Source organism: Uranotaenia lowii, chromosome 2, assembly GCF_029784155.1.
Source record: "Uranotaenia lowii strain MFRU-FL chromosome 2, ASM2978415v1, whole genome shotgun sequence".
NCBI lineage: Eukaryota > Metazoa > Arthropoda > Insecta > Diptera > Culicidae > Uranotaenia > Uranotaenia lowii.
In genome coordinates this window covers 401,962,615-402,862,216 of record NC_073692.1, presented here as the reverse complement: position 1 = coordinate 402,862,216, position 899,602 = coordinate 401,962,615, and the positions used below count along the sequence as shown (strand labels likewise).

At 32.8% G+C, this 899,602-nt stretch overlaps 9 protein-coding genes across 16 annotated transcripts in view; 7 read left to right on the top strand and 2 right to left on the bottom strand.

Moving 5' to 3' along the window:
- The first annotated feature begins 31,101 nt into the window (after positions 1–31,101).
- LOC129744475 (msx2-interacting protein-like) lies at positions 31,102–554,828 on the top strand. Of its 8 annotated transcripts, none has more exons than XM_055737003.1 (11): positions 31,102–31,224; positions 31,945–32,207; positions 391,844–391,889; positions 425,759–425,777; positions 459,237–459,651; positions 535,171–535,377; positions 535,461–536,480; positions 536,634–537,156; positions 544,643–544,669; positions 545,086–545,773; positions 551,615–554,828. In XM_055737003.1, the coding sequence occupies exons 5-11, from the start codon at positions 459,609–459,611 to the stop codon at positions 552,806–552,808; spliced, it is 3,702 nt and encodes a 1,233-aa protein (XP_055592978.1). In that variant the 5' UTR covers positions 31,102–31,224; positions 31,945–32,207; positions 391,844–391,889; positions 425,759–425,777; positions 459,237–459,608; the 3' UTR covers positions 552,809–554,828. The 8 variants fall into 8 exon arrangements, with proteins under 8 accessions (XP_055592978.1, XP_055592974.1, XP_055592976.1 ...); XM_055736999.1 differs by adding an exon at positions 316,865–316,924 and having other exon boundaries at positions 535,461–537,156; XM_055737001.1 differs by having other exon boundaries at positions 535,461–537,156; positions 545,224–545,773.
- Positions 201,775–202,062, top strand: LOC129743342 (male-specific sperm protein Mst84Db-like). The gene has a single exon (XM_055735325.1). It carries the CDS (start codon positions 201,775–201,777, stop codon positions 202,060–202,062), a length of 288 nt encoding a protein of 95 aa, XP_055591300.1.
- On the top strand, positions 276,027–279,968 carry LOC129743341 (uncharacterized). Its single transcript, XM_055735324.1, has one exon. The coding sequence runs from the start codon at positions 276,027–276,029 to the stop codon at positions 279,966–279,968; it is 3,942 nt and encodes a 1,313-aa protein (XP_055591299.1).
- On the top strand, positions 280,124–281,302 carry LOC129743340 (uncharacterized). The gene has a single exon (XM_055735323.1). The coding sequence runs from the start codon at positions 280,124–280,126 to the stop codon at positions 281,300–281,302; it is 1,179 nt and encodes a 392-aa protein (XP_055591298.1).
- LOC129744477 (perlucin-like) lies at positions 322,330–323,014 on the bottom strand. The gene has a single exon (XM_055737005.1). It carries the CDS (start codon positions 323,004–323,006, stop codon positions 322,512–322,514), a length of 495 nt encoding a protein of 164 aa, XP_055592980.1. The 5' UTR covers positions 323,007–323,014; the 3' UTR covers positions 322,330–322,511.
- On the top strand, positions 338,896–339,384 carry LOC129743339 (C-type lectin BfL-1-like). The gene has a single exon (XM_055735322.1). It carries the CDS (start codon positions 338,896–338,898, stop codon positions 339,382–339,384), a length of 489 nt encoding a protein of 162 aa, XP_055591297.1.
- Positions 339,707–340,168, bottom strand: LOC129743338 (C-type lectin mannose-binding isoform-like). Its single transcript, XM_055735321.1, has one exon. The coding sequence runs from the start codon at positions 340,166–340,168 to the stop codon at positions 339,707–339,709; it is 462 nt and encodes a 153-aa protein (XP_055591296.1).
- Positions 554,829–587,648: 32,820 nt separating the features above from the next.
- Positions 587,649–745,833, top strand: LOC129747356 (tetraspanin-2A). The gene is made up of 6 exons (XM_055741509.1): positions 587,649–587,783; positions 587,926–588,111; positions 685,058–685,255; positions 720,222–720,398; positions 737,903–738,088; positions 745,544–745,833. Exons 2-6 carry the CDS (start codon positions 588,013–588,015, stop codon positions 745,616–745,618), a joined length of 735 nt encoding a protein of 244 aa, XP_055597484.1. The 5' UTR covers positions 587,649–587,783; positions 587,926–588,012; the 3' UTR covers positions 745,619–745,833.
- A 79,308-nt stretch (positions 745,834–825,141) lies between these two features.
- LOC129743537 (protein O-mannosyl-transferase Tmtc3) overlaps positions 825,142–899,602 on the top strand; it is a 604,084-nt gene continuing 529,623 nt past the window's right edge. The window contains exons 1-2 of the mRNA XM_055735575.1: positions 825,142–826,873; positions 887,886–888,655. Coding sequence (XP_055591550.1) covers positions 888,470–888,655 — 186 coding nt within the window. The 5' untranslated portion in view covers positions 825,142–826,873; positions 887,886–888,469. The remainder of the gene's footprint in view (positions 826,874–887,885; positions 888,656–899,602) is intronic.

Sequence of the window (899,602 nt, the reverse complement as noted above, 5' to 3'; positions counted from 1 at the left end):
TTTGTCATTTTTTGTCATTTTTGTCATTTTTGTCATTTTTGTCATGTTTTGTCATTTTTGTCATTTTTTGTCATTTTTGTCATTTTTTGTCATTTTTGTCATTTTTGTCATTTTTGTCATTTTTGTCATTTTTGTCATTTTGTTGTCATTTTTGTCATTTTTGTCATTTTTGTCATTTTTTGTCATTTTTGTCATTTTTGTCATTTTTGTCATTTTTGTCATTTTTGTCATTTTTGTCATTTTTGTCATTTTTGTCATTTTTTGTCATTTTTGTCATTTTTGTCATTTTTGTCATTTTTGTCATTTTTGTCATTTTTGTCATTTTTGTCATTTTTGTCATTTTGTCATTTTTGTCATTTTTGTCATTTTTTGTCATTTTGTCATTTTTGTCATTTTTTCATTTTTTGTCATTTTTGTCATTTTTGTCTGTTTTGGTCAATTTCTGTCATTTTTGTCATTTTTGTCATTTTTGCATTTTTGTCATTTTTGTCATTTTTGTCATTTTTGTCATTTTTGTCATTTTTGTCATTTTTGTCATTTTTGTCATTTTTGTCATTTTGTCATTTTTGTCATTTTTGTCATTTTTGTCATTTTGTCATTTTTGTCATTTTTGTCATTTTTGTCATTTTTGTCATTTTTGTCATTTTTGTCATTTTTGTCATTTTTTTCATTTTTGTCATTTTTGTCATTTTTGTCATTTTTGTCATTTTTGTCATTTTTGTCATTTTTGTCATTTTTGTCATTTTTGTCATTTTTGTCATTTTTGTCATTTTTGTCATTTTTTGTCATTTTTGTCATTTTTGTCATTTTTGTCATTTTTGTCATTTTTGTCATTTTTGTCATTTTTGTCATTTTTGTCATTTTTGTCATTTTTGTCATTTTTTGTCATTTTTGTCATTTTTGTCATTTTTGTCATTTTTTTCTTTTTTGTTAATTTTTTCGTTTTTGTCATTTTTGTCATTTTTGTTCATTTTTGTCATTTTTGTCATTTTTGTCATTTTTGTCATTTTTGTCATTTTTGTCATTTTTGTCATTTTGTCATTTTTGTCCATTTTTGTCATTTTTGTCATTTTTGTCATTTTGTCATTTTTGTCATTTTTGTCATTTTTGTCATTTTTGTCATTTTTGTCATTTTTGTCATTTTTGTCATTTTTGTCATTTTTGTCATTTTTGTCATTTTTGTCATTTTTGTCATTTTTGTCATTTTTGTCATTTTTGTCATTTTTGTCATTTTTGTCATTTTTGTCATTTTGTCATTTTTGTCATTTTTGTCATTTTTGTCATTTTTTGTCATTTTTGTCATTTTTGTCATTTTTGTCATTTTTGTCATTTTTGTCATTTTTGTCATTTTTGTCATTTTTGTCATTTTTGTCATTTTTGTCATTTTTGTCATTTTTGTCATTTTTTGTCATTTTTGTCATTTTTGTCATTTTTGTCATTTTTGTCATTTTTGTCATTTTTGTCATTTTTGTCATTTTTGTCATTTTTGTCATTTTTGTCATTTTTGTCATTTTTGTCATTTTGTCATTTTTGTCATTTTTGTCATTTTTGTCTTTGTCATTTTTGTCATTTTTGTCATTTTTGTCATTTTGTCATTTTTGTCATTTTTGTCATTTTTGTCATTTTTGTCATTTTTGTCATTTTTGTCATTTTTGTCATTTTTGTCATTTTTGTCATTTTTGTCATTTTTGTCATTTTTGTCATTTTTGTCATTTTTGTCATTTTTGTCATTTTTGTCATTTTTGTCATTTTTGTCATTTTTGTCATTTTTGTCATTTTTGTCATTTTTGTCATTTTTGTCATTGTTTGTCATTTTTGTCATTTTTGTCATTTTTGTCATTTTTGTCATTTTTGTCATTTTTGTCATTTTGTCATTTTTGTCATTTTTGTCATTTTTGTCATTTTTGTCATTTTTGTCATTTTTGTCATTTTTGTCATTTTGTCATTTTTGGTCATTTTTGTCATTTTTGTCATTTTTGTCATTTTTGTCATTTTTTGTCATTTTTGTCATTTTTGTCATTTTTGTCATTTTTGTCATTTTTGTCATTTTTGTCATTTTTGTCATTTTTGTCATTTTTGTCATTTTTGTCATTTTTGTCATTTTTGTCATTTTTGTCATTTTTGTCATTTTTGGTCATTTTTGTCATTTTTGTCATTTTTGTCATTTTTGTCATTTTTGTCATTTTTGTCATTTTGTCATTTTTGTCATTTTTGTCATTTTTTGTCATTTTTGTCATTTTTGTCATTTTTTGTCATTTTTGTCATTTTTGTCATTTTTGTCATTTTTGTCATTTTTGTCATTTTTGTCATTTTTGTCATTTTTTGTCATTTTTGTCATTTTTGTCATTTTTGTCATTTTTGTCATTTTTGTCATTTTTGTCTTTTTGTCATTTTTGTCATTTTTGTCATTTTTGTCATTTTTGTCATTTTTGTCATTTTTGTCATTTTTGTCATTTTTGTCATTTTTGTCATTTTGTCATTTTTGTCATTTTTGTCATTTTGTCATTTTTGTCATTTTTGTCATTTTTGTCATTTTTGTCATTTTTGTCATTTTTGTCATTTTTGTCATTTTTGTCATTTTTGTCATTTTTGTCATTTTTGTCATTTTTGTCATTTTTGTCATTTTTGGTCATTTTTGTCATTTTTGTCATTTTTGTCATTTTTTGTCATTTTTGTCATTTTTGTCATTTTTGTCATTTTTGTCATTTTTGTCATTTTTGTCATTTTTGTCATTTTTGTCATTTTTGTCATTTTTGTCATTTTTGTCATTTTTGTCATTTTTGTCATTTTGTCATTTTTGTCATTTTTGTCATTTTTGTCATTTTTGTCATTTTTGTCATTTTTGTCATTTTTGTCATTTTTGTCATTTTTGTCATTTTTGTCATTTTTGTCATTTTTGTCATTTTTGTCATTTTTGTCATTTTTGTCATTTTTGTCATTTTTGTCATTTTTGTCATTTTTGTCATTTTTGTCATTTTTGTCATTTTTGTCATTTTTGTCATTTTTGTCATTTTTGTCATTTTTGTCATTTTTGTCATTTTTGTCATTTTTGTCATTTTTGTCATTTTTGTCATTTTTGTCATTTTTGTCATTTTTTGTCATTTTTGTCATTTTGTCATTTTTTCATTTTGTCATTTTTGTCATTTTTGTCATTTTTGTCATTTTGTCATTTTTGTCATTTTTGTCATTTTTGTCATTTTTGTCATTTTTGTCATTTTTGTCATTTTTGTCATTTTTGTCATTTTTGTGTCATTTTTGTCATTTTTGTCATTTTTGTCATTTTTGTCATTTTTGTCATTTTTGTCATTTTTGTCATTTTTGTCATTTTTGTCATTTTTGTCATTTTTGTCATTTTTGTCATTTTTGTCATTTTTGTCATTTTTGTCATTTTTGTCATTTTTGTCATTTTTTGTCATTTTTGTCATTTTTGTCATTTTTGTCATTTTTGTCATTTTTGTCATTTTTGTCATTTTTGTCATTTTTGTCATTTTTGTCATTTTTGTCATTTTTGTCATTTTTGTCATTTTTGTCATTTTTGTCATTTTTGTCATTTTTGTCATTTTTGTCATTTTTGTCCATTTTTGTCATTTTTGTCATTTTTGTCATTTTTGTCATTTTTGTCATTTTGTCATTTTTTGTCATTTTTGTCATTTTTGTCATTTTTGTCATTTTTGTCATTTTTGTCATTTTTGTCATTTTTTTGTCATTTTTGTCATTTTTGTCATTTTTGTCATTTTTGTCATTTTTGTCATTTTTGTCATTTTTGTCATTTTTGTCATTTTTTGTCATTTTTGTCATTTTTGTCATTTTTGTCATTTTTGTCATTTTTGTCATTTTTGTCATTTTTGTCATTTTTGTCATTTTTGTCATTTTTGTCATTTTTGTCATTTTTGTCATTTTTGTCATTTTTGTCATTTTTGTCATTTTTGTCATTTTTGGTCATTTTTGTCATTTTTGTCATTTTTTGTCATTTTTGTCATTTTTGTCATTTTTGTCATTTTTGTCATTTTTGTCATTTTTGTCATTTTTGTCATTTTTGTCATTTTTGTCATTTTTGTCATTTTTGTCATTTTTGTCATTTTTGTCATTTTTGTCATTTTTGTCATTTTTGTCATTTTTGTCATTTTTGTCATTTTTGTCATTTTTGTCATTTTTGTCATTTTTGTCATTTTTGTCATTTTTGTCATTTTTGTCATTTTTGTCATTTTTGTCATTTTTGTCATTTTTTGTCATTTTTGTCATTTTTTGTCATTTTTGTCATTTTTGTCATTTTTGTCATTTTTGTCATTTTTGTCATTTTTGTCATTTTTGTCATTTTTGTCATTTTTGTCATTTTTGTCATTTTTGTCATTTTTGTCATTTTTGTCATTTTTGTCATTTTTGTCATTTTTGTCATTTTTGTCATTTTTGTCATTTTTGTCATTTTTGTCATTTTTGTCATTTTTGTCATTTTTGTCATTTTTGTCATTTTTGTCATTTTTGTCATTTTTGTCATTTTTGTCCATTTTTGTCATTTTTGTCATTTTTGTCATTTTTGTCATTTTTGTCATTTTTGTCATTTTTGTCATTTTTGTCATTTTTGTCATTTTTGTCATTTTTGTCATTTTTGTCATTTTTGTCATTTTTGTCATTTTTGTCATTTTTTGTCATTTTTGTCATTTTTGTCATTTTTGTCATTTTTGTCATTTTTGTCATTTTTGTCATTTTTGTCATTTTTGTCATTTTTGTCATTTTTGTCATTTTTGTCATTTTTGTCATTTTTGTCATTTTTGTCATTTTTGTCATTTTTGTCATTTTTGTCATTTTTGTCATTTTTGTCATTTTTGTCATTTTTGTCATTTTTGTCATTTTTGTCATTTTTGTCATTTTTGGTCATTTTTGTCATTTTTGTCATTTTTGTCATTTTTGTCATTTTTGTCATTTTTGTCATTTTTGTCATTTTTGTCATTTTTGTCATTTTTGTCATTTTTGTCATTTTTGTCATTTTTGTCATTTTTGTCATTTTTGTCATTTTTGTCATTTTTGTCATTTTTTGTCATTTTTTGTCATTTTTGTCATTTTTGTCATTTTTGTCATTTTTGTCATTTTGTCATTTTTGGTCATTTTTGTCATTTTTGTCATTTTTGTCATTTTTGTCATTTTTGTCATTTTTGTCATTTGTCATTTTTGTCATTTTTTGTCATTTTTGTCATTTTTGTCATTTTTGTCATTTTTGTCATTTTTGTCATTTTTGTCATTTTTGTCATTTTTGTCATTTTTGTCATTTTTGTCATTTTTGTCATTTTTGTTATTTCGTCATTTTTGTCATTTTTGTCATTTTTGTCATTTTTGTCATTTTTGTCATTTTTGTCATTTTTGTCATTTTTGTCATTTTTGTCATTTTTGTCATTTTTGTCATTTTTGTCATTTTTGTCATTTTTGTCATTTTTGTCATTTTTGTCATTTTTGTCATTTTTGTCATTTTTGTCATTTTTGTCATTTTTGTCATTTTTGTCATTTTTGTCATTTTTGTCATTTTTGTCATTTTTGTCATTTTTGTCATTTTTGTCATTTTTGTCATTTTTGTCATTTTTGTCATTTTTGTCATTTTTGTCATTTTTGTCATTTTTGTCATTTTTGTCATTTTTGTCATTTTTGTCATTTTTGTCATTTTTGTCATTTTTGTCATTTTTGTCATTTTTGTCATTTTTGTCATTTTTGTCATTTTTGTCATTTTTGTCATTTTTGTCATTTTTGTCATTTTTGTCATTTTTGTCATTTTTGTCATTTTTGTCATTTTTGTCATTTTTGTCATTTTTGTCATTTTTGTCATTTTTGTCATTTTTGTCATTTTTGTCATTTTTGTCATTTTTGTCATTTTTGTCATTTTTGTCATTTTTGTCATTTTTGTCATTTTTGTCATTTTTGTCATTTTTGTCATTTTTGTCATTTTTGTCATTTTTGTCATTTTTGTCATTTTTGTCATTTTTGTCATTTTTGTCATTTTTGTCATTTTTGTCATTTTTGTCATTTTTGTCATTTTTGTCATTTTTGTCATTTTTGTCATTTTTGTCATTTTTGTCATTTTTGTCATTTTTGTCATTTTTGTCATTTTTGTCATTTTTGTCATTTTTGTCATTTTTGTCATTTTTGTCATTTTTGTCATTTTTGTCATTTTTGTCATTTTTGTCATTTTTGTCATTTTTGTCATTTTTGTTATTTACGCCATTTATGTCATTTTTGTCTTTTTGGTCTTTTGTGTTTTGAATGATTGATTCAACCATACACAATGGCTGATTTAATATTCTTGGAAGTGAATATTTTCATTCATTTAAAATTCTTTCTTAAGGTGTTTTGAGACAGGGATTCGAGGGTTGAGCTTTGGTCCCTTCTGGATTAAAAAGTTGAACAGTTAAAAAATAATCTAAATATAAAACTACTTTGATGTGTTGTTAATTAAAATGTTTCTGGAGACACTCCTGAATAAGAAATGCCTGATTTTCTACGCATCAGCACACGTTCCACTAACGGACGTCATAAACAATAAGTCATCAATTACAAAGTTCTCTCGTGCAACCCGCCGACAGCATCTCTACTCTTTGAAACTGTATCGATATTTTATGCCACACCATCACCTTTCTAGAACGAACAAACTAAGGTAGAAACTTGCAATTAAACCCGTGCGCCGGTTCATTCCGTTCTGAAAGTGCGCTTTGTGAATGGCACACCGACGCCGGCAGTAGATCGATGGATAGATCGTGAAAAGCAGTTTAGTTATTGCTGCACCCTCAAACAGAAATGCCATCATCAATACCGATGTAAGACTAGCGCTAGAGTAGGTATTCCTAACTTGAAGCACTTTGAGAGGTCCCTACGATTGTGATGGCCGTCGTATAGCTGTCAAAGTTCTCGAATTCCGCAACAAACCACGAGAGTTCAAGCGAAAATGGACGTGAGTTTATTCCGATCCGATGCAGCGCAGGTTTAGGAAAACCCTGAACCGAGTGAAGGTTTCAGTTTGAGCCACAAGGTTCTAACTCTTAACCAGGAAATTGTAACAAGAGGCACACGATTTGCTCTGAGTCACAGCTGAGGGGGAATACAAATGGGTGCCTGTTTGCGAACTCGGTTTTGATCGATTTTCGTTTCCCCGAGCTGCGATTGATCCCCATAAATCTGCCTCTGCCAATTGACCCGGTATAATCCGGTTATGTTCAATGTTGATGTACGACTGTCATTGCTTCTCGAAAATTTCCGAGAACCCTCGGCCCAAAATAAGGAAAACAAACCAAACACAACTAAATGTGATGCAATAAAATTGGTTAACACAAGGCTTCGAGTGTCACAGGTCACTCGTTAAGAGTGCGACCGGGTGCCGGTGCTAAGATTCAGAAATGGTGAGTCAAGAAGCTCTTGAAGGAATCCATCCTACTTCAAAAAGTCGAGAGCTGCTCGGAAGATATTTTCAATTGAATTGGAGGGGACAGCTGCGAATGTGTTTCCTTGAGTTAAGTGATTCTCGTTTGAATTGATTGATGAGCACGAAACATATCCTTTTTGAAATATGACATCAAAACGAGATCAAAATTATCACAATTTCTCAAAGAAACCTTAACTATGAGGATTTATCTAAGATCAAGTTCTGATGCTGCTTTAATTTATAGAAATCTAGGAAAGTTAATCGAAATTAATACGTAAAATATAACGTGTTGTATTTGTATTTATCGCCGTGAATGTTTGCTCTTAGATTTTATCGACTTTTCTCGCCGAAAGAAGTCGAAAAAATCTAAGAGTAAAATATAACAGCTAAGGGGGCCCCGTGAATTATTCAATAATATAAATGGTGTCACTCAATCTTTTGTAATGGGTGCTCTCCTAAAGTAAGCATTGCAGAATTTTTCTGCATTTATTAGGGCTTAGCAAATCAGAGTAAATTTTGTTCAAAACTTGGCAAAATTTGGGAATTTTATTTGAAATTATTCTACACAAAATCTGGATTAATCAAAGCAGAATCAGAATCAGAGAAGACAATTCAAACTCCCAAAAAAATACAGTTAAAGAAACGAGCCCGCTTTGAGTTTCCTGTTTTTTTTCTTTTTTTTTTAATAAGACCGGAACAGGTATCAAATCCTTCTTTTGTTACCCTCCCCTCTACGACTTAAAAAAAAAGATTTATTACTTACATTCATTGAATTTATCGAAAATTGCAACAATTACCAGAAAAAAAGACAAACTGTGAAAGATGAGAATATTATAACCTTCGAACATTCCATATTATTGCATATTTTCGAACATAAAAAGCTCAATTTTTTTTAATTTTTCATACAGATTTAACGGCGGCTGAAATAGCTTTTTCTTAGCGTTGTCGAAATTTGAAAAAAAAAATACAGTTACTATCACATTAAGGACCGAGAAGAAATCTATGTAGAGATTCACCTTAATTCGGCATTCTGTATCTCAAAACTCGCTGTATCACTTTCAATAAATTCAATAACTTGGAGTAACAGAGAGTGTTGTTTTCAATTTTGCAGACGAGAGTTTCATTATTTTATCACATTTTAATAGCACATTCACGACCTGCGAATAAACGAGAATTCTCGTATTTGGTCCGCTTTGCGTGGGCTTGCATTTATTAAGGGAGGAGTAGGGTCTAACACTTTCAAAAAATCGATTTTTTTATTTTTTTTATTTTCTTATTGTAAAACATTTCAAGAATGTTGTGTCAAATTTTCAAGTTAATCGAAGCAAAACTGTAGAAATTATAGGCCTTTATCTCCTCTTATCTAATACTGCATCATTTTTAGAGCAGAAACTTCAAACGCGTTTTTCTCGAAAGCACATTTTTAAAGACAGTGGACATCGTAATTTCAAAACCACTCCACCGATTCTTTTCAATTTGGAACATATTTTCTACATATAAAATACCAAACCCCAACGATTTTCTTTTTTTTTACTTTGGGGAGATTTTACAAATAAAAAATGGCGGATTTTTTCGTGAAAAATTGTAGTTTTTACTTCAAAAAGCCACAAAAATTTCATAAATTGTTTTTTAAATTAAATAAAATCATTGGGGTCCAGAAAAACATCCAATAAAAATTTTTTGCTCTGATTTTTTGACTTCAGATGATTCTGTGCTGAGATACAGTGTCCACCGCAAATCCTGTTTTCTAAAAGGCATCCTCGAAAGTGCTCCGTCACCGGCTCATTTTTCAATTTTTTTCTACGAAAAAATTACTTAATGTTCTTTAAACAATGCTTTGTATAATGCAAAAAATTTGAATACATTTGTTTGAACGATAGCTCTAAAAAAAATCGTGAAAATGGTGTTTTTTTTACCCGTTAGACCCTACTTCCCCCTTAAAGAGTTTGTAATAAAAATTTCGGGTCATATCTGCATAACATTTTTAAATTTGCGACAGGTTTTGAATCTTACTGTCGAGAAATTATATCTGTATCTGCATTTAATTTGATTCTAATTATTTTGTTTAATTTTTTTTTATTTTGGCTTCAAACTAATATTATTTAATATCTCTCTTTGATTTTTTTTTTCTGAGCCAGAGAATGTCAGTAAGAGATAAATTGCAGATTGAATTTCGCATTCAACGGCTCCAATTATTGATAAACCCTTTCGCAATGATTACACGTGATGTTTAACAACTATTTTTTGAAGATACCAGAAAATACCTTCTACGCAGACATAATGGGTATTTGAAGCTAAATACTGAATTCATATACGGTTTCTTTGTATGTTTAAAAAAAATTATTCTCTGGATAAAAATTTGCAAAAAAATCGATTCATAGGGGCCTCCCGAGAAAAATTTCCCCGGGCCACCAGTTAGCTTAATCCGACCATCCTGAGCTTAAATTTTTAAATGAGTCTACTTGTGCCTTAAGAGCTTATGTTCTTCTAGAAAACCGTTTCAAGTTTTTAAAGTTTTAATGAGTTGGATTTAAGAGAGCACTCCTCCAAAGTTGCAACCGGTATCAACAAAATTTCAAGTAAATAAAAAAACATAACAAGAAGTTCCAAAAATGACAAAAATGACAAAAATGACAAAAATGACAAAAATGACAAAAATGACAAAAATGACAAAAATGACAAAAATGACAAAAATGACAAAAATGACAAAAATGACAAAAATGACAAAAATGACAAAAATGACAAAAATGACAAAAATGACAAAAATGACAAAAATGACAAAAATGACAAAAATGACAAAAATGACAAAAATGACAAAAATGACAAAAATGACAAAAATGACAAAAATGACAAAAATGACAAAAATGACAAAAATGACAAAAATGACAAAAATGACAAAAATGACAAAAATGACAAAAATGACAAAAATGACAAAAATGACAAAAATGACAAAAATGACAAAAATGACAAAAATGACAAAAATGACAAAAATGACAAAAATGACAAAAATGACAAAAATGACAAAAATGACAAAAATGACAAAAATGACAAAAATGACAAAAATGACAAAAATGACAAAAATGACAAAAATGACAAAAATGACAAAAATGACAAAAATGACAAAAATGACAAAAATGACAAAAATGACAAAAATGACAAAAATGACAAAAATGACAAAAATGACAAAAATGACAAAAATGACAAAAATGACAAAAATGACAAAAATGACAAAAATGACAAAAATGACAAAAATGACAAAAATGACAAAAATGACAAAAATGACAAAAATGACAAAAATGACAAAAATGACAAAAATGACAAAAATGACAAAAATGACAAAAATGACAAAAATGACAAAAATGACAAAAATGACAAAAATGACAAAAATGACAAAAATGACAAAAATGACAAAAATGACAAAAATGACAAAAATGACAAAAATGACAAAAATGACAAAAATGACAAAAATGACAAAAATGACAAAAATGACAAAAATGACAAAAATGACAAAAATGACAAAAATGACATAAATGACAAAAATGACAAAAATGACAAAACAGACAAAAATGACAAAAATGACAACAATGACAAAAATGACAAAAACGACAAACATGACAACAATGATATAAATGATAAATTTAATTTTTTAATAATTAATTTTGCACAAAACATTTATTATCAAAAAGGTAACAGAATTGAAATTTATTAAATTTAATACTAGAACCAAAGTCTTCTGAAAATAAATTCATAAAATCAGAATAAGATACATAAATCAAACACATAACTTTTTTTTAAATATATTTACAGTTGAATTATCAATGATATTTGAAGCAAGAATAGTTAAAAGCCTTTGTTTTAAAAAATAAATTTTGAATTGTCTTTTTACTAGAGATTTTGTTAACAGCTATAAAAAACAAAGGAACGTTTTTTATCAGTTTACACAAATGTGAATATCACATTCAACTTAAACACACTTAGAAAACGATTTTAACTAAATTCAAGACAGATTATAAAATTCGTAATTTATTGTTTGAGTTGAATAAAAATTTTTAAATTAGATTTAAGAAATTTTTGTTTCAAACAATATTTTCGTCATGAGATTCCATTTTTATGTTTGCTCTTGAGTTTGAAAAAAAAAATCCTTTTTTACAAAAAATTAAATTTCATTCTTTAATTTTTTAATTTTTTTTTCTTCATTTTCCAATTTTTGATACAGTTGGTTCTTAAATTTTCGTTTAAATCATGAGGAATATCACCATTCAAGTTTCCAGGTATGTTCGCAAAATAAGGTATAATTTTGCATTAAAGTTCGCTCGGGATTTGGCGTCTATTTCACTGGTTATCACGTCATTACTAATATTCATCCAATAACTGATAATTATTCAGCAATTATCTGTTGAATAATACTTAAAATACTCTATTCATTTTTAAACAAGAAAAGTGCGCCTTATAGTATGTAATGAAATAGGTTAGTAAAAAGTTTTAAAGTTCTTTTTGTCTCACAATTATAAACTGTAAAATAAATACTAATGAGTGTGTAGATATTGATAAAATTTTAGTTGAAAATTGTAGGATTAACTGTTAACTTTCATATTGAATTTTGCTATGTAAAATCCATTTCAGGAAATAATTTACAGAATAATTTACATTCAAATGATTTAACAATTTTTGCACGAAAACGTTTTGCAAAGTTGTTCAGATAAATGGATTATTCATGTGATTTAGTTATTTTTAAAAGTCATCGTGTTGCATAAAAACAACTTAATACATGTAAACATGTTCAAATATTGAACGATCACGAAACTCTACTTTATGTGGTTCATTATTCTTTACAAGCTATCATTTGCAATTTTTTGGCGTTTGATTTTTCAATAATATTTTATGGAATTTCCGTTTCCATGCAAAAGAGCAAGACAAAACTGTTATTATAAGTATATCGACATATTTTTATGAAAAACTTCAAGATATGACGTCTGACCAAATCAGTAGATACATACTGGACCATGTATTTCCAAAATGAATCAAATCTTTAAATTAAAAAAAAATATTAAAAGATTATGTTTCTTTTCTGCATCGCTCTTTTTTTTCTATAATTTTAAGCAAAACTGCAACTTTCCAGATACCAACTTCAACCGAGCTCTCCAAGCTACAAGCTTTTCCAGCTATTAAGCCTCTCGACCGGAGTTCAGTTGCCTGGAAAAAATAATCCTCTTTATAGGCTCACGAAATGTCCTCCGATGGCCGGAAGGCAAAAGATGGCCTCGTCCAGAGGATTCTGTCGAAGGACTAGAAAAAATAAAACTGTCATCCAAAGTGATACAATTTGCATGTCGACACTGGCTCATGCTTTTCGTTTTTATCCGGGGCCAAAGTCATTCGGGTAGCAACCCATCAATGGGGAAGCAAAATTTTTCGGAATCCTTTCCGCTCGATGGAATAGAAAAGCATCGGCCTTTTGTAACCTAGGGGAGGACCAGTTACTTGAAACATTTTTTTTTCTTTTAACTTCTTTTATTTCTTTTAAACTCTTTTGATCAGACGGCAAGTTTCCTTCTCAATTATTTGAGCGTTTGAATTCTGTTTAAAATATTTAAATGCAAATAAAAAAAAATTCAAACTCAAGGAACGCCCTACTGTGCATAATACCTCCTCTTTTGAATGTTGTCCATCATTTTTGGCACTTGTCTAGGTCATACTCAGCCAATTTTTAGAATGACTTCGATAGGCGGGACAAATTAAGGCTCTTTTAAACTACAACTCAGTGAAAGGAAAAAAAAAAAAAATATAAATTTTTACTTCTCAACATTCTCATTTTTTTTAAATGAAAAATTATCGTTTCTTCTTTAAAAATTGGATCTCTGGGGGGACGAACTGCCCTAGTCGGCTACTGTTGACAGGGCATTGAAACAACATTGTTGTCAGAAAAGGTTCGCTGGAGATCATAAAACGAAAAGTGAAGGATTCTATCACATAGACTTAACTGTTGGCATGAGTCAAACCATTCCAACGGCGTTGTCGTCAAATATAAGAAGATCGAAGCAGCAGCAGCAAAGTCAATCGGCTTGACCTTTGGCGGTGGAATGATGTAGATTTTTGAGAAGCCAACATTTTCGTTCCGGGATTTTCGAGGCTACTTGGCATAAAACAGTCCAACAATGAACAGTTCCAACGATGGGGATTCACAGATTTAGCTTGAGAAGCTTTGACATCGAGATGGCAAAATAAAGTTCAGCTCTGTGTTGCCAGGATTAATCAAGTGAAGCGCATCGACTTAGGCGATTAAGAGGGATGAATGAATTGTTTTGTTCTCGGAATGGTTTCGAGGAATTTTGAATCCAGACTTTCCATCGAAGAATGAAATTTCTACCAGTTTTGTCATTTTTGTCATTTTTGTCATTTTTGTCATTTTTGTCATTTTTGTCATTTTTGTCATTTTTGTCATTTCTGTCATTTTTGTCATTTTTGTCATTTTTGTCATTTCTGTCATTTTTGTCATTTTTGTCATTTTTGTCATTTTTGTCATTTTTGTCATTTTTGTCATTTTTGTCATTTTTGTCATTTTTGTCATTTTTGTCATTTTTGTCATTTTTGTCATTTTTGTCATTTTTGTCATTTTTGTCATTTTTGTCATTTTTGTCATTTTTGTCATTTTTGTCATTTTTGTCATTTTTGTCATTTTTGTCATTTTTGTCATTTTTGTCATTTTTGTCATTTTTGTCATTTTTGTCATTTTTGTCATTTTTGTCATTTTTGTCATTTTTGTCATTTTTGTCATTTTTGTCATTTTTGTCATTTTTGTCATTTTTGTCATTTTTGTCATTTTTGTCATTTTTGTCATTTTTGTCATTTTTGTCATTTTTGTCATTTTTGTCATTTTTGTCATTTTTGTCATTTTTGTCATTTTTGTCATTTTTGTCATTTTTGTCATTTTTGTCATTTTTGTCATTTTTGTCATTTTTGTCATTTTTGTCATTTTTGTCATTTTTGTCATTTTTGTCATTTTTGTCATTTTTGTCATTTTTGTCATTTTTGTCATTTTTGTCATTTTTGTCATTTTTGTCATTTTTGTCATTTTTGTCATTTTTGTCATTTTTGTCATTTTTGTCATTTTTGTCATTTTTGTCATTTTTGTCATTTTTGTCATTTTTGTCATTTTTGTCATTTTTGTCATTTTTGTCATTTTTGTCATTTTTGTCATTTTTGTCACTTTTGTCACTTTTGTCATTTTTGCCATTTTTGTCATTTTTGTCATTTTTGTCATTTTTGTCATTTTTGTCATTTTTGTCATTTTTGTCATTTTTGTCATTTTTGTCATTTTTGTCACTTTTGTCATTTTTGTCATTTTTGTCATTTTTGTCATTTTTGTCATTTTTGTCATTTTTGTCATTTTTGTCATTTTTGTCATTTTTGTCATTTTTGTCATTTTTGTCATTTTTGTCATTTTTGTCATTTTTGTCATTTTTGTCATTTTTGTCATTTTTGTCATTTTTGTCATTTTTGTCATTTTTGTCATTTTTGTCATTTTTGTCATTTTTGTCATTTTTGTCATTTTTGTCATTTTTGTCATTTTTGTCATTTTTGTCATTTTTGTCATTTTTGTCATTTTTGTCATTTTTGTCATTTTTGTCATTTTTGTCATTTTTGTCATTTTTGTCATTTTTGTCATTTTTGTCATTTTTGTCATTTTTGTCATTTTTTGTCATTTTTGTCATTTTTGTCATTTTTGTCATTTTTGTCATTTTTGTCATTTTTGTCATTTTTGTCATTTTTGTCATTTTTGTCATTTTTGTCATTTTTGTCATTTTTGTCATTTTTGTCATTTTTGTCATTTTTGTCATTTTTGTCATTTTTGTCATTTTTGTCATTTTTGTCATTTTTGTCATTTTTGTCATTTTTGTCATTTTTGTCATTTTTGTCATTTTTGTCATTTTTGTCATTTTTGTCATTTTTGTGATTTTTGTCATTTTTGTCATTTTTGTCATTTTTGTCATTTTTGTCATTTTTGTCATTTTTGTCATTTTTGTCATTTTTGTCATTTTTGTCATTTTTGTCATTTTTGTCATTTTTGTCATTTTTGTCATTTTTGTCATTTTTGTCATTTTTGTCATTTTTGTCATTTTTGTCATTTTTGTCATTTTTGTCATTTTTGTCATTTTTGTCATTTTTGTCATTTTTGTCATTTTTGTCATTGTTGTCATTTTTGTCATTTTTGTCATTTTTGTCATTTTTGTCATTTTTGTCATTTTTGTCATTTTTGTCATTTTTGTCATTTTTGTCATTTTTGTCATTTTTGTCATTTTTGTCATTTTTGTCATTTTTTTTTGGTCATTTTTGTCATTTTTGTCATTTTTGTCATTGTTGTCATTTTTGTCATTTTTGTCATTTTTGTCATTGTTGTCATTGTTGTCATTTTTGTCATTTTTGTCATTGTTGTCATTTTTGTCATTTTTGTCATTTTTGTCATTTTTGTCATTTTTGTCATTTTTGTCATTTTTGTCATTTTTGTCATTTTTGTCATTTTTGTCATTTTTGTCATTTTTGTCATTTTTGTCATTTTTGTCATTTTTGTCATTTTTGTCATTTTTGTCATTTTTGTCATTTTTGTCATTTTTGTCATTTTTGTCATTTTTGTCATTTTTGTCATTTTTGTCATTTTTGTCATTTTTGTCATTTTTGTCATTTTTGTCATTTTTGTCATTTTTGTCATTTTTGTCATTTTTGTCATTTTTGTCATTTTTTTTAATTTTTTTTCATTTTTTTGTTTTTTTTTCATTTTTTTTCATTTTTGTCATTTTTTTCATCAATTTGCAATCAATTTGATAGAAATTTTTCTCATTGGTTTTTCTTATTTTAATTCTTATCACTAATCGTACTTTATTCGAGGAAATTTAAACAATGAAATGAAATTTATCAGCCTATTGTGCGAAGTTTCAAATTTTCGAAGAACTTTATAAGCTTGGATGTCAAATTCAATACAAATTACCTCACCTCGATAAATAATGTTGCATCCCGGATCAGGCTGATGAGTTCCAAGAATTCTCAAATTCAATTTGCGTGCATTCAACTCATTCAGCAGGAAAATCCCCTGCAGTGCCCGGAGAAGATTTGAATTGAACTTTGAGGATTGCTGTACAAGAAATTGTTCAATTGAGACTCCCTGCCAGGGCCACGCAAGGATGATTCATTTGCAGGAAAAGAAGATAAAACTGCATTGCTGCAAGTCACTTCCATGGAACTTGAACGAAACATAATTAATGAGAAAGCCGGGTTTATAGAGTGAATTTGTTCGTAATTTTGTTCAGCATTATTCCTTTTTCTTGCTGTGTCACTCTCGTCTGGTTGGCTGCTTTTGTGGCATCTCTTTGAGGCTGAATTACATGGAAAATTTGCATGATGCTAGTGTCGATTGTAAAAACTGAAAATAAATTTTAAAATCGTTATATAATATTAATGAAGCTAATATGAACCCATAACGAGTTTTTTTTTCGAAGTCAATCGTAACCATCTTGTATTCAAATAAGCTTAGACTATCGTTAAAATTTACGCAAAAACTTGAACTTCAAAGTTGGTTTAGCACTGTCCCAAGTTACATGAAGGACAGCACGAAAAACATGTATTAAATTTAACGACTATGTTCTTGTGTCTTCTTTTTTCGACTTTTTTTTACTTCCACTGTCGAAGCTCTTTCAAAGAGCAGCTCGGGTTGGTAGTTTTAAGAGATAATTTACGAATTGTGCATATTTTACGAGCCAGAGGAAACGTGACACTGAGAATCATGATTTATCTTCATGAGGTAGCTTGAGGTGTGCTAATGTAACTGTACTTGGTTGAATCGAAACGCCATTGATGAATGATTCTTCAAATTAACACTAACTAATTGGGCATTTTTCGCTTAAGAACTTTACACCATCGAAAAAGTTCCGGGATTTTCCGTCATAAATCATTCGAAAATCTCAATTAGACTACCACTTCAAAGCCGATGTAAGCGAATTCCGCCCGAAGAAATCAATAAAATAGTCGAAAATTTACGATACTCCCTCGAAGATTTACGTGTGACATCAACGCTGTCCAGTCATTAGCGAGCGACGAACCCTAGACTTCAAAAATCGTCACCTCACGATCGTCTTCGACAAGCTGTCTGAAAAAAAAAAACAAGCAGAATTAAAAACATAACATGCTCATCCGATCGATGACCCCTCAGTTCGCGATCGAGACATCTTGGAAAAAAGTAAACACCACGCAATAAAAATCTGAGAAAAAAGGCAAACAAAATATGGTTTAAAGAACAGAGCAAAATAAAATAAAAGTAAAAAAAAAAATCGCGCTTCTTCACCGCCACCGATCGTCGTCGCGGGATTTCGTAACCGAGCCTCAGAAGAAGAGCGGCCGCATCGATTAAATGTTATTTAATGGTTTTATCTTTTGGGAGCCAGATGTGGGGAAGCAAGTGGAATAAAAAATAAAAGCAGCACCCGGCCCGAGAATGAATCGTGGAAAGTTGTGGTCCCGGCTAGTGTGCAGTCGAAAGAGCGCATTCTTGATTTTTGCACTGTCTGAAAATCTGACACGGTTTGCATGTCTAATGAACGTTTCGCAAATTTTTTCAAGATGGGTTGGAATTTTTCATCGATTTTTTTTGCTGCCAAATTGACGATTGATTACATGTTGTCAGGTAAATTGCTTGATATGATATTGGTGATGGATTTTTTTGTTTTCACTAACAGAAGTTTTTTTTTGTTTATTTATAACTTGCAATTTGTATATAACTTGACTAAAATCCTGGTACTTATGCCTGTATAGATAAACACTTTTTCAATAATTATATTGAAATTTGAGAGTTTGTAATTTTATGGAAAAAAAATATTTGAAAACAATTTATTTTTTATTTGTTTAATATATTGCAGCCGTTAATTGAACATGAAATCATAAAACTGAAAATCAAAAGTTAGACCATATGAGCAAATAATGGTGGAATTCTTTAGTTTTTCAAATAAGTTTTGGTCAGTAAGGATATAAATGAGACTTTTACTGTTCGCAATGTATTCGTTTCGGGAAAATTTTACGTGCAGTTTACCTAGACGCAAATGTTAATATATTTTCATGATAATATATCCAATGTGATGGTTATTTATTCTTGTTTCTAAATACTCCAAAATTTAGTAGATATGTTCTAATATGTTATGTAGTTGATTCCGAAAAAATAGAAGAAGTCCCAAAAACTATTTTATTTTTCAATTTTGTATAACTTCTGTCAGCTTTGCTGGATCGTAATAATTTCTTGAACTTTGGAATTGTCATAAATAAATCTATTCGAAGATATGTGAATACGTTGGGTTTCGATAAAAACTTTGTCCGCTATCTCGGAATTTTCGGTAGAAAAAAATCTCACAGAAAACAAAAATTATATTAAATTTTGCTATTGCTTCGCTGAATTTCTCATGATTGAGAAATTCATTTCTCAAATCGATTTCTCAAATTAAAATTTTAGTTTTTTCTCGTGAATTTGATTTTCATTTACATAAAAATACTTCATCTTTCAAAAACCTCAGTTTCTTAGTATATTGTAATGAAGACTAAGAGGATATGTATGTATGTGCATTTTGAGTAATTTTGATCCAAACAGCTTTGTAAGGTTAAAATGGTTTTAGAATCCAAAATGTATGAAGACTTACTGGGTTCGAGCCTTGTCTTGAAGCCACCGATCGCATAGACATGTATCTTAAGAATGAAGAAGCGTTTCATGTTGTTTTTTTTTTAAATTTTACACTGAATAATATTGAACACATAACACATTTGGTGGTTGCAGCCAATGCTGCAAATTTTGCAGTAATATTACTAAGAAAAAATTTCAGATCAATTGCCTCAGAAAGTAGAAGAAAACATTAAACATAAGACAAGGTATTTAAACAGTGTGATTAAAATAGTCAAGAATAAAAAACTTGACACTCAGAAAGACGATATGATATGATTACTCTTAATAATGCCAATTTGTTTAAATCTTCTGGTCTAGCTTATTTTTCGATAAGCAAACGAATACTCGTCTAAGATAATTAGGAAAGTCATTCTACACCTTACAGGTCAAAAGAATTCCAAATGGGCCTTCCTGGAAAAAATGTCGTTCTTTTAATTTGTCAACAGTGGTACAGTCTGCAAGTTTCAAAACAAATTTTAAAACTGGATGCCTGGGATTATAGACAAAGTTTGCAACAAATGATCTATAAAATAATTCAATTTTGGGTATGGATTCAATTTGAATCTTGTTAATTTCTACTAAAGAGCAAACTAAACAGTGATCGTAAGTTTTTCGAACAGCTGTTACACATACACTTATGGCTTTCTTGTATCCTAGTTTGAAATGTGAATACATTCTTGAATTATAATCAATTACAGGAATATCATCGATTTAAAAAAAAACTTATGGAAAATTGTGACAATTTTTTTTATTTTTTTTTATTATAACTCGTGATTCATTTTAATGGCAAACAATGTCTGATGAATCCTCTTAATGGTTTTTTTTCCCAAAATTCATCGAGCATTCCTGATATTATTATAACATAAAAAAGATCAAATTGCAAGCTAAAATAAAATTAAAAAAAAGTCCATTCAAACATTACGAAACGCGTTTAAAAAGGGGGGGGGGGGGGGGGGGGGTGTTTAACAACTTGTTCCGGTTTGTAGATTTTGGGTAAAAACCTGTGAAGAATGTGTGACTTAAGCGATAGGGGAGGATCTAGAATGGTCGGAATTGCGTTACAAAATATTTGAACGGCCTGTGTCAAAATCGAACGGTTTTTAGGGACCAAATTTCTTTGTAGTTTTCACAATATAATTGAAACAAACACCACAAATATGTTTTTATGTTCTCAATGATGATTAAATACAATAACAAAAACAAGAATTTGACAAAAAACAAACAATTCACTAAACATAACAAAAAATTACTTAAAAATGATGGAAAAAGACAAAAAAAGCCAATATGCTAAAAAAACATTATGAACAAACTAAGAAAAGTGCTAAATGAATCTAAGACATGATAAAAAAAATTAGAAATGACTAAAAATGGTCAAAAATTTACTTAATTCACGTTAATGATCATTAAGCATTTTAATTATGTAAGCAAAGCAAAAGAAAGTGTGAATTTCAATTTCATGGAGGCAAAGATGTTAGATGAATAAATTCTTACATCAATAAAGATTTTAAAAAGTTTTTTTTGTTGCAACAAGTGAAAAAAGTAGAAAAAAATCAATCGATTTTGGAAACACAAAATTCTCGGGCGTGTTTTAAAAATAGAATGGTGTCTGTACTGATATTTTTGTTTTAAGTAAAATGGCATATTATTAATCTAATAGGACATTTCCAATTATCTATGCAGTTCGAATGCCTGTTTCTTAATCTCGATTTTTGATGCCCGATGATTTTTTTAGTTCAATTGAGTTTTTGTCGTTTTGAAAATTGTTTGAATAAGCAATTTTGTGAAAAAAAGCATATTGTTGTTCAGTTTCAATCAACAACATTCTCAACATAATAAACTGATCAATTTTCTGCGCATAAAGTTGTTTAAATGTCCTACGGGCGCTAGAAAAATGTTCGAAATAATTTTGAGTACCTGCTGGTTATGAAATAATTTTTTCAAGCTTATATGAAAACAAATCCCTTTGGAAACTTTTAAGACTCGTTGTTTTACAACGAAGTCAGTTATTTTAATTTAATGTTTAGTTATTATGACAGCTTCGTAGAGCCATTAAATTTTTATCAAAAAATTTCCAATAAAATGAATAAAGTTAGCATGAGGAACCTTAACTGAGAAAGTTATGAGCTTTTTTTAATATTTAATGGATTCAAATAAAAATAAAAATAGAATTAAAAAAAAGAAACAATTTTTTTCGGACACAGTGGATTTTGATTAAGAAAATTAAATTTCATAAAACTTGAAATCTAGTATTGCATTCATAAGAAAAAAAATCAAATTCATATTCGGGCCTCGCGTTAAACATGAGACTTAATGGCAGAAAGTGCGATATTTTTCAGATTTTTCAAGAAACAATGATTAATACAAAATGTACAAAATACAGTAGATCCCCGCTCATTCATAGCAGTCAAGGGAAGGACTACCACGGATAAATATTGTTAAATTTTTAACGTGGTTATCTGTGTTTGTAAGTAAGAAGAAATCTTTTTCAGAATTTCATATTTTTGAAATTCTTACAGAGGAGTTCTTCTTCTTCTTCTTTCTGGTATCATGTCTCCTTCGGATGACATGAAAATAGATGAGGGCCAGTATCTCAGATTATATGCCCTACAGAGGAGTTCATAAAATTTTTCAGGAGTAATTTAATTTTATCTACAATTTTGAACTAGGTTTTAACTTTTGGCTTCGGTTAAATTAAGAGGTAGATTTGAGTTTCTGAGTAAACTTCACGTATGGTAAATGCTATTCCAGACACTCAAACCGGCGACTTTGTGTGTTTTTTTTTTGATTTTGGGTCCGAATATCCCAATTATGCATTGGGCGGTTTATATGGAGAACCACAGCTTCAATGCATCAGCCGCGAAGTTGGATAAGCCCAACTCATCTGCACAACTCTCAGGGGAAAAACTCCTAAAGTACAAAGGCACTGGCTGTTAGAACCTCGAACCTGCACGAAGATAGGAAGTTAACATACCGATGGAGTAAGTCTTTGACTGATGTACAGATCCGATTAATTCTCCTGATTTTTGCGAATAATTTTTCAGCATTGTAAATTTCTTCTATTTAAACCGGGAATCAAAACTTTGCTGAAAAAAAAAAAACAAACGGAAATAAACATACTGTAAACACCATGGTGATAAATATATCATCATTATCATAGCTACCAGGATGAAAACCCAGATTTGCTTCTTAGTAATCCTAGCGCACTCTTGTGGCGAGATTGACTAGCTTTGGAACAGGTTTGCGAAAAATGAAAATCGAGTGTCCCGTCTCTTGGTCTGTGATAGTGTTGTTTTTTTTTATCAATATTGAAAAACATTCGTAGCGTTCAGTAAAGTTACAAAAAGGACAAGTAAAAAGTAATAAATGTTAATAATCGCTCTACGCTAAAATTGATCATTGGATTACCAGAAGGTTACATGTCAAGTTTAATCAAGGTATGACTAAAGGAAAAGGTTGTATTAAGTCTTCAGAGTTAGGGAAATTTCGAGATATTTTGCACATACAAACCAAGATCGTGCTCACGGGAAATGGGGCGGTGGTTTTTAGGGGTTAGGTGGACACTCAAAAATCCTACCTCGTTTTAAGAATGGAGTTTTTTTTTATTTAGAAGTGTGACTAAACAATTAAAGAATTTGAAACTTACCGTTAAACTTCTAACTCATTCATTAAAAACTAATTTAACTCTTCAACTAGTTGGTAAACATGTGACAAGTATTTACTACTCGAGAATTGGCAAAAATAAACTTAAACCAAGTATCCATCTATTTATTACAAATCACTACTTTGCCTATTTTTTGCTGATATACTTTTGATAAAATCCTACTAAATTTATTAAAAATTGTAAAATTTAACTTTTCTAGATCGTTGTAATTTGAAATTAGAATATCGAGGCAAAAATTATTCGTTAATTAAATTTTGAAACAGTTTTTATTTTTCATGTAGGTTTGTCAAATTACCAGTTGTTTATGGTTGATTTCACTCAAATTCTTTTCATCTTATGTCTGAAGCTTTAAATTTGAAATTTTAATTCGTATTCGTATTATTGTGTTCCAGAAATAGTGATTTCCAATTTGCAAACTAGACTTACAAAAAAAAAAATTCAAGTAACATTTTTAATCCTATAAGAAAAATTTATTACTTATTCGAGTTTGTGTGGCGATCAGATTTCTTTAAAAAAATCCATAAATCTTTGAAACTTCTTAACCTTTTTACCTATTTTTTTTGAAAAGCAACTTCTACTTTAAAAAATGGAAAAAATCAACCAATCAGCGAATGATCCACAAGCTCCGATTTTTTTAACTATATTAATCCTAGGACCGTTTATCTAAATCAATTTATTACATAAAAAGCAATTATCTGTATGTTTGTTTGTTTGTTTGTCCTCTATAGACTCAGCCGTCTTAAGAGCTAGAGATCTGAAATTTGACATGGACTCTCATTTGGACCAGGAATGATGAAAAATGTTTTTAGATTTTTGAACGACCCCTTCTGAAGGGGGTTGTCCATACAAGAAAAAAATTTTGTTTTCACGTTATTGACGTCATTTTCCGTCGGATTGTGATGAAAATTTGCACATGAGTGTTTTGAGAGACGAGCAATCGATTACAGTTATCAAATTTAGGGTCAGGGGTCGGCCAAAGGGGTCGTCCATATCAACTGATTAATGTTTTTGCGATATTGGCGTTATTATACACCGGATTGTGATGAAAATTTGCACATGAGTGTTTTGAAAGACGAGCAATCGGCTGAAGGAGTTGTCCATATCCAACTTTAATGTTTTTGAGATTTTGACGTTATTCTACATTGGATTGAGATGAAAATTTCCGCATAGGAGTTTTGAGGGACCGTAAAACGGGGTAACTTTGATCACCGGGGTAAATTTGACCAACAATAAACTTTTCCACATTATCATCAATATCTCAGTCTATAGTTTGAATTTTTGAAAACTGTTTTCTACGTTTGAAAGCCTATAGGTTGATTTTCAAATAGGCAAAATTTGGTTTGAATTTGAAATTTTTTTCTGGTTGTAAAAATCTAATTTCAAAATCATAAAATATTTACTTTTTCCAAGGCTCGCAAACAAACAGCTCTCCTGATGATATCAAAAAGCATTTAGAAGCAAACGGGTTGATAGATGTGAAAGATCTTTTTTTTTTCTTTGTCTATAAACAAATATAGTGCTATTTTTATTCTCATTTAATGATAAATTTTAGATATTTAAAAAAATAAGGATATTTTTCAAGAGTAAGCCCGAATTGAATAAATGGATAGAATCCCTATCAAATCGTTCACTTTGAAGAAAATATCAAAATTAAAATAGTAGGAGGGCCTAGGGGAGTGTGTGAATGTAAAATTTCATTTGTATTTTGCAGCTGAAACTTTTAAGCAATTATTATAATTTTTGCCCCTAAATGTAGGCAGCATCATAGCTATTTGTTCGATTATTAATATTTTTAAAATAAAACGCTAAAAACCAAGGTTAAATTGATAAATTGACATAAATAAATATTATGAAGGTGTTTTGAATTCTTTATGATCAAGAAAATTCGTTAAAACCGTCAGAATAGAGACTGATCAATGTCACCCCTAAGCATCATATTCTGAACTGAGACGAAAACGATTTTTTAATCAAATTTAAAGTAGTCTAATAAACTTCGGCATCGATGTTTTACGTTCATAGGAGTCCAGTACTGGTTTTGAAAATATAAAACATGCCACACTCTACTTCAGAGAAAAAATAATCGAAATATATTGAAAAAAGTGATCAATCTTACCCCGGATTACGGGACGCTCTTTTGCTTTCAGGTTTCAAATCTTGACTCAGGGGTCGGCAAAAGGGGTTATTATCTGTTCACTGTTTTTACGATATTCTCTTGATTGAGCATAGAATTGTAATGAAAATTGGCACATGGGAGTTTAACAGAAAAGATAATTGATTTCAGGTGTCAAGTTTTGAATCGTGGTAAAAAAGGCCGTCCATGTTAGTTGCTCACTGTTTTCGTGATATTGTCGTGATCATGCATCGGATTGAGATGAAAATGTTCAGATGAGGATTATAAACTATGAGCAATTGACTCCAGGTAGCATGTTCCGTGTCAAGGGTCGGCGAAAGGGGCGTCTATATTCACTGATCACTGTTTTCAAGTTCCTGACGTTATTTTACATTTAATTTGATAAGAAAAAATGGCACAAGGGAGTTTTGAAGAACGTAAAATTGGTTTCAATTATCGAATTTCGGGTCATGGGACAGAAAAAGAGGGTTTTATTGAAAGTTCAGTGTTATGTGCAATAATTTTGTAGGAGGCAGTTAATTGATAGCAATTTAAGTGTGAAGGTCAAGCAAAAGAGTCGTGCACACAAACAAATAGTACATGTTTCTGCCATAATGTCTAGATTTTGCAACCGATCGAGAAGAAAATGAAGAAAACACTCTCACATAAATTTAAATAAAAAGCCAAACAACAGTTTAATTTGAATTTCAAGTAATAGTAATAGTAGCGACTTTAAACTCTGTTGAATTTTTTCCCCAAAATTGTCGAAAAAATGTTTCGAATTCATTTTCTAAACTCATTTTGACGTACCAATGATTTAAAGCGAAACGAAGTTCGTACGGGATCAGCTAGTTTGTAATAAAAATCATGATCATGATTTATCAGAGAGCAAGACCCAAGTAACCAAAAGTTCCATAAAACAGTCTCGTAAAAGGTTACTCAGCCCTGCTCGAGCGCTGTATAGAATTCTATTCAGCTGAAAATTTAAGTTCATATCCACACTTTTAAGTTCTATAATCAAAGCTGAGTAGAAGGCTATTCAGCCTTTGCAGGAAACCATGAATAAAACAGAAAGGAAAAAAAATAACGCATTCATGTATTTTTACTTCATTTGGAATCTACCATGTTCTCAAATCTGTGTAGGACTATTACATACCTCCTTTTTAAATGAATTTCATACTAACTTTTACAATGTGTATGCTTGTGGATTTGAACCTGGACCTTCGTGGTGAGAACTGAACACGCTACATCCGTACCATGGGGATTTTAAACATCTATTTAAAGTTGGTTCATGTTATCACCTTTTCAAAGAAGGCTAAATATAAAAAATGTAAACATTTGTATTCATTAATGATCAATCAATTTCTTCCAAACCAGACTCGCACGGTTCGAAAACAAACGTAAGTTTTTCAAAGTTTTGTTTTGTTTTTTTGTGATATGTATGCCTTACTTTTTCTTTTAAATTCTAATTGAGAAAAAAAAAACTTCAAGTGGTGAATCAACAAGTTCTTTTGAGAATCATCCGACAATGAAGTGCTGCGGAATCTTCAACAGGAGAAAATGAAGGCCAAATTGAGCTAGTGAAAAAGTACGATTTTTTGAAGAAGTTTTATTTTGTATTGCTTCACTAACGATAATTTTGTAAATTTTAGATTCTTGATGGGAGAAAACAATCGCAATTCTTCAAAATGTATCAGGAACAAAACTTTAAGGACGTATTATTTTCGGTTGCTCTTAGCGGAAACACAAATGCACGAAGAGATTGATGATTTAAGTGCTTCCGGTAGCAAGAAACTACCTTCGGTGCCAACTAGTGACGACCTTACTCTAGGTTCTGGGGAAGCCTCTCTGTTTCTACTGTGTCAGCTTTTCGTCCAAGGAGAAAATCAAAAACAGAATTGTACGCTTTTCACGGCAAAAAATTTTCGCATCAAATATTGGGAAAAATATTAATTTAATCAGACCACATTTCCACAGTGTCCATCGATGAGTTCCCCTTTGATAACAGCTGTTTGTTGTATTTAATATTTTAGTTGCTGTATGTGTTGTGCGGTTGATGTTGCTTTCATCGAGGAGGAAAATACGAAGAGTCGGAATCGTTGTGGAAAACGTGAAATCTTTGAAATGTAGTAAAATTGTGAATATAATTTAAATTTAAAAGTTATGAATATTGCTGATAGTATACATATCCTAAATTATTTTTTACTGTTTTATGTTCCTCCCTTCACCCATTTTTGTCATATTCACCATTGACAGAGAAAAAAGCCTTGTTTTAGTGAAATATCTAGATAAAAATGATTGATTGAACTGTTACTTATTTATTTATTTATTCGTCAACCGTAACGTAGACTAGTTTGATACATGTGCATTTCCTTAAGAATAGGTTTAAGCAGTGTCTGCTTTACAATTTCTCCTTAAGAGTTTAGATTTCTTCGATTAAAATATTGTTTGAGTTTTTGCCGAGACATTGTAAAGTCAATGGTTTCGCAGTGTTGATTGTAAGAGGCCATCATGCGATTTATTGGCCCGTTTTTCGCGTAGTTTGTGCGATTGTGATTAATGAAAAATAAATTTCGATTTCGGAGTTGCCGAGAAGGGGCATAAAAGTTTAATCTTGATAGAATTTCTTTTGAGTCAATACGCTGCGAAACAATATCGTTTACAAATGAAACCATTGCATATTCACGGCGTTCTTTTAGTGTTTGTATGTCAATGATTGAACTCCCAAGTAACCAAAAGTTCCATAAAACAGGCTCTTAGAAGCTTACTCAGCTTTGTTTAACGAATGAATAGCATTCTACTCAGCCTTAAATTTAAGTTCTTATCGATACTTTCAAAGTCCATAGTTGAAGCTGAGTAGAAGACTATTCAGCCTCCACACGAGACCTCGAAAAATAAAAAATAATAAAAAAAAAGAATCATACTTTTCCTTGCTTTAGATTGTTATACCTATTTATTCTAATTTAATGTTGCTGTAACTGTGAATGAGTTTTATACTTACTTGAAAAATTTGCATGCTTGAAGATTTGAACCTGAACCAACGAGGTGAGAACTGAACACGCTACCTCTGTACCATGGCCAATACTTAAATTGCTGTTATTTTAAACATCAATATAAAAGAAACTTAGAATTATCGCTTTTTCAAAGCAGGCGATATTAAAAAATGTAAACATTCGTATCTATTCACCAAAGGATGTATACATTTTTTTCCAAAACAAACTAGGAGGAATCGAAATTAAACGAAAGTAATTTTATTTTTTAATATTTTTTTTGATTAATTTTCTAACTATCTGTTTCCAATTTTAGTTTAAAAATGGAGAGCGCTTTCATGTGATTTCTCATCAAGGTGTTTCCCAATCATGACAATCAAGATTTGAGGAACTGTTTCAAATATAGAAAAGGAATAGAGAAAGTTAGAGTCAAGTTCATCCTTTTGAAGAATATTGCTAACAGCTGCAAAAAGCTACCGTCGATACTAGCTGGTAATAAATTTGCTCTAGGTGCTGGAGGTTTTTCAGCTTCAGCTGTTTTTTTTTCAGTTTGTTAGACATGAATATTGTGAAAATAAAATTAAAGTGAAATATATGTTAGATTTATGCCGTCTATCCATTTTGATTTCAACAGTGGATTCATTTGAGGGTTTAATTCGTTGTTCGTATATTCGTAGCTCTGATATTTTGTTATTCACTCTTGGAAAAACCTTAACGCTAACGTTTGCATTGAAGTTCTATAGAAGTTCCTCATGGAACCAAAAACTTCGTATCAAGTTCTGCATGGATCCAAAAAGTACGCAAGAAGTTCTGTATGGAACCAAAAAATTCGTTAAAAGTTCGTAACGAAGCACGCTAAGCCAAATTGAATCCTGGATTTTTTAAGGTACTTACAACGCACAAAAATGTTCTATGCTACTTGTTTAGACTTTTTATGTTCGTTCAGAATCCCAAAACCAGCACTTATTTTCATTTCTCTCGAGTACCTTTTATCCAGCCAAATGTGAACTTTTGATGCACAAAATTAAGTATCTATGCGACTTTTGGTTACTTGGGCTGTTACTAGTTGGGAACGATTTTGAAAAACAATCCAAGCCATGTGAAAAAATCAAATGGAAAACTTTGAAAAACCTCCATGAAGAAAATTAAGTAAAATGAGGAAGCATAGCAATAATGTAAATGAGAAAATATGATTCGGTGTGAATATATACTATCATTGAAAACAATTTGAAAGCAAAATTTGAAAACAAAATTTGATTTTTTTTTGTTTGTTTGGCTCAAAAACTAAACTATGGATTATAATTGTTCAAAACTATAGAATTTGTGGAAAGTTGGTGAAGAAACTTATTTTGGATTCTTTTCCTAACATCATTTTTGTTCAATCGCCGACGGAGACAGTAAAACAAATCATTCCTTTTATTTTTTGTTAATAATTTATACGTTTGCATTGAAGTTCTTTAGAAGTTCCTCATGGAACCAAAACGTTCGTAACAAGTTCTGCATGGAACCGAAAAGTTCGTAAGAAGCTCTTCATGGAACCAAAAAATTCGTAAGAAGTTCGTAACGAAACACGATGGTCCAAATTGAATCCTGGATTTTTAAAGGTACTTGGAACGCACAAAAATGTTCTATGCCTCATTTTTAGACTTTTTATGTTCGTTCAGAAGTCCGATTCAAGCACTTATATTCAATTCTCTCGAGGACCTTTTACTCAGCCAAATGTGAACTTTTAATGCACAAGATTAAATATCTATGCGACTTTTGGTTCCTTGGGGACTAAGTTTTAAAATTGTTAATTTAATTTTTGATGTATAAAATTGTTTGATTCCTTATACAGCACGGAATTATGCTAAAAAATACATCGAGGACATATACATAGCTATGGGCTCGTATGGAATAGAGGGTTAACATCCTTGTGTCATTCGCGACTTTATATCAAAGGTGCAGTTGGCGAACAGTTATTCAAAAACTTATCCCGAATTCCTGTGATCGATGTTAACTATTGGACTCGAATCCATGGACATTGGGTCAGGAGGCAAGCGACTGCTCAACTGAGCAATTTCACAGGCCTCAAAGTTAGTGAAATGTCAAAATTATGAGTGACAACTTATAACTTTTTGGGCATTTTTGAAATTTTGAGACACTAGCTAGACACTAGAAACTTAATTGAATTCACTGAAATAAGTCTGTTCTTCATTTTTCTTATGGCTACCTTTATCTATAATTCTGCACGTTGGTACATAAAAATATCAAAATAGTGCTCATGATAAAAAAAGTATCCCACCTCATATAAGTGAAAGATAAAGCATCAATCAAACAGCATCCCTCAACGCGTATCAGCGAAGCGATAATGGTATCCCATCAAGATCAAAACATTCCTCGTATTGCATACCAAGCTGTTGTTAAACGGACCGACTGGCTGACTGACTGACTAAGTGACTCACTGACACACCGCACCGACTAAGTAGAAAGCCTGCGGTAAGAAGTCGAAAACAGTCGGTAGGAAACTCACATGTTTCCGTTTGTTTTGTTCAATTTATTTCTTTAATCAGTACATTGCTGTCGATCAAATGGATGATTTTTACTTTTTTTTTAGATCCTTTAAAGGAAACACAAGTTGTATTAAAAATTTTTTAAACATTTAAATGCATTTGTAAAAAATTATTCAGCATTGTTAATCTTCCAAACAGTTTTTTTTTATTCGAATCAAGAAAACTCTGAAGTCAGTCACTCTTCAGCAAACTTTGTCAGCTCAGCAAAAGGAGTGCTTGCAAACTCTGTTCAAGAAAAGGAACTCACTCTCGGCTAGGCTGATACTTTCCGAAACTCACCACCCGACTTGAAAAGAGAGAACGATCGCAAGATCGGCGCCCACCACCCCATGCGGTGGCTCCCATGTGGTGAATATGGCTCGCGCGTCTACCGGCGTATTGCGGCATTGTGTTGTGCATCATACCCACATGGACGGAATGCGCCTCCGATTTTGAGGCGCTTGCTCCGGTATCCGCGTGGTGTGCAATTTGTTTGCAGCTGCAGTTTTTTTTCCATCTGTTTTGTTGAGGAACTTACTTTCCCTGGCGTGAGTGCCTTGACTCCGGGGGTCTCTCGGTGCTGAGCAACCCCCCCGTTTGAACTTCATCGCCCGCTGGCTGGTGAAGGGGGTGGGAGCACGCAAAACGCAACCCAAACGCGGCCCGATTCGACCCGCGCGGATCGCGATGTTATTTCGATGTTGGCGCGCGCGCGTTCAGTTGACTTAGTCGCGGTCTTGGCGCAGGTTGTTTTCTTCTGACCTCCTCCACTGTGAAGCGATTCGATTCCGGATACTCGAAGCCATCGGTGACTACTCCTGTGGACTCTGGAGTTTTTCGGGTTGGTTTTAGTTTTTCTTTCTAGAGTTGAAGAGACAGAAGTTCTAGGCGATTACGACCGGGTGAAGTACGATTATTTTCGTTTTCTCCTTCCCAAAGGTTTTTGGGCTAGGAGGAGCGGTAAACAACCGATCGTGATCGTGACTAGAATCGTGATCGCGGATTGACATTTTGGAGAGAACCTTTATTGCATTGGTTTAAGCTTACACTTAAGCAACTTTTCTGTAAACGCTGCGCATGGATTCCATCCAGCTGATCATCATCGTTGTTGGATAATCGATAGACCCTGCGCCATTACAGCTATTGGTGTTGGTCATCCAAAAGAGAAATCACATCTAGTTCCGTCCGGTGTCCATTATAGGCACACGTTTCAGTGTTGGGTGCTTGGTCTTTCTCCTTCACTCTCTCGCGGTGGTGATGCTTTCTCCATCATATGGAGAGGTGTGCTTATAGGTAAATAACTTCATCTTTGCTTCGGCTCTTGCAGCAATTCGAAAAAAAGGTGTGTGTTTGTTTATCTTCGAAACGACTCAACCATCGCGTGGAATTCAGTGTAAAATTTGTTCCAGTGTTTTTGCCCTAAGTGGTTATTTATGTTCACCTCAAGTGATTAAGTGACATCATATTACTCTTAACGTTGAACGAGAAAAAAAATTGAAGAAATTTTTTCAAAGTGTTCTCAAAATCGGTAATTTGTGAGTTAAAATTAGTATTTTTTTAGCAATTTCAGTTAGAATCTCTAGCAAAAAATCTATGGGAAATTGAACCCGATTTGAAATTGAAAATCGTGATTAGATTGTTGGTTCTTTAAACCGAAAGTGGATTTAATCGTGTGCCATTGTTGATCTTTTTTGTTATTATTGTGTTGAGACAAGACCCCAGGAAAAAAAACCCAAACAACATAGGGGGAGGCTTGACGAAAAATCACGACGACGAAGACACCGAGTGGTTGGCGAAAATCATCTGGAAAGGCAAAACAAAAAGGTATGTTGTGTCTTTATGCTTTCCCTTTCGGTTTTCTTCCTCTCCACCAAGTTGGATTGTTGGGATTAATTCGATGATTAGATAATTGAGAGATGAAATAAGCAGTATCGCAAGCGAAGGAACAGAGAAAAAAAACTCGTGATCTCAAGTAGAAGTGATTAATCGTGATTGCGCTTTCGATTAGCGCTGGTTGAGTAATACACATGAAAACAATCGCACCCTATGTTTAGTTATATATTTTGGACGAGCCCCGCTAATTTGGAAACGTTTAACAGCTCGATTGCTCTTGGATGTAGGTATCCAATCTAGAGAGGTATTGTTAAAAAAGTAGATAAACGGTTCGGATCATTTTTGTAATTTCTAAAAATTGGACGATCAAAATTTTCTGGAAGTGAACTAAGCTTTTAACTCATTTTTCTTTATTAAATTTAAAGTTTCTTGAGCAATGTTCGATTTAAGCAATATGTACACAAAATACAATAAAAAAATATAAATTATTACACAGCGTGTTCTATTAATCTTCTTTACAAATAATATTTTTAAATTTATGATAAATGTTATACTGACTCCGTTCGATTGTTGGCAATATCGAATGTTGCTTAAATCGAACGGTTTTTTCCTCAAATTTTTTTTCACTTATTTTTACAAAAAAAAAAAAAAAACGATTATTTTTGTCATCAACGTTATGTTTAGTTAATTTTCGACCGTTTATGGTATCAATACTGATGTTATGGAATTGCTTTGGTACATCTTTGTATCTGAAAATAATCACATTTTCGTAGGTGATGGAAAGAATTATAGAAACATAAGCTATTAAAGAACGAAAGAACAGAAGCCGTCAATATCATGAATTTTTTGAAAAAGATACAACGGCCGGTGACCCAGCTAACATGAAATCGTAATAGAAATGATAATCCAAATCGAATATTTAGACATTTTCAATAACCATCGTAAACAAGTTGGTATTGAGTGATTTTCTATCATTCAATTACGACAAGCTTTGCCCAAAAAAAGTTGAATCGGATAGCAGTTTAGTCAATTCGTAAATATGTCTCCAAATAGTTGAGAATATGCTAATTCGACATTTACGATTTGAGTGAACTGATTTACGATAAATGGGCGATCCTTCCTTCTTTCTTCCTTTGACCGGTTCGTGAACAGAAAATCTTACATATAGAGCTATAGCGCGAATCATTTCAACTGATGAGTTGGCATCGTGGTAAGATACCCGACAGACAACTCGGAGGCTGGAGTTCAAATCTCGGTCGGGGAAATTTTTTTTTTTTCGTTTTATTCAAATTACTTCAAATCGTATATTTTGCTTTTTGAGGGGAAATCGAATCGTTAAAATCTTGTCATTGTAGATATATCGCCTCCACTTTTATAGCTAAATGCTATTTTGGTAAGTTTAATACAATCTTTTCATCTGGTATATTCGTTTGATTAATTCTGTTGTTCCTGCGATATACCCTCTTAAATGTTTGCTGGGGAGCCGTTTTTTTTATCATGGTTTTGATACAATTATCACTTTTCTTGTTTGATTTATGATGTTTTTTTTTGTCATATTTGCTATTTTTATCATTCTCTATTAGGCCGGAACAAATTTCAAATCCTTCTTTTGTCACTCGGAGTTGGAACATCGCAAGGGGGGGGGGGGGGGGGGGACAATAAAAAATAATGCGAAAAACAAATAAATTGGAATAAATTGTACGAAAGCTTGTATGCCACAAAGTTGCACAGAATATCATTGCACAAAACCTGAAAAACATGTAATTTTTTATCGAAAAAATCAATAAAATCAAGAATACAAAAGATGGAATAACTTCCATCTTCCAAAATTTGGTTTGCTCGTCTTGTAATCTTTTGGATTCTTGAATTTTTTTTTCGAAATTTACATTAAATACTTCAATTTTATTTATTTCCCCCTTCGAGTTTTTGAAAATTTCGAAGGGGGGGGTGACAAAAGAAGAAATTAATATTTGTTCCAGCCTTATTTTTTTTTTGTCATTTTTAGCCTTTTTGCCTTTGTATTTGTTTTTAATTTTATGAATTTTTTAAAAAAAATTTTTGTTGTAGTTCATCATTATTAAAGAACGTAAAATCATATTTATGATGGTTTTCTGAATTATTTTGGTCATTTTATAGCAAATTCTATAAGGTTTTGTCGTTTAAAAAATCGTTCGAAATCGGCACATGTTCCAATCAAGGTTTACGAAATCACAGAAAAATTTGTATTATCACAGAATTTTTTGGCAAAATTTCATTACAGAATCTGTGTCACAGATCACAGAATTCTTAAAATTTTCATAGAATTCATAGAATTCAGAAATTTTCATAGATTTTCTAAATATTGTACAGATTTCAAGAATTCTAATTTTTTTTTTATAATTTTAAACTTTTTATTTTTGACTCTTATTCATGAAAACATAAAAACAAGGTAATGTAAATTGATTTTCTTTTCCAATTTGTTGATGTTTGTTATGATATCCTTATGAACTTCATAGAAATAGCATCACAAAAACTGTCACAGAATTTTAGATTCAAATCACAGAATTCGAGAATTGTTTTTTTGTCAAAATCACAGATTTTTTTTCGGCAACCCTGGTTCCAATATTGAATGTTTCTAAAATTAAGTGTTGAAAAAATCGAACGGGGTCTGTATTTACTTCTATTTAAAGGAAATTCCATAATATTGTTATTGAACAGTTTAGATTAGTGAAAATGAATGTATACATTTTTGGATATTACAAAAAGAAAATAACTTTATAAGCTTAAAAAACAACTGTTGTGCTGAGCTTATCTTGAATAGTTTTAACAAATCCAACAGCAAAAATAGTAATTTTAAGCGAATCATTTTGAAATTGTAAAAATTTTCCAAAATATTAAATTTTCCTCAACAAATCTTTATTTTTTAATCAATCGATGTTTTATCTGTATTTTGTTTTCAGAATTATCGTTAGCATTTTTTCTTTTTAAGTGTGCTGGAATTTAGCAATTTTTGAAAAGTTCCTTCATTAATCGTTAAATAAATTTAAAACTCTAGTAATGATGAGAAAATCTAAGGAAAATTAAAGAGGTTCCAATGAATTTATGAATAAATGTTTTCGTTTTAAAAAATTAAAAATTTATAATATCTTCTTTGGACCTGGATTTAAAGTAATTTTTTTTTTTCAATTATTATCTCAGTTTCAAAATAAATTGAATTTTATTATTTATTTTTTTGAGAGATATTTGAAGAACGTTTAATGAAAAAACTTTTTCTGATTTATAAAAGTTAAAACTTTTTCAAAATATTTTTGATATTGATTTGGGATTGTTTTTGATTATGAATTACAAATAATCCTTAAACTTCAAAATTTTTTAATTGGTTGCCCTGATACCAATTTTTTTTATAAGCTTAGAATTTTTTCAGTAACATTATTTCACCTTTAAAATTTTATCATTACTTTGGTTTTAAAAAAAATTCCTTGTAGGGTTGAGCTTTTTTAATTTACTTTTGGCTTTTTGAATTTTGTGTCAGAATAATAGAAGTCCGTGAACTGAAATATGAAAATGTGAACAACATTTTTTGTAATTCGTTTCGATGATTGTTGCATTAAAAAACATTATTTTTCAAACGATCTTCCTCTTCAAATTTATTTTTTGTGATAACTCCAAGATTTTTTTTAAATTTTCCAACGTTTTGATTTTTGCAGGCAAAAATTCTTAATTTAATTGATTTTTTTATATCTCTAATTTTGGCAGCTATTTTATTTTCAATCACCAGCTAGTTTTTGTACAAAACAAACTACAATATGTCAGAGTGGTCAAGGTGAGCAAAATTTTTTTAATGAAACCTTCATAAACAAAAAATTATATTCGCTTTCAAAGATAGCAAAAATCTTTTCATGGGTCTATTAGATCAAACTGTTTTTAATTGAGCATAAAAAAATTTAACTTTCATTAAAAAATACTTATTCAGTATTTAAATAAAACATGCCCAATCTTCAAGCTCTTTTGGAAATTCAAAAATTTGAGACTTTTAAGAAAATAAATCTTATTTAAAAAAGCAAGGGTTCAAAATTTTTGGGTCAAATTAGCTTGATGCAAACTTGAACCAAATTCATGATTTTTGTTTGAAATTCGGCTTTTAAAATGCAAAATTTAAAATGTTAATCAATACACCGAGAAAATATAAAATTTTGTGCAGATTTTTAAGTTGACGATCGTTGTTTCAGATTGAAGATCATGTACATGTTGACTGCAAATATTTTCCTTAAAACAATCAATTCCATAACGAAAATTCTGTGATTTTTTTAAAATTAAATTTAGGTTTTTTCTCAAAAAAACGAAACCTAAAAAATCAACTCAAATTCTACATTTTATTTATGATTTTCAGCTGAATTGTGTGTACTTACTAATTTTAATTTAAAATTTGAAATCTGAAAATTGAATCTACAAGCAAATTTTTAGGTTTGTAGTCTCTTGAGTTTCTTAACAATTTCATGTTGATTGTAAAGCTCATTTACAAGCTTAATTTCTTGAATTTTGAATCTACTTTCTGATTTTGAATTCAAAAATTGTACTGTGAATCATTTTTGCATTTTTATACGATTTCTTAAATTTACGAAAAAATAATACGATTTCTGAAACTTAACTCCAGATCAGATTTTTCGAAGCAAAGTTTTAGAGCCCCCATTCGTAAACTATTTATTTAAATTCTTTAGTTCTGGTTTAATCTAAATTCATTATTTAAATTTTTTAAATTTTAAATTTTTTAATTATTTATTTTTGATCTGTATGGTGAATCTGGATAAAAACATGAATTTGAAATGATGAACCTGAGTTTTAATTAATACTAATTTTTTCCCATTTTTGGAAAACTTTTATCAAATTTATGAAAATGCATATGATCTAGAAAAACATAATTCAAATTTTATATGAAAAGCAAAACTGAACCAGTTATTTCAAAGCAGCTTTTCATTTCTAATTTCTTATGATTATTCGAACTGAAAGTCAAGATACTATACATACAGATGCAGAATTCGAAATACAAAAACAGAAATTCCACTTTGGTTTTGGGAATAAAGAACCGAAACCCCTGAAAATGGTTTATTTTAATTTAAAATTTTATATTCAGACCTGAATTTCTATGAATCATTTTGATTTTTTTAACTGTAGCAGAATTTTGAACTTAGAATGGTTGGTCTAGGTATTAGTGTTTAGTCTAGATTGATACTCTTGAATAAACTTGATTGATAATCTTGAAAACCCCCCAGAAATCATGCTAAAGTCTCGAGAGAACTAAACACTAATTCAGAATTATGTTTCAATTTTTCAAAATTTTCTTGCTTGTTGATACAAACTCTGAATTTTAAATTTTAAAGGAGATTAAACTTATTCCAGCGATTTTAATCCATTTTATAAAAATCTGAATTGTATTTCTGTTTCATATTCCAGATTCTGTATCCAGTTTTAGATCCTTTTTTCGGTTCAAACTATCATTAAAAAATAGAAATAAAAGCTGTTCGAAATCGTTGAAATTTGGTTTTGCATTTTATTCACAATTTTATTAATATTTTAAAAAAAAGTTGAAAAGAAATATATTAGGAACCATCCACTTTTGTTTGATATTTATTCGAAGTTCTCAAACTCTAATCTTCAAAAACCCGTTTAAAAATAAGTTAAAAATTAGTTCTTAAGCAGAATTAAAACATTATTAAGCTTCGAATTGGTGATCCAGAATTAGTCGGATAAAAAGTTATATTTAAAAATGATACCTTCAGATCGAATCCCAAAACGTAAGAAATTAAATTATTGATTCAAGGTTGAAAGTCTGACACATATTTCCTTTGTTGACTCGCAATGAAAAATGCTGATTTGGAATCTAAATTCAGGATTCTTTTTTTTTTTTGTATATTAAAGAAATCGTCTTGGAATTCGGGAACAGATTCAAAATACGAATACTGAGTTTAGGTGCAAAATTAAAATTTCAATCTATTCTGCGATTTTGCGATTCAAGTGGCGATTCTTGTGGCGATTTTTGCGATTCTGCGATTCGAGTGGCGTGACTTGTTAAAATTCAACTTGAAATCTTGACTCCATTAAGCGCTTTAGGAGAGAAATATCAGCTCGGATTACCTTCGATGGACTATCGAAGATCATTTGTACTAAAATTTCTAGCCTGGAAGGCTTACTGCAGTAAGAATTTTTAGATAAAATCTGTCGAGCCACTTCATTCGGCTTGCAGAAAAAACCCCTTTAATATGTATTCAAAATTCAGATTGCAGATTTAAGTACGGTGTACGTTAATAAGTTTTCCTCGCGAAATGCTTTTTTGCCTTTTTCAACATCTATAAATATTTCTTCTAACTTTTATATTCATCTTAATAATTTTCAATCCTAATACTCTTCTTCCAAGAATATACTTTCACCAAAATTCCGGAACAAAAATTTACAGAATCAACTACATAAACGGTGATTAACTTATCTTATGATTGATTTTTCAACAAAAAAACTAAAATTTTATCAAATTTAAGCTCATTAATTCGTTTCTTAGTTTTTTATGTTATAATAATAATAAAATATTATTAAAAAAATAAAACGTTAGATTTATTAAAAGTTTTGGTTTTTTTTAGAAGAAATGTTTGCTGAATTTGGAAAGAATAAAAGTCTTGCAAATGCTTGGTCATTTCGGGCAGGTTCTTGAATCAAATGCTTTGAATTATATTAGTTATTTCTAGTTTGCCCTTTTTAATTTATTTAAATGAAGTGAGGTGGATGTTTGTTAAATTATTTTTTAAGATTTAATTCAGTTGGAAACAAATTTTGAAAAAAGTTCATACCTTCGTTTTTAATGCGTACAGTTTAAAAAAAAACTCTGATTCAGTTTTCAATGTGCATAAACATATTTAATTCATGTTTAATTCTTTCTTGACTTTTAATTTTTAACCAGTTGAAGCTTTATTCGGTTTTATTTTCAATATTTGAACAGATATTGGCCCACATTTGAATATTCAGTTTGACTCTATTTTGCAGCAGTTGATATGCAATGGGAATCCCGGATCTTTTTCCTATAAACGTACTGCTCATCCATCAACAGGGCAAACAAAAATGCTTGCGAATCCATTACAGTGGTCAACACATCTAAGTTAGCAAAACATCCTTGTTCCATCAATCTATTTTCGGTTTCAGGAACGATTTTGCACCTTTTGATATGCAGATTAGTTGATGAAAATGATATCGATTCGAATCTCGAAAATTCGAACTTTAATTCGTAATGGGAAATTTTTAATTTTGAACTTCATTTTTTGAAGAAAAAAAAATTATCAAATATTAGCTCGTTAGTCATCAAAATCATTGGGAAGTCGAAGTCTTAACAACAACTCAAACTCAGGTGGATTCAATTCTTCCAATTCAATAATTCAACCAAATTAAACCGGCGTAGAGTAGAAAAATGTGAAATAAAATTCCAAAGACCCTGACCGTGGTCTTGATAGACCAGCTATACAAGACGGTCTTTGCAATTGTGAATCAAACCTTAAGCCCGAGAAGAGAGAGTGCAAGTTCACTTCACATTTTTGAAGGGGCGGTCTGTGTAGCTCAAGGTAGAAAGTTAACCTAAAGCCGATCGACCTTCCCGTGCACCAACATACCTCAGAATCGACAGCAGCGAATTTTTTCGACCTCGTTTTGCAGGTCGTTGTTAAACTGGTTCGCTTTTATTTGCTGGGTCTTTTGACCATTTGCTGACGACGTTGAACGCAGTTCATGTGATCATTATATGTCTGGTCGATTTGATTTTGAATTGACAACCGCTTTTCGTTTTCGTTTGAAATTTTCAACTTTCCAATCATGGAATTGATTTCATATAGAAATTCTAGACAAATATAAGTACCAATAGCCAGAGTACTAGGTCGAACAGCACGGTTCTACTTCTCATATCACTAGTTTAGAAATAAATAAAAAGGATTGACACAACCACATTTGTTTTTTCAATCTTAGGAAATATGCGTATGTGTCCTAAAAAAATTTAGGTTTTTTGATTGAATCTGATGTTCTGACAATCAGATAAATTCAAAAGTAACAATAAAATGCTTCAAAAAACTTTTGCTTCCAGGTCACCGGTAAAGTTAAAAATTTAATAAACCGCGAAATAAACTGTATAGAAACTATGCTTTTAACGAGTGCCTATATTAAGGTTGCCAGATTTTTTTTTCAACTCGTATCCGGGCCAGACAAATCTGGGCAATTTAATATAAAAACCTGGCCAAATCCAGGCATTTGATTTCAAAATTGTTGACCAAAAATCCAGGCAATATCCGGATTAATGCTTTCGAAACCCAAATGTTACTTAACAAGAATCAAGAAGAAAAAAATTGAAAATACAATTCGTTAAAACTCATCTAAAGAATTTAAATCGTACTTTTGGTTCCCAAAAAACCTTTCATGATTGTTTTTTTTTTTAAATAAAATTTGATCAAAAAATTTCGTTTTGGAGGCATAAATAAAAATTAAACTAAACATATTGTTTTTATGTTCGATTTGTCAAAAGTGATTGAATCCGGGTAAAATCCAGGATGTTTTCAATAAAGTCAGGGCAACCGGGCAGGTCCGGACTGTTCCCAAGTTATGTTTTAAACATCCAAACAAACCCGGATAAAACCGGACCATCTGGCAACCTTAGCCTTATTTTATCAAAAATGTATAAAACAGTATGATGTTTTTTGTCCTTTTTTTGTATTTTAGTTAGGTTGTAAGAATTTTAAAAATGTGTTTGATTTCACTTGTTATATTTTCTGTTAAAACACCTATTTGTCAAAATTTGTAACCACAAATTTTCATGGTTAACAATATTCATTTATTTGATATTTTATTTCAAAAAGTTATTTTTTTCAATGATTTTGTGGTTATAAAAATTTTGTAGATATTTTTTTTTCTTTTTTCGATTTTTCGTAATCGTAAGTACACATGTTTGTCCTTACCATAATAAAAAATTTATTTGTTTATCATGTTTGATAACCCTCTAGTGCTCAACCCCATCTTGAGGTGGGGTGTACTATTAAAATATTCATAAAATCGCTAAATGATTAAAATATTTTAATCCATCAACCTGGCAATGAAAACTGTTCGACTACCAGTTTTCAGAAGTAACAGCTAAGAAAAAATTAAAAATTTCAAAAAATGATCATTTAAGTAGCCTCGGAAATCCTTGATCAATGTGTTTTTCGATATTAAAAATGATTTACAGTTGGTTCAAAGAGTTACCACAATTCTGGATTGATTTTTTATTATAAAAAAATCTAAGTTTGAAAGGAGAGATGAAACATAAACCCCGAAATTGAAAAATCTCAGTGATTTGTGGTTTAATTGAAAACAAAACTGCAAGAAATGTTTAAAGTGTGTTTTAACTAAAAATTGTCAAATATTTTGTCTCATTTTTCAAATAATGATTTTTGGCTTTTTACGGTCTGAGATTTTAATCAAACAACTTTTTATTTGAAATACCCGACAGATACAGCTTGATTAAGTGCAAAAATCCGTTAAATCCGAACAACCAACCAGCAATAGCAATAGTATAAATAATACACAAAACTCACACATAACACTGATTCTAATCCCATTTACCTACTCAGAATGCTCAACCCTCAACAAAACTTTCGTTATCCACATTACACAATATCCATAGTTTAAAAAGTACCGTAAACTGGGGGAACTTTGATCTGCGGGGTAACTTTGATCAACATGAATTTTTTGCAGATAATCATCATTAACTAAGTGTAAAGTTAAAATATCTGAAAACTGTTTACTACGTTTGAAAGCCTGTAGATTGAGGTACAAACGAGCTTAATTTGGTTTTTATTAGAAGATTTTTTATATTACTTAAAATTTAATTGTAAATTCTTAAAATATCTGGTTTTTTGAAGGCTCACAAACAAACATCTCTCCTGATCAAATTTAAGCATTTAGGAGCAAATGGGCTGTTTAATGTGAAATTTCAACTCTTTTCTTAGTTTAGGTTAAGTTTAAGTGTGATTTTTATGGTCATTTGATGATAATTTTTGGATATTAAAAAAATGGTCATTTTTTCAAATTGTTAAATTTGAAGAAAAAAAGAACATGGGAACAGTACGAGGACTTAGGGAATTGCATGAAGGTAAAATTTTATTGGTTTTTGAGGCCAAAAAATTGAGAAATGTTCATAATTTTTGCCCCTAAATGTATGCAGCAACATTGTCCATCTTTCGAGTATATTTGATTTTAATAGAAAACGTTGAAAAATTCAATTGAGTCCAAACAAAAAATTACTGTTATCGATGTTTTGAGCATTCTGTGCTAAATGGCATCAAAACAATAAATTTGAAGATGATAAGATACGAAAAAACCAGAGTGATCAAAGTTTCCCCGAAACTCGAAATCTGGTTTTGTAACAAACATTTAATTATAACCTCCAATGTCGTTTGAATTTACTGCAATCAATGATCATGTTTAATACTCCTCACCTCAGTAAGGGTTTTAAAGCTTTTAGGTATTACGAAAAAGCAATCCCTTCCAATATATTCAAAGATGAATGAAAAAAGTGATCAAAGTTCCCCCAGTTTACGGTACGTTAAAGTGCGACCATAGGAAATCGAGAGAAAATAACAACAATGAAATTGTAAGATTATATATTTAAAAATTTTATTGAAAATGTACAATACTAACAATGCTCAAAATTCATAATTCTCAAATAAACTTTCAATATCCTTGAGAAAGCCCACAAAAAATCGTCGAAACGTCGGGTGTTTCAAATTAATAGCTGTTTGATTAAAATTTCAGATCGTTAAAATCCAAAAATAATAATTTTAAATCATCTTCCCGGTCGAAAACATCAATCTAAACTTAAACTTTTTCTCATCAATGAAGTTTTAGAGGAAAAAAAAGTTCATTGTAATCATAAAACTACGTTTCTGTTCATTTGTCAGCATTAAAATGGTTTCTGATGGTTAAGACGGATTTGTGAATAAAGTGAAGCCAATGATATCTTTTTATCTGTGAGATCCCATGAGTTAATCAAATGAACTGGAATTTGGCATAAAGTCTTCTGGTAGGTAGACCAATTTCAGTATGCATAATTTAATTCCAGAGCATTTCTATATTTTTTATCCACCCTTTTCTTTAATCTTTAATCTTTAGTCAAGAATCAGAATTTGTTTAAAAAAACAAATTCAAAACTTATCCACTGTTACTTTTTGTTTTTCTGTATACATTTTATTAAAAAAAAAAGATATATTGTGCAAAGTATTTTCTCGAAGTATGTAGATCCCATTTTTTTTAATTACAATTTTTGGCTGTTCACATTCTATAGCAAAAAAATGAATTGATCATTTTTTTGTTCCAATCTAATTGTAGATAAAAAAAATCCCACTAATGATCTTCTCCGCTTACTTAAGAACACTCAATCTATCAAGTTTTTAATTTGATTATCGTTTATCTTTTATCCGGTTAAGTATTTAAAAAATACTATGGAGGTTGATTTCAAAATAGTAATTGCTCATATTTTTTTTTTAGGAATCGTCAAAAATAGTGCAGCTTTTTAGCAGTTTGTCCACCCCTGCATTTAAATACATTGAAGTCTTAAAAACATGGACGTCGGAAAAACTGAAACAATTAAATTAATTAAGTTTAAATGATTTGAAATTGCTTTTTTTTAAGTTTCCATAAAAAAACAATAATAAAACTTTAACGTGAATTGACTGAGCTGAACTGGACAGATATATAACAATTCAGAAATAGTTACAATCCATCCTACAACAACTCTATTTTTTCAATATAGGGTCATCGAAATTTGTGTTTTCGTTATCTTGTTTAATTTGATGTTTCTTGTTGATGTATTGTGTTTGATAAGATATTAGCACTGTGAAAATTTTACAAAAAGGAATTTCAAAATTTTGATTCCTAAGAAGAATTCCATCACTGTTTGTGATCAATGAACTCACGTTTAATAAAAAATGGGTTTAATTAAATTTATTGTTTTTAATCCATTTTTGAGAGTAATTTTTTTTCGCATTTGAAATCCTGAATTGAAGCAAATTTATCTGAACGTTTGTAAATTAAATTCGTTAAAAGGAACTTAATACAAAATGGACAGTTTTTATTTTCATTTTTATCGTTTTTAAAATCAATTTTCTAAATCTGTCGTTATGAATTTGGAATTGAATCTTTTTTTGAACATTGATTTTAAAGCGGAGTTTTTATCAATCTTGGTATTTTTTTCTGATCGATTGAATTGTTTATATTTTAAAAAAAGGTTGCCAGATTACCCGGCTTGGTCCGAATATTTAAAACCCGGCTGCCTGGATTTCATTGAAAAATGCCCGGATTTTTCCCCAATTAATTCACTCTATTTGGCAAATTAAACGAAAAAAAAATACAAATTGTGTTATGAATTGTTTTATTTATGCCTCCAAAACTAAATAGTTCGAGCAAGTTTTATAAAAATAATCATTGTAGGTTTTTTGGAAGCCTTAAATACGATTTAAAATCTGTCGAAAAGTTTTGATGGTAATTTTTTTCTTGATTTTTGTTGAGTAATTTCTGAGTTTTAACAAAATTTCGCAGGATATTGCCCGAATTATTGGTAGTCAAGTAGTCACTTTTGAAATCAAATGCCCGAATATATCCAGGTTTTTGTATTCAATTGCCCAGATTTGTCCGGCTCGGACACGTGTTAGAAAAATTCTGGCAACCTTATTTTGAAATATCCATGTGCTTGACGAATGGTTTCTGAGATCTGCTACCCGATGCGAAGGTCTCTTTTCATTTTTTGTGACGTGGTTCAGATTTTTCTCGAGACAAAAATGTTTGATAATTATATCATAATGCTCAATGATTCTGTTGAATATGATCCATGCATCTGACGTCTGAAACTGAGTGTATTTGAAAACGAAATTGAGGGCCAAAATTTCCTACATAAAGATGAACATCAGTAGGCCTTGACTGCTTTTGGCGCCTTCATACTCGTGCGATTTGAACGGAAAAAAAATTAAAAAAATTGGGTGCCATGACTGTTATTTGATACGAATAAAATTTTTATTTAAAAATAAAATCGATTCTTATTGAAGCGGGAGGAGTATTAAATATAGCCAAATTTGTTCATAATCAAAAATGTGTCAAATGTCAATGTCACAGAACAAAATGACATTGGTATTGTTTATAATATGTTAGCTGATCTCGTACGAACTTCGTTTCGCTAACTACAGTAAAAAAGTGATCAAATAAGATGTTATTGTTTGAATAAAATTAAATCTCCATACTCCCAACACTTTAGAGGATAAAACTCTTACAGCGCTTTGGAGGATCACGGAAATGTTGCAAAAACGGTGGCTGGTTCAAAAGAATTATCCCTTTTCGTTGAACAATTATCCAAAATTCAACACATAAAATCACATTGATTTTATTACTACATTTCTGTGCACAAATTTCCAAATCGAGTCTTTGTTTTGGATGCAATTTTTAGCAGTCAATATTTATGACACATTATCCTGAACTTTAAACTTTTAAGTCGTCTCTTTTAACCCCAGTATGCAAATATTCAATTCGATCGACATTATCGGAAGCAATTTATATGGACGACCCAGTTTGCCTATTTTCGATTATAAACTTGTGTTGTTGTATATTTTTAAAACCAGTACTGGGCTGCTATGAACGTAAAACATGGTTGCAGAAATTTAATAAACTACTATATATTTGTTTTAAAAATCGATTTCGTCATTGTTTAGAATTTGATACTTTGGAGTAACATTGATCAGTCTCTATTTTGATGGTTTGTATGAGTTTTCTTGATCATAAAGGATACAAAACACCTTCATAATATTCACAAATGCTAGTAATTGATAAGCTAAGGTAGTTCGTGTGTTAAGGCCGAAAAACAATTAAAATCGAATGATGGACAATGTTGCTGCATACATTAAGGGGCAAAATTTTTTAACATTGCTTATCAAATTTTAACTACAAAAAAAATGAAATTTTGCTTTCATTCAATTCTCTAGGCCCTCGCACCTATCACCGTTTAATTTTTTTCCTTCAAACTTTACCATTTGATAGGGTTGCTAGTCTTTTGTCCTTGACTGGCTTACTCTTGGAAAATGCCCCTTAAATTTACCTCAAAATACAACAAAAACTATACAAAAACTATTAATTTACTATGAAAAAAAGTTGGACTGTCACATAAATCAACCTGCTGCTTCTAAACGCTTTGATTGCATCAAGAAGAGTGTAAATAACATTTTTACTTACATTAGAAAATTTCAAAAACAAACCAAGTTTTATCCAATTTAAGATATTTGAGCTAAAGGCTTAGTTATTGATGATTATGTTGATCAAAGCTACCCCGGTGATCAATGTTACCCCGTTTTACGGTACCTGAAAATGATAGCTCTTTTATTATGGGTAAATATAAATCTGCATTACAACGTAAATATTAAATAAAAAGAGATCAGAGACGACTCCTTTCTCCGACCTTAGATCTAAAATTTCATACCCGAAATGAACTTTCCGTCTCTCAAAACTCCCATGTTCACTGTTCTATCTCAATCCAATGCATGATTACGACAATGTCGCGAAAACCAATAACAATCAATATGGACGACCCTTTTCCAACTCCGATCTAAAATTCTTCAGCATCCACGCAGTTTTTTTTATTTCTGCTTGACGACCCTTTAGCCTAATGACGGTAGAGCTAAACGTACATAAGGCTCAACAATCATTCGGCCTACTGATCATTTTTCGTAATGACCATTCGGCATAACATCCATTTGGCCTTAAATTCTTTTAGCCAAACAATTGCCGGTGTTCCAGCCATATGACCCATTTTCTCTTATGATCTATTTGGCATAACTTCCATCGGTTGAATGGCCTTCTATTTAACCACTCTTGGGAGAATGACCCAGCCTCTGTATTATCAGGAATTGCTCTGAAAAGTTTTACTTAACAATTGAATTTCATTATTTGCGATATCACTAAATTTTTTTTCTAATTTGGCCTTTAAAATAGACATATTTTGATATTTATTCGTTTGTTTTGTTTATTTTTATAGAGACTTTAAATTAAATATTTTAAATATTCAAATTTAATAATAACAATCACATAACCGCTGTCTGGTCCATTCGCCTTGCAGAATGACGCTGGTGGTTTAGCACTTAACCCCGAAAAACTTTCACTCTCACTTCGAAGTCATGGTGTCGGTTCCAAGACTCGAAAAGATGTAGATCTGCTGGCACCTTTCTTCGACCATGTGCCCGGGGTTTGATCACGTTTTAGATCGCCTCGGCTACAGTTATGCTTGAACTGGATGCCGGCAGGGTATTATGTTGGACTACCAGTTTTTTTCTTCTTTCAACTTTTTCTCTGGGGCCGGTCCATTGATTTAAGACACCCGGTTTTTCGGAATGAATAATGGACTCGTTTGGCGGTGGCTCTTTCGGTTGATTGAACGTCACCACGCCCGGTCTGACATCCGTTTTTTTTTTCTTTTGAAGAAACGAACCTGTTTTAATTCCAATGATTAAAGACACACAGAGCGCCAACAAATCTGTTACGTTGTTTTGTTTGAATTTTAATTAAATCAAATTTCTTCCGAGAGCGGAAATCCCACTGCAGGTACCTTAACCTCAATCTTCCATTTACTTCTTTCTCGCTTGAGTTTACTGGGTCCAAGAAGTTCAACTTTTACTTTCCGATCTTTCGCGGTACATACTTTACTGTGCCATTGAACTTCGCTTTCGATCGGAAGCTGCCGGCGAGCTCTCTCAGATCATGTCAGGTGGGTGAATATCACTTTCAAAATTTGGTGACCATTTTTTCGATTGTTTTTTCTCCAACAAAAAAACAACTAACCGGCTTTCGGAACAGGATGTCGGGAATGAAACTTGTATCGATCTTTTTCGGCTATTTTCTGGATATCAATTTCCTTTCTCCCTTAGAAAGTAACCAAATCAACAACAAAAAACCGCAATCACTCACTTTTACTACCCGTATTAAAACAAATCTTTATGGTTTTGATTTACCACCACCATCGAGGTGAGATCGGAGTTCAAATACCTTTCTTTCTCCATCTGCCATAAATTGTTGACAAACTTGTTCAATTTGTTTTTTCCGCTGTTTATTTTTTTGTGTGTGAAAAGACGAAAAACATTCCGACCGGTGATTATGTTAACAGCCAAGCGCAGAGTTGTTATGCCATACAACTGCCAATCTCTACACAAACTACCATCAGACGGATCAGGTAATTGATTCCGCCTGGATTTGGTGGGGCCATTCATTTCGAGTGTGTCGTCTCACCTCACCTCAGCTGGTCATTCATTATGTGCCACCCCTTCTCAATCAGCAGGTGCTGCATAGGGTAGCAATATAGGACCCATGCGATTCGCGATTGCCATTCGCTCCGATTTTATTGCACTTGTTTGATTGCTGGTGCTAATTGATAGGGAAGTTGCTGATTTAAGGTATCAATTTGTTGGTTTCTTATAATTATTCCGACGGATTGATTTCTCCTTGTTAGTGGAATGATACCGACGCCGGTAGGTTCAAGTGAAATATTGCAATTTCTAATATCATGCCTTCAAGAAAAGTATCTGAAAATTAAAAATTCTAAGCAATCCTATAAAGTATTGCAAAAAAATGTGTTATTTTTTTCGAATAAAAAAAAAGAGAAGACCTTATATTTTGGTCATTTATAATTCTAGCACGACAACTTTCAAAATCTGGCATAATCCGGGCATTTACATTCATATTGTAGATCAAAAATCTAGGCGATATCGGGTAAAATTTTATTATAACCCAGAAATTACTCATCAAAAATTAAGAAGAAAACTTAAAAAAAATTCAGAAGATTTTAAATCGTATTTCTTGCTTCCAAAAAACCTTTCCTAATTATTTTTTGAAACTTGCTAAAAAAATCGTTTCTTACGTATAGACAAAAAATTTTGCTACACAATATGTTATTTTTGACGGTATAAACGATTTTTTTATACCTCATTTCACAAAACGGTCCATAAAATATATTAAAATGAGATTTTCGTACAATTAAGAGTATTTGCAATTTTTTCGTTACTTCTGCTAGTTTTATTTTTGAACAAAAATTGAATGTTTTTGAAATTTGAAAGTTTTGATTAAATTTAAAATTATGATTATAGAAAAACCACTTTGCCATGGTTTCTGAACATGGATGAAAATTTTTAACCAATTTATGCAAGAAATATATGACTCACGAATACTTAAAATCAACAAGAGAATTTATAATTGTTATGTAAAGAAATTTCATTATTTTTCCTTAAATCACTACATTTCAAAAACCTTACCTATTTTAGATTGCTGGGTATTTTTTTTTATCTAAAAATGCCACCTGAATTTCCTTTCTTATCTCTTTTAGAAATTGATTTAAACTTGTTGACACCATTTTTATAATTTTTTGAATGTTCCAATTAAATAAGACAAATGCAAATTTATATAGTTTATCTCGCTGGAACCTATTGATTCATTCAAGTTGATTTTTTTGTGGCCATCAAACCCCCAAAAAAACTACGAATAAATTGTTAAAACATGGCTGCAAAACTTAATGTTTTTCGTTTATCTTCTTAAAATATCAAAAGTTTTTCGATAATCTATTTTGGTTTAAAAAAAAATCAACTGTTTATTATAGCACCTCATTTCAATTTGTTTCTAAATATTTTTTATAATAGAAATTTAATCAGTAAAAATACTTTAGAATCGGTTCAAAACCATCACACGTCCTTTTTAACTGTAATTTAATCTTTTGAATTAAACAATTTAACTTTTTTTCTTGAACCTGAACTCAGATCCAGAACATTGAAAATTAATATAAGACAAAACATTTCTATTCATAATTGATCATATGTTCATCGAGTTGTGAAAATTAAAAATGTGTATGGAATACAAGTGTTTAAAATAGTTTACACAAATATCAGATTATCAAAATTTTAGAGTGGAGTTTTTTTTAATTTTTTCATACATTTTGAGACATATTGAATAAAGCTGAGTTATGATCAAGATTTCACTAAGTTTTATCAAAATATGAGTTTAAAAATAAATCTATCAAAATAAACCTGAAAAATAAAAAACTCAATTTATATTCCAACCAAAAATCTTAAATCAAAAATCCAGGTTTGAGATTTTTAGATAACCAACCATTCAAAAAATGTGATTCGAACATTCAGATTTTGGATTTCTGAATTAATCAACAAGCATTGTATTCAAAGTACAGAAGAACTTGAACCTGACTCTAGAAATCAATTCCAGATCAAATTTGTATTTGGAATACAAATACCTATTTGACTCAAATTGCCAGTTTGCTCAGTTTCATCCGGGTTTGCCCGGATATTTAAAATACAATTTAGGAGAAGTCCCGCCCGGATTTCTAAGCCCAGTTTTTACCCAGACTTATTTTTATTTTCATTCTCAAATCAAACTAAAAAAAACAAATTGTGTAGTAAAAATTGTTTGTTTTTTGTCCTATTTGATTTTCATCAAAATAATCAGGAAAGATTTTTGAAAGCCTCAAATACAATTTTTAATCTTCTGTTAAATTTTGATAAACAGCTTTTTCGATTTTTTCTCAATATTTGATGAGTTATTTCTAGGTTTAGACCAAATTTGCCTGGATATTGCCTGGATTTTGGTCAAAAAAAATTTGAAATCAAATGCTTGGATTTTGTCAGGTTCTTAGATAATCTATCCTGGATTTGTCTGGCCCAGAGATGTGCTGTATAAATTCTGGTTACCTTATATTAGATGTAATAAATTCAAATTTTTGAAATCCACTTACTTGCAAAGATAATGAGATTGATTATTGGAATCTCAAATATTTAGTAGAAATTAGCTTAGAGCAAAGTTTTGTAATCAGATGACTCGTTCTTTTTATTTTCATCAAAAGTTTTGGTTTCAATATTTAATCTATATAAAGAATGGTTCGGTTAATAACGGATTCAAATTCAGAAAACAAAAGTTTTTTTAATTTTGATTTTAGAAAAAACATAACAGCTTAATGATAAATAGAACTGCAAAAATACAGAAAATCTATATCAAGGGTTTTTTTTAATCCGAAATAAAACTTATGGAACCTGGATGAGTGAGAAACCTCTGTAAGTGAACTTGTCTAGTCCCGTGATTTTTATTCAATAAATCTTCTATAAGCGGGAGTCAAGAGCTTTTTCCTTTCATTTTTTGATCTTAGAAATAATCAATTCCAAACTGAAGATTAGACATCAAACTGATTTTCGATACCAAACTGGTGATGAATCAAGCGAAACTGATTTTGTGGTATTAACGAACTGTTTTACATTAAGGTTGTCAGACGTACCAGGACATGACAAATTTGGGCAATTTTGTCTCAAATCCTTGCAAAATCCGAGCATTTGATTTTAAAATGTTCAACCCAAAATACGGCCAATATCTTGGCAAATTAGATGAAAACTACGGAAATTTTCAAAAAAAACTTGAACCACATCAGCAGATTTTAAATCGTATATTTGGTTTTCAAAACTAAAGTCAAGATTTCTTGGATAAATCTTGCCACAAAAAAAATTCTTTTTCAGATATAAAAATGAAACATTGCACAATGGGGAAGAAAGTGTATAAACCGCGAAGAAATTCAATATCTTTCGTCCTACATGACCGAAATCTATAAAATTATACTTTCTATTTGTGAAAATTTCCGGGAAATTGATTGAACATAGTTTCAAATGCCGCACAAGCTTACGAACGGAGATATAGGGCCTTTTAACCCCTTATTCCCCTATATTTTGTAAACATTCCAGAAAAACACTGATTTGAACCAGAGAATTTTAAATGAAAATAGACTTATTGTGTGTATTTTTTTCTGAGGAATCGAATGAAGGCTTTTTTGGCCACCGCACGCTTCAGAAAATGGAGTTATGGCTGTTTTTACCCTCAATTCCCCTACATTTTTCAATGATTTCAGGAAAAAGCATAATCGGACTTGAAAATTTTGAACCAAATGGGTTGTATCCTATGTGATTTTTTTCCGAGAAATTCAACGAAGGCTATTTGAGCCACCGCACGCATTGGGAACAGGAGTTATGGCTGTTTTACCCTCAATTGCCCAACATTTTTCAAACAGCTCAGAAAAAGCATGTTGGGACTTGAACCAAATGGGTTGTATCCTTTTTTTTCCAATAAATCCAACGAAACCTATTTGAGCGATTGCACGGATTGGAAACAGAAGTTATGGCTGTTTTACCCTCAATTTCCCTTCATAGCTCAGAAAAAGCATGTTCGGACTTGATAATTTTGAACCAAATGAAACGTATCATGTGTTTTTTTTTTTTTTTGTTTCGATTATAGTCGTTTTACCATCTTTATGGCATTCGCGACTTTATCAACGTTACAGTTGGCGGATCGTTATTGAAAAACTTATCCGGTACAACTGTGTTCGATGTTTACTCTTGGGCTCGAACTCGCGGACATCGGCTCAGGAGACAACAGACTTGCCAACTGAGCTATATCACAAGCCCTGTATCATGTGTGATTTTTTTCGAGGAATGCAACGAAGCCTATTTGACACACTGCACGCGTCGGAAATAGGAGTGATGGCTGTTTTACCCTCAATTCTTATTAATTTTTCAAAAAGTTCTGAAAAACTATGATCGGACTTGAAAATTTTGAAGAAAATGAGACTTATCTTATGCAATTTTTTCCGAGGAATCCAATGAAGGTTGTTTGAGCCACCGCACGCTTTGAAATGTGGAGTTATGGCTGTTTTTACCATCAATTTTCCTACATTTGTTCTGATATCATAAAAAAATGTTGGAGAATTGAGGGTAAAAACAGCCAAAACTCCACATTTCAAAGCGTGCGGTGGCTCAAACAGCTTTCATTGGGTTCTTCGTAAAAAATTGCATAATATAAGTCTCGATTGGTTCAAAATTATCAAGTCCGATCATGGTTTTTCTGAACTTTTTGAAAAATTAAAGAGAATTGAGGGTAAAACATCCATAACTCCAGTTTTCGATGCGTGCGGTGTGTCAAATAGGCTTCGTTGCATTCCTTGAAAAAAATCACACATGATACGTTCCATTTGGTTCAAAATTTTCAAGTCCGAACATGAGCTATTTCGAAAATGTAGGGAAATTGAGGAAAAAACAGCCATAACTTCTGTTTCCAATCCGGCGGCTCAAACAGCATTCGTTGGATTCATCGGAGAAAATTACATAGGATACAGCCCATTTGGTTCAAAATTATCAAGTCCCAACATGCTTTTTTTGAGCTATTTGAAAAATGTTGGGCAATTGAGGGTAAAACAGCCATAATTCCTGTTCCCAATGCGTGCGGTGGCTCAAATAGCCTTCGTTGAATTCCTCGGAAAAAATCACAGGATACAACCCATTTGGTTCAAAATTTTCAAGTCCGAATATGCTTTTTTCCTGAAATCATTGAAAAATGTAGGGGAATTGAGGGTAAAAACAGCCATAACTCCATTTTCCGAAACGTGCGGTGGCTCAAATAGCCTTCATTGGATTCTTCGAAAAAAATCACACAAGATACGTCCCAAAAGACTCAAAATTTTCAAGTCTGAACATGCTTTTTCTTAACAATTTGAAAAATTGAGGGGAATTGAGGGTAAAACAGCCATAACTTCATTTTCTGAAGCGTGCGGGGGCTCAAACAGCCTTCATTCGATTCACCGGAAAAAATTCCACAAGAGACAACCCATTTGGTTCAAAATTTTCAAGTCCGAACAATCTTTTTTCTGAAATAATTGAAAAATATAGGGGAATTTAGGGTAAAAACAGCCATAACTCCATTTTCTGAAGCGTGCGGTGGCCAAAAAAGCCTTCATTCGATTCCTCAGAAAAAAATACACACAATAAGTCTATTTTCATTTAAAATTCTCTGGTTCAAATCAGTGTTTTTCTGGAATGTTTACAAAATATAGGGGAATAAGGGGTTAAAAAGGCCCTATATTTCCGTTCGTAAGCTTGTGCGGCATTTGAAACTATGTCCAATCGATTTTCCGGAAATTTTCACAAAAGGAATGTATAATTTTATAGATTTGGGTCATGTAGGACGAAAGATATTGAATTTCTTCGCGGTTTGTACACTTTTTTCCCCATTGTGCATTGTAATAACTCAAAATGATTTTCTATCAATTTTAACAAATAAGGTTATAAATCCGGACAAAATCCGGACCTTTTCCATAAAAATCCGGACAACCGGGCCGGATAGCACTTTCCTCAAATTTTGTGTCATATATCCAAGCTTGTCCAGATAATGCCTGCAATCTGGCAATCTTATTTATAGCAGTGAAAACAACAATCTTGGCATGAAATTTACATAGAGTTTATGTTTTTAATTGTTGATTTAATATATTTTTCTTGAACAATAACATAACAATAATCTAGAGAAAGTGTTTTGGGATGAGTCATTCAAATGAACAACTACCTTGCTTTACATTTGCTGAAAATAAAAAATTAAAAGTGATGCATCTTCCATAATTTAATGCGATATTTTATCATAAGCAGAAAAGACTATGGCATTCGTTCGTGTCTGAATTTTACTAGGTTATCATTTAAGAAATTATTATGATCTTACATACTGCGTTCAGTCAAAATTTTCTGGATTTGAGAAAACCTCTATAATGAAAAAGGAGGGTTTCAGAATCTTTTTGAACATAAACCTGGATAAGTGGAAGACCTCATTAAGTGAGGAAAAAAAAGGTTTGGTCCCCTGGGCTCTCGCTTATCCAGATTCTGCTGTATTTGGAATCTCTAGAAATCATGATGTGACGTGATTCTTGAACATTTGAGTTTAGTTTTTATAAAATTAAATGTATTTATTTTTAATTTAATTGTAAAATGTGGTGAATCGGGACCCTTTTCGGGCTTTTTCCGTAATATTTCTGTTGAATGCTGCTCTTTTAGAACCCGATTTGTTTTGGATGGTATGCTCTATTGACCTGAATAAAACTTAATTGGAGAAAAAAAAAAAGTTGCAAAGGTGTCTTGTTTTGATTTTTTAATAATAATTTAGTATGCTTAGAAACTGATCTTAAGAAAAAATACTTTGGTTTTAGCTTCCATCATTTAAAACGCATATTATTGCATGGTTTTTGCTTTGCAAATATTTTTTTTAATTTTTCTATTCCTTAGTAATCACCTTTTTTATCACCCACACTTATATTCAAAAAATTATTGTGATAGTGCCTAATTTCTGGATCAAAAATTGTCTAGAATATTTAATGCCTTTGAAATAAACTTAACAGTAATTTTTTTTTGTTAAGAATTGAATCTTCCTTTTTAAGTTTTCATGGACTAGATAAGATGAAAATTTATGTTAAAAAACATGCGAAATGGATTTTATTTTTCAATTCACTACAAAAATATTTCGCTGACTGAATATTTGAATATTCAAACCTAACTATGGGTCGCAGTTTAAAAATACTTAACAGTTAATGTTCTACTATTTTACACTATTTTCAACGATTCAAGGGAAATATAGATACTTTTTTCTACATGTCCCGATTAACCCTCCAATAGGTGATTATTTTGTTATAACATGTAACGATTTGCAGCTTTTCAAATTAATTGTCTTGCTTTCACTGGAATCAAGTTGAAAGAATTCCTTATCATAGACAAAACTTGCAGACATGGAGCATCGCAATTTGGAGTGTTTACAAACAACAATTGTGAACATCATATTTTCTATGCTTTTAGTAAACTTTTTTTGTTCTTTCTTTCTTTGATATCTCATGTTTCTCCAATACTTTCCATCACCTTTGAAAATGTAACATGTTTTTTTTTATTTTTTTTTCGGCAACACAGAGAAAATTTAAATTTTACTTGCTTTTACGCAATAAATTAAGGACCGTTTTTGTCCTGGAAAGAAATAAAAATTATGAGAAGATTGCTTGATCGAAACAATTTTCCAAATTTGTATCCCGATTCACCTTCATATCCCTAATAACCCTATTTTACGTTATGCATTTTAGAACAAAACTCAAGAACTTCAGGCCCGCTTTCTCAATTATGATAAATTAAGATCAGTTATCATCATTATTATGATATTGAATTTTAAAAAATCGATTCGATTTCTAGTCAATAATTCTTATCACAACTGTATAAGAAAAATGTTGGGTGTTCCAATTATATTCTGATTTCAAAAAGGTATACTTGAACGAAAACTTAAATTTTTTTTTTCATTTGAATTTGTTAACAATAATAAAGCATAAACAAATATTAAATTAATTGTTTATCACTGTTTCACCTTTTCAAAATTATTGGGAAACCCGAAAGGGGGAAATAAATAAAGTTTAAAAAAAGTTTTGATGTCTAAACTTCATGACAAAAAGGAGGATTTTTGATTTGCAACGGCCTGTAAACATCACCTAGTTATTTCATTGTCAAAATTTTGGATAACAAAAAAAAACATTTCAATACAAATGCTGTGCAACATTTTACTTTATCAGATTTTTAAACAATTCTCATGATATGGTTGACAATTTCAACTTTAGCGTGCTCGTTTTACTCCAAAAATGATTGCAAAAATTGTTATTGTAAAGAAGTTGCAGAATTTGTAATATATCTATCTGAAAAGTACCTAAAATAATTTTTATTGTTTAGTTTGACTATCCCTTTCAAAATTAATTTGCATCTTTCCTCTTTGATTCAATCCGATCAAAACAGGCCCATTAAGTTTTTGCAGGGTGGCCAGCGAGTTTCCATTTTCAAATTCCCGGTTTTTTCCCGGTTTTCCCTTGTGAGATTTTACGTTTTCACGGTAACTGTTACAAGATTTATTGACCGAACGAATAGACATTTTATGATATTTGTATGTGAAAGTGTGTGAAAACTGAAAATTTTCCGTGAATCAATTTTGTAATTCGAAAGTTATTAACTACTGCAAAAAAAGCGGCGAAACTTGTTGGATTTCGCAACGATAATAAAGTATTTAAATGTTGAAATGTAAATGAGTAAGAACATAATTTCAGAAAAATGTCACCTTCATCTTAGTCTTTGACAACAACTTTTTACAACTTTGATAACTTCATTTTGGAATCTTGAAGCACCGCATTGTATCATTTTAAAACCACATTATGATATCATGTGGTACATCTAAGTTTACGTTCCGGATCTCAAATTCTCTGGGCTATTTCAAAGATCCTTCAACTATTTAGAACCGAAACTGCCACTTGTCAATAAAACAACTTTGGTTTTCAAAGGTTTCAAAAAAATTTCAAACTATTGTGACTAAAATATATTTTCCGAGACATTTAAGGTTAATTTTTTTTCGTGAAAAATATTAAACAATATTTGAAATGCAAATATTTTGTCATGTTTAAACTGCGGGGAGAATCAATAAAGTTTAAAGTATATTATTGAATAATCTTATGAATTCTTCGAAAAATCATGTTAGATTTGTATGAATTGGACGCAAAAAAAGAGATTTATTATCATCATTTCCTCCATACCATAACTCTAAAAAGAACGAAAAGCCCATGCCTTAGAATGAAATCTGTAATCATAGTACTGTGTACTGGTTACTAAATTATGGATTTAGATTATTAGTTTCATGGTTTTGGTTTTATTTTTGTTCTAAAATGAGTATGTTAAATCCAGATAATGAGTCTAAATTTAGAATCTTAAGTTTAGTTATATTTTTACATTTTGAAATTTCATTTTGAATCCGATTTCAAAGCTTGAAACTTCAAACTTATACCAGAACCTTTTAAAACTTCATCTGAATTTAAGGTCCACCTTCTGACTGAATGCATGATTGAAGTCTTAGCCACAGAACTTTATTCGACATTCTTCATTCTGAGTTATGAATGAAATCTTTGTTAAGAATCTAAATTTGAAATATCATACTGAGTCTGAATTTTTAATCAAATTTTTCTAAATCAATTCTGAATACAAAATTTGGATTCTGAAATAAGAATTGCGAAAAATTCTGGCTTTAATTTCTAACCTTCGTTGGAAAAGCGATCATTGAAGAATGGAAACAGGCATAAACTTTTCCCATTTCGTATTTCATCAAAGAACTACAATTAACATCTTTATCAATTTTTTGATAGAAAATTACTCTTGATTAACTTCAACCTTTCAATACGAAGAATTTATATGGACAATGTGATTTGCGCTGCATACGGTTTTTCCCGGTTTTGATGTCAAATTCCCGGTTATTTCCCGGTTTTCCCGGTGCTATTTTCAATTCCCGGTTTTTTCCCGGTTTTCCCGGTTTTCCCGGTTCGCTGGCCACCCTGTTTTTGGCAACCTACTCGAAAACTAAGTGTTGCCAAAATCGAACGGCTTTTTCATTAACTATTGTATCTCTTATTACTCAAATTATACTATTGTTTTCACTATTTACGTAATTTAATCAGTTTTAAATAATTTTTAGTTTTTTTGTAATTTTTTACATGTTTTTAGAACTATTTTTTGCTGTGTTCAGCATGTTTCTTATTTTCATAAAATTTGTTATTTTGTCTATTCACATCCTTTTTAAGTTTTTTTGCCATTTCTAGTTTATTGTTCGAATTTGTTTTTAAGTTAAAAGACATTTTTATGTTTTTCGTTATATTTGAATACCTACTTTAAAATTTAATTTATCTCTAATATCTATGTGTTGTGAGTCAACTCGGTTGACTAATTCTACTGAATCAAAGTAATTGAATTATTCTTTTTGATTTAACCACGGTACTTAAAAAAAGTTCAGATACCCCTTTTTTTCATGACAACATACATCTGCAACAGCAAGTGATTTGATTGAAAATCAAAAATGCTCTTAAAAGAAGAAAGTATGTTGTTATAGAAATACTGGTTATGGCGCATGTGCCAAAATTGAATGTTGTCAAAACTGAATGTTATTAATATCTAACGGAGTCTGTTTATACGTTTTTAAAAGGGTTGAGCTCGATGATGATAAAATTAAATTTTTAGATTTTTTTTAACATAAAATCCATTATTTCCTTGATTTTACAATCAAAGTTCAACTTTTTACTTACATTTTTTTGTACATTACTTAACACTTTTATGACAGTTGACATCGTTCTACCATTTTTTCTGAAAGTATTCAATTAAAAAAGCCATTCACCAGATCAATGAATGCGAAGCCAACTAAACGCAAGTTCAATTCAAGAAGTTAGGCAGTAAAAACCGGTGATAGTTAAATCATAGCCTATAACTCACAACTCAATCAATCTGAAGCCTCTTGACGAAGGCTTCATTTTGGGGTCTTAGGATCGCCTCCATTCACTCTCTTCGACCTACACTCGATGGAGTACCCAAAGGTGATGATGGGCAATAAGGAAGCAATCGTACAGGTCGAGTGCTCACACATGTTGATCGCACTTGCGATCGTCTGTATGCTCAACTCAAAGTCTCAAAGTCTCGGATCGGCGCCCATAAGTGACCATCTGAAGAAAATAAAAGCGCGCGGGCCAAACCAAATTGAAAAAAAAAACATTCAAGAAAACAGATGCGCGAATTGTTTTTTTTTTCCTCCATTTTTCTGAGTTTTTCGATGGAAAGATTGAAATTGATCACGAACACTCCATCAAATCACTTCACTCTAGACAGCATCAGCGGACGTGATCAAATCGAATCAGCACCTTTTTCGATACTTTTTGTAACGAACCTCGCGAATCTACGCTCCAAGTTTTTTGCCCTCTTCTTCAAACATATTCAAAAGAAAAAATCCTAACCAAAAGCATCACCACGCATAAAGCATCCATTCAACTTTGAGAGGGTTTGATTCACACCAGAAGAGGTCGATTGATCTTTTCCTTTTGTAAATTAAACCCTAGCTTCGTCGTTTGCGCCGGTGAAGAGTTTATCTCGCTTGAGATGTCATTGGTTCGATGAGCTGCCGCTGAGAGAACTACATTTCCGACTTCCAATCCATTCAACCAACAATCAACCCAACAATAACAGCATTGAAGTCACGATCAGTTTGGCCCGTTCAAAGGAAGAGACTGCTTTTTGGACGCTTGGGGGTCTGCTGCAATTGAGCGATGTCGTAAAACGTGGATTGGGTGATAAGCATCAATTTACACTTTATAGTAATGTAAGTTGCGGCATCGTTTTTATGTCATTCGACCAGCAGATTTTTGGATGGTCAGTATTAAAAAAAATCAACTCTTCTTAAACTTGAATAAAATATTGAAATTAGATTCCAGTTTAAGGAGAAAAATATATTTTTTAGAATAAGTAGAATTAAAAAAAAACCAGACAACCAGAGCTCGTATTTTATGTCACAGATTATAATCTGTAAAATAAAATGATTAATTTTATTAAAACCTAAGTTAATACAAACATTTCACTCCAAGACTGTAACACGATTGGACTTGAAACAAAAAAGTTATAGCGGTTCAAAGGCCGCAAATTCTGTCTAACACGCAATGAGTACTTTTTACGCATCGCGATTTATACGGGAATTTCCGGCCGATATACAATCTTTGAGCCGCAATAACTTTTTCGCAATAACTTGGCTTTAATAAACTAATCAGATAAAAAAAAGGGCTAGTGGAGAAATAATTTATTAATGAAAACCCAATATTTTTTTTGCTTCTCCCAAGCATAATACCTTAAAATCCTATTCACGTTTGAGACTCAAGCATTTTTCTGAAATTTGGCATGTGACCTTCTGGAAAGCTAATAAATTATTTTGACTAAGAACGAGTGAGATGCAAAAAATTTTTTTTCGTAGAGTAACCGCAACTTCTTCAATTTTCAACCAATTTTGGTTAGTTACCCCTTGAAATCTTTGTTTTGAATTCACATTGAGGGCCAATAGAAAATCAGATTTTTTAAATGTTTCAATCGAGTATAAAACTTTCGCTAAAATAAAATTTTCTCTAGATATAATGCGTTTTTTTACATTTTGTTTTTATCATAAAGTCACTATTATCAACATCACTGTTGATCAGATGCAAAAATGATATTCAAATGATCGATAGAATATTTGTTCACCTTTAATATGCAAAAAAAAGATTTCAATTTACTGTAGCCGAGATAATTTAATCAAAGTACAAGTACTTTTTTTATTTTTCCGAAATTTTATATTTGGAGCTTAACTCAAAAACTGTTCTACTGAGATTGTTTCAAATATCATTTTCGGTTTCAGCGCTAGATTTCACAAAAGAAATGACCTTCAGTTTACAAAGTTCAAAAATGCAGTAAACTAGTGTTATCAGCTGTGATTGACAGATTTTGTCGTGCTATGCATAAAATAAATCGAAATTAGGATTTTTTTTAAACATGATATTCGATTTATATTATCATAACAACCAGGTGTTAGATCTTAACATTTTTCTATCAAACAAGATTGCTAAAATTAGAGATTATATTTAAAAAAGCAAAAATATGAAATATCGGAAGAGTGGTACCTACAGCCCAGCGAACATGAAATCGCATTAAAACTGATAACTCAAGTCATTAAAAACTTTACTGCGAATCGTAAATCCAACTAACGCAAGTAAAAGGTCGTAAAAATCGTTACCCTGCACTCAAGTTGCAGAAGACGACCAAATAAGTCGTCAAACTTTCCATATTGCAGCAAAAAATGTCGTATATAAAGATATTCCCAATCACATATTGAGCGAAGATCTACAAGATTACAATCTCATTCATCTATATGATAATGTAAATTGCCATAGTATATTCCAAAAAGAATTAGGGTAGCCGTAAGTTATTCGCATGAAAAATCGTGCAAATCGTTATTCAATACAATTCAAATCAAGAATATATGTGATAATGTACCTATATGGCCTCCAAAATGATACGTATATACTGGTTTTGCTGCATTATATACGATATGTTTACACGTATATTTGCACGTATATTTGCACGTATATTTGCACGTATATTTGCACGTATATTTGCACGTATATTTCTGTTGCAAATTAAAAACACCCACCAAATGGTTGTCTGGGAACCTTTGGAGATATAAAAGTCTTTAAACAAAATTTGGGAACAGTCCGGCTCGGCCTGGTTGCCTGGATTACAATGAAAAATGCAGGGATTTTGCCCGGATTTATTCACTTTATTAGCCAAAACAATCGAAAAAAAATACAACGAACGCCTCCAAAATGAAATTTTACTAGCAAGTTACAAAAATAATTTAATAAGGTTTAGGCTTTTGGAAGCCTAAAATACGATTCATAATCTTTTTATAAATTTCGATGAAAACAACTTTTTTTTAATTTTTTTTCTTGATATTTTGTTGACTATTTTCTGGGTTTTGCGAAAATTTGCCCGGATATTGAACGAATTGATGGTCGTCACTTCTGCAATAAAATGCCCAGCTTTTGCCAGGTTTTGTTTGTATGTATGTCTGTTGATAATCCACCATGGGTGTACGGATTCACCGCAGTTTCTGCCTAAGTATGTGCTCAGATGCGTTCTTTAGATTGATTATTAAATTCGACAAATCTCCAATGCAGATCGCCCCCATACCTGGACCCCATGGCTTCGTATGAACTGTTATGCAGTGAATGTAGAGCGTGTGTTGATTTAGGTATATTTTTGAAGAACGAGTCAATCAGGCTAGTTTACTTACAGGTATTCCGTCATCCATGTATATACCTGGCCAGCTGGCAGCTGATTGAACATTCCTATTATATAGTCAGTTATTGAATGAAACACATCTTACCTATCGGCCCACTTAAGGGAATCGAACCCAAAAGTTTATCTTGCCGATACCGGGAATCAAACCCAGTACGCCTGGCATACCAATACCAGACTCGCGTCAGCCTATCCGCTAGACCACATCAGCGCTTCAAATGCCCGGATTGAACCAGAATTATATATAAAATTGCCGGTTAAGGTACGCGCTTAAAAAAATTTGGCAACCACAATTTAAAACCGAGTGATCGAATTTTTTTTTGTTAATTGTTGAAAATGACAAAAGTTGGAATAGAAATAACTACAAAGATAATTTCAAACATTCGCTTTTTAAAAACTTCAAATTCTCTTTATGACTGCTACACCCATAGAAGAGGCTTCAAAAATTCAATGTCAATATAGGAAATCTCTGTGCCAAAAATGCACTGAAATGTGTACTATGGTAAAGATGATATGTTTGAAAAAGTTCTACTGGCATAAGAACTCGAGCTCCCAAGCTAAATGGTGTTGGCCAGTAGTTATTTCCATCCTCATTCGTCTTATGCTGCGATAGGGAGGGACGTGAAAACGTTTTTATTTTGTATCTTTCAGTCATACGAAATGCGTTTGTGCTAGGAGGTTAATGCCGGCGATTGCAAATCGAATTGTTTCCGGTCGCGCTCTTTTCTTATACCATAACGGTATTTATTGATTTTTCATGATTGACATAGAAGCTGAATTTTGTGTGTTTTTATTTTAAAAATTTTATCGAGAAATATTAAAACCAGATTATTGTAAAATCCGTAACGCAAAAAATTATTTTGATTTTTTTTCCACGATAACATATGCTCTTTGCAACATTTTTACTTCTTAAGTCATTTTAATAAGCATTCAATTGGGATTTAAATAGATCGCAAAGACCATAGACAAAATATTTTTTTCATGGCGCCGTGGTTTTGAAATATTTTTTTCAACCCAAACATGCAATTAAATCTCCTTACTAGCTTACTTTAAAAAGAATGATGTTTTAAGAAGAACTGTAAGATAGGATTCACGATTTAAGATTTTAAATCTATGCATATAAAAATGAATTTCTGTCTTTCTGTCTGACTGTCTGTCAGTCTGTCAGTCTGGCAGTCTGTCAGTCTGTCAGTCTATCAGTCTGTCAGTCTGTCAGTCTGTCAGTCTATCAGCCTATCAGCCTGTCAGTCTGTCAGTCTGTCAGTCTGTCAGTCTGTCAGTCTGTCAGTCTGTCAGTCTGTCAGTCTATCAGTCTGTCAGTCTGTCAGTCTGTCAGTCTGTCAGTCTGTCAGTCTGTCAGTCTGTCAGTCTGTCAGTCTGTCAGTCTGTCAGTCTGTCAGTCTGTCAGTCTGTCAGTCTGTCAGTCTGTCAGTCTGTCAGTCTGTCAGTCTGTCAGTCTGTCAGTCTGTCAGTCTGTCAGTCTGCCAGTCTGTCAGTCTATCAGTCTGTCAGTCTGTCAGTCTGTCAGTCTGTCAGTCTGTCAGTCTGTCAGTCTGTCAGTCTGTCAGTCTGTCAGTCTGTCAGTCTGTCAGTCTGTCAGTCTGTCAGTCTGTCAGTCTATAAGTCTGTCAGTCTGTCAGTCTGTCAGTCTGGCAGTCTGGCAGTTTTTCAGTCTGTCAGTCTGTCACTCTGTCAGTCTGTCAGTCTGTCAGTCTATCAGTCTGTCAGTCTATCAGTCTGTCACTCTGTCAGTCTGTCAGTCTGTCAGTCTGTCAGTCTGTCAGTCTGTCAGTCTGTCAGTCTATCAGTCTGTCAGTCTATCAGTCTGTCAGTCTGTCAGTCTGTCAGTCTGTCAGTCTGTCAGTCTGTCAGTCTGTCAGTCTGTCAGTCTGCAGTCTGTCAGTCTGTCAGTCTGTCAGTCTGTCAGTCTGTCAGTCTGTCAGTCTGTCAGTCTGTCAGTCTATAAGTCTGTCAGTCTGTCAGTCTGTCAGTCTGGCAGTCTGGCAGTTTTTCAGTCTGTCAGTCTGTCACTCTGTCAGTCTGTCAGTCTGTCAGTCTATCAGTCTGTCAGTCTATCAGTCTGTCACTCTGTCAGTCTGTCAGTCTGTCAGTCTGTCAGTCTGTCAGTCTGTCAGTCTGTCAGTCTGTCAGTCTGTCAGTCTGTCAGTCTATCAGTCTGTCAGTCTATCAGTCTGTCACTCTGTCAGTCTGTCAGTCTGTCAGTCTATCAGTCTGTCAGTCTGTCAGTCTGTCAGTCTGTCAGTCTGTCAGTCTGTCAGTCTGTCAGTCTGTCAGTCTGTCAGTCTGTCAGTCTGTCAGTATGTCAGTCTGTCAGTCTGTCAGTCTGTCAGTCTGTCAGTCTGTCAGTCTGTCAGTCTGTCAGTCTGTCAGTATGTCAGTCTGTCAGTCTGTCAGTCTGTCACTCTGTCAGTCTGTCAGTCTGTCAGTCTATCAGTCTGTCATTCTGTCAGTCTGTCACTCTGTCAGTCTGTCAGTCTGTCAGTCTGTCAGTCTGTCAGTCTGTCAGTCTGTCAGTCTGTCACTCTGTCAGTCTGTCAGTCTGTCAGTCTGTCAGTCTGTCACTCTGTCAGTCTGTCAGTCTGTCAGTCTATCAGTCTGTCAGTCTATCAGTCTGTCACTCTGTCAGTCTGTCAGTCTGTCAGTCTGTCAGTCTGTCAGTCTGTCAGTCTGTCAGTCTGTCAGTCTATCAGTCTGTCAGTCTATCAGTCTGTCACTCTGTCAGTCTGTCAGTCTGTCAGTCTGTCAGTCTATCAGTCTGTCAGTCTATCAGTCTGTCAGTCTGTCAGTCTGTCAGTCTGTCAGTCTGTCAGTCTGTCAGTCTGTCAGTCTGTCAGTCTGTCAGTATGTCAGTCTGTCAGTCTGTCAGTCTGTCAGTCTGTCAGTCTGTCAGTCTGTCAGTCTGTCAGTCTGTCAGTCTGTCAGTCTGTCAGTCTGTCAGTCTGTCACTCTGTCAGTCTGTCAGTCTGTCAGTCTATCAGTCTGTCAGTCTATCAGTCTGTCAGTCTGTCAGTCTGTCAGTCTGTCAGTCTGTCAGTCTGTCAGTCTGTCAGTCTGTCAGTCTGTCAGTCTGTCAGTCTGTCAGTCTGTCAGTCTGTCAGTCTGTCAGTCTGTCAGTCTGTCAGTCTGTCAGTCTGTCAGTCTATAAGTCTGTCAGTCTGTCAGTCTGTCAGTCTGGCAGTCTGGCAGTTTTTCAGTCTGTCAGTCTGTCACTCTGTCAGTCTGTCAGTCTGTCAGTCTATCAGTCTGTCAGTCTATCAGTCTGTCACTCTGTCAGTCTGTCAGTCTGTCAGTCTGTCAGTCTGTCAGTCTGTCAGTCTGTCAGTCTGTCAGTCTGTCAGTCTGTCAGTCTATCAGTCTGTCAGTCTATCAGTCTGTCAGTCTGTCAGTCTGTCAGTCTGTCAGTCTGTCAGTCTATCAGTCTGTCAGTCTGTCAGTCTGTCAGTCTGTCAGTCTGTCAGTCTGTCAGTCTGTCAGTCTGTCAGTCTGTCAGTCTGTCAGTCTGTCAGTCTGTCAGTCTGTCAGTCTGTCAGTATGTCAGTCTGTCAGTCTGTCAGTCTGTCAGTCTGTCAGTCTGTCACTCTGTCAGTCTGTCAGTCTGTCAGTATGTCAGTCTGTCAGTCTGTCAGTCTGTCACTCTGTCAGTCTGTCAGTCTGTCAGTCTATCAGTCTGTCAGTCTGTCAGTCTGTCAGTCTGTCAGTCTGTCACTCTGTCAGTCTGTCAGTCTGTCAGTCTGTCAGTCTGTCAGTCTGTCAGTCTGTCAGTCTGTCAGTCTGTCAGTCTGTCAGTCTATAAGTCTGTCAGTCTGTCAGTCTGTCAGTCTGGCAGTCTGGCAGTTTTTCAGTCTGTCAGTCTGTCACTCTGTCAGTCTGTCAGTCTGTCAGTCTATCAGTCTGTCAGTCTATCAGTCTGTCACTCTGTCAGTCTGTCAGTCTATCAGTCTGTCACTCTGTCAGTCTGTCAGTCTGTCAGTCTGTCAGTCTATCAGTCTGTCAGTCTATCAGTCTGTCAGTCTGTCAGTCTGTCAGTCTGTCAGTCTGTCAGTCTGTCAGTCTGTCAGTCTGTCAGTCTGTCAGTATGTCAGTCTGTCAGTCTGTCAGTCTGTCAGTCTGTCAGTCTGTCAGTCTGTCAGTCTGTCAGTCTGTCAGTCTGTCAGTCTGTCACTCTGTCAGTCTGTCAGTCTATCAGTCTGTCAGTCTGTCAGTCTGTCAGTCTGTCACTCTGTCAGTCTGTCAGTCTGTCAGTCTGTCAGTCTGTCAGTCTGTCAGTCTGTCACTCTGTCAGTCTGTCAGTCTGTCAGTCTGTCACTCTGTCAGTCTGTCAGTCTGTCAGTCTATCAGTCTGTCAGTCTGTCAGTCTGTCAGTCTGTCAGTCTGTCAGTCTGTCAGTATGTCAGTCTGTCAGTCTGTCAGTCTGTCAGTCTGTCAGTCTGTCTGTCTGTCAGTCTGTCAGTCTGTCAGTCTGTCAGTCTGTCAGTCTGTCAGTCTGTCAGTCTATCAGTCTGTCAGTCTGTCAGTCTGTCAGTCTGTCAGTCTGTCAGTCTGTCAGTCTGTCACAGAGGTGCCAGGTGTCAGATAGTTCCCGGATTTTTGGATGGTTATCGGATATCGGATGGTTTTCGTTAAAGTTTGAGACCCTCGACCCTATAACTCGAGAAGCGATCAAGCAAATGGAACAAAATAAGCATGGTAGGGTATTTGGGTGCAAGAAATGATTCTATGATTAATTAAGACCCCTGCTTCCACCCAGCGGACGGATAGAAAGGGAGGAGGGAGGCTTTTTATAACTCGGATACTTATCGAACAAATGGAAACACATTTTGCTATGAATATTTGCATCGGTGCTCCGTCCAATGGTAAGGTACAAAAAGGGAAGAGAGCTGTTTTACAAATTTTTGGATAGTTGGAGAACTGAAAACTGCAAACTGCAAACAAGATCTGAGAGTTTTTTTTGCATAACTCGAGAACAACCAAATGGAAAACATCTGATATAGGAGGGTAATTAAAGACGAGAAATATTTCTGGCATTATTTGAGGTCCCTTTTTTACAGTGGGAGGATAGGATTTTTTTACATATTTAACTTGAGAAATATTCAAGCAAATAAATTTCGATTTGATATATGAAAGCATTTAGGTACAAAAAATTGTTATACAATTATATGTGACACCTCTCTCCTTGCTAGGAGGTTATAGGAAGAGATGTTGCAGTCTCCCATACATTTTTACATTTTACAAACAACAGGTCAGCTTGTAATAAATAAATAATTAAAATCCCGAATTAATCAAGACATATTAATTTGATTGAGGCTCTCAGCCATACGTGGGAAAGCAGATGGCCAAAAATCGGAAAAGCGATTGTCACCAGTATTTTTTTTGGAATATTCTGTATGGAGAGAAGATACTTTGATTGAGATAAGTTCAACATTTTGGAGCTGTAGAATGTATAATGATCCAGATACTGATAAATTAAGCTGAACAATGGCAAAAAATGGTGATTATTCGGAAGTAATAAAATTCTAAAATATATTTTTCCAAAACATATTATTTTGCAATACTTTGATGATACGGTTGAGGTTTAGTAAACAAATTCATCTCTGGATTCATTTCGTACTCACTGTTTCACCTTTAAGATCTTTAAATCTATCGTAACTAGTCGCTTCCGTACTATTTGGTTTGAGAAATACCTATTTCTATTAGGCTTAGGAAATACTTGTTTGTAATTATAAACGCTCTGTACTACGCACGCTACAAATTTTCCACTATCTCCCGCTTGATTGGGTCAATCTCGCTCGCACTTTGCTACAAGGGCTGTGAAGTCGCGCAGTTGATACACTCTCAACAGGGATTATGTTGCTAACGTTTCGTTCTGATGACTTGTATCTAAAAATTTGTTCACGGTTGTCAAAGTTCCTAATTTTTCTTCAGAACCATGATGCTTGGAGTAATTTTTGACTTCATTTGAATTTTGAGAGGTTTATATTGTGGTAAACAAAGAGTATAATTTTCCTATATGCTTAATTGATGAAATCATACAAATTTTGTTGTTGAAGTTTGAATAATCTGCTTGATTTATGGTCCATTTAAATAGTTTAGCCTAAATATTCCCATGAACAAATTTGTGTTTCCTGTAGAGTTTTTGTAAATATTCCAACATTTCGGTAAGCTAGCCACACCGTTGCAATCAAACCGCAAATCTCAATTATAAAACCACAATTAGAAAAGTGGAGAAAAAAAACCATCGAGCTGTTTAAAATCGCCCAATTAACCCAGATCCCCCGGTGTTGTTGGCCTGGGTGGGTGTTGTAAAATTCAGCCCATTCAACCAAACGACGACCGCATACAGAACCAACCGCAACAGAATCAAATGTTCCAATTTCCGCCAAAATCAATCACCCGAAATCAACCACCACCCAAAGTCAAACAACAGTCGCCATCGAATAGCTGTCGGAGGCCAGTAATGATGCAAATATGGCACCCTCTCGAACTTGGCAAATATCAAATACCTACTTCAGCCACACCAATTGGCCACCCTCTTCTGAATATGAGTTTCACGAATGTCTAACTAGAAGTGGGATCCGCTCGAAACCATCCCCGTGTTTTTGAAAGGGTGGGTTTTTTTTCTGTTACTATTTTGGTGGGTGTGTTGCCAACATTTGTAGATTTGTTTCTGATTTTTTCGCCTCCGAAATTTCGAATTTCTGAATGGCGGCAATTAGTAACCTATACTAAGAGAAGTGACCAAATAAGCAAGGAGGAGCCGCTTCAAAATTACATCCCCCATCCACACAGTCTTTAGCCTGGTTTAAGTTACATCACTCGGCCCGGCCAAGTGGAGCCAGCCGGCAATGAATGGATGGATGGATGAAACTAATGAAACTAATTGAAATTGAAGAAATCTAAAAAAAAAAAACTAAACCGACACAACTTTAAACCGGTGAGAGGAGTTTTGTTTGGGTTTGAAAGTGACCGGCTGAAATCATAACCGTGAACAAGTCCGATAAACTTGGTAATAAATCAAGCGCGGGTTTGAGCATTGTTCAACAGCCAGTATTGATGATATGTTTTGCGAGTTGAATGGATGAGTTGGGTGAAGTAGTGGTAATGTGAAATGATGCTGAGAATTGATCCACAAGTGGAAGGTAAGGAGCGGAAAATAATGTGCTTCAATAGAAAAGGCATAAGAAACTGACTTTGTCTAACAATTATCATTTATTTATTTGTTCGCCAATCTTATGTTTGCGACAATATTTTGAGTTTCTTTTTTAAATGGCAAAACAAGTTCCAGGTATCAAGAACCTTTGTTTCATAAAAAAATGAATAATCGTGGGCTGAAGGTACTCCCTTGTGGTACTCCAGAAGGAACGTTGAAGATATCAGACCGTTTTCGCCTCTCAGAAACAATTCAAGTCGCATATAAAATATTTTCAATGAGAAAACCTAGTCTCATCCTGGGTACAAGTTTGTGGTAGCTTGAAAAAAAAATCAGAAAAGCTTAGCAAAACTCCTTTTCTCATTCGACTTATTAGTGCCTCAAAGCGCTCAAAACTTCAGGTTTTTGACCCAAAAAAATAACAAAAGGGGGGAACGAAAGATCGGACAAAATAGAAATTTTAAATTATATGCCAAATGTCTTAAACATGCTTCAAAAGGTCAAAATGAGGTGTTATCTCGAAAATATTTTTTTTTGTCAAAAATCTACTTTCTGGGGTATAAGCGTTTTTCAAAAAATCGACTAAGTTCCGAAAAGTGGATTATAGATTACAGAAATTTTTTATCGAGATAGCAGAAGATTTCGACGTTTTATGCATAAGTCATTTGGTATAAAAATTATAATGACGATCATCCGGATTTCCATTGGTCCCCTCTTTGGTGATTTTTTAGGGTAAAAATTTCAAAACTTTGAGCGCTTTGAGGCACGCCTAAATCAAGACTGATTGGACTAAAGTTTTTTACAGGTCAGTTTCTTCTGCCAATCTACAAAATGTTCATGGTCGGTTTTTTTTTTTTTAAATCGGTCCCTCCCCGGTTTTTCCCTTACATCCATTGTCACTCCAATTTCTATTTAAGGGGGGGGGGGTAGGGTCTAACACTTTCAAAAAATCGATTTTTTTATTTTTTTATTTTCTTATTGTAAAACATTTCAAGAATGTTGTGTCAAATTTTCAAGTCAATTGAAGCAAAACTGTAGAAGTTATAGGCCTTTATCTCCTCCTATCTAATACTGCAAGAAAGCAAGAGCAGAAACTTCGAACGCGTTTTTCTCGAAAGCACATTTTTAAAGTCCGTGGACATCGTCATTTGAAAACTACTTATCCGATTCTTTTCAAATTTGGAACATATTTTCTACATATAAAATACCAGACCCCAACGTTTTTCTTTTTTGATTTTTTTACTTTGGGGAGATTTTACAGGTCAAAAATGGCGGATTTTTTCGTGAAAAATCGTAGTTTTTACTTCAAACAGCCACAAAAATTTCATAAAATTTTTTTTAAGTTAAATAAAAACGTTGGGGTCCAGAAAAACATCTATTAAAAATATTTTGCCTTGATTTTTTGACTTCAGATGATTCTGTGCTGAGATACAGTGTCCACCGCAAATCCTGTTTTCTAAAAGGCATCCTCGAAAATGCTCCGTCACCGGCTCATTTTTCAATATTTTTCTACGAAAAAATTACTAAATGTTCTTTTAACAATGCTTTGTATAATGTAAAAAATTTGAATACATTTGTTTGAACGATAGCTCTAGAAAAATATCGTGAAATTGGTGTTTTTTTTATACCCGTTAGACCCTACCCCCCCCTTAAAGGTTCTACCATCAGGTTTTATTTGCCTGAAAGTTTTTTTTAATGCATCTTAATTGTAGAATGTATGGTGCATGTTTTTTCGTTAATTTTAATTAGACATAAAAAAAATGTTGATTCAACTGAATCTTGAGTACAGTAATTTTGCATAAAAAAAGTTTTTGCTTTAAGAGTGCGTCTCTAAAAATATAACTAATTTAAGATTTAATTAATTTCTAAGGAAGATTGACTGAAACAATCTTCTTTGACAGCTCTGGAAAAAAGTTTCAACCGAACAAACTAACAATATCTTAAAATTAACACTGTATGTAGTAAGTTTATTCTTATATAAACCTCCAATCGAATTTAATTTACAAAAAGTTTAATAAAAATTTGGAATAACTGAATATCATTTAAACTGGTTATAGAGTAGAAACTAAAGCAAGTTAAGTGAGTAAAAGTTTTTTGTTATAAATTTTTGGGTTTTGAATGAACGTTTTATTGAAATATCATACCAACAAAACAGTTTTTCCCTCAAAAACATTCACAAGATTAGAAATGAAAAATGGTTATTTGAACATATTTACGACATTTTTTCACCACAAAGGTAATTTAATATCCTTTTTTTAAAATTTCACAATTGATGTTTTCACAAACCAGGTTAGCAAAAGGAAGTGTTAGCATCGGTATAAAAAATGAAATTGAATTTTGGCCAACACGACTTACAAAAAAAATAACGTTACCATGGGAAATTATTCTGCAAAAAAATCATACAGATTTGTGAAAATTTCCTAATTATCTTTAAACAAGAAAATAAAAACAAACGACCACTTCCACCAGAAATTTTCATATTGAGTATTGTAGTTTAAAGAGATAATGTTAAGCTAATGAGAATAAGGTTATAAAAATATTCAATAATGATTTATACTACAAAAAGAGCGTTGAAAAAAAGCTTAAAGCTTTCAATTTTAACCGATTCCATAATTAACTGATTTTTTTTAAATCTTTTATAAATTTTAAGTTAAAAATATTTTGTAAACGTTTGTTATCATCAAACCCTTTCATGATCGAAAACTGGATATAATTGCTCTGCCTTCAAATGAAAGATTTTGAATTTTCTCTTTTGGAATTTCTGAAAACTTTACCAATCAACAATTTTCAGTTAAAATATTTGAAAATCCCATAAACCTATCTTGTTAACCTTCTGCTACATGCGAGAACGTGTATGTCCTAGACTAAGGTTGCCAGAATTTTTCAGAACGTAACCGGGCCGGAAAAATCCGGGCTATTATATCTGAAAACCTGGTTTAATCCGGGCATTTGATTTTAAAGTTTTCGACGAAAATCCCGGCATTATCCGGGTAAATTGGATCAAAACCTAGGAATTAATCATGAAATATCAAGAAAAAAATTTTTTTACAAAATTTATCTGCAGATTTTAAATTGTATTTTAGTCTAACAAAAACCCTTTCATGATCATTGTTGTGATAGTTGCTCAAAAAATTTCGTTTTGGACGACAAATGAAAAATTTTCATAACACAATTTGTTTTAAGTTTGATATGAGAATTAGAGTAATCTCGAGTAAAATCCGGACAACCGGGCCAGACTAGACTTTTTCAAAATTTTGTACTAAATATCCGGGCAATCAAAATGCCTTAACTTGGATGTTTTTATTTTTTTCATATTTTTAAGTCAATTCAGTACTGTTAATGATTTCAACCAAATGTAATGCATCAAAAAATCAACTAGCAATTTTTTAACATATAAAAATTAAAAAAAAAATTTTGTTTGAATAAATTAAAACTATTCAAACACATTTTTTTACATAAATTTCTTAGCTAGAGGTCCATTAGAAATTCTCGTTGAACTTTTTTTTTTCAACGAATTCATGATTCATGCGTAAAGAGATGCTGATTTTGAGCATTCCATAAAATAAAGTACAGCTTGTAGCATTGTCAAACATTTCTTGATTTTTCAAAGCAATTGTTTATTCTGATAGAATGGTTTCGTTAAAGATCAAAAATCATTTTGGATATAGAAAACAAGGAAATGATGTTAAAAGCATAGATCTCTGTTCTTTTTTATGTAAATTTTATGTTGTCTTTAACTAAGTTTTAGTTTTCATTTTTGAAAGTTTTCTCTTTGGAATTTTGATAAAGATGGTGAGTGCTATAATTGAAAAATTGTCATCATCAACTTAGATTTGCAACTTCGGTTTTTGAATTTACCTTTTGTTCTGTTTGAGTTTTTATTAAGATTATTTTATTTTTGTTTTCAAATATTGACAATATATAAAAAAATGGATAGCCTTTTCTTAAACCACTTTTCAACCTGAGCACAAAATTGTGTTTTTAAAAAATTATAATTTGATCTTAACACAAAAAAATTAAGTAAATTTTTAAACAATCTTAAAATTTTCAACATTTATAAAAAAATCAATTCAAACCATTAAATTGAATTATGTATAGCTTTTACATTTTTAATGGAATATTCTGATAAGACCATCAAAACAGAGTAATTTTTCTGTTATTTGATCGATGTTGTAAAAGTAAAAATTACATTTATATTCAATTCCAAAATACAGCAATCTCAACTTTTGAAAGTTTGTTCCAGAGCTGAATTCTGAGTTATTTTATGTTTTGAACACAAACCAAACAATAATTAAACTTCAAATTAGATTGATTGAGTATTGATTGAGTGATCTTTTATATGAACTTTTGTTTAGTGTTTCATAATTTGACTCCCATAATTTTTATTTATAGTAATCTTTATACAGTACCGTTCATAATTGTATAGAAATGGGAAGCACGCGCATATCTATAGAAATAGCATTTTAGGTCCATGCTTAAAATATTGTGCCTCATGTAACTTTTGATCCCATCACTAAAACTTTTCAGAAACTTTAGTCATGCTAGTATTCAAATTCAACAATCATTCTGCAATGTTTCAATAATAGGCGTTGCATATTTTCTGAGATATTGCAGATTTGAAGAATTACTTAATATCTACTCAACCTACCACATAAACTTCAGAAAACTCAAATTAAGTAAAATAATAGTGTTGGTCTATCTTAAGAAAATTGGATCAGCAAATATCATCAGAGTATAAAGTTATGGAAGTTTGAAATCGAAGTGAAAGTGTACGTGCTTCCTTTTTCTATGCAATTACTAGTTTTTTTTTTAAATACATCAACAGAAACATTTCAATGTATGATAAAAATGTTCGGAACAATTTATACAGTGATATTCACTTGAATCCTCGCAATTCAACTTCTAAAATCAAAAATCCGAAAAAACATCCTTTACTAAAACAACCGTAAGTCACATATGGTTTACTCAAAACAATGTTGCTTCAGAGTTCATGAAAGCTGAAGTTGAAGCTATACGATGGAACATCGAAACAATTTTTCACAAGTAGTACCCTCTTGTAAAAACAGTATAAGAGTTGGAAAAGTGGTTTTAAAAATACGGCTACAAAATTCATGTAATTTACAAAATTTTGAGATCATTAGATTTTGGTTTCGTAGGGAATTAAATCTTCTGCTATTTTTCAAACTTGGCCTTTTTTCGGTAATTATTTGGATTTTGAAATGTTTCCAGTGAGTTTTTATTATTTAGACCAATTGAAAGTATATTCAATAAGAATTTTTTTTAAATAAATAAAAGTCCGCTGTGATGTGTCACCAAAATAACTTAAAATCATTCCATAATTTTTAGTATCGTCATCATAGCGCATGCGATTGTTAGTTTGTTTGCTATCCGAGAATGATGTGTGGATATGTGGGGTGGGAGAGCAACACGGAACGAATGAAATTCACAGTAAAGCGTGTCATTACTTCGAACCAGTGATGTCAACTTTCCAGATTTTGTCTGGATCTTCTAGACTTTTTGGAATTTTGCCAGACATTTTATTAGGTTTCCAGCATTCCAGACTTTTGTCATTTCTTCCAGGCATTTCCAGATTTTTGAGCTTCGACATAAATTTTTTGACAAAACAGTTAAAATGCAAAACTTTGTTGCAAAACGGAAGGAAATGATTTGAATGAGTAATTGAAAGGTGAGGAATGCCACGAAAAAGGTTGTAAAATAACAAGTTAAGCATTGGTGTATAGAATGTATGATTTTAGAATGTATGTTGTATAGAATATATGATTATTATCAAGTAATGAATGTTATTTCCTACACTTCAATATTGCGATCTATCGACCAAAAAAAAAGTCGTCACCTATAAAGTTTGCCATCCAGACTTCTTCAGAATCTTCCAGACATTTCTGAAAAACAGTTGGCATCTCTGCTTCGAACATGAATATTGTTTGTTGCGAGAGTGAATGTGATCTTAGTAGCGCAAAGTAAAACGTTTTAACAAGTTCTTATATTTGGGGGTTGTACTCCATTTACCCGAAAACCATTGCCCAGAATGAAAAATTCCCAGAATTTCAATCGCCAGAAAGAACCATTCCCCAGAATTTTTTTCCCCAGACGAACCATTCCCCAGAAAATTTTTCGCCAGAATGTACCATTTCCCAGAAATTTTTTTACCAGAATGAACCATTTACCAGAAATTTTTTCGCCAGAAAAACCATTTCCAAGAAAATTGCGTGCATTTATCCTTACTAGAAATTAATAAAAAAAAAGGAATTGTTACGAAAAAATTGGGTTTCATAACTTTATTCTTTTGCGGCAAAGCCGCAACCAACGAGGATGAAGGGGCCGAGGCGGCACAAAGCCGCCGAAGCTCCCAAATCCGAGGTGGCCGCCGACCCGTCGTGGGAAGCGGCGGCCCCATTACATTGGTCTAGGTCTGCCGGGGCTTCCTAGGTCTGCGTGAAAGCTAGGGGTGATCCCTTTGCCCCGTCCGCCACGCGACAGCGTGAAGGACAAATCGTCTTTAAAGTTCGAACGAGTAGCGTGAGGAGTCGGATACTAAAACGGGTTTTTAAAGAACCATGGTAAGCATTGAATCAATTAAAGTACCATAAACCATAAACAAAGCACAATATTGGTTCTAAAATAAATTTAGTTGGAAAATTTCAAAGTTGTAGTTTCATTTAAAAAAAATCATTTTGAAAAAATGAATTTCGAATCATATGAAATTTAAAAGAATTCATTAGAAAAAAAAAACAACAAATAAAAATACAAGAGGAAAAAATATGGGATTTGTGCCATTCTGGGAAATGTTCTATTCTGGGGAAAAAATATCTGGGAAATGATCCATTCTGGGAAAAAAATTTCTGGTAAATGGTGCATTCTGGGGAATTTTTTTCTGGGAAATGGTTCATTCTGGGGTTTGATTTCGGGTATTTGTCATTCTGGGAAAAATTCATTCTGGGCAATGGTTTTCGGGTAAATGGGATACAATCATATTTGGGTGACGGGTGTATTTTCTGGGAGGCCCCGTCACATCAAAAACGTTCTCTTACTCGAGTTAGCCGCTCAGTTTATCCACACGCTGCAAAGTAGGAGTTCTCCCTCTTTTCTTTCACGCTCCAAGAATTTCTATGGGCCCGGCTACAAAAACTGCAAAAATGAGCGTGGCGACGAACGTTTTACACGTTTGGTTGTTTTACTTGCCGAGCCCAAAGAAAATCTCGGAGCAAGAAAGCAACCAGGGAGAACTCCACTATTTGTAACGTTTGGGTAAACTGAGTGGCTAACTTAAGTGAGGGAGCGTCACATGCTTTTTGATGTGACGGGGCCTCCCAGGAAATACACCCGTAACCCGAATATGGGTGCCATGGCGACGAACGTGTTAAATAAGGAGTGTCAATTGACAAATGGACTATAACGGGTATGAAAATCAGGGACGGATGAGGGATAAAGTAAGGGAGCTAGTTTTTGAATGGTTATTGGGGCACATTTTTACGAAATAAATTGCTTTTAATATCAAACAGTATTTATAAGCGACCTATTTGCTTGTCTACTAAACTGAAATTCAAAATAAGAAATTTATTTACCGTCGAAAAGAACACCCGTGTATGAATTTGTGTCTTTTTCGGATGCATAATTATCAAACTGTTTTTAAACCATATAAAAATTAATATAAACGGCCTCTTTTTTGTAGTTTGATAAAAAATTTGAACTCAGAAATAGATTGTTCGACCTGCAAAACACCCGTATAAGGATTTTCGTCTGAATTCCATGCATAACAAACCAATTATAGCAAAAACAATAAACCGTTAATACGAACGACCGCTTTTTGCCGTCATTTAGAAAGTTTGAAATCAGAAATCGTTTTCTTGGCCTGTTAAACTCTTGAATATGAATTTTTACCTCAATTTGAATTCTGAAAGCATTACAGCATTCCTCAAAATCCTTTGAGAAAATTTTCATCTCAATCCAATGTTTAATAAGGTTTATACCGCAAGTACTTTAAACAGGTGAAATAGACGACATCTTTTACCGACTCCAAATCGTTAATTCGACTCCTGAAATCAATTATTCGTTCCTTAAAACTTCCGTGTTCAAACTTCCTTCTCAATCCAATGTATGTATGCGTTAATATCACTAGAACAGTGAATAATTAATATGGACTACAATTGCAATTTTTCTTCGCTATCCGATTTAGAATAACGCCAATATCGTTAAAACAATATTTGTCTTGTATGGACGACCCCCTGCAAAAGGGGGCATTTGAAAAAACTAATTTTGTTTCATCAGCATCAGCATCCCAACGAGTTTCAAACACCTCCCTCCTACTGAGAGGAGTGAGGGGGTCTCTTAATCAAAAACAAATGCTTGCATATCTCGAAAACCGACCAATCACGCAAATGATACCAAATCTAGCATGGTAGGGTATTTGGGTACGCGGAATATTTCTATAAATATGAGATAAATATCCCTCGTTCCTTTCAGTATGGAGAAATGTGGCTTCCATACAATTTCTTACAGTTTTGAGAACTTGTCAAACGAATGGAACCTAATATGCCATGGGAGGGTGATTTAATGCATAAAAATATGTCTATGGCCAAGTGAGACACCTCACTTTTTCCAGTGAGGAGAAAAGAACGGGAAGGGGGCTTCCATACAATTTTAATTGCATGACTTGAAAACTTATCGAGCAAATGGGACAAATCTTGGCATGGAAGGGTATTTGGGTAAGATAAAAGTTTCTATGAATCTTTGGTATCCCTCTTTCCTTTCAGTGGGTTGATAGCAAGAAGGAAAGGGGGTTTTCATTAAATTTTTAGCATAGTTGGAGAACTTATCAATCAAATGGAACCAAATTGGTCATGTCACATTCGAATGCGAGAAATGTTTCTATGGCTTTTGAAGACACATGATTTTTTTCCAGCGGGGAAAAGGCCTTTTATACTGTTTTTTGCATAACTCGAGAACTATTTCAGCAAATGGAACCAATTTTGTGATGGTAGATTATTTGAGTATGTGAAATATTTCTATAATTATTTTGAATCCCTCCTTCCTTCTATCCTCCCTTTCTGAGGAAAATGGAAGGGAAGAGTGTTCCTCCTTTACGATTTATTTTTCACAATTCCACAATTCCTTCTAGTGAGTACATAAGAAGGGGAGAAGGGGACCAAGTATAATTTTGTAGGCATAAGTTCAGAATAAATCGAGCAAAGGTATATAATATGACATGGTAAGGTATTTGGGAACAAGATTCTTCCACTTTGCAGTGGGAAGAGGATAGGAAGGTGGGGATTTCATATATGATTTTTAGTATATCCTAAGAACTTATCAATCAATGAAATTTTATATGAGAGGGTTTTTGAGTACGAAAGAATGGGTATTATAATTTGAAACCTCCACCTATCTCCAGCTTTGGGAGATGGAAAAAGAAAAGGGAAGCGAGTTTTTTTTTTGGAAAAATTGTGGAACTTATCAAGCTTATCAATTTGAATAATTTTGACAAATTTAATTTGTTTTTGGAAGGTGTAAGCCAGTATAACATAAGAAATTGTCAAGTGTTACACAAAAGTCAATCACTTGAATAACAAATCAGTGCAAATTCCAACCTAGTTTACAGAACAAATTGAAATTTATGTACATTCTTATTGTTGACGTACATTTTCTGAATGACAAACTTCTCAAACTTTATACAGTTCATACAGTGGTACAAGTGGTACAAGATCCACGTCATTCATTATGGACAACTCTGCGGAGGTAGATCCAAATCGAGAACTCCGTCGAAACTGATGTAACCACATCATAATTCACCGTTTATGGTGGTTCACATTCAGCAGCTCGATGTTACCAGCAAGTAACCATAAGTGGCGACAAAGATCATCAAACTCTTCTTCAGCCATTCAATGCCGAGACCTCGCTACTTAACATAACTCATACATTGCCTCAACTTTACCGATCATATCGATCGGTAAAGTCGTACTAACATCTTTCGAGTGAAGATGCTCCGTCTATCATAAACCAATGAGTGGATAAGCATACTTAGCTTAACAGTTCATTAGAAAACGATCGTTGACGTTAAATGGAATGAATATTGTGAGCGATTCAACCATTCCTATCTACTTTACAAAGACTGTTTGTCAACAGCTATAATAGCGACAAGATTTACTGCAATAGCAAAAGTCGAAGACCTCGATGGATCCTCACTAAGTCATACCCGGTAATGATCGTTTGATACCAGGCTGCATGCAGGTGCATCATTTGTGAACCTGTCTAAACTTATCTAGATGAATTTCATGTTTTTTCAGCTGATTATTGTTTGGAAAATATTCCAGTGAACTATGAAATTCTTCCGAAGTGGTTCATATAAGAAAGTATGTATATCTTCACATAATTTTCCACATCTTGTATCTTTCTGTCAATATTATAAATGAAAATTTCCATGGTACATTTCCATGGTAAAATGCATGCGTTACACACATTTTAAACGTCTCGAGTAATTTGCAGCAATTTTTTCTCTCTCTCTCTGCATCGTGACTCAAAACTGTTGCAATAAGGAAGCCCATCTGTACAAATGCGCCTGCCATTACTGAGGCCTGTGGTGGGCTGTAGGACTTTGGCTTAGTTCTGTTGATAAACACGCATGTTTCAAACACCGCGAGATATTAACGGTGACTGGTCAGCTATTAGTTGGACATTAGATTGACGCAGGTTCTATTCATTTCAAGATACAAACATTTTTTGAACAATCAGTTTTGAAAAAACTAACAATCTTTCAAAACAATTTTTCTTAAAAAAAACCTGAAAACAATAAACATATGATTTGAACCATTCTAATTGTCGAATTCTGGTCAAGCGTCAATAACACCTAATAGTAATGTTTATCGATGGGGGAAATAAATACCTGCACCTTGCGCCTCGGAAATCGCCATCTGGGCCAAACCGCCAAACCGGTTCCCCGATATTGGTTGCATGCCTTCGAGAAGCTATGTTTGCCTACTCGAGAGATGGAGAAAGACCGCGGTTTGGGATTGCGTATTACATACTGCGCTATCTACTCAAGCAGTCAATAACACTTGCACTTTCTTCCGCGAAACAAGATAAAAAGGTCAGCTACCGGTTACGTGGAGTATTGTTGGGCAAGCTTGGAGAAGTTTATTGATTTTGTTAATTTTTAACCACATTAATTGCTTGGAAATTTATTTATTATTTTAATATTTCATCACTCTGGTAGCAACTGTGACAAAATGTAATACTATGAGATTCTTAGAGAGGTTAAAATTTCCGTGTTCAGCACTTCATATTATATAGTCCCAAAACTAAAAATGATTTTAAATAGTTTTAATTGTAAGGGAGAATGGGGTATCGTGGGCCACTCTTAATGTCTCGAATATTTGTTGAGATAAAAATCTCAATCCAACTGTCATAGTCGTCGCTTTGCGTGAGCATATTTTTCTATATGTTGTTAACTGATGTGCGCATCATATAAAACTATCTTACAAAAATTCACTCACGTAATTATACAAGCACCCGCAAATCTCATCGTTGGGAAACCTAAAGCCCATAACAAAAAACATGCTCGTATGCTTATGATCTTAATTTTGTTATGTTCTTCCACATCGAAATTTTTTTTTTCATGAATTATGAATAAGTGAAATTCAAAGATTGTGGGGAATAATGGGCCACATTTTGTTGAATATCTTTTCCTTAATAGGTGAAAATTCGTTTTTCCTATGTGAAAAGTTTTCTTATGCCAAATGAAAAAATATGAAAAATATTCTGTCAATTTTATTCAATTCGATAGAGTCGAACACCAATCCTTTATTAGCATTTTTTCCAATACTTTCGCAAGCCAGGTTTGGGTAACTTTATGACTATACACATCTTTCTTATTTATTTTGTTTATTGAAATGGCTTTAAAATAACTAAATCTATTATGAAATTACAGTTTTGAGTCAACTCATAAACTTTGCATGTTATGTGGTCATTTTGGATTTGGTGGCCAACTATTCTCCATCATTTTTCAAAATCTAGAAACTATTTTTCTAAACAGTCTGAACGCGAGGAAAAAAATTTATTTAAAAAAAATAGAAAAAAAATGACTTCTGATATGTTAGAAAAGTAGAAAACCATTCCATTTATCTTTTTCATTTTATCTTCTATAATAAAGAAGCTATGGAGCAAAAAAAAAGTGGACTATGATAACCCACTCTTCCCTTTAAATTATTTTAAACAAACTCTTAAATTTTCCACTTTAAAAACAAAATTTTCGATGGATTTCATTTTTGTGGCAACAAATGTATGTATGTGCAAAAAAAAAAACAAATTGAAGCTTGGAGAAAAGAAAGGTAAAAAAATGAATAAAATGTTATATGTTACATCTCACCGAAAAAGCATTGAGTTTTTAAAAATATTGCTTAAGAACAATAATGTGGGCAGGACGTATTCATACTAATATTACGTTTTTAGGGGATTTCATTAAGCAAAGCCGGCACACTAGAGGCTGTTCCGAAAATTATAAATGACTCGTTTCAAGCACTCCTCAATTGGAGAACCGATTTTTATTTTTTACTTGCTGACCCGATATGCGTTGCCACACCTTCAAAAAATCAATATATTGCGTTAATAAATTTTCAAAATCTTTACAATGAGAGCTTTGACATCAAATTATTATTGGAATAGAATAAAGATTGGATTCTTTTTAATGATTTTATTTTTAACTTGTTCTGAAATTGTATTTCTATAATAGTTTAAAATCTGATATAAGAACTCGTTTTTATTTGCCTTTCTCCCTTGCATTGTGAGGAGGGTCCCCGAACAGCCTTAACAGCATTTTTTGTTATCAAATATCATCACATTTCACATATGGCTTCACCTGCTTGATAAGTTATTCGAGCTATACATACTTTCCTTCTTCCCGTTCCTCATCGGAAAGAAGGAGGGGTCTTGAATCTTTAAAAAAGTATTCTACGAAATATGGTTTCTTATGCTAGAAAAGTTTAAAAAAAACTATGAGATATAACCTCCCTTATTCTCGGCTCTATGCTGCTTGGAATCTCTCCTTAAAAAAAGAAAAAAAATTCGTACTTGAATAATTTTTCTTTCAAATTTGGTTCCATTTGTTGGATAAGTTCTTTAATAATACAAAAAAATGTACGGAACTGGAACTGGAATAGGTTTGTTTAATAAACATAGAATCATTTATCGTGTACTCATACTCTCCCATGAATAAATTTGCTTTAATATATTTGTTGAGCTCTTGAATTTATCAGAACAAACGTATGGCATCTCTCTGTTCGTTTCTATCCCGTGAGAGGAACCAAATCATCTTAGAATGATTTCTTGTATTTAAGTTCTCTTCCTTATTTGTTACCATCTGTTATGTTAGCACTCGAGTGATTAGAAAAATGTATGGGAGCTCCCCTTCCCCCTTATCAGTGAAAGGGGGAAGAAGCCTTAAACGATCGTAGAAAAAAATCTACTCAAATGACCTCTGCTGTTAAATTTGATAATGAGTTCTCGAGTCATCATAAAATGTTGTATGAAAACTTTCGTCCTCCTTCTCCTCTTCACGTTAAAGAGAGGCAGGGGTCTCGAAACATGAAAAAAAATATTTCTCGTACTCCAATATATGTACTTCCATGTAAATTTGTTTTTTTTTTGTTAGATTGTAATTCATAAAACTGTATGGAAGATCCCCTCCCCCTTCTTATCCACTCAGTCACCCAGTGGAAGGACAGATGTGTTTCAAACATCGTTGAAACTTGACTCGTAGCCTTATTTACCTTCCTTTGTGAAATTTGGATTCATCTGCATGATTAGTTGTCGAAAAATAAAATGTTTTTTTTTACGAGGCCCCCTTCCTCCTTCCAGAAATTTTGCCTTTATTCAATTCCCTAGGCCCTGGCACTATCCCCCTTTTATTTTTTTCCTTCAAATTTTATCATTTAATACAGTTTATAGCCTTTTGTCCTAGATTGGCTCACTCTTGGAAAATGTCCCTATTTTTTAAATACCAAAAATTTACCTCAAACAACAACAAAAACTATAAATTTACTAAGGAAAAAAGTTGAACTGTTACATTAATCAACCTGCTACTTCTAAAAGCTTTGATTGCATCAGAAAGGGTGTTTGTTTTCGAGCCTTCGAAGAAATTAATATATGGAAATTTTCAAATTTAATTCTTACTAACATTTTAAACTAGAAAAAAAAACAAGTTTTCCCCAATTTGAAACTCGACTTATTGGATATTAAACGTAGAAAATAGTTCTGAGATATTTTAAATTTAGACTTTATTATATTGATGATTATCTGGATAAATTTCATGGTGATTAAAATTACCCAGGTGATCAATGTTAATCCGTTTTACGTTATTAGAATTTTTTTTTTAAATTGACATCTTGACATTTTTATCTCAATTTTAAGCACTCATTTACGTGCTAAACCCGAACCTGGATTTTAAATAGTAATTCTGAATTTGAGTTCCGAACCTGCATCTAAAATTTGAATGTTGAATGTGTTTCCGAATCTCAATACGATTTCTGAATCAAAATTTCAGACCAGAGTTATAAAATATGAAATTCGTTTCAGAACCTGAACCTAGAATCTTTGATTCAAATTTAGAAGATTTGGGGCTCAATCTGTATTGAACTCAAATATAAATTTCGAACGATGAATCTGGTTTTGAGTTTTCAATTCTGGAAGTTCAAGAGTTTTGAATCAGAATATGGAACAAAAACTCAGGATGGTTTCTGCGTTTCGAGAATTATAAATCGAATTTAGTTTGAAATGCGAAAGCAAATATGGAGGAAGCTTTTCATTTCTTATAATGATTCGAATTGTAAATCGAAAATCCTTTACTGGACACAGAACCCAGAAGATGAAATCAGAAATACGGTTATTTGTAATTAAATATTCTTTACTGAATTTCAATCAACGTGTTTAATTTTTTTGAAAAATTGTAGCAGGCTTCTGAAGCTGAGGTTAGTTTTTGAAGTATTGGTATCAGTTCTGAGCCAAGATTGTAACTCGAAGTTGAGAATTTCGAATTTTAAGTGTAGACAAGAATCTCGCATACTCTAAACTCCACTCCTTTTCCTGTTCCTACGGCCGTGTGGCTAAATTTTTAGCTTTTGTTACATGGACCAAGAATGTGTTGAACATTGAAATAACAATTAAAACAGATATACACATCTACACATGTATCTTAAATGAAATCAAGGAAACTGAGAAAAAAGAAAAGAAGAAAGATGTGAGATCAGATAATAAAGAGACACGAAACAAGGTGCATTAAAAAGAGAAAAAAAAGTATGTTGTGAAAAGAGAATGCGAATAAAATGGAATGAGTAGAGAACAGAAAATTGAAGTTTGCAAAGAAATTGATAAAAACAAGAGAAAACAATAAAAAAAACGGAAAAAGAGCGGACATTAAAATTTAGAATAGAGAAGTTGAAAAGAAAAAAAATAAAATAAAGAATTGAGAAATAAAATTAAATTCAGATAACAATGGAGGAATGTTTAAAAGAACATGAGTTGGAAAAACGGTAAAAAAACAGAGCATAAGAATAGAAAAGTGTGAAAGGTTCATAAAAAGGAGGAGGGAAACAAGAGTCTACACACAGTTTTTTATCATAGAACTTACTGCGCTTGATGTTTTCAATGAATATTCAGAAAGTTAAAAAAAAAATGGCATCCAACATAAAAATGGAAAAACTTCGAGAAAAATTACTTGCTTGGAGGAAGACCGTCTAGCTGTTCTTCGTCACCGCTGCAACATCAATTATAATTGTTGAGTCAAGATTGCTGAAAGGAAAAACATTGCTCAAATAACCTCCTGCAAGTCCGGCTTTTTAGCTTCACGGTGGCCAATCGCGCCATGACTTGGTTGGCCCAGCCAGACAAGTGCCGATTCGATTAGTCGACCGCGCAGTTCGCGGATTGCAACACCAACAACAACAAACGGTTTTGCTGCTAGTCGGTCCCACTAAATGGTGTTTAGTGAAATTTAAAAAATTCCTCCCCCTTACCGGTGATCGACAAAACCTTGCCACGGTTGATTAACCAAAGAGGGTAGCCAATTTTTTCCTAACTCTGTCGAACTTTCACGTGATTTAAGCTTTGTCTGACAGTTGCAAACTTGACTCTTTGACAGTTCGCCCGTTACCTACTGGTTGTCTGTGGTTCAATTGCTAGGAAGTATGAAAGCAAATCCACCCTGATTAGGCTTGTGATTGATTGGATTTGAGCCAGTTCGATTGCAATCGCAAAAATGACAACTTCACGGATGGAGTCATTTCAAAATGATTTGAAATCAATTTACAGTTGGTCGGAAAATCGCAAACTTTTCCTGAACTCCAAAGAACTGGTTAAAATTAAGAAGGAGCGATTAATTTATAATGCCTCTAGACATTTTCAGATTTTAATCAAATAAAACAAAATATCGAAAATGAATAGCCTAAGGAATATTTTTTGTAAATTTTGCGATTTTTGTCATTTTTGCGATTTTTGTCGTTTTTGTCATTTTTGTCATTCTTGTCATTTTTGTCATTTTTGTCATTTTTGTCAATATTGTCATTTTTGTCATTTTTGTCATTTTTGTCATTTTTGTCATTTTTGTCATTTTTGTCATTTTTGTCATTTTTGTCATTTTTGTCATTTTTGTCATTTATGTCATTTTTATCATTTTTGTTTGGAATTTTATCATCGTTTTGTTGAATCAGTTAAGGATATTTAGATTCTAGTTTATAGCCCAGAAATAAGGTCATATGAATTGCTGATCAGCTATCTAGCTCTCCATCCTGTTATTTGTTATCCTCGGCTGTTGAAAATTGTTGACAGGGGCAAGCAAAAACTAGCCATTCTCAAGAGGTTGAAAATACTAACAGAAGTTGACTAGACTTTGTGAAATGGTTATAATAAATTTTACAACAGTTGTCCGGATCAGCCTCTCAACTCAACTCAACCATGGGAGTATTCCACCCAAAACATTTTTTCTTACAAGAATTGATTGAATGGCGCTCGCGATCGCGCTCAACTTTAGTCTATTATTGCTTTTGGACCAAAGCGCGACGTCTCGAATTGATTTGTGTGTGGTTAGGTGATCTACTTTCCAGTAGAAGACAGCCGGTTGCCGAAACGTTTATTAGCTTTCTGACTCTCTATCTTTCCGATGGGTTTCGCGGTTCATTCGATTGGGTAATAGCTCGGTGGCTATTGGTTTATAATGAGGACTATTGTTGGTTGGCAGCTGTTTTTCCGTCTCATTTTTCGGTTCACCTTTCGAAAGGTGTCGATCCATCAATTCACAATATTTCATTGCTTTCCTTTTTACTGTTTTTTTTCAACAGGTAAATATCTACTCTACGCTGAAACTGGAGGGTCGTAAAAGATATCCATACAGGAGTCTCATTAGGATTTTTAAAACTCCATTCATTAGCGAAATGAGTGGTTCTGGTAAGTTAATTTGAAATATGTCTTCGTGTAACTTTCCAATTTGCAACTGTCTTACTTGAAATACTACTATGAAATTTGAGTAAGTATACACTGATCATGATACGTGAAAATTTTAGTTTCATGTTACTTTAATTTGTCGGCCTTAGCGGTGAAAAGTGATGTCCTTTTTAGTAGGGACATCTAAAGCTTATGAAATTTTTTTTTTATAGATGGATAGTAAGTTAGATGAAAATGAAAGATGTTGAAAATGAGCGGGTAGAATTTATTTAGAAGCATATCATCACATATCAAATTTTTGTTCCTCACGGGCCTACTACTATGAAGCAGTAGATAGGGGAAAGGTTTCCTAAATGGGCCTATCGGGTTAAATGACCCTACGGCTGTTTGGCGAAATGGCTGACTAGACAGCTTATCTGACCAATGCATTTTGAGGGTGCTACGCTTAGAACATAAGGCAAGAAAGAATTTTATGAATTTATAAACTTAAAAAAAATTAAAAAATCATACAATGTTTTGATACATTTTGATGTAATATTTCGACTTTTAAAAATTATACGTAAAGAAGTTTATAACAAAATTTAGGATGGTTTTTGTTTCTTACTCAAATGAACTTAAGAAATTCAACATATTTCAGCTTTTGTGGAGGTTAAATAATGATTATATATGGGAATAATAGAGTGTTTTTGTATGCCCCCATCATGTTTGTAAAATGCCTCCATCCTAAAATAACAGGTTAAATAGAATAAATAAATGATTTTTATCACTGAACCTTCAAATCTAAGCTCTGAATAACATCTTAAGGAAGAATTGAAGATCTAAAGACAGATTTGATAAAGTTTTTCTCATGGATGAACTGCCTCCATAGTATGACAACCCTAACTTTTGTTTTATTCCATAAAATTATAATATACATAGATTTTTATAAAACTTCAGCTTTGTCGTACGGAAATTATAAATTTCTAGCAGTTTCAATGAAATTATATGGAAATATTGCCAAAAAACAGAAATTTTGTTCAAAACATAAATAGGCGCATTTAGCCCGCACGGTTTGAGGTTCGGCATTTTAGACAACATTTACAATAAAATCGTTTTCTTGGAAACAGAAGAAAATTTTAACATAAAAATTACTCCATTGTATAGAAATCAGATGCCTGCACAGGTGTATATAGTTTTTGTACACATATTCGACGTGATATTTGAGAAAATCAGCGTTCTGCTTAATAGGCGCATATAGCCCGCTCCTCCCCTACAGATAGAGTTGCATCTACCACCACACATTAGTAGGCCAAGCGTGGTCCGCCCCACAAGGGAAAACTTGCAGTGCGGACGAACAAAAAGATGATATCACTTTTCACCGCTAAGGCCGACAAATTAAAGTAACATACAAACATTACGGTGGTTAATCTCTTCATTAAAATTTTAGTTTCATTTTAACTTGGTTTAAGAAGTGTTTCTGAATGATCAATGAGATTTTAATCAATTTATACAGTTGAGTGCCCCAAATGACCCGACATACAGGTTAGGGGTTGAAAAATTCAATTTCGACACTTTAGAAACTGGAAAAAAGTTATTTGGTGAAATTCTGTACAGAAAAACGAAAGTTCGCTGTTCGAGTTCTCAAGATTAGATTTTTTTCAACCAAGGCCGACTAGCTTTTTAAGTGTTACACAATACTATTTTAGTTCCTGTTTTAAAATGAATTTCTTTTAACAGCAGCTTCATCTAATAAATATATAAATTTAATAAAAAATAATTTAGTCAGAACAGTCTAGGAATTTTTTCAAGATTTATCTCATTTGTATGAAACTAAAAATATATATATTAAAGAAAAAGATTTTGAAAAGAAATACTGAAATATCTTTGAACAAACTGGTCTACTATAAAGAATCTCATATACTTCATATAGCTTTTACAGAATTTTAATAAGGCTTAGAGTTGTATAAAAAGTCATATTTTTCTTGTTTTAAAACCGCTTAGGAGTGTTAAATAATCTTTGCAAAATAGATCACCGTTTGCTTATATTTTTTTTAAGATCAAATTGTTACTTCATAGAACAATGCCTTCAATTATGCATCTTATAAGCATTTTTGATGCGAAGAATTCCTCGTTTTATTAATGAAATCTTCAATTTGACAACACTAAATCCAATCAAAAGCTGTTCATAACTATTGATAAATATCAGCCTTATTTTTGCAAACTTAATAGTTTGAAAATTCCCTCCTAACAACACTTACTTGACATCAATTTTTGAAGATTGCTTTGAAAATTTCCCGATGTTAAACATATGGTGGGGTAAACTAGGCGGGACACAGAGAGATATTTTATAAATTTTTTAAAGAATTAATTTTTAAAGCGAAATCAATACATTGACCTTCAGCCGAAGTTGCTCAAAGAATGTTATAAAAGCTGAATACAGACCCCGTTCAATTTTGGCAACACGCTCGTACATTTTGTGTTGCCAAAATCGAATGTTCATTTTTCTCAACTTTTTTTCTTATATTTCTACGAAAAACTAAGCATCATTAACGTCATTTTTATTCAATTTTCAACCATTTCCAGTACTTTTTAAACAAGTTTTACCATGTTTTTGATGCGTAAACATTTTTCTTGTTCTGTTTACAATGTTTTCCTAGTTGAATTCTACTGGCATTAATGAACGATTAAACAAATTTATGGTGCTCATCTAAATTATATTGTGATAGCAAAAACTATATAGTAAGGTTATTTCTAAAAACCATTCTTTCTTAAAAAACATGTGCAAAAATCGGATGTTGCCAAAATCGAATGTTGCCAAAAACGAACGGGCTCTTTGTATGAAATTTGTTTGAAAGTTTGAATAACGTAAACTGGGGTAACTTTGTTAATTGTTTATCAACATTTTTTCAAATATTCTCGAAAGGCTTTTTAAAGTTACAAAAAACAATCTGTGATAAGACTTGTTAAACCTGATCGTAAATTGCAAAATTTACGATTTCGTGTTTTGGGGTAACTCTGATCACACTTCTTATTATAGGTAAAATCTTTGCCATATTGAGGCAAATTTATGATGCAGTTTAACTTTCGGAGCCCGAAAGTAGTTTAAGTGATAATGTGTGTTGAACCAATCAGTTCAAATTGAGGCTGATTTAGGTTTTTTGAAACTTGATATTCAATACTGATGTTATGAAATCGCATGGTACATCTTTGCACCTGAAAATAATCACATTTTCGTAGGTGATGGAAAGAATAAGAGAAACATGAGCTACCAAAGAAGGAAAGAACATAAGCCGTAAATATCATGAATTTTTCGAAAAAGATACAACGGCTCACTGGCAGGACTTGAAGCGGAGATTGCAGGTTCAAGTCCTGCCGGTGAGCCGTTGTATCTTTTTCGAAAAATTCATGATATTTACGGCTTATGTTCTTTCGTTCTTTGGTAGCTCATGTTTCTCTTATTCTTTCCATCAGCTACGAAAATGTGAAACTTGATATTATTTTCTTAGAAAAAAAACCGGACAATTCGCAAAAAAACCGAGACATGTCCCGCATTTGCTCTATATTTGTAAATGAGAGTGGACTAATTGGGTTTCAGACAAGGCTGGTAAAATTCAGTCAATTTTGTTTGATCCTGACCAAACTCTAGTAGTCAGTCGAGTTGAAAGACTAAGCTATAATGTAAGTCAGGAAGCAATGTCAATATTGAACGACAGTTTTGTACTCCACTCGCATCACACATACGGTCATTTTTCTGTTTTATTTTCTGGCTGTATTGGGAGAGATTAAATGCTTTAAGTTGCATCAGTTGAAAAATTGTAGTTATTGGCTGTAAAACTAGTACAACTTCTTAATTTTTTTGTCTCCTAGGGTAGATTTTTTTGGTCCATTTTCAATTTGATTTCAGACTCAGCCAGCCATGTTTCTTGTAACACAGATAATGCCAACTAGCATTGGAAAGTTTAATTATGGTTTTATTACAGCATTTTGTATGCAGCTGGTTTTATAATGGTCATGAAAAATGCTTAGATTCTGGATTCTTCCATTTGTTGTCCTGTAGTTCTGAAAATGCTTACAAAACTCATACTAATAATACAGTTTAAACTGTTTAGAAGAGTTCTGAATGCTCTATCAAAATTCCAATATAACATAAACTCAAAAGTTTGTTCCAAATTTTTTTCGCTTATGTTATAAAGGCACTCAGTGCTTGGTTTTGAAACCGTAATAAAATAAGGTGACTGTTCTTGACTTGTTTCTCGCGAAATATTTTGTTTTTAATTTTTTTCCTAACTAGCTGACCCGGTGTGTTTTGCTACACCTTCTAAAAATCAATAAATTGCGTTTAAATAATTTTGATATAAATAAATTTTCGATATTGTAAAATCACACATCTCCACATCAATTTATTATTGGAATACAGAGAAGATTAGATTCTCTGAAATGATTTTTTTAGGTTGGTCTGAAATTGTTTTTCAATAAAGGTTTAAATTTGATAAACTCGTTTTTATTTTCTTTTCCCCCCTGCAATATCGGAAGGGTACACGAACTGCTAGAACAACATTTTAACATATGGCTCCATTTGTTTGATAAGTTTTTGACCTATGCTTACTTTCCTATACTTGCTCCTTTCTCATTCCCAGCTCTGTAATGTATGGAATTTATCCTTTAAAAAAATAGAAATATTTTTCGTACTCAAATACTTTTGCTTTCTAGTTTGATTCCATTTGTTGGATATGTTCTAAAGTTATACAAAAATTTTGTGAAACTCCTCTTACCTTCTCTTAGCTCCCACTGGAAGGTGAAAAGGGTTTTTTTAAAACCATATAATCATTTCGCGTACCCTAATACTCTCCCCTTTAAAATTTGGTTAAATTTATTTGATGAGATCTTGAATTTATCAAAACATTACTTGATTGGTTTTCGAATTTGCACTGGAAAGGAGGAGGAGTCTCAAACTATCTATAAAATATTCTTCCTACCCATATACCCTCGCGTGCCAAATTTGGTTGCGTTTGCTTGATTAATTCTCGAATTGTGCAAAAAATTGTAGAAGAGCCCCCCTTCCCGCTTCGTATTTCCCCATAGGAAGGAATAATGCTGTATCTCTAACTAAGTTGTGCTGACCATAAAAAGCTAAAATTGTTACTTGGGACCATATACACTGGAAAAAAATTTCATACATATATTTTTGCCATTCTTCTTTGATGATGCTTCACAAACACTTAAGACAGTCATATACCTACAGCAAAAAAAAATACTCACGTGAACTTGCATGTGTATTTGGAAAACATAATTACAAATACACACGCTTCTGAACCATTTTTGTTTCAAAATAGTTTGAATTTGAATCGTTATATCTATCGAAACAATATTAAAAAAACTTCTTTGTTTGAGGATTTGCATCATTGAAATTTACCTCTAATTAAAGATACATATGAGGCATGAAAATTTGAGTTTTTTTTTCGCACATGCCTTTTCTTCAATTCATGCTGATGAATCTTCTTAAAGGGTAATACGGTCAAAATTTGGTCAAGAGAAATCGCGTGTAAATCAGTGATATCGTTTATTTAAAATATCAAATTAAATTTCATTTTCTAGTTTAATTAGTATAAAATTCAGGAAAAATATTCAGTTAGGCTTCCGCTTTTCCAAATCCGAATTGCCGGGCCTTACGCTTAACCCCTGCCATCAAATTTTGTACAGCCACCTTGTACACCTTCTTCGCCGCAGAAAGCCAGTTTGCCTTGAACTGCTGCTCGTCCTTAGCAGTTTTTTTGGTCTTCTTTAGGTTCCGCTTGACAATAGCCCAGTATTTCTCAATTGGGCAGAGCTCTGGCGTGTTGGGAGGGTTCTTGTCCTTGGGAACCACCTGCACGTTGTTGGCGGCGTACCACTCCATGGCATTTTTACCGTAATGGCAAGATGAAAAATCCGGCCGAAACAATACGGAACAACCGTGTTTCTACAGGTAAGGCAGCAGACGTTTATTCAAAGACTCTTTCACGTAAATTTCTTGGTTGACAGTCCTGGAAGCTATGAAAATGCTGCTTTTCAAGCCACAGGTACAGATGGCTTGCCAAACCAGATATTTCTTCGCGAACTTTGACAGTTTCATGTGCTTGAAAATATCTGCTACCTTTCCCCTTCCTTTTGCCGTATAAAACCCCTGTCCCGGAAGCTACTTGTAGTCGGCTTTGACGTAGGTTTCGTCGTCCATTACCACGCAGTCAAACTTCGTCAGCATCGTCGTGTACAGCCTCCGGGATCGCGCTTTGGCCGTCGTATTTTGTTTATCATCACGATTTGGAGTCACTACCTTCTTATAAGTCGGTAGTCCGGTTCGTTTTTTGGCTCGATGCACGGTTGTAGACGATACACCCAGCTTATTTGCGGCATCTCGGAGAGAGGGGTTAGGGTTTCGCTTGAAACTACCGGCAACTCTTTTTGTCGTCTCAGTGGCTTCCGGTTTTCGATTTCCCCTCGATCCAGACTTCCTGGCTGTCGACAAACGTTCCCCAAACACTTTAATTACATTTGTAACGGTTGATTTGGTAACTTTTAGCGATTTTGCCAGGAAGGCATTTTGACAACTGAAGAGTGAATTCCAAAATCAAAATAGGAGCAACATTCTACACAAACACACCTTCAAAATGAGGGGTGTTCAGGTTTTTTAAATGCAAAATTGAAAGAAATACGTCAAGTTGATATTGACCAAATTTTGACCATATCACTCTTACACTTGAACATTCAAAAAAAAAAAAAAAAACAAATTTACCTTGAAAACTGAGGAGCTTGATATCTTTTTATTTTTACTAATTTGGATCGTTAGTTGATTTAAAATTTTGGAACTAATAAACTCTACAGCTAGTTAAATGTTTCATTGATCATTAAGCTCATCCTAACTATAAAGAACGTTAATTAGTCGAATGCCCACATTTGACAACCAGCCATCAACATTAGCCTCAAGTTCAGCAAGCAAATCGACTTGTGAAGTTATAACATTTGAGCTACTTTGCTAAATCAGTCTGTGACTCTTCGAGATTAAATGTGCACCATAGAAAAGTTTCATTGTTGTTACTTAGTCATTCATTGGTAGGTTGGAAACCTACATTGAGGTAGGAATAACACTTTGAACTTTAAGCCAGCCCTTCCAAATACAATTTAGTGTTAGTTCTGGCTTTGGCACAGTTCGGTTTGGCGGATCGCGAGTTTGTTGTTTATTTATATTTCACCAAGTCGTTACCGACTTGGGAGCTTTGTTAAAAACTCAGCGGGCGATGCTCGGCTAACCAAATTAAGACTGCAGGAGACTGTTGGAGCTGGAAACTTCAACAATTCAAACGAGACAAACACGGCTAGCTGCGCCTACTTCGATTATTGCAATATGGAACCCTAGCTCGGCGAGACATGGCAGTGGATTTATTCCTTCTTTAGAACCATGGCATCATGGGTGTAAATGTCAGAAAAGTTCAAAATAAGGCCGTAGACAAACGCGATCGGTCTAAGCAATTTGCAACACACTTACTGCGCCAGAAGGTAGTCGTTACTATGGGCCGGTAATGTGCTTAAAGGTCGTACTAAGTGATTTTGAAGGTTATAGGGCGGATTTTGAAACTTTGAGTTGATTCAAGAGTTTTGGTCCGGGAAAAAGAGCTGTCAAGATTTTCTCTCACTTATCAAGAGTGGCAGCCAGCCTCCCGGTTCAATCAGTTTAATGGATTTAGCAGCGTTATTTTTTATTTTGTTACCTGACGCCCACCCAAAGTGTAACAACATAGCAACTGTTCGGTACTTTGAAGGGATTCCGGATGGGTTTTCTTTTATTTTGCCACCTTCAACCTTAAGAATGGAGTGATGCGCCTTGGTTCCTCCGCTTTTACTGCACTGTTGCAGAAGCTAATCTAATCAAATGTGTCCCAAGTGGGCTACAAACTTTTCCGAACGGAAGGAAGGAAGGACGTATCCGTTTCTTTTACGGTGTTTTGGTTGTCCCAAAATTTGCGGGAGTGTGAGAGATAAAGTTTGTTCCCAGATTGACCGTTTTCCGGGCACAGTTGTCTCTGAAAAATTTTACAAAACAATTTTAGTGCCATCTTCCAATTGTGAAATTTAAGTTAAATTTCTATACTCAATTTTTTTTACTTAATGTGTTTCAGGAAATTTTCCCTCTAAAATTCTACAGGGAAGCCACGTTGTGTCCATAAACTCAGTTGACTTTTCTCAACTTGCATCGGAGCAGATGTCTTTTTTTCTCGAGGAAGTTAATATCGAGATTTCTGATGGTGGTTTAAGAAGTCACTCTATAGTTGGATCTGTATTTTGACCGGGGGCTCACAAGTCTGTGCCTTTTTCCCTACACTCGAAAGCATCTCTCGGAAGGGTGGTGTTCATGTTTTATGCACATGACGTTGACTGTTTTTTTTTTCTTTTTCGCTCTAAGTAGTAAATGGTTCAGAGTTGGGCCGATTTTTGTCTGTGGTCGCTGCCGCCACTTGCATGCCTGAAAATGTTTTTTCAGTTTCAGCTAAAGTTCATCCAAGTTTTGCGGTTTTGACATTGATAGTCCGAGACAGTTCCAAGAAGTTACAGCTGATGCCAGTTCATTGATTTTTAAAGATGATCACTGTTTTAAAATTTCGGCCATAAAAGATGCAACGGTTGTGTGTCACTTTATAAGAAATTTGAAGCACGTGCTTCGAATCGAATATGCCAAACTGTGTTTATTTATGTGAATTGTTTTAGATTAGAAAAATGAAAAAAAAAATCATTTTTAACTAAATATTACAGTAAAGGTTTAATGTTTTTATACCAATTGTTTGAACAAACTCTAAGAAAACGATCAAATTATGTAAAGTTTGTTTGCAGAACACGTTTGTAGTGTCGATTTTAGAATGGAGAGGTAATCGACATAGCTCGAATATCACTTTATTTAATCTATTCCTGAACACAGGCAATACAATATATAAAAGTGCAGCCAGGCTTCCCTAAGTTCTCTTAAAATATAAAACTGTCGGAACTAACGAAAACATTAAAATAGAACTAATGAGGCATACTTGCGAGAAATTGCACCCATTAAAGTATGCACTCAGGTCAGTATGTACTGAGCTTCACGGATTTCGCCAAGGTACAGTGCGTTGCTCTTGATTTTTGCTGCAATTTTTTCTCTCTATTTTTCAAACACTTTCCACTTCTTTGAAGCTGACTCGGCCCAAGGTAGACCGCAGAAGGTTAACTGACCATCTGATTGAAGGGGGTGGAACTGTTTATTCAATAGTCAAGACGTTTGAAAAAATATTGAATTTCAAGAGCATTTGGAAATATAATTTTTAATCAAAAAAAAAAAAGAAAAAATATGACGCTTTTTGTTTGAAAGAATCAAAGTTCAAGTCGTTTTTAGCTAATTGATTGATAAAATCAAGCATCAAACGAGCCTTTTAAACAAACTTTAATTGTCCGATTTCCACGGAATCAATTTCATTTTCAGTTTAAATGATTGAATTTCAATAAGAGTGGAGCGAATTTGACGGAAAATAACTTGTGGCTTTTCAGTTCCATTGACCATTGACCTACCGACCTTGATTGTTTAGCTACGAAAAATTTGAAGCTCAATTCACTGATCCGTGGAAAATTATTGCGGCGGAACAATCACGCGCGCTCGATACCGATAACAACCCAGGCCATAATCCTTTCACTTTTAATGCGATTGACTGCGTTCGACAATGGTGACATAAAATTTATACAATTTTATTGATGACATATTTTTAACTAAATGATTCTGACAGGTTATTTTCAGTGACTTTTAGTTGAATTTTGGTCAATTTTGAAAATTTTGACAATTTTGACAATTTTGACAATTTTGACAATTTTGACAATTTTGACAATTTTGACAATTTTGACAATTTTGACAATTTTGAAAATTTTAACAATTTCGACAATTTTGACAATTTTGTCAATTTTGACAATTTTGACAATTTTGACTATTTTGACTATTTTGACAATTTGACAATTTTGACAATTTTGACAATTTTGACAATTTTGACAATTTTGACAATTTTGACAATTTTGACAATTTTGACAATTTGGACAATTTGGACAATTTTGACAATTTTGACAATTTTGACAATTTTGACAATTTTGACAATTTTGACAATTTGGACAATTTTGACAATTTTGACAATTTTGACAAATTTGACAATTTTGACAATTTTGACAATTTTGACGATTTTGACGATTTTGACAATTTTGACAATTTTGACAATTTTGACAATTTTGACAATTTTGACAATTTTGACAATTTTGACAATTTTGACAATTTTGACAATTTTGACAATTTTGACAATTTTGACAATTTTGACAATTTTGACAATTTTGACAATTTTGACAATTTTGACAATTTTGACAATTTTGACAATTTTGACAATTTTGACAATTTTGAAAATTTTGACAATTTTGACAATTTTGACAATTTTGACAATTTTGACAATTTTGACAATTTTGACAATTTTGACAATTTTGACAATTTTGACAATTTTGACAATTTTGAGAATTTTGAGAATTTTGACAATTTTGACAATTTTGACAATTTTGACAATTTTGACAATTTTGAAAATTTTGAAAATTTTGACAATTTTAACAATTTTAACAATTTTGACAATTTTGACAATTTTGACAATTTTGACAATTTTGACAATTTTGACAATTTTGACAATTTTGACAATTTTGACAATTTTGACAATTTTGACAATTTTGACAATTTTGAAAATTTTGACAATTTTAACAATTTTGACAATTTTGACAATTTTGACAATTTTGACAATTTTGACAATTTTGACAATTTTGACAATTTTGACAATTTTGACAATTTTGACAATTTTGACAATTTTGACAATTTTGACAATTTTGACAATTTTGACAATTTTGACAATTTTGACAATTTTGACAATTTTGACAATTTTGACAATTTTGACAATTTTGACAATTTTGACAATTTTGACAATTTTGACAATATTGACAATTTTGACAATTTTGACAATTTTGACAATTTTGACAATTTTGACAATTTTGACAATTTTGACAATTTTGACAATTTTGACAATTTTGACAATTTTGACAATTTTGACAATTTTGACAATTTTGACAATTTTGACAATTTTGACAATTTTGACAATTTTTGACAATTTTTGACAATTTTGACAATTTTGTCAATTTTGTAAATTTTGACAATTTTGACAATTTTGACAATTTTGACAATTTTGACAATTTTGACAATTTTGACAATTTTGACAATTTTGACAATTTTGACAATTTTGACAATTTTGACAATTTTGATAATTTTGACAATTTTGACAATTTTGACAATTTTGACAATTTTGATAATTTTGACAATTTTGACAATTTTGACAATTTAGACAATTTTGACAATTTTGAAAATTTTGACAATTTTGACAATTTTGACAATTTTGACAATTTTGACAATTTTGACAATTTTGACAATTTTGACAATTTTGACAATTTTGACAATTTTGACAATTTTGACAATTTTGACAATTTTGACAATTTTGACAATTTTGACAATTTTGACAATTTTGACAATTCTGACAATTTTGACAATTTTGACAATTTTGACAATTTTGACAATTTTGACAATTTTGACAATTTTGACAATTTTGACAATTTTGACAATTTTGACAATTTTGACAACTTTGACCATTTTGACAATTTTGACAATTTTGACAATTTTAACAATTTTGACAATTTTGACAATTTTGACAATTTTGACAATTTTGACAATTTTGACAATTTTGACAATTTTGACAATTTTGACAATTTTGACAATTTTGACAATTTTGACAATTTTGACAATTTTGACAATTTTGACAATTTTGACAATTTTGACAATTTTGACAATTTTGACCATTTTGACAATTTTGACAATTTTGACAATTTTGACAATTTTGACAATTTTGACAATTTTGACAATTTTGACAATTTTGACAATTTTGACAATTTTGACAATTTTGACAATTTTGACAATTTTGACAATTTTGACAATTTTGACAATTTTGACAATTTTGACAATTTTGACAATTTTGACAATTTTGACAATTTTGACAATTTTGACAATTTTGACAATTTCGACAATTTTGACCATTTTGACAATTTTGACAATTTTGACAATTTTGACAATTTTGAAAATTTTGAAAATTTTGACAATTTTGACAATTTTAACAATTTTTTTTGACAATTTTGACAATTTTGACTATTTTGACTATTTTGACAATTTTGACAATTTTGACAATTTTGACAATTTTGACAATTTCAACAATTTTGATTACTTTGCATTTTTGATCAATTTAAAAAAAAATGAGATTTTTTTTAGTCTACAGAAAACGAATCTGTTTTTGCAATTGTTATGACACTTTTTTTCAATTTTCAAGCGTGATTCAAAATCAATCGGAAGTAGGTGACTGTTTCATGAATCAAATATTCAGCACCCCACCATGTAATGTGCGGTTTGGTGTGTCGAGTTATGAAATCACTGGCAAACAAAATGCATGAAAAAACCCAAAAAAAAAAGTCAGAAAAAATTGCTCCCAGCAGAAGTGGCTCTCTTCAATCACGTTTCGTTTGCCAATCACAGCTTCGCGTCGCCATCCCGCCGATAGAGATGCATTTTAACGATTTGAGGTGATTTTGGTGAACCGGAAAACTGAACTCTGGTTAACCACTTGATGGATAAAATACTGGAGTACAAAAAAGATGCCATAACATAACGACTGGCTTGCCGCATCAATCGTGAGAGTAACTACCAGTGCGATAACGTTCGAGGTTGATTGACAATTAAGTTTTAATAGCTTTTCTTTTTTTTCAGTGATGTCTAGTCAATTAAGAATTTTTAAGAAAATAAATTCATATTATAATTTGCAGAAACTTTCAGATTATTGCCTTTTTTTAAACAAATGTTCCCCTATTTGCTTAAATAATCATAAGCAAACTGCAGCACGAAACATAAAACGCAATCGTAGCCTTACGCTAGTAGAATGATTTGAATCGTGAGACTGATGACGATTTATGCATTTGTGCTAGAATTGTTTTTGCAATGGTGCACCACGAAGAACTTCATTAATTCGCAACATCATTGAGGGGTGGCATGCCAAATTTTCAGGCACGCGTTTAAATCAGATTTATGCAACGAGCAAAACAGTTCCAGTCGAAACCATTTTTTACGAAATTTTCAGAGTCAAAGGGTTGGCTGTGTTAAATTAATAATGCCACATCTCACTAATCGGTTTTGTTGTATTCAGCTGAAATGTCTCAAAATTTTCGAATTTTGGATTGGAACTGTAGATGAATTTGAAACTCATGAAAAATTCTTACATTTGCAGTGGGACTTGAGTTTGTCACGAAAATCAGAACTTGAAAATGAATGATGACTCTTTTGGCGGTTTTGCTAGACAAAGGCATGTTTCTGACACTCCAATGCTGCAAGGTTTATGCACGTTAATCATAATGCGCTTTTGTAGGTTTTCTGAGACAACAATGTTTAGCCATGTTTTTGTTTTGCTCAATGATGAAGCATATTTTCAATTAATTTGTGCTTTTTCCCTTTGAACTTTAATTTCAAGTTATGGTCATTCGCCCTACTTCATAAATCTTAAGTATCCCCTGATTGCGCCATTTTCGAGACACTTGTAAATGACGGACGGTGAAAAATTTGATCATTGGATCTTCTGTTTCTCCTCCTTAATTTAACAATATGTAACGCTTGATTTTTCTCCTCCACTCAATAAACGTAAGGTAACTTTTGGATGCTCTCTAGCTACATATTATCATTTTTAAAGTACTAATTCAAGTAAAATATTCGTGAGGTATTGATATTTTTCGTATCGTTTTTCATGTGGAATAATAAATCTATGTATATATATATAAAACAGGGAGAGAGACAGCCCATACAGAAATGTGCGAACACGCAAAACTCTTCACTGGATCATCCGATTTGCATGAGATTTTTTTTGTTGTGTTCGTCTTCACGCGAAGAATAACACAACGGAGAGATAATTTCGAAAATGTTTTTGTGGAATTTGAAAATTAATTTTTAGTTTTTATTCGTATCAAATAAAAGTCATGGCACCCAATTTTTATTTTTTTCATTCGAATCACCCAGAGTAGGAAGGCGCCAAAAGCAATCAAGGCTTACTGATGTTAATCCATCTCTCTATAGGCAGTTTTGGCGCCCATTTTCGTTGCAACCCAAGTAACACAGATTATGCCAACTAGCATTAGGAAGTTTTATTATGGTTTAATTATGGCATTTTTTTGTGCAGCTCGTTTTATGGCGGTTTTATTATGGTCATGCAGAATGCTTATATTTTTTTTTCGACCATATGTTTTCAGATGGTTTTGAAAACGCTAATAAAACTTTTATTAAACATGCTGTTTTAGTTATTTTGAAAGAGTTGAGAATGCTTTTTTTAAACTATAATAAAACACAAACCTAGAAGTTTGCTCCAAGCTTTCTTTTGCATGTTCTATAATAGCACTCAGTGCATGATTATTAAACCGCCATAAAACTTAGTGACAGTTCTCGATCAAGATGTCAAAACAGGACACGCTCAGATTAGATAGCACATATTTGAATTGGAACTCCCATTTTTACACATTTTTGGTAAGTTATGCGTGTTGGTTTTGAGTTAAAATTAAAAAAATACATCTTTGAAAACTTGAAATCACCGAAAGTGGTATGAATATCTTTACAATATGAGTATTGAGTGAAAGGGCCCAAATAGTAGGAAAAAAATTGTTGCTTGACGCCATCATTAATTCAAGATGGCGGCTTCCGCTTTTATTTTCAAAGCTGTAAATTACTGAAAATATCGTGAAACCTTCACAATATGGTTATAAGGTGAAAGTAATAAGAGAGTAGAATAAGAGTAGAAGTCAAATTTCGTTGCCCGTCGCCATCCTAAATCCAAGATGGCGGCTACCACTCAACTTGAAAATACTGTAAATGACTGAAAATCGCATAAAACCTATATTATAGGGGTATAAGTTGAAAGAAATCAACCGGTAGAAGTTGAATTTCGCTATCTGACGCCATCTTGAAATCCAAGATGGCGGCTTCCGCTAAACTTTAAAATGTAGTAAATGACTTACAATGACATGAAACCCAGGTGGTAGTGGGTGGAAGGGCTTAACGAGTAGAAGTCGAACATTGCTATCTTATGCCATCTTGAAATCCAAGATGGCAGCTTTCTATAAACTTTAAAAATGCTCTAAATCATTGAATATCGCATGAAACCTCCAAAATATGGGTGTTTGTCAATTGGGATAAGCTATAAAAAGTTTATTTTTGCATTCTGACGCTATCTTGAAATCCAAGATGGTGGTTTCAGCTGAACTTAAAAATACTGTAAATGAATGAAAATAGCATGAAACTCCCAAATATATTGTATTGGGTGCTAAGGCTAAATGATAGAAGTCAAATATCTGTTTTCGCGTTTCTCTGAAAATCTGTAAGTGACTGAAAATCCCACAAAAACCACCACAATACAGACCCCGTTCGTTTTTGGCAACATTCGATTTTGGCAACATCGAATTTGGCTAATGTGCCTAAATCAGACGGTTAACAGAAACAACATAACCTTATAGTTTTCGCAAGAATAAGACCAATACAATTTAAACATAATAGCATGAAAAAAAAAGAAAAAAAAGAAAAAAAAATCAACCAAAAAAACGAGAAGATAACAACAACGGTGACTTAAACATTTAAAAATAGCATGATAGGAATAATAGCATTACATAAATGGCAAAAAAAAACAAAAACTATAAACAAAACAAGAAAAGTGCTAATTGCATTAGAAACATAATGAAAAAATAATAAAAGTGATTTAAAATGATCTAAATTGTCTTAAAATAGTAGTTTTAATGTAGTATTACGTGAAAAAAGTTGTGTTCAAGCGATTTTCATTGATTAACAGTATTTTAAATTCAGTGGAAGCTGCCATCTTGGATTTCAAGATGGCGTTGGAAAGAAAAAAATCGACTTCTAGTTTAGCCCTTTCACCCAATACCCGTATAGTGGTGGTTTAATGCGACTTTTTGTCAGCATTAAGCATTAAAAGTTGAGCGGATGCCGCCATCTTGGATTTCAAGATTGCGTCTGATAGCGAAATTCAACTTCTACTCGTTTAGCCCTTTCACCCGATACCCATTTTGTTGGGGTTTCATGCGATTTCAAGTCATTTACACCATTTTAAAGTTCAGCGGAAGCCGCCATCTTGGATTTCAAGATGGCGTCAGACAACGAAATTTGACTTCAACTCATGATTTATTCCACGGGTCATTCAAAACCAATCCCTTTTCATTCAAAAAGTCTGTCCTCATTTACTGTACAAATGATTAACAACTCAGAAATGAGGAACTCAACCTTAGCGTGTAATTGGTTGGCTTGCGAGAGAAACGTCAAATCGTAGCTTTTTTTGGGGTCATCATTAAACCATAATAAAACTATGAATTGACTCACGCCATGTTGGTTGCAAAATCGAAGGGCACAAAATGACGCCATGTTGATGGATTCACAATGCAAGCATTGGAAAAAAATTTTTCAGGCCTTTTTCCATCAATTCCATCATGATTGACCATCAGATTTGACGAGGCGCATTTATTTTAAGATACTATTTCATATACATTTTACCTAAAATCTTGACTGGCAGTAGAAAAGAAGCTCAATATATGGTTAAAACATTGGTTTTTTTAGCTATTAATTTTACCAGATCATATCTGAATAATGCAATCATCATTCATCAACCATTATGGTTGCTGGAAAAAATAAAAAAAAAAACTCCGAGAACTGACAGAACCGAAAAAAACAAAAATTTCTAACATGTTTTATAATAGCTTTTTAAAAGCTTTGGTGACCAACATTGATGACCAACAATTATATGTCTTGATGACGTTTCTAGGGTAGGGCCAAATAGCCTGATTTTGGCTTTATTAGAGTCCAGGTGATGTTATAGAATGCGCTTTAGCTTTTTATGAAGATTAATGCGATAGTCCAAACGATATTTTGCTGACCATAATAAAGCTAAAATTGTTACTTGGGAAGTGTACTTTTCACGTGGCACCAGTAAAATGGATACTTGGATGTAATTGTTCACCTTCCGTATGGGGTGAAAAAAAGAAGGTAATAAGCCGGCATGGAGTATATCTATTTTCGAAAATTGTCATTTTTGCTTCAGCATCAAGGCAACTTTAACATTTTTAAAGCTGATTTATCCAAAGCTAGCCGTATTGCCCGGTTTAACCCGGACTTGACCGGGTAATTGATAAAACAAAATTTAAAGGGCCCGGTTAAGTCGTCCAGCCCGGTTGTCCGGATTTTGAAAAAAAAACCCGAATTTTCCAGATTTAGTCATTTCATTTGCCAAATAAAAAAAAATCTATTATTAAGTTATTATTTTTAAAAATTTTGCGTACTAAAACGGAATTTTTTGAGCAACTTTTAACATAATAATCATGCACGGTTACTGGATGCTTAAAGTATGATTCAAAGTTTCTGATGTGTTTCGAAGAAAAAAAAATATTGAAGTGCTTTTAGTTTTAATTTTTTTTTTTGAGTAGTTTCTGAATTTAGCCCAAATTTGCTTGGTATTGCCCGAATTTTGGATTGACAATTTTGAAATCAAATGCTAAGATATTGTTAGGTTTTCAGATCAAATAAATTTGCCTGACCAGGATACGCGCAGGAAAAATACTGATCTCTTTTATTTACTCCGTTATTTTGTTTTGTTAATTTTCCGGTTAAATGAAAGACTGGCATATTATTCAAGAAAAATAATATTCTACGTATGACTGTGGAAGTTTTGAAATATCCAAAACAACTGAACAGATAACAATGAAATATTTATGGTAGAACACCAAGAGAACGTCTTATTTTTAATTATTAGAATAAGACGACCATAAATTGATTTACTTGGTTTTTGTAAACGTCAAGAATGTAATAAATTAGTTCGAGAATAGAATGAAATTAACTTTGTAATTCTATGTGAATTTCATCAGAGAACCAGGGAAATGTTAGATACTATCCACTTCTTCCTTTTATACTAAAGTGCTAAAAAACTGAACAAAATTAAGGATATAAATAGGGTTGACTTTGTAAAAATAAAGTTCATAATTTGATCCAACACTCAGTATCAGAAATCAGGAACAGATAATTGGTTCAATAACATCTTCAAATACAAGCAGCTTGGAAAACAAAAATTTAAGTCTCGACGAAAATATGATTCAAGATCCAAAACAGAGATAATGAAAACTGAATTAGATTTGCAAAGACTTTTTTGAATTTCATTTCTGATTTTGAATTCAAGATCTCAAAGTAAAAAAAAGATTTCATAACCGTTTGATTTGAAATTGCTGTGAATAAAAATTTCATGTACATACACATATATTGAATGTTCTAATTTTCTTTGTTCAGTGCTTAAGCATCCATTTCTCGATAAATATGATAAAGTTAAAGGCGATATGAAAAAGATGATTTTAAAAATAAAGAGGAGATTATCTAATACAGAGAACATATCAAATGCATGATAGATAACGAAAAACAGAATGGTATATGGAAATTTGTTGATATTTATATATTTGCAGCATAAAAAAATCGCGAAATTTCATACCATGAAAAGTGTTGCGCCATTTCTACTAATTTGGTACCTATACGATAAAGAAAATTTCAAACATGGTTTTGGCGAAAAAGGAAAGACAGTTGATCAAAACTGCTTAAAATGACGACACATTTCAACAAAACATTTTTGGCACTTATCTTCTGGTTAATAGAAATTGAAACTATCGGTGTCAAGGATCCTCTGTAAATGAAGATATTCGCTTTCCAGTTTTTGTTGGAAGTCAATCTTCTTCGAAAATTTTTGCCCCTGGAGGTAGGCACTACCATAATATGACAGAAGTATTACGAAAATATTCAAAAAACAGTTTCATGAGCGTAAATAATTACTAACCTATTTATTTATTTACATAGTATTCCGTCTCACGACATAACTTGACGAACATAATTCCTAAAATTCACTCGGTTCATAGCAACCGTTCTCCAATTTCTCGGGCACCCCACGTTCGCCAGATCACGCTCCACTTGGTCTAACCACCTCGCTCGTTGCGCCCCTGCTCGTCTTGTTCCTACCGGATTCGTAGCGAACACCTGTTTTGCAGGACAGTCGTCCGGCATTCTCGCAACATGTCCCGCCCAGCGTATCCGGCCAGCCTTCACCACCTTCTGGATACTGGGTTCGCCGTAGAGGCGCGCGAGCTCGTGGTTCATCCTTCGCCTCCACACTCCGGATGTCTTGATGTTATTTATCATTTAATGATCAATTAGTTCAAAACCCGGTTTTCAAAAGAAATAAAAAGTAGGGTCAAAAATAACACCAAGCATCGTACTTTAAAAGTTATTTAAACATAATTTTTGTTATAATTTATTTTAAGTTAGTTAAAATAGAAATTTTCAAACAAATTTTTCAAAAATAACAAAATAGTCTAAAACACCTAATCGTACTTTTTGCCGCCTCATTGTATGGAACTGCCCCATAGTGCAGTGAGGGCTTATAAAAGATCTGATTTAAGTTGGCATTTAGGCTATCCTGGGCTTGCAGATCGTTTAAGAAAAAAGCGGGACATTTAAAGAAAAAAAAGTGGGACACAGTTAAAAAAAGCGGGACATTTGAGAAACTCCTCAAAAAAGCTTAATAGTATAGCCAAACTCATTCGTATACCATCAGCCAAAGTTGATTTTGCTCAGTTTTTTCTTACTTCTGTTTACACGGGATTTTGTCAAAAGAACGTTTATTTTCCATGGTTCTCACGAACTAACAAGTTATTTGAGAGAAAATATTTCAAGTCCTTCATGTAAACAGCGGATTTGATACCACATATAAAACCTTTGTGTTGAAACAAATATATTTCAAATTGGTTTTAAAAATTTGAAAACTCAAGAAAACACTTGAAACAATTGAGTCTAAAAAGGTGCTGTATTGTTTAAGGAAATTTTATTAAGATTCCGACGATAAATAAAGATCTTTAATCATTTGGAAGCAACCCCAACCACATTGTCTTCATTCCAAAGTTATTTACATCGAATTGATGGAACGTGCTATCAGAACGGTTAACTGAATCAGAATCTTACTGTTATGCCAATAACATTAGAGTTATTCAGTAGGTGTTGACTTATATAAACTATGGAAAAAGCTGCTTATTTTGAGAAAAATCACGTATTTTAAAGATTTTTCTGTAGAATTAATGAATTCAAATTGAGGCTAAAGTTTGATTTTTTCTAGTGTAAGTCAGCGAACTTTGTAAAATTTTTTCAAGAATAAAAGCGGGACAGCGGGACATTTGACAAAAAAGCGGGACATATCCCGCTTTTGCGGGACGGATGGCAACCCTAGCCTATCCACATAGGGATTTCAAGCATTTGCGCTTCTTAAAATTACATTTGCAATGATTTTTTCTTTATAACTTTCTTACTTAAATTCAGACATATAAATGAAATGTAGTCAGATAAAAAAAGGGCAATCACACACTAGGTGGAAAGAAAATTTAGGTAGTACTTACTATCTCGGAATCATAGTTAAACCAAACAGAAAATTCATTATACAAAGTTTTTTTTACAGACCAGTTAGTGCTCTAGTCAGATAACTACTATAAGTTTCTTTGAAGTGAAATTTAAAATGCAGCTTTGAAGAGTGCATAAGCAGGTGAATTTTGATACATAGCAATCCTATGTTACAGCAAGGTTTTTTTTTCATTACCTTGCGATATATCTATAAACTGGACGTGAGAAATGATTTTAATGCCCTTTGGCTATCTGTACAGTAACAAGTAATTTTGAACATTATTTTTAATTTGAGCGATATTTACGAAAGCACATGCGATTGCACGAAATTAGTGTAGTGAATTCCAGAATCAGGACTGGCGTATGACAACGAAATATCTGAAAATGAAATGAGAAATTCAACTCTTCTAAACCATACATATTTAACCATTCTAAAGCTGAAGTGAACTTGTCACATGTTGCAATATATGAAAAGTTATACATATTGGGTTAAACAGGAATAACTGTCGACATGCGATATTATTTTTGACTTCCAACTAGATACAATGAGAAATTTGAAAGCCTTTCGACTACCTAATATATTTTTGAACATTTGTTCCTTGAAAGCAAAGAGATTTGTTGAATATAAGATCATTTTCCAAATTGGCAAAACAAGAAATTAAATATGGAAGAAAACAGCTTGTGCAAATGCATGTTTGGCAATACGCACTATTGCCATATCCTCCCCGAGAGAAAATAGGTCAAACGGTTCAAAAATATCAGCAACATTTCAAAACCGATTCCGATACAAAACATTGGCTTGCACAATTCCGAACTGAAAACAATTCTGAAATCTGCATGATATAATTGACCTTGACCTATTTCCTCCCCCTCCCAGATACAACCTCATTGATTTCCAATAGACAGAAATATGAGATAAACATATCTGGGAAGTACTGGATAAGTCGCCTTGTGCGACATGGACCAGTAGACTGAGTCGATTTGGGGTCACTTTTGAATTTCTCAAACCTTGGGGTATTAAAAACTTTGTCTTGATCCAAAACTCATCCATGACTTTTTGTAGAATTTTTAAGTAACGTTTACATAAGTAAATTTGAAATTTTAGGTTTGTATGGGAAAATTGGATATTTTGTACTGAAAAATCAACATCATTTTTGTTTCTTCTATGGAACCAAGCCAGCTGACAGTTTTTGTGTCAATTTATAAAATTCCCAATGGAAATTTTCCGCTGAACAACTTTGTCGAAGATCGTAACCTCGTATCTTATAAGACAAAAAATTATTAGGTGATGAATGGGGATATGTCTTTTTGCATTGATAAACAATAAATTCAATTGACATCCCTGCAGGGTGCCAGGCGAGGTATTGCATTACTACGTTTCATGCAATACTTCCCGAGACTCCCGCAGGGATGTCAATTGAATTTATTGTTTATCAATGCGAAAAGACATATCTCTGTTAAACAGCTAATAACTTTTTTGTCATTACCAATCGATTGCTTGATTATGTAGATTTTATTAAAATTTCATTTAAGACTAATATTTCACCTGAAGACTGCAGCTCGATTGGACTTAAAACAAAAAAAGTTATGGCTGTTCCTAGATTGTATTTTTGTGGCAAATTGTCGTTTAACACACAATGAGTAAATTTTTTTCTTTGAATTAGCTTGCTTGTTTTACATTTTGATACAAATTTGGTTCATTTTTCGTTTATCACGTATACCTAGCATTAGCTTAGCTTAGCTTAGCTTAGCTTGATTGGCTACTCACATCCATCTTAAATCGTCAAATCCAAAATGCTTTTCAACTATAAAAATATTTGAATGAAAAAAAACACTGTTTGATATTTTAAACTTTGTATTTTTAGTTGAGTTGAGTATTGCACGGAATGCTTAGTGGGACAGTTCTAAAAACAATAAATTATAGCATTTTGAACTCAACGATCGCTAATGTGGCTTTGTAGAACGAATTCCACATCGCCAATGGTTGCTACTCCGTGATTGACCGAGGCCATCAATTTTGCGTAAAGGTCAAAAGAATGACGCTTGGGACTAGCAACTCATTCTCAATGCACAAAACTGATGCTCTCTCTTTAAACGTCAATAACGGCGCCGGCCACGTCCTAGTAGTCAATAGATAGGTAGGAAAAATAGAGAAAAGGATGAAAGAAATAAATTTGTGCTTTAGGACAGAGGTTACCTCTGCATTCTAGCAAAAAAGGTTTGTTTAGGAGTGTGGGTTCAGGGATATCATCTGGAAACACTTTTGACAAGTGCATGATTCTGAATGTCCAACCTATCCAACTAATTTCTACACAGTTCATTGCATTCTTAAATCATGCTGTAAAATGTTTTCACGTGATTCAATAATTTACTTTGTTCTTGATCATAAATAGTGTTCTAGTTTGGTTTTAACTTTTTTTTTCGAATTTACGGAACCTATGACCAACCCTTTACGTTAAATTTTCAATGGCAGGTTTGTTTTTTTGTATTATGAATATAGTTTGATTGTCGGATAAACTAAGGTTTTCTTAAGCTATGTTCACAAACAAAAGTCGTTAGCACATTTTGTAATCAACTTTGTCTTCTCATTGTTTAATTCATAAAATACTGTCAAAAACATGCATAACTTAAAATACTATTACGAATCAAGTTGCTTCTAAACTAAGGTTGCCAGAATTTTTTCCACTCCCATCCGGGCCTAGCATAGGGTTACCCAAGTAACATTTAAAGTTTTATAGCAGGATACCAGATAAAGTTTTGGTTTTATAGGGGGCTTGAACAGTCTAATAAAACTATCTGTGTTACTTGGGTTACCATATCCTTCAACGCCAAAAAGAGTACGTTGAAATCATATTTATTTCAAAATATTTGGAAGAAAACAGGAAATTTAAAGTGACAATAACTTGTTAGTCATGTGAATTACGTGGCAATTATGTCTTTTCAAAAAATATTTTTTCAAATTGAAAGCTTTCGTTTTTAGTTTTTTTTTCCTACAGATTTTTAGTGAAAAGTCAAACGGTCGTTGGATTATTCGAAGAAATAGAGATAAGATCATCGAAAATGATGCATTTGCTTACTGCTTGGGTGCTAATTGCATATTCAAAGGCGCTGATTGCCTGCACAGTTTATTTCGACACCTGGGAGAAGCTTTTCTTAAAAGCGGTATTAAAACTTTCGAAGCTGTTGTATTTTACTTATAAAAAAGTACTACTGATGAAATAGAAAACTTGTTTGTAACGAAAAATTTAGATTTTAATCGATTTGTGATGCTTTTCATTTTAATTCATCCTTTGGAAAACTCAGCAAAGTAGAGAAACCTGAATTACCATGCCATGAATGCATAAAGTGTTGCATTTCTTTCGGACTTCATGTACATATAGGAACACAAACTTAAGAACTGGAAGAAAAAAGCTCGTTTCTCTGATAAGAAGTCTTTCAAAAAAAAAAAAGAGTACATTCTACAAGATTTTACAAAAAGAAGAGTACGCTCATTTCTCGATCGAAAAAGAGTACATGTACTCTTAAAAGAGTACGTATGGTAACCCTAGCCTAGCAATTCCGGGCATTTTTTCAAAAAAACCTGGCAAAATCCGGGCATGGATTTCAATTTTTACAATCCAAAAACCGGGCAAAAGCCTGGCAAAATTTAGGTGTTATTATATATAAAAGCAAAGAAAAATGCAAAAAAAAAATGAAATTATTATTTTTTTTAATGTTATTGCAGACTTCTAAAATCTTTTTGGAACACTTAAATATTGAAAGGTTTATAAAAGTTAATCAGCGAAATTATTTAAGGGGAAGGGGTAGGGTCTAACACTTTCAAAAAATCGATTTTTTAATTTTTTTATTTTCTTATTGTAAAACATTTCAAGAATGTTGTGTCAAATTTTCAAGTCAATTGAAGCAAAACTGAAGAAATTATAGGCCTTTATCTCCTCCTATCTAGTACTGCAAGAAAGCAAGAGCAGAAACTTCAAACGCGTTTTTCTCGAAAGCACATTTTTAAAGTCCGTGGACATCGTCATTTGAAAACTACTTATCCGATTCTTTCCAAATTTGGAACATATTTTCTACATATAAAATACAAGACCCCAACGTTTTTCTTTTTTGTTTTTTTTTTACTTTGGGGAGATTTTACAGGTGAAAAATGGCGGATTGTTTCGTAAAAAATCGTAGTTTTTACTTCAAACAGCCTCAAAAATTTCATAAAAATTTTTTTAAGTTAAATAAAAACGTTGGGGTCCAGAAAAACATCCGTTTAAAATATTTTGCTCTGATTTTTTGACTTCAGATGATTCTGTGCTGAGATACAGTGTCCACCGCAAATCCTGTTTTCTAAAAGGTATCCTCGAAAGTGCTCCGTCACCGGCTCATTTTCCAATATTTTTCTACGAAAAAATTTCTAAATGTTCTTTTAACAACGCTTTGTATAATGCAAAAAATTTGAATACATTTGTTTGAACGATAGCTCTAGAAAAAAATCGTGAAAATGGTGTTTTTTTTATACCCGTTAGACCCCCCCCCTTAAAACAACCGTTGAAAATTTCCATACCGTAATCGATTTTGCTGAAACTTACTCAAAAACTTTGATTTTTTTTTGGTTTCTTTGTGAAAATTGTGAAAAAAACCGGGCAATATCCGGACTTTTTTCACGATATTCGGCCAACCGGGCCGGACCGCACTTTCCCGAAATTTTGCATCAAATATCCGGGCAAACCCGGATAAAACCGGGTAATCTGGCAAGCTTATTCTAAACCCTTTAATAAATATGAAAAAGTGTTATCTCCTAAATAAAATAAAACTTTTTTCAAAATACTTAAACATGGTTTGAACCGTAAATTTATTGGTTCAATAAGCTACGCACTGTTTATTTAAAAAAAAATTAAAACAATGTAAGTGATGAAAACTATCAGAGAAGTACAGAAATAACAATTTTGATCTAGTTTCATCTTCGACATTGGAAATTTGGAAATCATTTTAAAATTCAATGTATTTCGTAATTCTCTAGGTGAATATAATGTTTATGTCCGTTAGTAAAATAAAGACCTACAAATCAATGAATTCTAAAAAAGCAAAAAAAACTTCTATAAAATCATATTTCGCTGTTTGTGCCAAACACATATCTAAAGTTCTAAAGTTTACTCTTATCATTTTTAAGTTTTGGTTGTGTTGTCGGTTTTTCACTGGGTATGATATTTTGAATTTTTTAGAATAAATTATGTTTAAAACAAATTGATAAATAACAAATTTTTTGAGCAAGGAAAAAATATATAATTTTTTTTAAGAAAATCTAGCGTTTGTGTGAATAAATCCAAAAAAATATTTCCCAAAAAAGTCCCGCGCGCATCATATTTCTTCATGTTGTTAATGTTACTCAATTAGGTAGTTTTCTCACAATTTAAATACAGCTTCTGTAAAAAAAAAGATTGCTGTCCTACGTCTTGGGAACCTCCACAAAATCTAATCACACGCACAATCATTAACAATCTAGAAAAGTGGTTCAAAACAACACTTATAATAACGGCTTGCGTCAACAATCCAATTTAAAAAAAATAATCACGTATCGAATTAAAGTTGATGTTAGATTATTAAAATACCCTTTCATGTGATCAACTTCTATAGCGTTCTAAAAGCTCTAAGATGTGAATTTTACTAACACTTTGAAACAGTCTGTTTAGAAAAACCTTAATATTGATAAAATTGGCACCTACTATCAGACACAACTAAAATGATTTTTTGTTAGTGTCTTGATTTAACTACCAACGCTGACAGATAACTTAAAGATACTTAGCTTAGTTTGGTTGTTTCCTTTCCCGAATCTTTCCGAAATCCTTTCGATGTTCACAGCTATCACTCAGTACCAAATTTATGATGTTTGTTTTGCAGGCGCGGTCCGTTGGGTTGTTTTGGTTTTGCGTTCTTCTCATTCTTCTGACATCGGATACGAATCTAACCGAGGCGTTACTTCCACTTTCCGTTCTTCTTTTGAAACAAATTGATAAATTTTCGAAAAAGTTGAGGAGCTTGAAAATTTTGCGTCAGTTGTTGACAATGATTACTTTGGTTCATTTTTCATTTATCACGTATAGCATTTAACTCAAACAAAATAAAAAAAAAAATTAAATATATAAATTTTATGAAAAGTTTTGAACCCCGAATTCATTTAAAATCAAATCTTTTGAAAGTGGATTTTTTTTTCAAAGATCGCGCTTGCGGAACCTCTAAAATTGATTTTTTTTAGTCGGCCCCATACAAAAGTTTGTTTCTGCACATCCTTATCTACTATATGAAGGGTAAGCTCCCAGATTCCCAGAAGTTATGCAATTTTGAGAAACCCTAGTGTGTAGTTTTCCACGTTATGACTGTTCGCAGATTTGTGAATTGTTTTTATAGCGGCCGTTTTACAAATTCTAGGGAAAATATCTTCGTTAAGCGACCGATAGGAGATGATTCGCAGTGGTTTCGGAAGAGATTCCGTAATTCCCAGTATAAGACACAAGATGCCATCAGGGCCTGGTCCTTTCGAAGGATCGATCGCTTTCAGAGCTGGCAAGACTTCATGCTGGGTTAGATGTGGCTGAGGAACGTTGATGTGAAAGGCAGGCAGCATTTTGAAGTTTTCGTTCGAACTTTTAAAAATCTTTAATAAAATTAGCAGACTAAAAGGTGGTTACAGAAGATTTTTTTCATATAAGCTATATCTATAGGTTTAAAATTAAACTTAGTGCCCATCAACCAGGTTGAAAAAAAATTAAAAGTTTTAGATTGATACTTGAAATAAAATGTATTTGTTCATACTAATTTATGTCTTTTCTTTTATTTTCAGGTAATTTCTTCACTACTAAATAACGGTAAGAATTCATTAATTTAATTCGAAATTGTTTTTTAATAATTGGAAACTATTTTACTTAGAGTTTTTTCAACAATGATTGTATCGTATTGAATTAGATATATTGCGACCAAACATAAAAATGCTCCATTAAGTCTTCCGAAATTTGACTATTAGGCAAATTAGCAACAGATTCTCCCCTTTAAGGTTGTTATTCCATACTGTGATGTGTTCATCGTTTGTCCACATTCAACGTCACGAGTAGAACTCTTAATTAGCCATTTAAAAGTAAGCCCATAATGTTTGTCCAGGAGATGGTTGTATAATTAACTTCAATGTTCTTCATTGTTGTTACTGATGAACCTCAGCAGCTCTATTCCGATCGTTAAATACAGTTTTAGAATTGATACTTTGTTTGCCATCATTGGCTAGAACCCTCTACTGAATGGACCATTCTAAACCTCGTCGCGATAGTCCCCTTCTAAGACGTTTTCTATTAAACTGCATCTTCAAAGGAGATTCACCTGGGGGTCCACAGCTTCACAGAATGATGCAGCCAATCACATTGTTGTTCTGAGAGCGATTGGTTGTTGTGGGTGTCCTCTCCAAGGGCCATTCAAAATTCAATCGAAGGGAGCATAATTTTCAATCTGAGACGTTTTCCGCTCCAAACCGTTTTTGACATTTAATGAAGATCATGGCTTTGTGAGAAGGCAGCCTAATTGCGGCCGAATACTTTTTGCCCTGATTGGAAGAATGGCTCAACCACATCCGCTTACTGATGGTCATGGTTTCAATTTTTGAGAACAAACTTTAATTGCCTTGGAAATGATGGCATCGATTTTCTAGGGAGACCCTTGACAATTTTTTGAAGGAAGTGTGGGAATTAAATTTTGTTGAAATATCATTCATGTTAACGTAGAAAACTTGCAAATAAATCAAAATTTTGAACTTAATAATCTGGGACTAAAACAAAAAGTTATATACAAAGTGATAAGTTCGACAGTCAGGCACATTTCTTTTTCACTTGAAGCGTTTCAATGATATGGCAGCACAATTGATTTAAATATTCAGTGCATGTAAATATCAACAAATTATTTTTTTATTTAATTCCATCCATTTGATCGATTCCAACTACAGGTAGCACTTTTTCCTTAATTTCCACGTGTCCAATCCAGCTCTCATCAATCACTCTTTGATGTTCCGCAGGCTCCATTCAAAAAGTGGACTCGGCACAAAACCTTTATGCAAATCGACATCCATCCTCGGGTCCAGTTCGGAGAAAAAAAAAACAAAAACCACTCCAACCTCAACTAATGAGCCCCAATCACCATCATCCAATCCAAGAGCAAAAGCAGCAGCAGCACCAGTTATTAGCCATTCATATGTAAACGTGCAATTGTTTAAATGTTTCAACCCGATTGATCGCTCCTGGAGTCGGGGCACTGCAACATTTATTATGTTAAACGAATTTCTCGAACCATCATTCGGACAAATTGCATTTATACCACTCGCGTGTCGAATTCGTGCGGTTAAATTTAAATTCCTGCAGGGTTGTTGCCATTCTGAGGTTCGCGGGGAAAAGTCCCGGAGGTAAAAAATTGTTTCGTTTTGGGAGTTTTTCGTAAAGTCAATGGAAAGTGGCTGGGAGAAGAGAGCGGACACATGAGGAGATCCCTTTCGAGTTGTTTTTTTTTTTCACTATTTTCCATCCTCCGGCCATGACGAATCCTGTGAGCTTGGGAGCTTGATCAAATTTGTTGCCAGAAATGGCAGTCCAAATTGGATGTTACCTCATGCCCGGGCAGAGCCATTTAGTAGTAATTTCATTTGGTTGGCTCATTACTCGATGGATCGCTTTATGGAAATTGAACGCTATCAGTTTGCTTGTTTTGTATACTAATAGTACCAACATTTTACGTTACATCATTGGAATAACATGCATTGCTGGTTTCTGAGTTTTTTTTTTCTCTAACTGAAACAAATAATTTTTGTTTTTCCTATTTGAACTTTTTTTTGGGAATACACTTAGAAATTATTTGACAATTTTTATAATTTTGACAATTTTGACAATTTTGATAACTTTCACAATTTTTAAATTCTGTCAATTTTGACAGTTTTGACAATTTTGACAATTTTGAAAATTTTGACAATTTTGACAATTTTGACAATTTTGACAGTTTTGACAGTTTTGACAATTTTCACAATTTGGGCGATTTCGACAATTTTGACAATTTTGACAATTTTGACAATTTTGACAATTTTGACAATTTTGACAATTTTGACAATTTTGACAATTTTGACAATTTTGACAATTTTGACAATTTTGACAATTTTGACAATTTTGACAATTTTGACAATTTTGACAATTTTGAAAATTTTGACAATTTTGACAATTTTCACAATTTTGACAATTTTGACAATTTTGACAATTTTGACAATTTTGACAATTTTGACAATTTTGACAATTTTGACAATTTTGACAATTTTGACAATTTTGACAATTTTGACAATTTTGACAATTTTGACAATTTTGACAATTTTGACAATTTTGACAATTTTGACAATTTTGACAATTTTGACAATTTTGACAATTTTGACAATTTTGACAATTTTGACAATTTTGACAATTTTGACAATTTTGACAATTTTGACAATTTTGACAATTTTGACAATTTTGACAATTTTGACAATTTTGACAATTTTGACAATTTTGACGATTTTGACAATTTTGACAATTTTGACAATTTTGACAATTTTGACAATTTTGACAATTTTGACAATTTTGACAATTTTGACAATTTTGACAATTTTGACAATTTTGACAATTTTGACAATTTTGACAATTTTGACAATTTTGACAATTTTGACAATTTTGAAAATTTTGAAAATTTTTAAAATTTTGACAATTTTGACAATTCTGACAATTTTGACAATTTTGACAATTTTGACAATTTTGACAATTTTGACAATTCTGACAATTTTGAAAATTTTGACAATTTTGACAATTTTGACAATTTTGACAATTTTGACAATTTTGACAATTTTGACAATTTTGACAATTTTGACAATTTTGACAATTTTGACAATTTTGACAATTTTGACAATTTTGACAATTTTGACAATACTAACAATTTTGACAATTTTGACAATTTTGACAATTTTGACAATTTTGACAATTTTGACAATTCTGACAATTTTGACAATTTTGACAATTTTGACAATTTTGACAATTTTGACAATTTTGACAATTTTGACAATTTTGACAATTTTGACAATTTTGACAATTTTGACAATTTTGACAATTTTGACAATTTTGACAATTTTGACAATTTTGACAATTTTGACAATTTTGACAATTTTGACAATTTTGACAATTTTGACAATTTTGACAATTTTGACAATTTTGACAATTTTGACAATTTTGACAATTTTGACAATTTTGACAATTTTGACAATTTTGACAATTTTGACAATTTTGACAATTTTGACAATTTTGACAATTTTGAAAATTTTGACAATTTTGAAAATTTTGAAAATTTTGACAATTTTGACAATTCTGACAATTTTGACAATTTTGACAATTTTGACAATTTTGACAATTTTGACAATTATGACAATTTTGACAATTTTGACAATTTGACAATTTTGACAATTTTGACAATTTTGACAATTTTGACAATTTTGACAATTTTGACAATTTTGACAATTTTGACAATTTTGACAATTTTGACAATTTTGACAATTTTGACAATTTTGACAATTTTGACAATTTTGACAATTTTGACAATTTTGACAATTTTGACAATTTTGACAATTTTGACAATTTTGACAATTTTGACAATTTTGACAATTTTGACAATTTTGACAATTTTGACAATTTTGACAATTTTGACAATTTTGACAATTTTGACAATTTTGACAATTTTGACAATTTTGACAATTTTGACAATTTTGACAATTTTGGCAATTTTGACAATTTTGACAATTTTGACAATTTTGACAATTTTGACAATTTTGACAATTTTGACAATTTTGACAATTTTGACAATTTTGACAATTTTGACAATTTTGACAATTTTGACAATTTTGACAATTTTAACAATTTTGACAATTTTGACAGTTTTGACAATTTTGACAATTTTGACAATTTTGACAATTTTGAGAATTTTAATAATTTTGAAAATTTTGACAATTTTGACAATTTTGACAATTTTGACAATTTTGACAATTTTGACAATTTTGACAATTTTGACAATTTTGACAATTTTGATAATTTTGACAATTTTGACAATTTTGACAATTTTGACAATTTTGACAATTTTGACAATTTTGACAATTTTGACAATTTTGATAATTTTGACAATTTTGACAATTTTGACAATTTTGACAATTTTGACAATTTTGACAATTTTGACAATTTTGACAATTTTGACAATTTTGACAATTTTGACAATTTTGACAATTTTGACAATTTTGATAATTTTGACAATTTTGACAATTTTAACAATTTTGACAATTTTGACAATTTTGACAATTTTGACAATTTTGACAATTTTGACAATTTTGACAATTTTGACAATTTTGACAATTTTGACAATTTTGACAATTTTAACAATTTTGACAATTTTGACAATTTTGACAATTTTGACAATTTTGACAATTTTGACAATTTTGACAATTTTGACAATTTGTTCAATTTTGACAATTTTGACAATTTGACAATTTTGACAATTTTGACAATTTTGACAATTTTGACAAATTTGACAATTTTAACAATTTTGACAATTTTGACAATTTTGACAATTTTGACAATTTTGACAATTTAAACAATTTTGACAATTTTGACAATTTTGACAATTTTGACAATTTTGACAATTTTGACAATTTTCACAATTTTGACAATTTTGACAATTTTGACAATTTTGACAATTTTGACAATTTTGACAATTTTGACAATTTTGACAATTTTGACAATTTTGACAATTTTGACAATTTTGACAATTTTGACAATTTTGACAATTTTGATAATTTTGACAATTTTGACAATTTTGACAATTTTGACAATTTTGACAATTTTGACAATTTTGACAATTTGTTCAATTTTGACAATTTTGACAATTTGACAATTTTGACAATTTTGACAATTTTGACAATTTTGACAAATTTGACAATTTTAACAATTTTGACAATTTTGACAATTTTGACAATTTTGACAATTTTGACAATTTAAACAATTTTGACAATTTTGACAATTTTGACAATTTTGACAATTTTGACAATTTTGACAATTTTGACAATTTTGACAATTTTGACAATTTTGACAATTTTGATAATTTTGACAATTTTGACAATTTTAACAATTTTGACAATTTTGACAATTTTGACAATTTTGACAATTTTGACAATTTTGACAATTTTGACAATTTTGACAATTTTGACAATTTTGACAATTTTGACAATTTTGACAATTTTGACAATTTTGACAATTTTGACAATTTTGACAATTTTGACAATTTTGACAATTTTGAAAATTTTGACAATTTTGACAATTTTGACAATTTTGACAATTTTGACAATTTTGACAATTTTGACAATTTGTTCAATTTTGACAATTTTGACAATTTGACAATTTTGACAATTTTGACAATTTTGACAATTTTGACAAATTTGACAATTTTAACAATTTTGACAATTTTGACAATTTTGACAATTTTGACAATTTTGACAATTTAAACAATTTTGACAATTTTGACAATTTTGACAATTTTGACAATTTTGACAATTTTCACAATTTTGACAATTTTGACAATTTTGACAATTTTGACAATTTTGACAATTTTGACAATTTTGACAATTTTGACAATTTTGACAATTTTGACAATTTTGACAATTTTGACAATTTTGACAATTTTGACAATTTTGACAATTTTGACAATTTTGACAATTTTGACAATTTTGACAATTTTGACAATTTTGACAATTTTGACAATTTTGACAATTTTGACAATTTTGACAATTTTGACAATTTTGACAATTTTGACAATTTTGACAATTTTGACAATTTTGACAATTTTGACAATTTTGACAATTTTGACAATTTTGACAATTTTGAAAATTTTGACAATTTTGACAATTTTGACAATTTTGACAATTTTGACAATTTTGACAATTTTGACAATTTTGACAATTTTGACAATTTTGACAATTTTGACAATTTTGACAATTTTGACAATTTTGACAATTTTGACAATTTTGACAATTTTGACAATTTTGACAATTTTGACAATTTTGACAATTTTGACAATTTTGACAATTTTGACAATTTTGACAATTTTGACAATTTTGACAATTTTGACGTTTTTGACAATTTTGACAATTTTGACAATTTTGACAATTTTGACAATTTTGACAATTTTGACAATTTTGACAATTTTGACAATTTTGACAATTTTGACAATTTTGACAATTTTGACAATTTTGACAATTTTGACAATTTTGACAATTTTGACAATTTTGACAATTTTGACAATTTTGACAATTTTGACAATTTTGACAATTTTGACAATTTTGATTTATACATTTTCATTTGCTGGGTTTAACAAGTATCCGAAATGTATTTTATTTAGAAAGAATTAATTTTTTTTATCTTATTGCAGTTTGAGTATTTCATATGCATTCCAATGGCGAACGAATTTTTTCAATTATATTTACCTAAATCTTTGTTAGAAAAAAAAATGCTAGAAATCTGAACAAATACATTTGTTTTCTCGTTGTAGAAATCAATCAAGTTTTCAATTTCTATGAAGATCAGAAGTTTCCCGACGCAAACCTGATAGAAAATACAAAAAAATCTCCAAACAATTTTTTTTTCAAGTGTTTTCTGAGAAAATCTTATTTTATTAAGAAAATAAAGTTATGTAGAAAATTGGAATTAAGTATCAACTTATATGTGCCATATTTTACAGCATTACATTCAGCAAACATACAGTTTTAAGTATATTTTTAAATGATTTAAATCAATAGGATCGTATCTCCGAAAAACTTAAGCATTTTCTTTTGTCCTGATATTTTATACAGAGTTTGTGAAATTTTCCTCGGGAATTGTAAAAAAGCGCGTTTAATTTCCATTAAAAAAAAAAGCTTCACAAATAAGAATTTTATGAGAAGCAAAGAATTTATAAGCTGGTTTTGACGTATTCGCGGGCTTTTTTTTTAAAAAAAAAATGCAGTTTTATATTAAAGTCAGCTCTGTTAACGGGATAATTTTTGAAAATTGGCCAAAATAAATTAAACATATTATATCACTGTTATGTCAAAACTGACAAATATTTCAGTGATTTAAAAAAGTGATTGATCAAAATCAATGGCCAAATTACTCCAGACTGGCCAGTTGTTTTCATTTAGAAGAGGAACGTCAGGGCTATTAGCCTTATATTGTCCGATTTGTAAAATACGGGATTTCCAACGAAGATGTTTGAAAAATGATGAACCAAAACGAGTCAAAATGTTGTAGAAGCATTATAGAAGCGTTTTGCTGCCTGCTTGAAATTTATTCATTATAATTCCGAACTTTCTCATCAAAAGCTCAGAAACTTTCTTCAGTGATATTAGCAAAAGTTATAATGTTATCTTTTCAGATTTCTGAATGTTGTAGAATTTTATAAATGCGTTTCTCTGTTATATAAATATTTAGACAGAATCTTTATGCTTGAGCAAATAAATATGATTTTAATTTTAATTTTATTTTAAGTGATTCTTATATTTCAGTTTCACCTCCATTTAAAAAAATTATAATAAAGATTTAAAACGAATAGCTCGAAACAATCAATAAAGCAACTAAACTAAAGCTTTTTCAATAATTCAGGTCATTTGACCAAATAAACATGTAGCTATAATCTTTAGCAAGGCAAATATTGGCATTCTAGTGAAATATAAAAATCCACCAATTGACTGGCAGTCATGCCGGTACAAGTCCGATAAAGATTTATTAAAAAAAAACAAATATTAGAATGTATTCATCCTGCATTGTATAAAAAATGTATTCTTCCCTTTTATTTGTAATGGGTGGTTTCTTCAATTGTTCCCTGCATTGAGTAAAGAAATCTGGATTAGCTTTTCGGTAAACATTCCATAGAAAAAAGGCCACCCAATATACGTGGTTTCCCGTATGGCGTTTGTCGTACCCTGACTGCATAAGTCGTGTGCTCTTCTCAAACACGATTAGTTCAAATGTCAACGGAGGATTTTCAATTTTTTTTTAAACGAAACCTTTGCAACCACCACCCCGTTACGCTGATTCGATGATAAAGGTGCACATTTGCTCAGTGAAAAATAAAGGCACAGTAGTAAAATTAAGAAAAAAATTAAAATTTTCGGAGAAAAAAAGAAACGGTAGCTGATGATTGATATTTTCAAGAATAGACTCCCAGAAATAAATCTTGTCATAAAAATAAATCTTCCAACCTCATTCAAAAAATTTCAAATCATTGTTCGATTCTTCCAAATTGCATCAGAACGCCCCCACGAAATGGCACAAGGTTTCATTCAGCCTTCCAGCCATCGGAATTCTTCGATAGACGGAACGAAAGCCCGATTAAAAATGCATGCTTCAATTATGGTGCAATTCCAGCAGCAGCAGCCTGTCAGAGTTTTGTGGTTTCAGTCAGCCAGATTTAAGGTTTTTTTTTATTCTTTCTGGAATTCAAACTGGCGTTGATTTGGAAGAAGAAGCAAGGAAAACGCCCATCTAACTATACATAGAATCGACTTGGCAGCCGGAGGGTTTTAACATTTGTCCGAATTGACCGTTTGGATTGATTGTAACCTATGAATGGTGGGAGCTTTTTTTTCTACCCCTATAGGTATTTGATTCATCTAGCCGCTGACGGGGGAAATTGATTTAATTTCGAATGGCGTGAATGAATTTTTTATGCGCGGTGAAATTGAGACCGGCTGACGTTTGCGCTTGTTTGCGAAAGGTCAACTTCATTACAACTCGAAATTGCTTTATCGTTTGTAGAATGTTTCGGTTTACTTTTCATTTTCCTGTTTCATCGGCTTAGAAGAATGTGTAGAATCAAATCTAAGCTTCCCAAGCAAATAACTAAAATTGAAACTCACGAGTGGGTGACAAATGTATGTAGCCTCATACATTGCTGAATCATGTACTCGTTCATTGACGCCCAACTTCCCTCCTATTTCTAATTCCTCCGCCGGCAATTTGTACTTGAACTTGAAATGAAGCGTGAATATATTAGCGGGAATGCGTTGCCACGCTTTATTGAACCATCAATCCCCATCCAGTGCTGTTTGGGTGAACAATTACCCAAAACTCCCACCGGGCCTTGGCTCTATAAAATGTAAATCTTGTCACGATTGCGGCTCGATTTGGAATTTGCGCAAATACCCACATTGGTAAACCGTCGTCGAAGTCGTCGTCGTTGTCGCTCCAGTCATCAAATGTTTTGGGTTTAACCATCTTGTCTTCGATTCATGAGGTAAGTGTTTTGCAATTGCTTGATGTGTAAAGATGGTATCCTTCCTCTTCCCACGTGTTTATTCGGTGCCCGAGAATAAAGCATTCAACCCAAGCAAATTGTGTGGTCATCTTTCATTCAATGGAACGTTCGTCATTCTGAGTTTCGGGAAATCGAAAAGAGATGATTTTTTTTAGTAAATAAAATAAAAAAGGAATGAAAACATTCAAATCGAGATTTATTCAATGTCTTCAAAGTATTTGTGTAAAGATCTCTACGAAGAATTCCAAAAATCGTCGTGCAAATCAATGTGCAATGATTCATCACTTAGATCGGTTAACAATCTCATAAAAATAACTGTAAAAAAAGCAAAAATATTTCAATTAATGGGCATATTAATTCTGCTTTCTGCAAGACTTTTGAAGTTTTGACTCCTTAAAAAAAATAACAAACAAAACAAATAAATATAAGTTTTTTTTTAAATCAAAATGTTTCACAGTCTTCAACATAGTTGTAAATTCATTTCAATATCTAGTATATCCTGAAAAAATATCTTTTTTTCTGTTTTATTTCAAAAAATTTGTGTAATTCGTTATCATGCAAGCATTATGTCTCTTAAATTATAAGATTGCTTATGCTTATGTTTATGATACACACACAGCCAGATATTATCAGCATACCCGGTGAGTAGTAAAGGTAAATTTTCTACCCATCTTTATTCGGTTGGGCCAACTATGCAGTATTTATCGCAGAGACAACTGGAACACAGGGAGGAAGGGAAGGTGGACAACGGTACGGAACGTTTCCATAGTTAAATCAAAATGTCAACGTTGGGAGCCCATCTGCTAATTTTGTTTCACTCTCAGATGGTGATCCTTAAGAATATCGTCCTGTAATGGACGAAAATAAGGTCTTTTTGCAAGGAAATGCTAATAATAAGTGCCCTCACGAAAACTTTCTGTAACAACTCCTTTAAAAGATTTCGTGATATAACCGTTGAAGTTTTAGCAAAATTGAAACGTGTCGTCAAAACTTATTTTATGATTTCCCTCCGGCCTCCTCCTTTTTCCCTCCGGCCTCATTTGCAGGGTGGCTACTCAATTTCAATTTTTTCTTTCCATAATTTTTCCGACATTTTGCCGCATGGTCTCACAAAATTTACCTTTTTTTCAGAAACAAAAAAAAAAATCAAAAGCTCAATCCATCGATTTTATTCTTTTGATAAGTGATTTAACTTCAACAAAAATTTCAACGCTATCAAGAACACCAATTTAAAAGTCAATAAGAAGCTTGAAAAGAAATTGATTTTTATGGAATTTAAAGCAAAGTCGAAAGGTTTTGTTTTGTCCGAAATTCTCTAATAAGAGTTTTTCATGAACTCTGTAAAACCATATGCTTTTCATTACATTACTTACCCTTAATATTTCATCTAAATATATTTGAAAAGTTTTTCTTTGAAACCGGAGGACACATTGTCTAAATTTTGAAATCGAAACGAATTGAACCTTAGAATTTTTTCGGGAGATTTCAGTTTAATGTACAAACCACTCCTACAAGAAACAAAGTTTATGAATTATAAGAACCAGAAGCGGAAGTTTTTAATTCAAAAAATTAATGGTCGTCAATCATATAAGCTTTTTCGGTTTTGTCAATAAGATTTAAATTCTGTTGTTTAAACATTTTCTCAGGGCGTTGGAGTTAAGTTTGTCCTGATCAAATCAAACCAAATATTCGTTAACAAGTTCACTAATGGGTAAAAAAAATGAATCCTTTCATAAATAAGAAGATAAACACCAAAACTCGTTACTTTTCTACGCATTTTTTCATTTAAAGTGATTTTTTTTTCTTGAATCGTTTTAATATTCAAAAGTTCGTTGATTCTATGGTAAAAAAAAACGATTCTCTGACTACACCAAATGGATCCGTAATCGAAGTTTTAGTTTTAATCACATACATTTGTGTTATTTATGATTAAAGCAATGCGATTAATAAATTTATGTTTAGAATTTAAGTTAAGACATTTCGTTACTTATACAAGAAAGAAGATGAATGTCAAACAGGAGTTGACATATTGAAAACCACAAAGAAATACAAATGGAAAAGTTTCATACTTTTCAAGCTAATTCTCGATAACAACTGGACTTCATAATTTTATAAGTTTTGAGTTGTTAGAAATTTCTAGTTGGTTTTTTTTTAAAAATAATTCAGCTATCCTTGAGCATTAGAGGCAGTGCAATAAATTCACTGAGCAGCTGAGCCTAAAATGCCCGATTTCTTGTAAGAATTTCTGACTCTGTCCCGCATATTCCCAATGGATGTAAATCCTTGCTATATCCGACATTTCACGACTTTCCCGAATGAGTAGACACCCTACATTTGGTGCCATTTCCTAAGGCCACATTAGATATTCCTCCTTTCAATGTGTTTCCATAGTCACATCAACTTGATGCAAAACCGCGCGTGCCTCAATGTTTTTCAATCATAATAATCACCAAATTAACTCTATGTTGAATATTTTAAATTTTCTTTTAATATTTTAAACCATTAATTTGAAGCTTTGTTTGACTGTTTAACTGTATAACTGAGGTCCATATGCCCGTCAATCGCCAAGGTTTTCCGGCCTAAGACATAACCCGATGTACATCCAACTCACTCGGTCCAAGACAACCAATCTTCAGCTTCTCGAGCATCCTACCTACGCCAGATAACGCTTGGTCTAACCATCTCGCTCGTTACGTCCCTGCTCGTCTCGTTCCTACCGGTTTGGCAGCGAACACCTGTTTTGCATTTGTCCGGCATTCTCGCAACATGTCTTGCCCAGCGTATCCGTACCGTCTTCGCTACCTTGTGGATGATGAGTTCGCCGTAGAGTCGCTCGAGCAAACGGTTCATCCTTCGCCTCTACAATCCGCTTTCCTGCACGCCACTAAATATGGCTCTTAGCACTCTTAACAGAACGGGAAAGTCGCCTTACAAACACCAAGAGCCAACTCTTACTGGAAGCCCTGGAACGGCTCAACGTAGAGCAAATCCATTATTGACGTCACTTTCTGTGATTGGTTCCGCTATGCTGTGGGCACAAGTACGCGGACAGGTAGAAGAGGTACGACAACAGTAGCACGCCTCTGGAAGACAACAAAATTTCACCGGGGCATCTTCGTCGAAGTATTAAAATGGGAGCCGAACTTAAAAAACCTGTCCACGGAAAACCTGATCGGATCGCACGTGCATGTGACGCTGCGAGGACGAGGAGGGCCAAGCGGAAAGACACTCGGCAATACGTCTACTGGTGGACGACGAAAATCGCGGCCTGCGTACTAGCTGTCTACGGGCTAGGCGATAAATGCAGATAGCGAGGATCCAGTCAGCGAGAGAGAAGCGAAGAGTGCCATACGCATGGTCAATTAAGGCGAGCTAAATGGCACGTTTCAGGAAACTCTGCGAGGACGCCAACGGCAACTCCTGGGCGACGCTTACAGGATAGTAAACTGCGTGAACAAACTGCGTGAAATCGCCAACGAGCTGTTCCCACAGCATTAGGAAGTCACATGACCGAGGGTCCCATATGACTGCGACACGCGTGAGGAGAAGCAGATTTCGCTGGAAAAACTATGGGACATTGCTAAATCCCTCCAGTTGACAAAGTTCCGGGTTCGGATGGCATCCCTGACCAGGTGACTCATCAGCATATTGTCCGATATGTCTCCTAGATACTGCTGGCAAGGTGCTGGAGAAGGTGGTCTAGAGACTATGTGGTTTATCTATAGGTGCGGACAATCAAAAAGTTTAGTATTAGTTCGTTGTATCCATACAGTTGTTTATGAACGATTGTGACGTAACGCGACGCCATCAAAGACGCAAGTACAACGCGTCCAAATGTAGCCATAGAAACTTTTTAGGAGGAATGTTTGGGACGCAAATAAAGTTGTTTATTATTTAGAACAGTGGTTTTCAAACTTTTTTCACTCACCGCCCCCTTTTGCAAAACTTTCGAGCTCAACGCCCCCCTGTGAAAATTGTAAGAAAATCTTCAAAAAAATAATTCATTGGCCCTCAGAGTCAAAGGAGTAAGGGGTATTATAAGTGTAGAAATGGTCTATTTTAATTTAATAATGTCAAACGATTATTTATATTTCAAACTAAATTTCGTGAGTTTCAGATTTTCAAAACACTATTTAATTACATACTATTTCGTTCGAAAGGAAAATGCAAATGTTCGAAATGGAAAATGGCCAAACATATCAACTTAAATGCGTGTTTTCTCGAATTAAGCATTGATGCACTTATACTACAGTTGCCAGAATTTTTTTCGGACATATTCCAACCAGACAAATCCAAGCATTTGATTTCAAAATGTTTAACCCAAAATCTGGGCAACATCCGAGCAAATTTGGTCAAAATCACGGAATAATTTAGTAAAAAACAACAAAACACTTGCAATATTTTTTTCTCATCAAACCACATCGGAAAATTTTAAATCATATTTCAGGCTCCAAAACACAAGTCATAATTATTTGGATACAACTTGCCATAAAAAACTTTTTATTGGATGTTAAAAATTAGAAATCTTAATAATTGAATTTGAGGTTTTTCAAGACTTGACAAATACAATGAATAGTTCCGGACCAAATCCGGGCAGCCGGTCCAGACCGGACTTTTCTCAAATATTTTGTTAAATATCCGGGCAATCTGGCAACCTTAACTAATGCCCTTTTGGCCCCAAGGGCCTATTATTGATTAAATCCTCCAGTAAACACTTAATTCTATGTATAGTTTTCTGGATAGTTATATCAAATCATAAATTTCATAAATTTCGGTAATCCAAAATTCTTTGTTCCCATCGATTTGGATTAAAGGCCTTAAAGTTAAATAAGATTCTAATAACTCTTAAAAAACGAGATCAACATGTAGAGCGTATACAAAACTTTCGATAATTTTAAAAGAATCTCTTAGATCAATTTTAAAGGAAAAAAAATTTAGATACTGAATCAAAAATTTTCTTGCAGATTTGTTAAATTACAGATATTTTAGTCCTCAACCTGATGTTTAGATCTGTGACTTAATTTTATTGTTTTGCATCGGACTTACTCGTTGATATTTCAAAGCTACGTTGTTTCGTGATTTGTGAAAATGGGAGACACTATCTCACCGCCCCCCTGAGCCGTTCCAACGCCCCCCAAATTCCAAAATTGAGCTCACCGCCCCCTTGAAAGCTCTCAACGCCCCCAAGGGGGCGGTAGGGACCACTTTGAAAACCACTGATTTAGAACTCAAAGCGTCTTCGTGCTGCGTCAGGAAGAAGCGTTTATAACAGGGTGCTTTGATTGTGATTTAGCCAATAATATGAAACGTTGCATGTCGTCAATGAATGGCGACTTCAACGTCGAGACGCTCATTAACGTGTGTGACGTAGCAATCAAAACATTGAAAACACTGATTCTCACACTCGTGCAAGGGTAGTCTTGTCCCTACCTATAGATAAACCACATAGGTCCAGAGCAGCTCCATCCGACTAGTCTTCAAAGGGGCAGACGAAGCCTTGACGTGAAGAACGCCTTCAACAGCGCCAGTTGGGCAGCGATTGCGTCGTCGCTCATTCGTACGAGAATTCTGGCATATATCTGCAGGCTGGTGGAGTGTTAAGGCGCCCGCACAATACCACGTCACACGTCGCGTCGCGTCACCTATCAACGCTGTCGTTAAGTACTAAAACACTGACGTGACGCTCCCAACGTTTTTTGCATCACAATGCAGCGTCGAAAGACATAGCAACCGAAAGTTTGTTTTGGTTTGCTGCTTTCGTCCCATCTTTTGATTTGAAAACAAGACCGAATTCAATTTCTCCTGAATTTGCGCTGGTTGAAGGACAGCTACTGCCACGGAAGGGAGGCCTTGTGAAATTTATTCAAAATAAGGGATACAGCAGAAATTACAAACATATGGTTTCTTTTAGGTTTTCCATTAAATCGGCCGTCGAATTGAAGCATATTCTGTAGCCGATCAGTTGTGGGAAGGTTCTGAATCGATCGAAAGTTGAAGCTGTTGCACGGACCTAATAAATTAAAGCCAGCCTTGTGTTAAGGTGAGCTAGTGAGGATCAAAACCAACCAACCTCAACGGAAGAGTATGCTCATACGGCTCCCCAACTCCTCAATTTTACGGTGTTAATTTAACACAGAAGAAGAGGAAGATTGAGAAAATTTGTATAAATAAATAAATTTAATTGATTAAATTAGTAATAAATGTATCCTTTTCAATAAGTATTTTGAGAAAAACTATTAATCCGAAAATCCATTTGTATTCATTTATAATTACACAACATTATGATTTTTGATTGATGAAAATTACCGAAAAAAAAGAATGATTTTCTCAACGTGTCAAAGCACATTGAAATTTTCATTCAATTCGAAAAATGTTAAAATCAAAAAGAAAATATGGACGATTATGAGAGATTCGAGTCTCTTAGTTTTAAACTTTAACATAAAACACAAAGCCAGAACATTCATAACGCTGCTGACGCGAGACAATTTTTATTATTTTTCAAAAACAGAGCGTCGACGTTGAAGAATGCTGCTGTTTAGAACTAGTTTTGCGTTTTAGTACAATGCCTTCATTAACGCGACGCACCATTGTGATGGCTCAAACGGAAAATGGTATCCCCAAAATGAAATGTCAACGCGACGCTGACGCGACGCGACGTCCGACGGGCTATTGTGCGGGCGCCTTTACTTTCGTAACCGTCTACTACGGTATATAACCAGCGAGCGACTGGATACAGTGAGTGTCTCTGCATGGGTTCCACGAGGATTGAAACTTGGCCCGGTATTGTGGAACATTGACAAACTGCTTAGACTGCGTCTCTCCATGGAAGTGAGACTTGTGGGGCTCACGTGGGGTCGACGTGGTTCTCATGGCATCGAACCTATCGACCGAAGAGGTCCAGCTATTCACCACAGTAGCGATCGAGAAGGTGGAAAGTTTGATGCGAAAGCTTGCGTCTGGCTCCCCACAAGACCGAGATGGTCCTAATCACAAACCTGATTTCAGCACAAAAAGGGACGATTGCAGCTGGATCGTGCGCAATGGAATCCAAGCGTGCGATGAAGTACTTGGGGATGATTATCGACGATCAGCTGAGTTTTACGGCCCAAGATGACTACGCTTGTTAGCAGTGATTCGCTGAAGCAGAAGAAAGGACTGGCGAGCGTGACCTCGTCCATTTTGTGGTACGGAGTGTCAGCCTGGAAGGCAGCCTTGAGCTGATGTTGTGATAGGGGTCATCTCGGTCATTTAAGAGGAAGATATCTTCCGCTACGACACAGTTCTTGACTGGTTATGGATGCTTCATGCAGTACCACCATTGGTTTGGACATGTAGCTTCGCCATTCTATCCAACCTGCGGTGACACAGTTCAGACACCAGAGCACGTAGTGTTCAACTGTCCGAGATTTGAAGAGATACTCATTACCTAACATGCTTGCCGCCTGTAGACCCGACTAGGCAGCCGACAACATCGTGCGGAAATTGTGTAAGGATGCCATTCCAAGGTTTTAGCATTCAGTCTTACATCCTACTAGAGTGAAGTAGTTTTTCAAAAACCGTCTGGATGACACCTAAACGTAATTTGTATAAAATGTAACGACTCGATTTCCTTCGAAAGTCGAAGCTGAAACAAGACAACAAAACTCTCAAAAACCAACAGCCACTGATTTTAATCAGGACTGAATCCCACTTCGTGCTAAAGGAAAGTTAAAATTTTATTAGCAAAATTGCGTAGCTCAACTTAACAGCACATAAGTGCCAACAACTAAAAAAGTTGATGTGCTGAAGTCTCTTTAAACCCGGACTTTCTTTCCAGGGCACAGTGGTTTAAAAATCGAAAAACGTGATCATGGGCTTTTTGATGCCTTAGATGTCAAAATAGCTTAATGACATGTTCTACAAAGTTTCATTATTTTTAATAGTGCATATTTTGCCATTATTATTTTTCTGATCGATTCACCTTAAAGTGAGATATTTTTTCTATTTTTTGAATTTGTCATCCAATCAAAATGATGTGTTCAGAAAACTTGTAGACAATACAATTTTAAAAACTTTGTAAAAGACTTTGAAGTTCTAACTCCCAAAACAACAGATTTATGGACATTTTTCTAAAAACTAATCTCAAAAAACGAAATTTTCGTTTAACTTTTTTCAAAGCGACTTTCGAGTCTTACTTTATATGAGAGAGTTGTAACAATTGTAAAAGTGCACAACTTCATTGAAGGTGTCAAGTTTCTATCTTGACGTTAAATGGTACTTTTTGTGTAATAACGTTTTGAAATTGCATATTTTCATTGATCCATATCTCTAAAAGTTGCAAACTTATGAAAACATAATTATATGCATTTGAAAGGCACATTCTTGAGCTTTAATAAACATATAAGTTCATTTGTATGTATCAGGTTTTACCACTAAAATCATTTACCTGAAAGATGGTTGTTTTGAAGTTTTTGTTAAGCTAGCCTGGCAATCTCTTGCTGTTTAGCAAAAGGAAGGATGATATCTTCTTTTTTTTCTATTCCTACCGTTGACAAGTGAAGACGATAGTTCTTAATTTGTTAAGATTGAAGAGTTGGCCCTGTCTAGAAGCGTTAGTTCCATTATAGTTAGTAAATCATTTATCTGAAAGAAGGTAGTTTTGAAATAATGGGCATTTTGCGTATTTTATCGACACACATCTTTAAAAATGGTGCCCTTTTAACACGAAAGTGGCATAGGTGCATGATTTTGTCACCTTTAATTTTCATGGTTTTATTTAAAGTTTTTTTCTTAATTTATAAAGTTTTATTTTTGGTTAAATAGTTGTGTAAGAGAGTAAATTAGAATGAAATATTAAAATTAATATTCATGATCGTCTTCCTCTGATTGTTCTAAATCAAGCATTTAGTTTGCATCGGCAACAAAGGAAAAATGTGGTCTTGGTTTAAATTTTCTTAGGCTTGTTATAAGAGGGTCCGAAGATTCGAGCATCCGATGCATAAGGTCGATGTTTTTTGCTTGCCTTAAAAATTTTCGAGTGTGATGTTCTCTAAAATTTCGAATATCCTTATTCCTAGACTCTTGAACGTCTTCGGATAATTGCCCAATGGGTATTGAAAAGTGTTTCAAGATTTGAGCCCCATGAAATAAAATTTTGTGAACTGCTGCGGGTATATATGTAATACCACGGATACAAATTGATTAGTTTCATGGCCGTTTCCTTAGAAAACTTATCGAATTTTTCCACATTTATTTTCTGGCCAGAAGCAAAAACTTGCAGAATAACACCGCATCGTTGGATGACTTCCAAATCTATACCCTAAATATTAAAAGTCAATACAGAAAAAAAACAAATCGTACTCTATAATTACCAGTGATTTCTGCAGACTTTTCAGATTCTTGAAAAAAAAACCCTTGCTGTATTGCCATAAGTTCTTTCAGATAAATGATTTACTAACTATTATGGAACTAACGCTTCTAGGCAGGGCCAACTCTTTAATCTTAACAAATTAAGAACTGTCGTCTTCACTTGTCAACGGTAGGAATAGAAAAAAAAGAAGATTTCATCCTTCCTTTTGCTAAACAGCAAGAGATTGCCAGGCTAGCTTAACAAAAACTTCAAAATTACCATCTTTCAGGTAAATGATTTTAGTGGTAAAACCTGATACATACAAATGAACTTATATGTTTATTAAAGCTCAAGAATGTGCCTTTCAAATGCATATAATTTTGTTTGCATAAGTTTCCAACTTTTAGAGATATGGATCAATGAAAATATGCAATTTCAAAACGTTATTACACAAAAAGTACCATTTAACGTCAAGATAGAAACTTGACACCTTCAATGAAGTTGTGCACTTTCACAATTGTTACAACTCTCTCATATAAAGTAAGACTCGAAAGTCACTTTGGAAAAAGTTAAACGAAAATTTCGTTTTTTGAGGTTAGTTTTTAGAAAAATGTCTATAAATCTGTTGTTTTGAAAGATAGAGCTTCAAAGTCTTTTACAAAGTTTTTTAAAATTGTGTTGTCTACAAGTTTTCTGAACACATCATTTTGATTGGATGACAAATTCAAAAAATAGAAAAAATATCTCACTTTAAGGTGAATCGATCAGAAAAATAATAATGGCAAAATATGCACTATTAAAAATAATGAAACTTTGTAGAACATGTCATTAAGCTATTTTGACATCTAAGGCATCAAAAAGCCCATGATCACGTTTTTCGATTTTTAAACCACTGTGCAGGGGTGGGCTTCCAAAGAAGACTAAACAAAATGGTGTTGGCGAAATGAGGAAATTTTGTGTAGGCTCACGAACTTAGTCGCCGTGGAATAGCCGTAGTTCTCCGCAGCATAAAATGACCAAACACAATGCTTAAGAAGAGTTTCATAAAGGTAACTAAAATGCAAACTTACCGATAAAATCGTCCTTGTACCTGCACACCAGCTACCGCCAGAGAACTTCCCGGGCTGGGTTTGGATGCCAAAACGTATAGCTAGGCCGTTAACTCCCGAGATCGTCGTAGGCTCGAATCACAACTTGCGCGGCACGTACTATAAGAGCAGATTTATTAGGGAAAATACTTGAAGGCAGTAGGGTAATAACCGCCTAACTCAAATTTACTCAAAGCGCAGCTTATTTTACAAACCGACCGAACAACTCCAGGATCAAAATGCTAAGACCCCCGTTTTCTGGATTTTGGTCCCAAGAAAACTCCAGTTCCAACTACCCATAGAAAAGTCCCCGTTGGTAACTCATGATGACTGTCAGAATAACGATTAGCTATTCCGTAGTCCTTATGGGTGGGATTTCCATTTCACCGAAATTTCACATTTCAGCACACAAAGATCCACTCCAAATAAGACTGACATGATACAGTTGCGTTCAAAAAAGAATGAAATCGCGTGAAGCTGCGCACCCACTTCCAACTTTGACAAGCTGCCATTTCTCTCTCGGTTTATATTTTTTCATGAAAATTTCACACAATCTAGTTTACCTATTCAACTAACACTCTACGAAATTTGAAGACTTTTCAATGACGGGAATCAGAGATAGAGCTATTTTCGTAAAAAAGGGAAATTAGGAGTTGCTTCACTAAACTTGCTGTATCTTCGACAATTTTCATTGAAAAATCTTGAAATTTGGTCCAAAGATGTAAAAAAGTTTGATCAAATACCAGGCCAAGTTTCGTCAAAATCAATGAACGTGATCAAAAATGGTGGCGGGTAGAAAATTACGTTCATTATCACCCAGCAGACGATTTCATTCTTTTTTGGACGGATGTTTGTATGGAAAACATCGTAATCCATGTATTCTTGGTTTTTTCTTTCACAAAATCAAAATTTATTACAAAGAAGGTTGTATATTGATACAAACTTCATTCCTGCTTTGTTTAGAAACACATATTGTTCCAACAGAGCTGGTATTGAAAGACAAGAGCGAATTGAATACTCGCTTTAATTGTGTATCAAATTTGTAAATCGGAATAATTAGCAGATCATTTCTGAATATCTGTTCTTCTTATTTCGAACTCTGTTGAAACATTTTCTCTTCCGAAACAAAGCACGAATGAATTTTTTATCAATATACTACATTCTTTGTGATAAATTTTGATTTTGTTAAAGAAAAAACCAAGAATTCATGAATTACGATGTTTTCCATACAAATATCCGTCCAAAAAAGAATGAAATCGTCTGCTGGGCGATAATGAACCTCATTTTCTACCCGGAATTATTTTTTATCACGTTCATCGATTTTGACAAAACTTGGCCTGGTATTAGATCAAACACTTTTACATCTTTGGACCAAATTTCAAGATTTTTCAATGAAAATTGTCGAAGATACAGCAAGTTTAGTGAAGCAACTCCTAATTTCCCTTTTTACGGAAATAGCTATATCTTTGTTTCCCCTCATTGAAAAGACTTCAAATTTCGTAGAGTGTAAGTTGAATAGTTGAACTAGATTGTGTGAAATTTTCATGAAAAAATAACAACCGAGAGAGAAATGGCAGCTTGTCAAAGTTGGAAGTGGGTGCGCAGCTTCACGCGATTTCATTCTTTTTTGAACGCAACTGTACATGTTCAAATTATGCATTGGAGATACTACGGATATTAACACTTTGCCTACTACGGGCCGTTACAACCTATTGATTGACCTAAAAAAATTATCCAAGATAATCAGTTTTTCACGGTCCTCTCGAGCAAAATGCCTCAAAATTCCATACAAACTTTAGGCTGATAGCTCAACCCTTTCCATTTTATTCAAACTTTGAATATGACTTCCTGTATATAGTGGATATTAATTTTGGCTTGAGAATTCCAACAGTCGACTGATTTGGGTGACTCTACAGTAAATGATGACCAAGTGTTTTCTGAACAACTAAAATCGGCAGGAACAGTTTTTCAAAACTAGGTTTAACCTTCCTAGTTGAATGCGAAACTGAATGATACAAACGAAAAGACTTCAGTATACCCTAAGGTTGTCTGAATTTTTTCAGCACATATCCGGGCTGAACAAATCCTGGTAATTTTATTCAAAAACCTGGTGAAATCCGGGTATATAGTTTCAAAATTTACGATTACAAAAAATCTGGGCAATGTCCGGGTAAATTTTATCAAAACCCAAAATTTACTAAACAAAAATCAAGAAAAATCATGGAAAATAAATTTATTTATTAGTAAAACTAGATTAGTAAAACAGATTTTAAATCGTATTTTAGGCTTCTTTTTAAGTTGTTTTTATGAAACAAGCTTGTTCGTTTTGGAGGAATTAATAAAAAAAATTACAACACAATTTGTTTTTTTTTGTTTGATTTGCCAAATAAAGGGAATAGAACCGGGCACATTCCAGACTTTTTTGAAATCCTGGCAATTGGGCTGGCCGGACTGCTCCCAATTTTTTTATTAAAAATCCGGGCAATCTAGCAAACTTAGTATAAAAGGAATGATGATTATTTCACATACTACTACCACTTATTATTCATATAACATATGACATTTGCTGGTATGAGATCATTATCTATTTTCTTCACAAAGCTCACTCAACATTCCTTTGACTAATTTCGTTACCAAGTTTCAACGCCGCCCTCACATGCATTGAAGTCACGAATTGCCAAAATTGCAACTTCTTTTCACACATCCAAAAGTGTTTGTGGTTGTTACAGAATGCGGAAGGATTTTTCGGCACTTTGCTCACCTCTCTCCCATTCGGTTGCTCTTTGCCAGCCAAGTAGGCGATGCACAGTTTCGGTCATTAAAAATTTGCTTCTCACCCAAAAATGGGGTGGTCGGAAGACTCAAATGAAAAATCACTTCAAGATGATGAGCTGCGGAAATGTGTGATTTCAGCTTCTGGTTACGTGAATCTTTATTTTTGGTGTTGGTGTTTGGTGATAAAATGTTGGCGATAATGAGTTTATATGGCTGGGAAAATGACGGTGGTGCACTTATTATTTTTTTCACTTTAAAGGAGGTCTCGCGGTTATGAACGGACTGTAAACAAAATTATGACCAAAAGTAATTTAGTGTTACTCAAAGAGGCACATTTTCGTGTGATTTGATTTGAAAGTTTCCCACTTGGAGTATGTTTAATTTAAATTTGAAGTGCTTTATATAAGAAATCGCTTGGTTTTCTAGATGTTTAAAACTTCTTTTTGTTTTTTTGCAGGTAACCTTTATCTTCACATCAAGCAGATACCCTCCGAAGGTAATCATCAAATGTTATTAACTTAAGGATATAGCAAGAGAGAATGTAACATGTTTATTCAATTTCATACCGACCTGGATCTGTTCTAATGGTAAACAATTAAGCTATCGTACGAATCAGCAACCTCCATTTGATTAACTTGAAATCCGAGAGCAAACCCCACCAAAAGCTTTCAATTGATGGTTGTGGTTCGGGAAGAAAAACACTGGATGCTGAAAACCATTCCCGTCACTTCCGACTTCGCCATTTTGTTAGCCATGGTTTGAAATCCGTCTCGGTATGGACAAACATTTGTAGACCGGAAATTAGATTAAATACCACAAAAAAGGCAAGCCACCTGCCTGGATGTGCAAAGTGATTTTCGGGAGCAGCTTTGGATGGTACCTTTCTGGGATGCTGCTGTTGGAGTTGGCCAAACCACATTTTGGTTTCTAAATTTGGCAGGAAATTCGACCAAAACGAGGGAAATAGTTGCAGCCGGAAGAAACATGCAAGGCTGGGATAAAACGAAATAACCCAATTAGTCGGATGGATCTTCTCTGGGATGCTGATATTAAACGCCTTGAATGCGACTCGGAGCTTTCGGAAATTATTCACTGGGAATAATTTAATCCGAATCAAATGTTGGCTAAATCCAATTAAGGTTGATCACCTTTTAACAATTTCATGAAGTTACCTGCAAAGATGATTCTCAAATTCATTAGACATTGTTCGCGTTAACTCGAATCTGAATCTTATTACAAACTGTAATGATCTTCCCAAGCATAAAAGTAATTGTAAGCCAGTTAAATGCAACTTTTTAATGATTTTCCGTCCTTTTTTTTCCAAGAAAAGGTACAGGAAACGGTCTATCCCTCGCAAGATATGTCACTTGGCCCCGGCAAAAGGAAAAACAAACACGCGAACACAATCTTGTCTAATGGAAGCAATCAACTTTCATGTTTTTCACTGCACCTTCTTAAGACCTAAGGAGTTATACAGCCATAGCTGTTAACTTCATCCCAGAGCCTAGAGAGAATAGTTTGTTGGTAGCTAAATACTTCACAAGATGCAATCAAATGCAGGTTCTTCGGGGGAAATTCAAGTGCAGCAGCCATAAGCCAGCAGATAGGCAAACAAACAAGCAAGGCCCATCTCATCATCATCATCGGAGTTGTACTTAACAGAAGGCGTAAGGCTATTTGCATCTTGGAAGCAATTTAGTGTAGAGCACAAACGACACTCTTTAAACTGCACGCTTGAGATAAACAGCTCGCAAAGCAACATCGGCTGAATTGTTTTCAGCAGTGCGATTCCTGCAATTTAATATCGTAACGTGTTTTTTCAGCGGTTTGTTTTGTCACTTGTGTACATTTACCAGCATCCATTTAACCGTTTTGCCGTTCAACTGACTTAAACGGCAAGATCTGTCTTAGAGATGACTAAACGGATGTTGTCCTGTCTTCAGCAGTTGACATTTGACTTGTCAAATGCAACACTGATTTTTTCAATTTTTCCGTTACAGAACAGTCTCATTATTTGATTTTTTTAATTCATACAAAACTACCTGAATAGGGCGTACAGCATTAATCTGACATATATGTATATGTTATTTTCCGTTCAGCAGCTGTTTCTGTATAGTTTTTTTTTGGCTTCCCGAGCATATCAAAATTGTATTATTATATTCAGATGTACGTATCTTTGACTTCAAGATCTTTGTGTCTGTCGTTTGAAAAAAATATTATATGGGGATTCTTGTTATTTTCTGACAAATTGCGCCAGGGGTCTTAAGATCTTCTCCAAAATTGAAAATTGTCACGACTGTATTTTACAGATTTCTAAAACTTTTTTTTTCGAGTTACATTCGGTTAGAATTTGAACCATAGTTCAAAAATTCATTACTCTGTCATTTTTCAACAGAATCATAAAATAGCACATCAAAATGCATTGAAATTTTATCAGCTTTTATCAGATTTATTGTTATTAACTTTTTCTTCCATAACTCTTAAAGAAGTTGTTGGCTCACTTTAATGTCTTCAGATGTAAGTTGCATCGGGAATTGATTTGCAGAATATTCGATGGTGCAGACGGTTCTTTTGGACTCCATTTAAAGTTCATTTATAATCCGTCATGTTATTCCTTTATGTAACTTAATAATTTTGAAATATTTTATTTGAAAATCTGATAAAATTTCAATGCGTTTAAATGTTCCTCTTTATGATTTCCATTATTGAGCCTTTGAGCTTCGCAAAAATAATGTGCATGTAGGTAAACAAAAAGGCGGTAAATGATTATCTAAGTTCATCAAATGGATTGGTATCGTAAATGGGATGAATTGAGAAAATTTTTGAAATATTTTTGCAATATTTCCGTCATATAATGTTAAGAGGACCTCAACCACATCATCTTGAACAGTGGATCAGGCGTTGTTTTCGGCTTCGCAAATATTTCATAGCAGTTTAACCCAGGGGTGAGCAACCCGCGGCCCGCAGGCCGCATGCGGCCCTCGAGACATGTTTGTGCGGCCCGCGGAGCTAATCTCAAATTGAATTTATTTCACGATTATTTTCTACGAAAGATTGTTAATTATCATGAAAAGCAGTCCCTACTATACCAAAAACATGATATATCATTAACTTGATATGCACGTCGCTTGTTTGCAGTTGCATTTTTCTCATAATCATCCGTATTGTTGACTTTAGGATTTAAGCTTTTTACTGAGTTCTTGTTACTTATCGGAAATACGTTATATAGGAGGTAGTTAAGACTTTTTTTTTCGTTTCAAACAAAGTTCAAATTGTATAATAAAGTGAAATAATTTTGTTCTTGATTAATGACAGAAATGAGCAAAATTAAATAATAAAAACTGGGCTTACGATTATAGATTTCCCATCTATAGAACTCAGCGAAATTCTGATATCTCGACAAAAAAAATATCTGTAATTCTGTGATTCAAACCAAAAAGTTTGTAACGATCACACAGTGAAACAGCATTTTTGGTGCCTATGTTTCAACTGATTGTGTAAGTATTTGGCGTCCTTTATTCAAAACATTTCACAAATTTTTAAATTGATCTATTTTGGGTAAAACCGATCTTTCATAACTGATAAACCAATAAACCAACATAACAATAAAAAGCTGATTTTCAATCAAAAAGGGTAGTATTTTTTCGATCAAGGACTCAGATATTGTCAAGATATTCTTGTTTCACAGTTTCACGCTTTTAAAAATTGAATTCTACAATTTATAGAAATTCAAAAAATAAGATCACAACTTCTTCTGACCTCATTAAACAATGTTCTTGAATTGATGATTTTAATTTTTTCTTTAAGTTTGATGAAGACTGCGAAATGATTTGACTTACGGTTTTAAAAATATCAAAGATTCAATTTAGTTTGATTTTTCTATAAAATTTCGTATAAATTCCCAGTTTTTGCAGGTTTGGATAGCAAAAAGAAAACTTCCATATCTTTTTTTCTCAGAATTCAAAATTACTCGTGGTTTTTTTGAAAGTTGATCATTGAGCCAATAAGTATTTGTATTTAACAGTTTTGTCAAAAAAGGACATAAATTGAAACTAATTTTTTACCTATTTTTTAAAGTTATCTCGAAAACTAGAGCTGATAAAAAAAGCAATAGAATACATGTTTGGATTCAGCGCCCCTGAATAAATCAAAATCAGTTCTGAGATTCCTTGAAGCTCGGAAAAATGTGAATTTTGTTAGTGTTATGTGTGATGCTATTTTCAGAAATTTCATAGGCATACTTTATGCAAAACATTAATTAAAATGAGTCATTTAACTTAAAAATGAGACAGACCAGAAAGCCTGTCCCAGGTGTCTAAATTTAATTTTAAATTTATGAAATCTGTAAATATTTTCTAGAATCAAAAATGTAAACTGTAACATTGACAAATCTGGTTAAAAATTTTTTAACAATAATTTTGAAACCTTGCTCAACATCTCTTATGATATAATTTTTAAATTTTATTTTGATGAGGCCCGTCGAAAGAATTTCAATTTAAAAGTGGCCCGTTGCTTCAAAAGGTTGCTCACCCCTGGTTTAACCCATTAAGGTCAGGCTTCCTCGTTTTTAATATTTATTCCAATTCTCCGTATTAACTTTTATCGTCATCCAACTCTATTCAAAGAAATTGTAATGGAAGTGTCTAGCTCTAGGAGTAAAAATTATCGAAAAGATTGATTTTCAGCAAAAGTTGAAAACGATTTTCTTCTACGATAAACTTTAAAATGAATTTTCTTGCGGTAACATTATTTTCTTCATGACAGAGGGTCTTAGAAACTGATATGTTTATTTCTATTAACCCCAATATAAGTGCCCAAAAAATGTTTCGTTGAAATATGTCCTCATTTAAAAAGTTTCAATCAATTGTACATTACTTTTTGCAGTGTTTCCAAAAAACACTTCTTAAGGTATGAAATAAAACAGTTTTTATTTCCCTTTTATTTGAGCAATTTTCAATATTCCAATCTGTTTTCCTTATCTATTACTAGCTGATTCTACCCGGCCTTGCTCGGGTTCACATAACATATAAATCAAAATGAGTCGTATAAATTGTTGAATTTGAATTTTGGAAGTTTTATATTCATCATTCTGAGAAATTTGTTTGTATTTTTAAAGTTTTTATATGAGATCATTCACTGTGTTTATCGTTTTCACTGCGTTTATTCGTTTCATTTCGTCTTATGATTTTTATTTTCAATTTTCGAATGATAAAATTTTTATAATTTTTTCCTACCTCCCATCTAATGAAAATCTCTTAATTTTCGAGATGGTTCCATGTGCTATGGTATAGGTTCAAGTTTTATTTGAAAGAAAAACATTTTTTTTGGCCCGCCACACTCCCCCATACCAAAAAACTCATCTGAGTCCCCTGTTAATGGACACTCCAGTTCTCAACATGTCTGGCAACAAAAAGTTTACAATTGAACGCGAGCAAAAATTTAAAAATGTTGAGAACACAAATATATTTAATGCTAGGAAATGTTTATGAAGATTACAGTATTATTCTAAAGAAGGGTCTCAGTTGTAAATATGTTTCCTTTTAAGAGATCCTGATAGCTTAAAAACAACAAATTAGAAAAAAAAATATATTTAAAACAACATTACACAATTGCTTTTCTATTTACGTTCAACCAATGACAAATTAAAAAAAAGAAATACAAATTAAAAATATTACAAATAAAAAAAAACTGGCATGATGATTTCTCATTATAAGTTCAGTGTTTCCTTAAGATGTTGTATTAGTTTCGTAGTTGTACATGTAGAAATTCCAAAATTAACTTCCAAATCTTCTTGAACCATGTAGACACTCACTTTTTATGTTTTTAGTTTTATCGCTTTTTTTATTTCACAATGGTTTTTGAGTACTTATTCTTAAAAGTTGAAAGATCCACTAATAGTTTTTTGAAATTATCGAAAACGAATCATCTTAACCGAAGTTACCATTATAAAATTATGAAAAACGTTTATTTTGAGTTTTATTTCAATGTTCCCATTCTTGGACACAATCATCCCATTAATTATTGTGACGAGTGATCAATGTTGAAATTTGAAGATGTCATTTGTTTGAATTCGCAGTACCAAACGGTTCTACAATAAGTCTTCACAAAAGTGGATGGTAGAATTGAACACGTTGATAACGGAATTCAACTCTGAAATAATCAATTTACCAATGAATTTTGAATGTATAAAATTAAAAATCTCAGATTCAATTATCCTACCAACTTTGAACTATGTATCTTATTATTATTTCTTTCTCTATGAGGGATTCTAAAAATATAAAAATAGTTCGTTCTCAAAACCTGGAATTTATGAAAATCTGTACAATAGTTTTTCAGCACTCAGTCCAAATAGTTATTCAGCTGTAGAAGTCAATTCATTGTATATTCTTGTAGACTCTCGAAGCCCCCCAGCACATTAAAAACCACTGCAATTCTAGTCAATAAATACTTAACAGGCTAGTTGTATTTTTCAATCCAATTTGTAAGCTCATTGTTGCATCCAAAAATCTCGTACCAGTACCACGTGCCTTCAGCAGTAGAATGTACAAAAAACACCCGCCAAAATTTTCCCTTTGAAATCTTTAATGCTCAGCAAGCTTTGATTTGCTTTCCAGTACATGTGAACTCTGGACGGTCGTTTCTAATGCCCGGCCCATGGTGATCGTGAAAACAACTCGCCAAGGGGAAAAAGTCGGTTGACAAAATGGGTGCCATGACTTTTGGTTTGTGTGAAAAAAAAAACCGAAAATTGTTAAATTGTGATAGCATATATTCCAAAACCTGGCTTGCGAACGTTTTGGCAAAATTTCTTATTTTGGATGGACAAAATATTTTTCATAACTCTTAAAACTTTACAGGTAGGAAAAACGTATTTTAAGTTCTAAATGTGTATAAAAACATAAAAATATAGGTGATTCAAGATGTGTGGCCCACGATTCCCCACAAGCTATGATTTGCAAATTGGTTGCGTTTTTGTGACTTATTGATGTTTCATCAAAAATTCCTTTTCCACGTGAAAGATCAGGACTAAAATCATAAGCGTATGAGCATATTTTTGTTATGCAATTTAAGTTCCCAATCGATGAAATTAGAGGGTGTTTTTTTAATTATGTAAGTAAATTTTTCTAACTATTTTTAGCTTGATAAACAAAAGAAGCATATGATGCGTATTTTAGTCAACAACATATAGAAATATATGCTCACGCAAAGCGACGAAGATGACAGTTGGTTTGAGATTTTTATCTCAACACACATCTGAGATATTTTTAGTGGCCCACGTTTCCCCATGGCCCACGATACCCCACTCTCCCCTACATTAATTAATAAATTTTTACTCCCAGCAACTTCAAATCAAATGGTTATGAAATTTTTAACATTATGATCTTATATTTGAAATCAGAAATGAAATTCGAAAAAAATACTTCGCAAGTCTTAATCATTTTTCATTCTCTTTGTTGTGAATCTTGAATCATATTTTTCTCGAGATTAAAATTTTTATTTTCCAAGCTGTTTGTGTTCAAAGATGATATTGTCAAGTTACGTGTTTTTGTTTAGTAAAGTTATTCTTAATTTTATTCTAAATTTTGTTTAGTTTTTTAGCATCTACGCATGAAAAAAAAGAGGTGGAGATTGTCAAACGTTTTCTTATTTTCCAATTGGTTTTTTACATAGATGAAATTTTTATGGACTCACAAAGATAGTATTATTCTATTGTCAAACTTACTCAATACATTCTTAACGTTTGAAAAAAGCAAATAAATCAATGTATGGTGGTCTTATACAAATGCCGGAGCAAATATCCAACTTTACTGTTGTCTCCCCTCCTTCGGTTTTTCTGAAATTCCCGAAGGGGAAATAAATCAAGTTTAAGGTATTTTAATGAAAAATTTGATAAAAGCCTTGAAAATTCCAACAGTTGAACAAGAGATAGTCAAACTGATGAAGATGAGAATTATATCACCTTTAGTTTTAAAGATATTTTCAAATTTCCGATCCCAAAATACTTGATTTTATCATGTTAATCTATGTAGATTCTATGCCAATTTGTTGCATACAAGCTTTTGTCTAAATTGTTCAAAATAATTGAAAATTTGCATTTTTTTTACATCCCTTCCGAGTGGTTATGTTTCAACTCCAAGTGACAAAAAAAAAAAAAAAAATTCAAATTTGATCCGGAATAATCAGTTAAAAATTAAACGTTCTCTTGGTGTTTCCCTAAATATGAAAACGAGATTTCATAATTGAATATTTCATTTTTATCTGTTAAGTTGTTTTGGATATGTCAAAACTTGTACAGTTTAAGCAAACAAGCTTAGCTTAGCTTAGCTTAGTTGACTACTCATATCCACCTTAAATCATTGAACTTGAAGTGCTTAGATATGATAATTCATTTAAAACTTCAGATAACATATTGGATTAGACTTTGTTCAACTTACGCACTTCAAATTCCATGATCGCTGGCGTGGCTAAGCAGAACAAGTTCTACCTCGCCAATGGTTGCTACTCCGTGATTGATCGAGGCCATCAACTTTGTGCAAGGGCCAAAAGAATGGTGCTTGGGACTAACAGTTCATTCACAATGCACAAAACTCATGCTCTCCCTTTGAAAATGATCAATAACGGCGCCGGCCACGTCCTAGTAGTCAATGAGGGATGAAGGAGGGATTGTTAGTAGGATACTTCAAAGGATCAATTAACAACTCTTGTTCCCTTTGTATTCCAAGGATTAATTTCGAAAAATTCAGAAACAAATGTAAGTCAATATCACCAACTATAGAAACCGTCTATACGTCTGCGAATCTATATTTAAATATCCAAGGGAAGGGTTTTGTTAGTAGGGGAAAGGATATAGATCAGGATCCATTTTGGTGAATGGTGCGATCAAGTTTCCTACACCTTCTATTCTCCTAGATTTTTCATAAGGAAACTCCTATTTCTATCTTTGAGGCAGTGATAAAAAGTTAAAAGTAAAGCAAAAGATGTGTGTAGAAATGTTTTATTTAACTAACTTGTTTTCCTAATTCTTGTTCCTAATACACTAATGTGTTTTCAAAAACGATCCTTTAAAATGAAGATGCTTCTATCAAACTTCGAAGAATATATTTAAAACAATATGTTTAAATTATTAAAGTTTTGCTAATGGGTAAAGTAATTCTCCTTTCCGTTCCTTATAATTTTTGATTTTTAATGTAGATTGTGATGACTAATTGAGATCGTTTTTGGAAACTCATCGGTGCAATTCAACTCTTTGCCTCAGTTTGACTTCGTAATTGCACGGAGAAAACAAATCAACCAAAAAAGTTGGTTATTCATAGTACACAAGTGAGTTATTCAAGTAGCGATTAAGGTTTATTTTGAAAGAATTCGTAAAACAACATAAAGGCGAGAAAGTTTTTTGAAAAGGTTTTGAACGAGGATTCAGAATCTTGATATCTACTATCAACCGTTTGATAAAAAAAGTTAAATTTTTAGAACCTAATGTATTCCATAAATTTCTGTAGTTGAATCGAATTGAAGGTTTTTAAAAATTAATCAGTAAAATCCAAATGATTGACAATTTTTTACAGGTTATTATCAATTGACATAGTTTCTTTTTTATGAGTGTGTTCCAAGCTTTTTTATGTAATCATGAAAATGAAGTATGTAAATTCTATGTAAAATTGAATAAAATAATAGACATGTACTTAGCTTTATTGATATAAGTTGAAGTTCCCTTTCGTAAAGCCCACGCTGCTCGTTCTGTCGAGTTGTCAGCAAGAGAAAACGTCTCGCGCCCTGTCGGGTGATGGATTTCATTTTGCTCTTTGTATTAGATAGTGGTCTCACAATTTCACTTATTCAGAATGTCTGATTCTGCAACCATTTTTCATGTCACTTAAGATTTTTAAACCCCTCTTCACGGAAACAATGGATTTTCATTTAACATTTCCGAGTTTCCAAAATGGAACCAATTGAATCACTCCTCATGTGAAATTCAATTGAGGGCAGATATGCGTATCAATAATCAGTTAAAAATTAAACGTTCTCTTGGTGTTTCCCTAAATATGAAAACGAGATTTCATAATTGAATATTTCATTTTTATCTGTTAAGTTGTTTTGGATATGTCAAAACTTGTACAGTTTAAGCAAACAAAGTGATTAAATCCGGGAAAAGCCAGAGCGATAATTTTTCAAATAAAATTATTTCAGTTTCTCAGCTGTAGAAAATCAGATCAGATTTTTTTCTCATTCGAGCACACCTTCATATGAGATGAAAGGTAAATTTTCTTGAACTTTCTAAAGAACGAATAATCTGCATTCATTATAACCGTTTGCCACCAAGAATAACTTCGTCATCGTTGCTCGTATCATTCTCTTTATCCAAATTTGTAGAAAAATTCATTCATGCTAACTTAAACTAGCTACCAATGTTTGGAATGGTTGGAACCTACTGGAATTTTTTTGTTCGTAGACATTCAAATAAAAAAACCTCACTCGAATTGGCCAGGTTCGATTTTGATGAATGTACCAAAATTAATCGGTTTTTTGAAACAATGTTTTCTGAATATTTTTGAATCAACTCGTCTTATATCATTTTAAAAAAATAATACAACAAATAATTGTTTAAAGTACTTCAAAATTGTCCAAACTGACAACAATCACAAAATTAATGAAAAAGGTACAAGTAAATCCAAAAAATCAAATTAATAAAAAAAATCAATAAATGAAAAAACAAACCAACAAAAACAAAAGACTAAAAAACTAAAAAAAATTTCAAAAGTTCTCAAATAACAAAGAATAATAATTTTACCAAAACACAAAGAAAAACACTAAATAAAAATCTGAGTTTTAAAGAAACAACTAAAAACTTGAAAAAACTACTTAAAAAAACAAGGAAGATTGTGGCAAAATACACACATTTCCCAGGAAGTCTATCTCCTACACCTGGTTCAGTGATGCCATATAAAAATCGGGTTGAAAGCTTGGTAATCGGTATTAAAAATTGGTAAAATGAAAAAAAAATCTTTTGGGACCTTAAATGAATTCTTAAACTCTTTAATTTACACAAAATTACTTTTTTTATGAACGCACTCTGGAGTGTGAATTTGACACTTCTCGCTTAAAATCTCTTTTGTTTCTCAACCGATTTGTGCAAAACTTATAGTTTTAGAAATCTCGTAATATAACCCAAATATAATTTGCAGACATAATTCATCTCCAAATCTTCAGTTTCAAAGTTTTTCCAAGTCTGAGAGAAAAAAAATTCGGAAAAACACTGTAGATCAGCCAAAAAATGCTCAAAATATTTCTTTAACTGTCCAAGGAAGGCGAAGTTGAAAGCTTTACCACAGAACAGACTTACAAGCTAGCCCACGAAACTTGTGTAAGAATCCCAACACTCTTTTTTAACCAATTATTGTTTTTTGGCTGGGCCACCAGATGTCTTCAAACACACCAAAGAATTGTCAAAACAAAGCTGAGAAAAAATGACTAAGTTTCAGTCAGTTTCAATAGATTGTATAAGCTGTACATTCATCATGTTGCATGATAAAAAATATTTTAAAAGTTATAGGCTTTTTCCTTCAAATTTGTTAAAATTACAAAGTTCTAAACAGCGGGATGGTAAAGCGATATGTAAAAGTAACCCGCTTTGAGTTGCCTAGATTCAGTACTGCTGAATGAGACTTATCGTCAAGACTGTTTTTATATTTGACTGGACACAGATGATGCGTTTTCTAACATAAATTACTATTCGAGAAGTGCGAAAATGTATTTCAAAGCTATTAGTTATTTTTACTGTCGTTGGAGTGCAAAAATAAAAAAGTGAAATTTCGTCCAGTCAAAAGTAGCTCTGATTTCATTTTCCCGGCAATCGATAAAAACCGTGCATTCTTCGATATATTGGATTGTTTTTTTGAGAGTTCATATACAATTACACCTTTTCGAAAACTGGGCACTTCAAAGTTGATTTGTAACTTTTGAACGGTGCAATAGATGGCACTGTTTGTATTAAATTTCTAACGTAGCATTTGAAATTTTACACACTTTTTTGACGATTTTTTGTTCGAGCTTGTACGTCTGTTCTCTGTGACTTTTCGTTGCGCACAAGAATTTATATATTTTTTTAAATTGTTTAAGATCAAAATGCCAGAAATGCAAAAAAAAGTAGTGTGAAAACCGTACTTTTCAAAATTGTTGAAGTCACACCAGATAAATTTTGAAAAGAGGATTGGACATAATTTGGCAAATTTTCGCATCTTTAGATTTTAAAAATACGAAACACAGTACTTCGGTCGAATTTTAAATGGTAGCAGTTTTTCGAACGTGTTATCAAATTGCAATTTCTTAAATTTTCTTACACATCAATTCAACTTTGCACGGGATTTTGAGTCTATAATCTAAATTAATCTAAAAGGCAATTTCAAACCAATTATATTGGTGTTATTATATTGGCACAGCAATACCTTACATGAATATGATTTTTGTAAGATATCGCAGCGCTTAAGTGTTACTACACCACCTTAATCGATATGAAATTTCCTTTCTGATGAATTCACTTTTATTGCGGAAATCTTGCGTGAAAATACTTAAAATTCAGTTTAAATTTGAATTCAAAATCAAGAAAATCTGACAAAAAATGGCAAATCGACAAAAAGTTTAAAAACAGCTAATTTCGTCAAAAACTCTGTGTTTTGTATTTTGACAATATGTCAAACGCTCTGTGTTTTGTATTTTGATAATCTTAAAATACAAAAAATATACCAAATCACGTAAATTTTCAAATGCTTTTTTAAACATTTATCTGATGTTACTTGATTAATTTTAACGGTTCGTAGATTGAAAAGTACGGTTTTTACACCACTTTTTTAAATTTTTTGTCGTTATGATATTTAAAGAAATAAAATATGTATATCATTATGTGCAACGTATAGTTTTTTTCCAACTTTGTTTTGACATAAAGTGAAATAATATTTTTTTTTTTTTTTGTAGAGAAATGAATCCAACTTAGATGAAATTTCAGGGACTAGATAAGAGAAAATCGATGTTGAAAAACATGCGAAAAAAAAATTCGCCTTGTCTCCCGGTGAGACTTGAACCAGGCGAATTTTTTTCGCATGTTTTTCAACATCGATTTTCTCTTATCTAGTCCCTGAAATTTGATCTAAGTTGGATTCATTTCTCTACAAAAAAAAAGTTTCGCTGACTGAATGTTTGAGTCAAGACCCATCTCTGGGTCGCAATTTAAAAAGTGAAATAATATTTTTTGAGCATTCCGTAGCTGATATACAATCTTTTTAAGAAGCTTGTTATCACGGATTTTTTTCTAAAACTTTGAAATTACGGAAAACTGATGTGTTGTATGTGATAAATTTCTGAGAAAAATATTTCAACTAAAAAACAAGGTTACCAAAACTATTAATTTTTAAAAAATAAGTTTCGATACTAGATAGTTATAGCGGTTTTTTGAAGGGAGTGTCAAATTGACACTCAAGGTCTGATTAGGGAGTTTGTTTTCTGGGTGTTAAATAGTAGGGGAGAATGAGGATACTTGATCCCTGGGGATACTTGATTCCTTAGCTATATCTCTAAACTGGATTGTCTTACAAAGATCAAATGTTCTAGAAAAATGTGCCAAAATGAGCAAAACAACAATGCTTGTAGTTGAAAAAATTTTAACAAAATAATTGTTTGAATAATTGAACTTTGTTTGAAAAATTTCACAAAATGTAACTTGAAGATCTTTTTTCATCACTTTAAAATGTTCCTAACATGGTAAAATTATGAAAAAAATATTTGTTCCAATATATCAATCGTTCGAGCGTAAAATGAACTTCATAATGCCATATTTTCAAAGCAATGGAAAACTCTCAACTTTTTTCAGAAAAAGTTTTCTAAAATGTTGATTATGAGTACAATTGATCCCCTAGAGTTGGGTACAATTGATCCCCCTTCCAAACGGCATATTCATCTTCTGAATTGATCGTTATGATTGCTGATTACGAAATTACTAATATTTATCCAAAAACTAATATTTATCAAACAATTGTCTGAAGAAAAGAGTAAAAATAATAATTTTTCTCTTAATTATAAAAATAGCGCCTTTAAGTATGCAATGTTATTAGCGTTGAGACAAAGTTATAGAATTTTCTTCTTATTTCTGCTATAAATTGTGAAATGAGAACAAACATGACCAAAATAGTCAACTAACATTCTATCTTGGGGTTTTGTTTGATTTTTATACAAGGATTAGGGCTTCCTGAATAAAAGATCAAGTCTCCTTCAATAGGGGATCAAGTCTCCCCTAACTTCAGAAAAATCGCAATTTTTATACTCCCACGAAAATGTTTCTAGTTCATCAACGGGTTTAAGTATCGTTCTAATTTTTGGAGCATAGAAACTTGAAGTTACAAGCTGTCAGAAAATGTAAAAGACGGCGAGTTGCTAAACTTTTCCAAAAAGATATGGTGAAATTAAGAAAAGGGGATCAAGTATCCCCACTTTCCCCTATATACACTTATTAATTGTGAAATAAGAATAGTCAGGCAAAAAATAGTCAATGACATTTTATCTTCGTATTTTGCTAGGTTTTTCCCTGGGGTCAGGACACCCTGAATTAAGGATCAAGTCTTTAGTAAAGGATCAAGTCTCCTGTAACTTAAACAATATAAGTTTTTTTTTGTCCCACAAAAATTCTTCTAGTTTATCTAAGAGTTCATATATCGTTCTAATTTTTTAAACATATTAACTTGATACTTCGTGCTGTCAGAGAATATAACAGAAGGCGAGTTGCTAGATTTTCCTAAAAAGATATGATAAAAAAAAGAAAAGGGGGTCAAGTATTCCTATTTCCTCTTCTAGTAAATAGAGAACTAGAAGAACCCCAATAGAACCCCAATAAAATTTCAAGATAATGATTTTGACTATTGAAAAAAATTAAAACTCCTATTTCTGAACAATTTTTAAAAGCATTCATGAAAATCCTTTCAAGGTTCAACATAATAAGCCCTCTTCAAAGACCAGACTCGCACGCATCGTCTTTCATACCATCCTCCAAGGTATGAGTAGTGTGCTACATATTACCGTGCCGTATGATGTGTGGTTTGGTTTAGTGAATGAATGCACTAAAGCGCCTCAGACCGAAACATCAAAGCAGGAGGATGACGCAAAAACTATGACGCGGATACGATAGTAAAAAGAGAAAAGTGCTATTTATATCTTCAATGGAACATATAAAAAGATGACAGTATTTTTTTCGTTTGTCGGAGGATGACGCTGTTTTCAAAAAAGAATCTTCTGTCTATCCATTTACTTATCCAACGTTGCCCTAGCTAGACTGGCTTAAGGTGTGACGTAAAGTTGATAGGGTGTCTGTTTTGCTGATAGGAGGGATATGAGGGGTACGAATGAAAATGTATGTTTATGGTCGGTTTTCTCGTCTACGACTAGCCAGACGTGATGGTTTCCAGTTTGCGGATAGATGGCTGAGGTACCTATTCCAGCTCCTAGGCTCTTCTAGATGAGAGAGGATTTCTGTCTTCCCGTCCTGAAGAAGATGGGTCCTCTAATGCAACAAGATTCACACTCCCGGAGACATGTGTGTGAAGCTGAAGGCAGCACCGGGCGAGATTATGATTATTATTTTGAATGTCCTCGTTTATGGCTGTCGTTTACGTGTCCTGCAGGAGAAGAACACCGGGCTCCATTATCGGGATACCGTATCTCTCTCTGGGCTCTGGGACATGCCAACAAACAGAAGCAGCAGCATCCAATAGGTATCTCGGAAGATGACACTCTTTCAGTGCAGCGAGATTGGCATCGCACTTTCAAGGATGGTCCATTCAAGGACCAAGGCATGTGTGGACGTGTCAGTGTGTCTTGTGTTGTATTTTAATGAAAAGCTTCTTCGGTCAGAGAGCCCCAGAGCTTGATTTTGGGGACGGGCGGAGTTCTTCAATGGATATAAATAAAAGCCACCGCCAAGACTGTAAAACCAAACTCTCAAGAGTTCCGATGCAAGGAAATCTTACTCTAAAAGACGAGAACTTTATGATGAGTAATGGACGTTTATTCTTCTTGGCAAACCTTAAAACCTTCACGCCAGAGGGACACACAAGAGACAAGCAGCAGCAGCAGCATATAGAAGGAATACTAATTTCAAACATTTTGCAGCTCGTAAATTGTCAGGCTTGAGGAAAGGGCCGAGAGAGAATTTAGTTGTAAGGTAAGCTGTGACTAACTATCCATTCAAAATTCCGAGTAAATCACTCAAATCGTTTGCTCTTGCATCGTTACATCACACACTAATCACCAACACACTGAGAAGTGGGCAAACAACAAAGAACTTATGTAAATATCGGTCTTTGTCGGTCGCATTTATAAGTAACAATTTATCGGTGCCCTGCAAACGTTTGTTTGTTGAAGTCTTTTGGTCTGAAGCTGAAATAAATTCCCTTTCTGGAGGGTTGTAATATTTTTGTTAAAAGACGGCAACGAGCGCCAATTTCTATGCAGAGATGAGATCAGAAATCGTTTTAAGTACAGGTCCCGTTCGTTTTTGGCAACATTCGATATTGGTAACATTCGATTATGACTACAACTAATTTTGGCACATGAGCCAAAATAGAACGGTATTTTTCAAGCGACATTAGCTTATGGTTTTCGATATAACAGGACCAATAGAATTTGGACAAACTCCATAAATAGGTTTTAACGTTCTTTAATGTTGATAGAATATAACGATAAAAATTAAAATTGAAAAAAATTAAAAAGTACTTAAAATGTCAAAAATAATGAAAATCACATAGAATTAAAAAATCAAAAACAAACAAAATACTAAAAATGACAAAAAATTAACTAAAAATGATGGAGAATGACAAAAAAGTAAATATGACAAAAAACCAAACATTGAAAACATATCAAGAAAAGTGCTCAGTGCACCAAAAACATGATAAGAAAAAAAAATACTTAAATTATAAAAAAGTTACTTAAATTATGTTAAAACTTTAAGAAATTAATGAAAAAAATACATAATTGAGTACAACAATTCATAACAAAAATTTCATAGAGAACAATAAAATTGAAACCTGAGAAAAATACCTGAAACTAAACCAAGAGATATATATTTTAGAATTTTGAATGACAAAACTCCAAGCAAAAAAAAAATGTTTTCATAAATTTAAATTTTAGCTTAGCTTTTTATTCAGTTTTATTCGATCAATGGCATTTTCAAGACTTAGTTTGTTTGTTCATTTGATCGTAATTGATCGTAATTGAATAAGCCCTAATTGAATAAGACTAAAAACTGAAGACTAAAGACTAGTTCTGAAGGGGTTATTGAAACAATCGTTGTTACTTGGGAAGTTTGTTGAAGACATAAAAAAAAATGTCATAGGCTTTTGGTGTAAGGACTTCAATAAAGTTATAGTTTTTTACGATTTTTTTTTTTCAAAAATGCGTCGATTCAAACCACTGAACGACTCACGATTATTTTTTTAAATGATTTATATGGTCATAAGCTAGCTGAGGAGCATTTGTATTTAAGTTTGTTTGTTCTGTGTTGCCTTTTTTAGTCAAATTTATATATATATTTACGATACTAACTTGACAATTAAAAAAAAAAATCCAAAGTTTAAGGATCTTTGCAGATAACTGAGTTTTTTTTCGGCAATTTTCAATAAAATCATTATTTGAGAATGGAAAAACAAAAAAAAATAGTTTTTGCTTTTGTGCAACTAAATTTGAAAGCCTCTTTCCCCCATAAGAACCTCGATCAAAATTCGAATAACAAATAAGAAGTCGGCTGCCATATTTGAAAATAAAAAAAAAAAAAGTTTTTGAGAATGGAAAATTACCATTACTTTATGTATATCAGATATTTGAGCTTGAATTCAGTGTTTATGATTTCAAGACATAATATCGAAACTTTAAAAGTTTTCAAGAGTGAAAATTTTCACTTAGACATTCAAATGGTACATTTTTGATCCCTGAAAACTATCAATCACCGAAACTTACATGCACTTTTCATAATTATTTTTGGTACAACAGATGAAAAAATGAGACAGCAGATGAAATTATTCAGTTTTAACTTATTATTTAAAAATGAACATGTGAGAATGAAATATGAAGTCTATAAAATTTTATAAATAATAAATTTGCATTCTATGGAACAAGCATCACTGAATGAAAAAAAAAAACAGAAAAACCCACCGAATTCGCTATATCTCTAAATTTAAATCTCTAACAATGATCCAAAAAGCAAGAAATATTTTACAAATAAAGCAAAACAACTTAGCTAGCCTCTCTTTTTTTATCGAACAATGTAACTATCATAAGATTTTTTAATTTTAAGCACTCGCAAACACTTTTTTCTCTCTATTTTAATCGATCAGTTAAAATTTGCAAAATCGTATTAAAAAACAACAAATTCGAAAAATATTTGAAACTTTGACGCGCATTAATATAAAAATATTGGAAAAAAAACCTAAATCCTATCCAATTTATTTGAATTGAAAACGATCATTTTAATGTATCTGGCTCATTGGCATTCCAGATTGCCCAGCATTAAACGGACAAGGAAAAAATTTGGGAAACGCCTGGTTTGAGCCAGCTATCAAGAAAAAAGTCCCGTTTTTTCCAGATTGTTTACAATTTTTACGAAATCCCTTATTTTTTGAATTGTTTTTGCAAAATTAATTCGCATATTTTTTTTGGATTATTATGAGATAAGATTTGAACGCTGCTTCTGTGCTTTTATGCATTTAAGTTTTCGTGAGTTTGTTTTTAGCTATACCTTTGCCTTTTTATGAATAATGACTCGATTTTGACTGGATTTGCCCGGGTACTACCCGGTTTGGAGTTAAAAATTTAGAAACCCAATGCCCGGATTTGCCCAGCCTAGACACGTACAGAAGTAAAAATCTGGAAAACTTCGTTATCAAATGGCGGATTAAAACGTGAATAGATAAATGAAATTCAAATACGAAATTCCAAAACTAAGTACTAGATTTACAAATTAAAATTTTACAGCTTTTCAAACAGCATTGAGAAAGGATGAAAATTTCAATTCTGAAAATCTATTTGAAAACTTAATCATAGGCTAGATACTTGAAATCAATTACTTAAATAATCATTATACCCCAAAGAATTTTGTTTATAGTTAAACTGTTTGTATTAAAAAAAATAGTAAACCTTTGTATATTTGAACACACTTAAAATTTCAAGTGTGATGCCGGTAGCCAATATTTACGAAGTTTAAGTTACGGGCATAATTTTTTTTCCGTTTTTGAATAAGGGTGAATCACCGATGTTTTATTTTCATTAATTTTTGTTTCTGAACTTTAAAAGGGGCCTGTAACATTATCTTAAGAAACAGTTTTCAAAGAAATATCTTAAAATCCTACCCTTGAGGGTTTTAATTTTAATTTCGTAAAGTAAATGTTCATGTTTTTAACTGTGGCTCCTATAAACTCAGAAATCTTAAACCGATCCTTTAAAATTTTAAGACATTGAAATAAAACTCATAAGTAAGGTTTAGACATATTGATTTCCTTCAAATTATATACCATATTTTTAAATCGTAATTTTAGTCTAATATCAGTCGATAATTTTTGTACAAAGTTTTGTTGCAACTTTTCCTGTACAGAATTCTACTTTTTCTTCATTACTTTTTAAGGGTTGAACTCCTCATGATATTTCCATAGTGTTTACTTTAAAATAACCCAGTATTTTTCACTGTTGATAGCAGTTAGTTTGCGTTACTTTAAGTTATTCATCATTGTAATGGTGGCTATTGCAAAATAGGATATTCCATTTCTTTCTTCTCGTAGCGTTTCTTTATGGGAATTCTTTGATTTTACAGATTATTTGTCGTATTTTTTTTAATTTTTACTCTCTATTGTAGATTTTTTTTTTATAAAATAAAAAATAATTTTATCTTCATTACAATACTTTCTATTCAAAATAATGTTTGATAACAAAACTCGCCGTTAACGCCACGATTTTAATAAATTCTGCAACGTTCCGAGAAAAAGTTGAGGATTGATCTGAATGTTACAAAATAAATTTGGATCATCGGTCTTTGTTGGGTTACGAGAATCCTTATTACAACTCTGTGTTCGAATGCTCGGAGTTCAGGAAGACAGAGAAGGACGAAACTGTTAACATCTCCAGAAGCTACAGCTGATCGATGCAACAAGCTGTTGAAACTGAGCCATAATGAACTGTTTATTGTTACAAATCTAGCCAAAATCACCATTTTGAATTATATACAGACCCCGTTCGTTTTTGGCAACATTCGATTTTGGCAACATTCGATTTTGGCAACATCCGATTTTGGCACATGTGCCAAAATCGAACGGTTTTTAGAAACAACATTACAATTTAGTTTTCGTTATAACAGGACCATTTTTAATCAGACAAATACCACAAATACGTTTTTGTGTTCTGAAATGGTGATAAAATGCAACAATAAAAACAAAAGTTGTTTAAAAAATTTATTAAGTACTGAAAAATGACAAAAAGATGAAAAATTCAAAAAGTTAAAAAACAAATTCAAACAAAAGACTGAAAATGACTAAAAACAACTAAAAAATGATGAAGAACGAAAAAAACAGCAAATATGACAAATGAAAACAAACATTATAAACAAAACAAGATAAGTGCAAAATGCATCAAAAACATGATGAAAGAAAATCAAAAATTACTAGAAATGGTAGGAAATTGACTAAAAATAACGTTTTTGTTAATAATATTAGTTATTTTGTAAAAATAACTGATAAAAAAGTGGAGAAAAAAAACCGTTCGATTTTGGCAACATTCGATTTTGGCAACACAAAATGTACGAGCGTGTTGCCAAAATCGAACGGGGTCTGTACATTAATTTTAGTATTAAGTCGAATAGCCATTGGTGCAGAAGATAAATTGTTTTGCTCGTTAAATATTATGTTGTAGTTTTCGTAATAAATGTTAAATTATAGTGTTGCATTTCCTTAAAGAACGTTATGTTTAATAAATTGTGCTTAAACCTTAATCGTGTTGTGAAATAAACTTTGTAACTTACCAAAATAAGTGTTTAACTGGAATCTGGAACCCACAAGGAACGCCGAGAAACACCACCATACTCCAACCAAGGAACCCAACCCCACCTAAGGAACCCCAAACAACGGAAATTGGTCATACAGTCCATCCAAGGTACCCCAGCCCCCCAACAGTCTTTGAGTGACGCTATTTTTACCAACTTTCAAAAATCGACTATCAAAAACAAAAAAATCAACGTCAATAATACATTTCAAACTATCTATATGCAAATTTTCAACATGACTTTTCCCGTGATACAGTTTCAGTAGGGAAAGGACTGAATGATTTAAGTTGCATGTCGCAATAGTTTTAGAGCAATTTTGTACTCTTCGTTTTCATAAGAACTAGTTTCTGAAAAGTTTTCAATGCATTCAACTTATCTCTAGATTTCGAAAAAAATTTTTTTGTTGAAACGGAGGTTTCAATGGTGGAATAGAGTTATCTTTATTCAGTTTCGTCAGTGAGGTCATTAGAATACAACCATATTAATTAGCGATAGCTTATTGTCACTTTCCACTTCTTATATTCCCTAGCCGGGAAAGTACTCATTTCTCAATTCTTACCCAGAATATCTGGAAACACTGTTGTGTTACAGCTAACACAATATGAGTTAGCATCTGGTTGCGTGTACGATGATGACATTTGTACCGTGTACATCATCATCAACCTATTGTTCTCAGCAATCATCAATTGCGAATAGCCAAACGCATGTAAAGAACCAAAACAAATACTGTTTTGGTTCTGCTGCAATCGGCAGCAATATTGGAGCGGCGTCCGGAACAACAGCAGACTGACCGTAAGTTTCAACGTCTTTATTTGGCCCGTTTATCACGATATAACTCATAATGTTATTTTTCACTAATTCTACATTTCTCCTGGAACAGAAATCTAAAAAGCTTGATTGTGTTTAAAATAAAATGCCTGAAAATTTTGAACAATACGATTGAAATTAATTGTTTTTGCTTTACTTAATTACTTAAATGATTCTAATTGATCAAAGACATCATATTAGAGTGGTCGATTTTACCAGCTTATTGGAAATCTGGAATTTCGGTTTTTTGGGCTTGTGATATAGCTCAGTTGGCAAGTCAGTTGCTTCCTGAGCCGATGTTCGTGAGCCCTAGAGTAAACATCGATCACAGTTGTACCGGATAAGTTTTTCAATGACTATCCGCCAACTGAATCGTTTATATAAGTCACGGATGACATAAATATACTAAAACGACTATAGATAATCAAAATAAAAAAGATATTCCCTATTTTTTTTACATAAGAGACCCGATAAATCCTGTATTTTTTCCAAAAATGTTAATGAAAATGATTCGGGGCCTCCCGGGTCTACCTACCGAATTGCATTATGCATGTTACGTTTAAATAGGTTTTTTCGGCAATGTTGTATAACTCACTCACACACCAAATTTTCCGAAAAATGTGATAACATCAATATAATAGGATCAAGTATTACTTTTCAAAACTCCACTCCAAACTTACTAAACTGGGCCACATCAGTCAGGAAAAATCGAACCAAATCAATCCCAAATTGGCACCTGCTAGACGGTCACGACTCGAATCGATTACTTAAAATGTGCCAATTGCCATTGACAGTTTTGCAATAGATTTATTGAGAGTCAAAAAAAGCTAACGCGGAAAACATATTTTTCTTTCCTACTGCTAATTGAGTGGAAAACTGGACCAGTTCTCCAGCAGCGTTGCAAGTGCACTCGTTTGACGGTCACTTTCGAAAAGCTAACCGTGCGTGACTTTGGGCCACACATGATGGATAAAGTCGTTCAATCCTTCTGCGGATTTCATTCAAAGATCGTTGCAAAGGGTTGCTAATGAAATCGCTGACTCGGGAGTAAGCAATGCATGGGGGAGTTGGAAAATTAGCAAGGGTGTCCGTCCAATTTTGCTCAGGAGGTTGACCGTTTTAAACGGTTGATTGATTGATTGGTGAAGTTGGTTGATTGGTAAGAAAAGGCGGCATGAGCCACGAACTGCTCGTGAGTTCTGGAAATTAGAAAAGCGATCGATTAGAGCCCCGCTGCTAATGAGGAACCTTTCTTGGTAAGCTTTTTTGCTGGTCTTTACTCGAACTAGAACGGAGTAATTGGACCTATTAGGGACCATTTATGGTTTCATTTTCATTCACCAATTTCAGATTATTTTTTGCACCGTGTATACTGATTAATTCGTGTATTGAGTAACTGAGTTCTTGTATATTCAAAACAATAAGAAAATTGGGAACACAAATGTCTACCTAGAACTGAAAAATTACAGTTTATAAAAATAATAGATAATTGTTTACGACTGTTGAAATTGTATAACGGGAAGGTTTTCGGCTTTTTCAGTCAGTTCACGGATCCAAAACACCTTCTTTTCTTATTCCGACGTTTCGTTCTTTATTTGAACTTTTTCACAGGAATCTACAACAAACATATAGTGAAACTAATTGACAACTAAAAGGTAGTTAATTATAAACTTACAGAGAATTGTGTTTCTTTGTCTGGAGGATCATTAGAGATTAAATTTACATACACTAATTGGACACTTTTTACCATCAAAACGCTAGAAATATTAAAAAGAAACACTTAGATAAGGAATCTTTTTTAAAAAAAGGTATAAAAAATATTAAAAAAGGGGAATTTTACTGTCTAGAGAAAACTCCAAACACGAAAATCAAAACTTCGAAAAAACAAAAAAAAAAAAAAAAACACTCCGATCACTAGTTTGTAGCACTACCAAATGATGTTGTTGATGTGGCGATTTCGCTCTCCTTCGGTGTGTTGATCTTAGGTCTATTTCCTTTTTTAATAGTGTTGAGGATCCCGGAATATGTGGAACTGAGATGGTCAACATCGGATCTCTTGTTAACTGTTTCATCTGTGTTAATAATGTGACAAACTTCCAATATGGGTAGCGCTGATTCTCGACGGCTTTCATCAAGAATAACAGCACCCTTCAAATTGAAGCGATGTTCCGTTTCTATGCAGTGTTGTAGTAGAGCTGTTTTCCCTTTGAGATCCGAGATTTCTTGTTGTTTCCTTGGGCTATTATTGATGGCATATTCATTCAAAAGTTGGTTCAATTTGTTTACATTACTGGCGTGTCCTCCTATGCGCGTTTTCAGGGAGTTGGTGCTGTATCCCACATATTTCGCAGGGCACTCGTTACAAGAAATGCAGTAAACAATATTGTTCTTCATGTCTGGTGGAATTGGGTCTTTGGTTTTACTGAAAAAACGGTTTGTAGTTTTTTCGTAACGTGCTGCCAATTTAATGTTGGGAAAATCACTTTTAATAGTTTTTTGCAACTTATTCGTTAAACCGCTGACGAATGGAATGGCCCTGTATCGTATGGGTAATGGGGTAGTAGAATCATCACTTTGTGTTGAGTTTTTCGGTGCTGAATTATTCCTGATTCTGTGATGAAATGAAACTGGGTAATGATTAATTCTCAGGTGTTCATCGATTATATGATCGATTTCTTCTCTGGTGAGATTGGTGCTAAAATTCTGCACTCTTCGAATGAAGTTGTTGATCATGTTTATTTTCATGTGTAACGGGTGATACGAATAACGAACAAATTGAACCAACTTTTGAATGAATATGCCATCAATAATAGCCCAAGGAAACAACAATAAATCTCGGATCTCAAAGGAAAAACAGCTCTACTACAACACTGCATAGAAACGGAACATCGCTTCAATTTGAAGGGTGCTGTTATTCTTGATGAAAGCCGTCGAGAATCAGCGCTACCCATATTGGAAGTTTGTCACATTATTAACACAGATGAAACAGTTAACAAGAGATCCGATGTTGACCATCTCAGTTCCACATATTCCGGGATCCTCAACACTATTAAAAAAGGAAATAGACCTAAGATCAACACACCGAAGGAGAGCGAAATCGCCACATCAACAACATCATTTGGTAGTGCTACAAACTAGTGATCGGAGTGTTTTTTTTTTTTTTTTGTTTTTTCGAAGTTTTGATTTTCGTGTTTGGAGTTTTCTCTAGACAGTAAAATTCCCCTTTTTTAATATTTTTTATACCTTTTTTTAAAAAAGATTCCTTATCTAAGTGTTTCTTTTTAATATTTCTAGCGTTTTGATGGTAAAAAGTGTCCAATTAGTGTATGTAAATTTAATCTCTAATGATCCTCCAGACAAAGAAACACAATTCTCTGTAAGTTTATAATTAACTACCTTTTAGTTGTCAATTAGTTTCACTATATGTTTGTTGTAGATTCCTGTGAAAAAGTTCAAATAAAGAACGAAACGTCGGAATAAGAAAAGAAGGTGTTTTGGATCCGTGAACTGACTGAAAAAGCCGAAAACCTTCCCGTTATATAAAAATAATATAATTTAAATCGGGTAAAACATTTTGCCATGATTCATCCGTTTTAGGAAAATAAAGCTGAAAAAAGAAAACTTTTGAAGATTTCATTAATAGTAAATTGATCACTGATTTAGAAATATTTTTGGGAATAAATTTGAACAATCTTTATAATGATAAGTTTTATTTGATTTCTCGAAATTTGAGCATAAAAAAGCCGACTTATAAAGTTTGTTGAATGGACGCAGCATATAGGATATGGTTACATAAGCGAATTTGTGGAAAAAAGGAAACTGATTAATAAATTCGAGGAACACATGGCTATAGCTAGATCTGATTCAAGGATGAAAACCTTCCTTAACAGAATCCTGGATCTGCAGTTGCATTACACATGTGTGAATCTGGTCACTCTATTGATCGAGAAAATTTTTTGCTGAGTTGGTCTTTGAATAGTAATTCGCTTAATTGGATGTTGCTGAAAGCATTGACACATTCAATCAAAAAATTCAGTTAATCTATTAAACGGGTACACTGGACCACGTTCCTTGACAATCCCCAAAACTTGGATAATTTAACGGAGGGAAATGATGCACATTTATCAATCAAAAACACTCACTGAAGAAGAAAGTCAGTTGCTATTAAAATATCGGTATCTGAAATTTTCGTGGTTGAATTGAGAGAATCTATCGATTGTTTTGATTCAGTGTTAAAAGTCATTTGTGATGAGAAATTTATATTCATTATATTTCATTCATAAAATTGGTTAAAAGGAGGTATTAAAAGTTGAACATCTGTTTGATTTCGTCCTGTTCGATTCAAATTAACATTATAAAAATTAAGAATTTTGAGGAAAATTATTCATGAGCAGAATTGAATATCCTGAACAAATTGAATTGGAATTAGGACAGCTGTTAATCTCGTATTTCTTCGCTACAATTTTTAAGCCTGTGAGTCGTTGTAAACTTATATATAGACGTATACGAACTACTCTTGAAGGGTTCATCCAATTTGCATGCATTTTTTTTTAGTTGTGATCGTTTTTCGGACTTTTCCAGGATTTATTCACATTATTTGCAAAATAAAAAAAAACTTTAATTGAGTTAATACATTTATTTTCTTTTTTGCGTATTAAAACGAAATTTTTAAAGCAAGTTAGAATATATTAATTAATAATTAATTAATCATGAACAGCTTCTGGATGCTTAAAATACTGTAAGGTTTATAAATAAAACTAACCCGGATTTTCCTGGACCGGATACGTGCGGGAAAAACACTAATAACCCTGTTTTTTTTATAATGTTAATTTTCCGGCCATAATCAAGAATGTCAAATTAATCTAGGAGAATAACCTTCAACGATATGAGTGCAAAAGTTTTGACATATCCAAAACAACTAAACAGATACCAATGAGAGAATTCGTTACAAAATCTTCCATTCATTTTCATGGTATAATAAGGTCGCCAGCATTATTTCATCACGTATCCCGCCGACAAATTTGGGCTTTTTTTTATTTAAAAACCTTTCAAAATTCGGGCTTTTGATTTCAAAATGGTTGACCAGAATCCGTGCAATATCCGGGCAAATTTGGTCAAAACCTAGAAGATACTCATCAGAAAGAAAGAAAAAAACTTGAATAATTGTTTTCTTTAAAATGTATCAGCAGTTTTTAAATCGTATTTTGCTTTTAAAAAAACCTTTCGCGATTATTTTAAATGAAACTTGCCCAAACATTTAGTTCTGGGCGCATAAGTGGAAAAAATTCACAAAGAATTTTTTTTTTTGTTTGATTTTAGAATTAGAATGCATTTGAACAAAATCCAGACTTTTTCAATGAAATTCGGAAAACCGGGTCAGACCGGACTTTTCCCAAATTTTTTATTCAATATTCGGGTAATCTTTCAACAACAAGAGAACGTCTTATTTTTTAAATAATAAGGCTTTAAAAAATTTGAAATCCACAACAAAACAAAAAAAAAGGGAAGGGAGGGTTATAATGGAAAGTTTTTCAAAATATCAATCAATTATAACAAATTGGACAAAAGCTTGCATGCAACAAATTTTCATACATTCTAAATTGATTGAATTTGAAGAATCGATTTATTTGGGATCGAAAATTTGAAAAAATCTCCAATACAAAAGTGAAACAATTCTCATTTTCTCCAGTTTAACTTTCTCTCTTTCAACTGTTTGAGTCATCGTTTTTGAAAGTGTACATAAAATTTGAAGACTCCAAAGAATGGTTCAGTATAACCACAGTATAACTTTATATTTCGTGACGTGAATTCAGTCAACTACCCTGTTCTGTTTGAACTGAGTGAATTCACGTCACAACTTAAAATAAGCATAAATTCGTTCGTTGTTGTTCAATTGAGAAGTTTCGAACATCAAATTGTGGGTAATTGTTTTCTTTACAACTCATTCGAAGACACCGATATTCTATTTCCACAGAGAGAACAGGAAATTAAAGATGTATGTACTAAAGTCCAAAATGGTTAATTCTAGCGTGAATTCACGTCACAAAAGTAATTAAACACAACAAAAACAACTTAAATTTTAAAATGACCAAATTTTATTCATTTTGAAGGAAATTCAATTTGCGACCGTTTGCTACAATTTTTTTCAATTTCAAGAAAATTGGTTGACTTCTAGAATGATAACAGTGCAGAAAAGTCTACTGCTGTCAGAAAGTGTCTACTGCTCATAAATAAAATAATTTTAAATTTTGACAAATTTGACACTTTGTTTAGAACAAAATGAAATAATTTTAGACCTCAGGTTTTTTGAAATTTCAATATTTTTTATATTAATAAAATTAAAAGACTAAAAAATGTACAAATGATTACATTTTTCAATGTCGTAAAAAATTCAACCCAGAATGACGGATTGACTTAATGATATCACCCACAAACTTTCAATTGTATTGATCATCCTTTATCTACGCTGCTGGTGTAAAAATATTTTTCGGAAAATCCTCAACATTTTATTAATAATCATTTTTATAATTCTGTTACAAGTCTGGGCTTAAATGCATCAAATTTGAAATCAAAGATTCTCCTTTCTTATATCGTTTCCATATGCTGGAATATAACTTTTTTTGCATCACGCGTTTATTTATTTAAAAATTTCATCCATACAATCATTAATTTTTATGATTTCAGCTAGTGGAATTTCTTGTATTACTTTTTACCCCTAAATGTATGCAACACTTTAAAGATTTTTCTTAAAAAAAATGTTTGACAGAAAAAATGTAAAATTTTCTGTGCAATTACTGTTTTATGTGAAATGGCATCACAAAAATATCAAAAACTATAAATTTTCAAACGTTTTCATTAGATTTTTAAATTAAAACAACGTTTGTGAAGCTTACCCTTTTTTCTTAGTAGGGTGAAAATCTTATGTTTTTGTAAATTTAAAAATAACTGGTTAAGCCAATAATTTTTCTGACTACGTCAATTTGATGTCCCATCAACTTTTGAACTTATGATGTACAAGCGTTATGATTATCTATGGACATAAAGTTTTTAGAAGTCATTGAATTTGAAAAAATTAGCATGATGCCCCAGTTGATGGTATTTTCCTATTTAATTTTTAAAGAAGGTAGAAATTCTATAATATTACATTTCGAGAAGTAAGTTTATACTCATACTAAAATTACTTGCAAAGGTTAAAGAAAATTTTTAATGAGTGCATTCATATTAGTAGAAAATTCTAAATAGTGTGAGCTATTTCAAAATCTTGTTATCATATAAAAATTCTCGTTAGCACCTTCAAGACAAGGGCTTTCCCATCTCACAAAATGTGTAGCTGATACTAGAGCTAGCAAAGCTGTGTTTGCTGAAGTGGCAAAACGTGTTCCTTGTGCTGTCAGATTTGCAAATGCTCGTTTTAAGGAGATCCTTTTCCACGGTTGCAATTTTCTTCCTTCTTAAGGAGTAGTTTTCTGTTTATGATGCTGATGATGGCGAATCATAACGATGCCAAACATGGTGCAAAACCTGGAGAAGTAGATAATGATTTTTCTCTATTCAATCTTGGAAGTATGCTTCACGTTTAAGATAAAATGTAAAGTTAAATTTTTTTTTTACCTTCTAATATCTGAAATTTTTACCGTTTTAAAATTTTTGGATTCAATTTTTTTTCTGAGAATTCGTCTCAAGATGACTAGCTCGGGAAATACTTCTGAAAAACAAAAAAAAATATTTTAAAATTTATTGAATTACAACAAAAAAAAGTTTATTTTTTCATTACATCATTCGATTTTTCGTCAGTCCTTCCATTATTTAATGCCCATTCGTCAGGGTGAGACGATGTTCATTTCGCCATTAATTGTAACCCACTAGCCAACATAAATAATGCCACCACTGCACTGTTTTGTGACGGCTTATGCTCTCGATTGCGAAACAAATGCACTTCAATTCCTAGTAGGTAACCACCTACCTTACTCATTGCCGATGAAATGCAAAGTCAACTGACTGAGCCCTACCTCATTTTGTTTTGCTTCATCTTTGGTGGCTGGAAAAACAAAACCGCTGAAAATCGTCACACTTATGCTAATCTTTTGGAGCAGCTCTAGCTGTTACTGAACAGAATAGTTAGATCTCACCTGTTTTGTTTTTCTTTTTTCTTGTTTCAAGTGCAGCTGAAAATTATTTTTCCCACCAATGGTTTTGCCCATATTTTCTGACATTTTTCTTCTTTTTCTGTTTTTTTTCACAGGTATGTTTTGTCGCTTGATTACCGGAGGCACCTTAGAGTAATATAAGATGGAGTCAGGTGAGGTGAGGGGGTGGCTTAAGTTCATGAATCTGACAAGTTGAGCTTAACCTGGTAACCTGGTTGAGCCGCGGATTGTTGTGAATGGTTGAGCTGATCTCAGATTGCAGGCAGACAGACGGACTGGAGGGTTGGTTTCGTTTATCACGAAACATTGTTTTTCCCACACCGCCCCCACCTCAGACTGACAGATTCATCGGGAAACTATCGTGGTTGGAAATCGTTTTGTCGGTAAACTTGCCAACTCTTAGCGAGCTTGTACCGAAACATGCATCTTGCGTCATATTTAAGATACTTTAAGATACTTTACACTTCATCTGTGAGATATTTAATTTGAATTTTATAGAATCAGGCATTTTTAGTTTTGGGAACAAAATTTGAAAAAAATCAGTTCCGTTTTTTTATGATTGTCTTATGAGTCTTGATTTACGAAACCACTCTAACCATGCTAGAATACCTTTTTTGAGTAGAACAGTTATTATAAGAACTTTTTTGGGTCTAAAAATTTTGAATATATCACCTGACCTGGTAAACTTTCTTGTATGTATGTATGTATGATCCATCCAACGACCCCCTGAGCTGGCAGGTATGTTATGCAAAAGAGCCAATGTTAATCTGTTTGATTAAAATTGTCCAATCGCGGGTGCTGGTGGTGTTAGCTCTATTGAAATTCCAGTAACCCATTTCAGAATGGCATCCCGAGGCTACTTTCATTGCCAATAAGCCCCGCCCAATCATAGCTGCATGACCAATTGGATCATGTAATTAGGATTTGACTTTCCATCTTTTATTGTTGACATATCCAGATACAAATTAAATATAATTGTCTGACTATATAGAATTGGCACCCTAATATGTCCAATAAAAGATAGACACGTATTTAGTTTATGGTTTTGATTCAGTTATAATTTTCATTCTGTTATTGGTTGATATAAAGGTATAAAACTATTGAAAAATTAGTTTACGAAGAAAATATGTGAGTGCTGATCAGACCTGTAAAGAAGTATCGATATTTATTTTAAAAATAGTTGAAAGTAAAGTATTGATTGCGAAGTCCATCCATGCTCCGACACTACCTGTATGGAGTTAAAGGTAAATTTTCATGTTCGACCATGTTCTACGGTTTCTACGTTTTGTTTATTAGAAAATTTGACTCCGTCATTCACCTTTTTTAACATTTTATACTACCTCTACTAAAGTACAAAACCTATTACTCAGGCTACGATAAAAAAATAGTAAGTTGGATTGCTACAGTTTAATGTAACAAGTGAACATGAGTATACTTTTCCAATAACAAAAAATCCTAACTAAACAGTAATTTTAAACAGTAATATAATTTGAATTTAAAATAATACCATATTTTAAATTCAAATTTCTAGGATAACTGGTGTTTGATACAATACCGAAAAATATTGTTTTATGTATGTATGGTAGCCACCTTGGGTGCACGGTTGTCCCGCAGTTGTGGCTAAGAAACTATGCTATCAGTATGAAAAACACTTTGTATGAAAAAAAAGATTGAAATTTCCCGATGCTGGAATTTCAAATGATTTTATTTTATTAGTACAAAATGATATTTAAAATATGCAATGTAATTTATTTAACAAGCTGAGCGATTAATTTTTACGACCTTGAAGTAACGTTGATTTGATGCTAAAATTAACAGATTTATAAATAATAAATCGGGTGTGAAAAAAATGATCAGTTGAAACCTAATATAAAAGATTTGATAATTGCTAATTTTGTTATATTACAGCATTTGAAGTTGATTTGAAAACCTGGAAAAAATCTAAATAGTTAGTATCATGCAAAGCTGAAAGTAAAATGTTACTACTAGATGAAAAGCATTATCTACTATTATAGAAGAGAAACCAATTGTGAGCTGTTGATTATGTAACCAAGAACATAGCCATTAATTAAATTCGAAATAATGTTAGGTTAGTTGCTTAAATAAAAATGAATACGATAATAAGTTCGAATGTACACAATTGTAACGATTAGATAATAATATGAAAACAATGCAACATCACACGATCCGTAGACGTTTGTCTTTCTGGTGGTATGCTGAAATGAAATATTCAATAAACAATAATAAAAAAGATTCAGTATGCCTGTTGAGCTTCGGGCATTGGTTATCCGCAGCAACAAAGAAATCCGCAGAGGAGAAAATGATTTGATAGCGTAAAAAAATATAATGTGTGGTTTGATCATACCATCTATCAAACTTTGAAATAACTATCTTTAATACATTTTGTGGCACCTTCCGAAAAAAAACAGCTTTCCAGTTTGTTTATATCATTTAATTTCCGTTGAACCTTTAAAAACATTAAAATCAACCATGCTACTGCAGCGAAAATTTATTATCATTTGATTTTTATATTGACGTATTAAATAAAACATGATGATTTGGGATGTTTCTTTTATCTAGAAATAAACTGTCATCTTAAATAAAATCTGTTTCTGTACGTTGACTTGTACACAATATTGCATGGAAGAAAATCTTTATCGTTGAAATATTTCTTCGTGAAATTTTGCTTACGGTTCTGCCAAAAATTAAACTGCCATAGAGTTGTTTTTGACATTTCTTACGCACACTTGCTGAGCGTGTACAGATGAGACGGGACAATTAACCTCAAAAACTCTCGGTACAAAAATCGGACAGCTGGTCGACACACATGGTCGTTTTTGAGGTTAATTGTCCCAAAATTGAAGAGTGGTGGTGCAACAACCAGCATAATATCACGAACACTACCAGTGGCAAATAGGACTATTGCCATGTCATATGAATGGAAATTTTCTATCTCTTTCTACACAACGATAGTTCATTTCACTTAACTCATTGAGGGCGAGGGGCGACAGGTTTGGCACTTTCCGACACTAATGGGTGTGTCAGGGTTTCTAAAACAAAGTTAAGAAGCTTTTATAAACTTTTTATTTGGGTTAGGTTGCGGCTAGCATTTAAAAGCGATTTTAATCTTTGAAATCCAGCTAACATTTAAAATACAAATATACCTTGTACATTTACATATAACTTCTGTATATTGCATCCATCAAGCAAGTGTATTTAGCTAAATTTGAATAGAAAAAAAAAACTTTGAAATATTCTCGATATCGAACTTAATTTAAATTAAAATAATAACATTAAAATTAAGATACAAAAAATACAAACTTAAAAAATTGTCATCTTGTGTTTGAGAACTACTGTATTTATTCTATAAACCAGAATGATAGTATCAAGTGGAGTAGAAGAAGCAGTTAGATTAGACGTGAATGTGAAACATGACCTCACAGAATGAGTAAACGAGCTGGCAAGTTATAGTATGTTTCACTTTCCCATGCCGAAAAATTCAGATGTATTTTTTAACTACGAAACAGCTGTTATTGGAGCAAAATCGAAGGAAAAATATGTTGAAATACTTAACTGCGGGGTGAATTTGTAGCTTTTGATTCTCGATGCAGGAAAAGTTTGGTCCAATCCATTCTTCATACACTATTTGGACTTTTCAGACAGGTTTTGGTGCTTCGTATGAACGAGACGCAATACATAACACAACGATTGATCGACGCTGCTGATGATTTTCGTTTTCGGGAACACAGCAGCGGGATATAATAATCAAGAGGAAAAAAAGAGACAACATACTCGCGTCGTCAACCGGGAGAAAAGAATGAATGGAAAAATCGAAATTTGATTTTCTTTTTTATTAAATTTTCAACACCGGCGGTATTTTTCACATGGAAATTAACACTTTTTCAGCGAAGAATAATGAACTGCTCAGCACAATATCAATTAACAGGAAAAAGCACTACGAATACATAGCTAAATGCCGATTAAACGGGACACCAGAAAAACGCGTGTAAGGCCAACAAGGTTGCCAGTTCGAACCCCGACCTGGTAAACTTTCTTGTACCCCAAAATAAAATAAAATAAGCTGTTAAAGATTTGGAAAAAAGGAAAGATGTTTGAATGCAATATTTTTTTCATTATGATGAAACTGAGGATAAGGTTCTAAGTTTCATGAAAATCATAGGAAAATTGATTAAGCATTTTAATATTGATTTTATGGAGGCTCTCATTTTGAGAGTGGGAGTGTCCTTTTATACGTGGTGTAATCATCAAGTAAACGCCTCTATGTTTATGTAAAAGATACGACTTTTTTAATTGAACTTATTACGCCTTCATTTCCATGTGTCTATGAGATATACGCTTTTTCGTATCGAAATCCCCGTCATAAAAGAGGGAAATGTCACACAATACTACAAATCGCTTGATATTCAATAATTTGCATGTTAATCAAATTTCAAAAACTTTGCTTCCAAATTGTATTAACTAGATTTTTAGGTTTTTTGCAAATTTCGTATAAGTGCTTCTCGTTTTCAAAGCCATAAGAGCATTCTGCAAAATAAATCAACTTTTTGTGTCAAATCATGCTTTTGATCCTGTTTTTATGAAACTCACGTGAAATATTTGAATTTGTATGTAAGCCGCTCTTCCATAAAATGTGAGTCGAGAAAGAATGACCTTAACGGGTTAAACTCCTATCAAAAAGAATAAAAATGAAAGAAATAAAATTTAAGAGTCTTGAACCCAAACAACAAAACCCCATCTTAAGCCTAAAACAAAGCCCTCGGGAAGAAAATTTCTTGTTATTCTGACAAATTTATTATTAAATCTAAGCACATCAACAAATTTTATGCGATTTTTTTTCACATACAACTAATACTAATTTTGTTTAACCTTCTCAGAAAATGTGGATGTTAGACACAAAAATATTAATTCCGTCAACTTGGGCATCATGCAATATTTTTCAACTTCAAAGGCTTCTAAACACTTTGTCCGCAGATAATCATAACGCTTACACATCGAAAGTTTTAAGGTTGATGGGACATCAAATTGCTGTAGTGAGAAAAAAAAATTGGTTTCACTAGTTATTTAATTTTACAAAAAAACATGCGATTTTCACCCTATTTAAAAAAAGAGTTTAGTGGAAACAAATTTTGTTTTAATGAAACATCAAATGAGAATGTTTGAAAATAATTGATTTTGTTATCAAAATAATTATGATGTCATAACGCATATAGCACCAATTACAGCAATTTTTGGTTTTGTTCGAATTAAATTTTACATTTTTTCAGTCAAAAATGTTTAGCAAAAGAGCGCTGCATAAAAATAGGGATAAAAAACACTACAAAAAATCCTACTTGCTGAAAATATAAAAAAAAAATAGTTAGAATGGATGAAATTTTGAAATAAACAAACGCGCGATGCAAAACAATTATAATCCAGCAAATGTAAACGAAATTTAAAAGGTGAAAATTTGATTTGCATTTTCACGCATTATAGCCCAGACGAGAAGCTGAATTAAAAAAATATTTATTTGAAAAAAACTTTGAAAATATTTTAAAACCAACAGTGTTGGTATAGAAAAATAAAAGCAAGGTAATTAAGCCATTCCGTCATGCAGGGTAAAGTTTTTACGACATCGAATAATGTAAAAATTTGTACATCTGTTGCTCGATTTTTCTCAGTTTACTGGGAGAATCAAAACTCTAAAAAACTATCTCACAATGTGACAAACTCTGTCGTTTTCATTTTGTTGTCATTAAATGATAATTTCATAACATTTTATTCATTTAAAAATTAAAAAAATTTGAAAAAAATCATTTATTCTTGATTTGAAATCAAAATTTTGACTAGAAAAAAAAAAATCACTAAAGATAATGTATTCGAATCACTTAGTTGTTTTAAAATTTAATTCAATAAAACGAAAAAAACATTTGATTGTGTTAAAAAAGTGCCAGGAAGACAGTAAGTCATTTTTATAATCAATAACTACCAATAATTTAATAATAATAACTACATGAATTTATTATACAAGAAGCTTAAACTGACAAAATAGAGATTGGGAAATTTAATGTCTTGTATTTGAAGCGACGGGTTTTTTAATTTCAAACTCTGGATTTTTGGTCTCTTTAAATTGAAATACTGGCCCTGGAAAACAAAAATTACAAAAAATAATGTTTTAATTATAAATTAAAATTTAGAAATTTCAAGGAATTTAAGTTTTCAAAAAAATTAATAAAATCGAAAAACAAAGACATAGGTGAGAATGATGATACTTGATCTTCTTATTTTTATCTTATTTTTTTTTGGAAAAAATAGGCAACTCACAATCTTTTGCATTTTCTTAAAACATGTGATTTAAAGTTAATATGCTCCGAAAGTTGAAACGATAGATGAACCCGTAGATGAACTAGAAGCATAGTCGTGCAAGTAAAAAAAAAATGCATTATTTTTTTAAGTTATTTGAGACTTGATCCTTCATTCCGGGGCCCTAGTTCTTTGAAAAAATCAAGCAAAATTCCAAAAAGAATGTCAATTGACAATTTTGGTCATATTTTTTCTAATTTCACAGTTTATAAATGTCAGAAGAAGAAAATTCCAAAACAATGTCTCAACCCTAATGTCATTGCATACTTTTAGGCGCTATTTTCTGAATTCAAGAAAAAATAAAGTTTGTCAGTTCTTTTTTCAAGTTTGCATCAAGCAAATTTGCCCTTACTTTTATTTTTGAAAATTTGATTAATAACCATCGATGGTTGAAACCTTTGCAGAGAGTTTGAAAGATTTGGCTTGTTTGATTTGAGCAGTGGATTAGTTTATTTTAAGGAATTGAAGGCTCGCTTTAATAAAAACTTATTTAATGTTCAAATCAAATAAGTTTGATCTACCAAACTCTTATAAAAAATCAGATATTTTAACCATCGATGAAAGCGAATTCCATATTATTTTTTTTATAAGGTTTAATTATAAAAATTTGGTTCACCTTTTAGGTTAAGGACCAATTTTCTAAAATTACTTTTCAAAACAAAAATGTATGTTAAAATACTTAAACAAGATTAGTCTTGTAGTTTTTTTTTTATTTTTGCATCGTTTGGTAAAAACTCAAAAATAAAAAGTTAGTCAAAAAACCGCAATTCCTTCCACCTCCTCTTCTATAAGTGAGTTCTTCTTACGGTCCTGGCTGACACTCATTTTTTGGAAACTATGTTAAATGCGAAAGTTTTAAAAATTCTTTGTGAGTATTTTGATTGATTTTGGACACCATGGCAATAAGTCCGGGAAAAATCCTAACTTTTTAACACAATTTTCCATCAACCGGACAGTTTCAATTTTTAATAAAATGTTTTACATTCCTTCAATAAAAAGAGGATTTTCATTGAAAAATTTAATCAGTAATTAACATTGTGGATGATTTAAAACGTTCTAATTAGTGATTTTGCCTTCATTAAAATCTAAAAATGATCTCAAAATCTAATTATGAAGTTTTTTTTTTTTAATCTCGATCGAAATAAAATTCTGATACAATTTCTAAATTGTATGAGCACGATCTCGAGTTTTATTTCCTTTTAAATTTTCAATGGGCCACTTTTTTCGTGACTTAATCAATCTAAACTACAAGCTGCATCTTGATCCTGTATTTGAATATGAATCCCTTATTTTAATTTTGAATTAATCAATGGATCGATGGAGAAGCTATTTTACAGAGAGATGTCGCCACCAGCGTTCAGAGCTGTCAAACCTCATGTCAAAGAAAACGACATGCGCAACATTTCATATGGGCGAAATCAGCAGTTGGCTCCAATCGAGAAAAACGTATTTGATATTTCCAAACATTTAAGAAATACCTATTAAAAAATCAAGCACTATTTGTTTAAAAATTTATACTAATTATTCGATTATTGTTCGTTGAATATCAAAAATAGTGCATTTTTTCAGTAAGTTTTTGATATTTGAAAGTTTTGCTCTATCTTTTTTTTTTTATTTCAGTTGTATTTTGAGGATTTCCTGATATGATCGGACGCTTTTTATCGATTTTGCAAATGCATACTTGCATACTTCATTTGTTCCTACTCGAAAAACTAATAATACGCCATTTTACCGTGAGGTGATGTAGGGTAAAAAAAGAATTCTCATCTTATGTGTTTATGTTATAAATTATTAATTTGGAATAAAAAAATCTTAGTGCTCATAATCTAATTAACTAGCCCTTTATGACCATAATGACTAAAATTTTCATTTCAAGATTCTAATATTTTGTTAACTATATACATAATTCCAATACGACCAACCCAAAAATCTGACTTTTAATTGTACCGCCATCTGTTAACAGCAATCAGTTTGTTTGAAAATGCGACAGATGGCATTGCTTTTTTCCTCTATCGGTAGAATAATTCAGAATTCAATCTTGTTTTTCATTTTCAATTCTGAATAAGAATTTTGAATCTCTGTTTTGAATTTTGAACCAGAATTCTGAAATTTGAATTTTTAAATTTTACTCTGAAGCGGAATACTCATTCTTGTTTTCTTATTTTTTTCGATTATAGTCGTTTTCTCATCTTAATGACATTCTTGACTTCATATCAAAGATAAAGTTAGCGGAAGATCATTGAAAAACTTATCCGGTTCAGCTGTATTCAATGTTTCCTCTTGGTCTCGAACTAACAGAAATCGGCTTAGGAGGCAAATGACTTGCCAACTACGCTACATAACAAGCCTACATGTTTAATTATTATCCTAAATAAATACTTAAACAAAATCCTGTAAAATCACTGAATAATAAAACAAAAAAAAACTTATTTCAAAATAAACCATAAACCAGAATCGTCAATGTCGATTTGATTAATTTCAGTTCAAAATTTGAAAAGTATTTTCTATCTGAACATTATTTCAATACTCAGAAACTTGTATCTCAATTTTGATTGTATTTTTGAGTTTTAATTATGAATCATTTTCCTAATATGAATTTGAAATGCAAAAAAACTATTTTTGATCCTGAGTTAAAAAATAGTGTAAGTTTTTTTTTTCATTTTGGAACAGCTGAAGTTTAGGCTTTCTCATGTTATACGGGAGATAAGGGCATAACGAGCATCCAGGGCATAAAAAGCACTCCTCGTACTACCTCTTGTATTAATTTTTCATCAAAAAAGAAATATCCTTTTCATCTTTACAGAAATATTAAATAATGCCAGGTTCTCAAGTGACAAAAATATTATAATTTTTGAGCACCACCAAATAAGCTTTTATGACCTTTAAATCATCTTGATCTGAAATGTACGCACTGCAACATGATTTTCACATTGTTTTTCAATTTTCCCCATCATGAAATTTTTGATTTTTCCCTTCAATCCATTTTAAAACGCGTTTTTACTTAAATTTGTTGACCTGGGGTGAACAGAACACTATTAATCTGGGCAAGATGAGCGTTTTCTGCCGTACATTCGAGCAGCAAATTCAACTCGATGAAGTCAACGAATAAAAGAGCTACAGCTTGACTTGTTTCATCTGTTCGATTCCTGATCGAGGGGATTTTTTTTCTACTTTTTCAAGTTTCATCCAATTAGGCAATAGACTATTTGAGTGTCTGACCACCCTTATCTCCCCTATGTTTATATTCAATTCCATTCAATTTACACCTGCAATAAATAAAGTATTTTTATCTTTGCAATGATCAAAGTTTCATGTTGTAGTATGTTTCTATTACAAAGGAAAATTTTAAACAAAATTTAAAACAAAAATGAACTAACTAGTTTCAAAAAAGGTCGTCAAAAATGGAAAAAAAACATGAAATTCACAGAAAAAATAATTTCAAAGTTATGAGCTTATCATTGTCATAGGAGTTGTGTCATACTTAGCAAGATGTTTTAACTTCTTTTTGCTCATTTTAGAAATTTCTTTCCTATTTCAACCAAACTAAAACTCTTACCCTTTTGCTGTATTAAATAGTTTTATCAAATCTTTCATTTAAAAAATGCATTTCTTGTTTGCATACATTTTTCCAAGAATCGACGGCATGGAATTAAAACACAAATTATAATTGTCCTCAGATTCAGATCAGATTTTTCTAATTTTTAAACAAAATTATTGGAAAGGACCAAAAGTCTCATAAAACTGGTACAAAAACGCTAACTCAGCCCATAATTGTTATGAAGTACGTTCTATGCAGCTCAAACTTTAAGATTTCATTGATACTTTCAAGTTCCAAAACAATTCTTAATGATCTGTTATTCAGCTTCTAGCGGCCTTTTAATTCAGCTTCCAAAAAATCGCTTATGGAGCAAAAAATCTCTTTCTATCTCAACTGCACCCTTGGCATCGGTTCATATCACCTTCTCTTGACTCTAGATTATTTACTATGTGCTGTACATGGCTCAATTTCTTCTTTTCTAAATTTCCTACATATACCGCATCAGAATGGCCACTCAATTACCAAATTACTTATTGAAAAAAAAAACTTGCTCGGCTTGGGGATTGAATCCCGACCTTCGGAATGAGAATCGAACACGCTACCACGAGACCACGCATAGATGATGTTCTAACCGAAATTAACACTCGAAGTGCTGATTTGATTTTAAAAACACCTCAATGCACTTTTTGTGACTTACCAAATCCCGTTTCCAGCACTTTTGTGCCCTTTTTGTGACTTAGGTCCCGAACATCGTACTTATAATCACTTTTGCAACTTTTAAGATCATTAATGAGTACATAAAGTTCATTAAAGGGAATTGGGTAGTTGATTCTCTTTGTCAGCCAATATGTAACTTTCAATGCCTTCATTTAAGTAAATATGTGCGTTTTGGGTGCTTGGGAACTTTTTTTTTACTTTTTCAAATATTTTATTTAGTAGCATTGTATGACTTCGCTATCTTATACATATGTACTTGATATTAACTTTTTTTTTTTCTATTTAAGAAACTCAGACGTTTTGGCAGGCCTCATATCCTTGACCCTGATCAAAAAAATCTATTTAAATTAGAACACTAAAATAATCTTAATAATCTTTTTTGATTTCCTATCTAAAAACTATAAATATAATACGTGTCTAAATAAATGGAAGCTTAATGTTTCAAAAATAATCTACTTTTGTTTAGTCCGTTCTTCTCCTTATTTCAAATAAGTTTTTTCCCTTTCTGAAATGATAAAATCAAATATGGAAAAATTGCTCTAAAAACATACTCTTAACGCCGTTAACATCAAAAATAAAAAACCGAAAATGATTCGATAGTGAAAATATCTTCTCATTTTATGGAACTCTTTCGCAGGAGTAATCCTCCAGAAAATAACCTCAAAAAGGCAGCAAATTGAACCTCTCAGTCCCAGGAATGTGCATCGTCTAACTGAAGAAGATCTCCGCCCGGGGTGGAATGTAATCCAAGTCACGTTACACACACGTTCTCAGTCGGTAATGGAAAAGGGAAAAAATGTTCTTTGGGTAAAACGAATTCCTCCCTCCCTTCGGCTGTTTCGGTAAGCTTCGAGAAAATGAAATAATAACAAACATATGTTTATGATCTTTTGGTTTCTCTACCGAAGCACTAGGGGAGAGTTCGAAGGCTCCAGACAACTTTTTGGGGGTCGGTGAAAAATCTGCTTTTTTGGAATCTTTGAATGTGATTTTTGGCAGATTTTTTTTTTAAAGTCGTGACTTTTTCAGATCATTGTCAGATGAAGTTTGAAGTAGGATGTATGTAATAGTACCGACATCATATTTCCAAAAACGTTGGTTCATATTTTGTTTATTTTAATGACATCTTTACACTTTTCGTTTTTCTGTTTCACTGTTCTCACTGTCCACTAAAATATGCAATCAAGTTTGACATTCATCTTGGAATGTTGCTTATTATCATGCAAATTTGCAGCCAGAAATGACCACACTCATTCGTATGTCAGATGACGCCAATTTTAACCAAATGAACCTCTCTCGATGGTCAAAAGTAAGCCGATTTTAATAATTCGAACACGTAAATTCACTAGGTATGAAATCACAAGTGCTCTCTCACAAGGTGGAACTTTTGGCATTTTTGAACCCATTCGTTGATATGTCAAGCACGTATCATCACTGCCCTACAATCGAACAGACCGACTGACTGACTGACTGGCTGAGACAGTCTGACATAAGGACAGATAATGTAGAAAGACCTCAAGCAATGGACATATTGTGACTGTACACTAGTTTCGTAATCGAAAGGTTGTATTATGGAACAGTGAATAATAACCGATTCGTTAACTTTTCTTGTGGAACTTTTCCCCATCAGAAAGCCTGTAAACTGAACATGATTTTGTCAACAAGTTACAGATATTATTTAATAATCAAAATGACACCTGATTTTTCAACAATGAAAATTGCAAACATTGGTGAAAATTGTCAAAGTTGTCCAAATTGTCCAAATTGTCAAAATTGTCAAAATTGTCTAAATTGTCAAAATTGTCAAAATTGTCAAAATTGTCAAAATTGTCAAAATTGTCAAAATTGTCAAAATTGTCAAAATTTTCAAAATTGTCAAAATTGTCAAAATTGTCAAAATTGTCAAAATTGTCAAAATTGTCAAAATTGTCAAAATTGTCAAAATTGTCAAAATTGACAAAATTGTCAAAATTGTCAAAACTGACAAAATTGTCAAATTTTTCAAATTTGTCAAATTTGTCAAATTTGTAAAATTTGTCAAAATTGTCAAAATTGTCCTGGAAATTGGATTCTTCCATAAGTTTTAGGAAATATTCCTCCTTTTTCTGTGGTTGTTGGGCTTATTTTGAAATTTCTTAATATCCATATTTTTTTGAAAAAATCCCTTGCCATGTAATACAATTGACATTCAATCCAATTTTAGAGTTCGTTTATATTAAATTTTACAACATCCTTTATTCCATTCCGCTGTGGCATCTTCCAACTTACGCCTAGATTGCTGCAATCTTGGAGGGGCGCTAAAAGCAATGACTTAATTACAGGCATCGATTGTTCGTTTTATTGTTCCATTCCACTCTTCTTGTCCTCCACCTCAACTTGAAAAACGAAGCGAAGCAACAATTAAATCGGCTCAACCTCCCCACTCAAGTAAATGCCAAAATCCCTTATTCGGGGTGCCATTTTCGTTTGCTTTTTTTCCCTCACAGACGACAAAGAAGACGACAAAGTGGCAGGAAACGGCACCATGTTTATGCAAATTATGAACATCCGCTCGTTTCACAAAGAAAGCTAATTAAATTCGGTTATGATTGGGCTTGTAAAACAGTGTACCTCGTAGAATACCTTTTGGAAATTATATTTTCCGGAACCCTCTGCTTCGCACGATTTTTCCCGCAAATTGATTGGAGCTCGGGTATCGGTTGAAGGACAATAGTTAAGTTTTTAGGGGGCCTTGAGATAAACCAGCTTGAGCTAATAAAATGGAGGAAATTGCCATCCTGATTAGCAATGCAAGATGTAGAGGAAGTAAAAAAAACACAATAAAATAAACTGAGAAAAGAAGACTTCCATCCATTTGAACGAATTCTGATAAAAGTGCGGAAAATCTACCCCCAGGAGATAAGATTGGAAGGTGTAATCAATCTGTTTGAAAGTTTTTATTTGTTTGCACTTTGCAGCAGTCGTAAGAAGAGGATGGTACTAAATTTAAGTACCGTTCGAGATAAATTTTACTAATAAAGATTTTCAGTGTTAATAAACAAAACGTGCCATAATTAAAAAATCGATTCTGCCCCCTAAAAGCCTTTCGCAAAAAAATTCAGAGAAGTAAATAATGATTACAAATTTTGTTGACAATTTAGACAATTTTAAAAATTTGACAATTTTAACAATTTTGACAATTTTGTCAAATTTGACAATTTCAACCTTTTTGACAATTTTGACAATTTTGACAATTTTGAAAATTTTGAAAATTTTGATAATTTTGACAATTTTGACAATTTTGACAATTTTGACAATTTTGACAATTTTGACAATTTTGACAATTTTGACAATTTTGACAATTTTGACAATTTTGACAATTTTGACAATTTTGACAATTTTGACAATTTTGACAATTTTGACAATTTTGACAATTTTGACAATTTTGACAATTTTGACAATTTTGACAATTTTGACAATTTTGACAATTTTGACAATTTTGACAATTTTGACAATTTTGACAATTTTGACAATTTTGACAATTTTGACAATTTTGACAATTTTGACAATTTTGACAATTTTGACAATTTTGACAATTTTTTAAAATTTTGACAATTTTGACAATTTTGACAATTTTGACAATTTTGACAATTTTGACAATTTTGACAATTTTGACAATTTTGACAATTTTGACAATTTTGACAATTTTGACAATTTTGACAATTTTGACAATTTTGACAATTTTGACAATTTTGACAATTTTGACAATTTTGACAATTTTGACAATTTTGACAATTTTGACAATTTTGACAATTTTGACAATTTTGACAATTTTGACAATTTTGACAATTTTGACAATTTTGACAATTTTGACAATTTTGACAATTTTGACAATTTTGACAATTTTGACAATTTTGACAATTTTGACAATTTTGACAATTTTGACAATTTTGACAATTTTGACAATTTTGACATTTTTGACATTTTTGACAATTTTGACAATTTTGACAATTTTGACAATTTTGACAATTTTGACAATTTTGACAATTTTGACAATTTTGACAATTTTGACAATTTTGACAGTTTTGACAGTTTTGACAGTTTTGACAATTTTGTCAATTTTGTCAATTTTGTCAATTTTGTCAATTTTGTCAATTTTGTCAATTTTGTCAATTTTGTCAATTTTGTCAATTTTGTCAATTTTGTCAATTTTGTCAATTTTGTCAATTTTGTCAATTTTGTCAATTTTGTCAATTTTATCAATTTTGTCAATTTTGTCAATTTTGTCAATTTTGTCAATTTTGTCAATTTTGACAATTTTAACAATTTTGTCAATTTTGTCAATTTTGTTAATTTTGACAATTTTGACAATTTTGATAATTTTGACAATTTTGACAATTTTGACAATTTTGACAATTTTGACAATTTTGACAATTTTGACAATTTTGACAATTTTGACAATTTTGACAATTTTGACAATTTTGACAATTTTGACAATTTTGACAATTTTGACAATTTTGACAATTTTGACAATTTTGACAATTTTGACAATTTTGACAATTTTGACAATTTTGACAATTTTGACAATTTTGACAATTTTGACAATTTTGACAATTTTGACGATTTTGACAATTTTGACAATTTTGACAATTTTGACAATTTTGACAATTTTGACAATTTTGACAATTTTGACAATTTTGACAATTTTGACAACTTTGACAATTTTGACAATTTTTACAATTTTGACAATTTTGACAATTTTAACAATTTTGACAATTTGGACAATTTTTGACAATTTTGACAATTTTGACAATTTTGACAATTTTGACAATTTTGACAATTTTGACAATTTTGACAATTTTGACAATTTTGACAATTTTATCAATTTTGTCAATTTTGTCAATTTTGTCAATTATGTCAATTTTGTCAATTTTGTCAATTATGGCAATTTTGTCAATTTTGTCAATTATGTCAATTATGTCAATTTTGTCAATTTTGTCAATTTTGTCAATTTTGTCAATTTTGTCAATTTTGTCAATTTTGTCAATTTTGTCAATTTTGTCAATTTTGTCAATTTTGTCAATTTTGTCAATTTTGTCAATTTTGTCAATTTTGTCAATTTTGTCAATTTTGTCAATTTTGTCAATTTTGTCAATTTTGTAAATTTTGTCAATTTTGTCAATTTTGTCAATTTTGTCAATTTTGTCAATTTTGTCAATTTTGTCAATTTTGTCAATTTTGTCAATTTTGTCAATTTTGTCAATTTTGTCAATTTTGTCAGTTTTGTCAATTTTGTCAATTTTGTCAATTTTGTGAATTTTGTTAATTTTGTTTATTTTGTTTATTTTGACATTTTTTTCAATTTTGTCAATTTTGTCAATTTTGTCAATTTTGTCAATTTTGTCAATTTTGTCAATTTTGTCAATTTTGTCAATTTTGTCAATTTTGTCAATTTTGTCAATTTTGTCAATTTTGTCAATTTTGTCAATTTTGTCAATTTTGTCAATTTTGTCAATTTTGTCAATTTTGTCAATTTTGTCAATTTTGTCAATTTTGTCAATTTTGTCAATTTTAACAATTTTAACAATTTTGTCAATTTTGTCAATTTTGTCAATTTTGTCGATTTTTCAATTGTGTTGAGAAATTTGTCAGTCATTCACATATTATATTTGAAATTTTAAGAGTCAGACTAGTCAAACTGCTGTTAAACCAGCACGAATCCTGGACAAAATCTTGATTAAAATTTTACCCCGATTTTAGCTGTTCCATTATCCCATGACCGATTCTGCCAATAAAAGCAACGAATTAGTCCAATTAATTTTCAAAGTTCAGCCATACCCTTGGATCGGGGGAGACAAAAACCCTTCAACGATAACAATACCAGTCGATTGGGTATAATTTTGTCGGCTCAGCCAAGGACCATTGATTGATTTTAACTTTAACAATCGAGTGGGAGTTGAAAATTTAAAGAAAAAGTGAAAGAACCCCAACAACGTTGGATGAATATTGATGAATAAGATGGAAATGGAAATTGATGAGCCTCGGGTGGAATGTTTTGACAAGGCTTTGATGTTTTGGTAAGTGTCCTCGACTTTAAGGATTGAAACCATTTTAAAATGGCAACGTCTCGGTTCAATTTACAAGATTTTAATGCCGATGATTACTCATCCAATTTTCCTTCCCATCCCAGGGGCAACTTTCAATTTAACGGTGGTTGAGAAAATGAAAAATTAAGTCTGTTACGTACTTTTGCAACTTCGGTCGCAAATCACACGAGCAATAACTTCATCTCGCATCCCGTCAGCCTCACTTCTTCTTAATACCTTCCTCGCAACAATCATACAAATGAAATATGTGCTACACTTTTTCATTTCGAGTAGCTTTATTGCTAGGATTCAGTGGCAAGAATCCATTAAAAGCGATCCACCTTTCGAGGGGGGGGGGCGGAGAAAAATTACCGGCAATAACCATAAAAACTCACATTAGAAATCTTTACTGTTGTTGTTTTCGTTTTTCCTGTTTTTTTTCTTTCTCTCTCATGGAAATACAAAAACCAAACCAGTCCATCCATTCAGGGATTGGTTTCCCGGAAGTGCTCTCCGTATTTTATGTTTTTGGTACGTGAAAAGACAAGAAAACCTAACCCACACACTTATGCGTCCAAACGCTTACATTTCCTTGTAAATCTTTTCTCAACCCATAAACTTTTTTCCGTGGGAGTTTGTGAGAACAGCTCATAAAATTAATACAGAAAACTCATTTTCCTAGACCCATTTTTCCTCGAGCAGCCACTGATTTCCGCTGAAAGTCGTCAAATGGTTCACCTTCCGCTTTCCTAAAATTGTAACCGTGTAAGGCCTGAAGAGGTTAGATTTCAATGGAAGACTTTTTCTTTCCCCCATTCCTCAGGGAAGGTGATTTATACATATTTTGGGCTGACTTGGTCGAAGGCGTTGTTGGTTGAATTTTGTCGAATAAATCAAGCGCAAATGATTGTTTCCAAGATCCGTGCCACTCGCTGTTAAATGGTGGAAGATATTATTATGGATATTGGTTACATAAGAGGTTCGGGAAAATTGATGAGCCTTCTCATCTTCGAAGTCTGTGCACTAAGATAAATGATGAACGGGAACGATTTTTAATATTTTGTTTTGCGACTGTGAAAAACTTTTTTTTTCTATTCATATATTTTATTTAAAGTTTTTCCTAATTAACCTAGTGCTTGACTCAGGTAAGCTTAGAAAAGAGAATTTCGAACAACTAGTTTTGATTTATAAAATATACCTTAGTTCTGTCATGTTCTTTCTCGTGGAAAAGGAATTTTTGATGAAACATCAATAAGTCACACAAACGCAACCAATTTGCAAATCATTGCTTGTGGGGAATCGTGGGCCACCTATATTTTCATTGTTTTATACACATTCAGAACTTAAAATACGTTTTTACTATCTGTAAGGATTTCTTATGCCCAATTAAACGTTATAAAAAATGTTTTATCCATCATTTCTATTTCTAATGCGATAGAGACGAACATAAATCTTATATAAGGAATTTTGCCGAAACGTTCGTGTGCCAGGTTTAAGGAACTATTCGATCATACACAACTCTCTTTTTTATTTCCTTATCTGAAGTTGCTTTGAAATAACTAAATTAATTATAAAATTTCAGTTTTTAATCAACTTATAATCTTTGAACGTTATCCAGTCCTTTTGGATTCGGTGGCCCACGTTTTTCCACAGTTTTTCAAAATCCAAAAAAAATACTATTATTAAAACAGTCAGACAGTTATGAAGCAAAGAAAAAAAGTGGCCCATGATACCCAACTCTCCTCTATGTTTTCGGATGATTCATTCCATTTTGATAGTTTTCTAGATTTTTATAATCATAAGCTTCGATTTTCAGATTTCAATCTAAGATTGAAAGGTATGAGTTTAGGTTGCCAGAAAGCCCAGTTTTATCCGGGTTAGTCCGGATGTTGAATATAAAATTTGGAAAAAGTCCAGTTCGGCCCGGTTGCCTAAATATCATTGAAAAAAGCTTGGATTTTGCCAAGATTTATTAAATTTGCCTGCATTTTGCTCGGATTTTTGGTCGATAAATATGAAATCAAATGTCCTCTCCGGATACGTGCCATAAAAGTTCTGGCAACCTAAGTATAAGTGCAATAAGCTTTTTAGACTTTTCTCCTACGTATCCAAGCCGGACGAATACGAATTACTCTTTTTAAACCTGATAAAATCCAAGCATATGTTTCCGAAATTTTGAAATAAGAAAAAGAAATTAAAGTGTTTTTGACATTTCGCTTGCTGGCGTGTACGCATAAGACAGGGAAAAAATATCTCTAAAATTTTTTGAGGTTGTTTTCATCAAACTAAACTTTTTTAGAGAATCACCCAGCATCATATCACGAACACAACTAGGAAGAAATAGAACCAATACTCGGACAAATTTGGACCAAACTCAGGAGTTATTCAATAAAAATCAAGAATATTTTAAACATAATTTAAGTATCCCTGAAAATTGATAAATTTAGATAAAACTATTTCTAAAAGTGTCTGCTTTGGACGCAAAAAAATACTATTCATCTTAATTTGAGGTTTTTGTTGGTTTTTATTCAATTATGTCAATAATCAAACACAATCCGGGTAACAGGATCGTACCGACCTTTCCCGAATTTTAAAGCACATACCCAGTCCATTCCAGATAAAAACGGGCAATTGGAATATACAAACTATATATACCAATTGGCTGCCACAAATGATTTACCATATTGGTACATTAAATCTGCTTTCGTTTCCAAATAATGGCACTTATATAATGTAAAGATTTTTTTTGCTTAAATATTGGATAAATCTGGATTGGTTCTTCAAACACCCACAAATCAGGATCTTTTTCAATAGTGAGCGATATGAGGATATTGAGATTCTGCACCAAATAATATTTTCAAATTCAAATTATAATTTCTACAAATTGAATTGAGTGATAAGAAATCCAAGTCACAGTGATACTTTGACAAAATTAAAGTGTCAATATTGAGATCATTTAATTTGAATGAAACATTTTATGGAGACGAAATCAGTCAATTTAATTTGAATAAATCAACAATCCATTTCCACAATCAGATAAAACAATTTTTTTTAAGATTTAAGCAATTCAAATTGAGATACAAACAGTGTTCATTTTCTAAAGTAAGGTTTTAATTTGAGCGGATTTCTCTATCAAAGGCTCAATTCAAGGTAAAAGGTGTCCATTTTTGTAATTTCTATAATTTTTGTCATTTTTGTCATTTTTGTCATTTTTGTCATTTTTGTCATTTTTGTCATTTTTGTCATTTTTGTCATTTTTGTCATTTTTGTCATTTTTGTCATTTTTGTCATTTTTGTCATTTTTGTCATTTTTGTCATTTTTGTCATTTTTGTCATTTTTGTCATTTTTGTCATTTTTGTCATTTTTGTCATTTTTGTCATTTTTGTCATTTTTGTCATTTTTGTCATCATTTTTGTCATTTTTGTCATTTTTGTCATTTTTGTCATTTTTGTCATTTTTGTCATTTTTGTCATTTTTGTCATTTTTGTCATTTTTATCATTTTTGTCATTTTTGTCATTTTTGTCATTTTTGTCATTTTTGTCATTTTTGTCATTTTTGTCATTTTTGTCATTTTTGTCATTTTTGTCATTTTTGTCATTTTTGTCATTTTTGTCATTTTTGTCATTTTTGTCATTTTTGTCATTTTTGTCATTTTTGTCATTTTTGTCATTTTTGTCATTTTTGTCATTTTTGTCATTTTTGTCATTTTTGTCATTTTTGTCATTTTTGTCTTTTTGTCATTTTTGTCATTTTTGTCATTTTTGTCATTTTTGTCATTTTTGTCATTTTTGTCATTTTTGTCATTTTTGTCATTTTTGTCATTTTTGTCATTTTTGTCATTTTTGTCATTTTTGTCATTTTTGTCATTTTTGTCATTTTTGTCATTTTTAAATAGATTCAATTTTTAAATCATTTTGTGATGAAATGGGTTCCAAATAACCAAAGAACAGTTAGCGTCCATTACCAGGGGGCTCTAATGAGCTTCTTGGTGTGGGGGAGTGTGGTGGGCCGCTATGAAATAAAAAAAAGAAAAAAATGAAAAATAAAATAATGGTTCTTTTTCTTCACAGATATAAAATATTGATTTAAAAAATCCGATTTCTCATTTTCAAAATTAAAATTTAAGCTGTGTAAGACAATAAGTTTCTCATTATAAAAGGTGAAAAATCAAAAATCATCTTGTTTTTTTATTGTGATTTTTCCAACCTTCGAATAAAAATAAACCATCTTTATTTGAAAACAGTTTAAACAGTTTCTTACTTGTTCGAAAATCCTAAAAGAATGTTAAAACTGATGTGTAAATAAGCTTTCAATAAATTCCACCTCTGGTTTAAGTCTTCGAATTTTGTTTTGTTTATTCAATGCAGCGAATGAATTTTAGGATTGAAACATCGACTAAACTTCTTCTCAAAAATTTAACTCCATTTTTCAAATCTGGTTGTTGAGTGAAATGATTTTCTTTTCTTATTTTAGTTGCTTTCACTGGATTCATTTTGAATTTTTATTCCCTAAATATTTATCTGTTTTTTTTTTCAATTTATTTTTTTATGTTTTTCACTGTTTCTAAACACATATTTTAGAAATATTTATTGAATCTATGAAACTCAAATCAATTTTAAATTTATCTTTGTTTTCAGAATCTTCAGCTCTTATCTTAATTAGGATTGATTTTTTTCTTAAATTTATGTAACAAAGTTTTTTTTCTGTTCCCAAAATGAATTTTGATTGAGACTGGCCTTTGTCAACATGCTGATTATGAATTTTGAAAAAAATAATTATCATTTTTTCGCCATTCCATGTTTCAAATCAATTACCCGGCAATTTCAACATTCCCGGGTATCGGGAACTCGGAGAATAATTTGCTGTGAATTCCTTGGATCCTTGAAAAAATTAAAAGAAAAGATTCCAAAACTTTACTGTAACCGAAACTTTTGCTTTATGGTAGTTAAAAACTTTTAGGTAGTTGTATTGTGAAATATTTCAAACTTTTTTAATGTTTGAATATTTTTATAAGCAACATCCAAAACAAAATTCATTAAATATTTCAAATTAAATCGTTTTTTTTTTCATGAATCAGCTTCAGCTTCCTGTCTATTTCACTGAAATGTTTTTTAACTTCTTTCAAATTTCATGCAGAACACTGTTAAAAAATAATAATCAATATTTTCATGGAAACACATTAAATTAATCATTGTTGGTACTATGAAATAGAATAGAATATGGATTCAAAAAAAAAAGCACAAGTAGGTTCTTTAACCGACAAAATTAACTGCTTCTTATTCTGTTGTGTTGTGTGCCTATGCTTCTTGTTGCGTCAATTTGAAATAATTGAAAAAGATGTTTCAATGTCGATAGAAGTTGGTTTGCTGTACTTCTGGTTATCTATAAAATTTCGTTAATTTTAGATAACTATCCATTTGCTTTAAAAAATTTCATTTCTTTGCCAATTATTTTGCTACTGTCAACAATTTGCGGAACGAAAGCTCCAAATGCTGAGTATTCCAAAAAAAAAGTAAACATTCCAATACTACTCGAAGCGTTTCGCTTTTGGAGTTATTTGGTTTTACATTTGTATGTCGAACTTCATTCTAAGTTTTCGAACGAAAAAAACGTTTTTATCAAAAACAATGAATTATCCAGTTTTTAGAAAAAAAAAATGTTAACGTCTAAGCTGCAGGATGAAATGCAAGATGTCAGTAAATTACTCTAAATTCGAAGCTTGTATGAGTAACATCACCCACTTTTGAAGAAAGGTTCCCCCAAGAAGGTTTTCCCCGAAGGTTTCCCCGAGGAAGGTTTCCCCGAAGAAGGTTTTCCAGAAAAAGGTTCCCGGTTCTCCGAATAAAACATTGAGCGGTTTTCCGAGGAAGGTTTCCACGAAGAAGGTATCCCTGAGGAAAGTTTCCCGAAAAAGGTTTCCCCGTGGTAGGTTTTCCCCGAGGAAGGTTCCCCGAAGCAAGTTTCCCCGAAGAAGGTTTTCCCCGAAGTAGTTTCCACGAAGAAGATTTTCCCGAAGAAGGTTTCCCTGAAGAAAGTTTTCCCCAAAGAAGGTTTCATCCGAAGAAGGTTTTCCCCTAAGAAGGTTTCTCTGAAGAATGTTTTCCCCGAAGAAGATTTTTCCCCGACTAGGTTTTCCCGAGAAAGGTTTCCCCGAAAGAGGTTCTTCTTCCCTAAAAAGATTCCCCGAAGAAGGTTTTCCCGAAGAAGGTTTTCCCGGTTCCCCGAATAATGAGCCTAAGCTTGAGCACAACGGAAATCGGATCAGCAGAATCGCTGATTTCAGGCAATCCGTTGCAGCAAAAGAAAGCTCAAATCTCGACATTCTCCATTTCGGTCAGGAAAATTTTAGGAATTAAGCTTAATTTATAGGGTTCGGAAATTTTCGGGATTTTTCAGCGTATATCGGGATTCCAGAATTTCAGATTATTTATGATTCTCGTGAGCTCCTGGTCGGAAAATCCCGGGATAGCACACTCTAGTCAAAATTGTGCAATAATTTCCAATTAGTGCTATCAAGTAATTAAAAAAAATCTTGACCAGATATTACCCAGATTTTTAATGGTCAATTAAGAGATCGAATTTTGCCAGGTTTTTATATAAAGTTACCCGGATTTGTCCTGCCGGGATAAGTGCTAAATAAATTCAGGCAACCTTAGAGTAATCACCCAACATAACCTTAAGCAAAGTGCATTTTTTTAAACTTATCGATCAGTCAGAAGGGATTATCGATAGGGTTGCCATCTGTCCCGCAAAAGCGGAACATGTCCCGCTTTTTTGTTGAATGTTTCGCCGTCCCGCTTTTTTCTCAAAATGTCCCGCTTTTTTTCTTGGAAAACTTTTACATAGATTACTGACTTACACAAGAAAATATCAAACTTTAGCCTCAATTTGAATTCATTGGTTCAAAATAGAAAATCTTTCATACGAGAAATAAGCATTTTTCTCAAAATAAGTGAAGAAAAGTGTTTAAGTTGCTTCCAAATGATCTTCCTTTTTCACCGGTATTTCTCATTTCGCCTTTTTATTCTCATTTGCGCAAGGATAAAATTATGGAAGTTTTCAAATTTTTTAAACATATTTGGAGTTTTTGTTATTACAAAAAGTTTTTTACGCGATATCAAATCTGTCGTTTACATGTAGGGCTTGAAATATTTCAAATAACGTATTAATTTGCGAGAACTGGGAAAACAAAACTTGTATACAAACTTATATAGAAGACATGAAAAGAACTGAGCAAAATTAATCAGCGTAGAATAACCTCAGTGCGCAGAACAACTTTGGCTGAAGGTTAAGCAGTTAAATATATAATATATAAGTTTCGCTTTACAATTAAGCTTTTACAAAGAGTCTTTCAAATGTCCCGCTTTTTTCGGCTATGTCCAGCTTTTTTTAGTAAAATGTCCCGTGCAAGCCGCAAGCCGAGATTATCCTGTGAATCGAGTGGCATGACTCGCAAAATTTTCACACGTAATCCTGACGTAGTCAAGAACCCATCGAAGTTCATCCACAAATGTGTTTCTTGGGCAAATCGCTTTATCGGGACAAGCAAAAAAAAGAGATCTTTGTTTATATGCGCAAACGTTTATTTTCTTAAAAACTGGCAAGATATAAAGAGCATCAGTTTTAATTTAACTATAGCATAACTATAGTATTATTAAATAGCTAAGTAATAGCTACCTTTTAATATTTTGCCAGATTTTTTTTCTCATGAAAATATACAAAGATATCTATAAAATCTATATTAATCTTGCAATATTGCCTGGTCTTATCCGGATTTTACCGGATAATTGATAAGTACACAATTTGGAAAAATTCCGGTCCAGCCCGGTTGTCCGAATATTATGAAAAAATCCCGGATTTTGGTAAAATTTTTCACTGTATTTGCCAAATCAAACAAAAAAATAAGAAATTGTGATATTCTATTGTACAACCAGGATTTAAGAAAAGTAATACGACTAATGTATAATTTATTTTTTTCATTTCAGGTAAACCCCTTCATCTTTGAAAAAATAAAGGTAACCCATGATTCTATTTTGTTTAAAAAAAAGAACAAAATGATGTTGTTCTAAGCATGAGTCGTGAGAAATTCATAAATTAAAAAAAAAACAATCTATATAATCGGAAACTTCAATCAAATGTCCACCCCTAGAGCTGATACTAAATCTGCAAGTTCATAAATCACCAGGCGTCCCACTATTTCCTCACCATCAATTAAAAATAATGAATAACGACGAACCCCAAAAACTAGTTCAATCGAGCAGGTAATCACAACAACCCGAATTCGTTTGATCCATCCGATCACAGATTAGGCTGAGTTGCACAATTTAAATTGCGTAGTCTCGAATCGTTGCTCCGAGAAAGAGAGAAAAAAAAATAAACGACGAAAATAATTAAATCGAAAAACTACCCCCTCATCGCCCCTCGATTTCACATAATTCACGTTCGCGCGTTCTCAATCAAGCTGACCCGATCTTCGGTCCGGCTGCCTGCCTAGCTTTTGCTGATCCGTCTCTTGAATGGCAAATTCAAATTCACGATGACCCCCAGAAGCTGGCTGCCGGAGATGACCTCTTCAATCTCCGGATTCGTTACTTACCTCTATTATGATGACTGACTGCTGGTTGCTGTTGAGTTATGCACAAGCCAAGAAGACTACGTATAGCTCAGAGTCATTACTCGCAGTGATTGTTGGGGGTGGAACATTATGTCAAATTTTCCGATTTGCTTGTGGTGTGAGAAAAAGAACTGTGCTAATTAGCAGAAACAATGTGAAAATGTTTTGATGTTGGCACATTGAAAAATGGATCAAGTGGTTTTTCTTTTGTTGGGGTTCTAAATCGTTTCAAGTTCAAATGTGATGCGCTGAATTCGCTGAAAAATTGCTAACTCAATGCAGAGAACAGCTCAGTAGTGAAGAATCTAAGGTTGGCAGCCAAAATTGCCATGTAAAATTAAAAAAATTGGACAAAACTGTCAAAGTTGTCAAAATTGTTAAAATTTTCAAAATTGTCAAAATTGTCAAAATTGTCAAAATTGTCAAAATTGTCAAAATTGTCAAAATTGTCAAAATTGTCAAAATTGTCAAAATTTTCTAAATTGTCAAAATTGTCAAAATTTTTAAAATTGTCAAAATTGTCAAAATTGCTAAAATAGTCAAAATTGTCAAAATTGTCAAAATTGTCAAAATTGTCAAAATTGTCAAAATTGTCAAAATTGTCAAAATTGTCAAAATTGTCAAAATTGTCAAAATTGTCAAAATTGTCAAAATTGTCAAAATTGTCAAAATTGTCAAAATTGTCAAAATTGTCAAAATTGTCAAAATTGTCAAAATTGTCAAAATTGTCAAAATTGTCAAAATTGTCAAAATTGTCAAAATTGTCAAAATTGTCAAAATTGTCAAAATTGTCAAAATTGTCAAAATTGTCAAAATTGTCAAAATTGTCAAAATTGTCAAAATTGTCAAAATTGTCAAAATTGTCAAAATTGTCAAAATTGTCAAATTGTCAAAATTGTCAAAATTGTCAAAATTGTCAAAATTGTCAAAATTGTCAAAATTGTCAAAATTGTCAAAATTGTCAAAATTGTCAAAATTGTCAAAATTGTCAAAATTGTCAAAATTGTCAAAATTGTCAAAATTGTCAAAATTGTCAAAATTGTCAAAATTGTCAAAATTGTCAAAATTGTCAAAATTGTCAAAATTGTCAAAATTGTCAAAATTGTCAAAATTGTCAAAATTGTCAAAATTGTCAAAATTGTCAAAATTGTCAAAATTGTCAAAATTGTCAAAATTGTCAAAATTGTCAAAATTGTCAAAATTGTCAAAATTGTCAAAATTGTCAAAATTGTCAAAATTGTCAAAATTGTCAAAATTTTCAAAATTGTCAAAATTGTCAAAATTGTCAAAATTGTCAAAATTGTCAAAATTGTCAAAATTGTCAAAATTGTCAAAATTGTCAAAATTGTCAAAATTGTCAAAATTGTCAAAATTGTCAAAATTGTCAAAATTGTCAAAATTGTCAAAATTGTCAAAATTTTCAAAATTGTCAAAATTGTCAAAATTGTCAAAATTGTCAAAATTGTCAAAATTGTCAAAATTGTCAAAATTGTCAAAATTGTCAAAATTGTCAAAATTGTCAAAATTGTCAAAATTGTCAAAATTGTCAAAATTGTCAAAATTGTTAAAATTGTCAAAATTGTTAAAATTGTCAAAATTGTCAAAATTGTCAAATTGTTAAAATTGTCAAAATTATCGAAATTGTCAAAATTGTCAAAATTGTCAAAATTGTCAAAATTGTCCAATTGTCAAAATTGTCAAAATTGTCAAAATTGTCAAAATTGTCAAAATTGTCAAAATTGTCAAAATTGTCAAAATTGTCAAAATTGTCAAAATTGTCAAAATTGTCAAAATTGTCAAAATTGTCAAAATTGTCAAAATTGTCAAAATTGTCAAAATTGTCAAAATTGTCAAAATTGTCAAAATTGTCAAAATTGTCAAAATTGTCAAAATTGTCAAAATTGTCAAAATTGTCAAAATTGTCAAAATTGTCAAAATTGTCAAAATTGTCAAAATTGTCAAAATTGTCAAAATTGTCAAAATTGTCAAAATTGTCAAAATTGTCAAAATTGTCAAAATTGTCAAAATTGTCAAAATTGTCAAAATTGTCAAAATTGTCAAAATTGTCAAAATTGTCAAAATTGTCAAAATTGTCAAAATTGTCAAAATTGTCAAAATTGTCAAAATTGTCAAAATTGTCAAAATTGTCAAAATTGTCAAAATTGTCAAAATTGTCAAAATTGTCAAAATTGTCAAAATTGTCAAAATTATCAAAATTGTCAAAATTGTCAAAATTGTCAAAATTGTCAAAATTGTTAAAATTGTCAAAATTTTTAAAATTGTCAAAATTGTCAAAATTGTCAAATTGTTAAAATTGTCAAAATTATCGAAATTGTCAAAATTGTCAAAATTGTCAAAATTGTCAAAATTGTCCAATTGTCAAAATTGTCAAAATTGTCAAAATTGTCAAAATTGTCAAAATTGTCAAAATTGTCAAAATTGTCAAAATTGTCAAAATTGTCAAAATTGTCAAAATTGTCAAAATTGTCAAAATTGTCAAAATTGTCAAAATTGTCAAAATTGTCAAAATTGTCAAAATTGTCAAAATTGTCAAAATTGTCAAAATTGTTAAAATTGTCAAAATTGTCAAAATTGTCAAAATTGTCAAAATTGTCAAATTGTTAAAATTGTCAAAATTATCGAAATTGTCAAAATTGTCAAAATTGTCAAAATTGTCCAATTGTCAAAATTGTCAAAATTGTCAAAATTGTCAAAATTGTCAAAATTGTCAAAATTGTCAAAATTGTCAAAATTGTCAAAATTGTCAAAATTGTCAAAATTGTCAAAATTGTCAAAATTGTCAAAATTGTCAAAATTGTCAAAATTGTCAAAATTGTCAAAATTGTCAAAATTGTCAAAATTGTCAAAATTGTCAAAATTGTCAAAATTGTCAAAATTGTCAAAATTGTCAAAATTGTCAGAATTGCCAAAATTGTCAAAATTGTCAAAATTGTCAAAATTGTCAAAATTGTCAAAATTGTCAAAATTGTCAAAATTGTCAAAATTGTCAAAATTGTCAAAATTGTCAAAATTGTCAAAATTGTCAAAATTGTCAAAATTGTCAAAATTGTCAAAATTGTTAAAATTGTCAAAATTGTTAAAATTGTCAAAATTGTCAAAATTGTCAAATTGTTAAAATTGTCAAAATTATCGAAATTGTCAAAATTGTCAAAATTGTCAAAATTGTCAAAATTGTCAAAATTGTCCAATTGTCAAAATTGTCAAAATTGTCAAAATTGTCAAAATTGTCAAAATTGTCAAAATTGTCAAAATTGTCAAAATTGTCAAAATTGTCAAAATTGTCAAAATTGTCAAAATTGTCAAAATTGTCAAAATTGTCAAAATTGTCAAAATTGTCAAAATTGTCAAAATTGTCAAAATTGTCAAAATTGTCAAAATTGTCAAAATTGTCAAAATTGTCAAAATTGTCAAAATTGTCAAAATTGTCAAAATTGTCAAAATTGTCAAAATTGTCAAAATTGTCAAAATTGTCAAAATTGTCAAAATTGTCAAAATTGTCAAAATTGTCAAAATTGTCAAAATTGTCAAAATTGTCAAAATTGTCAAAATTGTCAAAATTGTCAAAATTGTCAAAATTGTCAAAATTGTCAAATTGTCAAAATTGTCAAAATTGTCAAAATTGTCAAAATTGTCAAAATAATCAAAATTGTCAAAATTGTCAAAAAAGTCAAAATTATCAAAATTGTCAAAATTGTCAAAATGATAAAATTGTCAAAATTGTCAAAATTGTCAAAATTGTCAAAATTGTCAAAATTGTCAAAATTGTTAAAATTGTCAAAATTGTCAAAATTGTCAAAATTGTCAAAATTGTCAAAATTGTCAAAATTGTCAAAATTGTCAAAATTGTCAAAATTGTCAAAATTGTCAAAATTGTCAAAATTGTCAAAATTGTCAAAATTGTCAAAATTGTCAAAATTGTCAAAATTGTCAAAATTGTCAAAATTGTCAAAATTGTCAAAATTGTCAAAATTGTCAAAATTGTCAAAATTGTTAAAATTGTCAAAATTGTCAAAATTGTCAAAATTGTCAAAATTGTCAAAATTGTCAAAATTGTCAAAATTGTCAAAATTGTCAAAATTGTCAAAATTGTCAAAATTGTCAAAATTGTCAAAATTGTCAAAATTGTCAAAATTGTCAAAATTGTCAAAATTGTCAAAATTGTCAAAATTGTCAAAATTGTCAAAATTGTCAAAATTGTCAAAATTGTCAAAATTGTCAAAATTGTCAAAATTGTCAAAATTGTCAAAATTGTCAAAATTGTCAAAATTGTCAAAATTGTCAAAATTGTCAAAATTGTCAAAATTCTCAAAATTGTCAAAATTGTCAAAATTGTCAAAATTGTCAAAATTGTCAAAATTGTCAAAATTGTCAAAATTGTCAAAATTGTCAAAATTGTCAAAATTGTCAAAATTGTCAAAATTGTCAAAATTGTCAAAATTGTCAAAATTGTCAAAATTGTCAAAATTGTCAAAATTGTTAAAATTGTCAAAATTGTCAAAATTGTCAAAATTGTCAAAATTGTCAAAATTGTCAAAATTGTCAAAATTGTCAAAATTGTCAAAATTGTCAAAATTGTCAAAATTGTCAAAATTGTCAAAATTGTCAAAATTGTCAAAATTGTCAAAATTGTCAAAATTGTCAAAATTGTCAAAATTGTCAAAATTGTCAAAATTGTCAAAATTGTCAAAATTGTCAAAATTGTCAAAATTTTCAAAATTGTCAAAATTGTCAAAATTGTCAAAATTGTCAAAATTGACAAAATTGTCAAAATTGTCAAAATTGTCAAAATTGTCAAAATTGTCAAAATTGTCAAAATTGTCAAAATTGTCAAAATTGTCAAAATTGTCAAAATTGTCAAAATTGTTAAAATTGTCAAAATTGTTAAAATTGTCAAAATTGTCAAAATTGTCAAATTGTGAAAATTGTCAAAATTATCGAAATTGTCAAAATTGTCAAAATTGTCAAAATTGTCAAAATTGTCAAAATTGTCAAAATTGTCAAAATTGTCAAAATTGTCAAAATTGTCAAAATTGTCAAAATTGTCAAAATTGTCAAAATTGTCAAAATTGTCAAAATTGTCAAAATTGTCAAAATTGTCAAAATTGTCAAAATTGTCAAAATTGTCAAAATTGTCAAAATTGTCAAAATTGTCAAAATTGTCAAAATTGTCAAAATTGTCAAAATTGTCAAAATTGTCAAAATTGTCAAAATTGTCAAAATTGTCAAAATTGTCAAAATTGTCAAAATTGTCAAAATTGTCAAAATTGTCAAAATTGTCAAAATTGTCAAAATTGTCAAAATTGTCAAAATTGTCAAAATTGTCAAAATTGTCAAAATTGTCAAAATTGTCAAAATTGTCAAAATTGTCAAAATTGTCAAAATTGTCAAAATTGTCAAAATTGTCAAAATTGTCAAAATTGTCAAAATTGTCAAAATTGTCAAAATTGTCAAAATTGTCAAAATTGTCAAAATTGTCAAAATTGTCAAAATTGTCAAAATTGTCAAAATTGTCAAAATTGTCAAAATTGTCAAAATTGTCAAAATTGTCAAAATTGTCAAAATTGTCAAAATTGTCAAAATTGTCAAAATTGTCAAAATTGTCAAAATTGTCAAAATTGTCAAAATTGTTAAAATTGTCAAAATTGTTAAAATTGTCAAAATTGTCAAAATTGTCAAATTGTTAAAATTGTCAAAATTATCGAAATTGTCAAAATTGTCAAAATAGCCAAAATTGTCAAAATTGTCAAAATTGTCAAAATTGTCAAAATTGTCAAAATTGTCAAAATTGTCAAAATTGTCAAAATTGTCAAAATTGTCAAAATTGTCAAAATTGTCAAAATTGTCAAAATTGTCAAAATTGTCAAAATTGTCAAAATTGTCAAAATTGTCAAAATTGTCAAAATTGTCAAATTGTCAAAATTGTCAAAATTGTCAAAATTGTCAAAATTGTCAAAATTGTCAAAATTGTCAAAATTGTCAAAATTGTCAAAATTGTTAAAATTGTCAAAATTGTCAAAATTGTCAAAATTGTCAAAATTGTCAAAATTGTCAAAATTGTCAAATTGTTAAAATTGTCAAAATTATCGAAATTGTCAAAATTGTCAAAATTGTCAAAATTGTCAAAATTGTCCAATTGTCAAAATTGTCAAAATTGTCAAAATTGTCAAAATTGTCAAAATTGTCAAAATTGTCAAAATTGTCAAAATTGTCAAAATTGTCAAAATTGTCAAAATTGTCAAAATTGTCAAAATTGTCAAAATTGTCAAAATTGTCAAAATTGTCAAAATTGTCAAAATTGTCAAAATTGTCAAAATTGTCAAAATTGTCAAAATTGTCAAAATTGTCAAAATTGTCAGAATTGTCAAAATTGTCAAAATTGTCAAAATTGTCAAAATTGTCAAAATTGTCAAAATTGTCAAAATTGTCAAAATTGTCAAAATTGTCAAAATTGTCAAAATTGTCAAAATTGTCAAAATTGTCAAAATTGTCAAAATTGTCAAAATTGTCAAAATTGTCAAAATTGTCAAAATTGTCAAAATTGTCAAAATTGTCAAAATTGTCAAAGTTGTCAAAATTGTCAAAATTGTCAAAATTGTCAAAATTGTCAAAATTGTCAAAATTGTCAAAATTGTCAAAATTGTCAAAATTGTCAAAATTGTCAAAATTGTCAAAATTGTCAAAATTGTCAAAATTGTCAAAATTGTCAAAATTGTCAAAATTGTCAAAATTGTCAAAATTGTCAAAATTGTCAAAATTGTCAAAATTGTCAAAATTGTTAAAATTGTCAAAATTGTTAAAATTGTCAAAATTGTCAAAATTGTCAAATTGTTAAAATTGTCAAAATTATCGAAATTGTCAAAATTGTCAAAATTGTCAAAATTGTCAAAATTGTCAAAATTGTCCAATTGTCAAAATTGTCAAAATTGTCAAAATTGTCAAAATTGTCAAAATTGTCAAAATTGTCAAAATTGTCAAAATTGTCAAAATTGTCAAAATTGTCAAAATTGTCAAAATTGTCAAAATTGTCAAAATTGTCAAAATTGTCAAAATTGTCAAAATTGTCAAAATTGTCAAAATTGTCAAAATTGTCAAAATTGTCAAAATTGTCAAAATTGTCAAAATTGTCAAAATTGTCAAAATTGTCAAAATTGTCAAAATTGTCAAAATTGTCAAAATTGTCAAAATTGTCAAAATTGTCAAAATTGTCAAAATTGTCAAAATTGTCAAAATTGTCAAAATTGTCAAAATTGTCAAAATTGTCAAAATTGTCAAAATTGTCAAAATTGTCAAAATTGTCAAAATTGTCAAATTGTCAAAATTGTCAAAATTGTCAAAATTGTCAAAATTGTCAAAATAATCAAAATTGTCAAAATTGTCAAAAAAGTCAAAATTATCAAAATTGTCAAAATTGTCAAAATGATAAAATTGTCAAAATTGTCAAAATTGTCAAAATTGTCAAAATTGTCAAAATTGTCAAAATTGTTAAAATTGTCAAAATTGTAAAAATTGTCAAAATTGTCAAAATTGTCAAAATTGTCAAAATTGTCAAAATTGTCAAAATTGTCAAAATTGTCAAAATTGTCAAAATTGTCAAAATTGTCAAAATTGTCAAAATTGTCAAAATTGTCAAAATTGTCAAAATTGTCAAAATTGTCAAAATTGTCAAAATTGTCAAAATTGTTAAAATTGTCAAAATTGTCAAAATTGTCAAAATTGTCAAAATTGTCAAAATTGTCAAAATTGTCAAAATTGTCAAAATTGTCAAAATTGTCAAAATTGTCAAAATTGTCAAAATTGTCAAAATTGTCAAAATTGTCAAAATTGTCAAAATTGTCAAAATTGTCAAAATTGTCAAAATTGTCAAAATTGTCAAAATTGTCAAAATTGTCAAAATTGTCAAAATTGTCAAAATTGTCAAAATTGTCAAAATTGTCAAAATTGTCAAAATTGTCAAAATTGTCAAAATTGTCAAAATTGTCAAAATTGTCAAAATTGTCAAAATTGTCAAAATTTGTTCCAAAAATGGTTGCTATGGTCGAAATTTGGGTCTTCTCCGACTGTTTCCTGTTTCCTGTTTCCTGATTTTTTTTTCTATAAGAGGACCTTTAACCGATGTTCTAGTTATAGGTCCTCTTATAGAAAAAAATCAGGAAACTTTTTAAATTACTCAGCCAACACTCGAAAATCTCCCATTCATCCATATTGACCGAAAAGCTCTAACAGAGCTACTTCAACTTAGCCGCATCTAATCTTTCCAGATGCAGCAAGAGTTGGTAGTACATGAGCAAAACTGCAACAGGCACTCCGGAAAACAAAGATTGCAAACAAAAAGAAACTACCCAGCCAGGGCTAGTGCCCTTACTTTAGCCATCATCAACACAGTTCACCAAACCGAATTTAATCCATTCGGCAAACACATCTGGTTCAGGAAAGTGTAACCGTAACGTCAGGCACTGGAGCCAACATTGATGAAGTTGGAAAAAAGAGAGGGAAAAACAACGAAGTATAAAATCCCCCTTGGCGAAAGCGTAAGAAATCGGTCAATATTTACAATCGACTTATGATTTGCAAACAACTTCGTTTTGGATTTTTTTTTCTATATTTAAGTCCAATGTTGACAAAGTTGGATGCAAGAGAAAAGGATTTTGCTTTAAAGTTATGTAGGAAGAGCTAATTGCCAACAACTGGTTGAGTACCCTATGAAAAACGTTCACCCAACACCAGTGAACTTGTGAGTTACCCCACGAATTTGAAAAAAGTTAAAGTATGCCATGGATAAAAATTTTCAAGGGATTCAAATATCATCAACATTTCGACTGGTGAAGGCGCAAAATTTCAAGCTCCAATAAAAATCAAAAATCCTTCGGGAGGTAGCTGAGAGAAACATCAAAACTAGAATTTCCGGAACTCCGAAGTTCAACCAAGTTAATCAAAAAAACCCTCAAAATGTGTGATCCGTGCAACGTTCCCTGTGACTTCATCTGCTGCCCAGCTATCTGCCCACCGTGTGGCCCGTGTGGACCCTGTGGCCCCTGCGGTCCTTGCGGCCCGTGTGGTCCATGTGGTCCATGTGGACCTTGTGGGCCTTCCTGCGGCCCTTGCGGACCTTGTGGTCCTTGCGGTCCCTGTGGTCCCTGTGGTCCCTGTGGTCCTTGTGGCCCTTGTGGACCTTGTGGACCTTGTGGCCCTTGCTGTGGTCCTTGCGGTCCATGTGGTCCCTGTGGACCTTGCTGATTCTTCGACCTCCGGTCGTACATGTCGTCGCTAAGGTTACAAGCGCAAACTTTGGAAAATTGCTGGGTCTGAACAATTTTTGTTTTCTATCAAAGCAGGTCCTGCCAGCAAACGGATCAACAACACATCATTCAAACTTCAAACTTGGCTGGAAGCGGAAGCAAAATTTAGGGCCCCCGAAAGCTCCTTGAATCTTAAAAAAAAACTTTAAAAGCAATAACAAACCAGGTAACTTTGAAAGTTTTTTTTTTCTAGCAAGTGAACCCTACATATTTCCTTACCCCCCATTTAGATACGAAATGCCCTGCGGACCTTGTGCCCCCTGCGGACCTTGTGGTCCGTGTGCTCCTTGTGGACCTTGCGGTCCATGTGGGCCTTGTGGGCCATGTGGACCCTGCGGACCCTGTGGACCCTGTGGACCTTGCAGTCCATGCGGCCCTTGCGGTCCTTGTGGTTCCTGCCCCCGGCCTCCGGTCAGCATGTGTGAATGTATGGCCCGGCAGTACAGCCCTTACGGATCTTTCTAGAGAGCCCCGAACGGATTGAATCGTGTTTCGTGTTTATGTGGAGTGATCTAAAAAAAATATCAGCTTTTCCAAAAAGTAATGAATAAATGTTGGGAGCCTTAGTGAATTAATTATGGTGTTTTTTTCCTCGCAGATTTGAATCAGCCTGAAAATCAAATTAAATGTAAGAGGTTTGTCTCTAGGTTTGATAAAGTCAGAAAGCAATTTGATTATTTTAAAAGCATTTCGATAATTTTGGCTACATTTTACAATTTTTTCAAGACTTCAATATTCCAGTAGAAATTTTTATTCATGATTGTCAAGACGAGTACAGGAAGATATCAGTTGCAAACTAAAAAAAGGGGTTCAAGATTTTCACTTCAAGATTTTCAGCTTAGGATTTATGAGAAGATTTTTACCTCAAGAATTTTTCTTGAAGATTTTTCTTCAAGATTTTCATTTCAAGATTTTGACTTCAACATTTTCAAATTAACATTTCTACTTCAATATTTTTATTTGAAGATTTTACCTTCACAATTTTTAATTCTCAATTTTTAGTTCATAATTTACAGCAAGATTTTTGCTTCAAGACTTTTGCTGCAAGATTTTCACTGCACGATTTTCCTTGCATGATTTTCACTGCAAGACTTCAACTGCAAGATTTTCCCTGTAAGTTTTTTTCCAGCAAGATTTTCGCTTCAAGATTTTTTTGTGCAAGATTTTCACTGTAAGATTTTCCCTACAAGATTTTCACAGCAAGATAATCACTCAAGATTAACACTGCAAGATTTTAACTGCAATCACCCTTATTCTCGTTTTCGATCGAATGACATTCGTTCGAAAGTTAAGCAATTTCGCATTCTTGTTTTCGTTCGAACGAATCATAGCAGTTCGATCTTTCGAACATAGCTCGTTCGAACGAAATGTTGCATTCTCGTTTTCGATCGAACGTATTTTTACTATCGGTCGTCAAACGCGAGTCTAATGCTGCGAACGAAATTCGTTTAAAAGGCCAAAAATGAAAAAACATAGAGGAAATATGAAAAATTAAGAGAATATCATACTGAAAAAATCTGAGAACACATCAGTTTTATATCCAGGCTGATATGCAAAATTACGAACCTTTTCGCTGAAGAAAGTTTTTTTGACTAATGTTATTTTTGCCACCGGCTAACAAACGCAAGCCTAATGGTGCGAACTAAATGCATTTGTGAATTTTAGGACGGTTGTGGTTCGAAAAAATAAAATTTATGTGACTTAACTGCGTATTGGTTGAGAGTTCAAATAAATTTTTATTCAAAATTTTGAAAAACTTTTAATTTTTTATTGAAACTTGTAGCCGGATTCCAATTTTTCACTCCGGGTGAGGGAGATTTACAGCAGCAGTAACAGAGCAGCAGCACCGTCCCCACTACCGTCTGGTATTGATACGACACCTTCTTGATACCGGAAACACTTGGGGGGACACCGGGAACACAGCTTCTCTAGGGCACAATTGAAAAGCTATCGGCAGGCGTTTGTTTCTGCTGCTGACGATGTCGGAATCAGCCCCGGCGACTGCTGATGTTCTCTTTCTAACAATTTTTTTTCCGAAACTCACCGGATGATCGCGACTAGATCCACAAGACATAAAAGAACTAATTTTTATCCCAATATTTACATTGGAAACTGTCATTTTCAACCAGGTTGCTGCCCAACAATTTCGAAGTTCATCAGGCAACACCAAAATTGAACGTATCGCGTTCGTACGAAAACAAGAATACCTTTTTCGAATTCGTTCGAAAGTATCCGTTCGAACGAAAGCCAGATACGCCGTAAACGAGAATAAGGGTGAATATTTTGTTTCCTAAAATTTAACGGCAAAATACTCTCAACACGCTTTACACTGCAAGATTTTTACTGCAAGGTTTTCTGTGCAGGATTTTAACTGCAGGATTTTAACTTCAAGATTTTCACTTAACAATTTTTATTTCAAGATTTTTACTGCAAGATTTTTATATCAAGATTTCCCATGCAAGCACCCTTATTCTGGTTTACGGCGTATCTGCCTTTCGTTCGAACGGATACTTTCGATCGAATTCGAAAAAGCTATTCTTGTTTTCGTTCGAATGCGATACGTTCGATGTTGGTGTTACCTGATGAACTTCGAAATTTTTCAGCTGCGTTGCCACAATATAATATGTATGGTCTGTGTGTCTCATTCTTGTTCATAAGACTCCCTATGTAACAGACAGAGATACACTGATAGATAGATATGTTTTGTAGCATCACTGCACTGAAGTGTCAAAAACATTTGGTTGTTTTTATCAAAATTTAATGAAGAAAAATGTTTTTTTTTAAGATTCGCTTTACTATCTGCGTGGCTTTTGCGTCTAAATATGAAGTACCTAATGATGTTTTCGTGTTTGCATGGTTTCCTGCAGATTGAGTGGAAGTATCGCGATATTTTGTACAACTCGTCCGAAACACTCAGTACCGCGCAAGTGAAAAGTTTCCCCCATCGTAGGAAATTTGTATTTATGGGGCAATTTATGATAATTCTTTAGTGCGGTGGTTAGTATTCTGAAAACGTTAAACATTTAATGAGGAGAATAGTGATTACGAACTACCACCGATCGATATCGGTGGCAGGGAAAAAAATCAAACCCATCGATAAATTGGATGCTTCCGGTCACCAAAATGTGCTATTGGACGAGCTGCCCTGCTGAACGGAAAGGAAGGTGTCGAATATTTCAAGAAAGTTTACGTGTTGACAATGATAAATAAAAGCATAATGCAAAATTGAATTTTTTTTTAAATAGCTTATCAATCCCAACAACTCTACATTTTCTTACACTAAGATTTGGCTATTTCAACCGAAAACTGCCTCAACCAGCCTGATACTCAACGTTTCATTCACTTAAATCCCATTCGAACCTACATCAAATGTTTTGAACCTGTATCATAAGCATTAAACGCTCAATGGGTTTTTTTTCTTCTAGCCATCCAAAATATTCTCAGCAAGTCTTGCATTCAATAATAAAAAAATCAAACACCCACGATTCGCAGGATTTTACTCGCGTTTGTCATCCAATGGCAGAAATACGATCGAACGAAAACGGGAATGCAGTCCAGTGAAAGAATGACAACTGAGGATTTAGATTAAAAAGGAATTTAAAACTTGGAATAAAAATTTCTTTGGCCTTAAAATTTCGTTATTTTGAAGAACATTCAGTTTCGTGGTTAAAACTTACCATAATTTCGTTATTATGAACACCCCAATCGGAAATAAATTTCATTCTTTGCTTTAAACGGTGATGATTCGCAGCATCAGACTCGCGTTTGTCGGCCCATAGAAGAAATACGTTCGAACGAAAACGGGAATGCAAAGTTTCGTTCGTACGAACGATGTTCGAAAGATCGAACTGTTCTCATTCGTTCGAACGAAAACAAGAATACGAAATTGCAATACTTTCGAACGAATGTCATTCGATCGAAAACAAGAATAAGGGTGAAGATTTTTACTGCAAGATTTTCACTTCCAGATTTTCACTGCAAGATTTTAACTGCAAGATATTCACTGCAAGATTACCCTTATTCTTGTTTACGGCGTATCTGTCGTTCGTTCGAACGGATACTTTCGATCGAATTCGAAAAGGCTATTCTTGTTTTCGTTCGAATGCGATACGTTCGAAGTTGGTGTTACCAGATCGAGTTCGAACAATCAAAGCACCCTGCATGTCAAAATTTTCAGAAAAATTACTATAAACAATTGTTTTTTCTCATTCAGAAGTTGATTGACCGGGACCATCGGGACACGGTCGTGGATTGATCGTCATTAACAAAACGGAAGAAGGAACGGCGCGGGTTTTTGTTCGGTCTAATTTAAGTCACTATAGTCATCTGAAGGGTGTCAGGAAAGCTGGAGCCAAAGAAGCTGATTCCGACAACGAATCTTTACTGCCATCCTTATCAGCAGCGGCGGGCACAGGTTCCTGGCCGGGTGGCCGATAAATAATGGAAAATAAGGCAAAGGTCGAAAGCCGCAGTCGCGAGAGCTGATTCCAGAATCGAATCCGGATTGGAAAAACTGGCAATCGACACCGGAGCGGTCTAAGCTGTTCATTACATGGTCCACTGAGAAGCCGCTGGTGGTTGTGAATGTGCTACCGCAGTTGATGCTTAAAATTTGACCCGCTGAGAGGAAGAGGGAACATTTGAAATAAAGCTCGAAATAAAAATATGCTTAAAAATTCTTGATCAAAAGTATGTTTTTTCAGTTCCCAAAAAAAACTATTCTGAACCACTCATTTCTCAACCGTCTAGCTTCACAATCATTTTCTGTAATTGCCCGTGTTTGTCAGTTGATAGAAGGAATTCGATCGAAAAAAAAACGAGAATGCCAAATGCCCGTCCATTCAGTTTGTGTTTTAAATCACAACAATTTATGTACAACAAAGTTTTTCTCCCAACAATTCAGTTATTTTGAAATAATTTTTGTTTTCTACAACCGGCATTAAGCTTCACTAATTGCTTTAAACGATGCTGGTTCGCAGCATCAGGCTCGCGTTTCACAGTCCATAGAAAAAATACGTTCGATCGAAAACGAGAATGCAATGTTTTGTTCGTACGAACGATGTTCGAAAGATCGAACTGTTCTCATTCGTTCGAACGAAAACAAGAATACGAAACTGCCTAACTTTCGAACGAATGCCATTCGATCGAAAACAAGAATAAGGGTGTTTAACTGCAAGATTTTCAATGCAAGGTTTTCAGTTCAGGATTTTTAATGCAACATTTTCTCTGTGAAACTTTCACAGCAAGATTTTCGCTTAAAGATTTTAATTTCAAGATTTTTATATCAAGATTTTCTCTGCATGATTTTCATATCATGATTTCAACTGCACAAATTCATTTTAAGATTTTAATTGCAAGATTTTACTGCAAGATTTCACGCAAGTTTTTTCGGATTCTCACTGCAAGATTTTCACTTCAAAATTTAAATTTCAAGATTCTTATATCAAGATTTTTACTGCAAAATTTTCACTGCAACAATTTCATTGCAAGATTTTCACTGAAAGATTTCACTGCAGTTACTTGAAGATTTTAACTCAAATATTTTTATATTAAGATTTCCACTGCAAGATTTTTACTTCACACTTTTCACTGCAAGATTTTTGCTACACAATTCTCACTGCAAGCTGTTTACTAAAAGATTTCAAATTGAAGATTTAAACTTGAAGATTTTAACTTGAAAATTATTACATCAAGATTTCTTAGGAGGAAGATTTTAAATGCAACATTTTACTGCAAGATTTTCACAGCAAGATTTTTACTGCAAGAACTCACTCTAAGATTTCTATTGCAAGATTTCATGCAGAAATTTTCAGATTCTCACTGCAAGATTTTCACTGCAAAATTTTAACTGCAAGATTTTTGCTTCGAAAATGTTTAAAACAAGATTTTCACAAAACGATTTTCGTTCCAAAATTTTCACTGCAAGATTTTAATTTCAAAATTTCCACTTAAAAATTTTTATTTAAAGTTTTTATTTCAAGATTTTAACTACAAGATTTTGACTGAAAAATTTTAATGCAAGATTTTCACAGCAAGATTTTCACCTCAAGATTTTCACTGCAAGTTATTCACTGCAAGAATTCATAGCAAGATTTTTACTTAAAGGTTTTAAATTGAAGATTTTTACTTGAAGATTTTAACTCCAATATTTTTATATGAAGAAGCCCGCTGTAGGATTCTCACTGAAAGATTTTCACTGCAAAATTTTTACTTAACTATTTGAACTGCAAGATTTTCACTATAAGATTTTAAATGAAAGATTTTACTGCAAGCTTTTCACAGTAAGATATTTACAGCAAGATTTTCACTGCAAGATTTCCACTGCTAGATTTTCACTTAAAGATTTTCATTCCAAGATTTTTGTATCAAAATTTCCACTGCAAGATTTTCGCCAAAAGATTTAAACTTGAAAATACTTACCTTAACATTTTCATTTCAAGATTCTTATTTCAAGATTTTTACTTCCAAATTCAAATTCAAGATATTTTCTTCAAGATTTTTACTTAAAGTTTTTCATTTCAAGATTTTCACAGCAAGATTTTCACTGCAAGATTTTCACTACAAGATTTTTACTTAAAGATTTGAAATTGAAGATTTTAATTTGAAGATTTTTACTCAAATATTCAAATATTAAGATTTCCACTGCAAGATTTTCACAGCAACACTTTAATTCCACAATTTTTACTGTAAGATTTTCACTGCACGATTAAATACCTCACAATTTTCACTGCTTGATTTTTACTGCAAGATTTTCGCTGCAAGGTTTTCACTGCAATCAAGCTTTTTACTTGAAGTTTTTCATTTCAAGATTTTAACATCAAGATTTTCACTGTAAGATTTTCAATGCAAGGTTTTCACTGCAAGATTACACTACAGAATTTCCATTGCAAGATTTTTACTGCAAGATTTTTACTGTAAGATTTTCACTGCAAGATTTTGACTGCAAGATTTTCACTGCCAGATTTTTAATGCATGATTTGAATGTTACGATTTTAATTTAGAATTTTCCCTCAGAATTTTCACTTCAAGATTCTCATTTACAAATGTACATAGACAATTTCACTTAAAGGGTATCCCTTAAACAATTTTTAAATCATGAGATTATCTCGAAAATATTCTGTCTGATCAGAGATTCACTCAAGATATTCTGGGGCCAAGTTTTTCTTGAAAATATTTTCAATATTTCATTATTATTCAAAATTATCAGAGACAACTTCAGTGTAAGCACGTAGGTATAAGTTTTCAGTGCTAGATTTTTTGTCCAGGATTCTTTGGCCAAGATTTCCCGTGTTATTATTCAAAATGTAGGGTCCACAATTTTCAGGTCATATTTTCCCGAACAATCTGTTTATTTCAAGTATTTCAGTGCAAGTTTTCCAGTCGAAAATAGACAATGCAAGATTGTCTGTTCAAAATTCTCAACCCAAAATATTCAGTACTAGGATTCAAAGTCCAAAACTTTTCGACCAAGTTTTTCTGATCAAAATTTACACTCCAAGATTTTTGATAAAATACATACATGGTTATTTTCTGGCACCAAATTTGTGTCAAAATATTTTGTGCGAGATTTTCTTGAACTTTTTGGCTCAGATTTCCTGGAAAGAATTCGTAGTCCAAGATTTTTAGTGTAAGATATTCAGATTCAAGATTTCCAAAACAGAATTTTCAGGCCAATAATTTTCAGTCTAAGAATTTTCAGTCCAAGATTGTTAGCACAAGATGTTCAAGTTAACATTCTGAGACTAAATTCAATGCATGATTTTCAGTCCAAGATTATCAATCCAAGGTTGAAAGCCCAGATTTTAATTTATGTAATCCTTAATTTTTGACGCTTAATTTTTGATGATCAAAAAAATCTTCGTTTGGGAATCTTTGTCTTAAAGCAATTTTCAATCCTTCATTTTCAATTCCAGATATTCAACCCTTAATTTCTAACCCATATCAAGATATGGTTTCTCTCCAAGATTTAAGATTTTCAGATTCAGTTTTTTTTTCCTACATATCTTATATTAAAGTTGCCAGATTTTTTTCAGCAAGTTTTTTGGCTGGACAAATCCGTTCAATTTTATATAAAATCTGGCAAAATCCAGGCATTTGATTTCAATGTTGACAACCAAAAATCCGGGCAAAATCCGTCAATATTTGCTAAATTCTAGAAATTTTTTAACAAAAATCAAGAAAAAAATTAAAAAAGTTCCACAAAAACTCATTGACAGATTTTAAACCATGGTTTCAACTTCCAAAATACCATTCATGATTATTTTTATAAAACCTGCTTAAAAAAAATCCGTTTAAGAGGCAGAAATTAAAATAAAATTTAAAACAAATTTTGTTTTTTATATTTGTCAAATTAAGTAAATAGATCTGGTCAAAATCCGTGCATTTTTCATTGAAACTCGGCAGATGATTCTTATTCCAGATAAAGGATGCCAGAATTTTTTTCAGCACGTATCTTCGCTGGACAAATCCGGGCATTTTAATATAAAATCCTGGAAAAAAACCGGGCATTTGATTTCAACATTGAAGACCAAAAATCCGGGCCTGGTTAAAATTTGCAAAATCCTTGAAACTATTTAACAAAAATTAAAAAAAAAATGGAAACAAAAATTTCATAAAAACTCATCGACAGGTTTTAAATCCTTGTTGTGGCTTCCAAAAAACCTTTAATAATAATTTAGAACATGATAAAAACTTTATTTTTGAGGCAAAAAAAAACAAAATTGGTTTTCTTTTTTTTATGATTTGCCAAATACAGTGAATAGAATTGGGCGAAATCCGAGATTTTTCATTGACATCCGGGAAACTGGGCCGTGCTGGACTTTTTTTTTTACAAATTTTGTATTAAATATCCGGGCACAACCGGATAAAACCGGCCAATCTGGCAATCCTAATCTAGATGGAAATCCTGAACACCCAAAGTTACTCATGATTTTTCATTAATTTTTTTTTCAATTTGATTATCAGGCGAAAACATGTGGTCCAAGACTTTATAATCTCTTGACAGAAACCAAAAACGTTGATATCAGATATCCTAAATATTTGTAGTTTTTCCAGATATTGTCAGTTAATGATTTGCAATCCTAAATTCGTCATTTTTGATCATAGATAAACGGTCAGATCAAGATTTCTAGTTCTAGATATAGATATTTGGACCAAGGTTTCGATCTTATGCCTGATACCTGAGAATTCAATCTTAGTTCTCAGTCAAAATTTTCAGCCCAAGATTTAACGATTCAAGTTTTCAGACAAAAAAATCTCGATTCTTAGATATTTGGATCTGAGTTCTTGATACTAGATTTGGCTTCTAAATCGCCATCTAAGATTGCAGTCTAGGACTTGCATTCAAGATTGGTGTCCAACGTTTTTTCTCAATCATTTCAGTAGTTCCGGATTGAAATCATTAATGAAAAAATTCCAATGAAATTACAGATTCTTGATCGTTTTCCAGGAATTGCTTGAATTGAAATTGAAACTTAAATTGAAATTTCGCTCATTTTTGAGGGTTAATTTTTAAATTATTGTTTTCATTGGATTTGAACTTTGTGAAGTGAATAACTTGAACTCAAGACTCAAGACTGATAATACTGAGTTTTTGGTAAAGAAAAAATTATAGGTTGAAATCTTTGATGAATATGAGACCTTAGAACAAAGATTTCTAAAAATCTGGGAAAAAGATTTTTGTTTTACTATAAAACTGAAAGCCACAAACTCAAATTGGTTTCAATGTAAAACACAAAGTTTATTGATAAGATTTATTGTTGAAAAATATCCATTGAACTGTATTGAAGGTAAAACATTTTAAATATATTTTAGATAAAAGCTGTCAAATTACATTTTTTTGACGTCTGATATCTGTGCAACTTAAATGCTATGTTCAAAACACTTCCGTCAAAAGTTAAGTCAAAGAAACTGTTCTAGGTTTTTTTTTTGTTTTTTTTTTTTTCAATTTAGTTTGATAGAATCTTGGACTTTAGTTCAGAATTTAAAGCACACGATTTTCAATCCAGTATCCAAGGCCATTTTCTTTTTAAAAATAATCCAAGATTCCAGCCCAATAATAAAGCTTTTGATTTCTGTGAAAGATTTTCAGTTCCAAAATGAAATCGAAATGTTATTCCAACTCGGTTTCGACTTCAGCTTAAGATTCCTTATTTTGAGACTTTGAATTTAATTCATGAATCCAGTTACAGATTAAGATAAAAGTTTTGGATCTAAATGTCAATTCAATATTCAAGTTTCAAATTCTAGTCCTGAATTCCAGTTCAAAATTTTTTATTTAAGAGTCCGTTTCTTGATTCTGTTCCTATTTCCAGCCATGGAATTAAGGTCAAGATTTTTTTTACCTAATTTTATCCACATATTTTGGCGAAGGTTTAAAATTTCGATTTTATGATTTATTTGCAGTCCAAGAAAATTTTAATAAAAAATCACTTTGGCTGAGGCTTTTGGACGAGAAATTTTCTTGAGAAATCTAATTGTCGGGAACTTAAAATTTAAGTCGACAAGACAAAGAATTTAGTCGCGAAATTTAGTCGAGAATTTTAGTTAAGGACTTAGGTCGAGGACTTAAGTCGAGGACTTGAGTCGAGGACTTTGGTCCAGGACTTCAGTCGTGAACTTAAGGCGAGGACTTTAGTCAAAAACTTTATTCGAGGACTTAAGTCGACGATTTTGGTCCAGTCGTGAACTCTAGTTGAGGACTTTAGTCGAGGACTTGAGTCGAGGACTTTAGTCGAGGACTTTGGTCGAGGACTTTAGTCGAGAACTTTAGTCGAGGACTTTAGTCGAGGACTTTAGTCGAGGGCTTGAGTCGAGGACTTGAGTCGAGGACTTCAGTTGAAGATTTCAGTCAAGGACTTCAGTCGAGGACTTTAGTCGAGAACTTGAGTCGAAGACTTCAGTCGAGGTTTTTAGTCGAGGACTGTATTCGCGGACTTTAGTCGTGAGCATGAGTCGAGGACATGAGTCGAGGACATTAGTCGAGGACTTAAGGCGATGATTTTAGTCTGGGATTTTTGTCGAAGACATTCGTCGTCAAAACGATTTGTTGAAAAGTTTGGTTATGGTCTGTTGTGGAGAACTTCGGTTGAGAGCATTAGCTGGAATCTTCCGTTCAGTGATTGCCGCGGATTTTGTGTTTAGGGGATTGGACTTGCTTTGGTCAAGGACTTTGATCGAAAACTAAAATACCAAAATTTTATCACAAAACACAAAAATGATTTAAAAAAGTTGGAAAAATAACCTATTAATGGTAATTTGAGGAATTTTTCTCCCATGGAATGTTTGTGAAGTTTCTCTTAAGTTAACAGCATTCATAATATTCAAGTCGTCCTCCAATTCCGGTGTCCCCATCATCATCAGAATGCCAGAGAGAGCATCGGTTTTATTTATTTCCGATTGGCACCGGTGTTATTTACGACACTTCTTCCGCCACGCGTTTTCACCGTCGCAAAATTGAATGGTTCGAAAAGTGAAATTCTTGTGGCCATACCTATTGTGGTGTGGGAGGAGAGCTTCATAAATTGTCGCGTGCCGGGTAATCATTTGTTTTTATTCAATAACGATTATTATTGGTTTTCCGTGTCTCTCGTTTTTTCCGCCCTGTTAGGTTGTGAATCATACTTGAGTCAAAAAGGCGCGTATGAGACTTGAAACATTGAAGCAGTGAATATGGCACCATACAATGAAGAGTGATATATTGTTATTTAATTCAAGATTTTTGGGGGTAATTGTCTCATGATTAAAAGTAGGGTAAACATATTTATACGAACAATTGGGTTTGGATCTTTCAAAGATCAAATTTAAAAAATGAGTAAGAATTAAAAAAAAATGCAATCAACAATGGAATTTTTCCGCAAGGATAACGATTAAGGTCACACGGCAAGTTCAGTTTCGCTGAGCCGAATGACCCGAGTAACGAGACTCGCTCTAAATCATCGCCTGATTAATGAAGCCTTTAGTTTAGTGGAGACACCCGCTATTTCTACCTTCGACCTCAGACAACTTCGTGTGGCACGGAGAGAAACAGCAGCAGCAAACAAGAAGTAATTAATAGCTCCCGATGACAGTTATGTTTTGTTTTGTTGCCGCGCCCTGCCGCGTCTTGGACAGGGTTCTCAGATCTTCGGAAATACGGAAAGCCAACGGATTATGTCTTCGAGCTACGGGTCGGGACATGTTTTCATTTCGCCAACCATTTCGTCGTAGGTATTGTGTTGTATTGAAGCTGCCGACTGACAACAGGAGACGTGAAAATGTGCACATAAATCGGTAGGGGTTCTTGACAGTCGTAAAATTTTATTTTAATGGTCGTTTCTCTGCTCGGTAGAATCGGAAGGAAGGCACTGTAAAAATTCATTGATACTATTAAATGTTGTTGGCAACAACAACTTGTTGCACAAGAATTAAAACGAAAGTTTTTTGTTATAATTTTGAATTTGGTTAGATCTTGTAAAAAATAATTATTTATTCAAATTATCAACATTTGCGAACTCGAATAAAATCCTCGACTAAAGCCCTCGACTAAAGTCCTCGAATAAATTCCTAGATTAAAGCTCTCCTCTAAAGTCCTCGAATATACAGTCCTGGACTAAAGTCCTCAACTGAAGTCCTCGACTGAAATCCTCGACTGAGGTTCTGGATTATAAAGCTTGAACAATATTTCTTTGAAGAACGTATGTTTCTGGATGCTTGTAGTGGAGTACATTTAAAAGTTATTCATCTGTTCTGGAAAAAAATGGTATTAACTTTTAGAAAGACTTGGTAACAAAAAAATGTTCGAATGACATAAACTTTTGTAAATAATTTTTTTTTTTGTTTTGAGTCTTGGCGATTTTTGTTGGCATTCGCGACTTTATGCGGCAATGTTATTGGAAAACTTATCCGATTCAATTACGTTCTATGTTTATTCTCCGGCTCGAACTCATAGACATCGGCTCAGAAGGTGCTTGGCTCGCCAACTGAACAATATCTCAAGCCCAGATAAAAGTAATGATATCACCACGTCCTTCTATGTATAAGTGAGAATTTTCGAAGGAAGAAATTTTGAATATGAAAAATCACTCATATGAATCAAGTTCATCAAGGTCGAAATCACAGAAAAATCTATAATTTCAAAAGATTTTGGAAATTTTCGAAAAAACACAGACTTTTACTTTGAATTGGAAAAATAAGATAAGATTGTAAATGTTTATTGATTTTTCTAGTGCTAAATTTAAAAAAAAAACCAAATGTGTTATGACTTTTCATAGAAATTAATAAATATCGCATCACAGAGAACCATCACAGATTTTTCGGGTAAAATCACAAAAAGTCAGAATCTTGATGTTAATTTGTGTTGTTTTTGTGGCAAATAATAACTATCTAGTTCTTTCCATTTTCGTGTTTTTTAAGCTTTAGTTCACACCATAATCTATGTAAAGTAAAAACATTAGGTGGTATGAAAAACCCCTAGCAATTGCTTTTGCTAAACTAAATCGAGCATTCGAGCAGTCGCAGAAAGCAATTGCTTCGGTTGGTATGAATAAAGTTTTTTCTGACAGCTGTTTTCTCAGTCAGGAGCTTTTACTTTTAGAACAAGCTAGTTCGGTATGAATAAAGCCCAAATCTGAAGCAATCGCTCGAGAAATCTCCTAGCAATTACTTTATTTTCTAAGCATGCTTGGTAGCAGACTTTTCCAATAAACAAATTCTTCAACAACGTCATGAATTTATAAAATTAGCAATATTACACTGCAATACAATTTAAAAAGGCATTTTCAATATATGTAGATAAAGAACAGTCGAAGTGATAACCCAACTTTTTTTATATTCCTGTTGTTGTATGAAATGATTCGTCTAAGATGAAACAAAACAAATCAATTAGTAAATATTTCAAATAAAAAAAAATCCGGCTACAGTGGAAGAAGTCCCAATCGGCTTGAAGTTGGAAGAAAGTTGTAATAATTTTAAACATAATTCCGATGTGGAATCTTGAATATCGAACCAATCGGCTCACGTGTTGTGCTGCTTCGTCGTTTGTTTATATTCGACGTCATATCCGGGAATATAGATAGTGCCAGTCTCATCGAAAGGATACCGTGTCCCATCTCGTTCCCTAAGAAATTTCGAGCCGCTAAGATTAAACAATTATGGAAGAAATGAATTTTATAATCCATTTGACATCTCTTGTAGATTGTTCAACCAAGTGTTTGTGTATTTTGATTTTAATATAAGTAAGGATAGTTTTAAGCGTAGTTTAAGTAACCAGTCTGTATGATATTAAGTTATCGAAGACAGTGAACAATACATAAATAAATAAATAAAATTCAGATCTCCCAAATTTATATGATTTTTTATAATTCAAAGATTAAAAAAAAACATCTAAGTTAAGGTGCGCGCCTATTGCCTATTTTTTTTATATATCGGATTATCCCGATCCGAAAACGTGTGGGAGAGCTTATGATAAATGTTAAAAAGCTAGGCCAATTTTTGTTTGACAATATTCAATTTTCTTTAAACATCAACATGCGAGCATGTATTGACTTAAATTTTTCGGATCGTTCTTACACCCACCACCCGCACCGTCGATTACATGGCTATTTTAGCCGTACTTTTCAATTTTTTGATCGTCTTCTTTCATTTTACTTTAGAAAATTTTAGATTCTGCTGGTTGGATAGCTCTTTTTTTCGAAGCAAAAGCTATGTTCCAAGACTTTAGTACACATCTGCTAAGCAAACGTTTATTCATACCAAACTAAGCAAATGCTTTGGGCTTTTGCTTTGCTTGATTTCGAGCAAAGTAAAAGCTACCGAAGCAATTGCTAAACCTTATTCATACCACTAATTGTTCCATTTTACATCATCTTTATATAAATACGTTGGTTGTTTTAATTTTTTTTGCAGCTCAGAGTCTTATATATGTTTTTTTTTCTAATAGAAAAAAAGGTAAACTAAAATTGCCATATTGTCAGGATATTCGATACAAAATTTGGAAAAGGTTGGCTCAACCCGATTGGTCCAGATTTTTCCCAGATTCAATAACTTTTTTGCATACTCTAGCAATTGCACTGACGAATATTGCACGGACTTCGGGAAATTTTGTAATTAAATGCCTGTTTTTTTTCTGGTTTTTAGATTAAATGTCACGTATTTGCCCGGTCCGAATACGTCCGGAAAGCAAAACCTTTCAGTAGCAATTCCAGATTCATAATCAGCACCGTTGATTACCAAACAAATAATGGGAATCACAAGTTATAAGCAATGCTATCAATGAAGTAAGGCATAAATTGAATTGATTGATACAATAAGAAAACCCGCTAATCCGAGCTTCGTTCGGTGAGATTAAGTATTAACTTCTGAAAAAACAACGATTAAATTTCATTTCAAAATACATGTATTTATCGAGCTATGCGCCTGGATGTATGCAGAACCTTAGAAAGCGGACAGAGTTTTCGATTCATGTATTTCGTGTAAGCCAAAGTTTCACTTATCCGAGGTGGTACTTTCCCCCGAATATTTCGGATAAGCAAAGTTTTACTGTATTTTGATGTATATTTTTTTAAATTGATTTATACGAACTTTTAAATTGTTAAAAAAAGGAATAAAAAATACCCGCTGGAAGCACAAAATCAGTTATGTTTTCAAGAGAATCGTGATATGTTAAAAGAAAATGACTTTAAATCTATCAATCCTCTTTCCTTCAGAAAAATTTCGATTAACTAAATTTGGATTAAAATCTATATGGATTGGAAATCAGTCTAATATGTGTTGTGAGCCTACTTGGTTGAATAATTCTACTGAATCAAAGAAATCGAAAGATTCTCTTTAACACTAAAACGTACCGGAGGCGGTCAAATGACGGGTTTTGAATTTTGAATGATGATTACGCCTTATGTAATTTTTTTTTCGCCAATTTAACGACAGGACTATTTTTTTTAAATGCAAGTATTTTTGCATTTTTAAAAATTTTCTAAGTGTTGTGATTTTCGAAAAACGCATGTGGTATACCTATTCATACCGCGAGCGTTACACTGTTTTCGCTAAAACTCTCTTGTTCCTCAACCGATTTCTTTTAAATTTATACTTTTGAAAAGCCAATAATGTGGCTTAAATATGTTTTTCAGACAATTTTCAGCTACAGTCAATTATTTTAAAGTTATTTAAAGTCCAAGAATTTTTTTATGGAAAAACATGCTTCAGGAACAAGGCTGTAAATCAGTTATGAATTGCTCGAAAAATATTTCACTTAGTGCCTGAGAAAGCTGAAGTTAGAAGCTATATGTTGCATATAAGGAAATTTTTTTCAATTTTTTTTTAAGATCATGCCCACAAGAAATGTAAAAAAGTTGGGTTTAACCCGTACTTTTCAATCAATCAACCGCCAAAGCTGTTCCTATAACAGTAAAAAAAATTTAAAAAGTGAATTGGAAAGTTGACGTTATTTGTCACATTTTGGCATCTTTAGATTTTTGAAATACAAAATACATAATTTATGACGACTTTTCAAAGGTAGCTGTTTTTAGAACTTTTCATCGATTCGTATTTTCTGAGACAATTCCTTCACCTAAATTTAGCTTTGCACTTGATTTTGAGCACGTTAATGTAAGGTTAAGGCAATAAAACTATATGCAAAAGAAAGATTTTTCATGCCGGTTTTAGTGATGTAACTGCATTGGCGGTGCAATGCTTGATATGATAAATGAAACAGTGAAGTAGTTTCTGAATTTAAAAAAAAACAGCACAAATTCTTGCTTGGCAGACGGGCGCAGTGGGTGGTAATATCTCAAAGCTATTTTGCACACGAAGACGGATGAAAGGAAACGAAAAAACAAACGAGCATTCGCTCAAATTTTCTGGTTTTACTTTCAGAAATATATTTATTATATTTTAGTCAAGCATCGCACTGCCAATGGAGTTACATCACTAAAACCGGTATGAAATTTGATTTTTTTGCGTTATAGTTTTATTGCCTTAACCTTACAATAAAATACTCAAAATCCAGTGCAAAGCTGAATTTAGGTGTAGGAATTGTATTGAAAATCCGAATTGATAAAAAGTTCGAAAAACAGCTACCTTTGGAAATTCGTTATGTTATTCGTATTTCAAAAATCTAAAGATGCCAAAATGTGACAAAAAACGTCAACTTTCCAATTCACTTTTTAATTTTTTTCTACTGTAACAGGAACAGCATTGCTGGTTGATTGATTAAAAAGTACGGGTTTTAAACATTTTTTTACATTTTTTATGGCCATGATCTTAAAAAAAATTAAAAAAAAATTTTCGTATGTGCAGCATATAGCTTCTTACTTCAGCTTTCTCAGGCACTAAGTGAAATATTTTTCGAGCACTTCATAACTGATTTTTAGCCTTGTTCCTGAAGCATGTTTTTTCATAAAAAAAATCTTGGACTTAAAATAACTTAAAAAAATATAGATTGTAGCTGAAAATTGTCTGAGAAACAAATTTAAGTCACATTATTGGCTTTTCAAAACTATAAGTTTTAAATAAATCGGTTTAGAAACAAGAGAATTTTAGTGAATACAGTGTTAGCCGTCATTTGACCGCTCGCGGTATGAATTGGTATATACATGAAATATATGAAAAATATGAAATTTATTCCAAATATTTAATTTTTCGCATTATTTTTTTTATCCTCCTCTCGCCATTTTCCAACTCCGAGTGACAAAAGAAGGATTTGAAATTTGTTCCAGCTTAATGGGTAGCGTGGGTGTTCGTAATTTGGCATGTGTGCCTAATGTTACCATACCGTTCGATTTGGGCTGTTTTTTAAGTTTTTTTTTTCACTTCTCACGATTAAAAAAAAATGATAATTTACGGATCATGTGAACTTTCGTTTTACAAACAATTTTTTTTTTAATTCACAGGATTTTTTTTTAAATTTGGATTGTTTCAAGGTATGTCTATATTAAATGGAATTGTTAGCATATTTCTTAAAAAAATACTTTTTAAGAAATGGAGGATAAAAGCTGCATTTGTCAACCGATTTTTTTTTAATTTTTCGTAGGATTGTTTTTTAATCATGATTCTAGTAATTATTTAGTATGTTAGAACCATGTTTTTTTCGTGTAAAAGCTAAAAAAAGGGTTATGTCCACAATTCTCAACACTATTTTCAATGTGTTCCTAATTATGAACATAGTCAAAGTTTTCCAAACTATATCAAAGGCATAGAATGTATTTGAAATAAATTTGATAGACGTTAAGTTTTTAATCAAATTGTGGTTTAACCTAATTTCAACGATCAAGGATCTGTTAAAATAAACTGTTTTTAGTTAATAAAACAACAAACAACATTTTTAAACACTAACACTTATCAACTCACAAAACATGAAGTGAAAATATGTAAATATTGCAGAAAAATGTAAACAATTCAAAATGAAAAATTATTGTTCAGAATATTGAAATGCTGTCTAATTGTAACGGTTACAAAGCTATTGGTCATAGTTTATGACCAAAACTCAAACATTGTTATAATTTTCATGTTGTGATTTGCATGTTTACTATTGAAAAATATATGCAATTCAAGTTTGCACTTGTTGAGTTTATTTCAAGGACATGAAAAAAACAGTATTGATAAGTGCTTCTTTTCAGCACTGCATTCAATATCGAAAATTAAAATCCACGACCTACTTGGTCATATATTTTCAGTCGTTGACAAGGTCGTCCACATGTTGTTATTTGTTGACGCATCTTATAATTTATTTGATACAACTGTATGCAACTCGTTGCACAATTCGATTTTGTCAGCACTCGACGTTATTATGCAAATCGGCAAGCCTTGCTAGATAAATTTACGACTCATGCTAAAAAATCCACTTTTTGCAACTTGATGCATAAATAACAGTTTCCACATAAAGCTTAGTTTATTTAGAAATGATTTGCTGATAGCTCATTTACCAGTGATCGGACATTCAAAATTAGCTATTTTGCTGCCTGTAAAAAGTATTATCAGACCTATTTTTTTCAAAATTTTAGATTTATGGGCTTCTGAAATATATACGATGCTAGAGAAAAAAATTAAAAATATTTTGCAATGTTTCCTTCAAAATCCATTATTTTCCAATTGATAGCTGACAAAACCATTGATTATGAAAAGAATTACTGTGTATTAGTGATGGAAAAGTAAGCAAACACTGTTAAAATGTCTACAAAGTTCAAATCAAGCATTGGAGTGAAGCACATGATCGGCAACTACGGTTGAGGGTCATCAGGCCCTGATGATCAGGGAAGTCAAGTCTCATATCAGAATTTTTAATTTTTAATAAGCAAAAAAACTAAGTGTAGATCACTGAAATGTCAAAAAAAAAAAATACTCCGATAACCCGAAATTGTTGCCTAGTTACGAGTCATTTAACCCTAATTTCAAACAAAAAGTTTTTACTAGTTCCAGAGCTCGTTAGCTGTTTAGCCGGCACCGAGGCGATGAGACGGGTGATTTTTGATGGACGACAAAACTTATGAAAACCCTATTTCAAACAAATTCCAGCTATAACATGTCTGCTAGTGGCAAGGTCTCTTGCAGATTAAAGTTTGTATTTGCTGGTTGTTTTGTATAAAATTAAATTTGCCAAAATTCTGCTCCTGTGGAAAAGTACAACAGTTTTTAAAAGCCAAAAAAGAGTAATTTTGTATGTACCCTTCACAACCTATGATCTTAAATAACCAAATGTATTTTAAGTTCAATCTCATGATGGTTTTACTTCGTTATTCACAGATTTTTTCTGTAGAAATTCCATTAAAAACGCTTTTAAGTAGCTCAAAAATAATCAAGATTTGATAATTTCGAGACAGCTTAAACTAGTCGAAATAAAAGGAGGAGGATGCAGACACCTAAAATACAGATAAGACGAAGTAGGAGTTCAAGAAACTGGTCAATATCATGACTGAAAAAAGTGTGCGCCGGCCGATGGGAGAAACTTAGAATAAAGTAGAAATTTTTTTAACAAAAACTATAAATACATTTTTTTTTTCATGAATTCTCAAAAGATCACCATTATTTCCTTCACAGAAAGTATTTCGATCAAAGGAATGGTTTTGAGAGACACGCATTCGTAACTGTCCAATTTCTAAATGCACTAAGCTTTATGGTATGAAAAGAAAATATTTTTTTTTACTGTGCTTCTTAATAAGAACGTGTCAGAGTCCTGGCGTTCGGCAACAAGTAAGCAACCCGCTAAACGAGGACATCTGTACGAATGGAAACTGTGCTCCAAAGCTGTCTGGAATAGCGCTTGCGGAAATCGGCATAAAAATTCAATTCCGTACACATTTCATGTAACGAGATTCCCATCTCCACGGCTCGGATCAGGCACCGAGTTGAGGTTTTGTGTGTTATGGCTTCTTTCTTCCTTCTGGATTGAAGTTCTCCTAAATTAATCGACCCGCGCGTATCGTTGGGACTGTTAATTATCGCCATTCTTGTAGCAACGCGCGTGCCACCTCTGCCTGCTAGAAAGAGTCAAACGTTTAGCTTTTACAATGCATAGTTGTTTCGACTTCTTGAGGTTAAGAAATAACAGTTCAAGGGGGGGAAACAGAATTAATCCCCGTGGAAGTCATTAAACAATCGACACATGGGTTTCGTTTTACCGACATCAGACATCGACATCAACGCCTCGCCCAGGGAGGTCTTATTTTATTTGAATTTCCCTTCGTTCTCGGGATTTTTCTTTATTTGGTAGGTATGCCTTCTTACTTACACTCTTTGGGCGAGTTGACAAGGATGACATGTTGTGCTACGCAGGCGGCGTGCTGGTTGAGAAATGATTCGGGAAGGATTTAAAAGCTTAATGAAGAAAGTGATAAGTGCGATTGCTTTATGGGGGTATTTCATTTCTTCCGGGTTGCAGCGATGATCATGGTCATGTTTGGACAAAATGGATTATGTTTGACTCGACATTGACTTTATTTTATCCACAGTCTTTTAAAATAACTATTTTTTCGTTTGGTTTATGTTGAATAACGGTGGCGCTCAGTTGTAGACGATATTTCAACATTGGGTTTTTTTTCAATAAGTGAGTTTTATTTAAGTTTTAAATTGTTCAACAAGTTGAATATTCGGGCTAAATATCACTTAAAACTAAAGATGTCCGACACATTCCAATGTATGAAATAATAAAAATAAAATAAACAAAATACGGTGGTCAAATCGTGCGCAAAATAATTGGAAGCGGGGATCATATTTTGAAAAAAAAAAAAAAAAAAATTGTAATGAACAGCAAAACAAAGTCTTCAGTGGGCATATAGCTAGTTTCCAGTCAAAAACTTTTCATTGACAAGTCTCTTCTAAATGTTTTTTTTTTTTTTTTTTTTTTTTTTTTTTTTTTTTTTTTTCACTATTCACTATTTAACTATTTATTAAAGCTCATTTCTTAAAATCTAGATACAATTAACAGATATTCAAACTATTTCCAAAATGTCTCTCAAACACTGTCTTATTGTTCCATCTAATCTCTCTAATACTTTTTTTGAAAACGAACAGGCTACAACAAGGAAATCTTTCTAAAACAAAAGCTATATAATGAATAACTAACCATAGTAACGCTTTGCTTTCATTTGTTGATTTTACAGGTTCAAAAATTATGTCTTCAATATTCACGAAATCTACTCCCATACGCGACCTGATAATGTTTTCTGTCCATTCCTTGATATCAAGAATCGAAGAGCACGATTGTATTCGATGAAAGTTGCTGTCTACCTGATTACAAATTTCGCACATTTCGTCAATGGAATTCCTTACGCCATACTGCAACAGTTTTCTCTTATTTGGTATGAGATCATTCAACAGCTCGAATATTTTTGAGCGATCTCTTGTTTGCAGGAATGTGCAACTTATATTTTTCCGCACATGGTTCCACTCTATTTCTGGGTATAATTCCTCTACTTTTGGAGTCCAGTTTTGATTTTTAAGAAAATATCCATATAACATCGGGCACGTTTTCAAGTCTAATTCCTCTGGTATTTGATTTCCTTCTAACAGCCATTCTCTGCCATTTCTCGTTATACTTGAACTTCTTCCAAGCTCAATCAAATATTTCTCAGCGCCATTTTTCACTACGCTTTTCAGAAAGAGGGCTTTGCATTTTGATTCTGGATCATGAAAATTCATTCCACCTTTTTCATATGGTAAAAATAGTTGACGTCTATCCACTCTGAAAACATTATTCTTCCATATGAAAGCTCCAACAGCTGCTTTAATTTTCGCCAAATGAACATTTCTAGGAGGGAAAATTTGTGCTGTATACCAAAGTTTTGCTTGAACAAAGGTATTGACAAACCAGATTCTTTCCAACAAACTCATTTTTCTGAAGTTGTTCAATGATAATCTGTGTTTAATATCCGTTACAAGTTTTCCATAGCTTTTATCGATGCTTTGACTCCATTTAGCTTTGAATGTTATGCCAAGTATTTGAAGTTCTTCCGTCTCTCGAATCAGGTTAGGTCCACTAAAGCATCCATTTATTCTCAAATAGGAAGATTTCTTCATGTTAAGATTCAAACCCGTAAAACTGGCGACAGAATTAATGATTTGAATAACCAAATCAAATTCTTCACAGCTACGTACGAACACGTTCAGATCATCTGCATATGCAATAACTTTCAGATTCTTATCGTAAGCAACAATTCCACATGTACTACTGTCAATTTTCCTGATCAATGGTTCCAAATACAAAACGAACAACAACATGCTCAAAGGGCAGCCTTGCCTTACTGATGCTTGTATTTTTATTTCTCTCTACAGAAATCCATTGAACAATACACGTGATGAAGCTAACGAATAAATTCTTCTCAAGCACAATATCATTTGCTCTGGAATTTCAAATTTTTGTAGGACGTTCCAAAGCAAATCATGCTGCACTCGATCAAAAGCTTTTTCGAGGTCTAAACTAAGTAAAAAACCTTTTACTCTTTTATTTTCCATCGATTTTGTCAGAATCCTTCGAATATCTTGCAGATTATTTAAACAAGAACTGTTAGTGATGCAAGCCGTTTGACCCGGTCCCAATAGTTTTTCTGTTTGGTTTTGCAATCGCACAGCTAATATTTTAGCGAACAGTTTGTAGTCTGTATTTAGCATAGTTATGGGTCGCCAGTTATCCAGATTTTCTCGATCTCCTTTTTTCGGAATTAGGGTTATAATTCCCTCCGAAAATTCTTTAGGTGCCAGATATTCACCTGTAAAATATCCATTGTAAATATCCACCAAATCATCCTTCATAATTTCAAAAAACTTCAAATAAAACTCAAAAGTCAGCCCATCAGGCCCTGGAGATTTATTTTTACTGCACATATTAAGAACATTAGAAATTTCTGCAGCAGTTATTGGCGAGCACAATTCATTCCTATCATCGTCTCCCAATCTGTTTGAAATACTTTCCATATAAGTGCCTGCATTATCAACTTGGAAACCATTTTCATTAGTTTTGAATCGATTTGAGAAATGTTCATGAATCAATATTCCCAGCTGTTCATTGTTCAAAACAAGTCCTTCAGTATTTTTGATTCGCATTGCATGACTTGTGGCTCCTCTATGAATTTGTTTGGAAACTTGGAAAACGCTCAATTTTTCACCCTGCACAAAGGAACATTCTGGTAATTTTCTAACATAATTTTCGATTCTAGAATTCTCAATCTCCATCAATTTAGACTTGACAATGTTGATATCTTCAGATAAATTTTCGCCTGCTTTCTGCCTCTCAAAAAACTGGAACAGTTTTTGTAATTGACTTCCTTTCTGTTCTCTTATTCTGCTATTCAGAACCCAACTTTCGTTTTTGAAAAATTGTTTAACTTTTTTCTTGAAGCAATTGTGCCACCAAGTTTTACGATCGGTCATGTATAAATTCTGTTGTTTAAGTCTTTGGTATTCGAGTCTGAATCTCGAAACAATATCTGTTGAGTCTAACAGGGATGGATTAAGTTTCCAATAACCCCTGCCACTAGGTATAAGTTCATCCTGTACAGCTTTTACTTTCATCAACACTGCACAATGATCCGAAAATGGAACTGGAACTGTGCGAATATCTACAATATCTTTGAGAATGGAATCAGGTGCATAAAACCTATCAAGTCTAGAAGCAGAATCGCCACGGAAGAATGTAAATTCATTTTTTTTCATCACTTTTGCTACATCTCTCATTTCAAACAAATCTACCAAATATTGCAGGCCAGCACAAAAAGTTTTTGCTCGGCCTTTCGTGTCACATTCATTCAGCACACAGTTGAAATCTCCGCCTATAAGCGTACCTTTAGTGTTAGATTTATGCATGTGTAAAGATAAACGGTTTGTAAAAAGATCATTCCTCTCTCTTCGAAAATTTGTTCCTGAATATGCGTAAACATTTACAAAATTTACCTTGTTTACTACTACTGATACTATTCTTCCATCTAAATCAAGTAAAGCGTTTGAAATTTCAAAGGATTTCCTTATAAGTATCGCTGTACCAGTACCTTCAACACAGTTTACCAATGCATAGTGAGACGGTATAAAACTAAAATTATCATATGCCACCTCCTGCAACATAACTATGTCAACGTCGTTATCCAAAATAAAATCCCTCAACAAATTCTGATTTATTTTAGTGGTGGTACTATTCAAATTGATAGTACTTACTTTGTATGAGTAATTTACCATGACTCACCTAACCTCAATTCTTACACGTGTTTGGAATCTAAGCTTATACTCTCGCCTTGCGGTCGACTCGATGCCGTGTTCCTCGTTGTCATCGAACGAGACCTTCTCGCTTGCAGCTTCAGCAGACTTGTAGATTCTGGTATAACCATGGACCTCTTCGCCTCCCCTGCTTCTGATCTTCCCGATTCCGTCTTGGACACACGATTTCGCTTGGCTTTACCAGTTGGCTCGGTACGCGCGAGCAACTGCTTCACTCCACTCGATCCGGGCTCTGGGATGTTTTCAGCTCCACTCGTTAATGCCGGGAAAGCGGCATCATCTACTGGCGCGGGAACTTGTTGTTGGTTTACTCTTCCACTCTCGATACCTGTTACGGGATGAGCATACGATGCCAACCTCGCATTAACCGTTGTCCGGGCTGGACAGTTCGCCTTCAAATGCTCGTTGGACCCGCATTTGAAGCATTTGTTCACCATGCCCTCATGGTACACCCTCGCTTTAATATGTTGAACGTACACCTGTGCCGGGATCTCCTCACGCAGCTCCATGTGCAAACCACGGACGCCATTCCAGATTGGGAACCCCAACTCTGCCGGATAGCGTTCTCTCACCATCTGTTGAATGTTGCCGTATCGGGAAAATACAGCCGACACCAGCTTGTCGTCCAGTTCTGGAGGCAACCCAAAAACACGGACATATTTGAAGGTTCCATTTGCCTCTGAAGTTCCCACCGTAATTTTGGTTCCATCCGAATAAACGAATTCAACGCATGGTCCTAGCTTCAGTAAGGCGTCCTTCATTAACTTGTCTGTTTTAAACTTCACAAACAGACAATAATCCTCACGGTACATCGCTGAGAGGTCATCGGGCTTCCACCCTTGTTGTTTAAAAAGTTCAAAAATTTCTTCGTTCGAAGGATTTCTTGTATTTGGTCCGAAACGCAACTTCAAAGTGTTTTCTCGCATAACCTTCTTTTCCATTTTGATAAAAATAGCACGTGTTCCTCAGAAAAACAAGTGTCTCGCACACAATGAACGACCTTGAAAACGATTTCACAATCCAAAATATGCACAAAGGAGAAATACGTCTGCACAGTATCAAGTCTGAAAATGAACTCCTTCAATAAATTTTTCACGTCGATTGGATCATTGACAAGTCTCTTCTAAATGTTTCGGAGATAAAAGAGAGAAAAAAAATGAAAAATTCGATATCTATTACTTGAGGAAGCTGATGATCTGTTGAAGCTGAAATTCAGCCGATGTTTCATAACGATTGACACGATGAATGGCTAAACGTCCGAAGAAGACTGCCTAAAAATGCGACAGTTTTCCCTGCATAAAATTTAAATAGGTCATAAATAGGTTTATATTCTCTTCCGGCTGGATCTAGAATCACTCCATTACGCAAAAATTGTGGTCACAGAAATGTATAAATTGCATTACCAAACAAGCAGCTAAGCTGAAAATTGTATCAAAGTTTTTTTTTTTCTTTTTCATGGGAATTTAACCCATTAAGGTGATTCTTCCACAAATTTCCATCAATGCATTCGAAGGTTATTAACAAAACAAAATGTTACTTTTTTTGGAATACACAACTAAATTACTCGTGTCGATTTTATTCTTTTGGGTTGAGGTAATATTTTTAATAAGAGAAAAAAAATATGAACATGATTTCATTCAGCACATCTTGTGTGTGCTTCGCAAAACTGATACCTACCTTTTGACAGGCGTAAAAAAATCACCGTAACTAAATGAGCGCGATCTTATCACGTAACACGAACATGAAATCGCTGCGAAATCTCTCGTGTTACAACAGCAACCAGCAACAACAAATTCGCTACAGGGCGCCACCGCCACGATTATTTCAATTTTCGGCCCAATTATCGCCCCCGGGAGGATGGGGAATTGCAAAAAAAAAAACGCCGATATACCGATAAATTATCGTTTTAATATTTTTCGTCTTTGTCGGTTCTTTCGCTGATTTTTTTAATGTTTTTTTGTCGCTTGTTGGAATCTGTCAGCCAAATGCAACAGCGAATGATGTGAAAATTATTTTTCTACGGAACGTCATTTTTCGGTTGATTTCTTAGTCTTTGTATGCTTCAATTTTTGAGCCGACGAAAATTTGTCCGTCCCTGGGAAAATATGTTGGTCTTTTTTGATGACTGGGCTCATAATACATTTTTTTTTTATCTCATTTGATTCGCGACATGACATGCAATTTCTGACGATTACGTTGAGGACCACATAGTTCCTCTTTGCAGAAGAATTTGAAGAGAAAAAAACATATCATCGATTTGGTGAAACAGTAATTGCTGTGCTTCAATAAATTGCAGTTATCAATGCCCACCACGAAATTTAGACTTTTTGTGGTACTTAAGTTCTTGCCTAGTGAGAAGCTGTTGGATGTGAATTTGTTTAAATTTGGCTGACGACATGACTTGTTGAATTCGGAGGCGCCTCTGTTTGTGACACCTTCAATGGCCCAGAAAAATTGATTCACGTGAAATCAGTCGCATCAGATTGCATCGATACGGACGGAAAAAGAACTAGCATCAATCGCGGGAAATGTTGAACGAAGTTAGAGAGGAAAACTATACACAAGAATAACGCAAAACATATGAAAAATATATAACAAAAATCAAAACACGCTTTAAATTATGTTTGAATCGCTACAGTTAAAAATGTAAACCATACGAATATGATTGAATTTATAGAATCGCTCCATTCAAGCATTTCATACCAATTATTAAAATTGGTGGGATTAGTTAAATTACAAATACATTGAATTTAAAATATATAAAAATATGAAGTTTGAACCGAATAATTAGAAACAAATCTGAATAATGTTCCTAATATTTAAAAATCTAGTACACAAACAAACACTTCAAGCGTTTTATGATCTCAAATAAGGTTCTTTCGCAATCTTATACTATCAAACAAAGTTCGTATGGATACTATTTCAACTTTTCACACATAGAAGACAGAGGAACGTGTATTCTATCCCTTATTTCCAACATTCCCAAAAAAAATTATTTGTTTACACTTTATATTCGATTTTTTTCTCTTGCCTCAATTGACTCAATTTGATATTTAATTGGTTCTCGGAGTAATCTCTTCATTGATATTAAAACTTCAATTTATGATTATTGAAAAAAAATTCCCTGTTTAAATAAAAAAAAAATCTATAAATTTCATCCTTGTTTTTCCGAAACAAACCTTTGTGTCCCTAAATGCTGAGATGTCATGTATGTAGTCGAATAGTTTTTTTTTAGATTTAATGATCTTGGTTAATTATTTTTAAATATTCAATAAAGAGTTGTTTTGTAGATCGTTTAGAAGTGAAGCTAAAGACAGTGAATAATAATTATTTTGTCACTCGAAGTGATGAAATTGATATTGATGCTGGTAGCAGTCTTTAATCGATATTTTAATTTTTTTAATTTGTTTATTGATTTGTCTTTGGTGAATGGACCTTACAGACTTTGTATCTTATGATTAAGGAACACTACTTATAGCTATTTTAAAACTACGTTTACATATGTTAAAATCAAACAGATGGTATACAGAATTGAAACGTTCACAACATTTATCCAACGGGTGATTTCGGCCATATGCAGTACGGTGATAGGGGATCCAGAGAAACTGGCGTTGTCGAAGTGTTCGGGTCGAGACGTACATGTTGACACGTTGGAGAATTTTCAATCAATTCTATTTCAGTCCCATTACAGCGAATGCGGTGGTCTCCAGATTTCATATATTTCCATTCATCCATTAATTAAATTTACATTTAATTTACGCTAAAGTGATATTCATTTTTTTCACCCTTTACTTATATGGAACGCTTATCAGCTATCCATACGATTACGGATATTTTTTCATAAAAATCACAGAAATATGAAATTATATTGAAATTTAAATTTTATTCATTGAGTAAATCATCCACACGAATCTGTATCTTGATTAATCTTCATTCCAGCATGCGATTGAGGCAAATTCTTTTTTATTTTGATATTGTGAAAACCATAACCGTTTCGCCAAAATTCTCGATTATCGATACTTTAAAATATAAATCACTCTAAACCTAACAATATATTGAAAGATATTATCAACTATTTTTATCACCAACAAGAATATATTTGTAACCAGCGTTTGGAAAAGCCGTAAAAACTAAGCAATCACGATGCAATGTGTGCAATAAATTGACATGTGAAAATTTTTGTTTCAGGTTCAAAGAGACAACAATAAGTAGATGAGTGATAGGAAACATTCATTGCAAACATTTTATTTAACATTGTAAAATACACAATTTTAACGAGCATGTTTTTGTCGAAGTGAAGGTCCACACTTAACCACAGTGTTGAATTTTTATCACATTTCTGGCATAATATTTCATTAGGGCTAAACTTGCAGGTAGCTCGAAACGAGAAAAACAGTTTGCCCTCATGAAATGTTACGCTAGATTTATTTTTTTTTCAAAATGTTACGCTAGATTTATCCTTTTTCAAAATGTTTGTAAAAAACTGCGTACGTCACAACGTCGAATACAGTAAATCACTTCAATGTTTTCCTTTCAGCTGATCGTATTGATGAACAATAATTGAATAACACATACTTATTTTTGAGACAATTTGAAATATTTTGTTGGACACTAACTCCTTATTTGTACCCTTTATTGTTAATTTTCATTTTCAGCAATAGAAAAATAGATCAGCATGTGAACATCAATATTTTATACATTCTTTTTGTTTCTTAAATTTGGTCAGGATTTGACCAGATCGAACTTGACTCTATTCGCATTTCAGTTCCATTAATATTTGTTTTCAAGGGTTTGAAAAAGGATTTCTGCGGTTTGATCTCTTCAACATGCATCCAAACTAATACATTGTCATTATTTTTTATGTTTTTAATTTTCAGGCTAGGTTGCAGAATTCTTCATTTAATCAAAATTGTACAACCTATTCACACATAGATTTTTTCATACCTTCTATATTATATTGCATTTTTGTGTCAATAGTTTTATTCGTTTATATAAAATTATATTTTGTATTACTTTGTTTCATTGTAGTATTTATTTAATTATATATTTTTTCAAATATATTGCGTTATATTATATTATTTCGTTTGATTCATTTTATCGATGATATATTTTAACAACAAGGGCAGGGGCATCTGGGTATCCTCTTTTTACAAAAAGATCGGGTTACCGTATATGCTAGTACCGTATTGAATACTAGACGTTCCTCAATTTGTGTCAAGGGAATTTGGCATGGTTGAGGAAAAGAAAGTGTTTGATTACTTTTTGTAAAATAAGGACGCACTCTTTTTTCGGAAGCCTTGGCGACGGGATTATAATTTGCATGCTATCTTGATTAGTCAACAACATGGTTATAGTTTCTCGAGACTTTTCCCCTTTTTCACCCTGGTGCCTCTGCTTACGATTCCATTCCCTTAGAAGTCCCATTGAGTGGTTATTATTGTGTTGCATGGTAGCCAAGATGGACGTGCGGGTTTTTTTTTTGCCACAACCGCGGCGCTGCCGTAAACCCAAGGTAGATAAAATACATACATGCACATACGTTTAGAAGTGAAGCTAAAGTGTGAGAGTATCACAAAATTCACAAAATAGATTCTATAGGTAAAAAAACACTTTTTTTTGTTTCGATTTTAGTCGTTTTATAATCTGTGTGGCATTCACGACTTTATCAACGTTGCAGTTGGCGAAAGTTATTGAAAAGTTTATCTGTTACAACTTTGTTCGATGTTCACTCTTGGGCTCAAATTCACGGACATCTGCTCAGGAAGCATTTAACTTGTCTACTGAGCTTCATATATCTCAAGCCCTTAAAAAACTGATATATGTTATTTTGATATCGATATTTCAATGTATGTGTGAGATATCGAAGAAAATATACAAAAAAAATATGTCAAAATGGTTTTGAAATAATTGAATCATTTCAAAAAGTATTTTCTAACTTTTATGGGCCAGAACTTTTATAAAACTCAAAATGACGGCTTCAAAATTACTCAGTTGTGTAATTCGAGTTAAAGTTTTATTATTTCACAAAATCAATTATTGCTATACCTAAAAAAAAAGTCATGCATCAAAGGGCTAACATACCAATCTTTTAAAAAGCTATATTTTAAGGCACTACATTTTTTTAATTTTTGTGTTCTTACGCGAAAATTTGCACTTTAAAACATCTGTTTTCGAATCTACTAGTTTCAGTTTTTGAAATTTTTTTTGAAAATTGCTGTCTCAATGTTATAATTTTAAAAGGTTTTGATTACCGTCTTAAGGATTCTTATCAAAAAATCATTGATCATGTTATCTTATTGACCAATGATTTTTTTTTATAACATTTCAAAAATCACAATCGTGTTATAGCCACCTTAAGTCTTGTTTTTCTAAAAAAAACTGATACATCATTCTGGTTGTTTTTTTACCACTTTAGATTGCCGAAGAATGCCTTAGTGTATTTCTGCAATGCACAAATTTCTGTAAAGCACAAAAGAGATCAAAATAAGGCAAAAATACTAACAACGATTGGGGCAAGTGAACGAATATTATGGAGGTTGTACCAATGGAAATATGAATGGAAAGTTTTGATCATTTTTCATAGATACACAATAGGATGGCCCTTGATTATAATAAGTTTTTTAAAGCCAAAATTTTACTGATCTCACCTCCGTATAAAAATTCTTTTATCAAGATGACAAAATTTGCAAAATTTTATTTCGATTGGACCACTCTAAGACGACCCTCAAACGCCTTGATGTTGAAAATATTTTGAAAACAAATTAAAAATTTCCATTGAACAACCTGTAATTATTTCTGGCAACACTGTAAACATCTTAAAAAAAAAATCACAATCTAAGCTTTAAAATAATGTTTAAGAAGACAAGAAATGTTTTTGGACTGAGCCAAAAAGTTTTTCAATACCTTTTCTTTGTGGATATGTGAGAAATTAAAAATTAAACAAAAGTATCTGCTAGTTTTTTAAGTTTTAACTTGTTTTTTTTTTTCAACTTCGAATAACTTTCTCCTGAACTAAAAGTTTTGAAAATGAAACGTTCAGAAAAGTGTAAAGTGTTTCGATGAATATTCATGTGATTTTAATAAGAATCTTAACTCAGTTCTAGAAAATTTCGAAAAAAATACATTGTCAATGAATTCAGTAATGGCTAACTACTGCATTCTAATGTTTTCTCCAAGAAGGAGCCATTGTTATTAGAACAAAGGAAACTCTTTCAAATGCCTAAATTTTTCAACGATTAAAAGTTAAATTCTGAAAGAGTTGAGATGGTTAGTTTTGCTCTGTTGCAGCGTTTTGAATTTTCCCCACGATCTGGGTACTGTTTTTTCTGTGATTTTTTTTGAAAGATTCATATCTATTTAACTGAATAAATTTAGATCCTGTTTGTGATTATTTGCTCAAAACTTTATTTTTCAAAAGCATTAGTCGTTTCTGGAACCAATGTTTTTCTCCAAATTGTTAGATATATTTTTTCAGCAATCAAATCCAAAAAAAAAAATACAAAAAAAAAATTGTGACGTTACGAATTATGTAAAATCGTTGTTGTTTAGGATAAAAAATTCCGTTGATGCTTCCTCTTTTATTGATTTTCCGTTTGTCAATAGGTACTTAGTTTTAGCTTTCTAATCTTAATTTGGTCTTTCATTTCAATTGTAGATGTGGTTGGAACATTATCAACTTATAACCATTTCAAGAAAGGAACCAAATGTTCGATGTTATAAAAGGGCTTCTCCAAGAGCAGATTTACTATTTTTTGGGGCGGGAAACCCTAATGAGCTTTTGACGTCAGAAGCCGCCTAGCTAGTTTGCTTGTACCCCGTTCGTTTTAGGCAACATTCGATTGTGGCAACATTCGATTTTGGCAACATGGTTTTTAGAAGCGACATTACCTTTAAGTTTTCTCTATAACAGAACCAATATAATTTAGACCAACATAAAAAAAAACGTTTTTACGTTCAGAAATGGTGATAGAATACAACAACAAAAACAAAAGTTTTTTATAAAATTTAAAAAGTACTCAAAGATTACAAAAAGATGAAAAAATTTAAAGAAAATTTAAACAAATACAACAAAAGACTAAAAATGTCAAAATCATCTTAAAAATGATGAAGAATGACAAAAACAGCAAAACTGACAAAAAAAAACAAAGTTTTTTAACAAAACAAAAGTAGTGCAAAATGCATTAAAAACCTGAGAAAAAAAAACTATAAAAAAAACTAAAAATGGTCGGAAATTGACTTAAAATAACGTTAATGATAATAAAAATTGTTATTTTGTAAAAATAAGAGAAAAAAGTTTCAGAAAAAAAAACCGTTCGATTTTGGCAACATTCGATTTCGGTAACACAAAATGTTCGAGCATGTTGCAAAAACGAACGGGGTCTGTATTTCATTTATTTATAGTATTTTGAGCTATCACGTGTTGTGGGTACTAAGTTATGATCAACATTGCAATATTGTTGAAATGTTTGTGATTTATTGAAAATCTTTTCTTTTAATATGTAATTTAACAGCAACATTCAATATCTGGCAGTACCTAAGAATTGTTGTTTTTATTTTAAAAAGGTTTACAAATATCATGAAAAAAAAAATTGAAAATACCATACGATTGAGAAATGTGGTGAATTAATTCCCGGCATTAGGATTTTGTCGTTACTTTTCCTTTGATTTTATTCGAAAAAGTATGAAAAAGTAAAAGCTTATTTTAAAACCCTGTAACTTTTTTCACGTGAAAATGTTTGCAATTTTTTCCTCATGTTATAATCATTGCGTCACAAAATTTGTGTCGTTCTGCAGTTTTGTCAAATTTGATTGAGGTTCGCCTTAGAGTTATCAGAATGAGTTTTTTCTTTGCCAGTAGGAGAGAGTGAGGATACTTGATTGCTTAGCTTTATCTCTTTTCCTGGGAAATTCTGGCTTGCAGTCTATTTTAAAGCAAAAACGATTTTAGTTTTATTGATATTAAAATCCCCTTTCTATTTTTTTTTGGTTTGGTTCAGGTCAAGAAAATGCAGCACCTTTTTCAAACAAACAAATAACAATCTATTTGAAAACAAGTCGACTGAGACCTTCAAAAAAGTTTTGATTTCTAGTGAAGAAGCAACAGCAGCATCCATCAATATTTTCTCATATATTTCTTCTATTCATAGTTAATCTAAAATTGAAATTATTTCACATTCACTTTATAGCTGTTTGACTGTTTAACCAATTGATTATTTTTTTTTTAAATCGGTCATCATTAACATAATAATTGCAAAAGATTCAACACCTCTTTATCTATTTATAATGAATCTTGTAAGTTTTGAGATTTTTTAACAAGTGAAATGCTGTTTCAGCAATTTTTCCGATTACATTTCCCATTAAGTTTTCAAAAATTAATCAAAATTTCTTAAATGGCCTGAGAAATGAATTGAATGGCAAAAACATTGTTTTCAATTTTTTCTCCTAGAGTCAAAAGCAGACCTAACAGACCATCCTGAATATAACCTGTGAAATGGTTTAATGATATAATTGATTGATGAATTGATTTGACATATCCCGACAACAAATGTCGAGTTCAAATTTCTTTACCGATAAAATTTCCAATAAACGCCCATAATTACTGAAACAGGGGTTAACACATTGTCCGACTCATAAATCATCATCAATACAAATTCGAAATCACACTCCATACAAAAAGTGTCCATCCGATCCAATAGTAGCTTTAGCAGCAATGCAATGCGGTGTGAAAAATCAGCTCAATTTGTTTCAGCTCACCAACAACTAACAACTGCTGGTAGCTACAAATGGCTTACCCCATACCGAAGTCCATAGTCCTATCGATTGCATCAAATTCATCAAAGCTGTCGAACAACCAGCCTTACATGAGAAATTGTGTTTACCTATTACCATTTATAGGTGTTTCTATTTTGTTTTTTTTAGCATTTTTTGCTGTCTGTTCACACACTCTTCCATTGACGGACTTTGCTGGGCCACACGAACTAACACTGGTCAGACAAAATACCAAAAGACCGACCGATTGCCTCAGTGATCGATTTCCAACAATCCTCCCCTTGGAGGAGCTGGCCTCCGTTTGGATCCTACCTTTTTTTCTGGTGAAGAAGCGAGGTTGCTCTTCGGAAAAGTTAGACGAAAAAAATGTCGAACCAATTCATGAATATCGAACAGTTGTTGCTTAAACGCCCAACCAACTACTAATGAATAATACCGACAACAAAAAACAAAGTGCAACAGTACTTACTGCAAGCTGTAAACTAAATATTCAATCAACTACCAGTCAAGTTTATGGGCTGGTGGACTTTCTAGTGAAGCAAAACCGAGAAAACTGCCCCCTGAAGCTCTCCTATAAAGTATCGAGTACTGACTACAGACAAGGTACTTACTGGTGTAATTTGGGTTTTCGTTCGTGGTCGCGTGCCATCTTTCTTATTTGGAGTAGGTAGCCCATTTTTCAAGCCATTCAGCCAGACACGCCGTATATTTAAGTAACTATAATATCTTAGCATTCATTGAGCCATCAACAACGGTGAGCATCACGCTCAGCGATATTTTTTTGGCCCAGTAACCTTAAACTGTATTTCGTTTCCCAGGGCTTTGGAGGTGTGGAAGATTGTTATGCAAGAAGCCGTTTCACGCCACAAGTAATTATTCGTTGTCTGTTGAAAATGCAAATTGAATTTGAAGGATTCTGACCTACATAATAAATAAGTCAAATTTAACATTAAAGAACTGATTATCTTGATATAACTTGAACTGTTTATTTTTAATTCTAAGTAATTCGAGCTTTGAATGTTGAAGTTATAAATTTAACATTACTGTCAAAGTTTTCTTCGTCAACGTTCAAATAACAAAATGACAAAAATGATTAAAATGACAAAAATGACAAAAATGACAAAAATGACAAAAATGACAAAAATGACAAAAATGACAAAAATGACAAAAATGACAAAAATGACAAAAATGACAAAAATGACAAAAATGACAAAAATGACAAAAATGACAAAAATGACAAAAATGACAAAAATGACAAAAATGACAAAAATGACAAAAATGACAAAAATGACAAAAATGGCAAAAATGACAAAAATTACAAAAGTTACAAAAATTACAAAAGTTTCAAAAGTTACAAAAATTACAAAAATTACAAAATTACAAAAATTACAAAAAATATAAAATAACAAAAATTTCAAAAATTACAAAAAATATAAAAATAACAAAAATTAAAAAAATTAAAAAAATTACAAAAAATCAAATTCAAATGTATTCAAATAATGAAAATTAATAAAAATTAAAAAATAAGAAAAATACTTCATCTTTTACACAAATTGACAAAAAATGACAAAAATGACAAGACATAAGTTTGTCCTTTTTATCCTTTTTTTTCTTCCTTAATATTTTTTTTTTGTTTCGATTAAAGTCGTTTTAACATTATTATGTCATTCGCGACTTATATCAACGATGTTGTTGGCGGACAAGTCATTGAAAAACTTATCCGGTACAACTGTGATCGATGTTTACTCTTGGGCTCGAACTCACGGACATCGGCTCAGGAAGCAATCGACTTGCCAACTGAGCTATATCACAAGCCCCTTCCTTAAAATAAATTACTTAAAACGTTTGCATATTTTTATGCTTTGAATTCGATTGTAATTTTTACCCTTAATTAACATTTCTTAGTGTGGAATTCATGAATATGTCATTTGATCATGATTCATTTCGTTTTGATGAATACAAGTACACTGAATCGATTTGAGGTCATTTCTTTATTTTTCAAACCTTGGGGTCTTAAAAGCTTCGTTTTGGTTAAAAATTCATCCATGATTTTTTCAAATTTTTAAATGAGCAAATTTCAACTCTCATTTTAGTAAGGTTGTGCTAACTTAAGTTATTTTAGTAGCAAATTTTAATTTTAAGGTTTGTATGGAAAAAATGAATATTTTGTTTTGAAAAAAAAATCAACATCATTTGTTTTTCTTTGGAACTGAACTCTCGGGTTTTGAGCCAAATCATGAATTTTCAAACGAAATTTTTCGCTAAACAACATTGTCAAAAATAGTAACTTTGTATCGATAAGAAAAATAAGTTCTTAGGGGTTGAATAAGGGTTTGTCTTCTGGCATTGAATAACAATAAATATTTCTGACATCACAGCTGACGCCTTATGTGGTATTGCACAAATATTTTTCAAGCAATACTCTGCTAGAAACCAGCAGGGATGTCAGTTGAATTGATTGATTTTCAATGCCAAAAGACATAACACTATTAAACAACTAGTAAGTTTTTTTTTGTCCGATATGATACGAAGTTACTGTCTTCGACAAAGTTGTTCAGAAGGAAATTTTATTTGAAAATTTGATAAAGTGGCACAAATTTCTTTTGCAGGATTAGTTCCAGAGAAGATACATAACTTATTTTAACTTTTCAGAACAAAATTTAATTTTCCGCACTTAGGTTTAGCGTAAGAATTTACTCATGCAAACGTAGCTTCAAAATTCTGCAAAAAATTATGGATGAGTTTTAAACCAAAATGAAGCTTTTAGGAACCCAGGTTGAAAAAAATTCAAAAATGAACCCAAATCGATTCAGTCTGGTTTTGAAATCTCTATGCATTCGTTTACTTTTTAAAAAAGTTGCTAGAAACCTATGATTATTAATTTCAACATATGAAATGTAAAATTTTAAATGAAGGGATTATGCTAAATCATATAATCAAGAAACTAGAGAAATGTGTTAGATTCAATTTTTCCGCAAGTGAAAAATAAAACTGTAGGTTTTCAACGCCTCATACCCTTGCTTGATCAGCTGTTAAGACACTTTTCTTCTTAGCAATGCCTTTTGTACAAGTGAAACTTATTCATTTCCTTTTTCATTTTTATTTGCAGGTGAGATCCGACGTATGGACTTCATTACGAAATGAATGTATTTCTTCAATATTCTACAATCACTATTTGTAACCTTTTATTGCACGTTGCTGCTGCGTTCGGTCTGTACGTCTGCTTCGTCCGGAAATCGTGGAAAAAGTGATTTCGCGGCGTCGCCTTCGTTGACAGTTGGCCCGACCGTAGCAGATTGCAGTAGTAGATCAATATATACACTTAGCAAAATTCAACGATGATAATTACATGAATCATACTCAACATGCTCCCCCCGCCAGTATTGCCTTCAAACGGTAGAAGACATAACTTAGCTAAGGATCTTTTGATTTCGCCTTTTGAAGTCAAAAGCGTCGCAACCCGAACTCGTCCATCTGGTCCTGGATGAACTTGAGTAACACAACCGGTGATCCAAGTGTACGGAGGTAGATTATGTTCCTTTATGAGGCACAGTTGACCAACCAATAAGTCCGGTGAACTGCAAGACATTCTTTTTGTTCGTTGTTGCACATTGATAAGGTATTCCACTCTCCAGCGTTCCCAAAATTGCTGCAAGGATTTCTGGATGGCTTCGTATCTCGTCAATCTACGAGACTGGGGTTGACTGTGGTTCCGGTCGGGAAGACCGTTGATTGGGCCTCCGGCTATAAAATGACCAGAGGTCAGCGGATTTGGATCGCGAGGGTCAGATGACATGGGAGATATTGGTCTTGAATGCAGGCGATCGAGGTGGTATGAACTTCCAGTCTACTCCTTGCGTTTTAGACAACTTTTCGACGTCGGGGGCTACGTCAAAGTTGCTGTCTGTCCGCGAGTAATTTAATTTCGTTTTTAGATCCAACGAAGTTAGTGGCGTTGTCGCAATAAATAGTTTTACTCCATCCTCGTTGTCCCGCAAATCTTCTTAGGGCTCCAATGAAATCAGCTGCTGACTACCCAGACACCAACTCTAAGTGGACTGCTCTAGTTCGCAAGCAAACAAACAGAGCTACGTACACTTTTTTTGTTTTAGTAGTCCTTGCGAACATTTCTTTAGCGAGAAAGGGGCCTCCAAAGTCTACCCCGACTGTTTCAAATGGCCTGCTTGGGTGTACTCGATCGTTTAGCAACTGACCCATAATTTGTTGTAGAGTTTTCGGATTCGTTCGATAGCATTGTAGGCACTGATGCACCACTCTGCGTGTCAGACTGCGACCATGAATAGGTCAATACCTTAATCGCATCGCGTAAAGCAGTTTTTGAGCTCCGACGTGTAAATTGTCTTGGTGATACTTGATCGCTATTAGATATGCCAGTTTGCACTTGGGGGGAAGAATGATCGGGTGCCGTTGGTTAAAATCTACTCCTGAGGCTTGGAGTCGCCCACCAACTCGAAGAATTTTTTGGTGATCCAGAAATGACTGGAAAGTTATAAGTGAACTAGAGTTAGGTAACGGTTTGTTTTTTAATAATAATTGTCTCTCCACGGCAAAAAATCTCTGTTGTGCTATTCTTATAAGGAAAAAATGGGCTTCGTCTAACTCTTGAAGCGATATTGAACCTATTTCTTTCTCGCCTGGTTTACTTCGGCAGTTTCTTTTGAATCGTAAACAATAAACCACTACTCTCTATAGTCTTCCTAAACTCGAGTAACGATTTAGAAGAATGAAGTCTTCGTCGGCTCGATTAATGATAGCATGTTGCTCTTTAGCTACAAATACCTTTTTCATTTCCCGACTCCATGTACGATCGTGTTCTTTTAATAAAATTGGCCCATCCCACCAAATCAAATGTCTCGAAAGTTTTTGGATGGATGTACCCCTTGAAATAACATATGCAGGGTTGTCCTTTGATCCCACGTGGTTCCAATTTTCGATTGATGAATTCTCAATAATCCTTTTCACACGATTGCTCACAAAGGTGGGTCTTTTTTTCGTTGGGTTGGATATCCAGTCCAAGGGAACCATCGAATTTGTCCAATAATACTTTCCATGGACTTCAACTCCTATAGCGTAATAAACCTTTGCCATGAGATCTACTAATAACGTTGCAGCCCTTAGCTCCAAACGAGGGATGGTGTTGTCTTCTTTGTTAGCCTTTTCACTGTTTGGAGCTATTCTAGACTTCGAGCACAAAAGGCTGACATGAACTCAACCATATTAATTTTCAGAAGTCGTTCATTGAAAGCTTACTCACGTTTTTTGTCTGCATGAAATTTGCGGTCATAGTGAGCACTGCTTGTTGCGGCCGGATTTCGAGTACGATGTCTTCGTTTACATATCTCGCAGGCTCTGCTTCTACATACATCGGCTGTGTGACGAGCTTTCGAACAATTGTAGCACAAAGAGTAGCGTTTGATAAGCTTAATTTGCTCGTCGATCGATTTCGCATTGAATCGGTTGCAGTTAGTCAAAGCATGATCACTGCCACAAGCGACACATCCTTGCTTCTCAAATAGCTGGTTAACCGTAAGAGCACGTATTTCCGGTTTGAACCGTTTGGTTGGCAGTGGTTCAAATGTTGCAGATTTGGTTGGTATCGCATCCAACACCTGACATCTGTCGCTCACGAATCTTTCTAGCTGCTCTTACTTGGGCGGCGTTGCCCCCGATGCAGCCGATTCCCACTCTCTGCGTGTTGCTGAATCGAGTTTGTTGGCCATTAAGTGTACAAGTATTGCATCCCAGGAATCGACGGGTTGCTCTAAGATGAGAAGACATCTCAGGTGTTTGCGGGACGAATCAAGTCGCGTAAAGCAGCAGAAGATTCCATCTTCACTGGCTTCAGTTCGAAAAGCTCTTGCGTATGTTTTTGTATCAGTAGCTTCGAGTTACTATACCGTTGAACCAGAAGGTCGTACGCAATGGCATAGTTCGCTTCGGTGGTCGGTAACGAATCCACGAGACCCAGTGCCGTTCCACGGAGCGAAAGTTTCAGGTATTCAAATTTCTGGATCGTGGGTAGAGATGTTCTGCGATGAATTAGTGCGTTGTACTTATCGATCCACTCTAGCCAGTATTCTCCGCCACCGCTGAAGATCGGCAGGTCGACTGTAGGAATCCTCACAGAATCTCTGCTAAAAGATGTGGCCCTTTCATTCGATTTCTTTGCTTTAATAGTCTTCTCGAACATAGCGAGGCCACAGATGTATTTGAGCTCAACTTCGGTACGGTTCGCTGCTTTGTCAGGTATCCATTGCTCAAGCATGCTTTGGGTTGTGTCGTAGGTTCTGTAGCAGTCTTTTAGCATATCCCTTCTGGTTTCCAAAAGGGTAATGTCGTGCTCAAAGGCTGCTACTGTCTCTATAATTTGCGTGATTCTTGTCACAGCATTGTTCCGTTGCATCACCGTCCGGTCGAGATCCGTTTGAAGAACTGCGTATACAGGCTGCTCGGTTGTCGTCTCTACTCCATCTTGTTCATGGATGGGCACGGGTTCTACCTCTTCTGGATCCATTTCTGTCAGAGAAGAAACAACATTTACCATCGCTTAGTTTTCTCTGGGTCTGGAAATCTAATCTCACTATCAACTTTTCATTGGAATGAAAACCCACCGCAGGTTTTCCATAACCTCTGAAATCCAACCCGGGTGTTGGACAACTTGGCAGCAAAAATCCTTGCTTTTATCGAATCTTCATCGATCCAAGTGTTGAGCATTAAAAAAAGATCAAGGTACATATTGTGTGGCCCGAGCGTCACTAACCGCAACCCATGTGCTGGAGTGGATTATCTTCACTTGTATTCACACTCCAACCCGCTTGTTGGAGATTTTTTTTACTATCACGACCCCCGTGTCGTTTCTTTCATTCCGCCGCCATATTATCAAAAAAACGCAATAATTTTCCGCCGATTCCAACCCGCTTGTTGGAATCTTTGGAATTACTAACGACCCACGTGTCGTCCCTTTTTAATCCACTGCCATATTGAAGAAAACAAAATAGTATTTTCACTAATTCCAACCCTCGTGTGGCTTTCCAAGCTTTATGGAACAAAATATGACCCATGCGTCGTTCTTTCTTTCAACCCTTGTGTTGAAGAGTTTTTCACAAACTTTTTATCTGAAATTTAGCAAATCTTACTTTCGATAGCTCTCCAAATCCGGTTCGATTAGGACCAGAAAATGTAACCTTTTATTGCACGTTGCTGCTGCGTTCGGTCTGTACGTCTGATTCGTCTGGAAATCGTGGAAAAAGTGATTTCGCGGCGTCTCCTTCGTTGACAGTTGGCCCGATCGTAGCAGATTGCAGTACTAGATTAATATATACACTTAGCAAAATTCAACGATGAGAATTACATGAAATTTGGTTATTTACATTTATGTAATCCATAACACTATTCGTGTCTCAACATCCTACATGTAACCTAAAATAAAATGTTTAAGAACGGTTTTGTTGCAGTTGAAAAAGTACAAAAAGTAACTACTAATCGGTCATCTCATTAACCCCATCGGTCAGTTGTTTATTGACAACTAATGTCTCAATTTTCAGTTTACCAACTGATGCCCGGCTCTCTTAATCACCATCCTTTCAGCCTTTGAATAACCTATTGGGAAGTTTTTTTTTGGGACCCAAGTTCATCAAACGACAGCCGAAAGCACCCACTCTCAATGAATCACCGCCATTCATCCAGTCTGTGCCGGCTAAATTAAGCATTTGGACTTGACCACCGAACTATGTATGCATGGCCAGCCAGATGCACTACTCTCGCTCGACAAGTCTCGATTTCCCCTTGATGGAGGAGCTCTTGAAGAATACACTCTGAAATAACAAAAAAAAAGCAAAAACTAAGATGCCAACACACAGCCAAATCCGACCGGGTCGACCCTTAATTTAATGTTTCAAATTTAAAAAGCCATAAATCAACGTGATTAATGGCGGCGCGCACACAAACATGGCTGAAAGCGAGCGTATATCGCGTCAAGCGGCAACGAACTGTGGCATCGGAAAACCCTTTCCGGCTGTGATCCTCAAGACAGAGGGAAGAAGGAGGAAGTTTTTCCTTCCTAAGTTAACGCGCCCAATAGAAAACGATTGGTGTTGGTGGGGGGGGGTTGTGGTGGCATCTTCGAAACTATCTACAAACCCACCACAACAGTCAGTTGCCAGTTGGAAGTTTGTCTGAAAAAAGTAAACACATAGTTTTCTCTCGAGCACAAGTGCAGCGACCAAAAGATGCGATATGAATTAATGCATTCGGAGTAATTTAGACATAGCTTATTGGAGGAAAGGGCTTATAACTTACTCACGTTATAAACTAAGTAGATGTACCTACATTAACTTTCCATAAAATCAAAAATTATTTTTTTTTTTATAATGTATTTCAACTAAGCATATATTCTGACCTTTTTTTTTAATTTGAAAATCAGAGAAACAACTCATATGTTTCCTGCACCCACAAAAATGTGGGCTCTGAAAATTTTCCACATTATAGTGGAATAGGGGGAGCCCAACGCACTTTTCACAAAAAATCGATTGTAGGGTTTAGAACAAATTTTTTTATGATAACAATATGTAAGAGAAAATCTTTTCAAATTTCACTAATTATATTATTATTCATTAAAATTTCCAATATAAATTTTCAAGCTTGAATGTAATTATTTTCATTCAAAAAAATAGTTTTCCCAAAAAAATTTAATCAGAATGATTTAAATAAAAAATTATAGCAAAAAATTTCTAAGAATGTTTTAAAAATTTCAGTATAAAAAAATTCAGAATTGGCTTTAAAAATAACTGGTAACACTGTTTTAATTTAATAAACAAATTGCAATAAAGGTGTTTTCTTTTTGATAATTTTTATCGAAGGCGGAGCGAAGATTTTGTTGAGAGGAACAATTAACTTTTAATAATGAAACCTTATGTTGTTAATCATTCTTAAAATATCTCAAATTTAATGTTCACATTTGATTTCCACATGTTTAAGAAATGGGATGAGACTCTTCTGATTTGCAAATTAGTTTTAAAGAATTAAAAAAATACTATTCCTACTTATAATTCCCACTGCCTTTTTGCCGATCTGAATACAGCGTATTTTTAGATTTTTAGAATAAGTTCTGGTCCCGTGTGCGTTTTAAATTCGAAATCCATAATGAAATGAGAATAAAAAAGAATGTTACGAGTCTTTTAAAAAATTGTGACATCTAACGGCGATCTTAATAAAGAAATAAAATGCTTAAAACAGTCTAAACCAGTGTTTTGCCAAGTTTGTTTACTCATCGCCCCCCTTTTGCAGTATTTACGAGCTCACCGCCAAAGGGATTTTTTTAAATACTAGCCACTTCCTGTTGAAATTGTTAAAAAAAATTTAACTCTGAAGAATTTTTTTTGTGTGAACATGGTTAAAAACTCACTCGAACTCATATTATTAAACTTATGATTTCCAAGAGATTTGAGAACACATTTTGCAGTTATTTGTAAAATTATGAACATCTTGAAATTTTCAGCTTTGATTGATTTATAATAAAAATTACAAAAAAAAATTAAAAGTGTTGTTTCAATTACTTCAAGAAAAAAAAACAGCTAGCAAACTAAACTCGAATAATAACTAAAAAAAAATTTGTTGATGGAAGTGCAAGGATTATATTTTTTTCTAAATAAAAGTTTTAAAATTTGAACTCATATTCCTACACAACTTAGCAATTGAAATCATGTTCAAGTATTTTCAATTTTGTTATTTTAGAGGACAACATTTTTAGGTCAGAAATATAAATAAAACATTCAAACATGGACTTCTGTTATTTCATTGATAATAAAATGTGGTGTTGGTAGCCAAAGGGATAGATATAAGTCAAAAGTCATCAATTTCAAATAAAGTATACCAAAAGATTCTTCATATCGTTATCTTTAAGTGATATTTTTAACTTCTAATTATTTTTATTGAAGGAAAACTGTAACTTTTCGAAAAGTGTATGGGAAAAGCATCGGAAAACGCTGAGGTGCGCTTCATATTTCAAAGTTGTGAGAATATTATTTTTGATTTTTTTTTACAAAAGAATGCATACGAGTTCTAGGTTACAAATAAGTACAGCACAATATTTCAATCATTTTGATGATGCTTTCAAATGACAAAAGACCAATTTAGACCAATCTTCCATTTTTAAAAGAGAAAATCTTTAAAAACTGAAATTACAAATTTTCTACGATTTCTTAAATCTGGGCTGCTAAGCGATCGATATTTTAATACATCATTGAAACATTCTGAACATTAATATGAAGATTAGTTTTGATATTCATTCTTTACTTGCTCCTCCATAAATCATTTGGATTGTCAGTTTCAATTTGGATTTGTTGCAAAATTTAAACAAAAATCAAAATACTTTAGGAAAAATATTCTTATGCTAAACGACGGCGATGACAGTTGGATTGAGATTTGTATCTCAACACACATCTGAGATAATCAGAGTGGCCCACGTTATTTATTTTATTGAAATAGATACTTAAATGAGAAATTCTTATGGAAAACTTATTCGTTTTGCAGATTTTTTCTTTCACATATAATCACAGAAAATAAGGTAAAATTAATTTTTTTTTTCAAATTAAAATAACCTTAGTCGCAGTTTGGCAAACCTTATTTTACGAGGGGTGACAGTTGTGATTATAATCTAAATGCATGTGAAAAATGTCGGTGGGTTCCTTGCGAAATCACTTAATGAAGGTTGCGTCCAATGCGATGCTAAATTTAGCGATTGAGTACATCTGGTTATTGAAAAAATAGAACATAACTTAAAACTTTTAATTTTTTATTTATTTTAATTTGAATTGTTACAAGTTTGATCAAAAGAGCGAAAAATGTCTCGCATCGTCAGTGTCTCGCAAACTTAGTCATTTCATAGGGCTTCTAGCCATTTGTTCTACACAGGCTTTCTCATTTAAAATGTCAGTTTTTTTCTAAACATCCAAAAATTAAACAGATGTTTTAAACTTTAAAACTACATTTTTAATAATTTTACAAAATCTCCAACTACAATCCCAATTCAGTCTATTTAAATCTCAGTTTAAAGACTTTCAAACGTAGAAAACAGTTTTCAGATATTTTAATTTCAGAGTTAGCTAATGATGATTATCTGAAAAAAATATCATGTGGTTTCGACTAAACCCGATGATCAAATTTCCCCAGTTTACGGTACTATCGAACCTGGAAGTTATATATAGCTTAAAATGAAAAGAAGTATATAAAAAACATTTTTTCATGTTTTTATTATAATTATTGTTTTTACTAGGAATGCAAACAAAATAGAGCTCAATAATATCCTACAAAATTGAGGTAAAAAGTATAATTAAGAACTTTGTAGAAAAAATCATGCCTGTATCTTTCTTCTGTAAAAAGCTAGATTTTGGCACCACCTTGCGGAGCAAAAGGGAACTAATCAAAATCAATCAATAAATAGCTCAAAGAAAGTCGAGTAACTTTTTCGAAGACACCGATGAGCTACAACCAACCCTGTGGCCTGCAGTCAATTTTGACCACACATGTGTGATTTCTGGCCCTCTCTGGGACGTTCGAAAGTTACTCTGAATCGTGCTGCGACTTTAAGTTTTATGATTAAACGATATTACGCACATAGTGCTGCAAATCAAAAGAAGAAGATAAGGGGTCTGGATCGTTATCTTATTAGTATAAAGCTGCCAGATTGCCCGGTTTTATCAGAGTTTCCTCGGATATTACATACATCATTTTATTTAAAAAAGCCCGGATTTTATCTGGTTTCATTCAACTTATTTACCAAGTCAACCATTAAAAAACCGTTTATATTATTTTTTTATACATATATGCGACCAAAATGTAATTTTTGAGACAATTTCATAAAAATAATCATGAAACGGTTTTTAGAAGCCGAAAATACAATTTCAAATTTGCTGACAAATTTTGAAGAATTTTTTTTATGGTTGATGAGTATTTCCTGGGTTTTGACCAAGTTTACCCGAATATTGCCTGGGTTTTCAAATCAAACAATTTTGAAATTAAACGCCAATGATGGTAAATTTCGCCCGTCACGCTTGACCCGACTAGTTTTGTGTCATCAAACGACTGGCACTGTTCTCAATTGACGGAGCCTCACAACTCGCCTGACGGATAAGGCACGACAACAATCAGCATTTCTCCATCAACGACTGGTGAACCTCCTGCACATGGTCAAAATTTCTCCTGAGAGTGACTGGCAAATCTCTTCGCACTTCGATCTCTTCGCACTTCGAACTAATTGAACGACTTGCTGGCAGAATAAAATAAAAAACTGAAAACGAGCTTGCTGGCAGGAGCAACAATAATAATAAATGCTTTTCTTGTTCGTCTTCGGTCGTCTTCGGCTTGCTGGCAGGAGCAACAATAATAATAAATGTTTTTCTTTTTCGTCATCGGTCGTTTGAACGCGATTGCTTGACTAGGTTATTATTTTAGCTTCAAATGACTGGGGAATGAATGACTGGCAAACGAAGTGACTGGTCGTTAAGGAACAGTCCATTGAGTTTGACGGACCAAGAGGCTTCACAGCCACAGCTTCACGCCTCATGACGATGACTTTTGCCAAGCCTGTTAAACGCCCGGATTTCTCCAGGATTAAAGATAAAATAACCCGGATTTGTCCGGCATCCAGGCCGATAAAAATCTGGCAAGGTTATATTAGTAGTTAGGATTTACAAGCAAGTGAGTGAAGTTTCACGTGGAATCTCTATAATTTCTTCAGGAATTCTCACTATTGATCTTTGGAATATCATTGGAAATATTTGGAAAATGCAATCCAAAACTATCGTTTATTATTGTTATTGTCAAATTTCGAAAAAAAAACTGAGGCTAGTTATAAGCTAGAAAGCCTCAGCTTAGTGGATAACAACTTTGTAGTAAAAAAAAAGTATATTAGAGATTATAGCAGTTTCAGACGTTAAAAGATCATATACTTAAGTTGAATGTTACAAAATAAGGAACTAGGATAAGTGTGCGCTCTTTATGAATAGTATTCAGTATAAAGAATTCAATAGCATATAAATACTAATTGATAATAGTGTTTAAAGTGAACAACACAATATGACTGCAGAGGACTGTCTCCTGTGTATGTATGTATGTATGTTGGTTATCCACCATGGGTGCACGGATTCACTGCAGTTTCTGCCAAAGTATGCGCTCCCATGCATTCTTTAGATTATTAAGTTCTACAAATCTCCAATGCAACGCGTACACCATACCCGGACCCCATGGCTTCGTATGAATTGTTGGGGAGTGAATGTATTGTGTTGATGATGGTATTTTTTTGGAAGAACGAGTCAATCAGTTGGCCTAGTTTACTCACAGGTATTCCGGCATCCGTGAATATACCTGACCAGCTGGCAACTGATTGAACATTCTTATTGTATAGTCAAGTTATATGAGGAAACACATTTTACCTGTCGGCCGCTTATGGGATTCGAACCCCAAAGTACGCCTGGCATACCAAAACCAGACTCGCGCCAGCCTATCCGCTAGACCACATCGGCGCTGACTGCAGAGGACTGTCTCCTTAACACAAATTATAATGTTTTATGTCGCAATACTAAGTGAATGTCAAATTACTAATTAGAATTTGCCTTAAACCTGACAAGTGATTAATGACTAATGAAGATCAAAAACAGATGCTTAAATTTCTTTTGGAAATGTGATTACAAAAAAAAATTGTTGAATCCTTTGAAAAATTTCACAAATAATTTCTATGTACAGACTTTCAAGCAAATAGAAAACAACTAAACTTCAATTACCAAACAGTTAAAGAAACCAGCATATTGAAAATGTTTTTAAAGTGGTTGATCATTTAATTGCAAAAAATAATTTGAAACAGAAGAAAAGCTCAACATGGATCTGTATGTATGTATGTATGTATGTAGATAATCCACCATGGGTGCACGGATTCACCGCAGCTTCGCCAACGCATGGGTTAACTTGCATTCTTTAGATTATTAGTTCGGCCTATCTTCAATGCAAATCACCAAACACCCGACACTATGGCTTCGTGTGAACTGTCATGTAATGAAAATGTTTCGTGTGGGTGTTTGTCTTATTTGTAGAACGAACAAACAGTTTCGCAACCGTATACAATCCATAACTCATTTAGAGTTAAGAATCTACGACAGGTATTCTACATTCGTGTAGATACCTGCCCAGCTGGCAACTGTTTGTACGTTCTTATTTTATAAATTCAATCAATGAAATAGTTGTATGATAAATTAATCTTACATTTTTACCTATCTTACCTCTAGACACTCTCAGCTTAACTATATTCAATTAATGAAATAGTTGAATGGTAAAATTATCTTACCTTTTTACCAATCCTACCTCTTGACACTCTCAGCTTACCTGTAGCTGTACGACCTTATTCAATTTCATAACGATTTCAATTTCCATCTTATCCTATTACGCATAATGCTTTAGGGAATCCGCGGAACTCCACGTATGAACTTTTTACTGCTTCACAAACCTACCGTTATATACATATATACTCAAAATAGTGATCACATCCATACACTTTTACCATGTTGACCTTTGAGTAGCATTTCTAATCTTTTTCAATTAAATCTCCGGGAAGAATATTCGCGACAATTTTATCGGTTTTCTTTTTTTGTTCTTCTTCTTATTATCATAAGGGAACCAAACATTATTCTCACGAACTTATCACCCATTACACTTATTAAAAATAAGATTCGTTTCCAAATTTTAGCTGGCTTCAAACTCGTACTTCAATATTGCCCATGAGGTTTCTCCGATGGAAACTCTTGCCTTTTTTCGAGATAATTCTACTGCCCTTCAACGTGCACTCCTTAGTAGGTTGTTCACTAGACAGCAAACGCAAAACGAAACCATCACTGAATCTAATGTTCGTTCACAATGCCACGGCTTGTATCAGAACGTGAATTTTCGAATCTTGTGGTCAGCCATTGAACAATCTTTAACTACTTTCTCTTTTTTTCATCCTCTCTATTCATCGTCACACTTAAGCTTTTTTTTAACATTCTATCAACTAAGAGCAACTAAGAACCACCCACCCCTGGGGATGGACAAGGCATAGGATTTGAATTATTTCTGAGACCAATGCCCCGGCACAGCTCTTCCGCCCTCTTTGAAGCAACCCGAACGCCGAACACCTTAAAACTTAAACATTCATCGAATACACATTACACAAATTATGCTTTAAATAGGTCTTCAAAACACATTTTAATTGAAGAAAAATAAAACCCATTCATTGGCTTAGACACTTTCAGGCAGCTTTTTGAATTACCGAGTACACTTCTTTTTTGAGAAGAAAAGCTCAACTTGGATCTAAACATAAATTGGTTATTGAAACTGTTTTCTGGTGTTTCAGCATTTTATACAAATTGAATAGGGAAAAAGCTAATTAATTTTTTAAAAAGAAATTTTACTACGCAGGGTAATTTGTACATATTGGATGATCTTAACAACTAAATGTCGAATTAATTTTTTCAATTGATCTTTTTTCATGAAATTTTTGACAAAAATAGCTATTTTTTCAATATTTTTTCAATATTTTTTTAAAATGCTTCAAAAAAAAAATCGGTTATAATACCGATTTTTGAAATTTTTACTCCAAAAACCGATTTTTTCAGGCTAGAAAATACCGATTTTAATATGGCATCGCTGCTTGGGAGTGGGAAAGATCACGTGCGATGTTTCGAACTTAGACCCATTGAAAAATACTGTGTTATTTTGAAATAAGCACTCAGTGAGCATCTCCAAGCGATTAATTTTGAAGGAGAAATGACGAAAACGAAGGTTTCTGAATAGTAAAGGCTGCTATTAGATGTCATGCAAAATATTTTTATAAAAGTAGGGTAAAATCTTCGATCATACGAATATGGTAGTGAACTGGAATAAATTAAATGTACCAAAAGATCACAAGTGGATTGCCTGAAAGTTTATATAGAATCAGTCAAATATGTAATTTTTAGAGAGTTTTTACTGTGATGTAATTTGATCTGCAATTTCTGCAACATTTTTGAGAAATAGTTTTTTTTTAACTGAGAACAACTGTTTTGAAATTGACAACACTTCACTATTTTTGTGCCACTTAAACAAGTTTTTTTTCTAGAATTTCAGCTGACAAAATATTACTGAAACATTGCAGAATTGTCTGGAAATTCCATACAAAATGAAATCGGTTGGTTCAAGTCGTAGTTTGCAAAGTATTTGAACAAGAGGCTTTTTAAATGCAGCGAAAAAGTTTTTGTCTAGAAAATTGTTGTTTTTTTTCACAGGAGTACAGTTTAAGTAAGCCTTGAAATTTTTTAACAAGTGAATTATAACTTGAATGTTTTAAGCCAAAACATATTTCCCTGAGTTGTCTCATTCAATTACTCAATACAGGTTTTATTACCCCATTATCAAGTGCTCAACCTGCACAGATGCCATAATATTCCATGCACACCGGTAAATATTGCACTTCAATCAAACTAACCGTCAACCTTTTCTTCGCGATTTCTCAATTCCAGGTAAGATTGATCCAGCAGACGATAAAAACACTTCAACAAACAGGCAAAACAAGCAATCAGCAAGCAGCCTAACTAAATAATCGAAAGAAGGCATCAAACCTGCTACTAGCTAGAGTAAGTCAGTCAATCGCCGACATAATTTTACAAAACGCTAATAGCAGCTTCATGAGCCAGTAGGTACATTTTCTTAGTAAATAGTAGCTTCTTCGTCTTATTCTTCTCTCTTCAAACGGTGCACGATAAGAAGAAGTAAAGTATGTAGTGGGGGAAAATATTATAAATATAGTTTACTGGTAGCAGATAGACCCGTTTGCTAACCAACAACATCATCATTCCGCCAAGCCTCTGCCCTTCTGCCTCTCTGGTGGAGCAAAACGGTTCTTCGCCATCTTCGGATGCTGGGCTGGCTGATGATGATGCCATCCATATTGCATTCCGGGATGAAGGCGAGACGCGAAATGGTTTGCTCGAGGAGGCCCTATCGGAATGCAAGCAAGCAAGCAATCTGCACACCGAGATGCACCAACTAGTTGTTCACAGCCAGCCAGCCAGCCAAGCAGCAATAACACAACATTGCATAACTACTCAATTTTGCCTAGCCAAGTCCAGGAGCATCTTCCACGGATGGCGTGGGTATTAATCTTGGTGGAGCTGGACCTGAGAGAGGACGAAGGAAAGAGGACCAGAGTCCAACAGAGCCTCATTTCTACCCGTGGGACAAGTTGATATCAGGAAAGTGCAGTTGTGTTCAGCACATAACTCGAAGCTTTTTAATGTTATAAAGCTTGGAACAAGTTCTTCGTGACGCATGATCACTTCTTTTTTGCCCGGTTATCAACGACATGGTTGGGATGATGATGGTTCTCAAGATTGGGAAGATTTTTTTTATTAAAATTTATTTGCTGCACTTTTAAGGCATTTTTTATGGAACATATTAGAGATTTAAGAACTATCTTTATTGTAAAAATTCAAAAATGCATTTTTAACAAAAAATATAATTTATTACACTCAAGATATACTAAACTGAAACTGAACTGAAACTGAGATAAAACTAAAGTGGAAGCGATTTTTTATTTCGAAAAGAAAATTAAGTGGTGAAAAACCACAAAAGAAAATGAAAACAAATAAAAGAAACCAACACCCAGAAATTGCACCAAATTTTTTTAAAACAGTTGTAATATTCTAGGAATGATGAGTTAAACAATGAAACCACTTAATTGTTAACCAAATGAAAATTGCTGACGCCTCGAGCTAAACATTCTGTACATAACACAAGGCAACAAAAGGCTTAAGATCGCAAGTAATTTGACTTATCAGAAAAATGTAAATGAAGTTGTTTTTGTATTTTTCTCCAATTCTGGAAAGAATATGAATTTTAATGAAATTTTAAAGAATTTCAAACTTTCAAACTGAGATTTTTTTCAAAGTTTTTCAAAAATGTAGAATTTTTTGGGGTGTTTATCTTTGAAACTTTGATATCTAGCAATTCTAAATTCTTGATTGAAAGGTGGATTGCACAAGAGAACAGCAATTTTGACGCCTATCTTTTATTTACTGATTTTGGAAGATTTTGGCGTTCTGCATGTGGGTTTTTGGGGTTTCACTACACCCCCCGACCCCCTGAAGATTTTTTCCAAGTGAACTTTTCAGTTCAAGAAATTAATTTACCATAGTAACACGAAATAATTTTGATCCTATAAGGTGTTTAAAAATAAGACTTAACAAACATGTCAGAAAATTGGTAATTATTTCTTTTATGTTCATTTCAATTTAAAATTAATATTTTATATTGAAACCCAAATCTTGACACACAATAACCTTATCTCGTCTTTAAACTTGATTCTTATTAAGAAGTGTCGGATATATCATGACAAATTTCATGCTAATGTGAAATATTCTTCAAGAAACCAATTTCAGCCTCAATTTATATTTAGTGTTACTTGTTATTGGAAATGCTCCACTCGCCATTCAAAAGAGTGTTGACACAAGGCCAAAAAATTGTACATTTTTTCTGAAATGCAATGAATTAAAGAGCTTAATTTGATAAGTTTTGTTCTCTGTTTTTTTTTTTAAATAAAAAAATCAAACCATTTTCCAGATTTCAAAAAAATCATTTAATGAAACAAAACTTTCAACTTGTTTCAGTAATGTTTGAAATTTCTGTATTTCCATGTCATTTTTAGATTTAACAGTTTTAGAATATTCATCATCATCATCATCAAAATTTCATATAAAATTAATTTAGTATAAAAAAAAATTCATAATAATTTTTTTTTATCCCTGTAGATTGGTGGATCGGTTATCAATTAATTGTTTCACGAAAAATTTATTCATTTTTAAACTTATAAATTCTATACCACCAAAACGGGAGGTAATAGATACAATCTGATAAAAGATTCGAGTCCAGAATGCTACAATCTACTGAGTCAATTATTTATACATTAACACAAATATGCTGAATCTCGAACTATCATTTAAATTTCCAAAAGTTAGAAAAAAATCTACTATTGTTAGACATATTTATTTGTTTTTTATTCTAGATTGTTCAAAAACTATCATTTTCATCTTCATATTTTATTTTCATTTGGAAAGTTCTGCTCTTTTAGTAGGAATGTTTAAATATTTCAGAAATTATAGGCGGATAGAAAGTTTGAAGAAATGAATTGATATAGAAAAAGAGTGAGTAGAATTCGATTAAGAGCATTTTCATTTCATATCATAAATTTGTCCCTTATGGAACAAATTTTTTTTTTCAGTTCTTATTAAAGAACATAACTTTTTCCTAAAAGGCCGATGAAATGAATGAACATTCTATTTTAATTATCAAATAATTTTCTTAATACTCATTGTAATTTTTTTAAATTTTCAAATAAATAGACTCCATCTAATAAATTTTTTTTAAAAATGTTTCTAAAAACTAAGTCTTTCTTTTCAATTCTGAATTTATGTGTTCACAAAACACAATCTTCTGGGAACATAAACTTCTAAAAATGAAAAACTTTGTTTCTTGATTTTGCATTTCAAGGAACTAATAGTTCAATCGGCGGCGACAAAAAATTATTCAGAACTAGAAACTTGAAACTTTTTAAACGATTTAAAATACAAAAAAACATTTCAATAATTTTTTTTATTTTTTATCATCTTTTTTCAATCGAATGAACTTTTCATTGTTTTATGATAAGATGACCAGTACTTTTTCAGCAGATGTCTGGGCCTGATAAATGTGGGCTATTTTATCTGAAAAACTGGCAAAATCCAGGCATTAGATTAAAAAATTTTGCACCGAAAATCCGGACAAATTTGTCAAAACCCAGGATCAATTGAACGAAAATCAAGAAAAAAAACTTGCTTATAAAATTTTGGTTTTGGACGTATGTATAAATTAAAAAAACATTTTGTTATTTTTTTCTGTTTGGTTTGGCAAAAAGTGAGAATAAATTCGGACAAAATCCGGGCATTTTCATTCAAAATCCGAGCAACCGGGCCGGACCGGACTTTTCCCAAATTTTTTTATAAAATATTCAGGCAATCTGGCAACCGTAGCCTATGAAAAGTTTGAAAAATGATACGATATAGCAACTTAACAGCTTCATTTTCTTGCGCAATATTTACCTAAAATGGTATTTGCTTTGTGCTTTTAATATAAACATCATAACTTGGAATTTATTATTTTTATTTTTATTAGCTTTGAAATCGATTTAGATTCTTTCTAGGAATCACTCATTTCCCAACCTGTACTTTTTCAGTGACGATGAATTGATCATATTTCATTTTCAATATTCAAAGTTATTATTGTGAACTTCAAGAAAAATAATCTAATTATTCTTTTCATTTTGATAGCTGAAAGAATTTGAATCTAAATAAGAATTCTTTTTCTGACTTTGGTCACTGGCACTGAATAAAAATTAAATGTTTTCTTTTTTTTCAAATTAAACTCAATTATCATCTTTGTGTTTTGAACAAATTCTCTTATGTTCAAGTTGGATTTCATTTTCCTTATCAAAAATACCCATTTTAAATTGTTACTAAACACTACTTCAAATTAAAGATATTACAGAAGAGTGTTTCAATCAACCCTTTAATTGATCATGAAGGAATGAAATATTGATAAATCTGATTAGAAATAAAATTCATAAAATTTAACACTTTACTTAAAAAGAAATTTAATCCGAATTTTAAAATAAATTTCAGATCAGATGTTTAAAAATGTTTACCAAATTGATTATAATAGCATTCTATATTATAATCATTTTGCTTAACATTTTTCAAGCATCTGATCTGAAATTTATTTAAACTTTGGATTTTTTTTTTAAATGTAGTTTTATATTTTTTAATTCTATTCCTGTGCACTGAATCTTATGAGCGAAGCTTTAATTTGCATTTATTTTCTAGTGTTTTCTTAGACTTTTTTTGTTCAAAATCAACATTAAGAATAATTTATTTAAAACTTACCAGAAATAACATTGATTTAAAACTTTTATTCTGATAATTATTGAATCATTTCAGTATATTTTTTTTCTTCGAGTTTGTGTGATGTTCATGAGTAAGAAAATGGCAAAAAATCAGTTTCCTACTTAAGTATGCATATTCTCTAATGTAATTTTTAAGTCAAATTTGGAAAACACCTCCCCCCCTCTCCGCCTAATTGACGGGGCCATGGAACAAGCCTTATTTGAATTATGGTGATATGGCGTGTTGAAATTTTAAAAATTGATCAGTTTTCAATATATCCCTGAATTGAAACTAAAAACAGATTGTAAATCTATTAGTTTTCCTTCATCCAATCAAGGAATAAGATCTTGTCTTTTATTTGAGTAAAAGAAAGATAGTGGATAAGAAAATAAAACCCCTCAATTTTTCGAAATTGAGATAGATAAAACAACAATTTTTTAAACAAGATCAGAACAACCATTTTTAAGATTTCAGGAGCCACAATCCAGAAATGCATTTAAGTTTTCAATTTAAAATAGCGAAAAACTTATTTTATAAAATTTTTGAATTCTGCAAACGCTTTGAACCATGCATTTAGAAATATGATAAGTCCCCGTTTCCTTAAAATCTTTTGTGATATTTCGTAAAAATTCTTGTTCTTTGCAGAAATGAAAAAAAATTACAGAACGAAAACTTCTACCAACAATTTTCATCTCAGAACTTGAAATTATGCGCGGTATACGGGAAAGTTGATATTTGAATAAAAACCTTGATTTCTAAAATTACTGCTACGTTCCATATTTTCAAAAAACAAAAAACATATTTTCAAAATTTGTCTCGAAATTTGGAGCTGCTAGGAAAATAATAATTGTTTATTTATTCTAGTTTAGCTTCAAAGTTTCTTAACTATGATAAAAGACATATTTTTTTTTAAATTTTCAGATCTAAAAATAGAAAATTTATTTAGAAAAGAATGTAATAAACAAAACAGTTGAAAAGATAATGAAACATCGAAATAATCAAAAAAACAAGAGAATGTTCAAAATGAAAATAAAAACATCATCAGTCATCAATTCAAATGGGAAGAAATTGGTTCATAAGAATTTAGAGTGATGAAAAAAAGCATACAAGATTTAAAGAGGAAAAAGTCATTAAGAATGGACAAAAACAATAAGCATTTTTTAATTTAATTTGGCATTACTCTCGAATACAGACCTCGTTTGATTTTGGCAACACGGCCGAACGTTTTGTGTCGCCAAAATCGAATGTTGCCAAAATCGAAGGTTATCAAAATTGAATGTTGCAAAAATTGATTTTTGCCAAAATCAAACGGCTTTTTTTCTTTAGGTTTTTTGTCAAATTTAAAAAAATATATAATTTTTATTATCATTCACGTTATTTTCTGTCATTTTCCGACCATTTTTAGTCATTTTTTATAAGGTTTTTGATACATTTTTCATAATTCTTGTTTTTTTTATAGTGTTTGTTTTTTTTTTTGTAATATTTGCTGATTTAATTCATTCTTCATCATTTTTTAGTAGGTGTTTTTTGTCATTTTTAATCTTAGGATAGTATTTGTTTTTGAACTTTTTGAGATTTTTTATTTTTTTGTCAGTTTTGAGTAACTTAGAATTTTTTTTTGAAAAACTTTTGTTTTTGTTGTATTTTGGTCCTGAATGGAAATGTTGATTCTAAAGTACGTTCGATCTATGCACATCCGCCAAAATTGGATGTTGCCAAATTCGAATGTTGCCAAAAAAAATGAAACATGGGGGCTGCATATATGTAACAAGTATCTCGAGTATTGAAAACCATTTAAAATGCAATGTTCAAATACACAAGAATTTAAGTGAATACTAAGAGATAAGAATGAAAAAGAAACAAAATGAAATTATCGAATAATCGAATTGTTAACAAGCTACACAGAGCTAACAATTTGAATTCAGAGTATTTTAAACCAAATATAATGTTCTGAGTTCGGCTTTGTTTAAAAAAAATTAACAAATTAAGGCAATGGAAAGTTTTAGAGAAACATCAAAGAAAGGAAGAACTGATGCGGAATTTTGGGTTCAAATCCCATCAGTGATCAGTTGTTTCTTTTTCGAAAAATTTATAATATTTACGGTTTAACTATTTTAATTTTTTTCTTTGAAATTTTTATGTTTCTCTAAAATTTTCTTTCATAAAGTTGCCAGATTTGCCGTTTTAATCCGGGTTTGCTTGGATGTTTAATAAAAAAATTTGAAACAGTTCGGCCTGGCCCGGTAACTCGGATTTTATTGGAAAACGCCCAAATTTTGACCGGATTTTTCACTTTTTTTTTGCAAATCGAACAAAAAAAAAAATCAAATTTTGATGTTTTTTTATTGATGCGTCTTAAACGAATTTTTATGAGCAAGTTTTAAAAAATTAATCGTAAATGGTTTTTTGGAAACCTTAAGTACAATATAAAATATGTCCGAAAGTTGAAATGAAAAAAAAAATTTTCTTGATTTTTGGGGTTTAACAAAATTTGACCGGACTAATAGTCATCAATCTTGAAGTCAAATTCCCGGATTTTGTCCGGTTTTATATAAATCTGCCCGGATTTGTCCGGCTAGGATACGATCTGAAAAAATTGTGGCAACTTTGTTCTATAACCTTCGAAAATTTGTGAAAAGTTATCATTGAATAAATATATTCGGAATCAAACATCTAATATATTTCTGCTGCATTTCTTATTCGATTTTGAACGAAGCCGCTAAAAACAAAATTTTCGAGGCCCAAAAAAATTATTCAAAATGTTTAAATTCTCAAATGTCTCCAAATATTCCTATTAACGTAATTTACAAAAAAAAAGTGAAATGTGATGTTTTTTTTTATAATCTATCTTACTACGTGCATTTAAATGAACCTTGTTTAATAGAATCCGTTTTATTTAACATTTTTAATCTTTTCATTTTATAATGTTTTTTTACACGACCTTAAAGTTTTTATTTTAAATTCGGTAAGTCGATCATTTCTCATTAAATTTCTTGTTTATGTGAAAGTTTTCACTTTTTGACGCAAATTTTTTTTTATCGCATATCAATTTAATCACAGTTTTGATTGCACCTTTATTATCGATTTTTCTTTTAATAATCGCGAGGTTTGTAGGTTTTTTTTTAAACGCATTTGCTTCGTGTTGGATTCTTTTTTGATGTTCCAATTCTTCGTTTGTTTTCATGCTTAAATTCTTTAATTTTCCATTTTTTTCTTCTATGATCTATTATTGCTTTTTTTAAATTTTCGAGTAGGTATGCCCTATTTTTAAGAAAATTATCGATTTAGTATCTATTTGCTTTTTATTTTGTGATTATAAACTTATTCCAGTGTTCTAAAATTTTATTTGTTATCAAAATTAAAATTTAACTGAAGAAATGAATATTTCTTGTTAAACATGAAATTATTCCGCATAATCATCAATAACTAAGTCTAAAGTTAAAGTATCTTATAACATTTTTCTACGTTTAAAAACCTTTAAATTGAGTTTCAAATTGAAAAAACTTGGTTTGTTTTTTGAAAATTTCTAATGTAAGTAAAAATGTTATTTCAAAATCTTGAAATATATGTTTTTTTTTCGAATGCTCGCAAACAAAACACTCTTCCTTACGAAATCAAAGCATTCAGAAGCAGCAGGTTGATTTATGTGACAGTTTAACATTCTTCTTTAGTAAATTTATAGTTTTGGTGTAGTTCTTGTTGTATTTTGAGGTTAATTTTTGATATTTGAAAAATAGGGACGATTTCCAAAAGTAAGCCATTCTAAGACAAAAGGCTAGAAACCCTATCAAATGGTAAAGATTTAGGGAAAAAAATTAAATGGAGATAGAGCGAGAGCCTAGAGAATTGAATGAATGCAAAATTTAATTAATTTTTTGGAGTTAAAATTCTAAAGTAATGAAAAAAAAAGTTAGCCCCATAATTTATGCAGCAGCATTGTCCATCTTTCGATTTTAATAGTTGTTCGGCTTTAACACACGAACTGCCTTAGTTTATCAATGACTAGCATTTGCAAATATTATGAAGGTGATTAGTATCTTTTTTTTTTTCAAGAAATCTTGTGAAAATCGTCAAAATAGTGATTGATCACTGTTACCCCAACGCATCAAATTCTAAACAAATACAAAATCGATTTTTAAATCGAATCTAAAGTAGTCTAATAAATTTCTGCAATCATGTTTTACGTTCATAGGTGTCCCGTACTGGTTTAATAAATATAAAACATGCCACATTCTCCTTAACAGAAAAAAAAATATTGAAAAAAATGATCAATGTTTCCCCGGATTAGGGTATCCCAAAATGAAAACTTAAAAACAGATTGTAAATCTATCAATTGTTCATACAATCAAGGATCCATCTGTTGTCTTTTATTGGAGTATAAGAGATACAGTGCCATGAGAAATTTAGACACACAAAAATATCAACAATTTCAAACATCTTAAGAAACAGAAAAAGTATTAAGGAATTTCCTTAAGTGTTAAATATTGAAGAACTTAACTTATTTAACAAATTTGTTGAAGACCGCAAATGATTTTAACCAAGCTTTTATAAATATCATAGGTTCCCTAATCTTTAATCTTTTTTTTAAGTTTGTCAAAATTCTAGTATTCTGCAGAAACGAAAAAAAAATTACGAATCAATACTTTCATAACTTTTTTCTGTATTCTTCCATATTTTCTCGTTTTACCAATTTGGAATATGATTTTTCATTTAACAAATCTCTTTGCTCTCCGAGTAACTCCGTTCAATAAAATCTCTTCACAAGTGTTCAAATGTGAATCGCAAACGCATCGCTTACGGTCCCATTGCTTCTGAAATCATAGAAGAATATGATCTAAATTACATCAGTTATATCTGTAACGTCAAGCGCAAAAGTAGTGTATTTTCCTTATAATGGACAAGTATTCAGTCCCTTCTATCTTTGGATTGGTAACAGAATTTTGTGGAGGTAAATGTCCGTTCATATAAAGATATTTAATTTTTAAAATTGCGTCATGGTTATTCAATCATTGAAGCCGTACAAATATCGTTTCCGTGGAAAAAAAAAATTTCTTTTAGGTTGCCAAAAGGCCTCAATATTCCCTATTAAATCAAGTTTTTGATCAAAACTTGTATCGCATGTCGACAGTCATATCTGTTTCACCTAATATATGTCACTTCTCTCGTATTGACACATGTCCCCTTAGCTTTAGAATGGTTATAGTGTAAAGAAGAGTCAAAGCTCCTTTAATATCGTACTCTGATATTTCGTATCATACGTCAATCCTGGTTCTGGAATCCACTGCTACAGCTTCGTGCAGTGTTAATATCGCTTCTTTCAAATTTGGCGTCACAGAAGCTCGTTGTAGTCGTCTAACCAGAGCGCTAACTGGTCAGTTAAATAAAAATATATAAAATCAAGACTTTGTGTTCTGAATCTCCTGTATGGTTAAGCTATGATTCAGAGGTACTATTGTACCTATATTTACCTTCCACTTAGTGTGTACATGTCCCTCTTTTGCCCGACTTCATTTTTTTTTTAAATGTATGTCAGAATTTAACAAAGGAAGTTAAAAAAAAGTCCTTATTTCCAATATTTTGATTGAAAAAAAGCTTCATTGCTTAAAAATCCCTATGTGGACAGGCTAAATGCCAACTTTGCCATTATAAAATCGTTTATTTGCCCTCATTGTAGCATCCTGGTTAGAACATTTTCTGATCATTGTAAACTCAAATCTCCTGAGTTTTGTAGTTGTGAATCAATAATGTGTGATTCTTTTAGCTCTTATATGCCTGTTTTTCGATTGCTAGAAAACTTTTATGTACTCCCGCCTATCCTGATATAAGTGTATCTCATTCTAAGAATTTAAACTAAAATAACAATCTGTCATTTTTCACCCAATGTGGTTATAAGCTTCAATGCTTCAAAATTCCTACGGGGATCGGCTTCATGCCCTAAATATTTATTTATTTTCTAATCCTTTTATGGTTTTCAGGTTTCTCAGGTATATGATGAAATCTGTAAAAAAAAGGCTAGGCACAATTTTCCCGTTTGTTTGGATAACGTGCCGCTATCAAGCCTACCCCTTTTCTGATACCTGATAACTTTTTTCTGAGAACTCAGGAAAATCAATAATAGAATTAAAACATTGATTTTTTGAAACTTTTGTAAAGTACAAGTTTAAAAAAAAGTCATATTTTCATAATTATTCTGGAAAACTAGAGCTAATCCAAAAATAATAATTGAATATTCATTTCAGTTAAACTTCAAAATTTCAAAACTTTGTTTACAAAAAAAATTTTTTTATAAGTGTCTGAAATAAAAATAAAGAATGTATTGTGAAAAGAAGATTTGAAACGAAACTGATAAAAAGGATATGAAACAAGAAAAAATTAAAAAATAATTAAAAAAGGCATCGATACAAAAAGAAAACATTCGTTCATAAGATTTAAGAGTAAATCAAGTTTTTTTTTTATTAAATGCCATGATGGTAAGAAATTTAAAGAAAAAAAAGTCAATAAGGATGGACAGTAAAAGGACACGATCAATGAATTTTTAGTTTAATTTTATATGAAATAACCCTAAAATAAAAAGTAATTTTCACGAGTACTAAAAAAAATTAAATTCAATGTTCAAGATGTTTAAATACACAAGAATTTAAGTAAACACGTGAAGACTGTAATGCAAAATGGAAACAAAATGAATTCATTGAACAATCAAAATGTCAAAATGCTGCACAGAGCTAAACTCTTTGAATTCTGACTGTTTTAAACCAAATCTTATGTTCTGAGTTCGTCTTGGTTTGAGAAAATTATGATGGAAAGTTTAAGAGAAACATTGATATCAAATAAAGAAAAAAAACTAAAACGAAAATTGTGTGTTCAAGTCCCGTCAGTGAGCCTCTGTTTCTATTTTGTAAAAATTCATGGTATTTACGGTATTTATTCTTTTAAGCTTTGAAATTTCATGTTTCATTTATACTTTCAATCACTTTTATGTTTTGTTTTCTTTGCTTTCTATGTTTTTTTTCACTGGACTTTGAAGTATTTATTATCAAATCGATTAGTCAAGCATTTCTCAACATAGTGCTCTTACTGAAATTTTCACTTTTTGACGCAAATATTTTTCATCGCATATCAATTTAATCATATTTTTGATTGCACCTTCATAATTGATTTTGTTTTCATTGATCGTGAAGTGTGAAAGTTTTTTTAACGTTCTTTTTTCGTGTTAGGTTCAATTTAATTGTTCCAATTGTTCGTTCATTCTCTTGCTTGAATTCATTTATTTTCCATTTGTTTCTATTATAATCTCGTTTCGCCTCTGCTTTTCCAGTAGGTATGTTCAATTTTAATGTAAAATTTTCGATATAGTACCTATTCGTTTCAATTTTTTTCGATTTGAAACATTTTCCAATATTCGAGAAAAATTTTCGTAATCAAAATTAAAATTTATGTGAAGAAATGAATATAACTATGTTAGTTCAAATTTCAGGGAGTTTTGTTATTCGCATGTATTTCAAAACAAAATTTCAAATTTCACAAATGAATTCATTTCTTAAATAAAAACAGTTTCACTGACTGAATGTTTGAGACAAAAATAATCTCTGGGTCACAGTTTATAAAATTTAAATTTATTTATAAGAATTTGGACTCTGATTCTGATTCTTGATCTTGATCTGAAATCCTAACCCGAGAGATCTGGGTTTTTAGTTTTTAAATTTTGATCCTTGACTCCAATCTTGAAACTGATCTTAGATTTTTATTCGTTATCTTGACTTCGGCATCTGACTACTAATCATTCTTGTGCCGACCCTGATCAGGATTTCTGGGCATTATTTTTTACTTGTCCGAAAAATCAAAAATCTTATAAGAATTAGTCACAATGAAAAAAATTTCCTTTACATTGAAGAAACAAGCAATAATTTATGTAACTTTAAAGATTTTTATGTGACATAGAAATGTTTTTAAAGGTGCTCTTCAAACTGCTTTCTCATCCATTCTTAATTTTACCATTCACCAAACTCTGATGAAAAGACCCTGATTCATTTTTTTTTTTTCATTTATAGCTCGATAAAGATTAAACAAAATAGAAACCCTTCAGATGAACATGAATTGACACTCGCTGTTCTGCCATCCAACAATGAGTTGATAACACGATGAGAAAATTCAATAAAACCGATCCACTGCATGCGTGGAAGTTGTCCTCTGATGCTTTTGAATATCCTACTTGAGGGTACTACAAGCAGATGGCTGGAAAAAAGGATTTCCAACAGTATATTGCTCCTGGATTGCTCTTGGGAAAGAGATGTAAAAGTAGAAAAACATCCAGACAGAGATATGGTGCTGGAGGAAAAGTAAAAAGGAGAAAGAAGCGATTTGCATTTTAATATCAGCAACATGTGTGCGAAGCCCGAGTTCAATACGTGCTTCTAATTTCTGCGATTGAACTGTCTATTTAAAGATTCTCGTGAGAAACGTCATATTTTTAGTTTTTTTTTGTAAAGATTAGATAAAAATGATGTCACAACTGTACAACGAAGAAAACCACTTTCTAGTTCCATAGTTCAAGTGAGAGTTTCCGTTTTCATTTTTCGGCATCAGCCTTAAGAAAAGAGAGACAAAAAGCTAGCGAATCATTCAACTGAATCCTGCCAAAAAATAAAATCAAACCGGTTCGTTACACAAACCCTCTTGGAAATGTAAAGCGAAAATTTCGCGATGAATTTCACGAAACTATGCAATCATTACTAGCAGCAAACCAAAAACGGATCCACGATCCTGTGGTTTTCATACCGGTTTTGCGCGGCTCCATATTTGAATAATTTTCATATCAAAGTTCAATGATCTGCTAAGCTGCGCCCGGTTTCGATCTTCGATGTCGTCCAATTTGTTGTTGTTGTTGTGACGACATCTTTTTCACTCTGTTATGCGATAATGTGACAAGATTCCGTTAGCCTGCCGTTATCTTCCATGGAGGTGTGTTGGAAGTTTAATAAATATTCATACCCCTACTCTATGATTATCGCGGGTGTGTTTTTATTTTGCCGAACGAGACATATACGGATCAAATTGGTTCCAGGCATGCGAAATGGGAAAAACTGGAACCATAAAGACGGTATTGATAAAAACCACTTTGATGATGTTTGTCTCGTGGGATTTTTTTGTTTTGAATATTTCGTGGAAAAAAAACAAGATTTAGTTTCAAAACTCTCGAAAAATTTTGAGTTTTGATACAAAAATCATAATTTTTTAAAGCGTGGTCAAACTTGAAACAATTGTGGTTAAAAAAAATCGTCTTGCTGAGATTTACCTTCTTTTTTCTTCAAATATTTCTTATCAAAAAAGTTGAAATAAAGAAATTTCTGTATCAATTTTTTTCAAAAATCAGAGGAAAGTGAATCGACCGGCTTTCACTTTCGACTGCGAGCTCCGAGCATAAAAGGAGTAATAATTCATCTACACATGATCTCAAAACCGAAAGTGAACCTGAATTCTGAACCAGACGTGTCAATCTTTCTCAACATAAACATCGCCAAAAAAAATCGAAACATCCCCAAGAAACGGAAGAAACGAGAAACCAAAACACAACCGCCAATTCCAGTCATCGACCGCTGCTAGGCCCAGAGCCAGTTCAAGATTACGTAAAGATCTCGAGACTGACTGGCTGAACCTCGACTGTGACTTCGACGAAACGGTTTCTCTCAAGAGTAGATATAGTGGTTTGTGCAAAATCCGGCCTTAAACTTGGTCATGGCAATCAACCGCTGAGAGTCGCCCAATGCAAGTCAAGCAACGGGAAGAGATTTTATTTCTTTCATTTTCTTCTTCGACTTGGACTCAACGAGATTTGATCAAATGGGTATGTTTGGAGGCAGATCTGGTTTCTGTTACTGAGTCCCTCGAGTCAGATCTAGATCTTGATCCAGCAACAGCTGGTTTTGAACTCCCCAAGTGATTGAACAAACTTGAGACAAGATCAAAGTTGTAGTTCGATATGTATGTTGCAGTTGCAATTTGTTGAGGCTGAGTCGATTTCTTAATAATGTGTGAACTTAGAGTTTTAAAAGGAAATTAAAATTTTAGATTCCTGTTTAAACTCAAATATAAAATCCTTGTTTCCAAACAATTTGTGATCCTGGATTTTAAAATTAAAAATACTGTGAAAAAACTGGAACTCCCAATTAAGGAAGGAAACAATGAATTAATGTAAAGTTTGATAAAAAAAAGTCCATTGAAGGTGTACAAAGGAGACTAGGCAAAAATGTATGGAACTTGCCCAAGCAACCAAAGTCACATATTCACTTAACTGAGGGCTTTAAAAGTTACATAGCGTCTTACAAAGAGAAACATCTGCCCAATTCCCTTGAGTTAATTATATGTACTCGTTGATGAACCTGAAAGTATGCGAAAGAGTTTTATATGTACGTTGTAGGGGACTTAAGTCACATAAAGGGCACAAAAGTGCGCAAATTTTCCCTAAACAGGATTTACTAATTCACAAAAAGTGCATTGAGGTTCTTTCTTCCTGGCTGCAGGTGCGCCTGCAGGTATGCTACAAAATTTTATCACCACTTCGAGATTGCGTTTCAGCAAGAACAACATTTAGGCGTGGCCTCGTGGCAGCGTGATCGATTGGCACCACAAAGGTTGGGGTTCAATCCCCAAGCCGGGCATGTTTTTTTTCAATAAGTAATCTGATCACTTGAGTGGCCATTCTGGTGCGATATATGAAGCAAATGTAGAAAAAAAGCAGTAGCAGTAATGAGTAGCAAATTGAAAAAATCTCGGCCAACAGCAATTTGTCAAATCATGGCGGCAACGTGTAGAATATAGTAAATTATCAAGGGAAGGTGATATGAACTGATCAATTGGGTGAAATTGAAATAAAAAAAGATTTTTGTTTTGCTCATTTAATTTTTTTTTTTAAGCTGAATAAATAACCTGAGGAAGCTGAATAAAAGGTTATTATGACTTGTTTTGGAAATTGAAAGTATCTAAAAAGAACTAAAAATTAGAGCTGCAAAGAACGAACTTCAGATCATTGATGGGACTTAGTAAGCTTTATCGAACCTGTTTTTGTTTATACTTTTGGTTGCTTGGGTGATTGTCTCACAAACACGGAAGTGAAATGTACGGATCGATAGATCTTGACAAAAACGGGTTGAGATAACTATGAGGCAAAAAAAGTTATAGTGGAAGAATAAAGATGTAAAACAAAGAAAGTGTTTTCAGTATAAAATCAGCAAAATCTGCCAGAATGGACAATTCTTTTTTGAATGAACACGGATGAGCAATATTTCGTTCGCAAGATCTTGAAGAGACAAAAGTTAATAAGGGGTCAAAAAACTGCTGAAACTGAAAAAAAGTTATTGATTTAAAGAGTGGAAATTAAAAAAAATTTAAAAAAAAATCCTACCTGAACAATTTTGTCACGCTTATCTTAGGTACAATACAACTTCTTCAATTCATAACTTTTTTCACCATGGTACATTTTTTTTACCCCACAAAAACTTATTCTGGTCTTGTCAAGATCTTTCGAACCATGTTTTGCTCATCCGAGTACATCCGAAAACCAAATTGCCCATTTTCTTAACATAAAATTTTCTCAAATTTTCTCCATTCACTAAGAGCACCTTCAACGGTTCAGGCTTAAATATTGGTTTAAGGTATATCAGCACAATTTTAAATTTTGGAATCGGCTAAAACACGCGCTCCCCACTGGTGTGAAATTTAAAACTGGTACACTTTTATTGCAGACACTCAAAAAATGAGAAGAAAATACTAATTTTTATAGAAAAATTTGTCAAGTTTTGAGTTTTACACCGTCATTATTCTACCAGGATTTCATCAACTTAAAGTCTTTTAAATGAAATTTGTTCGAAACAAGTAGAAATGGATTGACGATTGAATATCTTTCTTTTTCCAATTGACTTCGACCGATTTCTTCTGGGCCGTAAAGAAACCCTCTGTCGAGCTGGATCGGTTTTGACCATTTTGACTAGTTTCAACTTGCTTCACTGACAACGACCTGACTAGTTCTGACCAAAACTTTGGCTCATTGAACGACTACCAGTTTTCAGAATTCAGTTGAAACCGATTTTCATCTTTGAATGAGCGAAGCTTTAAAAAAAGTCAAAATGACTATACGCAGCGAGAAAAAATGCTTAATTGAAACAAAAAAAAATCATTTTGAAAACAATTTTAATATAAAAACTGTGAAATATGATATATAGTTCGTATGGATTATAAATATTGTTAACAATTTTTGACAAAAATCGGTCATTACACTGATATTCAATTTTTTTAAAAAAGTTTATTGTTGTTTTGCGATAATTTCATTAGGATGCTTCTGTTATTTTATTTTATCTTATTCGTATAACGTTTGAACTTCAAAAACGCTGACTTGGCTCACTAATTCGTTGAGGTCAAAAGCTATTTATTAAAATATGAAGTCAAGAATAGTGTGACATACATTTTTTATACTTAATTCGGTTTTTGTTAACATGTTTTCTCAATTTATGTTAAGTATTGACTGGTTCTGGCGGGAAAAAACATTCAAATAATTTCTCAAAAAGAAACAATTATTACAATCAATGCTACCCAAACATGTGTGAAAATAATCATCATTGGCTAAAATTTTCTCATCGTGAACCCCAAACGTCTAAATCAGAAGGCTTATATTTTGAAATCCTGTTCCAAAATTGGCGTATAACTGTTGGGAATTTCGAAATCGATAACTGTGCTTAAACAGCAATTTACGCCACCGGCGCCAGACGGACTGTTTTAGCGAGGTCGAAAACCGTGTTTTGCATACACCGTTGGGACAGTCCTTAAAGATCTTTCAAATCACTCAAAATAATTCATCGAAAAAAAAAAAATACATAAAGTCATTAAAAATGTGTGCTTAAACACCTACACTGGAATAAGTTGAAAGCAGCTTGGAATAGCTTTCAAGAACGCAAATAATGATTTAAAATAGATTTAAGCACAAGCAAAAAAACACCAGTAAGCATCTGAAAACACGCTATCAAACCCCATTTTATTAGTTTACTATCTTGTATAAGAAATATCCCCGAAAAAAGATTTTATTTACTTTAAAGAATAAAAAAAACAAGAGTCATGGACTGATGATTTAAAAAAGGTTTTAAATGTCTTTTTCCTATGAAATTAGTTTTATTTATGCTTAATCACGAAATAAGTTGAAAACACTTTTTCAACAACATTTATACTAAGAAAATCAAAGTAAAAAAAGTAGCATGAAATAAGATTTTTTTTACACTAACCAGGTACAAATGCGCTCGATGTTTACTTTATGACTCGAGCTCTAGGACATCGGCTTAGGAGGCAACTGCTTTGTCAACTGAGCTACATCACCAGCCCTATGAAATATTTTGAATTCGTAATATATTCAAGGCATAAATTCAAAAAAAAATTATAAACGAATAAATTGATTTTCGGCAATTTCAGTCACGAAAAAATCATAAAACGATTTTTATTTCTTCATCCGACGTTTCGGCATTTATTATGCCTTTTTCAAGGAGTCTATTGATATAACATGATTAATGATGTGTTTTAAAAGGTGTTACAATATATGGTGTACTTACTGAAATTTCTCGTTTTAATTGTCCAAAAAGTTTTTTGAATCTGCTAAACTGTCTAATTGGGAAATGTAAGTCCAGTTGTCTGTGGTGTATAACAGAAATATTAAAAGTTGAGCTTTCTACTTGCATGCAATCTTCCTTGGAATCTGTTCTACTTACTATTGATCTGGTTGAGATGGATATAACACTTTTGAAAGTTTTGAAAACGAAAACGGATATAAAAATACTTTTCACTGTTTTGGATGTTGTTTTTCACCTAGCCACTACTGATGTTTGTTGTATTTTGTGTGTTTGTTGTATTTTGTGTGTTTGATGTATTATTATGTGTATTGGTGTGTTTTTGTTTGTTTTTGATGGAGTTGAAAATGCCGGCATAGATGACACTGAGCCCTTCAGTATCAGTCTTCTTATTTACCGTGTTGCCATTCCTCGCGATGTGACACATTTCTAAAGTTTGTAGACCGGAAGTATAATTGTGACGATCAATTATTCTCGTGCTGTTCAAATCAAAGGAGTGATCGCGTTTAATGCTGTGATGAAGTAATGCAGTTTGTCCATTCAAATTTGCCATTCGCGGGTCGTCTTTATCCACTCCTTCGCTTCGCAGTTTGTCCAATGCCTTTTTGTTCGATTTGTGTCCGCCAATCCTCACCTTAAGTGTGTTTGTTGTCATTCCAATATATTGAGAATCGCAGTCATTGCAAGGTATCGAGTAAACGACGTTCGAAAAATCGTCCTTGTGTACCGGATCTTTTACTTTCGTAAAAATCTGCTTTATTTTAGAAATCGTTTTCGTTGCTAACTTTATCGATGAATAGTCTGTTCTTAGAAATTTTCCGATTTTGTCGGTTAATCCAGGAATGTATGAGATGGATTTGTATTTGCATTGCTCAGTTTCAATCAAATCCACTGTCTTTTTACATTTTCGACTGTTAATTAACCTATGTCGCAGTGAAACAGGATAATTGTTTAGTTTGAGATGAGAATTCATTAGTTCGATTTTGGTTTTCTCATCTACTTTCGGAGATAGTCGATCAACACGACTGATGAAGTTTTTCGCGACGTTAATTTTCTGGTGAAGTGGATGAATTGACAAAAAATCCAAAAAGCGGCCACTAGCGATCGGTTTTTGATACCAGCTTGTTATTATTGTCTGATCTTCTTGTCGTGTGAGAAGCATGTCGAGAAACGGTATCTTCCTGTTCATTTCCTTTTCACACGTGTTCTTCAAAATACCATATTTATAGAAAATATTTGGATTATAAACAAAATCTTTCAAAATTATCATGGCCGCAGGAACGAGGAGGATTTTGAGGGCCCGGATTTGCCCTGACCGGACAAGTGCTGAAAATATCTGGTAAGCTTAGTTTTGAAACATTTCCGATGTTCTGGTTCCAATTATTTTTTTTATAAAGACCAAAATTTGTTGCCTCTGATCGGATTGTGGAATATGTAAATAATTTATTATATTTAAACAATTTATTATTATTCAAACTAAAATTTGTTTTTTTTCATGTTCGAAATTCATCATTCCGGAAATAAAAAAAAAACATTAATAAATTACAAACCAATTATTACAAGGGTTTGAAATTCTTACTCTTGATTGGAAAACAATATTGAAACTTTTCAAAGTTTCATAATGGTGATCCAAAATTGAAATATATGAGAGTTTAATCATTCGGAATTTTCATTCAGATTCACAAGTTGAATTACAAATAAATAATTAAAGAAATAAATCATAAACAAAATCAAAGATTCAAACACACAAATATGAGATTTTTGTGTCCCGTTTATGTTATAAAATGAATTAAAACATAATAATTGGGAATTTTTGTTCTTGTTTCAGACAAATCAATTTTTGAATGGGTAACAAGGAATTCAATTCAAAAATTCGGAATTAAAATTAAAAGTTGCCCAAGAACAAAGCACAAAATAGGTGAAAACCGCTATTGTAAAAGATATTCGAAGTCATTTTTAAGATGATAATCTTTAAAAAATCTTAAGTTTAACTTTAGAGAATTTTCACAGGATTTCAATGATGAAATAAATTAAAAAAGATAATTTTTGGTTGATAAAATAACTTGTTCTGAATCTTCGGGCTTAGGAAAATCAAGCTGGAAAAAGTTTTTATAGGTTGTTGTTTAACATTATTTTCATAGTAGATACTTCAAAACCAAAGTTCTAAACAAAAATCTAAAAACATCGATTTGAACCTCAAACTATTCACTTTCTTATATTCCTTAATATTTGATACATTTTCAGTTGTTTTGAAACCCTTTTTTGAATTCAGCTATGCAGCATTCAAACAAAAAAAAAAACTTTAAAATAGCGATCCGGAATTGAAAGATCTTATTCATATTTTGAAATTTATGTCTTAATTTCCATTCAGAAGTCGGATTGAAATTTGATAGAAATAAAAAGTTCAGAAATAAAAGGTTCAAAATACAAAAACTTTCATAACTCAATTTTTATATTGAAGATTTGACACTAGAATTTTTAATCCAGGTTCAGAGTTCAGATCCAGAATTAGAATTCAAAATTAAGATGAACAGCTCGTAAATTAATTTGAAAATCGTGATAAAATTATTAAATTGACTTTTATTCGATAAAGAAATCAAAGACTTATAATTAGATTGTATGAAATCAAAATTTCAAAATTTGAATCAAAACACACATTCAAAATTTACAAATATACTTAACCAATATTTATCACAGTCGTTTTTTCCATACAATGAATATCTCCATACGTGAAACGCGTGTTTTCCGGAAACGACTTAGTCAGGGAAGCCGATTATAATAAATACTTTTTTTTTTCCTGTTTTTTCACCATGAAAATTTGAGAAACTTGAATAAATAGAATGATAAATAATATATTTTAAGAAAAAATGCCTATGCCTATGAAAACACATAATGTGTATCAGGGCAATTAATTGTTTTAGATTTATTTCTTAACCCTCATCCGCATTAGATTTCATTACCCTAATCAGCACTAGGAGTGTCAATTTGACACCACAAACTCAAATCGTTATAACTTTTGGCGTGTTAAACCGATTTAAACAAAACTTACATAAAAAGAAACCTTGTAATGTCAGTAAAATATGTTTAGAACATTACATACAGCTAAAGTTACAAGTTTTCTCGTTATTCAGCATGAAAGAAAAAAAATCCGAAAAAACATGCCTCACGAAAACTGCTGTAGTTCATATGTTACACGTTTAAAAAAATATTTGCTTGATGCATATGAAAGCTAAAGTTAATGCCTACATGATGAAGACAAGAAATATTTTTTTAAATTTTTTTTTAATGAAATGGTCACAAACAGTTAAAAAAAAGTGGTCTAAAAAACCTACTTTTCATTCGATTGCTAGTAAATACTGTTTGAGCGATGGTAGAGTGTTTTTTTAAAAATATGAAAACAAACTTAATTGAAATTCTAACATTTTGCTGTCTTTAGATTTTCGATGCAACAAAAATTGAATTTAGGGGAAAGTCGGGTAAGACGGACACAGCGGGTAAACCGGACACTTTCGATATTTCGAAAATTACAATGTTTGGCAAAAATCTAATGATGGGGATATGTTCGCCTAAGTGTATTAACACTTTCGAGACCCTTTGTTTATTTATAGCAAGCCAGGTTCCAGAATAGTAAACAAAACAAAAAAAAATTTCGAGGATCCATTATTTGATGTAATTTTCTCTCGTCATTTAATAGTTCAGAACTCGCAAAATTTTCAAAAATTTCAACCGTTTTCAAAGGTAGAGTGTTTATTAGGCTTTTTTTTAACCATCTGGAGGAAAATCATAGAATTTCCGTCAAAAGGCTTGGACAACAAACGTTTTTGTTAACGCTGAATCACCCTAAAAGTACTGTTTTGAAAATCGATGTTATACTGTAGTAGTTTTATAGCAGCATTGAATATGAGCTTTTTGTATTGTACTATCAATTGCATTGTTTAGTAAATAAGCGATAGGAGAGAGTCTCCACAATTAAGGCTCTCTTAGGTAGATTTGAAGTTGAATTGAATAAATCTGCCTCTTGGCTCTTAACCACCGCACGAGACGGTCGTTTTACTGCAGCCCGCGTGTTACAGTTTTTTTATATCCGAGCCCGTACTAAGTCCGTGAACGTCGCAAGTGTCCGTAGTGCCTTTTCTGTGGCCACCTCACTAGCCCCTCGAGCTAGTCGAGGATTTGAACAATTCATAGTGGTCCTTCGAGCCGGATTTGGTCTAGTTTTCCGGAAATACAGTGCGCTAGTGAAGTGACCTCAGAAAACGCGGAACTTGGACGTTCACCCGCGAAAGAGCATCGGAACGATTGTCCGATCACAAAATGGTGGACTTTGTGAACAACGTGTTCTGAACAATGGAACATTGTGTCTGCGGAACAATTGTGGCTTGTTCCTGGAAATTATAAGTTTTGTGCGATCAATGAGATCCAAATTAAATGGAACAATAAGTGAAAAAAAACAAAACCCGATCCAAGTGCATGAACTTTGAGCGATCGGTACAATTCAGTGCAAATGGGAATTTGGAACTTCACCCTCGATCACAAGTGCATGAAGGATCGAGTTGTTCGGAGCAGTTCCTAAGAAAAAGTGCTACAAAAGAACGAAAGCGGTTTGCATGGTGCAGTAGAGTGGATGACGTACTGTGCAGGTCGAAAGAGCTCGAGAGAATTCGCCATTTTGATGCCAGTTTGATCCCCCACGAGGCTGGATTGCTGGATATGTATGTATGATATGCCAGCATGATTTGATGTTTTCAGGGTCGGTCATAAAACGGTGGAATCGTTGATTGGAAGTCAGGTAAGATCGTGCAAGTGGGTGCGTTGTTTCCGGAAGTATTTTGTTAAATTACAAGTTTTGAGCATTTTTCCTTTTCGCAATGGCGGCTGAAAAGAAGATCCAGGTGATGTCTTATTACCGTATGATAGACTCCATTGAGTCACGAGCGGAAAAATTGCTTTTATTTGTGCGTTCTTTTGATACCGAGAAGCAAGAAAGTTCACTTCTCGAAGACAAGCTTGAGTCGATTGACCAGATGCGTTCTTTATTGCATGAAACTGAGGTAAAATTATATGGGGTAATTAAGGAGGATGAGGTTGGGTCCCTGCAGATGACGATTGAGAAGATAGAAGATTTGTTTGATGACATCCGTCACCGAGTTCGAAAGATTATCCGAGAAATCGATCCTCCCAAGCCGATAAGTGCCCCAGCAGCGGTCAATTCAACACAACACCCCCATACAAAATTGCCAGATATTCCTCTTCCCCGATTCAATGGCCAATTGGAAGAATGGCTGACATTTAAATCCCAATTCAATTCGTTGATTAAGCGTCGTGAGAGTTTGTCAGAAAGTGAGAAGCTATTTTACCTGAAGGCTGCCATCCAAGATGGTTCAGCCCGTCATGTCCAGTCCTCCGAAGACAATTTTTCATCACTCTGGAAGGCATTATGTTCAGAGTTTGAAAATAAGCGATTGTTGGTAGATAGGCATATTGCTCAGCTGTTTCATTTGAAACCTTTAGTTCGCGAGTCTGGATCCGCATTACGAACTTTGCTGAGTGACGTTACTCGTAATATTAGAGCTTTGGCTAATCTTGAGCTAAAATTAGAACCTTTATCTGAACAGTTCTTGGTTTTTCTGGTATGCGCGCGATTGGACACCCGCACCAGAAAGGATTTCGAGCTTCAGTTTACTGATCATTCCTTGCCATCTTGGGAGAAACTTCTCGAGTACCTACAGTCTAGATGTAGATGCCTAGAGAGCATAGACCAGGATAAACAAGAGGTTCAAAGCTCAAGCTTTCGAGGAAGATTCGGGCACAATGAGCGAAGTGGGTCACACTCATCTAAGGTTTTAGCAATCAATACCGGCAGGTCATATGGTAACCCTGTTTGTTTTGCATGTAAGGGGAATCATTATTTGAGCAACTGCGAAGACTATCTGAAGCTACAATTACGCGATCGTATCTCGAAGGTGCGCAGTCTTGGATTGTGCATGAACTGTTTTAGTAACCGACACCATGTTAGAGACTGCAAGGGGAGCTCCTGCAAGAAATGTGGAGGCCGTCACCACACTACGTTGCATGAAAACAATGCTAACCAGCCAACTCAACCAACACCTACCCCGCGTAGGACCCCTGAGATGCCTACAACTTCCTCAAATGCGCTAGTAGCTTCCGTTGCATGTACTAATTCGCAGCCAAAACAGTACATTCTCTATACCGCAGTTTGCATGATAGAAGACGAGTTTGGAAATTTGATCAGTTGTCGTGTTTTGCTCGACAGTGGGTCGATGCATAATTTAATATCCACGCGTGTGGTAAACGCGTTGCGCTTGCGAAAGACGAAGGTGAACATGTCCGTTGAAGGTATTTCCGGTGCACCTAAGATGATTTCAAGTCAGGTCAGAGTAAAGATCCATTCCACCTACAAGTCAGACTTCACCTACAGCACAGAGTGTTTGGTCATGAGCAAAATTACAGGAAACTTGCCAATCAATTCGTTCAATATTGATCCTGGGCAAATTCCGTCAGAGATAGTACTCGCAGATCCGTGGTTTAGTCAATCACGAAGAATTGATATGCTTCTTGGAATACAAGTGTTCCATGAAATGTTTACTGGGCAAACCCATACCATAATTGAAAATCCTCCTTGTTGGTGCGAAGAAACCGTCTTTGGTTGGGTAGTAGGTGGTGCTATTGAAAGACCAGAAGTTGATCGAACGATCTCTAATGTCTGTAAGATCGTTACGAATGAGGCGTTGAGCGAGCAAATTAGCAGATTTTGGGAAGCCGAGTCCATTCATGAGCCTCGAATGTTGACTCACGACGAAAGAGCCGCAGAGCAAAGTTTTTCCGATACTTGCTGCCGATTGGAAAATGGTCGCTATGAAGTAGGTCTGCCATTGAGACCCAGTATAAAGGAATTAGGTGACAGTCAAACGATAGCTTTGCGTAGATTTCTACAGACAGAAAAACGACTGATTCACGACCAAGATCTTTACGACCAGTACCGAGAATTCATGCATGATTATGAAACCCAGGGCCATATGATTAGGTGTGACACCAATTGCTCAGAAGGATATTTTCTGCCACACCATGCGGTGCTTAACTTGGCAAGCACCACGACGAAGACGCGTGTCGTTTTTGATGCGTCTGCAGCAGCTTCGAGGGGAGGTTCCCTGAATGATCACCTTTACGTTGGCCCTACCATTCAGCCCAAGCTCGCCGAAATCGTGCTACGATTTCGGGTGCCCAAGATTGTATTTACGGCAGATATTACGCAGATGTTCAGGCAAATTAGAATCCGAGCAGAAGATCAGAAGTACCAACAGATATTTTGGCGTCGCCAGCCGAACGAAGCTTTAGAGGTGTTCCACTTGACGACAGTAACGTATGGGACAGCCTGTGCGCCTTTTCTGGCTACAAGAACGCTCGAGCAGCTTTGCACGGATGAAAAAGAGCGTTTCCCCTTAGCGTCGAAGGCGGGAACCGAAGATGTCTACATGGATGACATCTTGAGTGGAGCGGACACGTTAGAAGATGCCCTGAACCTGCAGACTCAATTCGTCGAAATGACCCAGGCCGGTGGGTTCAATCTCCATGAATGGGCGTCGAATCATCCCGAATTAATGAGGCAAATTGATAATACTGAGCATGAAAGAGCGTTTTTCGAAGATGAGAAAACCACAAGAACTTTGGGTTTAACCTGGCAACCCAGAAAGGACGTATTTTTGACCAGATTGCACGAAATTGAATTTCACCTGGGACAGACGACAAAAAGAACCATATATTCTGACATCGCCAAGCTTTACGACCCACTGGGACTGCTGGGTCCGTTGATTTTCGCTGCGAAAGTACGAATGCAGAAAATATGGCAACTGAACGTAGACTGGGATGAAATATTGACACGAAACGACGCTGAAATCTGGGAGGTTTTCCGCAACCAGTTGAAAGAGATGGGTGAAATAGTTGTTCCTCGTTGTGTTTTTCCCCATTCGAAGCCGCAATCTGTTGAATTGCATGGATTTTGTGACGCCTCCAGTCTGGGATATGGAGCTTGCGTCTATGTTAGATCTTGTGATATGACCAACTGTAAAATTTCCCTCCTTACCTCAAAATCTCGAATCGCACCCTTAAAGAACGCTAAACTCACGATACCGCGATTAGAGCTAAGCGGTGCGCTTGTACTTGCACGATTGATTTCCAATATAACGCACAACCTTAAGATTTCATTTTCCAGAATCATTCTCTGGTCCGATCCCACCACAGCACTTTCCTGGATCAAGACCGACCCAAGCCGACTTAAAACCTACGTAAGCAACCGAGTCATCGAGATACAAGAGTTGGCTAAAGGCATTGAGTGGAGATACGTGGGGACGCATGACAATCCAGCAGATATTATATCTCGAGGATTGTTACCTTCCGAGATACGAGATTGCGAAATCTGGTGGTCAGGCCCGAACTTTCTGTACCACGACGAAGAAGATTGGCCTCAAAGATTCCAGCACATCCCGACCGAGCAACTTCCGGAAACGAAAAACCCAACCATTAGCCTCACAGTTACTGACCCTCCTGCCATGTTTTACCTGTTTGCGACGGAGAACAACTTTAGAAAAATGCAACGAATAATGGGATTAGTTCTACGATACATCGACCACATACGACCCAAGAAAGACAGACAGCATCGGTACGGCGTTCTACGTATTCCAGAGCTACAACGAGCGACGGTTGCATTGGCCAGTATTGCGCAACAAGAGACATTCCCCAAGGAATTCAGCTGCCTCGACGCCGGAAAGGTAATTCACAGTAAAAGTAACTAATCAGCTTATCTGTGTTTTTAGATCGATCAGAATATGTTCTGCGAGTGGGGGGTCGGATTCGTCACGCACAACTGCCCGAAAGTCAGAAGCATCCTATTATTCTGCCAGCCACGCACTGTTTCACTCACGCCGTGATTCGTGCGTATCACGTTGAGATGTTGCATGCTGCTCAACAGCTTCTACTTTGCGGATTACGCCATCAATTTTGGATTCTGCATGGCCGCAGTACGGTGCGAAGGGTTATTCGCCGGTGTGTCACTTGCATGAAAGCAAAACCGGTAGGAATGCAGCAGAAAATGGGTGACCTACCCTTTGCGCGATTGGAAGGTGTGCATGCATTCTACAACACTGGGGTAGATTTTGCCGGACCGATCTACCTGCGACAGCATAACAAGCGTGGGACTGTTTTGTACAAAGCATATGTGGCCGTCTTTGTATGCTTTGCTACACGTGCGATACATCTAGAGCTAGTGGGCGATTTGACAGCGGATTCCTTCATCGCCGCACTACACCGATTTGTGTCCCGTCGGAGCAAGTGTGCCAGATTGTTCTCCGACAACGGTCTCAACTTTGTGGGCAGCCGCTCAAAGTTACGAGAGATGTACGACCTGTTTCAGTCCCAGCTCCTGAAAAATAAATTGAACGACTTTTGCTCCAAGTCAGCCATCGAATGGAACATGATCCCACCAAATGCCCCACACTTTGGCGGGTTGTGGGAGGCCGGTGTGCGCTCTGCCAAGTACCACCTTAAGCGCATCACTGGAACAGCGAATATGAACTTCGAAGAATACACGACAGTGTTGGCCCGCATCGAAGCGCTGCTCAACTCGCGGCCTATCACTCCGCTGTCCGAGGACCCACGAGATTTGCGACCTCTGACTCCTGGTCATTTCTTGGTCGGCCGCCCTCTGACAGACATCGCAGAACCGAGACTGGTCGAACGCAAGGAATCAACACTATCCCGCTGGCAACGTTATTCGAAAATGGTCCAACATTTCTGGGATCGTTGGTCTCATGATTACATCACGACGCTACAGAACCGCAACAAGTGGCATGTGCGGTACCCCGTGAAAGCTGGTCAGCTGGTCATCATTCGAGAAGACAACGTGCCGACAACAGCGTGGCGCCTCGGCAGAATTGAAACGGCTATTCCTGGTCCCGATGGTTTGGTGCGCGTCGCAGATGTGCGTGTTGCTGATGGGTCCAAAGGCACCAAGGTATTCCGACGTCCGATAGCCAAACTGTGCCTGCTGCCAATCGAGGACAACGAGGTAGAACCTGAATACGACTTCGAAGACGGCAACGAGAATTCCGAAGATAAAAAAAGTGATTGAAATTTTCTATTTCAATGGGGGCAGCATGTTAACGCTGAATCACCCTAAAAGTACTGTTTTGAAAATCGATGTTATACTGTAGTAGTTTTATAGCAGCATTGAATATGAGCTTTTTGTATTGTACTATCAATTGCATTGTTTAGTAAATAAGCGATAGGAGAGAGTCTCCACAATTAAGGCTCTCTTAGGTAGATTTGAAGTTGAATTGAATAAATCTGCCTCTTGGCTCTTAACCACCGCACGAGACGGTCGTTTTACTGCAGCCCGCGTGTTACAGTTTTTTTATATCCGAGCCCGTACTAAGTCCGTGAACGTCGCAAGTGTCCGTAGTGCCTTTTCTGTGGCCACCTCACTAGCCCCTCGAGCTAGTCGAGGATTTGAACAATTCAGTTTTGAAAAAAAAAAGTTGCTAAGGCGTGTAAGACGGACACCTCAAGGTCGGGTAAAACGGACACACAAGTTTCTCCAAGTATTTTAAAATTTTCATCGGTTTGATCCTCCATATGCCTTCGAAAGACCTTGGCAAGAGCAATTGTCGGTCGAAAAGCACTCGGCATGTCAAACAGGCCATAAAAACTGCAAAAATCGGATCTCCAGTTAAGAAAGCACCTATTAAATACGGAATTCCGAAACCAAACTGTTTCGCTGCTGGACTTGGACCAGTTGGTTCCATTTTGGTTTTAAAACGTTTTCAAATACTAAACTCACAAAAATACCTACTTTATCAGCAATTTTTGCGACATAATGTACCTTTTCTGAGCAGTGTCCGTTTTACCCGACCATTTTTGAAAAGTGTAATTTGCAAGCATGTTTTAGATTGCTATTAAAACAGTCTTGATGAAAGAAATTTACCAATGCCAATGATTAATGCGATAGCAAACAACCTAAACTGCCCATCTGCACGAAAACTGCGATGAAAAAAGCAACATCCGGTTTTTTATAGTGATTCTACCTTAGGGTGTCCGTCTTACCCGACTTTCCCCTACTGGAATTTTTCAAAGTTGGCTACTTTGCGCGATTTTTTCACTAATTGAAATTTCATCTGTTTTTGTGGTCCTCCGTTAGGTTGTACCCGGATATTCAGTGCTTTCTCGCCGTTTGAAGCAGTCAAAACTATATCCATTGAAAAGGGAATTTAATCTACATTCTAGTGAGGTGCAACAATTCACGCTGTGAGATTTTACAAAAATATGAAAATTATAAACGTAAAATCATTCCTGAATTTCTAGAACCACAAGCAGCGCGTCCAGCAAAACGTGTTTGTTTGCTCTCCGAGTAGGTACGGTGGGTGGTGATTCGGGCAGAGAGCGAAGCCGACAGACGAAATAGTGATGCGTGTCGTACGTTTCTTGGTTGGAAATTTTCTATTGATAGTAGTTCACATTTGCTTGTCACGACACGCATCATTATTTCGTCTGTCGGCTTCAATTAGTGAAAATTAGTGAAATTTCTTTCAATTAGTGAAAAAATCGCGCTAAGTAGTCAACTTTGAAAAATTCCAGTAAATTCAATTTTTGTTGCATCGAAAATCTAAAGACAGCAAAATGTTAGAATTTCAATAAAGTTTGTAGTCATATTTTTTAAAACACTCTATCATCGCTCAAACAGTATTTACTAGCAATCGAATGAAAAGTAGGTTTTTTAGACCACTTTTTTGAACTTTTTGTGACCATTTCATTAAAAAAAAATTAAAAAAATATTTCTTGTCTTCATGATGTAGACATTAACTTCAGCTTTCATATGCATAAGGCAAATATTTTTTTGGACGTGTAACATATGAACTACAGCAGTTTTCGTGAGGCATGTTTTTCGGATTTTTTTTCTTTCATTCTGAATAACGAGAAAACTTGTAACTTTAGCTGTATATAATGTTCTAAACATATTTCACTGACATTACAAGGTTTCTATTAATATAAGTTTTATTGTATGAAGTTCATAATAATTCTAACGACTTAAATAGATTTTACTTTTGTGGTGTCAAAATGACACCCAAAGTCGGAAAAGGGAGTTTTTTTGTCCAGGCTTCCAGGGTTCGTCCATAAAAAAGTAAAGATGCAATATTGAAGAACTTTTGAATTCATTTAGGATCCCCGAAGAAATTTGTATTTTGAAGCTTCTGAAAAAAGTTACAAGCTTAGCTTAGCTTAGCTTGGTTGACTACTCATATCCACCTTAAATCATGGAACTTGAAATGCTGTGTAGATATGATCGTTCATTAAAAATTAAAAAAACAAAAGTTAAACTTCAGATAACATATTTTATTGGGCTTTGCTCAACTTACGCATTTCGAATTCCATAATCGCTGGCGTGGCTAAGCAGAACAAGTTCTACCTCGCCAATGGTTGCTACTCAGTGATTGATCGAGGCCATCAATTTTGTGCAAGGGCCAACAGAATGGTGCTTGGGATTAGCATTTCATTCAAAATGCACAAAACTCATGCTCTCCCTTTGAATAAGATCAATAACGGCGCCGGCCTTGTCCTAGTAATCAATGGGGGAAACATGAAAGGATGTTAGTAGGATATTTTTTAGGTTCAATCAACAACCTTTTGTCCCTATATATTCCAAAGACTAGCTTTAAAAAATTCAGAAACAAAGGTAGGTCAATATCACCAACCATGGAAACCGTCTGTACGTCTGCGAATCTATATTCAAATATCCATGGAAAGGGTTTTTGTTAGTAGGGGAGAGGTTATAGATCAGGATCCATTTTGGTGAATGGTGTGATCGAGTTTTCCTACACCTCCTATGCTCCTAGATATCCCTAAGGAAACTCCTATTTCTATCTTTGAGGCATTAATAAGAAGTTTAATAGAAAAGCTACTTACTTACTTACTTAATGATCCCGCGCCGATCCTCCGGTGCATAGGGCCGTGGTAAAAGACCTCCACTGTTGACGATCCGGAGCCAGCGTCTTCACCTGGTCCCAGTCAAGATTCTCGTCGACAGTTCGGATTTCAGCGGCTAGGCTTCGCCGCCACGAATTTCTGGGTCTGCCTCTTCTTCGATGACCTTCTGGATTCCAATCTAGCGCCTCTCTGCAAATCTCGTTTTCATCTCTTCGCAGCGTGTGCCCAATCCATCTCCACTTACGTTCCCGAATCTCGATTTCTAGCGCCTTTTGATGACACCGGCGATGTAGTTCCTCATTCGAGATCCAGTTGCCAGGCCACCAAGCGCGGATGATATTCCGCAGGCAGCGGTTTACAAATACTTGCAGTTTTCGCGTCGTTACCGCATATGTGCCCCAAGTTTCGCACCCGTACAGCAATACGGATTTGACGTTTGAGTTGAAGATTCGGATTTTTGTTCGTAGAGAGATCTGGCGTGACCGACAGATGTTTCGGAGACTCGCAAACGCAAATCGGGCCTTTCTGATCCGTGTTTCGATGTCTTTTCTGGTACCACCATCAGGCGTAATCTGGCTACCAAGATACTGGAAGCACTCCACTTTCTCAACTTGTTGCCCAGCTACCATGAAACTGGAGGGATTTCCTGTGTTGATCTCCATCGACTTGGTCTTTCCGACATTGACTTTGAGACCTGCTGCCTTGGAACTTTCGGTGAGGTCGTCGAGTTTGCTCTGCATGTCCGGTTGTGTTTGGGCGAGCAAAACAATATCGTCAGCCAGGTCAAGGTCGTTCAGTTGCTCCATTGTTGAAGGATTCCACGGCAATCCTCGGTTCGGTGCACAGTCAATCGATCCAATCAGAATCTCATCCATTACGATTAGAAAAAGTAGCGGTGATAGAATACATCCTTGTCTCACTCCAGCAGTTACCGGGATTGGTTCGGACAAGACACCGTCGTGCAAGACCTTGCACGAAAATGCCTCATACTGTGCTTCGATGAGATGGACTATTTTCTCTGGGACCCCTCGTCGCCTTAGAGCCGCCCAGATGTTTTCATGGTTAAGTCGGTCGAATGCTTTTTCGAAATCAACGAACACCAGCAGAAGAGAGTCCTGGAATTCGTTGATTTGTTCCAGTATGATTCGTAGCGTTGTGATGTGGTCCACACATGATCGTCGAGATCGGAATCCAGCTTGTTGCCGTCGGAGTGTAGCGTCGATTTTCTCCTGGATCCTGTTCAGAATCACTTTGCAAAGTACTTTGAGGGTTGTACAGATCAACGTTATGCCTCGCCAGTTACCGCACTCTGTCAGGTCTCCTTTCTTCGGGACCTTTACGAGGATACCCTGCATCCAGTCGGCCGGGAGTGTTGCAGTATCCCAGATGTCAGCGAAAAGACGGTGCAACATTTGTGCTGATAGGGAAGAGTCGGCTTTCAGCATTTCAGCAGGGATGCAATCGATCCCAGGTGCTTTTTTGGATTTCATGTTTTTGATTGCCGCTTCTATTTCAGCCAGCGAAGGCGCTTCCGAGTTGACGCCATTTATGCGACTTACTGTTGGCGCTTCGAGCTGCAGATTCTGTTGGCCATCGCTATTCGTGACTCGGAAGAGTTGTTCGAAGTGCTCAGTCCATCGTTTGAGCTGATCTGTTCGATCGGTCAATAACTGACCTGCTCGGTCTTTTAGCGGCATTCTTGCATTAGTCCTTGCACCACTGAGGCGGCGAGAAATGTCATAAAGTAATCGGATATCTCCATTGGCGGCGGCTCTTTCTCCCTCTTCGGCTAGGGAGTTTGTCCAGGCTCTCTTGTCTCGTCTTCAAGCTCGTTTAACTGCCTTTTCCAGCTCCGCATATCGTAAGCGGGCGGCTGCTTTGGCTGACCCGGTACATGCCTGCTCAACTCCGACTTTCGCCTTTCTCCGATCGTCGACCATCCTCCAAGTTTCATCCGACATCCATTCACTCCTTCTTCCACAAACTTTACCGAGAGTACCATGGCTCGTCGTGATAAAGGCATTCTTGATTCCACACCACTGTTCTTCGACTGTTCCGTCTGTCGGCAGCTCCGAGGCTCGGGATTCTAGCTGTTCAACGTATGCCCTTTTCACCTCTGGATTCTCCAACCGGCGGACGTCGTATCGTCACCCGACTTTCTCCTCGCGCCGTTGGACACGCGCAACTCTCAGTCGTATCTCGCCAAGGACGAGGTGATGGTCAGATGCAATGTCTGCGCTTCGCTTGTTGCGGACATCAAGAAGGCTCCTTCTCCATTTTCGGCTGATGCAGATGTGGTCAATTTGATTTTCTGTTCGGCCGTCTCGGGATACCCAAGTGACCTTATGTGCTGGTCGATGGGGGAAGAGCGATCCTCCGATCATCATGTTGTTGTTGCCACAAAATTCTACAAACAGCTCTCCGTTTTCGCTCATCTGTCCTAAGCCATGGCGCCCCATGATGCGCTCAAGGTCTTGATTGTCGGAGCCAATCTTTGCGTTGAAGTCGCCCAAATGGATTTGAATGTCACCCTTCGGAATTCTCTCAACCACGCTGTTCAGTTGACTGTAAAACTGCTCTTTCTCCTGCAAGTCGGCAACGTCAGTTGGCGCATAACACTGGACCATTGTAAGGTTTCTAACCCGTGTTCTAAATCTGGCTACGATTATTCTTTCGTTTATCGGTTCCCATCTAATGAGGGCCGCGTAGGCCTGCGGGCTTAACAGGAAACCAACTCCTCGTTCCCGAGTTGCATGTTCTCCTCGTATGCCAGAGTAAAGCAGGACTTGCCCGGATTGTGTCTTGTGTTCTCCAGTATTAGGCCAACGGACTTCGCTCAGTCCCAGAATTTCGAGCTTGAGGCGGCTAGCCTCTCTAGCAAGTTGTTCCAGTTTGCCTTGTTGGGCAAGGGTTAAAACATTCCAAGTTCCAATTCGTGTCCGTGTTTTCATGCTAAAAGTCGTCGCCGAAGTTCCAGGTCGGTCATTTCTTTCGGATTCCGTAACAATTTCAAATCGGGAGCAGTAGGTTGTTAGCCTAAAGTCCCTATCCCGCGATGGGGCTGCCATCTTGGACTTAGCTGGCGGGAGCCGCATTTCATTAATTCAGCCGCTTGCTGCAAGACAGACGCTGTTTGAGCCGCCCCTGACCTGGAGAACAGACGCTCGGTTGTTGTTGCACGCCGCCCCTGACCTGGGGAACAGACGCGTGCGGCCACCTTCTCAGTCTGCATGCGACCAAAGCATCCACCGGGGTTGGGTACCCGATCTCTGCTTAGGTTACTCGCATCCCAGCCGGCACCGCGGGGAGGTAGAGATAGGAGTTGTGAATAAGAGGTGATATGACCACTATGGGGTCTCGTGTTGCACATTATCCACCGTTTACCAGCCAAAAAATAGAAAAGCTAGAATGTGTTTAAATTATGTTTGAACTAACTTGTTTTCCTAATCCTTGTTCCTGATACACTAATGTGTTTTCAAAAACGACCTTTTAGAGTAAAGTTACTTTTATTATACTTCGCGGAATATTATCAGGAGATATTTAAAATATTAAAATTTTTTCGATTTATGAAGTAAAGCCCCTATTTTTTATTTTCAATTTTTAACTTTTATGTAGGTTGTGATAACCGAATAAGGTCGTTTTTGGAAACTCATTAGTGCAAATCAACTTTTTGCCTCATATTGATTTCACAATTACACGGAGAAAATTCATTAACCAAAAAAAAATGGTTATTAATAAGATTGACTTAACAAGATTGAGATTGCAAAAATCAACAGAATAAAAATCCAAACCTTAACTGATTAAGACAAAAAAGGCCTTTTAATAATGACATCTCATTGCACGTGCAACAAAATTTCAAAGCTGCGTTTGCCGTAGTAGATCAAACATTTATCAGTTCCTAAACTTAACAAATATCATATAATATACATACATGTACACACGTTTGACAAACTATCTCAAAGTATGAATGGACTACGTTTAAAAAAGATTATGTCTAAAATACAAAAGTTTATTCTAATCCTGATTTTATCATATTTATTACGCTTAAAGCATTTTAATACTCATTTCTATGAATCATTCAACCCTATTCTCAATCAAAATTAACTCATTCTTCATCCGTTCAGTATATCAAATTCGAGAATACGAAGAGATTTGAATCGTCCAAGTAGTGTGCCCTATCAAAAGCCCTGATTATGAAAAAAAATAAACAATTTCTAAATGAAATACGATTTGGAGACGAACTCTACATTATATTGAGTCGGTCCGGGCCCACTCCCGAACCTTCCAAACCCTGGGGTCCAAAAAGTCTCGTCCCGGCTCATAACTCCTCGCAGAATCCCCAAATTGAATATTTTGCACCGATAAACCAACACCAATTCTGCCTTCTCCGTGAAACCGAGCCCGCCAACGGCTCCTGCGCCAACCCATAGATCCCCTAAAGGAAACCTTTCTCCGAACAACCCTGTCGAAAACCGCAACCCCGTATCCAACTAGGCAAAAAAAGTTATTAGCCAACAGGGGCATGTCCTTTGGCCTTGAAAAACAATAAACTCAATCGAGATCACTGCTGGGTGCCCAGCGAAGTATTGCATGGAAATAAGTCATGCAATAACTCGGCACCCAATAGCGATGCAAACCGAATCCACTGCTGTTCAATGCCAAAAGACATGCTCCGATTCAACACCCAATAACTTTCTTGTCCAACGAAACACGAAATTACGGTCCTCGACCAAGCTGTTCAGCGGAAAATCGTCCCCAAAAAACCCATAAGTACGCAAAAAAAACCATCAGCAGGCCCGGCTCCACAGAAGAAACAAAAACCATGGTGATCCCTCACTCAACAAGACACTCAAATTCCCCACATAAACCTGTAGGGATCAGGACAGAATAAGACATGTAAAATAAATTGAGCCCATAGTCGAAGTAAGTTGAAACGGTTAGAATATGCCCTTAGACATAAACGTGAGCGTTACGCGTCGTTACCCTTTAGAAAATGAGATTAAGAGAGCCTAGCTTTAGCATGTTTGTGATTCCTTCTGTACTGAGAATACGTTCGTATGTACAGTACCGTTCATAATTGTATAGAAATTGGAAGCACGCGCACTGTCACTTCGACTTTGAACTTCCATAACTCATGACTCTGATGATACTTTTTGATCAAATTTTTTGCGTTAGATAGATCAACTATCACACTATTATATCACAAAATTTGAGCTTTCTGGAGTTTGTGTGGCCTAAGATACAGTCATTCTACGAAAATCGGACTTTTTGGACTTTTCTCATTCAAACTGTAATATCTCAGAAACTACGCTACATTTTTTGTTGAAATTTTGCAGAGTGATTGTTGAAATGTAAAGCTATCATGTCTGAAGTTTTTGAAAAGTTTTATCGACGGGAACAAAAGTTACACGAGCTACAATTTTTCAGGCATGAACCCAAAAATGCGATTTCTATAGAATTATGGACGATTGTTTTCATAGGAAACTCCTATTTTATGTTTAACAACCAGTAAATCTATTTCAACCAAAAAATCAAAACAATATTGCGAGATTCTGATTTCAAAACACAAATAGTTATTTAATTTCATTTTTTCATTTCATCATTGCTTTTGCCAGACATTTTTTGACTGATTTGTGGATGGAAATGATTATGTTCTCATGAATCGTCCAAAATTCTATAGAAATCGCATTTTTAGGTTCATGCCTTAAAAATTGTACCTCCCGTAACTTTTGATCCCATCAATAAAACTTTCCAAAAACTTCAGAAATGCTTACTTTATATTTCAACAATCACTCTGCAAAATTTTAACAAAAAAAGTAGTTTAGTTCCTGAGATATTGCAGTTTGAATGAGAAAAGTCCAAAAAGTCCGATTTTCGTAGAATTACTTTATCTCAAGCCATACAAACTCCAGAAAGCTCAAATTTTGTGGTATAACAGTGTGATAGTTGATCTATCTAGCTCAGAAAATTTGATCAACAAATATCATCTGAGTAAAAAGTTATGGAAGTTCAAATTCGAAGTGGCAGTGCGCGTGCTTCCAATTTCTATACAATTATGAACGGTACTGTATGTATGGTGAAAGCGAATGATAGAGTTAGACTGTTGCATGCGTTGAGATTGTGTTGGTGAACTAATTGTATGCGGGCTTCGTGTCATGTGTTATGCTGAGCAGAAAACAGTAAAGAGAACAGATTCGACAAGAACGGACGGTTCGGGAATTTCTTGGCTCCGAAAAGCGGACCAGGAATAATGGCGTCGGACGTGGAGCATCCTGATGCGTAAGCACGCGTTTTGTAATGACGTCCGGTCACTACAAAACCCAAAAGTCCAAATTTACCGATGCAAACGCCAGTGAAATAATACTGAAGTCAAATTGAGCTTAGCTTAGAATCAAAACCCTTTTTCAGAGTAGTATGTGCTTCTTAAAGTGCATAGAAAATCGTACAGCTCCACTTGTTATTATAACTGAAATAAAGTTCAATGACTTTGATTGATTACGGATAATCTTTGAAGTAAGTGGGGTGATCTGAAAAAATACCGAGCAATCAGTTACATTCAAAAGTATTGGCACCATGTTTTAAGTGTATGTGTGACGCGCACACACACACACACACACATACACACACACACACACACACACACACACACACACACACACACACACACACACACACACACACACACACACACACACACACACACACACACACACACACACACACACACACACACACACACACACACACACACACACAACCTTTACCTAAGCAACAATAGCGGTAAGAAAAACAAATTCGTTCTTTTAAAAACTATTCAATCCTTGCTGTCCTAATCCTAAACCGACAATATCTTACCTCGCTTAAGCATGGAATAGAAATTTGATTCAAAAACTCCAGATTTATCTTCACAATTTTTAGCTTTCTATTCATATAAGAAAATAGCTGCACTGAACAGTCAGAACTTTCAGAGCTTTTACTTGTACCACAACTTGCATTCAAGTTTCCGTAATACCAAAACGTAGTGAAATGTTTCTGAAATATTTCCGGCTGGGTAGCGAAACCCAGCTGGAGAAAAAAACAAAATGACATGAATGTGTTCCCAATCTAAAAGCATTAAATTTTACTAATTTTAAACAATTTGAAACTAAAATAAAAGTACAAAAAGTCTACTTATCTTTGAGTACACTCGGGCTCATCTCGTGCAGGAAGGATCATGCTATCCCGGGCGGAAAAAACTGCTGGGCTAACCGGGTGGCGTAGCACTAGCTTTATTGAATCACCACTTGCAAAAAACACATATTATGGATATCTGCCAAATTTATTCCATAACACTTCACTTCCCCGCGTTTAAGGACTTGATAAGGAATGATTATCACTCAACGCTAGTAATTTAAGACACTTTTATTCGGATAATATTACTAAAATTGTTTCCCTTAGCACTTTTTGAAACTCCACATTGGCAGGGTTCCCAAACCTCTCTTCTGAAGCTTCTGAAAAAAGTTACAAGCCTTCAAACTTGCAATGGTGTCAAAATGACACCCTAATGCGGATGAGGGTTGATAGGTTGTATTGGTAATCACTTGCGACGATATTTGTTTTCGAATCAATTGATTTTAAATTTTATCGCATTGGATCAAACAAAACTTTTAAATTTTGCATAAATTTCGTGCAAACCAACAGTTACGATAAATTAGATTTATTTCTTTGCTTCTACATCCAAACACGGAGGAACGTAAGCATGAATTTCCTTCGAATATTCATGATTACCAGGTAAAAAATTCAAAATGCTTACAATTCTACATTAAAGAGGCAAATTTGCATCATTATTTTTGAAAGGATGTAAACAAGTTTTCAAGTGAGGCCATGTGAATCGAATTTTCTGTAATTTTCCGTGTATGCATTATGATTATGAGTTCATGAAACTTGTATGTAGATTTGAGATATTTCCTGGAATAGTAAATTAAAAAACACTCAAATACGTACTATGAATCGAATATTGAGTGGTCATGATTACTCTCCCTACTGGCTCGGAATAATGAAAGTTCGTGAAACAACTTATTGTGATCTTTGTGAACAGCCATTCACAACCGAACATATTATTCTGAATTGTATAAAGTTTAACCATCTCCGCAACTACCACGATTGGGATAGGTTTACAAACCTTCTCGAAATATTCCGAGATTTCGATGAAAACCGGATGAAAGAGGTACTATCTTTCTTGGATAGAACGAAACTAAAAATTTAAAAATAATTGGCAACACTTAAATCGCGCTAAAAGCAGTCAAGTCAAGTTAGTGGTGTTATAGAGTACCATTCTCTGGCCATATCGTCAAAACGAAGAAGAAGAAGAAGAGATATTTCAGTCAGTTTTTTTAAATAGATGATTTACACGCCTCAATATATGCTACGAATGTGAGCATCTTCTTGGCTGGACTGCAGCTCATATCGTTAAACTCCATTTAAATATCATCTGAACCGAAGATTACCATCGGTTTAATGGTTTTAACTATTTTATTTCAGGTTTGTTCGATGTTATCATAACTTAATTATAAATTCAATAATAGAGATTTTTTTTTGAAAATCTGGACAACTCAGGACAATTGGTGTATATCGGTTAATGATTATCTGCAGCTAAGCTAAACATTTCAAATATGAAGTGGAATTTGTGTTTATTTTTTACGTTTAATTTGATGAAAACCCAGTTTTTCTTCAATAACAATCCACAAGACTTTTATTATGGAATAGTTTCTAGTGAATCAATATTTGCTGATAATCCAACTTGTAATCCTTACGTACAAAAAAATGCCAGGAATTTCATTATTTTCTCGGTGAATTGATTGACATTATATTACAAAACTCTTTACAGTCAAATATCAAACCAAAACTATGAACTTAGATCGTTTAAGCAAGAATCAAATGGAAGCGCTAAATACAAGTCCCTTTTAAATATTGAATTATATTCTTCAATGGTTGAAATTTTTGAATTTTCTTTAGTTTTTTTTTGTAAGTTGAAGGTTCAAAAATAATCAAATCACAAAATCAAACACTCTCACGATCGGAAAGATTCTTTTGAGCGAATTCAAAGATTTTCACCATCTCTGAAAATATCTTCCCTTTTGAGTTACTTAAGGCTTTGATGTACAAATTTAGCTTAACATTTGAAAGATTTCGGGATGTATTTTTAAAAGTTATGTCAAGGCTGATAAATTTCAGTCAATATCGTTTCATCCTGACCAACGTCTAAAAGTCAATGTTAACGAAGGAATATCAAAGTCGTCTACCAGTTGAAAGACCAAGGAACAATGTCAGTCAGCCAGCAATGTCAATATTGAATGACATTTTTGCACTTAACTTGCATCACACTTACGATCATCTTTCTTTTTCAACAGTTGAAAAAATGTAGTCGTTGGCTGTAAGAAAAAAAATTCATAGTAAGCTTGATGTCGTTCATTCACCATGATTATGACATTGGAAGCTTTTGTCAATGACCAAAAATCAGTATCGCAAGGCATAGACATGCTAGCAATATCAAAGTCGGCTGATATGGGCTGTCTGATACTGATAATTTGCAGCTCTGGTTATGATTAAATACGGAAATTTATAAAAAAAACCAAAAAAAAATTAAATAATATCCAAAATAATGTAATTTAAAGTTTGTTTTTATTGATAGTTTGAGCAAAAATATTAAACAAAACAATTTGTCACCAAAATCCATGAAGTGGTTCTGCCCCCGACCTTGCTTTTATCCATTCTATCCATTATTCCATTTGATAATCTATCTTTATTTGATTTGGTCCAAAGTTTTGATATGCAATAGTTTTTCGAACTTTTCTGAGATATAATTATTTTGAGCTTTGAGCTACTTATATTTATTTTAATTTTCCTTTAGTATGTATTATTAGGCCTCTTTCTGAACATCAAATCACTGAAACTTCATCATTGACGATTTTTTTGCACGGTTTTAGGAAGCAATACGGAATTAACGGAAAAGAAAAAATCGGCCAAGGAAAAGAATTTAAATTTTAAATTACAAGAGTTTAATAAGCCAAAGTGTACTATGTAAGCCGTGGCCGGGATTCGATCTCATACCCGATGGCTTAGAAGACTTGAACGCTATCCTCTACGCCACGGGCTGCGGCAGTTCTCAGGTCTAAACGGTTTGGATCCTAAAGCCGACTTTTTTTTCCAAAAAAATTAAAAAGTTAAATAAAATAGGATGCTGAGGTGACCCTGGTCCTAAACCAAGGGATTGATACATGGGAAAACATTTAATATTCTTTCAACCCCTTCTCTTATTTTCTTCTGTTTTGACTATTAGGACGTGACTGGCGCCATGATAGATGTATACAGAGAGAACATCAGTTTTGTTCATTGTGAATGTGCTGTCAATCTCGGATACTATTCATATCCTTGGATAAAATTGATGGCCTCAGTCAATCACGAAGTAGCCACCATTAGCGATGTGGAATAATTTCTAATGAGCAACGCTTGCGATCAAGGTTTTCGAAATGCTGTTATTGAAGAAAATGAGAGACACACAATGATACTATTGATTGTTAATTTAATAAACACCTTTAAAAAAATCATTTAAAAAAACAATAATGCAGCATTTCGTGGTCAACGATTCAGGCAGATGTGATTAGTTAATCAAGCTTAGCAAAGCTAAAAGTTTATAAACAAAAAAAAGTATATATTCATAGATTTTTGGAAGTTCTTACACTTAATTTTTCAAATATTTATTGATTCTTTCAAACTCATAATTTTTTGAAGTATCCTCTCTCTTTTAAAGTGTACTCTAGTAAAGATTCGATTAGTCTTCTTTCACGGAAAGAAGTTTCACCCAGAAACCTACATCTATTTCCATCCGGTCGTCCCAATCGGGTGCTAATTGTTGCCATAAAAATAGGGGAGAGTGGGGTATCGTGGGCCATGGGGAAACGTGGACCACTTTTAATATTTCAGATGTGTGTTGAGATAAAAATCTCAAACCAACTGTCATCGTCGTCGCTTTGCGTGAGCATATATTCCTATATGTTTTAGACTGAAATACGCATCATATGCTTCTTTTATTTATCAAGCTAAAAAAAGTAAGAAAAATTTACTTACATAATTAGAAAAACATCCGCTAATTTCATCGATGGGGAACCTAAAGTGCATTACAAAAATATGCTCATACGCTCATAATCTTAGTTTTGTCATGATCTTTCACGTGGAAAAGGAATTTTTGATGAAACATCAATAAGTCACACAAACGCAACCAATTTGCAAATCATAGCTTGTGGGGAATCGTGGGCCACACATCCTAAATCACCTATATTTTTATGTTTTTATACACATTCAGAACTTAAAATACGTTTTTCCTATCTGTAAGTTTTTCATATGCCAAATGAAGAGTTATGAAAAATATTTTGTCCATCCTATATAAGAAATTTTGCCAAAACGTTCGCGAGCCAGGTTTTGGAATTTATGCGATCATACACAGCTCTCTTTTTTATTTCATCATCTGAAATCGCTTTAAAATAACGAAATGGATTAGGAAAACACAGTTTTGGGTCAACTCATAAACTTTGCATGTTATTTGGTCAATTTGGATTTGGTGGCCCACGATTCCCCACCATTTTTCAAAATCCAAAAAATATTGCTTTTTTTTAAACAGTTAGAATTTGGGGAAACTAACTTGTTTAAAATTTAAAAAAATACTTTATGATATCTTGAAAATGTAGAAAACCATACCATTTTTTATTTTCATTTTAGCTTTTATAATAGAGAAGTTATGGAACAACGAAAAAAAGTGGCCCATGATTCCCCACTCTCCCATACTTATTACCTCATAGCTGTATCATAAAGTTATTTTAAGCCGGCCGTTCGTCACTGTTCCGTATGGTTAGATAACGGAATGACCGCCTGCGCCTGAGGGGTTCTCGCTTTTTTTTTTGCTTTATGGTTCCTAGATTTCTCGGAAGCTTCTTTCTTTCTTGGCCCAGTCACCATATTTAGATAACCGCGTCGCGTAAACTCGTCCTCTGCCGCTTTGCGCAGGTTTTCTTGTTTTGATCCGCGTTTTCGTTTCTTGGCCGATGGCGGTGTAGCCGATTGCCTACAAAGTCTTGGAACAGGTTCTTCGTTGCCTTAGCCCAGGTATATGGTGAGTGATTAAGTGGACAAGTTTCTCTCCGTGATCAGGGTGATTCATTACAAGTATTGATTATATGATAGCCTTATCAATGCATAGTTTGTTCCAAGCCTGTGCATAATGTTGAATGAATATTTCAACTAATAATTCTTTAAGTCACTGTTGAACCCACTTATTTTTTTCCGTTCACAAGAAATCCGGTAGTCATTCAACTTTGGATACACTTTTCACGACAGGTCCATCAAAACCGATTCCATCAAGCCGGGAGCGCGAATTGGTCGAAACTTTAAATCTTCACACCGGTCGTTCGTCTTAAAGTAGTCAGTAATAGTATATCGTGAGATCTCTTCATTGCTGGAACATGATCAACTATGGCTAAATATCATGTAGGGAAATGCCTCCACGAATAGGTATTATGCCATTATGCGATAACGATCGCAGCGCGGAGATGAAGGTTTTTCACACTTTCCGTGGATCCGACAAGAAAGGCCATCTCTAGCAAGCGATCTCCGTATAAGAGAAAATGGGCTTTTAATTTACATTTAAATTGATTAGCGCCTTGTGTTTGAAGGAAAAAAAATAATTAAGGGGAACATTTTGTTTTGATTAAGCTGAGAGGGATCATTAGAGTTGTTCATTATTAGAAATGCTCATAGCAACAGGTCATTTGCTTCATTGAAATTGAATTCATTAATACTTAAAATTATCAGAATGATTAGTCAGTTCCTAATCTAACTTTTTCACTCATAAGAATTTTGCTATTTTCAAGTTAGAGATGATCTGTTTTTCTAGATTTTTTTTAAAAATAAATTCAATTAATAGGTATGCTGTTGGATGATATGAAGTTTGTGTAAATTTTGACCATACTGTTGTCATTAAGTTGGTATTGTAAACTGGGAAGAATAGTCCACTAAATTAGTAAAACTAATCAACTTAATTGTTGGCGAGATTAGGCTTGGTCATAAACAGTCGTAAACAGCATTGATGATAGGTCATTTTTGTCATTTTTGTCATTTTTGAAATTTTTAGCATTTTTAGCATTTTTGTCATTTTTGTCATTTTTGTCATTTTTGTCATTTTCGTCAAATTTGTCATTTTCGTCATTTTCGTCATTTTTGTCATTTTTGTCATTTTTGTCATTTTTGTCATTTTTGTCATTTTTGTCATTTTTGTCATTTTTGTCATTTTTGTCATTTTTGTCATTTTTGTCATTTTTGTCATTTTTGTCATTTTTGTCATTTTTGTCATTTTTGTCATTTTTGTCATTTTTGTCATTTTTGTCATTTTTGTCATTTTTGTCATTTTTGTCATTTTTGTCATTTTTGTCATTTTTGTCATTTTTGTCATTTTTGTCATTTTTGTCATTTTTGTCATTTTTGTCATTTTTGTCATTTTTGTCATTTTTGTCATTTTTGTCATTTTTGTCATTTTTGTCATTTTTGTCATTTTTGTCATTTTTGTCATTTTTGTCATTTTTGTCATTTTTGTCATTTTTGTCATTTTTGTCATTTTTGTCATTTTTGTCATTTTTGTCATTTTTGTCATTTTTGTCATTTTTGTCATTTTTGTCATTTTTGTCATTTTTGTCATTTTTGTCATTTTTGTCATTTTTGTCATTTTTGTCATTTTTGTCATTTTGTCATTTTTGTCATTTTTGTCATTTTTGTCATTTTTGTCATTTTTGTCATTTTTGTCATTTTTGTCATTTTTGTCATTTTTGTCATTTTTGTCATTTTTGTCATTTTTGTCATTTTTGTCATTTTTGTCATTTTTGTCATTTTTGTCATTTTGTCATTTTTGTCATTTTTGTCATTTTTGTCATTTTTGTCATTTTTGTCATTTTTGTCATTTTTGTCATTTTGTCATTTTTGTCATTTTTGTCATTTTTGTCATTTTTGTCATTTTTGTCATTTTTGTCATTTTTGTCATTTTTGTCATTTTTGTCATTTTTGTCATTTTTTGTCATTTTTGTCATTTTTGTCATTTTTGTCATTTTTGTCATTTTTGTCATTTTTGTCATTTTTGTCATTTTTGTCATTTTTGTCATTTTTGTCATTTTTGTCATTTTTGTCATTTTGTCATTTTTGTCATTTTTGTCATTTTTGTCATTTTTGTCATTTTTGTCATTTTTGTCATTTTTGTCATTTTTGTCATTTTTGTCATATTTGTCATATTTGTCATTTTTGTCATTTTTGTAATTTTTGTCATTTTTGTCATTTTTGTCATTTTTGTCATTTTTGTCATTTTTGTCATTTTTGTCATTTTTGTCATTATTGTCATTTTTGTCATTTTTGTCATTTTTGTCATTTTTGTCATTTTTGTCATTTTGTCATTTTTGTCATTTTTGTCATTTTTGTCATTTTTGTCATTTTTGTCATTTTTGTCATTTTTGTCATTTTTGTCATTTTTGTCATTTTTTGTCATTTTTGTCATTTTTGTCATTTTTGTCATTTTGTCATTTTTGTCATTTTTGTCATTTTTGTCATTTTTGTCATTTTTGTCATTTTTGTCATTTTTGTCATTTTTGTCATTTTTGTCATTTTTGTCATTTTTGTCATTTTTGTCATTTTTGTCATTTTTGTCATTTTTGTCATTTTTGTCATTTTTGTCATTTTTGTCATTTTTGTCATTTTTGTCATTTTTGTCATTTTTGTCATTTTTGTCATTTTTGTCATTTTTGTCATTTTTGTCATTTTTGTCATTTTTGTCATTTTTGTCATTTTTGTCATTTTTGTCATTTTTGTCATTTTTGTCATTTTTGTCATTTTTGTCATTTTTGTCATTTTTGTCATTTTTGTCATTTTGTCATTTTGTCATTTTTGTCATTTTTGTCATTTTTGTCATTTTTGTCATTTTTGTCATTTTTGTCATTTTTGTCATTTTTGTCATTTTTGTCATTTTTGTCATTTTTGTCATTTTTGTCATTTTTGTCATTTTTGTCATTTTGTCATTTTTGTCATTTTGTCATTTTTGTCATTTTGTCATTTTTGTCATTTTTGTCATTTTTGTCATTTTTTGTCATTTTTGTCATTTTTGTCATTTCATTTTGTCATTTTGTCATTTTTGTCATTTTTGTCATTTTTGTCATTTTTGTCATTTTTGTCATTTTTGTCATTTTTGTCATTTTTGTCATTTTTGTCATTTTTGTCATTTTTGTCATTTTGTCATTTTTGTCATTTTTGTCATTTTTGTCATTTTTGTCATTTTTGTCATTTTTGTCATTTTTGTCATTTTTGTCATTTTTGTCATTTTTGTCATTTTTGTCATTTTGTCATTTTTGTCATTTTTGTCATTTTTGTCATTTTTGTCATTTTTGTCATTTTTGTCATTTTTGTCATTTTGTCATTTTTGTCATTTTTGTCATTTTTGTCATTTTTGTCATTTTTGTCATTTTTGTCATTTTGTCATTTTTGTCATTTTTGTCATTTTTGTCATTTTTGTCATTTTTGTCATTTTTGTCATTTTTGTCATTTTTGTCATTTTTGTCATTTTTGTCATTCTTGTCATTTTTGTCATTTTTGTCATTTTTATCATTTTTATCATTTTTGTCATTTTTGTCATTTTTGTCATTTTTGTCATTTTTGTCATTTTTGTCATTTTTGTCATTTTTGTCATTTTTGTCATTTTTTGTCATTTTTGTCATTTTTGTCATTTTTGTCATTTTTGTCATTTTGTCATTTTTGTCATTTTTGTCATTTTTGTCATTTTTGTCATTTTTGTCATTTTTGTCATTTTTGTCATTTTTGTCATTTTTGTCATTTTTGTCATTTTTGTCATTTTGTCATTTTTGTCATTTTTGTCATTTTTGTCTTTTTTGTCTTTTTGTAATTTTTGTCTTTATTTTTTTTAAATTTGGTTTAAAATGAGAATTTTTGTTATTGCAATTGTCTATGATATTTTCTAACTAATTATTCATTTAAACTTGGATTCAAAATTTTTTTTACACTTTGTTTGAATCTAAATTTTCAGATTAAAATAAAATTTAATTTTGATTTTTTTTATTCTGAGTCGAAACTGGTTAGTTCAATTCTGTGTTTTAAACCAATCATTCGTAGTACAAAATTTAGGAATGTTCCATTTTCCATTAGTTGAAATAAAAATGGTCATTATTTTCATTTGGCAAAGAATAAAAATAAAAGGATTTCAATTTTTTGGCTTTGTGGCGATCGTATAAGTTATTATTTGTTTACTGACTCTGAGGGTAAATTTATTCATTGGAATTGAAAAATTGAATATAAAATCATTGCAACCATATCGATACAAAATTTTTCTTCATGTACATTTTTCAACCTATAATAAATCAAAATATATCAGTAATAGAGATTATTCAAAGAAAAACTTGAAATTTATTTAAAAAACATCATCATTATTTTCAAAGATTTCATATCTGTAAAATGTCGATTTTCTTATGCAGGGATGAATTTCATTTCTCGTTCACAAAATTCTATTACTCAAGCAGTTCAGCCTTTTCAATGAAACTAAAATTAATTCCTGAAGAAAAATATCAGTGTAGCTCGATTAATAAAGACGGTGTATGCATACCTAGAAACTATCAATGAAAACCCTCCCGGAGCGTCCGTTGACGACAGCCTGTCAAGCAAGGGAGCGGTAGAGAGATTCTTCCGGCCGATCAAATTCCAAAACTTAATGAGTTTTTGGGCTTCCTTCCGATGACTGGCTCACTGGCTAGCTTGGTTGCTTACTCGCTTGCGGTTCATAAATTTTAATGAGGAAATTTGAGCTGGCTCAGCTGAAGGACCTCAAGATGGATCGCCGCTTAATGATGAAGGCCCTTTGATAGGGGAAGGATCCTCAATATCGAGCACTAATCGATTTTGGGTTCGTTTGATGCATCTCAAGCAATTGAATCTCTAATGGGTTTCTGCTGAAATTGAAATTGATTCTTGTGAATCGAGTTATATCTTATATTTTCAATACCCTGGTTTATTACCGTAAACATTAAAAAGGGATAGTTGATGCCGCGAATCATCCTTTATTTTCACAGTTTCTTCTCTGTTTTCTTGCCAATTGAATAATCTTTAAAAATATTCATATCATCTTTAATAATTTCAATATTTCAAAAAAAAAAAAAATCCACAAAAACACTTTTTCAATCCACTAAATTATTGCTCGTTTAAAAATTAATAATCTGCTTATCACTGGATGAATCACGCCAGGATCTCAACCAACACTCGAAAAACTTCACAGCACTGTTGCTGCTGCTTAAAACCATCAATGGACATTACCGAAGACATAAGTTGAACATTGAAACTTAAATTACGACCCCAAAGCGTTCGCCATTATTGCTCGATGCTAAAACCCTACCGGGAGTCTCACTAAATATGCCCCATCAGGGTCAATCTGGTAGTGTCGTTAAAATTTTACGACACCTTCAGAACGAAATTGACACACGATAAGAGGAGGCAAGAGTGGAGAAGAAAGAAGCAAGGCAGCTTAAGATCCCGTGAAAAATTACCACCAATGCGTTTTATTGAGGAAGGTCTCGAAAACACTATGCTGTGTGGGGTGCACTTCATTTAAGTAAGATAATTTGTTTATGCGCGCGATTTTTATGGTGTCAATTTAGGGTCTCAATGCGATTTTTTGTGGCCACTATCCAGCTGCGTTCGGAAAGATTTTCAATAAACGGCTCAATGGACTCAGAGTTATGTTATGAATGACTTTGTCGCTTTTGTACGTTCGTTTTGAGGAAACTCGATGAGTTATCTACTTAATGTGTGCATTAATAAATTAGAATTTTCAGGCTCTATGCATGAGGACTTTTTCTGTCGATTAACGCTAAGAGCTGCAATATAATTAATTTCATAATCTTTCAAGGATGTAGAATTTATGTGAAGTTTGAAAGACTACACTGTATTTATGCTTTGACGATGAGATGAAAAGAGTAAGAAGATTATACAAATGACAATAGCAACAAGTGTAAAAAAAGCCTAAAATAATCACAATGATAAAAATATAAACAGCAAAAAAAGCAAATATTTCACAAAAATTAATATTTATATAGCAGTCAAACGTTTGCTTTTTATTTTGGAGGATCTTGAAAGTTGTTTGAATAAGGTTATAAATTGAATGCTAATAAGAGATTAGTACAGGATTCAGTTTTCAAATTTCACATTCAGTAAAACTTTTGGTTATTGAAATGTCGAAATATAGAAACAAGAAAGTTTTCGACGAGAGGAGTTTAAACCTTTTGTATCATAATGTAACAAATTATCAACATTTTATGTATGAAAAATGTTAAAATTGTGTTGTGTAATATTGATTACATCATTTCAAACTGTTAAATTTTTTTTATAAAAAAAATCATAATATAAGTGATTTTATTCATCCCTATCATGTTAGTTCAAAATTCATCTGGCTTCAATTTTCATCGATGTTGTTTTAGATCTCTTATTATTTCTAGTTGTTAACATAAGTGGTAAACTTTTTTAGTAATTTTTTTAGCATATACTAAAAATTTTGCTTTGATCCATCAAATCTTGAGATCGTCAGGATTTTACATTTAAACTTTTCTGCTTACTGATTCATCGGGTCTTCATCGACTCCTAAAATCGACAGGGTTTCATGCCATCAAGCTTTCAAGCAAATATAACAAAAAAAAATCTCTCACTAAATAGGACACATAAAACGCGCCTCCATGCGAGGAAAGTTCTTACTAAAGAAAATAAAGTAAAAATAAAGAGGCGCGATCTGATCCATTGGAAAAAAATACGTATATAGCAACCCTGCGGTCAAATCTGTGAGATGCCAGCAAAACTGTCACATTCGTTACACATTTCTTGCGTAACAGTTCATAAGGACGAGTCTTCCAAATGTAAACAAATCGAGCTAACGATTATTCTGTACGTGGTAAAGTGCATATAAGCGGTTTCATCTTAAAATGACTTAAGGCAATCAAAAAATTTATTGAAAGTATCTTATTGGATTAAACTATTTGTAGATGCCTTTTGTTTAGAACGTGAAGTTAAGCCTATTTGAAGTGGTTTTTTTTTCAATTTTCGTAAATTCAATGGACGTGTCATGTATCGTAAACCTTAAGTCATGATTTCGAACACGAAACAAAAACGTTCGATCAATTGGGCAAAACTTCCAGGCGAAACTTGCGTCAGAAACGAAGAAGGGCAAAACTCACCAATTTATAGAATTAGTTAAAATATGTTGAATTCTTGGATAAGCAAAAAAAAGTGGAAAAACGGAAAACTTAAATGTTGATGCTGAATACTGTTTGGAAATCATATTCGAGTTACATTACATTTTGCTACACATGACTAATCAAAAATGTGTCAAAATGTTCCAATTTAAATATGTGCAGTCTAGCCTGAACTTGTCCTATTTGGACATCTTGATCACGAACTGTCACCTAGTTTTATCACGATTTTAAAGTCAAGAACAGCGTGCCTATGTCTTCAAACATGCAAAGCAAGCTTAAAGGGTTAAACGGTCAAAATTTGGTCAATATCAACTTGACGTATTTCTTTCAATTTTGTATTTAAAAAACCTGAACACCCCTCAGAATGGGGGTAGGCTTACTAGCGGCACGTTATCCAAACATACGGGAAAATTGTGAAGGTGTATGTGTGTCGAATGTTGCTCCTATTTTGATTTTAGAATTCACTCTACAGTTGTCAAAATGCCGTCCAAGAAAGAAGAGCAGCGTATCAAAATTTTGCTCGCGCATCGCGACAATCCGAGCTACTCGCACGCAAAGCTGGCAAAATCGCTAAAAGTTTCCAAATCAACCGTAACAAATGTAATTAAAGTGTTTTGGGAACGTTTGTCGACAGCCAGGAAGTCTGGATCGAGGGGAAATCGAAAACCGGAAGCCGTTGAGACGACAAAGAGAGTTGCCGGTAGTTTCAAGCGAAACCCTTACCTCTCTCTCCGAGATGCCGCAAATAAGCTAGGTGTATCGTCTACAACCGTGCTTCGAGCCAAAAAACGAGCCGGACTATTGACGTACAAGAAGGTAGTGACTCCAAATCACGATGATAAACAAAATACGATGGCCAAAGCGCGATCCCGGAGGCTGTACACGACGATGCTGACGAAGTTTGACTGCGTGGTAATGGACGACGAAACCTACGTCAAAGCCGACTACAAGCAGCTTCCGGGACAGGAGTTTTATACGGCAAAAGGAAGGGGAAAGGTAGCAGATATTTTCAAGCACATGAAACTGTCAAAGTTCGCGAAGAAATATCTGGTTTGGCAAGCCATCTGTACCTGTAGCTTGAAAAGCAGCATTTTCATAGCTTTCGGGACTGTCAACCAAGAAATTTACGTGAAAGAGTGTTTGTAGAAACGTTTGCTGCCTTTCCTGAAGAAACACGGTTGTTCCGTACTGTTTTGGCCGGATTTGGCATTTTGCCATTACGGTAAAAAGGCCATGGAGTGGTACGCCGCCAACAACGTGCAGGTGGTTCCCAAGGACAAGAACCCTCCCAACACGCCAGAGCTCCGCCCAATTGAGAAATACTGGGCTATTGTCAAGCGGAACCTAAAGAAGACCAAAAAAACTGCTAAGGACGAGCAGCAGTTCTAGGCAAACTGCCTTTCTGCGGCGAAGAAGGTGGACAAGGTGGCTGTACAAATTCTGATGGCAGGGGTTAAGCGTAAGGCCCGGCTATTCGGATTTGGAAAAGTGGAAGCCTAACTGAATATTTTTCCTGAATTTTATACTACAGATTTCATGTCAGCAGATTGTAAGTTCAGAAGAACTTGTGGGCTTAAGATATTTCGGATTTTAAATCATAGAGCTTGAATTATTTCAGATCATCATGAATTTAGGTCATTTAAATCGGTTGATATTGAAAAGGTTTAAACTTGGGGTGTAAAAGCCTTAAAGTTAATTGAGATCATTAGGGTCTAAATAAGGTCTTCCGGAAGCTTTTAAGTCATTAGATAATCTGTTCATAGATTGTCATAAGCCCTCAAGTCTTAAAGTCGTCTGTTCATAAGGTAAGGAACCTATGTTTATCAAACTTTAAAGATTTTCGGTTTACAAAGTCCTTAGGTACGGAATTGGAGTCTTAAAGCTTTCAAGTCTTCAGGTTATCAGCGTGTCTTTGGAGGTTCTCTTTGATTTTATCAGTGTGGTCATCAAGTTTTCGAGCCGATCGGTATTGAGATCGTCGGAACTTCATTACGTCCAAATTTTAAAGTCTCACCATTGAATAGCCAGGAATTAAAGTGTTGAAGGTGTAAAAGGCTTTTGAGTTGACAGGTCTCGAAATTGTTCGAATTTCAGGATGTTTGCTCGTTAGAAGTTTTATGCATCTTACTCGTAGTCTAATTTAGCTCAAATTATAAACTCACAATGTACAAATGAAGCTACTCAATGACTTATAAACTTGAGATTTCGGTACGATAGGTGCATTCTTAAGCTTATTTCTTGTCAATTAATGTTTCGAAATTTCTTTCACGATGCTTCTGGAAAAACACGTAAACTATGGAAGATTCAAACTGTCAACCAGATATATCAAAACCCTTTCTTAAGTTACGATTTTATTTTTATAAGAAATCGCATGACTAACCACACAATCCAAATGACTCGATTTTTTTTTAAAGTTATGCACTGCAGGCTATAATTAATCCTAGGCCTAGTACAAGATCTCATGTCGAATTTTGGGCCAGATCGAATCACGGGAAGGAGTCGCTCAATAAGCCTGAAGTTTGTATAGGATTTCGAGTCATTTTGTTCGGGAGGAGCATGAAAAATCAGTTTTTTTTATCAATAACTGTTGTCCCCTTTGTCCAATTTCTTTTAAAATAGTTAGCCCATAATTGCAGCTGAATAACTTTTTTATCTCAACTCTAATTGAAATACAGTCTTGGGAAGAAATATTTGTCATAATTGAGGCTTTATGAAAAATCGTATTCAAAGGAAATAGGTCAAAGGGGACAAAAGTTGTTGATCAAAAACTGATTTTTCATGTTTCTCAAAACTTCTAAAAAATCCATAGAAACTTCAGGCTCGTTGAACGATTCCTTCCCGGGATTTGATCCGGCCCAAATTTGGCATGATATCTTGTACTAGGCTTAGAATCAATTTCAGCCGGCAGCGCATATTATTTCACAATCTTGAAATTTCCCATACCAATTTGGGGCAGACTAGATCGATAATACAAACGTCATTAAAAACATCGTTATTTAGCAGAGAGTTTTCCAGTTAATATTAAAAGAAACTTATACAAGTATAAGGGTATATACGGACGATAGTATTGGCGAAAAATTGTCCTCAGCCATAACCTCAAATTTTGAGTTGCTGGCGGCCTCACCAGTGATGCTAGGTGCGTAACTAAAATCAGTATTACGGGGCGTCACCAAATGGATGAAGATAAGCCATCTTGTGCTAATGAATTTTCAAGGTGAATTCAAACATCTGAAATATATTTTAATGTAAGCTGGGTAAATTAAAAAAGAGTTGTTTCTAACTTCTAAACGAATGCAAAATCATTCACTGTTACTCAAATTAATGAAAACCCCGTCTATGTTGCCTTATTTCGTCCAGATAAATGATGCGTTTAATTTCACATTCGAATAGAAATCAAGGGAAAAGTTGCAAATTCTCAGCACTCATGAAAAGGGTTTTCAATAACAATGCAATTAACAAAAAAAAATTATTTTCCAAATATCAATGCACTTGACACCCCTGAACACCCAAAAAAATCAAAACACGAACATCTGTGTATCGCTTTTGGACAGGGTGAATTTCTCGATATTTGTACTGGAAATTGCGTTCATCATGCGCCCTTCTCAAAAATCGATTCTGTTCTACCATGGTTTGAGGTTAGGGCTGAGGCCTCCTGCTAAGGTAGTGTTCGTGTAGAACTGTCAATATATCTTAATAGGGTTTAAAAAAATTCTATTTAGAACCAATTTCAGACAACTTATATCGTAGCAGGCAAATTCCTAGTATAGACCCCGTTCGATTTTGGCAACATGCCCGTACATTTTGTGTTGCCAAAATCGAATGTTTTGCGTTTTTGTTATTTTTATAAAATAACTATGATTATTATCAAAAACGTTGTTTTCAGTAAATTTTTGACCATTTGTAGTAATTTTTAATTTTTTTCATCATGTTTTTGATGCATTTTGTACTTTTCTTGTTTTGTTTAAAATATTTGTTTTCTTCTGTCATCATGCTTCCGAAAATCAATCATTTTCACTGAGCCATGCTTGACTACATTCAGAGCCAAAAAATCAAAGCAGTCAAATTTTCCTTCTTCAACCAAATCATACAAACAATCATGCATGACAACGACGCTTCTGTATTTGAAACACTTTTGCGATACATGATGAGGTAAAAAAGGACGCAGACTATCAGCAACGAGCGTCTCGATGCTGATTTCTTTCCCCTAACGACTTTCAACCTTTAGGATCATAACTGATATGTATCAGTTCTGAGCGATCTATGTAGGCTATCAGATGATTTTTTATTTTTCGTTTTGCCTAGAAGGACAAAATCATGACTAGGTAACCGCAATGAACTGTCCAGCATGTGCTACAGCTTTTTTGAACATGTGGTCCTGGTATTTATTCAGATTTTTCCTTTTGAAACATTAATGATCGTCTATCAATAACGAGCATTATCAACAATGATGCGAGGATAGACGTTCGGGAATGATTGAGGGAGCGACGTTCAAAATGTATCACCAAGTATGTCGATCACCGTCGATTAGCCACGTGACGAATAGCAACGGTAGCCTCCGGTGGGGCATGGTATATCTTCTTGTATCGAGTTAGTGTTGATTTTCGACATATATTCAATGGGTACTTTTACCACGTGCGTATCACAGCACTCGGAGGTAGCATCATTCTAGCTAGAAACCATTCCTGCTTGCTTTTCTTGAGCGATTTTCCGACCACTGTCTGTCATATTTGCTGTTTTTGTCATTCTTCATCATTTTTCAGTTGATTTTTGTCATATTCAGTCTTTAACTTGAATTTGTTTTTTAACTTTTTGAATTTTTCATCTTTTTGTCATTTTTGAGTTCTTTATACATTTTTTAAAAATCTTTGGTTTTTATTGTTGAATATTATCACCATTTAAGAGCATAAAAACGTATTTATGAATTTTGTCTGAATTAAATTGGTCCTGTTATAACGAAAACTAAAAGGTAATGTTGTTTCTAAAAAACGTTCGATTTTGCACATGTGCCAAAATCGGATGTTGCCAAAATCGAATGTTGCCAAAAACGAACGGGATCTGTATTTGTGAAGTGGTTTCCAAAATACTTTTATCAAAATGATATTTTGTAATCGAACTGCAGAATAAATTGATTGTTTTAAGTTCAGCTGAAGATTCCGAAAACGTGATAAAAGTTTTTTTTTAATATGTTCATGCCACAGATAACGCTTCAAATTAAAAAAGCGACTTCCAGATTTGCACTGGATCGTTTCGTTAAAAGCATTTTGTTTTTAAATCATCTTCGGCAGCCTAGAGTAGGATGATTACTAGCAATAATACATAGTTTAAAGGCACTGTAAATAAACTAAAAAAAAGTAAAAAAAAATCTAACAGTTTGTTATTTTTGTTTTTTGAAGAATGCTTTAAAGATATTTTTTAAAGATTAATTAACATTTTTATAAAGATGGACGATAGACGTGAGCAAGTATTAACGCTTCTGAAAGGTGTTTTGGCAGCCAACTTATGTTCCGTTTAGGCAATTTCAACAAATCAAAGTTAAATTAAATTAAATGTTTTGAAATAATTTTATAAAGGTTTAGACTATATAAATATCTTCAAAACTTTTAACAAACTAAACCTGAAAAGCATTAAAAAAATGTTCTTATCAAGCTCCAACGTTTGCTAATGAATACTTTAGGACTGCAAATTATTGCTTAGATTTAGCACTTCAATATTCAGTAACAGCAGTTAAATGGCTATAGCTGTAGATTATGTCGGTTTGGGATTAGTTTAGAATCCCTTTGAAGTTTTGGCTCAAAACTAAATCATGATCTTTTGCATAATTTCTCCTAATGTTTACATGAGTAAACTTAAACTTTTATGTTTTTAGGTATGAGGAAATTTAATATTTTATCCTGAAAAATTCACAAGGTTTCTCTTTTAACTCTGAATTCGGGTCGTCTTATCGATTTTTTGCTGATTCATAAATTCTCTAAATGAAATTTTCGGTTGAACATATTAGTTGAAAACAGTAACTTAAATAGTATCTCTTCAGATAACCGACTGAAGAACTTGGCGAATTCAGTCATAGGAGTTTTATCTCAAACTTCAGTGTTGTGGGTTTGATTGAGTCGTAAACACTCCTCGTTGTTCCATATTGAACGGGAGTATAGCATAATCTTGAGAGTGAACACCCAATTGATCTGAAATTTTTCATAAAAAGTTCTGGTTAGCTAAGAAACGATTTTAGTTTCCAAAATTTTGATTCCGGAAAAAAACCTATTTTTTGGACCACTCTAATATACATACGAAATATATCCAAACTTCAACAAACATGCATAATATTTGATCCTTTGATCTGTTCTGTGGGTGTTATTGTAATTATGAGTATATTTGTAAAGTTCATAAGGCCCTAACCCAAAAATTCTGAACATCTGAACAACACGTACCCAACATGACATGCGATTGTCACTCCTCTTCTGCCAACTGGGTTAACACGTTCAAGGACCACAATTTGTTGCAAATCATTTTCAGCTTAGCTCAGCTCGACATCGCGCACTCGCTGTTCTCATACGCAAATCGATTAATCGTTTCTACCAACGCAGCTTCAAGCCATTCTATCATTGCACCTTTGGAGCTCCGTTTTGATCTATGAAGTACCAACCAACATCATCCGACCCCAAGTAACACAGATTATGCCAACTAGCATTAGGAAGTTTTATCATGGTTTAATTATGGCATTTTTTTGTGCAGCTCGCTTTATGGCGGTTTTATTATGGTCATGCAGAATGCTTATAATTTTTTTTCGACCATATGTTTTCAGATGGTTTTGAAAACGCTAATAAAACTTTTATTAAACATGCTGTTTTAGTTATTTTGAAAGAGTTGTGAATGCTTTTTTTAAACTATAATAAAACACAAACCTAGAAGTTTGCTCCAAACTTTTTTTTGCATGTTTTATAATAGCACTCAGTGCATGATTATTAAACCGCCATAAAACTTAGTGACAGTTCTCGATCAAGATGTCAAAACAGGACACGCTCAGATTAGATAGCACATATTTGAATTGGAACTCCCATTTTTACACATTTTTGGTAAGTTATGCGTGTTGGTTTTGAGTTAAAATTAAAAAAATACATCTTTGAAAACTTGAAATCACCGAAAGTGGTATGAATATCTTTACAATATGAGTATTGAGTGAAAGAGTAGGAAAAAAATTGTTGCTTGACGCCATCATTAATTCAAGATGGCGGCTTCCGCTTTTATTTTCAAAGCTGTAAATTACTGAAAATATCGTGAAACCTTCACAATATGGTTATTAGGTGAAAGTAATAAGAGAGTAGAATAAGAGTAGAAGTCAAATTTCGTTGCCCGTCGCCATCTTAAATCCAAGATGGCGGCTACCACTCAACTTGAAAATCTGTAAATGACTGAAAATCGCATTAAACCTATATTATAGGGGTATAAGTTGAAAGAAATTAACCGGTAGAAGTTGAATTTCGCTATCTGACGCCATCTTGAAATCCAAGATGGCGGCTTCCGCTAAACTTTAAAATGTAGTAAATGACTTAAAATGACATGAAACCCAGGTGGTAGTGGGTGGAAGGGCTTATCGAGTAGAAGTCGAATATTGCTATCTTACGCCATCTTGAAATCCAAGATGGCAGCTTTCTATAAACTTTAAAAATGCTCTAAATCATTGAATATCGCATGAAACCTCCAAAATATGGGTGTTTGTCAATTGGGATAAGCTATAAAAAGTTTTTTTTTGCATTCTGACGCTATCTTGAAATCCAAGATGGTGGCTTCAGCTGAACTTAAAAATACTGTAAATGAATGAAAATAGCATGAAACTCCAAAATATTTTGTATTGGGTGCTAAGGCTAAATGATAGAAGTCAAATATCTGTTTTCGCGTTTCTCTGAAAATCTGTAAGTGACTGAAAATCCCACAAAAACCACCACAATACAGACCCCGTTCGTTTTTGGCAACATTCGATTTTGACAACATCGAATTTGGCACATGTGCCTAAATCAGACGGTTAACAGAAACAACATAACCCTATAGTTTTCGCAAGAATAAGACCAATACAATTTAAACATAATAGCATGATAGGAATAATAGAATTACATAAATGGCAAAAAAAAAACAAAAACTATAAACAAAACAAGAAAAGTGCTAAATGCATTAGAAACATAATGAAAAAATAATAAAAGTGATTTAAAATGATCTAAATTGTCTTGAAATAGTAGTTTTAATGTAGTATTACGTGAAAAAAGTAGTATTCAAGCGATTTTCATTGATTAACAGTATTTTAAATTCAGTGGAAGCTGCCATCTTGGATTTCAAGATGGTGTCGGATAGAAAAAAAATCGACTTCTAGTTTAGCCCTTTCACCCAATACCCGTATAGTGGTGGTTTAATGCGACTTTTTGTCAGCATTAAGCATTAAAAGTTGAGCGGATGCCGCCATCTTGGATTTCAAGATGGCGTCTGATAGCAAAATTCAACTTCTACTCGTTAAGCCCTTTCACCCGATACCCATTTTGTTGGGGTTTCATGCGATTTCAAGTCATTTACACCATTTCAAAGTTCAGCGGAAGCCGCCATCTTGGATTTCAAGATGGCGTCAGACAACGAAATTTGACTTCAACTCATGATTTATTCCACGGGTCATTCAAAACCAATCCCTTTTCATTCAAAAAGTCTGTCCTCATTTACTGTACTAATGATTAACAACTCAGAAATGAGGAACTCAACCTTAGCGTGTAATTCGTTGGCTTCCGAGAGAAACGTCAAATCGTAGCTTTTTTTGGGGTCATCATTAAACCATAATAAAACTATGAATTGACTCACGCCATGTTGGTTGCAAAATCGAAGGGCACAAAATGACGCCATGTTGATGGATTCACAATGCAAGCATTGGAAAAATTTTTTTCAGGCCTTTTTCCATCAATTCCATCATGATTGACCATCAGATTTGACGAGGCGCATTTATTTTAAGATACTATTTCATATACATTTTACCTAAAATCTTGACTGGCAGTAGAAAAGAAGCTCAATATATGGTTAAAACATTGGTTTTTTTAGCTATTAATTTTACCAGATCATATCTGAATAATGCAATCATCATTCATCAACCATTATGGTTGCTGGGAAAAATAAAAAAAAACTCCGAGAACTGACAGAACCGAAAAAACAAAAATTTCTAACATGTTTTATAATAGCTTTTTAAAAGCTTTGGTGACCAACATTGATGACCAACAATTATATGTCTTGATGACGTTTCTAGGGTAGGGCCAAATAGCCTGATTTTGGCTTTATTAGAGTCCAGGTGATGTTATAGAATGCGCTTTAGCTTTTTATGAAGATTAATGCGATAGTCCAAACGATATTTTGCTGACCATAATAAAGCTAAAATTGTTACTTGGGACGTCTCTGTTATTATTGTAACGATGCTAAATAATCACGCCTTTTTATTTCTCTCTCTTTGCAGGTAATTTATAACACAGCTTGAGGGATCTCTCGGTTGTCCTAGAAATTTTTCACCTCATGCCGTTATGCTGCGGTTCAACTAAGTAAGTAAGTATCGGAAATTCCTGCCACTAGATCGAAGCCTTATTCTAGTACTAGAGCCATATTAAAAAGGGATTTACATTGCTGATTAATGATAGACCAACAGCGTTTCAGCCCGAAATAACAGTCTTCAAAGGGTAGCAATTAAAGCGTGTAAGTTTAATTGTTCCGCACGCCGAAAATGAATGACTTGTTTAATCTGCTTGTTAGACGACTTATTATAATAATTTAATATCCTAGCCGGGTCGCTCTCACCGGCTGAAAAAGCGTAGTGCGTACCCCTCCTAGCTGCAAATTTTCAAATGCACCCATAAAAAGTTGCAGTAACACGAGAGATGTATAAAGGGTTGGGGACAAGATTCGAGCTAATTCGATTTTAGCCATGCTGTTAAGTTGTGAGGTGTTCATGCCTGTCTCAATTATGGCTGGTGCCGAACCTTATTTTGTTCATTTACATTTATTCTAGAATTGAGGAAAAGTATTGCAATTTTTCTATCCAAATTCTCGATCAATTTCTAATATCATTGAACACACCTTTTATCAGTTCGAAAAACTTCGTTCCAAAAAAGTCAAGATTTTCTCAAGACACCAAACAACACTACGCAGTGGATTACTCCAGGACACCTATCCATAAGTTAGTGCTGTTGGTGTTTTGTTTTTAATTTTCATCACTTTCAACTCAGGGCGGCAGTCATAAATCCTGTTCAAATGAGGAAATGCAAATTATCACATTAAAGGTAGGCCCATACATTTGATGCATATGCTGGGCTTGGTCGGGTGCGGTGCTTGATCTCACAACATGGTCCTATAACACTACATTGCGCTTTAGTAGATCGCCATGGTCTCTAATGGGTGATAAATATTTCTGTAAACACACCTTGGCGACATTGACGGGCTGCTATGATGACTTATATCGGTACATACTTTTTTTGCTCGTGATCATGCTTTAGAACTTGCTATTTGAATCTGATAATTGAAACCTTAATTTCTATTGATTCAAATTTCAAGCAATTTTTATTTTACTGTTTCCGAGTTAATAGGCGATGGAATCGAATAGTTATTCTTTCTCTAATTAAGAAAAACCCGTAAGATCTGTCAAAAGTTGGGTGAAATTTTAGCTGCATCCCACTTGCACTAATGCAAAACCATCACCAAATTTCGGCAGCGCCCCCATCGCCTATTGCTGATCAGAGTTTTGGGTATAGTTTCGTGCATTTGAACACAGATTAAACATTCAATTATACATTTCTGCTAAGAATGTTAAACTAGTGATTGAAATAAGAACTTAAAAAAAGTACTAGGTTTTTCAATTATTCTTTCATTACTTTGAACTAATTCCTTAAGCTTAAGGCAGAAACACAATACAGCGTCGGTCGTCGCGTCACGTCAGCGGTCAACGCTGTCGATAAGTACTAAAACGCGGACGCGACGCACCCGACGATTTTTGCATCACAATTCAGCGTCAAGAGACATCTTAGATGTCTCTTGACGCTGAATTGTGATGCAAAAATCGTCGGATGCGTCGCGTCCGCGTTTTAGTACTTATCGACAGCGTTGACCGCTGACGTGACGCGACGACCGACGCTGTATTGTGTTTCTGCCTTTACTCTTATCGTATGTGGACAGTTTTGAAGCTCCTGAGATGGGGTACGATGACTTTTAAAAGTTATGGGAGACGCCGATCGTGGCCTAAAGGACAGCATCAAGTCTTCTAAGATTGATTCTCGGTCACGACATACATAGAACTCTTTGTGTGGGCTGGTAGTTGCATTTATATGATTCTTGCCATAATATTTTAAGCCCGAATCAATTTTCGTTATTCATAAACGATCTCTTCTTGGTTCAGAAGTTTACTCAGGTAATCTTTTTGCTGATGATGTTCAGATATGCGTAAGTACTGATGGTTGTTCTTCCTGACAGCAGTTATGAGCTCAAATGAACCACAAACTTTTAAAAAATTGACGCTGTGAGTGGGCTGTTGATAACCTTCTGCCTTTATATTCAGAAAAAAACAAAAGCACTTTTCATCAACAAGTCAACTCTTCTGTTTAAACTTCCAAACTTTAATATGATGGAAATGAAACTCTAAGATCTTATCTAAGATATCTTCTTGTACCGCTACGTTGTTCTCGAGCAGGACGTTTTGTGATTCCCCCACAAAATTCTGTTTACTATAGCAAATCGTTTTTCGTGAGAGGTTTCGTTAACTAGAACGTTTTTTTTTCCATGTAAAATCTATTAGATCTAGGTTAGAATTCAAAAGAGATTCATTTGCAGGACGTGCAAATTAAGATCGACATACTCTTTAAAAAACGAACTAACGAAAATTTTGTTAGGGATACACATCAGGATAACACATTTAAACAATTTATAAGACTGTACCTTACGTTACAAAATGGCAATAAATAAATAATTAAAAATAATTTATAAATATCATTGATAGAAGTATGCCTAGTGTGAAGTACATAAAATCTCTACAAAGGAACATTAAGTTTCATTAGGGGCCTATATATTCCAAGTATCACAGGTTAATCGAACTAGCATTAGGAAGTTTAATTATGATTTAATTATGGCATTTTTTGTGCAGCTCGTTTTATGACGGTTTAATCAAATTAACAATAATAAAAGTCAAATCATGATAAGAAATCCTAACGAAACACAAGAAGCACCGAAGTTTATGATATTAAATAATAAAAGGTTTGAAGTGTGTAAATCTATTAAATATCTAGGTGTCACGCTTACCAGCAGCTTGAATAGGCCAGAAACTGTTAGACAACGTTGTGTAAATGTTTTTAAAATTGCGAAAATGATAGTAAATTTCTGCAAAAAGTTTAACCCCCCTCTAGAAATAGGATTACTAATATACAAAACTGTGATAGCTCCCTCGATGATATACGGTACAAAAGCTTCAACATTAACGAAGCGCAGCAGAAAGCAAATGGACAAATATGAGAAAATTTTCTTAAAAGAAATTTGGACTTATTGTAGAAAAGGTTCCAACGATAAATTTAAGGTCCGAAAGCTTTTAAGGGGTAAATCTATTAATAGAAGAGTTAGGGCAGCTCGACTGAAATACTTTGGGCATATTATGCGAAGAGATGAAAAACACCCATTAAGAATGGCGAAAAATCTGTTTTTTATAAAAGAAAAAAAGGGAGGCCTAGCTTCACATGGAACGATTCCTTGAAACAAGACATGTTGAAATATAGGTTAACGATAAACGAATGGGAAGAGTTAAGTTCGGATAGGGATTCATTTAAGAAAAAGGTAGATGAAATTTTTGATAATGCTGATAGTGAATTCTTGGAGGGGGGGGAAGAAGAATAATGTATTTAGAAATCATTTGTTGTAAGTTTTTATAGTGAACGTATTGTTTGTTTATTCAAGAGCTGTTATATTTTGATATTAGTTTTTTCAATCTTCCGTTTTTTTTTTTTATTTTATAATTGTAATTTTTTTTTTATTATTTTTTTTTTCATTATTTTTTATTTTTATTAATTTTTTTTTTTTGTATGTTTATATATATATTTTTGTGTATTTGTTTTTTTTGCGATTATATTATTTTTTTTATTATAATATTTTATTGTTATTTTAAGTGTTTATTTTTTTTTCTAAATATATTTCATAAATATAATAAAGAGGTGTAAAGAATTTGATCCGAATATTAATTTAAATTTTGGATACTGTCATTTAGTTTGAGAAAATATGTTTTTTTTTTTTTAGTGGTTTACAATTATTCAATTCTCGAAGAAATGTATGAATACCATAACTTAGTGATGGTGAAAAAAAAAAAATTTTTTTTTCTTTGTTTTTGTTTTTGTTTTTTGGCAATTTAATTGTATTGTTTTCTTTTCCAGTTCCAATTACTCTGGGGCAGTAGTAGTCGTGAATCCATGTTTGGGGATAAGTACGTTGAGGTAAGGAAGGTGCAGTTGATTACAAGGTAAGGTGAACATAAATTTACCATTTTTATTATACATTCAAAATAGCTTAACTCTATTATGGGGTTTAGTGGGGGGATTGGACAGGACATCAAACGATCGGAAGACTGATATACAATGGATTGTGGGTTCAAGCCAGCCGGAGTATCTCGGCAAATTTGGAATCATGAGTAGGTTACTTAGGTACCTTTTCAGGATTCTTCATTTGCTTCGAACAGTTTGAAGGGAGTAAGATGAGTCAAAACTGTCCCAAGCCAGTGGTAACGGACCCCTTGGTTGTGCTGCAATTATTGTTGATGAGTTTAGTATGAACAGTATTTGAATGTGCGATCGAGACTTCCCGTACCGCCTCGGGTCGAAAGACCTATCAGCCACTGGTGGGTCAAACATACATACATACATACATAGCTCGTTTTATGACGGTTTAATTATGGTCAACCAAAATACTTATATTTTTGTTTTCGACCATATGCTTTCAGATAGTTTTGAAAACGCTAATAAAACTTTTATTAAACATACTGTTTAGTTATTTTGAAAGAGTTATGAATGCTCTGTTTAAACTATAATAAAACACAAACTTGAAAGTTTGCTCCAAGCTTTCTACAATAGCTTTCAGTGCATGATTATTAAACCGCCATAAAACTTAGTGATAGTTCTCGATCAGGATGTGAAAACAGGACACGCTCAGGTTAGATAACACATATTTTAATTGGAACTTTCATTTTTACACATTTTTGATAAGTTATGTGTGTTGGTTTTGAGTTAAAATAAAAAAAAAATATATAAAAATATAAGGTGAAAGTGACAAAGAGTAGAAGTCGAATTTCGTTGTCCGTCGCCATATTAAATTCCAAGATGGCGGCTACCAGTCAACTTGAAAATACTGTAAATGACTGAAAACCGCATAAAACCCTTCCAATACGGGTATAACTTGAAAGAGATCAACCGGAAGAAGTCGAATTTCGTTATCAGACGCCATCTTAAAATCCAAGATGGCAGCATCCGCTGAACTTAAAAATTAAAAAATGCTTTAAATCATTGAATATCGCATGAAATCTCCGAAATATGGGTATTTGGTAATTGGAATAAGCTATAAGAAGTTGATTTTCGCATTCTGACGCTATCTTGAAATTCAAGATGGTGGCTTCAGCTGAACTTAAAAATGCTGTAAATGAATGAAAATATCATGAAGCCCCAAAATATATTGTATTGGCTGAAAAGGCTAAGATAGAAGCCGAATATCTCTTTTCGTGTTTCTCTGAAATGCTGTTAGTGACTGAATATCCCATTAAAACACCACAATACTGACCCCGTTCGTTTTTGGCAACATTCGATATTGCAACGTCCAATTTGGCACATGTGCCTAAATCAAACGGTTAACTGAATCAACATTACTTTATAGTTTACGCTAGAATAAGACCAATTCAATTTAGACATAATAGCACGATAGGCAGAAAAAAATGACATGAAAAGCACAAATAGCAAAAAATAAAAACAAAAACTATAAACAAAACAAGAAAAGTGCTAAATGCATCAGAAACATAGTAAAAAAATAATAAAAGTGATATAAATTATTGCAAATTGTCTGAAAATTAAAAATAGTAGTTTTAATGTAGTATTAAGTAAAAACAAAGTTGAGATAAAAAAACGTTCGATTTTGACAACATTCTATTTTGACAACAAAAATAGTTCAGGCGTGTTGCCAAAAACAAACGAGGTCTGGTTCTTTTAGTTTAGCCCTTTCACCCAATATCATTATTGTAAAGCTTTCGAGCGATTTTAAGTCATTTACAGTTCAGTGGAAGCTGCCATCTTGAATTTCAAGATAAAGTAAGAAAGAGAAATTCAACTTCTACTGGATTTGCTTTTGAACCCAATAAAAGTTTTTAATGTGTTTAATGCGATTTTTAGCGATTAACAGTATTTTACAGCTAAGCAATTCCCCAATATTGATGGTGTTTCATGCAATTTTAAGTCATTTAACAATATTTTAAAGTTCGATTACAAGATGGCGTTAGACAGCGAAATTCGACTTCAACTCATGATTTATTCCAAGGGTCATTCACAACCAATCCCTTTTCATTCAAAAAGTCTGTCCTCATAATTAACAACTCAGAAATAAGAAACTCATCCTAAGCGTGTAATTGGTTGGCTTGCGAGAGAAACGTCAAATCGTCATCATTGAACGTAATCAAACTAATTAGCTTATTTTCTGCCCATAAAAAGGCTATTAGGCATTGAATTGACTAACGCCATGTTGGTTGCAAAATGTCGTGAAACTATGTCATTCACAGTGTACCTAAAATATTAACTGACAGTGGAAAAGATGCTCATAATATGGTTAAAACATTGGTGTTTTGGCTTTTTATTTCACCAGAACATATCTCAATAATGCAATTATCATTCATCAACCATTATAGTTGCTGGAAAAAATAAAAAAAAAAACTTCGAGAACTCACAGAATCGAAAAAAAAACAAAAATTGCTAACATGTTAAATAATAGTTTTTTAAAAGCTATGGTGACCAACTTTGATGACTAACGATGATTGGTCATGATGACATTTCTAGGATGTATGTGTTCGTTTGAAAAATAAAATTGATCAATAAACATAAGCGATCACAGCTCTATCGATGATGTTTTGATAAATTGAGACATCAAAACTGAAAAAAAACTGTTAGGGGGCTGCCATGCTTAAGCAACAAATCGTTACTTTGGTTTGCTTCCTCTAATGCGACATAACTGCTCTTATTTCCTCTCCATTGAAAACGCTCAAACTTGACACACTACACTACACTACAAAAATTATGCCGAGAAGTTTTTCGCGCGACAAATTGGAATCTAGTAGGAATATTGGTTTTTAAAGTTTTTAACTAGTTATTTCGAATTTTATGCTCAGTAATTGCAACATCCATTCCTATTTATGATAATAAACTTTTTGTAAAATTCTTTAAAATTTACCAGTTTGTAGTTACTATTTCATAGGTACTATTATTAACAACTATAAAAAGAATATAACATTTTCAAGTTTAATTTTTTTTTTAATTTTGTGTAAAAACTATGTTCAGGAATTTCGAATTTGAATATAAAACAAAATATCTCTTTTTTCATATTTGGAAAACTATTGTCAAAATATTGAAAACGCATATCACCTCGAAAAACATGATTCAAATTGGACATGAAATGTTAAACCAAATTTGAACCAGTATTTCAAAGCAGCTTTTCATTTCTAATTTCTTATGATTATTTGAACTTAAAATCAAAATCCTGAACTGGATACATAATCTCAAATTCTAAAAACTTTACGACAAATACACTTTTGGTTATGAGAATTATGGAATCAAACCCTCCGAAATTAGTTTGAGTGAATTAGAAATTCAATGTCCAGACCTGAATTTCGATGAAAAAGTGAGAAAATTTTGAAAAAATGTAGCAGAATTTTGGACTTGGGTTGGGGTTTTGAGGTTTTGGCATTAGTTTTTAGTCTTGATTGTTACTGTTGATTAACCTTACTCTATTATCAAAATTTGATTCGTTCGAAATTTAAAATTTTGAGAGAGAGCGAGAGTAGAATCTCTCGCTTGCTGTTTTGGATCCTTATGGGGGGGTCTAACCCCAAAAACCCCTCCCCCCCCGTTCCTATGGCCATGGATCTTCTTATATTTCATGGAGCATCATCGAAAGCACATCTACATATGTCATATTAAACTTTTATTGACTTTTAATGTTAGTTCAAAAGTCGAAATTAAGTACTCGAGTGACATGTTTTTTATTTTCCCGAGTACCTCTTATTAAGCCAAATGTGAACTTTAAATGTTCAACATTAAGTAAACAGGTGACTTTTGGACCACTTGGGTTTTGTTACTTGGGAATTCTTAAATTATCAGAAAAAAATCATGAAATGGTAACTATTCAATAACTAGTGTTTCCATCGTATATTCTTAAGTTTGATTTGTTTGAGCCTTTCGATGCCGCCGAGCTAATGCTCGCTAACCTAGATTTGTTAATATTGATCAGGACAAGAACAAGGCTGAACTGTACCAATGCCGTGTAAAAATTGTATAATAAAATATTCCAAGGAGTATTCTAATATCTTTCGACCTAGGTATGATTTATCGATTTAAAACTGTTATAAGTAATTCCATTATAGAAAAATGTCTTCTAAGAAGAATCGCTCACGCTTGAAGTAAATAAAAACCCTGGTTTTCAACCCAAGATTTCACATATGAATCTACTGACAAGGCACATGATACGGTTTACCAACAATACACCCACAGGTCAAACGCTACTCCAATCATGACATCATTGGGACGTTGAAAAAATGGCACACGCTGATGTGCCAAATTGGTGATAACAACCCCTTTGTGCTCAAGCCTTGTCCTCTAAGAGACAAAAAAAATCGCATATGTGTGAAAGAAATCAAAAAAAAAACTTTTGCTCATTTCCCTATGCCAATCACCGGCCATTTTCGAATAAATAGACCGAGAGCTGTGCGTGTATATGTAAGCTGGCATAAGAAACTGCGAAGCAAAAACCATGGATGAAAGATACCTCTGAAAATGCGCCAGGAAGCAAGCGTAAAAAATCGAATCAATAAACTGAGCATTGTGCGTTTTTTTTTGGTAGGATTGGCCGTGACATAAATGCAAATGCTATCGTGTCATCATTGGCGCAATGCACGTTTAAACACATTCTCGACATACATCTGATTGTAACGACATGTATAATAAGGTGTTTACACTGAATCTACCAGCACTCAAGAGTGAAGTCTCACTGAGTTGTAATCAAGAGTATCTTCCAACCTCATTGAAAATTTCCCAATTGTTTTACAAGATTCCGGATTTCCTCAAGTTTCAAACGAATACCCAAAACCCACAAGGATATTCAAGCAACCACCCTTTATCAGCGCCACATTTCGTTAGTTTTTCCCATCTGTCTAACAACTAACTCGATTAAGGAACCGGGAGCGGGCTTTACGCTTACTTCGAACCTTGTCCATCAAACGACAGTAATGTATGTAAATTGACTGGCAACTTAGCCAAGCCTAATTAACTTTCTGCATTAAATCATTTTATCGATTGCCTGGAGCCGATTGGTTGCATAGAACAGCTACCCTTAAACTATTATATCGGTTAGGATACAGGCTCGCTGTTCGATCCGGGGAGTGCTACCGATTTTATTTTTACAGCTTTAGCTTGTAAACAGCTATTGAGTTGTAGAGAGGATAGAAAAAACTGTACCGATCGAGAAGGCAATTAAACTATTAGCACCCGCAGGGCGCTAACAGTGGGTTAAGTTTGTATGAAAAAAATTAAACCCTTTTTTCCACAACTCAAAAGGTGTATGATATGATATTTCTCCACGAAAAAATCATAAAACCGGATTCAATACCAAGAAGCTCATGAAAACCATAAGTATATTTTTATTTCATATTTAGGTATATGTATATGTTTTTTTTTCAAGTCAAATTTTAACTTATGATAGATAACTTGTTTCAAATATGTAAAAAACTACTAACTCTTGAGAATGATTTTTCAGAGATTTTCTTGCCGATCGATGTTCATCTTACGTTCTCTGAAATTTGCAACTGCAACTACACTCGTCATCTGAATGACGTTCACAAATATAACCGATTTGCCCAGTGCACTGCCAATCATTCCAGGTTACGGAACCATATCGTCCCACTTCAATACAGTTTTCAGTTCCCTTATTTTTATTATTATCAGGTTGGTCCGGAGCGAAGTTGGTGTATCCCTCAAGTGCTTGGTTGGTTGAAATCCACGTGTAGTTGAAAGGCGAATTTCCTAGATCAGTTGCAGCAATCCACCATGGTGCTTTGGTTTTGGATGCTGCTATTGCTTCCGCCAAACTATCGCTGTCCTGAGCCGAATTAACGGTGGCCAATCGAAGTCCCAATTCACGGCACCTTTCCCAGGCTTGAAAGAAATTGGCCGCATCTGACCGAACGACGTATCGATTCTCCTGGGGGCAGGATGTTGTGTTTTGGCAGGAAATAATTCCTACCAGACCCACTAGCGCAATTAATGACTTTGAGAACATTTTGCTGACTTGTGATCTCGACAAGCAGTAGGGGACTTTTTATACCAAATTTATCCAGCAGCTATCAGGCGTCTTTCGCAAAAAAAGCAAATAAAGCTTATCATTAGAAGGTCACCACATGCAGTTTGATCCAGATTTTCAGACATTTATCAAATATGGGGACGATAAAAATCGCAAAAAGCGCATCACTTGTTTAACCTGTAAATATTTTTTCTGAAATAAAAATGCAAAAAAGTGAGTGCACAATAAACAGCATACATACAATCACTGAGTGTAGCTATGGCTTACAGTTTCTTATCGTTTTTCTAAGAATTCTGAAATAAAAAATTGTGGAATTTTCATATAGATACATGCATCTAAATTTCTAGCACAAATCTTCAGCTATAAACCATGTTTATGACCTGCCGGTTTAATCTTATCAATCCTGGCGAACTTCATAATAATAAGCAATGACCTTCACAACAGTGATTTGAGTAACAAATATAAAAAAATCATAAATTAAATCTTAACAAATTTCAATGGTTGCCATTCTGCAACTATACGTTTGAAAAATCTATCATTTGAGATGATTGTTTGTTAATTATTTCCAGAAATTCTACACTGATTGTGAAACGCTGATAGTTTAATATTTTTCTGAAGTATTTCACTTTTCATAGGTCGATTAACTAATTAACTAATTATTCTTCATTGGAGTATTAGGCGGAGTCGATTTGGGGTCATTTTTGAATTTCTCAAATCCTGGGATCTAAAAACCTTCTTTTTAGTCCAAAACTCATCCATGATTTTTTGTAGAATTTTCAAGTAACTTTTACATGAGTCGATTTGAACTTTTAGGTTTGTTTGGGAAAATTGAAAGTTTTGTACTGAAAAATCAACTTCATTTTTGTTTCTTCTGAGGAACCGAGCCAGCTGATGGTTCTTGTGCCAATTTATGAATTTCCTAAAGGTAATTTATAAATTGAATAAATTAATTTAACATCACTGAGGGTGCCTTGCGAGGTATTGCATGACTACTTTTCATGCAAAACTTTGCGAGGCTCAAGCAGTGATGTCAATTAAACCTGTTGTTAATCAATACGAAAAGATATACCCCTTTTAAACAGCTTATAACTTTTTTCCCCGATAAAATATAAAGCTATGGTCTTCGACAAAGTTGTTCAGCTAGAAATTTCATTTGAGAATTTATAAATTGGCACAAAAACCATCTGCGGGCTAGGTTTCACAGAAGAAACAAAAATGATGTTGATTTTGCAGTACAAAATATAAAGTTTTCCCATACAAACTTAAAAGTTCAAATTTACTCATGTAAACGTTACTTGAAAATTCTGCAAAAAATCATAGATGAGTTTTTGGACCAAAACAAAACTTTTAAGACCCCAAGATTTGAGAAATTCAAAAATGACCCCAAATCGACTCAGCCTATTGGAGTATTTGCCCCTGAATTCCAAGTAATTATTTAAAATTTCCAATTTTCGTTGTACTTATACAAATGAAGTGGTTACAAATTTACATTAAATAATGAAAAAATAAATGTTAGTACATACACATAATTCCAATTTTTTAAATTATTTCGAACTATAATAAAAACCATGGATAAAGAGTTAATTTTTATAGTTAATAATACTAATCTTTAGTGAAAAGTATGAATCAATAGCATTTGAAATAGTAAAACGTTCAGATCCAGAGAACTAAACCTTAAACTAGATTCTATTTTAAAATTTCAATATTTTTTTATGCAGAACCCGTTTCAGCGATATAATTGGTGTAGACCTTGAAATTCAGTAGTGTTAGTCATAAATCACTATAAGTTCTTTCGAAAAGCTTGATAGATTACCTTGTTGTCGAAAAATAGTCGACTGATAACGGGATAGTTTTAACTTACAAGGAAAAAACTGTTTTTGGAAGATTTTTGCATCCTTAACTAGATTTTTTTCGTCAAAAACTGTCTATCACTTCGAGTTTTGTGGCGTTAAGTAATTTGAAAACTAATCATGCAACTCTAAGAATCGCTCAATGATAACTGATAAATTAACTAATCTACATGAATAACAAGAAATATGTTGAAACTATTTATTATACTTTATTCATTCAACGATACAGATTAGGCTGGAACAAATTTCAAATCCTTCTTTTGTCACTTGGAGTTGGAACATCGCGAGGGGGGGACAATAAAAAATAACGCGAAAACAAATTAATTGGAATAAATTGCACGGAAGCTTGTATGCAACCAAATTGCATACTATATCGTTGCACAAAACTTATAAATCAAGTAATTTCTTTATCGAATAATTCAATCAAATCAAGAAAATAAAAGGTGTAATAACTCCCATAATCTTAAATTTGTTTTTTGGTCTTGTAATCTTTCAGATATTGTATTTTTTTTTCGAGATTTACACAAATTTCTTCAAACTTTATTTTTTTGGAATTTTCGAAGGGGGGGGGGGGGGTCATTTTTTGTCATTTTTGTCATGTTTGTCATTTTTGTAATTTTTGTCATTTTTGTCATTTTTGTCATTTTTGTCATTTTTGTCATTTTTGTCATTTTTGTCATTTTTGTCATTTTTGTCATTTTTGTCATTTTTGTCATTTTTGTCATTTTTGTCATTTTTGTCATTTTTGTCATTTTTGTCATTTTTGTCATTTTTGTCATTTTTGTCATTTTTGTCATTTTTGTCATTTTTGTCATTTTTGTCATTTTTGTCATTTTTGTCATTTTTGTCATTTTTGTCATTTTTGTCATTTTTGTCATTTTTGTCATTTTTGTCATTTTTGTCATTTTTGTCATTTTTGTCATTTTTGTCATTTTTTTCATTTTTTTCATTTTTGTCATTTTTGTCATTTTTGTCATTTTTGTCATTTTTGTCATTTTTGTCATTTTTTGTCTTTTTTGTCTTTTTTGTCATTTTTGTCATTTTTGTCATTTTTGTCATTTTTGTCATTTTTGTCATTTTTGTCATTTTTGTCATTTTTGTCATTTTTGTCATTTTTGTCATTTTTGTCATTTTTGTCATTTTTGTCATTTTTGTCATTTTTGTCATTTTTGTCATTTTTGTCATTTTTATCATTTTTGTCATTTTTGTCATTTTTGTCATTTTTGTCATTTTTGTCATTTTTGTCATTTTTGTCATTTTTGTCATTTTTGTCATTTTTGTCATTTTTGTCATTTTTGTCATTTTTGTCATTTTTGTCATTTTTGTCATTTTTGTCATTTTTGTCATTTCTGTCATTTTTGTCATTTTTGTCATTTTTGTCATTTTTGTCATTTTTGTCATTTTTGTCATTTTTGTCATTTTTGTCATTTTTGTCATTTTTGTCATTTTTGTCATTTTTGTCATTTTGGTCATTTTTGTCATTTTTGTCATTTTTGTCATTTTTGTCATTTTTGTCATTTTTGTCATTTTTGTCATTTTTGTCATTTTTGTCATTTTTGTCATTTTTGTCATTTTTGTCTTTTTTGTAATTTTTGTAATTTTTGTAATTTTTGTAATTTTTGTAATTTTTGTCATCTTTGTCATTTTTGTAATTTTTGTCATTTTTGTAATATTTGTCATTTTTGAAATTTTTATAATTTTTGTAATTTATGTAATTTTTGTAATTTTTGTAATTTTCGTTATTTTTGTAATTTTTGTAATTTTTGTAATTTTTGTAATTTTTGTCATTTTTTTAATTTTTGTAATTTTTGTTATTTTTGTGATGTTTGATTATTTTTGTAATTTTTGTAAATTTTTGTAATTTTTGTAATTTTTGTCATTTTTGTAATTTTTGTCATTTTTGTCATTTTTGTCATTTTTGTCATTTTTGTCAATTTTGTCATTTTTGTCATTCTTGCATTTTTGTCATTTTTGTCATTCTTGTCATTTTGTCATTTTTGTCATTTTTGTCATTTTTGTCATTTTTGTCATTTTTGTCATTTTTGTCATTTTTGTCATTTTTGTCATTTTTGTCATTTTTGTCATTTTTGTCATTTTTGTCATTTTTGTAATTTTTGTCATTTTTGTCATTTTTGTCATTTTTGTCATTTTTGTCATTTTTGTCATTTTGTCATTTTTGTCATTTTTGTCATTTTTGTCATTTTTGTCATTTTTGTCATTTTTGTCATTTTTGTCATTTTTGTCATTTTTGTCATTTTTGTCATTTTTGTCATTTTTGTCATTTTTGTCATTTTTGTCCTTTTTGTCATTTTTGTCATTTTTCTCATTTTTGTCATTTTTGTCATTTTTGTCATTTTTGTCATTTATGTCATTTTTGTCATTTTTGTCATTTTTGTCATTTTTGTCATTTTTGTCATTTTTGTCTTTTTTGTCATTTTTGTCATTTTTGTCATTTTTGTCATTTTTGTCATTTTTGTCATTTTTGTCATTTTTGTCATTTTTGTCATTTTTGTCATTTTTGTCATTTTTGTCATTTTTGTCATTTTTGTCATTTTTGTCATTTTTGTCATTTTTGTCATTTTTGTCATTTTTGTCATTTTTGTCATTTTTGTCATTTTTGTCATTTTTGTCATTTTTGTCATTTTTGTCATTTTTGTCATTTTTGTCATTTTTGTCATTTTTGTCATTTTTGTCATTTTTGTCATTTTTGTCATTTTTGTCATTTTTGTCATTTTTGTCATTTTTGTCATTTTTGTCATTTTTGTCATTTTTGTCATTTTTGTCATTTTTGTCATTTTTGTCATTTTTGTCATTTTTGTCATTTTTGTCATTTTTGTCATTTTTGTCATTTTTGTCATTTTTGTCATTTTTGTCATTTTTGTCATTTTTGTCATTTTTGTCATTTTTGTCATTTTTGTCATTTTTGTCATTTTTGTCATTTTTGTCATTTTTGTCATTTTTGTCATTTTTGTCATTTTTGTCATTTTTGTCATTTTTGTCATTTTTGTCATTTTTGTCATTTTTGTCATTTTTGTCATTTTTGTCATTTTTGTCATTTTTGTCATTTTTGTCATTTTTGTCATTTTTGTCATTTTTGTCATTTTTGTCATTTTTGTCATTTTTGTCATTTTTGTCATTTTTGTCATTTTTGTCATTTTTGTCATTTTTGTCATTTTTGTCATTTTTGTCATTTTTGACATTTTTGTCATTTTTGTCATTTTTGTCATTTTTGTCATTTTTGTCATTTTTGTCATTTTTGTCATTTTTGTCATTTTTGTCATTTTTGTCATTTTTGTCATTTTTGTCATTTTTGTCATTTTTGTCATTTTTGTCATTTTTGTCATTTTTGTCATTTTTGTCATTTTTGTCATTTTTGTCATTTTTGTCATTTTTGTCATTTTTGTCATTTTTGTCATTTTTGTCATTTTTGTCATTTTTGTCATTTTTGTCATTTTTGTCATTTTTGTCATTTTTGTCATTTTTGTCATTTTTGTCATTTTTGTCATTTTTGTCATTTTTGTCATTTTTGTCATTTTTGTCATTTTTGTCATTTTTGTCATTTTTGTCATTTTTGTCATTTTTGTCATTTTTGTCATTTTTGTCATTTTTGTCATTTTTGTCATTTTTGTCATTTTTGTCATTTTTGTCATTTTTGTCATTTTTGTCATTTTTGTCATTTTTGTCATTTTTGTCATTTTTGTCATTTTTGTCATTTTTGTCATTTTTGTCATTTTTGTCATTTTTGTCATTTTTGTCATTTTTGTCATTTTTGTCATTTTTGTCATTTTTGTCATTTTTGTCATTTTTGTCATTTTTGTCATTTTTGTCATTTTTGTCATTTTTGTCATTTTTGTCATTTTTGTCATTTTTGTCATTTTTGTCATTTTTGTCATTTTTGTCATTTTTGTCATTTTTGTCATTTTTGTCATTTTTGTCATTTTTGTCATTTTTGTCATTTTTGTCATTTTTGTCATTTTTGTCATTTTTGTCATTTTTGTCATTTTTGTCATTTTTGTCATTTTTGTCATTTTTGTCATTTTTGTCATTTTTGTCATTTTTGTCATTTTTGTCATTTTTGTCATTTTTGTCATTTTTGTCATTTTTGTCATTTTTGTCATTTTTGTCATTTTTGTCATTTTTGTCATTTTTGTCATTTTTGTCATTTTTGTCATTTTTGTCATTTTTGTCATTTTTGTCATTTTTGTCATTTTTGTCATTTTTGTCATTTTTGTCATTTTTGTCATTTTTGTCATTTTTGTCATTTTTGTCATTTTTGTCATTTTTGTCATTTTTGTCATTTTTGTCATTTTTGTCATTTTTGTCATTTTTGTCATTTTTGTCATTTTTGTCATTTTTGTCATTTTTGTCATTTTTGTCATTTTTGTCATTTTTGTCATTTTTGTCATTTTTGTCATTTTTGTCATTTTTGTCATTTTTGTCATTTTTGTCATTTTTGTCATTTTTGTCATTTTTGTCATTTTTGTCATTTTTGTCATTTTTGTCATTTTTGTCATTTTTGTCATTTTTGTCATTTTTGTCATTTTTGTCATTTTTGTCATTTTTGTCATTTTTGTCATTTTTGTCATTTTTGTCATTTTTGTCATTTTTGTCATTTTTGTCATTTTTGTCATTTTTGTCATTTTTGTCATTTTTGTCATTTTTGTCATTTTTGTCATTTTTGTCATTTTTGTCATTTTTGTCATTTTTGTCATTTTTGTCATTTTTGTCATTTTTGTCATTTTTGTCATTTTTGTCATTTTTGTCATTTTTGTCATTTTTGTCATTTTTGTCATTTTTGTCATTTTTGTCATTTTTGTCATTTTTGTCATTTTTGTCATTTTTGTCATTTTTGTCATTTTTGTCATTTTTGTCATTTTTGTCATTTTTGTCATTTTTGTCATTTTTGTCATTTTTGTCATTTTTGTCATTTTTGTCATTTTTGTCATTTTTGTCATTTTTGTCATTTTTGTCATTTTTGTCATTTTTGTCATTTTTGTCATTTTTGTCATTTTTGTCATTTTTGTCATTTTTGTCATTTTTGTCATTTTTGTCATTTTTGTCATTTTTGTCATTTTTGTCATTTTTGTCATTTTTGTCATTTTTGTCATTTTTGTCATTTTTGTCATTTTTGTCATTTTTGTCATTTTTGTCATTTTTGTCATTTTTGTCATTTTTGTCATTTTTGTCATTTTTGTCATTTTTGTCATTTTTGTCATTTTTGTCATTTTTGTCATTTTTGTCATTTTTGTCATTTTTGTCATTTTTGTCATTTTTGTCATTTTTGTCATTTTTGTCATTTTTGTCATTTTTGTCATTTTTGTCATTTTTGTCATTTTTGTCATTTTTGTCATTTTTGTCATTTTTGTCATTTTTGTCATTTTTGTCATTTTTGTCATTTTTGTCATTTTTGTCATTTTTGTCATTTTTGTCATTTTTGTCATTTTTGTCATTTTTGTCATTTTTGTCATTTTTGTCATTTTTGTCATTTTTGTCATTTTTGTCATTTTTGTCATTTTTGTCATTTTTGTCATTTTTGTCATTTTTGTCATTTTTGTCATTTTTGTCATTTTTGTCATTTTTGTCATTTTTGTCATTTTTGTCATTTTTGTCATTTTTGTCATTTTTGTCATTTTTGTCATTTTTGTCATTTTTGTCATTTTTGTCATTTTTGTCATTTTTGTCATTTTTGTCATTTTTGTCATTTTTGTCATTTTTGTCATTTTTGTCATTTTTGTCATTTTTGTCATTTTTGTCATTTTTGTCATTTTTGTCATTTTTGTCATTTTTGTCATTTTTGTCATTTTTGTCATTTTTGTCATTTTTGTCATTTTTGTCATTTTTGTCATTTTTGTCATTTTTGTCATTTTTGTCATTTTTGTCATTTTTGTCATTTTTGTCATTTTTGTCATTTTTGTCATTTTTGTCATTTTTGTCATTTTTGTCATTTTTGTCATTTTTGTCATTTTTGTCATTTTTGTCATTTTTGTCATTTTTGTCATTTTTGTCATTTTTGTCATTTTTGTCATTTTTGTCATTTTTGTCATTTTTGTCATTTTTGTCATTTTTGTCATTTTTGTCATTTTTGTCATTTTTGTCATTTTTGTCATTTTTGTCATTTTTGTCATTTTTGTCATTTTTGTCATTTTTGTCATTTTTGTCATTTTTGTCATTTTTGTCATTTTTGTCATTTTTGTCATTTTTGTCATTTTTGTCATTTTTGTCATTTTTGTCATTTTTGTCATTTTTGTCATTTTTGTCATTTTTGTCATTTTTGTCATTTTTGTCATTTTTGTCATTTTTGTCATTTTTGTCATTTTTGTCATTTTTGTCATTTTTGTCATTTTTGTCATTTTTGTCATTTTTGTCATTTTTGTCATTTTTGTCATTTTTGTCATTTTTGTCATTTTTGTCATTTTTGTCATTTTTGTCATTTTTGTCATTTTTGTCATTTTTGTCATTTTTGTCATTTTTGTCATTTTTGTCATTTTTGTCATTTTTGTCATTTTTGTCATTTTTGTCATTTTTGTCATTTTTGTCATTTTTGTCATTTTTGTCATTTTTGTCATTTTTGTCATTTTTGTCATTTTTGTCATTTTTGTCATTTTTGTCATTTTTGTCATTTTTGTCATTTTTGTCATTTTTGTCATTTTTGTCATTTTTGTCATTTTTGTCATTTTTGTCATTTTTGTCATTTTTGTCATTTTTGTCATTTTTGTCATTTTTGTCATTTTTGTCATTTTTGTCATTTTTGTCATTTTTGTCATTTTTGTCATTTTTGTCATTTTTGTCATTTTTGTCATTTTTGTCATTTTTGTCATTTTTGTCATTTTTGTCATTTTTGTCATTTTTGTCATTTTTGTCATTTTTGTCATTTTTGTCATTTTTGTCATTTTTGTCATTTTTGTCATTTTTGTCATTTTTGTCATTTTTGTCATTTTTGTCATTTTTGTCATTTTTGTCATTTTTGTCATTTTTGTCATTTTTGTCATTTTTGTCATTTTTGTCATTTTTGTCATTTTTGTCATTTTTGTCATTTTTGTCATTTTTGTCATTTTTGTCATTTTTGTCATTTTTGTCATTTTTGTCATTTTTGTCATTTTTGTCATTTTTGTCATTTTTGTCATTTTTGTCATTTTTGTCATTTTTGTCATTTTTGTCATTTTTGTCATTTTTGTCATTTTTGTCATTTTTGTCATTTTTGTCATTTTTGTCATTTTTGTCATTTTTGTCATTTTTGTCATTTTTGTCATTTTTGTCATTTTTGTCATTTTTGTCATTTTTGTCATTTTTGTCATTTTTGTCATTTTTGTCATTTTTGTCATTTTTGTCATTTTTGTCATTTTTGTCATTTTTGTCATTTTTGTCATTTTTGTCATTTTTGTCATTTTTGTCATTTTTGTCATTTTTGTCATTTTTGTCATTTTTGTCATTTTTGTCATTTTTGTCATTTTTGTCATTTTTGTCATTTTTGTCATTTTTGTCATTTTTGTCATTTTTGTCATTTTTGTCATTTTTGTCATTTTTGTCATTTTTGTCATTTTTGTCATTTTTGTCATTTTTGTCATTTTTGTCATTTTTGTCATTTTTGTCATTTTTGTCATTTTTGTCATTTTTGTCATTTTTGTCATTTTTGTCATTTTTGTCATTTTTGTCATTTTTGTCATTTTTGTCATTTTTGTCATTTTTGTCATTTTTGTCATTTTTGTCATTTTTGTCATTTTTGTCATTTTTGTCATTTTTGTCATTTTTGTCATTTTTGTCATTTTTGTCATTTTTGTCATTTTTGTCATTTTTGTCATTTTTGTCATTTTTGTCATTTTTGTCATTTTTGTCATTTTTGTCATTTTTGTCATTTTTGTCATTTTTGTCATTTTTGTCATTTTTGTCATTTTTGTCATTTTTGTCATTTTTGTCATTTTTGTCATTTTTGTCATTTTTGTCATTTTTGTCATTTTTGTCATTTTTGTCATTTTTGTCATTTTTGTCATTTTTGTCATTTTTGTCATTTTTGTCATTTTTGTCATTTTTGTCATTTTTGTCATTTTTGTAATTTTTGTCATTTTTGTCATTTTTGTCATTTTTGTCATTTTTGTCATTTTTGTCATTTTTGTCATTTTTGTCATTTTTGTCATTTTTGTCATTTTTGTCATTTTTGTCATTTTTGTCATTTTTGTCATTTTTGTCATTTTTGTCATTTTTGTCATTTTTGTCATTTTTGTCATTTTTGTCATTTTTGTCATTTTTGTCATTTTTGTCATTTTTGTAATTTTTGTCATTTTTGTCATTTTTGTCATTTTTGTCATTTTTGTCATTTTTGTCATTTTTGTCATTTTTGTCATTTTTGTCATTTTTGTCATTTTTGTCATTTTTGTCATTTTTGTCTTTTTGGTCATTTTGGAATTCAAACAAACGACGAAATTGGTGAGGCCGTTCCCGGTAATTTAACTCTACGGTCATGCTTCCTCAAAAAAATTTATTTCATTTTACTGATTTATTTATGTTTTATTAAACACACTTATTAGGATTATTATTATTTCCAAGTGTATCCAAAAACCAAAGCCGTTAAAAGTTCAAAAAGTTCACTCCAATTCTATAGTTGCAACTATTTGTAGGAATTGTATTTGCCTTTAACAGGATAATTAAACATTTTTGCATTGCATGCACAATTCCAAAATATTCGCTTTAAAATTCCCACTGTGCCTCAAAATTCCCTCACCAAACGAGGAAGAAAGCCATCAGATGCCCCGAAGCGAAGATGCAAATGCATCACATCCAAGCGCTGCTTCCTGCACCCTGATTTGCATATGGCCGCAAAAAAAAAATCACAATCTGTCTGCTCCCAGCTGTTTATAAATATACTATCGATAGATTACATTTCAGATAACTTTTTTTCCTCCAACGTATTACGCTTGATTCACTCAAGCCGTATGATTGAATATGCTGATCAACCACGGGCTCACATACGCGTTTTCCTCTAAGATAATTTCGATTTGGAAGCGACGTTGCTTAAAAGTTCCTTGAATGCATTCTCGGGGCTGAGATGCTTTTAATACGTCGAGTCTTGGCCAAAGGGTTCCTTGAAATTTATGACCCAGTTAGTAGTGGCTCTTGGGACCTTTTGGATGATGTCGAAGGCGATGCTGCCCGGCAATAAGGAGTGCTTCCTCAAGAACATAAAAATATATGGGTCACTCGGAGTAGAATAGTAATTAAAATTTTAACTCAGCAGCACACAGCTTGGTCATGTGTGGGACCAATTATATACGATGCCAGCCTCTGATTTATGGAAGAACAAATGGAGGCTGTACGGTTGAAGGTTGTTTACTCTACTTAGTCATTTTCTGTCCGATGAAGACATTCATAAACAAATCCAACCAATTGTTAGCCCGTTTTAGAAATAATTTATGAAAAAAAAAAACACTTGACATTTTCGGTCAAATATTGGTCACTCAATCACTTCATAAATCACCTTTTGTGGCATAGAGAGAAAAAACCAATTACCCATGTTGGACTTCCTCGATGGAAAAAACCTAACTAAGGGACAAGAAAGAAACCCGGCAATGAATGGTTCGCGGTAACCGAAATTATGCTACAATTGTACAACATTTATCATCCGAACCACCGACCGAAGACAGAAAGCTGGCCCTCAACGAGCCGGGGGAAAAATGATCGGCCATTCATCGTTCCTTGTCCGCTTCGGTTTTTCTTTTGGCGGGGGGCTTCTTGAAATTCGGTTAGTTACCTTTCAGGGATTGTCCACCATTTTTTTTGGCTTCTTTGTTTTTTTTTTTGTTCTATGTACCTTTTGTGTTGATGGAGGTGCAAATCGCGTGACGATTGCTGAAGATTTGCAAACCCTCCCGACTGCTAGGAACGCGATTTGTTTAAGATATTAACCGAAGCAATAGTGTGGTGGCTTGCTGCTGGTAATGTGTCGCCATTTGTCATCTTTTTATCAGTGACGGTACAAATTTTGTTGGTGGAACAGACAAACGGATTTTTGTTTCCTTGACAAAAAAATGTCGGAAGATGGAAGAGGGGGGCAATATGCCAAAAAAATATTTGGTTTTTTACAAACGCTTCTTAAAGCAACCTTTTAAATCATTGGATGTAAAACGCCCTAGTGTAGGCAAGTGCTGCTCCAAAAAATTGGATTAAAACGAATCAAAAACAACACAATGTTCATAGTGAAAATTTTTCAATTACACTAGTTTACAGCATTTTTTACCTTAGTAAACTGAAGGTCATTTCTAATGTAAAATCGGGCGCTGAATCCGAAAAAAAAATTCAAAAAAATCTCAGTAGAATCGTTTTTGAGTTATGCTCCAAATATGAAATTTCGGAAAAATTAAAAAAAGTTCTTGTACTTAGATTGAAATATCTCGGATGGCATAACAGTAATTTGAAATCCCTCTTTTGTATATTAAAGGTGAATAAATTTTCTATCGATTATCTTTACATTGTTTTTGCGTTTGACCAACAGTATTGTTGATATTAGTGACTTTATGAGAAAAAAATTTATAAAAAATGCATTTTTGCAGAGAAAATTTTGTTTCAACGAAAGTTTTAGACTCGATGGTAGCATTTAAAAAATCTGATTTTCTTTTGTGCTTAAATTTCAATTCAAAACAAAGATTTCAAGTGGTTATTTATCAAAATTAGTTGAAAATTGAAGAAGTTATGGCTACTTTACCAAAATAGTATTTTTTATAGTTTTTCATAATTTAACGAACCGCAGTACGCTTATGATAGTATAGGAAGAATGAAACATGATAAATTTCACTCGCCCCTAGTCAAAATTATTTATTAGCTTACCAGAAGGTCACATGCCAAGTTTCAGGAAGATCTGACCATAGGGAGGGGTTGCTTGAGTTTAAAACGTGAATTAAATTTTGAGGTATTTTGCCCGGAAGGAACGAAAAATACTGGTTTTTCAGCAATAACTTCTTTCTATTTCACCTGAAGACTGCAACACGATTGGACTTGAAGTAAAAAAGTTATTGCAGTGATGAAAGAAGTTATTGATGAAAAACCAGTATTTTTCGTTCCTTCCGGGCAAAATACCTCAAAATTTTATTCACGTTTTAAACTCAAGCAACCCCTCCCTATAGTCAGATCTTCCTGAAACTTGGCATGTGACCTTTTGGTAAGCTAATAAATAATTTTGACTAGGAGCGAGTGAGATTTATCATGTTTCATTCTTTCTATACTATGATAAGGGTACTGCGGTTCGTTAAATTATGAAAAACTATAAAAAATACTATTTTGGTAAAGTAGCCATAACTTCTTCAATTTTCAACCGATTTTGATAAATAACCACTTTAAATCTTTGTTTTAAATTGACATTTAAGTGCAAAAGAAAATCAGATTTTTTAAATGCTACCATCGAGTCTAAAACTTTCGTTGAAACAAAATTCACTTTAAAAAATGCGTTTTTATAAATTTTTTCTCTCATAAAGTCACTAATATCAACAATACTGTTGGTCAAACGCAAAAACAGTGTTCAAATGATCGATAGAAAATTTATTCACCTTCAATAAACAAAAGAGGGATTTCAAATTACTGTTATGCCATCCGAGATATTTCAATCTAAGTACAAGAACTTTTTTTAATTTTTCCGAAATTTCATATTTGGAGCATAACTCAAAAACGATTCTACTAAGATATTTTTGAATTTTATTTTCGGATTCAGCGCACGATTTTACATTAAAAATGTTGGTCAGTTAATCAAGTTCACGATTTCTTTTAAATCTTGTAAACTAGTGTTATTTAACCAAATTCTACCACTCTTACACTTACTGTAATCTAAGGTAAAATTGGCTTATGACCTTTTACTCTTGAAAAATATCCCTATTTTTGAAATATCAAAAATATACCTCAAACTACAATAATAACTATACAAAAACTATAGATTTGATAAGGAAAAAAGTTAAACATTCAAATAAATCAACCTGTTTGCTTCTCAACCCTTTGATTTCATTAGGAAGGGTGTTTGTTCGCGAGCCTTGCACCTTGCAAACAATAGATATTTCAAGATTTTTAAAATTATATTTTACCTACATTTAAAATTTTCAAAAGCCAAACAAGTTTTTCCCAAATCGATACTTAGGTTTAACCTCTTTCCCTTATTCTAATCCTTTCATAACCCAGCATTGAGTGTCTTATCCTACTTCTGATTGTTTTTTCTTGGGTAAACTTTTGAAAAATAAAGATAAAATTAAAAGAAAAAGGCACGTTTATTTCTGAAATTAAGTTGAATAAAAGTTGTTTTTTTGAGACTACGCTATCACATTAAAGTTATTAAATTTCTTCCTTGTTTTTTTTTTTGAGGCTTTGTTGCTTAAAGATACAGCGGATAGTGGAAGGAATTCGTAGATTTTTAATTTTACCGTATATTATTGGAAATTATACCAAGCTTAAATGAAAGAAAGACAAGACGCATTTCTTTCATGTTATCTCTTGTTTTCTATTTAAGTTAATTTGATCTTCAGTTTTTAATCGATGACAATTGACATTCTCAAATCATTGATTCTAAAAAAAATTCATTTATTTTGTAACATTATTTGAGAAATATTTTTTAAATAGGGTTTAAATTGAAATATGAGAAATATGAGATTGAGTTATTATTTCATGGATTTTTGCTATTGCAAAAAACATAACTGCTATAATATACCCCTTGAGGCGTAAAATCATAAAATAAAAAATACAAACTATGAAAAACTAAAATTTTATAATTTCTCAAATGATGTTTGACTTTGAGACAATTTTTTTTATGTGTCTTGAAGCGCTTTCCAAATTTGTCCAATGTCAAATTAAAAAAAAAATTTATCAGTTGATGAAAACTAAAATCATCAATATACTTGTTGAAAACACTTCATTTATACGTGGGACTGGGAGTTTTTTTATTTTAACAACTGCATGTAAGTTTCTGCTCATCTCAACTTTCTAGTCAATTGCAAATCATACCAATAATACTGCTAGCCATCTGGTCTAACAAGTTCCTTCGGAAAGGACAACATCATTCCGATTATCGGACCAAGAAATTCACTGTTTACTTTAGAATCAATTCTAACTGTTTGATTAAGTCATCTCAGATTTTCCAAGGGTTTCACGCTGTTCCAAGTACGTATTTCTTGACCTAAGTCATTCAGCACACCTGATTTAATCTCGGATAGTCAAAAATGGGTCTCGATTCCGATTAATGCTGCCATCTAAGACTTCAATTGAAAAAAAGTGTTTCATTCATTAAAAAATTAATAATATTAGAAGCCTATTTTTTGAATTCAAATTCAGCCTAGAATCTATAAGTCATTATTTCACATCATGTAAATAAAAAAAAATTAAGCAATTTGATAACACAGTTTAGCTGAGATGTCAGATTCCTTAGTGATAAAGGAAAATCTCTTTAAAAACCCATTTTAAACCTGTTGGAATACTAAAAAACGCTTCAAAGTGCAGTATCTATTCAAATAGTTTGTAGAAGCATAATTATACACTTTTACACAATAAATCTAAAAAAAATGGTTTATTGGATATGAGTCCATTAGGAAAGGTTAGATTGACAGAGAAGTTGAAGAAAATAAAAAAAAATATTGTGAAAATGTCGAAAAATTACTTACTGCACTCTACAGGATTTGAACCACCAATCTCCGGGTTTCTAGGCCATCTTCATCCGAAAAAAAAATTTTTATCCTTTTATCCTGTTTCTCCTTTGAACAATGTAAATCAAATGGTTGTAAATATTTTGATGATTTTCAAGCATTCATATTTTAACAAGCGAAACACATAGTGCTACTATTCTTGACGCGATGAAGTCGATGCCTTGTCCACTTGACATGTCCACCTTCTATGAAATTGAAGAATATGAAAATGTATGACATCATTGCCTCTCGCGTTAAAGAAAATAGATAACTGCACTATATTATGCAATATTGATAAGCTGTCATGATAAAGATGCCTCATAGTGGATGCTTTTAATATAAATACCCGCCCACTGTTAATCCAGATTACAAATCAGAATGTTCCTAAGAGTGTCAATAGTGCTAGCAAGCCTATTAGGTGCAGCTTTCAGTGATACGATAGAATCCAGTGAAACATTTTATCCACAAGTAAAAGTTGCTAATCGATACGTGGTGCGATCGGATCCGGTTGATTTTTTTCAAGCATGGCAAAGATGCCGTGAATCGGGACTTCGATTGGCCACCGTAAAATCCAAACTTGATAGCGTGAAACTGGCCGAAGCTATTGAAACGTCCCAAAGTAAACCGAAAGGACCATGGTGGATTGCTGCAACCGATCTAGGAAATTCACCTTTCAAATATACATGGATTTCGACAAACCAAGTTCTTGGAGGCTACACCAACTTTGCTCCAAAGCAACCGGACAACGCTAACGGACAGGAGAACTGTATTGAAGTAGGGCGATTTGGAGCCGTGACCTGGAATGATTGGCATTGCACTGGAAGAATACCTTACATTTGTGAACGATATTCCGGTGATGAGTGCTAGATTTATATTTCGGAAAGCATTCATCAAAGGTGTTAAAATAAAATTATTTCTTTCTTTTGACAGGTCGAGAAAAAATTAAATATTACAGTGCAAGCAAGACTAGAAAAAGGATTTTTTTGTAATAAAATTTCAAAGTGGAAAAATAATCATATCATAAAAAAAATAAAACACAAAAATAATTTTGATTTGATTTATTTAGTTCTTTCTGACATTTTGACACACAGCAATCCTAATTTAGTTCGTTTGTTGAATAAAATCTTTGCCTTATTTTGGAATTCAATTTTCACTTCCATATTTTACATTATTTATCTGCGTTTGATCACTAGCACCCATTACCCGAGAACCTCTCACAAATAAACGAAATTTTTTTGGTGCAAGGCCCATCGTTCCATTTCACACCACCGTATCTTCCTACTTCTAGGCAATTTTCATTATTTTCATTGTTGTCGGGTTGGTGATCAGCAAAGTCTGTGTAGCCCACTACTTTATTGGTCGATATCCAGGTGTAGTTGAATGATGGGTTTCCAAGATCAGTGGCAGCAATCCACCATGCTCCATTAAAAGGTTTGATTCCCGACGTTTCTATTACTTCCGCTAATTCAACGCTATCAGGCTTAGATTGCACGGTGGCCAATCGAAGTCCAAAATCTCTGCACTGTTGCCATGCTTCGAAGAAAGTTGCCGGTCCCGGATGGACTACGTATCGATTCCCAGCCAATTGCAACTCCTGACAGAAAATAAATCCTACCAGGCTCACTAGCACGAATAATAGTTTTGAGGACATCTTGCTACTTAATGATCTAGATGCGCTGTGGGTGGTCTTTTAAATTCAAAAATTGTGTCCATTATCTGCTTATCAGTATTTGTTTCAAACAAAAAGAAATCCATGTTTTCTTTGATTGCAAATGATAAGTAGTAAGCGAACGCTTTTCATAACTTATCAATTTAACAATCACTCAGCACATACCCACCTCCCGAATAAATCCTCGAGGATTATTGTTGCTGTTGAGTCCACTCGTTCAATTACATTTGGATTGCTTTCAATCTATGACTCATTAATTACACTTACTATGAACCGGATCAACCCGACAATAATTACGGAGCAGATGACTTGCAACCCTAATTTTATGTTGTTAGAAAACTTCTTTAAATTTTGATGCATTTCAATATTCTCAATTCAATCAAAATAACCTAACTTCAGGTAAGGAAAAAAAAAACTGTTTTTAGAAAAACTCTTCCAAATACAGCTGATCATGTAATTTTCTTGCGGAAATTAAAGGTACATACCCACATAAGGTTACGGACCTAATTTGGACCAGGTTCATATTTTGAGCTTTTGGCAACTTTTTTTTTCAATATTATGCTCAATCATAAAAAAACGAAAAAAAGTTAATCATGAAAAATTTCAAAAATATAGATAAAGGTCTTTCCTATGATTTTAATCATATCCAACACTCCATTCAAATGAGCTGATAAGAGATAGAAAATTGAGATCTAACTTTTAATTTTTAAACTGTAGACCAGATATGGGTCTTGACTAAAACATTCAGACAACGATACTTTTTTGTGAAGATAGAAAGTTTCAATTTTTCACAGTCCAGCCCATTTCAGGGGGACGAGCCATTATTGGAGTCAACTTTCAAGAGGTTTTCTGCATAACAATTCAACATCTACAAATATATTCACAGCTATTTTAAAACACGTTCAAACTTGTTTGCAAGCTGGAAGAATCAAAAACATCTTGTCTTAATAGCAATTCGACCCATGTCGAAAATATGTCCTGTTTTATTTCTTGGGGAATATTTTTGGACCCCTTGCCCAAACCAGGACGTTAAATGATCATGAATGTTATAAGAAGTGGTACGACCCACAAATTATGGTATGTGTGTATTTTATTAACCCTTTAAAATAATAGGCATAAATACCAAGCCAATCGTTATTATAACTAATTTTTTTGCGCAGAATGTATCAAAACATGTTGATCTTACAATCCATTCTAAAAGTAGTTGTTTCTCAAGCAGTTCACAAAAGCTACATCTAAGAGAAATTTTAAAAAAATATGAGACAACTGAAAACGGTCATGTTTAACTGAAAATATGAAATAGGAATCCAGTTTAAAGGCGGGGTTGGCAAAAAAACGCCAACAAATGGTCATAAATGAATTTAGTATGAATTTTTTATAAGTTGAATTATCTCAGTTATTTGTGGTGTAATTAGCCCTCAAGTTATGGAATTCTCTCAACTGAGAGATTTTCGCAAAACAAAAATTTCTGTGTAACTGAAAAAAAAAAATTTTAAGAAGAATGCAAGGTTTTGCATTATTTGTGGAGACACAGTAAGCCGTGCTCGAGAACGGACGCATTTGTTTGTTTTTTCGCGAGTTAAAAATTGAATCATTTCATCTGTTTTGGAACTTTGGTTTCGGTCGATACATTTAAGAAATGACAAAAATGCATCCAAATCACTAGCATTAAAATTTTAAAGAAACTCTCTAAATCTTTTTTTTGCTGTTCGGATCGTGCAAAATGGAAACCATCTGTTTATTATGGAAAAATGTATTCAATTGGTGAAAATATAAAAGTGAAAAAATCGAAGACAACGGAGTGGGTTTTACTAAGCTTTCATGAATATGGTAGTTACATCTTCATACAAAAGGCCGTTGATCCTATGTTGGAAAAAATGGGCAGTGTTCGCGTGTGAATGAATTTTCTTGTCACCATTTTCTAGCTAAATATCAAATAAGTTTAGTTCCGATTGAGGGATATCAATGATCTTAAAGTTTTATTTTGTGTGCAGAGTTGAAATGTGAATAAATGTTGTGTTTCAAATAGAATGCCCATTCGGATGGCCCCGGTTATAAAAAAGGAAAAAAAACAAGTTAAATTCTGGAATGACATTTTTTCGGCTAGTTCCTCCCTCATGTATGTTTTTGTTCATGACAAAGCCTACTAATCAAGTTCTAAATATAACCGTATCAATTTCTCCTTGATCCAAAATATATAGGAGAAAGTCGGGTAAGACGCACACCCTAAGGTAGAATCGCAATATAAAACCAGATATTGCCTTTTTCATTGCAGTTTTCGTGCAGATGGGCAGTTTAGGTTGTTTGCTATCGCATTAACCATTGGGATTAGTGAATTTCCTTCATCAAGACTGTTTTTATGGCTATCTAAAACATGTTTGCAAATTATACTTTTCAATAATGGTCGGGTTAAACGGACACTGCTCAAAAAAGCTACAATTTGCCGCAAAAATTTCTCTAAAACTCGATATTTTTGAGAGTTAAGTATTTGAAAACGTTCTTAAACCAAAATGGAACCAACTGGTCCGAGTCCAGAAGCGAAACAGTGTGGTTTCGGAATTTCGTATTTTATAGCCGCTTTCATCACCGAAAAAACTGTTTTTACAGCTTTTATGGCCTGTTAGTACTTTTTGACCGACAATTGATCTTGCCAAGGTCTTTAAAAGGCATATGGAGGATCAAGCCGTTGAAAAATTTAAAATACCTGGAAAAACTTATGTGTCCGTTTTACCCGACCTTGAGGTGTCCGTCTTACCCGCTTAGCAACTTTTTTTTTCCAAAACGTTTTTTGTTCAAGCCCTTTGGCCGAAATTCGCTGATTTTCCTCCAAATGGTCAAAAAGAAGCCTAATAAACACTCTACCTTTTAAACGGTTGAAATTTTCGAAAATGTTGCGACTTATGCACTATTTTATGAAGAGAGAATATTACATCAAATAATGGATCCTCTAAATTTTTGTTTGTTTTGTTTATTGTTATGGAACTTTGCTTGCTATAAATAAACATAGGGTCTCGAAAGTGTTGATACACCTAGGCGAACATATTCCCATCATTAGATTTGTGCCAAACATTGTAATTATCGAAATATTGAAAGTGTCCGTTTTACCCGCTGTGTCCGTCTTACCCGACTTTCCCCTAAATGGAAAAAGCATAATGCAAGTGGTCCGATGCTGATGAAATAAGATTATATATGTTCAGGTTTTGCGGTTTCTAAGAAGAGAAAGTGAAAAGTTTTAAGTTTACTTGAATACAAAGATTTCCACGATGACCGGAAGTTCTGGTCGTCAATTTTATAGCCACTGTGCTTTTGTCGCGCAAATTTGGTAACAGGGTTTAATTTAAAACTGTGATACTATTTTGAGGATAAATCTTTCATCTTTGAGTGTGATCGTCAAGAGTGTCTCTTGGCGGATGGAATGAATTTTTTGAGCCTCATTCCGCTTAGGTGAAATTTTCGGGAGCAGACTGGAGAGAGAAAATTACCATCAACTAACAGAGGCCAGTTATTAGTTTTTTATTTGGGGAGTTTGTTCCATATTGTTTATTTTACTTATATTTCGTTAAAATATAGTTTGAAGTCAGGGTGTTTTCACTCTAAACTCTCTAGATTTTGTAAACTCTGTTCAGCAATTTCCAGAAAGTTATCCATTAGAACAACTGAACTGATTGAAAGCTTCGAATTATAAGGATAACATTTTTGAAAAAATCTTTCGAGTTCTAAAGTACCTCGAAGGGTTATTTGTTCTTTTAATATTTTCCGATTCTCTTTTTATTTTCAAGAGCGAGTAAAGGCGCTTTATCCTTGGTCGATGACTAGAAATGATTGTACATTGAAATCCAAATCAATTAACGAATCATAATAATCTTAGAAGTTTAAAACTTTAAACATCACCTTCTAAAATATGCCACTTTTCTAAGGTTTTGTGATTTCTGTGTACAAAATAAATCGTTTCCAGCCACTGAAGAATGGTCCTTGTGAATAGTTTTTTTTTTGTTTCGATTATAGTCATTTTACCATCTTTATGGCATTCGCGACTTTATCAACGTTACAGTTGGCGGATCGTTATTGAAAAACTTATCCGGTACAACTGTGTTCGATGTTTACTCTTGGGCTCGAACTCGCGGACATCGGCTCAGTAGACAACAGACTTGCCAACTGAGCTATATCACAAGCCCCCTTGTGAATAGTGATATTACTTTACATAATGTGTGGTTTCCTCATCAAGGAGTATTTTTCTTAGCATGCTTCCAACGATACTGCCCCTTCGAAACGTATGGTACTGGTGGTCCACGTTTCTTCTTGTTCCTGTGTTCCAGATTTCTCTGCGTTCTCTGCTCCATGGTAGGCCCAACCGGTTTATGTTTTTGGATATTTTAATGTTTTTATGTTAAAACAGTTGAAAATATGAAAAAAGAAGACAAGAAGAATAATAAAACACTTTTATTGTTCTTTGGGACTCAGACATAAGTTCTGGCTGTGGAAGTACGATTAGTGATTAGTGATTAGTGAATGAAAGTTTTTGCATTATTTGCGTTAAGGGTAAAAACTTGTGTTACATACCCTAGTTGAATAAATGTACAAACAAACAAATATTTTCGCTCAATTTTAAATTGCTTGGATCTTTGTTAGTACTTTACAGTACTAAATCCAAACCAAATTCGCTCAGATTTGAGAAGTTAAAACAAATCAATTAATGTCGCGGAGCGGATAATGAAGAAATTTTTAAACATATTGCGCACCATATACGAAATATATCGTAGCTTGCTTTCCGCGTATGTGCTACATTAGAAGTTTATTTCTAAAATTGTAAATTCAACTATGAAACCATGTTCTATAAAATCATAAGAGATGCATAAATAAACTTGAAGATTTAAATTTTGTGAAATTGTGTGTCAACAAGTGATTGTTGAGATACAAGACTCCGATTTTCGACGTTTTTCCCATTTTCCTCCGTGGTTCTTAATGTGTTGGCTTAAAAATTGGGTCGCCTGAAGGTAAGTTGTGTTGCATTTTAAAATTTGATCCTGAAGCTAAACCAACTGGCTACAGAAAACAGACCAGTATTTTGCACTGCACAGCAAATTGGAATTATGGAATTTCTTACCCGAGCAGACTTTGATGCCTGAATTGATAGCAAACAGTAACCAATATGAGCTTTCAATGCCAAAATGATAGCATGATTTAGTATCGCATTTTTCCCGATGACATAATTAGGTTTCATTGAAGCATCAATATGTCGAAATATGATGCCAAATCAATACCTAAATAAGGCATTGAGACCAAAATGAAAGCACTATTTGGTTTTGCATTTTCCAAGATAATAAAACGAGGCATCATTAAGGTTTCATTAATTTCGATAGAGCAGAAAAGTGAAATCAAAATGGTAGCATGAATGGATATTCAATTTTCTGTGATGAAAAAATAGATTTATTGAGATGTTCAAAATTAAATCGAACAGAACACAAACAGCAAATTTGTTCATTACCGGCATATTTCGCGCATTTTGAGTGTTGATTTTCTAGTGAGCAAAAATAGGCATCATTAAGGTATCATTATTCTGAAAACTTAACTTACACCAATATAAACCTCCTTCCTTCTATTTGACTATTTCTAACATTTGAGTTGCAATGACTGTTACGGCCCTCTCCTTACTCGGAACAAAAAAATGTAATACTTAGCAAAACTTTTACTAAAATTTACCTCTAAATCGAAAAAAAGATATGAACAAAATTGTTTTCTGGAGGAAATGAAGTTTGTTTATTTTGACACAATTTCATTTTGTTACCCTTAAATGTAATGTTCAATTTATATTAATTCAAATTTCATGCATTAAAAATAATAACCAACTAAAACGACTTTTTATGGTTTGTTTTAGATATTTCCTAAAAATGAATTATAACTTGTTGGAAAAGTTTCCTCAAAATCAGTAATTTGTCTAATTAAAAATAAAAGTTATTTATTTATTCCCATAAATATTGATTTGAAATAAAATGTTCCTTATTTTTAATCAATAGCGTTTTTCTTTATACAATGAAACTTGAACATTCGAAATGGATAAATGTTTTCGAAAGTTTTAAATGTTACTGATTTTTTTTATCACTTTTGTAGCACTTTAGCACGGATGTTATGAAATTGCATACGATGGACTAATGTTTAAATTAAAAAATATGAGCAAAAATATTAAAATATAATTCAAGTCTTCCACAGACACGAATGCTATAAGAATGGTGAAAAGTCTTTAATAAAGATATAATAATAATTCAAGTCTGGATAAAAAATATGGAAACTAATCTATTTAGTCATGAATTAGGCCGATGACATAGTGAGAGCGATGCGATGCGAATTGGCGAACGCGGCCAATGCGAACTCGAGCGGCGGAACAAATTGACATCTGCTTCGCCGCGTTGAGTATGTCAGGTTTAAGCGATTCACATACATTTTCATCAAATGTGGTTCGCCGCATTGAATCGCATTCGCCGTTTCGCATCGCATCGCACTCACTATGTCATCGGCCTTACCCAAGCTGAGCTCATTTTCAAAATATATGTATAATTAAAACTTCTTCATACACACATGTATCCTTCTAAGATACGTAGAAATATCCTTCAGGTAAACCTGAACAGCAATCGTTCTGTTTTATTCAAAAATCTTTTTTTTTTAAAGTTGAGTAAAATAAATTAGACTTACAATTTCAAAAAAACATAAAATGATTTAACGATGTTCCCTCTTCTCAATTGTATCATAAGGCATATATTCAATGTTACCGAGCCAATTGGGGTCTCGAAAAAAAACAAAATATTTTTGTTTACGATTGGAGTCGGCGAGTCAGCCGCTGCAGTTGCAGCACGGAGTTTGAAAAAACATCAATCCACAGTCTGATTCCGGTCAATTTTCGCTACGTTTTGTGGTCGGTATAGTGGAAGCCACACGTCTGTATTTACCACCGTGGAAATGTTCTTGTCCCGTCGTTTAAATCGATGCCGAGATTTAGGATCAGGTATGTTATTTGAGGAATGACAATTTTTCGGAACTCAACCTTTTTTTTTGTTCACATTTGCAGGCCTAAGCCGGGAACCAAACTCAAAAGTATGCGACTGTTCTTCGCTGGACACGACAGCAGTTTGCTGCGTTTTACATTGAAGTGACCATTTCAACGAGAAATAAGTTTAAAATGACTGCAACTTTGCAGATTCGCGGACAATTAGTTGAGCACTCTGAATGAGATATCCAGATTGATTCTAATTTGAAGTATCCGGATATTATTCGTCTTTATCTTGTGACGATTTCGTTTCGGAATCTTGCTTTCTCCAGACGGTAACTGTGTGGCGCTATATTTAGATAATCATTGAGATGTGTTAATCATTCACGCACTTATATAACCCCTCGTACGTCAGGCAATCAAGCATACCCTCTCTCGCTCCCGCACCGGCAGTGAACACACACAACACGCGGCAAGTATGATCGTGGGAAAGTGGCCGGCGCAATATACGGATATTTGCCCAGGTAAGAACCGCTTAACCTAGCCGGAAACCCTCGGTATTCCCAAGTGAGTCACACAGTAACTATGCTATTACCGGCTCGTAAGACAAGATACTGTGGCTGTGGGATTTGCCTCTTGGAAAGCAAGATTTCTTCTTTTTCCGTAGATTATACCAAGGAGAAGCTGTTGGTAGTTTCCCTGTGGACAGTCGTCAGTTCGTGTCTGGAACCCGAGACAAGACTTTCAAGCTGTGGAGCACTTTGGCCGAGGGCAAATACCCTGTTCAAAAGCATGGTCATACTGATTGGGTATCTACTTATAGTACTAATCTCATCATCAGGGTCTGGAGCTTGGTCAACTGCAAGCTAAAGAGTGGAGTACAAAAAAACCCCAGCAAGGCTTCATCTCTAGAAACGTAAAGGGGAGCCAAATATACCGAAATGGTGTGCGCAAAGAATGCGTTTTTGAATTGTTGCCAGTTTTTGGTTTTGGTAAGTCAACTTTTGATTCATTATATTGAATCTCGAAATTATTCTTAAATATTAATTTTAATTTTAGGTTTCTAGACATCTATGGAGCTCAAGATTCGATTGCATCGGTTTACCGGAACTACTCAACGTGCCTGCGCTTTCCAGTGGCTCGAATAGCTTGTTCCGACAATTTTAAAATTTATTTTCTGGCGAGGTCCGAAATGATCGTAGTACATGCCAATTGCATTTGCAGTTGAAGTTTTTTTCATGAATGCTTAAAGCCGATGGGTACACTAAGGTTTTTTTACGCGGTATAAAATCCGTCGTTAACGTATACGTTAACGTGTTGATTCGCGAGAGCCGTGCTGAAGAACCGAACCCATGGCAGAAAACCGTGTGAAAAGAAGCCGTGTTAGAAAAATGGAGCAAAATCAAACCGCGTAAAAAAAATCTTAGTGTATTTGGGTAGTTTAGTTGGATCATTTTGAATCCTGACCATAATAACTTATGCTGAAATCCCTTCTAAATGTTTTACTAGGTTGGCATTAGATAAAAATACATACTAAAATTCCGAAAAAAATACAACAAAACGCCAGACGTTGTTCTTACTAATTGTGCATAGTGTCAAAAAATTCTTTTGATCGTTTTTAATATAAGACTAAATTTTAAAAATATATATCATTATCAATGTCTATATTCCGCTGGATAAAATGTCGACTTCAATCAGAAATACCTTCAAGTCAGCATATACCTCCCTCGCTTAACTGATTGTTGAACTCAAATAATTTTTAATGAACAATCGATGGAAAATTTTAATTAACTCTCAATAACAGTGTCTCTTAAAAATGTTCTTTATTAAAAACAAAATTTAATGGATATTGACAAACGTAATTATTTTGGATAATATACTAACCCTGACCCTGATTCCTATTCCTTTTTATGTCTTGCCATAATGGGCAGCTATCAAAATTGTACTTTGATAAACTCTGCCCATGTTAGGATGCATTAAATGTTAAATGATATTCGTCTCGGATTCTTTAAACAAGACACTACACATGCGAAATGTCGCCATAATTTATACAACCATAAGTGCAGCCGATATTTATAACACAAGGCGATGTTTATTTCTGGAGTCGCGTTTGAAAAGACGATATTCATATACCTACAGCTAATTGTAACGCCTGAGTGTATGCAATACAACGTTATTTTGCTTTTGTTGGAGTCAATCATTCAATGGTTTAAAGTTCTTTTGCTGTCATGCCTTTTTAGCGAAATTCGGTGTAATTGTTCCGAATAATAGTGCTAAAATGCCAAAATACGATGCTTGTTTTCTTTATACGGATAGCACAGTTCTGTCTAATTTTAGTTTCACTGAATGTATTTTGATACCTCGTTTAGCCACCCTTTATCAATAAAATTTTGAAAGCACGGCGATGCCAAATTTAGGCATTAAATTATACCTTATAGTGGCATCATTATGCCTTCCAAATTCATTTTGAAGCATTGGCTAAACAAGGCATCATTAAGGTTTCAATGAAACCTACACTTGGTATAATCGAGGTATCCGTATATGAAAAGTGAGACCCAAATTTTGGCATTGTACCACCTTTATTCGGGCAAAATGATACCTCATTGTACTTTCAAGGCATGATAGCAAAATTAGGTATAATTTAGCCATAAAAGTCTGCTCGGGTAATCATTAGAAACAAACTTTATAAATAGAGGAGATTTCAGTTAGTTCAATTGGTTCACCAATTCTCGTTTAAAAGCTTAGTTGTACAGAAAAATAACAAATCGTTGTATCTATTACTAATAAATTTCCTCAATAATTGAAGAAAGAGACTGAGAAAAGATTAAAAAAGTTTTAACGAAACGTGAATAAAAATTGACTACGAGAATAAAATTGAATTGGCTTTCCATAGTTTTTGGCGCATCCATGAATCGCTGTCAAAACTGAAACAAAATTTGAAAAAAAAAATCTTATTTGGTTTGAGGATGGTCCAATAGAGGTTCCATGGGTGGTCCAAAATACTGACCAGAGTAACTCTAGTATAAATGAGCTTAACCATATAGGTACTTTGAAGGAAAGTGTTTTCTTAATCCTATTTTTCCAAGATCTAATATCAACTGTACCACACAATAAGTAAATTTTAAGTAAAATTAAGTAAAACTCGGATGATTGATAGGAAAGTTCCAACGAATTTAGCAGGCAAATGTTTTTTGTGCAGATCAGTAGCTTTTTGATAAAGTAAATTATCCGGTTTCATTCATTTCATGAGCTTAATTCACAAGAAACCGACGAATTCATACACCCAATATTCAGCCTTTACTCCAATAATGAGCTTTTAATATTTTAACGTCATGAACGTAAGATGTGAATGCCAGTAACGATGATTCGATTTGAGACCGTCGGCATCAACCTGTTTTTTCTTGATTCAAATTTATAAAACATGAGAATTGGATAAAAAATTTTCATGGAAATATTCCAATTAATTCAGTTTGAATATTAAGTAATCAATACAATATAATTCAAATGAGGCAACAATTTTGGCATTTAGTAAACAGACTAAACAGTGATTTATTAATGTTAATTGTTCAACAGAATTGTAAAGCTATGATCGTGTAGTATCCGGGCACTTCGTTTCGGTGATAGCTACGTGAATAGAGTTTGCAAATGCATAAATTTAGCAGCGTTGTGTTGGTTAATTAAAAGGACTTTCTTGCCTATTTTTTGCCAGTTTTAAATAGATGTATGATTGAGATATTTATGATACAAAAAGACATGATAAAAATAATTGTGTACAGTAACCTTGGAAATTCTTCACTGTCGGTTTGAAAAATCATGAAATATTGATTTTTTCTGATTTTTTTTCTGACCAAAATGATTGAGAAGTATAAGAAGCCACTTTAGGATGCTCACGAAGTTAAAACCGAGCATCGTAGTGGAACCCTTGATCTTAACTATGGAAAAAAGTCTATTGTTATTGGAGATAACTTGATGCAGACTCCTTAACTATGCAGGTAATCCGTTTCCGGCAAGCAAAAAACGTTACCTGTCTATAGACACCCAGCAAATAACTAAAAATGAGCAGTTTCATGAATTGCAATCTGTGCTATCGATTTTACGCAATATGACAGAGGTGTTCTGATGGATAAAGAAATTTATATGAAAACCGAATTTAAAAGATCAAATTCTTAGAAATGTCTACTCATTAAAAGATTCCAACCAGACTCCAATTGGGTTTCCCAGGTAAATTTGTGTTAAACATCATGATTTTGCAAAGGTTTTGCTTCTGCAGTAAAAAAAAATAGATCAAAACATGACTGAAAAATGTGTGCAAAGATAAAAAAGAGGTTTAATGATAAAGTAAGAGTATTTCTTGTAAGCAATGATGAAAAGTTTTTTTTATATATTTTCAAATTAAATATCATATTAACACCTTCATTTCCTCCATACAAAGTTTTTCGATCAAACGAATAGTTTTTAAATACACACACGTTTGTAAATGTCCGGATTCAAAATTATCATAGCCTTAATAGATAAACCGATTTAAGTTGTTATTTTGTTCATTTTTGAACGTTTTAGATTAAAGATGGCAACCAATTTGTCAAATGAATCAAATATATTTTGCAATCATCTATAGTCCAATGGGGCTTGCGATACAGCTCAGTTGGCAAGTCAGCCGACGTCCGTGTGTTCGAGCCCAAGAATAAACTCGTTCCGGATTGCATATTTCTCGCCATTTTATTTAGTATTAATCTTCGGTAACTTCGTGATTATGACGTTGCAAAAAAATCCAACATGGCTCTCGACACTATTTCCTTTGAATATTCCTTGCAGTGTTGTACAAAAATTTACACTTATCATGGGGTTATTGTCCGTCCATGATCTCTTCCAATCAATGTAAGTTAAAATGAACTAAAGAAAATTCACCTTAAACTTGACTCCATGTCAGTTTTCAACTGGTTCTGACCATGTCAGAACTCCATGTCAGAACTGGAAATTGGTTCTGACTGATTTTTATGATAATGGTCTCCAACAATAATTTTAAATTAAATACATTATCATATCATAATCGATGTTTTAATGAAAAAAAAAATGCAAAATTGATTACGAACTACTTAAAACACAGGTTTCAATTACAGATAAGATAAAATTTATTTCGAGTGGTTTAAGTCACTTCCTCAGCAAATCCGTTTCAACCGAACAAGACGAAACAGCTTAAATCGAATTTGTCCCTTCAACTGTATTTCCTGTCTGCTTTGTTATCGAGTGTATACATCTTCAGATGATTGCATCATTTTACACAATACTGATAAGCATTTGTCTGACATGTTGAAGAGGTCAATTTTTGTATAAAAACCGTTTCACCGCTCGTGTATCTTGTCAATTGAGCTTGTGAGTCTGGTGGAAGTGATTTCTGTCAGATATTCTTCAGTTTCATGGAAAACAAGTAACTCCACATGAATTGTTTTCAGTAACCTTGTAATTATGTTTTCCAAAAGTCTTATGAAAGTGATATTTTGTTAAGTTGGTGCAAACTCAAAGAAAAATTTGAACTTTTCTGGTATCATTTTTCAGTCATAGAGTAAGCTCAAAACTTAACTGAACAGCTTAATCTATAAAACCGTCTGAAAAGGTAATCTCTTGACTAAATTCATGCTGATTATTGGTTTGAGACTGTATAAATTATTAACTTGAAAGATTCGAAGCTCGCTTGACCTATCATCATGCAGATACCAGACACCAAACGAATGTCTGGCACCAATTGTCTACTCGTTACTTGATCGTTTTTTGCACATTGTTCAAGTACCGAGAAAGAAAAATGAAATCGTGAATGGATAAAGAATCTTGATTTGACAGTGTCAATTTTCGAAAGAAGGGCACCCAACCCTATGACTCTTGTATGGTTGTCGCATAATCTTATTTGCAATTTTTCTGTTGTTGTTGCTGTTGTTATTGTTGTCTTTCTCTACGTCCCTCTGCTGTTTTTTCAACGATGGGGGCCTATGATTTATTCATGAGAATTCAGTTTTTTTCTCTCTATTCCTTTGATTCACTTGACTGGATGGAAAATCATTTGCGCTCCACTGCGGATGCTTTTGAGATAACTTGCCGGGACACTAACCAACATAGTTGATGCGGTTCTTTGACATTTGAAAGGGAAAAAATGATTGATAAGGTTGTAAAAAGTCGATTTGGTGAGCAGAAAGACGCCAGTGAGCTGTTGTTGTAGATTTGTGTCCATACTATTTTTAAGAACATTCATATTACTTTATAACCATCTTTCTACATTTACCATTCTATGATTCTTAAGGACGAACTTTACATATCATTACTAATTCATATTATGTTTTTTTTTTCTTTACAGGTAGATATTTGTTCTAAAATCAAATCTTATTCATCACTATATAAAAGTAAAGGTAGGTTCAGAATCAATGAATATTCGAAAAACCGTTAAAATCAATAATAGAGTTTTTTTTTATACATCACTTCTAGTTTCAATTGAAGTACGTGTGGAAACTCTAAAATTAGTAAGTTTTGGAGTAAAATTAATCTTTGATAACTCATGAACTAATAATCCAACATGAAAACCAATTTTATTTTTTAACAAATTTATTACCCTCCATCCTGTAAGTATTCAGATCTTGTCTTAATAGTCTTGTTTCAAAGAAACAACGTTTTTTAAAAAAAAATCTACGATTTTTGAAAATTCCAATAGAATACAGCTATTTCTGATCATTTCTGAGCATTTCTCTCATTTAAAACAGTCATTGGATGTCATTGTCATCAAGAGTGAAAATTCTATCAAAGTAGATTTTCAAGTTTGACGCTGAACTGCTTCAGAAATTACTAAACTCGACATGGTTTTAAGCTAAAGTTATTTGAATGCATCCTATGAAACTAAGCATAGTCGCTAGGACTTCAATAAAAGTTATATTATGTTTGACGCTATTTTTGTGGTTGGCAAGGTACGCAACTATATCGTTAATTGATTTTAAACATATTGTTGGACGAAGGCTCACAACGCGTCAACAATTTTGGTTGTTGCCTTTTTATTGCTGATGCAAATGAACATATTCTCGTAGGAAATCAATCTTCAAACTTCCACTCAGCTGAATTATTTGTAGGAAGCTTCATCAATGTCATTAGCAATTTTTTCTATTTTGCTCATTATTTTCTCTGTCATTTGATTCATTTCCCCAGCTTATTAGCGATGCGTATACTGCCTCAATAATGATGGTGATAGACCATTGATTCGATATAATTAGACAGCCTTCGACAGACTCATTGCCACCAGCTAGGGGCGCGCAAATCAATCGAAGGCCCGCGCTTGTTATTGGCAATGTTTCTCAACTGTTTCTTCTAAGTAAACTGACATGTACAGTAAGGTTTTCCTTAAACATCTCAACCAACTTGAGCACTAACAAGGGTGTAGGGAAAAAAAATCGGCACTCGTTCAGTTCGTATTTACCCCCTTCAGTGATGGATATCGATAGCTCTTCAGAGCGAATGAGCCTCCAAACAAACAATCGAATACTTTAGCTGCTGAGAAATCAATTACTTGATTAGCTGGTACACAGCTCGAGTTGGAGTGTGTTTTCAATGAACTTTATTTTCAGTCACGAAACAAGACACGGAAAGGGCTTGGTGGGAGGATGCTAATCAAGCTGAATCACGTCGTTCGATCTAGTTTATGGTTAACATCGGTGGAAAACTCTTTGGGTGCCTTTTGAGCCAAATAAATTTAGTTTTATTTTTATTGATAAGCTTTCAAATTTTTAACAATTATTGAAAATAGTATAATTTTGGAGCAAATAAAACACATTTCACAGTTTACTTTTTTGTTTAAAAAACTGGCTACAAATATTTTTTTCAAGCACGTAACGGTTCTGAGTCGAAGGACACACGTGGACCAAGACCGGTGAACCGGATTGTTGCGGTAGGTGCGGTCGTTATTGATTCTTAACCTAATAAAAGAGCAATCATACATAGCTCCATACCCAACTGAATCTAGGTGGGAGTGTTCATTGAGAACACCGGTGCGCTGCCAGGCCAGGGTAGTTATGAATCGCGAGAGCAAATTGTAACATTGAATCATGACGACGACGATGGCTATGCTGATGATGATGGGTTTCGAAAGGTGTATCGGTGTGGTTTTTGCGGTTTCTACCAAAATGGGCCTTGCTGCCTTAGTAGATAGAAATTAGAAACAAAACCTTATGGCAGCTGAACCAATCAGGAAACTAAGCAACTGAATTCATCGTAAACCTTTTTGGGTAATTAATATTTACTGCTAGAGCTAATAAAATCAATTGATCTGTCTTGGAACAATATTTAAATCCTTATAAATATCTTCTCGAAACATTTCCCAGTGAACATTCTGGTCTGTAGATGTCAACCAAAATTCTAAGCTAATCACGATTTCAAATGATAATTCACTAAAAAACTAACCCTGAAAATGGACTCATGTGTGTGTGGGATGGGGCTACACCCCAAAATGTCCCTTTTCCCAGATGATCCCTGTTCTTAAGTTGAAAAATTTGTAGCAGCAAAAGAAACAGCAAAAAAAGCAATAAATAAAAAAAAAAGGCAATGATGGACGTACATGGGAACAAATCCAGTAAGATTCAACGAATCAATTGATCAAAAACTACATGAGACAATTTATAAAAAATATCTATTAAGATAATCCAGCCCAATTTCCCATGTACGGGGGATAGTGGAGGGCCATCATCATCATCATCATCATTTACTAAAGGGAAAACAAATATCAATATTGGATTTTAGAAAAATCATTCGAAACTCAAAGTAAATGACTAAACTTAAATTAAAAAGAAAATTTGTTTCAAGATTGCCAGTGATCATTTTTGAAGATCACAATATTAACTTTATGTAATAACAAAGAACATTACATGTCTATTTTATCATTGCATTGCCATCTAAGAAACTTTGGCTGTGATCTGGGGAAAAATAAGAATATTAAGACACTTTAAACTTCAGTGAACTGACAATTTTTTGGCATTTCCTGTCTTGATGTTGAATATTCGAGAAATCTAATGATCCAGTATATTTAAAACTAAAGTGCTTAAGGATATAAAAAAGAACCTTTTTTCACACTTTATTAAGATATTATAGTCCCACTATTGAGAGATAAAGTACATTTCAAGAATATTTAGGTGCCGAAATAAGTGCTGTACGCACAATTTTTCAACCGAAGCAATTCACCCCGTTCTTTAAGAATGTTAGAATTGAGAACAGCAGAGGTGGTGATATTAACCGGACAGAAGTACAAAACACGTGTGTACAGTTTGACGTTACGCGAGAAGTGATTTATTACACGTTAAATACAAAGTAATCAGAAGCTCAAGGTATTTATACATTCAGGGTAAAGCAAATACACGAATAGTTGTAAGTGATCAGATGGATCCTAACACCCCTCCTCAAGCTTATCACTTTAGTATCCCCAATCTAGCACAGTGCTTGGAAAACGTTGCAGGAACTAAACCTTTTGTCAGCATATCTGCCGGCTGCTCACCGCTTGGCAAATACTGGATGGTCACCTTTCGATTCGAAACACACTCCTTGATGAACTGCAACTTAACGTCGGTATGTTTCAGTTTCTTGGACGGTGCTTCGGATTCAGCTATTGCTATAGCGGACTGGTTGTCTTCGAAGATGACGACGTTTTCCTTGTCCAAGATGTTCAGTTCCTTAAACAGATTCAAGATCCACAGTGATTCACAGATACTGTCAGCCAAAGCACTGCATTCTGATTCGGTGGACGAGAGGGCAATAGTCCGTTGCTTGCGAGTACTCCATGACGTGGTTGCTCCGTAAGTTTGGAACACGTAGCCGGAGACGGAGTGGCGATCGTTGGGGTCAGTGGCCCAGTTTGCATCTGCGAAGCCAATGATTTGCCTTGCCGATTCCTCTCTTCTGTAGACCAGTCCATGGTGAGTTGTACCTCTCAAAAATCGTAGTATTCTCTTGGCGTGCGACCAATGCTCTTCGGATGGGTTACACTGATATTGGCTGAAGTACGATACAGCCGCACTGATATCTGGTCGCGTCGTTACCATAAGGTAGGTGGGGCACCCTATTAACTCACGATAAGGTTTCTCAAGGTTCTCCTTCTTCGACGACTTCTTTAGCTGCAAGTTGGCGATCATAGGCGTGGATGCCGGTTTGCAAGATTCCATGCCAAAACGCTTGAGAACTGCTTCGGTGTAGCCAGGCTGACTCAGCTTCATAGTCCCATTCTTTGAATCCCGGTCGATTTGGATACCCAGAAACATCCGAGCTTCACCGAGATCCTCCATGCAGAACTCTCGTAGTAGCAGCCGCTTGACTGCTTCGACTTCTTGCAGATTCTTCGACATAATGAGTGCATCATCGACGTATAGCACCAGGTAGACTGGACCGGACTTTCCTTGGCGGACATAAAGACAACTATCTTCCACACAACGTCGGAATCCAATCTGCTTCACGAATTCGTCGAATCTGTCGTTCCAGGTCTTCGAAGATTGCTTCAGCCCATAGATTGATTTGTGAAGCTTACACACTTTCTCCCCCTTCTCAAATCCTTCGGGCTGGCGCATGTAGATGTCCTCGGTGAGGACGCCGTTGAGGAACGCTGCCTTAACGTCCATTTGGTGGACAACGAAGCCATGATGGTTTGCTATTGCCAACATCATTCGGACGGTTGACATCTTCACAACTGGTGCGTAAGTTTCGTGGAAGTCGTAACCGTAACGCTGGGTAAATCCCTTGGCCACCAATCTCGCGTTTCTCTTGTAGATTGTGCCATCCGGGTTGGTTTTGAGGCGAAATACCCACTTGCAATCGACAGGCTTCCTTCCTTCAGGCAGGTCTACTAGCTGCCAAGTCTTGTTGTCGGTCAAAGATTTGAGCTCTTCGTTGACCGCTATCTTCCACTCGGGCCAGTCATCCCGCTTCCGCAGTTCCTCAATAGTCGATGGGAGGTTGTCTACATAACTTTCCGCGTTGAGCGCGAAAGCTATGCAAGAATAATCTTTCAATCTCGTTGGGGGATTACGAGTTCTTTCACTTCGCCGAAATTCTAGGGGATCTCTTTCTTCCAGGTTGTCTTCGCAGTCGCTGTATCGTTCATCATCGCTGGTTTCGTCCGGTTCAACAACCGGCACAGGGACAAAATTCGGTTCTATTGCTGGATCTTCCGGATTCACAGGAGCTTCAACGATTTCGGGCGTAGGCGACAACGACGGTCCGGCCAGCTCAACTGTTTCATTCTCTTGACTATCAATAGCCGATGCCCCTCCTTCGGCAAACCACTTAGCGGACTCATCAACAACAACATCCCTGGCAATCAAAATCTTCCGTCCATCCCACAAGCGGTACCCGTTAGGACCATATCCGACAAAAATACAAGGCTTACTACGCGACTCCAGCTTGCTGCGCTTCTCTTTGGGTACGAAACTAAAGGCCCTACTCCCGAAAATCCGGAACTTGGAGACATCGGGTTTGTGGCCGTACCACATCTCGTACGGGGTCTTACCGCTCGGCAACGCTGCTGTCGGACTTCGGTTGATAATGAACACAGCTGTCAAGACTGCTTCGCACCACATGGCCTTGTCCATCTCTGCGTCCTCAATCATTGCCCTTGCCTTGTCCATTATGGTTCTGTTAAGCCGCTCGCTCACGCCATTTTGCTTGGGCGTGTATGGAACGGTGTACTCCAGTTGGATTCCCTTTCGGCGGCAGAAATCGCGAAATTTGTTTCCTACGTACTCTCCCCCATTGTCGCACCTGAGGCGCGAAATACTGCTGTCGAAATGCGATTCTGCCATGGCCACGTACGTTTCGAAAGCATCGAAGACTTCATCTTTAGTGTGCAAGATATACACCGCCGAGAAATGGGTGTAATCATCAGTGAAAGATACATAATGTCGCTTACCGTTCCATGCTGCTGGCTTCATACCTCCACACACATCGCTGTGTATCAGCTCCAATGGACGTGCACTCCTAGGCAAGGGCATCTCGATGAACGGCAGCCGTGTCTGCTTTCCCTTCAAGCATGGCTCACACAGCTCGCCTCCTGATAACTCGCCTTTCTTCAGCACTAAGCCTTTCACTAGATCTTCACTCACTAATTTCTTGAGTCCACTTTTGCCTATGTGGCCGTATCGTCTGTGCCACAATTCTTCATCACTCATCGTCTTTTCACTCACTAGAGCCTTCTGGCTCATCACTTTCCACAGTGTGGCGTCCATTTCGTACAGACAGTCCATCCGTTTGGCCGTGCAAATAACCTCGCCTTTCCGCTTAATCACTGCACTTTTCTCCGCAAACACAACCTCTATCCCGAGTAAACCCACTCGCCGTATGGAGAACAAGTTGTATCGCAGTCCCGGGACATACAGAACATCTTTTACAACACACTTTCGTTGCTTCTTGCCGATATTCACTGTCATGTCGACCGTCCCCGAGTGATTACACTTTAACACTTGCCCAGACGCGACTCTGATCGAAACCGGATCACTAAGTTGCTTCACATCACGCAACCAATAGGGCTCCCCCACCATGTGGTCAGACGCCCCCGAGTCTAGAATCCACGTCGCTGCACTGGCTTGCGAGTAATTTGCACTGCCAACGGAATGGCCACCAACTAAACTGCACACGAAAGTCGTCTCTTCTCCGACGTGAGCTTTCCCCTTGTGCACATTCTTCTTCTTTTCGTGCGTTGACTTTTCTTCTTTTCGATCGGGACACACCGCTTGTTTATGCCCGATTTTCCCACACGAAAAACACTTCAGTTTGCCACTTTTTCTGAACGATTTCCCAGCGAACGCGGCGGATTCACTTTCCAGCCCCACATCATCGCTGTTCGCTCTCTTCACGCTTTCGTTTAGCAACCGTGCCCTAACGAAATCAAGCGTACACTGCTCGTCCGACAGAGTCTCGAGTACCGTCACGAGCTGACTGTAAGATCGCGGCATCGTTTGGAGCAAATAAAAGACTATCAAACGTTCATCCAAATTTATGCCCGCTGATTGCAAATCGCGCACTATTCGATCAAACACTAGCAGGTGCTCCTGCATCGCACTCCCTTCTTCAAACTTCATCCTCGACAGTTTCTTGAGCAAGAAAAACTGGCCCGAAACACCTTTTCTAGCAAATGCATTTTGCAACGCCCTCCAGATTTCAACCGGCGTACGCTTCTGCTTGACGTATTCAAGCTGCGAATCCGCGATGTTCCGGATCAAGACCGATTTGCACTTCACATCATTCGCTCTTCTTTCGGCCAACTTCCGCTCCTTCTCCAACTTCACTGGAGCAAGATCTGACTCGAGAACTTGAAGTTCCGGCACTTCTTCCGCCGGCTGCTGAATGCACGAAAGCAGTCCCAACTCTTCCAAATGAACTTCCATTCGGAAGCTCCAGTTGGCGAAATTATTCCCGTCAAAGAGGTACACTTTTCTGTCCACTTCCATCGCGAAAATACTTTTTCTCGACCGATAAACTAAACTTTTACTATCGACCGAAAACACGTGGAAATTTTCACTCGCGAGATTTGCAGGTTGGGGCGTAGCGCTGGGCCCATAACCTGAGAACAGCAGAGGTGGTGATATTAACCGGACAGAAGTACAAAACACGTGTGTACAGTTTGACGTTACGCGAGAAGTGATTTATTACACGTTAAATACAAAGTAATCAGAAGCTCAAGGTATTTATACATTCAGGGTAAAGCAAATACACGAATAGTTGTAAGTGATCAGATGGATCCTAACAAGAATAAGGTGGAACTCATGGCAGATATCAGTGAATCATACTTTTAAGGGCTTTTAAGTAGTAAACAAAAAGGAATCCTTTGTTATAATATTTTTCAAGCTTTTGCTTTTGCCAAGATCCTTTTAATTGTGTGTCACGCAATTGAATTTTGCTACTTCGAGTCTGGTGAAAATTAATAAATCAGTTACAAAAACATTTTCTTAATTCAAAATAACATTTTAAAAACAAGTTTGACATAAGCAAACTAACTCACCATTTTTCTACACGGCGAAATTTGTGGCTTTTCAATAAATTAAAAATATTTTCAACAAGATTTTAGTTTTGGTTATGCTTGTGGAAAACTGCTATAAAAAATAATCCACTGAATCTTTTGCACTAAAATGGATTCAATTGAAGATTGGTTTATAAATTTATGTTATTTTGAAATGTTCTCAATTATAAAACGGAATTTATGTGGCTTCAACTGTAATCAACTGATACATAAAATATTCTTGATAATAAATAAAACGCAAATGAGAGCTTGAACCAAGCACATCCATGAGCAAATATGATAAAAATCTAAATCCTATGTAACTTGAAATTTTTCATAAACAAAAATCGCTTGCAATGCTGATAATTTTTCATCAATGCTTTCCTTTTTTTTTTTTTTTTTCAATCAAAGTAGGTAGGTAGAATTAGTGAAAAAACTGAGTTTAAAAACGTGGACGTTGAACCGGAAAGCTGGTGTTCTATCAACTGAGTCAGTGTTAAAAATTTTATATTCAAAGATAAAAGCAATGCACTTTTTCAGCTATAGTATCTACCGAAAATACAAAAACTTACATATTGTTCAGTCCGACCAGTAGACTGAAGTTGGAGAGAGCGACGAAGAAAATACGCGAGAGTACCGCACTGAGAGAGCAAGACGGCTGCTCTCGCTGAAAGCGCCTAGAAGGTTCGATGCGGTTCCATCTGATGCAAACAAGTGCTTGTGTGCTTGTTCGTCAGCCTATTTAAGGGCGCATTCTTTGATGCGCCTCGAGTCAGTCGTAATCAAACCCCCAAACCTTTAAGGTGGGCACGGAAGAAAAGTGTATATATAAAGTGTTTATAGTAGTAACAAGTAAACAGAGAATAAATAGAAAGTAAATAGAAAGAGTGTCTTGTGCTTTCTTCCGCTGCTTCGCTCCGACGCCTTGCTTCCGGGTCCAGCTGCCACAATCGGCTCTTTTCAGAGCCCCGCAATCCAGAAAGAGTTTTGGATCTCGGTCAACCGTGCGATCGAGCGAGATCCCCCCCGAGCCTTGGCCGCCAGGCAGCGTCAAGAGAACCTGCCTCCACTGATGGGACAACCATGCGTGGTTGCCTCTTAAGGTTCAATCCCACTAGGGGAGCGGACCATCAGTGGTAGTTTCCCAAGCGCTCACATCGACCCGGCCTTGGCCCCCAGGCAGACTGTCTGCGGACCTGCCTCCACTGTTTGGCAACCACCAGGGGTTGTCAAAGGGGAAAGGGCAAGCAGTGGTAGTTTTACCAAGCGCCGCAACCACAGTCCACCAATGGCCACAACACATATCATGACATTTTATAAAACATTTTAAAATGTCTAGCTTTTGTAGGCTGTGTTCCATTTTTTTCCCAAAATGTTACACTTGTGACATAAAAAGCAAATATGGCAAAAATAATACAAAAACTATAAACAAAACAAGAAAAGTGCTGAATGCATCTTGAATTTCAAGATGGCGTCAGATAGAAGAAATTCGACTTTATCTCAATAGTGCAATCATCATTTATCAGCCATCATGGTTCCTGAAAAAAAAAAAAATAAAACTCGAAGAACTAACAGAATAAAAAAAAAACAAAACTTGCTGACATGTGTAAAAGCTTTGGAGACCAAAATTTGAAAGCAAAATTATTTTATGAAGGTTTAAAAAATTGATCATGATGACTTTTCGCCAAATTAAAGCTTTATTGGAGTTCTGGAGAATGCGCTTAAGCTTTTTATGAAGATTAATGCTATAGTCCTAACGAAGTTTTGCTAACCATAATAAAGGTTAAATTGTTACTTGGGTTTGTATTTTACGCCTTAAGCATTTCACTTTTCTCCCTACTTTTGTTTTTCCTTCGTACTCACAACTTTTTGTACTCTTTATTATTACTGATCCCTGTTGGCTCTATATCTTTTTATATTTTTTGTTCATTTCAACACCTCAGGTATCAGATCAGGTATCAGAATGAGGGTAGGCTCAATAGCGGCACGTTATCCAAACATACGGGAAAATTGTGCCTAGCCTTTTTTTATCCAAGATTTCATCATTTACCTGAGAAACCTGAAAAACCTATAAAAGGAAGAAATAAATTCAATCTATTTAAGATGGCATAAAGCCTTTCCACTAGGGATTATTAGCATTAAAGCTCTTTTCTACATTCGGTAAGGAATGATAGAATGTTTTTTAAGTTTTATTTCATAAACTCAGATTCGCTTAAAGCGTAAGATCCCAGAGTACGAAAACGTAGTCTGGCAAATGAGGGACAGTTACATATAAGATGGAAGGGATCTTCCACATCTGATTCACAACTACCACATACTGGAGATTCAGCACGCTGAATGTTGTGCATGTGATACTTGAGTTTACAATGTCCGGAGAGTGCTCTGATCAAGATGCTGCAATGAGATTTATTTAAAGTTAATAAGTAACTCGATATGATTGGAGATGGTTTTTCTAAAAATAATTTAGTTTGACGACAAGTGTCCAACTCTTCCCAGTATCGTTCATGCTGGTTAGAGGACCAAGTTTGAATTTGGTTTCTGAACCAACATGGTGATATTGGGACAGCCGGCTCTGGTCCGTAAAATTCCTTTTCCGACCCAGCTCTAGCGAGTTCGTCGGCGCATTCGTTTCCAAAAATTCCCTTATGTCCGGGTACCCATAGAAGGTTTAATCCATTGCCTTCAGCAAGTTCTTCGATTGCTTTCCGGCATGCGATTACCAGTTTTGATCTAGAACTGGAAGCACTGAATGATTTGATAGCTGCTTGGATATCTGAACAGAAATAAATTGTTCTGAACATAATCTTCTTTTGAAGTGCAATTTGCACTCCATACATAATAGCATATAGCTCAGCCTGAAAGACTGTACAATATTTTCCTAGAGGTTGAGCATATTCTATGTTCAACTCGTGACAGTAAATTCCTGCACCTGCACGGCCGTTTGATTATGAACCGTCAGTATAGAATACAATATGAGAGGACATTTGGTCCTCTACGAAACCTGATAACCATTCTTGAGGAGAAGGAAATTTGACTTTAAACCCCATGTAGGGAAAACTACTCGAGAATGTTAAATCGTTTGGCGCTAGATTAAACTTGTTTAATCTAACTAATTCAGGCCACACATTTGTATGACTCGATGATCTTTCGATATTTCCTGACAGCCAGAGACCAACTGCCTGTAGACGAAAAGCACATGAGAAGGCTTCCTGTTTTAGGAACAAGTGTAGAGGTTTGATAGAAAACAGAGCCTCTAGTGCTGCAGTAGGAGTTGTAGTGAACGATCCGGACATCCCCAAAAGACACATTCTTTGAAGGTGATTTAGTTTAGTCCGAACTGTTGCAACTTCTCCTTTCTGCCACCACACTAGACACCCATAGGCCAGAATTGGTCTTACTATTGTGGAGTAAATCCAGTGAATATGTTTGGGTTTGAGTCCCCAGTTTTTCCCGATTGCACGTCGGCATTGTCCGAAAGCCATGCATGCTTTTTTGATTCTGAATTCGATGTGATCAGACCAGTTTAATTTGGAGTCAAGAATGACACCCAAATATTTAACTTGATTAGACACGGTGATTTCGGAACCATAAACAGCAGAGGGCGCACCCCGCGGGTGATACGTTTTTTAGTAAATAAAACAATATTAGTTTTTAGAGGATTAACTGAAAGTTCTACATGAGAACACCATCGTTCAACAGAGCGCAGAGCTTGTTGCATTATATCAAATAATGTGCTTATGCACAAACCTCTTACCAGCAGAAGATAATCATCTGCGAATCCATAGGTTGTTATTCCACGGTCATTGAGTTTTCTCAACAAGCCGTCTGCAACTAGGTTCCACAAAAGAGGTGATAGTACACCTCCCTGTGGGCAACCACGTGTGCTAACTTTTGTTATTGAAGCCTGTCTTAAAGACGAATGAAGATTCCTGTTACTTAGCATTGCGCTAATCCAGTTAGTTATAACACTAGGCACTCCATGAAGTAGTGCCGCATCCATTATGGATGTAAAGTTTTTTACGGCATCGAAGAACTGTTAAAATTTGTATCTACTGCTCGATTTTTTAAATATTTTTTTGAAAAACAAAAACTTATAAAAATTATCTTGCGATATGAGAAACTATGCCATCATCATTTTATTATCATTGAATGATAACTATACTACATTATATTGAAATAAAAATTGAATAAGTGTTGTGGTACGCAAATGTTGCATCTAACCCAGCTGTTTCATGATTCCCTGCTTGACGGTATCAATTTTTTAAACAAGAGATTGAAATAACAATACAAAATTTCAAAAAATCTTCTTAAGTATTTAAAAAAAAAGCTTAGAAGATTTTCGGTATTGCAAAAGATTAAAGAATTTTTTATAATCTACACGAAGTTAAAGGGCAGTTGAAAATCTCAGCTCGAACAGAACCAAGTTGCATGATTGATAAAGATCATCCTGTGTGAACTACTGGAGTGGTGAATGGCATCACTTTGTTTGCACACAAACTCTCGAGGTACCGTCGTCAGGGGCTCAATAAACCGATGAATCTTCACAAAAGTCAACTACGTCGTCGTGTCGAGTTGAGGTGTTCATCTTCCTTTGCTGCCTTCCCCGCAATAATCTCATCCAACTTCTTAGAAGCCGAAGAAGGTGGTCCATCTTCAACGGGGAAAAAAGGGAAGACCCGAAATCGCGATGACAGCTCTCGCGGGCGAACGAATCTCTCAAAGACGCCCACCAGCTAGCAGCAGCTCCACCATTCGATTCACAGCTGACGACGACACGATGTTGATACGCTGCTAGGATTTATGGAGTAATTGTTTTATTGCCGGCAAGACGTGAGCTGAATGTGCTCATTGAGAATTGCTGCGCGGCGAACTGATGACAGTCGAATGGTTTGAGGTTTGAGGGTTAGAAAAAAAAAGAACTTTACCTAGTTTGGTTTTTTTTTATCTTGTATCAACGAATGATTTTTTTCCACTGCTGAACAGTTGAGAGTAGTTGAATTACACAATACTAACACGATCAAATGTGGGTTAAGTAATGGTTCTAAAGAGAATTAATCGTGCACACCGCAGAATGAATTTTTCATCATTCCGATATTGGTTAGAAGTGAATTATCAAAGATGCCTTAATGACTGGAGAGCTATTGAAACAGTGATAGTAAATTACACCTGTCATTTGTTGCCCTTGGGGAACCAGGAAAACATTTACTACCTTTTACTTACTATCACTTTCGATGGAACGAAATCCCCCCGTTAGTGGATTGTAACTTGAGAGAGCATTTTGCGATTGAATGGCATGGAACTGAACTGACAGGCCCGCGGGATAAGGACCGAACCTTTTTTTTCGCGGTCTTGTACCCTGAGGCGATTTAACGCACCGTTTTACGATCGAGATTTTCCAGCTTGCTCCGGCACGCTGCATTGGATTCTTATCTTTGATCTTAAAATTTGATCTTTGATAGTGTCCCACGTATGGGTAATTTTCTCGTTTCCTGATCGAAACTTTATGCAATTAAGATACAAATTGATGTAATTGATAAATTATTACTTGAAAAAGTAATTAAATTTTTTCCCTGCTGATATTTTAAGGATACTAGTAGAATGAAGGTCGATGAATGATATTCAATGAACAGATATCCGGAATTCGTTGTTGATAGATAAAGTATACCTACGCAGACTTGATTATACGTGTATTGAAAAATGCACGTTTCCTTTTTCTTAAGAGAAAGTGTTCCTATATGGGCCTATCGGGATAAATGCATTTTGAGGGTGCTACGCTTTGAACATTAGGCACGGATGAATTTCATGAATTTACCAGCTCACACAAATTTAAAAATCATGCAAGGTTTTGATATCTTTTGATGTAATATTTTGACTTATAAAATTTTAGGGGAGAGTGGGGTAACGTGGGCCACTTTGAATATCTCAAATGTATATTGGGATAAAAATCTCAATCCAACTGTCATCGTCGTCGCTTTGCGTAAGCATATTTTTCTATATGTTGTTGACGAATGTACGCATCATATGCTTCTTTTATTTTTCTAGCTTAAAAAAAATTACTCACATAATTAAACTAGCACCCGAAAATTGCATCGATGGGGAATCTAAAGTTCATAACAAAAATATGCTCATACGCTTACGATCTTAGTTTTGCCATGTTCTTTCACATGGAAATGGATTTTTTGATGAAACATCATTAAGTCAGACAAATGTAACCTATTTGTACATCATAGCTTGTGGAGAATCGTAAGCCTCATTTTGTGGGGTATCTTGGGCCACCTATATTTTGTCGCTTTTATACACATTCACAAATTAAAATACGCTTTTCCTATCTGTAAAGTTTTCTTATTTCAAATGAACAGTTATGGAAAATATATTGTCACTTTTTTTCAAAATGGTTGAAATATTATACTTTTTTAGCACAAGGAATTAAGTCTTTGTGATAGACTGAATAGCTGAACCCGAACGAATTCCGTTTCGCTTTTACTTTGATTATGTAGGTATTTTTTCCCTCAATATAAAATTTTCGCTTAAGCAATGCAAACACAAAGAAAAGTAAAAAGAGTGTAGATACTATTTAAATATCCAGGTTAACGTTATTTCACTTTAAAAGTTATTAGTTTCAAATTATAACTTTTGAAAAAGAAAATATAGTCTGGGGACTTGTGGAATTATTCAGTTGGCATGTCTGTTGTTCCTGAGCTGATGTTTGTGAGTTTGAACCCACGGGTTAACGTCGGACACAGTTGTGCCGGATAATGTTTTTATAACTGTCCAACAATTGCATCGTTGATAAAAATTAGGAATGCCACAAAGATGTTAAACGACTATAATCGAAACAAAAAATTAAAAAAATAAAAAGAAAAACTTCTTGAATTTACTTTAAGATAGGGGTATTCTTTTGAACCACAAGCATAACCATTTTCAGTATTCGTAAAAATGAATCAAATATTCAAATAAGAGTTATAAATTAAATTTGCGGTTCAAATAATGATAATTTTGTACTCCTTAAAACTCCAACTTAATTTTGGTTTTTTTTTAAGAATATGCAATGTAAATAATGTTAAGGGGGGAGTAGGGTCTAACACTTTCAAAAAATCGTTTTTTTATTTTTTTATTTTCTTATTGTAAAACATTTCAAGAATGTTGTGTCAAATTTTCAAGTTAATTGAAGCAAAACTGTAGAAATTATAGGCCTTTATCTCCTCCTATCTAATACTGCAAGAAAGCAAGAGCAGAAACTTCAAACGCGTTTTTCTCGAAAGCACATTTTTAAAGTCCGTGGACATCGTCATTTGAAAACTACTTATCCGATTATTTTCAAATTTGGAACATATTTTCTACATATAAAATACCAGACCCCAACGTTTTTCTTTTTTATTTTTTTTTACTTTGGGGAGATTTTACAGATTAAAAAATCGCGGATTTTTAAGTGAAAAATCGTAGTTTTTACTTCAAACAGCCACAAAAATTTCATAAAAATATTTTTAAGTTAAATAAAAACGTTGGGGTCTAGAAAAACATCTATTAAAAATATTTTGCTCTGAGTTTTTGCCTTGAGATGATTCTGTGCTGAGATACAGTATCCACCGCAAATCCTGTTTTCTAAAAGGCATCCTCGAAAGTGCTCCGTCACTGGCTCATTTTTCAATATTATTCTACGAAAAAAATACTAAATGTTCTTTTAACAATGCTTTGTATAATGCATAAAATTTGAATACATTTATTCAAACGATAGCTCTAGAAAAAAATCATGAAAATGGTGTTTTTTTTTACCCGTTAGACCCTACCCCCCCTTTAAATGTTAAATAAAATTCCCATCCGAATTGAACCTGATTATTATACAAGTTATTTTATCAACAAAAATTATCAATAATAATTTGTAAATTCATAAATTAACCCCAGTAAATAAGTTTTTTTAACAACAAATTCTTTGAAATGAATCTATTTATGTTATTTTTAGCAGGTTTGTGATTCTAATCTGATTCTGATTGCATTTGAAAATTCAATTTTGAATCGAGAATCAATGTAGTGAAAGTGCGATCTCCTTCAATTCGAATTATAGATGTAATTTTCATATAGATATTTTGATTTTGATAATGAAACTTGAATTCGAGCTGAATCTGAATACGAATTTTAAATTTTAATTTGAGTTTTAATCCAAATTCCAGATAAGATTTCCTATGAATTTAAAACCAAAAACCGAAATTTGATCAGAACCCTCAACTAGAAATCGCTTTCTTTATTCTGAATTGATGGGTTTCAATAAAAATTTGTGTTTAAATTAGGCCGGAACAAATTTGAAATCCATTTTTTGTCTCTTGGAGACAAAACATCGGAGGCGGGGTAGGGGGGGAGGGGTGTTGAGTGCAAAAAACAAATAAATTGGAATATATAGCACGAAAGCTTGTAAGCAAAACTCCCAAATTCCACAATTTGTTTTTCTGCTTCTTTCAAGGTTTTGTGAATTTCGGGAGGGTTCAGTGTTCAAAAGAAGAAACAAATATTTGGTTTGGCCTTATGTTAAACGTTGAAAAAAAAATCTCGAACTGAATTTCACCTGATCATTATATATTAGTTATTTCATAAACAAAAATTATCAATAATAATTTTATAATTTATCATTGAACCCCTGTGATTTTTTTTTCAAAAACAAATACTTTTAAATGAACCTATTGTTTTTACTGTTTTTGTGATTTTCAGCAGGTTTGTGTTTCTAAACTGACTCTGATTGCATTTTAAAATTCAATTTTGATTCAAGAATCAAATGTATGAAAGTGCAATCTCCTTCAATTTGAATTATAGTAGTAATTCTCATTTTAATATTTAAATCTTGATTAAAAAACTAAAAACCTATAAGATCAAAATTTTATAAATACGAGTAAACACGAGTATGCATCAGATTTTGGATTCAGATTTTAAATTGAGGCTCAAAATGCAGACATATTGAGCCTCATTTCCAAATTCCTAAGAATTTAAAACTTTAAAAATTAAAAAATTTCGAATGATGAAATTGTTTCATATTTTTTAATTTTGGACTCATTAAACTTTCTCAAATTTGAGTTCTGCGTATGAATTAAGAATAAACATTTCAGGCACAATTCATGAAAATGGTTTGATTTAAAATATTTTCATTTCACATTTCGAAATGATCAGTTGTGAATATGAAAAATCATTTTGTTTTAGTTTGATATGAAAAACCAAGAATCGAATCAGGATTCTATCCTAATGATGATTCAATCTGACAATCAAGAACAATAAACTGGGTACTTCCTAGAGTTTTTTCCGCAAATATCTGCGCCTAGCAAATCCGAGCTATTTTATGTTAAAACTTTGTGAAAACCAGGCATATTGTTCCAAATTTTTTTCTGAAATCCTGCCAATATTTGGGGATATTTTGGAATTATTGCATTAAAATTGTGAAGAAAAAAAACTTGAAATAAATTGATATTTTTATCGAATCAAATCAACCGATTAAGAATCGTGTTGAAGGCTTTCAAATATTAGTTCTTGTTCATTTTAACAAAATTTGTTTAAACAATTTTTTTAACGCAAAAAACATCATTCTCAGGACTCAATTTAAAATTTTGTTTCATTTTGCAAGTAATGTGAAAAATTTGCGCAAAATCTGGGCAATCTGAAAAGTTAAGTCTAACTTCTTGGAGATTTTTTTTAGTCCAACATTTGGAATTCAATATTCGGGACTGAATTATTATCAACAAGTGAGAAATTTGTTTTTAAAAAATTTTGACCAGAGATGGAATATTGAGAATTCAGAACGAAGTTCTGGTTCGAGATTGTTACTCGTAACTAATTTTAGTATTTGAAAAAAAATTTGATTAATTATTTAAAAAATTTAGTTTATCGAAAAGCTGGGCTTGTGATATAGCTCAGTTGGTAAGTCTGTTGTCTCCTGAGCCGATGTCCGCGAGTTCGAGCCCCAAATGTAAACATCAAACACAGTTGTACCGGATAAGTTTTTTAATATCTAACTGTCCGCCAACTGTAACGTTGATAAAGTCGCTATAAAGATGGTAAAACGACTATAATCAAACCAAAAAAAAAAATAGTTTATCGAAAAACATATCACTTGGCATTTTTTGACCCTCATGGACCCGCATTTTTTTCACCCTCGACGAAAGTTTTGAGAGTCCAAAGTACATATTCTGAATAGTTTATTTTTTACATAACGTAAAATAAAAGAAAGAATAAAAAATTTAATTCTTAGGTTCACTTTAAATTAAAGGAAAAATTAAAAATGAATGTACCTTTTACGACGGAAGTTTAAAGGTTATTTGAGAAGCGAAAATAGAAATAACTCTTCCAACAGAAGGTAAGAGAATAAAAAGTACACATTTTGAATGATTGTTTTTAAAAAATTTAAAGTGAATGAAACTCTGCCAACGAAAGCCATACAGACTATTAATAAAGAAAAAATGAATAAACTTTTACTGACGGAAGGTAAAAAGTGATTTGGGAAGCAAAAAGAAAACAAATTCTACCGACAAAAAGTTAGAAATTTAAAATGCATTTTTTCAATGTATTTTTTTTTTTGAAAAACGTAATTGTCGACAAAAGGCCAGAAAGAGTAAGAACGTAACATATTTTGGATGGACTTTAGATAAGAAGAGAACGAAAGATTTCTGAACTTTCACCGACGAAAGGTCAAAGGTGATTCCAGAAGCGAAAATGAAAAAAACTCTACCGACGAAAGGTTAGAGAGTATAAAGTAAACACTTTGAATGATTGTTTTTGGAAAGCGTAAAGTGTATGAAACTCTGCCAAGAGACGGCCAGAGAAACTTAAATAAGTTAGTTTTTGATGAACTATCAATTGGAAAACGAAAATGTTAAAGGTTAGAGAGAAATAAATACACATTTTTAAAGTATTGTTTTTGTAAACGTAAAGCGAATGAAAAGAAGGAAAAATATATATAAATCTTTGATGGACATTTAATTATAAAAAAAGGAAAAATGAATGATCTTTATACGGAAGGTTGAATGTGATTTGAGGAGCGGAAATAAAAATTAAAACTCTACCGACAAAGGGTAAGGGAGTAAAAAGTACACATTTTAGTGGTTGTTTTTAGAATGTTTGAAATCAATGAAACTCTGCCAACGAAAAGCCAGATAGACTATCAATTTAAAAAAAAAACTTCAACTGATGGAAGGTGAAAAGTGATTTGAGAAGCGAAAATAAAAGAAATTCTTCCGACGGAAAGTGAGAGAGCTAAAAATGCATTTTTTTGAATGTAAAGCGAATAACACTATGTCCATTAAAAGCCAGAAAGAGTAAAACATAAAATATATTTGATGGATTTTTGATTAGAAAAAAACGAAAGATCTCTGAACTTTAACCGACGAAAGGTTATTTGAGAAGCGAAAATAAAATAATCTTTACTGACGAAAGGCCACAGAGAATTGGACCTGAGTCGGGATTTTATTAAAACACTTTCCCGTCTCATGTCCAATCTTTGTTCCTTAGACGCGTTACTCTTTCGTGTGAATCTCGCTAGCAGCAATTTATGTCTTTGTTGCCAAGGTTACCATGACATTGAGCATATTGTTTGGTCGTGTGAGGACCACCTTGTCGCCAGAACGAACTTCATAGATTCCCTTCGGACCCGAGGTAAACCACCCAATGTTCCAGTGATGGATGTGTTGGCTGCGGTAGACCTAGATTACATGTTCAAATATACCTTTATCTCAAACCTATCAATCTTAACGTTTAAACATCTTTTTCCTCTTCTCCTTCTTATTCTATCCAACAATGAATCGTGAACACAAAAACTTGACTCCAAATCAAAAATCTGAGCCGTTTCAAGTGGATAACAATGTGAAAAAAAACATATTAACTGCTTGATATTAGCAATTTTTGAATTATGAAAACGGAATCTCGGCTCCGTAGAATTAAAAAGTATGAGCCGTTTCAAATTAACGAATTAAAAAAAGGCCACAGAGTATGAACATTATTTGATTATTCGTGATAGATTTTTTATTAGAAAAACAAAAATGAATCAAACTCTAGACTCAAAATTTAGAAAGGGATTTAGAAAAAAAGATAAATTTTGAATGGATTCTGAATTCCTTAAAAATTGATAGGTATGTAAACTTTATTTAGTTGAAGATTTAGTTGGAGTTAATGTTACTGAAAGGTCAAAAATAAACAAAACATCGAATCGAAGAAAAAATATCGTACTTGTCAAAACTTCAGACGTTACGTAAACCCACATGTTATATTTTGATGGAAATCTACGAAATATGAAAATCATCACGTATCACGTATGAATGGTCGGTCGGAATTAAGTGAAATTTGGTATCCGAAGGTTTTTCGGGCCAGAGATGCTTTGTATAATAGTTTTAAGAATTTCACTTTTTATGGAAGGGGGGCTCCTATACAAAATCAACTAGAAACGGGACAAAACTGGAACAACTTGAAGACGATTTTCACGAAAACTGATTCACGAGCACGAAGTTGTGAAAGAGCTGTAAACATTTTCCAACGATTTAATAAGGAACTGGTAAAACGAAGATTACCGGGTCAGCTAGTATAGTTGAAAAATAGTAATGAAATTCCAAATCGAGGTAAAATAAAAATGTATAATTTGTATGAAATTGAATAAAATTGCGAATAAAGCATGGATCACTACAAATCTGGACGCACTATTTATTTTACCATAGTGCACCTAGTTGTCGGATCTGAAATGTTTTGGCAGCACTTTGTAGATGAATGTTTCTTCTACCAGTGCTGAAAATTTCATTACGATTCGTTTTGTTTCAAAAAAGTTACACGTGATGGAAGCCGCGAGATGAAAATAAATTTTGAACACCCACGTCAAAAACCCGACGTGGTCGGGTTCAAAAATCGCGAAATCGTTAAAAATTGTCAAATCAACCGTGTGTAGCGTTCTCAAACGTTTCCGTGAGATGCGTACTATAGATCGGCAGGTTCATACCAAGCGTTATAGTGGACCTAAGAATCAGAAACTGCATTTGAAGGTGTTGAGAACGATCAAGGAAAACACAGGGTAGTCGGACTATGACATTGCCAAGAAATTCAACGCCGACCGGTGCACCGTCAGCAGAATTCGTCTACGCGAAGGAATACGATCCTATCGGACCAGTAAGCAACTAAACCGGACATTGAAGCAGAATTTAGTAGCCAGAGGACGTGCCCGCAAGTTATACAAGAAGATTCCAACGAAGTTCGACGGATGCATCCTCATGGATGACGAAACGTACGTGAAGATGGATTTTGGGCAGCTTTCTGGCCAAAAATTATGTAAAGCCACTGCAGTGGTGCACTGCACTGGTCACGGTGATGTCCCCGGCAACTTCAAATTCGTTTTTGCTGATAAGTTTGCAAGAAAGTGTTTGATCTGGCAAGGTATTTGCAGCTGCGGACGAAAAATTCCGGTTTTTGTGAAAAACAAGACCATGGACTCCGAAATTAACAAGGAGGAATGCCTGAAAAACTTTTTTTTTCGTACATTAAATCTCACAAAGGACTAGTTAAGTTTTCGCCAGATTTGGCAAGCTGCCACTACAGCTAGGAGGTTCTACAGTGGTATTGGGCCAACGGGTGGATTTTGTCGAAAAGGACATCAACCCACCCAACTGCCCTCAATTCCGCCCTATCGAAAAATGTTGGGCAATTGTCAAGCAGAAGATGAAAAAGAATGGTAGAACGACTCGGGAAGCAACAGAGATGAAGAGATTGTGGAACAAAATGGCCGCTGAGGTCAGCGAATAGGGTGTTCAAACTATAATGAGTGATACTCAACCAAAAGTTCGAAAATTCATCAAAATAACATCGGAATATTTTTTTCCTTATTTTTCCTTTAAAGTGAAATAAAAACCCTACATTTCAAGTACAACACATTTTTATTTCATTTATATAGCTCCGAGATAGACCCGTTTTAATGCGTCCAGATTTGTAGTGATCCATGCTTTAGTTAAAAATGTATAAATTAAATTATAAAAAACATTTTCAAAGTTTTTTTCCCTTTTTTCGAGATGTTTACGATTTGGATGTTTTGTGAACAATAACGAAGACGTAGGAAAGAATATTTAAAAAATTATATTGGTAATCGATCATTAAAAACAATCGAAAGCAAATGATATCATCTATTCATGTATTAAAAATTTACTGAGACTGGGATATGATGGAATGTTGTTTGTTTTTCAAAAGATTTGTCATAACTAGTTCAATAATTGATTTATTTATTTCTTATTAGTTTATAAATTAATTAATAATTAATTGATTAATTAGTTAATAATTAATAAATTAATTTATTTATAATTAATAAATTAATGAATGTTGACAAATCCTGAATTTTGATTATTAAGAATAGTTTTCAAAAAATGTATCCAGAAAATGATAGAAAATTGCAAGCTTTTCCATACAAATGCAAACATTTGTTCAAGAAAAAAGGTGACTGCAGCTTATAATGCCAAGTCAGCCTGACTTCGTTAACGTAAATGATAAAATTCAAGGAAACAAACCTAACATATCAATCAATATTCAAACAGATCACAAATTGGTCCCCCTCAACATGTGGGGCAAGCAACCTGCAATCAACATAAATCAAGCTGAAAATCAAGAAGCGTTTCGCTAAAGTTAACGGTCCCCCTTCTTCTAATCTTTACATATATTTTTGTCATGATTGAAAACCCGCCAAGAAAATCCCACTCACATCCTCGAGTAAATAGGCCTAGGTAATTGTTGATCATCAATTTGTTAAACCTTTCGTTACTTGGGTTCGCGCCCGAGATTGAATGAGATGCTTCTTAAAGATTTGCTGATACACATCTCCTGTTTAGAGTCTCCTAGGCATGTGTCGTTCACAAAACTACAACCTTCACAGTTAGGCCCTTTTCCATCGATTGCTATACGATGGCTTCAGGGACCTAAGCCATGCTTCTTTTTAGACCCAAATACATACATAGACAAGTGTTGAGAGGCAGTCTAGGATTACCTACCAGATGAAAATCGTTATTTTTTGTTTGGGTGATGAATTTTGTTGCCGACGTGCGACGTTCAAGTGAGATTGACAAATTGTGGACCGCCGCCGCCAGTCAGAGCTCGGTGGGTGACTTGTGATTATTTTGCTCCATCTTTTAACGGAGGCTTGATGGCCTCCAACGGTGGAAAATCTATCATGATGAAAAGCGATTGTAAACGTTTATAAGTACACCGGCACCTGATTATTGGAAGAATAAACTGAGGACTTTGAAGGGATCTAAACGACTAGCAGGTGAATGGAATTACAGGTACGCGTGATGTGTTATTCAATGTGACGGAAAATAATTTTGTACAATTTTCAAAGATCGTCACCGAAAACCAATGTTTTTTCAACATTTTTGGTTCACAAGTTTTTTCAATCAACAAAATTTTTAAAAAATGTTTAGATATATATTTTTTATTTTTAAATTGTTTGATTCAGGTTAGATATTCTTCTTGAGCAATTTCGATTTGATAATCTGTTTACATTTTTGATAAGATGGCGGATAGGTTTACACCCTTCAATTTTTAAAGAGCAAATCGGTATCAATGCATCTTTTGCTCAGCGCATTGATTTCTATGTATCGATTCAACAGTCGAAGGAATTTTAGTGTCAACTTATCACAAAGACCAGAGAAAGGTTACCAGAAATGTGCCGAAAGTTAAAAAACTGTATCTTTAGATTTTAAACATTTTATATTCTTCGGTTCTTAAAGGTCATTTAAGGTGAACAAGCCACGAACCACAAACTTTACTTTTACCCCAGAAAAAATATTCAATGTTACTTCAATGGCTTCTAAAAACATTGTTTCCACAGATAATCATACAGCTGACATATCAAAAGTTTTTAGGTTGATGAACTTATGATATCAATCTTACTCAAAAAATCGGGTAACTTGTAACAAATTTAGTTTTTTACGTCGAATCAAATGAAAACGTATGAAAATTGATAGTGTTTGATACATTTGTGATGCCATCAAGACCATATCACATAAAACACACACATTGCAGTTTTTTTTGGGTTCGTTTGGACTAAATTTCTCATTTTCCATTTTTTCGTTCCATGAAGCTGTTACGTTGTGTTGCATACATTAAGGGGTAAAAAATATTATTGAAAAATTTCTATGTTAAAATTTCGACTGGTATTAATAGTTGTAAAATAAGTTTTAAATTTCGGCTCTTCAATCTGTTGGTGGATTGGATAATTAATTTATTTTATCCAATGTTCCAAGGCTTGGTTGGACAGACCTTGAGGGAAAAAATTGGTCATCTTTTGCATGCTTTTGTTAAGACTAATTGATGGCATTATTGTAGATTTTACGTTCAATTTGTACACTCACATTTTGTAAAATTTCACCGTGATTTTAAACAAGTTTTTTTAAACAACGGTTATATCAAAATTAATCTTTTCAAAATCATCGTCGGTGCAAAGCTGTAACTGTAAAAAAAATTAATATAAAGTTTGTAAAAGATACCATTAAACCAATCATCATACTTGGTACAGTTTTTACGGCATCGAAATATGTAAAATTTTGTACATCTGTTACTCCATTTTTAAAATTTTCTATAAGAATCAAAAACCTTGAAAAACTAGCTTTAGATGCGAGAAACCAAGTCATCATCTTTGATTTATCATAAAATGTTAACTCGATTACATTATTTTAAAATGAAGATTCAGTAAGGGCTGTGGTATAAAAATGTTGCATCCAGGGCAAGATAAAGCCTTCGGGGCGCCCGGGGCAATTTCTTCAGAGGGCCCCCCTATTTTGTTCTTTTTTCATTAATGATATTGTTTAACAGATTTGAAATTAGCTTTCATTCACAAAATTCTGAAACGGAGTGAAAAATAACTACAGACCCCGTTCGATTTTGGCAACATGCCCGAACATTTTGTGTTGCCAAAATCGAATGTTGCCAAAATCGAACGGTTTTTTTCTTTAATTTTTTTTTCTTTCATTTTTATAAAATAACTATTTATATTATCGTTAATGTAACTATTAGTCAATTTCTGAAAATTTTTAATAATTTTTTCTCATGTTTTGATGCATTTTGCACTACTCTTGTTTTATTCATAAACTTGGTTGTTTTTGTCATATTTGCTGTTTTTGTCATTTTTCATCATTTTTTAGTTGTTTTTGTCATTTTTAGTCTTTTGTTTGTTTATTTGTTTTTGATTATTTTAAATTTTTCATCTTTTTGTCATTTTTGAGTACTTTATAATTTTGTTTAAAAACTTTTGTTTTTCTTATTGTTTTTTATCGACATTTCAGAACATAAAATCTTATTTAGGGCGTTTGTTTCAATTATATTGGTCCTGTTATAGAGAAAACTAAAAGGTAATGTCGCTTCTAAAAACCGTTCGTGTGCCAAAATCGGAAAGTGGCCAAAATCGAATGTTGCCAAAAACGAACGGGGTCTGTATTGAGATGAGAAAGATTTTCATTGTGATCTTCCATCCATTTCAAATCTATTTTAAATTCACACTGGAAATCTTGAATATTTGACAAAAATTTAAAGTACAAGGTCGATGCTTTTATTCTCACATTAGAACTCAAAGTCATCATACAGCACATGAATAGAAAGAAAAGATTGATTAAGAAACATGATAAACAAGACCAGAAGATAATTAACGTTTAAAAATTATAAGTTTTTCTTGAAAATCCAGATATCAGAAACTTATTTTTTTCTTCGGGGGTGGGGGGGGGGCTCTTTGAGCTGAGGGGCCCGGGGCATTTGCTCCCATTGCTCCCCTCTCTCCCTTCTTGCCAGGTCTTAGTTGCATCTAATCTCGCTGTTGCATGATGCCTCGTTTAACTGTATCACTTACATCTTGTGGACCAAGTAGGAGATATTTCGTTTTTTTTTTCGATGGACGCGAGATCGCTTCATTGATAAGTATAACTCAAATTAGATGCATTTCATAAAGAAACTTTATTCTACCTTATTGTATACAACACTTTCGATAACTCAGAGGCTCTAAATTTGTAAAATTTTGTCCAGTTGTTTCTGAGATAGAAAATGCCAAATTTTGGTGTTTTCGGGCTCAGAATTCTCAATGTGTTAATTTTATAAAGGCTTTCAGAATCAAACATTATGTGCTTCAAAACCATGCAAAAAAGGTAGGAGCGAACTTAAAAGGTTTTGTTTGATTGGAGGTAAAATTGAGCATTCCGAAGTCATTAAAAATAATTAAAATAAAGTGTATGGTTAAAGCTTTTCATAACCGTGGAAGCTCACGACTTCTCACCTTGAAAGTTGAATATCTCCACGACGACGCCAATTGTTTGGGAAGAATAAATGATTCTTCTGTAAAATTTCATGCTGAACGCGTTGGCGCCATGAAATTGAGGAGAAAAAATGGAGGGTTTTTTTTAAAATAATCGCAATTTAAGTTTCAAAATACAAAAAAAAAATGCGTAACACTGCAACTAAAATTTTATCATGCCATTCGATAGCCAAAATATTATTAAAAAAATGAAGGTCTTACCTAGGGTTGCTATCCGTCCCACAAAAGCGGGACATGTCTTGTTTTTTTTAGAAAATGTCCCGCCGTCCCACTTTTTCTTAAAATGTACCACTTTTTTGAGAAAATTTTTGTGGTAGACCTAACCCTCTCCGATTCTACCACTTAAAAATAGTTGAGTTTTTTTTCTAATCTTGTTTTATTCATCTTCTTCTACATTGAGCTTGTGATATAGCTCAGTTGGCAAGCCAGTTGCTTCCGGAGCCGATTTCCATGAGTTTGAGCCCAAGAGTAATTTTCGAACACAACTGTACCGAATATTTTTTCTAATAACTGCATAATTGATATAAGTCGCGACACTCTCGTTAAAACGAAGTTTTTTGGAAATTTTCTCTCTTTTCAATTTTGCTGCTGAGAAAAACGCACCCGTCATCACCGTCGCAAAGACAACTCTTTTAATTTTTTTTATTTTATCTTTATTTTCAAAACCAGATATGTTCTGACATTCATCGATAAGGCTTTAAAAATTAAATAACACTAAGTTCCACTGACTTACACAGGAAAATCCAAAATTAAGCCTCAATTTTAATTTATTGGTTTAATACAGAGAATCATTCAAATTCAATTTTCTTGTTGTGTTTTTTTTTTCTCAAAATCAGCAGCTTTTCTCAAATTGTCTTTTAAGACAAGAATCAAGAAATCGTTTATTTTTTAGCATTTAAGGTTGCCAGAATATTTTCCAGACACATTCGCACCGGGCGAATCCAGGCAATTTTATCTGAAAACCTTGCAAAATCCGGGCATCTGATTTCAAATCCGATCAATATCCGGGCAAATTTGGTCAAAACCACGTTCTTATTCAATTAAATCAAAAGAAATACAATTGTTAATATATTTTTTTATTCAAAAAGCTTCCGACAAACTTTCCATGAATATTGAGATATAACTTAGATTTTTGGTTTTATCACCGCGATTGTTTTAACTTCGAAGTTATCGACGTTTTTTTGGTTAGACCGCAAAACCGAAAAACTTCAATAGCTTCGAAGTAAAAAAAAATAATAAGATAAACACAAAACACCCCCTCCTCATGAAGGTCCAAAATTGCAAAGTGATTTTTCTTCTTCCAGGACCACAATTCTACAACAGTTTTTCAAAAAAAAATTTCATTTTTTGAAAGTAATTGAGTCCCAAATATTGAATCCCAATAAAGTTAGACTAAGCTTACCAGAATTTTCCGGATTTTGACGAGATTTTTTCACTCTATTTGCAAAATCAAACCAGATTTTAACATGGGTCTTTAGAATTATGTTTCTCGCGTCCAAATATTTTTTTTTAACAAATTTTGTTAAAATAAACGTAACTGATATTTTGGAAGCCTTAAATATGATTCTGAATCAGCTGATGTGTTTCGATAAAAAAAAACAGCTTTTCACGTGTTTTTGGTTTAAATCATGGGTGGCCAAACCATGGCCCGCGGGCCACATGTGGCCCGCGAAGCTCATTTTGGAGAAACCATGGTCAAAGAATTTAATGTTTTTCTTGGTCTGAATCTACACTAACTAAATTCAAATCAGAGATCTGAAAATCTTTTTGAAGTGATATAAACCCAAAGGTTAAAAGTGTATAAAAACTAAGTCCTAGAAAACATTCTTTTAAATTGTTGTGTTTGGCCATTTTCCAAACTTTTTTTCGGACATTTGTAGGTAATTTTCTTTCGAACGTACAAGTATGATAATTATAAAAATCTAATTAGTTCACCAAATATTTGCACTTATACCTCTTTGGCTCTAAGGGCCTCATATAATTTTACCAGAAAGTATACCGCCACTGAAAAAAAGAAATTTAAATTACAATTTTCAAGATATCAAATTTGTATTTGACACATTATCTGTGAATTCCTTTACTAGTTTTTCTATGTTTTCCGATTGAGATTTGTTAATTTCATATCATTGGTATAAAGAACATTGAAGCTGATTCTTGTTTTTATATTGTTGAGTTTGGATAGCCTCAGAAAGGTAGTTAGATGGTATCAAAATCATTTAAAAATCGTAAAAAGAACCACCGAATCATATCAACATCGCTATTAAAATAATACTTTTACAACAACTTCAACCATTCGTAACTTGAATTATATTTCATCCATCCAAATTTAATAACTTTTGCAAATATTGTAAAATATCGAAAGTTATGATTATCAAAGAATCAAATTCGTATTCATCCTGTTTATAGAAGCTTTTCCCAATACACCTGACAAATCGAAATACTGGAAAATTTGAAAAGAGTTGAATTGAGTTGAGGTTGAGGTCCGTTCTTTGAAAAATCAATATTTTTTATGATAAAACTAGAGTTCGTTGAAAAAGTGATCTTTTAAATGTCAAAAGCATGTGAACATTACTTTATTTCAACAATTCCAAATTTGCCTATCAAATTTTTTAAAAAGAACGGTGATCTTGAAACTTTGAAAAATCGGCGGTAATTTTTTATATTTGGAGACCATAAAATTGACTTAATGTCCATTGTAGTCACGCCATTTGACATGACATTTGGGATGAATAAACCAAGGAGGTTTCAATTGCCTTGGAAAGATTGACCTACATACATAAGTAGGGAGGGATGCTTCCGGATAACTTGCTCAAAAAAATCTCGTTTTGGACGCATAAATAAAACAAAATTTAAATACAATTTGTTTTTATTTTGGTTCGATTCAGCAAAGAGAAGAAAAAATCCGAGCATAATCCGGGCATTTTTCATTGAAATCCGGGCAACCGACCGGACCGGACTTTTCCCAAATTTTGTATTAAATATCCGGGCAAACCCGGATAAAATCGGGTAATCTGGAAAGCTTTATCTATACTAGATGCGACGACCAAGGCAAATGTTTTTTAAGGGTTTTCAAAAATCTCTTATTTTCTTTATTTCGATTCTAATGTCCAATTTGTTTTTTTTTTCGCCAGCCAATCTCATTTCTGAAATTTGGCCCGCCTGTGGAAAATGTTGGCCACCCATGGTTTAAATGAAATGATTTCTAAATTGTCCTCCATATTAACCAGATTTTTTAAACAAATTTGAAACAATATGCACTTATTTAGCAAGGTTTTAGGATAAAATTATCTGGATTTGCCGAGCACGGATACTTGCGGAAAAATATTTAGTAAGTATCCAGTTTATTATTTTTGATTTTCAGTTCAATAATACCAAATCCTGCTTCGAACCTTGGTGTTACGTTTCAATCTAAAATATTATGAATTTTCCATATTTTAAACTCATAATTTCAGAATATGAAAGGAAATATTTGTAATTAAAAACATTTCAAATATTTTGATCCTAAATTTTTATCCTCAATTTAAATGCAAAGATGAAACATTTCATGAGTCCAGAAATGAAAAATGTGAATCAATTTAATAATTTACAATTAATTTAAAATGACAAGTTCAATTACGAATAAATAACTGAAAATAAAAAACTGAAACCATAAATTAAGAATCAAATATAGTATTGTATTGCTGATTACGAGTTCTGATACAAATTTCGCTTTTTTGTTTTCAAATTCCTTATCTTCCTTATTTCCTTATTTCTTATTTGTTTTTTTTGTGATTCAGGTTTTGAATTTGAGTAAATAATGCAAAATTCAAAATCTATTCACATTCAGCTCAAATTTAAGTTTATTAATCAAAATTAAAATATCAATGTTAAAATTTCAACAAAGATTAAAATTGTAGAAAATCTCAGTTTCCTTACTATGATTCTTTATTTAAATAATAATTTCAAATTCAATTTAGTAAGTTTGAAAACACAAACCTGGTGAAATTCACATATTAAAAACTGAATTTTTTTTTAACATTATTTAAATATATTGCAGATATTTCAAAATCAAAGGCTTAAATAGAAATCTTAAATTTAAATCGATTTAACAAGAGAAGAAAATAAACCTTATGTGTAATTTAACTTTTATTTTTGAATATTAGATACATTTTCACCCATGCCTAAAAAAGTAATGCCCTTGGGTAAAAAAAGAATAGGTTGCTTTTTTAAGTTAGTAAAAAAAATTTTTATTAATAAAGCGTCCAAAATCCTGTTTACTCTTGGGCTCGAGTTCACGGACATCATCTTAGATGGTAACTGATTAACCAACAGAGCTATATCACAAGTCCTCATATTTTTTACAGCTTCATGAAAAAAATTGTCAACTTCAAGGACTTATTTTCAAAGATAAATAACTTTGATTGCAGAATAAATTTAACCTGAATAGTTGGTACTTAGGACATGTACATTTTTTCACTTGTTCAAGTAAAAAAGTTATAGGAAAAAATTGATATCAAACCCCCCCCTCCTCTCCCCATGAGTCGGTTCTTCCGACGGCTCTGGTTCGCAGTAAACAAAAATCAAAGAATTTAATGTTCTCAAAAAAAAAAATCATATTCCATATTTTTTTACTTTCTATGAACTATTTTAGCAGATGTAACATATACATATGAATTGGAATGCTCATAAAATTTGGTTTGTAAAAGTTTTTTTCTAAATGTCCCGCTTTTTTTCAGAAAGTATCTGGAAAAACTAGACTAACCTTGAAAACAAAAATTACTGTTTATCGAAAAAAAAATCCTAATTTTATTTACATTTAAATCAGTAATGCTGCTGATTTTGGGCCAAATCGGAGAAGATCGTTGCATTTCCACTCCATATAATTTATGATTCTTTGTTCAACGCTTGATGCGTTATCTCTGAAATTGAATGTTTAATGGTGACAATATTGATTTTAAACAACTCTGATGGCTTTTTAAAATATACAGGAAATAAACTAAGCGACGTAGTTTTTTTGGCAAATTTCAATAAAACTTATCTTTGTTTGCAGTATGCCTTTGACTTTGCTTATTCATGAATACCGATTTTTATTTCTATACTTTTCTCACTGTAAATTAAACAGAGCTCTTAGATTTGGTATAAAAAAACTGAAAATATATAATTAATGAGGACTCATAAAAAACTGTAAAACTGTATTAAGATACAGTGGAGGCTATATACTTAACTAGGTTTGCAAAATAAAAAATATCCTGTAGTTTCTGCACAACAGCAACACCATTTTGATCTATCAATACACCTAAAGTGCTTAACTTAAGTAGACAAAAAAACATTAAAATAAGGTTGCCAGATTACCCGTTTTTTTCGGATTCACCCGGATATTTGATATAAAATTTTAAAACAGTTCGGCCTGGATTTCGCCCGGATTTTTGCACTTTATTTAGCTTATACAACAAAAAAGAAAATTAAATTATGTTGTATTTTTTTATTTGGTCTCCAAACAAAAAAAATTCTAGCAGATTTCAAAAAAATAATCATGAAATAATTTTTCGAAGAGTAAAATACGATTTCAAATTTGGTTTTTTTTAATTTTTTTTTTTAATTCTCTTATCTTGATTTCTGTTGAGTAATTTCTGGGTCTTGACAAAATTTGCTTGAATATTGCCAGGATCTTTGGTCTCGATTGAGAAATGAAATGCCCGGATTTTTCCAGGTTTTTTTTTTTTTAAAATGGCCCAGATACGTGCTGGAAAAATTCTGGAAACCATACATTAAAACGAAAATCGATGTAAATCTCTTTAAAGCCTCAATCATAATTTCTTTTTAAAAGTTTCAAAACAACTTATTATTTCAAGCGTTTTGAAATTGTTTCGGAACGTGCCCATCATTAGCTCTCGTCTTATCATTCTCTCAAAAATGTCCCTCCATCAATTGACACTTTTCACGTTCTTATTTCGATAATAAAACAGCAACAGCTCATAAAGTACCGCAAGCTATCTGCCTGAAATTCTTAGATTGTTTTTTTTTATCAGAGAAAAGCTTGTTGTTCCAACTTGTTTTTTACTCAAGTCAAAAGTTCTGTTTTTCCCCGTCCCGCTCCAAAACTCGATAGTTTACGACAGTTCTGTCTTGTAAGTTTTTCCCTATTTTCACCATTTCTTCCTGTCGTCATCGTCTTCTCCGTCGATGGGCGAGAGTTTTGATGTCTTAAAAAGTGCCGTCCTGGAGTTTTTTTTCTTCTTCTTCTACACTACCCAGAACGAGAGAAAGTCATGGGTGGGTGGTAAATTTTTCCCCCGGTTAATGGCTTTTGTTTTCTCCCGATAACAATACGGTCGTTCACACCGACAGACAGACAAACACATTCATGCATACATTCAGGCGTTCGAGAGAGTCTTCTTGCCCAAGCCGGGGTCTGCCTTGGCCATGATAATTCACCTACTGAACGTCATCGCGCGCTTGACTTATGGGAAAAGTTTAGCTTCGAAAGTGTTGATTCGGGAAAAGCGAAATGATTTCGGTTTGAGAGGGTGTAGGATGTGTTCGGGGGAAGAAAATTTATTGGGCGGCTGCACGACGCCATTTGTTGACTGTTGCCCAGAAATCATAAAATATAGAAAGAAATACTTTATTGTTGTCGAAAGAGGAGAGAAAATATTTAAATACTAAATAACGCTGAAAACATAACTTTTCTAAGCATAAAAGTATTTCCTCCTACATTTCGATTCATTCTAGAACTCTTTCAAGGTGTATTGATTTAGTTTAATTTACACAATCAACTCATGTTTGTTTTTTTATAAAGTCGTTCAAGATGCTCCCAATGAGATGCCTTCACAAAAGAACATCTAACGCTAAAAGCTTCTCGAATTTCTGATTCTTATCGTCGAAGGCAAATCTCAAAATTACAGATTCGAACAATTTTAATGAACAGATGAATTTATTTTAAAATTTCTTAATTACTCACCTAAGTTGCAACAATTTGTTATCAAACCTTCAACCTTCTCGAAGATCAATTTGGCAAAATTTCCCCACAAGATTTCAAAGAATCAAACGAGCAATCAACTCCGTTCCATTTCAACCAAATGCATAAAAATAAATTGAGCTTAATGAAATTCATCCCCCCTTACACGTTAGAAGGCACGATAATTCGCTCCCCGATTTTAAAGGACAGCGGCAAAAGTCCAGAAGTCGGTCAGGAGCGTCTTCAGACATGGCCGTTGTGGCCTGGAATGGTTAATAAAAATTCTCAATGAGCACCCTGGATGAGGAAAAAAATCCTCTAAAGGATTTCCTTCATTGCTGCGAATGTTTGCTTCCAGCTTTCAGATAGGCAGGATTACGTACGGAATGAAGTTGGGAAGTTTAACGAGGGTGAACTCTTACAGGTTGACTTCCGATGAACGAACAACAACAGGGCAAAGAATCCGGAAACTGGACCGGGAAGATGGTAAAAATTAAATTAAAACTCATAATATCAAGTGAATGACAGTTTCCGGCCAGTCAGGCTTAGAGGAGGTCAACGCTTTTTGGCAAATCCTAATGAATATTTTGCTCAAATGTTAAAAAAAGGACGAGCGATAATCCTTTGATGAGAAGCATGTTTCACAATGCTGATAATTTTTTTTAATTTGTCATTCTTAACTAATTTTGAATCTAATACATATTCTCTATAAAAGTGATAAATACAGAAAAAAAACAATAGGAAGAAAAACCTCCAACATCTTCGAAACTGCAACAAGAATGATGAATCGCTATCGTTGTTGATTTTTTATCCTTTTATTCAATTTTGTCCTCATTTCTGTTGGTGTGATCGTAGATTCATCCCCCCTTTCCCTCTAGAGGTATCATCGTAAAAAAAAAAACATAAGAAACATTACCAAACAAATGCTTGCTGTCAAAATGGTTCAACTGATTCCTGTTTTCGTTTGTTTTTATTTAATTTTTTGTGCGATTCAAACTACACCAACTCCCATCAGCTTTTAGCAAGATTCTGGTTGACTGCAATGGAGGCGAGCGACAAAAAGTGTCATTTCATATTTCTATTTTCAACATTCGAGAAGACGGGTTTTTTCCTTTTCTATTCGAAGTGACTTTTAAGCAGTCGGTTTTTACTGCTGTTAGTATTCCGCCAGGGATTTGTCGAACGGAAAATGGAACAACAACCATTTCGTTCTGCGATTTTATGTTGGAGAAACAAATTCCTGAAGGGGTATGGCATCGATTACAATATCTATTTAGAGGTTGCAACGATTTGTACTGTCACCATTTTGTCGATTTTGTTCAAATGTGACGAAGACTGGTTATAAAGAACACAGCAACAAATTTGTGTGTTCAAATAAATCAACAGAAGGGCTTCATTAGATAATGAAAATAAAAATTAAAAGTTATTATTTTTGTAATTTTTGTAATTTTTGTAATTTTTGTAATTTTTGTAATTTTTGTCATTTTTGTCATTTTTGTCATTTTTGTCATTTTTGTCATTTTTGTCATTTTTGTCATTTTTGTCCTTTTTGTCATTTTTGTCAGTTTTGTCATTTTTGTCATTTTTGTCATTTTTGTCATTTTTGTCATTTTTGTCATTTTTGTCATTTTTGTCATTTTTGTCATTTTTGTCATTTTTGTCATTTTTGTCATTTTTGTCATTTTTGTCATTTTTATCCTTTTTGTCATTTTTGTCATTTTTGTCATTTTTGTCATTTTTGTCATTTTTGTCATTTTTGTCATTTTTGTCATTTTTGTCATTTTTGTCATTTTTGTCATTTTTGTCATTTTTGTCATTTTTGTCATTTTTGTCATTTTTGTCATTTTTGTCATTTTTGTCATTTTTGTCATTTTTGTCATTTTTGTCATTTTTGTCATTTTTGTCATTTTTGTCATTTTTGTCATTTTTGTCATTTTTGTCATTTTTGTCATTTTTGTCATTTTTGTCATTTTTGTCATTTTTGTCATTTTTGTCATTTTTGTCATTTTTGTCATTTTTGTCATTTTTGTCATTTTTGTCATTTTTGTCATTTTTGTCATTTTTGTCATTTTTGTCATTTTTGTCATTTTTGTCATTTTTGTCATTTTTGTCATTTTTGTCATTTTTGTCATTTTTGTCATTTTTGTAATTTTTGTAATTTTTGTCATTTTTGTCATTTTTGTCATTTTTGTCATTTTTGTCATTTTTGTCATTTTTGTCATTTTTGTCATTTTTGTCATTTTTGTCATTTTTGTCATTTTTGTCATTTTTGTCATTTTGTCATTTTTGTCATTTTTGTCATTTTTGTCATTTTTGTCATTTTTGTCATTTTTGTCATTTTTGTCATTTTTGTCATTTTTGTCAGTTTTGTCATTTTTGTCATTTTTGTCATTTTTGTCATTTTTGTCATTTTTGTCATTTTTGTCATTTTTGTCATTTTTGTCATTTTTGTCATTTTTGTCATTTTTGTCATTTTTGTCATTTTTGTCATTTTTGTCATTTTTGTCATTTTTGTCATTTTTGTCATTTTTGTCATTTTTGTCATTTTTGTCATTTTTGTCATTTTTGTCATTTTTGTCATTTTTGTCATTTTTGTCATTTTTGTCATTTTTGTCATTTTTGTCATTTTGTCATTTTTGTCATTTTTGTCATTTTTGTCATTTTTGTCATTTTTGTCATTTTTGTCATTTTTGTCATTTTTGTCATTTTTGTCATTTTTGTCATTTTTGTCATTTTTGTCATTTTTGTCATTTTTGTCATTTTTGTCATTTTTGTCATTTTTGTCATTTTTGTCATTTTTGTCATTTTTGTCATTTTTGTCATTTTTGTCATTTTTGTCATTTTTGTCATTTTTGTCATTTTTGTCATTTTTGTCATTTTTGTCATTTTTGTCATTTTTGTCATTTTTGTCATTTTTGTCATTTTTGTAATTTTTGTCATTTTTGTCATTTTTGTCGTTTTTGTCATTTTTGTCATTTTTGTCATTTTTGTCATTTTTGTCATTTTTGTCATTTTTGTCATTTTTGTCATTTTTGTCATTTTTGTCATTTTTGTCATTTTTGTCATTTTTGTCATTTTTGTCATTTTTGTCATTTTTGTCATTTTTGTCATTTTTGTCATTTTTGTCATTTTTGTCATTTTTGTCATTTTTGTCATTTTTGTCAGTTTTGTCATTTTTGTCATTTTTGTCATTTTTGTCATTTTTGTCAGTTTTGTCATTTTTGTCATTTTTGTAATTTTTGTCATTTTTGTCATTTTTGTCATTTTTGTCATTTTTGTCATTTTTGTCATTTTTGTCATTTTTGTCATTTTTGTCATTTTTGTCATTTTTGTCATTTTTGTCATTTTTGTCATTTTTGTCATTTTTGTCATTTTTGTCATTTTTGTCATTTTTGTCATTTTTGTCATTTTTGTCATTTTTGTCATTTTTGTCATTTTTGTCATTTTTGTCATTTTTGTCATTTTTGTCATTTTTGTCATTTTTGTCATTTTTGTCATTTTTGTCATTTTTGTCATTTTTGTCATTTTTGTCATTTTTGTCATTTTTGTCATTTTTGTCATTTTTGTCATTTTTTGTCATTTTTGTCATTTTTGTCATTTTTGTCATTTTTGTCATTTTTGTCATTTTTTTCATTTTTGTCATTTTTGTCATTTTTGTCATTTTTGTCATTTTTGTCATTTTTGTCATTTTTGTCATTTTTGTCATTTTTGTCATTTTTGTCATTTTTGTCATTTTTGTCATTTTTGTCATTTTGTCATTTTTGTCATTTTTGTCATTTTTGTCATTTTTGTCATTTTTGTCATTTTTGTCATTTTTGTCATTTTTGTCATTTTTGTCATTTTGTCATTTTTGTCATTTTTGTCATTTTTGTCATTTTTGTCATTTTTGTCATTTTTGTCATTTTTGTCATTTTTGTCATTTTTGTCATTTTGTCATTTTTGCCATTTTTGTCATTTTTGTCATTTTTGTCATTTTTGTCATTTTTGTCATTTTTGTCATTTTTGTCATTTTTGTCATTTTTGTCATTTTTGTCATTTTTGTCATTTTTGTCATTTTTGTCATTTTTGTCATTTTTGTCATTTTTGTCATTTTTGTCATTTTTGTCATTTTTGTCATTTTTTTGTCATTTTTGTCATTTTTGTCATTTTTGTCATTTTTGTCATTTTTGTCATTTTTGTCATTTTTGTCATTTTTGTCATTTTTGTCATTTTTGTCATTTTTGTCATTTTTGTCATTTTTGTCATTTTTGTCATTTTTGTCATTTTTGTCATTTTTGTCATTTTTGTCATTATTGTCATTTTTGTCATTTTTGTCATTTTTGTCATTTTTGTCATTTTTGTCATTTTTGTCATTTTTGTCATTTTTGTCATTTTTGTCATTTTTGTCATTTTTGTCATTTTTGTCATTTTTGTCATTTTTGTCATTTTTGTCATTTTTGTCATTTTTGTCATTTTTTTCATTTTTGTCATTTTTGTCATTTTTGTCATTTTTGTCATTTTTGTCATTTTTGTCATTTTTGTCATTTTTGTCATTTTTGTCATTTTTGTCATTTTTGTCATTTTTGTCATTTTTGTCATTTTTGTCATTTTTGTCATTTTTGTCATTTTTGTCATTTTTGTCATTTTGTCATTTTTGTCATTTTTGTCATTTTTGTCATTTTTGTCATTTTTGTCATTTTTGTCATTTTTGTCATTTTTGTCATTTTTGTCATTTTTGTCATTTTTGTCATTTTTGTCATTTTTGTCATGTTTGTCATTTTTGTCATTTTTGTCATTTTTGTCATTTTTGTCATTTTTGTCATTTTTGTCATTTTTGTCATTTTTGTCATTTTTGTCATTTTTGTCATTTTTGTCATTTTTGTCATTTTTGTCATTTTTGTCATTTTTGTCATTTTTGTCATTTTTGTCATTTTTGTCATTTTTGTCATTTTTGTCATTTTTGTCATTTTTGTCATTTTTGTCATTTTTGTCATTTTTGTCATTTTTGTCATTTTTGTCATTTTTGTCATTTTTGTCATTTTTGTCATTTTTGTCATTTTTGTCATTTTTGTCATTTTTGTCATTTTTGTCATTTTTGTCATTTTTGTCATTTTTGTCATTTTTGTCATTTTTGTCTTTTTTGTCATTTTTGTCATTTTTGTCATTTTTGTCATTTTTGTCATTTTTGTCATTTTTGTCATTTTTGTCATTTTTGTCATTTTTGTCATTTTTGTCATTTTTGTCATTTTTGTCATTTTTGTCATTTTTGTCATTTTTGTCATTTTTGTCATTTTTGTCATTTTTGTCATTTTTGTCATTTTTGTCATTTTTGTCATTTTTGTCATTTTTGTCATTTTTGTCATTTTTGTCATTTTTGTCATTTTTGTCATTTTTGTCATTTTTGTCATTTTTGTCATTTTTGTCATTTTTGTCATTTTGGTCAATTTTTAATTTTTATGTTTTTCTTTTTCTCTTTTCAGTAATAATTAAAAACTTAATAAGCTGATTAAAGAATTGTGAACCTTGGTAAGTATTTCTCAGTCTCTTCATATTCGTCATGATTTTTTTTTATCTTTAACCTAAGTTTTTGTATATTTCTAGTTTTTTTTTATAGAAATACCTTAAATAAAAGTTTTTGTTTTTTTAACTAAACTTATTGTTTGGTTGCTTTGGATAATTTCAAATCACCTTAAGAGCTAGAATAAATCTGATTTGGCTTGAAGTTTAAGCTCAAAATAGTTTTATTTTTCAAACGTTTTATATTCTATGGTTGTAATCTCATAAATGACCGAGCATCTTTAAAATTAAGTAGCTCATTTGAACCCTATTACTTTTGTCAAATATTTATGTAAAGGTTGTTATTTTTTAATAAAAATATCAGAAAATTTGTTATTTGCTCGTATTTTTGTACTATCGTTTTATGTTTCTTTGAATCACTTTTTCTTTTAAGTGCTTCTACGCGTTAAGGTCTCATTAACCTGAGTCTTTCTTCCAAGCAGGTAAAGATGTTTCATTAAATTTCATATTTCCATTACAGTTGCCCATTTAGCGAAACAGCAAGCCCTCCATTCCAGCTAATCGCTCTGTTCCATCAAAATTAACCGTTTTCGAAACCCGTTTTTCCTTTCTCGGTAGATTAACAAAGTTTTCAAAATTACCTCCCATCATTTTCGATAATACACTTTTCCAAACCCTCAAGAACCATCGCATCGAAGCGGCATCCTGCCGACACATATCCAATCCACGCAGGAAAGGAGTTTAGAATTTGCACGTGGCAAACTAGTCGGCAAAACGTTTGCGGGGCAGCAAAAACTGATGGAAAGCAAATTAAATGCGGGTTCCGGGGGATGTTTTCCACAGCCGTTTCAATCCTTTCCCTCGGACTAAACGATAATAACCTTCCCCCGAAGCGTTCGACGGCCGAAACAATTTGGGAAAGTTTTATCGAACCCCGTTTTTGTTATCTGTTCTGCTAGAGGAAAGGTACCCCTACCTTGTTACTGTGAGTTTTCGATGAGCATCAAGGCCGGTTCCGTCCACTTTCAGAAAAGGTTCACGCTGGCTTTTTTGGTTGAGGAAAATGGTGATGGGAAGACATTTTCCAGTACAAACTGCCAAGGTGAACTGGCCCCAGTAAGTGGATGGAATTGTTTAAGGGGAAATTTTAATAGTTAAAATTTTGAAATATTAGTGGCTTTTAACCAGAAAAATAAAAGTGTCTATAAGCAGACTTGGAATAGTAAAAATGTTCTGATGAATTCGGTTCAGCTTGAAGTTCGAGAACGTTTTTACCTTATTTCTCAAATTTCTAAAGTTTCTCCTTAAATTCAACCGATTTTGAATTTTCGATAACAATCGGACACGTTCCGGCCTCATATGGGCCCCCGGAAGGGGTTAAACAGCAAGAGATCGAGTTTTTGTTTCCAAAATGAAACCGAACGTATTGACTAGGGTAAAAACACGAACTTGTAATAGCTCTCGAATAAGCTCTAGGGCACCTTTGCTTCCAATATGCTTCCTTTGACCAACACCAACAATAACAACAATCTGATACCTACATCGATGATTGGTGACCGAGCTTAATCCTTGTTTTAAATCCCGTCCATTTTGAAGCCAGACACGTTTCGAAGTAGTAACGCTGCACGTGTTGGGCAGGTTTATAATGTTTTGATGTCAACGTCACAAAAAACCGTCATTTTAAAAATCGTGTAGTGTTCAACCAAATTTCGGCTGCGTACTGTTGTTTACATCAAAGTAAAGTACGCGTTGTCGTTTTTCGCAAAGAAATTTGCAAATGCGTGGCCTTACTCCCAAGCAAAGCAATCAGATTGTGCACAAATGAGGTCTTTCAATAAGAAAACTAGCTATGCAAGAAGGAGTGAGTGTCGGAGCAGTTTAAACCGCGTTGAGAAAGTATGGAAAACAGGATAGTTTCACAGATTACCAGAGCCGCGGTAGGAAACCTGGCATTGCAGACCGTATAATGGACAAGAAAATCAAGGATTACTTCAAACGTCATCCATCGGGATCAGTACAGAGGACTGTACCAGCTGTCAAATTGCATACAAACGCACCGTACCAAATTTTTGGTACCAGAACGTCAGTGTGGTTCCCGAAATTAAACACTTCACCCCATAACAGACTCGAAATATGGTAACATTTTGGTTGTTAAACGCATCTGTTGTTGGCATACTGCAGATTTAGAATCTATTTTAACAAGGATTATGCTGAAAACTCTGCATTTTGTGCCCAACCATAATTTATTATTGTTTCCAAAGATCCCTTTGATTGACATTCCCGAGCCGCAGATAACATTTTAAGGATTATTAAAAAATTGCCTCTGGTTGAAATTGTTGCAATGAAGACGGCCATGTTGCCCATATACGTGTTTCACTCGTTTCAAATTTCTTCTTCCTGCGGGTTTCTTGACTGAAAACTTGGTACGGAAATGTTTGCTTTCTTCAGCCCCTTGGATCAGTACGGGTTGTGGCTTGGAAACTAGATACCTCATCGACTAAATAACGTTATGCGTGAGAGAGAATATGCCTTCAGTCCCAACGGAAGCAAAAGCAGCCGGAAAAGGAGTACCAAACAGGCTGAATCCGTGAAACCGAGGGCTCGAAAACTCTATGACAAATTTCTGACCAAGAAATCGGGTTGTATTATCATGGATGATGAATGACTAAAAACTGTGCCTGACCACAATTTTATACCTCACAGAAGAAAAAGGATGCCTGCATCAGTGAAAGCCATGCAAACTAAAAAAAAATTGAAAAAGGGTTATGGTGAGGCAAGTCTTATGTGAAAGCAATAAAATGTCACACCCGCTCATAACCACAGATACTTCGAATGGCAAACATTACGTGAAAAAATATGTTGAATTTAATGGTTTGGTAACGATATTTTTGGTTTGGAAATGAGATACCGTTTATTCATTTCAGTTCGTCAAGTCCTAATGAGCTAACTACGAGCTTTAGTGATTACAATCTTGTCGCTTATTCTATGTGATTGTCAAACTCTGAATCATTCCCAAAATACTATTAGTTTCTGGGTTAACTACCCAGAATAAACTGCCAACACTGCAGGGAAACTCATAACCACAAGCTGTGTTGACTGAGTTTAGCGTGTATGATGGCAACATTTGTAGTTGAACTGTCAACTACAATTTTTCTCGATAAGTGAATTGACGAAAAGGAACGAAACCAAAACAATCTGATTTGATTTTACAGTACGTGAATTCCTTCAACAGGATCCGAAAAGAAACCGTGAGTATTTATCAACAGGATGTTTACAAAAAAGTTTTTTGCCCTTAATCAAACAGAATAACAATCCTACAATTTTTTCCTGATCCCGCTTCGTCTCACTACTCTAAGGATGCATCAAAGTGGTTTGAAATAAACAAGAACACATGATTATTGAACGACAAGAACCCACCGAACTGTCCAGAGATTCGTCTAATCAAAACTTTTTGGGCTTTGACGAAAGAAAATCTGAGGAAATACTAGAAACCAGCAGAAAGGGTTGAAAAATTCAATAAATATTGGCCTATGACAGTGGTTGGCAACCAGCGGCTCTTTGGATGGCAAGTTGTTTGTGGCTCTTTAGCTTCATGTGCAAATATTATTTATCTCAGTCAAATGTATACATACTTTTAACTGGGCTGAAGCATGGAAAAAGCCTTGCCATGTGGAAAACCTGGTACAAATTGCCTTCTTTGTCAGAAAATTTTATTTAGGTATGAATACCAAATCTAGATGCAAATCGTAAAAAACCTCACTATCTTTTACGAGAAGCTATATTTTTGTATTAAATTAAAATAACTAGTATGTAGATAAATTTGTTATTTGTAAACAAATATCTAGACAAGAAAAAAAAACATGAGTTCAACCACAAGAAAAATACTATTTCAAATTGAGAAAAGTCTCTTATGGAACTTCTTTGAGAATCTCTTTAGAGTCTTCGAGATTTGTTTGACACTCTTTTGAGCCCCTATAATATTTTTAGATGTATTCGAGATCTCTCGTAGACTGTTCTCAAAAGGGCCTTAAATTCTCTTTTTGCAGTCATTTGAAGTTCTTTCAAGACTCTTTTGAAACTTTTTTGAAACTCATCAAAGGCATTTTAAAGACTTTTGAGATTGATCTGAGACTGGTTTTGAACTGGGTTAAAACATTTTTTAGACTTTTTGAGACTCTCTGAGGGATTTTCATAGTTCTCTTGAGCAAGGTTGCCAAAAAAAAAATCTGTTACTCAATTTTTATGAAGTGCATTGAAAAATCATGTAAAACATCAACAAATTGGAAACTTTTACAGTTTTAATAGAAAAAAATTATTTCACATTACCTTGTTTTCATATTTTTTTGAGTTTCAGTCATTCGAAAGTGACATAAAAATTTATAATTTTGGAAATCTGCACTAAATTTAGAAATGTTGTGAATTACTTGAAAGTTTTAAAAGTTCTGTGACGAAACTTTTCTCAGAAATCTGTGAAAGAAAAATTTCTGTGATTTTTGCAGCATTGCTCTTAAGCCCTTTTTGAGATAATTTGAGTTTCTTTAGACTTTCTTTTGACACTTTAGTGCTTGTTACAAAGCTGTGTTCAGACTAATTAGAGACTCTCTTAAATTTTTTAATAATTATTTTCAGATTTTTCTGTTATAAGGCTCTTACAATGCTCTAGTCAGTCCCTTAAAACTCTTTAAGTGTTTTCCTGGGACTTTTTGGTAACTGTTACGAGGCGCTTTTGAAACTGTTCTGAGACTTTTTAAAGTTCTTTAAGGACTCTTGAGACTCCTTCAGGACTTAGACACTTGAAAGAATGTTTGAGATTCTATGGACTATTCTGAGACTCTTTTAGGAATTTTTGATACATTCTCAGATAAGAATGAAACTCATTTTATCCCATTTTATTCCACTTCGAGATTCTTTGAAGATTCTATCAACTTTCTTTTTAATCTTTTGAGGTTGTTCAGAAACCATCTTCAGACTTTTTGAAGACATGTTTCTAAACTCTTTTGAAACCCTTTTACAGCAATCTTAATGTGAAGCAATTTTGAATCAGAAATGAATATTAGTTGAAAATTTCAGTTCACAACTCTTTCGTGATTATTACGAGGCTGTTCTCAAACTGTTCAGGGACTCTTTTTAAGTTCTTTTAGGACTCTTCAGACTTTTTCAGGACAGTTTTGAGACCCTTTTACGATTTTTTGAGCCTCTTTAATTTTTTGAGACTCTTGACTTGTGCCCATTTTGTGATTTTTTTGGAGTTTCTGTTTTATTTTTTTTTTTTTTGTCTCTTTTGGAAATGTTCTGTCTTCTGACTCATTAGAGACATCTCCAAAACTCATTTGAGACTCCTTTAAGACTGTTTTGAGACTTCTGTAGGGTTCTATCAAGACTCTTCTGAAAATTTAAAGACTTTTTTGCAGCAATCAAAATGTGAAAAATTGAGAATAAGAAAACAATAGTTGAGAATTCAAATTTACAGCCAAAAAAGACACATGAGTATCTAACACCTGATTTTTGTTGGTTTTTTTAAAGAGATCCCCAAATTTTACGAAAAGAAGCCTAAGTTCATGAAAATTTTCTGAAACAAAATTAAGAAAAGTATTGTAAAATGTTTTTTTTATGCAGAAATTCTCAAACGACTTTTTTTTCAATATTACTTAGTATTTTGATTTCAGAGTAAATATCCCACAAATTTTAGAATTTTATCAAATTTTCATGTCCAACAAATGGAGGACAAAAACATGTAAAGGTCAACAAAGTCGAAATAAATTATGACTTCTTGATATGAAATCATCAGTTTGAGGAACAGCTTGAATTTTTACAGTATGGCAAAAACTGCCCGTTTACAAAAGATTTACAAAATTTCCTTTTAAATCCACTCTTGGTTTTCAGAAGCTAGAGCTGCTGGATACAAATTGTTTGGATATTTAGATTCAGGGCTAATAAATCATTCAAAATCAGATTTAGAATCTTTGTATTATTAAGGATTCTTTCAAAATCGAATCTTAAAACCAAAATATAAATAAAACAATTACAAATCACATTCTAGTTAGATAGAAATAGAAATTATTGAAAATGTTTCAGAATGTTGCTCGAAGCTTCAGTTTTGACCTGGTGAATAAAACAATTTGGATACGGCATTGCAGAGTTTTAAATTCTAGATAAACATTGCATAGCAACCAATAAATGTGACTTTTTCAAACTTTGAAATTTTTTAAAATTGTCATTTTTGACACTTTTGACTGAAAAGGTCGATTAAGTCGATTTGGGATTATTTTTGAATTTTTCAAACCCTAGGGCCTAAAAAGCTTCGTTTTAGTTCAAAATTTATCCATGATTTTTGCAAAAAAAATATCGTTTACCTACATGAGTAAATTTGGACTTTTTTGTTGGTATGGAAAAATTCAATAATTTGGTTTGTTTCTGACAGTGAGAAATGCAATTCCGAAAATTGAAAATCGTAGGCGAAAAAAAAAAGAAAAGTGATGAGCAAATCATGATATTATCCAGGGATTATGAACAGTTTCTTCTGTTACACTACAAGAATAACAATGTTTTTGTTGAAAAAGGTTAAAAAATTTCATTTTTCATAATATTGCAAATAATAGCAATGATTTCTAAAATTTTAAAAATTAGTTTAAACAAATCTTTAGTTAAGATGAAAGGCAGAGGGTGATTAGTTTTAATTGATAAAATATTAAAAAAAAAAAAAAAGATTTCGTGCGTTTTACACGAACAGTAGGAGTACAGGAATATGTGAGGTTTATTCTTCAAGATCACAACACAGTCAAAAGTGTCTCCAGATCAAATCCTTTCACCCAATCTCCCAAACAAAATTATTTGCTAGGATGCAGAGGTGACCTCGGTCCTAATGCACAATTTTTTTTCTTTCATCCCTTTCTCTTTTTTCATGCCTATCTTTTGACTACTAGGACGTGGCCGGCGCTGTTATTGATGTTAAAAGAGAGAGCATCAGTTTTGGACATTGTGAACGTTTTGTCAATCCCAGACACCATTCTTTTGACCTCTGATCAAAATAGATGGCCTCGGTCAATCACGGAGTAGCAAGCATTGGCGATGTGGAATTCATTCTACTGAGCCACGCCTGCGATTATGGATTTCGAAATGCGTTAGTTAAGCTAAAACAATTAATTAAAAAAAATAAGCATTTTCGGGTTCCATAATTTAAGGTGGATGTGAGTAGTCAATCAAGCTAAGCTGTATGGAAAAATTCAATAATTTGTACTGAAAAAATCAATATCATTTTTATTTCTTCTGTGGAAAAGAGTAATAGCATATGGTTTTTGTTACAATTTTTAAATTCTTCAAAGGAAATTTTTCACTAAACAACTTTGTCGAAGGCTTCAACTTTGTATCTCATTAGGCTAAAAAGTTATTTGCTGTTTACCAGGAGTACTTATGTCTTTTGGCATCGAAAAACAATAAATTCAATTGACATCACTGCTTGTAAGGCAAAACATTGCATGAAAAGTAGTCATGCAATACCTCGTTAGGCACCCAGTCTCAGTCTCATGTAGTGGGTAATACTTTAAAACTTTTTTAAATATCGCTTAGGACAAAGCGCCCTAGCCAATTTTTGTTGATTTTGCTTGATCATCCACACCGGTCGGTTAAGAGTAAGGTTGCCAGATTTTTTTCTGCACTTATCCGGGTCGGATAAATCCGGGCTTTTTTATCTTTAAACCTGGCCAAAACCGGGTATTTGATTTCAAAATCAAATTGAAACTCCGGGCAATATCCGGTTAAAACCCAGGCAAATTTGGTCCAAACCCAGAAATTATTCAACAAAACTACCTTGGAAAAAAAATTTTTCATAAAAAGTCGTCAGCCTATTCCAAATTGTATTTAAGGTTTCAAAAAAGGTTTATTTACTTAATTTTTTTTATGAAACTTGCTTATATAATTTATTTTTAGACGTCACCATATTTGTTTGAAATCTGGTTTGAGAATGAGAATAATTCCGGGCAAAATTTGAACATTTTCAATAAAATCCGGGCAGCCGGACTGAACTTTTCCCAAATTTTATATTAAATATTCGTGCAAACCCGTTTAAAACCGGGCAATCTGGCAACCTCAGTCTAGAGAGATTTTGCTCTCTTGTATGTTTTTCATTTTTCGAGAAACAGCTAAACGTAGCAAAACGCAAAAGACCAAGAAGCAGCAGATAATCCAATTTTCGGTAAACACATCTTGATGATGTTTCCGATCTATTTTCATTTCCGCATTAAGAGGTTTTGTCCATGAAACAGGTTGGCACGGCTCGATTGCGTTCCTCCCGTCATCATGGATATTGTTTCGAAAGGATTAACCGAGCAATTAAATTAACGGAGCCACGTTAAGAAGAATGGATTCGGGATGCAAAGGCTTAAAAAAATTGTTTTGCATTCTTTTGCTTTTAAAAGAGATGACTTAAGTCGGGAAATTAATTCAATAACAGAGCTGTAGGAAATTTTAAGAAAGCTTCATTCAACGTATTTTTTTCAAAATTTTAATTTTTCCACTAAAACAAAAGAATCAAGAAGATCTGTGACAGTGAATGGTTCTTCTATTTTCACACAAAAAAAAATCTAACGTCAACGTAAGAACTAGTGACAAAAATTGCCAATAATGACGATAATAAAAATCCCATCATCACACGCAGTTAGCCACAATGCCGGGATCTGGTCTACCGGAAGGCAAAAGACAACCCGGAAGCTATCGACTACAAAAGAGTTGCTTCAAGCTAGACGGATAAGCCCGGTAATAAGAATAGGAATGGGCAAAAAAAAAGCATCTATATCCGCCGTCTCGGTCCGAGGGGAAGCTCCGGGAAAATGACGTCCAAAGGAAATTTATGTCGTGTCATTTATTCGCTCGATTGTCGTAGATTTTTTTATCCCGTTCATGTAGTTGTTTTCCCATCCAGCAGCAGCTCTTATCGTTAAGCCCCGGAGCAAGGGTAGAAATGACTGTTTTATTATCATTGATTTTACAAATCCAATTGAGATGTCGGTCGATGAGGAAGGGAATAAGCTAAGATGTGCAGCAATCGTTCTTCGGTCTTAACGCAATCAATTGTGTAAATGGATGTTTCCAAGCGAAAAACTGATTGCTTATTCGATAACAAATTTTTATTCAGATGGTTGAAAAAATTTTCAAATAAAAAAAATCTTAGCAATTTGATTTTAAATTTTTTTTAATACGTACAAAATTATGAATCTTCTTTAAATAAGTTAAAGATTGTTGTCATTTTGGTCATTTTTGTCATTTTTGTCATTTTTGTCATTTTTGTCATTTTTGTCATTTTTGTCATTTTTGTCATTTTTGTCATTTTTGTCATTTTTGTTATTGTTGTCAATTTTGTCATTTTTGTCATTTTTGTCGAAAATTGGACCAAAATATTTACATGCGAAAAATTCCATTTCAGTTGTCTTTTTCAAACTTTTTCTAACGGTCGCCATGTGAAAATATAACAGATCTCACTTTCTTAAAATCAAACTCGTATATCAATTATCTTTCAATCAATTTGAAAATCTCAAACTTTTTTTGACTCTTTCTCGACAGACAATTTTCTTATGAATTGGGGAAATATTGAACTCCTTTTTCCTTAGAATATGAACTCACTCACTCGCACAGCAGCTGCTCGTCAGCCGTCGTGAAACTTTGTTCATCTTAGCTCAATCATCAAATCCGTCAAAGTTTCCGGCGTCAACAGAAAGCACAAACATTCATCAGGTGTGTTTGTCTATCTATCTACTGTGTGTGACTTTGAAAGGCAGCGGGACCAGGAAAATTCAATTTAGAGACAAGTTGAGACAATTTGGCAGAAATTACCATTCAACTTTCGGGTTTTGATTGTTTGACGAAGAAAGTTAACTGTTTGATTTGATTTTTTTTTTGTATAAACGTATGAAGAATATGAAAAGTATGACAAAAAATCTAGACGAGTGAATCAAATCTGTCAGAAAAAAACACAATTTAAGTACAAAAGAAAATGAAAGAATTAAGAAAGTCAGGAACGAACTGAACAAGTTTAAATGAAAATGTAAAGTCATGTAAGAAAATTGTTGAAAGCTACCGATGAAAACCCAAACACGATTCTAAACAGTGCGCAGCCAAACATATGCCGAAAAAGGTTATCATCATTCATCCGATATATTTTACGAAACATATTTTTTCGCTCTCACCGGTAGGGTTCCAAACAAACATTGGAAACACTCGCAGATTTTTTACAAACATACATCCACACCGAGGCGTGTGGCGTAATATCATTTGCATTTTGATTGGAATCGAAATTTACCGAAATCCAATCAATTCTCCATACATCGTGTGGCGTGGCGTGGCGCAAAGATTTGCTCCACGAAACTCTCCCAGGCGTATTCGGCGCGCGAGTTATGTACAAATATGTTATTTTTTAGATTTTTATTCAAAACTGAAAAACACTTCCATCGAACAGACGATGGCGACGACTCGCGAAAACCTTCACTCCACCCACTACAGACCGAAATTTCTGGGTGGAAAGTCGTTCTGGTTTTAAATCAATTTTATTGCCAATCAGGAGGAGGTAAATCGCGGTTTTCACTGAAAATATGGGTTGGGCGATGAAGGTCGAAGAATAAATTTCCACATCTCGAAACATATGCAGTAAGTTGGATGCGAACCAGGATTTGTGCAACCGAATGCAATTCAAGTTGTTATAGGAAGTTTGATCCATTTCTTATCCAGTTTTTCGTAACACACCTGAATTCATGGAAAACAACAATAATACAACAATTCCCTCATACAACAATTCCCTCATTCAAAAATTCCCAATCTCCAAAAAGCTTTCGAGAATGTCCAGCCGATTCAAGCCGGAGGTCAAGGATCCAATTTGTCTGGTCTACTAAATCATAACACAAACATTGAATTGCTTTCATTTCCGTTCGATTTTCGAACAGCCGCGCTCGAATCGTAATTGACGCGAATTCATCAGCCACCGCATCGCATCACAGCTATGCGCAAATTGAAAGGCGGTTGTTGATGCGTTTGGAATTTTGGCGCGCTTCGGCCTCGTGTACGCTTTTCCCCTTTGCTCGTGGGCCTTGACTTTAAAATTTGGCCACGCGGGTTTTCGAGAACGCATGAATTGAACGCGATTTTGCTTTCATTGGCATTCGATTGAAAAAAGTTCATAGTTTCAAGATTTAAATTTGAATTTTGCTCTTTGAATAAAGTGTTTTTTGTTCTTTGAAAAAAAAAAACCAAACAGCCTCGTTTCAGTGTATATTTTTTTATATTGCTTCGTGAAAATATTAATATAAATCAGGTAAGAACAAGACTAATCATAAAACTGATGATAAGAAAAATAAATAAGATCAATAAAATTCATGCATACCAGAAAAATAAACGAGATAAAATTTCCTGTTTAAGGTACTCTTGAATAACAATAAAACCACTTGCGTTAGCTTGAAAAGAAATAAGGTTCAACCATGTTTATTTGATCAGCAACGTTCGTTGACTTTTCAATCACATGGCGACCGTCAAAAATATTTATACAGCAATAGCAGATATTTATTCATTTGATGCTAAGAAACCAAAAAATGAATGACAAAAATGACAAAAATGACAAAAATGACAAAAATGACAAAAATGACAAAAATGACAAAAATGACAAAAATGACAAAAATGACAAAAATGACAAAAATGACAAAAATGACAAAAATGACAAAAATGACAAAAATGACAAAAATGACAAAAATGACAAAAATGACAAAAATGACAAAAATGACAAAAATGACAAAAATGACAAAAATGACAAAAATGACAAAAATGACAAAAATGACAAAAATGACAAAAATGACAAAAATGACAAAAATGACAAAAATGACAAAAATGACAAAAAAGACAAAAATGACAAAAATGACAAAAATGACAAAAATGACAAAAATGACAAAAATGACAAAAATGACAAAAATGACAAAAATGACAAAAATGACAAAAATGACAAAAATGACAAAAATGACAAAAATGACAAAAATGACAAAAATGACAAAAATGACAAAAATGACAAAAATGACAAAAATGACAAAAATGACAAAAATGACAAAAATGACAAAAATGACAAAAATGACAAAAATGACAAAAATGACAAAAATGACAAAAATGACAAAAATGACAAAAATGACAAAAATGACAAAAATGACAAAAATGACAAAAATGACAAAAATGACAAAAATGACAAAAATGACAAAAATGACAAAAATGACAAAAATGACAAAAATGACAAAAATGACAAAAATGACAAAAATGACAAAAATGACAAAAATGACAAAAATGACAAAAATGACAAAAATGACAAAAATGACAAAAATGACAAAAATGACAAAAATGACAAAAATGACAAAAATGACAAAAATGACAAAAATGACAAAAATGACAAAAATGACAAAAATGACAAAAATGACAAAAATGACAAAAATGACAAAAATGACAAAAATGACAAAAATGACAAAAATGACAAAAATGACAAAAATGACAAAAATGACAAAAATGACAAAAATGACAAAAATGACAAAAATGACAAAAATGACAAAAATGACAAAAATGACAAAAATGACAAAAATGACAAAAATGACAAAAATGACAAAAATGACAAAAATGACAAAAATGACAAAAATGACAAAAATGACAAAAATGACAAAAATGACAAAAATGACAAAAATGACAAAAATGACAAAAATGACAAAAATGACAAAAATGACAAAAATGACAAAAATGACAAAAATGACAAAAATGACAAAAATGACAAAAATGACAAAAATGACAAAAATGACAAAAATGACAAAAATGACAAAAATGACAAAAATGACAAAAATGACAAAAATGACAAAAATGACAAAAATGACAAAAATGACAAAAATGACAAAAATGACAAAAATGACAAAAATGACAAAAATGACAAAAATGACAAAAATGACAAAAATGACAAAAATGACAAAAATGACAAAAATGACAAAAATGACAAAAATGACAAAAATGACAAAAATGACAAAAATGACAAAAATGACAAAAATGACAAAAATGACAAAAATGACAAAAATGACAAAAATGACAAAAATGACAAAAATGACAAAAATGACAAAAATGACAAAAATGACAAAAATGACAAAAATGACAAAAATGACAAAAATGACAAAAATGACAAAAATGACAAAAATGACAAAAATGACAAAAATGAAAAAAATGACAAAAATGACAGAAATGACAAAAATGACAAAACTTACAAAATTTTCAAATTTCACAAAATTTACAAAATTTACAAAATTTACAAAATTTACAAAATTTACAAAATTTACAAAATTTACAAAATTTAAAAAATTTACAAAATTTACAAAATTTAAAAAATTTACAAAATTTTCAAAATTTACAAAATTTACAAAATTTACAAAATTTACAAAATTTACAAAATTTACAAAATTTACAAAATTTACAAAATTTACAAAATTTACAAAATTTACAAAATTTACAAAATTTACAAAATTTACAAAATTTACAAAATTTACAAAATTTACAAAATTTACAAAATTTACAAAATTTACAAAATTTACAAAATTTACAAAATTTACAAAATTTACAAAATTTACAAAATTTACAAAATTTACAAAATTTACAAAATTTACAAAATTTACAAAATTTACAAAATTTACAAAATTTACAAAATTTACAAAATTTACAAAATTTACAAAATTTACAAAATTTACAAAATTTACAAAATTTACAAAATTTACAAAATTTACAAAATTTACAAAATTTACAAAATTTACAAAATTTACAAAATTTACAAAATTTACAAAATTTACAAAATTTACAAAATTTACAAAATTTACAAAATTTACAAAATTTACAAAATTTACAAAATTTACAAAATTTACAAAATTTACAAAATTTACAAAATTTACAAAATTTACAAAATTTACAAAATTTACAAAATTTACAAAATTTACAAAATTTACAAAATTTACAAAATTTACAAAATTTACAAAATTTACAAAATTTACAAAATTTACAAAATTTACAAAATTTACAAAATTTACAAAATTTACAAAATTTACAAAATTTACAAAATTTACAAAATTTACAAAATTTACAAAATTTACAAAATTTACAAAATTTACAAAATTTACAAAATTTACAAAATTTACAAAATTTACAAAATTTACAAAATTTACAAAATTTACAAAATTTACAAAATTTACAAAATTTACAAAATTTACAAAATTTACAAAATTTACAAAATTTACAAAATTTACAAAATTTACAAAATTTACAAAATTTACAAAATTTACAAAATTTACAAAATTTACAAAATTTACAAAATTTACAAAATTTACAAAATTTACAAAATTTACAAAATTTACAAAATTTACAAAATTTACAAAATTTACAAAATTTACAAAATTTACAAAATTTACAAAATTTACAAAATTTACAAAATTTACAAAATTTACAAAATTTACAAAATTTACAAAATTTACAAAATTTACAAGATTTACAAAATTTACAAAATTTACAATATTTACAAAATTTACAAAATTTACAAAATTTACAAAATTACAAAATTTACAAAATTTACAAAATTTACAAAATTTACAAAATTTACAAAATTTACAAAATTTACAAAATTTACAAAATTTACAAAATTTACAAAATTTACAAAATTTACAAAATTTACAAAATTTACAAAATTTACAAAATTTACAAAATTTACAAAATTTACAAAATTTACAAAATTTACAAAATTTACAAAATTTACAAAATTTACAAAATTTACAAAATTTACAAAATTTACAAAATTTACAAAATTTACAAAATTTACAAAATTTACAAAATTTACAAAATTTACAAAATTTACAAAATTTACGAAATTTACAAAAATTTACAAAAATTTAAAAAATTTTAAAAATTCAAAAATTTTCCAAAATTTACAAAATTTACAAAATTTACAAAATTTACAAAATTTACAAAATTTACAAAATTTGCAAAATTTACAAAATTAAAAATTTACAAAATTTACAAAATTTACAAAAATTAACAAAATTTACAAAATTTACAAAAATTACAAAATTTACAAAATTAAAAATCTTGCAAAATTCACGAAAATTTCAAAAGTTACATAAATTACAAAAAAAGATGTAGAAAAGTGCTTAAAAATAAATTTGAAGCAATCTCGGTTTTAAATTTGAATTCAATTCTTCCAAGTCCTCAGAAATTAAATCCTTATTCACATTTAAAGAATTCCATTAATATCCCTTTTCATTAACATTTTCAATTGATGAGCTGATGGAAAATGTTTGCACCTCGAATTTACAAAAAATCCCGATTTGAAATAAGAATTCTAGATAAGGAAATTAAATTATGTTTCGAAGTTGAAAAACTCATTTAAACTCAAAGTTCATGATTGAATTTAATTTGATGAAAAAAAAATTATTGAATTGTTTGTGCCAGTAATCAAAATAAGAAATAGTTTTTTAGAAAAAATCAAAAAAAAAATTATTTTGATTGTCTAAAATCATTTTTATTATTTTCAAATTCTTCAAGTTATCTAAATTAATTGCTATTTAAGTTCATTATTAAAGTTCGCAATAAAAAAAGTGAAATGTTAATGAATTTTCGAGCCTGGACTACAAATTTTAAAATTTTTAGCTATGAAAATTGTGTCGCTGTCCATTAAAATATTGGATCCTGGGAAGGACAAAACAAAGAAAGTATGTTTTTCTTATTAAAAATTGCGATTCATGGGCTTCCGAGAAGATTATGTTATCAGAACAAAACAAATCAGAATTTAAGAATAATATAATAATATTATTGAAGAATGATGAATTTGAAAGTTTAAACAAAATGCAGAAAGATGTAAATAAATGAAGAAAAGTATTTTTTAAACATTTTTGAAGGTATTTTTTTTATTTAAACGTCTCACCATTCTAAAAACAAATTTAAAGATTTCATAGACAAATCAATGAAACTGCATTTTGATGCCTATGTATTAGATAATGATTGATTTGGTAGGTTTTGGCGTCTTTAACTCGAATTTTTCGTCATTTTTTGTCTGACACCTCTAGTTTTGTTGCTATGAAGTTTATAAGTTTAGAAATGAGTCAGTTTTGATTGAAATCAATCATTGATAACTGATGGACTAACAAATCTGAACGATAGGAAAACATAGATTCTGAATTTGATTGTTATACTTCATGAATACAATAACGGAAAAATATTTTGAAGATGATGATGATTGATCTAAGAAAAATCAAATTCAGTTATTTTAAGCTCACAACACGATTTGATTCCTGCTTCAAAAAATATCTAGAATTCAATTTATAAAAATTTGTTCAAATTTCCGTATGTTATGAAAAGGAAAAAAACTAAGATAGAGATTTTCTTTTTTTCGCAGAAGTCAAAATTAAGTGTGGTCTTTGGGAAAACTGATACATAGTTGAAATCTTACCTTCATTTTGAAAATTTTTTTAATGTTCAAAAGTTTTGTTAAAAAAATCAGAAATAAGTTAAAAGAATTCTAATTATTTTCATTTTTTTTAAACTAAAGCTGGTAAAAAAATGCATATTAAGATTCAGGGGACCCAAGTTAATCAATAAAATCTCTTTAATAAATCCTACTCATCGAAAAAAATGTGAATTTTGAATGTGGGGTTGAGCAATCAGGAAAATTAAAATTGAATTGAGCCTGAAAATGGTTTCTTGAAGAATGTTTCATATCAGCTTTGAATCTGCAGTGACGTAAACGATTTTATTTATAATCAAAGTGATTAGTAATGAAAAAATGGATACTAAGTATAAGATATTATTTGCAAAATCTGTAGGCTAACGTAAAACCTGGTACACGGCTACCAACTTGTTGATGTAAAAAATTAGAACTCGATGAATAAATTTTGAAGTGGAAAAGGTTTTTTTCATCTTCTGAACTTGTTTAGTCACACCTTTAAATAAAAATCCATTCTAAAGACGAGATAGGGTTTTAGTGCGTCAAGATTTGAGTTCAAAACAACAGTTTTATTGAATTGAAAGTCAAAATTTTAAATTTAATTAGTTTAACGTCATACGAATATGAAATGTCTTAAGCCTAGAGTGTTTCAGGAGTAACTTCCACCGGAGGCGAGAGCCAATTTTCAAGAGTGAGCAACTTTTTGAACCTACGGACCAATTTGAATTTGAAATTTTTGCGGTGGGTCGCACTCAAAATAAAATTTATTATGAACCTATAAACAATTTTTGACAAAATTACATCTGAAAATGGAAACATTAAACGATGAGGTTTAAGAAAACTTAAATTCCACACCTTTTTTTGACATGGCGGACAATACCAGCCAAAATTGAATAGATACATCACTTAGTATATCTTGGTCATTTAAATTTAATCTTAATTTTCATATTGATTTTCACTTCTTCGGCACATTAATTCTTCCAAATACAGTCATCATTTGCACTCCTGTGATATTTAAAGAAAAATTATTGAATTTTTATATGGTTCAAAAATAAAGTTCGAACCATTTTTGACCAAAATCCTTGATTTCTTAAACCGTTGTTATTATTTTTAATCACTTTTATTTAAAAGTTTTCTGGAATCATACCACAGCGATTGCTTATAGTAAGTACGATTGGTTTCTTTTTTTTTCTGTGACTATTTTCGAGAAATTCTTCCGCAATATAAATTTGTCTTCGATGTCCCAATCCTTTCACTAACAAACGGTGATAAAACTGTGTTTTTAAATACGAATGTTTGTATAAGATGATGCATTGAGATGTTGTGGAAAGTTGTCAAAATTATAGAAAAATGCTTAATTTTTCAGGATTTTAAGAAAATTTCGTCGTTATAACAGATAGCATTCTAGATTCCAGATTTTTTTTTTTTACAGGTTTTGTTGATTTCTTCAAAGCAGTTTAAAAATCTTTGTGATAGGATTTATCAAGCTGATTAATGAAAGTCCTATTGATTTGGTAATGAAAATTTTTAATTTTCAATTAAAATGACTAAACTGATCAAATTTTTGCAAGTTTATTTTATTCATTTTTTGAAACAATATCACAAAAATGATTACAGAATTTTTTGGTAGAATCGCAAAATTACTGATTTGTTTTGTCAAAAACCTTGAATTTTGAGAAAAGTTTAATAATAAAGCCTAGATGAACAATTTAAGGTTTCTTATCGGCATGACCCAGCATATAGGTCATGCCGATAAGAAATCTTAAATTGTTCATCCAGGCTTTATTATTAAACTTTTCTCAAAACCGTCATTAGTCAAGAATAAAAATAACTCATTTGTTATTCTTTTGCCTGTAATTGAGTGATAACAAAACTTACCTTTTTACGAAATTTGTTTCATAACTCAAATAAAAAAAAATCTACTGAACACTTCTTTGGTAAAACTTTATCATTGCTTGTAATGAAAAAAAAAATTACCAACAAATATTAAGATGCCTGTGATCATCTGTAGTTCTCAAATATTTTATTTAAAAGCGCTTTTTGAGATTTTAATTTTGAAAGTGGCTGTATTAATTTTATTTCGCAAGTTTAAATATTATTATACTTATGCTTTAAAAGAACACAAAAAATGCAGCTTCAAAAATTGAAGTGTATATTTGATCAAATCACTGACACACATATTTTTTTGGTTTAGTACCTACATATATGGACTATTATTTCATACTTTTTAACAATCTATCGTAGAAAAAGTAAATTTCAAAAAAGAAAAAAAAAAGAAATAAATTTTCTCTGAGAAAAGCATCGCGAGCCGCACAAAATGGTCTCGAGGGCAGCATTTTGCTCATCCCTGTTTTAACATATTTGTTGATGCTTTTTTTAAACTCCATTAAGGATCACTTGGAAAAAATCTCCATGGGGGGGGGGGGTTAAATAATTTAATCCCCCTTCCCCCTTTTGCATGGCCTTGCTGCTCATAACGGATTAAGTCCGCATCTTTTTTTACAAGACTCGAAGCATAGCGAACAATTTTGTTAAAACTTTCTTACCTGATATTTATGCTTTTTAAAGACTAACAGTATCAAGACAAAAACATAAAAACATTCTTAAGTTTTTGAATTGTTGATAAAAAACAATAATGAAATCATGAAAAAATAGTAGGAAAATTCAAAAATTAAGAACTTAATGCAAATTTCGAAGAATGTAAAAATCATTAGATGTCTTGATGACAAAAATGATCAAAATTTAAAACAAAACCAAGACAGTGACATTCAAATCCAAAAAATGTTAAAAATAATATAAAATGCCTTGTTAAACTTGTTAAAAACAAACGAAAAATAACATTAGTACCAAAACAATGGTTTTATTTACAATAAAAAAAAGAAAAAAAAACTTTCGATTTCGGCAGAGTGCTGAGTTGCAAGCTGCGATGATCTTAACTTTGACGATTACGAAAGACTCTTTTGAAAGTTTGACGAAATTCATTGTGATTTATATGGAAAATCTTTGGAGCAAATTCTAAAATTTTCATCGACTGAGTCACTTCAAGTGCAGTGTTTGATTTTGTTGAATTTTACTTGTTATAAAAATTTAAATAGTAAAAAAAAAGTAAAATAGTAAATAGTAAATGATTTCTTATACCGTTGTTATTATTTGTCATAACTTTTTTTAAAAACTTTTCTGGGACGATATCGCACCTTTTGCTTATAGTCAGAATGATATATTTCAAGGAAGTTACTGTTTTCTTAGTGTTGGAAGTTGAATTGTTATTGAACATTTATTCCTTTTTTTTTCTGTGAGTATTTTCGAGAAATTATTCCACAATAGAAATTTCTCTGCGACGTCCCGATCTTTTAACTAACAAACGGTGAAAAAACTGTGTTTTTAAATAAAAATATTTGTGAAAGGTCATGCATTGAGATGTTGAACAAGGTTGCCAAAATAAAAAAAAAAGTTTAATCTACAATGTTTTAAAGCAAATTTCGTCGTAATAACAGATAGCATTCTAGATTCCAGACACTCAAGACAACATTTTTTTTAAAGATTTCGTGGATTTTTTCAATACAATTTTAAAACCTTTGATATGGATTTATAAGGCTGATTAATGAAAGTCTTATGATTCTGGTAATGTGGATTTCAAATTTTCAATCAAAATGACTAAATTGATCGAATTTCGGGCAGTATTTTTCTATTTATTTATTTCAAACAACATCACAAAAATGATCACAGACTTTTCAGGTAGAATTACAAGATTTCAGATTTGTTCTGTAAAGAACCCAGATTTTTTATGCTGAGTCATGCCAAAAATAAATCTAAAATTGCTCAACCAGGCTTTCTGAAACTTTTCTCATTACCGTCAGTATTCAAGAATAAAAATAACTCAATGGATCTTTTTTTTTGCTAGTTTTTGAGTGCTACCAGATCTAACTTTTTACAAACTTTGTGTAATAATTCAAATTTAAAAATTCTGTTGAACACTTCTATAGTAAAACTTAATCATTGTTTGAAATGAAAATAAGTAATGACTTTACCAAAACATTTTTCTATCAGAGCGCAATCTTGTATCTGGAAGTCATATCTCGGATTTGTCAATTGTCATATGTCGGATTTGTTAAAAAAAAAACTTTTGTATGACGGCATTATTTAGATCAAATATCAAAAATTGAATTGTTAAATTTAGGAGATGGTTTTTTTCAAACTCGAGAATAAAAAATCGAAAATTTTATTTATTTGAAGACCCTGTGAACGAAAACATCTCCATTTCTCTTTAAAAAAAATTACTTCTCATCGTTTTGTTATTGTCTGAATCTATTAAGATGCTTAAATAACCGATCTAGTACATTTTTCTCGCTTTTAATCAAATTCGCAAAAATTCAAAAATTTCAAAAATTATATAAATAATATAAATAGTTATTTTCAAATTTTTGTTATGTTTGACTTATTATGCCAAATCGTTTATTAAGCATCGCAATGGACTCAGACAATAACAAAATAATGAAAATTTAATTTCTGCACGAGAAACGGAGACGTTTTCTTTCACAGGGTCTTCAAATGTTTGAATTTGTTTTGAAAAATAACTACTTTGGAATTTCTTTCCTTGAGTTTAAAAAATATTCTTTCTCTTATAATTTCAAAATCAAATATTTGATATTTGTACTGAATGAACACAATAAACACAATAAAAATAATTTTTTGGTTTGCATAAATCCGGGATATGACAATTTAAAAAGTACAAGATTTTTTCTAAAATATTCCTTAAAACTAACGAACGCTTCTGAATACAAGTTTTCGCTCTGAGAGAAAAATTTGCGAATTTTTATTTCAAACAATTGCCTAAAATACATGAGTTAATTCACAAAAGTTAGAGCCAGAATACTGTTTTTTCGACCCATTCCAACATTTCGAAAAATCATAACTCGCTTACGAAATGTCAGTTTGGCTCTATCTGTGTACTGAAAAAAGTTTTTGTGTTTAAATCATGCAAAAATGACACATCCTAATATTTGATTTAAGATTATTAAAACACATGGATTGATGAGCATTTTTGCTGATGACTCTATTTGTCTATCTCTTATAGTATCTTCGTAATTAATTTTGTCACGTTAAAGTTCCGCTCTGGACTACTGTGGACTGTTATTAAAAAAAGACTCCACACATAGCGAACTTTTTTTTTTCACTATATGACCAGATCTTTTCTGCTTTTTAAAGACTTATATTATCAAGACAAACAACATAAAAATGTTTGAAAGTTTTTATTGTTGATAAAAAAAAAACAATATCGACAATAAAAACATAAAAAAATAGAAAAATTCCAAATTGACGATTTAAATAAAACATTTCAAAAATGTAAATTTTTTTGCAAAAGTAAAAAAAATACCTTCAAATTCATCCTTTGCAATTTCCAATGACAAAAATTAGTTATCTATATGACAAAAAGAATAAACATTAAAAACAAAACCTAGCCAGTGACTTGTTGAAAGTCAACGAAAAATTACGTTAACACCACACAAAAATGGTTTTTTGGTTACAAGAAAAAAAAGTAAAGAAAAATTCTTCGATTTTGGCAGAGTAGTGAGTTGAGATAATTAACATTGACGACTGCTAAAGACTTTTTAAAAGGTTTAACGAAATTCATCGTGATTTTATCAGGAAAATCTTTGGAGCAAAGTCCAAAAATTTCGTAGTTTGAGTCACTTTAAGTGCAATGTGGTTTTGTAAAAATTAACATGTCATAAAAAATTTCAATATTTTTTAAATTTTTCTTTCCACAATAGCAAAAATGCAAAATGTGACAATGAGACATGTAAATTTTTATATTTAAAATGTTCAAGCTACCAGTTCAATACTTGGATATTTCATCACTGCAAACTCAATAAAAACAGTTTAAAAATTGGAAACACAATTTACGATTTTAAATACATGGAAAACTTACTAGACTAGACTTTAAAAATGGTTGAATTCGGTTCCAATACGACATGTTTTACAGATTTAGAAGTTGTCGAAAAACCAAAAAAGTGGCAGATTCGAGTATTTAGGGAAAATTTTCATCTTGAAGGATATCTCCTGAATGTATTGTTCGACACCAGACCTTACATGTAATAATTAACACTTATCTACAGTTTAAAATTGAAAATGGATGCAACAAATTATCTTCAATAAATCAAAAACAGTGGAAAATAGCGAAAGCTTAAGTGAAGTAAAATAAAAAAATGCAATTCTTAAGTGATATTCAAACTACTTATCCCCCTGATCCTCTTCTATTGCAAAGAAGCTTCAGAGAGCAGTCAACCAATCAAGGTAAAAGGTGACTGCCTTCCAAGAGAAAAAGAAAAAATCCTAACATAAAAAAACACGAAGCGGATTGCAAACTTTTACAATAAAATTGATGTCTTTCGATTTCCTTCCTCGGAGCCATTATCCTCGACGAGTTTGCCCTCTGTTTCTCATTTGCAATTGGAAAACTATAGCCCCGGAAAAAAATCAAGAAGATGAAATCGAAAATCAAGAACACAAGGTCGAGATTGAAAAATTCTCAATTGCAGTCCCAATGAGTTTGCTTTGAGCTAAGAAAGCTGAAAGTGGGTGGAGAGATAACTTTTTTTTCTCCATCTCAGTTGTTTTTTCTATAGATTTCTTCACAAATGGGCCAAAAGTTCGGGGGAAAACTTTCCGGGCAAAGTACTTCCAATTGTTGATTGGTTTCGTGCTGTTGTACTTTTCCGGGACGATCTTTCGCTCACAATGGCGGGAAATTGTTGGAGATTTGTTTAGAGAGAGAAAGAACGAAGTGGAATCTGCTTTCCGCCGCCTGATTTGAAACTTACTCAAACTCGTGACCGATGAATCTTTACGACATGTAAAGTTTCTTGGAGGGTTTTTTTCTTCTTATTTCGCTCCGGATCTTGGGAAATGCAAATAGGTACCCTCAACTTGTTCCGGGAAAACAATTTTCATGTCCCGGCTCTTCGGAATTGTTCCAACCGACAATCGAATGTTTGATTCCTCGATGCGGGACTGAATGTCTGCGAGCGAAAATATTTCTTCCAAAAACTCCCCAAGGATCAATCATTCAAGTAGAGGTCCGTGTCCGAACGAGCTCTATTGAATTTTTTTTTCCCGAATCAGCTTTTCCGATTTCCGATAAGACAGTTTCCGGGGAAAGAAAGAGCGTTGAGCGTCCACGAGAGAAAAAAAATGGAAGGAAAAAACAACCACTGGAAAAAAGTCGTTTCTTTTATTACTTCGATAATCATCGGCCATTGTGTATGTCATCATCATAATCATCATTTTCAGCAAGCCATCCGCCCACCAGAAATGGAGGCTGAGATGTTTTTGTCATTTTCTGTTTTAGGGGAAGGAGAATTGTGGAAAAAAGAAAGGAGGAAAATTTTGTCACGTTTGACAAGTTTTCCGATCGGCTGGAAGCTTTCCAAGAGGAATGAGGAATGCCTTAACAGAACTTAGTTAAGTAATCTGTTTTCAGTTGTTTTGTTAGTCGAAGTTTCCGAACACAAATCTTCCAAACAATTCGAGATGTCTTCACAAACCAATTTTAATGTAACAAATTAACTTTAGAATACTCTTCAATCACAATTTGTCAACTACTTACTCTTAAACGCCTGAAAGTAGGCAAATAAAAAATATGCACGAAAAATCTACCGCAGTAATTTCTGAACTGCTTTTAACTTTTGCCGTCTCAAGAATGGAACACTAGAGATGATTTCCGTTTTCCATTATATTTTATTCAAATGCAAGCATTTTTTTCAGCTTTCAGTCGCCATCGGGTTAACATAAATGGAAATCTACTTCATTTTTATTCTTTTACAGACTCACCAAAAGTGCAGAAAAACAAAAGGTGTAGGCTGCAATTTAAAATAATTGCTCTTGAAAATAAAACCCAGTCCTTCTATGCATTTTATGCTGGATTCACGAGAAATCAACTTTGAAGTTAGAGCAACGCTTTTTGAAGTCTTCCGTTGAGCACTGAGCAGTATTAGAATATTGTCCCGATGCCTTGAAGCGTTTTTAAGTTCCTTTTTTCCCGAGATTTAACTTCATTTGCCTCCAGAAGAAAAGTCATTAGTCCATCACGCAAAAAGCCCTTTTCCTATACACAAAAAACACACCCACAAACAGAGACATCAACCTAGGAACGAATCTCGTTAATTTGCATATTTTTGCATACATTTAGCGGAAGCGAAGCGTAAAATTTACGCCTTTTTCCTCCCGCACAACAGATTGGATAAGAAGGGGATCCATCAACCAACAACTATGGCAATCACCAGCATCATCCGACTTTTTAGCTGCTCCCAAAGAAAACGTGCGCCATCGCTCATTAGCATTAGGGCTCAATAAGCAGAAGTAGGAAGTGGCTTGCCATTTGATTCCTTCCCATTCCACCCACAACAAATCCTGGGTAGGGAGGGCCATTTTCCGACACTCAGCATTATTGCTAATTGATGAATGATATCCGACACAGCTTGGGTGAGTCATTTGGTTTGGTCTGCGGAAAGGGTTATTTCGAAGGAAAGAAGCTGTTTTTTTTTCTTTCTTTGAAGGGAAAGCAACTCATAATGCTCGGCAAACTTCATTAAATATACACAGATTGAAATCAATGCTAATATTAAGGTACATTATGCGGCGCATATTTTCGGGAAGACATCTTTCAGCAGAAACAATTACTTTAAATCTGATTGATAATCAGTTGCTTTAATTTGAGAGGAAGTTTTAGATTTGTATGAAACTAGGCAGGGTGGGGTATTGAAGTCCGAGGAAGGTTACTATTATGATGTGAGACCCCTCCCTCTTACAGTTAAGGGGAAGAGGCCTCCCAAACAATAGACAAATGTTCGCATAACTCGAGAACCGATCGAGCAAATGGTACCAAATTTGACATGGGAGGGTATTTGGGTACGGATCTCTTACAATTCTTTACATAACTCAAAAACTAATCAAGCAAATGGAACCAAATTTGGCATAGGATTTGTACGAGAAATGTTTCAATCAATATTTGGCACTCCTCCCTTCTTCCAATGGAGAAATAGGAAAGGGGTAGGGGAAAGTTCCATACAATTTTTGAATAACTGGAGAACAAATCGAGTGAATGGAAACAAAATTTGGCATGGGAGGATATGAGAGCACGATGAATGATTTCCTGAATGTTTGGTATCCCTCCTCCCTTTCAGTAAGAAGAAAGGAAGAGGCAGGGGGTTCCTTTACAATTTGTTACACAACTCGAAAAATCTTCATGTAAATGGAATTAAATTGGGCATGGAAGAGTATCTGAATTCGAAAAATATTTCTGTGATTGTTTCAAACCCCTCCCTTCTTCCATTGGGAAGATTGAAAAGGAGGAGGATCCATAAATATTTAATTGTTTATCTCAAGAACAATTTGAGCGAATTTGCCGTGGGAGGGTATTTGTAAACAAAACAGGTTTCTATTGATATTTGGTTGGGCGATATAAAAAGAGATATTTGGCATTGGAGAACATGTGATACGAGGAATGGTTATATTATTTTTCCATTTTTTTTACTAGAGATATTAGAAGGGAGATTATATTTTTTTTGCATAAATTGAGAAGTTATCTAAGAAATGGAACCAAACTTCACATGGAAAATAATAAGGGCAAAGAAGATTGTTCTTGTGTTATATGAGACACCACTTTTCTTCCAGTGAGTACATATTAAGGGGAGGGAGGGCTTAATACAATTTTGTCGGCCTAACTTGAGAATTAATTGAGTGAATAGAATCAAATTTGGCATGCGAAGGTATAGGAGTACGAAATATGTTTCTATGACTGTTCTAAACCCCTTCACATTGCAGGGAAAAGATGGGTAGGATGGGAGGGGTTTCATATAACTTTGTTGTATCGCTAAAGAACTTATCAACTAATGGATTCAAATTTTTTTTGTTTGGGTTCGAAAAATTGGTATAATAATTAGAAACGCCTAACTCTTTCAAGTAATGGTGATGAAAAAGGGAAAAGGTGGGAAGAGGGGGGGAGGGGGGATGAAGGATGTTTCCATACAACTTTGTTGAGTATAAGTCGAGCACTTATCAATCAAAAGGAACCATCTTTTATGAGAGAGGTTGTTTGCGTACAAGTAATTTTAAAACCTCCCTTTTTTCAGGGTGAAGAAGGAAGGGAGATATGTGTTTATTCGTATTTAACTATGCATAACTCAAAAACTTATCAAACAGATAGAGCCAAATGTAGTATGTGACGTTATTTATATGCTAACATTGTTTTATGGTACTTCGTGAGCCCTCCCAACTTTGAAAGAGGGGAAGGGTGGAGAGTTCATACCGATAAAACATACATTTTGGCTTAAAAAAGAATTTATAAAATTAAAAAAAAAAAACACTGTGAAATATCAAGGTATACTTGTTTTAACATCTTTATGTCATTCTCAAAAGCTGAAATTGATTAAAAATAATGCAACCAACAAAAATCTAAATTTCAATAATGTTTGCAATGTTCAATTATTTTCAGAAGGTCTAGCGAAGCACATCAGGTCAGCTAGTTTTCAATTTAAGTTGCTCTACATTTTGAATGTCTTATGTTGCAATGTCAAATCCAGTTAGTTTTGTGTTTCTTCAACCCTCTTTTATGAAATTGGAATTGCAATTAGTGTCTCAAATTTCATTACGTGCCTTTCATTTGTTCATTCCGAACATGCATTCTTCATCCATTGCATGAATTTTCATGCAATTTTGCCGTAGAAGCGATTCGATTTTTGTATCTTCAGTTAGGAAAAAAATATAATTTTTTTTTAAGACCAGACAAGTAACTTTTTTGTGTAAACACTAAAGCATATTTAGTTTTCACACCTTAAGTTTCAAATTCGTACTTTGACCCTTTTGGAAGCTCAATAATGCCAATAGGTACTATAAAATGTAACAACGAAACAAATGAGCTCTGGTTTAGCACATTATAGCATAGAAACTGGTCATATTTTTGATTTTGAAAACACCAAAATTTAAGAAAGAGTAGCAGGATACAACGCAAAAATAACTTCAGAAACCTTTTACATAGAACTAAGAGGGAACAACAATGTTGTAAACAGACAACGAGATTCATGTAATTTTAAAACAGCATACGACCCCGTCATTTCCAAATTAACACAGACACTGACACACAAATGAAAACGAAAAACAAAACAAACTGAGCCAGAACAAATTAGTATGGACGAAAGCTAGTAATTTGTAAGTTTGAAATCAAAACTTGTTATTGTAGTATTCAATTGTAATTTAAAATATATTTCAGTGTCCACTGAAGAGGAGCAAACGCCAAAGTAGCTCGAAACGTCTGGATAACTGGTAAAAAACAGTTTTCAATTTGTAAAACTCGCCGAAAAACGTCGATTAAATTCAACAACAATACATCGCGGCCATTAACCAACATCCATCAAAACTATAAAATGAAATTAATTCTAATCCAAATTTGACATAAAAATGCTTTCATTTGGAAAAAGGCATCGTTTGAATCTCAAAACAAGCAAAAAAAGGCAAAGCTTCCACAACCATGTTTGAAAATTATTTAAAAAAAAAATAGAAAAAATGAGAAGTGTAAATTTTAACAATTTTAATGAAATAATTAATAACAAATAAATTCATTGATTGTATCGCAATTTTCATAATACATTTTGAAACCAACATATGCTGCTTTATAGTGTAGAAAAAGAGCATTTCTTTATATTCAATGGAATTGTTTTAAACAGCGATCAAAGCAAATAAGTGAATTCACGTCACAAAAGAGGAAACTTTTTTTAGTTTTACGAGGAAATTTTCACAATTTTTGAATTTAAAGTAAAAAGATCTTCTTTGAAAATTTTCAAATTTTGCTTCACACGCTTGCCCATCTAGTAGGCCTTGATTTTTTCCATAGTCGAAAGCAAACACGCAGCAACATGTTCGGCTATACAGTTCGCAGTAGCAAACCAATTGATTTGAAAAAATATTTATTTTATCATCTTCACTTTCCACTACCCTCGAAATTTCAACGAATTTAACGCCGATGATTTATCCATCCTTCAAGATTCAACTTTTTGAAGATCTGGTTAATATCAAGACTTAATGGATTTCCGAAAAAAGCATAGATGAAGCACGATTTCTTTGAACATAACCATTTTAGGATTTTTAGTATTTTACTTGATCTTCTCAATAAAATTTTCTTTAAATTCTCTATTTTCACTCATTTTCACCAATCCAAAGTTTTCTAATATGACAATCTCTTCAAGTACCATCCAACATCTTCTGACGCATCAAAAGTCGGAATAACGAAAAAGTCAACCGCACGCAACGAGAGCACTATGTCAACTGAACAAACTACGATCTTAAGTCATACTCCAAAAAAGATATTAGATGTTGTTCAACAATATTTTTAAAATAATTTTTCAATTTATAATGTCTTGAATTGCTCATTTTCAAGCCCGTCAACCACAGGATGAAAATTTAAAAAAAACACGAATGGCTTCTTAGCATAGCCAATGAATTCGTTTGTTCATAGAAATTTAGTAAAAGTTATACTATTCCATAAAGTTATACTGATGGCTTTTCAACTTAACTTAGGCTTGCCATACTTTTAGATAAAACGGAATATCGCCGAAAAAAGCGGGACATTTAAGAAACTCTTGAAATCCCAATTTTATCCAACGCTAAGCTAGGAAACGTTCGATAAGTGTAATATCTTCTAAGAAAATGTCGAGAAAATAAAATACTTTGAACTTAACGTTCAATTATAGAGTTCTAACTGGAGTTGGCCTCAGGCCCAAAAATGCACGATAACCGAGCGTGTTCGATTTGAAAACCGTCCGAATAACGAACGAGTACTGTACATGTTCTTTCAGCTAAATTACTTCACAGTAAGTAATAAAATGAAAAGATAATTGTAATTTTCTTGTAAAAATTGCTTTGTCAAAAAAATGTCCATCTTTGTATACTTTGGAAACTTGAGTAGAAAACGTTGTAAGGCTATGACCATTTAGTATCCGGGCACTTTATTTCGGTGATAACTACGTTAATGGAGCTCGGATATGCAAAACTTTAGTAGTGTTGTGTTGGTTATAAAAAGGACTATCTTGCCTGTTTTTGATAGATTTTTATGTTGACAAGTGTTTGAGACATTAACGATGCAAAAATACATGGTAAAAAATATTTTGTACAAATTTGCTCCTTTTACGCATTTTGTGCCTCGAAAATTCTTCATTGTTGACTTGAAAGCACATGAACTGTTAATTTTTTCTTACTTTTTTTCGGACTAAATGATTGAGAAGTATAAGGAACCACTCTAGGATCCACACGAAGTTCAAACCAACCATCGAAGTGCAACCCTTGATCTTAAATATGGTAAAATGTCTGTGGTTATTGGGGATAACTGAATACAGACTCCTTAAATAATGCAAAAAATCCATTTCCGGTAGGCAAAAAGTGTCGCCTGACTAGTAGACACCAAGTAAATAACTAATTATAATCAGTTCCAAAGATCGCAATCTGTACATCCGGTTTTTACGCAATATGACAGATGTGTTCTGATGGACAACAAAATTTATGTTAAAACCGGATTTAAGAAATCAAATTCTTCGAGATGCCTACTCATAAAAAGGTTCCTACCAGATTCCAATTGCTTTTTCCAGGTAAGTTTGTGTAAAACATCATGATTTTGCAAAGGTTTTGCTTCTGTGGTAAAAAAAAATAAATCAATACATGACTGAAAAAAGTGTGCAAAGATAAAAATGAGATTTTATGAAAAAGATAGAATATTTCTTGAAATCATTGATAATTTTTTTTATATATTTTAACATTAAATGTCATATTAACACCTTCATATCCACCATAGAAAGTTTTTCGATGAAATGAATAATTTTTAAAATACACACGTTTGTAACTGCCCGGATACTAAATGATCATAGCCTTAGCTGAGAGTAATCTAAAACAAAATTTTGAAGGAAGTGTATGATTTTTCCGAACAATTTTTTAACAGCCGTTCAAGTTCTACATTTAAATAAAAATACGCATTATTCAAACTTTCACCTCTTAAAACATATGTTTATTATTTGATTGAAATTAGTTTTCTTTAGCTTGCAAGTCTTGTTCTATTTTATTCAGAATGTGACTTTTCTTTATCATTTATTCACGAAAATCTAAACGTGGTGTTTAAACTTAAGGGATGCGGCTAGGATTCTGGAGAAAAATCTGGAGCCATAATCATTTGGAAACAACTTAAAGAATATTTTCTTCATTCAAATAATATCAACATCGCAGAAATGGCGCGAAGAACGCTCTACTATCAGAATCATATTGGGATGCATAAAACTACACGAGTAACCTTATCTTGTATTATATAAGCTCTGGACAATGCCAATCATTTTAAGAAAAATGACATAAAAAGAACATATTATTTTCATTATTTAAATGATTTCCAGTGTTGAACCAACGAATTTTAAATGAACCTGGATTAAGGTTTTTTTAGTGTAATCAGGGAATCTTCTTAATAATATCAATTAACATTTAAAGCTTTATAGATGAATGTTATGTTATTTTAGTAAGAACAATTCAAGATAAGAACGTCATAAATAGATAAAGAAAATTTAAAGAAAATCAACAGGTGTTCAAAATGATCGAGGAGAGATTTTATAAAAAGCATTTTCATGAAGCATGGACCAACTATTTTGAAGTGGTTCAATCTGAGAGGGTTGATTCTACCACAAAAGTTTCCGCATGAAATGACAGCGGGACGGTGGGAGATTTTCTAAAAAAGCAGGACATGTCAATTTTTTTAAGCTTATCTGAATATTCTGGATGAATTTAAATGCCGAAAATTCTTTTCCATAGAAATATCCACCATACAAAATTAAACCCAAATCGGTAATTAAGGATTCTACTAAATCGTCTCATATTTTACTCTGATACTTGGTGATCCAAAACGTTTTCAAAAGCCAAAAGTCAATTTTTGGAGCAGTTTTAAACCACTATCTCATTTTAAAACCATCTCTCTGTGAAATCCTCATAAGCTCTGGAGTGTCAATATTGGAAGTTTGAAGGCTTACTGATCTTTTTAGGGATTATGAATTTACGAAATCATTAATTTGGACGCTTATTTAAAGTAAAACTTAAAGCTCAGACTATTCAAAGTCTAAGAAAAAAAACTAAAAACTTTTTTCGAAACAGCCTGGAGATTGGTTATCGAGTGCTCAATAAAAATTATTTAGTGCACGAGTAAGCTCTATTTAAAAGCAAGATGGTGATGTTATATTTATTTTTTCAAATCATGAACAAAAAAATATTCAAAAACAAGTGATGTAAAAGCCAATCAATCATTCAAACAGCCTTCCAAGTTGTTTCAGTTACATTAAAAAATATATAAATTGAAAAGAGATTAAAAACGTTGCGTAATTTCAGAATCATAAGATTAACAAAATCAGAAACCAAGTATTTTAGACGATTTTTTGAAGTTTGTTATGTTTCAGTACTTTTATCAATCTGAAATTTCTAAACGATTTTAAACACTTTTCTTCCAATTGCACCCAGATTTTCAACACATTGACTAACGATTTTTGCAGCAAAACTATAATCCCTGGAATGCAAAGTTTTATCCGATTTAAGTGAAGTTTTCACTTTACAAAAAAATATGAAAAATATAAATGTAAATATCTTCCAGTATTTTTTATAAATAAGCCGAAGCTTCTAATGAATGAGCATTCCTGAAAATACTTCACATTTATATTTAGCCTTTTTATGTTGAACAAAGTAGCGCTTATGTGAAATAGTAAATATATAGAATAAAGTAGGTATAGTTGTGATTCGTAGATTTGATCATAATTTGGGTGCAATTCGATAAATGATGTAGAATAGGATTGGATAAATCAGGCTGACAAAAAAGTCTAATGATAACGAACTTTAAAAAATCCTAAAAAGTTTTAAGTTTCTCATTTCGCCACATTTAAAAATACTTTCCTTTTTTTGCTGTGACAACTTGAACAGTGTTGATTGAATGAAAAGTAATGTAATGTACATAATATATGTGAAGCTTCTTACATGTTATTTAAAAAAAAATTTAGACATTGAATAACGTAAAATTGAATGCTTGCAGCCAAATATTGTTTTGTTTCATTTTCAACTGGTGATTTCCTAGCTGAAAGTTTTAAACATACCACATGCCCCTTGCGATTTTGGCGTCTTAACATTTTGTGTTACCTTAAATTGAACCTTTCTAAGCAGAACCGGCCAAAATCGAGAGGGATCTGTATTTTGAAGTTCAGTTTAAATTGAATATGTATGGCTATCAATCATTTTTAAGCTTTAATATACTTTAATTTTCCTGAGTTTCTAGTAAGAAATCCATTTTTCAATTAAATAGTGCCTTCAAAAAAAAATCTGAATGTACTTTCATTTAACATTGATTGTTTACAACATTGATAAAATATTCAACAAGTTAATGACAACAATCTGTAAGTAGTATATTTTCATTTATTTTAATGAAAAATGCGGAAAATTACTAAAGGTAAAACAATTGTAAAAGTTCAACCTTCAAATTACGAGAACTTGGAAAAAGTGGAAAATCGCATTTTATATTTATTTTTGTTCTTGTATTTGTTAATTTCCGACTGTTCAAGATGATTTTTACGGAAAAATCGAAAACATGAAACAAAGGGGGAAGTCTACCTAGCTATGAACTTTGGTAAAATTCAAGTTGATTTCAGATGAAATATACACAGTTACTGTTTCAAAAAGTATCAGAGGTAATCCGATAAGGATTATAAGAAAAGATTTGTTGATCAACAAATTTCGGAAGATTTCGGCACCGGGATTTCGGTCGGTTCCACTTCTTAATATTTGTTTGTTTCGTCATAACGTCTCTTAAGAACAAGGATTAAGAAAAAAGAATTCCATAATTCCGTCTTCCCATTCGGAGAATGCTGATTAACTAATCATATCGCGTCCATTCCTCCCAAACATGGGACACGGGATTGTCCCTCCTTGCTTAAGTCAAACTCGACACAATCGAGGATTTTAGTCTTAACAACAATCGATTACCGTTCAAGCATATCATCCGATTTCGATGCTTAATTTTTTCCCCCAACTAGCTTCCGTATCCGATGGCTTGCTCTCTAGAAAACCAACTGCTGCGGTCGAAACGTGACCGGAAAAATGGCAACGAGTCGTTCCCTTTTTCTTGCCCTGCGATGAATGACGAAGGGATTAGTGAAAATCCTATCAATTTTCCATTGGTGGTAATCCTTTTTCTGGAAATGAATGCTTCCTCGACGAACCGATCCGACGAAGACCATCGGAATCGAGAAGCTGGGCTGTCGCCCATTGATACGATAAACACATTTCTTTTTCTTTTTTTGCTGTCCTTGTACAAAAGAATTAACATCGAACTTTTCTTCTTCTCGTTTTTATCTCTTTTCAGATTTATTTCCTTGGATTTGGTAAGTTGAGGACAGTCTTTGTTTGTGTGTTTTATTCGGCCGGATAAATCTTTTTATTTGTTCTACATATTGGATTCGATTTCATGCAGAGTTGAAGTGAAGATTGAAATATCGAAGATTTTTATATCCAAGTTTTATTCTAATAACATAATACAGGGCCCTGCAATTGAACTGGTACAGAACATTAAGATTGATTATTACGAAGCATACAAACTCGAGTTAGATGTTGTTCACTTTGTTAACATTCTGTCTAAACTGTTAGAGGATAAATTTGATTATTCTATAATTAATTTTTATTTTTGGAAAATAGGCGTCGAACCTTCACGTAATGATTTGATTGTCTTTTTTTAAACGAACACACACATATAGCATCTTGGTAAAACAATCTCTTCAGAGAAAATTTTTTTGTTTTTTTTTAATAACTTTATTTATAGGGGAGAGTTGGGAGACGTGGGCCACTCTGAATATCTCAGATGTGTGTTGTGATAAAATCTCAATCCCACTGTCATCGTTTTTAGCTTTGCGAAAGCATATTTTCCCTATGTTGTTGACTTATATATGCATCATTTGCTTCTTTTATTTATCAAGCGTAAAAAAATCACTTTCACACATAATTAAACAAGTACCCGCACATTGCACCTTAAGTTCATTACATGCTTTTATGATCTAAGTTTCCAATTTGCATATCATAGCTTTTAGGGAATCGTAGGCCACATTTTGTGGGGTATTTTTGGCCACCAATATTTTGATGTTTTTAAACACAATTTAAAAAACGTTTTTTGTATCTGTAAAGTTTTCTTATGCCAAATGAAGAGTTATGAAAAATATTTTGTCCATTTTTTAAAATGCGATAGAGACAAACTTAACTCCTACATAAGGATACCCAACACTCACCTTTTAATTCATCATTACCTTATATTAATAATATTATTTTATTTAATTATTCAAATAATGTGTTCAGTGCAATAATGAACTGTTAAGAGCCCCATAGTTCACTTAAAACTAAAAATTATTTATTTTATCTAAATTTGCCCAGCACAATAAAGTATTTTAATATAAAAAAGCATCCTGTAATGTCAAAAATAAAATAAACCTCAAACTAAAACTATCCTAAAATTAAAATATTGGTAAAGATAGCGAACCTCTGTGATGTAAGACTGAAGTAAGAGGCCATTTCGGTACTGTGCCAAGGTGGAGCCCCAAAATACTTTTAAAAACCTTGTTCTGAATCCTCTTATCCGTCGCGTAGCAGCTAGACCAAATCGGAACTGCAAACATTATCGCTGGGTGCGACACCAGTTTGTAGCTGAGCATCTTTTTTCTAAGACACAAACTTAATTCCTGTTGATGAGAGAATATCGAGATTTTGTTTATTTGTAACATTCAGATTGACTTTCAAAAACAGTAAAATTCCTAGAATTTTTTAACACGGTACCACGGTGCCCCCCTGGACCGTTATTATGAAAAAAAGTGACCATCAAAACCAAGTATAGGGCTCAATTCCTTAGATAATTCTACACATCTGGGCAAATTTTTAAAAAAATCCCTAGTCGAATTTTCGAGAAATCTTGATTTGAAGTTTTTAGGTCAAAGAAACGAATATAAAGCATGAATCACCAAAAATCTGGACGCATTAAAAAGGGTCTATCTCGGAGCTATGTAAACGAAATAAAAATGTTTTGTACTCAAAATGTAGGGTTTTCATTGCACTTTTAAAAGAAAATAATAAAAGAAAATATTCCGATGTTTTTTTTTATGAAATTTCGAACTTTTCATCGAGTACTGCTCATCATAGTTTGGACACCCTATTCACTGCCCTCAGCGGCCATTTGGTTCCACAATCTCTTCATCTCTGTTGCATCTCGAGTCGTCTTACCATTCTTCTTCATCTTCTGCTTGACAATTGCCTACAATTTTTCGATAGGGTGGAATTGAGGGCAGTTGGGTGGGTTGATGTCCTTTTCGACAAAATCCACCCGTTGGTCCGATACCACTGTAGTACCTCTTAGCTGTAGTGGCAGCTTGCCAAATCTGGCGAAAACTTTACTGGTCCTTTGTGTGATTTAATGTACGGAGAAAACGTTTTTCAGGCACTCCTCCTTGTACATTTCGGAGTCCATGGTCTTGTTTTTCACAAAAACCGGGGTTTTTCGTCCGCAGCTGCAAATACCTTGCCAGATAAAACACTTTCTTGCAAACTTATCGGCAATAACGAATTTGAACCTCGCGGGGACATCACCCCGACCACTGGCTTGTAAATTTTTTGGCCAGGAAGCCGCCCAAAATCCATCTTCACGAACGTTTCGTCATCCATAAGGATGCATCCGTCGTACTTCGTTAGAAACTTTTTTTATAACTTTCGGGCCCGTTCGTTGGCTACTACATTCTGCTTCAATGTTCGTATTGGTTGCTTACTGGCCCGATAAGATCGTATTCCTTCGCGCAGACGAATCCTTCAAACGGTACACCGTCTTGTCTTGAATTTCTTGGCGATGTCATAGTCTGACTGCCCTGAGTTTACCTTGATCGTTCTCAACACCTTCAAATGCAGTTTCCGATCCTCAGGTCCTGTAAAACGCAATGAGTAAAATGTACTCATTGTGTGTTAAACGACAATTTGCCACAAAAATACAATCTTTGAACAGCCATAGCTTTTTTGTTTCAAGTCTAATCGAGTTGTAGTCTTCAGGTGAAATGTTAGTCTTAATTGAAATTTTAATAAAATCTACATAATAAAGCAATCGATTGGTAAAGAAAAAAATGTATGATGAAAAACCAGTTTTTTATGCTTCTTTAGAACACTATATCTCAGAATCCCTTTCACACTTGAGATTCAGTGCATCCCCTTCCTGTTGTCCGATTCCACTCAAATTAAGCATATGGCCTTCTGATGACTCCCTTAAACCATTCAAGTGTTTTTTGCAAGTATTTTGATTTTAAAGTAGGTATTTACTAAGACAAATTTGATAAATTAAATAAAAAATATCCTAAATTGTGATTTTTATCAGGGATTAAACCGTGAATAGCTCTTCATACGATGATACAAACAACATATTATGTTCAGCAAAGTTTAAGTGCACAAAAAACCGCATCTTTTGATGGCATTGGTATCAAAAATATTTTACGCCTGGTACACATTTTGGTCAGTTGAATACAAAAATTTTTACCAAAAAAAAATTTTTTTTTCTTGGAAATAGCTTGCTTGTTTTACATTTTGATACAAATTTGGTTTATTTTTCTTTTTTTACGTGTAGTATTTAACTCAAACAAAATTACATAAATATAAAATATATAAATTTTATGAAAAGTGTTGGACCCAGAATTTATTTAAAATCCAATCTTTTGAAAGTGGACTTTTTTCAAAGATCGCGCTTGCGGAACCTCTAGACATGATTTTTTTTTAGTCGGTCCCATACAAATGTTTGTCCTGCACATCCTAATCTACCATTTGGAGGGTGAGCCCCCAGATTCCCAAAAGTTATGCAATTTTGGGACACAGTAATGTACAGTGATATCGGGCCAACGGGTGTATTTTGTCGGAAAGGACATCAACCCACCCAACTGCGGTAATCGATGAAAAGTTCGAAAATTCATAAAAAAACATCGGAATATTTTTTATTATTTTCCTTTAAAGTGCAATAAAAACCCTACATTTTGAGTACAAAACATTTTTATTTCGATTACATAGCTCCGAGACCCTTTTTAATGCGTCCAGATTTTTGATGATCCATGCTTTATATTCGTTTTTTGACCTAAAAACTTCAAACCAAGATTTCTCGAAAATTCGACTAGGAATTTTTTTAAAATTCGCCCAGAGGTGTAGAATTACCTAAGGAATCGAGCCCTATATTTGGTTTTGATGGTCACTTTTTTTTTATAATAACGGTACAGGGGGGCACCGTGACGGTCTATTCAGGAGACGGGTGTATTCCCTGAGAGGCCTCGTCACATAATAAACGTGTGACGCTCTCTTACTCAAGTCAGCCGCTCAGTTTAGCCACACGTTGCAAATGTTGAAGTTCTCCCTCTTTTTTATTTCTCCGAGAATTTGTTTGAGCCCGACTTATAAAATTACCGACATGAGCGTGGTTGCGAACGGATGTATTTCCTGGAGGGCCCCTTCCGTCAAAAAACGTGTTACGCTCTCTTACTCAAGTCAGCCGCTCAGTTTTGCAACGATGTTAAAATATTGACTCCTCTCTATTTGTTTTCACTCTCCGAGAATTTCTACGAGTCTGGCTGGTAAAACTACCAGCATCTCAAAAATCCTGAAAAAATGAGGACCTCTGGCTCGGAGAGCAGCTTCTTTCCACGTCAATGTACCAAGAAAAAACGGTATTAGCTCTCATATTTTGCTTCAACACAATGTGCAATAGATTTTTCCGAAGAAGGGAATTCTCTTAGTCAGCGAAGGCTCTCACTTACTTTTATTTGTTGACAATCTCAATCTTGATTGCAGCTCGATTAATCTCTCCTAGCAAAGATTGGGACGAGCAGACGAGAAAATTTGCACTCTCTTCCAATAGATAATTCGATCTGAGGAGTTTTGCCATCCATGATTCTGAAAAATAGTTTTGGTTACTATAACGCACTTCTTTTAAAATTTGAATTATCTTTTTTGAAATTAATTAATAATAAATTGGCTGAATTACCCTTGTTAATCCTCATCATTCCTCAAATATTTCTTAAATATTGTTGCCCGAAGGAGTTCCTGAAGTGTCAATTTGACACTCCTGATTAAAACTTCTACATTTCTCTTGTTTTTCAACCCCTTTTTTCCTTTTTTTTGGAAATTTTGTATAGTATCTCAAATATGATTTTTAGTCAAAAATAAAAAAAATGCTTCGTAAAAGAGACAGTATAACAGCAACGGAATGCCAAAAAAATCACTTTGTGTCCAATAAACCTGAAGTTAAAAATTAAAGGTTCGTTACGTAGAAAGACATTTTTTTTTTCAAGATCATGACCGCAAAAAAAATGCAAAAAAAGTGATGTTAAAAACGTCCTTCTCAATCAATGTACCGTTAAAATTATTTAAGCCACACCAGATAATATTTGAAAAGAGGATTGGAAAATTGACGTAGTATAAGAAAATTTCAAACATTTGGATTTTCGAAATACGTAACACAGTATTTTTAAGTAATTTTCAATGGTAGCTGTTTATCAAAATTTTTGTCAATCTTCAATTTCTCAGACTTTTTTTCACTTAAATTCAAATTTGCACTGGATTTTCAGTGTAAAAACGCAAGATTTCCCCTATAAATTTATATTCACTCGAAGATTAACGGACTAATAAAGCTACTAGTAAAGCAACTAATCTTTAAATTTTCAACAAATATAGTTGTTGCCCGGGCACTTAATGTAATGTACTATTTTATCATTATTAGTTGCTTCATAAGAGAGCTGGAAAAGGTGGCCAAAATTGGTTCCATGGTTCAAAATAAGTCCGTTATCCTATAGCTTCTAACTCTATTGGACACAAATTGAATTTTTTTTAGCAATTTCGTAGCTGATTTTCAGTATGACCCATAAAAATATGCGAAAATCTGTCATCAATATTAAAAAACACTATTACTGATGATGACATAATTTAAAAACCTTTTTGTTCAATAAGGAATAGTTGTGTCCAAGCGATGTGCCCACTTTCTTTCTCAACTACCCTGTTCAGGCGAGATTTGAATCGGTAGTATACTTCCGCAAATATGTAGATGGAAGCTTACAACAAATCGACACTTGGGAGAGAGGATCCACAGGCCTTCGCTTGAACATACGCCCTCATCAACTGAATAGTTGAGTGGGTTCAAATCTGGAGGCTAAAGATCCTTCACTAAAATTTGCCCGAATCCACAGAAGTTTCTTCTCTGAGAACACGATTATGTGTAATAGCTTTTCCTTCAACTTAGACAGCAATCACTTCGAGCGCTCAAGTTCCAGTGCTTTAATACGTTCTGTTACAAAATGACGCTTCGCTCTTGCCTTTGATAATGTATTTAAGCCATCTTAGACCAAACGTCGCATGGAAAAATTCGATATATTTGTTTTCCTAGCCAGCCGCCTGGATTGATCATACATACAGTGCGTGAACTCCGTGGCCTTCTACTTCCCGGCTTTCGTGGATATGGTCCATCAAGAAGAGAACGTTTCACACGGTAAATAATCACTGGATAGCAAGTTCCAGCCTCCGTAATTTGCATGGAAGATTTTTGGGGAAGAAGCAAACTGGCCATTATCTCCTTTGTGTACATTTAGCCGATAATCGATTGCTCGTCTCGTACTACACCTACTCTAGCGAAGACCTGTTTTACAGGACAGTCGCCCGGACTCTCTCGCAATATGTCCAGCCCAGCGTATCCGTCCAGCTTTCGCCACCTTCTGGATACTGGGTTCACCGTAGTGTCGCGCGAGCTCATGGTTCATTCTTCGCCTCCATACTCCGTTCTTCTGAATGCCGCCAAAGATGGTTCTTAACACTTGTCGCTGAAATACTCCGAGTGTGCTCAGGTCCTTCTCGAGCAATGCCCACGTCTCGTGCCCGTGGAGGACAACCGATCTTATGAGCGTTATGTACAGGTTACAAGTCTTCTCTACCGCAGTTGCTTGTGGAGTCTGCGGTCACCAGTGAGCCGAGATAGACAAAGTCTTCGACTAGCTCCAGCTCGTCGCCGTCGATCGTGATCTTGTAATTACTGGACAAGCGGGTTCGGTCGGTCTCGAATCCGCAGGCTAGCTTGTACTTCGTCTTGGACGTATTAATAACTTATCCGATCCTTCCTGCTTCACGTTTCAGTTTGCGGTAGATCTCCTCCACCGCCGCAGATGATTCGCCGACTATATTAATGTCATCAGCAAAGCAGATAAGTTGACTGAATCTGATGAAAATCGTGCCCCGCATGTCGCCCACTGCTCGTGGAATAACACCTTCTAGCGCCACGTTGAACATCATGCAGGATAGAACATCGCCTTGTCAAAGCCCTCAGCACGAATCGAATGAACTCGACAATTCATCTGAGATCCGCATACAGTACTGCATTCCACCCATCGTTGCATCGTCCGGATCAGTTTGGTACGAAGAAGCGTTTTCGTCCATGATATTCGATAGCTCGTCACGGTTGATCGTGTCGTATGCGGCTTTGAAGTCGATGAATAGATGGTGCAGGGACTCGGTGTACACGGCATTTTTGGTGGATTTGCCGTAATGTGAAGATCTGGTCAGTCGTAGACCATCCCTCCATGAAGCCGGCCTGATGACTTCCCACGAATCTGTTTGCCTGTGGCGTTAGACGGCGGAGTAGGATTCGGGACTTCACTATGTAGGCGGCATTGAGGACAGTGATCGCTCGGTAGTTCTCACAGTCCAATTTATCGCCATTCTTGTCGATGGGGCATATTACTCCCTCCATTTACTCCTCCGGTAGCTGTTCTGTGTCCCAGATCCGGACCATCAATCAGTGTAGGCAATCGGCCAACTTCTCCGGGCCCATTTTTATAAGTTCACCAGCGATGCCGTCTTTCCCAGCCGATTTGTTGCTTTTCAGCTGACGAATGGCTTCCTTAACTTCACTCATCGTTGGGAGTGGCTTCCCTTCGTCGTTGGCTACGCCTTCTATGTGGCTCTTCCCACCGTCTTGGTCTCCAGCATATGCGCTGTTCAGGTGTTCATCGAGGTGTTGCTTCCATCTTTTGATCACCTCACGATTGTCCGTCAGGATGCCCCCGTCCTTATCCCGGCACATTCCGGCTTGCGGCATGAATCCTTTGCGGAATGCGTTGAATTTCTGATAGAACTATTGTGTTTCTTGGGAACTATGCTGTACAGTAGACTGAGTCGATTTGAGGTCATTTTTGAATTTCTCAAACCCTGGGGTTTTAAAAGCTTCGTTTTGGTTCAAAACTCATCCATGATTTTTTGCAGTTTACATGAGTAAATTTGGACTTATAAGTTTGCATGGGAAAATTGAATATTTTGTACTGAAAAATCATCCTCATTTTTTATTCTTCTGTGCAACAGAGCCTGCTAATGGTTTTTGTGTCAATTTATAAATTCTTCAAAGGAAATTTTCTGCTAAACAACTTTGTCGAAACCGTAACTTCTTATCTTATTATACAAAAAAGTTATTAGCTGTTCAACAGGGGTATATCTTTTGGCATTGATAAACAATAAATTCAATTGACATTGGGGATGGAGTTCCCTTGAAAAGAACTCAGATTGCACTTGGAGATACTAGATATGTGTGTGTTCGTAGTGCTACTGGTAAACAACTGCAACTACAACCAATAGTGCAGAGGTGTCAATAAGCACAGCAAAGTGAAAAAAGTAAAGCGGGGTAATACAATAATAGATCAACTAAATTGTCGTAGTGGACTCTCCCCCCAACAGGAAAAAAAATTGTTTTATTTGGATGCACCTGAATAAACTTACATGCCGCTAAAATTCCAATAGTGTCATTTTATCACTCGGAAAGCGGTTAAGATTGAAGGAACATTTTATATGAAAATGTTAAAAATAAAACAAATTGAATTTCAAAACACAATACCACAGAGAACTTATCTTTTATGTACGAATAGGTTCCACGAATTATAATTCAGAGTAGTATTTGAGTTTGATGGACGTTGCTCGTATACAAAACAATCGACACCAGCTAGAAGAAAATTTAACTTCAGCATGAAAAAACTCTCAGTGCATAAAAATCTCACATGTTGAAAAGAGGCTCTGATACAGATTTAATGAAAAAAATTAAAACGAATAAATCGGAGCCATTTTGAAAAGCATAAAGAAAAGACCAAATTTTAAAAATCTAATCAAACTTGAACTGTTACTTGGACGAGAAAGGTTTAAACTATTTTCTGTCTTTTTTATCTGAAAATAGAATTTTCCAATCAGTTAGAGTTTTGCTGGTCGCTTATCTTCATCATGATTTTTACCCATTTTCCGTGTATCAAAGCACAATCCAGCTTACAGGATGATTGTAAAACGGTCGATTGCCCATCAACCGTCTTTCCTCGTTTAATGATGATGCAGCTGATTATGTCATTCTAACAATGCACCTTGTCCACACAATTGACACATACTACCCCTTCTCTTTTCGTTTCGTTTCGTTTCGTTTGGACGGAAATCTTTGAGGAAAATTGTGCCGGGGACTGGATGTGGTTTTTCCTTCAATCACCATTATCATCAAACTCGGGTTCCGTTGAAACGAGAGAGAGATATAACCCTGGTCTTCCGGCTGCTGTTGGCTGGTGGTGATTGTGGTTTTAGTAGCACTGTTGGAAACTCACCTTTTTCCACGCCAATTGAGACACTTCAATCATTCACCTGACCAAACCAACCAGGAGGGGGGAGGCCTCATTCCAGACCCAGGCCGGAAGTACCATGGCTGAAAGCTGCCCATATAGACCACACTAGCTCAGGCCAAGCCATAAGAATACCGGGGACAGAATGATGGTAATTACGGTTGACAAGTTAGAGCTATTGTGGTCCGCACCACCAGCCTGTCCTGGACCGGAATTTCCTGTCCCGGTCACCCAATGACAGGTTGATTGAAGGCGGAAAAATGCTGCATCGAATGAATGAATGAATGGACGTGAATGTGATGTGTTGTAAAGTTTGAATTGTTGTTGCCGATGACAGCAGCTTTCGGTTGAAATGCCTTACCTTAGGTGGTGGTGGTTTGGTCGTCATAATCAGGGAACGTTTTGCGACGGAAACGGTTTCATTGAATAGTGACCGCATTATTGTAGCTATACTTCAATGATGACAAACAAAAAACACCTATCTACTTGCATCTTAACCAGCTTTAAACGAGAAATGGAATGGTTTTTGCATTCAAAAACCTAGGAATTAGATTAACCCTAAACCGCTCTTGAGAATCAATATGACACTTCTGGAAGTTTGGTGTATCCAAATAAAAAACAAATCTTCGGGGATCCTCAATTATTTCTTAGAGGCTTTTATTTGGCATCATTAGATTTTTTAGTGGACGCACTCTGAAAGCCCAGTAAAATACTCCCTAATCAGACCTAAACTCTACTCCCGAACAACAAACAAACGCAAATCAATTAATTTGACTCTTTATTCAACATACAAAACATAGTTGCAAATGAATGCGAGCTTATAACTAAAGCTAAAAATAAAAAAAAATAGAAAGGGTGCATAAACAGATTAGACAAAATATTTCATGAGCTAGGTTCTATCTACAATAGTGCGTTGTTTTTTTTTTATGACAATTGATATTCCTATATTCTAACATACAGAGGATGCTTCTAAAAATCATTTGTCTTTCAAAAATAGCAAAAATTCCAAGTGATTTTTAATTAGCAATTTAAAATAGGTTGTATTTTTTCAAACGCGTTTTTCTCGATTCGCCATACATCGAGATAGATCCTTTTCATGAGTTGGTACAGATATCTCTCTTGTTTCCCAACCGATTTTCATAAAATTTATAGTTTTGTAAGCCTCGTAATTGTAAATCAAATGTGATTGCCAAATGTTATTCACCTAAACACTTGAGCTTTCCGTTATTCAAAGTCTAAGAATACAAATCCGAAAAAATGCTTCGGAAAAATTACTGTAGATCAGCTTCGGAATGCTAAAAGAAATTCACTTTATGTTCAATAATGCTTTAGTTAGAAACTAAACGTGAAAATGGCCGTAGAAACCGGAGTTTCGGGGGTTAAACAGCCCCCTTCCCTCTATGAGGGTTCTGAAATGCAAGTGATGAATTCTACTCTACACTCGAAATTTGAAATTTTCAATCAAATTTTGACCGTTGAGGAAGGTTATTCACGAGTAGCAATCTTAACTCAAAGATAATGCGAAAACCTCGAAAATAAATTACAGATTCAGAAATTTTGCTTTTTTTTTTTTAATTGTCTTGCTTGTTGATAGAATCCGTTTCTTAACATCGAATTTTGAAAAAAGTTTAAACTCATTTCAGAGGTTTTGGTTCCATATTATCAAAATCTTTATTGTATCTGTTTTCATATTTTAGAGTTGGTATTCAGTTTGGAATTTAAGATTTTCGTTTTGAATCATTTAAAAAAAATATAGAAATGAAAAGCTTGATTGAAATCGTTCAAATTTGGTTTGCATTTCATTCACAGTTTAAAACATCGCACCTTCTATCTGGCATAAAGCTTGAGTGAAACTCTCATTGCACATCTAAATTCTCAAATTTGGCGAAAGTGTTCAGCGCACCTCAAAATCATCATCGTTGTTGGCGGAAGTCCTTTTTGCGCCTAAAAGTTTACAACAAATTTGGAGGAAATCCAAACCGCGACTCGAAATACTCACCGATTTCAGCGGAAGTCCTAATCACGCCTCGAAATTCATAACATACTTGGCGGAAGCCTCATCTCGCCTCGAAATTCACGTTGATCTTGGCGGAAGTCCTCATCGCGTCTCAAAATTCACGTCGAAGTTGGCGGAAGTCCTCATCACGCTTCGAAATTCATAACAATCTTAGCGAAAATCCCTACCGCGCCTCAAAACTACCGTCGATCTTGGCGGAAGTCCTCATTGCGCCTCAAAATTAATGTTGATTTTGCCGGAAGTCCTCATCACGCTTCGAAATTCATGACAATCTTGGCGGAAGTCCTCATCGTGCCTCAAAACTAACGTCAATCTTGGCGGAAGTCATCATCACGCCTAGAAATTCGTAACAAACTTGCAGAAGTCCTCATCGCGCCTCAAAGTTCACATCGGCTTTGGCAGAAGTCCTCATCGCGCCTCGGAATTCATGTCGATCTCGATGGAAATCTTCATCACGCCTGAAAATTCATGTCAATCTTGGCGGAAGTCCTCATCACGCCTAGAAATTCGTAACAAACTTGGCGAAAGTACGGGGGGATAGTCGATTGGAAATATGGTAACATCGTGTAATTGCTTACATAATTAGAATGCACTTAATAAAGTTAAAAATAAGTTCTTATGCTGAATTCGAATATTACTTACCTTCCAAATGGTGATCCAGAATTGAAAAATCATAATTAGGTTCATCACTTTAGAGATTTTATTCACATTTTCATTCAAATTCGAAGTATGTTATAAGTCGGACTTTAATAATTTTTAAGTTATAATAATAATAAAAAAAAAATTAGATTGAAGTCCAGAATGTCAAATTTATAATTTCAGATTCATGGTTGAGAGTCTGAAACAAATTTCCATTCAAGGCTCGTAATAGAAACGCTGATTTGGAATCTTAGTTAAGGATTTATTTTTTTTTGTAGGGAAAATGAGGATACTTAATCCCTGGGGATACTTGACTCCTTCGCATTATCTCAAAACAAGAATGTCATACAAATACCAAATGTTGTAGAAAAATGTGCCAAATAGAACAAAATAACAATGCTGTTATCTCAACAAATTAAAAAAAATAATTTTTCGAGTTTTTGAACTTTGTTTGAAAAATTTAACAAAATGTGATTTGAAGATATTTTTATATCATTCATCATATTCATTCCAACATGCCAATCGTTGGAGTATAATATGAACTTCATAATGCCATATTTTCAAAGCAATAGTAAACTTTTCTTAAGAAGAAGTTTTCCAAAATGTATATTATGGGTATAATTGATCCCCAGAGCCCAAAAGGATATATTTTTCTTCTGAATGGATCGTTATCATTGGTCATCATGAAATTATCTGTCCAATAACTAATGTCTATCCAATAATTATCTGTAAAAAGGACTAAAAATACTGTATTCATCTAAAAACTGGAAAATTGCGCCTTAAAGTATGCAATTAATTTCGGGTAGAAGACAAACTTTTAGAATTCTCTTTGTCTTACATTCACAAACTGTGAAATGAGAACTTATATGCATACATAAAGAACATAAAAAAATGAAAGTATCACATTTTTCGGGTCAAGTTATTTTATTTTAATTGTTAATAATTTGAAATCTTTAGGTACTTTCGAAAATATCTCCTAAAAGTTTTCATTTTTTTTAATCTAAAAAAAATAAATCATGATCTTGAAGGCTTTATTTGGTAGAAAACTTTGATGTAAATGTATCAAATATTAAGGAATAAAAGTTAAAGAATATATTTGGGATTCAAATCAGATTCATTTTCAACTCTTGGAAACTCGATATATTTGGATTTTATTTTAGATCTTTGGTTATGAAGTTTTTAAAATTTAAATGATGTTAAACAACAAATCAATGAAATATATTTTCGGCTGAATTTTTCCAAACCTGGAAATTAAGCACAAGTTAATTTATCAACCAAAAATTATCATAAATAGTTAGTTTCATTATAAAAATCCTATAAAAAAAAATTTTAATCGAAATCTGTATTTTTTTTTTTTTAGAGACTATTCTTGAAAATTAATTCAGATCTCAGTTTCTTATAGTAGGAATCACCTGTTTGATGTTTTTTTCTTGGGCAATCTTGAATTTTAATTTCGTTTCCGAATTATTCACATTGAGTCTGGATGAAAATTCTGAATATTAATTAAAGACAAAAATTCTCAATATTTATAAACCACAAAGGCCATTTCATAACAGAATCTTGAACTAGAAATCTCTAATTTGAGTTTGAGTCTTATTTATTTATAAATTCCGGAATATATGGAAAAAATAGAATCCAATTTTAGTTTCAAATGAAAAACCAAGATTCGAATCAGGAATTTGACCCAATGATGAACCGAACTGAAAATCAATAACAATAAACTGGATACAAACTCCACAATCCAATCAAAGGCAACAAATTTTGATTTTTATGAAAAGTTGAAACCAGAATATCGGAAATGATTCGAAGCTAAGCTAACCAGTATTTTTTTCCACACTTTTTCGGGCAGGGCAAATTCGGGATATTTTTTTTCTAAACCATGTAAAATCCGGGCATTTGATTTCAAAGTTGACAACCCAGAATCTAAGCAATATCCAGCCAAATTCAAGAATTATACAAAATCAAGAAGTAAAAAACTTTTAAAATCGTTTTTATTTTTCTTTGGATTACACGAGCCAGTTTATTTGGATAAAATTTGCAAAAAAAAATTTTCGATGAAAAATACATAATTGTGATCAAACAATTTGAATTCTTCTTTGAATTTGCAAATAAAGTGAAAACATTTTGACAAAAACCGGGCAATCAGGCAACCACAGTGGGTCTAATTTTATTGAAAATTTTGATATTCGAGACTAAGAATTGTACACGAATTTCACCCACCAACTTCTTTTGTGAATAACTTTTTATAGCGATTTTTGAATAAAATCTTAAAATATCTTTCAACAAGTAAGGAATTTTTTGAAAAGCTTTAGTAGAATTGTGGACGAGGGATAAGGTTTCGAGGTTTTGGCAAGTTTTGAGTCAAGATTGTTCCTTTTGATTCGCTTCAGTCGTTCATCAAAATTTGTATAAGAATTTAAAATTTAGAAAAGAACATTTTGCTTTACATTTTTTGACTTTCATAGGAGGTGGTTTAACCCCAGAACCCTCTCCCCCCTCCCCATGCCTTCGGCTACGGCTTTAACAATAAATTTTTAAACTATAATTTTTGTTCTCTCCCAAGTTACGTGACTGTTGCTTGTTTATTGAGAAAGTCCTGAGCCTAGAAACTGCGCTATATTAAAAATTTCATTTTTTTTCCGCTTCTATCATTTAGAAAGTAAATTAGGACATAGTTTTTCGCTTTGCAGATATTTTTTTCATTTTTGCAAGCCACAGTTATCAGTTTTTTTTATCAACCACACTAATATTCCTAGAAATGTTGAATGTGGTGCCTAACTCAAGGGGCAAAAAAAAACCATAAATTTAGATTTTTGTTTCTAGACTTCCAGCGAAAGCTCGATGCTCTTTTTTTTCCTAGGACCATCTTTTTTTTCCTAGGATCATTGTAAATTTTCTTCTGTTGTACATTTTTTCTGTTATCTTGGCGGATTTAAAACACTTTTATGTGTATATTCCAATTAACCCCACGATTAGTGAGCCAAAGAATGTTTTGATAAAATTTATCACCGTTCGAAGCAATTTAAATTATGTTTTTTCCCCAGTTTTCGCAAAAATCATGTTGGAAGAATTCTATTCTATATACCAAACTTGTAGAAATGTCACATCACTTTTGGAAGTGATGTCATGGCTTGAAATTTGGCGATTCTATTGAACTTATATTTGTTATTACGCAATAAATCAAGGAACTTTTATTTTTTCCTGAAAGTAGAAAAAACGATGTGTAGATTGCTTGATATTCGGATCACATCAATCTTTTCCATTTGCGTCCCTATTTATTCAATTTACGGTACACAATAAAGCTGAAAATTACAACTTTAACGTAGAATTAAAGTTGATTTTGTCATCTTTTTGATGAAAAACACAGGTTTTATTCTTTCTCTTTTTAAATCAGCAACAGGATTTTAAGTATTTTTTGAAATAAAAATATAGTTTTTGTAATTTTCCTGCAAATCAAATTGCAGGGGAATCCATATTTTTTTGTATTTTGTTTAAAATTGTTAATATTGCAGTTTTTTTTTTCAAAAACATAATTTCAAACTAAAATCTAGAATTTAAGTTAGGTTGCTAGAATCAGATTTGAACCGTATTTGAATCGCTATGCTCGAATCAAATAAAGTAAATCTACCAAATTTTTGAGCAAATTCAAAGATTTAATGTTACCTATTTTGTTACTGAAGGAATCCTTATATAAATTTAGACAAGCTTTTAAGAAAAACAATGGTGTATTTTCAAAAGTTTCTATTCAATACTAAATACTTTTTTTTTTAAAGATCTTCAAAAAATGTAATAAAAAATGAAATCTTTAGAATTTGTATTATTCAGGCTTTGTTTGAGCAAAAATATTAAAATAAAAAAATTGTAAATCACAAACTGTAAAAACTATCAATATAATTTAAAATATGTTAAACATCAAGATGCTTTTTAACGGATCTGAAAAAAAAAATCTTGATGAATTCATGACAAACTTATCAATCTCTTCGTTTAGTTTTAATGCCATGATCTAAGCAATAAAAAATAATTTCTAGTTAGCAAGTAATGATGTTTCTAGAAAACTTTACAACTTGAAATGTCAAAAATATTAAAAATTTCTGGTAACAAATTTTTATGAAAAAATCTATTAACCAAGTTGCTCCAAAACGAAATTTTCGAAAATTGTTCTCCCTGCGTTTGCCACCTTTCTCTCTCACTAACTTCTACCGGATAATTTCAAACCACAGATCAATCCGCGAGAAACGAACGGAGAAAAAAAAGAATCCCATCAAAAGTAATCACAAACTAAAAACTTTGAAATTTCTTTTTAATTATATCAATTTTGAATCTACTGTGGCCAACCGGAAGGGAAACACTCCAATCAAAAAGCCCCCTCCAGCCGTCCGGGAAAACCGATTTGGCAAATTTCAGTTGCATTCTGCTGCCCCCGGGAGAGTTTTCCAACTTTTCGACTGGCTCCCACTTACCCGCACCCTTTGCGAGGGCCTTTCGCCCCGAGGACCGAAGGGATTTGCACGTGTATCTCGGAATGACGTTTAATTTCCGATTCCACCTCTCCAGAGTCGCTACTCTTTGTGGTAGTTAGTACTGGAAAAAAATATGGCGAAATTTGAGTTCGAGGCTGTTCCAGCCTCGAGATTTCTCCAACAAAATCGAAACTGACAGTCCTGACTTTTCTTGGTCGGACCGTTTTCTTCCCGTTATTTTTTGAGAAAAGAAACTTCAAGTCTCCAATTCTGGTTTTGTTACATTGCTCAAGACGATGCTCGATCAAGTACATGAGAACAGAAACAGGGAGCGGGAGGAACAATTTTCTGGTTTTGAGGTACGAGGAATGTGTTGTTAATTACAAACTTGGATTTAATTGGTTGGCTGAAGGGAAGTTTCTCTTCGATATCAGTACCTCGAGATCTTTAAATCCTTGGACTTCTCCCATAAGTTTTCTCGAGTGTGGGTGTGTAGGGATGATTGCAGTTGGATTCTAAAGCTGTGCTGTCTTTTTCGAGGGAAAACTTTGTTTGAGATGGATCAACATGGATTGCTTGGATCGGTTCTCCAGTAATTAACTTTCATCAGTTGCTTATTTTTTTGATATTCTCTTTAAAAAATAAAAAAAATTCGGAAAGTTATCATATCTCCTTAGAGCAAGTTCACTTGGGTTGGGAAAACGTGGTAGAAATTTTGACACCTTAAGCACATTTTGAAAATTTTACCATGTAAAAACATTTTGAAGATCTTCGCCCTTCAGGTTTTTTTACAACACGTGTTCTATTTTCGCATGCTGTGATGCAAAAATAGCTCGATTTCTACCGCATACGGCTGGAATAAAAACAGTGCTGCAAGAAAAAATATAAAGCCTAAAGATCTTGAAAACATTTTTGCATGGTAAAATTTTTAAAATGAGCTTCAACTGTCAACATTTCTACCACTTTTTCCCAACACGAGTGAACTTGCTCTGAAAAATAATAATATCCAAAAATGCTTGTGATAAACAGCACGCGACAATGTAAAGTACGTATGCTATCGAAATTTTCGAATCTCTGTTTCTATTTTCACATAATGAATTTCTTTTCAAAATATTTCGATGAATTGTAATTTTTTAATACCCTAACTAACGACTGGTGAAAAAAATTTGTCAAAAAATTCAATTCGTACACCAGACTTAAGCGTAGTTCTAGTTAAAGTCAGTTTTCGTATGCACAAAATAAAGTACGCAGATCGCTATTTCTTCGTAAGGAAATTGTTGTGCATTTTATTTCTTATCCATGCAACTGGCTCATTTTAAACGTATTTTCAAGTAATTTTTCTTTAAAAAAAAATTTTTTTTCAAAGGGTTTCAGCTTGAAGTTTACAAATATCTTCTGAAACTTGTATTTTCACCATCTTACCATGCTTTGAAAAGAATGGACATACATTAAAAACCTTAATACCGACAGAATTTGCAGGGAATTGAATCAGTTTTGGCTTATAAATCTTATAAATAGACGAAATATGCAGAGAAAAAGCGATCTGTTAAAGTTACTGAGAGTGCGTACTTTATTTTGACCATGCAAAAACTGCCATTGACTACAAATATGAAAAAAGTTTCGATTTTTCTGACCAAATTTTATCAAGTTGATGGTGTATTAAAAAAAAAACTACAATTCATCACAGTATATTGAATTGGAATTCCTTTTTTAAAATAGATACACCAATTTAAAATTTTGGTAGCAAGTGCATACTTTATTTTATCGCTTACTGTAGCTCAGTTGGCAAAGCAGTTGCCTCATGATTCGATGTCTGAATCAAATAATCAAAATGGACCAAATGGATCTAAATTTGACGATAAAAAAAAGTTCGAGCTACTTTGTTTATTTTCCAAAAGCAAAAATATAGCTTGCGCTGCCATTCGCCTTGGTTAATTATATACCGTTGGATAGGTGGAAACCTCAACAAAAACATACCCTAAAATCAGCTGCTATTTTTTGCTATATTTTGAATAGGGGAGATAAGGGCATAATGGCCACCTTAAGGAAAACACTTATTTAACCATAAAGAACAGCTATAATATGTGAATTACATTATTGTTTCGTGTTCAGACACTCAAATAGTCTATTGCCTAATTGGATGAAACTTGAAAAAGTAAATAAAAACGTTTAAAAATGCATTTTAAATTTTTTTGCCGAAAGCTGAAAACCAGTCACTGCGAGGTGTACTATTCCAAACTCTAAATTTGAATTTTTTATCAAATTCTTCTGATATCGAGTAAGGTTATTCAAGAGTAACAATCTAGACTCGAAACTAATGCCAAAACCTCGAAAACACATCCCAAGTACCACATCGTGCTACAATTTTTCAAAATTGGAATTCAGTTCTGAATATTTTTTTTTAAATAACATTAAACTGATTTCAGAGGTTCTGATTCGATAATCATATGAAACTTGATTCAAGGTTTTTGAAAATCAAATGCATTTTCAATATTTAGATAATATTTTTTCGAATATGAGAAAAAGAAAGTTCATGTTTCATTTTCAGATTCGAAATACTTAAACATAATTCTTATGCAAAATTTCATAATAAATCTCAAAAATGAAGATACAAAATTGAGTTTCTTAAAACAGAAACAGATTTTTTTTTATTTTGGTTTATATTTACAACTCAGATTTAAATTGATAAATCATTTTGTTTGTTTCGATTATTGTCGTTTTTTCATCGTTAAGGAATTCGAGACTTTATATCAATGTTGACGAACAGTTATTGAAAGACTTATTCGGTTCGATGATTACTCTTGAGCTCGAACTCGCGAACATCTGCTCTATTGAAAATAATTATCCACTTTTTTACTTAATTCATGGATAATGTTAATGCGCTTTTAATTTTATCGATGTATTTTTCACAGATTTATTAAGTAAAACCACGCCTCCATATACACGAAACAATGATGTAATTCACATATTAAAGCTGTTCTCTATGGTTAAATAAGCGTTTTGCTTAAGGTGGCCATTATGCCCCCATCTCCCCTAGTAAAGCTTAATTGTTGTAATATATATATATTTTTTTTTATTTATTGCACTTTACCACATTGTGGCATTCGTGTCTGTATTTTAATATTATGATTAGTCCAATCAATATCAGCGTGCGTATTGAAGTACTCTATTGTATTTTTTTATAAAATATTCGGTGGGGATAGACAAAGATGCGATTATTGGAAATACTTGTCATAAATCATAATATCCATTGGAAAAATGTTTGTGAATTTCCATTATTCAATTCATGAAATGGTGATGTATTCAAATACCTATGTCACATTTATAATACTTTTATAAATCCAATTTTTCTGTAAGAATGCATTTTAGTGTAGAGATAAGATAATTTAATAGAAACAAAATAAAATAATAACACATGGCAAATCAAACAAATCAAAGACAGTCATTGATCTATTCTTGTAAGCTATAGACGTGTCTGATTAAATCTTTGAGTTAAGATTCATAAGAATCGTAAAAATCACGACAGTGGCGTAGTTGGTGAGATGAGCACAGATTTGCAAGGCTGATGCTCAGATTGTTTCGAAATTATTTCGGCTCCGGTAAATAAGGCGGAGAGGATGGAAAAGCACAGATTGTTAAAGCAGCCGCTATAAATGTTTGTTTTGATTTGGTCATCCGATGAATAAAGACGGATTGGCTTAGGAAGCGCAGATTTTTAAGGGTGCTGCAGATGATCGTTTGTTTTTGTTTTGCCTTCCGGGTAAAAAAACGTAGTTGTCTTAGAAAGAACAGATTTTAAGGACTGTTGCGGCTGATTGTTTGCTTTGATTTGGCCTTCCAGTGGAAAAAGATGGAAGTGGCTAAGGAAGCACAGATTTTTAAGACTGTTGCTGCTGATAGTTTGTTTTGGTTTGGATTTCCGGAGGAAAAAAAGAAATTGGCTATAGAAGCGCTGAACTTTTTTGATTTAATCTCCGGTGGAAAATGACGAATTGACTAAGGAAGCGCAGATTTTTTAGGCTGCTGCTTCTGGTTGGGAAGGCTGTTTCTAAGAATACTTTCAAATTTTTCCGGGTCTGGCAAACAGAGACCGAGCGACAAGAAAAGCACAGTTTGGGTAGGCAGTTGCTAAGAATGTTTTCGGATTGAATGAAGAATATGCAGAAAAAAGTTTGAAAAGATTTTGGTAAAATGGAATGTAGAAATGAGATGGAAGATATTTGAAATAAAACATTTTTTTATTACAGGGTGACAGAAAAGTTCGGTAACACTTTGTTGGGGTCGCCTGTAGCCTACACGTATCTCTGGGGCCATCTATATGTCAAATGAAAGGGCTAACTTTGCTGCCCAAAGTGGCAGAGATTCGTTTCTGTTCAGTTTGTTTACATCGAGTTGTGAGCCATGGCAGGGAAGAGCAGCTGTTATCGCTAAATGTGTGAGAGGATAAAAACCCGGACACATATTCAAACACCAAAAACCGCTCGAAATCAACCGGAGATTCGTGTACCGGACCATAAATCGGTACCTAGAGACCGGAGGCACCGAGGACAAGGCACGATCTGGACGACCAAGGTCTGTGAGGACTCCGAGGCTGAAAAAGATTATACGAGACCGGATTCGCCGGAATTCCGCCCAATCTGCACGGAAACTGGCCAGGAACCTTAAAATGAACCGAGAATCAATCCGCCTGCTTCTACGCAAGGATTTAAAACTTACACCGTACAAAAAAAGGTGGCTCATGGGGTTACCAAAGCTACAAAGGACAAGAGGTGCCAACGGTTGCGGGAGTTGCTCGGTTGGCGCGCAGATGACGAGATTATTTTTTCGGACGAGAAGCTGTGCGTTTTGGAGCAAACAGTCAATCGCCAAAATGATCGAGTTTGAAGTGTGAGCCTTTAGCAAGCTCCTGCGGACAAGCTGAACGTTTGGCCTCCGTTGTCTCTGGATCTGAATCCACTGGCGCTTACATAATTAAACAAGCACCCGCAAAATTGCATCCGTGGGAGGCCTAATGTACATATCAAAAATATGCTCATACGCTTATGATCTTAATTTTTTCATGTTCTTTCACGTGGAAAAGAAATTTTAGATGAAACATCAATAAGTCACACAAACGCAACCAATTTGCAAATCATTGCTTATGGGGAATCATAGGCCACATTTTGTGGGATATCTTGGGTCGCCTTTATTTCGGGCTTTTTATACACATTCAGAACTTTAAATACGTTATTACTTTCTGTAAAGTATTCTTATGCCAAATGAAGAGTTATGAAAAATGTTTAGTCCATCTTTTCTAATGCGATAGAGACGAACATAAATCCTTTATAAGGGATTTTCCCGAAACGTTCGCGAGCCAGGTTTTAGGAACTATTCGATCATACACAACTCTCTTTTTAATTTCCTCATCTAAAATTGCTTTAAAATAACCAAATGAATTATGAAATTTCAATTTTGGTTCGACTCATAAACTTTGCACGCTATCTAGTCGATTTAGATTAGGTGGCCAAGGTTTTCCCATCAGGATGTGGTGAATAAATTCAAGAGCAGAGATGCCAATGAGACTGATATTTCAGGATCTACCTGATTTTTCGAGGCTCAGCCGGACAATCTGATGAGCCATTGCATTGGATTTTACTGATTTTCGAAAATGAGCCTGATTATACCTGATTTTTGCAAATGTGATGAAAAAAGGGTAGTAAGGAAATGCATTAGATACCATTGCTGTAGTGAAAATGTGGATAGACGAACAAAAAAATAAAGGTCAGAACTTGGAGCGAAATTTTCCTTACTTTGACCTATTATGATTTTTATTTCACCAATCCCTGATTTAAAAAAAAATATTGTCAACCCTGCTCAAGAGTAAGATTGTGTAATTGTGATTCATAAAGATCGATTCGACGGAAAATTGACACTTCAGTTTTATTGTCGGGTTTAGATATATGTTGGCGAAGTAAATTCCTGAAATTTTAAGGCATCGCTAATTAATGATTTTTGTAAGGTCAATGTCGACTATCTTTGCAGAAAAATTGCTACCGCTACTTTGGCCACGAAAGCTCAATCCCTGTCTAACGCCTACTACCTGCAAGTTTTTCGCGATTTTATCAACTTTCACCACTTCGTTCGATACCCGCACTGAGTGCAAACGATTCGGAATATGTGTGGGAACCTTTAGAAGTTTTAAAAAAGTGTGCCAGTTATGTTCAAAAAATTTAAAAAAGCTAACTTTTAATTTTTCCATACAAATTTTTGTCCAAATGAACCATTTTGATAAGTGCCATCTTTTAATGGGAACACATATTGAAAACGCATATTGTAAACACATATTGAAAGATAAAAGTAAACTCCAATTCGGATGATGTTTTATAATAAGGTTATCAAGGGGTTGTGAAGCTATCCTGAAGATCGTTTGTATAATGATCTTCTGGAAATACGGTTTAGTTTCGGGTAGTTTTCTCCTGAATCCACCTGGGTTCAGAAAAACGATGAAATACCCAGAAAGCCGGTTCCCTGCCATTTTTTTTTCTACATAATACCATATTTCGACGTTCCATGCGTTTTACCATCATCAGCCAGCAATATTGAAACTTCAATTTCTCGGATTTCCTTTGGTCTCCCTTTTGATGATATTTAAGTGCTTTGAATCTTCAAGTCCGATCAAGTCCTTTGAGCTGCAGGAATTTTGCACAACGCAGCCATGCCTACTATTAGTCTGTCTTTTAAGACAAAAAGACCCAGGAGCTCAAACGATCTTGGGATCAAACAGAACCAGAGTTCTAGATCCAGGATAAGTATCGGAATCTGGAGTCAAGATCAGAATCGAGCATTGAAATCGGGTTTCATCCCTTCATCCCATCCGAACCTGGTTTGAAATCTGTACCAGGATCAGGATGAGGATCCGTAATCAAGTCCTAGGATCAGGATCAAAATCTGAATAAGGATATACATATGTATATATACATCAATTGGTGAAATAAATAAAATACTACTTTCTAGCACTGATTTCTGTGTCGAAAATTACATTCCACAACCTACTTGACCATTAATTTGCAGTCGTTTGCATGGTCGTCTACATGTTGTTATTTGTTGACATGAGCTTTCTGTAGGTTAATCAATAAATTTTCAAGGCAATTTTTCAAATTTGCATAAAATTGTGTATGCATTTTTTTTTTTGCAAAAATTGATTTTTTCATCACTCGACGATATTATCCAATTTTCCACTTGATACACTGATAATAACCGTCTATCGTTTTGCTTTTTCATAGCTGGTTAGCAAATCCTTTCAAATCATGTCATTACTTAATTCGAGCTAAGTAAAAAAAGGCACACAATTGCTTGTTTCATCATGTCATTTTAAATCTTAATCTTGTGAATCAGAATCAGGATGAAGTTTGAATTTAAATTCAAGCTTAAGCTTAAGGGTTTTCCTTGGATCTTAATTTTTAAAATGAATCATTTATGTTTTTCCGAAGGCTCGTTTGCTGTGAGGCCTTAGGAGTCCAGTTATATTTTTCGATTTCCGGAAGAGAATCTTTTTTTCTGGAAAACGGTTTCCACGAAATTCGGCGAATAAAAAAAAATTAACCCTTACTTATTTATTACTTATTAATCATTACTTTTTCACAAGTAAGGGTTTATCAGTAAATTGTTAATTTTCAAAACAGGAGAGTTCATCAAATGCAATTAATAATTCATCTTTTTTTTGTCAAAACTAGGTAGACATTCGATTGAAAATAAAGTGAAGTTTAGTAGTATTCTGTGAAATAATTTTATGTTGTTTTTTATCGTCATCATAAACTATATTTCCCTATCGTGTTGAATTTAATTAAAATGATTTTTTTTTCCTAAGAAAAACGTGAGACTGTAAATATGTGATGTAAATTTCCATACAAAAACATAATTTCCTTCAGAAAACAAATTCCCGATGAAAGTTTTACTCCAACATTATCAGCAAAATTTCGGACTGAAGCGCAACAACTTTTAATGGCGTCCATAATCCACCCCACAAAATTGGTTAACGGACGCATTAGTGAAATCTGCCGCAGTATGCAAATAAAAATCATTTTCCGCCAACAACCAACAGCCAGCCGGAATGGAGCACCCAGCTCAACTGGTGGACCGGAGCAAAGCTTCATGAAAATTTCCGAAAACCAAATGAAATAACCACCAATTCCGAGGTTTCGAAACCAAAACTGCAAACACCAAACCAAACTGACGTGGCCGGATGTGGTGTAACTTTAGTTAGTGGGATTTTTTTTATGTAAGGTCTGGTGATGGGGTCCGGTTGATTTTTTGATCCTAAGGAAAGAAAATGGAGTCCTGAAGGTGGTTCTGTAGCGGGGATTGTGGAAAAATCTAGAGTTTTTTTTTGCTCATCTTCGTGAGTTCCAGGACTATTCTATCGGACGGACCTTTCTGAGGTTTTCGCGGAGCAGTTCTACTTTACGGTTATCGTTACGACCAGTTAGTGGTTTCTGGTGGATTTGGTACTGCGGATTTGTGTTAATTAAAACATTGCTGTTAATGGATATTATATTTTACAGTTGATTTCAAAGTTGGTTTGAGGGTTATTGGCTTGGAAATATTTTTAAAATTCACTTCATTCAGTGGAAAAGTATTCCAAAAATGCTGTTTGATTTTTAAAAACTGAAACTAGAGCTAAGGCAGCTTAAAAATCAATTTTCGCAATATTTTTACGTTATGAAGCGCCAAGCATTTAAAAAATCACTTGAAAAATTATGAAAAAAAATCTTAAGTTTTCTATTCAAGATATAATTCGTTGACATTTTTGTAATTTTTGTCATTTTTGAAACTTTTTACAATTTTTACACTTTTGACATTTTTGACATTTTTGACATTTTTGACATTTTTGACATTTTTGACATTTTTGACATTTTTGACATTTTTGACATTTTTGACATTTTTGACATTTTTGAAATTTTTGAAATTTTTGAAATTTTTGACATTTTTGACATTTTTGACATTTTTGACATTTTTGACATTTTTGACATTTTTGACATTTTTGACATTTTTGACATTTTTGACATTTTTGACATTTTTGACATTTTTTACATTTTTGACATTTTTGACATTTTTGACATTTTTGACATTTTTGACATTTTTGACATTTTTGACATTTTTGACATTTTTGACATTTTTGACATTTTTGACATTTTTGACATTTTTGACATTTTTGACATTTTTGACATTTTTGACATTTTTGACATTTTTGACATTTTTGACATTTTTGACATTTTTGACATTTTTGACATTTTTGACATTTTTAAAATTTCTGACATTTTTGACATTTTTGACATTTTTGACATTTTTGACATTTTTGACATTTTTGACATTTTTGACATTTTTGACATTTTTGACATTTTTGACATTTTTGACATTTTTGACATTTTTGACATTTTTGACATTTTTGACATTTTTGACATTTTTGACATTTTTGACATTTTTGACATTTTTGACATTTTTGACATTTTTGACATTTTTGACATTTTTGACATTTTTGACATTTTTGACATTTTTGACATTTTTGACATTTTTGACATTTTTGACATTTTTGACATTTTTGACATTTTTGACATTTTTGACATTTTTGACATTTTTGACATTTTTGACATTTTTGACATTTTTGACATTTTTGACATTTTTGACATTTTTGACATTTTTGACATTTTTGACATTTTTGACATTTTTGACATTTTTGACATTTTTGACATTTTTGACATTTTTGACATTTTTGACATTTTTGACATTTTTGACATTTTTGACATTTTTGACATTTTTGACATTTTTGACATTTTTGACATTTTTGACATTTTTGACATTTTTGACATTTTTGACATTTTTGACATTTTTGACATTTTTGACATTTTTGACATTTTTGACATTTTTGACATTTTTGACATTTTTGACATTTTTGACATTTTTGACATTTTTGACATTTTTGACATTTTTGACATTTTTGACATTTTTGACATTTTTGACGTTTTTGACATTTTTGACATTTTTGACATTTTTGACATTTTTGACATTTTTGACATTTTTGACATTTTTAACATTTTTGACATTTTTGACATTTTTGACATTTTTGACATTTTTGACATTTTTGACATTTTTGACATTTTTGACATTTTTGACATTTTTGACATTTTTGACATTTTTGACATTTTTGACATTTTTGACATTTTTGACATTTTTGACATTTTTGACATTTTTGACATTTTTGACATTTTTGACATTTTTGACATTTTTGACATTTTTGACATTTTTGACATTTTTGACATTTTTGACATTTTTGACATTTTTGACATTTTTGACATTTTTGACATTTTTGACATTTTTGACATTTTTGACATTTTTGACATTTTTGACATTTTTGACATTTTTGACATTTTTGACATTTTTGACATTTTTGACATTTTTGACATTTTTGACATTTTTGACATTTTTGACATTTTTGACATTTTTGACATTTTTGACATTTTTGACATTTTTGACATTTTTGACATTTTTGACATTTTTGACATTTTTGACATTTTTGACATTTTTGACATTTTTGACATTTTTGACATTTTTGACATTTTTGACATTTTTGACATTTTTGACATTTTTGACATTTTTGACATTTTTGACATTTTTGACATTTTTGACATTTTTGACATTTTTGACATTTTTGACATTTTTGACATTTTTGACATTTTTGACATTTTTGACATTTTTGACATTTTTGACATTTTTGACATTTTTGACATTTTTGACATTTTTGACATTTTTGACATTTTTGACATTTTTGACATTTTTGACATTTTTGACATTTTTGACATTTTTGACATTTTTGACATTTTTGACATTTTTGACATTTTTGACATTTTTGACATTTTTGACATTTTAGACATTTTTGACATTTTTGACATTTTTGACATTTTTGACATTTTTGACATTTTTGACATTTTTGACATTTTTGACATTTTTGACATTTTTGACATTTTTGACATTTTTGACATTTTTGACATTTTTGACATTTTTGACATTTTTGACATTTTTGACATTTTTGACATTTTTGACATTTTTGACATTTTTGACATTTTTGACATTTTTGACATTTTTGACATTTTTGACATTTTTGACATTTTTGACATTTTTGACATTTTTGACATTTTTGACATTTTTGACATTTTTGACATTTTTGACATTTTTGACATTTTTGACATTTTTGACATTTTTGACATTTTTGACATTTTTGACATTTTTGACATTTTTGACATTTTTGACATTTTTGACATTTTTGACATTTTTGACATTTTTGACATTTTTGACATTTTTGACATTTTTGACATTTTTGACATTTTTGACATTTTTGACATTTTAGACATTTTTGACATTTTTGACATTTTTGACATTTTTGACATTTTTGACATTTTTGACATTTTTGACATTTTTGACATTTTTGACATTTTTGACATTTTTGACATTTTTGACACTTTTGACATTTTTGACATTTTTGACATTTTTGACATTTTTGACATTTTTGACATTTTTGACATTTTTGACATTTTTGACATTTTTGACATTTTTGACATTTTTGACATTTTTGACATTTTTGACATTTTTGACATTTTTGACATTTTTGACATTTTTGACATTTTTGACATTTTTGACATTTTTGACATTTTTAACATTTTTGGCGTTTTTGATATTTTTTACATTTATTTTTTTTTATGTGATTATTTTCAGCAAAATTTGTTTTCAAAAGTTTTTTATAATTGTTCATGTTTAATTGTTTGCGTCGATAGGGTTTCTTTTAGTACCTGTTTAACTTAAAAAGCAAACATGATTGAATTCCAGCCGTGTTAGATTGAAAATTTACAGTTCAGATTAAAATGGAAACACGTTAGTTCCATCAAAGGGAAATCGGATTAGTATTCGACCTTCCTAAAAGGAAAATCTTCAATCCCTAATGTATACGAAAACGTATGAAACTCTGTTCTGATCTCCTGAGTTCATTCAAAGGTAAGGGTGCAAATTGAATAATCAGATCTTGGACTATCGCTTTTGCTGGAAGGTAGCTACATAAACATATGACCATGGGCAGCTCTACCGAAATAGATTCTACCCACCACCAGCAGCTTCGGAAAGCTTAATCAATTTTTGGTGTTCTCGTCACGTTTTCCGAAAGCCCTGAAAAGCTCATTTGCCATCGTGCCCCCATACTGGGCTTTGAGTTTTTCGAGCAAATGCAAGCGATGGAAATAGTTTTCCCAACGCCATTACCCCTATAAGTCAGGAGAAGCGAAGTGTGTCCAGGGATGAGCAGAAACAGCAGAAGCAAAATGATCGAAAATCCTTTTTCATCTTCTCGAGAAAAAAAAGGAGAATGGGGCGTTGAAAAAGCTTGGGGGAGGGAGACTTCAAAATGTTGGACGCTTTGACTGGTTGTCGAAAGGTCACACCAGGAAAACAAAAATAGAAAGAAAAAAAAACCTGGTAGCACATCAGCGAGTCAAACGTCGAGCGGATGGTTTCTGATATTTGCTGTTAATGGATGTCTCCATAATCGGAATTCATAGAGCGTCCTCCCCGTTTGATTGCCGACCTTCTAGATTCGACTTTTTTCGCTCTTCCGTTGACGAACAGCAGTCGATGGTGCAAATGACCTAGCGCCGAAAAGTGGCCATCGGGGATCAGCGTCCTCGTCGTCATCGTCAATGAGCGCAAATTTACTGCCACAGTTGGGAGTCGTTATGGCGAAAGGATTCGAATTCGAAAGCAACGATTCATGGACCATGTTTTATTTAATAACTTTTAGACAACTGCTATTTTTAGATTCGCTTGATTGGCTTCGATAAAGTAAAGCCTTTACTGTAAAGGTTCTATTAAGTATTGTAAGTATTTTTTGATTTATATGCATGAAATCATCTTGAGCACTGTGCTTTGAAAACGCCCTGAAAGACGACTACAAAACCTTACTAAAACTATGTGTGCTCTAAGAGCCTACAAAAAGCTATAAAGAAATTTCCACAAAAATCGTTTTCAACTACAGGGTGACAAAAAAGTCCGGTCACACTTTTTTGGGGTCGCCTACACGTTGCTTCTATCTGGTGTCTTCTATATGTCAAATGAAAGGGCTAACCTTGCTGCCCAAAGTGGCAGAGTTTCGTGTCTGTGCAATTTGTTAACATTGAGTTGTGAGCCATGGAAGAGTTAAGGGCAGCTGTTATCGCTGGTCGGTTTGGCGCGCAGATGACGAGCTTATTTTTTCGGACGAGAAGCTGTTCGTTTTGGAGCAAACAGTAAATCGCCAAAATTATCGAGTTTAGAGTGTGAGCCTCCAGTAAGCTCCTGCGGACAAGCTGAACGTATCCCGGTTCCAAAATAAGACGTCTTGCTTCCTGACAGATGGCGCAACATCCCACACCGCAAAGGTTGTTCAGGCGTGGTGTGAAAAAAACTTTACCGATTTCATTTCGAAGAATAAATGACCTCCGTCATCTCCGGATCTGAATCCACTGGATTGTTTCGTGTGGGGATACATAATGTCGAAGTTGAATGACTATAAAATAGCAAATTTGGAGCAATTCAAGCGAGTTATCATGAAAATCTGGGACGAGATGCCGATGGAGCAGGTGCGCGCCGCTTTCGACGACTTTCCGAGATGTCTGAAGCTGGTTCGATCAGATGAAGGTGGTGTAATTCCGAGATATCATCTGTAAAGTATCTTTATGAGTTACTGAATAAAGCTATGAAAGTCAGATTCAGATTTTTCTTCTTATTCTTTGAGATATTATGCTTTTCCTGTGTGACCGAACTTTTTTGTCACCCTGTATATATTTTATTGTTATATAGACTCTTGAAAGGTGTACCACAACTTTTTTTCAATTTCTAAAACTAGACAGTCAAAAGTAACGATATCGATAAACCTCTAAGTCCAAAACCTCGAAAACTCATCGCAGCTTCACAATTCTACTGTAGTTTTTCAAAAAAATTCTTACTTTTTTTTGTAAATCTTGATTTGAAACGGTTCATACTTTGAGGTTTTAAAGAGCCAAACTCATTTTTGTTTTTACAATTATTTCCTTAGCTAAACACTTTTATTTTAAAGAAAAAGAAGATAAGAAAGGGAAACATGAAAATGAAAAGAATTATAGACGAAGATCGATAGATTTTAGAAAAAGGTAGATTTCGAGGAATATTCCTCACTCCCCAGAAACTTGAAGGACCATGAAACGCGCCTCCATGTGAGGAAAGTTCTTACGAACATGAATAAATGCTATTGAGAAAATCTAAGTTGCCTTAGACTAAATTTCGAAAGTTTCTGGCGAAAACTGTTAAGCTCATTATCACCTATTTTTTGCATAATATCTTTCATGATAAGTAATCAAAAATCTATCAAAAATCGTGAGTTTATAAATCTGTGCATTTTTCAATAAATGATTTAAAATGGGAAACTGGAAATCGGAACCAAAATTAAAATTTTGATTGTTTAATTCAAACGAACATACACACATGTATTTTATGATATTATTCATTTCAAAGTTTCATTACTTATACAAGGGTGTCCGTGTGATTGTAGTTGATATTGGAAAATGAAGGCGTTCTGATGTCAAATTTTTTATCAAGTTTCGTCTATCACCTCTAGATTTGGGGATGTGACGCCTAAAATTTATAAAATTATCAATTAAGAATAGAATTAATCTTTAATAACTGATAAGTAAACAAACCTACACAAATTTTGTTTGCAGAATAAAGTCAGTTGGCATCGACATTAAAATTTTGATTTTCCTGATTTCCTGATTGGTTAATGCCCTAGAACTACAAAAATGGTTAAAATTTATGAAGGAAAAATTCTTAGAAAATAACCATATTGGCAGTTTTCGGGCCAAAGCCATAAAATGGTTATTTTTGAACCAAAAATGGTTAAACAAAAACGAGCGTGTATAGAAACAAACGTGTGACTAAGTTTGAAACCACTACAACCCAACTTGCTTGCATAGAGTTATAAAATATCTATTTGAGTTTTTCATAGTTCGCAATTTTTTGAATAATTGTCGCTTAGCTAGTCGATGAACAAATAGAGATTTAATTTCATCGAAGTGTTTAGGATGATTTCGTTCAACGGAAATTGAAAGAGAGGTGGAAATGAGATATGAAAGCATCGGCCATGAATTGTAGCGCAAGTTGTTTGTACCTACTTCACATCAGTCCATCTATGCATCCTGGCAAATGCCAAGTAGACGAGTTTTCTAAAACAAAAACAAACTTATTGTCGTTTTGCATTTTTTTTATTAATAAAAAAAACGATTTCAAAACAGTTTCTTTTTAATTATATTAAATCATTTTGTTTGGGATAGGAGGGGGATGTGTGAATGGATTAACCCGATACCAGTCAGTCGGCCAGCAAGCGTATTAGCCGAGTAGCGCACAGTTTCCTCGGCAGTTCGAGATCGGGTTGCTCACCGGTGTTGCTTCCGGGTTGCAGACCTCCGGATAGGTCTGCACACTTTTGGTCCCCACTAAGGTGATTTTTTAAGGGTAAAAAATCGAATGATTTAACTTTTTGTGTCACCTCTAGATTGAGTCCTGTTTAGGGGAAATTTGTCTCAGTTCCGATTTTTGAATCAGTTTACAAATCGTACAAGGTTCTTTTTCGAAGTTTGACTTTCGACATGATCTTTTTCGCTGCCATCCTCATGTTCATGTCAAAAAATACATTTGAGGGTTCATTTAAAACCCAAACAGTTTTGTAGAGGACTACGTGTCTTTTAGTTAGTAAACTCATTTTTCTAATGTTTGTGGATTTTCACACAACAAAAACTTAAAACACATAAATTAATCTGTGATTTGAAGGTTTTTTCTTGTTTTTCTACGTCTATTCCATGATCATTATTCTTACAAGAAAGAAAAAAATATTAAAAATTTGCTCCACGCAATTCATAACTTACCAGGATTAGAATAAGAATCAAAATAGTGTTCCAAAAGCACCCAAGTTTTAAAAGTTGCCTTCAAACAAGGTGGTCTTATCAAATTTTCGTGACTTGACGTCATAGTGTTTCCACGAAGTTCTTCGTCAGGAAAGTTGGAGAGACAAATGTACACTTCTTAAATCGTTAATTATAACCAATTTTTTTGAGAAAAACGGATGAAAGAATTCACTAGTTCATCAAATTTTGGAAATATTTTAATTTTTTTCTCTCATTTCTAATTTTTGTCTACTTTTGTGAAATTATTCATATTTTTTACTGCCCTATTGAACCCTTTTACCAATCGCTTAAAAAGCAGTACGATTACTCCACTCCCTTGAACAGCTAAGCTTACTCATGGGGCATTTGTCGATCTCCCACTGGTTAATAAATTCCTGCGAAATTGTAACCTACATACCACTCAAAAACGGCGCAATTCCCAGGAATGCATAAAATCAATCAACAGTCCTACATATCACTTTCTACAACATTTTTTCTTCAAGTCCCATTTGTTTTTCAATCCGGATTCCAACAGGGTGGGCACCCAGATTGGATCATTTTCCAGCGCGTGCCCAACTGCTGTTAAATATGTCGGTTAATCAAAAATCAGTCAACAATTATCCGCGTTAAGTAATTGATATCTACTGGGCTGACTACTGGGCGCTAAATCGAATGCAATCTTAACCAATCTGTATCACTTTTCTCTGGTTCATTCAGAAGATTTCAAGCGCCCCCAGTTTGTCCCCCAAGAAAGGTGCGGCTTCAATAGTTCGAATCAAATGGCAAGCAAGCGAGATTAAGCAAACGGTTAAGCCAACCGTTAAATGAGAGACACCATAAACGTTTATCGTCACAAATTATCGCAAGCGTGATTGAAAAGTGGTTTTCTGCACATTTTCCCTGCCCCCCAGTTGTTGAGCTTCGATGAAACGTGACAATTTCCACAACCGTTTCATAGACACCTTCTTTCTTAGCGAGCCGATTGGCATTGGATTAACCTTAATGTTGTGATTTCGCTTCAAGAAACATATCGATTTCAATTTTTTCTAATGATTTTATTTATTTTTTCCTTCCCTTCTTTCAGATTCAATGCAACACATCACGATTCGTCTTTAGCAAGCCACGCGAAACTTGTTTGTTGCGCAACACAAGTCCGCAACACTCGCATGTTGCAGATTTGAGCAGCAGAAGATTGACTGAGGAAATTAAACGCCTGAAAGACGCAACCAGCGGAACCACAGCTACTTCGTCTCATCTAAGTAAAGCAAACCTCTTGTCTCGCCGATAGTGTGCTCCAGTTTGAATTGGAAATTTGGTCATCGAACAATGTGCTAATAGTGATTTGCATTTTAAGTGGAATTATTTTACATTGGTTTTTAAAAAATCGAATTCGTAGAGAAATTTGTTGTGGAAATTATTTGCTGAGAAGATTCTTCTACTGAATATTGCCTGCAAAATGGAGCTCCGTTGGGAGATATTGTTCGGCGTATTTGTAAACGGTAAGTTTGATACATTTTTTTCCTTTATTTTTTGTTTATGAAAACAAATTGGTTTATCTTCATAACACATTGAAGACCAAATACGAGATATCTTGTTTTTGTGCTGGACGTGAGTGCGTTTCACTAAGAAAAATAACTCAAATGTGATACATTTTATAAAAAAAAACTTTATTCTACTGTGGAATAAAATATTTTTCAATAGTGTGATTTTATTTGACTCTCAAAGATGAAGGCAAAGAAGGCAAGAATGTAAACCAAATTTTTCAAAAACATTTTAACACATTAAGGACCGCAAAGAAACCTTAGCCCAAAAACACCAAAATTTGGCATTCTCAATCTCTGAAACGAATGGACTAGATTTTACAAAATTTGTATCTTTTAAATATCGCAATTGATGAACACAATTATGTAAAATTTCTTTCAGAGATTTTCGTTTCGTTTCAGAGATTGAGAAGGCCAAAATTTGGTATTTCGGGCTTAGGTTTCTTCGCGGTCCTCAATTTGTTATTATCGAAATTGTTTCGAAAAATTTAATTTTAACTTTAGCCTGAATGGTTTGTCTTAACGAGTCAAATAAAAATAACATGACTGCGAAAGTTCTTTTAAAAAAGTTGTGACAGTTTTCACATTTGTTGGAAGCAAGAACAAACTTTTCCGAACGTAAACAACTCTATTTTTGCTCTAAGCTGAGTACTTGAAAAGAATAGACTAACGACAAACAAAAAAACTAAACTTTTTTCCTGTCCCCAGTTTTCCAACTCCCTCTTAACGACCCCTAGACTCTAAAACCATCTCCTGTGAGTGTGTGTTGTTTAAACAAAACTAAAAAATCAACAAAAAAAAACGTAAAGTAACGGCAGCAAGGAAAAATTTGTTTCCTGCTGCACAAACAGTGAAAAATAAGTCGATGTCTTCGTCGTGGTCGTTGTCCTTCTTTAGGGGGGCCGCAAATTTATTCCCGATGCAGGTGAGCGAAAGTTTGGTCTTAATGGACTAACTCCTGATGGAGAAAGGTTTTTTGCTTTAGCTTTTTTTTCTCGCTTATGGAGTTAAAAAATTGGACAGGATATGGTAGCTGCTAATGGAAAGAAGAGCAGGAAATTATTCACCAGTGGACTTGGCGGAAATACTTTCACCGAGACAATAACTGACCATAACAGCTAATCTGGCTCAGAAGTTTTCGAAAGGGTAGTTCAACTATTCAGTTTTTTTTCGAAGACTAATAAATAAATAAATGAGTTTTTATAAAAAAAAAATTTCAAATAGTGACAACAACAGCATTAAAACTTTATCAAATCCTTGTAGAGACCATCTGTTTTGGAAAAAATATAGTTGTACTATTTTCATTGATCAAGTGTTGTAAAAAAATAAATTTGCCCAAAAAAATTTCAAAGATTTTAATAAAAACATGTTGACTTTAGTTTCTGCCTGGTAAGAAACGACATTCAAACCAAAAAATATTATTGAATAATTTAGAACAAGCTTCAATGTTCAAGTTATCGATGTTTATGAATACAAATGCATTCAAAACTTATTCTTGTAAGCAGTTTGGTGTCTGATTTAAAATTATTAAGGAATTGCTGAAATTTTACAAAACGTATCAGCTTTCCGCGATAAATTCTGTTCAAACTATTAAAACACTATTTAACCTTAATTTTGATTTGGTCTGAAATTTGTTTTACCCATTTTCTGTCACCAAAGCTTATAAAGGAAAAAGATTGATTATGCAGCAAACTGTTCACTAACTAATTTTCGTAATTTTTCAAATGAGGAAAAGAATTGATCCCGGATAGGTAACTCAATTTAAAAATAACATTTATTCAAAAAATTCCGTGATGTTTCAAGCTTTTCTAGACATTTTCGAAGTCTTATGATTCCGTAATCGTTAGAATAGAAGAGGATTTAAGACAGAATGGCTTGACAACTTACATGCATATTAGAGTCGAGAAATTGATCAGACTAGTGAAATCGAACCAAAATGGTACAATTAATTCATTCTAACTGAGAGGCTGGCCTGTAGATAACAAATAACCCTTGAGACTTAGCAAAGTCTGAAGTTGTTAAATTGCTGGACGTGTATTCCTGTCCTTAAATCCAAATTTGGAAGATAAACTTCTAGCTTTAATCACAGAGAACCAGAGTTCGGGCTGGAGCTCCAAACGTGTGTAAGAACCAACCAAGATTTTAAATGATTCAACGCCATTTTTTTTTACTTAGCTAAGAGCCAATAGGTGTCGTTACCTAAGAAAATAGAACTCTCTACTAATGACAAAAGCATTCAAAACCAAATCAATTTTTGTTAGTTTCAATCATGAGTGTGAAAAAATTATAATTTTTAGGTATTTTCAGTACGAAAAAAGTATAATTTTTATAATATACAAATTCAACAAATGGTTTAGTGATAATTTTTCCCCAAAAAATGTATACCGGTAGCATTGGTAAAAAAAATGGAGGTGTTATGTTGTTTCTGTGATGAGTAAAACAGAAGAATAGAATATAAAATTATTAAAGTTTGATGATCCTATAAAAAATCTCAAGGATTAAATAATATTATATAGGCACGAAGTTAATCCCCAAATTTAAAATTTTCTCATGAACTGTCTGGATAATTCCGATGCAATTACTTTTGTGTGATGAAGGACCCATATTCGATATTTAGAATTCAATTTTAGAATATTTCTGGAAGTACTGAAGTCCTGTCCAGGAAGTAGGAATGACCCACAGCTCAGGTAATAGCATTTTGCAAAAATCAAACGACAATGGGTGGCAAGTTTTCAAATAAGTTTAGGTTTTAAATGCTTCGTTTTGACTGAAATAGGCAAAAAAGTTTGCTTATAATCGAAAAATTGAGCACATCCATCCATCCATCTCTTTGCGTCATACAAATGTTAATGAAGTTCTTTTTGAAATTATTATTCAAATTAAACCATGGTATGTATATTCATAATTAAACTTTCTCTTCTAACAAATAAATAATTTTTGCTCCTTTTCCCAAACAAAGCCAGCGGCTCAATGCAAAACAAGTACTAAACGAGACAACATTGTCAATAGAACAAGATTTCGTTTTACGAGCGTATTTATGAAATTCCCAATTTTATTTAGCTGCTTTTTCTACACCCCAAAAATTAGAAAACTAGCTGAACATTTTTTTATGCGTTCTGGAAGCCAATTTTCGGTTGTTTATTTTCTGAGTGTACTCAAATGTTGACAATCCAAATCGCTGAGTTACTTAGCAAAGGGCCACTATATGGTGCTGACTCAAGGCGAATTTTAATGATTTTAAAATGACCTACCATTTGAATTCGTACACATGGATTCATTCCATTTTTGTTCGGGCCCGTTTTCTGGTTCTCTGTGCTTTAAGTTTGCCCGAAACAATCTTACTGATAACTTCGAGGCTAGATTGAAGCTAACAGATGCAGAAACAGAATCGGAAAGTGAATTGCCGCTTTTTTGTAATATGATTTCATTAAAATATATGTTGTATGGAAGTGATTTTTTTCTAGCAGCTTACCCATTTGTTGAAAATTTAATTTTTGTATCCAAAATACATAATACCTAAAAGATGTTAAATTTAATTAATAAATATACCTAACAGTCATCAATATTCAAGAATCTTAATAAGTAGGAACTAATTTAAGATGATTATTTCCATCATATAAATTGGAAGTTTGGTCAGTTGATAAATCGTCAAAACAAAAAGTGTATAACTTTCATTGTACTTTGGAGGCTCGTGAACTTATTCATTTATTAAAATGTTAATTTAGATCAACTCAAATTCATCGATTGAAAAATATAACTCAGATCGCAAAGTGATGACTTTTTCTATTCTAAAATACAGTTTATTCACAACTTTAATTTCCCTTCCCGTAACTCGCAGAAATAATCACACACAGGTTGATAAAAGTTTCGTTCTGCCAGTCCAGGATATTCGGATGGAAAGAAAATGAATGCAAATAACAACGCCAACTCTAATCCTGGTAGGGGAAGATCAGCAGATATCTCATTTGAACCTGAAATAAACAAAAACTTGATTAAGATCAAGGTGGGTATATAAAGGAGGTGTAACGATATGAGAAACTCCTGATTCAACCATTTTGATTTGGCTACTATGGAGTTCGTGGAATTTCTTTACTAACAAAGCCCTCAGCTCGAACAAATTTTCCGATGTTTACAAACAAACTCACTGAACCTCACCGCGCTCTGCCTACTTACTGACAAAGTCAGAGAACCTTGTGATCTAGTAACCTTGATTAAGATAAAAAAAATACACAATAACTCCGAGCAAACGATGAATCAAATGTTTACAATCGGGATTGAAGCGCCAAATTTTCATGTTTGACCTAGAGTGCCCCAAATGACCTGACTTTTGAAAAAGTTATGCGCTGCAGGCTAAAATTGATCCTAGGCCTAGTACAAGATCTCATGCCAAATTTGGGCCAGATCGGATCACGGGAAGGGGTCGCTCAACGAGCCTGAAGTTTGTATGGGATTTTGAGACATTTTGTTCGGGAGAAACATGAAAAACCAGTTTTTCATCAATAACTTTGGTTCCCGTCGGCCGATTTCTTTCAAAAACGGGTTTTCTTAAAGCCTAAATTATGAAAAACATTTCATCCGAAGACTGCATATCGATAAGAGTTAAGACAAAAAAGTTATTGGACTTCTAAAATGGGCTAACTTTTTTTACGGTGGTATTCATCACTGCTAATGAGGCGTCAATAAGTTCGACCGCCCCGACTCATTTACAGTGATGAATACCATCCTTAAAAAAGTTAGCCCATTTTGGAAGCCTAATAACTTTTTTGTCTTAACTCTTATCGATATGCAGTCTTCGGATGAAATGTTTTTCATAATTTAGGCTTTAAGAAAACCCGTTTTTGAAAGAAATCGGCCGACGGGAACCAAAGTTATTGATGAAAAACTGGTTTTTCATGTTTCTCCCGAACAAAATGTCTCAAAATCCCATACAAACTTCAGGCTCGTTGAGCGACCCCTTCCCGTGATCCGATCTGGCCCAAATATGGCATGAGATCTTGTACTAGGCCTAGGATCAATTTTAGCCTGCAGCGCATAACATTTCACAGGTTTTGAATTTCCCATACAAATTTGGGGCAGTCTATGACCATGATTCATTTCTAAAATTGAAATTGATTGGTAGGCAATGTCGGCAAAGGATGGCAGTGTAATCGATTTGCGAAAAATTTATCAGATGATCTTCAAATTATCTGTGATGTTCTCATTGTCCTCTGCCCCATGGTTGCACAAGATGAATAAAACAGTCGATATTTCATCCATTTTTCAAATTTTTCCTAAAAAAATAATCTTGTATCAAGTTATTGCGGATGTTTACTTATGTGAAACAAGGCAATAAATATACGATATTTTATGGTGTAAAATATGCATCTGACATAAGTTTTACTTTCCCTCGATTTTTTACGCAATTTTGTGCTTATCGTCCTAGGGACCATTCAAATATTACGTAACGCTCTTAGAGCAAGTTCACTGGTGTTGGGAAAGGGTAGTATAAATTTTGTCACTTTTAGCTCATTTTGAAAATTTTGCCATGCAAAAAGATTTTCAAAAAAAAATTGTGACCTTCAAGTTTTTTTAATAAACGTGTTGTAGTTTCGCATGCTGTGATGCAAAAATAGCAATATTTCTATCACAAACAGCTGAAATAGAAACTACAGCAACTACAGCAGAAAAATACAACACCCAAAGATCTTGAAAACATTTTTGAATGGTAAAATTTTCAAATGTCAAAATTTCAACCACTTTTTCTCAACACCAGCGAACTTGCTATTAGGGGGGAGGAGGTTTACTTAGCAGCTTGTTACGCTCAATGAATTTTGCTTAGAAATTCTGAGTCGAATGTGTTAGGTAGGGGGGAGGGATGTTCGAAAATGCTAGATAATTGTGTTACTTAATGTTTGAACGGCCCCCCAGCAAAACTTTATTTGAATGGGCTTTCTTTATGAATAGTATGTTAAAAAATTTTAACTCCTTCATTTAAAAAAAATGGATTCTATCTACACTACTCACAAGTGCTATAGGATCGTTAAACAGTTGGTCAGTGTGGTAACGTGACGCCTGACAACTTTTAAAGTCATAGTAGATTAATGATAAGATGCCTTACACACTACCCTACAGTGAATCTTAATTTTCTATCTGACCTCATAACATATAGATGACAAGATGTGATAATTCATTTCATCTTGTATTGCATGGACTATGAATTCGTTGAGAAAAAAATCGTCAACGAGAATAACATTATAGATCAACATTATAGATGTAAACATTGTGGACCATATTCGATTTTTCTGCTCGTGGTGAAAGAGCTGATGCTCAAAGCATCAAGTTTTTTTTTCATTTAACAATGGAACTCTATTCTACGAAATTAAATACAACATTTTCAGTCACTAAAAGATACAAATTTTACAGAATTTGATACAGTGGTGTCTGAGACATAAAATGCCGAATTTTGGTGTTTCCCGGCTGTGAAAACAACATTAAGGATATACATGGGTGGAGTAGAAGGTTAACTGACAGAATCAAAAATTGACTTTTTATATGGTATCTTTTTTTCCACGGAAAAGCTTGAAATTTTTGTTTTATTTTTATGCACTATTCAACTATTCAACTATTCTTTTTTTCCTATTATCTGCTTCCAACATTGATCCTCCAGCTCTCAATGAAAATTCATGAACTTTAAATCTATCAAAACACATCTCATACTTTAATTTTTCATTAGTTCAATATTGGGATTTTTTTTAACCTTTATAAATTCTGATTTAATGTTTTGTGTTTTCTTCAACATCTTTGTAAAAAATATTTTTTGGAAATCGTTATTTATAACACCATATTGTTTTTTTAACAGCTCAAGTTGTTTAAATAGTGTAACAAATAAGTGTAACAACATTGGGAGTGTGGCGGCTTGTATCTTTGTTCAGGCGCATTAAAATGAAAAAATGATTCTTGGACCCTCAATAAATTTTTGAAATCCTTAATTTTGCATCATTTTTTTTTGTTTTTACTCCTTAATCAGACTTTGAGTGTATGTTCGACAATCCTCGCTAAAAATCGCTTCATTTACCCAGTTTTTCTACCGATTCTTACAAAGTTTATTGTTTTGGAAATTTCTTAATGTAACTCAAATATGTTTTTAACACAATCTTCAGCTACAACAATTTTTTTACGTTATTCAAAGTCTAAGAAAAAAAAAACCGAAAAAACATGCTTCGGAAAAATACTATAGACCAGGCATGTCAAACTGGGGATTCGCGGGCCGCATGCGCCTTAGTCAATGCAGCCCGCGTAGCCCCGTCTTAAATTACACTAGTTTACAGCATTTTTGAACTTAGTAAACTGAAGGTCATTTTTTATGTAAAATCGGGCGCAGTATCCGAAAATGAAATTCAAAAAAATCTCAGTAGAACCGTTTTTGAGTTATGCTCCAAATATGAAATTTTGGAAAAATAAAAATAGTTCTTGTACTTAGATGAAAATATCTCGGACGGCATAACAGTAATTTGAAATCCCTTTTTTGCATATTGAAGGTGGATAAATTTTCTATCGATCATCTCAACACTGTTTTTGCGTATGATCAACAGTATTGTTGATATTAGTGACTTTATGATAAAAAAAATTATAAAAAACGCACTTTTTTAGAGAAAATTTTGTTTCAGCGAAAGTTTTAGACTCGATGAAAACATTTAAAAAAATCTGATTTTCTTCTGCGCTTGAATGTCAATTTAAAACAAAGATTTCAAGCGGTTATTTATCATAATTGGTTGAAAATTGAAGAAGTTATGGCTACTTTACCATAACCGTATTTTTTGTAGTTTTTAAATAATTTAACGAACCGCAGTACACTTATCATAGTATAGGAAGAATGAAACATGATAAATCTCACTCGCTCCAAGTCAAAATTATTTATTAGCTTACCAAAAGGTCACATGCCAAATTTCAGGAAGATCTGACCAAAGAGAGGGGTTGCTTGAGTCTCAAACGTGAATAGAATTTTAAGGTATTTTGCCCGGAAGGAACGAAAAATACTGGTTTTTCATCAATAACTTTTTTCATCACAAGCCGATTGTTTTTTATGGTTGATTTTCTTAAAGTCTAGATTGAGACAAATATTTCATCCGAAGACTGTAACTCGATTGGGTATGAAACAGGAAAGTTATTGTGGTTCCAAAATTGTATTTTGGTCGAAAATTCTCGTATAAAACGCAATGCGTAAAAAGTACTCATTGAGTGTTGGACAAAATGTGCGGCCTTTGAATTGCAATAACTTTTTTACTTCAAATCCAGTCGTGTTGCAGTCTTCAGGTGAAATATTTGTCTCAATCTAGGCTTTAAGAAAATCAACCTTAAAAAACAATTGGTTTGTGATGAAAAAAAGTTATTGATGAAAAACCAGTATTTTTCGTTCCTTCCGGGCAAAATACCTTATAACTTTATTCACGTTTGAGACTCAAGCAACCCCTCTCTTTGGTCAGATCTTCCTGAAATTTGGCATGTGACCTTTTGGTAAGCTAATAAATAATTTTGACTTGGAGCGAGTGAGATTTATCATGTTTCATTTTTCCTATACTATGATAAGTGTACTGCGGTTCGTTAAATTATTTAAAAACTACAAAAAATACGGTTATGGTAAAGTAGCCATAACTTCTTCAATTTTCAACCAATTATGATAAATAACCGCTTGAAATCTTTGTTTTAAATTGACATTCAAGCGCAGAAGAAAATCAGATTTTTTTAAATGTTTTCATCGAGTCTAAAACTTTCGCTGAAACAAAATTTTCTCTAAAAAAGTGCGTTTTTTATAATTTTTTCTATCATAAAGTCACTAATATCAACAATACTGTTGATCATACGCAAAAACAGTGTTGAGATGATCGATAGAAAATTTATCCACCTTCAATATGCAAAAAAGGGATTTCAAATTACTGTTATGCCGTCCGAGATATTTTCATCTAAGTACAAGAACTTTTTTTATTTTTCCAAAATTTCATATTTGGAGCATAACTCAAAAACGGTTCTACTGAGATTTTTTTGAATTTCATTTTCGGATTCAGCGCCCGATTTTACATAAAAAATATTGGTCAATCAATCAAGTTCACGATTTTTTTCAAATTTTGTAAACTAGTGTTATCATAAAATTCCTACAACACAGAAGTACGCTGGCTTTCCTGCCATAAAATATTAAAAACAGTTTTTTTTGCTACGATAGGAAATAATATTATTTTTGGAAATGAAAGTTTTTTAATGCGGCCCGCACACTTAAACGAATTTGATATCTAGGAAAAACTACAAATTGAAAAAAGTTTGAAAAACAGCCAAATTTGTTCAATATTCTGTGTTTCATATTTGTAAAATCTCAACATGCGAAAGTAAGCCAAGTAACGTCCACTTTCCAATTTATCCTTTCAAAATTTATATGGTGTGACTTAAAAAATATTGATTGAAAGTACAGTTTTTTTACAACTTTGAACACTTCTTGTGGTCATGACCATTAAAAAAATCAAAAATAAATATCCTTGTGTGCAACGTATAGCTTCTAGCTACACTAAGTAAATTTTTTGAGCATTCCGTTGCTGAGCAACAATTTTTTTTCGAATCTTATTTTGCGGATAATTTTTTTGGACTTTGAATAAAAGAAAATTGAAGTGGAGTAGCTGTATATGGTCTGAAAAAAATATTTGAGTTGGATTCACAAACTATAAATTTGGTTAAAATCAGTTGAGTTACAAGAGAGATAAAGCGTTTTGAGTCAGGAGTGTCAAATTGACACTCCAGGAACTTTAACGGGTAAAATTTTTTGGGACGTATGAGGGTTGAATTTTCGATGAATTGATATTGTTGGAAACCTTTCACACTGCCTTTTCAACTGAAGTATTTGAAAAAAAAACTTCAAGGACATACATATATGGAATCGTGTGCAGTAAAAATTTTCGTGACTTGAAACAGAGATAAAAATAAATTTAAATGCACAGTTAATTCCCAGCTATGCTTATTTGCAGTGTCTCGCATTTACACTTCTCTATGTTAAAACGGCTAACGGCTAATTGCTACTAAGGCCACCAACTTTTGATTAGCGAAATAATTTCTTCGCTAAATTTTAAGTGAGCTAGAAGAGGAAAATTCCGCTTACTGAAAAACACTAAATATTTTAAGAGTTGAGTTGATCATAGACAAAAAAGGTCATCATTAAAATCAAAAACTTAACCTATATCTGATAAAGTAGTGTAGATTTTTTTTTTGTAGCCTTCCTTAAGCTTGGATATGAGATAGGATGGATAAAAGATCAAATTGGAAGAGTATAACCAGCTGAGTTTAAAACTGAATAATAATTGTTTATGAAGAAAAATAATATATTCGTGGGTTCATAGTACATGTTTGTTTTTCCTCTCGCTTAAAGTAGGTTTTCTTTTATCCAGATTAACTTTTATGTAGCTTCAGGAAAACATTCTAGAGTGATAATGTATAACATTTGTTCGAGAAAGTAAGTTACAGAGTAATGTAACACATATGTGAATAAATTTTATAAGAAAATGCAAAATGTTCACATAAAATACAAATCTTTCCAATATGTTTGTGTTTTGATTAAAATTCACTCATAAATATAGAAGTTCCCATATTTGAATTTTTATCAAAAGTGTTCCTTTCTGGATCTATGAAGATGCATAAAAATCTAACGTGTATTACTCCTTATCGATATAGCTTCAATCTTCTTCAACAAACATTCACATTGAATTCAATTAATTTAAAAATTAGTTTGTGGATCAATCAAAACGAAACATTCAATGAAAACGACATGTCAAGTGTTGCTATTCACAGTGCTTGAAGAGTAGTAAAAGAAGAATTTCACTGACGAACATTGTCCAGGTTTAACAAATTCTTGTAGGAACGATACTGGACTAATATTTTGGTTCCATAACGTAAATTTTTCTTGGATCCACAATGCAAAGTTTATTGCAGAAAGTCAGTTTCCTAAGGTTTTCCAGAGAAAATGTCTAGTTTTTGCTTATTCAATTTTTAATGTTTTGAGACTTCTAAGGACTTAAATATATTAAAGAAGAAAAAACGCACATATTTCAATGCAAAATATTATTTGGAAAAACCACCAGGTGATTCAGAAATCTTCATGAAAACTGTTTCCAGTTTGTATTGGTTTTTTAATATAAGTAAATTTCATACTGAGCAATGTTTTTACCTGATTATTGCAATAGAATGATTCAACAATTTGCAACCAAATCCAACTACTGTAATGGACCTTTCAACTTTCGATGAAGACAAGAACTGTTTCTCATTCAAAGATTGCATGTAACAATGATGAAAGGATCCCTAAATCAACAGCTCTATGTATTAGAATCTACATCTTCTTTGTTCCAACAATTTTACCTTTCAGAACCCACCTTTTCAAAGATCGTTCCGATAAAACTAATGAGAATGAATTTCCATGACTCGTCTAGAGGTCAAATATTTGCTCTTTATTAGTCAATCTCGCGCAAATTTGTTAACCCATCGAGAGAAAGAGAGGGGTTCGCGAACAAATTGATTAGATTGTTCAAACAAAAGTTTCCGCACCCTTCAGTACAAGAATGGTTTGAATTTGTTCCATTCTATTCCACATCAACTTTAACTCCTAACCCCCTCTTAGCCGTTGATGACGAGACGATGACGTTCCTCTGCCTGGGGTGAAAAGAGCGGAAAATTCAGTCAGAGTACCCAACAACTAACCTTCACACAAAAGAAAGAACCACCATATTGAACAGAGTGGCGTCATGCCACTTTTCCTTTAGCATGTTCTGCCCTGCCAAGTGCCAACAATCGACCTTATTAGCGATTCAGCGGAAGAACAACGCAACGACGACGACGACGATGACGATGATGAAACACGAGAGGACTTTGGAGGAACAACTTTGGCCGCAAACAGCCACCCACCAAGTTGCAATATGGGTATTAGGTAGCGACCAGCTTTCTGGCGCATAAACTCGCTGCTTCGAAACCTGTAAGGAGGAAATTGATTTTTGCTACCTCCGGGAGCTGCTTCCTATCGATCCGAGGCTACAGGTTAGCTGGGCATGTGATGGAGATTTTTTTTTCATGTAGGGAGTTGCATTTTTTTTCTTAACTTTGACGTGGTTTATATGGAGTAGGTACCAACAAAATGTATGAGACATTTCAAACTAGAAATGTGCCAAATAGTGGTATTCGGCCAACGGCTGAATATCGATTATTGGTCTTTTCAAATATTCGGCCTAACAAATATTCGTTTGAGTTGATTATTTTCAATTAGATGATATTACCAGATGATGTATTATAATGTATTATCAGCAACGACATTCGGTTCCTGTGAAACCTGGGACAAAATATGTCACCCCAGGATCCAAACAATTTGAAATTTCCTTTTTGATTTCAAATTGCAGTATGACCCATAAAAAATGCGAAAATTTGTCAGCAAAGTTCAAAAATATTTTTCTTGGTGTTGATAAGGCTATGATCATTTAGTATCCGGGCACTTTATTTTGGTGATAGCTGCGTTAATAGAGCTCGGATATGAAAAACTTTAGTAGCGTTGTGTTGGTTATGAAAAGGACTATCTTGCCTATTTTTGATAGATTTTTTAGTTAACGTGTGTATGAGATATTTACTATGCAAAAAGACATGATAAAAATAATTTTGCACAAATTTGCTCCTTTTGCGCATTTTGCGCCTCGAAAATTCTTCATTGTTGACTCGAAAGCTCATGAACTGTTGATTTTTTTCTGATTTTTTTTCGTACCAAATGGTTATTAAGTATAAGGAGCCACTCTAGGATCCACACGAAGTTCAAATCAACCATCGGAGTGCAACTCTTAATCTTAAATATGGTAAAAAGTTTATGGTTATTTGGGATAACTGAATGAAGACTCCCTAAATAATGCAAAAAATCCATTTCCGGCAGAGGCAAAAAGTGTTGCATGACAAGTAGACACCAAGTTAATAACTAATAATGATCAGATCCAAAGATCGCAATCTGTGCATCCGGTTTTTATGCAATATGACAGATGTGTTCTGATGGACAAAAAAATTTATGTTAAAACCGGATTCAAGAGATCAATTTCTTCGAGATACCAACTCATAAAAAGGTTCCAACCAGATTCCAATTGCTTTTTCCAGGTGAGTTTGTGTAAAATATCATGATTTGGCAAAGGTTTTGGTTCTGTGGTAAAAAAAATAAATGAAAACATGATTGAAAAAAGTGTGCAAAGATAAAAAAGAGATTTTATGAAAAAGTTAGAGTATTTCTTGAAATCATTGATAAATTTTTTTTTTTAAATTTTTAGTTCAAATGTCATATTAACACCTTCGTTTCCTCCATAGAAAGTTTTTCGATCAAATGAATAGTTTTTAAAATACACACGTTTGTAACTGCCCGGATACTAAATGATCATAGCCTTATGATTTGAAAACCTTTTTATTCACTCAGACACGTAGATAAACTTGTTGGAAAAAAATCTACCATGTGTTTACTTTCGTTCTCAAATATTCTCTACAAGCGAGATCTGAATTGGGAGCATACCTACGAAATATAAGTCTCTGAATTTGAAACCCACCTTCAGAGATGGAATCCTACAGAGAATCGACACTTGGGTAAGAGAATTCATAGACCCAAAGGTCTATTCTCGGGTTTGCACATACGCCAATATCGAAAAGTCGAGGGGGTTCAAATCCGAACTGCTGGGAGGCCAAAATTTCATAATCTCCTCAAGAAAGGTTTGGGTCTGTTTCGAGGTATGGCAAGGCTTCCATCTTGTTGGAAAACAATATTCTCGGGTTCACCGAAGTTTGCTCGAATCAACGAAAGCACCTGATTCATCAAAATGTCCGTGCATACTTCAGTATTAACTGTAACTGTAACAGCTTTTATGAAGGCAAGAGGCTTCTTCAATCCATTAGAAGAAACTGCTCCAAATAAAATGACTCCATTGGGATGCTTTGTAGTTAACTTAAATTTCACATTTGCTGGAACATCCTTAGCCTTCATAGATGAAATATACCAATCCGTAGGTGAAATGGACACTACATTAATCAAAATATATGCTTTAAGGGGGGGGAAATTTTTGATTTTTTCGAACCGCTACTCAAATTCCCCCCTTTACTCGCTACACATAACTCACGACGTATTACAAGAGACATGGGCTTGTGATATAGCTCAGTTGGCAAGTCAGTTGCTTCCTGAGCCGGTGTCCGTCAGTTCGAGCCCAAGAGTAAACATCGATCACAGTTGTACCGGATAAGTTTTTTGATGCCAACTGCATCGTTAATATAAGTCGCGAATGACATAACTATGTTAAACGCCTCTAATCGAAACAAAAAAAAGCATAACTATCTTACTTCACGGAAAATTTTAAATTGCTTTTTTGTGGAACGGTTTCAAGCTCGATGCTTACCATCTACAGGACGATGTCCGACTAATTACACAAAAGATAGTTCGTCGTTCGTAATTAGCATTATTCCGATTTATGGTTGATCAGGTTGATTAGTAGTGAAATGATCGACTAATCGTCTTTGTTCATCAACAGTTTTTCGGCAGCGCTGATGAACATCGACTCCAAAGCATTCAGATGTGATGGTTTTCGTAAAAACATCCTAAATTAAACCTTTTTCCAATTGATAGAATGGTCAAGTTCTGCTGTGTGAGCCGCCCTCAATTCATTAATCCTCTCAATCTCAACGTCATTTTCATATTCTTCTCGACGAACTTTGAGTTTACGGCAAGTTTGACCAATATTAATATCCGGGCAATTGCTGCATGGAATTCAGAAAATTCTCAATTTATCCTTCTCAGGAACATTATCTTTAAGCGAGACTAAACGATCGTTGAGGGTGTTTTCACTCTTATATGCACATTTTAAACCATGCTGCAGAAGAATCTAGCTGATTCCGTTAGTCAATCTGGGATAAAACGGTAGACTCACTCTTTGAGATGCAAACTGGTAACTATCTCCTTTGGATGTTGCTGATACACCGTACACAATACTACTGCATTTTTAAACTTCAATTGACAGATGAAGGTTAGATCTATTGCACACACATTTTTTTTTACAAAAATCGTTTATTTCAACCGGAAACAGACTGCAAAATATTTTCGCATTTTTAATGCGTCATTTAGATGCAGGTCGAATTTGAGCAAGAAATCTTCAAAATAGTTGTGAAAAAAAAGATCTTCAACCCAAAGAATACTTTCTAGTTTCTATCAAACGTATCCACACGGTCGGGTAATTCAGACGCTATCGGAAAATGCAAAAGACGGCGAGTCGCTAATTTTTTTCCAAAAATATAAAATGAAAATAAGAAATGGGAATCAAGTATCCCCATTCTCCCCTACTGTTCACTGGGAGGATATTTCGTTGCTTTGTAACATCGATCAGTTCGATAAATTTTTAGAAAATAATCACCTTACCATTAATATGAATGAATATAATGTTCTTGTGAACATTTTAGCACCAAGATATGAAAAGGGTATTAAAGAAAAAGTTTACAAACCCCGTTTTCAGTGGATTCAAGTAGCATGTAGATATATAGCTATAATATGAGATTTTCCCCACAAAAAAATGGTTTTTATCCCTTTACTCTACAACAATGCAAACGGTATAGACGCAAAACATTAGTAGGTGAAAAGAGTAAAGATATATTCACTCACACTTTAAGAGAGAACCATAAGTAATTGTCAAAAAATAGTAGAAATTCCATCGCCATCTCACTTATACATATTTCCCACAAACAGCACACATCGAATGGTGTATAATCTATTTAGATGAAATTCTTACTTAAACTAGTTTCTATAAACAATTTCGAATGATCCTAAGCTCCGTTTGGGCCATAGAGACTGGGAAACATAGACCCATTAATGTGTTGGTACTGATCTTTAAATTCCTCGATGGGTCGACATTCGGCAGTGGAATGGATTTATATTATTATCGATAAAAAAAAACATTATTTAAGTGATACCACTGGATAAATTCCCTATTAGCACACTCCACGCATTTGTACCACTCAAAAAAGATTTTTATTCGTTCGCGTATCAAAAAATTTCAAACTTGTCTACAATTTTAAATATTCAAATCACAAACCAACGAAAAAAAAAAGAATTTTTTAAACATGTTTTATATCATTTTAAAAATCAATTTGTATGTTGAAAAAAGTGGTCATTTTGACAACTTTTCCAAAGTAATTTATTAAAATATGTGGATAAATTTGTTTTGGAATTTTTTTTAATGCGTTTAAAAGCCAAAAAGCAGAAAAAAAAGAATTTGTTTATATCCAATGTAGTTGTTTTGAAAAGCGAACAAAAACAGTCGCAAATGAGTGAATTCAGGTCACAAAAAAGAGAACTTTTTAATTTTATGAGAAAACTTTTTTTTATATAAAAAAATGAGATATTCTTTGAAAATGATAGGACAATTCTAAAACACTAAATTTTATATAAATCGGTTGGAATCTAGCTGAGTTACAACAGCGCGAATGAGTGAATTCACGTCACAAAATTTAATTTTTTGTAAAATTTCATAAGGGGAATATGCTCTAAAAGCTGGTCAAAACAGATAATCCAGATAATCGGATTTTTACAAATCAAGCATAGTTCAGTTAATTTTTCAGAAGATTCGTTATTTTCAAATAAAAATACAAAAAAATTGAAAAAAAAATTTTTTTTTTGTTAAATCTTCAAATGAAGACTGTGAGAAACAGTAGCAATTTTAACGTATGATCCCTCAATATCCCTCAATAGGTGCCATTCAAAAAAAGGAAAAAGTTAGGTAGAAATACTGAAAATTTATGATTTTGAAAGTCGTAACAACAAAATATCGTTTTTAAAAAAGCACATATAATTTGAAGGCTCTGAAGAATGGTTCAGAATAACTTGATGTTTCGTGACGAGAATTCGGTTTAATATCCTGTTCTTTGATGTTGTTTTCTTTTTTCCGGGATTTTCATCCTCGCGGATGATTCATCTCTTAAATATCCTGTTCTGTTCCAACCGAGTGAATTCACGTTACAACTTCAAATAAGCATAACTTCGTTCGTTGTTATTCAATCGAGAAGTTAGGCACATCAAACTGTGGGCTATTATTTTTTCTACAACTTATTTGAAGACACCGATATTCTATTTTCACAGAGAGAACAGGAAATCAAAGTTGTGTCTACTGAAGTCAAAAATGGTCAACTTTAGCGTGAATTCATGTCACAAAAGTAATCTATCATAACAAAAAAAAACTTAAATTTTTAATGAACAAGTGATATTCATTTTAAAGGAAATTCAATTTGCGATTGTTTGCTAGATTTTTTTTTGCATTTCAAAATAAATTGGTTGACTTCTAGAATGATAACAGTTTAGAAAAGTTCGGAAAAGCGGTTTCACGTCACGGTGGAATGTGTCTGCTGTAAAACTTAGTTTATTTAGAAATGAGATATTTTCTTTTGCCAATAGCCAATTTTCTAGTTATCGGACATACACAATTATGACAGAATTTGTTTCCTATTTTTTGCAAATTTGGAAAGTTACGCGTTTGAGAGATATTTACGATGCAAGAGATAAAGTAATAAAATATTTTGCACAGTTTCTTTTAAAATCCATTATTATCAAGTCAATAGCTAGCAAAACTGTTGATAATTCAAAAAAAATTTGTTCGTGAGTATTGGAAAAATATGCTAAGTATGTCCATAAAATTCATATTATTCGTTGAAGAGAAGCACGTTATCGACAACCACAATTAAGGATCATCATGGAAGTGAAGGCTCAAGCCTGATTTTTTTAAATTTTGAATAAGCAAAATACTAAGTGTAGAACGCTGAAATGTCCCGCAATTTTTTGTCAAATAAGCTATAAGTTGTACCTAGCTATGATTCATTGAAACCTAACCACAAAAAAGCAAACTGTTCGTAAGCTGTGAGCCAGTAGGGGAAAGGTTTCCTAAATGGGCCTATCGGGTTAAATGACCCTACGGCCGTTTGACGAAATGGCTGACAACACAACATATCCAATGAATGCATTTTGAGGGAAATACGCTTTGAACATAAGGCAAGAAAGAATTTTATAAATAAAGCAACTCAAAAAAATTTAAAAATTCATACAAAGTTTTGAAAACTTTTGATGTTATATATTGACTTTAAAAAACTATACGTAAAGAAGCTCTAAACAAAAAGTTGGGTGGTTTTTGTTTTTAGTTCAAATGAACCTTAGAAGTAAAACAAATTTAAGCTTTTTTGATGGTCGCATAATGATGGGAAAGTGGAATAAGAGAGTGTTTTTGTATGCCCCCATAATGTTTGTAAAATGCCACTATCCCAAAATAACAAGTTTAAAGAATAAATATATGATTTTTGTCATTGAAACTTCAAATTTAAGCTCGAATTATCAACTTTAGAGAGAATTGAAGATCTCAAAACAGATTTGATACAGTTTTTCTTATGGATGAATTGCCTCCATAATATGGCAACCCTATCTTTTGTTTTATTCTATAAAATAATAAAAAAAAATAGATTTTTATAAAACTTCAGCTTTGTCGTATGGAAGTTATCAGTTTCTAACATTCCCAATGAAATTAGACGGAAATATTGCCAAAAAACAGAATTTTTGCCTTAAACTTAAATAGGCGCATTTAGCCCACACATTTCAAGGTTCGTCAATTTTGACAACTGTCATAATAAAATCAATTTCTCAAAAACTGAAGAAGATTTCAATATAAAAATTACCCCAATGTATAGAAAACAGATGTCTGCTAATGTGTATATAGTTTTTGTACACATATTCGATGAAATATTTGATAAAAACAGTTTTCTGCTTAATAGACGCATAAAGCCCGCTCCTCCCCTACCAAGGCAATGAGAAGGATGGTTCTGATGAACGACAAAACTTTTGAACAACCCTATTTCAAACAAATTCTAGCTGTTTAATCCTTACATTTCTGCTCGTGGAAAAACGCAGATTAAGGTATGTATTTGCTAGTTGTTTTGTAAAAAAATACATTGATCTGTCAAAGCTGTGCTCCTGTAGAAAAATTACACAGTTCCTTAAACAAACACTTGGGTTTTCTTTGTTTTAAAAAGAACTCTTATGTATATTTAGCAACCTACGATCTTAGCTAACAGATTATACTTCAAGTTCATTCTCATGATAGTTTTGCTTCGTTTTGCCGGATTTTGTCAGCAGATATTCCAGTCAAAACGTCTTTTAGTAGCACAAAAAATAATCAAGTTTTTTTTTAAATTTAAAACAGCTGAATCCATCAAGTTGCCCTCAGTTTCTTTCAAAAGATAAGTTTTAGGCCAAAAAGAGCAGACTTTGAAGGAAGAGAATGCAGCCTAGACTTCTGCAAGAAATAACTTTTTGCTCAAATATGTATGTTTTTTCGATGCTTTTTGAGTCACCAAAAAGCGCAACGCGTTTCAATTTTGTATGAAAATTTGTTTGGATGCAGAAATTATTACACATTTATTCATCCAAAAAAATCATATATGCTTGAAATGAAATTGGTCTCTGATTTTGTTATGGACTATTCTTAAGTTTCATTTTTTGCCAGCTTCACAAGCAGATAAGCATTTAATGAAAAAAGTTATAACAATTTCAAAATTAAAAACCTGAATCCATTGAAAAATTATTTCAAAATGGTAGATTTGATTCACTAGAGCTTTTAACATGAAATAATTTTGCAATGGTTTTTTTATCAATAAATTCCCTGGCTATACAAAGTATTTTTTCAAAATTTTTTACTCTCATCCTACGGTTACATAGTTTTCAAATAAGCAGTCAAAAACGTTTAAATTGAACAAACTTATTTTGAAATAAAAATATATAAAACATAAAATATATTTTTTGGGGTACAGGTTAGGTTATATTGGTAAAGTTGAATTGATCTGCAAGAATCAAGAATTTTTATCCAAAGTTTTGTTGGTTGGAACTTTCAGTACATCTCTGGCGTTTTTTAAATGAAAAATTTTGTTTTCCAATACAAATTTCCATACAAAATTAAAACTTGTTGCGCTAATTCAGGAATGGATAGACCTCTTTCAAAATTTTTATTGCTATTTCCGGGACCAAAACAACTTCAAAAAGTTATGGGAGTTTTCATGAGTAATCATAAGATTACCTTTGTTTCCTTCATGGAAAATATTTCGATAAAACCAATGTTTTTTAGATACACACATTCGTAATCATCCTATTTCTAAGTGAACTAAGCCTTAAATTCCTTATGTATACTAGTTGAAAATTAAAAAGCAACGTACTCTTAATGAATAACATAAAAAGGGATATTTTGAATAAAAATCCTAAAAATGGTCGTGACTTTCAATCGAAGCCAACATTAGAAAATTTTCATCATAAAGCAGCTACAGCAGTGGCTCGAAACAATGCATTCATCCCCCCTTTGCTGGTATCATTAATTTCTCATTCCTCGCTGAAAATGGCCGATGATGAAAAGAAAAAAAATCAGTCAAGCAAAGCATAAATGAAAAAAAATATCCTCCCCTTACGGGATGCAAAACAAGTCAGAAAGAGTACCTAATTTGCTCTTGATTAAATGTTTGCTTGCTGCTTTTCCTCCTTTCTTCAAAACAGGAAGATGGCAAGTTGCTTTGCTTTTGTTGTTCGGTTGCAAGAAAATGATTTTTTACTTTTTCTTATCTTGAATCATATTTTTGTCATTAACTCAGCAGTTAAGAAAAACAAAATCTCACTGAACTTGTATAAATATGAACAAATTAACTTTTTATTTGAAGTTAGCAGGGTGCAGATTACCTTAAACAATATTCGTTTAAAATCCTTTTTTTATCGTTTTCAGGATCCCTTTCCGTATTGATTCACAATAGTCCATCTGAAAGGGAAAATATCTCCAAGGGATTGTTACAATGGGAAAAATAAAACTCCGCACCAAAAAACCGTAAAACCGCGAGAAAATAAGTTAATTAGCGAAGCGGGGCACATTTTTGCCGCGCTGCAAGACTCATTAAATTTGATACGTCCATCCGAAGAAAGGGAAAATCCCGAATTTCTTTATCTGCTCCCTTACTCTCTACGGGTTCAAATTTTCGGGACACCCGAGGGGGTCGAAAATTTTCCACCGGGAAATCACCCGAAAGAGTGGATGGAAATATTAAAATCATTAACCGTTGCTAACGCGCCGTGTGCTGTCGTTCGTTGAAAAGGTAAATTAAACTGATAAGCAAACTTTTCCCCGGTCTATCAACGAGAATGAAATCGATGCCAATCATTACTTTTTATTGCAAGCTGCTCAGCCGTTCAATTTGAGGGAATTCAATGACGGTAAGCTTTTGGTTGGGTAAAGGTACTTTGAAGCGGCTTTGATGATTTTCTTCTGAAATTTAGGTTAGATGGAAAAAAGTTTTAGAACAATGATTTTGTCAGCGGGAGTTTCAAATTTTGTAATTTTTAAAAGTCGAGTGCAGAAAATTCATGTTTGCAACTTGTTTCTTAAAAAAATATCATTTCAATATCCCATCGTTCTTAGGACATCAAGAGCCAACATTCGTTTTTAAGAGGTTGTTCGTTTTTTTTTTAAGTTTAACGCTACCATTTTGTCAGATTAACAAACCTCAATCCCATCATCGTATCCTTTTGCATTAGCTGGTTATCAAACCGAAAGAGACGTGTAGAAAACAGGCTTATGCAAATAAAAATTGAAATAAATCTGCCCTCCTCTCTGACACATTCAAAGGATCAAATTTTCGACTCTCCATCTTACCTTCTCCAAAACAGAGTCAAAGTGCTCTCAATTAGCCCGAGTGCCGCCAACTGGCACTGTGGTAGATTTCTGGGAGTGCTTTTTTACGAGGGACCTTAAAATGTTTGTCACTCATCCAACCATTCATCCTGGGACATTACCGAAACATACAGAGACCCATAAAAAAAACCTTGCTTCGTTTATTTGTGAGCAAAGTTTGTACTTTTTTTTCGGTACTTTTATCTTCTTCGCTTTGCCCTGGGGTTAGAATGGATTTAAAAATACATATCATACCTACATGTGCATAAAGTGATCCACCAAAGGCGCACCAAATATTCAAATAAAATCCGCTTTACGATTGTTGCGCTCGGATGAATGTAACGCGGAAGGTGTGGGTGGATGTTGTTCGTACTTTGATTCGGTTGTTTTATTTTGATGAAATTGGAACCGGAATCAGCCCTGAGTGGAGGAGAAGTTGAAAGGTGGAGTATTCGAATGAAGTGGAATGTCACCATGGGGAGATGAAATGTTATATTTCAAGAGTAGGTTAATCAGATTTTTCCTTCTGATTTTTTAGATACCTATCTCCTTTTTTTCTTTTAGAAAACATTAGAATTCCCTTCCTTATTAAATTCGCTATTCGCGAAAAAAATCCATTGAAAGCCTTGATTTATGTTAAAAAAAATTTAATTTAAAAAACACTTTTTTAATCCCATCTCATAGCCTATAAATCCGAAAAGAGGTTGCAAAATTTCAATACCTCTCGGGGCCAACTCAATGCCAAAAAATGCGCTTAAAAGGGTTCTGTACCAAAGTTGACATGATTGGAAAAGCCCTACTGGCATAAGCACTTCAGATCCCAAGCAAAATGATGCATAACCACTACATTAAAGCGAACAAGAAAAACATTTTATGGGATTCTCTTCCTATTGGATAATTTTGAAAAAAGTAAGAATAGAACCCGCCGCAGACTGGCAAATCCTATTTCGATTTGCCAGTCTGAAAATTTAACCAATACACCAAGAACGTAAACGAAGATAAACGAGCACTCTTCGAAAATATTCAAAAATCAAGCATGTTTCAATACAAAAAAAATCAAATTGACAAAAATGACAAAACTGACAAAAATGACAAAAATGACAAAAATGACAAAAATGACAAAAATGACAAAAAGGTCAAAAATGACAAAATTGACAAAAATGACAAGCCACATCCAACAAACATGAAGGGCAGAGGCAGCACAAAGCCGCCGCCGAATTTACTTAACAAAAATCCGGGATTTTTGCCATTTTAGGAAACTTCTCATTCTGGGGAACAATTTCTGGAAAATGTTCAAAACTGGGAGAAAATTCTGGAAATGGGTGCATTTTGAGGAATTTTCTTCTGAGAATTGGTAAAATTTGGTGTTTAATTTCGGGTTTTATTACAAATGAAATCTTAATACAAAAAAAAAAAATTAAAATCCAAGTTACAATCAAAGGAAAGCAAAAACTGCAAAATTAAAAATTCAAATCCAATTGTATTTTTCACTTTCATATCTTTAAAGCACAAAATAAAAATCGTGTTCATGCGATGTGTTGGAATTTTTAAAATGCATTACGCAGATTATAACGTGAAACCAAAATCAATCATTTATTTTAAGAAATTTTTTTTCATATGTTCTGAATTTGGTTAAAGTTAATTTCAAAGACAATTATTGAGAATGGAAATTAAATTTTTCAGACACAGACAAGGCCGGATTAAGGGGGGGGGCAAAAGGGGCAATTGCCCCGTGCCTCCCGGCTCAAGGGGGCCCCCCGAGGAAGAAAAAAAAATATAACATTAATTTAATCATTCCGCTTTAAGCTCTAGAAATCTAGTCAAATAAGGATTGAAACGAGAAAATTTGAATTAATACGTAAAATATAACAAGTAAGGAGGCCCCAGTAAAATAGTATCTTTTATAGTTTCACTGTAATATACGTTAAGGGGGCCCCCAAGAATTAAAATTGCAGAATTTTTCCCATATTTTTATTAGTTGGGTAAATCAGAAAAACTTTTTTCAAAACCGGGCAAAATCTGGGCATTTGGTTTTGATCTTTTTTTAAACAAAAAACGAACAAATCAAATCCAGCGATTACTCGAAAAAAAAACAACAAAGTGATTAATATCAAACATTTTAAATTTTCATTTTTTTATCGAAACCTGTCAACAACGTTCAAATCGTTTTTAAAACTCATATAAAAAAATAGCTGATAAAAATTGAGACCGATTTGAGTTTTGTTTGAGCCAGATCATAGTTTGCTTCACTCGTCCGGTGAAAACTTTTGAAAATCAAGAAAATCTAGAAAATATTCCAAGAGCAACTAGCGAATCAATCATTATTGTTTGAATGAGAGCCACCGACCGTGGCCTAGAGTAGCGTTTCAATCTTCTAAGCTAGCAGAGGTCATGAGATCGAGTCTCGGTCACGGCATACATAGTACTCTTTCTGTGGGCTGGTGGTGTTAGCATTTGCTAGCCATTACATCCTTGAAAGATGTACGCTTTAGTATTAAGTAGAATTTAGATCTCTTCAAAGGAACATGAAGTTTCACTGAGAGTGTGTGTGTTCGTTTGAAAAAAAATATATTTTATATTTTTTTTTAACATTTAAAAAAGGAATGATTTTAACGACTGCTAACGAGGGCTAGAATAAAAATAAAACCGATCAATCTAGAATACTTACTTCAAAAGCATGCAAAAGTGTTAGTATGAAAAATGCTAAATTATTGTTAGCTTATCGATCATTATTAGAATTAGTACTTTTATTTTAAAACTATTCTTTACTTAAGCAAATAATCGGAAACCATTTTATTTCATTATTTTTCAGTTTTCATTGCATGAAAACGATTTTTTAAGATATGAAATTAAAATAAAACATTTGGATTTAAATTATAAATTTTGCAATTCCTGCTTTGGCCCTGAATGCAGCTTTGTTTCTTAATTTTGAATTAAAAATTCATTTGTTATATATTTCCTAAATCCATTATTTATTGTGGTTCTCTATGAAATCCGATTTTAGGTTTAAATTTTTCTCTTGAACTCTTTTATCTGTATCTCTATGGATTCGAATTTATTTTCATTATTTTTTTCTAATTTTTATTTCTAAATCTAAGATCTGAATGTTTGTTCTCTATTATCATGATGCTTTCTTATCTGCTTTCGATGATTTGCAAATAATAATGAAAAGAAAAAAATGGTACTATTTGTCTTTGATGTCTTTTAAATTATAGAATTTTGGAAAAAGATAGTTATTAAATAATTTGGAATGAATTTAAGCTTCTATCAGAATTTTAAGAAAGCTTAACTCCTATGCAACATTTGCAAGTGATGTATTAATAATTATTGCTTGAAGACACCACATAATTGTTGACAATGCTTAGCTTACCAGATTTCCGTTTGACAAAAATAATTTTAATAACTCAACTCAAGGTTTTGTTTTGCTAGTAATTGATATACATCTGGCAAAACTGGGCTTTTTTTCTAATATTTTCAGCTTACTGGGCCGAACTGCAACTTTCCTAAATTTCCAAACTGAATAATTGATCATGCCCATATTAAACCGGATAATCTGGAAATACACTGAACTCGTTTCTGAGATGGCATATGAAAAAAAAAAATTATTCACAGGGGCCCCCCGAGAATAATTGCCCCGGGCCCCCCGAAGGCTTAATCCGGCCCTGGACACAGAATCATAGATTTGGAATAAGATGAGATTGAAAATATATAAATATTCATGTTTAGAGAATCGCTCATCCGAATGCACAATTGCTCTTTGAGAAAGTTTTCTGTTTATTTCATAATTTGTGATCGGTCATTTAGAGAACGATATGCTGAATTAAGCGTATTTTCTTTAAGAAGAAAATAATTTAAAAAAAATTTATCAGAATCAAAAGTTGGAAAATTGGAAAAGTGTCAATTAGAATATCAAATATTTGATTCAAATTGGAATAACAGTTGAATAGCGAAACTCAGATTTGTCGATTGATTCTATCAAGGCAACTACAGTTATACTTTGCATCATTCATGGTCATACTTATGCTTAAAAAGTGACCATCCCAGAATTTCTTGTTTTATTAATTTTATTTCCAAGAAAGCTTGAGAAAAATCACCCTTTTAAAGGTTTTTTTTTGTTTCTCTTCACTTTCTTTACTTTCTTAAAATTTCTGCAAATTTTTGTTAAAAAAACTGATAATTTCTGTATTTTTTAAATTTCGTCAAATCTTAGTAATATGTATCTTTTCCCCGTAAAAGTCCTAAAATTACGTTTTTAATGAGGAGAACATACTTGCTTGTCATAAAACAATGCTTTATTCGCTGCAAAGTCCTGGAATATTTTCTTTAATCAATAAATAAGAGAAAATGATGTATTGTTTATTGTGTGGTATGCATTCCAGATTCCCCAGATTAATTCGGATATCCCGGATTTTCAAAGAGAGGTAGACAAATAAAGAAAATTAAGATCTTTATTAGGCTAAAAATTTCTGTGCCTGTGTTATCCGAAATTGTTTTTTTTTTTTTTGAGTTTGAAAAGAGATTTAAATTTGAAAATTTTAAGGGTTAAATTTTTTTTTGGTTTTTTATTTCGAGTTATCATGGAATTCTGCTATTTATGTTGAAAAATTCAAGATGAAGTGCCGCACAGATATTGCCAGGTATTGTAAAAATTTGTTCAACCAAAAATTGCGGGAAAAAAATCTGTAATGCTCACTCTAAATGTCACCTTAACTTATAGTAGAGTGAAACTATTCGAGAAATTATTTTAATCGGGGTCCCTTACTTGTCATATTAAACATTTCAATTCTGATTTTCATTTTCTTCCTGAGTTTACTAGAACTTAAAGCAGTATGATTTAAGTAATGTTTAAATTTTTAAATAAATTGATTTTCGGCGATTTCAGTCACGAAAAAATCATAAAACGATTTTTATTTCTTCATCCGACGTTTCGGTATTTATTATGCCTTTTTCAAGGAGTTGAAATTTCTCGTTTTAATTGTCCAAAAAGTTTTTTGAATCTGCTAAACTGTCTAATTGGGAAATGTAAGTCCAGTTGTTATTGATCTGGTTGAGATGGATATAACACTTTTGAAAGTTTTGAAAATTTCCCAATTAGACAGTTTAGCAGATTCAAAAAACTTTTTGGACAATTAAAACGAGAAATTTCAACTCCTTGAAAAAGGCATAATAAATGCCGAAACGTCGGATGAAGAAATAAAAATCGTTTTATGATTTTTTCGTGACTGAAATCGCCGAAAATCAATTTATTCATTACCCATCCAGTCGATAGAATTTTAATGTTTCAATTTTTATTTTCCTGGGAGAGCCCATATAACCCCGTTGTCCCACCCCCTTTAATATTGCCTTGACAATCATACAAAAAGGTAAAAAAAAAAATTATGCAATATATGAATACATCACCGAGATATGAATAAGCTAACAAAAACGTTAAAAAAAATCTTCAAGCTTGAAATAATTTTTATTTATTTCAAAGAACCGTCATTTCAGTAATGAATTATATTCATTCGACAGGATCATTTTGTACAAAATGAACCGTAAGAAATTAGATGCTGATTAAGAATTTGGACCATTGATTTTTATTCAGAATGGCCAGATAAAGAACAATTTTAATATCAAAACCTTAAATTCAACGTATCTAAAAAAAATATCAACCATAATGTGTACTGAATCTGAATACTTGTACTTATTTTGATTTTCAACCCAATGTCATCAAAAGCGATAAAAATTTAAAGCCAGAGCAACAGAAAAAACCTACAGGTCATATAAAGGCGACAAAAACTTGATCGTAATGAATATATTCAATTGTTATCCTCAAGGTATGTTTATATTTTATAACAGTTCAAAGTTTGTGCATGCTTCTGCAGCAAGTTACGAAGAAGGCCTAAGAAAGAATCATTATTAAAAAAAATATCTGTTACATCATACAGTATAAGCAACTGGTGTAAATATTTTCAATATCATGTATTATAATATACATTGAACTTTGAGTCCCGAATTAAATTATACAGCCCCAGGTAGTGGTATCAAATATTATAATTTTTAAACTTTGATTACTGTTTTAAGCAACATCTTAAATATTTTTGTCGCCTCGGGGGCAAGGTTGCCAAAATCACAGAAAAATCTATAGTTTCACAGAAATTTCATCACAGAATTTAGGGAAAAATCACAGAGGGATTGTTTAAATTATATTCGTTTTTCCAAAATTTTAATTTTTCAAAGTCAATTTAAATTTCGGATTCCTAAGTTAAGATTGAAAAGATTTAAAACGATAAGTTGATTGATTTTGTTCAAACAAAATGTAAAAAGACCCAATTTTGCATAAATTTTCAACAAAACGTAAGGAAAATCGTCACAGAAAACCATCACAGAATTTTTGAGTGAAATTAAAAATGACGGAATTTTTATTCGCCAAAACACTTTTTTTTTTGGCAAACTTGCTTGGAGGATCCCCTTGAGCCGGAAGCCCAGGAAAATTGCCCTCCGCCCTTAACCCGGCCTTGATTTTTATTAGAAAAAATGCCTAGAGAATTGGAATGTCAAATATTTTTCCTTACATCAAGAAAAAAATGAATTGTTATACGTTTATTTAATTACTGGAAAAGCACTGCTAAACATTTTGCTCTAAAAAATATCAAAGATTTTTAAAAAAATTACTTTATTTTCGTAGAACTGAAAAACATTACCAAAAAAAACTCTTGTTACTTTCTCCTCGAAAATCAAACATACTCGTGATGCACAACTTAATTTTGATTTTTTTTTATAAATTTTACAGTCTACAGTCCAAAACTAAACCAATTTTTCGGATAAATTTACACCGATCTTCAAAAATCATCGCTTGAATCTCAGAAACGAGAGTTTGCTAAAAATCCTTATTCAAATCTGTTACGCCTTAGAAAAACATGATTTTTTTTTGTCTTCTGAATTATTTGCCCAGAACTCGAGTTTTAAGCCTTCTGGAAGATCGCAATCAGGATTTCAGTTTCGATACTTGTCATTAAACCTAAATTTGGGCTGAATTTGAATCTGAATTTCGAATTTAAATTCTAAATCTTAAGGAAATTTTAACCTGAATTCAAAGTACGTATACTGAATTTGAAAACAAAATTCTGATTCTGAACCTCCATCCAGAGATCTATTTTCGGCAACTGTAGATGAGAACATTTTAGAATTCTGGAGCACCATAATGAAACTTTCTAAAGTTTCGATTCTTCATAAGAAAAAATAGTAAAAATTTGAAATGCGAATCCCAAAAATGATTAGTAATATTTTTTTCGAGTTAGAATTTTGGCTTTATAACTATTAAAACTGAAAATAAAGAACAATAAACTGGAAACATTACCCAAAATCAGAACACAAACCTCGATTATATTAAACCACAACAACTGGAATGATTCAAACCTTAGCTTAACAGATATTTTTCCAGAACTAACCGGTCCGTTCAAATCCGGGCTATTTTATCTTGCAATATTCTTGCCAACTTTTATACCTTGCAAAATTCGCGCATTTCATTTCAAAATTTTCCCCAAAATTCGGTCGATATCCTGACAAATTTGGGAATAATCCAGTAAAAAATCCAAGAAAAACTAAGCTATTTCATCTTGCAAAATTCTTGCAAAAGTTTAGTTATACTTTGTAAAATTCGTGCATTTCATTGCCAAAAATTTCCCAGAACCCAGCCAATATTCTGTCAAATTTAGGAATTATTCAGTATTAATCAATAAGAATAACTGGGGTATTTCATCTTGCAAAATTCCTGCCAACTTTTATACCTTGCAAAATTCGGACAATTCAATGAAAAATTTCCAGAAAATCCGGCCAATATCTTGTCAAATTTTGGAATTATTCAGTAAAAATCCACATAAAAGGATGGGTTATTTCATTTTGCAAAATTTTTGTCAACTTTATTACCTTGCAAAAATCGGACATTTTATTTCAAAAAAAAAATTCTTCAAAATCCGGTCAATATCCTGTTGAATTAGGAAATTATTCAGTTAAAATCAACCAGGATAACTGGGCTATTTCATCCTGCAAAATTCTTGCCAATTTTTATTCCTTGCAAAATTCAGGCATTTCAATTAAATTTTTTTTCCATAAATCCGGCCAATATCCTGTAAAATTAGGAAATTATTCAGTAAAAATCAACAAGAAAACCTGGGCTATTTCATCTTGCAAAATTTCTGCTAATTTTTATACCTTTCGAAATTCGGGCATTTCATTTAAAAAAATTCCCCAAAATCCGGCCAATATCCTGTCAAATTGGGGAATCAAGCAGAAAAACTAGGCAATTTTATCGTGCAAACTTCCTGCCAACTTTTATACCTTGCAAAATTCGGGAAATTCGTTCAAATATTTCTCCCAAAACCCGGCCAATTTCTTTTCAAATTTTGGTATTATTCACTTAAAATTAATCAGAAAAACAGGGCTATTTCATTTGGCAAAATTCTTGCCATCTTTTAAACCTTGCAAATTTGGGCATTTTATTTCAAAAATTTTCCCAATATCCTGTCAAATTTAGGAATCATTCAATAAAAATCAACAACAAAAAATGGGCTATTCTATCCTGGAAAACTCCTGCATACCTTTCAAAATTCGGGCATTTCATTCCAAAATTTTTCACAACATCCGGCCAATATCGTGTCAAATTTGAAATATATTCAGTAATAATCAACAAGAAAAACTGGGGTATTTCATTTTGGAAAATTCTTGCCAACTTTAATACCTGCAAAATTCAGGCATTTCATTATGAAATTTTCCCCAAAATTTAGCCAGTGTCCTGTCAAAATAGGGAAGAATGATTTGGTAAAAATCAACAAGAAAAACATTGGTAATTTTTATTATACATTATAATTTATTATACACATCAGCTGCTTTTAATCACATTTTGAACATTCAAAAATTCGTTTATGTATTTTTGATAACACGACGTGAAATAACTTAACCTTATTCTAATGATACAATTTAAATTTATGAGCAATCTGGCAACTTAGTTTCATCTTATTGAAATTCGATATGCGGGACTAAATTTTTATCAACTATTGATTATTATTTAAACTGTAGTAGAATTGAAGACCTGGATTAAAGTTTCAAGGTTTTGGCCTAAGTTCTGAATCTTTTAGACCCTCATGGGGGGATGGGAGTTTGACAATAAAAAACATGTGTTTTTAAAAGCCCTACTCAAAAGATGTTTTTGACCCCAACTGAATTTTTTACGAGCAGTTGGTTTAAAGGAAGAGAGTCCTTTCTGTTACGTCGCGTATTTTCAGAGATTTCAATTTTTTCAATTTTTTTGTTTAATGTTGTTCTTGCAAGACACCTTGTGTCAGACAGAAATAAGAGAGAATCAAAACAGAATTAAACATAACACCTGTTCCCCATGTGATTCTATGAATTCGACGAAAATCAACCTGGAATCTTCTGCAGAACCATCCCTTATCATAAGAATCGTACCAAAACTCTCCGAAACAGGATATTATCGGAAATTGGCTAACAAACCACATTAACTGGTCCAGCTAGACGCTAGAAATTGAACACCTGTTCCCGACTGGTTACAAATAAACAAGCAAACCGAACCCAATATCAACTCCAAGTAAGTAGACTCGTTAGGATCAGATAGCAACTTTGTTGCTACATATACATAGATCCCAATGAGTTTGAATCTTCCCGAAGGATAACCGGGGGATTTGGTTTTGGTCAGAAACATCGAACATGGTCGGCCATTTCGTTTTCTGTCCTGGGTTGGGACAGTTCGAAAAACCTCAAATTTGCCACAGCTGGACGGAGGACGAAGAAATTCCTATCCAGGAATATGAGGAGCGGTTTGTCGTCTAGTCTGGGGGTCATTATCGTTATCATCGGCATCCTTTCCAGTGGAGCTGGCACAACATCGTTACAAACCAAAACAAGCAAAAGTGGACAACGTCCTCACCAGATGGGACCAGATGGGTTTCGATGGTTTTTTAGGATATGTCAAATGGAAAATTGAAATAAAAAAATTTTTCTTTGAATTTCATTCCTTTTTTAATTCGAATTTTCAATCACAATGAAACAAATTCCAACAGGAATTCATTGAAAAAAAAAATGTCGCCCGTTTCTAAATTCCAAGATTAGAAGAAACATGTCGAGTTTGGTGCTAATCGATACCGCATTTGCAGTTCCGACTCAATGGAGATGATCCAGAAATTTATTGAAACACAAATCCATCTTCAAATGCAACCTAGTTTGTGTTGTTTTTGTTAGCTTGTCTCGGTTCCAAAGAAAATAGATGAAGTCCTGAAGTTGGAAACTGGAAGTGAGGAAATTGTTGTGCTATTTTGCTCAATGGTCCAAGATGCTGCTGCTGCTGCCATGACACGGCTGAGCTCTGCTTTGCTAAAACGTGATAATACGTGAGATTTGCAGCTTTCCAGCCGGAATCTAAGAGATTGAGTGTTAGGAAGTCTGGGGTAGCTCGGGCCACGTGCCTGTCGAATCATTAATTGATGATTTGCGTTATAATCCTTCGATAAATCTGGCCATCGATATGCCGGGAACAACACGTCAATGCTTCGGTATTGGATTTAATTTCAAACAATTTCGAAAGTGGACGCTGGAATGAGTGCTTTTAATGCTATTTTTCAACAAAAATATGTTCGATTTGATTTGAAATTGAATGTTTACCTGAAAATACCCTGACGCAAATCCAAGAATTGAATGAATGTACAAACTATTTTATTCCAACATTTTATTTCAAAATTGTTATTTATAAAATTCTTAAATGTTGATTTCTTGGAAAGTCAATATTGACACAAAAAACCATCATCATTATCAAAGTTGAATCCAAAATAACACTTGAATTGTCGGAGTTTAACAAAATCTTAAATGAAGAGTGATTTTCCAAGCAAAAGATCCATTAATGTCCTGAAGCTCGTCCAATTCGGACTAAGACTATAGTATATTTTGGCTTATTTCTTGTCCCTACTCATAAAAAATAATTGCATTCGCAAAATTAAAGATAGCTCAAGTGATTTCTCATTTCCTATGACTTTTAACATATCATCATTATGAAAAAATATAAAAACAGAAAGCTTAAACATTTAAAAGCCTTAAAGTTGGGTCAACAAAAAATGGTAAGCTAAGTATAGTCAGCATTTCATTTTTGTCATTTATCATTCATATAAGAGTGGATTTCAACATAAGGAATAAAGAAAACTTCAATTTAACAAATACATACACGTCATGTTGCAAAAAATGTATTTAAAATTGTCAGTAAGAGTCATTAAATCGAATTTTGGTGTCTTTTTTTAATGAATAACTGTTTACGGATTCGGGAGACCGGCCCGCTTGAAAGATCCATCCAGGTAAGTTCATAAATTCAAATTTAGTTTGAAGTAGAATCAATTCCATAAATGCACAATAAATCCAGTAAGTTATTAAAAAATCTTCAATGTAACATGACTCCATGTTTTGTTGTTTACCAAAAATAAGAAAATTGATCTCTAAAACCATTTTCTTACTCATACCCATCACACGAACTCGATAGACTAATAAATTTTACTGATACTATTAAAAAAAATTAAAATCAATGATTTTCCATGAAGTTATTAGAAAATTATACAAAATGATAGTCTTTATTCTGATCAGAAAGTTTTAAATCGATAATTTGTAAATTCATGATAAAGATTTTAAAACTTCGGACATAAAATTCAATGCACAGTAAAAGAATAGGTACACAAAACAAAGTATAAGATTTAAAAATAAATCAAATCTGAATTTAAAAACAAATTTGAAATTAGGTCAGAAATGATCCATGATTGAAACATACTAAATGAAGATTTGAAATGTGAATTTTTGATAAGGAAAAAAAAAGTATTACAACTTGAGAGATATTATTCAAAACTCGTAGATGGAGTTAACGATTAAATTTTATCTGATAAAAATTAAAATATTAGTCAGTGATCAAAGTCAGGGATAAAATCCAATTTAAAATTTAAATTTTTACAGATATCGTATTAAATGGCGTAAAAAGTTCATGTTTGATTGAATATTACGATAATAACTTTGTCAATTTAAAATACAACATATTAATTTCATCATCACTGACAAATTACAGGTTGAGAAATGGAGCTTTCTTGAATAATCAAAAACGAATTTGATAAAAAAAAAAGGATAAAAATAATCCTTGTTGCGTTGTAAATATTAAGAGCTTATCTTTAAACGAAAATATCTCTTAAAGTTGCTATAAATAATCGTTTCTCGTACTATTCATAGAATAATTGAAAAGTCACGATCGATTTTAAAAAGATGATTTTAAAGAATAAAAATAAATGGAACGTTTATAAAACTAAAGGACTAACAAATCTACATAACAGTAAAAACTGATTTTGAATTTATTCATTTATTACACTTTATTAAATCAAGAAAAAATATTTTAATGATGATGATAATGATAACGATAAATTATTTAAAAAAGTAAAATTCTTAATTTTTTAATATTTAGAAAAACAAGTATTATTGAAATGACTGAAGAAAGTTTAAAAAAAGCTTTTTCTTCATTTTACAAGTTTGTTGAAGTCTGCAAAACGATTTAATTTTTGCTTTAAAAAGTATCTCAAATTCAATAACTGAAAAATTCTCGATAATTCTATTATATTACAAATTTTTTCTTGTTAATTTTTTTACAGTTTTGTCAAGATAGCGCTGAATTTTCTTAAATAATCTTTACCCATTTTTTCATAATTTTTAAACAAAAAAATCAATAAAAATTAGCGCTTAAATTTTTTGCACCTTAGAAAAATGTGATTTTGGTTACCTTGTGTAATTTTTTAAAACCATTTTGAATGAGGAGTGAAGTATTTGGAATAACAAGAAAAACAAAATAAAATTGAGCTAGAAAATGGTTTCTTGAATTTTTCTTAACAGCAGTAAATTTGTAATGATTTTATTCAGTTTTTTCTATCAAATTGATAAATAACAAAGTTAAGGACGAACTTGTGAAGATACTCTTCTTAATAGATACCAATTTTAAAAACGAAGTAGGGTTTTCGTGTGACAGGATTGCTAATCGAAATTGTTAATTGAAAATAAGTTCCAATTGCTAAACGTCATATAGTGTTGTAGAATTGATTGTCTAAGGACTAGAGTGATACTAAATAGACGATAGATACGAAATAGACTAAATACCTACCGTGATATTTTCTTGATATGTTAATAATAACTTATTTTTAAACAGCTTTTGGGATCAAGTAATTTCACGATTCTAGGGGAAATTCCTTTTTTGAACAGATAATTTTACTTGGAAAAAATCTCCAGGGGGGAGGAAGGTTTAAACCCTAACCCTACTTTAAGGTTTCCAGATTGCCCGGTTTTATCCGGGTTTGTCGGGATATTCAACACCAAATTTTACAATATTGCAGATTGCAGTTAATAATGCCCGGATTTTGTCCAGATTTATTCACTTTATTTGCCAAAACCAACAAAAAAAAAACAAACATAGTGTTGCAAAAATTTTTATTTATGCATCTCAAACGAAATTTTTCAAACAATTTCTATAAAAATAACTATGAGAAGTTTTTTGAAAGCGTAAAACACGATTTAAAAACTGCTGATGAAAAAATTTTATTTCTCGTTTTTTTTCTTGATTTGTGTTGAATAATTCCTGGATATGGACCAAATTTGCCCGGATAATGCCCGGATTTTAAGTCCACATTTTGGAATCAAATGCCCGGATTTTGCCAGGTTTTTAGATGAATATAGCCCGAATTTTCCGGCCCGGGTACGTCCTATAATATTTCTGGCAACCTTACCCTACCCCCATTTGCACGGCCTTGGTGCCTATGTTTATTTGGTATACTTCTTATATTCCCAAAATTTCCTGATCACGAATCTCTACACGGATTCTGTCTATCGCCTCCAGTTTTTGTGATATACCGTTAATAAGTTTAAAAATTTATAAGCTTTGGGTGAAATAAATCATTGATAACTGATGCACTAACAAATCTACGTGAAAGAAAGAAACTGATAATGAGTTTGTTTAGTATACATTTTTTGACTTAGAAGAAATATATTTTGATCACGATGATAATGAACAATCTTATCAAATCTTATCTTATTAACAAATTCTGCAGTTTGAAAAAATTGAATAGTTATCATAACAATTAATGCTGACGTCACTGAACAAAGTTTTCAATTTTTTTAAATTAAACTATACCTATTTGTTGAAGCCTGCAAAATTATTGAATTTTTGCATTTAAAAATATCTTAAATCAATTTTGGTTCAATTTTTTTTTTTGATAACTGTTGAAATTTTTCTTCTTTAACAGAATGGGGAAAAGTAATCAAATAGAAAACTTGTCAAATGTGTTTCGCAGACGTAAACTAACTGAAAACCTTTATTTGGATTTTATTTGTAATGTATTAGAGTTTTATCAAAAAAGTTCCGAATTGTCCTAAATGACTATTACATATTTTTTTAAAGCTACTATTTGACCCCGAGTGCTTTGCCACACCTTCTAGGATTGATGGAAATTTAATAAAAGAGATGATTTCTTGTTTTCTTAAATATTCTTTTCAGTTTTCAAAACCTGTTCTAAAATTTCATTTCCAATCACTTTTTTTATCTAACATTAAGATTCTGTATTTATTTATTCATAAGTTCCTTATTTCTGCCAAAGTAAATGTTTTACTTGTGTAGAATTCCTCTCCCAAGCCAAATTTTGCTTCATTTGCTCAATCACTTTCCAAGTCATAAAAAAAATAAAATTATGAGACTTCCTCTGTTTAATGGTCGAGAAAACATTTCTCGAACATCAATCCCTTCTATGCAAAATCTGCTCAATAATTTCTCGCTTCAAGCTCCACAAGAAAAGAAGGATCTTAAATTAATATTTCCATGTTCTTCCCTACCCAAGTAACACAGATTAAGCCGATTGGCTTTTTTAAGGTTTAATAATGTTTTATTAAGACTTTTCCATGGCATCCAATTTTCGAAACAGTTTTATTGTAACATTGGAAATGCTTCATTTATCGTGTGTTTAATAAGAGCACTGAAAGTTTCGCTAAATCTTGAATAAAACACAATCTTAAGAATGTTGCAAAAAAGTTGCAAAAGTTTGGTAAAGCTTCTATAAGATACATACTTTAAATAAAATACATACTTACTGATGACAGAAAATTCTATTCCAAAACAGTCTGTGGTTATTAAAAAACAAAACCTACTTTTTATTTAAAGATAATTGACCATCCTCATAATTAAAAGAAAAAAAAACAAAAAGTTGCATGAATACCTTTTGCCAAGCAATAAATCGAAATGTTCTCATTACCTACGACAAACTTCTCTTACTCAAAAATGAATAAATTCATCATGAGCGTGTATTCCATTTAGAGAAACGTCAAACGAAGCTGTGATTCAAGGTCTCTTAAAACTATTTCAAAACTGTTTATTGAAATTGTTTAGTTACAATCTTTTTCTAACTGGCATAAACCCATTTTAAAACTGTTGTACAGCTGCTTTAAGACCATCAATATTAACTTACTAAACGCCATGTTGATTGTGAAATTCTATCGAAATTATTGAAGCCATCTTGGGGGAAATAATATTAAAATACTGAAAACTTAACATTTTAAATATTTTTAACCATGTTTTCGGAACTATTTGTTGAATAGGTTATGAATTTCAATGCAAAAAAAATTGCATAATTTGAGAAAACTTATATGTTCCTTAAATTATTATGTTTTAATTAGAAATATTCTTAAAATGCAATCAACCTTGATTTTCTTTGAGACGCGCGTATGTTAAGGTCGAATAAAACTATTCTGTGGAATATTTTATAATAGCTTATAGAATAAGCTTAAAAGACGATTACAAAACAGGGCCAACTAGTGCATATGTAAGCTTTTAAGTAGTTTTGCTAAAGCATAGAATGTGCTTTGGCTTATAAAGTAGTATTAGGAAATAGTGTTATGCGAGCTGTGGAGGTTGGCATAAAACTTAAATTGGTACTTGGGAATTACTCTCACATGCCAAATCTGGTTCCCTTTCATTGACCAATTCTCGAGTTAGTCAAATTAATCAAGTTAGTCGAGTAAGTGTTAAAAATTATAAGAGAGCCCTTCTCCACCTTCTTATTCCCATCTGGAAAAAGGAGTGGTACCAAACCTTCAAAGTAATATTTTTCGTAGCCAAATTACCTCCCATGCCGAGTTTGGTATTATTTGCTTCAAAGTTTCTCAAGTTGTGCAATATTTCGATTTTGCTTTGGAGACCCCCTCCTCCCCTTCCAGTAACAGGGAGGGGTCTCAAACTGTAATTTTATCCTTCCCTGGCCTCAAAAGCACCCACCTGCCAAGTTTCAAGACAAACTGACTGACAGAAATCCATTTTTATACGTAGGTATAGATTAAAAAAAAACTAAAAACAAATAGAAAAAAAACATATTTGGAGTTAATGAATTCAATGAAAATTAGCTCCTAAAGCCCCCCTTGGAAAAATGTGAATTTTATGGCTTTGTGTGATTTATAAAAACCCTTTTGAATGTGGAGTTTAGTATTTAGGAGAACAAGAAATACTAAACAAAACTGATGCTTAAATTTGATTCTTGAAGAAAATTTAAAATTAGCAAAAAAATTTAAAGAACTAGTTTTAATAATCAAAGTGATAAATAATCAAACTGAGGTTTTAGTTTTTTTTGGCTAATTCTCCATTTGATTACGTGAAATATACATGGATTCTGAATTTGAAGTGCTTAGCATTTTAAATACAATCCAAACTGAAATTTACAATTCAAAATTAGTATCCATTTGGAAACGCCTTAAAATGAAATGTCTTAGGGCTTGAGTGGTTTAAGATTAAATTCTGCCGGAGCAGAGCTTATTTTCTGACATGTACGGTAAATTCCTTTTGATAACATTAAATTTTACTTGAAAAAAATCTCTTTGGGGGTGGAGGGGTTAAATCCCTTAGACCCTCCGATCACACGAGCTTGTCTCGAGATAATCTTCATTTGTCAGAAAAAAAAATGAAAAATTTATTAATGATAACGATTTTCCGACTTTTTATCCCGTCCTCTTGACACGTTCGTCACCAACCGTCACCCACAAAAAATGTCTTTTTTTGAAAAACCAAAACATCAACAGAAAAAAGTGTTACGGAATAAAATTTCAACCATGAACAGTTAAGAATATAGTTAAAATCCGAGATAATTTTGAATAAAAAAAATATCTCAAAATTGAAGTTTTGATTATCCCACTTTAGACGTTTTACGCGTCACCCAATTCTTTTCGAATTTGTTACCTTCAAAAAACTTATAAAAAACCATATAAAATCCTTTCTTAGATGCGTTTGGGTTCGAGACTGCAAAAAAAATGGGAAAATGAAAAGGCGAAATTCCAGAGGTGAACCAGAATGTGGCTGAAAACCTCTTAAATAAAGAAAAAAATGCGAAGATAACTCTTTAAATCAGCCAGGAGATAAGCAAATCATAACTGAATCATCAAAATTTTTTTGAAAACCTCCCATCAATTTCCACCCAATTACCGCTCATTAAATAGTTTATCACTTTGAAGGCTTCCGTGATGATAAACAGATATTTTTACATATAGCTCATCCGAGCAAGCCCCTTACCCAATTACATGCAAATTAAGTTTAAAAAGTCTAATTAAACTTAAATTCCAACCCATTTTCTTTTTCAATCAACTCTCCGTCCCCTCAAAGCACCGAATAAGTCTTCAAGTGTGATGGCGTGACCCAGCAGCTGCTTGAATCGGTCCGTCGCTTGGCCGTTTGAAGTTTTTGCCCTTCCCAGGAACTGTGTATTAAGTTAAAGTTTTCTTTATCTTTTACCAATCTTCCCCCATCGGCAGGTTCCACCCTCACATCTCCCTTCTTCTAGGGATCCCGGTGGCAATTAGCGAATTGTTTTAGGGGAGCAATTTCCAACAAATTTGTTTTCCATCATCACATCGTGATCAAACAGCTCGATGAACTTTCGAGCCCGCAATCTGAATTGGAAATGCACCGAAAGTTTTCCTCGGGGAACAAATCATCCCCCCTTACTCGGCGGGAAGTTGAATGATTCGTCGTCCTTCGATTTTCGTCCAACGTTCGAGTATTATTGTTGGGAGAGATTTGCAATCAAAGCTCAACCGAGGCGGGGTCCAAACATTCATGGGATAGTTGCTCGAAACTGCATTGTAGCAAAAAGAGTAAGGAAGGAAGAACGGAAGGAAAAAACACACACCGAAAATTTCCCCGGCAACAAAAGTGCAAGTAACTGGCAATTTACTTTTCGTTTGCATAAATCAACAAAATTGTGCTCGCAAACAATTGATGAGAATTTGCTAATCAATCTTGTCTTGCCCCCCCTTTTCTGGGGATGTAGTGGGGGATGAGAAGAAATCGGAATTTGGGAAGGAAAAAGGGATTTGGATGCAGAAGTTTTGTCTCCGTTCGTTGCTCTTCTTTTGGGGAAATCCAACTCAACACCCGACACGAGTGGCAACTTTGTCCTTTGAGAGCAGATCGAGGTGAGATGAATGCCGAAAGTACTAAAGTGTTGTGTAAAAATATCAACATTAAAGCTGAAAAATAAATATTTCCCGAAGGTTAGATGTGGAATCCACATTCCGAATTTAAGTAGTAAAAACAAATATTCAATTTTGAACCTTAGCTTTTAAAATAAATACTAACTTTGTTCCAGGCTTACAATTTATGGTAAGCCATTTCTTTTCTCTGGATGATGAGTTCTCGTATCAAATGTTGAATATCAATTTCTGGAATTAGCTAATAGTTTCTTATGTTTTTGCCTAAATACTAAACGTAACTAGCTCAAAACAGCATTCTGTTTATGTCAATTACATTCTTATGCTATTTCGGCTTAAAAAAGGTTGCTTTTTAAAGCTCAAATCATTGAATTTTCAACATTAAAATTCGCTTATGATTCTGGTATTCATTAAATCTATAGTATTTTAAGTTCTTGACATACTTAAATGTAATGATTACAAAACAAATAGCTTTCTCTAGGAAATCTAATCGTAAACATATTTGATACAACTGTCAATCATTATACAAAGTAATTTCTGTATTCAATTTCATGATTGAGGAGATTAAAAATTACTTTGACTTACAGAACTCAAAATAATTTTTTTTTTCGAGTAAGAGTGACCTTAATGGGTTGAACTCCTATCAAAAAAAATAATTTTTTATGCCACGGTGTCCTTTTTTACCTTTAAAAAGAAAAGTCGAAATATTTGAAAATATGCCACATTATAGAGGAGATTCTTCCCTGAACAATGCACTATTCGGGAAATAAAATCTGTCGGTGAGCTAGAGCAACAAGGACAATTTTATTTTTGGAGATTTACGAACAAAATTCACGAACAAAATTTTCATACTTTCACTAATTCCTTTTTCTTTTCCTTAAGTTACTTATATGTTTAAACTCCTCCCCCATGAGGTTTCAATCGAAATGTTCTTCTCTAAATTCTTAATTTCAAATTATTAATCAAATAAACGACTAAAATGATTCAAGAGTATCAATCTCGACTCAGAACTAGAGCCAAATCCTCGAAATTTTATTCCAGGTCCACATATCAATGACAGTTTTTCAAATATTCAGATAGAAGATATTTAAGACTAAGCTTGTCAGATTGCCTAGATGTTGCCCGATTTTATTCATTTTATTTGCAATACCAAACGAAAACTATAATTGATTCAATAGAAATAAAATAATATTTTTTGTGCCTACATTTTTAAAGCAAATTTCATCAAAATTCACATGAACGATTTTTAAGAAACACAAAATATGATTTAAAATGAATGATGTGTTTTGATATTAAAAAACTGTTTTTAAAGTGATTTTCTTCATGATTTTTATAAAATAGTTTTAATATTGGCCAATATTGAAAAAAAAAACTCAAAATTAGACGGCCACTTATATAAGCGGAAAAATGTCAGGAATGCTTAGTTTAGAATAATTCTGGATTTTGTAGATCCAAATATGCTTATTTACATCAAAATTCGATCAGAGTCAGTTTCGAAATACAAACTTGTAGAAACCACAAATATTAAATTCTTTTTTTATTGATTTTGAAGATTTTGTTCTTTGAAAAATATAGATTTTATTTTTTTTTTCAAATATTCACAATTTTAGTTATAAAATAAATAATCCATGAATTTTATTGGTCCAAGAACTTGTACTTATTTTTAAACAAAAAGAAAGATGTAAATATATTATTTGGTTTTCATATTGCAAATAAGAGACATTCACCGCCTTTATCGATTGAGGCTTTGCGGACTACAAATTAATCAAACTGCTTTCTTATTCAAAAATCAAGTTTGTGAATGAAATTTGAAATTAAAATCAAGTTAGCAATGGAAAATATTTGATCTGATTTGAACTGCTTACTTAATCTCTTACATTTTTTCTCAATGTTTTTTGGTTGAAAAGAATTGGTTATTTTTTTCTAATTTAATTAGATACAAAAAGTTTTTCTCTAAAATAAAACCTTCAAATCCATTCAGTAATTTTTTAATCTTTATTAAAAATCTAGGGCTTATATTATTTCAAAAGCTAGGATTGAAAATAAATACCTTTTTTTGATAGTTGAAAAACTCAAAGCTTAATAATTCTACAGAACTTACACATTTTTTTATCCTTTTTAAGTATGACTTATTCAAACCAAATTTTCTCCAAAACTCCACCCCATGAGCCGATTTTTCCTACGGTTCTGGTTCAAATTTTTCACAGTGAAAATATTTTCCCTTCAAACTTTGGCTTGTTAAGTGAAAAAATGTTATTTTTCCTTATTCACATCAATTTCTCAAAACGCGCCCCACTTATTGAGCTGTCTGATTTACCACTGCAAAAGAGTTACATTTTTTTAAAAAATTCTCAGATAAACTTTTTATGGTAAAAAGGGGTATGGTAGAATTCTTGAAGAACAAGAGTTCATTGTGTGCATAGGAGTATCGTAAGATCCAATGCTAGCAAAATGAATTATTTAAAATTTCGGCATTTTAGGACTAAAGTTGGCTCTAGGTCCATAGTAGGAGTACTCATCCCATTTTTTTATCAATGCACTTCAAATCAATGAATGTAATTATCGTGAAAAAAATTTCACAAATGTCCCTTCTTCGACTGTTATGAAGTTCATTGATTGAAAAAAAAAATATAGGGCGAGTGCTCATACTCAATGCATTTTTAGGTTAATTTACTGCTGTTAAACGTGTCAAAATATTTTGATGTATCAGAAATATTTTGAAACGTTTATCGCCTTATTGCATCTATAATTGGCGATTTGCAGTTCAAAATAACTCGCAGAGGGTACTGCGATTGAAATGATGATGTTATAGATTCAAATGTCATAACGCATAGTATTTTTTTAAAACACAAGAGGAATTAAAAAAAAAAAAAAGGAATTTAGAGGGCTTGTGATATAGCTCAGTTGGCAAGTCTGATGTCTCCTGAGCCGATGTCCGCGAGTTCGAGCCCAAGAGCAAACATCGAACACAGTTGTACCGGATAAGTTTTTCAATAACGATCCGCCAACTGCACCGTTGATAAAGTCGCGAATGCCATAAAGATGGTAAAACGACTATAATCGAAACAAAAAAAAAAAAAAACAAGAGGAATTTGAAGAATTGAGTTATTTAAAGAAATATTAGCTGAGAATGGATTAGTGGGCAAGGTAAGAAAAAGTGATTTACGTAATCCTTCAATATTTTTAAAGCCAGTTTATTCCTCTATCATTAATAATTTTTAGTTTTCTGGAAATAAACTGCGCTGTGCCAATTTAAATAACCCGAAGTTCCCATGCAATCATTTTTCCAGTACCACCTTCAGAATCAAGAATTGTTATGGATGGAGAAAGTTTTTTGAAGGTCTGGAAACCGTTTCTAACGAAGATGGCAGTTTTATTGCAAGTAAGTTTTACCATCATTTTCCATATTGATCGACTCTGAAAATTTATCAATTTCTAAAATATAATATATGTTAGATACTCGAAAAAGAAGAAATCAATTCGTTCAAGAAAAAAAACTGCCATCGCTAAAATTTCGGAACAGATTGTATAGAGAACGCTTGTTCGGAGAAAATTATTCTTCTGATTCAAAATCAAATATCGTCAATCTACCAGCTTGGTATGTTGAAATATCGTACGCCATTTCAATAAACTTGAAATTTTCTCATTATTCTGTGTTTTATTACATCATGCTTGAGCAGTAACCTTCCCAGTCAAAATCTCTTTTCTTTGAAACCTGAAAAACAATTTTGTTTAGGAAACCATTCATTGATGGGCTCTAAAATCATCATACCAAAACAAAATATTCAAAAATTGTTCCGAATTATTGAGATCCAAAATTAGATTATTAGCTGAGTACTCCAGTCCATTTTTATCGTTTTTCTACGGTAGCTGGTACGGCAACATATTTTGCTTCCGAGACTGAACCATTCTCGAATCTTCCGAATAGAATCACCAACGAAGCCTTGCACATTCATCAAACTTTATTCTAACAAAATGGCCCGTTCTTGATCGCAAAAAATAAAAAATGAATGAATTTCCTCATACAAAAACCATGTAAGCTACTAAATTGAAGATTTTCTAAATTGATTTAGCCATTTTTATTGCTTGTTATTAGACAGGTTCTGTAAAAAGCTCAATTTTCAAAACAATTCGTATACTCTCCCATGTTAAAAAACAGCTATCATCACCCTTTTCTTAGTACCATAAGTGAAAATCAGTTGGCGCTGTATGCCAAAAAGTTTTGCTGCAAATCGCCAATAAAGTTGCCGGGTTTGCCCGGATATTTAGTACAAATTTTAGGAACAGTCCAGCTCGGCCTGGTTGCACGGATTTCATCAAAAATCGCTCGGATTTTTGCCGGATTTATTAACTTTATTTGGAAATTCAAACAGAAAAAATCAACAACCGCCTCTAAAACAAAAGTTTGGAGCTAGTTTTATAAAAATAATCATGAAAGGTATCAAGAAAGGAAGCCGAAAATATGATTCCAAATCCGTCGATAAGTTTTTTGGAAACAATTTTTTTCGATTTTTTTTCTTGATTTTTGTTAAGTCATTTCTGAGTTTTGAGAAAATTTGTCTGGATTTATGATGGTCGATTTTGAAATCAAATGCCCGGATTTTGCCAGATTTTTAAATAAAATTTCCCGGTTTCTCTGGCCCGGATACGTGTTGAAGCAAAATTGGCAACCTTAATCTATAATAACATTTGTTTGTTTCTGGTATTTTAAACTTTAAACCAATTTAGCTATTTAACAAAATGTTTTTGGCATAAATTTCTTAGTTAAAGGTATCTTAAATTATTCCATTAGACAAAAGCAATTAAGCTCTCAGAACTAGAGGGAGGTATGTCAGTGTCCAAATGATAATTTCGAAAAAACGCGCTTCAAAGTTGTCAAGGTACTTGATTTTTCATATATTTTTAAAATAATCTGAGTTTAATACCAAATGTAAATTAAGATCAGAAAAAAACGATCGGTAATCTTAACTCACAATTAATGATTTTGGCAATAATCTCCCTCTGATTCACAGGGCCTCAATTCATTTCTACTTTTTCAAAATTATCCACTAAACAAAAAAAAAGGGTGATAGAAGTTGAAGCATGTAAAATTATTGTTCTTCTCTTACAAATTGAAGATAAAAAATAGAAACATGAAAAATTAAGTGATTAATCACGTTAAGCGTAAGATGATATTTTGTGATACATTATGTTTCCATTCAAGTTTATAACTTAAAATTTTCTTTAAGTGAAACATTTGATATCAAGCAAAACTATATTTATCATCACTATTTCTCCTAGTTTTCATTTGTTAAATATTGAAAAAAAAAGACTGACAAAAGCTTAAAAGTTCTTACAATTCGCATTTGGTAGAATACCATGGCATGATGTAATTCGACTTTTATCATATGCACTTAGGAAGATAGCCAATTTGAATAATTGACGTGTTTCCAAGAAATATAACATTGTATTTGAAAACACCATTCATGGTGATAACAGCTGATAAGACCAGAAAGATTTCTTGAAAGATTATCCACTGCTTTTGATTTCGATTTCAATCGATATCATTTTTGTTGAACAATTGTCGAAAAGACAGAAAGAATAAATTGGAAGTTCCTCGAGACAGTGTCTAAGGACCAATTTTGGTTATTCTATACATTTCGATTTGAAAATGGGTTTGCAAAACAGTTCATCAGTGATTCGGTCATCCTAAATGGTCGCAGATGATTCAGTGTAGTAATGGACCGGTTAAAATTTGGACCTCTTGATGAAAAAAGCAACTAATGGTTTCACTGAGTTCTTGAAACAAAAGAATATGTGTCTGATTTTACTGATTGATTAATGTGTAGTAAGACAAAATATTTTGGAATTCAAGACGGTAAGAAACTAAATTTTTGTTGATCATGTAGGGGAAAGTCGGGTAAGACGGACACCCTTAGGTAGAATCGCAATAGAAAATCAGATATTGCTTTATTCATCGCAGTTTTCATGCAGATGGGCAGTTTAAGTTGTTTGCTATCGTATAAATAATTGGAATTAGTAAATTTCCTTCATCAAGACTGTTTTTATAGCTATTTCAAACATGCTTGCAAATTCCACTTTTCAAAAATGGTCGGGTTAAACGGACACTGCTCAGAAAAGTTACATTTTGCCGCAAAAATTGCTGTAAAAGTATATTAGTTTGTGAGTAAAGTATTTAAAAAATGTTTTTCAACCAAAACGGATCCAACTGGTCCGAGTCCAGAAGCGAAGCATTGTGGTTTCGGAATTTTGTATTTTATAGGCGCTTTCTTCGCCGGAGATCCTGTTTTTACAGTTTTGATGGCCTGTTTGAGATGGTGAGTGCTTTTCGACCGACAATTGTTCTTTCCGAGGTCTATTGAAGGCGTATGAAGGATTTAACCGATTTAATTACCTGTAGAAACTTGTGTGTCCGTTTTACCCGACTTTGAGGTGTCCATCTTACCCGCCTTAGCAATTTTTTTTTAAAAACGTTTTTTGTTCAAGCTCTTTAATCGAAATTCGCTGATTTTCCTCCAGGGGGCCGTTCAGATACCACGTGGACAGAAAAATGAGATTTTTGACCCCCTCCTCCCCCTCCGTGGACAAGCGTGGACATTTGGCAAACCCCTACCCTCCTCCCCGGATGTCCACGTGGACACAGCTAAAAAAGTTTTATTTCAAATACCTTTAATTTGACAGTTAGAAAACACCACTTTTTGTTATAGATTGTTTGATTAAGTAAAACCGAATAAGAATTTCCTGATATAAAAAAATTTAAAAGTTTTAAATTTCTTAATTATCATTCACTTGCTTTCAAGTAGCTACTTATAGTTTAAACTTAAACTGGAAAGGTATGCAATTTTAAGATTTTGATTTAAATATCTTAATATTTATTCACCTTTAGAAAATATTTTGAAAGTAAGTATGTCCACGTGGACGTGACCCAAACCCCTACCCCCCTCTCCGTCGACAAGCGTGGACATTTCCATACCCACCTCCCCCCCCCCCTAAGTTGTCCACGTGGTATGTGGACGGCCCCCAGATGGTTCAAAAGAAGCCTAATAAACACTCTACCTTTGAAAACGGTTGAAAGTTTCGAAAATTTTGCGAGTTATGAACTATTTCATGAGGAGAAAAAATTACATCTGATACTGGATCCTCAAAGTTTTCGTTTGTTTTGTTTACTTTTGAGGGACCTTGCTTGCTATAAACAAACAAAGGGTCTCGAATGTGTTGATACACTTAGACCAAGCCCACCCAATGGTTGCTAAACCTCGAATCGAGTACATTCAGCAACATATCTATCAATCCATCATCGCACCAACAGTTGCACACTTGATTCGAGAAATAGCATTCGAGCAGTAGGTTGTTACAAGTTGCGTTTATGTAGCAACCCGGTAGCAACGCAGCTGGTCGTCGCTATCAGAAAATAAACAAACACAAATACCAACCTGGATGGCAACAATGGGTGCGAAAATTAACCAGAAGATAAAAACGCATCCAATTTAAACATCTGAAATACCGATCGAAATAGCAACACCCAGTGGGCTTGGTGTTAGGTGTTAGTAGGGATAAAAACGCCCAGGCGTTAAAATCCCAAAAAATCATGCGTGGTGTGCAATTTCAAATCTATTATGATCTCCGAATATGGATGACTGAATTTTTCAAAAGTTCACACACACGAGTAAGTAAATGGAGTGACTTTTTTCGACAGTCAATCACAGATTACTATTTTGACTGATTGGGCGCAATGATGGAAACGTGAAACGTGGACATTGAAAGGAAAATTATTTCACTTTCATCCAAGCATGTCAACAGTTTTGAGCACTGCGCGATAGAAAAAGATAGAAAAAAAGGATATGACAAGAAATGCGCGATAGCTGATGAGCTCCACGTGAAACAGGTCATATATGTTTCGAATTCAGGACGATTGGTCAAGTAACTGTGCACTTGTAGAAATTTGATCCTATTACAGGAGTAATGAAGTGTCACGATTTTCGGGACGACTACCATTTTAATTTACAAGAAAATTAAAAAATTTAAATTATTCTTAATTAATAAATTTAAAAAAAAAACTTTCATCGAATATATCAAATTTTTAAAAAGATTTTTAATCTTAAGTTTTGTGATTTCTGTGTACCAAATAAATCATTTCCAGCCGATGAAGAATGGCTCTAGTGATTGGTCAAGTTACTTAACATTTAGCATGTCAGTTTCATCACGGATCATTTTTCTTAGCATGCTTCCCCTTTGAAACGTATGGTACTGGTGGTCCACGTTTCTTCTTGTTCCTGTGTTCCAGACGTCTTTGCGTTCTCTGCTCCATGGTAGGCCCAACCATTTTATGTTTTTGATCATTTTGATGTTTTTTATGTTAAAATTATCAAAAACATGAACAAAGACAAGAAGAATAATAATACACGCCTATTATTCTTTGGGACTCAGACATAAGTTCTGGCTATGGAAGTACGATTAGTGATTAGTGATTATGTTAAAAATTATATATGTGAATTCAGTTATTGGGTCGCAGTTTTTTAAGGTGCACAATATTGAAGCAATTAAGACTTACAAGTATTGGGCATAACGTTTGCACCAATTTGCAATGACATTTTGGAGTTTACCTTTTGGTGTAAGAGTCTGATCATATTTTCCACAACGTTAAAAAGTAGAGACTTTAAATGTGTCAAGAATTCAGAATTCAGGTCCTAAATTACTCAGTCAGAAAATTTGCTCAACACTGTTCCACCCACGCCAACAAAACTACTGGAAATCTGTCAACCAATGACGACGAGATGCTATTAGTCGATAAATCCGGCTGGCTACATTTAGGAAAATTGACCCTTCCTCTGAGAGGTTCCCCCTGATTCATTTACCTCTATTTCCACCAAGACCCAAAACATTTCAAGTTTTCAAAAAAAAAAAAAAAAAACGACCAGCAGCGATAATAGTGGTGTAGTATAGTTGCTCGACAAAGTTTATCTTTCTCCGGGTGCTCTCCATAAGCAGGACTCAGAAGCACGACGAAGACCAGGATGGATGATGCCCCTCGAAATCGGCGCCAATCTGAGGCAAACGTTCAACAATTTGGCAACTGAAGCATCCTTCCACGATCCCATTTTCCCCGCCCCAAAAAAGTGGAGTTTGTTGACTCAACTCTACTCTTGTTGATATCAGTAGTTGGTGCAACAATACTCATCGTCGTCGTCGTCGTCGTCGTCATCGGGGGAATTTCTGGATTTGGCATTTTTCCGACGAGTTTAGTTCACAGTTTAATCCCGGTGTGGTGGGTGATTTTGGGGCAATTGATCAGAGAATGATGGCCACGGAAAAACGCTCTAGAGGTGGGAGGTGTCGAAAATTGGTACACTCGTACCTACTACTCGAATCTCAAAGTTTGTTGAACCAATATATTTCTGCTGAAGTTGAACTAAACGGAATAGATTACGCTGCTGGTGTCGTTGAACTTAGTTTGTTGATGAGCTCGGTCGACAAGAAGCAAACGAAGGAGTATGGAGAACTAAATTTTCTAGTTTCTTTTAACGTTTAAGATTGAAAAACTACTTTTAAAATATTTGACAAAAAGAAAATCTCCTTCTGTCACCACCGCTCTTCTGAGATTCAGGAGACTACTAGAGAGGTTAAAGAATTGACTTTAAATTTTGTTCAGGAAACCAGTAAGATCAATAATAATTGAACTTTTACTTGATCAAAGTTAAAAAAGACTGTAAAAACATTAATATTGCAAGTACAACCAGTACAACTTCTAGAAATGAAAACACATCACAAAAACAGTCCACTTATAGTGTCCGTTTCCTGACCATTTTGACATTCCCGAGTATTGGAAAATCTAACTATCCTTTTCCCCGAGAATTTCCGGGATCCTGGTTAAATTTGAAAAGTGAAACACCGTATTGTTAACGAATCCTTAACTGCATGGAATTTATATGTTTTAAAAACGATGTATTGCAAAACAGTTCAATCTCTTTTATTGTATTTAAATTTAAATTAGCAAATATTGATAAACAAAAATTTTTTTTTTGCACAATTCACACAGTTTAAACTAGGTAATGATAAGATTTTTGTCATAAAATTCTAACTAACAAAACATTCAAATTTTTCTCCTAGTGTATCATTGAAGAAATTGCTTGGCTTCATTATCGTTTTTCATTTTCACACTTAAGGTTTTCGCAAGTCTTAACAAATTTTCAAAGCCGAAAAACCAATTTCATTGCAGATTCTGATACAGTTTTATAAAAAAAATGGTCTTGATGATTTCCGTTTACTTGGTGCTGGAAGTCCTGGGAATTTCCAGCGTTCCGGGATTTTACATTTAATTTCCATCAACGTAACTTTTCAAAGAGAAACAAACAAATTAGGCAAATGACAAAAATGACAAAAATGACAAAAATGATAAAAATGACAAAAATGACAAAAATGACAAAAATGACAAAAATGACAAAAATGACAAAAATGACAAAAATGACAAAAATGACAAAAATGACAAAAATGACAAAAATGACAAAAATGACAAAAATGACAAAAATGACAAAAATGACAAAAATGACAAAAATGACAAAAATGACAAAAATGACAAAAATGACAAAAATGACAAAAATGACAAAAATGACAAAAATGACAAAAATGACAAAAATGACAAAAATGACAAAAATGACAAAAATGACAAAAATGACAAAAATGACAAAAATGACAAAAATGACAAAAATGACAAAAATGACAAAAATGACAAAAATGACAAAAATGACAAAAATGACAAAAATGACAAAAATGACAAAAATGACAAAAATGACAAAAATGACAAAAATGACAAAAATGACAAAAATGACAAAAATGACAAAAATGACAAAAATGACAAAATTGACAAAATTGACAAAAATGACAAAAATGACAAAAATGACAAAAATGACAAAAATGACAAAAATGACAAAAATGACAAAAATGACAAAAATGACAAAAATGACAAAAATAACAAAAATGACAAAAATGACAAAAATGACAAAAATGACAAAAATGACAAAAATGACAAAAATGACAAAAATGACAAAAATGACAAAAATGACAAAAATGACAAAAATATCAAAAATGACAAAAATGACAAAAATGACAAAAATGACAAAAATGACAAAAATGACAAAAATGACAAAAATGACAAAAATGACAAAAATGACAAAAATGACAAAAATGACAAAAATGACAAAAATGACAAAAATGACAAAAATGACAAAAATGACAAAAATGACAAAAATGACAAAAATGACAAAAATGACAAAAATGACAAAAATGACAAAAATGACAAAAATGACAAAAATGACAAAAATGACAAAAATGACAAAAATGACAAAAATGACAAAAATGATAAAAATGACAAAAATGACAAAAATGACAAAAATGACAAAAATGACAAAAATGAAAAAAATGACAAAAATGACAAAAATGACAAAAATGACAAAAATGACAAAAATGACAAAAATGACAAAAATGACAAAAATGACAAAAATGACAAAAATGACAAAAATGACAAAAATGACAAAAATGACAAAAATGACAAAAATGACAAAAATGACAAAAATGACAAAAATGACAAAAATGACAAAAATGACAAAAATGACAAAAATGACAAAAATGACAAAAATGACAAAAATGACAAAAATGACAAAAATGACAAAAATGACAAAAATGACAAAAATGACAAAAATGACAAAAATGACAAAAATGACAAAAATGACAAAAATGACAAAAATGACAAAAATGACAAAAATGACAAAAATGACAAAAATGACAAAAATGACAAAAATGACAAAAATGACAAAAATGACAAAAATGACAAAAATGACAAAAATGACAAAAATGACAAAAAAGACAAAAATGACAAAAAATGACATAAATGACAAAAGTGACATAAATGGCATAAATGGCAAAAATGACAAAAATTACAAAAATGACAAAAATGACAAAAATGACAAAAATGACAAAAATGACAAAAATGACAAAAATGACAAAAATGACAAAAATGACAAAAATGACAAAAATGACAAAAATGACAAAAATGACAAAAATGACAAAAATGACAAAAATGACAAAAATGACAAAAATGACAAAAATGACAAAAATGACAAAAATGACAAAAATGACAAAAATGACAAAAATGACAAAAATGACAAAAATGACAAAAATGACAAAAATGACAAAAATGACGAAAATAACAAAAAATACAAAAATAACAAAAATGAAAAAAATTTTAAAAGATTAAAAAAAATTACAAAAATTACAAAAATTACAAAAAATACAAAAATTACAAAAATTACAAAAATTACAAAAATGACAAAAATGACAAAAATGACAAAAATGACAAAAATGACAAAAATGACAAAAATGACAAAAATGACAAAAATGACAAAAATGACAAAAATGACAAAAATGACAAAAATGACAAAAATGACAAAAATGACAAAAATGACAAAAATGACAAAAATGACAAAAATGACAAAAATGACAAAAATGACAAAAATGACAAAAATGACAAAAATGACAAAAATGACAAAAATGACAAAAATGACAAAAATGACAAAAATGACAAAAATGACAAAAATGACAAAAATGACAAAAATGACAAAAATGACAAAAATGACAAAAATGACAAAAATGACAAAAATGACAAAAATGACAAAAATGACAAAAATGACAAAAATGACAAAAATGACAAAAATGACAAAAATGACAAAAATGACAAAAATGACAAAAATGACAAAAATGACAAAAATGACAAAAATGACAAAAATGACAAAAATGACATAAATGACAAAAATGACATAAATGACATAAATGGCAAAAATGACAAAAAATACAAAAATTACAAAAATTACAAAAATGACAAAAATGACAAAAATGACAAAAAATACAAAAATGACAAAAAGGAAAAAAATTAAAAAAAGGAAAAAAATTACAAAAATTACAAAAATGACAAAAATGAGTAAAATTACAAAAATTACAGAAATTACAAAAATAACAAAAATTACAAAAATTACAAAAATTACAAAAATTACAAAAATTACAAAAAATACAAAAATTACAAAAATTACAAAACTTACAAATATTACAAAAATTACAAAATAATAAAATTGACAAAAACAACTTTTTGTCATTTTGAAAATTTTTGAAATTTTTAATTTTTGTTTATTTTGTCAATTTTGTCAACTTAGTCAATTTTATCAGTTTTGTTCATTTCATGAATTTTGTCAATTTTGTCAATTTTGTCAATTTTTCTAATTTTGTTAATTTTGTCAATTTTGTCAATTTTGTCAATTTTGTCAATTTTGTCAATTTTGTCAATTTTGTCAATTTTGTCAATTTTGTCAATTTTGTCAATTTTGTCAATTTTGTCAATTTTGTCAATTTTGTCAATTTTGTCAATTTTGTCAATTTTGTCAATTTTGTCAATTTTGTCAATTTTGTCAATTTTGTCAATTTTGTCAATTTTGTCAATTTTGTCAATTTTGTCAATTTTGTCAATTTTGTCAATTTTGTCAATTTTGTCAATTTTGTCAATTTTGTCAATTTTGTCAATTTTGTCAATTTTGTCAATTTTGTCAATTTTGTCAATTTTGTCAATTTTGTCAATTTTGTCAATTTTGTCAATTTTGTCAATTTTGTCAATTTTGTCAATTTTGTCAATTTTGTCAATTTTGTCAATTTTGTCAATTTTGTCAATTTTGTCAATTTTGTCAATTTTGTCAATTTTGTCAATTTTGTCAATTTTGTCAATTTTGTCAATTTTGTCAATTTTGTCAATTTTGTCAATTTTGTCAATTTTGTCAATTTTGTCAATTTTGTCAATTTTGTCAATTTTGTCAATTTTGTCAATTTTGTCAATTTTGTCAATTTTGTCAATTTTGTCAATTTTGTCAATTTTGTCAATTTTGTCAATTTTGTCAATTTTGTCAATTTTGTCAATTTTGTCAATTTTGTCAATTTTGTCAATTTTGTCAATTTTGTCAATTTTGTCAATTTTGTCAATTTTGTCAATTTTGTCAATTTTGTCAATTTTGTCAATTTTGTCAATTTTGTCAATTTTGTCAATTTTGTCAATTTTGTCAATTTTGTCAATTTTGTCAATTTTGTCAATTTTGTCAATTTTGTCAATTTTGTCAATTTTGTCAATTTTGTCAATTTTGTCAATTTTGTCAATTTTGTCAATTTTGTCAATTTTGTCAATTTTGTCAATTTTGTCAATTTTGTCAATTTTGTCAATTTTGTCAATTTTGTCAATTTTGTCAATTTTGTCAATTTTGTCAATTTTGTCAATTTTGTCAATTTTGTCAATTTTGTCAATTTTGTCAATTTTGTTAATTTTGTCAATTTTGTCAATTTTTGTCAATTTTGTCAATTTTTGTCAATTTTTGTCAATTTTGTCAATTTTGTCAATTTTTGTCAATTTCGTCAATTTTGTCAATTTTGTCAATTTTGTCAATTTTGTCAATTTTGTCAATTTTGTCAATTTTGTCAATTTTGTCAATTTTGTCAATTTTGTCAATTTTGTCAATTTTGTCAATTTTGTCAATTTTGTCAATTTTGTCAATTTTGTCAATTTTGTCAATTTTGTCAATTTTGTCAATTTTGTCAATTTTGTCAATTTTGTCAATTTTGTCAATTTTGTCAATTTTGTCAATTTTGTCAATTTTGTCAATTTTGTCTGTTTTGTCAATTTTGTCAATTTTGTCTATTTTGTCAATTTTGTCTATTTTGTCAATTTTGTCAATTTTGTCAATTTTGTCAATTTTGTCAATTTTGTCAATTTTGTCAATTTTGTCAATTTTGTCAATTTTGTCAATTTTGTCAATTTTGTTAATTTTGTCAATTTTGTCAATTTTGTCAATTTTGTCAATTTTTGTCAATTTTTGTCAATTTTGTCAGTTTTGTCAGTTTTGTCAATTTTGTCAATTTTGTCAATTTTGTCAATTTTGTCAATTTTGTCAATTTTGTCAATTTTGTCAATTTTGTCAATTTTGTCAATTTTGTCAATTTTGTCAATTTTGTCAATTTTGTCAATTTTGTCAATTTTGTCAATTTTGTCAATTTTGTCAATTTTGTCAATTTTGTCAATTTTGTCAATTTTGTCAATTTTGTCAATTTTGTCTATTTTGTCAATTTTGTCAATTTTGTCAATTTTGTCTATTTTGTCAATTTTGTCAATTTTGTCAATTTTGTCAATTTTGTCAATTTTGTCAATTTTGTCAATTTTGTCAATTTTGTCAATTTTGTCAATTTTGTCAATTTTGTCAATTTTGTCAATTTTGTTAATTTTGGTCAATTTTGTCAATTTTGTCAATTTTGTCAATTTTTGTCAATTTTTGTCAATTTTGTCAGTTTTGTCAGTTTTGTCAATTTTGTCAATTTTGTCAATTTTGTCAATTTTGTCAATTTTGTCAATTTTGTCAATTTTGTCAATTTTGTCAATTTTGTCAATTTTGTCAATTTTGTCAATTTTGTCAATTTTGTCAATTTTGTCAATTTTGTCAATTTTGTCTATTTTGTCAATTTTGTCAATTTTGTCTATTTTGTCAATTTTGTCAATTTTGTCAATTTTGTCAATTTTGTCAATTTTGTCAATTTTGTCAATTTTGTCAATTTTGTCATTTTTGTCATTTTTGTCAATTTTGTCAATTTTGTCAATTTTGTCAATTTTGTCAATTTTGTCAATTTTGTCAATTTTGTCAATTTTGTCAATTTTGTCAATTTCGTAAATTTTGTCAATTTTGTCAATTTTGTCAATTTTGTCAATTTTGTCAATTTTGTCAATTTTGTCAATTTTGTCAATTTTGTCAATTTTGTCAATTTTGTCAATTTTGTCAATTTTGTGAATTTTGTCATTTTTGTCATTTTTGTCAATTTTGTCAATTTTGTCAATTTTGTCAATTTTGTCAATTTTGTCAATTTTGTCAATTTTGTCAATTTTGTCAATTTTGTCAATTTTGTCAATTTTGTCATTTTTGTCAATTTTGTCAATTTTGTCAATTTTGTCAATTTTGTCAATTTTGTCAATTTTGTCAATTTTGTCAATTTTGTCAATATTGTCAATTTTGTGAATTTTGTAAATTTTGTCAATTTTGTCAATTTAGTCAATTTTGTCAGTTTTTTCAATTTTGTCAATTTTGTCAATTTTGTCAATTTTGTCAATTTTGTCATTTTAGTCAATTTTGTCAATTTTGTCAATTTTGTCAATTTTGTCAATTTTGTCAATTTTGTCAATTTTGTCAATTTTGTCAATTTTGTCAATTTTGTCAATTTTGTCAATTTTGTCAATTTTGTCAATTTTGTCAATTTTGTCAATTTTGTCAATTTTGTCAATTTTGTCAATTTTGTCAATTTTGTCAATTTTGTCAATTTTGTCAATTTTGTCAATTTTGTCAATTTTGTCAATTTTGTCAATTTTGTCAATTTTGTCAATTTTGTCAATTTTGTCAATTTTGTCAATTTTGTCAATTTTGTCAATTTTGTCAATTTTGTCAATTTTGTCAATTTTGTCAATTTTGTCAATTTTGTCAATTTTGTCAATTTTGTCAATTTTGTCAATTTTGTCAATTTTGTCAATTTTGTCAATTTTGTCAATTTTGTCAATTTTGTCAATTTTGTCAATTTTGTCAATTTTGTCAATTTTGTCAATTTTGTCAATTTTGTCAATTTTGTCAATTTTGTCAATTTTGTCAATTTTGTCAATTTTGTCAATTTTGTCAATTTTGTCAATTTTGTCAATTTTGTCAATTTTGTCAATTTTGTCAATTTTGTCAATTTTGTCAATTTTGTCAATTTTGTCAATTTTGTCAATTTTGTCAATTTTGTCAATTTTGTCAATTTTGTCAATTTTGTCAATTTTGTCAATTTTGTCAATTTTGTCAATTTTGTCAATTTTGTCAATTTTGTCAATTTTGTCAATTTTGTCAATTTTGTCAATTTTGTCAATTTTGTCAATTTTGTCAATTTTGTCAATTTTGTCAATTTTGTCAATTTTGTCAATTTTGTCAATTTTGTCAATTTTGTCAATTTTGTCAATTTTGTCAATTTTGTCAATTTTGTCAATTTTGTCAATTTTGTCAATTTCGTAAATTTTGTCAATTTTGTCAATTTTGTCAATTTTGTCAATTTTGTCAATTTTGTCAATTTTGTCAATTTTGTCAATTTTGTCAATTTTGTCAATTTTGTCAATTTTGTCAATTTTGTCAATTTTGTCAATTTTGTCAATTTTGTCAATTTTGTCAATTTTGTCAATTTTGTCAATTTTGTCAATTTTGTCAATTTTGTCAATTTTGTGAATTTTGTCATTTTTGTCATTTTTGTCAATTTTGTCAATTTTGTCAATTTTGTCAATTTTGTCAATTTTGTCAATTTTGTCAATTTTGTCAATTTTGTCAATTTTGTCAATTTTGTCAATTTTGTCAATTTTGTCATTTTTGTCAATTTTGTCAATTTTGTCAATTTTGTCAATTTTGTCAATTTTGTCAATTTTGTCAATTTTGTCAATTTTGTCAATTTTGTCAATATTGTCAATTTTGTGAATTTTGTAAATTTTGTCAATTTTGTCAATTTAGTCAATTTTGTCAGTTTTTTCAATTTTGTCAATTTTGTCAATTTTGTAAATTTTGTCAATTTTGTCATTTTAGTCAATTTTGTCAATTTTGTCAATTTTGTCAATTTTGTCAATTTTGTCAATTTTGTCAATTTTGTCAATTTTGTCAATTTTGTCAATTTTGTCAATTTTGTCAATTTTGTCAATTTTGTCAATTTTGTCAATTTTGTCAATTTTGTCAATTTTGTCAATTTTGTCAATTTTGTCAATTTTGTCAATTTTGTCAATTTTGTCAATTTTGTCAATTTTGTCAATTTTGTCAATTTTGTCAATTTTGTCAATTTTGTCAATTTTGTCAATTTTGTCAATTTTGTCAATTTTGTCAATTTTGTCAATTTTGTCAATTTTGTCAATTTTGTCAATTTTGTCAATTTTGTCAATTTTGTCAATTTTGTCAATTTTGTCAATTTTGTCAATTTTGTCAATTTTGTCAATTTTGTCAATTTTGTCAATTTTGTCAATTTTGTCAATTTTGTCAATTTTGTCAATTTTGTCAATTTTGTCAATTTTGTCAATTTTGTCAATTTTGTCAATTTTGTCAATTTTGTCAATTTTGTCAATTTTGTCAATTTTGTCAATTTTGTCAATTTTGTCAATTTTGTCAATTTTGTCAATTTTGTCAATTTTGTCAATTTTGTCAATTTTGTCAATTTTGTCAATTTTGTCAATTTTGTCAATTTTGTCAATTTTGTCAATTTTGTCAATTTTGTCAATTTTGTCAATTTTGTCAATTTTGTCAATTTTGTCAATTTTGTCAATTTTGTCAATTTTGTCAATTTTGTCAATTTTGTCAATTTTGTCAATTTTGTCAATTTTGTCAATTTTGTCAATTTTGTCAATTTTGTCAATTTTGTCAATTTTGTCAATTTTGTCAATTTTGTCAATTTTGTCAATTTTGTCAATTTTGTCAATTTTTTCAATTTTGTCAATTTTGTCAATTTTGTCAATTTTGTCAATTTTGTCAATTTTGTCAATTTTGTCAATTTTGTCAATTTTGTCAATTTTGTCAATTTTGTCAATTTTGTCAATTTTGTCAATTTTGTCAATTTTGTCAATTTTGTCAATTTTGTCAATTTTGTCAATTTTGTCAATTTTGTAAATTTTGTAAATTTTGTTAATTTTGTCAATTTTGTCAATTTTTGTCAATTTTGTCAATTTTTGTCAATTTTTGTCAATTTTGTCAATTTTTGTCAATTTTTGTCAATTTTGTCAATTTTGTCAATTTTGTCAATTTTGTCAATTTTGTCAATTTTGTCAATTTTGTCAATTTTGTCAATTTTGTCAATTTTGTCAATTTTGTCAATTTTGTCAATTTTGTCAATTTTGTCAATTTTGTCAATTTTGTCAATTTTGTCAATTTTGTCAATTTTGTCTATTTTGTCAATTTTGTCAATTTTGTCAATTTTGTCAATTTTGTCAATTTTGTCAATTTTGTCAATTTTGTCAATTTTGTCAATTTTGTCAATTTTGTCAATTTTGTCAATTTTGTTAATTTTGTCAATTTTGTCAATTTTGTCAATTTTGTCAATTTTTGTCAATTTTTGTCAATTTTGTCAGTTTTGTCAGTTTTGTCAATTTTGTCAATTTTGTCAATTTTGTCAATTTTGTCAATTTTGTCAATTTTGTCAATTTTGTCAATTTTGTCAATTTTGTCAATTTTGTCAATTTTGTCAATTTTGTCAACTTTGTCAATTTTGTCAATTTTGTCAATTTTGTCAATTTTGTCAATTTTGTCAATTTTGTCAATTTCGTAAATTTTGTCAATTTTGTCAATTTTGTTAATTTTGTCAATTTTGTCAATTTTGTCAATTTTGTAAATTTTGTCAATTTTGTCAATTTTGTCAATTTTGTCAATTTTGTCAATTTTGTCAATTTTGTCAATTTTGTCAATTTTGTCAATTTTGTAAATTTTGTAAATTTTGTTAATTTTGTCAATTTTGTCAATTTTTGTCAATTTTGTCAATTTTTGTCAATTTTTGTCAATTTTGTCAATTTTTGTCAATTTTTGTCAATTTTGTCAATTTTGTCAATTTTGTCAATTTTGTCAATTTTGTCAATTTTGTCAATTTTGTCAATTTTGTCAATTTTGTCAATTTTGTCAATTTTGTCAATTTTGTCAATTTTGTCAATTTTGTCAATTTTGTCAATTTTGTCAATTTTGTTAATTTTGTCAATTTTGTCTATTTTGTCAATTTTGTCAATTTTGTCAATTTTGTCAATTTTGTCAATTTTGTCAATTTTGTCAATTTTGTCAATTTTGTCAATTTTGTCAATTTTGTCAATTTTGTCAATTTTGTTAATTTTGTCAATTTTGTCAATTTTGTCAATTTTGTCAATTTTTGTCAATTTTTGTCAATTTTGTCAGTTTTGTCAGTTTTGTCAATTTTGTCAATTTTGTCAATTTTGTCAATTTTGTCAATTTTGTCAATTTTGTCAATTTTGTCAATTTTGTCAATTTTGTCAATTTTGTCAATTTTGTCAATTTTGTCAATTTTGTCAACTTTGTCAATTTTGTCAATTTTGTCAATTTTGTCAATTTTGTCAATTTTGTCAATTTTGTCAATTTCGTAAATTTTGTCAATTTTGTCAATTTTGTTAATTTTGTCAATTTTGTCAATTTTGTCAATTTTGTAAATTTTGTCAATTTTGTCAATTTTGTCAATTTTGTCAATTTTGTCAATTTTGTCAATTTTGTCAATTTTGTCAATTTTGTCAATTTTGTATCATCGAAAATTGACGAAAATCAATCTTCACTTTGTCAATTTTGTATCATCGAAAATTGACGAAAATCAATCTTCACTGCTAGCTGTTTCCCCAAGATGGTTCAAAACCTGGCTGAAGATTGACAGTATCAATTACGATTCTTATCCGATGTTGATTCTGTTTATGAGTTATCTTGCCATCCCCAATTCCAGTCTCGTGTAACGTATGTTTTCAGTAGTAAATTGGCGTAAACATCTGCTTGTTTATGGATGATGGGCTTGTCGGTAGGAATGTGATCTGACAGCGGTAATTCATTTGCATCAGCAACAGTGATGATAGGTATTGAAAGTTCACACAAATTGTACAAGGTGGGAGGCAGCTGCCTGCTCTAGGATTGTTGTTGATACCTCCTAAATCCGGGAAATTGAACCAGGGAAAAGGCTCATCCCACACTGCGACCTGGCCATGTTTTTGGTAGGATATCATTTCGGCACAGACGTTTTCTCAGATGTCACTATCCTGGCAAGGAGCTGTCGTCCTTATTAGCGAATGTGTTGTAGAGCTGCCAATTTGTTGGTTGCGTTCCCAGGCTGTTTGCAAATAACACACAGAGCCTGGAAACAACGATTCGTGGCATCATTAGCCCATTCGCCGATAAGGTTTTTGTGAGTAGAGTGAGGGTGGCAGTCAGAACAACAAAGTGGCAGCAGCAACTTCCCCGTACAATTCGGATGTCGATGATGACAATGGCGTTGAAACTGAACCGAACCGAACCGAACCGAAATCTTGTTTATTTATTATTATTATTGTAGACGACGAACGAGTTTTGCCAGGGTGCTGTTTTGCTTTTGCTGCCGCTTGTTCTCCACCCAAGCGAAAATCGAAAGCTAGAGGCTTATGAGAAATTGACAGAACCGAAAATCAGACGACGTAAGAAGGGAAACATTGGGAAGGTGGGAAAAGGGCGCGTAGGTGTTCTGCCATTTTCTAACAAACGAGCATATCCTGAACTTTGTTGTTCCAATTTCCGCTCCCGGAGCATACATTCGCACAAACATACATCCGGTAAGGTCGGCCAATCGTTCGGCTGTTGGAGGCAGAAAGTCGAGAGACTTGGGAAAACCGGAAACCAGAACGTTGCTGTTGCTGGGTAGAATGATGAATGTGTTTTGCAGGAGGGCGAAGCTCGATGCAAATTGTCAGCGTCAATATTTGAGCAAATAATTACGGAAGCCATGGTTGCGAAACCTTAGGCGAACATTCGGCACCCAAATCAGGCAACGTGGGGAAATTTAGGAAGCTAGAGCAGGGTAAAGGTTGGAGGCGAGGGCGTTTGATCATTATTGTACTAGCCAAGGCGGGAAGCAAACAGTCGAATGCTCCGTTTGTAATGTTTACGATTTTGATGTAGAAACACCTTTTGAACATTGGCCCTCGTGCACAATTTATATTGATAACATTTAAAAATAACCGTTTTCTGAACAAATTTTAATGAATTTAGAGCTTAATACGGAAGGATAAAAAAAAATAACATGACCATTGTATTTTTAGAGGGCTGGAAAATAAACAAAATTTGTTGTACTTGAACTAAACACAAATTTGTTTCTGTTGTTACCTTAGTTCGAGGGCTGAGTGGGTTTCTCAACTGGCAAGATTTCGTAGTGTTGTCAGATCCACGATATTCGTTCAGCATGCATTGAACCACCAAGCTCAAATACGGAACATCTCATAGTCCAGTATTGTAGGATGAAAGGTCGGACACACTCCACGTTTCCTAGCGAATGTATTCCAGTGGATATTTCTTCAGTACGTTGTAAAAATTAAATTACTTTAGTTAGTTTGAGCAAAAATAACAACTAAATTTTCTTAAATGAAGCTTCATTTTGAGCCGAAGTTTATTTATCAGTAGCGCGCTTAAGACTAATTCAGAAAAAAAAATCTCAGTATCCGAACTATCTTCGGTTATCAAACTCCTCTTCCCTACGCTCTTTCTTATAACTCGGCTCTCTGTTATCAGTGGACTGAGAGGTTTAGAACAGGGATGTTCAGTTAAGTTACAACTAAAACAGTTTTGAGGAGTTATTAAAATCAACGATAACAGTTACTAACCATGTTTTAGAAATGGTGATCGAACATGCAATTTCATTTAAGGGTTAAAATTTCGCACTACATTCAGATTGTCGAACTGGAATTTGAATATCGCAGCATAATTACTCGATTACAAAAATCAGCTGACTTTGAAAATTCTTTAAAAAAAATCTGATTTTCGAATTTAGGGCATCAAATGATGCTAAAATGTGAGAAATACTCTAATTTCAAATCCTCTGTTCAAAGTTTTTCTACAATGACTGAAACAATTTAAAAAAATTATAATATAAATTTGCAACATAAAGCTTTTAATATTATCTTTTTCAGCCACCAAGTGAATTTTTTAGCTACTGTTGGCTGATAGAAAAAAAATTACTGTGGATGAATATTGTCTGAAAATCATTTATGAGCTACTTTACAAGGTTTGCAAAACTTAAAATTTTGTACAAATTGTACAATTTGTACGGTTGAGAAACAAGCGTCCTTATAGCGCATTGAAACAGTGAGTGTTAAACGATTATTGAAAGATAATTTTTTTTCGAACAAATTAAAAACACAAGCAAAAATAGGGGTTTATCAGGTTATGAGGATGAATAAAAAAAAATCAGGCACATTGGCAACAAAGTCTAACATGGCTAAAATACACTCTGACTGAGTTGAAGAAAAGTGGAAAAATTCCTGACCTGGTCGTGCTCCCATTCTCGCCGGTTCCACCGTTAAGAAAAGTCAGGACTACTGTACCGGGTTGCCCACAGTTGGAAAAAGAAGGTGAGAAGGTCTTCCTCCGAACCATTGCAAGGCAAAACAGCTCCTTGGATATCCATTTCTGGAAAGTGCATAAAATTTTCCATGGATGAAAAATCTGTAATGCAATTGAAGGAACAGAAATCGAAAATTTTCTACTTTCTTTCAACAATTTATATATTTGTATTGGAAAAACGGTCAACACAATTTTATCTTATTATTTTTTTTTCTCGAAATAAAGTCTTAGCCTATTTGTGCATTTTATAATAATAATTAAAAAATACATACACCTATATGTATATATTTTTTTTATTATTATTATTTTTATATTTCGAACAAACCAGATACCTACATTTGTTGTAGTTGGGACTCTTGGGTTTCTTCATGTCATTCATACTTTTGCATCGGGGGTAAAAAAAAATTAAAATAATTTTTTTACCTCAAAAGCCTAGCCTTTTTTTCATCAAAAAAAAAAAAAAAAAAGGCTAGACACAATGTTTCCAAATATAAGGAGATACGTGTCGCTTTAAAGCCAACTTTATACTGATACCTGATAAACGATTATTGAAAGATAATTTTTTTTCGAACAAATTAAAAACTCAAGCAAAAATAGGGGTTTATCAGGTTATGAGGATGAATAAAAAAAATCAGGCACATTGGCAACCGTGTCAACGATGCAGTTGGCAGTAGGCTTCGGACGCATCTCAGAGCCCAACAAGAGCGGTGTATCTTTCAGCTCCGCTCTATAAAAGTTGTTGTGAACTGAGCAAGAGTTGTCGATTGGATCACAGTGACGATACACGCAATTAAAGAGCTTTTTTTATCCTTCACACGACACTTAAAATTGAAATGAGTGCTCTATAAGTGCGTGTAACAAAGAATACTCTGAAACAGGATGATTCTCCATCGGTAACAAGGTCCAACCTATGTCTGTGTGGCTTCCAACCTTCAGAGACCTACAATGGTTGGCAATCCACTTCGCTTGAAATTGTCTCTTCAGGCTATCCCCATATGCAATCCATCCGAAATATTTATTCAGATTCAATGAAACACACTTTACCTGACGGCAACTTATGGGATTCGAACCAAAAAGTTTTTTTTGCTGATACCGAGAATAGAACCCAGTACGCCTGGGTTACCAGACTTGCGTCAGCCTATCTGCAAGACCACATCAGCGCTCCCGAAGAGTACTCTGAAACAGTGAAGATAAAATCGCGAGTCTACATACTCGCACTTTGCCGTCTTTGCAGAACGATTCTATTTCGTTAAACTCAAATTGGAAATCCAAAAAATCGGTAATTTACACAAATTTTTTTTCGGTAGTGATTCTGAAATCTTTTATTTAATTTTGTTTAGTAAATGCCTTATAGTATCTTGTGTGCTTGCTTTTTTTCTGTTGTTTATACATTTTTGATACGGATTCTTGGTCGAAAATTTGCTCAAAAATCGGTATAAATACCGATAAATCAGTACATGTGGCATTGCTGCTCGGAAAACGATGTAGCTTCGAGTAAACTAGGTATGAGTTTGCTGCAATCAGGAGCGGTGATGCCACTCATACTGGTTATCCGGTATTTATACCGATTTAAGACAAAAATTTTAACCAAGATTACCGATTTCTTATCGATTTTCGAATCAATTGTTCGGACAGACAAAAATATTTCAAAGACATAACTAAAACTATCGTTTTTTGAAAATTACGAACGAATGTAATTCTGGCTTATAAAGTCTCAGCGCAGCCGAGAACATTTTTGTCTTCTATGCAGATTGTTTGCATGATTGAATCTTGATTATCGAGTGACATGGTAGACAAGATATTTTAGTACTTAAAGATGTTAAAAGCTTTTATCTTGAATGCACAAAACAGGAACTAAGATGGGTGTATGCTTGTGATAAATAGGAAAAGTCAACAAAATTTAACAAGAAAAAATATGAGGTTTAAAGACTTTTAAATTTTGATATATTTTGGGGTGCTTTTTCCAAAAATTCATTTTGTTTTTTTGTCTGCTTTTGTGTTCAAGATAGTTTTTGAAAATAGGGTTAAATTCATCGAATAAATTTTTACACTTTTTAAAGAAATTAGCAAGTGATTTTTATTTTTGGGAGAAAAGCTATTGAGGTATTATTTTCGTATTTTTTTCTATATCCGCAAAAAAACGAGAGTTTTGGCGAAATTAATCTAAATTGTATTTTTTATGTCATTAAATCCATCAATCAAATCGTTTCGCATTCTTCAACAAAGTTGTTGAATGAGTTAAAATCCTGAATATCAAAAACTCAATGCTTTTTTGAATTCGGTCAGAAATTGTTTTAATCTTATCTGTTCCAATCACTTAAAATTGTAGAATGTTTTTTTCCAAACATTGTATCTCTGAAACAAGAAAATCTAGGCACCAAAATTTCTCCTGTGTAGTTTACAGTATAAACTGTCACCTTAAATATGATGTTTTAAAATTGCCATTCTACTTTTTTAGTAAAATCCGTATTCATACCGATTTTTGGCATTTTTATACCGAATACCGATTTTTTTGGGCTTGAATACACCGTTTTGAATGTGGCATCAGTGATAGGGGGAACATCAGTTAGCAAAGTGAACGTACAGTTCTGTTAAATCAAAGTTCATGCTCGTTTTTGTTCGGCAGCCGAACACATAAATCGGACAACGCATCGGGCGTGGCTAAAAGTGATAAAGTCCAGTGATGCCAACCGTTTTTCAAAAATGTGTGGATTATTTTGAAAAAAATATTTGGAAAAGTCTGGATGGCAAACTTTATATGTGACGACCTTTTTTTTTTTTGTCGCCAGGTAGCAATACTGCAGTCTAAGGAATAACACTCATTACTTGACAATAATCATACATTTTATATACACTATTAATGCCTGAGGAAATTGTGGTGGTTTCGGCGCGCCGAAAGTTTTATTCATTGATATGACGAAGTCGCGCTGATTCAACGATTTGTAGTAAAATTTTATCTCATAGAAATACTAAAGTTTCGACAGCTGCAACAGCTTATCAACAAATCAGATGTCAAAAAACTGACCGGTACATGGTGCTAAATTTATTCAAGAATCAAATAAACATTGACATAAAAGCAGGGGCGGTCCTAGAGCCGGCTCTTGGGGGGGGGGGGGGGGGGGGGGAGAGTGTGCAGTTTCAAATGAGACTTAAATATTTGCTTCACTCCAGACCCGTGCGAAGGACACGTCCATGGGTGGGAGGTTTCGAATTTAAAATTATGTTTGAATTATAACAATACCAAAAAGAGGACAATAAATAAGCAAGTTAATTTCTCAAACCATATTTGAACCCGTAATCATCACACAAACTCGAAAAAAAAATTACAAATACGAATCAAAATTTCAAATCAATTTTATTTCTGGTTAGTTATTAATAAATTATTCGAAATGTTGGTTCTTATTCTGCATTTAAAAAAAAACAGGTAGGTATTTTCAAAATATTAGAAACGAAATGCGAATTAAAATTTGGAATAAAGCCAGAATTTGAGCAAGAAGAGAAATAATCAAATATAACACCAGATTTGATAAGAAATTAAACTTGAATTCTAACAAAAATCAGATCAGGTCAGAATAATTGACAATAAAGTTAATTATTAACCATATTAACTTAATTGTATAATATTTTGATCCATGAGGAGAGAATTGATGACATGTGATTAAATGCTTTTTACAAAATTCTAATCTCTCATTTTCAATATCCATACATTTCTTCCAACTTTCTATTTGCCAAGAATTTTCACAATGTTGAAATGTTCTTCGTTATGTTCTTTTAATTTTCACCGATAAGTTCGATTAATTAAATTAACAAAAAAAACACGTTGAAAAACACACTCTTCATAAACTAAAATAAAATATGAAGATAAAAAAGATAAGTTTTTATCATTTGAGAAAGATTTTTTTCCAATAAAAACGTCTTACCAAAATAAATCAAGAGATAGCATTTTAGTGTCTATGTTTTAATGATTGATTTAGAAGATTTTCTTGCGCTGAACTCGAATTTTTAACTTGATTTTGTTTATCACTTTTCGTTTTAGTGATATGAAGTTTATAATTTTTTAAATGAATCAGTTTTGAGTGAAGTGAATCATTTATAACTGATGAACTTACAAGTTAACATGAATAAAAAACTGATTTTGAACAATCTACAGTTTTTAATAATTTGGAAAGACAAGTATTTCTGACATTACTAAAGAAAGTTTTTAAAAACAAAGATTTTATTCCATTTATAAAAATTTTCTTCAGTCTGAAAAACGATTGGTTTCTGCTTTGAGAAATATCTTAAATTCAATGTAGTCATTACTTCTTTAAACATTCGTTAAAAGGCTATTTTTTTACAGAATTGGGAACAGTAAACAAACAGAAAACTTCAATTTGTTTTTTTTTTCACAGAAGTCAAAATTACTTGCGTTCTTGAGGAAAGAAATGTGGTATGAAGCCATATTTCAAATTTTTATTGTAATGTTTAAAAGTTTTGTCGGAAAAGTGCAGAATTTACTTAAATAATGTTTAACTTTTATAAACTTCGGGGCTTATTCTGCGACTCGAGTGACGTGACTCACGAAATTTCACTTTTTCGTACTGACTCCAGAAAAAGCTCCAGAAAAGAAATTTGTGTATCGATGAGCTCTGAAGACCTATAACAGCTCATCCGAACGAAAATTTCGAGGCTAGAGAGGCTATTTAAGCCAGCAAAACGATTTGAAATTTCGTGAGTCACGTCACTCGAGTCGCAGAATAAGCCCCTTCTTAAAAAAAACTATATTACATGACCATGATGCACAATGCTTCTCCTCTTCCTTTTAAATTTCATTGAACTAAATTAGAAGCTTGTTTAAAAAAAAAAAAAAATCAGAAAAGTTTAACAAACTTTCTCTACATACATATTTTGATATCCTTTTGAACAATTTATATATCATTTTATAAAAAAAAATTGCGAATCTTTAATATTCACTGCGAACAATTATTGATAAAAAATGATCATTTTCGTCATTTGTATATTGAGCAGTTTAACAATTATCAATTTAAGAACTCTTTAAAGAATCTTTCGATATAAATGTAATTTTACAAATAAAAGACAACACACATTTTTATAAAAGAAAATGTGAAAAAATTCTCAAGTTATCTACAATATTTTTCTTGAGTATCTATATATCACCGCAAAACTCTCACCAAAATTTAAGTGATTCTCGTTTAGCATCAATACTTTTGGAAATCAAAACATTTATTTGAGAAAATGTTGACAATTGCTATGGATTTAAAACTGGATATTTTATTATTTTTCTGAAGTGTCTGGCTGAATCGAAATACGAACTCTTGTTTCGATTCTTCAATTTATAAATCTATATATATAAAAATGAATTTCTGTCTGTCTGTCTGTCTGTCTGTCTGTCTGTCTGTCTGTCTGTTCCCTATAGACTCGGAAACTACTGAACCGATTTGCGTGAAACTTGGCAGGTGGGGGTATTGGAGGTAGGGGAAGGTTCCTATTATGGTTTGAGACCCCTCCCTCTCTCATGAAGGGGGGGAGGGGCCTCCCAAACAAAAGACAATTTTTTGCATAATTCGAGAACCCATCAAGCAAATGGTATCGAATTTGGCATGGGGTGGTATTTGGGAACGAGGAATATTTCTATGAATATCAGGTATCCCTCCCTCCTCTCAGAGGGGTGATAAGAAGGGGGAGGGGGGCTATCTTACAATTTTTCATATAACTCGAAAACTAATCAAGATATTGGAACCAAATTTGGCACGGGAAGGTATTTGGATACGAAAAATACTTCAATGATTATTTGAGACCCCTCCCTCTTTCCAGTATAAAGAGGGAGGGTCCTCTTTCATATTTTTTCACATAACTCAAAAACTATTAAAGCAAATGGAACCAAATTTTGCATGGGAGGGTATTTGGATACGAAAAATATTTCTAAGATTATTTGAGACTCCTCCCTCTTTCCAGTAGGGAGATATAAAGGGGGGAGGGGGCCTTTTTTATAATTTTTTACATAACTCAAAAACTAATTAAGCAAATTGAACCAAATTTGGCATGGGCGGGTATTTGGGGACGTGACATGTTCTAATGATTGTTTGAGACCCCTTCCTTCTTCCAGAGGGGAGAAAAGAAAGAAGGAGTGGAGTTTCATACAATTTTTACTGCATAACTCAAGAACTACAACAGCAAATGGAACCAAATTTGGCATGGAACGAAATTTGGGTACGAGAAATGCTTCTATGAATATTTGGAATCCCTCACTCCTTCAAAGATGTGGATGAAAAGGGGGAGGAGAGGTCTCTACTTCAGTTTTCAGTATAACTGGAGAGTTGATCGAGCAAATTGAACCATATTTGGCATTTGAGGGTTTTTGGATACGAGAAATGTTTCTATTATAAATTTAAGCCCCAACTTTTTTTCAGCGGAAAGATATATAGGGGGGCTTCCATACAATTTTTTTGCATAATTCAAGAATTAATTGAGCAAATGAAACTAAATTTGGCATCAAAAAGAATTTGAGTACGAGAAATACTTTTTCTTTGTGAAGCAATACCTTTCTTGCAGTAGGATGATAAAATTGGGAATATGGGAAGGGAAGAGAAGGCTTTCATTTAACTTTTTTTTATTAAATCCGAGAAATGGACAAAACATAACATGGAAAATCATTTTGCTATGATTCTTTGAATATCTGACACACCATCCTCCTTTCAGTGGGTAGGTACCTACACACTACCAAAAAAATCTGGAAAATTATATCACATATGATGTAAATAAAAAGAAGCATCATATATGACGGAATTTTCAGTGCCAGTTATACATTACACGCCTGTAATATTATGCAGCGTGTAATATGAAAGTGATGTAAATTTCAAAGCCACTGAATTCTGGAAAAATCCTATTGGAATTTGTTTTATTTATTTTTTTATTGACCAGATTCAATGGAGTTTTTTCATCTTTTTACAAGAAACAACCTTTTAATAATAAATTTCAATTATTTTATTAATCTACAAACAAATTTTAATGATTCATTAATTTTAAAAGGCACTTGCACCACCTTTCACTTTCTTTCGAAGTACCGGATCTAAGCAGAGTAGTGTGGGCCGCTTCCAGAACCACTTCCGCTGCCGCTGCTTTTCGGAGATATCCGGAAACAACGATATCGATGGTCTGAGAAGCTAACTGCTTTAAAAAAATACTTCGGTTCAAGACTTGACTAAACACTCTGTTTACATTTGTGTTCCTGTTTTTGACAGTTTTCATTTTTACATGACATAGCGTTCAGTGTAATGTAATATTAAATAAACTCCATGGCTCCATTTGTTAAATTACAGCATATATGATGTAACGAAAAAAAAATCATCACATATGATGGAATTTTCAGAGCGAGTTGAATATAACACGTCTTTGAATTTCAACAGACGTGTAAAATTTGAAAGACATGTAAATATTTAAGACGTGTAATATTTAATTCGCACTGAAAATTCCGTCATTTGTGATGCTTCTTTTTATTTACATCATATGTGATGGAAATTTACATAAAATAATCGCGTTCCGTGTCAAGTAATATTCATGTCATTAAAATTCAGTGCTATTATGAATTCAACTTTTTTCAATCCATAAATTTACATCAACAAATCGCGTTCGACGTCATGTAATATTAAAGGTTTTTCAATTTCAGTGTTGTTAAGGATTCAGATTTTTTTTCTGTGTAGGAGGAGGGAGTTGAGGCCAATACACTTTTGTTAGCATAAGTTCTCAATTTATGCAAACAAAACCAACACATGGAAATAAATATGGCATGGAAAGGTACCTGGTTACGAGATATGTTTCTACGAATGTTAAAGACCCTTACGCTTTACAGTGTAGAGAGAGGAAGAAAGAAGGCTCCTTTTAAATTATGTTGTAAAGCTTAAAAACATATCAACCAATAAAGTTATAATTTGATATAAGAGGATTTTTGGACACGAAAAAATGGGTATGATTATTAAAGACCACGACCTCCATTCAGCAGGGGGTGAAGGGAAGGAGAGGGGAGGCTCTCTTATCAGTTTTTAGCATAAATCCAGAGAATATCAAGCAAAAACAATCATATTTTATAAGTTAGATTGTTTGGGTACGAATAATTTGAGACCCTCCAGACAGATCAAAATTATCAGATCTTTTACACAAACTAATAGAGCAAGATTCAGAATATTAGTTTAAGTTATCTTTGTGTTGCAATTCGAAACTCCAGCTGCAGCTCCCATTTTATAGCGGTTGCTTATGAATTGTGTTATAATGCCAATAAAACAATAAAAATTTGAATAATTTTTGAAAAAAATCATTTGATTTTGGAAGGTGTAGCAAAGCACACCGGGTCAGCTAGTACAAATATAATTCTAAAACAAAATCATTAAAATCAAATTCCTTAGTATGCAGCTTTCCTTACTTTATTTTTATTTGTTTTCTCTTAAATTTCAAGCTGTCATAGATTTTAAAATTTATTGTAACTGGAAATAGTTACAAATTTGAAACAAATGATTTTCTAAAAAAGTGAAAAAAAATTCGTATTTTTGCTTCAAACACTCAATATGTATATTATCATTTACTCAATATTTTCAAACTTATTGTACAATTTAATATTTAAAAAAAATAATAAAGGGTTCATTTCTTAAAGCCTATACCATTTTTCAAAGAAAAGTCCTAATCAATTGAAATTGAATTAACAAAACTTTCTGATTCAGGGTGGATTTGCAACTTAAATTATTAAGCTAGATTCCTTCTAAAAATTTTAAATATTATGGGCTGCAGTATCGGCGATATATTTGGTGTGAATTTGGAACTCCAGCCGTGTTGGTCAAAAATTAGAAAAATATCTCGAGCGATTACTTTGTTCCCGAGAAAACAGTCGAATGATGACGGGATATTGTCATCACTGGTTTTATCTCATCTGGGAAATATTAATACATAGGCATGTTTTTGAAGCCTATGTTTTAAAAACTCTTTTTGGAGGTTTATTCTTGGATTCAATTTTTATCAGATTTTGTTCATAACCTCTAATTTTAGAAGTAGAATTTTTGATATTTTTGGAAAATTGAATAGATATGAATGTATAAAAATGTATAAAAGAAACATATATGGTCAGCGAATTAGATTAAACACTGTAAGACTATACAGTGTAAGTGCCCTAACAAAAGTAATTTGGCGAAAATCAGTCTAGGGAATTGCAAGGTACAGTTAGTTTGGCGGACCCAATTTTTGCAATTTTAAGAATTCAAGAAATTAATAAATTCTTTTATTTAAAAATCACCCCCACGGAGTGGAAAATTTTGAAAATTTGAAAGAACACCCACTAGGAAAAGTTCGAAGTTTTTATATAAATTCCAGCATTTGCGAGTATTTTGTTACGGTTTTTTGCCGCTTGGGGGGGGGGGGGGTGATCACCCCGATCAACCCCGCCCCCCCATAGGACCGCGCCTGCATAAAAGTAACCAATGAAATTTAAATTTTGAGTTTTGGCCAGGTTTTTGGGTGAAATACTCCTGTGTGCGGCGGTACTACGATTTATGCTAAACATTCTGTTTTATAACCTTTTCGTGGCATTTATTACTCTTCAATTACTAATTCAAATCATTTCCTGCCATTCTGCAACGAAAAATCTGAATTTTTACTAATTTGTCAAAAACAAAATTGCAAATGTCTGGAAGAAATGACAAAAATCTGGAAGAATGGAAACTTAAAAAAGTCTGGCAACAGTCCAAAAAATCTGGAAGATCCAGACAAAATCTGTAAGGTTGACATCACTGATAGGTCAAGGAAAAGAGAAACGAGCGAATTTTCGCTCGGTTTGTCGGGAAACGAACGCATGTGTGCATCCGTGTACGTTAAGCTTCGTTCTGTTGATTCTGTGTCTTTTTTTTCCTTACTTGGATGGAAAACACCAATGCTGAACTGTTTTTTTTTCCGTTTTTTGTACATCGATGTTATGCTTAGAAGAAATATAAACTAAATCTGCACATAATATGATCACATGATCTGCAGTTCCATGTTCCAAGTTTCCAATCGCTGGTCCCTTTTCGTCGCGTGGGTCTTTGCCGATTTCCATCCGAATGTTTCTGTACACTGTTATTCTCAGAAATTTGAATTTTGGTCAACACCAGACCTCAACATTTAATGTATTTCTCAGTCATTTGGTTTAAAAACTAAAATTTCGATTTTTTCGATTTCCTTTGGTCCCATATGATTATTCTTGAGGGTCAAAATCCAGTTTTTCATCAAGCACATTGGTCTTCTTTGGTGAATTTCTTCTGCCGATGAATATGCTTTTTCTAAAAGGTTACACTATGACAAATATTTTATTCAAAGACCGTATTTCGAATATACTGCCGCTGCCGGCAAGTCTGTCCCATATGCAAAAACAACGAACCGAGAAAAACGGTTTTAAAGATTTTTATGAACTTTCGTGGATTTTTCGGTTGAAACTTTACCTTTTCTGCTTCTTTCTTCACAGATATTAAGATAATTGTTGTAGAATTTCTTCCAATGTGTTTTTGATTTGGAAGTTGTTGATGCGGAGGAGAAAATAATGATGGGACAGCCTTGCGAGTATATTTCGCATGCGGATTAAATATACCCGCGAAGCTGTCCCATATTTGGCTTTTCTTTTGTCAGTTGATCATTTAATTCTCTTTATCTGCGCTGTATTATTCACTTTACTGGTTGTTTACTGATAAAAATAAGTTTGAAATGATGTTTATGACATGATTAGATAGTCAAAGATAAAGAAAGTTTATCGTAAGAATTGAGTGGGTCTAAAATAAAAGGAATAACAACGTTCCATGAATAAAACAACCTGTACCATCATATTTTGGAAAGTTTTTCGGTCGATTATCTTTTTAGATAGACTATAAATACCTTCAAATTAAATTAATGCTGAATCAGAAACAGCAAAGTATCTTGGCTGCAAATATTTGATGAGAAAAATCAATTCAATATGACTTAAGCGTGTGCTACCAGGTACGCGTATTTTTGTTCATAGATTTTAAATAAGTCCAAGAAGCAAGTAACAGCATGACAAAAACCTAAAAAATATGGCATTGTATGAATATTTGTAGAATTAACGTAAATTAGAGGAGCAATTTTGAAGCATTCAGTATAAATAGACATATGGGACAACTTTGCGGATATATTTCATATGGGACAGACATGACTTGGTATTTTTTTCATATATGTTCAGAACAAAGTTATGAAAGTTTTTAGTCTAAATTGAAGAACTAACTGTATTTGAACGATTTTTGAGATAAACTGAGAAATGACGAAAATGCATATGGGACAGTCTTGCGAATAGCGGCAGTATAGTAAAGATAAAAAAAAAGTTCTTAAATATCAAAAAAGGGTTTACACTCTTTAGGGGAATATTCATCACTGTTAAAGGGACTTCAAAATTTTCGACCACCCCGATCGGAACACTCAATTTGAAATGCATGCTATTTCGTCGAGTAATGTCCAATTTCAACCCCAAATCAATATTCGGCCAAATGAGAAACACTTTATTGATGAAAAACAGGTTTTTCATATTACTCCGAACAAAGCGTCCTAAAATCCTATACAAATTTTAGGTTCTTGAGCAACCCTTTCACGTGGTCCTATGTGACCCAACTTTTCACCGTATCTTGTACCAACTAGGCCGAGGAATACATAAAGCCTGCAGTGCATAACATTTAACGGATTTTTAAATTTCCCATACGGATTTAGAGCGCTCTAATGTAGGTTTGCGCAGTCCGTGGCGTAGAGAAGCCTTCAAGTCTTCTAAGCCAGCGGGCATGAGATCAATTCCCTGTCATGGCATTCATAGTACACTTTCTGAGCGTTGGTGGTTTTAGCATTTGTAAGGCGCTAGCCATCGTATCCCCGAAAGATGTACGCTTAGAGTTAATAAAAAGGAATCTCTTCGAGAAAACATCAAGTTTCATTGAGGTCCTGTTTGTTTTTGTGTTCGTAAGTTGTCTTTAGTCTTAAAAGTATTCTAAGTTTAAAGGTTTTGAAAAACCAGATGTTAGATAATTAAATAATAATCTAATTTTTTTTCCTACTTCCAGTCCTTCTCGCACAAGCCGCTGTCTACACCCCTGGCAATGCTCCGGTCTACAATCCGAACGAGGGCGTCCAGGCCGTCGTCCCAACACAGGTCAACAACCCCGGCTATTTGGTAACCCAAACCGTCTACGGCTTCCTGGATTTCACCACCACCATCGGCAACACGGTAATGATTTTCTCACCGCAGAGTGCATCCGCAGCCGTAACTGGTAAGTAATGGAGGTTTTTCTATTCTTAAAACACATTTTGGTGCTTGTGGTTGCTTTCCTATAACTTTTGTGCCGCCTTGCAGAGCCCCCGAAAACGACACAGGCCCCGCCCCCGGTGATCGAAACTTCCCCGCTGCCAGTTACGACGACCCCGAATGTTCCGCCACAGGCAGCCGCCCTTGTCCTGCCGGAAGAAATCAAACCGAGCAAGACGGTGATCTTGCCGAGTCAACCGCAGGAAAAGGTCAGCATCGTTCAGGTCATTGCCGAAACGGCGAAACCCTACGTGGTAAAGCCTCAGGCTGCGGTGAAGTTCGTGCAGAAATCCGTTAAGCCGATTAAACCGATTGGAAAGCCAAAGGTTTCTATCGTTGAGGTTTCTCCGGTAAAGATTGTGGAGGTCGAAGAGAAGAGGGTGGAACTTTTGGCCGACAAGAAGGTTCAGGTCGTGAAACCGGCTCATCCACCGATTATCAAGGTTGTGGCGTCACGAGTCGTTGAAGTTACCACTGAGAAGGAGATTGTTACACCGGAACCTCAACCGGAACAAGAAGATGAAGAAGAGGAAGAGGTTGAGGAAGAAGTTGAGGAAGAACCTGAACACGAGGAAGAAGAAGAGGAAGAGGTAGAAGAAACCGAAGCTCAGGAACAAGAAGTTGAGGAAGAGAAGGTAGAAGAGATCAAAGAAGAGGAATCTGCCAAGGAACCAGAACAAGCTGAAGAGGAGAAAATCGAAGAAAAGAAACCACTAACTGTGGAAGTTTCCAAGGTTAAGAAAGTGAACGAGCCAACGATCGAAGCTGTTCAGAAAGAACACTCTCCAATTGACTTCTCGACAATAACCGAAGAAAGTGAGTCGGAACAAACCGAAGGACAGGACGAAACCCAAGAAGAACACCACGAGGAAGAGGAACCGGCACCAGTGCTGCAGATCGGAAACAACATCGCTCCAGAGCCGGAATACGACTTCCTCTCTCGGCAGCCATCGGAATACGTCGAGGAAACGTTCCGCGTAGTCAACCTGAAGCCATCTGCTTCGGTAGCTCCAGCTGCTGCTGCTGCTGCCCCAAGTCCAAAGCAGGGCAAGGCAAAGCGCGGACAAGGTAATAAAATCCGCCCGACCGGGTTGGTCACCAAGCTCGGTGGAACCGTAATCCGAGATGGAGCCACAACGGTCCACGAAACGAGCGTCATCGGCACCTACATTTCAGGAAAGTATGCCCAGGTCCTACAAAGCACTTCTCATGTATTTCAAGGTAATTCTGCTGCTGCTGCTGCTGCCCCGGCAGGAAATCAACAGAAGGCTCCGGGTCCTAAAGTGACCGCAACTCCAACGCTCCGAATCCTTAAGACCGCTGCCCCCAATCTACCCGGAAAGGGTCCCCGTTACAATCCGGAAGCGGCCTCGATCATCACGCCATCCCCTTCATCTCAGCAAGCGTTGGAGGACACCGGTCTACCACTGGAAAATCTTTTCGCTAACCAACCCAGCTCGAATCTTGTAAGGCCATCGCGCCGTCTCAGTGGACCCGGAGCCGCCAACGTTGCCGCCGGAAGTTTCAAGAACCGTCTGAAGAGCCGCATCGGCGGCAAGGACGATAGTAACGATTTGCTGCAGGAACGGTCCGACAATCTGGGCCTGGATGAACCCGTGGGACCTCCTGCCCAGCAGCAGCAGCAACAACAACAACAACAGCAGCAAGCTAGCTTTGGTAATGGCAAAAAAACTAACCGCTACCGTAACACGCAAACTGTTAAGCCTGCTGCCGCCGGCAAGAAGTAAGTAACGTCACGATTTGAGGTTATGTTTCCGCCATCCTATGACTTGGGTTCGTAACTTCATACACTATATATTCGTTTTTTTTTTCGACGAATTAACCAGCATGTGCAGTGGTCGCCCTGAGATTTTTTTGGTTGGATGGGGAGTGATGAGAATTGATACTTGGACATTATCATTAAGTTCTTTAAAATTTACAACAATTCATTAGGATTGCATTCCGATACTTGCAAACTCTTAAACGATCATGAGAGCATCGAATGCACTTACATCTACCTCAAAGATACTAAATTGGTAGAATTTCGTCTAGTCGGTTTTGAGATGAAATACTACTGGAAATACAGAAATTGTATACAGAGCACATATTTCAACATCTATCAAATCTTTAAAAAAAACTAAAAAAAATAATACCCACCAATATTCAGATTTCTTAAAAAAATCATGTAAGAATGTTCCATGTTTCCTTAATAAATCTGAATCTCATATTGAAAAATATTATTTAATGATAATTTTGGCAGGGATGTTAATTTGTTTTTTTTTTTAATACGAATGTTTCTATGAAAAATTATCTAATTTGTCAAAACTGGTAAAATTGTCAAATTTTGACAAAATTGTCAAAATTGTCAAAATTATCCAAATTGTCAAAATTGTCAAAATTGTCAAAATTGTCAAAATTGTCAAAATTGTCAAAATTGTCAAAATTGTCAAAATTGTCAAAATTGTCAAAATTGTCAAAATTGTCAAAATTGTCAAAATTGTCAAAATTGTCAAAATTGTCAAAATTGTCAAAATTGTCAAAATTGTCAAAATTGTCAAAATTGTCAAAATTGTCAAAATTGTCAAAATTGTCAAAATTGTCAAAATTGTCAAAATTGTCAAAATTGTCAAAATTGTCAAAATTGTCCAAATTGTCACAAATGTCAAAATTGTCAGAATTGTCAAAATTGTCAAAATTGTCAAAATTGTCAAATTTGACAATTGGACAATTTTGACAATTTTGACAATTTTGACAATTTTGACAATTTTGACAATCATTTTTTTCAATTTTGACAATTTTGACAATTTCGACAATTTTGTCAATTTTGACAATTTTGACAATTTTGACAATTTTGACAATTTTGACAATTTTGACAATTTTGACAGTTTTGACAATTTTGACAATTTTGACAATTTTGACAATTTTGACAATTTTGACAATTTTGACAATTTTGACAATTTTGACAATTTTGACAATTTTGACAATTTTGACAATTTTGACAATTTGACAATTTTGACATCTTTGACAATTTCGACAATTTTGACAATTTTGACAATTTTGACAATTTTGACAATTTTGACAATTTTGACAATTTGGACAATTTTGACAATTTTGACAATTTTGACAATTTTGACATCTTTGACAATTTTGACAATTTTGACAATTTTGACAATTTTGACAATTTTGACAATTTTGACAATTTTGACAATTTTGACAATTTTGACAATTTTGACAATTTTGACAATTTTGACAATTTTGACAATTTTGACAATTTTGACAATTTTGACAATTTTGACAATTTTGACAATTTTGACAATTTTGACAATTTTGACAATTTTGACAATTTTGACAATTTTGACAATTTTGGCAATTTTGACAATTTGGACAATTTTAACAATTTTGACAATTTTGACAATTTTGACAATTTTGACAATTTTGGCAATTTTGACAATTTGGACAATTTTGACAATTTTGACAATTTTGACAATTTTGACAATTTTGACAATTTTGACAATTTTGACAATTTTGACAATTTTGACAATTTTGACAATTTTGACAATTTTGACAATTTTGACAATTTTGACAATTTTGACAATTTTGACAATTTTGACAATTTTGACAATTTTGACAATTTTGACAATTTTGACAATTTTGACAATTTTGACAATTTTGACAATTTTGACAATTTTGACAATTTTGACAATTTTGACAATTTTGACAATTTTGACAATTTTGACAATTTTGACAATTTTGACAATTTTGACAATTTTGACAATTTTGACAATTTTGACAATTTTGACAATTTTGACAATTTTGACAATTTTGACAATTTTGACAATTTTGACAATTTTGACAATTTTGACAATTTTGACAATTTTGACAATTTTGACAATTTTGACAATTTTGACAATTTTGACAATTTTGACAATTTTGACAATTTTGACAATTTTGACAATTTTGACAATTTTGACAATTTTGACAATTTTGACAATTTTGACAATTTTGACAATTTTGACAATTTTGACAATTTTGACAATTTTGACAATTTTGACAATTTTGACAATTTTGACAATTTTGACAATTTTGACAATTTTGACAATTTTGACAATTTTGGCAATTTTGACAATTTTGACAATTTTGACATTTTGACAATTTTGACAATTTTGACAATTTTGACAATTTTGACAATTTTGACAATTTTGACAATTTTGACAATTTTGACAATTTTGACAATTTTGACAATTTTGACAATTTTGACAATTTTGACAATTTTGACAATTTTGACAATTTTGACAATTTTGACAATTTTGACAATTTTGACAATTTTGACAATTTTGACAATTTTGACAATTTTGACAATTTTGACAATTTTGACAATTTTGACAATTTTGACAATTTTGACAATTTTGACAATTTTGACAATTTTGACAATTTTGACAATTTTGACAATTTTGACAATTTTGACAATTTTGACAATTTTGACAATTTTGACAATTTTGACAATTTTGACAATTTTGACAATTTTGACAATTTTGACAATTTTGACAATTTTGACAATTTTGACAATTTTGACAATTTTGACAATTTTGACAATTTTGACAATTTTGACAATTTTGACAATTTTGACAATTTTGACATTTTCAACGATTTTGACAATTTGTACAATTTTGACAATTTTGACAATTTTGACAATTTTTTCAACTTCTACAACTTTTCAATTTAAACAATTTCAACAATTTTGACAATTTTTGCAATTTTTACAATTTCAGAAATTTTAACGATTAACAATTTTTAAAACTTTGACAATTTTAACAATTTAAATAATTTTTACAATTTTTACCATTTTTAAAATTTTTAAAATTTTTAAAATTTTTAATATTTTAAAAATTTTTAAAATTTTTAAAATTTTTAAAATTTTTAAAATTTTTAAAATTTTTAAAATTTTAAAAATTTTAAAATTTCTTAAATTTTACAATTTTTACAATTTTAACAATTTTACAATTTTGACAATTTTGACGATTTTTACAATTTTTACAATTTTTAGAATTTTTACAATTTTTACAATTTTTACAATTTTTTCAATTTTTTCAATTTTTACAATTTTTACAATTTTAACAATTTTTACAATTTTTACAATTTTTACAATTTTTACAATTTTTACAATTTTTACAATTTTTACAATTTTTACAATTTTTACAATTTTTACAATTTTGACAATTATTATAGTTTTTACAATTTCTACAATTTTTACAGTTTCGATTTTTTTTTACAATTTTGACAATTTTGACAATTTTTACAATTTTGACAATTTTTACAATTTGTACAATTTCTTTATTTTTGACAATTTTTACATTTTTTTAAAATTTTAAAAATTTTTAAAATTTTTAAATTTTTTAAAATTTTTAAAATTTTTAAAATTTTTAAAATTTTTAAAATTTTTAAAATTTTTAAAATTTTTAAAATTTTTAAAATTTTTAAAATTTTTAAAATTTTTAAAGTTTTTACAATTTTCACAATTTTTACAATTTTTACAGTTTTTACAATTTTGACAATTTCTTAAATTTTACAATTTTTACAATTTTAACAATTTTGACAATTTTGACAATTTTGACAATTTTGACGATTTTTACAATTTTGACGATTTTTACAATTTTTACAATTTTTACAATTTTTACAATTTTTACAATTTTTACAATTTTTTCAATTTTTACAATTTTTTCAATTTTTACAATTTTTACAATTTTTACAATTTTTACAATTTTTACAATTTTGACAATTATTACAATTTTTACCATTTTTACAATTTTTACAATTTTTACAATTTTTACAATTTTTACAATTTTTAAATTTTTTAAATATTTACAATTTATACAACTTTTACAATTTTTACAATTTTTACAATTTTTACAATTTTTACAATTTTTACAATTTTTACAATTTTTACAATTTTTACAATTTTTACAATTTTTAAAATTTTAACAATTTTGACAATTTTTACAATTTTTACAATTTTCACAATTTTTACATATTTTACAATTTTTACAATTTTTACAATTTTTACAATTTTTACAATTCTTACAATTTTTACATTATAACAATTTTAACAATTTTTACAATTTTCACAATTTTTACAATTTTTACAATTTTTACAATTTTTACAATTTTTACAACTTCTACAATTTTTTCAAATTTTACAATTTTTAACAATTTTGTCAATTTTTTATCATATTTACAATTTTTAAAATATGACAATTTTTCAATTTTGTCAATTTTCACAAATTTGGCCATTTCTACATTTTTTGCATTTTTTAAAATTTTTACAATTTATATTTTTCATTTGAAACAATTTTGCGAAATGTTTGCTCTTTCATTCATCGTTTTGTTTTCAATTCTTTAATTTGAATGTTCATTCAAATGAACTTGAATTTTTTTTATAAAAGCCTAGAATATAAAATTGTTAACTGAATCTTATACTGTTATACTGTTATTTTGGGGGAAAAAAATCAATTTCCCATTTATTGGTCAGCAAAAGATAGCACTCTTTTTCAAGATTTTTTTTATTTGATGTCTGGTTTATTTTTTTCCAAAATTTTTAAATTTCAACAAAGATTTTGTATAAACTTATTTAAAAAATTTTTGAATTAGAAGAAATGAAAGTTTATTGAAATTTTACATATAAAGCAGGATCTCTGAATTAATTAAAACGATTTATTTTACTTAAAATGAGCAGCTTTTGGAAAAATTTAGGTAAGAACATAACCCAATTTCAAACGAAATTAGGTACATTAAAAAAGACCAATTCAGTGCTTCATTCTTCATGATCGCTATTTTGTGTCAATTTCGATTAAAATGAAATTCGAATCAGACTGTTAAAGCGTTGCTATAAACTCTTAAATTGTTCTTACAAATTTGAAAAGTGTTTTTTTTTAATTATAGCACGTTGAATCTTTAAATTCTATTTTCATTAAAATCTGGAAAACGAAAATATACTTAAAGCTTAATACTTCAAATACTATGTCAAACCTCAATCTTGAGCAACTGTTTGAAATCAAGAGGTTCAAATTTATTAAAGAATCTTCAAAGACACTTTTTTTTGTAAATTTAGAAGAATAAATTTTAAACAAATCAAGTGTATTTTTCTTGGAATCATGCATTTTTTTTTATTTTTATGTTTCAGCCAAATTGAAAAGATACTCCAATTATGGCACCTTTTTTTCGTATGTACAACTCCCATTCTGAAAGTATAAAAAATACGTTGTTTTTTTATCGAAATTTTAAATTCTAAACTCTTTAAAGCTATAGGAAATCTTGTTTAAAACATCTTCTTTCAAAGTGATTTTGGAAGAAAAAAAAATTACCCAAGCTGAATTTTAATTTAATAACTTAGTCACCGAATGACTTATTTGGAACTGCTTTTTTAACAAAATTTAGTTTTAAGAAATCTTTGCACTTTTTTGTCGAAATTCCATGAGGTATGTTTATTGAAATCCTGTACACGTAATGTTATATTAAATGGCATGAGATAACTTTGTTACTCTTTCCAGTAGATGCACTTCTAATTGAAAAAAAAAATGATAAAAAAAACGAAAAAAGTATTTGTAATACCTGATATTTCATTTTTTTTTCTATTTTGAATGGTTGTAATTTAAATTTGAGCCAAAAAGGGTACTCGGCATGTTAAGGAAAAACTAATTTCAGGTATTGTTTAATCAGTTCCTTTTTATAAGTAGAAATCAGGTAAAAAAATTTTTTACACATTAAAAAAGTAGAATTTGTACCTGTGCAATCTTTATTTTGATTTTTAATTTAATCGATATGTTTTAGAAAAACATGAAAACATAATGTGGTCTAAATTGTCGCGACTGATGATCAGAATCTTTAGGGTAACATTTAAATTCACTTGAATAATAAACAAGTTTTATTTGAATTGGTTTCATTCAACTTTTAGTTACGAAAGCCATCTTTTTATAGATAACTTGAGGGCAGCGATGCCACACAGACCATTTTTTCGGTAATAAAGCTGATTACTGGGCAAAATTTTGACCAAGAATCTGTTCAAACCGATTGTAGATTTAAGATTAGATTTTAGAGATCTTTATATAAAAATAAAAAAATTGCAATCTCATGTTCCCTTGAAGTACCTGACCCGAGTTGCGTCAACCATAATTGTATATCACGGAGGCACTGCTTCTCAATCTCCTCAAAAGTTTACTTAATATCTGAAGAATTCTAAAGACAAATTTTCAAGATTAATTGTTTTTAAATCTGCTGGAAGTTAGTTTTTTCAGTCTTCAGAAAAAAATTCTTCAATTATAGTAACCAATTCTTTCTACAGTTTAGCACCTCTGTTACCCAAATTACTTCCAATTGCGTCTCCTAGTATAAGGAATCTTCATCACTCCTCAGTCCAGTCTAAGAATTTTTTTTCACGAATATATATCCTTTTTATAAACAACTTTTCTTCGTTTTTCGAGTGCACGAATGGTTGAAGCGGTTTGATTGTATATGTGTGATCTCAAAACAAAGCTCAACTTACACGTTTTATGCACGAATTACCTAACACACAAAAAGACACCACTTAAATAGATAAGACTTTCACCTTACATAACTGCATCATAGTCACGTGGCAGGTTTAGTACAAATCCATCTCCATGATAGGGAATCGACAATAATCTTTGAAGATTCACTACGCAACTCGAGTCGAGAAACATTCTCATATACGTCCAACGTGACTAAACAACTGTTTATTTAATTGAAACTTTCAAAACGAACTAACAGTATAGTAAGAAGCATGCTCTCCGATGTCCACATGTATCACAAAACACATTTATAAGTAATTCAATGTAAAACCAAAGCATTAAGTATTCTCCAAGACTCGAAGGTTTTTAACATGCGCAGTTTTACATATTCAGTACAATATATCGAACAGTTATGAAACCAATATGTCATTTTGCATAAAAAATACCAAATCTAAAAATAGATATACCCCCGTTTTATTAAATAGAACTTTTCATTATAATTTTTTTTTACAATCGTATTTATCCTAAAGTAAAAAAATTTATATCAAATGCATTGATTTTGTTTTCAGTTATAGGATGTTTCATTTCTACAAATTATTCAATAGTTTGTATTTTCAAAAAAGTCATAATTCCACATATAAACAGACATCTCGACACTAAGACACTAGCAGAATACAATAGGCAGATCGACTAATGTTTCTCTACTTTCAGTACACAAGAAAACGACGATTTGAGTGCGTAAGTATGCAAGCGTTACATTGCACGTGTTTTGAGTTTTTGCGTTTTTTTTTTTTGCTCCCTTTGCCCTTTTCCCAAAGAACTCTTAAGAGTTTTACCGCTGCGATCGGCATTCGATCACACCCCAAGCATGCCTGTATATAGTGTTGTTTTACGATTTGCAAGTGCATTTATGTGTGTGTGTCCGTGTGTGCGCATTGTAATAGGAGCTTTGCTATGCCCCGCATTCACTCACACATATCGATTCCGTTAGTTACGATAAAAAAAACACACCAACATTTACACCCACACGGTGAACTGTACATATGTTCTTTTTTCGATTTTTTTTTCTTTTTTCCCTTGTTTTCCACCTTCCCCCACCCCTCCACAAAACACCCACCCACAACACACACAAAAAAACCTAACCCCGTTTGCAGCACCCGCTATAACCGATTTTCTGCATCTAGTGTGGAACTGGCGACGGTGTCCGTTTTTAGTGAACCTTCCATCACCACCCCCGCCTACAGGCGTAACAAAGCCTCTCGTAACAGTTTCAAGCCTAGCTCTTCCTCCAGTAGTTCTTCAGGATCAGCAGCATCAAGCAATCAGCAGCAGCAACAGCGCAAGCAGGCATCCTACAGCTCCAGCGCCAACTCCCGGGACGATTCGGATGACGCCAACCGACGATCCTACAAGCCGAACCTTCGTCCGACTCCTCCGGAAGCCGAACACTCCAGCAGCAGCACCAGCCTGTACAAGTTCAAGCTGAACCGATCCCCAGGTCGTTGGCAGTACAAGAGCCCCCCCAAACCGCAGGTCAATATCCGAAAGCAGAAACCGGCCAAGGATGCGGTAGAGAACCTAACGACGGCACCGAACTCGGACACCTCGGTCCAATACAACGACATCTCGCTCAATCCGGAACACTCCGAAAAGGTCGATACCGATGCCGATTTGGACCAGTCTGGATCGGTCAACGGAAATGTGCTGAACGACGCCGAACAGGATAACCAGATCGAGAGACGTTACCCGATCGAGACCATTAAGGTGGAGATTTCGACCCCGGCCGACTTCAAGGACACGTACTACGAGATTGCTACCATCAAGTCGCCCTACACCTTCCAGGTGAGTTATTTTAAGTTTTTTCCAAATTCGATTTGTGGTCCCATGTAACCCATTATTCGATATCAAGAATGTTTGTTTGATCATCCCCTGTAATACTTTTGTATAAATTTTTCCCATGAGCGACGTGTTGTAAAAAACACAAACAGTTTATTTATTTATCAGCAGCATCATAATTTTAAGGCCTTGGCAGTGCTTATCCTCCAAGCTGTCAGTGTGCAATACGCAGCTCAAATGAGACCCTCGTAGCAAATGGGCTTCTAAGTGCATAATAGCTGTTGTGGAGTATTTCAGCAGCACTTGGGTAGTGTAAACTCTTGGGTTTGTACCTCACAATTTCATTAATTGTACTGCCCCTCTCAAGTGTATGCACCCTATCTTCTCTTGAATTGTACTACCCCTCTGAGGGGTTTGCACCGTACACTTCCATCGTTTGTACTGCCCCTCTTAGGGGTTTGTACATTAAATCATCTGCTGTACTACCCCTCTCAGGGGTTTGTACTTTAATTCATCAGCATTACTGCCCCTCTCAGGGGTTTATACATTATCACTTCAAAAATAGTACTGACCCTCTCAGTGATTTGTACCTCACAACTTCATTAATTGCACTGCGCCTCTCAGAGGTTTGTACCGTACACTTCCATCGTCTATACTGCCCCTCTCAAGGGTTTGTACTTTGAGTCATTAGCTGTACTGCCCCTCTCGGGGTTTGTACTTTGAATCATCAGCTGTACTGCCCCTCTCTGGGATTTGAACATTATCACTTCAAAAATTTGAATTGCCCCTCTCAGGGGTTTATACCTTACCACTCCAATAATAGTACTGCCACTCTCAGGGGTGTGCACCCTATCTCTTCTTGAATTGTATTGCCCCTCTCAAGGGTTTGTACAGTAAACTTTCATCATTCATACTGCCCCTCTCAGTGGATTGTACTTTAAGTCATCAGCTGTACTGCCCCTCTCAATGGTTTGTACACTATCACTTCAGAAATGGTACTGCCCTTCTCAGGGGTTTGTACCTCACAACTTAATCAATTGTACTGCCCCTCTCAAAGGTGTACACCCTATCTCTTCTTGAATTGTACTGCCCCTCTCGGGGGTTTGTACCGTCCTCTTTTCTCGTCTGTACTGCAACTCTCAGGGGTTTGTAGGGGTTTGTGGGTCGTCAGTTGTACTCCAATCAGGGGTTGGCACCTTATCACCCAAAATTGTACCGACCCTCTCAGGAGTTTATTCTTCCATTCTCTTTTCCGAATTTTTCATTCACGCATCCCGCAGTCGTCTAACTGCCTACGGTGGCTCTTCTTGAAGGCTGAAGATAGGAATGCTCCTCTTCAACTCATGCACCGGAGCTCAATCGTCGCTTTCATTTGCCGGACGCTCTCGCCCCTTATGCAGCTCCCCGACCCTCCATAGCATCAGTTCGAAAATCTCCACTGGGATCTGGCACCAAGACCTACGATGGTACCGGTCCGATGACCATCCAATGGCTCTTTTTTTACTAGTTGATCACCCAGGTGGTAAATCCTTTTTAAGGATTGCATTCCAAAGCACGACGAATCCACGAGTTCCCCCTACTCTATTACTCTGGGTCCATGGGTATAGGAAAATTCGTGATATACTTCGCGTATATTCTATCTCCTAAACTCTCCTCGGGCCGCAGACCTAGTTCCCACCTCGAACTGTTTAACACACCATCCTTCAATAGATGGGGTTTTACGTCAGTCATCATTACGAAGCCTGAGCTCTCATCTCACGACTTGAGAACCACCAACTTTTCGCAATGACTCAGAATCCCATAAAAACCTCTTCTCTTCGAGACTTGAGGTCTAATCAACTCGAGATCCTCTTCGCATCGACTCGAGGTTGACATACGCATACCTCTCCTTTGTACGACTCAAGGCCCGATCTCTTCTCTAGCGACCTGAGATTAGACCTCTCATCGTAATGACTAGAGGTAACCACTTTTACCCCCCCCCCCCCCCCTCTAGTTGATTAAAGATCTGATCTCACTTTTTGCGATTCGAGATCCGACACGCGCGGGAATTAACGCAACGACTCGGATGATTTCCAACGAAGATTTCATCCTACTCTGACTTGAATGGCTCACCCGACGTCGAGAGCCACTTAACCCGTGGATATTCCCCGATCGTGGAATAATTCTTTCTCGACAATTTTCACTGCGAAGAAGATAAAGTCTTATCCCCGCAGCTTCGATCGATGGGAACCGCACTACTCAGATACTCCCCGAAGGTGGCGCATCCTACACATGGTCGCAGCCTACCCACGGAATCCGCTACGCAGATGTTTCCTTAGCTTTGTAGCTTGAAACCGTAGGATCGGACGCATTCGACGGGGTCTGTCTACTCCAACCGTTATCCAGTCTTCTTGTATCTCTTTGGCAGGCAACCCTAGGCTTTTTAATCCGCGGCTTTTCTACCCGATGCCGTCTGCCAGATCGAGAGCATCTTGTCCTAAACTCACTTCTGTCACAGCACGCGTTCGGGACTTTAAACGCTACGACTCGGGTGTTTTCCGACAATGACGACATCCTACACCGACTCGAGAGGCTCGCCCGGCATCGAGAACCTCTCTACCCGTGGGTATCCCCCGACATTGGTTTATCCCCTTCCTACGAGTTCCGCTACAATGAAGGAATGGTCTTATCCCCGCATTTTCCCCCGTAGGAAGTGAAACTCCCCGGATATTCCCCGGCGTTGGGGTATCCTATTTACACCCTTTCGCAGTACACCGTTGGCCTCTACTACGCAGAAGATGTGGCCTTAGCTTTGTAGCTTCAAGGGACCGGACGTACACTACTCAGATACTTCCCGTCGATGGAGTCATCGTACACTGTTCGTATATTAGCGCTGACTACAGCCCTTCTTAAACAGGGCAGTCATGATTCGGGTGAACCCATCGCTGACCGCATGCCAAGTTTTGGAATCTGTACACATCCTCTGCACAACGTTGTCTACTGTCGTGTTGGGCCTATAGACGGCCAGTGTGTTGGGACGTTGGTACGTTTCGATCCAGCTCCTGATGTGCGGAATCAGACGATGGGTCCACCTTTCTGACGCTGAGCTGTATCACAGCTACTGCCAGTTGGACATTGAGTCCTCATTGACGAGATTTCGTACATTGGGCGTGTCTTTATTGTCGCAACAATAGACATCCTCCTCTAACGAAATCGTTGTCGATCATCACCATAGGTACTTAATTGCGCAATTGGGCACGATATCACATGGTCCGACAGCAATGGTACCTGCTTGGGGTGAGATCAGGTTGGTGATCAGCCTTTACTCGTAACTCTAGGCTTACATGGTTTCCACGATTATCGTGCGTTCCACCTCTGTTCAAGGCCACCGCTAGAGATCAATGACCTCTCGTCTAACGACTCGAGATCTTGGCTCCTGGTCCACTCTTCTTTGCCCGTCCGTATGCCGAATCGAGAGCAGCTTATCCTGAACATTCGCCTGTCACAGCACATGTCCGGGGCTTTACGAAACTACTCGGATGATTCCCGGCGAAGACGTCATCATACGCCGAATCGAGTCATGCCGAAGTCACTCTACCCGAGAGTATTCCGCGGCGTGAATACTTTTCCCCCAACGAGTTCGACTGCGAAGAAGATAAAGTCTTACGCAGCTTCTGTCGCGCGTTCTACTCGGATGCTCAGCGACGTAACGGTGGAGATATCCTAAACACGCACGCGACGTACCAGGCAGCTCGGCATACGCAGAAGGTAAAGTCTTATATTTGTAGCTTTACTGCTAGATTCGGACGCACACTACTCAGATGCTCCCCGACGAAGGAGTCACCCTAAGCCGACCGGTCGCGGACTGGTGCTGGTTCCAACTTCTATGCATGGCAGTCATGATCCGGGTGAACCCATCGCTGACCACGTGCCAACAGTTGACATCCTCACACATCCTCCGCACGATGTTGTCGGCTGCCGTTTCTGGGCCGCAGGAGGCAAGCAGGTTATCACGTACCCCTTCGAACCTCGGACAGTTGAACAATACGTGCTCTGGTGTCTCTATTGGACCACTATTGGCCACGTGTCCAAACCGATGGTGGGACTGCATGAAACATCCGTGACCAGTCAAGAACTGTGTCATGCAGAAATCCACCTCTCCATGTCTCCGGTCCATCCAGGATTCGATGTTAGGGATCAAGCGATGGGTTCACCGGCTACGTTCCGAGCTGTCCCACTGGTGCTGTCAATTGTATATCGAGGCCTCTCTGGCATGTTTTAGCACATCGGGCATATGCCTGTGCTCGTAGCAGAAGATGTCTTTCTCTAGCAAGACCGAGATGGGCATGACCCCCGTCACAACATCAGCAGCTACCGAGGACTCCGTTCGGTATGCGCTAATAACTCGCAGGTTCATCAGCTACTGCACGCTGCGGAGCTTCTGCATATTACACTGTCTGCTCAAGGCTACCTTCCAGGCTGCCGCTTCGTACCGCAGAATGGACGAGGTCCTTCTGCTGCAGCAGATCGCCAAGTTGCTCGTTATGGCTCGCGAGAGGGCTGCTGTCGTCATTGCCGCTCTTTTGCAGGCGTAGTCGACGTGGCCCGAAAAACTCAGCCGGTCGTCGATCATCACTCCCAAGTATTCGATCGCACGCTTGGATTCGATTGCGCACGGTCCAGCTGCAATCGTTCCTGATTATGTTGAAATCAGGTTGGTGATCAGCACCATCTCGGTCTTGTAGTAAGCCTTGGCAGCAAGCTCTTGGAGCGCATCCAACTTTCCACCTTCTGGATCGCCACTTTCGCGAGTAGCTGGACCTCTTCAGTTGATGGGCCCAATGCCAGGAGAACCACATTGTCGGCGAATCCCATGGGGAAACGCATTCTCAGCAGTTCGTCGTAAACGATGTTCCACAATACCGAGCCAAGTTTCGAACCTTGTGGAAGCCTGAGACACTCACTGTTTCCAGTCCCTCACTGGTCATATAATGTAGTTAGCGATTATGGAAGTAGCACTCCATCGTACAGATAAATGCCGGAATCTTCATACGAATGAGCGAAGTCGCAATCGCTGCCCAACTGAAGCTGTTGAGGCGTTCTTCACGTCAAGAGTGACCACTGCGCAAAACTGGTCTTCTCTCCTCTTCTTCAGCCAGGCTTCGTCTGCCCCTCCGGTGGATGGCGCTCCCCCTTCGCACCTTCGGTGAAGAGCTGTATCCAGCTCTGGACCACCTTCTCTAGCAACTTTTCAGCAGTATCCAGGAGACAAATCGGGCGGTATGTCTGGGAGACCTTCTCATCCACATACTGTTGCAGTGATGACCGGAACATTTCAGGGTGTTCCATTAGCGCGGCCTTCACTACCACGTTAAGGATACCATCCGGACCCGAAACTTTGTTCAATTTGAGAGACTTAGCAATGCTTGAAGTCACTGTACTGTGCACTCATCTGGTCCATAACAGAACATGCCGCGAACGTCTGGGCCCCCCACCAGCTTTGTTGGATCTTAAGAATTGAGCGCATTCAAAAGCGTTTTTTTTTAAGATTCGCCCTGCAACATCTACCATGGCACCATCCTGAGGATCTTCCCGCTTATTTAACCTTTGTGTTTGTGCAGAGCTGTTTGAACAACTTCTGACCAAAGTTTGCTTTATTCATTGCTTTTTATTAAGGATTGCTAATAAATTCTTAAAAAAATGCGTTAACTTTTTACAGAAGATATGTAAAACCCGAGTTTTTGGATAAACTGGTCACCCATCGTTACAAAGAAAACGCCTTCATTTTTATGCATAAGAAGATTGTTTATTTAATCGATTGAATATATGAATAATAATAATGATAATAATTCTTCTCCATCTTTCCAGGTTGGCACCGTCAAGAACACCCGCTACATCACGGTAACATCGACGTTCGAAAAGACTCTGGAACAGGAAACGGCCACCATTACTCCATCCCTTACGGAACCACTTACCGAGAACATCTTGGCCACGACCAGCCACATCGACAAGGAGAGCAATTTGCTGGACTCATCGATTGCCACATTGCCGCCAATTGCCCTGTCCGGGGACACCGAAACTCCACCATTGGAAACGCTGACGGAGACTTTCAGCACTACCCAGGAGATGTTGAAGACTCACATTTTGCCGGTTATTCGGGATGGTACGGATACTACGAGTTATACGCTGATTCAGACTTATCACGTTACGAGGTTGGTGACGGCTACGAAGACTTTGCCACCGATGGAGATCTATCAGTTTGTACCGTCGAAGACCTTGAACGAGTTTAACAGTCGGTTGGATGAAGCTGGGTCTGAGTTGCATTTGGAGTTGGAGTTTGGAGATGAGAATGAAGATGATGAAGACAAGCCGAAACGGGAGAGGTTGCCTTCGGATTTGGACATCTCGAGCATTGGATCTGAGTTTGATCCGTTGGAGGTGGATAAGACTAAGATTCCGGAGATTGTGAAACCGAAGAAGAAGGTTGTTAACAAGGAGTTGGCTAAGGTGACTACTGAAGCTCCGGTGACTACGCCGAATTTGACTCCGGATCAGCTGCAGCAATTGGCTTTGTTGAGACTGTTGAATCCAGCGGCAGCTGCCCAGATTCCTTCGGTTATTACTTCGTCTAAGCCTGTGGTCAAGTTGGAAACTGTTTATGAGTCGCATGTGCTGCCAATTATCAACGGGGATAGGACTATCTTCAGCACTTTGTCGCGGGCCATCGGAACGTTGACGAAGACCAGCTTCGAAGTTGTGACGACTACCCTGCCGACCCTGCCGATTCCTCCAATCATCCCAACGATTAATCCCTTCCAGCAGCAACAGGTTACTCTGCAATCTACACCGGTTGTTACCCAGACCATCGTCACGGAAACCAACAGCAAAGTTCTGAAACTAACCTTCGGTGCTAAGACGGCCTACACAACTCTGTACTCGACCACTGTTGTGCCCACACAGCTGACAACTTACGTGACCCAATCGGTGCCGGTTCAAGCGACGGCCGCCGCCTTCCCCGGATACTTCCCGGCGCCTTATGCACCGTTTCCGTATGTAGGCTAATCTCCACCTTCTTCAAGAAGCCGCCATCGAGCGCTAATGATAGGTTAGAATAATGAATTTCTGCCGCCGCCTCCGGGAAGACAAACTGTCTCGAACCTCCTCAACTTTCATCCCTCCTTCCTCAACTTCATTTCCCGAGGAGGCGCCGGCAAACATTTGACCCGTTTTTCCATTGCTTGGCTGCCTTTTGTCGACAAATTATTCATGGATTTTCCACCATCGACCAACCGACGTCGTAGGACAAAATATTTTAATTATTCTTCCTTCCTTCGCAATGCGATGCGATTCCGAAGCCGGTTGTTAGAGAGCTACCCACACTCACACGAGTGGACTTTCCTAGCCTAGCCTTGCCTTATCTGGGTTCCGCTTCGAAGGCGTCGCTGGAAAGCGATATTTTCCGTAAGGTGGATCGATTTCGGCAACGCAGAAGATTTTTTATTAAATTTTCCGTTGATATCAGACTTCGTAACAGTTTTTCTTATGGATATAAATCTTCAAATTTCGAATTTAGGACCGCTTAAAAATTTAAAATAATGACTCACCCTTAAAACCGCAAGTCTCCAACGGAACTCGACCAGATACCAATCAGTAGGACTAGAAACAAAGAACCCTCCTGCCTTAGAGAGTGGGGTAGCAAATTACTGGCGTCGGGTTTGCCTTTCGGAAATTGCAGCACTTCTCAAATCAAGAGGGAGGTCTCTTCCTGCGTCAGAAAACCACAATCACCCTAGAAAAAAAAAGAACGATTTTCCCACGTGAAGTAATGAACACCCCTCTTGCTTTTTTTTTGCTTCTGCTTTGAGGGTGCAACTTTTTAACCGTGTGATTATCACAAGCAACTTCTTTGCGTGCATCGATGGCCCAGATTGCGGCTAAACTGTGTGCGATAGAATGCGCGTAAAAAGTATAATTTCGCAGGGTTCCCACCTCTTTGGGGTTCCCTCGCAAATTAGTGGTGTCTGATAAGCTGCAGTGTAGTCCGGAGGTTTATGAACTTCTGAAGTTATGAGGGACTATGGAAGCAATTTTTCCTTAATTTTACTCCTAAAGAAAAGCTCAAATAAAAAATTTAAAGCGTCCAGAACTCATATTGTGAAAAAAGTATCAAAACCGTTTAAGTTGATTATCAATACAAGAATATGAGTCAAATCCATCAATTACTGGAAAAAATCTACAAAATATGAAATATTATCATGCTTTGCACGAATAGCAAAAATCATTCATTGGTTTCTATAATTTTTGAAAATAATAATAAGTAAGTTTTTAATCATTTTGTAAATAGACAAATTTTCATATATTTTTACAGTATCGTTTCGTGATTTGAATGTTCTAAATCGATCAAAAAGTAAATCTTGATCGATCCTCGCGTTACATTTTTATTTCATTTTCTAAAGTCCTATAAAAGTTATTCGTTTTCTCAGTTTTTTATAAAAATATTTTTTTAGATACTTTTCCATCCTATTGGTATTCCTTCAATAATTTCCGTTCAATAACTTTCTTGAGCCATCGAAAAAAGGAAAGGCTTCATCGAATTTATTTACCCCCCACCCATATGGAATCGCAATACTCATTTAAGTTAACGTAGCTCAACTTCAAAACATTCTGCACTACGGAAATCACTGCTCAACACGTTGAGATTCATTTTTATAGTAAGGTTTACAACATTCACATTAAAATATACATTTTTTTAACAAATCAGAAAAAACGAAAAACATAACATAATATCATTCCGAGCAATAGATGTAAGTCGAGCTTTTATACGAAATCAAACAGAAAATCAAGAAAAAAGCAAAAAACTGCCGATGTAAATATTACCTGCCGTATCTTTAAGGTCAAATCATTTGAATTTGTTAGGGATGAGTGATATTTGAATGATAAAAGATGAGTGAATTGAATGTGAACATATTCTTTAGTTAAACATAAAAAAATATATAAACAAAAATCGATATATATGGAAGTAGATTACTAGAAACAGGTTATTGTGCTAAATAATCGTCCGACGCGTTCGACATGTTTTAATAAAACGATAATAAAATGAACGGTTTGCGATTTAATTGAAAGAAATTCCTGGAACAGTTCTTCGTTTTTTTTTTGTGAACAGAGTGGACTTTGCACAGGATAGCGTGCGCTTTTTTTGTTTTTGTTTACATAAAAACAGGATCTCAATGAAACATGATGTTTCCTCGAAGAGATTCCTTTTTCTAAACTCTAAGCGTACATCTTTCGCGGATATGATGGCAAGCATCTTACAAATGCTAAAACCACCAACCCACAGAAAGTGTACTAAAGGATGATACGGCCAAATTTGGTCAATATCAACTTGACGTATTTCTTCCAATGTTGCATTTAAAAAACCTGAACACCCCTCATTTTGAAGGTGTGTGTGTGCGTAGAATGTTGCTCCCATTTCGATTTTGGAATTCACTCTTCAGTTGTCAAAATGCCGTCCAAGGAAGACGAGCAGCGTATCTAAATTTTGCTCGCGCATCGCGTAAATCCGAGCTACTCGCACGCAAAGCTGGCAAAATCGCTAAAAGTTGCCAAATTAACTTTTACAAATGTAATTAAAGTGTTTGGGGAACGTTTGTCGACAGCCAGGAAGTCTGGATCGGGGGGAAATCGAAAACCGGAAGCCGCTGAGACGACAAAGAGAGTTGCCGGTAGTTTCAAGCGAAACCCTAACCTCTCTCTCCAAAATGCCGCAAATAAGCTGGGTGTATCGTCTACAATCGTGCATCGAGCCAAAAAAACGAGCCGGACTATCGACTTACAAGAAGGTAGTGACTCCAAATCGCGATGATAAACAAAATACGACGGCCAAAGCGCGATCCCGAAGGCTGTACACGACGATGCTGATGAAGTTTGACTGCGTGGTAATGGACGACGAAACCTACGTCAAAGCCGACTAAAAGCAGCTTCTGGGACAGGAGTTTTATATGGCAAAAGGAAGGGGAAAGGTAGCAGATATTTTCAAGCACATGAAACTGTCGAAGTTCGCAAAGAAATATTTGGTTTGGCAAGCCATCTGTACCTGTGGCTTGAAAAGCAGCATTTTCATAGCTTCCAGGACTGTGGACTTTGGAAAAGCGGAAGCCTAACTTAATATTTTTCCTGAATTTTATACTAAATAAACTTGGGAAAGAAATTTAATTTGATTGACGTCCGGTCTCGTATAATCTTTTTCAACCTTGGAGTTCTCACAGACCTTGGTCGCCCAGATCGTGTCTCCTCGATGCCTCTGGTCTCTAGGTATCGATTTATGGACTTTCCGGTTGACAGGCTTCGGACGCATCCTGAGGCGCGACTCATAAGAGGCAGAGCAGTACCACTCATTGAGGAGGAACTCCCAAACTCCTGGCAGTCGAAAACCACTCTTTCTCGCTTCTCTTACCGCCAGAATCGCTAGGAGCGCCAGTCACTCTTTGCTCCCTCGGAGGCTCTACGCTCCTCCCAAAGAGGCCTCCCTGGGAGAAATAACTTTGCGTGTGACGATTCAGAATTGCTTCGAGTTAGGTACATATTTGATTGCTTCAAGTAGCTCACAGCCAGGGTTGTCAACTATTTTTCAGAAAAGTCTGGAAGATTTCAAAAAAATGTCTGGAAATGTGTGGAAATGTCTGGACACCTTAACTTTGAAGGTGACGACCTTTTTTTTTGGTCCCCAGATCTCAATGTTGCAATACTATTTTTCTGTCACCATATCAGTCACATGTTATGTCTTGTATGTATGTATGTATGTATGTATGTAGGTAATCCCCAAACCATTTCAGTCACGTATTATGTCTTAATCTCAATTTGACATATATCTTCAAAGCAATTGCCAATATTAATAGGTTTCGATCACTTATGAATTTAAAATTCATACATTCTAATCAGTTCCTGTCATATTACACCATGACCAAATTGAATTTTCATAGTTTCTTAGAACAATTTATGTAAAAACCCAAAAGTCTGGAATTGTCTGGAAGAATTGCCAAAAGTCGGGAAGTCGGGAAACCTGAAAAAATGTCTGGCAAAAGTCCAAAAAGTCTGGAAGATCCAGACAAAATCTGGAAGGTTGACATCACTGCTCACAGCTGCTGACTGGCTGCTGGGAGTGGCTGTGCGACGAATTTTAGACTATTTTTGTACCTAAACAACGTTAACATTATTACTCTAATTTACATTAAATGTTCATGTAAAACGATTGTCGAAGTTAAAGCTTTCAGATAATATGAAAGAAATCGGCCGGCGTTGAAAGAAGTATTGTAAACAAGAACATCCTGCACACTTATCAACCTAAATGGCTTTTAAAAACTTAACATCCACAGATAATCATTCTGCTTTTAAATCAAAAGGCTTAAGGTTGATGGGACATCAAAATTACGTAGTCAGAAAAATTATTGCTTCCCCAGCTATTTTCAAATCTGCAAAAACATACGATTTTCACCTTTCTAAAAAAGGTCTAGATAAGTGGCAACAATGAATGAAAAAATCAAATGAAAACGTTTAAAAATTTATAGTTTAAGATATATTTCTGATTTCATAACGCATAAAGCACCAAATGCAGTAAGTTTTTGTTTTGTTCGAATGAAATTTTACAATTTTCTGTCAAAATGATTTTAAAACTATTAAGCTGCTGCATACATTTAGGGGTAAAAAATCATCTAGCTGAAATCATAAAAGTTTATGTTATGTTTTTTCTGTCAAAAATGAGAACCATAAAGGTGCTGCATACATTTAGGGGTAAAAAATTATCTAGTTTGAATCATAAAAGTTTATGTTATATTTTTCTGTCAAAAATGATTTTAAAACCATAATTTTGTTATCATTAAATGATAACTTCACTACATTCTATACAAATAAAAAATAACACCTCTTGATGTGGTATACAAATGTAGCATCTAACACGGCTGTTGCATAATGCCCCGTTTGACGGTTATTGATGAAATAATAGCTACCCGAAGATAATATTTCAAATTTCTTTACAACCTAGAGGCCCTTCTTGTGCTATTTGACTAAAATTTTGCATGTAAGCTTCACATAACAATCTGCTTATTTGAGCCACTCTACTCAACAAAATAATCAGCGGGGACACGTCCTGCCTTTCGTTATTCATATTAAATCATTTCCAAATGACACCGCCGGCGCAAACCAAAACAAACGAACACGAACCAGCCAGATTCCCAGCTCATAACGTTAGTCTTAAAGCGTTCTCCTAGGGAGCGCTCCCGAAGAGCGCTCATTTATCTTTTAACCTTCCAAAGTCGTTCGGGTCAATATGACCCGAAGCGCACATTCAAATCATCATAACTCTTCGTGAAAAAATCGCAAAAATTTGATTTTAAAAACCTCCCTGGGGAATCACAAAATACACAATCTGTAGTACCAGGCAACTTCCTGTGACCACCGGAAGTGCTCCCTCAAAAAAATCCGTAATTAGGCTGTTCGGGTCTATATGACCCGAGAGTTTGCGTAAGTTCCCCTGGACGCAAATATTGACCGATTTCGATGAATTTTTATTCATTGTATAGATAATTTATTCTAGTTTCTCAATATTGAAAAATAAAGTCGAAATATTTTACGAAATCACCAGTAGCTGATTCCGAATGAAAAAAGTCCCGAAAAAGAGCTCTTTTTAGAATGCCTATAACTTGAGACAGGTTCCAAATATTGCGCTGATTTTATAATATTTGGAATTGTCAAGAATAAATCTATCCATGGATGTATAAATTTTTGTTGGTCCAAAGGAAGTTTTGGCCGCTATCCCGGAACTTCCGGTAGAAAAAATTCTTACTTCAAAAAAGTCACCCAATTTTGGCTTTGCATTGCTGTATCTCGGTTACCAATGGATCGATTCTCTAAATTCAAATTTTAGTTTTTTTTCGTTAACTTTATTATTATTTTCGTAGAACATAGTTGGTTCCTCAAAATTCTCAGTTGTTCAGTATATGGTAATGAAACTCACATCTTTTTTGTCATTTTTCAAACTCCCCCTCGTGTCGGTGGGTTTACGCGATTTTGTAAGCGTGATTTCTCTAAAATTTGAACTCAAATTGGTCACTTTTTATATACCTAGAGATTCATTAGAATCTCCTCTTTCGATTGACATACATTTTGTGGTGTGTTTTGAAAATTTGTAGCAACGTTTTTCGAATTCACTGAAAGCTGCCAGATTTCAACCAGTTTGGTCCACGTTTTCAACAGGTTGGTGTACAAATCTCGCACCCCTCATGTAGCTGCGGGAGAAACAAATCCTGTAGCTCTCTTTTTGTCGCTCACCAAATCTTCCACCCAACCCAGCAGCAGGAGGAACTGCCGTCTCGCCGCGTGGTTTGTTGATTGATTGTGCTGATGCTGGTGCCTCTTTGCGTAGTAGAAGTTTTGATTTTAAAATAGAGAAAGATTATTTTTCCAAATTGAAATAAGCTTCTTGAATCTTTTTAGATATTTTATCATTAGAATTCTTCAGTGATACATTTGTTTTGAATGTTATCATGATTCTTTTCTGAATTTTCTGAATTTTAAAATTCTTCAGTGATACATTTGTTTTGAATGTTATCATGATTCTTTTCTTTTATTTCAAGCAGTGTCTACTGCAGGAGACACAAAATCTATGACTAAAGTAACAAATATTCTGAAATTTTAATCAGAAACTTTAATTAGAAATCGAAATTTGAATCGGAATCTGAAATTTGAAATTGAATCTGAAACTGAAATCGAAATCTGAATCTGAAATCTGAATCTGAAATCTGAATCTGAAATCTGAATCTGAAATCTGAATCTGAAATCTGAATCTGAAATCTGAATCTGAAATCTGAATCTGAAATCTGAATCTGAAATCTGAATCTGAAATCTGAATCTGAAATCTGAATCTGAAATCTGAATCTGAAATCTGAATCTGAAATCTGAATCTGAAATCTGAATCTGAAATCTGAATCTGAAATTTGAATCTGAAATCTGAATCTGAAATCTGAATCTGAAATCTGAATCTGAAATCTGAATCTGAAATCTGAATCTGAAATCTGAATCTGAAATCTGAATCTGAAATCTGAATCTGAAATCTGAATCTGAAATCTGAATCTGAAATCTGAATCTGAAATCTGAATCTGAAATCTGAATCTGAAATCTGAATCTGAAATCTGAATCTGAAATCTGAATCTGAAATCTGAATCTGAAATCTGAATCTGAAATCTGAATCTGAATTCTGAAATCTGAATTTGAGATCTAAATCTGCATCTGAAATCTGAATCTGATATCGGATCTTGAAATTTAAATCTGATATCTGAATCTGAAATCTGAAATCTGCAATCTGAAATCTGTAATCTGAATCTGAAATCATGGACGTGAACTTTTGAAATGTTGCCCATCCATTAAAATATTAAATATAAAAAGATTCAAGCAATTCCTACAACAATAAAGCATTCATTTCGTTATCAGCATCAGCACAATCAATCAACAAACCACGCGGCGAGACGGCAGTTCCTCCTGCTGCTGGGTTGGGTGGTAGATTTGGTGAGCGACAAAAAGAGAGCTACAGGATTTGTTTCTCCCGCAGCTACATGAGGGGTGCGAGATTTGTACACCAACCTGTTGAAAACGTGGACCAAACTGGTTGAAATCTGGCAGCTTTCAGTGAATTCGAAAAACGTTGCTACAAATTTTCAAAACACACCACAAAATGTATGTCAATCGAAAGAGGAGATTCTAATGAATCTCTAGGTATATAAAAAGTGACCAATTTGAGTTCAAATTTTAGAGAAATCACGCTAACAAAATCGCGTAAACCCACCGACACGAGGGGGAGTTTGAAAAATGACAAAAAAGATGTGAGTTTCATTACCATATACTGAACAACTGAGAATTTTGAGGAACCAACTATGTTCTACGAAAATAATAATAAAGTTAACGAAAAAAAACTAAAATTTGAATTTAGAGAATCGATCCATTGGTAACCGAGATACAGCAATGCAAAGATAAAATTGGGTGACTTTTTTGAAGTAAGAATTTTTTCTACCGAAAGTTCCGGGATAGCGGCCAAAACTTCCTTTGGACCAACAAAAATTTATACATCCATGGATAGATTTATTCTTGACAATTCCAAATATTATAAAATCAGCGCAATATTTGGAACCTGTCTTAAGTTATAGGCATTCTAAAAAGAGCTCTTTTTCGGGACTTTTTTAATTCGGAATCAGCTACTGGTGATTTCGTAAAATATTTCGACTTTGTTTTTCAATATTGAGAAACTAGAATAAATTATCTATACAATGAGTTAAAATTCATCGAAATCGGTCAATATTTGCGGCCAGGAGAACGTACGTAAACTGCAGATCAAATTTATCAAAAATAGTTTTGTACGGAAATTTTGCGAACGGCTTTGGAAGGTTAAGAGCGGAGCGAGAGGTAAAAAGAACTCCCTAGGAGCATGACATCTTCGAGGCAGATGGTCACTCCTTCTCATTCCTTCACGCCGCTTAAAGAGTGAGAGTAGATTTTAGCTCCGTGGGTGTTTGCTCTCAAATGAATCCGAAGCCTGCCGGTTGATTACGAGCGGTTTTAGGTGTTTGAATATGTTGAATATGTGTCCGGGTTTGTAACCTCTCACATATTCAGCGATAACAGCTGCTCTCACTCAACTCTTCCACTCACAACTTAATGTACACAAACTGCACATAAACGAAACTCTGCTACTATGGGCAGCAAAGTTAGCCCTTTCATTTGACATAAAGATGGAACCAGAGAGATGCAACGTATAGGCTACAGGCGACCCCAAAAAAAATGTGACAGGACTTTTTTGTCACCCTGTAGAAAACTTGAAAGCTATCCTCTACGCCACGGGCTGCGGCATGCGGAGTTGGAATACGCGTCCAGCTTTTTCTCACCTCCACCGTGTTTCAACTATTTTAACTGCCAGTGTTTGGCGGACTTCAAGTACCGTATCACTCGTTTAGCTATAGCTTGCGGTCTGATATTCCAACACTTGTAGTAATATTGGACCTAGCGCACACCGCAATTTTGCACCCACAACGCTTCTGTACAAAGTGCAATTCTCTTCAGTATTCAGGATATACTTGAGATAGCCTTGGTCATCGGTGTCCTAGCGCTTTTCGATTCCTGCATACCCTGCCTCGCAATCAGCTTTTCGATGAACATCTTTACAATGAGGCTGTACACACCTTCGCTCTCACGAGCAATCTCTATGCCCAGGAAGTTTAGTTGATTGTAAAAAACTGAAGATCTCCTCCTTGCTCAAATACCCTACGAGGAAATCGTCGACATTTACCAGTAAATATATCTTCGTACCATTTCGTTCGGCTACAAACGAACACGAATCGGCAGATTTGGCTACCAAACCGATATTCTTCACTTCGAAAAGCTTATTATTCCAGCATCGGGCGTATTGGCGTAATCCGTAGATGATTCGACGACGATGCTTCAAAAACATTTTCTCCTTTCCAACCAATGCAAGCAATAAAAACCTCGTCAAAATCTTCTCCGTATCGCTTAAATCTCTTTGGCCTTGAACACCCACCTACTACCAACAACTTTCTTCCCAGTTGGAAGGTCGGTCATTTTTCAGGTACCGTTCTTCATGTGAGACTGAAATTCGTCATTCATTACCATTTTCCAGAATTTGTATTCTTCACTGTTTCACTGAAGGTAGCTGGTTCCCGCACTGATTGCACTCCAACTCCCACTACATAATCCGATATGCGTGTTGAGGTTTCCCTTCTGCTCTACTACAGATTCGCTGCCCAACAGTTCTTCTTTCGGGACCAAGAGATCAGAATTCGTTGGAGTACTGTCAAAGGCAAAATACTGTTCAAGTTCACTTTGGTCACTGCCCTCGGAACAAACATCTTCATCTCGAGGTGGTTCTTCTATCGGTTTCTCATTTCCCGAAGACGCTCTGCTCGGAAAAATCAAAACATCGGTGCCTTGCTCCACAACAATTTCTTCGGGAGCACTCGTCGGAACCACCTCCTCCTGGATCTCGAGGAATCTCACATCTCGACCTCTATTCTCCAGACCAGTTGGCAAATTCAAGAATCGATAGGCTTTCTGTTGTTCCGCATAGCCGATGAAAATAATCTTTTCGATTGTACTATAAAGCTGACTGCTGCCTTGGAGCTTTCGGTAAGGTCTTGAGTTTACTCTGCATATTCGAAAGTCTTTGAGCGAGCAGGGAGATCGCCGTCGTTTAGCTGCTCCATTGTCAAAGGATTTCACGGCAATCCTCGGTTTTATCTAAAGTCAATCGGTATAATCTTGATTTCATCCATTATGATGAGAAAGAGTAGCAGTTATCAGATACATCCTTGTCTCACTCCAGCAGCAGAATTGACTCCGTCGTGCAAGACCTTGCACGAAAATGCCTCGTACTGTGCCTCAATGAGATGTTCCAGGCTTGCTGGGACTCCTCGTCGTCTATGAGCGGCCTAGATTTTTTCGTGGTTCAATCGGTCGAATGTGTAACCTACTTTTTTCCTCCGCTTTCGGTGCGAGTTCGCTCTTTTTACCGTCAACGACTTAAGCGCCACTCCCGACCGTTGACGTGCTTGATGCTCTAGGCTAGCTAGTCCTCAAGGCGGGTTTTTAGCAAACACGGCTAAAGGGCGAATTCCCCTGAAGCGGAAACGGATGGAAGAATACCGATCCCCAGAGAACCGCACAGTCCATCGCAGACAGCATGGGTATATAGTGGGCAAGATAGTTGGGTTTTACTTGGAAGCTTTTGGGAGCTTGTACTGGATTTTCTTATTAATGGCTACATATGGCTTGTGAAAGGGCTTTAAAATCAACTCCGCACAAGTAAAAAGGCTGGCCACAACTAGATTATTTAGGATTTTCATTTTGCATGTATTTAGTGGATCATAGCAAAGGAAAAACTCTCATGTTCGGTCATCATTTGACGCACGCCGCACCCGGTGTTATTCTTTCTCTTGACGGTTCCACTTCTTCCCCGCCTTTATCCGTCCACTGCCGGGTTGTTGTTTGTGATAGTGTGTTGATGTTTACCAGCAGGCTCGGGCACCGAACATCCAAAACCTCGGTTGCGTACGCACGGAGTTCTGTATACTTTGAATGGTCCGTCAACCCAAGTTTCACATCGCCTCGTTTGAATCCATCACTTAAATAGTTCCAGTCATTGCCTGCAATGATGTTGACATCCGCTCCTATGAGAAACTCAATAGGATTGTAATTTTCAACGCAACATTTAACGAGCACATCCGAGAGGGAAAGCGCAAATACCTGGAGTGATGTGATAGCATTATTTTTAAAAGAAGGAAACAAAATATAGTTAAGTATATCAGCAAGAGTATTTCTGATTTAAATATCTAATAGGCATTATACCTGGCGTTCATTTTTTTTGTAGGTTCTTCATTTTCGTCGCTTTGGATACCGTTTGCTTCCCGTTTTATTTGCATATTTCAGCATAATGGCCTGCAATGTTGCATTTAAGACAATTGCGACTAAGAGCCGGACACACTCGGTTTCGATGTTTTTCGATAGCCTTGTTCTCGAAGCACGATTGATAGCAAAGGCACTAGAAGGGTTCACTGCAATGTTCACTGCCTCAACGCGGGTGGCTGCTTGAACAATTGCGTTAGTACCTGTTCCGACTTCCGGATTCAATAGGCAATTCAACAGCTTTGCTCCGTGCACCTTCTTGCTGCGATATGGTCTGGCCGCCAACAAAGGATGTGGTTGAAGTGAGCCCGTGTTCTCGAGACACAACAGGCTTCGCAGGATGCTGAATGCACTGTGCTGGAGACCGTGTGGATGACCAATGAAGCCGCAGAGGCGCCCCTTATCCGGGTAGCCCACTTCCTTTCTGCTGTTGAGAGATTTCGCCTGCGCGCTGACTCCTGGAATCCTGGAATCCTGGATTCCCGAACGGTTTTCCTCGTCTGATGTTTTCGCTTTGAACCGGTCTAATGCTTTCCGCCAATACCACCAGTGGAAGCTGAGAAAAAAGCAGAGAAGCAAAAAAGCCCTGAGGACATAACCTCCAACATTTCGAGTTCTTGATTTGCTTGCTGTGCGCTTTTGGCTAACCCGTTGCAGGGGCTGTTGTACACACCGAATCCTGCCTTTTCCAAGGTGTGAGGCTGGCGATATTGGGAGTCTAAATTATAAGGGCGCAACATGTACTTGCTGTGCATAATCTCATTGCTTATTTGAGGTTAACTCACCGCTCATGCTTTCGTTGCTTGTGCCCCGTATGCGACACTCGCTTCTTGTCCTTTTCTCGCTAGTTGGATTTCGACGCGATGAGTTCTTGCTTCGATTTTGTAGAGCTTCCGTTTGAACACGGCGGGACAACCTGACAAAGGTACGGGAGCAAATTAACGCGTTGTTGCAAAAAAGGTATTTTTTCACTTACCAGCAGCCCCTGTGATACGGTTCTTGAGTAGTTCTGTAGATCTGGTACCGCTTCAGCAATTTTTGCTGTTTCCGACAAACCACGCCGATCTTTTCGAGTTCCGGTTCTGGTCCCACTTATGCCGTGTTTCGCACCACCAACTTAATCCGCGACCAAAAAAGCGCGAGTCACGCCACTCTTTTCCGTTTTTTTCCACTTAATGAAATTTAATTTAAATTTTCTTATATTTTCCTTTTAACATGTAAGTCGAACGAGGGGTTTCACGAACTTATTGGAAACCGCCCACACTGAGGCTAAAAGTGTGGTAAAGCATGGATCATCAGAAATCTGGACACACTGTTTATTATACCATAGCGCTCTTAGTTGTCGGATCTGGAATTTTTTGACAGTACTTTGTTTAGAAATATTTCCTCTATCAGTGCTGAAAATTTCATTACGATTCGTTTTGTTTCAAAAAAGTTACACGTGATAGAAGCCGCGAGACAAAAATTAATTTTGGACACCCACGTTCAAAAACCCGATGTGGTCTGGTTCAAAAATCGCGAAATCTGATTTGAAGAGGCTTCCTGACCAAAAATTTTACAAAACACCTGGTCGGAGTGATGTCCACATCAAGTTCAAATTCGTTTTAGCCAATACCTTTGCAGATAAGTGTTTGATCTGGCAAGATATTTGGAGCTGCGGCCGAAAAACCCCGGTTTTTTGTGAAAAATAAGACCATGGACTCCGAAATGTACAAGGAGGAGTGCCTGAAAAATGTTTTTTTCCTTTTGTTAGATCTCACAAAGAACCAGTAAAGTTTTTGCTAGATTTAGCTAGCTGCCACTACAGCGGAGAGGTATTATAGTGGTATCGGGCCAACTGGTGGGTTTTGTCTAAAAGGACGTCAACCCAACCAACTGCCCTCAATTCCGCCCTATCGAAAATTTTTGTGCAATTGTCAAGCAGAAGATGAAAAAGAATGGTAGAATGACTCGGGATGCAACAGAGATGAAGAGATTGTGGAACAAAATGGCCGCTGAGGTCAGTGAATAGGGTGTCCAAACTTAGATGAGTGGTTCTCGACGAAAAGTACGAAATTCCATCAAAACAACATCGGAATAATTTTTTTATTATTTTTCCTTAAAAGTGCAGTAAAAACCCTACAATTTGAGCAAAAAACATTTTTATTTCGTTTACATAGCTCCGAGATAGACCCTTTTTAATGCGTCCAGATTTTTAGTGATCCATGCTTTAGGTGCTTTTGCTGATCGAAATTCATACTTAAATACATGCATCATAATATATAACGGTTACAAGCTCACTGCTTCGGCTGGTGAAAATGGCGTCAGGAACCGTTCTCGCAGGACAATGGCCAACCGCTTAAGTTGGAGTTCGGTGTGGTCCTGCCGGCCACGGGCTTCGGCGACGGTCAGCTTTGTTTGATGACGGGGGTCCGGTGGGTATAGATGTCCGTCACGGTTGAAGCCTTCCGTCGCTGACTTCTCTGGCGGTTCAGACTTTACTAGTAAAATTGAGACCCTGGATTTACTCCCACGTTGATGGGAGTTTACTGTGGACGTGCACCAGTGAGAATCTTGCCTCACTTAACCATTGAGTCTGCTTTCTAATTTGTTGCCACAAAAATCACTTAGAATAGCTCTCCTTTAACAATTGATTCAAAAACGCACGAACTTAAGCTGTAATATTTAAACTATTAGAAACAGAGTTTGGATACATTATAAACCTACTTACTTCCTACTTATCAGAGCGTAAACCTTACCCGAGACTAAACATTTCCGTTTAACCAAGTAGTCTTCAACCAATAGACTGAGTTTAGAGTTTCCCACTACGATTCCTTCAAATTGTTTAAGCTTGTCTGGAAAAAAGCTATGTGATTTTCACCTCTGTAGATTATCCGCTAAAGTGCGACGCAAAAACGTGAAATGTTTCCGATAGAAGTTTTTGCTACTCACCACTAGGTGGCGCCTCAATCTTATCTTGGTTCTAGCGATGAATAATGACTTTGCTTTTTCGAAATCAACGAACACCAGCAGAAGAGAATCCTAGAATATTTGTTCAAGTAGTTCTATTGATAGCGTTGTGATGTGGTCCATGTAGAGATAGGCGATTAATAATAAAGAAAATAAAACTGAAATTAAACATAGCACAATAAGACGATGAAGTAGAAGTCTTTGGAAAACCCACTAAAATCATACAGATTTATGGCTATATCTCCTTCGTTTGCTTGAATAACTATGTAAATGTTAGTAATTCACAACCCTGTTAGTAAGGGATTTACCTAAACGAACAATTTATCACTAAACAAACATTGATTTAAGTGTGATTTTGAAGAAAAGTTTAATTTTGGGTATAAAATTCTTCAAAAGTTGGTTGGTTTCGCAAGAGCTCTGAGATGGTGTTCACTATCACGGACATCTCTTCGATAGTTCATGTCAGAGCACACCTTGGAAGATATTCTTGTGACTGTTGTTTATAACCAGTGATAAATTGAATAAAGATGGAGACGCAGACGAAGAAGGAAGCCCCGGGTCCCTCTGCCAAATGGGATAATCCAAATACCATCACCACAACCAAGAAGAAGGAAGCGCCGGGTCGAAGCAGCGGTTCGAAAATCGAACCAAAACCGACAGCTTTGAAGACGGTGGTCGCCCGCAAGCTGGTCGAGGTCACCTTGTTCGGACACTAGAACGAAGCAGAACGTTGCGATAATGGTTCAGCAGTTTTCACTGTTGCCATTAAATCAAACAAAGAGATTTATCTTGAATTGGCTAAGCAATTGTTACTAAAACGAAATCACCAGGTTACGACAGTCCACACATGATCTTTCGGATCGGACTGTAGAATTTTCTCATGGGTTCTGTTCAGGATTACTTTGCAGAGTACTTTGAGGGTTGTACAGATCAACGTTATGCCTCGCCAATGGATTAATTTATGGGCCTTCTGAATTATTCTACCGATAGAGGGAAAAAGCAATGCCATCTGTCGCATTTTCAAACAAACTGATTGCTGCTAACAGATGGCGGTATAATAATTGGCTTGATTTTTTAAAAGGTATTTCTAAAATGTTCGGAAATCTCAAATACTTTTTTTTTCGATTAGAGCCAACTGCTGATTTCACCCATATGAAATGTTACGCAGGTCGTTTTCTTTGACATGAGGTTTGACAGCTCTAAGCGCTGGTGGCGACATCTCTCTGTAAAATAGCTTCATCCATCGATCCATTACCGCACTCTGTCAGGTCTCCTTTCTTCGGGACCTTTACGAGGATACCCTGCATTGAGTCGGCCGGGAATGTTGCAGTATCCTAGATGTCAGTGAAAAGACGGTGCAACATTTGTGCTGACAGGGCAGGGTCGACTTTCAGCATACCAGCAGAAATGCAATCGGTTCCAGGCACTTTGTTGGATTTCATGTCTTTGATTACGGGCTTGTGATATAGGTCAGTTGGCAAGTCTGTTGTCTCCTGAGCAGATGTCCGCGAGTTCGAGCCCAAGAGTAAACATCGAACACAGTTGTACCGGATAAGTTTTTCAATAACGATCCGCCAACTGTAACGTTGATAAAGTCGCGAATGCCATAATGATGGTAAAACGACTATAATCGAAACAAAAAAAAAATGTCTTTGATTGCCGCTTCTATCTCAGCCAGCTAGGACGCTTCCGATTCGATTCCTAATGACCATCGCTATTCGTGACTCGGAAGTGTTGTTCGAAGTGCTCAATCCAGCGATTGAGCTGATCTGTTCTATCTATCAACAGCTGACCTGCTTGATATATCTGCATTCTAGTGTTAGTTCTTGCACTACTAAGGCGGCGAGAAATGTCATAAGTAATCATATATCTCCAATGGCGGCGGCTTTTTCTGTCTCTCTCCGGCTAGGAAGTTTGTCCAGGCTCTTTTGTCTCGTCTACAAGCTCGTTTAACTGCCTTTTCCAACTCCGCATATCGTAAGCGGACGGCTGCTAGGGCTGCGCTACATGCGTGCTCAATTCCGACTTTCGCCTTTCTCCGTTCATCGACCATCAGGTTTCACCCGACATCTAATCACTTCTTCTCCCGCACACTTTACAGAGAGTACCATAGCTTACTGTGATCAAGGCATTCTTGATTCCACACCGTTGTTCTTCGACTGTTCCTTCTGTTGGCAATTCCGAGGCTGGGGATTCTAGCTGTTTAACGTATGTTCTTTTCACCTCAGGATTCTCTAACCAGCTGTATTTGTACCGACATCCGATTTTCTCTTCGCAAACCAACAAACCAACAAAGAAGGGGAAAAATATACATCGTTTTTTTTTTAAATTCCATTGTGTTCTGCATATAGGCTAGCAAAAAAGTTGAAATTGCTCAGAAATATCGTATGGCACGTTATCAAACGGTATAAGGAAAAATTGACGACGATTCAAAAGCCTCAAGTCAATCGATGGAGTGGAACAGTCGACAGTAAACTGCGTGGTAAGATTTTGAAGACAATTTAGAGGAACTCCAATCTGTCGGTCCGTGATTAGGACACCAAATCCGGTGTTGCTCATTGTACAGTGAGGAGAGTTCAACTTTGGGAAGGAATCAAGTCGTATCGAGCTAGCAAACAGCCAAATTGGACCATAAAACAGAATAGTGTGTCTAAAGGTTGCTGGTCCACTGATGGCATGGGTTCAATTCCCATCTCGGTACTGGGTGTTAAATGTTAATCTTAAGTTGTGTATGTCTTTTAAAATTCGTGCTGGGAAGCTACTCGACCAGGTGCTGACCAAGTTCAACGAGTGGGTTCTAATGGACGATGAAACCTATGTCAAGGCTGACTTCGAACAGATCCCAGGTCAAAAATTTACTTGGCAACAGCTCGGGGGAATGTTCCAGCCAATTTTAAATTTGTTTTTGCTGACAAATTTGCACGAAAATTTATGATTTGACAGGGAATTTGCAGCTGAAGCAAAAGAGAGTTTTTCGTTACAAATAAGCTAATGGCGTCGGAACTATACCAAAGGAGGGTCTCCAAAAATGAATTTCGCCGTTCATTCAATTCCACGACCATTTCGTGATGTTTTGATCAGATTTGGCAAGCTGTCATTCTGGAAAAAAAAATTCTGAGCAATTGTTTTTGGGTTAATGAGATACAATTCTTTGTTTTTAGTAAGTTTTTATAATTTTCGTTGATTTAACCAATTTTTAAAGGGTTTTCTCATGTCAATATTTCTTCCTCACCAATTGTTCTACAATAAAATCGAGCGAAGTAAGTTAACCAAGAAACGTCAACTGAGAAAGACAACGGCGCCATTACGGGAAAAGTTTTCATTATCCGCTGCTGGTCCAAAACTTCCCGGACAAAATAGGTAGCTGCACAAGGTAAAGTAGAACAACTTCGCCCGAAGAAAAGTGACAACTCCCGTTTCGTTTCGGTCCATTCGGCAACTCATCGAGAACAATGGCGGCGACCGGCGAATGAACGAATGTTAGCCGTAAAAATAAAACAAAATGAGCCAAAGTTTCTACTCGAGTTGAAGTTGCTTGGCTTTTTTTGCATGTTTTTGTATAGGGTATTTTGCCGGTGACGGGAAACTACTGCCAGTTGCAAGCTTAACAATTACTGGGGAAAAAGGATTCCCCAGATAGTGACAGGATATCTGAAGCCATTGAAAAAGTGCCTCCATTCAGGCTCCCAATCGACTGAGCCACCCACACCTCAACCGACCACGTGTAGTACTTATGTGCCGGGTTTCTGTTTCTGGGCAAATGTTTCGGTTCTGAAGCTGCTGCTGCTTCCCAGTTTCACACTCTTCCGACTGGCAATAATGACCAGCTATGCTCAATGGATTTTCAACTATGCTGGTGGATCATTAACTCGCTAAGGGGGGAAAGCTGAATGAGCACCTGAGAACTTTTCCTCCTTCTGGGACAAGTACATTGGTCATGTTGGGCGACTGTCAGGGTGTTTCCTTGAATTGGGAGCTTATGGATTAACTGCCTCCGGAAAATGACAGCAATGAAAAACAAAAACTAAATTTTATGACAGATTTTTACTCTTTAGTGGGATTGTTTTTTTTTCGTTTTCAATTTTACAGAAATGAAAGGCACCATCAACCCCGAGATGAGACTCGTTTTTCGCACCATTTGAGCCTCAGAAGTAGCCGGAAGCAGTGCTAATTGGCTCCTTTTCTGAGGGGCCAGTGTCCTAAGTATTGTGTTCCGAAGGACTTCCAATTGCTCACTCAGTTAGTTACCTACTTGTTCTTGTTCTTCTCCAAGTAGGTGATTTCCTACTGTTTCTATTCTCGTCACGGTGATTTTCACCATATCCATTTGGAGTTTCCATCTTCAGCAGCATTTGATGGGGCAGTTGTTTTTGATTGGATACACTTCCATTGAGGCGAAACGCTCGCTGTTGTAACGGAAAACTTGAGAGCGCCTCAGCTGGGTTCATCATTTGTTCGGTTCGAAGCAATGGCTGCCGCTTCCATTTCTACGATTATTGCGAGTATTTCTCTCAACATCACTGTTATTTTACAAAAATGATCTTTAAGGCCCTGAAAACTATTCTCGATGAAATGAAATATGAAACGTTTCTAGAAAATTGAATTGTCAAGAATCAGATTATTTTTCGAAATTGAAACCACGAATTTAGAAGGTATTCAAGCGAATCAAGAAAAACCATAATGTTAAGAATGACAAAAATGACAAAAATGACAAAAATGACAAAAATGACAAAAATGACAAAAATGACAAAAATGACAAAAATGACAAAAATGACAAAAATGACAAAAATGACAAAAATGACAAAAATGACAAAAATGACAAAAATGACAAAAATGACAAAAATGACAAAAATGACAAAAATGACAAAAATAACAAAAATGACAAAAATGACAAAAATGACAAAAATGACAAAAATGACAAAAATGACAAAAATGACAAAAATGACAAAAATGACAAAAATGACAAAAATGACAAAAATGACAAAAATGACAAAAATGACAAAAATGACAAAAATGACAAAAATGACAAAAATGACAAAAATGACAAAAATGACAAAAATGACAAAAATGACAAAAATGACAAAAATGACAAAAATGACAAAAATGACAAAAATGACAAAAATGACAAAAATGACAAAAATGACAAAAATGACAAAAATGACAAAAATGACAAAAATGACAAAAATGACAAAAATGACAAAAATGACAAAAATGACAAAAATGACAAAAATGACAAAAATGACAAAAATGACAAAAATGACAAAAATGACAAAAATGACAAAAATGACAAAAATGACAAAAATGACAAAAATGACAAAAACGACAAAAATGACAAAAATGACAAAAATGACAAAAATGACAAAAATGACAAAAATGACAAAAATGACAAAAATGACAAAAATGACAAAAATGACAAAAATGACAAAAATGACAAAAATGACAAAAATGACAAAAATGACAAAAATGACAAAAATGACAAAAATGACAAAAATGACAAAAAAGACAAAAATGACAAAAATGACAAAAATGACAAAAATGACAAAAATGACAAAAATGACAAAAATGACAAAAATTACAAAAATGACAAAAATGACAAAAATGACAAAAATGACAAAAATGACAAAAAATGACAAAAATGACAAAAATGACAAAAATGACAAAAATGACAAAAATGACAAAATGACAAAAATGACAAAAATGACAAAAATGACAAAAATGACAAAAATGACAAAAATGACAAAAATGACAAAAATGACAAAAATGACAAAAATGACAAAAATGACAAAAATGACAAAAATGACAAAAATGACAAAAATGACAAAAATGACAAAAATGACAAAAATGACAAAAATGACAAAAATGACAAAAATGACAAAAATGACAAAAATGACAAAAATGACAAAAATGACAAAAATGACAAAAATGACAAAAATGACAAAAATGACAAAAATGACAAAAATGACAAAAATGACAAAAATGACAAAAATGACAAAAATGACAAAAATGACAAAAATGACAAAAATGACAAAAATGACAAAAATGACAAAAATGACAAAAATGACAAAAATGACAAAAATGACAAAAATGACAAAAATGACAAAAATGACAAAAATGACAAAAATGACAAAAATGACAAAAATGACAAAAATGACAAAAATGACAAAAATTACAAAAATGACAAAAATGACAAAAATGACAAAAATGACAAAAATGACAAAAATGACAAAAATGACAAAAATGACAAAAATGACAAAAATGACAAAAATGACAAAAATGACAAAAATGACAAAAATGACAAAAATGACAAAAATGACAAAAATGACAAAAATGACAAAAATGACAAAAATGACAAAAATGACAAAAATGACAAAAATGACAAAAATGACAAAAATGACAAAAATGACAAAAATGACAAAAATGACAGAAATGACAAAAATGACAAAAGTTTTTTATTTCATTTTCAAATAAAGCCGGAACAAATTTCAATTCCTGTTTTTTGTCACTCGGAGTTGGAACATCGTGAGAAGGGGGGTGGGGGGGGGGGGTGGGGAAGGGCAATTTATAATAATGCGAAAAACAAATAAATTGTAACAAATTGCACGCAATCTTGTATGCAACAAAAATTCATACTATCATTGCACAATGCTTACAAATCAAGTAATTTTTTATCTCAAAACTCAATAAAATCAAGAATGCAAAACTGAAACAACTCTTTTTCCTCCATAGTATAGTTCATTGGTATTGTTATCTTTGGGATACTTTAATTTTTTTCGAAATTAACATAATATATCTGAAACTTTATTTATTCCACCCTTTTCGTTTTTTGAAAATTTTGAAGGGGGGCGGGGGGGGGGGGTGTAAACAAATGCAAAAATTGAATTTGTTCCAGTCTAAATGAGTTTGCTTCTAGAAGTATAACAGTTCAGAAAATCCGGAAAAGCGATTTCACATGACGCTGGAATTTGGCTGAAGAGTTCTTCTGGGAATGTTTAACAAATAGTTTAACGGAAATCCTTAAAACGTTTCGATAGTCTCTCATAAGTGAATTGAAGAGATCCAAAAGAGTTTGAAAACAAAACTCAAACTCTTAAAAAAACCTCAAAAGACCCTGAAGAGTGTCTCCCGGAATTTTTTTTTCCTGAATCTAAATTTAAACCTTTGAAAACTAATACCGTTTAAAGGCGTTTTTTTTTTTAAATTGGCTTAAAACCCAAACCAATATTTTTTTTAATCTTTAGCGAAAAACTAGAGTTTTAGAAGATAAATAGCTTAGAACATGGGTGGCCAAACCATAGACCGTGGGCCACATGTGGCCCGCGAAGCTTATTTTGGAAAAGCTATGTTCTAAGAATTGATCGATTTTCTTGGTCTGCGTATATCATTTGGAAAAATATATCTTATTATACTCTATCTAAATTCAAAACAATGATATGAAAATCCTTTTAGTGATATAAGTCAAAAGGGTAAATGTTGTGTTTGGCCTTTTGCCGTACATTTTTCGAACATTGGCAATTTTCTTTCAAAAGTAAAAGAATGCGAATATAATTTTAAAAATTTTAAAAATTCAATGTGGAGAATCGTTTGGCATTATTTACTCAAAATTGATTATTTTTTAACTGCTTTTGGCTCTGTGGGCCTCATATAATTTTACGAAAAAGGTTACCATCACTGTATAAAAAAAAAATACAATCACAATTTTTAAATTATCACATTATCTGTAAATTCCATCACACATCCATCACGGCAATGGTATAAAGAGCATTCAAGCGAACTCTAGTTTTGATATTGAGGAGTTTAGATAGCCTCTGAAAAATGGTAAGATCGTATCAAAATCGTTTAAAAATCGTAAAAATAAACCACCGAAGCATATCACCATCATAATTAACATTATACATTTACAACAATTTCAACCATTCGTAATATGAATTCTATTTCAACAACATCGTTCATCAATCCAAATTTAATAACTTTTGCAAATTATGTAAAACATCGTTAGTTTGCTATGTAAATTGCTGAGCTTTAACAGAAAAGGGTATATTTATGGAAATTTAACCAAATCCAAATATATTTTAATTGGCATCTTGCTCTGTATTTATGAACATCAATAATGAAAAACTAGTCAGAATTTACAGTTGTGTAGTAAAATTCAACTAGAACCGGTTTGGTACTGACAAATCTCTCAGAAGAACGACTTTTTTAACCAAAATTTACGATTGAAAAATGTGCAATGATTAAAAAAGACTCAAATTCGTATCCATTCTGTTCATAGAAGGCTTTCCAAATTCACTTTTAAAACCGAGACATTGAAAAATTTGGATAGAGTTGGATTGAGTTGAGGTTGAGGTCCGTACTTTGAAAAATATATATTTAAGATATAACTAGAGTTCGTCGATTAAATTTTTCTTTTAAACGTCAAAAGCTTGTAAACGCATCTTTTTTTCAACAATATGATTTTGCGTTTTTCATTTATCTATCAAATTTTTCTAAGGAGAACGGTAAACTTCAAAACTTTGGAAAATGTGCGTTAATTTTAATTTTTTTTTTGGTAGACCATAAAATTGACTTTTTATCCATTGCAGTTACGCCATTAGACATTTCTGGAATTGTTAAACCGATAAGATTTTAAATGCCTTGAAAAGATTGACATACATACAAAAGTTGAGAGGGAAAATTCATTTCGTATTGCGTAATATTTATACTATTTTTCAAATAAAGCAAAATTTGTATAAATATGCAAGTAACAAAAACAACTTATTAAGATGAATCTATACTAAAGTTGTACAAAATCTACTAAAGAATTTTCCGGGCCGGAAAATTCGGGGCTATTTTCATCTAAAAACCTGATGAAATCCGAGCATTTGATTTTTAAATTGTCGACCAAAACTCAAGGTAAGATCAAAAGTAAATCAATAAAAATAAAAATTTGAAAAAAGTCTATCAAACGCAGCAGATTTTAAATCGTATTTCAGGCTTCTACAAAACCTTTCATGATATTTTTCAGTTCGATTTGGCAAAAAAGAAGAATAAATCTGAGCATTTTTCAATAAAATCCGGGTAACCAAGCCAGACCGGACTTTTCGTAAATTTTGTTTTAAATATCCGGGCAAACCCGGATAAAACCGGGCAATCTGGCAAGCTTAATCTTTACTTTACTGTGACCTAAGCAAGTTTTTTTTATAGCGCTTTCAAAAATCTGTTTTTCAATACTCCAGAACAATTGTTTTTTGGCCCGCCAGCAAATCTCATTTCTAAAATTTGGCCCGCCTGTTGAAAATGTTGGCCACCCATGGCTTAGAAACTGACCTTTTTTTTTCTTCACTTCCATTGATGGTGATAATTAAAAATTGCTCATTTCAGAAAAAAAACTCATAACTTCAACAATCTTCTCGAAAAAAAAATCAAATACCTACCTTTTATAATTTACAAATATGTAGTTTCCAATAAAATTTAAGGTAAACTCATCTGCTCTTTTACCAGCATCAAAACATACATTCAGACGGAAAACTCTGGTGCCAGGGAAAACTAACCCCACACAGCTTTTCACAAGTTCGCTCAACTCGCTCCGACCGAATTCCGACCGAAAAGTGAAAGCTCCAGGGTGTAAAAACACATGTTGGCTTTTAATTCGTCTTGTTTGGTGTTGTTTAACACACTTTCCAACTTAGAAAGAAACGTGGCAGCTAACAAGTGGCAAGGGTGAATGACGGAATTACCACCTTCTCCTCTTGGTTTTCTCATCATCATCCCCGACTCTTCCGGTTTTGCTCCGGTTTTATCTTCCACCGTTAGATATCTACTATTTAGGTACCAACCAAGGGTAAAAGTAGAGTCGAGAGCAAAAAACACATCCGAACAGCTAGCACCTGACTGACGGAAAGCAAAAGTTGGCAATCAGCAACATCAGTTTGGGAAGCCTTCGGGGGGTCCTAGGATCGCAGTTTTTTTTTGCCATTTTTGCTTCAGCAGCAAACACCCCAAGACCAGGACGAGACGAAAGATTGCGAAAGTTGGATTGGATTTTCTTGTTAGCTCTCCGGGTGTAATGTGTTGTGATGGTTTTCTTTTTTTATTTGTTTTTATTCGGTGCATTTATGTTGCCAAAAGGACGTTTGCTTGTTTTCTTTGCCATCTACAGGCGTCTCGTCCTTGTCGTCGAGTGGAACTTGTTGATTCATAGATGACGGATTGAAGGGATCCTGGCAAGTGTTCCGAGAGGATAACGTAAATCTCGGGCAGCTCCGGGAAGAAATCTGTGATTTGTGAGGGATGAGTCATGCCTTGCCTTCTAAGGAAGTGCCATTTTATGTTGCTTAATGCAAAGCTTTTGCTTCCTTTGAGGCAAGCATATTGCAACAATGTAAATAAGCAATTGAGACTTCTGCAGGAAAAGTAACCAAATGATTTTAATCCCTAAAAATAAATTTGATTTTTTAATTTTTTTTTATCATTTTTGTCATTTTTGTCATTTTTGTCATTTTTGTCATTTTTGTCATTTTTGTCATTTTTGTCATTTTTGTCATTTTTGTCATTTTTGTCATTTTTGTCATTTTTGTCAATTTTGTCATTTATGTTATTTTTGTCATTTTTGTTATTTTTGTCATTTTTGTCATTTTTGTCATTTTTGTCATTTTTGTCATTTTTGTCATTTTTGTCATTTTTGTCATTTTTGTCATTTTTGTCATTTTTGTCATTTTTGTCATTTTTGTCATTTTTGTCATTTTTGTCATTTTTGTCATTTTTGTCATTTTGTCATTTTTGTCATTTTTAACGTTTTTGTCATTTTTGTCATTTTTGTCATTTTTGTCATTTTTGTCATTTTTGTCATTTTTGTCATTTTTGTCATTTTTGTCATTTTTGTCATTTTTGTCATTTTTGTCATTTTTGTCATTTTTGTCATTTTTGTCATTTTTGTCATTTTTGTCATTTTTGTCATTTTTGTCATTTTTGTCATTTTTGTCATTTTTGTCATTTTTGTCATTTTTGTCATTTTTGTCATTTTTGTCATTTTTGTCATTTTTGTCATTTTTGTCATTTTTGTCATTTTTGTCATTTTTGTCATTTTTGTCATTTTTGTAATTTTTTTCCATTTTGTTATTTTTGCCGTGTCAGTCAACTTATAATAAATTATACTAGGAAACTTCAAGAACATGGTTTTCCATTAAAGTCAAAGATTTTTTCATCCAAAATAGAAAACAGAAAAATTCATATTTTCAATAGTTTTATGGTTTTCGATGTGCATTTGAAAAAATTGACACCCAATAAATTAAAATGTTAGAGTTATTATTACATTTAACACTCGTGTGCCTCAAAAAACCGTATAATGATATTTTTATTTCATATTCAGCCGTAAAGATTGTGTAGCTCCCCTCTACATTTTCCCAGGATCATTAAAAATCGTGAGGACGTAGAGGGGAAGTTTAACCTCACAAACGGTCTAGAAATTGGCGTTAATGGGGGAGGGCGGCCGAGTTCAAGGGGGAGCTGCTGGGGCCAAATGGCGAAATATTGTATGCAACTTTATTCGCACGGGAAGTCACCCGGTTAAAAGGAAAATTTTCCCTTTATGGCAGCAACAGCAGCAGCTGTGCGAGGGTGTGACATTTGACGTCTAGGGAAAATCCACTCTCTGCTGATGTGAGGGCAGCTGAAAGCAAGAAAAAAAAACCCCAGGTCGGTGAAAATTGCGAGGTTAGGGTGCAATAAGCTTCATGCTTGACATCCTTTTTCCTTGAGGTTTTGGAGCACTTTTCAAGAGTGTATGTGTGTGTGTGAGGTGAGGGTTGCGTGCGTATTTTCCCTTTGATGTGACATCGAGCCAAAGTCTTGGTTGGCTCTTTGTCACACTTCACTTCCGGACAAAATTCCTGGGAAAGAAAAGCTCTAAGGGTTCAATCCTTGTAAAATACTTGGATTGAATTTTGGCTCAAACGCTAAAACGATTTTATCGAAGATTACAGCATTCATATGAGCTGATTAAATTGAAGAGGTAGAAAAAAAAATCAGAACTGCCTTTTCTCAGTTGCTCCACGAGTGCTCTCCTCAACGAAAGGGTTCAAACAAAAGCTCCCCTTCGGGGAAAGGAACAGCTGTCAATTAACTTATGAGCGGTGTCACGAGTGTTCATTCTGGTGCCTCCAAGGACCAAGAAAGGTGCGTGCAGGGGCCCTTTTTAACACTCAGACCCAACCCGGGTGAATAGAGTCAAGTGTCATTATCATCACCCCTCGGAGAGTTAGCAAACTGCGGGGAGAACAGAAAGTGGGGGTTCGAAAAGGTCTTTCCGTGATCCCTCGTCTTCTTCTCGTTGGTAAGTCACTAGTAACATGAACAAAAACATAAAAACAAGGGGTCGCAAAACGCATTCAGATTTTCCCCCAAACTAACTGTGTGGGTGTAGAATTTATGATAAGGGAAGCTTCCTCAGCTGGACTCATTCTTGTCATGGTGTTGAAACATTAGTAAGCTTCTCGCACGGAACGACAAAAACAACCTTTTGTTTTTACCAATTCACTCCCTCGGGGTTATTTGTTGCCATTCACAGTTATTTTTTTCACATGAAAACACACTCCAGTACCTACATCAGATGATGCTTCTTTCTCGCTCCTCTTGGATAACAAATGACACTCCTGTTACAAGGAGCAAATTGTGCTCCCCCGGGATTGCAACTTGATTTAAAAACATAACATCACATGGGGGAATTTTGGTTGTGAAACAAGGTAAAAGATTTATCTGCTTATTAGTACTATGCACTTCTTTCATAAAGCTTCACAGGAATAGACTTTGAATTCTTTTTTTTTATTTTCAAACTCAAATATTTCATGTAAAAAACGGCAATAACTGCATTAATATGAGCTTATTACATATTGAAGACGTAGAAAAATAAACCTAAACTGCATTTTCACTAGAAAAATGAGTTCATGCCAATATATGTCCCATGCATTAATTTATGTTATTTGAGCAGGATTTGAATTTAGGAAACAGTTAAAGCAGTTAATTTTTAACACGTCACAGGGGTCAAAGGCCTCAAGTGGTCTGACTTCTTTCGTGAAATGGCTGTTACAGATGACAAACGAGTGGTAAATAATGTGATGGAGTTAATTTTGATCCCATGAAAGTTATTCCAGATACGCGAAATGCATAGTCCAAACGTCGAACAGAGGTCAAATTCTTAAGAAACCTGGCCTGTTCTGTTTTGAAAATGTTTTGCTCTGAAACTTACTTAAATTGTTCGATAATCATAATTTTACTGAAAATAACTTATTTTTTTATATATTATTTGATTTTTTTTATCGTTGAAATTTGAAAAAAATATCATAAATCTGTAAGTAGTTCGGTGTATTAGAATTTCCTAACAGATTACTGCATGATCTCTCACATCCTAGAAAAGTTAATTGAATCTTAAACCATACATTAAATAAATAAAATTAAATAAAACAGATTGACTTGACAACGCTCTGCTGCTGATCACTTTTTAATTTTTCATTAATTAATACGTCAATGTAGGAATTTTATGGTACATGAGAATTTTCCTTCAATTTCGCAAATACTGATTGAAATTTTAAAATTTATATTTTTCAGCTTTTTCTCAATGCTTTCATTTTCATATTTTGCAATTTGACTTTTGGATTTGATTTTTGATTTTTTTTTCATATTTCCTATCTATAAAATAATTCCATAGAAGTTTCAAACATTTTTTTAAGGTCATGTTTAATTTTTTTTTCAAATGCTATACCAGAGAATACAAAACATTGTGAACATGTAAAATAACAGGAGATTAATCCAGTCTTCAAATAGCCATGTTGTCTGCGTAAAAGATAGTCTCTGGTATTTTCAAATAAAAATTATTGGTTTCTCATGTGCAAACATTGTGGAGGAGTTTAAAAATTTCTCAAAAGTGAAACCTGTGATTTGAGCTGCAAAATGCAAAATTAAATTCTTATTTTTTAATACCCTTATCACCAACTAAATTCTCTGATTAAAATAATGACCGGATAGATATTTTGAGTGTTTTTCATTTCGTCATTGATTGTCTGGTTTGTACTTTATCGAGAAATATTTACCTACCTAATTATGAAGTACGTTGAAGATTTGAAACATAGAATAGAAAATTCAAATAAAAAAACAGTTAAGTTCAAATTTTATAGATATACAGATATAAGAGTTCAATAATTCAAAACTTTAAATCAAGTTATATTCAGAACTTCAATTCAGGATCTCACATCTTAATTATAATATCAAATCATGTTTTGAGGAACAAAATTTAAATTAAATAAAAAAAAAGGGTTCAAAGCTACAATTAGAGCCAAAGCAGAAATTGCACCCTATGCGTATTTCAGTTTTATATCTTTGAAGCACAAACAAACCTTTTAATGTGATGGTTATATGATTCCCATCAGATAGAAAAAAATGATTTTTATTTGTTTTTCTAAATATGACTAAAATTTCATTCGATGCCCTCAAAGCCGAAAGGGTATCAGTGATAAAAAGATGTATTGATAAAACAAAAACAGAATAGAGATTAAATGTCTAAAACACAGATTCAGTTTTCATTGAAAAAAAAAAAGCCAGATAAGGAATCCAAATGAGTACCTAAAACAAAGATCCCGAGTTTTCAAAATTCAGAAAACCTATAAAACTGAACTTCAGTAACTGAAAAAACTACACAAGACTTGAAAATCTCAATACATTGAATCTGGAAAAAGATAAGATTAAAAACATGGAAATATTCATGTTAAGAGAATCACTCAATGATATTAGTAACTCAACTATAGGATCGTTTTAATGAAAAATTGAGAATGATTATCTAAAAAATGATCTGCTGAATTCAGGATGTTTACTTCAGAAAATGTTAAAATTTAAGTCAAATCAGTTTGAATGATTAATACGAATTTCAAGTCTAAGCCAGAAATAAGGAAGGAAATTCAATGAAGTAATTCAGTTTTGTCAATTGGTCCAATTTAAACAACTACAGTTTTTTTTTATAGATTTTATTTTCAAAACTTGGGAGGAGAAAGGGTTTAGAATTTATAAACCAACGTATATTTCAGTAAAAATGGTATAATAGTGAAAAGTAATAATAATAGGCCCGGTATTAACCCGGATACTGCCTGGGTAATTCTTGAATGTTTATCATAGCCAACTATGAGCCAGCCCCCCCTCCTTATTCCGGCCTTGATTCTCATGAGTTTTAACCAGCAAAAAGGTTCTATGATTAGTTGAATAATCAGAAGAATATTTTAGAAACCGTAATTTAATCACGGTCAGGAAATCATTCCTTATTATAAAAAATTACTGATAGTGCATCTAAATATGATAAGAATGTTTTATGATAATTTTTGAAAAAAAATTGAACCTTAAGATCCAATTAAATATCAATTGTGTTCGTGATCTGGGAGGTTATTTGCTTTGAAGTCACATTTGAAAAAAAAAGTAGTTGATCTCTCTTCGAAATAGTCCTACAAAAATGGCGAAAAAGGCTACCCAATTTGCAATATGTTGTAGTTTAGATATGTGACAATCTCTCCAACTTTAAATTAAAGTGAAGGTATGTTAATTTTTTTTTTAATCTCCAGTTGAAGTTTTAAAATCTAAAATATTTATCGTGTTTTGCATCTATTTTCCATATTTAATATTTCAGCTTCAACCCAAAACACAATTTTTTATTGAATTAGGTTTTAAAAATGCCTTACCAAAATTTTAAAAAATATTGCAAAACAAAATATGTTCACGATTTCGTTATCTATTCATCATTCAATGTGAGCAAATACTTGGAAATTTAAAAAAAAAATTCAACTTTTCTTAGTATTTCTTTGAAAACTCCAAAACGGGTAAACTTTTGACAGTATTTTCAATGGTTTTTTGTAGCCTGAAAATGCCGATACATGAGGAAATATTAAGAAAGATGATTCTAAGCACTTCAACATCGACATTCTGCCACCCTTTTCTAGGTTTTGAACCACTGTGCGTCTTTTGAACCACTGTGTGGCATCAAAGTTTATGAAAGCAATTTTCAATTTTTTGTTTGTTTTATTTCAACTGAGAAATCAACATAACCGCTTGTTCAATGTTATTACCTCAATCAAATTTTGAAAGTTAAAATTTTATTATACTTTATGAAGAGATAAATCACCGTAATTGATGTTTGTTACTTTATTTGTCGGCCTTATCGGTTAAAAATTATGTCCTTTTTAGTAAAAACATCTTGGGAGTATAACATTGTTATAGACAGATAGGAAGTAAGAAGAAATTAAAGATGGTAAAAAAGCCGTAAATCATCATATAATCTTCAAAAAATATGAAAATTTTGTGAAGACAACAAATGTCTATCGTTTACCGTTTGTCCGCAAATAGTTTTGATCGCTTATTAACTGCATTTACCCCTGTGTGTGGCGTTTAAATCATTTTTTAAACTTAAAAAAACGTATATGACCCATTCCAGCGTGACGTCACAACGTTCGCAAAACTTTTTTTTGGTATATTGTATGTAAGTTTTACAGGTCATATCGCACATTGAAAAAAATTATACCTTCTATGGTCAAAATTTAATTCTCTGCAAGTTGAAACCATAAGTATTTTTATAGAGCAAATAGTTAACAAAATACAAGCAAAAGGAATCGTGACGTCACAGCGCCTATTTTTCCATTTTTAAGTATTTTACCACATCGCATTTTTCTGCTCTTCTATTCGATGAAATTTTATGAAAATTTCAGGAAAGTATCGATTCATTACAACTAACAAATCGCAGTTTTTAATTTTTTTAAATTTCGATTTCAATTTATTTTAGAGCGATTCAGTTTCGTTACGTCACAACGCCATTTTTTTTTTTTGAAGGAGGGTTTTGCAAAGCGTTGGGACGTCACGAAATTTTATGGTCAGCTTCATGAAATAAATCAAAGTATAATCTTAAATTTAATGCTTAATTTACTTAAAATACTTAAAAACTCAATTAATAATGTGATTTGATGATGAAATCGATCCTTTTATTCCCAAAAAATAAGGGGAATTAAATCTCAAAGGCCCATATGAGCAGATAAGGTTTGCAACACTGCTCACATCAATTTTATCTAATTTTTTGTGCGATCGTGTGAATATTATTTAGAAAAAAACTAATGCTAGGAAATATTTATTCGTAAAAGCCTTGAAATGTGTTTTTGAATCTTTTTAATCTTTAATTGCAAAGGAAAGTAAAAATAAATGATAATTTCAAAAGACTTCGATCTTTTAAAAGTTAGTTTATGGAAACTAGAGTGCCTAAATCAGCCGACTTATGAAAATCTTTAAAGTTGCAAGCTAAAATAGATTTTAGGTCTAGCACAAAGCCCAGTGCCAAATTTGGGGAAATTGATGGCACAATGAACCTAAAATGTGTATAGAATTATGAGAAATTTGGTTTTGGAAGGAACATAAAAACCATGTTTTGCACCAATTTCTGAAGTCCCTATCGGCTGATTTGTTTAATTTATAGTAATTCACAAAACTTTCGTTATGACCAAGGACAAAATTTTGCATGGGACCTTGTGCAAGTACAAATTTGAATTTATTTATTTTTGTAATTCAGTTTAAAGTCTCTTTTGTGAGATTTTATGTGAAAACGTGTTTCGATTAGGATTTTCTAGTGACATTATTTGAGGTGGAAATTTCAATTAAGGACAGTTTTTTATTAGAATAATTTTAATAAATTTATTAATTAATTTTTCATAAAAGTCTTGTGAATTTGTTTGATTCTAAAGTTACTCTATTAAGTTAACCATGTTCAAAGATGAAGAACTTGATCTTTAGCAAGATTGTTGTTCAAATCACATATAACTACCTGCTTTATGATTCATAAATATTCTTTTACAAAATCGATAAGGATTAAATTTGTTTGATAGTTTATTTATTCTGGAATCAAGTGGTCTCAAGCACGATTTTTTATGTTTTACTAGAAATGTTTAAAAACAACCGAGTTGATGCAAAAAAAAAATAGTTTCTTAAAAAAAAGATAAAAGGAATTCGTTAATTGAAGCGCATTGTTGTGTTGAACTTATATTGAAGAAATACTATAATAGTGTTGATGTAAAAAATTTTGAATGTTTTCGAAAAAAAAAGTAAACAAATTTTCTTGACGTCACAACGCATTCCTTACCAGGGTGCAACTCACAACCTTCTAATCCGATTTTCAATCTTAAAATTGCATTAAATTCCACTCAAAAAAATTTGAAGAGACTTCCAATATTCGACGATATGTGAAATTTCAGTAAATCATAAATTGAAAAACAGTAGAATTTTCGTGACGTCACAACGCTTAAAAATAGATACCTTTATCAACGATTCCAGAGCGTAAACTTGCAGTGACTGTTATTTATCTTATATCATGCTTAAACGATGGCTTTTCTACCATCATTTTTCAACAATTTTTTTTTACATAGCTAGATTTTTGACAAAGTTATGTTATAAATAAAGAATAATTGCAAAAATCTATTTAATTTCATATTAAAATTTTTAAATTTCAATGATAACATACTCAATTCAAAACAACGGTGATTGGAAATCTTTTTACGGCAAATGACACTCAAGAAATAGCCTTTCTAACGCTTAGCAATTTATTTTTGAACAATGAAAAAGAAAAATCGGTTCTTCAGTTGAGGGGTGCTTGGAATGGGTCATATAGAGAAAGCTAGTTTAATAAGCTGATCTTTGAATGCTATATTTGTATTTTTAAACGAATCTGAATCGTATTTTTTTTTTATTTAATGCAAATGATTGTATTCTGCAGATTTGAACACATGGTGATTTTATTTCTTTGAATGCTATATTTGTATTTTTAAACGAATCTGAATTCTAATTTTTTTTATTTAATGCAAATGATTGTATTCTGCAGATTTGAACACATGGTCATTTTATTTCGGTTACTTAAATGCGTCTTTGAAATAATAAAAATGTTTCATTTATTCAAGCTCAATAAGAATTTAAATTTTTTTTTTCAAAATATGTAAAAAAATCAGCCAAATTCGTATTTTTTACAATATTTTTGCATCGAGCCAGACTGTGGTTCACTTTACTTGTCCACTTTTTATTTTTTTTTAAAGTCCGAGCAAGTTCGAGAAAAAAATGCAATAATTAGCCACCAGCAAAATATAAATGATTCCGGGATACTTCTGTAATAAATTCATTCTCTGCTGATGTCAAGATCTTTCTAGTGATCTTCTTCTTCCAATTTTGAATCCATTTCAAATATTATTAGTTGAAGACAATACTTCAATTCCAAATACTTCCCAAATATGGATTATCAGTTTTAAGTACAACTATATCTGAAAAATACATTAAAGCATTCCAAAGAGGAAATTCATATAAGCTTTTTTAAGGAACCACGCTTCAAAGTTCAGCCCGTTTTCCATATGTTTATTTTCCGACAATTTTAGATTTCATTCAATTAAAAAAAATGAAAAGATAAACTACAACCAAAACCTAAAATTAACAACAGGTGCAGAAAAAGATGAAAATAAACGGTTGGGATTGCTAACTCAAATTTTTAATTTTTTTTATACCCCCTTTTTTCTCAGAGGGTCTCACATGCAAATCATGAATGGTAGACGAAATATTAACCATCATTGTACTAAATTTATGAAATGAATTTGCGGCTTTATCGGTGAGGGTTAAAGAGTTGAAATGAAAGACGGATAGAAATTCAGAAGAAAATTCTAAGGTGGTGAAAAGAGCGAAGAGCATTTGAAATAGAAGCTTGACCACATGCTAAATTCTTTGTCCCACATCAATTAACTGTATTGAAGAAGTAGTACCCAATAGAGAAGGCACTACATTTTTCGATACAGTTAATTATGGATGGTTCGACCGCCATGTGAGTGTGCACATGTGCCGAACGGACTCGTCCGCACTTGTCCGGTACAGTTAATTGATGTGGGACAAAGAATTTAGCATGTGGTCAAGCTTCTATTTCAAATGCTCTTCGCTCTTTTCACCACCTTAGAATTTTCTTCTGAATTTCTATCCGTCTTTCATTTCAACTCTTTAACCCTCACCGATAAAGCCGCAAATTCATTTCATAAACAAATTCACGGTGATTTCTCCTCTTAAATAATTGTACTAAATGTTAGAAAGCCTTTAGATACTTTCGAAAAACTGGAGGACGCCATCTAGGTGTCAAATCAAATGTGAGCACTTGCATGCTACAAACTCAAACATTAAAGATAAGTCCTTATCTGTAAAACTTGTACAAACACTCTGCGAGCTGGTGGGGACAAGGTGTGCGTTCATTTGGCTGATTCTCGCCTAACGGTCTACAACCTTACGAAATATCTAACATACGAAACATACAGGTGAATGAAATATTTTATCAAATACCCCCTCAATGACTTTAGGCGTTTTCTCGATTCAGTAGAAAATCACACAAACACGTCCATGTTGAGGCTCCATACGCAATACGCAACACCAACAGTACCTTCCCTAAGTAAACCAACAAACTGATAAGCGGTCCCTTCTTATCTTTTCGCGCATCGACATTTCGGAAAGTGTCTATCGGTGTCTTGAAGTTCCACACCTGTAGGAGCTGGCCCAGTTTCGTTTCGACTTTTGGATCCGCCGGTTTTTTTTTTGGTTCGGGTTGTTCCGTTACGGCCCTCGGGGGAGAAAAAGCGTGAGTGATTAAGTGATTCGGTTCAAAGTTTTGATGGCCCCGATAAGGAGATTGTGAAACATTCTGAATTCTTTGGGAAAAAGCATTTTGGGAGGGGTTTTGGAAGTGTTTTTGTGATCTAAAAATTGTTCTCTTCTTACAGCCCATTGATCGGAATAGTTTCAATTGGTGATTATTTTAAACCTCTCAGGGATTAGTGGGCGTGTTGTGACATCAGTGCTGCCCAACCATGGCTAAAGGTGAAGGAAAAGGTTCAAATGTGGCCAAACTGGCCAATCAAATTGCCGCCATCAAGTACACGTTGTTCTGTTTCAACATTGTGGCATGGGTGAGTAATATCATATCATAATTTCCACTTCAATAAGATGAATCGATTGTTTCACCAAGCAAAATGACGTCATGGGCGTGAATGTTCCAAGAAATGGAAATTTGTTACAACGATTCAACCGTAACGACAGGAAAGGCTCAGTGATTCACTACTTATCCGCTTATCAATTCCAGCAAACATTCACTAGCCAGCATATCTGAGCAGCTTGGTATTGGTTGTTGTGAAAGTTTTTGTCTAAAAAAACGTTGTGTTAGTTGTACATTCTTATCAGCGATAAAATAAGCACAGGTTGATAAAGAAAACCGCGCGTTGGTCAGAAATTGTTGGGTGATTAATCAATAATCTGTCTACACTTTTACAATATCCGAGTTCTAGAAAGCTCAATATGTTAATTTAACGGAAAAATTAAATTTGTTTTAAATTCCCTTTCGATGACGTTTTTCCTCGACTAAACTGCTTTGCCTAACAATAAATGGAGCCCTTTTCCAACTGAGAGCAATGCATATTTTCCAAACTAATAACCAGAAACATTTTAATTATAATTTAAAAAAATACACATAAAAGAAAATATTTAGGGTAATCTTCAATTTTCTCTAATTCGGAGGTCTGAAAAATCAAAGTTTGAGGCTCTAAATTTATCCATGGTAATCCAGCAAAATTTAAAATTTAACATAAAGATTCATCTCCTAGGTGAGCAAATTATGAATTTTGTTTGTTTTTTTTTTTCTTCAAAGAATTTGAATATGATCCCAGATTTACATAACAAATTTACAATTTAAAAATATTTAAAAAATAATTCTTTAATATTTTCACTCGCCAATCTTCTTAACAAATAAGCCAGTAAAAGAGGCATGAACTAAAATCAGTTTTAAATTAGTAATATTTTATCAAATGATGGCATCTAAGATGGTGTAATTTAAACTTTATATGCTTTTCAAAAACAATTTTCAATATAAAATTTGCATCTTTCTCAAATAGGAAATGCATGTGAAGAAACTTGACTACATGAATTTGAATCAATTGATTTCAAGTTTAAACAAAATAAAATGCCTTCGAGTCCTTAAAATTTTTATTGAGTTATAAGTTTTGAAGAATGTAGAAAAACAAGGGTGAATAAGGCTCAGATATGCAGAGAGATAAGTGATGAGATCTTTTCATTCACAAACTTTATCGAATGCAAGCGTAATATTTAGTAGGGGAGTCTTGCTCTTCCACATGGATACGAAATTTTTAATAAAATAATATAGGGTGCCTTGAGCCAGTGTCATGAGTGCAATCATAAGTAAGCGAGGTCTACACAACACTCTACATAAAAAATTTAAATTCTAAAAAAAAATCGATGATGGAGTAAGAATATTTTAAAGTAGCAATCTTAGCTCGGAAATGATTTCGAAACATCGAAAACTAGGTTCAGAACTGACCTTTTGCTTTTCAAAATTTTCTCACTTATTGATAGTTTTTCATTTCAGGACATTCAATTTCAAATAAGATTTAACTCATTTTAGAGGTTCTGGTTCCATATCACTAAAATCGAGATTATATTTGTTGTTCCATAATCCGGATTCTGTATTCAGTTTAGAATTTTTGATTTTTGGCTCGAATCATCATTATAAATTGAAAGCTTTATTTGAAATCTTGTTTAAATTTCGATTTTCGTTTCATTTAACCCTCATCCGCATTAGGGTGTCATTTTGACACCATTGCAAGTTTGAAGGCTTGTAACTTTTTTCAGAAGCTTCAAAATACAAAAATTTCTTCGGGGACCCTAAATGAATTCAAAAGTTCTTCAATATTGCATCTTTACTTTTTTTATGGACGAACCCTGGAAGCCTGGACAAAAAAACTCCCTTTTCCGACTTTTGGTGTCATTTTGACACCACAGAAGAAAAATCTATTTAAGTCGTTTGAATTATTATGAACTTCATATAAAACTTATATCAATAGAAACCTTGTAATGTCAGTAAAATATGATTGGAACATTATATACAGCTAAAGTTACAAGTTTTCTCGTTATTCAGCATGAAAGAAAAAAAATCTGAAAAAACATGCCTCACGAAAACTGCTGTAGTTTATATCTAACACGTCCAAAAAAATATTTGCCTTATGCATATGAAAGCTGAAGTTAATGCCTACATCATGAAGACAAGAAATATTTTTTTAAATTTTTTTTAATGAAATGGTCACAAAAAGTTAAAAAAAGTGGTCTAAAAAACCTACTTTTCATTCGATTGCTAGTAAATACTGTTTGAGCGATGGTAGAGTTTTGAAAAAAATATGACTACAAAATGTATTAAAATTCCAACATTTTGCTGTCTTTAGATTTTTGATGCAACAAAAATTGAATTTACTGGAATTTTTCAAAGTTCACTACTTTGCGCGATTTTTTTACAAATTAAAATTTCATCTGTTTTTGTGGTCCACCGTCAGATTGTACCCGGATTATCAGTGCTTTTACTTTGTTTGGACCAACCAAGAGTATATTCATTGGAAAGCACATTTTATCTTCATTCTAGTGATATGTAACAAATCACGCTGTGAGATTTCACAAAAATATGAAAATTATAAACGTAAAATCATTCCTGAATTTCTAGAACTACAAGCACCGCGTCCAGCAAATCGTGTTTGTTTGCTCTCCGAGTAGGTACGGTGGGTGGTGATTCGGGCAGAGAGCGAAGCCGACAAACGAAATAATGATGCGTGTCGTACATTTCTTGGTTGAAAATATTCTATTGCGAGTAGTTTGCATTTGCAAGTCACGACACGCATCATTATTTCGTCTTTCGGCTTCGCTCTCTGCCCAAATCACCACCCACCGTACCTACTCGGAGAGCAAACAAACACGATTTGCTGGACGCGGTGCTTGTAGTTCTAGAAATTCAGGAATGATTTTACGTTTATAATTTTTATATTTTTGTGAAATCTCACAGCGTGATTTGTTACATATCACTAGAATGAAGATAAAATGTGCTTTCCAATGAATATACTCTTGGTTGGTCCAAACAAAGTAAAAGCACTGATAATCCGGGTACAATCTGACGGTGGACCACAAAAACAGATGAAATTTTAATTTGTAAAAAAATCGCGCAAAGTAGTGAACTTTGAAAAATTCCAGTAAATTCAATTTTTGTTGCATCAAAAATCTAAAGACAGCAAAATGTTGGAATTTTAATACATTTTGTAGTCATATTTTTTTCAAAACTCTACCATCGCTCAAACAGTATTTACTAGCAATCGAATGAAAAGTAGGTTTTTTAGACCACTTTTTTTAACTTTTTGTGACCATTTCATTAAAAAAAATTTAAAAAAATATTTCTTGTCTTCATGATGTAGGCATTAACTTCAGCTTTCATATGCATAAGGCAAATATTTTTTTGGACGTGTTAGATATAAACTACAGCAGTTTTCGTGAGGCATGTTTTTTCAGATTTTTTTTCTTTCATGCTGAATAACGAGAAAACTTGTAACTTTAGCTATATATAATGTTCCAAACATATTTTACTGACATTACAAGGTTTCTTTTGATGTAAGTTTTGTTTAAATCGGTCTAACACGCCAAAAGTTATAACGATTTGAGCTTGTGGTGTCAAATTGACACCACAAGTGCTGATTAGGGTAATGAAATCTAATGCGGATGAGGGTTAAAAAAATAACTTAAGATTTTCGAAACTAATACGCGATTTCAATATTTTGATAATAATTTTCCGAATATGCAAAATAAAAACTAAAAGTTCTATACTAACGAATCTGTATATAAAATAAACACTCAGGAAGGTTAGAGTTTTGGTTTAAAATTCAGATTCGTAAATCTTAAATTTTTTTTTTTTCATATGGAGAATTTTAACAAAGCTTCAAAATGGCAATACAAAATCATCATTTTTAATTTAGATTTACAAGTTGGGAAAGAAATATATAAATGAAATAAAGAATCAACATTGAAACCTAAAACATCATAATTATAATAATGAATTCATGATTGAGGGCTCTGAACCAAGCTTCAATCCTTGAAAATCTAATCTGAAATCTTAGTCCGGAAACCGATTTGAGATTTAAAGAAAACGTATTGAAATTTCGAAACAGATTTAGAATTCATATTTTTTATTCTGGTTCGAAATTAAGATTCAGAATTACTATTAAAAATTTATATTCTGATTCAGCTCGTAAATGAGTTCCATAATCAAAATAAAATAATCATGATGACTATTTCGGTAAGTAATTCAAAATGAAAGAGATCGCATGCTTATAATTCTGATTGTTAGTTCGTTTTGAAAACATTTTAAACCAAAGTCGTTTACACAATTCTCCCAGCTCGAGTTTATTTTGCAAATTTTGTCTTATGAAAATCTCTTGTTTTTATTTGGAAAAGAAGCATCCGCGGGAATTGATTTATAGTGAAATGTATTTGATGATAATAACATGTATTTTTTGTTAAAGAAATTGCAGAAAAGTTACATTTCATATGTTTTACCCGTATTGTTCAACATTATAAAGCAGTTTTTTCAAGTACTTAAACTTTTTATAATAAGATTTTTTTCATTGATAGTTAAAATCTTTTTATTTGTTCAAGAGTTTCTTAAATTTAGTTATTTTGATTTAAGCAAAGTATAAGTTTTTCCCTAAAATTTTAAGCTCTCTTAAATAACATTATTGTACGTTCAAATCAAATATTCAAAATAAGACTTGCCAGATAACCCGGTGTTAACCGGACTTACCCGGATATGTTAATTAAAAAATGGGAAAGAATTGACCCGGCCGTGTTTCCAAAATTTTGTTAAAAGTCCTGATTTTGCCCAGATTTATTCAAATCCAAACAAAAGAGTCAAATTGCTTTTTTATAATTTCAAATTTGTTCGCACAAAAATAAAAAAGTTTTAGCCGGTTCAATAAAAAAAAAAACATCGATGGTTTTTTCAAGCCTTTTTTCGATGAAAAATAAATATTTTTCTTCTTGTTTGTTGTTGAATAGTTCCTGGTTTTTTGTTAAATTTGCCCGGATATTGCCCGGATTTTTGTTTGAAAATTTGGGAATAGAATCTTCGAATTTTGCCAGGTTTAAATTAAAACGTATCCCAGATACGTGCGGAAGTTTACCAGATTTTTATACAAATTTTATCATTTCAACCATCGATGAGAGTAAGTTTCCTTTTTTGTTACTAACGAATTCTTTATTCAAATATAAATCGCCGTTCCAAGATTTTAGAACGTATTTTCAAAAATTTCTATTTATCACGAAAAACTATTTATGTAAAAGAACTTAAAAGTGAATAATCAATTAGGGTAACGGACTTATTTCAGAGTCTAAAATTTAGACCAGGGAACTTACTTGGGGCCACCTTATCTTGCTCTCCCATAAGGCAACTTTTTTTTTTCAAATATAGCTGAAGCCCGCGCACCAAGTATATTGCACTGAATTATTTAAAGAATAGTTGCTTTATAAGAGAGCTTGACATGGTGGCCTTTTGGGTCACTAAGCATCAGTGTAAAATTTTAAATGATTTGGCTGATTCCTGAATTAGCGCAACGCGTTTCAATTTTTTATGGAAGAAAAATTTTTTGCGCAGTAAATCACCCAGAAAATTTTAATATGCTTGAAATGAAGTTGGTCATTGATTTTTGGTTTTGACTATTCTTAAGCTTCATTTTCTGCAATCTTGACAAGCAACTGAGCATTCCATGAAAAAAACTATAACTATGTATTTCAAAAAAAATCTTAATCCATTGAAAAGCATTCTGAAATGGCAGACTTTGCTCGCAAGAGCTTTCAATAATTTCTTGAAATGTTTTAGAAAAGGTTATATAAATTAAAAAAAATCCTTGTCTACGCAAAGAAGGTTTATGAGATTTGTTTCTTTCATCATACGGTTACAAAACTTTCAAATAAGCTGTCAAAAACGCTAAAATTAAAAAAACAATTTTTAAGATAAGTTAACCACCGTTAATTAATTTTGTAAATTTATTTTTCGGCATATCGGTGAAAAGTAGTTATGAAATTGATAAAGATGGATAGAGAAGTGAGAAGAAAATTTACAGATGTTGAAAAGAGCGAAAGAGCATTTTTGCGAGGAAACTTATTAACGTACACCATACTTTACCCTGCAACATTTCATTATTTAGGAGAGGTAGTACCGGGATAGAGGTGGCACTACCTTAACCTATACAATGAAATCTGGTTGGTCCGAAGCCTACATGTGGTGAACACGTATACTCCGGACGGGCCCGTCCGGAGTATACGTGTTCACCACATGTAGGCTTCGGACCAACCAGATTTCATTGTATAGGTTAAGGTAGTGCCACCTCTATCCCGGTACTACCTCTCCTAAATAATGAAATGTTGCAGGGTAAAGTATGGTGTACGTTAATAAGTTTCCTCGCAAAAATGCTCTTTCGCTCTTTTCAACATCTGTAAATTTTCTTCTCACTTCTCTATCCATCTTTATCAATTTCATAACTACTTTTCACCGATATGCCGAAAAATAAATTTACAAAATTAAAAAAAAATATTTTTGAAAACAAAAACTTTTTATTACATCTATATCGAATATTTTTTCTGGGTGTGCTTCATTCACATAAGTTTCACAACAAGAATCAAAGAATATTATTCACCCAAAGTTATATTGTTTTTGGAACTTTCAGTACATATCTGGCGATTTTTGAATGAAAAATTTTGTTTTCCCGTACAAATTTCCATACAATATTAAAACTCGTTGCGCTAATTCAGGACTGGATGGATCACTTCCAAAATTTTTATTACTATTTCTGGCAGCAAAAATAAACAAACGAAGAAGGTGATAGGAGGTGTAAAAATTTAGAATTAGAAATGTCCATACAAAGATGAGATGTGATTCTTAGGTTATATTGAGTTACAATCAATTATTTTAAAGTTATTCAAAGTCTAAGAAACTATTTAAAAAAACCATGCTTCAAAAGCAGTAATTATTCGCTAAAAATTGTTTAACAAAAAGCGCCTGGGTGAGTTGAAGATAGAAGCTGTATGCAGAGATGCCAATGTGCCTGATTTTTCAGGGATTGCCTGATTTTTCGAGGCTCAGCCTGACAACCTGATAAGCCATTGAATTTCCCTGATTTTTGAAAATATGCCTGAATTTGCCTGATTTTAGTGAATGTGATAAAAAATGGGTAGTGAGGAACTGGATTAAGTACGATTGCTGAAGTTAAAAAGTGAAAATGTGGCTGAATCAAAGCAATCGAAAGATTCCCTTCAATTCCTAATTAAAAAAGAGCATTAAAGGGAATCTTTCGACTGATTTGACTCTGTAAATGATGGAACCCTAGTAGGCTCACAACACATATTAGAGTATAAATGTGGAGCGATGACCAAAAGACCAAAAAAAGGTCATCACTTTGAGCTCAATTTCCGTTACTTCAACGTGCCTGATTTAGCCTGATTTTTATTTCACCAGTTCCCTGACTTTTGAGAAAAAATGTTGGCAACCCTGGCTGTATGTAATTTTTTTTTAAATATTTTTTTAGTCACAGTAGAAAAACTTTAGAAAATGAATTCGACAAATGAAGTTATTTGTTACATTTGGGAATCTTAAGATTTAAAAAAATAAGAAACACAGAATTTTTGACGACTATTCAAATGTAGCTGTTTTTTTTTTTATCTTTCTGGCTCTTTGACAAAAGATTTTGACAATAAAATAATATGCACAAGAAAGGCAATTTCAAACCCAAGTGACGTTATTTTAGTGACGTTGCAATGCTTGACAAAAATATGATAAATAAAAGAGTAAAGTGCTTCCTGAATTTTAAAGAGAAGCACAAATGTTTGCTAAGCAAACGGGCCTGATTCAAAATATGAAAAAAAGTAGGAAAAAATTATAAAACGGATTTTTTTTTATTAAAGATTGCACGTGGAAAGTTGATAAAAATAAGTAATTGACATTATTTTTAGATTTTTTGCAATTTTCTCTATCTATCTATATATATAAAAATGAATTTCTGTCTGTCTGTCTGTCTGTCTGTCTTTCTGTCTGTCTGTCTGTCTGTCTGTCTGTCTGTCTGTTCCCTATAGACTCAGAAACTACTGAACCGATTTGCGTGAAACTTGGCAGGTGGGGGTATTGGAGGCAGGGGAAGGTTCCTATTATGGTTTGAGACCCCTCCCTCTAACAGGAAGGGGGGGAGGGGCCTCCCAAACAATAGTCAATTTTTTGCATAACTCGAGAACCAATCAAGCAAATGGTATCAAATTTGGCATGGGGTGGTATTTGGGGACGGGGAATATTTCTATGAATATAAGGTACCCCTCCCTCCTCTCAGTGGGGTGATAGGAAAGGGGGAGGGGGCTACCTTAGAATTTTTCATATAACTCGAAAACTAATCAAGATATTGGAACCAAATTTGGCATGGATAGGTATTTTGATACGAAAAATATTTCAATGATTATTTGAGACCCCTCCCTCTTTCCAGTAGAAAGATGGAGGGGCCCTCTTTCATATTTTTATGCATAACTCAAAAACTAATAAAGCAAATGGAACCAAATTTGGCATGGGAGGGTATTTAGATACGACAAATATTACTATGATTATCTGGGACCCCTCCCTCTTTCCAGTAGGGAGATATAAAGGGGGGAGGGGGCCTCTTTTATAATTTTTACATAACTCAATAACTAATTAAGCAAATGGAACGAAATTTGGCATGGGCGGTTATTTGGGAACGTGACATATTCTTATGATTATTTAAGACCCCTTCCTTTTTCCAGCGGGAGAAAGGAAAGAGGGAGGGAAGTTTCATACAGTTATTACTGCATTTCTCAAGAACTACAAAAGCAAATGGAGCCAAATTTGGCATGGAACGATATTTGGGTACGAGAAATTCTTCTATGAATATTTGGTATCCCTCACTCCTTCAAAGAGGTGGATGAAAAGGGGGAGTAGAGGTCTCCCTTACAATTTTCAGTATAACTAGAGAGTTGATCGATCAAATTGAACCATATTTGGCATGTGAGTATATTTGGATACGAGAAATGTTTCTATTATAAATTGAGGCCCCATCTTTTTTAGCGGAAAGATATTAAGGAGGAAAGAGGGGCTTCCATACAATGTTTTTGCATAACTCGAGAATTAATCGAGCAAATGAAACCAAATTTGGCATCAAAAAGCATTTGAGTACGAATAATACACTTTTTCTATGTGAAACAATTCCTTTCTTGCAATAGGATGATAGAATTAGGAATATAGGAGGGGAAGAGGAGGCTTTTAACTTTTTTTTTTTACAAAATCCGAGAAATGGACAAAACTCAACATGAAAATCATTTTGGTATGATTCTATGATTATATGACACACTTTCAGTGAGTAGGTACAAAGGAGGAGGGAGGTGAGCCCAATACAATTTTATTAGCATAAGTTCTCAACGAATAAGTTCTAACGAAGCCAACAAATGGACACAAATGTGACATGGAAAAGTACTTGGTTACGAGATATGTTTCTACGATTGTTTTAGACCCTTACGCATTACAGTGTAGAGAGGGGAAGAAAGGAGAAGGCTCCATGTACATTTCGTTGTAAAGCTTAAAAACTTATCAACCAATCAATGGAACTATATTTGATATAAGAGGATTTTCGGGAACGAAAAAATGGGTATGATTATTAAAAATCACGACCTCCATTCAGCAGGAGTTGAAAGAAAGAACAGGGGAGGGGGCTCTCTTATCAGTTTTTAGCATAAATCTAGAACATATCAAGCAAAAACAACCATATTTTATAAGTTAGATTGTTTGCGTACGATTAATTTGGGCCCTCCCAGCTCAGGGTGAAGTTTAAAGAAACAGATTAAAATTATCAGATCTTTAACACAAATTTATAGCTCAAGATTCAAAAAATTAGTTTCAGTCATTTTTGTACTGCAATTCAAAACTCCAGCTGCAGCTCTCATTTTATAGCGGTTGCTTTAGAATTATGTTATAATTTGATTTAAAATAATGCCAACAAAACAATAAAAATTTGAATAATTTCTGAAAATACTATTTGTTTTTGAAAGGTGTAGCAAAGCACACCGGGTCAACTAGTAACTAATAAATTGCACGACTGTTTGTATGCAAAAAAATGCATACTACATCATTAGGAATAAGATCAAACCATTATAATTTCGAAACTCAAATCTTCTGCAATTTGATGATCCACTTAAATTTATTCAAAATTATTTTGGATTTTTGTTTAAACAAAATTTGATTTTTAGTAGGGAGTTAATTATGCGAAAACTTGTAATGGTTACTCTTATGATATCTAATTAAATGTTATTTATGTAGTTATTAAAAATCATCTGAATTGAAGAGTTTTAATACGAAATTACCGGAGCTTAGGAGAATAGGATTTTAACCCAAATTACATAACACTAGTCAAAAGTGTTTCCTGATAATATCCTTTACCCAATCCACACAAAAAATTGATTTGCTAGGATGCAGAGGTGACCTCGGTCCTAAAGCGTGAATTATTATTCTTTCAATCCTTTTTCTCTATTTTCCTTCTATCCATTGACTACTAGGACGTGGCCGGCGCCGTTATTGATGTTTATAGAGAGAGCATCAGTTTTGTTCATTGTGAATGTGCTGTCAATTCCAGACACCATTCTTTTGACCTTTGGACAAAATTGATGGCCTCGGTCAATCACGGAGTAGCAACCATTGGCGATGTGGAACTTGTTCTACTGAGCCACGCCTGCGATCGTGGGATTTGAAATGCATAGTTTATAATGATGATTTCATTTAAGGAATCTACTTTTAAACGAGCAAAGTTTTGAAAAGACGGAGAAAAAACATGCATTATTATTTGAGTCTTGTTGATAAAGCATTTCAGGTACAATGATTTAAGGTGGATGTGAGTAGTCAATCAAGCTAAGCTAAGCTAAGCTAAGCTAAGTTAAAAAAATGCATACTACATCATTGCAAAAAACCAATATATCAAGTAATTTTTATCGAAAAATTTAATAAAACCAAAAATATAAAAGGTGATAAAACTCTAATCTTCCAAAATTTGTTTTTAGCTCTTCTAATTTTTCAAAAATTTGATAAATTTTTCGAAACTTCCATAAATACTTAAAAACCCTTCTGGTTTTCGTGAACTTTCGAAGGGAGGGGAGGGGTGACAAAAGAAGAATGCCTAATGGAGTTATGCGAATAGATTTCTTTGAGAGCCTCCTCCCTCTCCCATCTGTTCACTAGCAGGAAAAATGATTATCGTGGAAACCATACTCGTACTCAAAAATCTTTCCCTAAACATTTGATTCCATTAGTTTGGTATGTTCCGGAGTGATGGCATAAAATATAGGTCAACCTTCCTCTCTTCTTATTCACCCACTTAAAGCTAGAAGAGTTTTTAAACCATCATTGAATTATTTCTCGTACCCAAAAACTCTATAATGTCATTCATTCATGTGCTCGATAAGTTTTCGAGTTACGCGAAAAACTGTATGGAAGCCCCCTCCCTCATTCTCATCTCCCCTCTGAAGAAGGTGGTAGTACGTTTCTCGTACCCAAATACTCTCCCATGCAAACTATGGTTTGTTCTTCTTAATTGTTTCTCGAGTTATGCAATTACTAGTAAAGAATTTCTTCTTCTTTTCTATCACCTTACTGGAAGGGTGGGAGTCTCAAACCATCATTGATACATTCCTCTTACCCAAATAATCTTTTCCGCCAAATTTGGTTTCATTTTCTTGATGAATACCTAGTTATGCAAAAAAAAATCTTGACAGTTCCCCTTCCCCTTCTCCATTCGATTGCTGCACTGAGATCATAAAACCTTTCTCGTATCCAAATCTCCTCCCATGCCAAATTTGGTTCCATTTGCTCTATCAGTTCTTTAGTTATTGATGCATGTTTTTTTTTTGTTTGGGAGGCCCCTCCTCCCTTCCAGAGAGAATGAGGGGTCTCAAAACATTATTGGAACATTACACGGCCATTCAAGATCTCTTCGGCCAAGTTTCATGCAATCGGAACAGTATTTTTCAAGTCTAGAATATATAGAATCAAAAAATCATGAACATTTTAAACCTTTTTTAAGGATTTCAGGTAATTTCAGGTTTAATACAAAATTTACAGTCCAGCCCAGCCCTGTTGCCCGGATTGGATTGAAATATGTCCGGATTTTGGCAATCTACACAAATACAAATTTTGTTGGAATTTTTTTACCTCTCAAACGAATTTTTTTGAGCAGGTTTAATAAGAATAATTACAAAAGGTTTTTTGAAAGCTTTGAAAACAATTTATAATATTTCGATGAAATTTGATGAAATTTTTTTTTGATTATGATTTTTTGTTGAGTAAAACCTGAATTCAAACAAAATTTTCCGGGATATTGTCCCGATTTCTGGCCGTTAATTTTGAAATCAAATTCTCGGATATTGCCAGGTGTTTTTTTTTTATAAAATTGACTATATTGGTTGGGCCGTAAATATGCAGAAACAAATTCAGACAACATTATTTCAAGGTAGACAGATTGGCCGAGTTCACACAGACTTGCCTTCATGTTAAAACCAAAATTTAGAAAATGTCCGATCTGTTTGAAAAAACTTGAAAAAAAGTTTTAATTAAGTAATAATATATTTTTTAGTTTTGCGTCCAAACACGACTTTTTTGACCACTTTTTTTCTAAATTAACAAAAACTATTTTTCAAAGTTTAAATATCCATACCAATTAAAATATAACGATTTTTAGTTTTTTTCTTGAAACTGTTTAGTTCTGATAAAAAATAACAACAAAAACAAACACTATTAAATTTTTTTATATAAACTAAGCAAGAAAAGTGTTAAATACATCAACATGAAAAAAAAAATACTAAAATGAGAAAAAAATGGTCGGAAATTGAATCAATCTTACGTCGATGATAATAACAATAGTTTTTTTGGTAATAATAAGAGAAAAAAAGATGAGAAAAAAACCAATGGATTTCGACAACAATCTATTTTGGCAATACAAAATGTTCGGGAATGTTGCCAAATCGATCAGGGTCTGTACTTAAAACCAAAAGAAAACTTTTTTAAAGACTGCGAATAATTTTATTTTTTTGAAACATTTGCAATCTTCTTTCAGATAAATTTTCGCCATTACCGATTTTAAGTGAAATATTTAAAAACAAATGGTTTTGTTGTAATTTTGAAAAGCAACTAGGCCCTAAATTTTTTCCAGTCTTAATATTTTCGCTTATTTGGTATCAATCCTAAATATAAAAATGTCAAAAATGATCGTTAAAAATAGATTCATTTAGATAATTTATATTTAAAAATGGAAAACATCGCCAGACATGTGAACCCTATCTTTAGTCAGCATAATGAGCTGATTCAAAATTAGTTATACAGTATATTTTATAGCTCTCGAAAGTTATCGACTTATTCTTTTCATAAATGTAGACTTTTTTTATCTTCGAAACAACGAAGCACCAAAAAAGTGCTCAGAGACATAAGTTTAAGGAACAACCAAATGGAGAGCCAATCATTCTTTCAAATAAATTTTCAAATAATTGGCAACAAACTATTCTTCGCCAACATTATCAAAGCCATTGTAATTTTTTTTTGTTTCGATTATAGTCGTTTTACCATCTTTATGGCATTCGCGACTTTATCAACGTTACAGTTGGCGGATCGTTATTGAAAAACTTATCCGGTACAACTGCGTTCGATGTTTGCTCTTGGGCTCGAACGTGGACATCGGCTCGGGGACAACAGACTTGCCAACTGAGCTATATCACAAGCTCTAAAACTATTGTAAATGGAACAATTATTTTGTTTGATTTTTTTAAATCAATTATGCTGAAAAAGATATCAAATTCTTCTTTTGCCACCCCTTTCCTTTTGAAAATTTAAACTGTTGAAACATTAGATTCCCTGAATTTTCCTGATTTTCTTTTTAAATGTCATCATCTGGGCCTTAAGATGATACTAAGGACAAAGTTTGGACTTTTGTTACACCTAACCAAAAAAGCAATCGGTGAGTGAATTTGATTCCAAGTTTTTCCAAAAGCACTTCTGAAATGATAGTTCGTGAGCAGAAATCACACAGAGAGTAGAAAAAAAAAACTAGCAGCAATTCTCGTGGGTGCCGAAAAGTTTGAGGATTTTTATTACACCCATAGTTTTCCGCCTGTTTCAACATTTTATATCTCTTTGGTGTTCGCCAGTTTCAGTCTTTTTTTTGCTTCGATACAGAGTTTTGTCTTTACATCTCTGTTTTTTTTTGGCTTGTAGCTCTATCTTCTCGACCAACCGAAAGCAACTAAAAGTTGAGCTTTGTTCTCCACCGGTTGGGGGTTGTAAACGAACCTCGGTGGATCCTTAACCAAAAAAAAAAAAAAGGCGCGAGAAAAAAATTAAACTTACACTTTGGTGAAGTAGTTTTATGATGGCAACTAAAGTAGAAGGTTGAGTTCGGAAAGATCGAAAAAAGTAGTTCCTTTTAAAGTAACTGTTGCCAGTCTCAACTTCCTTTGAACCCTTCTTCCGATAACGGTTGCCCTGCTACAATTTATGGAGGGTGAGAATTTATCATTGAAACGTGATAATTGCAACACTTTGATGGAACAAATTCAATTTACGCGTACTCGGAAAGGAGCAGCAGAAACGAACCGATTACACGGGATATAATTGATTAAATTTTTAACTCTCCGTACGCGCGATAATCGAGAATCGGTATGATATTATTATCCTTTTTGATTGAATGGGAGTTTTCCAGTCAGTGGCTCTGCTTTTTTAATTTATTCGATTGTTTCTTGTGAGCACACATTTTTGAGGCAATATTTCATTAATAACTTTGCTTAAATTTAACGGATCTCGAATTACTCAAAATAAGTTGAAGCTTCAAATGCATACATTTAAGTTCAGAAACAATCGACACAGTACAAAATTTCCGAGTAATATCATTGGGATGAGTTCACCACATACGAGCGACTATAGCTCCAGGCTCCATGCAATATCCGGCAAAACCCCAATGTCACTCCCCGTTCATAAAGCATCTCAAATCCACTGGCCCGGATCACTCATTTAAATTCAAGGAAACTCATCGCCCAACCACTTTCCCGCCACCAGCCATTTTCGGTCGGAAACTTCCGAAATGACACTAATAATTCATCATTTCCACAAAAGCATGATTCAGAGGAGCGGAAAAAGCTTTTAAAAACTACATCTCGGGACTCATTATTATATCGCCGGGGCCATCTTACCCGGAAGCAGTTGCTCATCATCGTCATCCAGCAGCAGCTTTTGGGAGCAAGGTTTGTTCTTCGAGTATGTAGTCACATACATACATACATTATATGTGATGACTGCGAATGGCCACACCGAATATTTCTAGTTGTGCTAACAGAAACGCACAAACTCACACATACAGTCACACATACACGAGGAACATTCGGGATCATAAAGCATGGCCCACGGGGCATTACCCTTAAAAATGGCTCCTAATTAAAACTGAGAGATTCGTCCATATATGAGGAGGGCACTGATGCTGGAATTGTAGAAGGTATATGATAACCATGGGGCGAATATGTGGTACATGAGTTAGCTGGAAACTGAAATGAGTTGCAGTATTTTGATCATCGAAGTGACAATTTTCAGTTGAACTGAAAGTATTCATATATGAATATAAATATTCAAAATCCTCGTTTTGAAAGATATTTGATAATTATAATTTCTGTGCAACAATGAATATAAATTTAAATGTTTTAAAAATTAAAGCTGAAGCGACACGAAAAGCTTTCATTAGGCTAAATTAGATATGAGCAGCCCCTAAAAGCATGTTTGTGCAGCCTACGAAGCTTTGACAATTTTGACAATTTTGACAATTTTGACAATTTTGACAATTTTGACAATTTTGACAATTTTGACAATTTTGACAATTTTGACAATTTTGACAATTTTGACAATTTTGACAATTTTGACAATTTTGACAATTTTGACAATTTTGACAATTTTGACAATTTTGACAATTTTGACAATTTTGACAATTTTGACAATTTTGACAATTTTGACAATTTTGACAATTTTGACAATTTTGACAATTTTGACAATTTTGACAATTTTGACAATTTTGACAATTTTGACAATTTTGACAATTTTGACAATTTTGACAATTTTGACAATTTTGACAATTTTGACAATTTTGACAATTTTGACAATTTTGACAATTTTGACAATTTTGACAATTTTGACAATTTTGACAATTTTGACAATTTTGACAATTTTGACAATTTTGACAATTTTGACAATTTTGACAATTTTGACAATTTTGACAATTTTGACAATTTTGACAATTTTGACAATTTTGACAATTTTGACAATTTTGACAATTTTGACAATTTTGACAATTTTGACAATTTTGACAATTTTGACAATTGTGACAATTTTGACAATTTTGACAATTTTGACAATTTTGACAATTTTGACAATTTTGACAATTTTGACAATTATGACAATTTTGACAATTTTGACAATTTTGACAATTTTGACAATTTTGACAATTTTGACAATTTTGACAATTTTGACAATTTTGACAATTTTGACAATTTTGACAATTTTGACAATTTTGACAATTTTGACAATTTTGACAATTTTGACAATTTTGACAATTTTGACAATTTTGACAATTTTGACAATTTTGACAATTTTGACAATTTTGACAATTTTGACAATTTTGACAATTTGAACAATTTTGACAATTTTGACAATTTTGACAATTTTGACAATTTTGACAATTTTGACAATTTTGACAATTTTGACAATTTTGACAATTTTGACAATTTTGACAATTTTGACAATTTTGACAATTTTGACAGTTTTGACAATTTTGACAATTTTGACATTTTTGACAATTTTGACAATTTTGACAATTTTGACAATTTTGAAAATTTTGACAATTTTGACAATTTTGACAATTTTGACAATTTTGACAATTTTTACAATTTTTACAATTTTGACAATTTTGACAATTTTGACAATTTTGACAATTTTGACAATTTTGACAATTTTGACAATTTTGACAACTTTGACAATTTTGACAATTTTTACAAAACTGTCGGAACAAATTTGAAATCCTTCTTTTGTCACATGTTAATGAAACTTCACAAGGATGGGGGAATAATAAAAAATAATCAAAATTTTCAGTAAATTGAAACAAATCGAACAAAAACATGCATAAAATCTTCATGGCTCATAAAATAAAAAAGAATTTTTTTTTCCTAAGTTATCGGATTCATCTGATGATAAAATCATCCACTTAAACAGCTGTTTTTTTCGCTCTTTCAACTGTATGCATTTTTGAAAAAATGTCATTTACTTTTTTTTATTTCCTTCTTTAAGATTTTCGGAAAATATCAGGGGTTAACGGATGATAACAGAAGAATTTGAAATGTTTTACAATAGAGTATGGTGGGGTAAAAGTACGACCTTAGTGCTATCCTATTTTTAGAAAATTTTGCCAGTTGTTTTCCAAAAAAACAAGAACAGCATTTGATTATTTAGACTTTTATCTCTCTTCTACAAAATTACAAAGATAATTGATCAACGCATTTGATAGGAGTATTGAAAATGCCTAGCTGCTATCGAATCGTACTTTTACCCCACCTCTGGGGCAAAAGTTCGAATGATGTGGGGTAAAAGTACGACCATTAAAAATTCCACAATTCTGCATGAAGTCAACAAGAAAATTATGTTGTATTAATCTCTGCTTACTGCAGCAGCTTCTTTGTTCGCTTCTGATACAATTCCGATACATGGGCAAATAACCTGCGTGAATTTGGAGTTCTCCATTAACTGTCCATATTCAGCACGTTTTCGAAATCCAGTTCTCATAATATTTGAGCAATTTTTCGCGCGAGCAAGTCTTGTAGAAACAAAAATATGCGCTGATGTTTCCAGAGCATTTAAAACAGAAGTTTAAATTTTCCGTTCAGATTTACTTCAGCAGACCCTTCGTACTTTTGCCCCTTCAAGGTTTCTTTTGATTCACAGTTTATTGTGCAGAACAGAGACATAGTAATTAAATTCTTTCTTCGGCATTTGATAGTGATTGAAAACAACTTAAAAGACACATCTAAATTTTCATTGAAAGCCAGACTTTTGATTGCACAAACATGTTTGCCGTTATTTGAAAAATTACATCATTCAAGCAAAAAAGCTACTTTACCTCATTTCTCGGAGTATTTTCAATTTCTACTAAATCAAATTACGGCTGGTTCTTGGCAGTCCAAATCACTATCAATCCACGTCAGAGTTTTGAATTTTACTGTTCTCGGTTTGTGATAATCCCAAAACGTACTTTTACCCGACTGGTACTTTTACCCCACCTTACTCTACTTTGTAAATTGGAAAATACCATAAAGATAGAGTTTCGTTTGCTGTAGAGTTTAGATTTTTTTTTTAATTTGTTACCAGAACCCTCAATCAAACATTGATTTTAATTCCCATCGCGACGAGCGCTTTCTATTAAAGTAAGCCTATTCTGCTGATGTAATAATCGATTCAGTCGGTTTACTTCAGTGTGAGCATTTTGAAATTTTTTCATCTGTTGGTGGAGAAAAAAATATTTGTAGCGAGTTATCTTGATCGTCAACGGAAACAAAAGAGAAGTGATTCTCATATTTATCGCTAAGTGTAACACAAGGGATAAATCAGTTATCAGTATCAGATCAGCTCGATTTTCTTCCCTGGTTGTTTCTGAGTCTTTTTTAAACACCATCTCAGCAAAACCTGAGCAAGTAGATTGAATGTGACAAGTGATTTAAATTTAGGATGCAAATATTTAAAAGAAAAAAACAAATTTTAGAACGTATGCTCCTTAAATGCTGTTCCGATGTGTTATTTCTGAAAAAATAATCTTTTTTTTTTCAATGGAAATAAAACGTAAATTTATTTCGCAATGATAAAATAGCACACTGAATCATTTAAAGGACCTTTGAAATTTTAAAATTAAAAAAATCAGAAAATTCTTAATGTTAAAAGTCCGCTACCGTCTGTTGATGTCTTCTGAAGATTTCCCTGAACTTTATTAATATGTTTTATTTGAATTTATCGCTGCGAAGGTTTGCTCTTGTTGTCCAGACGTTTTAAACTACTCTGGCATTCACTCCTCTTCAGTGGACACTTAAATTTTTTTTTTAAAATTTAAAAATTCAATCCTAATTTGATATTTTAGTTAGAACTTACAAATTATTGGTCATCGTCTAACACTTTGATTTTGGACAGTTTGTTTGATTTTTCGTTTAAATGAAAAACTATCTGTAATTTATAAGTTCTATCTAAAAATAAAAATTAAAATGGAATGTTTAAAGAAAAAAAAAATAATTTTAGTATCCACTGAAGAGGAGCGAAAGCCAGAGTAGTTTAAAACGTCTGGACAACTGGTAAATTTTGGTTTTTTGATGTTAAAACTTGCCGAAAAAAGTTGATAAATTCAAGAGCACTTAATTAATATTGCAATCTACTTATTTATTCTGATTGCGTTACGTTCATTTCGTAGAGAAATGGAATATTTTTGAGCATAAACCTCTTGTTATAAAACACTTCAGCAGAGCTTTGTAATCCAAATATTATAGTATATTCAACCCAATGTTTTATACTCTAAATTCTGACACAGAGCTCGCATTCACTTACTTAAAAGTTTGAAGCCCAGATAAAATTCCTAAATCGGTCAAAATCAGTGATCTCAAATTAAAACCATCAGATGTTGTGTAACAGCGAGCGATGTCTGATTCAAAAGCTAACTAAAAATTAAAGAATTTAGATGAACCAAACATGTTTAAAACATTTTGATACATTGCACTGATTGTAGTTATGCTATTAAATGAGATGAATTTCTTTTGTAACATTTCTGTCCAATTATGCTCCGAAAGTGAACGATTAGATTAAATATGAGTTTAAATTGGAATGAGCGAAGAAAAAATAGTTTCATCCGGGTTTGTTCGGACATTTAATACAAAATTAAGGAATTAAATTAATTGAAAAGTCCGGATTTTGCCCAGATTTATCCACTGTATTTTTCAAATCAAACAAAAAATATCTAAACGTGTTGTAAATTTTGTTAATGTCTTCAAAACAAAACTTTTTTGAGTAAGTTTTATAAAAATATTCATGAAATGTTTTTTTGAAATCCATAAATACAATTTAAAATCTGTCGATGAGTTTTGATGAAATATTTTTTTTTTGTTTTTTTTTATCTTTGTAAAATAATTTCTGGATTTTGACCAAATTTGTCTGGATATTCTTCAAATTCTACCGGTTTTTTTTTTTATAAAATTGTTCGGATTTGTCCAGCCCGAATACGTGCTGAAAAAATTCTGAAAACCGTCTTTCATTTCAACTCCTTCACCCTCACCGATAAAGCCGCAAATTAATTTCAGGAAACCTTATGCAAGATACTATTATCATAAAAATGTTCAGTTTTAAATAGCTTTATAGCGATTTCTTTCAAGATAATTTTTTTTATATAAATTTTTGTTTTTTCCGCTGGTCCAAGTAATGCTTAAGAAAAACCTGATATTATTTTTTTTTTTGTTCATTTCAATGCCAACAGCTTAAACCTTCTTATTAGAATTATGATTGCTAGGTTATGTTCGAAAAAATATATTTTTTTTTGGATATAAACTCACGAGTTTAAATTGTCGATAATATTATTAAATAGCTATTACTAGCAATCCAGCAAAATAGTAAGTAAAAGCAGTTGTTGAACCTTAGGAAGAAGTGTTTCTGAAGCAATATAAAATATAAACATCAAATGAGATTTTATTAAACATATTATGGTATACTAGTTATGGGATAATTAGTTGGCTTCTGGGAAGTGATTTCGGATAACCAGAAATTTAAGACCGATTGATTTGGGTGTCTGAATTTAACTTAAACTATATTTTAAAGGTTGGGTCTATGCTACATCTTGGATTTATGTGTTTGTTGTTAGGTTGATAACTATTGTAGTAAGAGAGAAATTTATTTTGTGTTTTACATTAAATAGAGTTGTGTGAAGTAATACTTGTATTATGGTTACGTCACAATATTGATGTTCTTTTTTTATTGTTGAAATTCATGCATACAGAAGCTTAGAAAAAAATCAGGTGGGGTTTATCCGATTTAATTAAATTCCAAACTGTAAAAATTTAACTTTTCTGGTAATGAATAAAATTAAAGTGTGGTTTTTATTAGAAACAGATTATTTTAATTCAAAAATTGTTACTTAAACTGAGACTATTCTTAAACGAGTATGAGTGAGTAAGGGTCATCCAGTTGGAAATTCGGCAATTTTGACTATTTTTATTAAACAAAAAGATTTCAAATACTGTCAGGTATCTCAACATATAAATTGCTGCAATGTATAAAAAACAGATATCCGTTCTTGTAGATATATTTTTTTAAATCTTTATTTGGTTTAAGAAGCTCCTAAGAACTGTTCAACTTTCCATATCTGACCTGTGGCTTACATTCAAATTATCAATCTTATCTATCCAATATACTGAAGAACTAAGATATTTGAGACTCCAAATATATTAATTTAGTTGAACCAAGCAAAGCCAGCAAATGTTTATATGTTTTTAAATAAAAATGATCAGCTTAATTTTTTTTCCATTCGGAAACAGCTGCTGATAACTTTATAAAACAAATCGATTCAATTTAAAAAAGATTGAAAAACTTTACAATTAATCTTATATCTTCTAAATCGGGTAGAATTTTGTGGCCAAGGGAACAACAACAAACTACTGGTCATAAATCCCCGAAACAAATATTTGGCAATGAATTTTGGATGATTTAAAAAAATCTGTATTAGGTATGTGACTTGAAACCAGGGGGATGGCAACTTAGTTCTTCTTGATAGCAAGAATCATTTTTTTTCGTTTCTATCCATTGGGACACATCGGGAGAGACATTTATGTTGTTTTCCTTTCGAAGAAGAACAGAGTTGAAAAAGTCGAAACTTCAACCAATGAGAAACCAGAATGATTTGTTGTGTTAGTGTGCAATCAACCTTGCTTTTCTAAGTTTTGAAATTTAGTTCAGGTCCTTTAGAGTCAACTGTTAGCTTTGTTTGGGGCCCCAAAAATCGTGGGAAATCGTTTATGAAATCTCCCTATTTCATAATTATAATACCAAAACGATCCAAGTGCATCGGGTATAAAAACAATTGTACTTATGATTTCTTAAATCATTTAAGCTCTTTTCCATGTCTTCGAAACATGTACATAAATTTAAACTCGTTTACTCCGCCTATTCCTTTCAAACAAGGGCATAGGTTTTATTCTCCAAAAATTTGTCACATTCCATCCATCCTGACGGTCAAATCATCCAGCAACCAACGAAAGTTAGCTGCTATCAAAAAATTCTGATGTCAAGATTCTTGTTCATTCTGTCGCTTCCCTCCGGGTCAAAGTTTCGCCGTCTTGTCTGTTAGTCTAGGATTTCTTTCCGTCCCAAAAAATCATATACCTCCATTTCTAAAAAAAAAATTGGGGGAGACGAGGCGGCAACAATTTTGGTGGAAAGCAAAAGGACGAGTGACAAGTGAACCGCACATTTCTTATGCAGTGAAAACCGATGAAATGCTTGAACCCGACCGAAAGATGATGGGAAGACATCAACGTCGTCCTAGTTGTTTTCATTTTTTTTCCTAACATTTTCGCAAGTCGAGAGCAGTTGACGAAAGAAGGGATTTTTAGCATCCCAAGTCCTTTGACTTTTGCCCCGTTCTGAGATTTTTGCATTCGATGATGTTGTTGAACCGAGAGAATCCGGTGGAATATATTTCTTCAATTTTCCCCATGTTTTCTTATTTATTTCATGCTTCATATATTGCAGTAAAAAGATGTAAGTCGAGTTGAATGGAGGGGTTATTGGTATGTATGGGGGTTTGATTCAGTAAAGTGAGAAAATTGATGTCCTGGCATGACTGAATTGAATATGGTTGGGTTTTTGCGAGTGAAAACCGTAATAAAAAGTATGTACAAAATTTGAATGTTTGAAAAGTTGAACTTTTCACAAAAAAACATGTGAAAAAATGCGATTGATTTGATTTCTAAAATTTTTCTACCACTTCTTCCGCTTCAAACTTGTGTTCATTGAGGTTGTGGTTTCATATTTATGTAAAACCACTTTGCCACTAGTGTTTCTGGTTTATCTCAAGATTACTCAACCTTAACGTTTCGATGTCCATCGGAAGGGAAACACCAAACCTGGAAAACCCTCGGAAGCATAAAACCAGCCAGAACGGTTTAAGTGGATTTCCAAGTTTCCTCATCACCATCGTCATCATTGAGAAGATTCTGATGGAAACCTCAAAGAGCATAAAATATCCACAAACAAAGAAAGGAAAAACGCGACAATGCGGATCACTGCATTTGTGTTTCTGAAACAGAACGTTTTCGTGTGACACAAGTGGAAACAACACCGAGTAGGGGGGGATGAATGCTGCTCTCTAAAGTACTTGTTTGCAGTTTTGTTCGCGCGGTGCTGTAATGATTTTCCCTTCCGTTTCGGTAAATTGCATAAACCGCATCGTGAAGCTTTTGCCGTGCAGTTGACTTGTAAGCTTCCCAGATAACGAAATGTTTCCTCGATTGAACCCTTGACGATAATTTGAACGATTTGTTTCAACTTTATGCAAAATTTGATTCTCACTTCAGAGATTTATTGTTCTACATCCTTTCTTCCAGACTACAAAAAAAAACTCAAAAAGGATTCAATTAAATCAGAATTCATAAGTCGTCAAAAATGTCTCTGACTTTCCTACCCCACAAAAAACGGTTGATTGATTGACGTTTGGATTGAGCATAGGTAGTAATAAAAAATCTCGTTCTCGACTAACTATCCTTCATCAATCACACCGATATGGTCGAAACTTTCACCGGGGCTTTTGGTCGTTTGGATACAGATTCGCAAGGTACCTTACCTAGTAACGTTTCTGAAATTTCGATAAACCACCCGCCACTCACTTGGGATTTGGTCTGTGCCCAGTTGGAAGCCTCTAATATGGTAGAGCTTGTCGACAATAATGAAACAGATAAAAAAATCATTTTTCTTTCAAATAAAACTTTCAGAGCCAGTTAGAAAATCAATTGAAATGTTTAAAATTGATATATAATTTTTAATATCGAATAAATTGGCAAAACCTGGGCTTTTGAACAAAATCCGACCGGGCCAGACTTTTCCCAAATTTTGTTTTCAATATACGGTCAAACACGGATAAAATCTCGCAGTCCTTATTCTAGAGGGTGGTGAGCGCAATTTCAAAACAAGGGGAGCTAGGCTTTTTAGGTGAAAATTTCAGTAAAATGACTAAAATTGGTAAAAACAGAATGATAAATCGAATCTGAGCGAAACTTATAATTTTTCAAGATTAACATTTAAGGATTTATTGCAAATCAGACTGCGCAGACTGATTAAATCTTAGTTTTCCTTTTTTTCCAATCAATGCCCCTTCGAATGACTATTAGACCCATTCCAGCGTGACGTAACAACGTTTGCAATAGAAAATTTTGGTATATTGTATGTAAGTTTTACACAGATTGAAAAAAAAACATAACTTCTGAGGTCAAAATTTAATTCTCTATAATTTGAAATCAAAAGTATTTTCATAGAACAAATAGTTAACAAAATAAAAGCAAAACGAATCTTGACGTCACAACGAGCCACTTTTTCAACTTTTCATTTTTTTTTTCACAATACCGCACTTTTCTGCTCTTCTTTTCGATCAAATTTTACGAAAATTTTAATCTCATTATAACTAACAAATTGCTGTTCTAGATTTTTTGAAATGTTGATTTCAATTTATTTTAGAGCGAATCAGTTTCGTGACGACACAACGCACCATTTTTTTAAGCAGGGTTTTGCACGAAATTTTATGGTGAGCTACATAAAGCAATTCACAGTATTATCTTAAAATTAATGCTTAATTGACTTAAAATGCTTCAAAACTCAATAAATAATGTGATTTGGTGATTAAATCGATCCATATATTCCAGAAAAATAAGGAGAATTAAATCTAAAAGGCCAATGTAAGCAGATAAGGTTTGCAATGCTGCTAACATCAATTTTATTCCAAATTTTTTTGTGCGATCATGTGCAGTGATGGTTTGAATCATTTGACTTATTTTTGAATCATTTGGTTATAACTTCTTTTGAAAACATTTTTCCATGAAATGATGTTCTAAACTTTAGTAGATACAGATCTAAGCTACAACTTTCTTGTATGTCATAAATATGTATCTTCAATGTGGTATGAATTGTAGGATTTAATCCAACCCGCTAATCCAAATGATTGTGATTACGATCATTGCTCAAAAATTTAAACTTTTCGATTTCTCATTCATAAGGCATAAGAGATACAGGTTTGTGTTGGTCACAAAAGTTGCAGCTAAGATCTAGTTCTACTAAAGTTTAGAACATCATTTCTGGGAAAAATGTTTTCAAAAGAAGTTATAAGCAAATGATTCAAAATTAAGTCAAATGATTCAAACCATCACTGATCATGTGTATATTATTTTGAAAAAAAAAACCAAAACTAGGAAATATTTATTCGTAAAATCTTTGAAAAATGTTTCTAAACTTTTTAAATCTTTATTTGCAAAGGAAAGGAAAATTAAATGATAATTTCAAAAGTCTTCGATCTTTTAAAAGTTATTAAATGGACACAAGAGTGCCTAAATCAATCGACTTATGAAAATCTTGCAAGCTAAAATAGATACTAGGCCTAGAACAAAGTTCAGTGCCAAATTTGGGGATTGGACCACGGAAACAGAGGACACAATGAGCCTAAAATTTATATGGAATTATGAGAAATTGGGTATGGAACGAACATGAAAACCAAGTTTTGCACCAATTTCTGAAATCCCTATCGGCTGATTTGTTTGCTTCATAGTCATTCACAAAACTTTCGTTATGACAAATAGTTTATCTCAAGGGCCGATTTCAACAATGATTTGGTAAAAAAGATATTGAGTTTTGATCTTTAATCGGCACTTATTCACCTGTTTTTAGCGTTATAGTTTTTTTTATGATAATTCTAATCGAAATCCGTTCTTCAGATGAAATGTTGTCCTAATTAAAGCTTTAAAACACTCATATTAAAAGAAAAATTGGTTGATGAAGACCTTAATTATTGGCAAATAACAGTTTTTTTGTTCATGTCGAACAAAATCCATATAATTCCATACAAACTTTGACGCGTTGTGCGACTCCTTTACATAGTATAATCTGGCCCAAATTTTGCCTAAGACCTTGTGCTAGAACAGATTTGAATTTATTTAATTCTGTTATTCCGTTAAAAGTCTCTTTTGTGAGATTTGAGGGTTTGATTTGGATTTTCTAGTAACATTCTTTGAGGTGGATATTTTAATTAAGGACAGTTTTTTTTTAAATAATTCAATTAATTTCATTTATTAATTTTCTATGAATGTCTTACGAATTTTTTTGGTATAAAAAGTTAATATATTAAGTTTACCATGTTCAAAGATTGTTTTAATCTCATTACATTTATTTCATGGAACTAATTTTGTTTGAACATGATGCCAGAAAGTAATAGAAGCTACTAGCGATGTTTTTCATTCTAACAAAGATATGTGGAAAAATTGATCTTTTTGCAAGATTTTCATTTAAATGACTGATAATTAATTAACTGCTTTATGATTCGCAAATATTTTTTACAAAATCGATGAGGATTTCATTTTTTTGATAGCGTTTTTATTCTCGAACCAAGTGTTTTTAAACGCGATTTTATATGTTTTCTTAAAGATGTTTAAAATGAACCGCGTTAATGCGAAAAATTTTTTCTCTTAGTTTCATTAAAAATTTGAAAATAGAATTCGTTAATCGAAGCGCATTGTTATGTTAAACTTGTATTGAAGAAATACTATCATAGTGTTCAAGAAAAAGTCTTGAACATTTTCGAAAAAAAGTAAATAAATTTTCGTGACGTCACAACGAATTCTTTACCTGGGTGCAACTTACAACCATCTGAACCGATTTGTTATCTAAAAATTTTATTAAATATCTTTCAAAAACTATAAAGAGACCTCCAATTTTCGACAATATGTCAAATTTCAGTAAATCATGAATAAAAATTTTCGTGACGTTACAACGCTTAAAAATGGATAGATACCTTTATCAACGTTGCTAGAGCGTAAACTTGCAGTGACTTTTTTTTTTATCTAATATCATGCTTAAAAGATGTCTTTTCTACCATTATTTTGCAATAATTTTTTTGACACAGCTAGATTTTCGACAAAGTTATGTTTTGAATAAAAAACAATTTCAAAAATCAATTATATTTCATACTAAAATTTTTAAATTTCAACGATATCATATTCAATTCTTTAAAAGGTAACTGAAAATCTTTTGATGAAAATGACGCTCAAGAAAAAACTTTTCTAACGCTGTGCAATTTATTTTTGCATCATGAAAACAAAAATCGGTTCCCCGGTTGAGGGGGGCTTGGAATGGGTCATGTAGATTTTATACTCTTTATGCTCTTTGGATGATCTCAGTACTTTTTTGTGAATATTTTTTTCAAATTTAAAGGATAAACAATTTTGAACCAAACTTTTCTAAACTGCAATTTTTCAAAAGCAATTTTTTTTTGTTTTGTCCTGGTATTTTCCCTTTGGGTTTTTGAGGTTCAAATCAATCGTCCTTCTACCAACTTTGATGTTTTGTGTTAGCTTTTAATTATATCTGTTTATTGTTAGATTCATTGAAAACTTCGAATTTCGAAAGCGGTATATCGAAGTTGGAAGCAATATGTAGCACATATGGAATTTTTATTTTTGAATTTTTACAAATCATGGTCAAGAAAAATATAAAAAATATCGCTTTAAAATGAATTAATCGACAAAACTGTTCCAGTCACAAAAGAAAATATTTGAAAAGTGAATTTGAAAGTTAACTTTACGAAACATAGAAATTTGCAGAAAAAGTGATTGATAAAAAAAATCGAAAAACAGCTCTTTTTGAACAGCTGTTTTCCTATTTTCTATTCTGACTTGAACAGCTTTGGCGGCTGATTCATTAAGAAGTGTGTTTTTCACACTACTTTTTTCACATCACACCATTTTGAAAAAAAAATTATTTTAGCTGAATATTGTCTGGAAGTTATATTTCAGGCACGTTAAAAGATTTTCAAAACTATAAATTTTGTGAAAATCGGTTGAGAAACAAGAGATTTTTGGTGGAAAAGGTGTAAAGGGTCATTAGACCCCCAGCGCACTGTGGGGCAGAACCTATAAAAGCTTGGACTAAATCTCATTTTTCATTTTTTTGGATTGAAAATTTGATATTTGTATTTTAGAAAACAAGATTGAAAGCGCATCTCAATTCTATCAAATTTTTTGAAAGCGCAGCAACTGAGCAACTTTCTGAATAGGAGAAGATGAGGTATTGAGCGATATTGTAAAAAATATATAAAAAAAAATTAAAATATACTTCCAGCTATGTAAAATACATTTTTTTCAAGATAATCCTTAACCAAATATATTAAATTCATGAAGTTTGTTCAATTTTCACAAATTTTCTAGATTTGATATCTAGTAAATGCCTTGTCGTAGTTTAACCAAAAATAGTAGTGGAAAGTCGGGAAAGACGGACACTATCAATATTTCGATAATTACAATGTTTGGCATAAATATTATGATGGGAATATGTTTGCCTAGCTGTATCAACAATTTCGAAACCATATGTTTATTTATAGCAAGCAAGGTTCCATAATAGTAAACCAAACAAATACAAATTTAGAGGATCCATTGTTTGATGTAATATTCTCTCCTCAAAAATAGTTCATAACTCGCAAAATTTTCGAAAATGTTATCCATTTTCAAAGGTAGAGTGTTCATTAGGCTTCTTTTTGACCATCTGAAAGAAAATCAGCGAATTTCGGCCAAAGGGCTTGAACAAAAAACGTTTTGAAAAAAAGTTGCTAAGGCGGGTAAGATGGACACCTCAAGGTCGGGTTTGGTGTTTATCATTAAGTTTTGATAATTTCACTCAGTATCTCGTTCTTCTAATAGGAGCCTACTGTATAGTTTGAGGTCCCAGTGAGACAAATAATACTTTTAATTTTTTCTTCAATAACTCAAGAAGTGATGTTAAATTTTTATAAAATTTTTTAACTTGAACTTTTCTGTAGAAACTTAGCAGTTAGCCATGTATGTATATCTAGAGAAGATTCATGGAAAATTTCAATAGCGTTCATACAATAACTATTCTATGATTGATTTAAAATTATCAATTCGAAACACATAGTTTCGACCTCGAAATATGTTCGGATGATATTGGTTAAGCAGATTTACAAAAGTAAGCTTAGCTTAAAAAATCTTTTGAACTGAATAACGGCTAATGAAAGGTCTACAAATATTTTTTTTTCAAGAAATAATTGAAAAAAAAAACTGTTCAAAATTCTTTTCAAACAAATGAAATTTTAAAATTAAAAAAAAATTGAGAAATTTATTGAAATGTCACTTATTTTTAAATTTAAACATCCATTATATTGAAGAAGATACGAAAATACTAAAAAAATCAGAACTTTCATCACTGAACTGAACTGAACATTGCAGCTTATTCCCGATTCAAACATATTTAGAAAAAAACATCTTTATTACTAAGCTTTTGTTAATATTTCAAGTGTTGCCGAAAGCATTGATGGATATTACCATTAGTTTTTTATAAAATTACGATACTCTATTCAAATTCTGAAATCCTTGAATTTAAAGTTTTGTCGATAAATTGTTTCATCTTTTTTATTTCTGTTTTTTAGAAATTGATAACAGTTATTTAAAAAAAAATTAATTCGATATTTTACGAAAAAATTAAGACAAAAAGGTGAACGAAAAAAAACTTCAAGAAAATTTTTTTTGGAGCTACCCGACGGATTTTTCTTGTGAGTTATGCGTGGATAGGCCAGTGTTCCATCTTTAATGGATACAAATTTAAAACATGCAATTTAATTTCGTTTTGAAGTTATCGTTATCAAGGTAAGATTAACTTTACCGACGAGTCTTTTCAATTTTGTAACTTTAAAAATTTAATTTAAATATTGAGCTAGAATATCATCAACAACCGATGAGATAGCTTTTATCACCGAGAATATCTCAGCCCCAGACATGAAACCTCTAGAAGTTGATTTAAAAAGTAATGAGGTTTTGTCCAGCACAAAGTAGGTTCTGCGCCACTGTGCGGCGGTAGGAATAGGCATACCACATATATTTTTGGAAATTTGCAAACTTTATTTAAAAATTTATACAGACAAATGCGTGTATTTAGGAAATAAAAATAGTCGTGTTGAAAAATTAAAAAAAAAATTTTTAACACTAGTTTACAAAATATGAAACCCGATTTAATACACTTAACAGTGGATTTGAGCCTTTCTTTCAGATTCATAACATATTTGTTTTGCGTGTTTTAATCCATAACGGTAGAATGTTTACAAAAATCACTTTTGTAAATGATTTTCGTTAAATGAAGCTCTCAAACGGAATAAACTATAGGGGATGAAAAAAAACTATAGGAGATAAAATTTGTCAAATTTGCCAAATTTGTCAAATTTGTCAAATTTGTCAAATTTGTCAAATTTGTCAAAAATGTCAAATTTGCCAATTTTGTCGATTTAATCAATATTGTCAATTTTATGGATTTTGCTAGTTTTGATAATTTTGTCGATTTTATAAGTTTTGTAATTTTTGTTTATTTGATTCAGTTTTGTCAATTTGTTCAATCTTGTCAATTTTGTCAATTCTGTAAATTTTGTCAAATTTGTCAATTTGATAAATTTTGTCAATTTTGTCAATTATAATAATTTTGTAAAATTTGTCAATCTTGTCAATTTTGTCAATTTTGTCAGTTTTGTCAATTTGGTCAATTTTTTCAATTTCGTCGATTCAATCAATATTGTGATTTTGAGATTTCTGTAAATTTTGACGATTTTGTCGATTTAATCAATTTTGTCATTTTTGTCAATTTTAACAATTTCTTCAAATTTGTTCAGATTTGTCAATTTTGTCAATGTTTACAATTTTCTAAATTTTGTCAATTTGGTCAATTTTGTCAATCTTCTCAATTGTGACAAACTTGTCAATTTTGTCAATATTGGCAATTTTGTCAGTTTTGTAAATTTTGTCAATTGTGTCAATATTGTCGATTTTGTCGAAATAGTCAATCTTGTCAATTTTGTCAGTCTTTTAATCTTGTTAGTTTTGTCTATTTTGTGAATTTTGTCAATCTTGTCAATTTTGGCAATTTGGTCATTTTGTCAGTTTTGTCAATTTGGTGAATTTTGTCAGTTTTGCCAATTTGGTCAATTTTCTAAATCTTGTCTTTTTTGTCAAATTGGTGAATGTTGTCAGTTTTCACATATTGGTCAATTTTGTCAATTTTGTTAATTTTATCACTTTTTTCAATCTTGTCAATTTTGTAAGTTTGTCAATTAAGTCAATCTTGTGAATGTTGTCAATTATGTCAATTGTGTCAATATTGTCGATTTTGTCGAAATTGTCGATATTGTCAATTTTGTCAGTTTTGTCAATTTGGTGAAGTTTGTCAGTTTTGTCAGTTTTGTTAATTTGGGCAATTTTGTCATTTTGTCGGTTTTGTCAATTTTGTTAATCTTGTCAATTTTGTCAATCTCATCAATTTTGTCAACTTTTTCAGTTTTGGCGATTTTGTCAATCTTGTCAATTTTGTCAGTTTTGTTAATTTTGTCAATTCAAATAATTCGTATTTATGTGCCTTTTCCAAAAAAAAAAATCCGAAATGCTTCAAACACTACTATGGAGAACTTGGTGGCGCCACTGTTTGGATTGACTCCCAAGCCGTTTTCGTCAGACACCAACCCCAACAACAAAACGCAACAATTGCACAGGTTTTTCTATGCGAACGAAAAACTTTCATTGCGCAACGTTAGATCTGAAGAGAAAAGGGAACGAAAAGGGAATTTGCCCGAGAGCTTAAAGCTCGAGAGGATTGAGTAGCATTTGTCTAATTAGATTTGCTTCCACTAGGCGAAATTCTCTCCTGTCGTTCGTGCCTAGGAAGAAGCTTCCTGAGCACGAACGGCACGTGAGAAGATGAGAGGATGTGCATTAGAGTGCCCCAAATGACCCGACTTTTGAAAAAGTTATGCGCTGCAGGCTAAAATTGATCCTTGGCCTAGTACAAGATCTCATGCCAAATTTGGGCGGGATCGGATCGCGGGAAGGGGTCGCTCAACGAGTTTGAAGTTTGTATGGGATTTTGAAACATTTTGTTCGGGAGAAACATGAAAAACCAGTTTTTCATCAATATCTTTGGTTTTCGTCGGCCGATTTCTTTCAAAAACGGGTTTTCTTAAAGCCTAAATTATGAAAAATATTTCATCCGAAGACTGCATCCGATCTCGCTCAAATTTGGCATGAGATCTTGTACTAAGACTAGGATCAATTTCAGCTTGCAGCGCATAACATTTCACAGGTTTTGAAATTCCCATACAAATTTGGGGCAGTCTAATGTGCATACATCGTCCGCGTACCCGTGTTGTTTTCCCCTTCTCAGAGCAATCTGTTTCTGAATATAATGTTGGCCGAAGTTACTATCGCTTTCGTACCATGCAGTGTGGGCATGACCTACTCATCAACGACTTCATTACTTTCGGGGTCGTACCCCCTGGTGAAAACCATCTTTATGTTTAATAATTCGGAGCTTCGGTTCCGAAATTTTTTGAAATGGTTCGGTTTCGATCTGAACCATTAAAATGAAAACAATACAAAATTGACCCGAAAAATTTAAATGGTCGTCATCCTCCCACACGGTTTCTGTCACGATGACATCAAACCTGAGTGGGAGTGAAGCCTATCTGTTCTCCCTTCCACACATCGACAGGCCCATAGTTTTAGCTAGCAAGCGCGTATCTATGACGTCACGTATAATTTGACGTCATATATACGATAATCTTGATTTTAGTGATTGCTGGTTGTGGCTAGCAAGGCCAATTGACACGTTTTTTGGAGTGATGATTTGATGATAATTACTATGAAAATTTAATTTTCAAACTATTTTGTTATTTTTTCTTTCTTTTATAGACCGAAGAAGAAAAAAAAACAGATTTTTTAAGATAAAAATCATTTTTATTGTACTGCCCAGTTTCGCAAAAACATGCAAAAAAGTTTACAAAAAATCACACCAATACACACAAATACACATACATCGTCTGAACTCGACGAGCTGATTCGATAGGTACCTATAAAGGTATATCTAAGACCCATAATTAATGATCTCCCAAATCGACCGATAACTATACCTTTCTGAAAGAAAGGCAAAAAACGTAAACTTCATCGACTGACCCACATTTTTAATGTGAAATCGCGTACTGAATCCGAAGATGAAATTCAAAAAAATCTCAGAAGAACGGTTTTTGAGTAATGCTTAAAATATGAAATTTTTGAAAACTAAAAAAAGTACTTGTGCCTATATATCTCGGACAATATAACATAATTTTGAATCTTTTATTTTTTCTATATTAAAGGTGAATAAATAAGCTTTTGTTCATCTGAACTTCATTTTTGCGTAAGATCAACAGTATTGTTGATATTAGTGAAAAACACGTAATGAGTACATACTTTGAGAAAAATGTTTGCAAAACACAATCAGTGAATACAGAAAAAAGGTAATTAATGAAAAAACCAGTATTTTTTGCTGCAGAATACCTTAAAATCCCATGCACACTTGAGACTAAAAGAACTCCTTCCCATGGTCTGATTTTACTGAAATTTCGCATGTGACCTTCTGATAAGTTTGATAGATTTTGATAAATAAACACTTGAAATTTTTGTTTTAAATATTTACTTACGATTCTTAAAAAAAAGATTTTTTAATGATACCATTGAGTCTAAAACTGTCGATAAAACTAATTTTTTTCTAAAAAAAAAATCATTTTTAATTATTTTTTCTATTCCAACTACACTTATATCAACAATACTGTTGATTATACGCAAAAATGAAGTTCAGATGATCAAGAACTTATATATTCACCTTCAATACGCGAACAAAAATTTGAATTAATGTTATATAGTCCGAGATATTTTAATATAGGTACTATATAATTTTTTTTTCCGAAAATTTTATATTTAAAGCATGACTCAAACACTGTTCTATCGAGATTTTTTTTAATTTTATTTTTGGATTCTGCGCCCAATTTAAGATTAAAATCTATGTTCAGCTTACTTAGTTCAAAAATGCTATAAACTAGTGTAATAGTCACTTGAAGTTCCAAAAATTTTATTTGTTCCCCTCCGGTACGTTTGATGTTAAAAATTTCTTTTCAAATCTCTTATTGAAGAAGGTAGCTTTGAAATTTGAATTTCAAATAGGGTTTGAATCAGGGGACTGAGATAAACGGAGAATCATCGTCAGTAATCGAACAAATTTTGCTGCCAATGATTGAATTTGTGGTAAAAATAAAATTTTAATAATATTATCAACCAATTGAAACATGAATTATGTTTAAAGCTATGTAGGATCCATTGTTTGTTTTTAAACATATTCAAGAAAAGGGAATAACTGTGTTTCTTCGAATCAAAGTTTATGATTATATATGCTTTAATTGAAAAACATAAAACTCATATTCTTTTTAACATAAACAAGCTAACAAAAATCTCTTAAAGACTTCTATTGGTCTTCAATTCATTCGCAAACATTTGTCTGATAACTATCAATTCTTCTTTTGGAATACTTACGTTTGAAATCTGGTTTCTAATGGTTTGATTCTCTAATGTTAAGTTTAGTCAACTTACTTCAGTTTTTTGTTAATATAGGTTTCGAAAATAAAAATATTTGTGTGAAAGCCTTTACCAATACAAGAATTTGGTTTCACTGTTAAACAATGTTATTTTGTTTATGATATTTTCAAATATCTAACCATAAAACCATCTGTTATTTTTTCCGAAGAAAAAAAATATGCCAACCATTTTTAGAAGAATCAAATCATGCCTGCTCATACTTAATAGAAAAAAGTCATATAAGTAAGTGATTTTTTGTGTAAAATGACTGGTTGCAAAAAGTTTGATTTATAAAAGAACTAATTTCCATTTCAATGTTTCCGATAATTCAACATTGAAAAATCTTCGACACGCCCAACAAGCTTGTGATTGCTGGTGTGGTTTTGACTGCTCAATAAAAACCGTTTCAACCAATCCACAACCAGAAGGGGGACAGATTTGATAAAGGTTGAGATTTACCAATTGTTTCCTAGTTTTGGCTTTTTTTCGGATGGCGTCTCTTTGTTTCGGTAGCCCTCGATTTGATTTCCGATGAAAACCGAAAGATATTTTCATCGGGGCAACGGATGGATACAAAGTTACCGCAGCTCTTCTGAATGAAACCGGAAGGCATCCTACCCCTTGCTTTTCGGAGTTGGGTAAGATAAATTGAAAGACAATGATAAATGAGTTATTTGGAGGTTTTTGCCTAGCTTCAGGCGTTATGGTCATTCTCGATGTGTGGGAAAAAAGGTTGAATTTTAACGGGTTTTAAAAAATTAACGAAGAATTTACATATTCAAAAATCCTTGATGATTCAAAAGGGAAAAGAACTCAAGTAGCTGGTACTTACAGCAGAAATCGATTACCCGCAGAGTCTTTGCCGAGGCTGTCGCCTCCAAACGTCCACCCGACAAAGTCCATTCGAAAGCTCATTTCAATTAGCAGTTTCTCCGATTCCAATTTCGATTCCATCTGTGTTTCACCAAATGGGGTCATCCATGCATAGCTTAATTAATTCAGCAGCCACTTTCCGTCGATCGTTGAAAGTCTGTGCTGGCTGGCTCGATTCTTGGCCCCAGTCCTCGACTACGACACACGATGGGATGGAAAGTGGAGTGTCTCAAGTTTTCGAAAGTCTAGACGATTCGGTTCTTGAAAATCACCAATGGGCTGCCACAGTCCTCGTCGACTTTCGACCGTTTGACTCAACTCAAACTCGAACCCATCTGGGGCCAAACGCATCATAAAAATTCGGGTGGGTACGAAAAGGTTCGTCGTTTTGCATGCGCTCTGCTGTGGGGGCTTCCAGAAGAATTTCTCATTAGGGAATACTGTAGGTGAGCCAAAGCCACATCACATCGAGATTCCTACCTTCGTCCAGGCGGGGGAGATTTTGGTTGAACACATCACACCGAGTTTTCTGCTGGAGCCCATCTGGAAAGGAATTTAATATATTTCTCTCTGGAGCCACCGATTTTTTTACCGAAAAGAAGTTTGGAAACGAAACTCATTCTACTGAAAGATGAGTTGACCACAATCTGTTTAATGATACTTCGTGGTGGTTCAAAAGTTTTAAACTTTCTGATTGGCGTTTTCAAGGATTTTTTACTATCGTACTCAAAGATCTCAGAACTCACATTTTTAAAAAACGAATGTAACATTGGATAGGTTATAAGTTGTGTGTGCCTTCCTTCATTTTATCTCAGACTTCCAATGATGTTCGATATTTGAATTTTATTCTCGGTTCTTGGAAAAAATGTTTTCAAGGGTATTGAAAAACGTTTCCATCCCTTTTTAAAATTCTGATCTCATGAATTCAAAAATTCTATATTGGAAACAAAACCAATACCTTAATGTTCAATAACTTTTATTTCTTCTACTTAACACTAGAAGGACCGGCAAATTGAATATACCTATTCGGACCGTGACCAGTCAAAATGACTGGTAAAGGGGAAATTTTTTCTATCATAATATTTTAAACTTTTTTCTTTTGAAATTGTTTTGTTATTTATTCGATATCATTTTTGTTATAAAATGGAAATAATTTTTCACCATGGGTGCACGGAATCACCTCATTTTGGCATAGTTGACGAAAGCGTGTATGTCATAAAATGAATATTTCAAATAATAACCAAAAAATTAAAACACATTATCAATCAAATTATAAAATCATGTTAGACGGCTATGGATATTGACCATGGGTGCACGGTTTCACTTCAATTTTGTTTTAGTAGATGTTTTCTAGCATCCATCGCTCTGAAATTTTTCAACACATTGCCTATAAATTATACCTGATATTGTAGATTTTGAAGCATATTTTTTCTATAAATAGAGCAATTTACCATGGGTGCACGGATTCACCGCTATTCATCCAAAATCAATTTTTTTAGCATGCTAATGGTAAAGAATAAAGACTTTTGTAGATTCAAATAAAAATTTGTGTTATATACATGGTTTTTCACTATGGGTGCACGGATTCACCGCGTTTTAATCATATATTGACTTTTGGCAAATTTTTTAAAAGCATTTTTATAAATCTTAACTAAACCAAAGTCGAAACCATGTCTTTCATGTTCAGACATAATGATTTAAGTAACGATTTTTATTTAAAGTTCCGTTTTTTCATTCCTGGAAAAGAAATATTTCAATTATATCTTGAAATAATAAATTTATATATTTTTATTACAAAACAGGTTTTTGCAATCGTACATTTATCTGATAAGATCTGATCAACATCCAAGAAATTGGAAAACGCTTACCATGGACCGAGTGAGTTTTAGGGATTATATGCATCAAGTCATGTCGTGCGACGGAAAACAGTAAAAATAAAAATAATGAATCAACATTGTCGAATGTACACGTTGATTTGTTTATCCTTAAAAGTTTTTAAATTGACGAATATTGCACTTCAAATACCTATCATGTCTAACTCAAAAATATGATGTGTTCTGAAGCAAGTTGAAGACTATTTCACTCTATATAATTTACAACGGTGAATTTGCAGCCATTCCGGGCACCCATGTTGAAATATCCGCATCCGATGTGGTCTATCAGATAGGCTGGCGCGAGTCTGGAATAGGTATGCCAGGCGTACTGGGTTCGATTCCTTGTATCGGCAAGAAAATTCTTGGGTTCAAACCCCATAAGTTGCCGACAGGTAAGATGTGTTTCCTCTTATAAGAAGATTGTTCAATCAGTTGCCAGCTGGCCAGGTATATACACGGGTGCCGGAATACCTGTAAGTGAACTTGCATTGGAATTTGTCGAGCCTAATAATCTAAGAATGCAAGTGAATACATACTTGGCAGAAACTGCGGCGAATCCGTGCACCCATAGTGGATAACCAAAATATAAGAATATATCGCACCCATGTTGAATTATCATTTTAATTATTCAGTTTCATAGCTGACGTCTTCAAATTTGAATAAATAAGTACTCAATTCATAATAATTTTACTCATTCTAGTTTAGTATAAAACATATTTATCACCTAAAACTACTCGATTACTCGAATGGACATGTATTAAATCTAACATAACTTTTACAAATCTTGATGAAATTTCGCCAAATTTTGACAGAAAGTTCGATTATAGTTGAGCAACAAAACAGACCAAAAAAATTGGGAGTCAAGTGCTTGAAGCGCCACACAGCAGCCAATCCGATAACTTTTTCTTCAAATCTTCACGACTTCGCATCGAAAGTCAATAATTTCATAACGAATGACACACTTCTGCCCACCATAAATCAATTAGGACTCATTGTCTTGAATGTAGCTTGCTAATGAAACCAAAAGCAAGCGAAAATGTTTTATCTTGTTTGAGTTATAGGGTTGTGAATTGTCACGGTCCGAGTGTCCATGGCGAAATTTTTCTCGCTTACTAAAAGAGCTAGTGAAATAAAAAATACACAGTTTTGTAGAGATTCAAAATTCATGAAAAGTCGTATTTTTTGCGAATTTTTAAAGCGAAGTATGCAAAAGATATTCAACAAACAAAGTGTCCGACCAGTCATTTTGACTGGTGCGGTCTTTCTAGTGTTAAACACTTACCTGGTAATTGTACCTAAATTCGCTGTTTTCTTGCAATGCATTGCACAATGGGAAAAAAGTGGGTAAACGTGTAGAAATTCAATATCTTTCCGCCTACTCGAACCAAATCTTTGAAAATATACTTTTCTTACGGCGTAGTTTCAGACTCAGCACGAGCTAACGAACAAAGATATAGTCCTTTTTAAACCCCTGATTCCCCTATATTTTCTAAATAATCCAGAAAAACATTGGTTGGGTCTTTAAAATTTTGAACTAAAACAGACGTATCTTGTGTTATATTTTTCGAGGAAGACTGAAAACTATTTTAACTATCACAGGCTACGGAAAATGGAGTTCAGACTGATTTTACCCTCGGTTTCACAATATTCTTCAATTAATTATGAAAAAAGTAAGTTCAGACTTGAAAATTTTGAACCAAACGAAAGCCAAATCCAATGGGATTTTCGAGAAATAAAATGATGATTATTTGAGCCACCGCACGCATCGGAAAATGGTGTTATGGCTGTTTTAACACTTCATTCCCCTATATTTTTTCAAAAAGTTAAGCTATAGCTCCATTCTAAGGAGCGTGCAGTGGCTCAAACAGCCATCATTCGATTTCTCAAAAAATAAAAAAGAAAAAAACATACACTAAATACTTCTCATTTGTTGCTAAAGTTTTTGAGCGAACAATTTTTTTTTAATAAAAGATAAATGTTTGAAATAGAGGGTAAAACAGCGATAACTCCAGTTTGAGATGCGCGTGGTGGATCAAATTGAGTTTGTTTGATTCCTCAAAAAACATTTACATAACATTTTCAGCATTATTCAAAAAATGTCGTGGAACTGAGAGTTAAACAGTCAAAACTTCATATTCTGTTACGTGCGGTGGCTCAAACAGCCTTCATTCGATACCTTGGAAAAATCACAAAATATAAGTCTCATAGGTTTTTCTGAAATTATTGAAAAATCTAGGGTAATTAAGGGTTAAATGGCCATAATTTCATTTACGATGCGATAACTATCATTCACTTTCTTGGAAAAAATCACTTATTTATTTATTTTCATAAAACTCAGTCTCTCGCCATAACTTGACGAACATATTTAATTCTTAAAATTCACTCGGTCTATGACACGGTTCTTAAATTTCTCCGACATCCCACATTTGCCAGGTCGTACTCCACTTGATGAAAATTATATTTTTTTAGTAAAAACATCTCAAAATAATTAAAATTAAATGCGAAAAGAAAGTTATCATAACTTTAAACCCCAAAAAATATAATAGGTTAGATTCTTTAAGAACCCTTACCGAGGATATCAAATGCACAATCGAAAATGTTTGAGTTAAAGAAATGCGTTGGCGTGGAGGATTTTTAAAAATTAAAAAAACAGACAGTTATTAAGAATTTTTAATACGAATAAAAAAGAGAAGGAAATGGTTTGTGGGATCAATAAACCCAAGAAACTTAAAATCCCAAATAAAACAACAAAACAAACAAACAAGGAAATGGTTTGGTGGAACCCTCCTCCTTATAGAATCTCCTTGAATTTTATTAAACAAATTCAGAGTCATTTTGGAAAATTTGGAAGTCAATGGAGAATAGAAAACTTTTATATTCCTATAAGTGCCAACAAAATTCATGGAGACCCCTCTTTTGAACTTAAAATGCAAAATGTGGTTTTAAAGAAACACTTATTTAAATCCACATACTTTTCTCGGAAAGGTAGGAAATATGTTGGTTTTGGAAAATAACTGTTATATGTACCCTTTAGGAAAATAAAAAGTAATCTCTTTGAACTTAAATTTTCCGAATATCGCTCGGATTTGCCAAAATAAACAAAAAAAATCAAATTGTGTTGTAAAATTTGTTTACACGTCCAAAATTAATTTTTTTAAGAAAGTTTATTGAAAATAATTATAAAGAAGGTTTTTTGGAAGCCTAAAATACGGTTAAAATCTGCTGATGATATGATAAAAAAATTCATGTTTTTTTCTTGACTTTTGTTGTGTAATTTCTTACATTTTACTAAATTCTGCCGATAAATTCCCGGATTTTTGGTCAACAATTTTGATAACAAATGCCCGGGTTTTACCATATTTTCAGATAAAATAGTTTGGATTTGTCCGGCCAGGATACGTGCTGGAAAAATTATGGCAACCTTACTCTACAACAAAAATGAGTCAATAAAGTGTATCCGAGTTGGTATATTTTTACTAATGATAACAATGTAGGTACCGTAAAACGAGGTAACATTTATCACCGGGGTAGCTTTGATCAACATGAAATTTTTCCACACAATCATCAATAACTTAGTGTATTGTAAAAATATCTTTAAAAAATGTCTATGTTTAAAACCTACATGTTGAGTTTCAAATGGGAAAAAACTTGGTTTGATTTTGAAAATTTCAAATGCAAGTAAAAAATGTAATTTCAAAACCTTGAAATATCTATTTTTTCGAAGCCTCGCTGACAAACATTATGAAATCAAAGCGTTTAGAAGCAGCAGGTTGATTGATGCGACAGTTCCACTTTTTTTCCTAGTAAATGTATGGTTTTGGTGTAGTTTTTGTTGTACTTTGTGATAAATTTTTGATATTTGAAAAATAGGGACGTTATCCAAGAGTATGTCAGTCTAGGACAAAAGACAAGAAGCCCTATCAATTGGTAAAGTTTGAAGGAAAAAATTAAAGGGGAACTGCGAGGGCATAGATAATTTATTGAAGGCAAAATTTAATTTTATTTGTAATTTGAATTTAATAAGCAACACAGCAAAAATTGAATAGTGTAATTTTCTATCTTTTACGATGCAAATTTTGGGACCATCGCTTAAGATATAAATTTATGTGCTTGTTTCGAATTACATCGTCACATGTAAATCCTTTAGCATCGCGTGATGTAAATTTGAATAAGACGATGTATTCTTTTTTACATCGTTTGAAATGTAATGTTTCCTGCGTGACAATGTTGTTTTTGGTGTAAGCTAAAGAGGTTAGGATTTGGTGTTTTCAACATAAGAAAAATAATTGAAATACATTTTCATTGTATTTTTATTTCTGTTCATTACTTAAATACACAAACACATTATAAACTCTCATTAGAAGTATGACCAGCAATATTTGATTCACTTTCTACTTGCTTTGCACAACTTGCTAGTTACAAATTCGGATTTTATGTTAAATTATCATTTTTAGTGAAAAAATGCTAAAATAAAAGAACCTACACTATGCTTCCTCTCCACTTCAGTGCTATGAATAAGAAGCTGCGGAATGCATCGATACCAACCCCCTGGCAACTTGACAGTTCTGGCGAGTTTCGTGTGCCTGATTAAAATTCGCAGATGTCGCATGTGTACCGCTTGTTTACATACTTTTCGAGCCATGCGTATGGAAAGGGCACATCATCAAATGTGGTGCGAATCATAAAATTCGATTGAATGGAAAAATGTTCCAACCGAAATTATTATTCTCATTCAATATTCGACCTATTTATTTATTGTATAGGAACAGTTTTCCATAAACCGAGAAATGTTCTGCTATAATTTGAAAGTTTTGTCATACTAAAATTTTCATATGTATCGCAGTTTATGAAAATCACTCGATGGTTGTTGTGGTAATGTTTTGTTTTACATTTATTGTGTCAATCGTCATTAATAGTTTTGGTGGAAGGGGTTCTTTCCCAAAAAATCTGCCGTATATCAGTCAATTTTTTTGATCAGTCCAGAAGTTTTAAACCTAATAAAGGACACACAGATTTACGTCTGTGTGCCGTTTGCTTCGACTGAACTTTTGAAAACAGATTCACTTTACGTATGACTGAGCAAATTTTCAATTCGAATCGTTTTTTCATTTGTTGAATCGATTAAAAGATAACATATTTCCATATGCGTCCTTCCGACATGTTAAGTCGCTTGATTTTCGATTTGACAGAACCAGAGAACCAGAAAAAACTGGCACACGCGATTTGTATGGGAAACGTCAAGTTGCCAGGGGGTTGATCGATACCCGACCGGCTGTTTCTCTCTGGTTTGCAGGTGAAAAAAGCTCAATCAAATGTGTTGGCTAATTTAGGTTTCATTTCGTCCTGGATGCTTGTCTCCGCTGGGTATCAGCTCCAACAGCAGGCCGTGTTCCGCGCCTCAGAACTGGTCCAATAGCATCTCCACGGCAAATTAATTTCCGGATGCTACGCTTGTTCTTAAAGATCTCGGCAGCAGTGACGACGGACATGGTTTCAGGCATCCGGAATAATTGACAAAAGATCGACCGGAAGCCAACAAAACCGATCACAACGTAGACGAAACTGGAGCAAAAGAAATAATCAGATACCAGCTGGCAACGCAACAAACTAACGGGTAACTTACCGGAGCCAAAACTTTCTGATAATTTTTTTATCTCTCGTTTTCCGTGGATAATAAATAAGCACAATACGGATTTTAGGAATCACAGTACTTTTAACAAAGTATAAATGAATTCACGGAACAAACTAAATAATCTCGAATATAAACCAGAAATTCAAACGCGACCGACGACCATGACGAGAGAATTTTTTATTTGACATTTGGTGCAATGAAGCCGTTGATTGTGTGTTGGGATGTGCGAATTTATGTCGCGCGATGTAAATTTAGGTCTGTTCACTGCCATATATTGTAGTGGCATGTAAAAATGGATTTAAAACTATTTAAAATTTGCAAACATTTGATTTTAGGCCTCAATCGATGTAAATTTATGTCTAGAATGAATTGTGACTTTAAATTTTTGCATCGTTTATTAAATTAAGTTTAGTGTGAAATTAATTATTTTTTTGCTGTGAATGTTAAAAACAAAATTGCCCTTGAATGTTTGTAGCATCTTGGTCCATCTTTTGGTGTTTATTGTTGTTCGGCCTTATCACACGAACTGCGTTAATTTATCAATTACTAGCATTTGTTCACATTTTGAAGGTGTGTTGTATCCTTTTTGATCAAGAAAGCTCGTTAAAACCGTCAAAATAGCACCTGATCAATGTTATCACTTATCATCAAACCCTTAACAAAGACGAAATCGATTTTTGAATCAAATTTAAAGTAGTCTAATAATTTTCTGCAACCATATTTTACGATCATAGGAGTTCAGCACTGCATTAAAAAATATGAAACATGCCACATTTCCCTCATCAGAAAAAATAATCCAGAAATATTGAAAAAAGTGATCAACCTTACCCCGTTTTACGGTACTTTTTGTTCAAGAGTAGAAAAATCAAAAACAATATTGTGATGATTGTTAATTTATTTATTTATTGTTAATATATCAACAGATCACGTATTGATCCTAATGATTCGACTTAAAAGTAACATTGATATAAAATTAACAAAAAAAAAGTATATACTACAGACTACACAGTTCTTAACATAGCTAGGATTCTTCTTTTGAACATATTTCTAGAGGTATTAAAATCGAAGAGCTCTGAGAGACGGTTGAATGTCCGTGTAATACCAATCAGGGCACTATTAGCTCCATAGTTGTTCTGGCGAAGAGGAATGTGAAGCTGAAGGTTCCGATCTCTTAGTCCTGGAGGTCGAACGCACAAATTGATAGTTTCCAGCAGCATGGGGCAGTCTATATTCGAAATGTATTGTAATAAAGTTATCTTTTAATGATAACAAAATTATGATGACATAATTTCTCGCTTTTTAAGCTAGTTGTCTTAAGTTTTTTATTTTTATGTAAAATTTGAAAAATCGAGCAATAAATGTACAAATTTTAACATTATTTGATGCCGAAAAAAACTTTACCCAGTATGACGGATCGGCTTGATAAAATTACCTACAAACTTTTTACAGGTTTCCTCATGTTATACCAACATTGTTGGTGTAAAAATATTTTTCGAACAATCACCCAATTTTTTTTAAATGAATATTTTTAAAATTCAGTTAGGTGTCTGGGGTTAAACGCAACACAATGGAAATCAAAGTAATACCTTGTAAATCTCGTTTTCATGTGCTGGAATATGAATGTTTTGCATTACGCGTTTGTAAACATTTAAATTTCATTCATCCAAACATTTATTTTTATGATTTCAGCTTGTAGACTTTTTCGTAGTATTATTTAACCCCTAAATGTATGCAGCATCCTTATTTTCAGAAAAAAAATGTGAAAATTTGTTTTTACAGACCCAAAAACTACTGAAATTGGTATTGTCATGCGTAATGGTCTTTAAGGCATCGCAAATATATTAAAAACTATGAATTTTCGTACGTGTTCATAAGATTTTTCATTAAAAACAAAGTTTGTTGCAAGTTACCCCATTTCCTAAGGAGTGGGAAAATCGTATGTTTTTAGAAAATTAAAAATAACTGAAAAAACCAATAATTTTTTTAACTACGCCAATTTGATGCCTCAGCATCCTTAAAACTTTTGATGCATAAAGGATACGATTTACTGTGAACATAAGTTTTTAAGAAGCCATTGAAGTTGAAAATTGTTGCATGTTGCCACAGTTGACGGTACCTCAAAAATTTGATTAACTGTTATGAAACTCAAAAAAAAATTTGAAAAAAATACCACTATTAACACTATAAAACAAGTTAACAATATTAAAACAAAATCATTTATGGCATGAATTTCTTTGCTACCAGTAAACAATGTAAAGTCTATCAAAATATTTTTTTTGTTTCTTTTAATTGCCTGCAGTAAACGCAAAAAAAAACAATAATGTTTAATATCATGAAAATAAATTGAATCTATCAATAGCTGATATGAATAAAGCTCTATGATTTGCTTTTGCAATTTTCGTGCAGTTTTGTGAGTCAAATACTTCGAATGATATGCATATTTGTAATCCGGAGCTGTTTGAAAGTATGAAATTTTGCTTTTTCATATCTAGTTGAGAAAGTGCTTTCAAATTTAGCCATTTTATAGTTCGAGCTAAGTGAAAGCTATCGAAGCAATTGCTATTTTCTTATTCATACCACCTGATGTACGAACTTGGAAATGGAATAGGATGTGAATTCCAAAACTAAGTGTTTTAGTACTTCAACCGACTAAATTGACTGAATCTTGCTGCAAAAATTTGAAATCATTGAAAAAGAATTGTACTATCGATAGAAATTGGTATCTAGACTTCAGGTTGTCGGTATATCTCGTGAGTTATCAGATAACCAGGGCCACCTTAGGGGGAAAGGGGTTTTGTTGACCAATTTTGAACTAAATAATACATAAATTTTTCTACAATATAATGAATTATACAAATTTAAAAAAATCCATTACATATTTATTCTTCACATATTCGTTTTTTTACATAAACAATTTTTCGTACCTGAATTCATTTTGAAAATACATCATTAACTCTTTAGAAAGGTAAGCTATATTTATATAAGGATTCCTTTAGTAACAAAATAGGTTTTTTTTAAATCATTGAGATTGCTCAAAAATCTATTCGGTTTAACTTAAGGTTGCCAGGTTTTTTCAGCCCCTCTCTGGGCCGGATAAATCCGGGCGATTTTATATTAAAACCTGGCAAAATCCAAGCATTTTAATAAAAATTTGACGACCATAAGTCTGGGTAAATTTGGGTTAAAACCCAGAAATCACTCAACAAAATCAAATCATCACAACTTATCGCCAGATTTTAAACCATATATTAGGCTCCAAAAAACATTGGGGGCACAAATCAAAAAAATTTACATCACAATTGGTTTTTTTTATTTGCCAAAAAAGTGAAAAAAAACCCTGGCAAAATTCGTGCATTTTTCAATGCAGGCTGGGCCGGACTGTTCCCAAATTTTGTATTAAATATCCGGGCAAACACGGATTAAACCAGACAATCTGGCAACCTTAGTTTTGCTTATTTGAAATTTGGCTTTTAAAAAAACTGCAATATTGACAATGTTCAACAATACATAAAAATATGAAGGGGTTGAGGGGGGGGGGGGGGTGCATGTCCATAAAAGTGTTTGAAATATTCCAAGATTTTGGAAAATAATGCAAAATATAAGAAAATTTACTTTCAAGATAATCCTAGAAGAGTAGGGCTTCCAGCTCTCGCAGGAAGTCTAGAGTTCTATAGTTTATTTGATTTTTTTTGTCCCTGGAGTTAGGCACCACCCTTCACATTTCTTCAAACATAAGTGTGGGTGATAAAAGAAATGTGATTACTGGGGCTTGCAAAAATCAAAAATATATCTTCCAAGCGAAAAACTATGCGTTTATTCGCCTTCTCAATTATGGAAGCTCAAATGAAAGAATTTTTAATGCTGAGCAGTTTCTAAAAACACGAGTTGCTCAATTATCAAACAACTGTCCCTACTCACCCCAAAAATATTTTTTTTAAATTGATAGTGAAAACCCCAACTGTTATTTTGATTAAGTTTGGTTTCGGGCCTCAAAATACACCATCTTAAATGAATCGGGTGCTAAAAGAGAATAATTTGACAGAAATATTACGGAAATAGTCCAAAAATTATCCCGTTTACCCTTTTTTAAAATACATATTTATAATGATTGAAATTGAACTTTTAACCGAAATTATAATATGCGATCTCATGCAATTTGAATTCCCCAACGTAATAGTCATCTTGATAATTTTATCTTGATTATGAAACTCATGTACGAGCTGAATTTTGAATACATATTTGTTTGTGCACCTAAACTCAGTATTCGAATTTTGGATCTGTTTGCGAATTTCAAAACAATTTCAGATATAAATAGAAAAAAAACGATTCCTGAATTAAAATTCTTAATCAGCATTTCCATTACAAGCCAAGAATATAATTTATTTCAGACTTTCAACCCATAATCTATCATTTTAATTCTGACGTTTAAGGTTCTGATCTGAATTTATTATTCTTATTATAACTTCTATCCGACTTGCAAATTTGAATAAAAATATGAACAACAAAAAAAATTATGAACCTGATTCTGAGATTTCAATTCTGGAAAAACATTTCGAAGCTTAATAATCTTTTATTTCTTCATAAGTATGTACTATTTTTTCAACTTAAAAAAAAAAATTTTAAGAATTGAGTTTAAGAACTTTGAATAAGTATCAAAGAAATACTCAGGATGGTTTCTCATTTTTTCATGTTTAGAAAACTTTTAATTGAATATTTAAACTGATTTTCATTTCTATTAATAAAAGATTTAAAGTTTAAACATATAGGGGAGAATAAGGATACTAGATCCTTGTGGATTCTTGATTCCTTCGCTATGTCTCGAAACAGGAATGTCTTAAAAATATCAAATTTTGAAGAAAGTTGTGACAAATGGAATAAAATAGCAATGTTTTTATCTCAACAAATTTTTAAAAATATGTATTTTTCAATTTATTGAACTTTGTTTGTAAAATTAAACAAAATGTGATTTGAAGATCTTTTTTTCTATCACTTTAAAATGTTTCACACAAGAAAAAATTATATTAAAATTATTTATTCCAATACGTCAGTCATTAGAGTCATCATTTTCAAAGCAATAGTCAACTCTCAATTTTTTTTAAAAGAAGAAGGAATCCAAAATGTATGCTATGGGTATCTATGGATGTAGAATTAAAAATAGGGGAGAATGAGGATACTTGATCCCTGGGGATATTTGATTCCTTAGCTATATCTCGAAACTGGAATGTCCTTCAAAGATCAAATGTTCTAGAAAAATGTTCCAAAATGAGCAAAATAACAATGCGTGTAGTTTAAAAATTTTTAACAAAATAATTGTTTGAGTCATTGAACTTTGTTTGAAAAATTTCACAAAATGTAACTTGAAGATCTTTTTTCATCACTTTAAAATGTTCCTTACAAGGGAAAATTATGAAAAAAATATTTGTTCCAATGAATCAATCGTTCGAGCCTGGAATGAACTTCATAATGCCATATTCTCAAAGCAATGGAAAACTCTCAACTTTTTTCAGAAAAAGTTTTCTAACATATTGATTATGGGTATAATTGATCCCCCTTCCAAACGGCGTATTCTTCTTCTGAATTGATCGTTATTTTTGCTGATTACGAAATTACTAATATTTATCCAAAAACTAATATTTATCAAACAATTGTCTGAAGAAAAGACCCAAAATAATTAATTTTCTCTTAATTATTAAAAATTGCGCCTTTAAGTATGCAATGTTATTAGCGTTGAGACAAAGTTATAGAATTTTCTTCTTATGTCTGCTATAAATTGTGAAATGAGAACAAACATGACCAAAATAGTAAATTTACATTCTATCTTGGGGTTTTGTTTGATTTTTATGCAAGGATTAGGGCTTCCTGAATGAAAGATCAAGTCTCCTTCAATAGGGGATCAAGTCTCCCCTAACTTCAGAAAAATCGCAACTTTTTTACTCCCACGAAAATGCTTTCAATTCATCAACAGGTTCAAGTATCGTTCTAATTTTTGGAGCATAGAAACTTGAAGTTACAAGCTGTTAGAAAATGTCAAAGACGGCGAGTTGCTAAGTTTTTTCCAAAAAGATATGGTGAAAATAAGAAAAGGGGATCAAGTATCCCCACTCTCCCCTACTGTATTTATCTAAAAACTAGATTATTGCGCCTTAAAATATGCAATAACTCTTGAGTAGTAGCCAAACTTTTAGAATTCTCTTTGTCTGATTCTTACAAACTGTGCAATGAGAATTTAATATGGCAAAACATAGTTAACGAACCTTTAATCTTCGGAAAATAGCTTGTGAAACGGAAGTTCTTAATGATAACTGTCGCAAAATAGAACATTCCAATTCTTCTCGCAGCGTTTCTTTATTGCAATTGTTTGATTTAACAGATTCGTTGGAGTGTTTCATTTGTACGCTCCACAGGTTTCGAACAAGAAAAAATATTTTTTTGTCAAATTCATTGAATTATCCATTTTTAGAAAAGAAAAAGTTTTAGTATATACCTTCTTTTATGTAAGTTCAACCATTTTCCCTGTTGAATCTGATTTTTCGTGTAAATTTTATACAATTGAGCTCTATTTACTAGGTTTAGGTATTCATGCGATTTTTCAGCGTTCTCGGTCGAGAGACCCCGGGTGTGAAATCGTCACCAGCTTCGTGTTTTAACGAAATGGATTCTTGATTTTCACTTAGGCGGAGTTCTTTCGAAATAATAATCAGCTCTGCTTTTCGGAAAATGATCATGATGATTTATTCAACAATTTCTTAAATACTATTTCCCCCACCACTCGTCTTATTCTAATTCCCGATAAACCTGTAAGAGAAAACTTCTCATTATGGCATCATTACTAGTGAGAAGAGGCAGCGCATACCGAATTTGCCGTTTCTGTGGGACAAAAAGGGACGACTTTATTCACCTACAGGACCTCTTATCTATTTCCTACTTCTTATGTTTCATCGGTTTGACTTTCTCGGTAACTCTAAATATATCTCGAAAAGTTTGACACAAATTTTATTGCTCGATCTCGGTTTCTACATCAATAAACAACACTATCTATCGTTTAAGGATAATCGTGTGGTACAAAAGAAGTGTAAAAGCTAATAAAATAATCTCGACTGCGTATCTTTAGGACATGTCGTCATCGGGAATGGACATTTTAGTTTTCAATTCCTTATGGTTAGCAATTTTGGTAAAAATTGAAAAATAAATGACCTCAACCAAGGCCGTGCAAACGGGAGGAGTTTTAGGGGTTTAAACACCCCTCCCCCCTATGGAGATTTTTTCCAAGTAAAATTTTCAGTTCAAGAAAGGAATTTACCGTACATGTTAAAAAAAATTTCTTTACCTCCGGCGGAATTTAATCCTTAATCAGGCAAGGCCTGAAACATTTCATTTTAAGACGTTTCCAAATTGATACTAATTTTTAATTGTAAATTTCTGTTTGTAATTCAATAGACCATCTGTATTGAAACTCAAATCTTGACACAAAAAATGGGTTATATTTAGAATGGGTTTTCCATTTAGAAGCATCACAAACCAAATCCAGGATTTGAACTTAACTTAAAATTTATTTTGGATCACTTTGATAATAAAAAAAACCTCATCACATTTTTTCTGCTATCTATAAATGTTCTTCAAGAAAAAAGTTTTAACTTCAATTTTGTTTTGTTTTTCTTGTTTTTCTAATACTCAACTCCACATTTGAAGGGTTTTTTTAAATGAATTACGAAGTGCAAAGAACTTTATAACTAATTTCCTTTAAATTAATTAAATCCAAATATGCTGTTATGCAGCTGAAAGTCATATAAGAATAATCGGAATCTTTTAGACGAAATTTTAAAATTTTACAAAAAACCAATAAATAAGGTTTAAATTTTTAAACTTTTTCTAAGACCACAAGTTATTTTGACTTCTGCGAAAAAAGTTCGACAAGTTTCCTGTTTAATAAAGGAATTTTAACAAATTTTGAAAAAAATTCATTAAAAACAAAATTTAAGATATTTTTTTGGCTCAAATAAAATGATTTTGCAGGCTTCAACAAAAAGGTTTAATAATATGAAACCATTGTTTTGTTTTGATATCTGTCCAATTTTAAAAAACTGTTCAATTTATTATTTTTAGATTATTCATCATCATCATGATCAAAATATTTTTCTGTCTTAGTCAAATGAAGTAAACGAATTCAGAGTCAGTTTTTGTTCTTTAATGTACATTTGCTAGTTAAACAGTTATCAATAATTGATATCACTCAACACTTATTCATTTTTTAACTTATGGACCTTATATCTCCAAAACTAGAGACGATTGACAAAATCATGTAAAGATTCAGGAAATTCAGTAAATTTTGCTGAAATTCACTGAATTTAAGGATAATTTGAAAACTACCAAATTAACAAAGGCATAAAGTGCTGTTTTCTTTAGCTCTCAATTGAATTCTATAAAAAAAAATCGAAATCATAAGAAGTTTTTATTAAAAAAAAATTTTTTCGTGAAAGCATCTGTTTGTTTTTATATTTTTTAGTATTTTTAAATGTGTTCACCAAATTTTATTGCATAGTTTTTTTTAAATTTTAATATGAGTTGTGAGGGAACGATTTTAATTTTTTGAAACATTGAATGATAAGTTTGTCTTTATTTTTAATCCCGAATTTTTGTTTTCTGAACACAAAATATTCATTAATTTTTATTAAAAAAACACAATTTCGACCTTTTTTCTTGTCAGGACTCAGTTTTTTAATTGGCAGCGAAAAAATATTAAGAGCTTGAAATTTAAAACTATGTTATAGTTCCAAGTTCCACATTCCACGTTCCACGTATTTTTATCGTGATTTTTAGTTTATCTATAAAAAAGTTTCAAAAATAATTAAAAGTAGCAACTTTGAAGCAAAATTTCAATGTTTTTTAAGTACTTTTTTAATATTTACTACAAAGCATGGAATTGCATACATAATTTTGAATATTTGTATATTTACTTACCGGATTTATTGTGTACTTTCGGTGTTGTTATTGTTTCTAGCTAAATTTGAATTTCGAAAAGTATTTTACCGTACCGTAGTAAAGTAAAAGTTACCGCAGCTCGTGGCGTAGAGGATAGCCTTCAAGTCTTCTAAGCCAGCGGGCATGAGATCGAATCCCGGTCACGGCACACATAGTACACTTTCTGTGGGTTGGTGGTTTTAGCATTTGTAAGATGCTAGCCATCATATCCTCGAAAGATGTACGCTTAGAATTAAGAAAAGGGTATCTCTTCGAGGAAACATCAAGTTTCATTGAGATCCTGTATGTGTTTGTGTTCGTTTTTTAAAAAAAAAGTATTGGAGGCATCACAGATTCTGTAAACAATTGTCATTTAACAAATTGATTGTGACATTCTTAATGTGTCATCAACCTTGCACTCTTTTAATTCAAGATAGCTGCCCATGGATGTTTCTCATGTAAATATTCGTTTTAACGCCGTACAACCTCGTTCAATTTTAAATAAATTTTTGACGGTCGCCATGCGTGAAGAATGGTCTCAATTCCTCAGTGCCTCAACGCGTAGGGTAAAATTTTCAATACATTTTCAGGTTTCTTGGGTATGTTAAATTTTCTCTGAGTTAAAAGAATTTAAAATGTAGAGAAAAGTTTTTCCAATTTAAAAAAAATTATATATGTAGAGTATTTACTAGATATTGGCTTTCGGTTTGAGTATTTTTATGCTATATCAATAAAACGCATAAGCATTGCTCTTTGTTCCCAGACAATCGATGCGGTAGGGTGGAAGAACTTGTTGTTATAATTATCAGCGCACGTCAACAAAGAACCATTACACACATTCATATGACGATGTTGGCAAAAGTTATGAAGCAGCATGGTTTCTCTCGCTGTTGAATTTCGCACAACGCACTGCACTGAATTGACAGTGTACAAGCAGATGTGAAAACTGAACCCCGGTAAGTGATATCGTGTTGCCATTCGTTTGGGGGGCATCGCTGATGCTATTTGGGATGCTGCTTCAATGTGGGCACTCAAAATCGGATTAGTATGTATGAATTTGGTAGAATATTTTAATTTAAATTATATCGAATTGTCAATTTTTGCAACTTACTGAAAAGTGCCTTGAATAATGTTTCATATAAAAATGGATTTTGTCGGTTTCAAGAAAATGTTTTTGGGGTGCACAATTATCATCGGCAGCAGCAAGTGACAGCAGCAGGTGAGTGTGGGGGAGTGTGAATGTTTTCGAACCCATCCAGATGTGTGCTGCTTTGCTAGCTGCTACCAGTATTAAGTTACCGATCCAAATGGATGCCAGGGACAAAGTGCACCCCTACAGTCTTTGAGAAGACACACCATGATACCAACTTCTGCTGCTGCTGCTGCGTGAGAATGAGAAATGAAATTGTCTAGTAATGTGACACCTTTTACTACTTTGCGCTATCGCAACTGGAAGCTAGAAGAAATTGTCATTGTATTGCATTTGGGTAGCTTCTCACTCAAACGAGTGACATCCGCAAATGCGATCCATTTGTAATCTTTCGCGGATGATCTGTGAGAAAGAGTTCAGCGCAAAAAAAATGTCTTCAATTTTGGATGAAATAAAAACTTTTCTAACAGTTACAGCTCCACTTTAATCTCTGGCTCAAGTGTTCTCCTAGATTTGCTCTTCCAAGAATTTTGGAGCAATAAATCCTTGCCTTTCAAGTTCTTGTCTCGTAAAATCTTCGACTGCCACCATAAATTATCCGAAACGACCCTTCTGATGCAATCACACACATTCACCCCAGCAGCCCAGCCAGTCACTCTCTGGAGCCACCCCACAAACCATGCAACACAACATACCTCACTTGAAGAAACAAAACAAAAGAATGGAAAAAAACTTCTCCCAATTGTCTATGTTGCGTCTTTTGGACAACATTAGAATCGTTAATGTTAGCACAAATGGCTTTCATGGCTCCTCATGGAACCCGGAAAGGGGGGATGAATGAAGTGGGAGCGAAAAGGTTCTCTCAGACTGGAAGATAAGAAACCTTGAGAATTGAGGTTAGGAGAAAAAAAACTAAGCTTCACATTTCATCTAATTACCTTTTTGTATATTTTGGTCTCAAAAAATGGAAAGAGGGGAAAAAGTTTGCGGAAAAAATCCAACCGTTTATTCGTTTACGTTTCTCGCAGATTAGGCCCTCCAATCACCCGACAAATATAAAAAATGCCCAGGCCAAGTTTAAGCAAACGCGAAAAAAAAACCTGAAACAGGGCGGCACCACTTGGACTGACTATTTCCACCCCGGGGCCTGAGAATCGCACACAGCACTCGTAAACCATTAACTCGGTGTTTTATGGCTCAATTTTGCAATTCCGGCCACCGTTTACCTTCAGCCTATCCTCTCATGTTGCTGAATGAGATTATTTACGGAAACGGGTGTGCGGAAATAAAATACACCTGGCTGAGACGAGGGAATGTTCATGACCAGTGGGTCCAGAGAGACGAGGGAAATGGAATATCAAGCGCGCCATGCCATTGCATGATTCACTCTGAATGGGCTCCAGTAATGCGGAAATTGCATGATGTCAACAGTATTAATTTTAATTTGTTGCCAACTTGAAGAGCCGGCTTACCTATGTACTTATTTGTGGCTGAGGCAATAAATCCCGGTTGAATTTAATAACCTTCAAAAGGTTAGCAGAACTGGAACAATTCAAATCAGACTGTGCAAACTTCTTGAAAAAATCATAACGTTTTTGTACATTTGGGAACGTTCAACTGTTAGATTAATTTAATTCAACTCGTTTCAATTTATTCAATTTTAATTGAATCTTCTGCGTTTGAAAAGACTTTCTTTTAATTTGAACAATATAGGGTTAATTATAAAATAAATATGTTTAGGAGTGTACAATAACTGTTTCAGGATGTTTATTTTAAAATGAATTTTATCAATAGTTATAAGACTAAGGTTTACCTATACAGTGAAAACATAATAACTGCGTCATTTAGAACAGTGTTGGGTTTTTTTGCTATTAGTTGATATGTAATGGATTAAGTCTCTCTTTTCATCAGAATATCATTAAACTTTGTTGCTATGCTTTTTAAAACACAACTTTTTCATCGGTGTTATCAAGAAGAATGAATGATCCTCAGCAATTAAAATCTCATTTTCCAAAGAAAAAAATACTATCGTATAATAGGTATTTAGATTTCAAAATATATTATTTTAAACTTTCAACCAATAAAAAATCAAAACTGACAACTAAAGGAACATAACTTCTGCATATTTGGATTTAAGATGATGTAGAAGTTAACTGCGCGCGTTGCATTCATTGGATTTTTGTCCCTCTACTTTGTGTGAGCCTCAGGCCAACCTACGATATGAAAAATTTGCTATGATTTAACCTATAGATCAGAACGTTATACAGAACTATAAACTAGAATATCGTCAACAACTTTTGCTGCATGTCGTGGCTCGTGAAACTGATTTATCAACATTGGTCAGAGCTTGATTAAAACTTTTGGAAGTTACATTAGACTCAGAATCAGCAGCATCGACCCCAAATGATTCGTGTGATTCTCCAGAAATTATGAATGATATTGAAGCTGTAAGGATTTTGGACAAGCTAATAGATTAGGTTCGGACATAATTTCCTTAAGTCATTCATAAATAATCTTCACTATTACTGTCGATGTCATCATGTATTGCAATGTTCCTTAAGAATAATGAATTATTAATGCGATATCCATTTACAATCAACCCAAAATGAGAAGGTGTAAATCAGAGTACTTTTTTTTTAACATTGAATAAAAAATGGTGACAAAATCGGGTAAAAAAAGTGACAAAATCGGGGATTTACTGTATTAGACTAAGGTTACAAAAAAAATTTCAGCCCATATCTGGGCCAAACAAATCCGTGCTATTTTAACTACAAATCCCGGCATTTGGTTTTAAAATTGTCGATCGAAAATAAGGGCAATATCCGGGCAAATTTCTTCTAAGTCCGAGAGTTTCTCAAAAAAAAAATCAAAAAAAAACCTCGAAGAATTTTTTTCTATCAATACCTATCAGCAGATTTTAAATAGAAGTTTAGGCATTAATATAAGTTTTCATGAAAATAATTCAAATTTACAACACAATTTATTATTTTAGTTCGAATCGGCCAATAAGATAAATAAAGCCGGGCAAAATCAGGGCTTTTTATAATTGATGCTCAACAATCCCCCCCCCCTCAAAACGGAAAAACCCGTTTAAAATACACAATGACTTCGTTAAAAATAAGGAACTTTTCGTAGTCGATAGACTCTTGAGTTTTCAAAATTTTCAACTCCGTGGGAATGTTTCCCAAACGAAAGAGGTTAAATTTTCAAATAGGCACTTCGAAAGCGTAGAACTTCTACTGGCAGTATCACTTTCTATTCTTTCTTTTAACATTTTGATCATTTCACAATATTATCCTTCTTCGCAGAAAAACTCACGGAACTGTATTTTTATGATTACATACCACATCAGCTTTTTTTAAAACTTTATTGTCCAAGTAACATTTTTTACATTTTATTTTTCTTAAATTTTTTACCACTTAGGCTAAATAACTTAATTTCGGTTCTTTTTTGGGTGCAAATATAGAACATATTCGTCGATTTGTTGCTCTACCATAAGAAGGGGTTCAAATTTCAAATTTCTTTCCTACCTTACATAGAATCATTTTTTTCAAAAAAAAAAGAATAACTCCAGAATGGTGGATAGTTGTCGACCCAACTGTCAATAGCTATTTCAGATAAAAAAACACATGAACTAAGGATTTGCGTAGATGCATTTTGTAGCTTTTAAAAACTGCTTGTCAAATAGTTGTTTATTTGTATGGACTGTTAAATTAACCTATTTTGAAACATTCTGCGCAAAAAAATTATAAAAATAACGATAAGATTTCAAGATGGTTAATAAAATTAAATAATTGATTAATTTTTTAATAAACCCACAAATTACAGACATGTCTAACATAGAGAGGCAAAAGCAAATTTTTTAATTATTTCTTCGTTGGAGTTTATCATTGCCTGTTAAACATGATTTAAAAATTTAAAACTTCGAAAGGACGGGTCTTTTTTCATGATTACCTTTAAATTAAATTCAATTCTTAATTTATTGATACACTTTTGATTGCAAGCCCTGATATTGAAAAAGAGTATCTCAAAACCCCTTTATAATTCTTAAGACAATAAAAGTAACTAGACAATGTCAAAGGAAGATGCAATTCAAATAATTCGAGAATAACAGAAATCGGAAAATGGCCCACATCACAATAGACCTAGCTCACATACTATTGGATTAATCAAAGTTAGTTCAGTATGGTTTTAAAATCTGGTATAAGATACTTCGACGAACTTGCAAATCCAGAAGTGAGCGCGAACAAGGCCATTTTCCTACCGCACACAAAATATATCTTTCCTGGTGTAGATGTTTATTTTGCAACTTTTTTTTAATATAATTTGAGCTAATCAAAACAAAAAATATATCAACCATTTTTTTAATCAAAGACCTTATAAGGTTTTTTTGTTGTTTAAAATATTTAAAATCGAAGAAAAATTTCAAAGTTTTCAAAATTATCTAAATTTTCATAATTTTCAAAATTTTTAAAATTTTTAAAATTTTCTAAATTTTCAAAATTTTTCAAAATTTTTCAAATTTTCAAAAGTTTTGAAAATTTTAAAATTTTCAAAACTTAAAATTTTTTCAAAAATTTCAAAATTTTTAAAATTGTCAAAATTGTCAAAATTGTCAAAATTGTCAAAATTGTCAAAATTGTCAAAATTGTCAAAATTGTCAAAACTGTCAAAATTGTCAAAATTGTCAAAATTGTCAAAATTGTCAAAATTGTCAAAATTGTCAAAATTGTCAAAATTGTCAAAATTGTCAAAATTGTCAAAATTGTCAAAATTGTCAAAATTGTCAAAATTGTCAAAATTGTCAAAATTGTCAAAATTGTCAAAATTGTCAAAATTGTCAAAATTGTCAAAATTGTTAAAATTGTCAAAATTGTCAAAATTGTCAAAATTGTCAAAATTGTCAAAATTGTCTAAATTGTAAAAGTTGTCAAAATTGTCGAAATTGTCAAAATTGTCAAAATTGTCAAAATTGTCAAAATTGTCAAAATTGTCAAAATTGTCAAAATTGTCAAAATTGTCAAAATTGTCAAAATTGTCAAAATTGTCAAAATTGTCAAAATTGTCAAAATTGTCAAAATTGTCAAAATTGTCAAAATTGTCAACAAAATTGTCAAAATTGTCAAAATTGTCAAAATTGTCAAAATTGTCAAAATTGTCAAAATTGTCAAAATTGTCAAAATTGTCAAAATTGTCAAAATTGTCAAAATTGTCAAAATTGTCAAAATTGTCAAAATTGTCAAAATTGTCAAAATTGTCAAAATTGTCAAAATTGTCAAAATTGTCAAAATTGTCAAAATTGTCAAAATTGTCAAAATTGTCAAAATTGTCAAAATTGTCAAAATTGTCAAAATTGTCAAAATTGTCAAAATTGTCAAAATTGTCAAAATTGTCAAAATTGTCAAAATTGTCAAAATTGTCAAAATTGTCAAAATTGTCAAAATTGTCAAAATTGTCAAAATTGTCAAAATTGTCAAAATTGTCAAAATTGTCAAAATTGTCAAAATTGTCAAAATTGTCAAAATTGTCAAAATTGTCAAAATTGTCAAAATTGTCAAAATTGTCAAAATTGTCAAAATTGTCAAAATTGTCAAAATTGTCAAAATTGTCAAAATTGTCAAAATTGTCAAAATTGTCAAAATTGTCAAAATTGTCAAAATTGTCAAAATTGTCAAAATTGTCAAAATTGTCAAAATTGTCAAAATTGTCAAAATTGTCAAAATTGTCAAAATTGCCAAAATTGTTAAAATTGTCAAAATTGTCAAAATTGTCAAAATTGTCAAAATTGTCAAAATTGTCAAAATTATCAAAATTGTCAAAATTGTCAAAATTGTCAAAATTGTCAAAATTGTCAAAATTGTCAAAATTGTCAAAATTGTCAAAATTGTCAAAATTGTCAAAATTGTCAAAATTGTCAAAATTGTCAAAATTGTCAAAATTGTCAAAATTGTCAAAATTGTCAAAATTGTCAAAATTGTCAAAATTGTCAAAATTGTCAAAATTGTCAAAATTGTCAAAATTGTCAAAATTGTCAAAATTGTCAAAATTGTCAAAATTGTCAAAATTGTCAAAATTGTCAAAATTGTAAAAATTGTCAAAATTGTCAAAATTGTCAAAATTGTCAAAATTGTCAAAATTGTCAAAATTGTCAAAATTGTCAAAATTGTCAAAATTGTCAAAATTGTCAAAATTGTCAAAATTGTCAAAATTGTCAAAATTGTCAAAATTGTCAAAATTGTCAAAATTGTCAAAATTGTCAAAATTGTCAAAATTGTCAAAATTGTCAAAATTGTCAAAATTGTCAAAATTGTCAAAATTGTCAAAATTGTCAAAATTGTCAAAATTGTCAAAATTGTCAAAATTGTCAAAATTGTCAAAATTGTCAAAATTGTCAAAATTGTCAAAATTGTCAAAATTGTCAAAATTGTCAAAATTGTCAAAATTGTCAAAATTGTCAAAATTGTCAAAATTGTCAAAATTGTCAAAATTGTCAAAATTGTCAAAATTGTCAAAATTGTCAAAATTGTCAAAATTGTCGAAATTGTCAAAATTGTCAAAATTGTCAAAATTGTCAAACTTGTCAAAATTGTCAAAATTGTTGAAATTGTTGAAATTGTCAAAATTGTCAAAATTGTCAAAATTGTCAAAATTGTCAAAATTGTCAAATTTCTCAAAATTGTCAAAATTGTCAAAATTGTCAAAATTGTCAAAATTGTCAAAATTGTCAAAATTGTCAAAATTGTCAAAATTGTCAAAATTGTCAAAATTGTCAAAATTGTCAAAATTGTCAAAATTGTCAAAATTGTCAAAATTGTAAAAGTTGTCAAAATTGTCGAAATTGTCAAAATTGTCAAAATTGTCAAAATTGTCAAAATTGTCAAAATTGTCAAAATTGTCAAAATTGTCAAAATTGTCAAAATTGTCAAAATTGTCAAAATTGTCAAAATTGTCAAAATTGTCAAAATTGTCAAAATTGTCAAAATTGTCAAAATTGTCAAAATTGTCAAAATTGTCAAAATTGTCAAAATTGTCAAAATTGTCAAAATTGTCAAAATTGTCAAAATTGTCAAAATTGTCAAAATTGTCAAAATTGTCAAAATTGTCAAAATTGTCAAAATTGTCAAAATTGTCAAAATTGTCAAAATTGTCAAAATTGTCAAAATTGTCAAAATTGTCAAAATTGTCAAAATTGTCAAAATTGTCAAAATTGTCAAAATTGTCAAAATTGTCAAAATTGTCAAAATTGTCAAAATTGTCAAAATTGTCAAAATTGTCAAAATTGTCAAAATTGTCAAAATTGTCAAAATTGTCAAAATTGTCAAAATTGTCAAAATTGTCAAAATTGTCAAAATTGTCAAAATTGTCAAAATTGTCAAAATTGTCAAAATTGTCAAAATTGTCAAAATTGTCAAAATTGTCAAAATTGTCAAAATTGTCAAAATTGTCAAAATTGTCAAAATTGTCAAAATTGTCAAAATTGTCAAAATTGTCAAAATTGTCAAAATTGTCAAAATTGTCAAAATTGTCAAAATTGTCAAAATTGTCAAAATTGTCAAAATTGTCAAAATTGTCAAAATTGTCAAAATTGTCAAAATTGTCAAAATTGTCAAAATTGTCAAAATTGTCAAAATTGTCAAAATTGTCAAAATTGTCAAAATTGTCAAAATTGTCAAAATTGTCAAAATTGTCAAAATTGTCAAAATTGTCAAAATTGTCAAAATTGTCAAAATTGTCAAAATTGTCAAAATTGTCAAAATTGTCAAAATTGTCAAAATTGTCAAAATTGTCAAAATTGTCAAAATTGTCAAAATTGTTAAAATTGTCAAAATTGTCAAAATTGTCAAAATTGTCAAAATTGTCAAAATTATCAAAATTGTCAAAATTGTCAAAATTGTCAAAATTGTCAAAATTGTCAAAATTGTCAAAATTGTCAAAATTGTCAAAATTGTCAAAATTGTCAAAATTGTCAAAATTGTCAAAATTGTCAAAATTGTCAAAATTGTCAAAATTGTCAAAATTGTCAAAATTGTCAAAATTGTCAAAATTGTCAAAATTGTCAAAATTGTCAAAATTGTCAAAATTGTCAAAATTGTCAAAATTGTAAAAATTGTCAAAATTGTCAAAATTGTAAAAATTGTCAAAATTGTCAAAATTGTCAAAATTGTCGAAATTGTCAAAATTGTCAAAATTGTCAAAATTGTCAAAATTGTCAAAATTGTCAAAATTGTCAAAATTGTCAAAATTGTCAAAATTGTCAAAATTGTCAAAATTGTCAAAATTGTCAAAATTGTCAAAATTGTCAAAATTGTCAAAATTTTCAAAATTGTCAAAATTGTCAAAATTGTCAAAATTGTCAAAATTGTCAAAATTGTCAAAATTGTCAAAATTGTCAAAATTGTCAAAATTGTCAAAATTGTCAAAATTGTCAAAATTGTCAAAATTGTCAAAATTGTCAAAATTGTCAAAATTGTCAAAATTGTCAAAATTGTCAAAATTGTCAAAATTGTCAAAATTGTCAAAATTGTCAAAATTGTCAAAATTGTCAAAATTGTCAAAATTGTCAAAATTGTCAAAATTGTCAAAATTGTCAAAATTGTCAAAATTGTCAAAATTGTCAAAATTGTCAAAATTGTCAAAATTGTCAAAATTGTCAAAATTGTCAAAATTGTCAAAATTGTCAAAATTGTCAAAATTGTCAAAATTGTCAAAATTGTCAAAATTGTCAAAATTGTCAAAATTGTCAAAATTGTCAAAATTGTCAAAATTGTCAAAATTGTCAAAATTGTCAAAATTGTCAAAATTGTCAAAATTGTCAAAATTGTCAAAATTGTCAAAATTGTCAAAATTGTCAAAATTGTCAAAATTGTGAAAATTGTCAAAATTGTCAAAATTGTCAAAATTGTCAAAATTGTCAAAATTGTCAAAATTGTCAAAATTGTTAAAATTGTCAAAATTGTCAAAATTGTCAAAATTGTCAAAATTGTCAAAATTGTCAAAATTGTCAAAATCATCAAAATTGTCAAAATTGTCAAAATTGTCAAAATTGTCAAAATTGTCAAAATTGTCAAAATTGTCAAAATTGTCAAAATTGTCAAAATTGTCAAAATTGTCAAAATTGTCAAAATTGTCAAAATTGTCAAAATTGTCAAAATTGTCAAAATTGTCAAAATTGTCAAAATTGTCAAAATTGTCAAAATTGTCAAAATTGTCAAAATTGTCAAAATTGTCAAAATTGTCAAAATTGTCAAAATTGTCAAAATTGTCAAAATTGTCAAAATTGTCAAAATTGTAAAAATTGTCAAAATTGTCAAAATTGTCAAAATTGTCAAAATTGTCAAAATTGTCAAAATTGTCAAAATTGTCAAAATTGTCAAAATTGTCAAAATTGTCAAAATTGTCAAAATTGTCAAAATTGTCAAAATTGTCAAAATTGTCAAAATTGTCAAAATTGTCAAAATTGTCAAAATTGTCAAAATTGTCAAAATTGTCAAAATTGTCAAAATTGTCAAAATTGTCAAAATTGTCAAAATTGTCAAAATTGTCAAAATTGTCAAAATTGTCAAAATTGTCAAAATTGTCAAAATTGTCAAAATTGTCAAAATTGTCAAAATTGTCAAAATTGTCAAAATTGTCAAAATTGTCAAAATTGTCAAAATTGTCAAAATTGTCAAAATTGTCAAAATTGTCAAAATTGTCAAAATTGTCAAAATTGTCAAAATTGTCAAAATTGTCAAAATTGTCAAAATTGTCAAAATTGTCAAAATTGTCAAAATTGTCAAAATTGTCAAAATTGTCAAAATTGTCAAAATTGTCAAAATTGTCAAAATTGTCAAAATTGTCGAAATTGTCAAAATTGTCAAAATTGTCAAAATTGTCAAACTTGTCAAAATTGTCAAAATTGTCGAAATTGTCAAAATTGTCAAAATTGTCAAAATTGTCAAAATTGTCAAAATTGTCAAAATTGTCAAAATTGTCAAAATTGTCAAATTTCTCAAAATTGTCAAAATTGTCAAAATTGTCAAAATTGTCAAAATTGTCAAAATTGTCAAAATTGTCAAAATTGTCAAAACTGTCAAAATTGTCAAAATTGTCAAAATTGTCAAAATTGTCAAAATTGTCAAAATTGTCAAAATTGTCAAAATTGTCAAAATTGTCAAAATTGTCAAAATTGTCAAAATTGTCAAAATTGTCAAAATTGTCAAAATTGTCAAAATTGTCAAAATTGTCAAAATTGTCAAAATTGTCAAAATTGTCAAAATTGTCAAAATTGTCAAAATTGTCAAAATTGTCAAAATTGTCAAAATTGTCAAAATTGTCAAAATTGTCAAAATTGTCAAAATTGTCAAAATTGTAAAAGTTGTCAAAATTGTCGAAATTGTCACAATTGTCAAAATTGTCAAAATTGTCAAAATTGTCAAAATTGTCAAAATTGTCAAAATTGTCAAAATTGTCAAAATTGTCAAAATTGTCAAAATTGTCAAAATTGTCAAAATTGTCAACAAAATTGTCAAAATTGTCAAAATTGTCAAAATTGTCAAAATTGTCAAAATTGTCAAAATTGTCAAAATTGTCAAAATTGTCAAAATTGTCAAAATTGTCAAAATTGTCAAAATTGTCAAAATTGTCAAAATTGTCAAAATTGTCAAAATTGTCAAAATTGTCAAAATTGTCAAAATTGTCAAAATTGTCAAAATTGTCAAAATTGTCAAAATTGTCAAAATTGTCAAAATTGTCAAAATTGTCAAAATTGTCAAAATTGTTAAAATTGTCAAAATTGTCAAAATTGTCAAAATTGTCAAAATTGTCAAAATTGTCCAAATTATCAAAATTGTCAAAATTGTCAAAATTGTCAAAATTGTCAAAATTGTCAAAATTGTCAAAATTGTCAAAATTGTCAAAATTGTCAAAATTGTCAAAATTGTCAAAATTGTCAAAATTGTCAAAATTGTCAAAATTGTCAAAATTGTCAAAATTGTCAAAATTGTCAAAATTGTCAAAATTGTCAAAATTGTCAAAATTGTCAAAATTGTCAAAATTGTCAAAATTGTCAAAATTGTCAAAATTGTTAAAATTGTCAAAATTGTCAAAATTGTCAAAATTGTCAAAATTGTCAAAATTGTCAAAATTGTCAAAATTATCAAAATTGTCAAAATTGTCAAAATTGTCAAAATTGTCAAAATTGTCAAAATTGTCAAAATTGTCAAAATTGTCAAAATTGTCAAAATTGTCAAAATTGTCAAAATTGTCAAAATTGTCAAAATTGTCAAAATTGTCAAAATTGTCAAAATTGTCAAAATTGTCAAAATTGTCAAAATTGTCAAAATTGTCAAAATTGTCAAAATTGTCAAAATTGTCAAAATTGTCAAAATTGTCAAAATTGTCAAAATTGTCAAAATTGTCAAAATTGTCAAAATTGTCAAAATTGTCAAAATTGTCAAAATTGTCAAAATTGTCAAAATTGTCAAAATTGTCAAAATTGTCAAAATTGTCAAAATTGTCAAAATTGTCAAAATTGTCAAAATTGTCAAAATTGTCAAAATTGTCAAAATTGTCAAAATTGTCAAAATTGTCAAAATTGTCAAAATTGTCAAAATTGTCAAAATTGTCAAAATTGTCAAAATTGTCAAAATTGTCAAAATTGTCAAAATTGTCAAAATTGTCAAAATTGTCAAAATTGTCAAAATTGTAAAAATTGTAAAAATTGTCAAAATTGTCAAAATTGTCAAAATTGTCAAAATTGTCTAAATTATAAAAATTGTCAAAATTGTCAAAATTGTCAAAATTGTCAAAATTGTCAAAATTGTCAAAATTGTCAAAATTGTCAAAATTGTCAAAATTGTCAAAATTGTCAAAATTGTCAAAATTGTCAAAATTGTCAAAATTGTCAAAATTGTCAAAATTGTCAAAATTGTCAAAATTGTCAAAATTGTCAAAATTGTCAAAATTGTCAAAATTGTCAAAATTGTCAAAATTGTCAAAATTGTCAAAATTGTCAAAATTGTCAAAATTGTCAAAATTGTCAAAATTGTCAAAATTGTCAAAATTGTCAAAATTGTCAAAATTGTCAAAATTGTCAAAATTGTCAAAATCGTCAAAATTGTCAAAATTGTCAAAATTGTCAAAATTGTCAAAAATGTCAAAATTGTCAAAATTGTCAAAATTGTCAAAATTGTCAAAATTGTCAAAATTGTCAAAATTGTCAAAATTGTCAAAATTGTCAAAATTGTCAAAATTGTCAAAATTGTCAAAATTGTCAAAATTGTCAAAATTGTCAAAATTGTCAAAATTGTTTAAATTGTCAAAATTGTTAAAATTGTCAAAATTGTCAAAATTGTCAAAATTGTGAAAATTGTCAAAATTGTCAAAATTGTCAAAATTGTCAAAATTGTCAAAATTGTCAAAATTGTCAAAATTGTCAAAATTGTCAAAATTGTCGAAATTGTCAAAATTGTCAAAATTGTCAAAATTGTCAAAATTGTCAAAATTGTCAAAATTGTCAAAATTATCAAAATTGTCAAAATGGTCAAAATTGTCAAAATTGTCAAAATTATCAAAATTGTCAAAATTGTCAAAATTGTCAAAATTGTCAAAATTGTCAAAATTGTCAAAATTGTCAAAATTGTCGAAATTGTCAAAATTGTCAAAATTGTCAAAATTGTCAAAATTGTCAAAATTGTCAAAATTGTCAAAATTGTCAAAATTGTCAAAATTGTCAAAATTGTCAAAATTGTCAAAATTGTCAAAATTGTCAAAATTTTCAAAATTGTCAAAATTGTCAAAATTGTCAAAATTGTCAAAATTGTCAAAATTGTCAAAATTGTCAAAATTGTCAAAATTGTCAAAATTGTCAAAATTGTCAAAATTGTTTAAATTGTCAAAATTGTTAAAATTGTCAAAATTGTCAAAATTGTCAAAATTGTCAAAATTGTGAAAATTGTCAAAATTGTCAAAATTGTCAAAATTGTCAAAATTGTCAAAATTGTCAAAATTGTCAAAATTGTCGAAATTGTCAAAATTGTCAAAATTGTCAAAATTGTCAAAATTGTCAAAATTGTCAAAATTGTCAAAATTATCAAAATTGTCAAAATGGTCAAAATTGTCAAAATTGTCAAAATTATCAAAATTGTCAAAATTGTCAAAATTGTCAAAATTGTCAAAATTGTCAAAATTGTCAAAATTGTCAAAATTGTCAAAATTGTCAAAATTGTCAAAATTGTCAAAATTGTCTAAATTATAAAAATTGTCAAAATTGTCAAAATTGTCAAAATTGTCAAAATTGTCAAAATTGTCAAAATTGTCAAAATTGTCAAAATTGTCAAAATTGTCAAAATTGTCAAAATTGTCAAAATTGTCAAAATTGTCAAAATTGTCAAAATTGTCAAAATTGTCAAAATTGTCAAAATTGTCAAAATTGTCAAAATTGTCAAAATTATCAAAATTGTCAAAATTGTCAAAATTGTCAAAATTGTCTAAATTATAAAAATTGTCAAAATTGTCAAAATTGTCAAAATTGTCAAAATTGTCAAAATTGTCAAAATTGTCAAAATTGTCAAAATTGTCAAAATTGTCAAAATTGTCAAAATTGTCAAAATTGTCAAAATTGTCAAAATTGTCAAAATTGTCAAAATTGTCAAAATTGTCAAAATTGTCAAAATTGTCAAAATTGTCAAAATTGTCAAAATTGTCAAAATTGTCAATATTGTCAAAATTGTCAAAATTGTCAAAATTGTCAAAATTGTCAAAATTGTCAAAATTGTCAAAATTGTCAAAAATGTCAAAATTGTCAAAATTGTCAAAATTGTCAAAATTGTCAAAATTGTCAAAATTGTCAAAATTGTCAAAATTGTCAAAATTGTCAAAATTGTCAAAATTGTCAAAATTGTCAAAATTGTCAAAATTGTCAAAATTGTCAAAATTGTCAAAATTGTCAAAATTGTCAAAATTGTCAAAATTGTTTAAATTGTCAAAATTGTTAAAATTGTCAAAATTGTCAAAATTGTCAAAATTGTGAAAATTGTCAAAATTGTCAAAATTGTCAAAATTGTCAAAATTGTCAAAATTGTCAAAATTGTCAAAATTGTCGAAATTGTCAAAATTGTCAAAATTGTCAAAATTGTCAAAATTGTCAAAATTGTCAAAATTGTCAAAATTGTCAAAATTATCAAAATTGTCAAAATGGTCAAAATTGTCAAAATTGTCAAAATTGTCAAAATTGTCAAAATTGTCAAAATTGTCAAAATTGTCAAAATTGTCAAAATTGTCAAAATTGTCAAAATTGTCAAAATTTCTGTACACTAATGACATGGAATAACCCATTTTTATAGTGAAACTACTTGAAATCTTATTGTATTTGAAAATGATGTGAAAAATCATTTTTAAGTTGAGAATCAATTGTATTATAAAATTAGAAGAAAATTAATGCATGAAAAAGGAATTTCACACTTTTCAAGGCGACCAAAGATTAATCCACTTTGAGGTTTACGATATGACCGCAAAAAAAACATCAAAACTCACATGGCGTCAATCGTGTGTATTTTATTCATGTTTGTCGGAATAAATTTCCCCGTCCAATTTTCCATCCCAGTTGAACAAAAATAAACCTCCCGAAACATCAACTAACCGAAATCAGATTTGCGCCTCATCCTCGGGGTTTTCCTTCGAAATGAATCGGCAGCGGAAGCAAATGTGTGTTAAATGTATGTTCGGGCAGAAAGTCGGTTCAATTTTCTTATAACCGGAATTCTTTTTATTTTACTGCCGGAACTGCTGTATGTATTTTGTTTTCGCACAACTTTGCCTTTGCGTTTCATAGTAAGGATAAAATGGAGTTTAGGTTGCTTTCTTTGTTTCCACGCTCAATCGTTTCGGGAAAATCTTGTGTTTTCTGGAAGAAAGTTTTAACGACCCAACCATTCGGTCTGTTAACCATTTCTGTTGCTACATTCTGTTATAATATGGTTCGATTTTTATTACTCGAAAGGGTTTGTATTCTTTCCGAGGAACATCGGTTGGAAACTGTTTTCAACTTTTTACTACATTTTTTGGTACATAAAAATAAGACTTCTTGGGGAATTAAAAAAAAAAACAGTTTAGGGAATGTTTGAGTAATGAGATACTCACAAAGACCACACATTGACCAATCCATCATCAATCGAGAAAAAAAAGATGATAGAAAACAAATTTTGCTGCGAAGCAGCCAGAATCAAAACTGGGTGAGTTCAATTAAATTTTTTAGTTTCCATCATCCGGAAACCATCTGGATTTTGAACCGGAGAGAGCAAGAAATTTTCGGGCAACAAACGTCACATGGTTGTTGGAGCTTTGTTTTATTATAGACTCAAATGGTGATGTGGTGTGTCCCTTGATCTGCTGAATTGGCTTCGGTGTTGTGGCCATTCATCCAGCAGTCCGGGCGGCTGTTCCGGGAGCCATATTGACCATAGGCCGCCACTTTTGACCATTCAGAATGTAATAAAAGCCCATAAATTACTCTTTTTGTGTACCGGGACTTGGATGCGTGATCGGTTTAAAAAAAAACTAGTCCAGCGGCCTACGGCAGGGATGTAATATACTCTCGAAAAAATTTTCAAAAAATATATATATTTGGAAAAAGGTTTGCAAAGTACATCGTTACGCAGAATTTTAGAAAAAAATATTCGAAAAAATATTCTAGATTTTTTCACCTTTTAGAGTTACAATCCTGGTTCACGGAATTTAACAATTCCCCATCATCAGTCAGTCAGATTTTTTTTCTCTTCTCAAACACAGAACCGCTACAAATTCGATCCAACAAATTCCTGGTGGATGAAATATGACTACAGCGTCATCTGTTTGATAAGTGAACGGCTGTTGGTTGAGGTCGAAACTTTGGCTCTGAGAAGGATGATGTGTTTCAAGTAGACGAAGGAAAAAAAACTGCTACCCCAACTAGAACATTCAAATGCGACGGTCCCCGGATGGAAATTGTTATATTTATCGATGCCTCCGTTGAAAGTACTCATCAGCGATTTTTCCGCTGAATTTGCGTTTTGTTCAGAAATCACAGAGTGATTGCAGTTTTCGGCAGTGATTTCAGTCACCGTAACAAGACATTTGTTCTTGGCTTTGTGAAAGGAAAATTGACTTCCAGATGCAATCCTCTGTCGGAATCTTTCCCGGAAGATTGAAGCTTGAGAGGTGGAAAAGTGATTCAAACATCTTTCGAAAACGTTGACACAGGATATATTGGAATTTTGAATGGGTAGAAGCCGGATTGAAACATTGAAAAAACGAAGGATAAAAAAATATTTATTTTTATTCAATAACCGTTTGGAGAATGTCACTATGGATGATGTAAATATTTTACATTTCAAAAACGGTTCCATTATTCTCAGTACCAGAAAAAAAAAACGCTCGCTAGGAACATTGAAACTATTTGATCAACGTTTTTCTTCTCCCCGAGTACCGGAAACGCATATATACCTCAACAATGCCATTCGTCACCACTTTCCCCCGCCAATTCGGATTCATACTGTGACGATATCATTCTTGGAGCATCGTTTTCCATCACATTCGGAATCGACGGATTTCCATGGAAACCTCCTTCGCTATTCCCGGCTTGAAGCGAGAAAAACGCGAATCAACCTTTGCCGGAGACAAACTTGTCGCGCGTTTCTCTCGATGTTTTTCAAAGTGGCTGGCTGGCTCTTCCATTCTGTTTGCGTGGTATCTTTATGACTTCGTTCAGGCGAGGGCGGGTTTAGGGTGATTCAGCTAAATTGTTTTGGATTATTTTTAAATAAATTGTGAGGATAACTTTTTATTTGAATTTTATCTTCAATCTATCACCAAAATAGGTAGAAAAATACCGTGAACATAAATAAGACAAACGACTAAGAGTTTCCTGTGGATTAGAGTTTATATGACATGAACTGTACATTGTTGATGCGATATCGCAGGAATGGTTAAAGCTAAATGAGGCCCTTCAAACCACAGGTAAAAACAAGGTTACCAGAGTTTTTTCATCACGTATCCAGGCCGGACACATGAAAAAAAAAATTGATAAAAAAATGTCATCAAAACTCATCGACAGATTTTGAATTATATTACAGGCTACCAAAAAACCTTTCAAAACCTTGCTCAAAAAATTTCGTTTTAACAACGTCCATTGTGTAGTGACTTTCTCTAAATATTTATTTCGGCTTAAAAGACGCGCTACCTTGCTTTCCAAATTTCGTTAACTGAATGATCTGATCTGACTAAAGGCGTACATCGCGTTCGACAATCCGAAACCTCTTTTTCATTTTCACCTAAAAATAATCACGACAACAAGCGAGTGTGTAAGTGAGATGCAGATTACATTATACTTTCTGCTCGGCTTTCAACTTTCTTTCTCTCTTTTATTTCTCTTTTACACACTCAATCTCAACTTTTCATTCATTGAAATATCAGAACTCATTTTCGGGATTGATCCAACTCTTGCATACTACACATTGTTTTTATTTGGTTTGATTTGCCAAATAAAGTGAATAAAATCGACATTTTCCGGACCGGACTGTTCCCAAATTTTCATCAAATATCCGGGCATATTCGGATAAAACCAGGCAATCTGGCAACCTTAGGTATAAATGACCAAATCGTAAAAATGAGATAACCATCTAAAACGAATCCTTGAATGTCAAACTTCAAATGCTATTTTATTAATAATTTTTTTTCCACTATTTTCTTATGTTTTGATCTCGTTGAAAAAATCTTCCAACTGAAGTGGTGACATTTTTGGAGCCAAAGGGGTGAAAATGCAGCACTTAAACCCGTTTTCCAACAAGTAACTTACATTTACCCCAACATATTTACATATATGTATCATCCACCCAAATGTCATTTCCAGAAGTAGTGTTTCTTTTCATCGGGACCCAAAATGTATAAAAAGTGGAATTAAATTTTCATTTGAAATGTAAATTATGTTCGAAAATTTATCATAAACAGTTAAACATTTCATTGCATTTAGTGATAAAATGGACAGAAAGTGGACAAAATTTAATCAAACTTTGTAACTTTTTCCAATCTAACCGCCCACAAACTCTTGATTTCTGGTTATAATTATATGAAAAGTGTCACAAATTTAGGACGAGGCTCAATATGTTTTTGTATGAGATGATTGGGTTAACGTTGAAGTGCTAAAGGTAGAACTACTGTTAAACATCAACTCATAACGAGTGGAAGCCAATGTCCAATTAGTCAGAAAAAGGTGCACGAAACATGCAATGATTGAAAATCAATAGAGAAATGCCTTTCACGAATTATTCCATTGATCTGGCAAAATGCGCAACCATCAGTATTTCACTAAACATTTATTTTTCAATATTTCTAAAAATGCCAGTCTATGCTATATACACTTCTATGCTTTCATGAATATTTATGGACCTTCTAAGATTTCTATAGCTTAGCTTAGCTTAGCCTGGTTGACTATTCATATCCACCTTAAATCATTGAACTGGAAATGCTGTGCAAATATGTTTATACAACAACACTTTTAAAGACTTCAAATAGCAAATTTTATTAGACTTTGCTCAACTTACGCATTTCCAATTCCATGATCGCTGGCGTGGCTAGGCAGAACAAGTTCTACTTCGCCAATGGTTGCTACTCCGTGATTGATCGAGGCCATCAATTTTGTGCAAGGACCAAAAGAATGGTGCTTGGGACTAGCAGTTCATTCGCAATGCACAAAACTCATGCTCTCCCTTTGAAAATGATCGATAACGGCGCCGGCCACGTCCGAGTAGTCAATGAGGGATGCAGGAAGGATTGTTAGTAGGATACTTCATAGGATCAATTAACAACCTTTCGCCCCTTTATATTTCAAAGATAAATTTTGAAAAATTTAGAAACAAAGGTAAATCAATATATCCAACAATAGAAACCGTCTATACGTCTGCGAATCTATATTTGAATATCCAAGGAAAGGGTTTTGTTAGTTGAGGAAGGTATAAGATCAGGATCCATTTTGGCAAATGGTGCGGTCAAGTTTTCCTACAACTCCTATGCTCCTAGATATTTCCTAAGGAAACTCCTACTTCTATCTATGAGGCAGCGACGAAAAGGCAAAAATTTTACCATAATGCAGTTATAGTGAATAAAGCATATTTTTAAAATCTTCTTGAAGCTAATTTATTTTTCTAGCTATTATTCCTGTTATATTGATGTATTTCAAAAAACGACCCTTCAAAATGAAGAGATAGGTCATACATCAAAGTATAATTATAATTAAATTTTTGATATCTTATGCTTTTTAAATAAATACCTCTTTTTTAAGTAAAAAAAAATTAAATGGAATTTCTGTTTTGATAACTGATAAAGGTTGTTTTTGGAAACTCATCAATTCGATTCTACTTTTTGCCCCATATTGCATTTGCTATTACTGAGAAGAAAAAGTACGAGCTTGCTATGAACTTTAAACAAAACGACGAAAAATAATTCGTCTCAAACGATTCGGTCTTATCAATTCAAAACAATTTGAATCAATGATGAAAAAAATCATTGTCTAAAAAATATTCCGATAGTCATTCTATGCTTTTTAAACAGTTTCGTGAGGCCTTAGAAAACATATTTGTACTTCACCTAATAATCACTGGTATAATTTATTTTTCCTTACACGGGTTAATAAGCCTCTGTGTATTAGAATCTGAGAAAAGATTATTTTAGATGATGATTTTTTTAAGTTACTGAAAAGAGACAATATGCACGTATAACGAAAGACCTTGTCATTTGAGCTCAAGATTGGCTTATGAGACAAGACTAAATATTAACCGTTAAATTGAATATTGGAAAATTCAACAAGATTATTTTATTAGGGCGGAGACAACAGATTTCGACAGATCGCACAAAAGGTTTTTTTTAAAAAGGCAATTGAAACTTCATTTCTTGACCAATGAACAAAAACGTGGTTGAAATTGTAAAAAACTACAATTTCATGAGAATAATTCCGCTCAAGCTAGAAAAATCAGTATAAAAAATATTTTTACATATTTATGAGTTGAAACTAAAAGATACAGTTGTAAACTACATTCAGATTAAGAAATATATTTTAAAAAACTTCTGAAATTCCGTTGAAACCTTCCAAACATGAATTTTTTTTCCAATGATACTCAACAATACTAGGTCCTTTATTGGTTCCCCAACGAGACATTAAAACTCTCTAAGTTCTTCCCGGTTCGCTAACAATCCGCGACGCAAATATAATAACGTATAAATTTTCGACAAATCTCTATTTTTTTTACTCTTCTTTGAAACACCTTTCTTTTAAAAATGAGAAGATCTGGAATGATTTCCTTCTTGCCTTTCAATCAGCAGGACATGAAAACAACATCCATTGAAAAACGGTATAAATTCTCAAATGAAAAAAAAAATCATTTTTCTAAATTAAAAAAAGGATATTTAAAATTAATATTTGAAAAAAGGAGCTAAAGAACTACAGGCGATACCTGCTGTTGGAGGGCTACGAAAAAACGATATTAAAAGTTGCTCTTCAAAATGCTAAAAAACACCATAGAAAATACGATGAAAAATCAAATTTTCTAGGAGTTTTTTTATATTGTATTTTAAAATTGAAAAATAATATGACTACATCAAACATAAAAAAAAACGTTAAGTTTAGCCCATTCGAGACGGAGGCCTTTTCACGATATTCGTACTCATAGTACTTTACTCTTAGATAACTTTTACGTCGTTTGATTTTCATCAAAACCATTTCCCAATACATTTTGACGAACATTTGCAGATTCCATTGGTATAAGGATATTATTTTTCCGAGCAATAGCTAACTCACAATGAAAGATTGTTCTGACAGAGGCACAAAAATTCCATTGCACACACGGTGTGCAATTGGTCTCGAACGGGTTAATCTGCCATATGGTGAAATATGTAAGATTTAATTACTTTGTGGTTAAATTGACGATTACGGAACCTTATTATACTTCCGAGCACTTATCGATCCAAGCTACAAATGCAGGATTTGTTGAAACAAAAGTATAGAGGTCGAAATTTTTCAAAACTTTCTTTTTGTAACGTTTAAAAAGCTGTGGGAAACCAAAACCTCAAAGAAAATATAGGGGGAAAAAAACAAAATACAAAAAAACAAGGAAAATTACCAGTTTAGAGTAAATTTTGAAAACCTAATAAAAATAAATACTTAGCTTGGGTACTTTTCACTGCTTGAACTTTTGCTTGTTATCCTTTATGGTCCACTTGCGGCTCCTTCTGGCCAATGGCATAATGGTTGCACTGCGTTTCCTAAAATCCGGAGGGACCATTTTTCTCCCTGATCGTTCGTTCCATTTTTGGTGTGTAATGTCTACAACTGGGGGCTTCCGTCCCGAACTCATGGTTAACACTTGATTTAAAATGATTTTTGGATTTTTTTTTCACTAGCTTGAAATGAAGAGCTCAAAAAAAAAACACGTCAGTTTCTTGTCACAGACTACTTAGATCTCCTCTATGGTCCTTCTAAGTTTTCTATACCACAAAAACAAAAAGCTTTGAGGTGTTTTTTTTTTCAATTTCTCAACTCTCTTCTTAAGGAATTACGGCATCTAAAATTAATAAAAAATCATCTGTCAAATCGAATGATGAACATAGGTTTTTACATTCATCAAAAAAAGAATTTTCTCTTTTAATTATTATTTCTGTTATTTGAATGATTTTGATAAACATGCTGATGCAGGGCAAAGCGTGCCATGTCCGTTTATCTATTCGCATGTTTCATATTTGTTTAAATTTATGTGTTTTCATCAAAACACTTTAAAAGAAATGTCTATGAAGAATTGGAAACCATAACTTTAGGAAACCTTTAAAACTTTCTCAAATATAATTTATATTAAAGTTTAAGTGTTCCGGTTTTAAAAATTCTGGTGAAAAACTGTTCCCTTTTCAAACTTTTGTCGAATTTTCTGGATAGCATTCTTCATTTTTTAGTTATAAAATATTCTCTTTAACGTGTGCGTATTACCCCTATTAATTTAATATATCCAGCGAATTCAATTTACAATTTTCTTCAAATAATTCCTTTTCCAGGTTTGCTCTGTTCATTTTTTTATTTCACTGTACCTCAAACTTATTCAAAAGTTTCTTATGCAATACCAACTCGTAGCATTCACTCAAACGGTTCCTTATAAGAACTCTTACACTTTAATTGAATATGTTGAAAATTCGTAATTTTCCATGACATTAGTTTAAAATTTGCGGAGTCTCAACAAACACGTAATGCAAGTTGGCTTACGCCTACTTCTTCTAAACAGTCAATATCAAATGTAACGCCAGACTTTGGGTTTAATCCAGCGATGCCAAAAGTACCGATTTTTCGATGTTTATACCGATTTTTAAGGAAATTATCGACCAAGAAAACGATTTTTGGAAGAACATACCGATTTTATGACGGTTTGAGAAATTTTCTTTTAATAGAAAATTGTTTTCAAAAATATAAGAAAAACTACTGTTTTCATTTTTTAAAGCTTTGAACCAATGTAAATCCAGTGTTTTTCAAGCCAGCAAGGCTCAGCGTTTTGGAAGTAGCGCCGATGTGGTCTAGTGGATAGGCTGGCGCGAGTCTGGTATTGGTACGCCAGGCGTACTGGGTTCGATTCCCGGTATCGGCAAGAAAAACTTTTGGGTTCAAATCCCATAAGCGGGCCGACAGGTAAGATGTGTTTCATTATATAACTGACTATATAATTGGAATGTTCAATCAGTTGCCAGCTGGCCAGGTATATACACGGATGCCGGAATACCTGTAAGTAAACTAGCCCACCTGATTGATTCGTTCTTCCAAAATATACCTACATCAACACACGCAATACATTCACCACATAACAGTTCATACGAAGCCATGGGGTCCGGGTATGGTGGCGCACTGCATTGGAGATTTGTCGAACCTAATAATCTAAAGAATGTATGTGAACCCATACTTTGGCAGAAACTGCGGTGAATCCGTGCACCCATGGTGGATTACCAACATACAACATACATACAGCAAGGCTCAGCGTTTTGGATATTTGTCTTGAGATCGAGTCAAGAGCATCAAATAAAATGGTAGGTGAGAAATTTTTGGAAATATTAAACGTTTAAAAATCTTATTTTGAAGTTGAGCTAAGTACAACTCCATAGCAACTTCTTTAGTTTACTTTTATATAAGTGCGAAAAACCTCGGTTATGCTTGTATAAATTTCGATTCATTTGGTACAAGTTTCGGATTTATTTCAATTTGTTTTTTTTTTTCATTTGTTTAAATAATTTAACAAGACTGACAAAAAAATATCTATACCTATTCGGCCAGATGATAATAAAAAATACATTTTTTGGGTATAATGACGAGTGAAACGTGCCTGTTTGTTCCCACTTTTTGGTTCAGCTTAGAGGTTGACTATTTCCATTTTGATTTCTTGAAAAAGTTGTTTCTGGTGACATTTTATATCGAAGGTCTGTGGATGGTTTGAAACTTTATGAAGATGGCACTAGAAGAAAGCAAAAGGGAAAATTTCGTTAGCGTTATCATTAAACGAGCTGTTCATTCTACAGTATACTTTGAGTCACATTCGGGACACAGGAACTTTAAAAAATTGTGGTTTAGATCAGAAAACCAAAATAATTGATATTTTATAAATGTTATTTATTCAAAACTCAAGTTTAAGGATAGCACAAAACCAAGTTCCATTTTATGAATTAAATTTAACGTATTTTTTGGTATCTCGTGTTCATTTCTTTGGAAATGAACAGAAAGTTGAAAATTCGTAAATTTTCGAAAATGAGGTTTGTTTATTAAAATGTTTCAACATGTTTTCAAAACCCTTCTTCAACACATTTGTTCTGGACCAACCACCTTTGCATTGAATATTCTGGGAAAGCGCGTCTGTTTGAAACAAAAAATCCCATCGAATGTCCAAATATGGAAACTTCTTAAGAATTCGAATGTGCCGAATCGATTGTACGGAAATTTCAATTGTTATTTTGACCGGAAACTGTAAACAAATGCCCATACTTGTACGACAACACTATTCAGGGACAGAAGAATCCAATATAGGAAAACTCTCCGGTAAACATTCCGAAAGGAAAGGCTGAACTAGAGTTAGTTGCCCTACTTTGGACCTTTTAAGCGGTGATTTTTAAATAATCATTTCTCATAAAAGAACGGGAGGTTAAATCTATCAAGAAGATTCATTGAGAATTTTCAACATAGATTTCGCCGTAATTGAAAGATTTGTAAAGATATGGATGATCAAAATTTCCATCTTTGAACCTGCTGTTCCTATTTTGGAACTGTACTGGTGCCTTTCGTTGGACCTATAGCTAAGATTCCCATAAAAAGTATAATTTTTCTAAAATTTGTAAACAAATTCATTAAAAATGTACTCTTTAATATAATATTATCATAAAAAGTATATCAGCTTTTAAACTATTGAATAATTTTTTTTTGCTGCTATGAATATTTTAAACACTTTCACTCCCAGCCAGCTCTCTCAGCAGAACAATAACTGAAACTTTTTTGTGTTCACTGTCTTGTAATTTATTTGCGTAAAGCTGACAAAAAATGTCAATTTTCAAAATTGATTCTAAATTACGCCCCAATTAAAAATCCGCACCTTTGTCAATTTGTTTGGTATTGAAACTGAGTTTTGGTGATGACAGGTCTAAAAATGGAACATCAATATCGAAAGTGGCCTATATTTAGACCCTTTACTCATTTTCCAGGTTTTCCATTGATTTTTATTTATTTTTGGAAAAATAGGAAGTTTGGTTCATATTCTTCACAGTTGAAGTTATTTTTCCTTAAACTCTGGCTTGCACAGTAGAAAAGCGTGAATTTTCCTTATTACGCGCTCCACTAATTGAGCTGCCTGATTTGCCACTGATTAGGAGTTACATTATTAAAAATGTTGAAAATTTTATCAGCAAGACTTTTTATGGCAAAAAAAACGATATGGTAGTATTTAGGAAGAATAAGAATTCATTGTGTATATAAAACTATCTTTATCCAATGCTAGCAAAATTAATTATTATCAATTTTTAGCGTTTTAGGACTTAAGTAGGCTCTAGGTCCAAAGTAGGAGCACTCACCCTATTATAAATGTGTACGATATGATATTTTCGAGGAATAAAATAACGTCTGATAGTTTAACCACTAATCACACTGACATGAGACTTAGAACCAAATTCATCTCAATTTTTGGCTAGAAGCCTCCTATCGTCGACATTGCGCGGCAGCAATTCGAGCATAAATATTTCTGGTATCGACATTTTCGTTAATTTTCGAGCAGCGCCAAAAATCGAAATCGAGTGTCCCAGTCAGTGTAGTCAGTGGTTTAACTTTTAAGTTAAAGTCGATTTATTTCAGCTGGATTTCAGCTGGATTTACAAACAAAATGATTGGTTTTTCCTTATTTGATACTTAGGGGAGATGAGGGCATAACGAGCACCCAGGGCATAATGAGCACTACGCATTTCTACGAAAGTACGTATTTTATTAAATAAATTTTCATGAGGATTTGTTTCGTACTTCCTATAGTATTATTTTTTTACAAAAAAAGGAATCTCCTTATCATCTTTACAGAGATATTTAAAAAAAACTAGCTTGGTTCTCAAGTTGCGAAAATATTATAATTTTTGAGCACCACGAAATAAGCTCTTGTGATCTTAAAACAACCTTGATCTATAATGTACGCACTGCAACATGATGTACACATTGTTTCTCAATTTTTACCATCATAAAATTTTTGATTTTTCACTTTTATCAATTTTAAAACACGTTTTTACTTAAATTAGTTGACTGGAGGCATATAGAGCACCATATTATCGAGGCATAATGAGCATTTTCTGCCGTAGAATCTAGCAGCGAATTAAAATTGAATGAATTGTTTGTATTCTACAAACAGACCTAGATTATTTTGTTATTGCTTTGTTTGATGAATCTCTACTCACCATCTACGACCGAATTGAATGCGCTGCTAGATTCCCCGGCAAAAACGCACATCTTGCTCTGATTAATGGTGCTCATACTGCCTCAGGTTCTCATTATGCCTCCACAGTGGCTGGTTTTCAGCTTTTGGCAAAATTTTTTAAAATGCATTTTATAACGTTTTCATCTAGTTTTTCACGTTTCTGCCCGTTAGGGAATATGCTTTTCAAGTGTCTGAACACGAAACAATAATGTAACCTCCATATTATAGCTTTTTTCTATGGTTAAATAACCGTTTTCCTTAAGGTGGCCATTATGCCCCCATCTCCCCTAAAACATCTAATTTTCTGAAGAATTGGAAAATGAAGAATTAAAACAGGAATCGCGAAATGTCAAAAACAGTAAGGCCAGGCAGTGCGTGAATCGACCTATATGTGTAGCCTGAACGACATATTTCATATGTGAAATAGGTACATATTTTAAAGTTGTTTTAATAACTTTTGCAACAGCTTTCTATGAATTTATAGAATGTTCCATATGACTTGATGAAAGCTCATGCGAGAATTTTCTTTTCAAATATTCTATTCAGGATAGGATACTTCAACCAAAACCGATCATTTTTTTTTAAATAAAAACGTTTGTATTGCACGGATATTGAATAGGTTGTTCATATTGAAATTTCAAAGGGCCGATTTGAAGTTTATAGTAGTAAAGCTAAACGTTCACGCATCATTTAAAATTGAAGAAATTGGATTAAACTTTTTGAACTGTCAAGTATCCTTAAAAATAATCTTGAAACAATTAATCTTATTTATTCGAGAATCAACTAATTCTGATACATGCTATGCCAATCAAAGAAGGGAATACATTCAATTCTTCATAAGAATGAAGTTTTAATAAATTAAAACTCTTCTTCAAGATACCTATAGAAAAAAGTTAAAAAAAACAGGAAAATCAAATGAGAAAAACGTTAAGGAATTCATGAAACGGTTATACCACTTCACTACACAACGTATTGATTACTGATCTTTTCAGTGGAAGTTTCATAAATATTAACTTTTATTGAATGATAAAAAAACATCGATAGAATGGAATCTTTCGTCATAATATTCTTATTTTTAATCTTAGCTGAAATTACCTGTAGTTTTTCCATTCGTCTGTTGATAAAGTTCCAATTTATGATCTTAAAAAGACAAATAAAAAAACAGAAACTGTGAAGGATGTGTATTGGACTAAACTAAAAGGATTTGGAAAAGAGTGAAATATTACAGGAATTTGTCTGCCAGAAGCAAACGGGATCGATAACAATATACTGTTAAGAGGTAGTTTTTACAGAGCCTTCCCTAGGGTTCACATTTAAGCCCTCTTTTCTAAGTAAGTTACATCGACAGTTGTCTCGCTTAAGGCTGTAAATCGAGTCAATTTGCAGATGACGGCGTAGTCTCAGTAAAAGGAGCTACTGAGTTTCATCTTTACAGGCCATTACAAGATTTCTTTAGACTCCACAGAAAACGGAGATGGTTGTTTTCTCTAATAAACATGAACCTGCATCTACGGATGACACCTTCGTAGCTCTGAAGTTTTATATTTTGTGAAAAACGAGTTTTTTCGAAACCGAATATCGAGTTCTTGAATATGAGCTCTGAATATTGAATGAATGAATCTTGAATCTTAAATAAGATTTAAAAAAGTAACATGAATCCTAAATCATTATTCCTGAATCCTGAAATTCCGATTATTGAATCCTATATGCTGAACTTGCACTTCATTAGTGAATATTGAAACGATTTAGTTATGAGGCATTTCTTCTGAAACTTAACACACAGTTTGAATAAAAATATCGCACTGAATCCAATCTAACATCTGAACTAACTTAAAAGAGTGATCCGCCTTAGCGTTGTTCCGTTGAAGAATGTATCCTTTTCCGATATTTCGATGTCGCCCTGTGCCAACATTTTTCAGATATGTAGCAGCGAGCGCGTCTTCCGGTCGATCAGCGCTTCCCTAGGAAGGTATGCCGGTTTTTGTTGATATGAAATGGAGCCATCGCCAATTCTACTGGCTCGAGAGTTCGACGAGTTGCTCCGCGAAAGTGACTCACTGCTACATTCTACGTTCCTCCCTTCCGGGATATGAATGGATGGTAAACATAAATCAGCATCTCAATCACTTGAACGATTTTTATTTCATTGCTGCTGAAGGGGAAATGTAAATTGACAAACACAGGTCCTCCGCGAAGTATTCGAAGTCGTTGGCGGTGGAAAAATTCTCCCCAAAAAAATGGCCCCGTTCTATGCTCATACACCTACCTAACGCAGATGGGTATCAATTTCGTTTGAATTCGAAATTAAATATTTGTCCCGCGTTGATTTATGAGCTCTTAAGGATATATTATTCGGATAATTCACGGTAATATGATACATGGTGATTGCGATGGTTTTTTTATTGGTAAGAGAGATTCAACGACTGCCAGAAGGAAAAGAGATAAATAGCTTCAAACGACTTTTTAAATTTTGGCAATGGTTTCTGATTTATGTTTATTGTCATCGTAAAAAAGACTTTTTAACAGCATGAAACTCGACATTAACCTGAAATATTTCATCTCATATGAAACTTTTCAAACTGAACGATACATATCCGTCTAAATTTCTTGAGCCGCAATAAACATTTTTCATCATGAGTGAAACGTTAGATTCAACTGTTCCATGAAAAATGTCCGATTTCAGCGATAACCGCAAAGAAAGAATCGAGTTGGTTCCTTTTCAAGAGGCAAAAAACACTTCCTTCCAAAACTGTGCAAGTTTGAAAGAACGTGAACAAAGCTGATGTAATTTGTCTCCTCTTCAAATGCTACTTGTTTGTGGAATGATTTCGCCAGAATGAAAAATAGTGAAAAATTTCAAAGCCAAGGGTGAATTTAGTAAGGTTTGAATCAAAAAGAAAAAAAATCGTCTCAAAACACCCACACGTAATTCCCTAGCTAAATTTCATGGGATTCATGATGAAATATTGAAGAAATATTAATGGAAAAAAGAAAAAACCAATCTTAGTTCTGATATTCACTAATCTGACTCTGCCAAAACATTTTTGTAATTTTTGTCATTTTTGTCATTTTTGTCATTTTTGTAATTTTTATCATTTTTGCCATTTTTGTCATTTTTGTCATTTTTGTCATTTTTTGTCATTTTTGTCATTTTTGTCATTTTTGTCATTTTTGTCATTTTTGTCATTTTTGTCATTTTTGTTATTTTAGTCATTTTTGTCATTTTTGTCATTTTTGTCATTTTTGTCATTTTTGTCATTTTTGTCATTTTTGTCATTTTTGTCATTTTTGTCATTTTTGTCATTTTTGTCATTTTTGTCATTTTTGTAATTTTTGTAATTTTTGTAATTTTTGTAATTTTTGTAATTTTTGTAATTTTTGTAATTTTTGTAATTTTTGTAATTTTTGTAATTTTTGTCATTTTTGTCATTTTTGTCATTTTTGTCATTTTTGTCATTTTTGTCATTTTTGTCATTTTTGTCATTTTTGTCATTTTTGTCATTTTTGTCATTTTTGTCATTTTTGTCATTTTTGTCATTTTTGTCATTTTTGTCATTTTTGTCATTTTTGTCATTTTTGTCATTTTTGTCATTTTTGTCATTTTTGTCATTTTTGTCATTTTTGTCATTTTTGTCATTTTTGTCATTTTTGTCATTTTTGTCATTTTTGTCATTTTTGTCATTTTTGTCATTTTTGTCATTTTTGTCATTTTTGTCATTTTTGTCATTTTTGTCATTTTTGTCATTTTTGTCATTTTTGTCATTTTTGTCATTTTTGTCATTTTTGTCATTTTTGTCATTTTTGTCATTTTTGTCATTTTTGTCATTTTTGTCATTTTTGTCATTTTTGTCATTTTTGTCATTTTTGTCATTTTTGTCATTTTTGTCATTTTTGTCATTTTTGTCATTTTTGTCATTTTTGTCATTTTTGTCATTTTTGTCATTTTTGTCATTTTTGTCATTTTTGTCATTTTTGTCATTTTTGTCATTTTTGTCATTTTTGTCATTTTTGTCATTTTTGTCATTTTTGTCGTTTTTGTCATTTTTGTCATTTTTGTCATTTTTGTCATTTTTGTCATTTTTGTCATTTTTGTCATTTTTGTCATTTTTGTCATTTTTGTCATTTTTGTCATTTTTGTCATTTTTGTCATTTTTGTCATTTTTGTCATTTTTGTCATTTTTGTCATTTTTGTCATTTTTGTCATTTTTGTCATTTTTGTCATTTTTGTCATTTTTGTCATTTTTGTCATTTTTGTCATTTTTGTCATTTTTGTCATTTTTGTCATTTTTGTCATTTTTGTTATTTTTGTCATTTTTGTCATTTTTGTCATTTTTGTCATTTTTGTCATTTTTGTCATTTTTGTCATTTTTGTCATTTTTGTCATTTTTGTCATTTTTGTCATTTTTGTCATTTTTGTCATTTTTGTCATTTTTGTCATTTTTGTCATTTTTGTCATTTTTGTCATTTTTGTCATTTTTGTCATTTTTGTCATTTTTGTCATTTTTGTCATTTTTGTCATTTTTGTCATTTTTGTCATTTTTACCATTTTGGTCATTTTTGTCATTTTTGTCATTTTTGTCATTTTTGTCATTTTTGTCATTTTTGTCATTTTTGTCATTTTTGTCATTTTTGTCATTTTTGTCATTTTTGTCATTTTTGTCATTTTTGTCATTTTTGTCATTTTTGTCATTTTTGTCATTTTTGTCATTTTTGTCATTTTTGTCATTTTTGTCATTTTTGTCATTTTTGTCATTTTTGTCATTTTTGTCATTTTTGTCATTTTTGTCATTTTTGTCATTTTTGTCATTTTTGTCATTTTTGTCATTTTTGTCATTTTTGTCATTTTTGTCATTTTTGTCATTTTTGTAATTTTTGTCATTTTTGTCATTTTTGTCATTTTTGTCATTTTTGTCATTTTTGTCATTTTTGTCATTTTTGTCATTTTTGTCATTTTTGTCATTTTTGTCATTTTTGTCATTTTTGTCATTTTTGTCATTTTTGTCATTTTTGTCATTTTTGTCATTTTTGTCATTTTTGTCATTTTTGTCATTTTTGTCATTTTTGTCATTTTTGTCATTTTTGTCATTTTTGTCATTTTTGTCATTTTTGTCATTTTTGTCATTTTTGTCATTTTTGTCATTTTTGTCATTTTTGTCATTTTTGTCATTTTTGTCATTTTTGTCATTTTTGTCATTTTTGTCATTTTTGTCATTTTTGTCATTTTTGTCATTTTTGTCATTTTTGTCATTTTTGTCATTTTTGTCATTTTTGTCATTTTTGTCATTTTTGTCATTTTTGTCATTTTTTTCATTTTTGCTATTTTTGTCATATTTGTCATTTTTGTCATTTTTGTCATTTTTGTCATTTTTGTCATTTTTGTCATTTTTGTCATTTTTGTCATTTTTGTCATTTTTGTCATTTTTGTCATTTTTGTCATTTTTGTCATTTTTGTCATTTTTGTCATTTTTGTCATTTTTGTCATTTTTGTCATTTTTGTCATTTTTGTCATTTTTGTCATTTTTGTCATTTTTGTCATTTTTGTCATTTTTGTCATTTTTGTCATTTTTGTCGTTTTTGTCATTTTTGTCATTTTTGTCATTTTTGTCATTCTTGTCATTTTTGTCATTTTTGTCATTTTTGTCATTTTTGTCATTTTTGTCATTTTTGTCATTTTTGTCATTTTTGTCATTTTTGTCATTTTTGTCATTTATGTCATTTTTGTCATTTTTGTAATTTTTGTCATTTTTGTCATTTTTGTCATTTTTGTCATTTTTGTCATTTTTGTCATTTTTGTCATTTTTGTCATTTTTGTCATTTTTGTCATTTTTGTCATTTTTGTCATTTTTGTCATTTTTGTCATTTTTGTCATTTTTGTCATTTTTGTCATTTTTGTCATTTTTGTCATTTTTGTCATTTTTGTCATTTTTGTCATTTTTGTCATTTTTGTCATTTTTGTCATTTTTGTCATTTTTGTCATTTTTGTCATTTTTGTCATTTTTGTCATTTTTGTCATTTTTGTCATTTTTGTCATTTTTGTCATTTTTGTCATTTTTGTCATTTTTGTCATTTTTGTCATTTTTGTCATTTTTGTCATTTTTGTCATTTTTGTCATTTTTGTCATTTTTGTCATTTTTGTCATTTTTGTCATTTTTGTCATTTTTGTCATTTTTGTCATTTTTGTCATTTTTGTCATTTTTGTCATTTTTGTCATTTTTGTCATTTTTGTCATTTTTGTCATTTTTGTCATTTTTGTCATTTTTGTCATTTTTGTCATTTTTGTCATTTTTGTCATTTTTGTCATTTTTGTCATTTTTGTCATTTTTGTCATTTTTGTCATTTTTGTCATTTTTGTCATGTTTGTCATTTTTGTCATTTTTGTCATTTTTGTCATTTTTGTCATTTTTGTCATTTTTGTCATTTTTGTCATTTTTGTCATTTTTGTCATTTTTGTCATTTTTGTCATTTTTGTCATTTTTGTCATTTTTGTCATTTTTGTCATTTTTGTCATTTTTGTCATTCTTGTCATTTTTGTCATTTTTGTCATTTTTGTCATTTTTGTCATTTTTGTCATTTTTGTCATTTTTGTCATTTTTGTCATTTTTGTCATTTTTGTCATTTTTGTCATTTTTGTCATTTTTGTCATTTTTTTTTTTGTCATTTTTTGTCATTTTCGTCGAAAATTGGTTCAAAAACTCACAAAAATTTACAAAAATGTACAAAAATTTACAAAATTTTTAAAAATTTACAAAAATTTACAAAAAATTACAAAAATTTACAAAAATTTACAAACATTTACAAAAATTTACAAAAATTTACAAAAATTTACAAAAATTCACAAAAATTTACAAAAATTTACAAAAATTTACAAAAATTTACAAAAATTTACAAAAATTTACAAAAATTTACAAAAATTTACAAAAATTTACAAAAATTTACAAAAATTTACAAAAATTTACAAAAATTTACAAAAATTTACAAAAATTTACAAAAATTTACAAAAATTTACAAAAATTTACAAAAATTTACAAAAATTTACAAAAATTTACAAAAATTTACAAAAATTTACAAAAATTTACAAAAATTTACAAAAATTTACAAAAATTTACAAAAATTTACAAAAATTTACAAAAATTTACAAAAATTTACAAACATTTACAAACATTTACAAAAATTTACAAAAATTTACAAAGATTTACAAAAATTTACAAAAATTTACAAAAATTTACAAAAATTTACAAAAATTTACAAAAATTTACAAAAATTTACAAAAATTTACAAAAATTTACAAAAATTTACAAAAATTTACAAAAATTTACAAAAATTTACAAAAATTTACAAAAATTTACAAAAATTTACAAAAATTTACAAAAATTTACAAAAATTTACAAAAATTTACAAAAATTTACAAAAATTTACAAAAATTTACAAAAATTTACAAAAATTTACAAAAATTTACAAAAATTTACAAAAATTTACAAAAATTTACTAAAATTTACTTAAATTTACAAATAATTACCAAATCTTTCAAAAATAATTTAAAATTTACAAAAATTGGACAAAAATTTACTAAAAATTACAAAACATTTTCAAAAGTATACAAAAATTTACAAAAATAAACAAAAATTTACCAAAATTTACAAAAATTTACAAAACATTTTCAAAAGTATACAAAAATTTACAAAAATTTACAAAATTTTACAAACATTTACAAAAATTTACAAAAATTTAAAAATTTATCAAATATTTACAAAAACTTACAAAATAATCAAATATTTATAAAAATTTACAAAAATTTACAAAAATTTACAAAAATTTACAAAAATTTACAAAAATTTACAAAAATTTACAAAAATTTACAAAAATTTACAAAAATTTACAAAAATTTACAAAAATTTACAAAAAATTACAAAAATTAAAAAAAAAATACAAAAATTTTCAAAAATTAACAAAAATTTGCAGATATTAACAAAATTTAACAAAAATTTATATAACTTTGAAAGAATTTAAAAAAATTACAAAAAATTATAAAAATTTCAAAAACTTACAAGAACTTACAAAAATTAACAAAAGTTTACAAAAGTTTACTAAAATTTACGAAAATTTACAAAAATTTACAAAAAAAATCACAAAATTAATAAAAAATTTCAAAAAATTTCAGAAATTTACAGAAATTTACTTTTTTTTTCTTAAACTTGAAATTTTTTTGAAAATTTACAAAAATTCACAAAAAGTTTTTAAAAAAATGGCAGAAATTTTTAAATTGCGACCCAGAGATGGGTCTTAACTCAAACATTCAGTCAGCGAAACTTTTTTTGTAGAGAAATGAATCCAACTTAGATAAAATTTCAGGGACTAGATAAGAGAAAACATGGGCCCCGGAGAGGCGCAAGATGTGGGTTCAAGTCTCACCGGGAGACAAGGCGAATTTTTTTCGCATGTTTTTCAACATCGATTTTCTCTTATCTAGTCCCTGAAATTTCATCTAAGTTGGATTCATTTCTCTACAAAATGGCAGAAAGTTACAAAAATTAACAAAAATTTTATTTTGGATAGAATGATATCTGACTTCAAGACTGAAATTGTTATTTATACAATAAGAATTGTTGAATCTAATGTCCTTTTTGTGACTTCAGATTTTTGAAACTTCTTTTAATTTTTTTTTAAATTTTGTTTTCAAGAAATAGGACTCACTTGAAATCACATAACTTTCCCTGCTGCAACGAGCAATCCTGGCTTACTCTACCATTCAAAAAAAGAGTTTAAGCCCACGTTGAGGATTCTTCGAATCGTAAAGTCACAGGAAATCAACTCTCGAGAAAATTGCAGAACCGGAAACGTCTGTGAAGCAGAAAAAAAATCCAAGAATGGTGGAGGCACGGAATCCCAACCAGTCAGCCAGAAGATGATGGTGGTGTGGTTGCAAACCGAATTGTGCATCATTTGTTTAAAAGCAAGAAAATGCTCACTTCACGCTGATTTGCATAACATTACGGAGTTCGCTCTCATTCGCAAAGACCGCCTTTACTTTTCAAGGGTTGGGTGTTGTGATTTTGCCCCATTTTTTTGCTCTCGGTGCTGCTATTTTGGTTTTTTTTTCTGCTGCCGTTTTTACCACTCGTAATTTTACTCCTTCGTTTGGCATTTTATTCAATCTAAGATCTTGAGAAACGTCCACCCGTCCCCGAATGGTTGGCTGGCGTCGAGACGCCCGGAGCAGGGATCTTTGAGGTGATGCAACGAATCGAGGAAACGGAAAGAAAAGAGTTGCATGAGAAAACTGATTTCTTTTCCAGATTGAGTTGGACGTTCCCTGGCTTGGCCGTTCGTTTCTTAGGAAGAACCAGCATATTGGGGCGCCTTGGATTGTATATTAGGATGCAGCCTTGTTCCTGAGGCTACGGTTTGCGCGCTATCGACGCCATCGCCATGTGCGGCAGTTCGCCAAAACACCACACCAGATAAAACTTGGTAGTGTTGGTGTGTATGTGTGCCATTTTGAAGCGCGTTGTTCATGATGGAGATTCATGGGTGAGATTGGCGATGGCCAAGAGAGTAAACCAGAAAAAAAAACTGCATCAGGACCCAATTGGCTGCCCTAGGGTGCATAGTAGAAGGTGCACTTGCATTTTTCTGGGTTCTTAAGTTTATTAAAACAATTAAGTCTATAATTATTTCGTAATATTTGTTACTAATTTGGCACTCTTTCAGGTATATCTTTTAAATCATTCGGATAACTTCAAATTGGATGGATATAGAAAAATCGTACAAACGTTTCAGTTAAACATAAACGCTTTATACTGCGTTACCAAGCATTTAAGAAGAAAATTTAATGTCTTCGGCGATACATGTATCTGATTTACGTCTTGTTAAGAAGAGAAAAAAAATGATTCCAACACTATTTTGATAATATTTTTGTTAAAACTCAAAAAGCCTGGAAACATACCATAGGATAAATCGTCAAAACTATAGTGATCAGAACCCACCATACCGAAAGAGTGGTCAAAAATTGAAGGTCACTTTTTGACATCCTCAAAGGTAAAACACCTTCAAGTAGGCAACAAAATTGATTTTCTTGGCTGATATCGCAGCAAATATGGAGGCAGATGATTTTTTCAAATCGAATTTTGTTTCCATGGATGGTAAAACTCTTCAGATTAGCTTGTACAGTTAAATAAAGTGCAATTTGTTCTGTCTACTCACCGCTGCCCCTCCCTCCCCCAGCTGTGCGGGAAAGATAAATCACACTGCCATCAAGAGTGAGATTTTCAACACATAAGAGTGAGAAGTAGTATTTTTATGCTATATACGGAATTCTTTAAACTTAGCATCCCAGAATTATTTTCGCACGCAGCTGGGCCGGGCAGAGTTATTTTTAAACCTGCCAAAACCGAGCTATTGATTTAAAAATTTACATTTTAAAAACCTGGCTATATGAAAAAATTTAAGTAAATTTCAGGAAATAATCCGAAAAAAAATAGAAAGTTAAGAAAAATTATTTGAAATTTTTATTTTTGTCGAAGCGCATGAGCAGTTGAGTGCCCCAAATGACTATTTGAAAAAGTTATGCGCTGCAGGCTTGAATTGATCCTAGGCCTAGTACAAGGTCTCATTTTGTTCGGGAGGAACACAAAAATCAATTAAAATTTGGTCCCGTTCGGCCGATTTCTTTTGAAAACGGAAAAGCCTAAACTATGACAAATATTTCATCCGAAGACTACATCTCGATTCAAGTTTGAACACAAAAGTTATTAAGCTTCAAAAAATAGTTATCCTTTTTCAAGGGTGATATTCACCACTATTAATGAGAGACACTGCTTCGAACATTTTGACGCAGCATTAACAGTGATGAATATCACCCTGAAAAAAGTTATCCAATTTTTGAAGTTTATTAACTTTTTTATCATAAGTCAAATTGAAATGCAGTCTTCGGATAGAATACTTGTGATACTTTAGGCTTTTAGGCAAATCGTTTTCAAATGAAATCGGCCGAAGGGGACCAAAGTTATTTCAGAGAAACTGGATTTTTATGTTCCTCCCAAAAAAAATGTCTCAAAATCCCATACAAACTTTAGGCTCGTTGAGCGATCTCTTCCCGTGATTCGATCTGGCCTAAATTTGGCATGAGACCTTGTACTAGGCCTAGGATCCGTTGAAGCCTGCAGCGCATAACATTTCATAAGCTTGAAGTTTCTCATGCAAAGTTGGGGCAGTCTATTGAGCAGCTTTTAATTCGTGTTAAAACATGAAAAAAGCTTATTTTAATGGAACAAGGTTTTCAAAATCCGTTTTTGGATGTAAAAATCAAAATTAAATTTTGGATAATTGTTAAATTTTCTAAAAAATGTGTATAAAACCGAACAAATCGAGCTAAATCCAGGCAGTATTCTCCAATATCTAGGCATCAGGGTTGGACCGGACATGTCTCAAAAATTTCATCGGAAAGCTGGGCAATCTGGAATGTTTACTTAATACTGAATGCTACAAACGAAAATAGCGTATTTGGTGACTATATTTAAAAACTGATTTTGGAAAATTTTGGTATCCTGCATTCAAAACATTTGCCAGATATTGTTTTTACCTTTCCGATCAGAAGAGAAAAACAGAATTATTTCAAGATGAGACATTTTGACAGTCAAATTTTTCAATCAAAATGAGATTTAATTTAGAACTCGGAGGATGTTAAAATATCTCTAATTTTAACAATAAGTCCATGCTTGCATAACTAAATTTTATCACCCCTTGATAGCATTACGTCAAGATTATATCTCAATCAGATAGGATTTAAACCACCCAAAATGCTAAAATATGAGTCTTGTATACAAGATTGTTTGCAATTTTGTCTTACACGCATTACTTGTATGCAATATTTTGGACTACCTCCTGACTTGTGCTCAAATTTTTATGCATTTTTTCCACTTCTACAATTCTTGAAAAGTTCGTGTACCAGCCAGGAGATTCAAACCTCGACCTGCAGGTTAAGAGGTGAGCACGCTACCACTGAACCATGCCTGGTACATTGGAGTGAGATCTTAAAACTTGCAATAAAAGGTTTTGACGCATTTGCTTGTCCGGCAAAAAAAATCAACTGATTGTATGAAAAGAGATATAATACTTTTTTTGAAACGACCAAAAGGAAGATTATGATATCAATTTACATATATGTATCTGTATAAGTTAATAATATCTCGTTGAGATGAGTTTGTGTAACAATTTTTATATGCTTTCCTGATCGGTAATACACGAGCGTTTGAGTGCAAAGAAAAAGACAATAAAAACTTGCATACAAGTACTTGAGTCCAACACAAACATTACACGAAAGCTTATATGCAAGATTTTATTGTTGGTATTTTTTGGTGATCAATATCATATCTCATTGAGTTATAATCTTGATATACTGTTATCACGGGGCATTTTATTTTTTATATGCTTGCATGAACATTTTGTTATATATTTAAGATATTTTAACATCCTACGAATACTCAAATGTATCTCATTTTGATATGAAAAAATTGAATGTCGAAATATCTCATCTTGATATAATTTTGTTTTTCCCTTCTGATCGGGTGCATACAAGTACTTAAATCCAAAGCTAACATTGTATGAAAGCATGTATGAATGACTAAAATTTTTATCCTTTTTGGTGATCAGTATCCAAACTGATTTAGATAGAATTTTGATATGATGCTAACAAAGGGCGATATAATTTAGCTGTCATTGTATAGATTTTTTGATATAATTTGAGATATTTTAACATCCTACGAGTACTTAATTGTTTCTCATTTTGATATGAAAAAAAATGAACATTAGAATATCTCATATTAATATAATTTTGTTTTTCTTTTCTGATCGGGATGAAAATTAAAAATCCGAAATTCTAAATCAAAACTTTTGGGGGAGGGGGGTAATACAAAATATGTATTTCGAATCAGATAACGTTGTCGATATTTTCATCTTCTAAATCTATTTTTCTGATTGCATATGTTATAAAAACTTAAATTTCAACATATTTATGGCTTCAAACGAACGGGTTTTCAATATAATAAATAGCATTGGAAGCTCTTCTTTGATGTCAGCAGACATTCTTCAGGACTGTATTCATTATCTTTTTGTTGATTTGATTACATTTTGTTGAAAATAATTACAAATAACGAAAATCATACCACTTGTTCATCCAAAGTGTTAAGGTTGATGGGATTCCAAATTGACGTTCGTCTGAAAAACAATTGGTTTTATCGAATATTTTTAAATGCACAAAACATGTGATTAACACCCTGCTAATGAAAAGGGGTAAGTTGCAACGAACTTTGTTTTTATTAAAAAAAAAACAATTGAAATGTTTGAAAATTTATAGCTTTTGATGTTTTTGTGGTGTTATTACGCAAAAAACACCCATTGCAGTAATTTTTGCTTTTGTTTGAATTAAATTTTACAATTTTTTTTCTGTCAAAAATATTTATAAAGAAAAAAACATAAATTATAAAAATATTTATTTAAAAATACTTTTTGATTGTCCGAAAATTATTTTTATATATTAATTCATGATATAGGATTAAAAAACCAATATAAAGTTTGAAGATGATATCATTAAGTCAATCCGTCACACTAGGTAATGTTTTCACGGCATCGAAAATTCTAAGATATTTTTTCGTTCATATTTTGAAATTTTCTGTATGCACACAAAACTTTAAAAAAAACTATCTCAGGATGTTAGAAACTATGTCATCATCAATTTGTTATCATTAAATGAAACCTTTATTTCATTACTAGCTGACCCGGTGTGCTTTGCAACACCTTCCAAAAATTATTGAAATTTGTGGTCCCTAGTTATTTAACTTTTCATTTATTTGCACAAAATTCAAAATTCAATTTCAATATCATGAAAATGTTTTTTTTTTCAAAATGAAGTTGCATCGTTTTTTTTTTTTAATCTTAATTCATTTATTTTTGAATCCGTTTTCAAGAATTTATGACTCTGGATTTCTTTGCCTCATAAGTTCATAGCTTAAGCCATTTTTTTGGAATCTTTGCTGTCTCTTTTTTTGTAGAGAGTCTCAAACTTTCCTAGAAAAGTTTTTTGTAACAAAATTACATCACAGGTTACTCATTTTACCTATTCGTTCTCGAGTTATTATACAAATAGTGAGAGTGACCCCCTCCATCATTCCTTCAACCCTCATGGAAGGAATGGGGTCTCATAACATCAGAAAAACACATCTTGTATACAAATACTATTCCATGTCATATATGGCGTCATTCTTGATAAGCTCTCGAGCTATTCAAAAAATGGGTGACCCTCTCCCCACTTTATATCTCCCCTCTGGCAGTAGAAATGAATCTCAAATCATCGAAACAACATTACCCGTACACAAATATGCATCCATGAAAATTTGGTTCCATTTTCTCGATTAATTATCAAAATATATAAAAAAATGTATGAGTGGCCCTCTTCCCATTATATCGTTCCACTGAATGGAAAGAGGGGTGCTAAACCACCGAAAAATCATTTCTCGTACTCGACTGCCCTCCCATACAAAATTTTGTTTCGTTTGCTTTATTAGTTGTCGAGTTGTGCCATAACATTTGTATCGGAGCCCCTCTTGCTGCCTATCATTCCGTACCTGGAAGGAGGGGATCAAGATCAAACATTCCGTGTATTCAAATACATTCCCATGCCTAATTCTAATCCATTTGCTCGATTGTTAGATTGTTCCCATGCCATATTTGGTTCCATTTGCTAGTTAAGTGCTTGGTTTATGCAACATAATCGTATATGAGCTCCCGTCTTCTCTAACTGTGTCCCCAATTGAAGGAGAAAGATGTCTCAAATAAGCTAATAACCTTTTTACGTTTCCAAATGCTTTCCCATGCCAAAGTTGTTTATATTTGCTCAAGTTATGCGAAAAGTTGTAAAGGAGCCCCCTCTCTCCTCCCTATCACGCAGCAGGAGGCAGTAGTACCAAATATTCACAGAACCTTTCCATGTGCTCAATTACTCTTACAAACCAAATTTCGTTTTGATTTACTGGGTAAGTTCCCGAGTGATTTAAAAATTGTATGGAAGCACCCTCCTCCCTAAAGATTTTAAAACTTGAAGAACGGAGGTTTCTCAAAATAACATAGAAACATTTCTACTAATCAATTACCTTTCCACACCAAATTTGGTTCCATTTGCTTGATTAGCTATCCAATTATGCTGAAAATTGTAAAGGAGCCCCCCCCCCCCACTTTTTATGTCCTCACTGGAAGGAGGGAAGGGTAGCAAATATTCAAAGAACTATTTATCGTACCCAAATGAACTTCCAAGCCAAATTTGGTTTCATTTGATAGAATAGTTTTCTAGTTATGCGATCAAAAAGGTATGAAAGCCCCCTTCTTCTTTCCTGTATCTTCACTGGAATGAGGGAGGGTCTGAACTAATCATAGAACCATTCCTTGTATTCCCCATGCCAAATTTGATTCCATTAGCTTGATTAGTTCTCCAGTTATGTTAAAAATTATAAGGTAGGCCCCCTCCCTCCTTCGTATCTCCTCACTGGAAGGAGAGAGGGGCACCAAATATTCTTAGAAACATTCCTCGTAACCATTTCTCCCATGCCTAGTTTGGTTTGATGTGCTTGATCAGTTCTCGAGTTATGAAGACTTATTACTTTTATATGAAAGACCCCCTCCCCCCTTCCTATTAGAGGCAGGGGTCTCAAACTATAATAGGAACCTTTCCCGGCCTCCAATACCCCCACCTGCCAAGTTTCATGTAAATCGGTTCTGTAGTTTTCGAGTCTATGATGGTTACAAAAATTTGCAAATTAAAGGATTCAATTCAATAATGAACTTTTTCGAAGATCACGAATAATTATGACTTCTGAGAAAAAAGTTATAAAAGTTTTCTTTCTGTTTTCTTTTCCCAATTTTGCAAAATACGGCAAATATGATGATTTTTACTATAAATTTTATCCTAATTTGATTCTTGGATATTTCTTAATAAGTTCAATCATTTTGAAGTTTTAATAAAAGTTGTTAAATGAGTAAAAATCTTTATAATCAAATGCTAGAAGGCTTCGTTTTATGGTGTCGGAAATAGTTTTAATGTTATCTATTTAAATTTCTAAAAATTGTTGAACATATTTTTTTTCAATACTATACTTGTACCTCTGTAAATCTGAATCCTTGGTTAAATGAAGGACAATGTTATTTTTTTGCATGTAGGTTTGTTCGTTTATCAGTTATGAATGATAGATTTTACCCAAAATCAATCAATTTCAAAATGCCACGCCATAACACAAAAACAAGAGCTGATAGACTAAATCGGGCAAATGAATTCACGACGCCATATTCTTCCAAAAATAGTGCCTAATACTTATGCACTAATAATTCTGTTGCCTAGTGTTGATGTTTAAAAAAGCTATTAAACTTTTAAATTGTAATTCTTAACTCATATTATTGGAACTCAGAATTTAAACTTTAAGCACAAAAGAATTTTTCAGCTCTTTGGGTCGTGAAGTATATTAAATTCTGCACCTCAAAAATTATCACGTTATTGAAAATTAGAAATTATCGTTTTCAATTAGAAAAAAGAAGTGGATAGAGGTGAGGTCATTTTTCTAGTTTTTTTTTTAAATTATAACTCAATATTATTACTCTGGTTTTGGGCTTCTTTACGTATATTTTTAAAAAGACAAAATATTACATCAAAAGGTTTTAAAACCTTGCATGAATTTTTAAGTTTTTTTGCGTATATAAATTTATAAAATTCTTTTATGCCTTATGTTCAAAGCGCATTTAGTAGCACTATCCCCTTCCTGAGTTCTATAATCAACTTTGTTTTTATCCATCGTTGTGTTCAAGCTCCTACGTGACACCTGAAAATCAAGAGAAGTACAGCCAGGTATAGAGTTTGTAATTTTTACTACCAAAAGTTAAAAAAATAAAATAAAATTTTTACTTTTTGATTGATTCATTCATAACAACAACTTTTATTCATACAGTTTTGTGTGTTAACTCAACCTTTTTTAACATCTATAGATTTTGAAAATAAAAAATTTAATTGAATGATTAATGACATTTCGGTAAACTATACATTCTAATAGGAAGAATATCAAATGAAAGTAATGAAAATTATAGACGGATAGATTAGATAAGGAAGCATGAAAGGTGTTGAAAATGAGCCAAGAGCGTGATTTGAGAAATCTTCTTGCCGCACAAGACCATTTGTCCCACACCGTATTTTTGTCTAAAAGAAGCAAAGTCGATAGGCTGACTTTGCATTGATCTATACAATGATACATGGACGTGTTTTTCGTACCTCGATCGGACACAACACAACACAACACAAAATAAAAAAATTGATTGTGATGGTAACTCATATTAAGGGTGAAAGTAAAAAAATTATTTACTCACAAAAGTTAAGAAATTCAAATGCTAAAAACCAATGAGTCTCCTCATTAAAGACCAACCCTCGTGTGCCAGCAAAGCAGCAACCTCGAGCAAATCGGTGTGTTCTGGATGTGTCTGCCTGCCCTCGGGAACAGCGGGCACGAGCAGTTAGACAAGAAAAAAAAAAAAGAAATGTAAATTGTTTCCTGTTTTTCATTACGTTCGGCCATTCATTTTCCCGTTCACCGTTTCCGGTCTATGATGAAGCTCACTGCACATTGCAACATAAGTTTTTTTTTCCTAGTTGGCTTTTCATTTCTGGCTTGGGGAGCCATCATGCTCCCATGAATTTGTAGTATGTTTCTAACCGGACAACTTTCTTGGTCACCTCGTTTTTTCTTTCAGATTCTTGGAGCGGGACTGTTTGCCTTCACGATCTACATCCGTGCCGAGCCCGGTTTCGACGAATGGATCCGGCTGCTGGACATCTACGAGTACTATATCGGCGTTTACATCCTGATCGGTGCGGGGGCGTTGGTCATGATTTTCTCCTTCCTTGGATGCTGTAGCGCCCTCATGGAACATTCGGTGGCCCTCTATGGGGTAAGTTATTTGTTTTCAGCTAGGATTGAGACAGCTTGAAAATTAAGCAGTGTTTAGCTTATGAAAGATGACAAAATATCAAAACAAACAAATATAAACAAGATTTCAAAGTGTGATAAGGTCAAAGTAAGTCAAAGTATATAGGCCTCTAAATAGAACCTGATCCGCTAAACTTTTTCCCCGAAATTCAATAAATTGTTTTAAATGTTTATCTTCATCTGAACCTGCATAACTTTTTAGCAAAGCAAATTGATGGAAAAATTCAATGTCTATGACTGTTGAATAACGTTATGGTTCTGGAAAACGGATACTTTTGTCAAATAATTTAATCTTTTCAAAATCAAATCTTTTATATCTTTGAAGAAAAAATCAACAAAATGAAGATAAATTTTGTTCAATTTGCAGATCTGTAATCTCGCTGAGTCAAAATTCTTTTAAAAAAATCATTAAAAATAAATCAAAGTTTTTTTCTATTTGTGTTACAATATTTGTCAATTTTTAAAGGCCAACTCCTGTTTTGAAAGTAGGAAATACCTTTCATCACACTAATTCAAAGCATTATCATAAAAAAATAATATTGCGTACCAATTTCTGCCACCAGCTCTTTAGGAGTGAAAAAGGTCTATCAATATCATACATTCCTTCGATATGATGAAACTTGCTTATGAACCGAATTTCGTGAAATTCACTCGCAAAATTAATGAGTTTAAATCAATTTTAGCTTCGACTTTATAAGAAGACTCTTAAACACTTTAAAGATAGGAGTAGTCATAAATACAAAAAAAAACTTTTAAATTAAGTTCACGCCTGCTTGCGACCCCAATTTCATGAAAATCTTTGAAAAATATTTAAATTATTTTGAACTTAATATTCGTTTTACTTTCAAAAGGAACTGTTTTATTAAACTTTCATGAACACTACTTGCTAATTGCTCAAAACGGGTTTAGTTTTATATTGATTTGGCATGGCTCCAGTTTAGAAAAAAAGTAAGGAGTCTTGTTTTGCCTAAATTAAACTGTTTCGTTTGTGTTCCATAAATTATGAAAATCACTTGAAATTTGCTCATATTGTATCTTATTTCACATTTATTCCGAATCAAATCCTTCGTATCGAAAGTGGAAGGAGTTATTTATTGAAATAAATCGATTCATGTTAAATTAAACTTGTTTCCCAAATTTGCATGAATAATAGTTTTATATGAGAGTTTTGAACTTTCACAAAATTAATGTTCATTTAAGAAGACGATAAATCATTATTAATGTTCCTAGAACTGCATTGGTATCGTAACCTGGAGTGAATCATGTTACGGACTATTTTCGTATTATTTCTGTCAAATAATATTAAGCGGACCTTTACAAAACTGAGTAGAAGATAGAAGTTCGTATTGGTTACTAGCAAATGAAAAAGTTTTTTTTTACCAATAAAATGGAGAGAATATTATTACACCTTCCATCATATTGAACGTGGATCAGTGCATTGTATTTCGCTTCTCAGATATTTTTTGATTCTTCCTTTTTCCTGTAATCATCGTTACTTATATTCGAAGAAATGTCACATGTAGTGCTTACCTCCGGGGGCAAAAATTGTCGTAATAATATATTTCTTTTAAGTTTTTGATTTCCAGTTAAAGCTGATATCGAATATCTTCTGGGTTGAACTTAACACTGAATGTTTTTTGGTCTATGTATTTTTTTTTTCGTTTATAGAGGATCCCAGATACTGTTTTTTTCTATTTAGATTAACCCTATATTAAATCTATTTTCTCCAAAATCATTTTAAAAGTATTTTTTGAATTTTGATTGACAGCAAATTGAAATCTATTTTTTACAAAAAATTAAAAACTACAAATTACGTGAGAACTATAGCATTTTTATATCTTTTTTTGACATATTTTTTAAACTAAAGCACGTGTTTTCAGAGTCTGTATATAAATTTGGGAACTTCTATATTTTTTTCTTGATTTCTTCTTTAATTTTCTCTCTAAGTTTTTGAGTATCAAGAGTGAAACGAATATTTTTTAACTTTTTAAATTGAAAATTTTTAAATAAAAAATAATTAAAACACCTGGTTTGATGATAATAGAATAAGAAATAAAATTCAAAATTGTGGAATTTTATCCTGAATGATCATGCTTTTTCTCATCAATGTTCAAAATCTGTTCAAGGAATATGTTATTTTTTAACTTTGATTCAATAATTTGATTTTGATTGTAATGTTGGATAGAAAATTAGAAATGAAACTCAATTTTTTTTTTCGCAAATCTTTATCCTTTTTCATGATTTGTAACATTTGAGTATAAACTATTCTTTGTGGTACATGTCATAAAAATTTTATTTTGTTGTTTTTTTCTGGTTTTAAACTCTTTTTATTAATTTAGATATAGGTACTAAAATAAAAATACTAAAGTTTTTATTTTCAAACCTTCATGTGTTTTAAGATGTTTTTTAATCAACACCTGTTCTGACTTCTCGTACTGAGTGTTGGATCGAATTTTGAGTTTAAGTTCTACAAAGTTAACCTTTTCTTTGATAATATTATATAATATAATAATAATATAATAATCAATATCAAAGGTATTTGTGAATACTGATAAAAAGGTGCATTTATTACACATTTATTCTTTTTTTTTTGTAAACTTAAACACATTGTGGATCAAATCTCGTTTTTTCGCTTTTCGCGAGTGCACTCCACTGAGAAGCACAGCTCAAATGTGACCTTTTTTTTGAAAGAAACTTTATTCAAAATTATTGTATACATTACTTTGAATAACTCAAAAATACTATATTTGTAAAGTTTGGTACAGTTATTTCTGTGGTTGAGATTCCCAAATGTTTGTGTTTTCGGGCTAAGATTTCTAAGCGGTCCTTAATGTGTTAAGTAACCGATTTATTTAGGAGAAAAATGAAACTCATGAAGTTTGTTTATCTGAATACACAAATAAATCCATAGAACACAAATAAAACATTACAAAATAGCTTTTAAACATTTTTGGTTGAGACGTTTACAGCTTGTTTGCTACAAATTTCAATTGGAACTTGATAACTAAATCAACTGTATAGTATACTTTTATTTAAATTTTTAAAATTTATGAATATGCAATTATGCCCTACGCCCGGGGCAATTTTTCTCGGAAGCCCCTATGAATCGCTTTTAAAAACAGCGAAAAGCATAGTGTTCGTTTTGAAAACTGTTGTTTTTTTTTTCACAAGAGCAGAATTTTGGCAAATCATTATATTTTATGCAAAATAACCAGCAAATACATATTTTTATTAAAAAAAATTGGAAATTTCAGCGATCTACCCTTAGTTTTTCGCTTATGGAAAATAATAAATGCTGGTATGAGACTTGACTTCCCTGATGACCCTTAGCCGAAGTTGCCGATCAGATGCTTCACTTCAATGCTTGATTTGAACTTTGTAGACATTTTTGACAGTATAAGCATACTTTTCCACCACTCACACACAGTAATTCTTCAAATAATCAACGGATTTGTCAGCTTTCAATTCGATAATGATGGATTTTGTAGTAACTTTTCCATTTTTGGTGTTTTTCTCAAATTTGATTATCTTTTTTTTTAAGGGTTTATTAATGACACTTTACCATCCTTGTGGCATTCGTGTCTTGATAAACTTGATTATCGAAAAGGGGGTGTTACATAAATTTTGCATTATTTTTATGTATATGCTTCTCAAGTAAGCATTCTTAATTGCCTTTATTTTTTTCCAAAAAAACTCTAGGAAACTCATAATTTAAAATGATTTTCAATTTATTTTTCACAATTTTTTATTTTTCTTAAATTTTGATGCTAACTGATTTTTACCCAGATATTTCCCAGGTTAAATTTTGAAGTGTTTGTAAGTTTAAAGTTATCTTGTAATTTTTCTCTATTGTCATTTTTGTCAATTTTGCCATTTTTGTCATTTCTGCAATTTTTTTATTTTTGTCCTTTTTTGTCCTTTTTTCGTCATTTTCGTCATTTTTGTCATTTTTGTCATTTTTGTCATTTTTGTCATTTTTGTCATTTTTGTCATTTTTGTCATTTTTGTCATTTTTGTCATTTTTGTCATTTTTGTCATTTTTGTCATTTTTGTCATTTTTGTCATTTTTGTCATTTTTGTCATTTTTGTCATTTTTGTCATTTTTGTCATTTTTGTCATTTTTGTCATTTTTGTCATTTTTGTCATTTTTGTCATTTTTGTCATTTTTGTCATTTTTGTCATTTTTGTCATTTTTGTCATTTTTGTCATTTTTGTCACTTTTGTCATTTTTGTCATTTTTTTCATTTTTGTCATTTTTGTCATTTTTGTCATTTTTGTCATTTTTGTCATTTTTGTCATTTTTGTCATTTTTGTCATTTTTGTCATTTTTGTCATTTTTGTCATTTTTGTCATTTTTGTCATTTTTGTCATTTTTGTCATTTTTGTCATTTTTGTCATTTTTGTCATTTTTGTCATTTTTGTCATTTTTGTCATTTTTGTCATTTTTGTCATTTTTGTCATTTTTGTCATTTTTGTCATTTTTGTCATTTTTGTCATCTTGGTCATTTTTGTCATTTTTGTCATTTTTGTCATTTTTGTCATTTTTGTCATTTTTGTCATTTTTGTCATTTTTGTCATTTTTGTCATTTTTGTCATTTTTGTCATTTTTGTCATTTTTGTCATTTTTGTCATTTTTGTCATTTTTGTCATTTTGGTCATTTTTGTCATTTTTGTCATTTTTGTCATTTTTGTCATTTTTGTCATTTTTGTCATTTTTGTCATTTTTGTCATTTTTGTCATTTTTGTCATTTTTGTCATTTTTGTCATTTTTGTCATTTTTGTCATTTTTGTCATTTTTGTCATTTTTGTCATTTTTGTCATTTTTGTCATTTTTGTCATTTTTGTCATTTTTGTCATTTTTGTCATTTTTGTCATTTTTGTCATTTTTGTCATTTTTGTCATTTTTGTCATTTTTGTCATTTTTGTCATTTTTGTCATTTTTGTCATTTTTGTCATTTTTGTCATTTTTGTCATTTTTGTCATTTTTGTCATTTTTGTCATTTTTGTCATTTTTGTCATTTTTGTCATTTTTGTCATTTTTGTCATTATTGTCATTTTTGTCATTTTTGTCATTTTTGTCATTTTTGTCATTTTTGTCATTTTTGTCATTTTTGTCATTTTTGTCATTTTTGTCATTTTTGTCATTTTTGTCATTTTTGTCATTTTTGTCATTTTTGTCATTTTTGTCATTTTTGTCATTTTTGTCATTTTTGTCATTTTTGTCATTTTTGTCATTTTTGTCATTTTTGTCATTTTTGTCATTTTTGTCATTTTTGTCATTTTTGTCAATTTTGTTAATTTTCAGCCAAATGCCAAATTTCAGAACGATCTGATCATGGGGAGGGGTTGCTTGAGTCTGAAACGTGAATAGGATTTTAAATTATTTTGCTCGGGAGGAACAAAAAATACTGGTTTTTCATTATTATCTTTTTTTCTTCACCAGCCGATTGCATTTTATGAATAGTTTTATTAAAGCCTAAATTTAGAAAAATATTTTACCCAAAGACTGCAACCCGATTGGACTTGAAATAAAAAAAGTGATTCCGGTTAAAAATTGTATTGTGGACGAAAATTGTCGTCTAACACGCAATGAGTACTTTTTACGCATTGTTTTTATACGAGAATTTTCAGATAAAATACAATCTTTGAACCGCAATAACATTTTTGTTTCAATTCCAATCGTGTTGCAGTCTTTGAGGGAAATATTTGTCTGAATTTAGGTTTTGAGAAAATTGTTCATAAAAAGCATTTGGCCGGCGAAAAAAAAAGTCATCATTTGTAATTTTTGTATTGATTTTTTTTTTTTACATATTTTTCAAGAAATCAGGTGTAATGCAAGGTAAAGTTGATACAAATTTGAACCAAACGGCTCAGTAACTTTTGGTTTCTTTTTCCCATTTCTCATTCTCCGATACCTGATGGAAGGACTCGCCATTTTTTTCCCAACCAGAACCCGGCGGACATTTATTGGAAACATTTCGTCTCGCCGTTTGTCCCAAAGTCATTTATCTGACCCGTGTCGTTGTACAGTCATTCCTGTTAGTACTTTTATCGCCACCAAGTCACATCCCAGACCAGAATCGGTATCATATCGGCGAAAGAAACTGAACCTCACCAGAACAGAAATAACACCAGCATGCCAACTTCCGCTCCGTTACGGAAAACAAATGTACAAATCAATATTAATTGAACGCATTTTTCATCACTTCCTCCTCGTCTCAGAGAGTCGGTAAGTTCGTCCTGGTCCAGTGTTTATTTTTCACTCTAGGGAAGCAACCTTTTCAGCTAGCTTCCATATACCGTAGTTAGTTCCATTCCATTTCAATGGAGCTGATGAGCTGGTGAAAGAACTAGTGTTACGCAACAATTCACATCCCAACGCAGGCTGACCGGAATAGATGAATGAGATGATCTTGTTCTGTGCCGGTGTGGTGCCTTCGACAGGTCGTAAATAAAAGTGGGACGGTAATCGATTGAATGACCTATGGGTTGTTGTTGTTTTGAGATAAAAATTTTTAATTGTCCTTTAGAGTTTGAATTACAAATTAGAATTTTCGAAACCACGAAACAATTTCCAGGATTTCTTTCAACATAATTGGAAAAGTCAAATGCAATTAAATGACTGTTAAAGTCTTATTGAATGAAATTTGACCTGCTGCTTCTTGAAACTTTGAACTTGGAGGTCATTCAAAGGAACTCCATCTCCGATTCCGGAAATCTAGATGCTTAGATCGAACCGAGCAAACCTCGTAAGACATTTTCACCTCTTATCAATGAGTCAACCTGCCTGAACACGCCATAGCATCGGCCCATGGTGAGTCAATTCCAATGAAATTGTTCTTCGTTCTTCTTCGATTTCGTTCTGGAAGTCATGTCTTAGAGGCAAAAAGGTTATCCTAGACTAGTTGTTAGCTGGTAGATGGTGGTGCTATATCCGGACTGGTAAAATAAATGACGGAAAATGCTAATGTGGTGAATCGGAAGAGAGGAGGGCGGAAAAAAGCAAGAATGGGGGGTTGTTTTCCATCATCGACATCATTATTTCTTGAAGCTCGGATTTCGCCGTACTCGAACCGCACTAAAAGCAACCGGCGGCGGCCACGCTTGTTCTCTCTAATTAATCTTCAGCTCAAATGAACGAAGTCGAGAGTCCTGCCTTCCTTGGCCCTGGCTGTTTGTTGCCGGAACTACACCTAACTTGTGCCTTCCTATTCCCCAATGGGCAGGTGTAATCCCGACTGCGCTGTTTTACATGACTGCCCTTTTTTCCCCGACGACGATGCCCATTATTCACCCGAGCTTGGTGCTTTTTTTTCCTTTGCGTTCTTCCTCCTCGCTGCTACATCAGCTCTCATTTCATCCTTTGGGGGCCAGGAGAAAATTATCTTTTTGCATGAGAGGTTAGCCCCGGTCGGTAATCAATCTTCAGTCACTACACTTTTGTAAGAAAAGGTAATTGAAGAATGGCAATTGCTAGATTTGAATCTGATAAATGATGATAAAAACAACTTCCGAGATGAGTTCATCCATATAGCCGTTGCCTCTCTGCCAGCATTAATCTTCGCTTATTAACCCATGCATAAAGATAACGGTGCACAAGAAAAAAAAAATTAGACGTTGCAGAAAAAATAATTTCAAATCACAAAGCACAAAAAAACTTGTTCTTGGAAAAAAATTCAGGAATATAATGAAGTTCCAAAACGTCCCAGAGCGTATTCAAGTCTTAACTTCAAGTAACACTGACAGTTTTATTGGACTTCTCAAACCCCTTATAAAACCAAAACTTTATCTAAGGATATGATCATTTAGTAACCGGGCACTTTATTTCGGTGATAGCTACGTTACTAAAGCTCGGATATGCAGGATTTAGTAGCTTTGTGTTTGTTATGAAAAGGACTATTTTGCCTATTTTTGATCGATTTTTAAGTTAACGTGTTTGAGATATTTACGATGCAAAAAGACAAGGTAGAAAAATTTGCACAAATTTGCTCCTTTTACGCATTTTGCGCCTCGAAAATTCTTCATTGTCGAGTTGAAAGCTCATGAAGTGTTAATTTTTTCTGATTTTTTTTTCGAATCAAATAGTTCTGGTGGACAATAAAAAATATTATGAAAAACAAATAAATTTGAATAAATTTCATGAAAGCTTGTATGCAACAAAGTTGCAAACAATATCATTGCACAAAACCAAAAAAACAAGTGCTATTTTATCGAAAAATTCAACAAAATTAAGAATACAAATTACAAAATTTGTTTTTTTCCGTCTTGTTATCTTTTGAATTCTTGATTTTTTTTTCGAAATTTGTATTAAATACTTCAAACTTTATTTATTTCCCCCTTCGGGTTTTTTGAAATTTCAAAGAGGGGGGGGGGGGGGGGGGGGGGGAGAGTGGTTGACAAAAGAAGAAATTGTTTTTTGTTCCAGCCTTATTAGCTTACATTTAAATAAAAACTAGGCTGAAAATTTATTTTGTTAATAAAAACATCAAAACCAATTAAATATAACGAAATTTTTATTTTTTGTAATTTTGTATCACATAAAACCACAAAAAACACACAATGAGAGATTTTTGGAGTTCGTCATGCCATATTTCAACATTAAGTGGATCCAATATGCAGATTTCATATTCTTGAAATAATCAAAGGGTTGTTTTTCGTTTCTAATAATATCATTTAATAAACAATTTTAAAATTTTGGACTACAGTGAATCCCGAATTTTGTCACGCACCGATTATGTCTGCCCCCGATTTTGTTACCGTTTTTGACCCGATTTTGTCACTATATTTGATTTAATGTAAAAATAGTCAGATGCAAACCTTCTTCTTTTAAGATTATTATTTAAATTGATATCTTGTCAATTGACAACATTGTTTTACAACATGATAACATCGATAGCAATAGTGAAAATGACTTTTGAATCACACAAATAAAGGATGTCCGATTTTTTACAAGCGTATTTATTCACATTTGAACAGTTATAAATTTGATAAATACATTAAAAATAATAAATTTAACGATACAGCAAACCATTGATATGATCAACATGCTTTTTTACCCTAAGAGCTGAAGGCTTATTGCGTAAAAACTAATCTCGAGAAAACACGCTTTCAAGATGTGTAATTCCCATTTTCATATATTTTTAGAAATATGTATTTTCTCTCGAACGCAAAAGTAGGTAAATAAATATCTAAAAATCTGAAAAAAAAATCACCTAAATAAAGTTTCAATAATGAAAAATTGCTTGGCATTAAAAACTTAAAATCGACCATTTATGCTCTTATACCCCTTTGGCTCTGAGAGCCTCAATTAAGCTTCCTTCAAAGCGATTTCCCAAATAAGTCGCAAGAGGATGGCGTCATTTATCGAGAGATCTTTAGCATCATCCCAATCATTTATGTTGTTCAACATCCGTACATCTCCATTCGAAACGAGCAAAATTAATTTTACTTCATTTGTCAGTTTTGATTTTTTTTTATTTATAGCTGTTTGGTACAATACATTTTTTATGTTTTTTAAAACCTTGTTTTTTTCAAACCCCACGGAGAATCATTGATTCTTCTTGATAATAACAGTCGAAATAGAGTGTTTTAAAAAAGATAGCAACAAAATTTATTGTCTTTTTGATAAAAAAAATCAAAATCAATTACAGTAGTTTTTCGATTTTATCATGCTTAATTCACCGTGATAATGGCAAAACCGTAAATTTGGCGAAACTTGAAATAAAAATGGAAAAATGGCAAATGATTTCTGAATGATTTCCAAAAACAACATGATAAAATCGAAACAAAAACCGTGATCATATCGAGCGTGAATTTAGCGAGTATTGAAAAATCGAACAGTGATAAAATCGAAAAACTACTGTATTAACAACTAATAAGACACAAAAAAACTTCCCACACTGTTTTAAATGAAACATTCATTATGATTTCTGATGGTTTTCAACACAGTTATTCTAAAAGACTGGTCACTGTCCTTAATTTGTCACCCTTAAAATACATCATGGGGGTGACAAAATCGGGGATTCACTGTAGTTGTGCGCATTGTAACGAAAAGCATGAAGAAAAAATCGATATACCTCACATTTGGCCCTTAACATGTTCAATTCTATGATAAAGATCGCAAATTGAGCACCCTATCAGTATTTTTTATAATAAATTGCAAAAAAAATTCTCATGAAGTTATTATAAAATCAAAATTTTTTAAACATTTCAGAAACGTTTCGAATAACCTGTGCTGAGGTCTGTGAAATCGAGAAATTTTATCATTTGAGTATAAGCTCTTAATCCATCAGAAATCATATAAATCAAAAGTTTTTCAATGCCAGTTCAGCTAAACTATTTACATATGTTTGTTGCAAAACTCCCATTTTTAGGGACTTTTTCTTACTTTTAAGTCGGTCACAAGAAACATAACCGAAATTTTCAAAAACCAAGTGATAGCAGACATTTGGACGGGTAAAGTTTATGAAAATTGGTTTAGTACATTATTTTTTAGATATAAGTTATCCGAGTTTATATATCCCTAGCCGGCTAATTGTCCTTTTTTTGGGAGACTCTGGTAAGCTTTTTAAAAAAATTTTGAATTAGAAGTTAAAGAACTTTTTATTAAAGCAAAAGTCAGGAAATTTCATGTATCTAGCTTCTACCGTTCCTGAGATATCGCATTAGGAAGGTCATATACACCTTTATTTAAAGTTGCCAGAATTTTTTCAACATGTATCCCGGCCGGAAAATTCCGATCAGTTTTATCTATAAATCTGGCAAAGTCCAGGCATTTGATTGCGAAGTTGTCGATCAAAACTCTGAGCAATATCCGGGCATATTTGGCAAAAGCTCAAGAATTTCCAAATACCAAGAAAAAAAACACGAAACAAAAATTTTTTTTTATCATAAAAACTCATCAGCAGATTCTAAATAGTATCCAAGGCTTCCAAAAAATTTTTTATGATTATTTAAAAAAACCTTTGTGAACGCATAAAAAAAAGCAACAAATTCTCTTTTATTTTTGTATGATTTGGCAAACAAAGTGAATAAATCTGGGCAAAACCCGAGCTTCTTTCAATGAAATTCAGGCAATCGAGCCGGATCGAGCCAAATAATGTATTTAATATAAAGGCAAATCCAGGCAATCTGGCAAGCTTACCCCAATCGCAAAGAAGGATTGAACACATTTAGTACTTCTGGTTGTTATTTGTTGAATGTTTGTTTATTTATCATATTTGTTATCTTTGTCATTACAAATTTTTTGGATATAAGCATGTTGTCATTCCGGTTTTTATTTGTTTTTGTTTTTTGGTTTGATGATTTATTTATTTTTTGGTTCTCGCCATTTATATTTTTCGCCGTTGAACGTTTTCGATACTTGTATTCATAGTTCCGTTTTAATAATTTTTCTAGTTGTAAAACTAACTTTTCAAAGGAAGATAATTCGATATTGTTTTGATCAACAGTCATGAAAAAAGGTGCTATAAAAAATAGAACTAAAATTATATTGGTTAACTTTAAGTGAGTTATAACATTTAAAGTGCCTAAGTTTATAAGTTTTTTCTAGTTGTCATTTTAAATCAAGTTCAGTTTTCAAATCAGAAACAACTATTCTAAAATGAGACCTACATATTATGTAGTGTAACTTGATCTTCAATTTTTTTTAAGATCTGAAATTTTAACTTTGCGTTTCTAAGTTTCATGAGTTCTCTAATTATGACAAAATGTAGCGTAAACTGGAAGAACTTTGATCACATTTTATATTCATTATTGAAAATTCTGGAAGGGGTTGCTTTTTCGTAATACTTAAAAGTTGATCATTGATTGCAGTAAATGCAAACGACATTGGTGGTTATAATTAAATGTTTGCTACAAACCAGATTTCGATTTGCGGGGTAACTTTGATCACTTTGGTTTTTATGTACTTCAAAACTGTTGTTATGGTACCATCCAGCACAGAAAGCCTAAACATTAATAACAGTTATTTTTGTACGGACTAAACTAATTTTTTAACGATTTTTCTTCAACAACATTTAAAATCAAATGATTGCTGCATAAATCTAGGGGTTAAAATTATAAACATTTCTTGAAATTTTTGGCCGCAAAAACAAATGAAATTATGCCTTCATGCAATTCCCTAGGTCCTCGCACTGTTCCCATCTATTTTTCTTCGAACTTAATCATTTGATAGGGTTTAAGCCATTTTTATCCATGCGGGCTTTTTCATGGAAAATTACCGTTATTTTTAATATCCAAAAATTATCACCAAATGACCATAAAAATAGCACTCAAACTAAACCTAAACAAACAAAAAAGTTGAACTTTCACATAAAACAACCCATTTGCTCCCAAATGCTTGAATTGGATCAGGAGAGATGTTTGATTGTAAGCCATCGAAAAAACAGATATTTTAAGATTTTTAAATTCCATTTTAAGTTATATAAAAAATCTTCTAATAAAAACTTATTTGTAACTCAATTTATAAGCTTTCATACGTTTTAAACAGTTTTCAGATGCTTTTAATTTATACTTAGTTAATGAAGATTATTTGCAAAAATTTCATGTTGATCAAAGTTACCCCAGTTTACGGAACGTTTTATTGGTATGGATTTCCCACCTTCTATGCTTCCAAAGTGGGGAGGGCTCACGAACTTTCATTTTGGTATCTAAATTACGCCACTTACCGCATGTGGTTCCATTTGTTTGAAAATAATATGAAAAAAAAACTTCTCTCCTTTCCTTTTTTGCCTTGAACAAACGGAGGGTCTCAATTTATTCGTATGCAAACAGCCTCTCTCATGCAAAATAATCCCTTTTGATGGATAAGTGCTCGATTAATGCTAAAAAGTGACCTTCCTTTTTCCAACCCCACTACTTGAAGGAGGCAAGTGTTTCTTATAATAATACTCTTTTTGTCGTTCCCAAAATCCCTCTTAAATAAAATTTGGTTCCTTTGGAGGGTAAGTTCTTAGGCGTTACATCAAAATTTTATGGAACCCCCTCCTTCTGTATCTAAATATCTGCAAGGCGGATGGTTTTATAACAATCTAAGAACCATACATATGTCGTACCCAAACACCCTTGCCAATTTTGATTCCATTTGCTTGATCAATTTTTAAGTTATGCCAACAAAACTGTTTTGGGGCCCCTCCCACCATCGTACTCATTGGAAGAAGGGTAGTTCCTCAAATAATAATAGAACCATTTTTTGTGCCCTTATCCTTTTCTATGTGAAATATGATTCAGTTTCTTAAATAAGATTCAAGATATTTAGATCAAACATTTTCACATCCTTTGGTATAATTTCAAGTATTTAAATGAAAATTGTCTAAAATCCAGCGAATTTAGTAGAATAATCTCAAATTTTTATTTCACACGAGAATACCTTTTTTTGACGTAGAATTACGTCTTATGGCAACACTATAGGGGGGTAAATTGAAATCCGCGAACGGATCTCGCGTCACGAAAAACGCCTCTTTGAGAGACATCTTTCTTAAAAGACATACCAAGCCTGCTTAACGTTGATTGGCTATTCGAAAATGGAAAAAAAACTTGAAAGCCCCGCCCCTTCATGATTTTTGTTGTTTCCAGCCAACGAAAGTTATAAAAGAAGGAGTCGACTGACGGTTTGTTTCATTTGTGAAAAGAAACTCAAACTTGTCACATGTGCAGCATCAGAGATGGCCAACAGCGCGCCGGAAAAAAATTGTGACAGCTAAGATGACATCACACAACACACACACACACACACACACACACACACACACACACACACACACACACACACACACACACACACACACACACACACACACACACACACACACACACACACACACACACACACACACACACACACACACACACACACACACACACACACACACACACACACACACACACCTCCCATCACAAAAAAAACCTCTCATGGAACATCACCCGCCAACCGCCACCCTCTTCCCTCATCACTCTTCATACTTCCCATCAGCATCTGTCGCTCACAATCCACCCATCACACACAACCCACCCATCGCTAATTACCACCTACCAAAGCTCACCACCGATCGCGCTGTACCACTCACCCACCCAACCTCACCACCCATCGCACACCTCCACACATCCATCTCACACCGCCCAGCCGTTACATGCCACCCACCCAACACACACCACCCACCCACTCAACGCACACTACCACCCACCCATCGCACACCACCACCCACCCATCGCATACCAACACCCACCCATCGCACACCACCAACTACCCATCGCATACCACCACCCACCCAACGCACACCACCACCCACCCATCGCACACCACCACCTACCCATCGCACACCACCACCTACCCATCCATACCGCCCACTCAACGCACACGACTTCCAAAATTTTAAAAAGATCAAGAACAACTCTCTGAAAATTTTTGGTCCTGAAAAGGACCGTTTATAATTCTTTGATGGAACGAAAACATGGTAAATATATTTTTTTTTTTTTTTTTTGCCAGGAATTTACCACTAGGTGGCATTCTTCCCTAGTCCTGTCGTTTCTTGTTTTATTTTGAAATTGTTTCCAGGGACGGCACGCAGGTCCGGATGGTGGGACAAATTGTTTCAACGGTAATAAAGACCAGATGTGTCAGGAAACTGATTGTTCTAACGGTAATCAGGTCCGTCTCTATAGGGAAACAAAAAGTCCTGGTGGCATAAAAGACCGAATTTAAGGAAACATTTTGTCCGAACGCATGTGCGGTTTTGTTGAGAAACAAATTCGGGTGACGGACGGGTCGGGTGTGGTATTATCGATCCTCACGACCAACGCAGCATCGCTCTACCGACACAATGCTCTGTTTTCAGCGCCGAGGCCTATGCTTTACTCAACGCCTTACTAAACATTACTAACCTTTCCCCTCCCACAACTATTTTCACAGATTCCGCCAGCGTACTGAAAGCAGTTCAATCCGGTAACATCAAACATCCGTGGATATCCTCGATTGCCAACGAAGCCCTGAACAAGAAAGCTACCCTCGTCTGGATACCTGGTCATGCAGGCATACCAGGCAACGAGGCCGCCGACCGACTCGCCTCGATTGCTACAAATCTCGATCCCCTACCTACTCTTATCCCGCAACAAGACGCATATCGCTATATTAGTAATAGACTGTCCCTCGCCTGGGAAGAAAACTGGGCAATAAACCGAACAGCCAAGCTAAGGGAAGTCAAAAACACCACTCAAAAATGGGCCGACAGACCCAACCCCAAAGAAAGGACCGCACTCACCCGGCTCCGTATCGGGCATACCCGAATTACCCAATCTTACCTTCTCGATAGAGAGGACCCCCCTATTTGCCCCGCGTGCAACTGTCCAGTTACAGTTAAACACATTTTGGTTAACTGCCAAATTTATGAAAATCAAAGATCTCTTTGCGAGTTGGCTGACAACTTGCGCGAAATTTTATCTAATTGCCCTGACGAAGAGAATAAGTTAATTACCTTTCTCAAAAATACCAAACTTCTATCCCAAATCTAGTCGTTGTCCGATCCGGACCTGCGTACCGTCACCCGAATGGTAAATATAACGCTTGCTCCGAAATCCTAGGTAAAATCAACATTTTAAGTTAGCGATTGCAATGTGATCTGAAGGGAAATGAAAACATACTGATTCCAACGAGACGCATGAGGCGAAACAGTTCGAGAACTTTTGCACTGAGTCAAGCGTTTAGATCAAAGCAGTCATTGAAAGCTATTCTCGCAAGCGTTTGATACAAAGCTCGTGTGTTGATAACATTATTTGCATAACTGCCGGGCGCAATCATTTCGACGACATCGGCTTTGTTTCTGCTTATACTTATATTTAATTCGCCTTTCGTTATGCAGTTCAGCAAGCTGCATTATATCTATATGGGTCGTTTTAGACCATTAATAGATATTAAAACGACAATTTAAGGAAGACTGATTTTTCTTGAAGATCATTTCCTTTAAAAAAAATCGACATACTTTATTCTAGAATGCTAATTTAAGACGAAAAACACTTTGACAAAGGACAGGCTGTCGTAATTCTACGTGAACTTATCGGTCGTTTCTTATATACAACCTCTGTAACTTTTTCAATCAAAGTACAGTTTTAAAATTTTGTGAAATGTTAGTTAGATAGTAGAACAAGATTTTGTAGATGTTTTATGACAAAATATCAACTCGGGTAGAAATGGCAGCTGGTCAAAGTTGGAAGCAATCCAGTGCGGTGCTTCACGCGATTTCATTCTTTTTTGAAAGCAACTGTATGATTGTTACCTAAATTATTTTAAATGCTTCAGTTTTTCTCTAGCTTTATTTAATCAAAATAAAAGAGTTCTTCTTTGAATACATTTTAACACGTCGAAAGAATGCCAAACATGTTCAAGTGGACGAAAAACATTCTTCGAGGAAATGATGATGCGTAAGGATTAGGCAAATGAAATTCGACAGACTACTGCCTGTAGGTTCCTTCTCTCAAGCCCAAGCGCATTGGAAGTGAGAAAAAAAAACAAACAGGAAACAGCTTAGCTTCCGAAAAAGGCGAAAGGGAAAAAATTAAATAACCAACAGCTTTGAAGTGGCTGGTTCCATGGGAGCACCTTTACTATGCATTCACTAGGGTTGATATTTTGTAGGAATATTTTTAAATGAAGAAAATAGTTGGAATAGCAAAATATCAAACTCACACCATATTTAGAATAATGGCATTAAGTGAGTTTTTTTACATATGTCAGATTTTGAACATTTGAAGGAAATAATCTCGTATTCAAGAGTCTCCCTGAGAAACAAACGGATCAAGAAAATGTAAGTAGATCTATTCAGAGTCTGGCGTGGGAGCGAGCTCGCTTCATGGCTTTTATATTCTAACGGATCAGGATTCATTTCGGTAATTCGGTCTCTCAATGGGAAAGGATAGATTTCTTTTGCCGAGGAGTCTTTCCTAGGAACGCGCATCGACTTTTCTGCTACCATTCTCAGCATAATGAAGTTAAGCACCCGGGCGGGTGTATTTAGGTTAAATTTTTCATCAGGTAGATTTCCCTATTCATGGAAATCGTCGGCAGGGGAAAAGCGCGTCGATTGTGTTTTTGAGATGATTGAAAAAATCCCAAGTTAAGTTCTATCCCCTCCGATGGGGAAGTCTGATTTACCTAGAATGATAAAATGGATTTTGAAAATTTCAACAATTTTGACAATTTTGACAATTTTGACAATTTTGACAAATTTGACAATTTCGATAATTTTGACAATTTTGACAATTTTGATAATTTTGACAATTTTGACAATTTTGACAATTTTGATAATTTTGACAATTTTGACAATTTTGACAATTTTGACAATTTTGACAATTTTGACAATTTTGACAATTTTGACAATTTCGCCAATTTTGACAATTTTGACAATTTGGACAATTTTGACAATTTTGACAATTTTGACAATTTTGACAATTTTGACAATTTTGACAATTTTGACAATTTTGACAATTTTGACAATTTTGACAATTTTGTCAATTTTGACAATTTTGACAATTTTGACAATTTTGACAATTTTGACAATTTTGACAATTTTGACAATTTTGACAATTTTGACAATTTTGACTATTTTGACAATTTTGACTATTTTGACAATTTTGACAATTTTGACAATTTTGACAATTTTGACAATTTTGACAATTTTGACAATTTTGACAATTTTGACAATTTTGACAATTTTGACAATTTTGACAATTTTGACAATTTTGACAATTTTGACAATTTTGACAATTTTGACAATTTTGACAATTTTGACAATTTTGACAATTTTGACAATTTTGACAATTTTGACAATTTTGACAATTTTGACAATTTTGACAATTTTGACAATTTTGACAATTTTGACAATTTTGACAATTTTGACAATTTTGACAATTTTGACAATTTTGACAATTTTGACAATTTTGACAATTTTGACAATTTTGACAATTTTGACAATTTTGACAATTTTGACAATTTTGACAATTTTGACAATTTTGACAATTTTGACAATTTTGACAATTTTGACAATTTTGACAATTTTGACAATTTTGACAATTTTGACAATTTTGACAATTTTGACAATTTTGACAATTTTGACAATTTTGACAATTTTGACAATTTTGACAATTTTGACAATTTTGACAATTTTGACCATTTTGACAATTTTGACAATTTTGACAATTTTGACAATTTTGACAATTTTGACAATTTTGACAATTTTGACAATTTTGACAATTTTGACAATTTTGACAATTTTGACAATTTTGACAATTTTGACAATTTTGACAATTTTGACAATTTTGACAATTTTGACAATTTTGACAATTTTGACAATTTTGACAATTTTGACAATTTTGACAATTTTGACAATTTTGACAATTTTGACAATTTTGACAATTTTGACAATTTTGACAATTTTGACAATTTTGACAATTTTGACAATTTTGACAATTTTGACAATTTTGACAATTTTGACAATTTTGACAATTTTGACAATTTTGACAATTTTGACAATTTTGACAATTTTGACAATTTTGACAATTTTGACAATTTTGACAATTTTGACAATTTTGACAATTTTGACAATTTTGACAATTTTGACAATTTTGACAATTTTGACAATTTTGACAATTTTGACAATTTTGACAATTTTGACAATTTTGACAATTTTGTCAATATTGACAATTTTGAAAATTTTTACTATTTTGATAATTTTAACAAATCTGACAATTCTGACATTTTTTATAAATTTTAGTTTGACAATGAATTTTTTTCGTGTTCCATTCTTTTTTATGTGAAGCTGATTAAGCAGAAACTTACACAAATTGCCTGAAGTCTTCATAATTATTCCATAGTTGGAAACATTGAACCGCTTAATGACCAGTCATGTTGTTCTGAATTCGGAAAAATGTCAGTGGCAGCTGAATGGCTCCAACCCCAGAATCAACTTTGTTGCCGAATCACAGCATCTGTCGGCTGTTGCCTGGTATCATAAATTATGAAACCTCTTCTTTCGGGGGATCCAACCATGATCAGGGTCATCAGATTGTTTGTTTTTTTTTTGGCTCTGGCTTTCTGGCTTGTACTCCGTTTCTGCATACATTCATTGGGGAACTGATGGGGGTGCTGCAATCATTTTTCAACAAGCATTTCCGGGGATGGGAAGATAATTAATTTTCCATTTGTTTTTATATTTGCCGCGTAACAGCTTGGTGTGAGATGCACCCCGATTTTTTGTTTCGTTTGTTTTCATATGTCATCGGAAAGCAACGCAACGGAAAATTTGAATTGGAAATATGGAAAGCTTCGGCTTTGGCATTTTCGGTTCAATAAGTCAAAATATTTTCTTCGATTGATTTTTCAAAATTATTAAATTGAGGAATCATTTTGGAGTGGAAATTTTCGATGGTTATAAAACAAACGGTCTTAACCGGATTGAAGCCGATGAGATTTTCAATGGGGTTCTCAATGAACCATCGATATTACTGCTGGTTGGGAAAACTAATTCAACTTCACCTGCTGCTCTTGAGTTTACGTCAAGAGGTCAAAAGTGGCTCCTATCGGAGAAGTTCTTTTGATAAACCGCAAGCCAATCGAGGATCCAATCTTTGCAGCCGATGATGATGGCTTTGAGTACATGCATTGCCATTGGTGGAGGCACGCTAGAGATTTTCAGTCGATTTTTTTAAATGTTTTATAATTTTTCAATTTTTCATTCACAATTCACAGTTCCAATTTTCACTTCTTCATTCCCAATTGTTAATTCTCAATAATCAATTATCAATTCTTAATACTCAATTCTCAATTCTAAATTCTCAATTCTCAATTCTCAATTCTCAATTCTCAATTCTCAATTCTCAATTCTCAATTCTCAATTCTCAATTCTCAATTCTCAATTCTCAATTCTCAATTCTCAATTCTCAATTCTCAATTCTCAATTCTCAATTCTCAATTCTCAATTCTCAATTCTCAATTCTCAATTCTCAATTCTCAATTCTCAATTCTCAATTCTCAATTCTCAATTCCCAATTCTCAATTCTCAATTCTTAATTCTCAATTCTCAATTCTCAATTCTCAATTCTCAATTCCCAATTCCCAATTCCCAATTCAAAATTCTAAATTCTCAATTCTCAATTCTCCATTCTCAATTCTCAATTCTCAATTCTCAATTCTCAATTCCCAATTCCCAATTCTCAATTCTCAATTCTAAATTCTCAATTCTCAATTCTGAATTCTCAATTCTCAATTCTCAATTCTCAATTCTCAATTCTCAATTCTCAATTCTCAATTCTCATTTCTCAATTCTCAATTCTCAATTCTCAATTTTCAATTCTCAATTCTCAATTCTCAATTCTCAATTCTCAATTCTCAATTCTCAATTCTCAATTCTTAATTCTCAATTCTCAATTCTCAATTCTCAATTCTCAATTCTCAATTCTCAATTCTCAATGCTCAATTCCCAATTCCCAATTCTAAATTCCTAATTCTTAATACTCAATTCTCAATTCTCAATACTCAATTCTCCATTCTCCATTCTCCATTCGCCATTCTCCATTCTCAATTCTCAATTATCAATGCTCAATTCTGTCTCTTTTGTCTCTTCTGTCTCTTTTTTATCTCCTGTCTCTCCTGTTTCTTCTGTCTCTTCTGTCTCTTCTGTCTCTTCTGCATCTTCTGTCTCTTCTGTCTCTTCTGTCTCTCCTGTCTTTTCTGTCTCTTTTGTCTCTTCTGTCTTTTCTCTCTCTGCTGTCTCTTCTGTCTCTTCTGTCTTTTGTCTCTTCTGTCTCTTTATTCTTTCCTGTCCCTCCTGTCGCTCTTGTCTCTTCTGTCTGTTTTGTTTCTTCTGTCTCTTCTGTCTCTTTGTCTCTTCTGTCTCTTCTGTCTCTTCTGTCTCTTCTGGTTCTTCTGGCTCTTCTGTCTCTTCTTTTTCTTGTCTCTGTTATCTCTTCTGTCCCTCCTGTCGCTCTTGTCTCTTCTGTCTCTTTTGTTTCTTCTGTCTCTTCTGTCTCTTTTGTCTCTTTTGTCTCTTCTGTCTCTTCTGTCTCTTCTGGTTCTTCTGGCTCTTCTGTCTCTTCTTTCTCTTTTCTCTGTTATTTTTCTGTGTCTTCTGTCTCTTATGTCTCTTCTGTCTCTTCTGTCTCTTCTGTCACTTCTGTCTCTTCTGTCTCTTCTGTCTCTTCTGTCTCTTCTGTCTCTTCTGTCTCTTCTGTCTCTTCTGTCTCTTCTGTCTCTTCTGTCTCTTCTGTCTCTTCTGTCTCTTCTGTCTCTTCTGTCTCTTCTGTCTCTTCTGTCTCTTCTGTCTCTTCTGTCTCTTCTGTATCTTCTATCTCTTCTGTCTCTTCTGTCTCTTCTGTCTCTTCTGTCTGTTCTGTCTCTTCTGTCTCTTCTGTCTCTTCTGTCTATTCTGTCTTTTTTGTCTCTTCTGTCTCTTATGACTCTTTAATCTTTTATGTCTTCTGTCTTCTGTCTTCTGTTTTCTGTCTTCTGTCTTCTGTCTTCTGTCTTCTGTCTCTTCTGTCTCTTCTGTCTCTTCTGTCTCTTCTGTCTTCTGTCTTCTGTCTTTTGTCTTCTGTCTTCTGTCTTCTGTCTTCTGTCTTCTGTCTTCTGTCTTCTGTCTTCTGTCTTCTGTCTTCTGTCTTCTGTCTTCTGTCTTCTGTCTTCTGTCTTCTGTCTTCTGTCTTCTGTCTTCTGTCTTCTGTCTTCTGTCTTCTGTCTTTTGTCTTCTGTCTTCTGTCTTCTGTCTTCTGTCATCTGTCTTCTGTCTTCTGTCTTCTGTCTTCTGTCTTCTGTCTTCTGTCTTCTGTCTTCTGTCTTCTGTCTTCTGTCTTCTGTCTTCTGTCTTCTGTCTTCTGTCTTCTGTCTTCTGTCTTCTGTCTTCTGTCTTCTGTCTTCTGTCTTCTGTCTTCTGTCTTCTGTCTTCTGTCTTCTGTCTTCTGTCTTCTGTCTTCTGTCTTCTGTCTTCTGTCTTCTGTCTTCTGTCTTCTGTCTTCTGTCTTCTGTCTTCTGTCTTCTGTCTTCTGTCTTCTGTCTTCTGTCTTCTGTCTTCTGTCTTCTGTCTTCTGTCTTCTGTTTCTGCTTTTTATTTCAAACGCCGGCACTGAATTTTTATTCCAGCCTGGTTAACCTCTCTGGTCGTCGAAGTCGAGGAGTGAAATTCAATTTTAAGCCCTCTTTCGCTTCCAAATCAATTCTATTCATCATTTTTCCCAGCCAAAAGGCAATCAGGTTGTGTGTTTCTTACCCTACTCTATCGTCTGCCATCCCATAGAGAAAGGGGGATTGAAGTCCTGTAACGAGAAATCGGGGAGCGAGCTCATCTACTCGAGTGCATTGGAGCTGCCCCGGTTCAAGTGTATCCTACTCTGGTATATAATCAACCGGGGCGAAATGAAAAATGGTAATATTTACCGGACCGTAGCGTGAACCATGGGGCAAATAATCACCCAGCTGAAAAGTGCAATATCGTCCTGGAGAGTCGGAATATGAAAAGCTAGGTAGCCGGAGGGGCTCATTTTGCGAAGGCATCCGCAAAGCACCGATCGAGCACGAGATTTTTATGACTGCTTCTTGAGAGTATGTATTGAGGAAAATCCATTACAAAAAAATCGGGGAAAAATGATGCTTTCCCATGAATGGGTATTCGTTATTCTTAATTTTCATCATCAACGTCAACAACATCGTCATCGGTTCGACATTCGACTAGGAGTGAGCGCTATCGGTGAGCTAAAAGTGCTCGTAATCGTGATCGGAAGCTATCGATAGTGCTAGCAGCAGTGTGGATGAAATTACTTTTAAATGATGCATATTAAGGACCGAATATCGCCTTTTGGGATCCTTGAGCAGCACAGAAGCTCGCTAAATGCTGCTGTGGGAAAATGAGTTGAATAAGCTTCATCGTACCCATAATGGTGGAAGCAGCAAAACGATTTTCAATTAGATTGGGAAAAGCATCATATTATGGTCGGTTTGTTTGGTTTGAGGAGCCAGAAGTATCCTTATTGCGTTTAATGGATACCTCATTAAATTTTCCTTCCTTTCATTGGAAATCTCCCATTTAAGGTGTTTGAGAAGCGAAAGCAGTGATTTGCAGTAATTTGAGTTCCTGGATAAACAATGTCGGAATGATTTTTTTAAGTATAAATATCAAAGTTTGAGATTTAGGCTTTCACAAAAACGTTGAAAAACCAATGCAAAAAAAATCTTTTAGAAATCATCTCAAACATACCAATACGCAGTAAAACACTGGAGTGTTTTTAATCATTTTGTGGCAAATATTTTTATCGCTTTCGGATTCTCCTAAGATCTGTAATTTAAACGATTTAAAAAAAATTGCAGTTTTTTTGAAAACCATAAATATTATCTAAGCTTAAAGATTTTCATGACTCACGCTCATCATCCTGAAAGTTGACCCTGAACCTCACTCATTGATTCTGTTGATGATTTAGATTCCTGATTTTAAATTCAAGTTTGAATACAGGATTCCAGATCCTGATATTCAATCTGAACTGATAAGAATCTTGGTTTTTGATACTGATATTTATTTCTCATCTTTGATATTATCCCGCAATTTGAGTACTTGGTCCTGATCTCTAATTTTGGGTCATGATCCTTATCTATGTTCTCGAATCAAAATTGGACATGATTATCCCTTGTCCTAATCATGGATTCAAATCTTAAATTATCAGTTTGAATCCTGCTCCCAGAGTCTTATTCTGATCCTTAACTCATCTATAGACTTGATCCTGAGTCCTAATTCCAGTTCTGTATTTTAAATCTTGACCTTATCTCCTGATCCCGGATCCTATTCACGAACACTCAGGACCCATATGCTGATTCTAACAATCTGAATACTTAATCCTGAATCCAGGAACTTATATCCTAGCTCTTTTATCCTCGATCTTAAATCATAGGTACTGATCGTGGATCCAATCTTCAGATTCTGATTCCGTATTCTGATGATCATCTTGTATTCCATATTTAGATTTTAATCTTGGGACATAAATACTGATTCTTGTATCGGTTCCCCGATTTTGTTTCTGATCCTGATTGTGAAGCCCTTATAAGTCCTAGTCTAAGATTCCGATTCCGAATTTTGATTCCCTGGTTTTGATTAGCTTTTCTCCTTATCCGGGATTTTGATCCCCGAACCTGATATGGGGGGGGGGGGGGGGGGGGGGGCGATCTTAGATCCTTATCCTGATCAGCAGAGAAATCTTCAAGAACAGATTGTTTCAATCTATATTTTTCCACCTTTGTTACAAAAAAAAAATGCAACGGGCATAGAATCGTGCTTTAAACTTGTCCGCATTTGAGAAAAAAAACGATTGAGTGCTCTTCAGAAGGTTGCCGAAACCACAGAAAAATTTAATACTTCATAAAATTTTGAGCGAATTTTCATCACAGATTTTGTGTCACAGGACATAGAATTTTGAAAAAAAAATCGTAGATATTACAAATTTTTTATGTTTTGTAAATTTTTTCAAAGTTTTAATTCATGTATCAACATTAATTTTGGAAATTTAACTTTGTTCTGAAAAAAAAACTTTATAAGATTGATAATGTTATAAATTTTTCTCTAGTAAGATGCAAAAAGAAATTCATCAGATCACATGCGGGATATAAATGGTGTTTTCGATAGAAGGTCCAGCAGTTGATCGGCAGAGCTCGATTGCTTGTGTTGGCCGGTTTCATTATGTTCACAGCACAGTGGTGAAATTGGCTAACGCGCCGTTGAACTGAAGCGGAGATTGCAGGTTCAAGTCCTGCCGGTGAGCCGTTGTATCTTTTTCGAAAAATTCGTGATATGTACGGCTTATGTTCTTTCGTTCTTTGATAGCTCATGTTTCTCTTATTCTTTCCATCACCTACGAAAATGAAAAATAAATAAATTTTTCATTACTTTTCAAAGAAATTCAAGCTCTTTCCATCACAGAAAACTATCATAGAATATTTGGGTAAAATCACTGAAAGTTCGATTTTTTACACAAAAATACAAATTTTTTTCGGCAACTTAGGCCCAAGCAAAAGGATGCCAAAATGTTCCCCACATTTTTCTGGACCGGGCAAAATCCGGGCAAATTTGGTCAAAGCTCAGTATATAATATAAGAACAAAAATCTAGAAGAAGACGCTTGAATATTTTTGTTTGCGTCAACACATATCTGCAGATTTTAGATCGTGTTTTAGGGTACAAGAAATTCGTTTATAATTCTTTTGGAAAACTTGTTAAAAAATCTACGTTTTTGAATCGAAAACCCAAAATTTAAAGAATTCCATTAAAGTTTTTTGTTTAATTTCGCATCAATCTGAGTAAAATCTGAATTTTATTTTCATAGAAATTCGGACAAAAGGCCCGCACTGGAGCTCTCACAAATTCTATATCAAATTTCCGGACAATTCCTTTTAAATCGGACAATCTGGCAAGCTTATTCTAGCAAACCAATTTTTTTCATTTTTAGCTCGAACTACTGTAAAATTGAATATTTTCTGATTCTTTTCAGCCGTCCGCTTCTATGCAATCTGCTGAAGTTGAAAGCTTAGTTTAGTCCACTAATTAATCTCTCATATCTCTGCTTAGATAAGAATAAGGATCTTAGTAAGAATCAAAATAGTGTTTCATAAATATCTGTACAAACTAGTTGTTTGAATATAATGTGATGACTTGATTTGTTGACCGATTATTCAACAGATGTGTTTAAAAGGTCCTCCAAATAAATGTTTTGAAGATTTCAAGTTGCCAAAAACAACAAAAACATAAACAAAACATTCAGTTTTAAATTGTAAGTTAAAGAAAAAAGGAATATTTGCCGATTTGCTAGAAAAAATTCAGGCAAATTCCCATAAGATTTTGTTGGGTGACCTCTTAGAGTTGGCGATTGAGCCAAATATTGGCATGAGTCCTGAGTCAAGAAAAATTTGGACCTCCAAGGTTTGAAATCGAAAACATATCCCGTGTTCGAACCACCCTACTCCATAGCGTTATAACAAAGAATAATATGTTTTCGTGTGTGACTGAATTGGAAACCAGAAAATTTTTGGTTTTACTCAGGCGGCGGCAACGCTATTCCAACCGTATGGAGCACATCTCTCAGAATTCCCCTTTTTTGACAGATTTAAGCTTTTTTCCTCAGATTTAAGCTTTCGTCTCTTATGCTCTCAAGGCAAAAAAAAGCTTGAATCGGAGGAAAAAAGACTTGTTTAAAAGATGTTGGTCACACGATACATTGACAAATCGTGTAACGTTGCCGCCGCCTGGTTTTACTGTATCCAAATATATATTTAAAATGTTTGTTGTAGCGACTTATCTCTCATTTATCTGCTGCCTTTGCGCATTGGATTCCTACCCAACAGCGTTGCCAGATTGCAAACCGTTCAAATCCTTAGGTTTGACATAAAACGAGAAATGTACTGATTATGGAAAAGGGAAACTTGATGAAATCTTTTTTTTTCGGTCATCAAGTAGAATTCTCGTTTATCCGTAGAATCCCTATATCTTTTTCAATGATCCGAATAAAATCGGTAAGAAATGCTGAAAATCTGTAGATTTCGAGCATCGATCCGTAGATACCTAGAAGTGCTCAAAATCCGTATATCTAGGGAGAAATCTGTAGATCTGGCAATTCTGCTGCACATCCTGGTCTGACGTTTAGTTTCACCCGATTTATGAAAGCTCCAACTACTACGAACAATTCGGTATCGACTTTTGAATACGGCGAATGCACCAACATCACTGTCTCGAGAAAAACGCTTTCAAAATATGACAGCTGCATAAGCCCTCATAAAAAATATTAGTTTTTTTTCTTTATTTCTCGAGAACCAAATATCCTTCACATTACGTTGTACTATCGAAATGTAGGTGCCCGAACGTACTTTTTCACTCAGTTGATAACTCCATTTTTTTTTACATTTGGCACATTCGTCCTTTTCAAGATTCATTACGAATTCTGCGCTTCACCTTTCTGTGTACGTACACTTGCACCTTTGTGATTCTTCTGTGAGCTCTGATAATCGAAGATGCTTCTTCAAAAATTATAAAGCCGGGAAGAAACAGCACTGTTTTCAGTTCGTTTACTACTGTTCGTTCAGTACTGTTTTTTTTTCAATATTCTGGGACGTGAGAGATAAAAATCAGGATATACGTTTAAACGGAAATTTAGGTTGAAGTGTTGACCTTTTTTTATGATCGTCGAACTACATTTTGACCTCCACCAATGTCTTTAATGCAGTTTCATACCACTAATTTTCATCATACTTACAGAAATTAGGAATATCAGGCTTATCCTAAAAAAATCAGGGAAAGTCGGAGGCTTATCAGGTTATCAGGTTGGGCCTACAAAACTCAGGAAAATCCTGAAAAATCAGGCACATTGGCAACCCTGGCTGTAAGCGACTAGGATAGCTAGTGAGAGCTCTCGCATCTCGGTGAGAAAAAGAGAATTGTAGTCAAGAGTGCCCAACTGCCATGATATAGCGAATTGACGCATATCCATTTATTCGATTTTGACTTTTTGACGCTATTTTGTGCGTTTTTCTATGAGCTTTCCAATAATGCTTTCAACAAATCTAGAAAATATCAAACAGTTATTGAGAAAATTGAGAAAAACGAATCGCTAAAAGTGCAATTTATACGCCGAAGTGACGCATATCCATGTGTTTTTGTAAGTGATACAGAACAATCTCAATATCCCGTAAAATTTCCAAGAGACATTCCACAGATTTGGAATAAAATCTAATTTTAACATGACAAATTGTTTAAAATAAAAAAGAGAAGCCCCCTCCCACACTTAAACAGAAAAAGGGGTCTCAAACAAAGAAGTTGTCAAGGCTGTTTGGTAAATAAAATTTGAAAGCAAACGACAGCTTCTGCGTAAATTTATAAACTTGAGAAATTATTTTACATTTGTAACTTATGAAACTTATTTTTCATGAATTTTACGTTGTTTTTTATTGCAAATAAATTTGTTGGTGTGGTGAAATCAACGGTGTTATTTTTTTTTAAAGCTGTACACTCGAATTTCATTAACGACCGGAAATTGTTTTTAATGAACAAAGAAATACATACTTTGAGAAGTTTCCGATCAAATACAATTTAAGGAGATCCAACGCAGCACTGGCTAATTTAACTGAAGATTGAAATTTGTTCCAATTGCACGACAAGACGTTTATACGCCGAACTGACGCATATCCATTTGAAGCAATTGTAGGAATTTTATGCAAAATGAAGAGTTGTTTTTCAAGAGACTGCATTTGTCATCTACCTTTGCATAAACTCTACAGATCACATTTTATAAAAAGTCCCAGATAAACGAAAAAAGACGAAAAAGAGAAAATCGCTTTTATTCGCTAAAAACAAAAAGGGTTTATGCATCACTTCGGCGTAACACAGCAGCCAAGTGTTTGTATTATACACGAAGGGCTGAGATAAAGAGAAAAGATACGTCAAAAGAGAGTGATCGATCTCGATCGTATGGTCACCTTAATTTGACTTAATTGTGATTTTATCGGAACCCCTCGTATCGTTCGCCATAAATTTGAATTCTAAATGTTGCTAACTCGTTATTGTTTTCTGTATTTGTATGAGCCAAAAAGCGCCAAAAACTGTAATTTTAAGAAGAAATAAAAGGAACGCTCTCTTTCGTTTTACTAGTCGACTAGATAACAAGTTATCCGATTCGCATCCGAAACCTATCCAAAATGGTCTGCCCAAACAGAGAGAGAGAGAGAGAAAATTGTTTCCATTTTTTAGCAAATTGTGAAGCAGTTGTGGAATTTGAAGCATTACCATTCCAAATGCAAATAATTCTCTCTCTATTACAATTACACTATAATCCGTACATTTGATAAAAATATGAAAAGCCTACCAATTTAGGCTAAATGAGATTGGAATATCTCTTTTTTTTTGGATGTCCGTTCGAGTTTTCTTTAATCAGTAGAAATTCCGTAAGGAATGCTGAACATGATTTCGAGCATCGAACCGTAGGTCCGTTGGAATGCTCAAAATCCGTAGATCTACGGAGAAATTCGTTGATCTGGCCACGCTGCATCTCTGTGAATGTGTCGATTAATGGGATGCCTCACCTCACTGTTTTTGACACATCGCAGTTCCTGTTTTGATTCCTTAAGCCTCGTCCACACTCAGCAACTTGAAGTGCGATTTCGGTTGATGAGACTTTTTAATGTTTACATTTTGGTTGCTGAAAGTCGTCGGGACTTGAGACATGGATATTTTCGTCTAGTTCAAAATGTAAACATAAATAAGTTTTAGCAACAGTAATCACAATTCATGTTGCCAAGAGTGGGCTAGGCTTTATTTTCCAATTCTACGCGCTGAGGAAACAAAGCAAACATTAGGGTCCTCATTAAATTTCACACGTTTTGAGCATTAGTTATCAGCTCAATTTTGAGATAACAAAAATTTTTTAAGGAAGTTTGTTGTTAAGTAATTAAATGATTTTAGTTGGTATAAACAAATTAATCATTTTGTTTGTAAATCCAGTTAAAAACTGAAATAATGGAATAAATGGATTTAAACAAAGGAGTTTAAACGCGTGTAAATCGGTGAAATCGTTCATTTAAAAAATCGAATTAAATTTCTTTTTCAAGTTTAATTAGTATAAAATTCAGGAAAAATATTCAGTTAGGCTTCCACTTTTACAAATCAGAATTGCCCGGCCTTACCCTTAACCCCTGCCATCAGATTTTGTACAGCCACCTTGTCCACCTTCTTCGCCGCAGAAAGCCAGTTTGCCTTGAACTGCTGCTCGTCCTTTGCCGTTTTTTTTTGTCTTCTTTAGGTTCCGCTTGACAATAGCCAAGTATTGCTCCATTGGGCGGAGCTCTGGCGTGATGGGAGGGTTCTTGTCCTTGGGAACCACCTGCACGTTGTTGGCGGCGTACCACTCCATGGCCTTTTTACCGTAATGGCAAGATGCCAAATCCGGCCAAAACAGTACGGAACAACCGTGTTTCTTCAGGAAAAGCAGCAGACGTTTATTCAAACACTCTTTCACGTAAATTTCTTGGTTGACAATCCCGGAGGCTATGAAAATGCTGCTTTTCAAGCCACAGGTACAGGTGGCTTGCCAAACCAGATATTTCTTCGCGAACTTTGACAGTTTCATGTGCTTGGAAATATCTGCTACCTTTCCCCTTCCGTTTGACGTATAAAACTCTTGTCCCGAAAGCTGCTTGTAGTCGGCTTTGATGTAGGTTTCGTCGTCCATTACCACGCAGTTAAACTTCGTCAGCACCGTCGTGTACAGCCTCCGGGATCGCGCTTTGGCCGTCGTATTTTGTTTATCATTGCGATTTGGAGTCACTACCTTCTTGTAAGACGATAGTCTGGCTCGTTTTTTGGCTCGATGCACGGTTGAAGACGATACACCCAGCTTATTTGTGGCATCTCGGAGGGAGAGGTTAGGGTTTCGCTTGAAACTACCGGCAAATCTTTTTGTCGTTTCAGCGGCTTCCCGTTTTCGATTTTCCCCCGATCCAGACTTCCTGGCTGTCGACAAACGTTCCCCAAACACATTAATTACATTCGTAACGGTTGATTTGGCAACTTTTAGCGATTTTACCAGCTTTGAGTGCGAGAAGCTCGGATTTTCGCGATGCGTGAGCAAAATTTTGATACGCTGCTCTTCATCCTTGGACGGCATTTTGACAATTGAAGAGTGAATTCCAAAATCAAAATAGGAGCAACATTCTGCACATACACTTTCAAAATGAGGGGTGTTCAGGATTTTTAAATGCAAAATTGAAAGAAATACGTCAAGTTGATGTTAACCAAATTATGACCGTATCACCCTTTATTCGGAATAAATAAATTTTTGTGTAAAACATTGTATTTATGCTGAAGATTATCAAAAAAAAAAATTTAAATAAAAACCCGCCTGAAAACTAACTTAATTATTAGGCATCTGGAGATAAGAATGCTATTGAGCGCAAATCTTAACCAAACTATTTAGTGCCTTATAAACACGCAGGAAGAAAGAAAGAAAATCTTGGCTAGGCATGAATATGCAATCATAAAATTAGATTTCTCATTTCTTGTGAAGGCTCGACCCGGTCAATTGTTGGTTCGATTTTTTTTACTCATTAACCGAAGCAACATTGTAGCTCATTAGCATCAAGATGAGAAAAGAAAAAAAAACTCATTTTCCCCCTGGAGCACCCGATCAAGCAACAGGAAGTTTCCCTTAATAGCTTATAGCGGGCTCCTGCCTACTAAACCGATAGTAGGAAGGAGGTGAAAAAAGTCCTTATTTCCCCCCAACCAACATCCTTCTCGAAGTAAGGGTAGGGAAAAGTGCGAAGTGAATGAACAGAAACATCATCAGCATAAACAGCAACAGCAGCATCGGGTGCAGCTTCGGTTGTCTAAGCTCATAAATAATGGGAACTAATAAAATATTTATTGCGTTAGAGCTCCGTTATTTCCATATTTAAAGCTAATTTATGACCCAGCTGTAATAGTTTTCTGTTTGCGCGTTGTTTCAGTTTTTTTTGTCCTCCAGTCACTGTTACACAAGGTATGAATTTTCAGCTTGTTGTTGTTTAGACATCGACTAGGAATTGCCTCATATACCATATTTGGATTGTTCGAACTATTTTGAATGGAAAATCTTTTTTTTTTATTTAAGAACTCAAAAATTGTGATTAGATTTTGTGAAATATTTTGTCTAAATCAAATGGAAACTTTTCGAACCTTTCCATGTTTTTTCTAAAATACAGTTAATGATCATAATTAATTTTTAATTTACTTCACCACCCATTTAACCGAACTGTTTGCTTCTACCGTTGTTGTAGTTGAAGTAATTAGTGCTTCATTTTTTCTGGACACAACAAACGGTCCCACTTGTGCTATTTGTCGGTGTCTCACTTACGCTCTTGTGACTAGTGCTATGTAAATATACGTTTTGAAAATTTATACTACGGTGGCTAAAATATTTTCTAATTGCATCTGTTGATTTTGTTTTTCTAGATCGAACATTATATCGTTAACTGGCAGCACTGTTGCTAAATAGAATTTTTAGGTCAGTTTTTCTATGTAAAAAAGTCAAAGATTACAGAAAAGGTACCAAATTTAATAGAAAATTTATCGTATGAAAATTATGAGGAAAATGCCAGAGAATCATTAAAAAAACACTCAAAAAAAATTGAAAAAAAATTTGGCCACCTTAGTCAGCATATTGAACCACAGAAAGCCCAACCTCGAGCTATGACTTCTGGTTTCCAGTGCCCGCGATTTTACTACAGCGCGTTCCTGAATGGGCTAATTTACTTCCGCGACTGGAAACCCCAACCTGTACGGAGCAAATTTGCTAGTTCTAGTAAAGTTGCTTGCAATTGGCCTTCGAAGTTTCGCCCATGTGCCTCGATGAGATGTGTTGTGGGTGGCTGGGTGGGTGGAACATTTGTTGTCCTGTGCTTAACTTTGGTTGACCTCGGAATTTGCAACACACCGGAAACGGCACCAATGCATTTTTCTGGCACCGCACTTTGGGGAAATTTATTCACCATTCTGACGACGACAACGACACGAGCTGTTAGGTCCGGATGCTTCCATTATGCCTCCTGGACCAAGTTGGAACTATGTTTTTGGGGATGGCCAGCGAGAAAGTTATCCTGATATGATGATCATGGTTGCTCCAGGGAAATTGAACAACGACCTTGGGCGAAATTGCAGTGACTAAAGGTAATCTGGGAAATAATTTGCAAAGTTTTCCACGGAAATTTCCCTCATATGTTTGTCCAACACATAGAGGAGACTTCATGTTAATTGAGTGCATCGTTACTGCAAAAATCTTTGCAGACACTAAAATTGTCAAAATTGTCAAAATTTTAAACACTGTCAAAATTGACAAAATTGTCAAATAGTCAATATTTTCAAAATTGTCTTAATTGTTCAAATTGTCAAAACTGTCAAAATTGTCAAAGCTGTCCAAATTGTCAAAATTGTCAAAATTGTCAAAATTGTGAAAATTGTCAAAATTGTCAAAATTGTCAAAATTGTCAAAATTGTCAAAATTGTCAAAATTGTCAAAATTGTCAAAATTGTCAAAATTGTCAAAATTGTCAAAATTGTCAAAATTGTCAAAATTGTCAAAATTGTCAAAATTGTCAAAATTGTCAAAATTGTCAAAATTGTCAAAATTGTCAAAATTGTCAAAATTGTCAAAATTGTCAAAATTGTCAAAATTGTCAAAATTGTCAAAATTGTCAAAATTGTCAAAATTGTCAAAATTGTCAAAATTGTCAAAATTGTCAAAATTGTCAAAATTGTCAAAATTGTCAAAATTGTCAAAATTGTCAAAATTGTCAAAATTGTCAAAATTGTCAAAATTGTCAAAATTGTCAAAATTGTCAAAATTGTCAAACTTGTCAAAATTGTCAAAATTGTCAAAATTGTCAAAATTGTCAAAATTGTCAAAATTGTCGAAATTGTCAAAATTGTCAAAATTGTCAAAATTGTCGAAATTGTCAAAATTGTCAAAATTGTCAAAATTGTCAAAATTGTCAAAATTGTCAAAATTGTCAAAATTGTCAAAATTGTCAAAATTGTCAAAATTGTCAAAATTGTCAAAATTGTCAAAATTGTCAAAATTGTCAAAATTGTCAAAATTGTCAAAATTGTCAAAATTGTCAAAATTGTCAAAATTGTCAAAATTGTCAAAATTGTCAAAATTGTCAAAATTGTCAAAATTGTCAAAATTGTCAAAATTGTCAAAATTGTCAAAGTTGTCAATATTGTCAAAATTGTCAAAATTGTCAAAATTGTCAAAATTGTCAAAATTGTCAAAATTGTCAAAATTGTCAAAATTGTCAAAATTGTCAAAATTGTCAAAATTGTCAAAATTGTCAAAATTGTCAAAATTGTCAAAATTGTCAAAATTGTCAAAATTGTCAAAATTGTCAAAATTGTCAAAATTGTCAAAATTGTCAAAATTGTCAAAATTGTCAAAATTGTCAAAATTGTCAAAATTGTCAAAATTGTCAAAATTGTCAAAATTGTCAAAATTGTCAAAATTGTCAAAATTGTCAAAATTGTCAAAATTGTCAAAATTGTCAAAATTGTCAAAATTGTCAAAATTGTCAAAATTGTCAAAATTGTCAAAATTGTCAAAATTGTCAAAATTGTCAAAATTGTCAAAATTGTCAAAATTGTCAAAATTGTCAAAATTGTCAAAATTGTCAAAATTGTCAAAATTGTCAAAATTGTCAAAATTGTCAAAATTGTCAAAATTGTCAAAATTGTCAAAATTGTCAAAATTGTCAAAATTGTCAAAATTGTCAAAATTGTCAAAATTGTCAAAATTGTCAAAATTGTCAAAATTGTCAAAATTGTCAAAATTGTCAAAATTGTCAAAATTGTCAAAATTGTCAAAATTGTCAAAATTGTCAAAATTGTCAAAATTGTCAAAATTGTCAAAATTGTCAAAATTGTCAAAATTGTCAAAATTGTCAAAATTGTCAAAATTGTCAAAATTGTCAAAATTGTCAAAATTGTCAAAATTGTCAAAACTGTCAAAATTGTCAAATTGTCAAAATTGTCAAAATTGTCAAAATTGTCAAAATTGTCAAATTGTCAAAATTGTCAAGTTGTCAAAGTTGTCAAAATTGTCAAAATTGCCAAAATTGTCAAAATAGCCATCTGAAGTTTTCAAACAAAAATTCTCATTTTTAAATCATCAAAATTTTCAACCCATGTTTTCTGATTTCTTCAAGCGGCAGAAATATTTCACAACAGAGACAACGATGCGGTTATATGTTTTACCTTGGAAGGTCTCTGGTCCAAGCTTGTTCGAAACCAAAAAAAAAGTATTTTCAGTGAAAAATTCACCGAACAGCTTTAAAACTAATCATCTGAAAGCACCCTATTTTCAATAATTTAAAATGTTTTTTTTTTCTCTTATCTCCAACAGTTCATCGCTTCGCAAATTTTCCTCTTTCTGGTGACCGTCGTTGGGTCGGCCATCATTTTGGACTTTTCCACGGTTAATTCCAGTATCGAGCCGCTGATCCGCCAAACGATGCTGCGCTTCATCGCTACCTCGGAACACCCACACTCGTCCGCTTCTCTGAAGCTGATCCAAGAAAGTGTAAGTACCTACTTATTCTCTAAATTGAAGACTCAAATGAATTATGAGGCTTCCTTTGCAATGAAAGGACATTCAATCAGAAGTGCTACCTTAGACGAAATACTAATTTTCATCAATCTTTTATAAAACAAAGCTTCCACCCTCTAGAACACGTGTCCTTTGAGACATGAATTTCTCTTGATTAATCCATCCGTGGAACTATTTTTGCTTCTCGAAGCTTGCTCAAATCTTTTTATTCTGGTTGATTGCTAAATTGGTTCATGGAAATGTTTCGAAGCTCATGCAGTTCGTCTATAAGTATTGGAAAAGTTAATTTGGATTTCTCAAGATCAGATTGAATAAAACCTCTATGGATTGAAATGATAGCTCATCTTTTTCATGTTTTCAATTTGTTTTTGAAACTCTCGATATCGAATGTACTATTTTCAAACCTATTTTTTACCCTTCACTTGAGCTTGCAAACTTTTGAATACCCCTCTAATCAAATTTAATTTCCTAACATGAACAATTCGGTTTGCATTTGAACATGACTGAGTTGATGTGGTTTACGGAACATGTTTGACGATAAAATAAATACACAAAGCTCCTTGACTTATGATTTTCTGAATATTCGTTCCTCTTTTTCCCATACATTGCATTGGAATCATCTGACCACTGAGTATAAATACCAATAAGTGTGTTTGTTCCTTTGAATCGGTTCAATTGTTTCAAAATTCGAGATATGTTTGCTCACTTATGGTTTATGCTCTATTCCAACATGTTTGGAAGCCGTTTGAAGTTCGACTGAGTGAAAAAAACAGTTGTCAGCTTTAAATTAAGGGACGTGTCACTTTTTAAACTTTCAAAATAAAAATTGAAATAAAATCTTTAACTTTGAAGTAGAAATTTTATGGATATATATTTTATAGCATCAGAAACTACTTAACACTTTTCGAAAAAGCAGTGAAATATGATGGATATTCATTAAAGTGTCTATCTACATAGATATATTTTTTCCATGAGTTTTATTTTTCATATTTAAATAGGCATAGGATAATGTCAAAATTGGCATTGAATAGCTGTAAACGTTCCTGCATACACATTTTGATATATTTAGCCAAGTCCATAGGGTTCAGGTCAGGTAAATTAATCGGCCACTCCTAGCTCAAAATAAACCCCTAGAAAAACGGGGGGCATATCCACAGCTCGAGTACATGTCGTACATCTATTTTTGATACGTAAATTGATTGATCCGCATCCTTTCAGGGTGATCGATTGATCTTCACCAGGGAAGTACGGATGATTCCGACTCAAACCTTCAATCATGCAGGTTTCTGTCACCGGGTGGCTTTAAATAGGTCTACATGGGTTCGGGATCTTTCTGACAACCAAAATCTGTAAATCTATTATTTTACGGATCGTTGAACGGTGGTGACAAATTCATTGGTAGGAAACACGATATTCTAAAAAATTTTCATGCGTGCCCCGCGTAAGCTAACGATCCGGCGATTTTGATCCGGTATATTAAAATTTATCGCCAATTTAGTGAAACTATGCCGAGGAAACTCTCAGGGTGCTATCTTGATGAACTTCACTATGAAACAAAGAGCAAAAAACAAAGCGCCGGTAGAAAAAAGCACTGTTTCAGTTCGGCTTCCGAGTGCAGTCCTCTTTTGCTGACCAAACTTCAATCGTTATCAGTGTAAATGAAGAAAACAATATTTTGACTCCCCTACGCTTGCAAATAAGCCAATCCGATCTGTAATCACTTGTAAGACAACTAAGTTATGGTCCAAACAAATTTGCATGTTTTTTAACGGTCGGAATATTTGGTGAAAATTATCAAAAAATGATCAAGCTAGGCCAAAGTTTTAATGATGTTAGTCTTCAGAAAGATTTCATAAACATATTCATAAAGCAAGTTCAGCTCGTAGGCTTCCAAATCAGCTTACCAGATAAACATTACGTTGTTTGATAACAAAGATACGCGTGTAATGAAAATGCATGTTTAAGAAGATTGATCCCAAACTTTTGACCGTTAGACAATGCTACGGAGTGATCCCAGATTTTTTTGATGATGACTTGAGTAGCTATTCTATATATTTAAAGTACTTGGAAAATTTTTTACACGAAATTGAACAAATATGTTTTGATCAGTATGAAAAAGGATTCGAATACAACTCGAATTTTTAAATTTGGTTCACCCCACCCTAAGGTGATCAGGTTTTGTCCCAACTTTAGCTTAATTTTTGTCATATAAACTCAATATAAAAATTTTCTCAAAAACTTACAAAGAAGGTTTGGCTCACAATCTCTTGAATGAGATCAAAGGAATTCCAATATTTAAATGGTGTCCACGATGAAGTTGCCACACTATGAAATTTTTCTGACTTCTTGACCGTTGGATAGAATTTAATGAAAATTTGGGTGGATTTAATTCATAGTGCATTGTTTACATCCTGCAATTTTTAAAGTCTTGTGATGAAAACTTGCGGCATTGGAGTCGAAGGAACAGCTCGTGCGTGATAAAATCTTGCGCATTCGTCATGAGATCAAGGATCTCTCGCATCGTTCCATCGCTTAAACGTTGGGAATCACGAATTTCACGGTGTCGCGAGTGGTTAAGCGGTTCGAGGAACGATTGACCACGCACCGATCGGAAGCCCAGAAGTGATGGAAAAAGTATTCCGTACAACACCAAAAATCACAATCGCGTAGTCGGGGCCTTCAACCGTAACCCGAATGCCTCCTTACGGGATGTGGCTAAGAAGCTGCACCTAAGCCGAAGTTTTGTCCAGAATGTCGAGAGTCGAGAGCAAACTAGTTCAAATCGTATGATCGTATGTGTGTAGTGCAAGCAGACATGCTCTCGCTTTCCGAACAAAAACGACAAATAAAGTCAGTTGATAAAGTATAATTGAAGAAGAAAAAACTGAAAAAAGTTAAGTAACAAATCCACCAGACACGACAGCCACTACTCCAAGGACTTGCTGAAGTGGTATGCGGAAAATAATATCCAACATTCCGGAGCTCTGGGCGATTATGAAGCGGCACCTTTTTAAACGACCTAAGGTAGTGAAGATAGTCGAGGAACTGAAAAAGTATGGGATTACATGTAAAAAACGGTTGATTCACAGGTTGCGCAGAATCTTATGACCGGGGTTAAAGCCAAGGTGCATTTGAGTATGGACTGTAAATTAAAATACGAGTAAAATGTTAAAATGAAGATTAAAAGTTATTTTTCAATCCCTGAAAATTTGATAGCAATCGGATGAAAACTCGAATTTTGTGAATCAATTTTGAGTGTGGCAATTTCATCGTGGACACCCTTTATGTCATCCATGAGCAATGAGCACAGGTCGTTTTATGAGGTTAAGGATATTAAAGAAATATCCCTTTCGATCCAAAACATTTAGATATTCATTAAAACTGGGAGGAGCTTAGCTCTGAGGCTTCAATGCTAGGACCTGAGACCGTAGACCTGAGACATGTGACCTGAGTCATGAACCTGAGGCATGAGACATATACTTGAGATCTGGGATTTGACATTTGTGACAGAGATAGATCAGAGAGATCCATAGTGAGCAAAGAACACATACATGGAGTGTATCGATGGAAGATCCAGCAGTCGACCGCTGGAGGTCGACATGGACGCATGCTGAAGCCTATTTCGTCACCTTCTACGTGGTGTGATTGGCTATCGCGCCGTTATACTGAAACGGAATTTGCGGGTTCAAGTTCCGTAGGTGAGCCTTTGTATCTTTTTCGAAAAATTCATGATATCTCAGGCTTATATTCTTTCTTTCGTTGACATCGACCTGGCGCAAAGGACTTGAAATTTATATGAAGATTTTTGGTAAAATGTATGAAAAATCGACATACTTTCACTTTTTGTTTTGTAAAATGTGAAGCTAAGAATTTCAGAAATTGTAGTTCAAACAATGATAAACAAGTTTGTAGAAAATTGTGATGCAATACGAGTTGGCTGTGATGAGTTATCCGCAATTGAATGTGTGTTTTTTTTCGCATTTCTTTGATATGTCGTGAACGGTGTATGGGCTTATAATCGGACTAACTTGATCGCATCGTTACACAATGAGAATAACAAATTAAAAGTTTGTGTCCTCTGAAAAGTTGCGAAAAAAGCTCTGACAAACATTATTGTGGGGCATTTAGGCTGATGTCATGCTGAGGCGACAAGAAGCGTGTTAATGTGCAACACGTTCACGCGACATAGCTGCTCTCATTGATTCTCCATGGAAAAAGCGCAGACCTGACATACTGAGCGCTTTAGAAAGCGCGACAAAGCTGATGCCACGGTGCTTTGTAGCGCGACAAGTAGGAAATCGAATGGGAATATTGTTTTTTCTCGGTTTGAAGCAGTGATTCCGGGTTTTGAGCATAATAGTTTGAAGAATCGCCGAAATTGTAATAATAAACTAAAAAAATGTCTAATCAGCGAGAAATTTTTCATAAATTCTTAGTTCCGGCAAAAAAACAAGAAATATTGTCGGTTCAAATTTCGGCATTCTTGCAATCCGTGTCATGATCTGATGAGTTTTTAATGGCTCCCGAATGAAAGGAGACGATTCCAAGCATTATCTGATGTAAAGAAGTGATGATTTGTAGTGAATTTCAAAGCGACATGACGCGCCAGTATGACCAATGCGTTCCATTGCTTTCTTATTAGCACTTAGAGAACGCAAAGCGATGCTTGTCGCCTCAGCATGGCATTAATGTTAGACTTTGCCGAGGATACAAACTTTATATCTGTTATTCTCATTGTGTGACGATGCGATCAAGTTAGTAGGGGAGAGTGGGGTATCGTGGGCCATGGGGAAACGTGGGCCACTTCTAATATCTCAGATGTGTGTTGAGATAAAAGTCTTAAACCAACTGTCATTGTCGTCACTTTGCGTGAGCATATATTTCTATATGTTGTTGACTTAAAAACACATCATATGCTTCTTTTATTTATCAAGCTAAAAACAGTTAGAAAAATTTACTTTCATTATTTAAAAAACACCCGCTAATTTCATCGATTGGGAACCTAAAGTGCATAATAAAAATATGCTCATACGCTTAGGATCTTAGTTTTTTCATGATCTTTCACGTGAAAAAGGAATTTTTGATGAAACATTAATAAGTCACACAAACGCAACCAATTTGCAAATCATAGCTTGTGGGGAATCGTGGGCCACACATCTTGAACCACCTATATTTTCATGTTTTTATACACATTCAGAACTTAAAATACGTTATTCCTATCTGTAAAGTTTTCTTATGCCAAATGAAGAATTATGAGATTTATTTATAAATATTTATAAGGAATTTTGCCAAAACGTTCGCGAGCCAGGTTTTGGAATCTTTTCGATCATACACAGCTCTCTTTTTTATTGCATCATCTGAAATTGCTTTAAAATAACGAAATGAATTAGGAAATATCAGTTTTGGGTCAACTCATAAACTTTGCATGTTATTTGGTCAATTTGGATTTGATGGCCCACGATTCCCCACCATTTTTCAAAATCCAAAAAATATTGCTTTTTTTCAAACAGGCAGAATTTGGGGAAAATAACTTATTAAAAATTTAAAAAAAAATCTGATGACCTTGAAAATGTAGAAAACCATACCATTTTTTATTTTCATTTTATCTTTTACAGTAACACTGAGAAACTAGAATTAATTATCTATACAATGAATTAAAATTCAACGAAATCGGTCAATATTTGCAGCCAGGGGAACGCACGGAAATTACAGGTTAAATATAAATAAATACAAAGTGCCGGTAATTGAAGTACGATATTGGAACAAACAAATAATTTGACCAAATCAAAAAATTTTCTTTCAAATTGAATGAGATTGACTTCAAAACATATCATATTTTCTAAATCCATTGGCGCAGTTCGAATTTTTGTCCTTGAGCTTACCAACGCGCTGCAGAAGCTCAAGGCGCATATTCTAAAAAGCCTGCAGGTGGTTTTTGCGATATTTTATCCCAGGCTTCACCTAGATGATGCTTCAGAATTTTCAAACTGTTCTATTTTGTAGAGTAGACAGCCAAGTCCATTGGGGTCAGGTCAGGTGGACTCACCGGTTACTCCAAGTTCAAAATCAACCCACCGACCGTGGCCTAGAGGATAGCGATTAAGTCTTCTAAGCCAGAGGTCATAAGGTCGAGTTCTGGCCACGGCATACATTTTACTTTTCCTGTGGGCTGGTGGTGTTAGAGTGAGTGAGATGCTATCCTTGGAAGATTTACGCTTTAGTCTTAAGTAGAATTTAGAACTCTTCAAAGAAACATGAAGTTTCACTGAGATCCTATATGTGTGTGTTCGTTCAAAAAAAACCCTGAAAAAAAAAAACGGGGACGTATACACAGTTCAAGGACATGTCGTAGATCTATTCACGATACGTAAAATGACACCTTTTCAGGTTGTTCGGCTGATCTAAACCAGGAAGTACGGGTGATTACGACCCAGACCTTCAAAAATGCAATAATACGGTAGTAACGAATTCATCGGTAGAAAACGTGATATTCTCCAAATTGTTCATGTGTGGCCTGTACCATTGCCGTAGGAACGGGGGGGGTTTTGGGGGTTAAACCCCCCCCATGAGGATCCAAAACAGCAAGCGAGATATTCTACTCTACACTCAAAATTTCAAATTCACAACCAAATTATGATAAAAGAGTAAGGTTAATCAAGAGTAAAAATCTAGACTAAAAAATAATGCCAAAACCAACCCACCCTCAAGTCCAAAATTCTGCTACACTTTTTCAAAGTTTTCTTACTTGGTCATCGAAATTCAGGTCGGAATATAAAATTTCGAATTCAATTAAACCCATTTCGGAGGTTCTGATACCGTACATCCCATAATCAAAATTGTATTCCTATTTTCGTATTTAAATAAGAATATAGAAATGAAAAGCTGCTTTGGAATGCTGGTTCAAATGTGGTTTTTTCATTTCATATCAAATTTTAATCATGTTTTTCGAGATCATATGCATTTTCAATATTTTAATAATAGTTTTCCGAATATATAACAAAGAGAAATTTTATTTTATATTCAAATTTGAATTTTTTGAACTTAATTCTTACAAAAAATTAAAAAATTAAAGCTTTGAAATGGCAATTGAAAAGTAAGATTAAGATCTTTGTAAATTTATATTTTATTTTGATTCACAATACAGATAAAAAATAAATAATGTTAATAGTGAATTTAGATTAAATCTGAAATACAGAATTTTAATAAAAAGCCTCATGAATGAGGGTTCTATAACTTGGCTCATGAAATTCTGATCTGGAAAAAGCTCCGCAAAACATTTTTTTTGTATATTTCAGAAATAGTATGGAAATTTGTATACAATTTTAAAGCGCAACCGCTTACCAACAGTGTGCTTAACTTCTAATGGACTGAATTTGAGTGCTAAACTTTATTCGACAAAATTGAACACAACATTTTCCGTTACTTGAAAATGCTAAAATTGTGAAATTTATTTCATGTGGTGTCCGAGATATAGAATGCGAATTTCGGTGTTTCGTGTCATAGGTTTCTTCGCGGTCCTTCATGTGTTAAAATTGTTTATCAATTAAACATACAGATTCCAATTTTTAAAACAAAATTAGTTTGTAAACAAAATTCAGTTGAAAATCACAAATAAAAGGTAAAATTTAAGTTGTTTGTATTATCTGCAAAAAAAAAACAAATTTCATTGAATTAAATTTATCCACAGGATTTTTTTTATGGAATTGATTCTTTATGACAAAAAAAAAACTTTTCAAGAAAAATCTTCGCCTAAAAAATCTGCACATAATTTTATATTTTCCTAGTGTATTGTCATTATTAATACATTAAGAACACCAAAATTTGGCATTTTAAAAACAATTCATAACATTTGAACTTCGCTTTTTGCAAACTAGCAGCTTGCAAAAAAAAAAATAACTCGTATTTGTTTCGCAATGCAGTTTTTTAAAAGCCAAATTTCATACTTAATCATTGTTTTGGTACAAATTGGCACCAAAAAAAAAATTTGATCCGAAAAACTGACGATTTTTATCTTTTACATTTTTTTTGAAAATTTGTTATATTTTCATCAAAGGTTAAAATCTTTAAATTTGAAAAATAGTTTGGAAGATTGGGCTTTTTTAATTTGAGTATAGAATAAGTTTTTCTTAAGAAATTGAATTCTCTTTAAAAAGCCAATTTTATGCCAAATCAACTCAGTTTGGTCTATTAGACTCTTTAACAAATTCAAAGATTTTTACCATCGATGAAAGAAAATTTTGCTCACATTTGAGATTTAGGACCAATTTCCTAAAGTTACGATTTAATACGAAAACTCTTAATGTCAAAGTACTTAAACATAATAATTATATAGTAACAAACATAATTAGTTTTAATTTTTTTTGGTATTCGTGCAATGTTGGGCAAAAAATCATAGGTAAAATTCAATCTCCAAAACCCCCCCCATGAGTCGGTTCTTCCTACGGCCCTGGCCTGTACCTTATCTTTTTATCCGTTCTTGCTTTTGTTCTTCCAGAAGGTTTTAAAACTTTGAGATCTTATAAGACTTTAGGCAGAAACACAATACAGCGTCGGTCGTCGCGTCACGTCAGCGGTCAACGCTGTCGATAAGTACTAAAACGCGGACGCGACGCACCCGACGATTTTTGCATCACAATTCAGCGTCAAGAGACATCTTAGATGTCTCTTGACGCTGAATTGTGATGCAAAAATCGTCGAGTGCGTCGCGTCCGCGTTTTAGTACTTATCGACAGCGTTGACCGCTGACGTGACGCGACGACCGACGCTGTATTGTGTTTCTGCCTTTTGTCTAAAAATCATTTTTCAAAATCCGACAGCTATCTAGTAGACCCGGTTTATTAGAATCTATCGCCAATTTAGAGATACTATGTCGAGCAATTCTCTCAGGGCGCATCTTGATAACTTTCACCACGGTACAAAGAGCAAAAAACAAAGTGCCCCGGTAGAAAACAACACTGTTTTCAGTTCAGCTTCCAAGTGCAGTCCACTTTCGCTGATAATGCTCCACTCGTTATCCGAGTCTACAGGAGCTGTAAGGGAGTTTGACTCACACCACAAAGCGTGCATAAAAAACAACTATTGCTTCCACGCTGTCAGCGTTGCCATGTTCAAACGATGGATTTAATTAGAAAAAAATAACAATAATAAAATTCTACACCGAATTTAGTACCACAACAAAAGGGTCACTAGAAAATTACTAGAAAAATCAATTTTTTTTATCAATTTTGTTTAGTTCAATGATGGTCCCACATCGATTTTCCGGCGCATCGGGCCGTGGTAAAAGACCTCCACTGTTGACGATTCGGAGTCAGCGTCTTCACTTGGTCTCAATCAAGATTCTCGTCTACAGTTCGCATTTTGGCGGCTAGACTTTTTGTCGCCACGAGTTTCTGGGTATGCCTCTCCTTCGATGTCCTTCTAGATTCCATTCAAGCGCCTCTCTGCAAATCTCGTTCTCATCTTTTCGCAGCGTGTGCCCAATCCATTTTTACAGACGTTCCCGATTCGAGATTCAATTGCCGGGCCACCAAGCGCGGATGATACTCCACAGGCAGCGATTCACAAATACTTGTGCACCAAGTTTCGCACCCGTACAGCAATATGGTTATGACGTTTGAGTTGAAGATTCGGATTTTCGTTCGTAGAGAGATCTAACGTGACCGCCAGATGTTTCAGAGACTAGCAAACGCAAATCGGGCTTTTCTGATCCGGGTTTCGATGTCCTTCTTGGCAGGGCCGTAGGAAGAACCGACTCATGGGGGGGGTTTTGGTGACAAATTTTGACCTATGATTTTTTGTCTAACAACACACGAATAAAAAAATTAAAACAAATAATGTTTGTAACTAATGATTATTCATTTTTAAGTGCTCATTAATAGTTTTCGTATGAAACTGTAAGTTGAGAGAAGACACGAATGCCACAAGGATTGTAAAGTGTCATTAATAAAACCTTAAAAAAGTAACTTTAGAAAAGTTGTCTTTAGCCTAAAGGAGGTGCTGAATTTTTTAAATGAAATAAAATTTGCTTTCATCGATGGTTTAAATTTTTGGATTTGTTTAAAAGTCTGGTTAAAGTTATTTGATTTGAGCATGAAATAAGTTCTTTATAGGGTAGCCTTCAATTATTTAAAAAAAACATATTCTATACTAAAATCAAACAAGCTCAATCTTCTAAGCTTTTTAGCAAATTCCAAGATTCAAAGCTTTGATGAAAATAAAAAAAATTTTCCCAAAAAACAGTAAAAGATAAAAAAAAATCGAATTAAATTTGCTTGATGCAAACTTGAACTGAATTTATGAATTTAGTTTGAAACTCGGCTTAAAAGCTGCAATATTAATAATGTTAAACAATACTCCGAAAAAATAAATCAGGAAATATTTTTCATAAAGATTCAATTCCATACTAAAAATCACGTGAATGATTTTTTTTAAATATAATTTGGGATATTTTGCATGAATCAACACCTAGAAAATTAACTCAAATTCTACTTTATATTTGTGATTTTCAGCTGAATTGTGTGAACAAACTTATTCTGATTAAAAACTTTATGTTCTCTTGAATTTCTCAACAATTTTATGTTGATTGAGAAACTTATTCACAAGCTAAATCCTTTTCTGAATTTTAAATCTGATTTCTAAACCTGAATTCAAAAATTGAACTTTGAATCTGTTTCCGAATTTCTATACGATTTCCGAAATGCACAAAAAATACGATTTCCGAATCTTAATTCCAGATCAGAATTTCATGAGACAAATCTTAGAGCACTCATTCATGAATCTATTATTTAAATTCTGTATGGATGGTTTAACCTTAATTCATTATTTCAATTATTTATTTTTAATATATTTTGGGAATCTGATTTAAAATGCGAATTTCGAATGACGAATCAAAATCTGGTTTTCAATTTTGGATCCCACTTAGAAGCTTTAAATGTTTAAATTTTGTGTTAGAATAATTTGATACAAAATCAGAAATACGAAAATATGTAGAAATACAATTTTGGTTTTAGGAATATGGAGCCAGTTCCTTCAAAATGGGTTTAATTTAAAATTCCATATTCAGACCAGAATTTCTATGATAAGGTTGTCAAATTGCCCGGTTTTAACCGGATTAGCTCGGATATTTAATATAAAATTTGGGAAAAGTCCGGTCCGACCTGGTGGCCAAGATTGCATTGGAAAAGCGCGGATTTTGCCCGGTTTGTTCAAATTCTCATTCAAAAATCAAACTAAAAAAAACAAATTGTGTTGTAATTTTTTTAATTTATCTATGCGTCAAAAGCTTTAGCAGCCAGTTTCAAAAAATTCTCATGAAAGGTTTTTTTAAGTTGTTTTTCTCTAGATTTTTGATGAGGTTCCAAGGTTTTAACCAAAATTGCCCGGTTTTGCTTGGATTTGGTCGACAATTTTAACCTTCCAAAGCCGTTCGCTAAATATTCGTTTCGAGGAAATTTGTGTTGTAGTTTGTTTTCGTTCCCCTGGCTGTAAATGTTAACCGATTTTGATGATATTATATTCAATGTGTAGGTATTTTATTCTAATTACTCATCATTAAAAAACAAAGTCGATATGTAGTACCAGGTAATCAGAAACTGGTTCAGATAGTAAAAAGACCGAAAAACCAATTTTATTTTTAAAATACTCATAACTTCTTACAGCTTTCCTGCATTTAACTTTTTCATTGATGTTTGAAATCGTCAAGAATCCATCTATCCGACAATGTATAGATATGTTGGGGCCCAATGAAAGTTTTGACCGCTATGTTAGATCTTCCGGTGTAAAAAAAATCTTACTTTAAAAAACGTCATCCAATTTTGGCTTTGCTAAGCTGTATTTCATTTCCCAATAAACCGATTTTCAAAACTCAAATTTTAATTTTTTGGCGTTAACTTGATCATTATTTTCATAGAACATATTTGGTCTGTCAAAATAACCAGTTCATCAGTATATTGGAATGATGACAAGGATGTTTGAAATGTGCGCTTCGGGTCATATTGACCCGAACAGCTTTGGAGGGTTAAAATAAAACTAAACCTGAATTTGGCCAGGTTTTTATACAAAACAGCCCGGATTTGTCCGGCCCGGATACGTGCTGAAAACAATCTGACAATCTTATTCTATGAACAAGTAAGAAATTTTTGAAAAACTGTAGTAGAATTTTTAACCTAAATTGGGTTTTTGAGGTTTTTGTATTAGTGTTTAGTTCAGATAGTTGCTCTTGAATATGTTTGCTCTATTATCATTATTTGATTATGAATTTAAAATTTTGAGTGTAGAGTAGAATACCTCGCTTGCGTTTTTGGACCCTCATGGGGGGGGTTTAACCCCCAAAACCCCCCCCGTTCCTACGGCCATGCTTCTTGGTACCACTATCAGGCGTTTTCTGGTTACCAAGATACTGGAAGCACTCCACTTTCTCAACATGTTGCCCAGCTACCATGAAAGGGAGGGGGGATTTTCTTTGTTGATCTCCATCGACTTGGTCTTTCCGACATTGACTTTGAGATCTGATGCCTTGGAACTTTCGGTGAGGTCGTGGAGGTCTGCTTTCTTCGGGACCTTTACGAGGATACCCTGCATCCAGTCGGCCGGGAATGTTGCAGTATCCCGGATGTCAGCAAAAAGACGGTGCAACATTTGTGCTGACAGGGCAGGATTGGCTCTCAGCATTTCAGTAGGGATGCAATCGATCCCAGGTGCTTTGTTGAATTTCATGTTTTTAATTGCCGCTTCTTTTTCAACCAGCGAGGGCGCTTCCGAGTTGACACCATTTATGCGGCTTACTGTTGGAGTTTCGAGTTGTTCGAAGTGCTCAGTCCATCGTTTGAGCTGATCTGTTCGATCGGTTAATAACTGACCTGCTCGGTCTTTCAGCGGCATTCTTGCATTAGGCCTTGCACCACTGAGGCGGCGAGAAATGTCATAAAGTTATCGGATATCTCCATTGGCGGCGGCTCTTTCCCCCTCTTCGGCTAGGGAGTTTGTCCAGGCTCTCTTGTCTCGTCTACAAGCTCGTTTAACTGCCTTTTCCAGCTCCGCATATCGTAAGCGGGCGGCTGCTTTGGCTGACCCGGTACATGCCTGCTCAATTCCGACTTTCGCCTTTCTCCGATCATCGACCATCCTCCAAGTTTCATCCGACATCCATTCACTTCTTCTTCCACAAACTTTACCGAGAGTGGCTCGTCGTGATAAAGGCATTCTTGATTCCACACCACTATTCCTCGACTGTTCCGTCAGTCGGCAATCCCGAGACTCGGGATTCTAGCTGTTCAACGTATGCCCTTTTCACCTCTGGATTCTCCAACCGACGGACGTCGTAACGACACCCGACTTTCTCTTCACGCCGTTTGACACGCGCAACTCTCAGTCGTATCTCGCAAAGGACGAGATGATGATCAGATGCGCTTTGTTTGTTGCGGACGTCAAGAAGGCTCCTTCTCCAATTTCGGCTGATGCAGATGTGGCCAATTTGATTTTTGTTCGGCCATCTCGTGATACCCAAGTGACCTTTATGTGCTGGTTGATGGGGGAAGAGTTACAAATAGCAATGGCCAACAGAACCCGCAGCTCAAGGCGCCCAAAGTAAGTCGCATTAATGGCGTCAACTCGGAAGCGCCCTCGCTGGCTGAAATAGAAGCGGCAATCAAGGACATGAAATCCAACAAAGCGCCTGGAATCAAGCAACCCAAAGCCGACCCTGTCTTGTCAGCACAAATGTTGCACCGTCTTTTCGCTGACATTTGGGATACTGCAACATTCCCGGCCGACTGGATGCAGGGTATCCTCGTAAAGGTCCCGAAGAAAGGAGACCTGACAGAATGCTGTAACTGGTTTGGCATAACTTTGATCTGTACAACTCTCAAAGTAATCTGCAAAGTGATCCTGAACAGGATCCAGGAGAAAATCGACGCTACACTCCGACGGCAGCAAGCTGGATTCCGATCCGGACGATCATGTGTGGACCACATCACAACGCTACGAATCATACTGGAACAAATCAACGAATTCCAGGACTCTCTTCTGCTGGTGTTCGTTGATTTCGAAAAAGCATTTGACCGACTGAACCACGAAAACATCTGGGCTGCTCTTAGACGACGAGGGGTCCCAGAGAAACTAGTCCATCTCATCGAAGCACAGTACGAGGCATTTTCGTGCAAGGTCTTGCACGACGGTGTCTTGTCCGAACCAATCCCGGTAACTGCTGGAGTGAGACAGGGATGTATTTTGTCACCGCTGCTTTTTCTCATCGTAATGGATGAGATCTTGACTGGATCGATTGACTGTAGACCAAACCGAGGATTGCCGTGGAATCCTTCAGCAGTTGAGCAACTGAACGACCTTGACCTGGCAGACGATATTGTTTTGCTCGCCCAAACAAAACCGGACATGCAGAGCAAACTCGACGACCTTACCGAAAGCTCCAAGGCAGCAGCTGGACAACAGGTTGAGGCAGTGGAGTGCTTCCAGTATCTTGGTAGCCAGATTACGCCTGATGGTGTTACCAAGAAGGACATCGAGACCCGTTTCAGAAAAGCCCGATTTGCGTTCACGAGTCTCCGAAACATCTGGCGCTCACGCCAGATCTCTCTACGAACTAAAATCCAAATCTTCAACTCAAACGTCAAATCCGTATTGCTGTATGGGTGTAAAACTTGGCGCACATATGCGGTGACGACGCGAAAACTGCAAGTTTTTGTGAATCGCTGCCTGCGGAACACCATCCGCGCTTGGTGGCCTGGCAACTGGATCTCAAACGTTGAACTTCATCACCGGTGTCATCAAAAGGCGCTAGAAATCGAGATTCGGGAACGTAAGTGGAGATGGATTGGGCACACGCAGCGAAGAGATGAAAACGAGATTCGCAGAGAGGCGCTTGACTGGAATCCAGATGGACATCGAAGAAGAGGCAGGCACAAAAGCTCGTGGCTGCGAAGTCTAGCCGCTGAAATCCGCACAGTTGACGAGAGCTTTGGCTGGCAGCAAGTGAAGACGCTGGCTCCGGATCGCCAGCAGTGGAGATCTTAAATCTCAGCCCTATGCGTCGGTCAATCGGCGCCGGACCCTTAGGTAGGTAGGTAGGTGATGGGGGATGAGCGTACAACCGATCACCATTTTGTTGTTGCCACAAAATTCTACAAAAAGCTATCCATTTACGCTCATTTGTCTGAGACCAATCCGCCCCATGATGCGCTCTAAGTCCTGATAATCAGAGCCAATTTTTGCGTTGAACTCACCTAAATCGATTTAAAAGTCTTCGGAATTTTCTCAACAAATTGTAAGGTTTCTAACCCGTGTTCTGAATCTGGCTACTATTATTCTTTCGTTTATCGGTTCCCATCTAATGAGGGTCCCATGGGCCTTATCTTATAAAATACCAAAGTTATTAAGCAGTGAAAAAACCTTTCCCTAAATAACCTTTTCTACCCTAACTATTTGTTTAAAATTGAATTGTTTTTTTTTTGTAAACTTTTTTATTTATTGGTCATGTCTGAAAAGTCAGTTTTAAAACTTGATAAGTGATTAAAAAATAAACCAAAAAAATTGTTTAAACTTCTTTCACATTTTTGTTTCGATTGGACAAAATCTTTTCTATTATCTTTATCAAGACTTTATGTTTCCTCAGCTGCCTATTCTTGTTCGGTGATGAGTGATCAAATTCAATTACCTCTGCAAATGTCTACGTATTTGTTCTGTTTCTATCTCGAAAAAGAAACAGAAAAAATGCGACATCTCCAAGTGGTCAACCTTCCTAAAGGGAGCAAAAGCCAATCCTTTTAACAACCACTTGCAGGGACATTCTCTCAGTGGTGTTGGCAGTTTTCTGGAAATTTTCAAAGTGCCGGCTGGCCCAAAAGACCATCTATGTAGAGGATTCTGATGATGATGGTGGCCAATAACAGGGTAAATAGTTCAACATTTACGATGAAGCTTTCATTATATTGAACTTTGTCAAACAGAGGGATAGGAAGCTGGTTGGCAGGAAATCGTTTTTCTTTGTTTTTCGGAAAAATCTCTCTCGAAGGTTTAGCTAGAATGTCTACCTACTTCAATCCCTTCCATCATTCCGAAGAACGAACTGCCAATGGGGCAAAACTCTTTTATCAGCCTCGATTCGGTTCAGTGAAGTTCAAAAGCACATCTCGAGAACCCACATGTGAATGGAAAGGCGACGTTTGACTAGAGGTGGTCGGTACACGTGGGAAATTTTTCACAATTCATCATCCTTTCGGCATTCGGATGGTGGACACACAATCGAAATTGAAATGATTTTGGGTGTTTTGTAAAAGCTTCTGGTTAACTCTAGCGAGTCAAAGAGTGAGGGAGGGTTCACATTTTTCGGTCCAGGCAATTGGAACAATATCGTTGAAAGGTTTAAGGTTGTGGGCGTTAGTGATGGGGATTTGTTGTTTCTTCTTGTTTCTGTAGAACCCTTACTCAAAAATTACCTTTCAAGAAGAGAAGTCCCGATGGAAGTTTCGAAGGGAGTTTATTCTGTTTCATTTGAAGTTGTTAAACGTTCTGCACCGTTTAGTGATAAAGAGGATCATTGAATAATGATTTCCATTTGCAGACATTGTGAAGAACTAAAAGGATGTTTCGAGGAATCGAAACAAAAGCAATACTCTCAATGGGCAAATATTTGGTCAGGAGTCGAAGATAACAGTTTTTCTTTGTTTATAACTCCTTGATGTGCTTTTGTCCTTGATCATTGAACCGGAAGAGCTTTTAAAAAGTGACACAGTATTATTTTATTTATTTATTACAGATTTCAGATTTCAGATTTCAGATTTCAGATTTCAGATTTCAGACTTCAGATTTCAGATTTCAGATTTCAGATTTCAGATTTCAGATTTCAGATTTCAGATTTCAGATTTCAGATTTCAGATTTCAGATTTCAGATTTCAGGTTTCAGATTTCAGGTTTCAGATTTCAGATTTCAGATTTCAGATTTTAGATTTCAGATTTTAGATTTCAGAATTCAGATTTCAGGTCTCAGATTTCAGATTTCAGATTTCCGATTTCAGATTTCAGATTTCACATTTCAGATTTCAGATTTCAGATTTCAGATTTCAGATTTCAGATTTCAGATTTCAGATTTCAGATTTCAGATTTCAGATTTCAGATTTCAGATTTCAGATTTCAGATTTCAGATTTCAGATTTCAGATTTCAGATTTCAGATTTCAGATTTCAGATTTCAGATTTCAGATTTCAGATTTCAGATTTCAGATTTCAGATTTCAGATTTCAGATTTCAGATTTCAGATTTCAGATTTCAGATTTCAGATTTCAGATTTCAGATTTCAGATTTCAGATTTCAGATTTCAGATTTCAGATTTCAGATTTCAGATTTCAGATTTCAGATTTCAGATTTCAGATTTCAGATTTCAGATTTCAGATTTCAGACTTCAGATTTCAGACTTCAAACATTCCAACATTTCAAAAACAAATTCCTAAATATCAATTTCATTTCGCAGATCGGATGCTGCGGGGCAGATGGCCCGAATGACTATATGGTCCTCCGACAGCCACTGCCCATCGAGTGCCGAGACACCGTCACCGGAAACGCTTTCTTCCATGGCTGCGTCAACGAGCTGACCTGGTTCCTGGAGGACAAATCCGTCTGGGCCGCCGTCATGGCCATGATCCTTGGTGCCATCCACGTAAGTATTCTGTTCTCGAAATTCACGTTCAAAAATATTTTAATCATATCTTCACCTGGATATGCGAGTTTCCCCCAATTTGAGGGAACATTACTTCCGTCAAATTCCGCTCCACCACGAAACACGATTTTTCCTTTACGCTTAAAATCTGTTGGAGAAATGGAACTGAAATAAAAGTAAAATTATCCTTAACTAACGTTAAGGTAGTTATTACACCCACCCACACGCTCTCAGAAGCGCGAAATTATGTTTTTTTTCTGTGCACATTGGTGTTACTAAAAATTTTGATCTTCAATTTCTTCAAAATTTTTAACACTTATGTTTCGATGATTTGAAGAGAAATTTAGAATAAAAAAACAATTGAAAAAAATGTCAGACAATTTCAAAACATTTGTTTAAGCGTCTCACTATCCAGGATGCAAGGATGCGTGAAATATGAGAATGATATTTCACTCGCAAACGCACAGCTACCATAAAAAAGAAAACTTTTTAATGCACGCTCGCTCGTTCGCCCCGTGTTTTCCCAAAACCGCAAGTATGTGGAAAACCAAACGTTCGTAAAGCAGACAAAATAAAAATGGAAGCCAATGGAACACATAAAAGTAAAGCGAAAAAAAAATCTCATTCACCAACGAATGGAACCGGAAAATTCATTTTCATAAAGTCAGACATGTAATCGGTACGCATGGACGCGTAACTGATTTCGCTCAAGCACTACAATGTATCATAATTTGTTCTTGATTTGGTCCGATTATTTCAACTGTGAAACTGTCTAAAGTGTCAAAATTGTCAAAATTGTCAAAATTGTCAAAATTGTCAAAATTGTCAAAATTGTCAAAATTGTCAAAATTGTCAAAATTGTGAAAATTGTGAAAATTGTCAAAATTGTCAAAATTGTCGAAATTGTCAAAATTGTCAAAATTGTCAAAATTGTCAAAATTGTCAAAATTGTCAAAATTGTCAAAATTGTCAAAATTGTCAAAATTGTCAAAATTGTCAAAATTGTCAAAATTGTCAAAATTGTCAAAATTGTCAAAATTGTCAAAATTGTCAAAATTGTCAAAATTGTCAAAATTGTCAAAATTGTCAAAATTGTCAAAATTGTCAAAATTGTCAAAATTGTCAAAATTGTCAAAATTGTCAAAATTGTCAAAATTGTCAAAATTGTCAAAATTGTCAAAATTGTCAAAATTGTCAAAATTGTCAAAATTGTCAAAATTGTCAAAATTGTCAAAATTATCAAAATTGTCAAAATTGTCAAAATTGTCAAAATTGTCAAAATTGTCAAAATTGTCAAAATTGTCAAAATTGTCAAAATTGTCAAAATTGTCGAAATTGTCAAAATTGTCAAAATTGTCAAAATTGTCAAAATTGTCAAAATTGTCAAAATTGTCAAAATTGTCAAAATTGTCAAAATTGTCAAAATTGTCAAAATTGTCAAAATTGTCAAAATTGTCAAAATTGTCAAAATTGTCAAAATTGTCAAAATTGTCAAAATTGTCAAAATTGTCAAAATTGTCAAAATTGTCAAAATTGTCAAAATTGTCAAAATTGTCAAAATTGTCAAAATTGTCAAAATTGTCAAAATTGTCAAAATTGTCAAAATTGTCAAAATTGTCAAAATTGTCAAAATTGTCAAAATTGTCAAAATTGTCAAAATTGTCAAAATTGTCAAAATTGTCAAAATTGTCAAAATTGTCAAAATTGTCAAAATTGTCAAAATTGTCAAAATTGTCAAAATTGTCAAAATTGTCAAAATTGTCAAAATTGTCAAAATTGTCAAAATTGTCAAAATTGTCAAAATTGTCAAAATTGTCAAAATTGTCAAAATTGTCAAATTTGTCAAAATTGTCAAAATTGTCAAAATTGTCAAAATTGTCAAAATTGTCAAAATTGTCAAAATTGTCAAAATTGTCAAAATTGTCAAAATTGTCAAAATTGTCAAAATTGTCAAAATTGTCAAAATTGTCAAAATTGTCAAAATTGTCAAAATTGTCAAAATTGTCAAAATTGTCAAAATTGTCAAAATTGTCAAAATTGTCAAAATTGTCAAAATTGTCAAAATTGTCAAAATTGTCAAAATTGTCAAAATTGTCAAAATTGTCAAAATTGTCAAAATTGTCAAAATTGTCAAAATTGTCAAAATTGTCAAAATTGTCAAAATTGTCAAAATTGTCAAAATTGTCAAAATTGTCAAAATTGTCAAAATTGTCAAAATTGTCAAAATTGTCAAAATTGTCAAAATTGTCAAAATTGTCAAAATTGTCAAAATTGTCAAAATTGTCAAAATTGTCAAAATTGTCAAAATTGTCAAAATTGTCAAAATTGTCAAAATTGTCAAAATTGTCAAAATTGTCAAAATTGTCAAAATTGTCAAAATTGTCAAAATTGTCAAAATTGTCAAAATTGTCAAAATTGTCAAAATTGTCAAAATTGTCAAAATTGTCAAAATTGTCAAAATTGTCAAAATTGTCAAAATTGTCAAAATTGTCAAAATTGTCAAAATTGTCAAAATTGTCAAAATTGTCAAAATTGTCAAAATTGTCAAAATTGTCAAAATTGTCAAAATTGTCAAAATTGTCAAAATTGTCAAAATTGTCAAAATTGTCAAAATTGTCAAAATTGTCAAAATTGTCAAAATTGTCAAAATTGTCAAAATTGTCAAAATTGTCAAAATTGTCAAAATTGTCAAAATTGTCAAAATTGTCAAAATTGTCAAAATTGTCAAAATTGTCAAAATTGTCAAAATTGTCAAAATTGTCAAAATTGTCAAAATTGTCAAAATTGTCAAAATTGTCAAAATTGTCAAAATTGTCAAAATTGTCAAAATTGTCAAAATTGTCAAAATTGTCAAAATTGTCAAAATTGTCAAAATTGTCAAAATTGTCAAAATTGTCAAAATTGTCAAAATTGTCAAAATTGTCAAAATTGTCAAAATTGTCAAAATTGTCAAAATTGTCAAAATTGTCAAAATTGTCAAAATTGTCAAAATTGTCAAAATTGTCAAAATTGTCAAAATTGTCAAAATTGTCAAAATTGTCAAAATTGTCAAAATTGTCAAAATTGTCAAAATTGTCAAAATTGTCAAAATTGTCAAAATTGTCAAAATTGTCAAAATTGTCAAAATTGTCAAAATTGTCAAAATTGTCAAAATTGTCAAAATTGTCAAAATTGTCAAAATTGTCAAAATTGTCAAAATTGTCAAAATTGTCAAAATTGTCAAAATTGTCAAAATTGTCAAAATTGTCAAAATTGTCAAAATTGTCAAAATTGTCAAAATTGTCAAAATTGTCAAAATTGTCAAAATTGTCAAAATTGTCAAAATTGTCAAAATTGTCAAAATTGTCAAAATTGTCAAAATTGTCAAAATTGTCAAAATTGTCAAAATTGTCAAAATTGTCAAAATTGTCAAAATTGTCAAAATTGTCAAAATTGTCAAAATTGTCAAAATTGTCAAAATTGTCAAAATTGTCAAAATTGTCAAAATTGTCAAAATTGTCAAAATTGTCAAAATTGTCAAAATTGTCAAAATTGTCAAAATTGTCAAAATTGTCAAAATTGTCAAAATTGTCAAAATTGTCAAAATTGTCAAAATTGTCAAAATTGTCAAAATTGTCAAAATTGTCAAAATTGTCAAAATTGTCAAAATTGTCAAAATTGTCAAAATTGTCAAAATTGTCAAAATTGTCAAAATTGTCAAAATTGTCAAAATTGTCAAAATTGTCAAAATTGTCAAAATTGTCAAAATTGTCAAAATTGTCAAAATTGTCAAAATTGTCAAAATTGTCAAAATTGTCAAAATTGTCAAAATTGTCAAAATTGTCAAAATTGTCAAAATTGTCAAAATTGTCAAAATTGTCAAAATTGTCAAAATTGTCAAAATTGTCAAAATTGTCAAAATTGTCAAAATTGTCAAAATTGTCAAAATTGTCAAAATTGTCAAAATTGTCAAAATTGTCAAAATTGTCAAAATTGTCAAAATTGTCAAAATTGTCAAAATTGTCAAAATTGTCAAAATTGTCAAAATTGTCAAAATTGTCAAAATTGTCAAAATTGTCAAAATTGTCAAAATTGTCAAAATTGTCAAAATTGTCAAAATTGTCAAAATTGTCAAAATTGTCAAAATTGTCAAAATTGTCAAAATTGTCAAAATTGTCAAAATTGTCAAAATTGTCAAAATTGTCAAAATTGTCAAAATTGTCAAAATTGTCAAAATTGTCAAAATTGTCAAAATTGTCAAAATTGTCAAAATTGTCAAAATTGTCAAAATTGTCAAAATTGTCAAAATTGTCAAAATTGTCAAAATTGTCAAAATTGTCAAAATTGTCAAAATTGTCAAAATTGTCAAAATTGTCAAAATTGTCAAAATTGTCAAAATTGTCAAAATTGTCAAAATTGTCAAAATTGTCAAAATTGTCAAAATTGTCAAAATTGTCAAAATTGTCAAAATTGTCAAAATTGTCAAAATTGTCAAAATTGTCAAAATTGTCAAAATTGTCAAAATTGTCAAAATTGTCAAAATTGTCAAAATTGTCAAAATTGTCAAAATTGTCAAAATTGTCAAAATTGTCAAAATTGTCAAAATTGTCAAAATTGTCAAAATTGTCAAAATTGTCAAAATTGTCAAAATTGTCAAAATTGTCAAAATTGTCAAAATTGTCAAAATTGTCAAAATTGTCAAAATTGTCAAAATTGTCAAAATTGTCAAAATTGTCAAAATTGTCAAAATTGTCAAAATTGTCAAAATTGTCAAAATTGTCAAAATTGTCAAAATTGTCAAAATTGTCAAAATTGTCAAAATTGTCAAAATTGTCAAAATTGTCAAAATTGTCAAAATTGTCAAAATTGTCAAAATTGTCAAAATTGTCAAAATTGTCAAAATTGTCAAAATTGTCAAAATTGTCAAAATTGTCAAAATTGTCAAAATTGTCAAAATTGTCAAAATTGTCAAAATTGTCAAAATTGTCAAAATTGTCAAAATTGTCAAAATTGTCAAAATTGTCAAAATTGTCAAAATTGTCAAAATTGTCAAAATTGTCAAAATTGTCAAAATTGTCAAAATTGTCAAAATTGTCAAAATTGTCAAAATTGTCAAAATTGTCAAAATTGTCAAAATTGTCAAAATTGTCAAAATTGTCAAAATTGTCAAAATTGTCAAAATTGTCAAAATTGTCAAAATTGTCAAAATTGTCAAAATTGTCAAAATTGTCAAAATTGTCAAAATTGTCAAAATTGTCAAAATTGTCAAAATTGTCAAAATTGTCAAAATTGTCAAAATTGTCAAAATTGTCAAAATTGTCAAAATTGTCAAAATTGTCAAAATTGTCAAAATTGTCAAAATTGTCAAAATTGTCAAAATTGTCAAAATTGTCAAAATTGTCAAAATTGTCAAAATTGTCAAAATTGTCAAAATTGTCAAAATTGTCAAAATTGTCAAAATTGTCAAAATTGTCAAAATTGTCAAAATTGTCAAAATTGTCAAAACTGTCAAAATTGTCAAAATTTTCAAAATTGTCAAAATTGTCAAAATTGTCAAAATTGTCAAAATTGTCAAAATTGTCAAAATTGTCAAAATTGTCAAAATTGTCAAAATTGTCAAAATTGTCAAAATTGTCAAAATTGTCAAAATTGTCAAAATTGTCAAAATTGTCAAAATTGTCAAAATTGTCAAAATTGTCAAAATTGTCAAAATTGTCAAAATTGTCAAAATTGTCAAAATTGTCAAAATTGTCAAAATTGTCAAAATTGTCAAAATTGTCAAAATTGTCAAAATTGTCAAAATTGTTAAAATTGTTAAAATTGTCAAAATTGTCAAAATTGTCAAAATTGTCAAAATTGTCAAAATTGTCAAAATTGTCAAAATTGTCAAAATTGTCAAAATTGTCAAAATTGTCAAAATTGTCAAAATTGTCAAAATTGTCAAAATTGTCAAAATTGTCAAAATTGTCAAAATTGTCAAAATTGTCAAAATTGTCAAAATTGTCAAAATTGTCAATATTGTCAAAATTGTCAAAATTGTCAAAATTGTCAAAATTGTCAAAATTGTCAAAATTGTCAAAATTGTCAAAATTGTCAAAATTGTCAAAATTGTCAAAATTGTCAAAATTGTCAAAATTGTCAAAATTGTCAAAATTGTCAAAATTGTCAAAATTGTCAAAATTGTCAAAATTGTCAAAATTGTCAAAATTGTCAAAATAGTCAAAATTGTCAAAATTGTCAAAATTGTCAAAATTGTCAAAATTGTCAAAATTGTCAAAATTGTCAAATTGTCAAAATTGTCAAAATTGTCAAAATTGTCAAAATTGTCAAAATTGTCAAAATTGTCAAAATTGTCAAAATTGTCAAAATTGTCAAAATTGTCAAAATTGTCAAAATTGTCAAAATTGTCAAAATTGTCAAAATTGTCAAAATTGTCAAAATTGTCAAAATTGTCAAAATTGTCAAAATTGTCAAAATTGTCAAAATTGTCAAAATTGTCAAAATTGTCAAAATTGTCAAAATTGTCAAAATTGTCAAAATTGTCAAAATTGTCAAAATTGTCAAAATTGTCAAAATTGTCAAAATTGTCAAAATTGTCAAAATTGTCAAAATTGTCAAAATTGTCAAAATTGTCCAAATTGTCAAAATTGTCCAAATTGTCAAAATTGTCAAAATTGTCAAAATTGTCAAAATTGTCAAAATTGTCAAAATTGTCAAAATTGTCAAAATTGTCAAAATTGTCAAAATTGTCAAAATTGTCAAAATTGTCAAAATTGTCAAAATTGTCAAAATTGTCAAAATTGTCAAAATTGTCAAAATTGTCAAAATTGTCAAAATTGTCAAAATTGTCAAAATTGTCAAAATTGTCAAAATTGTCAAAATTGTCAAAATTGTCAAAATTGTCAAAATTGTCAAAATTGTCAAAATTGTCAAAATTGTCAAAATTGTCAAAATTGTCGAAATTGTCAAAATTGTCAAAATTGTCAAAATTGTCAAAATTGTCAAAATTGTCAAAATTGTCAAAATTGTCAAAATTGTCAAAATTGTCAAAATTGTCAAAATTGTCAAAATTGTCAAAATTGTCAAAATTGTCAAAATTGTCAAAATTGTCAAAATTGTCAAAATTGTCAAAATTGTCAAAATTGTCAAAATTGTCAAAATTGTCAAAATTGTCAAAATTGTCAAAATTGTCAAAATTGTCAAAATTGTCAAAATAATTGATTGTTGAAATTGTCAAAATTGTGAGAATTATCAAAATTGTCAACATTTTGTTAAAAATGTGTCAAAAATGTCGAAATTATCTAAATTTTTGCTTTTTTTTTAATTTTCTTCAAATTTTCATCTTTCTATTTTTACAAATTTTTTATGAAACTTGGAAAATTTGTTAAAAACCTTACATGAAAATTTTTTAATACCTCATTTTTTCAAAACCTTTTCAAAAGTATGCTTAGTAATAAAAAATTCCTTTAATTTCAGACTGCCAACACAGTTCTTGGAATCGTTCTGGTTCAGGCCCTTAAACGTGAAGAAGAAGCCACGTATAGACGTTAAACGGAAACAAATGCTCTTCGGAGAAGTTTTAACATCTTTTCAACAGTTTCCCTGTATTTGATACCTGTGGGCTCATGAATTCCACCCATAAAATTTTTCAATCGATGACAGTTTTCCCTCTTTAGAGTTAAGAACTATTAAGACAATTCGTTATACGTAAGCTAGCATTGTAAGTTCCTAGGAAAAGCTTCACTGAAATAATAGCATTAGGAAAGACTGGATATTTTAAAACGGTTTTACTACGAAAGAAGTTGAGAAAAAAAAATCCGGTCTGTTATGGTCCCCAAAGAAAACTTTCCACCAGAACTGTCACCAGTCCAATTAAAATTCTCCCCCATTCAATTTGCAGTTTTCAATTATGCTCCATTATTATTTCACCCCTCGCGTCACGCTGCTTTGCTCTGCGCTTTCAGACGTTCTCGTCTAGCCGATTACTCGACAAATTGACTTTCTTCTGTGATGGTCAGCCCTGTCAAATGTTCGCAAAAGTGACACAGTTAATTTGTTTGTGAAAGCGGAAATATTTTCAGAAACAGGTTCAGAACGTCGATGTTTGAAAATTTCACCTGAGAAATGATTCATTTGTTTTTGGATGATTTCACCTGAGTACCAAAGGGTAACGATTTGGGAACCCTTATATTTTACACTTTTATGAACACAAATTTAAAAAGTAAAAAAAATACAAAAAATATCTTTCAAGCTTTTCACTTACCATAAAAATGCCGGATAGTCATTAAGACAAACTCTGAGTGGTGCAAATTAAAAAAAAAGACGAGAAGGACGACGCATCCGTTTTTCTTCGACGCTCAGCGAGCTTTTCCAACATCATCCAGCAAGCAGTTTGCGGCTGAAGGGAAACAAATTTAATAATGTCATCTAATTAACTGCAGCTGCTGGGAAGAATGGAAGCAAACAACGACGCTTTATGGCAGTGTGCTCAAGCATGCTGATGGTGAGTTGAAAAAAACCAAACTCAAAACATCAACAGAGAATGACAAACCCGATGCTGACGCAGCGAAGTAGAAGTGCTTCAACCAAGCAGAAGCAACGGACGTAGAGTTTCAATAGATGCAAACACTGAATGAAACCAAAGCGGGTGGACCACATCATTGGACGAATGGTCATTTCATGCTTTTTTCTTGGGTTAAGAAGAAAGGGGGGATGATTTCTAATGAACAAGCTGTGTGAGTACTAAATTCTTGATAAATAAAAGTAAAAGTTCAATTCCTTCCTTCAATAAAAAAAAAATGACATTCAACAGAGCCAAAATAAGAAAATAAGAAACAAACTTTACAAACTTTATAAATTTACAATAAGATGATATAACAATTTATGTCTAGCAAAATCAAAACCATGGAAGCAAAAATTTATCATTGACCTACTCTTAGAATTCTTAACAGTCGCTACATAGCTCTCAATATTGTAAAAGATCTTGACACTGTTTGTTCTTTCAATTGTATGAAAACCCCATTTTTCGGGAAATAATTTATATGGGTTTGTTTGAATTTATGCATGTACATGTATAAAGGAAAATATGAAATATGTGAAAAAGGTCAAAGAGTACCTGAGGCTACTACTTAAAATATTTTATTTTGGTAACACGAAAAAGTAAATCTCTCATGATAAACTGAGCAAAATAAAGCGGCTTCTTAGAGCAAATCGACAAAGCTGAAAATATTGTGCCTGACTTAGCTTTTAAAGTCCTGATGCATTTTTAAAGAAACCCCTGAAATTATTATTCTTAAGGTTCAACAGTATTGAAAAAACAAACAAGACACATTTAGTTGAAATAAATTCTACGAAGAAAATGGTCTCAGAGGAAAAAAAATAATAAATTCGATTCCAGAATTAAAACACGGAATAAGTTCAAAACAATAAAATTAAACTCAACCAAAAATTAAACTGGAAATAACAATTAAAATTTGAAAAAGCAACCAAAAAAATCTGTACATCAATAAGGTCCAACTCTAAAATTGAAACAAAAACGATTTTGGAAACACAAATGTTTATATGATTTTTTTTTATAGAGAGCTCTTATTCCAATTAAGGAATGGAATTTTTGAGCTACTTTTTCCAATATATATTTGAAATTTGACCGACAGGATAGGAAAACACGACTTGAAAATGGAATCAATGTTGATGCTCAAATCAGCAATCAAGTTTAAATTAAAAGAAATTTTTTAATTGAAAATTCATTTATTCCATAACTCATTGCATAAGAAAAACAGGAATCTGATATTATTTTTATTTTTTCATAAATAGATACAGACTCCAGTCACCAGCGCCGATGTGGTCTAGTGGATAGGCTGGCGCGAGTCTGGTATTGGTACGCCAGGCGTACTAGGTTCGATTCCCGGTATCGGCAAGAAAAACTTTTGGGTTCGAATCCCATAAGCGGGCCGACAGGTAAGATGTGTTTCATTATATAACTGACTATATAATTGGAATGTTCAATCAGTTGCCAGCTGGCCAGGTATATACACGGATGCCGGAATACCTGTAAGTAAACTAGCCCACCTGATTGATTCGTTCTTCCAAAATATACCTACATCAACACACGCAATACATTCACCACATAACAGTTCATACGAAGCCATGGGGTCCGGGTATGGTGGCGCGCTGCATTGGAGATTTGTCGAACCTAATAATCTAAGGAATGTATGTGGACCCATACTTTGGCAGAAACTGCGGTGAATCCGTGCACCCATGGTGGATTACCAACATACATACATACATACATAAATAGATACAGACTCCAGTCGATTTTCGCAAACACGCCGAAAAGTTTTGGGTTGTTTGAATCAAACCTTGTCAAAGCTAAATGGTAGTTTTTCATCATTTTTTTAATTTTCATTAAAAGTAAATCATGTTTATTGTCGCTAATGCTATTTTTTCTTAAACTTCTTTGTTTTAGTTTAGGATTGTTAAATCTTCGGTAAACGATCGATCTCCCGAATCGATTCATATAAGCGGTCTTAAGATCGAACCATTAGAAAAATCGGAGCAAAATAATCGATCTTTTCCATGATTTTTACCGGAAGAGCTACATTTGAAAGAAAAAAAAAACATTAACATGAAAAATTTCGAATATGATTAACGATATCGACTAGATGGCAAACAAATGGCAGAATTTAGCCTAAAAAGTACTACAAAATCGATTCTAAGAATCTTTGGTATACGGAAAAAAATTAAGAAAACAAAGGAAATAATCTGATCGAATCAGTTTATTCGAGGCAATAAATTATTCGAAGAACCAAAAAATATCAATTAAAAATAGCAAAGATCGATCAAAGAACGATCTATTCTATATCAAAATGATCCATCACATTAAGCTATTCTCTTCGTTAAGTTCAAAGTGTCCTCATCATTTTCTTGTTTTTTTTAATTTGTCGTTTTAACGTTTTTTTTTTCATTTTTTGAAAATTCGAAATTAATATTTTTTTGAATTAATGTATTTTTTATGTAATTTATGCCATTTTATTTTCTTTGTCATTCTTAAAAATCATCAATCAACTTCTTATTACGTGGTCCAGTTAATGTGAATATTATTAAACATGAGGAAACATGATCTCATATCTTGGAACTGGAATGTCTTATACATAGATCAAATATAGAAAAATTTGTCAAATAACAAAACAAACAACAAAACAAAACTTTTAACCCGTTATCTAAAAAAAATTGGATTTTTATTAGTTATTGCATTTTATTTGGAAAATCCATCTTTTTTATCACTTTTAAATGTTCCCCACATAAAAATAAATAATAAACATATTGTTTCCAATATGTCGATCGTGAAAGTATGATAAAAACTTCATAATGTCATTGATTCAAACGTTAGAAAACTCAATTTTTTTTTAAGATTTCTAGAATGAATGTTGTGGGTTCACTTTGATCCCTCAAGATCAAAAAGACATATTTTCCTTCTGAATAGATGTCGATCATTCATTCTGTTTCGAGGCGCTGAGTTGTAAACACGTGTTTTTTCTTTCGATCCGAAAAGTTTTTAACGTGATTGTTGGAAGTGTCTGGAACGTGTTGGTTACTGCTTGCAGCCTGATATTTCCGGCCTTGATTGCCATTAAGGAGGCTGGGGCAGTAAAACCGGTTAATCTGGATTTTGTCTACCGCTACTGGGTAACCGAAGAAAGGCGTTCTCCAAATCAGGAACAGCCAGTGAAAGTGGACAATTGATAAAAGTGAATCAGTGGACAGTACACAAGTGTGCAGCAATAATCTGCTTATTTAAACACCAACAGCAAGGAATATTGTGTTGTGACCCTCTACATCAAATCGATCATCTTCAAAGCTACAGCCATTGTTGTGGATCGAACTGCAACGAAGGTTATCATCATCAGCTATTGTGATCGATCGTGCTGCCTGACCACATCACCGGTGGCGTAACTGGAGCCCCAATAAAAAGCAGATAAGGAAGACTGAATAAAATTGAGTGTTTGTTTTTAATTATATATTCATTATTTATTGTACTCTTTTTTTTTTTAATTTTTTCACCTATTCTATAAATCTATCTTTTATTTTTGAACATTTGTAGCTTCGTGCATATTTTATAACGGCAGACTCTTTGGCCTCCGTTATAAAATATGGACGAAGGCGGGGGGTCAACTCCAGCAGCCTTGATGGATGTTTCTGAAAACTCCTCCAAGGCTGCTGGCAAGGCACCTCGACTCAAGGTCTATTCAGAAGGCCCATCTTTTTCTGGACCGTGTGTGGTTTACTTCCGGCCCCGGCCGAGCGGTAAACAGCTCAACGTAATTCAGATTATGAAAGATCTGGCAAGATGGTCCTCCGTAAGAGAGGTCACTCGAGTAAGACCAAACAAGCTGAGAGTTGTCGTGGCTAACTCAAAAGCCGCAAATGAAATTGTTGCAAGCGATTTTTTCAGGCTAGAGTATCACGTTTTCATCCCGTCTCGAAACGTAGAGATTGAGGGCGTGATCACTGAAATGAGCCTGACGGATGAATATATTTTGTCTAAAGGGGTGGGCAAATTCAAGAGCCTTGATTCGACCTCGGTCAAAATCCTGGACTGCCGCCAACTCTCGATTGCTACCACCGAAAATGGAGACAAAACATATTCACCATCAGCCTCATTTCGAGTGACCTTCGAGGGTACCGCCCTCCCTCACTACGTCTGGATTGACGGGATTTTAAGGCTTCCTGTGCGGCTCTTTGTGCCTCGTCCAATGGAATGCAAAAACTGCATTAAATTGGGGCACACAGCGTCCCACTGTAGTCACAAGACGCGTTGTCCCAAGTGTGGGGAGAGTCATGGGGTTGGAGCGTGCTCAGCAATAGAACAGAAATGTATCTATTGCGGGGGCTCACCTCATGATATCTCCTCATGCGAGGCATTCAAGAGCTGCTGGGATAAGCAGAGGCGTTCTTTAAAAGAACGCTCCAGTCGTTCTTACGCGGCCATTTTAAAGAGCGCTTCTCCCCCGACCCGTTCTCAATCTAACAATATTTTTGCTGCTCTGCCAGTTGACGTAGTGGAATCAGATTCGGCTGATGAAGGACATCCGTTTGTTCTATCAGGGGATTCCAGGAAGCGTACCAAAGCGCCTTCTGCTAAAATCCCGAGAAAAATTCCTCCGGTCCCCCCCGCATTCAGTTTTGGCAATAAACCAACTGGGACAAATAAACAAGGAGAAATTCCTCCTGGATTCCGTACGAAAATTTCATCACCGAACGACCCAGCCACCGCCGGAACATCTAAAACTCCAATATCGAACGTGGTTTCGCCAGCAACAACTAATCAATCAGGAATTTTTAAGTTTTTTGACATTATCAACGGATTATTCTCGTCCTTTAATGTTTCTGATTCCGTCAGAAGCATTGTTACTTCAATGCTTCCCATTGTAAAGACCTTTTTTCAGCAATTGATGCAAACTTGGCCCCTTCTTTCAGTGTTTATCTCTCTCGATGGCTAATCAAGTCCGAGAGGTCAGAGATATCACTGTTCTACAGTGGAATTGTCGTAGTCTTATTCCAAAAATGGATGCGTTCAATTACTTACTTCACCAAACTAGTTGCGATATTTTTGCGTTGTCCGAAACTTGGCTTTCTTCTCGATCTAACATCTCATTCCACGATTTTAATATTATCCGTCTGGATCGTGACGATTCTTATGGAAGGTGCTTTTGGGGATCAATAAGCACCACTCCTTTTATAGAATTAACCTTCCTTTATCTGGCGGAATTGAAGCTGTTGCATGTCATACAACTATAAGAGGTAAGGACTTATGTGTTGTCAGTTTGTACTGGCCTCAGAGAGTTGCAGTGGATCGCAATCACCTAGAGGACCTATGCTCAGTATTGCCTGAGCCAAGGTTGATCCTGGGTGATTTCAATTCGCATGGAACTGTCTGGGGAGAACAAGTTGATGATAGTCGTTCTACTCTTATCTATGGCACTTGCGACTGTTTCAATTTAACAATATTGAACACGGGTGAAAAAACACGAGTGCCTAAACCTCCTGCAAGACAAAGTGCAATTGACCTCTCACTCTGCTCAAATTCATTATCATTGGATTGCCAGTGGAAGGTAATCCCTGATCCCAATGGTAGTGATCATTTGCCTATCGAAATAACAATCACCAATGGGGTCAACACTTTAAACACAATAAATATGACGTATGACCTTACAAGACATATCGACTGAAAGAAATATGCGGATGCGATTACGACAGCCCTGGATCTCGTCATTGGCTTACCACCCATAGAGGAATATAACTTCCTTGCTCGCTTGATCTTTGAGAGTGCGATTCAATCTCAAACGAAACCCATCCTAAACTCATCAATTCGTCGAACTCCTCCCAATGCTTGGTGGGACAACCAGTGTTCCAAATTGCATGCCGATAAATCTAAAGCATTTAAAGCCTTCCGAAAGCATGGTACACTTGACAACTTCCAGTTGTATTCTTCCCTTGAAAATCAATTCAAAAAATTGATCAAAGCAAAAAAAAAAAAACAAGGATATTGGCGTAATTTTGTGGGAGGTTTGTCACAAGAAACTTCCTTAAGTACATTGTGGAAAGTGGCACGACGCATGCGTAACCGTACTTCAATTAATGAAAGCGAAGAATATAGCCATAGTTGGATATTTAACTTTGCACGAAAAGTTTGTCCAGATTCCGCTCCTGTGCAAAAAATCATTCGGAATGTGCCACCAAGTAGGAGTGAACTGGATTCAAATTTTTCGATGATAGAATTCTCACTTGCTCTTCTCTCTTGTAACAATTCGGCTCCGGGAATTGATCAAATCAAGTTTAACTTGTTGAAAAACCTCCCGGACATTGCAAAATTCCGCTTGTTAAATTTATTTAATCAATTCTTGGAGCATAACATTGTTCCTGAAGATTGGAGATAAGTAAGAGTAATTGCTATACAAAAGCCTGGTAAACCTGCGTCCGATTTTAATTCGTACCGTCCAATAGCGATGTTGTCTTGCATTCGGAAATTGATGGAGAAAATGATTTTGTTCCGGTTGGATAAATGGGTGGAAACAAATGGTCTGCTTTCAGATACTCAATTTGGGTTTCGAAGGGGCAAAGGGACGAACGATTGTCTTGCTTTGCTGTCTTCAGAGATACAAATGGCGTACGCAAAACGTGAGCAAATGGCTTCAGTGTTTCTAGACATAAAGGGAGCTTTTGATGCAGTCTCAATAGAGGTTTTGTCAGACAAGTTGCACTCCCGGGGTCTGCCTCCTCTATTGAACAACATCTTATACAGCTTGCTTTGTGAGAAACATCTGAACTTTGCTCGCGGAGATATTGCAGTTAGAAGAACCTCTTACATGGGCCTCCCGCAGGGTTCATGTTTGAGTCCACTTTTGTACAACTTATACGTAAGTGACATCGACAGTTGTCTCTCTGAAGGCTGTACCCTAAGACAACTTGCAGATGATGGCGTAGTGTCTGTCACAGGATCTACAGAGTATCATCTGCACAGACCTTTACAAGATACTTTAGACAGATTGTCAACCTGGGCTTTGGGGCTTGGGATTGAGTTTTCTCCACAGAAAACGGAGATGGTTGTTTTCTCTAAGAAACATAGACCTGCTCAGCCTAAACTTCAACTCTTAGGCAGGACGATCATTCAATCGAGGTGTTTCAAGTATCTTGGGGTTTGGTTTGATTCCAAGTGTACCTGGAGAGCCCATATTGAGTATCTGAAAGGAAAATGCCAACAAAGAATCAATTTTCTCCGATCAATCACTGGCACCTGGTGGGGAGCTCACCCAGAAGATCTTTTAAAATTGTATCGAACAACTATTCTCTCAGTGATGGAATATGGTAGCTTCTGTTTCCAGTCAGCTGCCAAAACACACCTCATCAAACTCGAACGTATCCAATACCGTTGTCTTCGCATCGCTTTGGGCTGTATGCCCTCAACGCATAACATGAGTCTCGAAGTTTTGGCAGGTATACTCCCACTAAAAGATCGATTCAATTTATTATCACTCCGATTCCTCATCAGGTGTGAGGTCTTGAACCCATTGGTGATTGTAAATTTCGAAAGACTACTTGAGCAAAATTTTCATACCAGATTTATGTCTATATACCATGTCTTCATGTCCATGCAGGTAAATCCTTCTTCGTATTCTCCAACTCGTGTTTTCATCCCAGACTACGACAACTCTTCTGTCCAGTTTGATTTGTCTATGCAGCAAGAAATTCGTGGGATCCCGGACTCTCACCGCCCACTTTTGATTCCCAGAATTTTCGATGCTAAATATAGATACGTCGATGCTGATAAAATGTACTTTACCGATGGATCACTTATAGAGGAATCAACAGGATTTGGAGTGTTCAACGAAATCTTCAGCGCATCTTATAAGCTCCAGTCACCATGCTCTGTGTATATAGCAGAGTTAGCAGCAATTTTTTGGGCTTTGGACAGCATCGCTTTACAACCTGTAGGACACTACTACATCGTAACGGATAGTCTCAGCTCTGTTGAAGCAATCCGCTCAATAAGACCGGGAAAGCACTCGCCGTACTTCCTTGAGAAGATACGGGATATTTTGAGTGCTTTAACAAGACGTCGCTTTTCAATCACCTTTGTTTGGGTTCCCTCTCATTGCTCGATAGTAGGTAATGAGAAGGCAGACTCTCTGGCAAAGGTGGGGGCGGCGGAAGGCGACACGTATCAGCGTGAGATCGTCTTCAACGAGTTTTACTTTTTGGTTAGGACAAATTCTCTTGTCAACTGGCAGCGCAAATGGGATGAGGATGAGAAGGGTCGGTGGTTTCACTCGATTATCCCAAAGGTAAGCCTTAAACCCTGGTTCAATAGATTGGACCTGAGTCGGGATTTTATTCGAACATTTTCCCGTCTCATGTCCAATCATGGTTCCTTAGACGCGTTACTCTTTCGTGTAAATCTCGCTGGCAGCAATTTGTGTCGTTGTGGCCAGGGTTACCATGACATCGAACATCTTGTTTGGTCTTGTGAGGACCATCTTATCGCCAGAGCGAACTTAATAGACTCCCTTCGGGCCCGAGGGAAACCTCCTAACGTGCCAGTGAGAGATGTGTTGGCTGCGATAGACCTAGACTACATGTTTGAATTATATCTTTACCTCAAATCTATTGATCTTCGGGTATAAATTTCTTATCCATTTTCTTCTCCTTTCTTCAACTATACTAGTTTTAAATAATGAATTGTAAATACAAAAACAAGAGTTTGGCTCCTTAAAACCTACGGTACGAGCCGTTTCAAATAAATGAAATTGTAAAAAAAAGTAGATGTCGATCATTGCTAAACCATTGCTAAGCATAAAATTTTAAATATTTACCCAATGACTAAAATTTATCCAATAATTTTCTGATTGAAAATGGCTTAAAAAAGTGCTTTTATCTGAAAAAAGAAAATTGCGCCTTGAGGTATGCACTGAAATTAGAGTAATAAACGAGCTTTTAGAATTCTTTTTGTCTTGACACTTATAAACTGTGAAATGAAAACAAATATGATGGACAAAATAGTCAATAAGACTTTTATCTTTGGATTTTGCATGATTTTTGCCTGATTAATGGATCACGTCTCCTTTAAATTTCGGAATTTCACATGTTTTGGTCCCACGAAAACGTTTCTAGCTCATCTATGGGTTCATGTATCGATCAAAATTTTGCAGAATATAAGCTTGAAATTACACGTCGTTTTCTGAAAATACAAAAGACAGTGATCTGCAAAATTTTTTCCAAAAGATATGATGAAAATAAAAAAAAAAGGGTTCAAGTATCCATGTTTACCCCTTTTGTTTGAGTCAAAACTGAGACAGACCTGTATCCCTTTTAAAATCGAGATAAAAATTGCATTTTTGCATATTACATGACACTTAATTTCTATCAATAATTCAAATAAAACAATACAGCAGGAGCACAGTTCTAAAGTTGCTCCGAAAATCAAAAAATTAAATCAAATGGTGAAGTTGTTTATTTCTTGTGGAAGATTAATAAAAAGTTTTGAATTTAAGAATATCGAACGTTTTATATTATCCTTAAAATAACTTATTCATTACTGTTTTGCATCTGTTCTGATTTGAGACATGCTATGCTGACATGCTATGTATATGGATTCTTCTTTAAAACAACCTGCATTTTTTAATTTTAATGCTTTGTTATATAATAACTTGAAAAAATATGTTTAAAATATTGTTTGGTAACTTTTTAAGCTTCTCACAACAAACGAACGACATTTATTGAAAAAATCTAAGAATAGTTTTTTTTTACAAAAACGCATAACCAAATAAGCGAATATCATTCGAATTTGCCAAATGTAGCAAACATTTTTAGAAATGCATGAAATACAATTTGTTTTATATTTTTAAATCGCCAAATTTTCTTGTTCAGAAGTGGATTTTTTCCTCGAGATTTTACCTTTCAAAACATTTTTTCATATTTTTTTTTAAAATTCAAGATGTTACTGTGAAATTTTTCAATCAACCCATCAAATAAAAATAAAGATAAAAAAGGTTGATTGAGATGAATAAATATCATTTTGCTAAACCAGCATTGAACTTTGATTTCTGATCTGATTGTTATTTAAAGATTTGGATTAAGTTTCTTTTAAAAACTTGTGTTATATTTTTGTATTCTATTTATGTGCACTGATTTTTATGTCCGAAGTTTTCAGCTCAACCGAATTACTAAATCATAAAAAACAACATCTTTTTAATTTTTTTAATGACTTACCAGATTTATTGTGTATTTTTGGTTTTGTTTATATTTCTAGCTTAATTTGAAATTTGACGATATTTTAAAATTCTGGAATGATTTTATGTTTACCATAAGCATATTTTGGTGACAAATCTTGGAGAAATTGTATTGATTTCAGAAGGAAATCAATTAAATCTGCTTTCCCTTGAATATACTTTACTGAACAGTAGGGTGTCCCAAAATTGCATAACTTCTGGGAATCTGGGGGCTCATCCTCCAAATGGTAGATTAGGATGTGCAGAACAAACTTTTGTATGGGGCCGACTAAAAAAAATCATGTTTAGAGGTTCCGCAAGCGCGATCTTTGAAAAAAGTCCACTTTCAAAAGATTTGATTTTAAATAAATTCTGGGTCCAAAAATTTTCATCTATTATATAAAATTCTCTTGTAACGGTGTTTGTAGTACTACTCCTCCGGAATGACCCAACCGATTCAAATGAAATTATTTTTAGAATATTCTGTAGGCATGCGAATCGGTTTATATCGAATAAAAATAACAAAAAGTCGCATCAATTGTCCGTAAAAATTAAATTTGTAGTTTTTTGAATGAAATAAAAGTCATGGCTTCCATTTTTTCGAGATTTTTTTTTCCTTTGGGCGGTTTGTTTTTCGTCTCCATGGGCGAGGCGTCGCTAGCAAACGTCGTTGCAAGATAATAGTAAATAACCAAAGCATACTGTTCATTGATTGCTGGAAAAATTTAAAAATTAGGTGCCTTTTTCTCAACCAAGTACCTATATTTCTTACGCACGTGGGGGCGATATGCAACTTAAATGTGTTTTTTTTCTTGCTTATTTGTACACAGCACATGGTAATAAATGACGCCTAAATGTGACATGGATTGATATTTTATAGATCGAATTAAAACCGTATAAACGATTTCAAATATTAAAACCATTTTCAATTTGTGTTAATTTAAGTAGGAAATTGTTGTCCAAAAAATATGAATTTGGTAAAGATAAATATGAAATAATGTTATGACACTTTGCGGACGTTTGAAAATAAGAAATTGTGAAGCTTTACAATCAATTTCGTATAATCCAATACGCCTAGAATGCAAGACGCATTAACTGAACAAGAGTCTATTCTATTCTATTTTGTTTAATTATAGAGGATTTTAACCAAATTGGTCATTCGTTCTCTCAACAAAAGTCTGTTCTTTGAAATAGATTAGATAGGATTGAAGTTTTAAAAGGCCGAATAAACTATTTGATTTTTTGCAAACGTAAATTGAAGTTATCAATAAAATAATCTTCTTTTTAATAACAAAAAGTGAGGATATGGATTTTTTGGAAGAATTTTCAATTAAGGAAGTAGACTTGAGCAAGTGCAAACTAGCAACTTTTACAAAAAATGCATAAATTATTTTTTCATCTAAAAATTGTTGGGCCCAAAAAAATTCGATTAAATAAACTTAACTCTTTTTTTTAAAAACATTCACCAAAAAACTGCTTACACGTTTACTGTTTGTTTACACACAATTCAAGTAGAAACTTAACATGAAAAGTGTGTTTTTTTTACATATTTTGGCTATATAGAATAGACTTTTGATTCACTTTTTTGTTGAACAGTTTTTTTGTGATTGATATTCCAGGGGCAGCAGATTTTTTATGATGAACTTTTAATATGACCTGAAAGTGTTAAAAATAATATTAATTCCTGTGATTTCTTAGGTGGAATAAGCGAAAACGCGCCATTTAGCTATGAAACATCTACCATTTAAAAATTTTATCTCCAAAATGGCCAGAAAGGATATCCCGAGTGTTAAATCTGAAGCGGATATTCAAAATTATTATAAAGGTCTTTGTAAATCAAGGTCTTTTGGTTGAACAGCATTCAGTAAAATTGAAGTACCAAACATTAATTTATTTCGGAGAAAAACTTAGGATATGTATATCACTGAAAGTTTATAAAACAGACAAACAAGAACAAGTATTAAATTCATTTTAAAGTCTTTTCACTGACGCATCTGAAAAAGACCTATGTGTTTTCACTTGCCCCAATAAATGGGACAAATGTATACTTCGATATTTCTTTTTGTCAATACAACTAATATTTTTTTTTTGACAATATTACTTTTTTCAGAGAAATTAAAGTTGAACTGTGGTGATTAGGATTTGACCGGTGTTTCATTTTTGAAAATTAAGATTTACAGTAAAAAAGACACATAATTTTTATTAAGGGTTTGTTTATATGATGATTTCCAGAAAACTAAATGAACTCATCAAACCTTCGAAGCCTGTACAGATTATTTCTTTTCAATCTATTAAATTTAAAAAAACCTGCTTTTCAATTAAATATTATTAAATCTTAAAAATATAACATAATCCTTAATAAAATCGCAGATCACCACCAACAATGTTCAGGAAATTTTGAAATCCGAACTGCTTCAATTAAAATCTTTAAAATAATAGGTGAATATATCTAAACATATGTTTTCCTCTTTTCAAAACCAATCGATTCTTTGATTCATAGGGTTAAAGTTCAAAAGAATTAATTTGCATTATTTGCTTGAATAAAATAAGGAATTTGCAATACACAAAATCGCCATTTAATGCCATGACAAGTGCTGTTTGGGAACACTTTAAGTTAAAATGTGTGAAATCTATAACTTAAGTATCAGGCGAATCTTTTTGGAAATGATTTTGGTGAAAATCTGGATTTTAATTCAAACTGCTTCGAAGGATGAGGATGGTGAATAAAAAACTGTTTGAAAATAGTTAGTAAAAAATCTTTTCTTATGTTTTTTAATTCTTCAGCTCTAAAAAAATTCACCATCCAAAGCTAATTGGGAGCTGAAAGCGCTGCGTTAGGCACTATATTCGGCAAATACTCCATAAATTGTCTCGATATTAAAAACAATATAACAAAATGGAATAAATCTACTGAATGGAATACAGCAAATGAAACATACATATTATCAACATACAGTTATTTATTGAACAAGTTACAATAATTGGATTTTTAAAGACCCGTTGAGTCTTTAATTCTTTAATTTTTTGGTTTAATTTTGATATAAATGAGCGGGACGATTCGAGTAAAGGGAAAGAAGGGAAATGTAAAGAAAACTAGGAAAAATAGAAAATGGACGCCAAGTTGAACATGGTAAGACGAAGTTTACCGGGTCTGCTAGTTAAATTTATATATTTTATATTTTTTAAATTTTGTTTGAGTTAAATACTATACGTAAAAAATGAAAAATGAACCAAATTTGCATTAAAATCTATAACAAGCTAGCTATTTCCAAGAAAAAAAATTTTTTTTTTGTCCAAAAATTTTGTATTCAACTGACCAAAATGTGTACCCAGCGTAAAATATTTTTAATACCAATGCCATCAAAAGATGCAAATTTTTGTGCACTTAAACTTTGCTGAACAAAACATGTTGTTTGTATCATCCTGTGAAGAGCTGTTCACGGTTGAATCCTTAATAAAAATCACAATTTAGGAAATTTTTTGTATTGTATTTTGGTTACAATTGTCCTGAAAAACGCAATGAGTAAAATGTACGACAATTTGCCACAAAAATACAATCTTTGAACAGCCATAACTTTTTTGTTTCAAGTCCAATCGAATTGCAGTCTTCAGGTCAGGTTCAGGTCTACAGTCTTCAAGCAATCGATTGGTAAAGGCAAAAATGTATGATGAAAAACCAAATTTTCATGCTTCTTTAGAACACTATGTCTCGGAATCCCTTTCACACTTGAGATTCAGTACAACCCCTTCCTGTTATCCGATTCCGCTCAAATTTGGCATATGGCCTTCTGATGACTCCATTAAACCATCCAAGTCTTTTTTGCAAGTATTTTGATTTTAAAGTAGGTATTTATTATGACAAATTTGATAAATTAAATAAAAAATTTCCTAAATTGTGATTTTTATAAAGGATTAAACCGTGAACAGCTCTTCACAGGATGATACAAACATTATGTTTTTTTCAGCAAAGTTTAAGTGCACAAAAATTCGATTCTTTTGATGGCATTGGTATCAAAAATATTTTACGCTGGGTACACATTTTGGTCAGTTGAATACAAAATTTTTGTACAAAATAATTTTTTTCTTGGAAATAGCTTGCTTGTTTTAAATTTCAATATAAATTTGGTTCATTTTTCATTTTTTTACGTATAGCATTTAACTCAAAAAAATTTAAAAAATATAAAACATATAAATAAGATCTGCTTTGAAAACGATGAAACGATTCTGAAACATTAATTTTTTACAGAAGTCGGTTGCAATCCAGCTAAGTTACAACAGCTCGAATGAGTGAATTCACGTCACAAAATTTGATATATTGTAAAATTTTATTAGATCATGCTCTGAAAGCTGTTTTGACCATCCAGATGGTCGGATTTTCACAAATTAAACATAATTTAGGTGATTTTTTTTTGATTTTTTTTTTCAATTATAATAACAAATTATTAAAAAAAAAATAAGTAAAAACATTTTTTTTATAAAACTTTAAATAAAGACTGTGAGGAAGAGTAGTAATTTTTACGTATAATTCCTCAATGTGTAGTATGTATTCCAATGCCAGTAAAAATAAAAAATAAAAAGTCAGGAAAATATACGGAAAATTTGTGATTGTACAAGTCGGAATGAAAAAATATCACTTTAAAAAATAAACATAAAATTTGAAGGCTCTGAAGAATTGTTCAGAATAACTCGAAATTTTGTGACGTAAATTCAGTACACAAGACTGTTCTGTTTAAACTGAGTGAATTCACGTCACAACTTTAAAGAGGCATAACTTTGTTCGTTGTTGTTCAATCGAGAAGTAATGAACATCAAATTGTGCGTAATTGTTTTCTCTACAACTTATTTGAAGACATTGATATCCTATTTCTACCGAAAGAACAGTAAACTGAAGTAGTTTGTACTGAAGTCAAAAATGATTAATTCTTGCGTGAATTAACGTCACAAAAGTAATCGAAAACAACACAAACAACTTTATATTTTTTTTATGACCAACTTATATTGATATTGAAGGAAACTCAATTTGCAACCGTTTGTAAAGTTTGTTGCAAACGGTTGTTTTTCATATTAAAGTAATTTGGTTGACTTCTAGAATGATATCAATTACATAAAGACGGAATATGTCATAAGTGACTTTCGATAATTTAAGTAACGGATGCTTTTTTGGATTCTTAATTCTAGAAGTTGAAGTGCAAGGAGGCAAGTGAATATAACTGTATAAAATGTTCGGAAATTTTTGATTGACATCAATATGTTTCTATTGGTGTATTTAAATAAATAAAGTGGTTGAAATGGTTAAGAACTTTTACACTTCAAGTGTGTCAAATTGACATTCAAGTTCTGATAAGAGGCTTTTTCCAGGGCATTAAGGGAGCGTCCATATCAAAAAGTTAATGATGCAAAATGAAAAATTTCATGAATTCAATTAAGATGGATGACAGTTCTTTAAAAATACTTCCTGGACGAGAGGCCTCAGCCCAAAATTCTAAACAGACGTATCCAAAACGTGATTTTCAAAGACAAAATTGCCGTTTTCACCCCCTCGAGAAAACGGTTGAGTTTTTAATGTTTCGATTTTGAATGCTACCCAGTACAACCAGATCGAATAATATTTATAATTTTTCAATGTTCGCATTGATTTTTTTAAATCATCTCAGTTTTAGTAATAAACTTATCGTAAAATGCATACATTTTCAGTAGTGACTTCATTCCTCGAGCCCGTATTCTAATTGTTAAGGTTTGTAATTGTTACTTGTTTGAAAACATCCTTCAGCCATTAATTTGAAATAGGCACATATATCTTGTAATTTGTAGTGATTGAACCGCAATATGAAATAATTTTAGCTTCTCTATCACTCATTGCTCCCTAAACACCAAAAAATTCCAACGATACCATGCTTAAAAATTTTACGGTTTTTTTTATCTACTAGAATGAAGATTTTGCAAACGCAATGCGCGTACATGACTCTTGATAATCGGTCAAGTTGCAATCGAATGTGTAAAAAATGTTGATAGTTGAAAATTTAGATAAAGTTTTCGAGAAACAAAATCTATTCAAATTTGTCATAATAATCTGGCAACCCTGATGAGGCCAAATTCAAATCATATATCGAGGTTATTGCTGAGGCCAACCAGCCATCAACAAGGGTATATACGGTCGAGAGTATTGAAGGCTGGTTGGCCTCAGCTATAACCTCGAAACTTTATTTAGGTTTAACCTCATCAGAATTGTCAGGTTGTTATGACAAAAATGAATATTTTCTCGATAATTTCTCGAATATTTTTACTCAATTTTTGCAGATTTTCAAGAATCATGTATGCGCCTTGCGAATGCAAAAACTTCATTCGAGAAGATAAAGAAAATGTAAAATTTATAAGTATGGTATCGTTGAAAATCTTGAGTGTTTAGGCAGTAACGAGTGATAGAGAAGCTGAAAATGTTTCATATTGAGATTCAATCACTACAAATAACAAGAAATATTTATGTGCATATTTAAAATTATTTGCCGAAAGTTGTTTTCAAACAAGTAACAATTACAAACCTAAACAAATTGAATACGGACTCGAGGAATGAAGTCACTACTGAACATGTATGCATTTTACGATAAGTTTATTAGTTGAACTGAGATATGAAGAGGACTTTTCAAAACTTTGTTAAATTAGCTTAAACTTATGATTTTTATAATGATTCTGATTGAAAAATGATTTGACTTGACTGATCTAGGTAGCAGTCAAAATAAGAACATTGAAAACTCAACCGGTTTCTCGAAGAGGCGAAACGGAAATTTTGTTTTAAGAAAATCGCCTTTTTCGGTACGTCCATTTAATACAATCAATCGTTTCATTCTTGTTTAGAGGTTGGGGCTAAGCCCTTTCGGTAAGGAAGTGTTCGTAAAGAACTGTCAATATCCTAATACTATCGTCCGTATATACCCTTATAGGTCCCCCCAAGATTATTAATAGATTTCATAACCAGATGAAAATATTGATCTCTTAAGTTTGTTTACGCTCTTCTGAACCAAAATAATGAACAATTTAACTTGCTTAAACATAAGCCTAAGAAAGGGTCGTCGTATTTTAATTCTTCCTTCTCAACACTCTTTACGAGATCACTTTAGTGCCGTATCCGCGACCCTCGACGTAAGTATAATATTTATGATTGATGGTCATCATATCCGCTGTCATCTGTAGAGCCATTAACCATTTACGATTATTAAAGGCAGAGGCAACCATGCCACAAATATGCACTTTATTGTAACTGCTCTGCTAGCTGTTGGTTGATAGAAGTTGGTCGCGTGATGGAAGTACTTCAGCCTGTCAGCCTTTTGACGCATCCAGAACGGGGAGATCTGAATCCTCCAGAGGCCACCCGGGCAATATTCCGGTTCCGGCTCGCAACAACTGCAATATACGATAATGTTCCCCCTTTCTTCTACTACATTTTTGCTCCAAGCACCAAATGATGATCATCTGGCACATCTCCTTGATGGATTCGAACGGTGTCAAAGAGCGAACGGCTAGATGACTGGCTCTGGATGGTCTATGATATGAATAGTGTCTGATGAACGCACCCCCCATTTTCCCCTTTCTGGTTGAAGAATTTTCTTTACTATACTAAAGCTGTTCGCTCTGGGATCGGATGGTGAAGGATGAAAAAACAACGATGCTTGCTAGGGGGAATGAACAACAACCATGCAACCATGCTGACGCTTGGGATGGAAACATTGACACCAAACTCGTCACGACGAACGTCTTGTCATCTTCAGGGTTTCTACTACAGGACCAAGTAGCATCATCTATCGAAAGTCAATTGCTGCTGGCAGCTGAAGCTGCCTGAACGTGACGCCATCGACTTGCATTTTAATGGTGGAACAAGTATTACTTTTAACGATTATTCCAGCTAAAGGTTTTTCTGTTGAAAGCAATGTTTTCGTTTCGAAGCAACAGGTACCAATGATTTTTTCATGATAAAACTTTAAAACATTCCTCATTTTTGAATAATATTGATTCATGAAACTTTGAACGTTGATTTTTTAATGAATTTGTAAAATTGAGGTGTTTTCTTTGTTTAGTCATCATTTGAAAGGGAGTTGTGACCAATGCAAAGTAGCCCAGAAATTTAGCGGGAAACAATTATCAACGTCTTCCCCTCAAGTTTAAAACAGAGTTGAAAGTTTTCCGATCATGATTTTAAATTGTTATTTACTAAAGTGAGTATCAATACAACAGCACAATGAATTTCGTTGTTACGCTCAATGCTTTCGATGTCAAACTAAATTCGCTAAGCATCACATCGAGACAAAAAATCACAAATCAGATTTGTTTCGGTCATCCTATTGCGAAATCTTCAGTATTTTCCCATCTTTTACCCTTTTATTTCCTAACGACATAATTTCTGAAAGTTCAATATAATTTGCAAATGCTTGAAACTTTTTAATGTGAATTAATACAATTGTTCTTCGCTAACGGAGCGCCATGTAAACGACACCAAACACTTCGATAAAAATATTTTATAGAACATTTTTTACATCGAAAACGTTACACCTCATGGGACCTACGGACAAAAATTAAAAATAAAATGTTCCGGTGTACACAACATTGCGTTATGAATTTTGTGAACACCTCTTTGACTTAAGTTTATAATATTGAGTTGCCAATCCGGCGCTTTGGAATAAAATTTTAAGAGTAAATCATCAAGACGAAGACAATGATTCAAATGCAGATGCTATAGCAAAAGTAGAAAAAATGATCATATTTGGTGCTCTGCTGGTTGTTCAAAATACCTTAATAATGGCATCAGCACATGTATTTTAAAGCAAGTTTTCGATTTTTTTTCTGTATTATAGGAGGCGGAATTGCTGCGCTGCTGCCAACTGTGAATATCTAAAAGTTGGGTGATGAAAATGTAAACAAAAGGGACATAATTTTGTCCAAGTTAAAAAGTTTTAATTTTTCGCTTGGCTGATCATTTTAAGGGAAGTTTTATTTACCATCGGTTTTCTCGTGTTTTGTTACGGGATTGTTCATTCAGGTGAAGATGAAAACGTTTACGAGGCCATGTAAAACGTGGAGAGAAATCCATGAAAATTTAAAGACTGGAAAAGTAAGTAATTTTCTGATCAAACATTTTGATTGTAAAAACGACTTAAAAGGTAGCAGTTATGATAAGAGATCGAAAAAAGATCAGAACTATGCATGTGTTAAAGTTTTTATGAACATTTCTTCGTAGATTCTCCTTAATCAGCTGTTTAAAATACAATTATAATGTCGTTTCAGAGCAATATTATTCGGACAACAAGCCTAATGCCCATTTTCTGAGTCTTATTCGGAGGATTTTGGTACTTAGGGGAGATGACATCCATTTCCATACGATCAGCTTCAAGCCTTTTCCTTTTTCTTCGAACAACCTGATACATTCACCGGTAAAGAAACAAGTTTAAAAAAGATCAATGCAACCGTCTTGATGTGTTCAGCTTGTTCCTGAAATAACAATATGTACATCATTTGAAGAACTTTTATACAAGCAATATTCAATTTATTTATTTCCAACTCAGGCATTGATAAATACTATCGTTCTTTGCGCTTGTTTTGGTAATAAAAGATTATCAAAATCTTTTGTTACAAATGAGAAATCGTTATTTTAAGATTTTAATTTCCTACAGCACATTAGTGTACACCATTTTGAACACGAAAGTTTGGACTCAATGCACACAAAAACCGAGCAAAAAATTAAAGAATATGTGGAAGAACATTATAATAAACTTGATTTTACTGACCTTTTTATCTAAAAAATGCTCAAGATCGTCCAAAACGTTTTTTTAAAATCTCACTATTCTCGAACAGCTTTGTTTACATTTCGCTTCACCCAAATTCGCTGTCAAATTTTGTTATTCCATCGCCTATTGAAATTTGATGAGCAAAAAAATGGCTTGCTGATCTCATTATAAAATATATGACAAGAAAAAAAATACGATATTCAATTCAATTTTTCAAGGGCTTAGAAAGAAAATCTTATCGAGATTCACATATTATAGATAGATTTTTCTGTATTTTAGCTGTTGACATTAAAATAGAGGCACTTCTTCAAAATTGTACTAAGGACGATAAATTCGTCTGATATCATTCTTCGCTTGATTCAAACTTCTTGTTTTCATCTTAAGAATTAAAAACGCTACTTTTTTAAATCAAGTGATTCTTTCTCAATAAAAAAAATTAAATGATTGAAGTCACTCCGTCATAAGGTGTCATTTTTTTCAATTAAACTAGACTCGTTGAACGAGATTTATTCGAAATTAAACGATTTTCGAACATGCCAGAAACAAGTCCTTGACATTCTCAAACGAATTGTTAATAGAAATAGTCACTAAGAAGCCTTGCAAAAGATCCGGAACAACCCTAAGAGATAACAATCTCAAAAACAAATCCTTGAGCTTTCCGATTTCATATTGCCTACTTCGGAATAACAATTAAACAAAAATTTACAAAAATTTTTGCTTGGTTTTTTGATTTCTTGAAATGTACGTAACAATCGTTTGAAAAAAAAATACATTAGCAGAGCTTAAAACTATCGACAGCCTTGCGTGAATGTGAAATTTCTCTCCATTCAGAGTCTTCCGTTTTCGTTTCCTTCATTGCCTTCTCTCAGTCAAAAAGCTCTCTCTGACTGACGGCGTTTACAATTTTCTTTCGCTCATCTTCCCATTCGTTTTAGTCTACGGTCACAGTCACTTCGAGGACATGACTGTGAGCTTCGATGCAAATTCAGTCATTTCAATTTTGAATGAATGGAATCCGTTTGAGAGAAGTTGAACGTACGCGTTGTTCCCGGCGCTAAGCTATCAAATTAATAGCGGGTAAACGGCAAACGATAGAAACTTTATGTCTTTGAGAGAATTTATTTACGCAACAAGATCTTTCATATTGTATTAAAAAATAAATGATTGATTCACATAGAAGAGAGATAAAAAATATTTTGTTAAAATACTACGTGTATACACCTGATTCATTTAATAGATCTGTAGATCGTGCAGTTAAAAAAAAAATTGTCGAGGACATCACAGAAATCGAATGAAAAAACAGAAAAATTTATAAGCAATTTAAAAAATGAAATGAGAATTTTTCAGTATTTGTTAATCTTCTAGAACCCAATACTTTTTTCCCACAAAAGCCTTGTTTTATGATTACAAACAAGGTTTATTCTACGAAAAACTTTTAAGATGAGACAGAAATTTTGACAATTGCATAGGAGCTAAAGAAATTCATTTTCAGTACTTTTTCGATTGTAGTTTCTATAATCTTCAACCAATTTCTCCTAAATTTTGAAATATATAAACCCTGACCAGTAGTTATATTTTTAAGTAGGTTTTGTTGAAATTTTTTTCTCAAATAACTGAGATATTTCAACTAATACTAAAAGTAAATGTTGTACATATTTTTCGAATTGTTGGTATACATTCCCAACCCCACCTTTAAGCGGGGTTCATCTCTCCTAACTAACTGTTTCATCTCTCCTACCTAACTTAGGAATTTGTCTTCTATAAAAATCAATCCAGAATGGCGGTAACTTTTTAACCTTACTGCCAATAATTTTTAAGATCGAAAAACTCATTGACCAAGGATTTCTGAGGCTACCAAATTGATCATTTATCGAAAATTATGGTCAATTTTTAGTTTTCTTATTTTTTTAAACTTTTCTTAGCTGTTGCTTTTGACAACAGCTTATCAAACCATTTGCATTAGTATGGTTTGTTAGCTTATCATATTTAGAAAGATTCTGCGAAAAAAGTAAATATTAATCATTGTAGTAAAAAAAATTGGTTTTATGGCGATTTTAGTAGAGCCCGTCAGGGTTGAATAATTTATTTTTTGAATAAGTTTCAGAAATTCAGTGTATTGATAAGAAATATTCAAATTGCTAAAATACCCAACTTCGTTGAACATTATAGAGACAAGAGAATTTATACCAATTCAATGCCCCCAATTATTACTTCAAGAGTATTTTTTATTATTTGATTGAATCATTCAAGTTATCTGCTTTTCAATGATGTAAAAACGAAACATTAGATTCCATTTGTTTATTTGTATACATTCAATCACTATTGAGTTATTTCTGTTGTTGTGATTTATTATTCATTTATCGACTTTTTCTAGGTGAAAACGCCTCAGTTTGCAATTCAACTAATGAAAATTAATGTTTTGTGAGCCTACATCGTCTGAAAGTTTATAACTTTGAAAAATGAATCCATGAATAAAAACGTACGAACTCAGCCGAACTCTATAAGTTGATTGAAAATAGGCATTTTTCCCTTCTCGATGAATTTTTAAGATGTTTTTCCATAGAATACGAAAGTTTTTGTTATGTAGATAAATTGTCTCGAAGACATCAAGTGTCTATCATTTACCGTCTAGCCGCTATTAATTTTTATCACTTTTATCGGTACATGCAAAGTAGCACAGGCGAATATGATTGGCTCACACATTCAAAGAGGATCCAATTGAATGATTTTTGAACGTTTGATCCTGTCACGACTTTGTGGAACGAATGAGTGTGAAACGAATGGTGAAACAAAAGAGAAGACATTCACAGTCAACAAGAAGCTCACTCTCTCCAAACGGAGATTATTTCATCGACTGCCGAAGAAGATGAAAGGGAGAGCTTTTTCTCTCACATTCAACCCGTTTTCTGTCAATGAAGGTGACTGTTTCGAGCACTGTACATTAGTCATTATGATTACCTACTTATGAAGAGTTCATTTTTTATGTATTTGTCTGCTTACCAAAAGGGGGTTTGTGGATAACTCCAAACTGAAGAAATAACCGATTGGATAGAAACTGCATACCGCCGATTGCATTCAAATAAGAGAGAAAATTTTGTTATTTCCTCATGCTTTTCACAAGTTATCGAATCCAGCCATTTGCCAAACAGGGAAGTGGTTTTGTCAAAAATAAGGACACCATGTAGAAACATTAGGATTTTTTCGATATTCTGATGATATATCTGTAAATTCCATAAAAATTTTTGATATTTTTTTTTTGAAAATCAGAACAATTCAATACTTTTTAGAGACCACAAAAAATATCAGGACATATCCGGACAATGAAAAAAACAGGACGATCTTGCGAAAGTCAGAACCAATCCTGGACATCTGGTATCTCTGTTTGCCAAAGCTGAAATGCGTTGTCATTGTAATGGTTTATTCGTTGGTTATAAACTTTTTTTTTTAATTTTCAAGTGAAACAAATCTATTTTTTCACCTGATTATATGTTTTTAAGAATAAGGAATTAGTCTCTTAAATTATATTTCAACTCTACATAGCTGCGTGAGATTTTCAACTGCAAATGAGTTTATGATTATTCAAAATAATGAAAAAACTATTCAGATTTCGATAATTTAAATTTTAGTTTGCCATTGTCATTGTGTCATTATGTGTTTTAAAAAGAGTATTTAGCTTTGAAATTTTGATATTTTCGATTCTTTGTCCATGCTGAAAATGCAAATATTTTACCTCCACGTTTTTAACAGATTTAAAAGTTCATTACTGTGGGCCATACAATTTTACTGTCATACAGAATTCTTACCAAATTTTACTGTTATACTGAATTTGCATGTCTTCAATATCCCGAACACGATGTGAGACTTAGCACACCGGAAAAACGTTCTCATCCCAAGTGTTGTCAAAGATCAGCCCAAAAATAATTTCGTTGTTGTCGTAACCGATGGTCATACAATTTCAATTAACATCTCCTACTTATAATTTTTTTTTAAATTCACCTACAACTTGCAACGCGACCATTATCCGTTTCAATCTTTTTCAAACTGATTCGCAGACCATCGAGATCTGCTGATTTAGTTTTTCTTCTCTTTCTCTCGTTTTAACAATTGTATATACTTCTCTCTCTCTCTGTGTTCCATTTTTATGGATTTGAATTGCTCTCTTTCCATCACCAATTATCAAACACTGATATTAATCTTCAGTTAGTTTCCATTCTTTTCATCATATTATTATTATCCATTTTACACTTATTTTTATCATTATTCACTACAGTTGTTTATTTAGAAACGTAAACGAAACGTTAATTTGCAGACAACGTCAAGAAAAAAAACCAAGAAACAAACTTATTCACTTGAGACAGAAATATGATACATTAATTCTCATTAAATCCTGATAAAACTCAATTTGTAATTGTATGTTCTTTAGGAAGATGTCTTAAAATGGTAAAACTGGTATTCAACAAATATCAGGTAGAAACTGGCAGTGGTTTTGAAAGTTGTGATAGGTTTAGTTTCTGCTGAACTGGAACACTTGTTTTAGTTCTATCTTTTATTTTTCAAGAGATTACGCAAACAATATTTTGATTTCTTTGATGCCTCCAAACTGGCATCTTTGCTCTCGCAAAAATAGTTTTTCGGCTTTGGACTCTCAGGATGAGAAAACGTCAACATCAGGGATGCAAGATGGTTCTGTCAAAAATAAGGACATCATGAAGAAAAAAATCAGGACCCCACTAATTCTGGCTAATATCCCACTAATATTGCCTGGCCTGCAGTTTATACAGAAAACACCACTTAAATGTCCTCTGAACCGGAGATTATTAGGTATCAGTTAGACTATTTTATTACAGATTTGTTCAATATCCCGATGATTTAACCATTAATTCAATTTAAACTTAGATATTTTTTTGAACATGCATCGGAACAATTGAGGATATTTTAGAGACCATTTTCAAAAATCAGGACAACTCAGGACATTTTGAAAAATTTGGAAGGTCTGTCGAGAATAAAAACAAACCCTGATTTATCAGGACACTTGGCACCTCTGGTCAACACTCAAGGCAGTTATTTCTTGTGATGCTTACGATGAAATTAATTAACATCACAGTGGAATTTAAAGAGAGAAAATCTCTCAAAAAAATCTACGGGCCACTTTTAATTTGAAACTCTTTCGGTGAACCGCAGCCTAATAAAATTAAGGTAATAATAGTTTTCAGAGCTGTACGAAACTTTAGACAAAAACAAAACTTAAAAATGTTAAAAAAATGATTTTTTGTACTTGCATAAACATTTTTTTTTTAAATTTAAGGATTAAACTAGCCAAAATGGTGTGAGTTTATCGCTAAATCTTGATCATTTTCCAATAATTGTTATGTTTTAATTGATTTTAAATATTTCGCAAATATTCTTTTTTTACAAAAAGGCAACATCCTTTGCTTTCTTTTATTTTTATTAAAAAACAAAGAATTTTGAAAACCCCCTTTTTTGTTGAAACCGATGTGTAATTTTTTTCTTCATCACTTCCATTTGAAAGTTTCATGGAGTTTAACCATAGTGATTTTTAGCTGTTCCAATTTTAGAAAAATTTTTTACAATTTATTAAAATTTTATTGTGAAGCCATTTTTTCTCTTAAAACGGTGATATTTTTAAGTTTGAAGTTCCGTATGAAATAACGAAAAATTCATAATTTCACAGATTTTCAACCAGATACGTCAATGTTACAGTTAACGTTTTTAATTCAAGTTTTTTTTTTCAAACATTTAATTAATTAAATCAATTTAATTTAGATAACTCTGAAAAGGGCTTTCTTGAGCTGAATCACAAGATTTCAAGGGCTTTGGTAATGTGGATTGCTAATTTTGAAGTAAAGTTACTCCATTTAATGATTGTTTGGAATGAATTGCCTATGTAATTTTTGAAAATGGTATCACACATAACACAAAACAAGAAAGTTCACATTTTTCTGAAGTCATGTCAGAACTGATTTCAACTAATTCAAGGAGGCTGAATCCAAATATTCAATTTCTTCTTTTGTTAGTTCTAGTTTTCGAGATAACTTTAAAAAAAGGAAAAAAATTGCTGTTCAGTTTGACAAGGCCTCAAGACTTCAAGTAATTTTGAGTTTTGCGAAAAAAGTTCAAATAGTCTTTTATTTGTTTACTTTTTCTAATTGATTGATCTTTCAAAGAAGTTTAAATGAAATTGTATCGAAGATAGTTTTTGAAGCATAAATCTTATCGTTTTGCAGGTTTCAAAGAATTTGTTTCAAATAATCAAGTTTTTTCCAACTCTCTGCAGTGATGCCAAAAATACTATACTTTATAATTATTTTCCAAATTTTTAAAACTGTAGAATTTTGTTTTTTTAGATCGTGCGTCATCAACATCAAAATATTATTCTTCAATTGAATTTGCAAAATTTAAATCAGATTTTTCAGTATCTCTTTAATCTTCATTTTTTGTTTTAATTTCAAAATGAATGAACCGAGTTTTTAATTGCAGTTTTTTTTTTAATTTTTCAACAAATTTACCGAATTTGAAAGTCAAACTATTTAAATTTTTAGAATTATTTTGATAAGTTTGTCTTTGTTTTTCAATTTAATTTTTGGTAGTTCATGAGACCAAGTTTTAAACTACTTTAATTTTTTTTCCTAATCAAACATTTATATTTCAAATCGCGACTATTTTTTTTGTCAAATTCAAACTCTACAGCGGAAGATTTCAACCAACCCTCCAGTTGGAAATGAAGAAATGAAATGTGAAATAAACATAAATAACAATTATAATTTTTTCTTCAACAATTCATCATGCTTAATTTTTTACCTGATCTGACATTTATTTAAGAATAATTTTTTTTCCCGGAATCTATATTTTGAGAATATTTATTTAAAATTTTCAAACCTGACTGATAAGAAATTATTTTGAAGTGAATTTCTAGTTCAGAATTTTTCAATGACTTACCAAAAATATCATGGATTTCAAACTTTCATTTTGATTTGTTTTGACTTATTTTATCTGCACAATTTATAATATTGTAAGTTTGTTTGAAAAATTATGAGTAAAATGATGTTAGAAAGCCATTTCATTATTAATTTATTATTAGCTGACCAGAAGGGCCTGCTACAATAGCCCTCGAATCCCTGGTCAAGCCACGGGGATTCTGGTGAGGGTGTGCCTCATGCGGCCTCTTTTGGTAGGCTCAGCGGAGCAGAGGTTACGGAGAACCTCGGGTCGGCTATGGCAAGGTTGTGACGCTGGTCGAAAATCCAAAACACCGGTCTTTGCTATTAAATTATTTACTTGTCCTACTTACATTCGTGTCTCTGTGTTAAGTGTAGTGTGTGGGGTGGCCGGCCAACTGGAACTCTGCTGCGGGATACCTCGGGTTTTGGGGTTTGCACGTGGTGCACGGGATCAATGGGGGTGCTTATGTTGCGGTTAGGGACCTCGGGGAATCTTAACAGGGCTCGCTTCGGCTGAGCGCTGGCTGCTGCTCGCCGAGCAGATATCTCTAGTCGCTGGCAATTGTCGCACACCCTTTCACTCGCCGGTCAACCTCCGGAAAGCACAAGTAAGTGTCGATCTCGGCTACTTCCGGGATTGGCTGCTGGTTGACGATGGCGGTCGGGCGTATTGGGCGACGATGGGAAGGCTGCTGCCTCGAGACGGACCTGGGCAATTTTCGCCTTGTAATAATAATGGGTCCTGGAACCGAAAGGAATTAGCGAATTGGCGCGCTACCGGGAATAAGATCTATTACCTGATCTCTTATAACAATTTGCACAGGGACCTTTTCCACTGTCCGATGTAGCTTGTACGGAAGTCAGAATGGAAAAGACCCTGTATTTCCCAGTAGCCAATTTCCGCAGTTCCCTTTTTTAATTTTTCAGTAGTGATTGTATCTTTATCGTTTTCCCTTTAGCGTGCTGTCTCTCTCTAGTCAACATCCCTTTATTCCAGTTTTGTGTATATTTTGTGGTAAGTGTTTTGTGGAATGTGTTTTAAAAATTTGATGTGACCGTTAGGAGTTCCCTATCTAATCTAATGATTCATTATACAATTTTAATAGTTTTTATTAAGGAATTTTATTAATCTTTATTATTTAATACTCTACTATACGGGACATGTGACATAAAACAGATGCTACATAAAACACATAACATCTAGGCGTTTACCTAACAAAATGAGTACTCTTCGTGAGTGGCATAGGGTAACGTCTCAAATGGTAACAAATTGTGTATTTTTGGTATTGTTATCATTTTTAGATAAATTTTAATCCCCCCTCATTTGAAATGCTTTGGATGGGTCCTTCACACGAGCTTGCAATTTGAGGACTTTTTTGACAAAACTGTAAAATACAAATACACAAATTGACTCAATTATCATCTTTCCCAAAAACCACGAGTAATTTTGAATTTTGAAAAAAAAAAGTTATAGAAGATTACTTTTTTAATTTTTTATCCAAACCTGCAAAATATACGGGAATTGAGGAAATTTTGAAGAAACATTAAACTAAATAGAAACTCTACTTATTTGTCCCACGTCATCAGATGCGTACATCAAATGCAGCAAACTTAAGGAGAAGATGCTTATAAAAATTGTTTCTAGCTATATTTCATTTCTAGACCACTGTGCAATGGACGATAAATTTGGTACCGCAGCTTTATTTAAGGGGGGGAATAGGGTCCAACACTTTCAAAAAATCGATTTTTTTATTTTTTTTATTTTCTTATTGTAAAACATTTCAAGAATGTTGTGTCAAATTTTCAAGTCAATTGAAGCAAAACTGTAGAAGTTATAGGCCTTTATCTCCTCGTATCTAATACTGCAAAGAAGCAAGATCAGAAACTTCAAACGCGTTTTTCTCGAAAGCACATTTTTAAAGTCCGTGGACATCGTCATTTGAAAACTACTTATCCGATTCTTTTCAAATTTGGAACATATTTTCTACATATAAAATACCAGACCCCGACGTTTTTCTTTTTTTGTTTTTTTTTACTTTGGGGAAATTTTACAGATAGAAAATGGCGGATTTTTTCGTGAAAAACCGTAGTTTTTACTTCAAACAGCCACAAAAATTTCAAAAAAATTTTTTAAGTTAAATAAAAACGTTGGGGTCCAGAAAAACATCTATAAAAAATATTTTGCTCTGATTTTTTGACTTCAGATGATTCTGTGCTGAGATACAGTGTCCACCGCAAATCCTGTTTTCAAAAAGGCATCCTCGAAATTGCTCCGTCACCGGTTCATTTTTCAATATTTTTCTACGAAAAAATTACTAAATGTTCTTTTGACAATGCTTTGTATAATGCAAAAAATTTGAATACATTTGTTTGAACGATAGCTCTAGAAAAAAAATCGTGAAAATGGTGTTTTTTTTTACCCGTTAGACCCCACAACCCCCCCCCCCCCCCTTAAGTCAGGATTCCGTAAAAATCTAAAAAAAATCCGAAAACCCCGAACAGTATTAAATAGATTTTTATGACTTTTGGATCATAACAAAATTATGACATAAAGAAATTGATTATTTTACAAATAAATCAACTTCAAGTATTGTTGGATGTTTTTGGTGCACAAATCACTGTTAAATACTTTGCTAATGCTATGCTAATGCTATGCTAATGCTATGCTAATGCTTATGCTATGTTTATGCTTTGTTTTGTCTTTAAAGGACTTTTTATCCAAGTCATTAGTTCTTAAAACTTAAACGACGATTGAAAGAAAACGTTTGAATCACATCAGCAGAACCACTTGAATGGAATCGTCTCATGTGATGTGATGAGACGATGATTGTCTAGACAACTGCATGAGAAGCGCTCGTTTACCGTTGCTTCTGTCTTAATGATGATCGTGTGCTGTTCTCAACGTGGTTTCATATCTGATGGAAAAACCTCTCACACAATCACAAGGTGGTTCGCATGAAAACCATCATTGCCACGTGTTGAAGAGGCTGTTGAAAGTTGTTCTCCTTCTTGGTTGAATATTCACAACTCCAAATATGTCTTCCACTTTATCACTTCCAGGCGGCACCGCACACAACACACAATACAAGACAGCTTCTCAGCCTGATTCTAGGCAACCCGCCTCGTCTTTAGATGGGGAAGTGCAATCACAAACCTCCATAAAATGCGGTGATGGAAGGTGTTTTCGGGTTGAGGCTCTGAGCTTCCGGCTACGCTTTGTGCCCAGAATAAACAGCTTTCCAATTCTTTGCATCACCAGCATCAGCATCAACCGAACGCAACTAGCGCTAACGAATATGAAAGGAAAAAGTCTAAAGGCACCAAGAAGCAGCAGCAGCATCATCATCACCAACATCATATGTGGGTTTATAAAAGAAGAATGCACTTTTGAGATTTTCAGGAGAAAAAAAAAACTAGACGAGAATAACGAGGCTTCCTCGAGCTCGTCATCGTCACTTTTCAGTTAGTTTGTGATTTCTTTCTCGCTGTTACCTACTCTAGATTTCCTAAGGATGCAGCTTTTTTGTGCTGAAATGTAAGGCGTAAAGTGAAAAAGTGGATGTTTGCAAATTTCTTTTTTAAAGATTGTTCTAGATTCCTTCCACTAAAAGTCGTATCAGCGGATTTCTATCACATATGCGTAAGGGTGGGTTTTTTTCTTTTTTTAAATTTAGCTTTGAAACCCGTCATCTTTATATTTATCAAAAACACAAGAGGAAAGTTATATTCAATAAATAATTTTCAAAAATTATGTCGATTTGTGTACAAATCATTCGTCAGATTTCTTCCATCACTTCTGGTTTTGATGATATGGCTTGTTAATATTTAACAATTTATCAGTTTTGAAAAAATCCGCTAATTTGGACGTAGAATCACATCTTACGGTATCACTATTGAGAGGCAAATTTGAATTCACGATCGGATTCCGCGTCACGGATAAAGCTCCACTAAACATAATCCGCTCTAGAGTGTCAATATGAAACTATTGGAAATTCGGGCATGTAATTTTATTCGGGTCTCAAGTAACACAGATTAAGCCAAATAGCAATAGCAAGTTTTATAATGGTTTTATCATAGCATTTTTTTGCAGTTCGTTTTGTGACGGTTTAATCATGGCCATGCAAAAAGCATATTTCCTTGTTTTAAAATAGTTTTGAAAACGCTAATAAAAATTTTGTAAAACATACTGTTTTAGTTGTTTTGAAAGAGTTATGAATGCTCTTTTTAATCTATAATAAAACACGAACTTAGAAGTTTGCTCCAAGCTTTCTTTTGCATGTTCTATAATAGCACTCAGTACCTGATTAATAAACCGCCATAAAACTTAGTGACAGCTCTCGATGAAGATGTCAAAACAGGACACGCTCAGGTTAAATAGCACATTTGAATTGGAATTCTCATTTTAACACATTTTTGATAAGTTATGTGTGTTGGTTTTGAGTTAAAATTTAAAAAAATATATAAAATCTTTGAAAACTTCAAATTACCGGAAGTTGTTTCCAAGATGACGGCTTCTGCTGAACTTTGAAATTCTTTTAATCAATGGAAATCAAATAAAACCCCCACAATATGAGTATTGAGAGAAAAAGCTAAACTAGCAAATTTCGCTATCCGACGCTATAACAAAATCCAAGATGGAGGCTTCAGTTTACTTTCAAATGCTGTAAATAACAAAAAAACGCTTGAAACCTCCACCATATGGGTATTTGCTAAAGAAGAAAGTCAAGAAGTCAAATTTCACTATCAGACGCCATATTGAAAACCAAGATGGCGACTTTCGCTTTTCTTTTCAAAGTTATAAATTACTGCAAATCTAATGAAACATCCACAGTACGGAGTAGAATTCGAATTTCGCTATCAGACCTCAACTTGAAATCCAAGATGGCGGCATTCGATTAACTTTTAAAATCCTATAAATCATTGAATATCGCATGAAACCTCTGAAATATGCGTATTAGTTAAAGAGATAAGCAAGAAGAAGCTGATTTTCGCTTTTTGACGCCATCTTGAAATTCAAAATGGTGGCTTTGGCTGAACTTTGAAATGCTGTAAATCACTGGAAATCAAATAAAACCCCTATTATATGAGCATTGAGAGAAATCGCTAAATCTGACGTCATTTTGAAAGCCAAGATGGCGGCTTCCACTGAACTTTGAAATGATTTTAATCACTAAAAATCACATGAAATTTCCAGAAATTAACAGAATCTTTTTCACAACTCTTCATTTGGCATAGAAAAACTTTGCATATTTAAAAAAATTATTTAAAGTTATGAGTGTTTATAAAACCCCCAAGATATAGGTTGCCAAATTATGTGCCTCATGATTTCATACAAGCTATGATTTGCAAATTTATTGCGTTTGAGTGACTTATGAAAAATTCCTTTTCCATGTGAAATAGCAAGACAAAACTAAGCTAATAACGAGATGATCATAATTTTGCTATGAACCTTAGGTTTTCCACTGATGCAATTTGCGGGTCCTTGTTTAATTATGTAAGTGTGTTTTATTTTTAACAAGCTAAATAAAGAAGCATCTGATGTTATGTACGCATCAGATGCTTCTTTATTTAACAACAACATATAGAAATAAATGCTTACGTAAAGCAACAACGATGACAGTTGGATTGAGATTATTTCCTCAATACACAGCTGAGATAATTAGAGTGGTCACGTTTCCCCACTCTTCTCTATACATTCTCGATTAAACTTGTTCGTGTGTGTTGTATCTTAAATTACACACAATATTCATTGAAAGATGCCTTACTTATAGTACCATGTATTTTTTTAAAATTTGGGACTGTTCGTACAATAAAGTAACGTATCTAACACAAGTTCGTTCAAAATTCCCTGAGAAAAAAAAGAAAAAATCCATTGTCACCCCCATAAAAGGGATAAGTGAAGACTCCAGCATTCCCTTAAAATTTACTTGATAACTTTTTTCGCTTTATATCTATCAAGCTCATCTCTTCAGCATTTTTAAACAACATATTCTGAATTACATTGAAGAGCCACTGAACGTAATTTAATCAAAATTGATCCACTGCTGATTTTTTAATGATTTCTTTAATTTGAACTATTCGTAAAACCGTACCCACTTACCTCGGTGTACCTTAATTCTTTTTTCTCTCAATTCAAAAATTATATCGCCCTTCAGGAAAATTAACCGGAGAATTAAATCCTTTTTTCCTTAATCTTTGTAATGTTCACTTGTTTTGCTTCAAAAAGTGCTCAATTGTATTAAATTATTTTTCATCTGTTTTAATGAATAAACTCCAAAACCAGAACTGCTAAACAAAGCTCTGGAATCACTCAAAATAAGCTCCCAAATGCTTGGTACTTCGGAAAATTTTAAATTTTGTTTTATGAAACGTTATTATTAAGATTAAGGTCCAACATATTACTCTAAGCCGGCTCTTAAAGACTGAATTCAAAAAGCTTCAGCCGTTTTAAAGGTTGTTGCATGTTTTTTGATAAATTAAAGCAAGGTTTTTTCTTCTCATCTTGTGCCAGGCAAAGGAAAAACATGTGCACGAATAAGGCCCAGTTTTGTTTGGCCAGTTCATTGACTATGGAGGTTGTTGCAAATAAATTGTTACTAAAGAAAAATTTTAACGAAATCACATTATAGTCAAAATTCTCAAATATTTAGAAATATCAAATTGTTACGTTGAAAACCAATGTAAAAAAAACTAAAAATAAAATGTTTTTATCCAACAAATTAGTCTATCAGAAAAGTTGGGACTTTCAAAGGAAGGTCAAGATAAAAAAAAAAAATATTTTGGAAATTTTGAAGAAAAAAAACGTCAGCCGTGCTTTACAGTTGATCAGTTTTTCCGTTACTTTAAGTTTTTTGAAAATCTAACCTTTATTGATAGACTTACTTTTTTCAAAACAAAATAATAAGCACTGCTGTACTGTCAATATCTTCAAGAGTCAAATGTTTTTTTTTTAAAGTTTGGTTAATTGTATATCACAAAAACCCACGAGCCATGGGTCACGAATAAAGAGTAATAACTTTTTCTTGTAAGCTAAAAACTTCTAGCTGTTTATAAAATAAATAAAGGTTTAAGATCAAATTGAATTGAAGGGAATTTTTTTTTTCATTATTGCCTGAAAGTACTTTTATTATCATAACAAAATATTCGCTTTAAACAAAAAAAAACTTAACCTTAAATTACTCCAAGGCCGTGCGAACGGGGAGTTTCAGGGGTTCAATCCCCCCCCCCCCCTTCCCCCATTAAAATTTATTCCAGCTGAAATTTTGAGATCAAGAAACGAATTTACCGGTGTGATGAAAAATTATTTTATCACAAAATGTCTATGAAAGTTTGTGTTAACAAAATGTTAGAAAATTGGCATGCATCTTGCGGAATTTACTCCTACATTTTTCTGGGACAGAAAATTAAATCTTTCAATACTAAAAGACGTTCAAAAACAAAAACAAAAATTAAAATTTTAAATTCGCAATTAAATTTTTTTGTTGTATTGCAACTCAATATTGATTAATAAAAACCCTACCTGTTCTTTCGATAGGGACTTTATTAAGAAGTGTAATTTAACACACTCAGAATTTGAAACGAACAATTTTATTTCAAAATTCATTAATAGAATTCTAATCTAACACATTAACAAGCCAGTAGCCATGTGACAAAAGATTAAGTCGATTTGGAGTCATTTTTGAATTTCTCAAAATTTGGAGTATAAAAAGCTTCGTTCAGGTTAGAAAATTTATCCAGGATTTTTTTTCAGAATTTTTAAGCAACGTTTACATGAATAAATTTGAACTTTTAGGTTTTGCATGGAAAAAATATTTTGTATCGAAAAATCAACATCATTTTTCTTCTTCTGTGGATGGAATATTGATTTCAGGGTTTGAGAAATTCATAAATGATCCAAAATCGACTCAGTCTAATGTGACAGGTGACAGGCGAATTCTAAATGCTCAGCTACATTCAGAAGGGTTTTCTAAATTGAATAAAGCAACACAGTTCTCTGTTTTGCAAAGTGCAAAGAATTTAGATGCTTATTTTGGCTGCTTTAAATTCAAATTTGCCACATATGAAAAAAGATAAAAATCATTTGAGAAATTTCTGCACATTTTTGCCAAAACTATAGAACAATGCAAAACATATTGAAAAAAAATGCTTTTAACCCAATAATCAACTTTCCCCAAGATTGCAAGTAATTTTCATTTCTTTGAAAAAAAAAGTTAAAGATGATTTCTTTTTGTTCACTTTTCCGATATTTCAAAATACGAGAGTTTTAACAAACAAAAACATTTTAAATATTTCTCAAAGCAAAAATCGAATCACTATAAAGGCTTCAACAAATTCGTTAAATGAAATTAAAATTTTTTTATATTTTTAAATTTTTTCATGTCAAACATAATTGTGGATTATGATATTTTGAAGTTTTGAAGATAATTGTATCTCTGAAAAAACAATGTCATGGATTCATTTCTAAAGTTTAGATTCTAAACAAATAAATTCTTTATCACCGAAACAAGAGGTGATAGAGAAATCTAACATTGTTTTTTCAAATCAATCATTTTAACATAGGTACAACAAATTCATTCGCCCTGAGTTATCAATTAAATTTTATAGGTTTTTTTAAATAGTAACTTTTTATTGGAATTTTTTTTAATTTATATGTTGAAATACTAGTCTTTTGAATCTTCATATTTAATTTAAAAAAAAAAACCTAACTAAAAGTATTTTTTTTATCAATTTTCAATAAAATTTTCTATTTCATTTTCTAGATTTTTAAGTAAGTTTGGCATTGTTTTTCAGTTCTCAATTTTATGTTCATAAATGTGATCTTCATGGAAAAAATTGTATATATTTCAACTGACGGTTACCAATTCAGAGTTTGAAATTTCAAACTCTTAACGTTACACTTATTTTAATTTTTTTTTTATTTAAATTTAAATTAACAAATGATCATGATTTTCAATTAACCTTTCAAAAGTTCGAAAATTGATTCAAAGCATCAACTTTGAGGCTTTTTGAACCATATTAACTAAATAAGTATTTGATTTGTGCTTTCTATGTTAACAACAAAATTTTGAATTCCTTATTTTTATTTTTATCAGTTTCTTATCATTCAAGAGTTCAAAATTTACAAATTGTCTTTTGTCAGTTTATGCTTTAAATAATGCTTTTTAATTATAAAGTTATTATTGTGAACGTGAAATATGCACTTTGAATCAGTTAAATATTTTTATCTCGGACTTTGATCACTGACACTCGTGAGAGTTAGAAAAAATCTCTTTTGTTATCAAATGTACTTTAACCATAAACTATGTGCCCAGCAAAAATTTTTGTAGCTATACTTGTATGCTCTTTTGATAAACGTTCCTCAAACTTTATAGAATGATCGTACTAAAGTTGCAATAAAAAACAGCATTTACCTACCAAAGTGGAGGCATTAGCAATGTTGGATTACTTGAGAGCGATGTCAGCCTAAATCAATGACCCTTCATACGACCCTGTATCATTAAAGAAGACGAACGTTTCAATGATGTCGAGATGCAACTGTCAGCATCTCTAATTAGCAGATTAGAAAGAGATTGTGGACTATGTTGCTGTTAAATAATAAATGTTTAAGTAAACCGTTTTGAATTTCCGTAAAAGTCGCGTTAATAAATTGTGCCAAAAAACTTACCTGTGACTTGTGAATAAATCGAATAGAATTGTGTGTTTGATTATCGAGTTCACAATCGCCGAAGGAGCTGACCCAATAGCTCCATCCCAACAAGGAATCCCCCAAGGAAAAATACAGTCCACTAAGGTATCCCGCACCCCAACAAGCAACATTAAATTCATTTCTTTCTAAAGCGACGAAAACTACACCAATTGGGCCTTATCCGATACCTTATTCGTACCTTTTGGAAAAATGCAAGAGAGCGCAAAATTTTGCTCTCAAAGCCTTCAAATTGTTGCCAGCGATAATATTTTCAATCTCTCGCATTGGTCAATACTACTCAATTCCCATCTGATACTTTTATACAAGACTGCTTAAAAATTTTCATTTCAAGCTAATTTCTAGTTCAGAAAAAGGAACGTCATTTTGAATAATTTATTAATGACCTACCAAAAATAGTATAAATTGAAATTTTGATTCTTATTTATTCTGATTCTTATCAGTAATTTTTTTTTATTTGTGTAATGGTCTTCAATAGAATAACGGTTTTTTAAATCAATCACCTTATTCGTTGTGCATTTTTGGTATAACTTTTTATTATTAATCTAGTTAACCCATTCGAGACCGATTGCACACCGTGTGTGCAATGGAATTTTTGTGCCTTTGTCAGAACAATCTTTCATTGTGAGTTTACTATTGCTCGGAAAAATAATATTCTTATACCAATGGATTCCGCAAATGTTAGGCAAAATGTATTGGGAAGTGGTTTTGATGAAAATAAAACGACACAAAAGTTATCTAAGTACTATGAGTTCGGATGTCGTGAAAAGGCCTTCGTCTCGAATGGGTTAAACTGGAATTTTGACCCCCCCTTCCCCAATGTGCGAGCCCTTCACACGGGCCTGAATCACTCCCATATGCGTTGTGAGCCTATCAAAGCAATCAAAATCTGTTTAATCCAACTTGGGTTCCGTGGTTGAATAAAAAACTTTTGATTGCTGATTAATTTAAAAACCTCAATATAGGTAAGAACCACCCTTAAATGTGTTGGTTCCTCCTAGCTGTTCGAATAGGGAAATTTTTGTGTGCTCTCAGCCTTGTCTATGAATAGTTAACATGAAGTTTTTTTTTCGTCAAATGTTTTCGTACTTCCAAAGACCGCTTCTTCTTTTGATGCCCGGCTATAATGACGGGACCACTTGAAACATGTAAAGCCAAAAGTTTCGTGAATTCAAGTCTCAAAGAATTAGAAATAATCCATTTGCCGGGCAATCTAAACTTTACAAAACTATTCCAGATCCGAACTGCAGACAGGAGCATCGAATGTGCTAATTAGGCAATTACGAATTTTCACCGCATACAAACTGTACAAATGAAAACTTTATTCACCTCACCCTTCTCTTAGAGCAAACCAATCCCTGTCTGGGGTAGTTTTCCAATCCAGAGCCAGTCCTAGCTAGCAACTAGTTCTAGTAGTGTTGGAGACCCAATTTAGCACAACCTAATTGGCAAAACACTACCTCCACAATATATAAACTTCAGAGTCGAAGGGAAAGTGAGAAATATGGGGGAGGTACAGCTCAGGTGAAACCTATTCGTTCCATTTTCTGCTGATGGAAGCAACTGCAGCCAAAAACAACGACGAGCTGAGGTGGCAAAACTTAACCGGGCGATTTTTTTCTTCTTTCCTCAGAGCTTTGTTTTGTATTTGTCGTCAACAAAACTTCAATCAACAAGCTAAGATTTTGCCAATCTCTAGTTGTGTCTTTCATGGTAACATCATGGTAAGGTGGGAAATTTCTTCTCGGATTTCCCTTGCTCGCTTCAGGAGAAAACTTAACCAGAAGCGACAAAAAGTTATCTCATTGTGCAATATCGAACCAATCAGAAAACTGTTACCCAAGGAAAACACTAATTAAGCTTGTTTAGTTGAGTTGGATTCTCTGCAAGTTGTCACAGGAACACTTGAGATGGGATGGGAAGAGACACTTTGATTAGTACCTACTTTGAGAGTACGTAACTTTTCTGTGAAGTTTCTATGATTAAAGAGGCCATATAGTCTATTAAGTTGTATACTTTTGATTACCAACCCTGGTTTTCCCAAGTAATCTAAAAAAACTAACGAATCCACAGACGTTACCACCCACCATTAAGCAAACATATTTTATCGCAAAACGGCATCAAACGTTTCTATTCGTGAAAATTGAAAACATCACTTAGCGAAAGTGAAGCCATTTCAAACCTCCAAAAACCCTCTCGTGTGCGTCGTTTAAATCTACACCAAGTGCTCCCCCAGGGAGGGTGATACTCATAAAATGAATGACTTAACTCCATCCAAAACGCACCATTAGCCTGAAGCGAGCGGCCTTTTTTTTTCGCTGACTCCCCCCCATCCCCCGTTTTGCTTGAAGCCAAATCCAATAAATTGGCGAATTTATACATGCTTAGAACAACAACGACGTGTGAGTGAGTGGAACTGCGAAATTGGAACGGGAACGTTGCTTCCTAAAAGCCTTTTACTTGGGTGGAAGTGTAGGTTTCTCGGTTTATTTTTTTCAACTTCAACCTTAGGCTCTTTAGAGGCATGTTGCCATTTTTGACACAATGGCAAGCAACCATTAGGCGAGCGTATGGAGAATAATTTAATTTATTTATCATGAACGAGCATGACTTAATATCATTTCTCCCTGGAGTATTCAAGGTTTAGTCGGGGTGTTGAAATAATTGGGGAATTTACGTGACTATTGAGATTTGAAGAATGATGCGTAGATTTATTCGATGTGTGTCTTTGTTGGTGGGTACGTCTGACTTATTATCCTCGATTAAACTTGTTACAGAAGCCAATAACTACACCTTATTGTCACTATATACGAATTAATTCGGAAAATTTAAAAAAAGATACATTGACAGCTTTACCCTATTAAATTTTCCGGATGATACAAAGAATTCTGTTTTTTGACAAATAGGTAGGGTAATTGTACCCACCTCCAACGCATCCCTCTGATTGGTCTTGATTCATGAATGCATGTTTTAGAGCCGAAAAATCCCTTTTCACATTAATTGGCTACTTCACATGATAAACTTGCGTCTGTGAATTTATTTTCTATTTCAAATTTGTCACTTTTCAATCTATTTTTTGAGATATTTAATTTTGAAATCGCGAAGTGAAATGAATTATTGGCGCACTCCACCATATTTCAAGACGAACTTAGTGATCCCTCCAAAATGTTTCTTTGCTTTAACGCTTCCTGTCAATGCATATCACGATCAAAATCATAAAACCCAACAGAAAAATGTTGAAATAAACTTAGAAAAATGATTTCAAACTAATCTGATTTATATTAATTTGTCAATTTTCGATTGAAACTGAATCGCTCGGCCCCCATAATTCGTCGTAGTTTTGCGACAAGAATAGGAAACCGTTTTGTAATTGGCATTAGACCGGTTCATTTTTAATATTTTTGCTGACCACAGTTGGACTCATAGAGTTTGAACATAATTGATTTCCAAGTAATTTTGTTTGTTTTGACCTTATTGAAGCAAGGAACTTAATGGGCTGGGAGATAAGTGCAAAGTCTATTTATATTGATAAATTACTTGAATGTATTCAGCATTGCATATAATGCAAAGTTTTAAATGAACGAAGAATTGATGGCTTTTTTAGCTAAATAATTTGTGTTTTATAAATTATTTACTAACCATCCAAAATTTAATAGACGTTGGGATGCACGCAAGAATATCTCCTTACTCCTCTCCTAACTTTACACATATCTGACGTTCAACTCCAATGACATTGTTTCTTTAAAATTTCATATTTCAAGATTTGATTATTTTTGAAACTATTATCTTATGACATTAAACCTTTCTGAAGTATCAAAATATGAGATACATCAATTCATAAAAATTAGACTTTATGAACTTTTTCATTCAAACTGCAGTATCTCACATACGACCAAACGCTTTGCTCTGCAGAATGGTCACTGAGAGATCCTTGAAAACTAAAATTAGAACTTCTCCGGTTTAAAGTTTAACAGAATTTAAATTCCTGGACAGAAAACCTCGATTTCCATTGAATTTATACGATGCATGAAAAAACAATGCAATAAATTTCAGTTGAAGGTCAAAATTACAAGAAAATTTGGATGCATGGATCATTTTTGAAATTAGAATTCATGAGTCTCTGTTTTGGATCTCAAAATAAGTTTGGATAAAAAATCGACTTTGGTAGCTATGATCTTTGGTACATCAATTCGTTCAAAGTTCTACGAAATCTAAGCCGCTTATTTTGATTCCTCCCACATAAGTTTTAAAACTTAAAAAAAACGAACACACACATATAGGATCTCAGTGAAACTTTAAGTTTCTTTGAAAAGATCTGAATTCCACTTAAGACTAAAGCGTACATCTCTCAAGGGTTTAATGGCCAGCATCGTGCTGATGTAAACACCACCAGCCCACAGAAAGAGTACAATGTATGCCGTGACCGAGACTCGATCTCATGACCTCTGGCTTAGAAGACTTAAACGTTATCCCCTAGGCCACGGTCGGCGGCAAACTTGACTCATATTTTTTTCATTTTCATAAATTCTCAGTAAATTTTCAACAAAAGGTGTTTTTTTTCGTATTTGGCATATTAAAGTTTGAATGAAAAACGTCAAATTTTAGCTAAACTAGTACGTCATCTCCAAAAATTGGAACCCATTTACATTTTGCTTTTTTTTTTGCAACTAAGACAACAACGAAATGTTAGAATAACAAAGCGTCCATTTCCGGAAAAAAAACTTTTATGCAAAAACTTTTATCGCTCGTAAAAAACTCGAACAGATGAGCTGAACCAGTCTAACGTGCATTTCGCGCATCAACGTGGAGTTGATTCTTTTGCCAGTATTCCCCCATGCATATGAATACAAATTTTGAAAAAACGCATGTGCGATTCTGCCTCTTCTCAAATCTTTTACTATTCAGTCTCAATACGTAGAAAAACATATAGAACTATTAAACATGTTGATGTTCTTTTAATATGAGCGGTTTTGGTGTAAATTTGTGAAAAATGTCTAGATAAAAGTTCAAAAATCTAATACAATTCAGGCCATGGCAACCCAATCCGTTGGAGAGAGTGTTGGTATAAAATACAATTGCATGGTGGATTCAACTTTTTAGGTCTAACGTGTGCTGCCAGCAATTGCCTTAGCCAAGCAATGGTACCTAGTTTCATGGCAAGACCATTTTATTGCGACTCAGATCTCATCCGCAAGAGAGTGGATCTTAAATAAATATCAAAAATTGATATTTATTAAAGATGAATAGGGATGTTCAGGATTGCCCCTGATGGCCTTGATCGATAGAATCAGATGTTCCGAGAATAAATAAAACCGTACACACATTTTCAATCAACATTACAAACGATTTAGTGGACTGTATTTTTATAACTTAGAACTAATTACAATTTAGGTGGACTTGTAACACAATTATTCTGACTCAAACACTGGTCTCTCTAGACCACCGACTTTGGCTACTAGGGCCTCAGACACTGGCCCCAAGGGCCGCTTAGTTTGTTACCGTCTCCGATGATGGCTGGCTGGGAAAAGAGACCGAGTCAAGGATCGACGGTGGCTCGATCCTTCGGAAAAACCTCTTCGTGTTCGAGGAAAACCAATGATTTTGGCGCGCATTGCCGCCGTTAATCCGCGCAACATCGCCATGTTGCTACTGGGCGTTTTCTGGTGTTAAGGTGGTTCAACGGAGCTCCTTCGTGCCAGAACAAGGAACTTTACCTATAAAATTATATTGGAATGCATCACCGTGTTTATAAAAAACTATTGTTGAGCCAGGCTCGGGCTAACTTTCTTCGCCAGACTAATGGAAATTCGGCTTATTTATGTCCTTTGATTAATTAGGTTAGGTCCGGCTTTTCTGGAATAATTTGGGGAATGCTCCGGAATGACCTGGAAAACACTTGGGAGCTCTGTCAGCCAATCTATATCAAAGGCAAAGCATTATGACGAGAACCAGCACAACTAAAGAAATCTAAGAAAACATTTACCGTTCTGTTCCGATTTTCACATATTGGGCACGAAGCAAAACTTCACACCAAAAATTTTCTAAAATTACACGAGCTAGAAACGCTTAAAGATCTAATCTTGTGAGGATGTAATAAAAAAAAGATTTAATTTTACATATTAAAATTCTATCGACTGGATGGGTAATGAATGAACCTCGCCGAAAATCAATTCATTGATTTAATTTTACATTTCATAGAATCTAAATCACCCATACACTCACAAAATGCTACGAAAAAGTAAATTTAAATCAAAAAAGATTTAGTTTTCTTTATCTATGTCGATGTTGATCTAATTTTATATCATCAAGCGTATAATTTTACGTTTGCTACCTAAAATACAAGCGTTAGACAAAGTTCTTTTATTTCAAATTCAGTTGAGTCGCAAAATTTTTGTTCTATCTGATAATTTAAGTTTTATGCCTCCTTTGATTTCTATTTATTTTCAACATGAATGCTGTGAAATATGAAACCAGTGCATGAGGACAAGAAATATCATAGAAGCGTTGAGTTTGGGAAGAATGGCCTTGATGTTCAATTCCCGGAAAAAATTAAGTGTTATGGAACATTAGTTTCAAACCATTACAACCATGGATTATTTGAAGCATATTGCAAAATCAAACGACCCTATATTAGGTTTACCTGCAGATCCTCGCAATGTAAGTAAGCAAGAAGTTTTCAATTGGTAGTTGAACTAATTTCATGAACATAACCTCATTCTTTTTCAGTTCAAGACTTCAATTTTCATTTAATGTTTACCATTGATGAAAAGTCCATGTTAACGAGCTGAACTCATCGAACATTTATGAATACCTATAGGTATACTTGAACAACCAACAATCCAGTTCTTTAAGCAGTAAGTACTAACACAAATGATCAATACCATATTTGTTCCTGAATTCATTTGGTTGAAGACAGTGGTCAGTTTTAACTGAGAATGCTAGCAAAAGTAACTTGGAAGATAATAATTAAGTTTTTTTTTAATTGTAGTTTTTTTGAAAGGATCAATCGACTGCAATACACCAACATAATTTCATGAGACCAATAACTACTTTGCTTCTTCATAACGGGCACCCGAATTTCACGTAAAATTGAGTGACTTTAAATCCATTTTGAGTTTTTTTTCTCTCGCGTGTGATCGAAAATTCTTATTAGAAAACGGAGTTGTTGTCAATCAGCTGACTTTCTGCTCTGAAAATTTTTGAGGGTATTGCGACCGTTTTTTGCAACTTTCTTCGTTTACCGGAAATCCGAAATCGTGGGTTTGTTGTTTCACTTATAACAGTACGGGCCAAAAAACAGGCTTTAAGGAAACCGAAAATTTTCATCGAGCTTATCGTCGGCACCATATTAAAGAAGCAGTGCAGTGTGAAGTGTGAATTTTTATTTTGGAAGTATAAAATTTTATATCTGCCGTATAAAATTTTGCCCGGTCATTTGTCGAAGCTCGTATCCGTTAGTACGAAAGGCCGTCAGGTACAGGTAGACCAGTGGATAAGTTCCTCGGACAGCCGGAAGAACGATTCCTCCGCAACAACGTCCCCTCTGGAAGGGGGAAAGGAAATACTCCATCAGGGCAAGTAAAATGTACACCGTTTTTTCTTATTTTTTTTAAATTCCAATCCAAATTACTACAACAGAATCTTGATGTTCATCCTACCGCTTCTGAAGGAATTCAACTGTTCGACCGCTGTCGATCCTGACGGATGTTTTGCTGTTACCAGACAACAGAAAACGATCACCAAGTAAAGTAAGTTTAAGAAAATTCATGTTGCTTTGCATATTGAAACATAAAATATTATTTCATTTTCTAGTAGCCAACAAAATTTGATCGAATACCTCTCGATAGTCGGTGAAAATAATTCGTTCCTGTCATTGAAAAGGCCAAATGAGAATGGACCAAAAGAAAAAAGGACTATGTGCAAGTGGTCAATAATGAGCACACTCAAATACCATCGATTCGACTAAAGGCGACAATTGCTTAATGATGACAATATTGAAAAGTTCGGAGAGCGCCCCCCCCCTCCCCGCCCAAAACTGATTCAAACACTGTGTTCACTGCTGGAGACAACCTGCAGCTAGTGGCTGCTGTTTAGAACAACAGAATAATTGGTAAATTGGTGCTTTTGAGTGTTTCAGGAATAAAAATAATCTGATATTGATTTCTGTTTATTATTTTCAGGTTCAGATTACAACAGCAACAGTAACAGCAGCATAATGTTACTCAAAATCACGCTGGAGTTGAAGGACGATGAGCAGGGACAGTATAACGATACTGGTCAAGATCTTGCAGGAATGACATATAATCCTGCTGCCAACGAAGGACCAATGGTACTGGTGCAGGACATTAGAATGCCTTTACTGGTAAGATGAAGGTTATAACAAAGAAGATCGAAATCATATCGATTGACTTTTTTGTTTAACTTACAGACTGATGGTGGAAATTTGCTACGAACACCCTGAATCAATATGGATCTTGGACCAGGCATCGGTTTCGGTCAAGGAAGGATGGTTCTTCATTAACAATAAGAAACGAAACCATACCTCTGCCTAGTGAAATTAGTGAATAAGTGAAAATAGTAAATGTTTTTGAGTAGAAACATAATAATCAAAGTTCTAAAAATTGGACGAATTTTATTTATAATTGCCGGTTGACCATCAGTCATTAAACCTTAAAATAAACAATAAAGCTGACTGAAATGTCATCTCGATATTTTACAAATTTCACGTAACTTTCATTGTCACATCCACCGAAATCAATAAAAATTACGTGAAATTCATTTGGATAAAATCTATGTAGTTTTTCACGTAGCCCCTAAGTGTAGATTATTTTGGGTGATGGATTGGATTTATCTATAGTATACGCATTTCCCAAGTATAAAAAACACAGAGCGATAGAAAGAAAAAAAAATTGCATAAATTGTCTTAAATAATTTTAAAGTTTAAAGAATGAATAAAAATATTAAAACAAAATTTTCTTATTTATTGAATTCTTATCACGTCCTCTTCGCTACAGCTATTATTTCTCTTAAAATGAATGCTTCGAAAGCTTAGGTTACCAAAATATCACGCAACGCTACATCATTTCTGTAAAGATCTAAATTTATGTCAAAAAAGATCTCTTTTGTACGTTCAATTTGACAGAAATTTACATCATCGATGACATAATATTATGCCAAAAACGTCTTTAAATTTATGTCTCCAAATTTATGGCTTCAAGCGTTTCTGTCTTCTGTAGTGTAATTTTATGTCAAAAGTGATGCTTCAATTTTGTGCATCTTTTTTGACATAAATTTACACCAAAAAATTAATAGTGTGTTGTTCCTGAATGACAAAATAGCTTAACCTCAAAAAACGGGTTCGGCAAATTGTTATCTTTCTTCGAGTTGAGTTGTACTGTTTTGTTAAGCTCAATCCAGGTCTACTTCACCTCGCTACGAGGTAAGTTTTACCTTTATTAGGATTCGCCTTTTTTCTAGGTGAATTATACCTTTTTATTCAGCTCAACTCACTACGAGGTAGAATTTACCATTTTCAAATTCACCTTTTTTTCTCGGTGAATTGGTAGAAATGATAGAAGTTACCTTTTCGGCTTTCACGAGCGTTCACCTAGCTATCTCGGTAAATTTTACCTTTTATTTTCCGTGTAGTTTCATGGCTTATTGCGACTGGTTACTTGAGAGAACGTTTGCTGTTATCCTGTGCGGTTGTTCCGTTCGATGTAAGCTAATGTCAATTGTATGGCAAAAATTTTGCCACAACCGCAAAATGTTTAATTTATCCCTAAAGAGGGTGGAATACATTGAGACAATTTCGGTCTCCTTGTACGACGGAAGTAAGGACCTGGTACGACAATGAGGGAACTTGAATGTGAAAAATAAATCATTAATTAGCTCAAAAGTACGTAATGGATTGATCTATTTCCTGTATAGTTTCGTTACACAATATTAGAAATATAATTCAATGAATAAATGTCAGTTTTAAATCAACATGGAAGGCAATCCTTTTGAAGTTATGAAAACAGCTTTCTTAAGCCGTTGTCTAAGGGGCCTTTAGCCTAATTACTTTTTTTTTGTAAATATTTTATTTGAAAAGTTGATGATATTGCGATGCGTTTTGATGTGCTATTTTATGATTTCCGTTAAAAAAATGAGTTATGTAGCTTTGAAATATAGTTATTTTTATTTACAAAAAAAACCTTAACCAAATCTAACTCGAAAAATTAAAATTTTATAAATCTGAAAAAGTACATGTAAAAATGAACCAATTAATGGTAAGAATAAGGTTTAACAATTGCTTCGATAGCATTTACTTAGCTCGAAATCAAGCAAAGCAAAAGCCCAAAGCATTTGCTTAGTTTGGTATGAATAAACATTTGCTTAGCGGATGTGTATTAAAGTTCCATAACATAGCTTTTGCTTCGAAAAATAGAGCTATCCAACCAGCAGAATCTAAAGTTTTCTAAAGTAAAATTAAAGAAGACGATCCGAAAATTGAAAAGTACGGCTAAATTAGCCATGAAGTCGACGGTGCGGGTTGTGGGTGTAAGAACGACCGGAAATTTTTTTGGTTAATGCGTGCTCGTATGTTGATGTTTAAAGAAATATGAATACATATTCAAATATTGTCAAACAAAAAATGGCCTTACTTTAACATTTATCATAAGCTCTCCCACACGTTTTCGGATCGGGATAATCCGATGCACAAAAAATAGGCATCCTAATTTAGAAAATTTTATAAATCTTAGAATTACAAAAAAATCATATAAATATGAGAGATCTGAATTATTCTTAAACTATTACAATTTTCTTCCAACTTCGAGCCGATTGGGACTTCTTCCACTATAGCCGAAATTTTTTAATTTGGAATATTTGCTAATTGATTTGTTTAGTTTCATCTTCTACGAATCATTTCACACAACGACAAGAATATGAAAAAAGTTGGGTTATCACTTCGACTTTTCTTTATCCATGTTGAAAATGCCTTTTTGAATTGTATTGAAGAGTAATATTGCTAATTTAATAAATTCATGACGTTGATAAAGAATTTTTTTTATTGAGAAAGTCTGCTACCGAGCATGCTTGAAAAATAAAGCAATTGCTAGGAGATTTGTCAAGCGATTGCTTTAGATTTTGGCTTTATTCATACTAAAATAGCTTGTTCTAAAAGTTAAAGCTCCTGATTGAGAAAACAGCTGTCAAAAAAAACTTTATTCATATCAACCGAAGCAATTGCTTTAAGCAACTGCTCGACTGCTTGATTTAGTTTAGCAAAAGCAATTGCTAGATTTTTTTCATACCACCTAGTGTTTATTTTGGGGTGGATCCGAATGCCCCGCTGCAAATTATCAGATTATAAAAAAAAATCCCACAATGATAATCCACATCACCATCACCATGATCACCATCGCAAACACGTTAGTATTGAGTGATTTTCATTCATTAGTTACGACATGCTTTACAGGATCCGGCAATTGAACTGCTACATTACTTCAACAGTAATTATTTCGTTGCACATGAAACAGTATTGAACGACCCCTCGTCGCTTTGTTTACATTAAGTCTTAGCTATCATTGGATGTAAGTGTTACTTTTGTGATCAGGTGTTATCCGGAAAAATGGATCTCGAACAGAAAAGTAGCGTTGTGGTTGCCTTGTTCCTAGCTGGAAAACGGCAGAAAGACAAAGCTCGTGAGCTGTCCGATATAAGTGTGTGCAGAAGTTTTGTATACCGTACAGTTAAAAGAAACCTGGAGACCGGAAGTGCCAAAAAAACGGTATGGTGGGGAACGCCGACCTACTGTGGTGACACCTGCCATGGCGAAGATCGTCAAGAAGCGCCTTAAGAGAAACCCTCGTCGTAGTGCCACTAAATTGGCAGAGGATCTCAACTTATCGGATCGAAGTCTCCGTTGGATCCTGAAAGATAAGACCAAGCCCTACAAGATCCAAAAGGTTCAAGACCTTACGGTGAAGCAGAAACAAGAACGGGTAAAAAGAGCGAAGGCGCTGCTGAAGAGGGCCGCGAGAGGAAGGTTGAAGAATATCGTGTTTACCAACGAGAAACTCTTAACCGTACAGCAGTTCGTGAATAAGCAGAACGACAGAGTTTGGCTGCCAGACAGATCACGAGACCATGCCAACTTGCTAACGGCCACCCGACGACAGACACCAGCATCGGTGATGGTTTGGGCCGGAATCATCCGTGATGTCCGAACTCCACTGGTTTTTGTCCCTGAAGGAGTGAAGATCATCCAAAATACATATCGGGAACTAGTTCTACAGAATGTCGTAGAACCGTGGGCACGTCGACATTTTGGTTCCAGGGATTGGGTTTTCCAACAGAACTCGGTGCCGACTCACAAAGCGAAGAATACCCAACTTTGGATTGCGCAACATTTTCCAGGGCTCATTTCGAGCTCCGAGTGGCCGTCGAGTCCGCCAGACCTGAACCCTTTGGACTTCACCGTTTAGAGTATGTTGGAGGCCGAAGTCTGCTCTAACAGACATGAAGGTGTGGAGGTCCTGAAGCGACATCTCGTGGCAGCCTGGGATAAAATATCACAAGGGGCCGTCCATAAATGATGTCACGCGTTAGGGGGGAGGGGGAGTTTCGATTTGTGTGAAAATTTGTGACATGGGGGGAGGAGGGGTCTGCTTGAGCGTGACATCACTTATCATTACAAAACATCAGCAAAACGATAGCAAATAATTTTATCCCAAATTCAATAAAACTATACTTGCACCATTCATTTAATGAATAATAATACTCACGTAATCACTTTTGGTAAATTTTACGAGAATAAGAAAGTTCACAAGAACACTTTCACTGCAACACTCAGGAAAGTCTGTTCCACTAAAATTGTGGCAAAACGTGAACAGGATTGCTTGGCTATTCTAACCTGTGGAGAAGATTTGGATTGCGAATGGATTGAAGAAGAGGAACTAGATTTGGATGGTTTCAACATCGTCGCTGATACTGCAGCTACTACCTCGACTTTCCCGGCCATTGATATGGAAAATCATCAACATAATCCTTGGACTCATGATTGAAATGTGTTTTAAGCAATGATTAAAGGCTTGTTAAAAGTGGGTAATTTTTTTTCAATTCTTTGAATAAAACCGATGAATTTTAAAAAGCAACATTTTTTATCAAATTTCTAAAGGGTTGAAAATTTTACTCCAGGGGAGGGGGGGTTAGGAAAACGTGACGTAATACAAAAGGGGGGTTACGGAAGTTGTGACAATCTGTGACAGAGGGGGGAGGGGGGGTTAATTTTTTCCAAATTTTGCGTGACATCATTAATGGACAGCCCCCAAGAACACCTGCGGGCCTCATACGATGCGTTCGTCGACTGACTGCGGCGAGTGGTTAAACTCAAGTGCGAACAAGTCCAAATTTACCAGTAAATTTTGAAAAAGTAATTTGTTTTCAAGAAAAATTGAATGAATTTGAAATAAAAAATTGTTGTTTTGATCAATTTATATGTTTATTTCAAAAGAGCATTGCAACTGCCAGACCCTGTAGATGCGTAACATACTGTAGAGCAGTGGTTTTCAAAGTGGTCCCTACCGCCCCCTTGGGGGCGTTTAGAGCTTCCAAGGGGGCTGTGAGCTAAATTTTGAAATTTGGGGGGCGTTGGAAGGGCTCAGGGGGGCGGTGAGATCGTAATTCACATTTTCACAAATCACTAAACAACGTAGATGTGAAATAACAACAAGTAAGATCGAAGCATAACAATGAAATTAAGTCACAGAACTAAAGATCAGGTTCAAGACTTAAATATCAATAATTGCACAGAGTTGCGAGCGAATGTTTGTTCCAGTATCGAGTACATGATTTTTCCTAAAATGTATGGAAAAGTTGTTTTAATTATCACAAATTTTTTAACGCTCTTTGTGTTGGTCTTGTTTTGTAAGATTATTTTGGGCTATACCAAAAATGAATAATTTTAGATAGCAATGCTTGATAATCTTTAAAATATATTGTCTCAGAAAATCTCCGAAACAGAAAAAAAACCTTTGAAAAAATTATGTTGAAAGGCGTTATCTGTGATTTAGTGATAGATTTTTTGGATGGAAATATGAAAACAGTTCTTATTTGTACATTTTTATTTCAATCGGTTCAAAAATTCAACTCTGCAATTTTCACTAACATTACCGGAATTCAGTTGTTAGAATCTAATTAAAACTTTAAGACCCGTGAATGCTGCATTACTTTGAACAAGACTAAAATTCATATATAAATCATTAATACTATTTTTACGTTTTATTCACCAGCTTGACATTAATAAGTGTCTATCCAATAATGCAAATTAATGGTGCGTAAGGAGTTTTGTTTACCAAATTTTCAGATGTATGATTTTATATCAAAACAAACTTATCAATCAGTTTAAGTAATTATTCTCCATGAAACTGTACAAAAAAATAAGTGTTTATTAGAAGTTTGAAGTAATATGAGGCCATTGGAGCTGATTTCGAAAAACTCGCTTTTAAGTTTTAAGCTTAGGCCGTTTTATTCCTTCGAATAAAATAGTATGTAAATAAAATTCTAAAAATCTGAAAAATCACGAAATAAAGTTTGAAATATTGAGATTCGTTTGTCATTATTAAATCAAAATCGACCATTTTTACACTTATAATGCCCCCTACTCCTTTGGCTCTGAAGGCCTCATATGAATTTGAATGTAAATATGCTGAGTTAAGTCTTACACCAACATGGAAATGAGATGAAACATCCCATAAGTTGAAAATCCCTGAAAAAAAATTACACCAACATAAAGCCAAAAGTTAACGGGTTTTCAACGATCAATTTTTTTAGATTTTCTAAAAGTTAGCTCAGGGGGGGCGTTGAGCTTGAAAATTATGCAAAAGGGGGCGATGAGTGAAAATAGTTTGAAAACCACTGCTGTAGAGGCTTTGAAATGAATTTTATACGTGTTCCCTGGGCCGTAGGAAGAACCGGCTCATGGGGGGGTTTTGGTGACAAAATTTTCCCTATAACATTTTTGCTTGAACAATGCATTCTTAAGGAATAGTTAAAAAAAAAAGTTTTATTTTATTTAGGTTTGAGTTTTTTACATTCAAAGTGAGGAATTTATTCTTATTTTCGAAAACAAGTTCTAGAAGTTGCTAATTTGCCAAGAAGTTAAAAAAAATAGGGATTTGAAGATTCATTTCAAAGAATTTTTTTTATATTTACTTAAATTAGAAAGTAGTAAGCTAATTCTTTTCAAGCATGATCATTTGAGGCATTGGTAAAAAATTATCGAATATTTAGAAATAAAAGTATGCGATTAAGTTTGCTGTTCAAATCAGATTTATTTTCTTCTTGATTAAAATTAAAGATTTCAGTTTGAACCTTTTTTAAGAAGAATCTGCAATATAAATAATGTTAAACAAAAATCCTGTAAAATATGATTTTAGTTGAATTTTAACTTGAAAATAAAATACAAGTTCTTAGGCCTCATAAAATTACCATTGATAATTTATTTCGTGATTATAATCCTGTGAAATAAAAAATTCAAGAATTGTATTTTATATTTGTGATATCTTCTGGTTTGTTTTCCAAATTGACTCTGATTTGATAAAAAAAAAATTATTTTGAATTCAGAATCAAAATTTTGAAACTGTGATCGCCTGTAATTTGAATCCTCAATGAAATGCTCACATTAATATTTTAATTTTGATTTTAAAACTTAACTTCGAGTGGAATCTGAGTTTTTAATTTTGATTCAGAATCTGAGTACTGCCTTTTAAACATGAGTTGGAGCACAGCACTTGTGAATCTGAATGAAAATTGCGAATGATGAAACTGTTTAAGATTTTTAAATTCTGGATCAACATTATGAAACTTTCTGTAGTCGAATTCTGCATAAGAAATAAAGTAAAAATTTCAAATCTCAAAAATGGTTTGTAATTTTAAATACTTTCTCTTAATATTCCGAAATGATGAGTTTCGAATATAGAAGTATGAAATCCAAAATCGAGATTCGAATCAGGATTTTTGCGCAATGATGATCCAAACTGAAGTAACAATAAACCGGATACAGAATCTGAACTCTTATCACAGACATTGAGTTTAAATTTATATTATTTTTCCGCTAGTATCCGGGCCGTGCAAATCCGGGATATTTTTGCCAATATCCGTCAATATCAAAATTTTCAATCAAAGATCATGAAGAAAACACTTAACTTTTGTTTAACGAAATGCATCAGTCAATTTCAAATCACATATTGAGCTTTCAAAAAAACGTTCATATAATTTTGTTAAAATTTACTCAAAAACTTAAGATGCAAAATACATCATTTTCGTAACTTAATTTTAATTTTCTGTTTAATTTTCAAATCAAGTGTAAGAAATCTGGCGAAATCTGAGTGCCTTGGCAAGTTTAGTCTTAACCCATTTGAATAGGATATTCGGGATGAAATTTCTATCAACAAGTTAGAAATTTTTAGACAAACTGAAGTAGAATTATTGACTTCGGATAAGACTTTTAGGTTTTGTCTTTATTTCTGAAAAGATTTTGTAACTCTTGTATAATTTTAGTCGATCATCAACATTTTATTGGGAATTCGTAATTTTGAGTATAGAGAAGAACATATTGCTTGGCAATTTTTGGACCCTCATGGGGGGGGGGGGGTTTAACCCCCAAAACCCCCCCCGTTCCTACGGCCATGCGTATTCCTGTTTGTTTTATCAAATTTCATTGACATCTCTACAGTTTTCCTGCAGTTTAAAATGATTTTTGATACTCCACTTTTACTGAATGCTGTTTTAAACAAAAGACCTTTATTTACAAAGCCATTTAATAATTTTCAATATCCACTTCAAATTCAACACACGGGATATCCCTTTCTGACTTTTCTCACATAATGCTATTTAAATCAATTTGAAGAGAAAAATCTTAAAAGGTTGTTTCATGGCTGCTTCCACTGGAATATCAATCACCAAAAAAAAACTTTTCATCAAATAAGCAGATCGAAAGCCCAAAACTATGTGAAACATAAACATGCTTTTCATGTTGAGTACTTGCTTGTATTATTTGTAAACAAACAATACAGTGTTTTTCAATGAATGATTAAAAAAAAGTTTAGTTTATTCAGTGAGATTATTTATTTGAGCCCAACAATTTATAGATGAAGAGATAATTTAAACATTTTTGGTAAATGTTGAACGTTTGCACTTGTAGTGTACCTTTTTAACTAAAAATTCTTCCAGAAAGGCATAAATCTTAGTTCTTTTAGAAATGGGACACTTTCTTTTGCTAATAGCTCGTTTACTAGTAATCGGACATTCGAAATTTTGACAGCATTTTGTTGCCTATAAAAAGTACTGTCTGACCTATTTTTTTTTTCAAAATTTAAAAGTTACGCGTTTTTGTGATATTTACGATGCAAGTGAAGTAGAAAAAAATAATTTTGCACATTTTCCTTCAAAATCCATCATAATAAGATTGATAGCCAACAAAACCGTTGATTATTCAAAGAATTACTGTGTGTGAGTGGTTAAAAAGTATGCAAACATTGTCAAAAATGTCCCCAAACGTTCAAATCAAGCATTGGAGTGAAGCACATGATCGACAACTATCGGTAAGGATCATCAGGGAAGTCAAATATAAAAATAAAATTTGAGTTGTGGTAAACAAATTTTGAAACTCTGTTGTTGCAAAATGCCTTGTTTAACGGTATCCAATTTGTTTTTTTTTGTTTAATTTGGAAAATAAAGTGATTAAATGGGGGCAAAATTCAGGCTTTCTACAATAATATCCGGGCAACCGGGCCAGACCGGACTTTTCCCAATTTCGTATTAAATATCCGGGCAACCTGGCAAGCATATGCTAAACAAAGCTTAAAAACCTGAAACATTCTCTGAAATATCTACATTAATAATGGAAACTGACTAATCATTTCCGGTGGTCAATTAAGATTTTCCTCGAAAACGCTCGATGGAATATTAATGATGCCGAGCTGGTCCTACAGCAATATTTTTTCTACCATAGAGGTTCCAAGAACATCCTAACGAGACCATCGTCTGTCAACAAAGATGACAAAATTTCCCGATTTCAAAGATCAATTTTCACATTGGCAGGTGCACATCGGACGCTCTCCTTTTCCTCCTGTTAGCTCACGTGGACCACCACGTATGAGTGAAGGACGTTGGAAAATGGTGCGGAGTATGTGTGTTTATAAAAGTTGCCCGGTGTCGATGTCGGTCGATGGCAAGCGGCTTGTCTTTGGCTTGGGTCGATTCTGGCTGCAACTCAACGTGAAAGGTACCAACCGGAAGGCTCACTCGGTTGAGCTGTGCTCAATTGCACACTTGACATCTCATTAGAAAACCACTTGACGTGGTTCATTCCGCCGAACCACCAAGCATCACGTTACAAACATGTGTGCACACATACAAACATTCACATACTTATTTTCTAGCCAATGATGGTGGTGGCCACCGTGGGAAGTTTTCCGGAAAAGTTGACGGTTAGAAATTTAGAGCATCCACCACACAGGTACTCTTACTTCGGAGTAATTTATTCTTCAAAAAACAAAGAATTAAATTTTAAAGAATAAATTAATTTTTGTACTGTGATAAGCCAGTTAGTTGCGGTTTCCTGTGTGTCACCTAAGAAGTTGCGTTTTGAACTTAACAACAAACCCCATATCGTTTGTACTTTGCTGTTCCCCGTAGCAGGGGGATTGTCAAGACCCGCCCACCTGTCAGTTCGAGATCCTGTAGATACGATATGGTTGCGTTTGACGTGGCCAAGGAAAGCAACCCACCTACACTGCACTTCTGACTGCTGGGGATTGCGATAGAGATCCTGTTTCTGATACCGCGCGCCAATAACGGAAACTAACCGACACCACTTTGTGTTGGTTTTCAGCGAGTAGGGCTTCAAGCTTAACTTGGTTGTCACAAGGCGGTTCTTGGAGCTGATGTTCGGTTGCAGTCCTATCGATTGACTTTTGAATGATGTCTTTACGGCACATTTCAAAGGTTAAAAGGATTACAGTCTTTTCTTTTCACTTTGTTCAACTTTGCAAAGGTTGTTAGTTTCTTCTTGTCAAGTTAACGTGTTATGAGTTATAGCATATATGCCAGTTTTAAGTAGTGGTCAACTTTACATGGTCGAGACTTTACATGTTTCATTAGAAAAGTTTTCCCAGTTGCTTCTGCTCTTCAAATATATTTTTCTTTCAGTCTGGCAGGTCTAGTAGTATAAAATAATAAACGTCACATTATTAGCACGATCTTTTAAGTTTCTGTTTGCATCGTTAAAGTGGCAGCAATGCGTATTCAACAACACGCAAACACTCAATTCCGAAGAATCGAAGTAGAACTGATTTATTTTAAAAAAAATTGTATACACTTTGTTTTTGTCGTAAAACTCAAACCAGTTTTTATTTCTCTTTGAAATCAATTTCTATGACATCTTTAAGTAGTAAAATAACATAATAAATACCCAGCAAACATTTAAGGAGGAATATCGCTGGAAAAAGAGAATTACTTAACGTACAACTTGGCACATTAATTTATCTCAAAAAATGATCTAGACTATCATTTGAAAAGAGCTAAACTGTTCAGGCGATTTTTTTATGAAAATTTTTAGCTCTAGAATTACAATTCCTTCAAAAATGTGGTCTACGGGATATTTTAAGAAACATGATTGAATTTTCAAAAAATAATAACAAAAAATATTTTGAAACCCTAGCTGCCATCGGGACATTCTACGTTATTTAACGATGAAAGTGATCGATTCAATCCATTTTATGGGATATAATCATGAGCTGGTTGAAACATTTTCATTTATCTGTTGAACCGAAAAATTTGCCGTATGGGACAAAAAAATATGCGAAGGCCTCTTTTTGGATTTGTTTTCTTCCTTTTGTTTTTAAATTTTTGTTAATTTCCCTCGTTCACCTCTTCAACATCTATTGGAGTCAGAAAGATGTAGATGCCAAAGTTGAAGCATCTGACATCCAAGATTTGCTTTGTTTTCGTCATAACAGAAAGAGTTCGACTGATAGAGATGTCAAACTTCTTCTGAATATATATATATATATATATATATATATATATATATATATATATATATATATATATATATATATATATATATATATATGACCCATTCCAGCGTGACGTCACAACGTTTGCAAAACAATTTTTTGGTATATTGTATGTAAGTTTTACAGGTCATATCGCACATTGATAAAAAATGGAAAATTATAAGGTTAAAATTTAATTCTCTACAATTTGAAACCAAAAGTATTTGTATAGAATAAATAGTTAACAAAATATAAGCAAAAGGAATCGTGACGTCACAACGCGCCTCTTTTCCCACTTTTCAGTTTTTTTTACAACACCGCAATTTTCTGCTCTTCTATTTGATCAAATTTTATGAAAATTTCAGAAAATTATCGATTTATTACAACCAACAAATCGCTGTTTTTGATTTTTTCAAATTTTGATTTCAATTTATTTTAGAGCGATTCAGTTTCGTGACGTCACAACGCACGATTTTTTTTAAGCAGGGTTTTGCAAAGCGTTGTGACGTCACGAAATTTTATGGTAAGCTACATGAAATAAATCAAAGTATAATCTTAAAATGCATGCTTGATTTACTTAAAATGCTTAAAAACTCAATAAATAATGTGATTTGGTGATGAAATTGATCCATCTATTCCCAAAAATTAAAAGGAATTAAATCTCAAAGGCGCATATAAGCAGATAAGGTTTGCAACACTGCTAACATCAATTTTATTCGAAGTTTTTTTGTGCGATCATATGAATATTATTTAGGACAAAACTAAAACTAGGAAATATTTATTCGTAAAAGCGTTGAAATGTGTTTCTGAATCTTTTTAATCTTAAATTGCGAAGGACAGGGGAAAATAAATGATAATTTCAAAGCCTGCGATCTTTTCAAAGATAGTTAATCGACACTAGAGTGCCTAAATCAGCCATCTAATGAAAATCTTTTAAATTGCAAGCTTAAATAGATACTAGGCCTAACACAAAGTCCAGTGCCAAAATTTGGGGATTGGCCCACGGAAATAGAGGGCAAAATGAGCCTAAAATTTGTATAAAATTATGAGAAATTGGGTTTGGAAGGACATTAAAAACAAGTTATGCATCAATTTCTAAAGTCCTTATCGGCTGATTTGTTTTAATTATAGTCATTCACAAAACTTTCATTATGACAAATAGTTTATCTCAAGATCCCATTTCGACAATGGTTTAGTTAAAAAGGTTTTTGAGTTTCAAAAATTAGCTTCTGATGGGACAAATACAAAAAATACCTGGATGATCGTTAATCGACGCTAATTTTGAACGTTATAGCTGTTTTACGATCACTCTAATCGAAACGCGTTCCTCAGATGAAATATTGTCATAATCAAAGCTTTAAAATACTAAAATGAAAAGAAAAATTGGTTGATAAGGACCTAAATTATTGACAAAAAACGGTTTTTTTATCATGCCGAACAAAATCTACATAATTCCATACAAACTTCAGCTGCGTTGCGCAACCCCTTCCCTTAGAATAATCTGACCCAAATTTTGCATGAGACTTTGTGCTATTACATATTTTAATTTATTTAATTTTGTAATTCAGTTCAAAGTCTCTTATGTGATATTTGATGTGAACACGGGGTTTGATTTGGATTTTCTAGTGATATTCTTTGAGGCGGAAATTTCAATAAGGGCAGTTTTCTATTAAAATAATTTATTTAATTTTATTAATGATTTTTTTAAGAAAATCTTATGAATTTTTCAATAAAAAAAGTTAATCTGTTAAGTTTAACATGTTCAAAGATTTTTTGAATCTCGTTACATTTATTTCATGGAACTTATTTTGTTTGAACATAATGCCAGAAAGAAATAGAAGCTACTAACGGTGTTTTTCATTCTAACATAGATATATGAAGAACTTGATCTATTGCAAGATTTTTATTCAAATCACAGATAACTACCTGCTTTATGATTCACAAATATTCTTTTACAAAATCGATGAGGATTTCATTTGTTTGATAGTTTGTTTATTCTTGAATCAAGCGTTTTTAAGCGCTGTTTTATATGTTTTATTAGAAATGTTTAAAAACAACTAAGTTAATGAAAATAGAAATTAGTTTCCTTAAAAACTTGATAATAGAATTCGTTTATTGAAGCACATTGTTGTGTTGAACTTGAATTGAAGAAATACTATCATAGTGTTGAAGTAAAAAGTCTTGAACGTTTTCGAAAAAATGTGAATAAATTTTCGTGACGTCACAACGCATTCTTTACCCGGGTGTAACTCGAAACCTGCTAAACCGATTTTCAATCTAAAAATTGCATTAAATTCCACTCAAAAAGTTTGAAGAGACCTCCAATTTTTGACAATATGTGAAATTTCAGTAAATCATAAATTTAAAAACAGTAGAATTTTCGTGACGTCACAACGCTTAAAAATAGATACCTTTATCAACGATTCTAGAGCGTAAACTTGCAGTAACTGTAATTAACCTTATATCATGCTTGAAAGATGGCTTTTCTACCATCATATTGCAGTAATTTTTTTTGACATAGCTGAATTTTTGACAAAGTTAAGATATAAGTAAAGAATATTTGCAAAAATCAATTTAATTTCATACTAAAAATTTTAAATTTCAACGTTAACATACTCAATTCTAAAAAAAGGTAGCTGAAAATCTTTTAATGGAAAATGACACTCAAGAAATAACCTTTCTAACGCTATGTAATTTATTTTTGGATAATGAAAAATAAAAATCGGTTCTGCAGTTGAGGGGTGCTTGGAATGGGTCATATATATATATATATATATATATATATTTTAAAAGAATCGGATAAGTAGTTTTCAAATGGCGATGTCCACGGACTTTAAAAATGTGCTTTCGAGAAAAACGCATTTGAAGATTCTGCTCTTGCTTTCTTGCAGTATTAGATAGGAGGAGATAAAGGGCTATAATTTCTACAGTTTTGCTTCAATTGACTTGAAAATTTGACACAACATTCTTGAAATGTTTTACAATAAGAAAATAAAAAAAATAAAAAAATCGATTTTTTGAAAGTGTTAGACCCTACCCCCCCCCCCCTTAAGGAACCTTTTATTTTCAAAAAAACTTTGAATTGGCACAAAAACACTTGTGGACCTAGCTTTTCATTTGATTTTAGCAAAGAGAAAGTTTTTTTTAAGAAACCTTGCAAAATAAATTAAATTTTCAAAAGTAAAAGATTAAAATTTTGTGGTTCTTATCTGTTTCTTGTTAGGTCATTCCAAGTTTTAGATTTGAGTTTGAAATTTGGATTTTGAAAAAAACTGCAACTGCAATGTTGAACAATACCCAAAAATATGTCCCTGCTATTTGTTTTTAGAAAGATAACAGACAAATTTTTTCATCGAAAATCAATTCCACAATAATAACTCTGTGGATGGTTTTAAGAAAAATCAAAATCGCATTTTTCTTAACAAATGACAAAACTTACTCAAATTTTAAATTAAATTTGTAGTTTTTAGCTGAAATATGTATTCAAAATGACTTGATGAAGAATATGATATTTTTAAATTAAACTAACAATCAAAATCTCTTTCTAGAAATTTATACCTGAACTCAGAATTTTAATTTCAGAGTTGTTTTCGAATTTCTATGTGATTTCTGAAATAAAAATTTGAAAAAAACTATTACTGAATTTTGATTCCAAATCAGCATTTCCATTACAAGCCAAGAATTGGTTGGTTTTTGTTTTGGACTCTCAACCATGAACCTATCATTTTATTTCTGATGTTTTGGGTTTCAATCAGAATTTATTATTTTTATTATATTCTCCATATGGCTTGCAAATTTAAATTTAAATGCGAATTTAGAAAAAAAAAGAATCTGATTCAAGTTTTCAATTCTGATTCGCCAATTTGAAGCTTTATAATGTTTGGATTTTGCAAAAGAAATTATTTTTAAAATGGAATTTTGAAGAATTGAGTTTATAAACTTCGATTGAAAAAAAAACTAAGAAGGTTTCTAATTTTCTTTGATTTTTTAATTTGGAAAGTAATCATTCAAATATTGAAAACGCATATGAGTTTCAAAAATCACGTATCCTCTTTTGATTGAAATATAACATAAATTTGATCGATTTCAAACAGCTTTTGATTTCAATTTTTAATGGTGATTCGAAATCAATACTGATGTTATGAAATCGTTTGGTACATCTTTGTACCTGAAAATAATCACATTTTCGTAGATGACGGAAAGAATTAAAGAAACATAAGCTATCAAAGAACGAAAGAACATAAGCCGTAAATATCATGAATTTTTCGAAAAAGATACAACGGCTCACCGACAGGACTTGAACCTGCAATCTCCGCTTCAGTACAACGGCGCGTTAGCCAATTCCACCACGGTGAACGTGATGAAACCGGCGAACCCGAGCAATCGAGCTCTGCCGATCAACTGCTGGACCTTCTATCGAAAACACAATGTATATCCCGCATGTGATCTTTCCCGCTATTGATATCTCTTGTTTCTCTAACCCCACCCATCGACTCGGGATTTAAGCCGAGCGAGCACATGGTCGATTGCTTCGGGTTTGCCGCAACTTACGGTCAGATGCTTCTACATCACGTTCACCGTGGTGGAATTGGCAAACGCGCCGTTGTACTGAAGCGGAGATTGCAGGTTCAAGTCCTGTCGGTGAGCCGTTGTATCTTTTTCGAAAAATTCATGATATTTACGGCTTATGTTCTTTCGTTCTTTGATAGCTTATGTTTCTTTCATTCTTTCCGTCATTTACGAAAATGTGGTGATTCGAACCAAAAATCAAAAATTCTGGATACATAATCCGAAATATGTAAATAGTGCAATAAAGATTTTAACAATATGAAACTTTAACCTCTGGAATGAGTATAATCTTATTTAAAATTTAGTTTAGAGAAACAAATTGCTATTAACAAGCAAACAAAATTTGAAAAATTGAGGCAGAATTCAGAACCGAGGATTAGTTTTCGAGGTTTCGGCATTGTTTCTGAGTTAAGATTGTTACTCATGAACAACCTTACTGAATGATCAAAATTTGATTAAGAATTTAAAATTTTGAGTGTAGAGTAGAATACCTCGCTTGCTTTTCTGAACCTTCATGGGGGGGGGGGGTTTAACCCCCAAAACCCCCCCCGTTCCTACGGCCATGATATATATATATATATATATATATATATATATATATATATATATATATATATATATATATATATATATATATATATATATATATATATATATATATATATATATATATATATAAAAATATATATATATATATATATATATATATATATATATATATATATATATATATATATATATATATATATATATATATGTATATATATATATATATATATATATATATATATATATATATATATATATATATATATATATATATATATATATATATATATATATATATATATATATATATATATATATACATATATATATATATATATATATATATATATATATATATATATATATATATATATATATATATATATATACATATATATATATATATATATATATATATATATATATATATATATATATATATATATATATATATATATATATATATATATATATATATATATATATATATATATATATATATATATATATATAGAGTAAGGTGGGGTAAAAGTACGAGTCGGGTAAAAGTACGTTTTGGGATTATCACAAACCGAGAACAGTAAAATTCAAAACTCTGGCATGGATTGATAGTGATTTGGACTGCCAACAACCAGCCATAATTTTTTTTTTTTTGGAGAAATTGAAAATACTCCGAAAAATGAGGTAAAGTAGCTTTTTTGTTTAAATGATGTAATATTTCAAATAACGGCAAACATGTTTGTGCAATCAAAAGTCTGGCTTTCAATGAAAGTTTTATTGTGTCTTTTTAGTTGTTTTTAATCACTATCAAATGCCGAAGAAAGAATTTGATTACTTTGTCTCTGTTCTGCACAATAAACTGTGAATTATAAGAAACCTTGAAGGGGCAAAAGAACGAACTGCAAATGAGGCAAAAGTACGAAGGGTCTACTGAAGTAAATCTGAACGGACAATGTTAACTTCTTTTTTAAATGCTCTGGAAACATCAGCGCATATTTTTGTTTCTACAAGACTTGCTCGTACGAAAAATTGCTCAAATACGATGAGAACTGGATTTCGAAAACCTGCTAAATATGGACAGTTAGTGGAGAACTCCAAATTCGCGCAGGTTATTTGCACATGTATAAGATTTGTATCAGAAGCGAACAAAAAAGCTGCTGCTGTAAGCAGAGATTAATACAACATAATTATCCTGTTGACTTCATGCAGAATTGTGGAATTTTGAATGGTCGTACTTTACCCCCCATCATTCGAACTTTTGCCCCAGAGGTGGGGTAAGAGTACGTTTCGAAAGTAGTTAGGCATTTTCACTACTGCTATCAAATGCGTCGATCGATTATCTTCGTAATTTTGTAGAAGAGAGATAAAAGTCTAAAGAATCAAATGCCGTTCTTGGTTTTTTGGAAAACAACCGGCAAAATTTTCTAAAAATAGGATAGCACTAAGGTCGTACTTTTACCCCACCATACTCTATATATCAGAGTTTCAAGACCTGTTTTAAAAACACAGCACTTATTCTCAAAAATTTATTTTTAATACTATTTGCTTTTACGAACACATAGTTGCAAAATGGAAATCATTAAAATTGAACTTATATGAAGAAGCTCAGGATATTTGAATTTATTTACTATTCAACATAAGTGTTGAATTATGTTTATTATGAAACGACATTTATAATGAGCAAGACCAGATTAAGGGGGGGGGCAATAGGGGCAATTGCCCTGGGCCCCCCGGCTCAGGGAGGCCTCGCGAGGAAAGAAAATTTTAAGCTCACTGTAAACATAATACTTCAATTTCTACAAATCAATAAAAATAAATCAAAACTAGAAAATCGGAATGAAAACTTGAAATATAACAGCTAAAGAGGCCCAGTGAAATAATATTTAGTATTAATAGTTTTTCTCTTACATAAGTTAAGGGGGCCCCCGAGAATAAGCAGTGAAGGAGTTCTCCCGCATTTTGCGGGATGAGAATATCAAAATCCTGGTATTGAATTTCAAAATTTTCCACATTTTCATTAAACAAAAACATCTTGCACAATAACAATGTTTATTATTACGTTAACTTTCTAAGTAATGCTTACTGCACTAAAATAGCAGTTTGTTTTAACAAAATTAGCTCACAGTGCCAAAAGAGAACAGAATTTTAGACAGACGGTATCCAGGTTAATACCGGGTATTATTATAATTTTTTGCACTTTTCAATCATTATTATTTAAATTTCCGTTGGTTTATTCTTTTTAAACCCTTTTCTCTCCCTATTTTTGAAAATAAGTTCCTCAAAAAAACTGAAGTTGCTTTAATTGGACCAATCGACAGTGAAGATTTTCTTTATTAATTTTCCACCCCAATTTCTGTCTTTGACTTGAAAATCAATTTTAAACATTTTCAAATAATTTAACCAAAATTTTATCATTTACTGAAGTAAATACCTTGAATTCAGCATATAATTTTTCTAAATGATCATTCTCAAACTCTAATTAAAACGATCTCATAGTTGAGTTGCTAATATCGTTGAGTGATTCTCTCAACATGAATACTGCTATGTTTTTAATCTTATCTTTTTCCAGATTCATTTCATTGAGATTTTCATGCCTTGTGTTGTTTCTTCAATTATTGAACTTCAGTTTCATAATTTTTCTGATTTTTTAAAACTCAGGATCTTGGTTTAAGGTACTAAACTCATTTGGATTCCTTATCTGACATTCTTCAATGATACCTGGTTCTGTATTTTATACATTTGATCTGTATTCTGTTTCTTTTTTCAATCGATCATTTTTGCACTTATACCTTTTTGGCTTCGAGAGCACCGAATGAAACTTTTGTCACATTTAGAATAACAATTTGATCAAAAATTTGTTTTCATCTGATGTTCATGTTCATAAACATATTATGAAAAAGTTTTTTTTGTGGTTTAAAGATATAAAATTGAAATTCATATTTAGTGCAATTTCGGCTTTAGTTCTGATTGTTATTTTGATTTTTTTTTTAAATAAAACTCATATTTTGTTTCTCAAAACCTGATAAGAAATTATGATTAAGATTTTAGACACTGAATTGTGGCTCTGAATAAAACCAGATTTTTAGTTTTGAATCTTCATTCTGTTATATCTGCATCTCCATGGAATTTGAATTTAATTATTTCGTTTATTTTTTTTTAAATTTTGTACTACAAATCTTTTAGAGTTCGATGCTGCTGATTCTGGACTCTGTGTTTCAAATCTTCATGATACTTCACAATTGTCATTAGGTAATTATTTTTCTATGAAGCACAAACCAGACGATCAACGATGAAATGAAAATCATTGAAAATACACGGTCATTTTACTAAATCAGAGAATTTTAGTTAGTGATAAGGGTATTAAAAAAAATGAGAATAAATTTTTGTATTTTTCAGCTCAAATCAGAGCTTTCATTTTGGCAAATTTTCTTAACTCTTACGCAGTGTTTGCACGTAATAAATTAACAATTTCCGCTCGAACCAGAAACTTCTACGCAGACAACATGGCTATTTGAAGACATTATACTGAACACGTTTAAAATGTTTTGTATTCTCTGGGATAGCATTTGAAAAAAAAATCGAATCAAAGGGTCCCCCCAAGAAAAATTGCCCTGGACCCCCCGATGGCTTACGCCGGCCCTGATAATGAGGCTCCTCAGTCAATCTCCCTGGTATACTCAAAACGAATATTAACATTCTATCAACATTTTCTCGCATGCAAAATAAAAGATTCGCATGCTGTAGTTATATCAAAAATATGTCTATAGAAAATGAGTTGAAAATGTTTGAATTTCCACTCTTATTTTTTTTTTTCAAAATACCTTTATATTGATTTAATAATGAGATCCATTTGGATGAGAAGGAGCAGTGTGCAGAACACTTCCCCCCACTCTTCCAAAGTGAACTTTAACAAATATCACTGAATCACTGAAATATTGAAGTTCCCTTAACCCTAATTCGCATTTGAGTGTCAATTTGACACTTTTGCAAGTTTGAATGCTTGTAACTTTTTTCAGAAGCTTCAAAAACACAAATTCGTTCGGGGACCATAGATGAATTCAAAAGTTCTTTAATATTGCATCTTAACTTTTTTTCACGGACGAACCCTGTACAAAAAAAACTCCCTAAAGGGTGATACGGTCCAAATTTGGTCAATATAAACTTGACGTATTTCTTCAATTTTGCATTGTAAAAACCTGAACACCCCTCATTTTGAAGGTGTGTGTGTGTAGAATGTTGTTCCCATCTTGATTTTGGAATCCACTGTTCAGTTGTCAAAACACCGTCCAAGAAGAAGAGCAGCGTATCAAAATTTTGCTCGCGTATTGCGAAAATCCGAGCTACTCGCTCGCAAAGCTAGCAAAATCGTTAAAAGTTGGCAAATCAACCGTTACGTTTATCGACAGCCATGAAGTCTGGATCGGGGGAAAATCGAAAACCGGAAGCCACTGAGAAGACAAAGAGAGTTGCCGGTAGTTTCAAGCGAAACCCTAACCTATCTCTCTGAGATGCCGCAAATAAGCTGGGTGTATCGTCTACAACCGTACATCGAGCCAAAAAACGAGCCGGACTATCGTCTTACAAGAAGGTAGTGACTCCAAATCGCGATGATAAACAAAATACAACGGCCAAAGCGCGATCCCGGCTGTACACGACGATGCTGACGAAGTTTGACTACGTGGTAATGGACGACGAAACCTACGTCAAAGCCGACTACAAGCAGCTTCCGAGACAGGAGTTTTATACGGCAAAAGGAAGGGGAAAGATAGCAGATATTTTCAAGCACATGAAACTGTCAAAGTTCGCGAAGAAATATCTGGTTTGGCAAGCCATCTGTACATGTGGCTTGAAAAGCAGCATTTTCATAGCTTCAGGGACTGTCAACCAAGAAATTTACGTGAAAGAGTGTTTGAATAAACGTCTGCTGCCTTTCCTGAAGAAACACGGTTGTTCCGTACTGTTTTGGCCGGATTTGGCATCTTGCCATTACGGTAAAAAGGCCATGGAGTGGTACGCCGTCAACAACGTGCAGGTGGTTCCCAAGGACAAGAACCCTCCCAACACGCCAGAGCTACGCCCAATTGAGAAATACTTGGCTATTGTCAAGCGGAACCTAAAGAAGACCAAAAAACTGCTAAGGAAGAGCAGCAGTTCAAGGCAAACTGGCTTTCTGCGGCGAAGAAGGTGGACAAGGTGGCTGTACAAAATCTGATGGCAGGGGTTAAGCGTAAGACCCGGCAATTCGGATTTTGAAAAGCGAAAGCCTAACTGAATATTTTTCCTGAATTTTAAACTAATTAAACTTGAAAAAGAAATTTAATTTGATTTTTTAAATGCACGATTTTACCGATTTACACGCGTTTTCCCTTGAACAAATTTCGACCGTATCACCCATTATTATCAATAAAAATAAAAACAAATTTCCACCTCAAAGTAGAAGAAAAAATCTGTAATTGAGATTCAATACACAACACTGATACTCACTGCTTCAACCAGACTATCTAATCGACGAAAGATATCGAAACAAAGCACAAAGTCGAATAAACTAACCCTCATCCCTTAATCTGACATCGTCGTCGTCGTCGTTTTCATCCCACGACACCTAACCCTACTACACACTCTACTCCTAGAAAACTTCAAACATACAGCCATCCAGCCAATAAATGGAAAAACCGTAAAGCCAAAAAGCGCTGCTCTTCAGAAAGTAAATTTTGACCGGTTCGTCCTTGACTCGAACATTGGGTTTTGCGAGCGATAAAAGTGCACCCTCTGCAATATATTACCTAACCAAATTCAGAAAATAAAAAGAAAAGAAAAGGAAAAACAGTAGAAATTGAGTCATTGACAGGAGCTTTATATAACATGGGACGCCAGTCAGAAGTGTGGCAAAGGTAATTCACCCCTCTAATATTATATGTTCAGCAACCACCAGCAGCACCTTCTTAATGTCGCACGTTTTCATTCCCTTTTTTTATGCAACATGGAAGAGAAAAACAAGCAAAAAAGAAATACTCCCTACACCTCCACTAGCTATGTGCCAATGTGCCATACATCTAATCCAACAGGAATGTTTCGAATAATTTTCCGAAGCTGAATCAGAAGCCAGCCAGCAATGGGAAAAGTGAAAATGATCGGAGGTCCTTCTTGCTTCTCGGGTTTCGAATTAGCAGCAGCTTCGCCGTTTGCCATCATGTCGGGAGAACCCAAATTGGAAAATGTATGTCTGGTGAATGACTTTTTGAATGAGACATGTCGAAATTGAATGACACTCAAAATTTGTCTTTTTCGTCATTTTTGTCATTTTTGTCATTTTTGTCATTTTTGTCATTTTTGTCATTTTTTGTCATTTTTGTCATTTTTGTCATTTTTGTCATTTTTGTCATTTTTGTCATTTTTGTCATTTTTGTCATTTTTGTCATTTTTGTCATTTTTGTCATTTTTGTCATTTTTGTCATTTTTGTCATTTTTGTCATTTTTGTCATTTTTGTCATTTTTGTCATTTTTGTCATTTTTGTCATTTTTGTCATTTTTGTCATTTTTGTCATTTTTGTCATTTTTGTCATTTTTGTCATTTTTGTCATTTTTGTCATTTTTGTCATTTTTGTCATTTTTGTCATTTTTGTCATTTTTGTCATTTTTGTCATTTTTGTCATTTTTGTCATTTTTGTCATTTTTGTCATTTTTGTCATTTTTGTCATTTTTGTCATTTTTGTCATTTTTGTCATTTTTGTCATTTTTGTCATTTTTGTCATTTTTGTCATTTTTGTCATTTTTGTCATTTTTGTCATTTTTGTCATTTCTGTCATTTTTGTCATTTTTGTCATTTTTGTCATTTTTGTCATTCTTGTCATTTTTGTCATTTTTGTCATTTTTGTCATTTTTGTCATTTTTGTCATTTTTGTCATTTTTGTCATTTTTGTCATTTTTGTCATTTTTGTCATTTTTGTCATTTTTGTCATTTTTGTCATCTTTGTCATTTTTGTCATTTTTGTCATTTTTGTCATTTTTGTCATTTTTGTCATTTTTTTTTTAGTTTTGTCATTTTTGTCATTATTGTTATTATTGTCCTTTTTTGTCGTTTTTGTCATTTTTGCCATTTTTGTCATTTTTTCGATTTCTATAATTTATTGATAAAAAACATATTGACAGGGCCTGGTGTATTACGAATTTTCCCATCGAATGAAGCGAATGGAAAAAGAAAATGAATTTTTGTTCCCAGTTAGAATTTACGCGCAGGAGACTCGAATTAGAAACGTCGTAAAAATCATTCGCTTGAAGAAGGATACCACGATACCCTTTGGATCAGAATGTACTCCAACTGGAAGTTTCTCACCGTTACTTCGCCTTCTTCTTTTTTCAAGAATTCCTTTTTCCAATTGGAAGTCTTGTTTCTGCTAAGATTCTTCACCCATGATAACAGGTTACGATTCGGGATTCCAGATTCCCATTCTATTTTGAGTATGAACCTTAGGAGGAGACGGTCATTTACCTGAGGCTTTTGCCCTCTTCTTTTTTTGCTGTGTTGATGTTGTCAATTTTTTCCTCCAACACGACGATTTCGGGCCTTCGTTTGATGCTGTTTGCTTGTTCGCCCGCTTTATCAGGTTATCATCAAGAGAAGTGTCCCCTCTCAGACGTGTCTGGGTCTGGCTAGGCTAATAACCTTTGACGCGGTACTTGAGAGAGCGATTGCTTCTTTTTGAATTAATGTTTTTCTTAACTCTGTTCATCTGTTTTTTACAGTTTGTATTGCAATATCTTTAGTAATTTTGAGGACGGATACAATTAATCACTCAATCGATGAATGATGTTTTGACCAGTTTTTCACGCAGGAATTGCAGTGCCATCTCATTCTATCAACGTACGTTTAACTAATTGCATTTTTCTTCATTTCATCAAATCCTATTTTTGCAATGTTATCCTTTCGGCAGCTTGTTGATATGTGTTATGCTTTGGGAATGCACGATTCAAACAGACTTGAACGAAGCATAACTGACCTGACCTGTGAGAAAATCATCTCAGTTGCTCCGAGAGAAGGTAAGCGAAATAGTTCTCATGCTCTCACTTACTCTCACAAAAGTACAAAAAGTTCTCTTCGATTTCTTTTTATCTCGCATCTCTTTGCTCGCATAAAAAAAAACATTTTTATCAAAATAAGGAGCAGCGCATGTCCTGCCTGGTGAACAGTCACAGTTTATCAAACACAACTGTCAGTTAATAATGCTGTGAGTTTTTAGATGGGAGGAAATCGTCCATCAGTGGTTTTCAATGTTGGTTTTGAAGAATTGATTACACAATTTGATGTTCTTGCTTTGTCTTTATTGGTGAGGGTTTCCTGCGTTATCAAACTACCACAGTCCCTTTGGATGCTATTTTTAATCATCTTAATTATGTAGCCGTGCCCTGACCCCTCTGTCAGTCGATTGTTGTTCGACTGTCTCTGCCTCTATATTGATAAGCAGGGCCTTGATTTTGCAAAACAGTTGAACTGTATACGCAGATTTCGGCACTGAATAATGCAGTATTGGAAATTTTTCTCGTAAGACAAAACTCCAGAAGTTTAGACTTACGGTCTTGCCATATTTTACTCAAACTTTTGTTTTAATATTATAGAAGATCTTGTAGCGAATGAGAAGAATATTAGATGAGAAATTAGCTGAGAAAAACTATTATGATAAAAGTATTTACAAATGCACGTTATTAAGATAAGGAAAAATTTATGATAATTTCATTAGTGAAGATGGTGAAAATACACTGGCTAAGAATATATGGAAATGCACTATTATGATCATCAGAGTGTATATTAATAGTAAGAAAAATTGGGAAAGCGAGCGCCAGATAGGTGGAAGAAGGCGTATAGATGAATGGGTAATTCAGTTCATACAAGGATGAATAAAGGAGTGGGTGCGTAAGTGTAAGGCTAACGAATTAAACGATTTTTTACGAGAAATTCGGAGTGCCAAATGTCGATCGTGGTTACGACAGTTCTTAATGAGAACAAGAAGTTAAAACTCAGTCTTCATTGAAATCCAAAGAAATATCCCAACATAAAATTTTGGCTGATTTAAAACCCCAACTCGCTGAACATAAGCTGAAGTAAAGTATGATTGCTATTCCAGCTTGCTGGCTGAATAAAGGCAAACTGAAGTACTGTTTCAGCGTTTTAAGAAGTTTAAAACTTTGAGTGCAACCGTTTACCATTATTCTTCACTACCTTAATTGTAAAAAATAGATTGGTTTCTGGGAGGATTTCATGTTCGGTTCGGAAAGTTGAAAAAAAAGACCATTCCAAAATTGAATATATCCTTTCTGCATAGTAGCATGTTGTTTATGAGCAAGCAAAGATAGAGACAGCTTTTAAAGCAAAAGCTTCCAAGACAGATATCGGCATCTTTTAAGACAGTTATTGGAAACTCATGAGGATAATATATACAGATCTCAAGGCAGAAATTTTCAGCTTCTAAGAAAAGTATTGCCGTTAATGCAATTATTGTCAGCTTCTATGTCAAACATTGTCAACTCGGTAAAAACTATAGATAAATCCAAGAGATAAACGTATACACTATGTAACCGCGATTGGTTCTAATTTATAAAACCCACTGTGATTGCCAAATAGTCGCTAGCACCAGGGCGAGTACAGCTACGGGTATCTTAATATATCAAAACACGGAATCGTCCATCTTGTGACAGGCAATCGTTATCGTAGGCATGGTAGGCGAACAACTGGCTTTCAAAAAGCGCTCCGTCTCCACCCTCCACCACTGAGAAACTTTTAGTACCCCTTGCCTACTTTTCCTCAAAATGCATACACCTTAGCTGTAAGCACCCTGGCCAGCACTAGATGGTCTCTCCGTGAAGCATGTAGCTTATGTACCACTCCAACCGAAATCGAAGACCACATACCAAGGTCTGAGTTGCCCTGCTGAGAAACTCGTCTAGGCAAGTCCATATGTTAACCCGAAATGGATTAAGGACCGATCCAGGTGACTAACAAACAAGACCCAAAAGCTCAGGTGGCAATCCGTCTTCAGACGACGCGTACACAAGTATCAAAACTGTAAGGCAAATCGCCTTCCCTTAGAACACAACAACTGATTACCCGTTCCAAGGGAAATTTCATTAAATCATTATTATATCATTATATCATTACACGATTCAATTGTGCTTTCTTAGCCCCCGCTCAATAGGCCTGTTTTCGGATAAACTATCAAAAAGTGTGGATATAAGTTTAGAATTTCTTTGAAGACGAAGTAAAAATCCGTGCTAGTCGTTCCGGAGTTCCGAGAGGCCCGTTTTCAGGGTTTTTCTTGAATCTCGAGACTTGCGCACAGCTGCCCCGATTGAAACCTATTGTCGGGGAAGGTCAGTTGCGCTAGCGATAGTAAGATTTGTTTGTAGAGTTATGCTCAAATACATGGCTGTCATGGGGAGAAAGCAAAGATTGTATATTGTACGATGCCACACTGTCCCCTTTCTTAAAACATTTCTTATTTTGCAAGCCATGTTAGACCCTGTAATTGATAATTTTTTTCAACACCCATGGCCATGTTCTGAAATCCGGGTTAATTTCGATTGCAATGCACAGTGGGGGTTTTTGATCAAAAAAGGTACCTATTACTGTGACGATCGCTTAAACAGTACTAAATTCTGGTAAGCTATCATTTCTTATGCAAAAAAACACGAGGAATCGAATGGTCTACCCCAGGGGTGAGCAACACGCGGCCCGCGGGCCGCATGTGGCCCGCGAGACCCTTGTGTGCGGCCCGCGAAACTTTTTACAAATTTTAATACCTTAACTTTTTTCTACAAAGGATAGTTAGGAAAACTTCAAATTGATAACTTTTTTCCGGCATTCTAAGCGTTTATTATGTACTGTTCAAGGCCTCAATGCAATATTGATTATTAGCATAACGTAATACTGCAGTGTTTTTATTCAACATCCTTTCCTTATTTAACTCCTATCACTTTGAGAGCAAAATTCATAAAAGTGAGTCGGAAGAACAGCCAAAAATCGCCAACATGGTCAAAGGAATTTCGAAGCCGGTTTAGTGAAGTCATAACCTATTTTATTTCAAGCAAAAATATAAAGTTGAATGAGAAAAAAAATGATCAGCAGATTTTTTTTTAAATTATTCTATCTAATTCGGCAAAAAGGCTTGTTCTGTTAGCACTCAAATACTGGGAAAAAAATTAAACCAAAAACCTGTGATATATTTTTTATTGCCAAATATTGACGAAAATTACGAAAGTTAATTGGGTAAATGGGTAAACGATTTTAAATTGTTTATCAATATGAATCAACACACAAAAATAATAAGTTGTTGATGAAAACAATTGATATCTGAAATTCTATGATTCCACCCAAAATATCTTTGACGATTATCTGTGATGCTTTTTTCAGAAATTTGATAGAAAATTTATCACAAACATCGATAAATTGAGTTATTTCACTCATAATTCGCAATCCACATTACCAGAGTCAACATACAGCTTAAGAAATCCTATCACAATGATATCTAAATAAGATTAGGAGTGATAAAAATGTGGATAAAAATTCTAAAATCAAGTAGGTATGTAGTTTGGAAGATAGTTGCTTAAACATTCGTGAAATTGAACATTTTTCTGTGATTTCGACAACTTTGCTCAACATCTGAATGCAATGATCTAACGAGCGTATAGTAAACATGTATGTAGTCTTTTTACAATTTTCCAATCCAGAACTTCAATTTAAACAATACAGTTTTTTAACGTTTGTATGAAAAAAATCTAGGCTTTGAGAACAAGTTTTGATGGTGGAAAAAAATCACAGAAAGTCAAATAGCGATTCTACGTCCAACGCTAAGAAGAGTGTGATTTCTTAAAAAATATATTTATCACACTCTTAGTTAATACTGTGGTAAGCTCCAAAAGATTTTTAAATGGAAGTGATGACGAATAGTATCATCGGTTTAAACAAGAATGTTGTAAGAACAATTATTAAAAAAGCCGTGTTGAATTATTGTTTTTGAACACGTGAATTCGTTTTATCATTTCTTTTCCAGATTTGTTTTCGCCAAAAATTTGTAGTTATGAAAAATGATCTGAATTTTGATTGTGATAATTATCACAAGAAAATTATATTGAGTGCGGCCCGCCGACAAGATTTCAAATTTAAATTGGCCCGTTCGTTCAAAAGGTTGCTCACCCCTGGTCTACACCAATTTCTGACTAAAAGACGCTGAACGCCTCATTTTGCCCGATTCCCTCTATTTTTAGGGTGTGAAGTTATAATTCCGATTGTAGCAATCTACCTCGCAACAAAAAAGTCATAAAAACCATACTTTTTTATTTAAAAATGTCGGCTGAATCGATTGGTATACTCCAATTTTTGTTTTGACTACGACAAGAATGGTTGTTTTTTCTAGCAAGGCGTCCTTGCCTGAATTGGGTACCTTTTTGACTCGAACATCCCCACAGTGCAATGGGTTGAACTCAGCTGATGAACATTATTAATCGACTATGAGCTTAAACTCGTCTCTAATCGATTACTTCGAGCCTAACCCGTTTTTCTTTGTAATTTCTTGACTTATTTTGATTTTTGATTACCATGGGTTGAAACTTTGATCTGTACAATTCTCAAAGTACTCTGCAAAGTGATCCTGGACAGGATCCGGGAGAAAATCGATGCTACACTCCGACGGCAAAAAGCTGGATTCCGATCCGGACGATCATGTGGAGACCACATCACAACGCTACGAATGATACTGGAACAAATCAACGAATTCCAGGACTCTCTTCTGCTGGTGTTCGTTGATTTCGAAAAAGCATTCGACCGACTTAACCATGAAAACATCTGGGCGGCTCTAAGGCGAAGAGGAGTTACAGAGAAACTAGTCCATCTCATCGAAGCACATTATGAGGCATTTTCGTGCAAGGTCTTGCAAGACGGTGTCTTGTCCGAACCAATCCCGGTAACTGCTGGAGTGAGACAAGGATGTATTTTGTCACCGCTGCTTTTTCTCATCGTAATGGATGAGATCTTGACTGGATCGATTGACTGTATACCAAACCGAGGATTGTCGTGGAATCCTTCAACCATGGAGCAACTGAACGACCTTGACCCGGCTGACGATATTGTTTTGCACGCCCAAAGACAACAAGACATGCAAAGCAAACTCGAAGACCTCATCGAAAGCTCCAAGGCGGCAGGTCTCAAAATAAATGTCGGAAAGACCAAGTCTATAGAAATCAATACAGAAAATCGTTCCAATTTCGTGGTAGCTGGACAACAGGTTGAGAAAGTAACGACGCGAAAACTGCAAGTTTTTGTGAATCGCTGCCTGCGGAACATCATCCGCGCTTGGTGGCCTGGCAATTGGATCTCAAACGTGGAACTACATCGCCGGTGTCATCAAAGGGAGCTAGAAATCGAGATTCGGGAACGTACATTAGTGGAGATGGATTGAGCACACATTGCAAAGAGAAGAAAACGAGATTTGCAGAGAGACGCTTGACTGGAATCCAGATGGACATCGAAGAAGAGGCAGACCCAAAAGCTCGTGTCGGCGTAGTCTAGCCGCTGCAATCCGCCCAGTTGACGAGAACCTTGGCTGGCAACAAGTGAAGATGCTGGCTCCGGATCGCCAGCAGCGGAGATCTTTTATCTCAGCCATATGCGTCGGTCAATCGGCGCTGGACCCTTAGGTAGGTCGTTAGGTCATCGCTCCACAAATTCACTCTAATATTTGTTGTGGCCTACTTGGTTGAATAATTCTACTGAATCAAAGCAATCGAGGGGGAAGGGAATCTTAATTTCCCTTCTTTAAATAAGAATTAAAAAGAATCTTTCGATTTGATTCGACACATTTTCACTTTTTCACTTCAACAATGGTAACTTATCCAGTTTCCTACTACCGATTTTTCATGACATTCGCAAAATCAGGCATATTTTCAAAAATCAGGAAGATTCAATGGCTTATCAGGTTGTCAGGCAGAGCCTCGAAAAATCAGCAAATCCTGAAAAATCAGGCAAATTGGCATCGCTGGGCCCCGGGTTCATCTGCCCCCATGGAGAATCCCACCACCAAAAAGATGAAAGAGCCGGGTCGACGGAGTGATTTGACAATCGAACCAAAATCGACAGCAAAGAAGACGGTTGCCACCCGAAAGCTGGTCGAAGTCTGTCTGTTCGGGGACGAGTCCGAAGCAGAAGGTTATAGCAAACTTGTACGTGGAGGCGTTCATCCAGCGCATGAGAAAGTATGACCTGTGCCCAGGTCTCATTTCCTTTTAACGAGTGCTGAATGGTGGTACCAGGATACCTTCGAAAGTAAATTCCTGCAATATGGTCATCGGGACATGATTTGAATGAAAAGTCTGGGTAAAAGTCTCGTCTGTTCACCGCACATCGATAAAAAAAAATGTAGGAAAAGGTGTTCAAGCAACATAAGAGGACTCTCCAGCAGAAACCGTATACCCTGTAGAGAATCAGCACGATAATCCTGTATGTTATCAGCTACTCATGGACCACGTCATGTGCCTTTCGTGTCGGTGAACATTTCTGTGTCGCCTAGTTAATGACCATCATAATACCCAGTTATATCCCTTGCGCCATAAATTCCTCCAGGACCTATGCCCTTAATCCCGCTCAAAACCGTGCTGTAGATTTATACAAGATAATAATCGCGTTAGAGCCCTCAACCGCAAATTTCCCAAGCATGCCCATGCCATCAGTGGACCAGCGATTACCGTCTTACCACGCTAACCACTCGACCACCGAGACGTACAAAACTTGGGCCGCGTGTTGCACTGGCTGAACGGGAGACTCGCTCCCACTCTCGCTGAAGATCGTAACTTGTCTGAAGACCGCTCACAGCACGACAGCTCAGCCGTTGTGTGTGTGTGCGTGTAGTAAGGACGACAGAAAGAGTATCAACTCAGAAAGGCCAATCATCCGAGAGAGTGTTGCTCTCGCAATTATCGGCTACACACTCATGTCACGTTAAAGTTACTCAGAAACTTCCATCGCCTTTTGAAAAGTTAAAATATCGATAACGGAAATTCCTCAATCGTAGAGATTCGCTCTCTCTACAATAAGTTTAATTTTAAGATAGTTCTTAGGTTTCGGTTTATTATTATAATTTTTTTCGACATTACAGGGTGTTCTCCTTCATTTGAATACTTAATTGTGCTCAACAAATTCAAGTCGAATTCATAAATTTTCGAGCTGAACATCTTATTAAATGTAATGATGTAATCATACAAATTAAATGTAATGTAATGATGAATTGATAGAAATAAAGACATATAAAAAAATCGATACCGGAACTTCTCAGCGGTCTTGAAGCAACTTCTTTCAAGAAGTTCAGTTGCGTTCGATGAACACTGTCTAACGAACCTTCAAGATATATCTAGGTGTATTAAAGAACCTATTTGGGAATTCTTAGTGACATGTCAAATATATCTGAAAATTTTATGTCATGGTATGTGTTTTGTTCATACCATTTTGTTTGTTTATTTTTTCGGTTCTGATTTTTATAAAATTCGTCGAAGGTTAAAATAAATACGTAGAGAAATTTTAATTTAGCTTTTTTCGGCTTTGGATTTAGATCAAACACTACATTTTACAAATCTTTAACAACGCTCATAACACAATTTCTGTAATAAAACTTCTATTTTCCTTGAAAAAAGACCAAAAACGTCAAAACGTCGGGCATTCCAAAAATAATCGTTGTTTGATCTACATCCAAGACCGAAAAAAGCCAATCGCAAATACACGAATTTTCCAGATTTCCATCTTAGTTTCAATCTGTCAACCAGAATTTTAAAGCGCGTAGAAGGTTCAAAATATTCCCTTAGATGCTGAATAGCATACTCTTCAGCCATTGAAAGGAACTTTAAGTCTACTTAAGAACTAAAATATTGGGCTGATTCTTCCGAGACAGAAACGAGAGCTGGTTAAGCTTCTTGAACCCTTTTTAAGATAATTCTGGTTGCTAGAGTTATGAGCGAATCCAATTACAGCATATGTTCTCCAATTACCAACCTCTCTTTTTGATGACTCTAAGTCTGACCCGTCCTCTCATGACCTAAGTTTCGACCTATCTCTTTAATGGCTTAATATTCAGTCTTCTGCTTGTTGTATGAAGATCGACACTATCTTATCCGGGATTCTAATCTGTCAAATCATTTGCCCAACAATTCATGTTTAAACTTGGTTGATTTCCGACGAAGACTTCATCATACACCAAATCAAATAATTCACATGACATCGTTAAGAAAACTATCTTCTAACAAACCTGTGTAGTTTAGGCAATGATAATTCTACAATCTAATTATTTTATGCGGGGATGCTCAGGAAGACATATTTTAAATTGTTTCCGTTTGACCTTCCAATGTTCAGATACATTGATCACCGAACGTCAAAACTGCCAGCACAAATCCTTGTTTTGTTTTTATCCTCATAGCCTGACATTGAACGTCGCATCAAACAAACCCAAACCACCCGAACACCGTTCAACAAAAATATAGTCTTTAGTTGAGAACTCTCTCCGGCTCACATGGGACGGACACTACAGGAGAAAATCCAATTGGAAGAGCATTATCCTTCGCTCACCGAGTGGCTCCCACGTTGTGATATCAGCAGAGGACGAAACAGGACATCGTCTCCGTCGTCATCATGTGACGCCGCAGCCAGCGTGCAGTGACCCAACCAGTCGGTTTGTCGTCGGCCTCAAATCAGTCTCTCGGTAACTGCAATGTCGAACGGACGCTTCGGAACGAACCTGCCCCGAGTGTGAAGCATCGTGCGAGCTTCTCGGTCTTCGTCGTCGTCGCCGCGGTTTTTTTTTTCTATGGTGTCGTCCTCTGGAAGTCTCCGCCGTCTCGGTGGTCAATCGATTTTATTTTTCGGTAAAGACACTTTAAGCCGGGTATGACTTTAAACTTTGCTGGAGTTAACCCTTCGAAGAAAGTTTAACCTTTTTGGGAGTAGTTTTTTCGCCTTTTCTCGAGTTTTCTGAAGCTGCAATCCAAGTTCCAGTTGGAGTTCGGTTCCAATTGGACTGTTGCTTTATGCTCTGGTGCTATCGGTGATTTTTCGGGAGAATCGTCACTTTCGTCGTCGTGCGGTGTCTGGATCGTTTTCGCGTGCTGCGTTCAAAGAGCGGAATAGGAAGAGCAAAAGAGCGAAGCCAAAGAATGCTGGACAAGAGAATTGCTCGATAAGCAGGCAAACGAAACGTTCTGTTTGGTCTCTGCATGCGATGGTGGCTTCTCGATCCAAGCAAGCCAGCTTGGTGTGAGTGTTTGCGTATCGAAAATTGACAGCAGGCAGCTGGTGTAAACAGAAGAAAAATATTGTTAGCTGCTGGTGCAAAAGTGAAAATTTCAGTAAATTTTGTGAGAAATGTAAACGCTAACGAAGCGAAATTTGTCGGTGATAAGTGACAAACGGATCTGGATTGTTCTGTGAATGGAAACGATTTGTTTTCCGGTCGATAAAGTACTTTTTTCGAATTGCGGCCCTCAACTATTGGGACAGGTCTCGGGCACAGGTGTCCAATTGGAAAACAGTCAGCTGGACAGGAGCTTTAATGACACAAAGGTCAAACTGATGCACAATATAGTGCAGTCCAAAAGCAGCCGCATTAATGTTCCGGAAACGGCCATCCATTTCCTTGAAGCAACTCTGGCCATAGCAAGTGTTTGTTTACGTTTATTAGGCACCCACAACCTCGTCCAAGCTAAACGAATCTCGGTTCCGGTGCGGCCACCTTATTGAGCCATTTCTCCTGTGTGAAATCTACCTTCTAGACCAACGAAAAGCCCTTCCGGAAGTAGAACTCCTCCTGAAAGATGACATTTCGGTGATCCAGTTCCCGTGTTTTGTTTTTGGTGGCTCCGTTGAGCAGTTTCTCCACCTTTGCCGTATTCCGAATCTGTGCTCTGGGTGTGTTTGTGTGCGAGAGCCCAAAAATTTGCCTCCCAAAGAAGTTCTTCAGAAGAAACATCCCGAATCTAGGGCAAATATTGATGTAGGGTTGATTTGTTAGACCCAAAAAAACCAGAACCAGGGCCAATTCAACGTCAATAAGAAGTCCCGGTTCCAACTAGAACCTCAGAAAAGCAGAAGTTATCGCCCTAGTTAGTGTGAGTGTTGCTAGTGGCTGCAGCATCCATCGTCGATTCTGCCTTTAAACGGAGAGAAAAAAAAATCTTCACAACAGTGCAAGTGAGCCCTCAATGCAGGGAAAAAGTCAGCAGCCAAAGCTGTTGAAATAAGTGGAGGAGAAGCAAAGCAAAAGTCTTCAACCACCTCGTGTGTTTAAATGTAATGAAGCTGTTTGTTGTTATTGTTAATGTTGCCGCACCAGTCGGTTGAAAGAAAATTGTGTCTGTGTTTGTGTGTGTCTGTGTGCGAATTCCCCGTATTCCGTGGGAAAATTTGTTAGTATCCTCTTAAATGTAAGTCCAAATAAAGATTGAATATTCCTCTAAAATGTTTAAATCTTGGAGGGATTCCGGAAGCAATTTACCAAAAAATACTCAAAAACTTCATTCTAATGTTTAAATTGTGCTCAACATATGGATGGGAAATCTTTATGTTCATCTAGTTTCACTCCTTGAAACCTAAAGCTGAAGATACTCTACCTTGAGAAAATCAGCGTAAGACACCTTTATTGGAGTAATCTTCGTATCGTATCGTGTTCTGATAAGCATGAGCTGGGAAATAGTTGAAGACGATGTCGGTCGGTGGCGCTTTTCCTTTCTTAAACATCTTCAGCACCTTCATTCATTCATTCGGTTTAAAGCTATACGTGAGCTCGTCTCACCCAATTGGAACCACCGTTCGTTCAAAGCAGCAAAGTTCTATTCTTTGAGAAAGGAATCTCGGTTAAGCTTTTCGTTCCTTTCCCGTACTTACCTTCTTGGCAATCGACTTCAATCAGTGTGCTGTCGTCAATGAGTAGTGAGTTCTGAGTGGGGAGCTTTAGATTTAATTCTCAACGGATTACTTGAAAGTTATCCTTTGCTTCATTTTCCTTCGATTTGGAAATAACTCAGTTAAAGCTAACGAAGTCTTACTAAAACCTATGTCAAAGTGGTCTCTTTGCAGAATTAAATTTTTCCTTATTGGAAAATCAGCTCTATCTATTTTGTGTTCTGTGATTCAATTAATGATTGTTTTTAAAATATATTTTGATGAGGTTCTGATTCTTGATTGAAAATTTCATTCATTACTATCATTCTTGCTCTACACAAAGATTCTCAAAACAGTAGATAATTTCATAGATTATATTCTGAAATCTGAATTCAAGTTCTGTTTTTCTTAAGCTTCTGTTATGTTCATTAGGTGAAGAATGATTTTCGCCTTTAAGTTTAAGAGTTAAAGTAAAATCTACTTTTGATATCCATGTCGACTGTTTCAATCCTTGAAATTTTTTATCAGAGACGAAAAACAAGCCATTTATGAATCCTGAATATTTGTTCCAAACATGAAATGTCAATTCAAATTCTTATCAAGTATCCTTATTTTAATGTTGAATTTTTACCATTATTTTTTTTTATTACGAGATATGATCAGATTTTGATTATTTTTATCCAAATTTTGGAAATTAATTCTGAATGCTGGTTCATAATTCCTATTTTTAAAAGTATTTGTCGAGTTGAACCTAGCAAAAAACTTCAAGATGCTTCTTTTGAGATGCAATTCTAGAAAAATCCTCATTATATAGTCTTTAATTTTCTTATCAAGTTGGTTGAATTATCAAATTTTATTGATAAACCCTTTGATGTTAAGATATTTTTTCGGGTTGCGCAAAATAGTGCATTTATCCTATATCCATATTTAAGTTCCTTACAATACCTGTTTCTATTTGAGACTCAATTAAAAAAAAAAAGGAAAGACAAAGGTTGCCAGGTTGTCCTGCTTTATCCAGGTTGGTCCGGATATATAACACAAAATTTGTGAACAGTCCAAGTGGTTGATTTCAGTGAAAAAAGCCCTGATTCTGCCCTAATTTATTCTTTTTATTCTGATAATCATAAGATAAAAAAAAGAAGAACAAATATGATTTGTAAAGTTTTTAATTAATGCCCCCAATAAGTATTTTTTAACAATATATATAAAAATAAGCATGAAAGATTTTTAAAAGCTTAAAATTTCATTTAAAGTCTTTTAATAAGTTTTGATGATTTTTTTTCAAGCTACTTTCTTGGTTTTTGTTCAGTTAGTTTTAAGTTTTGACATAATCTGCCCGGATATTGCCCGGAATTTTGAAATGAAAAGCCCGGATTTTGCCAGGTTTTATATAAAACTAGCTGACCCGGTAAACTTCGTGAATTAATTTTCATGAAAACCGTCTTAAAGTTATTCGAGTTGTGTCCAATTTCAAGATGATTTTGTATGGGAGCCTCCCTTCCATAAAAAGAGAAATTCTCAAGGCTATCATACAAACCATCTCTGACCCGAAAAACTTCGGATACCAAATTTCACTTCATTCCGACCGACCGTTTATACGTGAAGGTGTTACAAAGAAAACGCCTCCATTTTTATATACAAGATTTCCCGGATTTGTCCGAATCACGAGTGAAGTGTTTAGGAAAAATAGTAAATTTAGAGCTATCCACGCTACCATTGCTCTATGAATTCGCCTTATAGAAGGAACGGAAATATTTTTTCTATTAAAGCACAGTGAACCAAACTCATGCAGATTGAGGTTCAAAATATACTAGTAAAGACTCAAAGATTTGTTTGGATTTTATGACAAAAAAAAATGCAAATCTGGCCAACCGGACAGCTGTTTGCAAATTTTTAAACTCAAAAACCAGACAAAATCTGACCACATCCTGTCAAAATCCATGGGTATCAGAAAAATTTTGAGATGAGAGTCGAAGAAAAACTCTTTACATCAGCAGTTTGAATACAAAAAAAACTTTTGTTGTTCATTTTCATGACATGATCGCAAAAATTATCGAAATTGGGCACATTTCTTCAAAATTTAAAAAATACAGTATCAGTTTTTTGTTCATCCGGTAAAATTTGGTTATTTTACCACGATATCTAAGCATCCAGATCAGATCGGATTTTTTTTTAATTATTTCGTGAAAATTTTAGTTAGCCTGAATTAAACCGGGTAATCTGCATTGCTTACTTTACATGCGTTACTTATGTTAACTTATGATCAAGCAAACGCAACCAAATCAATATTGTTTCTACAAACATTTTAGACTTTTCCTTTTCCCAAGGGGGAGATAGAACAAACGAAGGGGTCACCCATACAATTTTTTTTAAAACCTCGAGAGCGAATCAGAATCAGAATGGGGATAGGCTTAATAGCGGCACGTTATCCAAACATACGGGAAAATTGTGCCATGACTTCGAGAACGAATCGAGCTAACGGAAAAAAAAATTGGCATGTGAAGATATTTGGATACGAGAAATGTTTCTATATTGCTTTGAGACCCCTCTTTCCTTCAAGTGGGAGGATAAGAAGAGAGTGGGGCGGTCTGCTTAACAATATTTTTTCTATAACCCGAGAACCAATGAAGCAACTGAAACAAAATTTGGATCTTTGAATATTCGAGACCTATTCCTCCTACCAGTTTGAAGAAAAAATTGAGGGAAGGGGTCATCCATACAATTTTTGATAACTTGAGAACGAATCGAGCAAAATGAAACGAAATTTGGCATGGGAGAATTTTAAGATATCCAAAATGTTTCAATGAATATTTGGGACCTAGCAAGATGATGGAGGGGCGTCACATTCAAAATTTATAAATAAAAAAAATCATCAAACTGCTTCAAGTTCTTGAAATCAAAACTAGAAAATCGAAATCAATACTTATAATATAACAGCTGAGGGAGCCCCCTGGGAAATAATAAGCTTTTCATAATAAATTTAGGGCTCCCCTGGAGTAAGCATTGCAGAAGTTTCCTCGTATTTTGTGGGCTGATAAAATCAAGCCGTTATTTGTTCAAAACCTGTTAAAATCTAGGTCAAAACCTGTAAAAATTTTGTTTAAATTCTTTCAAAATCAATTTTTTTCACAAAATCTGGTCAAATTTAAACATAATTTAGTTTTCAAAAATTAAAAACCAACCAGAAAAAAACGAAAAACACCTGAAATTTTTTGAAAAACATCATGTGAACCATCTAACTACTTTCAAACTACCAAAAATTTTAAACAAAGCTAGCTTTAAAAAATAAGCTCGATCTGATTTATCTTATTGTTTTAGAAAAGTAAATAAATCTAATGTTCAATTGTTTTATCAATATTCTAATCCCCGGGTCAGACCGTGGTTTGCTTTACATGTCCACTTTACTTTAAAAGCCCGGGCATGTCCAGAAAATTCGGAAAATCTGGAATGCTTGCCCATTAATAAAAATTCATAGCTTTCTGTTGATTATACGCTGAAGAATAGAATTAAATAGGTCACAGCGAATAACAATGGTTTGTTTATACATTTTCCACTTTTAAAAAAATTTACCGGCTTTCAAGGTGGATTCTGCAACTTTTTCTAGCTTTTTTAAAAAAAATATTTTTACAGTAATTTAAGTTCAACTCACAAAAAGAATTTTTTTTTTTTACATCAAAGCACATCAGCGTTGTTCAAATTTTATCTTACAATTCCAACAAAATTATGCGAATTCATTTAGCTAACATAAGTTGAAACAGATTGTTATTCTACGGAAATTTCATAAATTTCGTGAACCTAATTTGACTTTTTGGATTGGATTTTGCTAAAATTGTGAAAAAAAACTCTGGGAAAAAACCGGGTTTTTTCCTTGATATTTTGAGACCCTGACAGGGCATTTCGCATTTGGTTGTTTTTTTGAAAATCCGGAATACCCCAGTTAAAACTGGGCAATCAGGAATATATGTACTAGTGATTAAGATTCTGTTTAACAATGATCCTCTACTGAAGTTAATATCTTGAATTTAGCATATCATTCTCAAAACGATCCCAAAGTTGAATTGTGAATTTTACTGAGTGATTCCAGTGAGTCCAAAGCTGCTCGCAAAATATTCATTTCGGTGAAATTTGATCTACAGTTGGCGTTCCTCTGGCCGTAAAGGTTAACCGATTTTGATGATAATAGATTTGTTGTGAAGGTAATTAATTTCAATCACTTAACGTTTCAAAATACAGTCAAAATGTATAATCGGGTTATCAGAAACAGGTTTTAAAAGAAAAAAGTCCAAAAAAAAAACAATTTAATTTTTGAAATATGCTTAACTTCTCACATCTTTGCAGTCTTTAAATTTTTTTTATTAATTTTCGGAACTGTTAAGAATTCATCTATTTGACAATGTATAAATATGTTGGGGTACAATGAAAGTTTTTACCGCAAATCCCGAATGCTTTGCTGATTATTTAGATTTTCTTTACTTTGATTTTAGTTTTTGGTCTTTAATTTGATCATTATTTTCATAGAAAATATTTGATCTCTGAAAATTCCAGTTCTTCAGTATATTTATACGATAAGATGGTTTTGAGTGAAACACTGTCAAATTCAAAAATGAAAGTATTCAAATATTTATACAGAAATAATCAACCATTCGAAGCTTTGATGTATAGATATGTATATGCCAATTCACCATAAAACATCAATTTCAATATTTATGCAACTAATCTGGAGAAGTTTCGAAACCCTTAAAAAATTTAAACAAAAATATTCATAGATAATCGAATTTAATATAAAAAGTTTTTAATTAAAAATCATAATGGCTTTAATCGCAATTATAGAAAAAATACAAAAATAAATTTAAAAAAAAATGTCGGATTCTTCTTTTTTTCAACTTTTCACGTATAATCTTCAATCAAATTTCCTTTTAATATTTTTTTTATCAATTTTTTTTAATATTTTGGATCACTGTGTGGGCCTCACGAAGGTTTAATTTGACCCTGGATTAAGTTAATTATGATAATCTGCAAAAAGTTCATGTTCATCAAAGTTACTCCGGTGATCAAAGTTCCACCAGTTTACGGTACTTCAGAACTAATCGAGAGGATGGAACAAGATTTGAGGGGTATATGAATATGGCATGTTCCGTTATTTTTTTCGAAAAATGTTTCTATGATTGTTCGACACCCTCCTCACACTGGAAGGGAAAGAGGAAGGATCCCATAGAAATAAAATTAAAATTTGGTATATCTAATCATGTTATGAAGCAAATAAACCCAGATTCAAACAACGAATTGAAAACAATTGTTAACACATGTATGAATTCAGTTTCGAAAGAATTGACTACGTAATTCATTTCGAAATGTTTGAATAAACCATCTTCGTAGAGACGAACCAGCCAAAGGCTGAAAGTCTCTCTAATAAAGACAAAAAAAAAACATCTTCATATTGCACAGTGAAGCGAAAATTGCAGTTTTGATTTGAGAAAAAATTAAATTGATCTGAATAGTGTAGATATTCAGTAGGGAAGAGTGGGGTAAACGTGAACAACTCTGAATATCTCAGATGTGTGTTGAGATAAAAATCTCAATCAAACTGTCATCACCGTAGCTTTACGTAAGCATATAATTCTATGCATTGTTGATTTGTATAGGCATCATATGGTTCTTTTCTTTAACAAGCTTAAGAACCTTAAGTTCAAAACAAATGCTTATTATCTTAGTTTTGTCTAGTTCTTCCAAATGGAAAAGGAATTTTTCATGAATTATCAGTAAGTCACTCAGACTCAATAGATTTGCCAATCAAACCATTTGGGAAACCGTGGAACACACAAAGGGGGATATTTTGGGTCACCTCTATTTTTAGGTATTTTTATACACATTCATAAATTTAAATACATTTTCCATGTCTGCGAAATTTTCTTATGCCAAACTAAGAGTTGTGAAAATTTTTTGTCAATTTTATTGAATGTGATAAAGACACACATAAATCTTAAATAAGGAATTTTGTCAAAACGTTTGCGCGCCAGGTTTTTTAATTTTTCGATCATAAACAACTCCCTTTTTTTCCTCACCCGAAATTGCTTTCAAAATAACTAAATGAGTTAATAAATTACAGTTTTAGTCAACTTATAAGCTATGCATGTTATTTTGTCAATTTGGATTTATAGGCCCACGACTCTCCATAATTTTTCAAAATTCAAAAAGACCTTTTCTTAAACAATAAAAACTTGGAGTGAATAATTTATTTAAAAAATTGTAAAATTTATCTCATGCTACGTTAGAAATGTTGGATATCATAGCATTTCTCTTTTTTATTTTATTTTTAATGATAAAGAAGTTATGGAGCAAAAATATCAAAGTGATTCACCATACCCCAACTCTCCTCTACAAAACAGTGTACACGCTAAATAATTGGCAAGTAGCGACTACGTGAAAAACTGGATAATTTTTATACTATTGATTTTCACCTGTATGGTACGGAAGAATCGGTGAAAAATTAAATGCAACTTAAATTTACGGGGGCTTTAAAGTTAGTTGGACATGATGTAATCAATAAAGATTCGTGAAATTCATTAAATTTTGAAATGTCGATTTGCTCGTTGGTTTTGTTTTTCTTTTATTTTGATTTAAAAAAAAAGACAAAAAATGTGTAAAGAAAATTTGTTCAAAACTTTATACTTTTATTTTGCGCAATACAAACAGACTTTTACACAAACACTTTATAACAGTTAAAAAACTGCAACAATCCGGATGTCGGTCCTAGTTCGATGCGGTAAACCCCCCCATTCGTCAAGATGTCCGGAAACCCAACACTTGCCTACCGCATAGGAGTTTTTCGTGTCCTAAAATTCTTTTCTTTGGTTAGATATATGAATTTCGCTGTCCAAATCAACGGTAAATCTATTCGGCCACGAATTCAAAAAATTGTAACAACTCACCTTCCAAATAATTCTGAGGAATCTGATAGAAAGGAAGCAGTTTTCGGTGTAATTCTGGCGAAAACCAAACAAAACCTTCCCAAACATTTTAACCAGTACGAGCATAGTCTGCTAACTGATCCTTCCTTATAAGAATTTGAGAAAAAAAATATTCAAAACCGATTGAGAGCACCCACTAAGATTTTACGCGAAATTTATGAGGCAATCATAAGGAAGTAAAATAGTTACTACCAGGGCGCAAATAAAACACTGTGGCTACTAAATGATTCACGTAGAATCGATATGATGCATAAAAATTTTAGTTTACAGGAAAAATCCCGTAAAAATAATTTTTAAACTTTTCTGCGTGAACACACAAAGGATCATATTTTCAAGTTTAGAACTAAAATAAAAAATAAGCTATCGTTTGTGAGCAATCAAATTTTCTAAATTTCATAAAAAAAAAACCTCCCCCGAGAAGGGATATAAATTTAAAATCGCTCTCTGAATAAAAACATCGCTTTGATTTTACATTAGAGATGTACCGAATAGTGGTATTCGGCGAACGGCCGAATACCGAATATTGACCTTTCCAACTATTCGGCCAAACGAATATTCGGCCGAATATTCGGCCGAATATTCGGCCGAATATTCGGTCGAATATTCTTTTTAGTTTATAATGAAAAAAACTTAGGCGATTATTTCAATGCTTGCTATTTCTTCCATATTAATGTTTTTAGTCGATAACTTTTAACCAGATGATATTATCGGATGATGTTTTACAAGATTTTTTTTTTCTAAGTTGGGGTCTTTCTGATTTTAAAAATATCACCAATAAATGAAAAGCCATCAGATGGCTAGTTGCTTTTAGTACGTTTATCACCAAAGAGATTGCGCTCCTGTAAAATCTGGAATAAAATATGTCGAAACAGATGCCAAGTTATTTGAAATTGCTTCTCTAATATTGAATTAGATAAAGGTCGAGTTTGAACAAGAGCAAAATAGTTATTGAAAAGATAAACGATCTTTAACCTTAAGCATACCAAACTCTCAACACACGTATCAAGGTCAGGCATTCAGGACGATTTAAAAAAAATGAGCAATCGTTATTGAACACAAAATCTAAAAATTTAAAGAGAAATTTGAGTTTTTTGATTTGATTTAGCAAATAATCTGAATAAACCCGAGCAAAGGAAGTTTTAAACCAAAACTGATGTTATGAAATCGCTTTGGTACATCTTTGTACCTAAAAATAATCACATTTTCGAAGGGGGTGGAAAGAATTTAAGAAACATAAGCTATCAAAGAACGAAAGAACAAATATTTACGGCTTATGTTCTTTCGTTTTTGATTGCTTATTTTTCTTTAATTCTTTCCATCACCTACGAAAATGTGAAGTTTTAAACAATATCTGGACATCCCGACCAGTTTTGACTTATGTGGATTTTTTACTGGATTTATGGGCTAGCCTGAATATATCCAGAAAATCTGGAATAAACTATAATTCTGTACAATGTACAGTGAATAATAAGCGGATACACCTAAGATGTTTCACTTCCATCTGTACCGTTGAGCCGTCAACACGTACGCCGGAGCATCGTATCGTTGCTGTGTACCTGCAGGAACATTTTTACATTATTTATTTTTTCCTTACCTGTTTTTCAATCAGCACTTTTCAGTGCTAAAATTATTTCTATTTTCTTTTATTCATATTTTTCTCTTTTCTTTCCAGCATGGGGAAGTCTTCGGCCGGCTCAAGGGCCGGAAGAAAACGGATTGCTGAACCTAATCCAGGGCCATCTGCCAAAAAAGTTGAAATTTCCAATTCATTCGATGTCCTTCATAACATCGGTGATGAGGAAATATTCATATTTAATTCTGATAAGAGTACTAAGAAACCTTCTTCTTCTTATACTCTTAAAAACGAAAAGGTTCCACCAATTACGGTCACGATTCCTGACTTCAATGCCTTTCGGAAAGAAATCGTCACTTCCGTCAAGGATGTGAAGATTTCTTTTCAGATCGGTCGAAGGGGAACTGCTCGTATTTTGGCGGAATCTTTTAATGATTTTCAAAAAATTTTAAATTATTTGAATAATATAAAACATCAATTTTTTACGTACGACACTAGAAGTGATCGTCCATTTAAAGTTGTACTTCGTGGTCTCACCGGCGATCAGACACCGGATGAGATCACATCTGAATTAAATTCTTTGTTAGGTTTTTCTCCAATTCAAGTAATTCAAATGAGGAAAAGAACCAACACGAATAATATCAGTAGTGTTGGTTTTGCTCCTGAGCTTTATTTGATCCATTTTTAAAAGGATCAAGTTAATAATTTGCAAATTCTTGAAAAGGCTCGTCTTATGTTTCATTGTCGAGTCAAATTCGAACCTTTTCGAAAATCTTCAACCAATTTCCTTCAAAATATTACGCAATGTCGTCGTTGTCAAGCTTTTTGTCATGGCACTAAAAATTGTAGAATGAATGCCAGATGCATGCTTTGCGGCTCATTCGATCATGAAAAATCTAAATGCCTTTTTGGTGGTGATAAACCAAAAACAGAATTTTTCAAGTGTGCAAATTGCGCAGGTAATCATTCCTCGAATTCGCTAGACTGTCCCATCAGGGCAAAAATTATTGCTTCTAGGAAAAATCCCAAAGTTTCCAGAAAAGTTTCTTCTCCTCCTTCCTCTTTTTCGTCTTCACACGTCGGGCCGGCAAACAACCTGCCTGTTCGCATTCAGCCTCGGTCTACATTGGAATCACGGCTGGGTAATACCCGAAGTGAATTTAATGTTACCTGTGCTGAATCTGCGCCACAGACTCGTTGCTTATCGTTCTCAGAGGTGGTTGAAAATGGGTTGCCCTCTCCAGGCATAACTAATAAAAATGGGAAAAAACCAAGTCTCAACGTTCATGCGAAGGCTTGGGAAAATCCCCGAAATTCAAATACTTGTTCTTCTCTTTCATTTTCTGATCCTAACAATTTTGTTGATTTGGGTGAGATTACTGAGGAAAAATTAAAATTTTTGCATCAAAATTTAATGGAAATGATGCAACTTATGTTGAAAGCAAATTCAATGTTTGAAGCTTTCCAAACTTCTTTTAATTATGCTAACAAAATTATTATGACTTTACGATTCCCTCATGGATCCAAATAGATGTTTAAATATTATGAATTGGAATGCTAGATCTTTGCTGGCTAACCAAGATGAATTCTTTTTATTTTTGAAAACTCAAAACATACATATTGCTGCCATCACTGAAACTTTTTTAAAGCCAGACAATAACTTGAAAAGCAATGCTTTCTTTAAAATTTTGCGAAATGATCGACTTGATCGACAAGGTGGGGGTGTAGCTATTGTCATCAATAGTCGTCTCAAATTTAGACTTCTTCCTTCTTTCAATACAAAAGTCTTAGAAACAATTGGAATTGAATTAGAAACTTCTATGGGGAAAATTATAATTATTGCCGCATATTTGCCTTTTCAATGCAGCGGTGAACAGAAAAATTTTTTGAAGGGAGATTTACAAAAACTCACCAGAAATAAATCTAAATTTTTTGTTATTGGTGACTTTAATGCAAAACACCGATCTTGGAATAATATTTCATCAAATTCAAATGGGAATATTTTATTTAATGACTGCTCTTCAGGTTATTACACTGTTGAATATCCTAATGGGCATACTTGTTTCTCTTCGATTAGAAATCCTTCCACAATTGATTTGGTTCTAACGGATTTAGGCGAGCATTGTAGTCAATTAGTTACTCATGCGGACCTCGATTCAGACCACCTTCCAGTAACTTTTTCTTTATCCCAAAGTCCTATTGAAAACCCTTTAAAATCAACTTTTAACTTTCAAAAAGCTGACTGGGAGCGATATAGGAATTTTATTGAACGTAATTTAGATGTAAACGTTCCACTGAATTCAATTGAAGATATTGATTTGGCTGTAGAAAATTTGACAACTTCAATAGTCAATGCTAAAGCCGCTTCAATACCCAAAGTTAAACATAAATTTAATCAACCTTTAATTGATGATGATCTTCAGTTTTTGATACGACTGAAAAACATTCGTCGACGCCAATATCAACGTACTAGGGATCCTTATTTGAAATTTATTTATTGCGACCTTCAAAAAGAGATCAAACGTCGTTTAAATTTCATTCGTAATGAAAATTTTGCCAAAGCAGTAGAGGACATAAAACCCTACTCAAAGCCATTTTGGAAATTAACTAAAATTCTGAAAAAGCCCCAGAAGCCAATTCCTACTTTGAAAGACGGGGATAAACTTCTTTTAACGAATGCAGAAAAAGCTCAAAAATTGGCCCAACAATTTGAGTCTGCTCATGATTTTAATTTAAACGTTGTAAGTCCAATTGATGCTCAAATTTCCCTTGAATTTGATGATATTCTTTCTAAACAAAATGTATTTGAAAGTTCTTGTGAGACAAATATTGATGAACTTAAATTGATTTGCAAAAAATTTAAAAATATGAAAGCCCCAGGGGAAGATGGGATTTTCTATATTCTTATTAAAAAGCTGCCTGAAAGCACTTTAAATTTTTTAGTTAAAATCTTCAATAAATGTTTTCACTTGGCTTATTTTCCCAATAAATGGAAAAATGCCAAAGTAACTCCAATTTTAAAACCTGGAAAAAGTGCTTCAGAGCCTTCAAGTTATCGGCCAATTAGTTTGCTTCCATCTTTAAGTAAACTATTTGAGAGAGTTATTTTGAATAGAATGATGATTCACATTAATCAGAATTCTATTTTCCCTGATGAACAATTTGGTTTTCGTCATGGACATTCTACTACACATCAACTTTTGAGTGTAACTAATATGATTAACGCTAGCAAATCTGAGGGTTATTCAACTGGTGTTGCTCTTCTTGATATTGAAAAAGCTTTTGACAGTGTTTGGCACAAAGGTTTAGTAGCTAAATTAGCTCGATTTGATTTTCCTGTATATCTCACCAAAATTATTCAAAATTATTTGACTAGCCGAACCTTACAAGTAAGCTATCAAAATGCATGCTCTGAAAGGACACCCATTAGAGCTGGTGTCCCTCAGGGCAGTATACTTGGGCCAATCTTATACAATATTTTTACTTCTGATCTTCCTGATGTACCAGAAGGAAAAGGTAGAAGATTATTTGCTGATGATACTTTGCTTTCAGCAAAAGGTCGAAATTTACGGGTGGTACGCAGTAGATTGCAACAAAATTTAAATTCCTTTTTGAATTACTTGAAAATGTGGAAAATTTCTCCTAACGCTTCCAAAACTCAACTTATTTTATTTCCCCATAAGCCAAGAGCTCAATTTTTAAAACCTAATGAAAATCATTCCATAACTTTTAATGGGGTTTCATTAGAATGGTCTGATCACGTGAAGTACTTGGGACTTACACTTGATCGGAATCTTACTTTTAAAAATCACATTGAAGATATTCAATCTAAGTGTAATAAATATACTAAATCTCTTTATTCTCTCATCAACAGGAAATCCAAGTTGTGTCTGCGAAATAAGTTACTTATCTACAAACAAGTGTTTCGACCAGCGATAATGTATGCAGTTCCGATTTGGTCTAGCTGCTGCGCGACGAGAAAGAAAGCCATCCAAAGGATTCAGAACAAGGTTCTGAAAATGATTTTGCGGCTTCCACCTTGGCACAGCACCGAAGATCTTCATCGGATTGCAGGCATTGAATCGATCGAAGAGATGGCCAACAAAATCATCTCCAACTTCAGAGGCAAATCGATGCAGTCTTCCATCGCAGAGATTCGTTCTCTTTACAACTAGTTTAATTTTAGGATAGTGTTTAGTTTTAAGTTTAAAATATTTTTGCCATTACAGGATGTTCTCCTACATTAAATTCTTAATTGCGCTAAGCAAATTTAATTCTTACAAATAAATTTTTAATATCTAGTTAACTATAGGGCTCTGAACAGTTCATTATTGAGCTGAACACCTAATTTAATGAAAAAATGTAATATAAATGTAATGATGAATTGATACAAATAAAGACATATTTAAAAAAAAAAAAAAAAAACCTAAGATGTTTTGCTGAAACCATAAGTTTTTAATGATTGTGTAGCTTTTTCAACATTACTTTTGGATATTTTATAAATTATCCAGTATTATTTGAAAAATTTACAAGTCTGTAGTAGATATTCGGCCTATTCGGCCTATTCGGCCGAATACTTAGCTCAACTATTCGGTGAGCCGAATATTCGGCTTAACGGTTTTTCGGCGGTATTCGGCGCCGAATATTCGGCCGACCGAATATTCGGTACATCTCTATTTTACATAAACAGAAACTTTACAGCAGTATTTCTGGTTATTGGTATAAAAAATCACCTGTAAGCGCTAATGATTGATTGAACCAGAGTGTGAAACAGTTGCCAATGAGGTGCCAACTCCATTTCACTGGAAAGTGTTCAATTGTGTGATGGACATATACCTTTTCCGACATATTGTTATGCCGTTTCAACCAATGGAAAGTGAATTAATTAACAGCTAGAAAACATGCTGCAAAACATATGTAAGGAAATTGAATTTCTAGCTCCAGTTTGACTAGCTGAAATTGATGAATGAAATGCCGCATCTCGACCGAATGGATCACCGAATGGAGTGATCGACTTTAATTTTTTGAAACCGACGGGAATCGACCATCGGAACCAGATGGGTTCCCGGCTGGCCAGCGTTTGCATTTGCTGGGACATGGAATAGATGGAATAGGTCATGGTTCGTTGCGTGTTTCGTAATTATTTTTCCTACTCCGCTGTGAATCGGCTTTTGTTCTAATGAACTTGTTACCGTGTTTTTGCGGTCATTTCGTGGAGCTCCGAAGCCGGCTCATTAAAGTGGCATCTCGTGCCTTTGAACAATTTCCCCACACTCCAGGTTGATTCAAATGGGGAGCAGTGTGCAAAAGTGCGTGGGCGGTCTCTGGTCTGGGTCTGGTCGATACGTGTGATTTGAATGAAACCGGGAAAAATGTGTTTCCACAGCGTGAATGTCCGAGGCACGTGATTGTGGAATTATAGACGCATGAACATAAGCCCAGAATCTATCTCTGCTGTCCTGCCCTGTAACGGTCACCGTTTGATGTCGGTTTTTGCATTTGGTTTGGCACAGCAGACCTCCCAATTTAAGTAGGGACGTTCCTATTTGATCCAAAATGTGTTGTGCCTGCATTTGACCCCCGGAATAGGTAATTAATTGAACGTGAGCACTTTTATCGAATCGACGTCGTCAACGACAAAAATCGCGAATATTGTGCCGGGTAATCATGATGCAATTGTTTCGTCAAGCGGAAAATAGTTTGCTAATGGGACATGAAACATGGATTGGAGTCGATAGCACCAATTTCATGCTGTTATCAAAACTGTGTTTTGACAAATCGGTTTGATGTCGACATCAAAGGGGTTGTTTTGAAGTTTCTGAAATGGATTTTGCCGATAAAAGTTAGTAGAGCTGAAAAGTTGGTAGAAGCTAAAATAAAATATCAATAAGAAACATTTGAGAACTTGAGAACCTTCATGATTATTTTTATAAAACTTGCTCAAAAATTTCGTTTTGGACGCATGAATAAACATTTTTATAACACCTTTGATTTTTTTTTTTGGATTATTTGGTAAATAAAGTTATTAAATCCAGGCAAATCCGGAGTTTTTTGTCAATGAAATCTTGGCAATTGTACCGGATCGAACTTTTCCCACCATTTGAATCCAATATCCGGAATAAACAGGGTAAACTGGCAACATTAATAAAGACGCTATAATATCATATAGTCTGGAAAAGAGAATGACGGAAGCCAATCAAACTGTCATTCGCGGGAGCCAATCGAGTATTCTGTGGATGTGTTTAAGCTCTTCATAACTATCACCAGTTGCAAAATGGAAATAGTTTCAAAGATTCGTAAATTTGATGCTATATTTCTTGCTTTTACTCGAAATCGCTTTTGAAAAAATATTTCAATCCTTATGATCTGTAAAATAGAAAAATTAAAAATAACCTTTAGTAAATGTATTGAAAAAAAAAATGATTTTCTCTCATGAGGAAGAGAAAGGGGGTGAGGTTGGGGAAGAGTGGATAATGAAAAATTTTTTGTTATGACATTTTCGCTTTCTCAATGCGTGAATTAAAAAAAAATCTTGGTACTTATTTAAACATTCATCTTTAAATTCTTGTTTATTATTATTACATTTTTTCTTATTAAATATATCGTTAGTTCGTGAATTTTAGACCTACAATTTTTAAAAAGTTATTCAAAATATTAATCATGGTGCAATAAATGACTAAAATGATAATCCTCTTCCACCGATGGTTATGGGCTTTGAAACTACTCAAGACCTTTTAATTTGAGCGAAGAGAAATTTTTTTTAGAAAGTCTTTATTTTCCTTAAAAAAAAAACTCATTCTATGATCATATTAAATTGGCTTAATAGATATACCAAAATCAACAAAAAAATGTTTCAACAAATTCAAACACCATCTTCAAAGAAATTAATTTAATTAATTTTCAAAAAGAAAAAGTGAAAGCTGAATCTTTTCTGGTTCAAACTTGATTCCTGCAAACTCGATTCAAGTTAAAGAGTTTAGTTTGGAGTTAGACTTTTGAAAAAAAAAACTGAAAAATTTCTAAAGTTCAGCGATTTATCGAGGAAATATGGCACTCTCTGCAGATTTTGTTACGTGAAAATTGGAATCTGAATTCAAGTTTTAATTTCGGATTTGTTTTTGCATTGAAATTTTATTAAAATGAACCAAGAAGTGAAATTTGTTTCCGAAATAGAGAATTTATTTCTTAACTAAGCATTCCAGATTGATTGGTTTTTTCCGCGATTACCCAGCTTTACATTCAAATTTTCTAAACAAGTCCGGATTGTCCCGAATTCCCTGATATTGAAGCAAACAGTTTGGATTTTGCCGGGTTTTATTGCATTATTTGAAAAATTTAAGAAAAATCTCACGTTTAAAACTACATTTTAAAAAAATTTACCAAAAACTGAAAACCAGTCACTGTAGGGGCATAATGAGAACCCCCCCTGGGGCAGTATAAGCAGCATTAATCGGGGCACGATGAGCGTTTTCTGTCGGGGAATCTAGCAGTGATTTCAACTCGATAAAGTCAGGTGAGTCGTAGATTACGATGGTGAAAATTGAGAAACAATGTGTACATCATGTTGCAGTGCGTACATTATAGATCAAGATGATTTAAAGATCATAAGAGCTTATTTCGTGGTGCTCAAAAATAATAATTTTTTCGTCACTTGAGAACCTAGTTGGATTTTTTAATATCTATGTAATGATGATAAGGAGATTCCATTTTTCGTGAAAAAATAATACTTTAAGAAGTACGAAATAAAACCTCAAGAGAATTTATTAAAGAAAATTCGTACTTTTGTGAAAAAGAGGAGTGCTAATTTGCCCCGGTTGCTAATTATGCCCTTATCTCCCCTAATTTGGATTATTGCCCGGAATTTGCTCATAATTGCTTGGATATTATCCGGGTTTTCGAATGACTATTTTAATCAATTACCCATTTTGTGCCCGGTTTAAAAAATATATATATATCCGGAATTTTTCAGCTCGGCTACATGCGAAAATATTCTAGAAAGTTAATATTTTGAAGTATTTGGATTTAATATGAACTCATTTTTCCAAATTTTGAATATTTTTAAATCTGGCTTGTGAAACTTAATTAAAATAAGAATATGATGATTTTAAGTTTTAAGATTTTTATTCACATGGTTTTCCGTCTCACGACATAACCTGATGAACAGTAACCCTCCAGTTTCGGCTTCGAAGTGTAATCCTCTTTTGCTGATCGTGCTCCACTCGTTATCCTAGTATACACAAGTGACTCAAACGGCAAAGGTGAGAGCTTTCGCATCTGAGTAGGAGAAAGAAAATTCTAAGCCAAGAGCACCCTAGTGTTTCAGTCCAACGCCTCAGTGAAAATGAAGAAAAAATTATCTTTATAAAAGAAAAAAATCTGTATTTTTTAGTATAAATCTGTACTTGTGGCTACCATGCCCACTGCTGTTTGCTGATTTGGATTTTTTTTGCTAGCAAACATAACTGTAAAAGGTGGCGTTCGGAGTAGAGGTGCCAGCAGAACATTGCGGATAAAAAAGAACAGGATTGTTCAGGATACCAGTGGATTGGCGTAAATGAAATGCAGCTCTTCTTAGATTGCATAAATGAAGGCGATATATCGGTGCTGTATACGCCTTAATTTTTGCAACAGAAGAAAGAGAAGAGATAAGCTGGCTTGTAGTTTATATAGAAAAACACCGCTCAAATATCATCCGATCAAAAAATTATCCATTGTTGAAGAGGTTAAACTGTTTTATTACAAACTCAATTATAATAAAGATTTTTGTTTCGTTCGAAACAGTTCGAAAGTTTTTGAAAAGTCAGGACAGCTTATCGAAAATCAGGACAAATCCTGAAAAATCAAGACATTTGGCATCATTGGTTTGGGGAGCAGCGTCTTTTTTCAGAACGTACCAAACTGTGTTAGCTCTCAGATTTCTCCTCAACACAATGCGCAATAGATTTGTCCGGAGAAGGGAATTCTCTTCATCAACAAATGTGAATGCTTTCGCTCACTCTTATGTGTTAACAATCTCACTCTTGATTTAAGTGCGATTTATCTCTCCCCTCACAGCTTGGGGGAGCAAACGAAAAAAAAGTAGCACTTTCTTTCACTGGACAAGATCTGAGGAGTTTTGCCATCCATGCGCATAATAATTAAGTATTAAAATCAGGATTGTTCTTTATATTTTTTTTTCAAATTCTAAAAATTATTATCAAAATATCGACAACCCATATGGTCTGGATTCGACCAGACCGAACTGAAAGCCATCAGCATTTTTTCGAGACACTTGATCTTTATGTGCAAATATTTTCATCTAGGAACAAAATCTTAGATGTTTATGGGCTAGAATGAATAGTTTATAATTCAAGGAATTCATCTTAGTCAATTGTATTCAGTTTTGCGATCAAAGATATGTTTTACTCGAGATTTAGTTTCTGTTGTTTTCAAATTTTCTCATGGCGCTCAGTTCGGTCTGGTCGAAGGCAGGCCATATGAGTTTCAAAAACTATGTATCAATTTTGTAAGAATTGCAAGACCAAATTTGAATCAGGATTTCAAAACCAACTTTTGACTTCTAATTTCGAACGATAATTCGAACTGAAAATTAAGATTTCTGATTTTTCAAACTGTAGCAGTTCTGAGTAAAAGTTGTTACTTTCATACAACCTTACTAAATCATCCAAATTAAAATAAGAATATAACATTTTGAGAGTAGAATTCTTCTCTTGCTTTTTCTGGAGCCTCATGAGGGGCTGGTGTGGTTAACCCCCGTTCCTTCGGCCATTGTGTCTAGATATAGTACTAAAGATTGAAAAAAAATTTGATAAAATATTTAGTTTATTCATTTAAAAACCCTGATTTAAACATTTATTGGATAAAAAAGCGTTTTGTATTGGAGAGACGTGGAAAAATTTTCAGCTCGTATCAAAATAATAAAGTGTCAAAGTTTGCATTTTCGATATGGAACAAATTTTAATGTAAAGTGCAATTTGGTGCTATTGTAAGTGAGGGCGCAGTTAGTTGAATGTCTGAAGTAGATATTTTTAGACAATTATTTTGAAGTACAGAAAACGATTGCGATCTAAAATTTCAAATAAAACCAGAATTTTGTGCAGAATCAGTGCAAAGAAATAGAATGCCTGCACATATTATATAACTAGATTAAAAAAACATTACATCCTTGTTTTAAAATGAGTGTCAGATGACATCAAAAATTTGCCATGATTAGACATTGTTTAGCAACATGAGAACAATTGTAAGTTACTTATATTTATAATTTACTCCTTTTTTTTCCTAATTTTTAATTGATGGGTTGACTGAAAATGCATCTGTTTTATTTTCAATTTAAAATAATTTAAAATCACAATTTGAAATGTGAATTTTCTAAAAATATCTATTTTAAAGTGAAAAGAATTTATTAAAATCACACAGATTGAATTGATTTTGATAACAAAAAAAAAATTCAATGAAAAAAAAATAAATCAATAAATGACCAAAGTCAAAATTAATTTCTTTTATTCAAATTCTTTCGGTTATCAAAATTCAAGGCTTCAAAAGTTAGATTTTTTTCTTCATTAAGACGTTATCAATTCAAAAAGATGAATTTAAACAAAAAAAAATAAGTGAACGTTAATTTATTTTAAAGCGCAATTGAAGTTTAAAATTTCTAGGTCTGAATATTTTGTGGCCGTTAATTTAGATATTAGGTCTTAGATAAAAGGTAGTAACTGTGTTTTTGTTTTAAAGAATCAAGATGTTTGATTGCTCAAACATGTTTGCCGTTATTTTAAATATTACATCATTTGAGCAAAATAGCTGCTTTACCTCATATTTCGGAGTATTTTCAATTTTTCCAAATAAAAATTTTGTCTGGATGAATGCAGTCCAAATCACTATCAATCCACGCCAGAGTTTTGAATTTTTCTGTTCTCGGTTTGTAATAATCTCAAAACGTACTTTTACCCGACTCGTACTTTTACCCCACCTTACTCTAAGTGCTCCCATGTAGATTAAGTTTGCAGAGCACAAAAATTAAGAGTTCAAAAACGTAGCCGAACTTATTGGACATATTTTTAAAAAATATCATTACTTTGACTGCAAAATTAAGATCAATTATTTGAAAATTAAAACCATTGGTTAATTCAATTTATCGGTCTAGTCGGTTAAAGTTTAAGAAAGAACACATCAACATTTTTAAATGAAAATTCGTACCAAATTGATGACATAAGATTAAAATGTTTCTTTTCAAGTTCTACTCACTCATTTTGATATCCAAATATTTCTCCTGATTTCTTATTCACCAGTAATTTTCATAATCTTGAAATGTTGTTTCTAAAAAAATATAACTTTCACCGTTTAAGTCTATAAATCAAATTAAAAAAACATAACTAACGATGATTAAACTCTTCATGAATAAAAATCTATATATATAAAAAGCAATTTCTGTATGTTTGTTTGTTTGTTTGTTTGTTTGTTTGTTTGTTTGTTTGTTTGTTTGTTTGTTTGTTTGTTTGTTTGTTTGTTTGTTTGTTTGTCCTCTATAGACTCAGCCGTCTTAAGAGCTAGAGGTCTGAAATTTGGCATGGATGCTCATTAGGACCAGGAATGATGAAAAAGGTTTTCAGATTTCGGATGACCCCTTCTGAAGGGGGTCGTCCATACAAGTAAAATATTGTTTTCGCGAAATTGACGTTAATTTTCTCCGGATCGTGTTGAAAATTTGCACATGAATGTTTTGAAAGACGGGCAAATTTTGTGTAAGGGGTCATCCAAAGGGGTCGTCCATATTAACCGTTTGCTGTTTTTGCAATATTGGCGTTATTATAAATCGCATTCAGCTGAAAATTGTTTAACGATAGTTTTGAGTGACATGCAATCGATTTGAGGTATCAAATTCAGTGTAAGGGACCGGCAAAAGGGGTAGTCCATATCAGCTTTTCAATATCTTAGTGATATTGACGTTTTTATACATCGGATTGGGATGAAAATTTGCACATAGGAGTTATTAGGGTCAAACAATTGATTTCACTTATCCAAATAAAAAAAAGGGGTCTGCCAAAGGGGTCGTCCATATTAAACATACACTGTTAATGCGATATTGTCGTTATTATACATCGGATTCATATGAAAATAGATATACGATGGTTTTGAGGGACGAGCAATGGATTTGAGGTATTAAATTCAGTGTAAGGGGCCGGCAAAGGGGGTCGTCCATATTAAGCTTTCAATATTTTTGTAATATCGTCGTTATTTGACATCGGATTGGAATGAAAATTTGCACACGGTAGTTTTCGGGGACGGGCAACCGATTTCAGATGTCAAATGTTTTTCCAAGAGTCGACGAAAGGGGTTGTCCATGTTAATAAATTGTTCACTGTTTTAGCCATATTGACGTTATTATGCAATGGATTCCTTTGAAAATTTTCACACGGGAGTTTTGAGGGAAGGGCAATCAATTTCAGATTTCAAAGATTGTATGAGAGGCCATCGAATGGGGTTTAACTTTTGGAAATAATTGCGTTGTTATGCAACGATCGAGTCAAAATTTATAAACGGGGGTTTTTGGCACGGTCAACTGATTCCTGATTTTAAATTTAGTAGCAGACGACAAAAAAAGCAATCGTCCAATATTATTGCAATTATTACTTAACAATGAATTTGGAAGTGCATCTGGAAAATGTTCGGCAATTGTCTTTCATACAAACTGTTCATGACATATTCCAAGTTCAAAACGAAACGGAGTTCGTATGGGATCAGCTAGTATAATATAAAGACGACACATCCATTGTTTAAATGATTGATTTGTTATTTTTTAAGCGAGTTTAACTCAAATCTTTTGTCAGATTTTATCAATCACTCCTCGTTTTGGTTATATGAAGTTTAAAAGATTAAAATGGATCAGTTTTGTGTTAAATCAACTTTTGATAACTTGTCAACTAACACATCTACTTAAAAAAAAAGATTTATTATACTTTATTCAATTTGCTGCTGATGCTGATAATGATGATGATAGTGATGCATGATTTAAAAATGTAAAATTCTACAGTTTTTAAAAATTTGGAAAGAGAAGCATTTCTTATGTTACTGAAGAAAGTTTTAAAAAATAACTTATTTCATATAACAAATTTGTTGAAGTTTGCAAAATGATTTTGTTTTTCTCTTAAAAATAGCTAAAATTAAATTTCGTTAATACTTCATTAAAAATTAATTTAATTAATTTAAAAATACTTACATTTCACAGAATTGGGAAAAAGTAAAAAAAATTACCCCTAAAACTCCCCTTCATTTGCACGGCCTTGATGGAAGCCAAATATGAATTTTTCTTTTTCTTTTTTGAAGACTTTTCTCCATTTATTATAACAATAGAGATTTTTAGGATAAAAAATTTAAAAAAATCCTATTGTCCATAATGCTTTGAGTTTGAACACCCAGACACTAGGGTATTGAACGGACGATTTTTTAAAAATATGCTATGAAACCAGGAGTGGTTTCGAAAAAAAAAAACGATTTAAGGCTGTTTTTGGATTCTTGGAATGTGGTGTAAAGACGTTTATGGTAAAACAAAATTTAATTTAAAGTTTACATTTCATTGCTTATATGTTTAAAGAATTTGTTTTGACTTTTTAACTTAGTAGAGTCAATTCTTTAGAACACAAAGTTTCTTTTTTGTTAAATATTCATGTCTGATAGCTGAATTTAAATATAATGTTTCCAGAGTGAATGAAGATTATGGCTTTTCAACTTGTGGTGGTATTCATAGATTTGAAAAAAAAATAATACACTTAAAAAACGGCCTTTAGCAAACCTTGTAGGTTCAAAAATTTCTGCATAAAAAAGGCATAAGTTTTCACACAGACAAAAAACTTTCTTGAACACAGTACCCGAGTAAATTGAAAGTTTCCAAAAAACGTTTCATTTTCATGATTGCGAAGTTCCTTTATTTTGTTTATTAAATCATTACCATAACTAAAATGTGTATGAATTTCAAATTTATCAAACTTATTGTTAAAAATGTTTTTCTGGTATGGCGACCGTCAAAAATTATGAAGATATATTTTGTTCAAAGTAACGACATAACGTTTTGGGTCCCTTTAAAAATCAAAATCAGTGAGCATTGTAATTAAAATTTCAAAAATGCATGTTCGATGCGCTATTATTTTAAGTCACTGTAGAAGACAAATGATTTTTCATTAGTTGTATTTGTTGAATATTGTTCAACAATCAATTTATACAAAACTTCTTTCTTACATGAAAATTGATATACCAACTGAAAATATCATTTCGACTCAAAAATTCTACACCCGAGAAGAGAAGTAACGATTGAAAAACTTTAACAAAAGTATTCTTTCCAATCGAACCCAATTTGGAACTCGAACATACAACACCGAATCGGAGAAATTCCCCATGGTTAGCACTGAAGAGTGCTGCTGCATTTGCACCGCAAATTTCCATCCATCCATTGGCCTAGCAATGTAAACAAGAGCTCACCTCAATACAGCTCCACGAAATCGAAAAAGTTTCCTCGAATCTTTCCCTTTTTCAACTGGGGGTGTTACACCTGGCAAATATGACGAACGGAAAATTGGGTGAACAGTGGGTTTAAGTTTGCAATAAAAATATTAGAAAAACACTGAGAAAATTTGAATTCTCTCAATGAAAACACGTTGTTTGTCTGTCTTGAACTTTCTTTAATTTTTCTTTTCAAATAATCAAAAAAAAAATCTTTCAGAATCACTATTTAATCGAATGCATACACGGCAAACAAACAAATCCGCTTGAAATTGAACTCAAAGAGTTCGAGTTCTAAACTTTTCTTAAACACTTCCAAACTCACCTAGTCTTGCTGGCCAAGGTCTGGATGAACCAATCTAGCACTGATAAAAAAAAATCAACAAAAATTAATTAAAATAAAAAATCTACTTGGGAGAAAATACAATAAAAAAAAGGGAAGAAATCGACAATTTATTTAATGAATGCATTTATATTCCTTTAAGATTTTTTTCATCGGTGTAGTTTCGTAAATCACGAATGTACGTGAGAGAAAGTGGTCTTTCATCGGAAGGTAAGCTGAATCACAGTAGTGCACAGCACCCTCTAAACTGGGATTGCGTTTGTTTAGAGAAAAAGGATTAGAATGTGGTGGGAGATCCCGGGAAATTCCTGGGTAGATATCCTCTATCCTTGTGGCTGGGTTGTTTTCAGGGATTCCACTTTGAAGGAACAAGCGTCTCTTGGCTTCTCTAAACTCCGAGTATGTAAGTCGAGTGAACTCTTGGCAGATGGCGCCCGAGTTTGCCTTCCTCCGTTCAACTCCTACCATCTACCGACTTTTGAAAGCAAGGGGAAAATCGCCATTTGCGACAGCAGCAAACTTTTCCAATCGGAAATCGGTAACTGGGAAATCACGTCCACATCAGTAAATTACCTTGTCTGCCGACGGGCTGTGTGCGATTGATAAAGTCAAAACTTTCCAGAAACAACTCATTCCCCCGTACCTTCTGTTTTTGAGTTTTCTCCAGCAACCACCCATTCAACCGAATACAGTGAATGAAATTGTTATAAGTTTGATTTTTCAATTTAACTTCGACTGATGCTAATTGAATGCACTCGCACCAGCTCCTTGGTCATATTTCGGCATCCCCATATGTTTCAATGTAGTTAGCAGCAGTTTTGAAATTTAAAATTTTCACTCAGCCAAAACCATGTGTGATATGAATAGCTTCCGGATATTGTTTTGTTGTATTTGTGTTGAAGTTTGGCAAAGGTTTTCAAATCAACTAAGACTCAATATGTTAAAAACACTGTACCGGACCGAAATGTTTTGTTTCACTTTTAAACCTGTTATTAAATGCAAATCGCATACAAAACAGTTTTAAACGAATCAAAATAAAAGCAGTCAATTCTGGAGTTTATTGAATTTACTTCTTGTTGCAATTTTTTCTGTGTTCGATTTTTCAAAATTGTATTTTTGATTTCTCATTTGCTGATTCTGACCCTGAGCAGTGCCAATGTTGGTGCATGAATTCCGGGAAAAGGGTGATACGGTCAAAATTTGGTCAAGGGAAAACGCGTGTAAATTGGTGAAATCGATTATCGTTATCACCCTGTCCACCTACTTCGCCGCAGAAAGCCAGTTTGCCTTGAACTGCTGCTCGTCCTGCTGCAGTTTTTTTGGTCTTCTTTTGGTTCCGCTTGACAATAGCTCAGTATTTCTCAATTGGGCGGAGCTCTGGCGTGTTGGGAGGGTTCTTGTCCTTGGGAACCACCTGCACGTTGTTGGCGGCGTACCACTCCATGGCCTTTTAACCGTGATGGCAAGAAGCCAAATCTGGCCAAAACAGTACGGAACAACAGTTTTTCTTCAGAAAAGGCAGCAGAAGTTTATTCAAACACCCTTTCACGTAAATTTCTTGGTTGACAGTCCCGGAAGCTATGAAAATGCTGCTTTTCAAGCCACAGGTACAGATGGCTTGCCAAACCAGATATTTCTTCGCGAACTTTGACAGTTTCATGTGCTTGAAAATATCTGCTACCTTTTCCCTCCCTTTTGCCGTAAAAAACTCCTGTCCCGGAAGCTGCTTTGGCTTTGACGTAGGTTTCGTCGTCCATTGTCACGCAGTCAAACTTCGTCAGCATCGTCGTGTGCAGCCTCCGGGATCGCGCTTTGGCCGTCGTATTTTGTTTATCATTGCGATTTGGAGTCATTACCTTCTTGTAAGTCGATAGTCCGGCTCGTTTTTTGGCTCGACGCACGGTTGTAGACGATACACCCACCTTATTTGCGGCATCTCGGAGAGTGAGGTTAGGGTTTCGCTTGAAACTACCGGCAACTCTCTTTGTCGTCTCGGCGGCTTCCGTTTTTCGATTTCCCCCCGATCCAGACTTCCTGCTGTCGACAAACGTTCCCCAAACACTTTAATTACATTTGTAACGGTTGATTTGGCAACTTTTAGCGATTTTGCCAGCTTTGCGTGCGATACGCTGCTTGTCTTCCTTGGACGGCATTATGACAACTGATGAGTGAATTCCAAAATCAAAATAGGAGCAACATTCTTCACACACACACCTTCAAAATGAGGGGTGTTCAGGTTTTTTTAAATGCAAAATTGAAAGAAATACGTCAAGTTGATATTGACCAAATTTTGACCGTATCACCCTTTATAATTTAGTACTCAAAGGATGTGAAAATATCTCAAATTTGAGTGTTGTATAAAAGCTTGTATGCACATTTGCTTTGAACTAAAGAACTTGTATGCAAGGTTGCATTGTCTCCTATCTTGCACGCAAAATGTTTGGTTTCTAACTAGCAAAACTCTTGAAGAGTTTGGGTACAGCCAGGAGATTCGAAATACGTCCTGACGGTTGAGAGATGCGCACGGTACTACACAACTAGAGATGTACCGAATAGTGGTATTCGGCGAACGGCGAATACCGAATATTTTTTTTTTTTTTTTTTTTTTTTTTATTAAAACTATTTATTAAGGCCGTTACTTCTTAAAGTATTTTTGTGCCGGGGAGTCCAATTAACATTAATTAAAATCAATTAGGGTATGTATAAAGGAAGGATAAAAGAAGTGGGAAAAGGGAGGAAGAAAAGATCACTTATTTGTGTCGATGCGTGATCGACTTCGTGTTGATCGAGGTCCTCCTGAGGGAATACAATTGGGCTCAGTATATACCTCAACATCACTCGCTCCTTCACTGGTTGAAGGCGCGGGAGGTGGGGTCTGAGCGATGGGGTTTCGTTTCCTGGGGGGCGATTCGAGATCCACATTTTGCTTCGGCTTTGAAGCTTCAGCTGATGGTCGTTGAGGTGGGGTCATGTTTTCCAATCTCGTGCGTTTTTGTTGGCTAGGCTGCTGTTGGCTAGGCTGCTGTTGGCTAGGCTGCTGTTGGTTTTCTTGGTGTTGTTGTTGTTGTTGCTGCTGCTGTTGTTTCAGATGGTGCGTCGGTAGAGTTTCGTTTCGTTTTTGGTCGGTCGGCTGGGATGCGTTCTGTTTAGCTACGTTCGCGTAGCTCGTGCTGCTGTTGTTTGCTTGAATCATTCTTCGGGCTGTGGCTATTGGTAAATTTTGATCTGTGCTGATTTTTATCGCCGCTGTTTCAGCTATCCACAAAGGGCAGCATCTATCGATGGGTCCGTGCTTTCCTGAGCAATTGTGGCAAAAGCTAGGTAAGGTACAATTTTCTTCTTCGCTTTCGTGTGATTTTGAGCAATTTTTACACGTACGCGTCTGTTGCTGGCATTTAATTTTGGGATGGCCATACTTTAAACATTGCCGACAAAGAAGGGGTTGTGAATAGTACGGACGGGTGCGAACTCTCAACAAACCAAAATTTATAAAGTCTGGAACAATAGTGCTGTTGATGGTAAGCACAAGAGTCGATGTGCCTACAATTCCTGATGCCGTTTTTTTCGTGATACGCCTGACGTCTATTATTTTTTGCGGGTTCAATTCTGTCAAAAGTACATCATCCGACATACTGTCCACATCTCTACACGTAACGACGAACTTCCGTTGGTTTAATTGGGGATGACGACCAACAACAATTGGAATGCCACTGAGTTGTGTTAGCTTAGCGAGCAACCTCACTTGATCCTTGTTTCTAACTTTCAACACGTACCAATTATTTTTGCGTTCTATAAAACCTCCTTCGATAGTCCGCGATATCACGAAGGGATTTTTTGGTAGCTCGTACCCGTCTTTAGCTTTCAGGGTTAAATAGTACAAACGGCCGCATAAGTTCTCTCGGTCTAACCATTCCGGAACAGTCCTACCGGGGAAATCCCCGGGCGATGGGCTCATCGCGAGCACTTTGGTATTCTAACACCACTTGAGAAATAAAACAATCATTTGCCTTTTGTCACAATAACGAGATAGAAAAAACATCTGCTATCGACGGAGGCAGAAGACAAACTGAATACCGAATATTGACTTTTCAACTATCAGCCAAACGAGTATTCGGCCGAATATTCGGTCGAATATCCTGTTAAGTTTTTAATAGAAATTAAAAAGCGACAATTTCCTTTTTTCTTCAACTTCTTCCATCTTAACACTCCTTATGTTTTTGAATCGATTTTTTTCAACCAGATGTTTAATACATCAGATCTTCTTTAAGTAGAGGTCTCTTTGATTTTCAAGATGTCACCAATAGTTAGAAGGACATCAGATAAATTGTCGCTTCTAGGACGTTTTTCATCAGAGATTGGGTTCCAGTGAAATTTGGATCAAATATATCAAAACAGATGCCAAGAACTGAAATTGCTTACTTTATATTGAATCAGATGAATGTTGAATTTCAGCTAGATGTCTTCAAAAAAGTTGCCAAAAAAAGATGATCTCTAACTTTAAGAATACCATATTTTCTATCAAACGAATCTACATGGCCGGTTCTGAACGATTTTTCGAGAAATTTGTTTTAAAAAAGAGCGTATCTCAACATAATTTAAGCATTGTTCTTTAACATACAAGAGGATAAAGAAAGTAAATTACTTAAAATTTGATGTGTTCATCGAATAACAGTAGCAGTATTAAAATCGTATCTAAGGGTTAAGAATAATTTATGTTTATATTTAAATTTACTTCAACAAATCGTTTTCGAACGAAAAATCTTAAAATTTTCAAAGAAAAAAATAAGTATTTATTTGATTTAGCAAAAAATTTGAATAAACCCCAGTGAATTTCTGAAAAATTTCAAATAATATCTGGCCATCTCGGTAAGATTTGACTTTTCTCAACTTTTTAATTGGATTTATGGACAAGCCTAGATATATGAAAAAAAAAAAAACTGGAACAAACGATAATCAAAGTATATAGCTATTTACAGTGAAATAAACACGGATACACCTAAGATCTTTCACTGAAACCATAAGTTTATGATGATTTTGTAGCTGTTTCATCATTACTTTTGAATATTTTATTAATTATCCAACATCAGTTGAAAAATTTAACAAGTCTGTTAGTTTATAAAATTTGAAAAATAAGTATTCGTCCTATTCTGCCGAATACTTGGCTCAACTGTTCGTCGAGTCCAATATTCGGCTTAACGGTTTTTTGGCGGTATTCGGCCGACCGAATATTCGGTAAATCTCTATGAGGGTATATACGGGCATTAGTATTGGCGAAAAATTGGCCTCAGCCATAACCTCAAACTTTGATGAGCTAACGCAGGGTGAGTCAGTAGGGTGGGTGCATATTGAGGAAAAGTAGGCAAGGGGTACCAAAAGTTTCTCATTGGTGGGGGGTGGAGACGGAGCGTTTTTTGACAGCGAATTGTTCGTCTACCATGCCTACGATTACGATTGCCTGTCACAAGATGGACGATTCCGTGCATTGGTATAAGAACACACCTGAAGCTTTACCCGCCTTGAGCTAACGGCCTCACCAGTGATGCTAGGTGCGTTACTAAAATCAGTATTTGTTTGTTTTAAACTAATTATAATATTTCTGAATTGATTTAATTTTCTAACAATCTACAGCTAAACGTTTGAATTCATTACGGGGCGTCTCTAAATAGATGAAGATAAGCCATCTTTCGCTAATGAATATTCAAGGTGAATTTAAAACACCTGAAATATTTTTCATGTACTTCTCGGTAAATTAAAAAGAGTTGTTTCTAACTTCTAAACGAATGTAAAATCATTCACTGTTACAAAAAAAAGTAAATTAATGAAAGCCACGTCTATGTTGACTATAAAAATAATAGCCTGCATGCTCTGATTATTTATAATATTTTCTCTTAATTCGCTACATCGTTTAAGTGTGCGATACAGACAGTTGTTATTCAGTTCAGAAAAATTTTGCGTTTAATTTCATATTCTAATAGAAATCTACGGGAAAGTTGCAAATTTTCTTCACTCATGAAAACGTTTTTCGATAAAAATGCAATCAAAAAAATATAATCATTTTCCAAATATCAATGCACTTGGCAGCCCTGAACACCCAAAAAAAATCAAAACACGAGCATCTGTGTGTCGCCTTTCCACAAGGCGAATTTGTCGATATTAGTACCGCAAAATCACATTTATCGTGCGCTCTTTTCAAAAATTGATTCTGTTCTCCCATGGTTTAAGGTTAGGGCTGAGGCCTCCTGCTAAGGTGGTGTTCGTGTAAAACTGTCAATATATCCTAATACACAACCATTCCTAAGGTTGCCAGATTGCCCGGTTTTATCTCGTTTTGCCAGGATATTTAAATCAAAATTTGTAAAAAGTCCGGCCCGGCCCGGTTGCCCGGATTTCATTGAAAAATGCCCGGATTCATTTACTAAATTTGGCTTATCAAACAAAAAAAGTAATTGTATTATAACTTTTTTTATATTAATGCCTCCAAAACAAAAGTTTTCGAGCAAGTTTTATTGAAACAATCATGAAATGTTTTTTGGTAGCCTAAAATACGATTTGAAATCTGTTGATAAGTTTTGATGAAAAAAATTGTTTGAAATTTTTTTTCTTGATTTTTGTTAAGAAATTTGATAATTTTCCTGGATATTGCCCGGATTTTTGGACGTCAATTTTGAAATCAAATGCCCGGATCTTTCCAGATTTTTATACAAAACTGCCCGGACCTGTCCGGTCAGAATGAATGCTGATAAAATTAGAATATCTTGATTTGTGTTCCGGCATTGGCTTTCTTGAAGAACCGTTCCCTATCAAATCCTTTAAACTCGAACAATGAGTTGCATCAGTTGCTTATGCCGCTCGAAGCCACAAATTGCCGAACGTTGGAAGCATTTCAACGAAAAACGCTGCACGCAACGTTCCACTCGAGATGCTATTACTCAATATTAATCTGTCCAATTTATTAGCGAGTCTCAAAAACGATGTTGCTCCAACAAAATGTGTGTGTTCTTGTGCCGTTTTCGTGTATCGATCAGAAATCTTCCCTACATCCCTAATTGATTAAGCCACGATTCGCCGGCTTTTATAAGGGATGAAGGAGGCAAAAACCAGGCAGAACGGAACGGAAAGTAGCACGAAAGCCGGCGAGTTTTAATAACATCTTATTAATCTTTCACGCTGAAGAAAAATGATCTCAAATTGGTGACTTTTTATCATTCGACCATGAAAAATGTACAAAATTTTCGAACAAACGTTCAACTTTTGACTTTTGATGTGGGACTTTCCTGCTCTTGGGGAAGAGACCAGCAATGTCAAGACGACGACCCGGTACCTACTAGAATTCTTCAAGATGTCGTTCGGTGGCTCCGGAAGCAAAACTTCTTCGAAACGGGAGAAATTTCTTATGCTGAAGGAACCAAACACATCAAAGATCAACAGCCGGGCTTTTCCTCCGATGATGGGTTGGCAGGGAAATCGTATGGAGTAAGGGAAAATTTTTATAAACTTGAAAGAAAAACAACTCTCGGTCGCCGTAAAACTTGAACCCGGGTTGAATCTGCTACTTTGGGACCACCACAACTTGAGCTGCCTCTTGAGTTTGTCCGCCGCCAAGAAATGAGACAAGAGCAACAGAGTCCAAAAACAAATAGATTCGGTCCGGTTTTCGTTCACTCAGCTCAACTTTCCCGGAGCAGGGCAAAACCACGGAATGAAAAGTATCCGGGGAAGGCTATCATTCATTTCTCCGGAGGACCGTTAAAAGAACCAAAAAAAAAAGAAAAACAACCCTCACTTCTTCAAGTTTTTATTGATGGAAGCGAGCCAGACCAGCTTTTTGTTTGGCTTTCGGAAGAATTTTCGGACCAAACGTCCCTTTTCGCCAATGTTTGACCTATTTGTGGACCGCAACGGAACGGAACTTGACTAATTCCTTAAATTTAACTTGTTGAAAAATTTGTCATTTGGACCGAGAGAGATAATCATCGCCGTTAGCCTCAACCAGTCAACGAATCGGGACGGCCTGGACAACTTTGGACTTGCATCAGCTGCGGCTCTTCTTATTTTGGGAAGAATTCTGCGAAATTTCCCAACCCCTTCCATTGAAAAACTTTCTGTAGCTGATTCCACCGAAATGGGCAAATCAAAAACAAACCGGCTTGTTTGTCGATGTTGTTGTTCCGGCTGTCGAAAGTTGGCTTTGTGATGAATTTTCCCGTTTTGTTGTTTGACTTCGAATTTGAATCCCTTTCAGTCTGACCAGGGAATGATAAATTCCGGCTGCGCTAAACTAGAGAAGTTTGTTCTTATCGTCTGTGATTTATGCTTCGCTGTTTTGATGTAACTAATTTCGAACCAAGGAAACCAACTGGGGGTTTGTTTGTGGACAAATGGTCAAGCGGGCTGGAAGCATGGCAGGGTGGTTTGAGATTGTTTGTCTCAGCCAGAACCAGCATTGATAAAATATGCATAAAAGTTTGGTAACTAATTCCCTAAACTCGGATTAAAGATTATCAGAACTAGGTGGAATCCAAAAATAACTGTAAGGGAAAGTAATCCTACATAATTGGGCCCAAGAGAACATTCCGCTTGAAAAAGACTTACTAAAGTTTGAAATTGAAGTACATTCACTTTCACGAAACTTATGAATACGTTGATCATAATTGGTCTATTTGTTATGGGTACAAAAAATCTATCATTTAGATTTGATTAAGTACATTTTTACATTCCTGAGAAATCTATATTACACAAGAAATTGTACTCTTTTTAATATTTTAATGCAAATTGAGACGATCAGATTTTCATTGGCCTAAAAATTCTGCAAATGTCAATGTTATTTGTGGTCAAGCATATGTGGAGATATCGGAAGCTTTTTACATTATTTGGTATTACAAAAACAGATGATTATAAATTTTAACATTTAAAAGATATTAAACTAAATGAAGTCCTCAAATTCAGCACGGGAGTATTAATGAGCCTCACCTTGAAAAAAAAATACAAAATTTTGCTTTGTGAGTAACTTTTTACATCATGAAGGAAATTGATAAAGTTTTAAGTCAAGTTACCTACTTATGTTATGTGTGCGTGTACAAAATTTGGCGACAATCTGTAAAATGGTTTTTGAGATAGCGTTCAATACAAAAGCTCATGGACAAAATATTTTAGAAAAAATTAGAAAAGTCCCAGTGAGAATCTGTAAAACAGCTGAAAATCAACTTTTTGACAAAAAATTCATGTGGGTAATCCTAAATTCCTAACGGTTTTAACAGTGAGCTAACATTTGAATAAAAGTGAAGAGCATTGATTTCACGAAGTTAAGGAATGTGAGAGGTTTTATAAAGCATAATCTGAAAATATCAATGGGGGATGCGAAAACAAATATAAATATTTCTAACTGGTTCGTCTAGATAACTAATGAACACAGGTCTAACTTCATTTCTGCAAGGTTAATAAGTTACCTATCGATAAAATAAATAAAGTACGGTGGTCAAATCGTGCGCAAAATATTTTGACTGCAAGCGGGAAAATTTTTTTGCAAAATATCGCAATAGACAGAAAAACGAACTCTTTAGCGAGCACCTGGAAGGTTTTCAGCTAAAACCTTTCGTTGAAAAGTCTCATCTGGATGTTCCGGAGATAAACAAGGAGAAATTTTTTTTTTTGTTTAGTATCTACTTGAGGAAGCTGACAATCTGTGGAACCTGCAAATCCGCCAGTGTTTCTTAACGATTAACACGATGAATCCCTAAAAATAAAGAAGATTGCTTCCAAATGCGACAATTTTTCCTCCATAGAACTTCTATAGGTTAAGGTTGCTAGAATTTTTTCAGCACATATCCGGGCCGGATAAACCGGGCAATTTTTTTTTTATAAAAACCCGCACAAATCCGGACATTTGATTTCAATCAATCCGGGCAATATCCGAGCAAATTTTCTCAAAGCCCAGTAATTGCTCAGAAAAAAAAAATATTGAATAAAAAAAATTTTCTTCATCAAAACTCATCGACAGATTTTGAATCGTATCAAAGATATTTTATTCGTATTCATATTTTAGGCTTCCAATAAACATTTCATGATTATTTTTATAAAACTTGCTCAAAAAATTTCGTTTTGGAGGCGTTTGTTGTTTTTTTCTTGTTTCATTTACTAAATAAAGTGAATAAATCCAGGAAAAATCCAGGCATTTTTCAATGAAACCCTGGCCGGACTTTTCCCAAATTTTGTATTAAATATCCGGGCAAACCCGGATAAAACCGGGCAATCTATCAACCTTAGGAATGATTGTGTAGTACCGTGCGCGTCTCTCAACCGGCAGGACGAAGTTCATATCTCCTGGCTGTACCCAAACTTTTCAAGAGTTGTGCAGGTTTGAAACAATACATTTTGAGTGCAAGGTAGGAGACAATACAACCTTGCATACAAGCACTTGAGTTCAAAGCAAATATGCATGGAAGATTGTATGCAAAACTCCAATTTTAGTCAAATTTTGATATTTTTGCATGGAATTTATGTTATAATTTGAGATATTTTTACTTCCTTTGAGTACTAAATTATATCTCATTTTGATTTGAAAAAAATTAATATCGAAATATCTCATCTTGATATAGTTTTGCTTTTTATGTTTTCGCACAAAAAAAGCCCATGGTATTTTCATTGCGATATTTAATTGTTTGTTTGAGATATCGAAGAAAAATATAAAACAAGTTGCATAAAGCAAATATATTAGTTTAGATAAAATTGTAATATGTATAGTATAATAAATAAAATGCCAAAGCTTCAGATTTTGCAATTCTTAAAAAAATGTTTCTCAATCAGTTACAAACATCTTTCTGCATCCAATAAACAATGTTTGGACGGAATTTGCAAAGTTGAATTTAAATAGATTAACAATTTCAAATATTATTTTTAAATTTGATGGTCGCTAACTTTTATAAAACTCAAAATAAGGGCTTAAAACTTGTTGATTTTTATAACTCGAATAAAAATGTTACCATTTCACAGAACCGATAATTTTTATCCTCAATAAATTTAAAAAAAAATCATGCATAAAGGGTTTAAAAGAACAGGTTTGGTTTTATTTTTATTGAGTTATGCTGAAATGGTATTTTTGGGAGATTGAAAAATGATTTGAAGATTTGTTCCAATAAACGAAATTTGAAGTTTGAAGTATTTTTCAACACTTTTTTGTTAATAAGTTTTTTGAATAACTCTGGATTCTGCTTAAATTTGTCTGATTTTGGTTTTGAAAAATTCCAAATACCCAGATTTTGCCAGCTTTGGCAAGAAAAACTATCCTGATTTACTCTTTCAGCATCAACGCGGGAAAATTCGGTACAGCAAACTAAAGGAGTCCTTCCTGACTTGTATGAAAGTGCAACTTTTTGAGATTAAGGTATTATTTCACGGAACCTCTCCGGCTGGTTTATTTTACGATTCTATTCCAATTTTCCAGTTTTTATTCTCTTCCTAGAATTTTTGAAATTAAATCTGTATGATAAAAGTACTGTGAAACTTTGTTTTTCCTCAGGGAGCCCAGGAAAATGGCTCCATATTCCCCCAGCTTTAACTGGCCTTGTCCATGAGTAAAAATTTACAAACTTGTTCAATATAGTTAAAAGACCAAAGTTGATTTGCATCTAATCAACGCTTTTGTGGTTCATGAATATTTTTCAAAACGGATTCTGTTACCCGGATTTTGTTTATAAATGCCTAAAATACAATTTAAATTCTGCTGATGTGTTTTGTAAAAAATTCAATGCTTTATTGAAGAGTTTTTCTTCAGGATTTTATTTTTTAATTTCTGGGGATTTTCAAGGGCCGGCTACGCGCGGGAAAAATATTGGAAACCTTGAATAAAATTACTTGAAGCAATTACTTGAAGGAATTTCTTAAGTAGTTTTAAAACTTTTCTGAATTATTGTATTTGTAACAAATATATTTTAAAACAATATTGATAATATTGGAATCATTTGCTTCCCCAAACACCACAAATCGAACATTTCAAAAATAAATCTTTAAGACTACCTTCAATTGGGTTAATGCTAAGAAATTTGTGTTAAAAAATGAAAATTTCTATAAAGTTCTCCTCTGACAACCCTTAAATTTATTGAAACTAAATTAAAGTGAAAAGTTATAAGATAGTTCTAGATCTAGACTGCACGAAAGCTGCAACACATTATTAAATGGTTTTTAAAAAATCCTCAACATTCTATCTTTCAAGAACTGTTTTTTACTATTCTGCACATCTTGATCTGATTTTTCTTATTGTTTTCGGTCGCACCAAGCCATGCCATGTTCTCAAATATGAAATTGAATGTTATCGAATGAAAAATTATCAATTTAATGAGTTTCTTGCAGCACTACTGAGCTATAGCCATTATCATAAGATTGCCATAATTTTCTTAGCGCATATCCGGTTCAAATCCGAGCAATTTTATATAAAAACTTTGCAAAATACGAGCATTTGTTTTTTAATTTGCCGACTTAAAAGCCGAAGAATACACAGGAAAATTTAGTCAAAAGCCAGAAATAATAATAAAAATCTGGAACTCAAAATTCGAATTTTGTATCTGCTTTCAAATTTCAATAAGATTTCTTAAATTCACGAAAATAAAGGATTTTTGGAGCCATATTGCAGATCAGAATTATAAATATGAGCCAGTAAGTGAATTTTATTTCATAAACCCATATTTTAATTTAAGTTATTGTGGGTTCATTAAATTAATTTTTCATTTTTAATCCTATCAATCTGAATTAAAATACCATTTTTAAATTATGGTTAATTTTTAGTTTTTTTTTATTCTAGATCGCCATTTTTAAATTTTAATATGATCCAATTCTGCATGAGAACCAAGTTCTTAAACTTTGAATCAGAATTGGAATTAAAAACTCAGGCTGGGTTTTATTTTCTTCATTTCATATTCGGAAAATTATTATTCAACATTGAGAATGCATATGAGTTACAAAAATAATTAAACAAATTTTGAACGAAATTGAAATTCAAATTTAAACCACTGTTTTGGCGAAAAAAAATTCTGACTTTTTGTGATTTTATCCAAATATTTTGTGAAGGTGGCGTCACATATTTCCTAAAGTTTAACTACACTTTCATGAAAAAATGGGTCTTTTAAAAATTGTACTTGAACAAAATCAATTTACCTTGGTAATCTCATATTTTTTCAATTTAAACTTTGGAATTCGATCTATATTGATATCAAAAGTTAAAATTTTGGAAACACGTATAAAATTAAAAAAATCTCTGTGAAATCTGTGAATAATTCCGAAATTCTGTGTTCTATGACAAAAATTCCGTGATGAAAGTTTGCTATTCCTGGACCCTCGTGGGAGTGATTTAACCCTCAAACCACACATCCTCGTTCCTACGGGCATGTTTGGCTCTGATTATGCATTTTTTTTTAGATTTCAAACCAGTTCAATATAATTATGTGTCTTTCCCAGTTGAAAAAAAAATTAAATTTTGTTTACAATATATAGAGATCTTTTATAAGATTAAAAAAGACAACCGTCGTTGGAAGTTTGATGAATTTTTCGAAAAGAGAAAAATAAGTGTATCACTGAAAGTTCGAAGAAATTTGAAAACAGTTTACTTGAAAATCATTGTCGAAAGTTGCCAACAAAGTGGAAATACAAGTTGCAAAAAGATCAAAGTTTTCAAACTGAGTTGACAAAAATGGATTATCAATTGACATCAAATTTCAATTATTACTGTAAACAGAAAACTCCATCAAAACATTTACATACTTGTAATATGACATATTGCATAAGATTATTTTTCTTAACGTTTATTTTTGTAGAAATCTTCCGTAGATTACAAAACCATGGCCTCAGTATCAGTAATAAATTAAAATTAATCCCGCGTTTCAAATATAAAATCTATTCATATCTGTCAAAATTAAACCGCATTCAACGTTTTAAAAACCTTGCGTTTTTTACCATTTTTGTTAAAACGCATAACAATGAGCATAAATCTCGAACCAAGAGAAGAGTTTTTAATGCAGGAGATGAATAGGAATGAACAAATTTCTTAAACAATATTCATTTTAAAAAATTCTAACAGCTTTTATGCGCAAGATCACAGCTACTACTGTCAAATTTAAAACATAGAAAAACTTTGTTGATCTCAAATTGATATATGTAAGTTCCAATCAAACGATTTACATCATTTTTCTACTTTTATACGCATCGATTACATAGGTTACGCAATCTGTTGATTGCATCAACCGCATGATAACTTTGAGCCACGGGGATTGAAAAGTTTAGCGAGCTGAAATTTGCAGCAAATAAGAGCATTGTAAATCGAGCTCCGAACTTTTCCACTCAAATTCCTACCACATACCAGCAGCAGTTTATCACGTAATACTTTCGAACGAAGTGAAAAGTACCGTTTGGTACCGATAAAAAATTTATCACTTTATTCAACCGCCATCAAAATCTTCCCCGGGTCGAAGGGAATGTCGAAAAAAAAACATTGAAAAAAATAAAAACAAAATAACCAATGGAGGCAGCCAGAAACCGCAGGATTACCGAAGTGGATATTGTCATGGAACAAAAAATAAAAAAAAAACTGCATCCTCCATTTTGTTCCCACTCGTCGGAGCGCACATAAAATAAAAATTAAAATTCCGCCCCAGAATGGCTTTGATCCGGCCGGCTACTGCCGGGGCTGAAGGGAAGCAAATAATGCACACAATGATTTTGTTCCGGAGCCAGGGATAAAAAAAATGGAAGGTCGACGATAAAAAATGGCGACTGATACAGAACATAAACAATATAACCTTAAAAATGGAGCGAAAAAAAGAGAATGGGGAGATGGAACCGAAGAAGAAAATTGTCCTTGTCGCGTCGTGGCGCTTCGAGTATAATCAAACGGTTTCCCTGAAGTGGGACCTTTGTGAAAATTATCCGAGAGAGAAAATGGGCAAAGAAAAAGGAAAAAAGAAAAAAAAACTGCCGGCAACAGAAAATGAATTTTCGCGGTCATCCTGAAAAATATGGCTGCAGTGGAACGATAAGTGCCCTCGTCGCCAGGATTGCTGTCTCGGGTATTTTCGGTCCCTGAAATAGGAGCTTTCCTCTATCTTCAAAGAGCTACCAAAAATAATTGCGGTTCGTTTTAAATGCAAAGATTGACAGAATCTCGTTTGTTATGGTTCATTGTTTGTCAGATTTGCTTGAGTGATTTGTCATTTCAGAATGCATGCTAGAAATAAGTTAAAAAAATCATAAGAACTAACAATTTAAGCTTTCAATCCTCGAATCGAAAAAGTCAGCTTTTTACAGCAAAATTGAATCAAACAGAAAAAAAATCAATGGCAACAGCAGGATGGCACCAAAATAAATTTGTTTTGTTGAGAGCCATTTTTCTTTCAATTTCCACTTTTGGCTGCAGAGCGAATCGTTGGGATAGAATCCCGAAAAAAAAGGCAGGAAAAGAAAGAGTTCAGCGAAAGTCCTGCTGGAAAAATACTTAAAATTCAGCACCGGATTTCTAGTGTTTTTTTTTTTCATTCGTTCGCCAGCCTCCTCCCCGTTTAAACGACGGTTGGCATTCGGAATCCATAAAAAGGATCCATTCGCGAGCGCCACTTCCCCGGATCCGGGGGTCCAAAAACATCATCTAGAAACAGACAGTTCGGTAACATCTGAGGTGTGTCCTTAGGGTTCCCCCACCCCGTTTTTTTTTTAAAGGTTCGACAAGAAGGGAGAAATATTTTGGTAAGGGCAGGCAATGCATCACACGTGTTTTATGTTCTCACTCGCGATCCTGTGCTTTCCTGGTAAGGGGGGATGATTTCGGATTCAAGTGACTATGTGACCTATTCATTTTCACATTCTCACTCACATTCGAGAGGCGTGTGGAATACTTGCATCGGTACAGTACCGTTCATAATTGTATAGAAATTGGAAGCAAGCGCACTGTCACTTAGACTTTGAACTTCCATAACTTTTGACTCTGATGATATTTTTAGATCAAATTTTTTGCGTTAGATAGATCAACTATCACACTATTATATCACAAAATTTGAGCTTTCTGGAATTTGTGTGGTCTGAGGAACAGTAATTCTACAAAAATCGGACTTTTTGGACTTTTCTCATTCAAACTGCAATATCTCTGAAACTATGCTACATTTTTTTATTGAAATTTTGCACAGTGATTGTTGAAATATAAAGCTAGCATGTCTGATGTTTTCAAAAAGTTCTATCGATGAGATCAAAAGTTACGCGAGGTGCAATATTTCAGGCATGAACCTAGAAATGCGATTTCTATAGAATTTTGGACGATTCATGAGAACAATATTGTTTCCTCCACCAATCAGACAAAAAATGTCTGGCAAAAGCAATGGAGAAAAGAAAAAATGGAATAAATGGTCCATTTGTGTTTTTAAATCAGAATCTCGCGATATTGTTGTGGTTTTTTGGTTGAAATAGATTTACTGGTTGTTAAACGGAGAATATGATTTTCCTATGGAAACATTCGTCCAAAATTCTATAGAAATCGCATTTCAAGGTTCATACCTGAAATATTGCACCTCGCGTAACTTTTGATCTCATCGATAGAACTTTTTGAAAACTCCAGACATGCTAGCTTTATATTTCAACAATCATTATGCAAAATTTCAATAAAAAATTTTGCGTAGTTTCAGAGATATTGCAGTTTGAATGAGAAAAGTCCAAAAAGTCCGATTTTCGTAGAATTACTGTTTCTCAGGCCACATAAATTCCAGAAAGCTCAAACTTGGTGATATAACAGTGTGATAGTTGACCTATCTAACGCAAAAAATGTGATCAAAAAATATTATCAGAGTAAAAAGTTATGGAAGTTCAAAGTCGAAGTGACAGTGCGCTTGCTTCCAATTTCTATACAATTATGAACGGTACTGTATATTCTGGAGTAAGTAATTGTTGAACTCATTGTTTTTTCATTTTCACAGTCGCTTAAGAACATTTTTCTCGGAAAAAATAGTGACGACTTTGGAAAACATTTACAAAATACTGAAAAAACAAAATTGAACAAAAAAGCATAGATGAACGAGCCTAAATCAACTCTGATAGTGAAGAAAATCTAATTTCAGAAAATGATGAAGAAGTTGCTAAATCCTGTCTTTCCACTACACACGAGAAGCTTTTTGTTTTACCTTTGTACAAATTGTAACTGCAAAATTTGCTCGAAATTTAACATTTTGTGCAACAGATAACATAAGGTCACTCAAAGTTTTCAATCAATATCTGTGGGGCATTACAATTGGAATACGAAAAATATATAATAAATATCTTGACAAAACTTTGATTTGTCGGAAGTCTTTACAAAATCTGTTTAATTTTCCAGTTATCTGTAATCTGTATATACAAATTCCAGAACTCAAAAGCTCAAGAAACCAAGAACTCAAGAACTCATGAACTAAAAAACTCAAGAACTCAAGAACGCAAGAACTCAAGAACTCAAGAACTCAAGAACTCGAGAACTTAAGACTCAAGAATTCAAGAGAACAAGAACTCAAGGACTCAAGAAATTCAGAACTCAAGAACTCAAGAACTAAAAAACTCAAGAAATCATGAACTCAAGAACTCATGAGCTCAAGAACTCAAGAACTCAAGAACTCAAGAATTGAAACACTCAAGAAATCTAAAAATCTAGAGTTCAATAATTCCAAAACTCATTCATTCAAGAACCCAAAAAAACAAGAACTCAAGAACTCAGGAACTCAAGAACTCAAGAACTCAAGAACTCAAGAACTCAAGAACTCAAAAACTCAAGAACTCAAGAACTCAAGAACTCAAGAACTCAAGAACTCAAGAACTCAAGAACTCAAGAACTCAAGAACTAATGAGCTCAAGAAATCAAGAATTTGAGAACCCAAAAACTCATGAACTCAAGGACTCATGAAATCAAGAATTCAAAAATTCCAAAACTCATGAATACAGGAACTCAAGAGCTCAAGAACTCAAGAACTCAAGAACGCAAGAACTCAAGAACCCAAGAACTCAAGAACTCAAGAACTCAAGAACTCAAGAACTCAAGAACTCAAGAGCTCAAGAACTCAAGAACTCAAGAACTCAAGAACTCAAGAACTCAAGAACTAATGAACTCAAGAAATCAAGAATTTAAGAACCCAAAAACTCATGAACTCAAGAACTCAAGACCTCAAGAACTCAAGAACTCAAGAACTCAAGAACTCAAGAACTCAAGAACTCAAGAACTCAAGAACTCAAGAACTCAAGAACTCAAGAACTCAAGAACTCAAGAACTCCAGAACTCAAGAACTCTAGAACTCTAGAACTCAAGAGCTCAAGAACTCAAGAACTCAAGAACTCATGAACTTGAGAATTCAAGTACTCAAGTACTCAAGAACTCAAGAACTCGAGAACTCATGAGCTCAAGAACTCAAGAATTCAAGAACTTAAAAACTCGAGAACTTAAAAACTTAAGAACTCAAGAACTTTAAAACTCAAGAACTCAAGATCCCAAGATCCCAAGACCTCAAGTACTCAAGAAATCAAGAAATTAAGAACTCAAGAACTCAAGAACTCAAGAACTCAAGAATTAAAGAACTCAAGAACTCAAGAACTCAAGAACTCAAGAACTCAAGAACTCATTAACTCAAGAAATCAAGATCTCAAGAACTCATGTACTCAAGAAATCAAGAACTTAAGAACTCATGAACTCAAGATTTTAAGAACTCAAGAATTCAAGAACTCAAGAAATCAAAACCTCAAGAACTCAAGAACTCGAGAGCTCAAGAGCTCAAGAACTTAAGAACTAAAGATCTCAAGAACTCAAGAACTCACGAACTCAAGAACTCAAGAACTCAAGAACTCAAGAACTCAAGAACTTAGAACTCAAGAACTCGAGAACCCAAGAACTTAGAACTCAAGAACTCAAGAACTCAAGAACTCAAGAACTCAAGAACTCAAGAACTCAAGAACTCAAGAACTCAAGAACTCAAGAACTCATTAACTGAAGCATTCAAGAAGTGTAGAGAAGAAGAAGAACTCAAGAACTCCACAAGAACTAAAGAACCCAAGAACTCACGAATTTAAGAACTCATGAACTCAAGAACTCAGGAACTCACGAACTCAAGAAATCAAGAAATCAAGAACTCAAGAGTTAAGACCTCAAGAACTCAAAAACTCAAGAACACAAGAATTCAACAAATCAAGAATTCAACAAATCAAGAATTCAAGAGCTCAAGAGCTCAATAACTCAAGAATTGAAGCATTCAAGAACTCAAGAAATCATGAGCTCAAGAACTCAAAAAATCAAGAACTCATGAACTCATGAACTAAACAACTCAAGAACTGATGAACTAAGGAAATCATGAACTTAAGAACTCAAGAACTCTAGAACTTAGAACTGCAGCAATCAGATTGTTTGAATTATTCTTTCAAAAACGAGATTGGCCTGCTTTCGAGATCATGTTACACCGTATTAAGACGGCGTTCATTATCACCATTTTTGGGCAACCATAAATATCATTTTCGACATCCGAGCGGCAGCCCGGCATGCTGCGGCTATACCACAAACTCTCATATATTATCTCCGCTTTTCGGGGTGCTATAGTCGTCGTTCGTTTGCTGGATTCGTCGGAGCAAACGCACCCTTCCAGGAACCTGGAACGTGCTTTTTCCTTTTGAAAACATATACAGGATATGTAAAGGAAAACAACCTGGATGAAAAACTAACCAAGTTTTTCCATCTTCACGAGAAAACGGACGATCTGGCGAACAGCATGGATAAGGTAGTAAGGCCGAAGCACAGGTGATATCCGAACTGTGAGGATATCTTATGGTATCATTTATGCAAACACGTGGAAAGCTCACACACGTATCGGTTTCTTCTTGTGAAGGTGCGCTGTTTTTTGGAGGGAACCAGAGATTCGCACATGACGTGAGGGCTTGTCGATTGTGACAAAAATTGAGCAATCCTAATCGATTAAAATGACACAAAAAAAACATGAACATGCCACCAAAAATAAACAAAAACTACACCACAATTTGCAGGGTGTTGGGTATTTTGAGCCATTCTTTTTTATTAATTGAGATTTTTATCCCAACATACAACTTAGATAAAGAGGTGGCCCAATTTAATACTCCACCCTCCCCTACTCAAGTGTGTATCACAAAAATACCAAAGAAACTAAACATAAATAACATCGAAATGATGAAAATTACAACAATTGTACTAACAATATAAAAAAAAATACAACAGAAAAAATACATATCAGAAGCACAAAATCTTTACATACCATGGGCGTCGCTGGGGAGGTTTTTGGAAGTAAAACCAACACCGCCCTCTCTGGTTCGTCTCACGAGATATTATACTGAAAATTTTTAATTAAAAAAAATATTGTTCGAGTGTAAAAATATGGATTCAGATAAAAGCCTCAAAAACTGATCTCCGACAAAAATTTGGTTACCAATTATCAAAGTTTTCTCACTTGTTTCAAAAAGGTTAACATCGACTCAAACCCGACGGTTTGTTTAAGATACGAGATAAGAATTATTATAGATGTTTTATCTGATTTCAAATGGACTTAGTAAATCTTATTCAGACCCAATTTTCAGATTTCGTATTCTGTACGCATTTAAGAACCCGTAACTTTCAATAAGAATCATTGTATGGACACGAAAAAAGGTCCATTAATCTGAAAATAAATAAATAACATAATGGAAGGTAAGGCGTTAGAGTTAATATTTACAATGTTATTTTACAGCTGGGTTTAAGTTCTTCTTGTTTGTTGGCTTTATGGTTTATTTAAAAATGCAAACAGTATTGTAACAGTTTTATAATAAAACAGTAAAACCAACAATCGAAGAACAGTTTAAAATTGAAAGTTAGTTTGAAATCCCAATTTTATGTGAAAAAATAAATTATAAACATTAAAAAATACATAGATGAGATATGAGAATTAAGTTTCATATTTCGCGCACTTAATCTGATTGAAAACTCAAATACAAAATACGAGTCAACTTCATAACTTTCATCAAGAACTGGGAACTAAACTCAGATAGATTATTCAAAATGAATTCCAATTCAATTTTGAATTGAATATTTTTAAACATAAATGTTAACGACATTATAAAAAATCGAAACCAAAATAAAGCTATTCGAAGATTCTGTTTGAATTTTGCGCTGGATTCAGATTTTGGGTTCAAAATTGAAAATTTTATTTACAATTCAGATTTTTTTTTGTTATCAGACATTTGGAAACCAAATTGAAATCTAGACACCTACAATAATAGCAAGATTTGCTACAACAATTTCCATTTGAACAAAAAATTACTTATCCTCTCTGAAAATCTAAACCTTTTTCAGAGATCCATTGTCCACCATTTTTGAATTGAAAAGAAATTTCGGTTGCAAAGCCGGAAATTGAACAATAAGCTGCTGAGGATTCATTATAAAGAAATAAGTAACTTTCGCATGACAATTTCCGATTCTTCTTCTAACTTCATATTTGCCACCTTCAAATTTCAACCTTTCAATACTTGCTGATTTGAAAAAAAAATTCTGAGAGTGTTTACCCTCCTTAATGTTCTAAACTATTGTTTAAAATTTGATGCAATTCAAACTTACCAAAACATTTTCTCAGTTAAATAACAAATGAACTTATTTATAAATAATTGGGCACAGTGAATTATATTTTAGAAGCTTAACTATTTTGATACAATAAAAATGTCATCATAACTATGAGTAAGTTCTTCCTACGGCCCTGTTACAAACATTATACAAAAATGACACAAAAATTACAAAAAAAATTACATTCAAATTGTATGATTTAAAAATAACACAAAAGTCACAAAAATGATTTAAAAATTTCATAAGAATAACGCATAAATGACACTAAAGGGCACAAAAATTACAAAAAACTGACAAAAAAATAATTAAACACAAGATGACGGAACAAATAACAGAAAAAGGCGCTATATTAATTATAAAAGGGCATAAAAAACCAAACAAATTACACAAGAATATCACATAAACCTCACGAAAATGAAACAACAATAACCTTAAAAATAAAACTTAAAAAAAAATAACACCAAATTACACAAAAATGAGTGAACTTGCTTTTGAAAGGGCAAGAAAAACTGAAAATAATATAAAATCGACACCCGCATAACACAAAAAGGATAATAAAAAAATGCAATTACTGCACAGTTTATTATTGAAAAAAAAAAAACAATAAAAATACCTTAAAATTTTGCAATTCTGCTCTTAAATGGTACAAAAACTAAAGTGACACAATTATGACACAAAAATGATCTAAATTGACAAAAATATGATACCGAATTGACACAAAAATTTCACAAAATAGACATAAAAATACCACAAAACAAAAAAAAAAGACAGACTAATTAAGCAAGAATAACAAAAACCCTGCGTAAAATTACTTTTAAATAAGCAAAACGTACTCAAAAAAAATCTAAAAATGATACAAAACAAACACAAAAATGATATAAAAACGATACAAAGAAGAAAAAAGTATGACATAATAATAACACAAAATGAAACAAGATGACACAAACTGATATAAAAATGACAAAAAATGGACAAAAATGACACAAAAATGACACAAAAATGACACAAAAGTGACCGAAAATAAACACAAAAATGACATTAAAGTAACTCATACATGACAAAAACACAAAAAATTAAACCAAAATGACACCAACATTGCACAAGACAGACTCATAAATGACCGAAAATAAATCCAATAAACGAAACAAAAATCACACAAAATGACACACAATAACACGAGAACAGGGTTGCCACATGCATTTTCAAAACATCTGTTTTGAATTTTGAACATCTTATTACATCTATTGTCAGTAATGGGTGATTTGTATTTGTAGTAGAATTCGGTGGCAATTTTTTCATGATAAGATCGGATTTAGATTGTAACGAGGGTTATTTGAAGTTTTTTTTATGAGAAAAAAAAAATACAGCAAACTATGAATCTTATATATTTTTCAAGTAATATTTTTAATCTGAAAATAAATCAAGATTTCGGAAAGTAATGGTCACTTTAAAGCTTGTGTTTTGCACGACATGAGTAAAAAAACAAACGATTTTTTTCTTTTAAAATTTTACATTTTGAAGGTTTTTTCTTAAATTGCGAAATATCAATGAAAATTTGATTTTTAAAAAAGAATTTGATGATCCAACTGTTTATATAAAACAACTTATGTTTTCTTAAATTTTTGTTTGGAACAAGAAAGAATACTCAAAATCAATCCTTGATAACAAATTTGAAAATTTATAAAAATTTCACCCTCAATCAAAATTCTAAATTTAAATGCAAAATATGGAATCTTTCCTCGATTATGATTAAAACCACAATCAGCAAGTCGTTCTTGCAATCACAATTTTAATCTGGTTGAAACGGACCAAATTCTAAAAAAAATCAGTTAGACATTTTAGGTATTCACCCGAAAAACCTCATATAAAACGTTTATATTCGGCATCCTTAGACCAAATTGCACAAGCTTGACATTTTTTAGCATTGGAAATTTCTAGAACGTTAAGAATTTTTGAAATTTAAAAATTTAAGTTATTTTCTATGTATTTGGAAAGAGAAATAAAATCGTCTGGTTCTTAACGTTATGATTCCAAAATTTGAATTTTATTCGCTCATCTTAAATTTTCATTTTGAATAAACCATGATCTGAATATGAATTGATAATCGAAAATCAAGACCAGCTTTAAATTTGAATTCGAATAAAACATATACTTCGGTAATCTTTCACAATTAAAGGATATTCTGGAATTTCAACCATCGCATATAAATAAATAAAAATATTTTTAAAATTTGGTTCAGTGATTGCCAAGATATAGCATGTCGAATGTCGGATTATACCGATGAAATTTCCTTAATGAAATTATTTCAAATCAGAACCTGAACCACCCTAATCTGTTAAGAAAGTTTTTTTTTTCTAAATGAGATTAAAATTAAGGTCTCGAGCTTTTTTTTTAATGTATTTATAAGTATGAACTTGTTGCATAAGCCTTATGAACTTGTTCAACTCACTAAAAAATGTTAAACTTTAATCCTAGTTTTATCTTAGTATGACAATCTAAAATCTACTTTTAGTTATTATCTTTTATTTGAAAAAATATAAAGTTTTGTAGTGATAATTTGATGGCGGAAATTGTTTTTTTTTTAAATTTGTTGTTTCCATCTTAAAACGTCTATCAGTGACAAACTTAAAAAACATCCTGCCCTAGATGAAAAATTCAATGCAAAGTGATTTCATATTAATAAGCTAATCGAATTTTATGCGGAATTTTGCTAATTTTTTGAAGGGTCGTTATCATTGCTCGTTAAGAATGATTGTATTTTGTTACGCATAGTAATGTGAATTTTTTATTAATTTAGTCCTACTCCCAACCCTTTTTAAAATTAAAAAAAGTGAAAAGACATAAAATTAAAACATAATTTACACTAGAATGGGCAATACTCCCAAATAGCTCAATCATGAAAAAGAAAATGAACAAAAAAATAACAATGGAATGGCACAACTATGAAACAAGACTGAAACCAAAATGACATAAAATTGGCACGAAAAATTACACAAAAATCACATGAATATTTTGCAAAGCGTACACTAAAATTACAAAAAAAAAAAGCACTAAATCTAAAAAAAACACTTAAAAAATAACACGAAGATGACACAAAAATAACACAAGAATGGCTTAATAGTGACACAAAAATTGACACAAAAATAACACACAAACGATCTAAAAATGGTTCAAAATGACAATAAAAAGAAGAGAAAAAAACAATTATCAGTATATGCAGAGATAACGTTTTACAACTTTTATTCAATTCCAGCTTATTTAGGTTCAACTGTATTTGAAGAAAAATCTGTATAAATCTGTATGAGTGTATGAATATCTGTATCTGTATCGGCGTTGAAAATTTTTTTAAATACTTATAAATCTGTATTTATGATACCATTGCATAAGAACAAAACAAAGGTGTCACGAAAATCACAAAAAATCAACAAAATCATGCAGTACAAATTTAAAAAAAATTAAGCAAAAATTCTATCAAAAGGGTATAAAAACCTAAAAAGCATCACACTAAAAAGACATAAAAATAAAGCATAATTGACACATATGATAATTTGTGTGTAAACTAAAACATTATTTACACAAAAATTAAAAAAAAACTGCAAACATAACACAAGAATGACACTGAAATGAAATTAAATTGACACGAAAAATGACACCAAATTTGACATAATAATTACTCACGAATGATCTAGAGATGGTAAAAATGACAAAAAAGACAATTTTTTTTGGAGTGTCAGCAGAACACAAATTTAACAAAAAAAAACCTTTCAAAAAGATTACTTTAAAAATGTTTTTTTTTGTTTCATTTGAAAAGAAATTAATACAGTTTTGATTGTTTTGTTTTTTTTTTTTTGAAGTGATTGGAACTTCAATTCAAATATAATTGAATTTATTATTTGAAAGCATAGTGAGTTGGAAATTTGTTTTTCTAACAACGGAATTTCAATGGGATTTTTCTGCAAAAAAATTAAGTTTTTCTTTCTGTTCTCATCTGGAACGTTGAAAGATTCCAGAAATATCCTAATATGAACGGAATGCTGTAAACACGTCCCTCCTTCCATGACTCACATCGCATCCCATCGTCTCGGAAAACGACCTTCTTCCTTTGGGGAAAACGGCACAACTTATATTGCAAACTTTTCCTACCTGGCTGGCCGGCTCCACAAACGTTGCGAAATTCCCCCGTCAGTGTTTTTGTTTCATTTTCCAAGAGGTTCCTCCCTCCCAGCCCAAATGGCATAAGAAAACACCGACATATCCGCGCCAAACCACGCCACGCCATCATCATCATCATCGTCGTCATAGCCTTCATCAGCAACATCTTCGAGTATTTCACGTCTTCCGGGGCTCGTTTTTCCCTCATTCGAATATGTGTTAAGCACTTTCCAAATCCCACAGCCTCCACCAGCCGAGAAGATAAGGAATCACTACCTTCTGAAGCTATGCTTCTTCCGTTTTTTTTCTTGGGTGGAGGTTCCGGGTTTTTTTTCCTGGCATTTTCTTCCGTTCAGCTCCAAAGACACCTGAGTTGGGTCGGCGCCATCAAATCGGAATAGGAAAAAAAACTCGCCTCCACCCACCCACACTCCGAATCGCAAAGAGAAATCTCCCGGAAATCTCAGACGTTTGTTATTCCATTGGGCCTGGACCGGGTCCAGCCAAGGCACGTGGGCAAATTAATTTTACTTCAACTGTTGTGCGATGCTGCTGCCAGCTTTTTTTTTTCTCGATGCTTCGTTTTCCTTTCTTTATTAAAGCTAAGGAAAATCCCTGTTTATTGTAATGGTTTTTGTGTCTTTTGCGTGCAATTTTCTTCGTTCAGGATCTTTGGACTTTTGCTGGACCAATCTCGACCCCGATTTTCCCTCTGGGGCGGATATTTGATATTTGTCTGTTTTGGTTTGTTGCCGGGCTTTTTTTATGAGTCGGACCAAAGCTGTCCGGGGAATTGAATTTTGTTTAGGCAAAGTGGTCAGATTTGGATTTGGATTTCGAAGTTCGGGGATTGGGTGGGGGCTTTGATGGACGACGATGTTTACGATTATGGGTGTGTGTTGCTATCTTTTTCGGGGGTGTCAGTCATGATTGCTGGCCGCCGCTGTTTGGTCATTTGGAGCCGGGGCAATAACAATTTGCGAAAATTAAACTTTGGCAGGTCCGGTACAGGTCCAGCCAGCGTATGGATGGTTTCATGTGAGATTTGAATTGCAATCAGTTTTATTGAGAATAACTTAAGAAGTTTTTTTTTCAAGAAAACTGTCCGAATTTTTTTTTACAAATAAACAAATTTGGAAAACTTGTGATGCACATTTCCAAAATTTCGTCCTCACTTTTAAACGAATTATTTCTTCAAAATAAAGAAAAAAAAGTTCAAAATATAAAATAAGAATTTAAAAAAAATATGTATTACTCAGTTATGCACTAATTTTTCAATCCATTAAAAAAATATTATTCATTTCTTATAATTTTGGTGGTGCAATTCATGATGACTGAGTTCACTAAAATGTATCGTAAACATGACCAGGGCCGCACAGTGATCCAATTCTTTAAAAAAACTTAGAAAAAAGTATGCTCGCATCACTTTTTGCTCTGAAACTTACTTAAATTGTTCAATAATCGTTATTCCACTGAAAATAACTTTTCATTTCCAAATTGATTTGAAGTTATTTCTTTTTAACGTAAAAATTTAAAAAAAATCTACACTATAGTTCCTTCAATGAAATTTTTTTAACAGATAGATCCAAATTTGTCTCATTCTTGAAATCTGCATTATGTGAAATTAACTTAGAATTACAACATAGATAGCTTAGCTAGCTTAGCTTGATTGACTACTCACATCCACCTTAAATCGTCAAATCCAAAATGCTTTTATAGTATTATAAAGATGTTAAAATAAAATAAAATTAAAATAAAAGGTTTTCAAACTTGGTATTTTGAATAAAGTATTACAAATAAGGCTTATCAGTTCAAAGAACAATAAATTATAGCATTTTGAACTCCACGATCGCTGGCGTGGCTCAGTAGAACTAGTTCCACATCGCCAATGGTTGCTACTCCGTGATTGACCGAGGCCATCAATTTTGTTCAAAGGTCAAAAGAATGATGCCTGGGATTGGCAGTACATTCACAATGCCCAAAACTGATGCTCTCTCTTTAAACATCAATAACGGCGCCGGCCACGTCCTAGTAGTCAATGGATAGAAGGAAAATGGAGAAAAAGGATTGAAAGAATAATAAATCATGCTTTAGGACCGAGGTCACCTCTGCATCCTAGCAAAAAATATTGTTGTTGGAAAAATGGGTGAAAGGATATGATCAGGAGGCACTTTTGACTAGTGCGATCAATTAAACCTAATAACTCTTTTAACAATTTAATGTTTATTCTTAGTAAAACTACATAATTTACAGTTGAGTCTAGATTCTGCTTTAAATAATTGATCATTTAATCGAAACCTGCTACTTCTGTAACTTTGAATGCAAATCTCACAGAAGGAAAAATATTTTTATTCCAAGAATGATTGGCATGTTTTTAAGGAAAATTAATAAAACGAATTCTAAAGTTCATCTTCAAAAAGCAAATAATCGATAAATAAACCGATTGGTATCAACAACTAATTGCACAACAACATTTTGAAACATAAAAAACGCCTAAAATATTATCTCTTGTGTTCATGAAACACCGAAAAATTTCACATTTCAGCCGGAAAACATTTATTTTGAGTCAAAAATTGGAACAACCTCTCTTGAAAATAATTTTGGTTAGTATTCTACTAGCTAGTATTTAGTAAACTTAAACACACAGTGAAGCTTATATTGGCACTTCCCCTTTTTATTTATCATACTTTGTAGAGGCCCATAACACTCCCCTACAGCAATCATAACTACTTTCAAACATTACGTCAAAAAAGTTTTAAAAAAATATAAAAGAAAAACATGTTGTGACCGCCTAGATATGTATGTTATTCATATTTAAAAAAAAAAAACTAATTAATCTTTGACTGGAGGGAATTCTGAAAACTAAAAGAGAAGTTTCATTTTGGACTACTGAATATTTGGCCAGATTTTTCCTAATTTTTACTTTACCTTTCCTATTTCGAAATATTTTAGCGAAGAACATTGTTTAATAAACCTTGATAAAAAGATTTAGTTTAGGACATTATTCTTAAATTCAAACATTTAAAACTGACTTCTTTTCAGTTTTATATTTAAAATAGTAACTTTAATTTGGAACAAATTCGTTAAAATTAATAGCATCTCTTTTAATAAAATTGAAATGTTGCTCCCCTTACAAATAAACTTTCAAAATAATGTATTTTAAGCGACAAATTAATTTCAACCGTTTCTTAAAAAAAAAACTTATGTCGATTAGAATCGTTCTGAAAATCTGGCAACTCAGTGAATGCGTTGCCGTGTTTCAAGTTTCATCTGAACGAAACTATGTTGGAGCCTCCGTAACGTTGTACTTTTATAAAAGTTCGTATTCGGGACACGAACCACAACCTGCCAATAATCCCGAATCAAGGTCAGACCACTGTGGATATATTACCACTCATAAATAAGTAAATTACCAACAAAAACCATTCAAAGTACAAATTTAAATGGTCGAACGATAAATAAATAATTATCTTTAGACTACTAATTCCAATGAATTTTTCATTATTAATAATCAATTTTGTGACGTTGCGAAAAAAATTAGAATGAGATGTCACACTAGCGCCACTTTGCATATGAACTTATGTGGAATTAATTGGAACCTTATTGGGCTTGACTGCTTGAGAAGTAGCGAATCGTTCCTTTCAACTTGTACCCGAACTTGCGTAAAAGCTTCAACACAACTCAACGAAGAAATTTTTCGAGCCTCGCTCCGAAAATATAAATGACTATAATTTTTTCCAAATGATTTGGTACCTAACTATTATTATCGATAAAACTACTGAATTGCTAATTAAAAAGATTAAAAAAAAAATAAAAACAAAAAGAAAACTTATCTTGAATCTCTCCTCTCAAACCAGTTGGCATGGCACATATTCTGTCACGACTTCAGTTAGTTGGGCCCCCGGGAGGGCGTAGTACGAGCCCCATACTAGGAAGTTCCTTTAGAAAAGAAAATGCTTCTCATGGAAAATCACGCTTAGATATCACTTTCACAAGACCGGATATTCCGCGAAAACGTTGCACGAACATTTAGTTCTATTTTCGGAATCATATTTTAAAAACTTCATCGGAAACATACGAAAAACTTTAAAATATACAAGAACCGAAACACGAGCAACTTCCATTCGGAAGCAGCGTTGCCAAAACTCTAACTTAGAATTACAACATAGATATTATTTAAACAAGACAGATTAACATGACAAAACTCTGGTGCTAAATACTTTTTTAATTTTTCATTAATAAATATAGAAATTTTTTGTTGGATGAGAATTTTTCCAGTTTACCAATAGTTGAGCTATATATTTGGAAATTGAGGTAAAGCTATGGGTTTTTATTTATTGAATTATCATTTATTCAACAAATGATTGTATTGAACACAAAACACTTCATTTGAATTTTACACAAAATAAATACACTTTTTCATTTTACTTGTGTGATTCTTTTGTGTTTTTCTTTCACATTTCGTACCTTTAAAATAATACCGTTCTTCTTATAATGTTTGATCAGAAAATTTGTTCCATGATTTGGTCATTTATGAGAATAATATTTGAGAAACCTTAATTCAATCCAGTTTTGGGAATTTGTTAAAAAATGTTAAAATAATTACACTGACATTTATATTGATAGTGCATCAAAATATAATGAAGACGTTCTATGCATGAATGTTTGAGAAAACTGTATCTGAAGTATCCCCTCAATTATCACTTATGCTGGTGATCCAGGAGGTTTTTTGCTTAGAAGTCGAATTTGAAGAAAAAAATGGATCTACTTTTTGAAAGCGTTCTCCGAAAATGGCAAAAAAGGAAATCAAATTTGCGATGTTTTGTGGCCAAGAAATGTGGGAATATATTCTACATAAAATTGAAATAAAATTATGTGGGTTTTTTTTCAATCTCTTGATTAAGTCTTCTGAACCTTAAAAAAAATCCCGTCTAAACACTTCAACTTCATCTCAAAACACAAATTTTCGATGGATTAGGTGTAAAATACACTGAACAATAATAAAAAAAAAATAATTACAAAGCGAAATATTTTTAAGTTGCTCTTGTCTATTTGTCAATCAATATTAGCAAATCATTGTGAAATTTTCGAAAAGAATACATATTTCTAGGATTCTATGATAATTTTACTCAAACTTTAGCCGTGCGAACGGGGAAAAGAGGGTTTTAGGGGTTTAACCCCATCCCCCATGGAGATTTTTTGCAAATATAATTTTCAATTCCGGAAATAAATCTTCATCTATAATAAGAAATTACGTGATCCAAAATGTGTATAAAAGTAAGTGTTATCATGTCACAAAATTGGCTCGCCTCCTAGAGAATTTATTCTAAATTCACTCATGGTTTAAGACATTTTATATTTATTTGAAACTCAAATCTAAAATCACACCTCGTCTTTAGAATGGTTTTTTTTATGTGGAAATGTGCCTAAGCAAGTTCATAATTTGAAACCATCCATTTCAACTTCAAAATTCCTGAACTTTTTTTGATATCAACAAGGTGGTGGCCCTATGTCAGGTGTCACGGAGGTCAACACATTAGGCAAAAAATATTAAACTTAGTATCCATTACTTCATTACTAATCACTTTGATTATTAATAATATCGTTTATGTCACTCCAAATTTCAAGCTGATATGAAACTGTCTTCAAGAAACCCATTTCAACCTCAATATTTTTTTAAATACTCAACTCCACACCCAAAATTCAAATTTTTTCGATGTTCAAGTATTAAAGAGATCATTTTGATTAATTGGGTTGACCTGAATCCAAATATGCATTTTTTATTAGCAGTAGATTAAGAAAAGAAATAATTGTGAAATTATTTATTAAACTTCATTCAATTGAGGAATAAAATAATATTATGAGGATATGATGGCTAGCATCGTACAAATTCTAAAACCAACAATCCACCGAAAGTGTACTATGTATGCCGCGACTTCAATTCGATCTCATAACCGGTGGCTTGGAAGACTTGAAAGCTATCTTCTACGCCACGAGCTGCGAAATAATATTCTGATGATGGTGATCACAATTGATCTAAAAAAGTTAAATCCAGTTTAACAAGTTCAGTTTCACAAATAAAAAAAAATTATCTTGAACATTCGTTTTTAAATTTAATAGAATAGGAAAAAGTTTTAAAAATCCATTTTTTCCAACAGTAAAAGTTTAGTGCGCTCTTGAAGAAAACTGAATAATAATCATTGTTTTAAAATTTTTGTAATGTTGTAAGTTTTTGTAAAATAGTTGACGAAAATTGGTAACAGAGTTTTACTTATTTTATTGTTTTTCAAGTCTTCCAAGCTAACGGTCGTGAGATCGTTTCAGCATTTGTCAGATGCTAGCCATCATATCCTCAAAAGATGTACGCTTAAAGCTTAGTAAAAGGAATCTTTTTTCGAGAAAACATTAAATTTCATTGAGACCTGTGTATGTATGTGCTTGTGCTCTTTTTTTAAATCCTCAATTGAATGAGTTTTCACAAAACATTTCATATTCTTTTTTTTTCTATCGTGTAGATTCGTTGGTCACCAATTATCAATGAATGATTAAAATTAATACTGGCTTATTTCTAAACTTACAAACTAAAGGTGTTAGGAAAGAGCTGACTAAAGATTGAGTTCGGGCCCCAAAACCAACCAAATCAATCGTTAAAATATAAGCACTAAAATGCTTATTTCTTTTGTTATCAATTAAATTCTTTAAACTGGTTTTTAAAAAGGTGAGACATTTTTAATTAAAAAAATTTGTATTTCAAACGTTTTCAAAAAAAAAACTTGTCTTCGTATTTGATTTAAACTTTCAAATAAATTTACCGAAATCTATAGATTTATCTATCGATTTATTGGGTTCTGAAAACATAATTTTCTTGAAAGACTACAAATCTTAATTATTGAATGAAAAAAACAAAGGTTCTAACTGTTGCCCTTTCCAGGACCAAATATTCCAAATGACGGCGTCACAATTTTCATAACTTGAACTTTTTTTAACCTTTTATTCCGAAAAAATTTCAAATAAATTTTTTTTTTAGCATTCAAACTTAATATTTAATTCTTTTTATCAAATTATCTCTGACTTCGATTATTGGCACTTAAAATAAAATTGATTTTTTAAGTCAAAATAATTGAAACATGAACAAAGAGTTTGAATAAATTCTCTTGAGTTCGAAATATTTTTTTTTGATAATGGAGAATTCACATTTCAAATTGGATTTTTTTTTCTTATTTTAAGATATTACAGCAACTATTTTCAATCAACCCTTAAATTGCAAACAAAGAAACGAAATGTTTATTAAAATGAATAATATCCAAAACTTATTATAGATGAAAATCAATCAAAATATCAAAAGTGGAAGTAAACCATTAAATTTTGCGTTTCAAGTCTCATTCTCAAAAATTCGGTCTTAGTTCCAGATTTCAAATTAAAATTTGACTTTCTTAAAACTGCAATAATCAAAGTATTCAATAATACACTGAGACTCTGCAGATTTTTTTTACGTGGAGATTTAATTGAACTTTAATTCGAATATCAGGTTTTTTCAAATGTATCACCACAAAAAATCTAAATCATCCAAAGAATTTGAGTTATGAAATTGATTTACTAATGTAAATTTTATGCTGATAAAAACGCAATCAAATAAGATTAAATTCACCTTATAATTTGTGATTATCAATAGTTTCACCAGATTATATTGAAATTGAATTTACTATCAAAGTTATAAGTCTTCGAACTTTTAAGATATGAATTTATTTACGAAAAAGACATCTTGATTTTTTTTGCTATTTGAATCCGAACCTAAGATTTGAATATCAGTTCTGTAAATGTATTGAAATTTAAATTTGGAATCTGTTTCCAAATCCAAATCACTTTAAAGTCTATTTTTTTCTATTTTTTTTTTATTTTTGATTTAAGGTCAGAATTTTAATTATGATTCATGAAGTGAAGTCTAAGTTCTCAATTATGTATCAATAATTTGAATTTTAAACTCCAGGGTTTTCACTTCATTGAACTTCTCTGGTTCAATTTGCATTCATTATTCCATTTTATTTATCCAACTTGTGAATAAGAATTCAATCCTATATTTCGAATGATGAATATGGTTCCCAAATTTCAGATCTGGATCGTTATTTTTAAACTTTGTTATTTTTGAATCCTGCGTGGGAATTAGGTTCATGAATTTGCATTAAGATTACAATATAAGTGCATGGTTTAATGTATTATTTTTTTCAGATTCGAAAAATAAGAATTAAAATTTTTGAAACGCTTTTGCATTTCTAAGTTAATTAATCAATTTTTGTTAATGGAAGTAAAAGCAAAATTAAACCAGGATTTCAAATCTGCTCATTTTCAATTTTCTAATGATGATTCGAATTGAAAATCGAAAATCCGATACTAAAAAATCCGAAACATGAAGGCAGAATTAAATTTTTATTTTAAAAATATCAAACTAAAATTTTTGAAACGAGTTTAGTCTCATTTAGTTCATTTGATATTTATTGTTAAGAAATGTACTTCAACCAATAAGTGAGAAAATTTGGAAAATCGGTAGCAAAATTATAAACCTGGGATCAGTTTTTGAGGTGACATTTCCTGGACCCTTATGGAAGGGCGAGAGATATTTAGGAATTATGTTCATCAAGTTTTGTCGTGAGAAGGGAAACGATGGTAATAAGGGGCCGTCCATAAATGATGGCACGCGTTAGGGGGGGGGAGGGGGTTTCGTTTTTTGTGACAATTTGTGACATGGGGGGGAGGGGGGGTCAGCTTGAACGTGACATCACATATTGTTACAAAAAAAAAGGTACAACAATAACTAATAATTTTATCCTAATTTCAATAAAATTATATTACGTAAACTTTATGAGCATAAGAAAGTTCACAAGAACACTTCCACTGCAACACTCAGGAAAGTCCACCCCACTTAAATTGTGGCAAAACGTGAACAGGAATGCTTGGCTATTCTAAAAGGCTTGTTAAAAGTTGGAACCTTTTTTTTCAATTCTTTGAATAAAACTGATGAATTTAAAATACATTTTTATTCAAATTTCTAAAGAGTTCAAAATTTTATCCCAGGGGGGAGGGGGGGTTTATGAAAACGTGACGTTATACAAAAAAGGGGGTGTGCTGAAGTTGTGACAATATGTGACAAGGGGGGGAGAGGGGGTCTATTTTTTCCAAATTTTGCGTGACATCATTTATGGACGGCCCCTAATAGGTATTGAATTGATTTTGGCTAACACTTTTCTTCGTTTTCTTAAAAACCTATTGAATAATATTGAATTTGAACTTCAAATCATTTGTTTGTTTCTAAGATGAATCGCGGGAAAGAAAGCCTTAACATGAACTCACCTCAATTGAAAATTTAAAAAGTTTTTTTTCACTCATTTTGTCAAATGCTTAAATTCAAATGTCATGGTTTCAATAGATTAAGTTTATCCTTTTTATTTTTTTACAAAGGTGATCATAAGACGTTGCAAAAATTTACTTTTTGTTTCCAATAGGTTTTTTCGATGCCTTTTGGGTCACCTAGCTTCAGTGTAAAAAATGAGATGATTTGGTTTATTCCTGAGTTAGCGCAACGCGTTTAAGTTTTGTATGGAAATTTGTATGGGAGAAGAAATTTTTGCATATAAATTCATCCAGAAAATCAAAAAGAAGCTTCAAATGAATTGAGTCTTGAATCATTGGACTAGCCTATTCTTAAACTTCATTTCTGTCAACACCAAAAGAAGCTGAGTATTTCATGCAAAATTAAAACCGTTCCAAAATAAAATCTGAATTTATCGAAAAGTGATCAAAAAAAGCAGTCTTTGCTTTTTGGGCTTTCAAAAATTTAATGAAATAATTTTTAAGGTTTTATAAATCAACAAATTCATTTGCTTTGCAAAGCAGTTTTTTTATGATTTTTTATTTTCATCCTACGGTAAAAAAAAGCTTTCAAATAAGCAGTCAAACACGCTAAAACTTAAAAATACGTTTTGAAAAACTGTTTTTTCTCTTGTATAAAATTGAATATTTTGTCTAGGGTATATGTAAGGTTTTTTGTTTATTAAAATAAAATGTACTGCAAGAATCAAGAAAAACTAATAACCCAAAGTAATATTATTCTGAACTTCTCTGGTGATTTTGGAATAGAAAATTTTGTTTTCCCATACAAATTTTCATACAAAATTAAATCTCGTTGCGCTAATTCAGGACTCAATGACTCGTTTTCAAAATTTTTATTGCAACTTTCAGTAATCAAAACAACCAAAAAAGTCATGGGAGGTGCAAAAATTTATAAATTTATTTCCATACAAAGCTTGCAGCGGTCTAATGATTAGAGAATATTAAAAACTGTTTAAAAAAACAGTCCATTGAAGCCATTTTTCAATGCTTCAAAACAACTGAATTAATTTTTTATCGTATTTTTCGGCCGATTCCAATTATTTTGATTAAAACACATGATTAAAAAAAATGTGTTTTGAGACATAATTTCTCTTTAATAAAGCTGAAAAACTATAGCAGTACGACAGAAGAGAAAAGTATGCATTTGATAACTTTTATCTCAAAGACAATACATTTATTCTTATCAATTTGTAGTTTAAATCCACCATTGCTTCTTCGCCGTACTCTAGCTAGCAACTTTGAAAAGTGTACATTTTACAATTTATTAATCAGAATCAATTTAGCTGCCTTTTTTCAATTCCGATTGTTAATTTCGTGTTCAATTTAAATTGTTTGCTGCAAGAAAAGAATAGTGATTTTTTTTCTAGATTTGTTATTTAAACAATCACAGAACTAAATTTTTAAAATTGCAAAAAATACAATTATAATGAGAAAAAGTGTAGAAAAAGTTCAAAACTTACCAAATAGTAAGCAAAAATTATTTTGTTTCAGTTAGTATGATTAAACGGTACTGAGTCTGCTGTAAATTTTTAAAATAGAAATTTTTATTTTTATCATATTTGATTCAATGGAAACTGCAGTTTTCCGAAAAATGTATAAAAACAAGCATGACAATAATTTTGATGTAGGATTTCTTGAAATCAGCTTGTATGCATTCATATCTCTTTGGCTCGGAGCACCAATTTTTCACCATAAATATCAAAAAAATGTAATAATCGTAAAAAATTGGAAATCTTATAATCGATACTTGATATTGGGAAAAAAATCATAAAGTGATTCCTTTTCAAAATCAATTTCAATATTTGATATACATTAAAGAAGAAAGGAAATGTTGTTACCCTGTTATTGAGCGAATAAATTCATGTGTTGGAAAAACCTGGTTTAAGTCTTGAAAACAAACATAAACATCGGCTCCGGATCCCTACCCACCAAGACTCAACCCACCAGTTCGCCAAAAATAATCGAAAATATTTCAACAAATACTTAATCCGATTCTCAGTTCCATTTTTTTTCCTTGTTCATTCATGTGTCTTTTCTTTTCTTTCCCCACCCACAGATTACGTCGGCAGCAGAGCGATCAAATCCGCATCAATATCCGGGTTTCCCCGTGGTTCGCGCGCGCCAGCTTCCGCTGGAAAAACAAACACACGTCGCGTATCGCGTGCAGGACTTCCAAAATTTGCAATTTATCGCGTAGGCGAAGCGGCCTGGGTCTGGGCCTTATCTTAATGTCATCGAAGCCGTAACCGGTCTCCGGCTTTCTGCCTGTCTGTCTGTTAGTCTGTCTGTTGTGGGTTGGTCTCAGTGTAGCAACCGGAAGCAGCAGGCTCCAGATTGTATAAAAATTATATGTTATTGCCTTGTCACCCGTCTGCCATGTCTTGTTGCAAATAAATAGCAAGGTTTTGAGAAAAAAGGAAAAGAAAGGAAAAACTTTTTCCGAAACGAAAGTTTGCCGGAAATCAAACCGGCGGCGTGTCGGGAAAAAGTTGGGCATCTCTTTAATGGTTATTTTGTTTTTCCTGGTCAATGGGTGTGGAGGTGAAAATTTATTCTTCCTAAGTTGAGCTGGGGGTGATAAGAGTATAGCAGTTTTTTCGGTTATTATTATTGGAATCGACGAAAAGTGAAATATTCAACATGTCGTCCCATCATGTTTATGGGGTGCTTATAGCACTAACCTGTGTGTTGTGCTATCATAACAGCCTAAACTGCGGATTTGTGTTCGACGATATCAGCGCGATCAAGGAAAATCGAGACCTGAGGCCGCACTCGTCGATCAAGAACATCTTCCTGAATGACTTCTGGGGGACACCGATGCATAAGGTAAGTTCTATTGATTGTTAAATTACCAAACATAAAAATAGATTAACACAAACAATGACAGAAAAAATCAAATCTAAGAAAACATAAAATTATCAACAAAAAAACACTTAGAACGATATACAAATGCCAGAAAATTAACAAAAATGACCCAACGAAAAGAAAAATGATGCAAAAATGACAAAAAAAACACAAAAATAATAAAAAAAAATACAAAAAACTGACACCACAAAAACAAAAATATGACAAAAACATAAATGACAGATATTAAAACAATGTCACAAAAATGATACAAAATAAATCACAAAAAATTAAAAAGGACAAAAAAATGAACCAAAATAAAAAAAAAAAGTAAAGTTATTAAAAAGTCAAAAATGAAAAAAAAAGACAAAAATGACAAAACTGACAAAACTGACAAAAATGACAAAAATGACAAAAAAGGGACAAAAAAGGGACAAAAATGACAAAAATGACAAAAATGACAAAAATGACAAAAATGACAAAAATGACAAAAATGACAAAAATGACAAAAATGACAAAAATGACAAAAATGACAAAAATGACAAAAATGACAAAAATGACAAAAATGACAAAAATGACAAAAATGACAAAAATGACAAAAATGACAAAAATGACAAAAATGACAAAAATGACAAAAATGACAAAAATGACAAAAATGACAAAAATGACAAAAATGACAAAAATGACAAAAATGACAAAAATGACAAAAATGACAAAAATGACAAAAATGACAAAAATGACAAAAATGACAAAAATGACAAAAATGACAAAAATGACAAAAATGACAAAAATGACAAAAATGACAAAAATGACAAAAATGACAAAAATGACAAAAATGACAAAAATGACAAAAATAACAAAAATGACAAAAATGACAAAAATGACAAAAATGACAAAAATGACAAAAATGACAAAAATGACAAAAATGACAAAAATGACAAAAATGACAAAAATGACAAAAATGACCAAAATGACAAAAATGACAAAAATGACAAAAATGACAAAAATGACAAAAATGACAAAAATGACAAAAATGACAAAAATGACAAAAATGACAAAAATGACAAAAATGACAAAAATGACAAAAATGACAAAAATGACGAAAATGACAAAAATGACAAAAATGACAAAATTAACAAAAATGACAAAAATGACAAAAATGACAAATATGACAAAAATGTCAAAAATGACAAAAATGTCAAAAATGACAAAAATGACAAAAATGACAAAAATGACAAAAATGACAAAAATGACAAAAATGACAAAAATGACAAAAATGACAAAAATGACAAAAATGACAAAAATAACAAAAATAACAAAAATAACAAAAATGACAAAAATGACAAAAATGACAAAAATGACAAAAATGACAAAAATGACAAAAATAACAAAAATAACAAAAATAACAAAAATAACAAAAATGACAAAAATGACAAAAATGACAAAAATGACAAAAATGACAAAAATGACAAAAATGACAAAAATGACAAAAATGACAAAAATGACAAAAATGACAAAAATGACAAAAATGACAAAAATGACAAAAATGACAAAAATGACAAAAATGACAAAAATGACAAAAATGACAAAAATGACAAAAATGACAAAAATGACAAAAATGACAAAAATGACAAAAATGACAAAAATGACAAAAATGACAAAAATGACAAAAATGACAAAAATGACAAAAATGACAAAAATGACAAAAATGACAAAAATGACAAAAATGACAAAAATGACAAAAATGACAAAAATGACAAAAATGACAAAAATGACAAAAATGACAAAAATGACAAAAATGACAAAAATGACAAAAATGACAAAAATGACAAAAATGACAAAAATGACAAAAATGACAAAAATGACAAAAATGACAAAAATGACAAAAATGACAAAAATGACAAAAATGACAAAAATGACAAAAATGACAAAAATGACAAAAATGACAAAAATGACAAAAATGACAAAAATGACAAAAATGACAAAAATGACAAAAATGACAAAAATGACAAAAATGACAAAAATGACAAAAATGACAAATATGACAAAAATGACAAAAATGACAAAAATAACAAAAATGACAAAAATGACAAAAATGACAAAAATGACAAAAATGACAAAAATGACAAAAATGACAAAAATGACAAAAATGACAAAAATGACAAAAATGACAAAAATGACAAAAATGACAAAAATGACAAAAATGACAAAAATGACAAAAATGACAAAAATGACAAAAATGACAAAAATGACAAAAATGACAAAAATGACAAAAATGACAAAAATGACAAAAATGACAAAAATGACAAAAATGACAAAAATGACAAAAATGACAAAAATGACAAAAATGACAAAAATGACAAAAATGACAAAAATGACAAAATTAACAAAAATGACAAAAATGACAAAAATGACAAATATGACAAAAATGTCAAAAATGACAAAAATGTCAAAAATGACAAAAATGACAAAAATGACAAAAATGACAAAAATGACAAAAATGACAAAAATGACAAAAATGACAAAAATGACAAAAATGACAAAAATGACAAAAATGACAAAAATAACAAAAATAACAAAAATAACAAAAATGACAAAAATGACAAAAATGACAAAAATGACAAAAATGACAAAAATGACAAAAATGACAAAAATGACAAAAATGACAAAAATGACAAAAATGACAAAAATGACAAAAATGACAAAAATGACAAAAATGACAAAAATGACAAAAATGACAAAAATGACAAAAATGACAAAAATGACAAAAATGACAAAAATGACAAAAATGACAAAAATGACAAAAATGACAAAAATGACAAAAATGACAAAAATGACAAAAATGACAAAAATGACAAAAATGACAAAAATGACAAAAATGACAAAAATGACAAAAATGACAAAAATGACAAAAATGACAAAAATGACAAAAATGACAAAAATGACAAAAATGACAAAAATGACAAAAATGACAAAAATGACAAAAATGACAAAAATGACAAAAATGACAAAAATGACAAAAATGACAAAAATGACAAAAATGACAAAAATGACAAAAATGACAAAAATGACAAAAATGACAAAAATGACAAAAATGACAAAAATGACAAAAATGACAAAAATGACAAAAATGACAAAAATGACAAAAATGACAAAAATGACAAAAATGACAAAAATGACAAAAATGACAAAAATGACAAAAATGACAAAAATGACAAAAATGACAAAAATGACAAAAATGACAAAAATGACAAAAATGACAAAAATGACAAAAATGACAAAAAGGACAAAAATGACAAAAATGACAAAAATGACAAAAATGACAAAAATGACAAAAATGACAAAAATGACAAAAATGACAAAAATGACAAAAATGACAAAAATGACAAAAATGACAAATATGACAAAAATGACAAAAATGACAAAAATGACAAAAATGACAAAAATGACAAAAATGACAAAAATGACAAAAATGACAAAAATGACAAAAATGACAAAAATGACAAAAATGACAAAAATGACAAAAATGACAAAAATGACAAAAATGACAAAAATTACAAAAATTACAAAAATGACAAAAATGCCAAAAATGACAAAAATGCCAAAAATGCCAAAAATGCCAAAAATGACAAAAATGACAAAAATGACAAAAATGACAAAAATGACAAAAATGACAAAAATGACAAAAATGACAAAAATGACAAAAATGACAAAAATGACAAAAATGACAAAAATGACAAAAATGACAAAAATGACAAAAATGACAAAAATGACAAAAATGACAAAAATGACAAAAATGACAAAAATGACAAAAATGACAAAAATGACAAAAATGACAAAAATGACAAAAATGACAAAAATGACAAAAATGACAAAAATGACAAAAATAACAAAAATAACAAAAATAACAAAAATGACAAAAATGACAAAAATGACAAAAATGACAAAAATGACAAAAATGACAAAAATGACAAAAATGACAAAAATGACAAAAATGACAAAAATGACAAAAATGACAAAAATGACAAAAATGACAAAAATGACAAAAATGACAAAAATGACAAAAATGACAAAAATGACAAAAATGACAAAAATGACAAAAATGACAAAAATGACAAAAATGACAAAAATGACAAAAATGACAAAAATGACAAAAATGACAAAAATGACAAAAATGACAAAAATGACAAAAATGACAAATATGACAAAAATGACAAAAATGACAAAAATAACAAAAATGACAAAAATGACAAAAATGACAAAAATGACAAAAATGACAAAAATGACAAAAATGACAAAAATGACAAAAATGACAAAAATGACAAAAATGACAAAAATGACAAAAATGACAAAAATGACAAAAATGACAAAAATGACAAAAATGACAAAAATGACAAAAATGACAAAAATGACAAAAATGACAAAAATGACAAAAATGACAAAAATGACAAAAATGACAAAAATGACAAAAATGACAAAAATGACAAAAATGACAAAAATGACAAAAATGACAAAAATGACAAAAATGACAAAAATGACAAAAATGACAAAAATGACAAAAATGACAAAAAGGACAAAAATGACAAAAATGACAAAAATGACAAAAATGACAAAAATGACAAAAATGACAAAAATGACAAAAATGACAAAAATGACAAAAATGACAAAAATGACAAAAATGACAAAAATGACAAAAATGACAAATATGACAAAAATGACAAAAATGACAAAAATGACAAAAATGACAAAAATGACAAAAATGACAAAAATGACAAAAATGACAAAAATGACAAAAATGACAAAAATGACAAAAATGACAAAAATGACAAAAATTACAAAAATTACAAAAATGACAAAAATGCCAAAAATGACAAAAATGCCAAAAATGCCAAAAATGACAAAAATGACAAAAATGACAAAAATGACAAAAATGACAAAAATGACAAAAATGACAAAAATGACAAAAATGACAAAAATGACAAAAATGACAAAAATGACAAAAATGACAAAAATGACAAAAGTGACAAAAATGACAAAAATGACAAAAATGACAAAAATGACAAAAATGACAAAAATGACAAAAATGACAAATATGACAAAAATGACAAAAATGACAAAAATAACAAAAATGACAAAAATGACAAAAATGACAAAAATGACAAAAATGACAAAAATGGCAAAAATGACAAAAATGACAAAAATGACAAAAATGACAAAAATGACAAAAATGACAAAAATGACAAAAATGACAAAAATGACAAAAATGACAAAAATGACAAAAATGACAAAAATGACAAAAATGACAAAAATGACAAAAAAAATGACAAAAATGACAAAAATGACAAAAATGACAAAAATGACAAAAATGACAAAAATGACAAAAATGACAAAAATGACAAAAATGACAAAAATGACAAAAATGACAAAAATGACAAAAATGACAAAAATGACAAAAATGACAAAAATGACAAAAATGACAAAAATGACAAAAATGACAAAAATGACAAAAATGACAAAAATGACAAAAATGACAAAAATGACAAAAATGACAAAAATGACAAAAATGACAAAAATGACAAAAATGACAAAAATGACAAAAATGACAAAAATGACAAAAATGACAAAAATGACAAAAATGACAAAAATGACAAAAATGACAAAAATGACAAAAATGACAAAAATGACAAAAATGACAAAAATGACAAAAATGACAAAATGACAAAAATGACAAAAATGACAAAAATGACAAAAATGACAAAAATGACAAAAATGACAAAAAAAAATGACAAAAATGACAAAAATGACAAAAATGACAAAAATGACAAAAATGACAAAAATGACAAAAATGACAAAAATGACAAAAATGACAAAAATGACAAAAATGACAAAAATGACAAAAATGACAAAAATGACAAAAATGACAAAAATGACAAAAATGACAAAAATGACAAAAATGACAAAAATGACAAAAATGACAAAAATGACAAAAATGACAAAAATGACAAAAATGACAAAAATGACAAAAATGACAAAAATGACAAAAATGACAAAAATGACAAAAATGACAAAAATGACAAAAATGACAAAAATGACAAAAATGACAAAAATGACAAAAATGACAAAAATGACAAAAATGACAAAAATGACAAAAATGACAAAAATGACAAAAATGACAAAAATGACAAAAATGACAAAAATGACAAAAATGACAAAAATGACAAAAATGACAAAAATGACAAAAATGACAAAAATGACAAAAATGACAAAAATGACAAAAATGACAAAAATGACAAAAATGACAAAAATGACAAAAATGACAAAAATGACAAAAATGACAAAAATGACAAAAATGACAAAAATGACAAAAATGACAAAAATGACAAAAATGACAAAAATGACAAAAATGACAAAAATGACAAAAATGACAAAAATGACAAAAATGACAAAAATGACAAAAATGACAAAAATGACAAAAATGACAAAAATGACAAAAATGACAAAAATGACAAAAATGACAAAAATGACAAAAATGACAAAAATGACAAAAAGACAAAAATGACAAAAAAGACAAAAATGACAAAAATGACAAAAATGACAAAAATGACAAAAATGACAAAAATGACAAAAATGACAAAAATGACAAAAATGACAAAAATGACAAAAATGACAAAAATGACAAAAATGACAAAAATGACAAAAATGACAAAAATGACAAAAATGACAAAAATGACAAAAATGACAAAAATGACAAAAATGACAAAAATGACAAAAATGACAAAAATGACAAAAATGACAAAAATGACAAAAATGACAAAAATGACAAAAATGACAAAAATGACAAAAATGACAAAAATGACAAAATGACAAAAATGACAAAAATGACAAAAATGACAAAAATGACAAAAATGACAAAAATGACAAAAATGACAAAAATGACAAAAATGACAAAAATGACAAAAATGACAAAAATGACAAAAATGACAAAAATGACAAAAATGACAAAAATGACAAAAATGACAAAAATGACAAAAATGACAAAAATGACAAAAATGACAAAAATGACAAAAATGACAAAAATGACAAAAATGACAAAAATGACAAAAATGACAAAAATGACAAAAATGACAAAAAAGACAAAAATGACAAAAATGACAAAAAAGACAAAAATGACAAAAATGACAAAAATGACAAAAATGACAAAAATGACAAAAATGACAAAAATGACAAAAATGACAAAAATGACAAAAATGACAAAAATGACAAAAATAACAAAAATAACAAAAATAACAAAAATGACAAAAATGACAAAAATGACAAATATGACAAAAATGACAAAAATGACAAATATGACAAAAATGACAAAAATGACAAAAATGACAAAAATGACAAAAATGACAAAAATGACAAAAATGACAAATATGACAAATATGACAAAAATGACAAAAATGACAAAAATGACAAAAATGACAAAAATGACAAAAATGACAAAAATGACAAAAATGACAAAAATGGCAAAAATGACAAAAATGACAAAAATGACAAAAATGACAAAAATGACAAAAATGACAAAAATGACAAAAATGACAAAAATGACAAAAATGACAAAAATGACAAAAATGACAAAAATGACAAAAATGACAAAAATGACAAAAATGACAAAAATGACAAAAATGACAAAAATGACAAAAATGACAAAAATGACAAAATGACAAAAATGACAAAAATGACAAAAATGACAAAAATGACAAAAATGACAAAAATGACAAAAATGACAAAAATGACAAAAATGACAAAAATGACAAAAATGACAAAAATGACAAAAATGACAAAAATGACAAAAATGACAAAAATGACAAAAATGACAAAAATGACAAAAATGACAAAAATGACAAAAATGACAAAAATGACAAAAATGACAAAAATGACAAAAATGACAAAAATGACAAAAATGACAAAAATGACAAAAATGACAAAAATGACAAAAATGACAAAAATGACAAAAATGACAAAAATGACAAAAATGACAAAAATGACAAAAATGACAAAAATGACAAAAATGACAAAAATGACAAAAATGACAAAAATGACAAAAATGACAAAATGACAAAAATGACAAAAATGACAAAAATGACAAAAATGACAAAAATGACAAAAATGACAAAAATGACAAAAATGACAAAAATGACAAAAATGACAAAAATGACAAAAATGACAAAAATAACAAAAATAACAAAAATAACAAAAATGACAAAAATGACAAAAATGACAAAAATGACAAAAATGACAAAAATGACAAAAATGACAAAAATGACAAAAATGACAAAAATGACAAAAATGACAAAAATGACAAAAATGACAAAAATGACAAAAATGACAAAAATGACAAAAATGACAAAAATGACAAAAATGACAAAAATGACAAAAATGACAAAAATGACAAAAATGACAAAAATGACAAAAATGACAAAAATGACAAAAATGACAAAAATGACAAAAATGACAAAAATGACAAAAATGACAAAAATGACAAAAATGACAAAAATGACAAAAATGACAAAAATGACAAAAATGACAAAAATGACAAAAATGACAAAAATGACAAAAATGACAAAAATGACAAAAATGACAAAAATGACAAAAATGACAAAAATGACAAAAATGACAAAAATGACAAAAATGACAAAAATGACAAAAATGACAAAAATGACAAAAATGACAAAAATGACAAAAATGACAAAAATGACAAAAATGACAAAAATGACAAAAATGACAAAAATGACAAAAATGACAAAAATGACAAAAATGACAAAAATGACAAAAATGACAAAAATGACAAAAATGACAAAAATGACAAAAATGACAAAAATGACAAAAATGACAAAAATGACAAAAATGACAAAAATGACAAAAATGACAAAAATGACAAAAATGACAAAAATGACAAAAATGACAAAAATGACAAAAATGACAAAAATGACAAAAATGACAAAAATGACAAAAATGACAAAAATGACAAAAATGACAAAAATGACAAAAATGACAAAAATGACAAAAATGACAAAAATGACAAAAATGACAAAAATGACAAAAATGACAAAAATGACAAAAATGACAAAAATGACAAAAATGACAAAAATGACAAAAATGACAAAAATGACAAAAATGACAAAAATGACAAAAATGACAAAAATGACAAAAATGACAAAAATGACAAAAATGACAAAAATGACAAAAATGACAAAAATGACAAAAATGACAAAAATGACAAAAATGACAAAAATGACAAAAATGACAAAAATGACAAAAATGACAAAAATGACAAAAATGACAAAAATGACAAAATTGACAAAAATGACAAAAATGACAAAAATGACAAAAATGACAAAAATGACAAAATGACAAAAATGACAAAAATGACAAAAATGACAAAAATGACAAAAATGACAAAAATGACAAAAATGACAAAAATGACAAAAATGACAAAATGACAAAAATGACAAAATGACAAAAATGACAAAAATGACAAAAATGACAAAAATGACAAAAATGACAAAAATGACAAAAATGACAAAAATAACAAAAATAACAAAAATAACAAAAATGACAAAAATGACAAAAATGACAAAAATGACAAAAATGACAAAAATGACAAAAATGACAAAAATGACAAAAATGACAAAAATGACAAAAATGACAAAAATGACAAAAATGACAAAAATGACAAAAATGACAAAAATGACAAAAATGACAAAAATGACAAAAATGACAAAAATGACAAAAATGACAAAAATGACAAAAATGACAAAAATGACAAAAATGACAAAAATGACAAAAATGACAAAAATGACAAAAATGACAAAAATGACAAAATGACAAAAATGACAAAAATGACAAAAATGACAAAAATGACAAAAATGACAAAAATGACAAAAATGACAAAAATGACAAAAATGACAAAAATGACAAAAATGACAAAAATGACAAAAATGACAAAAATGACAAAAATGACAAAAATGACAAAAATGACAAAAATGACAAAAATGACAAAAATGACAAAAATGACAAAAATGACAAAAATGACAAAAATGACAAAAATGACAAAAATGACAAAAATGACAAAAATGACAAAAATGACAAAAATGACAAAAATGACAAAAATGACAAAAATGACAAAAATGACAAAATGACAAAAATGACAAAAATGACAAAAATGACAAAAATGACAAAAATGACAAAAATGACAAAAATGACAAAAATGACAAAAATGACAAAAATGACAAAAATGACAAAAATGACAAAATGACAAAAATGACAAAAATGACAAAAATGACAAAAATGACAAAAATGACAAAAATGACAAAAATGACAAAAATGACAAAAATGACAAAAATGACAAAAATGACAAAAATGACAAAAATGACAAAAATGACAAAAATGACAAAAATGACAAAAATGACAAAAATGACAAAAATGACAAAAATGACAAAAATGACAAAAATGACAAAAATGACAAAAATGACAAAAATGACAAAAATGACAAAATGACAAAAATGACAAAAGTGACAAAAATGACAAAAATGACAAGAATGACAAAAATGACAAAAATGACAAAAATGACAAAAATGACAAAAATGACAAAAATGACAAAAATGACAAAAATGACAAAAATGACAAAAATGACAAAAATGACAAAAATGACAAAAATGACAAAAATGACAAAAATGACAAAAATGACAAAAATGACAAAAATGACAAAAATGACAAAAATGACAAAAATGACAAAAATGACAAGAATGACAAAAATTACAAAAATGACAAAAATGACAAAAATGACAAAAATGACAAAAATGACAAAAATGACAAAAATGACAAAAATGACAAAAATGACAAAAATGACAAAAATGACAAAAATGACAAAAATGACAAAAA

Bases quoted from the DNA above. Each gene is read 5' to 3' on its own strand.
- LOC129743339 (XM_055735322.1), top strand. From the start codon at position 338,896: ATGTTCCTAAGAGTGTCAATAGTGCTAGCAAGCCTATTAGGTGCAGCT.
- LOC129743340 (XM_055735323.1), top strand. From the start codon at position 280,124: ATGTTGCATGCTGCTCAACAGCTTCTACTTTGCGGATTACGCCATCAA.
- LOC129744477 (XM_055737005.1), bottom strand. From the start codon at position 323,006: ATGTTCTCAAAGTCATTAATTGCGCTAGTGGGTCTGGTAGGAATTATT.
- LOC129747356 (XM_055741509.1), top strand. From the start codon at position 588,013: ATGGCTAAAGGTGAAGGAAAAGGTTCAAATGTGGCCAAACTGGCCAAT. The intron at 720,399-737,902 runs GTAAGTACCTAC...TTCATTTCGCAG, and splicing joins TGAAGCTGATCCAAGAAAGT to ATCGGATGCTGCGGGGCAGA. The intron at 738,089-745,543 runs GTAAGTATTCTG...CTTTAATTTCAG, and splicing joins TGATCCTTGGTGCCATCCAC to ACTGCCAACACAGTTCTTGG.
- LOC129743342 (XM_055735325.1), top strand. From the start codon at position 201,775: ATGTGTGATCCGTGCAACGTTCCCTGTGACTTCATCTGCTGCCCAGCT.
- LOC129743341 (XM_055735324.1), top strand. From the start codon at position 276,027: ATGGCGGCTGAAAAGAAGATCCAGGTGATGTCTTATTACCGTATGATA.
- LOC129743338 (XM_055735321.1), bottom strand. From the start codon at position 340,168: ATGTCCTCAAAACTATTATTCGTGCTAGTGAGCCTGGTAGGATTTATT.
- LOC129744475 (XM_055736996.1), top strand. From the start codon at position 459,609: ATGGAGCTCCGTTGGGAGATATTGTTCGGCGTATTTGTAAACG. The intron at 459,652-535,170 runs GTAAGTTTGATA...TCCTACTTCCAG, and splicing joins GTTCGGCGTATTTGTAAACG to TCCTTCTCGCACAAGCCGCT. The intron at 545,774-551,614 runs GTGAGTTATTTT...CCATCTTTCCAG, and splicing joins AGTCGCCCTACACCTTCCAG to GTTGGCACCGTCAAGAACAC.